This window comes from Eschrichtius robustus, chromosome 8 (assembly GCF_028021215.1).
Source record: "Eschrichtius robustus isolate mEscRob2 chromosome 8, mEscRob2.pri, whole genome shotgun sequence".
NCBI lineage: Eukaryota > Metazoa > Chordata > Mammalia > Artiodactyla > Eschrichtiidae > Eschrichtius > Eschrichtius robustus.
This window is the reverse complement of record NC_090831.1, coordinates 99,509,047-100,500,173: the sequence shown is the minus strand read 5'-3', so window position 1 is coordinate 100,500,173 and position 991,127 is coordinate 99,509,047. Positions and strand designations below refer to the sequence as shown.

General features: G+C 36.1%; 3 protein-coding genes and 2 pseudogenes across 7 annotated transcripts; 2 read left to right on the top strand and 3 right to left on the bottom strand.

The window, feature by feature from the left end:
* Positions 1–8,656: 8,656 nt before the first annotated feature.
* On the bottom strand, positions 8,657–32,549 carry ING3 (inhibitor of growth family member 3). Its single transcript, XM_068549366.1, has 12 exons — positions 32,412–32,549; positions 32,095–32,166; positions 29,400–29,500; positions 27,429–27,494; positions 19,287–19,383; positions 17,394–17,465; positions 16,437–16,556; positions 16,027–16,184; positions 15,224–15,417; positions 13,720–13,912; positions 11,324–11,362; positions 8,657–9,449 (listed from the first exon to the last, which is right to left on the bottom strand). The coding sequence occupies exons 1-12, from the start codon at positions 32,437–32,439 to the stop codon at positions 9,333–9,335; spliced, it is 1,257 nt and encodes a 418-aa protein (XP_068405467.1). The 5' UTR covers positions 32,440–32,549; the 3' UTR covers positions 8,657–9,332.
* Positions 32,550–107,660: 75,111 nt separating this feature from the next.
* Positions 107,661–173,389, top strand: TSPAN12 (tetraspanin 12). Of its 5 annotated transcripts, none has more exons than XM_068549361.1 (8): positions 107,661–107,916; positions 108,903–109,038; positions 122,348–122,430; positions 123,861–123,996; positions 146,372–146,446; positions 150,205–150,312; positions 154,621–154,764; positions 171,879–173,389. In XM_068549361.1, exons 2-8 carry the CDS (start codon positions 108,973–108,975, stop codon positions 172,182–172,184), a joined length of 918 nt encoding a protein of 305 aa, XP_068405462.1. In that variant the 5' UTR covers positions 107,661–107,916; positions 108,903–108,972; the 3' UTR covers positions 172,185–173,389. The 5 variants fall into 5 exon arrangements, with proteins under 5 accessions (XP_068405462.1, XP_068405466.1, XP_068405465.1 ...); XM_068549365.1 differs by lacking the exon at positions 107,661–107,916 and adding an exon at positions 108,385–108,405; XM_068549364.1 differs by lacking the exon at positions 107,661–107,916 and adding an exon at positions 108,395–108,413.
* Positions 173,390–203,207: 29,818 nt separating this feature from the next.
* On the bottom strand, positions 203,208–679,757 carry KCND2 (potassium voltage-gated channel subfamily D member 2). Its single transcript, XM_068550069.1, has 6 exons — positions 678,643–679,757; positions 215,788–215,950; positions 209,864–209,959; positions 208,375–208,467; positions 205,224–205,471; positions 203,208–203,555 (listed from the first exon to the last, which is right to left on the bottom strand). The coding sequence occupies exons 1-6, from the start codon at positions 679,755–679,757 to the stop codon at positions 203,378–203,380; spliced, it is 1,893 nt and encodes a 630-aa protein (XP_068406170.1). The 3' UTR covers positions 203,208–203,377.
* On the top strand, positions 551,494–551,877 carry LOC137768577 (COX assembly mitochondrial protein homolog; annotated as a pseudogene).
* Positions 611,428–611,790, bottom strand: LOC137768530 (large ribosomal subunit protein eL28 pseudogene; annotated as a pseudogene).
* Positions 679,758–991,127: the final 311,370 nt, after the last annotated feature.

The window sequence follows — 991,127 nt, the reverse complement described above, 5'->3', positions numbered from 1 at the left end:
CTAGTTGTAAGGCAAGGTGAAGTAGGAGCACGTGTTAGAGTCTGGAGGTGTCAGATCAGGGAACAGTGAAGACAGTAAGTTTGTCCAGTGGGAGGAGTAGGAGGGTAACACACAGTAGAATTATATGAAACTGTGGATTCTGGCAGTGTTTCAGACTGAATGTTTTTGTGCATATAATTTCATAAAGTACCTCTTTCCCTAAATCACTTCAATATTCAAGGGCCTGTATTTAAGTGGCATCAACCTGGGACAATAGAGTGGCAGGTCTTTTAGAATTCTATAGTTCAAGGTTGGACAAAACACAACAATCTTCCTCTTCAAACCTCTCTAACACAAAATATACTCTTCCATCACACTTATGTTCCGTTTCGGTTTTGATATGAAGTGGGGGTGAAAGGAGAGGTTGAATTTAATAATAATTGTTGTTTGAAAAAGTATTTTTAAAAATTATTTTATTTTTTAAACTAGAGAAATAAAGCTATCTCTAATAGAGAAGATTCCAGTATCCTCTCAGGAACTTTGGGAAAGTATTTATCTCTTTGAGTGTCACTTTCCTCATAAAATAGGGGCTTCAGTGATCACTAGATAATCTCACAGGTCACCTGAGGCTCCAAAGTTATGCTTGTAGGGATGCATTTTTGACATGGATTTCCTCTCTGTTGCAACCTGGTAAGAAGAGGAAGTCTTCAGATTCTGGGCCCACTTGGTTTCCTGCAGGGGAAAGCCTTTTTCTTTCAAGAAAGCTCCTGACCACAGGGATGTAAAATTCAGTTGTAGATACTAGTGGTGATGTCATGAGCTAAGTCCTGGGGGTGCTGTCAGTCACACCTGGGCACTCACCTTCCAGTACCTCTTCCCTAGAGAGTCTGAATGACCTCTTCCCAGCTCCTACCACCTCTCTTCTAATAATGACTATGGAAATTTCCCCATAAGCTCTGAACATACAGGAAACTTTTAAATCACGAATTACATATTGAATCTTTACTATGGAAAAACATCATCCCAGGCAATGTGGAAAACTGAAGACATATAACAAATACCATAAATGACTAAAATATGATAAACACAATGATGAATTGGTCAGGATAGGATAACTTCTGTAACAAATAACTTTGAAATCTCAGAGACTTGATACAATAAAATCTCGTTTTGCACTCCTATAATTTTTCAGTGTTTGTCAGTTTCCATTAAGACATTTAGTACCCAAGATCCTTCCACCTGGTGACTTTCCTTACTCTAGAATCTTGGACACCCACGGGGATCCTCTGAATCCTACTAGCAGATGAGAAATGAGAAAGGCAAGGAGAATTATGTGAGAGGTCTTTTGGGACTAAGCTTCAAATTGGCATATATCCTTCAGTCCACATTCTACTGGTCAGAGCTCAATCATATGGGCCCACCTAATTGAAATTGAGATGGAAAATGAGGTTTAGCTACATGCCCAAGATGAAAAGGAAAAGAGGCTGATAAACATAGCATACCCAACCACAACTAAGATGCAGATAAGTCAAGTGCCATGGAGAATTGTAATTGGGAGTTCACATCTTTTGAGAAGTGATAAGGAAAGCTTCAGGAAAGTGGCAGTTTCTCAACTAGGCCCTGAAAAGTCACAAATATTTCAGCTGCTGCAGGTTTTATGTCTTAGTGGGAGACAACTAAGTATAGAACTGAGAGTTCGGTCCTGATCAAGGATGGCTCTAATTTGTAAGTTAAAGGGTTTATTTAGCCATCTGTAGACAGGAATCCAAAAAGTTTCTTCCCCACATGAAGATATTATGATATGATATATGATAATGATAATGATAGCTGTCAGACTAGGAAGGCCATTATCTTCATTTATCTGAGAATACTGTCATATTACCACTATCTTTAGTTGTAAACTCACAAAGCAAAACCTCTTTTGTTTTTTAGGTAGAATAAGGACAACCACATGGGTAAAGTTTATGTGGTTACTCTCAATGGTGCAAAATATATGCAAGATTGAAAAGTCTGTGTGCAAGGTCAGATTCTTGCCTTAGGGCCCACACTGTCCTTGTGGAGGAAAATGCTGCACTAGTGGAAGGTACGTGCATATACACCTGATCATGTGTTATCCCACAAAGCCTTGCAAACACAGAGCGCTAATTCATATCAGGGTTAACATCATGCGTCCTTTCACTTGTCTTTAGAACTTTACACCTCCCACTCATTATAATGAAAAACCAAAAGTTCCGTCTACAGTTAGGCTCATGTCTTGTTCTTTTTTTTTTCTCCATAAAGTTCTTCTTTTTTTTTTTTTTTTTTTAAACATCTTTATTGAAGTATAATTGCCTTACAATGGTGTGTTAGCTTCTGCTTTATAACAAAGTGAATCAGTTATACATATACAATATGTTCCCATTTCTCTTCCCTCTTGCATCTCCCTCCCTCCCACCCTCCCCATCCCACCCTTCTAGGTGGTCACAAAGCACCGAGCTGATCTCCCTGTGCTATGCGGCTGCTTCCCACTAGTTATCTATTTTACATTTGGTAGTGTATATATGTCCATGACACTCTCTTACCCTGTCACATCTCACCCCACCCCCTCCCCATATCCTCAAGTCTATTCTCTAGTAGGTCTGTGTCTTTATTCCCATCTTGCCACTAGGTTCTTGATATGCTGGAGGAGTATGAAGAGAAATCCTAAAACAGTTTTGCAATTTTTCTGCAATTTCTAATGCAATCAACATTTAAACTTGCTTAATTTCCTTTTAACGCAATTCTGTTGCCTCTCTCCTAAACATTATGTGGAGTCACTTTTTGTACAAATCTATGGATTTCAATTTAAGACCACTGAAACTTTATGGGGTTTTAGTGCAATAAAAAAAAAAACAAAAAACGATTTTTCCCTTCCTTTGTAGCGGTTCTAAAACCACTCTAGGCTGCTGAATGGTGAGCTCAGGATTTGCAGAGGTCTGGGAATTGCATTAAAGGGTAGAAGGGACTTCCCTCAGGCACAGCATTTGTTCAATTTACACATGGAAATAAAATACCACAGTGAAAATCTTCGTTTTTCTACTATCTTTTTCTTGTTTGATGTTTGCTTGAACAGATACATTCTATAGTCTCTAAATTTTTAGATGAACAAAACAGTCCAGATAGACTAAATCCTCCAGACTAAATGCTTATCATTTTTAAAAAAATATTTATTTATTTATTTGGTTGCACCGGGTCTTAGTTGCGGCAGGTGGGCTCCTAAGTTGCGTTTCCAGGGCTCTTTGGTTACGGCTCACCGGCTCCTCAGTTGCAGCATACAAACTCTTAGTTGCGGCATGCATGTGGGATCTAGTTCCCTGACCAGGGATCGAACCCTGGCCCCTGCATTGGGAGCACGGAGTCTTACCCACTGCACCACCAAGGAAGTTCCTAAATGCTTATCATTTTAAATTGTCCACTAGGACCAGTGTTTCTGAGCATATAAATCTCCTGGAGAGTCCATATGAGAACACTTGGTGCGGCCTTTCTGAAATGGGACGTACACTTGCCAGCTCTCCATAGTTCTTGACCAGTCACTCTACTTATTTTTCACAACTTTCTCTCTTCATAAGCATTTTGAATTTGCTTGCACCAGTCCCCAAAATTACTTTTATCATATTCCGTGCTGTATTCTAGTTACTAGTGTACTTGTATCTCTTTACAGTATAAACTGCTTTCTGACAGAAACTATGTTACTCATCTCCCTATTCTTGCAGTATCTGTGTCTTCTTGCAAGTGATTGAAAAATTCCCATTTGTAGAGGTCTATACTTCATAAATTCAAATATTTTTCCCTATTATTGCCATTTTTCCCACAAGAAATATTTCACATCTTGTTAACATTTAACCCAGTGCGGGTAACTTTGTTCCCCAGAGGGCATTTGGCATTGTCTAGAGACTTTTCTGGTTGTCACAACTTGTGGGTCCAGGAGGGACGCTAATGACATCTCGTGTGTAGATGCCAGGAATGCTGCTAAACATCCCACAACGCACACGACAGCACCACCACAACAAAGAATCATTTGGCAGAAAATGTCAATAGGGCAACTGAAGTTTAACCAAAGGAATAGTTTGTTGCACAATTTTTACATGTGGGTGCCAAAGATGGTCTGTTATTTAATTTAGAATAGTGAGTCCCTGAGCAGCTTGTGGCAATGACAGAATTAGCTTCACTGGGATTTTAACCATTTCTTGAATGCGTAATTATACTGCTCCCCCAAGCAAATGCAACTTGGGCATATAATTTCCTTTAAGCCTTCCAAATTTGCTTTTAAGGTTCGCATCCTCTACACAGGTAGAATGGTAAATATTTAAACCAATGAATTATACATCCCCAATGTTCTACTATTTTGAGATGTAAACTTACACCTTGGCATGGAGCCAGAATTCCTAAATTTTTATCAATTAATATATAAAACTTGAACTAATTCAATTTGTTATATCATAGTATCAAATTATGTTCTTTACCTTAATTAGAAATTTCATTCCTCTTCTCTGCAGATTGACAATATAATATTCCTTGGAAACCATAATACATTGAAAGAAATTTTCTCAAGATAGCCACATAATTTAGCTTGTTTTCTTTAAAAAAAATGTAATCACAGTTCAATCATCCATTTTTATTTTCAGAACATAAAAAGTATTTTGAAATTTTCCCAGCATTAAATTTTCTCCCTGAAAGACTGATGTGTGTGATGGGGGATGGGAAGTGGTAGGTTTGGTCTTATCACTCCAATGAAGACTGGCATTCATTTAGGCAATCTGAGTGGCTAAGAAGGAAACGTTCTTTGACAGAGTATGGTTCTTTGGTTACATGTATACTACATAAAGTCAAAAGACTACTTCTATATTTAAATCATATGCTAATATATGAGCTTATTTTTTCGTTTCGTTTTGTTTTCAACAGATAAGGGGACTCGCTCAAACATTCGTAAGTGGCAACCACTGGAAAAGTGAAAAATCTTTTGGCACACTTGGGAAACCCATGAAAAAAATTATCCTTATAATCAATGCCTCAAACTATTCAAGAAAACAATTGTCATATTGAAGATAAATATATAAATGTTTCAAGGATACAAATAAAAAATTGATAAATTCTAATGGGACATACTGGGGAGGTCACATTAAAAGTTTCTACTGGGCTAAGTACAATATTAGCAAAATCACTCCAATGAACTGACTCATATTTATGTTCAGGGTTATTTAGAAATATTTCTGCCTGGCCCCTTGTATTCCATTTGACCTAGACAGCTTTTTAAAGTAACTTGGTACCAATTATAATTATTCTTATTTTAACGTATTAGCATGGAGGGTCCCTCTACTGGAGTAGATTTAACAGTGCAAAATGAATTAAAATATGACCACTACTTTCTCCTACAAGCAATATTAAACTTGTAAATGTTTTAAACTAGTTCATCACTAAAGACTAGCAAGTATACATTTTCCTATGAAAAACTACTCTTCTTCACTAACAGGCCAGTAGAAGTGGGGAACGGGAATAAGCAACACACACACCTGTACACATTCCTCACCCTCACCTCCCACATTGGCTTCTGAATTTTCAATGAGCAGCAGAAAAATGAATGATTATAATGTTCTCTTTATAGTCTCCTTTGCCAGGAGTGAAGAAAAGTATACGGCTCTGAAGAATTTATTATTAAATTTCTTTCAAATAAACATTTTACTACGTCTAGGTTTCCAGGAATTTGTTAGTAAATAAAGTCATTTATCTTATTAAGTTAAAATATTGACTTATAAGATATACATGACTTACTACTTTAAAATGGAAATGGCCAGAAGGGGGTATGTATATCTCTTCCTTATTATCAAACTTAAGTTAAACACAAAACAACTTTCAAGTCATTTCATCTTTTAATCACTTTAAACTTTTTCTCTGTAGCAAAATCAAAACATGAATATTAAGATCCTGGTTCAGAAATTACAATCTGTTTTAATAATTTAGATTTTATCATCTAAATAGGGAAATCTGAAACTCTTGACTAGCAATTCTGATTCGTAGTTTCAAAAATTGGGAGAAAAGATTCACCCTAAATTTAGAATTTTTAAGCAACTTCCAAGTTATAGACTAATTAATTTTTGTCATCTCTAGTTTATAATCTCAATAAGAAAAGTGCTATGATTTCACTAAACTGTTAAACCATAAAGTATTTAACTGACAACATGTAAATGCTATCACTACTCCTATTGACAAACAATTCCATGGCCCAGTGTAAAATGCCCACGAATAGACTCTCGCTCAGCTTTCCAGTTTCCTTCCCTGACAGCACATCTTCCTAACCCATGTCCACTCATTTCGGACTACTTTTAAATTCCCAGAATGTTTGTGGCTCTAGAACAGTTTCACCTGCCTGGAAAACCTTCCCTGCTTCATCTGTCTTTAGGAATCAGTACAAATGATACCTCCTATGTTAATCTTCCCAGTGTTCCTAGAATACTTTGTACATCCATCTATTACAGCACTTATCAAAATACAGCAATTACTTGTTAACATGTCCATCCTTCCCACTTCCCCCACCAACACACACACACACATGCCCATATACACACAAATACCTTCATCTGTGTATTTTCAACATCTAGGTGCTTAACGTTTAATTACAAAAAAATGAACATTTTTGAGGATATTCTTTTTCTCTTAAAACCCATCTGTTGAAAGATTTTTTTGTTAAATGTGAGAGTTGAAGGAAAACACTACAACGTCTACAAAGAGAATCTTACTCCTGGCAGTATATTAAACATTTATTTTTCTAAGACTAAAATAATTAATTAATTAATTAGATCAAGAAGACTATTTCTGAGGTCTAAGGACGAAGAGCACTAACATTGCACAAAACAAAGATGGTTAAAAATCTAAAATATGTGGAATTTCTTTAAAGGAGAAAAGAGCCAAAAAATGAACTGCCCTTAAAAAGAATGACTGTATGTTTATCAAACACTCAGCTTCATTTAGGCATTTAATTAAGCCATTTATTGCTTCAAATGTGTCACCATGAACATTGTAATATACACTCCACAGCAGTAAGGCCTCAATTTTCACCACCTATAAACTGTGAACCCACATTTGGATTTTTTGTGCCACCAACTGTTACACGAGTTTTGTACAACAAAGATTTTTGAATGTGTATATTATAAGACCAAAAATGCTCATATACTCCTTGATGTAAATGTCACAAAGAATATTAATAGTTGGCCACATTTTTTTTTTTTTCCGATGAGGTAGTTCCATGTTTGGCCCATTGTATAGATCTCAGATATTAACAGGTTCTACCCATTACTAAATAACTGCACACAATTTTGGTTTACTTCTTTATACACACTTCATAAAATATTCAATGTCTGAGCTTAAAATCTGTCAAAATGTTTTTCTGAGTGATTTCGTTAAGTAGTGGAATTCACACATTGAAAGGGGCTATAGCAGCTGGAAATAGGGACGTTCCTGCCTCTGACAAGGAACTTTCTCTTAAAATAAGGCTGTACATAAGGCTTTTTCCCTTTGACCAATTCCTATAAAACAAATGAGTTTGGAAAAGTCATTATATATAGATTAAACAATACCACTGAGCATCTCCAGGCAACATGCTAATAAGCTAACTGAATACTACATTATATATTATTTTTTAAAGGTTTATAAAATCTCCATGAAAATACTGAGTATCATGAAATCATGAGTACCCACAAATGAACCTAACTTAGTTTCATGGGCTGTCCAATTATAAAATCAGACTGCAGCAGCTCAGAATTATGGAATCTTGAAGCTGGAAGAGACCTTTGAAATCCCCTATCTAATCCATACCCTTTGGGTAGCATTGCATAGATTTCATAGTTTTCTGTATAATTTCTAAGAGGCTCATAAGTGGTTTTGATTAAAGCAGAAATCTGATGGGCCCAGTAAGTTTCAATATAAAAGAAATACGACATAATAAGTATTTCTAAAGTTTTAAGGATTTTTCTATCGACCAGACTCGATATTATACCTTAAATAAAACTTCCACTATGCAAAATTTATAATTTAAATAGCACCTATAGAATAAAACCTTAGGAGTGCTTTATAGACATCCTGAAGCCAGTGTCACCCTGGTTTAATAAGGCCCAGAGTGATTAAAGATGTGAATTCACTGTCATACCAACATGTGGTAGAATCAAAAAGAGAACTGAATTTTAAGCTCTGATCCAAGGGTTCTCTTTACTTAAGTTGGCCACACTGCCACAAGTCAAAACAACTACAATCATTATTTTCATTTTATCTGCTGTAGTTAGACTTCTTTCATGTCCCTCAGACTGAAGGAAAAGTCAGGGAGATGTTCTAGAAAAATACATTTGCATTTCAAATTTGCATTAAAAATGTCTTTGCCTTATTTTCATATAACAAATTCCAAGCATTATGAAAGAAATAACAGATTACGCAGCATTCTGTGTCCTGGGTCTCTGCCCTTTTTAGATTATGAAAATCGGAAGTTAGTTGGAATTAAGAAATTTTCATTATTAAGTGTGAAGTATAAATACAAGTAATTTTTTAAAAACTTTATTTTAACACCTAATACAATTCCAATTTTAAGGACTACTTGCACAAAAAAATAAACACATTTGGTATAAAAATGTATCACTTATAACACCCTTTCCCCTCAGCCCCTCCCCCTCCCACCCTCATGAACTGCACTCTATCTGGATGCAGAAACATATAAAGACTAATGGCACAGATTAGTTTTTACCTACAGGAATTTCTGTTTATGTACCCAGGTACTCTAGAGGACACCAGCCCACTTTATCACATGAACCATTTCCTTCAGCCCGCTGAATTTAGTTTCACAAAGAAACAAAGCTTATTATAAAGGCATTTAAAAAACCATTATCTTAAATTCTTTTTAGAAGCACTGACTTTTTTTTGTTTTGCAACCATTTATATACAGTGTTACGTAACAGCTCTGGAGTACAGTACATGCAGCAGAACATACCTGTTGAATATAAAATACTTTTCTTAAAATCTTCATCGTTGGAATTCTTTGAAGTCTAAATTATAGAATGCCCATTACTTGGAGAAAATGGTTGAGGAGTACAAACGTCTGCATATGTTGGCCACTGAAATAATCCAAGGCTGACTGGAATAATATTCAGAGCACACCAGGAGTGCATAAATAATTTACTTACATTATTAAAATACAACCCATAAAATTCAAGTTCAAGATCTTACAGGATTGTCTATGTAAATCCTTTAAGTGGCTGCCTGGAAATGCATTGTCTCTTCTCTCTCTTTTTTTCTTTTTTTTAAAGTCCTACATAAAATGTTGGAGTTTTTTTCTTTCTCAAATGAAACGACCACCCTTATTTGTGCCGACTGCCTCTTCTTTTCATGGCAGCAGTGCACTGTGGACAGTACCATTTTCCTTTTGGTGCTTCTGTCAATCCAACACATCCATAATGGAACCATTCTATGGGGCACTAGAAAGCAAAAGTGCAAAGAAATAGTTTTTAGTAAAAGATTAGGAAGTATGTTAAAATATGCCCAGCAGACTAAATATTAATAATTAGAGCCATGGAAACAGAACTTTGACATCTAGGAACTGATTTATTGTTCATTTAGTCCAACTGGTAAGTTTCAGAGATGAGGAAACGGAGACACAGAAAATTATGCATCTTTGTTAACTCTGAGGTTCATGTAATCTCCTCCCATAACCTTAAATAATGAACACAAATTCCCTGATTTCCGTTAAGCTGGAGAGTACATTGATACCAACTCACAAGGACAAGAAGAAGTGAGATGGGTCTCTCACATAGGCGGTAAATGTATTTTAAAGATTTTATTTAATATTCAGCCTTACTCATTTCCTCATAAAGTAGAACAAGCTACTTGTAATTAAAGACATAAAGGATTGCCCTGGGTTTCCTTTCTGGTGTATCTATTCCTAAATATGCAGAGAAAAAGAGTTCCACTGTGCAATATACTAAGTGGTTCTACACTCTCACAGAAAATCTTAGCACCTAGAAGAGCACAACTGGGAACGAGAGGGATCAGAGAGAGCACGACGGGGTATTCACAGAACTCTCATCCCTCATTTGCACTAAGCGCCCCAGAAGACAGTTTACAATGGTCTTTTTGAAATGGTTTTGCAATAATCACAAACAGCCCACAGTGGTTCTGCACAGGGAGTGGAAGGAAAGTCTTTCTCCATGTGAACGTGTTGTTGGGAACCTGGCAGGTCAGGAAAGCACACATTTTCATGAGCCAACCCTGATCAATTTTCAAATTGTTTTAAAAATTTTAAACTCTCATTATTAACCTTAGGATCTTGACATTACTGATCAGTCCTCTTTAGAATTCAGGGTTCAGTTACCCCTCTGGAGGAAAAGATGGACAAAAGGGGGCTGAGCTGCGTGACAGTAAGAAGGCAGTGGAAATTACTAGACAAAAATATTCTCAGGGGGCTTCCCTGGTGGCGCAGTGGTTGAGAATCTGCCTGCCAATGCAGGGGACACGGGTTCGAGCCCTGGTCTGGGAAGATCCCACATGCCGCGGAGCAACTAGGCCCGTGAGCCACAATTGCTGAGCCTGCGCGTCTGGAGCCTGTGCTCCGTGACAAGAGAGGCCACGATAGTGAGAGGCCCGCGCACCGCGATGAAGAGTGGCCCCCACTTGCCGCAACTGGAGAAAGCCCTCGCACAGAAACGAAGACCCAACACAGACATAAATAAATAAATAAATAAATAAATAAATAATTTTTAAAAAAGAAGCTTTAAAAAAAAAAAATTCTCAGCATTCAAAACATATCTCTAACCCAAATAAAGCTTCAAAGAAAATAAATAGGAATTCTTTTCTTTCAAACCTTCTTTATTTTTTTAATATCAGAAGTGGCTCTTATCAGCTGACACTTGCAGAGTACCTTAGGAAATACTACACTAATAGGAGGAAAATAACCCACGTTAGAGCCTTCACCTTAGCATCATGCTTCCTGAAAGAATGTACTGTTCTAAAGTTCCAGTTCTTCACTGTGATAAGCGAACTGAATTCTAGCAAACACAGCATTCTTTGGCAAAAGGGGAGGAGGAGGGTGTTTCTAATTTTCATACAACGTAGCACCTTTTGGGAAGTATAATCCGCACATCAAACCGTAAAACTAGCTTTAAAAAAGTTAAAATCGGGAATACATTAAGGGACAGTATCCTATTTGGGGGAGGAATACTCTAGCATTATTACAATGAACATAACTTCAAACCTGTTTTCTTATACTGAGAGACACAGTAAACAAAAAAGTATACATTCTAGCAATAATAATCTGTGATTTTTTCATTCCTAAATAGAAAAATTGAATACTTACATCCTGGTTATCGCAGCCCACCATCTCACCATAGGATACCTAGTTAAAAGAAAATTAAGTATTTTAATTATGACTATATAACAAGCATCTAAACCCAAATTAATTGTCTATGATACTGTTAAGAAAATAGAGGGAAATACACTGAATATACAACTGCATTAAGAAACAGGGCATATAGTTTTACACAGCTTATAGTTTTTTTTCTGAAAGATTTTTTTGGGACTGGGATGTAGGGGGAGATACACAGAAATTATGTACTCTTTGAAAGTCTGCAAGAATTTGTTCTGTAAACTACCTCGACAAAGGAGCCAACTTTTTGGGTGGTTTCTTTTATAAAGATTTTAAGTTTCTTTCTTGATTATTTACATACTTAAGTTTTTTTTTTTACTTTTTCTTGGGTCAGGTTAGGTCATTTATATTTTTGCAGTCAATAGCCCATTTCATTGAAACTTCTAAACTTATTATCTATTTATTATATGTCCTTTCTCATTTTTCTTTTTGCTGTTCTTCACTAGCACTTTACAGCACGACTTCCTAATTCCTGAATTTATTTAAGTTCTCAATGAACTGAATACATTTTCAGATAGAGTTTATTTTACTAGATGGCATACTTCCTGATTCTTTGCATGAGTGAAAATATCTGTTTGCGGTTCTATGCACATGATCAACAACTTCTCTGGGTAACAATTTGCCGGGGGGTGGGGTAGGGGCCGGGGCGGGGGGCATTTAGATTTCTCCCTCAAAGCTCTACAGACATATTTCATCAACTTCTAGTTTTTAGTGTTATAGAGGGGAAATCTAGGGTGAATCTGATTTTGTTCTTTTGTAGGTAATCTACCTCTACTGCCAGGATATTTATAGGATATTCTTAATCATTAATGTTAAAAAATGTTTATCAGGTGACAGCAGAACTAGCAAACTCTTAAATGGCATATTCTTAAAAATTAGACTGACAACTCACATTGTTAAACACAATATACTGCAGACAGATTAAATATTTAAATGTGAAGAAATTAAAGCATATCAACATACCAAAACATTTAAAAATCAAGACACATTTATAAGGGGTAAAGGGGAAGAGGCCTTCCTAAGGATATAATCCATGGCTGAATTCATAAAGAAAAAGACTGACAGTCATTACTACATAAAATTGGAATTTTAGAGTTAAAAAACTAAACCAAGCAAAATATTTATATGTGACAAAAATGATAGAAAAAATCAGCCAACTCATAAAAGAAGAAATCAAAATGGCCAAAAAAATCCAACCTTACTACTAAGGTAAATTGAAACAACTGTGTGATTCAAAACTATCAAAATTGGTACATGGTTTTTAAGAGAGAATAAAATGCAGTGCTGGACAGGGTTTAGGAAACAGGCATATTCACCAATTTATTAATTTTGGTAATAAATTTTAGAAGATAATTTGGTAGTTGGTATCAAATATTTATAACTTAATTTTAATTCTAAAGGATTGCCCTAGAAATTAGATGTATGAAATGGATTACATAAAAAATGCCTACCATAATGTTATTTGTAATTTTGAAAAAATAAAACCACTAAAATAATTTATAGCTAAATATTGACTAAATATGTTACAGTACAGAGTATAATAGATAACTGTGAGAAGGAAAAAATGACAAGAAAAATCATGTTCAGTACACATGATTTAGTGAAAAAAGCCAGTTACATAAAAGGACATACCATGATTCCAACTGTCAAATTCAAATACACATACACCTATGTGTGTATCTGTGTACATATGTATTATGAACTGAATGTTCGTGTCCCTTCACAAAATTCATGTGTTAAAGTCTTAACCCCCAATGTGACTGCCTGCAAGGGGAGGATAAAGGTTAAATGAGGCCATAGAGGTGGAGCCCTAATTCAATCAAGTTGGTGTCCTTATAACGAAAGGAAGAGACAGGAAAGCTCTCTTTCTTCATCATGCGAGGACTCAACAAGAAGGGGGCCGTCTGCAAGCCAGGAAGAGAGCCCTCACTAGGAACACAATTGGCCAGCACCTTAATTTTCGACTAGCCAGCCTCCAAAACAGTGAGAACACAAATTTCTGTTGTTTAAGTCACCCAGTCTGTTGTATTTTATTATGGCAGCCTGAGCAGGCTAAGACAACATCCATGTGGGGTATATAGTAGTAGTACATCGAAATGTTTAACTATAGGTTATATCTGAGGGCCGAGATTATGGATGACTTATGTGTTTCTTTATAGTCTTTGTATTTACAGCAAACACATCATTTTTATAAGAAGCAGGAGAAAAATATATTAAAAAAGCAAAGGTATTTTTAACTGGAGTAAAAAGAACTCTAAAAAAATGGAGTAGCTCTTTTTCCTAATTTATTCAGATTATGCTTTTATAGACCTATGTCAGATTTTTACCTGATTACAAATGCAGTATCGTGGTTCATTTGGGTCATAAGTCCAATCAACCTGACTGTTCGAATCAGATTCTGGTACAACTGTTGTTTGTTGAGAGATTTCTTGTACAACAGTTGATGACGAAGAACATGATGATAAGGAAGAAGAGGAGGAGGAAGATGATGACTGCTGGCTTGAAGACTTGTTGTTGTTTCTGAAAAAACCGTATCAGTTTTATTTGCTCAGCATCCATAAGAAGTTACCTGAAAATAACTTCTAAGTAAGTGGTATGATATGAAATAACATTAAATGTATAAATTAATATTTAACACTCAAATAATCTGATAAACAGATTTAAAAGCACAATTGTTTAGAGCAATAAAACATTTTTCATAACAGTTTATTTTTATCTGAGATTTTTTGTTTTCTGGAGAACAAATATATTCAAAGGAAATTCTTTCAAAATATTTCAAAGTTTTTAGAATAAATTTTTAATCAGTTACTACTTACCATTGATTTAAATTGTAGGTAATACTTTTAAGAATTAGTATTAGTTATGGCTACCTTACAGACATTCTTTGTATTTTTAAGCAAACTGAATACTCTTCATCAAAATCTAAAATACAAATACACAGAAGCATTTGATGAAAATAATCATGACCATCAACTGACATGTGAATACTTACCTGTGTAGGACAGGAAACAAAAAGTGTTAAAATTCACAAGAAATTTACCATTAACTGTATGCTAATAAATTTTTAAAATACAAAAATTTATCATCAGCAGTTATAATAAGTTTGGGTCATTAAATGAATTTTTAAGATATTTAGCACTTTTGTGGTAATTCTACATTGATCATTCTTTTAGAGATTTAGTCACAGAAAGTACAGGAACACAGAAAATACAACATTTACTTGCAGAAAATACAATACATTTAAAGAATAAATTATGATACAATTATGATACAATTCTTTTGGCCGAGCATTTGAACTTTCACTATGTATGAATACCTAACATATGTAGGTAATTTGGAAAGATGGTGCCAAATGCTGTTAGGTTTTCATATAATCATCCTAAGAGTCTCATCCACAAAATCTAGGGATATTTTCATAATTTCAATTTTGGGGATGTAATACCAAGAATTAAGACAACTTGCTCTTATTCAAAATGAAGAATCTTATTTAAAAAAATTTCCAGGAAACACATGACAAAATAAGGTGTTATAAGCAGAAAAAGTTTCATAAAATGGTTTATCTTAATGAACAAAAGAAAGTAAAGAGAAGTCATTTATTAATAAACCCAATTTAAGACTCTAGAAAAATTACGGTCTCTTAGCACTTTTTAAAGACTTCATCCTTTTCAAAGTAAGTCAGTGTGAAGGAAAGGTCATGTCTTCCCACCTCCCCAAAGTTCACCCTGATCCATCATATCATGCTGCCTTTGTTTAATATACGGAAGCCCAGCTGGATGCCAGGTAGTCTGCATACTTAGTAAAGGTACGGGCTACTGTAGCAATAAAACTTACTTGCTCTTTCTCCCACTCCGTGAATCTGCTGCTGATGAGCTGGCGTTCTGTGTCAATGTAGTCATGAGCGCTGAAGATGATGAATAGCCAGCTGCTTCCCTGGGCATGGAAAACTCTTTTCCCAGCTGAAAGTCATTATTCTTAAATGCTTCATAACTGGCTTTTAAACTTGATGTTCTCCGTCCCTCTTTCATCTTAGAAAGACATTCATTGGTAGTATTAATAAATATAAGTATGTATATTTTCTTTTTCAAGTCTTACTAGTTACAGCATTATTTTGGCTTATCCATTATTATTTGGTTTAAACCATTATTTTCATCATTGTAATTTAAGCTATTTTATGTAAAGATTTAAGATCAGTTTTTACCTAGTTATGAAGTAACTACAGGATGGGTATCTTAATTTGGAATACAGACAACCAGTACAGAAGTGAACAAACTCAAGGCAACCTAAGTTCTGCGGCTATAGAGAAAGCCTGGTAGAAAGAACTGGTAGAAAGAATAAAGTATAGTCCTAGCAGATGCTGTGGCTTACAGTCAAGAATATGGGCGTCATGAGCAACTACTATGAGGAGGGATCTGCATGAGGTTGTATGAATCTATTTTTTACTTTTCATTATCAATCAGGAATTTCTGCATATTCATTTCATTAAATAAAATGTCAGATAGCATAAAACTATGATTTAAAAATGAAACTCTACAATGCAAGAAAACTCTTTTTCTTCCTACCTAGCTGTTTCTATTTGAGTTTGCCAAGGATCCAGACAAAATTTAACATTGTTTCCAAACCTTTTGCCTTTTTACCTGAGCTGTAGCTTGAACTGCTTGAGCTGCTGCCATGGTAATTGCCCCTGCACCAGTTCCTGAAGACAAGGAGCCAATATTATAGGATGCCAGAGGCTGGGAGGAATTCACATTGTAAGCATTGTTAGAAGAGGCTGTAGAATTATTATTTCGACAACCTGTATAGAATTAAAGAAGCAATAAAAATGGTTAGAGAGAACATAAAGTTAGTGAGCTTAAAATATATTAGTTCTCAGCACAGATATAATCACTAAATTTAAAATTTTCATGTCACATTTTTGCTTCTTTCTTCCTATGGTAGACTTTAACCAGGTAAAGAATCTGTATAATTAATCTTAATTGCTGTCATTTCCCTTTATTTTAATGCAAACAAAAAAAGAAAACAATCATATTTAAGATAATAAACTTACCTAGTGTATTTTCCTTAGAGGCATCTGATGTTAGGGTAGATAAAAGAGCTTCAGATTTAAACTTCTTTTCAGGTATATGATCTGTTGTCGTATGGTGAGAAGTTGGATTATATTTCCTTTCTGAATACAAATAGAAAATTCAAATTTTTTTTAAATTTTAGAGAACTATAGACAAGGCATAATATTGTACTTTCATCTGGTTATAAACTGATACAGTTATGATCTGAGTTCCTCATGGAATACAGAACATTATGTTTTCTGAGAAGACAGGACAAACAGAACTCTCTGTGTCACCTGTTTTAGTAAGAGCAGACTGCTCAGACATTTAAAAAACTTTAATAGCAAAGTAGTGAAGATAACCCATGATACACCATGGTTTCACATATAACATGAGGAGAATTTTGTTTTCAAAACATTAACTACAATTTAAAATAATTTTCAATCAATCTTTCTTTCATATCAAATTGCTCTGTCAAAAAAAAGGCACCAATACAGTCATCTAGCCAGCTAGCATCTGACTAACCATTCATTTACTCACTAACTCACCAACCATTTGAGACTTTATTATAAGCCAACAGTAAGCTAAAAAATTGAAAAGCAAGGATAAAAAAGACAAAGAGCCCACAATCAAGTAGTTCACTGTTTGGCTTAGTTCTAACACTCCCTGGAGAGAATCAGGTATCTGTATGTAGTCAGTATACACTGCTACTAGTACCACACGTTCTTCCGCAATGAATTCCGGGGAAAACAGACTACCTGTTCCCAAATCAAATATGCTCTTCCCAAATGAAGATAAATCTGCCAGTAATTGCGATGAAAAAAATACATCTCACAAAATAAAAGGGGAGGATATTCGCTTCTCAATTGGTTGTGTAAAGCTAGTGAAAGAGAATACATAGATAATATAAAGAATTTTTAATTGTCTTTAAAATTTTAGCTGTCCTAAATCAAACTTACTTTCCACTGGAGTATGTGAGTGAGCATGGTGATTGTTCACTGGCTGTGAAGGAGTATCTAATTCCAGAGATCCTAAAAAAAAAAAAAAAGAGAGGCACAGAGATAGACCACTTGAGATATTGCCACAGAACTTTACACATCAATCAAATACAGGCACTCTGTACCCTTAACCAGCAAAGGACTGGCAAGCTCTGATGCCTATGCCTGTAGCATTTTAGCCAAACACATTAGAGGGTCACCACTGCCAATTTTACCCTGAGCCAATCTGATCCTCTTTCTAAACAATAAGTTAACCTATTTTTCAATATTCACCTTAAGTACAAAATGGGTCAAGGCATGCTAATGTCTGAGTTAGGGAATTCACGACATTTGGTACCACGTAAGTGGATGAATGGGTATTATAACTCCATTACTGATCTGAAAAACTCAACCTAGAGTTACTGAGCTGAAGACCTTTTAATGGGAGAGTCTAAAGTATTAGGCAATGGGACATTACTATATGAAAGAAAATTCTCTGATCATTAAAATGACACGCGATAGTAAAGACTTCCTAAAAGAAGTTAGGGATTTTGTTTGTGAAAAGTGATGCATAGAATCTCTACCGCCAAGCTTTAAAATACTTGTAAAGAAATTTCCTGGGTTTATCTTGATCCCTTGAGATGAAATTATGGCAGGGCACAGGGTGGAGCAATTTTTATAACTTGATCTAATTTACTTTCATACGTCTGCGTCCTTACAGAGGATGCTTCATTAACCTTCCTGCAGTACTGAATAGGCATGGCTTATTGCTACTCACACCTACTATCAGCGTTTCAAAAAAATAAAATAAAATATTTTATTTTGTCTCAAAATACTTATTATCTTCAGATAGGGTCCCCCTGGAATAAAAGTATCACAAATAAATGAGATGATCACCTAAAATGATGGATCTATTTCTGAATACAAACATGCAACTATGGGTCCCAAGATGGATTCATGTGTGGGTGCTGCCCTAGTTGACGTCTAGTGAGTATATAAACAGAGATATATGTAACCTAACACTCTAAAGAAACCTTTCATCTGTGTGTAGAAATAGGTACATGTTGCTGTACCTATTTCTTGCTGTGGAAATGCACCAAGAAAAGGGATGCTTGAATCCTTTAATCAAATTCTACTAGAAATCAGCCATAATACTGACTTGATTCAACTAACATTTAGTGAGTGCCTACTCTGGGCTTAGCACAGCACTATCTGCTTTTATTTATTTAGGCTGGAAGAGCTAAATTAGTTAAAGAAACAGAGCTCATGTCTCCATTTTGGGGAAGTCTCCTAAGTTAAACCCTAGAAGTGATAAGAGTAAATTATGGCAGGAGATCAAGTCGAGTCTTGCAGAGAAATATTAAAATGGTTTCTTGCTGATAAGAGAAAGTTTAGGAAAGACTTCTTGAGAAAAAGAGGAAGTGTTGAAGAACTCATTAAAATCTTTCTTAGTAACACAGCTGAGGGAAAGCTTTAAGGCAGTCCTTAAGAAGAAAAAATAACAACCTTCCTCAACACTTAAGTGCATAAACTGGCAGGGCAAAGTCAAAACACGTAATGCCAGATGGCTGACTTGTTTCTAGATGGTTGTAGTCCTTTAAATCTCTGTTCCTACCACTCATCTTACTAGCACATATCCATGTTAGAAAATGGAATGACTTAATATGTTATTTTCATACAGAGTGAGTGGATGATATATTATCTCTCCAAGTATCCGTGACCCAAACAGTCCAACTGCTGGGGACCAAGCTATCCCACCCAGGTGCCACCGTCCCCAGGGAGCAGGATCTGAGAAGCCTCTGTGGGACGTGTGTCTCCTCAATGATGTGCACATGTACTGTCCAACATTGATGCAAAACTGTAAATTTTACTTACGCCTCTCTAATATTTCTGTAATTCCAGCATTATCAGCTTCCAGCTCCATTTTAAACTTAGCCAGTTCCTGATCCAGCTTTCTCAAGTGTCGATCTACCTGTTTCAAAGAAGATCAAAGATAACCACCACAATTTGGGACACTATTAAAGTGTCAGTTTAATGAGGAAACCTAAATCTTTATTTCTTTTAGTGCATCTGCTTTGTATCCTTGAGCAAGTCAATTAACCTACACCACAGGTTTTTAATCTATAACATGAGGGTGCTAGGCTAAGTATCTCCGAAGTTTCCTTGAATAAATTTTAAGTTTTAAGAAACCAGAATCGCAATTTGTTAGAAAATGTTTGGAAGAAGTAGGATATGAAAAGTAAAGCAAAGATGGGCGGTGGGTGGTACAGGAGGGTTGGTAACAGTTCTTAGTATGCCCTGCGATTACTTTCAGCCTAATCTCCTACTTATAACAAGGCCATCCACACTGCCAGACCATAATAACTGTCACAGTAAGGAATGAAAGATCCTCAGTCTACAAACAAAGAGGCTCCTATATTCTATACATACATTTCTCTAAGGCAGGAAAGTGGACCATTATACTTGTAAACATTTATGTAAAGAGTTGAAACAAAAGGGGTTTTTAGCCAGAAAATGCCATTCCACAAAGAGCTTGGTCAAAAGGGTTTTATTGTAATACTGTTGCCCTTGGTTAAGGTGGCAAAATTGTATTTTCTCATTCACCTAGAGATCTTTGGACTGATTTCAGAAAATTTTATGACACCTCAAACTAGCAACAAGTCTTAATGTATTTTTAAAGCTTAATATTAAATTTTTTCAATACTTATTCAAACTTACTACTTTGAAGTGAAACCAAAAAACACCAAGTCTTGAAAAATATTCATGTCACATTATTGTCAACATCTTTTTTTCAAACTCTAGTTTCCCTCTTAATCACTGTTATAATTAAGAGTAACTTTCTCACAAATGTCAAAATGCTATGATACACCAGAGGGCAAAAAATTTAAATAAGACTTTCGATTAAATAATGTGTATAATGAGGGAGTGGGGAAGAAGAGTAGCAAAAGACAATTTGCGGGTGTTAGATGCCACTAATGGGTTTGGTGCATTGGAAGGTTTATGTTTTCTAGTCCTTGCTCTAATCTTTTGAGATAGGTTATTACTGTCTCCACTTCATAAGTGAAGAAACTAAGGCTCAGAAGGGTTAAGCAACATGTCCAAATTCAATAACTAGTGCCTTATAAAAATGAGACTTAACTCTGATCTATTTGTAATAGATTGTGCTTCACTGTTTATACCTAACATTGCCCTCTGAACTTCTGCATGCAGAAGCCAATTTTTTAACTCAAAGTAATAGAATTCAAATTAAAAAAAATTAGAATATTATCTTATTATTTGTATTTTGTATATTAACAGTAATCATTGGGATGCTGGTTTATGATTTTTCAAGAATTCAAGGCCCAATTTTCCTTCCATCTTCACACATAATTTTTCAGAGCTTGGTAGAAGTTGTAATTACAATATTTAAAATTCTATAGGGTCACGTATTATAGACACATGCTACTATTCAAAGAACCTGCAGGTAACTGAGCATCCTTTTTAATGGAAACTCCCTTCCAATGATAAAGTGTGAACACAGACCTGTTATTCAAGAATATCTCTTACATTGTCAAAATTTAATCTCAAGGGAAATCAGAAAAAATACTCATATTTAAATTCCAAGTCTACTTAATGCAATGAAAATTCTCCACCACCTTTCTTACCTACAACTATACTACTAATAAATATTGAGTTCCTATCGTGTGCTTGGCACTGGGTAAACGGAGAATACCTGAAGAATGAGAGAATCCCTGCCTTCATAGGAATTAAAATTTAGCTGACAAATCAAGATTTATGTAAGATTTTTAACACAGTAAAGGTATAAACAAACAAATAAATAAAAATGTCCTAGATGTAACAAATAAAAAACAGCGAGAAAGGGTCAGAAGTAGCACATAAAGAAAAAATACAATATTGGGCTATTGTAGACATAAAGGAATTATGAATGAGTTAGATAGTGAAGAATGGATTGTCTTCAAACAGGTGGAAAGATGGAGTGATAATTAAATAACTAAAGAATGTATAGAGACAAGAAGACAAACAGAACTCTCAGAGAAAAACAAAGTCTGGTGTGGCCTGTCATAGGGGCAGACAGTATAGACAGGAAGTGTTAGAATCTCGGCTGGGGGCAGGGGGGATTGAGGTGAGATGAAGAAACCATACATACCTCCCTAACTCATTCCACCCCTGAATTTAAGAATTGCTTAATTATCTTTTAAGATAGCACTAATAATGTTTATTATACCTGAAAACATGCAAATAATGATGGAATTCCCAATATTAGATAGTTCAGAAAAAGCAGTGGAACCCAAAGAGTTAATAACTCGAAAAACCGAATTCACAATTAAAATAAACAGATACAGAAAAGCCTTAACCACATTGTGGTGGGGAGTTTTGTTAGAGAGCTTTCAATCATTCCCACCTCCTGGTAGGTAAAAAAGATTATGAACTGATTAATATTATAAGCAATTATCAAACAATGAGAATTCTTTTTATTCGATTCACCACTGCTGTACTAAATCAAATTAGGAGTTGGAAAGAAGTTGACCACAAGATTTAACTTAAGCTATAAAGCACCAGGATACTTAAACAGCATTAAACAGCAATAGCAAGAGCTGAACTGAACGTAACTGAAACCTATTATTAAGTGCATTCCCTCTACCTACATGATTCTGAATAGGTAAAGCACCTATCCTAGCTGAGCACCATAACGGCCCCTCAGATATCAGGTGAAGCAACAAGAACCCAAGTTAGCGTACCCCTCTACAAACACCTGACCCTGTAAGACTGATTTATAGTGGTAAAGAGGGTACTGATCCAATCGAGAGATTTTCCATTAACCACAGATTTCTAACACAAGGCTGACCACAGAGTCTAATTATTGATTTGTTCCCCACTTAATGTCAATAAATGCTAGCCACAAAAGTTCCTTATTCTACAACCCTAAATCATATCCTACAACCCCAAATCATAACTTCTTTAAATGTATTGTCCTTTTTCTGACCTTTACAGAAACCAAGGAAATTCTGTCAACATTATTTGTTAATATATTCATGATCATAAAATATATATAAGTCACCCTTGGCCCCTCTGCATGAAACAAACAAAAAATCCTGACCCTTTAATTATTTTTGCATAGAGCTGTAATCCTTTATTCTTTCTCTTTTGTCTCTCCCAGTTTTCCAACATTCAAATTTTAAAATGTATCACTTGATGGACTCAAACTGAACTGAATATAGCTTTTTAAAAGTTTTTCCATGATTTTATGGCTTCCAACACTGTCAAATTCTAAAAGTTAGATGTCGAGTTTGCCCTTTCACAATGAGCACTCAGTCTACAAGGTTCTAAGTTGAAATCCATGGCAATAAGAGAGAAATTTCTATCCATGAAAAGATCTAGTAATAGGGAATCAGGAGGGTAAACTGGGGAATAGAAAGGAAACATGATGGCAAATCATTTCTCTGATGGTAAGTCATGAAAATGATTCTTCACATCCTGAGTTATATTTAAACTAGATGAAAATTTGATCCATCTTTAGGGTGAATCAAATACTTAAGGCCTTAGCACATAAACTACATCTAATCATTCTCCTAAAAGACAATAAGGATAGGAGACAAATCAAAAGGTCAAGCTCACATAATATATTTCCTTAATTAGAGTTATCAGATGAGGAATTCTCAAATTTATAGGTAAAATGTGGGCCTGAAATATAATCATCTCAGGAATAAACCAGGATATAAAAAAGAAGCAAGTTCAAGGGTATTTAGCACTGTAAGAGGCTGCTAAAACCATTCAAGCATTAACTAAAAGCTCAAGCTTTATCAGCATATATATAAATCACCTTTACTAGGTATTGTAATCTAATGTGGCCTTATGACAGTGACATCTGGCTGAGGAACACAAAAAAGTGTTTAAAGCCTATGAACATCAGGATTCTGGAAGGAAATTATTTTAATAAGATAGATTTTTTTTTGTCTGTTAGTCAAATTTCACTAAACCCTCTTAAATAAAGCATCGGTTCATTCCAATAAACCCCTAGTTCCAAAAATTTCTTCATTTGTGGATATTTATGCAGTCTGATTTTTTTCCTTAATAAATAAGGTAGTCAGTACAGTGCTGGTCACAGGAATAAAAAGCTTACTACTGATTTTAAAAGTAAATAAAATATTTTAATGAAAAATAATACAATGAAATACTGTGCTATAGAAAACATTGAGGGGCAAAATCAAACACAATTATATACTCAATTGCTGTGTCTCAAAACCTGTAAAGATAATACCTGCTTACTTGACATTTCCATAATAATATAATGTTTAAGCAAAGCCATACATACATTGTCGTCTAAGGTGTGTCCCACTCCTCTGTTTAAAATCTTTCACTGGCCTCCCCCTGCTCTTAGACTAAAAACACTGCTTCATCGGCTTTTAGGCCTGCGCGTGCTGGCCTCTGCCTGCCCCGCTCACACCCTCTTCTTCTTTCCCACGACACACCAACCGCACTGGCCTCTTTCCCGGTGCAACCTGTCAGACCCTTTTCCACCTCAGACACTGCACTTGGTCCATCACCTGCCTGAAATGTTCTTCCTTAAGCCTGTCACATGCCTGGCTCTTTCTCGCTTTCCAAGTACCGCCTCAGATGTCACCTCCTTAGACTACACTCATCCTGACTAGTAGACTCTTAAAGCCTCCCCCAGTTACTCACTCTTTCCCCCTCTTTCCACAATGTTTATTTCCTTCACAGCACTTACCAAAATCTCCAATAATCTAGTTTGCCTATATTCATTGCCTGTCTGTATCATTACTGCCCATCCAGCACCAGTGACCACGCATAGTTGGAGATCTATAAATATTTGCCATATGAGTGAAAGTTATACTCTCCCACTAGGTAGAACTGTATAAATACAAGTACCATTGTTTACTTGGTAAAGGATCTATAAATAAAAATTACTGTATTTTTACGCTTACACTATATCTTATCTATTCACTTCTGAAGCACAGAGCCTTCTAAGCTCTCACCTGTTAAATGTTATAGGAATTTAATGAGGGTGCATAATTGATTTTAACATTTTAACAATTATTTATTCATGAGAAGTGATGCTAGTGAGAGAAGTAAAACGAGAAGACTTAAGTTTTAATACAATGAGTTCCAGGGCCTAGGAATTCTCAGATAAGAACAGACTCAGAGGACAAGTTTGAGCTTGAAGAATAATTATTGCATAATTGCTAAAACTAAGCATACACATGGAAAAGTAATGGAGAAATGTTTCTCAACGTGGGTGGTGAGTGTGGCGGGGCGGGGGTAAAGCTGGCATCACAACAATGCTTTACCGTGTGGCATTTGGTCTCATCAGCCTCTGGAGTTGGGGCTGAAGAGGAGAAGAAAGCTACCTTTACATGGGAACCACTGAACAGAGTGAGAAACAATGCAGGTCAAAGACAGAACCCTTCAGAACCGCTCTGAGTGATACCCAAGGAGACTGAGAAAGGCCACAAAGGTGGGAGGATAAAAAATTAACATAAAGTCTCAAGAAGAATGGATTTTATATTAAGGATATCGTGGTCACCTGGAATAGCAATGGAGTATTTGAAAAGGAAGAAGGGGGGGGAGTAACAAAAAGAAAAGGGGAGGGAAAGAAAGGGAGAGAGATAAGAAAGAGTAGAGAAAAGACAAAAGGCAGTCTTAGAAATAAATAATGGGGGACTGTGGGAAAAAAAAACAGGTTTAACTTGGCAGAGCTGAAAGGGAAGCAGTGGCTTCAGGAAAGTAGAAAATTTGTTAGAGAAATGAGATGAAGTGAGTCTTTTTAAAGAGCGAGTGCTTACTATCTGCCAAGCTACGAGCACTGTGTGTGTGTGTGTGTGTGTGTGTGTGTGTGTGTGCGCGCGCAGATACAGATAAGAGATATACAGAGACAGATATAGACATATGTATATAGATGTATCTATATTTGTCTCTATATCTCTGTCGAAAAAGAGAGAGAGAGAGATTGATTCAAATCTTCCTTTAAGGCACAAACTAATACTGCTGTTTTACAGATAAGGAAACTGAGGTTCCAGGATTAAATAACTTTTCCAAAGTCTTGCTGTCAGTGAAGTAGCAGGACTCACGTCTGCAAGAATCCATTATGGGTCCTTGCTTCTTATTACATTCATTACATTGTATTAAATTTAATACATCACCTGTTATTCCTTGAATCTCTAGCCTAAATAACCTACCTCCCTCAAAGAATTTACTAATTTTTATTTTCATTCTGTGTTTATCCATTACCTCTGAGTGAAATGCTTTCCCCTCAATACAATACCTGAATCCAGGCCCCCGAGGCTCTGAATAAATTCTGTTCAAAACTCATCTCATACCCTCTAAGAAATCAACAGTAACTCTGCTTGACTTAGGTCAGTCTTTTACCAGATCCCCTTAATACCCAACAGTATTCATCTTCATTTGTTAACATGTTTCTATACAGGCTCTTCATTTTACTTATGGGCATGTCTCTGTGGGCATGTCTCCCCAACTAGTTAACAGACGCCTTGAGGACAGGAGCATTTATAGCATTTACTCTTCATTCCTCCATTGTACCCACATAAACCTCCATTACACCAAGTACACAGTGGATGAACAGTGTGGTTGGTAAACAAGAGATGGATACACGCACACAAACACACACACATTGAAAAAGCATGTATTTGTTATATATATTTTTTCTAAATGCATGAAGTACTTTTAATAAAGGTGTAAAAAGTAGTAAAATAAAATATAAACAAAAGATTGGAACCAAAGAGCTATATGATTTAAAAAGCAGGTAGTTTCTAAATAAAGTTTGACACCTAGTCACTACATGTGAGAAAGAATGTTACTAAACAAATTAGTCCTGGATTCAAACATAAATGTCTTTCTCTATGTTTATAGACCTAATTCAAGACCAAAACAATTAAGAATTTTTTTTGGGTTTCGTTCCACAGTAAATCAAGCTACCGGCCCACTCTACCCTTCTTTAGTCAGTATCTTTTATGAAACTGTTTTTAGACTAACTGTATGAGCAAAAGAGCCTAGGTCTTTACAGCCATTAAAATATTTTCACTATATAAAAACAATTAGGCATTTTCTGTGGTTTTACATGACCAATGTTTTCTAGTTTAGCATAGCATTCACAATGTATACCATATGGGATATGTACCTTTTATCTGTGTCATGCTCACCAATGACATTTATATTAACACGTATCTGTTCAGTAATAAAACTGTATCCAGACAAGACTACAAAAATAAGATATGAATCCATATGCTAAAGTTAATCAAAAGTGAGCATTTGTCTTCAGCTTTAACTTGCTTTGAGGGAGAATCAGAAATGAGTATTTCCTGAAGTATATACTTCGGAAGAAGATGCTTTACGTTAAAAAATATATATATAATTATACCAATTTGAGAAATATTGCATATATCTGTCTTCTTGGTGATTTCAATCTTTAAGGAGTGCTGCTGCTACTGTAAAAAACCGTTTTTAAAGTTCATTTAATTGTGTTTCCCAGTTTTGCCACCTGTGCCAGTTGTTGAGTGCTATCTACTGACGTCACTTAATAGACAGCTGAGTGCTATCCATTAACACAGATTGAAATGAGTCTCTTCTTCATTTTAATCAGACTACCAAGAACTATCAACACAGTACTCTTACGTGTATTTTGCCACAGAAACAATCTCAAGATGATTTATCAGGCAAGTAAGCACACTCCCTTAAGAAGATAAGGATTAGTAAAATAAACACCTATTTTTGTTAAAAAAACAAAAAAAGCCTAACATCAGCTACAATCTTATAGCAATGTAGATTTGGCTAAAATATAAGGTTCTTGACCTACTGACTGTGGACTCTCTGGCTCTCTTCCACAAAGAAACCAAAAAGTAGACACTGAACTCTGAAATTAAATGGGATCAAGAGAGCAATGATTCAGTTTAATCTGTTCTTCCTATTACATATAAGCCAACACCATTTAAAACATAATCCATAATTCAAATACGGCATAGCATGCACGTTAATTTTACTTACCAAGTCATATATCTGGTTTGCCAACTGTACCTTCTCGTCTGCATCCTCCAAAGCTTTATAGTAATCCTGAATAAAAACATTCGCGTTTCAAGAATAAATTAATAATTTAAAAATATGTGTATGCAGGATAGCTTGTTATCACTGTCAGTCATTATACATTAGCAATAAAAATCCAGTTAGGGAGAGGGTGGGAATGGGGTAGGATTAGAAATTTTAGACAACAGCCAAGGATTAAAGGAAGATGTTCAGAATTCCTAGAAAAGATATAAACAAAAAATAAATATCATCCAAGTCTAGCCTCTATACTAGTAAAAGTTATGTGAGCCAATGAATAGTTCTTTTTCTTTAAAAATAAATGTTATTTAAGATGTAAGACTTACCTAATTTGTAAAGAGTATTTATGCTATCCATTTTTAAAACTTGTTATAAAAGCAACTTTTGAAAGGATTCTCACCTACATGTCCATTGTTTCCAATTGTTCTATAATTCTCATTTTAAGCTAGGGATCAATTCATACAATCAACCTATACTTTAGATTTCTCCCCCATATAAAGCAAATTATTTTTTAAAAATTCTATGAAGTTCCATTAAGTATCAGACTTTTAGGGTATATCCAAGCTGTGCTACACCAAAAACCTAATAGGATAAGGGGATGATGAATGACTTTAAGATGCATATATGTGATGTCTATACTCACACACACCTGGGCCTCCAGATATCCTCCAAGTCAGGACTAATTCTATAAAAGATTCTGAAGTTTTTGCTCCTAACAGAAATAACATTCCCCCCATGTGGTAAAATAAACAACAGAACTAGTTTTCAAATTTCTTTCTCAGTTGATTCTTGAACAATTCTATGAAGGCTGGGGGTAAGGGAGCCATTATTACTCAGAGGTATTAAAGGACCTGTCTCATGTCACACAGTCAAATGGCATAGTCATGACCAAACTGAGGGCTTGTGAATAGTTCTTCCACCGTATCCCCAAATAAACTAGATCACACCTTTAAAGCAAAACTTGAGGGGAGAGCTGATACCCATTCTAAACTGGAAGAGAGCTCTGAGTACTATAAAACTAGCAAAAACTCAAAGAATTCTGTATTTCTAGGCCCAACTGATGTACAAATTAAGACTTTTAAACTAAATACTTTTTAAGGATCTTTTCAATTCTTAGGATTCTGTTCTTCTATGATTCCACCAACCTAGGTACCTAGCAATATATAAAATATGCTTCAAGGTTGCTAATTTTCACCCCAGTCTGTGGCCCAAATTGGAAGACAATACAGATATAAAGACAAGGCAACTTTAATTACCTGTAACTAGAACAAAACAAATTAAAAGAAAAAATGTTCTTTTTAAATGGTTTTGTGACTCTCTAATGAGTCATTAATCATTGAAATAATTTTCTAAATTACCAAGATGCTTCAATGATTAAAAATTCCTGGGACTTCCTTGTTGGCGCAGTGGTGTGGGGGACACAGGTTCGAGCCCTGGTCCGGGAAGATCCCACATGCCGCGGAGCAACTAAGCCCGTGTGCCACAACTACTGAGCCTGCGTTCTAGAGCCCGTGAGCCACAACTACTGAGCCTGCGCTCTAGAGCCCGCGAGCCACAACTACTGAAGCCCGCGCACCTAGAGCCCATGCTCCGCAACAAGAGAAGCCACCGCAATGAGAAGCCCACGCACCGCAACGAAGAGTAGTCCCTGCTCGCCACAACTAGAGAAAGCCCACGTGCAGCAACGAAGACCCAACGCAGCCAAAAATAAATAAACACATTTATATATTAAAAAAAATTCCTATACCTGAAGCTCTAACATTTAATACATCATTTTTAATAAGTCACGTTTAAACTCTAAAGAGCTACTGATAACTTTCCCTCATTTTGATATCCCCCAAACTATTTAATTTTAAAATATCTTCCTCAGAGGGTCTCAAAAATTCACAGATAAATCATCCAGAGTGTTGAACATACCTTTTTAATGGATGCCATTTGCTCTTCTCTCCACTCCGGTTTATTTTTCTTTGCATTCATGAAGAATTCACTGACTCTTTGTTCTAGTTGATCCATTGCATCTAGGACATAATAAAAACATTTCATATTTAGATGACCAAACTCATACACTGAATATACATGCTTTGATGTGAAGAAAGAAAAAAATATCTGACCACATACACTCTTTTACTTGGTCTGTAGCTTAAATATGTCATGTTCTAATAATGTAAATATATGGTGCCTTAATTACCTTAGTAAAAAAAAAAAAGCTACAATTTTCCCTACTGACAATTTATTTTTGTTGTTACTTCTAAACTTTTTCCAATAGTCAAAGTAGTCAACAATGTAGATAGATTCTATACCATAGTTGTTGAATACTACAGGCTTGGGGTCAAAAACTAATGGTATAAAGTCAGCCAAATATGCTGAAACACGATTTCTTATTGAAATCACCACTTGATAATCCTCACATTTATTTCAATAAGGAAATGTGATAAAAAGGTTTCAACCTCTTGCTATATACCATTAAGCACCCCATCATCTCATATCATGACTGAACGTGGTAGGTACAATCATTTATTCACTTAACGCACATTATGATTTGTTCTAGATAAGTTTTCCTGAAGTGTGTGCTAAGAATAGTCATTTCATTCTATGTCCACTAAAAAAGGAAAAATAAATAAAAGGGATTTTGTTGCTACGTAAATTGAGGAAAACTGTTTTACTATACTGTTTTGGAGATCTGCAGTGCATAATAGTGCATTTCCTAACTTATTTGACAAAGAGGTATCTTTTGTTAATCCATAATACCTATTCACTTCAGATAATTCTAATCATTGTAAAAAATGCAAGTTTAAAAAAACCTCTAACTTATATAATCAAGTCCAAATTGCTAGAGGACTTAACATTTGTAATGATAAAGTATAAAATAACAACTACCCTTTATTGAATGCCCACTTCGTATCAGGTACTAAACGATCTAATTTATCTGTATTTCTTTTAATCCGCAAGACAATAAAAATCCCTCAGAAGTGGTAATGTGGTCAAGGCCAATGAATAAGTTAGTAAAGCCCTAAAATGAACTCAGATCTGTCTGATGATAAAATCTATGTTCAATCCTGTAGAAAACACTACTTTAGCAAGTATTTAGCATTTCAACTACATTAAAGTTAAAATGAATTTCATGAGCAAGCTGGAGAAACAACACACAATTCAGACTTCCACACTGCAATCCACTGAACAGAAGGTGATTTCCATGATGTATCACCTTGTATTATGCACCACATAAAAGCGACAGGAGGCTAAGAAAAGACTATTCATGAACGCTGGGTATGGAAGTGTGTGTGGCATGGTGGGGCAGAGAAGCAGGGGCGGGGGGGCAGGTTCTTAGCTACCTCAAGACTCCCGCACTCTGGATGTTCTGTTTTCTGGTCGCTTTCCATGATACTCCTTTCTTCCCTATCATACCCCAAAACCCAGATCTTCCCCGACCCTTACTTTTCTAAGAAGAAAACCTGTCAGCACAAGAAACTTACCTCAATCCTAATTCTATGTATACTCCAAACATAGCTGGTACACATGGGATCAAGAAACATCTTCTGCAGATACACCCCATGAAGGCCAGCCATTAGTATTATTTAAACAATCAAGGAGTACTTACATTTCTCCAAACAAAAGGAGTGACACAAAGCCAACAAAGTACACTTGATTATACATTTTAATTATGCATCGTATATTTCACATTTAAAAGTTTTAATATAGTATCTCTACAAGATAGTTGGAACAGCTACATTATATTCATTTCACAAAGGGGGAAGGTGTGTGAGGTTCTTTCAGAGCATGATGGACATATATTTGGTACTCAGCACTGTTTTCTTGTTTCGAAATTTTGCTCTAAGTATTTACCTTGTTATCTCCAAAGGTATTTATTCTTTACTCTCTCTGAATCATAAACTCTTTAAAGAAACTTCATAGAAAAAAAATAAAGATCAAATAAATTAAATACTGTTCTATGAAAGAGCAAGGTTATTTTGGGGAACACGTCTCCGGACTACCAAGCTATAACTGAAAGAAGAAAAGTCAAAATTTTTGTTACAGCAGACAAGAAGCTTTACAGTAAAATTTTATTTACTTTCTTATTTTGACTGAGAAGCTACCATATTGTTGCCAGTTGAGAATGTATCCTTTAATGTGTAACTTTTCAAATGCGACATTCCAAGTTCACCAGGGTCTCTAAAGAACTACATATAACCTGTGCTTCTACGTGTTGTCCGCTCTTGAATTTTGATTAGCATGAACTTCAACAAAAATATAAATGCTGAAATCTACGTTCTATATACAAGAAGTCTCAAGTCAAAATCTTCGCAACATGTATGCCCATGTGCACTAAAACATATCTACATTCTCAACGAAGGTATAGAAACTTTTATTGCACAGTCCCAAATTCGAGAAAGGAGCACACGTGCTCTAATGCCACCTTCTCTTGTAAAAGCCAGGAAAAAACTAGCGTGGGAGACAGAAGAGGCAAGATTTGGCATTGCCGGTTCTTTTGGACAACTCCTTCTGTACTAGCGAGTGAGCCGGAGGAGAGCCAAATAGCAGAGTCGGTGGCGTCGATGGCAAGTAAGTCTGGCACTGACGCGCGCAGCGAACAAGGGCAAACGCGCCGACTTACTCTGCACCTGCAGGTCCATCTCGCGCATCTCGGTGAAGCGGTCCCGCAGGTCCATTGGAAGCTGCTCAATCACTGTCAAAGGGAGAGTCCGTTAGAGGGGCGGGGCCAACGGCGAAAGTACGCGTATACGTCACTACGTGCGTGCGTGCGTCGGGGGGGGTCGAGGGAGCCGGCAGCCCACAGCGAGGCTGCCAGTTACCGTGAGAAAGAAACATCCCCCGCCTCCCCCTCCCTCCCGCCATCCCGCCAGCCCGTCCACTCCCGCCCTCGCCCGCCCGCAGGTCCCCAAGTCGGGCCCGCCAGCGCCGCCCACTCACTTTCCAGATAGTCTTCTAGGTACAACATCGCGGCCCTTAGAGCTGGGGGAGCGAGGGGGTCCAAGGGTTTATTTGTGTCACTCGCTGTCGCCGGAGTTTTGTCCCTTCCAATATGGCGCCTCCGCTAGCAGCGCCCGCTCGGCTTCGGCGGAAAAAAAAAAAAAGAAAAAAAAAAACCACTTTGGCGCCTGACAGCGCTTGCCTCACCGCCGCCCGGAGCGGTCATTGGCTGGCTGAAGCAATGACGTAAGCCGACCGGAGTCCGCCCCCGCGCCTTTGTGGGAAGTGTAGTTTTAGCACCTCCTCAGCAAGCTTGAACACGCTGGCAGTCCTCCACGTGGAAACTACAAAAACCAGGCGCCGTTGCGAACGGTGCGCAACAGAATCCGAAATGCGGTGCCTCTGTTTATTTGTTGATATTTACACGGGGAATGACGGGAGTTGTATGCGCCTGCCGAACACAACTAGGAACAAGTTTTCACCTGTTTTTTACTGCTGTGATTCCACGCCCCGGCGTTTGTGAGTCATGGATTTCAAGTAGTGCTAGGCAGACGGCAAAGGTTCTAACGCTAGAATTATCAGCAAAGTTCGGGCAATTGGGATTGTTTAAAACAGAACTCATTGCTGGAATTTATCTTCCGTATCCACTCCTAAAGATGTAAATGGGACGATAGATTGGCTGCCATGTAACTAAAATAGTTTACACTCAGAATATGGAGTAAATATGTATTTCCCTTATTAAAAGGTGAACAAATATTTCTCAATAGCCTCTTATACGTTCTGTTTTGCGGTCCGTCTCGTCTTCATTCTAATGTAATCTATGCATATACCTGCACCAGAAAAAAAGTGAGCAAGCAGAAATAACGGATGAAACCTTGCTATCCAATGGGCTATCTTAGCAGTAACTAGATAATGTTGAGTAAATAGCCTGTATTAGACGTCTGTAGTCCCGGGAGTTGTCTTTTTTTTTTTTTTTTTATCTTTCGACTACTCCCCGCATATGTTCAACCGTGTTATATTTAGCCTTTCACTGCTCAGTTTGTTTCCTTTTTCTTTAAAACGTTTGCACTCAGTAGAGATTGGGTATTATTATTTTACAACTGTCTTAACTTTTTTTTTCCAGGGAAATGTGTCTTTAGTTCATAATTTAATGTTCTGTTTATGTTTTTCAGATTGGAGTTGAAACACTTTATGCATGTGTTTCCTTTCTCCCTCCTTTACTTTTTCTTGTACTCAAGACTTTTTCACAGCTCTTAATCAGGATGCTTACCTGTCATATTGATGAATCTCAAAGGAAACGTACCTCAATCCTAATAAGAATTACCTAGTTTATTTTCTGTACTTTTATCTAAAATCTAATGCACTCAGTCTTACTTCCTCCCTCCCTTTCTTCTTCTGGCTGCTTTTAAGATCTCTTTGATATTTTTGCAATTCACAGTGATGAATCTAAGTATGAATTCCTTCCTTTCCTCCCTTCCTCTTTCTTTCCTTAAAAAAATTTTTTTTAACCATGCTTAAGATTTGAGAGGATTTCTAAATCTCCGGAATGATGCCTTGCAACAATTGTAGAAAATTCTCAGCCATTATCTCTTTAGAGTTGCTCATTTCTTATTTTTCTCCATTATTTCTTAGAACATCTATATGATATCAATAAGATTTTCTCACTTGAAACTCCATTTCACTTAGTCTTTCTTTTATATGGTCCATCTCAAAGTTTTCAAATACTTTTTAATTTTAGGAGTTCTATTTGCTTCTCTTTTTGAGCCATTTTCTAATTTCTTATACAAATTAAACATAGTCTATACTCTGTCTGTTAAATCCAATACTGAAAATTTTATTGGTTTTTTGTGCTGTTTGCTGTTTCTTCTAGCTTTTGCGCATGGTGCCTGTTTCCTTGTGGGTTGTTATTTTGGACTCTGCGCTTGTGTTTCTGGGGTTGTAACTGGGAATTCTTTGAGGCCAGAGTTAAAACTGAGTTTTCCTAGAGATTTTTAGAATTTGCTTCTGCAAGTTGCTTGGAGGCACCATCAATCCTAGTACCAGATTAAATTCTCCACTTGAGGTTTATTGGATTGCACAGATAGATTGAATTTGGGCCTCAAATCCAAGTGGCTTGTTATAGATTCTCAGGGGAGACTTTTTCTTCCTGGGTTCCAAGGTCAAGACAGGCATGAAGCCCACTTTGGCCCTCAATTATTTCTCAGGATATTCTCATTTTTCTTCCTTCCTTTTTTTTTCCCTGTGAGAATTTCTTCATTTCCTACCAGTTCATCAATGTATTTGATTTTTTTTTAACTCTTCATTTTTTGTTTTCAGCAGGTGGTTCATTCAGAGGGGGCATGCTGTCAGGAATAGAAAAAATAGAAATAGAAATCCATCATTTCAGTGTAAACTGAGCTTCTTCAGGGAGTTTTCCATATTAAGGAAAAAGAGATAATATATGGTTCCCAATTCAGTCAATATACATACATACTCCTGAAAACTAAAAAATAATAAAACCTACACTCTATATATTTTAATTAATGAATGTATCAATAATTCTTTTTGTTGTTTTTTTGTTTCTTTTTTGTTGAGGTGTAATTGACATAAAACATATTCATGGGCTTCCCTGGTGGTGCAGTGGTTGGGAGTCTGCCTGCCAATGCAGGGGACACAGGTTCGTAGCCCTGGTCTGGGAAGATCCCACATGCTGCGGAGCAGCTGGGCCCGTGAGCCACAACTACTGAGCTTGCGCGTCTGGAGCCTGTGCTCCGCAACAAGAGAGGCCGCGATAGAGGCCCGCGCACCGCGATGAAGAGTGGCCCCCGCTTGCCGCAACTAGAGAAAGCCCTCGCACAGAAACGAAGACCCAACACAGCCAAAAATAAATAAATAAAATTAAAAAAAAACAAAAAACAAAAAAAACATATTCATTTCAGGTGTACAATATAATGATTTGATATTTAAAAAAATTTTTTTTATACAGTTTTAAAGGTTACTTTTCATTTACAATTATTACAAAATATTGGCTATATTCCTCATGCTGTACAATACATCCCTGAGCCTATCTTACACCCAAGAGTTTGTAGTGAATGTAATTCTTATTCTTGGACCATGTATCAGCTGCAGAAAATTGTATATGTACACACATGTGGTAGCTTCTTACATCATTAGGTCATATAGTAGATACCACTTGGAGTAGCTGCCCACTTACAACCACTACTGCATTTCTAGGCAATGCTCCTCATATACAGGGATGACTATATCTGTATTACATTACTGTGCTAGCTGATCAGAGCTCATTAACTTACCAGGGACAGACCAAAGCTGGGCCTATTAGTTGCATTCTCTTAGGATTTGAAGTTGGGAGTGAAGAAACTTGAAAACTGAAGTCAGGGTGGCAGAATTGCATTAATTTCAGCACAGTAAATAGGTGGCCACAGGCTCCTGTTGCTCAGATACCCCAGAGACGCTCTGGTTTTTTCCTTGCCTTTTTTTCCCTTTCTCTGTCACTTTATCTAACATGAGTTTTATGACCTTGAGAAAGTTATTTTAACACTCTGTGCCTCTGTTTCCTGATCTGTAAACTGAAATAGCAATAGTAGCTAAATAGTTACTAAATTATAGGAGTGTTAGATTGAAATAATATCATCCAAGCAAAGCAGTTAGGTTAATGCCTGATAAATGTTATGATACAATAAATGTCAGCTTCCATTATCATCATCATTAATAGTGTTAAGACCCTTTGTAAGTTATCCATATTGCAGATATGCTCCTTTGTGCTACTGTTAGCTTTGCCTTGTATCCCTGCTTATTTTGAAGCTGGACCACCTAGAACTTGACTGTTATACTGCCACTGTCATACTAAATTTAGAGGAGAAGTGGTTTGGGGAAGGCTATGCAAGAGTACTGCAGTGAAGGCTAAGTAGAGGGAATTAGAATATAGGGTAGAGATTCAAAGCTGATGCAAAATATGACGGTTACCAGGAGTCCAAGAGAAAGGAAAATTTAAATCCTTCATATAGCATATCCTCAGGGGAAACTTCGCCTGTGTCTTAAGGTTCTGCTATGTCCCTATCTTGCAAAGAAAACTATCATCTTGAAAACTTGCTAGTAAAACTTTGGAATGAAATATTTTCTTAACTTTGTGCCAAGCAATATATCCTCCCTGACAGGGATATAATATGGGAAGAAAGCAGAGTAAAATGCTGTCTTTACATGACCTCTCTAATTTTACATCTTTAAAATTCATTGAGTCACTTAATAGATCAGTTATAAGCAGTAGGATAATAGTCTTACTTTGTATATCAATGGATGTTTCCAGCCTTTTCCACTCTCAATACTCAACTAAAAAGATGGCTTTAAGGAAGGTTCTACTTTCCTGACCTGGTTCCTGTTTTTGATGGGAGAATCTGGAGAAGAGGAGAGAGAGGAAAAAGACAGCAAGTGACTAATGGGAGGAGAGTTAAGGAGACTTCGCAGAGGGGATTGCTCTGTGGAGGTTCAGCACATGGGAGGGGCACGATATTGAGAAGAATGGTGGATAACTGGCTCTGAAGCTGTCACAAGACCATTCCCCCAAGACAAATGGAAATTCTGGATAAATACAATAAAAAAGCTTGAAACCCTCAGGTGCCAGAAAAGAAGAGTAAACTCAAAGTCAGAATAGTGAGTAAGAATTGGAGCTGAAAGAACTAAAGAGATTATTGTCTTAACTGTTGGGTGGTGGGAAACCCATATTGCAGTTCTCCAGATGGAGACGGTCCACATCATGAAGTGTTAAATAACTTTTTTTTTTTTTGCATCACCTAAATTGTCTTCTTTAATCATTTTTTAAAGACAAGCCTGAGGTCATAGATTTGTAGGGAGCTAAAGCTAACCATCTTGCAAAAAGCCAGTAATCTCAGAGGACTGCTCCTTCTGTGAAACTGGGAAAACAGCAAAGAAGCTTGCCCACCATCTACCTAGAATCATAAGTGAAAAGGCAACCCAGAGGAATTTAGACCCCAGACCTGCACCCATGCATGAGTGTAGAGTCCAAATTCAGACTCCTTACAAGGTTCAGGGACCCTTTAACAAGGTAGTAAACATTGGTCAGGCCCAGTGAAACAGGAGAGAGCTTATATGGAGACAAATACACTAATACCCATTAGGGTTGCTCCTCAGGCTAGGACACAAAGAAGAGGAACTTCTGCTGGAAATGAGCTCACGCTCAAATGTAACAAATCACTTAAGGAAATGAAGACTCTGAGAGACTGTAGCAGATAGAATAAATAGGGGAATTATAAAATGCAAGTTTTGGAGTCATGGTTAATGAAATCAATATAGAAAGTAGAACAAACAAGAAAAAGAGAAAAGAGAAAAATTTGAGGGTTGGTCTTGAAGTTTGAAAACCTGTTGCTAGGAGTTCCAGAGAGAATAGAAAAAAAATGGAGACACTAAAGGCTACATACTCTATGACTCATACTCATGGAGGTGAAGTTTCTGAATAGGTAAAACTAATCTCGGGTGATAGACATAGGAGAGTGGCCACCCTTGCGGAAAGTGAGGTGCTTGACTAATCTTAGAACCCTTTGCTGACAGGGTCTGTTTCTTATGCACTGCGCTATTGCCAGCTTGCAGAGGCACTCAATTCCTACTTTTTGCATGAATAAATAGAAGCAGTATTGGGTATAGTAGGGCTTTTCAATCAGACAGACCTGCGTTTGAACACTGTTATTTGCTCATATGACCTGAACCAAGTTGCTCAATATCCCTAAGACTGTTTCTTCACCCTTGAAATAAGAATAAGGAAGGGTACTTTGCCCTATTAGATTGTGGCGAGGCCCAAAGGAGTAATGTTTGAGTACCTAGCCCAGTGCCTGGCACAGAAGTGTAAGCATGAAGCAATATTATTTGTAGAAGTGACAGTACCGTTAGGTAAATGGTCCAGTAAGTGCTATTCTAAGGGCATAACAATGGGAGCAGGCAAATAAGAGGGGGCATTGTCTTTAGAGGATTAAAAATAATCCTTACAGTCTGCTTTTATTGTCACAATGTGCCAGCGATTCTAAACAGTGTCAGTGATAAAATATTTCTCCCTGAAAAAATATTTTGTTGGTCAAAGTTCTAAACAACCTCTGAAGTTATGATTGAATTTTAATAACTGGCACCACATATTCCTGTTAAATAGTGGGTTGGAAATAAACATTGAAAGCATGCTGATTTGTAAAGACAAAGACACAGAACTTGAGTTATTTCAATTATGTAATTCTATATGATCACTTGGAGTTTTAATTTGTATTTTAAATTTAAAACAGTGAAACTGTCTATGAACTGCCGGGGTAATATTTTTGTTTGTTAAATGCAAATTTTAGCTCATACATGAAACATATTCCTAAATTTAAATAATATCTTGAAAATTGAAATGTATTCTTTTAAAATTGTTAGTTTTCTCATTTGATATTTAATTGCTATCACATTTTAATGTAGTTTTTTTATTACTGCAACATGCCAATATGTTTTCCCTTTTCAAAAATTGCTTAAATGTAATTAAAAGGGATTAATCCATTACTTTTTTCCTTTTCACTGTAAAATTAATTATTCATTACAAGCATGATTATATACTGAAGTTCAGTAAAAGAATGTATACTGTCTGAATTTCTTTTCTGGCCATTATCATTATTTATTTCATGTAATGATTATTTTTGAAAATAATTTTCTTAAATTATTAAGAGGAGTATACTAAGAAAATTATCTGCTCCAGGTGGTAGATACACTGAGATGCTTACTTCGGGGCTTCTCACAGAAGGCAAATGTAAATGTATTTATACACAATGGCATCATGGTCTATAACTATTTTCTGTGTTCGATTTTGAAAGCCTTAGGCTCACTAACATTCATTTTCATGAGACTGGTAATGTAAAGATAAATTATCAAGCATCTTCTCTTTGTGATACAACATGAAAAATTTCAGCGACTGTAAGGATTTTTAACATTGCTGGAAAACCTTCAAAGATTTTCCTTTTCCTTTTCTCCTTTATCACTCAGGAGCTCTATGATATTGACAAGAAGCAGTGTTTGGAAAATTCAAGGATTTTTTTTCTTATTTTTATTTAAATCTTGTTTTTAATCATTTAAGGCTTAGGAAGTCTTATTTTGCTAGTAGGGGCAAAACATTTTTCTAAACTTGGTTAGGGTATTCCTACCACTGAAGAAATAGAATGTGGAAATATGACAATACAGTGCTTTTTTACACTCTGTACGTAAATATCTTATGAAACTCACTCCACTGTACTAAAAGCCTGCCTTCTCCACTAATCTGGAATTCCTCAAGGGCAAAGACCATGTTTTATTCATCTGTTGATCCACATATCTGAAGGTAATATGAGTTTAATAAAGATGTAATGCATTTTTGAATGAATGAATGCATGAGTATCAAGCACAAGTTCATAAGTTTCCAAGTTCAAACCAGAGAGGGCAAGATGAAGTTATCATGATTGCTAACTACTAAGCTCTGTGAAGAAAATGGGATTCCAGTGGTCATTCAAGTAACTGGAATGGAATGCTGACGAGAATTTTCTAAGTAGAATGTTTTCAAAAATTCTCAGGTTTGGGAGTTGATTTACTTCCAAAGTAGCTTTTAATTAGGCTTGCCTAGAAGAGTAGGCAGAGGGAAAATGAAAGTAATATGGTAATTCATGATGCTCTATATTTTAAAAAAATCATTTGGAGTTCTAAATATTAATTTGATGAATAAGTAAGACTCCTAGAGGACATGAGAAAGAATATTATTACAGTTCATTTTAGTAAACATTTATTGAACAGCAAATACCACTAATACAAAATATGGCCAAAACACAGTTTCCACTTTTACAGTATGTACATCTTGGTAAGAGAAGCAGGTAGTTAGGTAAATACAGTGTGGTAGGTGGTTTAATATGGTCAAATTTTGAGGCTGCTACTAGGTCATTCAGCAAGAGTAATTCACATAAATTTGATTGAGAACTGATGGTTTCTTTGATGAATGGTGAAGGTGTAGATTCAGCAAAAGGAAAAAGTGCTGGAGACCAATATAAAGATGTAGTGGATAAAATATCCACAGATTCAGGTATATTCCAGCCATTACATATCATATTTTTATTACTATATAATTATTCAGGAATGCTAATCAGCTGATTTACACGGATACAATCCTAACCAGTTGTTAAAATATTGAGATAAGATGTTTCACATCATATGCCATCAGGAAAACGCAAATTAAAAAGAGATACCCCTATTAGAATGGCCAGAATCTGGAACAATGACAACACAATGCTGGTGAGAATGTTGAGCCACAGGAACTCTAATTCATTGCTAGTGGAAATGCAAAATAGTACACGTATAGCCTCTTTGGAAGACAGTTTGGTGTTTTATTATAAAACTAAACATATTCTTAGCATACAGTCCAGTAATTGTGCTCCTTAGTATTTACCCAAAGGAGCTGAACACTTATATCCAAACAAAAACGTGCACATGGATGCTTATAGCAGTTTTATTTATAGTTGCCAAAAGTTGGAAGCAACCAAGATGTCTTTCAACAGGTGAATGGTTTAAAAAACTATGGCACATTCAGAAAATGGAGCATTATTCAGTGCTAAACAGAAATGAGCTATCAAGCCGTGAAAAGACATGGAGGAGCTTTAAAGGCATTACTAAGAGAAGCCAATATGCAAAGGCTACATACTATATGAATCAAACTATGACATTCTGGGAAAGCCAAAGCTATTGAGACAGTAGAAAGATCGGTTGTTACCAGGAGTTATGAGGGGGATTGGAAAGATGAATAGGTGGAGCACAGAGGATTTTTAGGGCAGTGAAAATACTCTGTATAATATAATGATGGATATGTGTCATTATATGTGTAATTATGCATTTGTCCAAACCCATAGAAGGTACAACACCAAGAGTTGTGAACCATATTTTACACTATGGGCTTTGGGTGATCACAATGTGTCAATGTAGATTTATCAATTGTGACAAATGTACCACTTTGGTGGAAGATGCTGATAATGGCTGTACACGAGTGGAGGTAGGGAGTATGTGGGAAATCTCTGTACCTTCCCCTCCATTTTGCTGTGAACTGTTCTAAGAAATAAATAAATCTTAATTAAAAACATAAATAATTGAAATATTTCTACTGGTTGGTAAGTAGCAGCTGCTCTGAGCCACTAGAGTGTCCCGTACCACCCTGGCTACCCGGGCCCTTCCTATTAGACTCTCTGAGTCTCCCTTATTATGTAGCTATGATAGAGTTATCTCACTCAGGTGAGACCAACCTCTGCTATATGCGTTGTTAATTATATTGGAGATCACTCTTGATACATAACAAAGTAAAAAATTGAGTTACAGACACTGCGTGGAATATGCTAGTACTTTTGTAAAATAAAAAGTGTATGTGGATAGATCCATACACACTTACAGACATATGTAGATTTAGACTTGAATTTACATTAATTAGTTAACAATAGTTATTTCTGAACGACAGTGGAATTAGAAGTGATTGTATTTTCTCTATATATTTCTGTATTTTCCAAACTTTAAAATTATTTTATAATCAGAAATATATATGAAGAGAGAGAATGAGAGGGAAATGAAAGCAATCAGATTGGTAACCTATGTAGTGTGTTGTGTCTGCATCCCCCAAAATTTTTCCAAGTTCCATAAAACTGAGCAAATATCTGTCAACTATTTTTAGAATAATCAGTTTTATTCTCTAAAAACTTTCATGCTGAGTTATATTGCTATCAGTGTCAAAGTGGTGTCCAAGAGTCAAAATACCAAGCCGAGTCATTAAGCAAAGAAAACATTCAGGATTTTGAGTCTCATTACCTAGTCTCATTATCAGCCTTGGGTCAGACACATAAAGGTCAGGATCTGGGGGAAGCAGATACACAAATAGGAAATGAGGTCAGAACACAAGGAGGAAAGGATTATTTGCCAAGTGAAATCCTGGAACACTGGACAACATGCAAAATGCTAAGTTAAGGTCGGCTGAGGTAGCAGAAACAACATTGTTCAGGCTTTGGAACTAATTAATAATAGAATTCTCACACTGTGTTGATTGTGTGATGATGGCTGGAGGGTGTGACGATGAGAGGAAGAGCACCATCAGCGGACGTCATGCTATCACTTGAGCTGCCTTCTCATCTAGCTCAACAAATGTGTTTTAGGACTGAACTGATGGCGTAAACAAGTAAGTCTGTATGTCATCTAGATTATAAGTGGACCCTGGGAACAGATAACATTGTTGGATGCCTAGGGCCTTGATTCATAATGAGACTGCGTTACAGATATGATTGCTGAACTGTAGACCAGTGGTTCTCAACCAGGAGTGATTTTGTCCCCCGCGGGTCACTTGGCAACATCTGGAGACATTTTAGTTGTCACAACTTGGAGGTAGTACTACTGGCATCTACTGGGTAGAGGCCAGGGCTGCAGCTAAACATCCCCTGCAACAGTTAGTAGGTCCAAAACGTCAGGTTTGAGAAAACCTGCTGCAGACTGATGTTGTAGTTGAAGAGTTCCCAACCTTCTTGGGTCAATGTTCCATGCCTATCAGTAACATTGTGGTCTCCTTAACCAAATAGTGTTGGTTTGAGAAAATCATACAGTAGAGGGCAGTGATAAACAAATTTTTATATTATATTATCATTTGTCCTCCATAGTTTTCTTCCTTTTTCTACTTCTCTAATCCCTAAAACAAAATAATAGCAAAAGCAGAAAAATAAAAATAAAGAAAATAATTTTGTATATTTGAATAAAAATATCACCACATTTTATACAAAAGTGTAGTAAAAATTTTAGAAGTTCCACAGATATAGAAACAACGACTTATCTTCTCAGTATATACCTTGAGCACTGATACCTGCAACTCTTCACTCACTAAAAAACAAACAAACAAAAAAACAACCAGTGGCATCTAAATATTAAGAAAATGAAATGCATCACCTAATACTAATGTATAATTGATGATACTTTTTTTTTTGGTAGACTATTCCAGCATTTAATAACTTATTTCTGGGAACTGTCAAGTCCAACACATTTTACCAAAGCATATGTTCTTTTGTAGTTGATTTAAAGAAATTCAGAGACATTTATTTTCTTTCCACTGGACTCTACATGTTCAAGGAACTTTTAAAATATATCTTTGTTTTTTCCAAATTAATAAATAGTCATCAAAAAAACCAAAAAGTTAAAGAGAGCTTGAGATAGGTCATTTTGTATATTCAACTTTACCTTTCCCCTTGGTAAAAATAACAATAATATTACTTATTCTTACTATATTTATGATAATAAAAAATCATGATAAAAGACCAGGAATCTTCCCAATCTGAATCAAATCTATCAATATTTTCCTTGTGGTTTCAGAATTTCATCATGTTGCAATAAAAGCCTTTCTTATTTTAAGATTTTTAATGCTCACCCCATTTTCTTCTAGTTATTTTAGGATTTCTTTCTTTATTAATATTCTTAAACAATCTGAAATTTGGCTTTGAATTATTATATGAGAAAGTCAATCTAAAATAACTTTTTTCTAAATGATCATTCAATTGTCCCCAAATTTTATAGACAGAAATAAAGGGGACAGACAATAGATACATATGGATTTTTGTTTTGAGTAACACCTGCATGTGGTAACAAATTAATAGTATAAAATAGCTTATAACACAATGCAATAGACTCCTGCCCTATCCTTCCTCAGCCCCCTTCCTTTCTCTGGAGGTAATTACTGTTTCTGTTTTTAATTCTTCTAGTAGTTGCCTTCAGAACTCAAAATTTCATGTCTATAAAGTTCTTAAAGTATTAATTTTGGATAAGATATATTGTCTCTTCAATACAAAAGATGAGAATATAGAACACTTACACTCCCTCCTTGCTTCCAGGGTTTGATAAATAATTGTTGTTTCATTGGTTATATTTGTAATGTTAATTATATACACTTAAAGTGTATAACTATAATCCTAACTCCAACATCTTGAGGAAGCACCTATTGACTTCTCCCTTGGAAGATGAAGTTACTAGAGTGTCCACCTTATTTTCTACCTTACCTCTTCCCCTTCAATTTCCCACCTTCTGTAGCTATATTGTTACATTGTCATATCTGTTAATACTATGTTTTGCCTTGTAAGCAGAGACTAATTATTTCTTCTATTGTATCTAGGATAACTCTAAAAGATTAAAAATAAGAAACATTTACATAGTTAGGACCATGAAAGTATTTTTTAGTTCTTAGGCAAAGAAGCTTTTCTTCTTTAGGGGTCCAGTGTTACAACCTTGGGGACAGTCGAAAGAAAGTGTTTTCAACACCACTTTATACATTCCATTAGGTGCTCAAAGTCATGCCATTTTTTACTGTGTTTTATATTTGGACAGTTGATTATTTCTCTCTCTCTCTCTCTCTATCTGTCTCTCTCTCCCTGTAGTTTCCAGATATTTTTCTATTTTTCTCATGCTAAATCCTCAACCGCCTTTAATTTGCCATCACACTATCTCTCTTTTTATATTCTACTCTAATGGGTACTGGTTGTTGTCTGTGCTTACTGCACAGTTGTCATCCTAGAACATTCCTTTATTCTGACTGGTATATGAAATATAATTAATTTTAAATAGTGACTGTTATCTTGCTAAGTTTACTTAGTTTTAGTGTTTTTTGTCTTGTAAATTTCTTAATATTTTCTAGGTATATAATCATGTCATTTGTGAACAAAGACAAGGTTATGGCCTGAATTGTCTCCCCCAAATTCCTAAGTCCTAATCCCCTGAGAATGTGCCTGCATTTGGAGATAGGGTCTTTACAGAGGTAATTAATTTAAAATGAGGTTATTAGGGTGGGCCCTAATCCAATATAACTGGTATTCTTATAAGAAGAGGAAATTTGGACACAGACACACACACACAGAAGACTATGTGAAGACACAGAGAGAAGACAGCCCTCAGAAGGAATGAGCCCTATCAACACTGTGATTTTGGTCTTCTAGCCTCCAGAACCGTGAGAAAACAAATTTCTATTGTTTAAGCCACCCAGTCTTTGGAATTTTGTTATAGAAGCCCTAGAAAACTAATACAGACAATTTACATCCTCTCTTCTATTTTGTCCTCAATTACACTGGGTAGAACCTCTAGAATAATGTTGAAAAGTGTTAGTAAGGAAAATGTTCCTGCCTTATTTCTAGTTGTAAGGGGTAAGTGTTCAATAGCTCATCATTAAATATGATGATAGCTGTAGGATTTTTGAAGGTAGCATTTACCCAGCTGAGGAAGTTCTTCCATTCTATTCCTAGTGTGTTGAAAGTTGTTTTTCAAAACCATGAATTGGTGTTGAATTTTGTCAAATACTTTTTCTAAGTCTAGTTATATTATATATGATTTTCCTCCTTTGTTCTGATAAGATAGTGAATTTCATTGATTGATTTTTTTTGAAGATTAAACCAACTTTGCATTCCTGGGATAAACCCCACCTGATTATATACTATAGTAATGTTTTCTATATTTTGATAGATTTGATTTGTTAATATTTTGAGGGATTTTTGTGTCTAACGTTATGAGGATTATTGGTTTGTAGTTTTCTTTTCTAGTCTTTTCCATGTATATTTTGGTATTAGGATTATGTTGGTCTCCAGTGGGAAGGTCATGAGGAACTCAAGAACAGTATGCTCTTTGTTTTAACATTGTGCTGGAGAAGTTAAAAAGAAATAATAGAAAACTCCTAAATTATTTGCTTAAGGAATTCCGAAAAATTTATAACTGTGATAAAATAATTTTATTTTTCTGACCTGTAAACTCCAAATTTTATTCTGCAATTTATAGGGTTGTAGCATCAGGGAAATCCACAATCCTATCAGATCTTGTGTGAGCACAATTTTTTTTTTTTCAAGAAAGAGTATGGTATGAAGAACAGGAGAGGGGTCTTGTGGGAAGTTTTAGATGACTCAGAGATCCCCAATTCCCGAATATTTCTTAGCATCCACTGCCAGAGAAACTAAACCCTCTTTTTGTGGTTAAATGAGGACATTCCTGCCTTACTTGAAAATCCCTTATTGAGCTCAATTCCTGAGAGAGTTACCTCTCAAGGGAATCTAATTCTGCTCATCTCTCACTGGTATCTCCTCTGATTGTCTTCAAACTCACAGCTAGAATCAAATTCCAGCCTGACTCAGAGGCGAAATACAAAGTCAGACTCTCCGTGATGACCTAGATGGGTGGGATGGGGGGTGTTGGAGGGAGGTCCAAGAGGGAGGGGCTATAGGTATACATATAGCTGATTCATTTCATTGTACAGCAGAAACTAACACAACATTGTAAAGCAATTATACTCCAATTAAAAAATAAATAAAGTAAAATTTTAAAAAAGAAGAGAGGGCTAATGTGCCCCCATTTGCAACATTGTGCTAATTTATTTTGGAGAAAAGGAGAGCAGAATTAGAAACGGATCATAAAGATGCTAAAGTAGGAAAGGAGAAACAATTCTAGGTAGGGGTGGATTTATATATATGGGTGCATATAGACAAGCAGTTGGGAGTAGTCCTCTGACTGGTTGACTAAATGTGTATTTAACAGTGACCTACATTTAATGAAGTTGAAATGCCAAAATTCCTTGATGAGAAGAATTTAAACTGAAGGAGGCAGGAAAGCTGAAATGGACTTACCAAATGTGATTTTCTCACCCTCCCCTTAATCATGTCTGCTTTGTGGACCAGAAGACCTTCCTTTTACTAAGACACTGAGAAACATATTTATGAGGAGAGCACCACTAACTTTGAAAAAATACTCTCGTGAAGTATTCTGTAAGCCAGGAATGCCAGTTAAAGATGATGCAGTTGGCATGAGCTCTTTGTGTGCAATGGGGATGCTAGGATCCAAAGCAGCATGAGCATTCAAATAGGGCATTTGACTACCAGGGGCAGAATGAGCTTGGTCTTAATAAACACTGGGGCCTGAATGGTAATGCGAATGATCTAACCTGCAAAGATCTTTGGTGATGGCTAATTGTTGGGCAGGTCCTGGTGAGTTAAATAGTTGGACAGCACACTAAGGTCCTATTTATCCTCTATAACTAAAAATTCGAGGTCTGGAGAACAGGAGCTTGATCTGAACCCCTGTATTACGTTCCAAGACCTGAGTAGAATCCCTAGAATCCCTTTAATGAAGAGGAGGTTGGTACACTAGAGAAGGGACCTCGCATCATTATAAATCAACGCCATCAATTTTCTTACTAACTTTCCCCAAAGAAACAACAGGCACTTAAGGGAATACACTTAAGTGTATTTTCTGGGACTTTGGATATTTCTCTCAACTAATTGTTAATCTTTGGGTAAAAAGAATGCTATGGTCCACAAATGAAAGTAAGTGCTTATAGAATTCATGTAATTAGTAGAGTTTTCAACTGACTTTGCCTCACAGTGGGCCCCATGCTACTCTGAACTCAGTCTGGGATAATTTCCCCTGTTCCATAATATAATGTTGAAATAGATATATTGAGCAACTGGGAAAATCTCCATTTGGTAACAGTAGTACAAAGGGTCAAGTGGAAACTTTATCTCGCACCCTAAAACTTCCAATTATCAAAAATGATATACATTTCAGGAATGTCAGAGAGATGAATCCTACCATTAAAAATTGAAAGATGTCTGCCTGGGAAAACTGACCATCATCTCTCTGTGTGAGTGTACTAGAATGCTAACTAGCCTCTATGCTTCCCCCCACCCCCTTCCTCTCTAGGGTCCATTCTCTACGTGACTGGCAGAGTTATCTTTAAAATAAGGCCAATGATTTTTCTCCTCTGCTCAGAACCCTCCAATGATATACCATTTCAGTCACAGTAAAAGACAAAGTCCTTACAATGGTCTACAAGGTCCAGAGTGATGGGTCCTGTTACCTTTGCAGTGTCATTTTCCTCTGCTTTCTCACTTCACTCACTACACTATAGTCATGAAGACTTCCTTACTGTTCCTTACTCATACCTGTCATGCTACTGTTGTTTCAGATGTGGTCTATTTCCAGGAGAAAGTCAGCCCATCCTCCAGCACCTGGTATGCAGCTCTTGATCTGTGAAATGCTTTTTTCTATATTTCAAGCGAGAACATCTGAAGTTCTCTTTCATCTAGAGAGGATAGCAGTGCACCTCCACTATCTTGCTTCAGCTCCATGCCACAATATAATCCATAGGGACATTGATTATCTCAACATCTTACTAGATATTATTCTGGCTCACGATATTAATGAAATAATGCTGCCCAGAACTTACAGGTATTTTAGAGTCCTTGTGTATCAGACACCGTTTATGAACACCTTCAGAGCCTCTGGTGTCACCTGTTTCTTGTTCTAAGCTGTCTGAGCTCTGGCTGACCTCACCAGGGCACAAACAGGCAGGTGCCTTACATCTTTCTCACACAATGTGCATCTTCCCTTTCCCCTAGACCATGCAATTCTTATCTCTAGCCCGTGCTGCATGCCTCTTACTTCTTGCTTCTGCTCTGAGATCTTGCCTATGCATGCACACCCTGGAACTGCAGAGCACTTAACACACTATGAGGACAATCTTTGACCACTGAAACATGGAAACCAATGGATTTTTTCCACCTCCCAACCCACCAAGTGACTATCTGGAAATGCACTTTATACACTTCTTGAGAACAAGCAGTGGCCAGGTCAGAAACTCATCCTCCCATTGGCTCTGCTTTCTGGGAAACCCAAGCTGAGACAGCTGGTACCAGAAGTAACTTTAAAGAGCATGCCATTAAAGTATAATTTTGGAATTGGTTATTACCTGGTCAGAGGGTGATGAGTGGTGTGGTAATAAACCTATATGGAGTATCATTGTGCTACTGAGCATTTCTCCTGTGATAAAGTCAGATGGAAGGTGAAATATTAGGCTGGGCTGTGGCTGTGGAGTCTGAAGAGCATGGAAGCAATGCTAATTAAAGAATTGTGCAGTGGGGTGACGAAGCAAGGAGTCAGATATATCAATTCATGATATGGTTAATTGTTTGACAAAATGATCTGTGACTTGAAAAAAGACAGTTTGGAATATTGGTAACAAAGGGCTTGGGGTAATGATCCAACATGTGAGAATATTTGTGTCTCATATGAATGTTCACAAAAGACCCCCACTGCGAAATAAGCTTTCCATAATCAGATGAGAAAGATGCTCAGTTCTGTGGATGTCAGTCAGTTACTTTGCAGATTCAACTCCAAGGCTGGCTTAGTGGGCACTGGGGCAAGGACAGAGATTTTGTTTGGGCTCAACAACAAGAACTTTTCTCATCAAGATTGAGTTGGTCAAATTTGTGTCAAATTTGACAGCAACAGGAACCAGATCTTAGCTTATGAGGCCCAGGCAACTTTGTGATAGAGTGAATATGTTGGAGATCTTCCAAGTTTGAAGTGGCAATAATTTTTTCCTTAGGGAACAAAGTCAGTTTTGATTCATAGGATTCACAAATCTTACCATATAACAATCCTAAAAGAATCTGTCCCTATGGATCGGTAGAATGGCCCACTGAAGATCAGATTTCATGTACTATCTGATGGGATATACTATCTGCTCTAAACCAGGGACCCATACATAGTGTTACTTCTTCAAGTTATGAGTCCTGGAATGTAATTCAAGTGAGAGTGACCCTCTTCTCAAATATTTGATTTCCAGCCTTCTGACTCTGCTGGTTTAGATGTAGTAATTTATAAGATTTTAGAGGGTCTCTTTTTAAGCAGAGGTTTTCATTTATATGAGGGGATAATGTAATTATGTTGCATTATTTTAGGCTGCTTTTACTGATGTAATTTTCAGAAGTTCAACTTTGAAAAAAGAGTGTGTATAATGTTAGGCAGCTAATGCATTAGGCTGTGGTGATATTTGTCATATTTTTGAGCGCTCATTGAATATACTGCCTATGTTTGGGGAATTCTTTATCTTATGGGAATAAAAGCCATGTAGATGATTGCTTTCACAGATTTCCTTACAGCGTGTGATCTCAGCTCTGCCAATAAGATGAACCCATAGTGGACCAAATCAGAAATTAGAAACTGATGACGAAGCCAGAACTGTGAGGAATTCATTCTGATAAGTGTGATGGTGTCCACATCCAGGACTTGCAGCATGCAGAGCAGGTGGTACAGTCTGCACTTGCCATAGCTCGTGGTGACTGTATATGTATGTTCAATTCAGTGCTGTGATTTTTTTTTTTTTATATTGTTCTTAGTTGTGAAGCTTCTAAGCCTGGTTCACAGGTCCTGCCAGAGAGTTGGTGAGCTACCCAATGTTTCCTCTGATTAATTCATTAACTACTTAAACTTATCAGACCTAGTATCTATTGGTTTCAACCAAAAACGTTACTGAAACAATTCTTTTTCATTTTATTTAATTGTTCCTTTTCAAATTCTTGAGATTAAAAGATTTATTTCTATTCATTCTTATGCAGTAATATATATGCATAATACTAACATTTCCTTTAAGCATTGCTTTATTTTTTCATTGTTATTACTATACATGGCAAATATTATAAAATGTTAATTTTGATATCCTTTTACTCCCAAAATTGTTTTACCAGAGAATTTTGAATTTCTAGATAGTTGTGAGGATTTTATGTTGCTACTGTTTCTATTTTTGTTGACTTCTAATTTTCCTAACTTGTGATCAGATCATTTACTCGGTGTTTCTACATTTTAGAATTTATTGAATTTTTATAGCTTAACGTGGGGTAAATTTTTGTAAATGCTTAAAGGAATTTTTGAAAAGTTGTGGTTGTGTTTTTGAGGATATTGATTTCAATATATATTCAATACTTATAAGTTCTATGATATTGTTACTGAGGGCCTTTATAGTCTTACTATTTTTCTATCTACTTAATCTATCATATGCTAAGTATTGTTATTGTTGTTATTTTTCTATGTCTACTTGTATTTCCTACAGCTTTGCCTTTTTTCATTTTGAAGCTGTTACTTGGTTCATAAAGATCCTTGAGAGATATTTACTGTGGATTGCAGTCTTTATTATTTTAAAGTATTTTTTTCTTTAATACTTTTTGCTTTGACTTAATAATTGCCTAATATTAATATTGCAAATCTTACTTTTCCCCATATGATTAGTATTTGTTTCCTTTTTTCTTTCAATCTTTCTTGAATCATTTTATTTTAACTATGTATCTTATATCTGGTTGGTTATAATTTTGCAGGCAATCTAATAGATTAATGTGTTCTATTTCACTTATGAAATATATGTCGAAATTTAGTTCTGATCACATTTTTTGTTTTCTGTTTTTATTGTTTCCTTTTTTTTTTTTAATGATTTGCCAAGAAAAAGATTTAGAGTCCGATTTTAAGAGATGAAAAAATGGTTTTCTCCCTAATCATGAGTTGCAACAATTACAGCTTAACTCTGGCTTTCTCATCTCCATTAAGATCACTAACCATGAGCCTTTCTTAGTGTCAAATCCCCAGAGTCATGTATAATATCCCCGGCTTCCTAACTCCAACATTTGATTGAGCATTTTGGATGTATTTCTGCTGATATATCAAATATAAGACATTATTTTCCCTTATGAGTCCTCCCAATTAACTTCTTCATGGAAGGAACTGCTTTCTTTCTCCCTCCCATTCACAATGCTTTCCACTTTAATGCCAACTGGTAGAATAAGAGTTCATGATGACCTATGTGTGTCCAAAATGTTTAAAGTTATCTTTTCCTAGTTTTTGTCTTTTTTCTTTTTTTTTTCTTTTTTTTCATTTTTATTTTATTTATGGCTGTATTGGGTTTTCGTTTCTGTGCGAGGGCTTTCTCTAGTTGCGGCAAGTGGGGGGCCACTCTTCATCGCGGTGCGCGGGCCTCTCATTATCGCGGCCTCTCTTGTTGCGGAGCACAGGCTCCAGACGCGCAGGCTCAGTAATTGTGGCTCACGGGCCTAGCTGCTCCGCGGCATGTGGGATCTTCCCAGACCAGGGCCCGAACCCGTGTCCCCTGCATTGGCAGGCAGATTCTCAACCACTGCGCCGCCAGGGAAGCCCTGTCTTTTTTCTTAAAGAGTTATTTGTTCAAATGTATCATCCTTCTCATTCCTTTAAAGCTCAGAACTTTAAAATCAAGGTTCATTAAATTATTTAAGAAAATCTTTAACTTTTCTTAAAATCTTACCATTTACATAAACTTAATAGGACTCGTGCCTCTCTTCTCTCCTCCTTCCTTCCCTTCCCAGCCTGCGTTATAAACACACACTCATGCACAGCTTGGTTTTTAGGATTATGCAGTCATACATTCTTTCCTCAGTAGTAAGCATGAGTGTTAACCATCTTCATTGCAGACTCTTAGAGATAGCTATGTCAATGCATGCAATTTGATGATGATAAATACTGAATAAGTAGTTCTTTATCATTCTTATAAAAAAATTTACTTTAAACTATGCATCTATTTTTAACCCAAGAAATAATTTATGGGTGGCAACTTATCTATTTCAAAATCAAGATTATTCATTACTTGGTTCACCAACAGGAAAATGGAATTTCCGTATACCTTCAAACTTGACTTTTAGCCCAGATTTAGAGAAATACACACCTTCTCTCTTAGTTCATTTCATTTAGAGCTGAATTAGTCATAATTTCCTTTTTTGTTTCTTTACAGTCTGCAAAAACATCATCAGCTATTAACCATTTAATTTCCATTTTCTCAAAAATTTGTTTTGAATTCACTTACGTTATCATTATCTACTCTTGTTAGCATAAAGATCTTTAAAAATGATCAACCCTTAGGTAAGTGAAAGTTAAAAAGATCAATTTTAACTTAACATTTTATTTGTGTGTGCAGTAAAAACCGCAAATTTTGAAGACTCATCTTTGCAGTTGTTTTAAATGAATTAAAACATAATGCAATTTTGAATCCCATTCCTGGGCATATATCTAGAGAAAAACATGGTTCAAAAGTATACATGCACCCCAGTGTTCATTGCAGTACTATTTACAATAGCCAAGACATGGAAGCAACCTAAATGTCCATCAACAGAGGAGTGGATAAAGAAGATGTGGTACATATATACAATGGAATATTACTCAGCCTTTAAAAAGAATGAAATAATGCCATTTGCAGTAACGTGAGTGGACTTGGAGATTATCATACTAAGTGAAGTAAGTCAGACAGAGAAAGACAAATATATGATATCGCTTATATGTGGACACTAAAAAAAAATGATACAAATGAACTTATACACAAAACAGAAACATACAGGCTTAGAGAACAAATTTATGGTTGCCGGGGCGGGGCAGGGGGGAGGGATAGATTGGGAGTTTGGGATTGACATGTACACACTGCTATATTTAAAACACATAACCAACAAGGACCTACTGTATAGCACAGGGAACTCTGCTCAATACTCTGTAGTAACCTAAATGAGAAAATATTTTGAAAAAGAATAGATATATGATATGTATAACCAGATCGCATTGCTGTACGTCTGAAACTAGCACAACATTGTTAATCAACTATATTCCAATATAAAATAAAAATTAAAAAAATTAAAAATAAAAAGATGCATTTGAACCTTTCAAAAAAATACAACGCAATTTTGAAAGGTTACTTTTGGATCATTAAAATATTGAAATGTCTCCAAAGCCTGATTCTTATTCAAAGCTGTTGATAAGATATTGTTTATTGCTTTTATTGTTATGGCAATAGATTTAGAGATAATTTTTAACTTTAATTTTTCTCAAAACCTTTTATATTGTAGTGTCTTCAAAATATACCGTGTTTTTTTTTTTTTCTTTAACTTTTGTTGATGTATTGGTTTGTAGTATGTGCTTAGGAGTTGGATAGTATGGAATCAAATGCCTTCTCCATAACTCATTGGCTGTTACTTAATCTCTCCTTGTCTCAGTTTACTTAGCTGGAAAATAGGAATAATAATAGCTCCTACTTCATAAGGCTGTTGTGAAGAATAAAAGAGTAGCTGTATGTAAAGTTCTCAGAGGAAGCCCTGACATTTGTAAGCACTACAATACAGCAGCTACATTTCCCCGCAGTATATAGTGTAGTCATTAAAATCATGGCACTGGAGCTGGGCAGACCTGGGAACAAATCCCAGGGCTACCTTATATTGTCAGTGTGGCACTGGCAAGTCATTTATTTGCTCTCTCCTCCAAGCTCCTATTTCCCTATTTGTTGAGGGTAATAATACATACTTGGCTACATTAGATGAAAAGTTATCATAATACCTACCATGTGGTAAGCACTCAATTAATGGTACCCAGAGGCTCCAAATATGTTTCAGACCGTCTTTTATATACATATTTTGACAGAAACTAAAGAGCAAGTTTGTGTGTTAAAGTGAAGGGAGATGAAAGAAAGGAAGAAAGGAAGAAAGAAAGAAAGAAAGAGAGGGAAAGAGAGAGGAAGGAAGGAAGGAAGAAAGGGAGAGAGAGAGACAGAAAGAAAAAGAAAGAAAGAAAGAAGGAAAGAAAGAAAGAAAAAAGAAAGAAAGAAAGAGAAAAAGAAAGAAAGAAAGAAAGAAAAAGAAAGGGGGAGGGAGAGAGTAAGGAAGGAAGGAAGGAAGTTAGTTTATATTCCATTGTATTTTTAGGTGTATAAAGAGTATAATTTCCTTAAGTGCCAGCCTGTGGAGAAAGGTAGGCAGGAATGAAAATCTCTTTGACTTGAATTAACACAACTCTGTGTTACTCTTTCCTTACTCCAAAGCTTAACTGGTCTAAATGTCCTCCTTTGTCCTAATACTAGTTCCGTGCTGATCCTCACACCCAAGCCTGAGTTCATGCAGGGCAGGCAAATGTCTATGTGGGAAGGCTTTCCTTCCAAAAGTAGTTTCTTCATAAACAAGCCACCATTAAAGTTATTGTTTTTTTATAAAAATGCCTATTCCTTGGGAGTTGTCAGAAATAGTGTATTTTGGGAATTAGTTCATTCATTACCTCTTAACAGCTAAGTGAGAGTAGGTCACTATACAGTTGGAATGAGAAACAGAGTGAAGAGTATTTTAAAAATCCAGATGATTTTTGGCGGGTTCAATCCATTTATCCGGTCCTGGGAAGCTCAGAAAGTAACAACTAATTTCCTTTAAATTTAAAAAGGAAATATGGGGATATATGTATATGTATAGCTGATTCACTTTGTTATTAAAGCAGAAACTAACACACCATTGTAAAGCAATTATACTCCAATAAAGATGTTATAAAAAAAGAAATAGTAAAATACAAAAGGAAATTATTGTTTTGGCAAATACTTATATTTTGCAGACACAGCAAGATAAAAAGAATTGAACACAGAATTATTGTAAATTTGTGTTAATTTACAGATCAAGAAATTGCAACTTTAAATTAGTTCCTGTTTTACAATGGCTAAAAATAACCCTTGGAAAAAAAGCCCAAACTCAGGACTAGAGGTCAGTATAAATAGGAGCATGACTCACAGAAATCACATTAAAGTTCCATCTGAAAAAGCAAGTGGAGTAATTTTTATTCATATTTATACTATATACACATTAGAAGAGTTCTTATGATTATGACTAATTCAGAGCCTTAGGCTTCTTAGATTTCTCTCCATAAATTACTAGTTTCTCATCTGTACTCCTCCTCCCCCTATAGTACTGTGGTCAAAGCACAACATTTTCAATAGGATGTATTTAGGCATTTTTTTCTCAAAGTTCTTGCTGCTGATGTAACTCTGAGTTTGTGCCACAGATCTGAGTCACTGTCATAGTGACGCTTGTGCTTTCAATATTGAATTTTCCTAATTTAATGTTATTGCTCTGTCTGCCTCTTTACTATTTTAATAATGATTACAATATGCATTATTTAGCTATTGTTTCACAACATGTTAAAATTTTGTGACTTAAAACACCAGTAAACATTTAATAGCTCTCACAGTTTCTTTGTCAGGAATTCAGGAGCTGCTTGATGGGCAGCAATTCTGGCTCAGGGTCTCTTATGAGGTTGCAGTCAAGATGTCTGCCAGGGATACAGTCATCTGAAGGCTTGACTGGGGCTGGAGGATGTGTTTCTGAGAAGGTTCTCTCACATGCATGGTAAATCGGTGCCAGTTTCTGACAGCAAATCTCAGTTTCTCTCCACATGAATCTTTCCAAGATCCATGAATCTTGAGTGTTCCTACTGCATAATGGCTGGTTTCCCTCAGCACAGGCAATCCAAGAGAACAAAGCAGAAGCCACAGAGCCCTTTGAGAACTAACCTCAGAAGTCACACACTCCCACCTCTACCTTTCTCTGTTTGTCATCCATAGCAGCCCTGATTCAATGTGGGAGGAGAGCACACAAGGGACTGACTACCAGGAGAGGAGAATCATTGGGGGCCATCTTGGAGGCTGCTTATCACACAGTATAAGTATATGATGTGTTGGCCAATACTAGACACTATTTTATGTCTCTTGAACTGGGCTTTTCTATTTTCCAACAACTGTAGATAAGCCTGGGCCTGTCTTTCTGGCCTTAGTGATTTATTTTAAATCCAGATTCTGGCTACTCCTAGTTTTCACCATCCAGCTAAACTAGAACCCAAGAAATGCAAGTCCTACTAGAACATACTTCTCAATTAAATCATCCAGGAATTAGTAACCAGTTTTGACTCTCAGTGAATCATTTGTTGGTGAACTTAGAGTAACCCTTGCCCCTTTTCAAGCTTAATAACATTACACTGGTCAGTGTAAGCCTTTTCATAGTCAGTAGGAATATTATACACTTCTCTTGGATAAAATATGTATGGAAATAAGAGAAAGAATATTAACCTCATAGAAATGTGTATTATATGGTTAACCATAATGATGGAACTTTTTGTTTTTCCAAGTTGTACTTCTCCACTTGTTTTCCTTAAAATTATTATTTACCTGGGTTATAGAATGTGACTCTCTACCCCAGGTTTCCTCTAGAGAACAAGTTTTACATGGAGGAGGTTATCGTTTGTTTTTGTTAAAAGTAAGTTTCTGGTATTCTTATTGATTGAAGTATAAGTTTCCCTTGATAAAAAGCAATTGTATGTAACAGTGGACTAACCAATGGCACATAGTTCTATAAGCCAAAGTACTTATTCAAGAATGTGGTAAAATGATAGTTATATAACTGATTTAACCAAAGAGTGTCATGATTAATGACACAGAATTCTATAAGCAGAGGTATTTAAACAAAGAATATGGTAATTCGTATAATACTTTTAGAACAAAACATTGTTTTTTAATTCTCTAAAACAAAAATTACAATGAAAGGCAAATTATGTAAATGAATTATTTTGGATTTCGATTTGCAGAATTATTGAGCAGTTATTAAATTTCAGAACCTGAATAAACAGTAATTAATGACCTAAAATTGCTCTAAATGTATATTTTAGAATAAATGTACAATAGCTAGTGTAAATTAATTGATTCTTATAGTTAATTTTATTTACTGTAATTTTAATTAAAATCTCTTAATACACATTAAAGCATAGCAAAACAAATTTTTTAAGAAGTAGGTCCCTGCTTTAAAGTTGGAATCCTTAGAAGATATTATTAAACTATATATCAGTGACACAGTGAAATTCACAGGAGATAGCATTTCCCATTCAAAATTCCTGTAACAGCTCATTGGGCAAGCTATATAAGTTTACTTCTGGTAATTTTTAGTAAAGTATTTTTTTAATTAATTAATTAATTTATTTTTGGCTGCGTTGGGTCTTCATTGCTGCATGCGGACTTTCTCTAGTTGTGGCGAGCGGGAGCTACTCTTTGTTGCAGTGCGCGGGCTTCTCATTGCGGTGGCTGCTCTTGTTGCGGAGCACAGGCTCTAGGCTCATGGGCTTCAGTAGTTGTGGCACGTGGGCTCAGCAGTTGTGGCTCACGGGGTCTAGAGCGCAGTCTCAGTAGTTGTGGCCCACGGGCTTAGTTGCTCCACTGCATGTGGGATCTTCCCTGACCAGGGCTCGAACCCGTGTCCCCTGCATTGGCAGGCAGATTCTCAACCACTGTGCCACCAGGAAGCCCAGTATTCTTGAAGCACACAAAATTAAAAATTGAAAAGGCTGGGGGAAAGGAACTGAAATACTTTCCCTTTCCTTTCCATTAGCTCTAAGCTTGCAGTCTGGATCCAGCTGGTCTTTTAACAATTTGCCCTTTAGAGTTAGGAAGGGATAATCAAAGAAAAGATCATATAAAAATGTGGACAATAAGGAGAAGCGAAGAAGAAGAAGGCAGTAAGCTCACTTGGAGCAATTAAAACCTGCTTAGAAGTTGTGCTATAGACTGAATGTTTGTGTACCCCAAAATTCATATGTTGAAGCCCTAATCCCCAATATGATGGGATTTGGAGGTAAGGCTTTGGGGAGGATAATCAGGTTTAGTTGAGGTCATGAGGGTGGGGCCCCCATGTTGGGATTAGTGTTTTTAGAAGAAGAGGAGGAGACTGGAGCGCTCTCTCTCTCTCTATCACGTGAGAAAGTAGCTATCTACATATCAGGAAGAGAGTTCTCACCAGACACCAAATCTGCACCTGATCTCAGACTTCCCAGCTTCCAGAACTGTGAGAAATAAATATCTGTTGTTTAAGCCACCCAGTATATGGCATTTTATGTGTATAGCAGCCGATGGTGACTAATATAGGCAGATATCTCTGGGAAGAAGGTTCTGTGTAAAGGGAACAGATAGTAAAAAGCCCTGAGGGGGGAGCATGCCTGCTGAGTTATAGGAACAACGAGGAGCCTGGTATGGAAAGAAAGAGAGTACATCAACCAATAATATATCCTTAAACTTGATCAACCAAAGTGGCATCATTTAATCTTCTGCTAACCCGATAGTTGTTATAAACCTAGTAAGGGTGTGACTATCACTCAGGGAGCAGGAGATTTGGGGATTATCAGGGAAACTCTGTCCTCTCCATTCCAGGACACTTTCTTTAGAGGCCATTATGTTTTAATAACAACCACAGCAATTTTACCCTTAAAAGTAGCTCTGTTTTGTATAATGTCTTGTTCGTTCTAAGACTCAACCTCCTCTCTTTTCTCTAGAAGAAGAAATCAATCTCTATAATAGTCGAAACTGCATAACCATGTATGTAGTTATGAGCTCAATGAACTGATGAAATCCTTGTGTTTTATTTCCCCTGGACAAACATACTGGGGCCACTTTTAAAATGCACTATCAGCACTCTTTTAAATAACTCTCCAAGTTTGCTAACCTGTCATAAGTTAGCCTAAATGCCATGAACAGCTTGCTTTATGACTTAATGTACCTAAAGAAAATCCCTTGACTCTTTTTTGAATATAAATTGCACTTCTAGCAAGTCCAATTAAGGAAATGAGGTTTGGCCAGGAGTCACATTGAGTGTGTGTGTGTCTCTCTCATTTTTGCATCCTTGTGATTGACGAAGTCCAGCTATAAAATTGGAGCCTGTCATCTTATTTTCCATGACAATTTGGTGAAGACGTGGGAGGATCATCAGATCCTGAGAACAGCAGAGGAGACATCAGGACATCAGAGGACCAGATGTGAAAGGTGAAACTCCCTGCTGTCTTACTTTCATTTCTTTCTCCTCGTTTCCCCTTTCCTGTCCAGGGTTGTTGAGGTTATTTTCATCCTAGATCTGTTTTTTATTCAAAGATTTTGTTATTTTAGTTAAATATTATAAATTAATTCCACGTATCCAGCTCTTGGGAGACTGGGTAATCCCTACTCCGTGGTCTTTAAGAATCAAGCAATTCTGCAATTCTCTGACACCAATTGGGTGTCTTACAATTCAATTCTATTTTGACGTTAACTACCCAAAGTTGCATCAGACTCCACAGATTTAAGGATTCAGTCCCACAAAGCTGCCCTCACCTCAGATACCAGTCCCAAGTCTTAAGTCCCCAGGCTAACTGTAATTTCGTCTCATGTGGCTGCAAATTGTGAGACTGTCACAACTCCCTATCCCATTCAGGCTCAATAATTCATTAGAATGACTCTCAGACATCAGGAAAAGACCTTACTTACACTTAAAGGCTTATTATAAGGGATACAACTCAAGAACATCCATATGGAAGAGACCCATCAGGCAAGATGCAAGAGTTAGGGGTGGCAGGGAGCTTCCATGCCTTCTCAGGGCACATTACCCTCCCAGCACCTCGATTTGTTCACCAACCTGAAAGCTCTCCAAACCCTGTTGTTTAGTTGTGTGTGTGTGTTTTTCTTAATTGAGATTTTATTACATAAATGTGATGGATTAAATTATTGGCCATTGATGATTAAACTCAGTCTCCAGTCCCTCTCCCTTGCCTGGAGGTTAAAGGGTGATGCTGCAAGTCCTAACCCTCTCATTACCTGGTTGAGTTTTCTTGTGATTAGTCCCGATTATTTGGAAGCCATCTAGGGGCCTGCCAAGTCATCTCAGCAAAAATCAGGTATGGTTGAAAAGAGCTTGTTATGAAAAACGAAAGATACGCATATCACTCAGGAAGTCCAAGAGTTGTACGACCTCTGTGTCAGGAACTAAGGACAAAGATCAAATATGTTTTTTATTATACCACACCTATCCATCTCATGTCTTTCCTATTAGACACAATAAAAAGTTAACGTGTCCTTAGGAACCAGTTTAAAGGGGCTCTCGCTAGCCAACTCTGGGAATGATAAATGACTGAGGAGGCAAAGTTAAGTAGAAATGTCAACTGTTAAATGTGGAAGGAATAATGAAGTTCGAAAGTAACCATTTGGCAACAATCAGTTCAGGCAAAAATCATCAATGGATGCTAGAACAAATGGGTACCAGTGTGATGAGAAATAGGACATTTAAGTAGTCCCAAAGTATCTCTGCCCAAATGCTAATCAGTGAAAAGAGAAATATCATAATTTTGAGAAATCTGGTAGACACTACCTAAACACATGACTGACGTTAATACCAACAGAAACGAAGCAAATTAATATCATATGCCTCTTGACATGATGCTTTGGAAAAACCCAACGTTGCTTCTGTAGTACTCTTGCCAAAAATGTAGAACCTGAATCTAATTGTGAAAGACTATCAGACAAGCCCAAGTTGAGGATATTCTACAAAGTAACTGGCCTATAGTCTTGAAAAATTGTCAAGATCATGCAAGACAAAACAAAACAAAACAAAAAATTGCAGAGGATCTATTCCAGATTAATGGAAGACTAAGCCTCAAAACTACATGCTTCAGTGTCACCCACCCCTAAAGATATGTTGAATAGATACTGAAATTTGAATATGTATAAATGTTTGCAGTACTGTTTTAACACAGGAAGTTATCTTTGGTTTATAGATGCAGGACTTATTCTCTCAAAAGAGCCCCTAGCACTATGACTCATAAAACCATAGTTTTTACAATTAAAAGGATGTTCAGAAATCTCTTATTCTCTAGTTGTGAGTGTTTGAATAAGTGCTTGCTCTACTATCAAATAAACAAAAAGTACTTGATTTTACAAAATGAAGCACTTATTGGTAAAAATACAAAATATTTGAGTTTGATTTTTTTTCCTGAATGACTATATGTATGTATTTGTATGTAGTTAAAACATATATGAACTAAGTGGTTTTGATCAAGAGCTATATTTTCTAGCATGGTCTGAGGCTCAAAATAAATGCAGCTTTTAGTTTGATAAGAACAGCCCACAGGCCAAATAATAAGTAAGTAGCTTAATTATCACAGGTACTTTTTTTGAATGGCAGTTTTAAATCCTGCCTAGTAGCAAAAGCCCTGCTTGTTAAATAATAAAAATTATGGGCAGGAGGTTATTCCAACCAACCTTACTCCTCTCTGCCCTGTGCTCTTTAGTTTGCCCAATGTTTTGAATGCATTTAATGCTACTGAATTGTATACTTAAAAAATGATTAAAATGGTAAATCTAGGTTATGCATATTTATCACAAAAATTTACAAATAGCATGTAAATATCTCATCTTAAAAAGCTTTAGGTATTTTCCCAATTTCTTTATTATTTGGAAAAAAACTTTTCAAAAGTCAGGATCACAGATGTTGCTATGATCAACATGCTTTGTGACATAAAATCCCTCATGTCTTTGGTGGATATAAACCATAATCCCTAGGAAGGCCAGTCAAGGAACCTCAGCTTGTGGCTGGCTCCTTATTCCTTCCTACATGTAGTCTTAGTAAATGACAAAGTCTTTATTTGGACCTTGACTGTGTGGTCCCATTCTCCCTAATGCTTTGTCTCTACTACTTCTGCTGCACCAATGTCTGATTCTATTGTTTTTCAATGTCTGCTTCTATTGTTTTTTACTCTACTACTTCTGCTGCACCAATGTCTGCTTCTATTGTTTTGCTTCTATTGTTTGCAGCCTCCTTGTTGCATTCATATTCTCAAAAAGGGGGTCAGATGATCAGTTAGTCTCTACCTAAACTATAGCTTCCCTGACTGGCAGAGTTCCTAGAAGTTGCCGGGCCAGGTCTTCTTTGGGTCAGGCATTGATACACGCAAGATGCAAAGGTTTGGCCAGGTTTCCAGGGAGATATGACACAAAGCATGGCAACAATTATGCAAAAACAGGTTCAGGCTACTTCACTGAGCATTGAAACAACCATTTGGAAGGGTTAATGTAGCATGTATTGAATCACTGATACATTGCATGCACTGTATCAGCCAAATTAGAATTAAGGCTATCACTACAGATATGCCTAGGCAGAAGATATTGTGAAATAGTGCACTAAGTGAAACAGTTCATCAGAAACAGCTGGGCTGGAAGGCAGAGTAATCTGTGATATTGGCTTCAGATTCCTAACCAAACTAAAGGTCTACAAGAGGAGTGGCAGATGGTGACCTGTTGCATATTTGTAAGATGTCACTTGTCATAATGACTGTATCTTATACCTAATATATTTCATCACCATCGACTGAAGCCATACTTTATCTAAAATGACCAGATAATATCACCACTACCAAGATCCTGGACCACAGCCAGTATTCTGGCATTCAGTGATCCTTGATGCAACCTAACACCACTGTGAACAGGATGTTGAAGCAACTGTTGCAGTAAAGCTGAAAGGGGACATTTGCAATCAGAGAGCAGAAGAAACACGTAGCAAATTGTACAAGCCAAGGTCAAGTAATGCAATAATGCCTTGAACAAAACAGGATCTTTTTGGTTAAGAGTTTACTTGAATAAGTGAAGGCAGACTCGGAAATAGAGCAGTCATTTCCCAATAAAAATGCTCCTTTGGCAAAATTTGAGCATTTTAAAATTTATTATGGATTTATGTAAATTACCCAGTATGTGATTTTTCAAATTACTCTTGTTGATAATTAGGGAATAAGCTCAGGCTGAGTAATATTTCATTATATTGAGTGTATCATGCTTAGTGAAATAAGTCAGACAGAGAAAGACAAATACTCTATGTTATCACTTGTATGTGGAATCTAAAATGAATGTATATAACAAAACAGAAACAGACTCACAGATATGGAGAACAAACTAGTGGTTAGTGGAGAGGGAAGGAGGGAGGGGTGAGATAAAGGTATGGGATTAAGAGACACAAACTGCTATGTATAAAATAAGTAAGCAACAAGGATATATTGTACAGCACAGGGAAATAGAGCCATTATTTTTAAATAATTTTAAATGGAGTATAATCTATAAAAATCTTGAATCACTATGTTGTACACCTGAAACTAATATAATATTATAAATCAACTATGCTTCAATAAAAAGTAGAGAATAAGGTTAGGAAGAGAAAAAGAAGTCAACCAAATAGTAGAGAAAGTACACTTTCTTTTGCAATTAAGACTTGGAAAAGATAAAGAATGTTAAAGGAAAGAAAACTTAGTCTGCAGAAGAGGCATGTACTGGGTCATGTACAAGAAAAAGCTGTTGGAGATGAACGAGGGATATGGGGGCAGGAAAGCAGGTGGGAAGGCATTGGCATGTAGATGTCAACATCCCTAAACCATCAAATCAGAAAAGCATTAAGCATTTGGATAAAAAAATGTCTTCTCAATGTGAGATGGCAAATGTATTAAACAATGAATGATACTGGCCTTTCTCCTCCCTCTTATCTACGAAAATAAATTCTGGCTTTATCTAGTCGGTTCCCCATCCCCTCACCCTCCACCAGACTTCTACTGATCTCCAAAAAAGGACCTGTCTTGTTCCACTTGTCTTTGGAGCTTTCGTGATGAACTATTAAAAGAAGGAATGTGGGCTGAAAGAGAACAATTTGAGTACTAGAGTGGCTTGAGGAATAAAAGTTTCATGGAAGTTTTTCAGAGGAATTTTGAAGGGAGGGGCACAGAAGCTACCATATGAGAGACATGCTGATGGGGGAGGGAGGAGAATTTTAAGCACTGCAGTAGAAATATGCCGCCCTCGTGAACTTTAAGAAATACATGTGAAGAGCTTAAATTATTTTAAAATGGTCTCTTTGGTTGTGACTGCATTGCTGATCTGAGCCTGGACCTCATGGACTCTATAAACATTGCGTTCACTTGTACAAAATCCTCAGTTTAATCCAATAGCTGTGCATGTATCTTGTTGAAGCTGTAGTGAAGAGATGGGGTCTTGATAGTGGTTTGGGTGGCAAATCAAAAAAACCAGTACAGATTAAATTATTACTTGTTTTCATTCATCGTCATTGATCTTACTCTTAGTGATAATAGATTCTTTTCCACTCTGTGTCGTGAACATAAAAGTCTAACAGCTTTAATTGGTTAATTTCTGACTTTGCTTACTCTTTTCTATTTTTCTCAACTCTAAATTCTCCTACACAGGAATTTTCAAAGACATGGCCTCTACAGTTAGGGAGCTACTTTTGTATTTTTGAAAATTTTATTTTTCATAAATTTTATTGTTCACCTCAACCATACAGTTCTCTCGTTCCACACCTGGATTTCAGACACAGACGCACCAACCTACAAATAACCAGACTTGTATGAAGATGTGCCCACCTGCCCGGGTCCCCCCACCCCCGCCCGTCTCTGTCTGCTTTTTTCTCTTTCTCTTATACATTCACACACACACACACACACACACACACACACACACACTTTGTTTATTTGTTGGCACAACTAAAAAGGTGGCAATAAGAAAGATTAATAACACATTTCGCTCTGCCAAAGCCAAAGAGTTGATGGCAGTTCTTATTTGACCAGTACAGTTTTAGCCATTATGAAAAGGATCACGTGGCTTAAAAAGCAACTAGTGGGGCTTCCCTGGTGGCGCAGCGGTTAAGAATCTGCCTGCCAATGCAGGGGACACGGGTTCGAGCCCTGGTCTGGGAGGGTCCCACATGCCGCGGAGCAACTAGGCCCGTGAGCCACAACTACTGAGCCTGCGCGTCTGGAGCCTGTGCTCCGCAATAAGAGAGGCCGCGATAGTGAGAGGCCCGCGCACCGCGATGAAGAGTGGCCCCCGCTCGCCGCAACTAGAGAAAGCCCTTGCACGGAAACGAAGACCCAACACAGCCATAAATTTAAAAAAAAAAAAAAAAAAAAGCAATTAGTGAAGGCCTGGATGACCCGGCAAAGTGCACCTTGAATATTGCCTGAATGGAGTAAGTTTGATAAAAGACCTAGCTATAGCGAAAGAGCCTAGCTTCCAATGGCTGTATTTATGACTACTTGGATCCCAAATATGTAAAGACTGTTTATGCCATAAATGCTGCAGGGGAAACACAACACTGAATAACTATCATCTGAGCCCTGCTGGAGAAGCAACTATTTGGAAGAGTGCCTGATCGGGTCCAGCCCAGAGATATTTGCAAGGTCTCTCCTCCAACAGCAACATCTAGTGTGGAGCGTCCTTCCCATTAACCAGGTGTTAAAGAGAAACCAGACCTGGACAGTAGCTAAGGCCATAAAAACAGATTTTATTCAGAAAAACTATTGCAACTGGGGAAAGAGACCTCAGTATAGAACTGGCTCAATTCTGAATGCAAGCAGGAAAAGTGGGAATGTTTTATCCAGGGAGCAAGCTGGGGGTTGCTGGATGGAGAATTACGAAGAGGAAATATCAGGAGCAAAGGGGGATTCTGGCTAAACTGACTTAATACGGTTCTTGGTGAAGTCATGCCAGGGTGATCAGACATCACTTGGAGGATGATAGAGGATGAGGAGGTTGACTAGATATTGAGAGTGATAAGATATGGAGGATGGGGAATTCTGGTTAAACCAATTTCGCAGGATTCTTGCTAAAATTGGACAATACAGGGATGAAAACAGAAGCCCCAAACTCGACTTCTAGTTGAAGAAGAGCTCACAGAAGAGCCTGACTAAAGTTCAATCATGGAGAGAATCTTTGTCTGTATAAACTGGACAAGTTATCTGTATGTGCACCCATGTTCTGTGACCCAAGTGTTCGGTTCAAAAAGAGTAAATATCAAGGGCAGCTCCAGAGTTTGCCCTTTGCATTAGTTCCAAATACAAAGTCAACCTCAATTAAGTTTCCTTTGGGATTTTGATAATGGATATAAAAGTTTCCGCAAATTCTGTCTGTAATGTATTTTATGAACACATAATTTGCTATTGGAAGTTTCTTCTCCTTTCAATTATCTTATGCAATTACACCTTTCTGAAGATGGTGAGATCAACTGATCTGCACTATGAGAAATACTAACAAAGTCCTATTATTTCCCCAGGTTTTTGCTTTTCCACGAGTGTAGACTAGTCAACCAAGATGAACTCTTTACTCTCTCTGACAAGAGTTTTTCTTTACACTCAAATTCCTAATTCTCCCTGGAAGTCCCACAGTAGCCCCATCAGAAAGTTTCCCTGAGGTATGCTTCACAAGTTCAGTTCAATTTTACTCATCCTACACCCTCAAAAATACAGCCTCAGCCTTGATTTTAATTAAAAATCACTTTCAGGAAGATGATTTTCTACCTTGACAATTAAGAATTTGTGGAATAACTTTAGAGAGAGTTCTTGCTCTTTTCTCAGCCTTGGGCAGAGGCAGAGCACTGACCCCTGCATTTTCGTTAAGGTATCACTTCAGCACCATCACAGCTTTTGGAACCCTTGGTGAGGGAGAGATATAGTGTCACAAATTATCCTTTTCTTCCCTCTTGAGAGTAAGCAGTTCAAACCCCAGAGACTTTAGGTTCTTCCAAATGAACACTTGTGGGGTTGGGGACACCTTTGTTCATCTGAACCAGAAGCATAATCTCTTACTCTTTGGTCATTCTTTTAATAAGAGTGTGTCTGTCTAGTTTTGCTTCCCAAGGCAACTTACCTTTCCATTAGTCTTCCTGTTTCCCCCATTTCCAATTTCCTTGTGTATATGATTTTTCTGGAAAGAATAAATGCCACCATGACACTTAATTTTGACCTCGATACCTCTATTCAGTGGGGAGCCATGCCACTCAGAAGCGTATAGTGTTTTCTTACACTGAATTTTGCTGGCTCACTTCAATATTTTCCACCACTTGCAAGGATATGAGACCATGTCATTCTATTTCAGTTGGGTGGGGTTTGAGTATGAGGGCTTAATCTGATAATGGGCATCTTCTCCTCACCTCCTGGGCTGAGGTAAAGGTTTTCAGACTGTCACTGCAGAAGTAGGACTTGTGAGTCCTGAGAGACAGACCTTCCACAGAGTCCACCTATGTGAGGGATCCATGAGTTACTCAGGTCTACATTTCAGTCACCACTGAATAAGAGACAACTCTCTCCTCCGTGATTAACATGGCATTGATGAATCATTTGCATGTATCCAATTTTCACTACTTTGTTAAACTTAAACAGACTATATTAGCACATGCTCTTAATATCATATATATCATGCTCTTTTCTCAATTAAAAGATTGTTCCTAAACAAAGATAACTAAATATAGGCTTAAAAAGTCATAAAATGAAAATGAACGTTCTTATAAATTCATTTTTAGAAAAATTGAAAATCTCATGGATTAGCTCAATTTTTATAAGAAATTTTATTTTATCATATATTTTAGATTTTGGTGAAGTTCCCTTGGAATCAATTTGCTAATGGAAAACCAGCAAATTGCTAATTTTGCAAATGCATGATAATTTAATTTGATTTGAAATAGATTGTAAAATTTTTAAGAATCACAAGTGGAAATAAACAATAAATAAATCCACATGCTAGCAATGTTTTATTTTAGTTAACCAAGTTAATTCATTGATACATTTTCTTAAAACATGCTCAGAAAAGAAAAAAGATTAATGCCTGCTTAGGTATTACTTTTAATAATTCACTGTGAGAAGTCATTAAAGTATTTTTAAGTGTGCTTTGCTAGAAAGAATTATGCAGGATAGAACTTGGTATTATCTGCTCTGTATTTGTACGCATTGGGGCCCTGGCTGGAAATGGGTCACACAGTCAGTTTAAGAAGGAGAGAAAAGGGTCAAAAATTCCAGAAATCTAATAAATGTCTATTCCTGATGGCCTCATTCCATGTTATCACTTCTCTTCTAAAGTGATATTTCTATTTTCCTAACAGATTTATAAAACAAGTGCTTTTTTGGCATATGTCATTTGTACCTTATAGCAATTACTTGTATTTTATATTAGTTTCTCCTGAAAGATTCTATTTTTCTTTTACTAAAATTGTCATGTATGTTTAATTTAAATACCATTGTTAATTAATTCCTTTATTTTAAAAAGCATGACATACGTTTGTTTGGTCTAATTTGAAAAATATTTTTAAAACTAATTATTTAATAAAATTGGAACCTTTTTTCTACTTCTGACAAGAGAATGGATTTATTTCTCATTTCATCAAATAATGAAAACTGAACAAATGCTAACAGCTGCCAAGCCATTAACTCGCTGCTTATGCTGAAAAAAACGTATAATGTTAAATAGGCAGACATATGGGCTTTATATCATGTTTATGTAGGCATTTGTGAATTAAATTCCAAAAATGTTCTGTCCCAAATCATAGTTATATCTTTCACCTTAGAGCAATCCATAAAAAGTAATACATTAGGTTTTGGTAGAGTTAGTATATTCCATTTAATGACAGTATGCTTTGTAAATACTAGAAAATATTTTCCTTTTTGGTGGTGGTGGTATTTGTTTTTTATTGAGGTATAATTTGCATATAAGGCAAGTCATTCTTTTTGTATTTTGAAAAGTGCACCACAATCAAGATAGAGTACAGTTCTGTCCTCCTCTCAAATTCACTTATATCCCTTTTGTCATTATCCTCTTTTACCAGACTGAATCCCTGGTATGCAAAGCTTTGTTTTCTGTCTGTATAGTTTTGCCATTTTTAGAATGCCATATAAATAGAATCAGAAACTATGTAACTTTTTGAGTCAGATTCTTTTTATTTAGCACAACACGTTTGAGATTGATCCACGTTTTTGTGTTTATCAGAAGTGTATTCCCTTGAATAACTGGGTGGTATTCCATTGATGGGTGTACCATAGTTTGTTAATTCCTTCATCAGCTGAAGGTGATGTAGCTTGTTTCCAATTTTTGGCAATTATATAAAACTTCTATAAACATTTAATGGATTTTTCTTACCTTAAATCTCCAATTGGAGTGAGGATGAATTCATAGAAATGGTAATGGTATAACAAGTCGCTCCTACCAAAGCATTATAGTACAGTTCTTTTGGAGATAGTTTCCTCAAAATGCAATATATTACCTATGATCAAGGTATAGGTAAGTATTTCTTGTGTGACATCTCTGTCATCTAGGAATTCTTTACCACAGTGACTTAGGCCTGATCCATTTGGGACTCAGTTGTCCTCAGATTACGTAACAGGTATATAAACTATTAAAATCATTCTATGTTTGCTCTTTAAAAACAATCAAACAATATGATAGGAATCGGAAGACCTTTAGCTAGGCAAAAGAGAATTTAATGACAAAGTGATCAGAGATACATAAAATAAGAGAAGGGTAGTGTATTCTTTTTCTAAGAGCAGTTGATCAAGACCAGAATAAATCAGCACTATATGCGTATGGGACAGGGTCTATGTCTTCTCAGCTATGTAGTACTCCATATCATCTAGCGCTTTGTGCATAATGGTTTCAGTGAATAGAAAAAATAATGCATTAATATGCATATGTGTATATATACAGCGAGACTCCAAGGAAGAAACATCAGTGTACCATACTATCCTTCACTCCACTTCTTTTTCCACATTAAGAAGTCACACCTTTTGACTTACTAAATATTTTTCTATCTTCTTCTTTCTATTTTAACTTTCCACGCTCTAATTCTACAGGCACATACTAAGTCCAGGTAAAAAAGTGATATATTTTATTATCTAAGCTTACAAACCTTTAACATGCCTCCTGATGAGTAGATTATTTTGGAGAAGTTCTTTCACAGTGAAAAAAAATACAATTAAAAGAATTATGGGAAAGAGATTTATAAATGAAAGTTACAAAAAATTAAGATGCTTTGTGATATTTAGGATATATAATATAAATTTTTCTTTTGAACCTAAAGTTGGAATTTAGTTATCATTAGTTGATATTTTCTCCCACAAAATTAATATTGAAGAAATATTTAAGAAGGGGAGCCACATGAGACACTTACATGGTCTACCATGTGCCTCAATATGACTTTGTTTTAGACAAATTGATCATTAAGGGAAATGCTTATAAGCAAACTAGCTATAGATGAGTTACTTAGAAAGTCATTGATTTCAGGATCTGAGATTAATATTGGAAGTATTTATTACAAAAAATAATTATTAGGCCAAAATCACCTTGAGGAATTTATTATATAGAAAAAAAGATAATCAGTTTGTAAATATTTGCACATAAGAAAATTTATTGAAAGATTTTTTAATGGTCAAAAACTGTAAAAATTTGAGTGTTATTAATAGAAGAATGGGTAAGTAAATTTCAGTACATCTACACAATGTAGCTATTCAAAAGTATGAATTCTATTTATATTTATTGACTCAGAAGGATGTAGATGATGTATTTTTAAAGGAAAAAATCAGATTGCATATTAATGTAAATATATACAATAGTGTTACCCCATTTTTTGTAAAACAATAAACAAAACGTATGAGTGAAAAAGAGAGAGAGGGAGAGAGCGAGAGAGAATGACAGAGAGAGCGAGAGAGAGGAGAGCGAGAGAGAGGAAAGGGAGAGAGTGGCTGTGAGTATGTGTGTTTACACTGGTTTGAGTGGTCATGTGGAAATGCAGGTTATCCCTGTTACGTGGGTGGAAGGGTATTTAAAACATGGGGTAGTGTATCTTCCTTTATCTTTGTGTAACTTTTGCTTGGTTCCGTGGCTATAATTAGCATGTGTTCCTGTTGTAATTTACCGACACTTAACAAAATTAAAATTTAAAATCGCTGTCTGAGGAAACATCAGCTTCCTTATCACTCTAGCTCTTTTCCCTGCAGCAAATTTATGGCTAATCAAGGAAAAGTTCTTAATAACTGTCTGCCTTTGGTAATTTAAAGACTCCCCTACCTAGAGGCATGGTATGAACGAGATGTCCTCCCAAGTTCCTTCTGACTTGGCACATATACTTATAGTCATATGAATATTTATTCAACTATATTGTATGAAACTATATGGCACATTTTAGCCCCCAATATTTTTCTCCCATTTAACTCTGTTTGTCTCTGTAGAATTAGTATTTTACAACTGAATCGAGTGAATGATGGACTTTCAAGAAATTTTCCATGAATCTAGAAAATTTCCATGAATACATATATGTAGAAATTGAGGTAGAAATAAAGATGATGTGAGAAAATAAAGAAGCTAGTTGCCATTTGAAAGCAATATTGTTTGCTAATCTGAAAACTACATTTATAACTATTCATTTCCTCCTTGATTTTGTCCCTGTGCTCTCTCGGTTCATTTTATGTAATATTTTCTTTCTATTTCAAAACTTTCGAAGTGCTGTAAGCAGCCTCCTTACAGTAAAAAATTAACATTGAGGTTAGGAAGTATAAGGCACTAGAGATACTTTTCCATAGCAGTTTAAATTAACTTAACCATGGAATGAAATTGAAGTATTCTGCAAAGAAAACTAGAGCTGCATTACTCTCTTCCCCATCACGCCAGGTGACCACAGCTACACAACAGCAAAAATCTAGTATATATTTCAACCATTTCCCCTTCTGAAACTGAGCTTTGAGAGACAAGGATCAGACTTCTATGTTTCATAAATACTCATGATATTCATGAATTCATAAATATTCATTCATAAATATCATTTATCTAACCATATTCAGTAATTCAATAAATATGGATTAAAAATAACTCCTTGTAAATATTTTCTGTAAATCACCCTAGTACAATAAACAAATAATTGCTACTTCAGCCTTGGATGACAAAGAGAAAATAAAAGTACCCTCCTCTTGTTCCTCCCTCTGCTTTCCAGGAAATTTACAGATACAAATATTCTCTGTGTGTGATATTCCTGTATGTAGATGTAGGCATTCCATTTATTATGGATGAATGTGGGATGTGGTGGAGTTATCAAGTGGTGCTTGGTATATAAGAAACCAATTTAGAATGATCTGTTCCTGTACGCCTACAACCATATGGGTTGGTAACTTACAGAATGGCTTGATGGGAGACTCTAATCATATGGACACCTGCTCCACTCAATACTACATAGAGATGTTGATGAGTTAGTTTCTCTAAGCTCAACTTCATCATTCTTGATTGCAGTGCCTACTTCATAGGATTGCGAAGAAGATTACATAAAGGGTGGCTTGCAAAATACTCAGCAAAGTTCCTGGCACAAAGTCAGTGGTCTACATATGCTGGCCATTAATGATATAAACTATGTTCAGGGCCATTTCTGAATCCACTGAGCTAGAAAAATTGTTTTATTCTGTTTCTGTATGCTTCCATTTTCTAGGTCCAGCAGTAAATTTAAGAAAATCGATTTAAGACCAAGATAATTTAAACAAAATGATAGCTAATTCTCAGACCAATTAGACCAAGGGAAATTGTGACCCTGAAGTAAACATAATGGAAAATACTCTTCAGAACTGCCATGGTTCTTAAGAAGTAATCAAAGGTGAGAGCATCAAAAAAGAAAATAATAACCCAGCGAGGACTACTCTTGCAGCTTCTGAAAGACAGAAATAGCAATTGCAGGTAATTTTAAGCAATCATTATTTTTTTTAATAAATGTATTTATTTTATTTTATTATTTTATGTATTTATTGTTTTTAGCTGTATTGGGTCTTCGTTGCTGTGCGCGGGCTTTTCTCTGGTTGCAGCGAGCGGGGACTACTCTTCGCTGCGGTGCGCGGGCTTCTCATTGTGGTGGCTTCTCTTGTTGTGGAGCACGGGCTCTAGGTGCGTGGGCTTCAGTAGTTGTGGCACATGGGCTCAGTATTTGTGGCTCGTGGGCTCTAGAGCACAGGCTCAGTAGTTGTGGTGCACTGGCTTAGTTGCTCTGCGGCATGTGGGATCTTCCTGGACCAGGGATTGAACCCGTGTCCCCTGCATTGGGAGGCAGATTCCCAACCACTGCACCACAAGGGAAGCCCTTAAACAATCTCTAAATTCTCTTTCTTGAAACTGCCACTATGAGGAGTGAGGAAATTGTTATGAAGTACTTTTTCTACCTCTGCCTCTAATGCCTGGTTGTTGTGAATCAGGGAAAAGAGGCAGGAGAGGTGATAAGGTAATAGGAAAATATGGAAGGGGTGAGGGGAAATCTTTATTAACTTTGTACTGTTATAAATAAGTTTATAACAGCAGGCTCACTTTTTTAAAAGTGCACAAGATTGAAGAAACAGATAAGGAAAAGAAGCAGTGTTTTGTTTTTTTCTTAACATCCTTATTGGAGTATAATTGCTTTACAATGGTGTGTTAGTTTCTGCTTTATAACAAAGTGAATCAGCTATACATATACATATATCCCCATATCTCCTCCCTCTTGCGTCTCCCTCCACCCTCCCTATCCCACCCCTCTAGGTGGTCACAAAGCACCAAGCTGATCTCCCTTCGCTACGCGGCTGCTTCCCACTAGTTATCTATTTTACATTTGGTGGTTTATATAAGTCCATGCCACTCTCTCACTTCGTCCCAGCTTACCCTTCCCCATCCCCGTGTCCTCAAGTCCATTCTCTACGTCTATGTCTTTATTCCTGTCCTGCCCCTAGGTTCTTCAGAAACTCTTTTTTTTTTTTTTTTTTAGATTCCATATATGTGTTAGCATACGGTATTTCTTTTTCTCTTTCTGACTTCACTCTGTATGACAGACTCTAGGTCCATCCACCTCACTACAAATAACTCAATTTCATTTCTTTTTATGGCTGAGTAATATGCCATTGTATATATGTGTCACATCTTCTTTATCCATTCATCTGCCAATGGACACTTAGGTTGCTTCCATGTCCTGGCTATTGTAAATAGTGCTGCAGTGAACATTGTGGTACATGTCTCTTTTTGAATTATGGTTTTCTCAGGGTATATGCCCAGTAGTGGGATAGCTGGGTCATATGGTAGTTCTATTTTTAGTTTTTTAAGGAACCTCCATACTGTTCTCCATAGTGGCTGTATCAATTTACATTCCCACCAACAGTGCAAGAGGGTTCCCCTTTCTCCACACCCTCTCCAGCATTTATTGTTTGTAGATTTTTTGTTGATGGCCATTCTGACTGGTTTGAGGTGATACCTCATTGTAGTTTTGATTTGCATTTCTCTAATGATTAGTGATGTTGAGCATTCTTTCATGTGTTTGTTGGCAATCTGTATATCTTCTTTGGAGAAATGTCTATTTAGGTCTTCTACCCATTTTTGGATTGGGTTGTTTGTTTTTTTGATATTGAGCTGCATGAGCTGCTTATAAATTTTGGAGATTAATTCTCTGTCAGTTTCTTCATTTGCAAATATTTTCTCCCATTTTGAGGGTTGTCTTTTCATCTTGTTTATGGTTTCCTTTGCTGTGCAAAAGCTTTTAAGTTTCATTAGGCCCCATTGTTTATTTTTGTTTTTATTTCCATTTCTCTAGGAGGTGGGTCAAAAAGGATCTTGCTGTGATTTATATCATAGAGTGTTCTTTCTATGTTTTCCTCTAAGAGTTTGATAGTGTCTGGCCTTACATTTAGGTCTTTAATCCATTTTGAGCTTATTTTTGTGTATGGTGTTAGGGAGTGTTCAAATTTCATTCTTTTACATGTAGCTGCCAAGTTTTCCCAGCACCACTTATTGAAGAGGCTGCCTTTTCTCTGTTGTATATTCTTGCCTCCTTTATCAAAAATAAGGTGACCATATGTCCATGGGTATATCTCTGGGCTTTCTATCCTGTTCCATTGATCTATATTTCTGTTTTTATGCCAGTACCTTACTGTCTTGATTACTGTAGCTTAATAGTATAGTCTGAAGTGAGGGAGCCTGACTCCTCCAGCTCCGTTTTTCTTTCTCAAGATTGCTTTGGCTATTCGGGGTCTTTTGTGTTTCCACACAAATTGTGAAATTTTTTGTTCTAGTTCTGTGAAAAATGCCATTGGTAGTTTAATAGGGATTGCACTGAATCTGTAGATTGCTTTGGGTAGTATAGTCATTTTCACAATGTTGATTCTTCTGATCCAAGAACATGGTATAGCTGTCCATTTGTTTGTAACATCTTTAATTTCTTTCATCAGTGTCTTATAGTTTTCTGCATACAGGTCTTTTTTCTCCTCAGGTAGGTTTATTCCTAGGTAGTTTATTCTTTTTGTTGCAATGGTAAATGGGAGTGTTTCCTTAATTTCTCTTTCAGATTTTTCACCATTAGTGTATAGGAATGCAAGAGATTTCTGTGCATTAATTTTGTATCCTGCTACCTTACCAAATTCATTGATTAGCTCTAGTAGTTTTCTGGTATAGTCTTTAGGATTCTCTATATATAATATCATGTCATCTGCAAACAGTGACAGCTTTACTTCTTCTTTTTCAAATAGGATTCCTTTTATTTCTTTTTCTTCTCTGATTGCTGAGGCTAAAACTTCCGAAACTATGTTAAATAATAGTGGTGAGACTGGGCAACCTTGTCTTGTTCCCTGATCTTAGTGGAAATGGTTTCAGTTTTTCACCATTGAGAACGATGTTGGCTGTGGGTTTGTCACACATGGCCTTTATTATGTTGAGGTAAGTTCCCTCTATGCCTACTTTCTGGAGGGTCTTTAATCATAAATGGGTGTTGAATTTTGTCAAAAGCTTTTTCTGCATCTATTGAGGTGATCATATGGTTTTTATCCTTCAATTTGTTAATATGGTGTATCATATTGATTGATTTGCATATATTGAAGAATCCTTGCATTCCTGGAATAAACCCCACTTGATCATGGTGTATGATCCTTTTAATGTGCTGTTGGATTCTGCTTGCTAGTATTTTGTTGAGGATTTTTGCATCTATGTTCATCAGTGATATTGGTCTGTAGTTTTCTTTCTTTGTGACATCTTTGACTGGTTTTGGTATCAGGGTGATGGTGGTCTCGTAGAATGAGTTTGGGAGTGTTCCTCCCTCTGCTATATTTTGGAAGAGTTTGAGAAGGATAGGTGTTAGCTCTTCTCCAAATGTTTGATAGAATTCGCCTGTGAAGCCATCTGGTCCTGGGCTTTTGTTGCAGTGTTTGTTAATCAAATAAAATGTGCTAAGCACTCAGCTAGGTGCTTTGTATATACATATAAAATTTATTTCATCCTTTCGTTAATCTCACAAAGATGTTTAGTCAGGATAGGGTAGGTTATCCTATAATAACAACTCTCAGTGGCTTAAAACAGCCTAGATCTAGGTAATTCTCAAAGGCAGCTCCTTTCCCTGTGACTGCTCAGACTTGCAATTCCATATCATATCAATACATCCTTCCAAAATTGAAAACAAAGATACTTCTGTAAAGTTTCATAATGCCACTTAATGTTTCTTCCCAGAAATGACATGTTACTTCCACTCACCTTTCATTGGTCAAAGAAAATTACAGCAGCATGTGTCACTTCAGTGAGGAACAGAATGTAACTTCCTCATGTGCCTCAAAGCAGGAGAGCCAGAAATTCTGGTGAGCAGCATTGATGTCTATCACAAAAAGGGACTTCCTATTTTGAACGTAAGGAATCTGAGATTCAGAGATATTAACAACTTAGGCAAAATCACCCTCTTCCTATGTGATATATTGGAATGCAAAATTCCTAAATCTATATTCTTTCCATTGCAACGCCTTGCCTCACATATATTCACTATCACATTGGTATCAATGTCGCACACAGAACAAACATATTTTCTACTTACATCAAAGTAGAAGTGAGCATTATAAGTTATCCTATAGCCAGATAACACAGAGAACTGTGCCAATTACTGTAAAAACTACTAATATCATAATCATAGACTTTGGGAGGAGTTATTCTTATCCATTTTTGATATTGAGATCCAATATTTTCGATCTTGCAGTGTTGGTGTATTTTTTATTTGTTCTGGTTTTTGTTTTCAAAAGGATTTTAGCACTTGTGTGTCCTGAAGGAACCTCTGTTGTGCACTTACCGCCTGGTAAAATCCATGGCATGCAGTTCAAAGAAAGTGCACCAATTAGGCTAAGAACATTTTCCAGATTCAAGGAAGCCTTCTCCACATTTGAGCATGGTCTATGGATCAGTGAAGATAGTAGTTCAAAGGGACTAGTCAGTGTAGTAAAATAAGTACCCTTGTTACCCATTAAAATTGCCTTTGTAAATAAAGTACAGTGAGTTTCCCTTTGATCTTAGGAAGATAGTCCAGCATGCTATACATAGCACAGAGATGAAAGTAGACAAGGCTGCTTAAAATGAAATATGCCGCTGAGTGATGTAAAGCTTTCAAACCCTTTTGAGCAGAAGCAGAAGTAATCTTATAAGTAATGTCCTTACTTTGCAGTATTTTCATAGGGCATTTGGCACTAATTTCAGGTGATTTTTTATTAATATGAATAAACCATGGGTACTGCTGGGAAAATGTTATAGAACATTAGGCATAAATGTGATCAATGATATGATAGGCTGCATATATTTGTTTCCATTTCTTGAAAGTTATATCTAGCTTTCGTATTATTTCATCAAGAATTTCTTGTCACTCTTCTCTCTGGCCAGGACATTACTTTTTTTAAATTTAATAAAAATTCCTGTATATTCTTACATTTTTATCGTCCCCTGGCTGGTTGACATGACTTGTCTTATTATTGGTAGAGGATGGTGCATTAAAAATTAGAAAATAGGTAAAGTTAGATTGTTGCATTTTCCTTTTTAATGACTCACTCCTAGCTTCTAGTAGATTTCCTCTGGTTCACGTCCCTCCTCAAATGTCAATTTTTATACTAGTTTTTAACAAATCCAAGCCGAGGTTTTTGCTAATATTTAGCTTATATTCTTAGCACTGGCATTTTAATAGACGTTTTGAACCCAAAGGAATGAATCTCTCTTGGAGGAATTTTCGACACAAGTAATAGATGGGGTGTAAGAAGTGGTCTGAGTAGGGTGCAGCAATTGACTCTCACTGGCTTTCTTGTCACCCATTTGGAAAGCTAACCCTGGTTGAAGTATATATATAATATGTACAATAATTCTTACTTTAGCTTTGTGGCAGTTTTGTTATATCATCTCTTTAAAAGTTTGTTGAAGAAACCTTATTTTATTAAATCCCTAAATTATCTATAAAGTTTGGGCTTTCAGTATTTTTGTGACTAAATTTTTCTTTGGCAATTAAAAAAAGTACCTATTTTTCGACTGGGTCATTATCATAAACAATGTTTTCCATTTTTTGTTTAGAAGTTATTTTGAATAAATTCAAATTATGGTCACATTTGATGATGTGCTTTCTGAAGATTAAAAGCAATTTCTCAATATACCTTTTTAAAAATTAGAGGAAAATTATATATGGATAAACATAGAATGATCAGAATTACATTTCTGTATCTGCAAGCCAGCTACTCTAGGTGGAATTATGGCCACCTAAAGATGTCCCTGTTCTAATTCCTGGAACCCATGACTATCTGTGTTATCGCACATGGATAAAGCCACTTTGAAGATATAGTTAATCTTAAGGACCTTGAGGTGGGGACAATACCTGGATTATCCACGTGGGCCCAACCTAATCATCTGAGTGCTTGTAAGACCCTCTCAGACGGAGGAGAGAATCAGAGGGCAAAATGGTTAGAGAGATGGAGGAAAGAGGCTATAGGCCACCAAGCATGGATGGTCTTTAGAAGTTGAAAAAGACAAAGAAATGGATCCTCTTGTAGAGCCTCGAGAAAGGCATGCAGCCCTGCAAACATCTTGATTTCAACCTCGTGAGACCTGTGCTGGACTTCTGAGTTCCAGAATTATAAGATAATAAACTGGTGCTGTTTAAAGTCATTTAGTTTGTAGTAATTTGTTACAGCAACAATAGAAAAACAATACAGATTTTGGTACCAAGAGTGAGGTTTGAACCCATGTTACATAAAACATACCAGATATTACTTTTTCTTCAACCTGAGAAAAATACATGTTTAGGAATATAATTTGATAATAAATGTGAAAAAACAATGCTAAATATACAATTTTATTTAATAATTTTTGTGTGCAGGAGTTATATTTCTTCTTGGTTCACAATGAGAATTGTGCTTTATTGATTTTTCTAATTATTTTAATAAGAACAATTCAGAAAAAACCCCTCCAAACGTAAACAAACCAAAATCATCTGAAGTCTCACCATCTGGAGAGATCTTCTATTGATATATGATTGTTATTTTACACATCTCTATTTTTATACATACACACTCATACATAAAATTTTACATAAATAGAATCGTTACACTTACCATTTTTATTATGAGTAAATTATTTTTAATTTTGAAATGTACTATTCATATATAAAATATTAAAACATATAACTAGTGTATACATAATAACAATAAATACCTCTGTACCCACAACTCAGATTAAGGGATGTAACATTTAACTGTACTTGAAACTCCCCTGGGTTCCTTATCAATTGCATTTCTCCTCCTCTATTCCCAGAAGTAACCACATTTTTAACTTTTATATTAATCTGCCCTTGCTTAAAAAATAAACTCAGAACCCATGTATTTATTCCTAAGCAATTATTTTTTTAGCTTTGAAAAACTGAGCAGCAAGCCAGATTTACCTGTAAAAAGAAAGCAATTACTGCTCTTAAATGAAGGTTCCCAGGAGCATGTAAACAGAAAAGAACCTCTCCGTCTGGTGGTGGAGTTTTATCTCCACAGAGTCTATTCAGTACTTCTCTTATGATTTGGGGCAGTGGGGGACGGGATCATCCTTCCTGAATTTGGAGTTGAGGGAATTAAGATTGAAATATAATAATAGATCAGAGCAGACACATGCAGAGTATTTTGAAAGGCAGACTAGCTTTCAGGCCCATGAAGCTTGACATCAACCTGAATTTTTATATTAAAAGAACTTAAAAAAAAAAAAACTACAGGTGAGAAAAGTGATTGATCTCCAGTAGAAGGATGGGAAAATGAGAATCTTTCTCATGGGCTGTGCCCATCCTGACTCCATCGGAGGTAGAAGCTGTCCTGATCCAGGTGTACAACCCTTTCCCGGCCCTTCAGCAGAGCAGAGCAATCCCTCACGTGGAGGTAGGTATTGCCAGGGCTTGCAGGGCACTTATTCCCCATTCTGTATGTAGAATTGAGAAGGATTCCCTAAGAGAAACCCTGTTGGCCCTTCTTTTCCTTGTTTACTTCTTCCCACAGGAGAAGAAATGTCTTACCTAATAAGTGAAATTTGGAAGAGAAAGATGTCTCTCTTTGTCCCCATCTCTCTCTCTCTTTCTATATCTCTCTTCCCTATATGGAAACCAACCTTCCCATAGGATACATGCATTTTGGTCTGTCTACTTCCTTGTAGTCAGACACCTGGCTGTGGCAGTACCTAGGATAGAGCAGCTGTACCAGTGACAATGTCAGTTGGTCTAATTCAATGGAGAAATATTATCAAGTGCACTTAGTTGCATAGCTAAAGCTGTGTCTCCACTCTAGCCTTTATCAGTAATAGAGCTGATATTTTGAGCTCCATCTGTTTGACTCCATATTTGCCTTTCACTTGGTACCAAACTTACAGGGTAGAAAGGGGTGCTATCTATTAGGCTCCTTTAAACCCTGGCAGGTATATCAGATTGTCTTGTGCTGATGTCCTTAGTTATCCAAATCATATATTTAATTCCTCTTGTTCTGATTCTGTACTCACCAAGCAGCCTTCAGATGAAAGCTCACCTCTTTACGAGGCTTGTTTATAGGAAAATAATGTGTGCACCAGAGGATTTTACGTGCATGGCTTCCTTACCAGTTCTGTTTCTCCTTGTAAATGAATACATTGGCATTTTGTTTTGACACTTTACTTTTGTGAGCCTGGTTAATGTGCATCTGCCCTTAAGAGATGAGTCCGTCAATAGAATGACCTTGGAAGTTGTGAGCAATAGAGTCAGACAAGGCTCCAGGACATTTCAGAATTCAGTTTAATGTGTTTTCATACTGAGAAGAGTTGGGTGGTTTGATTAATGTGAGAAAATGCAGGATTGCCTTACAATCCAATGTCATTATACCATGTAAATGTGAATACATTTACTTGTCTTAAGAACTCAGGAAAGTAAAATCCAATTAAGAGGTATGGCCACCTGGGTGGGAGTTAGAGACCCTAACCTGACTTGAAAATTAGATAACGATGTAATTCACTTCTAATGGATATGAGTCACATGAAGTTTTCTTCTTTCACAGTGGAAGTCCTTACTATAGGCTGCTATAATCTACAGGGTTCAGTACATTCCAGCCCTGTCACAGACAGGATCCAGGTTTATCCCAGGACTCACCTGAGGTCACTGAGCAGATTAGAAGACAGCTCCAAAAGTCATATGGGGAAATAACCCCTAAAATTTTGTGTGATGATATGTTTCCTTTGTGGGAAAGAATTTTTCATATCTGAAAGATTTAGAATTAATTGTCGGAATATTCAAGAGAACCAAAATGTAATATTAATTTTTTACATTAATTAATATGTGTATACTCGCTAAATTAAGTATCTGTAATGCCTTAGAGGCATTACGTGTTAGAAAAACAGCTCAACCTTGTAATATTGTTTTAAAATGTCTAACTGAGAAGTGATATAGAATCATGTGCCTAGACTGAATATAATCAATTTTATAATATTGGGTTGGCCAAAAAGTTCGTTGGGGTTTTTCCATATGGAAAAACCCCAGCGAACTTTTTGATATGGAAAAACCCCAACGAACTTTTTGGCCAACCCAGTAGTATTTGAAGATTTAAGAAAACTTGAAACCATTTTTAAAGTTTCATTTATTAATTTTCTAAGTATTCCTCAAATACTTGATTAAGTTTGTTAGATAATTCATGTATGCACAGAAAAAAAATGAGCATATTAAATGCGTTAGTGCAGTTTAAAATGTTTAAAAGGAGTTTAATTAACAAGACTTATAACTGGTTCCAGACAGTAACCAAAGACCTCCTTTAAACGGACTGTGAAAATGTGTTAGCTTTCTACATGGGATAATAAGGTTTATAAAATGACTGAAAACTGAAAAGAAGAACTAATCCTTTTTTACATATAACTATACTAAACTGAATATTTTTTAAACAAATAATCTATTAATGATTTTTTTTCCACATGAAAACCAATCTGGAGGAACCCAAATTCTCATTTAGTAGGAATCACTTGTAGTATTAGACACAGATCAAAATTGTGATATCAAAAAGTCACTGTCAGTGTCTAGATTAGGTAAATTCACTAGAGAATGCCAATCTAGAATGGCCCGTTGAGCGTTAAGCAACTGACCTTGAATCTACTACATTCTGACCACATTATTGCCAATTCCCTCCCTTTTCTGGACCATCTATAACTTTTTTAGTGCTTTATTAAAATATGCTGTTTCCTTAAAGTACTGAATATTTAAAATATGACATATCCTTGTGATTAAAGCACACACTTTAAGTAAACATTGGTTTTTATGTTTCTCAAGCAAGTCAGCTCTGGTAATAATGAAGACAGACTTGTAACCTTAATAATGGAATTTACCTAACTTCCTAATGACTTTTCATGAGTTTGCACTTCAAAAGAGCTTTTGCCCCTTCTCTAGGTCCTATTGTGTGATGCATGAATAGATCTCTAGTTATCAATGGCAAGAGCGTTTGGGAACCAGACAGATCTTGGTTTGAATTACAGTTCAGCCTTACACTAGATCTGAGACCTTGGGAAAGATATTCAACCTCTTAGTCTTCTCATCTATAAACTGAAAATGATGATATCTATCTTATAGGGTTGTTGAAAAGCTTAGAGATATTATATGAAAAGAGTTGGTACACAACTGGCTCTCAATGGAATAACAGATGTGATTTTTATAGGTAGTGTAAAAACAAGGGTGTGTATGTGTTGTTAGGTGAGAAAGGGTTAATTTCTGCAGTGGGCTGAGTGTGTGTGTATGTGTGTGTGCAGATCAAGGACCAGCTGCCTTGACAATATGCTGCTGCGATGAATCATGGCTGGCTGCCAAACAGAGGCTCCAAAGACCCTTGTGCAAAGTTAGGCGATGATCTGCAGAGTGTAAATGATACCCTGCAAAAACTCGAACTTCGGACTTCGTGGGATTGAAGGTCTGCCCTCATACAATCTCCCAGAGATCACATATCCTATGCCCCATTGGAGTGAGAAAAATCCCTCAGCCCAGCAATTGCCCCTATAGATTTTGGGTTGCCTACTTAATTCCTTAAGGTCTCCTTCACTCACCAGCCACATGCCCTAGTGTTCATTTTTTTCATACAGCCAGTAGATGCTTGTTTTATTTTTTAACCGCTCCCCCCCCCCCATGATTATTTGAGGCAAAAGGTCAGACTTTAAAACTTGTGGAAACTATGAAAAGGGTTGTCTTCTACGTACTGTTGTGGCTGCTGAAATTCTGCAAGAGGCATTTTATATCAGGCTCCAACTCTAAACAATGTTAAAAGAATCAAACAGGACGATCTGAGAGAGAGAGAGAGAGAGAGAGAGAGAGAGGTCAAAGATGGTGACAATATTTGGATGCAAAAAGACAGGTTTTTAAAGAGAGCTCTATAAAAGGGAAAAGATCTCCTCCATCGACAGTCTTACTGAAATTCACTCTTTTTCAATTAAGTCTTTGTCTAAAGCACCTTTTAAATTGAATAACAGAGATGTGTATACATACATATATATATATATATATGTATATATATATATATATATATGTATATATGTATATATGCATGTATGAGTTTTCTGGTCCATTTTAATTTCAGAGACATGAAAAGTATTCCTCTGGTCACTCTTCCTTTAAATATAGAGTAGCAGTATAGTTTAGTAAAAAGAATTTAAAATTTGAACTAGCTAGATCCATTTTGTAGTTATATGGAATGGGATAAATTGTTGAGCCTCTGGCGTGATTCACCTGGCTTAAAATTCTAGCTCTATCCTTTATTGCCATGTAGCCTTGGGCAAATTTATTTACCATCGGGAACCTCACTTCCCTTTTCTGTCATAATAGGACAGTAATTCCTACGGTTTTTTTTATGGAGAATGGATTGAGGGGAGCAAATATTAATGTGCCAAAGGCTGAGGGAGTAGTCCAGTTGAGAGACTGCAGTTTTTTTGACTAGGTTGGTGGCAATGGGGACAGAAAATGAGACGGATTTGCAGTAGGCTTTGCAGTAGAATTGATGGAACTTTCCATTAGAGTGAATACAGTGTAGATATAAAAGAATGAATCCAGGATAAAATCTAGATTTCTGGTTGAAAAATGGTTCAAATCAATGGTGATCCCACTTACTACTTGTTCAGAAGTGGTGTAGCGTTCCATTGCTAAGAGTTCCATTTTGCACACATGAGCTTGACATAACCTGTATCTGGTTGGATGCTAGAATCTGGAGTTCCCAGTAGAAGTGTTCTGGGCTACAGATGTACTTATAGGAGTCGTCAAGATATCAATGTAATTTAAAGCTTGAGAACCAATTGAGATGGTACAAAGGTAGGGTGAGACTGGCGGGAAAGAAAAGGAAGAAAAATAACAAGAAGGGACAAAGTGGGCTCAGGAAATGCAGCTGTTCCCCATTCCGTCATCTCCCAGTGCCCTGCAGGGAGAAAGAACTCTTGAAACTAATCCTGCTGTCTCCTTCCAGGGTTAATTTAGAGGAGTAGGGAGGGGACAGTAGAGACATATATGAAAGCCTTAAATAGAAGCAGCTGCTGACTCTTCTGGGTAGTAATTTGATGACTATTTATTTAGCTTCAGTGGAATAATTTTGTGGAATAGATGAAACAATTTAAAATATTCTTATGCTGACTGTATATACCTTTATGTCTCACCAATTTTTAAAAATTGCATGGCTAGATTTACAGAAGGGCATTTCCAGGTAGAATTGAGATATTTTAAGGGTATAAAAAACTTGGGTATGCCATATGTTCAGTTTCAGTTAGTCCAATGAGTAAGTATTACTGTTAAAATTCTAAAGCACTATATATCTGTTAATGATGGATGATCATTTCTATTTGTGCTTTCCACATGATTATAAAATAAAATAAAATTATATTGGCAATTCGCATCTATTATGTCTGTGATAGTAAGTGCTTTTTTGGTTTGGTCTTTAATGGAAAGCAAGAATTTAATAAGCCAATGAGAGTTTTGAATGATTATTTTATGAACTAAGAATCTTTTTTTCATTCTCCTTATTCAGCCTGTAAGCTTGGGGATTTTTTTTCCTTTCTTTCTTTCTTTCTTTCTTCCCTAAGGAATGAAAGGGTTGAAAATCTGAAGCATCCCTGTTATGGTCTGCACCGAGGTTACTACGTTAAAAAACAAGTTCAGCAAGTTTTAAAGAAAAGACCTGTTAGTTAAGTAGAAGGCAAATATTTTCATTAGTGCTGAGTGGAAAAGGGAAAGTTTCATGTGACACATCAATGTTCGATCACTTCTCACCCAAAGCCCTTTTACCTCAGAGAAGAGGGAGAAAACAAAATAATGAATTCAAAATGAGGAGAGTTTACATCGGCAAAAATTTTTTTTTTTTCCACAAAATGGAGAAAGAAGAGATGGTGCTATTTTATTCAGCACCTCAGTACTTTTTCATGTAAAACAGAAACTCAAACAATTATTTTGGATATGTTTTTGATTAGGATGGAACAATTAAGAATAATAATTGAGAAGATGCTAAAGGTAGTAAGGAAGATAGGGAAAGGAAGTACATTCCTGTAGCCTGACCCATTGTGTGTATGCGGTGGAGATCAAAACGGCTTTTCATCTCCTGAACACCATCTCACACCTAGATGGCGCCAAGAAGGCTTTATTTACCTTCTGGAAGCGATATGGTGCCCTGACATGGTGGAACTGAACCAAGGCCTTTGGGATGCTCCTCTGGAGGAAGGAGGGGTTTCTCTCAACAGTGGTCCTCATCCCAGGGAACTCAATTTGAAAAGGGGAGAGCAAAGCTGTCCCATTTTAGACTTGTCAGTGTAATTATTGGTGAGAAGAGTTGATTTCTGTTAGAAGTGCTACCTTCAACCCAGCTCCAAAGGAAGCTTGCCTCAGGAAACTAAATGAAATATTCACATGAAAATTTGCACAGGAAAATACTGGGGTCACAAACCGCTCTGATCATGAACCTCTTAAAAGAATTGTTACATTGGCTGGAGGAGGACTGGCTCAGCCCTCCACATGCATATCCTTCTTCTACTTCAACCAAGGGAGTAGTGGAAAAAACCTTGAGAAGAAGGGAGGCACAATGACAGTGCAGTCATGCCTACATCACCAGGAGCAACAGCATACCGAAATGGAGCACAAGATTGACAATGGAAGTTGAGTCACCGTCTTGGTGCCTGTATATAGAACAAGTTCTAATGATATCCAGGGACAGGGTGAGATAGGCTGGCCCTCGTTGAAGGAAACAAGTGTGTAAAAGCTTGCAGTTTAAAAACAAACAAACAGAAGACTACGGTTATCATATCACTCCTTCCCCTGCAAACATATTCTCTCCTATTGATGAAAAATGGCAGCATGTATTCCATTCAGAGATTGCACTTAAAATACTTAATACCATTATGGTCCAGACGACAACAAACTAGAATGGATGTTCCATAGTTCCTGGAGGGCAAGTGCTGCCCCAACCTTAATGCTTTATTTTCTAGATGGTCAAAGACTGTGGGAGAGTGGGACAGGTAGCTGGGGAGTCAAGGGCTCAGAGCAACAGCTATTTCAGAAGCATTTAATATTTTAATGACCAGTAGAGCAATATCCATGCTTGCCAGATAAATATAAACTCTGATGAAATTAGATGAGTTCCCAAATGTTCCCTCCCTCTTGAAAACTTGAATCAATGGTGTGCAGCATATTTTTTTAAATATTTTGGTTCAATAATGAACCTGAGCATGCTTCCTTGATCATTCATCAGGTATTTATTTTACTACACATTAGTTTTGGTGATAGAAAAGATTTTGGAGCTACTTATTTTGAGAGTTACTTTCTACCTCAGATCTCTAATCAAAATTGAATTATTATCAAATGGTTTTTATAGATCCAAATCAAGATTTCATTCGTATATAGAAACAATGTTTTAGTGTAAGCACGCACTTGAACTATCTCGGGATCATTATACGTAAAGATTCGGGAAGAACTCATTTAGCACAGCTTTTCTAAGCATGGTTTTTAAAAAGGTAATCAGCAAATAAACTGCCGACCATAAATTATTTTTAAAAGTACTAATAGGAAAGATTGATTTAAAAAAAATTTTTTTTGCCACTGATGCGAACAGGGGAAGAAACTGATTTGGATACAAGTCAACTCTGCTTGCCTATCTAAATGGAGTGGATATCCAAAAGAGTGTACACACATTAAGTTGCTTTCCAGCACCCAGGTTGTTTGTTCCTACCCTCCTGCTAGCCCTCTGTTGATTAAGGGCCACATTTCCAGAGGGCAGCAAGAACTCATGATCCTGAGAAACAGGATAGACTCTCAGTCCAACTGGGCTGCCCGGAGTTTCCTTGGTTATGGAAGGACAGAAAAAATTATTAGGAAACTTGGAGAATTTTCTGTTTTGGAGAATTATTGGTAGAATTTAGTCCTATCTTCAGGTGCTTTATCCCAGAGAAAAAAAGGATGACTACAAAAAAAAATCTGCTGCCAGGAACATAGATAGATAAGTAGATAGACAGATAATTTTACAAAATAGGCTTGGCTCACGGATGAGCGATATGAGTGCAAAACCATCTTTGTGTTTCTGCTTCTCTCCAGTTCAGCCATCTCATTAACTCTTCCTTTTCTGATTCTTCTTTCTTTCTTTTTTATTTCAACCTCCTCACCTCTCTCCCCTTCCCCCTCCTCCTATACCCCTCCGTTCCCCTCTCCTTCTCTTCCTTCTCCCCTCAATATCTCTTCCTCTTCTCCCCCTCCCTCCTCGTGTCCCTCCCCCTTTCCTGCTTCCTTCCCTCCCTCATTCCCCTTCTGTTCTAACTCCAGTCACACAATGCTTCCTTAATCCTTTCCCTCCTCTTTTAATGCTTCAGCACAAATAACCAAGCACAATGTGGGAAATTGGTCTGGGGGAGTTTTGTGGCGATCGGAGCTAAGGGTGTATAAGAAAGATTTTATGATGTGGGTATTGTAAAAGGTTTAAAGTGGTAAAATATTCAGATCTTCTATAGTTAAGATCATTAGAACAGAGTATATAAAAAGGGCACAGATTAAATTAAATGTGCCTTAGTGCTGCTAACTAATTAGACTAAGTGAATACTCATGATTTGTTTTATCATTTTTACATTAAGAAAATTTCTCAGATGGAGGATAATTACAGCCAAAGCCTAATTTTAACCATACTCTTCTGTTCTGATGCATTAATGATTTCTTTTGTGTTATAATTGTTGTATTCATCAGGGCTCGTTAAGTGTTTCCTTTTCAGTATTCATGTAGAGGATGCAGAACGCAAAGTGGTAAGTGTGTCTTAAGAATGAGCCAGTTATTGAAATGAGTTTGATATTTCTAGTCCAATCATTGCAGTTTTATTATCTGCATGGCAAAAAATTCTAAAACATTTGGCACTACCATTCGTTTTAGCAGAAAACATATCTTTTGAAAATCAGAACTTTCCCTCATTCTATTCAAATGAGAATCTCAAATGTACTTATACTGAACTATAATTGATTACTGCTGTACTAATTATTTTGTGATGACTATTAAGTCATAAAAATCATATAATATTGTCATTTTTATCCTGTAAATGAAATTATAATGGGTTAAAATGAATCATGATTTATGGTCTTGAATCTGAACGAACAGAGGAAATTAGTAACTACTAATTAGTACAGATTAATAAACTACCATTATGCCTTCTATGAATGTCCAATGTTCAAAAAAATTATAAGATTAAGTGTGAATGTGGGTGCATAATACAATTGTATGTTTTAATTCACAGCCATCTTCAAACTTGAAAGATAAAAGAATAGAAAGAAAGCAAATTTAACACTTAAAATGCTAGATACACCTAGAGGAGATATAAGTATTTGATTTATGTAACACGAGGACCATTTTAAAGCCTCTTAGAAGCAGGAGATTGTTTTTTGTTTTTTTAACCAAAGATAACATGTAAACTAATGTTGTAACTTTGAACTTTAACAAATGAGATGTGATTTGTCATAATAATATCAAAATGCTGAACGATTGTTATCAATAGAATTGAAGGACATTATCCATATCAGCACTTTGTGTTTAGATTTAAGTAAAGGATGTTAGGTCATGAATATTTTGCCTCTAAAACACATACTATTGCTAGTAATTTTTGTCAGAACTCAAAAGGACAGAATTTTAAAATATGTGGTCCAATTGCTCGATGTTGGAACTATAATATTAAAATGAACGAAGTTAATAGAATGTTAGGGATGAAAAACTCTTTCTACCTCTCCAGGTGGAGAGCCATTAAACAACTGTAGGCTTCCTGGCTCAGAAAAAATCTGGATGAGAACCTCAGTCTTCTGCTTCCCAGTTCACTGGTCATTTCACTCACCAGATAGGCTTGAAGTAGCTCAGAACAAAATTAGATTTGGAATATCACAATCTGCAAAAGGTAAATTTTCCTTCAAATATTTTCTCAGAGACTTTTTCAAAAGGTTAGTTCAGTAATACTTTCATGACATGACCAGAGTTACTGATTTTAGAACCTTAACTACACAGAACATAGATGGATAAAACACATACACGTGCACACGCACACGCACACTCCTTATGCAAAAACAGACAACATGAAATCCTTACACTAAAGCTCATGCATTTTTCTAGACTCCCATTAGAGTATATTTCCTCTGACTCTGAGTTCCATTCTATCATTTTGCTTCTCCTGATTTTCTGCTCAGAGTAGATTAGAAGATTTCTTCCTTTGCTTTTGACAGGAAAGAGAGCAAGGTATAGGCAAGGGGAGAGCTATGTAGCTTGTTGCAAGCCTGCTACAACCAGCAAAAATAACAAACAAACCAACAAAAACCAGCCTGACAGTAAGGAGACAGTTATGTCACAAACTCACTCAGGAGTGAAGCTAATAACCTGCTTACTTCCATAAGCTGTGAAATCAGTCCTGAAAAGAGACTTTAAAATATTCACTGTTAAACTCATGCAACTTTAGGCCAAACACAAGGACACAGAAGCCATCAAATCTTTACAGGTCAATATCAGAAAGACCTGGGGACAGTGCCCCAGCTCTAGCTAGGGGTTGAGGTACATGTCTGAGGGGTCAAGGCAGACCCAGACTTGCTTCTTGCAGGTTTTAGTATCCAAGAAGGTCGAACAATGTGTGTGTGTGAGTGTGTGTATGTATGTATGTGTTGGAGGGTGGTGATGGTGGTGGGGAGCTGATGGGGGTGGGGGGATCTTGAAGAACATCAAGAAAATTCCAAGTTGAGCAGGTTGGAGCACTGTAGTGGTTTAAGGGTCCATTCCCAATGGATCCCAGAAAAGTAAGAAAGCAAATGAAACATAGGGAGCTAGGTCTAACCTCTAGAGAAAGAGATTAAGAATAGTATTAGGGCCTAGCCAAGAAGATAGGGTTTAGGGAAGGATTTCTGACTCTAAGTAAGAATCAAAATTGGAATGTCAGGTAGGGAAAGAAGGCAGGAGCTCATAATTAGTACTGGACCAGCAGTGTCGGGCAATAGGGACAGGCCACAGCTGGGGGACAAAGGGAATCTCAGAAGCTCTGGTAGCAAATAGGCTTGGCCTTCCTGTTATACCATCTGCACCGCGACTTCAGGCTTGTTTCAGCACCATAGTGGGTTTGAGCACTCAGAAGGGCATCAGGAACTTAGCATGTAACTGCTAAGGAAGATAGGGGCTGGTGTCAATATCTTTGATGAAGTAGACAGGTGAATCCCTTCCTCCCTCCCTTCCTTCTTTCCTTTCTATTTTATAAAATAATTACTTTATCACCTATAGTCATTTCCTTAGCCTGTTATAGCTTTGCTCCCACCCACCTCCTACTGCTGTTATTGGCCAACATATTACAATAATATTTCTATGTTATGGGACCAACAACACATTTCATGGATATAATGTGTTGTTTGATATATATATTTTTGTTTATATGAAATGTATTTATATGTATAAATATAAAATGTATCATTGAGTTTAGAACACTTAAAAACATTTGGCTTTTATCATTTATATCTTTCGACTGATATTATCTATATGATGTGACACTGCCGTCACTCCTTCCTGTACTTCTCTAGTCATACTTCCTTTTGTGCCGTGAGCATATTTAGAATGGCTACTTTGACATCTTTTTCTGTTAGACCCAACATCAGGTCACTGTCACAAGCAGTTTCTGTTGTCTGCTTTTTTCCCCTGGTGTATGAGTCACACTTTCCTGTTTCTTTTCAGGCCTCAACATTTTTTTTTGTTGTTGGAAACTAGGTATTTTAGATAATTCACTGTGCAACTCTAGGTTCTGGTCACTGCCTCCCACTTTGGGGCTTGTTATTGTTATTTGCTTGTTTATTTGTCGAGCGATTGCCCGGATCATTTGAGTGAAGTCCATTCCCCGGCATGGTGTTAAGCCTCTCATGTTGCTCCTCAGGATGGCACAGCTCTGGGTGTGCCCCCGCCAGCCTGGGGTGACAGTGGGACGGGTAGGGCTCTCTTCTACTCTGTCCTTGACCACAGACAGCTGGTAAACTCCACGAATTGGCTGCTGTTGCTTATACTGTTTTCAGTAATGCCACCAGGCAAATATTCCTCTATAACGTAATCCAATCAAAATGTAGCTTCTTGGAAGGAAATTTCCAAGGTCAGCATCTGCTATTTGTTCTGATCCCAGAATGACTCCTCCCAGCTATGTTAATCCCAGGTTCTCTTCCGAAAACTAGCTGTCTATACTCTAGGCTGTATCTTAATCTGATGTGCTAATCTCTTGCTAATTTCCTTGCATCAGAATTTCTCGTAGGAAGAGCATTGTCTGAAAGCTGAGACCTCTAGAGCAGAGTTTGATAGAAGACTATAAAACAACAAAGATAGCTACGTCGTCTGCACGGGAAATGACTAGGAATTTGTGGTTGCAGTATAAACAGAGGGAGAGCAGAATAGAGAAGAGGGGGTCAGGCAACATGGAAACTTCAGGAAAAGTCAACCAGGAAGAAATAAGTAGTACTAGAATAGCCACAGGATTTCTAATATTTGTTTCTGAGTTGTATGTGGTGCTGCTACAAAAACCCTCAGATTCTTTGAGACTTCAAAGGCGGCTACGAATGGAGGCTTGTACTGGCGATACTTTGAGAGAGAAGGGATCTTTTTCTGAAGGTTGTCGCCCTTTAGAGAAAAGAATACATGGGGTGACAAGGTGACCCGTAAACTGATTCAGAACTCTAGAAGGACTGTTTCCCATTCTTTTCCCATCTCAAGAATCTCCAGAGGGATGACAAGGGGAAAACAAGTTTACCCACTGCTTGCGGGAAAGAGGCTCAGCCTATTCTACTTAAACCTCAAAGGACGGTGTGACCCCAGCTAAATTTAGGCCCCTCACATATGACATAATACTCATGACCACTTTAGGAGGTAGGTATACAGATAAAGAAACTGAGACTTATGGAGGTGAGGTCATTTGCTCATTATCACATTACCAGCGAGTGAGAAGCCAGCATTCCAACCCGGGTCTGACTCTAAACCCCTGCTGTTGTTGGTTATATTATTCTTCTGATCACGTCAAAACCCTTCAGTGGCTGCCATTGCTTCTGAATAAAGGGCCAACTCCTTAGCCCAGCATTTAAGATCTTCCTTAATCTGGAGACCAGAAGCTTTTGTAATCTTAATATTATGACTCTTAAAAGTAGAAACTAGAGGAATTTCTCTGGGACTGTGGTTCTTGTTCTTGAATCATGCTTTTCTAGGAACCTGCGTTCACCTCTGTGGACCAGCCTCACCGACTGGGCCTTGGCAGAGAGTAGCTAAATCACCTTGATGTGTGGGGGGAGGCAGGTCCTCTTCCTGTTCTGGGAAACTTTTCGTGTTTTTGCTGCCCAACTCCTGTGCCACTGGGTTCTGTCTGTCTGCCAGGGCACCTGCCTGTTACCATTTGCTGGGCCTCTCTGATGCTGCCATCTGTCTTCCTGCTGAGATTTCCACCTCGCCCTTGCCAATACATTCCCCTCATTCTTGGTTCCGCTTGGCTGCCTGAATTTACATTGCCCTTTGATGGTTCTTCACTCAAGTTCCAGTCACACCCTAATTGATTGGTCTAATTTTCAGGTTCTGGCCATCCCCATCCACTCCCATAACTGAATGAGGCACGTTTGTGAAACTTTGGATGTACAGCAAATACGTTAAGTTCGTGGGATAGTTGGCGACACCGGCCTGAATAGAGTGAAGGTTGTGCAGGCGAGGGAAGAGGAGAAATGATTATAATGTTCTTAGTACACGTGCAAGTTGGGGACCGTAAAAGAAAGAAAAGATCAAGACAGAGAGTAAACTTAAATAACATAAGCTTTCAGTTGTTACATTCTCATTTTTATGTCTGATCTAAGGAATGGATCTTGGGACCTAGTTAATTAAGTTAACATATGGTCAGCCTTGCAGCCCATGCTGGTTGCTGCCACATTTGAAGCCACTTTCTCTGAAGTGAGAACCAACTCATTTCCACCTTGGCAGACTTAGAACTTTCCTTTCTGTGACCCAGTGCTAAGGTGACTGGGACTCATAAAACACCATCCGTATAAAACTCACAAGGAAAACACAAAATTCAGTTCCTACTAGTCATTTTGGAAAATATGTATACGTTTTCTAAAACAAACATATTACATCCCAAGTCTTTTTTTCTAGTCAGTTACAGTGAGTAATACTCCTGATAAAGCTAAGATATATATTAAGATAATAGAAATGCTTGTAAGTTATTAAAACTAACTGTATGAGTTATGTATGGATGACTTATGTCCCTGACATGATATCGTTTCCTTTATTACTGTGAATACTAACCATTTGAGACTACTTTCTAAGAAAGAATGGTGACAATACAAAGATAGTAAAACATAATGGCAATTGTTAGTTCTTAGGAATGAAAAAAGAAAAAGCAGTATCATCACTGAAAGAAAGCAGGAATGCTAGCTTTTTTTCTTATTCATCAGTCAATCCTTCACACATTCATACCATGAAATATGAAATGAAAATTCACTACATCTCTAGTTTGCCACCCGTGGTTATGGCTAATACACATACACACAATAATAACATAAAAATAGAAAGTCTAAATTTCAACGATAGAACTTTTGTAAAGGCTGAATTATAATCACAAAATCACAGTTGTTTTTGTTACATAAAATAGTTTATATGTGGTAGGTTGAGGACACTCGAGAGTTTGGATAAGCTGACTGCAAATAATTTTAAAAATTAAATATTTGTATCTAGCATAAATAAATAAATGTTTTATTAATGCCCTGTTGGAGTAAACTAAAAGTTTTAAAACATGGCAAGTGAATTGAAGGGGCAGCAGATGAAGACAAATGTCTAATATTCATGGTAAATATTGGTTTATTTCTCCTAGCTGTTGTATTGGGGACATGATAAGAAGCTGATGTCATCAGATAATGGAGTAACTCCTGAGGAATCTTTCTAAGAAAAGTAGGGTTTGGCAGCTGTTTGTAAATGGAAGCTATATTCCTTCCTTTTCTTTATAGTTTGTTTCAAAGAACTGTCAATTAAGACTTTTTATAAGGGGAAAGAGTTCTTAAGTTCTGTAAGTTTCGCTTTCTGAAGAGAAAGTATGCTGATGATGTTATAAGTTCTTTGAGAGTCAAAGTTACGTTAGAACTTTTGCTATCTCCTAGCACAGTTCTGAGTTTGTAGTAACAATTCAATAAATATTTACTGAATAGGACTGGATTATTTGTACAAATGTTAGCCAGTGAAATGAATCCAAATCTCTGAACTTTGTACAGAGAATGGGTTTGGAAAAACTTTAAGAGGAAATTCTTCTAGGACTTTATACAAGGGTGCTAATTTGGACAATTTTTTTTTTTAACATCTTTATTGGAATATAATTGCTTTACAATGGTGTGTTAGTTTCTGCTTTATAACACAGTGAATCAGCTATACATATACATATATTCCCATATCTCCTCCCTCTTGTGTCTCCCTCCACCCTCCCTATCCCACCCCTCTAGGTGATCACAAAGCACCGAGCTGATCTCCCTGTGCTATGCGGCTGCTTCCCACTAGCTATCTATTTTACATTTGGTAGTATATATAAGTCCATGCCACTCTCTCACTTCGTCCCAGCTTACCCTTCCCCCTTCCCATGTCCCCAAGTCCATTCTCTACGTCTGTGTCTTATTCTTGTCCTGCCCCTAGGTTCTTCATAACCTTTTTTTTTTTTTTTTTTAGATTCCATATGTATGTGTTAGCATACGGTATTTGTTTTTCTCTTTCTGACTTACTTCACTCTGTATGACAGACTCTAGGTCCATCAACATCAATACAAATAACTCAATTTCGTTTCTTTTTATGGCTGAGTAATATTCCAGTGTATATATGCGCCACATCTTCTTTATCCATTCATCTGTTGATGGACAGTTAGGTTGCTTCCATGTCCTGGCTATTGTAAATAGAGCTGCAATGAACATTTTTGTACATGACTCTTTTTGAATTACGGTTTTCTCAGGGTGTATGCCCAGTAGTGGGATTGCTGGGTCATATGGTAGTTCTATTTTCAGTTTTCTAAGGCACCTCCATACTGTTCTCCATAGTGGCTGTATCAATTTACATTCCCACCAACAGTGCAAGAGGGTTCCCTTCTCTCCACATCCTCTCCAACATTTATTGTTTGTAGATTTTTTGATGATGGCCATTTTGACTGGTGTGAGGTGATACCTCATTGTAGTTTTGATTTGCATTTCTCTAATGATTAGCGATGTTGAGCATTCTTTCATGTGTTTGTTGGCAATCTGTATATCTTCTTTGGAGAAATGTCTATGTTTGCTGCCCATTTTTGGACTGGGTTGTTTGTTTTTCTGATATTGAGCTGCATGAGCTGCTTGTAATTTTGGAGATAAATTCTTTGTCAGTTGCTTCATTTGCAAATATTTCTCCCATTCTGAGGGTTGTCTTTTCATCTTGTTTATGGTTTCCTTTGCTGTGCAAAAGCTTTTAAGTTTCATTAGGTCCCATTTGTTTATTTTTGTTTTTATTTCCATTTCTCTAAGAGGTGGGTCAAAAAGGATCTTGCTGCGATTTATGTCATAGAGTGTTCTGCCTATGTTTTCTTCTAAGAGTTTTATAGTGTCTGGCCTTACGTTTAGGTTTTTAATCCATTTTGAGTTTATTTTTGTGTATGGTGTTAGGGAGTGTTCTAATTTCATTCTTTTACATGTAGCTGTCCAGTTTTCCCAGCACCACTTATTGAAGAGGCTGTCTTTTCTCTATTGTATACTCTTGCCTCATTTATTAAAGATAAGGTGACCATATGTGTGTGGATTTGTCTCTGGGCTTTCTATCCTGTTCCATTGATCTATATTTCTGTTTTTGTGCCAGTACCATACTGTCTTGATTACTGTAGCTTTGTAGTATAGTCTGAAGTCCAGGAGCCTGATTCCTCCAGCTCCATTTTTCTTTCTCAAGATTGCTTTGGCTATTCGAGGTCTTTGGTGTTTCCATACAAATTGTGAAATTTTTTGTTCTAGTTCTGTGAAAAATGCCATTGGTAGCTTAATAGGGATTGCATTGAATCTGTAGATTGCTTTGGGTAGAATAGTCATTTACACAATGTTGTTCTTCCAATCCAAGAACATGGTATATCTCTCCATCTGTATCATCTTTAATTCTTTCATCAGTGTCTTATAGTTTTCCGCGTACAGGTCTTTTGTCTCCTTAGGTAGGTTTATACCTAGGTATTTCATTCTTTTTGTTGCAATGGCAAATGGGAGTGTTTTCTTAATTTCTCTTTCAGATATTTCATCATTAGTGTAGAGGAATGCAAGAGATTTCAGTGCATTAATTTTGTATCCTGCTACTTTAGCAAATTCATTGATTAGCTCTAGTAGTTTTCTGGTAGCATCTTTAGGATTCTCTAGGTATAGTATCATGTCATCTGCAAACAGTGACAGCTTTACTTTTTCTTTTCCGATTTGGATTCCTTTTATTTCTTTGTCTTCTCTGATTGCTGTGGCTAAAACTTCCAAAACTATGTTGAATAATAGTGGTGAGAGTGGGCAACCTTGTCTTGTTCCTGATCTTAGTGGAAATGGTTTCAGTTTTTCACCATTGAGAATGATGTTGGCTGTGGGTTTGTCATATATGGGCTTTATTATGTTGAGGTAAGTTCCATTTATGCCTACTTTCTGGAGGGGTTTTATCATAAATCGGTGTTGAATTTTGTCAAAAGCTTTTTCTGCATCTATTGAGATGATCATATGGTTTTTATCCTTCAATTAGTTAATATGGTGTATCATATTGATTGATTTGCATGTATTGAAGAATCTTTGCATTCCTGGGATAAACCCCACTTGATCATGGTGTATGATCCTTTTAATGTGCTGTTGGATTCTGTTTGCTAGTAGTTCGTTGAGGATTTTTGCATCTATGTTCATCAGTGATATTGGCCTGTAGTTTTCTTTCTTTGTGACACCTTTGTCTGGTTTTGGTATCAGGGTGATGGTAGTCTCATAGAATGAGTTGGGGAGTGCTCCTCCCTCTGCTATATTTTGGAAGAGTTTGAGAAGGATAGGTGTTAGCTCTTCTCAAACTGTTTTATAGAATTTGCCGGTGAAGCCATCTGGTCCTGGGCTGTTGTTTCTTGGAAGATTTTTAATCACAGTCTCAATTTCAGTGCTTGTGATTTGTCTGTTTATATTTTCTGTTTCTTCCTGGTTCAGTCTCAGAAGGTTGTGCTTTTCTAAGAATTTGTCCATTTCTTCCAGGTTGTCCATTTTATTGGCATACAGTTTCTTGTAGTAATCTCTCATGATCCTTTGAATTTCTGTGGTGTCAGTTGTTACTTCTCCTTTTTCATTTCTAATTGTATTGATTTGAGTCTTCTCCCTTTTTTTTTTTTTGATGAGACTAGCTAATGGTTTATCAATTTTGTTAATCTTCTCAAAGAAACAGCTTTTAGTTTTATTGATCTTTGCTATTGTTTCCTTCATTTCTTTTTCATTTACTTCTGGTCTGATCTTTATGATTTCTTTCCTTCTGCTAACTTTGGGTTTTTTTCTTCTCCTTTGTCTAATTGCTTTAGGTTTAAGGTTAGGTTGTTTATTTCAGATGTTTCTTGTTTGTTGAGGTAGGATTATATTGTTATAAACTTCCCTCTTAGAAGTGCTTTTGCTGCATCCCACAGGTTTTGGGTTGTTGTGTTTTCATTGTCATTTGTTTCTAGGTATTTTTTGATTTCCTCTTTGATTTCTTCAGTGATCTCTTGGTTATTCAGTAGTGTATTGTTTAGCCTCCATGTGTTTGTATTTTTTACAGATTTTTTCCTGTAATTGATATCTAGTCTCATAGCGTTGTGGTTGGAAAAGATACTTGATACGATTTCAATTTTCTTAAATTTACCAAGGCTTGTTTTGTGACCCAAGATATGATCTATCCTGGAGAATGTTCCTTGAGCACTTGAGAAGAAAGTGTATTCTGTTGTTTTTGGATGGACTGTCCTATAAATATCAATTAAGTCCATCCTGCTTAATGTGCCATTTAAAGCTTGTGTTTCCTTATTTATTTACATTTTGGATGATCTGTCCATTGGTGAAAGTGGGGTGTTAAAGTCCCCTACTATGCTTGTGTTACTGTCAATTTCTCCTTTTATGGCTGTTAGCATTTGCCTTACGTATTGAGGTGCTCCTATGTTAGATGCATAAATTTTACAATTGTTATGTTTTCTTCTTGGACTGATCCCTTGATCGTTATGCAGTGTCCTTCTTTGTCTCTTGTAATAGTCTTTATTTTAAAGTCTATTTTGTCTGATATGAGAATTGCTACTCCAGCTTTCTTTTGATTTCCATTTGCATGGAATATCTTTTTCCATCCCCTCACTTTCAGTCTGTATGTGTCCCTAGGTCTGAAGTGGGTCTCTTGTAGACAGCATATATATATATGGGTCTTTTTTTGTATCCATTCAGCCAGTCTGTGTCTTTTGGTTGGAGCATTTAATCCATTTACATGTAAGGTAATTATCGATATGTATGTTCCTATTACCATTTTCTTAATTGTTTTGGGTTTGTTATTGTAGGTCTTTTCCTTCTCTTGTGTTTCCTGCTTAGAGAAGTTCCTTTATCATTTGTGGTAAAGCTGGTTTGGTGGTGCTGAATTCTCTTAGTTTTGTTTATCTGTAAAGGGTTTAATTTCTCCATCAAATCTGAATGAGATCCTTGCTGGGTAGAGTAATCTTTGTTGTAGGTTTTTCCCTTTCATCACTTTAGATATATCCTGCCACTCCCTTCTGGTTTGCAGAGTTTCTGCTGAAAGATCAGCTGTTTAACCTTATGGGCATTCCCTTGTATGTTATTTCTTGTTTTTCCCTTGCTGCTTTTAATATTTTTTCTTTATAGTTAATTTTTGATAGTTTGATTAATACGTGTCTTGGCGTGTTTCTCCTTGGATTTATCCTGTATGGGACTCTCTGTGCTTCCTGGACTTGATTAACTATTTCCTTTCCCATATTAGGGAAGTTTTCAACTATAATCTCTTCAAATATTTTCTCAGTCCCTTTCTTTTTCTCTTCTTCTGGGACCCTATAATTCGAATGTTGGTGCATTTAATGTTGCCCCAGAGATCTCTGAGACTGTCCTCAATTCTTTTCTTTCTTTTTTCTTTATTCTGCTCTGCAGTAGTTATTTCCACTACTTTATCTTCCAGGTCACTTATCCATTCTTCTGCCTCAGTTATTCTGCTATTGATTCCTTCTAGAGAATTTGTAATTTCATTTATTGTGTTGTTCATCATTTTTTGTTTGTTCTTTAGTTCTTCTAGGTCCTTGTTAAATGTTTCTTGGATTTTCTCCATTCTATTTCCAAGATTTTGGATCATCTTTAGTATCATTACTCTGAAGTTTTTTTCAGGTAGACTGACTATTTTCTCTTCATTTGTTTGGTCTGGTGGGTTTTTACCTTGCTCCTTCATCTGCTGTGTGTTTCTCTGTCTTCTCATTTTGCTTAACTTACTGTGTTTGGGGTCTCCTTTTTGCAGGTTGCAGGTTCATAGTTCCCGTTGTTTTTGGTGTCTGCTCCCAGTGGCTAAGGTTGGTTCAGTGGGTTGTGTAGGCTTCCTGGTGGAGGGGCCTATTGCCTGTGCTCTGGTGGATGAGGCTGGATCTTGTCTTTCTGATGGGCAGGACTGCATCTGGTGGTGTGTTTGGGGGTGTCTGTGACCTTTTTATGATTTTAGGCAGCCTCTCCGCTAATGGCTGGTGTTGTGTTCCTGTCTTGCTAGTTGTTTGGCATGGGGTGTCCAGCACTGTAGCTTGCTGCTTGTTGAGTGGAGCTGGGTCTTAGTGTCGAGATGGAGATCTCTGGGAGAGCTTTTGCCATTGGATATTACGTGGAGCTGGGAGGTCTCTGGTGGACCAATGTCCTGAACTCAGCTCTCCCACCTCAGAGGCAGAAGCCTGACACCTGGTCAGAGCACCAAGACCCTGTCAGCCACACAGCTCAGAAGAAACGGGAGAAAAAAAGGAAAGAAAGAGAAAAATAAAATAATATAAAGTTATTAAAATAAAAATTAAAAAATAAGAAATAATTTTTAAAAATAAAAAATTAAAAAGTAATTTAAAAAAGAAAAAAGGAGACGAAAGAAAAGAGCAATGAAACCAAAAAAAAAAATCCACCAATGATAACAAGCACTAAAAACTATACAAAAAAAAAAAACCAAATGAAAACAAAACAAAACAAAGCAAAACAACAACAAAAAAATGGGCAGACAGAACCCTAGGACAAATGGTAAAAGCAAAGCTATACAGACAAAATCACACACAGAAGCATACACATACACACTCATAAAAAGAGAAAAAGGAAAAAAATATGTATATCGTTGCTCCCAAAGTCCACCGCCTCAATTTTGGGATGATTCATTGTCTATTCAGGTATTCCACAGAAGCAGGGTACATCAAGTTGATTGTGGAGATTTAATCCGCTGCTCCTGAGGCTGCTGGGAGAGATTTCCCTTTCTCTTCTTTGTTCGCACAGCTCCCGGGGTTCAGCTTTGGATTTGGCCCCGCCTCTGCGTGTAGGTCGCCTGAGGGCATCTGTTCTTCACCCAGACAGAACGGGGTTAAAGGAGCAGCTGCTTCGGGGGCTCTGGCTCTCTCAGGCCAGGGGAGGGAGGGGTACGGATGCGGGGCGAGCCTGCAGCGGCAGAGGCCGGCGTGACGTTGCACCAGCCTGAGGCGCGCCGTGTGTTCTCCCGGGGAAGTTGTCCCCGGATCACGGGAGCCTGGCAGTGGCGGGCTGCACGGGCTCCCAGGAGGGGCGGTGTGGAGAGTGACCTGTGCTCGCACACAGGCTTCTTGGTGGCGGCAGCAGCAGCCTTAGCGTCTCATGCCCGTCTCTCGGGTCCGCGCTGATAGCCGCGGCTCACGCCCGGCTCTGGAGTTCGTTTAGGCGGTGTGCTGAATCCCCTCTCCTCGCGCACCAGGAAACAATGGTCTGTTGCCTCTCTGGCAGCTCCAGACTTTCTCCCGGACTCCCTCCCGGCTAGCCGTGGCGCACTAGCCCCCTCAGGCTGTGTTCATGCCGCCAACCCCAGTCCTCTCCCGGGGATCTGACCTCCGAAGCCCGAGCTTCAGCTCCCAGCCCCCGCCCGCCCTGGCGGGTGAGCACACAAGCCTCTCGGGCTGGTGAGTGCTGCTCGGCGCCAAGCCTCTGTGCAGGAATCTCTCCGCTTTGCCCTCCGCACCCCTGTTGCTGCGCTCTTCTCCGTGGCTCCGAAACTCCCCCCTCCGCCACCCCCCGTCTCCACCAGTGAAGGGGCTTCCTAGTGTGTGGAAGCTTCTCCTCCTTCACAGCTCCCTCCCCGAGGTACAGGTTCCATCCCTATTCTTTTGTCTCTGTCTTTTGTTTTTTCTTTCGCCCTACCCAGGTATGTGGGGAGTTTCTTGCCTTTTGGGAGGTCTGAGATCTTCTGCCAGCGTTCAGTAGGTGTTCTGTAGGAGTTGTTCCACATGTAGATGTATTTCTCATGTATTTGTGGGGAGGAAGGCGATCTCCACGTCTTACTCTTCCACTATCTTGAAGGTCTCTCTCCATTTATATCTTGTATTTTTTAAAAAATGATCCTTACAATAGCCCTATAAGTCATGCATCATTAAGCATGAGTTCAGAGAGGCTCATAGAAAATTGTAGGTTGCAAATTCATGTCTTCTGACCCAAATCCACTGTCCCACTCCAAGGACAGAAACACTCTGTCCAGCCGTGTTTCCTCCCTGACACTCCTTCCCTGCTCAACTTTGAGTGTTCGGGAGATCAAGGACTCCTCAGAGTCGCTGGCAGAGCAGCAACCTCCAAAGTGCTGGCGTGATGAGTTATTGGCCCCTGTGACTCCAACTTCAAAACCCTGTCGAGGGGCAGAAGAGCCCCCCAGAAGGGCACTTCTCCACACCGGCCTGCAGAACCCCCAGGACGGGCTGGGCAGAGTGGCGCACCACTGCCAAAACCTGCTTTCTCATTCAAATCATCACGCTCACTCCTGGACAGTTCTCTATTCAATCACATGGTGTACAAAGGCAAATGTGGGTACAGAATGTAAGCTGATGGCATGGGATGGAAATGATGTGATCTGGGTTTTCTTAGGGTTCTTCGCTGTTGCCAGGAGGTTCCTGCTTCAGTGGTTCTCTCAGGAACTAAGGGCCTTTGCTGAGTAGTGCCACAGAAATTGTTGGCTGAGAGCTGGGTTGTTTCAGCAGTGAATGGGAGAGAAGACGGCAGCACCCATTTTTTTCTCTACCCCGCAGTTCAAACAAAACTCTGATTATTTTCTATTACCTACCCTCCTCTGTTTGGCCGTGTGCTTCAGAGAAGAGTCGCTCCAGGCACAGGGAAGTCATCTTGATTGCTTTAAACCAGTCATGGCTGACCCATAGCCTTGCCAATAATCCATGCATACATCAGTATGTGACAGGGTTCTAGCTAATGAATCATAACAGATAACCTGCTGCAAAACTTCTGGGAGAGGATTCCTTGATCATAAGGGAGAGCCATATGTGGGAAGAGTTTCTTCCTTCTCTAGAAGAAGTGATAACTGTACGTAGTGCCTGGATTTGCACAGTTATCTTGTGAGTATGAGAAGATGTAGCCCAAGGACGTTAGTTGACACACTGTGTATATCAAAAGAGCAAGCTGGAAAAAGAACTGATGTCATTGCTGACTGGTCGGATTGCTATTTTTGAACACACTGTTATGTGAAATAATATATCCACTTATATCATTATTGTTGTGGTACTTTGAGTTGAATTTTCTAGTTTGCATAGGATTATCAGAATTAGCAAATAAAAATGGAGGATGCACAGTTAAATTTGAATTTCAGATAAACAATGAATAATTTTTTAGTATGTGTTTGTCCAATGTTATACTTGTCCCATGTAATATTTGGGACATCCTTATGCCGAAAAATTATTTGTTGTTGATCTGAAATGCAAATCTAAATGGGCATCTTGCATTTTATATTTGCCAACCTTAAGCTTGCAGTTGAGTGAAGTCTACGTAATTCAGCGCTGAAAGGCTTTTCTCAGGTCTGACTGAGTATACTCTTTCAGAAGTAAAAGGTGAAAGTAGATTCGCCAGTCATAGTTTGAGTATACATATTTGAAATTCAGCCTCATATGCTCAAGAAATAATAATAATTGCCTAGAATATTTTTATTCTTGAAGCTTGTCAGTGAATTCCCACCGAGATTTGAAATATTATTGTAATGCAGATTAACAGTGGAAAGAGTCAGACCGATCTTAGAATCTCACTTTCTTTTCTTACTACCAGTATGGCCCTGGAGAAATCAACTCTCTGAGTCTCAGTATCCAACTGTGTCGTTATGAGGAATTAATAAGACAGTTTATGAGAAGCACCTATTATGTCAGACACACAATATTTCTCAAAACATATTAGGTCTCTTTCCTGTATTGATTGTGAAGAACCGTTGCAGGTGTACTGTAAGGGTATTATACCAAGAAGCAATAGAAATTCAGTCATCCTACCAAATACCTATGTGGCTCCTTCCCTCTGCACAACTTGAGGAGAATGAGTGCAGTAAGATGTAGACAAATGAGCTGCCTTGTGAAGAACTTGTATTACATTACTGCTTAGCTAGCTGAGTTTTGCTCCTGACTGTAGGAGTGACACACATGAGATTGCTCGTAAATAGTAGCTGCTATTGTTTTCTAAACTGAAAAGAAGAGTTTTGCCTTTTCTTGAAGGACAGGGACCCATCTTATTCTTAGTATCTTCAGCATGTGGCCACACACTCAAAGGTACTGAGTGAAGTATACATGGCCAGAGAACTGGGTTCCTACTTCATGGGCAATGAACAGACCATTCCGCCTTCCTAATGTGTTATTCTACATTCAAACTGTCATGCCCATTTTGGGATTTTTCTAGCCTACCTTTATGCACAAAAACATTATTCTCACAGAGAAAAATGTAGAGCCGACAGAATGACAGCTGTGATGTCAAGTCTTACTGTGCTTCTATGAGAAGAGAAGACTTGGAGAGGTGGGAGACTAGCAGCTGCCCTCAAGGAGTTGAAGGGCTGTCATATGGGAGAAGGATTGCTCATGCTGTGGATTCCAAAAGGCAGAAGAACTAGAGTTGAGTGGTACCAGTTATAAGGAGGTATGGTCAGGCTTAAGCTATTAAAACTACCCAGTTCTGCAATGCCTCAAATGTGGTGACGTATCCCCTGCTGAGATGTTGATCACAGACTTTGATATACGATTCTTCAGGGATATTAGAACAGTAACTGCAGCTCTGTTTTCTTCTTAACTTCTAACATAGGAACAATCCCAGGTATCAATTCACAGGTGAGGGATTTGATCCAATTAAACCTGAAGAAACTCCTTTGCTAGTTTTAAGGCATCTGTAAAGTGTTAGTTGCAGTGGTTTTCAAACTTTGCTGCAGATTAGAATTACCTTGCAAACTTTGAAAAATCTGGATGCCCAGGCCACATCTGCAGAGATTCCAATTTAATTGGTGTGGGTTATAGCCTGAGCATTAGGATTTGTCCAAAACTCCCTAAGTGGTTCTAATATACAGCAATTTTGAGAATCACTGAACTAGTTAGAGAGTATGAGTCTGGATTTTAGCTTGGAATCTGATTTAACTAGAGGTGTAAATGAGCAACTTTTAAAACTTCTCTTGGCTCTATATTCCTCATTTACTAAAAGCGGGCAGGGGTGGCGGTGGGAGATGTACTTCTAAAGTATCTTCCTCTAAAATTTTATTATTCTAGGGCCCTTCAAGGTTTATGAATTAAAAGGTACTTCACTGCTTTCTAGAAATAGAAGAGGATCTCTGTTCAGAGACTTGGGTATGATTTGCACTCTTTCTGTCAGTTTTAATGGCAGTCATAGACTGCCCTCAATGTGGGGATGTTTCTGTCACTCAGAGGAATGCATGGCACCAACAGCATTCAGGTGGGTGGTTTCAGCAGCCCTCTGCTTGTAACTGGCATACACCCTAATTTGAGCAGTAACTGAGGATAAAAGTGGGTTTCTTTGCTCTTCTCTGTGACTCCAGAAGATACTCTCTTGCCAGAGGTAGTGTCATTTGATGGATGACTGGACATTTTTCTTGGTATTTGGAGTTGATGGCTTTCGTGCTCTTTGGAGCTTGCTGCCTTGCACACAGCTTAGTGACTTGCTTGCCAAGACTTTTCCTCCCATGACCCAGGACACTCAAGTTCTCTTTAGGTCTTAATTTTACTTCTCTCCAAATGTGTGTTTCTTCGTCACCCTGATCTCGTAGCAACTGACTCTAGACAGGCGGTGATGGACACAGGACTCCATTTTATTCCCCCCGCCCAAGGAAATTTAAGGAGGACTCCTATTATTAGGTTTTCTCAAAGATGTTGTTTATATTTTAAGTAATTCATACTTGTTAGTGACGTTTTATTTGCCACACAATGCACACAGAAGTAATCAGAAATGTGGACTATCACAAGGCATAAAACATCAAAATTCGACCATATTTTATGTCTGAAATTTCTTACTTTCAAAAGGGAAGGTACTTTTAGAAGTATAGTCTCCTACTATTAATACTTCCTGAATTTTTTGTTAAAAAAATTCAAAACCCATTACCATATACACAATTCAAGATAAATTACCCAGTTAAAACTCAAACAATCCTATTGGGAGAAAATTTTTGAAACTTTGCATTCCTTGTGAAAGAGTTAAACGTGTTCTTCCTATTCTGGCCGTCAGATCTCCACATGTCTACCCTGGGGTGTAAGTAAATGCTATTAGTGCACCATGGAAGTGGGAAAGAACTGGTTTTTTTTTAAATCAGGGAGGGCAACAAAGCAATAAGAAGGAGCACAGGGCACCATGTTAGTGACAAATCGCAGGAGGTGGTTCTAGAAAGGTTGTGAAAAATAGTTTCTCATTGCAGGAATCGGGTTGGGCCACTCCTTCACCCCCCTTCTCAAACACAAATATTTTCATATAATAAAAGCCTGTTCCCTATGGTTATAACCCAGCCTCCCCTCCTCCGACACCACCATTTTTAAGGGGCTTGCTGCGCGGACTTTTCCAAAGTCCCTAGGTTTTTTTCTCCCTCTGGCCCTTGCAGAGGTGAGGCGTCCCTTCGGGGGCTCACGCCGCGTGAGGGGACCAGAAACACCCACTAGGATCCAACCCGGGCAGACGGCGGCCCGAGCATGCGCTGAGAGTTCGTGCAGCTGGCCCTGGCTGCCGCCGCTGCCTCGTCCGGACTTGGCGAGGACTTGGGAGGGACAGCGGCGCTGGGAGGTGGCTTAGCAGAGACTTTCCAGCAACTGCTGCCCAGGACTTTTTTTTTTTTTTTTTCCCCCTTTTCCCAGGAGGCGGCGACGGCGGCGGCGGGGGGAGAGGAAGAGAAGGAAGCTTCTCCAGTTTGAGTCAATGCAGCCCTGCGGCTTTCCAGGAGGGGCGTCGCTGCCCCGATGAGCCCCCGCAGTGCGTCCCCGACTGTCCCCCGGCGGGATCGGGGCGCGGAGCCGAGCGCCGACGGTGAGTGGCCGCGCGTCTCTCGTCCTTCCTGCCCGCTGTCCCGCCAGCCCTCCGGCGGCGGCTGCCCCCGGCGCTGTGTGCTAAACTACTTAAGAGTGCTGGCTTCGGGGCTCCCCGCCGCCGGCGCTTCCCCGCGCGCCCTGCCGGGGGCGCGCGCCCGGGTGGCGGGGCGGCTGACCGCGCTCGGCTTTGTGCTCCTCGGGCGGCTGGGAGAGCCGGGTCGCGGCCGGGGCCGGGGCCGGGGCCGGGGCCGGGGGAGGGGGACGTGAATGACTAACCCGGCGTCTGCACAGCTGCACCGGCCCTAATTCCCGTGCGCCCCTCCCCGCTCCCCGCCCCCCGCCCCCGGCTAATCCATCATTCCGGGGCCCAAACATCATTTCTCGTGTTCTCCCGGAGAAACCCTAGTCGCCGGGCGGAATCCCAGCTCAGCGCTGCGCCCCCTCCAGTGCCCCGCGTTCACACCCGAGCTGCGGGATGGCGAAGGGGGTGCGGAGGTGGGGGGTCCAGGAACTGTACCAGTGAGAGGGACACTCTCACCTTCGGTGTCGCCGGCGGCGTCTGTGACATCTCCGGGGGTGGGGGTGGGGGGGCGGGAGTGTGGTTTCCAACCTTCGGGACAGTTCCGAGCAGAGCTCTCCCCGAGGAGGGGCGTGGACTGAGGGAGGTTTTAAAGAGCGTCTCATCAGAATTCAGAGGACACCGCCGCGTGTCCCCTGAGAACCCGAGTTTGCTGCGCGCCTTCATTCATCCGGGGAGACAATCTTTTTCTCTTCCCAGCAGGTGTTATCTGAAGCCTGTTTGGAACTTTGGGGAGTTTAGGTTACTATTATAACTTTAACAAATGATTTTCGATGAAGCGATGTCTCGAATGAACTAGGCTTCGGACCAGACCTGCACCCAACTGAGGGCTGGCAGAGGAGGGATGGGCTGGGGGTGAGGAGCGCGGTGGTGAGAAGTCCCCTGTTATCCCCCGCCCTCTGCAGATCGCTGCTGTTTTGCCCGTGGGGGTAGGATGTGGTGAAAGGATGGGGCTTCTCCCTCCCGGGGCTCACAATGGCCAGAGAAGATTCTGTGAAGTGTTTGCGCTGCCTGCTCTACGCGCTCAATCTGCTCTTTTGGGTAAGTCAAGCAGTCCACTGCACCAACAGGTGGGGACGGCTGGACTCGGTTTCCTAGAGCCACCACATAACGCGCCAAAGGGCATGGCTAAGCATTAATTAATTACATGGGATCACACCCTCTATTTTTCAGAGAAGTAAATTCTGACCTTAAAATGCCTTTGATCTAGCTCAAGTTCCATTTGTAGTTAGGAAAAAGAAATCCACCGCTGGATACTAGCGGCAGTAAAATTAGACTTGAAGTTAATCTGGGGATATAAATAAATGCACGTGCTTGTGCTTGTAGATAAGAAAATTTTGACATACTACTTAGGGAACTGCTTGTTTTCAGGAATTTCAGATAACTGTGCAAGCCATAAATTGTTTCCTTACGTCATCCTATAAAATCTGGTGGGGGGCAGAAGTCTTACTATGTTTTTGTAGGAATTCATACCCAGATATCCTATCAAAAGACTAAGTAGATTTTTCTGGGAGATTCCATATAGTCTGAAAAGGTGGTTTCCGTGTAACTATTTCTAAGTTGGCAAAGCTTTAAGGAATTTTGTGTATGCTTTTGGAAAATCCCATAACCATTTAAGGAAATAAAATACATAAAATTTAACAAGCTCATGGAAATCTTTATGCCCTAGGAGTTAGTGACTTTTTATGCATTGCACCCAGGCATAAATTTTCATTAAGTGTTATTAATAATCACATTGTTATTTACAAAACTTTTATGGAAACTGTAAAAATTTAAACGTTGAATGTTGCTTCAGGAAGCTGTCCTGCTTAAGCAGTTAATTTTTTTTTTTTTTTTGCCAAATTTGTGTTCTATTAATAATTTATATTCAAAATGTTCTGTTAGAATTTTTAATGAATAATTTATTTATTTGGCTGACTGGCTGGCATTTACCAGCTTTTTTTTTTGTAGGGTTATGACATGTGGTCTCTAGAGAATGACATTTTGGTTGAACTACTCCTTATAGATGGCTCCATTTTAAGGTGACAAATTAAGCCTCAGTTCAGGAAGTAATCTGAAAGATATCTAAACTGGCAACTTTTTTTCTCAACATGAAACTTAAAGCATTGAGCTGTTATATTCACCACTTGGAAATATAAAATCCCTAACTGATCTTATTGCAGTTTTTAATTCTAAAAATGTACAAATTAAATGTACATTTAATTTAAATATACAAACTTAATTTAATTAAGGTCATTAAATTACCTGCTTAGCTATAAGGTATTAAGATTTTGAACTTCCTTACTTTGGGAATGAGAAAACTAAGTGTAGGTTAGCGACTGGAAGCCAAAGCTCAGATGGCCCAATGGTGACAGTGCCGGGAGCAGACCTCAGCTTTCTCACCCCTAGACAGTGCCTTTACGTGGACGATTACTTTGTTCGAACCTTGGAATTACTAGGACTTTTTTTGTGCAACATAGAATAATGTTTTGGAAGTTTTCTCAATAATTTGTATAGTGTGTGTGTGTGTGTGTGTGTGTGTGTGTGTGTGTGCAGGGGAATCCAAATCACTTAACAAAAATATTACTCTTCTGAGTCACGACATTTGCTTAAACATGCCTATTCCTTAAACTCCTCCAGGGCTCTTTGTGTCCCCAAAGAATGTAAAATGTTATTTCTTTGCTGTTATCCTGTACTTCAACATTCTCACTTTCTGTGTGTTCTGATTTATTAAAATTGCTTCCCGCTTTCTCCAGCCCTCCTCTTCTCCAAATATCATCTCCCCACCAACAAAATAATCCGAGTTTACTGCCTACTCTGCATCCTTCTGTATTTTTCTATATTTCATACAAAGATGTATTTACTCATATCTGTCCCCATATACCCATTCATCTACATTCATATAGACATTCATGATATTTTTTGTTAGGTTGTTTTTCTCATTTGGTTAGAGTTGCAGGAGTGGGATTGCTATGTCAGAGGATATGTAATGATGGCAACAAAATAGCTAACATTTCTGTAGTTCTTACTATGTTTGCCTGGCACATTTAGTGTCTCAGTTTCCTAGTCTGCAAAATAGGAATGGTAGTTCCTATTTTTTAGAGTTGTTGGGGGATTAGAGTCAATATATGTGAAATGCTTGAACAGTGGCACTTAATAAGCGCTATCTATGTCGTAGCAGTAGCAATAGTAGCTGTAGTACCTGCAGTCGTTACTACTACTACAATAATGATGCTCACTAAGAGTTTACTGTAATAAGTAGATTACCAGGAGATGGACTGATGAGTCAAAGGAATCCCTGTAGTAGTAATAGTAGTAACGGTTATTGTTGTGATTAATACTGCTACTATTGCTACCGCTTCTCCATTCCTTTGACCCAGTAATCCTGTCCTGGGAATCTATCCCCTAGAAATAGAAGCACCAATATACCTCATTATATGTACATCATATACATATAATGTTGCTGCCATCTCATTGGTGTTATGAAACTTTAAAATTTTTACCAATCTAAAAGGTTTAAAGTGTTATTTCACTGTTACTTTATTCTTTACCTCCCCCACTATCAGTCAGCTTGAGCATCACTTTATATAAACAAATTTTTATATGTTTTTTCGGTAGAATTTTTCTCTAGAATTTTATATAATCTTTTTTTTATTCTTCTGTTCTTTTAAAGCGCCTGCCTTTCTTGTCTTGATTAAGGTTTCTTTTTCTTTGAGATTATTTTATACAATTAAAATATCTGTCAGGAGTCTTTTGGAATTGTATGAAATGTATATGCTAACTTTGGGGACATTGGTGTTATTCTTTCAATGTTAAAGCAATGTTTGCAGATCCTATATTTCCTTACTTGTGCCTCATACATTCCTGGGCATCCTTACACTACTCTCTCATCTAATTCTCCCAACAGCCCTGGAAAATGGCCGGGGGGTGGTAAAGAGAAGTTACTCAGTGAAGCTCATTAACTTGCTAGTAAGTAGCAGAACAGGGATTCAAAGTCCAGTTTTTTTTTTTTCTCTAAGTGCGGCAGAAGTTGTACTATTGGAAACGGTGCTGAATTTATTTGCAGCAGAGAAATAAACATCTTCAGTAGGAAGGGATTATTCCACCTGCTCATTCCAAGTCCCCTAGAGCAGTGCTTCTCAAACCTCCACGTGCATACAGATCACTTGGGCATCTTGTTAAAATGCAAATTCTGATTCAGTATGTCTGGGGCTGGGCCTGAGAGTCTGCATTTCTCAAAAGCCCCTCTGTGACACTGTTGCTGCTGGTCTGAGTGCCCCATCTGGAGGAGCAAGGCTTTAGTCCTTGCTTTTAGTTCTCACTGGAATTAGAAGGAGAACAAACCAGTGTGGCGTGAACCTGAGCTCATCCTGAGTATGGAGAGGGCGACTGTACTGGCCTCTAGTTTTGTGGGATTGAGATACCTGCCCTCATTACCTACAGGATCAAAAGCTGTATCGTTTTACTCTTCTCCTAGCATCTGAAATAGACTTTTTCTTATCTATTTCTACTATACTGGTACCCTCTCCCATTCTCTACCCAACAAAGATTTTAGGGAAAGAAAAATAAATCTTATTTGGAAAAACACTGAGGACCTATACAATTTTGTTTTTCTGTTCTGGGAGTTGAATATCAAACAGTGAATTTTTTTTTTTTTCAGTAAAAACGTGTATCTTACATATTTAATTTTTTTAAGTGGGAGGTATAGACCTGTCTAAGAGGAAACAATCCACAGAATATTCAAGATCACAGATGCACTGCATTCTTTCATTGCTGTGGATCCGGTCACCTTGATTTGCCACCTGTTGAGGTGGCTCTTTCACTTGTAAAGAAGCATGATCCCGGTTCAGCTCTACTGGGGCTGGCAGACAGATACTGGACCTTCGAGGTTTGTCATGAGTTTTATGGATCTGTAATGGGAAAAGGCACATGAGACACAGTGTACGTGAGTAAACTGCCCTGAGAGCCCTTTGGAGACCATGATTCACATTCTGGCCACGATAGAGCAAGGAAATAGGTTATTTTTACTTCAAATGTATCACACTTTTACTTTTTAAATGCCATAGTATTTCATAAATGAAAGCTTTCCTCCATTTTAAAGACAACTTCTGTGGCTTTATGATGTGAGTGTTTGCCATTCTTAGATGATAATTTTCTGCTGTTGGAAAAATGGATACATATGGTTCTTTTTGGAAATTCCTGAAATTGGTGAGCACTTAACATTCATCACGTTTGTTTATTATTTTCTAAAAGTATAATATCCCACCTGTAGTTTTAAACTCTCTTTTCTCACCAGCAGATAAGAGCCATTGTCTTTCACTTACCATTACCAAAGAGTAGCAAGAGAGAGGAACTACCCTCGACAAAATATGAAAAGAAGCTTATAAAAGAAAGCCTAAAAAGCAGACAGGAAATCTGGTTCACACTTTTGGGATATATGCAAGCTAGATGAAGAAAACAGAAGACTCAATGTTCTGTTTCTTTTTCTCCGGTTTTCTGTAGTGAACCTTAGGTATCTGACCCATGCAGACCCTAAAGAGATTCTTGGCAAGTGGGTATTTGCATTCACACAGCATTTATATAGTCATGTTAAAATACTACTTTTTAAATTGATGCTCTCCCCACCCCCAACTCTGTACTATGAAAGGCATTCCAGTTTACTTTAACTCTTCCTAAGGAATAAAGGAGAGCCCTCCGAGAAATGTTAGTGCTTTTTAAAAATAAACATTAAATAAGCTTTAGTCTCAGGGGCAAAGCTAATACACTTTTTTTTTATGCAGTTGGCTCAGCTGAGCAAAGACAGGCCACTGCATGCTTCTTAAGGAAGCATTTCGAGGAGGAGAAGGGTGTGGAGGCTTCCTTGGGGCCCAGCCCTGCTGCCAACTGCACTCACAGGCCCCCTCAGGCGTCGCCCCCACTCAGAACAGTCACAGGCTGGGCCATTGGGCTGCACAGAAACTATGGTGTAGAATGAAGCCTTGCACCCTTCTTCTGCCTGCATTGCCTATAGGGTGACCAGATCATTTATTGTGGAAATCAGGACCATTTTGAGACTGAAGTTATAAGGGGTTGTCTCTATGAATAATGATGACAGGACAACAGAGGCTTAAAGTGGAACCATCCTGGTCAGAGCAGGATGTATGGTCACCCTGTCTGCAGGGCAACATGATCTATAAAAACTATTAGTCAGCACAGCTCCAAGTTGCTATTGATTTATTCATCCCTAATTAGTAGATGTTCATGCTTAAATGATACCCACGAGGAATCTTCGGAACTTGTTTCAGCCATCATTTGCAGTGCCCGTGCTTTCAGGCAAATAGTCTGATCTGTTTGCTTTTTTCTGCTGCTCCCAGCTCCCCCCACCCCCAGCCCCCCAGAAGGGAAGCTGGTTGAGGCATGAACTGATTAAAAGGTGGATGGGAGCAGGCTTGGGAACTGAGACAGACATGTTCCTGGGAAGTACTTGCCTTGGGCTGCCAGCCTCCAAATTATCAAAAATTGACTTACCTTTACATTTTAATAAATAACAATTGGAATCCTTTTGTTTTTAAGAAAAAAAGGGAATTTTAAAAGCATCTAGTTCAATTTTTGCATTTTCATCATGAGCAAAAAGAGTTTCTAAAAGTTTGAATTACTCGTCCAAGTTCTCTGTAGAGACAGAAATGTAACTACGTTCCTGGTCTCTCTTCCACATTCTGCTCTTTGCTAACAGATTTGACATAAAAAGAAAAGTTTAGGCGGCTGGCTTTAGACATCAGCCAATTCTGTCAGCCTTGAGCAGAAATGATTAGTGTTACTGTCACCTTATATATAAGACTATATATTATATATGCCAGACAGTTGAAGGAGGTAAATGTCTATTTTTTGACTGCAACCTTACTTCCTGGAGACTATAGGTATACATTTCATAATAAATTCTGATATAGGAAATGACTTGATTCTTGTTATTTTTTTATATGATTAAATTCAAGCAAAACCAGAATATATCTGCAACACAGCAAATTTCATTTTTATAAATATTTGTTGAGAGCTAGCGTTTTCTAAATGTTTTTGCAAGACAGAAGGTGGCAGAGGTCCTGCCAAGTAGTATATTAAATATATTTCTCTAAAGTAATCTTTGTGTTATTTTCTAAATATTTCCTTGAACTACAGATAATATTTTGCAATATTGGAGAAGATGTAAGGAGCTATAAACCTAGTTACATGTGATAACTACAATGTCCTAATAATTTAATCATCATGAATGACAGTTGAAGAATTATTTTATTTTAATTTGGAAAGTTAGTAGAAAATACCATTATTAGTAAGGAGTCCTGAATTGGTTGCATAATTTGTCCTTCTAGATTTAATAACATCAGGATTAGTTATTGAAGTGACCTTGTCTCATTTTAGCTTAGTTTCTTGCTATAGCATGCACTGTATTTGTTGTTACTGTTATTATTTTCTCAACAGTAAGTAAAATCACTCTTTGAGAATTGAACTGTTCTCAGCCATTTAATGTGGCTGGAAATAAGGTCATAATAAAAAGCAGTGTATTTTCAGAATTGCTTGTTTACTGTGAGATAAAGCTTTGTGTTGATATTATCTATTTCTACTGATGTTCTATGCACAGCTACAATGCTTCGGTGACTACAATGAAAAAAACAGCAGGGCTAAGTAGACTGCAACATTTGTAGTTTAAAGGACTTTTGAGAACACTTAAGCCAGCTTCTGACCTGATATATAAATTTTTCATCATGTAATTCAGCAAGCATCTCTCTACTGGAAAACTTCCAGTGATAGAAAGCTCAGTTCCACTTAAAGCATCTCCTAATTTTGCTAAAGTTCTCCAATAGTTAGCTTATCTGGCAAGTTGAAATCATCTTTCTTTAATTATTTTCTCACTCATTCATCTAATATGTATCAGGTCTTACTACTGGGTCTGGTACTCTACTGTGAGATGGGGCTAGAGGCAGTGGTCTGTGTCCTCTAGTGGAGTGAGATGGGTGGGTAAAAATAGGAGACGGTAGATAACTGCTCTGTGAAGTCTAGACAAGAGCGTTGACTCTGGGTAAGGAGGGAGCTGGGAGGAAAACTTTACATTCTAGCTGATGTTTGAGCTGGTCTTTAAGGATAAGGTTGCTCTGCTCATGATATGGAAAGGCTGGGGCAGGATTGCATTCCAGGCAGAGGGAACTGCATGGGCAAAGACATAGGTTTGGGAGGTCTGCGTGGTGCATATCAGAGAAGCACAAGCAGAACTTTTGTCATCCAAGGACAGAATGTGTGTGGGAAGGAGTTGGCAGGAAATAAGTTGAAGAGATAGGTCAAAGGGTGACTGAAGAGGGCCTGTGTGTCCTGCTGTAGAGTTTAAACTTATTCTCTAAGAGAGAGTTGGGGGAAGTGGAAGTGAGAGATGGGGAGGAGCCACAAGGGGCAGCTATTAGAGCTTTATAAGCAGAAGAGCTTGATCTGTGTTTTATAAAGCTAACTGAAGGGTGAATTTGAGGTGGAATCTGTGAGCTGGAGAGTTCTATTATAAGGTGATTATAATTGCCTGGCAAGAAACTGAGGGCTTGAAGTAGCCAGAGTGGCAGGAAGGGGGGAGGAATTTATCAGGTGTGTTTCAGGAACAATCCGTTGGACTTGAAAGCAATTAGATGTGGGACTGAGGAAGAGGGAGAGGTTCAGGCTGCTTGCCAAGGTGCCAGTGGATGTGACTGAAGCATTGATTATACCATTTACCGAGACAGGAAAACCAGTGGGAGGGACACACAGGTTTCGAGAAGAATGAAAATGAGTTCAGTTTTAGAGATGTCAAAAATAAGAATGGCTATGGAAGTCCAATAGACAGTTCTATCCAGAGCGGCCTTTCCCGTCCATTTGTTAGACCTTCAAATATCCGAAGATTACATTTATGAACTGATTTAAGAGTTGTCTCCTAAACTGAGAAAGATTAAGAGAAAGGCCTGAGGTCAAAAGAAGAGGTAATATGTATAAGATAGTAATAGGGAATATGTGTAAGAATCCTACTCTTTTTTCATCCTGTGAATCCTCTATGAAGTTGGACTTGCTATTATAACATTTTATGTGGGAGGAAACTGAAGCTTAGGAAAGATTAAATGACACACCCGAAGTCATATAGATGAAAAGGAGCAGAGCTGGAATTCAAATTCAAACCAAGGCTTTTTGATTCAATGGCTTCTTATGGTCACTGTGGTCAAGACCGTATGCCTTACAATGATCTCTAAGACCGTGTGTTCTGGCCCCTGCCTGGCTTTCCATTCTTGCCCCCTGCCGGTTTCCCTTCCTTGCACATATCATGCTGCCTTCCACCCTGGGACTTTTGCTGTTCTTTCTGACTGGAATGTTCTTTTCAACCTCCCTTTCCCTAATGAACTTGATAATTATCTTTCAGATCTTAGCTGTCTGGAGAAGTCCCCTTGACCCCATGGAATAGGTCAGTCACCCCAAAAGGATTTTTTTAAAATATTTATTTATTTATTTTAATTTATTTATTTATTTGGCTGAGCTGGGTCTTAGTTGCAGCACTCGGGATCTTCACTGCATGTGTGAGATCTTCGTTGTGGCATGCGGGATCTTTTAGTTGCGTCATGAGGGATCTAGTTCCCTGACCAGTGATAGAACCTGGGCCTCCCGCATTGGGAGCATGGAGTCTTAGCCACTGGACCACCAGGGAAGTCCCCCAAAAGAAGTTCTTACAGCAACTTGTATTATTCCTTCCCAGTACTTATTACACTTTGCAGTTACACATTTGTGTCTCTGATGAGTTGACTAACACTTGACTAACACGTGATCTCTTCACTTAGTAAATTTCATCATAGACTTGAGCTGGTGCCTGTTATTGCCGATCAGTATGTATCTCTAGCACATTGCGCAGTACCTGACAAAGAGCAGCTGATCAATACATATTTTTTGAAAGAAAGAATAACTTCAGAACCCATGCTCTTAACTGCTCTACAGTACTAGAAATGTTTTGGAATATGCCGTTTTAAAAAATGGCATTTTTATTATGAATGGAAGTACTGTGTATATAATGACAACCACTGATACTATATTATGCAAAATGAAGAATCTGATAATTTGTTGATAGCTGTCTTAGAGCTATGATATTGAAAATTGGCTAAACAGCCTGTGAGAAATTAAAGAATGGAGAAATCAAGATCAGTTATTATTTCGAAGAATGATAAAGAGAGGGGAGAATTATTTATAACTGCAAAAGAATTAAGGTAATTAAATAAAATAGCACATTAGTAGACTTTCCTGTTCCCTTGAAACATATAAGGTATTTGAAGACCCACATATAGCCAAGTAGAGGGAGACCATTTAGGTTCAGATTTAATCAAGCAACCCATGGTCCCCTGCTAGCCCTGTGTGTTGTAATAGGTACTGTGATTATTGAGGTTTGGTAAGATCAACAGATCAGGAGACAACTGCCATTGAAAAGATAGTCTGTTACACTCACAGATCCCAAGAGATAGAGTACAGGTCTCCTCATGGTGGGGTCCATCGCAAGGCAGGGAGAGAGGGAGACTGAGCAAGTGCTTTCATTAGGGCTTCTTCAAGGAGGAACTGGCAAGGCAGGATAAGTAGGTTTTGGCTAGTTTGAAGAATTTCAGCAGCCTCTGTTCCTAGTTGTCTGGCATCTGGACCTTGCGGTGATTTGGGCAGGTGTAGAGTGGCCTGGAATGAGAGAGCTCAGTAAAGGGGTGGTTGGAAGTGTGGGCTCCGGATTGGTTGGTTTGTATTTGAAAATGAAAACTGTGGGCCCTGAAGAAGGACTTCTCGCAAGGGCGGGTGGAAGGTGGCCAAGGCAAGGTGACTTAGGCATATTATCAGTTTGTCCAGACCAAGATGTGTCCAGCATAAGCATGTAGAACAGATGTTAAAGCATCAAGTTTACAGAAGCTAGAAACATGTTTAATACACTGTGGCTGATCCACTGGGTAACTTTTATGAGGTTTACAATCTGTTCTTCATTCCCAACAGGAATGAGGATAGTAATAAGTGGCCTAATTCTCCTCTGAACTGTGATCCCAGGGTTCTTAACCTGTTTTAAGCCATTGAGCCCTGAGCCCTCGTTCAGCAAAGAAAGTAGTTCATGAGCCTGACCCTACAGAGGACCTCCCCCTACAATCCCACCCCTCCCTTTTTTTAAGGAACCCTGCATGCGATGCAGGTGCATCTCCTCGCTGTTTGGGGAATATAATGCTCGTTTCTAAACTTGGAAGGCAGTTAGTGAGTAACCCTGAAGCTTCAAAGATGAAGGCCTGGATTTGAATCCAGCTCTGCCATTTAGAATCTGCAAGACCTTGAACAGGTTACTTCACTTTCCGTGCTTCATGTCACTTTTTACAGTCTGTCATTGTCTGGTTTGCATATTTATTCCTTGTGTTCGGTAAGAAGCTCCACAAAGGCTGAGATCTTGCTTCTTTTGTGCATTGTTGGGTCTGTGACTCTAGCACAGACAGTACAAGGCAGATGGCTGGTGCTGAGTAAATACAGTAGTTCCCCTTATCCTCGGTTTCACTTTCTGTAGTTTCAGTTACCCACGGTCAACAGTGTTCCAAAAATATAAAATGGAAAATTCCAGAAATCAACAATTTGTAAGTTTTATATTGTGTGCAGTTCTGAGAAGCGTGATGAAATCTCCCACTGTCAGGCCCAGGATGTGAATCATCCCTTTGTCCACTGTATCCAAGGTGTAGATGCTACCCGCCCATTATTATAGAAAAAAACATTAGTATGTATAGGGTTTGGTACTCTCTAAGGTTTCAGGCATCCAGTGGGGTTCTTGGAAAATATCCCCCTCGGATAAGGGGGGGGATCTACTGTATTTGCAACTAGATGAAGGATATGTGAATTCACTAGCTGCTTTTCCAGGCAGGTGGCCATGCTTCCCTGTACAAGAGGTCACAGAGCTCCACATGTTCTGCTGACCTAGGAGCCCTTATCCAGAAAGCATGTTTACAGCCACTCCTTGAGTCAGTAAAGACTCATTCCTATCCTGTATGTTCATTATTTCAGCATTTACAGAAAACCTGTAACATAATGGTAATCAATGCTCATTAAGATGCCAGAAATTCTTAAAAATCAAATTAAGCTGAAATTCATTATACTGCACTTAAGAAGATAAGTATAAGGCACATTTGAGAAAAATTTCCATCAAAATAGGAAAGACCTTCAGAACCTAGGGTTAACCTTCAGCTTTTAGAAAAGCCTCCCAGGAAGACTCATTTTGAATGTGTTCTAGATAGTTGCTGTTTAAAAAAAACATTTTTTTTTTTAAGTTATGGACAATTAAAAACATACAGAAGTAGAAAGCACAGTATAATTAATCCCCAGTTACCAACAGAGCCTCCACTTCTCACTTAACCCCTATGCATCGTGATTGTTTATTAAACCATTCAGCATGTATCTGTAAAAGGTAAGGATTCTTAAAAAAAAGTAATACTATTGTCATATCTAAAATAATAAACAATAATTTATTTTATGATGTCAATATTTTTTATTTTATTTATTTTTTTATACAGAAAGTTCTTATTAGTTATCTATTTTATACATATTAGTGTATATATATATGTCAATCCCAATCTCCCAATTCATTCCATCACCCCCTCCCCCCGCTTTCCCCCTTGGTGTCCATATGTTTGTTCTCAACATCTGTGTCTCTATTTCTGCCTTGCAGACCGGTTCATCTGTACCATCCTTCTAGATTTCACGTATATGCGTTAATATACGATATTTGTTTTTCTCTTTCTGACTTACTTCACTCTGTATGACAGTCTCTAGGTCCATCCACGTCTCTACAAATGACCCAACTTTGTTCCTTTTTATGGCTGAGTAATATTCCATTGTATATATGTACCACATCTTCTTTATCCATTTGTCTGTCAATGGGCATTTAGGCCACTTCCATGACCTGCCTATTGTAAATATTTTCAAATATTTTCAAATATCCAATATCGCCAGTCTTCTCATAAATGGCTCTTTGTGGTTGATTCATTTAAATCAGGATCCAAACCAAGGTCCTGACATTGCCTTGGACAATCTCTTAAATCTCTTTTAATTTATAACAGTTTCTCCTTCCTTCTTTTTGTTCCACCTGCCAGCTTTTTAAATTGAAGAAACCAGATCATTTGTTCTGTAAAATTTCTTATATTCTTGATTTTGTTGATTGCATCCTGATGGTGACATTTAACAAGTTTAAATCTGTTCCTTGTATTTCCTATAAACTGATAGAGCTGGAGGCTTGATTAGATTCAGGTTTGACTTTTTGGTTAAATTAACCTCAAAGGTATCTCTGAGTACTTCTGATTGCATCATATTGGGGACATTATTATATCCGGTTGCCTCTTTTTATGATACTAAGATTGATCAGGGCATCTGGTGTTTTACGTCAACCTGATCTCTCCATTCTAAAAGTCCCCATCGGCCTTTCACTTAATGCGGTAGTTCTCAGCCCTTACTACCCATTAGAACATCTGTGGAGCCTTTACCCACTTTTGATGCCCAGGCCCCACTTCCAAAAATTGGTTCAGGGTGGATCTGGGCTCAGTAATTTTTTTAAGAGTCCTGGTTGATTCTGATGTACAGACAGGACTGAGAGCCACTGACTTGATAATTTTGGCAGTCGTTGAGTATCTTTGCCAAGAGAGCCATTATTTCAGAAAAGATTAGCAAATAGTGACATTCTGTCATGCTTTCTGTACTTATTAGCAGACATTCTTCCATTAAAAACTTTCATTAAGTCTTTGGTTCTTTTCTTTAGTTCGTATAAGAAAGATTGGATACATATTGGATTCTTATCAGTTTTCTGAATAATGAACTGAATATCCAACATCCTCCAAAGCTGGTTAATGAGTTTTGTTTAACTCTTATTGTGAATTCATAGATTTTAGCATATTGGATGTTTTAAACCGTTGCATTTATTATTATTATTATGACTATTATTTTCATGCTCAAATTGTTTAACTTTAGCCAATGGAAGTCCTTTGAAGTTAGCTCCTGTGACGTTTTGGACAGCATCAGTAGTATTTGATTGCTCCCTTGCTTTTACATATGACGTGTTTTAGGCTCATGTTGTACATTGGATAATTTAGTTGTTCTGTACAATTCCTGTCCTGAACTACTGTATCTAATAGTTCTGCTATCTGTATACTGTTTAGTGACATTCTATTTAGTAGCTATGACATGATTACAAAACAGAATGGCAGATATTTATAGTAATAGTAAATTTCAACAGGTGGTAAATGGTAATTAGGAAAAAACATAATGATTATGTAAATACAATCCTTAATTTTTTATTGTGAGTCCTGCAGAGCATGGTGCATAAATCCTTCGTCACCAGTTTGTACTTTTTTCCCCCCAGTTGATGTCCATCAGCGTGTTGGCAGTTTCCGCTTGGATGAGGGACTACCTAAATAATGTTCTGACTTTAACTGCAGAAACAAGGTAGGCTTTATAATTAATGATTGATTTCTTTCATCAGGGTTTCCTCAGACACTAGTTTCTAAGTAACTCTGCCCTAGGCTGTTTAGATGGTAGTGCTCATCCACGATCGTTTGGAAAGTTTTTCCTGCCCATGGCAACACTTGCACTTTCCAGCATTCTCATTAAGGTGTGCCACTGGTTCTAGAGGACACTTGTGGTTATGGTAATACCGTTCGGCTGTCCTTCTGACAGTGTGCCAGCCGTGTCATATTTGTGTATAAAGGACGACACAGCTACTTTTCCTTAAGAAAATAATCGCCAACTTCTTCTTGCCTTCATATTCCTGAGCTAATGAAAACCAAACCCCAAATGTCATTTTCTTACCCAGTTTCAAGGATTGACTCACTAACATCTCAAGGGGCAAATTACTTAACTTCTCTGAGCCTCAGTTTCTTCACCTCTGAATGGGGATTGTATTATATACCACTCTGAATTTTCCTAAGGATTAACTGAGATATATTTCTATAAAGTCCTTAACACGATGGAGCTTAGTAAGCACTTTGTAACGGTCGTTTTTTGTTATCTTAATTATTACTCTTACTGTTATGGCTCTAGTTAATCATTTTTTCATAGTCTTAGCAGAAAGCATCTTCCTCCCTTCCTTTTAATTCAGACCAATTTCCCTTCCATAGCAGTGTTTCGCATCTTTGGGAAAGGTCATTTGTTGGGGAGAAAGTGCGCACTGCATATGGAGTCCCAGACCAGAGAAGAGTAGGGAGAGCCTTCTCCGTTAAGAAATGGTGAAAAGGGTTTCCCTGGTGGCGCGGTGGTTAAGAATCCGCCTGCCAGGGCAGGGGCACGGGTTCGAGCCCTGGTGCAGGAAGATCCCACATGCCACAGAGCAGCTAAGCCTGTGTGCCGCAACTACTGAAGCCCGCACGCCTAGAGCCCGTGCTCCGCAACAAGAGAAGCCACCAAAATGAGAAGCCCGTGCACCGCAACGAAGAGTAGTCCCTGCTCGCCGCAACTAGAGAAAGCCCGTGTGCAACAACAAAGACCCAATGCGGCCAAAAATAAATAAATAAATAAATAAATAAATTTATAAACAAAAAAAGAAATAGTGAAAAGTCTCATGTGGTTTCCTCAGGTTAAGGCTTCAGAGCTAATATTAGATCGACTTTTTACTGACGACCCCTATCTTATATTTTAAAAGAGCTGAGGTAGGAAGGCTACCACTTGTATAAAAAACTAAACCAAACAAGACAAAAAAATAAAACAAGCAAGAAAACTGGTGATTGTTCAGTGATTTTGAAGATAGAAATCCAGTCGTCAGCTTTGAGGCGTGATGATTTAAAGGATTATTAACACAAGTCAGTTGTGTCTTGTACTATGTCTTGGGTGCATTTTGGTTATATTTTATTTATAATATGACATTATCGTTCTTCTTTCAGGGTAGAGGAGGCTGTCATCTTGACTTATTTTCCTGTGGTTCATCCGGTCATGATTGCTGTTTGCTGTTTCCTGATCATCGTGGGGATGTTAGGATACTGTGGAACAGTAAAAAGAAATCTCTTACTTCTTGCATGGGTACGGTGTTTATATCTTCTCTTTATTGTGGTTAAAAAGACCAACCAGTAATGTATTATTGGTTCATCAGTGCACAAGATTACATGCTTAGGGAACTGTGATAGCAGTTTCCTAATCTGTGGTCATTGTTCAACATCCTGTGAGAAGGGAAGTGTTCTTTCCATGAGAGACGATTTCAGTACAAGTATTTGCTGTACTCAGAAGATGAGGTGCAGAAATATGTACAGTATTTAATTATTTCACTCAGGCCATGTGTTGACATTTTCATTTGAAAGTACAAATTTTTTCTAGTGTCATGGACCTTATTACCACTCCAACAGACCCCTCGGGACTAGAACTGAGACGTCATAATGGAACTCTGTTTCTTTCTCTCTTTTCTTGTTTTAAGCAAACCCTCCACTTAAACCCATGTGGAAATTCAGGTGGTGAGGTAGCAAACAGACATCATAATCCCGGCACTGCCTTTACCTAGGTTAGTGGATATGAGTCTCAGTTTCTATAGTTTTAGTGTTTTGTTTTTTAAAAATTCTGGAACAGTTGGACTAAATTACTTCTTAAATTCCCTTCAGCACTCAAACTCTATGATTCCAAAATCTATGATTATGCATTTAATTCAAAAATGAGCAAACCCTCTTTTAACATTAAAAACTTGAGTCAATTAAAAATACAGTTTACATATAGATTTTTGAAGCTCACTGAGTGTATAAAATATTATATGTTAGTGGCACCAGGGGCTTGAGGCTGCTAACATGTAATTGCAGACATATCAGATTCCTAAAAAGTAATTCATTGAGTATATTCCTTTCTTCGCAGTAGTTCTCAATGGTATCTGTGCACTCATTTCTTGTAGGGAACTTAAAAAAAAGGTTTTTTTATGGTGTGCTGATAAGCAGGATATCTGAGCAGAAAAAAAGCCCTGATTTGTAGCATTTGAAGATTTCTGCGATGTAAATACTCCCAGCATGGTCGATTTCAGGCTACCAACTTGCTATTACTGAATGCAGAGCTGGGGAGAGATGAGCACAGATTGGCTCTCAGGAGCCAGCTCCTGCACACCAGGGCTTGACTAGCTGCCGTCCCAAGCCCATTAAAACAGACTCTTAGTGTGAAGCTGAGCTAAAGCTTTGCATTTCACAGGAGCAACCTGTGTTAATGTATTACTTGGCTTCGTAGAGGATAACTCTTCAGGTCCATGATTGGAAAACAGAAAATGCTGCAGAAAATAAACCACTCTCAGAGAAAGGGGACATGCCCATTGCCTTACTTCTGTTCACTTTGGTATACAATGCTTTTGACTGTATTTTATTTATAATATGTCGTTAATTTTCTTCTCTCAGGGGAGAGGAGGTGGAAGGGTTTGGAACCTTATGTTGCAATTCAAGAAATTTGGACTATAATTTAAACAAACTAAGGGACTTACTTTATATGAAACTTACAGTTTAAAGGATGGATACGGTATTGAAACTCAAAAAACAAAAAAAAATCTCAGAATCCTTTTTTAAAACCACAGTCTTACAATGATGTCCTATGTATACAACCAATTTAAATATGGCTGCTGTTCTTCTTCCTCCTCCCAACTGGTATGATTCTGGATGGTCCCTGGACTGTGGAGGTGGGGTGGGGTAGGATAGTGTATTTCATGGAACTTCAAAGACTTTTAGGAACATATTCTGAAAACCATTTACACATTCCATTAGATTGCTTGAATGCAAGTAAAACAATTTGACAAATAACGAGGTAATTTGGGCTCTCCTTGGGGCAGGATGAGTCATAGAGACTTGTGCATGGGAGCTAGTTTGTGATGTTGGAAAGAACCTTATGATGCAAAGGTGACATGGAGGACTGAGGTTCTAAGGGCCAGAAACTTGTTCATTCATTCATTCTTCAAACATTTATGGAGAATATAGGCACTATTAGCCTTTGCCGTCAGACCAGTGTATACACAGTGGATAGACAGACAATTTCACTACTGTCTGACAAGACCTCTAATGAGATTTACTCTGAGTACTGAGGCTAGAGAAGAGCTCCAAGCTCAGTCCCAAGGGGTCGGCCTCTCCTCCAGGAGGACGACTGGCATAGATTGATACTGCTTTATCCCATCCCCGCCCCTTTTGGTGGATGTACTCTTTTCCAAAGCAGCTTTTGGTGAATCGCTGTTCCATGTGTCCCTGGCTGCCATCAGCTCTTGGTTGTTCCTTCCTGTTGACTCTCTGTGGCAGTTTGTTCCCCATTCCCATCCGGCTGCCTGTCTCCTCCTAGCAAGTTCCTAGATGTTACTCTGTCTAAACCCAGCACAGCCTTTCCTTTGCTTGAAGAATGATCTGTGGTCTCAGCTCCCAATTACTTGTTGCTCGTAACTGGTCTGCATCTGATCTGCTTCTCAGGCAGTTTTTTCTCTGCCTTTCTTTCCATAGCCTCCTTCTCTAAACAGTTGTCAAATCCTGTAGGTTCTAGTTCTACAATCTCGGGATCCCATCCCTCTGTTTCTTATTTGGAATGCCCAGGTTCAGGCTCTCCTGATTTTTTTTTTTTTCCTTAATTTATTTTATTTATTTTTAAGTTTTTGGCTACGCTGAGTCTTCGTTGCTGCGCACAGGCTTTCTCTAGTTGCCGTGAGCGGGGGCTACTCTTCATTGCAGTGTGCAAGGTTCTCATCGCGGTGGCTTCTCTTGTTGCGGAGCAGGGGCTCTAGGCGCGCGGGCTTCAGCAGCTATGGCTCGCGGGCTCTAGAGCGCAGGCTCAGTAGTTGTTACGCGTGGGCTTAGTTGCTCTGCGGCATGAGGGATCTTCCTGGACCAGGGATTGAACCCGTGCCCCCGGCACTGGCAGGCGGATTCTTAACCACTGCGCCACCAGGGAGGTCCCTCTCCTGATGTCTTGCTGAAACAGTGCAGAGCCCCCTAACTAAACTTCCTGCCTCTGTTGTCTCCTAATTTACCCCAAACCAGTGCGGCCGATTAATACAATGCAACAGTGATCACATTACTCCTCTGTTCCTTGAAACAGAAACCTTGAAAGACTGCTGGTTGGGTAATGAAGTGTTTAGAGACACTTCAATCTTGCATCAAGCTCTTCTGCAATCAAACCTTCATCTACCATTTTTAGCTTTCTTACCTACTTCATTTTCTGACTGTTCTTTCCTGCTCTTATTCCTGCTGTCCCTTAGCTGGGAATTTCTTCTTAATGCTTTTGTTTCAGTACTACCAGCCCATTACAATTTGCCTGAAATACTACCTCCTGAAATTGTAATAATGACAAAGATGATGATGATAATCAAAGTAGTTAACATTTCTCATGTGTTTACAAACTGTAATGCTTTCAGACTCGTAGAGGTTTAAATGAAATTTGTATATGAAGGGCTTTACATTAATTAATCAATTTCGAGATAGATACTATTATTATTCCCATAATATAGATGAGGAAATGAAGCACAGATCGGCTCAGTGATTTGCCTGTTTGCGTAGCTAGTAAACGGAGTATATGGGATTCAGATCATCACAGTCTAGTTCGAACAACATGTTTGCAACAACTTCACTATTTTACTCTGTAATTGCTGCCTTTTCTTAAATGCTTAAGTATCTTAGTATTATTTAATTATTAATACTTAGTATATCTTAAGGATTAGGTATCTCACATTGTATAAAACATTTTTCCTATGATCTTTCATTTTAAACTCAACAGCAATCATCTAAGATAGATGTTTGCAAATGAGGTTCAGAGAGGTTCAGTAATATGTCCAAGGTCACTCAGCACTAGCAGGTAAAGCTTTGATTCAGACCTCTGTGTTTCTGACTGCCAAGCCCATTCTCATTGGGCCTTTGCCGATGTCTCCAACAGACATGTCTCAACTTTTGAAGTCCAGTGCATTTCTCCTATTATAAATTTCCCTTTTTTTTTATAACCAGCCCAAACTGCCAGACTACAAACAACTTGATAATATGAACCATTCATCTTGCCTATTGCTTTAATAACTTTTTATGAAATCGAGTAATAGACAGGAGATTAGAACAGTGTGAGTAGAAGTGGCCAGCACATCAGATAGGGAGGATGGTGTCTGGAAGGCAGTGAAGAGGGTGAGATTTTAAGGGAGGAGCCTGGCTCTTACATGGGTTTTGACAACAGTGGCCTGTTAAAGGGGTGTGCACTAAGGCAGGCTATGACAGGATGTTAGGTCTTCGGCAAATATTTGCAATGCAACTCACATGATTTCTTCCTTTGTGTCCTTTAGCTTTTTATCCTAATTTTTTTAAATTAGGAGGTTCCTTAATTTTGGATGTAAATGTTTAAATAAGCCCAATGCATTCAATCCAACTGGTCCATTTCCTTGTACTCAAAATTGCGCTTCACTTTTAAGACCTGTAAACCAGATTAGAGAAGAAAGTTTTTTTTTTTTTTTTTTTTTAAAGACCACCAGTATCTCTGAGAGCTACCACAACTCTTGAATGATTACTAAGAAAAGGTCTGGCAACTGGGCTGTGGTGCTGTTTAAGCAGAAGTCAAAATGCCATTATTCATCAGACTGATCAAGAAAAAGTGAGAGAGGCTCAAAACAGATCTTTATAACCGACCTGCCTTCCCACGCTCACCCTTCCAGAAAAACAACTGCAGGCTAAGAGACCACCTGTAGGAAAACATTTCTGGTGAATCTTGGTCATGAAGTTGACCCTTTTATTGAATTATAGATGCAGATTGTTAAAACACCCTAATTTAAGTTTCCTAAATAAACTACAGGACATCCAATTAAACTTGGCTTTCAGATAGACGACAAATAATATTTTCGTATAAGTATGTCCCATGCAATATTTAGGATATACATCTACTAAAACACTATTTTTTATCTGAAACTCAGATTTAAATGAGCATCTTGTATTTTTATTTGCTGAATTTGTCAACCCTACTCTAACCAGATTTATTCTTAATAAATATGAAACTGTCACAGAACAGAAACTTTTATATACATATAGGAGGATATTACAAGTAATTAAATTCTAATTATATTGGGAAAACAAGCCAAAATGAATAGGAAGATAAGCTTGAATGTGCCATGACTTTCAAAGTAATTTCAGTAACAGAAGTTCCTTTTCTCTTTACAAGAGAAATTGAAGCTAAATGGAAATTGGTTTCAAGCTTTAGATGGGTACTTCCCAAGGCTTTTAGCTGTAGACTAAATGAAATTCATTTGTTATTGCAATTCTACCTTGCTATTAACAGAGGCATTAGGAAAGCAGTGCCAGCTCAGGGGGAATGTAAACAGATTGAACAGACATGTTTACAATATCGACAACAGCTGAATGTCACCGTCAGGAGATCGTCATTTGTCAGACTGTGATGCTAATATATGCTCAGCTGCCAGCAAACCACAACTTGTCAGGCACTGGTCAGAAATTAAGTTGCCTGTGCCTTACATGTTTAAGATCAGTACCTTGTATTTAAAAGGGAAGGTTTTTTTTTTTTTTCACTTTTATTATCCCAGAGAATTTGCACATAGCTAGTGATTGTGTGGAAGCACTTTTAAAGCTTTCTTAAAATATCCAGTGGTTGAACCAGATTTGAACTGATTCTCTTAAGAGAAATCAAGTACGTTTTTAATGGCCATGGAGAAGTTAACCATCCTCAGTTTTCTGTTGTTTAAAATCATAATGCAAAATGGGAATATCTTTAAATAGTAGTTAATTTTCTACTGACTTTAAGTCTTTCTTTTAAGTAGTTATGCATTTAATAATTATACAGCTTCTTATAACCCATTAAGTTAAAATTAAATTATTAAGTTAAATATCTTTATTATTTGCTATTTATAGTTTTGGTTGCTAGCCTAGCACCTTTATTTCTAAATCAAAGTCCATCATATCATTGATTGCATGTTCTTCTGCCCAGAGTTTCACTCTGTTTTCTCAGAAAATACTTATAGCAACTTTATATGGTTAGACTTATTTTACACCTGAGGGGAAGTAGGGTGCCTGAAGATACACGCCTGCTAGCTGCTTTCATTAGCATTCAGATTCAATTTATGCTCCAAGTCTATACGTGTTTCATTCCACCACCCAATGACTGGAATACATTTAATTAATTACTGGCACTATTTCTATAAGACTTAAATATGCTTCATCTGTAATCCAAGGTATTCAGTAGTCATTCAACTTTTAAAAATATAATCTTTTAATGTCCTTATTAAGGAAGGAACTCTAAAAATTCGACCATCGTTCTCCCTTATCCTGTCCAAGAATCAAACAACTTCTCTTTCCCTTTCTGCCCTCTTTCCTTCCCCTCTCTTTCCTTTTTCCCTCTGTAAACATATACTGAATACTCAGTCTGTGATAGACATGAGATACAAAGATGAAATGGGAGACTGCAAAGAAAATATCACAGCACGATACAGTATTAAGGTTATAAATAAATTAGTGTGGGAACCCGGAACAAGGAGCGGTTGGAGATTTCTGGTAGGTTTTGCAGGAGAGTCTTTATTTGAGCTGGATGTTGAAAATGTGTAAGAGTTTTCTGGTGGAGGAGGGAAGCCACGTGAAGAGTATGTGCAAAGATACAGAAGAGTGAAAGAACATGGCAAGTTTAGGCAAAACTTAGAAGTTCCATGTAGCTATGGTGCCAGTGAAAAGCGCATGAAGTAGGCCAACCATGAAGGTCTTTGTAGGAGAGTCTGATGTTATCCCTTGGACTATACAGAGTCGATGGGTGTTTCCAGCGTTTAATGAAATGATAACATTAAGGGCTGGAGGCATTGGGAAGGCTGGTTAGTGGTTATACCCTAGTCTTTGGAAGCCATGCACAGGGTCTGGACTGAGACTTTGGGGACTGAGTGGAAGGCAGCTGAATTCAGCAGACTTTGCTGAGATAGAATTTTTGCACATGATAGTAATGTTTGTATTACTTGACATGAGGAAACGGGGTATTATTCAATATTTATGCGTTTGTCATCTAATAGAAACATATCCCTTCAATATATGCGTTTTATTTCGACATGTTAACTAGAATTCTTTTAGAGCTATAGCTTTAAAATTTAGTTGTTAAACTCACAAAAATTACAAGCAGAGGAAACGGAAGATGATGTAGGCGTTTCTGCATCTGGAGGCTCAGCTTGCACATCTCGGTTTTGTATGCACACAAAGCCCAGGACAGAGCTCCATTAACCTTTCTGTTTCTTAAGTGATGCTGGTTTGACTGTCTCTAATTATACCCCGGAAAAGCACATAAGCAGATGTCTCTGAAAGGAAATGTCATGATATTCATGCCCTTAGTGGTGGGTCTTTATGACAGGATCTTGAGTGTTCTTTGGACTTTTTGCTTACTTTAGGGTTTGAAGTATGAATGGCTCAAGGTTTTGTATTTCTGACTTTGGTATAATTTAGGTATACTCTGTCCTGGTAAGCATTTTAAGCTTTGTTATATATTGTTTCTTATTATACACATTTGCGATAGCTTTGGTTAAATATAAGCCGTATAAATCTATACCCACTGATTTGGTGAATATACCTAGTCTGTGCAGAGTTCAGTGACAGATATTTCTCTGGCAGCACGTGCTCTGAAAGGGTGATTCTGCTGTGGATGCTGGTTACAGGTTCAGCAAATGCTACCTTGAGGTTAATTCAGCAATTGTGTAGAGTTTTTGCTTTCACATCTGGGTCCAGCGTCTATTGACTTCCTTTGGCCTAGGTAAAACAGTAGCTATTCATTCAAAATCATATCGGTGTCTAGATGACTCAGGAAACAGAGTTAAATCAATAGACAAGCAAATGACACATGTAAAAGACGAGAGAATTAAGTCGTTTAAGCTATAATGAGGAAAGTAGCTTTCAGAAAACCTGTATAGAAAAATGATGTTGAATATTTACTTAATATGCAATATCTGATGAATTTGATGACTAAATAACAGCTTATGAATTAAAGGTTTTTTTCATGAAATTTCATAAATTAAAAAAACCTACTTTTTCAGAATTGTGATCCATATATTTCCCCCTTTATTCATAGAAGGGATTTTTTTTTTTTTTTGGCCTCGCTGCGTGGCACGTGGGATCTTAGTTCCCTGACCAGGGATCGAACCCGTGCCCCCTGCAGTGGAAGCATGGAGTCTTAACCACTAGACCAACAGGGAAGTCCCCATTTCCCCCTTTATTCAGATAAAGGGTTATTACAGGCTCCAATTATATGCTCAGATTAAAATGACTCTTCTCAGCTCACATGACAGAAACACTCATTTAAATTTTATTTAAAATGTATAAACACTGTAGTTGTATCACTTAGTATTCCTCTTAAGCACTACATTTGAATTATTCGGAAATAAGTGATTATCCCTGAACTTTCTTTAGGTTACCACTATTTTAGTTTTAAAACTTTAAAATTTGGAAACTACAAATTTCCGCAATATGGTTACAACCATGAAGACATTTTAGAAACATCTTTAAGAAAGTTGGAATTTTATTAGATGATACGTGCCAATGTAAGAATTGTTGCTAGTTAAGTAAAAATATGAATCTTTTCAGTGCCTCTTCTAGGAAACAAGCATTTAAAATATTATAAAATTTCAGGTTCTGTGCAGGGTTTACACAGCTGAGTTGAAGACACGGACTGATAACTTTTAACAAGACTTGGAGAAGTTTGCCTTTTGTGATTAAAATATTTTAATTCTAAAAGTTCTCTTTTGTGTTATTGAAGTACTTTAAAAGAACTGGAAGGAACAATAGATAGCCTTGTTCTACCAAGAGCATTTAATAAAGGGACATGAGGAATCATTTGAACTGAGATCTGAGGGGGAGGGCAGAATTTGGGTGGCTGGTGAATGGACAGAGGTGGGAGAAGGGCCTTTGCAGGGGAAGCAAGGGACTTTGAGGAATTGAAAGGCTAGTGGAGGGAGCAGTTGTGATAAGACTCAGAAGCTCATGGAGTGCTTGGCAAAGGGCATGTGTAGGTCATTGGATAGATGTGTGCCAAGCTTGCAAGGCTGAGACTTGGCTGTGTGACCTAGGGCCAAATTATGGAGATGTCTTGAATATATCTTGTGCACATACTCTGCAGTGTGAAGTTTTGGGAGCTGCAGAGTGATGTGATATGCTCTTTTGCTACATAACCCAGGAAGCAGTGTCTGTTCTTGCTTTCTTCTGGGCCTTTTTCTCATTTACCTGGGAGAAGATAGCTACCTGGTCCTGCCACTCTGGGCTAAGGGGGCTTCACGTTTAGAGAACCCTTTTTAATGATGGAAGAGAGAATGGAAGACGTATTTTATTCTAACAATGTGCCTTTACTGATGAAGGAATAAAGGTTTTCAGGTAGGGCAGTCTAGCTAATGCTTTAGAATTTTTTTCCCAGATGTACATTGTAAACAAAATTTTATTAATCTGGATGTGTTTAATTCAGGTTTAATAGCAAAATTATAGTTAGTAAGCTAAAGTAGGCACCAGGAAACTGGGTGTGGGGCTAGGATGCCCTTAGGGAGACCAGCCAGCCAAGGGCTCTTGTGGAATGGTTAGAACAGTAGTTCTTTGGAATGCTGCCACAATTTCCCAGACTCAGGGGAAAAAAACGTTCCATAAACAATTGACTAGTAGCAGAGGATTGTTGTAGAACTGCTTAACTTGTTTGAGAACAAACTTTTTAAGCATGTTAGAAGCACTTACCTACAGATAATGGATATGCTCCTTTCAAATCATCATTAATCTGTTTATAAAAGCAGGTCTTTAAGGATCTCTACTTTTCAATATTCTTATAGCTAAAATATTTGTTGTAACAAACATGCATTTCTTTAAAACTGATCTGTAATTCATGCTATTTAATTCAAATTGTTCCTTCTACCAATTAGACTGAATTACTGATGTTTGGGCAACTTTGGTGACAATTTAGTGATTTTATCATTATTCACATATGGTTTTCTTTCCCTGAACATTAAGCATGACTGTGGATCGGCTTGTGTTCTTCTACTTTATTATTTTAAAAAAGAAAATACGTATTTTTGGTTCAGGAAGAAAGTGCTTTTGCTTGAATAGATTTATCAAGAAGAAAAAAAAAAGAATAAACCTCTTCACTTATAATAAATATTTATATTCGTGGATTTATAAAATTTAATGGAAACATTTCCCTTTAATACTCTTTTAACAAATAGGTTTGAGGTTTTTCTGGAGAATGTACAAAGGTAAGTTAAAATGTATATCTTGTCTGAAAATAAAGGTAAAACAAAAGAAAGTGATTTAGAAGATACTTTCACAAATATAGTTATAGAATGATTCAAAAGTTATTGCAGATATTGAAGTATGAATTCCCTTTCTACCTAATAAAATCCTTTAAAATTTCCAATTTCCTAACCTGTTGTCTTGTAAATGATGTTGTCCTAAAGACACTGGTGGTAATGAACTCACGCTCCTCTTGTGTTTGTGAGGTATCTGGCCACCTTTGCATCTGAGAGGCATGAGTTGGATCAGAATTGAGTCTGGTGTTCTTTGACTGTGTTGCTTAGGATACTTCCTCTGTACTTTCCTGCCCAGGTTCTGGTGATGGGGACTCCTGTCTTGCATTCTGAGGAATAGCCCAGTAATACATAGAGACAACCTCTTCCGAGACCAGAAACACCCTGTAAATCTTTTGCAATGGGGCCGAGCATGCAGACTTTAGCTGACCTGGCTTACAAAGCAACAGAAGCTATATACATGGTGACCTGTCTAGCGTGTCCAGTTGCTTTATTGCCTCACCCTTAATGTGTTACCTATCACGATATACATCACTGACCCCGAGAACCCGTAGCCCCTGGCTAAGTCCCTCTGATTTTGGCATAATACATTTCTCTGTCTCAGAGTTTGAACAGCGTGTGAAGCAAATGCTTATTAACCTGAACTTCACCAACATCTTTGATAGAGAAACTAGCTCAGCAAATTACCAGTGTAAATAAAATGGAAAAGGGGAGTAAATGAAGATACATCATTACAAAGAGTCTTCTATGTATTTATTCAAAGGTAAGCATGAACAAAGGACCACAGCATACCGATACTTTCTTACTTTAGCTCACCTTCCTGCATGGGCTCAGGAATGACAAGACTTTGTTTCTTCAAAAACTGGTTTATAGTTCTAGCTTTTTCTAAATTAGACTGTACTCATCTCATTTATAATTCTTAAAAGAAAGGAAATTTAATGCTGCCTTTTCTTGGAAAATTTTGTAAAGACACACAGAACATGGTGAATAATTGGCCTTCAGAAAGTACCAAGCCTGTGTCTGCTATGACATCGTTTTGAGACTTGGCTAAAACAGAGGCTTTGTGTGGGTGTGTGTTCTAAGCACAAGTGCTCTTGGACTGTTAGTAGTTTAGTCCCGGTGGATTCTTAATAGAATGTCAGCCGTTCCATTATCTTGTACAAATATTTTGCACTGGAATTCTCTTATTTACTAACTTTAAGTAATATAATATTTTTAAACCTCCAATCACTGGGAAAGGAAAAATAAACAACTGACATAGAGATACTTAGCACTGAAAGCTTGCAGAGTTTAGCATTTGACAGGGTAGAGACTGGAGTTTATCATTTATCATTTAGTGAATGCAGGCCTTTCATCAAACTCTTTGTTTATTAAAAGAGTTGGTTATGTAGCATGTAGGTAGGAGTCAAAAGGCACCATGTTTGTAAAATATTCAAATGTCCAGTAAAGTATGTTATATTTTGAAATAGTTTTTATTTGTGGAGAGGTGAGTCTCAGGTTGTATTAATGTTCCAAGATAAGCAAATCTGACTTTTGTGGCTTTAAATTATGTTGAATGTTACTTATGAAAAAACAATCTGAGTTTTTAGCTATGAATTAAGAGACTAGCAGATTAAAATAACTTTTACAGTGTTTATACTTTTTACTTCTCACCCAGTGAAATACATTCTCTCTGAGGAGGTACTGTGATATGTGGTTTATTATCTGCTTTGCTTGCACAGAGAAACTTATATATATAAGTGTTTCATGGAAGACATTACAATTTTGTTTTAATGTAAAAATTCTTTTCCAGTTGGCATTTATACAGGAAAACAGCTTGGAGAATAACTGTTTTGTCTATTTATCGTAGGTTGGATATAGGATTTTTTGTTTCCTTTAGATGGTATATATGTCAGAGTCCTCTATCCATAAAGCTGGATATGATGAGGATAAGTTTTATATCAATAGAACATAGTTCCTATTAAAAAGCTCTTCGTAATTGAAAGTATCTTTTCCTATGTTTCTCAACTGCTTATAAAGTTTAATATTCTCAATAAATTGATTGGCTTTGTTAGGGCAGATTGCTTTCTTCTTTTCATTAGATTGATAGAAGCTAGAAAGGAAAAATTTAAAATAAACCTATTTTCCCCAAAGTGAAAATTATTTGAAATATTTTGTACAAAACAAATATTACTTTCTTTGAAATTTTATTAAATCAATTATTAACAGTACATAAGTAATAATTTCACTTATTAGTGTTTTTATGAAAGTTCAATTTAGTGAACTGTTAAGCACTCATTGGCTATATGACATTATATTTCATTATAAAAATTGTAAAATATGAATAAAAACAAAAGTTAATTTTGCTATTAACTTTAAAAGAAGCTGATCTGACTGACTTAATGTAAGCTCAAAACATAAAAAGAGGTGGAATTATTGAGATAAAGTGTCAAGGAATTTGATATAGTAGTCAAAGCAGCATTTGTGCCTTTAATTAGGCATTATTTGGAGGAGGGAAAAAGGAATTTTTTTGCCATCCTTAAAATTTTGATATTACTGGTAGCCTTTTTTTTTTTTTTTTTCCTACTGGAAAAGGTCAAAGATGGGACTGTAGGTGTTTTAATTCAAAGACAAGAAAGGTTTTGTAAATACCCATGTGAACATGTACTTGTGTGCATTTGTGTTCAGTAGTGGGGGGGGGGGTCTATAGATGATGGATTGTGAGGTATTGCTAACACCACTGCCAACATCCGTGATATAATATGTACTATGTGCCAGCCACTATTGTATGTGCTTTACATGTATTGGCTCATTAAATTCTCCCAACTATACTAAAAGGTTGCCACGATTGTTATCTCCACTTTATAGATGAGGAGGCGGAGACACAGAAAGGTTAAGTGATTTGCCCAACTACGAAGTGGTAGAGCTGGGATCTGAAGCCAGGATGCTTGGCTCCAGGAACTGTGCTCTGAAAAACTTAGTGTTCTGTTGCCTCTCAATGTACCTAGCTCCATTTTCTCTTTTCAAAAATACAGCTAATGATATTTTTGTAATATGTTTTGAGGAATAACTTATACAATGTATATATATCTTTGACATAATAAACACACATACATACATTTACACATACACATATATACCTATAAGAATACTTGATTTTTTACATACTTTTTATATACTTTTAATTTTGTATACTCACAATACTTGATTATATATACTAACGTGTGTTTCTTGAGCAAATAAACTAAATCCAAGCCTCCCTTCTTGAACGAAATTGCCCATAACATAGAGTTCTAAACTTCAAAATTTTGTGACTGAAGTGAATTCTCCAAGTTGGAAAATAATCCAGCTCACATTGATTTGAGCAGACTGCATGTGTGGTTTTATGAGCAATATTGCAGGAGACATTCAAATTTCCAAATAGGGTCTAGTGAAAGAGACCTCGCGGGGGGCGGGGCGGGGGGCGGGTCTGTAAATCACATTTAAGTATAAACTTTTTGTATTTTGTTACGGCATCCCTATTTTCAGCTAGTGAAGGTACATTTAGCAAAAGGATGACAACACCTGAGTATAAGTTTCCAATTGCCACCCCCCTCCTTTACTCCCAATAACCATGAAGTGTAATTGGGCTACTTATAATTTTCAGCCTTTTTGAATAACCTTTTCCGTGTAAAACATATAAAATCCTCCAGCTACCAGCGTCTTTCTCTTGATTGTCGAGTCTTCGGGGCAGGGCTGCTGTTTGTTTTAATTTTATTTTTACTTTTATCAGAGTGCTTCATACGCAAAATGTAAATTTAATTCCAAAATACTTCTTATGAAAAATAGTAGTCCTCCACCTTTATCATTTTCCACTGCTAAGAAAGAGGCAACTGGTTTCAATTTTTGTTTTCTGCAGATTCCCTTGGAATTTACTTCCATATCTCTAAATCACATATTTATCTAACTCTTCTCATTCTTTTAGTTTTAAGCCCTATCCACTGACGTCTGTGCAAGATGAGGAACTGCTATCTTTTCCTGTCCTCAGTGCCGTACCACCCCCCAGCCCCGCCCCATGCATACTTCCTGTCTCAGCTCCACACAGATATATTATCATTTTGGTTAGAACAGTGTTTACATGCTCATGACTATGTAAGTGTTATTCACAGATGGGCCAGGTAAATTACCAGGTTTACTTTTTTCTTTCTGGAATAATACTTTGGGTTTGTTTTTGTTTTTTGTTTTTTTTGGAATTCATAACTCTCCTTGTTTTCTATGTTTTTCTGTCTAAATCAACTCAACTCTAAACTTCCCCTGGTGTACGTTTTCTCTTCATATATTCAAATATTTGGGGTATTCTATCGATGATTTCTTTTTTTTTTTTTTAAGAAATCTCTCAGCACGTTCTAGACCCACTCCAGTCTAGACTGCTGAAGCTGCAGCCGTCATGCGATATCCCCTTTACTACCATTCTGAGATTTCCTTTGCCTCCCTTTTGTTTTAGATCCCTTGTTTCCTGGAATCCAAGTCATTGTCCTACTCTGTTTAGTCTCTCATTTGAGGTAGCATATCTTCCAGTAGTTTCCTGAAAAACATACATAGGAAATACATTTTTTAAAAAGCCCGCATGTCTAAAAATGGCTTTAAATACCCTTACAGGTTAATTCTTTTTTTTTTTAATTTTAATTTTATTGCAGTCTAGTTGAGTTACAATGTTGTGTTAGTTTCAGGTGTACAGCAAAGTGATTCAGTTCTACATATACATATATTCATTCTTTTTCAGATTCTTTTCTCATACATGTTATCACAGAATATTGAGTAGAGTTCCCTGTGCTATACAGTAAGTCCTTGTTGGTTATCTATCTTATATATAAGTAGTGTGTGTATGTTTTTTTCTTTTTATGAATTTTTGAATTTTATTTTATTTATTTTTTATACAGTAGGTTCTTATTAGTTATCTATTGTATACATATTAGTGTATATATGTGTATGTTAATCTCAAGCTCCTGATTTATCCCTTCCCCCCGTGTTTCCCCTTTGGTAGCCATAAGCTTGTTTTCGATACCTGCAAGTCTGTTTCGGTTTTCTAAATAAGTTCATTTGTATCGTTTTTTAAAAATTAGATTCCACATAGGAGTGATATCATACATATGTCTTTCTCTGTCTGACTTAACTTCACTTAGTAAGATAATCTCCAGGTCCATCCATGTTAATTCTAATGGCTATAGAATTATAGGTTGGAAATCATTTTTTTTCCTCAGAATTTTGAAGACATCCTCCTGCTGCCTCTAGCTTCCAATATTTTATTGAGAAATCCAATGCTATTTTGGTTTTGAACCTTTGCGGAAAAGGTGTTTAAATTTGAACTCCAATTCTGTTTCCCGTATTCTGCTTTATCCTCGACTATACCTAGTGTCCCCAGTCCTGAGACTCTGTTTTACTGTTTCCACAGAATAACCCCCTAACTTCTTTACCGCTAGGGGTGGGTAGTACCCAGCTACATAATGTAGGGGAGGGGACCTGAGGGCTCTAACTTCTTCCTAAACAAGTTTTCAACAAATCATCCTCTTTTTAGCCCTGCTTTCATCCACTTCCGCAAGTATCCAGGGCTGCCAGCACCTACGCATTTGGAGGGGCTCTGTATGTGAATCAGGTTGTTCCCTACTTTCTCCACTACTGATTAAGCATTCAGCTCTTGGGGGACTGCTGAGAAATTTGCTACTCATCTGTTTGTTTTGTACCTTCCCAAATATACTTGCTGTTGTCTTCTTTTCCTTTTCCTTTATCTCTGGGTTTATGTCTTTTAAAAGATCCCTTTATTGTTGTTTTGGTGAAGCTTCAACAGGGAGAAGGGAGAAGGGCGTGTGTTTAACCTACTTTCTTTAGTGGGAAATCCTCGGGAGTGGGGGAGGTGTCAGGGAAGCAGCTCGTTTTTATAAATGAACGTTTCTTTCAGAAAAGACCTCCTGGAGATTTTATTATTTTGTCTGTACACATATAACGAGATGAAATAATCTTTAATACGGGAAATGAATCCCCCTTATTTCTACTGGAGGATGCATTGACTTACAAGTCACCAAGGGTTAAATAGGAAGGTGGGATTTCATGCCTTTACCTTCCTCCTCAAATACATCCAGGGGACAAAGGGACTAGTTAAGCTATGCCATTCTTGCCGTTCTGTGGCCAACCTTTATTTAAAATAACAGACGAATTGATTTCAGTATTTTTAAAAAAGAATTTGGTTTCCCACCCTCCTCGCCCTTCCTGCCCTAGTTTCCTAATAAAGATCTTTTGAAAAATACCAGCTATTTTCTCACTGGACAGGGATTTTACTAAAGATTTTACCAAATAACGTGTGGCTTTAGATGACTCTTTAGAGTGAGTGACACTAACAGTCTTTAGGAAGAAATGAACAGTTTTACTTGCTGCCATCCTCCAGTCATAGTTGCATCCATTCAAGAAATATTCACTGAGTACATGTTCTTTGCCAGGCAGTATGTTAAGTATTTAAAACATAATATCTCTTGTACTCATGGAGTTTATATTCTAATAGATACTATGATATGGTTAATAGCGGCTACCCTTTAGGTAATGCTTCCCGTGGGACAGCACTCTACCTGGTTGTATCCTTAGTGCAACACTGCAAGGTAATTTTAACATTCTCATGTGACAGATGAGGAAATTGAGGCTTAGTGGTTTGCCCAAGGTCATCCAACTGGTATGTAAAGGAGCCAGAATCTGAAGCCAGGTCTATTTTATTTCAAAGCTCATGTTCTTCCATTTGTATAGTTGAAAAAAGTCAACAAAGAAATTTCACCTACAGTGTTTTATCTAATCTTCTATTATCTAAATCAGTGAGGACACTCATTTTTGAACTGAAAGGTAATTATTCTCAGCTTGAGAGATTTGGTGAAAAAAAAATCACTAATTAATTGCATCATTTTGGGGGTATATCTTATTATGAGCTTGCCTTACTTGATGCAGTTTTTTCATGAACATATGTTTAGGGATAAAACTTATAGAACACAAATTTTAGTTTAATTACAGTAGAAGAACTTAGCTATTTTAAGAAAGTCTGTATCAAATAATTTTTAAAGCAAATAAAATAGTTTGTTAATGCAAATAATTGCATTCTAAGTCCCTTGTATAAACACACTTTCTCAGGCTTTATTTATTTAAAATGTTCAGTTGATAGTAGCTCAGGAAAGATGGGGAGAGTCTGCATATTGTTCCTTTTCTTTAACTATGTAAATTGTCTTATATGTTTAAAGGCACACTGAACTATCATACTATAATCCTCCAGAAAGACACATAGTAAAACAGAGAGGCAATATAGAACAGAAATGTGTAAGCAAAGTCAAGGGGAGTCAAATGTTAACAAGAAACTCAGAGCTCAAATTAGTCAGAGAAATTCAAGGAAACCTGAAATTGGTTTTTTCAGTTGGTAAGCTGATCATTATTTCCACTGACATTTATTAAATACCTGCTGTGTGACAGGTCCTGCTTCGGCACTGGGAATAAAATAATGTTTACGAACAAGATCCCTGCCAGTCAGAACCGATGGTCTGGCAGGTTAGTGAGCGCAGTGAGTTGTGCGTGAGGCAGCCAACTGGTTTAAAAGCTGAAGCCTCTGAAGCTTGATATACAGGAGACAGAGATACCCTGACACACAAGGGGAAGGAGAAGGGTAAAATGGTAAAGAACAAGAGATGAGATACTGGAAAACGATGAAGAAGAAAGTGCGGCACACGGCAGTGAATGAAGGTCAAATCCAGGAGGAAAGGACAAGTCCATATTGGATTGTATTTCACAAACTAGTTCAGAATTGCATTTGTATAATGCTTTACAAATTCAAAATTTAAAATTTTCCAAAACAATTTCCCATGTGTCAAATCAGCCTTGATGATAACAGTGAAGAAGACTTTATTTTTATCTTCATCAGACAGATGAGCAAACTGAAGTCAGGGTAGTTTAATGATTTTCCAGAGATCACAGAGTGTGTTTCAGAGCTGGCTTTGAACTTCAGTCTGCTGACTCCAAATTCAGAGCTCTTTCCACTGTTCTAGGACAGCACTCATGGAGGAGAGGGGTGAGTTGCTCTGCAGACTAGATTGGTACAGACCATCTCAGCAAACCACGTGTGTTGGGCAAGTAAGGACTTGACAGACACATACTGACAGCATTGGGAGAGATGTACACATGTTTCAATAATGCTGAAGACAGCAGATGGTTTTGTAGTGAAATGTGATATGTATGTACCCTACCTACCATAACAAAGCTCAACGGGAGTTGTTGCTTAATTCTTTGCTGGCTTTGTTTTATTTAAACTGTGGATTAACACCAAGTTTTATAGATGCCTCACTCAGATCCAGCTCTTAAACTAGTGACTGAGTGATTCTCTGTGCAGTGATGAACTTGAGGATGACTAGGACTCAGAGCTGACTGAAAAGGAAAACGTAGGCGTAAATGCAGTTGATCTGTGTGTCTCGTATTAAGGATAGATTTGACAATTAAAGTTTTCCTTGGACTTAGACTGGATGTAAGAGGCTAATACAGTGACAACGAAGCAAAGACAGCTGACCAGGAAGCTGCAGAACCATCTGTAAAAAAATATTTTATTTCAATTACATTTTAGATTTAATTTGCTCCAAGAAAGTTTTCTGATGTTGATGAAACTTGTATTTTCAATATCAAGGTCAAATAGATCTGTGCCCCGAGTATAAGTGGAATAAAGACAGAGGAATTGTTTTACATGGCAGAACTTGTATCAAATAAGACCATCAAATCTGAAAGATGCATTTCCCCAGTTGAAATAGTGTCCAACTCAGATGGATCTTACCCCTTCTCTCCCATGATTGGTAATCTCAGTTTTGAGTTTGTAATGAGAAATTGTTTTAGATATACATGCTTTACGTATACATCCCTGGAGATACTTAAGTTATGGCTTTGCTAGTCCATTGTAAAGCTCACTCTAGGAAGTCAAGGTGACATCATGCCTGCAGTTATTATACTGTTGTTTGCATCCAGTAGCCTGGAGAGCCACTCAGGTATTGCATGTACTGTGTACATCGGGGCACTTACCCTGTGCCGGGGGCCTTTCTGCGGTGTAGCACAGGCATTGTAAGCCAGTCAGTAACTCCAGCAGGCAAGAAGTGAGAGAGGTGACCGAAATGGGATTTAAAAGGATTCAAAGTCAATCCAGAAATCTGCATGGTTATCCCCAAGGCAAAGTCAGGGTATGCCCTACCTTTTTCCACTAGTAGCACACATAATTCTCACCCATGTCCATGTTTCATGTTTAGAGACATCTTGCCTTTTCAGGCTGTTTTGGTTTGCATTGTAATCAGAAGTCAATTTTGAAAAGAATTTAGGTTGGAGATCTGAGAAAGCAAAAGTATCCCATAGTGTAACTTTTTTTTCTGGAGTCTCACTCTTTCCTAGGGTCTTAACAAAGATAAGAACATTTATCTAGCATATAGTTATTGAACATTTTGGACTTTTTTGTAACATAAGTTGCAGATATAGTAGTGTTCATGTCTAGACATCTCTTAAGTATTCAGGTGAATTTGGAGAAAAACTGACTTGGAGTACCGTGTTCACGAAATTTCTTCTAATTATTTTAAGGCTAAAATCTTCAAAGTAAGGCGATACTTGGAAACGAGATCTGAGTAGACTCAAGCTGACCAGGAGTACTACATATGCTGAAAGTAAAAGGGCTTGTAAAATGGGATCAGCTCGGTGCTTTGTGACCACCTAGAGGGGTGGGATAGGGATATTCACTTTGCTATAAAGCAGGAACTAACACACCATTGTGATGCAATTATACTCCAATAAAGATGTTAAAAAAAAAAAAAGTAGTTCACAGAAAACTTTTCGAAAATATACATGGAAAAATATACATTTGTTCATGTAACTACGCATTTAGATTAAATAATAAAAGGATTATAAAAATGAAAAAAAAAGAATATTACTTTATCTTTTGTATCAAATTATACTTTTTAAGCATGTTTTTGTCTAAGAGATTTTATAGCTATATATTCTCTATTTTTTATATGAAGGAAGCATATTAAAACTAATAACAGTAATTTATATTTTTAAATCAGAAGGGATATATCATGGAAGTAATAGAAAATCAGCTCAAATTTCTGTCTCTTTTATTCTTCCCTTCCCTTCTTTGGCAAAAATTACGAGCAAAGAAATGACATTCAAGTCTTGATGGCTCACAATCCTAAATCAGTCCATTTTTTCCCATTTGCCTGCTACCATCCTAATTCAGCAATCTTTTATTTAGTTGCACTGACCACACCCTTGCTTTCCTACAGGTCATTTTCCACAAAAGAGCCAGAGTTATGTTTTCATAATGCACATCACACCATGTCACTTGCTAGTGAATTTCACGTAGAATACACTTAGAATGAAATCCAAAAGCCTTTCTCTGGCCCGCGAAGATCTGGCTCTTTGGACCTCTCAGTGTCGTGTGCTTCACCCACTGTCCCCATCCCACCCGCTTCTGCATTTCCGTTACCACTGGGTTCTTAAATTAACTAGCTCACCTGCAAGGTGGCCTTGGTCTTGATCTTTCCTCTTCCTGGATTGCTTTGCCACACATCTTATCAGCTTTGCCTTCTCCTCGACGCTACTGAGTCATCTTCAAGATCACCTTCATAAGGAGGCCTTTCCGGATCACCCAGTCCGAGGCAGCTCCCAGTCTCTTTCCATTGTATCACTGTGCTTTTTGTTTAACTTTTCTTTTTAAAATTTTTTATTGAAATATAGCTGATTTACAATGTTGTGTTAGTTTCAGGTGTACAGCAAAGTGATTCAGTTATACATATATATGTATATGTAGCTATCCTTTTTCAGATCCTTTTCCCTTATAGGTTATTACAAAATATTGAGTAGAGTTCCCTGTGCTATATAGTAGGTCCTTGTTGGTTATCTATTTTATATATAGTAGTGTGTATATTTTAACCCCAAACTCCTAATTTATCCCTCCCTCCCTTTCCCCTTTGGTAACCATATGTTTGTTTTCTATGTCTCTGAGCCTAGTTCTGTTTTGCAAATAAGTTCATTTGTATCGTTTCTTTTTTAGAATCCACATATAAGCGTATGATATTTGTCTTTACACAAATACTTCACTTCTGACTTACTTCACTTAGTATGATAATCTCTAGGTCCACCCATGTTGCTGCAAATGTAATTATTTCATTCTTTTTTGTGGCTAATGTTCTATTGTATGCATATGTCACATCTTCTTTACCCATTTATCTGTCGATGGAAGTTTAGGTTGCTTCCATGTCTTGGCTATTGTAAATAGTACTGCTATGAACATTGGGGTGCATGTATCTTTTCAAATTCTGGTTTCCTCTGGATATGTGCCCAGGAGTGGGATTGCAGGATCATATGGCAACTCCATTTTTAGTTTTTTAAGGAACCTCCATGCTGTTTTCCATATGCTGCACCAATTTACATTCCCACAACAGTGTAGGAGGGTTCCTTTTTCTCCACACCTCATTCTGCTTTTGTTTTCATATATGCTTATCTATTCATATATTATGGTAAAAAAATTTATTGAGCACCTACTTTGTGACAAGGAACACAGTAAATTTCTGCCCTTGATAGAGCTGCCATTCCCGTGAAGAGGAATAATCAATAATCATCACTACCCGATCCTCCCACCCTGACTGGCACCATAAATGGAGTGGAGGATTCCTGACAGCAGTGGAGTTGTTTTAATTCTGCTGGAATTAGTGAACTTTCAGAGGGCCTATTCTTTCTCACCCTTTTACTGTTTACTTTTGGAAAGTGAGCCCCACAACTGGAGAAGTGGCAAGGGAGAGCACAAAGAACATGGCTGCAGTGGTCACTTTAGGGCTTTAACATTTATTATGCACGTTCTTGAGCAAGTCACCTTGTATACGCTTCACATTAATTTCTTCGTTTGTAAAACGAGGTGGTCTTATCCATTGAGTGAATTAATTACGAAAGCATTGGATAAGTAGAGCACCATCCAAACGACCCACTTAGGTGAGTATTGAATGTCGTCTGCCGATGTCTCAAAATTTGCTGAAATTTTCCCCATCTGCTCCCAAGGGAGGGCGCTTCTTGAATATGTGCCTCCGTTTTCTGGTCCTTTGGATAAACAACACTGAATAATATTTAGCTTGTCTCTGACGACCATATGTTACTTTGATTCTATCCTAACAGCATTCATTTTCTGTTCTTCTGCAGTATTTTGGAAGTTTACTTGTCATTTTCTGTGTAGAACTGGCTTGTGGTGTTTGGACATATGAGCAGGAAATTATGGTGAGTTCAAAATGGGCTATAACCACAGTCTGAAACAATATTCGTTCAGCCTTTTAAAGCAGAGACTCTGGAGTTGTTAGGCACATGATTATTAATTTGAACGTTCATGCTATCTGGTAACAATGAATATTCCCAATACTTCTGAAATGTAGCATTTTCTTTTCTGTGTCTAAAGCATAGTTCCAAAGCATAATTTGTAATTTTTCGTTTCCTCTATTCCTATATATATCTTTAATTCCACAGATTGCTTAAACGTGGATATAATAGACTAAAAATAACATACGTTCTAAAATAATTTTACTATCTTCTGATTGTATAATAGGAAATATTCACATTTGCAACAGGACTTGAGAAAAGTTGAAAATCTACATGAAAACCTTATAAAATGCTGACTGCAGCTGTACACTGATGGCTAGGAAACATGTACCTTCTGTTTGCAGCAAGCCGAACCACCTTCCAAATTAAGAAGTGTGTGTTAGAATGAATGAGAATAAGAGTTTCTTAACCTTAAGATTTTACCAGTCATGTTCGGTTTACCACTCACACTTCACCTCTGCTCTATTGGGCATTATTACTGATTTAATGTTTGCTCACTTCATTGGTGAAAATTGGTGCATTGATTGTCAATGAGGTCGAGCACCTTTGCATGTCTGTGAAGTCTGGCTGTTTTCGTGGTGGCAGGTCAGATTTTTCCACTGTGAGCTTCGTAGAGTAATTCTGTTTCAGGAAGATGATGTTTTTCTTCCCCCAACATGTAGTCTTCGGACTGTCTGCAGCAGGAGTCCACCAGGGTGATTCTTTAAAACGCACATGATAGGGCTCTAGGCCAGAGCTGCTCGATCGGAATAGAGGAAAAGGCAGGGACTGGGTATTTGCATTTGTGGCAAGTTCCCCAGGTCAGTCTTCAGCATTTTAAAATTTAAGAGCTCTTAAGAAGCGAAGCAGATTCTTTTTTTTTTTTTTAATTTAATTTTATTTATTTTTTATGCAGCAGGCTCTTATTAGTTATCTATTTTATACATATTAGTGTACATATGTCAATCAAAATCTCCCAATTCATCACATCACCACCACCCATGAAGCAGATTCTTTTCCATTTGTTTCTGAGAGGCATTTTGGCAGTTGTGTAAGAAAATTGAAGACATCTCTGGTACTGATGCAGTTATTAAAGATTCTATGGTGAATCTGCTACTGTACTGTGACACTGTTTTGAATACTAAGTGGTAATTACAGACTAGTGGGTACTCTACATACTTCAGTTTACATGTAAACGATGCTTTGGCACTGCTACACAGCTGGACCCCTCTGAAAACACTCATGCTTTCAACGTGTGACAACTCTCAGTAAGAAGAGAGAATTTATGGTTATTTTTTTCTCTATTAAAAATTGAAAAGTCAGGGCAGGTTCTAACTAGTTTAATATAAAGTTAAACACTATCTTGAAAACAAAATCTCCTATTACAATAGGAATGCTCTTGTTGTCTTTGAGAATCATATTTTCACACCATCCCTAGAAACTTGGTATATTAAGGGAATGAAAAAGTGATTGATTCCAGGGACTCAGTTTCGGTGTCTTATTAATTTTTTCTGATTTCAATAAACACATGGATCTCCTTAACAGTCAAGCAATGAGTAGTAAATTGTATAATTAATTCTTGATCTCCTCATCTCAGCTTTTGTGTTCTTTTTGGTAATTAAAAGGTTTTTAAAAATGAGTTTACTTTCTAGTGGATTTAAAAAACGGCTTGAACAGTGTTTATATCATACTGTTTGATAAATTTCCTAAATTATAACAAGTTTGAAATGAATTAACTTAAGGTATTTGAAAGGAAATATTTTGACTCTAATATAATTCTAAGGAACTTGAGGAAACACAAAGGAATTGATACTTTTTTAGATACTTGCTTCTATTCTGTGAAGGGGAGATCTGCAAGTATTTTTTTAGTATCATAGTGGTACTAGATGGGTGTACACTGCCGTGCCCGCTGAAGGCATACATCACTGTTTTGCTTGTGTAAATCTTCCCCCGTTAAGTCACCAGGATAAAACAAGGGCTGTTTAAAAGTGAAATGTGGAAAGTAGTCCTTTAGGAAAAACGTTTGTCAGAATTTTGTTGTTGTTGTTGCCTTTGCGCTGATAGCAGCGTGAATGAAAAGTGCCGTTAAAGTTGATGAGCTGCCAAATTTTGCAGAATCCAGCCTTTGCGTAGAATGGGCTTTGTGCTCTTCTCTGTTCCATGCAAGGAGCCAATACACGTGTGTTTTCCTTTATGGCCAGAGCACTGTATTTTGTGGCAGAACCTCAGTGACCGCCTGTGTTTCTTGCTATATTTGGTTTCAGATCAATTGTGGTCACAAGTGGGAAACAACTTATATTTATTTTGGAAAATAACTTAAAAATAAGACTGTTCTAGTAACCAAGTCAAGAGATTGGGCATCAGGCAGCCTTATTTTCCCATTATTTCTGTTTTTTGTATACATGTTCACCTCCAGTTCGTCATTCCTTCTCTAGATGAAATCTGTCAATAATGTTAACTGTTTCAGATTATAAGTTTCTAGAGAATTTATTTCACTTCTATTTATTTTATGTTCAAAAGGATATGAGATAATAAGCATTTATAGTGAATAGCTTGAACTTTGGTTAGTTCTCTGAATTTTGCTGGAACCAGATGAACACACAGTATACCCAGTCAGCCCGTTATTTAGGGAGCAAAGTTGTGTGCCCAGGCATTGGGGTGTTTTCTTTTGTATTGTACATTTCCAAGTAATAAAAAAGAAAATTAACAAAGGAACAAAATGAAGACTTTCCGTGGCCAGGAATTTTTAAACTACTATTGATATTACTGTTTTTAAAAATAAGATTTCAAAATAATATGAATCTTAAGTTAGTGTCAAATTTGCTTGACTTAGCGCAGTCAGTATTGTTCCATAGATCAGGTGTGGATGTCTGTCTAGTTTCCCAAGAGCTACTTTAATAAGTACCACACGTGTGGAGAGACTAGGATTTGTGTGACCCCATTTCTCCTGTAGCACTGTACATAAAACATGGCATGATATGCTGATTAGATTTCTTGCCAGCTGTTGTGTTGTGTACCTGAAACTCTGTCATGATTAAACACTGTTCAGGGACATGGCGCTAGGTGCCTTGAGAGGCAGAGCACAAAAGAAATGCTTTAATTTCAGAACAATTTTTCTAGAGTTCTAGCATGCCTCTAAAATCCAATGTTTGAAAAGTTTACAGACTTATTCTAGAGTGAGGCTTGGCTTGAGCTGAACTCTTTCCCTTAATTCTTCTCCCTTTATTTTAGCACCATAATCTGCAGTCCCTTCAAAGAACCATTTCATAGCATTACGAAATCAAATGAAAGGGCATTTTGCAGCAGGGATCACTTGTTATGAGGAGCTCTTCAGGTGTATCTGTAGAACATATAGCTTACTTGTTTGTGATTTCCTTGAACTTGATATCGGCATTAAGTGATTTCGCATTATTTTGCTTAATATGAAGTACCTCCTCATTTAGTACAAAAGTCTACAAGTAGAGATTGTTTGATAAGTATTTAATAACCCTGAGCTTAATTTAAGCCACAAACAAATACAAATTTAAGGTAGTGTTTGGCAATGGCAGTACATTCCTAGTAAGTGTGAGTATGTGGATGAGACTATGAGTGATTGTGTCTGTGTGAATCTGTGAATGTGTTTGTGTCTGAACGTGGCTGTTTGCACGTTACAGTTGTTGATACTTTGTCTTTTCTATCTCTAGGTTCCAGTACAGTGGTCAGACATGGTCACTTTGAAAGCCAGAATGACAAATTACGGCTTACCGAGATACCGGTGGCTTACTCATGCTTGGAATTTTTTTCAGAGAGAGGTAAGTGCTACCTTTTCTGAGGTAGAGGGTATGGAATAAATGGCACACTTTCAAAACAAGTGTTCAGAGCTTTGGCTTTGGTCATTTTCCCTGTGCTGAAAAGTTAAGCCGATGATTCAGTTACCACTGGTGTAATTCTTTATTGAGAAATACTTTAAGTAGCTCTATGCCCTGCTTTTCTTCCACCATTTCCGCTTCATTTCCCACGGTTCACATATATCTTAGAATTTTTTAAAAGCCCTTTTGCTAAACTAAATTTTCCTTTTTTAATGAGAATTCCTTGATAATTACCCAAGGTCTATTTGAATGGATAATTTTTCATGACTTTTAGAGCTATCTGTAATTTAAACATCATTTGAAAATTTAAAATAATGGGTCTCATTTGGGAATTAGGACTCAGTATATCATTAAAAGTATGAACTTTCTAGTCAGAAAGACCTTCGTTCAAATTCTGGCTCTGCTGCTTACTATTACATGAGCTTCTGTAATTTACTTAACTTCCTTAAGCTTCAGTCTCCTCATCTATAAAACGGGGATAATAAAAGTACCTATCTCCTCCAGGTGTTGAGAAGATTAAGTGGAATCATAAGTTTGATCTCATTTAGCTTATGGTTATTAACAATAACATTACAAAGTTAAGTGCTTTTAGCTTTTCTTACCTACCTTCCATATAGCACTGCATCCCATTATCTTCTCAAACAGGGACTATATTTAGATGTTTAAAATCTGGTGACTTGAAGTTAACCATTGATTCAGACTAAGTTCTTCTCCCAAGCAGTTTCCTTGCGATTGGAGTGACATTCCCAGATGACCAAGTCTCTTTCTTTTACTGGCATTTAAAGCTGGGCTCCAGAGCATTTGAGAATCAGGGTCTTGCACAATAGATGTCCTGCTCCTTGTTCAGTTACTCTGTCTTGGATACAGGCAGAGGTTCAAGTCCAGGATAATCTCCAAATCTGGCTCTTTGTGTTACAGTTGTTGAGATGGTGAAAATTATCATTACAGCACAGATTTCCTGTTTATTTAACTGCTTCCTGACTTTGTTTGTTTACTCTTCATTTGTACTAAAAACAACGTGAAGGGAAAATAAGTGAAGTGCTAGGGAATTTATAATAAGCTGTGTTCAGCTACTGCCCAGAGTGGAAGCTTCCCAGAGCTCTTTATTTTCTGACAATTGTGATGTGGACCATGATAATCCAGGTTAAAAAACAAAATGAGTTTTTCTCTAATGGTAGAAAGAGGGCGCCACCCTAGGTAGACAATGTACAGCGCTACAAATGATAGCGCACATATTTTTAGATTTGTTGTATGGTAAGTTCCCTCCTCTACATCGTAGGCTTATTTCACTCCAAAGGAGGTGGCGAAGACCTCCGGGCCTCCTGAAAGAGTTTTTAAAAGCCCCTTGTATTAGTTTGCTAGGGCTGCGGCCATAACAAAGTACCACAGGCTGGGTGGCTTAAACAACAGAAATTTATTATCTCACAACTCTGGAGGCTGGAAGTCTGAGACCAAGGCGTCGGCAGGATTGCTTTTTTCCTGAGGCCTCTCTGCTGGGCTTGTAGACAGCCGAAGTCGTCTCCCTGTGTCTTTGCGTCATCTTCCCTCTGTGTCTGTGTTTAAATTTCCTCTTCTTATAAGGACATAGGTCAGATGGGATTAGGACCACCCTTATGACCTTATTTTAATTTAATTCCTTCTGTAAAGACCTTCTTCCCAAATATGGTCACATTCTGGAGGTTAGAACCTCACCGTCAATTTTGGTGATGGGGCGGAAGGACACAATTCAGCTAACCACCTTCTCCCAAAATAAGTTGTAGAGCAGCCTTCTCAGGCTGCAGTTTTCCTGACTCCTCATTCGGTGCAGTTCTGGGCATGTACTTCACTTTAGTGGACTCTCACTTAAGCCCTAGTGATGTTTATTTAATACCTTTAAAAAAACTGATGCTAAAAACTGTATTTATTTATTGATTCTAACATAGAGGTTGGAGTATAGGCTTGAGAGCAAATAGGCTCCACTGCTGGCTGGTCTGTGAACTTGGCAACTTACTTGTCCTGTTCCTTAGAGCCTCAGGTTCTGCTTAGGTGAAAAGGTTGTGGGATTTTCCGACTTGACAGCATGTTAGAAGAGTGCCCCATCTCACAATGTGGCTCTAAAAGAGTCAGCAAGACTCCAAGGAGATGTAGACCATAGTCATGTGTGGCTGAAGAATGGGTTTGCTTAAGGGAGTTTCCAGGAAAATTTTCAGTATCAATTCAGTATCTTCTATTGATGAAGGAAAACAACCATGTAAAAAGCAACAATATCTCAGTGACTTATTAAAATAAAAAAAAGCATTTGGCACAGAACATGCTATGCATAAGTTATTTGGAAAAGTCATTTGTGTGGAGCACCTCACTTCCTGACAAGGCCAGATAAATGGGCTGTTCTATTGTGGACGGAGTGAACGTGTTCCAAGAACTGTCCTTCCGTCAGCAACACAGAAAAACACATGACATTAGGAAATGAGAAGTAGGTTTCTTCTGCATGCAAGGATTTAAAAAGACTGGCTTGGAAAGGTAGTAGTTTATGATCTTTAGAAAGTGGTCGTTTTACTACATGTATTTTTTATGGATACTCAATGACTTACGTAAAATACATGATGTTAACTTATGTTGGACTTCATTGGTGATGTTTGTGGTGTATTTGTGGATTTTAGAACAAATTTATAAGAGGGAAATACTAAAATTATTTTAAAAGTTTCTTGGAAAATTTTAGTATTACTCATAGCATCAGTATTTCATCATTTAGAGTATTCAAGATGATTTTTTTCTCTTTATTTATTTATTTATTTTTATTTTATTTTATTTTTTTTAACATCTTTATTGGAGTATAACTGCTTTACAATGGTGTGTTAGTTTCTGCTTTATAACAAAGTGAATCAGTCATACATATACATATATCCCCATATCTCTTCCCTCTTGCGTCTCCCTCCCTCCCACCATCCCTATCCCACCCGTCTAGGTGGTCACAAAGCACCGAGCTGATCTCCCTGTGCTATGCGGCTGCTTCCCACCAGCTATCTATTTTACATTTGGTAGTGTGTATATGTCCATGCCACTCTCTCACTTTGTCCCAGCTTACCCTTCCCCCTCCCCGTATCCTCAAGTCCATACTCTAGTAGGTCTGTGTCTTTATTCCCGTCTCGCCCCTAGGTTCTTCATGACCATTTTTTTTTTCTCTTTAAAAATTAGATATTTAAGCAAGTGAAAAAATGTAAAATCATTTTTTGTATTTCCTTGTTTCATTTTACATAAGAAGTTCAGAATTCTTTAAAGTTTATTTTAGTTGAAATTTTGAAATGGTGGATTGTGATATCTTACAATTTACAGTGTTAATCCTGAACACAGGTTGATTTAGGCTACATAATTTGCAAAGCCAGTCACTCCTGGCAAAATTCTTCTCAGTGACTGCGCATTCATAACCCTTGTTTTTGACTATATGGAAGAGTAACCGCCCTCTACCCAACGACAGAAAGTTTTCATAGTTAATTACTCTGAATCTAATCTACATACGTCCTTAAGCAGGGTCTCTAAACTTTGGCCAGAGAAGGTTTTTGTTAATAGTTGGTGAAATGAGACTAAAAAGAAACAAAGACCACATAGTTTGTCTTAAATCCAACTTTATTGACAGTAAAGACACATCATTTCTTCTGAGATTATGGTGATAGAATATGACAGTTTTTTTCAAGATTCTCACTCAGTTGAATAAAAATTTGTTGACCAAACCTATGTCTACATCTCAGAAATTTTTGGAAATTTACTGGTTAATGAATCAAGTTGGGTAATCTCTGTGATGTGGGCTGTTGGCCAAAAATCTTTCTACAGAGATTGCGGAAACTTAATATAATATTTGAATTTGTTAAGCGGTTAAGTTGGTAACTAGGCAATATGCAAATAGATTGATCAACTATTCCCTAGTAGCTAGAGGTTTAATGTTAAATATAAGATTTCAGCTATTTGTTTTGTTAGTGTGTATTAACTTTGCTGCTATATGATCACTTGTAGAGGATTTTACATTTGGGGGGAGGTAAGACTCAGTCATGCCTGATCTGTCTTCATGTGTTATGGGCATTATTGTTCAGAAGTGTTCCATTATGGAGTCCTCTCTTACATTTCTGATGTCAACATAAAATGTGCACATATCATTAGGTGATGACAGAAGTGACTTCAGTTCTGGGTGCAAATATTTAAGAAATCTAACGTTCAGTCTCCCATAAGTTAAGAAAATATTTTTGTTGTTTCTGAGCCTGACCAGTCATTCTTTTGCAGTTCAAGTGCTGTGGAGTTGTCTATTTCACCGACTGGCTGGAAATGACAGAAATGGACTGGCCCCCAGATTCCTGTTGTGTTAGGGAATTCCCAGGATGTTCCAAACAGGCCCACCAGGAAGATCTCAGTGACCTTTATCAAGAGGTAAGGCCATGTGTCATTAACTTATCATGGAAGTAAAGAATCAACAACATGCCAATGCAATTTTCCTCTTCTGTCTAAATATGAAGGACCCGAAAATTTTTTGCCTCCGAAATGTGGAGAAAGAGGACAAAGCTAAAAGTTAATATAAAAATCTGAATACTAATCACATTTTAACAAAGTAAATTTGGAAAGACTAGGTTTTAGAATTAATTGGATTTTGAATTGTATTGTCTAGAACCAAGCTCTATTGCCACTTCCTAAGAGCGCTTTAAAACCAGACATGCAGAGTGTATGACTAACTCCGGACATTCGGGAAGACAAGTTTTGCAGTTCTTGAGCAGAATGTGTATTTAGGGCTTCCATATAGACTAAAACATGGGGGCGGGGGGTGGACAAAAAAACCAAAAAACCCAAAAAGACCAAAACCCAAAGAAACCCAAGAAACCCTTCCACTCTCCAGAGAAAATGCTGTCCTCGACTCTTCAGGTCCCCCTGCTGGCTAATGATCAGTGATGTTAGTTTTAGCTGATTTAATGAAGTTAGATGCTTAGTGGGATTAAAGTCAGTTATCAAGTGGCTAAGAAACTTGCATATTTATGTTTTCCGGGAGAATTCATCAGAATCATCCGTTATTCCTTTGTTAGCAGAAGCTTTCCTATTCCTTCATTTTTAATGGTGATTTTCAAACTTTGTTAGCAGGGGAATCCTATTTTCAAACTAAAATCTAGAACTACACCATTCCAGTATAGTAGCCAATAGCTACAAGTGGCTATTTCAATAAAAATAAAATAAGATAAAAATTGCGTTTCCTCAGTTGCACTAGCCACGTTTTAAGGGCTCAACAGCCACTTGAGACTAGCAGTGTAGGCCAACACAGACATAAGACAGTTCCATCTTTATAGAAGGTTTTATTGTAGTCTTGATCTAGAATGGAAGCTCAAAATGTAAATCAGGTGAAAGGCAAGCTGCTCAGGCTGATGGTCTGGGATCATTTCCCAGATACATCACCAGTCAAGTATCTGGGTACCACAGGTCATATTAACATAGAGTAACAATTTACACCATTCATAATATAATACACACATACACACACACACATCTGTTTTTCCCTAGAAATACTGTTATTGTTCAAAACATCTTTTAGGCTGCCTGCCAAAGTCAGTTGTAGAGATACACGAAAATCAGTTTTATTAATTTATAGTGTAAATTAATGAATTTGAAAAAATGATGCTGGATTACCCACACAAATGTTTCATTTCTTTCACGTCTTAGAGATGAATAACTTTTGACTGTTAAAAAATTCATCTTAGAGGACAAGCCTTTGCCACATTTAAGGATATCCAAAATAAAGTGCTTTGGGCTCTGAAGGCAGGCCACAAAGAGGAGTGCCAAATATCTTTAAGAGATTCAGAATTGTGTTAGTCTTTCTAGGGCAGGAAAGTACCACAAAGTGAGTAACTTAAACAACAGATATTTATTGTCTCACAGTTCTAAAGGCTATAAGTCTGAGATCAAGGTGTCAGCAAGATTGGTTCCTTCTGAGGCATATGAGGAAGAATCTATGCCTATGCCTCTCCCTCAGCTTCTGGTGGTTTGCTGAGAATCATTGGTGTTCCTTGGCTTGTAGAAGCATCACCCAGATCTCTGCCTTTGTCTTTACATGCCATTCTCCCTGTTTGCATCTGTCTCCAAATTTCCCTTTTTCATAAGGACACCAGTCATATTAGACTAGGGGCCCACCCTTCTCCGGTATGACCTCATCTTAACTAATTATATCTGCAAGGATTCTATTTCCAAATAAGATCACATCCTGAGGTACTGGAGATTAGGGACTTAACATATGAATTTAGAGGGGATGAAATTTATCTCATAACAAGCATTGTTGAAGCAACTGAATAACTCAGGTGTTTATTTTAAAAGATAATCAAAATACTTATAGTCACGCCTCACACTACTGGGAAGTATTGTGTTTGGATGTTATCATTTTAGGCATATTATGCTTAGTAGCATTTTGGCTTTGAATGAAAAGGAATATACAAGATATTGTATATTAAATGAAGAATTATTGAGTCAGTGTCTCTGAGTTCCTCAGTGATTATGTTACATTTTTTTTTCTGAGTGAAAGGTAAATATTGGTTGGTGTCTGTGGTAGGGATGGTCACCTAACAATTCACCAGTTAAAGTCCTATTGATTTCATAAAACAGGAAATCAAGCTTAATATTTCTAAGATAATATTAGATGCAGATGTAATTGTGGATATTCAAATACATTATAACTCACCACTAGGTTTTGAAAAACAGATGATTACAGACAGACATTTATTTATTAAGATGTAAGCCCCAGGGAGAGCCTCCTCCTGGGATAATAAACCATTTTGCAGAAAAATCCAAAACCAAAAAACCCCAGAGGATTACAGTATGGATGTAAGTGTAGACATGTGAATTGAAACCTATCCACTTTTCTAGCGTGAACTTAATCCGTTTGTTAGTTTTTAGGAATGGCAAGTCAATACGGGGAATTATTGGGCTACATATATAATAATTTCTACTTTCTTTAGTGATTAATACTGGTAACATGATTATAACCAATATTGATCCTGAGAATGACAAAACATGAATGAATTTGCCATATCTTCCCACAAAGTCTGAGTATGGACAGATTCACTTCAGTTTTATTATTTAGTTGAAAAGCAGTCAATCAAACATTTAATAAAATTTTTTTGTTTAAAAATGCAATTCACTTTTGCTAATAGTATTCATAATGAGACACTTTAATTTCAGGATGTCTATAATTGCTTGTTACCTGAATTTTAAGATTAAAAGAAACCACACTACTGTGCAAGTGCAAATTGATGGCCCACATTATTTTAAAAGTTTTCTCATATTTTCATCAAAAGACTTTGAAAAGCAAGCTGACATTATCAGCTACGAGATGTTCTTTAGACAGACTTCCAGCAGAGACGGAAGTTCATTATATCAGAGTAATCTGCTTTTGCATTTTACAATTTATAACAGATGCTGATATTGGTAACATAGTGCATAATTATATGCATAGCTGACTTGCAAAAGTGGATCACTTAGTAGCTTTATGGCAAAAGTACAGTTAAATCCATCATTAAAAATAAGACTTAATTCCACTTTGCCCAGGAGAGCATACGTTTCCTCATTGCAGTGTGCCCAGAGATCATCCACCTGAAAGATGAGGGGTCTGAAAGGGTGAACAAGTGAGGGACAGCTGTTGATATTTGGCAAATTTATTCTGAAGTAGCAAGTACTGAAAGGAGATATTTTAGAGGTCTTCAAATATTTCAAAGTTCATCATTCCGAACAGGAACTAGACTTATTCATTGTTGCTCCAAGGGCCAGAAGGAAGGAAATTTTGAATCAATAGACGGAAGACCTTGCTCATCAAAATCCGTCCAGTTGTGAGAAAGGTTCTCTTGTAAAATCGTGAGTGTCTCATCACTAAAAATATTAAAGTCAAGGTCAGATAACTATGTCATTGGTGGGTAGAATGGATTTTTAAATTAAGAGTGAATCTGGACTAGATGAACTTCAAGGTCCCTTTTATCTTTCATATTCTGTAAGCTTAGAGATAAGAACTGACTTTCTTCCTGCAGTCTTTCTTCAGTAGTCTGAAATCAAGGAAATAAATCATTCTCAACCATCTGGTGGCCTGCATGGTCCCTGACCCATATGTCATATTTTATGACATATTTGAAATCTGTGAAAAATGACAGAGCAGAAATATAGCAACAATCGCACATTTTAAAAACATTTCCATCAGTGGTATTGTTGGGTTTGGCACACAGCTCCTCGAATATCCATAATGAGCTATCCACTTGTTTAAAAGTACAGATTTAAAAATCCACAGATAAAACTGTCTCTGACCCTCAATTTTGTTCTATCCCATTCATTCATTCAAACAGTTTTGAGTACCTACTGGGTTCCAAGTGCTATTGTGAACGCTGAAGATACAATGGAGAACGTTTCAGACAAAAAACTCTCCTCCAGTATAACTTATGTTCTAGTTAGGGGTATAGACATTTAACAAGAAAAAAACAACAATAAAAAATCATTTCAGGTGGCGGTAAGCACTTGGAAGACTCTGAACATGGTCATGTGCTAAAGAATGGCTTTATTGGTGAGGAAATTATTTAAGATAGGGTGTTTAGGAACAGGCTCTCTTAGGAGGTGACATTTGAACCGAGACCAGTCGGTGAGAAGGATCCAGCCATGCAAAGATCCACTGAAGAGTATTTTTTTAGACTAGGGAGCTGCAGTGTAAAAGCCCCCCTGGAGGTGGCCTGGACCAATGATTCCTGACTGCTTCCTACCCTGCAATTTTTGGGACTGTTTGTGTAACCACACTCTCTAAATAGTGGGTGTGAGACTTGGCTTCAGCAAAACCTCAGACTCAGAGTTTAAGTTGGTAAAATACAGGACTGAGATGCGTCTCTTCCTTCTTTCACCTGCCGAGTTTTCCATCCTATCAGTTACTAAAGTTCTAGACTTGATTGGAGAATAAGAAGAGAGAAAGAATAAAGAAGGCTGGTAGAAAAAAAGTTTTGGTAGAACAGGGACTTCTAACCCCTTGCCCATGGACCTGTGTTCTTGGATGGGCTTCAAGAGAAAAGTGGTATTGTTGAAATTGTTTTTGATATTTTATATGCATTTTCCAGTGGGTAGGATCCACAGCTTTCATCAGCTTTTCTTGGGGCTCCACACCTAAAAGTGTGAAGAACCACAGTTGTAGGGAAGAGTTACAGTGTTTGCTCTAAGATAGGAAATGAAGCAAAAACACCTCCTGAAAGAAACTGAAATGGCATTTTCCTCCTCTGTATGCCACCTCAAGAAAAACAAGTGGATGTAAACAAGCTCACAACAGGCCCTACTTCAAATGGACCAACTCAAAATGTAAAACCAAGAGGGAGAGAGTCCAGTAAATATACTTCCAAAACCACATTTCTTTGTTTTGTAGTTAGGAGAAAAACTACTGTTAAAAGAGATTGTCTGCTTCTTCAGAAGAGTTATTCACAGAGGTTATGTAAGGGCCGGACAGAAAGATGGTTTCTACGAAGCTGTGTGCCTTTGGGACACTTTTTCTTTGGACGCTTAGTCTTGATATGTTCCATGGCGTATTGGGTTTGAATATCAAATACTCTTAATAATTTCCTTTGCGGCAAATGATTTTGCTCCACACCGTGTCTGCCTCTTTAGAAGGCTGTTTATTTCTTTTCTGAGTAACAGAAAACCTCTACATACAAATAAAGAGATGGAAGAGGGCAGGGGTATGAATGTGAAGGGGATGCGATCTTTCTGAGTCCTGACTTGCCGGATGAAGAACCCAGATGGTGATGGTGTGTATAGGTCTCCAATGCTCACAGATGGTAAATGGACATGCAGGGGTGCTCCCCCAGGTTAAAGCTGGGGGCAGCTCATGGTGACCATGGGGGATGGCTTGTCTGAGGTTTTTATTCTCTCAGTTGTGTATTAACCTTTCTGTGAGCTGAGAGTTAAGAATTCAGCCCTCACCCAGATTGGAGGTCCTTCCTCACCCATCTCCTTTGCACGCTGCTGTCCTTGGCAAATGATATTTGTTTTATAATCCATGTACAATTTTGGGGGGAAGTATCTCAGCCCTCAACACTTTTTATTAACACTCTTCCCCTGTCAACATCTTTGTTAGAATTAGAAAGGTGAGTCAGTACTATATGTCTGCTTTGACTAATAGAAACAACTTTTATTTTATAATTTTCACACACAACATCCTACACGTAGAAATATTATCTCAGCACTTCTGAGCCAGAGGAAGAAACATGACAGAGTATTGTGTGTTCAAAAGGACATGGTGGGGAAATGGGGGTGTGGCCTTATGGCAATCTCTACCTAGTTGTGGGATGGATTATTTTTCTCCCAGGGAATCCTGCTCTTAAGCTGCTAGTGAGATTCTTCTTGGGACCAGGTAAATTTCCACACCCCAAACAAACAAAATTATGGGCAAGTGTTGAAAGAGAAGCCCAAGGCAGGAAGCAAGAGGTAACAGCTTAGGCCCCTGGCCAGGTACCATCCAGTTGCACTGATGTGAGGTTGATCACATCTGCATAGAAATGATCCTCACATCAGTGGCTAAAAGAAGAGGTAGGAATGAGATGATCTTGATTGGGACACAGGAAGGAGCCTGACACTGGGTGGGCAGTCCTTCATGGCCGCTGTCTTTGCGATTGAGATGTGCAGCGGTAGCACACGGAGTGGGTAGTAGTTCACTGGGCCTCCAGTCTTAAAGCTAAGCAGGTGTTAGCCAGTTGCAGAAATCGTTTGGGTGGTATGGGGCCCAAAAGTGCATTTCAGGCAGAGGCAATGGTGCAGAGTTAGAGCTGGAAGCAAGACAGCACAGCGGGAGCCCAGGCATGAGGAGGGCTGGGCAGGGCAGACGCTGGCTTGTGAAGAGCCCTGTGTGTCCTGCTAACGCATGCATTTTATCCTGAAGTCTGTGAGTAGTTGCCGAATGAAGCGACAAACAGGTTCACAAATTTGAGACATTGTTAGCAAAGTAAAACTGAGAACGGAGTTGTCATGGGATTCTGATTTATTAATAATGAAGCTCAATTCTCAGATAAACACAGAAAGAATCTCCTGCCCAGATAGTGAACCATAGGCAGCTTTCAAGCCCAGTGGTTATTTAGATGGAATATACCTAAGAAGTTCCATTCTCAGGGTTCTTTTGTATAAAGGCAAAGACCCTCCCTCGTGCCTCTCTGCTGACTTCATTATCTCCTCCGTAACTGCTGGCAGGGATCAGGGTGACTCAGACTTGGGGTGATATCTGTTTTATCATCTGAAGCCCTGTAGGACGAGTCTGGTCTTGGTGGAGGGGGGATGAATCCCTTTTTATAGTCAAGCTTCACTTGATCTAATCAGGCCTTGAACTATTCTGCCCGTTTTGCTTCAGGTATACAAATGCCTTCTTCTTTTCTTTCATTCTCTTTCTCAACGTAGTTCAGTTGTGAGCTTCCTGTTACCTATTCAGTATTCAAACAACTTTTCCTCTTGTGCTTTATTAGTAGAGACTTGCAAACTTTGCCTTTAGAAGGTACTGATATGAAAGCCATTATAATATTTTGACCTGAAATAGTACTGCACAAAGTAACAATTTTAGATTTGTGCTTAAAAAATCATTGGGTCAGCATTGTGGAGCATGAGTTGAGGTGAGAATTGGGTCTTGACGGGGGCGGAAATCAGGTAGGAGACTGTGCAGGTAATTCATTGTGAGTGATTATAAGGGCTGGAATTCAGGTGAGCCACTGAGGAGGGCAAGGAGGAGATGAATATGAAAGATATTTAAGAGGGAGAATGAACTGAATGATGATTGGGGTGGGTGTGGGGAGCGAGTGACAGGGAAGGGGCAAGGACAAGGACACCTGACATTGACTTGGACCCTAGAGAGCTGAGAAAGCTGTTCATTGAGGGGAGTGATAGGATTTGATTAGTTCCATTTTGAAAATGCTGGGTTTAAGGTTCCTGTCAAGTCCTCCATGTGCAGAAACCCAGTAGGAAGTATGAAGCTCAGGAGACAGAACTCAGCCAGAGATCTGGGTTTTGTGTGCGCTAATTAGGAAAGTGCTAACTCCAGATACAATGGCTTGGATCAGGTAGGACTCTGTTTCTCTCTCATGCACCACTCAGCTGGTCCAGGCTGCCAGGGAACCCTGCTGCACAAGTTCACCCAGGGACCCAGGGGTGAGATAGCGTCACCTTTTATGACACCTGTCTTCCAAAGTTGCCCCTGTTTTCCTCCAGTTCCACTTAATTGGGAGGAGGAGGAAGTAGGAAGGAGAACGTCCAGTGCACGAAGCTCTGCCCTCAGCACCTCTGCTCACATTCTCTTGGCTCACATGGCTGTGCTTAGCTGCAAGGGAGGCTGGGAAACGTGGTCTCTGGCTAGGAGGCTGTGTTCCCCTAGAAAATGCTACCTACCGTGAAGAGTAGAGAACAGCCTAGAGCAGGTGGGGGGACTGACAGTTTCCAGGCGTTATCAGTGTGTACGAGGCAATACACGCACAGGAGGAGGTAAGACCACACAAAGAGATGATGTAAGGTATGCAGCAGAGGACAGGAGTTGGGAAATGGAAACCCATAACGGCAGTGGAGGAGGCACCTGTTGTAGGTAGAGAAGAAATGGAAAGCAGTGTCCTGAAAAGTCAAAGAAGGAGAGGATTCTAAGAATGAGTTTTCCTTAGTGAGGAAACGTGGTTCAGACGTTAAGGCTAGGTTCCAAAACTAGACTCTTTGGGTTAAACCTTCCCTCTACTCCTTATTAGCTGTGTGACCTCGGGCAAGTTTTAAACCTCTCTGTGCTTCATTTTTATTACCTGTAAAGTGAGGATAACCAGAGTACCCATCTCAGGTTGTTTGGTGAGTGAATTAGCATGTTTACAACCCTTAGAATAGTGCGGGTTTGTAGTATCTACTACAGTAATAGCTGAGAGTTAAAGTAAATTAGGGATTGAAAAGTACACATTGGATTTTTCAAATAGGAGACACATACACAACTCTGTGAGCAAGCATTTTACATACATTACATCATTTCAGCCCTAAAACATTTCTGTGAAGGTACAGTATTATTATTTCCATTTTACAGATGAGAAAAGTGAGGCACAAAGAGACTCGGTACCTAGTCCAATTTCATAGAGGTAGTAAGTGTCTAAACTCAGATCTGTTTGATTCCAAAGCCCATACTTCAGTTAGGCACTAAAATTTCAAGATGTGGAGTACATGGTGAGGAGCAAGCTGAGTGTTTATAGATTTTTTTCACTTCTAAACCTCAATTTTTTTGTCTATTAAATGAGGTAATAATAGTACCTACCTCATTATGGTTTTATAAAAATAGAGCTACTTAAGAAACCCTTAACAAACCACTAGGCACATAATAAACACAAATCTTCAATGCATGGTGGTAGCTAATGACAATAACAGGAACTTATTAATATATTTATTAGAGTAAATAGAAAAATTAGTGATCTATGATTAGATTTTTAACTAACCAAATTGCCCTGAATTTTGCTAGTAATGCAGGAAAATACGCATTTTCTAGTTCTATTTGTGTTGGCTGAAGGTAGAATTTAGGCCAAGGTTTTGGGGACTTCATGTGGTTTCCCACTTTGCTTGTTTTCACACCTTCCCACTTCTTAAGGACAAATATTTAGGGGACAGAAGGGCCCAGTGAGAGACGTCTGATGAGGGCTTTGTACATGTTCTGCTCAGTGAGGTAGGGAATGCCTGCCCCTGGACCTCACCTCCTTAGGGAGAATACCACCTTCTGAGTTTGCTGAAGCTAGTTTCTTTATAACCACATATCTTTGGTGAAAATGACAAATGTTCAATAAACACAGTCACTTAAACTTGAGGATTGTGCTTCTCTAATGGGGAACTTGTGAGGATTAAATGAGATGTGAGGGCCTGTTGTTTTTTGAGATACATGAAGACTTTTTCTACTGCATTTCCTATGTATGGGTTTGGGTAACTTTACTCTTAAGAGAACAGAAAATCCTGTAGTGAATTTTATTACTTGCTGTTGAATTTTTTTTTTTTAAGGAGGGATTTATTTCCCTGCAGAGCTTATGATTATCAGTGGAGAACTTTTGTTCCAACCTCTTTAAAGCTCATGAACTCATGAACTGCTATCACTCAGCTTTCAATTTTAAAATAAATAGGTCTGAATATTGTATATTTGTACCTGATAATTAACACAGTCATTTCAAACTTGGGAGTTATGTTTATTATGAAAAATCAATGACAGGAATATCAATACTGGCATATATTGGCACCTAGATTTTATTTATACTTTATCTTCATAAGCACATTAGAAGTCTGCCTAATTTTTTGATGTGGCTTGTGAATATTGAGCACCGAAAAGCCACGGGGGTTCTTCTAATTTTAGAAACTCATTTTGGAGACAGATCAGAGAATAATTTCAAGTGTATAATTTCCTCAAGTGAAATGAGGCATCCTGACATGCCTTCAAATAGATTCCAGGAAATACGGGGTTTAGTGATTTTTCTCTGATAAAAAGGTAGTGTTGTTATATACAGTTGACCAGAATTTTAATATTGCAGCAAGTAAAGTAGACTAGCTAACTTGTCTTATTCATACCTTTGAATTATCTGAGGTTATTAATGTGGCTTTATCTAGGAAGAAAACATATTCAGGATAAATCAACTCAGAGTATTTTATTTTGAGAAAAGCAAATAAATGCAATTCTGTTCCTTCCTATTTTGAATAAAAAAACCTTTGTGAAATGGAATGCAGTTTTGAACTCTAACATTTCTATTTCCCCTTTTGACCCACTCAACAGAAATGTTTGTTTATGCAACTAAATATCTGTGAACAGTACAATAGATTATAGAGACATATTTCCATTTTTTCTTCTCTGGACTTAGTGTCTTGCTTTTCAACAAAACCATCCGAGTTTACACTGAAAAGTGTAAACCTTTTGCATGATTATTTGACTGGCTCAGAATAAGTTCACAACTTGTGTTCAGACTGAATTACTTCAAAGAGGGTGATGCAGAATGGACAGTAAACCCTGGAGCTGCTTCTACAAAGAATTTAAAGAGTGGCTGAGGCAGACAATTATTTTATACACAGAAATCTGGAAAAATACTGTCTTCTCGGGAAGAGGAATATTCTTTTGGAAAGTTAATCCTTAAGTAATTGTGTAAATAGTTCACTGGAATTCAGCATGATACCTAGTATGCTGCAAGTTTCTACAATGCCTCCTAAGTTACCAGAGAAATATTAAATTGTGTGCCGTGTAGAGAGATTTGTGCTTTTATTTATATATTTATACTTTGTATCTGTTTTTATTAAAGGATTTAATGCAGCATACAACAAAAGGATACAATGGATGAATAATACAAATAAGTAGCATTGGATAAGATAAATAAGTACTAGGGATGTAATGTACAACATGATTAATATAATTAACGCTGCTGTGTGCTGTATATGAAAGTTGTGAAGAGAGTAATCCTAAGGGTTCTCATCCCAAGGAAAAAACGTTTCCTCTTTTTCTTTTACTTTGTATCTATATGAGATGAGGGATGCTCACTAAACTTATTGTGATAATCATTTCATGATGTATGTAAATCAAATTATTATGCTGTACACCCTAAACTTATACAGTGCTGTGTGTCAATTATAGCTCGATAAAACTGGAAGGGAAAGCTACATAAATAGCAATGGAAAGTCAGGATTAAGGAAAGAGTAATTAGACATGCTTAATGTGAAGGCAAATGGGATAACTGTGGTTGACTTTCGTATTTGCCCCTGAGCTTTCTGAAAGCCCAGGTGAAATGACACATAATCATCTGCATCATTTTAATGTTTGGAGGGCAAGTATTCTGATTTTGCAAAGGGAGCAAAATCCGAAAATATTTTTTTCAAGTGGGATTTTATATCTACTACTCTAAGTTATCTAGGAAAATATCTGCAATATTATTTTTCACAAATTTTGTAGAGAAATTTCTTATGGTGTTCTTCAGTAACATTAAAATACACTTCAGTGGAAAATAATATGCAAGGGCACAGGTTAATACATTCCAGTGTGGCAGAATTCGGTGGTCTGGTTTGACATTTGGATACAATTTAGAGTACCTAGAGACAGCAATTGATTTCATTTATTTTAAATAATCTGTAGATAACACCTCTTTCTGAGGAGTTCCTGATAGAGAATAATAAAATATAATGTAATGAATTCTGATAACAAACTTAGTACTAAACTAAATACTAAAATTCTGTCTTGTTTGAGGGTTATCTTTGTAAACTAAATGAGGAAGTAATAAGACTGACTTATTTATAAAAATTGAGGAGTCTAGCTAGAACCTTTGCTTCGAATAAACGACCCTTGCCCACCTCAACATGGAGACAATCTTCGGGCCCAGTGATCTCTAAGGAGGCCAGGTCCTGACTGTGAGCGATATTGATACAATCCCATGTCCACTCTGCTGGTGGAACTGAAAAGCTTTTTTCACTGGCGTCCAGACCCATGCACAACAGCCTGGATTGTCTTAATATTTCATTGCATTTTCTAGTTTTTTAGAGTTAGAAATCAGTTTTATTTTCAAAGAAACATTGACAAAATCAACACCATCCAGAAAGAGATCATCAGGATGATGAAGTGTCTATATTTGGAAAACATGAAAGAGCTAGGAATATTTAGCTTAGGGAAGTGAGTGGTTAAAGGGAAAGTGATGACACTTCAAATACGGCTCTCTGCCTTATGGAAAACAAGTCACTTAAGAGCAGAATTAGGACTAGTGCATCCTTATTAGGAAGACAGTTTTCAACAGGGAAATGCTTGTTAAGAATTAGTGTTGTCCACGTGTGGAAAGGGCTGTCTAGTGAAGCAGGGAGTCCTTTTCTTTAGAAGAGCTTTTTTTTTTTTTTGATGGCTGTTGTGTGTGTGTGTGTGTGTGTATAAGCCGTACATTTTTGTTTCTTTGCATGTGTTACAGTTCTTGTTGTTGTTGATAGCTGGACATTTAAAATAATATAATGTGGCAACTTTGGAAATCAGATTCTCCCCCCTCCCCAAAGTTTGTTGTTTGTGTTTGTTCATTAATTACTTTTCTGAACTAATTCTGTAAAGTCTGTACTCTCTCTGTCCTGTGTGACCACTGAAATCTCGGCTCACTTAGCTTAGTGGTCACTTAATGAACGAACTGAAGTTTCCTTTAGATACCTGGAACCAGTAGGTCTCCCAGACTTTGCCAAGGGTGTACAGAGCCTCAAGGTTAACCAGAAGTGAGATCTTTGGGCCTTTTTAGGTCTTTCCTGAGCTTGTGCACAGCCCTGGGCTTGAGCAGAGCTCTACTCACATGTGTAACTTTCTAGATCCCCACAAATATGTTAGAGCTCTGCCAAACCCCCTATGGATTTCACATTCTCCAGTTTTTCCTTTTAAACTTTTGACTAGCCCATTGTGTGCAACTGTTATCCACTACCTCAGGCAGCCTCAGTGTTGAACAGTTACCTCTAAATGCTTTTGACAAATATTCCCAGGGGAAAAGGCTGTCGCCCTGGTTGAGCTGCAAGTCAAGTCAAATAAAGACAGCCTTCCAAGTGAGCTCTTCCAGGGAACCACCAGATAGGACAAATAATGACAATTCTTTGAGAATGGGGCTTTGAAGGAGCTCCAACCCTATTCTGTTGCCTTTGGTGGCTGCCAGACCACGGGTTTTTACCATAATCGTCGGCTGTTTATTTTCGAGGCTCCTGCAGAGCTGGGGAGGGGAGATGGGAGTAAGGCAAATTAAAATGCCACAAAGCTTGCTGTTCTTACTGAGGTTCAGGTGCTTTTCTTGAATAAATGCTCCCCAGATTGCTGCAAGTGTTTGGTTAATTTCCAGAGTTCTAAAAAAGTTGATTCTTACAATTTTTGCTAGTGCTTTCATTGTTTATGTAGGGGAGAGACTATTCAGAGGTCATTTCTCTGCCAGTTTTGTGGATGGCACTGTAGAAGTGCTTTTTAGCCATATTTTTACAAGTTAGAAAGTTGAATTATTGACTTCCAAGTTCCCCTCCCACTCTAGAACATTCAGTGTTATCTAATATATCACATTCCCAAACCATCCTAGATGATATAATTTACTGTACCTTTTTTTTTTTGGTAAATGTGATTGTTTAAAATAAAATTGAAAGAGACTTTACCTGATGCCAAAATATGAAACACAGTAGACTGTAGCTTAGTTATCAATCTCTGCTTTGTTTTAGTCACAGATTAAAAAAAATATTACCTTTTCTGCACATTCAGCTTAGAGTGAATTAGTCTAAAGGGGTGGGGATCTTATACCAATAGGAAGAACTATATGGGTAAAATTTAAGCACCAGGGACTCCTGAAAAGGTAGAAATCAAACAATAATTGACTTACAGCATTTCACAGGGTTGAATCATTAGCATATGTATTTCATGAGTAGTTTAGCTTTAATTGTGGAATTTATTATTATTATTATTACCAACATATTTGTATGCCCATGCTGATTCTTTATTCATTAAAGAACCATCTTTGTAATAAATACTGAAAACATAGTTAAGGAATCAACTAAACAATGCAAAACCATTTTATATCAATTTCTTTAAAGATGGATTTGATGATCTGGTGCTGCATTACTTAGCAATGATGTTAAATGATAAGTTAATATAAATTAATTTCCCAAATGGCTGAAGCTAAACCCTTTTAATTAAGTATTTTTGGTGTGTCTCTTTTCAAACTATGTTAAAGATTTCTCTGCTTCATGATGAGGCTCGTGATCTATCATCTCAGTGGCAAAAATCATTTTGGATAATTACGTCACTGTCTTGAGAAACAGTGACCGCCACCTTGGCTCTTGTGGGCAAGGACTGTTTCATTAATACTCGGTGGTGACACAATGCTGTACTTTTGGTATTTTATACTCTAAAAAGGTGTTGTACTCCTTCTTGCCCATTAATACCTGCTTTTCATAGATTTTGCATCTCTTTTAATTTGTGCTTTCTAATCTTCTGTGGGTTGACGTACCAGTTACATCTGATTCTTACTGAGCTCTTACCATATAGGAGATCACATTCTAAATGTTTAAATGTGCTTGTTCATTTAATTCTCCCAACATCCCAAACAGGTAGGCACTATTATCATTCATGTTTTCAGATGAGAAAACTGAAGCACAGAGAGATTAAGTAATATTCCCAAAGTAAGTCACATAGTTTATAAGTAGCAGAGGAGGGATCTGAATTCACAATTCTGACTCTGCAGGTCATGATCTATATGGTGTCCTATAAGGATGCCTGTTGGAATTACACATAAGCATAAGAGTGAATGGGCTCTGATAGACTACCTGAGTGGAACTCTTTGAAAAATATTTGAACTTCGGAGATTGTGACATCTATTTTGGTTTCCCACAGTGTGTGTGTGTGCCTGTGTGCACGCACGTGTGTATGTATTAAATAGGTATGAAGACCAGAGAAGTGATTTTATTAAACCAGTGTTAAGTAGTATTAATTATAAATATTTTAACTTCCTTTTTGGTGAAATTGATGAAACTTTGCTAATGTTTTGCTGTTAATTTGCATTACATAGTATACCAAAAAAGGTAGTTATTGAAATGGGTCTGTGACTAATTCTACATGATTTTTATTTCTTGAGAGTAATGGCTTATTAGGGTACACTTACTGATCAGTGTCTTTGGAAATCTAAGAATTACATATTATTCATTCCTCTCCTCCAGTATAATGCACAAATTAGCAACTGATTCAATAGTCTTGCTTTCCTTGATTTAGTTACTTATGGAACCTGGGGAATAACACAAGGAGGCAGTTATTTTAATAATTATCAATTTCCTTTTATTAATGTGGCTGCCTCAGCAGGGTAAGCACTGAATCACTTTTACCCCAAACTCAGAATAAAAGCTTCAAAAAGTCGAGTTCTTGTTGGGAGATAATTTTCCATGGGTCTCTTGCATTTCTGCGTGTCTTACAAGCAGAGACACTGTCTGCCTTTGTTCTGGACTGCCTTTTCAAGGGTGTTTGCACAGAAAACAGCCTTGAAGATAGACAGTGTCTCCCTTCAGAGAAGAGGGCAAGTTTGTTTACTGTCTAGTATAATGAAGATAATGTCTCTCTCCAATATGAGGGGCAGGTGCACTTACTGCCCATTATGAAATATTAGGGTTCCCTAAGCTTGGGGTTCCTTTCCCATAATGTAATCCTCTGTGTGTGCAGGCATCATCTGGCCTTCTTCATGTTGCCCTTGGGACTTGAGGAGCTGGCATGTACCCTGGCTATTGCTATTGCTATAAGTAATAAAGCCCTTTGTCTCTGTCTTCTGCAGCATCCATGAAACTGTGGCAGGCTAATTTGTTATCATCCAAATAGAGAAAAATCTCAGAATCTTCAAAGTTCTTGAATTTTATTATAATTTTAACTTTTTCTAGATTTTTCACTTTAATTTAGAATCAGCTTCCCTTTTGAAGGGTGAATTATCTTTTCTGTGCTGTGGGCTCACTAGAGACAGGGCAAGTAGCCCATGCATTGGTCACCTAATAGGTAACTTATGGCAATTGTTAGTCCCATTCTACCTTCTTTTCTTTGCTTCCTCCTGCCCCCCATTTTCCTCAGTCATGGCTCTTCTTTCTCTTACTTTTTTTCTCCTCCTCTCCTCTTCTTTCAGAGTTCTCTTCTGTATCTACCATAGGCACTCCTTAGCCTTTGTACTTAAAACTAAGCACAAGCAGAAACCTTGCTAATCTTTTGAAGTCAGCTGTCTTTAGCCTGAAGGGGAGCTAAAGATACCTTTCAAACCCCTACCTGGTAGAATTAAAACTTGGTGTCATGACGGAAATTCCCCCATGTGTATTTCTGCTACAGGCAGTGGACAGAAGTGTGTGCACACATGTGCAGTAGGAGGAAGGCAACAGATTGATTTCCACTCACTGGCAAGTTTCAGCAACAGACTGGGGAAACATTCTTGATCTTTGAGGAAAAATCTCTGACCAAATGAGCTGTAATCAAACAGTGAATACAAATAATAATAATAATGACACATTATTTTCAAAAATTTCAGATCAGTCTGTATCAGGGGGTCAGCCATCTGTATGGCCTAAGCCCCAAATGTGGCCTACTGTCTTTTTATCTGTGAAGTTTCATTGGAACCCAGGCACATCCATCCATTTACATACCGTCTATAGCTGTGTCCTGTTACAGTGGCAGAGACGAGTGGTAGCAGTAGAGACCGTGTGACCTGCACAGCCTAAAAGATTTTCTGTCTGGCCCTTTACAAAAAGAAGTTTGCCAACCCCTGCTCTAGATGTTGTATTTTATACCAGTGGTTCCCAATTTCAGATTGTGGGGAAGGCAGCAGAAGGAGTAGACTCTTCAGAATCACATGGGCAGGCTTTTCAAAGAGTGCACACCTCTATCTCTCCTCCGGCTGCTCATAGGGTTTCCCTGTTGAGAGTCGCTGTCTTCAAGTTTATAACTCAAGTCGTTTGGTTCCACTAACTGATACAGATGACTTGCTTTCACTATTTTGACCCATTGTAACACGTCCAAAGTAACATTGACTGTGTTATTTCTTTTACAGGGTTGTGGGAAGAAGATGTATTCTTTTTTGAGAGGAACCAAACAATTGCAGGTGCTCAGGTTCCTGGGGATCTCCATTGGAGTGACACAGATCCTGGCCATGATTCTCACCATTACTCTGCTCTGGGCTCTCTACTATGATAGAAGGGAGCCTGGGACAGACCAAATGACGGCCCTGAAGAATGACACCACTCAGCACCTGCCTTGTCACTCAGTGGAACTGTTGAAACCAAGCCTGTCAAGGATCTTTGAACACACATCCATGGCAAACAGCTTTAACACACACTTTGAGATGGAGGAATTATAGAGACTGTCAAAGAAGGAAACCACAAATTTATTTTATTGGACTTGTGAATTTTTTGAGCACACACTTAACCGTTTCAGAAATGTGTAGAAATAAAAATGTTGCCATAAAAGGATACCCAAGCACATAATGTTCCAGCCCTTAAAAGAAAGTGGGAAAAGTATATATACTATAAGGCACCACCTGGACAATAGTTGATGCCCTTTATAATGCTGAGGACTGATCTAACACCCACTTTATAGCCTGTGGAAGATTTTTACTGGACACAGTTATGCTTTGAGGTTTATGCTTTGGCATAGTTTGATCAGCATTTCTGCATCCATGTAAACGAGCCATGCTGTTGTGGCATTGGAGCTACAGTAAATTTGATTCACTTCCATAAGCTTGCTAGTATATAAAGTTCCAAATAACTGCTAACATAGGAAGTTAGACAGTACTAATGACTTTTATTACTTGGTGATATATTCTTTTGAGGGTAAATAGACTATACATAAGTACACTCTGAAGATTGGTGACTACCTAAACGTGATTTTTGCTGGTTAATAAAAATATTCTTACTACTTACAAGAGCAAACTTAAACATTGTCTTAAACTGATCAGGGATATATGTGTGTATGAGTCTGTGTTAAGTCTGTATAATTCAGTAGGTTTCAGTTCTTATAACATTAAGCATAATAATTGTGAAATGGATACATTCGTCCTGTATAGAAGCATTGTTTTTAACCTTTCCTGTTAATAGAGCTTTAAAATTCTGTCTTGGGTTTATATTACATGCATAACTGCTAATTTAAATACTTAACCACTAATTTTGAAAAATGACTAGTGTGATACAAAGGAATCATTATAATTCAGAATGTAGTCTGGTCTCTAGGAAGTATTAACAAAAAAGTTTACATATAACTTAGTTCATTCAGCAAAGACCTGGATATTATCTTTCTGCCAAACTGAGACTCTTTTTGACACTAAACACTTTGTAAAGGAATTTTATCTTTGCTTTCTCCAAACAAGAAGTGGCAGTCTCCAAGTCTCAATATAATTCTACAGAGAATAGTTTTCCTTTTCCCCAGCAAAAAGTTGAGAGAATCATAAAAATAAGTGACAATTTAGCTAGAGATTTTCTTTGCCTTACTTCACTGATTAAGATACTATGGTGAATTACACAGATTATTAAATTTTTTATAAGAGTAAACTATATTTATTTGAAATGGGAAAAGTGCATTTTACTGTATTTTGTGTATTATGTTTATTTCTCAGAAAATGGAAAGAAAATTAAAACGTGTCAATAAATATTTTCTAGAGAGTAAAAATTTGTCTGTGTCTAATTTTTATACATTGTAAGCCCTTTCACCATTCAAAAATATTAGCAAGGGGGAAAATATGAGAAGAAATGTTGAATAAAGTAATAATAACTATTTCCAAAATCCAAAAGTAATCTATAAGAGTATGTGCCTTCACTGAGAAATGACAAAGAGGTGCCCATTTACATTTCAAGTTTGATTTTTGAGCTAATTGATAATGTAGCTGTCTGATACAATATAAACATATGCCCATTTATGTCACTTTATCTTCTCAATGTTTTTATATCCCAGTTTCTTAAAGTAATTTTTAAAAGAAAATGAGTCTAAGGAATACAATATTGGAAATCAACTGCTAGATTTCATCTCTTCCATAATTTAAATAAAAATTGAGTAGATAACTTGCTCAATCAGAACCAAAAGCATCCCTTTTTCTAATTTCCTTAACAACTCAACTTCCCATAATTTCACCTCAAATGCCCAAGTAATTAAGACAGCTGTGATTATTATTTGAATTATTTGGATAATTAGTCAAATTTGGCTGCTTCTCTTTTGACATATCTTATAGTCACAGAAGGAACAAGCATATATTGTAATGAGCTCAGTGAAAAAAAAAAAAAAGCCCAGATTATAAATAATGTCTACATTTAAAATTTTTTATTTTATTTATTTATTTTTTATAAAGCAGGTTCTTATTAGTTAACCATTTTATACATATTAGTGTATACATGTCAATCCCAATCTCCCAATTCATCCCCCCCAAACCCGCTTTCCCCCCTTGGTGTCCATATGTTTGTTCTCTACATCTGTGTCTCGATTTCTGCCTTGCCAACCGGTTCATCTGTACCATTTTTCTAGATTCCACATATACGCGTTAATATACAATATTTGTTTTTCTCTTTCTGACTTACTTCACTCTGTATGACAGTCTCTAGGTCCATCCACGTCTCTACAAATGACCCAATTTTGTTCCTTTTTATGGCTGAGTAATATTCCATTGTATATATGTGCCACATCTTCTTTATCCATTCATCTGTCGATGGCCATTTAGGTTGCTTCCATGACCTGGCTATTGTAAATAGCGCTGCAATGAACATTGGGGTGCATGTGTCTTTTTGAATTATGGTTTTCTCTGGGTATATGCCCAGTAGTGGGATTGCTGGGTCATATGGTAATTCTATTTTTAGTTTTTTAAGGAACCTCCATACTGTTCTCCATAGTGGCTGTATCAGTTTACATTCCCACCAACAGTGCAAGAGCGTTCCCTTTTCTCCACACCCTCTCCAGCATTTGTTGTTTGTTTCTGGCGTTGCCCATTAATTTCTACATTTTTGATATATTACCTGACTTAATACTGTCTAAAATAGTCAACATTAATTTGGACAACCATCTCATACACTTATACGCTTGCTTAATGGGAACAAATGACATTTATAGCAGTGGACTACAAAGGCCTCTTATAGTATCAGTGCACCTGGAATAATAAAACTGCAAGGGATTTTTAAAAGCGTATTTAATATCGTAGAATTGAGGGAATTCACTCTTTGGGTACATTGCAAACAAATAACTGTTTCTTTGCTATTTTTTTTTCTTTTTTCTTTGTTATTTTTAAAAGCTTTCTTTTGTCAAAATCACCATTTCTTAAAGTAAAAAATTATTTTCAGACTGGTGAAAATAATTGACTCAGTCAATTCAAAGGGCCTTGGAGATTCAGAGATGACAACAGGAGATGGTGTTTGTCCTCTAGCACTGTAAAATCTGATTGAGACACTCGTGCTATCCACCGATGAGCTTAGTACAGGAACACAGCCTAGGAATATGAGATGGAGGACAGTGGAATGAAGGTAGCTACATCGAGGAGACCTGAGTCAGGAAGAGCTTACTAGCTTGTGCATAGTATTCCATGAGCCACTGACTCTGAGGTTAAAAAGTTACATTATTTGGGGAGCAGGGCCTGCCATTCAATGTGGTTAGACAGAGCATAGAAGGCTTGAAGAGATACCATGGGAAAGGCAATGAGTGAAATTTGGCTTTGGGGACTTTGTTCTGTAAATTCAATGGTGAGTCACTGAAGTATTTTCAGAAAGAGAAGTGATTTGTGTTTCTGAAATGTAACTGGAGTAGCCAAGTGAGAAGCTGGGGGCAGTGGGACAGGTACATCCATTACACAGCTCTGCCGGGTGGGCCATCCTTTGGCTAGTCTAGGTAAGGAGCGCTCTGGAGTTGCAGGATATTGGAGCTTCTGGAGGGGGACTGGCTAGATCGCTGTTGCTGTGGTCCAGGAGAGAGACGAATCCTCACCAGGGCAACACAAGTCAAAAACATAGCGCAGAGCACAGATGAATCCACAAAAATTGACAGCAGATTGATCTTGGGGAGTGTGAGATGAGAAGTGAAAGAACTGAAATGTCTAGATTTTGTACCTGGGAAACTGGCAATGGCATTAACCGGGACAGAAGACTGGAGGGGGAGCGGGTGTGTGGGAGGGTAATTAATTTAGTTTGGGACATGCTGGGTTGGACATGCCTGCAGGACGTGCAGACATAGGTGTGTACAGGCGGCTGTAAATTCCAGCCTGGAGCTCAGGAGAGTTCACTGCCGAGCCTGAGAATTCTTATGCATTGCTTTCAGATCTCAGGAAGCCTGACAGAAAATGGGCTGAGAACCAAATCTTACATGAGGGGAATCTTAAGCAGCATGCTACAAGAGCTTCTTTTCGTCTCAACTCCCACTCCTGGAGGTGAGTCAAGGGAGGTAAAGAAAAGAGAAATGAATACACCACTGAAACTTCTGTGGCAGAAAGAGCCTCCTCCTTTAGAAAAAATACTGCCAACTGCCATGTTTCTTCACCCGATGCCCCTTCCTATCATCCCATGATTTACAAGTGGATTTGTCTTTCCTATTAACTGAGTTATTTTCTCACGTCCGAGCACCTCCTAGAACCACAATGGGAGAGTCTTTGATATCATCTTGGAAGCTCATTTATTTTCTATTGTAATGTGTGATTACAACCATTCTTTATCTCTTGCATTCAGGGTGCCTACTAGGTGCCAGGCCAGAGGGTGCTAGGTGTTTTCCACATTTTTTTCTATGCTCTCCACAACATTTTTTTGCAATCTATAGGCATCATTAACCTCATTTTACAAATGAAAAAGAGGGACTTGGAGAGACTGAGGAAGTATATTTAACTAGTAAGTGGGCTCAGTCTTCGTCCCTCTCCGTTTTGTGATGTGACATCTTCACCAGCCTGTGGGGAAGCTCAGCTCATGCCTTACATAGAAAAGCCAGATCCTCCCACATGTGAATCAATATTTCCAGGGCAAATTTGTCTCCAAATTCTGCTACTTCTTCCCTCAAAATGAGTCTTTTGTCTATTCATTTCATTCTTCCCACTATTTCCCCAGAACAAGTCTAAACGATCTAAAGGTTTGTTTGAAGTCATAAATTGTTCTCCCTACCTCTTGTCTCCTCCTATTGATCTATTTTGCACACACAGCCAACTTAAGGTCTTTAATCAATTTTATTGAGGGTATATATATATATATATATATATATATATATATACACACACACACACATATATATAACCTATTTTAAGTATTAGTTAGTTTTGACAAATATATATATGTATATATATATATATATATATATATATATATATATATATATATATATATACATATACTCATAACCAAAACCACAATCAAGATATAGCACATTTCATCATCTCAAAAAGTTCCATCATGCCCCTTTGCTATAAATTCTTCCAATCCCCACCTCTAGCCCGAGGCAACACTGATCTGCTATATGTTACTCAAATTAATTCTTGTAGAACACAATGTTTAGCAAGTCACTTCCTTACTCAGACTCTTCCAGGGGTTCCCTGTTTTAACTAAGACAGAGCTTCCCAATTCGTTAGTGTAGAAGTCATTTCTATAACACACCGGGTACATGAAGGTCAGAGGTGTGACTGGCCATCCTAGCTCTTGCCTGGCTAAGGGAGGACTACAGGGAAGCAATAGTTCAGCACATAGGGTTGGCTGTAATATACAGTAACTTACACAAAATAGAAGTGACATTATATTTAATAAAACATACATGTGTGAGTAGCCCAAGTCTTGGTTGCCTGAGGGTGTCAAGGACTCAGACTCCTCTCTGGCTACTCGGCTGTGCCACGGTGTTCTCCTTACACCTGGTCTCAGGTGGCACACTCTACTTTCACAGTTCAGGCAGCAGGCTGGAGAAAGTGGAAAGTGAAAGGGGAAGAGGCATGCCTCTTCCCTTTGAGGACATACCCAGAAGCATACACGGCTTTCATTCACATCTCATAGATGGAGGGGTGGGTGGGAAATAGTCTTTTTTTCAGATACCCATGTAACCAGTTAAACCAGGAAATCTGATGACAATAGAAAGAGGGGAAAGTGGGTATTTGTGTCAACCAGCAATCTCTGCTGCATTCCTAATTACTTGCAGGATAAAATCTTCCACTTGAACTTATTCTTCCAAACCTATTCCCTAAAACTTTCCCACTTGTCACTATACACTGCCAGATGAGCCAACCATGGTTCATTCATTGCCTCTATCATCCCACGCATCCCGTGCCTCCTTGATTTTTCTTGCATTGTGGTGCTTCCCTGACATGCCTTCATCTCCACAAGTTCACCTTGCACTCAACATTTTAGGTCCTAGCTCAGCAGCTACTTCCTATGTGAAGCTTTCCTCTACCACTTCACCCCACAGCAATCTGTCCTCCTCTGAGCTCAGTATTTATTTGTTGCTAGTTTGGTCCTTGCATTTTCTATTTTATATTATTTTTCATTTATAGTATTAGTATTTTATTTTTATACATCTGGTCTCTCTTGAGAGAAAATATTATGCCATTTCATATCCCACTCAGCATTTTGCATAAGCCTAGACAGTGTTTCTTATGTATGTTATAAATCTATTCACTGTGTATACGAATCAATATATGCATGAATTGTGAGTTGGTTAAATGAATCAAAAGCTATTGTCCAAAGTGATTCCAAGAAGGAGGAACTGCTCTAAAGGAGGTCATCTGTTCTTGAGTGAGATAGGACACTGGGTTATCAAAGGCTAAGTACTTATTTAGCTATAAATGGATGTAGATTGGATCTGCAGAATGCATTTAGAGCTTGGCCAAGTCTTAATAAATGTCTGAGTGAACTATTAAATTGTATCTGTGGCCTAATAATATAATAGTGTCTTAGATTTATAAAATGCTTTTATGCCTAACCCGCAATCCTTGAACTTTTAAATCTACATTTGTTTAACCGGGAGTGTACAGAGTAAAAGCTGAGTACTCCTCCCTGAAGAAATCTCTGGAGAGTTGGAGATTGGAGCAGATCACTACTAACGTTGCAATTTCCATGCAAATTCCAGGAAGTAACTTTAAAAAAATATGTGGTATCCAAAACTTTTTTGCTGAGTGGGTCAAAGTGTTTCATTTATTCTTCTTGTAATTCCAAGGAAGTCAGTTTTATAATAAAGGTAAGGTCAGTATGGATCAGCAATATTAAGGAACATGCCCAGAATTATATTGGGTTGGCCAAAAAGTTCGCTTGGGTAAGATGTTACGGAAAAACCTGAACGACATTTTTGGCCAACCCAATATAACCAGTAAGTGATATTGCTGAGATTTTAACAGGTTTGTTTAAATTCAGAGTCCATGCTCTTAACTACTTTACAGGAAAACTATTGTATTAACAAATTTCCTAAATTATTTTTCATTTCTTGGTCATGACATATTGTCAGTTTAATATATTGTTGAATTTTACTAACTTGTACTTCTTCCTGATTTTCTGTGTATATTCAAAAGTTATATTCATTTGTTTCGTATGTGTGTTACACATTCATTAAAAAAATTTTTTTATTTACTTTTGGCTGCATTGGGTCTTCAATGCTGTGCGCAGACCTTACCTTAGTTGCGTCAAGCGGGGGCTACCCTTTGTTGTGGTGTGCGGGCTTCTCATTGCGGTGGCTTCTCTTGTTGCAGAGCACGAGCCTTAGGTCGCAGGCTTCAGTAGTTGTGGCACGGGGGCTCAGTAGTTGTGGCTTGCATACTCTAGAGCACAGGCTCAGTAGTTGTGGCACACGGGCTTAGTTGCTCTGCGGCATGTGGGATCTTCCTGGACCAGGGATCGAACCCGTGTCCCCTACATTGGCAGGCGGATTCTTAACCACTGCGCCACCAGGGAAGTCCTGACACATTCTTTTTTGATAGATATTATCTAAAGGACAAGCTAGAGTCCTTTAAATGTATTTAAGTAAAATTTTATTTTAGTTTAAAAATTTGGAAGGTATACACCCTGTCTTTGTTTCTATAAGAAAAGCGATCCTTTAGTCTAACCCTATCAACATTAAGAGTGCAAAATAAGACTTCCACTTCCAGCCAAGATAGAATAACAGGGACCAAATTTACCCTCCTGCCTGAAATAAATAACAATAACGAAATATTTGAAACACGGTTTTTAAAACACTGGACATCAAGTAATAAAGGATAGTGATCTATAAGAGACTGGTAACAAATGAGGTGAGTCCTGTGGTTTTCCCAACTCGTTGCCTCGAGAGAGCTTCCAAGATGTGGTGAAAGCAGGGAGAACCTAAGTAGAGCCTAGAGAACTCCATAATGAGAAAAGGTGGAGCTCAGAATGCCAGGAGACCAGGGCAGTAAGAGTTTGGAGGACAGGGTGATGGAAGAGAGAGATGCACAAATAAAAAGCCCAATGGATATGTAGACTGTCCCCTTTGAGTGTTCAGAAGAGTACCACTTAGCATATTCAAAAGAATTAGAGAAAATGGTGCCTGGTGCCCACATAGGACTGGGAATTGTGCTGTTTCACCAGCAGACTCGAAAGCCTCATAATTCACAGGGAAGTGGGTGGAGTACTCAGAAAGTCTCACCTCAGTAGTGGAGAATAATTAGCCTTCAAATAAATATGGCTCTACTGGCACCAAACACACCAAAAAAGTAAGACCCTGGATTATCATATTGTTTCCACATAATATAACTACATCTAAAACAAAGCTCAAGAACATTTAAGGAAATATAAACATTTCCTTGCTGGAGCACTCAACAAGGGAACATTCATAAAATCTGATATCCAATCAAAGATTATCAGCTAAAAAGCAAGAAAATGTGACCCTTGATGAAGAGAAAAACATAAATTGAAATAGATCCAGAATATATGTTAAAGTTAGCAAAGATATTAAAGGAATAATTATTGTGGTATTCCATGTGTTAAAAAATTACATAGAGCTAGGGAAGATATTTTTAATAAAGACAGATTTATAGAGATGAAAACTATAAAGTGTGACATGAAAGATATGCTGGCTAGAACTAACAGCAGATTAGCCACTGCAGAAGAAAAGACTAATGCATTTCAAGACATAGCAATATAAATTACACCAAAAGGAAGCCAGAGAGAGGAAAAAAATTCAGAAACAGTGAAAAGCGCATCGTCGAGCTGTGACCGGTTCAAATGGTCTAACATAGATGTAACTGGCATCCTCAAAGGAAAGGGGCAAAAGAAGGATTTGAAGAAATAATGTTAGAAAAATTCCCAAGTTTGATTTTAAAAGATCCAAGAATATCAAAGGACCCCAACTTTTGATATTCAACCAAAACATGAAAAAAACTACACCAAGGCACAATATAATCAGTTTGCTCAAAACCAGTGATACATAGGAAATCTTGAAAGGAGCCAGAGGTAAACAGTCCTATGTAGAGAAGAACAAGCATCAGCATGACAGTCAAGTTCTTGACAAAACAATGTTTGCAAGATGGTAGTGGAACAATATCTGGTGTTGAAAGAAAACATCATCAGACTAGAACTCTCTACCAATAAAAAATATCTTTTCAATGGTGATAAAATGAAGACTTTTTCAGACATACAAAGACTGAAAAAATCCATTGCCAGAAGACCATACTACAAGAAATGTCAAAGGATAATAGAGGGCCTACTGCATGAGTAAATATATAAGAATTTTTTCTTATTATACAAGGCAAGAAAAAGAAATAAAAGGAATCCAGACTGTCTTTATTTGCTGACCACATGATTGTCTCTGTAGAAAATCCAGTGGAATCTACAAAAGAACTACTAGAATTAATAAGCAATTTTAGTAAGAATGCAAAATACAAAGTCAATATGAAAAACTAAATTGTTTTCTATATACTCCATACAGAAATTGAAATTTAAAAGTACCATTTACAATTACATTAAAGTACTAAAAGTTAAAGATATTTCTTGGAATAAAAAATGATGTGAAAGACCTATACATTGAAAACTATAAAACATTTCTGAGAGAAATTAAGGAATACCTAAGTAAATGAAGATATATAGCACGTTCATGAATCAGAAAACTTATTATTGTTAGGATGATAATTTGCCCTCAATTGATCTCTTGATTCAATATAATCTCCATCAATATCCTAGAAGGTGTTTTTGTAGAAATTGACAAGCTAATTCTCAAATTCATATGAAAATGCAAAAGAATTAAAATATTTTTTAAAAGTTGAAACATAAGAACAAAGTTCGAGGATGCATACTACCGGATTTCAAAAAATATTATAATGCTATCAAGACTATGTGGTACTCATGTTGAAACAGAATGAAAAGTCCAGAAATAAACCCTACATATAAGAACAACTAATTTCTGACAAAAGTGCAAAGGCAATTCAGTGGCAAAGTGCAAAGACAATTTAGTGGCAAAGACAATTTAGTGGTAAAAGGATAGTCCTTCCTTGCAACAAATAGCACTGAAAAATTTAGATATCCATATACAAAAACAAAAAAAACTCCCCCCCACCCCGCAACTTTGTTCCATACCTCAGACCATGAACAGAAGTAATTCAAAACTGATCACAAACATAAATATACAACTAAAACAATACTTCTAAAAGAAAATATAGAAAAAATTCGTAACCCCAGATCAGGCAATTTCTTAGATATGGTACCAAAGCATATTCCTTTTCCTATTGTGTACCTATGGATATTCAAAACAATATCGGTAATAATCAAAAGAATTATTCTGAGTGAAAGAGGCCAAACTATAAACAGTGTATACTATGTGATTCAATTTATACAAAACTCTAGAAAATGCAAATTAATCTATAGTGACAAAAGCTGATCAGTGGTTGCTTTTGGGAGGATATGGAGGGAGGGAATAAAAATGCGCATGAGGAAACTGTCATGGGGATACTAGGAAATTTAGGAGGTGTCTTAAGCTCTGACAGTGTTCGAACCCCGTTTCCCATAGGCTAGGTCTCTACTGGCCTGTTTGGACTGTGGTTCACTGCTTACCTTTCTCCTACTTGAACTGGATGTTCTCAGTCCTGCCCTGAGTTTTGCTGACATTTTCTTTGTTAACCATTTGAGCAATTTATGAAGCCTAGTGTCTAGTCATTAATAGTTTATTAGAACTTTGCATAATTTCTCCTGCTTTCCTTCAAGGTAGTTTTGCCTGGACAGAGCTGAATAAATCAAATGCTGAGACTGCTCTTAAGCTTGGTCACTAAGGACCTTGCAATGATTCAGTGACAAGCTAGGCAATCAGATGCAGCATCTCTTCCATTCCTCAGGGATTTCATTCTGCTCCAGCCCAGACCATCTCTATGGTGCTCTCAGAATATATTCTTTTTCTTACTCTTAAAAGAAGGTTTAACAAAAATAGGCCTATAAATAAAGATCTTTGATTGATCTAGTAATAAGAGACAGAAAGCATCTGTTACTTACTGAGGAAGGAGAAAGCTCCCCCTGTTTTAGAATTCATTGTTTAAATGCTTGTCAAAGGTCAGGGTCCTGTAGCTCGAACAGTTAAAGGGGAAAAAAATAGATGGATTTTCCAGAATTAAAAATTAAGCCTTGGGCTATTACCTTTTATATATTATGGACTAAGTGTGTGAGAATTCAACTGCCCTTGTGTTGTTAAGTTCTCCACACATGCATAGCTTAGAAATCTATTTCCCTCTGGAAAGCTGTGCTCTGGCAAAATTGAAGAAAATTGCTGTGATGAAGGTATGATGTGCTATTATTCCGCTTGAGGTTCAGTATGAATCAATCTGACAATCAGATGTCTAATGATGGTTCCTAATTTCCTTCTGTTCTCTCCTTGTTTTCTTTGGAATTCATCTTCTCATTTTTCTCTTGCCAAGTTTGAGACCAGTTCAATTCAATTTAGTGAGACCCACTGAACATCTGTTATGTAGAATAAGTTGCACTGGACACTATGAAGATCAGAAAAACAAAATAAGTTATAATCCCTGCCTCAAGGAACTCACAGTTTAAGTGAGAGATAGGCAAATGGACATGGAATAGTTAACCAGTGCCTGGTACAGTTCCTGGCAGCTGAAGGTACTCATTAATGTGTGAACTGAATTAAAACCCCTGAAAAATAGTGTAAGGCTAAATGCAAAGTGTGTGGTACAGATACAGGATTTCAGAAATAGCAAGACATCAAAGTAGGTTGAAGTTTTGGCGCATCATGGAAAAATTGTACTTGTGGTGAGGCAAATTTTAATGAGAAAAAAATGAGAAGGATATTTCAGGTTAGGGTCATTATAAGGAAATCAAAGAGATGGGTGTTAGCATCGTGTGTGTCCACAGCAGAGAGAAGCCCTTTACGACTGGAGAAGATAAAAACACAGAAGTAGGTTGGGGTCAGATAATGGAGGGCCTTGTACAAATTTTGGACTGTATTCTGGAGATTCTGAAGACATGGAGAACCCCACATGGGTTTTTATCAGCAGAGCCTTATTTTTGAAATCTGCATTTATATAGCATGGAGGATAGACGGAAAGAAAAGTACTCTGAAGGGTGGGAGAACTGAATGTAGAAATACAGAAACTGGGTAATGACATCTTGCAGTATTATGTGTCCAGCATGGTTGAGAAAAAAGAAACCAGTCATGGAAAGTAGAAAACAATGAAACTCACAAATTGTGAAGAAGAAATAAAATTTGACTTCCTGACATGCAAGTCAAAAATTCAGGAGAATACAGTCCCAGAGACAGAAGAGAAAACTCGAAGGTGGAACTGATATAAAAAAGATTTTGTTTTGGATTCAAGTTTGAGATTGTCATGGCAAAGTCAGGATGATACAGGTTCTTAAAGGAGAAGCTCCGATTAGAGATAGATGTTTAATAGTGATGAGCTTAGAGCGTTGGAAACAATTGGATTATCTTCTGTCAACTCAGCAGCGTCTCTGTTTCCTCATTCTCCTATGTTTCATAGGAAGGAAGTCTGGAGCTCATTCCTCAAAATTTCCTTCTTATATGGCTTCTGGGTAGATTATTCCAATGAGAGCTATTTTTATGATGTTCAGAAGCCTCAGTCTTCACTTATTCCTTCACTTATTCCTGTGGCAGCTGTAGTCTGACTTCTCATTGGTGGCCTCATTGCTGTGAGCAATCACTTCTAGACTTCTGGCCACCTTCTGTCCTTACTTCTGCTTCCTCTGGCCCTCAAGTTGGGTATGCTTCTAATTCCCTGTCTTAAATCCTTTTCTACTCAAAATTTCTGGACTGGAGTCCTCTTTCCTCATAAATTCTGACACAAAAGCACATTCCACGTGAGGAGATTATGAGCAATGACAGAGACCGAGCAGTGTTTGTGTGTGTGTTGGAGAAGTACAACCAGTGAAAGACACAGAGAAGCAATGGTCAGGAAATTAGGGGAAAAATGAGCACATCTTGTAAGAGAGGCTACTTAAGGGAAAATTGTGAGGAGAGACGTGATTTTTTTTTTTTTAATCAGGTAAAGGGAAAAAGTAAAGAAAAGGGATTGCACGCTGAGAAAATGGTGTCATATTTGTCAAGGTGAAGGACAACTTGCAGGAATTCAGTTTCCCTGTATTAGTATTCCCACACATTTAATTACAGGGTTAATGAGAATGATATTACCAAAATAGCAGGCCAGCATAATGTGTGGTGGGACAAACAGATGATCAAGATCCCTGCAACTTGATTACCACAGAGAAGCCAGAGTCTTCAAAGCCCTGAATTAATAAGTGGAATCTATAGTACTACCCTGCCATATAAAAGCAAATTGCTTCTTTGGTCTTTACTAATTGGTCTAGAGAAAAAGCATTTAGCAGATTTAATATCAACATGCTATTAATCTCATTTTGACCAACAGTGCAAGAGGCAACACTACTTGATTATAAAAGTCCATGCAGGTCTACAAGATCCATGTGTCTTTGGCATAGACCACGTAGGTGAATTAAATGGAGAGGACACTATCAAATTTGATAGTGGCACTCATCTCTGACATATTATTGGTGATTTTTGAAGGGAGGGGGCTATTCCAACCACTGTCATTTGATCCTTCCTGCCTTACAGTCCTTACTCCTTGGATCAAAGAGCTACAGTGGATATATTTTCTGTTGTTGAAGCATGATTTACATTCAGAAGCTGCATAGGTAAGCACAGGTGAGTTCACACACCCACTTGGTCCACTGTGAGATAGACTCTGACTTTTGCATTCCTTTCTCTGTATTATAACCCATTTACTGTAGGTCACTGACTTCCATAAGTCCCTCCTCCGAGTACTGGGCCGCACTGATGCATAGGATCTCCCCAGATTAGTGTTAGCTCAGAGCCAGTTCAATAATCTCTGAAGAGTCTGGTATTCCTCTTTCCCCAGTGCACAGCCACGCTAGTAAATGACTGCACGTACCTTTGGGAAACTCAAGGAAGAAGATTTACACAACTTTCTTGTGGTAGTGTGGCAAGGGGGATCCTTAAGGGAATCTGGTTCTCCTTTCATTATGGGGCCACGTTTACAAACTGGCTCAAATCTGCGAACTGAGTGACAGATTGTGATTCTCCATGGTGTCAGTTAAAGTCAAGAATTAAAGATTAAAAATGTTTTTCTTATATTATACAGTGTCCAAATATATTTGTTCTAGGAACACCAAAGGTCTCTGTGGGCTAAGCAGAGATCAATTAGCCACTACCAAAGATCTCTGTGGATTAAACTATTTTGATTACTGCTCTCGAATCCTGCTGCCCATGTTGATCGTCACCTCCAGCTGTCCCTTAAGACTGTGAATCAGGGAGCGCGTTTCAAAGGGAACATCTCTCAACATCATCGCTGGCTTAAAGCGCCCTGAGTTTTTTAGGATGTTGGTCCTTTCCTTACCAGTATATTTCTCCATGCATTGGTAAGTGTAGTATTTTCTGAACACTCCCTTGGACTAGACTTATCGGGTTGGTGAAAGGGACACACATGATAAATTCACTCCAAATTCCTGCCTCCCTAAGCATTTGAATGTGTCCATCTACAATATACCAAAGACATTTTGGTATCTCAGCTTCATTTAATTTGTGTGTGTGTGTGTGTATATGTATATATATATATATGTAGAAAAACTATTGGTATGTAAAGGGACAGTGTAACTTACAAATCTCAGGTAAGGTTTGTGCCTGAAAAGGGAAGGAGGAAATTGGAATCTGAGATGCTTCACCTGTCATTTTAATGCTTCATTTCTTAAAAATAATAAAAATATCTGAACCAAACAAGGCAAAACATTAACATTTGTTGGGTTTTAGTGGTGAGAACACAAGTGTTTGTTTATTCTTCCTATTTTTCAGTGTTTCCAAATTTTTCATATTAAAAATATTCTAAAAATCTCAAACCATCAAGATGAAGCCAACGGTTGCAAGTAAACATGTTTGTAGCACAGATCACATCACAGGGGTTTTGGAAAAGTGATTCTTAAAATAAAGCCCCTTAAAAAGAATTGATTACAAAAAAATTAACTTCTAAGAAGACAAAGGCAAAAATAGATGAAATTTATGTTCTACTTTAAAATTTTTTATGAAGGGGTGCTAATTCTCCATGTTTCTTTGGTTAGTTAGATGGATCAATCTTGCCATTATGATGGTTTTATTCATTCATTCTTGGAGATCAGCAGCTTCCTCTAGGAATGCCCTTTTCCTTTATATTAAAGGTTAGGAAAGGAAGAAGCTAATAAAAAAAGAAAAATTTAAGTCCAACGCCACAGTTATCTCAATAACCAAGCATGAGCACATATATTTTGCTTATACACATTTCATCTCAAAGTGTGGGTTTTATGTGTAAGTGGCCTTTAATACAATCATCTGCTTACCACTGACTGCTATGATTACTATGATTCTTTTTGATGATTTTAACAGAGAGAAATGGGAGTAGAAACTGATGCTGAAAACTCTAGTTAACCCGACTCGGAACCGACAGTCCTTCCCTGAGATTTTCTGTGTCTTTAATTCGATAAAAATAGTTCGGACCAAGAATTATCAAAGAGGAGAAAGAACAAAGCTTCTAATAATCATTTATAAAAGAAAAATAGAAGAATGGCTGAATCAGGTGCATGAAGCTACATGGAGACACTTCAGTAGAAATGTGTGCTTTGGAGTAAAATGTGCTGAGCTCATACAATATATGAACAATTTGAAAGAGGAACATTCAGGGTCACCTGAATAAATGTATTCTCTCCTCAAACAAACCGCTGACCTCTAATCAGCTATTTCTATCAACACACCACTAACAGAGGGAGTAGACAGGATCGTCCTAAAACCTTGTCATTTGAAAGGGCTTTGCACATATTTTATTTTATTTAACCCTCTCATCTCTCTGTGGGAGGGACTGAAGTTCATTTCAGAGATGTACACATTGAGGAGCAAAGGCTGGATACATTTCCCAGGTCTCACAGCCGGGTAGTGGTAGAGCCTGGGCTTCGGGGTTTTTCCTTTCCATCTCCCCGACTCTTCATTCTCCTTACTCTTTCCGTGTTTTCTTGGTCTTGACCTTCCAGTTTTAGGGAGATTGGGAAATGTTTAAAGCAATTCCTTTTGGGAATCCTTTATGAAACACAGTGTATTGACCCTATGGGGTTGTGTTTCATCACCAGAAATACTGATTCAGGTAGGTAGTACTTTGACCAAAAATAGCTGAAGGTGGAAGATGTTGCCCACACATGGATCCATGCCACAAGGGTTCATTTCTGTGTGGATAAAAGATGCTATCAATTCTGGTCTCTCCAAATGCACTTAGCAGATATGATTTTTTTTTCCTCTTCAGAGTAAAGCAGTAAGAACAGTAGAGGGGAAGCTTACTACACACAGTTACACAGCATTTTCTGTCTTCTGTGCTGAGGAATTAGTTAACTATTGTTTCCTAACATACTAAGCACAAAACTCAGTGGCTTAGTTACCAAAGGGGAAAGTGGGGGAGGGATAAATTAGGGGTTTGGGATTAACATATACACACCACTATATATAAAATAGATAACCAACAAGGACCTACTATATAGCACAGGGAACTCTACTCAATACTTTGTAATAACCTATAAGGGGAAAGAATCTGAAAAAGAATATATATAAAACTGAATCACTTCGCAGAAACTAAAACAAGATTGTAAATCAACTATACCTCAATTTAAAAAAAAATGTAGTGGCTTAAACAACAAATATTTATTATCTCATAATTTCTGAGAGCTGCTCAACTGGGTGGTTCCAGCTCAGGGTCTCTCATGAGGACATTGGATGAGAAAGCAGTCATTTGGAGGTTCGACTGGGAACAAAGTATCTGATTCCAAGTAGGTTTACTTAAATGACTGGCAAGTTGAGAGCAGCTGTCCACTGTCCTCTCTACGTCGGTCACCTCACAGCACAGCAGCCAGCTTGCTTCAGGGCAAGTGATCTGAGAGAGAATGAGAATGGGCAAGAAAACTCACCAAAGATGAAACTCTCATCCTTCACTGAGAGTTTCTCCTACTTTCTTTGCTGCCCCTCCTTCTCTGTTTGCCTTCAAATGTTGGACGGTCCCCAGCTACTCTGAGCTCTTCTTTACGTGCACGCTCACTTTCCCAGCATCCTCTAGTACCATGCTCCAAACCCCATCCCTATTCTCAAAATTCTTATGTTTCTGTCTTCAGCCCTGACCTCTCCTGGTAGTTCCCGTTTCATATATCCAGCTGCTCCTTCACATTTCCACAATGATCACAAGAGTTTAAAATGTACCATGGCTAACAGAACTCTTGCTTTCAGAGTTCTCTCCCAGCCTCCCCGTTTTCAGTAAATCCACCCAGTTGTTTAAGCTTTTCCCCGTCTCATGTCTAATCCCTCAGCAAGTCCTGTCAGCACTTTCTTCAGGGTCTTTCCTGCATCTACCACTTTCTCCATCTCCACTGTTCCCACTCTAGTCTGAGATAGCTCTCTTCTCATCCGGACCACTGCAACTGCCTCCTAAGAGGTTTCCCTGCTTCTTCTCTGATCCTTGTAAGTATTCTCCAGAGTCCAGCCGTGGTGGTATTTTGAAAATAGAATCAGTTCTTGTCACGCCTGCGTTTAAGACTCTTATAATGGCTTTCTATTCCACTTAGAATGATAAACCCAAACCGTTTGCTCTGACTTAGAATTTTCTACATTTTCTTGTCTCTGCCTGCTAGCCAGCCACAAGGGTCTTCACCATACACAGTACTTAGGTATGTCAGCATACACTGTGGGCATCTGTATCTGTATTTGTGTGTATATGTGTGTTTGTGTGCATGCTCTGTGGGTGTGTATAATGTATGTGTATCTCGATATGTTAGTGCGTGTCTGGGAATGTGTCTTAGTGTGTGTCTGAGTATATGTACATGTCTGTGTGTGTGTGTGTGTGTGTGTGTGTGCCTTCATGTGTGTATGTGGTGTGTCTGGTGTATACAGGGCCATCTTGATTGATAGGCAGATTAGGCAGAATAGACGGCTCCCTTGAGAAAACTCAGGGATCACAGATATCTTCTCTCTCAACATTAATATTTCTCTAGAGATACATTAAGTTTAAGTGGTTTCTTTTCAATTGCAAATATCCTGGGAGTTGCATCCATCATCTGTATCTTCTTGTGAGTTATGATTAATTAGACTGTGTTCCACCCAGCACTTGCTGACAACAGCCAGAGGTAAGACTGAGTGCAGGGGTCTCAGAAAAGGAGACCCAGGGACCCTTGGGTGGTGGGTGGGTGGTTTGCTGGCTCAGGTGACATCTCCTGAATTATCTCCCTGGATCACAGGGATTCCTTCTCACCTGTAGAATTGGGCAACTCTGGGGAATGAAAGAGAGCACAGAGAAGGAATATAGAAAAAAAAAGAGAACAATGAAAAAGTCAGTTGTTCCCAAATTTTGCTGAGTGCTATCCGTGCCTGGTATGGTTTTGTGCTTCAGAGATTTCTGGGTGCTCTTTAGAAAGTCATTCCTCCTTTTATTCAGGACAATGGAAGGGCAAGCTCGTTCCCACGAGACACAGCAATTCCTTGGGGTCCACAAGAAGAGGACAGCAAGGGAGCATTTTCCGTCATTATTCCGTGCCTGTCACACATGGGCACCCAGGGAACCTTTCAGAGAGGTGCCCGTTGGTGCCCCAGAGGAAGCCGTCCTGCTCCCATCCAGGGCCTTGTCCTTCTCCTGCATTCTGACTCCACGCTTCCCTTTCTTCACTCTTTACATTTCTTCTCTCTTTCCTGCAACTTCAACCTTTATTTTTCTATCTACTAGATATTTCTTACCAAGACTGGAACATGTATTATATCCCGTTAAGCTGAGAAAATTTTTAAAAACACCTCCTTTTACGCCATATTCCTCTTAGAAATCTCTTCATCTCTGAGCTGCACTTTGGAGCCAAGCAGTTCCAGAATGTTTTCTTCAGTTCCAGTCTCTAATGCAGTCTACGTTTTGCTCTCACCACGTCACATCACGTACTTTTGTTCAGTTCAGTGATGCCCACTGTGGTGCCAGATCGCCCAAACTCTTTCTCCTCTTACCTTCCTAGACATTCCAGCAGCATTCAGTGAGTTGAGCCTTCTTTTCTTCTCGAAATCCCTCTACACTCAGCCGGCTTCCTCCTGTCTCTCAGGCTGCTCTTTCTCAGACTACTTTGTAGCTCCTCCTGGATCATTCCAAGGATCCCTCTCTTATTCTACACTTTGTTCCATCCCCTTGAATTTAAATACCTCCTCTGTGAGGCTGATTCCCCAGTGAATAACTCTGCAGTGAATCCTCTTTTGTGCTGTGTACTCCGATATCTGACTGCTTACTTAAAGACCAAAGAGAGAGATCCCTGGAGCTGTTCAGGCTTCAGAGTCGGAGTCAGAAAGCTGGGGTTCAATCCCCATCTCGCAACTTATTTGCTGTGTTACTCTGCGTAAGTTTGCGACAATTCTGTGCCTCCATTTTTTTGTCTATATATAGTTTATAGGGCTTTTCTGATGATAAATAAATAAATACATTTAAAGCACTTAAAAACTGCGCCTGCCATATAGTAAACGTTTAATAAATATTTACCAATTCTCCTTCTGACTGCTATTATTTCTCCTGCTCCTGACATGATTCATAACATGTTCAAAGCAAAACTCCTGATTGTCTCAGCAAATGACACTTTCTTCCACTCAGCTACTTAAATCAGAAATTGACAGCTTTCTTAGAATTTTCTCATGCTGACACCAGTTATTTCCAAGTCTCCTTGACTTTTTTTTTTTAGATTTTTTTTTTTTTGATGTGGACCATTTTTTTAAAGTCTTTATTGAATTTGTTACAATATTGCTTCTGTTTTATGTCTTGGTTTTTTGGCCGCGAGGCATATGGGATCTTAGCTCCTCGACCAGGGATCGAACCCTCACCCCCTGCACTAGAAGGCGAATTCTTAACCCCTGGACGACCAGGGAAGTCCCAGGTCTCTTTGACATTAACTCCAAAATGTTCCTTAAGTCGTCCAGTTCTCTCAGACACCACTCTAAGTCAGCCACACCTCATCTCTCACTTGAGTTACTGAAATGGGTTCCTAATTGGTCTTCCTGCTTCTTTCCTGCCTTCTTCTCCAAATGATTCTTCAGCACACAGCAACTAGAGTGATCTTTAAAAAGCACAAATTGGATCCTGTCACTCCTCTGCTCAGAATTCTTCATGATTTCCCATTGGACGGAGGACAAAATCCAAAATCCTTAAGTGGAAGGGCCTATAAATTCAGACATGTCTTTTGCCATGTCCACTTCCCAACCTGTGTTCACTCCCCCTGTCACTCGCCGTGGCTCGTCCACACAGCCCTTCTAACAGGTTTTCAAATGTTTCAAGAGCTTTACTCTCTTGTGCATTTCAAGTTTGCTTCTAGGGATGGCCTGGAATGCTTTTCTCCCCTTTTTTGGATAATTCCCACTTGTCTCTTTTGAGCCCCAGTAAATATGTCCTCAAAGGGAACTTTTCTGGACCTTGAATCTTAACAATTTGCAATTATATATTATCTGTGTCTTTATTTGCTTAATGATAGTCTTTTCAACTAGATGCAAACACTGTGATGATGGGAATCGTATTTGTCTTGTCCGTTGTTTTATTTCAAGTGTCTGGCAGAGCAGTGCTTAATCAGTATCTGTTGAATTAATGAAGTGAATGAATGCACCGCGGCTGATGCAAGTACTTCATCATTTCAGGGATGAAAACACAATGCAGCGATAAGCAAGTCACAAGCTGTTCCTAGATCTGTTGTCTTTAAGTGATGAAATCCAGAATTGTGTGTTACATGCAGATTTGATACTATTTAATTTTACTGTCAACAAAAGGAGAGACTCTGTTGGAGGGGGGGATGTGCACCGGCTTTGTAGCTCACCTGGGTTTAGTTCCATCTTAATCATTCACTGGTGCTGTGGCCCAGGCCTAGTTAATTTCCTTGCTTGGAAAATGGTTTTCCTAACTCCAACTCCAAAGCTGTTGCAGAGACTTGAAAGGAAGTGAATGGCTCGTGTTGGCTGCTTCATGAATAAATATTAGCTGTCATTTTCACTGAAAGACCTTTATTTTGGCACTTCACTATGAAAGGGAAAGAAATAGGAACCAAGAATGATAAACTGTTGATTTCTTTAAAATACCCAGAAAAATTTCACTCCCGGAGCATATAAAGGCCTGAAATAACAGGTAGTAGAAGGGAAAAATTAAAACCCATGAATTTTACTGAAATCAAATAGATAGGTTCTTTACATTCCCAAGGCAAATGTATGTGTGCTTCCTAGGCCTGGAATGTTCTGTGCGTGTCTGGCTCTTCCTTCTGCAGGTCTCACATGCCTTTTCCTACAGGCCATTTCTTCAACACCATGTTAAGTATCCCCCAACTCCTCCCCACCCCACCATTGCATTGCTGATATGAGCACTTTATACTTTTTCCTGGTATGTCACTAGGAACTTAGGTTGCTTAATTATCTATATATGTCTGCCTATGTTGGGTGCAAGTCAATGAGTACACTATAAATACTGAAAGGTAGCAGGACATGCCACCCCAAAATATGACTGGAAGAGTTTAGGACTTGCCGCTCCAAGATATGCTGCTTTGGTATATTGATTATTTGGCACTGCAGGCACTTGAAATACAGCAAAGGCAGGGAGAGATGTTCTCTGAACTGCCCTTATCTGCATAAAGATAGAGCCTCCAAAAGCAACTCAATTGTCATCATTTCTCCTCCCCGGGCATTTCTTCAACCAGGGGGGACTGACTCTTGTCACAGAAGAGGAGACTAGAAGTCTGCCCCACACCCAGACACACTTTGTCATAAATGGTCATCACTTCCATCTATTCTTCTAAGGGCCCATTTATCTTTCCTAAAAATCGTCTACTGTCCCCTAAGAAGCCTACATCCCACTCCCCCCTTTCCCTATTAAGATGGTATTTAATCCTGAATTCTAGGCCACCTAGGGGGTTTACTCATTTTCTCTGAGTGTCTCACATATATACATGAGGTATACTGTTAAGAAACTTCTTTATTTTTCTTTGCTTGCTTTTCTCTTGTTAGTCTATGTTTTGCTACAAGGGGTCTCAGCCAAGAACTCAGAAGGGTAGAGGGAAATGATTTTTCCTCCCCTACAATACCAACAAGAACAGGATCTTGTCATTGTTTTATCCCAGCATCTAACACGGTGCCTGGGACGTACAATGTGCTCACAAAGGAAATGAATGAATAGAATGGCTACTTCTATGGCCTGAGAGTCATTATGCCCCTTTGCAGAACTGTTTTTGTCATAGCTGAAGTATAATGCAAGAAGCATTCCTTAAAAAACCCACTTCTTTGTTAGAAAATCTCTTGTAATTTATATAATTTGAAGCTATGGGCATTAAACTATGCATTAAGGGGGCTTCACATAACTTTCTTGAGTTGCATCTTCACTGCTTAATATTCAGGATGCATTAACATTCCCTTTGAGTGGGGGGACTTTTCTTCCTTCCTCTGGGCGTGTCCACAGTTCTCCACACAGTGCCATATACGATGACTAAGGTAGACTGGAGAATGTGGGCATGTGTGTACATCTGTGAACCTTATAAATTATAAAGCCCAGAGAAAGTGGCTTAGCCCCTTGAAAAGTAGGAAGAATAAGGCAGGAGCTCATAAATACATTTTGAAAACAAGAATTTGAAGTTCTTAGTGTCCTTTTTAATTTCATGGTAATACAACAGAAGGATAGTTTCCTTTTCACAACCTCAATATCAGACATAATTACCTTAAAGTTTAAAATAAATTTAGTTCAGAAATGAATTAAAAAATTTAAAAAACCTATCTGTTGCTTTACTTTAAAGTAACCTAAAAAGGGACAGATTCTCAATACATGTGCAAGTTAATAAGCAATGAGTTTCTCTTTTTCATGTGTATACTCAAAATCACTGCTATCTCATTTTTTCCCTGTTCTAGATAACCTGCAGTTTCAGGCATTCTATGCATTGAAGCTTTAGAAAAAACACAATGTTGTTTGGTAATCCTAAGAATGTTTCTTTGATTGTTCTTTTCAGGAAGATTCATTTAAAAAGCCTAGACATCACTACATTATAATTTCTACAATCAACAGAGAAAAAGACACCTGAAGAAATGATTACTGTCAAGAAAAAGTTTCCTTCCACATTTCATTAAAATACATCAGGTAGTAAAATAAATGGAACTCCACGTTCTGCCTGTGTGTGTGTGTGTGTGTGCGTGTGTGCTCACTCTCTTCCTCCCACATTTTCTCTCCTGAGTTTTATCTGAGCCATAAAAGATTTCATAAGAAAACCACTACATAAATTGTACAGTAATCTATGATTAAAAATAGAAATGTATATACAAGAAATTTCCTAAGAACTTATATTTTCATAATAATATTTTATATTACTTTACATGTTTCTATTATGAGAAATGTACTGGATGCTTAAGTTAACTTATTTGTTTGACTTTCCCTTATATTGTGAAAAACTGTTTGTTGAGGCTGTGCTCTAAAGTGTATTTTGGTCGTTGAATATATTTTTCTCTGTTATGAGAAGAAATAACATAATTTTTCTCTGTTAGGAGAAGGGAAGTACAGCTAATTAAAAATGAACAATAGTCACTCTAAAGTTCATTTGTATTTAAATTTTGACTATGGTCAGGGATTATTATAGAAACATATTTAATCAGAATCAAAGACACTCAGACACCATAAACTGAAGCACTTATAACCTCACTTTTTGACTTATGGCCTTAACATTATTCTCCTAAATTGAGTTTATTATAATCATTTTAGCATTCATTCTAAATTTCGGTTGAGATACTTATTATAACTTGAGGCTATAGATGATGGGGGAAATGTCTTGAATTAATTTCAAATAATCCTACAAAACTGATAATCTATATCTAATAGTAAATAATTGCAGTGTAATTGAACTAAATCCTCAGAATCTTTGCCAATGACCTAAATTCTAGGTAAGATAGTGAAAGAAACTGACATGACGTTGAATTCTTCTGGTCTTTCAAACTCTATATCTTCCAAACCATATACAGTTTCAGGTTCCGTCAGTCACTCATGGCCCCATTTCTTTCTTAGTCTCTCATTAGTGGGCTCGTGCACACTTGGATGAATAAATGCATTTTGTTTTAGATACTAGTGGAGCTGTCTGATACTATATATGTGTCTCCTTTTCAAAATATAGCTTGATTTTTATATTAGAGTGTACCTGCTATATGTTCCTACTTAGGAAAAAACAGAAATGAGAATTTTTATCCTTCTGTAAGACAATTTGGAGAAATTTTACTATTTCATGGAAGCAAATTTTTATAATTTATCATCATGTTCAGTAGGATTTGAAAATGATAGGCCATTTGTAATATTAATATTTCTATACTTTTCTTTTTAATAATAATTGCACCTTAATTTTTCATGTAAAGAAAGTTTTGGACACAACATTAATACTCCCAATGAGTAATATATTTACCTTTTGAGAAATAGGAAAGGAAATATTGAAGTGGAAGGTAAAAAGAAATTATTAATAGGCCAGTGTTATTTTGGAACATAAAACATGCAAACGACGAAACCCAAAGAAGTTTTATGACAAACAGTTATATCCCAAGTACCATTTTAAAAGGTACATTAAATTTTCTACAGTTCAATATAAATCAAATATCCATGTTTACACCTTTCCTAAAGCTTTCTATTTTATTAGGAGAAAATAAAAGCTATCAACTACCTACAGAAAAAGTTTGGAATTCTTTGTGAGGATGGAAAAATCCAAAAATATTTTTAATCGTATCATATTAACTTGGAATACTGATCTATGCCATCACTTTGCCTATCTGAATCTTTCTGTGCCTTATTTTGTATGTGGTATTAAATGCCAATAGGCATTTCATTATCGTCCTCCAGAATTTTTACCTGCCGGAATTTCAGGAAGATACAAAAGATAATGAAGGGTGGGAATTGTGGTTTTGACCTTAATTCTAAAATGTTCTGTTATTATAAGCCTCTAGGATGTGGACTATGGGCCAATCAGATGCTGCACATGTAACTACAGCCCTGATCAACAACCTTGAGAATTTGGCAAGGCTTGTTCAAGAAGGGGAGTGAGCAAGAGATGATGTATGCTCTAACACATAATTCTCTCTGTTCCTGGAAAATTAACTCAATATGTTTGCTATGCTGACACGCAGTTGTTAGAAAATCTTTGTCAACTAGGACAGCACTATATTTCCCAGCTAGGTTCCATTTTTATTTTAATTCACCGTCAATCAGGAATATTTACTAATAGCACATTTTTCAAGATAAGAAAAGAACTTAGATCAAAGAAAATGGAAAGAAAAATTGATAGTCTTTGATAATGACATTGTAGCCATTAGAGCAGGGATATAATTAGACTTCCTCCTACCTCCTATTTAAAAAAATTTCTCTTTTACTCTAGGAAAAGAAATAGCATCAATATTTCTACAAAATAGAACTCTGTGATTTAGTTTAAAATTTTATATTCTTTGAATTAGGAAAACCCAGACCCATCAGTTTTTAGTGTTAAAGTTTTCTCAACCAGAATGTGGCCAATACAGAGCTTAGATTAATACATGTAATTAATGGATTGATGCATGTAAAGTGATTAGCACAGTGAGTGGCATATATTTAGGACTAAATAAAAATTACCAGTCATTATTATTGTTATCTTTTCATGGTTGTTATAATCATTGTTATTTAGTGCCCATTTTGAATCTATAGAAGAAAGAACCTGTATATTGAAAAGACTGCATTAGAATTTTTCCTCTATGGTTTGTACATTGATTTCTTACGAGGTTGCCTGAGAATAAAAATAAAGCACATTAAGTCCAGATTAAGCCTTGCGTAATACTGTGTGTGACATTTTTACTTTTGAAATTTTTATATCCAGTGCCTCTGGTAAGGAAATCTAACAGATTCATCTACCCAAGGTCAAGGTCTGTGCTTTGGCTCTTTTAGCTCTCCCATTTCTCAGTATCAGTTCCTTACTCTGCTATTTTAGGGTTTCATTCTCTGTTGTACAGGGAGCTTGGGAGATCTCTGAGCAATTTATCAATGTTTAAATATTAGAAACTGATAATAGGTCAAGATAAATACCTTTTGGTGTTGTAACGTGTAGCTCTAACAAAGGAATTAACTTGATCGTACTAAAAAAAAAAATGTTGGATTGTCAATTAGAATCGAAACCCAAGGCTGCTGCTCTATCACCTTGTAGCCCTTGTCAATGCCCCCAACCCTTGTCTTCTAGGGTTCCTCCAAATCTCTGTCTACATCTTTGGTCCCACCCTTTAATACCCTTCTTCAGCCAGCCCCATGTTTTGTAACTAACATAGACCACCTCGGCCCACCTTTTTGGTGAGTGCCACTAATTATAAACTTCCCTTTCTTTCTAGACTTACTGCTCTGTTGTGCCATTCTCACACACATCTCAATGGGAAGAGTCAGATGAACTAATTTGAGGTGTGGTGTTAGGATTCACACCTAACCAGGTGTGGACAGTACCAGGTGTGGTACTCATCCTGTAAAACTGTTTTAATAGCTTTCTTCACATCTTTTGAAACTATGGTAGGAAGAGCAGAGTGGATACTTGGAAAAGGCTGTGTTTCTACAATGCTCAAATCATTAACGTGAAGTTCTACCTCCTTTTCTGTTTGCTTTGTCTTGTCTTGCTTTCCATTCTTTAGAAATACTCGTGAGCTCTTTTTCTGCTCCCCCTCCCCCCACAGAAAGAGGACCATAGCCTACAGAACGAGGATTTTAATGACATGATGGGGAGATTTTAGAAAGTACTTCAAAGAACATCATCTGACGTAAACTCCGCTGAAGAGATATCTTCAGGAGATTAAGTAGAAAAATGACTGTCAATACGACAGAAGGGAGAATACCTGTCGTGTGTGATTCTGAATAGCAAAGTGAAGCAGAGAGTACTTCAAGCTGTTCTCCCCTACATAAGTCCTTGAGGAGGATTTGGTCTGGATTCCTGATTGCTATTTCTCCAGCACCTATCACCATCTCTAGGCCATCCTCTGCACTCAGTAACTAGAGTTATAAATAGAATGAACAGTAGTTACTTAGTGGATTTCCATAGAAAAACCAGAAAGGAAAATGATTAGAGAAAGAGGGAGAATAATCTAGTAAAAGAATGATTAGTGCTTGAAGAGAAAGAAGGGAAAAGATAAGGTGGGCAGTAAAGAACACAGGATTAGAAGGTACAGTATGGATCTAATATTATTTCCTCTAAAAGCTTTTTTGCAATATATATATATATATATATATATATATATATATATATATATATATATTATAATTGCCTTAAGCAAATGTGGTGTTCAAAAGTCACAATTCCTTATAAGTACAAAATCTTACTTTTTGGAGACTGTTTTACCACCCTAAATACAGCCAGCTCAGGTGGATAATTTAAACTCTTATTTTTTCAAAAAATTACAGTCGCCTACATGATTGTGTTGACAGTTCTGATGAAGTTTACACAGTGCCGACCAATAACCATCCTTGTACCTGTGAGTTAATCAAACACTTTAATAACACCCTAGGGAAGAGGAGTTGGCTTTCTTATAAAACTCAGAGGAGTCATCTATCAAGAACCCTTTTTATTCTTTTGAGCAATGTTGCCGGCAGTCATTGATATAACTCCCTGGAGGCTATTTTCAGGTCAACTCTATAACTAAGTTGAAGGAATAGGGAGCTGTGTTGAACCTTTTTAATGCAAGATTGGCATCTCAATAAATCAAGGACTGTAAAGGAAAATAATTAATAAGAAAAAAATGGAGACTATCCACTCAAGAGACTCACTAGTTATCACTAGTTAAAAGCATTCTCTGTACTAACTAAATGACTTACTCTTTCTCCTTCTTCTAATGATCTCTTAACATTTTCTTGCTTTTGGTCCTGTTGAAGAGAAACCATCGGTATGTGTATATTTAAAAAAAAAGAATAAAAAATCTGTGTGTATGTGTATAAATATAAATAAATAAATACACACACACACACACACACACACAGCTAGACAAATAAATCGCCTGTTTCCGTAGATAGAAAAGAGTCTTTGACTAAGAATCTAATTGGGTTCTGACCAAAGTTATTACCCCAGAGCTTCTCTTGGCTTAACGCAAGCAGTGGTGATCAAGAAGTGTGTAAGTTTCAGGTATCAGCCTTACTTCTCTCTGGTCCACACTGTGCAAGAGGCAAGCGGCATTTAGGGTACAGGCTAATAACTGTGGGTCACACACTGAAGAAAGCATTCTATTGAAAATATCGTATATAAAAAACAACTGATTTTAACCCGACTATCTTTTTTTAATAACCAGTAAAACCTTGCAATACACTTATATTATCATAGTTAGTAGCTATGGAGGTGTAGTTGCCAAGATATTTCCAAAAATGACTATTTAAAGCAGCGGCACTCTTTTATCTTTAAATGATATTAACTTCTCTGTTGAAGTCTCTGCCTAAATTCCCATTGTTGGCAGAAAATTATTATCTCCACCATTTAGAGTAGATTTGTGTCACACACGATCGATGGGTTCTTTGAGTTTGTCCATGTTACAGGCTTCTCCAAAATATGTATGAAGAGTGTAGTACACCCTAGATTTTGGAAAGGAAGGAAGTCTACAAGAAAAAGGGCAACAGTCAACCATGTTGTCCTGTTCAAGCATGCACATGTTTTATTTAAGTATTTTCCAAAGGTCTGTTTTTTCCAGCATAATGCAGATATTATGCTATCCTTTGAAATAAGAGATACGAATTTCAAACAAAATTGTCAAAAACAATGACCTTGGTTACTCCATATGGCACACAGAAATAATTACATTTCACTTACAGTACAGATGCACTTAACACAGTCATCAATAGTCGTTCACCACCAACACAGTATAGTTTTAAATCACCTAAAACACCAAAAATTTTTTTTCTTTTCCAGAAGTCTAAAGAAATTAATAGTTTTAGATAAATGATAAGTTGAAAAGGAGGCAGAATTGTCAACAGAAATAATCTAACTGCATTTTTAAAATGTAATATTAAGAACATGAAAATAGAACTTTTCATTGGGAATCAAAAGACCTAAGTATTCCTGATTGAGTTTTCTTTAGCCTACTTTTCAAAAAGTTTTTCAACAAATGCCATCAAAGAAGTTTCACTATATATTTGCTCTAGAAGCATAAAGTGACATGAGGCAGGTGTTAATATAATTATTAATATTCACGCTTCAGGAAGATTAGTAACTTTTAAAAAGACATACTAGGAATAAAGCCAGTTCTTCCCGTGAGATAGTAAGAGTTTATCTGACTTTCACTCAGCAAGTGTTTATAAATCTACTGTGGGCACAGCATTGTTCTGGAAGCTAGTCTAGAAATGGGAAGCAAGAATTTCTGGCTTTACTTGAAAATGGTTGGATTAGTTCCTTTTTATGATAAATTATGATAAGCATTTAAAAATCTCTACAGCAGAGGGATAATTATTAACTCTTTCCATGTATTGAAGCTAAACTTTATTCCTTACAGTGGTGGTTTGGAATGAACAAAACTTTTCACTGGACATAAAACTTTTTTACACTGTCACGTGCAGACATGTCTGCTGATATATTTTAAAGGTGAAAAGATATCAAGACTTTTCAGTTAAATGTACATAGAGCTCAATTTTGCATCATCAAACTCCTGTCCTCCTGATTTAGAGGAGAAAATTGCTCCTTGCAATATACAGGAACCTTTCTGAGACAAATCTGTGCTGCCTTCCCCAGTGGCATAGAAAGCATGCTTTCAACAAATATTGCTGCATAAAGCACTCCAGTTTATCTCTGCATTTCAATTCACGCTAGTTATTCTCAAAATGTATTCGAGATCTAAAGCAAAATAAATAATACATCAAGTGAGATTCTGGGATCACTGATCCTGTGATACTAATCCCAGCCAATTCTTTTCATGAAACATACAATGATATATCCAGTATCTGGGCTTTTCCATAACAGCAAAAAAGTTAGAGATAATTCATAGATGTCAACTCCTTTTTTTCCTGATTTTTGACAAGGGGATTGATGATGATGATAATCTACTTATAAGATAACTTGTTGAAGAATACAAAAGTAGGAAAGTCCTTTGAACTACAAAACATTAGTCCAGCTGATGATGATAAATCCAATAGAAGGGTGCTATAGAAATACAGGAACAAATAATGCACTGTCACAGGAATACAGCGGACCGAAGAATATTACAGAAAAACATTTATGGCACAGGGTTTTGGATTAAAAAGTTATCTAAAACCTGGCGACACCAGAAGTTTTTCTATGGAATGTGGCTCTTACTGTATCTAAGAAGATCTGGAAATACAACAACAAAAAATCCTGATTCCTGATACAACAGGTGTACAATGAATTATTGCAGTTGTAACAGTATCTAGGTGCAAGGTAAAACAATAATTAATACTGAACTATCTGAACACTTTAGATTTACTAGTGAGCATCCCCATGAGAAATACTGCAGTTCTAAAAGGAGTTTATTTGCACAGCCCACCATGGAACATGAACAATCAGCTTGTTGTAAGCACACAGAAATTCCCTCTTTCTACAATTATAGTTTATCATGCCGATTCTGAAGACAACGTAAGGAAACTGAGATCACGGCTCCAAAGAATTCTAGCATGCATTATGATGGTTTCCTTCAGTCAATACAAACGTGTTGTATGAGGTTTTTTTTTTTTAATGTGTAATCATCTTCACCATCGCCAATGTTCATGGTTTTAACAGGAAAAATTTTTATCAAAATGTTTTCCGTATTTTTTTGTTTTGCATTCAACTGGAACTTTATGTTCAAAGATTTATTTTATTTATTTTATTAAAAAAGAGTTCTGGTCATAAGAAGCATCAATAGGCGGCATTTCATTGTGCTCATTCACAAAGTCAAAGGGCCACAGACTATTTCTCAGTATGACAGGTTAGACTCCATCAGAAATGCCATTTGGTGGTTTTATTTCCATCTTCAAGTTTGGAAACTCTGTCTTTGTTTCACTACCAACCTCCTCGCTTTGTCGTTTTCATCTGCAAAACGTTTATTGTGTCTTCTTTCTTCCACATTGGGATTCTTTCCACAGCCAGGGCTCAAATTCTCTTGGACCTGATTCCGATTGTCTTACAGAGCAGACACTCTGACAATGTTGCCTCCTGAGTACTCAGGAGACTCTGGCCTGTCATCTCCTTCGGGGGTGGTTACTGGAGGTGTTGGGATGCTTATTATTGCTGTAGTCACATAAGGTTGTTCACAGTTTAGTTTAACACACTCTTCCATTTTGGCATTTAAACTGGATCGGCTGATGAGGAAAAGATAGATTTAAGAAAGTGAGTTGTTTACTTAAAATTTTTTTTCCAGTAACGGAGGGATACATGTTTTCATGTTTATAAGTAACATTTTAAATGGCTAAGAACAATCACCAAGATTTAAAAAAATGAAACACCAAACCTTAAGATAAATTAAGGTGAACATTAGGGCATTAACATCGAGTAAGTGTCTAAAAGCCAGCTGAATTTGGTTCAATGTGTTTCTCAAAGTGTTTTCTACAAAAATGCAAAAAAGAGGAGCAGGTGAGTTTGGGAAAGCCTAGGTTGAGCAAAGTAAAATAGTTTTCTCTAAGACAGGACCTCTGAGAGGTTTGAGATATCATCATGAAAGGGGCATACCCTGTGGATAAACCTCAATTCTTTTGACCACAGAATCTCTTTACTACCTTGTCTCTTTGGGATATATGAGGCCCTTAAGGCTCTCAACTTAGTGACAGCCAAATGTTAAGAACTCAAGTTAGTCATTACTAATACTTAAACATTTTCCCAAGTGGCATTCTTGCATGAGTTATATACTCTGTGTAGGGAGGGGGAAAGAGGGTAGGAGTAAGGAGGGTAGACATAGGAACTTTATAAACTACTTTTTTTCCATAGAAAACTTAATTAAAATGTTTGTCCTAAGATTTTCTTTCTAAACACTTCTTCATTTTCTACTTTGTTTTGGAATAAATGTAAAACAACATACAGGTAGAATATCTTAGAGGCAGAAATCTTTCATTGCTCCAACATTTAATATTCTAATCCCAGAGACATCTGATTTACGCAAGTCAGAGCCCAAATTCAGAATCTCATCCAGGTTTTCCACAAAGATTGTTGGATGCCAACAGAGAAGTAGCACTGAATTAACAGACTGTTAATCTGAAAAGATAGGCTTTTTAGTTTGAAGAACAAAGGAAAATTCTTTGGGCAGAAATTGATCTTTTTAATGATTTATCTAGTTGAAATGTACTATTGATACTTATTATTACACATGTATGATTTTGGTCAAAACAAGTAGCACGTAAACAGAAGCAAAGGGAAAATATCAATAGAAAAATTTCACTTAAATTGTCCATAAACTCACCAGAGGTAAACAATTTCAGCATTTTGCTTATCTTTTTTTGATATTGGATTGATTTTTGTGTTTGTTGAGGCCCCAGATACCTTTATGATCAAAATTGTATACTGATTCAAAAGATTCCTTTGGGCATAGTTTTAGTTTTCACTGTGACATTGACTATGTTGAATATTTTTGGGTGCTGTTGAATACCTTTCAATCCTATCAATGTCAATTTAATTTGTCTCTTTTGCTTGTGTTGACTATCATTTCAGGCCATGTGTGTTGATTTAGGGGACTCCTGAGTGTAGAGGTATCTGCTCAAGAAAAAGTTGTGAGGTTGAAGAGGTAAGAATACATTTGTGTGTGCCTGAACTTCTTATCTTCTTTCTATTCTTTTAGTACTGATTCATCTACTACCTTTGACTCTTAATGAATATTACAGTAGATTAATTTTCCGACTTGTTTCAGACCAGTTTTGTCTCATTCTAGACCCGAGGAACAAGGATTTAATTGCCACAGAGGTGGCAACATGACAGCAGGTGGAGATGTGCTCTGAGAAGCAGCACAGGCGTGTGAACGCACACAGATTAATCTCAGGTACCTGTTAGATAGCGGGGTTCTCTCCACACATCTAATCTGAATCGTGCTGAGTTCTTGCACACTGCCTCGGTGGCTTCCTGATATGTTGGCGTTTGGAATGCGGAAAGTTTTTTTGTGTCGCCTTGAACAGCAAGTGCTGGTGACGCCTTGTTGTGAAGAGACAGAGGGACTGCGACTTGAAGGACGATTAACTGTTGCAACTTCCATGCAGCTTTCTTCGAAGACTTGTTCATCCACAAACTCGTGATTCTGTTCCATAGCGGTAAGAAATGTGAAAAGAGCACAGAAACACATTGTAACTTAAAAAAATGTATTTATTGCTTTTCCTGAAGTGTGGTTGACTTACAGTATTATCACATTTTACCTCTGAAAAAAAGATTTGAATAGTTTTCTTTTTAGAAGTGAAATATGCCCACGTACATTTACACTATCTTATGGGTAAAAAAAATATCATTTTCATAATAATTAGAATACCAAAGCTTCTTGTTGGCCTTTGTGTGAAAATAATCTCTCTCTAGTTAGACCCTGAGATTGATATACACAGACTGATTTAGTATCTGTTTATAGACTAACTTTACCTTGAAATATCATTTATTAAGTTAAATATAAAATCTGGAAGTTATAAACCAAATATTAGAAACCCTCAAAAATGAATATAGATAATACCCATGGGGAATGTGTAAATTCACATGTACTTTATTTTTAAACAAACTGACAGACTGAAGTTATGAGAAAGAGACTATTTTAATAGAATGTTCCAAGTTAGATTGTCTGTTATATATTAGCAAATATTTTCACATGGGATTGAGAATATTTTTTAATTAGAAAATGAGATAACTAAGACAATTCCCATTCCTTTATATGCTCCTCTAAAATTCCCAGTGTATAGAAAAATATGACTTATTAAATAAGTAAAATAAGACTTATTCAATAAGTAAAATAAATTTATCAGAACGTATCACTTTATATCTGACCCAGAAGGGGTTAGCACTGAACTTTTGAGGTCTCCACTCTTATCTTTGTGATACATCACTGGCTGGACCCATGATCTCTGTCTATGTTCCTCTAACCCAGAAGCCAACAGTGATGGACATCATTTCATATACCACATCTTAGTGAAACAGTGTAAAATGTGCTTTTAAAATATTTGATAAAGAATTGCTTCCTAAATTGCCTATGCCAGACTTTTACCTCAGAAGCACAAGGGAAAACATTTTTGGTCTGAACTACTAAGAATATCTTCAATTACTATTTTTTTTCTTTGTGTGGGTGGGAATAGTCTTATAATGGAAGGCTTTGTCCATGCCAAATTTCACTTAACCATCTCTCATCGTAAAATATTAGTAAAACAACTGAAGGAATTTACTGGCTAATAGGAAAAATATTGTTTTAGTTACTCATTTTGCCATTTCTTTGCTGAGACAAGCATTTTGAAGTAAATGAAATTTAACATTCTGTTTAGAGTCCAGAGGATAATATGATCAGCTAAGACAGAATTTCATGTTAAATATTAAATTTTATAGAAAAAAATATAGCTCACAAAGGAGTCACAATCTGTTTTCTTCTTTTACAGTGCACATTTCACATACATAATACAAGTCATAAGGCGTGACATTCTAATTTATCTCATCAGTGATTGAAAGGGAAGAAGTCATTCTGTGGCAGGTTAACATATATTTTTGTAGGTAGTGCAATTTAAACTATATTAATTAGTATTAAATAATTTTTGATTAAAAAAGCCCTAAAAGGTAACATAGTCAAAAAATGAAAATAGAAAGAAAAAGATAGGGATAAATACATTTGATTATTGTTATCATTTAACTTTCAAAGAGTTATCCTAATAAAGTATACATCTTTATTTAAGATACTAATATAATCTGTTTAAAGCCTTCAAATAATTTTCCATTTATTACGAGATAAAGATCAAAATTCTCTACGTGCCTCCAAAACACAAGGTTATCTGGCCACTGCCTTCCTCTGCTCCTCTACTTGTGCCATGGTACCCTCTTTCCTCTGACCACCCTCAAGTTCTTTTACTTCCTCTTAGGCCAAGTTCCAGTCTTCTTCAGGTGCTTACATCAACTTTTAGCCCCTTCATTTCTTTGCCTAACTAACTCATAATCGTCCTGTGGGTCTTAACTCAAGTTCCACCAGGAAGCCCTGCCTGATCTGGTACCCTCTGGCTCCGCCCTCTTTGCCCCCAGTCTACTGGGGCCCCATTTTTGCTTCCCCTGATAGTTGTCCTTCTCCAGTAACATCCATGTTTTGTCCCAAACCTGCAGGCTCAAGGGGGGCAGAGGCCATACTTGACTTCACGGTGTATCTTGGGTCTGGCTCACTGTCTGGCACATAATAGGCAAGTAATACATGTTGGTTGAAAGACTATATAAGTATATGAGTAAGTGGATGGACAGTATGTCAGAATTGAGAATACAAATATGTGTCTCTGGTGAGTGAACAAGCAGACTTGATTCAAATACAGTGAAAGTTTTATTCTGCTCTGTGGTCACAGACTGTGATCCCTTTTGACAAGCTAGCTAGGAAACAGATGCTTTTGTTAAAGAGACGGTCCAACTGGGAGCTTACAAGTGGAGAAATGCAGACTGGATCCTCAGCCCCAAGGGGTATGCCAGTAATTAAATGCGTCATTTTTCTTATGAGAACAGATAGTTTTTATTATCAATCTCTGTTTATTATACCTGTGAATGAAAGAAATGCTTATATTCAGTTATTCTCTATTTTGTTATTGCTATTGCTATTCCCTTTATCCAGATGTCAGGAACACTTAAACTTCATTATTTTTATTTCTGTTTAATCAGCATTTTAAGAATCAGGAGAAGAAGATATTTTATAGGACTTGCAGTCAGCTACTGGAAGACAATTTTCCATCTGCATTAAACTGATATTTTAGCCTATGGTTAAGATTACCACTAAGGATAAAAACATTTTAATAAGTCTCTAAAATACTTTCTAAGTTGAAACGTCACTACAGTCTTTCAAAGTAATTTCAATTATTGTGGATTTGTTTGGTTTTTAGTATATTTTGCAGTAATGCAGATGGTGAAATCGTGCTTGGATGCATTAAATATTCACAAAAACCAATGGGATTGCTGTCTGAGTTGCAGGGGCAGGCAGTCCTGCCTTTTCCTTACCGTGGTTTTTTCCAGGCAGTGAAGCAGGTGGTGGTGCTGGGTTTCAAAGCTGGAGCCGGATTTGCCAACAAAGGCTTGCTCATCCTCGGAGGACTGTTAACAGGGAGAAGACAGAAGGGCCTTCTATTTTATTTGCAAACAATGAGAACCTCGGCCACATATTTCCACAGAGAGATCTGGCCTGTTTCCTGAGATTAAATGGCAGCATTTTATTTTTTTTTTAACTAAAATGGATCAAATGTAGAGTTGCTTTTGAGTTTGATAATCAGCATTTACATTTTCGTCAGATTAGCGGTCTGGCCTTTTAGACTTGCCTCCATGAATTGAAAATTTGATTTTCTTTTACTCATTCATCTCCCAACTACCTTTGAAAGCCTGGGATAATAATATTTAAGCTAGTACTTAGATAATCCTGAAACCACCATCATGCTTACCTACACAAAAGCTATTATGTAAGTAAAGATGATGGGAATCCTAGACATTAAAAGAGAGTTTTGAGGTAAAAGTAAAGTTTTCTCATTATATTTCATACCATGTGAACTTTATAACACAGAGTGGTGTTCCCTCTTCAGTAAGAAGTAAAACAAGACACCACGTCAACCCTCCCGCCGCCGCATCTCCACTCAAATGAACTTTAAGGAGCATACATAATTTTTTTTTAAATTTATTTATTTCTTTTTTTATTTTTGGCTGTGTTGGGTCTTCGTTTCTGTGCGAGGGCTTTCTCTAGTTGCGACAAGCGGGGGCCACTCTTCATCGCGGTGCGCGGGCCTCTCACTATCGCGGCCTCTCTTGTTGCGGAGCACAGGCTCCAGACGCGCAGGCTCAGTAGTTGTGGCTCACGGGCCTAGTTGCTCCGCGGCATGTGGGATCCTCCCGGACCAGGGCTCGAACCCGTGTCCCCTGCATTGGCAGGCAGACTCTCAACCACTGCGCCACCAGGGAAGCCCGCATACATAATTTTGAAATTAAAAAGAAAAAAACAAAACCTAGGTATTTGAGTCGTTGAGAATTTTTGACTTTTCCCAAGTTTATGTGAGATAGTGCAGAAATATTGCCCAACCATGAATGGGAATCATGATTCACTGGCAATATTTCATAGCCCAGCTTCTAGCCTCCAGCCAGTAAGATGGTACAGGGCGACAGGCATGGAATTGGCTATTTTTCCAAGGAGTCCTGGTTTGTTTTTGTGGAAATATGGTATTATAAACCATAATATGTATACTAAACATACAGAGTCATTGTATTCCACCTGGGATGCCATTGTTAGAAAACAATTTTCGTGGATAGTTCTAGTAAAGACACATTTTTTTCCTCTTAAAAAAAAAGAGAAAAGATGGTACAGGGCGAGGTTATTAAAAGATGACACTTTTGTTGTTTCATAGCCATTTTCGTAATTACCCACAATAAAATTACATGGTTAAGTAGAACTAAATCAATATTGCACCAATAACTTGAACATTAAAGGAAACGAAATGCTTGACTGTACCTGCAGTTGGTTACTGAGTAAGCCATTCCGTTTGCTCTGCATGTAAGCGTTTGCACTTCCGCTTTTGGCTGCCCGGATCCTGGCCAGTCTGGCTTTCTGTAAGAGAAAAAAAAGCAATGTCCTATAAGGATCTATGACTGGATTTCTTAAAACACTGAGTGCATTCTTATATAATCCTACTGTCAGCGTACATATTTTTAAAAGCATGCCAGCTTCTCACATGTAACTACTGAAAAGTAAACTTTCACCATTTAAGTGCTTTACTTTAGTTAATGTTTATCAGTGAGATTGATGAACTACTTTGGAGTTGGGTTATACATTTAAGAATTGTAATTAAGTCTTTACAGTAAGATCACGTTATTTCAGTGTTGTTTCTGTCAATTGTATCAAGAGAAAAATAGCAGTACGGCTTGTATTTTCACTTATCCCAACCTGAGTGACTTAATGAAATGAAGACCCAGCAAACCAACAGCCAACTTCTTTTCATTTAAACTAATGTTCTTTTTAAATTTAGTAATTACGTTCCAGGAACCTACTGCCTTTCTTTTTTTTCTTTCCTCCTCTCTTCCCCACCCCTCCCCTCCCCTCTCCTCTCTATTTCTTACTTGCTTCCCTCCCGCTCTCCTTCCTTCCTTCCTTCCTCTCTCCCTTCCTTCAGTCCTTCCTTAAAAAAAAACTATTCAGTTGTATCTGCATCCTCAAATATCAAATTCTGTTTTTGCAATTCTTTTGTTAAATTGGCCAGTGTAGACGCTGTATTGAACAACATGGGCTCTCTAAAAAAAAAAAAAAAAAAATCCCTAAATTTATCCACTTTGTCTACTGGTTGGACTTCTGATATTCTGTTCTACTTTAAAACTGCTGTTGTATATCTGCCCCAGACTGTCATGGTATGAGTCTGGTTTTCATTTCCTGGGAAGCACTATCTTGGTGACCATTCTGTTCGTGTGACGCATATAACAAGTGTATGTAAGGAAGAAACTGGAGTGGCTTGGGTAAGAACTTACTTGTAATGACTCCATTTGTTCCCTTTCTAAACAACCCAGAGGAAGACTATCTCAGTCTCTAGCCCTGGAATCTTCTTTTTAATAAAACAATTTTAATTATCTAGATTTTTTAAATGGAAAATGAATATATACATACGACAAAAATTTTGAGACTACAATAGTACATGAAAAACAAGTAAGTCTCTCTGGACTTACCTACTCCTGTTCTTCAGAGTCAACCACTGGCAATATTTCTAGAGAATCTTACCAGAAATATTCTAGATATATAAACGCAAATATATATTCCTATGTATATATGCATACATTTTTACTCGGGAGAATATGTTGCACACTCTTCTGCACTCAGCTGTTTTCATTTAGTACAAGTGGGACTCCTCCCATATCTACATAAAGCCACCTCATCTATTTAGGGTTGTGTAATATACCACTGTAGGAATGAGAAGCATCATTTAGCTAGCAGGCCAACCACAATTAATTTTTAAGGCATTTTTTGCTACTACAAGCAATGTTGCCTGCTTGGAACTGATCTGCAAGACAAATTTCTAGAAGCAGCATTATTCCTGGATCAAAGGGTGTGTGTGTTTGTTTTGTTTGATAGGTTTTGCCAAACTTCCCTCCACAGTTGTACCAAGGCGCCCTTTTACCCACACCCACAGCATTTGACAGTAGCACTGAGACGTTGGAAGCTCTCAGAATAGCATTAAGATATCATCTGGCTTCAACCCCATCCCTTCTCTCTTCCTCTGTGAATTTCTTCTTCCTGTGTGCTGATTCCAGGTTAAAATAAAACTCTGTACAAAGATCATATTTATAAGGGATGGGAAAAATAGACAAATTTCACTTTTGGTTGGCACGATAGTGTTTAGATGACTCAAAACACTGAGACAGTACTAGAGAATGAAGTTGGAAGGTAGAAAATGCTTAACTTCAAGCTGTGTGGTGCAGCCAGGATTTCAGAACAGACTCAATAAAACAACGGGAAGTGACAAGCACATTTGGAAATGACTTAGAATTGGCGTAATAATTCAGAAATAAGTAATATAAATATACATTTGGTTTCCAGAAAGGGGTATTGTTGAAACTTCAGTCCTAAAGTCTCACTGGGCTTCTGGAACATTCAATGCCTTTTCTGGTTCCCTTCCTCCCTCAACCTTCCCCTCCTCCCCCACTCCCCTCCTCTTTCTTTCTTTCTTTCTTTTTTTCTTTTTTTTTGCAGCCACTGCATGTAATTATATTGCCTATATCATAGTTACTAGTCTCACCTATGTCATTCTCCAAGCATTTAGCCTCAGTATTAGGAAATATTACTTTCTTTCATAAATGAGACATGTGCATTACCTAAAAATACTGTCCAACAAAGGAAAATGACATATTTTCCATAATGGAAAACCTACATATTATGGCAACCACTACCACAGAAGTAGTTCTAAGTTTAAGGAAAAAGAAACAGTTGTTTTAGAGACAGAATAGCCATTTTGCTAAGTCATGTACTGTGTTAGAAAAAGAACCTCCCATCTCAGTTTCATTCACGACTTCTCTTTCATTTTGCTACAATACTACATGAGTTAATTGGTTTACTTGGTCTTGTGGCGCACCATGCCAAATGTCTGCTGAATGCTGGCCTTCAACCAGAATACCAGAAATAGTAGATTAAAAAATGGAAATAAGTATAAGGCATTAAAATGCAAGACATGGTAATGCTCTCAAGATATATTAAGCTTTGGCTAAGAAGATAATATTCATAAAAAGATAAAAGTAAAAATAAAGTCAAACAGAATTGCCAAATAGAGAATAGAGATAGCAAGTGACGTAAGATTTGGGAGGAAGAGAGAAATGACTATGAGTTGGTCTGTCAAGGGAAAGTTACATTGAGGATGCAGGACTTGGGACATAAGATTCAGAAATCTGAAGAGAGTAAGAAAAGAGACTAAATGTCTCCATATTCTGCCATTATATTCTGGTGTGTGTGTGTGTGTGTGTGTGTGTGTGTGTGTGTGTGTAGAAGAGGATTTTTCTTCAGATACTGAATACTTGTTATTTTAATTGAAAAGAGCAAGTGCAGATATGCAAGACTGTCTTATTTTAATTGTGTATAAGGTTTTGCTTGAGCTTGGTGCTGTCAATGGGACTAAACATAAAAAATTCTGGTCTAAAAAAGCATTTTGTAATATTTATTATTCAGCTTGACTGACACTTTTACTGAATGGACATCTTGCTTGGCTGAATTAGCTGGTTATTTTTGCATAACTCTGATATTTGTCAAATCACCCAGTTCCAGATAAACTATCTTAGCCTAACGAATGTTTATTGTTTTTTAAAAAATTTCTTGGGAAGGAAAATAGAAAATATCCTTTGGTAAGTAACTTATTTATTTCCATATCCACCTTTCTTTCTTAGATGACTTTGTTCAGTTTTTGGTCACAGACTATTTACTGGACATGTCACATTAGGTTATTATATTTGGCTTCCTATATACTAGTAGTCACAATATTAAAATTCATTGCATTATGGCAGAAACTTAGAATACAGGAGATACTTTAAAGATAAAAAATTCATAAAACATGCTTTTCAATTTAGTGTACTTTTTAAATATCATATTTATTTATTTTTGCATTCTAAATTTATTTAGACAAAAAAGCTTCTAAAACATTCTAAGATTTTCTATATTGATTTGCTTGTTGCAGATGACAAAATTTAAAAAAATAACAGATATTTTGAAGACTGGTTTATTTGAAAATCAGATTTGTACCTCGAACAGTTTTCATGCAGGTAGCTCTTTTTTTTTTGGCATTGAGAAAATGAATGATAGGTGGCTCATATTAAAGAAGAAGTTTCTAGACTGGAGATGGATGGATGCTGGAGAGCTATGCTTTTTGTAGGATTTCTGTTATTTTTAAACAATGCACTTGTGTGTACCCAGTAGAGAGACTGTAATGTGTGGGCAGAGCCACAGCTGTGGTACATGACAAGCCCTGATGGAGGCCAACTGTGGCCAAAATTCCTCCATCTCTGCTTGTGAAAGTGTGCCCTGCCTGAGACTACAACTGCCCAGAGGGTACCTTGTTTATTGGATTATCAGTTTTATTTATTACTCTTCTCTACAATAATTGGTTAAAGGCTTGATACTTGTCCAAAAATGGGGGATTCCATAAAGCAAGAAACTACAAGGCTAAAAGAGTGATTCTTTGCTAAAGGAAGCAGACCTCTGACAATGGATGTCAACAAATTCTCTGGACAACATGCTGTGTGACCATGTTGATTAACCCGAACTTTCCAAAGAGTTACTTTATGAGGTTTTATATTTTATCCTGTATGAAGTATAAAGTATACTTTTTGCTTTACTAAAGAGATCAACATTGTTCGAAAGCATGTTTAAAATCCTGTTCTAGAGCTACGTACAAAGCCAGTTATGAACTGCACCAAAATCTCTCATGATATTTCATAGTTATACCCATATTGTACATCCACTTTAGTCATGGTTATGAATTTTTTTTGATATTAAAAAAATAAATCTATTCTTAAAGGACATGATACAGTATCCATGAAGAATCCTGGAAATCTAGCACCATAGCCTTAAGGAAACTGTAAAAGAGATTTCCGTAATTATTTTTAAGTAACAAGGGCCCTGACTCTCAAGGTGATTATTTTGACAAAGAATGGGGAGGGGAAGTGTGCTAACATTTAGTCAGTTTTTCTTTTTTTTAACATCTTTATTGGAGTATAATTGCTTTACAATGGTGTGTTAGTTTCTGCTGTATAACAAAGTGAATCAGCTGTACGTATACATATGTTCCCATATCCCCTCCCTCTTATAGTTAGTTTTTCTGAGAGGCATCTATCTTAGTGTTCAAGTGTGTGAACCTGGAAGCCAGATCCCTTGGATTGAGTGAGAGTTCTCCAATTTTTTAGGTATGCAACCTTAGAATTTCTCAAATCCTGGGTAGTTTAGAATTCTCATCTACGAAATAGGAATAATAATGGTAACTAAACTTCTAGACTTGTTGAGAAGACTATATGAATTATTTTTTTTTAAAAAAAACATCAAACCAATACCTGGCACATAGGAAGCCACCAGTAAATGTTAAATCTTGTTAATATTATGATACGCTTATATATATTTATATACATTTACATATAATCTTAATCTTACTGTGATGTAGGTATTGTTTTCCTGCCTTCACAAATGAGTATGCAACCTGTTTACTCTGAGATTAGTTCACTGATGTGAAGTTCAGAGAAACAGTAAACTGCTGGGCCAAAAATAAAACTCAGCTACTAATGATCAAATTTCTCCTACTTCCTGTGTCAACTACGTTGGCTATCTGAGACATATTTTGGTGCCCTTTAATAGGCCCTGTCTACTGGAACCAGCTTGATCCCTGATGGACAGAGACTAAATGAATCAGATCAAGAAATCTGATTCTAATAAAATTTGCCAAGAATCTATCTTTGATTTTACTACTGTCATTACTGCTGTTCACCAAATATTTCTTTCCTTTTGTCTCTGGTTGCACAGGAGGATTGTCTTTCTCTGCCTGTTTTGAAGTTACACACGGCTATGTGACTTACTTTGGTTAAGGCAGTAGAGATGGAAGTGATGTGGCCCACTTCCAGGAGGAAGTTTTAGGAGTCAGTGTGTGAATCATCATGTCCTTTTACCCCTGCTTGAATGATTGCAGATGCACATTGCCAAGATGGAGTTTCTATCACCAGACCAATCTGTAGCATGATTAACTCCTTGTTGCTTTAAGCCACTAAGATATTAAGGTTCTTTTTTACTATAGTATAATTTAGCTTGTGCTGACTGATGCAACTATCGACCAAATCCAGAACACTGAATAGCCAGTAGGGGATTTTAAAGCTTACTATACAAAATGGGAGACACTAAATCGTGGTTGCACAGAACTGAATACACACCTTTTGTGCTCTCCGTTTGTCTGCTCGTTGATTTTGGTGGTAGATTCGACTGAAGTTGGATACAATCACTGGGACAGGCAGAGCAATGACCAAGACCCCGCTCAGCGAACAGATGGATCCGAAAATCTTCCCTGCTATGGTTTTTGGTACCATGTCACCATACCTTGGGTTAGAGAAAAAAATATATTAAGTCATAGAAAGTTATTTCTATCTGCTACAAATAGTTTTCAGCTTTAACTCAAATGATTTTTTGGACCAATGTATCTCTACTTCATGGCTAAAATATACATGGCTTAAGACTTCAATAAACTAGACATTATGAATATCTGAGTATAAAAATTACCTTTCCACTTTGCAGAAATTGACTCTAACATTTACAAATTGCTTTGATTGGAAAATATTTTAAGCCAGATGATGTAATGAGAGCTGTTTAATTTGTCCTTTATATCACATGGCATTGTTCTTTACATTTACTTATAGTCAACATTTCCATGCTGAATTTTATAGTCTAGATAACACTCTTTTCCACTTAATTTTTTTCAACATTGGACTGGTTATGAAATTTAAATAGAAAAAGTGGTACATCACATTCCTGTCATCAGATATACTATCTTAAAAAAATGAACTTTCCAAGGTCCCATTAACCTTCACTTGTGAAATCCAGTGGCCATTTCTCCATGATGACCTTACTCAATCTCTTATTTGTACTTGATTCGTTTTCTCTCTCCTTAAAATACTTTCTGTTGGCTTCAATGTTAGCAAATTTCCTTAGTGGCCTTCTACCTCATTGGTTGCTTCTTCTCCATCTTCTTTTCTGGCTCCTTTCCCTTATCTGATTTCTAAATTTCGGAGTAATTTAGGTCTCAGCCTCTTATCTTCTCCGTATAAACCCTCTTCCTATGTGATTTTATCCAGTCCCATAGCTTAGAACTATCTACATGCTGCCAATACACTAATTTACACTGACACCCCTGATGTCTATCTTGAAAATCAGACAGTGGGTTCTGCTCTGATTATTCCTACCGCTAGATGTTTAAGAACCAATTAAGACTTAAATTAGCCAAAAAGGAACTCTTATTTCCCTAGCTTCCTCCAGCCCCCTCAAATCTGTTCCTCTCATGGTCTACCACCTCTAATTAAATGGAACCACAAACCACCCAGTTGCTCATATCAACACAGAAAGAGCCACCCCATCTTTAGTCCCTGCATCTCATTTCTCAGCTAGTCTTGCTGCCTCTGACCAAACTAAATTATATTCCATCCGGGTCTCTTTCCTCAACCTCCATTTTACAATAATCTAAGCCATCATCATCGCTTCCCAGAGCCATGGATATCACTCCTTACTTGAACTTCCTTTTCTACATTTACCTCGTTAGAATTCATACCAATATAACAGCCAGAGTTATAGTTTTTAAAATGGAGATTGGGCTCTTGCTACTTTGCTTAAACCTTCTAATAAACCTGAAACTAAAATAAATCCAAACTCCTCACTTTTGTCTCCAACGGCTTACATCCTTTAGTTTCTGGCTATATTTCACACCATCTCCCACCAGGCTCCCCATCCTCTGGCCACACTGGCCATCTGAATTTCTATCACATGTGCAGCCCCTAGATCATCATTATTCAGGTTGAGACTTAATTGTCTCCATTCCAGAAGTTATTTTCTGGCCATCTTCCCCTTAGTGGTGTTATTCTTTTCCCCCAGTCTTTCTCTATAACACCTTCCCATTTGATTATCCTCACAGTACTTATTAACACACGAAACTTTCTAATTTGTAAATGTGTTTATTCTTTGGCTCCCCACATGCCCTGCTGACATGAGACTATAACCCTGATAAAGCTGGAGCTGTTCTATTTTGTATCTCACTAGCACAAAGCAAGTTCTTAATAAATATTAGTTAAATGAATATATTTTCTCTACCTTATTGATATAGAGTTCTTCTAAGAGTTCATTCCTGGAGAGGGGGGCAAGGAGGAGGTCTTTTTTTATTGAAATATAAGTGACATATAACATTATATTAGTTTCAGGTGGACAACATATCGATTTGATATATGCATTTTTAATTGAGATATAAGTGACATATAACATTCTATTAGTTTCAAGAAGGAGATCTTCTGATCATAGTATTGCAGAAGTTGCCCAGCTGCACCTCTGGAGCTCCAGCTACTCCCTGCTCGCTTCAGGGCTCCAGGGTGCTCAGCGCACTGAGAGTTTAGTCCTTAGAAACAGGGCACAGATATTGGAATCCAGACTTAGGGAGTTTGATAGTACTTGGGGATACACTGTATCTTGAAGGGTGATCTAGGAAACGATCATTCTAATTAACATTGTTTTTTGTGGGAACACATTTATATGTCAACATGGAGATGGAAGTTGCAGAAGAATTGGCCCAGGAAAGGCTGCTGAGAGTGACAGCAGGTTGTACTGAGTAGCACTTCATTCTGTGACCCCGTTCCAGGCTCTAGTCCTCTGCTTTGAAGGCTCAGTGACTCATTCTTGTCAGTGTTTGATCAGCAGTTGAGCTAATTCACTGTAACTAAAATTCCCACACGGTTCTGGCATCAGAACGACAGTATTAATTTACAGTAAAAAAAAAAAAAAAACCAACCCAAGAACTGGAATGCTGCATCCATATGAAACAGGGTCTCTTTCCATAGTCCATCGGGGAAGCTAAATCATAATCTGAAGATTATGTTAGTGAGGAAACAGTCAAAACGAAAGGAATTTACAAGGTGAGCGTAAAAGGCTTGAGGTCCTTCTTACCATAAGGATAGGCCAGTGGAAGATCAACTTTTTATACAACGCTGCGCACATGAGCCAATTACCATGTTCACCACAGTTCATGAGTGCCCGGCGATAATTTATAAATATCTTCTTTCCTTTTGCACTGACTATGCATGAGCTCTGAAGAAATCTATAACACACATACTCCCCATATGTACATGCATACTTAAAAACAGCTTTTCAGAAAAGAGATTTGATTTTAATGTTTAACAGTTAGGATCTAGAAAGTGTCTCTCAAAAAGGAAAGTAAATAAAACTCAACTATTTGTTATAGCCAGAGAAGATAAGCATTAAGTCCATGTATCGATAATTAAAGTAAACCTTTTAAAATAAATTAAAATAGCTAAATGAATCCATCATATAGTTTTTCCTGCCTCTTTCTAAGAGATTTTTAAAAATTACTATTTATTAACTACTTTTTGTATTTTAGGCTCACTATGTCATCCAGTGGGCAAGGTCAGCATACTTGTGATTTTTAGAAAAAATTAACGGCTAAACCGAACCCAAAGTTCAGTAAGACTTTAAGAAGAGAGATTGGTAAACTCAGATGGCAGGTGGTGGTGGTGATAGGGAGGGGGGTAATCACGCCCTTAGAAAGGCCACACCTAAAAGAAGAAGGGAGAAAATAGATTCTGAGGGATTCAGTCAAAGGGATTCTGGGCCAATTGATAAAGCAAGTTTCCCTGAGAAAGCAATTTTTGATGAGGGCCTGGGATTCAACTAGAAAAATAATCACTGTAAATCCTTTTTGAATATAAACAGAGATTATAATTTGAATAAATAAAGCAGAAACTGAACTCATTACTCAGAGGGGGGAAAAAATGGGTAAAATGAAATACCTTGTTCATGTTGTAACGAAAGGGGAGAAAGTAAGGATATAAACCAGCTTGCTGAAAGGCAGCAAATTCCCATCTAGAAGGATCCATAAGGGGAAAGAGATAACAGATACAAAAGGGGTGGTTTAATGTCATATAGCCATGCTAATCTGCATCAAATACAGTTATGTCTGTTATTTACCTTTGTCATGTTTGTTCTGTAATCCAAATTTCCTTCACAATCAAGAAAGTACAAGTGAGCATTTGAGATGACTGACCAGTACCGCAATGATTACGGTGGGAAGAGGCAGTGAGAATACGGTGCTCGTTGGTGGGAATATCTCTCATCTTTCTACTCTTGGGTGGAAAGACAGATCTTTCACACATTACAGGAAATTAGGATGGTAGCCAAAGCCGAGGAAGATGGTGAAAGTACAAGGGAGCAGAACAGGCAGGATACTAAGGTAGCCCAGGCTGCCCGGTGATTCCTCATGCAAGGACAGCCCAAGGCTTGGCTGATCCCAAAGGAGCTCCTGCTGCCCCCTTCCGTACACCCCTTGGTACTGAATCTACTACCCTGTCTGCTCTTCTCCTTGGCCCCCTGTCCTTATTAAGATTAAACTGCTGTTGATATTTGTAATATTTGAAGCACATTTCATTCATTTGACTCTGTTGGAGAATCATGGAAAATGCACAGTGTGATTTGTATCTGTTCTTACACTGTCCATTTGGTCTCACTTCTCACTTGGGAATGACCTTGAGAATCGAAATGGGTAATTTTTACCTGCAAACTTGTAACTGAGCACAGAATCTGCTAGGGATGGGAAACAGCTCTCTGGCAAACCAGGTGCTTTCCTTTGTTCAACAAAGGATCTTTTAACTAGTATTCAAACTCCAACTCGTAGTCAGAAGCAAAACAGCCTTACAGACCTCAGGAATCATATCTCTGAAATTCAGTGGAGGAAAGGCGTAGCATAGAAAACTTCATAATGCGAAGTGACACTTATCGTGGCCAAACGATCATTTTAAAGTTTACGTGTTGCCCACAGTACTGCCATCTTTTAATGATTATTCTTCTCCTAGGCAACTCGTTTACCGGTTGGTGTTTTATTTTTTATTTATCACATAAAAACACACCTCACTTTTCCCAACTCCTTATTCTTAAATTTATGCTAAGCTCAGCAGTATTATATATTCTATTCTTTCTTGTTTTCTTCAGAATTTAATATTATGCCTCAAGTCTTCAAAAATCCATTTTCCAAAAAGAGTTACACTAGAACATTACATAGATGTGGTTTTGTTTCCACAGAGATATTTTTTTCTATATTTAAATAAAATTGATTTACAGAGTATAAGGGGCCTCTAAAGTCAAATAAGATAAATCTTGAATTATTAAAATTTAGAAGAAAACAGTAGAGAGGACAGCATAATATAAAAGAAATACTACCAATTAGTTTTACATAATGAAAAATGAGTAGGCTTGAACTTTGTTAATGGAAGGGAAGCTTTCCCCATACTTCTACTTTCCTCTGCGTCTTCTAACTTTTCCTTCTTTCTCCTACATTCACCATATAGAGTCACTCCAGTTTCTTTCTGCTCCTTTTTCACCCTGAACATCTGCCAAACTTTATGTTTATTGCTCCCTTTCCTCCTTACGTTAGTTAAAGGGTACAATATGGAGGTATCATTCACATAAAAATGTTCATTCTAAATGTGCACTTACTGCCCCAAAATACTTGGTTAAAATTACATATTTTGCCATATGTTAAAGATCATATTGAGTAGAGGACCAATTTCTCAAGAAGACTTTCAATTGTTGATTCTTGAAGATTTTAATCTCTAATATTATCCAAAAGTTTCATGCTAAGTACTTGAATTCTGGCATGCATTCAATGCCAAAAAGTGGTAAATCTGGTTAATTCAGACAATCAGATAGAATGAATATATCATCTATCAATCTAACTATCCATCTTCCCAATTTATCAAGTAATACTGAAATAGGTTAGAAAGTCTAAATAATTTTTAAGCATAATACGGTGTAAACCAAATTTTACTAATATCTATTCAAATTTTCCATTTTTGGCATGTCTCCAGAAATCATATGGCTAAAAACATTTAGATCTAAAATGGAGAACAATGTCCTTGAATTTTTTAACACAGTGTGAACACAATACTGCTAGCTTCCTAGTCCTATTCATACAGTTCTATTTTTTTCTTCTCTTTTTATTTGAAGAGTATAAACGTAGGCTCATTGGATAAAGGAGAAATGTTATATAAGGCAAATCTCCCCAGCCAAGGCATGACTTTCCATCTGTGAAACTATTTCCCATGGATACCAAGAAAAAAAACAAAACCCAGGAATTCTATGAATAATTATAAAGGTAGAAAAGATCTTCGTATAACAGGAAGGAAATGCTGATTTGAAAGTAAACCTTGATGCTTACTGTAATTCAATCTCTTGCTCTCCCTTTTTCTTTTTTACAATGAAAAAGTCTTAAATTGCTAGGTATAAGGGACAGAGTGAATGGATTCTGTGCAGTTGCACTGAAGTCCAGGACATCCTGTACGTTGTATCCAGCAGGTGCTAGTTCAATAAATACTGTATTTTGGCTACTATGTTAGTATTAAAAAAAAAACCAACAACTTTGTATGGGACATAAATCAGGATTTGGGGGTAGAAGTATCTGAAAACTAGGTATCTGATTATGATATGTTTACATGCTCCCTCACCCCCATACACAATTCATAAGTTGCAATCCTAACGCCCCCTGTGATGATGTTAGGAGGTGGGGGGGGTCCGGGGGGGCGGCCTTTGGGAGATGATTAGGTCATGAGGGTGGAGCTCTCATGAATGGGCTTCATGCTTTTGTAAAAAGAGACCCCACAAAGCTCCCTATAGCCCCTTCTGACATGTGAAGACACACAGAGAAGGGCAGTCTGTGAACCAGGAAATGGGCCTCACCAGCTACCACATAGAATCTGCTGGCGCCATAACTTTGGACTTCTCGGCCTCCAGGACTCTGAGAAATACATTTTTGTTGCCTATAAACTACCTAATCTGTGATATTTTGTTATAACAGCGCAAATGGACTAAGACATCTAATTAAATAATTAAAGGTAAGTGATATGTATAATAACATCCTGGTAAAAGCAATTAGCTGATTGTGTGTGTGTGTGTATTTTAATCACTGATTTTGCGTTTGAATTTTTCTCCTAGACCTGACTGCTAGTCAGAGAAGTCTGAGAAATATTTTCTTCTGACCTGGAAGCTGGATCACTTCTCAACTAATAATTCTACCCCTTAGGGTCTCAGTAGCTATGTTATTCATGAATTTTTCTGCCATCAACTTAGTATTCCAGAAGGATCACAGTTTGATGGATAATTTTTATAGTAGCTGCAATGTTTGCAAATAGCAAACAGCTTTTTAAAAAGTGTTGCTATATGACACCTGCTTATGGTACAGAACTTGTCTGCCAGAGGGGCCCTGGTATTACTTTGACAATAGGCAGATTGCTCTTTGACATGGTAAAATCAATGTTTGCCTAAAAAGCTGCCTTGATTTTGTTTCCGCCTCTTTTCCTGTAGGATCAGTCACTATACTATCCTAGGTGTGTTGAAAATTTGACCATTTTTTTTGGATTATCTAACATAGACAGTTATTTAGAGTATTCTGTGTCTTCTCCTGTTTCTTTAAATCTAAACCAAATTTTGAGCTAATTTTTTAAAGTGTATTTTTCATTTTTACTTTTTCCACTGTTCACAATATTAATAATCTTAGCATCTACTAAATGAAAGGGGCAGCTAGAGTAAGCCCTTATACCCATAAATAGAGGCTCCTAGCCAGGAGTCCATGGATTCTTAAGGAATTCAGGTGGGTCAGGGAACTCTATGATAGTTTCTGTCTTCATAGGCATTTTCCTGAAGGTTGTCAGAGCTTTTATAAAATTATTGAAAGTGTAATGGTCCAAATAATGTTTAAAATGTATAGTTTGAATATTTAAGGACATATCACTTTGTCAGTATAAACAGTTTGAACACACACTGCACAAAGGAAATGCTGTGAAAATCCCAGCATTATTTTACAACTGCAGAAATACGAAATACCCACTAGGGGGCATAAAAACCTAAATGAAAGTTTGGAAATCAGTATCTCTTTTGGTTTTCACAAGCTGAGGGACAGAGAGAGAGAAGTATTTCCAGTAAATTGCCTGTACTGATTCCTTATCTTTGCCTACACACATTCAATATTTAGGATATATTTTGGGCATCTTATTCCTCTGGAAAGCTGAACAGGACAAAACCTCACCAATGTCATAGATTATCTATGTTTAGGGTGTTTCCAAAAAGAGGGAACAGAATTCTGACAGCATTTTCTATTTCTTGTAGAAAGATACGTACATTTCTGTAATGTGAAATATCACTGAAGCATTATTTTAAATAAGGAGCCCTTTAACCAAGGCTTTTAGTGTAAAAATTAGGGGGAATTAAAGGATTGGGTTTGTGTATAGAAAAGGGGAAAACTGAGGAAAGGACAGATTCTTTTGGCACATTTACTCCCATTTGTACACTAAGTTCCCAGCACAAGATTTCAGGGGCTCACTAACTGTTCCTCCAGCTTGTGCCTTTTTCAAACACAAATTCTTTTCTGTCTTCTATTTTTTCTCTTGATTTTAGCCTATTAAATGATCAAATGAGACTTTAAAGGCTGCAAATAAACCACACGGCTATGACCCAATATCCTAATAAAACATTTTTTACCCAAATAAATATCATCAGTAAAAGCCTCTATAGTCTTCTTTAAAGAATGCTTTGTTATTTTCAAAGTATTCTTGTCAGAGCCCCCATTCTCACATTTACTTTTTTCTTCGTTTTTAAAAAAGCTATGAAAATATATGTACAATTGATTATTGTGAGGCATGCATATTCAAAACAAAACAAAACAAAACAAAACAACCCTGGAGCTGGCTTTCCCAGCTGTGGGACCACCGGAAATACTTTCCCTTGCTCTTGGATCCTAGTCTTTGTTGCCTGAAGCTCTCCTTTCACCCTCACATATCTTAGAGTCTGATCATGTCATTCTCCTGCATGAAAGCCTTCATTGTCTCTCCATCACCTGCAGGAAAAAGCTCCAGCTTCTTAGCATGATTCACACAGCTCTTCATGACTTGGCCCCCATCTTCCACTGCTCACCCCCATACCCCTCATGCTCTAATTGCAGCAAATAACTTTCTATTACTGAAATGTACTACATCCTGCCACTCCTCTATGTCTTTGTATACACTTTTTATTCTAGAATACTCTCCTTTGCATAAATCCTTTGGGTGAACTAATTTACAGTGGCAAAGATCAGGCATCAGTTTTTTTTTTTTTTTTTTTAAAGGCATCGGTTCTTATTTGAAGAACTTCTTGACAATTTTCTCTCTGTCCAGTAAGAGTAAAGCCTCCTTCTTCAATGCCTCCCATGCTGCTTGCAACTAATAGAGCACAATTAGTTTTTTTACAGGTCTTTTTTCTCCCACTAAACTAGGAGGTCCAGGAGGTCAAGGATCACGTCATCATTATAAACCCAAGTCTAGCACACACCTTGTCCAAGTGCTGAGCAAATAGTTGAAACTCAATAAATGTTTACTGCTTAAATAAATCCTCCAGGGAGAGTTTTGATGGTAAATAATAAACGCGGGAGGGAGTGAAGGAGAGTACACATCTCCTGCTCTTTTTCTCTTAATGAGATTTCCTTTTCTTCTCCAGGCCCAGCACCATCTCATCTCCTCAATTTGTCTAAATTCCTCTTCGGATACTTAGATGATATGCCCAGAATAACCCAGTTCTACACTGTCAATTAACCTTACTTTTTATACCCAGAGAAATTATTTTTAACCTCCATGATTTTAAATGAACAGAGAAGCCAAGAGACCTGACACTTTTCAGTTCCAACCGGCTTTCCATTGTCACATGCTTAACCAACATGTATCCGGCCAGAATTTCAAAATACAAATCCCTTCAAATTTGACAGGTTTTGTAATCCTCAAGTGCCCAACAATTTGAACACCTATGACTCATGCTTCTCTGAATCTCACATATCACCCTGGGAAATGGCTAAGTCCTTCCACATCTCCCTAATCTTCTCGAAGATGCTGCTAATCTTACATAGTGAGCATCAGCAATTCTCTGAAAATGTCATTGTTTGGTACCCATTTTTCTTAACAAGGTCCTTTCTGGTTATGCCCTGGGAGCATATTGGAGGAGATATGCTTATCTTCCACCAGAAGAAAGTTAATCCATCTAGCAAGTCAAGGTCCCCGCAAATACCTGGTCATCTTGGCTTTGGGCTGATGGCACCAATTTCCATATTTTTGTGTGTTCAGGGTTTGCATCCCAAGGGGTTTCATCTTCAACGGTCAGAGCTGCTCTCACACTGGGAACTTTCTTCAGTTACCTGCTGCAGCTGTCCTTTGAAAGGTAACTCTGTTGGAGGAAGCTCCCCAGTGTTCCCGGTTCTAAGCCACTGCTGCTGCACTGCGGGCTGTCACCCAGGGAGCCAAATCCAGTGCCATTTCGACAGTTCTGCTCGTAAGTCTGTTTTCTTATAACCAGCCACTGATCTCCTCTGCTAACACCACCAAAATTATTCATTGTTTACAATGCATTCAGACTCCAAAGTGCCTTTACCACGGGAAGAAGGAGGAGTTGGTCCCCAGGATTTTGCCTGCAGCACCAGTCTTAGAGGAGAATTCAGTTGGGCTAAATGAAAGCATGAAGTGGAGATGTTTATCATGAAATTTTTTATTTTTTTTTCCACCTGAGTTTACACAGTCTAAAACCTGTTAGCTGTTACACGCCTCATGACACCTTTAAGATGTCTTCAAGTATTTACCTATTTTATTTTGAATTGTACTTTAAAAATTACTTACGGATTATCCAGTAATGACCTAACACATCTCATTTCTAATTCCACCCAGGAAGGCTTGATAATTTTGCCTCCCATTACCTACTCTTTAAGTTATACAAAAAGGAACGCACACAATTCTAATTGTACTGGAGAGAAGACTTGCTTGTCTTGCAGGCAATTAGGCTCTGATTTGGCAGCAGCAGTGTCTGAAGGAAAAGGTGGTGCAGCGAACACAAGCTGTGTCATTTCTTTAGATCTAGAGGCTGTGAAGTCCAAGGTCAAGATGCTGACACGTCTAGTGTCTGGTGAGAACCCACCTCCTAGTTCACTGATGGCTGTCCTTTTGCATGTCCTCACATGGCAGCAGGAGGGAGGGAGCTCTTTGGGGACACTAATCCTACGAATGAGGGCTCCACCCTCATGACCTAATCACCTTCCAAAGGCCCCACCTCCAAATACCATCACACTGAGTGTTAGGATTTAACATATGAATTTGGGGCGGGGGGCACATTCTGTCTATAGCATGATCTAGTGGCAGTTCCATGAATGGCCTGGCACCCCTCACTCAGCTGACCATCCTGGGCAGGTGCCGGGCTCCTCCTGTTTTGTAGTGAAGGCGAGAATCCAGTTTGGAGCTCACTAGCACCGAACGGTTTCTCACGAGGCATACAGCCAGGTCAGATGCCTGCCTTGTAACTTCCCTACCTACGCATCATTCTGCCCAGTCACTGACCAGGAAAGTCACTTCTTCTGCAAAAATAATTTAATATGATTATGCCTCATGCAAATAGTCACAGCTGTTTAAATATAATAGGAATTGAGATTGGAGAAGCTGTGATTTAACCTCCAAAAGACAGCCAGTCATTTCCACTAAAATTCTGGTCTTCAATTTAACCTAGAAAGTTTCTATATCCTTAAACAAACTTTGTTTCTGATGAGAATCCAAGGGCCTATATTTACATTAGAGATGCTTTTGGAGAACAATTCTATTCTGTTCAGTGTGAGACAAAGTTATTTTCTAAAATTGAATGAAGATACTATATTCATTTTGTGTTTAGATTCTTTCACCTCTTCTTAGGAGATTAAAGCATTGATTGAATGATCATTTTTTCTATTACCTATGTAAGTTAAGGCATATCCTGAAAAAACATAAATGAAGAGGGTCTTAAATAAATACATGTCTCTACCTCTATAGTCCTAATTGGCCAGATTTCTATACGAAAATTCTCCTGTGTTTGCATTCTGATAGGATCTAGCTTCAAAAAATTACAATGAAACAAAAAGGTGCACCCGTTAAAACATAAACCAACTAAAAAGAAACTTCTATAAAACATTATTTTCCTGAAGTTTCATTTTAAGGAAAAAGAGGAAACAAATTATGTAAAAGTTATGTTGAAACTAGAAATTAAAATTTAAAAAAATTCCAGAATACATCTCACATTCCAAGCACACTAATACTTTCTGACATCTTTTTGTATGTTCCTATCTACTTAATTTTTCTGGAAACGAGGTTAGATTATAGGAACAATATCTTACTTTTAAAATAGTATTGTTTGTATTCAAGGTCTAAGCAGGAAAACAGAAATGACCTCAAGTATTTACAACAGAATGGACTTAATGAAGGGAATTCTTTTCGGGGGGTGGGGGGCGGAGGTGGATTTGTGGAGACAGGACTGGAGGCTAACCCAGGGGGTCACAGAAGCTGGAAGGCATTCCACCATGAGGTCGCAGGGGCAAAGGAGGAGAAGCTTGCTGAGCTCAAGGGCGGAGACCCTGATGGAAGCTGGGTCCTTACCAGGCCTTTGAGAAGGAAGAAGAGCCACTGAAGAGGGTTAACTGCTGCCTTAGAAGATGCAAAGAAGGAAACCTGGTTCCTCCTCCATCCCCTTCCAATCTCCCTTTGGCCTGCCTGGCAAAAAATCAGATCACAAGCCAGCCTGGGAAATGCAGACCACTAGGGTGTAGCTAGTAAAAGGCATGATCCAACTGGAACCCAGGGCTTTTTCCCCCCAAAGCAGGTCTCTGCCCACTTCACCACAGCTCACTGCTAAAGTCCGTTCTGATTCCAAGATGTTATGACCCAGACGCAGAGCTGTTATTTGGTTGATTGACTCCAGAGCTCCCCTAAAAAGCAGCAAATTACATTTTACCAGAATTAGAATCTGGTAGTGAGACTGATAGGAACCCTCTGGGTAGCAGTGCCATGTGTCATGCCATCTTATTTTTGGAAACATCACAAGCACATCAGGCTTCCTACCCTAAGGACTAAGGGACAGTTGGACCTTCTTCTAGGGCAGGCTTGAGGTATTTCAGTTTCTATCAAAGATGTGTGTTTCAATCCATTGTAAATTGAGAATAAGCTAAAGAACCAAAATATCTGTTTTGACAGAGTGAGAAAAAAAATGCCAAACATAAAGCAATCTTATAAAGATGTCCAATTAGATCAGATGATTGTAAAATGTTCTACTTGTATGAAATTGGGCACAATGTGTAATAAAAGCTGGTCCCTTGTGGCTTCCAAGGCTTGTGCTAAGTGCTGACAAGAGGCTCTTAATTAGAATAAATCATTTCAGAGTTGTATCCTTCAACAGATCATTGAGAATGCCATTAGTAATAAATTAAAGCATATTTTAAGGGCAGGTGAATAGATGTGAAACCAAATTACCTTCCAAAATGAATAGAGTTCCACAATTAGTTTAGTTGCTTGTGAGCCTGTTTGTTGCAGAAGTATCTGCTTTGGTTGTTGTTACTTTTGTTGTTGTTTTCTATTCTAGTAATGAAAGTCTATAGCTAAACATGTCAGAGCCTAGCTGTTAGTTATAAATTTAAGTACAGAAAAAATATTCTTATGTTTAAAGGAAAATATAAGATTGTGGATGAGGGTTTTGGCAATAAAATGATAATAAACGATGTCTGCTTTAAATTAAAAACAAGAAAGTACATAGTGGTCCCGTTATAGATATCATTAACATGGAGAGCTGGAATACTCTTTTAAAATTTGTTTGACAACTTGATGTTTCTACCACTAATGAGAGTTTATGATAACTGTTTATTTACAGCTGTAGAGTAAAGCCTTTACAACACAGGGCCTTAACCTCTAAAAGCAGTCACTATGTGATCAATGGTGCTTGATTTTTCACTATGAGAAAATGAGGCTGAAACTTGAAACAGCAGAAGTAACATTTCTTGAAATATTCGTTGAAACTTTTGCTTGTGGTTTTATACATACAAATAAAATTGTCTGCTTGGATAAAAGCACTTAAAGTAGTGAACTTCCACATATAAAAAAGAAAAAATAAGTTAAAGTAAATGATAAAAGCTAAAAGCAAATATTCCTCTTAAATACGTTTTCTTCCTTTCTTTTCTCTCTTCCTTTCTTACTCAAAAATTTATCTAGTTCCTATAACGAGTGAGGTACTTCGATACTGATAATAAATTCAATACTTGGTTCTTTTCTCTCCCCCAAAGATCTCACAGTTAAGGAAGGAAGTTAGAGCAATAAACAAATAATTGAACTCTCATTATCTCAGGTTTCTAAATACTTACGTATATTTTCTCTTACCTTCAAGATGCCTAAGGTTATTGTTTGCATTGAGCTCTATCTGATCTAACTTCTGCTGGAAACATCGTTAATTATCTTGTTTAGACCTCTACTATTCATACTAAGGAGGAATGCCCCAATGGTTTACTCTCTTCCACCCTAAGTGAATCTCCTTTCCTCATTCTCAATTGTTTCTGAACTATCTTTAAAAGAGGTAAATAACGTCATTAGGTTGCCCGTGTTGTTCCTAACATGCTCATTCAGAGCACTCTTTCTGTAAAGGGCAAGATGGTGATATTTTAGGCTTTGCCGGACATATGGCTTCTGTCACAACTACTCAACTTTGTTGTTGTAGTGCAAAAACAGGCCTAGATAATCCATAAATGAATGAGGGTAACTATAATCCAATAAGAATTTGTGCCCATAAATAAATAAAAACTTTATTTATGGGCCCTGAAATTTGAATTTCATATAATTCTATGTGTTCAAGAAATATTCTTCTTCTTTTGATTTTCTTCCCCTAACCATTTAAATATGTAAATGCTCTTCTAAAATCGCAAGTGGTACAAAAACAGGAGATGGGCTGTACTGGACGTGTGGGTTGTATTTTATCAACCTCTGACTTAGAGGGGCCATATCTTTGTGTAATCAACTCACTGAGGAAAGGTTAAGTGTTGTCTTCCTGTAGAAGAGTTTGAAACCATTCAACTAAATGTTTCCTCAATACTGTTAGACATATTTCTTCAAACATTTTGTAATTTTTGACTTTAAAAATGTACCCTGTGGAGGGAAGAGAGTAGAGGAACCTCTGTATCCCAGCTCATCTGCCCCTTTCCCATCACAACCCCTTCCACCACTACTGGTGTCAATGAGTGTAAAGCAGATGAAAGGGGAAACAGGTTGATTGTTGGCTTGCTGTCTACTCTTTTTTTTTTTTTCTTGGCCGCACCGCATGGCTTGTGGGATCCTAGTTCCCCAACCAGGGATTGAACCTGGGTCCATGGCAATGAAAGCCCAAGTCTTAACCACTGGACTGCCAGGGAATTCCTGCTGTCTACTCTTTACATGATATTGCTACAGAGGGTGGGAGGAGGAGGTACCATATTCCAAAAACTCTGCTAAGTCTGGGAAGGCAGAGCTAAAAGCAGCAGTCCTTGTCCTTTGTGACTTCTAGTAGGGAGAGAGCCTGCACAGGAAATAACAAGTGACTACCACTGTAATAGAAATAACTGGGGAATTCCTCGGGAGTTGAGTGTACTTGGGAAATACTTCCACAAGTATTTGGAAAGGAGGCAGATTGGAACTGAGTCTAGAAGAATAAAAAGGAGTGAGCCAAACAGTCAAAAGAAAGGATACGTTGTTAAGAGGCTTCCAGGCAACTCCTAGCAGCAGGGATGGTCTTACGAGCAGGTGGAGTAAGTCCCTGCCTCTGATGATGCTGAGATACCTTCCTGGCAACTTCCTGTCTCTCATGCTCTTTGAATTACTTAAATTCCAAGACGAGCAACCTATTCTGCCTAAGAATTCTTCTCTTTGCTAAAGTACAACTATTCTTGAGAGTACCAACACATTAAGCCTTTGAACTCATCTGTATTTCTTTGGGATTAAATTTATATACCAAATTGTTTCTTGAAGGCAGATTTTAACAGGGAAAGAAAGGTTCAAAGAAGGAAATAGGGCCCAGCAATGAAGCCTGCAGCATTGAAGTCCAAACTTGGACTGTTTGAAAGTTTTACCCAGGGCTGGTTGTGTCCAGAAAAAGCTTTTCTCGTGAACTGACTTTTAAAAGGGCATTTGTTTGTCTAGCAGGAGTGAACGGAGCCAGCCATTATGCCTTAGAGACCCTGTATTGATCTTTGCAGACAAACCACTAAATAGGACTTGACTGCTACACAATGGAGGATTAATTCTTCCTTCTGCATAAGCCTACAGTGGGCATGTCAATATGCATTTATGAAACCTTGCTCTGTGCAAAGAAGAGAGCGGAGAACCCAATAAGCAAATTAATGTAGGGAAGTCAAAAAGGGAATGTGGCCAACATGTTTCATTTTTCTTCAGTGAAACTCGATTCAATGAAATCAGAAAAAAACAAGTTTTAATATAATTTCCTAACTCTATTCATGGTTTTTAATTTACATGGTTTATACACAGTTTGATGATAATTATTTTATCATTTAGAAGGAATAAGATGTGAAAAAAATATTTTTATCACCTTTGAAGTGAGGCTTTCTTGTTGAAACATCCCAAAGATTACAGAAGATTTGAAATAAGAATGAATCTAGGTAATTATAAGCTCCTGCTAGCCTAGAAATATAATTTTGAGTGGAATTCTGCTTAGGCTTACTAAGTGAGTAGGCAAGTAGGAAATTTATCTGAGTGAAGTCAAATAGATTTCACATCTAAAATAAAATGAAGTAGTTGTTTTTTTAAACCAAATTGATTAGGTAAGATATAAGTTTAACTCCCTAATCATTAATTAATGACAAAAGTCAAACAAGTACACAGGTGGTTTTCAGTAGAGACAGCAAGTAGAGAACACATGGAAAGCTACATGTTGGCTTTAATGTCAAGTCAGATAATATTTTGGTGCCTTTGAAGAGTCATCACTACATACCTACTGAAACATGGTACCATTAATGAAAGAGGATGTGGGGTCATGGGAGTATGTGTTAATTTTAAGCTCTACAATCTTTCTCATGAGATACGTGATGTTCTGTTTTAACCTCCTCTCAACTTTTCTACTCAGAAACAAATGTAATCTTGCGGTAACTGCAATTCCAGCATCCTGACATAGCAAGTAAGGGACTTTGAGGATGGTTTTACTGAGTTTGTTTTAGCTGTTTTCATGCCCTTGTGTACAGAACATCCACTCTTCTCATGGTGATGTCTTCTTCTGAGGGCAGGAGAATCTCACTCTCATGGAGTAATGGATTCAGATAAGAAGAGCAGCCAGCAGTTAAGGGTTATTAACTGGACGCAAAGAGGTAAGTGTAGCAATATTTTCTATTCTTTCATTAATTGGATATGTAAAGTACAAGTAATTTCAGAGGGGCAGAACCAACCTTGAAGATTTTCTTACTTTACCTGGTTACACATCTACCAATTTTTTTTTTTCTCCAAAACTAACCTTAACAACTCTAAAAAACCCCGCATAAAACAAAACAGAACAAAAACACAAAATGCAAAAGAGAACTAACTTTGGGACAACAGAGATCACCTTACTTTGAACACTCTGCCAAATCCCTGCCATGCGTAAGCAGAGAGACATGAGTCACCAACAGTAACCACCTCCACCAACCAAGATCCTCTTGAAGCAGCAGTCAAGTTTGCTCTGTTATGAGAGTGCTCTATCTCTAATGCCCCAGAAGGTGGATGCCAAGGAAAGCCACAGAAATGAGTGAGAGGTCTATTTTGTATAGTTGGTTTGCACTGTCTTCGGGCTCTAAGCTCTCGATTCACCATCATTGGTTCCTACTATCTCAGTAAGTCCTTAATTATCTCAAGAGCTATTTGATGTTTCCAAAAAGCTTTTCTGTGATTTAATTTCTATTTCGTTCACTTGAAAATTTTATATATGGCATTCTGCTCTCTAATTAAAAATGGGTGCACGTTATAAACTCAGAACGAGAAGAGAAAGATGTCTCAATTCCCAAAGGTTAGGAATGGCTGTCGTGATGAGATTTTCCATTTTTATCTTCTATTTCATTATAGAACATACTTCTCCTCCCCAGGGGAAGCTAAGTACCGTAAGTATTAAATGTGAGCAAACTGGATAATACAGAAAGAACAGGCGAAATGCATCTGAATATTGCTAAGTTCTTATGATTCCAAATTAATATACAATTCTGGAAGAAAAGGGTTCAAAGATGAGAGATAACAACTGGTAAGCTACATCAATGTGATTAGTTGTTTCCATGTATAGCTATTTGCAGGCACAAGGTTGGCTCATCCTGGGTTGTGATACAAACACATCTATGAATTATAACTGAACACTTTTTATATGTTAATTGCATTGTGTTTATAATAACACATGTTTTTACTTACCTAATCAGATAAAAACAGTAATTTATTTCTTTGGCAGAACTCCCTTATCATCTAAAGGAAGCTTTATCTGATTAACTTTAGCTGGTAGATTAAAATTCTCGATGCTTGAACATACATTCTCAATGGAGGCATGTAGGAAGGAAATGACTTTTTAGGAAGAAAACGACAGTGAGCTTGTTTAGGAAAACTGAGTGATTATAGGACTCAGAATTACATATCGAATGTTTGATTTTCTTGTATTCATTACCTATTAGCATTAGAGATTAAATAATAATCAATGTGCTCAAGAAAGCACTGTAATAGATCTACTACTCTCCAGATATGAGCAAAAAGCTTTTTCATTTTATAGCTTTCCTGAAATAAGCTATTGCACAGAGGGAAAGGCTTGCTATTGAGCCAGTATTGTTACTGGGCTTTTTCATATTTGCTATGTCTGAATTTGCTTCTGGTATTCCAGTAAAACTAAACCAAACCAAACCAAGAATAGTGTGTCATCACAATCCAGACTTTCTAAAGTCCTTACCCTCACATTTTAGCTGTGCAGTTCACATAACTAATAACGTTACAGCAAAACCTCCCAATGACAGCAGAGGTCAACGAGCCCCAGTTGGCACTTTAGTTTGTTTCAGGAAAAATTAGATGCATTTAAATTTCAGATTAGCAAGAGATGACAGGATCATTTGAATGAGGGTTTATTGCAGAGACACTTGTCAGAAATCATGTCCATCTCTGATGGCACATTGCCAAGATTTGTAACCTGCATGGATTTTACTAAAAAAAAAAAAGGGGTCTACTGTTACTCGTTATCAAACACTAGCATATTATGCCCCTTATTACTGTTTCCCAGTTGATGGCATTTTATTTGAAGCAACAAGATTGGAGATATCTCATTTTAATCTTGACAAGACAGGGAGTCAGAACTGCTGTGGTCAAGTTCAGCCCTGTCTCCTACCAGACTTGTGGACGTAGAGTGAATAATCTAACCTCTCTGAGACTGTCTGATTATCTGCGATATGTGGGGATGAGCATATTCACTCTTTCTACTTCCCAATTTGTGATGGGGGGTTATTACTCTACACCATCTCATCCAGGGGGACTCTTAGAGATGAGTTGGTGCATTTCATAAATCATATTTATACAAAGTTCATAACCCCATCATTGGGTAGGTGTTATTATTTACCCTTAGTTTACAGATAAAGGAAAGAAGGCTTAAAGGGGCTAAGTACCTGCAGGGACAATCACAGGAGAAGCAAGAAGGGCTAGGTGGGCCTGACCTCACATTCTTCAAGGGGCTTACATGTGGTCTTTTTCCCTTTTTACAAATGATGCTTTGCAGGCAGATGACATGCACGCTTATCAATGGCAGAGCTGAAATCTGACCCCAGGCATTCTGGACCTTGCAGGTGGAATAAGTGTCTTTCAAGAAGCAAATGGGGGTAGATCCTGAACCCGTTCAGGAAATTTAGGTTCAGCCATCACTGCAGGGACCTGCAGCTGGTTTTTGAACTTCCAATTTTAGAGGACTATTTCTTTTAGTTTCCTTCTATTTTAAAATCACATAAATTTATTTTCTCAGGTGGAAATGTATTGCACTTTTCATTATGGACTTCTGTTTGCTCTCCTATCTAATATTCTTTTGTTCATTTATATTCTTCCTAGACTATAAAGCTAAGTTAAAAAATAGATTTCAGAAATCCAAAATTCAAAGGAAAACCATCAAACTGAAGTTTTAAAAAGTTAAATAGGCTCCACGGATGCAAGTACAAATTAGACCCACCGTACCAAAGAGAGAGTGCTTTCTATCTCAGTCCTTTTAAGATCCATGTTGACAAAAAGTAGAGCAAGAAGCCCCAGTTCTGCCTGATCACATCAACGGTTAATCATTTAAATTGGGAGGAAGCACCTGAGACATCAGCTATCAACTCTAGAGCATAAATACTCAAGTCTTCTTAATTTTCCTTAACCTTATTTAGAGTCGTTATTACACAATCAGCTCTTCTACTGTCCACTTTTTTTGTGTATTTTTAGTTTTTCATTTCTTGTGTTGCCTGATTATAGCCTGAAACTCAATAAAATTAATTGTGCTCCTAACTTTAAATACAGACCTTGGTGAACCTTCATATTAAAATGAACCAAAATAAAAAATGAACTCACACTGAAAAATCTGCTATGAATTGCTTTTGCCCAGAAACCAAAGCCTCAAGGAATAGACCCAGAATATTCTCTGAACTAAATCTGAACAGAACTTGTATAAAACACAAAAACCATTGAAAATCTTTCACTTATTCCTAAAGAAATACAAAGAAGTCGTGTCAAATTCTCAGTGACAAGAAAGGCTATTTCCTTCTGTGATTTAATTTAGGGAACCCTATTGGGTCCCTTTTGCTGGCATGACCCTCTCCACGGCCTATCTGGTTCTAGTTGCTTTCATAAGAAAAACATAATTTCCTTCATTACAGGCCTTTGGTATTTCTTAAATTAAGTTTGGAAAAGAACATCTTCATAGCTAACAGATATTGCACTGTTTTAGGCTTCCTGGTGAAGTAAATGCAAGTCATTCAAATACAGTGTTAAATTCATTGCTTTACATATACTGACCTTCGGCTTTATTGAATAAATAATAAATGTTATACAGCATGTGGAATATAAACTTAGAGATCTAAATGTACATAGGCACTATATTGATGAAATCAGTATTTTTGAATCTTTAACCAAATGCTAAAATCAGTATCTTTGATGAGAGGATGTGACATCTCTCAGACAACTGATGATTACTTTATTATTTTTATGTAAGCATTTGTATGTTATAGACAATATATAAAAAAGTATATAAATGTAATATGTAATCTACATTTTATATGTTTGTATTATATATATGAACCAGGAAAAAGTTTAGTACAAAATTTTCTAATTGTAGTGTAGTTTAAGGAACTAGACTGTGTATTTATATCTTCAGATAACTAGTGGCAGAAAGGCAGAAAATATGTGAGCAACAGTGTCGACAGCCTAAAAACGTACAGAAGAACATAGCTAACTGACTAATGTGAATTAAAAAATCAGACCAAGGGGCGAAAAGTGTACAATAGCTCTAGTTTGGTAAAAGCATACAGATATTATCATTACTGTATCTCTTGCTTTAGTGAGCGTAGAGAGAATGGATCAGGTAGGAATGCATGTTCTGCCAGCCCTGAGTGTAAATCCTACTGCTGCCATGTAGCCTGTGTGTGAATTACCTAACCTTGACGAGACTAAGTTTTCTTATCTGTCAAACAGAGCTGAAAACCTCAGTTTGTTAATTTTCTTGATACAGTCTAAGTACCAATCTTAGAATGGCTCCTTACGCCAAGACAGTCCCAAGTTATGATGGTAAATAAGAAAACTTGTGTTTGGTATGGTTACCAGACCATTTGCTCTCAGAATTGGGGTTCACGTCAGGAGAAACTGGGGAAAAATGCAAAATCAACCCAGGCTCAAAGAACTGAGATGATAGTTGACCTCCTTTATGACTATCTCTCTTTTCAAAGGGGCTGAAGTGTGCAACGTCCTCCTGGCTAAAATATTTGCAATTGCATGATTGTATAATTTAACTTTTATTCAATTTTAATAATGAGACAGAGGAGAAAATATTGCTTCACTAAATTACCTGCTCCCTGCTCAGATTTGAATATCTAATAGCTCAGTCAATGGCAAAGCAATTATAAATGTCTGCAAATAAAAATAATTCCTTGTTCCTGGTGTGCAAACATATGTACGTGCCTTCCTTATCAGTTACAATAGAAGTTTGAAAAGAGACTTGGGAACGACTTGTCGTTCTTCCTTGTCCTCACAGTGTATTGAAATTAGGGATCTTTACCTTATTATAATTTGATTCGTTACTGTGAATTTGAAGTGTGATTAAACCATCAGGTACAAAGCAGCAACACACAGTAGATACAGACAGCGCACAGGGCTGGCTTCATGGGTGTGTGACGTTGCATTTACACACGGCCACGTGCTCACAAAGGCCCCCTGCTGGGTTTAATGTTCTGCTGCTGCCATCTTGAAATTCTTAATAATTCTACCTTTGATGTTGTGTTTTGTAAGTGCAATCCTGTGGGACGAGGGAGCACACACAAGAGCGGGGGAGATGCGCACAGCATGGGCGTCGGCTGTTCCTTGCTGCTCTATTTGCATATAACACGTCCCTTGAGCACAGGATCCTAGTGGATCCACACTAGGTGGGAGTTCAGCAAGACTCAAAGCAAGTACAAGATGAGTGTTACATCCCCGCCTGAGGAAGTGGGGAGTGCTCACAGCCCTGAAAAGTCACGCTTTCCTCTTGAAGCAGAATGTGGTTCGAACACAGAAAGAAGAAATGGCATTCTAAGAACCCTGAACAAGAACCTCCACCACATCCCTTTTTCCTCCTGTTTTTTCCCTCCATTCGCGGACCACTTATGCTGAAAAGGATGACCTAGAAGGAAAGGGGAAAGATAGGGCAACCCGTAGGAATCCAAAACTTTTCCCTTCATCCTTTCCTCACTCATCAGCAAGCCAAAGGTTGACAATGTTGGTGTAATGGGAGCTAATCATTGAAGGTACATAAAAACAACTGAGTTAGTTTTGTGCAGCGTTTCCATTATTCTTATAAAACCAAAATACACATGTGTATTTGCGTTATGAAATGCGGACTCTGTAATTTTGGTGTTTCTGTATAGAAGGGGAATATTCACATTTGCATTTAACACTGATATTGCCCAATGTAAAGATGAACTATAAAGTTTATGGTAATAATTGAAAGTTGTAAGTTTTCTTTATTTAGAACCCTATTAAGCAGCAAATAAAAATTATGACAGGTGAAGGGAAACTGTGGAAGAAGGGATAAAACTTTCCATTTTGACGCTTTTAAGGGACTTTTTTTCATGCTTTTTGAACAGGCGCTCGCATTTTTATTCTGCGCTCAGGTCTGCGAATTACGTAGCCTAGCTGGCATGAACAGGGTAACACGGTGGTTAAGTCCAAAGGCTTTGAAGCCACCCAGAGCCAGATTTAAATCATGTTCTGCCACTTAGCCATGGCTTCACTCTTCTAAGCTTCAGTTTTCTCATCACTTAATTATTTAATCAACCTATATTTATTGAGCCTACTGGGTATACTGTGAGGTACACAAGTGAGTCTCTTTACCTTCATGGAACTTACATGGTAAAGTGGAAGACAGAAATTCAACCGATAAACAAAAAATAAGTGCATAATTACACATTAAGATAAGGGCTATGAAGAAAGACAAGGATATTTTGAAAAAGAAAATTGGGGAGGGTGTTGAGATCTAATTTATTTTGGATAGTGAAATATTTAAGTTGAGACATAGAAGATGAGTAGGAGATAACTGGGAAAAGAGTTCGGCAAGGGAGGACATGAAAATACCTAACTCATAAGGCATCTGTGAAGACTGATACACATGAAAAACATTAGGACAGTCCTGGCAATAGTACACAGTGAACACAAGATAACTTTACTGTTATTAGAAGGCTTATACTAGTCGGTCTAGAAGGTGATTTTTAGCCTTATCCTCACTAGCCATTCATATTAGGCAATGTGTGTATAAATATTTTTCTAGAAAGTTCCTTATCAGCATAGTCACTCATTTAATGATATTTAGCTGACCTTTAAGTATGGAATAGGATTCCATTCTGTTAATTCTCTCTCCTTGGCAAAGCTCTTTCTGATACACACATATCAATTTCTAACGAATTTACTCGGGAGGCCCGTAGTTCATGGTGTGAATCTATATGTTGCCTGACTCAGTTTTGTTTCATTGCACTGTGGTAGCGTGCTTTCCTTTGGGCATAAGAGCATTTCAATTAAAGAAAGCTAGTGAAGGTCTTTCCTTCCTGTCTTTAGTTTTCTTCTACTTGTCATTGATTTTAGCAACTGTTACGAAAAAGAAGTGTCTTTCTTCTCTTTGAGTTGTCACTTTTGTCTCTCCCTTTCTGCCAATCACGGAATTAGCGTCTCCCTTATGCCTCTTTTATCAGAAAACAGGGCTCTGTGTCATCTTCCCTGATGGAATCCCGGGTCTGAGGTCAAGTTAGCTAGTTTCTTGCCAAAGCAGAAACACCTGGGAAAGGCTGGCAAATGTAGAACTATCCCTGAGCAAAACACTGTGATAGGTGAGGGTGGTCTTTGCTGTCACTTTGCCCCCTCATCACTAGCTCTCTTACAGTCTTCTTCCCTTAATCACCCAGAGCCCTCGAGCTGATGAAGCAGTAACCTACTGCAGCCTGCCTTGTCCGTCAGCAGCACCCTGAGTGCTTGACAACCCCTTGTTCACCCCACCCAGAGGCAGATAACAAAGCATGAACTTCAGGGCTCTGAGAAGGGTCCTACCAATGTGTTCACAGTGTCAAGTCTATACTTGTTTAATTTTCCAGAGTAAGTTATTGTACCCACTATAGACTAGTGCTGCTGTCTCTTTCTACTTGTACTTTACCGTCTTCATATTTCCCCTTTGGTCAGAAAGTGCTGGAGCATTTTGGGATCTGGCTAAAGGATTAAGTTGAGCCTACATGTAGTTTGAGTTTAGTGGGCTACATTTATGTGATTCATAGCCACTTCCATGAATAGTTACTATTGTCATAACTGTCCTGGTGTAGGAATTATTTCCAGAAATACACCGACCACCCTCTGTGCCAGTCTCCCTGTACCTGACCCAAAGGCACAGGGCTAGAATCTGTATCAATATAGGAATGTGCTCTACATCATCTGGCAGTGGAAATAGGTGGGTTTCTTCTAGATTATCCAGAAGCTAGTCTGAGGAAAATTCTTCCAATCGTCGGATGTGTAAAGTGGTAAGCAAAAGATTAAGTTCTCATTAATGTCAAGTTAAAAGACAAGTTTTCTCCTGTCAGGGATAGAATTGATAATTCAAGGTACACTGCATCATACACTTTTAATGGGAATTTTAAAGTAGAATTGCACTTAGTTACATTTCTAGAAAGACGGAATTCTTGCCTTTTTAGGAAACAAACCTGTACTAGTACTACAAACTATAAATATGTCTGTTTTATGCATCCCAACTATCAGTTAAATAAAACCAAATTTTGATCAACTATGCTATAGCACAGACTGAATTCTGTTTATATTCTCTATGTAGAAAATACTACAAATACTATTCTTATGCAAAGAGGTGAGCAACAAGTATGCGACCTAAAAATGTAAGGGAAAAGTATTATAAATGTGTGTTAAACAATTAATTCGTAGAAATATTTTCTGGATTTTGTGACGTTTATGTTACTATTCAACTTTCTTAAAATGTATAATTTGCTGTATTTTCATAATTCTAAATAAATATTTTTCTATGAAATTTTGCATTCATTTTGCATGTTTGTCTTAAACAGTCCTCAAAACTATATAAGCTTCAGGCCCCCTAAAAGCTGTTACCATCCTCACTTCAACTCTATACATCTTAATCATCAGAAAATTAATGTTATGGTGACAAGCATTTTCTGTTACCCTTAGTACAATTTTATGGTGGGGTACTAGCCTCTGCTCTATACCCGTTCCAAAGGGTCTTCTAATCTAACTTTATAAAATGAACAGTGAACTGCACAATCCCACCCTCTGGTTTTACACTCTGGTCCACAGCTGGAAGTGAAATAGAAGTTAGTCAATAAGGAACCCTTTATGGGGATAAGAGAGACAGAAGGGGATTCCAGGGAGCTGTGGAGACTAAGGTTGGAATGGGTAAAGAGAGAAGAGAGAAACTGAGCAATACATCATGTGAGCAGAGAGAAAGGGGAGAGAGCAAGACCTTTATTCCTTTTCAAGTCCTCATTCCAACATGCTCTGTCTTGAGATCCATGGATCTCTCTGTAACGTTATAACACCCCTGCTTCACATCTCTCATTTATTGGGATTTGAATGACTCTCTGTTCCTGGCAGGGAAAAAAGTCCTGAAAAATCATCCTTCTCAATGAATTTGCATTTTACTGGAGGACTCTGAAATATAATAGTTATGATTAATTGAATGCCACCAAATTATTGAATACCGACACCATCTCTAATCTTCACAACGTTCCCGGCAGGTAGCTATCATTGACATTTTAAAAGTGAGAAAATGGCCTCGAGCAGATGAATAACTTGCTAAAGATCATGTAACTGGAAAGCAAAGCTGGTCTGGAACTCACCTTCGTCTGACTCCACACTGCATTCTATCTGTTATACCACACTACCTACCAGTGTCTAAAGCCAAAGGAAGTAATTTCTGCTGATGGAATTTTATGTGATTTTGAACACATGACTGTTGGAATGTTAGAAGCCATAGAGATCATCCAATTAAATCCCTCACTTTTACATTAAGGTCATTGACATCTTACAAGGGATGCAGCTCAAAGTTCCTGAATAAGTGTTGGAGCAGAGCCAAGAACTTGGGTCTCCTGGTTTCCTTCCATTAAAATTTACTTATTCTGATAATGTACAAGAATCTCAGACATAGCTCAATACTCCTTGAATAAAAACTATTTACCTTTGGTAAATTCACATCTAATACTTCACAGTTCTATTCCAAAAGAATAGATTAATAGGCAATATTCAAGAAATTTAAATATGAATTCCTTTAAAAAGTGATTTAAATTTTATTCCACATGTTCATTCATTTTAAAGGATTTACACTTTATGTCATCTAGATTATTTAAAGACTAGAAAAATGACAGTAATACTTGCTATCAGTAGCACCTGCTGTGTTTTACATATATTATTTCTAATCCATGCATAATGTAGTATGATATATATAGGGACAATGAAACTTAGATAAATTAACTTACACATGGCCACCCAAATGATAAGGGGCAAAATAGGATTTAACCCAGATCTTGGTTGACTACAAATAGTAAATATTTTACCAATTTTGTTGAAGTTAATATACATAAGATTCAAAATGTGGGCATTTAGACATGGCTTATGTTATGCCCTTATTATTTTGTGCTTCTTTTCTTGCCATCTGTGAAATGATTATGGCTTGCCATTGAAATTAACAATCTGGTTAATAGCTTTTAAATATTCCTTGAACAGAAACCTTGGTATATAAATACGCAAGACTGTGAATTTTCTCACTGAGCAGGAATAGCCTTTGAAGAAAAGATACACTATAAGAAAAACAACGTACCTGACCAGGGCTTTAAGATTTAAGAATCATTTCTGTATTTCAAACTGAAGTTCAAGCATTTAGAAGATTTATTTAAGTCCCTAGGAAAAAAACATCTTGGGAATTCTACCATCCTGAATAATGCATCATCCAAAAATAAACCGGAATTTATTATGAAATTCTGCTATTTTAGAAGTGCCTTTTTCTACAAATTGCTACTTGGCTATGTTATGGTTGATTACACTGATATTGATTTTTGTTCTTCTCGAATAAACAGATAGAGGTCATGAAAGGTAATACTCTTTACCTAGACTTTTTCATTCAGGATTCTATTAGAAGGAATGTAGACAGGACTGGATAGTATTTGGCCAATAGCATTTATTATGTAAGGCGAAATGAATATGAATTTAGCAGAGTGCCTCGCATACCCTAAAAGCTCAGTAAGTGTTAGCTATTGCTATTTTTATTATTGGCTATAGAAAGATGCCAGGGAAACCATCAGTGATGTGGATGGCTCCCTAAAATGAACACAGCATTTTGTCAAATGTTTCATGAGACATCCAAGTGTGCTAGGCTAGTGGTGAAATAAAGCTGCTTTGCGTAGCTACAAGATGGGATTTCTGGGTTTGGTTTGCTCCTGGCTTTTTGCCATCCATGTCAGAGCCCTTGTCGATTGCCGTGGAAATTTGATCTGACCTGCTGATGTGACATTGCTGACACCACAGTGTGGCCAGTGCCACCTGCAGTGTTATCAGCACTTTTCTGGCTGCAAGTCCCACATACCTCTAACAAATACCCAATTTCTCACTCTGGGGATGCACTTTCTTTTCTCCTTCTTGAACTTAGGCCCCCAATTTAGGGCTGTGTGATAACTGTCCTTCTGAATGTTACAGTCAATGAACGGCCTCACGTCATTTTCCACTTACAGTCAACCGAAAGAAAAAATTGGCAACCAAACACTCTGTCAGCATAGCCGCATTGCTCCCAATAATTTTAACTGTAAAGGGTGAAAAAAATCAGTTCAATATCCAGGTAATTATTCTCCACTAGGGTTCACCACCTTTGAAAGGCAGTTTGCCAAGGTCCTGAATATCACCATCTGAAGGGTGATGGCTAAATGCTGACTCCTGTCATGAAGTAGTAAGAATGGAAGAACACTGACCTTGGATAATTCCTAGAGGAAGTTACTGATGAGGGGTAGAGGCAGCTATCATTTTGGTGTTAATTTAATAGGCAGTTGGTGGCAGTGATGGTTGTATCCAGCTCATGTTCCAGTGAAAAGTGGCATGTGTGAAAATTTGACCCATGGTCAGATGTTTTTTCTCTTTGACAGCAGCCATTCCAGAGTTTCTCAGTAATGCCAACTTAGCCCCCAAGTCACTGGACAAATTAGGACATCTAGATTCCACATTCCACATTTGAGACCAAGTTTTCCACTCTTTTCATGCATATATTAGAATTGTGTAAACTGAGCTAAGACAAGAATAATCACAAAGTGAACTAATATAGCTTTCCAGGCAAATGACTTAGGAAGATGAGCTCTCCTTTAGAACATGACCAAGTAGCCATCCTGATTTCCATCCTAAATTCACCTAGTGTCTACTTCACTTCTTGTCTCCTTCCTTGCTGGGCAGGGAGGGAGCTTTGGAAGCTTTAAATTTTCATTGTGAGTGGAATTGTGTGGCAGAAATTTCTATAAAGTCAATATAGCTAGTATACATTTTCCTTAGTAATAGAACTAGAACCCAAATTTTTTGCAATTGAAGTATAGTTGATTTACAATGTTGTGTCAGTTTCTGGTGTACAGCAAAGTGATTCAGTTGCACATATATATATTCTTTTCCATTATGTTTTATTACAGGATTCTGAATATAGTTCCCTGTGCCATACATTAGACCTTGTTGTTTACCTGTTTTATATATAGTAGTTTGTATCTGATAATCCCAAACTCCTAATTTATCTCCCTCCCACCCCACTTTCCCCTTTGGCAACCATAAGTTTGTCTTCTATGTCTCTGAGTCTGTTTCTGTTTTGTAAATAAGTTCACTTGTATCATATTTTAGATTCCAAATATAACTGATATCATATGATATTTGTTTTTCTCTTTCTGTCTTACTTCACTTAGTATGATAATCTCTAGGTCCATCCATGTTGCTGCAAATGGCATTATTCCATTCTTTTTAATGTCTGAGTTTTCCACTGTACATATATACTACATCTTCTTTATCCATTCATCTGTCAATGGACATTTAGGTTGCTTCCATGTCTTGGCTATTGTAAGTAGTGCTGCTATGAACACTGGGGTGCAAGTATCTTTTTGAATTTGAAGCGTTTTCTCCAAATATAGGCCCAGGAGTGGGATTGCTGGATCACATGGCAACTCTATTTTTAGTTTTTTAAGGAACCTCCATACTGTTTCCCATAGTGGCTGCACCAATTTACATTCCCACCAACAATGAAGGAGGGTAGAACCCTAATTTTTTTGGCTATGCATTACAGCCATTCAACTAGGTACTAATTCAGCTAGGTATTACCATGTGACTAAGTGCTGGGCAGTGAAATAAATGCAGATATGTTGGAAAGAACTTTGGGGGAATTTTCCTTAAAAAGGAAAGGGAATATCTATATTTTTCCCCTTTCTTCCTTCTACTGCCTGGAACATAAATGAAATAGATGGAACTCCAGCAGCCCTTTTTGGCCATGAGGACAAGGGCACATCTTAAGGATAAGGGAGCAATGATCTAGAAGGAGACTGTGTCTCTCTAGACTTTGTGGAGTCACTGTATCAGCCTTCTATGTCCTACCTTTATTCTTCTTATATGTAAGGTTCAAAGGTCCTTCTATCTTGTTTAAGTTACCTGGTCAAAATGAATCTTGATACAGATCATAATGGACACTACAGAAGTTTTTTTTTTGTAACATTACATTTATTAGCTATTGTCTTCCCCTTTATGACTCTGCACAACCCTATGTACTTTTGTGTTTACTAAATATTTAATGAGCAAATGAATCTTAACCATCCTAGGATAGTTTTGTGCTACATCTGCAGAACTGAAAACATTGATTTCAAAATTTGTTTGCTTCATTAACGACCTGCCAACCTGATTAAAATTGTTGTCAACTTTTGAAAAATTAATTTTTTTGTTTTTTAAGTGCTCAAAAGTTTGCATGTTGACAAGGGCCATAATGTATTAATTATGATTTATGTCATGGTTGTAAGATCATATCTAAATGGAATATTGACTTCAAACAAAAAAATAACCTAAGAGATAGCTTATTTATCATGTCATAATTTCATATGATGGCCATAAATAAAAACGTGGCTTTGTAAATTGAACAGGCTATCACTCTGGGATCATGTCCCCCACTGCTTCCACAAGGCACAGTCCTACTTAGTGGGAAAGAGTTAATATGGATACAGATAACTTTGTGAGCATTCTTTTTAAAAGACTTTTTAAAGAAAAGTGTTCTTTTCTCAAGTGTAATTAGCTTTATATCAATTAGCCATATGAAGCTTCTCCCTTTCTACTGGCTCATTATTTGCAGTAAATATACATGAACAAAAAAAACCAAACAAAAACAACAAACACTTCTCACCACTCAGTTGAGACACTAAAGGACCATTTACTTTAGTGTCCTTTCCTTTAGAGATAAACTTCATGAAAGATTAGTGTAACTCACTCTCTATCCTCACTTTGATGAGACTTTACTAATGTAATTTATCTTGACCAACCTTTAGCATTTGCCACTCTTTTTAACATTATCCCTGAAGCTCTCTTAACTCTCAGCTTCCGTGGGAGTTCTTGTCCTGAATCTCCCAACTTAGTAGCCACCCCTTATTCTCATTCGCTGTGTCTTTTCTCCCACCATGCTTGAAACATTGTTTTTCTTAGTATTCTATCTTGAGTTTTTTTCTCTCTCACTTCACATGCCACCTATTTTCTGATAACTCATAATTGTACATTCTCTTCCCTGAAATTTAGGGTTGTATTTCTGTAATCCTTAAAACAATCTACAAACCTAAGACTCATCTCACCCACCTAAATGTCAAGCTGCTGCCTCTACCCTCTTCTCCAACAGTGTTTTCTCTTTTGGGTGATGACATCCTTATTTTCCTTCTCTATTCCTCTTTGCTTTGGAAAACTCATTCATCCTTTAAGATTAATTTCAAGTTTCATTTCTGCCTGGAAATGTTCCTGACCTTAATGGGGGATTTTCCCTCTCAGGTGCTCCTGTTCTTTGCCCCCATAACACCAAGGTCTTACTTCTGTTTAATATTTTCACTCTGTTGTATTATTCAATTACTTATAAATCATTCTCACTCCACTGTTAGCTCCTTTTGAGCTGGGCTTCAGGTTGTTTATCTCTGTCTTTGGGATCTGCTACAGTGATTCATACAAATGAACTCAAGGAATCCTTTTGAATAAATGAGTGAATGTTTCCTTAACCTTTGCAAATAGAGCCATAGTTTGGATACATTATTCACTGATTTCATCCGTTTTTCATCTGCTAGACTTTAATCATCTATCTCAACTAGTCTTTTTTCATAAGTAAATTCCTATTAAGTTTACAGACTTTTTTTTACATTAAAGAAATACCTAAGTGTATAGGAAAGAACTACAGAATAATCATAGTAGTATTTTCTTGTTTCCCTATCTTTTGAACCCAAAACACAGCTGTTTTCTTGGTGGTGAGGGAGAAATACATGTTAGATTCTAATACCAAATTCCTTTTATAGGGTAATTGTGATTAGAAACCTGGCCTACTTATTGCGCCTGACACTAGGATTTATTCTAAATTTAGTCAATTAATCTACAGCCTGGCACCAGTAGGTACTCACTAAATATCTGTTGAGTGATTTTATGCACAAATGACTTCATCCATTATTTCAAGTTGAGATAGCACGTGGACTAGCTCATAACTCATGGTAGTCATGAATAGTTGACATTTACTGAGGGCACAAAATGTGTCAGGCTCTGTTTCTTACTGTTTTATATGTATTATCTCATTTAATCCTCATAACAACCTTATAAGGTAGATAATGAAGATGATGATGATAATGGTGATGATTATCATTTAACAAATTGGGAAACTGAGTCACAGAGAGGTTAAGGAAATTGTCTAGAATATCACCACTAGCAGGCAGTAGACCTGAAAGTTAAGTCCAGCAGTCTGGCTACAGCCTGCATGCTCTTAAGTAACCTGCAATAGTTGCTCTGTGATAAACAAAGGGACTCTCCATATACTTTTAAAGTAAATTTATATAGACAAATATGCTCGCCTAAAATATGAGTAACCTAAAGAATTATTCCTTGACCTTTTTTCAGAGTATAAATATAGTGATATTTAAAAATCCACAACCACAATTGGGTGAACTATAAACAAAAGCTCTTTATTATTTTCTAAAATGTCCAGTAATTTTATTTGAGAGCAGTTGATACACGATGTTAAACATATTTCTTCAGTCTCAGGCCCTGCTGACTATATTTTACTGTTTAGTGGCAGGCTACTTCCACTTTAACTATATTTCACAGCTTTGTTGATTGCTGTTCTTACCATTATCCTGTCATTAGCCTCTCAGCTTCTACTTTTCATTCCCTTGCAGTGGGTCCGTGAGGGTAAATCTATTGCTTCCTTACTCCTTTGCATTTTACATGCTCTCACGTTTTTATGAAACCTCTCTAAAGGATAATCTGTATATCACCACATGCATGACTTACATATTAGAGTATATAGGAAAAATTTATACTCTGCAAAAGCTGTTAAAACCTGTTTAGCATATCAGACTAGGAACTCTTTTTTATGAGGTATCTTGGTGCTCTTTTTAAATATCCTGGAGCTCTTCATAGCTTCTAAAACAAATAATTATAATAAAAATGCCTCTCGCACAAAGATAAATCTAAAGGGGGATTATTTTATTCAACTAGACGGAAAAAGTATTAACTTTTTAGAGCTTGGCATTCTAAAAATCAACACTGGAAAGACGCTTAGTTAAGTAATGCAAAAATTATCTGGTGCAGTACAAAAAGTTTTCCTCTGATGACTTTACCTCATGGTAATCTCATTTGAAAGGAGAAAACACATAAACTATACCTGTAATTAGAATGCAAACTCACTCATTTATCAGCCCTTAGGGAAAATTGATCCCCTCAATACACTGTCTCCCTATGTGAAAATGATAACACTTTCCCTGATTCAGCAGTTCAAAGCTCTACAAAATACAGTATCCTCAAGATTTAAAAAAGGGATAATGTCACTGTTTGCAAATGTATATAAATGTGTTTTTCAAATATGTAAGTAACTATATTGATATTGATAATCTATAAGCATTTTACTTACTCATCAAGCAAGACAATTTAAGGTTTAGATTCAGTTCACACAGTTTTGTAACATGACCAACTTTAATATGGAAAAATGACCCAGGAGGTCCCCAAACACTTCCATTAAAGTATTACATGTTGGGTGGGGTCTTTGCAGGTCACTCCTAATTAGCAATGAGAATGGTTAAATTAAACTTGGCCCTGGCACTCTTAACAAAATGGTAATTTATCTTTCAGCTCAGCCAAAATTTTCTTCTGTTGAGGAAAAATATATATATAGTGAAATGATTTCCTTTTACTCATTCAGTACTAACCAAGAATGTCTGCAACCCATATGGAAAAGAGCATCACACTGGGTTGTCTAGGAAAAATAAAACCAGGTTTTTCTAAAAGTAAATTACAGTTTGAGTTAGATAGCTTTATGCAATAGAAATGTTGCTTGGGATAATGACAATTCTGGCTGGATGCCTTGTTTGATGCTCCCAGAAGTGGTTTCCGTTGAGACTATTAAGTAAAAGGATTGATATGATATGGAACTCCAGTCCGTGGTGCTCCTTGTATGAGGATTAGTTGACTCTTCGATTTATTTTGGCACTTCATTTTACACCTCTTTTTGAAATCAACTCATGGCCTTGTGGTCAATCAACTTAACATCTGTAAACTACTCAGTGAACTTCTACTTTGAAATACTTTATATGTATTCTGATTAGTCTTACATGATCTCAAACTTTACTAAAAATAAATAAAGGGCTTTAAATGCAGAGAGGAGAAAGCAGAGGGCTCTGCATGGATAAGCAGAAGAAAATGAAATTTCCATTTTCACTGTTTTTGTCATCGTCATCATCATCATCAATAAATGTATTTATTAGGTTCACACATGCACTTGCCACTTCCTGCTTTTTCTTCATTATAATTTCACTTGAAGGCATACACATTTGGGGATTATTAAAAACATGCTAATTCAGACAGTTTCGTCAATAAATGTTATAGGAGAAATTGGATATTCACACGCAAAAGAATTAAATGAGACCCTTATCTTACACCATCCACAAAAATGAACACACAATGAATTAAGAACTCAAATGTAAGACCTGAAACCATAAAACTCCCAGAAGAAAACATAGGGAAAATCCTCCTTGACATGGGTCTTGACAATGACTTTTTGCATATGATGCCTGAAGTACAAGCAACAAAATAAAAAATAAATGAGTGAGACTACATCAAACTAAAATGCTTCTACACAACGAAAGAAACAATCAACAAAATGAAATGGCAACCTATGGAATGGGAGAAAATATTTGCAAACCACATATCTGATAAGGGATTCATATCCAAACTATATAAGGAACCCATATAACTCAATAGCAAACAACAACAGTGATTTTACAGAGATTTTCTTACTTGGAACAGCAAGTCATGTGATTTCTGAGCTTGCCCAATGCTGAGGTTTAACTTCACAGTCATCTACTAACCAGCACAGGGCAAGGGCAAACATCTCAGAGCACCCTAGGCATCATGATGGGTAGTAATATCAACAAGAAACAGAATTGCAGTGGTCCTTCTAACTCATTTTAGTCTTAGTCTTTTTCATAATTGGAGGCTGTAGGACATAATTATGGAAAAACAATCTATCATTCTACTGGAACAGAGGGCAGCTGAGTTAGGACTTGACATTATCTCTGGCCTGGCTCATAAAAGAAGAGATAGTTGTCCTCCAACTTGAGTGTATATCTGGCCATTTCCAGTAGACGAAAGGATTTCAAAGTCATACTTAGTTATTTATAGACTGTGTCTGACTTAATTAATCCCAGGCACCAGACTGTACAGTTCTTATGAACATAAGATGCTTTGTAAAGACCACCTGTGAGGACCCTACCTAGGTCCAGGTGTCTGACATGAAGGGCTGTTCTCCAAAATACCAAGCTGGGATGGGCCTGCCCCACCAAAATGTAGATAGGACAGAGAGACCAAGTTTTAAAGTTTGGGGAGATGTAGACAATAATTGCATTTATTTATGGGCTTGGGAAACAAGGCACCAGTATGGGTTGCCAAGAGTTGGTTCTGAGTCTAATTCCTAGTAAGTAGACAGAGAAGATTATTCTTGTCAATTTTCAAATGTTTTGATGTTTCATCTCCTTTCTGGCCTTTCTCTGTCATATTGCTACCCCTGTTGTCCCAGGAGAGTAGAAAGGAAAGACACAGATAGACGCATTGGGGATTTAGACAGGGCAGTGTTCTAGCTGCCCCTTTCCAGTTGTGTGACCTTAACCTCTCTGAGTCTCAGTTTTTTCTTCTGTAAAATAGGAGTAATAATACTTTTTTGTGAGGATTAATTTTTGAGGTGGCATATATAAAATAGCTAATATGGAGCTAGACATGCAATAATAACACACTAGAGGCTATTTTACTTCTTTCCTTTCTCTCCTCTTCTCCCCTTTTTATCTCTCCTTCTCCCTCTCCCTCTTTTCTTTGCCTCGGTCCTCTCAATCTTTTTTCATTATCTACTGAAAACTATTTTTAAACCACTTCCCATTTGCTAAGGACTATGTTTGTCACTGAGGATTAGTTGGTGCCTCAAAGTGGGAAAATGATCCCGGCCCACATCAGCTTACTGTCTAATAAATAAAAGAGACAAACATTAATCAAAGTAGGACATAGTGAGTGTAAAGAATTGTAACTATTAAGTATAAAGCAGAAGTAGATGGTGCTATGAGAGTGAATAATAGGGCTGCTAGTATCTTTTCCTTTTCCCCTTTCTATAAGTATAAACAGAAAAACAGACTATACTAGAATAGAACCCAAAAAGCTGATAGAAAATGTAAATGCTTATGTGTTGATGAATTGATCTTGAAAATGCATGACTGCTGGTATTTCTGTATTTTGAATTTGTGGAATCAGGAAGTTGAATAAGTTGAATAAGAAACATATTTCTATTTTACGTTTGTATCTTATGCTTCTTTGGCTCATTTTCCTGGGATAGTAGTTGTTTTAGTAGACTTTCATAGGTTTACTCTTCCTTTGAGTAAATGAATAGAAATTCCTTTGTTCCTTTGGGGAAAATATATACTTTGGAGTTCAAAACAGTCGGTTGCCCAGAAACTCTATGTTAAATCACATTACAACCACTCAATAGAAAATAAGGCTTCTTCCCTCATACGGGTTTCATTGTAATGAATAGAACTGAGGCAGCTTCACAGTGTGGAGTGCCCTGTAGGGGCTGAATTCTCTCCCAGGCCCTGTGGCTTGGACAGAATAGAGCACTCAAAGTCTCCATCTACATAAAAACTCCCGCTACAAAGTGACAAAATTCAGCAGTCCCAAGCAGCAAGACACTCTCTTATTGGATAATAATTCTCTTCTAGTTAATCCTAGAAGGGATGGGTTCCTTGCAGGAGGTCTTGGACTCTGGGATAAAATTAACTTTTTATTAAAGGACTGTGCCTGGGAAATCTATTTTCCTCACTCGTCCTGTCTGTCAAGTCTGGGGAATTTGAATTCTGTCAGTCACATAAACATAATCTAGTGTGACATTTACTCTCATTATAATAAGTGACTACTTTATGGACAAAACTGGGAGAGAAAAAGAAAAGATAGCTTCCAAAGATCTTTAATAGAAAATTTGGACTTAAGTGATTCACAAAGCATCATAGTCAAGGACCATCATTTCAGAAGTTACCCTTGGAGTAGATTATCGAGCTGTGGCGCTCTTTGTTGCACTGGGAGTTGGCCTTCATGTAATATATCTCACACACACACACACACACACACACACACACACACACACTAACAGACTCATTATCTCTTCTCCAACTACCCACCATCAAACAAAAGAAAAATCTCTCTTGACTCCACTGCCCTCTCTGGCTGCCTCTTCATTTCTCTCCTTCCTTCCCTTATAGCAACATTCTTTGAAAGATGCCATCCCCAGGGCATCTCCTTTCATTATTAGACTTTCTTCCCCGCCACTTCACCAAAACTGCTCCTTTGAATGTCCGCTGAGTGGCTAAATCTGAAGATCAATTCACAGTGTTGGTCTGACTTGGTCCATTCACAGCATTTGACACAGATGAACACACGCTCCTCCTTGAAACACTTCCTTCACTCGGCTTTAGGACCCCGAGTTCTGCTGGTTTCCCTCCTAGCTGACCTCTGCTTCTCAACCTCCACGTGGCATGGACCCCTTTGCACTGGAGTCACCCAGCCCTCAGGACCAGCACCACCTCTCTTTTATACGCATACTCACTCCCTTGGTGATCGTAGCGTGACTGGCTTTCTAACATTTATACTCAGATGACGCCCAAACTAGATCTTGTCCTTACATTCCAGACTCACACATCCAACTGCTCATGTGTCATGTCGATCTGATGTCCAGTAAGCATCTCAACATTAACATGTCCCAAACTCCACTCTTAATCTTCCCCTCTGGTTCTGTTACTCCCTGCCTCTCCCAGTTTAAAGGTAGCATCATTCCTCTAGCTGCTCAGGCCAAAATCCTTGGAGCCATCCTGGACATCTTTCTCTTACACTCACTGTGCAATCTGCTAGCAAACCACGTCAGCCCAACATCTGAAATATACCTACTGTCCCTTCTCTTCTTTACATGTTCTCTGCCAACACTCTGGTCAAGCCACCATCTTCTCTCTCCTGGATTATTGTGACAGCCTCCCGATTGGTCTCCCCACTTGTGCCTTGTCTCTCATAGTTAAGTTTAGTCTAGTAACCAGAGATCCTGACAAAGCAGATGTTAGAAATGTCTGATAGATTTTACTGCTCTGCTTAAAACCCTGCATTGTCTTCTAACCTCACTGTGGATGAAACCAAAGTCATTGGGATGGTCTACACGGCATACATCATCTGACACCCGGGTAAAGCTTCCTGCCCTCCCTGTACTAGTGTTACTCCCTGGCCTCCATGCTATTCTTCACCAACGACATACATGCTCCTGCCTCTGGGCTTTTGCACTTGCCTGGAATTCTCTTTTCCTAGATATCCAAGGCCTTTAGGTCTTCACTTAAATGTCATCAATACCTCCTGGGAGTTATTTGTGAATTTCTTTCCTTCTTAAGAAGTATTACCTGAAAAGGTAATACAACCATCTTTGTGTGTATGTGTGTTTTCATTTAAAAAAGAATAAAGCCAATTTAAAAGTCATCCTAAAGAGGGTATTTTTCTGCATGCTTCACACTTGCATAATACATTAGCTCTTCATGGACAAGTACCAGGGAGCATACTTGTCTATTGAACGTCTGTCACTGAAAATAAATAATATTTTCATTTTTGATAAAAAATTATTGTTGAAAAAAGAAATATTTTCTAATGTCAGAAATACATTAAAAAATTTGTACTGTGATTTACAGGGTGCCAAGGAGAAGATCAGGAAGTATGTAGGAGTATCTGAAAGTATTGTCGATTTGAATAGAACTTCAACACATCCCTTGGCTGATGGTAAAAGGGTTTAAGAGATGGGCACTAGTATATAACCTTCAAACTCTTCCACTCCCCTACGCTGGTACAGGCCCTACCCTGGGCCAGGAATCTTGCTGCTTAGCTGAAGGATGCTCTGGGGAATTACTTAATGGAGACTATTCCCAAGATAAAAAAAGCTGTTTAGTTTCCTACCCTCATTTATTTATTTGTCCCTAGGGAGAATAAAAAGGGGACTGCAAAATGAAGTTGACTTACACAAATTCCATGCTACAAAGAAGCACCTTATTACAATCTTCAAGTACATTATCCAAGTAGTTTTAGAGAGAAGGATAGTGATGATTTATGACCAAGTTTCCATATAAATCATTATTAGTAAATCAGTATATTGATCCAAAAATAAAATGAGGGGCAACCTGCATCATAAATTTTATGATTTGAGATTTATTATATATAGTTCAAGTAAAATATTAGGTCTGAATTATACAGATGGTGATTTTAGATTCACACTCTTTATAAACAAAAATACAGCAAACTACGAAATTAGATTATTGAGCTGGAAATATTTTAGTTCAGAGACAAAATTAAGTACCTGTTTCAATGTATGTATCCAAGGTACAAACATTTATAAAAAGGGGAACTGAATTTTTTGCAGTATTATTCACTATGATTCAAAGTTGGTGACAAGCAAAAAGAAAACAATACCAGTGTTTCATGGTATTCTGTACAGTGCTGTTGAATTTTTTGTGTCCTGTTTTGCATTTTTCTTGTCCAGAAACAGAAAATGCAATGTGAATGTCTGAGTTAGGCCCATCTCTGTGCATTTTTCAGCTCATGGTCCCATTTCTCATGAAATAAGACTCTGCAATATAATGACACTATGTGTGGGTGATAACCATGATAAGGTTCTCTCTAGCATCTGGAAAAATGGTAAAGCAGAGGGGGTACCATTTGGAACAGAAGATTGACTACGAGTAGTCTGCTTTTGGATACATCACTGAGTTATCCCATCTGCAAACGGCCCTCCCTTTCTTTTCTTTCATATTCTGGATCTGGCTATTGGCATACAGGAGGTAAGACTTCCCTTCCTCATGCTCTGTCTTATAAAAGATCTTTTTTTGAGAGTGTTAACATTAGGAAAGACAGACAAAAGTATTTTCAGAGTGGTGCAGGTATTTCTATTTTTAAAATCATAACCAGGCTTGAGTATTATTCTTTAAACATTTTTTTCTTCAGAGATTATCTTATGTAATGAAGATGGAGTCTCAAAATGAAACAAAGACTGAGAATAACAGACATAGTTTTCAGAAGCTCAAAGATAAGGACAATGAATTCTCATTGCTTTATGTAGGATCTTCAGGGACTGGGAAGACCTCCAACTATAGAGCAAGGTTTGTCAAATTACAGCCCATGGGCGAATTTGGTCTACCTCATGTTCTTGTACAGCCTGCAAGCTAAGAACAGTTCTTAAAATTTTAAATGGCTGAAAACCATAAAAAAAATTTTCATGACACAAAGAAATGGTATGAAATTCAAATATCAGGGCCTATAAAGTTCTATTGGAGCTCACACATGTTCATTTGTGTGTTTTCTGTGATTGCTTTCACGCTACAATGGCAGAGTTGAGTAATTTCCACAAAGTGTGTATGGTCTGCAAAGCTGGAAATATTTACTCTCTGGTGCTTTACAGAAAAAGTTCAGAAATTCTTTACCCAAGTTGCAGTAGGATTCAGCCTCACAGTCTAAACTAAATGCAGAATTCTTTCCATACCTGCAATATTGATTTATCTACCCTTATTTTATTATTGTAAGTACAATTAAATAACTGAACTTCAATGACAAAAGAGATATTTTTGAAATAAGTAAACTGTTTTAAAAAGGTGAAGTATTTTAAAAGGTATATTTCAATCCCTATTTCACTAACTATAAGAATTATGTATCTTTTGCCCTTAATATTATGAGAACACCTTGATTAGAATATTGCTTATTATAACTTACCATTTAATCTTATTTGGAATCCAGATATTCTTATGTGGCCCTTCAGAAATGCAAAATGCTTGATGTAAAGACCCTCTAAGACAGGGTTCCCCAAACCCCAGGACGCAAGCTAGTACCGGTCTGTGGCCTGTTTGGAACTGGGCTGCACAGCAGGAGGTGGCCGGCGGGTGAGTGAACGAAGCTTCCTTTGCCGCTCCCCATCGCTCCCCATCGCTCGCATTACCACTTGAACCATCGCCTCCTCCCCACCCCTGTCTGTGGAAAAATTGTCTTCCATGAAACCGGTCCCTGGTGCCAAAAAGGTTGGGGACCACTGCTCTAGGCTATATCCCTCAGGGACTAATATCTTGACCTTTGCTAGAGAGAAAGTTTTTAAACTGCTTCCTGCTGAATGTACAGGGGTGTGTGGGGGGAAAGGGGACTGGTCAACCTTTTCAGTCTCTTGAATATGCTCTCTGAGATCCAGGAATTCTTGCTTCTTTTCCCTATAGAGCATTGGTCCCCAACCTTTTCAGCACCAGGGACCAGTTTCGTGGAAGACAATTTTTCCATGGAAGGCAGAGGGGAGTTCAGGCGGTAACGTGAGTGATGGGGAGCGGCAGATGAAGCTTCGCCCGCTTGCCTGCCGCTCACCTCCTGCTGCGCGGCCAGGTTCCTAACAGGCCGTGGCTGGTACTGCTGTAAAGGACTCAGAGGAAAGGTAGAAACAGATTCTAATCGGACAACACCTGACTACCAGGGGAGCGGGGAAGAAAGGTTCTCTTCCTATCAGAATGGCATCACTTTTTACTTTTTCTTAGTAGTAATTTAAAAAAATTGGCTTGTCAGAATGTTCCTTAGAAACTGTTTTTTGAAAGAGCTTTCTTCTTTATGTAGAACAAAACATATTTTATCAGGATTCAAACAAAGCTGTGGAGTAGAAATTTAACTGCTTTTGTGACAGCAGATATGGAGTTGACACTGCAATGTTGAATGAGACCAGATTCTGCAGTGACAAATAGCTTGTAGAGCAGGAGTTGGCTACACCTGCATTTGGATATTTCTGTGTTCAGCTCTGTGATCATGTGTTTATCTCAGAGCTCCAAATTCTGCCAACTGACACTGTGGCATCTGATATCATATCCACTTCCTAGGGCTCTACGCATGTTGTCAGATTATTGTCCCAGACATGTAATCTGATGCGAGGGAAGTGTTTGTGAGAACTTGAACAGACTCCTGCATCAATGTCTGTATTGGACCAAGACAGGTCTCATGACACAGAAGAACCCTCAGAGCGTACACATTCTTAGTGCTTAGTTAACTGCCCAATTTTTAACAACCAAATCGGTAAGGGTGATGTTCCCTACAGTGGAGCGGGAGAGAGTTTCACCTTTCTCCTAGTCTTGGTTTAGACACACACAGGGACTCTACCTTTCTCAGTGCTCATCTATGTTGCTGCCTCTGGGCCTTACTAGTAATTGTTTCTGAGACTTAAGATCTACCAGAAGATATAACAGAGTAACTACCCAGAGTCTACCCAGAATATGTACCTTCCTGTGTGGCTTAAAGTTGGTTTGAATTGCAAAACCTCTAATTTCTTAATGGGAATAGGATGAAAACTACTAACCAATCTGCTACAGGTCTCATTATCTACAATGGAAATTCACATATCCTATTATGATATTCTAGGAGTGCTTCTTGTAATTTTTTTCTATTAATCTATGACTCCTTAAAAATGACTTCTACTTACATGTAGTTGCATAAGCCACGAGGCCCCAGGCACTGAAATGCAGTGTGCTAACTTGAACTTCATGAAACATATTTTAGCAAAGATGAACTTGCTATATTTGAAGGCCTCAGGTGTAAGGCGACTCCACGCTAGCATGCACACAGAGTTCAATACTTTGTACAAAATTAGGCCTTGTCTTGACAGAGGCTTTCTAGTTAATCGGCAATATCCCTTTTGCTTTTAGGTGATGATAAAGTACTCCATTTTCTTATTACAACAATTTTACTAAATAAAGGCTCATTTGGAGATGGTCCCTATTATCCCAATGGCCCAAATAAGAAGCCACAGAAACATAAAAAAAAAGTACAAGGTTATTTTATACATGCTGCAATGAAATCATCTGTGTTTACTTCACCATTCCTACCATTACTCCATCTGCATTTAAGGTCTCAACTCTCAAGTCTGCTGAATCTCTGAAGCGCCATTTCTACTTCTAATTTCTTTTTCTTCTTAAAGAAAAATCAAGGGGATTTAACTTTTTGATTATTCAGAATTCTCATCCCCTATTTTACTAAAGTTTCTGTACTAGAACTTGCTTTTGTCGTAACTATGCTCATCTGATCTTGTCATTTAATACACTGCTACCCTCAAATTCTCAATCTCCTTAGTCATCTTTTTTCTCTGAGCATAGAATGTCCTGATTGTGTTATACATGTTCAAATTGTGCATATGTTAAAGAAGAGTTATAATATTATTTAAATAGTTTAATTATTCCTTTTGCTAAGTATCTTAGAAAATAGAACTTTTCACATTCATTTTGAGTATTTGCTTCTTGCACTGACTATAAAAATGCTACCAGTATCTTTCCAATTAGTTCTCTTGATGCTATCCCTTTTCACAGAGGATAAAGCACTTCTGAGTTCCACAGATATCTTTCAACACCATACCCTACAGGGTTTCTTGGACACACATCATTATTAGTGTGTCTTCTTGCTGACGTGTTTAAGAAATGCCAACTAGTATGTCTGTAGTAGACTAAAGTTCCTCCTACATCTCCATTTGCAGTGTCATCAACAGAGAAAGCAAATCAACAACCGTAGGACTTTTTCATTTATTCATCAAACATGCACTGAATGACAGACACTCTGTTTGGTGTTTGATATAAAACTTGGCTCAGATTGCTAGGGGGAGGAAGTAATTTCCTCAGTTAGTGTCTCTACTTTCAGGACTGACTAAAAGTCAGAATTTAATTATATTTTTCAGGTGAAAAATTGCACTCATATTCAATTTCTGTGGCAGATATCGGTGTTTCCTTTTTCTTCAGCCATACCTCTTTTTTCTTCCTTAAAGAAGTCCAATTTTGCTCAGGTATGGGATAATGTTTTTCTCTGAAAAAGCGGCATCCAACCAGTGTTTCATGAGATAAACCAATAGGTTGTCTAAGTCAGCCATGGCAATCCCATTTGTCTCTGCCAATAATGGGTTTTGAGATGGACAAGTGAAGCAGTTTTGGCCAACAGGATAGATGGGGAGTCTTCTGGAAGTCCCAGCACATGGGAAGACTGGCCTTTCTATTCATCTGGAAGTTGTTCTATGAAGACATGGTACTTACAGCTGCTATAGTTATCTTAAAACCCTAAGTAGGGAAATCACCAACACACCAAATGAAGACAGAGCAGAAAAGTGGAATAAACATTATTAAGCTACTAAATCAAACATGGAATGGCCTAACCCCAGAACTCTTGTTAAGAGAGAGACAATAAATGACTATTTCTTAAAGTACTTTTAGCTGGGCATTGTGTTACATATAGCTAAAAATCTTAACCCATACAGTTACAACCATGTTCCCCATTCACATAATCCTGAGTCACTGCTTCATTTCTGAAGACTTCTCTCAGCTTTAGCTGTATGATGTTGTTATAAAACAGAGTGCTGTGTCTTTCAATAATCATTAAAATGGCTAATCAGTAGGACCAGTTTTTATACCATTAGTGGAGAGCTGGGATCATTTTTAGTTGGTTCCATGGAGTCTTTGCACTTTTCGTGTATATTGGTGTTTTACAGAAGGAACAGCACATCATAGGAATTTTAACCCATTTTACATGTCATTTCAATTCACTGTCCTAGATTTATTTTACTCTGTATTCTACTAATTAGGAAAGGTGACCATTATTGAAAATGCATCGGAAAGATTGCTAATTTTTAAGTTTTAAATGTCCTGATAATATAATTTACCGTGTGCAGCAAGAGGTGTATTGTATTATGGAGCTCATATTTGTTAATATTATCTTTTATTCCTCCACATATCTCTAAGGGAAATAACTGATGTAGTGATAATAACCTACACTTGGAGAAAACATACAGAAATCTTGTGAAATTATGTTTACGTTCCTTAACTTGGAAAAAGGAAAATAAGGGAAGGTTACTATTGCATTGATGAACTGAATTGCTTCAAATTATGATAACTTATGTTCTAGCAGAGTTTGAGATTATATTTTTGAAAATGAGACAATAAACTGCAATTAAAGCTAATTTACATTCATTACATTACGTAGGATTTTATCATTTAAAAAAACAGTATTTTTTCCATTGTACAGTTATCTACTTAAAGTTTAACTGTGCCTTTTTGGGAGTTTCATTTAATTATCTCTAAGTTAGTATTAGCTGCTTAGTTAGCTTAATTATGTTATTATGAGATAAATAAAACCCTTTCATATGAACATTCAGTAAAGTGTATTTCTATGCATGGTATTAAAAATAATCCCCTATCTCTGATATAAAAACTAGCATCCACATACTCTTCCTGTGTTTTCTTAGCAATACTGCTGACAAATAGGCTTCTTGATATTCAACAATAAAAATGTAAATAGTGATAATCAAAAGACAGAGAGAAATTATGTAGCCCCAAACTCATTTATGTGCATAGGATAGTTTGATAAAAATTGAGTAGAATGAAGTTTAGTAACTTTCTAGTAAAATCATAATGCTTATGCCTTCATTTTATAGAGGTGGATATAGAAATTATTTGTTATTGATGCATTTTAAGTATTTCTAACAGAAATGTCACCAGATGTCGGCACAGGTGAAGAATTGTGCTTGCAGAGTGAATGCGTTCAGTTAGTCATCTTCCCCATTTCTCTATCAAAACCTTCCTCCCTGATGATAAAAGAATCTGGAAGCATTACAACTGAAGGGATTTTATAATCCAAGTATGCCACCTCTACACCCTCTACACCTCCATCCAGAGAGGAGAAAACTAAAACACAGAAATCTAAGGCTCCTCAATTATTTAGTAGCAACAGAGGTCCTGGAACTCCTAATTTCAGTCCAGTGCTCTGAAATGAATAGGCCTGGGCAGTGAGCTCGTTAGGGGCCACGCATGACATCCAAATGCCACTTTGAAATAAGTCTCCTTTGTAGAACTGCTTGTTTATATAGCCTGAGATGCACTAGCCATGAATACGTTGTTCAAAATGTGAAACTAATTTCAGTCCTTGAATGTGAACTATGGGGTTTCATCTTAAAGCACTAACCAGCATCGTATACCATTACCGATAGTCCAACAGCTGTGCCAACACATGGTACCATGCTGGTATATCAGTCAGGGGCCTCAAGACCAAAGGGGACTTGCTCTTTTTGATTTAGTGATTCAGAGTTTATTAACTGTATCTGGATGACTTGTGCCTAAAATCCGTTTTATCTAAAATTAACCTTATTATTCCCTACCTTATTTCTTCATTTCTTTATTCAACAAATATTTACTGAATGCTTCTTTGTGTCAGGCAACTCTGTAAAATGAAGGGATTTTCACAGCAGTGGATAAAACAAATTCCTTTCTCTCAAGGAGCTAACGTAGTATTGGATTAGACTGAAAATAAATTAATATTTAATGAAATGAAAGGCAGCAATAAGAACTTTGCAAAGTGGGTGGTTAGAGAGATTGCGCCTGGAGAAAAATATGGACTGGTGGCCAGAGAAGTCCTCTGTAATATGACATTTGGTCAAAGATCCCATGTATGTGGCACTCAGCATGTGTTATTTTGCCTTGTAATTTGTTTTAGTCATTCATTGAGTATTTGCTATGTGCCTTCTGTTGTAAGGCATGCTGTCTGGTACCATATGTGGATGAAACAGTCACAAGTCGTTGCCCTCATGGGGTTCACAGTCTAGGATCAGAGATACATACAACATGTATACATAGTAATAACTAAAACAAGGCAGATAGTGGTAAGTGTGGAAGAGAAATATTGGTAATGTGCTGAGGAGTTTAGAAGATGGAAAGAAAATGAAGAAAATGCTCATTTCTATTAATCTTGCCTTCCCAAACACATAGTAAGGAGGTAGGAATGATGTATTTTTCTTTCTTTGTATTTCAACTTCCTCACACAGTACCTTCCCTGTTTGGGTCTTGTTTGTACTATGGAAGTTTGCTGTAGATGATCACTATTCTCTGAATGTTGTTTCTTCTATCAGTTAGTGACTGCTGTCCTTTACATTGTACTGTAGGTGACAACTATTCACATGTAAATGAATCATGTCTAAAACAAAATGCAGCTTCCTCTTTTAATTCTCTTGTATATGTTTACCTACCCCAATTTAAGCCATCTCCGACTTCTTCCTCTCTCTTAATCTATCGGTAGCCACATTATGAAGAGATGACTCTGGGTCTTCGTATCAATCTATGTAGGTATTAGGGGCACTTGAGCAATGCATGTTTAAGTGAGCAAATGAATAAATGATAGGACCTCTTCTGGGTATTGAATTTGGCATTATTTAAATCACTTATGAAATGGACATTTTTTTTCATGATTAAAGGGAGCAGAGAAATGAAGAAAATTTTAAGTTAAAAAAAAAAAGCTTTTAAAAGGAATGTACAGCTTGGATTTCATGGTTATTCTTAGTGGAGCAATAGAACTTCCGCTTCTAGTGCTTGGTTAGGCAGCAATTTCTTTAAGCAGGTGAAAAAAAAAATAAAGGAACTAAGTTAATTATGTGCATAAAATATGCTGTCCATGCATTTAAATACACGCAGGGTTGTCTTCTTTTGTGAGCCCTTTCAAACCCCAAGTGTCTCATTTTAAAAGGAATTCTTTCAGTTCCTCTTTCAGTCAAAAGATTACACCATTTAAATTTTCTGAGGGAAGAAGCCTCCAAAGCCACATAGAAGTTTTTAATCCTGCCCTAATATAAGCTGAATTTTCCAAAATGCCTGCCTCTAAGGTAAACAAAATCCATTAAGAAGTAGTTATTAAGCCCTGTGGACAGAAAACAATATTAGAAGCCTAAAAATGATAGCTTTGGGGCAATGAAACTCATTGGAAGTAGAGTACAGAAGCAGGAACAGAAAAGGCAGAGGGCTCCTTTAGTATAAAAAAAATCATTATGATGAAAGATATAACTAATTGGCATTTTCATTGTTTCTTTCAATAAAAAAATCTCAAGAAACTTTACGGGACAAGAAGGGTGATAAAATGAAGCCTCAGGGTAGGCTATCCGATGGAACAGGATGGAAATATATACAAGTACAGAAACTTCACTGTTTATGTAAGTTGTGTAACGGCCTAGTCATATATATATATTCTGTCTGTATATATTCGCTACCAGATTGAGTACTTTTGAAGGGCTTAAGGTTTAAAAGCAATAAAATTCTTTTAGAAAGTACTGTTACCTTACAAGTGTAGTTCTAAAGTCAAGTACAACTGGATCAAGTCCCAAAAGGTTTTATGCTTTGAATTAATACACACACACACACACACACACACACACAAACTAGACTGTTATATTCACAATATGCCCTTATTGAGAGGGAATATATATACATAAATATGAAAGATTTTAATATACGTATATATATGCATATATATGTATACACATGTATGTATTTTATATCTATATATCTATGTCTATATCTGTATCTGCAATGATATCAATATCAATATCTATATGGTGTAAGAGTTCTAGGGAATTATAATTATTTTTTAAGTTAATTAATTAATTTTTGGCTGCGTTGTGTCTTTGTTGCTGCATGAGGGCTTTCTCTAGTTAAGGCGAGCAGGGGCTACCTTTCATTGCGGTGCACAGGCTTCTCATTGTGGTGGCTTCTCTTGTTGTGGAGCATGGACTCAGTAGCTGTGGCTCGTGGGCTCTAGAGCGCGGGCTCAGTAGTTGTGGTGCCCGGGCTTAGTTGCCCCGCAGCATATGGGATCTTCCTGGACCAAGGATCGAACCCGTGTCCCCTGCATTGGCAGGCGGATTCTTAACAACTGTGCCACCAGGGAAGTCCAGTTCTAGGGAATTAAAAACTGTAAAACTAAGTCCTATTCAATAAAATGCAACAGGGAATTGGAAATGCACAATATCTATTTAGCTGCTGGTATAAATGTAAGTGATGTTCTTACTAAGATCAGATTCCCTTAACCATCTTAGAATTAATATTTAAGAATCACAATGAAGTTTAAATGTAACCCATGCTCACACAGTACATGTGTTCTGTTCAGATAAGGTGTATTTCAATAAATGGAGTGAAGGATCAGCCTTGGTCTCAATTCATTAAAGCCATCTATTGCACTGACAATTCAACAAAATGGTTCAGAAATTAATGATTATGTTTCCAATAAAACATATAGATGGAATGCTGATTAAACTATATGGACTACTGATTAGTTTCATGAACCCTAAAATAACGCTTGCTATACATATTCTTACTGACCTAGAAATAAGCTTGAATCTCCTTTTAAAACATAAGCCTATGTTAGTCAACTTAGGAATTAAAGAACACATTCATATTGAAATCTTTTCCTACAGAAGCTAGTCTTTGTAATATCTCAGCACTCTGAAAATGAAAATGAAAGTACTAAAATCACATATAACAACTGGAGATGATGTCCCAAAGACTGACAGACCTCATCTAACTTATGCTCTTGATGTCTCTGGAAGTTCGGGTTCCTATATTCTATCTACTGGATATTCAAATTTCTGTAATTTAAAGTAACATTTAGATCAGCATTGGATCTTTCATATATACTTGAGTTCTCACCACCAATTATAGATGGTCATGGAAACTCAACTCAGTAGTGGACCCATCTCTGTCCTTAACTATTTCACAAAAACTAGCTGGATAGGGAGTCTTTGGGACTCACAAGTGGCCTGTTTCATCATCCTTTCCTGGATCTTATCAGTTCTTGGTTTATTGGCTTATTCTTCCTTGGAACTGATTTTTTCCAAGGTGACTGGCTACTGGCAGACCCTCTGATGTCAGTCATGTAATGTATTATATTTGTATCATCTTACATTTGAATTAAATGTATCATCTTGTTAGCACTGTCTCTGTTTTCACTAAATATCAAGTCGTAAAAAAATTTTTTTACCAGGCCCAGTAGCTGTGATTTCTGCCTTTATTCAGTTCCAAAGACTGTTATATAGTCACCCTCTTCTCTTAAATCCCGGCAGCCAGATCACTGTCAGGGTCTCTGTGATAAGAATAGCAGTTTTCAACCCACTCTGATCATGCATTGCTTGATTTTTCCATAGTGATTACCCACTGGATTGACAGAATGCTTATTTAATCAGGATCCAACATAATTAGTTATGACTTTATGATTTCAGGTTTCTGTCCTTCAACAACGGAGCAAATTTGATTACTACAGTTAAATCCTTTAAAAGAACATACCATTCTTAGTTCTTATGTAGCTTGATCACCCAGATTCTTCTTTTCTAACTTCTATCCTGCATCATCGAACAGTTGCATTTGTCAGCATTTTAGTCATTGTACTTTGAAATAGCCAGAAACACAAGGGAAGGAAATGTTGGAAGAAAACTAGAAAACAAGCCTGGTTACCATGGCAAATATATGCACAGTATTTCCCAAGAGAAATGTAAATAATTGATCAGGAATTTTGCTCACTTCTTAACTCATCTCTATATCTCAAAATATATTTATCTTCAAATGAATCAGATTATAATACTCAAGGCATTATTAAAGAAATATGAGTTTGTGGCCAATGTAGAATTCGTATAATCTAAAATGAATGAATCTGGTGTTAAGCCAAATACAGAAAATGCTACAGGTAACTCTACAACTGAGAGAGACTAACAGTCCACACAATTTAAAGACATCTAGAAACTAAGTCGATCCGTTAAGTTCAATGATGCAGAGCTGAGCACAGTGAGACTAAGCGATGCCCACACTGCATTTAAACAAAGTGAAATACATCCAAACTATGTTTTCAGTTAATGATGAAATTCCACTTAATTGCAAAAAAGAAAGGGAAGCTTTTAAAGACAAGACTTCACACACACACATACACACAGACAATCAAAGAAAATCGTTTCAACGTTGGCAACAGAAAAGCAACTGGCCAAAACAGTTCAATACAACAACACATTTATTGAGCATCTCTAAATGCTAAGTTGTTTTTGCTGCTGAGGATAGAAAAATAAGTAAGTGGATGCTACACTTCGATAACTTACAAACTAGTCGAGGGGTTGGCAGCTATATAGCTCATTATAATACTACAATAAATGAGATCATTGAGAAATAAGAAGTGTTGTGAGAGCACAATGATCTTTGAGGTCATTCTTTTTCCTGACATCTACAGTTCCAGCTGCACGCAGATAGGTCTGAGATAGAAATAGGTCTGTGGCATATGGGAAGTCTCGCTACGATTCATTCTTATACATATTCCAGAGTCTTAGACATACGCTGCATATAAGCATGCAATCACCATAGACAAATAGCAGCCACTCAATAAAGAATCATCAGGTTAAAAACCATCGGAGTTAGCAAGCTAAAGTAGTGTGAACAGAGTTTAAAATTTGTATTGATTCTAATTAACTAGATAGATGAAATAGTTGTGATTTGATGAAAGATTTGTAAGAAAAGAAGAAAAGAAAGTCTTATTTCCAAAGAAAGTTGCAGGTTGGAAAAGTTTTGTTTTTTTTTTTAAACTTCTGATCAAGGCTGGGATAAGATCAAGTCAGTAAACATCATAGAAATTCTGTAAATATCAAGAAATTGCTTTTTAAAGCGATGTATATTGAAGACATATTTATTTTGAAATTAATTTTATTATACAGACACACTTTACTATTTTACTTTTTTGAGAAAAGAAAAGCCCTCCTCCCACATACAGACCCCAGGCAGAATATAAGTAAACTGCACTAATATTAAATTTGAGGGCCTTGGGCCTTGCAGGCACATGTGGTTGGCCATGAAGCTAGAAGTTTATGGAATTGTAGAACTAGGAAGATATACCAATAAATTACCTTTAGGATTTACCTATTTTTTAATAGGAGAAGGGAAAATTTAATAACTGGAGGGATTAGGTTGTTTATCTGAAAATATTTGTCTAAAAAATTCTCAGACACATAGAATATAACCAGGTCTACTAACAGCTTTCCCTCAGGAAATTCTAGATAAAATTTAACATGCCTAAACCTGCACTCATATGTTCATTCCTTAATTTACTATTCTATCAATTTATATTGATTGAACTCATATGAGACCCTAGGATACAAATTCAAGGTTTTTCAGACTTTAAATTGAGTGCCTTAGATTCACAGGTAGAGTCTATTACGGGACTAATATAAATAAAATACTTTCGGCTGTCATTAGAGGGACACCTAGATTAGGCTGGCCTGTGGCAGGTCATTTAAATACGGCGTTTTACAGGTGTTGTGTTGCCTTTGAAGGAAAAAATCAGAGTTAGGCAGGTAAAGAAGGGAAGGCTGTATAAAGGCAGGAAGAATGAGTAAGAAACATTCAAAAACTCTCGCAATTCAGAATGCCTGGAATATAGATTGGGAAATGCGGATAATGTTGAATGTTGTCCCTAGGTCATGGAGGGCATTTAATGCCATAATGAGGACTTCGACTTCATTTTATAGTCTATGAGGAACCACTGAAGGATTTATAGCAAGGGAATGACATAGGAAGATCTGCATTTTGGTAGGCTCATTCTGGCTGCAGAGCAAAGAATTGGTTAGAGCAGGACAAGACAAGACAGGAGACCTGTAAGGAGGTTGATGATGCATTCAAGTGTGAAGTAATGATGCGGAGGAGGATGACTTTGAGATCTGTAGACTCAACACAAATAGGAATGGTGGCTGAAGAGGCTCAATGTCAATGACGACTCTCAGATTTCTGGTTGGGCAACTGGTTAGATGCAGATGCTTACCACCAGTATGGGAATAAAAGAAGAGATGCAGATTTTGTGGGAAAGAAAGGGAATTTAATTTTGAACAGGTTAGTTTTGAGGAAGTTACAAAATATCCAGTTTGAGACAACTGGAATGCTATATATTTATGGATCTTGTATTTGTTTGACTACACCAGACTGGTTACTATGGAGAAAGGATGATGCATGGGAATTTTAGTACAGTATAAAATCTGAAAGGTTTCTCCCAGCTTCTGATGAGTGAAGCCAACTTCACAATTCATGGAAGCCACCAGTGAGAAGACTTTGCCTCTGCCAGTTGCTATTTCTATATTCTACAGCTATATAGAAAAGCTCAGAGTTTGGGAAATCATTAAAGTTTTTCTTGCCCTTCTCAAGTTAGAGATAGGAAATCTAGACAGCCTTTCAGGGGATTCTCTCTTTGTATCTCCTTACCTGTGGAAAAGCCTAGTAACTGAGATATGTGGTCAGATAGCTTTTGTTTTCCTATAGCCAGAGCACCAAGTTAGCAAATGATGAAAACAGTGTTTCACCATATCCATTATTTTCTCTTCTAGTTGTATAAATTTATCTAAATTCCACTGGTTCTAGCAGGTTAGAGAAACTCACAGAGCAACTTCAGAAGCCAAGTAAATGTAAGCTCTATATTCCTGTTTGTATGATAATTTGAGTGATCTTGGAGAAGGACATGGCTGAAACTTAAAAGATTTATTTGTAGCCTACACAGAATTCTCCTCTTGGAAAATTCGTTACTATTACTATCACCTCCATTTTACACATGGGAGATAATGAGGTTAGACTATCATTATTTGTTTCCTCTAGGAAATAAAGAAAGCTGAGTAACTCTGTTTATTAAATCCTATTTAGTTGGTTCTGCTAAGATCCATTTTGAATGTCTTAATATTTTACAATTATTATGGCTTCCCTAAAAGAAAAGAGCTTTACCAATCTATTTACATGACGAACTAGAAAGAATGGGCTGCTCAAGTTTTTTGAGAAGAGCTGTTTAGAAACAGGATAATCTATAAAACACTTCTTAAAGGAACTAATCAAATTTTGCAACTGGTCCTAGATAATAAAGAAAAATGCCAATGTAGTGAAAGATAAAAATGCAATGATTTGGTAGCTCTATCATCATAAATATTAACGAGCTCTGTAATTTTAATGCTGCTGAAATTGGCACTAGGGCATTATTGATTTTCTGCATCATCTAGTGGTTTCCTGCAAATATCTTTTATAAAAGTGCATTATACATCTTCTTAATAATCTTTTCTTGGGTCATATAGTATCAAATCCTGCAGAGTACTATTCATTCAGCAGTAAGTTAAAGTCATCGAACATATTTCTATTAAAATTTTATTAGACTTGAACTAATATCCTGAAGCTGATACAGTGTAATTTTACTGTTCAACCAGCCACCTGATTTTATGTTAAGAAACATTTTAAAAATCAGGAACACTTCCTAAAAGGGCTATTAGAATTCATTAGAATTTTATTTTTTGGCATTTTTAATGTAGAGATAATTATTTTAAAGGCATATTGAAATAGTGACTTTCCTTTCTCACGAAATCCCTCCTCTTTTTCCCCCCAGTTCTTTTCACTTGGGCAAAAAAAGACATTCTCAGATCATGACCTACGTGAAATGTGTGTTAATTTCTGTTCAAGTCCCAGCTGCTTTACATCTTGACATAGAATAATTACTGTACCACACCATGTTAGAAAGAGAGAAGATAGAAGATAATTACTGAACTTTATGTCACTATTGATGTGTGAAATTTTTCAACGAAGAAAATCCATTCATTTTGATAATATAGGCACACTGGTTAAATGTGCAACTTTGTCCCATGAAAATTTTATTCTTAACACATTTTTCCTCTAGTAAACCATTATTTAAGAGTGCTTCAGTGAATTTTGATTTTATTTTGGGGGATATGAGACACACATATTTTAATGTGTATATTCTTCCTCTGGGTCACTTGGGCATAGCAAAAAAAAACTTTTAGTTACTGACATATTTAAAGGCACTTTCTGCTTCTATTTGGGGCTGTCAGTGTATAATAAGTTTACTTTGGCATTACATATCATCTTTGGTATTCTATGTCATCATCTCACACCTGAGAAGAGCATTTGTGTCTTTTGTCAGGGAAAGAAGCTAAGGTCAAAGTGGAGTGACACGTCTGGGCCAGCTGTTTCTTTGTTCCCTTTTTTATTTCTTTCTCCTTTTTCTGAAGTTCAGTTAAAGAGACAAGTTCGGGCATGTTCATGTCTGCTGCATAGAGACAGAAACTGGATAACCATGAAAAGGTTAGCGATACTTGGCTGAAGGATTCTAATATTTTACATAAAATGGGAATTATGAGGTATTTCTCATGCTCTCCAATTTTATCTTAAGACCACTCTTAGAAACTGAATATGGGGCGAGAGGCCCATTAGTCTCACCCAGTGTGGTGTTTCTTAGATTCTTATTACATACATGCATTCATCTGACCCAGGATGTTACTTCTTAGATTTTTATATATATACAGTATAGAGTTCACGTTTTTCTTTCTTATTACTATAATTAATTAATTGGAAATGCAGCTAAGATAGATAACATATTAACCCAAACCTGGATCCATCGATGGCTGCATGGATTCTGAGACCACTTTGAAGCTATATGCAAAAGACTTTCTATGTATGTAGCCTCTGCACTTTTCTGGAGAGAGCCACAGCTTTTAGTAGAACCTAGATGTCCCTCAAAGTTAGGAATCTTTGTTAATGGACCACATTCCTCTAACTAGCCACCATATGGGTTTTTCTTATCAAATTAAAAATAAGAAATCAAAGCCTATGCTCTTTGCTATAGTAAGAGTCTTATTCTACTAGGCGAAAAAGAGGCTAAGCTTAAAATTAACCTGCCACTTTATGCCTAATTAGTAGATAGTTGATTGGAATTCAGCTTGTGATGTATATTCTCCTCATGAAGTCTTCTGCAGGATTTACTGAGGCTTCTTTCTCTCTTTCTTTCTGTTTCTTCCTCTTTCTCCTCCTACTCTTTCCTCAATTTTTCTTTGTCTCTCCCTCTGTGTAGCTAAAAAGTACAAATTAGAGACCTATTGAATTAATTTGACCCTAAAATTTCTCTACTGTTAATTTCCTAAGTATTGGTGCTTTTTTGCCCCCTTGTATTATCCAGAGAACTACATATAAGTGGTAAATAAAAAGAGACATGTTGAAGCATTATCCTTTGATGGAGTTTGTTCCTAGATGAAGTGGAGGGACCTAGTGGTTAAGAGTTAGACTAACTGTGCTGACTTAACCTAGCAACATAGGGTTGGGTCCAGATGGTAGGCACTGGAGATGCTCCTGCAAAGGCTTACACATACCTCACATTGGACAACAAACAGGAAAATGGGGACATTCTCACTTGCACATACGCTAATTTACCCTTGAGTAAACAGGGAAATAAAATTCCAACCTGAAGTTCCCAAGGGTGACCTAAGGTATCATCTACATTTTGAGGCCTTGTTTTATCAGAATTGCACTGTTCTAGTAAGTACTAGATTGTACATTCCTCAAGGAAATTAACTGCATCTTTTATCTTAGTATTTTTAGACACTAGTGGGGTACCTGGCACATAGTAGGTATTCAAAATTGACCAACTACATTTCTCCATCCTAATTGGTAGGAATTCACTTTTTCTCCTTGCTGATGGTGGTCTTTTTAATCATTTCTGCCTTTTAATGTCACAGATCACAGTGTTCTTTAATGTTCCTTTCCCAACACGCCCCCACCATGGCATATTTAGATGTATAACTAACAATTTATCAGACTGATTCAACGTTAAAAATATTTTGTGATGTAATGCTAGACTGGCATTATGCAGTCGCTTGTGAATAACTGTCAAACCTGCTTGGTCTTTTAAAATAAAATCCTTTCAAATTTCTCAGAGACTTGTACCCCATAATAGTTTTCTTAATAATTCTGTCCTCCTCGCCAGTATTATTTTCTGGTTGATTTGAAATTTTACTTGTCTGATCAAGAACTTAATATTTAGCATATTTGGTTATTTGCAAAAATATGGACCATATTTGAAATACTATCTGTAATTACTAATAGAGCAATTGCAGCTTTATACTTGATTGGTTCTGTGTGCTTCTGGATGATTTTCCCATTTGTTATGTGAATAATTATGCTTGTAAAATAAGACATAACCACAGAAAGAGCTAATCTAGTTTGATCATTGCAGAACTATTTGAAGAAAAAGAGATGGGCTGTGTTAGTCAATGATCGTAAAGAGAATGAAAAGTAAATGACTCCAGTGATTTCTTTTAGATTAGTAAAAGTAGCACAGAAGAACCTCCCAATTGCCCTTCTTCTTCCTTAACTAATTTAATGTTGGCTTTATTGCTAGCAAGTCCACAGGCAAACACATTTTTCCTCCGTACCCTCAAGGAATAAAAGTTGTTGACAATATTTGGAAGAAAATAAGGGTCTTGAATCTGTTTTTGTGTTACGTAGGCATGCAACTCAGTAAACTGGTTAATGAAGAATTAACTCAGTTTAAGATACTGAAAAGTGCATTGACACATCAAGTAAAGTTGTGTGTAAAACAAATCAAGCATGGGTATTGCCTAGGAGAGAGGTAGATGCGTTAGTAACGTTCAACCTAAATATCTGGCATTTTTTTAAAATGTAGAACTACAAAAAGACAAATAATTATCAACTCAACAACCAACCAACTCGTAAACAAAATCAGATTATTTCAGTAATTACTCAATAGATTATTTTATTATGGTGATACTCAAGCTTATTTCCTTCTACTCCATCATCCCCTTAAATATCCACCTGTTTGTTCTATAACCTGAGTGGCAAAAAGGAATTAAGTTTATGAACTGAAGTGCTACTGCCATCCACATAAAACTTAACTTTTCTGGAAACATCAGCATTTGGGGTCCCTGTGCTTTAAATTCTGGTTAATTAAAACATGGCTTCAAGAATCTTGTCAAATAAAAAGCGGTAATCCAGAACAAATGATAATTAAATACGATATTCAGTATCTCTAAAGATAGATATAGTTTTTCAGGGTACGAGGCATTTAAAATGCTAAATTGGTAAATATTCTGCTACTATTTGGTTTGAAAGTTATTGCAGAGTTTACCTACCTCCAAATATCTCTCCTACAGAGTTCTCTGGCTTAGAATAATCACTGAATCACTAATGTGATAGCCAAGGCATCTGGAAAGTCATAGATGAAATGGAATCAAAGCTTTAGGGTTACAACCAGGGGTTCGTGAGTTCTATTTTCTCACCAGCATAACTGTCCTCGGCACATGATGATTGTACTTCTACTTGAAAACCTACAGTGACGACTTATAAATGCTGATGCTAAATATGTATTTCTTATGGCTTATATCTTCCTCTCTCTTCTTTTCCTTTCTTCTCTCCCTCCCTCCTTTTCTCCCTTCCTCTCTCTCTTCCTTCTTTCAATAAGTTATTGCAGAAATCCTACCATGAGTACAGCAGTGTATTAAATTCAAAATACAAAGATAAAAATTTGTACCAGTTTGGTGAAGACTTAAGACATTCATATGATGACGTCAGACAAAGCTCTGATGATTGGTTTATAAACAATTTTGATCAAGGCAGGAAAATAAATAGTATGTTGAAAAAGTAAAAGTAGTTGTTTTTAAAGCAAGACCATTCATGATGATAAGAAGGCTGAAGAACGAACAGCCAACTAACAAAAAACTAAGACACTAATGCAAAAACAAAAATTGTCTAAAATTATGTATCCAGGATTCAAAATGTGTGTGTGTGTGTGTACATGCATGCATGCATGCAAGTGTACATGTATATGCTTGCTTGCAGGTGCCTTTATTGCAAAGGTGTTTAGTATTGAAATGAAGGCCACTGCAATAGGTCATCAAAGGTCATAGAGACATTGACTCACTTTTGTTCTCCTACGTAAATACTCTAGAATTATAGTTGCATCACTGAGCACAAATGCTATGAAATGCTCTGGAAATTTAAATTGTGGTAGATAATGGTGAGAAAAGTAGTTGCTGACTCTTGAAAGACAGAGAAGAGGCTGCACCTGCAGGTGAAGAGATATTGCAAAGAGTGTGTTTTCATGACAACCTCTTTCATAGCTGCATTAGCTTGGAATTTTATCCATGATCCAGTATTAAGTGAGAAACACATGTCACATTACAGAGAATTAAGCATGTACTTGTAATCATATACATATATATGTAAACACATTTTTATGAGCATAGAGAAAAGTAAAAAAATATAAATATAGATAGGTTAGTATTGGTTAACTCAGAAAGATGAGACTGGAGAATAGTGGGGATAAATGACTAAATTTTTTCCTTTACACTTTGTATATTTTTATTGTTATATCTAGCTGTTTTGCTCTATAGTTAAAAAATTTAGCAAATTTAAAAAGTAAAAGTTTAAAAAATTTTTGCTGTTGTTCTTAAATTTTTTTTATTTATCATAGATTAGCAAAATCATCATAAAATTGGAGGACCGTCATGGGGTTGTCATCTTTTTAATTGTCCCATTTCATAAAATAAAAAAAAACTAAAGATAAAGCAAGTAGGGAAGGCATAAAATCACTTTATGAAAAATAAAAAAATTGTTATTTTGCTCTTTTTATTGTTTATTAGTGAAATTTGATCATAAAGTGATTTCATTTGTAACCTCTCCTTTTCGTTAATATGGTTAATTGACGTGAAGTAAAAGTGGATTCCAGCAGTAAAAAAAAAAAAAGTAGTAAGTGATTATTTCTCTAAGATAAGTACTTAGAAAGTGCTCCAAGAAATAAGAAGAGGAAGAAATTAAAGTACTTCCAAACTATCATGTTCTAGCACATGTTACAAATGTACCCTTCCAAGTCACATTATATATCAGATAGCGGTCTAGAGGAACATAATTTTTCCCAGGCTGGGGTCAGGCTTGAATGGTTTGGAGAGCTTCATAAGACTCCTGATTATCAGTAAAACAGTTCTAGTTATATGTTTGGTTAGTCACCCTTACAAACAAGTTGGGGCACCTGTTAAAACTTCTTTCTAGCCTGAACGCATTCGGATGAATCAGTCATTGTGTTGGCTGACCAAGTCATTTAGTAAGTTAAAAGTCTTTGGAGTCCATTGAAGAAATAAATAGGTGTCAGAAATCAGGATCAGGTCCAAATCTTTATTGTACCCTTACCTTCTGGTTTTAAATTTCTTTTTGCAGTTCTTGTGTTTCAGTGGATAATTTGGTACATAGGTAAATTTTATTTAGGTGGTTAGTTATTTGGAGTAAGAAAGGTTAAGAGAATTTGAAGGATAACTTCATCTTCATTTAGAAAGAAGAAAATGAAGAATAGATATTTTTACTTGATATGTAAACTCAGCTTGCCTCCCCTCACATGTTATAAATAGCACACATTTTATTTTACTTTTTTTGGTAAAGTATGGCTATTATAGGAACAAGAAGTAGAAAAAGCCATTGTGTAGAACTGTGTTGTAAGGAAAGAAATATAATCAGGTCATTGAAACATTGCTTACTTGGGAAATATGCTGGGCTATAGATAGGGCTAGGTTATACAGAATTTTCTGATAATCAAAATGATAATTGTTATACCAAAACTTTTGCCTGACTAAAAGCAACAGTATTCTAAATGCTTGGAGGTATTTAGAAGAAGATTATAATGCTTATTCAATTAAATTTTACAAACAATGTATGGAATATCTAGCCATGTTCTCTACGGCAAACACTGTGTAGTAACACAGGATGAATATTCTATAGGAACTGGTCAAACGATGGGTAAAAGCTTATTAAAGTCCAGCCACAGAGTAGGTTGTCATTAAGAAACTCTTCAACGTATTATTTCATTTACTCAGGTATCATAAGTGTAATGATCTGAAACACCATTCACCAAAGTCTTGTGTAACACGATCTCGTAGCCTATGCTACTCTCCTTTCTTCTTTTACCTTGTGTCCCTCACTCTAAGCCTCAGGAGTCTGTGGCCATGAGTATCATGACTAACAGCACCGCAGCATATTTTTGTGTTCAAAAAATAATAAACTGCTTCTTCACGGCCAGTTTTTAAACAAATAAAGCTTTTTTGTCTCTGCTTCTAGGAGCAATGCAGATCAGCCATTTTGAGGATTAGGAGAGTCAATCCTCTCTGCTCTCCACTCCCCCAAAGTTATCACGTAGGTTCAGATCTTTTGAACCCACTTGCCTTTATAAACTGTACTGAAGTTAAAAAGCATGATCTAAACATCATTTGAGAAAGTTTACCATATAAAATAGGATTGAAAGAAAGTGGTACTTAACACTCCTTCTCTTCCCGTTTTCTAGAAAAAAGGCCTATTGGATGGTTCATTTTTAAATGGTGGGTAGAAAAAAGCTACGTGATAGGAATGCATTTTTTACAAATACATCATTCAATCAAATCCAAGAGTACTGTATTCTTGATCGAAATTACAGAGCCATTACAACATATTCTTGGCTATGCTAATACCATTGATACTTTCGTATGCAAGCAACCCTCCGTTCATATTATAATGATCTATGTTTGCACATTTGCATATAATGGTTTTTCAAGGCCACGCTGGCAGCCCTATCCTAATCAATAATAATGGCACGGTTTGAGTTTCTATAGTAAATTAAATCTAAACAAACTTAACATAAAAGTTATTTCTATTGAAATCCTACCAACTGGAAAGAAATAGGAGGCATGATACACAGGGAAAAGAAATGATCCATTCTTAACTGAAGATTCCTTTTCATATCTACTTTTGTTTTATATAGAGAAAAGACTTTCTTCTTGATTAAGAAGCTTTCTTCACATGATAAGTCATTGTTTCTCTTCTGAAAATTAAAAAAAAAGAATGTATGCATTTTAACCAGAAGACTTTATGTACAATGCTCACTGCTTTTAATTCAAAGAAACACTTCAGGACCAAGGAGAGTCAAAACCTGCTTTCCTCTTGGACACCAGTTACCAACTTAAACAAAAAAAGTAGTAGAATTTGAATAACATAATTAAAAGTATGCCTTGCCCATATGTTGTAGTCGGGGGAAATGTCTATAACAAGAAGTTATTTACCTTGTAACATACTATATCAATCACGACCATTCATAATATCTCACCCACAAGGAACCTACAGAATCTCTAGGGGGTGATAATCTTTCCTACTGATCTCTGAAGCAACTAGAAAATCCAAAAGTAATCTTTTTTGCTATATTTGCCTTGCGGAAATTCATTTTCTGTTTAACTATAAATGACTCATTGGATTGACGTACAAGGACAGTTGCTAATTTACTTACTATTTTCTCCTCGTGGTATGCAATCAACACTACAACATCTTAATCAAAGAAAAGTTTCACAATCGCAATTTAAATGTAGGAGGCAACCGTGCATCTGCCAGTCATTTTCCACCCTTGTATATACAGAATTTAAATATGTCACGTAATTCCACACACAAATACTGCTTTGCAGGTGGCGCCTTTTACTGCCATGCTTGTTGGATTAAGGTCTCTGATCAGGGAGTCCATGTGGTTGTGTCATTTTACAGCTATAGTTATAACTCAGAGTTGAGTTAGTAAAGAGTTTCAAAGAGAGAGCTGCCTCCTATCAGCTCGATTGTAGGATATGTGGAGCTCAGATCCCCTCATCCTAGAGGTATAGACAAACCTTTTACATACTTCTGCTCAGATGAAGGCATGGCAGGACCAAAGGGAAACTGGTCTCTCAAGTTTGAATAATCTTCTTTCTTTGCTCCCTTCTCTCCATTGGTGGCATATTTGCTTCTTCTCCCTTTCCACCATTTACCTTTAGGCACCCAGCACTTTCCTGTTTTATAAATCCCTAGTCTTAGCAAAAATTACTGCTATTGACTGAATGTTTATGTCACCCCCTCAAAAAAAAAATTCATTACGTTGAAACAATCTCCAATGTGATGGAATTTGGAAGTGGGGCTTTGGGGGCGGTGATTAGTTCATGTGGGCAGAACCTTCATGAATGGGATTAGTGCCTTTATATAAGAGGTCCCAGAGAGCTCCCTTGCCCCTTCTGCCATGTGAGGACACAAGGAAAAGATGGTCATCTATGACCAGGCAGGAGCTCTCACCAGACACCGCATCTGCTAGCGCCTTGATCTTGGACTTCTCAGCCTCCAGAACTATGAGAGAGACATTTCTGTTGTTTATAAGCCACCCAGTTTTTTTGTATTTTTTTTTTATAGCAGCCCAAACGGACTAAGTCATTATTCATTCCGTTAGTCATATATTGAGGATTATTTCATACAAAGTCACGAAAGTTCCAATCCCTGTATATATTTCACCTCTCTTATTGGTGTTTAAGTTTGAAGGAAGGATTCAGTTTTGTTCATTTTTGTATTTTTTTCAGTATTCAACACATTCCTGCTGCTGTAGGGCCATCCCACAATGCCTATCACGTACTGCACTGGACAACTATTGAATGAATGTGTGTGTAAGGAGAACACCTTCAGGTAAAGCATTTTAATGACTTGTTACATAGCATTTTAAATGTGAGGCAATAAGAGGATTATAATAATGATTAGGAGAGTGAATCCTGGAGCAAAGGAAACACTTTGGCGTGCTGGGGCTAGGACTCTGTCAAATGATCCCTGGCTGTTTGAAGGTAAAGAAGATTGGGACTGATATATACACACTACTATATATAAAATAGGTAACTAATGAGGACCTACTCTATAGCACAGGGAACTCTACTCAATACTCTGTAATGACCTATACCGGAAAAGAATCTAAAAAAGAGTAGATATATGTATATGTGTAACTGATTCACTTTGCTGTACAGCAGAAACTAACACAACATTGTAAATCAACTCTACTCCAATCAGGACCTTTTCTTTTAAGATTTAAATGTTGGAGTATATGTTGGTGCTGCTGACATAGATAATGACTTAATTTTCACATAATATCAGGGAAAACAGCCATGGTTGAAAATAAGCTCTGGAAAACTGATCCAATGAAGAGAGAATAACATAAAAAAACAACTGATTTGGTTACTTTAAATAATGATAATTTCAATCACATACATGATGAACTGCTTGTCATTTATGTCTAAACCCCATGTCACCCAGTAGACATTATGTGTATCATAAATATTTGCCAGAATAACTTTGTTTGATTAAAACAATGAAATCACTCATCTGATTTCATGTTTTGGAGGTTATTCTGCATAGCAGTCTGCATCTAAACCACAAAAGAATACAAATACATGAGCTGTTTTAGATATTGGGGATATAGGAGGAACAAAGCAGACTCAATTTTTTGCTTGTTTGGGGCTTACAACTATCACTACTGATAGCTCTTCCTCTTGAAAAAAATTGCCTTTTGTCTAAAATATCATATGAGTTTGATTAGGGGTATTGATCAAATTCTGGTGGAAAATGGATTTGGTATTAGGTTAACCAGTATCCAGGCCACTTATCTTCTCTTTGTTCCATAACAAGCTGAAGCATGAATATGAGCAAGATCCTTCAGAATGTGTTTTACTGGTCAAGGGTAAAACCGGAATATATAAACCTACATAAATCTATCAAATATTGAAAAACAGCCACAAGGCAAAGTACATGCCTAATGAATATAAATTAAGAGTAAAATCTTCCCATCTACCAAGAGCCAGCAATAGGCTCAAATGAGGGTCAGTACCATAATATCAGAGAAAATTTGGTATGCTGTATATCAATGCCTGTTTTCACATCTGTTATGGGCAAAAATAATGTTTCTAATAACATAAGCTCAAATTATTTTTTACTGTTTTTGACAGTACCCTATTCAATTTTGCAAAATGGCCTTTGTATACTGGAGATGAACAATCTTCCCAGAATTAGCAATAAGAATGCATGGAACTGAATTCCATTTCTATGCGTATCTGGTCCAATGAAAATATCTCCTCTTGCCACGTGGCTATAGCTGTTTATTTCTCCGACATGACAAACTTCCAGAAAACAGAATGTTTTTCCCCTCTGTGCAAGCACTGTTAAAGAGGTATTTCCCTCCACCTTTATGGCAAAAAGTTTTCTTGGGATGTGAATTTGCTGCATTTGCATGTGTGGCCCAGAGGCCTCGTACAGTCTCAGCTGGATAGGTCCCTTGGAAAGGGAAATAGCTAACATATCACATTTTATGATGAGGCTGCCAGATTGTCGCTCCCCCATATACACCTCCTAGTTGTTCTGCACGAGAGACTCCCTAGGGTGAGTGGGAGAGATAAATGAGGTGCTGAGGGGAATAATAATTTTGCACAAGGTGAAAGGATAAAGGAAAAGTGAAAAACATTCCTGCTTAGCCACAGGATAAGTCATATTAATTAGCCTGCGTATGACACAACTCCATAAGTGGAAATGAAATTTATGAAAAGAGAACCATAAAATGGATACACCTCATAGATAAATATTACTTGAATGCTACACTTCACAGCTTTCCCACATTGTATCAAATTACTTCATTATTCATGACCTTATTAAAATACATTATAGGTACACTTGGATATGAATCCTAAATACTTAATTTCAGCATGCTCTGTGTATTTAAAAATATAAGGAAAGCTCCATTTCTACCATTTCAGATTTAGACATTTGCTTTACAGTGACAAATGATTAAAGGAAAGAGTTTTCTGTGGTTCATTTGGTTAAATACCTATGAGTCAAGTCTAGTCCACAGTAATGTCAAGGGTCAGTGATGTGCATAATCTAAAAAGCATGAACACACTTTGGCCTCTAGAATATAACCTTAAGTATTTTCCACATGCTCACCTTCTGAATTTTGTTCGGTTTAGGATATTAATAAAATTTGTATTTATACCGTGGGACAAAAGTTGGTCATGAAATGTCTCCCAAACATTGGTCGAATTTTGGACCAAGAGGAGGAACTGAGAAATGGAATATTGCCTGCCATATCAGTAAACAAAGGATGTCACAGCGATCAGAGACTGCAGCCAACTCCTATGGTGAGCTGGTGAGCCCTGAGGAAACTCAGGATGTGAAAACACAGGATACTGGCCCCAGATAGCTGAGGTACATATCAAAAGAATGATTTCAGTGAGCCCAGACTCTTACATCTTCCCATACATAGAAAAACAGTACTTTCCTTAACTTGAGATATCTAGTTTTCTTTTATTAACAGTAATCTTTTATTCCTACTCCCTGACCTTTGTTACAAAACTCCTATATATCCTAGCTCCCCCCTCACCTCCTTGGAGCAATTTTCTCAGGGTTACTTGAGATGCTGTCTCCCAGGCTTGAAGTCCTCGGTATGTCCACTGAATAAAACATAACTCTCAAGTTTAAAAAAAAAATTGTATTTATAAATATACCCTAACTGATGATCAGGAAAGCCAGATCAGCCATGAAAAGAGATACATGCTAGTATGGAACACCATTTAGTATTAAATACATGATATAGATAATCTGCAAGTGGATAAAGAAGAGTTAATGGTATATTAAAAGTTTCCCCCCTTTGAACCCTCTTACACTATTGGTGGGAATGTAAACTGATACAGCCACTATGGAGAACAGTATGGAGGTTCCTTAAAAAACTAAAAATAGAACTATCACATGACCCAGCAATCCCACTCCTGGGCATATACCCGGAGAAAACCATAATTCAAAAAGATACATGTGCCCCAATGTTCATTGCAGCACTATTTACAATAGCCAGGACATGGAAGTAACCTAAATGTCCATCAACAGAAGAATGGATAAAGAAGATGTGGTACATATATACAATGGAATATTACTCAGCCATAAAAAGGAATGAAATTGTGCAATTTGCAGAGATGTGAATAGACCTAGAGACTGTCAAACAGAGTGAAGTAAGTCAGAAAGAGAAAAGCAAATATCATATAATATCACTTATATGTGGAATCTAGAAAAATGATACAGATGAACTTATTTGCAAAGCAGAAATAGAGACACAGATGTACAGAACAGACATATGGATACAGGGGCAGGGGAAGTGGGAGGTGGGTTGAATTGGGAGATTGGGATTGACATATATACACTACTCTGTATAAAATAGATGACTAATGACAACCTCCTTTATAGCACAGGGAACTCTACTCAGTGCTCTGTGGTGACTTAAATGGGAAGGAAATCCAAAAAAGAGGAAATATATGTGTACGTATAGCTGATTCACTTTGCCGTACAGCAGAAACTAACACAACATTGTAAAGCAACTATACTCCAGTAAAAATTTTAAAAAGTTCCCCCTCTTTGTTAAAATACTTCTGCAAAATTGTGAACTAAATATAATTTTAAACAGTTAAAAACCCAGCAAAGTTTGCGGTTTGAGTGTGTGCAATCAAGGTATAGCCTTTCTTCTTTAATCTTGCTCTATATAATTAGATTGATTAGATATATAGATACAGATATAGAGATAGATAATTTCAATTATAATTGTAGGCAAATATTAATGCTTGTGTTTTAGACCTTTTCTAACTAGAATATAGATAATTATTCACAGCAAAGAGGCAAATTTTTCCTTCCTTTTTCATTCTTCCAATCTTCCATTAGCTTTTTTTTTTAATATTGTGGTAAAAAAAATAGCATAAGCTTTACCATCTTAATAATTTTTTTTCATCTTAATCATTTTTAAGTGTATGGTTCAGTAATGTTGCTTTAACAAACGTCTGTGAGAAAGCTAGTAGGTCATGAACAATTAGAATCTAGTATTAAACTGACTTCATGTTCTTTTTCTAGAAAAACTTGAGCACAAGAGTTTACTGGAAAGCTCAATGCTCCTTTAAGAAATGTGTTTTTTCTATTAACATATTCCCCTTAAAATATTGTACATAAATAATTTTATCAACAGACTAGAGTTATATTTCTTTAAGATGTGCCTATATCAGCATTGTTTCTCTTGTGCGATGAAAGGAGGAATCACTATAGTATAATAATTATCTTTTTTTTCCCAAGGAGTAATTAGGAATGCAACCCTGAATAAGTAATGGTGTGTAAGTTACTGCTGGCATCCCAAGGATCCAGTAGCTTACACATTCTTCTTTTCAAAAGGTTTTTTCCTTTGATTATTATGCCTCATTTATGCTATCAAATACAGGATTCATCCCTTTTTTTATAGCTGATGCTGCTTGTTTTGGAGTAAAGTAATCTAAGTTTATTGACTTCCTGGGGGAAAAAGTAATTTAAAGAATTTTAAAAATATTCTCCCTCTAGAAAAAATTCAAACTTTCTTCTACATAAATATAAAAATGGATTAACAGGTATAACTCTTGTGAATTTACAGAAAAACTTCCCACCATGATAATTTTTATAAATATGGTTGGGGAGACATTCTGTGTTTTAGGTATTTCTTTTGTTAACTCATTTAATGCTTTTTGAATAGGTAATACATACACATAATATCATGTTCAAAGAGAACAAAAGTGTATATAATGATAAGTGAATATTTCAATTTTCTCCCCTTCCCCTGTAACCACTGTGACTATTTTTTGTGTATCCTTTTAGGGATAGTTATTAATATATAAGAATACACAGATGCAATATGTGTTTATCCATATCGATATTCAAAGCTATATCTATATTTATATCCATAAAGTTATATCTTTCTGCACTAATGATTTTATACTACACACAATTGTGCACTTTGCCATTTTTCTTGACATTATATCAGTACATATTGTGCCATCTGATTCTTTTTAACCATTGTATAGTATTACATTCTATGTAACTGTCTGATACATTCATACAATGTCTAAAATTTATCTAATAATTCAATAATCCAGTCCACTACTGTATTGAACATTTATGTGGTTTCAAATTTTTTGCTACTATAACCACTACAGTAAATATTCTCATACATATGTTACTTCACAAATGGCCAATATGTCTGCACAATACATTTTTAGAATTAGTATTGATGAATCAAATATTCTGTGAATTATAAATTATGATTGATATTTCCAAGTCACTCTCCATATAAATTGTACCATTTAACATGCCAACACGCAATGGATACAAGTATCTATTTCTCCTCACATTCATAGAGTATTCTATGTTGAAAGTACCATATCTCCAGTCAATACCTGCTTAATTAAATATGAATATGATATTTTGCATTCTGTTAAAAAACATTTTTCTTCCTGAAAATATCAACTAACCCGCATTCTTGGGGTCATCCTAGGATTTGAAGAAAGAATCAAGCACAACTTGCTATTAAAACTGGCTGTAGAACCATGTGAGAGATTTCAATCACCCCTGCCTTCTCTGTAATAAAACAATACAACTTAATGGAAAAGGGTATGAAAATAATTGCTAATAATAAACATTTTTGAGTGCTAACCATATACGAACACTGTACAGAGAATTCAGAATTGGAAATGGTTTGAATACATTTAAGGCACAGTTTAAAGTGGGGGTAGACAGGGCTTCTCTGGTGGTGCAGTGGTTAAGAATCTGCTTACCAATGCAGGGGACACAGGTTCGAGCCCTGGTCCAGGGAAGATCCCACATGCTGCAGAGCAACTAAGCCCAGGCGCCACAACTACTGAGCCTGTGCTCTAGAGCCCGCGAGCCACAATAACTGAGCCTGAGAGACACAACTACTGAGCCCGTGAGCCACAACTATCGGAGCCTGCACGCCTAGAACCCATGCTCCGCAGCAAGAGAGGCCGCTGCAATGAGAAGCCCGCACTGCAATGAAGAGTAGCCCCCGCTCGCCGCAATTAGAGAAAGCCCGCGCACAGCAATGAAGACCCAACACAGCCAATAAATAAATAAATAAATTCTAAAAATAAATGCATAAATAAAAAATAAAGTTGGGTAGACAGAATACACATAAAAACACGCCTTTTTTCAAGTCTACTGCTTGTTAACTTTCCCCAAGAAAAGTTAATGATTCTCCCCATAGATAATTCCCACAGTCCTCTATTTATATTATGCCCCTTCTCACTGTGTGCCCTTCTCTTTCTGTTTATTTACTGACCTCTCAGCAACCTTGCTGGACTGTGAGACCTTCAGGTCAGGAACTCAAGTTTTTGTATATCCTCAGTATTCAGCATAACACTTGCTACTTTGTAAGTGTGTTAACTATTGCTTGTTTTATGAATAAGTGGATGCTGAGCACCATCTTTTTTATCCTCACAATACATCCATGATGTAAATAATATTATTGTTTTAGATGATCTAATTGGCATGTATAAGAGATAGCTCATTCTAAGTTGTATGGCTAGTTATTTGTAAAGGCAGAATTCATGTCTTAAGACGTTCCGACATCAAATTCAAGCTTTGGATGAAAGACAAGATCAAATTCAAGCTTTGGATGAAAGACAAGAAAGAAAGACAAGAAAGACATTTCCTGCTAGGAAACAAATGAACTAATGAAGGCATCTCTCAGGCCCAGCTGAGATCCAAGTCCTGCAGAATCACTGAGATTTGGTCTCAAATCTTTCCCTTATTGAGCTTTGACTATTCCACTGTCTCGGGGGGTTCTTCTCCATGAAGAATGATTGTAGAGAAGTTGAGTTTCTGCAATCACCTCTGTTCTTACGGTCACCAAAAATACATCCTCTATACACTAAAAGTTTTCCTGCTAATCACTAGGAGAAAGAAGATGGGGGTAAAAATTATAATAAGATGAGGAAATTACAAAGGTTCTGGAAAACTTAAAAGTTGTTTTTCTTTTGTGGTATGATATCTTAGTCTCTTCTTCTCTCCAAACTCAAGCTATGCCTAGTTTCCTCTCTCTAGCAGAAGGAAATGAAATTAGAGTTGAGATGGACAATGAAATGGTGAGCCTTCCAAACACCAACATTAAGAGGTAGCTCATGGAACCACATAGAGATAGTATATCTCCACTTACCCCAAATATGATTCAATTAAGATCATTTCCAGAAATGTCTTCTTAGTTCTCAAGGTCCATTCTCTTGGACTACATGAGGAAATCTGGGCTTCTGATTAGTTATCTCTACTACCACAGTCTCTAAGTTATGAGTTAACAATGGGTTTTCCCAATGTTTTTTGGTTTTGTTTTTGTAATCACTGAGAAATATAGACAGCTAAAGTCAAAGGCATGAGGGCATCTAGAGCAGAAGCATGTCTTTCTATCCTTCTAGTTCTTTCTTCTTTTTGCTCTGATCCATTTCTCATTAGATTGCATTATCTGTGACAGAAGGGCTTTTGGATAATTTGGGAGGTAGAGAGGAAATGTATCTTACATTAAAATAAACAGATTTCCAACAGCCTTGTTAAACTGGATTGAAACATATTATTCACCAGAAATAGGCAGAGTCACAAGAAGATTGATAAAGTCAGAAATGTGTAAGGTGATCATGGGGACCAAATGTTTTCCTTTTGAGAAGACTCAAAAAAAGAAACTAATTTTAAGGCAGAAGAAAAGGTGCCTTGAATAATTGATTGTCTTAAAATAATTTATGAACTCAAATTCAAAATTTAGAGAAAGGAAACAGGATATCAGTGAGAAGCAGAATGATGTAGATTTATCACTCATTAATTCAACATGAACTTTTTGAACACCCGCAATGTGTCCAGCAGTTTGGTGGAAATACAAAATTTCTTGCCTTCTTGGGGCTTATCTTCTCCTGGATGGAAGAGGCTCTAAGCTAGGAATTAGATGAAATGGATTCTAATCATAACTTCAAAAAAGACTCACTATATTAGTCTAGGCAAATCACTTCATCTACCTCTAACCTCATTTTCAAGCTGAGGTTTTTCCTACTTATTTTATACAGTGTTGCTATAAAAATAGTGAATGTGAAAGCACTATACAAAGCCTATCAAGCTATACCAAAATAACAGGATGATATTTATTTTGTTTTATTCATTATAGGTCAGTAGGCACAGCTCTATGAGATTTCTGAATCAACTATTAATTCTGAATTCTTACCCACATTGGTAAACCTTGTTAACACAATTAGATAAATGTCTAGTTGAGTGACCATCAAAATAACCAAAAAGCCAACTCCACTATGAATTATACTGGCATTCCTCTTTGCCCCCATAAGAGTATGACATGGCTAGACAAACTAGACCAGAATATCACAGTTAGAAGAAATCTTGAATAATTTCTATAGAACAAGAAAGTTTTAAAAATATTTATGAGCCCCTCTCCCAAATTCTGATGGTTTTCATTACTCTTTTAAAAGTGCACACGCATATATATGAAACCTTAGTCAAATGGAATTCTGGTGATTCATTTTTCTTTATTTGACTTTTATGAATTCATAAATATGAGACAATTCAATCTAAGTCCAATGTTGATTAACTTCCTTTATTTCTCAATGAAATATCTTTGCCCTTTGGAGAAAAGATACTTTATTAGGACTCTCTCTCTTTCTCTTCCCCCCTACCCCATCCTCCCCACCCATCTCTGTCTCTCTCCAACTATTTACTTAAAGTAAGCATTCTTGGAATATCCTATTATTTATCCATTGAACATTACTGACTTAATTATCTTAGAAGATTTTTTTTCTTTTCTGTAGTGAATTCCAATTTTTGACTATCTTCATAGGACAAAAAATGCCATGGGATTAAAAAAAATCTTATCAGTGCTAATGTGTGAGTAATGATGCATTTCTTAGATAATAACATAGCTCTACATAAAAAAATCACAAGACTACGTATCTTGATTATCACTGAGAAAAGAAGTCTAAGTTTGAGTTCTACTCAATTTTTCTGTCACTAATTAGCTATATGTCCTTGGGAGAATCCCTTAACAACTGTAGGCTCACTTTCCTCAACATTTAAATGAGGGGTTAAGATTAGTCTGTCGTTAAGATCTTTTCTTCCAGTGTCAAGGAGTCTATGAAACTTCTTGTTTTTATGAGGTGAATTTCAATTTGCTAAGCAAAAGCTTCATTAATGTGATTATTAATTTTTAATTACATTACTATCATCTCTTAATAAGAATTTGCTTTTAAGAAATTAAAATACAATTTACAATGACTTTGTAGTATTACTAAGAGATATAAGTTAAGTTATAAAAAACACAGTAGCCATAAATAGAAGTATTGTAGTATTACTTTGTAGTATTACTTTGAGATATAAGTATTACTTTGTAGTATTACTTTGTAGCATTACTTTGTAGTATTTTGTAGTATTACTTTGAGTATTACTAAGAGATATAAGTTAAGTAGTATTACTTAACTTACAGTATTACTAAGAGACTATAGTATTACTTTGTAGTATTACTTTGTAGTATTACTAGGAGATATAAGTTAAGTTATAAAAAACACAGTAGCCATAAATAGAAAATGCTATTCTGGTTAGAATACATAGGTAAATTATACCTTAGGGTCGCTGTAGTGAACTGTATACATAGTGCATATGAAAGTCTAATTTTTCAGGGCTTTTAGGCCTTCTAATCATCATGGATTTTGTTATTTTTAAAAGCTTGAGGAAGATATCAAATTTGAAATTTAAAGTCAACCCAAAGTCATAAATGTATACTGGAGGCACAGAGTTAACACAGTGGCCTAGTTCCTTTCCTCTCACACTGAGGTGTCCTTTGCATTTTTGCACTGTCTGAATTCCTCTCTGCTTGTGTCTGCTCACCTGTGTTGCTGTGCCTTATCTGCTCCTTTCCACATCCCTCTTCTTTCTCCCTCCATCTTGCAGTGAGTGTGTTCTTGCTTTCTTCCTTCTTGTCTGTCTCCCTACTCTTCTTCTCTATTTTCATGTCCTTCTAGTAAACTATATTCCTTAATATTTTTCCTTTTCTTCCTTCTACTTGCTACTTGAATTTAGTTTTTACTTCCATTTCCATGGTAACCCCATAGTTGAGCCCCCATTTCTCTTTATTATCTTTTTAATCCCTCTTCTATTTGATTTTTTGATCTGCACTACACATACTCATTCATCCGAATCTGTGATCATTATTACCTTTACTTATTCATTATTTTAATTGTAAATATTTATTGAGCCTCTACTATGGGCCATCAGGTTTTCTGCCTCTCTCCATGGAGACAAAATATTAGATGAAAAGACAGGTAGGTAATAAAGAAGAGAAGAAAAAGATACTTTAATCATATCCCTTGTTAGAAGTATGAAATCACTCATCCACTTATTTATTCAATAAAAAATAAAACATAACTAATAATTAATTAGTTTATAAGCCATTGCTAATATGACTCTACTTAGACATGATTGCATAAGCAAGGCAAAATTCCTGTATGCATCTCTATATATATACACAAAAGAACCATATCCATATTCATGAGCATATCTAAGTCTATATATAGCATATATATGTGAATAAAATCTATATATTCTGGTCAATGTTTCCACTAAATTTATTAAAAGTTGTGAGTGGATATCCATGTTAAGTGAACATAAAAGTATAAATACCAGATAGTATACACACATACACACACATATAGACAGAACTGAATATTAAAACTAATGGAAACTTACAACAAAGTTAACCTGACAAATATTTGATGAAGTATATTAATAGTATTGTACTGAACAACAATTAGGCTTGAATGGTAAGCCCTTCATGTAAAAGAAAATAATTAGCCTTTTTTTTTCCACAGCCAAATCTTTCACCAAACTCTTGGCTTCTTAATTTGACTAGAAATAGAAAGAGCTTTATGTTCAATATGAAAACAAACTGATTTAATTAGATTGCTTTCCTAACAAATCATTAATGTTTGTAAAAGGCGTGGGAAAGGTGAGAGGAATCTTGATGTGTAGGACACACAGAAGACAAATGGTTTTATCAGGAGTAAAATAACAATGATGGCATGTGGTCCATGGGTTGTTGTGGAATAGTAGTATAGGCAGGGATTGTCTATGGTGATATATACTCCTCTTTTCCTAAAAGCCATGGCAGTTGTGATTTAAGTATTGAAGATTGAAGGTACTATCCTCACACCTGTAGCCAGCCACAGAGAACTGGGTTCAATGGCAGTCAGGGCAGCCTGGGGCTGATACGGTGAAAGCAAACTCTATGCCCTGAAGGTTGACATGATGTTTAACTGAAGGCAAATTAAGATCACAAGTCTTTGAATTCAGATACACTCAGTCAATGGGGAGCATCACTGTGTAAGGGTAGAGCTGAAAATGGAAAAACAAATCACAGGGGAAGTCAAGTTCAAGACCTAGCAGTATAGAGATTATTACTTCACAATGCCTCAGATAAAAGAAATACTCTCAACCTAATATTTTCATTGAGGCTATTTCTTAAAACTCTGTGTATCTGAGAAATGAATCTGAAAGTTTAATAAAAAAGTGGCTCCTTGAGTTGTCTTTCCATAAGATCAAACACAATTGAGTAAATAAAATCAAGAAGGAAAGTTCAAAAAGCAAAGTTAGGCTTGTATTTTGGTTATCAGAAAATGCACTTTTCTTACTGTTGTCTATAGGAATACTGTTTGCACTAATTCAGTCTTGAATCTTTTTGCTGAGATGAAAACAAATTGATTTAATTCTTTCCCCACTGGTAGGATATCTGTATATTCTCTTGCATTTTGCTTTAAATAGCTTCCGCATTTAGAAACTGAGCTCTAGTTTCTTCTTTCCTTTTTTCTCCCCATAAAATGGAAACTATGCAGCTATTCATAGAGTCTTGGAGTGGGAAAAGTCTATTACTGCATCACAGCAAAACAAATCTAAAGATGAGAGTTGAGACAGAAAAGAAATCACAATAAGCAAAATTGAGAATCAAATACCTAATTTTAAATAAATCACAATCAACAAAATCACAAATAGAGAAATAATTTTTTAAAAAGATGTCTTTGGCCATGATTGCATCTAACAGTGAAACAATTCTGAGCTATTGGGAAAAGGGAAAAGAAGGAGCTATCATTGTAGAAGGACAGGAACTAGGCAGGAGTCGGGCCATGGAGATCAAGGATACCAACGCCATAGGATGGTTGTTGTGGAGTGAATGATTTTCAAGTTTCTTTTCATCGCTTATTCGGAAAAAGAGTCACTTACTGGGCTCTGATAAATGTGTCACAAATGGTTGTAGGAAGAAAATCTTGGGTCAGATTGTTACAGGGAAATGTCTGGATTGCAAAATAATTCCAGCGGATCTCATTTTAATTTCCTACTGCCACAGAAGTGATTTCATGGTCCAGATCTGCACAAAAGATAACAAAGCCACATCCTGGTGGTAGACGCTTACATGATGGTACCTATTTTCTCACCTCACTAAATGTGAGGGCTTCCAATTCTTCCTAAAAGAGAAGGAAAATGAACCTTGCTAAGTGTCCCTTGAGTTTATGGTTTTATACAAATGAATGTAAAATACCCAGCCATTGGACACAAAACCCTATATTAGCATGATATTTATCACATGGCCAGCTGATAGGCATACTGTTATAGCAATGAGGTTCAGGGCTACAGTTCTGTTCAATCTCTTCGTTTAGTTGTAAGGAATGGAACTACTTCTGAAGTTATATCTGTTTTACTAAACCTATTTCCTGAGTCATTTAACAACATATAACAAATATCCTCTTGAACGCAGATCATTGCAGTAGGCACAAAGAGATCGAAGGCAGATATAGGACATATAAGAAGTTTACAGAGAGACAGAACAACTTCACAGGGAAAAAGCAAACTAGCAACACATAAGCTAGTGTAACTGTGAATCAATTCAACAAATACTCATTGTCTATCATGGTCCACATACTGTTAACTGTCAAAACAAATATGGCCTAAATAGATTCTAACCCTAGCCTATATACTTAGGACCAAATCCCAGCCAGTAAACATAACCACTATGAGGGTTTAAAAGAATTATCAACGAAAGTCATTTCCAGTCTAGGATGCACTAGGAGAGGGAGTAAACATTAGACACACAAATAATTTCTGTAGTTCTCACTCTAAGTAAATCTACTCTTAATTAACTCCAAGGATAGGACCTGGCTTCTGACAGTAATGAACAGTTTACCAGTAAACAGAACCTAAATCCATCATGAAATTATAAAGTGAATTTTTGTGATGTGCACATCCCTATCTTTGTGTGAAAGACAGACATTTTCTGCTTACAAGGAACATTTAATCTAGTTGAGACAAAACTGGATGCTGTCATCTTGACCAGAAATAAAATCTTTGCTAATGATTTCCTTGCTTTGATATATTTATGCTAACATTATTTAGTATTATAGACATTAAATATGACCATTTCCTGGCACTTCGTTCATTTTGAGGGGTTTGGAAATTGATTCTTAAGTCATCTATCCTGGCAGTTTCCTTGGTAAAGCTAACAGGTCTATCATTTACAGCACCTACCTTTCTAGAATCACCAAATTTTATTTGTCAGTAGAGCCTGGCTGGAATGTCTGAGCCTCAGAAATGGAACTAAGTTCTAGTATGCGACTAGTATATTTTCCAGTAGAGCTGAAAACAGGAATGTCCCTAATATCCATCATATTATCTTTCTCTACATATAATATTCTGAAATTCCTGTCCTAGCCTTGAAATATTACTCTAAACTCAAAATTGGTAGGTTGTGTCCCTATGGAGATTTCATTCAGTTTCTTAAGAACTAGGGTGTAAGTCAGTTAACATTTAAACATATCTCACTTTAAAAACATACATACTTTTGCCAAGTTCATTTTGAAATGGTTTTTAGTGCGATAACAGGAAGAAATAAGCCTAGATTACTTATGTTTTTCCTAATAATATGCCCTGAAAATAGCTAATAAAAAAAATAACATAGAAAACTAATAATATTATACTAATATTATATCATAAAATCATTATTTTATTTTAAATATTCCTTGAATTTATATCATTAAAAATTAATGTGTCATGTAAACGTTCTCTATTTTTGAGAGTAGGTAGTAATTATTTTTCTGTTTCACTCATGACAAAAGTATTTAAAATTTTTCCTTAAGGTATTCTTGTACAATTATTTTGTAGTGTGCTGTGTGTATACAATATAGAATAGGAAGTACATTTAACATCACTTTTTGAAAAAAATTTGTGATCCTTATTTGTCAGTCTTCCAAGCATGTTTGGTCTTTAAAAGTACTTTGGTTTCTAATGTGTTGAAATGATTTCCCCAAACCCTGAAACAGTGAAAGCCATCTATTTCCCTAAAACCCCTCACAGACATTTATTTATATATTTTTAAAATTTTTATTGGGGCATAATTGATTTACAATGTTGTGTTAATTTCAGGTGTACAGCAAAGTGAATCTGTTATACAAATATATATATCCACTCTTTTTTATATTCTTTTCCCATATAGGCCATTACAGAGTATTGAGTAGAGTTCCCTGTACTATATAGTAATGAAACACTATATAGTTAAAGATATAAATATCTATTACTTTGATCAAATCATACACACCTGTGGCAACAGAGATTGCTTTTACAATTGAGTTTTATATATTTCTTTTTTTTTTATCACTGAGGATGCCTTTTAATAGGATAAAGATATGTTTTAAAATTTTACACCAAAATATTTAAATTGTCAATTTATGACTTCATAATATAAATAGATTTAATATTGTTATCACATGTAGATACATTTTCTTTAAACTCTGTCTTTTCTTCAATGGAGTTTTTTTTTTTTTTTTTCCACACACACACACACACACACACTGTATTTTATTTTTACAAGAGATAAATAAACTGACACCAAGCATTGTAAATGGATGACCACAACAAAAGCAACAATGATTGCAATTAGCAAACACGAAACACACTCATACTATGTCATAATATTGACATTCAGTCCAGTAATCCTCCACTGTAACAGCTCCTTTACTTTGCAGTGAAAATTGATTTGTATATTTTTTGCCTCTGAGTCCTTGTGGGATTTTTTTTTTTTTATTCAAGCAGAAAGTCACAAAAATTATAATCATCCTCATCAGTTCACTCAATCCCATGTAATAAATTTTTTTTTTCATTTTGATCTTTTGTTAGCACTTTTATGAATTCATCAGTTTTCCATTAGAGTTCTGAAAATGCTTATTCATTCAGTTCAGCAGTATAGTCAGTTACCAGAAACCTGTACTTGTCAGAGTCTTTTCCATGAATTCCTTGAAGATGAAACCCTTTTATAGGAACATTTTTGCAAAAGCATCAGAGTACACCCAGAACTGTCTGTAAATGACAAAAGACTTAAAAATGACCATGGTTAAAGATTTGATGAAAGTTCATAATAATGCAATTGACAAGGAAATTTAGTTATTTCTGAGATACACATTTTAAAGTAATAATTAGAATTATGACTTATTATACCAAACACATAAGATTTTTAGAAATTTCATGTAATGTCTGAAACATTTATATTAACATATTTCCATACAAATAACCCAAAGAAAGTTTAGTATTAGTTGTTTTTTGTTTGTTTTTTTATACTGCAGGTTCTTATTAGTCATCAATTTTATACACATCAGTGTATACATGTCAATCCCAATCACCCAATTCAGCACACCACCATCCCCACCCCTCCGCGGTTTTCCCCCCTTGGTGTCTATAGGTTTGTTCTCTACATCTGTGTCTCAACTTCTGCCCTGCAAACCGGTTCATCTGTACCATTTTTCTAGGTTCCACATACATGCGTTAATATACGATATTTGTTTTTCTCTTTCTGACTTACTTCACTCTGTATGACAGGCTCTAGATCCATCCATGTCTCAACAAATGACTCAATTTCGTTCCTTTTTATGGCTGAGTAATATTCCATTGTATATATGTACCACATCTTCTTTATCCATTTGACTGTCGATGGGCATTTAGGTTGCTTCCATGACCTGGCTATTGTAAACAGTGCTGCAATGAACATTGGGGTGCATGTGTCTTTTTCAGCTATGGTTTTCTCTGGGTATATGCCCAGTAGTGGGATTGCTGGATCATATGGTAATTCTATTTTTAGTTTTTTAAGTAACCTCCACATTGTTCTGCATAGTGGCTGTATCAATTTACATTCCCACCAACAGTGCAAGAGGGTTCCTTATCTCCACACCCTCTCCAGCGTTTGTTGTTTGTAGATTTTCTGATGATGCCCATTCTAACTGGTGTGAGGTGATACCTCATTGTAGTTTTGATTTGCATTTCTCTAATAATTAGTGATGTTGAGCAGCTTTTCATGCGCTTCTTGGCCATCTGTATGTCTTCTTTGGAGAAATGTCTATTTAGGTCTTCTGTCCATTTTTGGATTGGGCTGTTTGTTTCTTTAATATTGAGCTGCATGAGCTGTTTATAAATTTTGGAGATTAATCCTTTGTCCATTGATTCGTTTGCAAATATTTTCTCCCATTCTGAGGGTTGTCTTTTCGTCTTGTTTATGGTTTCCTTTGCTGTGCCAAAGCTTTGAAGTTTCATTAGGTCCCATTTGTTTATTTGTGTTTTTATTTCCCTTTCTCTAGGAGGTGGGTCAAAAAGGATCTTGCTGTGATTTATGTCATAGAGTGTTCTTCCTATGTTTTCCTCTAACAGTTTGATAGTGTCTGGCCTTACATTTAGGTCTTTAGTCCATTTTGAGTTTATTTTTGTGTTTGGTGTTAGGGAGTGTTCTAATTTCATTCTTTTACATGTAGCTGTCCAGTTTTCCCAGCACCACTTATTGAAGAGACTGTCTTTTCTCCATTGTATATCTTTGCCTCCTTTGTCATAGATTAGTTGATCATAGGTGCGTGGGTTTATCTCTGGGCTTTCTATCTTGTTCCATTGATCTATGTTTCTGTTTTTGTGCCAGTACCATACTGTCTTGATTACTGTAGCTTTGTAGTATAGTCTGGAGTCAGGGAGCATGATTCCTCCAGCTCCGTTTTTTTCCCTCAAGACTGCTTTGGCTATCCGGGGTCTTTTGTGTTTCCATACAAATTTTAAGATGATTTGTTCTAGTTACATTAAAAATGCCATTGGTAATTTGATAGGGATTGAATTGAATCTGTAGATTGCTTTGGGTAGTATAGTCATTTTCACAATATTGATTCTTCCAATCCAAGAATATGGTATATCTCTCCATCTGTTGGTATCATCTTTAATTTCCTTCATCAGTATCTTATAGTTTTCTGCATACAGGTCTTTTGTCTCCCTAGGTAGGTTTATTCCTAGGTATTTTATTCTTTTTGTTGCAATGGTAAATGGGAGTATTTCCATAATTTCTCTTTCAGATTTTTAATCATTACTGTATAGGAATGTGAGAGATTTCTGTGCATTAATTTTGTATCCTGCTACTTTACCAAATTCATTGATTAGCTCTAGTAGTTTTCTGGTGGCATTTTTAGGATTCTCTATGTATAGTATCATGTCATCTGCAAACAGTGACAGTTTTACTTCATCTTTTCCAATTTGTATTCTTTTTATTTCTTTTTCTTCTCTGATTGCCATGGCTAGGACTTCTAAAACTATGTTGAATAACAGTGGTGAGAGTCGACATCCTTGTCTTGTTTCTGATCTTAGAGGAAATGCTTTCAGGTTTTCACCATTGAGAATGATGTTTGCTGTGGGTTTGTTGTATATGGCCTTTATTATGTTGAGGTAGGTTCCCTCTATGCCTACTTTCTGGAGAGTTTTTTTATCATAAATGGGTGTTGAATTTTGTCAAAAGTGTTTTCTGCATCTATTGAGATGATCATATGGTTTTTATTCTTCAATTTGTTAATATAGTGTATCACATTGATTGATTTGCATATATTGAAGAATCCTTGCATCCCTGGGATAAATCCCACTTGATCGTGGTGTATGATCCTTTTAATGTGTTGTTGGATTCTGTTTGCTAGTATTTTGTTGAGGATTTTTGCATCTATATTCATCAGTGATATTGGTCTGTAATTTTCTTTTTTTGTAGTGTCTTTGTCTGGTTTGGGTATCAGGGTGATGGTGGCTTCACAGAATGAGTTTGGGAGTGTTCCCTCCTCTGCAATTTTTTGGAAGAGTTTGAGAAGGATGGGTGTTAGCTCCTCTCTAAATGTTTGATAGAATTCACCTGTGAAGCCATGTGGTCCTGGACTTTTGTTTGTTGGAAGATTTTTAATCACAGTTTCAATTTCATTACTTGTGTTTGGTCTGTTCATATTTTCTGTTTCTTCCTGGTTCAGTCTTGGAAGGTTATACCTTTCTAAGAATTTGTCCATTTCTTCCAGGTTGTCCATTTTATTGACATAGAGTTGCTTGTAGTAGTCCCTTAGGATGCTTTGAATTTCTGCGGTGTCTGTTGTAACTTCTCCTTTTTCATTTCTAAATTTATTGATTTGAGTCCTCTCCCTCTTTTTCTTGATGAGTCTGGCTAATGGCTTATCAATTTTGTTTATCTTCTCAGAGAACCAGCTTTTAGTTTTATTGATCTTTGCTGTTGTTTTCTTTGTTTCTATTTCATTTATTTCTGCTCTGATCTTTATTCTTTCCTTCCTTCTGCTAACTTTGGGTTTTGTTTGTTCTTCTTTCTGTAGTTCCTTTAGGTGTAAGGTTAGATTGTTTACTTGAGATTTTTCTTGTTTCTTGAGGTAGGCTTGTATAGCTATAAACTTCCCTCTTAGAACTGCTTTTGCTGCATCCCATAGGTTTTGGATCGTCGTGTTTTCATTGTCATTTGTCTCGAGGTATTTTTTGATTTCCTCTTTGATTTCTTCAGTGATCTCCTGGTTATTTAGTAACGTATTGTTTAGCCTCCATCTGTTTGTGTTTTTTTCCCTGTAATTCATTTCTAATCTCATAGCATTGTGGTCAGAAAAGATGCTTGATATGATTTCAATTTTCTTAAATTTACTGAGGCTTGATTTGTGACCCAAGATGTGATCTATCCTGGAGAATGTTCTGTGCGCACTTGAGAAGAAAGTGTAATCTGCTGTTTTTGGATGGAATGTCCTATAAATATCAATTAAATCTATCTGGTCTATTGTGTCATTTAAAGCTTCTGTTTCCTTATTTCTTTTCATTTTGGATGATCTGCCCATTGGTGTAAGTGAGGTGTTAAAGTCCCCCACTATTATTGTGTTACTGTCGATTTTCTCTTTTATAGCTGTTAGCAGTTGCCTTATGTATTGAGGTGCTCCTATGTTGGGTGCATACATATTTATAATTGCTATATCTTCTTCTTGGATTGATCCCTTGATCATTATGTAGTGTCCTTCCTTGTCTCTTGTAACATTCTTTATTTTAAAGTCTATTTTATCTGATATGAGTATTGCTACTCCAGCTTTCTTTTGATTTCCATTTGCATGGAATATCTTTTTCCATCCCCTCACTCTCAGTCTGTATGTTTCCCTAGGTCTGAAGTGGGTCTCTTGTAGACAGCATATATGCAGGTCTTGTTTTTGTATCCATTCAGCAAGCCTGTGTCTTTTGGTTGGAGCATTTAATCCATTCACGTTTAAGGTAATTATCGCTATGTATGTTCCTATGACCATTTTCTTAATTGTTTTGGGTTTGTTTTTGTAGGACCTTTTCTTCTCTTGTGTTTCCCACTCAGAGAAATTCCTTTAGCATTTGTTGTAGAGCTGGTTTGGTGGTGCTGAATTCTCTTAGCTTTTGCTTGTCTGTAAAGCTTTTGATTTCTCCATCGAATCTGAATGAGATCCTTGCTGGGTAGAGTAATCTTGGTTGTACGTTCTTCCCTTTCATCACTTTAAGTATATCATGTCACTCCCTTCTGGCTTGTAGAGTTTCTGCTGAGAAATCAGCTGTTAACCTTATGGGAGTTCCCTTGTATGTTATTTGTCATTTTTCCCTTGCTGCTTTCAATAATTTTTCTTTGTCTTTAATTTTTGCCAATTTGATTACTATGTGTCTCGGCATGTTTCTCCTTGGGTTTATCCTGTGTGGGACTTGCTCTGCTTCCTGGACTTGGGTGGCTATTTCCTTTCCCATGTTAGGGAAGTTTTCAACTATAATCTCTTCAAATATTTTCTCTGGTCCTTTCTATCTCTCTTCTCCTTCTGGGACCCCTATAATGTGAATGTTGTTGCGTTTAATGTTGTCCCAGAGGTCTCTTAGGCTGTCTTCATTTCTTGTCATTCTTTTTTCTTTAGTCTGTTCCACAGCAGTGAATTCCACCATTCTGTCTTCCAGGCCACTTATCCGTTCTTCTGCCTCAGTTATTCTGCTATTGATTCCTTCTAGTGTAGTTTTCATTTCAGGTATTGTATTGTTCATCTCTGTTTGTTTGTTCTTTAATTCTTCTAGGTCTTTGTTAAACATTTCTTGTGTCTTATCAATCTTTGCCTCCATTCTTTTTCTGAGGTCCTGGATCATCTTCACTATCATTATTCTGAATTCTTTTTCTGGAAGGTTGCCTATCTCCACTTCATTTAGTTGTTTTTCTGGGGTTTTATCTTGTTCCTTCATCTGGTATATAGCCCTCTGCCTTTTCATCTTGTCTATCTTTCTGTGAATGTGGTTTTTGTTCCACAGGCTGCAGGACTGTAGTTCTTCTTGCTTCTGCTGTCTGCCCTCTGGTGGATGAGGCTATCTAAGAGGCTTGATGGGAGGGAGTGGTGGTGGGTAGAGCTGACTGTTGCTCTGGAGGGCAGAGCTCAGTAAAACTTTAATCCACTTGACTGTTGATGAGTGGGGCTGGGTTCCCTCCCTGTTGGTTGTTTGGCCTGAGGCAACCCAACACTGGAGCCTACCTGGGCTCTTTGGTGGGGCTAATGACAGACTCTGGGAGGGCTCACGCCAAGGAGTACTTCCCAGAACTTCTGCTGCCAGTGTCCTTGTCCCCACGGTGAAACAGAGCCACGCCCCGCCTCTGCAGGAGACCCCCCAACATTAGCAGATAGGTCTGGTTCAGTCTCCCCTGGGGTCACTGCTCCTTCCCCTGGGTCCTGATGCACACACTACTTTGTGTGTGCCCTCCAAGAGTGGAGTCTCTGTTTCCCCCAGTCCTGTCGAAGTCATGCAATCAATTCCCACTAGGGTCAAAGTCTGATTCTCTAGGAATTCCTCCTCCCGTTGCCGGACCCCCAGGTTGGGAAGCCTGACGTGGGGCTCAGAACCTCCACTCCAGTGGGTGGACTTCTGTGGCATAAGTGTTTGCCAGTCTGTGTGTCACCCACCCGCCAGTTATGGGATTTGATTTTACTGTGATTGCGCCCCTCCTACAGTCTCATCGTGGCTTCTCCTTTGTCTTTGGATGTGGGGTATCATTTTTGGCGAGCTCCAGTGTCTTCCTGTTGATGATTGTCCAGCAGCTAGTTGTGATTCTGGTGTTCTCGCAAGAGGGAGTGAGAGCACATCCTTCTACTCTGCCATCTTGTTTTCGACATCTTCGAGTTTTATATATTTCTCAGTTAATAGTTTTGAGAAATATATGGAAGTTTCAATATGACAAAGTTAATTTTACAAATCAGGATATTTCTTATTCTGTGTTAACATTCAGAAATCACAGCCTATCATATGAAGCCTACTTTTACATTTTATTCTTATTATGTTAATGTCACTCATGAGATTAAAACTGTATTTCCCATGTCGAATATTCTTAGTTCCTTACTTTGGCACAAAAAAGTATTTATATGTGAAATACAGAAAGGGTTTAGAGGATGGTGCCTTATTCAGTAAAAAATTCCAAAATACAGTAAGTCCCCTACATACGAATGAGCTCTGTTGCGAGAGCGCGTTCTTAAGTCCAATTTGTTCGTAAGTCCAACAAAGCCAAGGTACGTGACTAACACGATCGGCTATGTAGTACTGTACTGTAATAGGTTTATAATACTTTTCACACAAATAATACATAACAAACAAATACAAAGAATAAACATTTTTAATCTTATGGTACAGTATCTTGAAAAGTACAGTAGTACAGTACAACAGCTGGCATACAGGGGCTGACATCGAGTGAACAGGGAAGAAGAGTTAGTGACTGGAAGAGGGAGAGGAGGTGGGAGATGGTAGAGCTGAAGGATCGTCAGCAATAGGAGATGGAGCGCAAGCTGCAATTTCACTCACGCCTGACGCTGATGGCACAGGTTCTGGTTCCTTGCTGGATTCAATTCTATGTACCCTCTTGAAAAAACAATGCAGTGATGTCTGGGTAGTACTGTACCAGCTACATTACCGCTGCTTTTATGCTTGCTTCTGGACATCCTGGGCTTGAAATAAAGATACTGTACTACTGTACTCTATACAGTACTGTACAGTAAAGTACACAAAAGCACAACCACTTGTAGAGGATGCACTCACGTGACAATGTACACCAGACATGTGAACTAACTTCTGTGACTGGACTTGCGAACACATGTTCGCATCTTTGAAAGTTTGCAACTTGAAGGTTCGTATTGGGGATTTACTGTATACTGAGCTTAAGTTGCCATTCTTTCAATTAGCAAACTTTTTTTCACACTTACTATGTGCAAAGCTTGAGACAGTTGTGTCTGGAAGGATTTTTATGACAGATATTATGGAATAACATGCTCTGAAAGCTGGAGTGTGCCATACAATGGGAGTTATCATTTTCATAGAGTTGAAAATTTTATTATAAAAATTCTGATATGTATTATGGAAAAACATGCTATTTTGGTATCACATAACATGCTTAAAGTCTTAGTATTTTATTTTCTAGATGTGTAATCTTGGCAAACCACTTAACCTCTTTGAGAACCAGTTTTTTAATCTACAATGACTGCTTCATAGAGAGATAGTTAGATTTAAATAGATAATGTACGTGAAAGTGCTCTGTAAATTCTGAGGTAGTTTATAAATGTTGATTATTATAATAAAATATGGTTCCTGACTTAAAGAGGTGGAATATCTAACAGAAAAGAAAAAAGCCTGTTAAAATGCATTGAAAATTTTTTATTTCTCCTTAAAGGATTTAATGAAAGTCACATAGTATTTTTATATACTAAAAATGTATATAAAAAGGCATTTAAAAATAAGCATTTGACATACAAATATAATATACAAATTGTATATGGTATATATTATGTATACTAAAATGTGTATGCAATAAAAATGGCATTTTTTATTATATGAATGGACAGATCTGGTTGCAGATTTCTCTTTGAGGGCAAGATCAATATCTTTGATCCTGGGATGTTTTTGTGATACAAATAGGGAAAGGATAAAAAAAAAACCTGGCACTAGTCAGCTCTCATAAACATATAGGAAAAATGAAGCCCATTAGAAAGATGCTCTCAAGAGCAAACATCCAGAAATACTTTAATTACATTCTGATTCAATAATATTTTTGTTATATGAACTTAAACTAGGCATCAAAATCCCAGCACCAAAAAGGACAGGGAAATTCTATGAGCTCTTACCTTGTTAGTGAATGACAGTGGCTGATTTTTCAGGCTACATGTTAGTAGGTGAACACTTTTCTTTCTTTTTTTTCCCCCATTATCTTTTATCATTATGCTTCATAACACAGAACACTGGTTATTCTTTCCAGGAAATTTTTATAATTGGACTTTTAAGCATTAAATGGAAAAAAAAGAAAAAAGAAAAATGCTCAGAAAAGTTTTAATAAGATTCTCACTTTACAAGGAATATCCAGTTCAGTGATGTAATAAGGACATTAATAATGTCATTTCATTTCATGTCATTGCGTGGATATTAAGCAATGCCCCTTTGAAGTTTTATCTATCAGCCCATTGCATCTGGGGGGCATTTCTCCTGGGATGCCCCCTCACAAGTCCTATTAAAGTCAGTGGGACTCAGGTACCCAGTGGAAAAGAGAGGCAGATACTTGGAGAAAATGTCCATTATCAATGTGATTTACACAAACTCACAGATGAGTTTGGTCTCTACAAGCATGCCAGTGGGGGGAAAGCTTGGCTGGAAATCTTGCTTGCTTGTCTCCAGGGAATCTAGGGGGCTCAGGGCCTTTTGGAATAGCCATTCCAGAAAGACTATCTCGTTTTATTTTCCCCACATGTTCTCCTTGGGTTCAACATTGCAGGATTAGCTGGGGCTGCCAAATGACAGCCCCTGAATGAGCTGACGCCAGACCTACACAGAGACTAGGTAATTGGATCTGCTAGGTTAACTAAGTAGTTGGCCTAAACGAAGCCCTGAGGACTTCAATCAGAGTCCATTTTAATTCTCTGGATAATTAGACATCCTACATTGGTTGTAGAAGGAGCATTTCTCAGCTCACTCTCTTTCCCTTGCCTTTACTCTATAACCCTCCTATGAGAAATGTAGCCCACGTAGCAAAAAATGCAAATCATATCACCAACCTGGTCCTCGGCTCGATGGCTCCAATGACTGGGCAATACCTTTCAGAGCAAGAAGCCAAATGAAGGATTTACACCATGAGCTATTAGCAATAACCAAATTCACAACACAATGAACATAAAACTTTTCCTCTTGTGAGACATGTTTTTGTGAGTTTGCATTATAACTTTAGTCTTTTCTCTGTGGAAATATACATTTATACAAATATAAATCACTTAAATATATGGAACTATATACCGTTGATAAGTAAGATTTACAATGCCTCTTATGTTTATGATGTATTTTTATGCAACACAACCATTTAATGAAAGAGTTCAAGGATCCTATTGACATTTATTTTTCTTCTTACCATATATTTATTAAGCCTGAATATAACATTCACATTAACATCAAACACACGTAAAATATGAAATTGCTAGAGAGGAATGATGATATATTTTAGTACTTTGATGGCGGTGCCAACATTTCATTTAGGATATTTATATATGTCAACTAAAAAGGACAATAAATTTCAGTGAAGGCTCAATATATTACAAGACTTTTCATCAACACACTCCACAGGGTAGGCTAAAACTACAGAGGGAAGGAAGAAATACTGCTGAATAATCAATCTTTGAAAGCATTCAACGTTATTAAAAAAGTTACATTTAAAATATCCGTAAGTCTGAAAAATGAATGTGGCGGAAGTGGTATGATGCATATACGTGGGTATGAGAATTATATGGAACATTTACCGCTCTTTCTAATTTTTAGAATTAAGATTATTAGTTAAACAAAAATATATTAAAAAATACTATGGGATATTAGTGATGCTAAGCCGTTGATACAAACTCCACCCCTTCAGGTAGAGAAATCTCTTTGTGCGAAGCATTTTTTAGTTTCCAGAAACCACGCTTGCTAACTGGCACAGAATAAGCCTCCACATGTCTCAAACACATAACAAAACAGGCAGACACACTTTTCAGTTTTAAGGGTGGGTGAGTTGGATTAGATATGTTCTTTACTTGTGTCTGCTACTGAAGATTGGAGTAAAGTTTGCTTATCTTTCCCCTGTCCTGAGTGTGAACTGAATTGATGTGTCTAATATTTCAGCATTATAGACAAGTATTAACATGAATCCTTAAAAAACCACTATGCCCATTCTGTTGCAAATGATCGACATAATGAGAAGAATGGGAGAAGCACAGTTTTTTTTCCCCCAGGTGGTGGAGTTGCACTGCTCCCCGCTAGAGCTGACAGTAGCATATTTTAAAGCGAAGGGACAGAGGCCCATAGTTGTGCCTCTTCTTCCTTTGGAAGGAATCATTTTATTCCCTATAAAAAGACCAGCATTCCTGTTTTTCAAGCTTTGTTCTCTGGTACTTAAAAATGTATCATATTGAAAGGAGACGTTTCCTAAGATCCCACCACAAAAGTAGGCCGCCTGATTCTGTGCTGTTCCAGAGCTATTCTTTTTCACTTGTATTTGCTCTGTGAATAAAGTCAGAAAAATTGATACAATTTTCTCTATCTTCTACTGCCAAGAAGGAGATCTCTTCCCCAAATCAATGCCATCAAAGCTGCTGTATTGTCTCTTTCTCTAGGCCTTACTTAGCAATACCAAGGTGTGTCTGCATGCTAGCATTTGAAGTTCTTTCAAGTATAAATGAGGCACCACAGGAAAACTGTTCTATAAAGTTCATTCTGGGAAAATGAGCTTGAAAACACTCTCAGCAGAATATCTCTACAGAGGAATCTGGCAAAGTGACAACCTATATATTTTTGTTTTTCACTTTGATAAATCAATCTCTCTCTCTCTCCAGACATACACACACACACACACACACACACACACACACACACACACACACACACACACACTATAAGACCTCTTTCTCAATGGGAGTCATGACTGTAAATAATCTATACGTTTTTGGCACTTTTAATGGTCTCTTTGATTTCTATACAAGCCTAAAGCATGTATGAAGCACCTGCTGGGTGCAAGTACTCTTTTGATTTCCAGAGAGAACTTTCCATTTTGAAGTAGAGGGAGGTATGTAAGCCTCCTCAGTGTGAAGACTGTTTACAAATGAGACCTATTATTCTCAAAATCTTAGGGAGGAAATGATTTTGTCATCACACTGAGAACTATACATATATCATCTCTATCCTCTCCTAAGGGATAATATCATATTCTGTCCAAAGGACCCTTTTAGCATTTACATGAAATTTAACACTCGAGAGAATAAACTTGAAAGTTGTAAAGCAAATATCTAGTTATCAGTTATGTAGAGAATCCAAATCTCTCCCCAGATTTTAGGGAAAATTCTCCCTTTTGCAAATTAGTTTCCTACTGTATCTATTATGGAACTGGAATACCTAGAGGTACACTTAGGAGTTATCTTAAATCTACCATCCCGACTATGTCTGTCCCTCAGTCGGCTTGTGGTTCAGTGTGTCTTACAGATCCCAAATCCCTGGAAGCTCAGATAGAGAGGCAGTCACGGAGAGTTTTCACTGGAGCTGTTTTACAGCTCTCCATTCATTTGTTTTGGACTTAAACAGTAAAATGAGAAAGATAAAAACAGCCCGAGAGCTTGTAGGCAAGATCCTTTTTACCACTACACGTCTAAGAAATTCCTAGGGAAGACCCTAATCCTAAATGTACCTGTCAAAATTTTGCTCTGACCTTAACTTCACTGCAGCCATTTTATTCTCCTCTGCCACTTAAGCCAGTATGATCTAATATCTCAATTTTACTGTTTCCTGTATCAGTAGTGTTTGTATTTTTGAAGGATGGTTGTCTTCCAGTGTCTGCTTCTTTGTACTTTATTTTAGCTTTGGGGGTGGCAGGCATTCCACTGGGTCTTCATTTTCAAACTCCCAGCCAAAGCCACCCAGGAGCTAATGTCTTCCACTAGGTCCCAGAACTCTGTGATGGCTATCAAACTCTCCAGACTATTGATAGGGATAAAGACACTTCAAGCACTTTAATAATCTTAAGAAATTTAGAGAACGTATTTCCCAATTCTGGCTTAGTAAAAAGTCACCATAGACGGACTTTTTCCACCTAAGCAGTGATTACATCAAGTTAATTTACTTACCCACAAACAATATAGGCATTGAAATGGCTAGATAAATTGTGGCTTTAGGTTAATGCTTATATCAGAAATGGACAGAAACAAAATCTTTTCTGTATTTGTATAGTATTATTGATGACCAATAAAGGAATCACACTAGAGTTGTTTCTTACTCCTAAAGTGGACGATTGCCTAGAAATAGTTGAGAAATGCAAAGATTTTAGAGAAAAAATTTGACTAAGAATACTACTTTTCAAAGAGAGAGACATAGGTGAGGATGATTAACAGGTAAAAACCTTCAGTTACAAAATAAATGAGTCACAGGTATAAAATGTACAATGTGGGGAATATAGCCAATAATTTTATAATATCTTTGTATGGTGTCAGATGACAACTAGATTTATCATGGCGATCAATTTGAAATGTATAGAAATATTAAACCACTATGTTGTGTACCAGGAACTACCATAGTATTGGAGGTCAATTATACTTCAAAAACAAACTCACAGAAAAAGAGATCAGCTGTGTGGTTACCATAGGCTGGGGTTGGGGGAAGGGGAATTAGATGAAGAGAGTCGAAAAGTACAAACTTCCAATTATAAGATAAATAAGTACCAGGGATGTAATGTACAACGTGATGAAGATAACACTGCTACAGGTGATAAATGAAAGTTGTTAAGAGAGCAAAACCTAAGAGTTCTTATCACATGGGAAAGTAATTTATTTCTTTAATGTTGTGTCCATATGAGATGAAGGATGCTCACTAAACCTCTTGTGGTCATCATTTCATGATGTATGTAAGTCAAATCATTATGCTACAAACCTTATGCTTATACATACAGCGCTGTATGCCAATTATATCTCAATAAAACTGGGAGCAAAACAGTATCCATTTCAAATCTTTTATCTGTTTTGAGTCTGGTTACAACCCCTTGTACTTTGGCAGGACAGGTAGTATTAACACCCATGTATTTTGGACTCAATGAGGTTTTGGATTTATGCAACAAGTAAGAAACAGAGAAGGAACCTGATTTTCAGACATAATGTTGGGACTCTTTTTACTATCCTCACCAGTTTCTTATTTAGTTCGACTCTTCTTCTGAAGTCTATGGAAAGAGAAAAGAAGCTAGATGGCAAGTTATGGAGACTCAATTCGAGAAATGAGACTCATCAAAATTTAGCAAATATTTTTTGGCACTTATTATGTGTCTTGAAATGTGACTTAACTATGAAGCAAATCTAGTTACTCACTTGGTCTAGACTGTACGTTCTTCAAGGGCAGACACCACTTCTTACTCATCTTTGGCTCAGAGAGTAAAGTGCTGGCATGGAATGGTTCACAAGGAATGCCTGTGGAATGAAATTACAGGGCAGACCTTGATTCTGGATGAATTGTCTTCTCTCTCCAGTAAGTTTACATCATGGAGCCACAAAAATAGAACTTACAAGTGCCAGTTCTCCTGCTCATAGCTCTGAAAGTCCTTAACAGTAGAGTATTTGGTTGTCAGTTTGCCAGAGGGTGAATAGGCATTGTGTAAAAGAATTGAAGAGCTGGGCTATTACTCGGTGGATTACAGAGGAGAAAGCTGCCAGTTTAGATATCTTGCAAAATGCTCATTCCTGAATATTTTTTAACCTAAATGATGTTCTTAGTAGTTTACTTCACAGATCTTCAGACAGCTCTTTAATACATTCTTTCATGTCATCAGGACATTTTGCTAAAACTCATCTAGTTGCATTATTATCCAGGCAAAGCTGCAGCTATGCGGGAACTCAATCTCTTCATAAGTGAGAAAAGTGCAGCTTCATTTGATAAGAAGGAGGATACTGGCAAACACAGCAAAAAATCTAGTTAATCACAGATTTTAACCACTATCTAGTTGACATGTGCCTGCTGTGCTAATTGCTTCATTACTTAATTATGCAAAAAAGAATAGCATCCACAGCAAACACAGCCCGTGAAGCATTATTAAAATACCAAGAAACATGCTCTAGACTCTTTCGTGCAAGCATACATATTTCATAATGAGGAAGAGTGCTTATTATATAAAAGTAATGAAGATTTTGCAGCTAGCTTGAGTTCTTCCTTTCACTAAACCTCCATAATGCTATGACATGCCCTGACTTCTGCTGCCTGTATAGTCTTGTCCTGACTCCCAACCCACAAAGTAAGATTCTTTTTAGGGCATTGTTACATATCCCTTATCTAACAGATAATTTCTGATCACTGCGTATTTGTTAAATAAAAGAATAAATAAATAAGGAAGTAACTAAATCAGTGAATAAATAAACCCACCAATCAAGAGAATAGCTGTGGAACTAGAAGTGAGGCCCAGAAACCACTTTACTCAGACAAAAGATAGTAGCTTCTAGAACAGAAAGACCACAGCTGTGTGTTCAAGCTTATCAATAAGCGCCTTTAGTCCAGGAACTGATTTTTAAATAAACATACCCATCCCTGGACAAGCAAACAAATATTGTCATTTGAAGTCTTCCTGTTCCATTGCCTTAAATGTGTTTGAAACTCTTTAAGAATTGTTCTTGGAGAGTTTAAGACTCATGCAAGAAATTCAATTTCATTATTTTTCTATTTTTTTTCCCTCAAACTCAAAAACAATATTTTGTCCTTGCAAATTAGAGCTCACCATTCATAGCTCTTAAATTTGGATGGTTAAAAAATTCAAAGATATACTTAAAGCTTAAATACTTGTAATTGTTGCAGGTATTATGAAGGAAGTTTTTATCATCCCGAATATAATTTTTTTAAAAAGAGTATCAAGTATCATAAAAAATGGAGGCATCCCTGGAGTAAACATATGTGCTCCAGGGTGTCTATTCTTTTATTTTTTCTAACATCTTTATTGGAGTATAATTGCTTTACAATGGTGTGTTCGTTTCTGCTTTATAACCAAGTGAATCAGCTATACATATACATATATCCCCATATCTCTTCCCTCTTGCGTCTCCCTCCCACTCTCCCTATCCCACCCCTCTAGGTGGACACAAAGCCCCGAGCTGATCTCCCTGTGCTATGCGGCTGCTTCCCACTACCTATCTATTTTACATTTGGTAGTGCATATACGTCCATGCCACTCTCTCACTTCGTCTCAGCTTCCCCTTCCCCTTCCCCGTGTCCTCATATCCATTCTCTATGTCTGCGTCTTTATTCCTGTCCTGCCCCTAGGTTCTTCAGAACTATTTTTTTTTTTTTTTAGAGTCCATATATATGTGTTAGCATATGGTATTTATTTGTCTCTTTCTGACTTACTGCACTCTGTATGACAGACTCTAGGTCCATCCATCTCACTACAAATAACTCAATTTCATTTCTTTTTATGGCTGAGTAATATTCCATTCTATATATGTGCCACATCTTCTTTATCCATTCATCTGTCAATGGACACTTAGGTTGCTTCCATGTCCTGGCTATTGTAAATAGTGCTGCAATGAACATTGTGGTACATGACTCTTTTTGAATTATGGTTTTCTCAGAGTATATGCCCAGTAGTGGGATTGCTGGGTTGTATTGTAGTTCTATTTTTAGTTTTTTAAGGAACCTCCACATACTGTTCTCCATAGTGGCTGTATCAATTTACATTCCCACCAACAGTGCAAGAGTTGGTTTCCCTTTTCTCCACACAGGGTGTCTATTCTGAGGGAGGTAACAAACACTCATCTGATTATATGATCTCTGTCGCATTTTCTTTTTTTTTCATTTGGTCAACATTGTCTGTTGTATTTTCAATCTTTCACAGTTTAGCAAACAAGCTCACCCCTTCCCTTATGCCTACCAATATTTGTGTAGTTCTTATAATGTTCTCAGCATTTTTCTGGCTCTCAGGATAAAGAGAATAAGGTACTAACCCTGCCCTCAAACTTTATAATGAGCCACTAATATCTTGACAAGTAAAGGTAGCACCCACAGCCAATACTTAGTCCTTCCAATGGGTCTCAAGATGAAATATGTTGATTCCTATCCTAGCCAACTGAATGTTTATTATTGTTATTTTAGCCATTCATTTCTCTGTTACATCACACAGTCAGTTTTGAATATCGATATATTTATGGACGACATGCTCTAGACTCTAGGGCTACAGATGTGAACGAGACAGGCAAGTTCATAAAACAAGAAACTTAAATGTCATGACTATTTTCAGCAGGGAAGTAAAAGGTATTAGATTCCCACTAGCAGGAGAATCTAACCCGGTTTGAGGGATTGGGAAAGTCCTTGCTAAGGAAACGATGTCAACAAATAGATTTTGAGGATCAACAGGAATCATCTGAGTAAATACGAGGTAAGACTATTTCAGGAAAAGGGAACAGCATGACGTGGTTGACATGTGAGGAAGAGGACCTATGAGGTAGTTCTGCAGCAGTTCCAAAGTCGCTGACATCCAGACCTGGAGGTGGGGGAGTAGCCTGAGGTGAGGATGCATTGGGGGGCAGCGAGAGTCATGGGGATCTTAATATGGACCGGACTTTACCCTACAGCCAGTGAGAAGCTATTACAGGGCTTTAGATAGGGTGGTGACATGGTCACTTTTGTAATTTTAAAATTTCACTTTGGTTGCAAAGTGAATAGGAAGGAGGTGAGCAAGAAAAAACATGAGGAGTCTCTTAGGAGTTACCACAAGTGCCAGATGAGAAAGGATGGTGGCAGTAAGTTATGCCGGATGGCTTAGGGAGCTAACTGGGGTTCATTTAACAGACTAGGTGAGGAACAGGATGTGGCAAGTGAGTTGAGTGCGATCACAAGTATAACACCCAGGGTTCTGGATTGAGTATCCAGTGTATGTAGTACCGATTCCTGTGCCAGGAAACATGGTGAATGGAGCAGTTCAGTGTTGGTCTTATTAAGGAAGAAATGTGTTTGAGACATTTGAGTAGAGATGGAATAGACAAGTAATACTATCCGATCCTTGGATCGAATTTTAGTGTGTTTACAGCATGTTTTCTCACTTAAACCTACACACAAAATCTTAATGTAAAAAGGCATTGTAATATAAGTATTATTATTCAATTAATATTTGTGGTTTGTGTAATACCCCCATTTTGTAAATAAAGCAACTGAGGCTCAAAGAGTTGAAAAGTGTTTCTTACCCAAGGTTGATTACAAGCCTAGAATTTGTAGCTTCAAATTTTATAGTCAATTGATTAGATCAATATTACATTGTCTAAAATGAAAAGATTCTACAAATGTCAAGGATCATGGTGATATTAGATACTATTTAGAAAGCTGACCTTATCTTTATAACCATATATTTTCATGCATTTATGATAATTTGTTTTCCTTATACTCAAATAGCTTCAAAATGCTTGCCCAATGCTCAGATTTGAAATCCTTGCTATCTTACCCAATATAAAACTTGACATATTCTCTAGATGACATAAGTTCAGGCTTATAGATTTTCTTAACCATAATGCAGAAGCTGCCATTTTGTCAGAAGAGACTACTAAGCTTTTTCATTTATACACCATATGATGAATTCAGAGTAGCAAAATGGTTGAAAACATGGGCTACATAATTAAATTCTCTGGGTTCCAATCTTAGGCCCATAGTCTTCCAGTAATTTTGATAAAGCACTTAAACTTTCTTAACTTCATCTGTAAAAGGGGAAATAATAATACTCATGAGTTTTTGGGGGAGAATTAAATGAGATAATCCAGATAAACCTGTGCTTACTTAAGTTTGACTCTAATATTACAGTATTGTCCTAGGAAATAACATGCCTTTTTTCTTCCAAATGTTTATTGCCCTGTCTTGACCATCCATTAAATGCCCGTATTAGAGTTGGTTTCTCTCTATTTGTATACATTGCAGCTTCAGGCCTTGCTTCAATATGCTTGAAAAGTGATTTTCTTTGCATTAGTAAATAGTTTCCCCTAATGGATAAGTCTCTTCGGACCTATCTGCCAAATTTGCTGAAAAACAGAAACTTTATAACCAGTAGCATTGTTCTCCTTTCCATAGTTCTAGTGAAAGAACAATAAGTTTTAAGAGCAAATTGCCAATTAATCTAAATTGAAAAACAGACATCTTTAACCCCACCACCTCTTAATTTCTTTTTTCTCTGAGAAAGAAAGAAGACATTTCTCTCAATACCTGAAATGGCAATAAATCAAGGTTTTATTTGTGTGACTTACATAGGATAATCAAGCCTGTAAGTGTGCTGTTACCAATGGAATTATTTTTCTTGTAGCTTGACTAACAGTTTAAGAGTCACTGCAGGTTTTAAAGTCTCTCCTTATACCAAGGTTGGAGATTCACCCTAATACAGTGAAAGAAAGGGAGTCCTGATCAGTCATGGGAGGATCTTGGTGTCTCTGAAGATAGACTGTAGACAACCAATCAGATAGATGCCGGCCTGTCTAATGGGGAGTCCTTCTAAGTTCATAGGCTACCTCTAAAGTTAGCAGAGCAGAATATTAACCCCAGATCCTCACTGTGTGATCCGTGGCATGCTACCTAAATTTCCATGCCCATTTCCTGATCTGTGAGATGATAAATAACACTTAGTGATGTTGTAATGATTTAGTGGGTTAATTTACATAGCATGTATATTATACAGAGGGCAATAAATAAATCATGGTTATTATTACTTCGTAAAATCAAATGAATTATTATTTAGTAAAATCAAATGAATAAAATAGACATGGTGTGGGAAATTTTGGTCAAGTATACTTTTTTTTTCTCATTTTGTAATGAGAAATATGACCTCCATATTTCAGTAGTAAAATATATATATATGTATGTATTCAGAATGTTCCTCTCACTCTTCAAATAATTCCAGACAGAGCCAGTTTCTTGTTCTGTATGTAACGTACTGCACCTCTCTAAAGAAAGTAGTAACTGTAAGTTACAGGTTGTTGTCTCTGGCTTTAAAATTTCATTTATTTTAACTACTTTCAATTTCTTAGATGCAAGGTGTATACAAGGCAGAATTATTTGTTTTCTGGAAGTATGCCCTTGTTTCCCACTGTTCAGCATGTGTGCGTATATATTGCTGAAATTACATCCTAATGATAGCAAATTGCAGAATTATGCAATATTCTGGACCATTTTTTTTTTAGAAATAGAAAATTGGCAGACTTTAATAGCAGATGCTGCATCATGAATACAATTTACTGGAACTGCTCTTCTCTAATCATATAGAAACCATGTTATGTCCTGGAGAGGTTATAAAAATATATAGGAATCCACTTATCCTCCAAGCAAATTGAGGCCTTAGTTAGAGTAATGATAAGAACCTGCAATTGAGTTGGGAGCCCTGACGTCATGAATTGAGACAGTGTCCTAATGACTTGATTTTGCGAGTCCACAACATACTGAATACATGAATAAAATGAGGACAATACTGACCACATAGGGTACCTATTATTTTAATCTTTCTCTGTTATTCCTTTGTAAGAATTTTTCTAAAGAGAATTTATACATTTGTATAATGAAGAGTTTATAATCCCCATTTCTAGGTTAAATTGAAAATAATGAACTATTGGTACTTGATGCTTTTATTAGGAAAAGATAAAATGAACTATGTGTACATAAAGTTACTTTTCCATATTTTCTATTTGTAGCTATAAACGGCAATCTATGCATAGTGATGTGTAGTCCAAACGATAGTCATTCCTTTCCAACATCATCCAGAATTCCAACTCCATAAAGTAGTTAAATATGCTGTTTTAGAAAGCACTGCATCAAGTAGACTATGCAATTTTATTTCCTGCCAGAGGAAAACTCTAAAGCTGATTTCTCTGTGTATCCTCCTTAAAAGTGAAAAAGACTCATATAAAAGCTTGCAGTTTTAATGTGGTCTTTCACATTTACACTATTTTAAGCCTTTGCAAAGTAATGAATTTCAATAACTTTAGACACTAGTTTTGATTTAAAAAATCACTGGGCCACAAATGGAAATGTTAAGACTATCTAAATGCCGGGCTACTTTTTAGTATATTCGTAGTTTTAGGTCTAGACAAATATATCAGCATCTCAGAAAAAAAGAGTTGGATAGATAATGATTCAGTGGATAGAGATTGTGAGAACATATTATTTAAACTTGCAAAAGTGATATTTTATGATACCCTATGTTTGATTCAATGCCATCTGAATGAAAAAAGGATCAAAATATTACCATGAAAAAAATTTCAGACATTTTTCAAGATAATAGGCATTCATTTCCTCTTCTATCAGTAGTTTTGGAAGCAGTTGTTAGAAATACATCTAATCTCTTTTAAACTGCAGATCCTTAAGGCTGATATGATCACTAAACCAAAGATTTTCTAATTTACAGATTCAGTTAGCAGAAGTAGTTAGCACTATTCTCATAGCATTAGCAGGCACATATAACTAATTTCAATTTCTTCCTTAAAATACTGTTGTAGTCTGCTTCTGGCAGGAATAATTTTCATATTAACACAACAAATGAAAATGCAAAATTTTAACTTAAATATTTAAAAACTCATGTCATTTAACCTAGAAAACCATATTGTGAAAAGTACATGTGACTCAATAGCCTTTAAGAGAGATACCATAATTCTCATTCTTCTAGTAGTTTGGGATTTCCCTAATGATACAAGCAATAAGAAGCAATTGTACTAGTATTATATGGATATTTTTATTTACTAGGCTTTCCTAATAGTTCCTTTATAAAAATGTTTAAAACAAGTTCTTATGAAATAAAAAGGATCGGAATTTTTGGTGTAACAGTTTCTCTACCATTCATGTCTGAAGGAATGGACTTTGTTGAATCATAGCTGGATATTTCTATAACTAGAGCAATGGAAATTGACCCCTAAAATTTTGGATAGTTTGGAAAAAAAGAAAACTTTTTGCACATTAAACAAATACAACAGCAACTTTGACTCTTCACATCACTGTCTGTATCACGAAGATTCCATATCATGTTTCTTTTTTTGAAGACACTATGGTGCCTTAATCATTTCCAAAATGTTAATGAATTTGTACTGGCCAAGGAGTAACTAGCTCAGTGTATTGGGGTCAGTAATGCCTCGGTGTTCCACGTCATTATGAAAGTGACTTGCTAATTGCCTATCTACACATGGTTCAGTGCTGAATATGGCAAAACAACTGGTTTACCATCCTTTGAGAACATCCCCCTCAGTGAGAGAAATGCCACGATCATATACTCATTGTCTTTATCTTCTTTAAATGACACTGCTAGCATTTCTTTCCTTTGGTGCACTCAATCCTATGTTAATTATGGTATGTATACTGATGACTCCCACATTTATAACTTCAGCCCCAACTTCTCCCTTGAACTCCAGACTCATATATCCAACAGCCTAATTAATTTCCATTTAGACACTCAATTGACATCTCAAGCTTCATATGTTCAAAACCAAACTTAATTTCCACCCATCTGTTCCAACACAGCTCCATTATTCCAGTTGTTCAGACTAAAAGCTTTAGAATCATCCCATACTCCTTCTCTTTCTCACACACACCACAGTTCATCCAACAGCCTCCAAATATATCTAGAATCTTGTCTAGTCCAACCATGTCACCTACCCACCCAATGGAAGCCATATAGCTCTCACCTGTACTACTGTAATCGTCTTCAAACTAACTCGCAGCTTCCGTCTTGGACTTACCCACTGTTCATCATTCAACAGGCAGAGCAATTCATTTAAATATGTCTGATTATTTAATTTTCACCTCACTCAAAGCATTGATAAAATCAAAAGTTCAGTGCATGGTTTACAAGGTCTACATCACTTGCTTTGCATTGTCTCCTCCAGTCCCAATTCATTCTGTTCTCTTTGCTTACTCTAGACCAACCTGAGCCCTCTTTCTCATACTCATACAGGCTGAGCAGTTTCTTGCCTCAGGGCCCTTGAACTTATTTCTTCTGCCTTGAAAGTTCTTCTCACAGACACTGCATGGCTCTTTCTTTTAGTTTATTTAAATTATTCCTGAAATGACACTTTATCAGACACTCTTCCATGAGCTCCTATATCAGTCACTCCCTTACTCCCCTCATTTTTCTCAATAGCTTCATCATATTCATTGCATATTTATAATCTTCATCCTTTAACTAGAATGTAAGTCCCTGAGTTCTGAGACTTTGGTTTTTCACGGTAGTTTCATCAGCACATAAGAACAATTCCTGGCACAATGTAGGAACACAATACAAATTTACTGAATTAATACAGAAAAGCCGTATGACATGATAGTGTGGAGACTTCTGTAATTAAAGCCAGATTTACAGAAGTTTCCTGGGGTGCTATCCATTTATGTAGTGGCTGGACCTGGGCACTTGGGCTTATGGAATACGCTCCTTCTATAGCCTCTAGAATTCCTAGGAACATAAGGGAAAGAATTTTTCCCCTATAGGGACATGGTTAGTTCTGATTTCATTAATGTATTCTTATATATGACACATATATGCCAAGGGAAATGGCATTCTTAGTCCCTTCAATTATAGGTATGCAGGTACATTTTGCTTCAAAATCTGACTTACTCACCTGGAAAAACAGTCACTAAAAAATTGAAATTACCTCAGAGGAGATTTCTGGTGAGGACAGGCACAGCTGGTTAGCAGCACCAAAGCTAACATTGCCTCAGTGTCTCGTAATGTACATATTCCCTTGAGCCTATGGAATGTCTGTACTGATTTGCCCTCTTTGTGTTTGATGCAGTAACTCTAAGAGTACCTGGGCTCTCTCTTAGTACCTCTGAGGTGACCCTATTGTTCAGAAAATAGCCTGGAGTTTTGGTTTGCCTATGTGTTTGGTTTTATACCTTTAGCTTTCCCATCAACTCATGAGAGGAGATGATCAAAATCTCTGTCTTAATTATTATCTGTCTTTACTTCTTTATACTGCATCTGTGTCTTGTTATATGGTTTTTCTCCTTCCCATATATTTGTACATTTGCTGCCATCAGTGTTTCTTAGATTAAAAAAATATATATATATATGTGTGTGTGTGTGTGTTGTTATATCTACTCAGGGTCAAAGACTCCTGGAACCTTTCAGGCCTAACAAACTTTTTTTAAAAATTTCTCAAATTACTAATTATTGTAGATTAAATAAAGTTTTAACTTTGGATTCCTTAAGGCCTCTCAGCAAAGGTGATTGAAGCAGCAATTACTAGGTGTCTGCAAATAAATGGATGGTTTCCTGGTCTATTTATAATAAATTAATAGATGGTCTTAATATTATACATAATCTATTATAAATGCACCTGCACAGTGGGTATATACAATTCTATATGCATGAAAATCTTTGATTAAACTATTTGGGACATTGTCATAACGTCCCACCTTAAACTGTAGTATAGACCAAAACATATCACTTTAATTTAATAGAAGAGATGAGCTCTCTGAGAAGCTTATTAATGTGACTGCTAGAAGGACATTGTCAAGTGAATCAAATTAAAGAACAAATCTTTTAGAGCTGAAATATACTCTAGTGGGTAACATTTAATAGGAACTTTACTTTTTAAATAAGCATTTGTTTGAAAAACTGACATAAGTCAACATTGAGTCCTGTTGTAACCTTTTAAATCAAATACCTCTGTTAAAATAAACATTTCTCCTTTATCCATTTTTTAAAATAATCATATTAAAAGTAGGATGTTATTCTATGTTCATTTGCTTTTCTCTTCAACTAGTTGAAAAGACCCAGAAAGGCAGGCAATGTCTTCTCTGTGTCCCCGTGCTGGACACATTGCAGATATTAAATAAGGGTTCGTGGAAACAGGATTCAATTTCCAGTCCCGTTTAGGTTCCTACTATACTAAGTGCTTACTCGAAGTTATATCAGAATATAATAGCTTTGAGGTGTATGATGAAAATCATATTGTGCACAGATGGGAGTCGATGTTGACCAGCTCTAGATAAAATATTAGACAAACTCAAAGAGACACAGACTTTGCTTACTGCATATCACAGCACCGGATGGGAACTTGGGGATCGTGAGCTAACAAGCATGAGGTTTTCTGTAGGAGAATCTTACAGAGATATATTTCTTTCATGTACCACATTTTTCAAAGCATATTTACTGTGGGCTTCATTTGAACTTCCAAACAACATTATGGGTTGCATAGGGCAAAGACTATAATCTCCTTTTTAAAAATAGGAAGAAAATCTTACAAATAGAAAGGCAATGATTTGCTCAAGGTCACACAATGAATCAGCTTTCAGATCTTAAAGACAATTGCATCTTAATGTGCAGTGGAGGCTACTGTAACATTTATTTTTAAGTAAATTCCAGTATTCCAGAAGAGATTGGTGCCATTAATTATGGAATGATTTAGAGATATGCCAATTTTTGATACTATTGTTGGAAACAAATAGTGTTGGTTGATGATGGCACTTATACTACAGCTAGCCAACCATGTACTCTTTGCAAAATTCATTAACCTCAGGATCACCTTGGTTAGTACCACATAGCTATGATTACTCTTTTAACCTAAATTTCATTAGAAATATACACATTAATATACAGAATGATAATTGGCATTGACTTTTATGAATCCTTGTTACATCTCCAAAGGATTAGATGATACTTGAAAAAAGAGGCCATACCCTTCCTTTAATGGATTCTCCACTGTAATGCTTAATGGCAAAGTGGGCTTTTGATAAATTTTTTACTATATATTTAGTACATAAACTTACTCTTCTTAGAGTTTGGTTTTTTATGTAGATACAAAAATGGATCAGACAAATTTATAAACTATTTATTTATCAAGCAATAAAATAGAAAATGTGAAAAAGTAAATGATTAAATATTAATGTAGACCACACATTTTTAATAGTGATATTAAACTTAAAGCAAAAACTATAGGCTAAATGTTTTACCAGACACGGTAAAACGCTTAGAGGAAAACATAGGCACAACATTCTTTGACATAAATCACAGCAAAATCTTTTTTGACCCACCTCCTAGAGTAATGAAAATTAAAATAGAAATAAACAAATGGGACCTAATTAAACTTAAAAGCTTTTGCACAGCAAAGGAAACCATAAATAAGACTAAAAGACAACCCTCAGAATGGGAGAAAATATTTGCAAATGAATCAACGGACAAAGGATTAATCTCCAAAATATATAAACAGCTCATGCAGCTCAATATTAAAAAAAACAAACAACCCAATCCAAAAATGGGCAGAAGACCTAAATAGACATCTCTCCAAAGAAGACTTACAAATGGCCAAGAAGCACATGAAAAGCTGCTCAACATCACTAATTATTAGAGAAACGCAAATCAAAACTACAATGAGGTATCAGCTCACAACAGTCAGAATGGCCATCAACAAAAAATCGACAAACAGTAAATAATGGAGAGGGTGTGGAGAAAAGGGAACCCTCATACACTGTTGATGGGAATGTAAATTGATACAGCCACTATGGAAAACAGTATGGAGGTGCCTTAAAAAACTAAAAATAGAACTATTATATGATCCAGCAATCCCACTACTGGGCACATACCCAGAGAAAACCATAATTTAAAAAAACATATACACCCCAATGTTCATAGCAGCACTATTTACGATAGCCAGGTCATGGATACAACCTAAACGTCCACTGACAGATAAAGAAGATGTGGGGGGAGAGCTTTAAGATGGCGGAAGAGTAAGACGCGGGGATCACCTTCCTCCCCACATATACATCAGAAATACATCTACATGTGGAACAACTCCTACAGAACACCTACTGAACGCTGGCAGAAGACCTCAGACTTCCCGAAAGGCAAGAAACTCCCCACGTACCTGGGTAGGGCAAAAGAAAAAAGGAAAAAAACAGAGACAAAAGAATAGGGACGGGGCCTGCACCTCTGGGAGGGAGCTGTGAAGAAGGAAAGGTTTCCACGCACTAGGAGGCCCCTTCGCGGGCAGAGACTGCGGGTGGCGGAGGGGGGAAACTTCGGAGCCACAGAGGAGAGCACAGCCACAGGGGTGCGGAGGGCAAAGCGGAGAGATTCCCGCATGGAGGATCGGCGCCGAGCAGCACTCACCAGCCCTAGAGGCTTGTCTGCTCCCCCGCCGGGGCGGGCGGGGGCTGGGAGCTGAGGCTCGGACTTCGGAGGTCGGATCGCAGGGAGAGGACTGGGGTTGGCGGCATGAACACAGCCTGAAGGGGTTAGCACACCACAGCTAGCCGGGAGGGAGTCCGGGAAAAGGTCTGGAGCTGCCGAAGAGACTTTTTCTTGCCTCTTTGTTTCCTGGTGTGTGAGGAAAGGGGATTAAGAGCTCCGCTTAAAGGAGCTCGAGTCGGCGCAAGCCGCGGCTATCAGCGCGGAACCCAGAGACGGGCCTGGGACGCTAAGGCTGCTGCTGCCGCCACCAAGAAGCCTGTGTGCGAGCACAGGTCACTCTCCACACCGCCCCTCCCGGGAGCCTGTGCAGCCCGCCACTGCCAGGGTCCGGTGATCCAGGGACAACTTACCGGGGAGTACACACGGCGCGCCCCAGGCTGCTGCAACGTCATGCCGGCCTCTGCCGCGCAGGCTCGCCCCGCATCCGTACCCCTCCCTCCCCCGGCCTGAGTGAGCCAGAGCCCCCGAAGCAGCGGCTCCTTTAACCCCGTCCTGTCTGAGTGAAGAACAGACGCCCTCAGGCGACCTATACGCAGAGGCGGGGCCAAATCCAAAGCTGAACCCCGGGAGCTGTGCGAACAAAGAAGAGAAAGGGAAATCTCTCCCAGCAGCCTCAGGCGCAGCGGATTAAAGCTCCACAATCAACCTGATGGACCCTGCTTCTGTGGAATACCTGAATAGACAACGAATCATCCCAAATTGAGGAGGTGGACTTTGGGAGCAACGATATATATATATTTTTCCCTTTTTCTCTTTTTGTGAGTGTGTATGTGTATGCTTCTGTGTGTGATTTTGTCTGTATAGCTTTGCTTTTACCATTTGTCCTAGGGTTCTGTCTGTCCGTTTTTGTTTTTAATTAATTAAAAATTTTTTTTCTTAAAAATTATTTTTTATTTTAATAACTATTTTATTTTATTTTATTTTATTTATCTTCTTCTTTCTTTCTTTCTTTCCTCCCTTTTATTCTGAGCCGTGTGGAGGACAGGCTCTTGGTGCTCCAGCCAGGCATCAGGGCTGTGCCACTGAGGTGGGAGAGCCAAGTTTAGGACACTGGTTCACAAGAGACCTCCCAGCTCCACATAATATCAAACGGTGAAAATCTCCCAGAGATCTCCATCTCAATGCCAAGACCCAGCTCCACTCAACGACCAGCAAGCTACAGTGTTGGACACCCTATGCCAAACAACTAGCAAGACAGGAACACAACCCCACCCATTAGCACAGAGTCTGCCTAAAATCATAAGAAGGCCACAGACACCCCAAAACACACCACCAGACATGGACCTGCCCAACAGAAAGACAAGATCCAGCCTCATCCACCAGAACACAGACACTAGTCCCCTCCACCAGGAAGCCTACACAACCCACTGAACCAACCTTAACCACTGGGGACAGACACCAAAAACAACGGGAACTACGAACCTGCAGCCTGTGAAAAGCAGACCCCAAACACAGTAAGTTAAGCCAAATGAGAAGACAGAGAAACACACAGCAGTTGAAGGAGCAAGGCAAAAACCCACCAGACCTAACAAATGAAGAGGAAATAGGCAGTCTCCCTGAAAAAGAATTCAGAATAATGATAGTAAACATAATTCAAAAACTTGGAAATAGAATGGAGAAAATACAAGAAACGTTTAACAAGGACCTAGAAGAACTAAAGAGCAAACAAACAGTGATGAACAACACAATAAATGAAATTTAAAATTCTCTAGAAGGGATCAATAGCAGAATACCTGAGGCAGAAGAACGGATAAGTGACCTGGAAGATAAAATAGTGGAAATAACTACTGCAGAGCAGAATAAAGAAAAAAGAATGAAAGGAATTGAGGACAGTCTCAGAGACCTCTGGGACAACATTAAATGCACCAACATTCGAATTATAGGGGTCCCAGACTCTGATACAGACTGGTATCAGAGTCTGAGAAAATATTTGAAGAGATTATAGTTGAAAACTTCCCTAATATGGGAAAGGAAATAGTTAATCAAGTCCAGGAAGCACAGAGAGTCCCATACAGGATAAATCCAAGGAGAAACATGCCAAGACACATATTAATCAAACTATCAAAAATTAAATACAGAGAACAAATATTAAAAGCAGCAAGGGAAAAACAACAAATAACACACAAGGGAATCCCCATAAGGTTAACAGCTGATCTTTCAGCAGAAACTCTGCAAGCCAGAAGGGAGTGGCAGGACATATTTAAAGTGATGAAGGAGGAAAACCTACAACCAAGATTACTCTACCCAGCAAGGATCTCATTCAGATTTGATGGAGAAATTAAAATCTTTACAGACAAGCAAAAGCTGAGAGAGTTCAGCACCACCAAACCAGCTTTACAACAAATGCTAAAGGAACTTCTCTAGGCAGGAAACACAAGAGAAGGAAAAGACCTATAATAATAAACCCAAAACAATTAAGAAAATGGTAATAGGGGGCTTCCCTGGTGGCGCAGTGGTTAAGAATCTGCCTGCCAATGCAGGGGACACGGGTTCGAGCCCTGGTCTGGGAAGATCCCACATGCCGCGGAGCAACTAAGCCCGTGAGCCACAACTACTGAGCCTGCGCGTCTGGAGCCTGTGCTCCGCAACAAGAGAGGCCACGATAGTGAGAGGCCCGCGCACCGCGATGAAGAGTGGCCTCCGCTTGCCGCAACCAGAGAAAGCCCTCGCACAGAAATGAAGACCCAACACAGCCAAAAATAAATAAATAAATTTTAAAAAAAAATGGTAATAGGAACATACATATCGATACTTACCTTAAATGTAAATGGATTAAATGCTCCAACCAAAAGACATAGATTGGCTGAATGGATACAAAAGCAAGACCTGTATACATATGCTGTCTACAAGAGACCCACTTCAGACCTAGGGACACATACAGACTGAAAGTGAGGGGATGGAAAAAGATATTCCATGCAAATGGAAATCAAAAGAAAGCTGGAGTAGCAATTCTCATATCAGACAAAATAGACTTTAAAACAAAGACTATTACAGGAGACAAAGAAGGACACTATATAATGATCAAGGGATCAATCCAAGAAGAAGATGTAACAATTGTAAATATTTATGCACCCAACATAGGAGCACCTCAATACATAAGGCAAATACTAACAGCCATAAAAGGGGAAATCGACAGTAACACAGTCATAGTAGGGGACTTTAACACCCCACTTTCACCAATGGACAGATCATCCAACATCAAAATAAATAAGGAAACACAAGCTTTAAATGATACATTAAACAAGATGGACTTAATTGATATTTATAGGACATTCCATCCAAAAACAACAGAATACACATTCTTCTCAAGTGCTCATGGAACATTCTCCAGGATAGATCATATCTTGGGTCACAAATCAAGCCTTGGTAAATTTAAGAAAATTGAAATCATATCAAGTATCTTTCCCGACCACAACGCTATGAGACTAGATATCAATTACAGGAAAAAATCTGAAGAAATACAAACACATGGAGGCTAAACAACACATTACTTAATTACCAAGAGATCACTGAAGAAATCAAAGAGGAAATCAAAAAATACCTAGAAACAAATGACAATGAAAACACGACGACCCAAAACCTATGGGATGCAGCAAAAGCAGTTCTAAGAGGGACGTTTATAGCAATATAATCCTACCTTAAGAAATAAGAAACATCTCAAATAAACAACCTAATCTTGCACCTAAAGCAATTAGTAAAAGAAGAACAAAAAAACCCTGAAGTTAGCAGAAGGAAAGAAATCATAAAGATCAGATCAGACATAAATGAAAAAGAAATGAAATGATAGCAAAGATCAATAAAACTAAAAGCTGAAAAAAACAAAAACAAAAAAAACCTAAAAGCTGGTTCTTTGAGAAGATAAACAAAATTGATAAACCATTAGCCAGACTTATCGAGAAAAAAGTGGAGAAGACTCAAATCAATAGAATTAGAAATGAAAAAGGAGAAGTAACAACTGACACTGCAGAAATACAAAGGATCATGAGAGATTACTACAAGCAACTGTATGCCAATAAAATGGACAACCTGGAAGTAATGCACAAATTCTTAGAAAGGCAAAACTTTCTGAGACTGAACCAGGAAGAAATAGAAAATATGAACAGACCAATCACAGGCACTGAAATTGAAACTGTGATTAAAAATCTTCCAACAAACAAAAGCCCAGGACCAGATGCCTTCACAGGCGAATTCTATCAAACATTTAGAGAAGAGCTAACACCTATCCTTCTCAAACTCTTCCAAAACATAGCAGAGGGAGGAACACTCCCAAATGCATTCTACGAGGCCACCATCACTCTGATACCAAAACCAGACAAAGATGTCACAAAGAAAGAAAACTACAGGCCAATATCACTGATGAACATAGACGCAAAAATCCTCTAAAAAATACTAGCAAACAGAATCCAACAGCACATTAAAAGGATCATACACTATGATCAAGTGGGGTTTATCCCAGGAATGCAAGGATTCTTCAACATACGCAAATCAATCAACATGATACACCATATTAACAAATTGAAGGAGAAAAACCATATGATCATCTCAATAGATGCAGAGAAAGCTTTTGACAAAATTCAACACACATTTATGATAAAAACCCTCCAGAAAGTAGGCATAGAGGGAACTTTCCTCAACATAATAAAGGCCATATATGACATACCCATAGCCAACATCGTCCTCAATGGTGAAAAAGTGAAACCATTTCCACTAAGATCAGGAACAAGACAATGTTGCCCAGTCTCACCACTATTATTCAACATAGTTGTGGAAGTTTTAGCCACAGCAATCAGAGAAGAAAAAGAAATAAAAGGAATCCAAATTGGAAAAGAAGAAGTAAAGCTGTCACTGTTTGCAGATGACATGATACTATACATAGAGAATCCTAAAGATGCTACCAGAAAACTACTAGAGCTGACCAATGAATTTGATAAAGTAGCAGGATACAAAATTAATGCACAGAAATCTCTTGCATTCCTATACACTAATGATGAAAAATGTGAAAGTGAAATTAAGAAAACACTCCCATTTACCATTGTAACAAACAGAATAAAATATCTAGGAATAAACCTACCTAAGGAGACAAAAGACCTGTATGCAGAAAAGTATAAGACCCTGATGAAAGGAATTAAAGATGATAGAAGTAGATGGAGAGATATACCCTGTTCTTGGATTGGAAGAATCAACATTGTGAAAATGACTCTACTACCCAAAGCAATCTACAGATTCAATGCAATCCTTATCAAACTACCAATGACATTTTTCACAGAATTAGAACAAAATGTTTCACAATTTGTATGGAAACACAAAAGACCCCGAATAGCCAAAGCAATCTTGAGAAAGAAAAACGGAGCTGGAGGAATCATGCTCCCTGACTTCAGACTATACTACAAAGCTACAGTAATCAAGACAGTATGGTACTGGCACAGACACAGAAATATAGATCAATGGAACAGGATAGAAAGCCCAGAGATAAACCCACACACATATGGTCACCTTATCTTTGATAAAGGAGGCAAGAGTATACAGTGGAGAAAAGACAGCCTCTTCAATAAGTGTTGCTGGGAAAACTGGACAGCTACATGTAAAAGAATGAAATTAGAACACTCCCTAACACCAAACACAAAAATAAACTCAAAATGGATTAAAGACCTAAATGTAAGGCCAGACACTATCAAACTGTTAGAGGAAAACATAGGAAGAACACTCTATGACATAAATCACAGCAAGATCCTTTTTGACCCACCTCCTAGAGAAAGGGAAATAAAAACACAAATAAACAAATGGGACCTAATGAAACTTAAAAGCTTTTGCACAGCAAAGGAAACCATAAACAAGACGAAAAGACAACCTTCAGAATGGGAAAAAATATTTGCAAATGAAGCAACTGACAAAGGATTAATCTCCAAAATTTACAAGCAGCTCATGCAGCTCAACATTAAAAAAACAACCAACCCAATCCAAAAATGGGCAGTAGACCTAAACAGACATTTCTCCAAAGAAGATATACAGATTGCCAACAGACACATGAGAGAATGCTCAACATCATTAATCATTAGAGAAATGTAAATCAAAACTACGATGAGATATCATCTCACACCAGTCAGAATGGCCATCATCAAAAAATCTACAAACAGTAAATGCTGGAGAGGGTGTGGAGAAAAGGGAACCCTCTTGCACTGTTGGTGGGAATGTAAATTGACACAGCCACTTTGAAGAACAGTATGGAGGTTCCTTAAAAAACTAAAAATAGAACTACCATATGACCTGGCAATCCCACTACTGGGCATATACTCTGAAAAAACCACAATTCAAATAGAGTCATGTACTAAAATGTTCATTGCAGCTCTATTTACAATAGCCAGGACATGAAAGTAACCAAAGTGTCTATCAACAGATGAATGGATAAAGAAGATGTGGCACATATATACAATGGAATATTACTCAGCCATAAAGAGGAATGAAACTGAGTTATTTGTAGTGAGGTGGATGGACCTAGAGACTGTCATACAGAGTGAAGTAAGTCAGAAAGAGCAAAACAAATACCGTATGCTAACACACATATATGGAATCTAAAAAGAAAAAAAATGGTCATGAAGAACTTAGGGGCAAGATGGGAATAAAGATGCAGACCTACTAGAGAATGGACTTGAGGATATGTGGTGGGGGAAGGGTAAGCTGGGACAAAGTGAGAGAGTGGCATGGACATATATACACTACCAAATGTAAAATAGATAGCTAGTGGGAAGCAGCCGCATAGCACAGGGAGATCAGCTCGGTGCTTTGTGACCACCTAGAGGGGTCGGATAGGGAGGGTGGGAGGGAGGGAGATGCAAGAGGGAAGAGATATGGGGACATATGTATATGTATAACTGATTCACTTTGTTATAAATGAGAAACTAACACACCACTGTAAAGCAATTATACTCCAATAAAGATGTTAAAAAAAAAAAAGAAGATGTGTTACATATATACAATGGAATATTACTCAGCCATAAAAAGGAATAAAATTGGGTCATTTGTAGAGATGTGGATGGAGCTACAGAGTGTCATACAGAGTGAAGTCAGAAAGAGAAAAGCAAATATTGTATAATAACGCATATATGTGGAATATAAAATGGTAAAGATGATCTTATTTGCAAAGCATAGAGACACAGACATAGAGAACAAACGTATGGATACCAAGGGGGAAAGGGGTGAGGTGGGAGGAATTGGGAGACTGGGATTGACACATATACGTTACTGATACTATGCATAAAATAGACAACTGATGGGAACATACTGTATAGCACACGGAACTCTACCTAATGCACTGTGGTAACCTAAATGGGAGTGAAGTCCAAAAGGGAGGGGATATCTGTATGTGTATGGCTGATTCATTTTGCTGTGCAGTGGAGGCTAACACTACATTGTAAAGCAACCATACTCCAATAAAAACTAATAAAAAAACCCATAGGAAGTATAAACATTGTTATAACAATTGAAAATAGGTTCTTGTTTTAGATTAAAAATATCGCAAAATTTAAAGTGTATCTTTGTCCTTTCAAATGTCCTTACCTACATATTCAAAATTACATTCTCCCAAAGAAATTTTATAAAGGTAGCTTAAAACTTCTCTTTTTCAATTTGCAGTTAGGACAAAATATTGAAGATTTATCATAATCAGTAATAAAATGTAAAAGTGAAATCAGCAATGAATCCAAAATTTTCAAGTTTCTTATATTTGTTCTTGCTTTTGTCTAACACATTCATGATTCTCTCAACTTTTTCATAAGAAAGTTATTATCGTGACTTTCTCAGTCAGATTTCACAGTTCGGAAAGCTTAGATATGCTTCTGAATATGCCTTATTCCAATCATCTTTGAATTTCTTCATGATTTCTATTGAGTTTTCCACAAGTAAAATAAATTTTTCTCCCTCATATATAGTATGGATTAATGGACCCTTACCATGAGACTTTTCAATCTGAATTAAATGAATGATTCTATCTCAGTTTACAAAAGGGGGGAGGCAAGAAATCAGTTGAAATATCGATATAGTATATGGAACACTGCAACATAAATATGAAACCTATAATAAAGTTCTAAAATATATTATTTTACATTTAAATTAAAATTATGTGATAGTAGATAGTATTTTTGCAAGGCTTAGAGAAAAATCCAGAGATGTGAGAACTGGAATGGAGACTGCATGCAATGTCTTTAATGAGATCATTACATTTTTCTGTTAATGGCAGCAGCCTTACTTTGCCATTTTACTATGCTTTAAAAATTTTTTTCCTGCCAATTACTTACTCTGCTTCATTGGTTCTAAGTGATGCAGTACACTATATCACCTGATCTTAGATATCACTTATGAGGGCTACTTTTCAGTTAATTTTATGCCCGCTACATACTATAGTTAGATGTTAAGACCATACGATATGGGCCAAGTTTCATTCTATTTCTTCCCCGGGAAGTGAATCACATAATAGGCAAAACTGAAATTAGATGCTTTTAGATATACATTAGTGAGTGATTTTTCTCAGCTGTGAACTTTATAAATTTGATCAAAACTTGTGTTGCTTCTTTTACAATATAATAAAGCTGCTTCCCCAAACATGACTACTCCTATCATTAAATACATTATCAGACAATGCCATGTTCTCTTTTTACATTTTAATTTTTTATGAAAGATATCTGATTGGCTTCCTCCTCCATGGGTTGTTAGTAATTCCATGTATTAACTGTTTAATGACAATATTTTTAAATATGAGAGAATAATAATAATTGTGCCAAATATGAGTCTCCCAATAGAATGCAATAAATTTTTGTTGTTTTTCTTTTTTGGTGGTAAAGTTGCTGAAGATCTCAAAAGTCTGGAGATGCTCAAATTCAGGAAAGCTGCACCATAATTAATGTGTACTATTTGGTAGAAGGATCCATGAAACAAATTTATCTTGAGTCCGAAATATACTGATACTTCTATCTAATTTTGTTCAGGCTTAGTTATGCGATTTAACATAGCAAAGGGAATGATGTGTAAGGATGTCTTTTATTTGATGTCAGATTTAAATCCTGGAAGCTTAATTGAATTGACAGTTAGAAGCTAAAGTTAAGAGCTTGTTGAATCTCCCATCTTCCATTTTCTCTTGAACCATTTTACACACCACCACCAAGAATAACTTTCCTAAAAACATAATGATCACTTTACAGGCGGCTCAAAGACTCTACATTTGTTCATTACTTATTAGTCAAACATTTGCATCAACCAACTTGTTCCAACTTATTTTCAACCTAAACTAAATCTTATGCTTTGGGCACACTGGCTATACTAATCTCTGAACATTCCTTGTGCTTCGCCCCTCCACAATTTGGCTCACCTTCTACAGGCCTAGAATTGCTTGTCTTCCACTCTGACCATTCATATTTTTGTAATTCTTCAGGACCTGGGTAAATACTCATAAAGCTTTCTGCAGGTCCTTTCTCTGAGCACCTTAAAAATGACTGTTTCTGTAATTAAGTTGACAGTTTAAATCATGTGTTTCGTGGTATCTTTTTAATTCAAGAAATATTACTGAATGTCTTCCATATGCAAGGCAGTGGTGTGAGTGCTGTAGGACCTTGGTACTCAAAGTGTGGTCAGAGGAACCAGAAGCATTGTTGAAAATGCAGAATCTCAGAATCCTACTGAGACCTACTGAGCCAGGGTCGAGTCTTCATGGTAACAGGATCCCTCTGTGATTAAAGCTGGAGGAGCACCGTGATGGAGGATACAAACATGAGCAAATCATACCTGCCCTCACACAGATCACCAACTAATTGTGGAGCACTAAATAATCAAGGCAGAGTGAAAGTCAGCAGAAAAGTATAAACAACGTTTCCAGGGTTGGGGGATGCTGAAGGGAGAGAAGATCACAACCAATACAATAATAACTACGCCATGGAGTACCACTAATAATAATAAACACTTATTTGCTGATTCTAATGCATATACTTGGTCCAATGCTAGGCATTTAAGGTGTCTTGTTTCCAGTCCCCGCAATGATCATGCTATGTAGTTATTAGTACCCTCATTTGACACATGAGAAAAAAGTGGGTTTAAAAAGATTATATACTAGTCAGCTATTGTCCAGGTCAGGATTTAAATCCATGGCTGTTTTCTCTGTTCTTTCTTTTTGACATTCCCCTGCCTGAACTTGTCATTTATTTCACTACTCATACATTACTTTTCTGTTGGATATGTTATTTTTCTCGAACTTGATTTCAAAGACTTTTCTGACCTTTTTTTTTTTTTGGCCCTGTTGTGCTTGGCTTGTGGGATCTTTTTCCCCGACCAGGAATTGAACCCGGGCCCTCGGCAGTGTGAGCACCGAGTCCTAACCACTGGACCGCCAGGAAATTCCTGAAAGACTTTTCAAGTCTTCACCTTTGTGCTTCTTTGATTCTGCTATAGGATTGATTGAAGGTACTAAATAAATATTACACTGGTATCTGAAAATTAACAATTCTCCAAAGGAGAATTTTTTCAATTTTGACAACATAGGACATACACTGGTTTGGTTTAGTCACAAGTGTCTCAATATAAAGGAAGGGGGTCTAAAGTGTGCGTGTGTGTGTGTATGTGTGTGGTAACAGAAGAGTTATTTGAAAGCCTGAGAGAATAAAATAATGACATTAGCCTGACTATTCCATGATTCCGCTATGATCTCCTGAATACAGTGGGAAAGTAGGATATGTTTTATTAATGTATTTATTTGTTTACTTATTAACAGAAACGATGAGACTGTATATTTAATATTTACATTAATTATTTTGTTATTAATTAATTAATTTAATTACCTAATAACCCTTGGTAAATAATCTTTGGGTAAAAACTCCCATTCAGTCATCCCATAGAAAACCTGTCATATCTATTGGGTTGGCCAAGATGTTCGTTTGGGTTTTTCTGTAACATCAGGCTCCCTCTCTTAAAACAGAATCCTGTAAATGCAAATATATTAGTTTTCATGATCTCTAAACTTTAAAGTTGATATCTTAATAATTAAACCATTCTTCTAGAGAGGCTTAACATATGTTGAATTCTCCTAAAACGAACTCAGACACATCAGTTCTAGGTTGTTTAAAATCCAATATAACATGGCAATAAGCCATTTACTGAAGTAGAGGATTTTTATTTTGTTATAAGTGGCAATTTTCTTCTTCTTATAAACTAGTACAGCCCATAGAGTATATTGTAAGAGTTTCCTTTATAACTTGGTCAGGTCATAACGAATTAATTAAATAAAGAAATAAGCCTTTGCGAAAGAAGGCTAGCTTCATTCTCCAAAAAAAAATATTCCTTCATTTTTTTTATATAGTTGAATGCCATTCTTCACAGAAGTATCAGAGGTGGCAGAACTCTTTCAGAAAAGATGAACAAAAAAGGATATAACTCCACTCATAGCACTCCTAGACTTTCTGCCTTCATCAGTCAATGGCAGTTGTAAATGGAGATACTGAAATTTACCCCTTTAATCTTGTTTTCTTCTTGCATAAAGCTATGCAACATTTTCTCTTTTGTTCTTTTTATTCTGTCTCAAAATGTGTTTTTCAATTACCAGCTGCCTACATGTTTTGAATTATTCGTACTTGGTGACAACAAATTTTACCAACTTCATTATTTATTTTTTTTAGAAAAAACAACCCAACACTTAAAATCACCATTATTTTATAAAAGAAATTACATTTTATATTAAAGAGCAGGTTTTAAATTGAAAACATACTTTAATGAAAAGCTCACTTCACTGTCCCTATTGTTTAATTTTTCTCCCATGAAAACTAAAATATTTATCACAGACTTCAGAATGTATTAACCTGTATTTGGGAGTGTCTGAGTTAAGCAATACAGGCAGGTGCATTGTCCCCAGAATCACTGCAAAAATTGGCACTTCATCCTTCAATGTGTTTAACAGAAGCACAAGTGAAAGGTTAGGGGGTGACTTGGCAGAATGAGAGAGAGGCTCAAGGTGACAAGATATCACAGGGGTATGTTAAAGATCTCTTTTTAAATCTTACCCAAGGTTTGCCCAGGACCTAAGTCTTTGCAAAGAGGGTTTTTACTTGTCCAATAACATTCAACTTATTTGGATCAAGACCTTATGACTTAGCATATCAATTTTCCCTCTTCCTATCAGTGGAGAGAAGTAGCCTAATTCTTAAAATCATGAGTTTTTACAAATTCCTGGACAAAAAAAATTGATACAAATTCACTTAGTTTTCCCAAGAAATTTAAAGTCTTTTGTAATAGAATGTTTTGGTGGAAAATACCTTGTAGGAATCTTTTTCTTCTGTATTAAAACCACAAACAATTTTATCACGTTCAGTTTTCCTAGGTTTAGTTTTGTTCCTTCATTTATTCAAAATACGTGAACAATATATATATATATATATTTTTTTTTAAGTTCTTTTTTTTTTTTAATTTTATTTATTTATTTATTTTTGGCTGTGTTGGGTCTTCGTTTCTGTGCGAGGGCTTTCTCTAGTTGCGGCGAGCGGGGGCCACTCTTCATCGCGGTGCGCGGGCCTCTCACTATCGCGGCCTCTCTTGTTGCGGAGCACAGGCTCCAGACGTGCAGGCTCAGTAGTTGTGGCTCACGGGCCCAGTTGCTCCGCGGCATGTGGGATCTTCCCAGACCAGGGCTCGAATCCGTGTCCCCTGCATTGGCAGGCAGATTCTCAACCACTGCGCCACCAGGGAAGCCCGTGAACAAAATACATTAACTGAACTCTGACTACTAGGAACTGTGTTAGAGATATAGCAGTGAGCAAGATAAACATGGTCCCTGCCCTCAACGTTTACCCTGAGCTCCAGATTATATTCTTTCATGGATAAGACCTTATAGATTGTAAAGGAATGAAAATGACTGAATCCCTCTCAAGAGTAAGAGAGTTTTTTTGCAGTTAGAATTCTGCCAGTTTTTCATATGAGAGAATGAGTGATAGTATTTAAATGAAAAACTCAAGATACCAATTTTTAAATGTTACTTAATTATTGTTTTCTTTTCATAATTAATAGAATTATTTCTGTACTTAAAAAATTCTTAAGAATCTCGTCATTTGAGGTAATATAAACTGTTTTTTTCATGTAATTAGACAGAAATGTTGATTTTTAAGACATTAGAAGAAGGATACTCATATTGCCTAAATATTAGCTTTATGAATAACTCCACAGCTTGGTACATTTATTTGCAAAACAAATCCTTTTCAGCCTCCTCTTTCCCACACACTATCTTGAATAGGGCAGATATGAATCTTGCTTTTGTATTTCTGTTTCACAAATTCATAATTCGATGTTCAGTTTTCAAAAGACTACAACAAGCCAAGAATCGTCATGACAATAAGACAAATAAAATTAAGGCTTCCTGACTGTTGGGTTAATGCTCTTTAAGGAACCATGTCATGTGATCATATTCTGGTTGTTTAGTTTCCGTTGCCATTGTTACAAATTCTATTTCATGCCTGTGAATTCTATTTTCTAAGTTTGCATGCACAAAATAATATTTATTACACCACTGGTTGGTTTTCTGATTTCTTAAATTCATGCACGAACAGGTAGCTGCTTTGTTTCAAGTATTCACATTGTATATATGAAGTCACACATCTTGAACATTCACGTTTCGGAGCTTATTGAAGATGTTTACCCTCAAGACACATCCATGTCCTTAGTCCATAGGCCAGGTGATGTTAGGGTAAAAAGTTTAGTCATGTTTTCATCCCCTGATATAACTATTTCATTCTTCAGTCATACGACAAATATCTAAGATGAGAGATAGTAAATAAATAATGACTTTCAACTTCTGGGATTCCTCTGGCAAATCTTCCTAAAATCACTAATGTGAGAACAGAGGATATCAGAAAGAAATGCTTTATGGGTTTTTTAACTGATGGCTCCAGCCTGAAATACAGCAAAATGTTGCTGACTGAAGTTGATTTAGACCAGATTAAACTGTAACTGAAAAGGCCTCTCCTAGTCCACTGTAAATTAATCATTAATGTGATAATTAGAAAAAATATATACTAGGAGGAAGACAGTAAAAGCTTGCATTTTTTTCTGAAATAATTTTATGTATCTCCTTGTGAAACAATTGCAGTCGTACAAATGCTAAATGTTAATTATGTTAATAATTGATAAACTTCTATACCAAATAATATATGTTTATAATTAGGGACCATAAAGTTAATGTAGCTATAATTCAGTTTAGACTCACTGAGAAACTATCCTTTTTTATGAGATAATTTTTTAGGAAGAAGACAGATTAATGATCATTGAGACAGAGAGCTTAGATGATGTCATTTAACTACAAACTTCTTAGGCTTTTGTGAACACAATATTATCTATTTAATTCTAAAATTTAAATAGAAAATATTTTAAATGTAGAAATGGAATTATGTTTTACAGAAGAGTCACTTGACTCATATTTGACTCATAGTTTGATTCTGGTTCCAAGATGGGAAAGCGGATAAATTGGCTTAAAGCAATTCATTACAAAAATCTAGAACACACATTCATTACAATTTCATTATAAGGTATCAAGCTGTAGTACAATTTCACTATAAGGTATCAAGCTGTGGCATACAAATGGTGATTTGGATGTTATCCAGAAGAATATAGTTGCTAGAAGCATCTTGCTATACCCGTTTCATGTATAACATGCTCCCAGGTCAGAGCCTAAGGGCAGTATGACAGTGAAACTCTGGAATATAAGTCATCCACATGGCACACCTGGAATTTACATCATACGTCTTATCTTCCGAACGTGACATTTATGTTGCTGGTGGGGTTAATATACAGTGATTAATGTGATCACTGGGGTTAGGTAATTCATTTTTGAATGATTAACCCTATGGTCAGTAGCATGTGCACGTTGTGCTCAGATGCTTGGGAAGAAAGAGACAAGGTGGAACTAAAAGCAGAAAGGGCTGAGAATCAAGGACACTGGGTGGAGCTAAGAACAAGAAGGGCTAAGAAGGTGATTAGGCATTAGGGTCTGAAGGATACTCAAGTGTGACCCACCTTGAGAAACGCAAGTTACAGTATAACCTAACACACACACATCCCTGAAACAAAGTTTCATGAAACTTTTACCTTTGTTTCCCCTATTTAAATAAGATGGAAGATATATCCTATTTTATATTTTATTCTATTCTCTTTCATTAAAAAGTATTACTGCTCCTTACAAAATAAGTAGATTTGACTTCACTAATGAGTCATTATGTGGAGCTGAAAATAAGTGACTAATTTTAATGAATGGTTCTTAATATAAACTACATGGATAGGTTTGAAGAGCTTATTAAAGTCACAAAATTATTTGAGGAGATGGTCAATATCCATCAGATTCTGAAATGGATTCATGACATCCCCTTAAGATAAAAGCTAAAATACATAGAACTATTTATAGTTAGAATAGTACATAGTACACATGTATTATACTAACAACTTTATATGCGTTATCTCATTTAATCCTTACAACAGCCTTTACAGATTGGTACAAATTGTATCCAAAAAATTTCATTGCATAGCGCTCAATGGGAGAAAATCATTTTTTCCTTAAATTACTTAGTTGTTAAACAGCAAATAGGATTTTAATACAGGCATTTTGACTGCAGGCCATAATTTTTTCAAGCCTGTGAAATCCAGTAAACTTAACTTCCTCCCTCCCTCCCTCCCTTCCTTCCTTCCCACAAAAAGATTTATTCATAGCCTGCTCTGTGCCATACATTGAGAACATAAATGTAACAAAGACTACCCTGACACCCTGTATAGCCCAATGAAAGATAAACAGAAGTCAAGGCTGAGGGACATTTCAAAACCACAATAAGAGTCAGAAAAGCAGAAATAGACATAAATTGACCTTGAAGCTAAGGCAACTTCTTCTTTAGACAGTGTCTTTTTTAAATTTCATCATCCAGTGGGAAACAATGCTAGATTTAGCAGGTCAAAATCAGTAACCTAGGAATCTGCCACACTTAGCACATCTTGAATTCTTGGTAGTAGACTGGTACATGCACCCTGGAGTGTCCTTTATTGGGACGAAGGTACATTCCCTTGAATGTTCACATGTTAACCCTAGGATGCTGTTTGCAGAATTGAGATTAAATGCTGGTTGTTACGACCCATTGAGAAATCTGCAGTCTCTAGTAGTATCTCAGTTGTGGGAAAAGGGCTCAGGTGGTACAGAGCTGCAATTCTTTACCATAAAATTAATTTTATCAAAGGTCAAATTCTCCAGGTCTGGGTGTAACTCATGAAATTCACAATGTGCCTGTCAACTTCTCTGACAATATGTATAATAAAGATTCAGAATTATAGCAAAACAGAGAACTCTTTACAAAGAGTCATTCAAGGCTAAATTGCTTTTTACAAAGCCTAAGAGAACTCAACCTGTTAGCTAAGGGCTTAGTTCCTTTTTCCATTTCACACACATAAATTTACATAGAAACATCTTTGCAATAGATGGTGGCTAATGCTGGTTGTAATTATTAGGAATACGTGGAATGAAGGTGAAGCATCTCACAGTAATTGATTCTAGTTAGTGTTATCTGTTGAAATGTTTGGTGTGATTTTAAAGTCTTAACGATCTTAAGAAAATGTCAGAATCTTTTGTAGAAACCAAGAGTCAATATGGGAAGCTACAACTACTTTCAATTATTCTGTAATACTTCTTTTGTAATTGTCTTTTCAGCCAGTTATGAGCCATATGGGAAAATATGTCTATTTGATTTATAGTCCCTTTGTAGGGACTATAATTTTATTAGTCCCTTTGTCTAATTTTGATCCTTGTTTTATACACCGTATTTTGCTTATTGAAACTTTGGCTATTTCTGAAAATTAGTTAATCTTTAGAGAAGAAAACTTATCATCATTTAAAAATATTCTTTCTAAAAGCTCTGAAGGCAATTTCAAAGGAAGTTTCCAGAAGTAATGTCAATAAAGCTAGCATTTCTAGAGAAGATATGCAGCCTCCTAAAGGGATCGCTTTGAAGGGAAAGAATTTGTTTGAATATGTATAGGTTCTGACAATGTTGATAAAATTTCTTCTATGACAACATTACATTGTTAAACACTTAACGATATGCAAAGGAGAGAAAAAAACTCTTCATCTCCGTTGGGATATATTCTTAATGCTGCTGTAATGTTCATTTTAGCATAGTTGATGTGACTTTCAAAAGAGTGTCTAAACCTCCTCAGGGGTCTCCGGGTGAATGTTTCTGTCATACAAACAGAGGGACGAAGAGAATTGTTTGGGTGTAGAGTTTGATGAGGCCCTACAAACTCCAAAATTGGGACGATATCTCCCAGTCCCTCAGCCATCACATGAGTCATGATGCTTCTCTCATTCTGAGAACGTCTCCAGATATCTCAAGCTTAATATGGCCAAAATATCTTCAACTCGTCCTTCCCATTCTTCTTCTTCTCAATCAATATACCCAGTTGCTGAAGTCAGGTATCTGGAATTACTCCCTTTTTCTAAACATACAACTCTGAATCTTCAGCAATTTATCCACAATAGATGGTCTCAAATCCCACAACTTCTTTTCATGACTGTTTTTTTTATAAATTTATTTATTTTTGGCTGTGTTGGGTCTTCGTTTCTGTGCGAGGGCTTTCTCTAGTTGCGGCGAGCGGGGGCCACTCTTCATCGCGGTGCGCGGGCCTCTCACTATCGCGGCCTCTCTTGTTGCGGAGCACAGGCTCCAGACGTGCAGGCTCAGTAGTTGTGGCTCACGGGCCCAGTTGCTCCGCGGCATGTGGGATCTTCCCAGACCAGGGCTCGAACCCGTGTCCCCTGCATTGGCAGGCAGATTCTCAACCACTGCGCCACCAGGGAAGCCCCTCATGACTATTCTCATGAACCTACTTCAGATCATTGTAACAGTTACCTCCTAACTTCCTTCTCCTTTTCCACCTCCTTTCCACAAACCAGTATTGACACAGCAGCAAAGGGATCCTCTTTCCAGGTAAATCTTAAATCTAAGCATGAGGTTCTCTTGGAATTATCCTTTCAATTGCAGTTTATTTCACTTAGAATGAAATCTCAAGTCTTTGTCCTAGATGGCTCTGAATGATTACTCCCCTCCCCTCCTTGTTTTTCCCTCCAGAATCATTTGAGCTCCAATTGCACTGATCCTCTATAAGTACTTTGAACAAGCAAAGCTTTTCCTCGTTCCTCTGAATGTCTTCTTCTCATTGGTTGTGTTGAGATTCCCACTCATCACATTAGCTGACATACCAACTTCTTGGAAAGCCCATTCTTCATCATCATATTTAAAGTATATTCTCCTAGGTTACCTTATATTCTGTGTATTTGTTTATTTTTCCCCTAGCATTAACGAGATTTTCTTTTTGTCTATTTCTGGATACTAGAAAGTAAACTCAATAAGGACGATAGTCATATTAGTCTATTTTATCATCATAGAACCAAAACACAGAATCTGGCACATTTAGATACTAAAACATTTGTTAAATGAGTACCACTGTTTCTTATCTATATTATTGCAAATGGTAAATGCCCCCCTACTCTGTGTTGTTGCTATATCCCCACCCTCTTCCTCTCACCAGGTTATCATTTTATGTTCTTCAAACTATTTATGTTTCCCCTAACATTTAGAATAAAGTCAGAGGTACTCAGATGAGAATGACACTCAAGACCCTCCAAAATTACCCAGGATTATCTCTGTTCTATCACACCTCTTCAACAATAATGCATCTTGTGTTCCAATCATGTTGATCTATTGAACTAACTTGTTATCCAGTATAGTAACATCCCAGATATTTCTCACCATTAACCCTGAAAATATGTTTACCTCAATTCACTGAAAAACTCAACCTATGTGATTGACGTAGAACCAAATTCCAAGAAGTAAGAACTCCCTGAACTTTGCAAGTCAATGTAATTCCAGTCATTTTAACATGTCATCCTTGAACATCAAGTAGCTTCAAGGCAAAGGATTCAGTCTTGAGAGAAGGAAATGGTTCCTTTGGAAAAGGAGTCCACGTAGCCTGATGCAATTTCAGATCATGCCATGAATCTGTAATACTAGGAAAGCCAAGCCCTGGAGAAGCAATTATTTGCTACATTTTACTCTCTCCTATTTTCTAGTACAATAGCAGGGCAGTTAAAAAGGTGATTTATATAGAACTACATTCTGGTAACCACAGGCAGGATTTACAGGAGAAATGCTAAAGGAACAACAATAAACCACGTGGAGAAGACCTTGGCTATTGGGAAGAAACAGCAGCACTTTAGCATCCTGTCACTCTGAGTTGGCGTTGCCCCTTATCAAATAAGGATGCACCCAGGAAAGCTACAAGTGTCAGCCCCCAGGAAGACAATGGGCGTATTGCCTTGAAATATGGGAGAGTACTTCTACTTTAAGACAATAATACATTGGACTTCTTCACTACTATTATTTCCCCGGGCTAGGCTAGCAAACAATTTCTACATAAGAATATCTTATAATTAGACCATTGGCCTTCAGAAATGGAGCCACACTCAGTGGGGTTTACAAAGTATCTGCCAATCCAAATTCTGTTTATAAATGATCTTGGAGCCAGATTTCAGTGAAGGACTGTCAATGGCAAGGCCACTTTCTGTCACTGATGATTTGGCTAAGTTATCCTTCTATTTGTGGATTTCTGAAGCAAAAGCAAAGAATAACAAACATGTCCATGAAGCATTATGGAGTAGTAGGGAGAACATGAATTAGAGTCAGGGTTATAAATCCTCACATGGTTATTGTAGCTATCTAGTTGTGTGAATTTGATTTAAAAAAAGAGCATTCAAGTTTTCAGGGCCTCCATTTCCTCATCTGTCCATGAAGGATTGTTTAGATGATCTTACCTATCTTTTCTTACTGTGAATTCTATGAGTCTATGATAAATGCAGTTAAATTGTTAGTGGAGAGGAAAGGAACAAGGTATAACACAGTAAGCTTAGTATTTATTAAACTTTTCCACTACATTTTCTCCTAGGCAGAAAATGGTGAATATCTCCCTCTGGAAGTTTCTCTGAAGTCTCTTGTTTTATTTTAAAAATTATGCAAACGCTGTATTTTCTCCATAAGGTATTCGTGTGCATTTTACTACAAAGTGCTGAATATAATTACTTGACATTAGAATAAAAATCAATACAAAAAACATTTTTACCATAATTATCCCATGACGTTGACTATCTCCTGGCACACATCAGGTTAGTAAATGAAGTTTTAATCCAATGTTCATCAGTTTTTAATTGAGTTTAGCTAGGGAACATACACATATAGGTGGGGAAGAATATGTGTGTATGGGGAGAGGGTGTTGGGAGACAAAATCTGGAAGACTTCTGGCAAAGGAAATGAATGAAGCAGCAGAGTCTACAACTGCAAATAAAATTAGATGAGGTGGATTTTTACTTCTATAGGCTTTATTATAGATGAAAGGGCCCTGAGGTTCAAATCAAGGAAACCTCAAAATGAGTCTCCATTGGAACATTTTGTGCCAACTGTTGAAGGCACTGAGTTTTGAGCATAATCTTTTAAAAAATAATTCCAACAAAGGTTAAAATGCTTTATTAGAGATTTGTTTACCTAAAAAGCATTTTATATACAAATAATTTTTAGACTCCAACAACAGTAGGAGTATACATTTCATAATTTAAATGTATTGGGATGTGAAGTGCGGAATTCAACTTTGCTTAGTATCTCTGTAGGGAAATAGGAGCTGCCTTTTAGGAATGTTAACAATCAAGAAAATATAGAGAGGACTGTAATTCTACTCCTGAAAGTGACAAAAGGTGTCATAAGGAAAAGGAAGTACCTGACTCCTCAGCCAGAATTTTCCCCTCCTACATCAGGGATGAATTACATCATGGTATAATGCAAGGAGCAATTCAAGGAATAGGAATTTGTTCATTCTGGAGGAAAAAAAGAAACAAATGCTGAAACATAACTGTCTTTAATTGTGTAAATGGTTGCAAGTTTTCTTTCTTGAGGTTTGCATTTTCCAGCTATCTGCAGGCAGAGAGTAGACCAATTGACCTTTTGAGCTACTGTGGCGTGCCATTTTTCTGAATCACTGTGTAATAGCGGGTAGATGTCCCCCAAACCCAGAGCATGGCCCTAAAAAGGAATTGAAAATTAAGGGAAACATCCAGTTTTCTACTATACAACATACTGAATTTCCTCTCAATTTCTATGGCTATCTTTGAGCTTTTCCTATCAATAGATTCGTATGCACACTATTCTATAAAGAGCAGTTTGTTTGAAATTTCATTTATTTTACAATTTGAATTTATAAAACGATTTGTGAAACAAGGTCTGGGAATAACATGCAACCCTTTTCCAATTTATCAGTGGAAATTCAATTATTTTAACATCCTTCTTCAAATGTCTAAAGAAGTAACTGAGTGAGACACGTGATTATAGTGTTCATGAGTTTATCAAGTTTCATATAGATTAAAAAATTATAAAGGTTAGTAACCAAAACTCATTACATATACGATAAGAAGGGCCTCAATTCTTTTAGGAACTAACCTCCATGATTGAAACGCAGGTTTCTTAGGACTTACCTTTAGCCAGTGAATTACAAAGACCTGGAATCTTAATGTGTGCATGCAGTAATTAGTCGGACTATTCAATGCAACACTCTGAAAGGGGTAAAACTTAATTATTTGAAGAATAACGTGAAAAAGTTTGTAAAACAAATATGCATGTCTCACATGAAATGCAGTAAAACAGACATGGCTGTTTTATATTTCTACATATTCCTTCATAATTTATTTAGTACCTTATTTAGTACCTTAGCAGCACATCGTACATGTTATTTCCTTCACTGCTGAATGACTCTTAATTACTTTCTTTAATGGGAAACACTACTGTACACAAAATGAGCGTCATGAGGAGACAGGGCTATGGAACAAAGTGTAACATTCGCTCTTTATTTCATGCACTGTAAGTTTAAGGGTTTGGGCAGAGGGGATTTGAAAGATGAATTGTGGTGCTTTTGTTCTGATATAGTTGCTTGTTCAAATTCAGCCTGAGTTGTTTATCAACGCTTTATATATTAATTCAGGGACAAATTAGCAACGGAGCAATAGCTCTGTATCTGCTCATTAGTAGTCAGCAATTCACAAAAGACACATCTTGGAGAGAGAGAGAGCTACTGGCTAAATTTTCTATAGGGCGGATTGGGAAAGCTGTAAGAACCAAGTCGCTGCATTCATTTTGGATCGAGCGGATTTCAGTGTTTGGAGACCCCCCCCAATGGTTGTGCGTAAACAGTCTTTTTGGTAAGAGAAAATTCAACACAGCTGTTACGGCAGAGCCCCACCCGTGCGGTATAAACACCATGGGCCAAAGATATCTTCCTATGAAACATCCTTTTCTCTCCTAACCTCCGTTAGTGGTTTACTCAAGCAAGCACAGGCAAGAGCCCTGTGATGATTCCAAGGTTTTGTAACCTTTAGAGGATGTTTTAAAGATCATTAAAAGGAAGTCTTAAAAGGTCATCTTATCAGGCGACTCATCTTGGAACAAAGTCTGTTTTTCACTTTATTGTGGAGAACAGAAAATTAAATCTTTTTATATTCTCTCTCTCAGGTTTTAATCTCTGCATCTTTATTCATCTGTTCCTTTCTAATCTGAACAATTCAATCGGAGTTTTCTGGACACAGACCAGAGTTTTAAGAACAATTCTTTCCACTGCCCTTTCACCCCAACTCTAACCAAATAAATATCCCAAACCCACTTACATCCTTTCATCAAAAATTCATTTCAATGTTAACCTACACCCCCTGAAAATAGAGGGCACCAAGTCACAAATCTTCCATGGCTGGGCCAGAGGAGGTCTATGAACTGCAGCAAGTGGCCTTGAAAGTTTATGGTTGACTACCTCAGTTTTCTTTAAGATTCTGTTCTTAACATGAAGTTCTGAATTTATAACAAAACTCTTTGCAGATTCACATTTTAGAAAAGCACAAAAAGGTACAACGACAAATTATGTGTATAATCATGAAACACTCTCTGAAAACTGTTTGGAATTTTTTCAGTAACAAAGCATAGAGGAACTCAAGATATTCGTCATCAGGGCAACCTTGTCTCCCACCGGCTTTCATTTAATGGCACGGTTCCCTACTTCCAGAGGGCGGCTGTAGGCTGCACGACATGGTACTTAGTAAGCAATTATCCTCCCTTAATGATAGAAGTAAAACTTAGATCATGTGTGATTTCTTTGGGATGGCAAGATGGGCGTTTGCAGAAATGATGTGAGAAATGGCTTTTGGTAGATGGGAGCTTGGAGTTCTAAGAACAGCTGAGTGGGCGAAGAGAATAAAAGGGAAGGCTGGTTCATAATCCTGAAAATACACATGTATCTACATAAAAAAGCAATAAAAACAAGGTGAGCAGATGAAGACCATGCTGTTAACGCTCCCCTTTAGTATGAAGACATGCGTTTTATAAGAAAGAGAGAATGCAGCTTCCTTAAAAATGACATAATCATGGAATGACTATACAAAGCTCTGAAAATAGTTAGTTTCCTCATGAATAGTGACTTCATAGTAGTATAGCTCTCCTGGGTTTATTGCAGGGCAGGTAATTGATTTGTTTCCTCCAGAGCCTTGCCTCTCGAGGACAGTCCAGACCACCACCAGTACAGGCGTCTCTGGAAACCTTGTAGGAAATTCAGAATCTCGGGTCCCACTCCACAATGGAATCAGACTCTGCATTTTATCAATATCCGCAGGTGATTCATGTGCATATTAGAGTGGGACAAACACTAGTCCAGGAAATTCTCTATTTCTCTTGCATTTTGGGATGGAGGTGGTTAAACCCAGCTGCCCTGCATGAAACACTTGGTTCTAGCACTATGAGCTTTTCAGTTATTGAGGCGGGATCTGGCTTCTTATTCTTAAAATGTTTCAAAGATTGTTCCATAATCCTCAGGGAGACTAAGAAGTACAGCTGGTTCAGCTAAAAGGTGCTATCGAGGCCTGCTTCATACTTTCATTATCCTTTCTGCAACTTCAAATTAAGGGCAGGATAGTCAGACACCTTGTGTGGTTTAGTCACACATGCCATTGAGTATCTGGGGTTTTGTATAAAGTAAATATGATAATATATCTGAAAACACCTAGCACACAGTAGGCACTCAAATAGATGTGTGTTATTTGTGGGATAATTACTGTACTCATTCTAAATTATTGCAAAACAGCACATTATATTTAAACATTCAGCATTCCTATGAGCAGGCTGTGGACTTCACAAGTCCAAGGTAGAGGATTTTTGTATTGCTCTTCATTTATAGTCAAAGGGTACATGGAAGAAGGGCAGATTTATGGGTGTGTGACCTGTGCCATCATACAGGGTCCTGTGTTTACAATGGCCTTACACTTGTTTTAAAGCTCAGCTATGATTGTCTTGAAATTTAAAAATAATTTCTGTACAGGAGGCTCGGCATTTTCATTTTGAAAATTACGTAGCTGGACCTGTGTGGAAGAGATCTAGTGGTAAGCAGATCTTTTAAAATTTAACCAGAAATCCTGGCCTTAACTTCTCCCGTTGCAAACACAACAGATGGGAGAATTCTTCAGAAATGGCTTGTACTACAAAATCCTCAGTGTCTTTAAGCTTCAAGAGTTCACAAAACTCAAACACAAAAGTTTTTTTTTTTTTTTTGCACAGCAATTATAGAAAAATAGTGGGTGACGTCAAGATATACATACTATATGCATTAGCCTTCCCCAGTGTTGGCTTGACCACATCAGTGGACCCGTTTCTGGCAAAGTCTGACTGCCAAGATATATATTTAGTAAGTTCCCAAGACTATTCCAGATCATGTGAACAGTTGTGTCAGGGTTGACAGAGGGCTGTGCAACCCTCTCCTTCTCATCAATGAAAGTGAAAAATGTTAGTTAACAATTTCAGTCAATCTAATAAGTGCTAAGACATCACAGGGGAAATGGAAGCTTTATTATAGAATCTGTTTCCCTCAACTTAATATGCTATGGACATTATCAAAGTCCTTAAGACAGTGATTCAGTAGCTGTTGTATTATTGCATTCTTAACCATGTAAGAAAAACATTCAGAATATTATGAACTGCTTTGCATGACCAGCATGGTGTTCTGAGATGATTAACCTGCTGAAAACCAAGGTCATATCTAAGCCTAAGTAGGAAAGTGTCCCACAAAGAGTCAGATTTCCTTTGTGTAACAGACAACTAGGCAGTGTACGTGTGACTCCTTAGAGGGTGCACCAACTAACTGGTCAGTTACTTGTTTTTGCTTTTGCTGTTGTTCTTGTCTTGTTTTGCTTTTAAGAAGGCAGTTTAATCGTGAAAGCCAAACAGACCTTTGGAAGTCTGGCAGATTGACGGTATCGGACACTAGTTCAAACTGGGAAGGAATTTTTCCACTTGGTATTTGGAGGAGTTGCTGGCCATATTTAACGTTAACTGTTAAATTTTCCTAGTCTTCCTGATGATGTGGCTGAGTGAATAAAGTACTGGAAACCACATAACTCTGGAGAGCTGGGAGTAAAGAACAGAAAATTGTGGGAAGCCCAAACAGCAGAAGTGAAACGACAGAAGAAAACAAAGCAAAAGGACCGTCAAGACTATGCTGCAGCTCAGCTTTGGACTTCTGCAAACAAGATGAGAGGCAAATTAATCTCTTGTGCTGGGATCAGAGGTACTATAAATTAGGTTGGAAAAACTAGAAGTGCTATAACCAAGGACCCTGTAAATAGAAAATGTAGCAACACCATTAAAAACCTTTCTATGTACTTGCAAATGGAAGAAATGCCTGGATAATTTTATCTCTGTGTGGTATCCTGTTGCCTGGGACTTTCAGTTGTGCTTATACATGTAATGAAAGATTGCTGGTTCTAAGGACCTCTGAAAAGCAAATAAATCTAAAACAAGTAAGTTATAAAATCATCAGGAGGCTGGTGTCACCATCCCCTCTTCATCCCGCAGTCTATGCTATTTTAGATTTTAGATATTTACAATTTTCCATCTTTCTATACTGCTTTCCTCTTGATTCTGAGTTATATTTGATCACAGTGTATCCTTCAATTAAATTTCTCAGATATTATAGACATATGAATAATCAGTTTTCTGGAGTGTAGATCTAATCATGCAATCTTCAACAGCTCTATGCCTCCTACAGAAGAAAAAAAAAATCCACATTGCTTAGACTGGTATTAAATGCAGTCCTTAGTCTAGGCTTAATATTTCTTTAACCTTATTTGTCACTATTTTCTTTCAGATATTCTAAGCAACAGTCAAACAGACCTACTTCCCTTTTCCTGTCTGGGACTAGTGTTTTCTTAATGTCCATGCCATTGTTTCTACTGCTTCCTTTGTCTGAATTCCTCTTCCTCCATCTTACCCATTTCACCCCTACTCATGCTTTGTCCAAAACAAACAGTACAACCTCTGTGGAACCTTGCCTATTTAGTCTCCAAGGTGAGAGCAATATGCCTTCACCCTTATTTTGAAATCCCATTATCTGTATCCCTTTTAAAAAATTTATCATGTTTGACTTATATTTTAGTCACACACATGTCTTATTTATCACATTGAGAGTAATCTTGTATACACTAAAAAGTGCCTTAAGCATAGAATTCGCTGAATAAATAATGAAAGAAAGAATTTAATGAATGAATATTTACCTGGGATAAAGGGACAAACAGATAAATAATAACATGGTTTATGAGAGAGTGGATGGAACTAGAAAATAAAATTGAAAGTCTGTAGGTTTCTTACCCTATAGATATTTTACATTGAATATTCATTAATATTCAATGAATACTCAGAAATATTCAATGTTATCCTTAAGATTGCATTAATGTCTCAGTAAAACTGGAAGAAAACATTTTTCTGAAAAAGATTGCATTAATGGAGTGATGGCAGTGGGAATGGCAAGGTAGAACCTCTGAAAACCTCACCTTCATAAAAGCAATGACAACACTGACAAAAATGATCAAAATACACTCTTACAGAAGTCTGGAAATTAACCAAAGGCTTGCAACAACGTGGAGAGCATTTATTCAAAGCAAAAAATGGTTGAATCTCCATAAGAAAAGTGAGGTTTACATGTTTTTAACTCACCTATTCCCATTCTGTTCTCCCCAGCTTCATAGGATTCTTTAAAACCAACAGCCCTGTAATCACAGTGAAAGCTAGCAGCCTGACAGGAATGCAGGGTTAGTTTAACATTTGAAAATTAATCACTGTAATACATAATATCAATAAATAAGGGACCAGAACACATGATCATCTCAACAGATGGGGAAAAATATTTGGAAAAATCCAACACTCTTTCATGATGAAAATATCCTTCAAACTAGGAATAGAAGGGAACTTGCTCAACCTAATAAATGGAATCTATGAAAAACCTATATCTAACATCATCCTTAATGGTGAAATACTGAATGCTTCCCCCTAAGATCAGGAAAAAGATATTTTACTGGAGTTTCTAGTCAGGGCAATTAGATAAGAAAAAGAAATAAAAGGCATCTAGATTGGAAATGAAGAAGTAAATCTATCTGTATTTGAAGATGACATGATCCTGTATATAGAAAACCCTAAGGAATACACACACACACACACACACACACACACACACACACAAACAGAGCCAATAAATGAGTTCTGATGATTGAAGGAAATAAGATTAATATGTGAAAATCAATCATATTTCTATGTACTAGCAATAAACAATCCAAAAACAAAATTAGGAAAACAATTCCATTTATAATAGCTTCACAAAGAATAAAATATTGAGGAATAGATCTAACAAAAAAAGCATAAGACTTGTACACTGAAAACTCCAAAACACCATAGAAAGAAATTAAACACCTAAGTGAATGGAAAGACATCCTGTGTTTGCATGGCTAAAATGGCAAAATTCCCCAAATTAATCTACAGATTCAACACAATCTCTATCAGGATCCCAGCTGGCTGCTTTGCAGAAATTGACAAGCTGTCCTAAAATTCATATAGAAATTCAAGAGACCTAAGGTAGTAAAAACAATCTTGAAGAACTAGTTGTGACTCGCACTTTCTGATTTTAAAACTTACTACAAATCTACAATAATCAAGACAGTGAGGTACCGGCATAAAGATAGATAGATGTAGATCAATGGAACAGAATTAAGAGTCCAGAAATAGGACCCTTATGCACATTATATACAAAAATGAACTCAATGTGGATCAAATATCTAAACAGAAGAGTTAAAACAGTACAACTCACACAAGAAAACACAGGTGTAAATCTTCATGATCTTAGATCAGGCAATGGTTTCTTAGATATAACACCAAAAGCACAGACAACAAAAGAAAAACACAGATAAACTGGATTCATCAAAATTAAAAATTGTGTGCTTCAAAGGACCCTATCAAGGAAGTGAAAAGACAGTCCATGGAATGGGAGAAAATATTTGCAAATCATATATCTAATAAGGAACTTGTATCTATAATATGTAAATAATGCTCACAACACAATAAAGACAAAAAACTCAATTAAAAATGGGCAAAGGATTTGAATAATCATTTCTCCAAAGAAGATACACAAATGGTCAATAAGCATGAGAAAAGATGCTCAGCATCTTTAACCATAAGGAAAATGACAATCAATATCACTTCACACCTAGTATGATGGTTCTAAGAAAAGATAAATAATAAGTGCTGATGTGGATTTGTGGAATTGGAACCCTTACACTTGCTAGTAGAAATGTAAAATGTTGCAGTCAGTTTGAAAAACAATTTGGCAGTCCCTCAAAAGCTTTGACATTGAGTTACTATACGACACATCAATTCCGCTCTTAATTATATACCCAGGAGAACAGAAAAGATATTTCCTCACAAAATCCTGTATATGAATGTTAATACCAGAATTAATCATAAAAGCCAAAAAGTGGAAACAAGCCAAATGTCTATCAATTGATGAATGGATAAACGAAATGTGGTATACTCATATAATGGAATATTATTCAGCCATAAAACTGAATGATGTACTAATATAGGCTACAACATGGGTAAACCTTGACAACATTATGCTGGGTGAAAAATGCTAGATACTAAAGGCCACATATGGTATGACTCCATTTATATGAAATGTCCAGAATAGGCAAATCCATAGAGACAAAATAGAGTAGTGGTTGCCAGGACCTTGAGGGAGGCGAGAGTGAGGAGTGACAGATAATGGTATAGAGTTTCTTTTGAGGGTAATAAAGACGTTCTGAAATTAGATAATGGTTGTGCAACTGTTTCAGCCATTGACAAATGTCACAAGGGGGTCAAAATTGCCCTGCTGAGAACCACTGATGAGACCTATATGTATTGTTAAAAGATCTCTAGGAAGTATTGTTAAATGACTATAATAATAAAAATGTAGAACAAAAAACTGCATCGATGTCATTTCAAAAATTGCTGGCAGTTCAGAAGAGCTCATTTCAAATGGATAGAGTAGGAATCATCTGCAAAATCATTTTCCTCTGTACTTGACACAGTACTAAAAAGTATTCAGTCTGTTTTCTACAATGATTAAAGCATAAATATATAAATAAAAACAGATCAAACTTTTGCATATTCCAGACAAGAAAATGCAAGGAGCACCTGTTTCTACTTTAATTGCCAGAGAGAACTTTGAATCTAAATTGGATCCTCTGAAAGAAGATATACCACCTTAGTTTAAAAATACCAAGGTAAAAAGACAAAGAGGTGAAGCATCCTTATCAAGTTTCACTTAATAAGAATAACAGTAATCAGAATAATAGCACATAATACTTACAGAATAATAGTAATCTTTTACATTTTAGAATTCATTAAATGTCAGGCCTTGCACTGCCCATTTTAAATTGCATTTAATTACATGATCCTATTAGGTGTGGCTCAAGGGATCACTCCCTTTTACAGCTATGGAAACTGGGTTTAATAAGATTCAGGACAAACAGGCAAGAAGTGATAAGATTGCGTCCTAAATTCAGGCTTATTTAATTGCAAAGCCCATATATTATACCAGCTTCCCACTAAATTTTTAAAAATTTCTTAAATCTTAAGAATCAGTGTACGACAAAGGGTATGACTTATTTTGCATTTCTTATTACATAGAGCTGAATCTTCCACTCCATCTCTGCCAGTAGAGATAAAATTCACTATGATGAACATTTTGCAAGTATGTTTTCACACGACAGGGACCAGAGAAGCTTTCAACACCGGGATTTGTTGTGGGTCTGGAGAAGGCCAGGATAGGATGTCTGGCTCTACCCAAAAAGTCAGCACAGGAGGTGAAAGCCAGGGATGCTTAATAGGTGTGGAGCCAAGATTGAACCTATGCCTATCTCACTGCTGACCACTTGTTCTTTCTATAGCATCGTGGCGCTTATCACAATCCTGCAAAACAGATAATACACATCAACTACAGGACTGGGCACCAGCCTCAAACCCTAACTGTGCACTCAGAGTGTGGTATAGAACTCAGGACCACACTCACCCTCAGAAAAGCAAACAGCCTGACTCTTGGAAATGGTCTGGCCTGGGGCTTTGACACATGGGCAGTCCACTTGGGATATTTGAGAAGCTGTTCTTAGAAGGAACACCCATCATAGTCTCCTTCTGGGTTAAGGAGCTGTAAAAGGTGCTTCCATGTTTGCTATTATACTTGAACTTCAATAGGAACCCATTAAATAGTAATCCAGATTCTATTATGCTTTAATTTTGTAAATGAAGAGATGGAGATTCAAAGAATTTAAGTAAATTCAAGTAGGTCACATGTCAATGAGTGGGAAAACGTTAGGTCTTCTAGTTTCATATGTAGGTAGTGTTCTCTCTGTTATACCAGGCTCATATGTAGACGACATCATTTTTTTCCAGGAAATGTTGTGCTCTATTATTTCTTTGTAGGTTAATAATTGAATCTCTCACACAATTTGTGTTGAGTTCATTCTTATCTCTCTCTCAGGAGTACAGGGAACATTTCAATAGATTTCTAAGAGTAATATTTACTCTTGCAAACTGTTTCTGAATCTGAGTCTTTATTTCTATCTGCTCTACTTTATTTCAAGAATTCCTCTAAAATGTTTCCATAGAAACAACTAGAGAAGAAAATGATGAGCTTTGTAACATTCTCAGTGGATGTCTTTCTGAATTTTGGGCGTTCATTCCTCAAAAGATTTGAGATGTTTGTTCTTTGAGGCAGGATAAATTTCTAAAGGGGATTCTCTTTACATATCTACTAGTGTTTTAGGTTAGAAACTCATACTCTATAATTTTAATGAAATAGTCCAAAGACTGGAAAATATTCAAGCTCCATATTGTAGCTTAAGAGGGGTGCCCTCATCTATGTTACCTGCATCAATCCCGCTCTCTGCTCAGCATTTTCACAATTTCCTAATGCTGAGGTTGGGTCATGGGGTCCAGGAATATTGGATAGATGACTGCAGGAAGCACATGCATCTGAAGTGGGATGATCAAGAAGAAAACAAACAAGAAAAATGTACACAAAACCTTGGTGGTGTACTTGTAGAAAAAAAGAGGTAACAGGCAGATGAATCCCAACACCAGGAATTTTGACACATTTAGAGGATCATTGAGGTCCAATATTTTTCCATTTAATAATACATTTAACACCCATGAATTCTCTAAAATGAGGAAATCTGATAAATGTAGAGGATGTTGAAATTTCCCCTTATTGCTGCTTGTATGACTTTATTATTTACATCCGTACCACAAAAGACTTGAAGTGGAGGCCATAATTCTGTCAGTCAGAATGGAGCTCTGCAGCTTTTGTTCAGTGCATAGGGAACAGCAATAACTAATGCTATCTGCTGTCGAGTGTCCTAAATTATATGCTCTTTTCTTCACTGGACAGTTTTATATTGGAAAATTTTCTTTCTCTACCTCTTCAAGGTGAGCAAATTGCAAAAATCACTGAATGGATTTCTATGTTGGCCTTGCACGTGGGCAGGTGGACCTGTAAATTAGCTAAGTGAGGAGGGGTTATGTGTTCCAAGGGATACTGTGGTTCACTGCTGGTGAGAAGTTTTAATGCTTTTAGTAGTGACCTATTACAGGGGCTTTTTGAGAGAAGAGGCAGAAAGGATTGATCAGGATGGTTTTTACTAAAAGACTGTTATAATATACAACTCTTGAATCAAATGTTGCTAGCTTAATCTGTCCTATAATATACAACTTAATATATAGTTACATTTCTTTAGCTGTCATCTGCATTTCCTTCAGAGAAATGGATCCCAAGCAAGAAGGCTAAATCTCCATTCCCTGTCCACAGGTTAGCTCTTGTAAACAGCCAGTTTCTGCAACCATTGTCTTATATGGTAGAGTCTTGGAAACCACTTTACTAGCACTAAAGGACCTTTACTTATGCCCTTCTACTGTTCGACTTTCTTTCTCCCTCCGACCCATGGGATTCAGTTCAAATATCATCTCCTCTAAATAGACTTCTCTAGGAAGAATTGGTCATTGGATCCTCTGTGTCCCCTCAATATTTTTTTAGAGTTCTACGACTGCAGCATCAGGCATGTAAGTGCATGCTATGTGGCACACGTTGTTTTAACACAATGGCCACATATATGAGTAAATATAATGCAGTCCTTACTCTGAAGGTATTTACAATATCCTAACTATTATTTATGCATCTGATTCACTCAGTAGAATAGCACATAAATTCAATCCAAGAAGGTAGACACTATGTTTCATTTATCTTTGCATTCATAGCGCCTAGCACAAGAATTTGCATAGGAAAAATAATCTGCTTAAGTACTTATTGATTGACTATATAGTACTAAAAACATATATCTTATTTATCAGATAAAAGGGGACCCAATAAAAATATACAAATACAAAAGCTTTAAAATTGGATAGAGATTAGGGAAGTATTCATAATGGAATATTTAAATTTTTTTCAGTAAAAAATGATACATGATTCATTGATTTATCCAGTTGTTCAATTAACAAACATTCATTGAAATAACGCATAAACCACATTAAGGTATTTCCCATTTCTGGGAATTTTGAAAATCACATATGAAGTTATTTAGAATTAGGAACAAAGGAAATTTACAATCAATTTTCCCAAATCGCTAATAAGTAATGGAAAATGATGTCTTAATATAAGCAATAATGCTCATCTGGTAATTAGACACATCATTGTTAGTCCCCTCTATTTTAAAAAAAACAATTTACAATTGACTTTCACAGTCTGCTGGTTTTCTTTTGAATGAACACTTAGTAGATTATCTGAAATGAAGTTTGACATCCATTTGGAAATGTTGGCATTCTTAAATATCTATACTCTTTCCATAGAAGGTTTCAGTAGAACTCATTCCAATGAGACACATTTCAATATTTTACATGTCCAATAAAACTCTGAGTCAATAGAATTATCTTTAATTTTAGTTATTCTAAATTTTCAACTTGAAAGAGTAGAACTGAATTATTAAAAATTAATATTTGGATGATTTCTTTAGGATTTACTGAGACTAAGAAGGCTTTTCAGTATCTGTCTGCTCAGTGTACATAGAAGGATGGAGTGGCATTGGATGTTTAAAGTCTGATTTAACCCCATAAATATGCACTGTGTAAACTTCTGGAAAGAGGTTCCATTCTCTGACATGAAGTTTTCATCCTGTGATTATCCAATATAGACTCTTACAAAGTTCTTTAAGTAAAGAAATACAGTATCAATAAACTAAAGAAGAAAAATAAAAACCGTATGACAATCTCAATAAATTCAGGGAAAAAAAGTTGACAGAATTCACATCACTCCATGATAAAAATTCTAAGAATGTACGAATAAAAGATAATTTTCCCAACCTAGGAAAAGGGCATCTACTGAAAACCTAGATGCAACACCAAACTTAATTAGGAAAGACTATATGCTTTTCCCCTATAATCAAAAACAGGGTAAAAATGTCTGCTCCTATCACTCCAATTCATCATTTTGCAGAAGGACAGTGCATGAAGCAAGGAAAAAATGCACACAGATCAGAAACAAAGAAATAAAATTTCTATTCACAGAGTTATGATTATCTATTGGGTGGGCCAAAAAGTGCCTTTGGTTTTTTAAGTAAAAATAAAAGACACATTTTTCATTTTCACCAAGAATTTTATTGAACAACGTATTCACCCTTTTGTTCTACTACCTTCTGCCATTTTTCAGGCAACTTCATAATTCCATCTTCCCAAAACTTTTTATCTTTTTGAGCAAAGAACTGTTCCAGGTGCCTTTTACAGTCTTCCAGGGAATTGAAATTTTTTTCCATTAAGAGAATTTTGTAAAGACTGAGATAAATGGAAATCCGAAGGTGCAATGTCTGGTGAATATGGCAGATGAATCAGAACTTCCCAGCCAAGCTGTAACAGTTTTTGCCTGGTCATCAAAGAAACATGCGGTCCTGTGTTATCCTGATGGAAGATTATGTGTTTTCTGTTGACTAATTCTGGATGCTTTTCGTTGATTGCTGCTTTCAGTGGGTCTAACTGGGAGCAGTACTTGTTGGAATTAATCGTTTGGTTTTCCGGAAGGAGCTCATAATAGACGACTCCCTTCCAATCCCACCATATACCCACCTTCTTTGGATGAAGATCAGCCTTTGGTGTGGTTGGTGGTAGTTCATTTCACTTGCCCCACGATCTCTTCCATTCCACACTGTTGTACAGTATCCACTTTTCATCACCCGTCACAATTTGTTTTAAAAACAGAACATTTTCATTATGTTTCAGTAGAGAACGCATGCGGAAATACTGTCAAGAAGGTTTTTATCCGCTTAATTTATGTGGAACCCAAACATCAAAGCGATTCACATAACCAAGCTGGTGTAAATGATTTTCAGCGCTTGATTTGGATGTTTTGAGTATGTAGGCTATCTCTTGTATGGTGTAATGTTGATTGTTCTCAGTTATTGTTTCGATTTGATTGCTATCAACTTCAACTGGTCTACCCGACAGTGGAGTATCGTACAGCGAGAAATCTCCAGCACGAAACTTCGCAAACCACTTTTGACATGTTCCAACAGTCACAGCACCTTCTCCATACAATGCGCAAATCTTTTTGTGCGTTTCAGTTGCGTTTTTACCTTTCTTGAAATAATAAAGCATAATATGCTGAAAATATTGCTTTTTTTCTTCCATCTTCAATATTAAAATGGCTACACAAAAATTCACCAATTTTTATGTCTGTTTGTAAATGCATGCTGATATGACAGCTGTCACATACAATCTAACAAAATTGTTTCAAATGAAGTTAAAGACAACTAAGTGCTACTAGAGCCATCTTATGGAAAAAAAATGAATGAACCTTTTGGCCCCCCCAATACATAGATAATATCAACAAATCTTTATAAAACCTACTAGAACTAATATGTGAGTTTAGCAAGGTGCCAGATGCAAAGTCAACATACAAAAATTAATTTCATTTCTATATACTAACAACTGGAAATTGAAATAAAGTACCATTTAAAATAGCACCAAAAAGCCTTGAAATATATAAGTGCAAATTTAGCAGAATGCAAGATTTGTATGCTGATAACCACAAAACATTGATGAAACAAATCAAAGACCTAAATAAGTGGAGAAATACAATGAGGAAGACAATATTGTTAAAATGTCAATTCTCCCCAGAACTTTTCTAGAGATTCAGTATAATCCTGGTAAACATTTCTGCAGAATATTTTTGTGGAAATGAATAAGTGTATTCCACAATTTATGTGGATATGCAAAGAATCCAGATTAGCCAAAATAATTTTGAAGAAGAAAAGCAACTTTAGAGGACTCATTGTCTGATTTCAAGACCTACTATGAAGCTAAATAATCAAGACAGTGTGGTATTGTCAAAAGGATAGACAAATACATCAATGGAACTAAATAGTAAGTTTAGAAATAGACCCACACATATGTGGTCAATTTATTTTCTATGAAGGTGCAAAGGCAATTTAATGGAAAAATGATAATCTTCTGAACAAATGGTCCAGTTGTTATTGGACACCCAGAATACCTATCCTTCATCCATACCTCACACTATATAAAAAAATTAAGTCAAATGGATCAGAGACATAAATGTAAAAGGTAAAACAACAAAACTTGAAAAAAAAATAGTAAAATGTCTTCACCTTGGCTAAATGAAAGATTTCATTAATATGACACTAAAAGCATGATCATTAATGGGATAAAAACTCACATAAGTTGATGTTCATAAAAATTAAAAACTCCTAGTCTTTAAAAGTCATTTAAGAAAATGAAAAGGCAAGCAAAAGCCTCAGAGAAAATATTTGCAGGAAAATAATACTATAGAGGTATTTTATCCAGAATATACAGAGAACTCTCAATTCTCAATAATTATAAAACACACAACCCAGTTATAAAAAATGAGCCAAAGTTCTGAACAACTATTTGACTTATGTGAAAATAAAATTAAGATGAAAACAACTCCCACATTCTCCCACCCCTGCGAAAGAAACCTGACAATACCAGGTACTGACAAGGGGGTGAATCAACTGAAACTCTCATCCGTGGCTTGTCAGCATGCAAAATACAGAACCCCTTTGGATAAGTTTGTCAGTTTCTTAAACATACCACTATCAAATGACCCAACAATCCCATATGAAAAACTACATAACCATGTTTCTTCCCTGTATGAAATGATAATTTAACAATAAGAATATGGTGCTATGACATAAATGCATTAAACTTATTGAGCACTAACATAATTATTCCACAGTAAAAGGAACTACCTTTTAGGGTTAGAGTTAATAAATATTCCCACCAATGTTCCTGAGTTTTTACACAAAATTCAATCATATTAAACTTTAAGTTATAAAGGAAAGGTCAACTTTTTATCCCCCAATGGAATGGAACAAGTTAATTCAGATAGTTATGAAGAAAAAAGAAATATAAGTAAATAAAGCCTTTTACTGCAGAACCAGAAGTGCCAACGGTTTGGGGTTGAAGCACTCTCTCTGGAGGAAAATTTACATATTGTTCACAAGAGGCCAAATGCTTTTGGGGAGGCAGTTTTTAGTATCTGCAAACAAATCTCCCACACCAAGCCCAGATGGTGAAAGAAGAGTCCCCTAGGGACAGAGGCTGATGTTTCCCTACCTAATCACAGCTTCTGGCAACTTAGTACAGGCTGTCTTCTAATAAGAACATGGCAACTCATGAAAGTAGACTGACCAGCTCGACTCTCATGAAATTTAAAAGTATTTATAGTTCCCAAATAACCTTCTTCAGCATGAAAATTTAAAATAAAAAGAATGTTTAGGTGTGGGGATACTCACCCAGGATCTTCAGGATGAAAATCATTAGGTTGTCTCACCCTCCCAAAAGATGGTTCCCAGGTCCTTGTCAGTCATTGTGTAATGAGAATTGTAGAACCAGTTAAGGTCCAGTAAGTGCCGCACTCCCCAAGGATGTAAGACCCCAATGAGTAATACACTTTATGTGTTGATACAGAGTTTCATTAAAGGAAGCTAAACAACGTGTCTCCTTCCGTACATGATAGATAGCATCTTTAACAGCAGACTTTCCTGCTCAATCTGTCTTTGGGGTCATTTTTATTCCTGAGTCTTAAATGATTAGAAATCTTATTGCGCCTATGAAATTTTTTTAGTTTAAACTAAACATGTCAAGAGTTAAACCCAGAGAAAGCCAAATACTGTCTGATATCACTTACATGTGGAATATAAAAAATACAACAAACTAGTGAATAAAATGAGAAAGAAGCAGAGTTACAGATACAGAGAACAAAGTAGTGGTTACCAGTAGGGAGAAGGAAGGGAGGAGGGGCAATATAGGGGTAGGGGATTAAAAAAAAAGGTTATTATCTGAAAATACCATCAAACAACAGGATCTAATTGATATTAATAGAACACTTTACCCAACAGCAGTAGAATACACATTCTTTTCAATCTCCCATGAAACAGTCACCAAGATAAGCCTTATTGTGGGACATAAAACAAACCTTAACAAATTTAAAAGAATTTTAATCATATATAGTATATTCTCTCCCTGTAACAGAATCAAACTAAAAATCAGTAATGGAAAGATAATAGGAAAATTTCTAAACACTTGGAAATTAAACTGCACACTTCTAAATAACCCATAGGTCAAAAATGAAATTTATATACATAGAAAGAAATAAAAACGACAACGCAGCAAAAAAGAAAAAAAAAGACAACATAGCATATTAAAATTTGTGGGATATAGCTAACAGCACCAAGATGGAAATTTACAGCACTAAATGCTTATGTTAGAATTGAGTAAAGATCTGAAATCAATTATCTAAATCCTACTTCAGGAACTAGAAAAAGCAGAGCAAAATTAAGAAAAAAAAAGGTTATTATGGGATTATATGAAATCATGTGTGTGAAACTTTTGAAAATTGAAAAGCACTACAGAATTTAAAGAATCTTTCATTCAAAAAAAGTCTAAAAAGTTAAACCAATTTCTCCTCCCTACAAATCTCTCTTGATCCTTTATTTTCTATTTTTGTTAAGGATATACCATTCTTCTCTTCATTTGGGCTAAAGCCCTTGATCTTTTTTTTTTTTTTTAGGCATTTTTAAAAAAATGTCTTTATTGGAGTATAATTGCTTTACGATGGTGTGTTAGTTTCTGCTTTATAACAAAGTGAATCAGCTATACATATACATATATCCCCATATCCCCTCCCTCTTGTGTCTCCCTCCCACCCTCCCTATCCCACCCCTTCTAGGTGGTCACAAAGCACCAAGCTGATCTCCCTGTGCTATGCGGCTGCTTCCCACTAGTTATCTATTTTACATTTGGTAGTATATATACGTCAGCACTACTCTCTCACTTTTTTCCAGCTTACCCTTCCCCCCCCCCGTGTCCTCAAGTCCATTCTCTACGTCTGTGTCTTTATTCCTGTCCTGCTCCTAGTTTCTTCAGAACCTTTTTTTTTTTTTAGATTCTATATATGTGTTAGCATACGGTATTTGTTTTTCTCTTTCTGACTTACTTCACTCTGTATGACAGACCCTAGGTCCATCCACCTCACTACAAATAACTCAATTTCGTTTCTTTTTATGGCTGAGTAATATTCCATTGCATATGTGTGCCACATCTTCTTTATCCATTCATCTGTCGATGGACACTTCGGTTGCTTCCATGTCCTGGCTATTGTAAATACAGCTTCAGTGAACACTGTGGTACATGACTCTTCCTGAATTATGGTTTTCTCAGGGTATATGCCCAGTAGTGGGACTGTAAAGCCCTTGATCTTTGACTTCTCCCTGTCTCTTATCAATGTCTCTCATTGTCTCCTCCAAATCCAATTAGGCATCAAGTGCTCTCATTTCTCTCTCTCTCAAGTGTCTCTTGTCTAATTCTTTCCTAATTCCACTGTTGCCATTCTAGTTCAGGTCCTCATCATCTTTCAACATGGACTATTGCAGTAACCTAACTGACCTCCCTTATTCCAGTCTCTCCTTTACTTTCTAACCTGGGAAGAAATGTAGTAGTTAAGAGCAAGAGTGCCAGAAATAGACTACCTGAGTTTGAACTTTAGTCTTGGATAAATTACTTCATGTCTCTAAGTCTCAGTTTTCTGAGTTTCCTGTGAGGTTGACATATAGTCCTTGGTACAGTGCCTGGCATATAGAATTGCTAGACACATGTTAACTAGGATTATTTACTTCCCTCTCAGGGCTTAACAAAATGTAGTATAATCACATGAGCATTGTTTTATCCTTCTGTGGAGACCATGGAATTCTTTAGGGTAGACACAGGATCTAACTGTTTTGTGATTAGGTAGCAATTACATAGGAACTAACACATAGTAAACATAGTATGATGCAATAAGTATTTATTGGGTAGCATTATATGGATTTTATTTATCAGCCATAGGCAAATACTCTTTTCAATCCTGATCCAGATTCCTAGTAATATTTACCTCAAAAGAACATAATCTTTGAAGTCAAACACATTGAGTTCAAAGTATGGCTTTGACACATATGATTGGTGGGACTTGATGGAGATTCAGATCCTTTCTGTGCCTTTCTTTGCCTGAAAAACTGGCAAGACAATATCTGCAAGACAGCATTTTGTAATTTTTACTCACATAAAATGTTAGTTTCTCTTTTAACATGTAACTTCCTACTACAAATAGGCATATTGATCCTTCATATTTTTGGAACCAGTGTATCTTTGCTTTATTACTTTCTAAGCATATACTGGCTGGTATCATACTTTTCATATATGAATAACAATTTGGCAATAGTTTGGCTAATATTTAATTCATTAAAAAGTCCCAAAGTTAACATAATTATAAAAGAGTTCTTCAGGGAAAATTAATATTTTAATTTGCCTAATATTGTTGAGACGTACAGTGAATCTAATAGAAGAGAGACAAGGTTGCACTTATCAAAGACTACCTGGAACAATTCATTTAATATCATTATAATGAAGAGGGTGAGCATCTTTACCTTCTGGTTTCATAAAGATTATCAAAAAGGCAAACATAAGGTCAATGTTAACAAGAGTCATTCATTCATTCATCAATTCACTCAGAGATTACTCCTACTTTCCCTTAGTTTCTCTACCTTTCTCTCTCTCTCCTCTCTGCCTCCTTCCCTTTCCTCTTTTCTCCCTCCCTTCCTCTCTCCCTCCCTCCCTTTCTTCCACATCATATTATTTGAGTGCCTTCTATCTGCTGGGTCCTATAGGTACAAAGCTCTACCTTTTGAGGAACCCACAGTGTGGTTTTAAGAGAAACTCACTTGATCATTTTAAAGTTCAACTGTTTTTACTCTACGGCCTCTCAAAAAGGGGATTAAAAAATATCATTGAGATTGTTTTGACTTGGCAGTCTCTAAGCCCCAATGTATTCTTTGAGATATTAGCAAGGAGAGAACAATTTCTTTAAAATGGATTTTTAAAGTACTGATTTCTATTATGAGTTTAGTGGGAACTGAAGTGAGATTATTCTGTTTGGTATGCAGGAGTCTTAGGCAACATCTCTCCCTAGAGGTACACTGTGGACTTCTGACATACCAACCTCCAGTTTGTTATTGAATGTTTGAGGACTTCTTTAACTCTCCCTGTATGTTTGGGGCTTTGAAGTAGCTGTTCCACCACAGGAAGAAAAGAGCTGTGGTGTAAACTGTGATTTCCAAAAACCAATCTGTATACTGGGTTGTACTATCTGCCTAAGAATTAATTCAACAACTATTTTTTTTGCACCCTTACCAAATGCCTTTACTATGGGGAACTTGTTCCAAATCCAGATGTCATGAGATCTACTTCTAGAGTTTCATGTTAGCTTGGTTGGAGGTGAGATCCCCAAACCTATTTTTAAAAGCGTTTATAAGATGATCCTGATGTTCACTGAGATTTGGAGTCCCCTGGGAGAATACCCTTGTGTATTAGAGTTCTAAAACCTCTGCCCTTTGAGTTATCTGGTTATGAAAAGCGGAAGATCCCCATGAGTCACAGAGAAGAGTGACAAGGCTGGCCGCTTGGTGGAGGCCAGTACCAGTGTGGGCAGCTGTCCAGAGGCAGCAGGGTATAGTGGCTAGTGGAGCATACAAGTAGAGGGACTGCTCTGGTGATATATGAGAAAACCTCCCTTCTCCCTCCTCATAGAATAATTAGGTGAAGGAAAAGACTGCAGGCAAAAGTCTTCATTTCCCTCTAGTGAAGTAGGCAAGGGACCAGAGAACCAACATTTGGTTTCTGTGGTGTCCCATTTGTACTTTGGGTGTAGGTAATGGTCTGGTTACATCTTTTGCTTATTTATGTCTGGTTTTATACATATATACACACACACACACACACACACACGCATATGTATATATACATACACATAAATTACAGAGTCCTTCCATTTTGTGATTTAATAAATCTGTTGCCATAGAACACCAGTAACAGGGCCTGTGGTAGGAAAGCTTCTTCCTGCCAAAATCGTTTGGATGAATTTTCTTAACTGGCTATTGGCGAGGATATTTGTGGCTGGGACATGGTTTTCCTATCATAATTAACCATTTGACCTGATCTTAATAACAGTGGGAAGTGACAGAGAGTTTATACTTGAAAGGCTTCTGTGACATTCTCCTCCAGTATATAAAAGGACAATGCCTATGGACCTCGGTCTGGTAGAGGAATTTACTTAGCTCCTTGCTTGTGCATTTTGAAGTTAATTCTGTTTGGAGAATCAATCAGGAGGCCGTTCTACTCCAAATCAAGAATTCTTTAGGAAAAATGAAATTAGTATGTGATTGGATCAGCTGTCACATATTGCATCTTATTTGGGTTCCAATGCCTGCTCTGGGAAGGAATATTTGATAGGTGGGAGCTTTTCTTTCATTTCATCTTACTGCTTAGCTAAACTAAGCTAGGTTTGCACAAAATCTTTTTGAAAGAATTTTATATTTGTTCCTATATAGTCTGTTTTTGCTGGTATCTGAGATGGCTCTTTCCTATGAACGTTTTAACAAAAAATGTTTGCTTGTGATATTTGATATTTCTCAATGCATATTGACGATAGGCACCTCACTAGTCTCCCAGAAAATACTAGTATCAAGAGTGTGTATAGGGGCTTCCCTGGTGGCGCAGTGGTTGAGAATCTGCCTGCCAATGCAGGGGACACGGGTTCGAGTCCTGGTCTGGGAAGATCCCACATGCCGCGGAGCAACTAGGCCCGTGAGCCACAATTACTGAGCCTGCGCATCTGGAGCCTGTGCTCCCCAACAAGAGAGGCCGCGATAGTGAGAGGCCCGCGCACCGCGATGAAGAGTGGCCCCCGCTTGCCGCAACTGGAGAAAGCCCTCGCACAGAAACCAAGACCCAGCACAGCCATAAATAAATAAATAAATAAATAAATAAATAAAAATTAAAAAAAAAAAAAAAAGGAAGGAGGACTCCGGAAGGCCTTTGAAATTCAGGTGATAATTGAGGATAAATTATACTCAAAAAAAATCCAAAAAAAAAAAAAAAAAAAAGAGTGTGTATAAACATCATGTTGCAATCCCAATAGACATTTCCACCTCCTTTTAGACTTCATAAATATCTTCATAAAATACATTTATAAGAAATGAATACTATGAAGAAATTTTGAGTAGCACTAGAAGCACTTTAATGGCTATGCATCTTAATTTTCTTCCGATCAAAATGAAATTACTTTTATTAGACATAGACACACTAATATTTTCTAGTCTTTACAATTTATATAATTGTTGCCAACTATATTAAAGCTGCAATAAAGAGATTCTGAAGAAAGGCTGTGGCATGCATACTGAAGATGTTAATTTGTGATTTCCAAGAAACTTTGTCCACTTTCTCTAAAATTGTGTACATAATTAAAGCTACAATAAAGCCTTCCACTCCGTTTGCTTCTTTATGGAGGAAGGGGACCATGGCTCTGTTGTTGCAGGACTGTGTTTTGCCGGAGTTGTGTGTACAGCTGGACTGTGTACCTGGTGACTGAACGCACCTGACAGCACAACCATGGTAGCAGCTGCCTTGTTAAAGCCCCTCCGCTGCATCCACTGCCGTTAAACTAAAACCGGGTGACTAGGATACTCTGAACAGCAATTTTTAAATTAAAACTTTTTTCCATTAAATTTTAATCAGTGCCTAGAATCTCATTAATTATTGTTTATAAAATCTTGTCAGCCACTGGTTGCTAGTATAGGAAACCATTTACCCTGAGTGTATATATTGCAGCTTAACGAAATGGGGTTTCATTTTGTAATGCCAAGGCAAAGGAATTACATGTTAATAACAATGGCTAAGATTTATCGAACTTCACCACGAAGGAAAAGACTACACAGAGGATCTTCCAGGCATTATCTCATTTATTCCTCTCAACAAGCTGTGAGAAGACTGAGGGGCGGGCAGGCTCAGAAACTTGCCCAAGATCAGATAAGTAATAGATGGTGAAGGCAGACTAAATAGAAGACTGACTACATTTATATTGCTTGAGAGCCCTTTAACCACAGGTTCAAAGGATAAGGTTGAGCACGGTTACAATTCTTGATTAAGCTTATAGTAGTTTTCACAACACGTTCTGCTGTATTATTTTATTTATCCTAACCCGATCTCATGAGGTGTATAGATATACTGGTGTTGTCTTCTACTCCTGGAGAGGATAAACTTCTGCCTGAAGTTGCAGAGCCTGGATTAGAATCAGTTTTCCAGATCCATGAGTGGGGCCCTTCCCATTGAACCACACTGGCTCCCTCTGTAGGCCAATCCATTCTTTTGCTACTTTGATATTCAGTGGGCAATAATTCAGAATAATGTAAGCGACAAAAGAGTACACTTTACCATTGCTACATGTTTTGAACCTAAAGTCTCCAAATATCTCATGAGCATTCAACAAATTTGAAAAGAAATGTTTCATTTGTAATCATAACTGTATGGGTGGAAATATGAGGTATTACTTTACTGAAAAGCATTGAACATGGTTGGTGGTGGTATATACTGGGGAAATGGCTTCTCATTTTTGACTTTTTCAAAGAAAGTGCATGGGAAATCCAGATGAAGCAGTATCATGTTAGGAAAATAATCAGTCCATAATTAATTTAACATGGAAAACCTGTATACAAATTGCAGTCGAGATCTTCTAGCAGTCCAAGAAAAAAAAATTTACTTTTCTTATGATATAAACACAGACAGCTTTTCAGAACCTTTCCTGACACTGAGACATAAGTAAAATTTCTCTTCTCAAGTCCTCATAACAAGATTATTGTGAAGGTTATCATAAAGGTCATCCTAAACAATGATCTACCTAATAAGTACCATTGAAAAATAGGTGACAGTGATATAACACCAAAATTTAATTTGGTAAAACATTCTACGAAAGACAAAACCACTACGGTCCACATATATAATTTTATGGCGGCCTGAATTGACCCAAGGGTAAAATTAGAATATTCAGAAAATCTCACAAAAATGTGGATTTGGGGCCACCTATCCTGAGAATTAGATGAAAGTTGTGATTGGAACATCTCCCTCCAAAAATATAGACACTAAATTACAGTTGCAATATATGTAATGAAAAAACTTCTAGGTAAAACGAAGGATCTAGCAGCACCCTACATTCCTCACATTCAGAATCCCTCCAATAAATGAATGGATAGTTTCAATGTCCCATTAATATTTGCCACAATCAGGCTTTTGATAAGGAATAAAAGCAAGGATTTGAAGGCTGAAATCTCTGGCAAGAGTCATATTTTTTCGGTGACTGATCAAAGGGAGAAACAATCCACTGTGCAGAGGATGAAGTTAAGAGCCTTTATGAAAATTAAGGAACACAACCAAGAGGTAAACTTCAGAGGCCTCTCTCTGACTAGAAATAAACAAAATGGCAATAATAATAATAGTAATAATAATAATAATAAAACCATATATTGAGCACTTAGATGTTCTCACTCAAGTTTCCACTCAACTCTAGGAAGTTACTACTATCATAATCCCCATTCTAAATAGGAATAAACTGGGGCACAGTGAGATCAAGTAATTTGCCCAAGTTCGGACTCCAGAAAAGACACCTGAATTAATAGAATTCACTTGTAAAGTTTTCAGTTCTCCACTGGGGGGAAAAAAACGATGGCAGTTATTCTTCCCAGAGAATAAATTATTTTAAAAGAAATTGAACTCATACATAATCGAACTCATAAAAGGCAAACTTTTTGTATTAAATCAGATGTGAAAATAAAAAAGTAACAATCATAAACTTTACTGCCTGCTGCCTTGTCCTAGCATTTGAGGATTTTAGGCTCAGTGAGCTAGAAAGCACTTCAATAGTCACTGCCTGTCCTCTTGCAAATGCTTTCACTTGTAGTAAATGGTTGTCAAATGTTCTTGGTCCTATGGCTTAAAATATCTACAGTCTCAGCTGCCAAAATAGTCTACTACATTCTTCAATATGTCTATGTATATTATATTATATATTAAATGTATATTTTGGTAAGAGCGTTAACAAGTTTTAAAGTCGAAATTTCTATTTATTCTTGTGTTATGCATATTCATCATTCACCTCTGATGTTTATTTCACACTATGAATTTATCATATCATAGTCCACAGTCTAACGTGCACTTAAAATCTATTATCCATTATTTATGTTAAGTTCTCACCTTACCAAAAAAAAGAAGATTCTCAAGCTATTGCATGACCGAATTTAGCTTTGTGCAAATAAACATTGCCTAGGCATGTGAGCCAGCTCCTAATTTTACGGTTAAGTATTTATCAGCTTCGGCCTGTGTCTTCCGAAGAATGCTTCTGGGCTGGCTTAGGAGAAGGTGTTTTTGATGAATGTTGTTGCCTTGCTTTATGACAACGCACACTTTGTTTTGCCTTATGACATTTTAATTTGGGTTTTTCAAACTTTGTGCAAGAGATAACACTCTGAAACTCCACAACATTGCTCTGTGAAACTTTATTGAAAAAAATACTGCCAGATAGGCAGATAGATAATTGGTCCCAAACCTAAAGAAATTAGATAAGGGTAATTTAAAAATATACATTAGACGATGGTATAAAATTAATTCAGTTCTCTTCCTGTTTCTGTCTATTTTGCTATGCCGTCTTCCACCCGCCTTTTAAAGTTTTCATCTTAATTGGTGAGTGAATGTAGTTTTCTTCACAAGCTTGTGTTTCCGAGGCCCACAGATGTCAAGAAGAGGGGGGAGTGACTGCAGCTGTGAAACAGAATCAAGTTCCTTCCTTCCTGGTAAATAGTGGGGTGAGTAGTGTTCTGCTTTGCTTTCTATAGGTAGTTTCCTATTAGATTCAATTTTAAGATGATGGGCCCAAACTAAATGGTCTCTGAGGTTCTGACCCTAGATTCTAGTCTGAGGGACCTAGATTCTAGTCTGAGGGACCCATTCAGTAAAAACAAGCTCATTACTGTTTCCTCAAGAGCCCTGGGTACAAATCCTGAGATATCCTAGAACTAAACCAGCCCCTGAGGCCCTTTGCTCCTGGTGGCAGAATTCAGTCTCCTACCTATTGGGCTTCATCTGGACGACTTCACTTTTGACATATTTGATAGAGTTAAGGAATCCTCTGTGTGTGTGTGTGTGTGTGTGTGTGTGTGTGTGTGTATTATATATACATATACATAAATATGTAATATAAAGTTTATATATTTATATATTATATGTACATAATTTTTACATAGTTACCTCCATTATTTCTAGCTATGATAAAAATCAATGATTACTATATATGCCCTTCAAAAGGACACACTATCATTTACATCATTTTAATTCTGGAATTTAGGATTACAAATGCAAGTTACAATGAGATAGGGACTCTAAATTACCTTCCATACACCTTTTAGAATATAATGAAATAATAAGAAAAGCACTTAAAATCAGAAATGCCACTAACTCCTCACTTCCCTTCAGTAAAAGTCTCATTAAATTTCATGTGAGTTTTATGCACATAAGGTCACCTTATCTTTGATAAAGGAGGCAAGAATATACAACGGAGAAAAGACAGCCTCTTCAATAAGTGCTGCTGGGAAAACTGGACAGCTACATGTGAAAGAATGAAATTAGAACACTTCCTAACACCATACACAAAAATACACTCAAAATGGATTAAAGACCTAAATGTAAGGTCAGACACCATAAAACTCTTAGAGGAACACATAGGCAGAACACTCTATGACATAAATCACAGCAAGATCCTTTTGACCGACCTCCTAGAGAAATGGAAATAAAAGCAAATATAAACAAATGGGACCTAATGAAACTTAAAAGCTTTTGCACAGCAAAGGAAACCATAAACAAGCTGAAAAGACAACCCTCAAATGGGAGAAAATATTTGCAAACGAAGCAACTGACAAAGGATTAATCTCCAAAATATACAAGCAGCTCATGCAGCTCAGTATCAAAAAACAAACAACCCAATCCAAAAATGGGCAGAAGACCTAAACAGACACTTCTCCAAAGAAGATATACAGATTGCCAACAAACACATGAAAGGATGCTCAACATCACTAATCATTCGAGAAATGTAAATCAAAACTACAATGAGGTATCACTTCATACTGGTCAGAATGGCCATCATCAAAAAATCTACAAACAGTAAATGCTGGAGAGGGTGTGGAGAAAAGGGAACCCTCTTGCACTGTTGGTGGGAGTGTAAATTGATACAGCCACTATGGAGAACAGTATGGAGGTTCCTTAAAAAACTACAAATAGAACTACCATATGACCCAGCAATCCCACTACTGGGCATATACCCTGAGAAAACCATAATTCAAAAAGAGTCATGTACCACAATGTTCATTGCAGCACTATTTACAATAGCCAGGACATGGAAGCAACCTAAGTGTCCATCAACAGATGAATGGAAAAAGAAGATGCAGCACATATATACAATGGAATATTACTCAGCCATAAAAGGAAACGAAATTGACTTATTTGTAGTGAGGTGGATGGACCTAGAGTCTGTCATACAGAGTGAAGTAAGTCAGAAAGAGGAAAACAAATACCGTATACTAACACATATATGGAATCTAAAATTAAAAAAAAAGAGGTTCTGATGAACCTAGGGGCAGGACAGGAATAAAGACGCAGACATAGAGAATGCACTTGAGGACATGGGGAGGGGGAAGGGTAAGCTGGGACGAAGTGACAGAGTGACATGGACATATATACACTACCAAATGTAAAATAGATTGCTAGTGGGAAGCAGCCGCATAGCACAGGGAGATCAGCTCGGTGCTTTGTGACCACCTAGAGGGGTAGGATAGTGAGGGTGGGAGGGAGATGCAAGAGGGAGGGGATATGGGGATATATGTATACATATAGCTGATTCACTTTGTTATACAGCAGAAACTAACACAACATTGCAAAGCAACTATACTCCAATAAAGATGTTTAAAAAATTTCATGTGAGTTTTTATTACATTAAGAACCATAGAATTATGTCCTACAAATTATAACTGTATAAACATTCAGCTAAGGAGAGAAGCACATATTTTAAAATAAAAAGAGATAGTTTTGTTATTTACTGGGTGAAGCGGGTATCCTTTCTCTGACTGATATTTTACTATTCAGGAGTGAACATGAATACAAAGATATTTTTAAAGTACTTGTAAAACACCCTTGGCTTCTAAACACAGGTCTCAGACTTTAGGGGATCTTTGAGTCTACTGCAAAATCTATAGGAGCTGTCTGTAGATTAGCATTTGTGAATACTACTAAATTATTTTTTATGTTATTTGAAGCACTAAAAAATTAAAGTTATAAGAAGAAATGCAACAGCACACAGTAGGAGCTGTCATATGGACTTCATGCATTATTATAAAAGCAGTGTAATACTTCATGAGACTGGGACATTGTGAAGATAGGAGATTTTATAAACCTGAAAATGGTTGTTCTTCATCATTATATGGAGAGAACAGAGTGACTGATGTTACAAAAGAAATGTTGAAGAGAAAGGTTATCTCATCTGTGATTCACTTGATTTTTTTTCTTTCCCCAAAGATAGATATATCTGTTAGGAGCTCTATTCACCCGGAAAAAAAAATCCTGTAAATCATTATGATATGCATTCCCCTGTCACTTATGACCACATGAATAAACTATTCTTACTGATTGTAAAACAGATCAAGAAGAATAGCATATAGCTGCCTTGAGGCTAAAATTTTGAAAAATTATAACACCTTTAAAAAAATAGTATTCTTAGTATCTACTTGTCTAGGTTAGAAATGGAATTTGGGAAAGATTTCTACTTCCCACGTTCCCTTTTGAATCTGTGACTCAACACATGTCTCCGCTAGATGTGGTGCATTTTAAAGAAACAATTGTGGCCTGAATTAGAGGTCTTGGAAGCTTTAAAAAAAACATACCACACTCATCACTAGCATTTTAGAAAATGTTTGACTAAAATTGCAAAACAAGATACCAGAATTCTGTTTGCCTTTACGGAAAATGTTTACAGCATTTGGGCATCAAATGTGTTTGATTTATAGAGCTAAAATAGTGGATATATTAAAAATGTATATATTCAGAGATTGTCCCCTTCTATTTTTAAGAAAAAAAAAAGACTAGCTAAAAAGCCATGTTTGGATTTCAAGTAGAAATCTGAAGTTAATTTAATAATGTGGTCTAATATTGGATCTATTCCAAAATCAAAGAAGTCATCTATATTTATTTTGGGGGCTTTTTAGGTAGTTGGGCTTGATTCTTTAATGAAAACAAAGTGTTATTTCATCATGATAAAAGATGTTGAAGAGACTTGAAAAGTAAGGGTAGTCTTAGCCTAAATGAAACCATTCAAGCAGGGCTATGAATGTGCCTTTGGCAGAGATTTATAACATCTACTTAAAATGCTACCCCGGTAGGAAATGAGAAGAAGAAAAAGAAAAAAATCCTCTGAAAGTCAGGAAACCATTGAGGAAGCAGTGAAAATCTCAACAATAAAATACTGAGATCACTAATAATATATTTTCAGCTCTTTGACAGTTAGTCTACAAAATGCACAATTGTACAGACTTATACAGTAGAGAAAAGGGAGAGTCAATTGATTAAAAGCGGCAGAACGTTCTTTATTTGTAGCTGACAATTTCTGATACAGGTTCAATTTATAATGATTTTGATAACAACACCATATCTTACAAGTTTAATTATGAATAAAGATTTTGGTGAATGTTAAGTGTAACCAAAGATCGCTTTTGTCCTTTGACAAGAACAAAGATAAAAAAAATACAACAATGATGAGCATTTCAGTATTTAAATAGAGAAAATGAGAATGGAAAAGCCTTCAGCAAGAAAAATAAATAAGAGCCAGCATCACTAGTTTAACTTTGGAATAGACAGGCGTGATTTTCATAATAAGAAGGTATAATGTCATTATTTTGCAATTACCTGGCTTTTATGTACACACACACGTTTGTGTGTGTTTATAATCACTGTGTGTTTATATTGTATGCTATCTAAGATATTTAGAATCTGATCATATGGTATATTGCGGAAAAAAGCTCATATAGACATCAGAGAGAGTATAGCCTGTTGTATTTTTCTTGAGAAAGGATTACACAAATGAGCTCAGAATTTATAGACTGAGCTGGACTGAGCCACATGACTGTTAAAGGATCAATCTTGAAAATCTGCCAATTCAACCCAGTGAAACCTGGGAATTTTCTCATTAATGTGGACTCAATGAATAGGCAGTGATGGCTCAGAGACATCGGGAAAGATCATCTAATTTACTAGCGGTGAACATTTAAGGGATTAAGATTCATTACCATTGCTATCAAATATCACCTTTGGTGCAGGTCCCTGGTTCCAACAGCTAAGCATTGATCTGTATCACTGACCACGTTTTGTCTTTAGTCCCTTGGCCCAGCTTCTTGATTCCCTGCCCTGCCTCCTGGAGTTCATTCTTTACCTGCTTTTATAAATGGCACCTGCCTTCTACTTGTTTCCTACTGTGCTTTCTCTCCTTCTTGCCTGGTGTGTGATCTCATACCTTTTTAAATATATGTTACAAACTAACCTTCTTCCAGTCTACCTGAATTGCAGACCCTGGCTTCCTCTACAAAGTCCTGGCACAGTATGTTTCTCTGCATTCTTTCCTCTATTTATTCTGTCTGCCCAAGTCGTGCCTATGTAGTGAGCACATTCACAAACCTCCCCTTTCCCATGTATTTTAAGAATTTCAAATTGCATCACATTAAACCTTTGTCAACCTTGGTAATACTTCTTACTTTCCCCTGTCTTTCCCCCTTTCTCTGCCTATGTTCTTCCCTCCATGTTTCCTTGTGAGTCATCTAAGGGCTTGACATGTTTTCACTGAGGTGAATTTATATAACTCTAATATTTCTCAGCACTTCATGTGCACAAAAAAGCAAGCATTAGTAATGTCACTATTCTACTTGGTCATTCCCAAGAAACAGAGGCACACTATGTATGTATCAGGAACTCTGAGGTACATACACAGTTTGAAAAAAGCCCTGCCCAACCCAAGTGCTCTCCTATGCTGCCATCCTGAAAAGGGTGTGCTCAGCCAGGTGAAAAAGTCAGCTCTAACTCACACAAATATACCAAAGAAATCCTGGCTACCTGTGGTTCCCTTCTTTTTCTGCCATTGAATTTTTTGTTCTTTTTCATTTCAATGCTGATCATGAGAACTAATATGGTATTTTTTAATAAGCCCAATACAACTGCACATTTTCAGCTTTTATTTTGTTTTAGTGAATATTTCATCTTTCACCCAGTGTGCCTGCACTTGCAGAATGCCTTGTACAGAGATTGTACGTGGTTCACGTCTTGAGGATGACCAGTAAGGATTGTTGAGAGTCCCATTATGTTTCTGTGAGAGTTTGGGGGAGTTGGGGTGAGTCCTTCTGGCAGGAGAATGTTCTGCAGGAAGCTAATTCCTAAAAGGGGTGCCTTTATATTGCTCCCAATGTACTTGTTTCAAATACTAACATGTTCAATTTTTTTCACTGATAGTTTAGAATGACATTGAACGTAAAATCCATCTTAGCCGAGTCAATGTATTTCTTCTTTCTGTTAAGAGAGTCGGTTTGCAAAATTACAACATGAGTCACCTAAGAAATAACAGCAGGGATATCAGCAAGGAGACTTTAAAATGTGCTGTAAGAGCCACCTGAAAGTGAAACTAACAATGATCAGTAAAAGCCACGACTGAACACAATCAATAAGTGACCCAGGTCTAGGGGAAGTTTTGGGAAATGGATCTGCACGGAAGGCTAAGCTGTTGATACACAAGGGCAGCATATGTGCTATGAGGCAATTCAAAATGTAATGTATGCCCCTGAAGAGGATAGAAAGCTTATTTATATGAGTAAAGCATGCGCTCCATATGTCACTGTCAATTGTGCATTCCAGATATTTACCTCAGTTTCATGAGAATTTCTCAAGGGAATAAAAATTGATATGATTAACACCCTCTGAAATTCCATTGGATCTATTAGCCACTTCCTTTCCTCACTGACCCAACACTGTTGAATCCGATGACCTCCCTGATGTCCTGTGGTTGACGCCTTCCCAGCTGAATTCTTTAGACATTAGTCTGGATGGTTGATTAAATTCTTGTTTGATATTTTTTTCCTTCAAAGCTTAATGTCTTCCAATACTTCCCTGTCTTAATTTTTTTACTTGAGTTTCTTTCACTGTACGCACACACACACACACACACACACACACACACACACACACAGAGTGGCTGAATTTGTTCCCCCCAAAATTCATATGTTGAAGTCCTAATCTCAGAATGTGACTATCTGGAGATAGGATCCCTAAAGAGGCAATTAAATTAAAATGAAATCATTTTGGTGGTCCCTAATCCAATATGACTGTTGTCCTTATAAGAAGAGGAAATTTGGACACAGCAAAGTACAGAGGGAAGACCATGGGAAAGCACGGAGAAGATTGTCATCTACAAACCAAGGACAGAGACTTCAGAAGACATCAACCCTGCCGACATCTTGGTCTTAGATTTCTAGCCTCCAGAACTGTGAGAAAATAAACTTCTGGTATTTAAGTCACTCAGTCTGTGGTACTTTATTATGGCAGCACTAGCAAAATAATACAAAATATAATACACACACATTTACACACATACATATGTCTTTGTGTGTGCATGTATAAACATAACTATCTGTATGTACGTATCTGGTTCAATTCAACAGTTCATAGTTCAGTTTCAAAAATTGTACAACATTATATCAATAATATAAAACACATTAGAAAAAAATCATATTTTTAAACATAAATTTGGGAAATAAATAAAAATAGTCATCAAGAAGAATGTACCCCAATGTTCATTGCAGCTCCATTTACAATAGCCAAGACATGGAAGCAACCTAAATGTCCATCGCCAGATAAATGGATAAAGATGTGACACATATATACAATTGAATATTACTCAGCCATAAAAAAGAATGAAATAATGCCATTTGCAGCAGCATGGATGGACCTAGAGATTACCATACTAAGTGAAGTAAGCCAGACAAAGACAAATATCATATGATATTGCTTATATGTGGAATCTAAAAAAAAGATACAAATGAACTTATTTACAAAACAGAAATAGACCCCCAGACATAGAAAACAAACTTATGGTTGCCAAAGGTGAAAGGGGGGGAAGGGATAAATTAGGAGGCTGGGATTAACATATACACACTACTATATATAAAATAGATAAACAACAAGGTCCCACTGTACAGCACAGAGAACTCTACTCAGTATTTTGTAATAATCAATAAGGAAAAAGAATCTGAAAAAGAATAGATACATATACATGTACATGTGTAACTGAATCATTGTGCTGTACACCTGAAACTAACACTACATTGTAAATCAACCATACTTCAATAAAATAAAAAGGAAAAAAAAGAAGAATTAGAGACCATGGCAATGAACGTGGAGTGGTCCTGCGGTGTGGAGCGTATTGATCAGAGTAGAGATCCGAAATAAGGGAGGAAAGGGTACAGGATATTCCTTATCCACGCTCCTAACAGTGACTGAGTTCTTATCAATTATCATCATGGTTACAGGTACCTATTCAATATTAACTATGAGTAAGACGCTCTGCTTGTTCTATAGGTCATACTGCAAATACATAATATGCTTTCTACCCTCCAGCAGCTTACAGTGAAGTTGGAAAAGAAGATATACACACACAACTCACATATGCAGAAAGAGAGTGCAATGAAAACCAGATAGGACGAGAGAGGACAGACTAGAATTAAAAGCCAAGAAAACTGTTTGAAGCCATTTTGAAAGTTCTGTGGGTTATATAAGAGCTGAAGGTAAACCTGGAAAGGAAGGAAAGAAAATGAATAATAAAAATAAAACTCCTGCTGGGCCAGGATTGGGGCCAAGGATAAGACCAAAATTGACCAAAAGATGAAGAGATGTTTTTTAGGGGAAATTTATTTATTTGTTTGTTTATTTATTATCCTTTAAAGATTTTCTGAGACATTGACTTAATCCTTGGAAGTTTAGGAGTGGAAAAGATCTCTGAGGATGAAGACATAAAGAAAAAAATGAGCACAAAGCTAAATACCTTGAGGGAAAAGCACACTTTATAGAATGGTTGGATAGAGAATACCAGCAAAAGAGGTGGAGGAGGATTAGTCAGAGGGCTTGGAAGAGACTCAAGTCCTCGCAGTGTGACAGAATCTAACCTGTGGGAGAAGCAGCGAGTGGCCAATAATAGAAAAGGCAGTAGAAAGGTGAAGGGAAACAGACTAATTTAATGAGCAGATGATCATTTGTGTCCTTAAAACAATATCAGTACAGGGTGAGGACAGAAGCTTCACTGCATAATATTAGAACGAGGAGGGTATATATGATGGCAAAACAAAAACCCTTCATTGAAAAGTTTAGATTTGCTAGAAATAATTTTTAAAAATTGAAGAGGAGCTAGTGGGAGAAGGGTCATATGATTTTTTTCTTTTATCTTGATGAGGAAGCGTTTGGATCTTTGAGGGGCAGCGAGAAGGGAGTGATTAACTTTGCTGCAGCATTGGGGCTGGGAGAGGTCACGGACCAGGTTCTGAAAAATCCAAGGAGAAAAGGTGGGGAGCAATTATACTGTTTTTTCTAGATGAAGAGTGATATGTATTATCCTTAAAGATTAAGGGGATCGAGGGCTTTCTTTTCTTTTCCTTTTACATTTTGATAAATTGTTAATATCTGCCAATTTTGGATTCCAGGCAAATAGCTTGCTGCTTGTTCACCATGCCTACTCTCTATTTGAGCAGAAATAAAAGCCACTAAACGAAAGCTACAGAAACTAAAGCTACAAGTCACATTTTTCTCCTGTGAGGAATAAATGTAGGTGGAGCATTGCTTCTCTCCGCACAGAAAGGAACTGAACCATTGCTATTTCTGCTCCTTATTGTTGTAATTTATTCCTCTTTTATAATCTAATTATAGCCCCATCAGGATGCATATTCCTCTCTTCAGTTCAATCCACACACTTTTACATCGTCCCTACTCGGGGCAAGACTGTGTTAAGGGCCGCCTATGATAGAAACTTTATCAGACTCAGAAAATATTTTCAATAGGGCTTCTATAGGCAAGTGAGAAACAAACTGCAAACTTGCTTTTAGAAAGAGGAACTTAAACTGACTCTAAAAACTACAATCTGTTGACACTGTCACACTTAGTAAATTTGTTCAGAACAGCATGAATAAGCTTAGAAAACTCTGCTTCATGAATACTCCTCGTTATTACACCTGCTAATAAGGCATTACATTAGGAATCATTTATCTTGAGTTCTCAAAAGTTTAGTTTCAAATTCCAGCTTAGCAGACTCATAGTACATACTTTACTGTATGTCATCTCAAATAATTTTGGAAATAGGTATCATATATGAATTATTGCAGTTGACATATAATATTGAAATTATTTAGGCCAGTCTTCCATTGAATTTAGGATTCCTTGCTCAGCTCTCCTTACATGAAGGTCATTTGGCCTTTCTTCGAGTGCTTTTAGAGGTGGGGGCTCACTACCTTTTCAGGCTGATCATCGTGTCAGAATGAAAACAAGCCCATACACTAAAGATATGGAAGTTATCTTCAGATTCTGGCTGCAAATTACAAAGCAGACGGCGTAAGATATTAAAGTAGTTTGTCAAACACAAAAAAATGGCTTCTTATAATGTAAAAGAAAATCATGTCTTTCTTATTAACAGAATACAAGTTCTAAGAAAAGGTGAATTGTGAATGTATTTAAGAATCAACAGAAAACATTAGACATTTGGAACAGGGGCAGGTGTTTGTAAACAATGAGAGACTGTCTGAATAATTATCACTTAGAAGATGCAGTGTCCTAATTTGGATTAGTGGCTTCTGCTGGTTCTCAAGTTTCAGGTCTGCTTTGCTGACTGTTTGGGAGCAGAAAGGGGAGAGAGCCAAGGGGGGAGGAGGGGAGAGGACTAAGAAGAGGAGGAGGGACAGTTCACCTGTTTTCTGGACTAACTCGCCTTCTCTTATTCTTTTTCTCTAGGTTTTCACTGCCCTGCTGAGAATGCTTATGGTCTACTGATATGCAAACCCTGAAGGAAATAGTAGGACATTAGTATCTGTGAGAAATGGGATGGAGACAGTGGGATTTTCATGTAAAATGTTATCTGTGGGTATGGATGTAATCCAGGCAACACTGGGGGCTTCTAAGACTCAGTCTTCAACCACATGTTTCTCAGTATCAAGGATGGAGACAGGACGTCCAGCCTTGGGCCACTAAGGGCATTCCCAGATTTGCTGGCATATGCCACGTCTAGGTCCCCTCCATCATTCTTTCAATGTTTAACTTTTCTTCTGCTCTAGCATACTTAGCACAAAGGGAAATGGCCCAATTTTATGCTATACTCTTTCTATAGTTTATTTCTGGTTTATTATGGTTAAAATAAACGCTCTTTAACTTGAAGCAAAATTAGAAATATGTGGACTCTGTACATCTTTGGAAAAACATCTTGCTGGGACGAAGTGAGAGAGTGGCATGGACATATATACACTACCAAATGTAAAAGCGATAGCTGGTGGGAAGCAGCCGAATAGCACAGGGAGATCAGTTCGGTGTTTTGTGACCACCTAGTGGGGTAGGATAGCGAGGATGCGAGGGAGGGAGATGCAAGAGGGAAGAGATATGGGGATATACGCATATGTATAGCTGATTCACTTTGTTATAAAGCAGAAACTAACACACAATTGTAAAGCAATTATACTACAATAAAGATGTTAAAAAATAAATAAATAAAAAATAACGTGTTCGTTCTGGAGTGGAATTCTAGGGAGGGATAGTTTTCATTTTATAAGAACAAATGTAGATTTCATAAACTTTATTTATCTTCTTACTCACCTTGCTGAGGATAGAAAATAATTACAAAGCAATTATTGGCTAACTGTAGGCTCGTGGAGCAACCATAAGTGATAAGAGTTAATGTGCTAGATTAGCATTTTTTATGGCAATATAAAACGAGTAGAATTTTAAGTTGGTGTTTCATTGCTTCACAAGAGGATTCTTTTTGAATGAATAAAAACTTATCTGAAAGGCTATTTTCTTAAGAATACTAAGGTTGCTTTTTGTTTGTTTGTTTGTTTTTAAGAGTCCAGGAAGACATAGTTAACTAAGTGCTGCTCTGCATGGGCTGAAATGGAGGCGAGTAGGTCTTCATTCTTATCCTTGCAGCCAAGAGAAAGTCACTTTACAGAATTGTAGGAATGACACGTGTTCCAGGAAAGACATAGTTCACAACTGGCACATTCATAATAAGTTACGGACAAAAATTAAAAGGGAACAATCAAAATGACCTTGCGGCTATATTATTACTGTTCTTTTCTCTCTTCCCAGATTTAATGTTTAGTTTTTCTTAAAACATGAAAGAGATCATTTAAAAATCTCTCATTGTTAAAATTTAAAAAAATCATCATTACATGTTTATATATTCTTCATAAGGATATTGGCAACATGATCCATTTTTTTTTTAATAGTAAGACATTACACAATTGTGCACATCAGTCTTTATCAGGCTGTCATCATCTGTGGATTCTTCTCACTTTCTACGACTGGCCTAAGGATGGAGTAGTCTATTTCTCAGGAGAATGAAGAAAACAGGTTTAGAGGTAAATCTTCCATTCACTTATACAACTGAACAAAAAAGATACTTCATTTTTGTGACAGGGTGGTGCCCGGGGCTCTTTCACAAGCTGCCAGAGGAAATTTACATTTGCAAACAAATTTTTTTGACAACCAGTTTGGCAATATGAATAAAGAACTCCAAAATTATTCATACTCTTTGAACTTGCAGTCCCACAGAATCTAGCCCAAGGAAATAATTAGGGGTAATCAAAGGCATAAAGTTTTTCCTCATAACATTATTTATGAACACAAAACATTGGAAGCAACCTAAATGTTTAACAGTAGCGTAAGAGCTAACACATTTGTAAGACGTAACACTGTGCGGTGATTAAAATGTTGTACTTTAAAATTGCATGATATTTGAAAATAATTTTGTCCTAACTTTCTCTGTTTGCCAAAATAAGCATGATGTGTTCCAACCAGCCACGACATAAAATTGTGAGAGAATTAGGATGTAAAACTTTGTATACATCATGATCCTATTTGAGTAGTAGAGCAATGTATATGTACATATAGAAAGGAAAAGAAATTCACTAAGATGTGAAAAAATGAAGTGTACAATCTAAGAACTGCTAAGAATTTTAGACATGACTTTGTCAAACTCATTTATTTTAGAGATGAGAAAGCTGAGGTAAGAGACGGGAAAAGATTCTTCCAAGGGCATGTGAGTTAGGAGTATGCTTGTCCATAATGTGATGCCAGAGTCACAGCTTGCTTCTGGTCCAAACACAGCTTGAGACTCAGGGCTGAATAAGAGCATATTCTCCTGATTGCAGGTTCCCCAAACTCTGAGCGCCATATGGCCAGGCGTACAGATTTTAAATCATCAGAATCATTTTATAAGGAGACTCTTGATAAGGAGTTATTTATTTATTTACTATATCTCTTCGTAAGAGAGAAGAATGGGATCCGTCTTATAGTAAGGATCCGCTCTATTTATAAGTAAGGAAATTTTGGATACTTCAAAGAAAAACATCTCTAGAAAACCACCATAATAATCCCCCCAAAGATCAAACTATTACTGTTTGTTTCGTTCAAGTTGCAGAAGCTGATTTGAACAGAAAGAGTGAGAAGGAGTGAGTGAGAATGCTTGAGAGAAACAGTCTAGAACAGTGGTTTCTAACCCTGGCACCACATTAGAATCACCTAGAAGCTATAAAAATCCCAATGCACAGGCTGTACCCCAGCTCAATAAAAACAATTTCTGAGAGTAGGACTCAGGCTTTGGTATCTGGTATTCTTTAATGCTCCCCAGGTGATTTAAATGTGCAGCCAAGTCTGAGAGCCATGAGTCTAGATGGCTCTCAAACTTGGTTTATCATTATTTTTGATAATTTATTTTGGTTCTTTGATACTTTGTCCTTTGCTGCAATAGCCTTTTACTCAATGCCCGGGTTCTCCATTTCTTTTAAATGTTTGGGCCATTGATCAGATATTGTAACTAAAGGCCTTCCTGAGCACATTAAGTGCCATTTTTGTTTTCATTTGTTCCTTCTCAAGTATTGTCATTGCTATTTTTAATCACCTTTCATTTCTACTTTCACATATGATATGTGGAACTTGGCTGTTGTCGAGTATTTCTGTTCACTTGCACGGTCACAAGACAGTTGACTGTGATTGAGTTCAAGCTACCTTGGTCAACATACACCTAAAATCAATTCCTTTTGGAGGCAATTAAAAGGAAGTCCTTCAGATTTTAAAACTGAATACATTTAACTGCATTATAAACAACTGTCAACAGTGTTATTTTTGTTCATATTCTAGATTAAATTCTGTGATGGAAAAATATAAATATTATTCTCTATCTAGTGAAAGAACAAGAAGAAGTCGAGGATCTTAAGCCTTAATGTTTTCTAGGATTTACTTAAATTAGTTTTATTTTTTCCTCATTCTAAGAGGATCTTTAACTTGGCCTCTCTTTAAATGCTTAATACTAGTACAGGGACAAAACTGCTGAGATTAAAGCACTAAAGCAATGTACAAATATTTTTAATGCCCAAATTTAAGTTATTTAAAATGAGAATCGTATACAGAAAATTGAAGATAGAATTTCTCACAGGATTCTAAATTTTCTTTTCTTGATTTAATTTCAGAATAACTTCTCAACTTTAATTTATTTAAGTGGGCTTTTACAGAACTGGTATCTTGCTCAATATGTGGTATCTCACTTGACCACATATTAAGGTTTGGGCCTTGTGACTGTATCAGACATGCAAAAGGCTCTTTCTTCTTCTCACAGGGATATTTATTTACCCTTGTAGGCTTGCATTTACATTACTCTCAAGTTGATAGCACCCAAAAGATTTTTTTTTAATGAATGAAACCTCTCTCCAAAAGATGTATTTTCCAAATCCATTCCCTTCATTTAAAAAAAAATTTTTTTTTATTTTTATTTTTTTAAAGATTGATTGATTGATTGATTGCTATGTTGGGTCTTCGTTTCTGTGCTAGGGCTTTCTCTAGTTGCGGCAAGCGGGGGCCACTCCTCATCGCGGTGCGCGAGCCTCTCACTATCGCGGCCTCTCTTGTTGCGGAGCACAGGCTCCAGACGTGCAGGCTCAGTAGTTGTGGCTCACGGGCCTAGTTGCTCCGCAGCATGTGGGATCTTCCCAGACCAGGGCTCGAACCTGTGTCCCCTGCGTTGGCAGGCAGATTCTCAACCACTGCGCCACCAGGGAAGCCCCCCCCTTCATATTTTATGAAAAATGTCCTTAGGTGCCCTGGACTACTAGGAGAAGCAGGTGGGTAAGGACAGTAATTGTCAAATAAATTTAAGGGGGAAAAACGCAAGTGGCAGAACAACTGTTTCAGGAAAAGTCTTCACTTCAATTTGCAGTGCTATGGGAACTTCAGATGAGCAAAGCTTGGAAATTTGTTTTTTCTTGCATTTCTGGTAGACTTTCAACATTTCAGTCAAACCTTGAAAATGATACTTGAGGCTAGCTTCCAATGAGCATTTTACAATTGCATCTGAAGACTGATAATGGGTAATATAAAACAAAAATGGAAAAAAAAAATTGAAGCATTACAACATGAGTGACATAGTTATTTTTCTTGTATGTGTAAATTTACCTGTTATGGGAGATTAAAGTAATCAAGTCTGCTGCTTTAACAGAATTTTTAAACATAGAATTTAAATCATCATAATTTGTCACATTGAATAAGGCAATGTATTGTCTGATGTATACATAAGCATTTGTACAAGTAATAAACCACATATAAACCGTGTAAAGACGTTTCTAGACATGGCACTTCGCTTCTAGGGTGATCCGGAAAGAACTAAAAATAGAGCTACCATATGATCCAGCAATCCCACTCCTGGGCGTATATCTGGAGAAAACCATAATTAGAAAAGATACATGTATCCCAGTGTTCATCACAGCACTATTTACAATAGCCAGGACATGGAAGCAACCTAAATGTCCATCGACGGAGCAATGGATAAAAAAGATGTAGTATGTATATACAATGGAATATTACTCAGCTATAAAAAAGAACGAAATAATGCCATTTGCAGTGACATAGATGGACCTAGAGATCATCATACTGAGTGAAGTAAGTCAGACAGAGAAAGAGAAATATCATATGATGTCACTTCTATGTGGAATGTAAAAAAATGGTACAAATGAACCTATTTACAAAACAGAAATAGGGGCTTCCCTGGTGGCACAGTGGTTAAGAATCTGCCTGCTAATGCAGGGGACACAGGTTCATGCCCTGGTCTGGGAAGATCCCACATGCCACGGAGCAACTAAGCCCGCGAGCCACAACTACTGAGCCCACGTGCCACAACTACTGAAGCTCATGCGCCTAGAGCCCATGCTCCACAACAAGAGAAGCCACTGCAATGAGAAGCCCGTGCACTGCAAGGAAGAGTAGCCCCTGCTCGCCACAAGTAGAGAAAGCCTGCACACAGTAATGAAGACCCAACACAGCCAAAAATAAATAAATAAATAAATAAATAAATTTAAATAGTTTACAAAAAATAAAATAAAGAACTTCTTAAAAAAAAACAAACAAACAGAAATAGAGTCACAGATGTAGAAAACAAACTTATGGTTACCAAGGGGAAAAGGGGTGGAAGGATAAATTGGAAGATTGGCATTGATATATACACACTACTATATATAAAACATAACTAATGAGAACCTATTGTATAGCACAAGGAACTCTACTCAACACTCTGTAATGACCTATATGGGAACAGAATCTAAAAAAGAGTAGATATATGTATATGTATAACTGATTCACTTTTCTGTGTAGCAGAAACTAGCACAACATTGTAAATCAACTATACTCCAATAAAAATTAATTTTAAAAAAAGGCGCTCCTAGACTTATAAGGTTTTGACTTGTGATTTTTTCAACTTTGTGATGGTACAAAAGCAATATGAATTCAGCAATACAAAAATGAACTTTGAATTTTGAATTTTGATCTTTTCCCAGGCTAGCGATATGTAATAAGATCCTCTCTCATGTGTTCTCATGAGGTCACAAGGGTAAGTAATTTGAAGAGGATCTATATGTAGAAAACATACACTTCTACACTGTCTTTGCAAACAGTGATAGTGTAGAGTGAATTGCATTTGAAATCCATTCTCCAGTCCAATACCACAACCTATGCACCTAGATATTTACTACTCTCATATTAATGTAAGAATATTTTTGAACAGATGGTCTTTGTACATTGTTTAAGCAATCAATGAACTGTATTTTGATTTACTTGAAAAAAAAAGCAGACATTGTACTGATGAGAAAAATCAAGCAATAGCTCCATTCTCAGCTTCTGCCTAAGCCTATGTGGTAAGAATCAGGGAAATCATTCTTTTTATTTACCCAAGTGACACACAGATGAAGGTAATGCAGATAAACACCACCAATAAGAAACTGGTCACAAAGATAAAGCTGGGAAAATCCAGGTTTGGAAGCTAAGCATTTCTGTTCACTATTGTTCCCCTTTTGGTCACTATTCCTTAGTTTTACCATTCTAATCAGGTTTCTGGGAGTAGAGATTAAGAGTGAAATGATATCAGAGAGAAGAAAGAGGAAAAATAGTCTTGGTGAAAAACAGAAACAGCAAATCCATACAATTGTGTCTGGAGTACAAATGCCTGCCTTTGAGGAAGACTAGGCTAGTGGATCATACTGTTGGCAAATCCTGGTTTATTTTTAATAGTATAATTGGTTTTATTTAGCCAGATGTTTAGGTGCTCCATATTGTGGAAGATGGTTCATTGAGAAAGAGTTATGTAGCTTCTAAAGAGAAGACAGATGTTGAACATGCAAAGGAACCCTAAGGAGTAGTTCCAGCCATGATACTTTATGTAAAATAAAAACCTAAACCTGAATTGTTTCCTGTCCATTTTTCCAGGGTAGAGTGAGAGAGGCATGGAAAGCTGGTCTGTCCTCAATTCAGGAACTGATTGAAAGAGCAGCCAGACTGCCTTACGTTTTGCCTTTTTCTTTCTCTCCCTCCTTCCTTCCCTCCCTCCCTTCCTTCCACAAACCCATACTGAATCACTGCTCTGTGCTTTGCACAGAGCTTCAAGAACTGTACCCAAGTTGAGCCAAGATTCCATTTCATTTATCTGATTTCAGTTTTAATTCATTTATTAAACCGAATAATGTTGTCTTTCTAAATCCTTTTCTCTATTTTATTCATACTTCAGCTTCTCTCTTCAATTCAAAGCTGTAAAGCTAGTAGATTTATTAGTCACAAATAAAGGGTAAATATAGTAAATGTTGAGCTAGGCAAAGATGCTTAGGTACACACAGTCCATATACCTACCATACCATAAATATCTGAATGTGAGTGGTAGTGGAGAGGAACATAGAAGCTCTGCTTTGGCGAAGCTCTCAGGTGGGGTGAGGAGTGGGTGTGGTCACAGAAATGCTAAAGAAGCCTAGAAAGGAGCAATGGGGTGAAAGTCCTCAGATTCGGCAAAGTTACAGCAGTATTTGTATCACAGTGGCACTTTTATTTTTCAAACCTTTTTAACATTACTAACACAAGACATATTTAAGAAATACCAACTGTTTATACCACTTTGGACATTAGCCAGGAAAGGAAAAGTTACACTCGCTGTTAAGAACAGGATTGGTGCTGTTATATTTGTGAAAGAAATGCTGCTCGGTGATTGGAATTTTAAGAAATCCGAAGATGAAGGTAACAATGTGAGGAAACTATAATAGAGGTAAAACTATAATGAATACAGGAATGGTCAAATACTTAACTGAGAAGCATCTTTAGTGAGAAAGGTAATATGTTATTTATACATGAATATAGAGGAAGATATTATGAGATTTAGTAATAAATTGTTTTGAGAGAGCACAAGAGAAAATGCAAAGATCACACAAAGATTATGTGAAATAGAGAAAAATTGAAGGAAAGGGAGAAACTTAAATATCACTAGAATTCAACCGCCAATTTCCAAACATCTAATTTCCTTATATTATGCAGATATTCTAAAATTATATTCTAACAAACACAAATTATTTACACAAAGGTTAAGAGGTAGGAGGAACATCAATTAAAACAAGTATTTACACACAGAGGGAGATTGGCACTTCTCTAAACATCCTTAATTTACTACCTAACAGAGACAGTGGTGGGAGTGTTTCAGTGATCTTTTTTTCAACCATCATTAGCATTTGTCAAATAAAAATCAATCCCCCTTCTGAAAGGTGCCTTGTCTCCATTACAGCTCAATCAACCTGTCAGTCTTATGGCCCAGTGCAGGCTGCCCTCCAATTATACATCAACCTCCACTGTCCTCTATCTCAGAATCTCAATTTATAAACAAGAGTTTACAAAAATCACCTTAGAGAGATATTATACTGTGTTTTACTGGAAAGATCATCTAAGCTAAAAAATCTTTCTTCTTTTATTCTCCAAACTAGATTTTCTTTAAGTAACACCTGCTAGGTATATAACTGGCAAACATAGGAAAAATTTCCCATACGACAGTATTTTATATTTACTGATGCAGAGTCAGTTTGTTTTTTTAAAATATCGATTGTGTTTCTTTTCCGTGATGCAGGAGCATTCTGTGTAGGGGGGTGGGCAGGGGTTGGCAAAAGGTGGTAAACAAGCAGAAAAAAAAAAGGCTTCATTACTCCAGTCTGAGTTCTTAATTTTGATTTGTACTAATAACAACATCCCCCAAAGTGAAATAAATGATTTGGGTTATTAAGTTTTATTTATAAATAAGGGGATGCAATCAGGAAATAATTAGATCAACAATTTTCAGAGGCAACAATGAACAATTAGACATCGTATTGTTAGGAATACAGCACTGGAGGGTATTTTGTTTCTCTTATCATTAATCCAGGAACCAGATTAATCAAGGAATCAAGTATGGAATTAGAGCATCCACTTATTTGTAAAGGTTCTTAAGTAATACTATAGTTAAGGAAGGTGCTACCTAGAGCATACAATGTGGTCACTTCAGAAATATCTTTATATGAAAGACACGTGCATAGCACGAATAAATTGAGAAATAAATGTACTTATTAATGCAAACTTCCTTCTGGATCAACTCAGAACTATGCCGCCAAATTAACATTTTATTTTTTACTCTATTCCTATGCACTTACCCTTTCTATCTGCTGGTGGTGCTAGTGAGAAATAGAGTGACCAGAAGTGAATGATGCATTCACTCATTCAGCCGGTTATTGAACATCTAGGAAGTGCCAGGGGAAACAAAAAGTAAAAAACAAAAAAAACCAAAAAAACCAAAAACCAGACATACCCTGCCTTTATGAATTGATGAATAATCAACTCCTAAATACCAAATGATTCATAAAAACCCTCATCATCTTTACCATAGCAAACACTTATATAGCACTTACTAAATTAACTCATTTTTTTCCCATAACAACTCGAAGGGGTAGGTCCTCTTACTAGCTCCATTTTATTGGTAAGGGGATTAAAGACGCAGAGAGGTTTAGTAACTTGCTGAAGATAAAAAATTTAAAAATGTTAGAAACCAGACAGCCTGGCCCAGAATTCATGCGCTCATCTACCTCTCAACACTAATTCTAGGTGTTAAAATCCTGACTGTTAATTGTACTTTAAAGCCATATTTCCATGATTGGGACGTTTGTCACATTTCTTAAGTAACTCTTTTGGAAGTCTTGGGGTTTGGTTTTGATAAAAACCTTGCCCTAAAGTAAGATACAAAAGTGTTTTGAAAGGAATTGCAATGTCTTAATTTCTCATTCCTTTATAGTCATTTGAATTATTTGAAGTTCAATAAGACTTTTTTTCTTGATTAGTCTTTATATCCTAATAATGGGAATGCACATTTTGCTAAGGATAAATAAGAATCTGCTCAGTCTCCTTAGAAACTGAGTAGTTCTAGAGTCAAATGATTTTTAATTCATCACAGAATACTTAACGGAGTTTTAAGCCTGAGATTTTTAGTTTAATATAGAGCAGTCTTCACGTAACCCCACTAAATTTTCTACGGTATTAATCTTCAGGGTTAGAAAAGGGTTTATTTGCTGCCTGCCTCAAAGTCATTAAACTTAGTTCCTCTACTTATGTTGAAAAGGCTTATGTAAATGTTCCTGGATATTTCTGCAATGCTTTAAATTGGAAACTGATTTGTATCAACCATTTTTCATGTAGGTCTATTACCAAGAACATACGTAGGGAAGTCCTAAATTAATCCTTTATGCATGCATTGGTTAAATTCAGGAGCACTACGTGCACCATTGATACAACCTATGTGTAACTGGAAAGATGAAAGAGGTAAGTGCTAACTTGGTTTGATCCTACAGATGGTGATCTCATCGACAAACATCTAATTTTCTTCCCTAAGCATTGGCATGATGGCACACATGATGTCAGTGCGCAAGATTTAAAATCTGCAACCAGCTTTTTCAGGCAGCAATATAAATCTTAATGAAAATGTTATACTGCATAATTATTGTGTCAGGAAGCAATTATAAGCAATGCTTTATACTGGGAGGAGAAAAGCATTTACTCATTTTAGATATTTGTGTCTCTCTGAAAATATTTGCATATAAAGACAAGTGATTGCAGAAGTTTACGGATTGTCCTCACCCTGGTAGCTAAAATTCTGAAAGTGCTCTACCATACTCCTGTCTGAAATGCAAAACTGTAGCTCAAGCTTTGTAGGTATACCTGAAAGAAAATCTACTTCTGAGTCCGAAATTGTGACAAATTTATTTTCTTTTCAGATCGCTGGCTATTGTTCAGATGACAGATGCATGGATTTCAAAACAACGAATATACTTGAGGCAGTCGTTTGTATCAAGTGGAGGGAATGATATAAAAATATAAACTGGATACCATTTCTATTGAAATTTTGGATCACTAAGGAATTACATTAAGTATATACAATTATATATGGCTGTTCACAGATCAGGTAGCAGAGTATGGTTATACCTATTACAGAGCTTTTATAAAGAAGAAACTTCATAGTCTATGCAAAAGCATAGCAATCTTTGTGACTGCTGAAGAGATAATAAAAGGGTTGGTTGCAATGGTCTTTGAATACAGATAAGCACAACAGGAGAAAGAACATGGGGATTATTTTATTGGAGTTTTTTTTTTCCTTCAGAGACATGTCTGATAATAGATGCACTGATGAAAAATAATTTCCTATTTCTAAAAATGCAAAACAGGCTTATATACAAACAAAATGTTTAGCATTTTTCAATGCACTCATTAGTAAAGCATAATCATAAACTCCATATATGAGCCAACATCTTAGCCCACTGTTAGAGGTTTAGGTATGAATGTAAATGTATTTAAATTTATTTGTATAAAGTTCTCTATGAAAATCATGTGTGAAAAAGATGAATAACTTGAACATTTAGAAGAAGCAATGTCTTAATAACAAAAAAGAAAAATATATGGAAATGAGATTTGGGAACCATAAGTTTGTGTGTTTATATATGTGTGTGTGTGTATATGTGTGTATGTATGTGTGTGTGTGTGTGTGTGTGTGTGTGTGTATGTATATATTCTGTTCTGTTGATTTGTTAAACTTCCCTGAGCCTCAGTGAGTCTTATAAAATAGTAATGGAAATTCTTGCTAAAGAGGTGACAGAAATATTTTAAAAGACATATTAATATCTAGGTTACATTACATCAAGTAATTTAGAACAATGAGGAAAACAATGTCTCTTTTCCCGATTAATTCTTTCCCTGTCCCCTAATCCATACAATGTTCTGCTATTTCAGAGTAGATGAATACAAATGCCAAAGTGACATGCTCAACATACACATGTCAGTAAGAGAAAAAAAAAATTACAAGTCCCTGAGCAAGAGCATCTTTTTTTTTTTAGCATTAGAAGTTCTCAGGGTCTCTTACTATCCATGGCAACCATCAGCTAACCCCTATGGATGGGTATTATGGTCTGGGAGCCCTCAATATTAAGTCCTTTGGGTTTCCTTTGATGAATAGGATGGCTTGTATACTCAGGAATTAGAGAATAATTCTGTAATCCTTGTGTTAAATCACTGGAAAATTGACTAATCATTCTCATCTCGACAGAATTTCTGAAAGTTAAAAATACCTGTCAACAATGCAGACTTTGATTTACTAAGTAGAACAGAAGCAGAGTCTTGCAAATTCTTTCTCAGGTATTCTGCAAGGATATACAGTCATATTTTTATTATTCAAAGAAGGAACACTGTACGAAGAGAATCCCAAGCCTCTTTTTCCCTGACTTAACAGACATGCATTTCATTATGAAAATCATGAAATCTCAGGAACTCTCATTCTTTTCTAGAAAATGATTTATGGTTTCACACCTATGCAGAAAGATTCTTACAAACAGAATTCCCTAAACCAACTGTGTTAGAACTTACCAGATCCTAAACAGGCTTTTCACAGAAAAGCTGTCAACACAACTATATTATGAACTGATAATTTTATTCATTGGATGGATATTCAATATGACCTTGCCATCGTTCTCTTTACTGGAGATGCAACCAGAGGGGCTGTTACAGTCCTAGAATGTCTATTTTTACTAAGTTTTATTCCCTCTCTTTTCTGTGATGGGTAGACTATAAGTAACATAAAATATATAATGCAATGATGCTTTTGAAAATATCCCATATTTCCTCCTTAAATTCAGATTAGCAACCATTGTCAGATGTCAAAATCTTTTCCTTATAAATTAAAATGAGAATGTCATAGCCTTCAATCTGAAAAGCATTTTAAAGAGTATTTATTAGTACAATATCCTTGCCCAGATATGGATCTTGAGGTCTACAGCTATGAGGTGCCTCGTCCAAGGTCACAGAAGTAGTGACAATGCAGATCTCCTCGTGTCCAGTTCAGGTCTTTCCACTCTAACACAATGCCGATAAGAGGATAATAGTCACATGAAAATGATTTTATCTTTAATCTGTGGGTAACTATTCATAATATATAGTGTCCTACTTAAAATGTAAGAGAAATGTATTATTTATATTATTGGAATTTAAATTGAGCATGAGTGAATGCAAATTTTGAAAATGAGAACCTCACCCCCATTGCAAGCATCTACAAATGTCACTTTACATGAGCAGGCATGTTCGGTAATATATTAAGTATGATTAAAAATAAGAATGAAGTTGGGCACATTTTGTAGAGAGGATTCTAAAGGATGAACTGATTAAAACCTGTATCAGAATCATTCGAGGTTCTCATTAAAATGCAAATTCCTCAGCCCTGAACTAGAGTACTGAATCAGAATTTGTAGCAGTGGGAATATTAATTATATATTTTATTATAAATCTTAGGTAACAATTAGACACAGAAAAATTGAGAAGCAGATGTTTAAGGCCTTATATAACTACATAAGGATTATTAGAGACAATCTTGACATTTCTCATGCTTTATAAAAAATACATTTGTTCCCTTGACTTTTACATATGTTTTCCTAGAATGCATGTAAAACCTCCTGAGTTAAAACTTCTAAACAACAAGTAATTCTATGGAGAAAACCGCAAAGAGCTAAATTAATTCTGATGTGTTTGAGGTTAAATCTAATTCTATTACACCCTATTAAGAAATGTATGGCAGAAGTATATGTATTTATATCCTTGTTGAGTAACATCTTGATTAATCAAACAGCTCTAATTTATTGATGCAAACTCTTAGTAACCAGTCATTAATCCATGGGCTACTATTCTGGTTTTCTCCAGGAAATCCTTTGACTGATGGGCCGTCAAAATGTGGATGGGAGAGCCCAGATCTGCAATATGGAGAAGAACATAGGGTGCTGTCTCAAGCTGATCATAAAAGCAGCCGTATCTATGGCGTCAATTTCACAAGGAATCATTAACAAGAACAAAAATTACAACAATATAGCACACATTAGATATTTGCCTTATTATTATTAATGAGTTCTAGATTAATTATCCCTTTTGATCTTTTCAGTGATCCTGTGCTTTTATGGATGAGCAAACAGAGGCTTGCAGAGACAAAGTTATTTGTTCACATATTTTCGCATAGTATTATAGAAATGAGGATTTTTAAAAAATTCATTTATTCACTTTTTTCCTGTTAGTATACATCTAAAAGTAAAGAAGACACACTGTTTATCCTTAAGTAGCTACAAGCAGAAACATAAATATATAGACCAAGTGAGAGTAGCATTGACATATATATACTACCAAATGTAAAATAGATAGCTAGTGGGAAGCAGCTGCATAGCACAGGGAGATCAGCTCGGTTTTTTGCGATGACCTAAAGGGGTGGGATAGGGAGGGTGGGAGGGAGGCTCAAGAGGGAGAGGATATAGGGATATATGTATGCATATGGCTGATTCAAGTTGTTGTACAACAGAAACTAACACAGCATTGTGAAGCAATTATACTCCAATAAAGATGTATAAAATAAATAAATAAATATATAGACAGATGATTTTTTAAAATATAATAACTTTTTTTAACGTCTTTATTGGAGTATAATTGCTTTACAATGGTGTGTTAGTTTCTGCTGTATAACATAGTGAATCAGCTATACATATACATATAGCCCCATATCTCCTCCCTCTTGCGTCTCCCTCCCTCCCACCCCCCCCATCCCACCCCTCCAGGTGGTCACAAAGCACTGAGCTGATCTCTCTGTGCCATGTGGCTGCTTCCCACTAGCTATCTATTTTACATTTGGTAGTGTATATATGTCCAGGTCATTCTGTCACTTCGTCCTAGCTTACCCTTCCCCCTCCCCATGTCCTCAAGTCCATTCTCTATGTCTGCGTCTTTATTCCTGTCCTGTGCCTAGCTTCTTCAGAACCTTCTTTTTTTATTTTTAAGATTCCATATATATGTGTTAGCATACGGTATTTGTTTTCCTCGTTCTGATTTACTTCACTCTGTACGACAGTCTCTAGGTCCATCCACCTCACTACAAAGAACTCAATTTCGTTTCTTTTTATGGTTGAGTAATATTCCATTGTATATATGTGCCACATCTTCTTTATCCATCCATCTTTCGATGGACACTTAGGCTGCTTCCATGTCCTGGCTATTGTAAATAGAGTTGCAATGAACATTGTGGTACATGACTCTTTTTGAATTATGGTCTTCTCAGGGTATATGCCCAGTAGTAGGATTGCTGGGTCATATGGTAGTTCTATTTTTAGTTTTTTAAGGAACCTCCATACTGTTCTTCAAAGTGGCTGTGTCAATTTACATTCCCACCAACAGTGCAAGAGGGTTCCCTTTTCTCCACACCCTCTCCAGCATTTACTGTTTGTAGATTTTTTGATGATGGCCATTCTGACTGGTGTGAGGTGATACCTCATTGTAGTTTTGATTTGCATTTCTCTAATGATTAGTGATGTTGAGCATTCTTTCATGTGTTTGTTGGCAATCTGTATATCTTCTTTGGAGAAATGTCTGTTTAGGTCTTCTGCCCATTTTTGGATTGGGTTGTTTGATATTTTGATATTGAGCTGCATGAGCTGCTTGTGAATTTTGGAGATTAATCCTTTGTCAGTTGCTTCATTTGCAAATATTTTCTCCCAGTCTGAGGGCTGTCTTTTCATCTTGTTTATGGTTTCCCTTGCTGTGCAAAAGCTTTTAAGTTTCATTAGGTCCCATTTGTTTATTTTTGCTTTTATTTCCATTTCTCTAGGAGGTGGGTCAAAAAGATCTTGCTGTGATTTATGTCATAGAGTGTTCTGCCTATGTTTTCCTCTAAGAGTTTTATAGCGCCTGGCCTTACATTTAGGTCTTTAATCCATTTTGAGTTTATTTTTGTGTATGGTGTTAGGAAGTGTTCTAATTTCATTGTTTTACATGTAGCTGTCCAGTTTTCCCAGCACCACTTATTGAAGAGGCTGTCTTTTCTCCATTGTATATTCTTGCCTCCTTTATCAAAGATAAGGTGACCATATGTGCGTGGGTTTATCTCTGGGCTTTCTATCCTATTCCATTGATCTATATTTTTAGACAGGCTATTTTAATGTGGTTTTATAAATGTTCCAGTGGGCTAAGTACAGGCTGTATGGGGAGCATGTAAGAGATACCTAACTCAGCTTTGGGAAATTATGGGAGGATTCCTGAAGGGGAAGACACTTATGTGGACAAATTAAAGAGTAGTAGTTATCCAGGTTAAGAAGTGGGAAAGGTGCAATTAGGGTATTCCATGCAGAGGGAAGAGTTTCTGCAAAGGCTTGGATTTAGGAGTGTGCCTGGACTATTTGAAATGGTACAGGTGGTTATGTTTGGACCTGAATGTAGAGGTGAAAGAAAACATGAATCAGATCATTAAGGATTTTATACATCATTCTGAGGCATTTGGACTCCAGTCTTTTGGTGATGGCAAGACACTGAAGAAATTACATTTACATTTTAGAATGATCCCTACCTGTGTGGAGAATGAATTGGGGAGGAGCAGAATTGAAGGCAGTGTGACCAGTTTGAAGGCTTAAAAAAATGATAATTCAAGTCTAGGTAGGGACACTGGAGAAACAGATGATAGATTGGTGTAGCCTACAGAAACGGAATAGAATTGAAAGGATTTAGTGATTGATGTGGGTGATGGGGAAACAAAGAGTAGAGAAGGGTATCTCACATGCTGGGCAATTAAGTGAACAGTGTTGTAATGTGAGGCGGGAAATTCAGGAGGAAAGGCTTTTACGGTAAGAGAAAAGCCCTTCACTACTTTGGTATTTTTCTTCTAAATTATTCTTTTTTTGTTGTTTTTTTATAAATACATTTATTTATTTTTGGCTGCGTTGGATCTTCATTGCTGCCCGCGGGCTTTCTTTTGTTGCGGCCGCGGTGCGCGGGTTTCTCATTGCGGTGGCTTCTCTTAGTGCATATCCTTCGTAATAGTGGAAGGGGAAGAATGTCTAATTATATTTCTAAGAGTGATCTGGCTGTAACATGTCATACTATTTTTCAGCCAGCTATTCGTGAGCTCATGGAGCTTGACAGGCGCTCCTTTTATTTCCTTCTTCATCACATTACGTGTATCCTTACAGAATTTTCAGCTTTTAAGACATAGCATTTTCTCAGAAAGGATAATTCTTTGATTACCAGGGAAAATAATTATATTGAGCTTTCCTCTAACAGGTATGTTAAGGTTCTATTTTAGAGAAACACTTGTAATATTAGAACCTCTAACTGTGGTAAACAATAAATGGCTTGGTTGAGGTCTATGGTAAACCAAGAATATACACATTTCACGTTGCCTGACATTTCAAATTTGTTCATATTGCAGATAGGCTGAAGTTTTTTCCTGAATATTAGTACAGTTTCCAAATACTTTTTCACAAAGATACTTCATCTCATTGACTCTATTACTGGCATATAGTATATTTCATTATCTTGTAGTAATTTGACATATTTACTTTTGTTCATCAAACCATTCCTGACTGTGCCCATATTTGCTCAATACAGATCTTTAGAGTCAAGTGCAGTTCCTGTTATGTACATTTGTTTAAAGGTATCTGTTTTATTTTATGGCATTAGAGTTTGCGATTCATTTTTTTAATGTTTCAAATGATGCCAAATAATTGTCCTTTAAGAGACTGTTTTATTTTGAATGTAGTTAAAAGTCTGTTTTTTATAAGTGAGAGAACAACTCACATTTTTTTATATAAAAATCAGGATGTTATTATCTGCGAGAAAAAATCCTTTTTGGCTTACCTCAACCCCAACTATTTCTCCACTTCACAATAAATTTTTTTCAGCAAGAAGTCCGTCTCATCACTAATTCCTGACCACTGAAAATTCATGGTTCGACATACCACACAATGGCTTTTTACTCTTTCACTCGGTACCTCCTTGTTATCAATTTCAGTGGATATATTTTCACCCTTCGATTCCATGGCTTGCCTTTGAAGCTGACACTGTGGAACATGTTCTAATCTTTGAATTTTTAATACAATATTCTTAAGTTTTATTCTTTTTCTTTCTGACTTTTCCATCTCAGTCAACTTTGCTGGTTTATTTTCTGCTCTATTTCCTTAAGTGTGGGTGTCTGTACTTCAGAGAACCCCACTTATCGCTCAGTATGCCCTTTCTGAACAATCTTGGCCACACCCATATTATCAACTGCCACCTTTGCGCTGATAACTCCCAGAGAGATAAATGCAGCCCTGACCACTATGTAAAAACATTTGACTCCATAACAGTTCCCTGAGTCTGTCCAAATAAAAAAAAATGGTCATCTTTCTCCCCTCTTCATAAACCTATTTGTACTTCTTCACATCCAATTTACTTTAGAAATGCTTCCATCTGCTTAGGTACTCGAGGCATCGAAACCATACTATAATAGCTTAGTGATTAAGAATGTGGACTCTATAGCTGAACTGCTTGGGTTCGTATCCCAGCTCTGTGACTTTGGGAAAGTTCATTATTTCTGAGTCTCAGTTTCCTCATCTGTAAAATAAAGATGAGAATAGTTATACGTTATATGTTGGTTTGAGGATTAATTTTCATAAATCCTTGGAACAGTGCCTGATACAGTATATGTAAGTTATTATTAACCTTCACCCTCTCCACCTTCCTTGTGTACCTTAAATCCAATCAATCTTCCAATTTTATTAACTGTGCTTCCTACTCACGTCTCCTTTTGTCCATCTTCACTTCTACTGCTGTCCTTAAGAACAAGGACATAGTGGCTTTTATCTCTTTATTTGTGGTACCCAATGCATAGTAGGCTCTCAGTCACTGTTAAGAAATAACTAAATAAACACATAAATGTTGGAAGATCTGGCTCTAAAAAGGGGTCTCCAAAACTCTGTTTTTTGGCAATCACTGTAATATTTGTATATCCTCTTAAGGTAATCATTTTGAAAGATTGATCATTTGTACACAAACATTTTGGTGTATTTGTTAATCAGCCTTACTCTTTGTAAAGCTGCTGTGATATGACAGTACTAATGGCTGGCTTACAGGCTAACCAACATTTGACATAATAATTGACCATGTTGCTCCCTACTATTTTTGTAGCGTTGGGCAGGTCATATACAGTTTCTCTGATCCATTTTCTTCTCCACTAAAATTAGTAAGGTGGACAAGAATTATCCCAATGATCCTTTAACATTTATGACTTCAATAGATTTGAGCAATTATTCAACATTTCAAATATGAGACACTGAGAGAAACACATCATGTAGAAAATTTCAGGCAGGGGGATATTAAACTAATGATCTTGATTTCTCAGCCTGTTGCTTAGGTCAGTAAGACAGGCTGGTAGACAGAATTTTCTAAAAGACAGCTTTTAAAATTTAATTCTGCAAGATTTCCCCTGTCTCAGTATTCATTTGCATCTATTTCAAACACCAAACCCTTCTCTCTCACAAATGCAAAAGATTTTAGCTTAAGCCAGTTACCACATTAAAGTTTTGACCTTGAGCCCAGGAAGTGCTCTATAGAAACTGAATCCCTATCATTTAAGATGATATTGGCTTTTAAAAATGACTAGTTCCAATATTTTATTGTCACTTTTCCCACTGGTTATTTTATTGGAGATTTTTTAAAAGGCATATATTTTAAATCAAATTTGATTCACCATTCCACTTCAAGTAGCAAGTCTTTTAAATGTAACCTTTTAAAACTACTGAATACCTAAAATTTCTTCTGCTGATTAATCTATGGCAAGCTTTTGTGTAGTAAAAATGGACTGCAAAAATGATTTCTGGGAACTGGGAAAAAGATTTTCCTGTGGAAATCAGGAGTGTTTATATCAATGATGAAATATTTATGAGTCAACCATATTAATGCTAAATTTTACCTGAGATCGACCCAACGATTTTGGCCCACATGCACTGTTTGCTTAAAATTATTATTTTATGAAAGACAGTCACGTTATGATTTCAGTAGAGGAACAGGAAAGTCATTGCAGCTGTATCATGGTCCACAGAAAGCTGTTTTGAATGCAACATTCAATTGTTTATGTTAGCATTGTCCTTTACCTGAGAACTTTCTACTCAAAAGGACTGTGAATATTTCACTATACCTCCTTCGGCGATCAGAGTTACCATTTATTAAGGTGTTGATTAATCTTCTGATGGATATCATTAGAAACTTAATTCATGAACTCAGATTTGGATGTGGAAGATTAGCATATCAAGTTTCAAAGATCACAATTAACTAAAGCCAAATGCTAGTGTACAGCAACTTACTGTATCGCAGACTGGATTCCACCGAGTGCTCCAAAGCACAGTTATTCCACAGTCCTAACTGTCCAACAGAGTCTCAGTTTCAAGCATACTATCCCACTTTCTCATGAGTATACTTTTTTGTTCCTATCAGACCATTTGCCTAATTTTTTTCATTTAGAAAATATTGCCATAACTAGATATAAAATAATGAAATGGTAGTCCCTAGGGTAAATCTTGTCTTTAAGGGTGGTGGCTGATATTGAGCCCTGACTCCCTGGTCTACTCCTTTCTAGCTGTACGAGCTTGAGGAGATTTTCTAATCTGCCTAAGTCTTTGGTTTGCCATCTGTAGAATGGGAAGAGTACTCTTCAGGAGTAGTGCTGACCACTTGAAATTGTCAGATCGAAAGTGAGATGCTGTGTGCACAATGCCTGGCACATAGAAAGTACTCTGCTAACTGTAACGATTATCAGTAGTAGTAGTAGTGTAGTAATAGTAGTAGTAGTCATCCTAGTATGGTTAACATCATAAAATGGAATTCAAAGTTCTTTAGGTAATTTTTACTTAATTTTCCTTATGATAGCACGATGACTATCACTTCACGAAGGAATAAAGTTACACGCTGAAAGCTAATTGTATTCTCATAAAAGGTGACTCAACTTCTGAGGGATGTAGTAACATTTTAATGTTTTTTAACCAATATTTAGGTTTACGTGTCAGTAATGTAAAAGAAAAAAGAAGTATTTACTCGGTGACCTCTGGCTATATCACTTATCAATCATTTAAAATGTAATGTAAAAGGTAAAAGAAAAAAGTAATGTAATGTAAATGTAAAATGTAAAAATGTAAAAGAAAAAAGAAAAAATGTAAATGTAAATGTAAAAATGAATGTAAAAAAAAGTAAAAATGTAAAAGAAAAAAGAAGTATTTACTCTGTGACCTTTGGCTATATCACTTATCAATCAATTATCTATTCAGATAATTTATAAACCAAAGGGTCTTGGCATGATGTTTTGGACTACCTCCCTCCTTTTATATTATTGTGCCCTGTTGGATGCAATGATTTCCTAAATATTTGCTCTTGCTTCTCATCAGACGAGGCTGAGTCTACATAGACAAAGGGGATAGAGCTGTTGAGGGAACGGACAGTTATAAAAAAATAGAAATTTAAGGCCCAAATTATCCTGCAAATAAAGGACACATTCATCAGCTCATCACCTGAAAAACTCAGGGAACAGCTGACTCAATCTGTTTCACCATAGGACAAAGACCATTATTTTCAAAGACAGAATCACTCAAGTGAAGATATTGTAAGAAACAGAGTGGCTAATTAGTTGTTCACATATATCCGACAGATCCTATTTAGTTCTTCCTAGAATTCCAAGTGATGTACAGATAGATAAAATTAATTTAATTCTGAGCTGAAAATAAGGTGTTAATGTCCCCCTCCATTCTGGGGGTGAACAGTTAGGATGAGGATGTGTCTGTGTGTAGGAGGAAAAGGTTTTCAGAACTGTGAATATCACCAAGCATGCTATAATTTAAGGGTGTGATAGTTGTCCTTCCCCGACTGTCTTATCCCGCTACCTATGATTGTAACGCCTCTCCTTTTGTGATTCATCAGGGCCATTTATATTCTCTCCCTTGCACAGTTTTCTAGTTATTTTTATTATTTAATCCTGCAATAAAATCTAACCTTATAATAATCAGATCATAACTTTTTGGAGGTACACCCTTTTGTTGAGTTCTAAACTATATGAAAACGTGATGAAACATGCCATGAAAATCTATATGATAATTTTCCAAAAGCCTCTGAATATTTTGTAGAGCTAGGGAAAAATATTAATAGTAAAAGTATCAGGGGGAAACATTAATAAAAAGTTAAGAGGCCTATATTGTTAATTTTCTCAGCCAGGATGCAGGAAGTTAGCCAATTAGAACAATTGTAGATATTCACATCTTATATTTCTTCAGGAGTTTGGTCCTTACAAACCACAGAACAAGAATTATTCTTTTTTAATTGCTCATTATTTCTTGGTTGCCTCTACAACTGCCACATAAACTAGGATTAGGCTGGGTCTTGACATGAAATTTAACGCAAAGGATTTTTACTGAGCACTTATTGTATTAATGTTCTGTTAGTTGGAATTCAGGAATAACAGAAAACAAAGTTCTGAACCTCTCAAGGAGCTTAGGCCATAGAGGTAGAGAGACATGCAAATCAATTAAAAATATGGATGTACTCTAGTAGGAAAGTTGTAAGTATGTTATTAGTACAGTAAGTCAGTTGTTAGGAATAAAAACAAGAAAAATGTAGGCATTGAGAGTTTTAGGAGTATTCCTTGGAGAAGACGGACTTTGTATTGGAAGAGGGAAATGAAGGGACATTTCAAGCAAGACCAACAGCATGATTAAAGGCATGGCAGAGAACCTGAGCGATTACTTATACAAATTGTTTTATTTCACCATTTTATATATGGTTTTAAAGATATCTATAAACAATTTTTTTTAAAAATGACACAAAATATTCTGGAAAGTATTTCTCATTGGTAGGAACAAGCAATGTGTAACCTCGAAGACAGGAAAAATGAAACACTCACAGTCAGCAAGTGCAAGATTCAGAAATAAAACCCTGGGTTACAAACTTCAAGAGTTGGGAACTTTTATAGATTAACACACTCGTTGATTTAACAATATGCACAGTAACACCTGTAAAATGTTAGTGAACAACAGTGCAAAATCTCCAGCTGGGACGAAGATAACAGAGAGAAAGACCTCTACCCAAGGAAAGTCGGTTTTATGCAAAATTCCTTCCAGTGATTTATATTTTGTGTCTATTATAGAGGCAAATCTGTTTTATTAATGTTGTAAGTCTAGGTCATTTTCCAGCTCACATTTTTTCAGGTAATACTGTTTCTCTGCGCATTTGTGCAATAAATCCTCTCTCTTCCAAATCTGTGCTTTGGTAGCAAGTCTTCATTCTGCATCCCAATAAAGTAAAATGTCGTAGTGAATAAAGCACTATAGCTACATACTTGATGAGATCCTAAAAGAACCTGCCAGAAAAAGACTTTGAAATAGTGAGAAAACAGAAGGAAATTCCCGGGTAGTGATCCAGCTGTTCTAAGGGGAGAGCCTTCAAGGTGGCAACGGTGCCCACATAGACCCCTCTGCTCTCCCCAGCACACGTCTCCATGCTCCTCGAGAAAAGCCTCCTCACCAGCTTCTGTTCGCTTCTCCTTTCTAACAATACACATAGAATCACGGGTCACCTTAATCTGGTTGAAATCAGAGGCTCCCTGTGTGTGTGCTCTGGCATAGTCAAGCCAACCCTTGATTTAAAGATTATTCCTTGTAAAGAAGATTCCTTCTCTGTGGCTCACCAAGAAAATATATTCATTTTAGTGTTCATTATGCCCCTTCACTTTTGAGGCGTGGAGGGATAGGAGGACAACAAATAGTGTTGGGAGATTATTTTGGTCACGATTTTTCACTTAATATCGATCTCTTTGAAGTCATATACAGTAAGTCCCCTACATACGAACCTTCAAGTTGTGAATGTCCAGTCACGTAAGTTAGTTCACGTGCCTGGCGTACATTGTCACGTGTGTGCATCCTCTACAAGTGGTTGTGCTTTTGTGTACTTTACTGTACAGTACTGTATAGAGTACAGTAGTAGAGTATATTTCAAGCCCAGGATGTCCAGAAGCAAGCATAAAAGCAGTGGTGATGTAGCTGGTACAGTACTACCCAGACATCACTGGATCGTTTTTTCAAGAGGGCACATAGAATTGAATCCAGCAAGGAACCAGAACCTGTGCCATCAACGTCAGACATGAGTGAAATTGCAGCTTGCCCTCCATCTCCCATTGCTGACGATCCTTCAGCTCTACCATCTCCCACCTCCTCTCCCTCCTCCAGTCTGTAACTCTTCTTGCCTGTTCACTCGATGCCAGCTCCTGGATGCCAGCTGTTGTACTGTACTACTGTACTTTTCAAGGTACTGTACTGTAAGATTAAAAATGTTTTCTTTATTTTTTGTGTTTGTCTTTTATGTACTATTTGTGTGAAAAGTATTATGAACAAATTGGGCTTATGAACGTGCTCTCAGAAAGGAACTTGTTCGGATGTAGGGGACTCACCGTACAAGATGATGAGTTTGTATAAGTACTCAGCACTCTCTTGTACCTCATATGTGTCCATTCAAGTTTGCCTTTAGTTCAAGAATTGCTCAAGTGCCAGTCATTTCCAATGCTGTTCTTTTCAGTTTTAAACTCTCCCCTTGTTTAAACATTAAAAGTTATAATTCCTTAGTACTAACAATATAGAATGTTAGTGCATTTTAAGCTATTTTCTTTGTCCATAAGGAAAACTATCTCTTTTTTTTTGTTTATGGGTATACTCATTTAACAACTATGTACTATACTAAAAGCCGCAAATTTTCTGGCAGATATGCTCATATTCAGGAATATTGAGCAACTCAATTGGAAACTTAATCTGACTTAAGTGTTCCCTGAAACAAGTGTCATTATCTTCACAGTTGATTTACATTTTACACCTATTTAAATATGCCTTTAAATTTCATTTCTTTGGAACCACACAAAACCTCCTTTTCACTCAGATTTTAATCTCTACAGTTAAAAGAAGCTAAATCCTGAGCAAACAGTTGGATTTTGTAGATAGCTCACTGTCTTGAATTTGTAAGAAGTTGACCTGTCAGATTTGATTTTTATGGAGTAGAAGACTTTGCCAATCATTGTTACTTTCTACTAAGAAAATATAAAGCAGGAAAAAATAATTAACATGTCCGTGTTTTTTCCCCAAATTGCAAATGGTTGGTCAATATTATTACCATCACCCCAACCATGATCCTCCCCTAGTTTAGTCTGTGAAAACCAATATAGGAAAGGGGATGGCATCACGAGCCACTAGGGGTCAGCAGACACCAGGAATGTGTGGCATCATTGTCCCTGTGAGGGAATCAGGAGATAAAAGACCTGCAGATCTCTGGGTGGGTGTACAGCAATGTGGTTCCCTGGCACCCATTTACATTGAAATTCAGATTATAGTGAAAGAAAAGCACCATACAACTAAATGTGGGACCAATCAGGACTTTGTAGATTCTTAGGGTTTTGTTCTTAGATCCACTGCTGCCTTTGAGTATGTAAATGAATGGATGGAGGAAGGAGATTAGGAGAAATCAAGAAAGTCAGGCAACTGCGAAGGAGAGAGGGTAAAGCCTGTCACGTAAGAAGCAGCGGCTAGCTATGTTTCATTCTGTGTCTAACTCCAAAGAGCCATGAGAACTTCTTTCTTCTGCTTTCTGTAATGCAGGGGTTCTCAATGTGTCCCAAGACTGGCAGCATCAGCATCTCCTGGGAATGTCAGAAATGTAACTTCTTGGCATCATCCCAGAACTCCTAAACCAAAAACTCGGGAGGTAGATGCCAGCAATCTTTTGTAAACCCTCCAGGTGATTCTGATGCCAGTTAATGTTTGAGAACTGTGGCTCTGACTGATAGTGGAGATGATGTGAAACTAGCCAGGAGTAGTGTAACTGAGCAGGATCCTATGGAGCCTTCCAGGGACAGACCCCCCCCCCCCCCAGCCATGGTCTCTGCCTCCCCTGAGTCACAAGAGCCTGGCTCAAGAATCAATGACTGAAAGGACATGAACATGTAGGGACAAAAGTAGCAATTGGGCCAGGAGAACTGATAACAATTTAAACAGTAAATCAGTCATATGGCAGCCACAGAATCTTTAGTTCCTCCCTGAAGTACATAGATGACAGTATCTAATGTCCACGCTTGAGTTGTTTTACAGATGTTAAAACCCCCACCAAATGGAAGAAGTTAACTACATGATGACTATGAGTACATGGCCCCAAGACTGGCTGGAGCCTAAGAATTGATAATGTTCATTTCTTAACACAGCCCTGTTACCTCACCATCAACCAATCAGAGAACTGTGCACAAGCTGATCACACACTGTGACTCCCGTCCCTCACCTTGCCCTTAAAGACTCTTCCCTATAACCCATCGGGGAGTTCAGGATTTTTGAGCGTTAGCTGCCCTGTACTCCTTGTCTGGTACCTACAGTAAACACTGTACTTTCCTTCACCACAACCCAGTGTCAGTAGGTTGGCTTTACTGTGCACAGGTAAGTGGACCCAAGTATGGTTTGATAGCAGTAGCAGGAAGGACATATTGTATTTACTCTAGAAGATGTAATTGAGTTAATTCTCTGAACTACAGTTATTGCCTCTTGGGTCCAAAGCTACCCTTTACTCTTTAGTGTGTACTTGTGGCCAAAACTGATTTTTGAATCCTTTCCAGCTCAGCAGGAAAGTAGGCTAACTCTGTTGGGAGTAATAACAAAACACTAGTAATTCCCACACGAAGCACATTAAATGTTAACGCCTATGAGGGTGTGAGCTGCTTATCAAGGTCACAGGATGAGATGACCCAGAAGACCTCCAGTTTTTGCCTAAGCAATCTGCATAATAAACTTTTATTAAGGGAGAGAAGGAAAATTTGCAGTGCCCAGGATGGGAGCCCCCATTCACACCATTCTCTGAGCCAGATAACATGGGTGTAAAAAGCTGCTAGAATCTCCTTTTCTCCTCTACTTAATTCCAGCCCATCTCTTTAAAAATTTCCCTTCAGCCAATAAATACTATGAGAATCATTTTCCTTTGCTGAGTGATCTAATCTCTGTGCTACAGGATGGTCTAAAATCATCCCCAACAGATGCAGGCCGTTTCTCTATTTAGAGATGGATTGAGATGATGATTTATCAACCTCATCAACAGCTGTAGCAGCAGAAACGGCATATTGAGTACCCAGTGTACACAGTACGTTGTAGTAGGTGCAGGAGCTGCACAGTCAAGGGACTTATAACCCAGTTGTAAAAGCAAAGCAGAGCTTTAAAAAATTTATAGACAAAAGGGTAAGGTGTTCAGAGGGGTGGTTAATGGCAGGAATAGGTAATATGAGTTGTAAAAAATGTGGATTTTAAAATCTTCTATCATAATTAGCTAGCCCTTTATATCCAATGAATAAACACACTGCCCATTCTCTTAATCCAACAGAAAGTAACTTTTGTGAATTCTTTTGCTGCAGTAAAACTGAAATTTTAATATACTTGGATCTCACTATAATTTACATATGTGGGATTATAAGGAAACATTCCATTCTAGGATTTGCATTTACTTATATAAGACTTTTACTTCCCTTGAGGGTAGAGAGTGATTGCAGTCTATTTTCTTGGAGTCTATTTCTCATTGGGTTTCTTGTGTCCTGTGTCAACCCAAGTTGTTATGATCCCCAAAGAAGGTCAAAGAGAAATGCATTGTAACCAGCACTAACATTCTGTCTCCTGGTTATCTGATGTCCTCTTGGAAGTGCTATAACTCCAGAGGCTACTTGAGGGCAAGGATTTTGTTTCATTCATCTTCATTTCTTCAGTACCTGAGCACAGCAAGTGCCTGGCACATAATAAACATCCAATGAATATTAGATGAATGAATGACTGGGTACACAGATTACAGGCTACAGCGAACAGACATTGCTATCCTTTATAGCATAGACACAGTTTGATAGGAGGAAAAGCAAGAGGGCCTTAAAAAATCTAGACCTCTCCTGGTTTAGCTAATAAGAAATCATGTGGCTTTTACAATGGTATTCTGTGGCAATTTTTTTTTAAGTGTGAAAGCTAACTTACAATGAAACAAATGTGATGGTGTCTTCCTGGGCACTGAGAAAATTTGATGAGTTCTATCTCATAAAAAACCCTGACTCACAGGTACAATGTTATTAACAAAGAGAAATACAATTTCATATTGTCTCCACACACCTTGCATGATTCAATTTTACATCTCCAATACCTAGTACAGGGCCTGGCAAAACTGATCAATGAATGAGTAAATATATATGAACAAATAAAGGAAATTTAGGGGATAGGCATCCATATGTTGAGCTTTTCACTACTAGGGGTTCTTAGGGATCTGCTTGTGATAGATATGAATGGTTTATAATTGTATAGAATTTATTTTAGAAGAAAAGTTTTATATGCCTACTGATAGTGGAAATCGTTCTTTCTTAAATTGTTCAAATATTTCCAAGTAACTATTCTGTCCCCTTTCTTTCCTAGAGTCTCTCTCTTGAACATTACATAAAGAGGAACTTTATTAGAGTCCTGCCAGTTTATTAAAAATTCTGAATGAATAGAAAAGCAACTTATAAGCTTTTATTGTACTTGAATATTGATTGGCATTTTTCAATCTTCGGTTCTCTAGAATAAATAATTGCAAATTCTCTTTATTCTTTACTCCTTTTTCCTTGTGGGCTTCCAACACAACACAATTCTTTCTTTAGAGCTGGTCTGCTGCTGATCATAACACCCTAATTTAATCTTTTAAAAGGAGGTATTTCCATTTGAGAAGTGCTATTTCAAGGTTGTTTTTCCAACTCCATTCATGTGTTTGACTGGGAAAGTCCATAGGAAAGTGACTTATTACTTTGCCTCCTTCCTCAGAATTTGCTTTCTCTCAAACTGATAGGAAGAGTCCGCAAACATAAAAGGCAAATTGTTCTTACTCTACAGGCAGAGAGTTATGACGGCATGTTTTATCCTGAAATGGCTCCCTGGAGACTTTGAAGAGCATGTGTGAATGCAAACATGCGAGCTTCCTGTGGTTGACGACAAAGTGCTTGGTTGCAAAACCATTTCCTGTTTCTTAACATAAAATGGAATCAAGTACAGTCAAATACCATTTGGCAAATCTGCAGATATATCAGCCCACAATGAGATCTGACCAATTGAATATTATTCATTCTGTCTCTTTAGTTTGGCCATATCTTGTGGGTCTCCCTGCTTCAAGCAAAATATGAAATGAAATGATGGGACAATTCTAACCATTTTCTTCTGATCACCGGGCTAAGAGACAATCGTCTCTGGCCAATTTCTGAAATGTCACTGAATCTTGTGTTACCTCATTTTTCTCCATTTGTAAAATGAGAATAGTCCTATTCACTGCGTACCTTACTAAACCAGCTGGTGATATACTTCGCTTTTTAGGGTATTTAAACTTTAAAAAAGAGAAGAAAATTCACTCCAATTTTAATACCATTCCCCCAAAAGGCAAGAGAACAGGCAGAACCAGTGAGAGCTGGTTATGGGTGGGGGGGATTTAAGAAGATGGGTGTCTTGCAATCCAAAAAATCCCTCCACGGGGGCACCTTCTAACCCCAGCTCTGTGTGAGATTGGCTGTGCCCTTGGGGGAGATTGCTAAATTATCCACGCTTCCAACTACTCTTCCAACTCTCCTTTATTATCTTTATGCCCTTCATTATAATCCTTTTTGATATGGCTCTATGTTATTTGCCAACACTATAGAAAAAAACAAAACCTGACAGGACAAGAAAGGATGTCACACTTAGGATAGCTGAGGTGAAGAAAATAATTCACTGAAAGAAAGCATCTCCCTAGAAAGCATCCTGAGAAGATAATACTTTCACTTCTTCATGGAGCACTTGCTCAGGCAACTCCCATTAATGGTAATGGGAGCTAATTGGTGAGAGGATAAACACCTTATAACACATTACATCTAAAACTCAGCAGGAACCGAAAAACAGCTATTTTACTCAGTTAGCAGGACGGACTTTTAGAGTAAAGGGAAAACCTGCTGTTGAGTTTGCAATTCCTCCAGGTATAAAGGAAAGAAATTATTTTAAATGTTATTTGTATCTGTAACCCACTACGGTGCTCTAGCTATAATTTGCAGCAACATGTCAGTTAAGTAATAACAGATACACTATACTGGTGTTAATCAACACACAAGCACCAAGTGTGCAAAGATGCAGCCTTGGCGGCAGAAGTGTCCTGGGATGCTTAGAGAAAATGACTCTTCTCATCTCTCTGCTTTCTCTTCGTCCTCTTCCCATTTAACTTTCCTACATATTCCCCCTGTGTCCTCAGTAGAAAATGGCTAATTTCTGTAAATGGTGACTGATCTATAGAACAGAAAGAGATGTTTTATTCAATCAGATCATCAGGATAGAGGTCCTCTTAAAAATGGCATGCTTTTAATTTCCAACATGGCTCGATTACAGTACAGTGTGAATGTGCCTTCCCTTTAGAGTCTCCATGTCTAAAGCTGATGTGCTGCTTCTCCTTTCACTTCAAAAGGGTCAGCCCTTGTTTCTGTGGCTTTTGGCAGCTTAATGGATGTAGGGTCAGTTTTCCCTGAGATACCAACCCTGTTAAAATGCAATTCCTGCAACTGAGTGCTTCTTTTGAATCCGAAGTCGGGTAAAATAGACGACATCTGAATGCCACAACCAAACAGAAACGGTGACTGAAACGAAACACTGCCATGTTGTCAATGAGCTCGACATCCGTCTGTGGTCAGTCCTCCCAGGTATGTCCCTCGATTTGCTCCTTGTCCAGTGCTTTCCGCCTCCTTTGCCAGCCTTTCTGGTCCAGCCCTTTTTACAGTCTTCATCAGCAACATGTAGCCATGGAGCTTGCTGCTGGTAACATCACTCTCCTTCTTTCCCACTGAAATATAACTTCTATATCAGTTCCCCTTCAGCAGGCTCTGGTAAAATGACTGAATCTGACAGCATACTTCCCAAGGGAAAGCTACAAGAGCCTCATTCCTTCATTTCTTTTTAATTCATTCATTCAACAAATATTTAATGAGCATGTACTGCTAAGGTACTGATGTGGAACCTTCCTTTCCCACTAAGAGCGTTATGGAGGCAAGACCTCCCTTGTTTGATCTCAAAGAAATCAGTCTCTTTGGGGAATACATGCTGGCTAGAAGGAGGAAGGCAGGCTGGGCTTTCAGATTCTCCTAACTCCCTCCACATAGAAACTGATAACATCAGTTTAAACTAAGGAAGACTCCTGCTCACCTCCCTAGTAGTAGTGCTTTTAATTAGTTCATCTAGTCAGAAATAAGTTTCTACCTCCTCCTTCCATTCCTTCCCCCCCACCTAACAATGAGATTTGGGACAATTTCATTCTTTTTATTAAAAATTAATTAATTAATTTTTGGCTGCGTTGTGTCTTCCCTGCTGCGCATGGGCTTTCTCTAGTTGTGGCAAGCGGGGGCTACTCTTCGTTGTGGTGCGTGGGCTTCTCATTGCGGTGGTTTCTCTTGTTGCAGAGCACGAGCTCTAGGCGCGTGGGCTTCAGTAGTTGTGGCTTGTGGGCTCAGTGGCTGTGGCTCACTGCCTCAGGAGTTGTGGCACAGGGGCTTAGTTGCTCCGCGGCATGTGGGATCTTCCTGGACCAGGGATCGAACTGTGCCCCTGTAATGGCAGGTGGATTCTTAACCACTGCGCCCCCAGGTAAGTCCTGGGACAATTTCATTCTGACACAGAATTTCACACTAGTAAAAAGTCACAAGCAAAGCAGACTTCCACAAAAGCGAGAGCTTGGTTATTTTTAATGAGTCTCCAGACTCCTCCTCTGGTTCCTGAACTGGGTGGTGATTACCCAGGTAAATGCATGCCCTGCTGGAAATCCTACCAGCCATTTCTCTCGGCCAGTTCTCTGGAGCACCCAGTTGCTGGCTAGAGAAACATCTTTTCTTTATAGAACTGAGAAAGCTGGAAAACGTTTTTAAGGTCATAAAGTTGGAACAGCTGCTTCCATACAGAAATGTGGAAACTGAGTCCCCATGAGTTTAGGCCTCCTGGTCACTATCACACTTGTTTGTCACACAGTCTGAGGCCAGAGCTCTGCCTGAAATACTGCTGCTTCACTCCATCCTTCAAAACGCTGTATCTAAAAATCTGTAGGACAAATGAAGGTGAACAAAGCTGACTGCCTCACATTCTTAATATGTTACTCAAGTCTCAAGTCAGTATTCACATAGCATCAATCATGTGATGACATTCTATACCACTGACAATACAAAGAACATTCAGGAAGCACCTGTTAGTCTTTTTTTGCACTTAAAATTAAACATAGAAGAACAGCATAATTCTTAGTTGCCTAGAGTTATTTTAAGTAAAGTGCTTTTTTAAGATGAGTGAATAATTTATCTACATCCTCAGGCTGACTTTGAAATCCATATCACCCCTAGATGTACTGGACCCTTTAACAGCAACAACAGAAAGAAAAAGCAGAGCCAACTGAGAGTTCTAATAGCTTCTATGGGTCTGCAACAAGCATATCCCTGAGTCTCTGCTTGTCATTTTGCCAGAGCAAAGAAAAAGGGAAGATTCTTTTGCAGTAAAAACTGAGAAGAAAATGGAGGCTCAGGGACAATAAGACCCACAAAAATCCACTTTCCTGGAAAGCGAACTCAGAGGCAGAACTTCTTCAGATACCATTAGAGTAGAATAGACAATGATTTCAATCATTCAGCTCTTACTGAAGTCCATGGTGAAAGTCCAAGAGATTTTGGCCAACTCCAATGCTGGCTAAAATTGATTCATTCACAATTTGTCTGTCTATCTTTGACGTTTTAAGTCTCATTTTAATTTAACAGAATGAAGACTTAAATATAAATAACTATTGAGCATTCAGATGGATTTCTTGTAACTTCATGTATATTACAAATTTTATTTTCAAATTAATTGTTTTTACTCTAGTAGTGCCAGTGCTTACAGTTTATAAGTAACCAGTTTATAAGTTACTGAAGAACATTGGTTATAAGATGACTTATCATTTCTGACTTTGATAACAGATCTAGATTTCATGGGAAGAGTGAAATAGAAGATAAAAATTTTAAAAATTATGAATATTATTTTATATTGACTGAAAATCCACAACATGAGAGCATAAACAATGTTTAAAGACATAAGATTTGTATTTAAGATTACATTGTAGGGACTTCCCTGGTGGTGCAGTGGTTAAGAATCCACCTGTCAATGCAGGGGACACAGGTTCGAGCCCTGGTCCGGGAAGATCCCACACGCTGCAGAGCAACTAAGCCCGTGCACCACAACTACTGAGCCCACGCTCTACAGCCGGCGAGCCACAACTACTGAGCCCACACGCCACAACTTCTCAAACCCTCGTGCCTAGATCCTGTGCTCTGCAACAAGAGAAGCCACCGCAATAAGTCCGCACACCGCAAGGAAGAGTAGCCCCTGCTTGCCGCAACTAGAGAAAGCCCGTACGCAGCAACGAAGACCCAACGCAGCCAAAGATAAATAAATAAGACATAAATAAATTTATAAAAATAAGATTACATTGTAGACAGCATGAAATACATATTATACTAGACACATGTAAAATGGATAAATTCTCTTATTGTGCTAAATATAACTTAAGTCTGTATTGTGTATTGTATCCCTATTCACGTAGACAATTCTCTTTTGAGTACTCAATGAACTATTTATTGCCCAAGAGTTTATCAACCCAGCTGTCCAGCTCACAATTTGGATACTGTCAGGGTGAACTTGTGGAAGGACATGTTTTCCAGGTGTCAGAAGGATTTAAAAGAAGAGGACTTGAACTTACAGTCAGAAGGACCTGGTGGCTTCTATTTTTGCATGTATGACTTAGCAGTCACGTGATTTGGGAAAATAAATGCTTTGAGTCTTGGATTTCCAATTTCAAATAGAGAAATAGGGAAACCTTCCTTCTCTTAATTCACAGAGTTAATAAGAGGACCAAGTGAAATAACGGATGTGAATCACTTTGAAAAGTGCATATGAAATGATTTCTCTTTCACACATTGCTAAGTAGATCCATCTCTAAAATTCAAGGAAAGAAGAGTATTACTGCTGATGTCCCTATTTTACCCATCTCCTCCTTCCCAACCCATTCACACTGTTGCATTAACAGGGTTAGAACTGTGCTCAATAAACAAGTCTTGAGACCCACTAATAAATTTGATTTTCAAAATAGAGATCATTACTTTCCGGAATTGTTGGATCCTACTGGGAGGCAGAGACAGAGGCCAGATAATTGCCATTTGACATTTATCTTGCCAAAATTTGGGGAAGAAAATTAAACATTTATATATATAGTGAATAAGTTATTGTATATTTTAGTTTTGTATGTTTTATTTAAATTTCTTGAGCGAACTCTCCTTGTAGATTACGATTTTTCCCCTCTCTAAGCATATTTTTCTGTATATGGTCAGCTCAGAGAGTCAAGAAGCTAATAACCCTGGATTCTAAAAACAATGACTTTTGAGCTCTAATGGCTTGCTAGTTGAAGGAAGATTTATTTCAAATTTGATTTTTTTTCTTGGTAACAGCAGTTGCTGAATGAGAGGTTAGAACATGTTCTTCATTTATTTTCAGAATGACTTTTTTTTTTCTGTAACTCTGAGTATTTTTTTAAACTGCTTCAACACCAATAACTTCTATCTTGTTTTCAAAGTCATGCTTGCTAAAACTCACATTTCATTTGTTAGTGTATCAATCCTATACTGGCTGACCTGTTACTCAAATGTTCAAATAATTCTGTATCAGTCGAGGCTCTCCAATCTTTTCTCTGAGATCTGGCTTAACTTCAATGAGGGCGAACTAGCAAGATGGATATCTGCCTTGTTGTTCAATTCTACTATCTCATTCTCAGTGCCTAACTACTGCAGGGGTAGGTACCTAGAAATACAGAGATTGATGGGTGGGAAGTAGAGGTAATTTCTGCACATAATGACAGCATGAATCAACTTACTTTTGCAAGACATTTTTCCTCTCAAAGACATGTCTAGGATTAGAATCTAAATATTTAGTTTACACCCATGGCCATGTTTGATTGGATAGGAGAGAGGGAAGTTTATAGAAATGTGAAAAAATCTCTAATGTAGTTTTCAGAACCATGAAGGAACTACTAGTATTGAATATTCTCAGAGGCTTTCTATAAGTAAGCGTTATCTCTATTTTTTGATATTCAGACTTGTTCTTATTTCCAAGGTAACTTAGGGAATTCTCAGCAGACTTATACAGAACAGCTCTAATCATCTCTTACCACTTGACTTCCCAAGAAAATCAGGTGATTTTGAACTCCAACTTTTTTAGTCACCGAGGAATTAAGAAATGAGCAAAAGTCATTGAGAATGAGTTTGTGGGAACATGTGTAATTATTATCAAGGACAGAAATGCAGGAGAGCAAAATTTGTCCTGGGAATTTGATCCTGACATTGTTAAATTGATATTGCAGATGGAGCCATGATTCAGAGATTTTTTTTTTTTTTTTAAGGATTAACCAATTACAAAGCCAAGGTCAAGAGCCCACTGCTAATTTTAGGTTGATGTTCATCCTTTATGAAAATATTTCCAGTATCTTGTGGTTGCATAGGGATTATTAATTTATAAATGGTTACTAATTTAAAAATAGTTCCTTAGATAAAATTTAATTTAGAATAAAACAAATAAGATATTTTAATGATGATATTGTTTTTTTTGTAATTCCATTGTTGGAAAAATATTAAAGAATACACTGATGTTAAATGACATCCTTGCTCAAAATTGTGTGTAAGATAAGGTTGTATGTGTTACGTGATGGAATCCAAGCATGAACCATTCCTTAGAATTTCTGCTAATCTTCCCAGATGCAGTTTTTTTGCTTTCCTGTTTCCTACTGCTCCTAACCTGTTATAATTTGCCTTAACATAGAATATTATCCCTTTAAGAAATTTATCTTTCACCATATGTTACTATCTCAATCAAAACTAATTTTTTGGAGGTGGCCAGTTCAGAGAGGACTAAACATTACCATATGAATGCTAATGTTTTTACCTATGGAAACCCATAATTCAAATTGGTCATGGAAGTAGACAGCAATCACTAATATTTGCTTTCTCAGGAGTCATGTGATCATCACTTCCTTGTCTATTGACTCAGTTTTTCAGATTAGTTGGTTAGAATGATGGTCTATCCCAACTACACATGCCACCAAAAAGCTCACACAAAGTGACACATTTTTAGGAGATAATAATTGTCTAAAATGCAGGTTCTTATCAGAAATGAACAAGAGTCAGTTGTATTCAGTGATGTCTATCATTCAGAAGGCAGACTGGCTGAGAAAAATTCCCAGGATTCTTTTCAAATTAAACACTTAAATGGGTTATGCAACCTTGACTTAAAAAGAAAGATAAAATAAAAGGGACTGACAGATTTTTGAGAATCAACAGGAGTTTCCTACAGAGGATACATCCTATATACCAGACAACTATCTTTGGTTTTTAAAGTTCATACGTCTGGACATAATTTCTACCACAATAAACAGTGTTATGTAGTGGAAAACACATAAATTTAAAAAATCTAACCACTTTCTTTAAATTCTTGTTAAAATACTTAGCAGTATTTTGACGACTTAAGCAGCTGAACAAGTTACTTTACTTACCAGAACCTCATTTTTCTCATCTGGGAAATGGGAATGTGACAAAGAATTCTAGAATTTAAGGATTTACATGTGCTCCTTCTTCCCCTATCTCCTAAAGCAGAAACGTGCTAGTCTTTTGTTGAACTGGAAAAGGATATGTAATAAGAGGACAACTGAAGAAGACAAAGAAAGGCTTGCTCTACTAGAGAAGAATGGAGAAATCCTAGGGTGCATGACACTGGACTGAGGAGGAGACCAGAGAAGCAGCCAGAGAGGGGAGTGGTTAGAGCAGAGCAAGGCCAGAGGGACTGATGTTGGAAGAAAAAAGAAAGAGATTGGAAGTTTTGGAGATAACATAGCTTATAGAAAGAAGAATTTCTATAATGTATGCAATGGAGACCACCTATAGTCTGCAAGAAAATTTTAATTATAGCTGTGATATTTTTCAATACCTTTAAAGACCAGTTTGAGGGCAGCATGGGTGCGTGTGTGTGTGTGTCTGTGTGTGTGTGTGTGTGTGGTGTGTCCCTGTGAGTCATCTTTTTCTGGATGCAAATTTATCAAAATTGACTCTGGTTATGAGCAAGTAGGGTCAAATGGACAGGTTAACAGGGATACTCCTCCCCTTGCTGGACTGCTATAACAGCTAGAATTATTTATTACATTGTCTGACCCATAGCAAGTGAGCAATAAATAGAAGTCATTTGCTGCATCCTAATGCAAAGAGTTGTTACAATAGACAATATTTCAACATTAAGTCATGCTTCCCAAGCCATGTGCTCAGGCTTCCAAATTGTATCAGATGCTATCAATAGATTACTGGAAAAGGTAAAGATCTCTCTAATGTTATTTAGGAATAAAAGTATTCACTGGCTCCCAGAGGGGTCAGACACTGACAGGACACATTTCATTAAACAATCTGGAAACATGCTGAAGTGAACCGAAAAGAACATGGAGGGTTGGTTAGGGTATTTTACTTAGAACAATGTTAGAATTAGGTCTTAATCACTTAATGCTGTTGCTGTGCTAGAAGTTGGGACACTTACCAGGGTAATTTTACTATTTTTCTCACAGTTATGGAGAATCAACACCTTAGAAATCCTGTGCTATTTAGAGAGGAATAAAATGAGTCAATTTCTTTTAAAACTGCTTCACTCTCATAATACATGATAATCAGCTAAGTGAATAGTGTCAAGTGTTGTGTTTCTCCCAAAGCCAGTTATAAAACTGATTTTAAAACACTTAAAAGGTGTTGACACTTGAAAATGAAATAAAATTACCCAATGTATGAAAAGTGCTTACTGTAATGAATTGAAACCTAATCCAATATATTGATATTATTGTTTGATGGTTGACACTGACACCGTCTTTGATTTACTTATTGCCTTTCAAATTGGAGCGCTGAGTCCTGAGAATCTGAAATTTTGGGTTCTATTTCTAACTCCATTAATGTATCAAGTTGTAATAAGCAAATAATTGACTCGTGTTCCTGATATCAAAGCATTTAAAATATTTAATAAAATAGGTCACAGAAACATCTCATTAAACCAAAAATGATTGTAAAATGATATGTGGTTAAGGTAAACATTTGGAATATTATAATGATCTTTCACCATAAAGAAAAATGTTAAATAGAAGACCCAATAGGACATTGGTTATAAAATACTTTCAAATGAATTAGCCCAGATGCCTGTGAATTTATTATCAAATATATACATGGACATACAATTTTGATGATTAATGACATAATATGGCCCATTTCTCTTTCCTCCTGACCAGAAGAATTATCACACCATGTTTATGCAAACCACCGAGGCCAAGATCCTCCTCCCGCTCTCAGATCATCTGGTGCTTCCAGGCTTGCGGTCAGAGGCAGCTGGAAAGTAAGCTGACTATGGCCTGTCATGGTGGCCGCCAACTGAAGGGCTTTCTGAGCTTAGAGCATGCAAGCCTCGTGCATGAGCTCACAAAATCCTCCTCCAGACTAAGGATTCTGGAATTTGAACTTGTAAGCTCTCCGGTTTTTCTATATTTCATGAGGTGCTGTGGCAGCTGGTTTTTGTGTGAGTAGATGATGCATTCCACACTCTTATCTAAACGGGAAATACTCTCACCTCCTCCATCATCTGAATAAATGCACTCAATCGGGACATCTCTCTTCTATAGAGCTTTCCCAATGGTGGTTCTAATGATCAGCCAGGTTTGTTAACAACAGATCTATTCTATAGTAGAGGTACGCAAAGGAGCTAGGGTTCTTCCCTTCCCCCGCATTTAAGTTGAGATAAGGACAGAAATTGAGAGTACAGGTTTAGAAATGTAATAGCAATTTGATGAGTACTCATAACTTTTGAATCTACTATTAGGTAGCATTTTATAGGTCTTTATTTTTCTATTAATCCTTTTAACTACATTTGAAAAAAGTATTGGGGGAAAAAGTGAAACAGAGCATAAGCTGGGCTGGAGAGAGGATAAATGAGCAATACTGTTTTGAGTTCTACCATCTTGAATTATTTTTAATAAAAAGAATAAAATAATTTCAAATGATTTTGAAACTACCAAGTCAGTAAGTTAACTATTTTGCTCTTATGAAATATGTTTTAGCTATACAGACAGACACTAACCAATTCAGTCATTGACCAATGAAAGCTGTTACATTTCTATTTTTAGTGAAGCAGAGTCAATCCCATTCAAGGAAATCAGTTAAAAAAGTCGACACAGTATGCTAACACATATATATGGAATCTAAGGAAAAAAAAAAAAGGTCATGAAGAATCTAGTGGCAAGATGGGAATAAAGACACAGACCTACTAAAGAATGGACTTGAGGATATGGGGAGGGGGAAGGGTAAGCTGGGACAAAGTGAGAGAGTGGCATGGACATATATACACTACCAAACATAAAATAGATAGCTAGTGGGAAGCAGCCGCATAGCACAGGGAGATGAGCTCTGTGCTTTGTGACCACCTGGAGGGGTGGGATGGGGAGGGTGGGAGGGAGCGAGATGCAAGAGGGAAGAGATATGGGGACATATGTATATGTATAACTGATTCACTTTGTTATAAAGCAGAAACTAACACACCATTGTAAAGTAATTATACTCCAATAAAGATGTTAAAAAATAAATAAATAAAATAAAATAAAATAAAAGAAAGTCGACACATTATTTTTTTAATTTAATTAATTTATTTTTAACATCTTTATTGGAGTATAATTGCTTACAACCCAATCCAAAAATGGACACATTATTTTGATGAATTTGATTATCATCTTGATTGACTTATCTACTACAGTGGTTGAAAGTTGCCTGTGTAGACACAGACATCCTCCTAGGAGGCAGCTTTATTGGGCACAACTTCTCTTGTAGTTGGCATGCTAACAAAGTGTGTGAAATTTGAGCATTACTCCATATATGAATATTTATCTAAGCCTTTGGCATCATCCAAATGTCTGAGGCTCTAATTAAGAAAAATTGTAATTGTCACTCCCAAATTTTGACATGTTTTCAAAACACAGTCAAAACTAATATATCAACAAGGTATGACAAAAAGTTGCTATATATGGGTCTTCTCAAACCAGCTGGAGAATATTTAAGTAACTATATTAGGACATGGAGCTTAAAGGCTATATGAAAAGTAAAGTACATCATTAATGTGTAGCTCTATCAATGCCTATATACTCACATTAAAATAGCACAATTTATAAAAATAGCCTTAAAGAGATTTTGAGAATTTTGTATCATAAGGTAAGCTTAAATAGCATTTTACCTGTTATATAACACCTACTGCTGAAACATTTGACAAGTATATCATTTCACTTGATGCCTTAGCTATTTTGTTTTCTAACTCCCATTCTGTAAGCTTCACTATGGTGGAAGCTTGCTCTTCTGGTTGAAGACATTTTCTTATTTTCATCTCTGGATGTGCCACACATCTTCAAGTTGTGCTATTAAGACTTCAGGGCCAATAGGGATGCCCAGCTGCACTATAGGACAGTTCAGGTAAAGGCTTAATAGCCAAAGCTTGTTTCTGGGTCCCCATCAGTGGGCTCCATTTTTGGTGATGCCTGAGCTATATCCTCAGGCATTACATGGGGGACGCCAGTCAGCGCCTCTGTGAGCCTTATTTTCCCCTCTTCCTTCCATGGTTCTACTGCCCTGTGCTTAGTGTTCTTTGGCAAGATTTTCTATCAGATGCACCACAGACACCGATACCCTTGTAAGGAATCATCACACTGATCATAAGCCCCAAAGCTCTCTTCAGAGGTGACTTTGGGTTCATAAGGCTAGAGGCTTTTGGCAACCAAATCCAGATAGTTACCACAGATGTTCCTGAACTCCCAAGGCAAATATGCAAATTAACTGCTTATGAGAAAGAGTGAAGTTAAAGATATGTGTATATGCATTCTGTAATATCCAGCTATCAACTGATAATCTATTTATTTGACTTTTTATAATAATCTCCCCCTTTGTTCTTGCCTATAAGATATGTATACATTTATCTACCTATAATATATATAATTGATATATATTACTTATAATTATTACATATTACTTATAATTAATATATTATATATAATTGTCTGTTTCACAAAATAATTTCAGTGGATAACTAGCTTAACTAGTGGCTACATTGCCTGGGGATCTCTAGCACATAAATGAATAAAAGACAAAAAATAGTGGACTGTATTTTCTTTTAAATTATCTTTCAGCTGTGCCACATACACACACATACACACGTACACACACACAAAACCCAAGTAATTCAGCATTATGGACCATGCTAAAGTCTTCTGAGGATCATGGACTATCTCCAGCTGGGTCCTTCATCCTGCTGTGGGTGGCACATTCATTTATATCCTATTATCATCCACAAATGATACAGTACGATTTTAGAATGGTTGCTCCATTTGTCAAAAATATGAATATCAACATATTCTGTCAGAAACTGTGATAACTACAAATTTAAATAACTTTATTAAAATCCAAAATGTTGGGAAAATAATTGTTGTGAATATTAGTTTGTGGGAAGTATTTTAGAACAGTAGGAGTCAGATTTCCAGTACATGCTTTGCAATAAACTATGTACCCTTAGGTAAATGATTTACCCCTCTCTGCCTCAATTTCTTCCTTTAAAGAACAAAGGTTTTGTAGCAAGTGAACTCTATGCTACCTTCCAGCTCCAAAATAAACTCTGCTAGAAATAAATGACATGCCCTCATCTAACTATTGCACAAAACGCCTATTAAGTAAAGGCTTTTAAGATAGACTACCAATAATTACCTTTGTTCAAAGAAGCCAGAAATCGTAATGGAACAGCAGAGAGGAAAATACTATTAAGCCATTTATAACTCAAAGTATACAGATCATCAGAATAAGCTTGCCTTCTTGAACTACGTATGCCAGAGGAGACAAGCACATAGCATGTGTGTGTATTGTTATCTGTGAAAGGGAATAATGATGGAAGTAAGTCATGCTTTAGCTACAGCAGAATGGAGACATCCAAAGGATACAGAACAACCCATAATTCTCCAGAAGATTCCTAAAATAGTAAGGTTTTACTAGGATTCATCCACTTTCCCTCTTATTTATTGAGACATGTATTTCAACTGTATTTGTAGCAGTTACAACTCTTTAAAACCAAAGACTATACATAAAACACAGTCTTGCTGGAGTGATAGAATGACTTTCTCGAATACATTCTTCTTTAACCAGAACCCTTCTCATTTAAAGAATATTACATACCAAAGATCAAAAATTATTTCTTTTATCACTCTACTTGATCTGGTATGTTCCTGTAAACATTAAATGCTATTTTATAGTGGATAGTACAAGAGACATTTTAAACTTTAAACAACCTTTTTATTTTAGAATAGATTTAGATTTATACCCCTATTTACCCCTCCCCGTTTCGACAATTGCTATTGCTAACAACTTGCATTACTACAGTACGTTGTCACAATTAAGAAACCCACACTGGTTAAGTGCTATTAACTAAAGTCCACACTTTGCTCAGATTTAATTGTTTTTTTCCCTGTCTATTTTCTGTTCCAGGGTCCCATCCAGGATACCACCTTACATTCAGTCACCATGTATCCTTAGGCTCCTGTAGACAGGGGCGGATTCTCAGATTTTCCTAGTTTAGATCACCTTGAAAGTTTTGAGGAATATTAATTGGTATTTTGTAGCATGTCCTTCAATTTGGGTTTGTCTGTTATTTTTCTTGTGGTTAGACTGAAGTTAGGGTTTTGGGGAGGAAGACTACAGACTACAGTAAAATGCCATTCCTATTATATCTTATAATGGTACATTCTATCAGTAGGACTTATACTGATGATGTGAACCTTGATCACATGCCTGAGGTAGTGCTTTTCATATTTCTTAAATGTAAGTTATTCCCTGCTCCTTCCATACTCTACTATTATGAAGGAAGCCACCAAATGCAGCCTATAAGGGGAAGGAATTACACTTCACCTCCTTGAGTGGCATGTATCTACATAAATTATTTGGACATCTTCTGTATAGGAGATTCATACAAGAGACATTTTTTTTTAAATAAACACTTCTTTTTATTTAAATTTTATTTATTTATTTATTTATGGCTGTGTTGGGTCTTCGTTTCTGTGCGAGGGCTTTCTCTAGTTGCGGCAAGTGGGGGCCACTCTTCATCGCGGTGCGCGGGCCTCTCACTATCGCGGCCTCTCTTGTTGCGGAGCACAGGCTCCAGACGCGCAGGCTCAGTAGTTGTGGTTCACGGGCCTAGTTGCTCCGCGGCATGTGGGATCTTCCCAGACCAGGGCTCGAACCCGTGTCCCCTGCATTGGCAGGCAGATTCTCAACCACTGCGCCACCAGGGAAGCCCAAGAGACATTTTAATATCCATTTTCTAGACTACCATGGAATGTTGTCAAACAAAACAAAGATTTTTTTTTCCAAAATCTCTGAGCTATGAATGACATAGTGCATCAGGGAGATGGAGAATTTTTCTTGGCCTTACCATTCCAATTTTATGACTGGGATTTTTCAATCCTTTTTCAAACTAGTCACTTTCAAAAGGAGACCATTAATTATTCTGCATCAATTATTATTTAACTAGAGTTATACTATGTAATTGATATTCAAGCTATTAACTCCCCATACTTACAGTGGCCAAGGGACTGCAAAGAGAGATCTGTGGAAACATTTATACGTCAGGATGAGGGGGACCATAGACAGATCCGGACAAGAAGGAGTAAGAAGGGGATGTGGTAGATCCACTTATCCAATTACTATGACCTATCGTAGTTTTTCATAAAACCAGCATATTTCACATTTATCTGAGGCTAAACAAATACATGTCTTGGTTTAATAGAAATTATTTTCAAACATTAGTAATGGATTTATGTTAGTTCATTTTATCCTTTAGAACAATACCAAAATTTCTTAAGGGCCTTTGTAGGTAGAGTTCTGAGCTTGATGCAGGGTATCTACTTTGTTTCTTTAGTAGTATCTAATACTTAGGGAACATAATTACTGAAAATTTAAAAACTATGCCAGAAATCCATTGTCAAACGTCCGATGAAGAAATGCTCTGGGCTTACCTGGTGGCGCAGTGGTTGAGAATCTGCCTGCTAATGCAGGGGACACGGGTTCGAGCCCTGGTCTGGGAAGATCCCACATGCCGCAGAGCAGCTGGGCCCGTGAGCCACAATTACTGAGCCTGCGCGTCTGGAGCCTGTGCACCACAACAAGAGAGGCCGTGATAGTGAGAGGCCCGCGCACCGCGATGAAGAGTGGCCTCCGCTTGCCACAACTAGAGAAAGCCCTTGCACAGAAACGAAGACCCAACACAGCCATAAATAAATTAATTATTAAAAAAAAAAAATGCTCTGAGAATCTGTGGTGAGAATAATCTCCAAAGGTTATGATGGTCTCAAATGGTTCATGAAGGAACTAAAATGTGAGCTGGATCCTGAAGGCATTACAACTTTGGCTAAAGGTGAAAACTTGCACAGTGCTTGAAGATTAGAAGGTAGACCTCTTTAGTTGGAGCAGTTTTAACATAATAGATCAGAAAAATGACTGGAAAGTTGCTAAGTGCAGTAGACTTTGGAAGTCCTTGAATTCAAGGTGAAATACTTTGTAAATGGGTGGAGACTAAAGGTTTTAAAGATGAGCTGTAATTTAGTTAAATAATGTATTGATATTAACCTTTGCTGATATGAAAATAATGAATATTTACCAACAGAAATATAAAATACAGGGAAGTAAAAAGAAGAGAGTAATATCATTTGTCAACTTTTCATCTGCAAACTACTGTAAACGTGTACTTCATATCTTTCCAGGGGAATGTGTGTGTGGTGTGTGTGTGTGTGTGCTGTGTTTGCATATGCATTTATTCTTAAGACATTATTATATATGACTATATAATAGCTTATCCTATATCTTCATTTTATATTGCCTGTGAGCATTTTCCTCTCTCATGACGATTCATAATTATTTTAGTGTTAATTTGCTTTAGAGGTGACATATAAAAAGCACATATATATATATATAATATTCAATTGGGCATTTTGTTCCATTTGTTTACTTTCATAACTGATATATTACATCTTGACTTTTAATCATATTTTTCCTATTATTTTATGCTTCTTTTCTGCATCATTCTCCCACTAAATTTCAGTAATCTTCCATATCTTTTGTTTTTGTAGTAGTTTGAAAGGACTATATGATCTTTTTATTTCAGCTAGTGGGCACTTTCATTTTTTGTTGATATGTCACAACTAGCTTTGTGACATGGCTTTTTATTGAAAGAATACAGGAGTTTACAAAGAGGATATTATAACAATTTTAATGTTACATCATCAGTTGTATTAGGATGTTAAAAATAACTATTTAGCTTAGGTTTAAGTGATTTAAAGGCTTATTGTCTGTACTTTATAACTTACTTGGATGTGAGCCTATTTGTTTTATTTATTTCTCTGTAGCCATGTTACATGTCCACAGGTATGGATATTTGATATATTTAAAGAATATGGACATAGCTTTTATTTTTTAGTTTAAAAGAAATAATGATGCATTGAAATCATAGAGAAAATTTCAGAAATATAATTGATATTGGTACAATTACTGCATAGATTTAGCAAGAATCACCATTTTCCTTGCCTTCCCTCTGGTTTTTAAAAATGAACTTAAAAAAATATGACTTAATCCCCACATTACATACATCAAGTGTTCTGTTTGATATGCCCATCGGACAGTTAAGCAGAACTCAGAGGAGAATTTTCAGCCTGAGGCCTGAGAGTTTGTGCAATATTTAAAGCAATAAGACTGGATAAGATCACCTGGAGAGTGAATGCGGATTAAAGAGAGATGAGGCCCAAGGTCAGATAGCTGCACAACTCCAGCATTTCTTAGAGAGGGAAAGAAGAACCAAGAAATTAGATTAAAAGAGTAGCTAGTCGGGCTTCCCTGGTGGCGCAGTGGTTGAAAATCTGCCTGCCAATGCAGGGGACACGGGTTCGAGCCCTGGTCTGGGAAGATCCCACATGCCGCGGAGCAACTAAGCCCGTGAGCCACAACTACTGAGCCTGCGCGTCTGGAGCCTGTGCTCCGCGCCAAGAGAGGCCACGATAGTGAGAGGCCCGCGCACCGCGATGAAGAGTGGTCCCCACTTGCCACAACTAGAGAAAGCCCTTGCACAGAAACGAAGACCCAACACAGCCAAAAAATAAATAAAAATAAATTAAAAAAAAAAAAAAAAGAGTAGCTAGTCAAATAGGCTAAAAACCAGAAAAGTGTCGTGGCATGGGAACCAAGTACAGAAGGCCTTTTGTAAGGAGGTAGTAAATTAATGTGTCAAAAGCAACTATCAAATAAAATGAAGGCTGAGAATTGACCACTGAAGTAAGCAGGGTTGATGTTACTGGGGACCCAGGAAAGAGAACTTTCAGGAGCCAAGTGGGCTTAAAAGCCCGGCTGTATCCCATTGTAAAGCAATTATACTCCAAGAAAGATGTTTAAAAAAATATATCAAGAGAGAAAGTAACAGAAACAAACATTTTGAGGAGTTTTTCTATAAAGGGTGATAGCTGGAGAGGGACTTTTGATCAAAGAAGCTTTTTCCCTAAGGTGGGAATATTTCAGAACGTTTGTATGCTGATGGGAACAATCAATTAATTGGTGCAGGAGAAAAATGAGCAAGGACTTTGAGTGCATGAGGAGGCGTGGCATAGAGATTAAATTGCTGGACTTCAGTAGTGTCAGGGACAGTTCACCCATTGAAACAGGAGTAAACAGAAGTATATGGGTAAAGTGAAGAAAGGTTGGTAAATCTGTGGTGGAATAATTAGAAAGTTATCATCTGATAGCTTTTCTTCAAAGGATATAAAAGTCAAGGTAATCAACTGAAAGAGTTAGGATGGGGAAGGAGACACTTGAGGTTTGAGGAGAGAAGAGAAGTTATCAAACAGTCATTTCAGAGTGTGGGAGCATGGATTGACAACAGAAATGCAGGAGGATTTCTGGGAAATGCTGAGTCATAAGTCTGTGGCCATAAATTTAACATCAATCAGTACAGCTGATGGTTTTCTTCAACCATGTTCACTGCTCACTGTAGGCTGGCAGTAGGAGGAGAGATGGATTTTTAACTAAAGCTCAAGTTTGACAGGTGAGTTTGATAAGGGAAAAAAACAGGCAAAGAACATGAGGGAGTAAGCAAGGGAGTGACAATTATAATGGTGAGTCATGTAATCTAAGCTATGTATAAGGGCAGTAAGGTTAAGTGCGGGTGAGGGACAGTAAAACATTAATAGTGTCAATGAATTGCAGGTTCCTATGGGGTTGAGTAATGGCTAAAATTGGGCTCATAGAAGAAGTAAGGTGGAGAGGTAATAAGCAGTGCTCAGACAGTGAAATACTTGAAATTGAGATTTTAGAGATGTTGCCTATAATGATTGGGATTGACCAGGTCTAGGAAGACCCTGGAAATGGGTTCATAAGGTGGGATAGAAGAGCTATTCATTAGAAGACATGACCAAGGATCTCAGTGTTAGATGGAAGACCTTCCTGGACTCACCAAGAATGATGAAAGAGTAGCGTAGTTGATTTCAACCAGTGATGACTTTGGGAGTAAAGACAATGTTACTTAGCACTACAAAGAAGGATGGTGGATGTAATCAACAAAAACCACATGCTTTGATTAGTTTGTTTCAGAAGAGAAAGGAATGGGTTGTTTATAGAAGCTGAGGTTATTGAGGATGTATGACATGATGGACTTAGTCCTGATTGCTTTTTAGGGGAAGATGGATGGCCTCCCTTTTGAGGCCAGTCTCTGGCGTTTTACAGTGGCGACTGGGGTAGTGTTGGTCATACTGGTAGCACAATAAGTGAACTCAAGTACTGCCATGAGCTGTATTCAGTCCAAGGAGATAGGCAGCTCCTTTAAACTGAGTTCATCAATGGATAGCCCTGCACAAGAAAATGACTGCCTTTATTAAAACTGACAATGGAATAATCTTGATGGTATGGTGTCTCTTCTCAAATTTGGGGGTCAGCAGTCTATTTACTTAGGAAAGGCACTTTTGCTGCTAGCTTGATTTGCTCTTTGGGATTTTACTGACATAGTTGAAATTTAGCCAAGGTAATAGAGCATTTCAAATTCAACTGGAAGAAAAGCAGCTGGAGGGCTGCCATGAAAAGCTTTCTAGAAGAGAAGAACAGGGTGAAGGTGAAATAGTCTGGCGTCTTTTACATTCCAGTAATTCAGATACTCTGTTTCAATGCTGAATAAGCCACTAGGAGAACCTCTTTCTCACTTAAGCTCAAAAGTAGACACTGTCGAATCACAAATTTTAATACAACTAGTGCTTGTGGGAACCTAAGAGGGGCACATAAGAAAGGAGACAGAAAGCATGGCCCAGACTTAGTTTCAAAATGGGTCCATATGCTCCCAGATAATCATTCATAGCACACATTTGCTGGACACCACCTTCACTGAAGTCCCTTGTTTGTGAAAGCTACCAACAGCCACGGAGGAAAACTATTAAGCAGTGAATTTGTCCAAATATTGTTTTTAGGAGACATCGACTCATAATATTTACCTTTCCTGCATTGAATTCTGTATTAGTTGCTAGTAGAAAAAAAAAATCATAGGAAGGAATTAGTTACAGATGTTTATAAAGATGTTTGTCAATTTGAAGGTCCCCTGAATCCTATAGCTTTATTCTCTCATGTGCCACATAGGTCAATGTTAAGGGACACTGAAGTTGAGAACAGTAGTCAAACTGGAACAGACATTATCATTATGTAGAAATACATAATACTACCAAAGAGTTGGCAACAGAAGAGTGGAAAAATTTTGTAATACTGTAGCCATGGTTGCATAGAAGAGAGCTATCATTTCAGGGCAGTTTGCATCACCTTTCTGTTTCATTTACTTGTTGTGGGTTATTTCATTAAGGTGAGCCAATTTCTGTTCCATGTTCTGGAAGGTGCTGGCTAGTCTGAGTATATTAAGATGGAGAGAGTCCAAAAAAATAGAAGATATAGAATCCTATGACAATTTCGTTTCTTTTTAAATGACATATAATACCTTACATGACTATGAATTAATGTTTTGCCCAAATTGTATATTTAGATTGATTCAAGGACCCCAAACTAAAATAGCTCATTGCTAAGGACCTTCTAAAATGTCATCAATTTGTTTTTCTTATAATGAATCACTTTTAAAACCTCTTCTACATATGTAACAAGTTTTCCTTTCCAATCTAACCTCGAAATCATTCTCCACAGCTAGGAAAAACTGAAAATTTAATTTTATATTGCAATTGAGAGTCTAAATTCTATGACTGCTGTCGTTTGTAAAGAAGCTTTCCTGATCCAATTTAAAGAGCCGTGTTTGTATAAACTACTGTGAAAATCATTCTTCCTTCCCTGAGGGTCTGAGAGTATTGGAACAATGTTTGTCTTTGTAGCAGAATAGTAATAAAATCACAGAGAAAAGTAAGTGTATCTGAATTGTTGTAATATGTTATTGTGTAGCACAATAGTAAAAGCCAGAGCTACATTTTAAAAATGTATTTATTTTATCACTTTCCACAATTAGGTCACAGCAATTCTCTGTGATCAAAACAGATGGATAAATATCCCTTTTCTACAAACCTGTCTGCCCCTTAGCATCCATTACTTGCCCTATTTCACAGATACGCCATACATTCATCCATTTATTCATTTAATAAATATGTCCTTATATTTCCTGTGAGTATGGCAGTTAATGTAAAGATATATTAGTCATTATCCTGATCTTTACTTAATTAAGGGTCTCTGTGGAAGAAAGACACGTACACATAACTATAATAAGACAATGCAGAGTGCAATTAATGCTGCAGTAGAAGTTTAAGCAAAGAACTATAGGAACATAAAAAAAGAAGTCAATTTGACCAGGGGGAAGATTGAAAAAATGTTTTAGGGTCAGGTGGCTCCCTGAACTGGGCCCTGAAACGTGCATAGAGATTTAAAAAATTTAAAAAATATTCGACGTATTTCTAGAAGAACACATACTAGACTGTAAACAGCAATTACCTGAGAGGCTAGTTGTAGAATTGAAAATGGAGGTACCGGGAAGCAGGAAGCAGTGAAGAAGACATGCACATATTTGCATTTTTGCTCTGTCTCAAATATGCTTGAATTTATTTATTTACTTTGTAAGGGCAATTAAAAATACATAGGTATTTTAGAAAAGTTGAAAAACACACATAAATGTATAAAGAGGCAATAGAAAGCATCGCCACTCCCACAATTATGAAGGAGAAGCAGGATCTGAATAGGTAAAAATGGATGAAAACCATATCTGATCAAGGAAACCTTGGGTTTTGAGGGAAAACAAAAATCTCATGAGTTCCGCCTTTCTTGCATGTGTTTCCTACCAACGTTAAATTCACGTATCACTTGCTGTGACGCTTTCACAGGCCCAGTTCCATACGTAGGGCTAATGCACAGCTAGCAACCTCGTTAGGAATGCGGTGTCCCTGAAGTCAGGAGTCTTCAGTTTTTGGCAGTTTTCGGGATGCCCTTGAGCGGAGTCCAACTAACATGCAAGAAGAAGTTATAAAAATACGACCCTTGAAATGTTTTATTGATTTCCAGGAATGAGGCCCCTAATGACCACTATACTTTGCTTGCAACATGTTTTATAGATGTTTTTTATTAAAGTTGATTTAATTTCCCCCAGTTCACGTGTTCTTGCTAATTGAATCATTTCCCTCAGTTCCCAGAAGGCCATAAACTAGAGAATTTATCGCATACTGCGTAACAATATATATTAGAGTAAATATATCGATGTACCTTCTCTGCCAGCACGTTGTGCAGAGCTGATAAACTGCCATCATAATAACTCAGTGAATCTGATGTACTTCATTATATTACCACGAGCTCTATTGGTTATGAAAGTTAAAATGGTCCGTTGCTGTTATTATTGAATTAAAGTCAAATATTTTATGTGCTCTTAGGTATCGGAAAGAGACATTATTACCTTCTAAAAATTGATTCTGGAGGGTTATTTGGGGGTTCAGCTTATTGTTCTTCTGACAACGAATAAGATGTCAATAGAAATTGAAAGACAAAAAAACTCAGATCCCTATTTTGAAAAAAAGAAGCATGTCCAGCATGAATGTCGTGGCATTTAAAAAACAAGAAGTAGGACAATTATAAATTTAGGTGAACATTTTTCTACAATAAATAATTATCAAAACTTGATATTTAAGGGTTTAATTAAATCTTTCCCCCCTACAATAAGTTTCATTTCTAAGTCATTTATTGTATTGGTTTATAGGACACATGATATTTTCAAAAATAGAAAAAAATCAAAATTTGAGACTGTTTTTATCAAGTTTCTCAAACTAATTAAATCAGTTTTCTTTTGGGGTGCATGGGGATACTGAGCACTGTATTTGGATTCCTTTGTTAGGTACAATCAGAACAAAAGAAGATAATAAGATATTTTCTTTAAAATTTTACTGTAAGGTAACGTTTACATCCTTGCATTTTTACTTTCAAGTATAATCTTCCTTCTGTATATGAGAAAACAACTTCAGGAGAGTTTAAGGGAATTATTTTCCCCCAAAGCCACATAAAATTCATAGTTGGGATTCATTTCAAACGTTTTTATTTAAGATCCATTTTTTCTTCTATACCGTGTTTCTAAAATGTGCAGTCAATATTGATTAGTTGAATCCTGAAATGAATCAGAATCAGAAAGTAATGTTGGGTGAATTGTACATAAAAATTCATAGAAGACAATGAATATATCACACTCATATGTCAGCATGGTAAGAAGCATGATCTAGTGAGAATGTGTTGGGTCAAGAAAAGGCAGTGACTTCTTTTCTCCTGTGGAGAAGGCTTTAGAGACCTTGGGAATACCAGGATTATGAGGGGAGATTATCATTTGTTAAAGGAGAAGAAAGGATGGAGAAGAGGACGCAAACATGCTTGTCTAGACTATGAGTATTAGAATAACATAGTAAACACAATTATGTTATAATGAGGTTATTAACATGGGAAAAATTGAAAACATTTCTAAAGGAGAAATCAGACAGGATTGTGTGCATAGAAACGAATGTAAGAAGTCTCAATATGGTTTTGCTGAGGTAGTATGGGTCAACAGGGCATTTATGATAGGTTTTCTTTTTTCACTCACTAATTTAGAAAATGATTACTGAATGGATAAATGGCATTACACAAGGCACATGGTGTTTACTTGCATTAGTAAGTAAAGACTGTATAATGTTAATGTTGGAAAATTATATGAAGGGTGTAGAGAGATTTGTGAGTCAATTCAAATCTTGCAAAAGTATGACTTCTCCAAGTGTGTGTGTGTGTGTGTGTGTGTGTGTGTGTGTGTGGCCCCCTGGGGAAAAGACAGGGATTTCCTGCCAGATACTTAATTGTGTCCTCAGAATTGTAAGCAGGAATTTTGAATTTATTTCACTTACACCAGCTTCTATTATGCTGATTTAAGATTTTACAGTCATAGAATTCTGAATAAAAGTTAGTGCCCTGAAATAAAATAAAAACATTCCCAGAAAGTAAGGTAAGAACTCAGAAACTAATTAAAATTCTGGAGACTCAAAGGGGGTAAGTCTCATGCCTTGGTTCATTTTATGACTTAGGCTCAGAATCAAAAAATCTCAATTTTTATTCTGGAGCTATAAATTTTAAAAGTTATTCCCCAAATCATAGTTTAAACATATAATTTTAAAGTTTTTTTCAAGTGATAGCTTGAATTTGTACAGAATAGTAAATAAACATTTAGGGAAAGATTTAGGAGGTGTCACAGAGTCTGGGAATTTATCCTATCTAAAACTAACAGTAATACCAATAGTAACTAACAAAAGATAAATGCCCTTTAGCCTAAAACATAGTTCAAGATAAATTATAATTATACCTCATTAATTTAGAATGACTAAAGAAGGAAATCAGGAATAAATGAAGATTGTTAAGTATTTAAAAAAAATACAAGTTCCAAGTCATACTGGAGTGTGAGGTCCTCAAAGACAGGTATAGTATACAACAGCTTTGAGTACATTCCCCAAAAAATGTTGAATACACTCCCAAAAATGGGAATACATTGAATACACTCCCCAAAAAAGTAAACTTTATTATCTCAGGATAATTTGGTACCCTAAGCTGGCTAACCCAAGCAATTTGTTGGCAAGAAAGCATCTCTTATATTTTAAGTTTCATAGAATACACATCAGGATATTGACTGGTCCTAGTATTATTAGAATAATTAAGAACTATACTAAAATTGTCAAAATAAATAAATAAACTACATCCTGAAATGAAATATCCATGACTTTTTTTATATTTGTTTACTTACTTAGTAACTTGCAAAAATTCAGCAATTGTCTCCCTGTCATTAGTGTAAATTAACAAAGCCCTAGTGGAATAGCAGTTAGGATGGTAATTATGGAAAATGAAGTTACATTTCTAAACAAATGGAGGTTATGTACATATTTAGTACAGCCTGAAGACTGAGTTTAAAAGTAAAAGCATTTTAATATATATTTTAAAGCTAGCATGGAACTGAAGCAAAAACTTTTAAAAGCAATGTAATTGTTGCATATTTTATCTCACTACCAGACTGTACTCCTATTTCTCAGCTCCTACTGCCTTATTATTCTTAGTACGTTTTGTTAGTTCCTTCTGACTTTGGCCTTTGAGGACATTAGCTGACTTTCTAAATTTTGTAATTTCAAACAATACTGATTTTCAAAAATTTTCTGATGAAACTTCTATACTTTTCACATTTCACTCTTCTTGATGCAACACCTTTTTTTGGCTTACTAAGAATAGCAGTATTTTTACTTCTCATTGAGATGTTTCAAAATGTTGAATTGGTATACTCTGGCTTATGATTATTTTTATGTAAAAATCATGTCAGCTTAAAAAATCTGTGTGTATATATATATATATATATATATATATATATATATCTATATCTTAAATCGCTTGTCCATGTAAAGATACACAAACATACATACACAGACTACTACCTAATCAGATAAAATCATTAGTATTTTAAATATTTATTTACTCAACAAAATAAGACTAATTTGTTCTGAAGTCTGGAAATCTGCTTCATTATTCAAAGCACACATAAAATTTTGTCTCCCTGTATTTTTGCACAATACTCTTTAATGGCAGAAACCAAGCACAGTTATAATAGAACAGTAATGTTAAAGAACATAGCTTCCAGTAACTGAAGTTACTATCTAACATCAATAGCACAATCACAATACGGTTTACCATACCTGAAATGTTATGGGCTCAATTTAAAGGACAGATGGTGACTTACAAGCATTTCACTGCTTCTCTTTTAACAATTTATTAAACATTATGGGTGAGTCAGGGTGTAAATGTCATGCACTGGTCACCTTAAAGATGTAAAATTCAAAGCCAGATTTGATGCCATGTGATTTTATTTTCTAGTTTTATATTCAGACCAGAATGTAATATTTGGGTCCAGTTTGGATTATAATTAATTTTTTAAAATAAATCTTTCTCAAAACACTATAATTAATGATGTACTTACAATAAGTCAAAAACTCTTTGGTGGTATTAAAAAAAAATGAAGATGATCAGAATCTGCACACAGTCCTACAGGGCTGATGCTCTTTCTGAGAGCTGAAAAAAGGTTTACGGAGAACTGCCATTTCAGCTGAGTCTTCTGCAGAGGTTTAGACATGAGAGAGAACATCGCACCTGTGGGGCATTGCAAACAATTTAGCATGGCTATAGTTCAGAGTGCGTACGACAGCATGATGGAAAATCAGTCTGGAAATCAAGGCAATGTCCAAATCATGAAGAACTTGTGTAAGTACAGCGGCCATACATCTCAATTTTCTCAGGACTTGATACTTATTATCATAAAAGTAATGAGTAGCAATTCCTCCTTTCACTCAAAAAGATGAGATAAATGCTATGTCCACTCTACTTATAAGCTATAGTGAAGGTTTGGTGGTTATCCTATATGCAGTAGGAAGTGTATATTAATTCTTTAGAGAAAAAATTCTGTTTTCTCTGAAGAATTAATAAATCAGAGCCTTGAACTTTTAGAACTTTATAGACTAGTGGGAGAGATCAGATATGTAGACATACCTGTAAAATGAGATGGGAAGTAGTTTGCTTCATAGAAGAACTATGGCAGTTCCAAGGTAGTCATTTCTTCCCCCTACATGAATCAGGGAAGACTCTATGCAAGATCTGTCATTTGAGGAGAACTTGAATGAAAGCTAGGGATTTGGACCTACATTTTCTTTGTATCTAGTGGTCCAGACAGCTCAAATTTACATATAGGAATAATTCACTAGTCTGGTTAACTATTATAAGAGTTATATATAACTATTATAAGAATTTAAAAACCAGTATTATATTAGCAAGCACACAATAAACTGGTGTCTTTAAAGATGTAAGTGCCGAAAATGCAGATTCAAGGAGATTGTAAAGCTACAGTTTACACCATAGTATCCCTGATTAGACAGTCAGATTGGTGAAATCCGTACATACTCAAATCATTTCCTGTGTCAAGTCCTAGAAAAGTGCAGCTGTGCAGGCAGGAGAAATAAATTAGCATCAGTGATTAGGTTTATGATCCTACCAGCATTGCTGATGAAGAGGGGAGAAACAGACGGTAGTAAACCTTCTGAACTGTGTATCTGTTGCAAAATTTACAAGTGTTCCTGGCAATCAGGGTTGTTCTCCACCCTTCAAATTGTCCCTGACAATAAATTATTTTTTCATGGTCCAGTCTAATATAGTAATTCGTGAAAACATGCCAGGTCTAGCTGATGGTTTGTAGCACCAGAACTCTAAGCCTTGCCAGTTTAGGGCAAGGGCTATTTGGCTTCCCTCAGCTTTGCATCTGGCTTTGTGTTTTAAATCCATTTATACACACAGCCTGCATTTAAAAGGCACTTCCTGGTACTCTAGAATCCAATGAATTGGAGACTGTTTTATCCTCCTCATCTGTATGGTTCACCTACATAGGCTCTGGTTTATTTCTGTCTCTGGTTGCTTCAATTTAGGCACAATCTAGTGAAAAATAGTATGAATTCAGAATAAAAATAAAAAAGACACGTATGTCTAAGTAACGAAGGCAAGAAGCATTACTGCTTATTATTTAGTATATCCACTAAATGAGCACTTTATAGAGATTTGCTTTATTATTCATGAAATCAGCAGTAAATTTACCAGATTTTAGAGACACAGAACCTGAGACTTAACACAATGTGATTTCTCTAATGTTACAAAGCAGCTCTATCAAACTGGGATTTAGAACATAATGAACCTGAATATTCATCACTTTTATTTACCCTCTCTGGTCCAGCACAGATGATTCTTAGTACCGTTATTCTAACTTATGCTGAACAACCACTTTTGCTAGGATTTGCAGCAGTGTTTGAAAGTGAACCACTTACATGGCAATCATGACAAAGCACATTAGAGCAATTCATTTCTAAAAGCAGAAGAGGATGCGAAGAAGTCTTGTTTACCCCTCTGCTTCTTTCCAAAGATCACTTTACATATATTATCCCATTGATCTTTCAATTTCTATATCCTGGAGTGAGCAACTAAGGTAATTCCCTTAGCTAAAGGCTGCCGAGATTAAGTGATTCACTCATGGTCACGCCGTAAGTCCTGGGTTGAGGATTCAGTCTTTGTGCATTCTGTTCTAATTCTGTACCCTGTGTCCAATTGGGCACATTAACTTGGATTTTTGAATAGTGCTTACACAAGACCTTTTCTGAAAAGTCCAAACGAAAGTGAACATAGAGGACTACAGCAGAAAATAATTTCACTTCCTAACAACAGGCTGGGGACAAGAGGGCAAATGGAGCTATAGAAGAGAGTGATTAGGAAAAGTGACAGGTGGCGTCCCAGAACGAAAGCTGAAATAAATCAAATCAAAGTGGAGGCTGAGACTAGAAAGGGTGAGTTGTAACTTTGTGTGTGAAATGCAATTGCATTATCCTTACGATTTTACTTTTTCATAGAATAATAGAGGTGGACGGCACCCTGAGAGATCGAACTTGCCTTCAGGCAGCTAATTAGCTGATGATACAGGACAGAGGGATGTCAAGATGCATCTCAGAAAATAGGCCTTTCTTCCAATTTACCTAATAGATTATTCTGCTGTTCTACTACCCCATTAGAAGTACATTTTAGGTGTCCTTGGTTGTGTATGTGTGCATACATATACAAACTACACACCTACACACACACAAACACACATAGACAGATAGATATTATATTTATAAATTACTTTTAATGTTCTAACAACTTTCACATCCTTTTCATTTGAATCTTGTAACAGTCCTATGAGGTATCTGAGGCATATATTATTATGCTCAATTTAGACACTGGGAAATCAATGTCCCAAAACATTAATTGAATATATTTAAAAATTCAATTTTATCTATTCCTTTGCTGCATGTGACTCAATATCTAAATACTTTCACTATTTAATCAAAAGCAGTGCATTAAAAATTTTGAAAGTCCAAGAAGGATAAAAATATTCTACAAATTTAAGATTATCTAATCATGCTTATGAAATAAATCTGATACAGATAAAAGAGGCATGCTCAATTGATTTAGTAATCATTTCTTCCTTCTGTAATTCATAATTACGAGTGAAAATTAAAGGAAACATTTGGAATATAATCCTAGAAATGATTTATTGAAATTGACCACCTAATATTGTACTCTAAGGGTAGAGTTTTTAGGTTTCATGCTTTCCAAAAACTGATAAAATATATTTTGGGGTGAAGTTACTTAAATTAGAATGTATTCATTTTCCTTTCACTGCATTTATAGCATCCTTATGTTAGGGTGCTAAGATTATAGATTTTGCTTTCATGTGCCTCAATATAAATTTCACAGAGCTTAATTGGTAGAAAACTATTGTCATTTAATGACCCTCTTTCCACAGTGTCATCTGTAGACTACATTTCCCAGTCAGTCTACCTTGCAGTCAAGCTTGACCCTGTGACTAGATTCCACCAATGGAATATGTACAGATTATTCACGAAGTGGGCATGCCTTTTCCATTCTCTTTTATCTTTAGCTACCTAAATGCAGAAGAGGATGGTAGAATTAAAAGACAGATGGAACCTGGGTTTCTGAATCACTATATGGAGGAAAGCCACCCACCCTGACATGTGAGGGCCAAATAAACTTCTATAATATTCATCCATTAAAAATTGGAGATTATTTGTAATAGCATCTACAGTTACCTTAACTAGTATACATATCCAAACTCTCTCTTTTTCTTCTTTTTTTTTTTTAAACTGCTCTGAATTCTACATTTTCATCTTTCCTTCATTTACTAGCATCTTGTCACCAATAAAAAATTAAATGTATAGTTGGTTCAGCTGATCATTTTCTAATATAATAAAATAACTTTAGCTTCATGTCTGTCTCATTATCTAGTTACTATCACACTATCACACTTCTTCATTCAGAAATTATATATTCTCTATTCATTTTCAGAAGCTTCCTTGAGCACATAAGCTATTGTTGTTGTTTTTGTTTACTGCATTTTCTTTTATTTCACTGATTCATGTCTATTTCCTCTAACCTTCTCAAGGTCAAGAACTCTCTTCATTTCTCTATCCTATTTATGAAATGTCTGTTAAATGAAAACTTCTATTTTCATACATATACATACATAGAGGTTTTTTTTTTCATCTTGCATAGAAGCCAATGAATATTGGCATATTAAATTAAAAGGCACATTATAAATGACTGTACATGGTTTGGAAAAGGCCAGTTGACCTCATCCAATGAGAAATTATAAAGTACCTGTGTTCAGTAAATTTTTCACAGTTCAGGGTTAGAGCTAAACCCAGCAAATCCCAAAACTTAATTTTGTCACCACATTGAAAGAGCCCCACTTCTTAGGGCCATAGACACATCTATACAATTTTATATAAAATCAGAATACTAACTTAGTAATTTACATGAGCAAAACTGACAACTGAGCCAGCATATTCATGCTTTATTGCCATGACATTTCTTCCCGTAAACTTAATCACTTCAAAAGCCAACTTGGAATCAAAAGGTTTATTGGAAAAAGAATATAAAGACTTAGCAACTTGTTGATTCAAATGTTTAATGGATTAGACTAAGCTACACTGATGCATTCATGCTAACAATAATTTATTTATGAAACAATGCTAACCTTGCCAATGGAACTATAATACTTGAAGTCCAATGGCACCTTCATTTGCCATATTGTACTAGCAATTTGATTTTTACTTAAAGGTGCTTTTGATTTTATATTGAGCTAATTTGTAGTATCACTTCCATCACCCATTCATTCATACATTCAAAAATATTTATTGAGCACTTATTATGTGTCATTGTTCTAAGCACCAGGTAACAAAGAGACCTAATCCTAGTGTTTCCATTATGTTGACAGAGACAGGTAATCAAATAATCACAAAAACGAAAGTATACTTACAAATTGATTTAAATGAGCACTACAAAGGAATGAGTATTAGATAAGTGCATATACAACACAAATAGGTCCTGAACTATAATGAAGATGTTGGAGCTGATATCTGAAGGATAACTGGGTATTAACATCACAAACAGATTGGGAAGTGGTGCAGAGGGAAAAGGCTGAGCAAAGGCCTGCCATGTTTGGGACACTGTCTGAAGAACGATACATTTGAAGAGCAGAGAGTGAGAATACGAGGGCCTTGGAAAAGAGCTGGAAAGTCTGGTGGGGGCAGGCTCTGCTCAGCTTTGTTAGCCAAGTTAAGAATTTTATCCTTTAACCTCAGAGATAAGGAGAGCTATTAGAAAGTTTAAGCAAGGTGATGTGAGCAGATCTCCTACTGAAATCCATCATTCTGACTGCACTGGGATGTGAGAAATGATTGAAGGAAGATGAGGTGACTGGTGCTGTAGCCTGGACCAGTACTGGTAAAGATGAGCAGGAAAGAATGACTCTCTTATTGATTTCTGTGAGCAAAATGTCAAGGGTCAGTTTTTCTCCCTCATTTTCAAGATTTTTTTTTGATACTTCACCGTAAGCATAATGCAACACCCATTGCTGTCCAAGCTCAGACTCCATTAAGCTATGGAATTATGTGAGAAGAAAGACTTCAATCAGACTCATAGGGCTTAAGAAATAGGTATGATGTCTATTTTTAATGCATTTAAATAAAATCGTACAAATTATATAACCATAAATTATTTGAAAATACAAAAGAAACTATTATTATAATTCCATTATTCAAAAAGCTATTAATATTTGTATGTATTCTCTTCCTTTTCAAATACTAAAGGTTTTAAGTTATTATAATAGCATGGGTTTTTGTGTATTTTCACTTAAAATCATAATCTTATGAGTTTCTATATACTTATAACTATCTTTTATACAGGTACATCATTTCTTATTGAGTTTGTATCCCAGAATTTGGGTAACCATATCGCTATTGCCTAGTTCACTTCAGTATCATAAATTGAAGTTACCATAAAGCACACTGCAATGAACACCCTTATGCATAACTTTTTCATATTTAGAAGTATTTCATTAAAATATATTCTAAGAATTGGTATTATTGAAATGACAATATTTGTTAAATATCATATCCTCTGCTAACTCATATTGTGCATAAATGGCAGACAAAACCATTTAAACAAGGACTTTCCATCCATGTTGTAATTATTTTTATTCTTAAATGGTTATTATTACTTACTCATCATAAAGAACTCTTGTTAATATATTCATTGTGAAAGTGTACTTGCAAAATTAATAAGAATAACCATAACTTTTGAAAAAATATTTTCACCAGGAAAATATTATGATCTTAAATAATTATGATAATTTGTAATTTATATTCATGGCTTACCTGATAAAATCATTATATGTCTTAACGTTAACTTTGATTGCATAAATATTACATTAACTTCAATCACATAAGAATTTTAGAAACTATTTTAAATAAATATGAAGGTAATGAATCAGGCTTGAGTGTGAAAACTCTAAATACATGTAAAAGAATACATTTTATTATTTTAAAAAATTTTATTTTGTCTGATAGCTCTGTTACAGAAATAACACCTTCATGTGAAAGAGAACTGGGGAAAAATATATACTAGTTTTCTACTGTTGCCTTAACAAATTACCATGAAGTTAGTGGCTTAAAACAACATAAATTTATTACCTCAGTTCTCTTAGGTCTGAAGTCCAGGCAGGGTCAGCTGGTTTCTCTTCTCCTAATCTCACAAAACTGAAATCAAGGTGTTAGTTGGCTTAGACTCTTACGTGGAATTATGAGGTATAGTTCTGGAGAAGAATCTATTTCCAAGCTCATCCAGGTTATGGGCAGAATTCAGCTCCGTGTAGGGCTAAGGTCCCTCTTTCCCTGCTGGCAGTCAGCCAAGAGCTGCTCTCAGCTGCTTAAGGCCACCTGTGCTCCCTGCCATGTTGGCCACGCCCTTTTCAGACTCGCAACAGTCTGTCCAGTCATTCTCAAGCTCCCAATCTCTCAGACTTCCTCTTCTGTGGCATTCCTTCTTCTTCCAGCCAGAGAAAGTACTCTGCTTCTCAAAGCTCATGTGATTAGGCTGGGCCTCCTTGGAAAAGTCATGATAGTATCTTTAATTTTAACAACAGCTGCCGTCTCTTTTGCTCCATCAAGTATCATATCCACAGGGTCCAAAAATTAGAGCATGAACATCTTTGGAAGCCATGATCTATCCTATGGCAAAGTGCTATCATACTGAAACAAGTTGTTGTTTTAATTCTTCAGTTCTTATTTACCTCAGATACCATGTTTCTTATCTATATATTGATAACAAATATAATAAAATTTAGATTCACTCTAACAATATTTTTCTACTTCATATCCACATGTTTGTAGAGTGAATGAATATAATCTGTACATATAACTTCATTCCTGAACTTTATTCTAGCAGATGGTTTAGTGTATTGATGAATTTTAGGGAAAATCTACTGAATTGAATTGAAATGCAGGTAAGAACTGTGATAATCTTCCAGATGATACAAGGAGAAAAATGATAAGAAATTGTTGATTTCACATCTTATTCTTGGAATGAAGCCTAAGTTATTGGCTTCATTTTTTTCCTTTTAGCTACTTTATTTTTAAGTAGTGAGCATTCACCTCAATGTCTCAACTGAATTTTTTAAAAATGTTTTTATAACGAAATTTATTGAGACAACACTATGTAGTCAATTTTCTATTCCTGAGAAAGAATCCTTGGATGGAAAGGGTAGTGTGGATTTGCCTTAGAAACATGTTACAGCAGAATAATAAATTCTGATCATGAGATAACACACACACACACACACACACACACAAGGTAGTATAATGCTATGACATAAGGAAAATTCCCTGTCAATTTTTTAATCCCCAGACCTGATGCTCTTCTTTTGAAGAGACAGGGCTACAATTCCTGGTTAACAAACTCTTTCTTTAAACATAGATGATTGTATAGTCTTGAGCCATGTAGACAGAGCCCAGAGAACATGCAAATAATAAATGACTGAAAGCAGTATGCCCAAGGAGAAGTGTATGGAGGGGAAGGGAACAAAACACATGCTTGAATCTTCTAAGAAGACCTATAGCTCATACTAGTGTAAAAAAAAATTTTTTTTTAAGGAATTCCTTTATTATTTATTTATTTATTTATTTTTGGCTGTGTTGGGTCTTCGTTTCTGTGCGAGGGCCTTCTCTAGTTGTGGCAAGCGGGGGCCACTCTTCATCGCGGAGCGTGGGCCTCTCACTATCGCGGCCTCTCTTGTTGCGGAGCACAGGCTCCAGACGCGCAGGCTCAGTAATTGTGGCTCACGGGCCTAGTTGCTCCGCGGCATGTGGGATCTTCCCAGACCAGGGCTCGAACCCGTGTGCCCTGCATTGGCAGGCAGATTCTCAACCACTGCGCCACCAGGGAAGCCCTGTAAAATTTTTTTTAATGAGCTATTTGACCAGCACATTAAGGTTTCAGGTAAGGAGAGCTGTATAATATTGAAAACTGATTGTGAAATACAAGAGGATTTATATTTAAATGCACTCCTGAGATGAATATCTTATAAGTTGTTCATGTATAAATATGCAATGAAGACAGATAAAAAATGGTTAAATTTGACAATAGCAATGTATTCATAATAGCCACCCTTTATTGAAGTTATGTGTTAAATACTTGGGCTCCTAAATTTTTTTAATCTGCATAACAAATTTAAGAAATTTTGTACATTGAGAGGTTCAAATAAATAATTTGCCTAAGGTCACATAGCTAGTAAGTGAAGGAGACTGTATTTTAACCCAAATCCTGTACTTTTTTACTGTTATGCTGCATTGCTTCTTTTAGAAATCAGATACTAAATAATGATTTTGCTGACACTTCACAGCTTACTGATATTAATTATAACTTGAACTTCAGCTATGGATAGTATTTGTGAACAACAGTTACAGAAATAGTTATAGAAGATGCAATTCTGACTCAACAACTATACTGAGAATAACATTTTCCTCATTTTCTTCAAAGAAGATATTGAGTATATAATTAACAGGGTCTAACTCTCATCAGATTTAACTATGATTGTGCCTCCTGCAATACAGATCAATTCACAAAAATCATTATCTGAAAAATTGTGTGCAAATCCAATTTTGATAAATGGAATTGCTTTTTTAATATGCAATGAGGTTACATTAATCAAAGTAATTGTGTAGTCAATAATTTGTAAAATGAATAATCAATTCCTAGTTTACCATTGTTTTGTAGGTTAGAACCTGACATACTAGACATAAAATTATTTCACTGGAACAAATGGTTTCCTTTGGAGCAGATAAAATTTTGACAAGTTATAATGCTGATTTCATACCTCTCAGACTAACATCAGAACCTCTTGAGTTTTATGTAGAATTTTATGCAACACTTCTTTAGTTGATGAGGAAAGACCTCACTGTAAAACCTTTCTATCCATTAAAAAGCCTTCCTGAAGCTCTGAAGTGTAACATGTAACGACCCACATGTTTGAGTGAATGCATGTGTATTTTGTATTAGTAGATATGTATTTGTGGGGCAACAGCAGAGTTCCCATTTTTCTGTCAAGTTAAGTACAGACTATTTATATAAATAGAGTTCAGCCGATTCACCCTCGTGAGCTCAATTTACAGTACTTGGAGAGTCAGGCAGTATATATATAGACTTCTACCAGTAAATCATTTCTGGATGTGAGTAGCATAAAGATCATCACCTTGAACCTCAGTTTCTTCCCCAACGCTTTTATGCCTTATCCTATACAATCTCCTCCTTCAGTTGGCTCAGCTTTGGAACACCATCAGGGTTTCTTTCTTGGATTCTGCTCTCTCTCTTGGTAGAGACAGGAGAATGGGGTGAGGCAGGACTGAGAAACAATACATCTCTTGAGAAATTGAAGCAATGTTTGCATAATTATATAAACTACTAAAAGATTAATTTTAAAAAGAACACTATCTTGTCTGCTTTTGTTTGGATACATGTATTACCATAAGCATACTCAATAAAATCCTAGAAAAATTATCTCAAGTGTCAAGGAAAAGAAAAACTAATTTTCTGTGATCTTCTTTTATAAAGAAACATTCAGTACTTACAATTGAAAAGGAAAAGGCTTTGATTTGGGGGAATTCACATATTCACTTATTCAACAATATTAATTGAAATTTGGAAGATCAAAATATGAATCACATACAGATACCATTCTCAAGGATCTTAGGAGATAAGATAATACAGAACACTACATTAGAAAGAAGAAAATGCTCAGTATTTGAAAGAGGTATAATTAAAATGCTAAGATGCATTACTATCTCTCAGTGTCAAATCCACCCTTCTACGCTATTTTGTGATGCTGAAGTTGGCTTCTCCTTTGCCAGCTGGCTCCCTGTTAGTTTTCTCCAATCAAAAGAGTAGATGGTTGAAGGAGGGAGAAGAGAGGTGCCACTTTACTGTTTTGCTTCCTGCTCCTACCAACATCACCTCAGCAGTTGACTCAGAGCATCAATTCAGCAGTGGCAGAACATGTCCCCTCCTGAAGGTGTAGGTCCCAGCCCCCTGGGGACTTCCTCCAAAATTCTAGGTTCTCATAATCCCAACCTCTATAGCTAGGTTCGCCCAGCCCTAAGGGTGATATCTTCTTCCTACAGTTACTGTCTCTTTATAAACTCAGCGTTCCCCTCTCCATTTGCCCTCCCATACCTGTTTAAACAAATCCTTGATTAAATTCTCTCTGGTAAAATAACTGTAATGGATTGTTTTTCTGACTGGATCCCGACTGATACAGCAATAAAAACTGACAGAAAGGAGTAAACACTTCCAGATGCAGTTATCAGGGGAGGCTCCACAAAACACATGTATTTCCACTGCGCCATGAATGAGACCTTTGATATGAGTTGAGATTGATGGTCAGGAAAATATAAGAGGAAGTGGCAGAGGCAGGAAATCAGGAGCCTATAAGGGGAAGATGATTAGGTCATTTTGGCTGGGGGGGAGGGTAAGCAAACAGGAAGAGTGAGAACAACTCAGAACTACCTGTCTCTTTTGCTGTGCAAAAAACACAAAGTACTGGTTGGAGGCCTTTTGCTCTTATAAAATAATATAACAAGAGAACAATAGATTTTAAAAAATGGAACAAGAGTACATTTTAAGTAGAAGTGAACTTCCTGACTTCAATAACTCACGTGGAAGCACACATTCACTATCTAATTTGTTGCAATAAAGGTAAATTGTAAATAAGTTAAAATTTTTTATATGATTGGGTACTGGAATGTCCTATTTAAACACATTTAATAAATATTTATATTAGATAGGACTATAAATTATAGTTGACTTAAGTAATGCTTGATTTAATTCATAAGAACGAGGTTATCAGTATCCTGGGCACAGTGTGACATGTATTAGTGGGTTGCTTATAACTTGGACATTTGCAATTTATATATTGTCTTTGAGAAAACTGAACCATGACTTCTGCTTCACAACTGATTTCATGTTCTTTTGACATTTTTTTCATATTTTTGACAGTTACAAAGCGTTCTTTGCCTTCTGGGTTTTTGGTGTGGACAGGTAAGAATATGAGCAGGTCATTGGTCACGAGCAAAACCATCAATCACACCAGGTTTTGACTGTGAAAATCAGATCTAACTTATATTGTTCATATTTGCAACATCTTCTCAAAGAAACTACACCCCCATAAGCATAAGTATGCTATAGATAAAAAATAAATCCTTTTATCAGTTGCTTAGTCCTTCCAGCATATATCCCATTGACCTCAAAGGAAGCAACATGTGAGTATCCAAGGGCAGAGTTTGGGCCAGTATTATTAATGAATTCACATTTAAACACTCATTAGTGAATTTAAATTGTTAGTAACAATACATTAAATGTTAGTCTCGGTGTTTTGCTAGAGTAATGGTATGGTTTAAATCAAATTGTCTTCAAAACAATTCCTGAAGTATAGAGTAATTTTAATTTGTAGGACCTTTGGATGGATATTTTCAATCACTTTATTGGTTTTCTAAAATAAAAATGTCCACATTAAATGTGATTTTTATCTTAACGATGCATTTTTCTATACTTACATGTGCAAATATATCAACAAAGAGCTGGCAATTAGGAGAAAACCACACCCAAGTGTTATTACTAATTAAACTAGAACTAGGTTTCTCTGTATCTTTGTACTCACCTACCTACATTGTATTCATCAACCAAAGCAACTGGTTGATTCCATTAATGAAACTGGAGGGTTACTTCAGTGAAATAAATTAGTCCAATAAGTTGTTTTTGCAGACATAGAGAACGGACCTGTGGACACGGAGGGGAGGGGAGGGTGGGGTGAACTGGGAGATTAGGTTTGACATAAATATACTACCATGTGTAACATAGACAGCTAGTGGGAACATGCTGTATAGCACAGGGAGCTCAGCTCAGTGCTCTGTGATGACCTAGATGGGTGGTTTGGGGTTGGGGGGAGGTCCAAGAGGAAGGGGATATATGTATACATATAGCTGATTCACTTTGTTCTACAGCAGAAACTAACACAACATTGTAAACCAATTATACTCCAATTAAAAAAAAATGAAAGCCAGGCAAAACAACCAAAAAAATTGGAGTACCTGAGTTTATAAAAATGTTAAATTATTTAACCTCACACGGATACAACCTAAATCTGAATCATAAGTGGCAAAGAGAGTTTAAAAGTTAAATGAATTAAGATAATAAAAATGAATGTGTGTGTGTGTGTGTGTGTGTGTGTGTGTGTGTGGTATGTGTATGTATGAAGAAAAATAGTGATGCAATGTCACTATTGATTGCCTGCATTGGTTGGCTTCAAAGTCTTCTACAGTTAAAACCTTCCAAATGTGCATTTCTCAACACATGCTTCAGAACGTGTGTGCACAATCATTAGAATTTTGTGAGCTGCTAATAGGTTAAGATATAAATATATCTTAATAGATTAAGATATAAAAACTGGGTTTCACTAGAAAATTGCTCCATTCACCCACTTTAAAGAAACTTCAACAACATCTCAAAACTGTAATTCTTAGTTGATTTAGACAGTCTCTGTCCTTCCTGCCTTTAAAAAAAGGAGAAAGAAAACCCTCACTAATTTGTTAAATTGATCCTAACATGCATGTATCATCTACAAATAACCTCATCAACATTCAGAAAGAATTACCTGAATGAACCTGTCTACATATTGCTCTTTATAATGAGCCCCTACAAGATTAATGACTTATTAGTGCCATGGGCAATGAATGATTAATTGGTTGATTCTAAAGCAAATTGTTAAGAGTATAATTGCTACCTTTTCCTAATTTCTGAAGGTTAGAAGAAGTTAATGTGATGCTAATGTAGCCCAATAGACTCAATAAATTTTTTCTGTTTATTAACAAATTTTTAAAAATTTAAAAACTAAACATAATATACACTAAAATGTTTAATATTTATATCTAATTAATATTTAAAATCTAATATTTATAACAAAATTAGCAACTATATACATCACAGATCTTTCTTACTGTTCTATCAGTCTTTATCTTTAATCTATATTGTTCATCAATATCATTACCAATTTTCAATGTAAATAAAAATTTTGCACTTGCATTGTTTTTGAAATGCATTAATTCTTCTTTATCCTTCTTTATCCTTCTTTATCCTTCTTTATCCTTTTTGGCAAATTCTCTGCTTTGAAAAGTGAACTGTACTATGGGGTTGTTGATCTTCCTAAACACAATCAACTCTCAATTATTCAATGTCAATGAAGGGAGGTATTGGTATGAATAAATAATGGTAGTTGGTAATTCACACATCTGGGTTAGGGCGAAGGCAATTTATCTCAGGTTGCTCCAATCATCTGAATGAAAAGGAAGCATAACTGAAGAAATTCCATTGGTGTCATGTTTGGGAAGTAGTGGGGAGGTGGGGCTGTTATCATATAATACAAATGGGCTGGTATGGGATCCTCTTCTGTTAGGGGCATAAATGTTCTCAATGATGAACAGCTGTATAGTAGCCTGACATTTCCATAAAACTCTAACTTAATATCTTTTAGGTAGTATCTCCTCACTGAAATCTGCAAGATTGGTGTTATTATCCCCACATTACAGTTGAGGACACAATCTCAAGAAGGTCAAAAACCTCACACACAGCCCCACTAATAGAAATGGCAATATCAGAACTTAAAGCCATATATCTCCGTTGTGCAGAAATTGAGAGAGTAACAATTTATTGTATTCAAATAATGTAGAAGTCATTCTTAGGATGTATAAATCGCCAAGGAAGAAAAGAAAATATTGATGTGTATCCCACTGCATGCCGCATAAGGTATATAACACTTTTTAGATTCATTCATTCATTTATTCACTCAGCAAATATCTATTGAACACCCATGATGGACCAAGTATATCTAGTAAACAAAATGAACTTCTGCCTTCAAGAAGATGACATGCTTGGAGGACAGGCAGGACAAATAAAAATCAAATAAAATATTAAGTGTATAATGATGTTGGATGGTGATAAGTCTTTTGGGGAAAAGCAAAGCATAGTAACAAGGATTTGCATGCACAGGATGAGGGAGGATTTGGTAAAGTCTCCTTGATAAAGGTGATTTTTTGAGAAGAGATGTGGAAAAAGTGAGAATGAGCCATGGGTGAAAAAACGCTCAGAGAGAGGAACTACAATTCTCTGAGTTGCAGTGTTCTCGACATGTTAAGAAACAGCGAGGAGATGAGAGTGGTTGGTAAGGAGTGTGCAAGGGAACCAGTAGTGAGAAAAAGCTTTGAGAAGTTTGTGTGTGTGTGTGTGTGTGTGTGTGTGTACGCACGCACTCAGGTGAAGGGGGCAGATAATAAATTATGTGAGGGCTTACAGACCATTTTAGGATTTGGGTGTTTTTTTTTTTTCCTGAAAATGGGAAGCCTTTGGAAAGTGTGGGTAGAGGAGTGATTCAGGTCTGCAAAGACTTCCTGGCTGCTTTGTGGAGAACTGATATGGGGGGCAGAGGGTAAAGTAGGCAAAATTGGTTAGGATGGCTAAATCTGTAATTTGTGAATGGTATGCCCAACATCTTAAAATGTTCTGAAAATTAATACATTTAAAGCTACAGTTGTCAGCTAATTTTGAATGTGGGAAAGAATTTAGTGCTTACTAAATAGAGAATTTTCAAAATTCATGGAGAGGGTTGTTAAAAGATATGACATCAAATAGTCCCCTCCCCCAACCAGTCTTTGGGAAATTGGCATCTAGTTAAATTGCATATATTTATCAATGAATAAATTGAGATAAAGTGCTTTAAGGACCCTTGGATTTATATCCTTAAGTTCCCTAAACAATGCTTCCTTCAATAGTTTCATGCACTGACAAGATTCTGGAAGGTGGTGTAGGATGAGAATTTGGATCCAGGCTACCTGGATTGAAAACCTGGTTCCAATACTAAATAGTTCATGATCTTGGGCAAGTGAATTGAAAATTTCTGGCCTCAGCTTCCTCTTCCTCTAAAATTAAGACTAGCGCCACCCTCAAAGAGTTTGTTAAACGTGAACTTGAATACATGTAGAGTGCTTAGACCATTGCCTAGTTGTCTCTGACAGCTAGAACATGCCATATTTCATATGCTAACATCAACCTATTTTGCTGAAAACGGCATCTTTGAGGCCAGGAAATCAAGGCCTCTTAGCCTGAACGTTGGTGCTAGTGATGTGTGTACTAGGGAATTTTTTGTCACATAGGAAAACATAAACGTTAACCTTCAAACACTGAAGCACAAGAAATGATAGAGGAGAAACAGACTGACAACCTGTAGGGTTTTATAACTAGATGGTCATAAATGATGTAAGAGATGTAAGAGAGAGAGCATTTTCACCACAACAGCTACCTCACAGCCCCTGCTCCTGGGCAAGTGCTTGGTTAGAAGAAAGAACCAAAGGTTATCCAAAGGTTAACATATTGAGTCCTAGGTAGGTATTGTATCCCTTACTGCAAGAATCGTAGGAATTATTTCCTGAATGAGAGGCAAAATCCATTTTAACTACATGAACATAAGTTGGCAAATAGTTTTGCAACTGGAAATTGCTTTTACATTGCATTGACATAACATAGAAAATGCCATTAATATGTTGGGTGCACCTGACATTCTATGCACAAATATAATAAATGCCAATACACAACATCCAAAAAATTAAGATGCTATTTGATCTCCAACAAGCCATATGACCTCTCTAGTGTGTTGCCAAAACAGGTAAAACATTCAATCTTTGTGAAGCTTGTAAACTGAAGTGAGAATTCCAGCCCATTCTTTTTGAATGCCTATCTCTAGACCACATAATATTTTAATGTATTTTTTTAAATGCACTTTTTATTTTAGAACTGTTTTACATTTACACAAAAATTGCAGAGTATAGAGAGTTCCCATATATATTCCACACTCAATTTCCCCTATTCTTAGCATCTTACATTAGTGTGGCACATTTATTATAATTAATAAAGCTATATTGATACATTGTTATTAAATAAAGCCCATAATTTATTCAGATTTCCTTAGTTTTTACCTAATGTCCCCTTTCTGTTCCAGGATCCCATTTAGGATACCCCATTATATGTAGCAGTCATTTTTTCTTGGACTTGTCTTGGCTGTGACAGTGACCCTAATATTTTTACATTATAAGTATAATTACAAGTAAAATAAAAGTTTTAATTGATTCATCCTTATGCTGATTTGAAAACTTCTTGGCAGAAACATTTCTTTCATGCTTTGCCAGTTTATGTCACATGCATATTCACAAATATGTTTTGTTTCTAATATTTTATCAATGTCTAGTATTTTATTAGTATCCAATATTTCATCTAATCTTTAATTAGTGCCAGTCTCTGGAAACAGCAGGCTGGGGGAAAAGCACAGCTTGTTCCCTAATTTCTTTAAAAGGGGCTATTGAAGGAAAAAATAAATCATAGAAGGTAACTTGCAACCTGCAAGTGTGTATCTGGAAGAGTTAAAAGTGGATTCATCTAGTTTGCCTTGGTAATAACATTGGCAGATGCCACAAAGTTGGCAGAAAATATATACAATTCCTGTGGCACAACAAGCTTTCTATAGTTTGGATCAATGATTTTATAGACTGTTCGGAACAATTTTTAAATTAATTTACAGAATTTTGGGAACAGCTAAAATAGGCATTTTTGGAACTTGAAGCATTTGTGTTTTTTCACATTGACTTTGGCTTCCTTTTACTTATTTTTTAATTCATTTTTTAATTGAGGTATAATTGACATGTAACATTATATTCATTTCAGGTGTACAGCATAATGATTCACTATTTGTATACATTGCAAAATGATCACCACAATAAGTCTAGTTGACATCACCTTGACTTCCTTTAAGACCAGTAGTGAAAGACTATTAGAAAAAGACTGCTAGAGCAATCATTTTGGGAGATATAATTTAATTTTTTAAACACAGCTTTTTTTTCTTTTCTTTCTACCTTACTAGGAATAAGTAGTGTACGGCAGCCAGAGGGCAGAATGAATGGGAGAATTATATCTACTGCTACCTTCCTTGAGACCATCTTTCTAGCAACTTCCTTTGAGTATGAAATCTTCAAAATCTATCAGTTCATTTTGGGTGTTATAAAAAATAACAGAGTTCTTGTTTAGAGTTTCAGATAATGTTAAGTACTCATTTCCGACTGGAAATCTCAGATCCCCAGAGAACAGAAATACATTACAATTGATTTTTTAAACCAGCTTTCTAATAGAATGTAAAACTGTGGATATCAGCAAAGGATATAATATTCATAATAGAAAAAGTGATATTTTAATTATAAGAAACAATTTTGATTTGTTCTAGAAACTATTTAGAAACTTTTTTAAAAAAGAGGAAAAAATCAACCAATTCTTTCTGTTGATGAGTTTTATTTTTTTAAATAAAAGACTAATTAAAATCTTATAAATGTGCCTTGGTTTGCATTGTGGCTAATAAGGAAACAAAACTCTGAACTTCATTAAAATAATCAAAGTACCAATATAGACTCAATACCTCTTAACAATTCTAAAGAGAACAAGCTTATCATTAAATTAAGGGTAATGTAGTTTCAAAATAAAATTTCAAATATTTGACACTTACCCCCAAGGAGCTTATGTTTATGAAATACTATTATGAAAATCAACTTCAACATATTATATAATAATAATGCCATGTTATGTCAAAAATGCTTTTTTATATGTTAAGTATAATTAGTTTGGAATGCAAGTAAAAATAAAATCTAAAAAAGAAACCCAACAACAACAGTGCCTTATGTAAGATAAGAATATATTTCTTTCTCACCCAGAAGTCCACAACTAAGAGGTATAGGGCTAAAAGGAGCTGCATGATAAAAGGGATGCAGACGCATTCTATCCTGACATTCCATAACACGAAGGCTCCCCTTCCCAGGTCACCTCACATTTCAAGATAACTGCTGAAGTATTAGTCATCAGGTGCCCCTTCCAACCAACAGAGAGGTGGAAGTGGAATGGACATACAGGGAACTTTCTTATAAATTGCACATTTAAGACTTCTGCTTACAACCCATTAGCCAGAACTTCACCTCTTGGTCCCACCTAACTGCAGGAAGGCTGAAAGATGTGCTCTTTATTCCATGTGGTCATAAGCCTAGCTAAAAATCAGGGCTTATTAGTAAGGAAGAAGAAAAGGACTGACATGTAGGGTAACCAGAAGTCTCTGCCCTGTATGTGGGTACAGAAAAATCAACAGATGTCCCCTCAACACAAATCCGGTAAATAAGTAGAAATCCTATTCATAAAAGGATTTGTTACAGATCCAACATCTAAATCTTGCTCTCCTTTCCAAGTCCCTACACTGGAAGAACAAGACTAAGAAAAACTATTTTCTAAAAATGTTTAATACATTGTATTAAAAGATGAAGAATAAGGTCCATGATCATATATGGTCTTACTTTACTAAGTAATGTCAAATAACCAGTTTGAAAAAATGTTTAACTGAACCAATTGAGCCAACTGGTTAATTTATTATTATAAAACAATGTATATGTAACATATATAAATGCATAGATACAGCCTCTGATATTTGTCAGAAATTCCATCCTTACTTTCTTCTTATTTGTGGGATTCCTCAGAAAATGAATAAAATTATGATTATTATGATTCCTACAACAATGAAAGACATGCAAATAATATAGATAGTAATTAAATAAGAAAATTAAAAAGGACTTAACCGATAATTCTATTGCAGACAATTTGTTTACAGATAGTCTAGCGACAGCTAAGAAATCTCTCATTCTGCAAATTATTATCTTTGGGTATTTGTATCTGTTATCCTTAATCTAGAGTCTATATTTAAGGCTTGGTTTATAATAAATGAATTAGGGAATTGTTAAATTTCTTTATTAAGACCATTTTACAGTTTTAAATATTTTCCAGATTACTGAATTAATAAATACATTTCGGTTTCAATGTGTTTCGTAGGCTAAAATAGAAATAAATTTTTTGTACGTTTCAATAGCCTTATGAAATACAGTCTCAAAAAACTTTTCTATTATCTTTCACAGAGTTTCTGTACTCTATATATCTTTGCTGGATGCTCTTTCAAGTTCTTTTTGGCAAGAAATCGAGTACAAATGCACAAACCCATGAAAGTATCTAATCTGTATGCAATCTATGGCCATAGAACAAAGATGAGCTAATTGGTCCATAAGTGGAATCTACGATCTTGGCATCATTTAGTATGCTTCTCTAATCCAATTAACTAGCCACTGCCCTTGCCTATATGCTGCTCAAGGGCAGGAATCATATTTATTTTTTTGTACCCAGAATCTAGCACATTTCCTGGCACATCAATTGAGCTTGATATTTATTGAATAAAACTATAAACTCATAGTCTTCACTTTAAAAAATATCTGCTTTCTTTATGTATTTCTTCTTACTTCCAAATTTTGTGGGGAAAAAAACAATTAAAAAAAAAGAATTTTGAAAGAGAAGGCAAGATTGCCATTTTTCCTTTTCAGGGATTCAAATCAACAATTAGTTTAAATTATTGGAAGCAAATATACTGTAGGAAAGACTTTTAAAATTCTTGTCTTAAATTTAAAGAATAAAAACATTAAAAGGAAATAATCTATCTACATTTTTTGATGAGAAAATAGATTTTAATGCCAAATGTGCTTTTTCCATACAAGGTCAAACAAGAATTTAGACATTAAAAGAGCAAGTAGCACCCAGACAATGAATGGTGAATAAAATTAGACATGAGTAAGCAGGTCGGTCCTTATGACCTTACTCCAGCAGTATGTTTTTCTCCTTTATCTATTATATCAACTCTGAGTCCGGAATTCTTACCACTATGCTAGCTCTTCATATATCATGCAAATAGCTCCTTGGGTTTAGGTTGGCCTGGCGGGGGAACTGTCAAAGCTGGAGAGTGTGTAAGCTGACATAGGGCCAGGGGCAAGAGACTTTATTGAAACTTAGATTTTTGATTGACATGATAAAATTCCATTTTAGAAAAACCCAAAAATATGTTTTTTGTTATTTTATTACAAACATGCAGTTTCTCTATATTTTCCTAAGTTTTACTGTCAAAGAATAATGTTTTGGCATAATACTAAAATAAAAGCAATTGATTTGAGATTTTCAGAGCTGTATTTGCAGCTCACTGCTTTCCTTCAGCAAACCCAAGTTCTGTTTCTGTGTCTTGTTTCTTTTGCTCTCTGCCCTGAGATTTGTTTTTGAAGATTCCTAAGATAGATGTCAAGAGGAAGAAGGAGTGGAAAGACATGTCTTTTATTTTAAAAGAGTACCTAGTGCTTTTATCTTCAGCCAGCTCATGCTAGTCTCTGCCTGACACATTTTTACTGAGTTTCAAAAATAAAATAACGTTTAGTGATGCTATTCAATGGTAGCTAGCAGAGCACTTGTTTTAAAATTCGTGAGAATAAATTTATGACATTAAATACTGCCTGAGCATTTTTACTATTTTTTAAATTGGGTAAAATGTTATCTTTAACAAATATTAACCAGAATTTGGGCCCTTTATTTTAAAAAGCTAAAGTGCTCTATAGTTTATAATGGGACAATATTTATTAGTGTCTTATCCAATACCAGATGCTAACAATATTTACCTACTCACCTGCTAAAAAAGAATATATCAATATTTATGAGTGATCCAAAATTCTACCAGCAGAAGCAGTGATCATCAAAGTCTTACCACAAGTACAAGAAGTACATCTGTCTATTGTAATGATATTTAGAAATTAGGCCTTTGGCTGAACTCAAACCTTCTTAATACTTTGCTGAGCTTTCCGTAATTTCTGGAATCACCCCCTAATCCTTAATTCAAACATGTATACTAATATTTTTCTAATTTTAATGACAATTGTACCACATGGACTTTAGCATGGCAGGCTGCCTAGAAACTGTTTCAGTAAATTACACACCAAGATGATCTACTCTTTGGATTGTCTCCAGAACAAAGACTATGATGTATAATTAAAACCAACGAACAATTAACTGCCATCAAATATAACACAAGGGACAAGCATTGTAAATTTAGTTATTTACAATAAGAAGCAACATAAAGGCTTTTTTTAATGAGTGATAAAAATAGAACCATATTCTTGAGGTTATATTTTAAGGTTTATGTAAAATAATAGTTAAACAAGAGAAAGCTAACACGTTCCATATTTCATTGGGTTGAAGTAATTTTGTTAGCATAATAAGGAACTAAGAACTCAAAAATCATTCTATTTATTGCACGTTTTGAACTAAAGAATTATTTTAAGAGACATAGTAATATTATTTTGGCATCATTACTAGTTATATAAGTGTGAGGGTGTTGAATGAGCTAAAATTATGTTTTTGTACACTATAATATATTTGTGTATACCAAAAAGAGTTACCGAATTACTGTGATGTATCTTTTATATTTAATACCCACATAAGAATCAGATCTTGAAGATCTGAACGAACAAGTTTCTTTCATTATTTATTCTTATATAACCTAGGGGAAAGACATAGGGAAGCAGCTATCTAATTATGACTGTTTTAGAAACACAGAAGGAAGGAGCAAAAGATTTTTCAAGGCTTTTTATATATGGATGCAGAGGCGGATTTGCTGCGAAGCTAATGAAGCTTCAGGGCCCCTTTCTTGCAAGGGTCTTTTCCAAGGTCCCAAACTTAATTTATATTCCTTATTTTGTATTTTATTTCTATCGCCTACCATGGTTTCCTCCCCACCCCAAACTGTATAAGGCTGCAGGCTTCATAAAAGACAGACACACCTGTGTGTAAATATGAACATCTGGACATCTTTTCAGTTTTAAATAGCTGGGGACCTCAGGATCGAGAAGGGACTAAATGTAGAGGAAACTGAAGAATTATGAGCTGAACGTGGACAAGTTTTCATCAACTTCAGAAGCAAATATAGAAGAGGAGCAAAGGACAGCATGCAGAAAGGTGAAGAAAAAGAAAAGAGGGGTAGGAAAGGTGGAGGAAAGGAAGAGAGTATAAGGGAGAGATGTAGAAGAAAGAGCAGAAAGTTTAAAAAACTTATGTGGAAAATCATTTGAGTCTTAGGGACTGAAAAGAGGACACACGGGTCTCACGTGTGTTCTTGGCCGCAGCTTTCAACCCCCTCACTTTAGTCCCATCTTTTTTTTTGGCCACGCCTCACGGCATGTGGGATCTTATTTCCCGACCAGGGATCGAACCTGTAACCCCTGCACTGGAAGAGCAGAGTCTTAACCGCTGGACCGCCAGGGAAGTCCCTCAACCCTCTTACTTTAGAAATGAATTTGTAATCTCAAGTTTTAAAACATCAACTCTGCAATATTTGTATGGATTATTGTTACTTTTATCTTGGATATGCCATTTAATTTTTATTTCATAAAATATGAATTGGAGAAAAATCTCACAATATTCATTCAACATGGGAGCCTCCTCTTCCTCCTCTATTTTCCTCTTTGAATTCCATCCATTTTAGGATGCTTGCAAAGGAACTGCTAAATGGCTGTAGTGCAGGAGATTACATTTGCAAGATGTTAAAATGGATTTCAGCCTAGACCCTAAGGCAATAGGTAGCAGATAAGTTAAGAGGATGTACCCTGCAAAAAAATTCAAAATAGATAAATAAAAACTGAAAAACCAGTTTCGCCTTACCTACTTCAAGCACATGACATGGTTAGGAAAGGTGATATGAAGTGGGAGGTTTACAGGGCAGATTTCCTGGAGAGAGACTGTGCATGTCAGGACAGACAGCATTTAATGGGACCACTTAGAAAACCTTTATATGTTTCCCTGCAGATGGGAGATACAAAGAACCAGAGTCCGACTTCCAGCCAGGAGACCTAACAGGATAGAAGCTCGCCAACTGCTTTGGTGCTGGACTGAAGGAGAACGGCTGCGGTGTTGGAATTAGCTTGAATTCCTGCAGTTTGTTCAAGAAAAGGAACACAGAATCTTGTTTTGATAGGACCGCCTCAGCCAACCAAAGCCGGAAGTGGATTGGTGAATTCCTAGTGCTTGCTGAAGAAGCAACCAGCTGGAATAGAGAAACATTCATCCAGACTGAGGGAACTTCAGAGGACAGACCCCAGGTCAAGTGGCCCATGAGAGAGTCTAAACACCTGCTAGGCTCAGGCAAGTCGAAGCCATGGTACCAGTCAGGAGCTCTATCTCCCCTCTCTGTTTGCCTCTCTCCATTCTTCTGTAACTCTGCTGAGGTCAGAAAGTTTAGTTCACAAGATGGTGGAAAAAGGAGTGAAAGCTTGGGAGCAGGGAAGGAGATAAGAAAGGCAATATCTTACATTCTCCAAGCCAGGAGCCAACCATTATCAGGCCTCAGCTTTGGGAGATGAAAAACTTTACAGTTAAATCAGTGTTTTGATTATCATATAGAACTGAATGTTACATGGGACTGAGCTTGCTATTAAACAAGGCAGCAGTTAATGGGCTCCTTACATTACATTTCAACCACTGGCTAGAGACCTCCCCCCATGGAGTAAATTTTAAAACGATAGTAAAGTAAAAATAAAGATGCTTTTTGATTATATCGCATTCATCCGGCTCATTCAAAGCACTGCTTACAAACATTTTATAATTTTTACAGATTGTTTTTCTGTGAATATCCTTTGTTTAATTCATTCAATGAAACATTTTTAAAGTACATGTTCTGAAAAACTTTAACTCTGTCAAACATTTTTCTTCTAGTCACCTGAAGTAAATATTTCATGGAAAATTAAATTTGAAAAGTGAAGATTTTTAAAAATCTGAAACACCCAGGGAAATACAGAAAGCCACAGATGGAAATACATGATCTCACATACAAGAGTTGGAATTCCCTAGACAAAGCAGAATTGTCAGCATAGGCTGAATTTCTTATGTTTGTGTGTCTGTGTCTGTCTGCAGTTCCCAGCCTAGAAATGTATCAGAGAGCATGTTGAGTTTAGAAGCTAAAAAATTCAAGTAGATTTTGGTTTTATATAAATTCTTCACCTAACAAATAATTTTGTTGTTCTCTTCGAAATCATAAATTTTTTTACAAAGATGATGCTCTGAAAGGGCAGAGGACGTTTATTTACGTGCCACTTATTTCTACTACACAGGCAAATGTTCAGTTTTTAGACTGGGCATGGAAGAAATATGATAAGCACATTGCTCAAGAACTGAATCACAACTCATTCCTTTTCTGTATGCAGTTATCCTCTACTATAATATACAAAACCTTAAGGGACCTGTCATATAAATATTTCCAAAGATCAGTCAATACCTGCAGCATTGCCATCCATCATTACTGAACAAGTTCTGTTTTACACAGTAATCACATAAATCGACTAACAAGAGATTATAATTCTTTAAGACACACCTCTTGGTCCTTGGCAAGGTCATTACTGTGCTGTGAGTCTGTTCCCCAAGATGACATATGTCAAAGTATAAAGACTAGTGCAACTAAGAAACAAAGAACACGGACTAACAGATTCTGGAGTAACTAATCTTACTTGAAAAACATACTGAAAACATGGCTTTAGGTTTTAGCTAAAATTTGATGAGTTCTTATAAAGCCTAGTGAATTTAGCGTTGCATTTTTTTTTCCACACAGAAAGAACGAATTCTAGCCAGAAGTCAAATACAAATTTAACCATTATTTGTGGTACAAGAGAATGAAAAGTGAACCAAAAGTCACATTATTTATTCATGTTTTGGCATCAGAGGAGGAATGTTCTCAGTAATAATACTTAAACCCACATTCATCATAACTCACAGATGCATATGTTTTAAAAAAGTAAAGTTTATGAAATGAGGCAAAATTTTAAGTTATGTAATGATGAAATTCTGTTTTCCTTTGGAAAGTTGCATAACCTAGAGTTTTGGTTTTATTTTGCTATTGTTGTTGTCTGTTAGATTCTTTGGTTTAATCAGTTTTGGTTTTTTTATTGAATTACCTTAGGATATCTAAAGGTTTTTTTTAACATCTTATCTAGAAAAATGTTTCTTTGGAAGCATTTCAAAGAAGTACAAGCACCTGGGAACTTCTAACACTGGGAATTGTGACATTCCTCACGAAATCTGCAAGAGTGTTCCCAGAGTGAGGGCTTAGCATCAAGTCAGATATGCCAGAAAACACACTGTACTTCATTACTTGATAGGAGAAGTAATAAGCACTGATACTATAGCTACGGAAAAGCGAAGTGTTTAAGTACAAGAACACTGACTTAATGTTTAAGATGATTGGTGGAGATGATGGGTTAAATAGAGGCTGTACCTAGCAGGGCCCTTCCTTGCTAGCATTTGGTGAAGCACAGAATAATCAGTCATTTCCCACCTCTGGACTTAGTTGTCAGTTCAAATAAAATCTTCTTAACTCACACCAAAAACCGCCAGAAATGGTCAGAGACCTTCTCTGATCTCTGAGAACAGTATCTAATTTAGTAAAACAATTATCAGGAAACAGAGCGAATCAACTCTTTGGAACTAAAAAAGCCCATGTACAAAACATAATGTAATGAAAATGCCTATATAATCCAGTATTTATTTAAGTGTTGCTATATTTTACATCCACAACTATCGTATTTTTTGAGCATTCACTATGTGCCGGGTACCCTGTGCTACATGGGGGCAAGTGGTGGTACCAGAATTAATCAGGGATCTGGTGCTCAAAAAATGAGTCATCTGGGCTTCCCTGGTGGCGCAGTGGTTGAGAATCTGCCTGCCAATGCAGGGGACACGGGTTCGAGCCCTGGTCTGGGAAGATCCCACATGCCGCGGAGCAACTGGGCCTGTGAGCCACAACTACTGAGCCTGCGCGTCTGGAGCCTGTGCTCCGCAACAAGAGAGGCCGCGATAGTGAGAGGCCCGCGCACCGCGATGAAGAGTGGCTCCCGCTTGCCGCAACTAGAGAAAGCCCTTGCACAGAAACGAAGACCCAACACAGCCATAAATAAATAAATAAACCCCCAAAAAAGTTAAAAAAAAACAGTAATGAGGGACTTCCCTGGCAGTCCAATGGTTAAGACTCTGCACCTCCACTGCAGGGGGCGCAGGTTCAATCAAAAAAAAAAAAAAAAATGAGTCATCTAATAGAAGAGATAAGGTGAAGTCAGGATTCTATACCATAAAAGTATGTGCTGTATGATACATCAGACAAGTACATGTGGAAGGCAAAAGAGTTAGGCATGGCTTTTAGGTGGAGACAGCATAAAATATTTTCATAATAGCATGTAAACTGGGTCCTAAAAGTAGGACTTGCTCTAACAGAAGGGTGTGTGATGGGGAAGGGACACGGGCAGAGGGGATTGGAGCAAATTGAAGGACATTCTAGATAAAGAGAACAATATGATTAAAAGTGCCACGCTACTTATAAGAATTTCTGTGATGAAAATTATTACTTGAAAATGGCTTTATGTTCTTAAAAAATAAGACTGCAATTTTTAATATGTACATTGTACAGATCCCAAATACAGCATATAAAATCAGAAATAAAATGTCTTTTTGCTACTGATGATAAAAATAAGGAAATACGGTTTCTCCTTTATTATGGAACTTTAAATATAAAATAAAATTAATAGGATAATATAGATTATTATTTGTTTTTAATTGAGTTATAATGCACTTATGATAAAACACATGAATATATTTTGAACATTCATTAATTTCCATAAGTCTGAGCAGACTTTGTAAAATTTCCCTTATCAGAGAATCCATTTAAATACAGCTTAGTATTTAATGAGGTTTTCCTCCCTTTGCTTCAGCTGAATATTTAGCGTATAGAAACTTGACATGTTAGGCAATTAGAATATAATTTATGATACATGGCTCATGTGGATGAACTGCTTCCTGCCCATAATTTTAAATGCAAGTCAAATCACAGATTTCTTGTGTTAGTCCCAAAGAAAAATTTTCCTATGAAGTGAATAGTATATTAATATTTTTACTCATATCTTCAAGTGACCATGCTGGAAAATAGTATCTAGTGCAATTCATTTGGCCTCTTTAAAAGCAATTAAAAAATACAAAAACTTTTTACACTGATCAGCCTAGGCCTTATGAACAAAATTTATTTCCTGTAGGTAGACACTAACATGCTCGGGTTTCCAGGGTGCCTTTTAATATATTGTTCTCATTTGTTTTATTGAATGCTCTTTTAATAGCCCCTAGAAGCTACCGTGCCTTATAAGGTGTCTATCTCAATGAAAGTGGTATCTGATACTTACAAAATGTTGGTAAATGGATATCTCTTCAAAGTGATTATTAAATAAGAACCTTCATGGCAAATTGCAAAAATTATGAAGACCTCGTTTCTTCCTCTACTCTTGTGTCATTCATTTATTTCTCTAAAAACCTTCTTTTTAATGGATACTGTTTTGTGGCAGAGGTTGCTAGGTGACCTCTGCTATCCATACTCCTCTTCTCCCACTAAAGTCAAACCCCTGAGTTTTACCTGAGTGAATATTTGAAGTAAAACTACTTTCCCGGGTTCTTTTTTTTTTTTTTTTCCCCCGGGTTCTTTTGTGTTAAGTTTGACTATGTAATAAATTCACGTCAATAAAATGCAGTTGGAAATGTCCTGTGCTTCTGGACTTCTGGCTTCTGGGATCATTCCTTAAAACATGGTAGTGCTACAACCTTTGCCACTTTTCCCACTGTCCATGGATATTGAGTGTAATGGATGAAGCTACACTTGCCATCTTGGAAAGTGAGAAGGATGGTTACACCTGGGATGGCTGGCAGGTGCCTGAGTCCCTGGGGACTTTGTGGAGCAGAGCCACATTTACCTCCTGACACAAAGGAAATATAAATCTCGATCTTTTAAAAACCTATTAACATGATCCTAACTTAAATAAACACGTGAACCTAATCTTAGGGAATACAACTTGTTAACTCTGATCTTTTAAACATTCTGAGGATTCACCTTTTTTCAAAAAGTTTTCCAAGACTAAGCAGTATCCTGCCCTTACGCATAATTTCATTTTCCAATTGTGGCCATACTGACCCTCCAAAGGGACCATAAGGGCAAGATGATCTCTTAAAATATACATCACATGAAGGGAACCATGGGAGCTTGCTGGAAATTAATAACAATGTAATTAAAGAGATCTTGATAGAATTGGATGCTCTTATGTGCTTATTATTTTTATCTCTAAATGTTAGCAGTATCCTTTATTTTCACTTCACATTTCAGTCTAGTTAACAAAGAGAATAATTAATCAGTATTTTTACATGCTACACATAACACTTAGCAGAGAAAGGATATTATCATAGTCTCAAATATATGACAGTTCTTGTAAGTTATCTTTATCGTAAAAAGAACCTGGACAAATTCAAATGCCATCATCATCATCATTAAGCCAGATTAATAGCTTTTTATGAGGTTGGATAATGAATTTTCTTCGGCTTAACAAGTGATTGTACTAGGTAGTACAGGGTGTGTATACAAATTACCCATAATTCCAAATGTTAGGGAGGCTAGCTTCTTATAGAGAAGGTAAGACAAAAATAATTAAAACCCAAACCAGAGTACGAAACCTGCTACAAAGTACAACAGAGATTTGGAGAAAAGAAAGGTAAGGGACAGTGGGCAGGGATTAGGAAAAGCTTCAAGAAGCAGGTGGCAGTTACATCCACCTGCTGCGAGACAGTTTAGAACATGTGGCCTTCTCATCTGAAGCCAACTGTGGCCTCAACTCGGACCAAGAGCGACACTATCAAGTAAGTCTGAGATTAGCGATCCAAGTCCTCCAACATCTATCTATCAAGGAAACCTCTCAGGGAGAGTGATGTGGTTTATGGAACAGCTTTTGCCCAAGGAAGTCTCTAAGCCACAGAAGATCTCTTTCCCTCTCCTAACAGCCATTGGTCTTGCCTTCTTGATTCCCACAACCTTTGAAAATGACTCCTCTTACCTGTATTTAGTTCTGAAGCTACCTGCCTATATTGACCTTTTCTGTATTTGATTTTGCCTGCCTCTTGTGTTAATTCATCCCCTTCTAGCATTTCTTTGGCTATGTCACATACCTGCTGCCCGTCCCTGGTATACTGCCTGGTAAACAACAATAGAGTAGAATACTATACTTTCTCAAAGCCTAAGAAGTTCTTATCCTTCTTGCTGCCTTAAAGACAGAGTTACTGATTTGAGACTGCTTTTGCCTCAACTCAGGTAGACACTACTCCTAAGGTGGGTGGAGCAGGACATGGGTAGAGTATTTTGGACTGTTGTCTTCACATTTCTTTCTAGTAATCCACCTATCAATCTTGACCTCAGCCAGAAGTGAAGGAGGTTTATGAGTGACTTTGAGCCTATGAAATTCAGGAAAAAGAGAATCTCAACCGAAAATCTACCCATGACAAATCTAAAATTGTAGCTATCTACATTTCTTCTCCTTCCTGGGGACAGGGAAAAGTTAATGGCATTAAAATGCATTAGGTTGATCAGCCATTATGCTAATGAACAATCTGCACAGTTCTGGGTCAGTAACATTACAGCCCCAACTTTCCTGATTGAAAGGGACACAAGGACCTGGGCAAATTGGTTTGACAGGCTTGTTTCTTATCTCACAATGATAAAGAAGGTCTCATTGAAGAGCTGGATCATATTGAATTGGTTAAAATACAGTTATCATTCTGTCCTGCTTTAAAATATCCAAGAGTGGGTTGCTAATATTTTTGTTTTTGAAATGGAATGTTGGATCTCATTAATTTTCAAAACAACACTATGCTTAGAAACAGCCCGCATTTTTCTACTGCTTGTAGAATAGGTTTGAATGTTAGCTTTTATAGAATGTAAACATGAAGGGTTTCCAGGTTAGTATACTAGGGAGAAAAAAAATAAAACTAACACGTTTTAAAGATTTGATTATATTTCCCAAGCATCCACTTATTTCGGCAGCTTTATTATTACTAATGCATATGATTTCAAGGGAGTAGAGAGAAGCTGAATTTAAATAACTACTTGTGGCAAGGCAGCACCAATTATACACTCCAGGGTTATTTATGTCCTCTGGTGATCAACTAGCAGTGGGAAGTCAAATTGACAACACACTGGTGTAGTCACAATTATGGGTCAAACTTCAACAAGCCTATTTAAATGGTTCCATTAGGTCCTACTTGAAATACTGATTTACATATATTTTGACTATTTTCAGACATGTGATACACTTTAACATGCAGTGATATAATCATTTCCTGTAAGAATGCATTAGTCTAGAGCACCGAAAAATAAAATGGCATGCCATGCACACAAATTCCTGCAGAATTTAAATTGCATTAGAATACATCCCCAACCATATTTTAGAAGATTAAAATATCATTTGGCTTCCACAGCAGCACTATTTAGTAAGGAAATTTGGATATTTTTAGAATTGTTTAAATGCACTTTTCTTTGGCGCATTAATGTATTTTTAAGGTAAACAAAAACTGCCCATATTTTTAAGGTAAACAAAAACTGTCCATAAGCCATGAGACACTCTCCTATACAGACCCGTGCCTTATCTAATTTTTATTTTTTTTGCTAGTCTGACCTAAATACAGCTTTTCCAGGTGAGTTCTCTCTCCACTGCAACCGCAGCTCCTCCGCAATGCTTTCTAAATATTGCTCTTTTAGAGACACGTTTTCATGTGACATAAATATCTTATTTAAATTCTTTCCTTTTAAACATGTTGTCATAATATATAGAAAAAAAAAACATATGTAATGCATATACTAAACTAAAGGTCATAATGATAATGTACACCTGAAAACTCATCAATTAACTTAATGTCCAGACATTATTGCTTCTTGATGCTACCTGACTGCTCCTTCTGCGTGCCATCTTCCATCTTCCCCACCAAAAGAAACAGCTATGCTAAGCTTTATTTTATGATTTTATTGCTTTAAGATGCAGCTTTTTCTCCACATATATGTGTCCCTAATTGTTTTGTTTGCTGATTTTTAAACTGTCAAAAAACTATACTGCTCTATACATAATCAAATGATACTATACATAATGTTCTAATCAAACATACTAATCAAATGTTCTATACATAATCAAATGATCCATTCCTTTTGAATGTAATTACCTGTAGGTCAGTAATTTTTATTGCTTATTTAAGATACCATTGTATAAATATGTTGTGATTTATTTACCAATTGTATATTTGAGATGTTTCTTGTTTAACACTATTCTGACTACACTCCTATGAGTATAGGAGTATACTCTGGATCATATGTCCTGATACAAATATTCAAGAGTTTCAAAATTGTTGGTATCAATTTCTACTCCCATGCAACATATATGAGTTTGCAAAGTTTCATATCTTGGCTAAATCTTGCCCTTGTTAAAATTCTTAATTTTCACAAATAATAGTAGGTGTTGAATGTCATTTTGTTATGGTCTTAATTTGTATTCTCTTATTTTTGATAGTATTGAGAATCTTTTTATAGGTTTATGGTGCTTCTGTGTTTGCTCTTCTGTGAAAAGAAAATGCCTGTTTATGACTTTTTCCAATTTTTCTATTGGTTTTTTTTCTTCTGTATTTGCACTAATTCTTTATGAAATCATATGTGGTTTCTTCAGATGTCTGTCTCCAGCCTATTAAACTCTAAATCCCTTGAAAGGAAGGATTGTACCTTCTTCGTTGTTATATCCCCAATGATCATCATCGTGGTTCAATTATATATTTCTCTCTTTTGCAGAGAACATGTTTCTTTTGCTAAAATTTCTTCTTAAATCATTAAGAAAAATACTAATCATTGTTCTATAGGATGCTTATAAGATGATGGGATAGGAAGGGTGTGGAAAGGAAACAGAAGCTTCCTTCTAAGCATATACATATGTTTGTATATATATACACACTTATATACATATATACATATGTCAATGTGCATATATATATATATATATAAAACAATGTTTTAGTAGAGAGATGCTAACAAATTTTGGTGTGGAACACACCAGCTTATCTATAAAGTGACTTCAAGAAATCCACCTACCTTAAGACTTTCCTTCTAAATCACACATTATGTTATGATTTTGTTACTACAGAGAATAGATAATTTTCTGTCTGCATGTGTATCTTACTTTTTAGTAGATTCTCATTCCACAAGAATAAGTAGAGATGGGAACTGAAATGTTCCAAGATCTAGAGAAATAAATTGCTTCTTATTTGATTGATGGCCCTGAAATAGTGTGGTCAGGAAAATACTGATGTCTGGAATAGACTTATACAAGGCATAAAGAAGACATTTCTCCATTTGAAAACATGAAATTGTAACTGCTAATTTGCACAGCACTATTAATAAAAATTTTGATTAGACATGATTCAAACAGCCAAAGATTTAAATTAAAATTCCGACTGTTATATGAAATTTCTTAGCATTATAGATATTTCATTAAAACATAATAAAGTATAATTGCTAGGTTGTAATTATTTACATTAATTACATAATTGCACTAATCACATAAATAGCGTTAATAGTAGTAGCACTTTCAAACATTTCCTAATTGCTTCTAAAATTTTAAATACATGAAATGAGAATTAAAGCTAAAATTAAAATGAAGAGATGAGAGAACTCTGAGATTTCATTTTTTAAATGCGTTAAAGTGTTCATAGTACTTAAAATAAATCCACAGGTATCCTGCTAAGGTTTTATATTATTCCTATGCATTTAACACTTAAAGATATGATTATTTCCTGTGAATCTTCACAGAACTTGCTCTGTTATATACTAGGAATCTAGACTATTATTCCCATATGCCTGAGGTGAGCCTTTTTACTATAGCTCCATGAAACATAAAAAGAAGTTACCTTTAATTATGAATATAGGCTAACAACCGTAGTATTCTACCTCTTCAAAAGAGAAACCTTTCTATAATACTAGAAAAACTTTAAGTTGCTAGAATGTCTGCTATCATATGTCTGTCCTATTGCTGCAGGAATGACACATTAGTGCCTTGCCCATAGCGGGCACCCCATTGCTACTTGTCCCATGATTAACTGATACATTTACATTTCAGGGAACACAGTATTACCCAATAAGGAAGTTTTCTTGCTCCTCTGTGGTATCTTCAACCCAGTGAACTCAACACTTGGAATGTGATATGTGTTCATGTTTCTTAGACATGATTCAGAATCTCATTGTGATGAACACATGTGAAAGTCTCTGCTTAGTTTTGATGAGTTGGAGCTATTTTGTTAATCCTATATTAGAAGCCTGGTGGCAGGTCTTCTCTCCTACGTCCTATCAGTGTGAAAGCACAACAGAAGCTCTTTGGTCATCTGGTCTTTACTAGTCACTAAGCACTCACTAAGTTCCTCGTTCTGGTTTGTAGATGTGGCCTGCATACTTTGTCCAATCACTCTCGGAACCTCAGTATAACTTCGGCAATGAGGTGACAGATTTACTTGCTTTAGCAGTTTTATGCCAGATGGTGATGACTAATGCTGAATATGGAGAGAAGTTTTATTTCCTGAGCTATCCATGTTTGTTTTTTGTAAATAATTCTTTCATCCAATCACTCCAAATCCCTTAGCACTTTTGCAATCTCCTAGGGAGTGCTTAAGGGACAGACTAGAGCCACAGAGTTATGGCATAAAAATCACTCAACATCTTAGACTTGATGTGATCTGATGGTGCTGCTTAGCTCGTGGTCTGTATTTTGAGCATCTTCATGTTTATGTGTCATGCATGCCTTTGGAATTTTGATGAAATATATGGGTTCCTTTTCTGAATAGAGTTCTAAAATGCATAAAATAAATACATAGGATGAAAACAAAAACCATTAATACCGAAGTTCAGTTATAAATGTATTAGAAACTAAATCATGATATGCTTTGTTATCAACAAATCATATAAGATAATATCTAGAATTGCATTCTAATAACTACCTAAATCACAAAGTAGAGATGAGTTTAAACTCTATGTGAGTGCAACTACCATAATGCAATATGATATGATGACATAGCAGGATAGTGATACTACTGTGTTGGTGCTTACAAACATTTGAGGGAAATGCTAAATTTGAGGAAAATTCATATTTGAGGGAAATGCTAAATATCAATGAGATTGGGGAAAAATGAAATTATAATTTTGTTTCCACCCAAGTTTCCAGACACTAGAGTATTACTGAAATCTCTGATTCTTGTTCTCCAAACCCGACTGTCCTCTGCCCAGGGGAGATGTGGAGACAGAGCATTCTGGTAACCCTCCTAGGGTTTAGGCTTCCAGATTGCCCTGACAAAGCCTAGGTTTTAAGTGTAGTTTAATAAAGGTGCTTCTTTGTTTTACAGAATGACAGGATGACTCGCCTCATTGCCCATTTTTTTTTGCTCATTTGGCTGGCCCACCTACAAAGGTGGGTGTTAGATTGAGTTGCCGTTTAAAATGCTTTCAGATATCTTCTGTATTTCTGCCAAAATTATCATAGAGCACACATAATGGAAATTTAGGCAATCTTTACTAATTTCTTAAATTTACAGGAACCACAATGTTTATTGCTTTAAATCTGATACTCCTTCTATGTCCCTTTGGGATGGGACAAGAAGCCTAGTGCTTTCTTTAACTACAAAAAATACCACCACTTTTCAGATTAGCACCGATTCTGATAATGGTGTGATTGAGTGAATAACAGCAACTGAAATGAAAGCACTTTCATCTCTATTGAAATCACTGTTAATGCAACATGGAAAAATAACTTTATAGACTATGCCTCGTCAGCAAGTCGGACGATCCATCAGGGATAGGGGGAGGAGATCTTTGTAGTGGATGTGGAATTTCTGTGAAAGTTACTTATTTAGAGCATGTGATGATGACTTTTATTTCAGTTGGAAGTTTGTAGCTTAACTTGTATAACTGTGTTAATCGTATAAATGCCTGTCTTTCAAAAGAAAAACAAGAAAGAAATTCACTAATCAAATAATAGAACTATTATTCTATTAAGGTTATTAATCTTTAATTTGTATACTGTGTACATATAATATATAAATAATATTAACATATATAATTTATACCCATATCTAACTCATTCACATATCAATTAAAGAGAACTAACTTATAATATAGTTATAACAATAATAAAATGATCTATAGATATACAGGTCCTTTTTATTATGTATGAATTAATTCCTATTTATGCTAAGTGTTTAGATATGATGTATTAGCTATACAAGTACAAACTATTCTAGATGGGAGTATAGGATTATTTTGGCTTATGTTTAATATACAGAATATTAATACATATGCAGAAAGACTGGATTTATTTCTAGCAGAATGGTAATTTTAATCAGGATACTTGTTAACATTTAGCTGTAATTGTTGATTTATCCTAACGATCTAACATTCTACACTTTCAAATGGTTAGGGAAAATTGGACAGATTATTTAGAGTCACTTATTGAATATGTGCTTATTTTTTTAAAATCTGGAAAATATACTTTGGCTTTAATTAGCATGTTAGATACCTAAAATAAGTCACAAGTGATTAAGTTGACTTTCCTATTAATATTACTTCTATTTAAAGGACAATAATGTTTTTTAAATTTAATTTTTTTCAAATACAGAATAATGGACTAAAAAGACAATTCATAAACAGGAATACAGAATTAGTAAATAAACATGAAATAAGTTAAATAAAAAGCATGAGGATAACATTTTTTCCCAAATAAAGAAACCAATTTTATTTTACATTAACATATATTATTTTAATGTTTAAATAACATAATCTTCTACAAGCAGTATTTTTAAAGTATTAATACATATTTACATAAAATACTTAAATAAAAGATTTACAAATATTTTAAACAGTATACCCTTAGTCCTTCTATGAAAATAAAGCCACTGGTAGTACCATCCTGGCCCCCCTTTTTAATTGCACATCTTTTGTATCGGTGTCTGCATAATGGATAACTATTTTGATTCTGTTTTTGTACTTGATATGTAAAATCTTCAGATCTTTTTCATATTATTTGAAAAAAGGTCTTAGCTGAGGTGAAGTCTGGGCAGTTGAGGTGAGATGCGGTTGCCAGTATTTCATTACCTTGCCTTTCCAAGAATTTCAAGTATAATGATGGTAATGCTGTCCCAACAGAGTTTTTCTACACCACCTCATAGATGGGGAAGGCTTGGGGGGACCGTGCATGTCCCATGCAATTGGACCTATTGTTTAGATTCTGTGAAGTTTAGTGACATTGGAGATAGCTGAAGACATTCTATCTTTCTCCCTCTCTTTTTTTTAATTCTATCTCATATCTTCCAGGTCCTTCATTTTTCCTGATATTCCATTTTTCAAATAGTTGTTCATTTTTCTCCTATTTGGACTTTGGTGCTTAGTTGTACATAGAAGAGTGATTTAGCTCAGTTTCTGATACTGAGAGCTAAATTGCTGCTTGCTCTAATATTAAGGGTATCCTTTTTTCTCAACTTAAAAAACATTCTTTATTTCTAGTAAGATGTGTAGGCCTATTTGGCAAGAAAGCTAAACCTGTTAAAATGTAATTTATAGAATGGATGCCAGGTGTTGGTGGGAGCGAGGCTGATCACTAGGGTTTTCCCGGACCATGCTTTTCACATTGGATTCCAGTAGCTTAGCGTATTGATTTTACAATTTATGGCTTTCAAAGCCGTTTGCAGCCCTGATCCTTCATATAGTTCCAATTTGCTTACGTCAGTCAAGAACATTGAAATTGTTCTGTGGCAGCATGTTTCCTTTGTAGCTCTGATTTTTCAATAGTTCAATTCATTTAAATTGGGATTGAAAGTTAACATTGATTTTGCTTTTTAATGTCTAGCATTCCTCAAGGTCTAGTCAAATATATTTGGGCTTATTATATATATATTTAAAAGGACAGCATTGGTAGGTAGTAGTATTTTACAATTTCCCTTTGCATTGTCTCAATTACTGTAACTGATTCACATAATTTGTGGGTTAGCCAAACCAGAAAAAAGACAAGAAGTGAGCCAGACACAGAAAGAAGCCTGCCATTTCTCACCATTCAGCATGGAAATTTTTACTCATTCCCTTTGTGTTCATTTCGATGATCTACCTGCATCTGGAGTCCATGAATCTACATACAGGTTTTCCGATTCCATTTTGCGGAATGGAAACCTCTGGTCCTTTCCTGGTACTGCTGTTGGCTGGCTAACTCCTCCCCATCTTAACTTGTAATCAATCTGTCTTACCTTACTCTTCTACCTTCAGAAGAATTTGGTACCTGCAATTTCTGAGTGTTTCTTCTAGAATTCTGCAGCATTAATCACTTACACCCTCTTGGCTTCTTCCTGCAGGCTTAGGTTTCATGTTTTCTGGTCTTCTGAGTCAACTACCATTCCTCTCCTCCACTCTTGGGCTTCCAAAATTTCTATGATATTTTTCATTCATCATTTCTCTTCATATTCTCTTTGACTTCCCTAGTTTTTTGCCTTTTTATTTTATATTATTATAACCTTGGTAGGCCTCCTGGATGGGGGAGAGCTAAACATATATCTTCACTTATACCAAACATATCTAAGTGTTAATTTCCAACAAAAATTTTCCCCAGAAATACATCTCAAAGGTTGTGTTTCTAGCATTCAAACATATTAGATATAGTTTTCATTATCATATAGCTTATAATTAGCTTGTCACAAATTATTATATTAATATAAATATTTTGTACATCAAAAATACATTAACTCACGGGTGAATGAATTCGAATCATTCACATCTGTTCATTCATTCATTTATGCATTTAAAATATTTACTGAACACGTTATATATATTAGGGGCTGGTAATACAGCAATGAATAACACAAGCAAGGTCCCTTCTCTCTTGTAGCTTATTTTCTAGAGAAGGGAGATGGAAAATACAAAAACAAACATAGTGTGTGGTCGTAACAAATGCTAGGAAAAATAATAAAATATTGTGAAGGGTCTTCAAGTTACTATTTTACAAAGAATGGAACAGATAGCATCTTTGATGAGGTGGAAATTGTTATCAATTTTCTTTTTTATATTTCCTAGTTGATTCAAAAAATCCTCTAGTGTCTTTCACACATAGAGCACATCTTCTGTCCATAGGGAATCCAGTCGAGGCAAGTCTTCTGCGAAACACCTCGAGGTCACTCTTCTGTCTGACCAAATCAAGGACTACTGTTCTCTTCTTTTGTGCTTTATGAAAAGCTATGGTCATATGTCATTGTCCAGATTCCTGTTCAGGCACTGTATTTCCATTCCTACACTTTGATATTTCATGTTGCCATGCAGTCAATTCTTTCTTGGCATTATTTGATGGGACAATGGAGATTTTATTACTCTCGGATAATTAACCCTGGGCATTTTAGGATTTGAGATTTAGATGAGAGTTTTATAAGTTGAAGAAGTAACGTCCAAAATACAACCTCAGTAATTTCATCATTAATATAATACAAAACCCCAGTTATTGTAACAAAATGTTGATGGGTGCAAGTATTATATTAAATGAAAGATTATTTTCTAGTTCATCCATTTATTTAAATGAAAGATTATTTCTAGTTCATCCATCCATTTTATTTAAAAATAAAAACATAAAAGCATAAACATTAAAGGTTTTCAAAATGTTTCCTAAAATGCCTCCAAAGCATTTTTAATTTGTTTTCATTTTTCTTTACATATATATGTATATGCAAGTGTGTGTGTGTGTGTATACACACATATACATATAATGTAGGTAAGCCTGGATCTTAGAAATAGGGTATGTGTGTGTATTTTATTTTACTATGAAGAAAAAAACCCCAAAGGTATAAAACTCTCATATTGATAGCTTTTTAAAAACAATACAACCTTGACAAGTTCGTAAAATAAAATGAGGGGGTCACATAAATGGTAGATCCATCTCTTAATTGGAGACTCTGCAAGAGCTTTATATTCTATATTTGAAATGTTCTATAAAATAAATTAGAAAAAACACAAAACCACTTAGAATGGAAAAGATATAGTAAGCAAGTTCAACTGGGAATGTTGCAAAGGACCATTTTAATTTTAGGGAAAAAAGTATTTGTTGGAATGTATTTCAACAGAAATGCATTCCATATTAGAAATTTGTTGCTTTTTGGAGATGTCTGTTTCTCCTCTTATGTAATAAGCTAGATTCCATATCTACATAAAAGAAAGTAGGTGTAAACCCTTTATAGAATTATGGAAAATAATTGGTGGCCTCAAGAGGACAAGGGACACCTGTCCAACTCCCTGAAATCTTAGGATAGCTATGAGACCTTTCCAAATCTAGAAGCAGAAATGAAGGATTAGCCGATAATAAAAACTCAAAATGAAATAGATTAATAACAGTCACAGCAGAGTGTCCTTTGTCCACACCTGCCTTGACCTCACTTCCTATCTCCAATGAATTACCTTGCTCCTCATAAATTTCTGTTTTGTCTTTTTTTAATCTTCACATTAAAACACTTTAACCATTGTTTTCAGCTATCACATATTCAAACTTCTCCATGCTAAAAGAAATTTTCAAACAAGACAATAACAACAAAAGCATCTTCTCTGGATTCTTCTTCCCACTCAGATACCTGATCATACGCATTCTTCCCTCTTGTCAAACTTCTAGAAACAATATTCTATACTTGGTGTGTCTAATTCTTCAACAGATATTTACTTATCAGTAACACAATCAGCCTATCATTTTACTAGTTGGCTGAAATTGCTTTCTTCAAGGTTATGAGTACCTTTCTAATTTTCAACTTTTGAGTCCCTGCCCTATTGAATGTATCTGTAACATTTTCTACCACTGTTTCTTTCCTTCACTGTTTCTCTCCTTGGCTACTTTGACACTCTATGTTCCTAACTGGCCTCCTCTCACTTCTCCGAATCCTCTCAGTTGCCATTGCTACATTCTTCATTTCCCTTTCTCTAAATGCAGATATCTTCAAGAATCCTTCACCAATTTTTTGTTTTTAGCTTTCTACTGTTCCTTTCAGATAATCTCAGATATTTCTATTGAAAAATATCACTTCCAAGCAAATAACTCTCATATCTATATGTCTAGCTCTGACCTTTTAAAAAGCTGAGGGATACAGATTCATATTCCAGTTGCCTGTTGATTACTTCCACGTCTTTATCATTCAAGCATCTCAAACTCAATCTGAACAAATTCTAAATCATCATATTTCCTTTTCTTGTGTTTTTCTCCTCAGCATTCCCCTTGTTGAAAGCCACACACTTTTCAAGATCTGATGTAAATACTACGTTCTTCTTAAAGTCTCTGATCCTGTCAGTAAAAAAGGCTAATTGAAATTTTTAAAAAAGTCAATTCTTTAATGAAATATAAAGCCTTTATTTCAGAAAGCCCTATACCACAGTGGTTAAGAACCTAAACTTTCAAGTCAGACAGCCTCGGGTTTAAATCTCAGCTGTACCTCATAGTGATGTTGTGAACTTTCTCAAACCATTTAACCTTGCTAAGCCTTGGTTTTCTCACATGTTAAATGAAGATAACAGAACCTAATTTAAAGGGTTATGAGTAATGTGACACTGTTAATCATAAGCAGTTTATCACTGTTCTCAGAACACAAATACTCAGTAAATGCCAGTGATGATGATGATGATGGTGGTGGTGATGATGCTTAAAAATAAAATGCAATTATTAGAGTACAGGGTATGCTCCCAAATGGCAGTTTGAGCTAGAGGAGAGCAGCAGTAAAATAATAAAGAATAAAATAATAAAGGGTACGCTTTCTCTCTTTAAAAAGATTTCCTGGAAGTTGCCTAACTTGTGTTTCTCAGAATATAGCTGCAAGAAAGTCTGTGAAATATCTCCTTTTGTTGAGTGCAGGGCCATTGTGAATAAGGTAAGGAGAAAAATGAGTGGATCTTCAGGCAGGCAACTAAGCTTCACTGCCCCAAAGACTATGGTAGTTTCAGGTTTAGCAAGATTAGCCAATTAGACTTGATTATATCAGCTGTAGAGCTTACTTAATGCAATTAAGTTACCCTGTGAATACTTCTAGGACAAGAGCACTTATAGATAAGTTTACAGGTTAAACTCAAGAAATATGATGAGAGTCTTGTTTCACCGCTCCTTAGATTCACATTTAGAACTAATCTGAGTAATGTACGGACTGCAAGCTTACATGCTAAGTGAAATGGGAAATGTATGAGAATGTGAAAAAAAATCAATTTGGCCTTTAAAAGTAAGAAGAAAAGATTCTGACTTACAGATTTCTAAGAGCTTTCTGGACATAATTTTTTAGATATCTAAAAAATGCCATAAAAAGTTTATTTTAATGACCAAAAAGAATTCAAGACATATTTTCCCCATATATTTCTAAAGTTAGGAATGTTAAAATTAGCACAGAGATAAGAGAATTAAATCTGATTTCAAATATGACAAATGCCTGCATATCATACATTTATGATTTTTAATGGTCAAAAGATATCTTTTAAAAACTTTATGAAAAAATTAAACATAGGAATCTAGAGATAAAAATAAACCAAATCCTCATAAAATCATCAGATTCAACAGTTTTCATGATTTTGCCCCATTCACTTCAACTACTCTCTACAATTTCCTAAAGTATTTTAAAACAAATTCCTATATCATGTCATTTTACCAAAATGATATCTTTTAAAAAATAGTATTCAATCATTAATTGACAATGTGTCTCTACCATGTGTCTTCTAGCGGTTTGGCAAAATGTATGTCAAAAGTTTTCAAATGATGCCTTATCAAAAAGGAAGAACACTTTGCAAATGCTTTGTCATTTCTATTATGTATTTTTCCTTTATTGCAGGCATCCACAGATCTTAGTGTTACAACACCTTCCTTCTGAATGGTGAAAGAAAATTTAGCATATGCACAGACCCTAATTACAAACAATATTAAATGCACTCATTTAATCACCACATGAAAGCTGATATATATGGTCAAAAAATAGTCAACAATAAGACATGGTAATCTTATCAGTTTAAACCTTAAAGTCTTTTATGAATAAAGTTCTTGATAATTGAGCACAGAAATTTATGTTTTGGGCAGGTATCAGCCTTCATCACCATCCCAACGTTACCATGTGATAATGGTTTATATATCCCTTCTCTATTTGAGTACTGTATTCTGACTCTCTCCCCTTTTAGAGGGATATTTATACAAACCAAATAGAAAATTCATGCTGAGAATTACCAGAATAAACATTTTAGAAATCCCCTGAAATACATCAGAATATATTTTAAAAATATTTTTTGAAATAACTCTTCCATAAAAAGTAACTACTAAAAAAAAAAGAAATAGTGACTACTGTTGAAAATAATGATATATGTTTTGAGGTTCGTTACAGGTACGCTTTAAGGAATAAAAAGTCCTTTGTAGTTAAACACATTTTTCCTAGTTCTTTTGTAACTTTATATGCTTATACTTCTTTCTTGTTTTTAAAGTTCACTAACTCACTAAATTAAAAAGTATTTCAAAATCAAGCCAAAAAAAACACCATTTTATTTCCATGGGTTGATAAAAACAGATTTTAATGTTTGATAATATACCTCTTTTAAAAATATTAGGTTAGTTTCATTATACAAGAAAGTTGAAATTTTATAAACACCCAGTATAATTTTCATCTTAACTTATTGTTATACAGATATGTATGATCAATGTTCTACTAGAATACATATAATGGCGAAATCTGAGTGGATAAGAGTGATCTACTAAATCTGTAATTGAAGTTGAAATATTACTTTAACTCTATGTTCTGTATGTGAAATGAAAACAAACAGAAATCTGTAATATGTATTCAGAATTTTTGTGATAAACAAACACCAATGTAGCTGCGCACTAAAGGAATGTATTTTAAGCTTCTTAGGAAAAAATTTATGAGGTTTTGCTGTTCCTTTGCCTCTCATTGATGAACTTGTATGTATGAAGCCTCACAACACATCTGTAACACTACAACCTTGAATTTTAAGTTGATATTGTCTGTAGTCAAGTGTGAGTCATGAATTTCAATGCATTTGTTTCAACTGTTCCCTATAGCAAAGATGCAGAAAATACTTATTTCCCTGGTTAGTATCAAATTCAGATGAATTATATCATTTGAATCAAGAAGAAGACTCTAAGGTACTATCCTTCTTATAAAAATGCATAATGAGGGAGAAAAATATTAATGGTTTAATACATTATTAAATTAGAGAGGATCAAGTTTCCTTCTATTTTACGTGGATATAATTATAATATCCCCGTATGGTTATTTTCCCGGATTGTCTAAGAAAGAGATAAAAGATCCTGTCTCTGGAGTCTGATAGAAAACATTATAGCCAGAGGCCAGTACAAGAAATTGTTATAGAGTTGGAAATATGAATTGTTAGTGGTTTTTTCTCCAACCCAATTTTTTTCTTATAGCTGTAATTATCCTATTCAAAAATATTTAAGCAATTCTTTACCCAGATCATAAGAGATTTAAAATTTTTTTAAGTTCTTTATTTTTCATATTACATCAGGAAAAGAAATCTTTTTTCATGATTCGTTATCTAAGTTGAAGCTAAATTAACTTCCACTCTTTCCATGGGCCTCTGGTATAAAGAAAAAATGAGGACAGTAGCAGAATTTGGTGCCAGTACCATCCCTATAGTAAAGTGAAAATCTTACTTCATTGACAAGTTTTTTTTTTCTTACCTGGAAGTCAGCAGCACTTACTGTTGATATCAATGGGGTAGCTAGTATGACTAAGTGATAATTTACAGGTGTTGTAAGGTAAATTTCAATGTATGACATACTGAAAATTTATGAGTGATAAAAGCACCATTTAAAAGTGTCATATATAATATTATAGCACAGAATCTTTTATGCTTGCAGAATGCTTTAACAAGTGCAAGTGTTTTAGGACAGATTTCTCATTTGGGCTACATTTAGGGGCAATTTTAAGAGCATAAGGATTATAAATGTAATTGACTTTATACGGTCTATTTCTTTTTTATTTTTGCTACAAATTGTTGATGAATTAATTGTAGTAAAGATAAATAAATGATTAAAATAAGTATTATAATAATTATTATTATATTCTTAGCATTCACATAAAAGGGACAGAATCCACTTTGAGCATTTTGAAGAGAAAAGCTAGTGATGAGAGATAAATGGACAGGTCTGTGAGCAGAATTTTGAAAAAGAAAGCAATTCTTACTACTAGTTTTGACTCCAATTTATGTGTCTTCTAATAATTAAAGATACTCATGCTGATCTCACCTTACAAGTAGGGAGTCCAAATGAGGAATATCCAACAATGTTGCTGAAATATTCAGTAGGCCCTATATTATTCTAATTTACTCAGTGCTAGGTAAATGCCATCCCAATTTGTCCAGCATGCTTGACTGCAGTGCCTTACTCAGACCAACTGCCTTAGTAAATAGTTTCACGCAATTCTTTCTCTCTTGTGTTAAAATTAAATTTTAATGTTCAGAATGCCTCTCTAAGCTACTTAATACGTAGCAAGATAGTTAGCATATAGTAAGATAGATAGCTTATAGTAAAGTAGTAGTATAGAGTGAGGTACTTCTAAACAAATTCAAGCTACTGTCTTACATATCTGTATCTAAACATTCATACACTGACGTTAGGTCAAAGGGAGAAATATGCTGGTGTTATAGAACAATCTAACTACTTCTCAAAAATGTCCTGTGGTAATAGCTACCTAACTTACCACTTTAGTCATGAGACGAGGCCAGCCCTGCTGGATGGTATCTGTGAAGGTTAAGGGCTGTGCACGTGTTTCGAGTCCATTGTGATGCTCAAACACAGCAATGGCTCTTACTGTTTAGATATTTCTTTCTTTTCCTTTTACTGATTGAAAGTTTCCTCTTTCTACTTTATTAGGTTGTGTTGTACTCTAACATAAGTCAGCACAAATTTCTTTTGAAAAGAGAAAGAGTATAACGGATATTTTGAAAGGAGGAGTAAGGATGCAGTTAGTAAGGTTACGTATAAAAGCACACCTTTTTCTCACCTACCCCCCCCCCCACCCTTCCAACAGAGACACCTATATGCACAGCATACACCAGAAAAACAACAATTCAATATGAGGAAGGGTGAGTCAAGTCTAAAGTGTTAATTGACTTAAAGGGTTGATGGTATGAATAGAATGGGATGGGCTGGTTAGCTTCACATTGTCTAGTTTGCCTATTTGATTAAGTAAAAAGTGTTCGATTAATTGAAACAAATTTGAAAGTATCTTTCTAGGTTAAGTACTGTTATAGACACTGGAATTATAGTAGTGAAGAAATCAGACAAGAATTTCTGCTTTCAGGAGCTTACACTCTAGTGACAGCTAAACACTTCCTGCTCTGTGCCAGGCACTGTTAAAGTTGGTTTATGTGTTTTAAATCTCACGGCAACCTCATCAGATAGGAACTATTAACACAGATGAGAAAACTGAGTCACTGGGATTAATTTCTCCCTAGGTTGTATGCACTCAACCACTTCTATAGCTGAGGTCACACAGAAATAAAGATTAACGTTCATAAAGCCACTGTTTTCTGAAAACTCACGCATTCTTTTCTAATGGAATTAAGGAGCACTTCTTAGGTTGGTTATAATGATGAACATTCACCTTTGAAACTTGCTGCATTTTGCACCCTCCCATAACCATTTTCTGGCAATTTAAGCAAATTGGTCAGATCTGTGTTAAGATTAACATTCAGCAATGTTATACTGGCACAATATTACACAACGTATATAATGCCACATTACACATTCTGTTGCTTACTATAATGCTATGAGAACACGAGGAAGCTTGGAAGAGAAGAGCAAAATCACATTCATTCCGTCCGTGCATGCTATTCCTCGTCCACCATGCTCTGTTATGTGACGCTGGAACCAGTCATGTAAAGTCTGGGAACCTCAGGTCCTCCCTCTGAAACAGAGCTGCCGGCCACCTTCTTCCACAACAACAGAGCTGGTGTGAGGATCTCACAGGAAAAATGTAAATAAAAAGGCTTTGACGTGTTTAAAAAGCATTCACATTTTCAGTTACAAATAATTTTAAAGAAAGGGATAGAGCATTTAGCCTATTCTGTAGCAAGCAGTATTCGAGATCATTACAAAGATCCTGCTTAAGGGAGGAGGGAATGAAATGACAGAGCAGCACCCCGTGCATATCGGTCTCTCAACAAATGTTAGTTTACTTTATCTTTTCCCCTGATATACACTAGAATGTATTCCTATGTATTTATGTACAACTTTAAGAACCAAGTTGAAGAAAACAGAGAGAAATATAAGTACCTCTTGCTTCTTAAGAGGCATAATGTTTAGAAACTCTTAATCCCTTTTTTCTCCTTTGCCTTTCTGAACCTAAGACTTTTCTGAGTAAACATGTCTGGAAGGAATTAGCATTTCTCATAGCAAAAGTTCTCAAAGAGTGAAATGGACAATGCTCACTTTGGGTGAGCATTGTCCATTTCACTGCATCTAAAACCAGGTCCTGTATGGTCAAAAGTGAATGCCCTGAGGAGAGAAGATGACAGAGGTCCTGATGGGCAAGGGCTAGAACGAGAATACGCAGAGAAGCAAACGACCTTGACGTCTCCTGCCCTCCTTCCCTGGAGAAACTAGATGAAGGTCACCAGTGTTGAGGTGGGGAGATGGTGGTTAGGGGATAGTACATAGTTGAGAGAAGCAGCAAAGGGCAGAGAATGCTCTCGCTTTTATTCCTCATTAAGGACTCTGAAAAGAAGCCACCACTCAGGTGACCCCACATGTGCCTCTGATGCTTTCGCATGAACTTGGCAGAGCAGAATGGTCAGGCACCGGGAGACCTCCGTGTCCATGTGGCATCCATAGCACCTAATTAGAAGCTGTGGCTAGGGAATTTGTGGGTGGAGGGTGCCATAGGAAATAGTTGGGACAGTGCCTTTGTAGAAAGGACTGGGCATCACCGAAGCTGGGGCTGACAACAAGACGCAGCAAGACCATGGAGTGTCATAGTGAAGGGACCACTGAGATTAATGGGACATGGGAAAGGCGCATCATTAAGCCACATCAAAATTACATGACTACAGACTCCCGTCAAGAATGACCACAGGAGGAGCATCAACTAGTTGAATAAAGAACACTACCTTGAGTCCCAAGGACCTGAGATCCCCTCCCAGGGATACTGAATCTCCCTTCTCATGATATGGTCACAAACCCTCCTCCTTCCCCCGATATACCCAGTGACTAGAGAGAGGGAAGCAGGGTTACGGGAGAATAGCTAAAAGACTGAGCATTTCTAGCCATAAAAGCTGAATATTCCTCCACACTGTTAAAAGTATTGAATTAAAAAAATACTTTTGGTTGGATTAGAAGCTTTTTTTTTTTTTTTTTTCTTATTAACCACTGCATAGGTTAAGCATAAAGGAAGCTAGGTTAATCATAGACATAAAAAGAAATTACGTTACCTTTAAGCATGAGTTGGTGTTGAGTGACACTTACTATCCTGATACAAAAATAACTGAGGGCGGTGGCAGAAGAACTATTATGTGTGGTGATCAGAGGAGGCCCTTTGAAGGAGATGGCACTGGAGCAGCACACTGAATGGTTAGAAAGACTGAGCCGAATGATCATGGTGGAGAGTCTTTCAGTCAGAGAAAGTGCAGAGCCCCCAAGCCATGAAACCTGACCTGGATGCCTTCCAAAAATGATGCTTTTTGTTGTTGTCACCAGAAACATTATTCCCTGTAAGAGTGGCCGTGCAAGGTTCGGTCCTCTAAATTAAGCATAACCCATTGTTGCTTCAGATCACGTTCCATCAACCACCAGCTCAATCACAAGCTCCACACCCAGCTCTCGCACGTCCCTCAGAGCTCAGTTTCCTCCACCCCTGAGTGCTGCATCTGGGCCTCAGCACTGCCTCCATGCAAACCTGGGGCTGCGTGCTGGCCCCATGCAGGCCCCAGGGCTGGTTGTGGCTGGAAAGCTCCACGTTCCGAGTCAGGCTCCAGCCATCCTTGCCATCAGGGCACTCCTAACCGTCACGGTCTATATTTTCACAGATGGATTTCTTTTTGGTTTTGCTTCCTAGTTTTATTAACTGTTAACAATCCTTTGTCAACTCTTACTGACTCCTTGTGGATTTCAGCCGCATGCTGATTCCCAGGTTCACGGCTGTACCTTTTCCTGAGTGTCTTTCCTAGTGTCACCATTTGCCTTCACAAACTTACAATTATAGTCAGTTTTGGATTTTCTATTGTTCATAGCATTCTGTATCCTTGTGATTCCTAAGTTTTAAGAGTCTAGTTCACAGAGTCTAGATATGGTTGTTCTAAAGCTTGAACTTTTCACAACACTCCAAGCTTCCTCCAGAAAGTTAAAACAAAAACAAAAACAAAAACACAACCTACCAACCAACAAAAAAATGAAAAACAAACTATGTGTGTGTCTGTCTGTGTCTGTGTGAGTCTACGTGTATATGTATTTCAAGCCTCACAACAATCTTATGAGAAAATACATTATTATCGCTATTTTACAAGAACTTGAGGCTTGATAAGGTAAATTGCCCATGATCACAAGCTGATGACAGGGATTTGCTATTAGTGCAATGTTATTCTAAAGCCTACGCACTTTCCACTGTGACAGAATGGACTTTTACTCTAGGTACTATCTCTTCTGGCATTTTTCCTGGCCTGCTTTTCACTCATTCCTGAGGTCACACTATCCCGGCATATTCCTTTTAGCAAGACTCCCACCCACTTGCCACTTGGTAGCAATACAACCTCAGGTAAATTATATCACTTTCCTGAATTTTGTTTTCCTTATTTCTAAAATGGGGATAATAATTATAGTAATACAGTGAGAGTTAACGGAGGTAATACTCGACGCATGATAAATGCTTATTCTTCTCGTCTAATTGTTGTTTTGTTATTGGCCACATGTTCTTTGAAGATTTTACCATTCATGATCCTCCACCCCACTGAAGGTACGTGATTCCTTTCCCTACATTTTGCTTTACTGAATAGTACCATATTATTACAACTTTGCTCCAACACTTTACATTATTCAATTTTAAAGAATATTTGACATACACTCTGATATTTTGTAACTGAGAGTAGAATTCAGTATCCTATCCTATAAGTTTAATTTTCAAAAGAATAATGTTCTCTTGTCATCATTAGTCTCCTCATGGCATAGTCCCTGAGGACACTGCTTGTGAGGTTATAGTGAATTAAAGTCTCAGAGAGATTGAATAGCTTGGCTATGAGTGAAGTGGACAGATAGTGACAGTAAAGAGCTCAAATTTCTGGACACTCATTATTAGAATGCTCCCCAATCAAAAAAGGTACACCTTGCAGTATCAAACGTAAGTGATTCCATATCTGTGGTGGCAATATTTCATGCATGTATTTTCTATTTAGGGATAATTTGGAGGTATTTTTAAAAGATTTGTTTCTTCCAGTTAAACATTTAGAGGAATGTATAATTCCAGTCAAGACAACCATAAGTTGCTATTATTTGTACACCTGCCACAATAATTTATCTTTATTTTGAGGATTTATACTATGAAAAAAATAATGATATCTTCAATTTGAGGACAGGTAGGCAAAAAAGATAATAACTTTCCAGTAGATTCTTAAGAAGTACTGCTAATAAATGAAGATATGTAGTCTTTCCTATCATATTAAAACATAGTAGCTCACTTAAAAATTTTTTTATTTACGTGATTGAGATATATATATATATATACACACATATATAATGTGTGTATATATATATGTATATATAGTTAAGTACGGTTTGCCTATAATTCAGTGTGACAGTTAATTACATGGAATTTTGATCAGCATATTAACCAATTCCAGTGTCTTCCATGTCAGTTAATTGATGTAATTTCTAATGGTTTTAATGTTATACACACACACATTTTTCTTTTTTCTTATTTAAGTTAATGAAATGTATATGGGAAGTTATTAAGCCCTGTTACCAATTCACACATTGGCCTGTGAGGTATTACCAAGAACATTAATTCAATCCATAAATGAAGACTGGATGCATTTTAACTACATTCTATATTACATATATAGTGTCATATAACAGTACATGTATGATATTCTAACAAATGTATTGAGTTACCATGACATCCATCCCTCTCTATTCTCCCTTGTCCACTATGATGGTTCCATTCTATGCCTTTTCTAGACAAGTTATCAATTCTTATAGAATCATAAACTCCTAAACTCTCTAAGCTTTGGAAGGGAAGTTAAAGGTCACCTAGTTCCTTCTCATTTCTACTTACCGTTTTCTCTGAAAGCAAAAATAAAAAGCAACCTCCACCAGCAAAAAAACCCCCACATTCTCCATTTAAAAAGTTTACGGAAGTTGGATGAGAACTGAGGGAGGAATAGCCTATGAGGGAAAGAATAGCCTTTGCGTGGTTAAGTTTGAAAAAAATGTTACTATGGTGTTAGATCCAGGACATAAACCCTCAAACTGTATTTAAAAAGCTGACACTAGCTCACCTAGAGAAGAGACAAATAGGCAAGGCACACACAATGCACTAATGTTAAAGTCCTTGTGCGTTGAGTGGAAAAGGAACTGGGGGCTTTCAGGGATAAATATCCCAGACTTCTGGATATTCCTAGTTGGCAAAAATTTAATGCATTTAATAATGTAAGTAAATTTTATCTCTTCCTTTTGAGTAGATGTAGCTGGTAGTGGTAGTGGTGAAATGGTGCTATGCGAGGTTTGAGCTTTATTATTTTGTGATAGTATGAGTGTTTCTCAGGAAGAGAGGTACTGTGTATACCAATTATCATACACGAGTATGGAGGGACTGTTAATCTTGTTATTAATAAAAGGAAAACAATTTCAGATATTATGTCACGCTAGGAATCTATGCCCAACACTCAGTAAGAAAATGAAGTGAAATTTTACTACATCTCCTATCGTGAGAGATAAATGACTAGTCATAATCTCAGATCTCAGAGTAATGCTCAACCAATATTTGTAATCTGTATAACGAACCAAAATGGCAAGTGTGATATTTTTACACGACTAATAGGACATAAAAATTCAGTGTTCTTACTTTTTCTTTCTTTATGAACCAGAGACAGATTTTTTCAGCCTCTGATTTGAGTAATACTGACGCTCGTATCATGCAGTTATTTTGGTAGTTTTCAATTTAACAGACTCAGATCAGATTTATAAGTGTTTCCATCAGAAAAACACTCACAACTGGTCTAACAGAGAGGATGAGAGACATTTGTGCTGAACTATATTTCACCCCAGTTCATGGCCACTGTCCAGGGCTGCTAATTTGGTCTTTGACTCTGTCATATTCCACTGAACCTTTCTGGGGAAATATCCTATGCATCTGGCAGTTAAAAACAGACAGAATCGGAAATGGGACTTGAGCTCCCAATCCTCTTCTACTGAAATACAGCATTGACTAATGATGATTTCCCTAACAATATTAGTGTTGTTAGACTCTCCCATATCCTTTTGTTGAAGTTTTCTGGCACCGGGGAGCTAAGAATGAACACGCAGGTCATATTTAATGCTAAAAAGCTATGCATCCACTAAAGGCATTTAGAATTCCAAAATGAAATTATATGTAGCACTTTACCGTGAACAGAATTTAAATATGCCACTCATGGATGAAAACATGAATTCCATTTTACTTTCAAATATACATCTTTATAAGATTATATTCAGCTAATAACTAAACCTATTCCATTACAGAGGTATGACAAAGATGAAGTGCCAAGCTTCACAAATGAGAGGATCTAATTCATCTATGTTGTGAATTACTCATGCTTGACATTTGAGGAATTTATACCAATGAAATGCATAATGGATCAAAAGTTAGTAAGTTTTCAATTTAATTTTCAAATATAGGGACATAAGTTGTGGAGGGGAACTTTGAGGATAAGAGGCACTTCATGTGTGTGTCTGTGTATCTACACATGCCATATACATAAGGATCTTTCCAGAATCTGCCATTATCATCCAGAGGCCATGTTTCCTAAGTAGGTTCTAATACGGAAACAAGTGGGATTTCATGGTCAGCAGTATCCCTGCTTTCAGTTGGGGATCAATGAAGAATAAGCCTGAAGCTGGGTCTATATCCTGTGCAATCTCATTATGACAGGTTTCTAGGAAATCAATCTGTCTGCTGTTTACTGCACATTTCTCTGATAGATCACATTGAAATTCAGCCCTAAAGTTCTTCAACTTTCATCCCGTAGAAGACAGCAACAGTGGAACCAATTCAATGTTAAAAAATACATAAATATGTAAATAAAATCGTGGCATATAGATAGGCTTGTTGCTTCTATGGCCTTTTAAATATCCATAAAAGAATACAATTTTCTAAAAATATCCTATAGAAAATTAAGTTTCCAAGTAGAAGTCACTTGATTTTTTTCCAGAAAGGAATGTTACAAGTATAAATTAGGGAATTTTCATGCAAATAATCAGTGGAAAGAGCTATTATTACAGTACTGTCTGGGGGTGCTGCAGATGTGTATCATGAATAAGGTAATGACATTAAAAGAAGGACACTCCTTAAACAGTGTTCAGACAAAGCCATCCTCATTTCCCTATCTGCTTTAGAGAAAATCATATTACAGCAGGGAGACTCCATTTGTTATTTACTTTAAAGCTGCAAATAGATTACTAATTGTCTTTCTCTTATTCATCTAGCTGTGAAATTAGAATGTAAGAGAGAATTAAGTAAAGTACTTAGTTAATATTTGTGAGGGATTTAAATGGGAAAACAAAGAGAAAAGTCCTAATAGACAAATGCTGTTTTCTGTACTTAGACGGAATTAAAAATTTTCACACCCTGGTTACTAAACCAGTTGCATGCATTTTCCCAGAGACCAATTAGTTTACAACACACTTTTTCTTTAACAGAGGTCCAAAGCTTCCAGATCTTACCTTGATGAATGTTTGGATATATATGCATAATTGTCATTTATCAACACTAATGTTAACAGTGAGCTTTGTAAGTGGCCATTAAAAATTCTCAGTAAGGCCTGATTTTTCATTACAAAAATACTACAGAAGTACCTTTATGGATTTATGTTCCAGATGGTAGTACCATCTGGGAACTAACTTTCATTGTCTAATGTTGTTTTGCTACATTTACATGTATTAGGCATCAACACCCACTTCTGGTTACAACCGTTTTTTCTTTCCTGAGTCAGTGCTTAGTAGAAAGTGTTCTGTGTAGCTTATTATGAAATTGATCTCAGGTGACAAAACAAAGTAAACAGATTGGAAATTTCATATTGCTAATAATAGAACAGCAATAACACGACCTCCATTGACCATTTCAGACGTGAGATCAGTAGCATTTGTGCCCTAACACATTTGCATGAAATGTGTATCCTAAGCAGGTTGGGTCTGCCACTCGGTTCCCTTGTGAATGTAGACTTTCCAGATGGTTCTGATGAAACTTTATTTTCTTGAGAGGCTGCATTTAAAGAACACCTGATGGCCTCCAAATGCACCAGAAATTAAACTGCTAAATTTTCTAGTAGACTGATAAAAATGAGAATGACATGGAGTGAACATTAAGAACCACCATGCATTACCCTTTCCTTAGGGACACAGGTCCTATTCTAATTCCGTCTTAGATGGATAGGACCATCTCTTTCATTCCACATATTATGACCAAGGTTTGCCTTATTTTCAGTCAAAATGTCTTCTAGATGTAATTCTTCCTCCTCCATCCCATGTATCTAACCTACATAATTCTCATCATATTGTCATAGTCTTCCTTTCACCAAACAGTAGTAGGCCCCCCAAGTATGTCCACATCCTAATCCTTGGCACCTCTTAGTATGTCACCTTACATGGCAAAAGGGAATTTGGAGATGTTTTAAAGATCTTGAGACAGGAAGATTATCCTGGAATGTCCATGTGGGCCCAATGTAATCCCAAATATCCTTCTAAGCTAGAGGCAAAAATGTCAAAGTCATAAGAAAGAGATGGGACGATGGAAGCAGAGGTTGAAATGATGCACTTTAAAGACAGACACGGGATCGTGAGCCGAGAGATGTAGGCAGACTCTAGAAGCTGGAAAAGACAAGGGAACGGATCCTGCCCTGGAGCCTTCAGAAGAACACAGCACCAACAGGCACCTTGATTTTAACGCCATAATGCTCATTTCAGACTTTTGACCTCGAAAACTGTAAGCAAGTAAATTTGCATTGTTTTAAACACTAAATTTGGGGTAATTTGTTACAGCAGCAACAAGAAAGTAATGTACGTAATCTTTCCTGTCTGGGGGTTCAAGAGCTCTTTTCACAGAATCTTGAATTATTTTTACCACAGAAATAATCTGTAGAGAGGGACAATTTATTACTGAGGAAGAGTAAGGGAGCATTGCTTGAGCGATGTTCTCGAGAAGGTGAGAATGGCTGGAATCCAGGACACAAGTGGGAGGACTGTCTTCAGGTAGGAACAGAGACAATTGCCTTCCTTTTAAAAATATCTAATGATAAGAATATCACAGGCTATGACAGCATTGTCTGGCAGCCTCTCTCAGTTTTCCTCCAAACCCTGTGAACAGTATTACTCTTCATATTTTCCTCCTTCTTTGAATGCTCTTATTCCCAGTGATCCCATCAACCGACTGCTTCTCTTTCCCCATTGGATCTTTCAATATTCAGTCTTATCCTCCTCTAATTGCATTTATGCTTATTGATTATTTATTTAAAATGAACGCCTTCTAGACCAATGGTTCTCAAGTGGGGATGAATTTGCCCCCAGAAGGCATTTGGTAATGATTGGAGATATTCTGGCTGTCACAGCTTGCAGGGGATATACTGCTGGCATCCAGTGGGTAGAGCTCAGGGATGGCTGCTAAATACTTTATAATGCACAGAACAGCCCCCCATAGTAAAGTTATGCATCCTTAAATGTCTATTGGCTGTTGAGAAACCCTGTTTGAGAAGATACATCATTCTTTAGCTAATGTTGTAACACTCATTTTCCTCTAAGCCAACCTTCTTGAAAGAGTAGCCTCCACTCATATTTTCTACTCTATTTATTTCCCGTTAATCCTTTACTACAGCATGTTGATTTTGACTCCTATACCCTTATGCTCTCCTTTGGGATGACTCTCTCAAACCCCTGACTTTAAATACTCCCAATACACAAGTGTTGCTCACGTCTTTATATTTAACCAGTTCCACCTCCAAACCTCAGACAAATAGGTCTAAGGGACGGCTGGCTAGGCATTTCCCTTTCTTCGTTTCAAACACCTCTAACTGAACACATACAAACTGATCTCATCAGTTTAACACTGAAATGTACTCTTCCTCTTGCACATACCACTTTCTTCCCCTCTTTGATATTTTATTTCTCTCTTCGTGGTCCACTCATTATTCCCACCCACTTACCTGGCATATATGCTTATTTTTAAAAATTCAGTTCAAGTTTCTTCATGGAAATCTTTCTGGATACCTCCAGCTGGCCAGAGCTGAGTAAGATACCCTTCCTCTGTGCTCATTCTTTATGTCTCATTGTATCCTTCTCTTGATACATCAGTTACACAGTTTGCCATATGGTATTTGCACTTAGCTGCATAGGAATTAAAGTCTATGACATCGCATAATATTTTCCCCTAAGAATCCAAGATGGGTATTACTTGAGGGTTTTGATACAACCACACTGGACTTTCCCAGCTGCCTTCACAGTATGACCTTAACTTTAATGTCCCATTTCTCTGTCCTTTCTCTCCCAAATACTGGGCTTCAACCCTAGATCTGTAAAAAAGACTTCTCTAACTTAGTGTGCAGAATTCTAGACTGGCCCCCATGACCTTTGCTCCCTGATGTTACTCCAGTGATTATGTGACCTTATGTGGCAAATGGGATTTTGCCCTTCTAATTAAGATTACCCATCAGTTAATTTTAAAATAAGAGATTGTTGGACTTCCCAGGTGGCGCAGTGGTTAAGAATCCGCCTGCCAATGCAGGGGACACGGGTTCGAGCCCTGGTCCGGGAAGATCCCACATGCCGTGGAGGAACTAAGCCCGTGCGCCACAACTACGGAGCCTGCACCCTAGAGCCCGCGAGCCACAACTACTGAAGCCCGCTCGCCTAGAGCCCGTGCTCCGCAACAAAGAGAAGCCACTGTAACGAGAAGCCCGCGCACCGCAACCAAGAGTAGCCCCCGCTCGCCGCAACTAGAGAAAGCCTGCATGCAGCAACAAAGACCCAACGCAGCCAAAAATAAATAAATAAAAATAATAAAATAAAATATGAGATTGCCTAGGTAGGTTTATTCTAATTATATGAGCCCTTAAAAAGTTATGAGTTTTTTTCTGGCTGGTAGCAAAAGGGAAAAGTCAGAGACATAAGAGGCATGAGGGCTTCAAATGCCATCGCTAGATTTGAAGATGAAGGGGACCCTATGAAAAAGAAGGCAGGTGGCCTCCAGGAGCAGATGGTGACCCCCAGGCCCACAGCCATCAAGGAAACCAGGAGCTCAGACCTACAGCCCCAAAGAATGGGACTCAGCCAACAGCCTGAGTGGGCTTGGAAACAGATTTTCCCCCCAGAGCCTTTAGGTAAGAGCTGAACTTAGCTGACATCTTGACTTCAGCCTTGTGAGACCCAGAGCAGAAAATCCAGGCAAACCCACTGGAACTTCAAACCTAGAGAACTGTGAGATAATACATGGTTGTTGTTTTACGCTGCTAATTTTGTGGTGATTTGCTAGGTAGCAATAAAAAAACGAATACCCTAAGCAAGCCCCAGCTCTCCCTTTATCTCAGTGAATGAATCACTCCTTATTCTATACCACAGTTCAAACAGCTAGTATGATTCCTACATGTATCTGCTCCCTCAGCCGCTAGCTTTTAAGTGTCCTAAAGGTAGGTGGGCATTGTATATTATTCACATAATATCTAAGGAATAAATAAACAAATGAGATAAAAAATTTCATGTGACAAATAATTAGTTATACTATTGGTTTGGCTCTGTGGAAATAGACATTTTATAACCTTAACTAGGCAAATCAAACTATCTAACTGGCTTGCTAGGATAGACTCAGCCAGAGCCAGGATGCCTGACAACCCAATCTGATATAGCAGGATAGCCTAAATGACAGCCTGGGGAAAACCAGGCAGTGCTGTGATATGCTTTGGGGTGGCTCAGTACATGCTCTTCTTGAAAAAACAGGCTCAACTGCAAGAGGAGGAAATGAGAAACCTTTGCACTATCCAGTGCATTCAGTCAGGATATTCCACTGTGATATCCATGCCTCGATTCTTACCCTTCAAGAATAGACTGGCATTATTTTCTATACACAAAGATTTCACGTGTGTGGTAAAAAGTTCAATCCATGACCAGCGGTCCTTTTCTTGGAGTCATATAATCAGCAATGTCACCTTCAATTCTGATAAACCAAGATATAAATGGTAAAAGAGGTTGCAATCAAAGATGCCTCCTTTGTTTCCTTCTGTAAATCAAATACTGTGGATCCTGGTAAATTCAACCTATAATTTACAGCCCAGGGGTAAAGAGAGAAGACTGACAGCTGAATGATTTTGTTTAAACTATACAGATTAGCCACGTTAAAGAATGTGTCTCTCATTTTAGACTAGGTCATATCAAAATGGGAAAGAACAAGACAAGAGTAACCCAAAGGCATAGAGGAATTCTGCTTATCACACTGTGTTGCCTGTAATACTTTGCAATACAAAGTAATTTGAAGAATTAAAAAGAAACACTTAATGCTCATTTACACACCTATGGATCTAACTTCAGAGATTACAAATGTGAAAAATAAAACCCTAAAGTAACTTTAAAAGAGAGCACTTTAAGAATATTATCAGTTACATTTACTATGAGAGATTTAAGAGAGATTTAATTAATATATTCTTCTAGATTATATCATTACAATTGAAAAGACGTAATTCTTCTGTCTTGAAGGACACATTATATTGCCAACGTTTAAAATTAAGTCATGATTTAATTATCTCAGCTTGTATGGGAAAGATTCCGTTAAAAAAGTAGATACCAGAACAAACTAGTAAATTATAAGCTACCTTCACTGATCTCCACAAGACTTCAAAGGGGAACAAATAAGCTTATGTTGTGCTAAACTTTGAGATTTTGTGATTGGTAACTAGTAGCAGCATGACCTGTCTTAGTTTGACACACAGATGGTAAGAAAATAAGTATGGGTGAATATATAAACAGAAAACAGGATTAAAGCAGAGCAACAAACTAGTATACTCATTTTTTTTATTTTCAGTATTTGTACAGTTCACTGAAAATATGAAAATCAATTATAGTGATATCATTTTTGTATTGTGGTTCTTATTGGAAAAGTTCATTTGTTTTTCCTTTCTTGTGCCTTTGTATTCCTGTTTCATTTCTTTTCATGGAAAAGAGCTGTACATTGTATGATAAAATAGGGATTAGTATTACTTAATACAGAATAAAGTAACAAGATAGATGATTATTGAAGCCAACCAGAGAAAGGACTCAGGGCAGAAAGTATTTACTCTTCTATTTCCTATAATGATATATTTTCAAAAGCATTTTAGGGGTTTCTATAATCATAAGTATTATTCTATTACAACAGCACTATTAGAAATGGTAACATTTCTCCCTGGCCAGAGACCCATTACAGTTAGAGTTTTCACTATCTACACTCTTTACAATGCTCACTTACCTGCAAATTTATTCTCAACAAGGCAAAGCTGACTGAATCTCAGAATCTAGACTTTATACCAGAGTCGAATGGTGAGTATTCATGTTGGACTTTCCTCTTTTAAAAGGTTGACACTCTATTTGTATTAATTTTATCATGTTTAATAAACTTGTTTATAGGATTTCATTTCAGATAACAAATTTTAAGTATCCGCTGAAGGCCTTAACTTTGTAGCCCATTGCACACCAAAAAAATCCACTTTTTTGGGGGGATTTTTTTGTACAATACGTTTTGAAGTGTGCTAAGGAAACAACATCGATGAAATTATGTGTAGAGAGATTAAGCAATACTAAAAATTTGTCAGCACCTTCTTACACATCTCATGCCACTGTGTGAAGAACTTAATCGTATTACTTTATTTCTGACATTTTTAATATCTTAAGTGCCTTAATTTCCATTTAGATTGATGAAAATAATTGTCTTTTTGGTTATTTTTAAAGAGGCACGCATGTAAGGATCCAACTTTCTCGAGTACATTTAAAAATTTTGTGAATTTACTAAGCATACTCACTGATTTGTTAGATCTGCAATGGAAAACTACAAGTACAGGAGTGGGAAGATTATGATTTTAGAAAGGTGACAAAAGCAAAATTAAATGAGGGTAGAAATCTGTTTTTGTTTTTCAAAAAAAAACAAAAATAGCATTCTATATTGCAAAAATAACATAATTTCCATTAATCTACATACATATTTATAGTTTTCTTTGAAAAAGCATCCTGCACCTCTTAGAAAACTGACAGTAGAAGTCTCTGTCAATTATATAACTTCAAATAGCAGCTCAAATATTTAGCAACCTCCCCAAATATCTAAAACTATACATGTGGTGAAAAGAATAACATGAATGAAAAGGAAACTAAGAGACAGAGCCAAGTAGGTTTTAACTGGGCATTGATGAAAGAATCTGTGTGTCTTAAAAATGAACCAGGAGTGGCAGGTCGGGGGGAGGCATGGTAGCAAAATACCTGAAATACCCAGCTGCTTGAAGATAACAGCAGTGATGGAAGAAATATTGTTTTTTTCAATCTGAGAAAACAATGTCATTATAATTTACTCTAGGAGTCCTAGTGGAAAAGCACCTGCTTTCAGGAATATTTTCCACAAGGAGGACAGAAGTGAGTGACCTCAGTGGCAGCTGACAAACCACCAAGGCTAATTAGCTGCTATCCTGTCAGTGGTACAAATCATCGTAAGAGCTGCAGGAGTTCTTTAAACAGGGGTGCCTGGGGCAGAAGGTGCTAATGACACCATAACCACAAGCAAGGAGGCTTGAGGCAGCACATTGTCTCCTATGACTTTTGGCATCCAGGAACAAGGAAGGTGCTGGGTGACAGCAGAACAAAAGTCAGACGTTAGCTTCAACAATAAAGCATGAAGTAGAACTTTTTTTTCCAAGCAATGTATCAAAGCAGTAAAACAAACATGTCTCAACTATCTGGGAAGGTATAAATTTTTTTCCAATAGTCTATAAAAAAAGAACTGCTTGTCTTGGTTGAATTTGTAAAGAAGAGTGTCAAGCCTCTTAAATCTTTTTGTATTCTTTGTGCTTCTTTTTGTTTAGATTGAAAGAAAGTGGTCAGGGGCAAGCTGAACCCTCAAATTAGGGTGATTGCCTCTAGTTTCTCGTTAGCCTGTAAAATACAATCAGCATCAGTATATAAATGCCCCTGATACTTCCACAGGCTGTTTTTAGCTTTTTTGGTAACTTACTTCCCTTCATGTGTTCAAAATGGATAATTGCTTTTGTGGTTTATATTCTAGATTCTAATTACAAATGTTAAAATGAAAAAAACAAGAGATCTTGGTGATGAAACAAATTCTCTTAAGTTTTTTAGTAACTTAAGGATGTCTTTGGGGGCTGAGAATAAAACTGGAATGATGAAACAGGAGACAGGATGCATGAAGAGACATCTGCAATCAGGATACAAGAAAGTGGAAAAAGAACCATTTCTGGAGTCAGGCTGACGTGAGTTTGGATGTAAGCTCCATCACTAGATAGCTGACTGTGGGCACACTGCCTATTTTTGTCCAACTTCAGTTTTTTAAACTGTAGTATGGGGATAATAATTTAGAGCTCTAATATTGTTCTTGGAATTAAATTACATTACAGCTTTGAAAGCTCCTAAAGGGTGCCTGGTCTATAGTCCTCATTTACTAAAATTCTCTAAGGAGAGCTCAACGAAGTCTACACAGAGATAATAATGTTATGCTTAGTTATGAAGGAAGCTGGTGGCCTAGGACACACTTAGGAAAAGAATTTCCCTCACCTAAGTTTGAACAAGGGAAACATTCTCTTCTGCCTAGATTAAATTCTAGGATGAGAATCGTTATCAGAGAGAAGCAAAAGGAAGGAGGCATTGAAAAAGAAACAAGTAGAAGATGCAGTCTCAGTTTATTAATTGTGCTATTTCCTTGTTCTTTTATCTCTGATATTTGGAGGACAAGAAAAGAGGGTATTTATCTGGAACACAAGGCGGATTCCTGGACTGTGGGTTCATAGGGGTGAGGATGTAAATATGATGTTCAAATAGAAGATTCTAAAGTTAAATTACTATGAAAATAAATTCTAAGGCACAAGGAGAAAATGTTATGGCAGAAAGGGAAATCTGTATGTGTTTTTATCCTTCAGTTGGGGTCTTTATTCAATCATGTACTGGACGAAAATTTTTGAGTGTTTACCATATGCCAAGAACTTACTGGGTTTTAGGCACTGCAGATGGAGAACTAATCAGACAGACAGAAATCCTTGCTCTCATGGAGCTTACATTCTAGGGGAGGCGTATACAAGCAGCACACAAAATAAACAAGTGATATAAAACACTAGACAGCGATAACTGCTATGGAAAAATGTAAAGCCAGGAAGCGGGATGGGGAGTGCCATGTTGGGGGTGGGAATAGTCACTGAAATTGTAAATAGGGTGTTCAGAGAAAGGTATATGTGAGTAAAGACTAAAGGAAGTGAAGGAGCATGCTATGCAGATAATTTGGGCATGAGCATTGTAGGAAGAAGGAACAAACAAGAACCAGTTGAGATCAAGCACCCTAGGTAGGAACGTATCTCCTGTGCCAGGAGAACAGTCAGGACGCAAGTGTGGTTAGAGCACAGGAATGAGGGACGAAGTGGCCAGAGCAGCAGTGGTGGAGATGACAGGCTAAATCGTGCAGGGCTTTGCAGGCCACTCTAACTATTGGGGATTTTCTTCTGGGAGAGACTGAGGGCCACTGGAAGGTTCTGAGGGACATGCTCTTCCACTTTAATTGGTTCGCATTTGGGTGAAATAAATACTAGACTAAATCTGTTCTTACAATGCTGCTTTACACACGTAATTAACATGACAATAATTTCAAATTTATAGCTAATACGATAATCTGTTTCATAGTAATGAAATTGCATTTACTTATTGTGATATTCCCAGAGAGAAAGTAAACCAGGAAAACAGAAATAAATAGTTGAATTTCTCTAAGTACTATATTGATATAAAGATATTAATATTGTGAAAACCAAAGATAAGGGTAAATGAATTAAAGTTTGAAGTGCTAAATCAATGCTAAAAATTAATACCAACTAAAGAATAGATTTTGAGATTTGTACAGATTATTAAAGATCGTCCAAACCAATGCCATTATTTTATAGTAATGGGTTTCAGAGAAGTTAGGTCAATTGCTCAATGTCACCCAACCAGTCATTACTTACAAAGGAAATCCTTTCATTAGACCAGTCATTTTAAGACAAAAACATCATATTACTATTTGTTCAAATGAAATTTTATAGCCAAACCCATGCATGTGAATCAGATAAAAGCAGAGTTGAAGAGGAAGACACTGACAGGCCTGCCAATCTTCTCCATGAGGAGCATGGTTTGAAGGCTCTGCACTCTATCAACTCTGTCTTCTGGCATTAATATGCAATAATAGTTAAAAAATAATTGTCCTAGAGATATCATACTAAGTGAAGTAAGTCAGACAGAGAAAGACAAATATCATATGATATCACTTATATGTGGAATCTAAAATATGATACAAATGAACTTATTTACAAAGCAGACTCACAGACATAGAAAACAAACCTATGGTTACCAAAGGGGAAAGGGGGGAGGGATAAATTCGGAGTTTGGGATTAGCAGATACAAATTACTATATATAAAATAGATAACAAGGTCCTACTGTTGGACCTTGTTAATATAGCACAGGGAACTATATTCAATATCTTGTAATAACGTATCACGAAAAAGAATATATAGATATATAGATATATGTATAACTGAATCACTTCTGCTGTACACCAGAAACTAACACAACATTATAAATCAACTATACTTCAATTAAAAATAATAATAATGGCCTATATGTGTGAAGGCCCCATGTTAAGTGCGTTCAAAAATCTCATCTCACTCACCTTCCCATCAAACCTATACAATGAGTACAAATCAAGGAGTAGAGCTATTAAGTAACCTGCACAGGGAAATAGAGTGACAGAGCTAGAACCTGAACCCAGAGATATTTGACACCAAAGCCTGTTCTCTAAGTCACTAGCCTGCAAAGACCTTCAATTTAAAAATGTTATGCATTTTAATAGACTTTATTGATCTGTTCTATATTCACATTTTTCTTGCCTCTCCAAGTCTGTAAAATGTGCTCTTAAATAGGAAGAAAATGATAAAATTAAAAAGTATTTTATCCGTAAAAAAGCTTTTATTGATTTCTGTTGTCGTTTAGATAATCACAGACATAGATTACTACCCAGACAGTTCACAAAACAGGAAGAGTAACGGAAATGGTTCCCTTGATTCATCAGTACATGTGGGCCTAGCCTATGACTTGCTATTTGGAACATTCTTCTAAGCCATTGATATTTCCAGAATTCAAGAGTTTAGACCCTTCTGGGGTTATGACAGACAGCACCATGATGGCAAGGAGATTTCATCCTCTGAGTCAGTACAGATTGATTGGTAGTGATTATGTTGTGATTGATTAGCAAAGTCTGAAATGGTCTTGGAAGGAGAGGTGACATCACCAGAGCCATGTGTCTAGCTATTCTGTATAAACCTTAGGTCATTCATTTGGGCTTTACCAGTCTACAGAGACACTGTAGTCGTTATTATTTAGTATTAGGAGTTTGTCAGTCTGTACTTGGAAGGTGTCAGGAATAACTGATATAAAAATATGTAACACATAGTACAGCACCTGGCCTATAACAATATATTCAATCAATTATACCTATTATTATTTTCATTATTTTATTTTTTGTAAGAAACATCTAAATAAGCTACAAGACTTTTATCGATGTCTTACTTCTGCACAGACTTATATAACAAAAGTGCCTGTCATTCAAATTCCCCACTCTGTCCCCTGAGTTCTTCTAAATATATTTTTTTCTTGAGAGCTGATGCTCCCTAGGATTTAGTGATTTATTGGACATTAAGGTAAGCCAAGCAGTCGACCCGTTTCCTCCTGTAAATTCCAACCAACTGCTAGCAGACACAGAGAGCCACATGACAAGCCGATACAGCACTGGCTTTGCTATTGTTACATGCAACAATAGAAAACTCAGGCCTTCTACCTCAAACCAAATGGACCATTGCAATGAAAAAGTTCTGTCTGAGCTACAGGCAGATAGGAAGCAAAGGGGATGGGAAATGCTTTGCTTGAGAAAAAGGCAAGAGAGAGAAGGAAGAGGAGTGAGAATGAGAGTGAGAATTACAGACGATTGCTTTCTACTTTTAGTTAAAGGAAATTCAGCCCATTCTCGGGGCATGGCCCAATGGATGTTAGGTTCCTCAATCTCACCAACAGGTAAGTCCCTCCATCTCCTCTTCAGGGGAGGCTAAGTAGGGAGATGTATCATAAACAGTCACTTTAATATCTTCTCTCCTGGACAGTGGATGAGAAGTCTCAATCTCTTTATGAAAATATGAGATGAAGGAGATGTGCTCTATCCCAAACATGACCCCCAGCCTATGACTTTAGATGATTTTATACTCACTCTCAGACAAAGTGTATGTCCTCTGTCTCTTCTCCTAGTACCTCAAAATCAGATCATGCATTCAAACCAGTAAACTTTTATTGAACCCTTATTATGTACTTAGGTGGAGAATGGTAGTTTCTTCACTTAAATCAAACACATGTATTTAAGTAATTCATGCAATGCAATCTTCAGAGGACACTATTACGATGTCTCACCGTAGGAATTCCTAACTGATTTGTTTTTTCAAAATTTCATATTATAGAGAGTGACTGCAGTGATATATCTAAACCTCTGAATTTTGCTCAATGATCTTATTCACAAAAGGCTGAAACTGGCACTTTGTCATTACAATTTCAGACTTGAAATGAGCAGAGCAAGCTGCGGTGTTATGTACTCTGACATCACAGTTGTCAGGCACTGCAACTAAATTATAGAGTGAATGGCAGGCTTATCTAAGGACTTCTTTTTTTTTGCTTCCTCAGTTGAAATACTCCCTAAGGGATGATTTTCTTATCTTAATGGTTTAAACATTATGCATTTGCTTCTATTAATGCTAATAAATCTAAGTCTTCACATCCTAGCCTATCACAATGAAATTAAACTTGTAGCTTTAAATGAAGACGTATTTTTCAAATATTAAAAATGTTTAGCTGCTAATGAACCAATGTTTTATAAAAACAAGCATAAAACTAAAACAAACTGGGAATATATTACCTTCTCTTACAGAGAATCTAAAATCTTCTTAAATGGTGATTGATTCTTACCTTCAATCTGTTCAGGGAAAGGCAGAGGGGCAATGTGACCAAATTTTTAAATTTGAAGGAAAGATTTATAGTTCTTCATGTATGATTGTTGGTTTAGGTGAATGGGGCCTGGTGAAGGTCATATGACAGATGCTAATATATTAATACAAGTTTAAGTTCAATTTAAATATAAAGAAGGGAATGAAACTGAAATACACTTTCATTTTTCTAACAGTGACTATTATTTGATATGAAAAGGGCAAATAATTCAAATGAATCCACATTTTAAAAATTAAGGCTTTCTTTGTCAAATTTGCCAATGCAATTTAGAACATTTTTTAAAACTAGTAATTCATGAATCAAGGTGGTGATCTAATAATTAGTAAAAGGTAAACTGGAAAAGATAAAAGTATTGTATATATTTCATGTCTGGCCAAGAATAAAAAATAGCTATACACTGGGAAAAAAAACAGTCTTATAAATACAATCATACCCATATGAAAACCTGAAATAATGTAAGACGCTCATAAATATTCAGATGGGAATACTAATCTTGCTGATTAGAAGTAAAATGTCATATTTTATGACATTTAGATCTTAGACAAGATCTAAGAGTAGAAGAAATCATAGAGGTTTATAGTTTCATCTTTTAGGAGGTTTTGAACTGCAGGTAGCAATATCCAACAAAAAGTAGCTTAAGCAAAAAAAAAAAAAATTATTATTCTCACAGTACAAGACATTCGTAAGAATGGAGATACAGAGTTGGTACACAAGCCTAAATATTTATAGCCACTGAGTGATTCTGTAATTCTCTTGACCTTCTTTTCAGTTGCAAGATGGCTACAGAAGCTCTAAGCATTGCATCCTCACACATCAATATCTAAAATTAGGGAAAAAACTGGGCCTCCTTTAACACATCTTTCTATTTTTTTTTTTTTTTTTTTTGCCAGTGTAGAAAATTAAAGACCCAGAAGGCATTTCTTCTAATCCTGTTGGCCAGAACTAGGTTATATAATCCATCCTTGCCTTCAGGGAGACCAGGAAAGTGACTACCACACAGAAGGGCTCTCAGAAAGGAAGTGGGTGGCAGAGGCTTTGTGTAGGCAACCTATGCGGTTTGGCATGGTAGTTACGATGTGGGCTGTGGGGCCAGACTTCCTAGCTTTGAATCCCTGCTCATCCATTTCCAACCTGTGTGATCTTGAGTAATTATTTAACCTCTTGGAGTTTCAATTTCCTCATCTATATAAATGGGGATAAAACAGTGTCAAACTCAATTAAGGAGAGCTATTACTTATAAAGTATATGCTTACAATTTATATAGTGAAACACTGCATTATTTAACTGCACTATAACTTTGAATCTCTTTGAGTCTTTACAGAATTAGAACTAGGTACACCAAATTTTGAGAGATGCAGAACACATTAGAATGGCATGTGAAATTATATTAATTCAATTTCAATGGTCTCTATGACTGATTAATAGCTGTGTTAGACTCCTAGTAAACTCCAAGATATTTGCTTTGGCATCCCCCATCTCCCATAACAGTAGAAACTGAGTACAGGGCCAACTCATAGTTGGCCTACAAGTATAAGGGAAATACATACTCATTTAGTGTCAATGAGTTAGAAGCTAGAATCCTGCCCTAACTCCCCAACTTCACATGATAATATATTTGTGTGTATCTGTAAATATGTAATATACAAATGCAATATTGCAACTCTTCCTTCCTTTAACATTGGAACAATTACCCTCTAACAAAACTGTGAGATGTTACAAAAAAGTATCAAATTCATCTCTGCCCTTAACTTGCCTATGATCTAGTTGAAGAGTCAAATTCAACATGAAACTAAATAAATGTAGTGCTAAATTCTATTGCACTGAATCTGGTTGTGAGAGAGTTGAGGAGAGAGCGATTAGGGTGGACTCAAAGCAGTATGTAAGAATCAGGAGGGGGCTTCCCTGGTGGCGCAGTGGTTGAGAGCCTGCCTGCCAAAGCAGGGGACACGGGTTCGAGCCCTGGTCTGGGAGGATCCCACATGCCGCGGAGCAACTAGGCCCGTGAGCCACAACTACTGAGCCTGCGCGTCTGGAGCCTGTGCTCCGCAACAAGAGAGGCCGCGATAGTGAGAGGCCCGCGCACCGCGATGAAGAGTGGCCCCCGCTCGCCGCAACTAGAGAAAGCCCTCGCACAGAAACGAAGACCCAACACAGCCATAAATATAAATACATTAAAAAAAAAAAAAGAATCAGGAGGTGACGGAGCTTAAACTGCTCCTCAGATGGGAAAGACAAAAGATCAAAGCCCCCAGGGCATAATTAAGGATGCCTGGGCGTACTGACTAGATGGAGAATTGCAGAAATAAAGTGAAATACTTATTTTGAAAAAGATTGGATTAAATTAATACTTACTGAATGCTTACTATGTGCCATGCCAGAGTTAAATGATAAAAATGAAGAATCCAGTAGAAATGGTCAAGCAATTAGATTGAATGGCTGTGTTGGATTAAGAGAGGGAGAGGTAGATAAAAAATTGTATATGGATTAGTTAATAAGTCCCATTCTTGGTTATTCACTGATAGTTAGGCATTAAGAGTCCTCTAAAATAATTATATAACATATGTGTTACATTGCTATCCTTTTCCCTAATATACAATAAAATAGAATAATCATAGCAAATATATTTTGAAAGAGCATAATAATAAAACAAATGTGAGAACTGGTTTATCTTATGTTTCTTCCAATACAATATCTATCATATTTATAATAAGATAATATCGATAATGAACATTTACTGGACATCACCATGAGCTAAGTACTCTTAAAAGTGCTTTAAAGTTATTAATCTTATGAGGTAGAAATTCTAATACTCTCAATTAATCAGTAAGGAAACTGAGGCCCAGGAATGTTAAATAACTCACCCAAGATGACAAAGCTGGTTACCAGTAGAGCCAATCTGTGAACAGTCTGGTTCCAGAGACTGTCCTTTTAACCACTACTCCATATGTGATTTATGAAATTTAAAATGAACACAGAATCCAAGTATTGAAACTTTGCCAATATATAGTTCATCACGAAATTTTACAGTAAGACAAATAATATATTATTGTTCTTCAATAATGGATTTTCTTATTTGTTCACAAAAAAATTTGTTTTTAAAATTTCAAATTCCTACTAAGATGTTCTCTAAGTATGACTGTAATTTGTGTCCAAATTCTGATTTTCAAAGGGGAGTATCTATTAAAGAATACTGCAGTTTTTGCTTTTTATTTGGTGCTATCAAGGATAACAGAATCAATTTTACTGTAAATACAATGTATGAAGAAAGATGTTCAACATCAATGCTCTAGTCATTCAGCCTGACATTTCTTTGTGAAGTGGGCAGAAAATTAAATTGCCTCAAATTAGAAGGGGAAATCACACACCACGAAAAGTAACAGGTCCAATGACAGTTGAGGTCATGCTTCCACTGCAGTATGTGTGAATTTTACCATGTGAGTTTCATTGATGGTAATGGGAATTGTGCAATCACCCTTCTTAATGTGCTCTGAATGGTTGCCCATTAACATCCTTAAAATACCAAATTTTTCCTGGCATTTTATGTTGGTTTTATAGTATGACATTGTTATCATGTATTTGTTTGAAAGGCTGAAGTTTACTTCCGTAAGTTTCCTTAGTTTTAATTTTTTAAGCTGTTCTCACCCAACCACCCCCAACCCCAACCAATAGTCTGATATTCTGGATCTTGACTCTTTTGAACTGCTCTGGGCTTTAAAATAAGCACTGAAAATTAGAATCCATTAGTCATTTTTTCATTGTCCAGATTTTTACAGCAAACATTTTCTGAGACCTATTGGAGACCCCAGTGTACTCCACAGGGGTACTTAGTAAATAAGAAAAATCAGATGCCTTGACTTTAAAGAGCTACTGTCTGGTACAGAAGGTAAGATATGAAAATGGCAAGTCTAAGCAATAACTAAGTCAATATATTGCCTTTATGAAAATTAGTAAAAGGTGCTTCATACCTAGGATAGAAACTGCTAAATGTTAAAGGTCTAATAAGATTAGAGAGCTTAGGGGCTTCCCTGGTGGCGCACTGGTTGAGAATCTGCCTGCCAATGCAGGGGACACGGGTTCGAGCCCTGGTCTGGGAAGATCCCACAATGCCGTGGAGCAACTAAGCCCGTGCCCCCCCCCCCAAAAAAAAAAAAAGATTAGAGAGCTTAGATTTAACCTCTAACTTGACCTCTGGTGGGAAGAAGATGGAAGAGGTAGGGAGGGGTGACCTTTGGGAAGTGAGTAAGTTTCAATACCACTCATTGTGAGCCAGGAAGGACAAAGTTAAGTGGAAATAATGCATATAAAGCAAGCAGCAAGACTGCCTGACATGTGTAGGTATTCGATGAATATGAATTGCCTTGGGAATTCAAAAGGAAGGGGAAATCTCTTTGAACTAGGGATTGAGGTAATTTCATTAAGGCATCATGAGTCAGTGTATGAAGACATAAGGGACATTTCAAGCCAAGGAAACAGCATGAATAAGGAATGAAGGCAGGAAGGCAAGTGAAGTTCAAGAACAGGTCTCATCTTGAAGGGGAGTAAAGCACTCTCATTGAAGGTTCAGAAATGGGTGGGGCATTTTCGTTTGTCACTATGACTGAGAGGTGCTGTTGGCACTGACTGCACTAAAGCCAAGGAGGCTAAAGGTTCTTTAATTAGTGCCACACAACAAAACCCCCTGCAAGAATGCCAAAAGCAATCCAGTTAAGAAAAACTGAAGGATACAGTCTATGAAAGGAAGCAGTAAGAAATGAAGTTGGAAAGTGGGCTCCAATATCACTCTGGACATCAGATGCCATGCAAATAAGTGTGTCTTAATTAGCTGACTTTTTGTCTTTTTCAATGGGGTATCTTTGAAAGTTTTGTAATTGAGGAATGATATGATGAGTCTTTGAAAGCATTGACAATAAGGAATATTATGATTCAACAGGAGGAATTTGGCACTCATCGGCAAGGTGAGTGAGTTGGGAAAAACTGGCAAAGGGGAGGTGAGTCAGGTGGTGTTTATAGGCAGTGAGAAGGAATAGGAGACGAATAGCGGCAATGCCAATTTCTCCGTGGAAAGAGGCTGTGGCCCCAATCTCTTACTCATATTCTTTTCCTCTGTAGGAGAACTCTTTTTTTCCCCCCTCCTTGGAAATCGTTAACCAGTGAGACATTCAAGTTTTTCTAAGGGCTTAGGACCTGAGAAGGGGAGAAAAATCCCATCTAATCTTTCAAAGCCAGAATTTCTTCTACCTAACTCTTTAGTCTGTCACAGTAACATTGCCTTGAGGGAGATAGTGGGAAAGCAAGCATCAGAAACACAATTTCAGCAGCACACCTCACCCTGATGAGCTGTTAAAAGCAAGCACAGGAGCTGCTGCTCTGGGGCTACACACCTGAGGTTGGCTGTCAAACCTGACACAGCTCCAGTGCTTCATGAGTAAGAGCTACTAGCCCAGAAATACTTGGAAGTGATAGGGTGAGTCACACACGCACAAGCATGCACACATCTGTATGCACACTCTTGTATACTCTTTCTCTCCCAGACCGAAATAAAGGTGGCCAATTAATAATCCTGAAAACATTTATGGACCTTAAATTTCTTCTTTTACTTTATCTTTAAAAATTCAAATAGCCTAAGACTGTTTCTTCCTGAGTTTGCTTTAAAGCAAAAGCTGGAAACGATGGACATACACGGCCAACCACACCGGCCAGCTCTGTACAGAGGTCACTGACGGCTATGTACAGTGTGCTGTTAGAACCAGTCACAAGACCATTTTGTGTTCTAGAAAATGTTCTGTGACTTCTTAGATGAGGGTCTATAAAAATTACTTGATGTGTGTTATATTAACACACCCAGCAATTAATTCCTTTCCAGCTATGCAAATCATGATGTTCAATAGGTTAATTACATGTTGCTTCAAAAAAGATTTGCTGTTTTCTTTTTTCACTCTGCTGACTTTTAGGTTCCCACTTATTTTTTTGCATAGCATTTGGTATTTTATAAAATTCTTTAAAGTCTCTACTTATTATTTTCCTTCTCAATTAAAGAAAGGTTTAATTATTTAATGCAATAAAAGGAGGAGTTGAGTTTGCAACTCTTGGTTCTATATCAAGAGTTGCAAACTCAAATCCACAAATTTAAGATAACAGGTTGCAGAGGGAATGGTAGTAGACTAGGAAAAGCACACTGAACTAAAGGTATTGGCATTCAATGCTGTTAACCATCACCATGCTGGAGACACACAATGTATGTGCTGACTGCATTAGACCCATGGACTGCAAGCCTGAGATCCCAGACCATAATGCTTCGTTCCCTCATTTCTTTAATTGCTAATGGGGGATCCACATAGTACAGTCCGTGGAAGATTCTCTTTGTTAGTAATAGGCAGCGTGCCCTGATGCTGGAACTTCTGAACTTCCTCTGTGGAATCTGGAAAAGAGCTGTGGTGTGCAGTCTCTGTTTCAATTGGAAGAAAGTATATGCCAGGGTCTGTGGTACTTTTTAACCAAGAACTAGGATTTGTCCTTGATTCTGAATGAGTTTCCCTGGATGTCAGTTAACCAAAGGGAAAAGATAAGAAGTGGAAACTAGGAGGAACTTGCTTGGATATCATCTGGCTGCCAACCTGCTGGTAGTTTACACAAACCCACAACAATAGTCAAGGTTCCAGAAAGAAAATTACAGCCATGGGCAGAGTGTGGTAACCATAAATCTTGAGCACATACATTATTTTCTGATAAGCTGATTCCTTGAAGCACCATGAGATTTGCCCTAATTAATTTTAGTTCCATAACTAACCACTTGTTAAACTCACACAGCAATTAGTTGTTGTCTAACTGGGTGTAGGAAAAACGTCTACAGGTTAATTACATGTTGCATAAAAGATAATTTTTTGTCCCATTTTCTCTGGGTTGCCTGTTAGATACCCATTTATTTTTACAAGTCATTTATTATTTTATAGACTATTATAGAGTTCATGGTCACTCTTTACATAAAGAAAAAGTAAACAAAGCCCACCCTGCCATTTGTTTCCAGAATTAAAAGTAAACCCCTACTTGGATAAATGAGCCTCAAAGTCAAAGAGCTACTTCCTGAAGAACAAAATGAATAGGATTGTGCCCACTTGTTGTGCAACAAATAAAAGAAATATATATTAAGGTCCTACTGTGTGCCACATACTCATATACCTCTGATGTTAATCATAATACTAAATTTCACACTAATTTCATTCTCCTAACAGCTTTTAGGCATATTTTATTAAAATAGGTGAACAATTTGTATAACAGAGAAGTTACATAACTTGGACAATTTCACAAAACTACAAAGAAAAGACTCAGGATTCAAATGCAGGTCCCTCTGGTACTATGGAACATTGTTTAATTTCAAAATATCTGTGAAATTATCCTTTTACTCACTAACTAGTTTTGTCTTTCCAAAGCCAGGCAATTGGTTTGATGCATTTTGTCTTCCATGAAATTGCTAGTTGTAGTGCAATGTGAGGTGCTCTTGTATTATTTCATTTCCATGTGCCATCAGTGTGCGTAATGGAAGTTGAACCAACAGCACAAAGGTTCTGACTACTTCTCACTCAACTGAAAGATGACTACAGACACAGAAAAAGGATACCCTCAAAATTTGAGCATTTTTGGTTACTTGCTTATTGAAAAACTGTCCTTGATATTAAAGATATTTCTTTTTTGCAAAGATAGAATAATTAGGTATCTTCAGAAAATCCCGGAAAATGTAACCCAGGAAAGATGTAACCTGGAATATATTAATCCCGGAAAGATGTAACCCAGGAATATATTAAAGCTCACCAGGATCATAGAAACCCTGAGATTCAGAAAATATTTCTGCACTCATTTCAGGAGGACGGGTAGGCGAGCACAATTCAGTGTGCCAGAGGTCAGGGAGGGAGCTGGTTATACAGGGAGCTCTGGAAGTGCCTCTCTGGGATGAATATGAATGAAAATAAATGAGAGACAGAAGTTCTAAGTACACATTTGGGGTTAACTACTCTCCTTTTAAAACATTTTGTTAGTATTTTGTTACCTGCCTTCATTCCCTCAATTTCTGTACAGCAAAGTGAATTCAGAAACCTACAAAAGAAAGAAAACCTTGCTTTCTACCTGGATGAATAAAATGAAATAAATTCTTGCATTTTTGAAAATCGTTCACCATCTCTCATCTGAAATCACTAACCATCTGTTTAATTTTGTAAACAGCCTCATCTAAAAGTCAAATATTAAATTATATTTTATTCCCGTTACTCTTCCTTCCCTAGAACATGAGTACAAAATATAATATTTGTTTTCAACAATTCTTTAAGGAGGACTGACCAAGATCACAGAGCTAGCTTAAGAATTTCTTTTTCTATACTGGGTCCCAGTGAATATAATCCTATACTGAAAGTAAACATGAGTCCAGGAAACCTAGAATTCAATTACAATTTGGTATGGTTTATTTGATGATATATCAAATGGAATTCCTTACTATCCAACACTCAGTACGTTTACAGGAGATTGAAAAATAATGTTTCATAATGATGAAGGCATCACTATAAAATCCTCTGTGCCTTCTGAATCTTCAAAGATTGGATTATGTTTAAAATAGTTTGAATTACGAATGTTATTTGTGCCATTCTAACTTCTGGTTTGAGTAGAGATTCTAAGAGGTAAATAAAAGCACCCTGATGGGCACACACACGTTCTTTTTTGGCAAGGTAGCATGAAAGAGAGAACCTGGAAGAGGCTGTGTAGGGAATAAGTACATTCAACTTCATTATCAGGTTTGTATTTTCCCTGAAAATCTGTATACAGGAAATATCTGGTGAACCAATGAGGAAGGTAAATTTTTATGATATAATTTCAGGAGTCAGGTTGTGGGAAAAACAGGTGCATGTATAAACCAAGATTTTAAATTCTAAAGAGGAGGCCTTGTCAGCACTTCTATACCCAGGTCTACCATGCTGACCAACACAGAACAGGGATTCAGTTAATATTTAGCATTTATTTGATAATGATGTATAAATGATTGAACTGATGCTGAAGAATGGAAATTCAAGTATTTCTCAGAATTTTATGTTAATGCACCTACTTTTATAGAGCCAAGATGCATCTGAGTTTGGAACTCAATTGTTCCTCCCATAACTACTATTTTTATTACATATTTCAAAACAAAACACTAGCTGAAGATCCTTTGACTCAAAACCAATTAAATCCTATTGTAATTGGTAGGCTCTAGATCCTGAGAAAAATGTATTTCAATTATTTCCTTAAACATGGCACCTGCAACATATATTTGAAGCACAGTATACCCTAACTTCCCCTAAAAGGCAATTCAAAGTTCAATGTCTTTCAAAACATAATGTCTGCTTTCTTAATTAAGTGGAGGTTTGATTCTGTCAGCCCAAGATTTCATGTATGGGGCAAAGCAGTATCAGGTATGGCTATTCCGCTACTGACCTTCTTGAACTAAGACCCAGCTACCCTAAACATGATTTAAGTTTCTAGAACAAGGTTCTGACATGAATAAGAAGGTTAATAAATATCTGTGAATTGAGTAGTGCATGAATGTTATGGGGGAAAAAAAAGCTGCTCAAAACAATATAATGTGGTTTACAATTTCAGTAACTATATATAAATAAATTGAAAATGAACAAAAACAAGCTATGAGTCAGGCTGAATGTATACAATAAAATCTGATTTTTTGTTTGTTTGTCTCTCTAAGGAATTTATAACTCTTTATAACACTTTCCTTTATAAGAGCACTAAACAAAAAAGTTGATTAACATGTCATACTTTTCCAGTGTAAAAATTAGGCATATGGAACTTCTCATTGTTCATTGTTAGTTTCACTATTTTGCAAAATATAATGATATAACACACAAGAATATGTAATATAATCATAAATTCAAATCTCAGGATTGTAAGGACCTTAAGTATATTATTTATAATTGAAGCTATATAGTCTCTCTTTTTTTTTTAACATCTTTATTGGAGTATAGTTGCTTTACAATGGTGTGTTAGTTTCTGCTGTATAACAAAGTGAATCAGATATACATATACATATATCCCCATATCTCCTCCCTCCTGTGTCTCCCTCCCACCCTCCCTATCCCAACCCTCTAGGTGGTCACAAAGCACCGAGCTGATCTCCCTGTGCTATGCGGCTGCTTCCCACTAGCTATCTATTTTACATTTGGCAGTGTATGTATGTCCATGCCACTCTCTCACTTCGTCCCAGCTTACCCTTCCCTCTCCCCGTGTCCTCAAGTCCATTCTCTACGTCTGCATCTTTATTCCTGTCCTGCCCCTAGGTTCTTCAGAACCTTTTTGTTTGTTTGTTTTTTAGATTCCATATATATGTGTTAGCATACGGTATTTGTTTTTCTCTTTCTGACTTACTTCACTCTGTATGACAGACTGTAGGTCCATCCACCTCACTACAAATAACTCAATTTCATTGCTTTTTATGGCTGATTAATATTCCATTGCATATATGTGCCACATCTTCTTTCTCCATTCATCTGTCGATGGACACTTAGGTTGCTTCCATGTCCTGGCTATTGTAAATAGTGCTGCAATGAACATTGTGGTACATGACTCTTTTTGAATTATGGTTTTCTCAGGGTATATGCCCAGGAGTGGGATTGCTGGGTCATATGGTAGTTCTATTTGTAGTTTTTTAAGGAACCTCCATACTGTTCTCCATAGTGGCTGTATCAATTTACATTCCCACCAACAGTGCAAGAGGGTTCCCTTTTCTCCACACCCTACACAGCATTTATTGTTTGTAGATGTTTTGATGATGGCCATTCTGACCAGTGTGGGGTGATTCCTCATTGTGGTTTTGATTTGAATTTCTCTAACGATTAGTGATGTTGAGCATCCTTTCATGAGTATGTTGGCGATTTGTATATCTTCTTTGGAGAAATGTCTGTTTAGGTCTTCTGCCCATTTTTGGATTGGGTTGTTCGTTTTTTGGATATTGAACTGCATGAGCTGCTTGTATATTTTGGAGATTAATCCTCTGTCAGTTACTTCATTTGGAAATATTTTCTCCCATTCTGAGGGTTGTTTTTTCATCTTGTTTATGGTTTCCTTTGCTGTGCAAAAGCTTTTAAGTTTCATTAGGTCCCATTTGTTTATTTTTATTTTTATTTCCATTTCTCCAGGAGGTGGGTCAAAAAGGATCATGCTGTGATTTATATCATAGAGTGTTCTGCCTATGTTTTCCTCTAAGAGTTTGATAGTGTCGGGCCGTACATTTAGGTCTTTAATCCATTTTGAGTTTATTTTTGTGTATGGTGTTAGGGAGTGTTCTAATTTCATTCTTTTACATGTAGCTGTCCAGTTTTCCCAGCACCACTTATTGAAGGGGCTCTCTTTTCTCCATTGTATATTCTTGCCTCCTTTGTCAAAAATAAGGTGACCATATGTGCGTGGGTTTCTCTCTGGGCTTTCTATCCTGTTCTATTGATCTATATTTCCGCACTTAATTACTGCATAAAATTGGATTACATTTGTTTAGCCATTCAGAATTTGACAACACAGAGCTGCCATCTAATGTGTTGGCTTCAGTTTGTTTCTAATGGTACTATAAGAAAAAAAAGTTTCAAATCTATAAACATATTTGCTGTAGTATTCAGTATCTGATACAGAAATAGGTGAAATAAATATATCACTATGTTGTTCAGCAGCATATATGTAAATTCATAATATAGGTTTAATTAATTTTACCTGATTACTTGAAAATTATCTCTAAGAGGTTACCTAGAGATATTGTTACCAATGTGACTTCTGTTCTTAATATTTTTTTTCCTTATGCCCCTTCCCCAAACTCAGATAATTAGAATATTCCATTCTCATTGTATCAATTAGTGACCAACATATTATAAATAAAAGAAAATAACATTCAGTTACTAGATTTTGAGTTTCCAAATCCAAAGGATTTGCAGGAATGCAGAGTGAGTAAAAAAAGTTCTTCTTCCTATGTCAGCTCCCTCTCTGGGGCAAAATTCCATAGGCTAGGAAGAAAAAGAAAGTGAGAGGCAAAAAAAGAAGAGTCTAGATGTTTGTGACATCACTGAGAAAGGATGTTTGCTTTACTGATGCCCACAGAATAATCCCAGTGTTGGGAGAATAATGACAAAAACTTCAGATGAATCGGGGCTCTCTAAAAGCAAGATTTGACCAGGCATGTGGGTTAAGTGTAGCTCACAGAATTGTCCTTAGCCTCGAGCCATACAGGAGAAGCAAAATTTCTCCAGTGAAAAATGCACAGAGAGCCAGCAGGCTTAATGTGTCCTTGGAATAAGGACGAGGAGGCTGCAGGTGGCAACCTGCAAGGAACAGTGACCACAGACCAGACTCAAAGAAGGATGTCTCAGTGGGTGCCAGCAGGGACAGCTGAGGACACTGAGGGCCAGATGGCCCCTCACCTGGCAATTTGTAGACACAGTCCTGGAGGAGAGTCGGTGAATGCTCACTGAGATTGAGTTTCTGCCACTTGATGGAACTGGGGCCCAGAATACAAATTAAGTTCAGCTAGAGAAAAATATAGAAAATGGTGTTTTTTGCATACTTGAACACCTGAGCTTATACACTGAGATTTCTCTCTGCTACGAGTCTATGAATGACAAATAGGACAACTCTTATTAATCAAATACTGCATTCTAATTATTGTATTTACATAATCTACCTAATTATTTTTAACTTCTAATCTCTATTTCCTAACTAAACTACATATCATCATTATTTTATTTATAGATTACCCTTCATCCCTGAATCTTAGTACATATTAATATCTACCATGAGAATATTTGTCTAACCAGGGTTTCCTCTCTACCTTTTTTTTTTTTTTTCTTATACTCCCCTTAAGCTTGTCAAAGTGATGAAGGCCAAATTTTACTGGAAATAATGTAATCTTTTTATATATAACAATAGTTTATCCATCTTAGAAGTATAATAAAGTTTGATGGTCTTCCCTTCTTTTATTGTTTGTGTGTCTCTTTATTTTAGTTTCAAGCACTGTAATTCTCCAGTCTGTGGTCATATGGTAATTTGTTATGGTCAACATTTCAGCCTTCATATTCCAGTCTTAGACCAATTTCCTAACATTTGCATCTGATTAGACCAGGTATCACATGGCTGCAGATCTAAATCCTGGATCTTAATTTTCCTCAATACAGTGCACAGTGCCTTAATGGGGCAGCAAACTCTGCTAGGGGAGCTGAGAAAACACTTCCATTGCCCAAATATTCAAATCGACGTACTCCACTGAGAAAGGGAAAAATGGGAAAGGGCAGAGATGATGGGCTCCGTTGAGGCCAGCTACAACATGCGTACAAGGGAATTGTAGTTCAGTTTAGTGATTTAGGTCCCCTTTGAATTCTGTTGTTGTTGCTGTTAATGTTATTATTAATGTCCAATTTAAGTTTCAATTGGTTCTAAATTGTATGAATGCACAATTCATTTTTTCCTAAGGTTCTTCATTTGTTACAACCATCATTACCTTGTGCTTTATAATATTTCCTATAAAAATGAGATGATTTCCTTACTGTGTATCCAGTTACTTTTAAAGTTTAAGAAACACAGGTTTTCTAAAACATAATGTAAACTAGAAGGAATGGGAGGGTAGCTAATCTAAAATTTATTTTTTTCTATTCTATATACGAATTTTAATATTCACGAGATAAATTATTCATGTTTTCTCCCTACAGATTGGATGTGAATAGTTCTCTACTATGCAAATATATCACATTTCTTTTTTCTTTTTTTTAAAGTCCACCAGTCCTGTGAGTCTTAAATAGAAGACAATGTGTCCTCTGACATCTACTACTAATGGGCAATGATTACAGACTAGTGCAGGTGGGAAATGCTATTTCAGTGTAATAGCTCACACCTGGAAAGGTCTATTTCTTCTCTAAGTTCTTTTTACACAGCAGTGAAAATAAACTAATTAGGTCAAAGCATCACATTGGGACCCATGAGCTTTGACGGTCTCTCTAGTTTGTGTCCCCACAAGAGGCCACTGTCCAACGGCAAACAAGCAATAAACTCCAGCCAGAATAGGAGCTCTTGGTGTAACCATTTCTCCTTTTAGTGTAGTTTCTCCTTCAATTCATTGCACATGAATTGCTGCCTTGTTCACAGAGGAGAAAACTGGTATAGAGGGATAAATAAGATGCAAGAAAGGAAAGAGAAACAAGGAAGAAATGGTATTTTCTAGACCCATAGCCTCTGCTTAGAAACAAGTACTATAAGGCCCTGCTTATGAGAGACAGTGCTCACAACCAGGGGTCAGGAGCATGATTCTTCGGCTGCCCCAGGCTTCTCTGGAAACTCTACACTGGCAGCCCTGAAAGAGACAGAAATTCCAGGCATGGACACACCTGCTTTTATTCCTTTGATAATTTTACCCACTGCACAAAAGGGAAAAAAAAAAGACAAAAAGTAAAACTAACAAGAACTTGCCATCTTTTCTCTGGTAGATCCCTCCTCTGGTTTAGTCAAACTCTCCCAGGAAGCTTGGCTTCACCACCACCTTAAGGATACAGGTAGGGGATCTGAGGGAGTCAGACCCCCAACAGTATTGAATCCATTTTTATTTGTTTCACCAGTGCTTCTTCTAAATGCAATGAAGCAAGTTTAGCTTTGACTCACTGGAATCCCTTAACAAAATATTTTCTAGCTATTACTTCCCTTACCTATCTTTTGGGCACTTAAATTTCCCATTTGTTTAACTAATGGTTGGTTGTTGGTCATCTATATGTAACACACCTGCATTATGAAAATTTATGGAGATGCAAAGATTTAAAGCATGCTAGGCCCTCAACAGTAAGCAAATAGTATGTCACACACCAAATCTGCATTTAACCCAAGCTTAAAAATGCATTTCTTTTAAAAATATTAAGTAAAAAAACATAATTTTTAAAGTAGAAAAATAATCATAACCTCATCACTTATCCTAACACTTCCTGCTTCTTTCCAAATTTTGTCTACTTGCATAAACCATCTTCTATAGCATTTTAATCCTGTTGTTATACTATAAGTATTAGTGCATGTTTGCTCATGTTCTCAATGCTGAACTAATTTTGATGATCATAAAATGTCATATTTCTTCTACTGTTGAGTATTAGGTTAAAAGTTTTTTTTACTAATCATCATTTTATTCAATACTCATTTACTGAGCATTTACTACATGCCAGGCAATAGTGCTGGTTATCAGGGATACAGTGTGATTTCTAAGCTCCAGAGGTAACAGTCTAAGTGGGAGACAGACTTATTTATAAACAAAGGATTAAATTCTGTGAGATATGTGCTCAGAGATCTGCTAGTAGATTGAACCATATTACAGTGAGTTTCCTGAGGGCCAAAGATGACCAAATAATACTCGGTTGTCATAGTTCAACTGAATACAATATGTATAGAACCCCTGATGATAGGAGACAGACAGGGCTTCAGAGGAGAGGTAATAATTGAACAGAGTTCTGAAGAAAGATTTGGATTTTACACGGCACACAGATAAAAGGTGCAGCAGCACTACTCTCTCTATCTATTCTGATTCAGCTAGAGGACATGACGCTCTCTCATTGTTAACGATGGCTTATCACTGCAGTCACACTCAACAAGGGGTCCCACCTCTGGTTGGGGGATGTGAATATCTCTGAGAAGTGGGAGAGGGGCATGTACAGATTCCAGATGACACTGATTACTATTCCCTTCTCACCCTTCCCAAATCCCCTTCCCGCATCCTCCGAAAAGTCACAGCTGGAGATGCAAGACCCACCCACCCTGTGTGATTGAAGCCTGGAGGCGTAGTTGAGGAGTAGTAGGAGATGGAGGTGGAAACAGGCAGGATCCAGATTGTGAAAGGCCATGGAAACCGGATTAGGGGATTTGGCCTTGCAATTGATGGGGAACCATGAAGGGTTTTGAAGTAGCGCCATGAAATGACTAAATGGGGACTTAGAATAATACGTCTGGGAATGATGTGGTGGACAGACTGACAAGGAAGGGACTGCAGATGAGACAAATAATTCTCCAGCAGAGACACAATGATGTTCAAGCTCAGGCAACTGCAGAGGGGTTTTCCTTTTTAAAACTTATTGCTATAAAATTAATTATCAGGAATGGTGTTACTTGGTAAAATGTTACAACTATTTTCATTTCTCTTAAAAGCTATTTTCAAGTTGCTTTCTAAAAATGGTGACTGTATACACATACACATATATGTGTATGATATGTACTCACGCATATACAAAAAGTATGAATAGTATTCCATTTTAAACACATCTCCACAAAACTGAGCATTATCCTTGCCACGCTAGACAAGTAAATGTACATCGATATGTTTTCTTAGCTTATTAAGAAAAATGTAGTGTCTATGTCAAGAAGTGCAATAGTTCCAATGTACGTACATAACTGTAAACACACCTAAGGAAACACAGTATGCAATCCTGAGCAATCTTTATAGAGGCATTAATATACCAACATAAGTCTTGAGGGGAGCTATCAGGATGGATGGAGTAATAAAAATCTTGTCATCTGAGAACTGCTTCAAAGAATTGGTGATATTTACATGGGGGAACAAAATACTAAAGGAAAAAGTAATGACTGTCTTTAAGTATCTGAAGTTCTGTCATAGTGAAAATATTAATGTTTTGATTGATTCAGAAGATGTTTTCTAGGATTCCTCTAGGATGGATAAGCATACATTTAGTGGAGTTAAATGCAGATTCATCCTAAGGCCATGTGCTTTAGGAATTAGAACTGATCAACGGGGGTTTATGTTTTGAATGAAGTAATAACCCTCCTACCACTGCATACTAATCTAAGTTCTCAGGAACAGTTCCAAATGGAAGGCTGTGTGTGTGTGTGTGTGTGTGTGTGTGTGTGTGTGTGTGTGTGTGTGTGAGAGAGAGAGGTGGTTATAGTGAGAGAAACTTAGGGTTATGGGCACCAAACCATGATGATCAGTCTGAGTAACCCAGAAGCTTTCCTTCCCTCAAAGACTCTGGACAATTCTCCTTTCTCATCTGAGACAGGACTGGAAGATCCATTCCCTAAATGCTGAAAAGGCAGAAGCTTCCAGGTCTTACACCCATTCCTCACCCACTGACTCTGCTTTCAACAAGCTCACCAAAACCAACCCCCTTGATTCCACAGGGAGTACTTTTCTGCCCTCAGCTAACTGACTTCTGTGCAGTCACTGACACTCACCTCTCCCTCCTTGAAACTAGTTTTCCTGGCCCTCCAAAAAAAAGATGTTTCCGCCTTTTTTCCATTGAACTATAAGCTCAGTGAAAGCATGGGCCATGTTTGTTTTGCTTCTTTCTGTGTACCTAGATCTCAGCATAGCACGTAACAAAAAGTAGGTCTTCCTTGTCACTCTTCTTTACCAGCTCATTCTTCTCTATGTGACCCTTAAATACAGGTATTTCTCAGGCCTTTTTTAAAATCAGTTACTGATTTCTTCGTACTTGTTCTTTGACTTTGATGAATCATCTTCAGGATAACCACAAGTTCTAAACTCACATAGCTAACATCTATGCTGATATTCTTAAGCAGTAGATGTTAAACTTTTTGGTCTAAGTAACCCTTTGGACACTTAGAAAGTAATGAGGACCCTACAGAGCTGTTGTTTATGTGTGTTGTATTTATTGATATTGACCATGTTAGATTAAGGTAAAAATGTACTGATTCACTAAAAATAATAGCAAAAATTCCACTGTGTATTTTAAAAGCATGTTTTGATGATAAATATCTTTGAAAGTAAAAATTTAGTGGAAGAGTGGCATTGTACGTTTTGCAAATGTGTGGCTTAATATAGGCAGCTGGATGCATGCATTCAGTCTTTTATGATACTCTGTCTTGGTTGAAGTATGTGAAGAAAATCTGGCTTCACAAAAATATATATTTGAGAAAGGGAGTAGTAGTTCAACAGCCTTATCAGGTAATTATGGATATTCTTCAATACTACACCAAAACTTGGGAAGTGACAGATGCTTAAAAGTTGATGTCAATGTGGAATCTGAAAACAGATTGTTATGTACTGAATTATGTCCCCCAAAATTTACGTTTGAAGCCCTAACCCCCAGCGTGCCTGTTTATAGAGATAGGGCTTTCAAAGAAGCAACTAAGATTAAATGGAGTTATAAGTGTGAGGCCCTAATATAAAATGACTGGTACCCTTATAAGAAGCGGAGAGACACGAGGGATGTAAAAGTCCGTGTGAGGACACAGCAAGAGGACGGCCATCTGCCAGCCGAGGAAAGAGGCCTCAGGAGAAATCAAATCTGCTGGCACCTTGATCTTGAACATATAGCTCTCAGAACAGTGAGAAAACAAATTTCTGTTGTTATGCCACCCTGCATGTGCTATCACACATGTCATGGCAGCCCTAGAAAACTAACACACAGATCAGTGAAATTTTAGGACTCTGTAACACTAAAATCCATTGGTCCAGCTTTCACTTTGAATGGATCTGTTAGCTATGCATAATTTTGTAAAATCATATACAGGTCATTTGGAAAATATTAATTCATTGAGATACACAGATTTTCCAAATGTTGACATATTTCATTATACCAAATAAAAAAGTCATATTTAAAAAATATTCCAATCCTATCAAGAATGTCTTTATTAGATGTTAAGCTTACAGTGACAGACACTAGTTTTACAACTTTCTGATTTTTACCAGAAAATACGAATTTTATTATTGACAACAAATACTGCCAGTAGTTTTTCTTTAAGTGAAGGGCTCATTTTATTCAATTTTGATATGTCAGCCAGATAACCAAATCTGAACAATCAGAGTCTGTCTATCAGTTGTTCTTTCAGGTAAAAATGGTGCTCCAAGAAAAAATTGGCTAGTTTAGCTCAAACTGAGACAATCACACAAAGTTCTTTTTTGCCTTCCCCCCTTTCCCCTCAAGACAATCTATATGCAGTGCAAGTTCTCTTTGCACACCTCCCGTTAGGTCGCAATATTATTAAAAAATGAGTACCGAGGGGTTGACATTTATTAAAATTAGTAATTTACTGGCTTTTAAAGGTTTCTTTTGCAAGGGAGGAATATAATGACTACAAGAGACTATTGAAAAACTATCAAGAGTTTTACCCACCACTGCTTTTGCACCATTAGTAAAAAACCAACACAGTGAGAAAAAAGAAAGTAACATCTTAATAATGTTATGAAATTAGATTTGATCTTGTGAATTCCCAGAAACGTCCTGGGGAACCCTAGAGGTCAATGAATCTCACCTTGAGTTAGTCTCTTCCCTGGAAACCTAACATTCAAAAGATCCAACACTGATCTAATTTTCTTCCCTCTAGGACTGAGCCTCTCCCTGCTTCCCCTCTCATTGGTAGGCACCACCATGTACATGTTTCCTTAAGACTGCCATCTAGAATCATTTCAATTCCCTGTTCTTGGTTTTGTGATGGAGAATCAGAAGAATAGAGGTCAACAAATTCAGAGGCAAAACAGAGGACTTTTAAGAAATGTTACAGGGGCTTATGTGTTCTTTTTGTAGTCCAGAATTAAAGGCAAGAAACCGAGTAAGTTATACATTAATTTTGATTTTTTCTTTTGATTGAAAATCCATCACCAATGCTCTTACTTAGTTCAGAAAACATCTCTCAATAAAATTATTTCAATATTATTTCAGTGTTATGCACTGCATCCATTTATTCCTCCTCGTAGAGCCAGAGTTCATTGATTCACTTACAATTCTTTAATAGTTCTCCATTTCCCCCAATAAAAAGTCCCAAATGCTTTCTCATAGTTTAATACTTTCTAATTTGACCCACTTAACTGTTTCCTCTTTTGTCATTTACCACATCTACATCAAGCTTCATGATAAAGTCAAACACATCTTCAGTTCCTTCAATATGATATTCTTTCTCCCCAGATTCCCAGTCATCACATATGTTTTCCTCTTTGAGTGGAACATTCTTTCTTTTCTCCTGATGTTCACTTCCTATTCTTGCCCCTTTAATGCTACGGTTTCAACACTTCATCATGGTTCAATTCTGCTTCCACAGCATCTGTACCTCTTTTATCACAGCATTTACTACAGTATATTGGAATTGATTGCTTCACTGCATGCAGCCCCTGTTAGATATTAAGCAATATGAGAACAAGTATTCTTAGTAGTCATCACACAATCAACTAAGGCAGTTACCTGTTGACTTGGTTTTATAGAATTTTAATTGTAGAGCAGACGTTTAAAGAATGGGTTGATATCCATAATATAAAACATCAAGTTGAACATGATAAATGTGCTTTGTTTTAATGCCCTATGTTCAAGTGTTTATAATATTCAAATTGAAAAATATAGCTCTGAGAATTTTATGATCATACAGGATACTATTGCTACAAAAATGTATAATCTTGAAAGATTTTCAGACATGTCAAAGACTTGAAGGAGGGAGAGACTGATATAGGCGTCTTTTTCAATGATTAGATAACTGTGTTATCTCTATTGAGAAAAGAGTCACAGCAGCAATGGAGTTAAAAAAAATACTCTAGTAGCGAACAAAACAAGAATCTCAATTTTTTAAATAAAATATATCAGCATTATCTTTTTACTAGAGTTAAAGAATTCTTTGATACAAAGGTTCTTATAAAATGGATAATCATTGTCTCACATATTTTTATATTCTTAGATTTTTATATTTGTTTCACACGTAAAAAAAATACACATTTGTTGCCAGCTTTTAATAATCCATTCACAACTCATTGTACTCGATACCAGAGCCTTGGCATTGCTAGAGTAGTGGGTGAAATGTTGATGTGCCCAGCTCAGTCCTTCCCATTTGTGGATGTTAATGGTCTGAAGAGATTTCTCATGTGGAGACCAGAAGTGGTCAGTCCAAGGTTCCGGCTGAAATTCGTCAAGATTGTCTGGTCCGCTGAATGATGTTTGAGTGTGTGGTGCAGACCACAGGGGCAGAGTGACAAGACTCTGCTTACAACAGGGTGTCCCTGAGCAGTGGCAGGGGATATGGGAAAAGGGCTGGGAGAAAGAACTATGTGCTATGCCCTAGGAATTTGGGATCTTTATGTAATTTAAATTTGTGTGAAATACTGGCAGATGCTGGTTTATGATCAAAACAGTAAAATGACACTAACTTAGAGAACGTAAACATGAAACAAACTGTGACAAAGGCACTGGGAAACACTGGGGGATTTGCTCTGAGACCACTCTCTACATCAAAGCGAACTTGAGAGAACATGACTAGCTTAAAATGCCAATCTGGGATTTTTCTGTATTCATCACATACACTTGACAATGAAGACATTTCCCATGGAGATTTTTCCTCTTACCAGAAGTAATATTATAAATGCAAGGGAGACCTGCAAATAAAGAGTGCATTGCTCCTTATGATATTCTCCAAAGAGAGTAGTGTATTCTAAGGCTGCAGGAAATATGATTACAACATTTGAATTTAGCTTGGTTATTTAACTTTTAAGAGTGAAGCCCAAAATTAAATTGATCATCAGCATCTTGAAAATACAAAACTGTAAATCACTTTTCAATGTTATAGAAGTCTCTTAGAACATGGAGAAATCCTAAATTCTTTCTTCCGTTTGATTTCTACTAAATGAATATCCTTGTCTTTACGACATAAAAGGGTGTTATGAAAATTAAATTTGGATAGGATTTTATATTTTGGGAAGGTTAACATATAGAAAATAATTCCAGTTTAAGGAAATACTATATGTGTAAGAAATAGAATGTTTTATTTCTTCCCTTCATTTAGTGAAGCATTATAACTGCATACAAACCTAATTATGTACTCTCTTCATTTTAGACCTGGGAGATATTTTCTTATTCATTTTTAAAAATACGAACAATTATTGATACACCTAAGATAATTTACATATAAATAGAGAAGTCAGTACTATTTTCAGGTAATTCCATTCCAAAATAAAATTGGCAAGTTATAAAAGATAAAAATGAGACAGGAATGGGGGAAGACTGTAAGGGAGAGAGAGAGGGACATAAAAGAAAACCTGCTGAAATTTAGGAGGGAGTTTAAAAAAAATACAAAAGAATGGTGTAGCAGATGAGGTGATTGAGAAGGTTGATTTGCTTGCTCCCCACAAGCCAGGGGAAAACATGATTCAGCATGGCAATAGGGCCAGGATTAATGTGCTTCCAGCACATCTCTGAAAAGAATGATGTGACTTCGGTGAATGGTGCAGTCTAGAATCAGAGGAAGGGACTTTGCAGCATGCTCACAGCAAGATGCTGCTATGCTAAATAACAAAGGGAGAATCTGAGTAGAGTCGAGTTACAGAGAAAACCCTGTGACAGAGAATGGAAAATGTCTACAGTATAAAAGTAGCTAGAATGTACAGCAGTGGTTGGTGCAAAGGAAATAGGTGATGCTGGCACTGGGGTCATCATGAAGGCAGAATTCATGTGTCTACTTCAGCTATTTCATCACTGTATGTCATGTTCCTTAGCATATTAATTCCCCCCCAAAATAGCTGTGGACTGAATAAATGTTGAGAAACACTGTCTCATGCAAGCATTACATATCTGTGGCCTTGGCAATGGTGTGTGTGTGTGTGAGTGTGTGTGTTATATCCCGTGTATTCATTCCAATATCCTTTGCAAAGTGGCAAAATGTTCTATATAATGAGAGTGGATAGGGCAAGATGCATTTCTAGCAACCTAGATGGAGGGGGTGTGCCAAGATGTCACTGTTTATTACTGCTTTTCTCACTCCATTCGATGTTCAGTTTGCACCTGTTATATAAATATAAACATAGCAGAGAAGAGCATAAGGAAGAGGAAAAAGAATATACAAATATGCAAAACAAAGAAAACTCATTATATACACCTTTGAAAAAGAACAGGGAGAGAGTAACGATTCTGAAGTTTTAGTAGAAAAATTGAATCAATCTGTTCCCCCTTTTAGTAAACTCTGCCTTGAAATGTTTTTTTTTTTTTCAAGACAAATCTATGATAGCAGCAGATATTAACTGTGGAAATAAACTAGCAAAATGCATGTCATACTAAAGCACAAATATAGTTAGCTCTGTCTTAAAGCTGTGGAGAAAAAAGAAGTCCTTCACTAATTTGCCTTTAGATTAAGGGGTAGGTTAAACCTGACTTCACAAATATTGTCACATAAGCTGGCAATTTATTTGTAACTTCATTTACTTTTATACCTCTTATTATTTTCTTTAGTAGCTAGGTTCAGATTTCTTACACGGGTCTGATTTCTGGTCTCTGCTTATGAAGTGGAAGATGAGGGCAAATCCATCTGTAGGAATGCATTGTTTATTAAACAGGGGAACTATTTCCGAAGACATTGCGAAAACCTCCAGAGCAACTACATCTTTCTTCCTATGGCATCTGTTGTTGGCTTCCAGAGCTAGGCTTATGACCATTAATAGAAGTGATTGTGACCAAAATATCCCACTGCTTTTATTCCTTGTGATTGTTTTGCATGGCAATGCCGATATCACCATCTTAATTAGTTGCCCTAAATTGTATGTGACAAACCACTAGAAAACATATTCACTCCTTTCACACAGGTCTTACTCTGAGCCAGACTCTTTACATACTTTATCTCATGTAGGCATCATTCAGTTCTGTCAAGTATTTAACATCATCTGCAATTTGGAGATGACAACCTTAGAGACATTATTAACATGCACAGGGTCACAAATCCAACGGTGGCTGTGCTAGGACTTGAACTCCCAAGGTTCTGATCCCAAAGTTTCGTAGCTACTAAGCTCCACCGACTTGAGAGTCAAGTCCTGTTGAAATAATATTAACTTTGTCATCAATATTAACATAAGCTGTAACAGTTTGTCAATGGCACAGCTATCGCCAGAACTTAAAGGAAATACAGAAAAATTAATCATTTCCTCAGAAGCCTATAGGATAACCTACCATTTTAATATTTTTATCAAATGAGAAGAATTAAGAAAAGTGCCTTATTGTTAAACCTAGTGTGAAACAAGCAAATTTCTCTTAAAGGGCTGTGGGAATTAATATATCCAAATTATGATATCTTAGTTTGTTCAAGTTGAGTTAAAACAATCTGACAGAAAATAAAGAGTAAAATCACTAAAAGAAGCAGTTTGGTTTTGATAGCCAAATTTTAAAATGCCAGCAGTGTGTACCAGAACAGGAAGGGTTAGTAACAAGGCAATAAAATGTATCATTTTGTTACAAAAGCCAGTAATGCAGCATGAGTGTAATGGGTTCTTCCAGAGAGAGAAATATTTCCTGTCTGTCATAGAGAGTAAAGGAAGACAAGTCAGTCCAGTGTGTCCCCTCTTAAATGGGGTAGATTCTTGTGCTCAGACCATATGGAGACTCTGTAAGCAGCTTTATGAGAGAAAAACAAACAAACAAACAAACCCAAGCATCAATTTAGGTGTGATCTGTAAGACACATTTAAGAACGCAGGATGCTCTTACTTTTGGGGTTAAGCTGAAGGTTTAGCCTGACAATTTACTTCTGATATCTCCAAAGAACTGCCTCCGTCAGATTCTAGTGTCAAATCTAATGTAAAAGGCAAACCTTTCAAATAGTATTGAGCTGAATGATGAATAAATCATATTCACCAGCAACCCTTCCAACCATATGACCCCAGGTTAGAGAGGAGGGCACGTGCTACTTTTAGAGGAGGCAACGAGACTAAAAGGGAGAATTTTGTAAAACAGGAGGGTAAGTAAATGAATGTCCTCTGGTCTAAGGGAGGTAGTTGGGGGCAGAGAAGAGGTCAAGTCAGAGGTTTGACACCAAGGTCTCCATTTAAGGTCAAAACGATAGATCAGATAGTTTGGGAAAGTCCCATGGCAGGGGATTTGCATCTTTCTTCTCAAGGTGTAACCCATAATGATCACGAGCTTCTGAGAGAAGGCCTGTATTCAGCAGGACACTGAAGCTACATACATGGCAGCAGTTCAGAAGTGTCTGTGGGAAGTATCAATGCAGACTGAGGGCTGGGACAGACTGCCTTGTAGCATGCTCCCTTGCAAACATGCTGCTCCTCAGCAGACACAAAATGGCATGAGGTGAACTGACTCTGATACTCTAGCTTGACTCCTGGAGTATAAGAAATTCCCCAAATCGCACAGGGTCACAACGTGTACAGGGGGAAAAATGCTGAGTTGAGGGCCAGAGGGCTGCCATGAAGCTAGATTCACAGCGAGTGGAGTAACCATGTAGCTAAGGCTACAGACTAGGGAACCCAAAGCAGGGGATTGGATGGAGGAAGCGTCTGAGCGTCAGGTTTTACAGCATCTGTGAAAGAAGTCGAGTCCAGAGAACCAGGTGGGAAGAATCAGAACATCATGGTTATCTCCAGAGGATAGTCTCAGCAACAGAAGCTACTAACAGGGAACCCACGAGAACCAAAGAGGGCTCGAAATGCCTCAGCAGTCGCCAAGGCCAGAGACCCACAGAAATGGGTACCCCATGCCACAGACCCACCATATCACACGAGGGTAGGACCAGAACAAACCCAGAAGTTAGCCCAAGGAAAATGGATCCTTTTCCAATCTCATAAGGATAACTGCACTGAGGAAGGAGGGAGAAGAGGGAAAAACAGCACTGAGTGGGATTTGGGATTCGAACTGATCGCATATTTTCTTGAGATGCTCCAAAATGTTTTGAAGAACAACAAAAGGTTTTAAATAAGGAAAGCTTGAGAAGCTTATATTTATTTTCTACCAGCCAGAATGGTAAGGCTCCTGAGGATATTTAGATCACTTACAGAACATAAAGAAGGTACAGATTTTGGCATATCTGCATTAGAGTATGCAAAATTTCAACCATGGTACATATGTCAGGCCCAGATGAGAGGATCCACCCCTTCACTCTTTTTCTACATTTAGCATTTCATGAACTTAGTAATTTTCCTAAAGACTGTGCAAGGAGAATGTACTGAACAGCCTTCTGCCATGCTGCCGTCCTGCTGCATCTCTACAAGGAATTTCCCAGAAGCCATGCTTCTGACATGTGATGCCTCCACAGTGCACAACTCCTTAAAAAGCGACTGCAGGTCCGTGGTTCCCACCACTTCTCTTGTGAGGAGTAGTTGTGTTGGGCTGGCCGGTACCGAGATTGTGGATGGAGGGGTTCTACCTTGCTATCTAGACTGTAAGTAGACTAGCCTAGCAATTCAGAGTGTGGTACCTCAATAAAGAGGGAGCAGCTTGAAATGATGACTGGTATTCATATGGTCCTAACTAAAAACGGGAGTGCTCTATAAATTGAGATCAAGGAGTACATGAGATTGAATGGTTCATGCCAGATTCTCATCAGAGTGTTTCCAAACGGTGAGCTCTAAACCTGGCTGAAAATTAACAATCACTCATGGAGCTTTGGAAAAAGATTCCTAGTCTCGTCATGGTCAGACCCAACAATATGGTAAAATGTTTAAAACACTTTCACATTGCTTTTTTGTGATGAACACGTCCAGTTCTCCAACATTCAAAATAGAAACCTGAGTTTCAGCACGGATGTCATGTGTGCAGGTCACTTCATAGGAAAGGCTGAAGTGTCCTGGCCACAGACAAGGGCTCCATCCTGTACTTCTATCTCAGAGTAAATTGTCTAAGCTTTCTGAGCCAAAGTTTCATCATCTCTAGAACAGAGGTAATTATCTACATTTACAATTACTATGACAATATGATAACAGTGCTCAATTCACACATAAAGGACATTGACATTATTGTTGTTGGTGACTGAGTATCACCCCTCAGTTACCCACACCTGTCACTAACTAAAGTGGCAGATACTTGAATTGCAAGTGCTATGATTAGGAAATCTAACAGTGCCAAGTATAATCTCATAACTTCAAATATATTTTGGTCCTATCTTATTGTTATGTATTTTTATTGATATATTTTATTTTTTATAGGATTGAATACTTGTCACAATATTAACAGCCATAATTATAATTGTTATTGTAAAAAGTATAATATATTGTTATTGTTAGGACAATATCACTCAGCACTCCAATTTGTTCTCATAAATTTCTGTCTCACACAGCTCATGATTTTATGTATGCCGAATTATATACATGCTTGATTCCTATGTTAATAGTTTTCAGAGGATATATTTGCCAGCCATCATTCTGAAGATGTTGTTCTCTTCCTTTGGTCTTTATAGTTTTTATTTTTTTTAGTTTGAATTTGGGGTTTTTTTTTCCTTCTTACCTATACAGTACTCAGATAATGAAAATATATCCCACCTCCTTAGTCATCAAGAGACAAGATGACAAGATTATGGATTTTGTTTCACTGTCTACTTGCAGGCTGATCAGATGCCATTTTTAGACACTTCTCTCTCCACTCCAGATGGATATAAACCTCTTCTACTGAAGCTGTCCTTGACTATCGAACATGCAGTTGTAGGTATGATTGTCTCCCAACTACTTACCTGAAGCTCATCTCATTAAGTACCTGGGAAACTGCTCTTTTAAGAGGCACCATCACCAAACTCTTCCTTTCCCCTTCCACCACATCAAGACCTATTTTCATTAATTCTGCAAGTAACTGTTGAGCGCCTTCAACCAAACAGGCAATCTTACCCTGAGTCTCTTCTATCGACCCACTGACTGCATGAGGTAGTGGGTTCCTGTATATAAATTCTTTGTGTCTCTGTTTTCTGTAATTTTAAATCTCTGAATATTGTAAAAGTAAAATGCATATAATGTCCGCTTATAAAAATATCTTTCTTGGAATGCAATATTAATCATTACTAATTATAGAGAAATTATTCTATGCTAGGCACTAACTAAAGACTTTGCATGGATTAATTGTATATAGTACTCATAACAACACTAAGGTAGATCTCTTTCATTATAAATTTTTTAAAAGAAACTGATACTTAGCTAGATTAGAAAATTTCTTAAGGCCAAACTGCAACAACCTGGCAAAGCCAGATGTCAAATTCAGAGAACTGTACTTTTACCATTATGCAAAATTGATGACCTTCAGTTCTTGATTATCTGCCCAGAGATCAGTTAGTAGGGGTCAGGGAGGAAAAAAAAAGTACCTTTCTACAATTTTTTTTTTTTTTTCAGGCAGTGAGGGTCACTGGGAGTGAAGTTTATTTTAGGCCAGCCATGTTTATTTTTCCTAATCCAGTTTTAAAAATCTGATGATAGTGGAATTAATTCTTAGATCGTGACTATAGGTTGTGGCCATCAGCTTTTGATAAGTGTTTTTGGTTTTAACTTTTTCTATGTCCTTACATATGTGTGTATATATATACACACACATACATATATATGTGTTTATATGCATGTGTGTACATATATGCGTGTGTGTAAAAATGTGTGTAAATATACACACACACACACACACACACACACATATAGCTGACCCTTGAACAGTAAAGGGGTGAGGGGAGCCTTCCCTCACACAGAGAAAAATCCACGTACTGTGGTTCCTCTGTAACCGAGGTTCAGCTTCGAAATTCAAACAATGGCAGATGTGTAGTACGGCTGTATTTACTATTTTAAGAAATCCACATATAAATGGACCCATGCAGTTGAACCCCTTTTGTTCAAGGGTCAACTGTATGTACACAACCTCCCACCACTGCCATTTCCTGCCTTGTCAATTGAGGTGCTCCAGTAGCCAAGAACACATTTTGGATCAGCTCCAAGAGAGGCTTCATATTGTATCCTATTGCTTAGACAATTGCATTAAAAGGAGATTCCTTTGTATATACAAATGCCGGTAACACGTTGCCAGGACAAACGGGATTCATCTGTATTCTAAATATAATTAAATTTAACAGGAATCACTTAAAAATAAAGGGTTTTCTTTTCTTTGACCAATCATTTTAATTCTGCTTCCTAAAAATGCAGAAGCTATGGAAAATGCATTAGCACCCCCTTCAGCAATGCATAGCAGATGGGAATTCGAAGCTTAAGAGATGCGGGAGGAAAAAGTTGCCCCCCCCCACCTTGTAGTAGACCTTTTATTTCAGGATAGACAGTGATCCAGATTTAAAAATGACTTGTGGGTGATATATATAGGAAGTAAAATATGTTCCGATTTGACAATAGGAACAGTACATTTTTAGAGGAAAATATAAGGCAGGGAGTCACTCATATTCAATTATATATTTTTAAAAAGGCAGAAGGATTCAGTGGTACAGTGATAAATTATTTCACCAACAGAGGACTTGGGGAAGGGCCATCTGACTAAATATTCAGCAGAGAGCAAGTGTCAATTTAGCTAAGCAAGTGATTTAACTCATGATTTTTTTTTTCACTGAATGACCTGCCTTCCTGAATAAATTAATGCCTCATTTTAGCAATGGCTAGGATATTAAAGCAATGGATCTGTCTGGTGGAAAAATTAAGGGAAAAAAATAGTCCAACTCCTTGTGGGCAGTATGGGTGGGAGGCCAGATGGCATTCTCAGACTTGAGTTTCAGTTACTCAAAGTTGTTTCTTTAACCTGAATGCTGCTGCTCAATTAATTGAGAGAGGTGAGTTGGGGTCAAGCATCTAGCCAGTGATTCTCAAGCCTGGATGAATATAAGCATCACGTGGTAAACTAATCAAAGATTACCCATGACAGAGCCCCATTTGAGACCAATTTCATTAGAATCTCTGTGTGTCAGGCATCTGGGGAACGGGCATTTCTGAAAGCCACCCACTTCCTGTACGGGGTGATTCTAATAAGCTGCTTGGGTTGAGATCAGTTGGTGTCTTGGATCTGTATTAAGTCCAGTTCAAGGTTGCTGAAAGAGTTGGTTCCTGAGGTGTATCTTTTTATCACAAGATAAATTTTCCTTAACTTTTCTTGCTTATCAGGTTGGGAAAATAATAAAAGGTGCTTATGAATCTTAACTAAACACTACATTTTGTGAAATCATGGTAATTAATGTATGAGCCCCTTTCTTCATTATCACAGTGAGAATATAACCTTCTGAAAGGCATCCTTGTTTATACTTAGATAAATGCTGCTGAGATCTTGGCATTAAGATGATAAAGTTAAGCTTCTACTCTCTCTTAATAGGATTTAGAACGAAAACCAGAGATTAATATCACAACTGAGGAAGAAAGTAGAACTGACCTTTTGTACTAGATGAAGGACAATCTAAAAAAAGTTGTTCTATCTTAAAACAAGTAAAATACTTCATAATCCAAATGAAATCTTTTCTTGGATCAGTTTTTACCAAGTGGCTATTTAGTGGTTTCTTTTAAGTGAATATTTTATTATATTTCTGAAATTTATAAAAGGCCATTAAAAGAAGTCTTAGAATGCCCAGTGTTAAAGCTACACAGCAGGGCCTGGATACCTGGTTCAAAGAAATTAAGTTTCTATTCACCATAAGCCAGATATTTTTCTTTCTTTGAACTTTGGATTCTGTGTTGTGCTGTTCCCACTGACACTGTAAATTAAAGGATAAAATGGTGACTTTCCACTCTGCTTCCCATAATGATGTATTCTTAGCTGAGCTTAGGTGAGAAATTTGAATGTTTCAGAAAATCAGATTGCTTTTTTTCCTGCCTGAGGGACGAAACTGGCACAACACAGGATTGTATATCATTCCAAAAAATTTATACTTGCTTACAGTATTAGATTTTGTTTTAGCCTTTTATTTCTTCTCAACAGATTTTTCACAGCCACAATACTGGAGGCTGTTTCTGAAAACTGCTAATTTTTAGAAATAGACCAGTCAACCAAATTAGCAGGATGACTGAGGGAGAACTTTATTAGGGAATGAACAGCCATAAGGTCTCAATAAATCTCTTCAGTCATCTGAAAAAGTGAAAAGCTTGGAGGGATGAGGGGGATGGGACATGATTAGCTCAGATTTATTCTACCAACCAAGGAAACCAAATGTATGATTTTGTGTAAGTCCCTTTGAAATTTCATTTCCACAGACTGAAATTTTTCTTGCCTGGGGGGGCACAATCATTTCCTGTGATTAACATGGATTTAAGAACTAGATGTCCTACTAGGAGGGTATTTACTTAAAATACTTATCAGGCTTGCCCAACCTTTTCCTCATCAGAAAACTTCCTTAATATCTGCATTATATATAGCTCATTATATTATTATTTTTAAAAATATTTTCCCTGATAGTCTAAGTCCCCTTAGTGCCAGGTTTATGTTTTTCCTTTGTGCCTGGTATAAGGTAGTTACTTGGAAAACATTCATTCAATTGAAATAAGGGCTGCATTATTCTTTGAAAGTTATCATTTCACTTATTTTTTTAAAATGTGGGTGAATTCTCTGATTATGAGATTTTCAAGAGCATAGACTGGGTCTGGTGTTAGACACTCAGTAAACGTTTGCTGAATTGGACTGATTGTTTCCCATGAAATTGATCGTTATTTCAATACATACTTAGAGTTGTTAAACCAGATTTTATGGAAAACAGTTATAAGATACTGTGAAAGCCAACTGCAGGAGACTAATATTATCTAGAGTATCAAAGGAGACTTCTTTGAAGAAGTGATATCTGAGCCAAGACCATAAAACAAGTAGGCAAGGGTGGTGGTGGGATGGAGAGAGAAAGGCAGGGCAGGGAGGGGGTACCTTTGAAATAGAGGCAAGAGTATGTGAAAGGCCCTGAGATAGATAGGGGGTTGACACATTAAATAAACTGATAAAAGCCAATGTTGCTGGAGCACAAAGTGGGGTAGAATAGTTTTAAGCCAAGAAAGATTAATAATTCAAACTATTTCTGGCTGTTATAGAAAAAAGAGAGAGATCTAAGAAAAGATATGAGCAGGCCAGACAGGATACTACTGAAGCAGTCCAGGCAAGAGAAGATGTACTTGGGTGTGATAATGATGGTGTTGTTGAGAAGAGTGACTCAAACATATTTGGAGCCTAAATCAACAAGGCTTGCTAATGAATTGAATAAAAGGTGAAAGAAAAAAAGATGTTCAGAATGACTCTCAAGTTTCTGGTTTTGTAAAGAGGAAGATGGCTGTCCGTTCCATTAAGGGATGGAACATAGGAGGAAGGCTGTATAACTTGTGTAACTAAGTATGTATAACTTGGAACATGTTGAATTTGACGTGCTTTTCTGAACATCTAACTGGTAATATCTAGAAGACAGCTGATATACTCCTCTGGAGGTCAGGAGAGGAATGCGATGGAAATATAACCAGAGTCACTGGCATGAATGACTGGCTTTGAGCTGAAGCCATTCACTGGGTTAACTAGCCTAGGATGAAATATAGAATGGAAGGGTCAGGGCAGGCCTCAGACTGAGCCTACAGTATCCCAGGATTTAACAGAAAAGTAGAGGAAAGTGGGCAAGCAAAGGTCATTGAGAAGGTGGGAACAGAGAGGTAGGAGGAAAACAACACAAAAAATTATGTTGGTATAGGAAAAAAAAAAAAACAGTGTTACAAGAAGGAAGGTGTGAGCCCCTAAGCCGAAGACCCAAAAATTTTGACTGGATTTAAAAACATGCCGGGATAAAAAGTGGACAGTGTAAATGCGGGTGGGGTATCATAGCAAGGTTTGAGAAAGTTGCTATCAAGAAGGTTTTGTTTCGTTTTGTTTTTTCTTGTTTTGGCTAGGTTGTGTACAGGGAATGAACGGAGTAATAGGGATGCTGGAGTTTTGTAGAGCATAGAGCAGGCTTGAAATAATCTTTTCAGAAGGTGGGAATGACAAAATGTAGTAGGATTACATGGCAATGATAGTCCAGTTGAGGTTAATCAACACACACTAATTATAGTGGCACTAATTTGACGTGCACTGTTATTGTGTCTGGCTGAGCCCAGCTATACAGATACAGGCCAGATAGAACAAATAGTTGCCTTCGTCAGGGTTTGAGGATTTTCATGATCAAAAGGCCGAAGCCAGTGGGGCAATGGAATCTGGGGTATTGACATGAACATAGTGACATGATGATCCATGCAATTCAACCTAGTTAAGAAGAAAAATGAAACTAGGGGGAAAGAGTGGGAGCAGCTAGTGAAGAAAGAGAGGCCTCTGATAATGATAAGGTGTCAGAGGCCTCTCCTTCAGATGGGGTGAAAGAATGATCATATGCGGGTACTTCAACAATCAAGCTGATGAACGAAGGGAGGACAATCACAGTAACATCAAGGAAACTGAGGTGACGATGAAGTGGAAAATCATCCTATGGGGTATACTTCAATATTAAAGGCGTACTCACAAAGTAAGAAGCTTAAATTAGTGGAGGTGATATGGTTTTGAGGGGTAAATACACAGCACGGTTGTGAGACTGACTGCCTGAATCATAGCAGACAAGTTTATGGGAGATGAGGAGGTCAAAATGAGGCACTAGACTCTAGCAACTAGGGTATCACACCAACATGCACCAACCCATTACTGCAAGCATTGGGTTGCAAAACACATGAAAGGATGCTCAACGTCACTAATCATTCGAGAAATGTAAATCAAAACTACAATGAGGTATCACTTCATACTGGTCAGAATGGCCATCATCAAAAAATCTACCACCAGTAAATGCTGGAGAGGGTGTGGAGAAAAGGGAACCCTCTTGCACTGTTGGTGGGAATGTAAATTGATACAGCCACTATGGAGAACAGTATGGAGGTTCCTTAAAAATAGAACTACCATACAACCCAGCAATCCCACTACTGGGCATATACCCTGAGAAAACCATAATTCAAAAAGACACATGCACCCCAATGCTCATTGCAGCACTATTTACAATAGCCAGGACATGGAAGCAACCTAAATGCCCATCGACACATGAATGGATAAAGAAGATGTGGCACATATATACAATGGACTATTACTCAGACATAAAAAGACACGAAATTGAGTTATGTGTAGTGAGGTGGATGGACCTAGAGTCTGTCATACAGAGTGAAGTAAGTCAGAAAGAGAAAAACAAATTCCGTGTGCTAACACACATATATGGAATCTAAAAAAAAAAAATGGTTCTGAAGAACCTAGGGGCAGGACAGGAATAAAGACACAGACGTAGAGAATGGACTTGAGGACACGGGGAGTGGGAAGGGTAAGCTGGGACAAAGTGAGAGAGTCGCATTGACATATATACACTACCAAACGTAAAATAGATAGTGGGAAGCAGCTGCATAGCACAGGGGGATCAGCTTGGTGCTTTGAGACCTCGTAGAGCAGTGGGATAGGGAGGGTGGGAGGGAGACGCAAGAGGGAGGAGATATGGGGATATATGTATACGTATATCTGATTCACTTTGTTATACAGCGGAAACTAACACAACATTCTAAAGCAATTATACTCCAATAAAGATGTTAAAAAAAAAAAAGAATTGGGTTGCAGAAGAAAACTGAAATAAGTGCGCTCAATAATTGAACAATTACTGCTATTATATATCAAAGAAATGTCAAAAATTAAACACACATTTTTCTCTAATAAAATGCAAATGTAGAGACATCTGGACAAATAAACCCAGAAGAAGTTATGGTTTATTTAGTACCTGAAAATTCTTCTACTGTTAGTTATTTCCTAGTTGAAAAATTCATTTATCTAAATGAAATATTAATGTTTGATGCTATAGATAACTTAACAGTCTTCAATAAGTCTTGAAATTTTTATTTTACTCAAATGGTACTTTACCATTTCACTGGATTGTCCAGCAGATTTCCATTAACTAGCCACTATCAACATGATCAACATTGATGTGAATGTTGAATCTTTCTTTAAATATCCTACTTCTTAAATAAAGTCTTCTTAATTACAGTATTGGGAGGATGGTGCGACTAGTCACAATTCCTACTCTATCCATACCATATCAAACTTCTACTGCAGGAAATTTTCAAGCTTTTTCATTGGTTAGGATTTCAACAGAACTAACCGAAAGCAGGGAATTTATATTTAACATGCGAATGCAGAATACTTGATCTGGTATAAAGAAGTACTGCCAGAGCTTCTGCAGAAGTTGTAGATTTCAAAGGGCTGCTGTTTTAATGTCGCCTGAAGAATCTTAAAGTGAAAGCATTAGGATGTTGGGTGACAACCCAGGATGATACTCTACTAGAAAGCAAAACTGCCAGAGTTTCCTGAAGAAATTAATAGCTCAGAAAGCATTTAGAATATATTTCAAACTACTATAGCTTCAGTGAATGCATTGTCTTAGAAAAAGCTAGCAATACAAAGATCCTTGGTGATCAAACAGAGTGGGGAGCTCAGGATAGAGTGACAGCAGCCACATAGTTATTTTCAGGCTTAGAGGTGAAAAACAGAAACTACAGAAAAATAAACTATATAGGAGACCACAAGGAGTGGTGTAGTGCATGTACTATTCGTAAATTTTTCAAAAGGAGTAAGAAAAGATGAAGAACCAAGGTGAATCCAAATAAAAAAGTAAAGTCTTGGTAACAGATTACCTGCAAACCTAGTAAAGTATAGTGAGATTCTTAAGCTCTCTCTGCAACCTATATGATAAGGAAATGGCACATCAAGACTCTGAAAACAGAAGAACAGAACTGAGCAGAACTTATGATAATCCAATCATAAGACAACCATTGTTGATTTCCTAGAGAGAGAGATGATATTGAAACTATGCTCATGACAATTCAGTAACTCTGAATTTAATTTTTATTTATTTGTTTGATTTAAACATGTAACTTCTCAGTGACTCAGTTATCGAGTTTATCCATAATTGGATCAAATTATTATAAATCAATCTCTTTTTGTTTGTCTCCTGATTGAGCAATCCCAGCGAAGCCTTCTTTTTAAGATTCTTTTGGACCAGGAAGAACATAAATAAAAAAATAAAATGTAGTATGATATTGTTAGAAGTAAAATACATGAATCCAGCTTTACCTACTGACCATCTGGCTGCTAGATGGTACTCAGGCAGGGATAATTATGCCTATGTATAGTTCTTGAAAGATGCAATTAGTTACATGAGTTGCAAAAGCCCTAACTAGGTAACTGAAGAAAATAGTACAATCAAAAGAGATTCATAAGGCCCAAGTACTGCCACATCATTTGCTACTTACCATTTCCATAATACTGGGAAAGACACTATATTTCCAATCCTCAATCTCTTCTTCTGTAAATAATAACTAATATAACCTATACATTATATGATGTTTGAGCATTCACTATGAAAATATAGAAGTAAAAAACAGGTATTACATGTTATTTTCTTGCTAGTATATTTTCAAATACTTCTTTGGTGTCTTGGTGCTCTTTCTTCCTCTTTTCTTTTATGTATACCTATGTATCCAGGGTCTTTTCTTTCTATGTATACCTCCCCCTCTTTCTTTAATTCACACATACATATAGTCACACCCAAAGAGTGGATCTGACCGGGCTAACTTGATAGATAACTGTAGTTAGAACAGAAATATTTCTTCCTTTTAAACTTCTTTTAGCATTGTTAAATTTGAACTGTAAAGAATTTATTGGGGTCACCAATATCTGTATCTGAGGCTAAGTTCTTGAAAATAGTGATTGCAAGAAAATAAGTTAAGCTACTCAACATATAACCAGGTATAAAGTAAGAGTAAAAAAAGATGTGTACTTTTCCCCATAGGTACTGTCTCAACAATCTTCAAGGATAATGGACAAGTAAAAATTTAAATTAAAAAAAAATACCATTTGCGGTAGTATCTAAAAACATGAAATGCATAGGAATAAACTTATAAAAATATGCTCAGGATATTTACCTTGAAAACTACAGAACATTGCTAAGAGAAAGTAAAAAAGACATAAGTATTGGGACATACCATGGTCATGGAATAGATGACACAATACTATTACGATGCTAATATTTACCAAATTAATCTACACATTTAATGCAATATCAATTAAAATTTCAGAAGGGATTTTTGTTGAAAGTGACAAACTTAATCTAAATTTACACAGAATTACAAAGGGCCTATCATAGGCAAAAGAATTCTAATGAACATAACTGGAGGAATTGCACGATTTCATTTAAAGACTCAGTATAATGCTATAAGTGTAGTGGTATAGAAATAAGTGTCATATTAGCATAAAGACAGGCATATTCATTAATGGAATAGAATATGGAGTCCAAAAACTGACTCTTACACATGTGGTCAGATGCTTTTCAATGAGCAAAGGTAACCAATGAGAAAGGGTAGTATTCTCAACAAACAGCACTGTCACAACTAGATATCCATATTTAAATAAATAAATAAGGGGGAAAAAAGAGAGTAATCTATATCTGATTCTGCTCCTCAGTGACTAAGAGCACTAAACTCCCTGTGGTGTGTGTGTGGTGGGGGTGGGGTAGAGAGGTCATTGGTCACAACTAACTCATGAAGTAATAGGGAGTCCCATTTTGAGCTGAACAGTAATGGAGTAAAAAACAATTTCTAATACTGTCTTTGGATAATGCTAATCTTAATCCCTTTTTTGTATATTCTTCATTTTTCTTGGACGATGTCTTTGGTGATCTTACTATCTTCACTATATGGTCTGTGTAAGTGTTATCATCTCCCATGTCTTCACATGTTGTATCATGGCATGCAGTGACTTGCAAACTTTTATCTCTAGATCAGATCTCTCTCCTGGGTTCCAGATATGTAAATTTGAATATCTCTTTGATAGATTCCTCTGGATATACTACTGGGACCTCAAGCCCAACACCCACCACAGATTCAGCTCACTGTTTGTCTTCCTTCATTATGCCTGCCCTTCACCCCATTCTGCTCTTCTTTTGTTCCCTGAATTGATGACTGATACTGCTTTTCACTCAGTTTCCAGAGTTACAAGCTCAACATTCATTGTTAACTCCTTCCTGACTTTCATATCCCTTCAGTCATCAGGAGTTTAGGATTATATTCCTAGATTTTTTTTTTTTAACATCTTTACTGGAGTATAATTGCTTTACAATGGTGTGTTAGTTTCTGCTGTATAACAAAGTGAATCAGCTATACATATATATATATCCCCATATCTCCTCCCTCTTGCGTCTCCCTCCCTCCCACCCTCCCTATCCCACCCCTCTAGGTGGTCACAAAGCACCGAGCTGATCTCCCTGTGCTATGCGGCTGCTTCCCACTAGCTATCTATTTTACGTTTGGTAGTGTATATATGTCCATGCCACTCTCTCACTTTATCACAACTTACCCTTCCCCCTCCCCATATCCTCAAGTTCATTCTCTAGTAGGTCTGTGTCTTTATTCCCGTCTTGCCCCTAGGTTCTTCATGACCATTTTTTTCCTTAGATTCCATATATATGTGATAGCATACGGTATTTGTTTTTTCTCTTTCTGACTTACTTCACTCTGTATGACAGACTCTAGGTCCATCCACCTCACTACAAATAACTCAATTTCATTGCTTTTTATGGCTGAGTAATATTCCATTCTATATATGTGTCACATCTTCTTTATCCATTCATCTGTTGATGGACACTTCGGTTGCTTCCATGTTCTGGCTATTGTAAATAGAGCTGCAATGAACATTTTGGTACATGACTCTTTTTGAATTATGGTTTTCTCAGGGTATATGCCCAGTAGTGGGATTACTGGGTCATATGGCAGTTCTACTTTTAGTTTTTTAAGGAACCTCCATACTGTTCTCCATAGTGGCTGTATCAATTTACATTCCCACCAACAGTGCAAGAGGGTTCCCTTTTCTCCACACCCTCTCCAGCATTTACTGTTGGTAGATTTTTTGATGACGGCCATTCTGACCAGTGTGAGATGATATCTCATTGTAGTTTTGATTTGCATTTCTTTAATGATTAATGATGTTGAGCATTCTTTCATGTGTTTGTTGGCAATCTGTATATCTTCTTTGGAGAAATGTCTGTTTAGGTCTTCTGCCCATTTTTGGATTGGGTTGTTTGTTTTTTGATATTGAGCTGCATGAGCTGCTTGTAAATTTTGGAGATTAATCCTTTATCAGTTGCTTCATTTGCAAATATTTTCTCCCAAAAGACCCCGAATAGCCAAAGCAATCTTGAGAAAGAAAACAGAGCTGGAGGAATCAGGCTCCTGGACTTCAGACTACACTACAAAGCTACAGTAATCAAGACAGGATGGTACTGGCACAAAAACAGAAATATAGATCAATGGAACAGGATAGAAAGCCCAGATATAAACCCCCACACACATGGTCATCTTATCTTTGATACAGGAGGCAAGAATATACAGTGGAGAAAAGATAGCTTCTTCAATAAGTGGTGCTGGGAAAACTGGACAGCTACATGTAAAAGTATGAAATTAGAACACTCCCTAACACCATACACAAAAATAAACTCAAAGTAGATTAAAGACCTAAATGTAAGGCCAGACACTATCAAACTCTTAGAGGAAAACATAGGCAGAACACTCTATGACATAAATCACAGCAAGATCCTTTTTGACCCAGCTCCTAGAGAAATGGAAATAAAAACAAAAATAAACAAATGGGACCTAATGAAACTTAAAAGCTTTTGCACAGCAAAGGAAACCATAAACAAGACGAAAAGACAATCCTTAGATATTTTTGAACCAGACCTTTCTTGTCCATTTCTGCTGCCACTGCCTTGGTTCAGGCCCCCATTTCTTAAATGAGTGATTATAGGAGCCTCTTGGCTTGTCACCAGGATGACCTTTCAAAACTGTAAATCTGAATATGACAATCTTCCTATAACCTTTCCTTGACTCCCCATCACCTACTTAATCAAGAACCTGCACAATCAAGTGAAAACTCTTCAGTGTGACTCTCCAGCCTCTTCTTTCACCTCTTACCTATTCATATAGTACTGTTCAGTAATATCAAATTATTTTAAATTTCTAGCATATATGAAGGTGTATCCTCTTATAGTTTCACAATGCACATTAATATATTAAGGGCTCTATGAAGACCTGTTATACGGGAACTAGCTTACTTTTTTTTTTAATTGAGAAGTTCCCAAATATATTGAACTTCTAAATTTCACTCCTGTCTTTACTCCTTCCCCAGGAGTAGCAATCACATCTCATAGGATTTTCTGAAGTTTTGATGACTATGATCTGGAAAATACTTATTTAACGGATGAAATCAAAATCACTTAGCCAGACATTCAAAAGACATTATTCCCTGACTCTCAGCTAATTTTCTAGCCCTTCCACTCCATACAGAAGCTCTTCATATATCCATACTCACCCTTATCTAAAAAAATCATTTTACTTTCTCATCTCTCTGTCTGAGCTATGGGCATTTCTTCAGCCTAGAATGCCTCTCTGGCCCTGACCCATCCTTCATTATTCAGCTCAATTCCTCCTCTTGGTTTAATGTGTGGCTCACCTCTTCAATGAAGTGATCTTTTTCTATGAACCCCTTTAGCAATTATTGCCTAAGCATTACTTTGCAATTAATCATGTACTACTTTGTCACATTTTCTGCTATTAACTAGAAAGTTATTTAAATTTTTAGCATGCATCTGTTTTGCCTTTCAAAAAATGTCTTTAAACTCTTTGACCTATACCTGGATTCTCTTACTGTTCACCCAGGGCAAGTACATATAGCAGGCACACCATAAATGGCTGATCTTTTGTTGCTGCTTCTAAACCAGCAGAAGGGATTTACTAAAATCATAAGCTTTTATATTAATGCAGTGAAAGAGAATTTCAAATGATGGGGAATTTACATATTTTATGTTGTGCAAATGAGGCTGACTTTGAGATTCCTAGAAGAAATAATGCATATCTTAAAGACAGCGCTTTGAATTTTATTTGAAATAATTATTCTTTGACAGGGAAAAATAACTGTATTCAAGAAGTAAAGACAAATTTCATCCATTACGATTAACTATTGATGCATCATAGTTACTTCATCAGATATTTTATACCTCTCCTATTCCACTGGAGAACAAATCAATTACATTAAAATATCTTTTCTGTGATTAGAATTGAATTCTAAAGTAGCACCTTTCTGCCTCCTACACAAGACAAATACACCTACCAGAAAGCACACAACTGAAAAATGAAAGCTACAAACAAATGAATTTTCCTTCATTTTTATCACTAACCAATACCTACCATACCATGACAGAAACCAATAAACACTCAATGCAATTTACAGTTGCACTAGCATATGGTATTTCCCCAAGAGCTTTCCTGATGTCTAAACCACTACCTTGAAAAGTACTGAATCCTCCTACCTTCATTCTACATTTAATATCTGTCACGATTCTGCCTTTAGAAAGACAAATTAGTCATATGATGATAGGTAGTTCGGTAACTACCTGACAAATCAGACTTTTTAAAAATCTGTTGTTCTCTTAATTTTGATTTGGAGGTGACATTTACTGTTACGAATTTGGCAGATATAACCTTATAATGGTGTGCATGTAGCTGATATATTTTAGTGCTTATTTACTCATTTTACTTGAAATATTTATGTAAATATACATGGAAATGTGTTTTGCATAAATCTCACATTAAAAATTATTCTGTATTTTTGGCAAGTCATCAGAATAAGATGCCATCTTTGAGTAAGATGTATTTTCCATTACTCTTCCTTGTTTCTACACCTCAGTTGTATCCATATCAATCTTCACCACTCAGTACACCTGGACCTGCCCAACCATCAGTCACCCTTGAGGAAGGTCGGGACACCCCTGGGATTTGCCACACGAGGTACTAGCCGTGACAGACTTTGTAAAGTCGGCTTGAAGTAGCACATGGTAAATGTTAACTTAAAAACTGAAAATAACAAATGATGTACTGGACTTACTTTAACACAATCTTTATTACATGTTTTGGCCTTTAAAATGCTAAAGCTATACTGGATATTTTTATTTCTGGTCCTTTTGAAAAAACGTGGATCCTCTGCTTTCTCAAGATAAGTTGTGAAATTTAGATGGAGGCATTTAAATCCCAAATCCAGCTGCTTCTCTCCATCATCTTGTTAACTGCAAATAAACAGCATTCAAACTTTGTTAAATTTGCTCCCAAAAGGGTTTTTATACAGTTAAATATGAATTGGGGGGGGGTGTGTGAATGAATCCACTTACATATTACAATCTTACTTCAACTTTACCTATATAGAATGAAGTCCCTGATTTTATCTGCAGTGCCTATCACTATGCCTGGCATTTGTTATTTGATCCATCAATGGAGAGAGGGGGATACAAGAGGAAACATTCACAAAGAGCCTTGAAAAAAACCCAAGTGTAATAAAAAACAATCCTATAGCTCTTTTCCTATATCACGCATTTCAAAAATGAATCTAAGAGAGGTTAAGAGAAACTCAAGTTATTGCTGGCAGAGCTGGGTCTAGAACCCTAGCTTGAAGCACAGGCTCTTGCCCCTATGGGATGCTGTCTCCCTGGGATGTAAGGACTGACAGGAAACAAGCACTTCTTCCCACTCAGTGTATTAGCATACCTTTTTTTTTCCCACAAAATCTAAGGGGTTTTCTCATTTTCCTTGCTTTATGCCATTTCCTCATCTTTAAAACATGTTTAGAAAATTCAACAAGCTATAAACAGTATTTTTTTATTAAGAGATATGACATTAAGAGATGTCACAAATGTAGAGAGATTCAGTGTTTGCTGTATTCTACCAGCCATGCTGTAAAGGTTAGAAAAATGACATGTACTAATAAGACCCATGGCACTAATGAGAGGATCTGGTGCCACATCGTATCTTAAAATCCTCCCCAGGGTTCATTACTATGCCATGTTGATCATGTCATTTTTAGTAAATTTAAGAGTGACTCATTCCTGGCTGACAGCTAAGTGCAGATACCGTTATGTTACCTCTAAAGCTCTGTCAGTGAACTTGTCAGAAAATAAAGCAGAGCCTCTTTACTAGGAAAACAGAAGTGTCCAAACTTCCCAGTTTTTTGTCTTAACATACTGAAATTTCCTGTATGCTCTCTACTGAAATATTAATTTTCAAGCATGGTCTGAACAAACATGCTTTACAAAAAAAACTCATCATTGTGCCTTCACACAAAGGTTGTATTATCCTTTTTGTCTTGGAAATAGATTTCTATTTTTACATTAGTTTCAACAATGTGCAAAAACCCTTAGAAATTTTTTTCAAATATCCTGATATTTTCATTTATTTCTTTATATGCAGAAGAAAAATTAAATTTCTATTTCCCTAAACAGAAAAGACATTTTTTGTATCTGGGCAAGAATGCCTCTAAATGTCTCTATGATAAATTGTGAAATATGAGTGTTGATACGTAATTATCCTAATGTGTGTTTTTCCCAAAGATGATATGTTCTTACTTTAATTGCTTTCATACAGTTAAAATTCTGCATGTGGAATTGTTTTCAGTCATCTGAAAAAACGTTGAATTGTATTCTGTGTTGGTGACCAGGTAATTTGGGTAAATTTCTGAACCAATCTGTGGCTCTCATCTCTGGGGCATCTTCTTACCTGACAGTGAGAAGTCTCCTTCACACACCTATGGTCACAAATATATAGTTCAGTTTGGGTTAATCTCTGAAAAGGAGAGCTTATAAACTCTTGGGAGCTTTGGCTCAGCCATCTTGTCACGTGGACAGTGCATGAGAGAAAGCCAGCCTGCCGATAAAAAGAGAATCATGCAAATATGGAGGAGACAGAGACAGAAGAAGGATGTATACATTCCCTGAGGTCCTGACCACTTCCCAATTCTTGCATGCAATCCTGAAGTCATTCTGCATGCTTTGATTTTTCTGAGACAATTTATATTTAATCAGTTAACCATTTTTTTCTTGTTTTGCTTTGCATTGCTTTTCTACTTAAGCTTTCTCGATTTGGTTTCTGTTACTTGTAAATAGAGTCTTATTTGGTACCCAGGCCTCAACTGTTGTTGGTGGTGGAGGTGTATGTGTGAAAATGACATAAGGATAGATTCGTTTTTTTTAAATAAATTGGACTGCCAGAAATAAGGCTCTGGTAGAATGGGACAAACTACAGATTAATGGGATGAAAAAATTATAGGTATCCATCAGGCTGGGTCCATCAGGGAAGATGCCTCCAGAAGTCAATGGACAAAATCTAGCAGGGTAGAATATTTTATCAGAGAGGTTTTACAGATAGATAGTTCATGGTAAAAGAGAAGGGAGGAAGGATATTGTGCAATCTCATAGCTGAGAATATGACTGCTCGTGGTGACTGAGATCTAGGGAGAATACAGTATTTAAATTTGGGGCTGTTCCATTTGTGGCTATAAATACAGATACCTTGAAAGGTGCTGTTACAACAGAGCTCATCTACTAAAAGTGGGTTATAAAATGGAGTCTGGTTGCAGAAAAAAGATTAAGTGCTCGAGTACAGAAACCCCGTGGTTCTCGACCAGAGGCGATTTTGCCCCTTTGGGGATATTTGGCAACATCTGGAGACCTTGTTGGCTGTTATAACCAGAGTAGGGTTTTGTTAGCGACATCCAGTGGGCAGAGGCCATGGATACTTCTCAACATCCTGCACTTCCCAGGATGGCCCTACACAATAAAGGATTATCTGATCCAGACATCAATAGCGCCGAGGCTGAGAAACCCTACTTAACCAATAAATAAAAACAAGTGGAATCTTTCGATACTTCAGAGTGAATCTCCAAATTCCAGGCTCAGAGTCCTCCTGGTTCTCATCTGTGGGGTTAAATCAGTTTCAGATATTGAATAAGGGTTGTGGGGAGAGGAGCTTATCCTTGATTGAGTCAAGGTCCATTCCCAACTGGCACATTTAGTCACTGCAGTTATTTTGTGTGTGTGTGTGTGTGTTGTTTTTATTTTTATTAAAAAAATTTTTTTCCAGTCATTTAAAAAAAATTTTTATTGGCGTATAGTTGCTTTAAAATATTGTGTTAGTTTATACTGTACAGCAAAGTGAATCAGCTATACGTATACATATAACCCCAATTTTTTGGATTTCCTTCTCATTTAGGTCACCACAGAGCAGTGAGTAGAGTTCCCTGTGCTATACAGTTGCAGTTATTTTTATATATTATTTTTCTCAGCCTATGGCTAGCCTGCAGATACAGGACCCAACCTAACTGTACCTCAGTCACCTCAGAGCCTTGTCAGTACTGGGTTCTCGAAGGCTTAAAGCAATTGCATCCTGACACACTAAGCCGAAACACAGAATTGGCACAGTGGCCTATTTCATTGTACGCCATAGCAGAAATACTAAGCTAGGAGCACCATACTATAACAAGAATATTACAGAAAGAGAAAACATTTATAAGACTTCTAATCTGATGTCTAATAACTTGAAAAGTCAATATAAACGGAAATAAGAAGATGATTCTATAATTTTACTTTTAAAAAGAAATACAGGAAAATGTTGATGTGTCAGTGCAGAGGTATTTCATCTACCCTGGCTCTGCATTAGGCCTCGGAATGTGTATCTATTTGTGTTGTACAAAGATTCTGAACGATGCAAAATTTCAGAGAAGCACCCTTACACACAATCACCAAAATATGGGAATTCAGCAATTTTGTTTGACTGACTCTCCAGGAAACTGCATCAGAATACTCCTACCTTTCACTCCAGTACTCATTGTTTTAGTTTCCTATTGCTGCTGTAACAAATTACCAAACCCTAGTGGCTTAAAACAACACAAATTTATCATCTTACACTTTTGGAGGTCAGAAATCTGAAATGGGTCTCAGTGGGCTACTTTCCTTCCTGGGGCTCTAGAAGAGAAACCATTTTCTTTCACTTTCCAGGTTCTAGAGGTTTCCCCTATTCCTTGGGCCACGTCCCCCTTCTAGCATCAAAACCAGCGATGATCTGAGCCCTTCTCAGGATGACATCCCTCTGGTTCTTACTCTTCTGCCTCACTCTTCCCTCTGTAGGGACCCTTGGTCCAACAGGACAATACAGATAATCTACTTATCTTAAGGTCAGCCCTTTGCCATGTAACATAACATTTTGATAGATTCTGAGGATTAGAATGTAGGCATCTTCGTGGGAGACCATTACTATTGCTACCACTTTCACTAAAAAAAGCATTTTACAAATAAGTAGATACAGCTTACTAAGCTGTATTAGTCACAGAATCAAGCTTTGGCATTTGAAATGGAATAATTACATCAGACATTTAAGAAAAGATAGTAAGCAAAACCTTTAGGCTTTAAAAGAATTTCATGATCTTGTAGAAAACTCATTTCTTAATACAGTCTAACTTCTGGAATATTCACAAAACAAATGTAATTTAGGAATGAAGGATTCTCAGGATAACATGACATTATCAAATAGTTATTAATTTTATTATTGCCATAACATTAAGCATGGGATTTCTAATTTTATTAACCTTTTGATATGTCACAAAAATCCTGCCCACACTCTAGCTCTCCACCCCTAAAAATGTAATTCTCTTTAAAAAACTACAGAAGTTAAAAATACTCCTCCTTCCCACATTGGGAGTAAAATCAAAGCAAGCGCTATAGAGGACAGGGTGAATACTGCAGTCTTGTAGATGATCCTTCACATTGGTGATGAGGAACTCTGAGATGACATTTCAAAGATACTGACAAACTCAGGATCATTGATATCAATAATAGAGTTGATAGTTTTCTACAGAATGAAACTACCCCTTGGAAGAAGTACGCTTTAGCCTTTGATTCACTTATTAATTTAGTAGTAATTTAGTAGAAGCGGTGCAGGAAATCACCTAACTGCCTCACACATTTTTAGGAGAAAAAATAAAAATGACATAAAGGTAGATCAATAACGCATTTTTCCAGGAAACCAAGAGATTTCCATCATATCCATTCTATAGTGACAATTTCCCTTTAAATTATCACAAACCCTGATGAACATAATGATGCCTCTAAATAGAAAAAAAAAAAAAACATACTCGATTTTTTCTTTTTAAGACATCAAGGAAATAAACAGTGCATTTAAAAATGCTTACATCCTATAATAACAAAATGATAATGAGGACTACAATAACAGTTTAGCACTTAATAGGGGTTTCCTTTATTCACAATACCTAAGTTATTCTAGAAAACAAATACAAAACACCAAGCAAATGTATCTTCTCTAAGGTACAAAAAGTTCATGAATATAAATAACTATTTGAAGCTACAGAATAGGAGAGGCTATATGGTATAGATAATTGTCAGCTGAGTTGCATGAAAAATAAGGAGTGTGAGATGTTATTGAAAACAAATGCCATATATCTTACCTATCCTTTTATCTGTCTGTCTATCTATCTATCTATCTATCTATCTATCTATCTATCTATCTATCTATCTATCTATCTATCTATTCTATCTCTCTGTCTCTCCATCTATCTACTTACCTATCTATCTATCTGTCCCTCAAATGCATTTTGAGGTCCTGGAAGGCTGAGAACATGTCTGTATTTCTTACATCCCGTACAATGCCCAGCAGTAACTTGATCTTAGTAGGCAACATTGTGTTTTGCTTACTGCATTCTGCAGTACTGAATACTGACATTATCAGATATAGTAAAGTGATCAAATGACAAAGAGGTCTAATATAAATTTTTAAATTGCCAATCCATTGTTATCTAAGTTAAGTATATTCTATATTTCAAGTAATGCTTCCCAATTTTATTTATCACACTGATCTAATTAAACACCGTTGGCCCAGAGTAGCGAGTCCTGACTGGTTCCCTAACTCAACTGTAATATCACGGGAAGGTTTAGCACTTCATTAAAATTATAACCTCATCCGCTGCTAGCTTAATCATCTAATAATTTAAAATATGTAGATTGTGTAAGTAAACAATATAAAAAGATAATCTGTATGAAATTTTAAAAATTGCAGGTACATTTTAAGTCCATAGGAACATAAAAAAATGCTGGAATTTACTTATCAAAGTTTCCCCTGCTAAGCAACAAAATGAAGCATCTTTGGATGGTAATGAAAACTTTCACTCTCAGGTACAGTAGTGTGTGATAATAATAACCTTAAAATAGCAACCAGCTTGCGATAACTGAAGAAACTACTGCGCCATTAATCCGCATAATGTAACTGATTTGATATTGCCTTTTCCAATCTCTCTCACAGCTTAAGACAAAATACCATGTTCCAATTGAGAAAAAAATATTTATTAAAAAAAAACTTTCAGTACATAGAAAAGCAGCATTCATGGTTCTCAAAAGCTGGACTATACTAGGTGGTAAGGTTACTACACTGCTCCTTGCTTTCTGTGTTCCTTGCTTTCTGTGTTCCTTGCTTTCTGTGTTCTAGTCAGCACCCATTTTGTGGGAAAGGGATGAACAGGGGAAGCTTCCTTAATTTAGTTCCTTTCATCTGAAGATTTCAAAAGCTTTGCTGATGGCTATTATTTACAGTCGCTGAATAAATGGGAGCACTGAGCCAATGGGAGGCTATAAGCATTCTGTCAATGAATTACAAAGCAGTAGAATCTTGTTAAAGCAAGTCGGAATGTAAAATGTCTTAGGCGTCCTGCTCAATTGTGAACTCATCTTCCATTTTTCTCAGCAACTTTCTCCATTTTAGACCTTTATTCTGACATTTTAAGATTAATAATGACCTTGCTCACTTGTTCACACAGAGTCATTGGCCCCTGATTGTTTTTAGAAATGTAAGCCAGCTAACGTGCTACCTATGTGGGTGCATGAAAAAGTGGGTGGGGAGAGGGTGTATGACATTATGACATGCAGTTTGAATGTGCTTTAGGATATAAATTGTGCAGGGGAAATAAAAGGAGAGAAAAATAAGTCTTTAGACTGAAAATTGATGGAAAAGGAATAGAGGAAATTACTATTAAGTTTAGAGGGTTAGAATACCTAAAAAAGCAAGTCTACGACAAAGTAATTTTGAACAAGAGGCTACTAAGAGACATATGAGGAGAGGGGTTGTGTGCAAGAGGCAGAAACGTGTGGGGTTAAAGATGGGGGGCAGAAAGATATGACTCCTAATAAATACAATAAAAATTTTTCATTAATGAAATATCTATGAAGGCTTTTTAAAAGTCATGGCTCCCACACCAGGTCAATCATCTGAACCACCTAAAGAATGCTCATAAATCAATTCCCATCACGTGCTCCCCGGAGATACTGATTTATTAGATCTGGCTTAGAGTCCAAGAATTTGACCAATATTTTTCAAAGATTCTGGGGAATCTGAAAGTATAAACACTTTAGACGATCTAACCTTCCACTATGACCAATACCTAAGAGGCATATCCAACTCTGGGAGGCGCAGATACTTTGCTAGCTCCCATCAACTAACATTGAGAAACTTAAAATAGGAACTAAGGAAGGATGGGTTTGTCCAGGTATCCGAAGTCACACTCAGAGTTTTCTGGTGTCAGTATGCTTGCATGATCTGTATCTTGAGATGCTCTTCTGTTACCTGGCCTAGATTTTTTCTCCCTGCTTATTTCTTGGATAGTGACCCCAGTGCAGCCCAACTGGAAGACTAGACTTTATCTGGATCCTTAGGCTGTCCTGCAGTCTGCCCACATTGTCAAGTTTGCCTTTAGCTTTACCTTCTATTCATGCAAACCTCACAAATCTAACAGACACAGAATCAGGGAAAGTTTGAGCAAAGCCTTTCACCAGTGTGCCCCATGAGCCCCTCAGGACTTTTCTTACACTGTTCAGTCCTCACTCACTCTGACCCTCTCAATTCAGAATCAGTGAACAACGGCCCAATGATTTTACGGAAGTTTACCTGAATCAAGAAGGGTTCTTAATCACATGAATGATATTCTATCGATGTTTTTAAAGAGTGATCTTTGCTCCTGAAGCAGAAACACTGGTGGCCTTGTTAAGATGCATGTTCTCAGGCTGCATAACCTATGGAATTAGAATCCATGTGTGCAGAGGTTATCGATTTACATTTTAAAACTAAATTTGCAGGTAATTTTTCGGCACATTAAAGTTTGAAAATTGTTGGAAAACACAGAGGTCATTTAATTAATTAGATAATTATTTACTTCGCTAATTGCTTCCATAAACAACAATTTATTGCCTTCCATGTGCCAGGTACTAGATAGGCTCTGGGAGTGTAAACATGGTTTGAAAAGAAAGTAATGCCTTCCAGTGTGGAAGACAGACAAGTCAACAGAGAATGGAAATAGAGCGTGATTGGTGCCGTGATAAATAAGCACAGGGCCGTCTAAGCATGGAAGGTTTAGATGTTTTGGAACGTGGTTGTCTGACAGCTGTGTACTATGATCACATGAGTTTGCTTTAATGGGGTGCCAGTTGTTTTCTGTCTACTTTATACACTTAAGATCACAAAATGTTTCTTTAAAATTTTTCCAATGAGACTGCAGTGTTTTTCCTTATCGTACAGCCCTTTTGCATTTAGATATTTTAAAGTGGCATCGTTGTTGATATAGAAAATTGTGTTCAGATGTAACTTTAAAAATATCAAAACAGAAGAGCCACATTAAGACAACCAAAATGCTCTGACCTCTATTTTTGCTGCTACTCAGTGTGGTGATTATAATGTTTTGAGATAATATAACTGAGTTGTTAGTGTTTCATAGCCTTCCTGAAATTTTAATTTACATAATTAGTTTGGGATAAATTACTTACCGGAAAAATACATACAGAAATTATTATGTGAAGAATGACAGTATAAAAACCAAATCTGAACTATCTATACATTATTTGTTACTAGGTTTTTCCAGATGTTTGAGTTACATGAGATTTTAGAAAATATGGGACATTTTAATACAATACTTCCAACACTATATAAAGATTTAAGGTTTTATATCACATCACATAAGTGACAGGACATCTAATATTTATTTTTTAAAGAGTAAAAGTAAAAGCCAAGTTTTTTCAAGTGCAAGAAGCCCATGATCAAACTTTTCTTTCTCTAATGCAATGTAAGCACCATGAATACACAACAGACTCTGCCCACAGAATCCACTGTGTTATCAGGGAGCCAATATGGTGTGACAAGTGCTCTGATAGGTGCCACTGAACCAAATATACTGTGAAAATATTAAATATTGTGTTGTATACAAAATATTTAAATTTTGTGCCTCATCTGCGTAGAATGTATGATAGCCATCACTAAAGGGAATACAAGATGAATAAAGCCCTAATATCTAGTAAACTGGATGAGACGAAGACATATACACTATAATCTCAGTAAAAGTAAGGTAGATCTCAAGAAGAGGAAGTACAAGCAAAGAGCTCAGAAAAGGGTGAGACTGACTTTAGATGGGGTGATAAATGAAGGCTTCATAGAGGGGAGAGAAGTGAGATGAGCCTCAGCATTGCTATCTAATAAATGTAAGGATAATAACAACAGTGTTCAATATTGCTATCACTTATTGAACGCCTTCTATTGACCAGCCACTCAACTAAGTGCTGGGCTAATAAGTTCTTATGAATAGCCCCATATTTGAACTAGATGTCACTCTCTTCATTTTACAAATGAAGAAACTGCAGTTATTCGAGTTTAAGCAATTTTGCCTAGGTCACGCAGCATTATTGAAGACTCTGGATGCCAACCCAGGTATCTCTGACTTAAACCCGTGTATTTTATGTCACACTGCCCTGCAACCCTGTCCTAACAACTGGACCTAAATACAAAGAAAATCTGTGAAAAAATAAAAGGGTATCTATCAGATAGATCAGTGGTCTTCAGCTATTTGGTGTTATAATCTACTAAAAGGAACTGATGAAAAGCATGGAGTGTCTCCCTAGAAAAGTACCTATTGAACACATCGACTTACAATTTTTAAAAGTTTTCCCCTTGAATCTGAGATGAGAATCTGATGAAGACTATGGATCTTCATGTCTCCAAATTGTTGCCCATAAAATTCAGTGCATTCACTGGCCCTCTCGTGTCTCTGGGATCCCTGTACCTCAGGATTGGGATCCCAGGAGAGGATGGTACCCTAGAACACAGGTAGTAAAATGGTAAAGGAGCTTATTCTGGAATAAGATTTCTTTGCGACCTCAGATCTTTACTTCTTCCCTTCTGTTCAACCAACACACCCAGTAGGTACGATAATCTAGCTTCTCTCCATTGTCACCACCGCTAAGACATGGCCTCTATCAGGTGGCCTATTCTAACAGTTTCCTCATTATTTTCTTACTACAAGTTTCTCCTCCACTCTGGTCTATTCTCTACATTGCTTTATGGTATTTTTCTTACATGAAAAGTTTGTCACTCTCCTATTTAAAAACCTCTTTTGCTAGCACAAATAACAAAAGTAAAAAATCAACAAATGGGACAACATCAAATTCAAAAGCTTCTACTCGGAAAAAAAAAAAAAGTCAACAAAATGAAAAGGCAGCCTATAGAATGGGAAAAAATTTTGCAAACCATATTTTGAATAAGGGGTTAATATCCAAAATATAAGGGGTTAATATCCAAAATATATAAAGAATTAACATATATGAATAACAAAAACCCCAAACAAAATCTGATATTAACATGGGCAGACGAACTAATTAGACATTTTTCCAGAGAGAACATCGAAATGGCCAACAGGTACATGAAAAAAATGTTCAACATCACTAATCATCACGGAAATGCAAATCAAAACTAGAGTGAGATATCACCTCACACCTATTAGGATGGCTATTATCAAAAAGACAAACAGATGCTGGTGAGGATGTGGTGAAAAGGGAACCCTTGTACACTGTCGGCAGGAATGTAAATTAGTCCAACCACTAGGAAAAACTATATGGAGGTTCCTCAAATATTAGAAATATATCTACCATATGATCCAGCAATTCCATTTCTGGGTAAAAATCCAAAGGAAATGAAAACAGGATTTTGACGAGATATATGCACACCCATATTTATTGCAGCATTATTCTCAATAGCCAAGCTATGGAAACAACCCAAATGCCCACCAATGGATAAATGGCTAAAAAAGATGTGGTACATATATACACAATTGAATACTATTCAGCCATGAGAAAGGAAGATATCCTGCCATTTATGACAAGGATGGACCTTGAGCATATTGTACTAGACAAGGTAAGTCAGACAGAGAAAGACAAACACTGTACAATATCACTTATATGTAGAATCTAAAAAAGTCTAATCTGTACAAAAGAGAGTAAAATGATTGTTACCAGGGGATGGTGGATGGGGGAATTAGATTGATGGTGTTTAAGGGTACAAACTTGTAACTAGCAGTAAATAATAAGCCATAGGGATCTAAGGCACAGTATAAGAAACATAGTCAATAATACTGTACTATAATAATGTAATGTGATAAATATTGCCTCAGTGGCAATCATACTACAATATACAAATGTATCAAAGTAAAAAAACCTATTTCGCTTGCTTTTTACACTAATTATGGAACTTCTTATCAAGGTATGGGCCACTCAGTATTCCACAATGTGGGCCCAAATCATATTTCTCTTTCATTTAAAAACCAACCAGACCTGTGTGGGCCGCTGCCACCTCCCGGGCGCGGACATGGCACTCGACCCTGCAGAGCCGCATCTCAGATGAGTCGAAAAAGATGTTTTGATCCCTAAAATAATGAGAGAAAAGGCCCGAGAGAGATGTTCTGAACAAGTGCAAGATTTCACTAAATGTTGCAAGGACTCTGGAATCCTTGTGGTAGTAAAATGCCAGAAAGAAAATTCTGCATTGAAAGAATGTCTAACTGCTTACTATAATGATCCAGCCTTTCATGAAGAATGCAAAATGGAATACCTGAAGGAAAGCGAAGAATTCAGAAAAACTGGAATTCCTACCTACCAAGAAAAGGCTGAGGAAGCTTCCCACAAGCATGTAGGCAAATATTCAAATGATACTCAGGAACACCAATGTTCATGGAATTCACAGTCACCTGAAATGATGGACTCAAGGAAGTGTGTTTGCTTTATCCTTAATAATGGAAATAATTTTATCTGAAATAAAGATTTTTTTTTAAACTTAAAAAAAATTAAAAATAAAAAATAAAAATCAACCAAACAAATACCTATTCATTATTTGAACTATATACATTTGTTTGTGTTTACTTTTCTTATTTTTTCCTTTACTTTTCGATAAACTCCTACTTATACTATTAGAGATAGCTCAAGTAGCTTCTCTGTGAAGTCTCTACCAACTTCCTCACCCACCCACTCACTCACTCACAGGACACTTTGTTCAGGTATCTCTTGCAGCCATGTTTTACAGTAATGGATCTATTTTACATAAGTATACTCTGCAGAGGTGTAAGGCTAAGGTCACAGCCCATTGATCTTTGTATCCCAGTCATCCAGCACAGTGCCTGGAATATAGTGTGTGTTCAGTCAATAATTTTTTATATACAAAAGTGAATGAAAGATGAATGAATGAATACTCATTGAATAGAAGTTTCATATTATATCCAGGATAGCTCTCAATGTACATTTTTTTCTAGTTTGCTTTTACAAAGTTTATTAGTGTTACTTTCAATTATCACTTCTACTAGGACAATGTCATTATTTTGTTGTTAAAGGAAATTGCACACACACACACACACACACACACACACACACACACATTTATCCCAGTATTGCTGCTATGCATTCAGAAAATGGCTAATTTTACAACCATCTGGTTGACATATAATTACTTATATCTGGCAGGCAAAAGAGCAATATATATATATATGTGTGTGTATATATATATGTGTGTGTATATATATATATATATATATGTGTGATGTGTGTGTGTGTGTATATGTGTGTGTATATATATATATATATATATATATATATATATATCAAAACTGTTCAAGCTCTTGGAAGCAGTGATTCAGTTTTTAGAAAGTTGTTCACCTAAATAATTGTATTTAATCATTTAACTCTAATCTTGTTTAGTACAGCAATATTTTTAAACAGATAAAACCTTGAGATATCTGAAATTTCTAACTAACATGATAATATAGAAGAATATTTAATCATATGGGGAAATGTTAATTACATATTGTTAAGTGAACAATGAGTTACAAAACAGTGTAGATACTAGGATGAAAGACACTTGAGTAAAATATACATTGTGGAGTCCAGGAAGACATTTAAGAGAAAACAACACTGGAAAACAAATTTATTATTTTCCCAAGCACTAGCTGTAGAATCATGTGTTTGTGTGTGTGTGTGTGTGTATAAAACTTTAATAAAAACGTGCCCCACGTGCCATAAAATGATTACAGATGTATGATAAATGCTAATTTTTATGAGAGCCCCCAGGGAACTTTAAATTATTAGTAAAAATACAATTATACCATTTTATTCCTTCCTTCATTCTTTTCATTTATTCCTTCAGTAACCTATGGATGAGAGTCTAATAGGTGTCAATACTGTGCTAAATTCGTAATGACCAAAATGTTTTACTACCCTCATGAATCCCAAGTTCTAGCTACTAAGCAGTGCCTAAGAAAATAACCATATGTATTTACAAGGTATTATGGAAATTTATGGAGGTAGGAGGGGAAAGGGTTAGAAAATTGAGATGAATTGGACTTTAAAGTTTGAATTAGGCTGAGTTGACGGAGAAGAAAACCAGTGTCTCAAAAGAAGCGGCAAGAGCGGAGGCACTGTAGGTTCAAAGGAAGTTTTGGGTGGGAAAAGTGAAGTGTCCTCTGTGTCTGGTTTTGTATTGACCCTAAGAACTACAGGAGATAACTCTGGAAAAGAAAAATAGGCAAAAGTGAACAAAACACACACTAATGGATTTTCATTTCATCCTATATACTAAAGAGCTAGAGAATGTTTTCATTTGTTAGTTTGTTTACCACAGAATGTTTTTATTTGTTGTTTGCTTATGCAGTAGGTAGGTAGGTAGAAGGCAGGTAGGCTGGTTGCCTGGCTGCTTGGCTGGTTGGTTGGTGATTTTACTAGAGAAGTAAAACAATCAGAAATTTAAGAAAGATGACCAACAGCAATAAAGATGAACTGACCAAAACCACCATGATAATCACTATGAACATCAATTAAATACTCAGGTAATAATGTTTATTTTTCTTGCCTGTTTGGAATATACTGAGGACTTTGGGTGTCATATCAATTGTCATGATTACTTGAACACGCTATTAAGATATTCTCTGCATGTGTCTTTTACCGCCAATAAATTTTCCCTTTGTAAACAAAAGTTTTCAAACTCAGTTTATAGTGATACAGCTGCCTCTAATATTGAAATCGGTTATTATTTTACCCTTAATGACATTTCTCCAACTTCAAAGCAGTTTTTAAATGATTGAATCTATCTCTTTTTTTCTGTTTCTATTTTTCTATAAACCACCTTAGTTTGCTCATATCAAGTTAAACAACAACAAACAAAAAAAGCAGCAATAGCTACAGAGCACTTTATACTTATTTGAAACCTTTACACATACAAATTACCAGGACATTATGATTATTTAAGTAAATCCATCTAACAGAAATGCTAAAACTATAACCTGAATATGTTCATTCCATTGCTTTTCATTAGATTTTGGTCTCAGTCACCAAGTAAATAGATTAACTGAAGTTATGATTTAGTTGTTAAATAGCAAAATTTAAAGAAAATGAGGAGCACTGTTAAACTTAGCAAATGTAGAAACTATTTATAGTACTACAATTGACAGCTTTGAAGTCCATGACTTGGCAGGACCACGCTACAAGAAAAAGAAACACATCCTTTAGAATTTCTAACTTTTTATTCTGTATTGTAGTTGTAGTCAAAAGATCTTATATATAACAGTGGAATAAGGGAAAGAAGTACCAGCTACTGATTGGATAAGTGGAGAATCTGTTCAAAATATGTAGTCATACATGCCAGGTACTTTACTAATATTCGTGGATATGTTTTGAATCTTATTAAAATGATATTTTCTACTTTGGTGAACTAGCTTAATGAAAAGACTCTAAATTTAACTTGAATTTTGCTGATTTTAGCTGTTAAAATAGGCACTTTTATATTGGCTGCTACATAATCTCTCTCAACCAAGTGAAGAGTTAAGGTAATACCTCATTATTTATTCTATGGAGAATGAAATGTGTACATAGTACAGGGCCTTCATTCCTAGGAACATGTAGATAAACTAAGAAAGAAAATCAGATAAGCAACGCAGGAACAACTCAGAAAGATTAACTTAAGGAAAATGGAAAATAATTAAATGTGGATAGCTTGGCTTTCCAAAGCCTAGAGGGACATGCTAAATACTGACAAAATACAACAGTAAAGTCATTTAGCAAGACAGGTCATTTGGTAAAATAACAACAATAACAAAAACCCATTAATGTCTGGTCTGTTTTATAATATGGTCATGGTATTCTGTGGTGTGTCAGAGATGAATCTGAAAGGTTCTTGCCCTTGCCATTGAATCTCCCTATGACTAATGGCTCACATTTGTTAAACATACAGAAATTATTTAGAGAGTTATACTAAGACACGCATACACACACAAAAGTTAAATTAAAATCAGGAATACTGAACACTTACCTTCTAATTAACTGAGTTGCCTGGAAGCCACACTGTTTCCTGATGTTAATAAGAACTCACAAATAATAATCAATGTAGCTAGTTAAAAATACAAACTCAGTGAAAAATATAATTTCAAGTTAGGTGACTAATGTTCTATTGAATATATAATAATATAGATAATATAATAAAGTCTTATTATTAATGTTAAAATATAACTATTATAGCCATCCCAAAGAATAAATCATTTGGAGTTGTTCCAGGCTAAGTCAGCAGAGTGTCATGGACATTTAACATAAAAAACACTTCTTGACCCTGAGGATATAAATCAGAAAACTATTAGCTGAGGCACACTAGTTGATTCTGCGAAGCTCTACACACAGCCTCACATAATGTCCTCAACAATAAGGAGGAAAACTAATTGATCTTATAATTAATTTGACCAACACAGAATGTACATTTAGGTCAAAGAGTGAATATTGGGTTTGACATTGACCAACTTAGCTATCTTCATGGATCAAATTAAACAAGTAATTGCCAGCATGTGGCCAGGTCAGACTATGGACTTGTACCTATTAATCTGACTATATTTGGAAGTTCAGCTATTAATTTGGGTAATCTATTTACCTCAGGGTATGGCTGAACTTCTGGGATTTGCGCTGTTGGAAGTTGTAAGTGAACATAAAGGGTAGCCCCAAGTAAAATAGGCAATTTACATATGCAGAAAGTACAAAATTTTGTGTAACTGTGGTTAGGGAGGAAAAAAATGCAATTTCTATGTCACTGGAAAAATTACTTATCCAATACTCCAAGCCAATGTTAACATTCCTACCTTGAAAATTAAATAAGAAGTCAAAGAACTGGAGCCATTTTACTAGTTAACATTTACTTATATTGAGTTATATTGAGTTTGAAATTAAATATTAGAATAGGTACTGGAAAGTGTCTCAAATACGTTTACTATGTACAATGTAAAATTGTAACTAAAGAATGTGGAATAATCTTTTAGAGTTCAGCATACATTGAAGATTAAAAAAAAATACAAACAAAGCCAAATTCTTTGCAGAAATAATGTCACCTCCATTGATATGTGAAACTAGAAAATCTTCAGGAATAAACCCCGCATAGCTAAGCATCAAGTATATAAAGGTTAGAGGAGTTATAAGTAAGAGAGTTTCAATAACAGGGAACCTAAACTTAGCATCATTAATTTGAATGGCATAGAACAGCATGTTTCTGACAATCAAGTAGCCAAAGAAGAATCGGCTTCATTGCAGATAAAGCTAAAAGAAACTACTTTTCTTCTCATTCAGCCAAAGGCAGGTAAAAGCAACTTTTATCTTAAGACGTATATGAACATTTCATTTGATTTAGACGGTTTAAGTAGTGACTTGACAGCAGGAAGAGCTAACAGATAGTCACCAGAAGTCCCTTCCATTCCTGGTTATTTTTCCTCCTATAAATTCATTATAGCACATAGTTAGAACAATTATTTATGCCCTAAAATAGAATATATTATCTGCCTATATTAATTTATCACACATCTCTCCCTTATGAAGTCATATGTTTTTTAAAGTAGAGTGAAAAGTTGCTCTCCTTCCAAAAATTTCACCATTTGAGATTTATGGTGATTACAGAATTTTATATCTTTGGATTACTAAACACAACAGAATTGCAAGAAATTTCTAAGAATACTTTTCAAGCATTAAAAATAGAAAGGAATGCGCCTATTCACCATGTTGCCTGATGGCTTTATCTGGTGACGTTTCAATGAGGTGCTGAGGAAATCATCACATGAAGAATTTTTTAAGTAACCTAAGCACCAAAACAAAGTAATCGGCCTGAAATTTCTGAATCTTAAATCTTCACAAATTTCCATAATCAAACGTCATAGGATATATGGTGTTTAAACAAACTATACGTTAGCCAGGTTATATTGATATATGATAAAGAGGAAAGAAAGTACATCAAACATTGCAAACAACACATAAAACTTTTGAACAGTACACATGTGCATCTCGCCTGCTTAAAGAGATGTGAGAAGTCAATGTATTTCTTTGATACTAAGAAATTTCTCTCTGTGAAGGTATCTAAGATTAAGAGTTAAAGAATTTTGAATGATTTTTCAGTGCTTATTAGGTAAAAGTAACTAATATTCACAGTCTCTCTCTGAGCCTGGTACTATGCTAGGTAATTAACATACTGGTATCTGATTAATTTCTCCCAAGTCTGATAGTTGTGTACTCTTATCCCTATTTTTTATATATATTTATCTTAAGGCTCAAAGAAGTTAAATATTTTTCAAGGTCACACAGTAATCCCATTAGATTGGAAATGAACTCAAAGTCCATTAATTCAAAAGTTCTGGGTATTTTGGACAATTCAGAAAACAAAAGAAAAGAAATTGAGGCTATCAAACTTCACCCTATTAACTTTCATTTTTCTTATTGAGTATCAAACATCTTCATTACAGTGTTTGGAGGAAAAAAGTGAAAGCAACATAGTATGTTAATAAATATGAATTTTATGTGATAAATAATATTTGCTTTAAATATGTATTCTTACCACTGAAATTCATATAGGAGAGGGAAGCCAGATTGGTAAATAGTTTAGGATTAATAAAATATCTCTGAATTCTATGGTATTTGTATTCATCAATTTTAATATCCTATATACAGTAGTTATGTTAAATGACAACATCTGCTCTGTGCCTGTGAACTAACTAATTGTAACATAAACATTACAAGAGGAAGAATGGTGCTTATGACAGTTCTGGTGGAGCAATTCTAGAATAGCAAAAAATCACCCCAGTAAGGAGATCATTTTCAAAGTCATTAACATCAGCTTTGTTGTGATAAATATCTTCCTACATAAAATAGCGTGGAGAACAAATTAGATATAAGGACAAAATTACTCACAATATTCACACAATAAATCTGGAAACTATTAATAGGTCTAACTTTGAAGAGATATTCTCTTTCAAAACATTCTAAACATTTTAAAAACCAAGTTTTTGGATATTTGATATTTTGGATATTTGATATTTGAATGAATGGAGAAGAAAGGGCAACATCGTCCACTTCTAATCTATACAAATTTTAAATGTGAATTATCCAGGGAATGATGAATGACATATAAGTTTCATATGTATCTATTATTGAACAAGTAAAAAATTAGGAGCAAAGACATATTTATTGATACACAAAATGAAGAAGACTAAAACTCATAACTATCTTTTGATTACTCAAATTATCTTACTTAAATTATCTTTTGATTACTACATTATTTAATACTGTATCTTAAACATAAAAATACTTTAATATAACTTTTGAGGGGAACTATGTAGCTTAGAGATTAAATTGAACCCCATCCAGTTCTACTTTGCAAGAACTGTGTGACCTTAGCTCAATTATCTAAGCTCTCAAAGACTCAGTTTTTGTTATCTGTAAAACAGTAATAATAACGGTATCTTTCTCATGAGGTTACCGTGAGGATTAAATTAGATAAAATATACAAGTGCCAACTATATAACATAAACCGTACCACTAGCAAGTGGTAAGTTCCCCTTAAGTGATAGAAATCATCATCATTGTGATCAGAATTATCATCACAAAATGTATCCCTATAAACAAGGAATATGTCATTTTTTTAAACTCTGTGTCATGCATTTTTATATTTTCATTAGTAGGTAGTGAAACATCTCATATTTATGAAATCAAATCAAAGAAAAGTAATACAAAAAGTATTTGGTTTGGGGGGGAGGGATAAATTGTGAGGCTGGGATTGACATATACACACTACTATATATAAAATAGATAACTAATAAGGACCTACTGTACAGCACAGGGAACTCTACTCAATACTCTGTAATGGTTTCTATGGGAAAAGAAGCTAAAAAAGAGTGGATATATGTATATGTATCACTGATTCACTTTGCTGTACACCTGAAACAAACACAACATTGTAAATCAATTATACTCCAATCAAAAAAAAAAAAAAAGAAAGTATTTGGTTTGAGATATTGCTAATGTGCTCATTTTCCCCTCATTAGTTAATGTAATCTTAAAGATTGTAATAGGAAATAATAATTTCCATCCATTTAATCAATAAGGACCATGAACATGAATTTATAATGAGATTAAAAAGTCCAAACCAGCTCTCTCTCCTTAATAACTGACCAAAGGAATTTCTCTTGACTCAACTTCTTGAACTGAAACTTGAGAAATGCCAAGGGCTCCATATAAAGGTTTCAACAACCCAGGAGAGGTTTGTTTCTATACTGCACAACCATATAAATATAAATCTATGTTAAACCTTCCTTATGCTTATAATTTTCATAAGCCTAAAATAACTAAAATGCTACAATTTAAACACAACAGAACGTAAAACCAATACAAATCAGGTTAATTCTAAATTACATTAACAAGTTAATGTGAAGGATGATTTTTAAATTTAATAATTTTTAGCACATAGCAATTAAGTAACTGCTACTTTACGGACCTTTTGAATTCACTAAGCCCATCCTATTGAACATGCTATGTGACAATCATTCTCCCCTCACTTTCCCTACTGGACAATGTAATTTCATCTTTCTACGGTGTGGATTAAGGTCATTTGACCTCTCTTTAATGAAAATGCATTATTTATGTATTGTCTACTTCTATCTTTTCTCAGTAGCCCTAGACAATTAAACAGAACAACATAGAAGCAAAATGTTTGTACATAAAAATTCTAAAGCGAAGAGTAAAATGTAGCAGCAGAATATATATATTCAACAAGAAAGAGGCTTATATTAATTTATTTTAGATTATCAGCAAAGAGATATCACTCATTCTAAAACAGAATTATTGTAGAGAACACTCACATGCCTGAGAATATGCCCATGCGAGCCCATGTAAACAGCTTTGCTTTAGTCCATTGGATTGATTTCTATGGCAGAACCTTCACTGGGGTGGTTTTTGCTCTCAGTCAGCTCCCAAGGATTTAAAGCTTGCCAACTGTCCTTTTATTTCCAAACTTCCTGGCTTGGCAATTTAATTCCGGTTCCCTTTTCCCCCCTCCCTAAAACTACAAACAGGTTTTACCCCCCTACCCCATCACATCCCTCTCTTACCCCAATCTGAGTCAGAAACCCAGGCCTCTGCCTTGCTGAGAAAAGAGGATTTAAGCACACACTCATTCATTCCTTCAGCACACACTTATTGGGCACCTACTCTGCACACTAATACCCTATGTTGGCACTGGGGAGAGGGCAATGGATTATGCTGATGACATCAGGCCAAAATGTTTCTTGCTAAACTCTCATTTGTATCAGCACGTATATTTCACTGATCATAGAGAACTCTACACAGCTGAATTTAAAAGTTGGCTTTTATTCAATTCTATAAAAATACTTTTCCTGGGGGCAGGGGTTAATTTCTACATCACCATAAAGTTTTCTACTTTACCAATAATTTGAAATAGATACCAGGTGCTTTAAACTTCTATTTTTCCCAGAAATAATTAGTAAACACTTAAACAATAACCCATTCAATTAAGACAATTAAATATATCAAAACTTTAAAAATATAAACACATTTACAATAATCTAGTTCTTTGGAAAACAGGCAACGGCCAGTTAACACAAATATATCAGAATTTTAGCCTAAGAATCTCATATACTTTCTTCGATTATATAAATGTATGCTGATGACGGTTATTCAGCTGTCATGATGGCCAAAAGACATTGCAAAATCCTCACTAGTGATAGTAATAATAATATTTGTAAAAATAATAATGTATTATCACCAGCATCCTATTAAGAAAGCATAGGCACTATTGGAGGAGGTTTATTTTTGTACCATAAAATTAAAACAAATAGAAGTTGCACTGCTTACTGAAAAAATAAATCCTCAACTGTTAAAGGATAAAAGTTAAAAGAGAATATTCATTTAGTCCAACCTTCTGGTGATCAAGGTTTCCCTATCTTTGTCATTCACAAAAGGACATTTTGAAGAATTATATTCCTAATCAATTTATAAAATACAATTGGGATTTCATGCTGCTTTCTTAATAGCTTGAATAATGAGAAGACCCAGGGGAGAGGGGTATAGATATAAGGAGTACCATGTGCTTAGAAATTTCGTGCAAAAGTCCCCATTTGGCTTATGCAGTGACATATATGCAAAAATAAGCCACTCAAATGTAAAAATGATTAAAAAATAAAAACTCTTCATTAAATTGTCCATTAGAAAAGAAAACAATCATAATTTTTAGCATTTGTGGCAATTTTCCCAAGTCACCATCTTTACTTCCTTTAAGAGGCAAAATAAAGTTACATAAACTTCAATTAATACCAAAATTCTTTGACAATAACTTGGAGAATCTCACAAATAACATGGAATTTTAAGTAAATATCACATGTATATTTATTCAATGTGTCACTCAATTACTCATATAACAAATATTTACTGAGAGTCTGGTCTGCTATGTGGCAGACACTGTTTTAGCAGCTGGGAATCTAGCAATAATCAAAATAGAATAGAAGTCTGTACTTTCAAGGAGCTTACATTCTAGTGGCAGAAGGGAGATGACAAACAAGACAACAAATAAAGTATATAGTATGTTAGACAGTGACAAGTGCCCAGAAGAAAAATAAAGCAAGTGGTGATGGACATGGTGATTTAGTTTAGTTAGAATGACCTCGCTGGAAAAATTACATTGAATAAAGAACTGAAGTTGGTAAGGACAGAAACATCCTTTAATTACTGTCATACTTTGATTGTAGATACTTATGAAAATGTTAAGTAGAATATAATTCCTCAATATTTCCCCCTCAATTTCCTTCAAGGAAATTTCTGAAAAGTAGCTTCAATAACGAGCAATGTTAAGACAGTGTTAAGAATGCTAAGACACTTCTTTATGAGGAGTTAAGAATGACCAGATGTTTCATTCAACAGTGAAATTTCTGGAAATGTCAGCATTTGTCAGTAGAATATAAATGTAAATGGTTTGTATTTCTTAGGTTAAAAATAACTAAAAAAGGAAGACAGGATCCCATAAAGATTTCTGAATTCCTAAATATAAAAGAAAGGGATGCCTTAATTCTAACTCTTTTGCCTTTTTAAGAAGTATTGCTAACTGATTACCAAGGAATATTTGGAACTGTATTTACTCTTTCTATTTGGGCCCTTTGCACGGAACTGTTCAGGGCCACCTCCTGTGGTTTCCAGCTAGCCCTGAAATACCTGGAGACATCCTCGGTAACCCTGTGCTCTAAAGAGCTACTGAGAAGGGAGAGGCAAGAAGGTAGCAAACGCCAGAGGAGAAAGGTGTTGGCAAGAGAAACTAATCACCTGTGATACATCAATTATACATGATCATATAAAACAGATCTCACAAATGGATGTGGAACAAACATAAAAATAAATATGTTTAACTCTTGAGAAATATTTCTATATCCTGAACTATTCTAGTGTCCTCTTCCAAGTTGAAATCTGAGTGCAGCGACTCCTGACGTAAACAATGTACAAATGCTTCCGACTTTGTCTGTCCTACCGTCAAACCTACATTTTAATGGCTGTGTCATTCTGATAGACTCCTGAGGCTAGACAAAAAAAAAAGGAAAGGCTTGCGCTGAATTCTTAGGATCAATACAAAGCAGTGTCAAACCAAAAATAATGTGTGCTCCGTCTTGGAATACAAAGAAGGCTAGATGGAATCAGTATCATCAGGTGGTCACTGCACTCATTTCCAGGTGAGACTGAAAATAACGATGTACTAGAATGAAAATAGCTCAATGCAGAACGACTGGAAACCAGTGCATAGGCCAACTGAGCTATAATTGTAAAGAAAAGGAGGAACATATGAAAATACTGGTATAGGACTGATGAAACTGTGTATATCAAGAACACTTTTCTTTCCTCAAAACCTTTAATGTTGTCTTTGGCTAGGCATGGCTCACAGTTCAGCTATTTCTAGAACAGTAAAGAGTCTACAAATGAAAACATCATATCCCTTGGAACTGTGCATTTTTTTCCTGTCTGAATTATTGGCTTTGATAGCGGTTTTTTACTGACTAAGAATTTGGAAGAATTGAGTAGTCTTTTTTCTATGCCAAATTAGAAGTTAAATTTGCCCCTTTTCAGTATTCATCTATTTGCTAATTTTCCTTACATTGGGGTAGGTAAATATGATTGGTGACAACGTGGATGTTTTTGAAAAATTCATCCATTCAACTAATATTTAAAGCACCTACTTTTTTGGGCCAGGCATGGATCTAGGCATGGGATATTCAGAGATACACAGGGAATTCCTGCATGCAAAAATCTCATCCTTACAAAATGGCAGGATCCATGCTTTAAGTGAAGTTATGCACAAATATCTTTGTTTACACAAAGGAAAGAATAACTAAACAGTCTGCGAAGTTATGAAAGATGGCTAGTTTTCACTAAATACTCATTCTTTCTTCTATAAGAATAGAGTTTTGGTTAGGCATAAGGTCCCCTTGCTCAAGACTACACTACCAGCCTTCTCTGCAGCTAGGTATGGCCATGCGATTAAGTTCTCACCACTTGAATGTGAGTGGCAGTGATATGAAGAACCAGTTCTGAATCTTGCTCTCAAAATATCTGGGAGTGTTATTTTTAAGCAAAGATTCACTTAGCATGCTACCTATATCGTGCCTAACATCTTCCAGGCAGGAAAATCAAAGTCCTAAAAAGATTTTGTATGCCCGTGTAAAAGAGATTTAGATCAAGTCATCTAGTGGATAGTTTCAAGTGGTATGTAGTATTCTGCATACCTGAACCAGCCCACCCACCACATGAGTGCACTATCTTGGACATGGCTCCTTCAGCCCCCAGTGGAGATGCCCCAGGTGGCGTAGCATGGCATAAACCAGTTGTAACTGTTGAATCCTGCCCAAATAGCAGATCCATGAACAAAAAGAATGACTGTTGTTGTTTTGAGCTACGAAGTTTTGGGGATGGTTTATTATGCAGCAATAGATAACTGACACACATGTCCAATTTCAAAAAAAATAGTCCCACAAAAATTCACTGTAAAACTATACAGCATGTTAGTCAGGCATAGGAGTATCAGATGCACACTGAAATTATGCGTCACGGATGGAGGGAAGGGGAGCCATTTGTGCTGATGGAGCTAGTAGTAACTAATACTGTAGCACGTTTAAAATATTTACTTTGTTGACAGTCTTTTGCTTCCTGTTAATATATATTCATAAAAGTTATCAATAGACATATAACTGAGAAGACAGAATGCCATACAGATGGTTCCTGACTTCTGATGGTTTAACTTACGAGTTTTCAACTTTATGACAGTGTGAAAGCAATTAGGTAGAAACCATACTTCGAATTTTGAATTTTGATCTTTTCCCAGGCTAGCAATATGTGGTGTGATACTCTCGTGATGCTGGGCAGCAGCAGTGAGCCGCAGCTCCCAGCCAGACAGTCGATCATGAGGATAAACAACCGATACACTTACAACCATTCTGTACCCAGACAACCCTTCTGTTTTTCACTCTCAGTACAGTATTCAATAAATTACATGAGCTATTCAACACTTTATTCTGAAATAAGCTTTGTGTTAGATGATTTTGTCCAACTGTAGTCTAACGTAAGCGTTCGAGCACTTTTAAGGTAGGCTAGGCTAAGCTATGATGTTCAGGAGGTTAGGTGTACTAAATGCATTTTCAACTTATAGTTTCAACTTACAAAGAAAGATGATCTAAAAATGTAATTAAAGAGTAAGCCTTGGAAAGCCTCCATAGAATTTTTTTAGTAAATATCCCCAAAGTCTTCACAATACTACAATATAATTCCATTTGACTATTACTTAGCTGCTACTTTTTAGTTATATGAAAGTTAGGATGAATGATAACTAGACTTATGGTGATCATTTTGAAATGTATACAAATATCAAATCACTCCTTTGTGTACGAAGAACTAACATAGTGTTGTGGGTCAAGTATATTTCAAAAACAAACACACAATCTCATAGAAAAAGAGATCAGATTTGTGGTTACCAGAGGCAAGTGTGTGGGAAGGGGGAGGGGGAAGAGTGAATGAAGGTAGTTGAAAGGTACAAACTTCCAGTTATAAGATAAATAAGTACTAGGGATATAACGTACAACATGATAAATACAATGAACACTGCTGTAAGTTATATGTGAAAGTTAAGAGAGTAAATCCTAAAAGTTCTCATCGCAAGGAAATATGTTTTTATTTCTTTAATTTTATATCTATATGAGATGACGGATGTTCACTAAACTACTGTGGTCATCACTTCATGATGTCTGTAAGTCAAATCATATACACCTTAAACTTATACAGTGCTGTATGTCAAGTATATCTCAATAAAAGTGGAGGAAGAAAAGAGAAAAATACACTCAAGGAAAGAAACTTAAGTTTGCCTGTTAATGTTAATCATTAACTCAGAGTAGCAAAAGGTAAGAAGTTAACAGGAATTATCGGAGCAGATACTTCTGTTCCAAAGTGAAATTTTAGCAACATGTAGGACTTAAAAAAAAAAAAAATCACCAAGTCATTATGTTTGTATTTCAGTTTTATTAATGGTAAACATTATTATTTCATTTGGGACAGAAAATGTACTATAAATATTCTAAAATGAACAGAATGCTTTCTATGCTTGTACTCTTCCAGTAGCTTAACAAATTTACCATGTTCTTGTTCCCAGCTTGGAAATTTATGCTATATAAAATTTTCATTTGTGTTTTTAAATGACCCAATCAATATCTAACCGATTAGAATTCGTCTCATATTGATTCTTTACACAATGAGAAGATTATCTGGGGAGAGTAAAAGAAGGTTGGATATTTTTAGATTCTAAAACATTTCCCTATTTTCTTGAATTAAAATAGACAGAAAAAATGCTTTCTCCTAGTTGGAATATGCTTCATAATCAGCTACATATTCTTTGAACTCCTTAAGGAAAAATAAAAATGTGTTCAGCATGACAAAGTTGACTGGATTCTAGATGAACTATAAAGTCAAGTAAATAAATCATATAAAACCACTGACTATACTCTTATCTCTATAAATACAAAAATTATGCATTTGACTTTTGAGTTTTATCACTGTTTAGTTTTCCATTAAACCTAATAAGAAAGTACTAGTTCCCTCCTTTCTCATTCTTAAAATTTAATGGCATAGTCACATTTAAATATAAATTGTTTTTACCTATCTAAAAATACTTTCTAGCAGAAATAAAATTTAACTCTAATCAAACCTTACAATTACACATCATAGAAACCATTTACTCATAATTTTGACATTCCTTGTTTCTTCATAATATTTGGGAGTATCTTATCTCTGAGGGTAATTGAATCTTCCTCAGTTATATTTGAAATTATAAACAACACTTCTATATATTATTCTATCCCCATTAATTTACTACTTATTTTTCCATCTAGCACTAAAAAAAGGCTTTCTTTCATCCCTCTCATTATATCAAATTAAAAAGATAATAAAGAATTTGGCAGAATGTAGCCACAAATAAATCTGCCATATCTTATTTTCATTGTGTATCATATTATTAACAATAAAACTTGAAATCACTTCCCTTGAGCAAAAACCAATTACAGTATATAATTACCTTCATGAAATAAAAATTGTATTATGTGTAATATTTTGTTACCTGATTTCTTTAGCAATATATTCTGAAAATTTTTCATATCTTCAAACTTTCTGTGAGTAACACCTTTAAATTTTTGGTGTTTTTGACAACTCCTTAAGAAACCATTTTGTGAATTTAAAATAATCTAATTAACCCACTATTGTTGGTAAATTGTCAGTGCTCTTGAGGTAATTACATCTAAAAAAATTTTAATAATATATAAATATGCATACTTAAATTCTCCAAACCTGGTTATATATTGTAGGGCAGAATGCTGTCTCAGTTTGGATTTAGGGAAAGGACTTACCCTATTTTTCTTGGTCAGCGTTTTCTATATATTGTGGCCATGATTTGTCCCTAAAGTAGTCAATACCTATATAAAACTGAATAGTTTCCTTACAAAAATATTTAATGTGATATCATTAGTAAGTCTGTAGCTCTAAAATTTGCTCACAGCAAAACCACAAAAGGAGTAAAATTTATTAAATATTTTCCATCTGATGATGAGTTAGGTTTGAAAACGTATTAATTGATTCTTTTTTTTTTTTTTTTCTTGGTCATTTCCCAAAGTCATACTACTTAGGAATTTGTGCTGCACCAGAAGTCACCACAGATCTTTAGTTGTCAGGCATCAATTCTCCATCCACACACTCCCCCGACTTAGAGATCCTACTCACTTCAGAACAAATACAGTCCTTTATAAACAGGAAGAGAAAAGACACAGATGAACGGACAAAGACAATGCTATCCTGCAATACACCGATTAGCCACATAATTGCAGTTCCTATTGGTCCTGTTTCTAGTACTATTAATGATGATGTTGGTAAAGCAATTCTGGTAAGGTTTTATAATATTCCCGTATAAAATACTTATGACCACTGATGTCCTTTTCTTTGTGCAGTAAGTATTTCTAAAAGCTATCTACAATTTGAACTGGCATTATGATGCCTGCCATACTTTTCTCATAAATTCATATTTTCATACAGTAGATAAATGCATTTATTGCAGATATCATATGTCATATTTCCTTCAGAAAAAAAAGATATATATCAGGATAGTATAGGTTATGTTGTGGGAACAAACAAACCCCAAAACTCAGTATCTTATCGTAATATCATAACTAGCATCAATGAAAAATTCATATTTCATTGATATAAAGTTGGTATCTGCAGTACTCCAGGGCTATTGTACATGTGATACACCTAGTGATCCAGGACAGCTTGACTTTGTGCATCGCCCATCTGGACAAGAGGCTTGGGTAGTGGTGTTTCCCTGCCCCTGCCCAGACGTCACACATATTTCCCCCAATTACATTTTATTGGGCAGAACATTATATAGTCTGACTAACTCAAGACATTTGGAAGGTCTACTTTCATGTGTACTCAACAAGAAGGAATAAGAAACAAATCTTTTAGAAAGGTTTCTAGGCCACAGACAGAAATGGATTGTGTGTGCAGGGATTTTAAGGATGACTTCAAGAAAGGCCAATTTGAAATTCCTTTGGAAGTCACCCAAAGACTTTTGAGTGTATTTTATTTCATTGAAATAAACAATATTTAACATATCATTTTTCAAAGCAGTATAGTCAATTGGCAAGGAAGCTAGGGTCATGAAAGTTAAGTTGAAATTGATCAATTGTGACCTTAAAGTCTAACACCTTACCTAATTTTTCTGTGCCATCATTCCATCAACCAAATAAGAGTAATAATAATAATTCAGTAATCATTTCTATTTCCCTGACATATGTTATTACATATGGATGAAGGACTTCTTCCATGGCTGCATGCCAGTAACCAAAATATTATCAGTGATATTTTCAAACTCAACTGCATTACCAAGATTGGAAATTCCATGGTTCATAGAAAATACACTGTCTTGCTTTCCTGCACTATGCTATATGTCAGAATCATCTTTCTTATTCCATTCTTAAGAAAGAGTTAACCTTGAAGAAAAAGCACATTACACATTTCTTGTATCAAAAATATGCATGGGTAGAGATCTGCCTGCTTTTAAATAGCTATTAAAATTTCCTGGCCACTTATTTCCATTTTATTGTATTTTCAGTAACAAATGAGTTCTCCTCTTAAACATGCATATAAATTTCCCATATAGATTACAGAAGACATGAGCCATTTGCTACTGAGAAAAGTAATATTACAACTAAGATTTTATCACCCTTTTAATCCTTACAATAGTTCTAGTATATGATATTCCATATTCTTTAAAAAGTAGGAGTCAAACAAAAAAAAGCAAATTATTCAAGGAAACTTTCTATATTTCTTGCCACATTTTTGAGATGTTGGCATTTTTGAGCTGGTACTTAACAATGATCTCTTAAAGTTATGTTGAAAGCAGAAATTATCCCAAAAGATTGACATGGCTAGGTAATGCAGTAAAAAAAAAAAAAAATCACATTTTTGTGAACCTGCTTTGCATGTAGTTTTGTTTTAATAACAATACCTATTATTTCAAACATCGTTTAGAGTTAACACAAGACTTTTATACAATTATTATCGTATTGTATTCAGTTAAGTTATCGTACTCACTTAAAATCCTGTGTTTGTGTCACTAGAGAAAATAGAGGGTCACTAAAGAAATTCCTAATTTAGATATATAATTTATTGAGATACCTTAATTAAGTAGTTTATTCCTTAATTCCCATAAAATATTGCATGGGAAAAAACTTCCATTCCAGTTGGTGTGGGTTTAATCAAAGGAGATCTACAAACTTTGTGATTGCTGGTCTAAGTTTATATTCCAAATGTCTTTCTCAAAATTTGTACTTATTCAAAGAAAGTAATATAATACATGTTTCTTGATGTATTTCTGTACCTTTAACAAGTCATCTTTTTATTCCTCAAAATGTTAATCATGGCATGTGGTAATCATAAGGTAAATTTTTAACTATTGCATATATAAATTATTTTAAAGTCTTATTTTAAAGTTAAAATTATATACATATATATATATATATATATATATACATATGTGTATATAATTTTAAACACAGATATATGGTATATTTATAAACCATTTTTTTTTTTTTAAATAAAAGGGAGGGAAATGTTAAGCTAACACTTTTTATTTGCCTTAAATGTTAGGCTTAGGTGTTTCCTATGTTCATTCACTTATTAAGTAATTATCTAGTACTTCTTACACATCATTCTCTTTCCTCTAAAAGTATATAGTCTAGTTGGCAAAGGGCAGGCCACAAAAAAAGCAATGAGCCAATAATTTAACAGCTCTATTGGGGGTCACATTTCATATGTAGGGTGAGCATATGAAGAGGGACACCTAAGCTGTCTGACTGCATTCCAGGAGGCATTGCTGAGGACATCACACCTTTTGAGATAAAATGTAAAGGATATACAGAGGTTTTCTACGTGGACAGATTTGGTAAGAGCATTCCAGGCAGGACAGCATGTGCAAAACCATGGAAATATGATAGAATATTGTAAGTTCCTAGAATATGTGCCATTTAAAAATATAGTACAAAATAAATATATTGGCTCCCATTCTTACAAATAAAGACAGAGGGTTTAAGATTCTTAGTGGGAAACGTGAATGTACACTTATGTTTGACTCCTTAATACACTGCCTTGACCCTATATATTCTTTTCTTAAGATATTTGTTTGTTGATTTATTTGGTTGTGCCAGGTTTTAGTCGCAGCAGGTGGACTCCTTAGTTGTGGCATGCGAACTCTTAGTGGCGGCACGTGGGATCTAGTTCCCTGACCAGGGATCGAACCTGGGCCCCCTGCATTGGGAATGCAGAGTCTTAACCACTGTGCCACGGCGAAGTCCCTCTTTTCTTTATTAAGGTCAGGGCATAGGGAATGACAGGTATACAAAATTGGTATCTTTAAAAATTCTGTCATGTCTAGGAAAACTACTAACATACTACTCACTGATTTTGGAAATTAAATAGGATATATTTTAGAAAACAAGTCAAGGGGTGAAAAAATCAAACTTTAATAACCCTAACATAAACTCCTCCTGGCTTTGGAACCTTGAGTCCACCACGTTTCTAGTTGTTTGCCTTCTCCGGATGTATTTTCCTGCATCAATTAAGGAATGAATTATAATGCTCTGTGATAAATGCTTCACCTACATATCATAATTTGCTTTTAAAATTAAATCTATACCCCATATTTCTCTGATCCTTCTAAAAATTCTCAGAGGGAATTAAGTCAAGATGATTACTTTCAGGTTTAGGAGGACAAAGTTAACTTTTATAGAAGTTAAGTGGTCTGTCTAAAATCTCACAGCTGATATATGGCTGAGCCAGAATTTGAACCCAGTTTTTCAGAGTTCAATCTCAGCACTTTCTTCAATACCACATCTAATGTTAACCAAAAACCCTAATTCTAATTTGAAAACATTTTCCCTTAAGTCAAAACATTAAGAGACACTGTGAATAGAAGACATACACAAAAAAGCCCATCTCCTATGTGAGAGAAAAAACCTGACCTATAGATTCTGCCAATACTACCAGAAGAGCTGAACAAAAATAAAAAATTTAGAGTCATCTAAATGTTTTAAAAGAGACAATAAACATGTTGAAATTTTTAAAAATCTCAGTATGGATGAATTTTTTATGTTGTCATTTTAGCATCCAGTTGAGCTAAAACTGATAGAGCCTCAAGTTTTTCATGATTCTTGAAAGGCAGTATTAGCTAATGAATTGAAATAAATGGTGTCAATAGGCTAAAAATATTTCAAAGAGGGTGAGTTCAGATCTAGGGATTCTAATAGAATGCATATATATGCATACCTATAATATCTTATTTTATATTTACATTCATGTTATAAAATATTTTGTATTTAAATATATTTATTTTTATATAAAAAGAAAATAAGAGAAAGTCTTTAAAAAATAACAATAGGGAAATGTCAATTACCATTAAGTGAACATAAATGATGTTTTTCAATAACTTACTCTCTTAATAAGGCAAAGAAAATCTGAAATTATTTCCTCAAAAGTTGCTAAGAGGTTTTTGCAAGGATTGTCTATTTGTAACTGGGTTCTTGTCTCACAGTGTAAGTGTGACTGCCCCCCATTCAACTGCCTTCTTTTGATATCTGAAATTCAACTAAAATTCAATGGAATTTCAAGACAAGGGAGCAGCAGAATACAGATAAAAACTCACTGGGAATTTTATGTGATACTTTTAAAAAAATAGTTGCTTGTTAGCGAGACAAGAAAGTCTCAATAGTTGCTTGTTTGAGAGACAAGAAAGTCTACTTACAGTAGAAGTATACCAAGCGCATTGTAGTGTGTGTGTGCTTGATTGGGACTGACTGATTAGGGAAAGAAAATGAAAACAAAAACTTTGCTTTAAGCCAAATACTCAGATTTCAATAAGATACATTTGCTATGACAATTAATTTTCCTTATAGGATTATTTGCCCCCCTTAAAGCCCTACATAACTTGTTTTGATTAAATAAATGACTTGTTACTTTTTGTATGTCATGCCAGCCTGAGTTGGGAGCAAAAAGGGGTTATTTCATAATGTTGAGAAATAATTCCATGATCATTACAATGACCACACAAACAGACTTAATTCATTTATAAACTTGAGCTTCGGCAGGAAAACTCTACGTTAACTGGCTTTTCAAATGCCAGAGAATGGATCATTAGCTTTAACCGTAATATTGTGAGGACAATTCATGTAACAGAATGGAGAACCATATCTTTTTATCTACATAAAAATAATGCAGTCTCTGATGAATTTAGGATTTCTGACAGTTCAGTTATCAAGCCTTGATATAAATTCATGTAGCATATTGAAAAGGCATATTTCCATTGTTATGGTACATTTAAACTGACAAGGAATAGAACTGAACAGTGATTCTTCCTTCTAAAAAGACTTTCTAAAAAAAAAGACTTTCTATCCTATATGATAAGCATTATGCCACACAGCATTTACATACAGGAGCTTGAAGGAATCTGAATTTCCAAGTATATTCTGATTAGAAGTGGCATGGACAGAAGTCCTCAGTTAATAATTCTTAATAAACTGTTATTTTTAATAGTGTTTTGTGAAGAAAAAGATAGCTGTTTTACTTAGTCCTTCAAAAATGTATGTTCCACTGAAAACAAACAATATCTACACAAATCATAAATACCACAGTCTAAGAGACTTTCAAGATTTTAATTCAGAGTTTGTGGAATACTCATTAAACAACAACAAAATAAAAAATGAAAAACAAAACAAAACCATGCATTGTGCACCTAATAGGTTCCCAGCACTATGCCAACGCTGAGCACGAGGCAAGTGACTACTCTTCTAAAGAAGCTTAGGTTCCAATGTGAGAAGTGATTAAAAGGCAGGGATATAAGTTTCTTTTCCAGAAAGGTGCAAGGTCTGTAAACACTGAGAAGAGCTAGTTATTTTGGTCTGAATAGATGAGGATTGGTGAAGCTCATCAGAACATATACAGTCGAGGGGAGGATTGGTTCCTGGACCCCCATGTTGTATTCCAGGACCCCCATGGATACCAAAATCCGCGGCTGCTCCAGTCCCTTGTATAAAAAGGCACAGCACAGTTGGCCCTCCTTATCCGTGGTTTCCGCATCTGGGGATGTGGAGGGCAGACGTCAGACTTATATCTTAAAGGACTACTAAAATATAGTAGGGCAGGTGAAGGGGGAGATGTTCACTCAGGCAAAAGAAATACAATTTTAAAGGTACGGAAATACCAAAGGGCAAAGTGCTTTTGGGAGAAGTGCTTTAGCAATTTAGAACATGCCCTACAAGGGTTTGCGGATGAAAGAAAAAGTAGGGCCATATGAAAAAGGACTGAGGTTGCCCATTACACGTTCTAAATTTTATCTGAAAAGCAATGTGTGATCTTTAAACAGGGCAAGGCAGAGAGAGAACTTGCAGTAATTCAGCTAAGGAACATCTTAAAATAGTAATAGAAAATATAACTATGCTAGCCTTTAGTCTAAATCTACCTTCTTTTTCATGCCCCCCACTAAACTGTATTGTATAAGGAAGTAAACCAGCTAAGAAGAATTATAAAATGCTCATTTATAATGCAATATCTTTGATCACAAATACCTTTTAGTTCCCTTTAAAATTTTGCTTAAAGATTTGTTACTTGAATATCTACTAAGGAGTAACCACTGTAGTAAGAATAAACAAATGTAAAGGTCAAATAATTATATGATAATCATGAATATAATTGCCAAAAATTACATTTAATCAAAATAAAACTAATGTAATCCCAGGCTAGAATAGACAAGCTTCTCCTTAGGATAGATGAAATACGGTAAAAACTTACTCAGAAAGGCAATTTAAAAAAATACTTTCAATCTGCACTTTCAACAAAATTATGCTAATTATGAATCCAACTTTTTTAACCATAAATAACTGTTTATATTTCTGGGCTTATTAACTAGCCAGAAGATATAGAACTATAGAATATAAAATTACTGTCTATATTTAATTTTCATGATATTTCAAATCTTTCTGACATATTCATAATAGAGATCGAGAAACTTTGGAGTTGTTTAATTTGAATGACATTGCCTTCATTCTTTAACAGTGGATAGGAAAACTTGTCAGCAAATTTCCTGTTGTATTTATCTGAGCGCAAACTTGATACTGAAGGCGAGCAGAATTTGCCACCCCAAAATATGTCTCTTTTGCGTAGGGATTATCTTGAGCTGGTTATTTTTTTAAGAAACAGGAGACACAGGACTCAAGCAAAAGCTACCCTTTTGTAAAAGACATTTACATTTATAAGGGAAATTTCCATGTGTAAGGGTGTCTTCCTTTCTGTACCAGAAGAGGAAGATGACTAAATCTCTAGAAACTCTTATCAATGGAGAAGACACAGACTTAAACCTATATAACAACCATACCTGTGTTTACTGTGCTGTTGCCTGAAAACCTCCCATAACTGGATCCCTGCCTCACAACATCCTCTTTTGTCTTTAGTTGGAGAAGGTATTTAAGCAGTTGGCTTAGGCCATTTCGGGAGTTACTCAGTTTTCCTGGGTATCTCCCATGTATACCGGAATATGCATGTTATTAAACTTCTGTGGGTTTTTCTCCTGTTAATCTGTCTTTTATTACAGGGGTGGAGGGGTGGGGGGGGGGTGCCTCAGCCAAGAACCCAGAAGTGTAGAGGGAAAATATTTTTTCTTCCCTACAATACCCACACAAATAAAGAAATGTTTAAAGGAAAAGCCAGTCAAACTAGTTTTGTTAACATATAGACTTTTTAATTTTGTCTACTATCCATAGATCTAAATGTTCATATTCTGAAGGTATTAGATATTTAAAGCTTTAAGTGTTTATACTCATGACCACTTCTTCCCTGTGTGGAGACAGCTCTTGACCAAACCCAAAAACTATAGAATGTCCCTCCTTACAGTAGCACAGACAGGCCTGAAGAACAATTAAGTTCATTATCACTTTCAAAAACGAAGAAGCAAGTGAAAGCTGAGTCAATTGTAAGGAGGAGGTAAGAGCTTTTTAGATCTGCATACGAATCATTTCTTATAAAAGAGTTTCCTGCTTTCTAATTTGAGATGATAAATGTACACTGGTTATTCTGGATTGAAATATGCCAGTTAATACTAGTCAGAAATGAGATCAGGACCTAGGTACAAATTCTGCTCTCCACCTAGCAAAAGGATCAGGTAACTGTATTTTTCTACCTTCTTTATAGGAGACAAAAGAAGTAAATCAATGTTATATTAAAATATATAGTACTAGATCAGAGGAAGGCAAAAATAAGACGAAAAACTCCCAGGGTAGAAATAATCTCTATAACAATCAAGTAAATTACATCCTGAATTTAAAAATTAATTAGACATGGAAGGAAAAAAGTACTAGAGCATCGGCAACTAATATGAAAATTCCAACAGGACTCAGGCACAAGTCACTGAAAGGTTATCATTTTTTTCAGAGAATATTCTAGTGAAGTTACAGGATCCCTGAGGGGAAATGAAGCTAAGGGCACCTAACTGGAGTAAAACTTTATAAAGGGAATTCAGCTGACAGACTTCTAACTTGCGTCCAAAATGTCCAAGTTCATAAAGACTTACAGTTGAAAGACTGGTGGCAGCTATTCCATTTTGGAGACTGAGCAGAGGCTTTGATCCTGGAGTATTTGACAGCGCCAAACTTAGCAGTCCTGTTCCTCTATGGGAAAACACACCTATCTCGAAAGAAGTTTACCAGTAAAACAAAAAGATAAATTTCTACTCATAGTTTTGACCATTTGGGCAAAAGCTCTATAATTATAATTTCAGAAAAGGAAAGAAACGAGAGTTGTTATAAAATGGGTCTACAATTCAATAAGACAATTTTTTCTTTGTAAAAAATTGAACATCATTCCAAATTCTGTGATATTTTTTTCCCTAGATCTACAAAGTAAAAGGACATTTTCATCTTCAAAAACAAAGCAAAATAAAACAAAGCAAACCAATTTAGTTCATATATATACATATATATAGAATAAATTATTTTACAAAACTAAAATAAATTCAGATTTTAAAATATTAACCTTTCTTCATTGCATAGTAGAATAATAATAGTGATATTAAATTTTGAAAGTATTTGTTCATGAGAGAATTCCACATTTTTCCCTTTTCAGATCAGTTTGATTTATAGCAATTCTAGATGTATAAGGAATGGCAGGGGTAGCATGAGGTTTACAGAGAAATTAGACTGAATATTTGGACACTGGAGAATCTTCAGCAAAACAAGTACTTCAAGAAATAAACAGGGTAAATTACTCTCATAAAAGTATCATAAAATTATCCTAAATCTCTTATCCTAAATCTGTGTGGTAGAAAATGTCTACCACACAGTTTGTAACTCATATCTAAAACAATACCAGAGACTCTGAGAGGACAAAGCAAAACTAACAAACAAAAAACATGTTCTCTGACATATAAAAGACCTTTTTTATGACATTCAAGAGTGGCTACTTCCCCTTGAGCAGCCCATTCCTAAGGAAGGCTTTCTAGCACACAGTCCAACTCTGTGGAGAAAAATCAATCCTGTAGATCCATTCATAATTTCATAGAGTGGCCATCTGCATGTCCTCTTCGGAAAAAATGGCTATTCAGTTCTTCTGCCCATTTTTTAATTGGGTTGTTTGTTTTTTGATGTTGAGTTGTATGCTCAACATCATTAATCATCAGGGAAATGCAAATCAAAACCACAATGAAGTATCACCTCACACCTGTCAGAATAGCTATCATCAAAAAGAACACAAATGACAAATGTTGATGAGGAACTTCAGAAAAGGAAACCCTCCTACACTGTTGGTGAGATTGTAAATTGGTGCAGCCCCTGTGGAAAACATTATGGAGGTTTCTCAAAAAAACTAAAAATAGAACTACCATATGACCCAGCAATTCCACTCCTTGGTACATATCGCCCAAAATCCAAAAACACTAATTCTGAAAGATACATGCAGCCCAATGTTCATAGCAGCATTATTTACAATAGCCAAGATACGGAAGCAGCCTAAGTGTTCATCAACAGAGGAATGGATAAAGAAGGTGTGAGATAATTGAAGGGTAGCTTATTTACAATGTTCTGTTAGTTTCAGGTGTACAGCAAACTGAATCCGTTTTTACACACATATATATTTTTTTCAGATTCTTTTCCATTATACATTATTACAAGATATTGAGTATCGTTCCCGGTGCTATATAGTAGGTCCTTGTTTATCTATTTTATATATACTAGCGTGTATCTGTTAATCCCAAAGTCCTAATTTACCTCTCTCTGCCCCACCTTTTGCCTTTGGTAACCATAAGATTGTTTTTTTATGTCTGTGAGTCTATTTCTGTTTTGTAAATAAGTTCATTTGTGTGTATATATACATATATATATGTATATATACACACACACACACACACACACACACACATATATATATAGTGGAATACTACTCAGCCATAAAAAAGAATGAAATTTTGTCATTTGCAGCAACATGAATGGACTTGGAGGGCATTGCACTAAGTGAAATAAGTCAGACAGAGAAAGACAAATACTGTATATCATATCACTTATATGTGGAATCTAAAAAAATACAACAAACTAGTGAATAAAATGAAAAAGAAGCAGACTCAACAGATATAGAGAACAAACTAGTGGTTATGAGTGGAGAGAGGGAAGGCAGGAGGGGCAGTACAGGGGTAGGGGAGAAAAGGGTTATTATGGGATTATACAAAATCATGTGTGTGAAACTTCTGAAAATTGTAACATACTATAGAATTTAAAGAATCTTGCATTCAATAAAAAAATTTTAAAAAGAGATTTCATGAAGTGAAGCACAAAGAGCAAATATTAAATTATTAGAACCACTGGCATACCACTTGCTTTCAGAATAACTTTGATCAAATAAAGTCACCTGGCTTCGAGTTAGCCATTTCATTCATTCATTCACTTATTCGTTCCATGAATTCTGACTATTCTCTATTTGCTAAGTACTAGGCCAGATAGTACACAAAGCTTTTTCTCTTTAGAGAGAAAGCTGACAATATACAGGCTTTGTTTTCAAGGAGCTCACATTGCATGGGAGAAATGTGCAAACAGATACATTATGAGATTACATATGTCTTCTAATAAAAGGAAGAAGATATGATAGTGAAATAATAGTTTACTTAGCTCCTATTAATTCTCTCCCTTCATGAGATATGTATGGCTGGCTGCAGTTCAGATTACCACCCAGCATTTTAGGGTATGGTATTTTTATTTTCCTTCAGGAGAAATGGTTTTCATGGAATCTTAAAACCCATTTTGCTGAGAAAAATACAGAAGAACACTCCCCCTCTCCGTTCCTCCACTGAGCCCCAATCAGGAAACCTGCCACAGTTCTTCACAAGCGTTCTCTGCCTAGGCACTGATTTAAATAGTCTAAGAGATCTCCCAACCTAAGGAATCCATTAGCTGTGCTGTGTGTTGCTTTATTTATAGGTTTGGTCCAGCCTTGGAAAATGCCAGCAGATTGGGAGCTGCAAAGTATGTAAGTAGGCTTAAACTGAAGCCAGTGCCACTGTGGTAGATTACAATCTACTCATAATTTCATGTCCCTCTCTATGGGGCCTGTCCCTGAGGGATGTGTGTATAGCACTGCTCTGTTGAGCTTAGGAGTGGTCATGTGACTTGCTTTGGCCAACGAAAGGTGGGCAGAGGCCACGTGTGTCTCTACCTGACAGATTTAAGAGGGAGCCTGTGACCTGGCATATTCTCTTTGCCATCATTTATGATACGGACCTGTCCCAGATAAGGGCTGTTCGTTCCACCTGAGTCCAAGAATGAAGATAGTAAGAAGTGAAGCTGCAGCTGGCTCTTGAGAGACCTGTCACATCAGGGAGAAATAAACCTTCGTTCAGAAACTTTGGTTGTCCCCTCAACATAAACATAAGATATTACTATCTGATGTAATATAATCAATCCCCTTCAGCGTTGTCAATACTTCCCAGCTTTGTAATCTTTTCCTTGTAAAGAAGCAAAATAAGATCCATTCTAAAATAAGAGGTATTCATTACCTTTTCCTATTTGGGGTTTTTCCTATACATAATCTTTGCTTCAACATATAAAAAGTTCAGGTTATGAGCAGGGCACTCTGTAATGCTGGATTTAAATTCAGCTCTGTCCCTTTTCCACTGTGTGATCTTGGACTAGGAACTTAATTTTCTGTGCCTCACATTCTTCTTCTGTAAAATGGGAATAATAATGGTTTACCCCCAAGAGTATGTTGTGAGGATTGATGAAGTTTGCACATGTAAAACAGAGGAAGTATCTGACATACGACAATGCTTTGGATATTAGTATTTACTGTGACTATGGCTATTACTATTATTATTTGCTATGAATATTATTTACCAAGATATCTATGCTTTCCACAGGTAATACATGTAATTGTGCATCTTCCTGAACTCGGTTCTAATCCAGCAGAAATTCCTGTTGACTCAATTTTCAGAAAGTATCCAGAATCCAAATAAATCAGATGATATCACTCTGTGCTCAAACCTTTGTAGTAGCTTCCCATTTTTTTCAGAGGAAACACTGGGTCCTCGCATAGCCACTTATGCCCTCTGAGACCTGCACAGGGCCACACCCTCTGGTCCCGCTCTAATCTCGTCTCCTGCTACCCCCTTGCTCAGTCTCCTCCAGGCAAACTGTCTTCTGCTGGCCCTTAAACAGTCCAGGAAATGCTTTTGCTCTTGAGTCTTTGCTCTAGCTTCTCCCTCTGCCTGGAATATTCTTCCTCGAGGTATTCCCTTTGCTAAGTGCCTCACTTCCTTCAAGTCTCTGTCCAAATGCCACCTTCCTAATAAGGCAAACAGGTCATCCTCTTTAAAACTGTAACCCTCCTCCCCACCCCACAAGCAATCAGCACTCGGCACCCTTTACTTGTCTACGTTTTCTTTTTTAGTTTTGTCACAGCACTTATCACCATGTAATTTGCTTATGATATATGCTCAATATTCCTATATTTTAGCTTCCATAACAATGAAAGCTTCAGGAGGCTAGGGTTCTTTGTTGTGTTCACTGATTCCAAGCAATTCGAGTAGCGCCTGGCACAGGATAGGCGGAAAATAAATATTGTCAGCTGAGTGAACCAACAACAAAGTGAGCATAACGTGAAAGCTTCCTTTTTATAAACAAAATCTTTATTTAGCAGTTAACTATGCCATCATGGAAAGTTAACTTCTAAGAAACTGTGCCCATTAAAAGAGAGGAAGTGCTAACAGGTAAATAAAGCCCAAATGATGAGGTATAGAGACAGAATGAGAGATTTCATATTCATGCAGATTCTACATTTAGAATGAGGAAGGTCAGTTATTTCAGGCTAATAAGAAAATCATGCTCTCAGAAGCCCTGAGACTGTAGCACTGTTTAGATCTCTACTTTAATATTTAATTTCATACATTTCCTGAAGGAAACTGATTAATAATTGCAACCAGTGAAGCATATACTTTAAAAGATTGACCCCCGCAAGCTGTTGTGTTTTGAAGATTAAAATAGTGCCTTTTTTCTTATAAAACAAGTCACTGCTGTGACATCTTTCTAACTTCACAGAGCTGAAAATAAACTGAAGCAAAATACGAGATAACTAACTAGCCACATGCTTTGCAGGTTGTTTGTGGGGTTTGTGGGTTTTTTGTTTTTTTTGAGACAACAACAAAGCAGGTTGGTGCACATTTGGATAGTTTGAGTTGATCCTAGTGAAATATTAATTGAAGTTATTATACTTTTCAAAATTCCTTTCTACTTTAACCAATTTACCTCAACCCCCAAAACACTGTCAACTCTCAAACTCTAGCTCATGTACATTGATCAAAGAAGAAGGAGCAAAAATAATAAAACCAATACCAAATAGCACCTCTACTGCAGTGCCCTTCAACATACTCAGGTGTGTCCAAACAGTAACTCCAGTTTTATTTGGGAAATGAGCAGCTGTAGATTATCCTCAGAATTAAGGACAATGAATAACTGAAATCTGATGAAGTAAAAATATTTGAGGAGAAACTTAGTGGTTCAATTTCTCCGCAATGCCCTCTTTAATTTAGTTCTGTCCTTCATCTTCCAGGAAAGCATTCTCTGTCTCCATTATGGTCTTCTTCCCTTTTCAGTTTTCAATGGAAACTAATAATTACATCCAAGAGATCTGACTTACAGTCAAATTTCCTGTAAACACCGTCATATGACTAACCAAACTAAAAATGATAAAGGAGAATTAGTAAAAATTATTGCTCTTGAAAATTTAAATAGAATGTATAGAAAGCTTATACACTTTGGGATAAATCTGTACATTTTATTAGAAATAAAAATGCTGTCAAATGTTCTTAAGTTACAATCAGATTTCCTCTAGCAGGCAAAATTAGCTTTTAGAATAACAAAGATAATTTGGTCATTACCGTGTTTACTAAGAAGCACTTTGAGTAGACTTCAAAAATTTACATCAAGGATGCATCAATGGGTTTCTTTCAGTGTAGTAGCTTGGCTTCCACACAAAAAAATACTTAAACTGTCAAGAAATACGTTGAAACCCAAGGAAGTTACACTAAAAATAAAAACTCTCTATCCTATTCTCAACAATTAGCAGTTTCACCACTAACGAGAAAATTATCTCAAGATCTGCAAGAAAATTCTGAAGAGTAATATAATAAAATTATTAAAGGTTAAGAAATCTTCGACCTTTACATTCTGGAAATTTCTTTCATTGGAGCCAGCGAGAGGTAAAAGCTAAAGCTGAAATGCTCTGGATCAAATAAACCCTGACATAGTACTATAATCTGAGACCAATCACGGTGGAAGATGAGTAGTGTATTCAGACATTTAGATGTGACACTCCTGGTTATGGCTTGCCCGGCTGAATTAATATCAAATAAAACAACTATCCCAGGCCTTTTTACACTCCGGCAAGAAAGATCCCAAAGGAACTTAAACCTTTAAAGCAGATATTTGTCAGGATTGATGCAGCCCTTCCCTGGTCACCTTGATGGGACAATGAAAGAGAAAGATTTGTTATTAACAGCTGTGTCCTCATTGCTATGTGTTCCTTTTGAAAATGATTATGAAATTAATTGGTCACTATTTTCTGAAACTAATTGACCCTACAAGCTGAGTCTCTGGGCTTTCTTCTGAAAAGCAAACCCACAGCTGTTTAGTAATCAGAATGACACTTCTAAAATTTGCCAAGGACCTCTCCCCACCCTCCACTTTTTTTTTAAATGCTTTAAACCATAGAATAGACGTTCTCATTGGAAGGAAGGTCTGTTTAAATCACCTGTGGGGCTTTTTGAAGTTATTCATGTCCTAAAATTCCCCAAAGAGGCACTTCCTCTTCAACACTGACTTTAGAACAATTATTAAAACTTCAAGATTCTAGTGATGAGATACTGCAGTGATGCTAATATCGCAAGGGAAAGAAACACTATTTCCAAAATTATCTCCCAGCTCTACCCCATAGAAGAAGCTATTCAGACCCCCTTTATCTTTTTTCAAAGAAAACAGAAGGGTAGTCATTATATTCTGTCAGAACAGAACAGAACAGGAAAACCCCAGCTGCCTTGATCCCTTTGGTTCACCTCATGAATCTGCTTCTCTAAAAACCACAGGAAACAAGCTTGGGAGAATGGCATCAGGCACACCAGGGTCTGAATCCTAAATTCTGCTACTTATGTTTTGACCTTAAACATATCCCTTTACATCCATGAATGCCAGCTAGCAAAGGTATAATAACCACCTTGTCAATTTACTAAGCCTGTATGAGATAAGACATTATAAATTATATACTATAATATGCAATATTATAAACCCATGCATTATAAACACATGTCATGTGCCTGGCACATAACATGCATTCAACAGCTGTTAACCTATACTCCCTTAGAAACTGAAATAATGCCTTGAGGTTATATAACACATTTAGAATTCTTAAAATGCTCTCCCATGTATTGTCTCATTCACTTCTTAGAATAAAGAAAGAAGGAAGGAAAGGAGGGAGAGATGTGTGAGGCTAACAACTATTATCCCACTTAATTTAACAGATGAGGAAACAGACCAGAAAGTTGGTAAACTACCCAAGGTCCCACAGTAATGATAACGATTCAGATTCTGGAAATAATTTGGCTCAATCTGTGCTTTTAACAAATGAATAGATAAAAGTTCAGAGAACTTCAAGTGAGAAAGTTAGAACCAAACTGGTGTGCTGTTTTCTAGGACAGCTGTCTTCTAACTACACCTAGTTTCCTCACATGTTGGGTTCCAGCCAAACAGCAGGGATAGAGCAAGCATATAGTGAATGTACTGCGCCCGGAGCTTAGGAGAAAAAGGTCTGTATGTTATTCTGGAGCAGTCAGGATATTCTCCCCAAATCCCAAGCCCTGTTTACTTTCCATGTCCATACCCAGGGCTGTATTACCAGCCCTAAGAATTGAAAAAGTGATTATATGAATAATGCCTCACACACATAATTATGTTGCACAATTCAACATTAACAAAAGAGTACTAAACCCTAAAATAAGGCCAAGAAGACCAACATAATTAGAACTCTACCCAGCACGACCATTTTAACACTTGTTTAGAAATTTTAAATACAGAGTTAATTTAATTTTTAAAATAATCTCAGCTTTACTGGTGCCCTTATCACACACCCAGTTGGCCAACGGGACAGCCCAGAACTGCCCACATATTTGTCTGCAGGGCCTGAACACCGACTACATAGTGGGGACTAGGGCTGAGTCCCTTCTCTTACGCCATTTCTTTCTTTAGTCCCACTATTTGTTCCATTCACACTTTCTGCCTCTGATTCCATTAAGACTCCCAACCTTTCCAATCCCAGGGCCATATCCAGATTGACGGACTTGCTGCCTCATAGAAACAGGACTTCAAAAGATAAAATCGTGAAGGCATGAAGTTATCTACAGTGCATCAAAATACTGTGTCCGGTTGTAGTTATTACATTGTAAATCCTCAGTAGCAAAGTTTAACTTCAGGACACCAGGTGACTTCTTGGTTTTGGAAGTTTGGATTCAGAAAATTCCATGGGAAAGGAATATAAAAGTCAGCTAGCCGGAGATACATTTACTAGATCACCATCCCTTGGCCTTCCTCCCTCAAAAATTGTAGTGAACTCTAAATGAAAATCTCCTTGACTCCTACCCTACTGTTCCTTATACACATTGCCCGGCTTGTGTTTAATCATCACAACTCAAGGTTTTCTCAGTTTATTTCTCAGTAAATCAGTTTACTTTTCATGGGACTATGTGATTCACTGTGATGCTGTTCGCTAATTGGAATCATCTCTACTTTAATTAACAGTTGTCTAAAATCACTTACGAGTGAGGGCACAGTTGTCAACCCCTACAAGCCTTCTTAGATTTCACTTTCTTTCTCCATTTGAACATTTTAAATAAATTCTGGAATAATAATTTTAAACTTCTATTAAACATTCTTATTTTACTCTTATTTAAATTAGTACAAAGTGCTACATTTTATTTTTCAATTATATTTACAAGCTTTTTTTTTAACTTGGTCTTTTTTTTATTGGACTAAAATATACATAAAATTGACAATGTTAACGATGTTTAAGTGTACAGTTCAGTGGTACTAGGAACATTCACAGTGTTGTGCCACTGTCACCACCATCACCACCACCAGGACTTTTTTCATCTTCTCAGCTGACAGGGTTTGGTACTAACCCTGGCTCCAGAGACCCTCACAGTCTTGCTGTGTCTCAGCTTCCCTCCTCTGCACACTGGTTTTGCCATCAGATGCCCTCTCCACTCGGGCAATCCTTCTGCTGCTGTTTCTTGCTATTTTTTGGTTTAATTCTCTGGTTTCAGCCAACGAGCTTCTGTGAGACTCCCCTCCTCTGGACTGGGCTCTGAGCTAAGCCGTTTATGCAGCACCTCATATATTTCTCCCAAAGGTCCTATAAGGCGGTTATTATCAACCACCCTTTCCAGATGAGGAAGCAGCGTCAGAGATGTACCATACTCCAGGTCATAGTAATTTCAGAGCCAGGATTTGATTCTGGACTCTCTGATCTTGCCTCCTTCATCTCGTTGGGAATGTCATATAGAATCAAGTACAGCCAGCCCTGACTCTTACGTGAGTGTCTGCTCTAGAAGATTTCTAGAATCTGCATGGATTTGGGTATGTATTCTACAAACCATCTTCCATCAGGATTCTCAACTGGAGCCTTTAGCCCAAAAGAATTTGCTTGAAAATGGCTTACTTTCATACCCTAGATAAACTGCTAATGGAATTTACCAAACTGCTAAATTAAGCTTTTCCACTAATTACACACATACTCTAAAAGTGTGAGTTTAGCTTTGACCATGGGTCCCTCCCCAGGAAGAGAATCTTCCCTGGCCAGCAGGGGATTGGTCACCGTGTCATTTCTTGTTCTTGATCATAATGGATTATGCTTTTCTGTGCTCTCTTGGTGTCTTGCTGTAGCTTGACTCTACATTTACTAAGGACAAAATAGTTTATTCCTAGGGTGTGGTTGTCCTGACCTCAAATATGGTCAAGTGTATTTACCATTTCTCCAGCAGGCATTCTTTCTAGCATTTTTATCTTTTGCAATGCATCTCTCTGGCATATTTCTTGTTGCTTTTCATTAACCCTCGCTGTGGTCTGCACTAGCTCCTGCTGTGTTGCCCTGTACTCAGATTTGGGGGCTTTGTCTTTGCTCAGAGCTCGGGGTTCTGGCTTTGGTAGATATGGCTTAACTCTTGGAATGAAGTCAGCTGAAGAAGCAGCAAGGCACCCAATGATGTTCACATGGTCTCCATGCACAATAAGATAATTAATTGAGTGCCTGCCATGTGCCAGGTGCAGTTTCTAATCTAGGACTTAGCATCCCCATTTTAAAGAGGAAACTGTGGCTCAGAGAGGTTAAATTATCTGAGTTCACACCTCTAGTTCTGGTATAGACACCTACATCACAGATACCTCACCCATGCTGTTGATCCCTCTGCACCAGACTGTCTCCCTACAAAGGGCTGACCCCTTGTGGCGGGGCGGCGGGGAGGGGGGTGGTCTGCTTGATAACAGAGCTTTATTAACCCACCTGTAAAATGGGAGATGAATCCACTGACTCCAAACTACCTGCCCCAGGCACAGGCCAGTCTGAAATACAGGGGTGGGGAATGTCAGTTTAAAAGTCTGCTACAGAACTTCTTTTAAAGGAATGTCATTTTAATAAATTGAACCACAGCTTGAATCAGAAACAAAGACACAGAAAGGAACTGCTAAGTGAAATGAATATTAATGAAAAAAAATTACTAGGCCTCCATTTTGTAATCACACATTGCAAACTAAAAATATATTTTTTTAAACACAGAAGCCCTATTTACTGGAGTTAGAATAAAAAGCTCTAATTTGTGCTGAATAGCAATCACTTTATACCACAAACCACATCTAAATTTTCTGACACTTTAGGGGCTAAATCAATGTGGTACTATTGACTGTTAATGCAAAACCCGAAAATACCCATGAAAACAAAAACAAAACAGATCAACAGATACTAATTGAGCACCTACTATGTGCGGTGCATTGTACTAGGAGAAAAAACAAAGGCCATAATCCTTCTTTTGAAAGCATATGTGACTATTGCCAAGGGCGTGGGACAGGCTGAATCTCCTCTAGAAGCAAATATTTGGAGAAGGCTTCACTAGGTAGGTGAGAACTGAGTGGGGCCTTCACGGAGGGTAGAATTCAGCAGACAGGTGATGGCAGGGAGTCCTAGGAGGAATGTTCCATGAGGGTCCTTCGGTCCATCTCATTAGAAAGTGTCTGAGAACCAGTCTGCATGGAAATTAAACCAATGAAGTTCTGACCAGAACTTCATGTGCCTTAAACCTACCAATATTTCTAAGGGTTACCCCCTCCTCCTGCTGGCCTTCACTCAGTTTACCATCTAAAAGATTTGAGGAGCCAGGATGTGACTCTGGACTCTCTGATATTTCCTCTTTCACGTAGACACAATGTCATATAGAATCAAGCATACTGGTCCTGCCTGGACACACAGATGTGTACTCTGGGAGGTTTCTAGAATCTGCATGGATGTGGGTGTGTGGCCTATGTCCCATTAGGCTGGAGAAGGTGTTCAGAACCTTGTAGAAGGGTCGGTGTGGCCGTAGAGTGGAAGCAGGTGGGGCCACCCCCAGCGACTCATCCTCTTCACACAAAGTTATCCACCAGTAGAGCCAACCAAAACAGACCAAGGGAAGCCCAGGTGATAACTCTTCACAAAAGGCCCACTACTGAATTCTCTCAGTTCTGCTGCCTGATTTCTTTTCAGCCCTGGTTATGGGGCCAAAGGCAGCTTTTCGCAGTTTACCATGTCTGAGGCTTGGTAACGGTGGTTAGTTCAATCCTTTCTACCCATCCCTGCCCAGGTTCCTGACTTGTCGCTCACCTTGCAGCCATGCCATGCTCTGTCTGCAGCCTGCAAAGTCTCCTGGGCTGGGCTGTCCCAGAGGTACTTTAGAAGGAGATGTTAACTATCACAATGATGATCACCAAAACTGTCTTATTTACAAGTTGTTTTTAACACATATATGATTCTTCACCTAAACACCTGTTTGTCATAAAGAGATTTACATTAATACTGTGCATAGAGCTTCTATTTAGAACATGAGCATCCAGTTTGAAAAAAACCTCATTTTTCTTTTCTTGCAGGTACATTTTCTATTTCCTTCTTTTTCTGTAGCCTTAACCATGCCCATCAAAAAGTATTAAGTAATTGCACAATTGACATGCCAGTATTTTTCTCATCGCTGCATTCATCCCCTACAGGCCTAGCACCTCTGCCCTTGCCTTCCTCAGGTGAAGGCAGGATTGTGAGGGGCACTGACTAAACCCATGGCCACAATAGAGGCAAACACACTCTTCTGAGCTCTCTGAGTAGAGACTGAAAAGAGGAACAGGATCTCTAGCTGATACACTGACCTTCGGCCTATGTTGTACCAGGCCTTTCAGTCTTCTTAGTCTCTAGGGTCTTGACCCATTATGAAACCTGCTGGATCGCTACAGTCTGAAATGATACCTGGTCTTGACTTGTCTACCTAGCCTTGAACTCTTGCTGCCCACGTCTAAAAGTGATTCCTTGGCTCAGGACACATCTCAAAAGCAGGCTTTGTCAGTTAGTACTCTTGAATTAGCACCTACTTTCCTTCCTTCCTTCATTCCTTCCTTCCTATCTCAAAGCTAAATATGAAGAGATAAGCAACAGCTGTGAATTTTACCTTAGCTTTGTCATAGCAACACCATCTTGTTTTAAGTGCCTAGTTTTATATCTTTGTCGACAATATCAATTGTGCATGCCAATATGTTCTTTGTAATAGTTTGTAACTTTTCTATTTTGCTTCTTACAATCTCTGTTCTCCTCCTGTCATCACCTCAACTTATCCAAGCCTTAAGGAGTGTCTCAGTCTGTGGATGGTTTTACTTTGAAAGCTGATCTCTTTTTCTCACTGCTTTTCTCCAGAGAAACCTGAATATCAAAAATGCCTCCATTTACTAAACCAAGCTTCCTTCTGGAGAACATTTAGTACATCGTTGTAGATGGCACACTGGGCAATGGTGAAGTCCCCCTTAAAGAATCTGGCAAAACAAAGTACAAAGCTGATATCAGGGTTGAATTTATAAACTAGACACACCGTGGATGAGATTAGCAACTAAGAAAGTTAGACAAGTTCCAGTGGTAGAAATATAGCACCTAAGATTACTATATTCAACACGTATTCCCTGAGTATCTACTCTGTGCCAGGAACTGTTCTAGATGCTTGGGATGCACCAGTGAACAAACCAGACCAAGGTGCAGGATTCAGTAACATGATAATGCAGAATCTTGAAGGAGGTGATGCAGTTAGCCAAGTGGATATCTGGGAAAAAGTGTTCCAGGCAAAGGAACAGTGAGTACAAAGGCCCCTCACGTGCTCCAGGAATAAGAAAAGCAGTAAAAAGGCCAATGAGGCTGAGGCAAAGTGAGCAAGAGAAACAGCTGCAGTAGACATATCAGAAGGGCAGAAAAGTAAGGAGATGTCAGGGAAGACTGCCGGGATGGGAGAAGACCATGTAAGGCCACGCTAACTATTATAAAGACTTCGGATTTTATTCTGTTTCAAATGGGAAGCTACTACACATCTCTGAGTAGAGAAGTAACATGATCAAACTCAGGTTTTGACAAGAAAACTCTGGCCACTGAATGCGGTAAGGGTTGAGCAGAGATTCCGGTTAAGTGGATGGTGGGGTGATGGAGGTAAGCGACGACAATGGCTCTGGCCAGTGCAGTAGTGATGTGAAGCGGCTGCTTTCAGATAAATTTAGAACATAAAGTCTTAGATAACATGTGGGATGTGAGAAAGAGCTTGGAATCAAGGATGCTCCAAGATGTTTCACCTGGAAATTGGAAGGACATGATTTTCCATTAACTGACATAGCGAAGATGTAGCTAGAGGAGATTTTGTGCAAAAGATCAGAAGTTTAAGTTTGCGCATATGTAGTCTGAGAGATTTACTAGGTACTCAAGGATTTATATCAGAGTCACCCTAAAAAACAACTCTCTTCTCCTCTTTCACTCCTCCCCCTCCCTATCTCCCAATTAATAATTTATTGGGAAAATATTCTGCTGGAATCTTTCCTGCTTCTGTTCACCATTGGTCCAACCTACGGTAGTGTTCAGTAGAAAAGCAGAAAATATACTGTGTAATTTCCAAAGATAAAATATATTTCGTTGTTGAACTGATTCTGATAGGAAGCCATATAATATATAGCCTATGTCAGAGAATTAATGACTTTTAGGAAACTTATGCAGAATCTACGGCAACCTCTTATTTTATACTTGAGGAAGCTGAAGCCCAGGGAGGATAAATGACTTTCAAAAGGTCAGTCGTCTAGTTATTACAGAGCTAGAGCTAGAACCCAGAGATCCTGTAAGCTATTAGAGCACACGGATTCTCAGTTGATTTCCTGCTTTTGCCATTATTCATATGCTGCAGCATTCACAGTCTATTTACATATTTTCACTTGGAAATATAATTAAATACCAGACCATTAGCATAGGGTCACCACTTTCCTGGCCTTGAAAACAAAACTTTTTCTTTTCCTTCTTTTTCTATGCCTGTTCAGACCTTCAGTTAACCTCAAGATGAATAGGACTATGGATTGCAAAACGTCAAGCAGATAAATGATTTGCACCAATAAGATGGCCTGGGATTGAAACCAGAAAAAAATGTAACTTTTAGCTTTTAAAGACATTTAAATGAGTAGAGTTGGGCTATATAAAAACCATGACATTACAATAGTTCCAAAAAATTATTTATGGAGAGAGTGCTGGACTATCATAATTGAGAAAAAATTTTCTTAAGATTTTACAGCAGCACTTTCTTCTACTACAGGTTTAGTTATAATTTCATCTGGAAGAATTTGGGATCAAATGAAAATAAATGACAGATTAAATACCACGCAGGTAGGTCATACTGTGTTGCTTTAATTATAACCTCCTATAGTTATATAAAATGGAATGTTATTGGTTTGGTTATCATTTTTCAGCCATACTTTCTATATCTTTTTCAGGAAATCCTCACACAGCCATAATGTTTACTGGATTCGCAAAGAAGGTACTAGATTCTTCGGGAACTGTACATTCTTCTACTTAGCTTCGACAGTGTAGAAATAGACTAGACTTCCTTAAGGTAATTAAATAGATAGCCACGCAAAAATCTTTAAAATAGAATTAGAACTTATTTTGAAACTTCCTTTCAACCAGGTTCTCTCATTACATTAATGAGCCAAATAGGGATTAATGCGATTATAGCGAATCAGTATGTGCAATTGTCAAAGCTGTGTTTTCAACCACTTCTGATTTTGCCTTTCTGCTTTTCAGTCTTCGATCATGGCTCTCTCCTTTTCACCCACATACTTAACATGCAACTCACTCACCGTGTGGTGGTGTTTCTCATTCTTCTCATCTGTCCTGAATGCCTCAAATCCCAAGTCTCCACCCTGAATCAATGGCTTTTACAAATTGTCCTTTTAATAAGCACAGGAAGGTGATTTATTGGAAATTTAATGCAGGCAGATAATCTACTGAGAGATTAACTTATGTATTATTTCTAAGCTATATTCATTAGGGAACAAAAGGGAATCTGTCTCATCTTCCAGAATGCAGTAAGAAATTATTTCTAGGCACTGAGCTCTGCTTATACGAAGGAGTGAGAAAGAGATTTTTATTTTGTTTTCCAGAGCGAGACAGGAAAATTTTTAGGATAGGATGGGCTAAAGGCAACTCATTAAGCAGCCCTTGGTTTCAAGGTTTAATTCAGGCATTCACTGTACACTTGGGTTACAGTAACTTTCAACCTGTAGGAATAAAGGCTACTGTGCAAGTCAAAAGAGAGGGACCACTTTGGGGATTCATGTAAGCACCACCAAACCCGTATGTAGCCACACAGACAAGCGTGGATTCTCCTGCCACAATAAATGTCCAATATTGAGAGTCCTACCAATACGTGTGTCTATAGAAAAAGAGTATTTGAGCTGAACTTAATTTTATTTAAACAAAGACATATGACACTGTCTGCACAAATGTTTTAAAAGAATTTTACCTGTTGCCTACAGACAGTAGGCTCATAAATAACACAAAGTGGGAAAAGAAAAACAAAATGAACACATCATTTTAAGGCTTTGATGAAGTAAAATGGATTAAAAGCCATTTCCAGTTTTTGAAAATTGTGAATTTTATTTGTGTCCCATTTATTGTTTTCTTGTATCTAAAATTTAAGTTTTGTTTAAATTGAAATATATGCAATAATAGCATCAATATTGAGAGGTAAGCACCAAATCACATTTCCTTTAATGAAGAAAGGATATGGAAAAAAGGGTTAATGAGACAGGGAAAAGAAATTAAGCTTCACTCTGTCCCAAATCATCTAAATCAGATGCTTAATTAAAAATTTATTTAGAGCCACTCAGTCTACTTTCAAAGTGAATGTCATATAAAGCCAAATAATGGTTATACATTTAAAGCACAAAGGCATCATCTTTATACAGGGCTTGGGTATATTCTGTTAAATTCTTGTAACTTTTAAACCTGATGGTTTTCAAAAGCTTCCAGATCAGAGATTAAAGTATGACATAATGTGACAAGAGTATAGCACACACAGTAAAATGAAGGGTAGGTGGAGATGACTTTGATAAACTTTATCTCTATGAGAAGGTCCTTGGAAATCTTTGGTCAGAAAAATTATTAGACCAAAAGATAACTTTATATAGCTCTTTGAGATCAAGACAGGTACCTCTTTGCCCTCTCCCTGCAAAACCTATCAGAGATTTGATACATAATAAAGGTCAGTAAAATGTATCGAATTGACATAGTGAAAATGAGCTGGTGGGAGTAATCATTACCATCTTTCTCAGTAGCCTACCTGGAATTCTGCATGGAGAGTTATACTGCCCCCAGAGGAAAAGGCCATATTTACATAATTTCCACACTTAGATTCTCTGGTTAAAAGCTTTTATGATGCAGAACTTCTTCCCAAACTAAGCACTTTTCATTATCAAAGAAGATGTTCTTAAAGTCTCCCTCCCTTATTTATACTGGCACTTATTTTTACAGAAAAGATAAGGGAGCAATGAGAATTAAAATTTACCTTGCCATTTATACAAAATAGATGTAACTTGTTATATTTTTTAACTTGTATGGGTACTTAACATTGTGAAGATACATAAGATCTTAAAATATCATGAGATCTCATAATATCTGAAACGCTCAGAGACGTCAAACACTTTGTGGCCTACGCTGGTGGTGGTACAAGCCACGGTATGTTCAGAAGGTCACCAGAGAGGCAAATATAAAACAATTTCCCCTCCTCCCACATATTGTCTAAACAACTTTACTTTTAATGTGCAGAATGTGTGTTGTTACGAAGAGAGGAAGGGCGCCTTTATTGGCAGAAAATTCAAGAAATTATTTAAGCACAGGGTATAGAATCTTTTCCAAAGTTGCCATTCATAAGGTAGGCTTCAGACAGAGCTCAATGTGTTCCATTATAGGAAGCACTGAATATCATAACCTGATTATTTATTCCAGTTTGTAAAATACCACTACTAACCCCTCATGAAGCATAATGGGAAAGATGAAACACTAAGGAGCAATGAATGAATGTCACCTGTGGCTAGTGAGGGTCTCTTCTCTCTCTCTTTTTAAGTATCTGACCTATGCCACAGAATAGACCCTGCTGTTGTAGTCAAAAAAGTTTACAATGTATATGCTGTATGCACAATGCAATGCAGAGGCCCCAAATGAGATCCTTGCTTCTAACAGTGAGACGAAATTTTACCTGCATGGAACATCCAAAGTTATCTGCAAGATAGCTAGCATATTATCAAATGCTTCCCTAAACATAGTTTAGGAATTCACTGCTTACAAACCTCAAGCAAGGCATACCCCTCTGCAAGCTGGACTTAAAGACAGCCTTTACAAAACAATTAAAATAAGGAAGAGGAGTTGGGTGGAATGCTTCAAGTAAGATAAACTGATGAGTAAATGCATAAGGACAGACTTAGATACAGGGCCTATAAATTAAGGCTACTGCTGATATTGAGCTAGTAGAAACTCAGGGTTCATGAGGGAGAAAGAATGAGATAATGCAGGAAAGACAAAATGAAACCTTAAATTGCAAGCATTACAGCACTAAAATGAAAAGTCTGAACTCAGTGCAACGACGGTAATTATTTACCTCATCTACCACCAACAGATCATTTTAGCTTTGAATCAATCCAATTTGGATTATGCATTGATATTTGAAACAAAACACCCGAAGTCTGCTAGATTTTGCTATGGATGAAGAAGGACTATCCTAATGCCAACTCTGAGAGGATTTTTCAAAGCCATCACCATCTGTACTGGCATATCTTCTAAAGCCTGTTGTATACACCAGTTATACACACCTCGCTAATCCCTAGAGAAGTAACTTTGCTCTCACAGTCAGTTTCCATCATAAGAAGTACTGTTTCTCCTGTGTCAAATTTTCTTCAGATTATAATTATCCACTTAAGTTCTAGTTTGTACCTCCTTTTCTCCAGCATATGTGTCATGATCACCTGCATCCGTACTATACTTAACTCCCAATTTTCTAAACGTCCATGGTATTTTTTTAAAAACTCACTGGTGACAATTATCATATTTGCTGCCTGTTATACACTGAATTACGTCTTCCCAAAATTCATCTGCTGAAGCCCAACTTCTCTCTCCCCAACAATGTGACCATATTTAGAGATAAAGCCTTTAAAAAAGGTAATTAAAGTTAAATGAGGTCAACGGGTGGGGCCCTAATCCTAGAACTCGCGTCCTTATAAGAGTGGGAGATATCAGGAGCACACACATGGGGGAAAGCCCATGTGAGAACACTGGCAAAGAGGCAGCTGTCTGCAAGCTGAGGAGACAGGCCTCAGGAGAAACCAAACCTGCACACACCTTGATCTTAGACGGACAGCCTACAGAACTGTGAGAGGGAAATTTCTTTTGTTTAAGGCACCCAGTTTGTGGTATTTTGTTATGGCAGCCCTGGAAAACTAATACACTACCTGTATTTACTGAATACTTTTCATATCTCCCTTATTTGACTTCGATACTCTGCAGGGCAGGAAATAAAATTATCCAATTTTTAAGAAATCTCTTATACTGCTCAGGATATTTGATTTGTTGCAATAATGTTAGATGATTAAATGTTTGTATACATGAATGAGTGAATTTCAGATTCTTATAGAGGAAAGTACTCTTTAAGGAAGATTTAAACTACTGCTAGGATAGGAGAGTTAAAATCACTTAAGAATCCCAGTATAAAACAGGAAGAGCGCATTGTAATGGAAATGATTTTGACTTAGGAATCATAAAACCCTGACTTTGAATCCTGGCTCCTCCAATTAATAACTGTGTAGGTTGGCCTTCAGTTCAGTCATTTAAAAATTGGATAATAACAACACTTAACTTTCAGTATTATTAGAGTTAAAAGAAATTGTTAAGCACTGACTCTAATTTCTGGTGACACTTGCTTAATAAACATTGGCTATTTTGACAATTTTACATAGTACAATTAGAAAAAGAATAAGGTAGGGAAAAACCTGACAAAAGGCAGTAAATGTATTATGAGAGGTCTGATAGATGCAGGTGAAGTACAGAGGACAAAAAAATAAAGAGCTTACTAGGGACAAGGCAGTACTGAAAAGCACAGCGCGGTCTGTTACCCTAACTTTTTATAGATAGCTATCCACAGGGGCACATAGTTCTTTCCAGCACTGCTAACTAGCCTGCAAATAACATAAAAGAGAATGATTGGATTCACATGGAGCTTGAGACCAGTCTGGAGAGTGTGGCCAAAATAAAAGAATATACAGAGAGAATGAGAAATATTAGATTCTTAGTCTATGCTGGATAAGAAAATATGACAAGCCCAAAAGGAGCTGACAGCAAGGGAGGATGTGGGAATGAAAATCATGATTTTTTTTTCCTGCTTCCATTTCAGTTATTTCTTGACTTTACCAAAACTATGGCTTTTCAAAATTCCACACCTGGTTATACCCAAACACTGAGCCTGCCACACTGGCGGGCGTGTGTGTGTGTGTGTGTGTGTGTGTGTGTGTCCTCTCCTCTGATCACCTGTTTGTGTGTGTGTGTGTGTGTGTGTGTGTGTGTGTGTGTCCTCTCCTCTGATCACCTGTTTTCAATTAAGTCATGGCAACAGAATTTCAATTTTATGATCCTCTCATTTCTTACCTATTGTCATGATTCACTACTGTAGGACCTGTGGTCATTCAAAATATTCATCTAGGATGTAGGATTGCCATTACAATGTCTTAAGATGTTTTGTTTATAAAGATAGAGCCTACTATTTGCTGTCATCCTTAAAGTAGCTACTCTCAGCAGTGTAATTATAGTTTGTATGATGTTAACGGCGTACCTCTGGGAGCACACATTATTTCATGGCTTTGTAAAAAATGTTATAATTATATAATCACCAGGGATGGCATTCCGTCTGCTCAGGGAGCATATAACATCTCAGCAGTTTTCCATTAGAGCATCACTGATATGGAGTTGGCATAAAGAATTAGGTGCCCCCCCTCAGTTCAAGGTTAACACATAGGAATCACAGAATTCATACTCCCATTGAGACTGGTTTGCCCTTTCTCATAACTTTTCCTCATCTAAATGAGTTATTTGATATCCTAGGAGCTCTTACCTCTAAAATATAACATTTTAAAAGCTCCTTACTGTACGAATTTAGGAAAAACTAAAACACAATGTTCTCCAAGTAGCTAAGTACAAAGTAATTATGCAAATTTGCTGAAGTGATAGAAATATTTTCATTTATTGTAAGAAATTTGCATGGAGGATTTAGAAATACTATTAAGTAGAAGTTCCTCAGAAATTACAAATAATGATAAAAATTGATAAAGGTGTGGTTTCTGCTGCATGAATTTCCTACTAGAAGATACATGTATGCCAGTGAGCTTCAATAAACAAGCAAGCAAGGCAGAGAGGGTCACTTCTTGGTTGTTTGGATGGATAAAGTTTAAGAAGAATGATTAAGTTTACCAGGATATTGACTTGATGATTTTTCCATTCCTTCCAAAAATATGTCTTAATATTATTCATTTGAACATATTTTGGATACTTGCAAAAACTAAAGAATATTATAGTTTACAAAAGGTATATCTAATATATAAAATGTTATGAGTTCTCTCTAGAATATTTCTAATTAAAGTTACTAAAGCAAAATAAAAAGTCCCTTAAAGCATATTTGTCTATATCAAATAAGCATCTCGTTAGTACATGATTCTTTATGTGTATGTGTGTGTATACACATTTATGCAATGGACATCGTATGCAAAGGACCACACATTATCTAAAATAAACCTCAGGGAATGGCAAGTGTCTGGGCTTTATCTTTTCCATTAGAACTGAGGGAGAAGCCACTTCCAAATCAACCAATGCACTCTAACTTTTGAATTTAAACATTTTATTACTTTAAAAAAGCAATAATAAACTCATTATTTGTTCACATAAATAACATCTTTATCATTAAAAATAACTATACTTTCTAAAATGAATTGAAAGAGTGCCTTTTTGTTTTGCATTTTTGCAAATCTCTTTAATGACCAGTTTAATAGAAAAGAGTTGGATTCTCCTACCTGCTTTTGTATTCAATCTGTTAAGATATGTTCTTTTGGTTGAAACATATGAAGACAATTCCGCCTAACAAAGATATATATTTGGGAAAGGGTGGTGCATTTTAATAGCATTCTCAGATAACTGTGGATATTCTTCTTTGATACTATACCAAATCTTGACTAGCGGCAGTTTCTAAAAGTAGTTGCAAGGTGGAATCTGAAAGCCCATCAATGAAGTTTCCATATTCTCTTACATTAGAATCCATTCCTCTATTTTGCGCTTTGAATGGATCTTTTGCCCGTGCATAATTTTGTAACATCCTGCACTGAACGTTTGTGAAATATAGTTCCCTGAGTTATACTCACTTTTCAAATGTTGCCACATTATATACCATATATATAAAAAAACACATTTTCAACATAGCCCCCACCTTATCATAAAAGTCTCTAAGTATTAGGAAGCTGGAAAACTCATAGTAGTGGCTATGACAGGCTCACCTCACATTTTTGAGCAAATGTCTACCAAACACCCACATCTCAATAATCATAGGAGGCATGTCAATTGTTCTTTCAAAAAAAATGGTATTGCATTGAAAAAAGTGGCTACTTCAGTTTGCCACTTGAGCAAGCGCACAAGTGTTTCTTCTTGAGACAACGAAGAGTATTTCGTTTGAAGCAGAAGTGCTCTGTGAATATTTACCATTTCATCACACAAAATATTTAAATATTAAAACCCTCAAAGGTTGAAATTTAATAAGATTAATAACTTTTACCACTTCCACATTCTTAACTGAAACTGGCTCTTTATTTTTAAACAGTGAAAATGTGGTGATGAAGAATATGAAAATTTGGTATCCCTGCCTTCATTTGTGCTAAGGCATCTCTATTCAGTATTGCTTTTGCAGCATCACTGCAAATATCAATACTGTGAAAAAGGGAAATACAGTCTTTGAATGGTATTTAGAAGGTTTGACCCCATGGATTTCCTAAGAGTATCTAAGAGACCCCTAGGGGGGTATGGAGCACAATTTGAGCACCCTGCACAAGCTCAAAACCCTTTCTTGAGCTCTAGACCCATATGTTCAAGGGTCCACTAGATGTCTTATAGGCACTGCTCTTTCAAGGATCTTAACTGATTATTGATCATATTTCTTCCTTTTCCCTCAAGCTGTTCCTCTTTCATTTCCTGTCTCTGACACCATCATTACACAAGTCACTCAAGCTAAAGACCTGGGAGTCACTCGTGATTGTTTTTCTCTGTAACCCTTTATATCTAATTAGTCACCAAGTCCGATCTCTTACATTTATTCATTTCTGTCCAACACTATTAAGATTGAGTTAGTTCAAGCCTTTAGCATCTCAAAAAACTGCCCTATAACCAGTTTTCTTCCCCTAATCTCCTTCTCCTCCTATGCATTCTCTACTCTCCTACTAAAGTTAGCCTCTGAAAAAGCAAATTTTGATGATGCAATATGGAGAAACAGAGGCTCTGTGTCACACATACTGACCTCAATTCCTCCTCTGCCACTTCTCAGCTGAGTGACCTTGGCAAATTACTCAAGCTCTCTCTGTTACACTTTTGCCTTTGTAAAAGACAAAATTAGCAAAAGTATTTATCACATATGGTTGCAAAGACAGAATGAGATAATTCACACAGAGTGTTATCTAGATGAATTCATAGAGAGTGTTATCACATAGCCTGACATCTAGCGAGTTAGTAATAAATGTTAAGGATTATTATTTTGTCAATTCCCTCCTTAAAATTCTCCCAATTTTATTGTAAACATTATCCGACATGTCTTTCTCACTCCTAGACTATGATCTCCTTGAAGTTAGAAATTTTGCCTTATCTTCACTTTATCCCAGGGCATAGCACAGCGTTTGAAACATAGTTGATGCTTAATAATTATCAGTTAATGACTGCAAAGTGTTCTCTGAATTATCTACAAGTGTAGACTTCGAATTTTTTTGTCATATGTCTCAATTCTTGAAGATTCTACCTAATTACCAGATGAAAATATACTGTAATATATAAACACATACAAGCTAAGTTATATACTAGGATTGACCTGCTGACACATCGTCCTCAATTGGCAAAATCCTAAGCCATTTTTAAAACACATGTCTTCTAAAAACTTGTAAGAGCAAGTCTTAACATGCCCATTGATTGGCTTGAGGAAGGGTAGGGTGGGTCTATAAAACTCATTAAATTGTATGTAATTTTTAGTGAATATCATGTATGCATGTTGGAGAGAAGAATGTCTTTTGCTTTCTTCACATTCTCAAATGAGGTCTATGAACCAGACAAGGTTAATAACCACTGATACAGAAGATGACAGAGAATATGCTACCAGGAGTTGGCTGGGTCCATGGCAGACAGGTGGAGATATATTTTTCAGCATGAAACTTTTTGGAATATATCAGATCATACAATGAAGACAACTGCCTACCAAGTGTATATTTATCTAAACTTTGAAAATAAAAGTCATGAAATCCACAACCCTGAATGCAAGTACCTGACCTCTAAACAAGAGCCAATAAATAAGATCATTAAATCACAGTGTCAATTTTGCTACATGCTTCTTCACGGTCTACCTTGTGTTTGTTGCCAACACTGCAGGGGGCTTAGAGAGAGTCTGTGATAATCATAATCTTGGATTTTGTATGTTTGTGTGTGTGTGTATGTGTGTATGCATTCTCCCAATTTTTTAGGTAATCCAATTTAAACTGAGTAAATTTTAAAAAGTATACATATGATACATAATATATATAACATATGACATGTACTATGAATATACATTTAAAAACAATGTATGTAACATAAAATGTAAACTGTAATAGGCACTATAAAATAAAGTTTATATGATATGTAATGTATAACACATAAAAATGTTTTCTAAAAAATTATGGCTTTTCCATCATAATAATTTGCATATTTGATGTAGCTAATTCACAAGATTTTTATATAAAATATAATTTGAAGCCATTACTCTCTATCAATAATAAAAAGCCATTTTTAAAAATAACTACATTTAAATATCTTTATAACAACATTTACTAGGGATATACCAGTTTAAGGTAGATTTTTATTTGATTCATTTCTGTGGTGTTACAAGTTTATGTGATTTAACAGTTAAATACATATAGTGGACCTGGGCGTATATTGCTTAAACCAGTATTTGTCAAAATATAAGTATGATTGGGACCACGATTTAGTACTTGACAAGTAATTTTACTTGCAGTATATTTTAAAAGGTGTTCAGCTACAGGCTATCATGTGAATAGAAATCTGTCCCTAAGTTGAGATTTCCTAAGGAGTTGAGGTAAGAAATAACATGGACATATTATAAACATAAACATTCTGAAATCAAACACACTGATTAAAAATTCACAGGATTGTCTCTAAATTATCTAATAAAATAGTCATCATGCTGAAATAATCATTATCAACTTTTCTACCTTTATTATCTGTTCTTGTCTGCTTCAGAAAAATTAGAAAATTAAATGCAAAATCTTTCCGTTACTGCACTGTTAAAGCTGTAAATTTAAAAACAAATCAGAGAATATGAAAGTTAAGATCCTCTTAGTAACATTAACTTGTCCGACATTGATTATATATAATTCCACTATTGCTGGTTAGTGTTCTAAATGTTTATTATAAGGCATAAGAAATGTAAAGAAATTAATGTTGTTATTAAAACTCTAACTTTTCACTCTCTTGAGTTATGAAGGTTGAAATCTGCAATCTCAACATTGTATTAGCATGAGATTCTGCAATTTAATGAAATAAACTGGTTGAGAAAATGAACTACGCTCACTCAATAAAAATGATGTCTGTTTTCTTGAATGGAACACTTAGAGCACCTCATTTAATGGTAACAGATGAAAACTTTAATAATTTAGTAGTTTTTATAAACACTGATAAAGTAACCTCATAAAACGATATTATTGTATATACCTGCAAAATCTGTAAAATCATGTTATATCAAGTTATCAAAATTCTTATCCATTAAATAATGGAGACAAATTCATATACAATATAGTGTTATCTACCTGTCAAATATATAATTAATTATATTAATAATTAATTATTAATAATATTAATTAATTCAATTACTGTTATTGCATTTGTAAAGGAACTAAAAAAGCACTTGATGGAAGGAATAATAAATAACATTAAGATCCCATTGTTCTTTTTTTTTTTTTAACATCTTTATTGAAGTATAATTGCCTTACAATGGTGTGTTAGCTTCTGCTTTATAACAAAGTGAATCAGTTATACACATACAATATGTTCCCATATCTCTTCCCTCTTGCATCTCCCTCCCTCCCACCCTCTCCATCCCACACCTCTAGGTGGTCACAAAGCACCGAGCTGATCTCCCTGTGCTATGTGGCTGCTTCCCACTAGCTATCTATTTTACATTTGGTAGTGTATATATGTCCATGACACTCTCTTACCCTGTCACGTCTCACCCCACCCCCTCCCCATATCCTCAAGTCCATTCTCTAGTAGGTCTGTGTCTTTATTCCCGTCTTGCCACTAGGTTCTTCATGGCTTTTTTTTTTTCCCTTAGATTCCATATATATGTGTTAGCATACTGTATTTGTTTTTCTCTTTCTGACTTACTTCACTCTGTATGACAGACTCTAACTCCATCCACCTCATTACAAATACCTCCATTTCATTTCTTTTTATGTCTGAGTAATATTCCATTGTATATATGTGCCACATCTTCTTTATCCATTCATCTGTCGATGGACATTTAGGTTGCTTCCATGTCCTGGCTATTGTAAATAGAGCTGCAATGAACATTTTGGTACATGACTCTTTTTGAACTATGGTTTTCTCAGGGTATATGCCCAGTAGTGGGATTGCTGGGTCGTATGGTAGTTCTATTTGTAGTTTTTTTAAGGAACCTCCATACTGTTCTCCATAGTGGCTGTATCAATTTACATTCCCACCAACAGTGCAAGAGGGTTCCCTTTTCTCCACACCCTCTACAGCATTTATTGTTTATTTATTCTTATGAAGTCTGTAATGAACTACAGACTAAAAGGAATAAAAGATAGAAAAACAATAACATAAATGATAAATAAAATTTAAAATAAAAAAAATAATAAAATTAAACCCCCTAAGAGGGCCAGAGTCTTTGCGGGGTTTGTTCAGTGATACATAAAGTATATAGAACAGTATCTGGGCTATAATAGCTGCTCAGAAACATTTGTTGAATAAATTAACTTGGATGGTACCTTCAATAATACAGAAGTTCAAAAGCTCCTCTTTATAGATAGTGAGAGTCCTTGAGAAAGGTTTAACAGCAGGGCAAATTTGAGTAACAAGCATAGCAACTATGCACTCCAAAAAAAAAAAAAAAGACCAACAAAATCAAGTGTTTCCACAATGAAAATCCATCCAAGGATACTATCTGAGACTAGTGGCTGCACTTCAGGCTCTTTTACTCATAGTTACCTCATGGGGATAAACACCGAAGGTAGGTGCATTAAATTCAGAAAGACACTATTAAAATGATCACATTCCCTAGGAAAGCATCATGTGTGTGGGGTGGGGGAGTAGCTCATACATGATACGGTGATGGTGGTGTTGGTGATGATGGTGGTGATGATGATGGTCTCATATTTCCCACACCACTTGAGATGTTCATCTAATTAATCCCTGAGAAGCATCAGGAAAGTGTGGTGAGTCTTCCTTAGGTGGATGCAAAAGGACAAAATTAAATCTCTTAAGAGGATTGAGAAAGAGGTAATGGCAAGTAGTATAAGCCTCCCATAAATGGGAGACATGGTGAGATGTTAACAGAGTGGAATGATACCCATTCTAGAGTGGGTCAATTAAAATTATTCTTTGGAACCTATAGCACAAATATATATGTCAACTTGTTTATTCACATATTGAACAAATATTTATTGAGTATTTGGTATATTATTATGGGCCCTCTAGGCAGGCTATGCATGTTCAAGTCTTACTCTACTGCCAGTGATATGCCGATGAGTAAGGCATGGCATCTGCCTTCTAAGGATATTATAATAAACTACAGGAATTAAGAAGCAACAGTTAATACACATAAACTTAGAAATATACAATCTTATATTTCTAAGAAGTACAGATATGATTAATCCCTAAACATACCTTTAATAATGGCTAAAGCACATCTATTAAGGTGCAGCCAGATAGGACCCTTTCACTTTGGTCTTTCATATTCTTTGTTAGAAAGAATGCTGGATCTAGGAGACTGCATTTACTCACAATGAGGTTGTGAGGTATGTTTTGATCAGGTTTTATGGAGGATAGAGCAGGCTGGCTGCTCTGATCTCTGTTTATGTCAGAGGAACTATGTCTCAGCTACCTTGCATGTACAAAAATGGTTAGTGCTAAACTCCTGACTCAGATAAGACCTGACCTTTATCTCGCAAGATATTTATTATCTTTGTCAAGGCACATGAGCCCACTTTGTTTGGTTCTAAATTGATAGCCTTTTCAATCTTTTAATATCATTTGAACAACAAAATAATCATTAGAGGCTTTAGTAACACAATCAGCAATGGCTTCTTAAAGTTCGATTCAGAAAGACCTCCAAGAGCTGCCAGCATCCCCAGAAGCCATGCCTCTGTTAGCCCTTTTAGGGAGGTGTCTTAGTCTGTTCAGGCTGCTATAACAAAATACCACAGACTGGGTGGTATTATTACAACAAAAATTTATTTCTCACAGTTCACTCGTTATCTGGTGAGAGCCTGCCTTCTGGTTCAGAGATGGCACCTTCTAGATGTAACCTCACGTGGTGGAAGGGGCAAACTAGTTCTTTGGGGTATCTTTTTATAAGGGCTCTGCCATCAAGATCTAATCACCTCCCAAATGCCCCACCTCCTAATACCAATCCCCTTGAGAGTTAGGATTCCAACAGAGGAATTCTGGGGAGGGGGGGACACAAACATTCAATCCATAACAGGAGGAAAACTGTGGCCAGACTCATCTGTAACAATCACTTCATTCTGTAGAATGGTGGTGTGTAGGACACCTAAGAGAAATCTTCCCCATATTTGAAATCAAAGAGGCAGCATTATAGTGTTCAATAATTTCCTATTTATCTTCATCTAGAAAATGTACTTTTTAGTGTCAAACATGAGAGCTTCCTTCTTGAGCTTACTCAGCTCCTTAATGCAGTTGCTGCTGAGTTTGCAAATCCACATAAGTGAAGGGCCCAGATGCAGAAGTTAAAAAGCTGGGTAAGAATGAGGCCTCTTTGGGCTTCCCTGGTGGCGCAGTGGTTAAGAATCTGCCTGCCAATGCAAAGGACATGGGTTCGAGCCCTGGTCTGGGAAGATCCCACATGCCGCGGAGCGACTAAGCCCGTGAGCCACAACCACTGAGCCCGCGCGTCTGGAGCCTGTGCTCCGCAACAAGAGAGGCCGCGATAGTGAGAGGCCCGCGCACCGCGATGAAGAGCGGCCCCTGCTCGCCGCAACTAGAGAAAGCCCTCGCACAGAAACGAAGACCCAACACAGCCAAATAAATTAATTGAAAAAAAAAAAAGAATGAGGCCTCTTTGTTTTCATAACTGTATACACACAGCCCAAAACCTGTTAGGACTACTTGAGTATTTTAAGGGCTGGAAGACCCTGATAATGAGTTTAAGAACTATTTATTGGAAGACCAATAAAAAGGCTTGGAAAATCTTCAAAGCAACAGATCATATAGATGCTAGTTAACATTTTTGAGTTTAAACCCTCTTAGAAACAACTTATTCAAAACAATGTAAAGATTTGGACTTAACTACTTGAGTAAATGTCACTCATACTATAGTTTCAATGAAAAATAGTCATGGGACACTGAAGGCCACAAACATATTTCATCCAGTTTTACTGCCTCACATTTCCCCACTGAACTATGTCTTTGAGGGAAAGAACTATGTAGGAAATAACCTCTCATATCCTCCTCTTTTTCCAGAGCAGAGCAAAAATAGCACTTAGCACGTACAACAGAAATGACAGCTCTTATTAATAATGCTCATATCAGTCAGTGAAATATCTAAAAGAAGTTTCTCTCACATTTTCATCAAGACAGTGTGCTAGATTACATAATAGAGAGACCAAGGCACCAGTCAGGCAGGAGCAGTATAAAGAAATTTAGAGAGAGAAAGACAGAAACAGAGAAGAAGAGAGATTGAGAAAGAGAGATGAGAAAAAGAGAGATAAAGGCAGAAAATTCTGAAGAAACTACTTACCTTCATAATAAATATACATTTTTCTCATATTTGGAAAAGTTAAAATTTTACAGTTGAAATTGTCTTTTCATTCTTATTAAATATGGCATGGGGCAACATAATCTGTTCTGGGTTTATGGACTTGAAAGCCATAATCTCAGCCTTGTCAAGAGAAGCATTAACAACTAATATTTTAAAATAGAATTAATTAGTGACTCACACTCTCATTTTCCTTCCAGGACAAAGACTCTTCTTCCCTATTCCATTAACATCTCAACTACTGGATTTCCTCTGATTTTTTTCAAAAAACATTTTGAGTGACACAATCAACAGAGTGAAAAGGCAACCTAAAGAATGGTGGAAAATATTTGCAAATCATATATCTAAAAGCTGTTAATATTTAGAATATATAGAGAACTAAAACCACCACCAACAACAAAAACCCCAAATAACTCAATTAAAAAATGGGCAAAGAACTTGAATCGACATTTTTTTCACAGAAGATTACAAATATGAAAACATGGAGCATATGAAAACATGCTCAACATCACTAATTGTTGGAAAAATGCAAATCAAAACCACAATGAGATACCACTTATATCCGTCAGGATGGCTACGATCAGAAAAACATAAAATAATCAATGTTAGGGAGAATGTGGAGAAATTGGAACTCTTCTGCACTGCTAGTGGAAATGTAAAATGGTGCAGCCACTATGGAAAACAGTATGGTGATTCTTCAAAAAATTAAAAATAGAATTACCATATATTCAGCAATTCCATTTCTGGGTATATATCCAAATGAACTGAAAGTAGGGTCTCTAAGAGATATCTGTACATGTATGTTCATAGCAGCAATATTCATACCAGTTAAAATGTAGAAATGTCCATGGATACATGAATGGTTAAATAAAATGTGGTATATACATACAATAGAATATTATTCGGCCTTTAAAGGAAGGAGATTCTGACCACATGGCTGAACTTTGGGGACATTATGCTACGAGAAATAAGCCAATAAAAAATATTGTATGATTCCACTTACATGAGAGACCTAGAGTAGTCAAATTCATAGAAAGTAGAATGGTAGTTGCCAGGGAACGGAGGAGAGGAAAACTGGGAGTTGTTGTTGTTGTTTAAATTTTTAAAATTTAATTTATTTTTTTTATACAGCAGGTTCTTATTAGTTATCTGTTTTATACATATTAGTGTATATACGTCAATCCCAATCTCCCAATTCATCCCACCACCACCACCCCCCCGCCACTTTCCCCCGTTGGTGTCCATAAGTTTGTTCTCTACATGTGTCTCTATTTCTGCTCTGCAAACTGGTTCATCTGTACCATTTTTCTAGATTCCACATATATGTGTTAATATACGATATTTGTTTTTCTCTTTCTGACTTACTTCACTCTGTATGACAGTCTCTAGATCCATCCACGTCTCTACAAATGACCCAATTTCGTTCCTTTTTATGGCTGAGTAATATTCCATTGTATATATGTACCACATCTTCTTTACCCATTCGTCTGTCGATGGGCATTTAGCGGGAGTTGTTTAATGGATATAGAGTTTGTTTTGCAGGATGAAAAGGTTCTGGAGATTGGCTGTGCAATAATTTAAATATATTTAACAATACTGAATTACACACTTAAAAATGGTTAAGATGATAAATTTAATATGTATTGTACCACAATTAAAAATAATCCAGACTTTAGTAAAAAAAAAAGTTTGGAATGTCTCAATCTTACAACTTATGTGGCAGAAAAGCATACTGCCAGGTGAAAAATATATGACCAACTATGTTCAAATAGGGTCGAAGGGATCGATCAAATGCTCATTCCTCAAATTTTAGTACTTTTTATCCAGCCAGTTCTCCTAAATTTTAAGCATCTGAACTATACTGTTTTCATTCTCCAAAGATTCTCTCAGAAATATCTGCATAAAATTATGCATTTTTTAAGATAAGAGAAAGTTCTGCTCATTTCTCTTTTAATCTGTGATCTATTCATACTTTAAGAGCAATTCAACATTTCTTACCCTGTGGGGGGTCTTCTCTCTATGACTGTGCTGAACACTCTTTCCTGTGGGCTACCATTATGGAGTACAAGTAACTCATTTATTGAGTTTACTGCCCAATTACCTTTTTACTATCTGTGAGCTCTTTAAGGGTAAGGATGCTTCCTCTTCATCTATGTGTCCCAAGAACTCAGCAGAGAGCCAGGCAAGAAATAAAAGTTTAATATTTATTTACAGGATAATGGTGAAGCTAACTCTTGTAAAACCATCTTATTAAATAATTGAGAAATTAGTTCCTCTTAGAGATCAGAACTATGGGGGGGGATAAAAGTCCACTTGCTCCTTCATTTTACTAAATATTATTTTACCAAAAAATAAAATATAATTTTGTTTTTCTTTTTTGATTTGAATGTCAAGAAACAAAATGCCAAAAGTTTGTCCTAAATAAAAGTTTACCCCTAGCATTAGTAACCTAGTATGAGTAATCTGGTATTATTACACCAATATCGCATCCATGCTTGCATCCATGCTACTGTAACATTATCTTGTTATAAACTATCTCAAGTCTATTTCGGAAGGAAGTGAGATATGATTAAAATATGTAAAATATGCAATATAAGGCTAAATATGAAGGTGCTGCTTCAAAGTTGTCTTTAGTTTCTTTTCTTTGTTCCATGAATAATGTCTCCCACATTTCCGTAGAATCCTAAACAGCTGCGCTCTCATTACTGCAATATCTGTTCTTATATGCTTTATCTTGTCTGGTTCAGTTCTGAGTAGGCGGTATAGTCTGTTCTCCATAATTTGTTTTCTAATGTATATCCACTTGTGTGTCATATTAGTTATTCTATTTTTCCTTAAACTGCAGCTAAATTAAGCTATTTTTCAAAGTAATAGGACAACCTAATGAAGACCCTTTCTATGTAAGATATGCACACTTTAGTTGGTATAATTAAGACAACAGAAAATATGATTTCCTTCATAACAATCTTAAACTGCAGAATTTAGGAGATCTATATCTAGATTTAGATTTAGGATAAACTGTGATGCTTTAGAAAAGTCTTTTGACTCCTTAGGACTAGATTACCTCAAAAGTTCTTTCCAAGTCTAAAATTATGGATCTATCAGTTATGTCTAGAATGATAGGTGAGGTGCTAAGCCCTTGCCTGGAAATAAGCATAAGTACTCATCAGTTTATACAATGCTTTCTATAAAAAGAAGCTACCCTGAATATCATGTTAAAATAGTTCTTTATTCAGATTAACATAAAATAAAAAATTCAAACTGTAGAATGGCAGATTATGCTTGCATTTGCTATGAACTTCTTAATTAAGTATATTGTCAACATTATACTACTTTCAATACAACATAGTTGCAAATATGGCTTCTCAATAATCACACAATTTCTCACCTTGGTATCCAGTACAGACATTAGTCTGGTCCAACTTACATACTCAATCAATATATGAGGATTTCTTATGCCTTAGTAAGTAAAGCCAATTTCCCCCTCAGACTAATTTCATCGCTGAAATATACTGCAAGTTTATTCCTACTCTCACTGTTATTTGCTCCTTGAAAAACATATCAGACCCTTTCCTGACAAACCAAATACCCTGAGTTTTGCAAGGCCTACCTGGATCGTTCATATCTTCTGTGAAGCATTTATCGGGCTATCTAGTACTCAGACAGCTTAAAATGACCTATCCGTTTTCTACATTTTTGTAGTACCACAGAATTCATACCTAACTTCTAATTTAACATCTAGTAATACATCAACTCCAGAATAGAGCAGCTAATTCATCCACAAGCACATATCCTACTTCTTGCCACACGTTTAGACTGCATTGCCCAACCTCTTTGCATCTGGGTGAATCTTATGACTAGTTCTGGCCAATGCCATGTGGGCAAATACAACGTTCAACTACTCTGCCGCCTGGCCTATAAAACTTTTAAAATCTTTCATGCACTTTCCTCCTTTGTACTTTTCTTCTGGCTGTACACAGAGGATTCAATAAGGATTATAAGCTTCTAGGTGATCACAAAGGCCCTAAGTACCTCCATGAATGAAGGGATGGAATGAAGCTCCCCCCTCTGCCCCAATATACAACTTTATATGGTATCCTTGTTTTTCTTGGGTCGTTTTTTACTTCCCTCATTGACCATAAATGACTGAGAATATATCTCAATGCTTTTTGAAATTCTGTATATAAGCAAATACAATTAATAACATTCATTCAACATGAGCATATTTTAATAGAAAATGCATAGTCTTTAGATTTATACTATCATCGTTCAATAATATGCATTCCATATTCATAAAATATTCTAAATATTTAATTATTTTTAAAAACTGCATACTATTCAATGATCATGCTAATCATATATCTGCATAATTTTAAAAAGTAAAACAAAAAATTAACACTTTAGTATTCACTATGAAAGAGAATAATGGCCAGATTTTCTTCTGATTGTTGTTCTCTGTAGGTGCTATAATAAGTAATATAAAGCTAGAAATTGAAAAAAGAAAATCTGTAAGAGTCCATGAACACATTCTCAAGTCACTGAAATAACACACAGTTGGTGTATGAATGAGTTCATGAATCATTTATCAGTGGTGACAGAAATAGAAATTATTTCCCTCAGAAGTCTATCTTTGCTACAGTACCCTGTAAATATGTTCAATATTTGAATCTGTACTTTTAGGGAGGGAACTAACATTAATTGAAGGCTTATTCTGTGCCAGGTGCTTTACGTAAATCATTGTACTTACCCCTCACAACAACTCCTTGAGGTAGTTATTTTTATCCCCATTGCAGAGATGAAATACCTTAATGAAGAAAGAACGCGGCTCACAAATGGCAGAGCCCTGACTGGAAGCCACACCTGCCTTATTCTTTCATACTTTTTCTCTCTAACACAGAATTCTCTCTAGCATCTCTCATCTATGTACTTTTTCACGACACTTTGTATTTAAAGTACTTTACTTCTCTATTCTAAATATCAACATAAAAGTTCAAACAGTTATAATTATTTAGTGAGTTTCAACACTATGCTAGACAGAATAAAGTTTTAAAACTCATGTAAGAGTTTGCCTTTTATGAAAGGTCACATTGAAAGTTGTCCACTTCCATTATAGATGATCCTTTCTATACCATTTTTCTCCCCTTCTCCCTGTAAATCCTGGCTTTTAATCTCCCGTCATCAGATTATATTGCTCATTTTCTTCATTGTTTAAGTCACTTAATGACCTTGCAATTAACTCCTCCAAGTTTCCCAACTATTTTAGCTCTGGCCTAACGGTCACTCTTTCCAACATGACTCTTTTTTTTTTTTAGGCAAGTCAGCTGACAGCTTTATCGCATTGGGGAAGTGGATAGACCGCTCAGGAGCTCTTGGTGGGGCGAGTCCGCTTTCTCTTCGCCATCACAGCCTTCTGGCTGCGCAGGCCTGCCGGATGGCGGCCACGCGCAAACCCGGGCGGTACTTGTTCTTTCGGATCACGTGCCAGATGCTGCTGAGGGTCGCCCGGGCGTTCTTGTTGATGGTGGCCCGCATGTAGGAAGCGGCTGCCTTTCGCTGGCTGGATCTCCGCTTCATGACCACCACGACCCCTTTGCCGTCTGCCGCCGGCTCCACGCCCACAGTCCGGCGGTGAATGAACCTGTTGTAGCGGAAGGAGCTGCGGGCCTTCAGGTTATTGGGCTCGGTGCTACACGTCTGCTTGCTCCTCTTGATCAAGAAGCTGGAGCAGTTCCGCCTGATCATCCACGGCAGATGCGCCGACATGGCGGCACCTCCTCGCGTGGCGGCGGCCAGATACGCTCCAACATGACTCTTGATTTAATTGACAACTTCAATATATACATATATGATCCTTCCTGACCTGTGGCCTCTTGATTGCTTAATCTCCTTCCCTCTAAATATCTTGTCCTCCCTATTATCTCAGCCAATTAACTGCCTGGCCATTTCTAGACCTATTCATTGTTAGTAATGCCCGTAGTTTCACAGTTCTGTTTCATGCAACCTCAGTTCTCTGACCATCATCTCCTCTCTTTCCAGCTCATTTGCTCCAGTATCTCAACCCTAACAGTCATATGCCCACTGGGACCTTCAGTCTATTGAAGGAAACACATCTCAGTCCGTCAACTCCCTTCACTAGGCAAAATTACAGTTCTGCTTGGATTTAACTCTCTTCAACACCCACACTTGTACAGCTAAATATGCATGTAGAAACACACAGCAACTCTGAATGATCTCACTTCAAAAATTCAATTTGAAAAAGTGTTGGAGGACTCTGAAGGCTGCCCACCATCATACTATATTTCACTAGTACATGTACTTTCCACTCTCCTTGAGGACGATTTCATTCCTTCTCCTTTCTTCTTAAATTTCTAACACCTCCATCCTAATACTCCCAGTCGATGGCTTTGCTTTGTCTCCACTGAGAAAACTGAAGCAACCAAAAGGAATCTCCAGAAACTCTCACAGCGACATGTATTCACCCACAATTGAACCCGTATACTTTGCTTTCTCTCAAGTTTCTGGAGATAATGATTATTTACTCCTGTCTAAAACCTTCCCTTGTGCACTAAATACAATTTCCATCACCTATCCAAGAAACTGCACAATGGAATTGATTCCCTTTTCTCTGCATTATTAATTTTTTATTATGTAGTAGAGAAAATCACCACCAGCAAAAATGTTATTTTTCTCCCATTTTAAAAGAATCATCTTTTAAACCCCATTTCACCTACCAGCTATAACTGATTATCTTCTCCCTTCTGCAGCAAAATATCTTCAGATATTTGACTATACCCAGTAATATCAATTCCATTTCTCCTAATGCTCCTTAATCCTCTCCAGTCAGATTTTCCCCCTGATCATTACACCAAAACTATTCATGTCAAGATCACCAATTACCTCCAAATTGCTAAATCCAATGGTCACTTTTCAGTTATCATACTTATCAACATCAAGTATATTGTCCTTGACATATTTTCTTCACTTTGCTTCCATGATACCACACTCTTGATTCTCTTCTAACAATATTATTTTTACATCTCAACCTTCTTTGTTGGTTTCTCCTGCTCTTCCAGACCTCTTAATGTTGGAGTTCCCTAGATCTCAGTCCTTTATTCTCTCCCTCTCCTCTGTCTGCATCCACTACACCGTGGCCTCAATCAGCATATACATTTTAATAACAGCAACAATGTCACCCAAATTTAAACTTCTTGCCCAGACATGTTTTCTGAACTTCAAACTCCTATACACAACTGCCTACCTGCCAGATGCATTGAGTTGCCAAATAGATATCTCCAACTGACTTGTCCAAAACTGAACTTCTCATTCCCTTCCTCCTGCAAACCTATTCCACTCAGTCTGTTTTGTTTTTTCATTTAAATGGATGACCCATCCTTTCAGTTGCTTTCAGACAAAAATCTCGGCTTCATTCCAGATTTTTCCCTTCTCACATCCATATCCAAGTTTTGGGAAATCCTGTTGTAATATCTTAAAATATCCAGAACCTAATCATTTCTCACAATTCTCATTGCTACCACCTTGATACCAAGCCATGATTATTATTATTCCAGTGATTACTGAAATCATCTCTTAACTGGTTTTCCTGCTTCCATCTATGTGCAAATGATTTCAACAAAACAGCCAGTGATCCTTGTCAAATCTAAATCATATCAAATCTCTCCTCTGCGCCAAACCCTCTACCAGTTCCTCTTCTTAGAGTGAAACTCAAGCCATGACAAGCACCAACAAGGCACTACAGTGACTGCAAGATGAGGCTCCACCTCCTTTCTGATCTAACTGTTCCCTCACTCATTCACCTCCAGCCACCTGAACTCCTTACTGAACACACCAGACATACTTATGCTCTAAAGGCTTTCACTAGCATAACTCTTTCTTGGGATGCTGTCCTCCAGATATGTGCTTGCCTATGGCCCTGAACTACATCAAGTCTTTGCTCAGATAACATCTTCTCAATGACATCAATTTTCACCACTTAAGTGAAAAATGCAACCCGACCCCCTTCTCCTTGGCTCTGCTTTATTTTCTATAGCATTTATTACTTTCTCTTATCTAAATATTTTGTGTGTGTCTGTACGTATGTGTGTTCCCCTAATGTAACCCTAGTGCCTAGAATAGTAAACACATGGTATGTGCTCAATTAATATATAAAATAATACATGGATCAAATAATGAAGTATAAGCTTATCAAACCTACACCCTACACACACACACACACACACACACACACAAACACACAGAGCTCTAAAGAGAATTGGAAATTTATCCTTTATAATTGAAATATGATGATAATATACATCTAAATGATAATTAATAATTCTATATACAGAATAATAGAGTCTCAAAATTGTGAAGAACCTTAAAGCTCATATAATCCAGTCACGTATGCGATGTTTATGTTTCTTCTACATGTTTTCCCATAATAATTTTCTAGTCTATTCCTGAATACTGCAGTAATGGAGGACCTTTTGCATAGTTTGCAATGAGACAACTGAAATTCAAGGTTAGTTAATGTTGCCTGATATTTTACAGCAATTAAAGACAGTAGGAATGATAGAATCTGAAACCAGGTCTCTTGCCTACTAGTGCCCTTCATTACACTCAACTCTGTATAGAAAACCTTTAGTGCATTTAAATATATGTTTACTGAATAGATCAAATGATTTCTTTAAAACTGGCAGTTATAAAATTTTTATGTAATTGCAGTCAATTTAAAAACATTATCAAGAGTCTATATATGTAGATAACCCTCAAAAAAAACCTTGAAAAACACTCACTCATTTTAAAATTGAAATTATTTTGTAAGTTTTCTCATTATCAGGCAATGAGGTTGATAAAATAGTAGCATCAAGTGATACTAAGCCTAGGGAAAGAGAATTCACAAAATATCTGAGGTACAGAATTCCACTGGTAACTTCAAAACACCACTATACTACGCTCTAAGAAATCTGCCTTCACGTTAGAAAGAGGAAGACAAAAATGAAAGCAAGAACAGAAATAATGTAGATAAAACAAAGCCCTTTAAAGTTTCCCTCCCAAAATAACTCAAGCAAAGATTGACTATACCACTTAGAAAAGTCACTGTACGTTCTACTACTAGGTGAATAGAAAGAGGTACTAAAAAGAAACAAAACCCACAGAGTATGTCTGAATTGTGAGTTTTTCATATTTTAATTATGTTTTGGAACCCTGCTCACCATAGCATGCTGTGATACAACGGAATAAAAAACTAATAAATTATAAGAGTCAATGAAATGGTCATAATTAGGATGTCTAAAGACAACACAGCCATCACGAATAACAAAGTGCTCAGTGGTGTCATTAAACTGTTTAAATTTCTAAAGATCCTCCTGTCAGAGTTCTTCTGTAAAGATGTTATATTTAACGGATAAAGGGACAATTTTTATTACTGTGAGACTCTGAAATGTAAAACAGCTTGACATTTTTGATGCACCATGTCACAGCATATCATGTTCAAATAGACTTTATTCTGTGCAGCTCAATTATATATACTACCAAATGTAAAATAGATAGCTAGTGGGAAGCAGCCGCATAGCACAGGGAGATCAGCTCGGTGCTTTGTGACCACCTAGAGGGGTGGGATAGGGAGGGTAGGAGGGAGACACAAGAGGGAGGAGATATGGGGCTATATGTATATGTATAGCTGATTCACTTTTTTATACAGCAGAAACTAACACACCATTGTAAAGCAATTATACTCCAATAAAGATGTTAAAAAAAAAAAAACTTTTAAAACTTCAAAAGAACATGGTGTCTTAGAATCATTTCTCAGAAGGAGCAAATTCTTGTTACCATGTTAGAAAACAGAAAAACTTTGTTTTTAAAACAAAAAGCACACCACATTAAAATATTTGTAAACTGATTCTCTCGAGTACTTTTCCTCCAAAGACTCTCTATATCTACTCGTGCTCTTATTTTGTCATTATATACATATTATATACATATAATATATATATATGCATTTGCTTACATATACATTATACACACGTATGTATTAGTTTCTTGGGTCTCGAAAGTTAAAGTTACGGGAATAGGACTTTAGAATTGTAAGGAAATTTACTGGGAATCTATTCCAACCTACTGATTTTACCAACAGAGGAACAGAAGTGAACAAAATTTAAAAACAAACACATCAACAGAATCCAGGTTAAACAGAATCTCTGATGGACCCTTTTGTTTTATGTCATATACATATTAGGTTTGAAGATCTTTGCTTGAATAGATTAAAAAATGACTTCAATTGCAAAGATTACTACCTGCATGGAAAGTCATTCACAATATCCTTCATGTTTTAAATTACTTACCTGCAAAGGTAAAATAAATGTAAGAACCACAGTTGATTTGCCAGGTAAAGAGAAATAATATTATATGCTTGCTCTTATTTCAAAGCTGAAAATGATACTATTTTAAAGATATGGGTCACACCCTGCAGTATGGTAAGTATGTACATTCGTGAGGACATCTATTGTTTTTCTTTCTTTTCCTTATTATATAAGTTCTACAAAGAAAACAACAACTACAACAAAAAAGCAGACCAAACCAGTGCTAATAAAATTACTTGCGGTGCATAGTCAGCTGTGACTGTTCATGTGGGAACACAGAGTTTGGGACTGTAAACAAATCCTTGCTGGAGAGAAGATAATTTCTTAGACCAGTGTTTGTTTTGTTTTTTCTACTTTAGTGTTTATGAGAATTGCCTAGTAATCCTTTTCAAAATACAGATCTAGGCTCTCCTGTCAATCCAACCCCAACCTCCACCTACTTGGAGATTTTAATAAGCATCCTACCTGATACTAAGGCACTGGGTGTATCTGTAAGGTTAAGGGAAACATTTTTCTCATCCTGTCTGCCCTCGACCTTTAGCATACTGATTGCTTCACAAAAGTACTTAATTCGAGAACTGGAATAACTCTAACTGCCTCTACATATAGAGAATTATTTTGGCTTGAGCAAAACTCAGAATCTGAAAGATTTGTGTAATTATTTATCCATTTTTAAGAGGAATATTATTGCCACTAAGTATATCCCTATGCTACTAAACTGCAGGAAATAGATAGAAACATTTTTACCATTCATGGAACCTGATTTCAAAGGTCTTCCTAGGGAAGAAGTTACATAGGCAAGCACATGACAGAATTTGTCAAGGGATCTGGAAATAACTCAAGCTAACATATAAACCACAAAAAAAAAAAAAAAAAAAGGTGGAACTTTCATCTTGGATGACAATATGGACAATTTAGGGGCAGTTTCAAGGACTGAAAAAGTAGGGTGACTATTAACAGAATCAAAGACTCTCAGATTTGGAGATAGCTAAAGACATTATCCAATATAGTTACCCACCCTATCCTAATTACATAATATTCTTGACAAGGCCTTGATAGTTTCTTATTAAATACTTCCTGTGACAAAGGAATGAGACTGGAAATTTTTTTGAAATGTAACTACGTTTATCCCATTTTAAACAATAGGGTTAGCAAAAAATAATTAGAATATATGGCTTTGAGTTTTTACATTAGGATAAGTTTTTACTTCTTAGCAATATTGGTTGTGATATTGCTTCTCTGTGCTTCCCTAAGTTTGATTAAGTATTTGAGCCACATAGGAAAAACCCAAGATTAAAATGAATGTAGCAATTAAATTGTGCTTCTAATGCAGTAACTTTGGGGAAGTTTTACTATAAATGGCAATCCCCATACTATTGCTGCCAGGCAAGGGAAGGAAGAAGTAAATTAAAGAAAAATAAAAGACATGGACACACCTTGACTTGCTAGCAGGGTCATTTATATGTCTCCTATCTGTATTACTTCTTGAAACCCAATCTTACTCTCCCCACCCTCACCTCATCAGTGGGAGGAGGGGTGTGACTTGATGGGGACTTAGCACAGTCAGGCTATAGTCTTCAAGGAGCCATCTCCAGATGACTTGTCACATCCATCTTGGAGAATAGGTTCTTAAACTGTGACAGTATCCTACTGTGTGGAGAAGAATTAGGGAAAAAAAAGGAAAAGCTAGTTTTTCTTTATTTACTGCACCACAGATTAAAATCTTATGCCTAAAAAACTTACATACTAGGAAGACTCATGATATTTTAGCATGGTGGGTCCTGGAAATGACACAAATAAACAGTTTCTACTGCTGAACCCAGGACCTGTTAGAATTTAAAGATGAAGTGACACGCATATTCCCTTCTCCCTATCAGAGGGCAAGTTTCCGAAGTGGAACCTCTGCATACCTTTTACGCATGAGCCAAGTTGCCTAGACTCTTAGGACAAACACTAAAATATGGAAAGTAAGGTTTTGCTGAATGTCATCGATTGGTTTTTTTGTAGGCTCTCAGACGGTTAACTTTTATTCCAGGCCTGGATTGAAATGTATGTTCTTCAAGTCAGAAACAATTACAATCTCTCTAGTAAGGACACATAAGTTACTGTAGAAACATAGTGAACCTAGCCCAAACAAATGAGAATGATCAGAAGAAGAAAGCAACTAATTCTATAGATATATGATTAAAATGATTAGAAAATCGAACATTTTTCCAAAGAGACAAGATGAAATGAGTGACCCTGGAATCACCACCGACTGCCATTAGTTCTAGCCTTTGTAAATAGGTAGAATACCTATCATCAGTCTTCAGAATGTCATCCATTCAACTATTTTGAAATTCCTATTTTGTTGCTTAAATATTCTATTCTGTAGGCTAATCTGCCATGGCTATTTTACCAATTTTGATGCTCCCGTGACAGGGATTTAAGACTTTTTCTTCTTCTAAACCTAGAGTTTCCTCTGCTCCTCTTAAAGAACTGTCCACTGCAACAGAAAACCAAGATAAAAGTAGCTTAAAATGTCAAACAGATATATTATCTCAAGAACCTAGTATCTCTCCACCCTTATACTGACAAAATTCTGATTATGATTAATTTATATGAAATAAAAATGATTACATTTACATGACATTTAAAAATAAAAAATTTTAAACTTACAAGTTGTAAAGATCTAAGGCACCAAGAGATGTTTTGAAAAGTATTTTGGAAGATGGTCCTCAAAGACTGTCCACAAATCCATGAAATGGAGTAGAATTTTGGCAACAATAATTTATTTTTATTAATGCTAATAGCTATTCTACTGATTCCAGTACCAAAGTGTTATTATGGATGGAACTGGCTAGTTAAAATATCTGTATTGATCAAAATGAAAGAATAATTATAATATAATTCGTGAAATTGCAGCGTCAAAATTCATGCAACGAGTGGATTGCATTCTAGAAAAAATATATATTTAAATTCTTTGCACAACTTTCAAATTTTATTTTTCTTACCCTGCCAACTGTGCCATTGTGGCAAAGGTCCTGAAGTGCTTCATTAGAAACTGAGTTTGCTGGTTTGAGTACAGTTTAGGTTACTTTTCAACAAATGGGGTTGAATTGCTAAGAATCTGTCCATCTTTTATCATTTTTTTCTTCTGGTGATTGACAGCAACCATCTGCAGGGTGGCTAATCTGAGTGGAAAAAGAAACTCAGCCTTCGTAAAACCCAGCCAACTAGTAAAAATACGTTGGAACATAATTACATCAACTAATCTGTAGTTATAATAATCTCTGATTACTATAAGCTCTTTATAATTTGAAAACAAACAATATTTCCATTAATTCTTGCAATAAACCTATGAAGAATTCAAGAAATGAATTATTAACCCTCTTTTACAGATAATCCTGCTGAACCTCAATTTTCTTAACACATCAGAATAACAAGATAAGTAAGTGACTGAAACAGAATCAGACTCAGGTATTTGTTCTCCAGCCCCATGCTCTTCCAATAGTCAGACAATACTGTAAGGAATGCCTGTTATGAACATAAAGTCTAGAAGATACCCAAAACACCAAAGACTGTCCACAACAAATCTGGATGCATTTATTGATTTACATAATTTATAATAGCATGTGAAGTGAAATGATTTTGAATCTGCTAAATAAGTTGTCTTTACTGTGTTGGCCAAATTTCTGATTGCTTAATTTCAAAAGACTTGTCTAGTTCTCTTTTCACTTATTATAAAATGATTTTATGTGAACCTTTATAAAAAATTGTCAAATTTAGGCTCCATAAGCTAAAGTAGGTCAGTGATTAATATCAATATTTTTTGTAAAACGAAAGAGGGAGAAAGAGGGAAGAGGAAAGACACATTTTAAGTAACCAAGTAACACTGAGCTTTTATAATTTGTTGCTCTTTTGTAAAACTCTCCATGTGGTCATCTAGAGCAGGTTTCTGTCCCAAGTTTTATGAAAGACTCCTTTAAAAGAAGCTCTAGACTGGGATGCCAGGGTATTAAAATATCAGTGAAGCATTTAAGAAAAAGTACGGGATATAAAGGCATCAATAGCCATTCATTTGTACTGGAAACACTACTTGATTAAATGAAAATCTAACTGCATTGGGTTTCTTACATTTAATAAAGAACCTTCCAAAAAATGTCACCCACATCTACCTACTTTTCCTTACTCGACATAATTACTCCCCTCAAACTTGTTTCGTAAATGTATCACTAATTTTTAAGCATGAATAAAATATATGTGGAGCCCCATCGACCAGAGGGAAGACAGCAGAAGCAAGAAGAACTACAATGCTGCAGCCTGTGGAACGAAAACCACATTTGCAGAAAGACAGACAAAATGAAAAGGCAGAGGACTATGTACCAGATGAAGGAACAAGATAAAACCCCAGAAAAAAAACTAGATGAAGTGGAGATAGGCAACCTTCCAGAAAAAGAATTCAGAATAATGACAGTGAAGATGATCCTGGACCTCAGAAAAAAAATGGAAGCAAAGATAAAGAAGATGCAAGAAATGTTTAACAAAGACCTAGAAGAATTAAAGAACAAACACCTAGAAGAATTAAAGAACAAACAAATAGAGATGAACAATACACTAACTGAAATGAAAAATACACTAGAAGGAATCAATAGCAGAATAACTGAGGCAGAAGAACAGATAAGTGACCAGGAAAACAGAAAGGTGGAATTCACTGCTGAACAACAGAATAAGGAAAAAGAATGAGAAGAAATGAAGACAGCCTAAGAGACTTCTGGAACAACATTAAACGCACCAAGATTCGCATTATAGGGGTCCCAGAAGGAGAAGAGAGAGAGAAAGGACCCAAGAAAATACTTGAAGAGATTATAGTCGAAAACTTCCCTAACATGGAAAAAGAAATAGCCACCCAAGTTCAGGAAGTGCAGAGAGTCCCAGGCAGGATAAACCCAAGGAAAAACATGCCAAGACCCACAGTAATCAAACTGACAAAAATTAAAGACAAAGAAAAATTATTAAAAGCAACAAGGGAAAAACAACAAATAACATACAAGGGAACTCCCATAAGATTAATAGCTGATTTCTCAGCAGAAACTCTACAAGCCAGAAGGAAGTGGCACAATATATTTAAAGTGATGAAAATGAAGAACCTAAAACCAAGATTACTCTACCCAGTAAGGATCTCATTCAGATTAGATGGAGAAATCAAAAGCTTTACAGACAAGCTAAAGCTAAGAGAATTCAGCACCACCAAACCAGCTCTAAAACAAATGCTGAAGGAAGTTCTCTAAGTGCGAAACACAAGAGAAGAAAAGGACCTACAAAAACAAACCCAAAATAATTAGAAAGGGGTCATAGGAACATACATATTGATAGTTACCTTAAATGTGAACAGATTAAATGCTCCAACCAAAAGACACAGGCTCACTGAATGGATACAAAAACAAGACCCATATATATGCTGTCTACAAGAGACCCACTTCAGACCTAGGGACACATACAGACTGAAAGTGAGGGGAAGGAAAAAGATATTCCATGCAAATGGAAATCAAAAGAAAGCTGGAGTAGCAATACTCATATCAGATAAACTAGACTTTAAAATAAAGAATGTTACAAGAGACAAGGAAGGACACTACACAACGATCAAGGGATCAATCCAAGAAGAAAATATAACAATTATAAATATATATGCACCCAACATAGGAGCACCTCAATACATAAGGCAACTGCTAACAGCTATAAAAGAGGAAATTGACAGTAACACAATAATAGTGGGGGACTTTAACACCTCACTTACACCAATGGACAGATCATCCAAAATGAAAATAAATAAGGAAACAGAAGCTTTAACTGACACAATAGACCAGATAGATTTAATTGATATTTATAGGACATTCCATCCAAAAACAGTACACTACACTTTCTTCTCAAGTGCACACGGAGCATTCTCCAGGGTAGATCACATCCTGGATCACAAATCAAGCCTTGGTAAATTTAAGAAAATTGAAATCATACCAAGCATCTTTTCCGACCACAACACTATGAGGTTAGAAATCAATTACAGGTAAGAAAAATGTAAAAAACACAAACACACGGAGGCTAAACAATACGTTACTAAATAACCAAGAGCTCACTGAAGAAATCAAAGAGGAAAGCAAAGAATACCTAGAGAAAAATGACAATGAAAACATGATGATCCAAAACCTATGGGATGCAGCAAAAGCAGTTCTAACAGGGAAGTTTATAGCAATACAAGCCTACCTCAAGAAACATGAAACACCTCAAATAAACAATCTAACCTTACACCTAAAGGAACTAGAGAAAGAAGAACAAATAGTAAAAGGAAAGAAACCATAAAGTTCAGAGCAGAAATAAATGAAATAGAAACAAAGAAAACAGTAGCAAAGATCAATTAAACTAAAAGCTGGTTCTTTGAGAAGATAAACGAAATTGATAAAGCTTTAGCCAGACTCATCAAGAAAAAGAGGGAGAGGGCTCAAATCAATAAAATTAGAAATGAAAAAGGAGAAGTTACAATGTACACTGCAGAAATACAAAGCATCATAAGAGACTACTACAAACAACTCTGTGCCAATAAAATGGACAACCTGGAAGAAATGGACAAATTCTTAGAAAGGTATAACCTTACAAGACTGAACCAGGAAGAAATAGAAAATATGAACAGACCAATCACAAGTAATGAAATTGAAACTGTGATTAAAAATCTTCCAACAAACAAAAGTCTAGGACCAGATGGCTTCACAGGTGAATTCTATCAAACATTTAGAAAAGAGCTAACACCCATTCTTCTCAAACTCTTCCAAGAAACTTCAGAGGAAGAAACACTCCCAAACTCATTCTACGAGGCCACCATCACCCTGATACCAAAACCAGACAAAGATACTACAAAAAAAGAAAATTACAGACCAATGTCACTGATGAACATAGATGCAAAAATCCTCAACAAAATAGTAGCAAACAGAATCCAACAACATATTAAAAGGATCATACACCATGATCAAGTGGGATTTATCCCAGGGATGCAAGGATTCTTCAATATACGCAAATCAATCAATGTGATACACCATATTAACAAATTGAGGAATAAAAACCATATGATCATCTCAATAGATGCAGAAAAGGCTTTTGACAAAATTCAACACCTATTTATGATAAAAACTTTCCAGAAAGTGGGCATAGAGGGAACCTACCTCAACATAATAAAGGCCATATACGAAGATCGGGAACAAGACAAGGATGTCCACTCTCACCACTATTATTCAGCATAGTTTTGGAACTCCTAGCCATGGCAATCAGAGAAGAAAAAGAAATAAAAGGAATACAAACTGTAAAAGAAGGAGTAAAACTGTCACTGTTTGCAGATGACATGATACCATACATAAAGAATCCTAAAGATGCCACCAGAAAACTATCAGAGCTTATAAATGAATTTGGTAAAGTTGCAGGATACAAAATTAATGCACAGAAATCTCTTGCATTCCTATACACTAACATTGAAAGATCAGAAAGAGAAATTAAGAAAACAATCCCATTCACAATTGCAACAAAAAGAATAAAATACCTAGGAATAAACCTACCTAAGGAGGTAAAAGACCTGTACTCAGAAAACGATAAGACACTGATGAAAGAAATCAAAGATGACACAAACAGATGGAGAGATATTCTATGTTCTTGGATTGGAAGAATCAATATTGTGAAAATGACTACACTACCCAAAGCAATCTACAGATTCAGTGCAATCCCTAACAAATTATCAATGGCATTTTTTACAGAACTAGAACATAAACTTTCACAATTTGCATGGAAACACAAAAGACCCCGAATAGCCAAAGCAATCTTGAGGGAAAAAAGTGGAGCTGGAGAAATCAGACTCCCTGACTTCAAACTATACTACAAAACTACAGTAATCAAGACAATATGGTACTGGCACAAAAACAGAAATATAGATCAATGGAATAGGATAGAAAGCCCAGAGATAAACCCATGCACCTATGGTCAACTAATCTATGACAAAGGAGGCAAGGATATAAAATGAAGAAAAGACATTCTCTTCAATAAGTGGTGCTGGGAAAACTGGACAGCTACATGTAAAAAATGAAATTAGAACACCCCCTAACACCATACATAAAAATAAACTCAAAATGGATTAAACACTAAATGTAAGACCAGACACTATAAAACTCTGAGAGGAAAACATAGAAAGAACACTCTGATATAAATCACAGCAAGCTCTTTTTTGACCCACCTCCTAAAGTAATGGAAATAAAAACAAAAATAAACAAATGGGACCTAATGAGACTTAAAAGCTTTTGCACAGCAAAGGAAACTATAAACAAGAGCAAAAGAGAACCCTCAGAATGGGAGAAAATATTTGCAAACGAATCAACGGATAAAGGATTTATCTCCAAAATATATAAACAGCCCATGCAGCTCAATATTGAAAAAACAAACAACCCAATCAAAAAATGGGAAGAAGATAAATAGACATTGGTCCAAAGAAGACATACAGATGGCCAAGAGGCACATGAAAAGCTACTCAACTTCACTAATTATTAGAGAAATGCAAATCAGAACTACAGTGGGGTATCACCTTGCACCAGTTAGAACGGGCATCGTCAGAAAATCTGCAAACAACAAATGCTGGAGAGGGTGTGGAGAAAAGGGAACCCTCTTGCAGCATTGGTGGGAATGTAAATTGATAGAGCCACTATGGAGAACAGTATAGAGGTTCCTTAAAAAACGAAAAATAGAATTACCATATGACCCAGCAATCCCACTACTGGGCATATACCCAGAGAAAACCATAATTCAAAAAGACACATGCACCCCAATATTCACAGTAGCACTATTTACAATAGCCAGGTCATGGAAGCAATCTAAATGCCCATTGACAGATGAATGGGTAAAGAAGATGTGGTACATATATACAATGGAATATTACTCAGCCATAAAAAGGAACAAAATCGGGTCATTTGTAGAGACATGGATGGACCTAGAGACTGTCATACAGATTCAAGTAAGTCAGAAAGAGAAAAACAAATATCGCATATTAACACATATATGTGGAATCTAGAAAAGTGGTACAGATGAACCGGTTTGCAAGGCAGAAATACAGACGCAGACGTCAAGAACAAACGTATGGACACCAGGGCGGGAATGCGGGGGCGGGAGGGATGAATTGGGAGATTGGGATTGACATGTATACATTAATATGTATAAAATAGATAACTAATAAGAACCTGCTGTATAAAAAAAATAAAATAAAATTCAAAAAAACGTATATGTGGCAAATTGCCTTATGTCTCACATTAGGCAGTGCTGAAAAATCAGTTTTGATATGCTGCAATAGGAATTGATAATTGGCTTAAAGTTATGAACACTTAAAATGATTCCACAAGTGGATATTTGCCTTTCTCAGATATTTTTAAGGGTAATTATTTCATTATTGTTTTTATTGGGTGGAAGATAAAGAGCTGCTTCTGATACTAACTCGCTTACTACTTTACATTTCACTAATACCACTGCAGTAGGTATTGGCTATAGTGGGGTAAAGACACTGAAAGTAGAGCTGGAGAATGGGACACAAATGAAATTTTAAAAGGAGAAACAAAAAGCAAAAGAGAAACCTTTGGCTAGAGAGAATGCAATAAAATCAAGGTATTCTAAAGTCTTAGAATATGGCACTTAAACGTGCAGCCAAAGCATCAGGGTGATTTTTGAGTTCTTTGGATTCTTTCACTTACCTCAGAAGAACCACAAGACAATTTATTATGGTGGCATTTTTCTTTTAATATGACATATTCTTACATGTTTTTCCAGAAAATAAATTATAAGCGTAGTCACTATTTTATAACCATTGTTAATTTATTCAATTACTTGTGGTATTATAAAAGCTAAAACAAAGCAAAAACACTTTTCTGCTACTTCTGTTAATAGGGTTAAAACCAGCAAAATCTACCTTTCTAATCCCTCCTCGACTACACATGTATTTTTCTCCTTCTGTCTCTATTTCTTTCTTTTTTCATAATGAAAAACCACTCCTGAGAGCCCAGGCCAAGGACAAAACAATTTTGAAAACTATCAAGATCAAAATATTCAACTATTAAAAATAGAATATTTTTTAAAAAAAGGATAAGGTAAAAAAAGGAAAAGCAAAGGTTCTTTACCTTGATCCTTTCTCATTACAAATTTGAATCATAAAGAGTGACTAAATTATAATTAAAGCATATTAATTTACTTGAATATTACTATCTAATACTAAAATGAGTACATTCAATAAGACATATGTTTAAAATTTAAATCTGGGAAAATGTTATTTCCTTAAATGTTTCATGCTATATGGCTGTTAACTCTAGTAATGTGAAAAGCTAAAACACAGGAAAACAATATTATTTTGAAATCTTAAAAAATTGATTAAGAAAGAAATTGATTACAAAGTCACACTATGCAATTTTCATTAAAAGGTTATTTTCCACTTAATATTCTTGTTTTTCTAATCCTCAAATCAGTTTGGAACCTGTTTCATTCCTCATTTCAATTTCACTTAGGTTCGTCTGTGAATTTTACATAGTTAACAATGTTGATGCTTAATAATCTATTTTTAAAATCCTTTCTGAGGTATTGAAAGCATCATGCTTTATTTAGAAACAGTAGCATAAAAATAATGAAATAGCCAAATATCTACATATATTAATTTCTCTGCACGTGCATGATTGTTCTATCATTTTTCACATTGTGAAGTGGAACTCATCCATCATTTCTGATATCAGTGTACGACCAGTTTCTTGTGCCTTTTTCTTATTTCAGCAGCTTTTGTGTTTGAGTTTGATGAAAAAGTATATATTGAGAATAGTAATGTTAGCAAATGCCAACTGGTTTTTTTTAATATGCCAGGCATTCTTTTGCATATTTAAAATAGATGGACTCATTTTGTCCTTTCAACATCCATCTAGAGGAGGTATTTTGTGATTCTCATTTTAAAGAAGAAGGAACTAACACATAAAAAGTTTAAGCAAATTGCCCAAGGTTTACCTATCTAGTGAATGGGAGCTAGGATTTCAACCCAGGCCATATAGTTCTAGAGACTGGATCAATATACTCCCTCTATAGATCTTGTTTTATTTATAGTAAAACAAAAGAAACTAACAAATGGAAAACACTTCTCAGTTGTGAATATTAACAGAGCATTTTATTTAATCATTTGGGATGTAAAATAAAATGTAATATACGTGAATTTTAAAGTCATGAATAAGCTGGACAAATTTGTAGCATAATCAACAAGCATTTTCTACATTTTTTGAAATTCTGAAATTTACTGGACTCTTAAAAACAAAAACAAAAACTCTTAATTGTGTGGAAAATAGCAGAGAGAACTTCCTTCACTCCCTATACAGAATCAGTTATTTGGCACCCAGAGTGGCCAGTTTAAGAATAAATTGAAAGATTTTTATCAAATCATTGCAAATTTTGAAGCTCAGAATAGTTCATTCATTGTCAAAAAGGACTTGAGCAAGCAGGAGGTCAGTTCAGAAAAGACAACATGACAATTAAAAGATATATGTCCTCATTTTATTGAACAAAAATCCATCATTTTCTGCTAGGAAAAGCAAGAATTCTTTCCTTTAACATTCATTAAATTTTGAAATTTTCATGAAAATAGCATCAGAATGAACTCTTGGGAGATGTAACTTAATTTTGAAATGGCAAGGAAAATTCATATTAAGGTTCTGAGTCAGAAAGTATGCGTGAGTATAAAAACATACTAAGCTAGTTATATTTTCATTATCTTGTAGTTTCATCTTACCACATGATATTATTTTATTTCCATGACAATAGATTGCAGTAGCTGCCCATTAGCTAAATTAAGGAGATTCATAACTGAATTAAGACAGGGCAAATAAGTAACCAATTGAACAATTTATAGTGAGATATTTTTATGGTATTTCTCAGATGACTTCAGTGAGATAAAAACATGATTGTTAAAAAGTACTGAAAGCTGAGTTTCACAAACATTAAATGCATACTTATTGAAATATCATCTGTTAACTCACATAATTTATATGTAAAGAATATATAACTAAAACAAATTCAAATGTATATGTAGACTCAATACTTGAGGAAAATTAAGACTGTAGTATGCCTATGCATCTTATATATAAGCTCGGAAAATTATTTTCCTATTTTGAAGTTCAGAACCAAAATCTGAAAATGATAGATAAGCAACCTATAGATTAAAATTTTGCCACATTTCTTAATAATATTTTCCTGCCTTTCTTTAGTGTTGAGACACATTTTATGTACAAATTTACTCACTCACTGATTCATTCATTCATTCATTCATTCATTATTTAAGATAAAATGTCTCCTCTTGATGCTATAATTGAACAGATCCATCTATTCACAGCACAGTCCTTAAGTATGCTTACTTAGGAAACAGATAATCCTAGATTCCCAACCTTGCTATTTACTAGTTACGGCTGTTGGCAAATTACTTTCTCTAAGCACCAGCTTCCTCACGTATAAAGTGAGAATAATAATAGCATCTACTCAATAGGGTGGTTCTAAAAATTAAAGGAGATAATGTATAGCGCCTAGCACAAAGTTAATATTCAAAAAATATCAAATACTGAGTAAAAAATTAATAATGACTTGGACTACTGAAGCACTTAGGAAATCTTTTTGTAACACCTCATAAGAGCTATGCAGTGTTCTGTGGAAATAAACAATGAAACCTCTATCAGTAAAGACAGCTATTGCAAGATGCTACCACAAGGTCCAGTTGGGAATGCCATGACAGTACATCATGAAATACAAATAAAATACAAGAACTGCAGCAGGCAGAAAAATTACAGGAAGTAATTGAGCAAAATTAAGATACATGTCTTAGTGGGTGATTATGTGTTATAGATCTTAGTAGGTGCTCAATGAGATCTGGGACAACATTGAACCTGAAGACTTAGGAACCTAATTGCTGTGGCATGCTCTGAAACTCACCCAAGGAAGAAAGGACTCAGTGGGAATTCGATCATTTTATACAATAGATATTTTCACAAATGTTATATAATTAAAAAATAAATGCCAAAAATTCTTGATGACCTGGGACAGTTTGCTTTTTAAAAGGTTATGTTGCCAGTGACAAGGTAATTAAAAATCCTACATTATAATAACAAGTATAAATAATTAGGAAATAGCAACATACGCCTAGCTCTTATTTTTTTTACATGAAATCTATAAACTTTATTCAGAATAATGAAGACTTGAATAAGTGAAGAGTTATACCACATTCTTGGATAGGAAGATTCAATTTAAAAAAAAAAAAACCTAAAAAGTTTTGTTTAAAACTTTCTAAAAGAGGACGTCTTCTACAGCAAGAGTGACCATCTCTGTAATGTACTTTCCAAAAACCTGAGTTTATATATTTTCCATTCCTTTAAGATGAAACAGAGTTGAATAAGTGCAACGAGGACAAAGAATGTCGCCTGCCATATCAGTAAACAAAGCATGTTGTGACCATCAAGCAGTCTGTCACTGCAGCCACACCCACCTGTATAACCTGAGGGGATTCAGGATGGAGAAAAACAGGATACAGGCCCTAGGTTGTTAAGGTGCATATCAAAGGAATGATTTCAATAAGCCCAGACCTTTGCACCTTCCCATACATAGAAAAGTGCTAAATATATTAACTAGAGAGATCTGATTTTTCTTTAATTAACAGTCATCTTTTGATGTTCTGACTATCTGGGGTTGTTTGTTGTGAAACTCCTATATATCCTGGCTCCTCCCTTACCCCTTCAGAATAGTCCCTCAGAGCTATCTGAGAGACTGTCTCCTTGGCTTAAGCTCTCAGCAAGTCCACCAAATGAAACAGAATTCTCAGCCTTTAGGTTGTGCTTTTTTTTTTTTTCAGTCAATTTCAAGGAAGGCTATAAAGGTGTCGAACAGTGTATTATGTGCCTCATATTAAAATTAATTATTGCCTATAATCTTATTAATTCATAAATTTATTTAGGTTCTGTAATTTGGGATTGATTCTAGCAAACAAAGTTTTGTCTATAGTCTTGAAATAGTAAATCCTCCTATTTACACTTTTGGGAGAGTAATGCTTGATACAAGAAGAGAGGGAGATGGAATTCTAAACGTTAACTAGTCTATATAAGAAATATTTTAGATAAATGTAGAGATAAAAACATTTACAAACACATTCTGAATTTAGTGATCATTAACCTTTCCTCCTAGGGTGTGTGAAAACTCATGTTGGGACATCTGTATCTTAAAGCTTTGATGTAGCTCCTGTGTAATACCACCTGCACTCTCTAAAGACCTTTTATGCTAATAGGTCACCATGGGTAACAATATTCAAATTCATGCCCTTAGTTCTAGAATGTAAACTGCCAGAAAAGTCGTAGATTCTATTCTCTTTTTCTTTTCTCCTTTTGAGTCTAAACTTAAGTACCTTAGCAAGCCTTGTAGATTGCAAATTTTATGATAACATAGAAGAGAAATTTATTATCAACAAACTAACATTTTCAAATCTGAAAAAAATGTCATTTTTTTTCATAGTGTTTAACACAATTGTCACTAAATATTTATTGATGTAAGGATTTGATTTTTTCATCCTATCTCACTTCCTCAGCTAGACATTAAGGCAGCTGGCTTGGCCTATTTTGGTCACCAGCGTACACTTATCATTCATTAACAGGCATTCATTCATTCATCTATGTTTATTGAATGTCTATTCCTGTCTAGGCACAGTTAGGGGTGCAGGGTATAATGCAGTAATCAAGGCAGACCATATCACTGCTTTCCTGTGGTTTATATTCTTGTGGGCAAGACAGAAGATAAACAAATAGGCTCTGAATACATATTTGTAGAACATGTGAAAGAACAAAATGAATAAATATTTATTTTGATTTATTATTTTATATTCCTATTCTGAGGGAATCTGATTGTAATTATCTGTCAAACATTCTAGAAGAGTTCTTCCAATTCTCCATTTTGAAGACAGAATGAAATAAATTTTTTCTACAGTAATAGGTTACCAATTATTCTTGATTTTACTTCTGTATCTATAAATATGCATGGATGTTTATGCACATTTATGCATATTGTTGTGACTGAACAGGTCACTTAAAGAAATAGATTAATGAGAATCTTCAATGTAATCACTTTCCTTTTGAACCTTTTGGTTGAAGTCAGAAGTTTCCACTCTTTTTTTTTGACCAGATGTCCATGATCAAAGTATAAAACAAGTGTCATTTTTCTATTCCACTCTGGCATAAAGTAATGAAACATTTATTAATGAACTGTACTAAAATGGCTACATTCAATTTATCAGAGTGCTCCTCTCAGGAAGCTCCAAAGAACATTAGGCAGCATCTGTGCGTGGATGTATTCTGTATCAGTCTTTCCCAATCAAGGAAGTGCATATTTAACATATGCATAAACAGTCATATATTTACTCAATATAAATATTTAAATGTATATACAAATAAGATTTTAATAATCTATTAAGAAAATAGAATGTGCCCAGAGAGGTTTTCATTTATAAGTTTTTATGTGGGCCCAACCCCATGTCATTTATCAAACTCATCAAACTCACGTCTTTAAAGAAATCAATTTGTGCAATTAAGAAAAACTTTGAAAACCAGGGTTCCTAATTTCACTGGTAATTGAACTATTATTCTCCTGCTTTCCCTTTGATGTCAGTTGTCTTTTCCTGCTGTGGGTACTGGGCTCCTTTATGACCAAAGGTCGACCCCACATGGCATTACAGGTCAATGCCACCTCATCGATATGAATCGCCAGTCATCTCACACCCAGCTGACACTGTTATTCTCAAATGGCTGATTCTATTTTTAAATACTAACAGTTTTTCTTCCAGGTCATTATTTGAATCCAGTAATTAAAGCCATTGTGTTGATCAATGACTTTGTTTCAGAACTGTGTTTTGTTTTGTTTTTTTAATAAATCAGAAAACTGGGATTTCTCTGGCTGTCCAGTGGTTAAGACTCCACACTTCCACTGCAGGAGGTGCGGGTTCAATCCCTGGTTGGGGAACTAGGATCCCATATGCCGCACCGTATGGCCAAAAATAATCAGAAAATTACATTTACACTAAAAAACTACTTTTAGTAATATCTAGGATTTAGTTTAAAACTTTCAGTTCAATGGCACAAGATAAAAAGCCAAGTATTCATTGATCCAACACCTAAAAGTCATTTATTGGAACAAATTAACTGTTATCAGAAGACAGCCATTACCTATCTTGCCAATAATACTACTTACTGAGTTTTACTCAAATCATAGACAATATTAACAGCTAACTAGCTAACAAAGAGAGGAGTGCAATCTTTCATTCTTACAGTGATGTAACACCCAGGGAACAGTATACAGACATTTTCTAAATGTTAGATGATGTCAGTGGCAAAATTAAAAATAAATATTTTCTTCCTTAAATGAATAAGTTGTCTGAAGTATGCATAACATCTTATTTAAGCTATGCAAGACTAGAATAACAATCTCAAGACAAATAAGTTAGATTATAATAATTAGAAATAATTTTGTTTGCTTTATGACCTGTTTCCTTTAAAATACTCTACACTTTAACATATGACATAACATGTCCTTGCTGCATGGCAGAAAGAGCCATGGACAAGGGAGGGGAGTTGGATTTTCTCCTAATCCTGTCACTGACTGGAAATGCTACCTCACATGAGGTATTTAGTACCCCTGGGTCTTAGTTTCCCCACTTGCAAAGTATGGAATCTAGAACAATTCAGTGTTGAATTTTCTTATACTTCTAAAACTTAAAAGCCTATAAAGGTAGCTTATATTTGACATAAAAAGTGTTATGAACTAGACTAATTTATATACCCCATTGATTTCAAGTATGCTTTTTTAAAAGAATTCTTTCACTGCAATACTGATTCATTTCACCTGAAATTAAGTTTTCTTTACTCAGTAACAAAAACTAATTAATGGTAAAATGGAGATTATAGATTGCTTCTCACCCAGGTTTACGATAAAAGTTGGAGTTGGTTCCTAGAGAAGTAAAGACTCTTTGCCAAGTTACTATGTTGAAGAATTTAAGAATGACCAAATAAATAAAATAGGAACGATTAATCTGAGCCAGCAGCCTTAACCATGAACTACCTCCTCCCACGTCTAGTTCCCTTTCCAGTAAATGATTACTTCACAGATATTCAAGATGTTTTATGATAGCTTCTCTTTAGGACCTTTTAGAAATGCCATGTAATAGATTAGATCCCCAAATCTTTATAGTGTAGATTAAACTAATCCATCAGCTTTATTATTTTCCTGTTTTATTGTCCAAATTGCCTTTTTCTATTTCTTAATCTCTTACCCCATATTTGTAGCTTCTTCAGCTCAAAGGATACTCTTAAAATGGTCCTCATACTCACTTGTTCAAACTCAGTTGGTCATTTATAGATCTGAAAATATAAAATCTCACAAAAAGTATATTTGGCATGCCCACAATGAAAACATAAAACCCTACCACTGTGTTGCTTGACAAATACTTGCTTTTTGTTTTGTTTTATTTTAATGTTAGTTATTGTTAATTCTCAGATCAATAGCTAGTGTACACTTTATTAATTCCAGTATGTTTTCAATTTTTAAAACATACATTTCAGTGACTATGTCTACGTTAACTCCTTTAACACAAACTTCTCCCTGTTACTAGTAATTATCTTTTGACAGTACTGATAACAATCAAAAAACAAAACAAAACATGGTTGTTAGAATCAAGGATAGAATTTTAGAGCTGAAAAATGACTCTAATCTTCCCATTCCTCTTCAGTAGATGTCCCGGTCTCAATACTCAACAATCATTTTTCATCAACACAGATAGGCATTAAACTGTCTAAATTCGATATACGTTCTATAAAAGTTCTGCATCTTTACCATATACCCTCTATCCCTCCCTACCAAACATACATACTCAACATGCATTTTTCAGAAATCAGACACAAGCACATACACACACACACAACACTGGCACAAACAAAATAGTTAAAAACTCCATCTAGCAGTAAATCACTATGTATTAATATGTTCAGCATCTCTCCTCTTCTGTCAGCCCCTCGAATATGAAAAGAGGCACCTTTTAACATTTAATGTGTGTCTATATCATTCTCCTGATTTAAATGTTTGGCATCTCTCAATGTCTAACAAACAAACAAAAATCCAAAAGAACCTTAAAGTTTCTTAGTAAGGCACAACAAACCCTTCACCATCTGACCTAGGCTACCTTTCCCACCCTGCATGACTTTCTTCTATGTGTGCAGTTCTCCGGCCAAACTGAACCATCTTTTGCCTCCAATATACTTATCATTTAATGCCTAGTAATCTTTGAATCTATTCTTTCTACTTATAATATCCTTACTCTTTCTCTGGGTATTTTTGGGGCAATTTCCTACTCATCTTTTCTCATTACTGTAAATGTCACCTCTTCTGAGCTTCTATAATGCACTTTAGGCATATTTTATGTATCTTAACATCTCCAGAATGCTATACCCAATAAATGCTTATTGTGTGAGTGATTAATTGTGATAGGGATTGGTGAGCACAGAAAGATATCCAAAATTTGGTTTCCTCTTTCCAAGATATATTTCTGAAGCATGGAAGAGAGAGTGTGTTGGACATAACTAGAACATTAGACAGTATATGGGAAGAAAGGGACTAGAAAGAAAAGTCAAAGAATGGAAGAAAAAAGTGTTGATGTGTACATTCCCTGTGAGGCACAATGCAATGCATTTCACATATGTAGTCGCCATCTCTACCTGAGATATCTTTAAATTTAAAGTGTAAACACATTCTTGTAGTTTTAATAATAGAATAAAATCAACAAATAATCAAATATAAAAGGTGGACAATACAATTTTCAATAAACAAAGCTTATTATTATTACAAAAAATAAAGGCCTTAGACAAACGATGTTTAAACTCATTACTTTTTAACAAAGAGATGGTCCAAAGATATACACAGAAAAACCATAGACAGAAACACAACTATTGATTTAAATGTTTGTCCTAATAATCACATACATGCAAATTAAACAGCAAACTACCACTTCCAATGGAGTAAGTCACACAGTACTGTAATTATTAGTTTATCTGTTAGTATTTCCTGCTAAATTAAAATAGTAGAAGGCTGGACTGTGGTCTTTAATGATGCAGCAACATGCCTACACAGCAAAATCTACGACTATCTCTTGAATGAACTAACTAATGAACGCATGAGTAGTGAATGGAAATGACAGCACTTAACGCTAGAAGGTATTGTGGATTGGACACTCTCAAACACTACACTTTGGATATAGATTCTAAGCACAGCAACATAGGCTTACTGAACAATCCTTAATTCATTCATAAAGTATTTTGTTATAGGTACCAAGCATCTCCACAAACCCTTTAGTTTTAATATATCCAAAACTGAACTTCTCTTCTTCAACAGGCCTGCTGTTCTTGCATTCTTTGTCTTGTTCTACCCCACCAGGTCAGAGGCACAGCAATCACCTTCCTCCCTCCAACTCCCATTTTCAGGCTGTCACTATATCCCTTTGCTTCTACTTTCTAACCGTGTCTCTCTCCTTTACTACAATCTTCCCTCTCATTTTCTTCCTTTTCAGCCATTATGATAAATTCTTAATTGGCTTTTCTGCTTTCAATTTCAACCCACTATACTCAATTTTCCAAAGCGCAGCCACATCTTACTTCTTGACTTGAAATTCCTTAGTGAGCCCCTGTCTTTGAAGTCCTTTTGTTAAACAGAGAGGCATTTCCCTTATTTGCAGCCTACATGACTTCACCCTGACTGCATTATGTGCTTCACATACACACACTGAACCATACAGACATACCAAATTCTCATACTTCTGGGTTTTGCATCTGATGGGCCTTGGATGTTCTTTCCAATCTTGAACACCTGGCAGGCTCATATTCACTCTACCTGACCAGACGAAAGTGACATTTCCTTTGTGAATTTTTCCTTAAGTCCCCTCTACAGATATGATTACTCTTTCCTTTTTAATACCCCTGTATCTCTATATAATCCACTTTACACTTCTCTATGTTATGGGTCTGTGAGCTACTCAACTTCTGTGTATTTCTAGTGCCTGGCACATACAGTTCTAAAACTACTCAGTGTTTGTTATTATGCAGGTAGTACCAACTGACAAAGGAGCTCTAGGTGGGACAGAATCACTCAGGCAGGCTAACTGACTAGACAGACTTTAATTTCAGTATATTTCCTGTTAAAATTTTAAAAATGATTTTCTTACTTTTGTATTTTGGTAGCCTAAAGTAATATATGTACTTTAATATTTAATACTGTGATATTGTGACTCATAAGAAAAATATATATTTGTTCATTCAGATGACCAAAATATATTCCTCGTACATATTTGGTCTTCCTCCATGGTCTCTTGCTCACAACTCCCAAAACCCTTGGACTCTCCTAAGTATTGCGAGAAATAAAGGTATCTTTTGTTTGTTATGTTAATGAGGTGACTTTTGGAAAGTGCCCAAGGATGGGGGCTAGTTGCCAGTGGAGTCAGTCATGTGATTAGAGGGTTGGAACTTTCAGTCCCACCCTCTGAATTCCGAGGAGGGGAGAGTGGCTGGAGACTGAGTGAGTTCAGTCACTAAGGGCCAGTGATTTAATCAATCATATCTTTGTAACGAAACCTCCATAAAATCCCCGAAAGGACTAGGTTTGGAGTGTTTCTGGGTTGGTGAACACATGGAGATGTAGGGAGAGTAGTGCACCTGCAGAGGGCATGGAAGCTCAGTACCCTTTCCCCATACCTTGCCCTATGCATCTCTTCCCTCTGGCTGTTCCTGAATTACATTCTTTCATAATTAAACCAGTGATCTAGTAAGAAAAATGTTCTCTAAGTTCTGTGAGCCACTTAAGCAAATTAATCAAACCTAAAGAGGGGGTCATGGGAACCTCTGATTTACAGCCAGTTGGTCATAAATACAGGTGATGCCAAGCATGCACCTGGCATCAAAAAAAGTAGGGGAAGGGGCTGGTCTTGTACTATTTCTCCCTTAACCTGTGGAATCTGATTGTAGGTCACCAGGCTGGTGTCTGTAGCATTGTTTGATGTATGTGTGGGGAAAACCCCTCTCTTCACACATTGGAATTCGTGTCAGGACATTTTAAATGCTGACCAGCTAAAATCTGATTGTTAGGAAAATACTTCATTGCTTAAAAGATAACATGATGCTAATTAGAATATATAGCAAAAAACATGAAGTATAATATTGATTATATGACTTCTACATTAAATGGAGGGCAAAAATGTTTATATAGTAAGACTTCATGAAATATAGAATATAATTATATTAAGTCTTACCTCTAGCTTCTTGAAATATTTAAAGTATTGATTTAGCAATACAATTATCTAAAGGATATTTTAAAATAATTCCAAAGTGATTTTGACATGATTTTGTTTCTTCAATGGCTTAAAGCAAGAAGAAGGTATAAAAACATGGCACATTTAGGTGAATTAACTATAGTGTTATTTATTGTGACCTACCTATAGAAGCAGAGAAAAGCATTTGCTTCTATATTCCATTTGCCTTCAATTTCATAACCAATATTTTGAAAAGCTTTTCTACCTTACAAAGAGATTTAAATGCCCAGAACCTGTGCCTGATGTTAATAATAAAGTCTATTATAACATATGAAGCTTATGGAACAGAATATAGAATGTAAGGTCTGTGTCCTATTTTTGGCTTAGATTTTTGTTTAAGAAAAGTATAATTTGGTACAGTGTATTACTATTCTATAATTTATCTTTTAAAAATAAAAATAGCTCTATAGCTAGTCCCTCGTTGTTCCATGGTGATTTTGGAGGAATGCCAGAGATTATACTTAGAGCCCTATAAGAAATAAGAAAAAGACCAAACAGCAAATTTAGGGTTCATTCAGGAAGAAAGGTATTAGAATCATCTCTATTAACTAGGTTAATGGAAGGGAACCATGGCTCAGAAACTATAAAACTAAATGCTCTGATGTTTCCATGTAGTAATGTTATAGGGAACAAGAAGGGTAAAAAATAGTGGGTGAAAGGAAAACTATCTAACAGGGGTGATAACAATAGCATCAAATTGTCTCTAAATTATAGGTGAATAATTTAAAATACAAATAATCTTTACACAATGAGAAGTCTACCATATGCCAACATAAGGTTATTTTGTTTAATTTCCAGATTGCTATGAGATATAGTAATGATGATCTCTTTATAAACATTTAAAGCATTTTCTCAAAGAGCAATACAAATTTTTGAAAGCCATCTTTTGAATCTGGCATGCTAATATTGACTATGAATTTTATTTGTTTAGATTGATAAAAAGTATTTCCTTGTTCTTCATGATGTGAGGCCTGGAAGAGAGCCTTGAAGCCCTAAAAATGTTACATACACCACTGAAGGAAAAAGTTTCTCATCAGTTTTTATTTGATTCCCAACCTCTGGATTTAGACCACCAGGGAGTTATTTCAAGGTATCGGTATTTTGAAGCCACACGAGCAGCAAGCATTGCCGTTACAGCAAATAGATATGCTGCATAAACATGTAAGAGTTCTGTTAATGTTACGATTAAATTTAAAGTATTATGAAAGCATTACTTAATTCACCACATGTTTTGGTCATTATGCATTAATCAACAGAGAATTCATCTTTCATATGGAATCAGTGATAGTTGATTGCATTTGAAAAATATAAGGTCTATGATCTACATATAACAATAAAATAGAATTTTATATTTAATTATTCCTTGACTTTCCCTCCTATGGCATCACTCTTTTATTTGAACAGTTACACTTTACTATCTTTAGTCAACCCAACACCTACTCTGCGTTCTTAGGTTCACTTGCTTAATTGTGTTTTCTCTTGTGCATTCTAATTCTAGTACTGACACTAATTTTAGATATGAGAGCTTAAGTCACTAACATTTTCTAGGTCTCAACAATAAAGTAAAAAAATTGGGCCAAGATTTTCTCTAAAGTTCTTCCCAAATCTAACATTCCCTAACTCTTACATCTTTCATAACAGCCCTCACACCCTAGCATACACAGTGGCAAATACATAGCAGGTGCTGAATAAATGCTTGTTTAATTAACATGGCATAGCTTTTACTACTTTATCCATCTAGGCTGACTGCAGGAAGATTGTGTTTCTTAAAGTTTTTCACAAAACTAATGGTTGGAACATCTCAAAACTCTCTCCAACTGATTGATTTGAAATCATTGGCTTTACACTCTTCCCATAAAACTGCAGGTTTGTACAGCTTTACAGACAATAACGAGAACACTTAATTACACATGCACGGTAGCAATAATCTCCAAAGGCAATTTAATTTCTAAGCTATGTACTGTAATCTCAGCCAAATCATAGATTCGCACAAATCAAAGTGGGATGAAGTTGGAGGATGAAAACCAATCTGTCTCCCTTTGCAGGGCTCTAAACCTATCTTTAAATCTTTGGTAACTTGTAACTTGCAAGTCATATTAGGACCAAATATTGTAAATGAGTATTTTTAATTAGTGAGATGTTCTCATTGAAAGATATGTAATTCAGGCTGTGCACATCTGAATGCATAACGCATTCCTTTTTTTGGAGAAGGATGTAATTACAAGTAAGGACAAAAACTTGCTATGTGTTAACGTAGGTACGACAAATATACATTGTGGTTGAAATATCTTAAAGGTTAATGAAATATTAATGTAAAAATATTCTAATTTACAATTAATGCATTTTTTTAGAGGATGTGATGCCATGTTTTGATGGCTTTATTTTTCTCAGAACGTTTACCATTCATCATAAAATAGATTGATATAAAAGTAGTCCTAACAGTTTCTTTCCGAAGTTTGAAATATATAATATTTCTGCTCAATAAAGCACTGAATATATAAATGACTTACAAAAATGATCTGCAAGTAGTATGTCACGATTTGATTTTTTTAAAATCTTGAACATAAAGCACAATACTTTAGTACAATAAAAAGCTATACCATTTCTTTGCCAAATATAAAGCTTTACACATACTTTTTTTTTCCTGCTAGGAACAATTAACTGAATATTTACTCTCTTAACAAGTTTTTAACTGTGCAATACAGTATCATTAACTATAAGTACGATATTGTAAAACAGATCTCTAGAACTTGTTTATCATATATAATGGAAATTTTACTGTTTTGAAGTTTGGTTAGTCCTTCTTCATAGTAACCAGAATAAGTAGCCAATACATCAACATGATTTGAAAATATCCCGTAAAATGTAAACCTAAAATTCATGTTAATGACTTTGGCTGTAGCTCATATAAACCAACTGGAAGATAAAGAAAATCTTTATACCAAACTTCACAATTAGAAACAGGAACTTCATATAAGTACAGTGCTGAAAGCTTCAAAAGTCTAGGAGAAATAAGTTATTTCAAAAAGGAGTTTTGATTTAAACATAAGCTTGAGGCAGTTATGAAAAACATTAGGGGAAATTAGAAAGATCTTGTTAAAATAATTGAGCTTACAGAGCAGTGATAAGAATGTAAATCTGAAAACAGTCTTTGCATCACTTAGCTAGCTAAATAATCCTAGAAATGGAATCATTTTTCTTTCTCTCAGAGTAAAATTGGAATTTTAATAGATGCAAGGAAAAGTGGTATGGAAACCAGAAGCACCTGGATTTCCATATCTTGTGAAACACATTAAGGCAGATGAAAAAGAATACGGTTTTAGCTTTTAAATTTCTAAAACTGGAGATACTTTTATTCTTCTTTTATAATGTACTATGACTTTATCAGCCATGGATATATTTAAATTTTTGGAATAAACAAATAATATTTCCAACATTCCCCCTGCAGAATGACATAAACTGATTATTGATGTATTTATGCATTTATTTCTTTATACTTTTCTTTTTTTGTTTCAAGCTATGCCTACTCCTTCCAGATGTCTGGAATTTTGATGCATCTATAAAAACTCTGCTTTGGCAATGTTACCAATGATTTAATCATCTTCAATTTTCATCAGTTTGCAGTGGATAGATTTCCTAGTCTGATGCTGAATACCCAAGGTTCACTAACTATAATAACTGTGACAGCAATGGAAAAATGGACACAAAAATATCAGCAAGGCTGTGTGATAGCTGCTAGGTTTCCTTGGGTTTGAGAAAGCTAATATAAGCCTCAAGTATTGTCATAGGCACTTAGGTGAAAAGTGCGTAAGAAAAATAGACACAGAGTACTGGATTAAAAAAAGTGGATATGTTCGTGCCATTAAGTACACATGCATCACGCATGACGAACTGAAAGACTAAGTCTTAGAGGGTTCAAGTAGGAGACAGAATTCTGGACAGTTCTAGAAAAAAAGCTATGTTGCTGTTATTTCTTCCAAACTATTCTAGGAGATGATTTTAGCAGATTCTGTGCTCTGTACTTAGTCTGCTGCACTTCCTATGATGAACCTGCCCAGGATTGGGTGAGTGCACACATTCTCTTCTGATTAATAGTTTGCCAGGAAGTCCTATTGCTGATGAAATCTGTTCACACCCTAATGCACTTTCTTACTCCTTGTTTATCAAGCAGTCTGTTGACTTCTCTAGTTGGTTTTCTTCATCTCACCCACTATTAATTTGGCAGTCCTAAATCTTACTAATTTTCCAGGTCTTGTTGAACCATCTAATTTCCAATATGTTGAGGAATGCTTCAGAAACCCATGCCAAATATAATAAAATCCCAACATTTTCTCATCTATCAGCCCTCTAGACTTGACATTAACAGGTAGAGCCGAGCAAACACTACTGCTGAAGTTCCCCTAAGGGAAAAAAAAATAGCTACATAAACATTTTAAGCATGACACTAATTCAAATACTTCATTTGCTCCAAGAATGAGAGATGAAAGTTCATCTATGCTATGGTCACTTCTCAGTAATGAATAGCTAGTCTTCAACGTAGCTAGTTCTGTCCAAATAGTGAAGTAAAAATGTCTTGAGTGCTGACACACTTTTTGCAGTCCCTTGAAACCACTTCTTATAACATCAAAAGTCAAAAATAGATCAAAATTGTTACCATTATAAAGAAGTACAATGATGTAACATCAAGAGAAAGTAACTTATCTGTGTTTTATTTTTAAAACTATATTTGTCCTGATAACTCCTCTTTCTCCTAGTGGTTTGATTTGTGCTTTTAGGGAAAGAAGTCTTATCTAAGAATATGTGTCAGCATTACTTATCTCCATATTCATTCTTCTTGGATATGAAAGCTCAGATAACAAAAAACAATTCTAAGAATCTTTTTCTCCCAATTATTAGGGAGAGAGCATCATGAAACTCATTGGTCATAGGGATCCCAGTAAGAGTTACTTTGTAGCTCTTCACCATTATTTGCTGTTTCTCAGTCAGCTACAAATTAGAATAGTCTATTATTGGTCATAAATGCCACTTGATAGTGGTAAAAAACTCAAAGGTAGATATATGAATGCTCAGAGTCTGGAAAATTTTTAAAAATTAGTTTTGATTGATGAATCCGTTTGTTTTCTATTTGAGTACTACATCACATAATTCAGTACTGTGAACTTATTGTTATACTTCCCAAATTGCGGAGTGTCATAACCCACATGTTACTTCTGATAATAAAACTTAACAAGTATTATTTTGGAAGAAAACTGAGGTTCTATTCATTCATTCTTTTCAACACTACTGAAACATAATTTTTAAGCAATCTAAATAAGATCATTTAGTCTTGGAAATTCACCCCAAAGATTTTAGTTTAAATGTGTTTATTCACCTAAAAAACCTAGTAAGATAATAACTATCTAATTTTTAAGGTGAATATAATATAATTTGAAATTTTACCTAACAATTTACCTAACAGGGTAATTTATATGAATATGTAAGGGGAAAGGGGAATTATAAATATTATGCTAAATATAGTAATTGTTTTTTAAAATATCATCAAAATTATATCTTATAACTGGATCTTCATGTCTAGAAATACTCCTTCAAGAGTTAAACACAATGTGTGTAAACATTTGTATAACAAATATGCAAAAGCCATTTGTTCGATATAAACCAAACAGCTAAGAGATGCCAAAGACCCACAGTTTATTGCACGTACTTTCCTTTGATTTAAAGATCTGTGCACTCTAAAATGTATACCATCATTGGATTTAGTAATCCGCTTACTCCCAAGTTGAAGCTAGTCACTAATTCTAAAAATACTAAGTATTAAAAAAGGACAAAAAACAGTTCAAGGAAAAACCACAAGCCACTCAATATCTCACTGCTTGACTTTCCCTACATTTGTAATAGTGGTTGAGAACCAGGAAATTTACAACATGCTGATCTAGGGGACATTATCAGAGTCAGAGTGACTCCCACATCTGGGGCTTCAGGGACTATTCCAGAATAGAATGTGGCAGAAGAGTGGCACCAAAATGTGTCAAATATTTCGTAGTCAATAAATGTGCTATTTTCTATGCCTAGCTAAGTAAGAGATACTGAGTTTCACTGCAGGAGTAGACAGTTTTAGGTACCATTCTGCTTCTGAGTCTTCCACTTTGCTTTGAAAAACTCAAGTACCACAGGTTTCCACTCTTTCTAGTTTTGCTGTGTCATCGTAAAATAACCTGTAAAGGCTTACATTCCTAGAGACCCTGAGAAGCATCCCATACTATGCATAACCAGGATTTTTCAGATTAAAGTATAATAATTATTAACTCGAACACTGTTTCCTATGAATGCATCAATTTCCACAGAAAATTCTGGGTCTGCTCAAACTCTGCTTTTGTGAGTGTGAGTCACATGTATATGTGGTGGTGGAGGGGAGAGGAGAAAGCAGCAGAAGCAAGGTTCAATTCCTTCAAGCTTGCATGGGTCTGAAATAGATCTTATTAATGTTTTTTCCCCCTATACAAAGCAATTCACATTGGACTAAGCTTTGATCAATTAATAAATTGATAATTTACTTCAATATATCTTTCAATCATTGTACTTTTCATATTCTCTGCAGAGCGTGTGTGTGTGTTTCCCTTAAAGTTGTGATTATCAGTGATGATAATGTAGGTATTTCAGCAAAGAAATAGCTCTATGACATAAGCTTCCAATGTAGCTAATGGGCAGAGGCAATTTTAACACACTTAACTTTTTATAATAACATTTCATTATTTTTTCATATTTCGTGTAGATTTCTCTGCTCGTGTTGTATGTAGAGATTATTATGAATTGCAAGCTCCATATCATATATCTTGGTGATTGGCTATAATTATGTACTGGTTTGCATTGTAATGTATACAGGCAACAAATTTGTAATTACTCTGGCATTCTTTATGTTGTTTATAGATCCATTGCTTATCCCAGCTCTGACACACATTTGCTGAATGAATGACCAGTCAAGCTTCTAAAATCTGGCTCCCTATGCATAAAATGCGATTTATAATTTCTTTTTTATAGTACTGTGGGATAATCAGAATAAAATATATGAAATGCCAAAGAATTACTAAGTACTAATTTGATTATGCATTTATTCCTTCATACTGTCTATAAATTATTCATCTTACTAATTAGCCTTTTAAGCCAAGAGTTAGAGAAAAAGAAGAGGTCCATATGGTCTTTGATCTTGTTTGTTTGACCTTAAACAATCAAGTAACACACACAAAAAAATGCATTTGGAAAGTAATAAATATATCTCCCACGTTATATATAACCTTTCACAAAAGTAATTTCAAAAAATAGGAAATATGTTCACTCAATCTGAATAGTGCTCTTTCCACCTGCACTTGTTCATTTTTCTACCCTAGTATAAGGCTATTTTTGAAGTGAGTCAAAGATCAGACTCTGCTTTTTTTGAATTTACACAAAAGAAATGAGAGTATCCTTAAGGAGGCTTAAAATAGAGGTTTAAATTCCCAGGATTACCTATTATTCAGCTTCCTGGACAGGGATGTGTAAACTGTTGGCTTATGTCTTACAGTATAATATCACAGGATTCTAAAAATATTGCATGTTTCCAAAGAAGGACATTGTTCTTTAAATTTACAAAAAATTCCCTGTAGACATCTTGAGAAGAGTTTTCTAAAGAATGACAAAGCTTAGGTACTCCACCAGCAGGGACAGACCTAGAAGCAATTTAGAAGCCAACAGGCATTCAACAAAGACTCAGCTGCTACAACTTCAAGTAGTCTTCCTATCTCTGCCATCCACTTCTTGTAATTACTACTGAAAGGAAAAACAGAAGGGACAGAAAATGTGGTTGGAGTTCAATTAACTATAGTTATGCTTTCTGTACTTAATATTGGTACAATGTATTTTTTAAATTTTAGTAATATTTCTTTTCACAAGAAAACATTTAACAACAAATGTTCTCAGTCCCCGAAAGTCCTTACCTTAACAATGAAACAAGCTATCCACTATCTAATTTTCATGCATACATGTATACACATATACAATAGAAATACCATATCTCTTAGAATAATAAGATGAAAAACTATCTTTATCAACTCATTTAAGATAATTTCCTAATCAGCAGTAACAGAGGGTAAATTTCTATTCCACAAGCATCTCTATGTATGTTTACTTCAAACTGACCTTCTGCTGAACCAGATAGAATATCTCCAGAGAAGTTTTCATGTGCGCACAAAGAAAAATGGAAATGTGTGAGTAAACAGACAATTCTTGGCTTCCTGGGTGCAGAGTTGGCTAATAAAGTTCCAAATGATCAAAAAACTACCGTAAGGAAATTCACTTTTTCAAATTTCTGCAATGGAAAAGCCCTTAGAATGTCTTTAACTGTGCCATGCCCTGTGCCATGTTAGATCCTTCTAGAGCAGGTAATGTCATCAGAGCTGGAAGCCCAAGATTTGTGCAAATGTTGGGAAGGATCCCATCAGACCAAAAAAAAAAAAAAAAAAAAAAACCAAAAGAGCACCTTTTGGATCTTTTTGAAATAGTTGATGGAGACCCATCCACCTATCCATTTACCATTCATATATCCATTTATTCAACTTTATTCTGTGGTTATTATCCTTACTACTATCAATATCCATTCATTTGAGTTTATTTTCTGTAATTCCAATGATGAGAATGCTTCTTCTTGCTCATCCATTCAAGACTAAGCTAGAACTATCATTTACTGATTTAGGCAATGAATAAAACCTGGGAAAATTAGTTAAGCCTTTACGTAATACTCTGAGACTGTATGTAAAGATGTTCATTGCCATACCCATGAACGTCAATTTTTAAATAGCCACAACTGAATCAAATATCCCTTCTAAATATCTTCTACACAATCGTCTTCTACCTGCATGAACTTAGCAATTGCTTTACAATTCTGTACCAGTTTACCCATGTAAAAAATGTGGGTAAAAGAAGTCCCTGTCACTTAAGAGTTCTAAGGATATAAGGAGATAATCCATTCAGGATAGTTCCTCTAATATCGTAGGTGTAATATTGTGTGTACTAATATCAGTCATTGCTATCACTAAAAGGAGGCAGTTTAGAAACTTTGGGCTCATTCCCAAGTCTTCTTCAAATGAAAAGGTCCCACTCTATCCCAATTATTCTGTAATTAATTAAAATCCCTACTATCATTGTAATGGGAAATTCTGACATATTTAAAATATTTATATTGTTCTAATTTTTTTCCTTATAACAAAGGCCACTTGAATAATTATCTACAAAACCCTTAAAAGATCTTCAAAATGTGCATTTTTATCTCAGCTTTTTGAAACTTCCACTAAGAATTATGGATATGTTGGCAAAAATTCCCAAAGAGCACAGTTCTGCTAACAAGAGGATGGGGCATGCCTCTATGCTCTTTATCAAGAACCTAAATAAAGAAAAGGAAAAAGAAAAAACTGTATATGTTATGAAAGTAAGAATACAATGAGTCTAAGGTACCCACCAACCCAGCAAAATATAAACTGCAATATATACTTTAACTTTGTATAATATATATTAGCTTTTCTTTAATCACATCATTTAAACACAATTATATATACTAGCAGTAATTCTATAGGGGGAAATAAAGGAATAAAAACAGACTCAGTACTCTGACTGTGTCAATCTGCATGTTTTAAGCCAGATATCAATGTGAGATTTCTGCAAATAATAGCTGACAGATGTCAATTATCTATGTATTAGAAAATTTTTCTTTTAAAGAAAATATAAGGGAGGATAAATCAAGTTCAATTGTTCTTCAATGTCCTTAGAAACTGTAATATATGGTGTGCTACTAAGTGAAAGATAATTACAAGTTCTATGAATTTATTTATTTGTTATTATGAAAGATATGCAATTTTTTTAAATTTAGGTTAATACAAGTGACTTAGCTTCTGATAAATCATTATTCTTTATTTACACAGTTTAAAGCTCTTCTTAATCCTAAAATTAACATTGTGTGTTGTTAATGTTATTCTGTTTCTCATTTTCTCTCTCTCCCTTTCTCTGAAATGTTCCATGTGCTCTGCAAACATGGGAAAAAAAAAAAAACAGTTCCTTTGGGTAAGTCAAAAGGAGTCACAGAAAAGTAACAATTGAAATAAGATGTGAAGAAATTGTAGAAAATCCTTCAAGTACACAAGAGTTTAAAGAGTGTAAAGCAGAAGGGATAGAATGCATAAAGGCAAAAACGTATGAGAGAATTTTGCTTGTGTCAAAGAATTCCCCATGATTGGTGTGTAGACAATAAAGAGCCTTTTTTGAAGGCCAAAATATTGGATTTTTGTATACAGAGAGTTGTTACTGAACAGTTTTAAGTTAGAGAATGACAAGATCAGAGATTGGATAGAGGGGCTAGGTTAATCTGAAGGCAGGAGATGAATCAGTAACACCACATCATATGGCTGAATTGGGGATTACATGGATAGTTAGACCTCCTTCCCAGTGTTTCACCCATTGCATCCAAGCAGGTACTCTTCCCTGACCCTGGCAAACGGTAAGAGAATTATTCTTCATGGAAATTCAACCAGAAAACTTTTATAGAAAGAGAAGCTTTGTGCAACAGAGAATAGAGGTGAGACACCATATTAATAAGAGAAGGTTGACATTTACAGAAGGTCAACATACTATTTTATATGTAACTGGATAGATCCCTAGAGAAAAAAGAAAGTAACAGGCATAAGAATATGAGAGTTTCTCTAGGGAATAGATAAAATATAATATTAAGTTTTTGTTTGTTTGGTTTTTAGACAGCTCACTATGTCTCCAGCTCTGTTCTAAGTACTTCACAACTATTCCCAAAAAAGACCTTTAACTCATTCCCCACTCATTTCTTCCAAAATACCAAGTCTTTCCACTTCCTGAGCTGCACGGTTTCCTGCAGCACACCACATTGCGTTGTTTTCTGTCGGTGTTCCCTGTAGAAAACATTTAGGTCTTAGCATATCTGATCTACTGAGTCATTTACCACTGTCCACACATTTCCCATTCCTTAAAAACTTATGGTAAACATTCATTGGTTGTCATCTCCTCTCCTAGTCTTTGCTCTCAGTTTAATGAGGTCTCAGAAAGGAGTAGAGATAAGTATGTTCAAGTTAATTTGTAAACTAGAAACGTTTATTTTTTTGTATTCAGGTAGGGAAACTGAGTCTCAGAGAAGTTAAGTAACTTGTCATTTACACAGCTGGTAACTGGTCAAAGATAAAATTAATTCTAGATGTATCTGCCTCCAAGGCCATTTTTCTCCTGCCCTGCACTTCTTTAGACAGAACAAATACGCCTTCTTGATAAGGAAACCAAAATGATCATATCTAAGACATGTTTCAGTAATCAGTAATAACTGAAAACAATGTTTGAATCAACAAAGTATATTGACCAATAGAATTTGAGATAATTTTGATAATAAGAAATACAATGCCTAGGCCCCTTGAAACCTTAATTCTCCAATTTTATCTCTACTTGAGTTTTTGTTCACTTACTGTTAAAAAATAATTGTAGAATCCTACTAAGCCCTCAAAAGACAAACCAAAAGAGCTCTCGCGACGCTAGCAGTAAGAATGGTAATATATCATCTCGGCATGGTACTGCTTGGAACTATTTCAGTAAACAGGATAAAGCTATGTTAGACCAGAGGAGCTGGTGCCCTCCTATCACCTTTACAGGAGCCATACGGTGATTATGAGAAGCATGGACATAAAACCACCTTTACAATCATAAAAGGTTTTACATCATTTGAAGTTGGACTATGGATAAGGCTAAGAGATAACTTTTTTTTTTTCTCTTTAGTAAAGCCCTTCAGCAAGTGGTATTCCAGGAAGAGGTATAAGGAGAAGTTCTGAGTTTAAGATAGTTGCATTTCGGCTGCTGTAATGTTAAATTGGTAATTGCCCACATAAACAACTCAAATATATCTGTTTACTTGACATGTACTCATGAAGAAAAAAAAAAAGGCTGCATCATAAAATTCTAAAACCCACAAGTTTTAGCTCTTCTGTCACATCTCAGTGCATTTAATATCCTTCTGTCGTATTATTTACGACTTCACAAAGAAAGTAGTTGTTTCCTATTATCTGTTCAATAAATAAGTAGAGAAATGCAAGCTGCAGAGATACAATTTGTTAATGAAATAGCTCAGAGAATCCTCATGGTGTCTGGTCTCAGAAGCTTGCGCAGCATCTATTAAAGCTTGCTTCTGTTCTACAGAGTGACTCCAATTTTTACACATTGATATGCCGCACTCAGGTGGCTGAGGCATGCTTCCAGGGTAGATTATGCAACATGAGTAATGCATGCTGTGATACAACAGATATCTGACCACACAGGCATGTTGTTTAAACACTTCTCTCTACTTGTTCAACCTCCTTCTACTACTGGGAAGACTGTCTCACTTCAGAAATGAGGTAAATGTCAAATTTCCAGTTCTTGAAACCATTTTCAAGAAAAAGAAGAGAAAGAAATCATGCTTGTCATAGTTTTTACCCAAATATCATGACATTATGAATGCACTATGTTCAAGAGATAAGACTATATTGGTACAAGTTATAGGAAACCTGTAAGAGAGGCACAGAGTAGGTAGGTACATCACTATCCCATATTTGTATACTTTTGCCACCTTGTAAAAGAACAATCACAAAAATTCTCGCATGCTATTTCTAAAAACATTCACCTTTTGTTGACAATTCCCACTGTTGAAAAAAATAAGTACAAGGAAAAGACTAGTCATAATAATATATGCTCCCCTTAATTGCTATGAAAGTTTTATTTTTCCTGTAAAAGTGAAGCTCCCCAAAAGGATATATGCCTCTTATCTGATGACATGAGATTTTGAAGAAAAATCTAGTAGAGGAAAGAAACATATCATTTAAGACATGAAAACTTGCTCCTAATCTTAAACACAGCGTGGATTTTAAAAGTGAACCTATGAATAAACTTTGACTTTAATCAAAACCATAGAGTGACCGGATGATGCTTACGTCTGCATATTGTTCACTATTTAAAGTGCAGTTTAATTTCCTCTAAGAATAAATATCTTATTTTTTGCCTGGGCTGGGGTAGGGTATTGGCTCAGATTCACAATTTGTATGAAATGCTACAGTGCAAAACTCTGAGGGATATTTAGTACATACATGTTTCAGTAATTTTGATGCTGAGTATTATTTATGAACTAATAATATTCCCTTGAATTTTTCTTAAATATTTAATTGTATTCACAAGTAGTTAGGTAATGTTCAAACCCCTAAAATTTTTTTTAAGTCACTTATATAAGAAATGCATATTTATCACCTTTATTTTATTTTAATAGTTGTAAACATACGTTTAGGCAATTGTAAAAAATATGTATTTCTTATCATCGGATATAATAATAGCCATTAACATAAAGGTTGTTTTGATTAAGACTTTCATCAGGGTGGTAATTAATATTTCTGTATAGCTTCTACCATAGAAATGTTAGTAACATTTTACCTAACTCATTTCAAAAATCAGCTAGATCGCCTAACAACTTAATATAGAATGGTTTTATGTATTACAGCATATTACGTTATGTTCTTCAGAGTCCCCAATTTAAATTTAAATAATTGACAGTTAACCATGATTAAATTCCCTTAATTCATTTTAAAAGTATTTTTGAAATTGTTGTTTTACAAAATTCTCTTCTGTGTACTCTATCTCAGATATCTCGAAATATCAAGAGCCATAAGGTCTTAGTTTAAGGTAGAACAACCTGAGAGGTATTCCAAGCCCAAAAATCACCTGAAGCTACTCTAGTGTGCACTTATCTGGGAGGAAGATTTGTGCTTTTTTATTATGACAGTTTGGTCTTCCCCATTTACTGCAGTTATGACCAATTTGACAAAAAGAACGAAGTTCATAAAATAGGATTGTTTAAAATGTATGTATATGTATATATATATATATATATATATATATATATATCCCTGATTTTAATAGCTGCTAATCATATATGATTTGTGACTTACTATTTTTATCAATCTGTGACATTTTCACTTTCTAGTCACTTTTATTAAGCTGAAGATTACTCTATGATAATACAATGTCCTGGAAGGTAAAGTGTTAAGCTACCAGTCTAAAAAGTGGTGTAAATACTCTCTATTTTTCTGCTTTATCCTACTCCTAGATGTATTTCTTCTCTTCTTTCCCTTGTCTCTAGCTATCCTTGATGATTTTTCATGCCTCACCATAATTTTTTAAGTTATTGGACATATGAAATATTTGGGTGGAAGAAGAGAGAAAAAAAGCAGAAGGTGTAGAAGTCAATATTTGAAAAAGTTCTATACACACAACTCCCTCCCCCACTTACACACAGAGAAACCTGTTGTTTTATAGAGGTTTTTGAGTAATCTGGCAATTATAAGTTGATGAAGAACATGGCCTCATAAAGTTAGGGATACTTCTTGCAGAAACATTTGTTTTTTACAATGGTAGTAAGAAACATAAGCAATGGCCTTATGTTAAATATTATTTATGTACAGCGTGACAAGTGATATTTCAACTTGTTTTGTTTCACCCTCTTCTAAACTTTGCTATTTAATTTTTACTTTTTTAGATTGAAAACTAAATTCATCAGATACTACTGAATATTTTCCACAAACAGGGCACCATAAAGAGCTCAAAACAATGACTAAACAGCTGTTCAAAAATACTAATTTTTAACAAAAAATCACGTTTGGGTTTAAGAAAAGAAGATAGTTGGCTATTAACAAATAGAGTGAAGTATGTTCATAAAATATATGTAAATTTTGTGAGTAACGTCTAAGTGATGTTTTATGGATGAGGCACTGGAGAGAGACCATAAAGCAACACAGGATTTCCGATGCTAAGAGAAGAGCCACAAAATTCTCAGTGGAGGAACAAGTCTGGGTCCACTACACACTAGTCACTTTACATATGTCATTTCAACAACTTCTCAAACTTCTCTACCCTAAACGCATTTCTGCCCACATCTTAAGATTAGTACCATTCTTATACATGTTAAGAACCTTGACAAAGATGAAAGCCAGGTAAATTTGAATATTCTCACAAAATGATCTGCTACCAGTGGCCGGGCCCTTAAAAAGCATTCAAATTTAAGACCCTGCTCACGAAATTAAAATTAAGTAAGTAGGGACTTCCCTGGTGACGCAGTGGTTAAGAATCCGCCTGCCAATGCAGGAGACACGGGTTCGATCCCTGGTCCAGGAAGATCCCACATGCCGCAGAGCAACTAAGCCTGTGCGCCACAACTACTGAGCCTGTGCTCTATAACCCATGAGCCACAACTACTGAGCCCGTGTGCCACAACTACTGAAGCCCATGCGCCTAGAGCCCATGCTCCACAACAAGAGAAGCCACAGCAACGAGAAGCCCGCGCACCGTAACGAAGAGTAGCCCCCCGCTCGCCGCAACTAGAGAGAGCCCGCGTGCAGCAACGAAGACCCAACGTACCCAAAATTAAATATTAAAAAAATTAATTTATAAAAAAAAGAGAATCTATAAAAAAATCTTTAGCAGTAAGAAAGTTTATTACTAAGAGCTTATAATGATTTTAATTCTACAGGAAGCCTCCAAGAAAACCTGGGCTAAACTTGGTACAGACAAGTTTGGCTTCATTTAGGGGAATAGAACTTAAAGGTAGAAACCGAGGGAGGAAATATTTGGAGTGTTGAGGAAAGAGCGATGAACCCATAGACTCTGCAAAGCCACTGAGGAGCAGGAAAATGCAAGTGGAATGGTTTGGAGAACAATGAGTTCATGGTTGAGGATAAAGGAGACTGAAGTGGGAAGCAGAGAATCAGGTAAGGCTTTATCATTGCTTCATTAAGATATAAGAAAAAAAATCCCTTATTACCTCTGGGTTGAAGATGTCACCTACTTAATTTCCTTTATTACAGGTTGTCTACTTTTTTACTTATCTAGCCATCTCCTCATGATGCCTTCGGGGTAAGATAAAATGTCATAGCAACGTAGAAGGGCCACAAGAAAAGAAAAAGATAGAAAGAATATAAATTTATGTCTGGCTTAACTTGGACACATTTTCAACTGAACAGTTTGAACCTACAGCCTCATAATTTTCATGCTCTTGAAAAAGACACTTGTAAAATTATTTTCTTGCTACTTTTCCAAGCTCTGGTTCAGAAAATTACTACCCTTTTGATGTGAAGGCTGATGTAACTAAATATAGCCAGGAAGACACAATTCCTCCTTTAATAATAAAGAAATAGCAATCTTTCACCTAGAATATAGCGCAGTGTCTGGATCCGAAGTATGAAAGATTAAATCAGTAAGCTTTGAAATTCTATTATATTCAGGGAGACAGTGTCTCTGAGGACAATAATATTGACAATAGAAGGAGGTTTCTTCAAGAGCATTTCAACCTATTAGCAGACGGTGGCATAGTGAAAAGAATGTCAGGCTGAAGGCAAGGAGACAGGCATTCCTATCAGGCTCGTTTAATTATCAGCTGAGTATTTAGGTCAAACTAGTCAACTTCTCTAGTTTCACAATAATTCACTGCCTACTTTCGACCACCTATTCACGGTATAGAGGGAGGATAGGAGGAACAGAAAGGGAAGACTGGGGAGGAGAAAGAGGGAGATGGATGAGAGAGAGAGGAAGACACGGTGGTAAAGGGAAGGAAGACTGAAAGGGAGACATGGAAGGAGGAAGAGGGTGAGAGAGGCCTTTTGTATATATTAGTGGTTCTTCACTTGAACGGGCATCAGAATAAGCTGGAGGGCTTTTTAAAACACAGATTGATGGGTCTCGCCCCCAGAGTTTTTAATGCAGACTGTCTGGGGTGGGGCATGTGAGTTTGCGTATCTCAAAAGTTCCCAGGTGACGTCAGTGCTGCTGGTCTGGGGACCACACTTTGAGAACAGTTGTAGACCTCCATCTATATGGAATCTTACCAAGAAAAGAACACGTGTCATTCAGTTTGCTCCTTACATTATTAAGAAAATGTGTCTCAATAACCATATTTCTAAAAGTCATTATTCTTTCTATGTGCTGTGTTATTTTGTTTTAAGACAGTGAACTTCTCCTACCTATTCCTATGATAGAATCATTATTACTTATATTTGTGCTATGATTAAATGGATTTATTTTATATTTCACTACATATCAGAGGTGCAAAAAAAAACAGAAACAAGAAAGCAGTGCACATTTATGCTGATGGGGTAGTGAGAGAAAAATGGGCATTCTCATTCATTGCTGGTGCAAGTATGATTTGCCCCAGTTGTTTCAGAATATCTTTTGGTGCTATATGAAAAAAGCTTTACTAACTCAACAGCTAAAGGTACCATTGCACCCACAATTAATAACAGTAATTGAGCACTTACTCTGTGCCAGACATTTAACTAAGTGCTTTATTTTACATGTGTTACAATATTTAATTCTCCCAACAGCCCTAAGAGAAATAAAGGATCCCACTGTGCTTTTTCTTGGACAGATCAATTTTTTATTCACTTGTGCAGACACTATTTTAAAAGAGACATTGACACACAGAAGAAAGATGTGTGTATACATATATATGTATATGTGTATATATATGTATATATATATGTGTATATATATATGTGTATATATATGTATATATATACATATATATGTATGCCCACACACACACACGCACACACACACACACACATATATATATATTCAGAATGAGAGTAGAAAGGTACATTCTCTATTTCACCCATCTCAGGATGCTCAGGAAGACAGTCTGAACTTATTTTTTCCTGCTCCAGATGAATATCCATGAAAATAGTTCTAAATCTCGCTATGTCCAAAAAGAGGTTGAAGTCATAAAAGGCATTTCCCCTAATTCTGCCAAAACTTTGTCCTTGGTAGAATATCAAGAAGCAATAAGCAAACTTATATTCAGTATCCTCGGGGAATTGGTTCCAAGACCCCGGTGGATATCAAAATCCAAGAATGCTCAAGTCCCTTATATAAAATGGCATAGTACAGTCAGATGTGGAACCCATGGATATGAAAGCCTGACTGTAATGCCTTTTCTGAGTTTTCAAGGACAAGTATTTAATGATCTGATCTTTAACCTCTAAAACCTCTTATTCCAAAAAAGTAAATAGTAGCTCTATTTGGAAATGTAATTCTCAACTTCTGTGGGAAAAGATCCCCAATTTTATTGTTTCATAATCCACAGAGGAAGACTAGCTGTGTTTTTCACAATTATAGGTGAGTCTCTTCATAGATCTCTGGGAATAAACTTCATCTACTCTTTCTCAAAAACTACAGTATCTTCTTTTATGAAGTAATTTCTTCATTTCTCCCTGCTATAATCTAGGGAAATTTTATTGCCAAAAGACAGCTCTCAAGTCATTTTGACTTGTAATATACATCTCCCATCTTTTCTTTATAACATGTGTTTGCCAAACAATGTAAAATATATTAGCAACAGAACTTTGAATTGTTACCTGTTGTTACCTGTTAAATTGTTGTTACCTTTGTTACCTGTGTTACAGGTAACACAGGCAACAAAGTGTATTGTAAAGGATGGTAATGAGGAGTCTGAGGTTCTAATATCTTGTTTTTATTTCTACTCTATCTCTGCTTCTAAACAGCTGAGCAACCTTGTAAAGATCACTTCACCTTTGTGCATCTCATTTTTCTCATATGTAAAATGAGAGCATTAGATGAGGTAACCTCTAAAATCTACTCAAGCTCTCCAAATATATGATTTATTCTGATAAACTGTCTATGGTCCTGGGATGGTTTCTGGTTAAAAGACATCGCATATTTCTTAGTTCAGAAATATGCTTTTAAATACAGTTTGTGCATGAGTTCTAACAAGAAGATGTTATATTCTCCGGTAGAATAAAATTAATAAGCTGTTTTTATATCACTCTTTTAGATCCAAACATTTCAACTATACATAAAACATTTAAGACCCTTTTTAATAGCATGCTTAGTGTATTAATTAATATTATTTAAAGTGCATAGAATATGCAATAATTCATTTTATTACAGTAATAATATAGCTAGATAAGTTGTTAGAGAGAACTGGTTTGAACATATGGGAAGTCTTCACTAGTGATACTGGTTATTGCAGGTAAATTAACTAGGTAAATAGTTCTCTGTATTATATACATCATATATATAAATATATAAGATAGAAAGAATCTAATAGCAACATGTCGAAATACTAGCTCGTGTGTAGTTTGTTCTAACTTCTAACAAGTAAATTAAAGCCATATTTAGCGATGAAACAAGTAATGCAGGAATACAGAAATTATACATACAATTCTAGCAAACATGCATTTTAGTAAGAAATAGTCATCTAGTTACCTGTTTCAGTTTGCCCTGTTCCCTTATTCAAGTAAGCACTGGGGAGGTTATGCAAAATATGATGGCAGCACAATTTCTGTCATTTTTGTTGATTAATTAATATACTTTCAATTTATAGTCTCTATTTGAATCTTAGCTTATACAAATGCTGCCTTTATGTGCATAACTCAATCAAAATTTCTAAGTTGGAAAAACTCATATTCTATTGCCAGCAAAGATAACATTGGAATAATATAATTTCAGAGGTTGCCAAATTTTATTCCTCTGAAGAAACTGAGCTGCCATGGAATTGGAGCCAACATGGTGGCAGTTTTTGTAGTTCTTATTTATAAAGAAAGTAAGTGATTCCAGGATTTAATAAATTGGCAGAAATCATTCTAACATTTCATTAAGCTCAGAAACAACTACGGCAGCAGAAAAAAACCCTTTAAAGCCTGTTTAAGCTTTTGGATGGTAATGCACCCCCAAAATAAGGAGCTCTTTGGTAAATGTGGCGGGAGAAACTCAATGTTCATTTGATGACTAATTCTGCTTCATTGCTTTACTAAGCAGATAATAATGCAGTGGCTGTAGCATTTTTATGTTTACTGCTCAGAAGCAGATATTTCCAGATCTTGCCTAGAAGTGAAAGAGTGGCATCGATCACGTAAAAATGGGAATGTTTATAATAACAATACTTGCCTCAGAAGCTTGCTGTAAGGATTCAATGAGTTAATTAATATAAAACACAAGAGCATTGGCTCCGTAGTTAATACTATAGAAGCTTAAGTTATTGTTTGTTATGTGTAATTGTGTGATTGTTATATGCAATTCTTCATGTCCAATGGAGATATTTCTTCAGATTCTTATTGGCTATCCAAGGGGACATTATAACTTTTGTGGGGCCTTCCTCCCTTAAAAAATTAAAAATGATATTTTACAACTGTGTTGGTATAAATATGAATACATTAATATTAAATATTAAAAATTTTTTACCTAAAAGTTCATTTTTTCCTGTTACTTTAAAAGTAAGTAAACCATTCTCATGGACCCTCAAAAAGTAATGTGGGCCATAGAAACTGTGCTTAATGTGAAGTTCACTTGTGGATATCAGAAGCTTAGTGAACTTGGAGTATACCGGGGAGAACAGTTCTTAGCTGTTAAGTTCCTGGATGATAATGAAGACTTTCATTTAACCATAATTAATCTGTTTTGTTAAATTTGTGAGAATATTTCACAATGCATCAGTCACTATACAAATAACTTAATCAAAAAGAAAATATAATCTTAGCATATGTTCACCACTCAGTGTTTTTTTTTTCTGAGTAATATCCATGTTCATTATATATTTTAAAGATAAACAATATGCTTCAGATAATTTCAAAATGAAAACAACCTATACCAGTATTCTTAAATAGCAATCCAAATGCTCTTAGTTTATTCTCTAAGTCTTTCTGCCAATTCATCATCAGAATGCAAATCCAGTACTCAAGGATATTCTATGAATTTATGATTCCTTGTTGTGGAAACACCATTTAGTTATTTTACTTGTTGGTTGTGAGGAGTTCATTATGAGTTTTACCACTTGCCTCTTATTTTCTGGACAAAATACAATGGAATTATAAAATTATAAATGTCCTACTAACATGCATTAGTCCATTCTAAGTTAATTCAACCTAGTGAAGTGAATCTTTTCCAAACTGTTCTAAAAGAAGTTTGTCACTTATCAAGTATATCTTTATTAGGGCCTGGGACCACTAATGTTTCCCTCAATGGGACCAACCCCTTTTACTGTGGATCTTTCTTAATGCCAACTTTGCTGCAACAGAAAACCAGTTCTGGATTTTCATTTGCAGAGCTTTGTATATATCATAGTTCTAGTATGTGCCAAAATAATTGTCTCTTTCTACAATAAGGCAGGAAAGTCATCTATTGACTGTCAATACTTCAGCATTAATCTTCAGAAGGAAATCTTACTACTGGAACCTAAATGTTTCATCTCTTCTGTCAAAAACCCCTGGATGAGCTACCTCACAGGGAGACATGGTCATATCAGGCCTGGAATTGCCTACGGAAACTACTACGAAATCTCTCGAAAGACATCTAATATAAGGACTTTGCCCGCTTTTTTCCTTTTCTTCTTCTTACTATACGGAATGCAGATGTGATATCTAGAGCTCAATTAACCACCTTGACCGTAAGGTAGAAGCCATGTGTTGAACTTGGTAGAGAACCTGATAAAAGAAGCCTGTGTCTCTGATGAAGAAATGGCCAAAACAGCTCTGGAATACTGACTTCATTTATTTAAGAAATAAAGAAATGTCTCTCTTGTTTAAGCCATTTTAATTTCAGGTTTTCTGTTACTCATAGCTAAATCTAAGTCTAAACTACATTAAGTGTGGTGTTTAAAAATGAGTGAATATTAATGAAATAACAAGATAGTGAAAACCTCAGATATCCAGGAGAATTTTCTCATGCAAGTTTATCTCTATCTCTCTCTCTCTCTCTCTCTCTCTCTCTCTCTCTCTCTCTCTCACACACACACACACACACAGAGGGACAAAAGTGTAAAAGCTATGACAGTCTCCGTACCAAACTCTTAACTCACTGATTGTAACTCATTTATTTACTTTTGTTTATGAATGGCATTTGCCTATTTCTTTTACTGACAGTACAAAGTATTACTAAGAAAACAAGATGAAACAGAACCAAACAGTAATAACAAGTAAGGCTAAACGATATATGTTGCATTAACCAGCGAATCTGTCCTCAACATTTTTACTTGGATCAAGAGCCAGTAGCCATATCAGACATAGCTTAAGAGCTATACTTTCTAATAGCAGTGCTCAATTATTATTACTGTGCATGAGCAGAATAAAACTGGATCTTAATCCTCTGTGTGTTTTCTCCAAGATTAGGTTTTGAGAGAAACATTCCCTACTTTGCTCTGACATATATTGTTTTGAATTCATCAAAGCAGAAATGAAAAGAAATGCTTAAATCAACATCCTTCTCTCAGAAAACTTTTTTGTGCTGGTTCTCAACACTTATTTTTAGAGTTTATTAGCAGGAGCACCAGAAATGTATGGCTGGATAAGGAAGTACTCTCAATCATCCATCATCTGAATCACATTGAATATTCAATTTAAAATCACGAACTCATCAATCACTAAATAGCTAGACTGAAAAGTATCAGTGGCCAGAAAGTTTTAGTCAGTGGACTGGTATAGTTCATATTTCCAGTTGTCCTCAATGTGAAGACTTATTTTTGTTTTCGACAACATCGTAGCACAGTGGCATGGTAGAGGTGTTCCAGTTAAATGAGTTTCCCTTTTTGGTGATTGTTCTAATTTTACAATAAAATTACCTAGGGAGAAGACAGTCCTTGTAGAAGCCTGTGACACCTGTGTATAGAGACCTTTTTATGATGTGCTTGCCTTTCTAAATTAATACCTCAATTATACATCTTTAGTAATACAAAAGTTTACTAGCCACACAGTTAAAATATAGTAACTAGAATTGCTCTACACGACAAGGTGTACTAGCCACGTGCGACTTATTAAATTTTAAATAATTAATATTAAATAATATTAAAAATGCAATTCCTCAGTCACCCTAGCCACATTGCATGTGCTCAACAGACACACTTGGCTAGTGGCTACTCTTTTGAATAAAAAAGATATAGAACATTTCCACCATCACAGAAAGTTCTACTGGACAACACTGAACTAGGTTTTCGTGTATCAACACACTTTGAAAGAGTATTAATTTAAAAATGTTTACTCAACAGAACAAATTTAGAAAATACAAAAAGAAAAATGTCCAAAAGATTTCAGTTAGAGGCCAGGAGGCTTGAAACTCCATGAGAAATGATAGCTATTCATAAAATAGCCATGACTAGAAATGTTTAAAAAAATAAAGTTTCTGAAAAATAAGATTAATGCAGAGAAGCTATTTAAAAATAATCTGATTTAAAAGAGGCATCATGGAAATATAAATGTCAAGTAAGAGCGTTCAACTAATAAAAACAATGGAATCAGTCTCCTTATCATATCAAAGTTATAATTCTTTAAAAACCAATAGCTTAAAAAATTCTTAGAAAATAATTGCTAACTGGATGGAAGGTTTAGTGTTTGGGAATTCTAATTGTTCTTTCTTGGCTCTTTGTAATGATGTCTCTTTTCCAGCTCTGGCTCTGGTTACTCCTAACCTAGCCAGAAGATCCAAAGACTACTTCAAATGTTTGATTCTTCATTTCTCTAAATATTGGAAAACTGCTTCTCTCAGGAACTATGTATAGTACAGTATCGCATTTAAAGTATTCGTCCAGGGCTTCCCTGGTGGCGCAGTGGTTGAGAATCTGCCTGCCAATGCAGGGGACACAGGTTCGAGCCCTGGTCTGGGAAGATCCCACATGCCGCGGAGCACCTGGGCCCGTGAGCCACAATTACTGAGCCTGCGCGTCTGGAGCCTGTGCTCCGCAACTAGAGAGGCCACGACAGTGAGAGGCCCGTGCACCGTGATGAAGAGTGGCCTCCACTTGCTGCAACTAGAGAAAGCCCTCGCACAGAAACGAAGACCCAACACAGCCATAAATAAATAAATTTTAAAAAAAAAAGTATTCTTCCAAATTTATATGATGAGCACCACCCAGATAATTAGGATGACTATAAAGAATTCACTCAGACTACTTCACTATGGACTAAAAGAGGCTTTTTCAAAAAAATAATTAATATTCCCATATGATCACACTAAAGGCACATACTCAGTTCTGCTTTTCTACAAGTGAAGGATAATATGGAGCTAGTTATTAGGATGAAGTGTTTCTCAGGAGAATTACCTGAAATCAGGAATCCACTTTTAAGAGATTAAATTGAAATAGAGATTTCCTTCCTCCACGGTCCTAGGAATTAAACTTGATGAGATCCAGCACTTTGAAACTTTTTGAAAATTTTGTGGGACAAAAGTCACCACATTTGAAGTATGACCTCAAACACTTCAGATGGAAGAAAACAGTTTGTTTTAAACACAGCTTTCAAGAATTGGAAGAAATATCAACTTCAGATGCAACACTTACACTTCTTAATACTGTACACGAATACCATCCTGACCTGCCAAAAGAATACTGAATGACTATAGATAAATTATCCAGCCCTAGAAGAGTTATGCCAACCTTTTCAATGTGTGAAAAACAGAATTCAGTCTTTAGTACTGCACATTAAAAAGAAGTCCAATTGTTTTAGGTTATACTTGAGTATTCAGTGTTTACCTCAAAAATGTCCATGAACTCTCAATGTAGGGAGTCCAGCCCAATTGTTGTGAATCCTTCTTTGGGGAGCAGTTTATAGCCACTCTAAAGCATTGAGAGTATCCCGACCCAAAAGTCAAGACTGTATAAAGGTGCTTGCTAGCAGGGATTTTGGAGTCAGGATGCCTGCACTTGAATCCTAACTTTCCCACATTTGGACTCTTGAGTTTGTACTAACTCATCTGCAAAATATTGATAGAAGTTGCAAATTTCTATAAAGTTATGGTACGACAAAAACTAGAGGATCCGTGTAAAACCATTAGCACAATTACTAATACACAGTAAATACTGAACACATAATATCTAATATTTGTATTACTGCTAAAATACCCTACTTAGACCTTTGCTTTTGTTATTCCCTCCATCTGGAATGATCTTCCTATTCTCATCCTCATTTCTTTTAAGAGCCCATACTCAACCTTAAATAGTTCATTCAAGACTCACTATCAGCAAGCCCTCTATGAGACTCCCAGCTAGATAAGGTGTCCCTCTCCAAGGCTCCTATAATTCCCTGGCATAACTTTATTACTGTACCCTTCACATTGTAATGTGCGTGTGTGTGTGAGTGTGTGTGTGTGTGTGTGTGTGTATTGTGAAAGAGAGAGACTACACTACGGCATATGCCTTCAAGGCAGAAACTATGCCTCATTCATCTTTGTAACCCTAACACTTAGCAAGAGCATGCCCAGAGTAGGCATTCAAATATTTGCTGAATAAATGAAAGAATAGAATCTTGATATTTTCTAATAGCTACTGAAACAGAACATTTTAATATTCTTGCAGCTAAAGCTGAACTAAACTGATGTTTTATTGAGTTTGCTTCCTTGTTTTCAATATGAATTCTTAGTGCTACATATTGAAAATCATTATCACCAAGCTGAGATAATTTCTCTTTATAAACAGTATACTGCATATTTTAATCAAAACCAACATAAAAATCAGCAAAATAATGTATTCAATGCCCAGAGTGTTAGATCAAATTAAGTTAGATACAGTTCCTGGCCTCTAAAAGTTTTTAATAGAAGAGAGAAAGTACAAGATAAATAAACATAGATGCCTCTCAAATATATTTTGTATGTATGTATGTGTAACTATCTATGTACATAGCTACAATATACATAATAGAAATGTAGAGAAGTTAAATGCATAATAACAGGCCATAGTGTTTACCTAACAAGCATATTTTCCTTGGAAATCTTCACCACATTAATGATTTTTATAAATTTTTCATCATAGGAATGGCTTTCAGTCAAGTCCTAATTAATTTTTAGTAAACTATGAAACCATTCTAAGATGCTCATTATAACCTAAATGTATGTTGTCTCTAAATTTTAAGTTACATGAAAATGTCTTTATAAATATATACTTCGTAATCATACCTTTTTATTTTTTAAGGCACTAATAATCTAGTGATTTTATAAATGAGAGATAACGTAATAAGTTACTTCCAGGAAGAAAAAAGAGATTAAGATTGTTGAAAATATTGTTTGTCCATTTATCAAGTGTAAGCTGACATCATTTTCTGACTTAATATATGTTCATTACCGCTGACATAACATACTAATAAGCAAGTCAGATGAGAGTCTACAACTAACTTCTTGTAGCCAATATAAAGTCTATTTCTAAAGTAGTGACACAATCAATCCTCTGCTGTACTGAATGTATATTTTATCCAGTCATGTATCATTTCAAAGATGCTTGGATAACTTCAAACAGAAGATGTTAGAAAACATCCTAGAGGTTTTGTTCCCTCTGCAATAAGATAAAATAAACAAGGCTCCACAACCTGCCCGCCTTTTCACTAAACTATTTTAGAATGACTGTGTTAAGGATTGTGTTTCGTCTTGAGTGACTTCAATTAGGAACGGTGCAAATCACAAACAACACCTGCTAGAACAGTCTATTATAATAGTCTTTGTAAATACACTTCAAGAGCAGGAAATCTAGTTTTGTCATTGCTGGTCTTGACACACTTTGAACAAAGCCTTTTTCTACAGCATTTCTGCCTCTAGAAAAGCAGTTTACAGTCCTACTACTAGTTACTTGACAAATACAAGTAATTTCTAGACTTATGTGTTTCTGAGGATAGTGTACATGTTTTGGAGACAGAACTAATCAATTCTTTCTAAGTCACATTTTGTTTACCTGTGAAATAAAAGTAAAGCCTATATGGCAGAATCACATGTTATAAGAAACAATGTATGTAAAGCAGAGCTTAGTGTAGTGCCTGACCCAGGGTAATTACTCATTAAATGAGAGCTTCTGTCATAATGATGATGATGATGATCATCATCTCCATTTTTTATGTCATGGAATTAATCTGATCAAATAAGGAGGAACAGGAAAGCTGCATGTCTGACCCTTTTCCTCTCTCCATCCCAGTTGTCTTAATAGGCTCATTATTAATGATCTTCCTAGGGAGTGATGGGAAAAATCATCAGAAACCTGAATGAACCTCAGCCTCTGGTCAAACAGAACCAGACTAGCCCGTGGGTGCTAGAACAATTCAATTAGGATTTTTAATATACTCTCTCCTTCTCTTCTCCCTTCCCTACTGGATTTTAAATGTCTGTTTGCACTGGGTAGATGCTTTCAGGTACAACGATATGGATAAACACTTCCATTGATGAGAAGGACTCCTATATAGCTTTTCCAGAAGAACATTGTCTATTGTGTGTTCTGTTTCATTTTTATAATACAATTAAACAGACGCATGGAGAAATCTGAGCCATGTAGCTAGGTAACATTCAAACAATGCATTTTTATTAGCTCACAGAATGAAATTTAGCAAGGATTTAAAAAATCTGAGAGAATTTATGCTCAAGTAGTAAACAGTATAAGGAAAGAGAAGAAAGAAAGGTTTTATAGCACTTCAAGTAAAAAGACCTGTTATTTTACCACAAGATCGATAGAAGTCATTGCATTTAGGCCCTATTCAGAGATACACAGTATTAGTGTCACTGTAGGTCATGACCTCAATGTACTTTCTTCCAGTCAGATCAACTTCAGATATCTGAGATCAAGGCAATGAGGGGAGTCCAGAAATCACACTACATGACAAAGTTTGAATGACTTAAGAAAGTCACCCCAGCAGAGAAAAGCCTAAGGAGGGACATGGTATCTCTCTTCAAGTACAGCCCCGGAAAAGATGTGAAAAAGAAAACATATTCTGTTCAGTCTCTAAAACCTAATCTGGATAAACGGGTGATAGAGAAAGGTGTTCCATGTCAGCTCAATTTTTTAAAACTTGATAAAAACGTGAATTGTGCTGCCTTAAACTTCCAATTACACAGAATATTCAAAAAAGTTCATAGAAGGCCATATAAATATAGAGAATATATTAGAAAGAGGGGCTTTCAACTGGTAGAAGTTTGAGCCAGGTGATCTACAAGAAGCTTTTAGTTTCAAGATTCTATGATTCTAAGAATATAAAGAACTACTGTTTGAAAAATCTCACTTAAATGTCTATATCTGTGAACATGTTACTGAATTTATGTAAGTCTCACGGAATATGATGGCTTAAACAAATAACATGAAATCAAATGGGATTTGGATACCGCTGCAAATAAGTAAAAGTTAATTAGAACAAAGGGAGCAAAAGCACTAAGAAAATTGAGAGGTAATATTTAAATTGCTTTCTTATCATAGAAATGGGTCTTTCAAAATATAGAACACTTAAAGACATTTAATATATTTCAGTGTACTTATCTCTGAATCAACATATTTATATTAAAGAGCAAATATTATAATATTTTCAATGGTAATACTAAACTATTTATAAATTGATGTTTATTAAACATCAATTGATGTTATAAATTATTAAATGATGGCATCATTTAAAACTACAATGGATATAGGCAATCTTAAACCATTTGGAAAAAAGCAAATACCAATTATATTTTACCAACAGAAAAATTAAGAGAAAACCAACAGCTATAGAAACCAACTCAAAAGTTAGCTTACATGCATCCTAGCCATTCTTTCCTATTTACTAGGACAGGCTTCAAAGGAGGAAAGGAGGCCGTGATAGGAGAATAACCCTGTTCAAATATCCTTGTAATTTCATATGCTCCACAGTCTCTAACATGACTACAAGAATTGATGGTTGACTCTTGTTCTTTCCAACCCAGGCAAACAATCACTCACTTCAGAGCATTAAAAAGTTCCTCACACATCTTATACAGTGCAAACACAAATATATCTTTAAACTGCATCCAGGCTCTGTAGAGTCAGCCAGTGAGAAGAGCCAGGATTTAAAATTCCAGTTCTGCGTAGAAATTATTCTCTCATACTTATATCTTTTCTTCATAGTGCCAAGCATATATTGTCTGGCACATAGGGATAGTCAATAAATTGAGTTAAATGAAATCTGGATTCTATGTTTATTTGCTAGGTTTTGCATATGACTGTGCATTTGTTTTTCTGTTTTTCTGGGCATCATATTTTTTTCTGTTAAACAGTAATGTTCCAGCGTGTTCAACTGAATGCAACAGCTGATGTACATCAATTTCATAGATTATTAATAAATACCAATGCTAAGGTGATGGTGAGAGACAGTTACAGAGAACAATATTATAGAGAGGTAAAGTCATATGTCATGTATCACAGATTATTTAGGGTGCTCAAGTGTTAAGACCATAAAACAAGATTCAAATGTCATCTAATTCAATCTCTATTCCATCCTCCTGCTAGAATTGTTTCTCTAATTTCACAAATATGAGTAGAATTATTTTGCATTCAGAAAGACATTTTTAATTTACTTTCATTTATTCCAAGGATATTTATTGATCACTTATGAGGGTCAAAACACATGAGAAAAGCAAAAATACAAATATGAGGACAAATATAACTTATAAGTGAAGGGACTATTATTTGTGTTACAATAATTACTTTCAAATTCATTCAGGGCAGAATTTATTAAGATTTAAAACGTGACAAGTGATTCCAGATTTTTGTTCAGTCAACATTCGACAGATATTTGAGTGCCAAAGGAATCTATGCACTGTGCCCAGAATACACTCTGCATTTTTCTGCCACTGAGACTGCTTATGCCAGGTAAGGAAACCCTCCTCTATGCCCCACCATGGCTGACCATCACTAATTGGCCATGCCATCCATTACTGGTGACCCTAGACATGCCTGAAAATTCTTCTCATCAGTCACACAGGAAACATCTAAATTCTAATGGAGTTAGCATACAAGAAAAAAAAATATACACTTCCATAGCTCTTAGTATATGGGATAGTGAGTAATGTGCTAGCTAGACAATAGTCTATGTCGAATGGTTTTGCATTAGATTTGGAAATATTCTCTAAATGGCCATTTCTTATGCTGATTGTCTATAAAAAGCCAAGGCCATAACATTTCCTGATGGCATAAATCTGGAAATTTTTGTTGAAGCTCAGAAGAATGGCCCAGGATAGATATGTATAGCTACGAGCCAACAGCACAGGGATGAGAGAAATAATACAGAAATGTAGAGGATTTCTTCAGAAGGTTAAGGAAGGTGAATAAGGATTTGGAGAACAGTTTTACAGAGGAATAAAATCAGCATGTCAAAACTCTAGACATTTATTTCATGTGTAATTTTTTAATGTATGTTGAGCTGAAGACTTTGCATCTGTGGGAATTTTATTTCTGTATGCAGATATTTGTGTGTCAGAGAATGTGTGTAGCTGAGAGAGAAGTACCTAGAAAGTATTATGAGTGATATAAGTACCTAAAGTGGGTTGGACACTTAACTCTACAGTAAAAAGGGAAAAAAAAAAATCTTTATTCAGCATCCATGATCCACAAAGCAATGTTCTAGGCATTGTTATAAAACCTGCAGGGGAGATTTCAACTAAAGTCTGAGGTTCTTTGAAGAGAGAACTTTTGTCAGCGGGCATATTAAGGCACCTTAAACACAACAAGGCTACAGGTAGAGCATTTTAGATCCATGGATTGTTTTTCTTAATTGGTTCCTAGGGATACTGCAAATAAACAGAATACAATATGAGCTTAGAAACAAATTATTAAAAATAAATTGCATGTGTAGCTCTTCAATAAAACAGATTTTTCTAAATCAACTAAAACAAAAGTGAACAAAAATTATAGACCCAATTAAAATATATTCTGGATTAAAAATTTTAAATCCATTTTTTAAAAGATTTCAGATTTCAATAGCAGGTCAGAACTTTGAAGCACGGTGCGAGTGGTATTTGGCTGATGCTTCTGTCTGGCTCCAATCTTTGGTAGAAGCCTAAGGTTCCTTTACTGGGATACCTGATCAGGATCATGAATTTTTGTTGAATATTCTCTGATATTCTCCTAGAAGAACTTCATATCCAAATTCAGACTTGTTTCTCAAACATGTTCTATTGTTTTTGGTTCCAGCTTCCTATTTTAACTAAAAGAATTTGCTTGATTTTTTTAAATAACAGTTCTAGCTGTTTGAACTAAAACATGTTTCTAAAGGAGAGGCCGTATTTTGGTTTCTTTGCTCCCATTTTATTTAATAATTATTTAACTTATTTTCATTGATCATTCTTGACAATGGGAATGAAAATGTGCCAAAGCAAGAAGGACAGCCCATGCATGGTATGAAAAAATATCACTGCTATGTCTATGGAGGTGGTGCCTGCCAGAAAGTATGGGCCCAATAAATCTAGACTCTTCCTTGCCCTATTATAAGTCAGATTATCTCCTTACACACACATTCATTCATTCATTCATATTCTCCCTCCCTCTCCTTCCCTCCTTCCCTTTTCCTCTCTCCCCACATATATTTTGTTCAGCAAAAGTGGCATTACAGAGGGTTGATAAGACTGTCTTTCCTATTTATCTGACTTGGAATAAACCTGCATCATCTAACTAATCTCACTTCAAACCAAGATTTCGAAATGTCATGGCAGGTCTCTTGATCTTGACACTAAGAGACATTTAAGTTTCCATGAGATTACATTTATCAGAACTTTTATGATTGAATCATAACTTTTGACCAAAAGTTTCCTCCTTTTACCAAAGTTAATAACCAGAAATCCTGTAGCCACAGCTAATCAGACAGCATCCTCCAAGGCAGGAAGTGAATTTCAATTCCTGGCCATAGGAATCTTCAATCAACCTTTCCCAAGACCCTTCTCTTTACACCTAGACCTCGTGGGAAAAGGTTCATTACATACTTCCCTATATTTACCAGGAAAGACTATGAAGTCATTTTGGACAGGCCAGCAGCCATGAAAAGCCAATTAAAAAGCTCAACATCAAATCAGCCATTCTGTGGATTTTTACACAAAACTTCCCTTATGCTCAATTATAATCTAAGAATGCACTAGTAATTTGTTTTCTATCTTTAGGTCCTCCACAGTTGAAATCCCTAACATGTGATTAAAAATTTTCCTCTTTGAAAAGTAAATCCTTTTGAATCAATTTTCTGCTTATATAGAAAAAAAAAAAAAAAAAGAGGAAAAAGAGAAAAAAATATACTCTAAGAAAATTCTGGTCTCATGAGATTTAGATTGACTTTACACTGGGTGCTGTCTTGGCTTCTCATAAGCTCTTCCCTAACTCACAGACCCCGATCTAAGACTCCATATTCCTTATGTTCATTATGATCAGTTGGCCAGTTAGCTACTGCCCCCACTGAGGAAAGCTCAGCCCACCCATGCCTGACAGTTTAGGAAATCAGTAAGTTTAAAAACTCACAATCCCAAACTCCCGAAAGGAAGCAGTTGTATCGTCTTTATTCTACTTGCTCTACAGAACAGTAGTACTAATGTCCATTATCCACAACACCTTGTTCCTTGGCACAAGATAGGATAGGGCTTTTGCAAAAAAGAATCCGTTTATCACCTACACTGAAGATTACTGAATTTCTATCTATCTTCCTACATATATATTCATTAGGTAATATTAAAAACTAGCACTTTTGCTACTTCGTCTATATCGTTGTTTTGGTTTTGGTTTTGGTTTTTTTTCATCTCCAGCTCTAGTTTTTATTGTCCCCTCACAGGTCTCTCTTAATGCAAATTCCACAGCCCAAATCCCAGCCAGAAGGAATGACAAATAATTAAGGACAAAAGGTGAAAATAATAATTCACATGAGACTATATGATGAACTTTGCATACTTACGAATATATGCCAACTATTTGTTAGCAAGGAAATGGAATAAAGCTCTTCAGACCAATGAAAAGTTAGTTTTCTCTTAAGAAAGAAAGGTGGAATATGTATATAATGCATAAGGGATGTCGAGTACTTGCCATAGGAGGCCAGTACAATAAACATACAAGTACCAAAGTGTCATTTTTCAGTGTTCCCTTATTTACAGACAAATTACAAAATTATATAGAAATTAAACCCACTTGCATATTAGAAATGCACTTCAATTCACCCATGGATCCAAGAGTCATTGTTTTAAACAGTGTATTTTAACCTCCTTTCAAAATATTACCAGCTCAAGGTCAAAAATATTCCCAGATTAGAATACTAGAGCTATCCTCGACATACATTCTCCCAGATCACTGGAAATTTTAAGAATCACTGGTTCTTACAATTCTGTGAGAGAAGTGAAAGTGTAGTTTTCATGGTTCCCTCCTCCAGACATTATTTCAATTGTTTTAGGTGACTGCTAAGGATCTACATTTTTGTAAGTGTCCCAGGTGGTCCTAATTCTGATGGTCTTCCATCCACACTAAGAAACATCACCCAGAATTTTCTAAACTCTACAAATGAATCTTGTAATACAGAAACTATATCCCATCCCTACCATGCTCCCAACTCTCTAATGTCTCCCTATTATGTCTCAAATGAAACCAAAGATCTTTACTATGGTCTGCAATGTCCTACATCATCTCATCCCTTTCAGACAGTATTTGCTACTAAGCCCCTCCCCTGCTTTACTTCAATTACAGTGGCCTTAGGGAGAATACACCTTGCGGTCTTGGTACTTCTTTTCTCTCTTCTTCTAAACTCTTCATCCAGATATTCACAGGACTCCCTTCATCCCTTCAGAAAGCCATCAGCTCAAATATTCCCCTAGGAAAGGCTTGGTCTGTCCCCTATACAAAATAGCACACTTTTTCTTACCCTGACTTATTTTATTAATAGCACCCATCACTGCCTGGAATTACATATCTGTGTTCACTTTCTGCCTCACCTACTAGAATACACAGTTCTTAAGGTCTGGAAGTTGGCAGTTATGCTTACTGCCGTGGTCAGTGACAGGTAGTAAGTGATCAACAAAAGTCTGTTAAATGGAATTGAACGCGATGAGTCACATTTTGATTTCCTGAGAGCATAAGTTACTGGTAGGACTTTGGGTTTCCCAAAGCACTATTACTGGTATTCTTAAAAGTGAGGAAAGTGAGGAAGATGGAAGAATCAGGCCCACATAAGAGCAAAAAAGACAAGACCTTCTACTTTTAGAACAAAACCTTCCCATTCTATCTGACATTATTTCACCTGTCTTCCTACTCTTACGTTATTTTTTTCTCATTATTAACTTCTGATAACTCACTCCCTATTCTCCGCACACTTTTTATGATTATGATCTTCTTTACATAACAGACTTGTCAAAACTTCCAATGCAAAATGGATTGCACCATGCCAGGATATGTATCTACATGTATATTTACATTTTGTAAAACTGCCTTTTAATCGCTTAGAATGAACAGAGAATACATTTCTTCCTGAACAGAGAATACATTTATCTCATGTGTCATTTACAGACAATAGTTCTCTATTTTTAAACAATTCCATTCTATGCATAAATGAGTGCACCTGAATAAAGGAAAAAAGTGCCAATTTGTGTTTACTGGGTAAGAAAGAGAACACCTTTCTAGTGACTGTCACCCAGGTATCTTTTTGACCCATGTGTCGCTTGGGCTACTCATATTTAGATAGGGGACTGAACTTGAAAGAGAAGGCAGTATATTTCTGTGCAGATTCACTTACATTATAACATATCTCCATATGCTTCCCAGAGGTACCTGCAATTTACCCAGCCTTCACCAGAAAGTAAACTGATTAAGGAAATAGCCATCGACAGCCATTAATTCTAACCTTTGCAGAGAAGAATGAGTTACAGCCCTCCCTAGTTAAAAGAGAAAAATAAAAAGGATGGATTGTAGTACATTCAAAGACAAAGTGTTCAAATAAAAAAAAAAAACTTGAAATTTGTTAACATTGAACAAAGCATGTGATTAGATGAGTCGATTCTTGCTAATGTTGAGATGGCACTGGTCCAGGGCTAAGGAGCTCTCCATGGTGTGCATGTATCATCTCACAGCATGATCGGCAACACAGTAACCAGGTAATAAGTCTCCAAAAGGTATAGACCCAAACCTCAAAAGCCTTTCAATGTAGTTAGGCAGGCAAGAAGTAAAACCATAAATTATATAAAAAAGAGCACTTACTAATGTCAAGTGTAATTCCAACTATAGAAGATGTAGGCTTGGGAGGTTGAGAAGGCTTCATGGACAAGGTCAGTGTAAAGGCTGGCTTTCAAAGCGGAAAACTAAAGGGCAAAAAAATCCAATGGAATCTACTAATGCAAGGAGATATGCAAATGTACACAGAAATGTAGAGACGGTGTTTCACCCTGGGTTTCTTTTCAATACCAGATCATACCCCACACCGTCAAATCTAGCTGCTGAAGTTAGTGGGAGAACAATGCCTATTTCTATATATATGCTCAGGCTCGGAAAACAATATAAGACATATGGAGAGTAGGGAAAAAAAAGAGGGAAATCATTCTTACAGCTCTGCAGGAAGAATCATACCTCCTTTTCAGGGAAAGTTCTTTTCACCTTTCCCCTTCTTTCCATGAAAGAGAAGTTAAATTGTACAGTTTTTAACAATCTACAGGCCAACTCCTTTATAGATAATTCAGACAAAATAACTGATTTATTTTCTTCTCCATCAGGCCAGGTAAAATTTCACCATTAAGTAGTTTTCCCCCAAATGGCCTAAGAGTTCACGAGATGAGAAACACAGGATTGCGTTATATCAACTGGGCACCTCATGATAAACTCCAGTACCGTATGAATAAATGCAGAGCTAGCAGTGATACTGAGGGATGTGGAAAGAGTGAGTCACAGAGAGTAGAACTAGGAGAGAAATGCATTAAAATAATAGAATAAAGAACATATTTATTCCTTTCTTAACCCTGAACGCCCGCAGTAACCCCCAGCTAATTATTACTGCACATTTCTAGATAATGTTTTAAGGTCTTCAGGGGAAAAAAAGAGTAAAAAATTGAAATTTCAAAAAGTACTACTGATATTTAATTGTGTAACTATGAGCAGGCCAAAAACAATCGTGTTTGTGTAAAATGATGGATTTTAAATAGACAACAGCTAAGTTTCCTTCCACCAGGAATTCAGAAATTAGGGAATAAGAAATTTGAACTTCATTAACTCATTTTCAAAGATGAGTATAATTGGGAGGAAAGTTTAGACAAATATAAAATACATGATATCAGAATTAAATGAAGTAATTATACAAATAAAATATATATAAGACCAAGTCTATCTGTGCTCTAAAGGGAAATCCTGAAAAGAAAAAAAAAAAAAAATCCTAACAGACCCACTGAAAATTAGAAACCGGTCCCTTTTCTAGGATGCCGTGCCAAGAGAACACGTCTCATCTCTTCCTGACATACCTCTGTCTTTCAACCAAGCAAATGCTTATAGAAAAAGACATAGAAAGCTGGGTGAATACACACTTTCAAAAAATACATACGTCACGTCAAATATTATCTCTAATTCAAATGGCGACTAAAACAAAATGAAGACACTTAAGATTTGGTTCCCTGTAATGCTAAAAGAGGAATACATATCACATTTTCTACATCTCTTTAAAAGTTCATTTTCAGCTCTCATCAATTAACACGCTCTATAAAGAACTTTGTAAAAAATGCGGTATAGTATGTCAAAATAAAAATGGATGTTACTCATAGTATGGCTCTTCACCCAAAAGATAAATTTTGGTCCCCCCGCCGCCCCCCAGCCCGGCACCTTGTGAAGATGTATTTGATTAACACGTTAGCAATATTCATGCATAGATGCTGGCACAGGAGAAACTATAATTCCACCCACTTTCAGTATTGCTGGGTAAACCAGAAGTCTCTACATAAATGATTCCACAAGATACACTCCCAACATTTCCTAAAGCTATGTAGTCAGAATAGTGACGAATAGAAGGAAGATATTTCAAAGTTTCTTCTTCTTTTTAATAATATATACTTTATAACATGCACTATATAAAATATATAACATATACAACACAGTTAATATATGTATATGTTGTATGGGATATATAGCATATTTGTATGTTATATGAAATAGAACATATATGACATACATATGACATATTTTATATAAATATATAATCCCCCTACAATTATGCCATTCTAAAAAGAGGAATTTTCCTCATACATTGTTAGGAAAATTACAATAAAAGTATTTTGCTTTTTTGTTTCTTAAAATAGCAATTTACGAATTATATTAAAATTAAGATATTATAGACTTAGTTTTGATAGTCTTATAAATAGACAACTACACTAAGTTTTCTAGGAGCATAGTTGTAATTCTACCATATTTGTTTCTGATGAATGTACACTATAAATGAAATTTTTGTTTTCCCAGGTTTGCAGGGAAACCAAGAATGCAGGTATTGCCTAAAATAATAGCTCCCCAAATATTTAATGTGCCACCTGGTACCTCTTCTAATTCACAAGTCATGAGCCTAAGGTTCAATGGTAAACTGAAGCTAAATATATGCTTGTAAAATCGTTTTTGATTACGGGTGAACATTTGGAAATTTCCTAAATTTGACACCATTTAAGTACTACCACCTAAATGAAAAATAACAACAGGATGTTACTGCCCAGAGGTCATTAAGACAAAAGAGGAGTTCCAGGTTCTTATTCTCCCAAGGCAGTTTAAGGTAGTAACTAGAGGTTACATTGCAGAAAAGAGGGAGGCGGGGAGTAAAAGGGTCATCAGGGCCCAGTGCAGGTCAAGTATGCTCAGAAAGAAAGGATTGAATGGAGGAAGAAATACACAGGGCCACCCAATTTAAACATTGTTTTAAAAAAACCTTTCTGACATTCTTTCATTGATTTTTAAAATTGTGCTCTTGATGTTTCATACTTTAATTAATAGGAAATGGATAGGCTTCAAATTATATTTTAAAGCATTCACTTTACTAGCAAATCAAATAATTACTTATGTAATGAGCATGGTTAAAATATGGAATAATGATATATTTGCTATTTCAGGGAGCACAGAAATGATTAGATGAATACACAGTAGACCCACTCACTTCTTCAGACCGAAAAACCAACTGAATATTGTATAAAATGACCTGAGAGGTAGCAGGTAATTCTGCCAGTCCTGAACTACAAAATTCTTGGCTCTTTCTTTTCACGTAGATAATGTTTGTATGAGCTGGAACTTTCAAAAACCACTGTCTACGATTGCATTTTCACTTCTATTATCATTAATTGATGAATATTAGCTCCATTGAAAATAACAGCCACATAAAAAAAAGTTCATTGACTGTAATGGGAAATTCCTGGTTATCTATCAGACACGGATTGATTTTAGCTTCAACTACTGAGTATTTTCCAAAAAGTTTGTATCTTACACTTCATTGTATAAGACTACAGTGTAAAAAATAAATTCAAGCAATGGCTTTTGTTAATACTTTCTATTCTTAAATAAAGCTGTTGAGTCACAATGCAACCAAAGTTAAGACACCAAAAAGGCAGGATTTTTTAAAAAAATCTATTTTTTCAGAAAAGTATAATACATTTAAAATAATTTTCATGAGAAACAGAAGACATTTTTTGAGAAAACTTTGCTATATTATAAAGCGTATGTTTTGTTAAATGTTCATATATATTCTCCAATAAATGGGTTGTATCTTGATTGCAACAACATTTCTACATCTTTAAAGCATGACTGCTATATTACCAGGATCATTAATTACCTTAATTTCCTGAAAATTAAAATTTTCAACTATTGTGGAACTTAAGTCTTAGAAGTAACTCCCATTTTGCTTCCAAGTTCTGAGAAAGTGTGTGTATTTAATTTTTCTTACATACTAACATTCAGAACACGTGAACTAAAACCATTTCATAGATTTTACTCAGGTACTGTGATTTAGTTTCTTAATTCATTTCAAAAAGTAGATGTTTCTAAGCATTTTATTTATATAATAAAAATTGTCATCAGTGGTTAACAATTCCTCATCTTTTCCTGAAAACAAAAATAAATTTCAAAATAAAATAAAAATTTGAAAGTCATTTCAGAAAACAAGTTTTAAAATAATACTAACTTCTCAAGTCTAGAATAGAAATTTCTAGCCAGATGAAATTAGCATCTCATCAACATTCATTATAATAATACTTAAATTCAATCAGATAGAGGGTATATAGTATTAAAATGACTTACTGATACTTCATGAAAAACACTGTCACAGACACCTAATTTTTTAAAATATATTTCCTTTTAATACTTCTTCTTTCATTTCCTCTTAACATAGAGTCCTCTTTTTATTCATAGGTACTTCTAATTTGAAGTCCTGATAGTGATTTACACTATCCAACTGTCCTTAATAAAGACTTCAAATGACATAAAGACAACAAGACACAAACCTCTTGGTTACAACTAAGCACCTGCACTGCTAAGGTATTCTGCATCTTCTTCAAAATGTGTCACAAAATTACCAACAGGATAAAAGGGAAATATAAGCAGTAGGTTATAGAATTTTCACTGACTCATTTTTGAAAATCCACCAGTAGGCCTTCAAAAATATGTGAGACTAAATCAAAATCATAAGGCATTATATTTTACTTTAACATAATTTCTTGACTTAGCCCAAAATTCTTCACATATAAAATATTCCATTAGTTAGCCATAGGACAACATGAGAATTCTGTTCAACACAATATGTCTAATAAAATTAAGTTGACTTTAACCACGTTGTCATTTAAAGAAGGCAATTAAATTAGGCTGAAACACAAAATTTTAAAAGCAGCCTTGGGAATAACTTTTTTTCTTACAGCCATTACCAAATCCTATTGAACTGATTAACTATGCAAGAAAAGCAGCATAAAGCTGAAGAAAGGGCAGTAACATCACTACTTGGCTTATCTAAGAACTCATAAAAGTAAAAGGCTCTTACCATTTTATTTTACTATATACTCTAATATATAAATGCTGCTACTTTTCTGCAGTTTTTACATTATTAATAATGTCATATCTTTCTTCAATCATCTAAAAATCTTAATTCTAGCTTAAATTTTGTCCCTTTGGTGGCAAAACACCATTACCACCAAATAAAATAATGAAGAAAAGAATTCTAAAAGGAAATTAGGGCCCAAAATTCTCTAATGCAACCAGCCCTTGGTGACCATCAATCTCATCAGATACTGCTCTGCCCTCTATGTGTATTTAATGAATATGGGCCCATTGCCTGATGGGATCTGTAGTTTCTTAAAAAAACGTGTGGATAAGAGTCATTTGCTTCTTTATTTGAAACTATGAACATAGAAACAAATATGTTGCAAATATCATTCCGCTGCATTTTGTAGAGTTGATCAGTTTCAGCCCTGATATTCTAAAACACTGCATAACTTATCAGCCATAATGAAAATGCATATATATGAATATGTGTATACATATTACAAAATCCTTTGATAATATCTATAATCTATGTCTTAAAATGCTGTAAAATGAGAATTATGGTTCTTAGAGGGAAAATGCATGCCAGAAGTATTCATATGAAAATAATACTTCAAATATACATGGAAACTTTTCAGTTCAACACACTGAAGCACTTTCTAGGCATTTCAATATACAGCGTGTATTTTCATACCTTTACTTGGACACAAATTTTGTCTTTTTCATTGTCATTATATTTTTATGTATTCATACATATAATATTGATGATCTTTATATTCAGGAATTCCTAAATTTCTTTCTGTATCACTTTCAGGCATCAATACTTAACACTGGCCAGCAACTCCCTAAATACTTCAATCACTATATCATACTCATTTCATAGATCAAAAGAGTTCTTCAAAACCATTTAGATAATATTTTCCTGAACCCATTTAAGAAAGAGAAAGATTATTTGCTCTGAATAAGTATATAACTTTAAGGGGTGCACAACCACCACATACATATTCCGCCTCCACCCCACTTCCCTTGATGGCACCTACCCTAGTGTTGTCATGGTGACGATGGTGTACCAGAAGGCAGCAGGGATGCTGGTGAACTTGCTGGCGGAAGACCCCTTCTCTGCGTAGAACATAACCGTAGCGAAGATGATGATAGCCATGGTGAGCGAGAAGAGCAAGAAGCCCAATTCAGAGGCACAACTCTTCAGTGTGTACCCCAGGATGCGCAGGCCTTGAGAGTGGCGGGAAAACTTAAAGATCCGGAAGACCCGGAAGACGCGGAGTGTGACAAAGGCTCCACTGACATCCTCATTGTCTGTCATCACCAGCCCAATGTAATAAGGCAGGATGGCCACCACGTCGATGATACTCATGACGCTACGCACAAAACGGTAACGACTAGGAGCTGCTGCCAGGCGAAGCAAGTACTCAACGGTGAAGATCATGACGCAGGCTGTATCCAAGCAAAAGAAGGCCACGGCGTACCGCTCCCCACAGGGCAGTTCTTTAATGTGACCTGGGCTGGACCCACATGGCACTGTTTCTACCACATTAGCGATGACTGAGACGGCAATGAAGAACCCGGTAACATAGTAGAACACCAGGGCCATTGTGCTGGTGTGGGGGTTCTCAAAAGCCCGCCAGACCCTCTGCCGAGCCGTCATGGTGGGCAGCGCGCTCTCTCCGTTGTTGTCGGTATCAGCATCGTCCTGAAGACGCTCGGCGTTCTCTCGCCGGCGATCCTTGTACTCCTCATAACAGCAGTCGCCAATAATTTCTGGGATGAGGCCAAAGAAGGCTAATTCTTCATCATAAGCGGAGATGCACTCATGGCGAGGGTAGTGGAGTTTCCCAGTGCGGTAGAAATTCAGGATGTGGCGGAAGATATCTGGGTCACGGTCAAAAAAATACTGCTGAGTCTCTGGATGGTAGAAAAAGTCCCTCTCCGAACTGCCCAGCAGAGTGTCTGGGTACCGTTCCAGGGTGTCCTGCCATGTCTGGAAACGAGTGCCACTCACATTCAGCACAATTAGAGCATCCTGAGTCCTTTTCCTCTCCTGCCTCGGGGGAGCGGGCATGGGCCCCGAGGCCACAGGCATCCAGCCAATGGCCGCTGCCCTTGCAAAGGGCAGCCACGCTGCTACCCCCGCCGCCATGGTTCCTTCAAGTGCAGGCCAGAAGGGCAATGGAGTCTCTACAATGGGTCACTCAGAGTAGCCACAATCACCCACTTCCCCCGTCAAACAACTACTACTGAGAAACGTGGTCCAGAGGTATCAGCCTTATTCCAAGGTAGGGCTCCTGGTGAAGTCACAGTTCTCAGAAGGGCAAGTTTCCCTCAAAAACAAGGTATTTGGAGTAACGGGGGGGAAAATACAATGTCCTAACAATCACACCCCACAAAACCTAACCAAACCTCTTCCTGCAGTCGGACCAGGCTAGCCCTGGCACAAATAAGTACACAGGTGACTTTAGATGCCGCAATTTCTTCAAACAGGTGTCTTTGATTTCTCCCTTAACACAGTCTGGAGTATGTGTCGTGTAGGATAGAGGAGACGAAGGACACTCAGCGGTATTCTTTTGAAGAATCAGGGAACCCTTCCAACTTCCCTTTCAGCTCTTTCAAACCTTCCCTTTCCAAGTGGCCCTTCCCGCCAAAGGAATCTCAAGAAGGAGACCTGTTGTTGCAGCTTCCGAGGTGCGGTCACAGCCGCTGCCCCACGTCTCTTTGGGAGTCCGGTCGCCACCTCTACTCCTCGGGACTTATTTGTAGAGACGGAAGTGCTGTGCGTTGGCCCCGGCTAGAGGGCATTAATATAGATCCTCCCCACCACGTCTACGAGCACCCGCCGTGTCTGCCAAAAGCATATGCCCAATTTCCCCTTCACTCTCTTGTCAAGTTCACCTCAGGTGCAGTGTGACAGTTACAGAGCCCGGGAGCTGGCCGCCGCCACTGCAGCCGCGGCAGCAACATCTGCTTCCGCGCAGAACGCGCCTCGGCCGCGGTACATACCTGGCGAAGTGCGCGCCGGGGCTGAGTTGCGGAGACTTTCTCCTCGCGGTGCACCCGGAACGGGAAAAGCTGAGAAAGCAGCTCGCGAGCAGCCGAATCCGATGCGCCGAGGAAGCATAAATAAAGCTCAAGCGAGCTCTTCTTCCCCTTCCCCCATTCCTCCGTGCCTCCCTCCTCCTTTTCACCTTCCAAAAGCCAGGTGCAGGCGAGCCGAGCAGCAGCAACAAGTTCAAAAGGTGCGGGGGAGTCGAGAACGGAGGGGACTAGCTCCTGCCAACTTACTGCGCCGCGGCGGTTGCCGGGGTCCGAGCGGCGCGGTGCGGCGCGGCGGGGCGGCGGGGCTGCGGGGCGGCCGGGCGGGCGGCGGCGGCGGCGCGGCGGGGCCCGGGCAGGCGCGGGCAAACGCCGGAGCGCGGAGGCAAGAGGCGCTCGGCAGCGCGGGGGCGCGGGAGGGCTGCTCGCTGCTTCCCCGCCAGTGGGTGGTCCTGCATCTCCCCGGGCTCCCAGCTCCGCTCTTGCTCGTGCGATCAATAAATAAGGAGAAAATAAATAAATAACCGCGCGCACGCCCCGCCACGCAGGTTATGCAAGGCGTCTCCTGCCTTTCCCTCGACTTGACCTTTCTCCGCCCCCGCCCCCTCGGGCTCCTCTCGCTCCACCCCAGCCACGCACCAGCCCCGGCGCAAAATGTCAGCGAGGGAGAGCATCCAGGTGGATCTGCTGGGGAGGAGTGCGAGCCTCGTTGAACAAAGGGAAGCTTCACGCGCTTGGCTGCGGTGGTTTGGTGGAGGATAGGAGGAAGGGGACCGATGCCTTGCTTCTGCCTCCCTTCTGCCTCCCTGGGTCCCGGTTCAAGGCGAGCGTGAGGGGGTGGGGGGGGGGGCGGGAGGGAAGGAAAAAAAGAGAGAGAGAAGCTGGGTAGGAGGGTGAGCAGAGCGGAAAGCGCAGGAATTGGCTGTCTTCTGAGGGCTCTTGGGTAGCAAGACCTGCAAAGCCCCGCGGCGGAATTTTTAAGCGCTTTTTCCTCTTTCTCAGTCTTTTGGTTTGTTCGAACCAGATGTTAACGTTGCAAGAGTTAATATGTCATCTGTCCCACTTGCTGAAAAGTCAGACAGCCTCCTTGGTCGGGGTCTTGCCACAACTCCTTTTCCTGTCCTTTGCAAATGACAGGAAGGATTTAGAACCCTTTTCTAAATGTCAGCGTCGAGGGGCGTGCGTCTCCGTGAGTGTGCCTTCCCGTTCATTTTCTCTGCGCATCCATGCGCACACCTAAAATGATTAAAGTAAAGGGGTCCCTGTGAGGGGTAAGTAATGTGGGAGACTAGGAAATTGTCGCTGTCAACGGTTTTGTTTTTCGAGTACCCCGCCCCCAAGTCATTAGAAATCTTTCTTAAAACCAAGCATCTAACATTTATAACCACTAGATGGCGTGAATGGCGAGAAGTTAAATCCACACCTCAGGTCTGGATGCTTTAGAAAGGTGAAGGATCAAAATGAACTGACCCAACAGAGCATCAGATCACATAAATATCCTCAAATCCAGCCCCCACCCACCTTTTTAGTATTTATAGGAGATATGCTACTCAGGTCTACGCCTGCATTTTGATGGATATGGGATGTAATGTGTAGAGTTTCTGTTGAAATGCCTTTCAAAATTAAATCTAGATTACTGAGTAATAATAATAATAACAACAACAATAATAAGAGTGTTTGGAAACAGTGAAGCTTCATCTATGTTGACTAAGGAGAGAAGCCCAATGTCTACCTGAAAATTACCTTTTCAAGATCTGGTTGGACTCTTCTTGGTTTGTAAAGTAAGTGGATTGTGGTGTATCGTCTTAAATTGAATCAACTTTCAGGCCCTAGAGATCTTAGGCATGATGTGTCAACCTTACAATTTTGAAATAGAATACCTCAAAGAAAAGACATGAACTAAAAAACAGAGTATATAGAAAGTCACCAGAGAAGCCGAAAAACAAACCTTATAATGCACAGGATTTTCTGTAGAGATGGAAAGGTATTTTTGGTTTGTTTACTTGTTTACTGGTGTAGAGGCTTAGGGAATCCCAAATTAGTAGTTAATGAAGTTGTAGCTAATGCACCATGTAAGCTTGGGATCACAGAACTGAAGATATCTGCTGTTCATCTGTTTGTCTTAGTTGAGCAGAAAGATGCTTGTTAAAGAATCTATATAGCCTGTATACCTGAAAACAACAGCAACGACCTGAGCTGTTAATTGGAAAATAAAAAGAAGGGGACTACTTAGCAATTCGTATAAGAAAGTTAACCCCTTCCTAACCCAGACATGACAGGTGCATCCAGAGAATGGAATGCCATGAGTGATCAATTGATGCCAAACTGGCATGCCATCCTGTAGAGATGAGACAAGTGACCTAAACAGAACCTTTAAAATTTGCCTGTAGGAAACTGAACGCTTACAAATCTAAACGTATATGTTTAACCCTACAAAACGTCTAAAGAAGCAATAATATAAAGCCTGCATCTTTAAGAAGGTTTTATGGTCTGCTCTCCCCGACTCTCCACAGGCTTCTTGAGATAGTGGAAAGATGTAGGATTAGAAGGTAAACACAGCTAGATTCAAATTCTAGCCCAATAAGTTACTCATTGCCTTTGTTTCATTTGGCAAATTACTTAACTTCTCTGTTTAGAAATTATAGATAATAAAACTTAACTTTTGAGGCCTATCATGAAGATTAAGCAGAAAAATACTTCTGAACACCAGTGTAGAACTTGACACACATGGAGGGTAACTCAGTTCCTTTTCACTTTAATGCATAATGGAAATGCAATTCATTTTATTCAGCTATTTTAGTATATTTACTCTTGCCTCTGAGTTCAAAAATTCCTGTGCAATGATATGCAGGTAACTGATATTTTAATATTCATTCATGTGTTGAAATGCTATATGAAGAGTATGCATACAGAATCCAGCAGAATACTATATTCTTCCCTTGTCCAGAAATTCCTGTTTTTCCTTCTGGTATTATCATTTTACATACTCTGCTTGGCTGATTGAAAATAAACTCAGCAAAATCAAAATTGAATTCATCCCTTCTCTTCTCCAGTCAGCTACTCCTTCTGTTTCCTCTCCTTGGGATGAATAAAGCCCAACGAAGAAACCTGGCAGGCGTCATAGCCCACGTCCTGTTTTTCAGTACTTCCCCCAACAAATACACACACTCATCCAATGATCCTTGTGTATTCCACCCTCATTACCATTCTATCCTTATACTGTACCTAGAGTGATTTTTTTAAAACTATTTTGAGATAATTAGAGATTCATATGCAGTCATGAGAAATTATAGGAATCCCCTATACCTATGACCTAGTTTCCCCCAAAAGTGAACTGTTGCATATTATAGTACAATTTCACAACCAGGATATTGACATTGATAGAATCCATGGACCTTATTAAGATTTCACTAGTTTTACATACACTAATTTTTATGTGTTTATACTTAGTTCTGTTTAATTTTATCATACGTGTAGATTTATGTGACCACCATCACAGTAAACATATAGAAGATTTCCATTACAAGGATCCCCTTTAATAGCCATAACCATCTCCTTCACTGTCCCCTATCTCTTGTCAACCACTAATCTGTTCTCCTCTATAATGTATCAATTCAAGTATGTTATATGTAGGAAATCATGCAATATGTAACCTTTAGAGATTGTCTTTTTTTACTCAGTCCAGTTATATTGAGATCCATCCAAGTTGTTGCATGTATCAATAGCTCATTCCTTTTTATTGATGACAAGTACCACACTATGATTAAACATTCACCCACTGGAGGACATTTGGGTTGACTCCAGTTTGGGGCTATTATGAGTAAAGCTGCTATGAACATTCATGTACAAGTTATTGTGTGAACATAAGTTTTCATTTCTTTGGGATATATAACCAAGAGTTGCAATTACTGGGTTGTATGATAAGTATATGTTTAGGTTTTTTTTTTTTTTTAAACATCTTTATTGGAGTATAATTGCTTTATAATGGTGTGTTAATTTCTGCTTTATAACAAAGTGAATCAGCTATACATATACATATATCCCCATATCTCCTCCCTCTTGTGTCTCCCTCCCACCCTCCCTATCCCACCCCTCTAGGTGGTCACAAAGCACCGAGCTGATCTCCCTGTGCTATGCGGCTGCTTCCCACTAGCTATTTTACATTTGGTACTATATATAAGTCCATGCCACTCTCTAACTTCGTCCCAGCTTACCCTTTCCCCTCCCTGTGTCCTCAAGTCCATTCTCTACGTCTGTGTCTTTATTGGACCTAGAGTCTGTCATACAGAGTGAAGTAAGTCAGAAAGAGAAAAACAAATACCGTATGCTAACACATATATATGGAATCTAAAAAAAAATTGGTTACGAAGAACCTAGGGGCAGGACAGTATATGTTTAGTTTTGTGAGAAGCTGCCATAATCTTTTCCAGAGTGGCTGCATCATTTTATGTACCACCAGTTAAGGTTTTTCAGCATCCTCGCCAATATTCGGCATCACCACTAATTTTTGTTTTAGCCATTCTGACAGTGTATAATGACATCTTATTGTGGTTTTAATTTGCATTTCTCTAATGGCTAATTTTGTTGAACATATTTTTATGTGCGTACTTGCCATCTGTATACTCTTCAGCAAAATGTATGTTCCTATTTTTTGCCCATTTTTTAATTGGATTGTTTGTTTTGGTTTGGGTTTTTTTTACTGTTGACTTAGGAGAGCTCTTTATATATTCTATCAATTGTTCTTTGTCTGATATGTTGTCTGCAAATATTTTCTCCTAATACATAGCTTGTCTTTTCATCCTCCTCACAAGATGTTTTGCAAAGCAAAAGATTTTTTAGCTCTGTTGAAGTCCAGTCTATCAAATTTTCCTTTTTATAAAACAAACAGCAAAAACTTATTATGGAAAGTTGTAAATATACATAAAAACAGAAAGAATAGTGTAATGAATTTTTCCCTTTCTTAATTTTTTTTGTATGGATCATGCTGTTGGTGTCAAGTCTAACAATTCTGCCTAGTCGTAGGTTCCAAAGATGTTCTCTGTTTTTTCTAAATGTTTTATAGTTTTACACTTTAAATTTAAGTCCATCTATTTTTGACTTAATTTTTTGTGTAAGATATAAAGTTTAGGGCAAGATTCTTTTTCTTTCTTTTCTTTTTTTTTTTTTTGCCTATGGATAGCTGGTTGCTTCAACAACATCTCTTGAAAAGCCTATCCTTTCTGTATCAAATTGCTTTTGCAACTTGCTCAAAACTCAGTTGGGTATAGTTTTGTGGTCCATTTTTAGGTTCTCTATTTTGTTCCATTGATATGTGTTATCCTCTCACTAACACCGCTCTTTCCTGATTACTGTAGTTGTATCTTAACTCTTAATGTGAAGCAGTTATTCCTTCCACTTAATTACACTTTTGCAAAATGGATTTAGCTATTCTAGGTCCTTGTCTTTCTATATAAATTTTAGAATTAACTTGTCTAAGTTTACAAAACACCTTTCTGGGATTTTAATAGGCACTGCATTACAACTATAAATCTTTTTAATAGAATGGACATGTTTACTGTGTTGAGTCTTTCAATCCATGAGCACAGTATGTCTCTCTGTTTATTTAGGTCTCTTTTTTTTTTAATTTCTTTCATCGGCATTTGCAGATCCTGTACATGTTTTATTATATCTGTAACTAAGTGTTTCATTTTCTTTGGCGCAATTGTAAATAGTATTGTATGTTTTTAAATTTTTGGTTTCTATATGTTCATTGTTAGTATATAGAAATGCAATTGGTTGTTGTGTATTGATCTTGTACTGCAATTTTTTTTTAAATATTTTTTAGCATCTTTATTAGAGTTTAATTGCTTTACAATGGTATGTTAGTTTCTGCTTTGTAACAAAGTGAATCAGCTATACATACACATATATCCCTATATCCCCTCCCTCTTGTGTCTACCTCCTACCCTCCCTATCCCACTCCTCTAGGTGGTCAGAAAGCACTGAGCTGATCTCCCTGTGCTATGCGGCTGCTTCCCACTAGCTATCTATTTTACATTTGGTAGTGTATATATGTCCATGCCACTCTCTCACTTCGTCCCATGTAGCTGCAATTTTGTTGCACTTCCTTATTAGTTCTTGGGTTTTCTATGTGGAAAATCATGTTACCTGAAGATAGGGTCAATATTATTTATTCCTTTGCAGTCTGTATGTCTTTTATTCAGTGTTTTTGTTTATTTTTTAATGTACTTGTAATCATGTCACTACTCCTTTCAGTATTCTTCCATCTTTTTTCAGAAATCAGTCCTTAGCAGAGAATATAGAACCCTTCAGGGTCTCAACTTCTTCTACCTGTTAAGTCTCATCTCATGATATCTTAATATTAGCTTAGTCACAGTCTTGGTCAGCTATTTTTAGTTTTCACAATTGGGTGTATTTTATCTTGATTCTGGGTTTTGATTCATGAGCCTCTTTCCCAAGTCTCAAGTATTCAGCTCAGGAGCCAGGAACCATTTCCTAACCTCTTCAAAATGATGTCCACCTCAAGTGCTCCATCAGAGGCTGTAATAGATGAGATGAGATTTGTCTTTCCTTCTTGTTCTTGGCCACTAGACTGTAACCTCTTTAAGAGAAGGCAGTGGTCTTTTATCTCTGTAACCTCTGTATCTGCCATTGTACTTGGCACACGGTAGAAATAGAGTGAATGTTTGTTGAGTGAATGAATGAGTAATCAGATGGTTAATATGTACTTTTTTCCATTATAGATTATTATGATAACTCTCTAAAAGATTCATAGAGAATCAAGCTGATCTAATACCAAGATGTACAGTGGAAAACAAATTACTTTAACAATGAGACAAATGATGCACATGTGTATAGCTGTTTAAAAAAGTGCTTTCTCAATGTACCTACTACAGTTGATTCTCAAAAAGGCCTTGTGAGGTGGGTGTTATTCTTATGTTTACTTTAGCCAAAAGGAAACAAAGCTCAAGGAGGTTATGTGATTTTCCAAGATTATATTGTACATCTGAGTCACAAAAACTTTCTCATTCCCAGGTCTTCTGACCCTAAATCACATATCCCTTTAGGTCTATAAACACCAATATCTGCAATAGTTAATTCTCTTTGCCAATTTGTTGTTTTTTGTACTGATGATGAATTTGCACAGACAGGTATTCAATACATACTGTCTTACTCATCCCCCATGGCACATCTCTGGGAGGTCTCTGGCCAGGGCAGGGAGTCAGTCTATGACCATGGAGAAGGGGAGCACTTCATCTGTTCATCCCATATTTTAATCAGTTATGCTAACTTTTCACAGTTATAAGCAAATTTTAATATCTAGATTTTATATATATGTATATATATTTAGTATATCTAACTACATTCTTAGAATGTCTTCTCAGACAACTGTGTCTAAGAGTTTGTATTAGGTTATTTTATTTTATTTTTATGTTTTTACTGAGATATAATTGACATATAACATTGTATTAGTTTTAGGTATACAATGTGATTGATATATGATATGTGTATATATTGTGAAATTATCTCCACAATAAAATTTTAAGTTTCGTTAGCATCCATCACCATACATTGTTACAATTTTTTTCTTGTGATGAGAACATTTAAGATCTACTCTCAAATATACAATATTTGTATTTTTGCAGCTTTCAAATATATGATACAATACTGTTAACTATAGTCATCATGCTGTACATTACATCCCCAGGACTTATTTATCTTATAATTGGAAGTTTGTACCTTTTGACCACCTTCACCCATTTCCTAAATACCCTGTATTAGGTTATTTTAACATAGTATACTCTTACTAGAAAAAAAAAAGTCCTGAATTAAGAAAGAAATTCAATCAACTGGAAAAATAAGCAAAACCTTTAGCCAGTAATTGAAATTTTGTGAGTTACACCTTAAGGTCTAGCAACTTCAAATTTTATGTGTCATATTTTTTCTTAATACAACACATTTGTTTTAGTGTTAAATATTAAGAAAAAATCAACATTTTTACCTTCAAATATTTGATCATAAATTACAGACATTTCACAAAAACTATGATTCCGTAGAAAAATATATAGTTTATTTTTATTAACTTTCTAGGTTCCATATTATTTTGTGTTTAGCAAATGTACTTTTCCAATGGTAATTTTGGTTTGGATTCTTTATTCATTGGAAGATGTACAGAAGCCGTCTCTCTCTCTCTGTCTCTCTCTCTTTTATTTCAGCCTTTGTTCCTCAGAGAAATAAAATCTGACATACTAGAAAGATATAGGGGACATGAGAAAGTCACAGCATAGGTAAGCCTAGTTAAATGCCTAAAACATATTTGAGATTTCAGATACCTCACAGTGTCCCTAGAATATGGTCATCAAGGAAAGGGTAATGACCCTGTGTCTTTTTTTAGACCACTATTAAAATGATAAGTTGGCAACCTGAGCTTAACTTCTTTTTCCCTTTATTAATACTGTCAAAGTCCTTTTCAAAATCCTCTTCAAAGGATTGTCCCTTCTTTAGGTTTTAGACTTTGAACATCTCCTATTAAAAATAACCCATTTTCAGAAGCTTTATTCCTCATATACAGAAAATCTTAAATATATTTTATATAATAAAATGGACTAGACTTTCAAAGTTCCCACAATGCTGCCCTGAGACCCTGTCACATTCTATGTGATTGGAACTCCGAAAGGCTAATAAATTTTGTAAATAGATGTACAAAGTCTGACCCTCATGTTATAGCTTCAATTCTGCCTCATGGGATGGCTGTCATTATGAAGGAACAGTGGTTGTTTTAATATAAAGAATATACTTTTGTTGTTAAAATATTCATGATCTCATAAATGGTGATGCACATGTTGTTCCTATAATAGAAAAAGAGGGGAAAAAATCAGTTTTTAACACATTGGTATTACTGCGCTTAAGATGTGCAAGACCAAGTTGGACATTAGCATGAACCAAGCTGTTCAAGGTCAACCTGCTGTTAGGGAGCTTGATATCTGGGATGTGGAAAAAGAGCATGGAAATCTCTTTCAGTTCGAAGATAGCATTGCTTGTCAGTTTCACTTCAGAATATTTTCCTTAAGTGTTTTATTCTGAGAAACTGTTTATTTGTTAAAGATGGGAAAAGAGGAAAGATAAGAAGGACCGTATAAATTTGCTTCTTGGACTCATTATCATATTTATAACTTTGGATTAATTGCTATGGAATAATTCCAGTGCCATAAACTGAGAATTGTGACTACAAATAAGAAAGAAGCAGTGAGAGTTCTGAAGAAACAAAAGCCTTATTTTTCTGAAACCGGAGGAAGGTAAATTCTTGCATATGTTACTAACATTGGCAAAGAAGGTAAATTACTCTTCAATAGTTTACGGTTGTTGAAAATCTTAAAGAAGTCTTATAAGGTTTTCATCATTTAAGAAGCCACATTCTGTGAGAAAATTGGCAATTAATTTGTTTACTTTCTTTAAAAGTACTTGATGTGCTCTAGCAAGCCACTTTGCTACACAAAGTATATTTGCTTCATTATTTCTATACACAATTATGTAGTTGGCTTTACTAAACCATTCAAAATACTAGAGTGAAAAGAAAAGCAGAACAATACAGTACTTAAAAATATTTGGTTAATAGAAGATCCCTGTATTACCTTACTTTTAGAAATTGATATTATGTAAATCTTGTTTGTTTACAACTTAGCCTGCATTGGATTTTAATTTAAACAAAGAAAACTATTTAATAGAGGGTTATTAAACAGGTTTTTACATTGCAGCTGTTCTAGTCCCTCAGGTAAATACTTATTGAGAGAGCTTATTAAAATCTGTTCTACTTATTTATGTTTAAATTCTTTTTCTTTTCCCCTTGGGTGAAGCCTTTGTTGGGACAGAACTCCTACTGACTTTAAAAAGAGTTCTGTGCATATAGATTTGGGGAGGGCAGCAAGCTTGGAATGCTAATTAAGTAATTGCCTTTGATGTTTATAGGTGTCTAATTTTCAATACCTTTTTTTGGAAATATGAATTGTACTCCGAATAGAACATTTTGGAAAGCTCAGCTTTTCTACCCTAGCAAAAGATTTCATAGTAAAAAGGAGGTGTAAAGAATGACATAAGTATTTAAAACATATATCATGATATATAAACACATTTAAAACATAAAATATGAAAAAAGAAGTTGGGATAATACGTGATGTGAGGTGAAGGTCCTGTAGGGGAAGCAGGTATTGCTTGCATGGAAAAGAAATTGCGAAGTTAGAGGAGAAAGGAATTTGAAAAGATTTTCCAACACTTTCTGTCTGTGTCTAGTTCTCTAATTGATTTAAAGAGAAGATTAACAAATGCATTTATAATTATAGCTGCATGCAGGAGAAAGCTAAAAGAGAAAAGACTAAAAGTAAAAAAAAAACCCAGCTACTTCAAATAAAGTGTACAATAAAAGGTAAATGAAGGGTGAACGTAAGACAAATTATGAGAAAAAAATGTAGCACGTATGATTATTTGAAGGCTGAGCGTAGAAAGCTAAGGAGAAAAAGATAACGTGCCACCAGTTGTGAGCCCAGTGACTGGGAGAATAAGTATGAGAAACAGGGAAACAGAAGGAAAACTTATTTAGGGAAAGAAGGCACTACCTTCTACAATGGCATATTAAGACAGAGGTTGCAGTAAGCGTTATATGCACAAGATAGTATGGCTTTAATGGAAGCCCTAAATTTACGGTTCCAGTCATTCTACAAATTTATATTTTGATATTAAACATTTGGACACTAGTATCCTGTTCTAGATCTCTAATTTCACTTCTAGTTCTCTTTGATGCAGTGACTTACTCCTGAAAGAGGGAAAATAAAAAACTGTAAGAACCTGTTAGCGATCAAGAGCCATAATACATTTCACTGGTGCTCATATTCTATTTCCTTAATAACGTCTCTCTCCCTAACAGAGGAATATATTTTCATCAAAATAGCCAATGGACTATTTGGTTAAAGAGCATTAAAAAAAATTTAAGATTCTCTTGTACTCATAAAGTAGGACCACAGAGAATAGCAACAGACATGTTGCCTATTAAGTTATAAATAATTTAAATATATACATGTAAATCTTTCTCTTTCCCTCTGTCTCTCTGTCTCTGTCTCTCTCCATCGTAAAAAACACGAGTTCATTCCCATACTCCCAATCCAACCTTCTTGTGATCTTCCTTTCCATGGTTGGAGCGTCTTTCTCTGACAATGATTGTCCTATCTCTCATTGTCCTAGGTAGGTTTATTTGTTTTATTGATCCTCCTTTGTGGAGCCAATCACTCATTTCTGCCACTCTTCCCCATTTAGCTTCCAATACTCTCTACCAGACACAGCTGCCACTGCCCCCCTCCCGCTGTATGTTGTTCCCCCCCCCCCCCCCCGCTCCTGCCCCAAGATCCCAAATCCTCTCTTGGGCCTCCGCCTGCTAGGCTGCCCTCCTCACCCCTCTAGGCTGGGACACTGCATGTTGGGTTACCTCCCCACTGGGACACCTTCCTCATCATACTTGGGCTCCAACATCCTATGCAGGTTCCCCTACCCTGTGGAATCCCTCCTTTCCTCATGCATCCCTGACACCCTGTGTGGGAGCACCACAGCTCAACCAGCCTCCTTTCCACCTGACACACGGACATATATTTGTTCAGCCTTACTTACTGATATTAGGGATGAATTGTTCAGGATAGAAAGGGGATGGGAGAGGGGATGAACTGCACAGACTTGAAACCTTCAAGTAAAGGAACTTGATGCTCTATTATTTAGATTTTCAGCAAAGTTTCATGTGAAAAAGTATCAGGAGTAATGTGGGAGAGAGGGCTAGAAGTACGAGTAATGGTGCTCCAAAGTAGGAAGTACTAAGAGATATCCAGGCCTGGAGCACTGAAGATCAGCATCTCCCTCTCCAGGAATCAGTTAAATCCTTCGCAGGTCACTTCACGTGCAGACAAGAGTTACCCCAGCAGGCTGGAGGCAGCGACCTTTAGAAAGGCCTGCTTGAAAGATTGGCCCTTGATTGGACCTGGAAACTCGGCCCCGAGTCAGTAGTTAACAGACGAAGGTTCACTCTGCCTAGACAATGCACACCATATGGTTTATGCTGAACACTTTATTTTTCCCTCCTGGGAGCCTGGAATGTTAGTACATGCTAGGCAGAGGGTGCCTGCATGACCAGCCCCAGCTAGGTCTCTCATGGGCTTCTCTGGGTAGAAACATCACACAAATGTTGCTGCATTTTGTTACTGAAGGAAGAGTACACTCTGTGTGACGCCTCATGTGATGGAGAGACGTAGGAAATTGGACTCCTCCAGACACTGTGCCTTTTTCCCATATGATCCAGCCATGTAGTCTTAGCCCATTGCTGTAATAAATCTTAGTGGTGAGTACGCCTATCTGCTGACTCCTGTGAGTCCTTCCAGCCAATCTCTGATAATGGGGGTGGTCTTGGGGACACCCAACACACCTCTGAACTGAGTTTTAAGTTCTCTGAGCCAAATTTCGTCAAGTGAAGATGGCATTGAGAGCATTTCTGGCCAGAAGATACAGAAGGAAAAAAAAAGAAAGAAAAAAAAAAAGCATGGAAATAGGAATCAAATGGGGATCTACAACTCATTCATTGTTTCCTAAGCAGTAAGTTTAAGGAAAGCAGTGTCAGAAAATACAAGTAGAAGGTAGATCTCAGAAGCCCTACTATTTAGTATCACTTCTTAATACTTTAGGAAGTATTCAAGATGAGGTATAAATAAAATTGAAGGATTCAATGGATATTTGGGAAAGTGAAAGAATAAGATAGGTTTTTATCCTTATTATTCATACTTCTGAGTAAAATTATTTATGTTATCATTAGTAACTTATTAGTCTGGAAAATTAGTCACCAATTAGCTATTTGGTATTCTACATTTTCAAAAGAAAATCATGGTGAAATTCTCTTCAACTTAACAGTTCCTTGCAATAGACACTTTTATCCTATTCATAAATTCGGATAAATATTAGAAGAGGTGATAAATTTGGCATTCTTTACTCAGTGATATTAGCATTTTGTTTTATATGTTTGGGGTGTTTGTCAGCTTAAGAACTACCCTATATGTTTCAAAATATAATGCATCTACAAAATGAAAAATATCACTTATGTATTGTATGCAATATGAAATACTGTGTCAACAGCTTAAAATATAGTGTCATATTTTTGAGATATTAAATAAATTTCTGTACCTCAGGTAACAGTAAAATTAAATGAACAAATACAGACAGCTAAGTCAAAAGTTTGTCTGCTAAATTAGCAGTAGTGTTGAAGGTCAACATATGTAACGCATATTTGAAACAAAATAAGAAATGAATGTAAAAAAAAGGGTATGTACTACATTTTGAGTTTCTTATAGCTCTAAATATACAAAAAAAATTTTTTTTGCTAATTCTTAAGTATACTAATATTTTCATAAATTTGGGGAATATTTTGACAAATTTCACTTTGCAAACATTTTTGATTGCATATGTTTTTCAAAAGCCTTTATTATCCTTGATTTATATGGATCTCATCATAAATTTATTATTATTTTATGTACTGAATACTCTGAGCTAAGTCCTGTTCTAAGCACCAGGAATACAGAAGCCAACCGAACAGAGCAAGCACTGCTGTTCTGGAGGTGACATTCACATTCACATTACAAGGAAATACTCTATAAAGCAAGATGTACCTCTTACAAATGCTTTATTTACTTTTGCTCATGTGACTATTGCTTTTTGACAATCTTGCATGGCCTCAAACAACAGTCATTTTCTTTTGCTCATAAATCTGTAACGTGGTTAGGGCTTGGCAACGAAGTCTTGTCTCTAAGCCATGTGACCTACACTCATGCAGCTGACGTTTGGTGCTAGTTGTTGGGTCGGGGCTCAGACACGCAGACTTCCCCATGTAGCAGGTCTTCCTCACAGCATGATGGCTGCATTCCCAGGACAGGCATCCAGAACAAGACCCAGACAGAAGCTTTACTGCTTTCATGTCTGAACTTGGCTGTCACATAGTGCCACTCTATTATTGCCTCCACAGGCTCTTCCAAGGTCAAGGGAAGAGGACATAGACTCCAACCTTTGATGGAAGAGAGGCAAGATTCTATATAATGTGGGGCTAGAAATATTGTTGCCGCCATTTTTGAAAAGTACCATCTATCATAACTGTAATGTCTGGGGAAATATTATCATACTTTTGAGGTATAAAGTATTGTAGTGTTTATGAAATTATGGATGACCACATGTTAAAGACTTGCATTTTTTTAAGAATCAAGGTCTCACATCAAAGTACCCTAATAATGGAGGTACAGTTAGAATAACTCGTCAGGACTCATAACTCAGTCGTATCAATAAACTACAGGCCAATAAAGTATAAACTTCATTCTAGTGTTCTATTTTAGTCTTTGAGATGACGTTATTTAAATGTAGTCAAACTCTCTGTAACCAATAGTTTGCTATTAGTAGTAATGAATAACTTGAATAAATCAACCTAGATGTTATGATAAAACTCTTCCTAATCAAAATTACAATAAAATAAATGTGAAGCATTGTACACAAATATATTTGAGAATAAGAATTATCTCTCACATTTATAGATGGAATTCAAAGGCGTGCTTATCTTTTGTATATAAACATGAATAAAGATGAATATACCCATAAAAAATCATAGACTAGGGATTCTGTGTTATGTTGTAACAGGTATCACATGGCAGTTTCTTATCACTTGAAGATAAAATTATGAAGTTAGGGTTGAGTTTGAGTCAATTATTTTTCTTTTCAACATACACTTATCCAGTGTTTATGATCAAAGAAATCTGCCACAGATGGTCAAATACAGCATCATGCCCACCCTCAAGGAGTCTATAAGATAGTAAAGGCAGCAAAGAAAATAAGAGCTAGAACAGAAAGTGTAAGTAATACAACACAGAGCAAAGAAGGAGAAGTAACTTCTGACCTAGGTGGGAAAATGAAGAGAAGCATAATGATGTATTAGAGTGTGAGTGATCCTAACAAGATGAGTCATTTTTAGATAACGAGGTGGAAAGCTTGGATGAGAAAAAAATGGCATTGCTTCCTGAGGTAACAGTGTAGCCCTTGGCTGTATGAGAAAATTTAATTGCATAGGGCAAAATAAGAATTTGAATTGAAATACTTGTAGTGTCTCTGTATTGAGTCAGTGAAAAGTTTACTAGCTACTTTTGTGAGTAAAGTGCTTATAACAAGGTTTAAAATTACTCTCAAATCTTTGTATGCATTCCTTTTCATTCCTATTCTTTCTGTAAACTCTTTTCGTCTATTGGCCCCAGGCCATAGACTCCTAACTGGCCTATAGAATCCACGCCCCCTGCAGTGGAAGCCTGGAGTCTTAACCACTGGACTGCCAGGGAGGCCCCAACAAGTTTTCTTTCCACCCAAAGTCTACAGTGCACAGTGATATATTGGAAATTAGAAATTAAAAACAAAACATGTACTTCACTCCTCTGCTGAACTTTGAAGAGCTCATCATTATCCGGAGCATAAAGTTACCATGGTCCTGCAATGGTTCCATTTCATTTCCTGCAATCTACACACGTCCCTCCCCTCCCCGTAACCACAAGCGACCACCTACACAGACATATGTTGTCAGAATACTTGCCATTTCCAGATTTTCTTGTATTTCCTTGTTGTTGTTTCTGTATCCTCTGATGTAAATGCCATTCCTCCCCGTCTCTATCTGGTAACTTCTTACTCAAGTATGTCCTACTCTTTAAAAGTTTTCTTCAAAACCATAAGCTGCATGCTTCCTCCTCTTTACTCTCATAGAACCTTATACCTGTGTGACAGTATTTACCCTGTTTTAAATTCTGAAAGGATGGAATAGGATTCAATTTATCTTTGCATCTCACTTGATCAACCCGTAGTAGATGCTGTCTTCAGCCCCTAAATACAGTGTTTTTTACCGTTCCATTACTCTTTACTCTTGAGAAAAGAAAAACAGGAGAAGCATTTATCAAGTGACTAAACATAATTTAAAACAAGCTGAGTTACAAAAAGATAATAAAATTCCATCTTAGAAGAACTTTGACTTTATCCATCATTTTAAAGACATGTTTGTCGGCATAGATATTAACAAAACATTTCAGAATTGATTGAGGAACCTAAATGACACTATAAAAATAGTTTACCAGTATATATTTAAAACATTGCTTGTATGGATTTCTGCTATATAAGTAGCTATATTACTTGGAATTGGAATTAGGGATGGTAAATGGTGATGCTATACTTTTCCAAATTCTTTAGACTTTAGGTACTTCTCTTTCCTCACCATTCTGGTGGCATTATTCTAGTGCATGCATAGAATATTGTTAGTGGATTGACACTTATAGTCAAGAAATATACTTTATGAAAGGAAAGAGAATTTGACTTCAAGTAACAAGCTGCAAAGTATCTAGACTCTACCTGGATTTATTCTCTCATCAATTTCAGTATATAAAACATGTTCATTATTGAATTTTTGTGTCTAGGCAAAGTCTTATACTCTTTAGAGTGATTACAGTAAGCTGTTGAGCCTGTTCATATGTACAGTCAATAGGGATATCTCCAGCTACTTATACTTATTTGAGTAAAATAAAAATTCTGCAGACAATTCACAACACCCAAAATGGCAATGTTGGAGTTTGAATAATTGAACAAATGGATATTATACTAAGTCATAAATGTAAATTTTAAAAATATGTGACAAGAAAATCATGATTAATGCTTAATTTAGCAAAGGTTTTGTTTTGTTTTGTTTTAATTTTTATTGGAGTATAGTTGATTTACAATGTTGTGTTAGTTTCAGGTGTACAGCAAAGTGAATCATTTATACATATACATATATCCACTCTTTTTTTAGATTCCTTTCCCATATAGGCTATTACAGAGTATTGAGTAGAGTTCCCTGTGCTATACAGTAGGTTCTTACTAGTTTTCTATTTTATATATCGTAGTGTGGGTATGTCAATCTGATCTCCCAATTCATCCCTCCCCCACTTATCCCTAAATTTACCGAAGGTTTTTAATTGGATATATAAACAAATACAGTAGATTGTAAGCTAACCAGTCTAACAAGGTCACTTTAATATGTGTATCATTTAGCTGGGCACCACAATGAATTGTCTAGATAACATGTTAAAGAGTGGAGTCAGCCACCTCACATATCATGTAGTTCTCACTTTTATGGGATGTAAAACTGGATACATTCTACTTTAATCCCAGCATCATTTTCTGATGGAGTGTCAATAAGACTTACCTGAGTTTTGACTTTTACAGTAAAGTACAAACACTTCTAATAAGGGCAAACGTGATCATTAAAAAAAAAAAAATACTATAATGTCTTTGACTTGATGGAAATAAAAGTAAACTTTAGTGTTTTATACAGGAAATTGATCAATAATTGTGTGACTTGTCTAGTCTAGACTATATTACCATAATTACTCCCTCATGATTAATTCCATGCTTATGGACCCACCAGAGAAGGTAATTTCTGGGAACAGAAAAGAGGAGGAGCAAACATTTGAAAATAATTTAAATTTAAATTTATATTTTTGATATAATTTCTTTATAAATCTCTCTGAATCCTCTTGAAACATACTTCAGGTTGTATAGAATATAATCATAGGTTATTTCTAGAGTTCTAAGCATTTCAATTTTTTACGTATTCAATTATATAATTCTCATTTGAAATACAGTAGAGTCATGAATAGCTTAAACAGAGTATATTTTCTAAATACAAACTTTAATATCAGCAAAGTTATTTCCAGAGGAAATATGACAGCAGAATTGCTGCTACATGTGAGGACAGGATTTTTTTTCCTCCACAAATTTGAGGCTTCTATTACGAGGCATCTTGGAATTTTAGTAAAGAGAAGGATTGCTTGAGAATGGGGCTAAGATGACTAGTTCAGCTTCAGGACTTGCCTAGGTAGAGTTCACACCACAGGATATGGAAGGATGTGATAAATTCGGAGGTGATTAGTGGACTTCATTTAAGATCATATACAAAAAACTCACCCTGGAATCTTTTTGAAATACAATTAATTCAGTTTGATTTACATACAATAAAATTTCCCCATATAAGTGTGTATTTTAATGAGTAACCACAGTCAAACTATGGAATACTTGTAGCACCCAAAAATGTTTCCCATGTACCCTTGCAGTCAATTCAAGCCCCTACAATCAACCCCAGAAAACCACTGATCTGCTTTTCTTCATTATAAATTAAATTTCTCTTTTCTAAAGTTTCAAGTAAAAGCAATCATAGGGCATGTCCTTGATGTCTGAATAAATGTCCTAGGAAGATTTGTTCACAAGTATTTTGGGGACATATATCTTCATTTCTCTTGCAGAAATACCTAGGATAGGAATTGCTAGGTTTTATGATATGTGTTTTGTTACTTAATAAACTGCCAAAAACATTTCACAAAGTCGTTGTAGAATTTATATTCCCTTCAGTTCTAGTTGCTCCGCAACCTCACCAACAGTTGGCATGGTAAATCTTTTCAGTTTTCGCCATTTTAATGAGTATGTATTGGTATCTAATTGTGGGTTTAATTTGCATTTCCCTAATAACAAATGATGTAGAGTATTTTCATGTACCTTTTGTCCACTTAGATAACTTTTTTGCCAGGTGTCTGTTTAAATCTCTTGCCTATTTTGATTGGGTTTGTTACTCAATTTTCAATTGTAACATTTTAAAAAATATTCATCATGCAAATTCAAAGTTTGATACATGTATCTTGTATACCAGCGGTAATGCGAATGATGGGGAGTGATGGGGAGCGGCAGATGAAGCTTTGCTCTCCCTCCCGCCACTCACCTCCTGCTGTGCTGCCCAGTTCCTCACAGGCCTCGGACTGCCACGCCTGGGGGTTAGGGACCCCTGGTGTATACTTTCTCCTACTCTATGGCTTGCCTTTTCAGTTTCTTTGTAGACTCTTTTGAAGAGTTTGTCATTTTGTTGAAGTTCAATCTATCAATTATTTTTCATGTTAATGCTTTGTCTGTCCTAAGAAAGTTTTGCCTATCCCAAAACCTTGTAGTTTTTCTCCTATATTTTGTTCTAAAGTTTTATTTTATTTTAGTTTTATCTTTTACATTTAGGTCTGTGACTCATTTTGAGTCAATTAGTATGTATTACAAGAGATGAGGGTCAAAGTTTATTATTTTCTATATGAATATGTAGTTTGCTTGAGGACCCTTTATTGAAGACTCATTTTTCCCCATTGAAGCACCTTGGTAACTTTTGAAAATTAGTTGCCCATATATATATGTCTTCCTCTGGATTCTCTGTTCTGCTGCACTCATCTATAGCTGTATCCTTACATCAGTACTATACTTCTTTGACTACAGTAGTAGCTTTATAACAGATAGTTTATAAGCCTCAAAAGCAGGTAGTCATAGTCCTCCTACTGTGTTCATAATTTCAAAATTGTTTTTTCTACACCTGATCTGTTGTACATCTGTATACATTTTAGAATCATCTTATTAATTTCTACATTAAAAGCCTGTAGAAGTTTTGTTGAAATTGCAATGAATTTATAGATCAGTTGAGAATAATTGCCAGTTTATAATGAATGAATGTAGTATAGCTCTCCACTGCTTGAAGTTTCCTTCAATTTCTCACAGCAGTGTTTTGTAACTTGCAGAGTATTTTGTGAATTCATGCCTAATTACTTTATATCTTTGAATGCTATTGTACAGTGCTTTTTAAATTTTTTTTCATTTTCAATTGTTCCTTGCTAGTATATAGAAACACAATCTAATTTGTTTTGACCTTGTGTCATGCAACCTTTCTAAGCTAAGTAGCCTAGTAGCTTTTTTGTAGCTTGATTGCTTGCTTATTTGACTGGTTGATTGATTGATTTAGGTTTTCAATGTTGCTGTGGTCTGAATGTGAAGATGACTTGAATTCTTTTCCAATTTGTAAAATTTTTATTTATTTTTCTTACCTTACTGTAGTGGTTTGAGTCTCTAACACAATGTTCAGTTGAAGTAGTGAAAATGGATATCTTACCTTGTCGCTGGTCTTAGAGAAAAAGCATTCAGTCTTTTACTCTTATGTATAATGTTAGCAGTGTATTTTTCCTAGATTACCATTACCAGGTTGAAGAAATTCCTTTTTATTCTTAATAGGCTGGGTATTTTATTTATCATGGATGAATATTCAATTTTTGAAGTTATTTTTCTGTATCTTTTGAAGCAATATGATTTTTCTTCTTTGTATTGATAAGATAATGAAATACACTATTTGATTTGTGAATACTAAACCAACATGCCATACCAAAATATACTTGTTCATGCTTTATTTTCCTTGCTACATAATGCTGGATTAGATTTGCTAATGTTTTAATAAAGATTTTATGTACCCATGACCATTAAAGATATTGATCTTTAGTTTTCTTTTCGTATACTGACTATGTCTGGTTTTGCTATTGGGGTAATGCTGGCCTCATAAAATGAGGTTTCTCTTCCTCTGTTTTCTATAAGAGTTGTATAAGATTTTTATTACTTCTTCCTTAAATGTTGATAAAATTCACCAGTGATGCCATCTCTGTATGGAGTTTTCTCTATGAGAAGGTATTTAATTAAAAATTCACTTTTTAAAAAATATAATGCTGTTACTTCTCTCTCATATTGAGTGAACTTTTGTTGTTTAGTAGTGTATGTCTTTCAAGGAAATTATCTATAGTGTCAAAGTTAATCAAATGTTTGTTGGGCATAAATGTGTTTGTATTAATTTCATTCAATATCAGTAAGCTCTGTAGTGATCTTTTTCTTTCACTCATGATATTGAAATGTGTCTTACCTCTTTTTATCTTGATAATTCTAGCTACAGGTTTATAAACTTCGTGGATTTTTCAAGAAAATGAGTTTTCATTGTCTTTTTCTATTACTTGTTCATTTGTACTTTTTTGATTTCTGCTTTTACTATTTCTTTCCTTATGGTTATTTTGGATTTAATTTGCTTTTTTAAAAAATCTTATTAAGGTAGACAGTATCTATGAAAGATCTCTCACAGGAACTGATACTTAATGTTAATTAAATTTTTCTACCTCTTTTGTCTATCTCTTTGTTCTACAGCTCTAGTGACTATAGACTATATTTCTTCATACCTTTTATTCATGCCTCCAAATATTTATTGACCATATACTACATGATGGTATAGTATACTGTGATAAGGCAATAGATAAATAAATAAAGTATGAAAAGTAATGATAAATGCTACGAAGGAGATGAAGGAAGAAGGAGTGGAGAGTGACAGAGACAGAGAAAGAGGCAGAGAAGGAAAGACAGATTTTTTTGTTAGGAATGTCAGAGAGGTCCCCTCTAATATGTGCCAGTTAATCAGAGAACTTCAAGAAATAAGAGAAAAATAAGCAAATGGATCATGTGGACATTTGGGGAAAAATTCCAGGCCAATATAAGATAAAATGCTAAGGCAAGGAGACAAGAGGTTGATTAACATTTTTTAGCAACAGAAATGAACCCAGCATGTTTGGAATAGAGTGAAATGGGAAGAAATGGTATGGCTTGAGGACAGAGTGGTAGAACAGGTCCAGATCAGCAGAGTGTTTTAACCATTTCAAAAACTTAGATTTTTACCCAAATATGTTGGGGAACTACTGAACAGTGGAGGAGTTACATGATGAACTTAATATGCTAGATGCTAGGTTTAATTTTATATCTTTTTCCCCTTTAAATTATCATTGATAACACAAGGCTCTGGCAACATTAGAGCAATAGATAGGTTTGATTTTACTTTATGGAGTAGAGAATACCTTAATCAGTTCCCTCCCTCTCCATTCCCTCTGTCCCCTCCCCGTCTTTCTCTCCATCTCTGGGTCTTGCTCTCTCTTGGTTTCTCTCTCTCTCTCTCTCAGCTATAAACTCATCTTTCTGGGAGTCTCACCTGTACAGATTTGCAGATTTTGATTCTCTGGTTTAATGATCTGCTGTAACTGTTTTGAAATTCTTAATTTTATCTTTGAATTGGTGCTTTTTCAGTGAAATCTGATGCAACACTGGTGCATATGCATGAACAGAGGAGGTATGAAGAAGAAAGAAAAAGTTTTATAGTTTAGTAGCTTTTTATGTTTTTGAACAAGGGTCCCATATTTGCATTTTGTACAAGGGCCCACAAATTATGTAGCTGGTTCTGTTCACTTAATCTTATTTCCCAGCTTTTCCTCACTTACAGGGATGAAGGATCAGATGAAGGCACTTTATTACATGCTATAAGGGACACAAAGAAATCAGTGCCCCAGTCAAGGCTTTTTTTTTTTTTTTGTGGCAAAGGAGTTAGGATTCCATACTCCTTCATCAGACATCTAAGAAGAATGAACATGTGTGCTACAGAGCAAGAGAAGACAAGATTTCACTTCACGGTTTTCTACACCTGCAAAAGAGCAGCAGTTTATCTGTCCTGTATCTTACCAATTCTTTTTGCAGGCATGGGCTGGGTGTCACTGGGAATGTAAATATCTTAAGTAATAATTTATCATCTATTGAACAATTGCTCTGTGCCAAGTCCTCTTCTAAACACTTTAAAAGCATTAACGTATTTCAGCCTCTTTATGAGGTAGGTAGTATTGGAATCCCCATAAATAGGTGAGGAAACAAATAAACAGAGAGATTAAAAAAACTTTTCAAGATCATACAGCTAGTAAGTGGCAAAACTGGATCATAAAACTAGGCAGTCTGGCACCAGAACCTACACTCTAAGTCTTATTCTACACTAAACCTTAGGAGAGCTAGAAATACAATTCTATGGGAGTTCAGAAGAGAGACAAGCTGGCTTCTGTGCTGACCTTAGAAACAAAGGTCAAACCTTGCCAGACACAATTATGAAGGAATAGAGGCAAGGGAAATTGTCCGTTTGTCATTTTAGTGACATGTATAACTTAGAAGCTGAAAAGAAACATAGTTATTATCTAATGCAAGTCACTCTTTAAATTAAGAACATGGGACACAGAAATGATAATTGATTCTAAAAAGATCACATAGCTAATTAGAGGGAAGTCTGGGAATAGAACCTAGGTTTCTTGATTTCTGGTTCAGAGCTCTTTTTACAAAGCCTCCTACTTTGCATGCATACATACAGATTGTTCTATTATGTGCCACTTGCATGAGTCTCAGTCATTTTCGACGGGGATATTCATCATTCGGAAGGAGGGAACTACAGTATGTAAAGCATAGTTCAAGAGCAAAGATAAATTATACCTATCAAAAACCCAAGGGCATTACCCTGTAGTATATATATATTTTTTAATTAACATGTATGGTGCATCCATTTAAACTAATAAAATGTAATAAATTTTCAAAAACATTTTAATGAGTACATAGTATGAGCTATGATCTATCCCAGGTGTTAGAAATACAAAGATGAATTGTGAAAAGATAATTAATACACAGCTGCTTAAACATGTCCTTCTGCCTCTTTGATGTCTTCGCTTGGAATGTCCTCCCCCATAATAACCCATACTCATTTCAAGTGCTTCCTCCTCTGAGAAGCCTTCCTTAACAGCAGGACATGGTTGGATGGAGTTGAAAATTACTCTTTCTATCCCCATCTGCCTTGTCCCTACCTCTATTTTAGCACTTACCACATCCTGTTGTATAAAAGCTTGTCATCCTGCTCGGCTTTGAACGTTGGGAAGTCACATTCTCATTTCATTATTTAAATTTGTATCCTTATCCAAGCACAACCAAACCCCAGCACAATAACTGACACATAGTAGGTGCTGAATAAACTAATCAATGTTGAATAAATATTAATATGCTTTTACCTTAATAGATATTGGGGAAAGTGTTTTCCAAAGTCCATATGAATTAAGTCGATGATGTAATAATAATAAAACACTGACTATTCACTTGGTTCTTGTTTCTTCTCCTTTCACTTTCAGATATCAATAACTTGTGATACTTATGTAGATTAAATTAATAGAAGCAGGTTTTACCTTAATTTGAGGTTGAAACATTTCCAACATTCATTTTGGATTATTGTGTGTGCAAAATCTGTCCTTTGGACAATCTAACACAAATTTATTAAATGGCCTCATGTTTACTGAGTGGGGATTTCAGTGACATGAAGATGAACTAGAAAAGAGATACCAAGAGAGCAGAGGAAGTGGAAATCTTGAGATTATTTAAAGAAAGGTATGGTAGGATTGATTGGCATGTTAGATGAAGCAAAATGATGAAGCAGACAGGAAAAGGTCTACTGTCTAACCTCAGTAATCAGAAGAATGATAGTTTCTTAAAGGAAAATTGAGGAATAGGGAAAAAAGATACATATCCTGGGAGGGAAGAAAAGTTAACATATGGACATGCTTACTCTGAAATAGCATATTCAATAGCTTATTTTGAATATGGAAACACCATGTAAGCCTTGTGAATATAAAGTTGAATGACCAATGAGAGGGCAGGGATATAAATGTGATGACATTATCCGTACTTAAGTGAAAATCAAACACAAAGAAGTGACAAGTTTTCAAAGAAATAATTATAATGAGGCCAAGAAACTGAGACCCTGGAAAGCAGAGGTCAGAGTAGAAGTATATTGTTGAGGAGGGAAAGATGAAGGTATTAGAAAAAAGAACTGAGTCACAGTTTATCTTTACTAAGTTTCAGGTCAGTAATTCTGAATAATTTGGTTATGTTATCAGGAAATACGAGTTGGTCCATATTAGGAATGAAGTAAGGAAAAGAAGCAGGATGAACTCAAGAGCATTTTAACGCCCTTTTTAAAAAAAAGGTCTTTGTTACATTAGTAACAGAATAAAACATTGATGGTAGTTGCTGAGTGGACTGCAATATTGTTTTAGCATTTTTGCTAACTATGAATTTATTTAGTTCTTAAGAAAACAGAAAGAAAAAATATTGGACATTCAGTTAAAGTTGGCAGACTTTGCTTTCTCTGGAAGACCCACTAAAACAATAAAAGGATGTATTTGCTAAGACACAGATTCACAAAGTCAGGAGAAAAGGAAAAGAAACTTGAGCAACACAATTTTCCAAGCTGAAATGCAAAGACAAGTGGTAAATTATTCAGCATATTGTCAAAAGTGAGAATTAATCCAGCAATGGGGAATACCAAAAAGTAATCAAATTTATCACATGATCCCCCAAACTCTCAGGAATTGTCACAACCAGCTATCTCTTAAAGTGGAAGGAATTTGAAAGAAGGAGGATTTCTTTAAGACTGTTTCACAAGCAGTCAGATCCATAGATCTTCACTCATCACAGCTGGGGTGACTTCCCAGACCCCCAGAAGAACAGGTACAATAGCAGGACTTTTGGAAGGAGCACACGAGGATAAGTGAGGGTTGTTACACTGTACTGAAAGCAAGAGAGCTAAGGAAATACACACATAACAAACTTCAGTCCTCGTCTCCTCATCCCCCGACTTGCCTCCTAGAACCCCGACAGTCAGGCTCTGTCTTTTGGACTGCGAGAAAATAAATTTCTGTTGTTTAAGCTACCAGGTCTGTGACATTTTGTTACAGCAGTGCTAGAAAACTCATAAATGAATACCTGAAATTGAACAATCAAAAAGTCACAAGAATGTTACATAGAGCAAAGACGATAAATTCTAAAAGAGAGGGATAATTGAGCGTGGAGGTGGGAACTATTATTTTTCACAGCAACCTTTATGTAACTGACTTATTAACATGAATAATTTTGACAGCAATTAAAACTGAACGTTAAAAATACAGATTTTTCTTCACTGGTTAAACAAATGTAACATATAAAGCAATTTATTTTCTGACTTTACTCTTGGAAATTTAGGAGGCTTTGAATTGGTGAGCCCCTAGAAAATTAAATTCCATTCTGGATATCATATCACATTGTAATGGATGAAGAAATCATGAAAAAGCTAGTCCGAACTCTAAACATACATATAGATTAACTAAAGATCTACCCAAATATAAGCTGTTATTATTATTGTTATTAACATTATATTTTTATGTTCAAGTTGAAGGAGAAAAAGTTCACTAATTGTGTGGAATGTTTTCTTTTTGTCCCTGCAGATGCACATTTCATGCTCTCCCCCTGCTCTCTGCCCTGACAAACTGAACTTTATAGATTGTATCTATGAGCTTTCTTGCCTTCTGTATCAGGTTGGATTTTGAAAATGGGCAAACAAAGCAGGAAGTCACAGGGAAGGAGGAGACTGAGATCAGGGGATTTGATGTGGCTTTGCTCCTGCTAGGATGTCTTGGATTGGTTGTGCCTCTCAATGCAAGATTACTGTTCCTCCCAAGGCTATTGATTCTGCAGGACGTTTTCTTCCCAGATTCTAGTAACTAGTCTTTCTCCACCCTTTGACCTCCAAGCTCACTACAAACTCCAGGTTACCGCACTATCCTTGGTTCCCCAACTCTCACTCTTTGTAAATAACCCCTATATAAACAATCCTTGAAGTATATCCTATTTTGAGTGTGCTAATGGAATTTCTGTTGCGCATCTAATCATATAAAATATGGTGAAATATATTAGAAATTAAACAACCACTTCCTTGCCTTCTGATTATATGGCTTATTTTCACATGGGTAGTAATTTCAAAGCTATTTTGAAGTTTAATGTGACTATTTAGGTAACAAACAGTATTTACTAGTATATCAAGATTCGTTAGCTATAAAAATGGGCAAAGGAATTGCGATAATTTATTGTACATAAGAGGTGAGGTAAAACAGGGAATGATTGGGCTCTTTAATGCAGCTACTATGAAGTATCATTGCATGAAAAGAGGAGGCATACAATTATCATGCATCATGTCCAATGTATTATTTATTTATTTATACCAATTGTTTAAAATTGGAGGGGATGGCGTCTTCAATGTATCTCGATCACTTGGGTAGAACACAGACAGAAAGGTGTAAACTAAGGTGGCTTTCTAAGTAATAAATTGCCTGATTTAAGTCCTTATTTCTTTCTCATATGTATCAGGGTGGAGCTTTAATTCTTAATTGAGAAAGAGTGTGACAAATATTCATTTCCACTTCACTGGTAAACTAATATAGAAGAATTAGGAGTGAGATTGAAGGAGGCAACATCAGGCCTTAGAAGCAATTTCTGCTTACATTTGACCTAGTGTACTAACTTGTGTGTTCTTTCTAAATCCTAAAGGACCCTGCCTTTTCTTCAAGCAAATTTTGTTCCCTGGAGAACAACTTTGCCAGCATTCATTTAGGCGAAATGTTATTTACTTCAATTCACTTAGAGATTATTGAAATATGCTCAACAAAGAAACACCACTTCTAAAAATGTCTTTAAAATGTTTCAAATCAGGTACACAAGAGATTTGGGGTAGGGCTTTATATCGTTTAACTTGTTTTTTTGCATTCTTTCTTGCTTACTTTTCCTTATTTTTGTCTTAATATAGTTCATTTTCAGATTATAAAACTGTAAAATTATTTGAAAAATATGGAAAAGTATAAGAAGGAAATAATATTGTATGGTCAGGCCACGCAAGAAGGCTATTCTCTTCCTCTCTGTACATCCCCTGCCTGACAAGTGCCGGCTTCACCTACACCCTAAGCACATGACTGACCTTCCTATGTACTTGCCCCAGGCCCAGCTAGTGATTGTTCTTATCAAAGGGGCGGTGAGGGGCGGGCCCCTCTGCTGGTTTCCCTGGTAACCAATGAGCCCACCTGATGTCAATGTCAATTCACCTATAACTGGTAATTCCACCACCACCACACAACCCCCCCCCTACCCCGCCACCGCCCGCTGGCCCCACAGCAAAGACTGCCATCATGTCCTGCCAGTCAACTGCTGCATACGGTGGGGTGTCGCTCCAGGACCTTGCTTCAGACGTGTAAGGTCCCCCATCCATTAAACCATTGATATCTCTATTGCTGACACTGGGCTCTTTCATCAGTCTTGAAGCTGAGCAAGCACAGGGCTTGTAGGCCTCTGGGGTGCAGCCCAACAAATATACACACCAAATTTTATCATATGATGGTTAATACCCGATGTTTATAAATGAGACCATGCTTACACATTTTATGTTTATTCTGATTTTTTACATGATGTTATATAGTGATAATTATGCCATTATGTACTTTGAAAAACAAGATAAAAATGTATTTGTTTCTAATAATGGCAGATATGAAACTTATTTGTGAATTATAGGCACATATAGGGATTACTAATCAGGACTTGATTACATCTTTCAACATAAAGTACATAATTTGGAAGGACAGGTCATGGATTGAGAATGGGAGAGTGATGGTGCTAGTGTGTTATATCTAAGGAGATTAAGACCAATCCAATAGTATATGGTCAGTAGCTCACTGAATTAGACATTAAACATCCAGTGTTGTAGACTAGGTGCTACCAGTAACTAACTATAATGTGGGTAAATCAATCAATAGAAAAATAAGATTTTAAATGGTTGCATGCTCATCCATCCTGTATATATACCATATTTTATTTAAGTAATTCCCTATTAGATGATTTAGGTTGATTTCAGTTTGTCAATATTGAAACAAATAAGAACATGATGTATATAAATGAGGCCCTAACATGCAATCTTGGTCACTTACTTCTGAGAGACAATTTACTGCTGTTGATACCAAGCAAAGGCTTGCTGCCTGAAGCCCATAGAAGCCAATACTATGGCACCGGCTTTTGAGAAAAGAAAGAGCTTTATTTCGAGGTTGATAAGCAAGGAGACAGGGGGCAGGGCTCAACTCTTGTCTCCTCCATCCAGGGTTGGGGTAAAATTTAAGCGGTTAGGGGAATTTCAAACTTGGCAGAAGATGACTGGCTAGTCTCTAATCAGTCCATATATGGTAATCCAGCTACTCAGGTTGCTGGAAGCTAGATTTTCCTTATTGAAGGACTTCTTGCTTTGTAAAGAGGTCAGGTGGCAACATTTCTATTCTTTGAGTTTAATATCCTTTTTTTTTTTTAAGGGTTTCTTTTTTTAATTAAGTGTAACATAGGCAAAATTATTTAAGTCAATAAATTTTTAAGGAATTTCACATGTTCTGATTCTTTCCACTGCTCCGGGGTCATCCTGGAGACGTGGGTTCCCATCTCGCACATGCGCAGGGATGTCTCTGTAAAACAACTCCAGGTTTGATTAATCAACAACCCGTTTTAGGGAAACAAAACCAGTTTAAGCTGGTCAATGTTTTACGTGTTGTTTCACTGCTGTTCCTCTGCCTCTTTGTTCAGTCCTTTGATTTTGGTGCAAATATGGAAAGGCAGTGATGCATAGTGGACAAAAGGTAAGTCAGAGTTCAAGGTCGAAATTCTCACTCTTCTTTCTAGGTGTTTCCACATTGGGAATTGTACTTAATCTTTCTTAAAGTAATAATGTAAGCATTTGATGAGATAAGGTAGAGTTCTTTTTTTGTTTTTTTACTCCTTCCACGCATGGCTGCTAGATGTATATATTCTACCCCTTGAAAACACAGCAGGTCAAGAGCCGCTGGGAGGCGTGATATCTGATAAGACTAGGGGATTCAGTGGTCATATGCGTACTATTGCACCCCTTTGCTGTGACGTGTGTCACAAGTCCAAGTGCAAGGCAGTGTTATGCTGGGTCTGTCAGTGGATTAAATGCTTTTTATGTTTTTAAATATTGGTGCAGAAAAGGCAAACCTATGCCCTAGATACGTATTCTTTCTGTTCAAAATTAATTATTGGCTTTTACCAGGTGGAAGGAGTTGAATGTAATCAACGTGCCACTGAAACCGTGGGTTAAATCCATTTCACCTGCCTTCACTAATTAAGGTCCTGTTAAGAAGGTCCTGTTAAGACTTGCATGCCCTCCAAACAGCAGGTAGCCTAAACAATAAGATGTTTGCCTGAGTTGTTTTCTATGAACTTGGAATCAGCTGCATCTAGTTCCAGTTGAACTGGTTAAGACAGGCTAGGACCACCGATCCTTCCACTGGGCATGCGCAAGTGTCCATACTCAGCGACCTTTAAAAAGAGCAGAGCCTGTAGCTTAGTTACGCCTGCGCGGAAAGACAATCACTGCCCCTTTTTTCCAATCACCTTTCCCCATGCTCCCCGTGTTCCCCACGCCTGAGCGTGCTCTGCTTCTTTGTTATGCCTACATACACCCAGTCTCCTTGCCTTCAAGGAGGTGGATCTGAGATTTGTTCTGCGGTCTCCTCGCTTGGCTGACTCCTGAGTAAACCCTCACTTTGCTGCAAACCTTGATGTCTCGGTGTTTCGGCTCACTGTGCTCGAGCAAGAGGAACCTGGTTCGGTAACACCAAGGGGCGGATTTGTCTCCTCCAGGTAGGATGCCATATCAGGACATAGTGTTGGCGTTTGTGGCTAAGAGTTGGATGTTTAGCGACGGCAGTGGCTAAATCAGCTTTGTGGAGTGGGAACTTACACAGTTGGCCCCATGTGTATCTTTCATCCTTATCACCATGAGTCTTTGTGAACCTAACCGTGCCTGCTGTGGGGCAGACAATGACAGAGGCCAGCTGATCAAATCAGAATTACTGGTAAAGTAATTCTGTCACCTTGGTTGTTTAGTGCTCCTTCTGTGGTGGATACTCTCTGTTGGGGGTTAATAAGGAATACAAAGAACCTCACCCTCTGTGCTCACGTCAATGGTGATGTCACCATGCCTCTTCCCTGCACCTCTTATCCCTGATCTTCAGGGTTTTCTCTTTCCAGGCCTGGCCCAATCAGCCAAGTCTTTTGTCACTGCATGTGTCTTAAGTGATTTTACCTTGGGCCCCAGCACAAAGTGGTAACTAAGCATACTGTCTGAAGCTTTGCTCAATAAGAGAATTCCCCTTACTGCTGTCTTCAGTGGGGCAGAAGTACAGCACCAGAACATTTTAGCCTGCTTCCACCTACCGAGCCAACCTACCTCTGAGCAAAGCTTGCTACTTTCCCTCCTCTGTCATTTGCTGATAGAGACTGCACTCTACCCCCCTGTGCCATAGGTGAAAGGCAAAGACATGAGTGCAACAGTGGTAAATGCCATGGAGATCTGGGCCACATGCTTTTGCTGTGGTGTTGCAGGGTTTGGAGATCTGGGCCACATGCTTTTGCTGTGGTGTTGCAGGGTTCTTCCTTCGTTAGCTGTCCAACTTTCTTGATCCTAGAGACGCTGTAACCTATTGACTACATCCACACCTCTTTGCAATCAGGCTTTCTTGGCCTTTACTCCAACCTTGTCTCTCATTAAGATAATGGTAACTCTACTTGCTTCTGCTGGTTAAATACTTCCACCTGGCGTCTGTTATAAGGGGAGAGGGAGCGTACAATCCTCATTACTATCAGTGAGCTTAATTCTATGACAGTATTACCATTGTCCCTGTTACAAGGGACAGCAGCCATTGAGGTTTACAGTCATGCTGTGTTCGTCTAACTAGTGCATTCTCTACCATTTTGGGACATGGGGTACCCATCAGGTCCTTGTGCAGAACATAGGTAGCTAGTGGATTTTCCAGCCTTACACAGCATAGCCACTCTAACATGCCTGCTCTGAGCCTTTTGATCCTTTCAGCATCTCCCACAGGCATTTCTATTTAACTTAGTGTGGACCATTACTTTCTCTATACTTCAAGAGCAGTATGTTAATATTGTTTCCTGAGATCCCTGCCAAAGTATTATATCCTGTAGCTTAGGAGAATGCCCAGAACTTCCCCAGGCATGTCGTGACTTGGCTTTGGTGGCTGGCCATGAGATGGAGTGTGAAAGGGTACACATGTTGTCTTGAAAGCAGGCTTCTGCTATAGCTTTAGTAGTTCTACCCTCTAACAGTAAGGAGTGGGCCACTTTGGCAGGTCCAGAGGGAGTTCAGTGGACTCCCGGAGTCTCAAGGATTTTGAGTGCAGTGAAACGTATGTCCTCAAGCCAGGTCTTAATACTCCATCTTTCCCAACCACATTTGGCATAGCAAACATGGGTTACGTAGACGGGGCTAAGAGTTAACCTTCCCTGAACTTTGCTACTTATATTGAGTTACATTGAATTGCTGGTCCCATTCATTAGCTTTCTCTTTCCTCTCTTCCCTGGAACTCTACTACTCTTCATAATTAAGTTGTGGTCTTAGCTTTACTGCCCTCTGGCTATAGGAGATGAGTCTTTTCATGCTACCGAGGAGGACTTCTGCCTTGCACACTTACTTTTCTTCAGTGATTAGTCACCTGCTTTTTAATGTCTTCCTCCAGTACGTAAATGGCACTTAGTAAGAATTATCAAGATAGGATTGTTCTTATAACTTGCTCTTCCAAGGAACTTAAAACAAATATTATACCTGCCAGTATATATATCTTATCTCAAAAATAAGACATTAACTATTGGCAAAATTTAACAGTTGCATTGCAACAGTCTGCAACCAATGGGGTCTTATTTTGCACCTGGTTGTCAGGTGGTCCAGCTCCAAAATTCTGTTTTGGAGCATGCTTCCTTGGACCCCTCCTGGTACCAACAGTTTTATGGTGGTTTGCCTGGAAAACAGATTATGAGGCAGAAATTTTTATGCTGAAAATTTATAAGGGACTACCTTCAGGGTCAACATCTGTGGAAGAGTAAATGAAACAAGATTAAACAGGGAAGAACTGAACTGTAATGTAGACCCACAGGTCTCAGTCTATCCTTTGGGAGCTCTAGGGGTGGAACAATACTTGAGATTGCTCCAACTCGAGGCAAGGACACCAGCTGTTAATATCCCAGTATCAACCAGGCCTTGGATGCACACTGACCTTCAGGAGGGAGATGTGACCTCAGATAAGTATATTCTTTTCAGCTGAGAACAACTACCTGAGACAGAATCAGCTAAGAGCCATCAGTAGCCAACATTCCCAGCAGCTGGGGGAAGGTGTGCCTTAGGTTAGAAGGGAATCTAGGTGGCACACACCACACTCCAGAAAGTATATTTTAAGTGAGATTGACATAAGATCTGTCTTAAATACTTTGTCAAATATTCCTAGTACATATTGCTAGTATTAGTATATAATGTCACCAACATGTGAATGCACCATTATATATAAATTTATATATGTACAGATATATCCATCATAAATTTACATGGGTTTTATGTTTACATAGTTCCAGGCTGTCTGAAAAATAGAATTATCACAAATCATACTATTAAGTCATTAGTATTTTATAAAAGTCTTATTATGGTTCTTTTTTAACATAATAAAAGCTGATATTGAAAATGGAAAAAAGGAAAAGAAGAAACTTAAAGACACGTTACATTATTTGTAGTTTTCAGTATGAGGAAAAAGCAGAAATAATTCATGGTAGCCAAAGGGTTTGAAGAGAATAGAATTTTACAAATACTTGAGAGAAAAGGGAGCAAAAGATGCAAGGAAGGAACATTAATAAATAAAGACTGGTAAGTTAATGATGATTCTGAAGGTTCTGAGCTATTGAGATCATTTTTAAAAATTCATACTGGAAAGAAATAAAGGAATGGAAAGCTTTGGATTATTTATCAATAATCAGGCAGATCTTGGAAAATTACTTCTTAAATGCTAAGAAAATATGGTGAATATCTCCTTTACAGAAATGAGAGTTAAATAAAAATATTAATAACTGGTCTTAAGTTTCTCTCTCTTTTTCTCTCTCTCTGTTTTAAATAATTTGTAAAGTTATAGCCTCTACCTCTCATCTCTCATTATCTGGCTCTGGATTTTGATCCTAACGCTATTTCAACAGTGATTTCCATTTCTCTGAGTTGGAGGATACACTATTCTCTTCAGACAAGTGACTCCTTCTGGCTGGTAGGCAGCCCACTAGCTGACTCTCCCACTCCAAAAATGTCAGAGATCCTCTCTTTGACCTGTGTTTGTCCAGCTCTGGCACTGCCTTCAGGCAGCAGTTACAGACAAACATAACACTAAGCTCTCTAGAACTATGACATGGTATGTATGATATGTAGGATATATATGTAAACAAAATAACCTTGATCTAGTCATTTTCTTTCCAGTAATCATATCTGTTTGCAAGAGCTCTACATTTTATAAAGTAAACACCATCTCTGTAAGAGTTCAGTCTATTTTCCACTCTGAATTTGAAATTAAATAAAACAAAACCTTGCCTGAGGAAAAAGTGAAGTAGTCATACTGTCTTCAACTAATAATCTCAGGTTCACAGAGTAAGTTTTCTTTCAGCTCTCCCTCACATCTCTGGTAAGATGACCACTGCCTGCTGTAACATATATTACTACTACCAATGTTGAATCTCAATGAGATGTTTTACTATAAGATCTATTTTTAACATGTTTTTTAATTATAAAATGCCACAGAAAAAATGTTAATTCATGACCATTCATATTACTCACTCTCACCTGCCCCAGAAGTACCCAGTAGAGTTTTCCTTTGCCAGAGAGGTTCCTGGGCCATTTTTACACACATCACAATAAAGAGTGACAAGCAACGTCATGAAGCCAGAAAGGCCAATAGGCTTTACATTGGAAAGAATAGTGTGTCTGGTAAACGTTAGCTACAAGCCAAGTGAATGTAGTAAGGCCAAACTTGTGCTTTTCTCCCCCAATTCAGATGTTGAAATCCTAACCCTGGTACCTCAGAATTGACCATATTTGGAGATAGGGCCTTTAAGAAGGTAATTAATTAAAATGAGGTAATTAGGGCGGTCCCTAATCTAATATGACTGGTGTCCTTATAAGAAAAGGCAAGATTAGGATACAGATATCTCCTCAGAAGGAAGACCATATGAAGAAACATAGAAGACAACCATCTACGAGCCAAGAAGAGAGGCTTCAGAAGAAACCAACCCTGGCAACGCATTGATATCAGACTTCCAGCCCCCAGAATTGTGAGAAGACACATTTTTGTCAAGCCACGCAGCTTGTGGTACTTTTTTATGGTAGCCCTTGCAAATGAATACAAAAGGAAAAATTCAAAATGCTCAAATAATTACTGTGTCCTGGAAGGTAGATTGGGGTATTCTAGAAGAAAGAATGCCTGAAACCTTAGGGGAAGCTACTTGTGGTTTCAAGTTTAAGACAGAGTTTAAGAATGGAGATTGTAAGGCAGTTTGACATTTATTATGTAGGTAACCTCTATCGGCCTTTTTTTTTTTTTTTTTGAGAGGCTGCAGCAAAATTTTAAATTATTTTAAATTATTTTTGTATATCGAATAAATGTTCTCTGGATTAGCAGAGATTAGAAAAGCCACCAAGTACTTGATTTTATATGTATGTATTAACAATTATTAGCTACTTAGTACCTACTATATTACCTCTAGTCATGACAAAGGAAAGTTCCTAGGCCGATAGATGAGAAATAACTTGTTCAAGTTGACCCAGAAATTCCAGAGCTGGAGTTTAACCTAGATTAATCTGATTGGAACAGTCGAGTTCTTTCTAGCCTATGTTGTGCAGTTTAAGTGTGTTTGGGAAGTAGCTGCTGGTTGTGGTAGACGGTTGTTGCCTTGCCAGGATCCCCTTTACTGATCTGAGATCACCCATCTCCCAGGTTCTGTGAGTGTGGGCTACTAACAGTTGAAGCTAAACCATTCTTCCTAGAATTCCCCTTAGAGTGTGGGAGATAGTTTGCTTCAGGGTAGGATGGCTCTGTGGACCTTCCTCTGCTTAGAACTCCCCATAGGATTAGGCTGAGGCTGGATTTCATCTGCATGCACATGTTGTAGGCTTCTGCCCCTTTACTGTCTTTCTCACCCCCTTAAATGTTTCATCTGAGAATAATATTTTAGTCACTGGCTCAAGAATCCCCATCCAGGGACTAAGCTTCTAGAGCATCTAAGACAAGGTTGTAGTAACTGGCTAAATAGTAATATGAATCAAGCTTATAGGTAAATATAATACAAAAAAAAAAAGAACCTAGCAGCTTTTTGACATGTAGTTAAATATATATCACATCACAGGGAAACAATAGTTGAAAACACATAATCTGGAAAAAATGCTTATTGCAATCTACAGTATAACGAAGAAAATTAAAAGCATTTTTTAGCATAGACTGTGCAGTTTTTGCCAAAGTGCATTGGTTCGTACATCAATTTTATAGTTCTTTGTGTCAGGACTATTTGATTACAAGCATAGAAACTCAATTCAAATTTTTTTAGTCCAAATGAAAATTCATTGTCATTTGTGTCTGTGGAATTCAAGGGTCAAGTTTACTTTAGACATACGTGGACCTAGAGGTTTCAGTTACTTACTTTCTATATCTTTGGCTTTATTTGCTTTATTCTATACACATATAAAGATGCCTCTGTAAAGGTAACTTTTCTAATGCCTAGGAAAGATTGGAATTGGCCTTGCCTAGGTCATTTGCTAGTGGTGAAGTAATCACTGTGTCCCACAGTATGTGGTACTCTCATTGAACAACCTGGGTAGTGCATATACCACTGCAGTGGAAAGAGGCAGGTATTGACAGCACAACTGTGGCCACACAGAGAAAGAAATTCCTAGTGAAGCCCTGAAAAGGGGCATGTGAATGTACATTAGGCAGACAAAAATACTTTTATAATAGTCTACTAGTACTGCTATTAGCAGAACATGATAAAAGATAGTGAGATTCAGTATGTTAGGAAAATGCTGGGTTAATCAAATTGGAAAGCATTTGTTAATGTAGGACTATTCAGTTCCTTCAAATGCTAATGAAAACTTTGAATTTCCAAGATGGATATGCTATAGATTATTTTCCTAAATTTATGTGAACTTGGAACCTATTTTTAATGAAGTCTTTTATGGAATCCAGACATACTTGGGTCCAGAAACAGATGCCTCTACTTATTAGCTGTATAACTTTGGAAAATCGGTTAAATTCTCTGGGCCTCAGTTTCTTCAGTTGTAAAACCGGAATAACTAAGTGTACTTAACGTGTATTATGAGGATTAGAGAAAATGCATTACAAATGCTTGGCTCTATAAAAGTAGTTTGTATTGGGCAAGGTAGTGTTAACTTGGAGACCCTTGAATACCTCCCAAGAGTGTTAAATTAACAAAAAAGTACTTTAATCTCATTTTAACAAGCTGAGAGGTGAATGAGGTATTTATGAGGATTAATTTATAAGTTGGGTATAGGTTGACTTGCATTTGGGGTGACAGTAAAGAAAAGAGCCAGGGACCTGAAGGACAGTTGAGAGGTTATCCTAATCAATTGTGAATTGATAGGTACCTGAACCAAGGGAACATAAGGCAGTAATGTACAACTAATAAGAACAAAGCATAAAAATGATTAGAAGACTTTCAGAATGGCCGAATTCAGCAGCTTACCGTGAGAATTTTATTTTGCAAATAGTCAGTTTAATTGAATAATGATGGATGGGTGCTAAAAGATGTGCAAAGTGTCCTCTTTTTCTCAGGTTAATAAAATAATACACTGTGAAATACAATAAAATTTCAGAAGTTTAATCATCAGTAAAATCTTCCTTTATATACAATTACTCATTTTGTACAGTTCACATTTCTGCTAATAGAATGTGGTGTAAAATAGGGATTTTACTTCATACGGTGATTATTTAAGAACAGTCTTATTTTAGAGTATGTACTCAGATAAAAACCCATATGCAGTCATCATATCTGAGACAATATTGTAAAACTAAGTAGCCTGTTTTCAAATATTTTAGAGCAATAACCATAAAAAATGGAAGAGTATTCAAATACAGAAATGCATTTCTAGGATTAGTGGTAGAAATTAAGAAAAGAGAAATTGAATTTAATATCTGAAAAACCTTGTCATTTGTGATTTTATTTAATAGGCTTTACAAAGATATAATTTTACCTATATTTGGATCATTAGTATTTGTTATAAAAATACACTAGAAACAAATTAAGAAAATTCTTAAACTTGATGGATATTTGACTTACTGTAATCTGTAATAGTAATTAAGTATTTTTCTTAAGCTCATTAATAAGGGAGGATAAAAAGAAAAAGCACCCTGAATTATAGAACACAACTGCTTCCACAAGTAGTTTTTTTTTAATTACTGCTCTTAGGTAAGATATTGTTTGTTGCAAAAGAGGAAAAACAAAAGCTAGAACTACCTTAAACAATAAAAATGAATGTCAAGGAATCAAAGGAAATATTGAAAATAAGTTTCAGAATGAGAAGAAACCTGGGAAGTTTTGTAGTTTGTGTAGCTACACTATTAATGTGACTCAGATTCAGCTTGATGTACCTAACTGTAGTGATGGTGGCTTTTTTTTTTTATTGTGGAAGGTAATGAAATTGGCCCAACTTGGGTTAGGTGTCAACCTTAATCAGTTGTGGCAGGATTCAGGGTCCTGTCATAGAAGGATCCATTGCCTTTCTAATAGAAAAGCTGGTGTGCCAGACCCCCAGTAGGACACCTGCTAAATCTAACAAATTAAATCAACTACAACTTGATCTTTAAACAAGATTAGCAGAGAAAATACATACATACATTTGTTAGCCTTAAAAATATCCTAATCTTTCAATTCCTGTGTTTCTCTAGGTAAACTTAGAGCTGCCATCTTGGTGTAGCCAGCAGTGCATCGGTCTCACAACCTGAAGGTCTTGAGTTCTAGGTAAGCTTGATAGATGAACTTTTAACCTAGGAATCACTTTGAGCAGTCCTTATTTGGAAAAAGAAACATGACATAGTACAATATTTTGTGCTAAAAACTTGTGTTGTTATTGCAATTATGATTTTTAAAAATTTTTCAAGTGTAATCTTAATATCAAATCCCAATTTAAACAGTAGACATGGGGTTGCTTTGATTGAATTAAGAGAAGATGCTATTGGCATTCCCACTTGCTTGGATTCTCTGCTTTCCCCTTACGGCAATCCTCAAAGTTCTGTTCCAGAGAGCCATATCACTGCAGAATACAATCTGAAAAAAATCACTAGTGTAGTAAAAAGAGAGCATGCATAGGATTTTGAATCACAGGAACAGTTTTATAAAATGCTGACTCTAGCACATCCTAACTTGAAGATGGGCTAAATCACTTAAATTCTCCAAATCTTCATTGCTTCAGCTGAAAAGTGTAGATAATACGTATGCCATCTAACTTACAGGTTTCACTTGTTGAATAAGTCATCCACAGGAATGTCTACAATGCTATACACTGTTAATTGATATTGTAATTGGCATGTATTTCCCCACCTTCTGAGAAAAACATCCAAACTGCTAGTTCCTTTAAGGGCATCTCTGGTCCCCATTGACCACGTGCTCATCAATTTCAACAGTTCCTTCTCCTTTACAGTAATGATGTTGGCCTCCAAGGATAGATTGATCAGTGATATATTAATCAGTGATCAATCTATATCCTAACAAAACATCAGCTATTCAATTATTTTGACATCATATAGCTTACTCTAAACATGCTAGTGGCTGTTTATCTTCTTCTGTGGCCCTAGAAGAGGGAGAAGAATGAGAATGAGCAGAGAGAAAGGCTCCTAAATCACTGATTTGACCCCATCCCAGGAGCTTGTGCAATCAAATGTGAATAGCAAACTCAGCCTTCCTCTAAGGCTCGTCTGAGGATTGTTCATGGAGATACAGAAGAGCACCCAGGGGAGATGGAGACAAAAGCACCTTCTTGATAATATTCACTTGAGAATGATTATAAACCATGAAATGAGTGACAGACTAAAACTGCTTCAGTTGAGGCATACATTTTCACTCTATTTTGGATGCTGGTACTCTGACAATGTATTTTAAGCTCAGCACTTGCTTTTTTATAAAAAACTAAAATTCTTATTCAATTGTGTGAAAGCCACTCTTCTCAAGACCGAAGCTTTTCTGTAGTAATGTTGTCTGTTGAGATTTGAAGCCACTAGGGCCCTGGCACATACAGCTGGAACACTCTATTTAAAGATATATTGTGTCTGTTAATACAGAGGTCATGATGTAGATTTCTGCACTTAGAATCAGCAAGAGAATGTGGGACTGTTCTTGCAGATCTTGGCTCCATCAGCAAATAAATTAAAATAAACTGGAGGCTTGAAATAGAAATAATCCTCCTTCCAAGTGTTTCATTTAGAGAATGACATCCTGTTTTCTTCAGAATATCATGGGTAATTCTGCATATGAATGAATTTTGGAACAGAAAAGGCCCAGCAAATGAAATACGCAAAGTAACTTTTAGAATTTCAGGATTCAGTAATAAAAATAAGTGATGATGCTTTTCCGTTCAAAGTGTGAAGGGAACAAGGAAACCTGAAACTGAGTTAGATAAAGTTTTAAAATTTTATAACAATTTGTGATAGCATGGTAAGCTGAATTCTCCCTATAAGAGAATATAGTATATCTTTAGTACAATTTACCATTTATGTGATAAAGAAAATTTTGACACAGTTTGGCTATCAGTTATCGAAGTCAGACCAACTTTCTGATTATAGTCATAAGTGGAAAGGTATACTTCAAAAACGACTGGCCCCAAGCATCAGTTACCTGGAAGTACTCTGATTAGGCTCCCAACTGAGCCTGGAGAGGCTTTAACTGAAGTCCAAAGTAACTACTGTCAAAGTTGTAGAAATTCCAAGTTGTCAATAAAACCCCATTGCTATTTAAAAAAAAGAAGGACAGTGACATAATATATTAAAAAATAAACTTCAATTTATAATCTTACACGTATGTCCTCCATTATGTCACTGCTAAAACTGACCTAGCAGTTGCAGTAGTCTTGACCCTTGTCTATCCCTAGTGCCCTTATGTTGGATTTTACTACTATTCTCCATTTGAAAGGAATTGGGACCTTAGCTGACTTCCTGTCTTGAGTATAAAAAAGATCAGTAGGGTCCTTTTATGTATTTTAATTGCCTAGAGTTTTTTCAGACTTAACATCCTTTCAGGAAGTAGTGAAAGCTTACACTGGAAATGTCATGGCAGTTTTTGTATCAAGATGATAGTGATAAAAAATAATTATTTTGAACAAGTTGAATCTGTAAGATCCATGAGTTTATGTGAAATTTGTGTCAAAGATTGGTCAGATGCTTAATTAGGCTTTTCCTTTCTCTTGAGTACAAACTATTTTCTAGTTCTTTTGATTATAAGTGGAGTCGTAAGACTGGTTGGTTGCCACCAATGAAATGTGAGCAGATGTGTCACTTCTGGGATAAGGCAGTTAAGAATTGCTCCACAATCTGTTTCTTTCCCTGTTCTGTTGACTGGATGTGAATTTGAAGACATATATTAGAAATGGCCAAGAGTCGGTTGTACTGGCTCTCTGAAATTCTGCATGCGTTAGAACTTTTTCTTCGCACAGTTGGGGGACCATTTTGTACTTTGGCACAAGTCAACAGCCACCAATTAACATTTATATTGTCAATCCTCCAAGATTTGAGGGTTGTTTATTACACAGCTAACATTACTTACCCTGACTAATAATACTCAAATAGAAAGAGGTAGTAGTAATTGTGATTACAGAAGGCAATTGTGATACAAAAAACATAGGATGTAGGCAAGAACCAGTAAAGACTGGGAACTGAGTATGACACTAGGTATTTCAGAAGCAATCATAACTGATTTAGGTAAGTAGTGGTAATATCAATTAGACAGGACAAATTATACTGGGGTCGAACAGTTAATTGCATTGGTTGTCACAATGGTTGTGAGAAACTACAAAAAAGTTTAAATATTGTGATTAAAGTGTTTCCTAGGTCAGATGTTTCAAAAAAGAATTGATAAGACACAAAAGTCCTCATCTCCTAGGAGACGAATTTTCTAAATGATACTATTAATTATCATAAAATATGAATGAGGCATGCATAAAATTTTAATAGTGCTAGCAGAACAGGTCAATATATCATGATATTAGGGCAATGGATCTTGTAATGCAGGTAAAACAAAATTGGGACTGGATGATATCAATATATTTTGAGATTCAAACTAGGTTTCAAAAAGCAAAACTTAAAAAAAAAAAAAAAAAGCAAAACTTATATCGTTGAACAAAAGCTAATAAATTAATAAATTTAACAAATACTTGTTATTGAACACTCACTGATTTTCAGACTTTGTTCTCCATGTTTGAGATATGGGTGCCTACATTCTACATTGCAATAAGTTTAACTGTTAAAATAAATGTCAGGGCCAGACCTTCAAGATGGAGGAGGAGTAAGACGGGCAGATCACATTCCTCCCCATGAATACATCAAAAATACATCTACATGTGGAACAACTCCTACAGAACACCTACTGAATGCTGGCAGGATACCTCAGACTTCCTAAAAGGCAAGAAAATCCCCATGTACCTGGGTAGGGCAAAAAAGAAAAGAAAAAACAGAAACAAAAGAATAGAGATGGGACCTGCACCTCTTGGGGGGGAGCTATGAAGGAGGAAAAGTTTCCACACACTAGGAAGCCCCTTCACTGGCAGAGACAGGGAGTGGTGGGGGGATAGCTTCGGAGCCATGGAGGAGAGTGCAGCAACGGGTGCAGAGGGCAAAGCGGAGCGATTCCTGCACAGAGGATCAGTGTTGACCAGCACTCACCAGCCTTAGAGGCTTGTCTGCTCACCCGACGGCTGGGGCTGGCGGGGGCTGGGAGCTGAGGCTCGGGCTTCGGAGGTCAGATCCCAGGGAGAGGATGGGGTTGGCTGCGTGAACACAGCCTGAAGGGGGCTAGTGCGCAAAAGCTAGCCAGTAGGGAGCCCGGGAAAAAGTCTGGAACTTCCTAAGAGGCAAGAGACCATTGTTTTGGGTGCGCGAGGAGAGGGGATTCAGAGCACTGCCTAAACAAGCTCCAGAGACGGGTATGAGCTGCAGCTATCAGTGTGGACACCAGAGACGGGCATGAAAGGCTAAGGCTGCTGCTGCAGCCACCAAGAATCATGTGCGCAAGCACAGGTCACTATCCACACTCCCCCCGCAGGAGCCTGTGTAGCACGCCACTGCCAGTGTCCCGTGATCTAGGGACAAGTTCCCTGGAAGAACACATGGCGTGCCTCACTGTTGCAATGTCATGCTGGCCTCTGCTGCTGCAGGCTCGCCCCACATTCCAATTATAACTACTGCACCCCTCCCTCCCCCCAGCATGAGTGAACCAGAGCCCCCTAATCAGCCGCTGCTTTAACCCCATCCTGTCTGGGCGGGAACAGAAGCCTGAGGGCAACCTACACACAGAGGTGGGGCCAAAACCAAAGCTGAAACCCAGGAGCTGTGCGAACAAAGAAGAGAAAGGGAAATCTCTCCCCGCAGCCTCAGGAGCAGCGGATTAAATCCCCACAATCAACTTGAGGTACCCTGCATCTGTGGAATGCCTGAATAGACAACAAATTGACCCAAAATCGAGGCGGTGGACTTTGGGAGCAACTGTAGACTTGGGGTTTGTTGTCTGTGACTGACTTGTTTCTGATTTTTATGTTTATCTTAGTATAGTGATTAGTGCTTGCTGTCATTGGTGGATTTGTTTATTGGTTTGGTTGCTGTCTTCTTTCTTCTAATTTTTTATTTTAATTTTAATTATTTTTAAATTTTTATTTTAATTTTATTTCTTTAAAAAATTTTTTTTCTTTCTTTTTTTCTCCCTTTTCTTGTGAACCATGTGGCTGACAGGGTCTTGGTGCTCCAGCCTGGTGTCAGGCCTGAGCCTCTGAGGTGGGAAAGATGAGTTTAGGACACTGGACCACCAGCGACCTCCTGGCCCCATGTAATACCAGTCAGTGAGAGCTCTCCCAGAGATCTCCATCTCAATGCTAACAACCAGCTCCCCGCAACGGCCAGCAAGCTCCAGTGCTGGATGCCTCATGCCAAACAACTAGCAAGACAGTAACACAACCCCACCCATTAGCAGAGAGGCTGCCTAAAATCATACTAAGTTCACAGACACCCCAAAACACACCACCGGATGCGGCTGTGACCACCAGAAAGAAAAGATCCAGCCCCACCCACCAGAACACAGGCACCAGTCCCCTCAACCAGGAAGCCTACACAAGCCACTGAACCAACCTCACCCACTGGGAGCAGACACCAAAAACAACTGGAACTATGAACCTAAAGCCTGTGAAAAGGAGACCCCCAAACACAGTAAGTTAAGCAAAATGAGAAGACAGAAAAATACGCAGCAGATGAAGGAGCAAGGTAGAAATCCAAGAGACCAAACAAATGAAGAGGAAATAGGCAGTCTACCTGAAAAAGAACACAGAGTAATGATAGTAAAGGTGATCCAAAATCTTGGAAATAGAATGGAGAAAATACAATAAACGTTTAACAGGGACCTAGAACTAAAACACTAAAAGAACAAACAAACAATGATGAACAACACAATAAATGAAATTTTAAAATCTCTAGAAGGAATCAATAGCAGAATAACTGAGGCAGAAAAACAGATAAGTGATGTGAAAGATAAAATAGTGGAAATAACTACTGCAGAGAAGAATAAAGAAAAAAGAATGAAAAGAATTGAGGACAGTCTCAGAGACCTCTGGGACAACATTAAATGCACCAGCATTCGAATTATAGGGGTCCCAGAGAAAGAAGAGAAAAAGAAAGGTCTGAGAAAATATTTGAAGAGATTATAGTTGAAAACTTCCCTAACATGGGAAAGGAAATAGTCAAGTCCAGGAAGCACAGAGAGTCCCATACATGATAAATCCAAGGAGAAACATGCCAAGACGCACATAAATCAAACTATCAAAAATTAAATACAAAGAAAAAATATTAAAAGCAGCAAGGAAAAGCAACAAATAACATACAATGGAATCCCCATAAGGTTAACAGCTGATCTTTCAGCAGAAACTCTGCAAGCCAGAAGGGAGTGGCACAATATATTTGAAGTGATGAAAGGGAAAAACCTACAACCAAGATTACTCTACCCAGCAAGGATCTCATTCAGATTTGATGGAGAAATCAAAAGCTTTTCAGACAAGCAGAAGCTAAGAGAATTCAGCACCACCAAACCAGCTTTACAACAAATGCTAAAGGAACTTCTCTAGGCAGGAAACACAAGAGAAGGAAAAGACCTACAATAGCAAACCCAAAACAATTAAGAAAATGGTAATAGGAACATACATATCAATAATTACCTTAAATGTGAATGGACTATGGGCTCCAACCGAAAGACGTAGACTGGCTGAATGGATACAAAAACAAGAGCTGTATGTATATGTATATATATCACGACTCTTTTATCCATTTATCCGTTGATGGACACTAAGGTTACTTCCATATCTTGGGTATTATAAATAATGCTGCTGTGAACATTGTGGTACATGTATCTTTTCGAATTAGTGTTTTATTTTCTTCAGATATATACTCAGGAGTGGCATTGCTGGATTGTATGGTAGTTCTATTTTCATTTTTTTGAGGAAACTCCATACTGTTTTCCACAGTGGCTGCATCAGTTTACATTCCCATCAACAGTGTACAAGGGTTCACTTTTCTCCAGATCCTCACAAATATTTGTTATTGGTGGTCTTTTTGATGACAGCCATTCTGCCTGGTGTGAGGTGGTATATCATTGTGGTTTTGATTTGCATTTCTCTGATTAATGATGTTGAGCATCTTTTCATGTGCCTGTTGGTCATCTGTATGTCGTCTTTGGAAAAATGTCTATTCAGGTCTTCCATCCATTTTTTTTAAATCGGGTTGTTTATTTTTTTGATGTTGAGTTGTATGAGCTGTTTATAGTTGTTGGTTATAACCAACAACTGATCAGTCATATCATTTGCAAATTTTTCTACCATTCAGTAGGTTGTCTTTTCATTTTGTTGATGGCTTCCTTTGTGATGCAAAAGCTTCTAAGTTTAATTAGGTCCATTTGTTTATTTTTGTTCTTGTTTCCTTTGCCTTAGATCCAAAAAAATATTGTTATGATTATGTCAAAGAGTGTTCTGTGTTTTATTCTAAGGGTCTCATGGTTTCCAGTTTTACATTTAGGCATTTAATCCATTTTGAGTTATTTTTGTATATGGTATGAGAAAATGTTCTAATTTCATTTTTACACGTAGCTGTTCAGTTTTCCCAGCACCACTTATTGAAAAGACTGTCTTTCCCTATGGTTTATGCTTGCATCCTTTGTCATAGATTAATTGAACATAAGTGGTGGATTTATTTCTGGGCTTTCTATACTGTTCCATTCATCTACATGCCTGTTTTTGTGCCACTACCATACTGTTTTGATTATTGGGCCTTTCTAGTATAGTCTAAATTCAGGGGGCATGATACTTCCAGCTCTGTTTCTCTTTTTCAAGATTGTTTTTGCTATTAAGAATCTTATGCAGTTCCATACAAATTTTAGAATTACTTGTTCCAGTTCTATGAAAAATGCTATTGATATTTTGATAAGGATTTCATTGACTCTCTAGATTGCCTTGGGAAGTGTGATCATTTTAATAATATTCTTCCAGTCCATGAACATGGTATGTCATTCCATCTCTTTGTGTCATCTTATCTTCAATTTCTTTCATCAGTGTCTTATAGTTTTTTGAGTACAGGTCTTTTACCTCCTTAGTTAGATTTATTCTTAGGTATTTTATTCTTTCTGATGAGATTATAAATGGGTTTTTTCCCTTAATTTCACTTTCTGATAGTTCATTATTATTGTATAGAAACGCAACAGATTTCTGTATATTAATTTTGTATCATGCAACTTTACCAAATCCATTGATAAGTTCTAGTAGTAGTTTTTTGGTGGTGTCTTTAGGATTTTCTATGTATAGTATCATGTCATCTGCAAACAGTGACAGTTTTATTTCTTCCTTTCCAATTTGGATTCCTTTAATTTCTTTTTCTTATCTGATTGCTGTGGCTGGGACTTCCAATACGATGTTGAATAAAAGTGATGAGAGTGGGCATCCTTGTCTTGTTCCTGATCTTAGAGGGAATGCTTTTAGCCTTTCACCCTTAAGTATGATGGTAACTGTGGGCTTATCATATATGGCCTTTATTATGTTGAGGTATGTTCCCTCTGTACTGGCTTTTTGGAGAGTTTTTATCATAAATGGATGTTGAATTTTGTCAAAAGCCTTATCTGCACATATTGAGATGATCATATGATTTTTATTCATTTTGTTAATGTGGTGTATCACATTGATTTGCAGATATTGAATCATCCTTGCATCACTGGGATAAATCCCACTTGATCATGGTGTATGATCCTTTTAACGTGTTGTGGATTTAGTTTGCTAGTATTTTGTTGAGGATTTTTGCATCTGTGTTCATCAGTGATATTAGCCTGTGAATTTCTTTTTTGTGATACCTTTGTCTGGTTTTGGTATCAGGGTGATGTTGGCCTCATAGAATGAATTTGGAAGTGTTTCTTCCTCTACAAGTTTCTGGAATAGTTTGAAAAGGATAGGCTGTTACCCTTCTCTAAATTTGTTAGAATTCACCTGTGAAGAATTTGTTAGAATTCACCTGTGAAGCCATCTTGTCCTGGACTTCTGTTTGTTGGGAGTTTTTAAGTTATGGATTCAATTTCATTCTCAGCAATTGGTCTGTTCTAATTTTCTATCTCTTCCTGGTTCAGTCTTGGGAGATTGTATACTTCTAGGAAATTTGTCCATTTCTTCAAGGTTGTCCATTTTATTGGCCCATGGTTGTTCATAGCAATCTCTTATCCTTTGCATTTCTGTGGTGTCAGTTGTAACTTCTCCTTTTTCATTTCTGATTTTGTTGATTTGGGCCCCCTTTTTTGTGCTGAGTCTGGCTCAAGGTTTATCAGGTTTTTTTTTTTTAATCTTTTCAAAGCCCGGCTCTTAGTTTCATTCATCTTTTCTAGCTTTTTTAATCCCTATTTTATTTATTTCTGCTCTGATCTTTATGATTTTTTTCTTCTACTACTTTTGGGTTTTGTTCTTCTTTGTCTAGTTCCTTTAGGTGTAAGTTGGGTTGTTTATCTGAGATTTTTCTTGTTTCCTGTTGTAAGCATATATGGCTCCAAGTTTCCGTCTTAGAACTGCTTTTGCTGTATCCCATAGATTTTGGATTGTTGTGTTTTCATTTTAATTTGTCTCCAGGTGCTTTTTAATTTCTTCTTGGATTTCTTCAGTGATCCATTGATAAGTAGCATATTTTTTTAGCCTCCACATGTTTGTGTTTTTTGCAGTTTTTTCCTTGTACTTGATTTCTACTCTTATAGCATTGTGATCGGAAAAGATGCTTGATATGATTTCAGCTTTCTTAAATTTAACAATGCTTGTTTTGTGGCCTAGCATGTAACAATCCTGGAGAATGTTCCATGTGCACTTGAAAAGAGTGTGTATTCTGCTGCTTTTGGATGGAATGTTCTACATATATCCTTTAAGTCCATTTCATCTAATGCATCATTTAAGGCCAATGTTTCCTTATTGATTTTCTGTCTGAATGATCTGTCCATTGATGTAAGTGGGGTTTTAAAGTCCCCTACTATTATTGTGTTACTGTTGATATCTCCCTTTATGTCTGTTAATATTTGCTTTGTGTATTTAGGTACTCCTATCTTGGGTGCATTTACAATTGTTTATCTTCTTGGATTGATCCCTTGATCATTATGTAATGTCCTTCTTTGTCACTTGTTACAGTCTATGTTTTAAAGTCTATTTTGTCTGATATACATATTGCTTTTACTTTGATTTCCATTTGCATGAAATACCTTTTTCCATACCCTCACTTTCAGTCTTGGTCTTTCTTTAGATCTGAAGTGAGTCTCTTGTAGGCAGAATGTATATGGATTTTGCTTTTTTATCTATTCAGCCACTGTGTCTTTTGATTGAGGCATTTAGTCCATTTGCACTTAAAGTAATTATTAATAGGTATGTACTTATTGTCATTTTGTTAATTATTTTGAGGTTATTTTTGTAGTTCTTTTTCACTCTTCTTTTGTTCTCTTCCCTTGTTATTTAATGACTATCTTTAGTGTGATGTTTGGATTGCTTTTCTTTTGTATGTGTATCTTTTATAGATTTTTTTGTTTGTGGTTACCATGAGGTTTATGTATAGCAGTGTGTGTGTGTGTGTTTATGATTATTTTAAGTTGCTGATCTCTTAATTTCAAATGCATTTTAAAAACCCTGCATTTTTACTCCCTCACCCCCATTTACTCTTTTTGACATCATATTTTACATCTTTTGTGTATCTTTTAGCTACTTACTGCAGATACAGATGATTTTCCTACTTTTGTCTTTTAACCTTTCAACTAGCTTTGTATATAGTTGATTTACTGCCATTACTGTATTTTTGCCTTTACCAATGAGTTTTTTCCTTTCCTAATATTCATGTTTCTAGTTGTGGCTTTTTCTTTTTCACTTAGAGAAGTCCCCTTGACATATCTTGTAAAGCGGATTTGGTGGTGCTGAATCTTTTAGCTTTTGCTTGTCAGTAAATCTTTTGATCTCTCCATTAAATCTGAATGAAAGCCTTGCTGTGTAGAGTATTCTTCGTTGTAGGTTTTCCCTTTCATCACTTTAAATATATCATGCTGCTATCTTCTGCTGAAAAGTCAGCTGATTGCCTTATGGGAGTTCCCTTATATGTAACTTATTGCTTTTCCCTTGCTGCTTTTAATATTCTTTCTTTAGCTTTAATTTTTGCCATTTCAATTAAAATGTGTGTTTCTTGGTGTGGTCCTCTTTGTGTTGATCCTATTTGGGACTCATCCTGGACCTGGATGTTTGTTTCTTTTCCCAGGTTAGGGAAGTTTTCAGCTCTCATGTGTTCAGATATGTTCTCTGCCCCTTTCTCTTTCTTCTTCTGGATCCCCTATAATGTGAGGTCTCTTAAACTGTTGTCATATCTTTTTATTTTTTATTCTTTTTTTCGGTTCAGCTTCTTTGATTTCCACTATTCTGTCTTCCAGCTCACTGATCCATTCCTCTGTATCATTTAATCTACTACTGATTTCTTCTAGTGTATTTTTCATTTCAGTTATTGTATTCCTCTCTGGTTGTTCTTTATATTTTCTAACTCTTTGTTGAAAACTTCTGACTTCTTGTTCTTTGCATCCATTCTTCTCCCAAGTTCTTTGATCACCTATATGATTTTTATTTTGAGCTCTTTATTGGGTAGATTGTCTATCTCCATTTCACTTAATTTTTCTTCTAGGGTTGTATCCTGTTTCTTTACTGGAACATGTTCCTCTGTCACCTCATTTTTCCTAATTTGCTGCTTTTATTTCTATGTATCTTGTAGGTTGGTTACATTTCTTGACCTTGGAGAAATGGCCTTTTATAGAAGCCCTATGTGTCCCAGAAGCACACTCCCTTCTGGTCACCAGAGCTATATGCTCTAGTGGTGTCACTTTTGTGGGCTGGGTGGGTCTGTCTGTTGTTGTAGGCTGACTACTATGAGTTGTCTGGTAGGTGTAGCTGGCCCCTGTCCAGTTGGCTGCCAGGCCCTGCCTTGTGTGGAGGCTGGTGGCCAGTGTTTTGGTAGGGCTGGGTCACAAGGCATATGGCTGTGGAAACCTGGGGGTTCCTGGGGCTAGAGCTGGCTCACTGGCAGGAAAAGCTGGGTTCTGGGGTGGGTGATTGGGGGGGGCAGTGTTCCCAGATCTAGCGTTGGCCTGGTCTTGTGTGGGGCTGGTTTTTGACATGACTGGCTTTGAATTCTGGGGTGTCCCAAAGCTTGTGTCGGCCCACTGGTTAGTGGGATTGGATCCCAGGATGGCTGGATGGAGAGTCAAAGGTATTTCAGAGCTGGAGTTGGCATGGTGGTGGGCAAAGCCAAGTCCTAGGGTCTCTGGCTGCAGGGCCCTGGGGGTCCCAAAGCTGGTTTCAGTATGCTGTTTGGTAGGGCTGGATCCAGGGCCTACTGGCTGAGGATCCCAAGGTGTATCAGAGCTGGAGTTGGCCTGCTGGTGGGCAGGGCTGGAACCTGGGAGTCCCAGGGCTGGGGCTGGCCTGCTGGTGTGTTGGCTGGATCTTGAGAAGGCAGGCTGGAGGACTGCTGTGGTCCTGGGGCTGGTGTGTGCCCAGTGGTGGGTGGGGTCATGTTCTAGGAGATCCCAGGCCTGGTGCCCCCACCCACAAGTGTATAAAGCTGAGTCCTGTGGTCCTGGGGCTGGTGCCTGTCCATTGGTGGGTAGCACTGAGTCCCAGGGTCTCTGGCTGCAGGGCCTTGTGGGTCCTGGGTCTATGCCTGCGTGCTGGTGTGCGGCGCTGTGTCCTGGGCCATCTGGTGGATAGGGACATGTCTGGGGGTGGCTGTGGGCTCAGGGGGTCCTAAGGCAGCCTTCCTGCTGGTGAGTGGGGCTGTGTCCTCGCCCAGTAGTTGCTTGGCCTGAGGCATCCCAGTAACAACCCTACAGGCTGGTTGGTGGGGCTGTGTCCTGAGGTTAATAAGCTAGAGGAAGGATTCCAAATTAATGCTTTCCAGTGCCAGTGTCCACATGGTAGAATGAGCTCCCCAAAATGGCAGCTGCTAGTGTCTTTTCCCCCAGGGTGAGTTCCAGTTGCCTCCTGCCTCTCTGGGAGATTCTCCAATATCAGCAGGTGCATTTGACCTAGGCTCCTTTCACATTACTTCTTCTATCCTGGGTGCTGGAATGTATGAGATTTTGTGTGCACCCTTTGAGAATAGAATCTCTACTTCACACAGCCCTCTGGGTCTCCCCTAAGTAAGCCCTGTTGGCCTTCAAAGCCAAACATTCTCAGGGCTTGTCTTCCCAGTGCAGGACACCTGGGTTGGGGAGCCTGATGTGGGGCTAAGTCTCCTCACTCCTTGGGAAGAACCTCTGCAATTGTAATTACTCTCCCATTTGTAAGGCGCCCACCAGGGGTATGGGTCTTGGCTATACTATGACTCTGCCCCTCCTACCTGTCTCCTTGTGGTTCCTATTTTATATCTTTAGTTTTTAGAAGATCTTTTCTGGTAGACTGTATTTCTCATCAGTAGTTGCTCTGTAAATAGTTGTAATTTTGGTGTGCCCATGAGATGACGTGACCTCAGGATCTTCTTACTCTGCCATCTTGTATTAAGTCAATCCATTTGCAACTATTGAACCATCTTTGCATTCCAGGAATAAATCTCACTTGATCATGGTATATAATCCTTTTCATGTGCAGTATAAATCAGTTTGGTAATACTTTACTGAGGATTTTTACATCTAAGTTCATCAGGGATATTGGCCTGTAATTTTCTTTTGTTGTAGTGTCCTTGTTTGGGTTTGGTATTAGGGTAGTGCTGGCCTAGTAAAATGAGTTTGGATGTGTTTCCTACCCTTCAATTTTTGGAAGAGTTTGAAAAGGATTGGCATTAGTTATTCTTTAAATATTTGATAGAATTCACCAGTGAGCCCATCTAGTCCTGGACTTCTCTTTGTTTGGAGGTGTTTGATTATTAATTCAACCTCCTTACTCTTTTCAGATTTTCTATTTCTTCATAATTCAGTTTGGATAGGTTGTATGTTTCTAGGGATTTATTATGATTCTTCCTGAGAAATATCTATAATTATTTGGAAATATTTTTTGTTTGATCAATCTTCTCTGGCATCCTTCCATTTATTTTATTTTTCATTTTCTTTTCCATGCTGGAGAAATCCACAAATTTGTTCTTCATGACAGCTGCTGACTCAAGTAAAACTTTTGTTAATATTGCCAATGTGGATTTCAGATGTAGTGCGTATAAAATAGGACAGTGTGTGTGCATGTGTGTGAGTGTATGTATGTGAATGTTTTCAAAGAAATGTCTGTCTTATACTCTAGACAACACATAGCTCTCTATTCCAGTGTTAGTTCAGACTAAAGATTATCACCCAATTTTATGTTAATATAGTACTTTAATCTTGATGTCAGCAGTAGCTAATAAGGTAGAGGAATCATACCTCCTTTTTGATAGCTAGTTGACCATAATAGGGTTTTGCTTCTATGATATTTTATTTTCCCTCTAAAGTATCTATGAAGATTCATCAAAGTCAAAATGCTTAAAATTAAAGATTGAATTCTAAACTATTGCCAAATTTTCAACAAAATTGCCATCTTAAGCAATTGACATGAAAACTGTAATCTGGAGCTAATGTAGACTCATGTCAATTCCAGAAATCTTGATTGCTAGCCATACATCATATAAAACTGAAATCTGCCTAGCCTTCTTTTGCCCTAATGTTATATAATAGGAATACACACAAATCCTGGACAATTTATTCTCTCTTGTATTTGTTAAATACACTATGCAAGGATACCAGAGCCTAAGTAGCAAGTCAGATCGCTTAGAGAGAGGTGCCTAGAAAAGAAAGTCACTGTGCTGTTCCCTCCATCAGAAGTGTCACAGATGTGCTGGGGGTGCACAATGGGGCAGGATGGAAGTGCAGTAAAGAGGTGATAGATGGTTGGGCTCTTTTCTGATGCTATTAACAATTAAAATGCTAAAACCATGTAGGCAGCATTGAGGACATTATTTTATGTAATGGCAAGAGGGCAAGCATCCAGCACACTTAAAATATGTATCTTAATATAATTGCTTGGTCAAATAAGGCAAAGTGATAATTCAGCCCTAAACTACACAATTTGAAATTGGAATTTCATTTACCAGGAACTATCTTCTCTTTACTCTTATTCTTGAAATAACATCAAAATACTGAGCAGAAAGGTAAATCAATAACGTGGTTGATGTATGAGTCATCTTGCTTAACTGATAGGCACTTCCTGAAAATTTAATCAAGGGCTATGAATCTTGGATCAAAAAATTGTAATGAAATCTTACATCGTTTACAGCAATTTTCTTATACAAACAAAGCAGTACACACACACACACACACACATAAAATATTAGTGTAATGGTTGTACCTAAACACTTTTAACCCTCAATCTAAAAAATGAGATTGACAGAATCTTTGAGGAGAAAATAAAGCATAGCATTTTGAACAAATATCAAACAACCTAAAATGTCTGTATTTTAGAGAAATAGACAGTTGTTCCTCTTGGTAACCCTTCAAACAACCCTTTTGTATAGATTCTGGGGGTACTGTACCTGAATATTTAGGACTCAAATTTAGGTCATAATTAAGTAAAAGTTGATTTTTATACATGTGTTTTATTGGTTAGGGTTACAAAATTGCAATTAGATGCTTTGAGAGGAACCCTTTAGGAAAATAATTTTAGGTCTTTAAGCCCAGAGATATTTGCCTCAATGGAAAATTTTGCTTCCCAAATTCCTTTCACTAAACATATTGTATTAATTATATACACTATTGTACTGTATATCAATTGTTTTATTCAGTTGTACTAATTGTTATGTTTGTATTAGTACAAAATATACTGTATGCAAATATATTGTATTAATTACACATTAACCATAAGATTAACATACAATTAATGTTCCAGCCAATATCTGTTTTATGAAATCCAGTTTATTCTTGCTACGTTACACGTAAGATATTTAACATTAGTAAAGTGTCTTTTGACTTTGAGTGTACTTGCTGACATTTTATGTTTCTTAATAAATGGCCTATAAATATTTGAAGGAGACATGTGAAAGTACTATGTGAGCAACTTAAGTTGCTCCCTTTCCTCTTAAGGTAAGGGTTTCAGATGCTTAGGCGTGGAGTAAGGAAATTCGAGTTCAGCCTGTCTTAATTCTATTTCTGTGGTTAGTGAGGAAAGCTTTCTCAAAAGTACCCTTAGAGTGGTTGTTATAATGAGGGCGTATGTGCTTCCTTTTGCCCTTCATAATTTAACAGTCCCACCTACCAGTGATATTGACTCACACTCAAGGAAAAAAAATATAATTAAAATAAATGTAAAGGTGAAGTTTTCACTTTTAACAAAATTGAAGGCAACTTTTTCATTATAAAGATATTAAGTGGCTAATGTTAAAATATTCAGTTACACTGATCTCAGGATTAACAATCCTGAATTATGAATGAAATAATTTTTAAATCCCCTCACGATACTGCTATATTCATGTAACAATATTTAATATTGAGTAAGGATGAACAAAGAAGGTTTGGAGAAGATGCTAACAGTCTCCATTACAAAGTTTGCAAAGGCATGAAGACTAAGGAAGTTGAGGTGATAGTATATCTCAACTTGGATATATTTTGCATCAAATTTATGTAAAATATTTACTCTGTGCATTCTGGGATGAAAATCCCAATTGTCATTATCACCAAACTTTCTTTTCAATTTCTCTACTTTATAATGTATATATTAGAGGACTAAAAATGCTCATATCTGCAAAGAGGAGAATAGTATATCCAGTCTATGTAAGGGATCCATGAAAGTTGTATTTCATACTGAGAAGTCTAGATATTATCTTTTTCTTCAGTGCCATTAGAAGAAAACTTTTTTTCCAAGAAGAAAAAAATTTATTATAGAAATATAATTTTGGCTATTATATATTTCATATTTTCTATGGTTCTCCAATTGTACTTTAAATTAAATTTATAGATTAAAGATTCTTTTTTCAATCACCACTAATACAATATTTTAAACTTATATAAAATACATCAAAATAATTAAAAATATAATCTGAAAGTTAGATTATAGAGTGGCATATGTAATATAGAAAGCATGCATTATTTTGAATAGTGTATTATAAAGAGGTGGGATGGATGTGTCATCTTTTTTTCCCCTAAAGTCTCTGAATACTAGAGTGATTGGTGCAATAGTAAATCTAACAGGAATGGTTTTATAGATTGTGAAACTGGGGTCCAACAGTGTCAAGACAGAAGATCATAGAGCAAATCAATGGATCAGAAAGGACAGGAACTTGGAAATTTCTTTTACCCTCACTATTACTCAATGAAAATGTGTTGAAAAATGAGGTTAAAATCTGACCTGTTGTCTTGTGTGTTAAGGTTGTGCAGATGGTCAATATATGATTTTGGATATGTGCTTTTATGTATTTTTTAATTTGGCAGTTTCTCTTAATTATATATTTATATTTAGTTCTATTTGACAATTATCCATTTTCTTCAATTGTTTAAAATAGTCTTAGGCTTATAGATGCCTTTGAGTTGGATTCGTAAAAAAAGGAAATAAATGATAAACAGAGGCAATTACCATGAAGCAGGAAAACAGGCCAGTATACAGAGCTTGATGTCATATTTGTTGCAATTTAGCTGGAATTATTGGCATTTTATGTTTTAATGATAAACATTTTTATGTTAAGGAATCACATTTCTGTATTTAAGTTACAATGCAGATCCTTTAGCTACCAAAGAGACTTTTTTTTCCATAAGAGTCTCTGTATCTGTGTTTGGTTTATAAATTTTATTTCCTAGTACACTTATAAAATATTAAAGTTTGAAACTGCAAAAATAGGGAAGTAATTGAAACACCAGGTCTTCTTGCAAATATATTTCTACTTCTGAATGTTTTATTTCATCCTTTTACCTTGAAGTTTCTGGACACCCTCAAAAAAGGATCAGCTTACTATTTGCTTGCTCTTTAGTGAAGTCCACTCAGATACAACAAGCAAACATCCAAAGTAAGAATCAGAGTGGAATAGAAATACTGGGTCCCAGAAGTCAGTGGAATAATGACTTCAGATCCCTGAAGGTATTTCATTTTCAACCTTGGAGAGGAAATTGAAGGGGAGTAAAATTGACAATAAGATATATAAGCAAATTCAACTTAACATAGCATTTTAGAAGTATGCTAGCTATCTGAAGGGGGAAAAATGGTTTGCATTAAAAAATGGAACCCAAACTACTTAAAGTAGGGAATGGATTCCATTTAATATGGGTTCCATGTTGTCTATAAGATTTTAAGGAAAGGATATTCTCTTTCTCTGCAAAGATTTTAAAGAGATACATAATATAATAAGAAGTGGCTGTTGAGGCATGAAAACTACAGCCTAAAACCCCAGCTCACTCAGTATATTTTGACATTATAGGTAAGCAGGCTGATTTGGGGAGAGAAGAAAGCAGATCTGTGGCCCTACCCTGAGTGAGACATTAGATGGAAAATTAGATAAGGTCAAAATCTTGGACAGAAAGAATGATTTGTATAGGTAAATTCCAGCCTGTGCATTTGGGAACTTCTGGGTACTCTAAACCTCTTTTCTCTCACTGGCATGGAGGCTGGTAAGCTTAATGTTTTTCAGTGTTAGCAGATTCACATTGCTTTGTCTGCTACCTTATCTGTATCACTGCAAGGACAGGGTTTGTGCTGGAAGGCATTAGAGTCCATGCCTTTGGGTGTGCTTGTCAGCTGAATCAAGACTGTAGTACTCAACAGCCCAGTGTTGCCCATATAGCCTCTGAGAAGGGACCATACAGTGAGGGTGGAGAGAGAGATATCTATAGTTGGCCAAGTTCACTCAAGTGACAGGATGCATTATAACATTTTAAAATATGCAAGGAATCAGAAAACAGTATGTATGTCTCTTGTAATTCCCTCTTTTAGAGGAGACAGGAGAATATGCTAAGAAAGAAACATAAAAGAGATGGCATTCATGAAACAAGAGATTCCCAAAGGTGAATCATGGAAGCAGTTCCCAATATTGACAGCTGTCCAGGTGAAATTAGAGTAGAAAGATAGCTATGGAAGGGTGGTGTTCAAGGGGAAAAAAGGAACCTGAGGTACCTGGGCATTTGGAACAATTATTGTGCTTTTACAGATCTGTTAGAGCATATTAAAAATTAGCTACAGAGACATAGATAAACAAAATGAGTAATAACCCTAGGCAAAATTTTACAAGAATGGAAACTTAATACTAGTGTATGACATAGTCAACAGTAATGCAATTTTGATAGGATGGATAGGGTAAGGGTTTTGGAATACAGGGTAGAGCAGAAGATCCAAAAAAGCTGAGTGACTCATAACAGAATATCAATATTCTGTGACTATAAATATGGAAATAATTATATAAGCATATTTAGAAATATGGAGATTAATGGCAGAAGAAATACTTAAGAGTACTGCAGGTGGTTGATATGGGAAGTAAGACTAAGGGATAGAGAATTGTGGAGAAGGAGATTATTATTTCTGACTTTTTTTTAACACTAGGGAATTTTTAAAAATATGTGCTTACTTGATTTTTTAAAAATAAAACAATTTAAAGTAAAATATCTATACATTTTAAGGATGCATTTATTTCATATTGCTTTTTAAATATCCTGTGTAATTCTAATAACAGTTATTAGTCCATAAAGTTTGGTAGGGAATATCTTCGTTTTTTTTTTTTTTTCACACACACACACTGTATTTTATTTTTACAAGAGATAAATAGACTGACACCAAGCATTGTGCATGGATGACCACAACAAAAGCAACAATGATTGCAATTACCAAACATGAAACACACTCATACTATGTCATAATATGGACATTCAGTCCAGTAATCCTCCACTGTAACAGCTCCTTTACTTCGCAGTGAAAATTGATTTGTATATTCTTTGCCTCTGAGTCCTTGTTGGATTTTTCTTTTTTTTTAAATTCAGATAAAGTCACAAAAATTATACTCATCCTCATCAGTTCACTCAGTCCCATGTAATTAAGTTTTTTTTTTCATCTTGATCTTTTGTTAGCACTTTTATGAGTTCATCAGTTTTTCATTAGAGTTCTGAAAATGCTTATTCATTCAGTTCAGCAGTACAGTCAGTTACCAGAAACCTGTACTTGTCAGAGTCTTTTCCATGAATTTCTTAAAGATGAAACCCTTTTATAGGAACATATTTGCAAAAGCATCAGAGTACACACAGAACTGTCTGTAAATGACAAAAGACTTAAAAATGACCACGGTTAAAAATTTGATGAAAGTTCATAATAATGCAGTTGACAAGAAAATTAGTTATTTCTGAGATATACATTTTAAGGTAATAACTAGGATTATGACTTATAACATTATACCAGAACATATAAGATTTTTAGAAATTTCATGTAATGTCTGAAACATTTATATTAACATATTTCCATACAAATAACCCAATGAAAGTTTAGTATTAGTTGTTTTGTTTGTTTGTTTTTTTATACTGCAGGTTCTTATTAGGCATCAATTTTATACACATCAGTGTATACATGTCAATCCCAATCGCCCAATTCAGCACAACACCATCCCCACCCCACTGCAGTTTTCCCCCCTTGGTGTCCATATGTCCGTTTTCTACATCTGTGTCTCAACCTCTGCCCTGCAAACTGGCTCATCTGTACCATTTTTCTAGGTTCCACATATATGTGTTAATATACGATATTTGTTTTTCTCTTTCTGACTTACTTCACTCTGTATGACAGTCTCTAGATCCATCCACGTCTCAACAAATGACTCAATTTCGTTCCTTTATATGGCTGAGTAATATTCCATTGTATATATGTACCACAACTTCTTTATCCATTCGTCTGTTGATGGGCATTTAGGTTGCTTCCATGACCTGGCTATTGTAAATAGTGCTGCAATGAACATTCGGGTGCATGTGTCTTTTTGAATTACGGTTTTCTCTGGGTATATGCCCAGTAGTGGGATTGCTGGGTCATATGGTAATTCTATTTTTAGTTTTTTAAGGAACCTCCATATTGTTCTCCATAGTGGCTGTATCAATTTACATTCCCACCAACAGTGCAAGAGGGTTCCCTTTTCTCCACACCCTCTCCAGCATTTGTTGTTTGTAGATTTTCTGATGATGCCCATTCTAACTGGTGTGAGGTGATCCCTCATTGTAGTTTTGATTTGCATTTCTCTAAAAATTAGTGATGTTGAGCATCTTTTCATGTGCTTCGTGGCCGTCTGTATGTCTTCTTTGGAGAAATGTCTATTTAGGTCTTCTGCCCATTTTTGGATTGGGGTGTTTGTTTCTTTAATATTGAGCTGCATGACCTGTTTATATATTTTGGAGATTAATCCTTTGTCCGTTGATTCATTTGCAAATATTTTCTCCCATTCTGAGGGTTGTCTTTTCGTCTTGTTTATGGTTTCCTTTGCTGTGCAAAAGCTTTGAAGTTTCATTAGGTCCCATTTGTTTATTTTTGTTTTTATTTCCATTACTCTAGGAGGTGGATCAAAAAAGATCTTACTGTGATTTATGTCAAAGAGTGTTCTTCCTATGTTTTTCTCTAAGAGTTTTATACTGTCCAGGCTTACATTTAGGTCTCGAATCCATTTTGAGTTTATTTTTGTGTATGGTGTTAGGGAGTATTCTAATTTCATTCTTTTACATGTAGCTGTCCAGTTTTCCCCGCACCACTTATTGAAGAGACTGTCTTTTCTCCATTGTATATCTTTGCCTCCTTTGTCATAGATTAGTTGACCATAGGTGCGTGGGTTTATCTCTCGGCTTTCTATCTTGTTCCATTGATCTATGTTTCTGTTTTTGTGCCAGTACCATATTGTCTTGATTACTGTAGCTTTGTAGTATAGTCTGAAGTCAGGGAGTCTGATTCCTCCAGCTCCGTTTTTTTGCCTCAAGACTGCTTTGGCTATTCGGGGTCTTTTGTGTCTCCATACAAATTTTAAGATGATTTGTTCTAGTTCCGTAAAAAATGCCATTGGTAATTTGATAGGGATTGCATTGAATCTGTAGATTGCTTTGGGTAGTATAGTCATTTTCACAATGTTGATTCTTCCAATCCAAGAACATGGTATATCTCTCCATCTGTTGGTATCATCTTTAATTTCTTTCATCAGTGTCTTATAGTTTTCTGCATACAGGTCTTTTGTCTCCCTAGGTAGGTTTATCCCTAGGTATTTTATTCTTTTTGTTGCAATGGTAAATGGGAGTGTTTCCATAATTTCTCTTTCAGATTTTTCATCATTAGTGTATAGGAATGCAAGAGATTTCTGTGCATTAATTTTGTATCCTGCAACTTTACCATATTCATTAATTAGCTCTAGCAGTTTTCTGCTGGCAGTTTTAGGATTCTCTATGTATAATATCATGTCATCCGCAAACAGTGACAGTTTTACTTCTTCTTTTCCAACTTGTATTCCTTTTATTTCTTTTTCTTCTCTAATTGCCGTGGCTAAGACTTCCAGAACTATGTTGAATAATAGTGGTGAGAGTGGACATCCTTGTCTCGTTCCTGATCTTAGAGGAAATGCTTTCAGTTTTTCACCATTGAGAATGATGTTTGCTGTGGGTTTGTCGTATATGGCCTTTATTATGTTGAGGTAGGTTCCCTCTATGCCCACTTTCTGGAGAGTTTTTATCATAAATGGGTGTTGAATTTTGTCAAAAGCCTTTTCTGCATCTATTGAGATGATCATATGGTTTTTCTTCTTCAATTTGTTAATATGGTGTATCACATTGATTGATTTGCGTATATTGAAGAATCCTTGCATCCCTGGGATAAATCCCACTTGATCGTGGTGTATGATCCTTTTAATGTGTTGTTGGATTCTGTTTGCTAGTATTTTGTTGAGGATTTTTGCGTCTATATTCATCAGTGATATCGGTCTGTAATTTTCTTTCTTTGTAGTGTCTTTGTCTGGTTTTGGTATCAGGGTGATGGTGGCCTCATAGAATGAGTTTGGGAGTGTTCCTTCCTCTGCAATTTTTTGGAAGAGTTTGAGAAGGATAGGTGTTAGCTCTTCTCTAAATGTTTGATAGAATTCACCTGTGAAGCCATCTGTCCAGGACTTTTGTTTGTTGGAAGATTTTTAATCACAGTTTCAACTTCATTACTTGTGATTGGTCTGTTCATATTTTCTGTTTCTTCCTGGTTCAGTCTTGGAAGGTTATACCTTTCTAAGAATTTGTCCATTTCTTCCAGGTTGTCCATTTTATTGGCATAAAGTTGCTTGTAGTAGTCTCTTAGGATGCTTTGTATTTCTGCAGTGTCTGTTGTAACTTCTCCTTTTTCATTTCTGATTTTATTGATTTGAGTCCTCTCCCTCTTTTTCTTGATGAGTCTGGCTAATGGCTTATCAATTTTGTTTATCTTCTTAAAGAACCAGCTTTTAGTTTTATTGATCTTTGCTATTGTTTTCTTTGTTTCTATTTCATTTATTTCTGCTCTGATCTTTATGATTTCTTTCCTTCTGCTAACTTTGGGTTTTGTTTGTTCTTCTTTCTCTAGTTTCTTTAGGTGTAAGGTTAGATTGTTTACTTGAGATTTTTCTTGTTTCTTGAGGTAGGCTTGTATAGCTATAAACTTCCCTCTTAGAACTGCTTTTGCTGCATCCCATAGGTTTTGGGTGGTCGTGTTTTCATTGTCATTTGTCTCTAGGTATTTTTTTATTTCTTCTTTGATTTCTTCAGTGATCTCTTGGTTATTTAGTAATGTATTGTTTAGCCTCCATGTGTTTGTCTTTTTTACGTTTTTTTCCCTGTAATTCATTTCTAATCTCATAGCATTGTGGTCAGAAAAGATGCTTGATATGATTTCAATTTTCTTAAATTTACTGAGGCTTGATTTGTGACCCAAGATGTGATCTATCCTGGAGAGTGTTCCGTGCGCACTTGAGAAGAACGTGTAATCTGCTGTTTTTGGGTGGAATGTCCTATAAATATCAATTAAATCTATCTGGTCTATTGTGTCATTTAAAGCTTCTGTTTCCTTATTTATTTTCATTTTGGATGATCTGTCCATTGGTGTAAGTGCGGTGTTAAAGTCCCCCACTATTATCGTGTTACTGTCAATTTCCTCTTTTATGGCTGTTAGCGTTTGCCTTATGTATTGAGGTGCTCCTATGTTGGGTGCATATATATTTATAATTGTTATATCTTCTTCTTGGATTGATCCCTTGATCATTATGTAGTGTCCTTCTTTGTCTCTTGTAACATTCTTTACTTTAAAGTCTATTTTATCTGATATGAGTATAGCTACTCCAGCTTTCTTTTGATTTCCATTTGCATGGAATATCTTTTTCCATCCCCTCACTTTCAGTCTGTATGTGTCCCTAGGTCTAAAGTGGGTCTCTTGTAGACAGCATATATATGGGTCTTGTTTTTGTATCCATTCAGCAAGCCTGTGTCTTTTGGTTGGAGCATTTAATCCATTCACGTTTATGGTAATTATCGATATGTATGTTCCTATGACCATTTTCTTAATTGTTTTGGGTTTGTTTTTGTAGGTCTTTTTCTTCTCTTGTGTTTCCCACTTAGAGAAGTTCCTTTAACATTTGTTGTAGAGCTGGTTTGGTGGTGCTGAATTCTTTTAGCTTTTGCTTGTCTGTAAAGCTTTTGATTTCTCCTTCAAATCTAAATGAGATCCTTGCTGGGTAGAGTAATCTTGGTTGTAGGTTCTTCCCTTTCATCACTTTAAGTATATCATGCCACTCCCTTCTGGCTTGTAGAGTTTCTGCTGAGAAATCAGCTGTTAACCTTATGGGAGTTCCCTTGTATGTTATTTGTCGTTTTTCTCTTGCTGCTTTCAATAATTTTTCTTTGTCTTTAATTTTTGCCATTTTGATTACTATGTGTCTCGGCGTGTTTCTCCTTGGGTTTATCCTGTATGGGAGTCTCTGCGCTTCCTGGACTTGGGTGGCTATTTCCTTTCCCACGTAAGGGAAGTTTTCGACTATAATCTCTTCAAATATTTTCTCTGGCCCTTTCTCTCTCTCTTCTCCTTCTGGGACCCCTATAATGCGAATGTTGTTGCGTTTAATGTTGTCCCAGAGGTCTCTTAGGCTGTCTTCATTTCTTTTCATTCTTTTTTCTTTAGTCTGTTCCGCAGCAGTGAATTCCACCATTCTGTCTTCCAGGTCACTTATCCGTTCTTCTGCCCCAGTTATTCTGCTATTGATTCCTTCTAGTGTAGTTTTCATTTCAGTTATTGTATTGTTCATCTCTGTTTGTTTGTTCTTTAATTCTTCTAGGTCTTTGTTAATCATTTCTTGCATCTTCTCAATCTTTGCCTCCATTCTTATTCCGAGGTCCTGGATCATCTTCACTATCATTATTCTGAATTCTTTTTCTGGAAGGTTGCCTATCTCCACTTCATTTAGTTGTTTTTCTGGCGTTTTTTCTTGTTCCTTCATCTGATATATAGCCCTCTGCCTTTTCATCTTGTCTATCTTTCTGTAACTGTGGGTTTTGGCCCACAGGCTGCAGGATTGTAGTTTTTCTTGCTTCTGCTGTCTGCCCTCTGGTGGTTGAGGCTATCTAAGAGGCTTGATGAGAGGCTCTGGTGGTGGGTAGAGCTGACTGTTGCTGTGGCGGACAGAGCTCCATAACACTTTAATCCACTTGACTGTTGATGGGTGGGGCTGGGTTCCCTTCCTGTTGGTTGTTTTGCCTGAGGCAACCCAACACTGGAGCCTACCTGGGCTCTTTGGTGGGGCTAATGGCAGACTCTGGGAGGGCTCATGCCAGTGAGTACTTCCCAGAACCTCCGCTGCCAGTGTCCTTGTCCCCACGGTGAAACAGCCACCTCCCGCCTCTGCAGGAGACCCCCCAACACCAGCAGGTAGGTCTGGTTCAGTCTCCCCCAGGGTCACTGCTCCTTCCCCCGGGTCCCGATGCGCACACTACTTTGTGTGTGCCCTCCAAGAGTGGGGTCTCTGTTTCCCCCAGTCCTGTCAAAGTCCTGCAATCAATTCCCACTAGGCTTCAAAGTCTGATTCTCTAGGAATTCCTCCTCCCGTTGCCGGACCCCTGGGTTGGGAAGCCTGACGTGGGGCTCAGAACCTTCACTCCAGTGGGTGGACTTCTGTGGTATAAGTGTTCGCCAGTCTGTGAGTCATCCACCCAGCAGTTATGGGATTTGATTTTACTCTGATTGCGCCCCTCCTACCGTCTCACTGTGGCTTCTCCTCTGTCCTTGGACGTGGGGTATCCTCCTTGGTGAGTTCCAGTGTCTTCCTGTCGATGATTGTCCAGCAGCCAGTTGTGATTCTGGTGCTCTCGCAAGAGGGAGTGAGAGCACGTCCTTCTACTCCGCCATCTTGGTTAATCAGCCTCGGGAATATCTTCTATTCAGAGTTTTCAGATAAAAGTTTGAGGCTCAAAGAGGTTAAATAACTTGCCTTGGGTTACATTTTCATAAGTGGTGCAAGGAGTATAACCTGAGTTGTCTTCTGGGTTAGTGTTCTATTTAAATACATTGCTATTAATTAAGATTTTGGTTGCGAGTCTAGTATGCTTTCTATACAAGGACATATTTTATTGGAAATGTGTATATACAATACTTTATTTCCATTATGGAAGTACTTGTAAAATATTTCAAAACAGAGGAAAAAAATTTACCCACTTAGTAATTCTTATTTAAATTGTCAAAAACATTGAGACTCTTGAGAGGGTCTAATCAAGTTCAGTAAATTTATAAGCAGCGTTTTTATTAATTTTTAACTGTGGACAACTTAAATCTTGGTGTTTTTTAAACACCAAGTTGTAGAAAAAAATGTGTTTTACAGCAAGTTAGAGAGCAAAAGGAAATGAGTTGTTCCCATGGAGATCTGCACTGTGCCTAAGGATAGATCTCTCTTGTCCTGCGTTGTTAACATCAAGGAGGCTCTGAACACCTGCGAAATGTAATGTCAGCCACGCTCAGCAACTCCTAGGACTCAGCTTCTAGGATTCAGAGAAGCTATGGAAATAAGAGGGCCAAACAAAAGACAATTTAGACTCTTGGATCATATGTCCAGTTACATCACAGTCTTTTTGTTCCAGCTTGCTTAAAAGTGCTAGGTTGTGGGGTGCAGAGCTGATGGCTACTGCATAAGTTCAACAGATGAATGGAAGAGAGGATTTTTCTTTTTTCACAAAGCATAAGTCGTAGATTTAGCCGATCTTTTCTCCCTGTTTTGAAGATTGTGAGTTTTATTTCCTCTTGCCTGGTGAGAAAAGAGTTTTACTGACCACAGAAAAGACGTGTGAAAGACACAATGTTTAAACAGATGACTAAAACATAAATATGAAAGTCAAAAAAAAACCAACTACAGCATATAGATAGATCTAAAGGTGTGGTTGTGGAATTGATTACCGAATTAAGGGCAATGGAGACCTATCTTGGTCTAGAGCTCCTTTGTCGTTATTCTTGAAATTGGCTTCTCTTCTAAGAAGCCAGTTCAAATCAGTTTGCATTTTTCCAGGTAGATTCTTTGATGCAGATAATTTCATAATTGCAAAGTTTTTTTTTGCAGTTGTTTAAAGTTTAGGTATTAATATGCAGAAACTTTATCAACTTGTATTGAATAGCTTTAGTTTTCCAGTTTTTATTGTTACTGAGATTTTTGGAGGTGCTGGAGACATGACTCCTGTGTGCAGAAATTTCTGGTAAAATTTCTCTTTTACTGAGATGGGGCAATCTAAGTTATTTTTGTCAAACCATATATTCCGTTCTTAGTTTGTCTGACATTTTGGCAAGTGTTCTTTCAAATGGCAGTAGCTGTGAGTAAAAATGATAGAGTTTAGTTCTTTAGCCATTTCATCATCTTTATATGTTTTTTGTGTATGTAAGAGAAAAGTCAGTTACATAGGTCCCATATTTGCTTTGAATGTTTTGCCAAAATTTTTATTAAGACTTTCAAGTAGTCAGCTTTTCCATACATCTACTCTGGGAGTTTCAATGATGAATTCTGCTAACCTTTCATTAAATCATTTCTCCAACAAATACTTGAGCACTGAGAATATGCTGGGTTGAATGCTTGGGTTTGGCTCTACAGGGGGGAACATTGTAGTCAAATGAGGCAATAGACAATAAACAAATTATAAAAAAACCCAGAAAATTGTGGTGGATGATTAATGATTTTAATTATGATTTTGAGGAAATACTAGGTTCTAAAGCCTCCTCTAAGTTATTAATTAAAGAACATTTATTTCTAGTAGCACTGTGACAAGCAAGTCATATCTTCTTTATTAATTGGCCTTTGTATTAGTTTACTAGGGCTGCCTAAAAAATACCACAAACTTGGTGGCTTAAGGTAACAAATGTATTCTCTTATAATCAAGGCACTGGCGAGACCATGCTTCCATTGAGAGTTCAAGGGAAGAATCCTTCCTTCTTCCTAGCTTCTGGGGGTTGTTGGGAATCTTTGGCATGCCTTGGATTGTACCTGCATCACACCAATTTCTGCCTCTGTATTCTCATGGCCTTCTTCCCTCTGTGCTGTGTGTCTGTGTCTCTGTGTCTTCACAAGACCTTCTTATAAGGATATCAGAATTTGTATTTAGGGCCAACTCTGATCCACAATGATCTCATCTTAAGAAATTACATATGCAAAGGCCCTATTTCCAAATAAGGTCACATTATGAGATTCTGGGTGGATGTGGATATTTATGGGACGCTATTCAATCCAGTAAAACATTATTTATAGCTTGGAGTCCTAAATTCAATGCCTTATTTTATTAGAAATTGTAACTTATTAGTAGAACTTTGGAATCAGATAGATCTGGGTTAAAATTCCTTCCTTCTCTTTGACCTCGGGCCAGTTAGTGATTCACTGTCCTTCATAAAATCTGGATAAAAACTATCTCAGGTGCTATCAGATACATTGATTCATTTAAAACCAAGCAATGGCAAATAGATGCCATCTCCTTCCTCTCTATATCTTTATTTCCAAAGGAAGAGAGACTACAACAAACCTACCCAGAGACAAAGAAGGGATTCTTGTGCCAAGTTGGGGAAGATAATGCAAAATTATAAAGTTATTTGGACTGGGTTCATATATTAAGAAAACACAGAGAGGGCAGACAGCAGAAGCAAGAAGAACTACAATTCTGAAGCCTGTGGAAGGAAAACCATATTCACAGAAAGACAAAATGAAAAGGCAGAGGACTATGTACCAGATGAAGGAACGAGATAAAACCCCAGAAAAACAACTAAATAAAGTGGAAATAGGCAACTTTCCAGAAAAAGAATACAGAATAGTGATAGTAAAGATGATCCAGGACCTCAGAAAAAGAATGGAGGCAGAGATCGAGAAGATGCAAGAAATGTTTAACAAAGATCTAGAAGAATTAAATAACATACACCTAGAAGAATTAAAGAACAAACAAACATAGATGAACAGTACAATAACTGAAATGAAAAATACACTAGAAGGAATAAATAGTAGAAAAACTGAGGCAGAAGAACGGATAAGTGACCTGGAAGACAGACTGGTGGAATTCACTGCTGCAGAACAGAATAAACAAAAAGAATGAAAAGGAGTGAAGACAGCCTGAGAGACCTCTGGGGCAATATGAAATGCACCAACATTTGCATTATAGGGGTCCCAGAAGGAGAAAAGAGAGAAAGGACCCAAGAAAATATTTGAAGAGATTATAGTTGAAAACTTCCTTAACATGGGAAAAGAAATAGCCATCTAAGTCCAGGAAGTGCAGAGAGTCCCAGGCAGGATAAACCCAAGGAGAAACATGCCGAGACACATAGTAATCAAATTGACAAAAATTAAAGTCAAAGAAGAATTATTGAAAGCAACAAGGGAAAAACGACAAATAACATACAAGGGAACTCCCATAAGGTTAACAGCTGATTTCTCAGCAGAAACTCTACAAGCCAAAAGGGAGTGGCACGATATATTCAAAGCGATGAAAGGGGAGAACATAGAACCAAGATTACCCGGCAAGGATCTCATTCAGATTCAACAGAGAAATCAAAAGCTTTACAGACAAGCAAAAGCTAAGAGAATTCAGCACCACCAAACCAGCTATAAAACAAATGCTGAAGGAATTTCTCTAAGTGGGAAACACAAGAGAAGAAAATGACCTACAAAAACAGACCCAAAACAATTAAGGAAATGGTAACAGGAACATACATATTGATAATTACCTTAAGTGTGAATGGATTAAATGCTCTAACCAAAAGACACAGGCTCACTGAATGGATACAAAAAGACCCATCTATATGCTGTCTACAAGAGACCCTCTTCAGACGTAAGGACACATACAGACTTAAAGTGAGGGGATGGAGAAAGATATTCCATGCAAATGGAAATCAAAAGAAAGCTGGAGTAGCAATACTCATATCAGTAAAATAGACTTTAAAATAAAGAATGTTACAAGAGACAAGGAAGGACACTACATAATGATCAAGGGATAAATCCAAGAAGAAGGTATAACAATTATAAATACATATGCACCCAACATAGGAGCACCTCAATACATAAGGCAAATGCTAACAGCTATAATAGAGGAAATCCACACTAACACAATAATAGTGGGGGACTTTAACACCTCACTTACACCAATGGACAGATCATCCAGACAGGAAATTAATAAGGAAACACAAGCTTTAAATGACACAATAGATCATATAGATTTAATTGATATTTATAGGACATTCCATCCGAAAACAGCAGATTACACATTCTTCCCAAGTGCACATGGAACGTTCTCCAGGCTAGATCACGTCTTGGGTCACAAATCAAGCCTTGGTAAATTTAAGAAAATTGAAATCATATCAAGCATCTTTTCTGACCACAGTGCTATGAGATTAGAAATAAATTACAGGGAAAAAAACGTAAAAAACACAAACACATGGAGGCTAAACAATACATTACTAAATAACCAAGAGATCACTGAAGAAATCAAACAGGATATCAAAAACTTCCTAGAGAAAAATGACAACAAAAACACGATGATCCAAAACCTATGGGATGCAGCAAAAGCAGTTTTAAGAGGGAATTTTATAGCAGTACGATCCTACTTCAGGAAACAAGAAAAATCTCAAATAAACAAAACCCAAAGTTGATAGAAGGAAAGAAATCATAAAGATCAGAGCAGAAATAAATGAAATAGAAACAAAGAAAACAATAGCAAAGATCAATAAAACTAAAAGCTGGTTCTTTGAGAAGATAAACAAAATTGATAGACTGTTAGCCAGACTCATCAAGAAAAAAAAGAGGGAGAGGACTCAAATCAATGACATGAGAAATGAAAAAGGAGAAGTGACAACAGACAGCACAGAAATGCAAAGCATCCTAAGAGACTACTACAAGCAACTCTATGCCAATAAAATGGGCAACCTGGAAGAAATGGAAAAATTCTTAGAAAACTATAACCTACCAAGACTGAACCAGGAAGAAATAGAAAATATGAACAGACCAGTCCCAAGTAATGAAATTGAAACTGTGATTAAAAATCTTCCAACAAACCGAAGTCCAGGACCAGATGGCTCACTGGTGAATTCTATCAAACATTTAAAGAAGAGCTAACACCCATCCTTCTCAAACTCTTCCAAAAAATTGCAGAGTAAGGAACACTCCCGAACTCATTCTATGAAGCCACCATCATCCTGATACAAAACCAGAGAAAGATACTACGAAAAAAGAAAATTACAAACCAATATCACTGATGAATATAGATGCAAAAATCCTTACAAAATACTAGCAAACAGAATCCAACAACACATTAAAAGGATCATACGCCATGATCAAGTGGGATTTATCCCAGGGATGCAAGGATTCTTCAATATATGTAAATCAATCAATGTGATACACCATATTAAAAAATTGAAGAATAAAAACCATATGATCACTCAATAGATGCAGAAAAAGCTTTTGACAAAATTCAACACGCATTTATTATAAAAATTCTCCGGACAGTGGGCACAGAGGGAACTTACCTCTGCATAATAAAGCCCATATACGACAAACCCACAGCCAACATCATTCTCAATGGTGAAAAACTGAAAACATTTCCTCTAAGATCAGGAACAAGACAAGGATGCCCACTCTCACCACTGTTATTCCACATAGTTTTGGAAGTTCTAGCCATGGCAATCAGAGAAGAAAAAGAAATAGAAGGAACTGGAAAAGAAGAAGTAACACTGTCAGTGTTTGCAGATGACATGATACTATACATAGAGAATCCTAAATATGCCACCAGAAAACTACTAGAGCTAATCAATGAATTTGGTAAAGTTTCAGGATACAAAATTAATGCACAGAAATCTCTTGCATTCCTATACACTGACAATGAAAGATCAGAAAGAAATAGAGGAAACAATCCCATTCACCATTGCAACAAAAAGAATAAAATACCTAGGAATAAAGCTACCTAAGGAGGTAAACTCCTGTACTCAGAAAACTGTAAGACACTGTTGAAAGAACTCAAAGATGACACAAAGAGATGGAGAGATATACCATGCTCTTGGATTGGAAGAATCAGTATTGTGAAAATTACTATACTACCCAAAGCAATCTACAGATTCAATGCAATCCCTATCAAATTTCCAATGGCATTTTTTACAGAACTAGAACAAAAAATCTTAAAATTTGTATATAGCCACAAAAGACCCGGAATAGCCAAAGCAGTCTTGAGGGAAAAAAACGGAGCTGGAGGAATCAGACTCCCTGACTTCAGACTATACTACAAAGCTACAGTAGTCAAGACAATATGGTACTGGCCCAAAAACAGAAATACAGGTCAATGGAACAGAATAGAAAGCCCGGAGATAAACCCACACACCTATGGTCAACTAATCTATGACAAAGGAGGCAAGGATATATACAGTGGAGAAAAGACAGTCTCTTCAATAAGTGGTGCTGGGAAAACTGGACAGCTACGTGTAAAAGAATGAAATTAGAACACTCCCTAACACCATACACAAAAATAAACTCAAAATGGATTAGAGACCTAAATGTAAGACTGGACACTATAAAACTCTTAGAGGAAACCATAGGAAGAACACTCTTTGACATAAATCACAGCAAGCTCTTTTTTGATCCACCTCCTAGAGTAATGGAAATAAAAACAAAAATAAACAAATGGGACTTAATGAAACTTAAACGCTTTTGCACATCAAAGGAAACTATAAACATGACGAAAAGACAACCCTCAGAATGGGAGAAAATATTTGCAAACGAATCCATGGACAAAGGATTAATCTCCAAAATATACAAACAGCTCATGCAGCTCAATATTAAACAAACAAACAACCCAATCAAAAAACGGACAGATGACCTTAATAGACATCTCTCCAAAGAAGACATACAGATGGCCGAGAAGCACATGAAAAGCTGCTCAAGATCACTAATTATTAGAGAAATGCAAATCAAACCTACAATGAGGTATCACCTTACACCAGTTAGAATGGGCATCATCAGAAATTCTACAAATAACAAATACTGGAGAGGGTGTGGAGAAAGGGGAACCCTCTTGCACTGTTGGTGGGAATGTAAGTTGATACAGCCACTATGGAGAACAGTACGGAGGTTCCTTAAAAAACTAAAAATAGAATTACAATATGACCGAGCATTCCCACTACTGGGCATATACCCAGAAAAAAGCATAATTCCAAAAGACACATGCACCCCAATGTTCCTTCCAGCACTATTTACAATAGCCAGGTCATGGAAGCAACCTCAGTGCCTGCACTCTAGGACCCACGAGCCACACTACTGAGCCCGTATACCACAACTACTGAAGGCCGCATGCCTAGAGCCTGTGCTCCGCAACAAGAGAAGCCACCACAATAAGCCCGCGTGCCACAACTAAGAGTAGCCCCTGCTCACCCCAACTAGAGAAAGCCCGTGCACAGCAATGATGACCCAACACAGCCAAAAATAAAATAAAATATATTAATTTAAACAATAAAATTTAAAAAAAATGGTGAAATTCCGTTTCATACCCACTAGGATGACTATAATAAAAAAAGACAATGACAAGTGCTGGTGAAAATGTAGAGAAATTAGAACCCTCATTCCCTTCTGGTGGGAATGTAAAATGGTACAGCCACTTTGGAAAACCATCTGACAGTTACTCAAATAATAAACATATAGTTACCATCTGAGTCAGCAACTAAAATTAAAGAAAATTAAAAACGTATGTCCATACACAAACATTCATAACAGCATTATTCATAATAGGCAGAAAGTAGAAAAAATCCACACATCTATCAACTGATGAATGGATAAATAAAATGTGGTATATTCATACAATGGAATATTATTTGGCAATAAAAGGAATAAAGTATGTGATGTTGTGATTTAGAAAATGTGTCATTTGTGTTTTCTTTTTTTTTTTTTAATGAGGAAAATAATCTTTAAGGAAATCCACCTTCACAGTGGGAGAACAAATTCCATGAAGAAAAATCTTGTTCTCCTAAGCATTGGCCTAAGACTTGAAGTTATCAAGACTCTCTTAAAACTCCCCACTGCTGAGATTTTGACCTCATCCTCCAGAGGTGAATCAAGCATCAGTAATGCAGTTAATACTCATTTTTTATTTATCTGGAATAAAGGCATGGTGTGATCTAGAAAGGGATTTTTAAAGAAACTGCAAGTGATTGCTAATGGATGACTCACCATTGCTTGTAGGTCTACTTGGAGTAACATCCTACTGGACAAAACCTTACATTGCTTCTGACTTGGGACAGTTGTTACCCCATCCATTCTCTTTCCTTGAGATGTATATATGTGTGTGAGATACAGATATACATATATATATATATATATATATATATATATATATATATATATGTTTTTAATAGCACATCCTGACCAAAATCCCCTGTCAATCTAGTCAGCCCTCATCATTCTTCTAGGAAATCGAAGAGTTGTGGCTTAAATATTCATAATCTTAATGTTTTTTATTCAAAAGGGAGAACCTCGTTTTTAGATTCTGCTATTTGTGTCTTCTAAACTTGACTTGTGTTTTTGGTATCTGTAAGCAGATTAAATACAACCCTTTTCAAAAAGTCATGCCTCAGTAATGTTATAAGTACAACAATTCCATCTGGTGCTTTCAGCAATAAAACCCTTGAAAACAATCAAAATATAATTGCCTTAGTATGTTATGCCACAACTAGTTTGATTATAGTGAGGTTTCAAAATATGTATAATGAATATAAAATATCTTTTCTATAAATATTAGAAAGGAGTGCTTAAACGTGAACTGATCAAGGTGAGAAGAGGTGTATACATTTAAAAAATCATATATCTCATTTTGTTATAAATCATGTTTTTGTGGCCCATGTGTTATTATTTTTTCTACCCATACATGAAAGATGAATAATTGAAAAACAGCAGCAGATCATCTGTATCTTAGTGTGAGTTTATTGTTGGACTACCACTATTTTTGGTGAGAATATTGAATAAAAAATGTGAAGTTTATGCACTCATCATTATGGAAACACCTTAATGTAAATAATGTATAAAAATAATGAAAATATGGTATCTTTATCCTTATTCAGAGTATACTACTTGAATATAATGTATTTGGATTACATTAATTGCTTCAATGAATCTTTCAAATAGTAGTATCTATCATTTTTAAATACTTAGCAAAAGAAAATGTTTTAAGAAGAATTTTTTGCAATTTTTAAAGACTTCTAATAAGATAGTACCCTGAATGTTATTTCTGTCATTTATGATAGCTTATACAAAAAAAATTACAGAAGCATAGCATTGATTTTATACCATAGTATGGGAGGAGCTTATAGAAATAAAATATCTCAACTGGTCTGTTTCATTAGACCACATTATGTAGTCTTTTATATTGTTCATTTTCCTTTGGCAGCCAGGAACCAAAAAGCCACATGGATAGAATGATTAATGGCAAGAATTATCTTATCTTGGCTCTAGTACAATTACTGTATTTGTTTTTCTAAAATTTTAATTCTTTTAATTATCAAAGCAGTACATGTATAAAGTATCCTTTTAATTTTTAAAAAACTACAGATAATGTAAAGAGTCTCCTTAAAGCTTACACTAATCCCAGATGGCTACCAAAGGTATCTCTTTAGTTATTGTTCCGGAACTTACCTCTTGGTGCATTTATACTATACTTCTTTAATTTAGGTTATGAAATATGAAGTCAAATATTTTAAATGCTAATGAATGCTTCCAAATTGCCTTCAGAGGAACTGCAACAATTTATACAGCAACATTCATCCATTCACTAATTCATAATATATATATATATAAATTTTAAAAATGTGTATTTTCTTGAGTGCTATACAATTTATAACATCATTTTGCTTTCCCAGATCATTATATATCCTTTCTTGTGCCCTGTTCTTTGCCCTAGGAGGATCACCTATTTATCCATGTGAATGGACTTCCCACTTTTTGGTTTCCAATTGAGTTCAAGCTCAAAGATGTGACAAAGAGCAGAAGGATGGAGGAAAGTAAAGTTGAGGCTCCCTCTCTGTTTGGTTTCTTTGGGCTGAGTGTATCCCTTAAAAGGAGAGCATACCTCCTCTCTTCTCCCAGATTCCAGTAATCACTATTCCCTTGATCCTTTGGGTATCAGTATTGTGTCAGTGCTGCTAGACCCAGGGCACTAAAATATCCCTTATTATCTCTCCTACCTGGTCACATCTATTAAGTTTGCCCTTCATTAAACATTCCTTGAATTATCCCAAATTGAGTGTGCCACCCAATTCCTGCTGGGAAACTGATCCAATAGCATTTTAATTGCTAAACTCTGCTTTAACTGCTGGGAATACAGTGGGGGGCGGGGAGGGGAATCTAACACAATAAAAGAGTGATTCCTCCTAAAAAGAAAAGTCCAGGCCCAGATGGCTTCACTGGTGATTTCTAGCAAATATTTAAAGAGGAAAAACAGAAAATATAAATAGACTTTTAACAAGTAAAGAGTTTTATAAAAGGTGGTTGCAAACAACAATCATTTGTTTAGCTTGTAATTCTGTGAGTAAACAATTTGTGCTGGGCTCGGATGGGTGCTTTTTTTGGTCTTGGCTGAGCTCACACATGCATTTGTAGTCAGCTGCTGAGTGGGTGAAGTTGGGCTGATCTAGGAGGGCCTAAAGTGAGAAAGGTCATCTCTTCTTATGTTCTCTTAATCCTCAGCAAGTGTGCTTGGGCTTGTTTGCATGGAAAGTAGGTAAAATTATTGGGTTGGCCAAAAGGTTCCTTCGGTTTTTTCCATAAGATGGCTCTAGTAGCACTTACTTGTCTTTAACTTCATTTGAAACAATTTTGTTAGATTGTATGTGACAGCTGTCACGTCAGTGTGCATTTAAAAAAAGACTTATCAAAATTGGTGAATTTTTGTGTAGCCATTTTAATATTGAAGACAGAGGAAAAAAGCAACATTTTTGTCATGCTGTGCTTTATTATTTCAAGAAAGGTAAGAACACAACTGAAACACAAAAAAAGATTTGTGCAGTGTATGGAGAAGGTGCTGTGACTGATCACAAACGTGTCAAAAGTGGTTTGAGAAGTTTCATGGTGGAGATTTCTCACTGGACCATGCTCCACGGTCGGGTAGACCAATTGAAGTTGATAGTGATCAAATTGAGACATTAATTGAGAACAATCAACGTTATACCACGTGGGAGATAGCCCACATACTCAGAATATCCAAATCAAGCATTGAAAATCATTAGCACCAACTTGGTTATTTATGTTAATAGCTTTGATGTGTGGGTTCCACATAAGTTAAGTGCAATCAACCTTCTTGACCATATTTCTGCATGCAATTCTCTACTGAAACGTAATGAAAATATTCCGTTTTTAAAACAAATTGTAATGGGCGATGAAAATTGGATACTGTACACTAGTGTGGAATGGAAGAGATCATGGGACAAGCGAAATGAACCACCACTAACCACACCAAAGTCTGGTCTTCATCCAAAACGGTGATGTTGTGTATATGGTGGGATTGGAAGGGAGTCCTCTATTATGAGCTCCTTCTGGAAAACCAAACAATTAATTCCAACAAGTACTGCTCCCAATTAGACCAACTGAAAGAAGCACTCGACCAAAAGTGTCTGAAATTAGTAAACAGAAAACACATAATCTTCCATCAGGATGCCACAAGACCGTATGCTTCTTTGATGACCAGGCAAAAACTGTTTCAGCTTGGCTGGGAAGTTCTGATTCATCTGCCATATTCACCAGACATTGCACCTTCGGATTTCCATTTATTTCGGTCTTTACAAAATTCTCTTAGTGGAATAAATTTCTATTCCTTGGAAGACTGTAAAAGGCACCTGGAACAGTTCTTTGCTCAAAAAGATAAAAAGTTTTGGGAAGATGGAATTATGAAGTTGCCTGAAAAATGGCAGAAGGTAGTGGAACAAAAGGGTGAATATGTTGTTCAATAAATTTCTTGGCAAAAATGAAAAATGTGTCTTTTATTTTTCTTAAAAAGGCACCTTTTGGCCAACCGATATATAAGAGAGAAGAACCATGCAAGGTTCCCTGGTGCATGAGCTTGGAAATGGCCCATCATGATCACCCTGCATTTTACTGGCCCATGGAAGTCACAGTGCCAGCCCCGCTCAGTGGGAGGAGTTCTAAAGTCATATTGCAAAGCATAGGGTAAGATTGAACACTATTTATGAAGTCTACAATTACCCAAATTCAATTTATACTTAATTGTAAGTCAACACGAAATTTTACCTGTTAAAATGGCCCCAAACTTATTTTTTTCTTAACTTATAGGGTTGTTTAAATATATTCTGCGTACAAGTTGGTTGTCAGACATGTGAGTTAGGAGTTTTTTCTCTTAATCTGTGGCTTGCTCATTTTTTAATGGTTTATTTTGATAAGCAGAAATTTTTAATTTTGATGAGGTCATATTTATTAGTTATTTCTTATATGGTCAGTGCTTTTTGTGCTCGCTCTAAGAATTCTTTGCATGCCTCAGGTTTGCAGATATCTTTGCTTTCTTCTAAAACATTATTTTATCTTTTACATTTGGGTCTATGATACTGCTGAAATTAATTTTTGTTATGGTATGAGGTTTCATTTATCTCCTATACACTTATTTCAACACCATCTTGAAAAAACCTTCCTTTCCCTATCAAATTGCTTTGAGTCAAAAAGCAATTGATTGTTTATGTGTGGATCTATTTCTAGTGATTGTGTTCTTGGCATTGATCTATTTGTCTATGTCTACACTATTTCCACACTATCTTGATTTTATAGGAAGTACTGAGATCAGATAGTGCAAATCCTCCAAATTTGTTCTTCTTTTTCAAGTTAATTTTGGCTATTCTATGTCCCATGAATTTTCATATACATTTTAGAAACTGCTTAACAGTTTATACCAAAAAAACTGCTGTGAGAGTGACATCAGAAAGATGGTGGCAAACGAGTTTCTAACACTCATCGCATCCCAGAAACAGCCCTTTGAACATATGGATGAAGCCCCTTGACATCAGTCTTGGCAATAATTTTTTGGATGTGACACTAAAAGCACAAGCAACAAAAGCAAAAGTAAATAAGTGGGACTACATCAAATAAAAGGCTTCTACATAGCAAAAACAAAAAAATCAACAAAATTAAAAGGCAACATACAGAATAAGAAAAAATATTTGCAAATCATATATCTGATAAGGGTTTTATCCGAATATGTAAAAAAAAAAAAAAACCTCAGTAGCAGAAACGAAAAAACCTGATTAAAAATTGGCAGTGGAACTGAATAGACATTTTTCCAAAGAAGATATTCAAATGACCTACAGGCATATGAAAAGTTGTTCAACATGACTAATCATCAGGGAAATGCAAATCAAAACCACAGTGACATATCACCTCACACCTATCAGAATGGCTGTTATTAAAAAATCAAGATAACATGCTGGCAAGGATGTGGAAAAATGGACCCCTTGTACTCTGTTGGTGGGAATTTAGATTGGTGCAGCTACTATGGAAAATAATTTGGAAATTTCTCAAAAGATTACAAATAGAACTACCATATGATCCAGCAATCCCACATCTGAGTATATATATGAAGAAAATGAAATCATTATCTTGAAGAGGTATCTATAGCTCCATGTTCCCTGCAGTATTATTCACAATAGCCAAGGAATGGAAACAGCCTAAGTGACCATTGATGGATGAATGGATAAAGAAAATGTGCTGTATATATATAACACATACACACATATAGAGGTATGTTATTCAGCCATAAAAAAGAAGGAAATCCTGTCATTTGTGACGACATGTATGGACCTTGAGGGCATTATAATAAGTGAAATAAGACAGAGAAAGACAAATATTATATGATCTGTTTTATATGTGGAATCTAAAAAATCCCAACTCATAGAATCAAGAGTAGAATTGTGGTTGCCAAGGGCTGGGGGATGGAGAAAATGGGGGGACGATGATCAAATGGTTTACACTTCCAGTTATAAGATGAATAATGTCTGGGGATCTAATGATGCCTATAGTTAATAATATATACTTGAAAGTTTCTCACCACAAGAAGTAGTAATTATGTAAGGTGATGGACATCTTGAGATTTGAGTTTCGGGAGCTTAAATTTATATTATTCATTTGAGGAATGCTGGACTCCGACTCTAGAAGCCTGGAGGTTGTTTGGAAGTGAGTAATGAAATAAATGTGCTTTCCTTGGCCAATAAAGTGCCTTAGAGACACCATCACAGTATCTTCAGGGAACGTATCAAGACCCTCATAAAATAGGAGTTTTTATGTTTCTTTATAGGCCCTTTTCTTTTCACATGTGAGTCTGCTCAAAGCTGTGAATTCAGCTGATATTATAATTTGGTTAAATGTAGATTAAATGCAATGGCTACAATTAATTCTTACATAGAATCAGAGAAATCCCTCATCTCCTGGTTAGATTTTGAGGCAAGAATTTGGGACTTCAAATTTATAATCCATTTTCTTTTAAAAAAATTCAGCGTGTTTCGAAACAACCAACAAACCAACACCTTCTTGGCTTACTTATTACTCATTACATATTTTTCTATGATAGTGGCTTTACTGGTCCTTCAAAGCCTTGCCTTCAATAAGTCCTTCATTCCAGATGACCAAAAGTTATTACCTAAGAGGCCGAGATGTAACGGAGGTCAGACTTACATTGGTAAAAACCAATGAAAGCTTTATTATTATTATATTATTATTATTATTATATTTTACTGTGAGACAGGTAGGAATATATTAGTTGGTTTTGAGCACAAAAGGAAATAAAATGATTGAATTTTTAATAGGTTCCTTCTCAGTGCTCTGAGAGTAGATTATAGGAACAAAGATAAAAGCAGAGAGGCCAGTAAGGAGTCATTGGAATGATACAGTTGACAGATAATAGTGGCTTGTACAAGCTACAAATGGAGATGGATATCTTTTAAAGATAGAGTGAACGGGATTTGATGAGTAACTGCAGATGAGATATGAGAGCAAGGAGCCAATGGAAAAGATAATGTTGCCAATTACTAATATGGGGAAGACTGGATAAGCAGTAGGATGAGAAAAGGGGAGTGGGGTGGGATGTGGTATCAGGAGTTCCACTGTTGACATGTTAAGTTTAAGAGGTCTATTAGTTATTCACATTTAGATGTCAAAGAAGTGGCTGAATATTTGAGTCTAGAATTCAGGGACTGGTTTAGGCTGGATACAAAATTTTAAAAATTGACAGTATATAGATACTGTCAATTCATTTCGTATATTGAGAAAATTACGTATGATCCCCAAAGAAGTCAGTATAGACAGAGAAGTTGTTTAAGGACATAACCTAGGAACACTATAACTTTTACAGCTGCTAGTATGAGAAAGATTAATTGAAATGTTAAAAAGCTGTAGGCCATGAGGTCGAAGAAAAATCAGGACATACTCTGATATCCTATATAAAGAAAGTAAGTCTTGCCAGAAGAAGTGTGTAATTCAAGTGTCAAATGCTGCACTTAGGGCAGATAAGATGTGGGCTGAGAAACGGCCATGGGGTATGACAACACGGAGTTCGTTGGCGACGTTAACAAAAGCAGTTTCTATGGGGTAGTGGGAGTGAAGGACTAGATTGTATCAGGTTCAGAAGAGAAAACACATTTTCAGAGTTTTGCTCTAATGGGTTTGGGAGATGTTGAAATAATTTCTTCTTAAACTCTGTTTCTATTTTCTAATATTAATGTATTATTTCTTTATAATTCCATTTTATATTTCTATTGTAATATTTTTTTATTAACTTCCTACTATGAGAGATGAAGTTATTATCACTATAACTTTCACTCAAATTTCTCCCTCCCTACAACTTTTGGTTTTTTTTAGAATACATTTGGACCTGGTTAGAGTTTGTAGCACTTACATTTCTGGTCTGTCTCTTCAGTTCTCCATGTTTCAAAATCTTAGTTCTATATTTATATGATTTCAGTAAACACCACCAGTTCCTCTAAATGGCGTCTCCATTTCCGAATTGTATGTTTTCACTGTCTCTTGGTTAGCTAAATTTCAATAAGTAGTTTTCCCAAAAGGACTCATGAATGCTGTCTTTTGAGTTTACTCATATTTGAGAATATATTCCTTTTGTTTTTATACTTGAATGAAAATTAGAGTGAATATAGTTTTCTTTGTAACAATATTTCCTCATTGCTTTCAAAAATTTGCTGTACTGTTTCTGGTTTTGCGAATAAGCCTGAGTCGAGCCTGATTTTCCCTTTGCTGGTGACTTTCTTTTTTCTACCTAGATGAAATATACTTTTAAAATATTTGACCTTTTTAACATCCAGTATATAACTCAACGTTGATTTTTATCTTTTAATTCATTTTGGTATAATTGGCATGTTTAATCTGCTTATGCAGTTTTTCATTTCAGGGAAATTTTGCTGTGTCATTTCTCTGAATTCATTTTTAAGATTTCCACTGATGCGTTCTCCATTTTAGGATATTTCTTTTGGGTCATCAGTCTCTTTGTACCTGTTATCTCATTCTTATCACACTAATCTTTGTCCTTTTCCTCAGTGTTTAAAGTGAGAATACAGATTTCAGCAATAACTATTCCTTGCTGTTTCTAATTTTATTTTATTAGATAAGGTATTCTATCATTTGAGTTTGTAACATGTTTCCTTTGCTCTCTTTGTAATATGTCCAAGAAAGTTTGTATTACAGATTTTTTTTTTTAAATACACTTGGTTTCTTAATGTTTTCTTCACTCAGTTTTGCATCTTTTCTTTGCTAAAAACAAAAATCTCAGAAAAAATCAGGTAAGTTACTTGTTTTAGAATGTTAGTGTGTAGAATGGCATTTAGAACCTAAGCCTCCTTTTTTTCTAGTCTAGGTATTATGTTACCATTTTATGTTCTTTTCAGAGCTTGGTCTTGCTAGTCTGTTTCAGAAGTCAGAGCAATTACAAGCCATGGACAATAAAATAAGCATCATCTGAACTGGAATATTTCTGTATATATTCAGACAAATTGATGATTAATACGCCTAGTCTCCTTCCAGTGCCATTGCAATGTTAGGCTAATTTGAAGGGTACATGGATGGAAAGTGTATGTGGGGAGGAGAGATGAAGGCAGGGCAACAGAGACAGACTAACTCTGAAGGTAGAGAAGCTTACATTTTAGGACCCCTAGCTTTTCTGGACCTCTGCAGGAAAAATGTGTTTTCTAGCAACAGGAGTTTTAGCAATGTTTTCCTGATCAGCTCTTTCTGTCAATTTTTCAAGTAAAAGATATGTGGTCCTTAATCACTACCTCTTTCCAGTCTTGTTTCCACTTCTTCAGACTGTCCCTCTTGTCAAATGGCACTGTAGTGGCTGCTGAGACTTTTGGGGATCTAAGAAAGTTGAGTTGAAGATATGTTTAGTTTGGTCTTAGATGAAATTTGCATTTACTTTTGCCAGGAAACAAGGATACTACTTATCTGGACCAACTTCATTACCTTTGGAAGTTCTACCCTAATATGCTCACACCTTGGTATGGACTCAAGGCTTAGGTCCAGAGCTTAGCTTTCTTTTTGACATTTAACCCAAGGTAAAACAATTCTTTGCATTGATTAAACCAATCTGAGCTTAGCTTATTTTTTGTTTGTTTATTTTGTTCTTTCTGGTGATTTTTATTTTTATTTTTATTTTCCTATGAGCCCAGAAATGCTTTAAGAAGTATATTTGTGGCAATTCAAGGCTATTTATATTTTAGTAGGAGAGTCTTTCTATATACATAGTTGTCAGGAATCAGAAGTCTCTGCATTCAGTCTTTAGCACACATATTTAAACTTATATTTTCCAAGTATGTGTAGAATTAATCAGCATCTATATTCTGTGTCTCAGAAAAACAAACGACTAATCATTCTTTTCATTCTCTCAGCTATCTTCTGTCAAATTTGGTCTAAAAGAGAGTCTTTGTCACTCCTTACCATTAGTCTTCACTTCCCCTATTGATTACATCAATTTGTGTGCAGATTTATTAATTTGTCCCATTATATGTACTAACACTTAAAATTTACCTTTCCTAATCTCATTGCTCATATTTTCTTCCTGCAACCTAATACTCTCTCTCGGATTGAAGAAGTGTATACTATAAAATTTCTTCCATTGAGAATTTATAGGTGTTATACTCTCTCAGAATGTTCATATTTGAATTTTTTTTACTCAAACCTCATACTTGCTTAGGAATAGAATCTGTTATTTCTCTTTTAAAAATAATGTTCATTGTTTCTAAGATTTTATTTTGATGAGAACTCTGTCAGTTTGAATTTATTTTTTTTAATTTTTATTTTATATTGGAGTATAGTTGATTTACAATGTTGTGTCAGTTTCAGGTATACAGCAAAGTGATCCAGTTATACATATACATATATCCTTTTTCAAATTCTTTTCCCATATAGCTTATTACAGAATATTGAGTAGAGTTCCCTGTGCTATACAGTAGGTCCTTGTTGGTTACCTATTTTAAATATAGTAGTGTATATGTTAATCCCAAACTCCTAATTTATCCCTCCCTAACACCTTTCCCCTTCGGTAACCATAAGTTTGTTGTCTAAGTCCGTGAGTCTGTTTCTGTTTTGTAAATAAGTTCATTAGTATCATTTTTTGATTCCACATATAACTGATATCATATATTTGTCTTTATCTTACTTCCCTTAGTAAGATCATCTCTAGGTCCATCCATCCATGTTGCTGTAAATGATGTTATTTCATTCTTTTTAAAGATTTTTTTGATGTGGACCATTTTTTTTAAAGCCTGTATTGAATGTTACAATATTGCTTCTGTTTTATGTTTTGGTTTTTTGGCCGCAAGGCATGTCGGATCCTGGCCCCCCGACCAGGGATCGAATCCATGCCCTCTGCAAAGTCTCAACCACTGGACTGCCAGGGAAGTCCGTCATTCTTTATTATGGCTGAGTAATAGTCTATTGTGTATATGTACCACATCTTCTTAATCCATTCATCTGTCAGTAGACATTTAGGTTGCTACCATATCTTGGCTATTGTAAATACTGCTGCTATGAACATTGGGGTGCATGTATCTTTTTGAATTATGGTTTTCTCCAGATACATGTCCAGTAGTGGGATTGCTGGATCATATGGTAGCTCTATTTTTAGTTTCCTAAGGAACTTCCATACTGTTCTCCAGAGTGGCTGCACCAATTTACATTCCCACCAACGGTGTAGGAGGGTTCCCTTTTCTCTACACTCTCTCCAGCATTTATTGTTTGTAGACTTTTTGATGATGGCCATTCTGACCAGTGTGAGGTGATACCTCATTGTAGTTTTGGTTTGCATTTCTCTAATAATTAGCGATGTTGAGCATGTTTTCATGTGCCTGTTGGCCATCTGTATGTTTTCTTCAGAGAAATGTCTATTCTGCCCATTTTTTTTGATTGGGTTGTTTGCTTTTTTTTTTTTTAATTGAGCTGCATGAGCTGTTTGTATAGTTTGGAAATTAATCCCTTGTCAGTCACATCATTTGCAAGTATTTTGTCCCATTCTGTGGGTTCACTTTTCATTTTGTTTATGGTTTCCTTTGCTGTGCAAAAGCTTTGAAGTTTAATTAGGTCCCATTTGTTTATTTTTGATTTTATTTTCATTACACTAGGAGGTGGATCCAAAAAGTTATTGCTGTGATTTATGTCAGAGTGTTCTGCCTATGTTTTCCTCTAAGAGTTTTATAGTATCTGATCATACATTTGGGTCTTTAATCCATTCTTAGTTTATTTTTGTGTATGGTGTTAGAGAATGTTCTAATTTCATCCTTTTACATGCAGCTGTCCAGTTTTCCCAGCAACACTTACTGAAGAGACTGTCTTTTCTCCATTTTATATTCTTGCCACCTTCATCATAGATTAATTGGCCATAGCTGCATGGGCTTATTTTTGGGATTTCTGTCTTGTTCCATTGATCTACAGTTCTGTTTTTGTGCCAGTACCATACTGTTTTGATGACTGTAGCTTTGTAGTACAGTCTGAAGTCAGGGAGCCTGATTCCTCCAGCTCAGTTTTTCTTTCTCAAGATTGCTTTGGTTATTCAGGGTCTTTTGTGTCTCCATACAAATTTTAAGATTTTGTGTTCTAGTTCTGTGAAAAATGCCATTGGTAATTTGATAAGGATTGCATTGAATCTGTAGATTGCCTTGGGTAGTATAGTCATTTTGACAGTATTGATTTTTTCCAATTCAAGAACATGGTATACCTTTTCATTTTTTGATGTTATCTTCGATTTCTTTCATCAGTGTCTAACAGTTTTTGGAGTACAGGTCTTAAGCCTCGTTAAGTAGGTTTATCCCTAGGTATTTTATCCTTTTTGATGTGATGGTAAGTGGGATTGTTTCCTTAATTTCTCTTTTTTTTTTTTTTTTTGGTTGTTGATTTTATTTTTTTCACACACACACACTGTATTTTATTTTTACAAGAGATAAATAGACTGACACCAAGCATTGTACATGGATGACCACAACAAAAGCAACAATGATTGCAATTACCAAACATGAAACACACTCATACTATGTCATAATATGGACATTCAGTCCAGTAATCCTCCACTGTAACAGCTCCTTTACTTTACAGTGAAAATTGATTTCTATATTCTTTGCCTCTGAGTCCTTGTGGGATTTATTTTTTTTAATTCAAACAGAAAGTCACAAAAATTATACTCATCCTCATCAGTTCACTCAGTCCCATGTAATTAATCTTTTTTATCTTGATTTTTTGTTAGCACTTTTATGAGTTCATCAGTTTTTCATTAGAGTTCTGAAAATGCTTATTCATTCAGTTCAGCAGTACAGTCAGTTACCAGAAACCTGTACTTGTCAGAGTCTTTTCCATGAATTTCTTGAAGATGAAACCCTTTTCTAGAAACATATTTGCAAAAGCATCAGAGTACACCCAGAACTGTCTGTAAATGACAAAAGACTTAAAAATGACCACGGTTAAAGATTTGATGAAAGTTCATAATAATGCAGTTGACAAGAAAATTAGTTATTTCTGAGATATACATTTTAAAGTAATAACTAGGATTATGACTTATAACATTATACCAGAACGTATAAGATTTTTAGAAATTTCATGTAATGTCTGAAACATTTATATTAACATATTTCCATACAAATAACCCAATGAAAGTTTAGTATTAGTTGTTTTGTTTGTTTTTTTATACTGCAGGTTCTTATTAGTCATCAATTTCATACACATCAGTGTACACATGTCAATCCCAATCGCCCAATTCAGCACACCACCATCCCCACCCCACTGTGGTTTTCCCCCCTTGGTGTCCATACGTTTGTTCTCTACATCTGTGGCTCAACTTCTGTCATGCAAACCGGTTCATCTGTACCATTTTTCTAGGTTCTACATACATGCATTAATATACGATATTTGTTTTTCTCTTTCTGACTTACTTCACTCTGTATGACAGTCTCTAGATCCATCCACGTCTCAACAAATGACTCAATTTCGTTCCTTTTTATGGCTGAGTAATATTCCATTGTATATACGTACCACTTCTTCTTTATTCATTCGTCTGTCGATGGGCATTTAGGTTGCGTCCATGACCAGGCTATTGTAAATAGTGCTGCAATGAACATTCGGGTGCATGTGTCTTTTTGAATTACGGTTTTCTCTGGGTATATGCCCAGTAGTGGGATTGCTGGGTCATATGGTAATTCTATTAGTTTTTTAAGTAACCTCCATATTGTTCTCCACAGTGGCTGTATCAATTTACATTCCCACCAACAGTACAAGAGGGATCCCTTTTCTCCACACCCTCTCCAGCATTTGTTGTTTGTAGATTTTCTGATGATGCCCATTCTAACTGGTGTGAGGTGATCCCTCATTGTAGTTTTGATTTGCATTTCTCTAATAATTAGTGATGTTGAGCATCTTTTCATGTGCTTCGTGGCCGTCTGTATGTCTTCTTTGGAGAAATGTCTATTTAGGTCTTCTGCCCATTTTTGGATTGGGGTGTTTGTTTCTTTAATATTGAGCTGCATGACCTGTTTATATATTTTGGAGATTAATCCTTTGTCCGTTGATTCATTTGCAAATATTTTCTCCTATTCTGAGGGTTGTCTTTTCGTCTTGTTTATGGTTTCCTTTGCTGTGCAAAAGCTTTGAAGTTTCATTAGGTCCCATTTGTTTATTTTTGTTTTTATTTCCATTACTCTAGGAGGTGGATCAAAAAAGATCTTGCTGTGATTTATGTCAAAGAGTGTTCTTCCTATGTTTTCCTCTAAGAGTTTGATAGTGTCCAGTCTTACATTTAGGTCTCTAATCCATTTTGAGTTTATTTTTATGTATGGTGTTAGGGAGTGTTCTAATTTCATTCTTTTATATGTAGCTGTCAAGTTTTCCCCGCACCACTTACTGAAGAGACTGTCTTTTCTCCATTGTATATCTTTGCCTCCTTTGTCATAGATTAGTTGACCATAGGTGTGTGGGTTTATCTCTCGGCTTTCTATCTTGTTCCATTGATCTATGTTTCTGTTTTTGTGCCAGTACCATATTGTCTTGATTATTGTAGCTTTGTAGTATAGCCTGAAGTCAGGGAGTCTGATTCCTCCAGCTCCGTTTTTTTCCCTCAAGACTGCTTTGGCTATTCGGGGACTTTTGTGTCTCCATACAAATTTTAAGATGATTTGTTCTAGCTCCGTAAAAAATGCCATTGGTAATTTGATAGGGATTGCATTGAATCTGTAGATTGCTTTGGGTAGTATAGTCATTTTCACAATGTTGATTATTCCAATCCAAGAACATGGTATATCTCTACATCTGTTGGTATCATCTCTAATTTCTTTCATCAGTGTCTTATAGTTTTCTGCATACAGGTCTTTTGTCTCCCTAGGTAGGTTTATTCCTAGGTATTTTATTCTTTTTGTTGCAATGGTAAATGGGAGTGTTTGCATAATTTCTCTTTCAGATTTTTTATCATTAGTGTATAGGAATGCAAGAGATTTCTGTGCATTAATTTTGTATCCTGCAACTTTACCATATTCATTAATTAGGTCTAGCAGTTTTCTGGTGGCAATTTTAGGATTCTCTATGTATAGTATCATGTCATCTGCAAACAGTGACAATTTTACTTCTTCTTTTCCAATTTGTATTCCTTTTATTTCTTTTTCTTCTCTGATTGCCGTGGCTAGGACTTCCAGAACTATGTTGAATAATAGTGGTGAGAGTGGACATCCTTGTCTTGTTCCTGATCTTAGAGGAAATGCTTTCAGTTTTTCACCATTGAGAATGATGTTTGCTGTGGGTTTGTCATATATGGCCTTTATTATGTTGAGGTAGGTTCCCTCTATTCCCACTTTCTGGAGAGTTTTTATCATAAATGGGTGTTGAATTTTGTCAAAAGCTTTTTCTGCATCTATTGAGATGATCATATGGTTTTTCTTCTTCAATTTGTTAATATGGTGTATCACATTGATTGATTTGTGTATATTGAAGAATCCTTGCATCCCTGGGATAAATCCCACTTGATCGTGGTGTATGATCCTTTTAATGTGTTGTTGGATTCTGTTTGCAAGTATTTTGTTGAGGATTTTTGCATCTATATTCATCAGTGATATTGGTCTGTAATTTTCTTTTTTTGTAGTGTCTTTGTCTGGTTTGGGTATCAGGGTGATGGTGGCCTCATAGAATGAGTTTGGGAGTGTTCCTTACTCTGCAATTTTTTGGAAGAGTTTGAGAAGGATAGGTGTTAGCTCTTCTCTAAATGTTTGATAGAATTCACCTGTGAAGCCATCTGGTCCTGGACTTCTGTTTGTTGGAAGATTTAATCACAGTTTCAATTTCATTACTTGTGATAGGTCTGTTCATATTTTCTGCTTCTTCCTGGTTCAGTTTTGGAAGGTTATGCCTTTCTAAGAATTTGTCTGTTTCTTCCAGGTTGTCCATTTTATTGGCATAAAGTTGCTTGTAGTAGTCTCTTAGGATGCTTTGTATTTCTGCGGTGTCTGTTGTAACTTCTCCTTTTTCATTTCTGATTTTATTGATTTGAGTCCTCTCTCTCTTTTTCTTGATGAGTCTGGCTAATGGCTTATCAATTTTGTTTATCTTCTCAAAGAACCAGCTTATAGTTTTATTGATCTTTGCTATTGTTTTCTTTGTTTCTATTTCATTTATTTCTGCTCTGATCTTTATGATTTCTTTCCTTCTGCTAACTTTGGGTTTTGTTTGTTCTTCTTTCTCTAGTTTCTTTAGGTGTAAGGTTAGATTGTTTACTTGAGATTTTTCTTGTTTCTTGAGGTAGGCTTGTATAGCTATAAACTTCCCTCTTAGAACTGCTTTTGCTGCATTCCATAGGTTTTGGGTTGTCGTGTTTTCATTGTCATTTGTCTCTAGGTATTTTTTGATTTCCTCTTTGATTTCTTCAGTGATCTCTTGGTTTTTTAGTAACGTATTGTTTAGCCTCCATGTGTTTGTGTTTTTTACGTTTTTTTCCCTGTAATTCATTTCTAATCACATAACATTGTGGTCAGAAAAGATACTTGATATGATTTCAATTTTCTTAAATTTACTGAGGCTTGATTTGTGACCCAAGATGTGATCTATCCTGGAGAATGTTCCGTGTGCACTTGAGAAGAAAGTGTAATCTGCTGTTTTTGGATGGACTGTCCTATAAATACCAATTAAATCTATCTGGTCTATTGTGTCATTTAAAGCTTCTGTTTCCTTATTTATTTTCATTTTGGATGATCTGTCCATTGGTGTAAGTGAGGTGTTAAAGTCCCCCACTATTATTGTGTTACTGTCAATTTCCTCTTTTATAGCTGTTAGCAGTTGCCTTATGTATTGAGGTGCTCCTATGTTGGGTGCATATATAATTGTTATATTTTCTTGTTCGATTGATCCCCTGATCTTTAGGTAGTGTCCTTCCTTGTCTCTTGTAACATTCTTTAAAGTCTATTTTATCTGATATGAGTATAGCTACTCCAGCTTTCTTTTGATTTCCATTTGCATGGAATATCTTTTTCCATCCCCTCACTTTCAGTCTGTATGTGTCCCTAGGTCTAAAGTGGGTCTCTTGTAGACAGCATATATATGGGTCTTGTTTTTGTATCCATTCAGCAAGCCTGTGTCTTTTGGTTGGAGCATTTAATCCATTCAAGTTTAAGGTAATTATTGATATGTATGTTCCTATGACCATTTTCTTAATTGTTTTGAGTTTGTTTTTGTAGGTCCTTTTCTTCTCTTGTGTTTCCCACTGAGAGAAGTTCCTTTAGCATTTGTTGTAGAGCTGGTTTGGTGGTGCTGAATTCTCTTAGCTTTTGCTTGTCTGTAAAGCTTTTGATTTCTCCATCAAATCTAAATGAGATCCTTGCCGGGTAGAGTAATCTTGGTTGTAGTTTCTTCCCTTTCATCACTTTAAGTATATCATGCCACTCCCTTCTGGCTTGTAGAGTTTCTGCTGAGAAATCAGCTGTTAACCTTATGGGAGTTCCCTTGTATGTTATTTGTCGTTTTTCCCTTTCTGCTTTCAATAATTTTTCTTTGTCTTTAATTTTTGCCACTTTGATTACTATGTGTCTCGGCGTGTTTCTCCTTCGGTTTATCCTGTATGGGACTCTGTGCGCTTCCTGGACTTGGGTGGCTATTTCCTTTCCCATGTTAGGGAAGTTTTCAACTATAATCTCTTCAAATATTTTCTCTGGTCCTTCTCTCTCTCTTCTCCTTCTGGGACCCCTATAATGCGAATGTTGTTGCGTTTAATGTTGTCCCAGAGGTCTCTTAGGCTGTCTTCATTGCTTTTCATTCTTTTTTCTTCAGCCTGTTCCGCAGCAGTGAATTCCACCATTCTGTCTTCCAGGTCACTTATCCGTTCTTCTGCCCCAGTTATTCTGCTATTGATTCCTTCTAGTGTAGTTTTCATTTCAGTTATTGTATTGTTCATCTCTGTTTGTTTGTTCTTTAATTCTTCTAGGTCTTTGTTAATCATTTCTTGCATCTTCTCAATCTTTGCCTCCATTCTTATTCCGAGGTCCTGGATCATCTTCACTATCATTATTCTGAATTCTTTTTCTGGAAGGTTGCCTATCTCCACTTCATTTAGTTGTTTTTCTGGCGTTTTTTCTTGTTCCTTCATCTGGTATATAGCCCTCTGCCTTTTCATCTTGTCTATCTTTCTGTAAATGTGGTTTTTGTTGCACAGACTGCAGGATTGTAGATTTTCTTGCTTCTGCTGTCTGCCCTCTGGTTGTTGAGGCTATCTAAAAGGCTTGATGGGAGGCTCTGGTGGTGGGTAGAGCTGACTGTTGCTGTGGCGGTCAGAGCTCTGTAAAACTTTAATCCACTTGACTGTTGATGGGTGGGGCTGGGTTCCCTCCCTGTTGGTTGTTTTGTCTGAGGCAACCCAACACTGGAGCCTACCTGGGCTCTTTGGTGGGGCTAATGGCAGACTCTGGGAGGGCTCATGCCAGTGAGTACTTCCCAGAACCTCCGCTGCCAGTGTCCTTGTCCCCACGGTGAAACAGAGCCAGCCCCCGCCTCTGCAGGAGACCCTCCAACACTAGCAGGTAGGTCTGGTTCAGTCTCCCCCAGGGTCACTCCTCCTTCCCCCGGGTCCCGATGTGCACACTATTCCGTGTGTGCCCTACAAGAGTGGGGTCTCTGTTTCCCCCAGTCCTGTCAAAGTCTTGCAATCAATTCCCACTAGGCTTCTAAGTCTGATTCTCTATGAATTCCTCCTCCCGTTGCCGGACCCCCGGGTTGGGAAGCCTGACGTGGGGCTCAGAACCTTCACTCCAGTGGGTGGACTTCTGTGGTATAAGTGTTCGCCAGTCTGTGAGTCACCCACCCAGCAGTTATGGCATTTGATTTTACTCTGATTGTGCCCCTCCTACTGTCTCACTGTGGCTTCTCCTCTGTCCTTGGACGTGGGGTATCCTCCTTGGTGAAGTCCAGGGTCTTCCTGTCGATGATTGTCCAGCAGCCAGTTGTGATTCTGGTGCTCTTGCAAGAGGGAATGAGAGCACGTCCTTCTACTCCACCATCTTGGTTAATCCCCCAATTTCTCTTTCTGATTTTTGGTTGTTAGTTTACAGAAATGCAACAAATCTCTGTGTATTAATTTTGTATCCTGCAACTTTACCAAATTCATTGATGCGCTCTAGTAGTTTTCTGGTAACATCTTTAGGATTTTCCAAGTATAGTATCATGTCATCTGCAAACAGTGACAGTTTTACTTCTTCTTTTCCAATTTGGATTCTTTTTATTTCTTTTTCTTCTCTGATTGCTGTGGGTAGGACTTCCAAATGTATATTGAATAGAAGTGTAAAGAGTGGACATCCTTGTCTTTTTCCTGATCTTAGAGGAAATGATTTCAGCTTTTCACTGTTGAGTATGATGTTAGCTGTGGGTTTGTCATATATGGCCTTTATTATGTTGAAGTATGTTCCCTCTGTGCCCACTTTCTGGAGAGTTTTTATCATAAATGGGTGTTGAATTTTGTCAAAAGCTTTTTCTGCATCTATTGAGATGATCATATGGTTTTTATTCTTGAATTTATTGATGAGGTGTATCACACTGATTAATTTGTGGATACTGAAAAATCCATGCATCCCTGGGATAAATCCCACTGGATCATGGTGTATGATCCTTTTAATGTATTGCTGGATTCAATTTACTAGTATTTTGTTGAGGATTTTTTGCATCTATGTTCATCAGTGATATTGGCCTATACTTTTCTTTTTGTGTGGTATCATTGCCTGGTTTTGGTATCAGGGTGATGGTGGCCTCATAGAATGAGTTTGGGAGGGTTCCTTCCCCTGTGATTTTTTGGAAGAGTTTCAGAAGGATAGGTGTTAACTCTTCTGTAAATGTTTGATAGAATTCGCCTGTGAAGCCATCTGGTCCTGGACTTCTGTTTGCTGGGTGTTTTTAAATCACAGTTTCAATTTCAGTAGTTGTAATTGGTCTCTTCATATTTTCTGTTTCTTCCTGATTCAGTCTTGGAAGGTTGTACCTTTCTAAGAATTTGTCCATTTCTTCTAGGGTGGCCATTTTATTGGCATATATTGCTATTTGCTTGTAGTAGTCTCTTATGATCCTTTGTATTTCTGTGGTGTCTGTTGTAACTTCTCCTTTTTCATTTCTAATTCAATTGCTTTGAGCCCTCTCCATTTTTTTCTTGATGAGTCTGGCTAAAGCTTTATCAATTTTATCTTTTCAAAGAACCATCTTTTAGTTTCACTGATCTTTTCTATTGTTTACTTTGACTCTATTTCATTTATTTCTGCTCTGATCTTAATGATTTCTTTCCTTCTAACTTTGGGTTTTGTTTGTTCTTCTTTCTCTAGTTGCTTTAGGTGTAAGGTTAGGTTGTTTGAGATTTTTCTTGTTTCCTGAGGTAAGATTGTATTGCTATAAACTTCCCTCTTAAAATTGCTTTTGCTGCATTCCATAGGTTTTGAATCATTGTGTTTTCATTTTCATTTGTCTCTAGGTATTTTGTTTTATTTCCTCTTTGATTTCTTCAGTGATCCACTGGTTGTTTAGTAACATATTGTTTAGCCTCCACGTGTTTGTGTTTACAGTTTTTTTCTTGTAGTTGATTTCTAATCTCATAGCATTGTGGTTGGAAAAGATGCTTGATATGATTTCAATTTTCTTAAATTTACCTAAGCTCCCTTTGTGTCCCATCATGTAGTCAATCCTAGAGAATGTTCCATGTACACTTGAGAAGAATGTGTATTCTCCTGCTTTTGTGTGGAATGCTCTCTAAATATCAATTAAGTCTGTTTGTTCTAATGTGTCTTTTAAGGCCTGTTTTTCTTTATTGATTTTCTGTCTGGATGATCTGTCCATTGATGAAAGTGTGGTGTTAAAGTCCCCCACTATTATTGTGTTACTGTTGATTTCTCCATTTATAGCTGTTAGTATCTGCCTGATATGTTGAGGTGCTCCTATGTTAGGTGCATAAATATTTACTATTGTTATATCTTCTTCTTGGATTGATCCCTTGATCATCATGTAGTGTCCTTCTTTGTCTCTTGTAATAGTCTTTATTTTAAAGTCTGTGTTGTCTGATATGAGAATTGCTACTCCAGCTTTCTTCTGATTTCCATTTGCATGGAATATCTTTTTCCATCCCCTCCCTTTCAGTATGTATGTGTCCCTAGCTCTGAAGTGGGTCTCTTAGACAGCATATATATGGGTCTTGTTTTTGTATCCATTCAGCCAGTCTATGTCTTTTGGTTGGAGCATTTAATCCATTTACGTTTAAGGCAATTATCAATAGGTATATTCTTATTGCCATTTTGTTGTTTCGGATTTGTTTTCCTAGGTGTTTTTTTCTTCCCTTCCTCTTTTGTTCTTTTGTGATTTGGTAATTAACTTTAGTGTTGTGTTTGGATTCCTTTTTCTTTTGTGTGTGTGTACCTATTGTAGATTTTCTGTTTGCATTTACCATGAGGTTTTGATATAGCAGTCTATCTATAAACAAGATTGTTTTAGGTTGCTGGTCTTTTAATTTCAAATGTATTTCCAGTATCCTGCATATGTACTCTCGTCTTCTCATGATTGTTAGTTTTGATATCATATTTGTGTGTGAATGATTTCATACCTTCACTGTATGTTTTCCTTTACTGGTGAGCTTTTCCATTCATAATTTTCTTGTTTCTAGTTGTAGCCTTTTCTTTTCTGCGTAGGTAAGTTCCTTTAGCATATGTTGTAAAAGTGGTTTGGTGGTGAATTCTCTTATGTTTTGTTTGTTTGTAAAGATTTTTTCTCCATCAAGTCTGAATGAGAGCCTTGCTGGATAGAGTATTCTTGGTTGTAGGTTCTTCCCTTTCATCACTTTAAATATATCATTCCATTTCCTTCTGCCCTGTTGCGTTTCTGCTGAAAAATCAGCTGATAACCTTAGGGGGATCCCCTTGTATGTTATTTGTTGCTTTTACCTTGTTACTTTAAATATTTTCTCTTAGTAATCAAACTGACAAAAATTAAAGACTGTATCTTGGCATGTTCCTCCTTGGTTTATACTGCCTGGGACTCTCCGTGCTTCCTGGACTTGGGTGACTGTTTCCTTTCCCATGTTAGGGAAGTTTTGTTATTGTCTCTTCAAATATTTTCTCAGGCCCTTTCTCTCTCTCTTCTCCTTCTGGGACCCCTATAATGTGAATGTTTGTGCATTTAAAGTTTTCCCAGATATCTCTTAGACTGTCCTCATTTCTTTTCATTCTCTTTTCTTTATTCTGTTCCATGGCAGTGATTCCACCATTCTGTGTTTCAGCTCAATTATCCGTTCTTCTGCCTCATTTATTCTGCTATTAATTCCTTCTGTTGTATTTTTCATTGGTTATTGTATGGTTCATCTCTGTTCTTTAGATCTTCTAGCTCTTTGTTAAACATCTTTTGTAACTTTCTGCTGTGCTTACATTCTTTTTCTGAGATCTTGGATCATCTTTACTATCATTACTCTGAATTATTTTTGGGGAAGATGGCCTATTTCCACTTCACTTAGTTGTTATTTGGGGTTTTATCTTGTTCCTTAACTGGAACATATTCCTCTGCCATCTCATTTGGTCTAACTTTTTGTGTTTGCGACTTCCGTTCAGCAGGCTGCAGGATTGTAGTTCTTCTTGCTTCTGAAGTCTGTCCCTGGTGGATAAAGCTGATCTAAGAGGCTTCTGCAGGCTTCCTTTTGGGAGGGATTGGTACCCTGCCCACTGGTGGGTGGAGCTGGGTCTTGTCCCTCTGGTGGGCATGGCTGTATAAAGGGGTGTGTTTATCAGGTGGCTGTGGGCTCAGGAAGACTTTAGGGAGACTGTCTGCTGATGGGCGGGGCCATGTTCCTATCCTATTGGTTGTTTGGCCTGAGGCATTCAGGCACTGGGCCTACAGGCTATTGTGTGGGGCCAGTTCTTGGTGAGAAAATAGTGGCTGACAGGCGGGCTCACGCCAATGAGTACTCCCCAGAACTGCCACCACCAGTGCCTTAGTCCCTACAGTGAGCCACAGCCTTCCCCCTGCCGCCTTCCCAAGGGACCCTCAAAGACCAGCAGGTAGGTCTGGCCCAGGCTCCTATCAAGTCAGTGCTTTTTCCCTGGGTTGCAGTGTGCATGAGAGCTTGTGTGCACCCTCCAAGAGTGGAGTTTCTTTTTCTCCCAGTCCTGTGGAGTTCCTGTGATCAAACCCCACTGGCCTTCAAATGCTCTGGGGGCTCTTCCTCCCAATGCCAGACCCCCAGGCTGGGGAGCCTGAAATGGGGCTCAGAACTCTCACTCCTGTGGAAGAACCTCTGTGACATAATTATTTTCTAGTTTGTAGGTCGTCCACCTGGCAGGTAGGGGATTTGATTTTATCACAGTTGTGCTACTCCTACCTTCTCGTTGTGGCTTGTCTTTAGATGTAGAATACCTTTTCGGTAGTTTCCAGTTTTTTTTGTCAATGGTTGTTCAGCAGATAGTTGTGATTTGGGTGTTTTCATGAGAGGAGTGAGGTCACGTCTTTCTACTCTGCCATCTTCTGGTTAGCCCTGATTCTGGTTTATTATAAATCTAATATTCTTTTGTCTGAAAGCATTCAGTATTTTTTTATTATAGTTGATTTCCAGTGTTGTTAATTTCTGCTGTACAGCAAAGTGATTAAGTTATATATATGTATATATTTTCTTATTTTGTTTTCCATTATGGTTTATCACAGGATATTGAATACAGTTCCTTGTGCTATATAGTAGGACCTTGCTGTTTATCCATTCCATATATAATAGTTTGCATCTGCTAATTCCAAACTCCCAATCTATCCCTCCCCAACCCCCCTCCCCATTGGTAACCACAAGTCTGTTCTCTACGTCTGTGTGTCTGTTTTGTAGATAGGTTCATTTGTGCCATATTTTAGATTCCACATATAAGTGATATCATATGGTATTTGTCTTTTTCTTTGACTTACTTCACTTGGTATGATAATCTCTAGTTGCATCCATGTTCCTGCAAGTGGCATTATTTCATTGTTTTTTATGGCTGAGTGATAGTCTGTTGTATACATGTACTGTATCTTCTTTATACCTTCATCTGTCAATGAAACAACCTAATGTTGTTTCAACCTAAATGTTGGAACAACAACCTAAATTTAGGTTGTTTAGGTTGTTTTCACGTCTTGACTATTGTGAATAGTGCTGCTATGAACATAAGGGTGCATGTATTTTTTTTAAATTATAGTTTTGTCCAGATATATGCCCAGGAGTGGTATTGCTGGATCATATGGCAGCTATATTTTTAGTTTGAGGAACCTCCATACTGTTTTCCATAGTGGCTGTACCAACTTACATTCCTACCTACAGTGTAGGGGAGGGTTCCCTCTTCTCCACACCCTCTCCAGTGTTATTTGTAGAATTTTTAATGATGGCCATGGTTCAGAATTATTTTGATGTTAGTAATTCTACTGCATATATTTGTTTGTATGTATTTATTTTTCTGCCCAGCAATTCCTGGACTTTTCAATCTGTGTATGCACATCTTTCCTCAGTTTTGGAGTATTCTTCTCTTTTATTTCTTTAAAGAGAACCTTTCCTTTCTTCCATTCTCTTTTCTCCTTCATTTACCTTTTTAGGGATTTAGAATGTCTGTTTTCTATTTCCTACCTCATTTGTCCTTTTTTTTCCCCTATACTTTTCACTGTCAGTCCCTTTGTGCTGCATTCTGTATAGATTCCATGGCTATATCTTTTAGAAAAGTAATATGCTATTTAGCTCTTAAAAATAAATAAGCAGCATAACTACCATTTTAATATTTTAAAAATACTTCAACAACCATTTAAAATTTTCAATTGTTTATATTTTCTATGACAAGCTATTTCTTCTGTCTTATTATACTGTCATATTTCATTTAAAATTGCATTCATTTTAGAATACCAAAAGTCACTTTTATTTCAGATTTTAAAGTTATGAACACTTATTAAATATCAAAACTTATCTAAGCCTCTGAAGAAGCAAAGTAAAATTCTCTGCCTCTCTTCTGAAAGACAGAAGTAGGTATAATATGGAAAAATAATGAAAAACAGTGTAGGAAAGTTCTAAAGTAGAGTCGGCATAAAAGGTCCAAATTGAAACTTTGAGATTATAATATGCAGGGATTGATTTAACTGTTTGCTCATAATATAATATTTTATGCAATTATAAATACTTGCAGGACTTAGGTCAGGACTTAGGTCCTGACCTAAGTGGAACAGGACTTAGGTCTGCTCACCCAACATGCAGCAAAGCCAATCCACTCACACCAGGTTGTGGTGAAGGAAAGTACAACATTTACTGCAGGGCACCAAGCAAGAAGAACAAGCAGTTAGTGCTCAAAAGACCCAAACTACCACTGGCTTTCAGGCAAGGGTATTTAAAGACAGTGTTACGGGAAACGGGTCACAGGATATGTCATCAGCTTGTGGACAATTATCCGATTGGTTGGTGGTGAGGTAGCAGGTTGGTGGTGAGGTAGCAGGGTGGTGTTTCAGGAATCAACCTTCTGACTCCAACCAGTCTACGGTCTACATGTTTGAGGTCAGCAGTTTCCACGTGGTGGGGTTCTGGTTTCTGTAAAAACAACTTGAGAATGTGTGTCAGACATTGTTATCTGTTTTCCTAAAGGAGAGTTAAGGTTCTGTGAACCCATCTCAGTTTGATATTGCTTAAGGTATTATCTCCTTCCTTGCTCAACTGCCTCTTCTTTGTTCCCATTCCTGTCCCTTCTTAACTGGTTAACTGCTTGAGCCTGATCTTTGGAACTCAGGGATGCCTAGGAGATAAAGCTTTTCCCACAAAGAAGAGGTAGGGGACACAGAGGGGAATTGTGCTGCAAGGCCTCACAAGGTTCTGCTTGATTTCAGTCGTCCCTTTTCTTTGATACTCCTCAATCCTAAGAACAGGAGGATAACAGGAAATAAAGTTTTGGATAGGGGTTAATTTTAAACTTGGCAGGAGAATTTTTTGGGGGGGGAACCTCCATTTCAATTCCTACTCTCATTTTAACTTTCTCCAAATCTTTGAGAAAATGGGGTGATGACTGCTCTGGGTACTTCCTGCTGAAACAGGGCATAACCCTGCCTCAATTTGGGAATGGACACAGAGATGGAAATACTCCCAAGTCCCAGGTCTTGGATCTGAGTCTTGCATGATTAGGATCTTAATCCTTTGGTCTACTGTTTTGGTAGAAGTAGGAGGAGGAGTTTCAACCTGAACTTTAATAAACCTTGGAAAATATATCTCATTCCCTGAGGAATTCAGGAGAACAAGCCTGAAAAGCAGTCTGGACCTGGCATTTCTGAGGAGACGACTTGTAGTAAGGTATCCAGTTTCAAATTTTATCTAAGGTGTTAACTTCTGATGTGGTATTTACATATACATAACAAGAGCTATTGGCCACTACACATATGTCTCCTTTTTCTCCTAAAATCTAATCTAAAGCAATTTTATTGTCTAGTACCATTCTGGCTGAAGAATCTAGGGCCTTCTGCTAGGAGGCTAAGATTTGAGCTGTCTCATTTACCACTACTATTCCTAAAGTAAGAGAAAGATTTCATAGTTATAAGAGGAGACCTTGAGATCATAAGGTTGCAGTTGGCATTTGCTAGTAGATACTGTTTGGAGAGAGACTGGTGGTGTCCTTGAGTCTGATACAGTTCAGAAAATGCAAGTTCTCAGTAAGATGCCTGAACCACAATTACTCTATTTTGATTTTTAAATTATTTTCCTTAATAGTTAAAGCAGATGTACAATGCATGTTTGATAGCCACAGAATAGGCTGTTCTAGTTTAAGTTAAATCATGTATAAGCCAGAATGACTTCCCCATACCACAATATGTGAAAAGTTCTTCTATCATATACCCGATTTGTTTGCAAATCTTTTGATAGAAAGCATTGATGATCAAAATATTTCTCTCTCAATGCCAGGGTGGTTGTTCCCTGTCCTGGGTCCATCATTCTCCTTGGTGCTAGGTCTAAGTTGTGTGTGTGTATACACACACACACATACATACTTGCTTAGTTATTAACATTGGGGGAAAACTAATTAGACATAGTGGACAAACTCAAGTATGCTAATGGGGAAACATTATAGGCTATACATTTTATCAATTATACCAAATTGTTACACAAACATTGTACGTGTGCTTTTACCAGTAGACTTAAGGCAAGCAGTGACGCATGTCATGAGTAGTTATTCGCCAACAACTTCACTAGAGACTTTTCTTTCTATCCTGAACACTGGGGGTAACAATATGGTTAGAAGTAACACGATAAATTTCAATTTTGTTAGGGAGACAAACATTTGCTAAATAGTTCAGTTGAATTAGCAGGATGGGCCTTACAGGCCTGGTCTAGATTCTTGAGGCAGCTGCCTAGCGCTGCTGTCATCTTCTTAACATCCTGGTATGGGTGTCATTTGAGGTCAGTAGTCCTTTTTATGGACCAGTCCAGTGCAAAGGTCCTTCTTAAGTGGGAAATATGAATTCAAGAGTCAATTCCCTTCTCTTTCACTGTAAGAGTACCTGAAAGGGGTCCTTTTTTCTAGGTTGGAGACAGTTCTTTAAATGATGCCTTTTCTAGTATGCATAATCTGCTGGTTGCAGGTCATGAGGAATTTGATCTTCATCCAAAGACAGATTTCTAGGATAAGCTTCAGAAACAAACTTAGAGTGTTCTTTTAATAATTCAATTAAAATTTACAATAATAGAACATAGCAACAAAGTGCTATCTGGGAAGTGAGTCTTAGGCAGTAAGTATAGACCTCAATTAAAACTAAAATTTATACACTGAAACAGTCTTTTTGCCTCTAAAATTACCCTCATTTCTACCAAATATATCCAAATTAAGACTGATTTGTTTGATAAATAATTTTGGTTAATTGATCACATAGGCTGTGCTGGAACTTTTCATAAGAAATCTCAGGCTGAACTTTTAAAAGGCCTCTCAAGGCCAAGAAAGGCATGCCAAGGGCTTGTCACAGATTCTGCCTGTGTTATCTATAGATTTGAGGGAATTCTTCTCTTCTTAAGGGCCCCAAAATATCTTGAGATTCCTGCACCTGCCAGGAGGTGACCTTCCTTATTCACATGATAATGCTGCTGGGGACCTAAGAGTTTCCAATTTCTGGAGGGATCAGGTAGAGATAAAAGATAAATGTTTCAATTCTGCTTACAAAGTATAATTTACAAAGTTGCTCTAAGTCATAATTAGCGTGAGGGGAAAGGTTTCCTTATATCTGGAAAACACAGATTAAGACACAGTAGTATTTCAGACAAAAACCATAAAAATTGTAATCACATTCACCAGTTCACTCAGTCCTATGTAACTAATGCATTTTAAGTTTTATGAAGCTATAGGGTTTTTCATTGGGGTTCTTTAATTTCTTAGTCAGTAGTATGATCTGAAAGTTCAGAAAACTGTACTTGTCAAAAAGTACTTTCTGTGAGTCTTCTTGAAGATGAAGCATTTTTGCAAAAGCATCAGAGTAAAATATTAACTGCCTATAAATGACAAGACTTAAAAAGGCATGGTTAAATATTTGATTATAATGGAATTGATAAAGACACTTGGTTACTGTTATGACCACAACATTTAAAGATAATAACTAGAATTATGACTTATAACATTTTATTAGAACATACCCAATTTTCAGGAATTCCATATAATTTCCAGAACATTTATATTAATGACATGTACCCATATAATATAACCTAGGAAGCTTTCTCACCACTCATTTGACAACACTTTCCCATGTAATTTAACCAATCTTAATTGATTTAATCTGTCTTTTGGAGATGCTTCAGAGGCCCTTTGGAAAACTCAAAGTGAGCTAGAAGTCAAATGAAATTCAATTGGAATTTGGGAAGTTGGTCAAAAATAACCAAAAGTTTCAAAACACTTGGGCAAATAGGATTATAAGTCTCTGTGAAATAATACTTACCTACTTAACAAAAGTAACAATAAAAGACTTTAGAGGCAAATACAGAAAGGTACAACAGATCACTTAAAAGGCAAAAAAAACTCATAATCTATTATCTTAATGGGGAGAGAAAACCAAATTCCAATCCTGCACCAGCCTACCTTCAATAATAAATCTATTTACCTAATTAAATTTAATCCATGTGTAGCCTAACCATGCACAAAACACTTTTCTTAGGGTTCTTTTTCCATAAATCTTCTATATCTATACCAGTTTATCCCCTATTTCTTTTCTATTTAGGAATAACCAGCTTTAGGACAAAATCACTTTCTCTTCCCTTAACTAAATGTATTTCTGTTTCTTATATTTTTCCCTTGCATACAATGATGTTTTCATGTGTAATTTTTAGTTTCAATTATATATTTAATTAGAATTCTCAACTTATAAAACCTTCATTTCTAATGAAAACTAAGAAATAAGCAATTATAAATTATCTTTTAGCATCCTGTAGCTTGGCAAGCTTATAAATACTATTCATAATTTCTAAAATTCATGTGCTTCCTTATAGAAAATATCTTTGTAGCACCAAACTTATTAATAGTCCTAAATATCTTTTGTTTCTCTGTAAAAGGAAGCCTGTGTTCGTAATTAATGCTTCAACATCTTATTTGGGAATGATCTAGATAGTTTATAACCTTCCATTATTTACCTTAATTTAGCAGAACTCTACAGTTTCAAGTTACAAAAATTTGGAGAGACTGTTTTTAAGTAGACATTCCTAAAAAATAATCATTCCCAAAGTGTTTACCCAATAACTTATCTTATTTATAAGATCTTATTTGACTCCTAATAACCCTAAGTACAGTTAAAATTATGCTTAATGTTGATGACCCTAAAGACATGTCTGTATGAATTAAACCAACAAGCTTAAACTAACTTTAATACCAGACATTAATACTAAATATTTCCCAGATCACATGAACCTAAAATTCATCTTAGTTTCTTTTATGTTTCTGAAAATTTACATAGGTGTTTCATTTCCTTTCAGCCAATTAAATCAAGCTTATTTACAAAGTAATTTTTTTTTTATTTTTTTTTAATTTTTATTTATTTTTTATTTATTTATGGCTGTGTTGGGTCTTCGTTTCTGTGCGAGGGCTTTTTCTAGTTGTGGCAAGTGGGGACCACTCTTCATCGCGGTGCGCAGGCCTCTCACTATCGCGGCCTCTCTTGTTGCGGAGCATAGGCTCCAGACGCGCAGGCTCAGTAATTGTGGCTCACGGGCCTAGTTGCTCCGCGGCATGTGGGATCTTCCCAGACCAGGGCTCGAACCCGTGTCCCCTGCATTGGCAGGCAGATTCTCAACCACTGCGCCACCAGGGAAGCCCACAAAGTAATTTTGATAATAGGGAAATAGGGAAAGACATGTCATATCTATACTGTTCACGTAACACATATAGACACAAAGATCTAATAGTTTTCCAGCTTGAGTTTAAAAAGGCATCTTTTCCACTTTTTTCTCTTCCATCTCAGGAATTAGGTGATCAGATTAACGTTCCGGAGAGCCCAGGTAAATATTTACATCTCAAAAGCATAGGGAGAGAAATTCAAGTTCCTTGTAGAAGGATTTGTTTCCTTAGGGTCAGAATCCTGAAGATTTTTATCAAGCTGGATTTCTTTAACCGCATGAAAAACCAGCTTTAGAATGTCAAAAGAGCTCCATCTTGGCCATTCTTTTCTGGAATCTAAAGAATGTTATAGCCACATGGTTTCATGAAAAAATTATCTTTCTGGCTTTAGTCATGGAACCAGAACTAAAGGTGGTCCAGTTCTGTAGGACATGTCCTAAAGGACTATTTTTAGAAACTGAACTTTTGTTTCCCATGCCTTCCAATTAAAATAGTGCACCTTCAATGTAAATATACACTCTCACACACATGATCAAAGCCAAACCAATTCCAAAAGGCTCACTTTGATATAACAGCATAAAAGCCTACACATAAGGTACTTCATCCCATTCAAAATACCATTTTCTTTTTTTTTTAATAAGAGAATAACTAAAAATTTCCCTCTTTTGCAAAATACACCCTAAGGGACTACAAGCTGAAATAAGGCTCTGATTACCCATTCTTAATTATTCACTGCCCGTGTTGTTAGACAGCAAACAAATCAATGCAATGCATATTGGTCTCTCAGGGTCACAGTTCTCTAACTTGAGAACAGGCGATTCCCAACCACTACCACAGATAGTACCAAATATCCAAGAGTCTCCTCAGTCTAAAAGAGAAAATCAATCAATGCAATTCTCCACTTTAGGGACAGAGTCAAATGACGAGGTGTCCAACCAAAATCCCAATCCCAATCAATGCTATGCAATAGAGTATACCCTTTTGTCCTCACACATGAGGTCTTACCAGAGACATCTCAACCAGCCAATGCCTTCTCTCTTTTACCACAAAATTGAAAGTGCCATTGACTCTCCTCTAGAGTCAGCATAAAAGGTCCCATACATTTTGGATCATTGTATTTTCATTTGTATCTAGGCATTTTTTTTGATTTCCTCTTTGATTTCTTCAGTGATCCATTGGCTATTTAGTAGGATATTGTTTAGCCTCCATATGCTTATATTTTTCTTTTTACAGTTTTTTCTTGTAGTTGACTTCTGATCTCGTGCAGTTGTGGTCAGAAAAGATGCTTGATATGATTTCAATTTTCTTAAATTTACCAAAGCTCCCTTTGTGGCCCAGAATGTGATTCTGGAGAATGTTCCATGTGCACTTGAGAAGAATATGTATTCTCCTGCTTTTGGATTTAATGCTCTGTAAATATCAAGTCCATCTGGTCTAATGTGTCATTTAAGGTCCGTGTTTCCTTATTGATTTTCTGTCTGGATGATCTGTCCACTGATGAAAGTGGGGTGTTAAAGATTTTGATTTCTCCATCAAATCTGAATTAGAGCCTTGCTGGGTAGAGTATTCTTGGTTGTAGGTTTTTTCCCTTTCATCACTTTAAATACATTGTGCCACTCCCGTATGGCCTGCTGAGTTTCTGCTGAAAAATCAGCTGATAACCTTAGGGGGATTCCTTTGTATATTATTTGTTGCTTTTCCATTGTTGCTTTTAATTTTTTTTTTCTTTGTCTTTAATTTTAGTCAATTTGATTAGTATGTGTTCCTCCTTGGGCTTATCCTGTGTTGGACTCTGTATTTCCTGGACTTGGATGACTGTTTTCTTCCCCATGTTGGGGAAGTTTTCAGTTAATTTCTCTTCAAATATTTTCTCAGGCCTTTTCTCTCTTCTCCTTCTGGGACCCCTATAATATGAATTTTGGTGCATTTAAAGTTGTCCCAGAGATCTCTTAGACTTTCCTCTTTTCTTTTTCATTCTCTTTTCTTTATTCTCTTATACACCAGTGATTTCCACCATTCTGTCTTTCAGCTCACTTATCTGTTCTTCTGCCTCATTTATTCTGCTATTGATTCCGTGTCAGGGGGTGTATTTATCGGGTAGCCATGTACTCAGGAAGACTTTAAGCAGCCTGTCAGCTGATGGGTGGGGCTGTGTTCCTACCCTGTTGGTTGTTTGCCCCGAGGCGTCCCAGCACTGGAGCCTCTAGGCTGTTTGGTGGGGTCAGGTCTTGGTTAGAAAATGGCAGCCTCCAAGAGGGCTCACGCCAGTGAGTATTACCAGAGCTACCACCACCAGTGTCCCACACAGTGAGCCATAGCCACTCCCCGGCCTCTGCAGGAGACCCTGCAATACTAGCAGGTAAGTCTGGCCCAAATCTCTTACGAGGTCACTGCTTTTTGCCCCAGGTCCTGGTATGCATGAGATCCTGTGAGTGCCCTCCAAGAGTGGAGTTTCTGTTTCTCTCAGTCCTGTGAAATTCCTGTGAGTTCCTGTGATCAAACCTTGCTGGCCTTCAAAGCCAGATTCTCTGGGGGCTCTTCCTTTCATTGCCAGACCCCCAGGCTGGGAATCCTGACATGGTGCTCAGAACTCTCACTGCTGTGGGAGAACTTATGCGGTATTATTTTTACAGTTTGTGGGTCGCCCACCTGGCATGTACGGGATTTGATTTTATCACGATTGCGCTCCTCCTACCATCTCACTGTGGCTTCTTCTTTGTCTTTGCATGCAGGGTATCTTTTTTGGTAGGTTCCAGCATTTTTTTGGTCAATGGTTCTTTAGCAGTTATTTGTGATTTTCATGTTTCCGTAAGAAGAGGTGAGCTCCCATCCTTCTACTCCACCATCCTGTCTGTATGAAAGTCACGTTTTAGGTGAGACTATATAGATAGTGACTTCAAAAAAGTATACTGTGAAAATAGTAGAATAGTAACCAAAATTAATTTGATGTAACTATACTAACACAAAAAACTTTGATATAGGAAATATTAGGGGCAAGGAAAGACCATTTTATATGGATAAAATGGTCTTTATATAAATGGAGATATAACAATCCTAATTTCCTTCAAAATGCAAAAAGCCAAAATTTAAAGATATAAGAAGATAAATAGACAAATTCACAATCACACTTGGATATATGAACACAAATCTTGGCAACTATTAGGAAAGGCTAACACAAAACTGTAAAGAATATATAATGTTTGAACAACACAATTAACAAATCTGTCCTATTTGACATTTATAGAGTCCTACACTTAAGAGGAGGAAAATGTACATCATTTGTAGTAACGATGGGGTACTTTCCAAAATGAATTTATATGCTAGACACTTAAGCAAGTGTAAACAAATTTCAAAGTATTCAAATAATACAGAGGACGTTTTCTTATCAAAGTGGAATTAAACTAGAAAGCAAGAACAGAATAATTAGAAAGTCCTCAAATGTTTGGAAATTAAGCATAAACTTCAAAACAACCGAGGAGTCAAAAAAAATTGGAATGACAATTACACTTTGCACTGAAAAAAATAACATGGCTTATCAAAACTTGTGAGATGCACCTGCAGCAAAGCATATATAGAGACATTTACAGCTTTAAATGCATATACTGGAATAGAAAAAAGAAACATTTCAAAGAGCTACAAGTTGAATAGTCATAAAATACCCTGTGTTTGAGAGTCTCATTCTACATGTAGGATGGCAATTCTCTGCGCAAGAATCATAATTTTATTTATAATTTATATGCTTTTGTTGTCACAGTCTTAAAATGAAAACATACATACTCACACACAGGAAAGTTAATTACTATAATGAGAAGTACAAAATAAGTATATATAACATAAAAAAAATATATGAAAGTAATATTTTTCAGCACTAAATTAAACCTTCTATACTCTGCTCTGATTCTATTGTTGGGATTCATTTCATTGTTAGCTGGCTTTAATTTAAGAAAGCTTGGAATGTGGGAGTTGTGAAGAAGGTATTTACTACTTCCTGTTTTCCCTGGATCAGTGCTGCTGTAGAAGCAGCAACAAACTTTAATCTCCATATTTCTGGGTTTGTTTGTTTGTTTTTTCATTTTCAGAGCCAATCTGACTGTATTCTACCCCAGGTAGCAGAAGCATTGAAAAGTGCTCACTTTACAGATGTCTGAGCACCAGATCTGTTAGGCCCCTTCTGAGCTATTAGGTTCTTATGACTCCACCTCTTCCTCTTTTCCCCTAGACTTAGAAGTGGTAGCTGCTTCCAGTAATTATTAATTCTTCATTTTCTCTGAGAAAGTCCCATTTTTGCTCTTTTGGTCTTCCAACAATGATGCAACCAATTTCCTGTTAGAAATGACTAAAGTGGTTTCCAATTTCTAGATGGATCCTGACTGATCCAATTCGTGTTAAAGGAAGAAAACCAAGACTAATCTAAAAACATCCCTAGAAATGTCCAGAATTGATAAAAATATTTTTTAAAGTCCCTAAGTTTGCTACATAACAAAAAGTAAAAATCCTCAACAAAACTGATACTATTAAATAAGGCCCACAGATGGGGTAAATTAAAGAAACAATACACAATTTGAGCAGGTGAAAGTTCTAGCAAAATGGTGACAAACACCAGAGGCAGATGCACAATGGCCAATAACTAGGTGGTACTTCAGTTAATAGAGAAATTCTCTTCCAATATTTTGAAAACTGAGTTAAAAAAATTAAAGATGGCATACTACAAAGTATTACTGAATGATTTTAAAGTATTCTTGTTAATATGATATCATACACTGTGGGTAAACAGAAAGTGAACGAAATAAAAGTCCATGGCCTCTGGATTAGATACCATGTAAAATGATGCCCAGGACAGGCATCTATTTTAACACATTTATAAAAAATGAAGCTAACACAACTTATCCAAAGTAATTTGGAATTTAATGTAATGATTAATATGCATCAAACCACCACACAAAAGCCAAATAAAGACTTAGAGCAGGAACTGTAGGGTGGAATTTGGCTATTGCTTTGGTATCACTGAACATGCGCATGACTCCATTGCTCCATGTGATATTTGTTACCAGCTGGCTTATTTTCTGCTCTAATATCTTTTCTCAGTTTCAAAACAGTATATGCATAGTTTCTGATTTTTGCTTCCTCAAAACTCAGTGGAAAGATGATAAACTGTGACTGTGGCTTTTGATCCTGTTGCTACCTACTCACTCTTTTTGTGTTTTCCAGTTCCCATTACTAAGGGAAGGATGGTTTTATTTTTTTCTTAGTTTTTTATTTCATTCTGCAATATAGGTCACCATCAGTTTGAGTCAGGTACCCAACACTGTTTCAACTCATAATGGCTAGGGTTATTTTTCAGGTAGCTTTTGTAAAGTTTTAGACTCCAAGATGGATAACACTCAACAAAAAGTTTGATTGAGAGATTTGCTGTTTTGCTCCCAAACTGATAACTGTCTCTTAAGTAAGGTTCATGAATACCTGAATCAGAATATTCTGTCATTCTTGTTAAAGACACACATACTGGATTACACTCCAGCTGTATTTTATCTGGAATCTGTGGTTAGAGTTGGGAAATATGCATTTTCACTATTTCTCCAGTAAACCTAAGTACCAAAACAAACACCTAGAAACACTTCCAAAGAAACACTATCCAAAATGCTACTCTAGACTTTAAGTGCAATGTATATACCATCCATTCTTCATTCTTTGAATACTCCAAAATTCATCCCAGTGAGAGACTGTGTGTGTTCTTTTTGGGGTACAATTTTACCCCTACTACTACTACCAATTCTTGAAGATCTGAAATACACAAACATCAAATTGGCATCAAGATATCAATTTTCTTTCTGGGAAAAGTAGATTAGATTAAAAAGCTGCAAAAATAAAGATTTCTGCCACGTTTTCCAAAATCCAGATCTAAGACCCATGCAAAAGGAGATCTGGTCTGCAGTTGAATATTTTCTCAGGCAGCTAAGAAAGTCACTGTTTTATACTCATCTTGTCCTGTGGGGCTGGGGTGGAAATTAGGCGCCCATTCAAACCTGCTTCTAAAAGGCAGACCCAGACGTGCTTATTTTATGAAACCTGGATTCCATGAGGAATGGTCTGTTGCTATAAGCTAGCCTAAAAGTGAAAATAACATAGAAACTGTCGTCTTTAACACCTCAACCCTTATTAACAAAGGAAGGAGTACCAATAGCTGTGAGATTCTTGTCATTCCACCAATCAGATAAATCACTCCTCCTGAGAAGAAATAGTTACAAGGGTGAAGGGAGAGGCAAAAATAGTTTTCCCAATAATCCCCAAAGAGACCAAGTTTCCATTGTAATAACTCAAAGAATTTAAGAAAATTATCCACAGCCTAGCCCTTCAAGGTGTCTACCTGGATAATACATACTTTTGAAAACCTTTAAACTTGCTTTCACTTAACTATATTTGAATATTCTGTTTGGACTATGTAGAAGAATATATAAGAAATGACCTAAGAAATCTTGTCTGTTATTTATTATAAAGATGGTGTTGAGGAAGTTGTTCACTGTGTTTCACTGTCTTCTCTTGAAGAAGACTCATGGGGAAAAATTCACTCTGTCCTTAGTTCCAGAAATAGTTCTACTTCTCCTAAGCAGCCTCAAACCTTGTCCAAAATGAAACTCATCTTTACTTGCTCATAACACATTCCTCCTCCTGTTTCTTAATCTTAGAGAATGGTGCAATCAACCAAAGACATGGTGCTATTCCTTCTTGGTTCCTCCTATTTTTTCATGTTCCATATACAAGCAATCACTGAATTTTGTAAATTTCCACTTCTTTTATCTCTCTCTATTCCCACTACAACTACCTTAGTTGCCTGGGTTACTAGAACATCATTCCAATGTGTGTTGTTGCTGTCTATCCTGTACTACACTAGGCCACATGTTTTGACCAATTTATCATAATTGGTTTCCATAAGGCAGTGGATTGAAATTGGATATTTGTTTGTTTCACAGATTGGACTGTAAGCACTGAGAAGGTAGGTACTATGTCATGGACACTATAATTAACATAATTATTTTTCCTTATGTTAGACATTTGTGAACTCATCCTAGTTTTTATATCAATTCCTACAGTGATGTAGGACTTCCTGTATTATTTTAAGTAATGATATCTCCATGGATGTATTCTACTTTGGATCTTAGCTAATTTACTCATTTACTCCATTTTCCTCTAGTATGTACTTTAAATCCAAATCACCTTTGGAATTAGGCAGGATATAAATAAATAATATAAAGACGAATTCAACAGACCTGGGCTGGCAGACAACCAGCAACGTCCTTGGGGACAGCGTTTCCTGTAAATCACATCTGGAGAACTATTAATCTTGTTCAGTGCATGTCTGTGAGCTTCTATGTCTTTATTTACCTGTAGTTTCAGTAATAACATGCTTCAAGCCAACTCAGCTCTTAACTGTAAGGTATTAATAGATCTACCCCTAGAATGCTATTTTATTTCATGCTTCACATGCTCAATGGTTTTGACCTTTTAAACATTATTAATAAATGTCATAACTCTCTTTGACCTCATCATCTTTAAGAGACACTTCTAAAAGCACTGCTGAGAGACATAATACTAAAAAAATAATTTTGAAAAACTGCTGCAGATAAGCTTATAGGAATGTGGAAAAAAAACAACAGTAGTTTTTCAGTTGTTACCTGGAATCTTTGGGTTATTTGGAGATATTTCTGGGGCTACTTCAAGGGGAAAATAAGCAGATAATTGGCTGGAAGGGTATTCCTCCCTTCCTTGATTTTCTGCTTCAGCCACAGCATTCCACTTTTTGGAGATTTGTGGTGGGCAGTTTAAAAAATATTTTAAAAAATGACTATAAGATTTCAGATCTATGTAATTGTTAGAAGCATTCTCATTTAATCAAATATTCTTCCCAATTCTCTTTTCCTTAGAGATCTTACCCACAACACCCAACTTGCTGATTTGTTTTCATCTCTGCCTAAAGCCCTCAGCGTATCCTGATGCTTTAGTTAATCATAAGTGGGACTCAGTTTTTATCTAGAGTTTAGTAGGATTAATAACACCATTCAAAAATGTGTTATTCATCTACCGCAGAAGAGCCAGAATCTTGAAATGTAATTCTTTAAAAGAGTTATAGATTCTTATATCACCAGCTTTATATATGCTGAATAGAATTGCATCAGATTAAAACCAAGTTACAAAGGGAAAGTATTAAGTACACAAGAATTTGAAAAAGAAAGGATGAAAATGAAAATTATTAACAGTTAACAGTAATTCAGTTTGTGTTGCAGATCAATATGGAACTGAGAGGAGTATAAATTTCATTCTGTGTACTTCTGATTCACTTAATCAGGAAAACTTCAAGAAGCAAATATCTGAGGATAAATTGCACTGCAGACAGTTGTTACCAAGCATCTGTCAAAATACCTAAAGAGGATTATTCTCATTAACAAGATTTTTAAAATCTACATTTTAAAACCATTAAATGAACTTAATCTTAGTCTGCATGATCACTACTACTCCATTATCTATTTAAGAAGATAAAAATACAAGAACCAGTGTTTCCTAGATGAACCAGAACATTTCCAGAATGATGAAAAGTATTCCAGCCTACTGTGTATAAAATTAGATTGCTGGATGACTGTGGCTGGCTCAGATTCTGAGGTCATGATGACTCTTCCTTATGCTAAACAGATGAAATGTCAGAATAAAATCATAGCCTGGCTTTAGTTATGAATCTTAAATTAGGTGAGATAAAAAACCTTTTCAAGTGTCATGTACTATGATTTAAGTTTTATCTCCTTATTCTTATCCAGGGTACCAGAAATCTTATTATATACCATGAAGACAACTTGCTAGCTAAGCTGACTTTAAATGAGCTTGTACTCACCCTATGGGACCAAGTGAAGCATCTTCTCAATGCAGTTAGTTTACAAGCATAAGCATGCTATTGGATTCACAGTGTATTTTACTTTCATGGTTAATACTGTAATGGTAGGCGGCAAACCACACAAAGCCTGCTATATCGTTTCTCCTCCAGTGGCAAAATACATTTAATTTGGGTGGGTTGGGGGGGGGGGTCAAAGATCAATGAGGAGTGAAAAATTTGAACTGAAATTTGGAGAAGGAGAAGTTACTGTATCTTGCTATTTTTGACACTTGGCTGTGTTGTATCTTAACTACCTAATTTGAGGAATATTGACTATGAAATAGTTCAATGTATTAGCACCAGTACACTTTGCTTATGTTTTAGGCACTCTGTATAGGGCATAAGTAAGCCTCTAAATGTTTTAGTTAAGGCTACTACCATTATTATATCCTTATTTGGAATAATAAAAGTTACTGGCTAAATTTTTTAATAGATTGTGGCCGAGTGACATCATCTCTTGCTCAGGCTTCTGAAACTTGGAGTATTAATACCTTAGTAGCACAGAACTTTGATTTAAAATTTTTCCTTAACCATATCAAAGTTTTGGGAGAGATAACATGCTCTGCAGGACTAAAAACTTCAGGGCTCAAAGGAACAGCACCCTCCAGGTTAATCTCTTCCATTAAACTTTACTTGGAAGAAAATAAAAATCTAGACTTCTCACATACATGGCTTTCTAGTTCTCTCAGTCTCCCCACATCTTCCATAACTTTAATCTTGTGAGAGCCTATGTCAATGTATACATAAATGTACACATATTGCTTATAGCAATAAATAAAACTTGCATCAAAATTATGAGCCTTGATTTTGAGATAATAAATTTTTCATCAAACACTCCAGTGCTCTATTTGTTTAGTTTTGCACTATATAGTGACAGGTCAAGGGTGTTCTGGGATCTGAATTAATTCTTTTATTAATAGAACATTAAACATGGTCCCCAACTTCACTTTACATATCAAATTTCCCAGCCCCCCAATTATATCTTCCTAATTAATTTTAATCACTTTCTACTACAAAATTTTAAATGTGTTTTTGGGTATTCCCTTCCTGCCAATGATTTGAATGGACTGCTCTATCATTTAAGGAAACTGATTAATATTTCCATGTATCATCTTTTGAGGGCTTTCTAGAATTTTAATGGATACCTTGATTCCAATCAAGTTTGAGACAGTTTGATTATTGTATTTTGTGGGACCAGATTCTTGAAGGAAAATGGTAAATAGACTACTTAAGATCATAGTAACTGCTTTAAAATAAGTTAAGCTGTAGGTCAGACATTTAAAAGAGGTGGAAAACAGAATAATGAATTGATAGCTCTAGCCAAAAATAACCTTTATTTTTGAGAACATTAGTTTCTACAACCTGGTTGTTCTACAACCTGGTTGTACAGAAGAATCACTAAGTGTAGTTTTTAATAACACTGGTGTCTGGATCCCAAAATTGCTGAAACAAAATCTCTAGGGATCTGTTTTTCTAAGAATTTCCTGAATGGTGCTTACACAGCCATTCCAATAAAAGAAAAATAAACCAGGCATCTGGGAACCACTAGTTAAGAATTTTATGCTTAAAAGCACTTAATTACACTTTACATCTCATTTCTTACATGTAAAAAGCTTGGAAATCATTACACTATCCTTACATCAAAAAAAGCTAGAAAAACAGAAAATGAATGATTTCTAAGACACATCACAGAACTGAGGTTGCATAGCCCAAATCTGTAGAAACAGGTGTATCCAGAGAGCTCTAACAACTGGGATCTGCTTACCTGGAGTAGATGGCACTGGAGCCCTAAAGTGGTAGGAACACTTACCAAATAATTTTGATGGATTGCTGAATGTGACTAGTGCAAGAATGAGAAAGTCCTCAGGATCACAGTCTTGGGAGACTCCAATCTCTCTAGAAATCCCACCAATTTCTCACAGTGAGGATCCAAGAAAGATGCTTCATGGCTCTGGTAGGAAGAGGATAGGAGTAACAATATGCAATATGTCCAGACCTTCACCATAATAAAGGCATACTCTCCAGGGGAAAGGACTTTAGTTCTGAGCCTAATCTCAGCCCCATATAGCCTCCTGTTTTAACTAAGAGGGGTGAAAAACAGAGCCAACAGTGTTCTGGAATGCTGTTCTAGAGTAGAAATAGGCAGCAGAGGAAGAAAAACTATACCACTGGAGAAACACATGTGAACGTCACGCCCCTGAAAAACAGGCCACTAAAAAATAAGGAGATTTAGTTGGAAGATTAGAGAATGCTCACTCTCCTCACACCTTATAACACAACAAAGTGAAGCACACACACACACACACACAAAGAATGAGGAAAGAGAACAGAATATCCAAGAACTTTGGGAGAATTTCAAAAGTGTAAAATGTGTAATGAATGCTAGAGTAGAGAAGAGAGAAAGGATCAGAAGAATATCTGAAGTAATAATGGCAGAGAAGTTTCCAAAACTGATGATAGATATTGAACCACAGAACCAAGAAGCTCAGACAACACTAAACAGAACACTGAAAACAACATGAACAAACAATAACCAAAAAACAAAACCCCAAAAACCTCACTACAGCTGAATATATTATTTTCAAACTGCAAAGATAAATCTTAAAATAAGCCTAAGAAAAATATCATCTTACCTATTTATGAACAAATTTAACATTACAGTGGAGTTCTTGTCAGAAACTGTAAGAGAGAATAGAATGGAGTAAATATATTTATAGATATATATAAAGATTTGAAAAATGCCCACCTTTATTGAAACCATCCTTCAAAAATGGAGAAAGATTTTTCTCATAAAAACAAAAACTGAGGGAATTTATTGCTAAACATACTTGCCCTGCAAATCTTAGAAGTTCTCCAAGCAGAAAGAAAAGAATATAGGTCAGAAACTTGGATCAATATAAAGTGAAAGAAAACAAAGAAGGAGTAAATAAAGGTAAAATAAAATATTTTATTATGAATTGATCTTAAAGGAACATGCTTACTTTAATATCAGTAACAGTGTTTTGGAGATTATATCATATGGATAAGTAAAATGACAGTGATGTTACAAGGAATGAGAGGAAAGAATTGGGAATTCTCTGTTTTAAGTATCTGTACTACATATAAAGCAGTATAATGTTAATTGAAGGTGGACTTAGTTAAAAATTTCTATTGAAAATTCTAGAGCAACTACTAAAATTTTTTAAAAAGTGTAATTGATGTAGTAAGAGAGACAATCTTATAAAATGCTCAATTAAAAAAAAGCAGAAAAGGCAAAGGAACAAATGAAACAAAGAACAAATATGACAAATAGAAAATAGTTACACGTGTCATATTTATCCAACTATAGCAATAATTACTTTAAATACAAATGGTCTAAACCAATTAAAAGATTGTTAGAATTGATTAAAAAGTAAACACAAAGGTCCAACTGTGTCTTGTCTAAAAGTAACTCACTTTCAATACAAAGACATAAGGACAGCAAGGGGATGGAGAAAAATATACTGACAGTAATCAAAAGTAAATCTGAATCAGCTAATGTCAGACAAAGCCCACTTATGAACAAGAAAGATGATCGGGTTAAAGGGCTGTGTTAAATAATAAAGGGCTCACTCCTTCAAGAAAATAAACAACCCAAAATGTAGACGCACTCAAAAATAGAGTGTAAAATGTGTGAGAAAAAAAAAAACTGATAGAATTAAAAAGAAAATAGGCAAATCTATTATTTTAGTTGGAGACTTCAGCACCTTTCATTTAGGAACTGATAGGGCAAACAGAAAAGAAAATCAGTAGGATATAGTTGACCTGAATAGTAATACAAAAAGTATTTGTTCTAAGTGATGTTTATAGAATGCTCCATCCTACAACAGCAGAATATACAATATTCACATTATTTTCAAGTTCACATGTATTCATTAAGATTTACTACCATCAGAGTCATAAAACATACTTAAACAAATTTTAAAATAGAAATTATAAAAATGATGTTCTCAGGACAAAACTGAATTAAACTAGAGCTGAAAAACAGAAGGATAACTGGAAAATCTCTAAATAACTGGGAATTAATCAATATACTACTAATAATAAATGAGACAAAAAAGGTATAATATAAAATATTCTTAAGTATGTGAATGTGAAAATACAATGTATAAAAACCTGTGGGATGCAGCAAGAGGAGTGGTTAAAAGGAATTTTATAGGATGAAATGAATATATTGGAAAAGAAGGTTGATCTAAAATCAGTAATCTAAGCTATCACCTTAGGAGGTTAGAGAAATAAGAATATTTTAAGCCCAAAGAAAGTAGAAGAAAAGCAGCAATAAAAATTAGAGTAGAGATCAATGAAATGTAAAACAAACAAAAAAAAGAAAACATTAACAAACCCTAAAGCTAGCGCTTTGAAAATTTCAATAAAATCGATAAACTAGCTAGGCTAACAAGAATTTTTTCATCTAGAAAAAATTAATTTTAGAGTAGACTTACAGGAAAGTTTTGAAGATAGTACTATTTCCATATGCCCTGTGCCCAGTTAACATCTTACATAGTACCATATATTTATCACAATTAGTGAAACAATATAGACCCATTATTATTAACTAAAGCTTGAGACTCTACTAGTAGATTTAAGCATTTTAAGTACTCACATGTATACAGTATTTTGTTTTATTAAGAATTACATTTGATTTTGAAATTCAACTTTTTAAAAATAAGGTATTGAATACTTATAATTGAGAACTTAATTAACCCAGAGATTGTCCTTAGAAATTACACTCTAAGCTCCTTATTTTAGAGCCAGTAAGAGTGAAGACACAATGAGTAAAACGCCTCTCCAGAAAAACAGAGCTGGTTAGTGTCAGAGCTCAGACTGCAAAACAGATCTCTGGACGCTAAGTTCTGTGCTTTTTCCTCTTCCCAACACTGCTAATTTTCCATCTTCTTCTCTGGTCTCGTTCCTCCAGCCTCGGGTATAAATTAGGATAATTCCTCCAGTTTTATTCCCACATAACTGGGAATAAATTAGAATAGCATTTGAATAATCTATAAATATATAGTTTTCTAAAAAATTTACAGCTGCATAATTTTTTGAAATATAATGTTTTTAAAAAATGTTTAGAAATTAATTTTTTTTCAAACATCTCAAGTTTTTTTTGGAAAACGTTATGTATTTCATTTTTATGGCATCTTTTATAGTAAATCATTGTAATACAGGCTTGATATTTTTATCTCTGAAATATTATAAGCCATTTTAACCAAGAGATGACCCATACAGAGCACCTGTACTGACCTAATAGACAGTAATGGCTCATTTGTAAGTTTTATAACCTAAGGGTTTAATATTTCACTGGAAAGACTCTAATAGGCTTTGACATAAGGAAAATCTATGGTGGAATTAGATGACTTTTTATAGATTATTAAGTAAATAACACTCATTTAAAACATATACACTTCAGTACCAGACAATTATGTAAATATTAAAGATAACTTTTTTCAACCAACTGCTTGAATTTCTACCACAGTTATAGTTTTCTATCACAGTTCTGGCTTACAAGAGGTTGATATGCATATTGCAAATGATTGCTGAGCACATTTGCTTAAGAGAAAGAAAACTGAGATTATTTCAGCTCCGTCACCTCATCAGTGTCTCCATTTCTTTTAAATTACACTCATTATAACATTCCATACAAAACATACAATGGGTGATTTCAAATACTGGTTTTATAATTAGCATATTATTACAAAGTATTTACTTAATTTTGAATAAATTCTTTTTCTGATTACCTATTCTGCCCCCTGCAGTTTATCAACACATTTCCCCCAAACTTTTATATACTAAGCACCTAGTTAGGCTATTTATTAAAAATATAATTTTCTCAAGAATTTTTACTTTAGAATGCTTTTCAGAAAATGACTCTTATTAGAGTAATATCAAGCGATTCTCATGTAAGTAAGTGGCCTTGCCTGACAAAACTCTGAAATATCTGACTAACCACAGTGTATTGATCTACTCACCACTGTGGATGTTGGGTAATCCTGTAGCCAACAGGATCCTCCATATTCTGAAAAGTGGAGTATGCCTTCTCTGAAAAACCTATCATGTATTATTTGAAACAATAGCTATATCAGTGCATGGTCTGGGATGATTCTAAAGATAAGCAAAGGAGATGATGTTTACTGAGGAATTACACAGACAAGGAATTTTGAAGGAAGCAATATCTCAGTGAGGCAGAAAGGCAGGGGTGATGAAACAGACTGTAGGGGAGCAGCCAGACAGTCGCTGCTCTTGGTTGGCTTGAGGAAAGCAAAGAATAAAGAAACTCACTCGTACAGAAAATTTCTGCTATCTGAAAATAACACTTATGGAAAGCATGACCCAACAATAGCAAAGTACACATTATTCTCAAGTTCACATGGAACATTTGCCAGGAGAGACCACCTTCTGCACCATAAAAGATAGCTTGATGAATATAAAAGAATAGAAATCATACAAAGCATGTTCTCAGAACACATGGATTTAACCTAGAAATAAATAAACAGAGAGCTGAGAAATCCTCAAATATTTAAACATTATACAACACAATTTTAATATAATACATGACTCAAATTCTCAAGAGAAAAGCATTTTGAATGTAATGGAAATATAAGTACAACTTATAAACATTTGTGGGATGCAGCAAAAGCAGTGCTTAGAGGGAAATTTATATTATTGAATGCATACGTGAGAAAAGAAGCAAGATCCAAAATCAATAATCTACCTTTCCACCTTAGGAAATTAGAGCAATAAGAGCAATTTTAAGTTGAAAGCAAGCAGAAAGACATAATAAATACTGCAGAACACATGAAATTGAAAGCAAGAAAGCAGTGGAGAAAATCACCGCCACCAAAAGCTAGTTCTTTGAAAAGGTGAATAAAATTGAAAAACTCACAGCTGGTCTAACCAAGGAAACAGAAGAGAAGACACAAATGACTAACATCAGAAATGAGAGAGGGTCATCACTTCTGAACCCCATGAAACTATAATCTCATAAAAGGATTATAACAGAATAATACAGACAGCTCCATGCCTACAAATTTAATAACTTAGATGAAATAGAACAATTAATTAAAGAGCACAGACTCCCAAATCTCACACAAGGAGAAATCAATGATATGACTAGACCTATATCTACTAAATAATTTGATTCAGTAATACCTATGCAGATAAATTCACTACAAAAAAGAAAACTACAGATCATTATCTATCTTTAATATAGATGCAGATACTCTCAACAAAATACAGCAAATAAAATCCAACAATGTATTAAGGTATTATACTCTTCAATGAATCTACAATTATCTCAACTACAGAAACAACATAATATGAAAAAGACAAAAAATGCTATCCTGGGACACAAATTATGTAAACAAACAGAAAAACATGCCACATTTCTTGATAGGACTATTAAACATCCTAAAGAGTTTAATTTTTCCTAAGTTTACATGTAAATTTTTTAAGGGTTTAATAAAATACCCAAAATAATTTTTTGGATTTAGAAACTTAAAAAAAACATAAGCCAGTAAATAAACTTCAAATAAGAAGAATTATGTGGGCTTACCAAAGTTTGAAATAAAATAGATACTGAAATTATAATATGTTAAAAAGTGCTATATGGCTGAATAAATAGACTAGGAAGTCTAGAAAATATACACATTTGAGTTTAATGTATTATATCAGTAGGTTAAAATTATGCAATTCATGATGTTGGGACAACTGGGACAACAGATTGTCATCATAAAAATGCAAAGTTCCATCCTTTTCTACCACATTATACATTTCAAATTTCTACATGAATCTGAAACTTAAACATGAGAAATTGAAACATAAAAGTTTCAAAAATATTGGATAATTTTATAATAATATTGGAGTGAATAAATCTGACACAATATTTAGACATCATAAAAGTGATGATTTCAAATGCATTTAAAATATCTGCATGAAGAAGACATACATAAAATGACAAGTGGAAAAATGGGAATATATTTGCAACTTATATCACATAAAAAGGGCTAAGTTCTCTAATTCTTAAAGATTTTCTTTTTTGATGTGGACCACTTTTTTTTTTAAGTCTTTATTGAATTTTTTCCAATATTGCTTCTGTTTTATGCCCTGGTCCCTTGGCCACGAGGCATGTGGGATCCTAGCTCCCCGACCAGGGATCGAACACACACACCCTGCATTGGAAGGCAAAGTCCCAACCACTGGCCTGCCAGGGAAGTCCCCAGTTCTTTAATTTTTAAATACACTTCAAAAGTCAACATGATATATCCATTAACACAATACGAAAACACAAAGGACGTGGACAGATAATTCAACTGAAAGTCAATATAAATAGCTTTCAAATATATGAATATTTGATCTCACTCATAAAATAAATATTAAAATCATGAGATGTCATTTTTCACAGTTTCTTTAGGCACAATCACATTTTGATAACATACTCTGAAAGTGAGACAACAGGCACTGTTGTACTTTGATGTTTTAGAGTTCAACTCTAAGACAGTTAGAAATATTTATTAAAATTAAGATTTCACATGTCCTCTGACATAGCAATTGTATTATTTGATTTGTATTATTATAAGGCTGACAATAACTATAGTACAGCTACACACAGGTGTGCATATATATGCCTACATATGTAGCTATTAAAAAGAATACAGAAGCTACATATCTACTTATATAAAAATTTCAAGATATATTTCTAATTAAATATGCATATGTGGATAACTGTATATGCATATATGCTTATATATACCTAAAATATCTTTGAGACTATCTTTGAAAGCACGAACAAGGACTGACAACAGTGGCTGCCTCTGAAAGGATGATGAGAAGCCAGGGGCAGGGTTAAGGTAGAGGTTTAGTTTTTCCATATCGCAGGTATTACTGTTACCAATGGAAAAAGAGATAAAATATATAAATAAAACATTAAAAAGAATTCTACACATTAATTACTATCATTAGTATCTCATCTATTCCATTTACTGCCACATAAAGTATTGATGCTTTATTTTCTCTCCATAAATGCAAAGTATATCTTAAAGATGTCCCTCTATTTTGTATTCTAGAAGTATATCTTTGAAGTACCTTTATCCTGATTGTTCTTCTATTTCCATGTTAGCAGATTTGAATTTCACATTATTATGTAGCTCTGAGTTTAGACGGTTTATTTTTGTTCTTTTTCCTATTGTCTACATACATGTAGAAAATACAGCTGGAATAATTTCTGAAAGTGGCACTGAGATTTCCTGGACTCATTTACCTTTTGAACTTGCTTTCCTGAGAACATTTCTATTTATTATCATTAGAAGAAATCAATTTCTTGAAGCTCATTTCTTTAACAAAATAATTTCCTTTTTCCCCTCTGTTTGTATTTAGGAAATCCTCACTCAAACTTGCCTCTCTCTCCACCCTTGAATAAAATGCTGTGGGTGTCTTTAATTAATCCCTTGTTACATATACAACTTCTGTTCTATAGCTAATGTTTTTATCCTTATTTGATTCGGAGGGAAAGGTATCATTAGCCATTTCTAAACAACTTATTTGTCATTTATTATTCATCTAAAAAGTCAGGATTGTATATGAAGATGTTGGCTCAGCGGTAAAGAAACGATTTCTTTGTTCTATTTGAAGGCTTTTTTTTTCCTTTTTTTGTTTTTTATCTGTTTCCTTGATATCTGGAGGAAAATTAGTTAGGTAAACATAACCCCTAATTCACAATTTTTAAAAATGCAGTGGAAGTATTTTAAGAGATGATTTATACTGTATTTTTTTTTGGGGGGGGGGGAGGTATAATGTCACCTTCATTGTATTTCATTATTATTACTTCTCAAGCGGACTTCATATTTTGAGTTTTCAACACATTTACCATAAAGTAACTGGTTTCCTGAACATTCTTTTTGATGTCATTAAAATTCTAGGATAAAGGCTATTTGATGAATAGTTTTTCTTTCTCATTATTAAATACAGTTCCTAACTAATATAGAAAGTTAGTTTCCTAACTAATATAGAACGTGACTTTTTGAAGTAGGGTTCTGCCTTAGCAAAACCCAAAAATATGTGGCATCGACTTAGCCATTGGATGGCAGAAGTGAGGAAACTAATATTGGAGATATAAAAAATGGCAATCCATGTTTGTAACTGCAAAAGATTTACTGAGTCATCACCTGTCTTTACAAAGTGGTATAGTAGATCTGTTCTCTTATACACAATGTATAATACACTGTATTTCCTTGTGGCCAAAAATGATCATGAGGTCATTCAAAGACTTCCAGTCTAACCAAGAATGATAAAGGTTAAATTGTTTGTCAAAGAAACAAAAAGCCAAACTGTTTTCTTATATATGGGTTACCTTTTAGATTATTTCAAGTAAATTACTAATTGCACAGATTTTACTAAAGTTACCTAATATTCTAGGATATCTAATTAGGTTTAGAAAAAAAATCTCTACACTATAACATGTTTCTCAGCTTTTCTTGTGTATTATTTTCTATTTATGATAACTTTGTAAACAAAATCAGGTTTCTGATTTTTTTTGAGAAGGTAACTGGAAAGATTGAGTATTTAAATTTATCCATTAAATCATTAAAAAAATTTAAACATACAATTAGAACACCTAAGAATACTTAATGCACACTGAAGATCACTTGAGATTATACTTTAACAAAAATTTTAGATTCAACCAAGAAACAATTAAGAACTATAATGGATGCATATAAAGTAGAATTCATCCTATTTGCAAATAACTTCTATTTCTTTTTTTTTTTTTTTTTTTTTTTACTTCTATTTCTGTTGAAAGTCATTGCCCATAAAAAATATGTGCAATTGTTTTTGTATAACAGTAAATATTGTCAGGAAGCAATGTACTTTCTAAGAAAAAATGGTCAAAATAAAGTAAAAGTGATGACTAAGGGGTAAGCAAGGAAGAAGGACTGAGTTGTAACCTGTGCAGTTGCTGACCCCCAGTGCACCATCAAAGGAATTCAGGAGGACAAACAGGATGAGGCATTCTGTGCTTTGGAAAAACAGGCCCCACAAATAGTTAGATGTGTATCTCAGGAAGAATTTTAATGAACCCACATACTTGCATCTTCCCATACACAGAAAATCACTAAAAACCATTAACTTGAGATATCTGTTCTTTGTGACTAGTGGTAATCTTTTACTAAGATCGTATGCTTGGATGCACGTATTCCTCAGCCAGAGACCATACATCAACGGTCCTCTCCCCTGCCTTTTCAGAGCAGTTCTCTCAGAGCTACTGAGAGGCTGTCTCCCTGGCTATAGTCCTCAGTAAGACCCTGAATAAAATTAAAAGTCACAACTCTTACGTTGTTCATTTTTCTTTAAGTTCACAAAGCTAATAATGAAAAAGAAGTAAACTAGGGATGGCATTTTAGTATAATTCATCAGGTTTTCTTGTGATAGTGCTGATTAATAAAGAAGCTTGAAACCCAGTGGGTTACAGCAACTTTCATTTGTTAATTGCACATTAGAGCTATGCATTTTTTGACTGCTTCTTTACTTAGATATATTTATTGGGATTTGCTGAGATTACCTCTGCTAGATTCTGCTGAGATTGGCCACAGGGTGAGTATTAGGATTAAGTCTGTTCCACAAGCCTCCCCACTGTGGGACACAAACTAAGGGAGTACCTCTGATGTGGGACATGGGGTTTTCCTGAAAGAGGGAAGAGTGCAAGAGGGGTAAACAGAAACATGTGATGCCTCTTAAGGTTTCTGCTCAGAACCTGCACGCATCACTTCAGCTCAAGGGACTTCTGTGCCCTCATTCAGAAATTCATTAGCAACATTTCTACCCCAAGTTATTTCAGGATGCAGTTTTGTCAAATTTAGTTCCATTGTTGTACATGGGTTGAAAATTGTCTGTCTGTAATAACAGCCTAATGGCTAACCACCCATATACCTGTTATGTCAGTGCCACATACTTTATGTTTTGTTGTGGCAGCATTCTACATCTGGTATCAATTTCTGTATTAGTTTGGTTTTGTTATAATCATGCATAACATTCAGCTGACAACACTGACATTTACAATGCCTTGCATTTCTATCTTGCTTTCGTGTTTAACAATTTGTCATGACTTCTCTTCAGAGCTCTATGGGGCTTCTCTGCTAGACTTGGATGTAGGATGCAAGTTGGGTGAACTACTGCTTCACATGTCTCCTTGCTTTGAGAACCAGGATGAAGGAGTATATCTTATATGAGACATGTTCTCATAGTAGAAGACAGAAAAACTGGAGTGGTGAAAGGAAACACACAACGTCTCTGAAAACCTCTGCTTGGTACTGGCGAACTCTGTTCTATGCACCTTCTACTGGTCAAAAAAATTACCTGGCCAAGGCAAAAGTCAGTGGAAAAATAATTTTTTTCCATATTAAACCACGGCATGAGGAAGAATCATCATTAAATAATACAATCTACATACCTAGTAAATCTACATACATACCTAGTAAACTAGATAAATACCCTTGCATTTTTATGTCCTTGCCATTAGCCTACTTTCTTTCAAAAATAAGTACTATTGAAATGTATTTCATTAAGCTAGATGAAACTATTATCAAGTTGACTCATTTTGGCCTTGTTTTGTAAAATTGATGCTTATGGTTTTGTACACAAATCATCAATTTTATATAGTTTTCAATCTCCACATAATAGAACAATGCAAAGAAGCTTGTTGTTTCTGAAGCTCTGAGACAATTATTATTAAATAATCATAATTATACTGATAGATATTTAAAGTTTATGATAATATCCAGATCAGGTAAATGTTTCTAACAATATTGTTTGTTTGGCTAATCAATTTCACCAACTTTATATTATGCTGTGTTGAAAGATGAAATTACTAGGTATTTTCATCTCTCCAAGGAGCAGTAATAGGAGAGGGTGTGGGATTTTTATTTGTTATGTTATTAATGTACATATAAGCTCACTGAAAAATGAAGCTGTCTTTGCTCAGCATGGGCGCAGTGCCATTAATTTTATCACCAGGGAGGAATGTGTGCAATAATTACAATTTCTAAATCTCAGCTTTTGCAAAAAAAAAATCTAGCAATGTTATGAATCAGAATGATTCTGTAATAATTCTGAAATAAATATATGTTCAAGCAGTTATACATGCCTACATGAGATGTTGTGCTTCTAAACTTCCTTGAATATGACAGGTTACTGATTACTTTACATCAATATTATATTAAAGTATGTCATAAACTAGATTTGATTTGTATATTAGAAATTAAAATTCTTGTTCATAAGAGCTGGTCAAACATCACTTCTTAAGCAAACCCAATGGGGATGAATACAATATATATTGTCTTTTAAACTTATACCAATCTCAAGAATTCTAATTATATGAAAGAATTATATGAAATGGTTTTATACTTATAAGCGACTAAGCCCTAACCATTTCCTTAGGGAATAGTGAGTGGTCGTCCAAAAACTGTCTTCCCTTCTTTATGGTAACATGGTTAAACTCTGTCTCACTTCCGTTGCGGTGAAGTGTGTCTATATGACTAAGTGATTGTCAGTGGAATGTGCGCAGAAGGGATGTTTTCTACTTCTGTGTTTAGTCCTCAAGAAGGACATAATAATTAGAACCAACGGTGATTCAGCTTTGAGACATGAAAATGGTTTGCGGGACGTGGCTGCAAAATGATGGAAGATATCTGAGTCTCCGAATGTCCGTGTAGAACAGAATTGTCTTTAGAACTAGTACAGAAAAGTGAAATAGACTTTGTTTTTTTCAGACACTGTATTATGGGGCTTGAACCCATTATGGTCATTTGATTTAGCAACAAGGCACAGTCATTTTAATAGTACCTTCTTACATAGCATATACATAAAGAAATGTTAAGATAGAATCTCTCACCAAATGTAGAATCCCTCTTCACTTTTCATCACATGGGTTAGTTAATAATATGTTTTTGATAATGGAAAAGACAGATCTCATTTTACATTATTTTACAAAATCACACAAAATAAACACACCAAATAGCAATAAGTACCACTGCTACGTTATATATATGCAAAAACATATGTCAGTTTTGATGTTCCTCATTTTAAGTTAAAATGAGTTACTCCACATCACTTTTTTAAAGTTTATCTTTTCAAGAAGAGATATTTCAAAAATCAAACGTAGTTGAAAACTCACTGAAAACAAATAATATTCAAAATGATATCTGTAACGTTTATACACAAAGTCTGGAAATCCTTGTTGATAAGAAATATACAAGATTAAAGATTTAATTGTTTTGTTTTAACTGTGTTGAAATATAATTATTTAAGCTTTGGGAAAGATAACTGTTAAATATGAAATGATAACTCTATGTTTTGTATAAGATGCCTTGTTCTCTACAATTTAAATCCAGAAGGGCACTTAGGAATGGCAGGGTGACAGGCACTGACATAAAGTCTAAAGATGAATACACACTGCTGCACAAAACATATTTGAAATCTATCAGTACTTTTTATTTAAGTATTGACCAAGTTATTTTAATGTATAATTTTGATGACTCCCAAATTTGTTCTCTTCCTAATTCAGGATAACTAAGGCTCAATCCTCCCGGGGTGTGGGGAAGGTCTGAAAACTATTGTTGAAAAAAATCCCAGAATTGTTTTGCCAGAGGGAAGGTAGACTCTAGCGTTTATCTACTAACTCTTATCCTGCATTGGTGGAGCATTGCTCTTAAGGGTGATAAATCCACCACACTAGAGAATTCATCTGAGGGTGGGGAGTAAGCTCCCTTGGTTCTGGAGAAAGCCCTCAGACAGTGAAGGGAGACAGATGCGGTCAGCATGTTGGAAGAAGTCTGTAGCTACAGGTGAACTCACATGGCCCACGGCAATGTGCTGCTTCATCAACAGCATCTGCTACACTCTACTTTATACTTGTTATACTGTTATCTGTTTATCTATTCATCTATTATTTATGGAACACCTTTTAGTGGGAAAGATCTGTTCTAAATGTTTGGAAAACAGCAGTCAACAAAAGAAAATCCTTACTCTTGTGGAAATTTTATTCCAGTGGGAAAGAAAGATGTTAAAATAAAAAGCAAATGATTATGTACTTAAGAGATATAGATAATAAAATATTTAGGATTTAGATAGTTGTCTACACTCCCCTCCCCCACTCCCCCAAGAACCTGGGAATGACAACCAGCAGGTTTTTGTTCATTTTAAGTAAGAACTTTCCCCTATAGGTAGCCAAAAAAAAAAAAAAAAAGAAACAGACTGCTCTTGAATTAAACAGTGGAATTTTTATGTGTCAAGGATAATGTAGAATGATTAGTGGATTATATGTTTGATTAAATGATAATTAAACTCTTCTGACTTTCAGAGGAGTAGTGATTTAATTTTAACTATTTGTTTTGATTCTTGATTTAACCTGCAAAAACTATTAGTCTCTTCTAGAATTAAAGAATAATATTAGAAATATTTCATGTCACCAAAGAATATACTTTGATTCAACTTGGATATATCTTTTCTCTCAGGAAATCTCAAACTGTGTACAGAGCATATGTATAATTATTAAATCTCCAGCACGTATCATAACACCAGATACGAAATATGCACTACCTTATCTGTCCAAAGTATATATGCACGGACTTAATTTAAGCATTAATTTAAATATCTTGAAATTATTACATTAGTACTTTAATTTTCATATTTGCTATCAAGCCATTTCTGCATACATTTTTCTCCCACATATCTAAATTTTGATAGTGAGTTAGCTGCAGAGTTTAGAGGAGAAAAAGTATTTTAATTATTCTAAAATTTAATTGAGAATGTTCTGCAATTGAAACTGGTTGAGGAAAGCTTTAAATACAGTGATATTTCTTTTGAAGTTGGTGCTTGGTAGGGGTAAGCATGCCCAAAACACACAGTTTCAGAAATACCCTATATAAAGTGTATTTCTTGTATGCAAATAATAGGGAATTTTGGAGGAGATACATTTATGAGAAGTATGTATAATAAGTTAAAGAAATTTCTGTCTTCTTTTGATTGATTTTCTCTGAAACAATAAACAAATATTGAAAAATCATAAATTTCTAAATAAATAGTGGAGACCCTTCCTTCCAGGAATAGCTTTAATAGAACAACAGTGCTATATAAATATAGTCTTTCTTGTTTCTTCTTCTTTGAAATATATGATGCAGATTGCCTTGGATAAACATTTTGAACCACTGATAAGGTGCATAATATTACAGCACTAATAAACCCTGAGGCATTCCAAGGAAATTACTACATATACTACACACACACACACACATACATATACACACTCACACACATATATACATATACACACTCACACACATACATATACACACTCACACACATGAAGAAGAGGCTCTAGTTAAATTCTGTAATAGTTAATAGTGTTTATATAAAGCCTTTATATTTTGATAGTTTCACATGAAGATTATTTAAAATATTTACATACAATTGATTCCAGAAACTGACAAAACAAGTACAAAATCATGGTCGTATAAACAAGATAACTACTTGCCAGGAATCATTTCTATTAGATGTTTAATTTCACAGTAATACTTGTCAAGCTACATTCTTAGATTTGCATAAGATTTTGATGTGTATGTTCCTAAAATTTAGATATTTATATGATACATTATAAAAGAGAAATAATGTATAATTAGAGGTGATGTATTTCTTAATCTACACTCACAAGGTGTTCTTTATGTTCAACTGAAGATGCCTTTGGAATCCCAAAACAAATTTGTGTAGATTTGTTTTTAATGACCTGAGATTCTTAGAATAGCCTTTCTTAAGATGGCAACCTCACTCTAGATTCCTAAAAGAGAGGCCTGAAAACAAGTCACAATTTTGCTATAGTAATGGGTAGTGTTATGCCACAGGGCAATGATGGCTTTGTGTATGTCATAGGCATTGTGATGAATATGGGAAACTGTGCATTATGGAAAAAAGAAGACTAATTCTAAATGTAAGTGTGATATTCATTAGATATATGCTAATACTTACCTTCCCATCTTAGACATATCCTTAACCAAGTTTGCAAGTTTTTATCAAGGAAGTGAAAAGGACCTTTTATCTAGTTATTGGATGAAATATCTAGTTATTAAGACAAAATATCTAATTATTTTAATAATTTTTTCATTGCTTTACTTTGATATCTACGAAGGTGATATAAAGTGGTACATTTAATGTAATAATAAAGCCAATACCTGTGATCCATTCATTATATCCCAACCTGGGCAAATGTTTAGATTGAATTATCTTTCTTTCATGTAACCTGGCTTTAATATGTATACAGTTCCTAGCATTATGTCAAGTACTTGAAAGGCCATGAAGTAAACAAAGTAATTCTTCCCTTTTAGTAGTTAATAAACAGCTTAAAATAATTTACCTGGGGATAGCCATCATGGCAGCAAAGCATATTTTGTGTTGGTGGATACTCGGTAGGACACAAATTATTTGTATCTGAGATGAAGAAAGTAACTAGGAGAAGTGTTTCCTTTCTCCACCTCTTCTTTATTTTTCGTTTCCCTTTTTGTATTTTTCCTTCCCTCCGCTTACTTTCATCCTTCTCTTTCACATTTCCCTCCCTCTTTTTTTCCTTTGAATAATTCTATTCTATTATAGTCAGGTAGACAAGAATACTCTATTTTCTTCTTTTTATCATGATTTGCCACTTTCAACTTTACTAGCTCTTGTTCTGCAGCCTTTTCCACCAATGTCTTTGCCTAAGGATAAAGCAGATGATGAGCTCAGAGAGGTTATGCCTGGGTTCATCAACCACTGGCAATTTGTTTTTCATTTATAATTTTAAAATAACACGTAATTAACCAACCCACTGCTGCATGTATGGTGCTTATGACATATTGTTCCCTAGAGAGAAATGATCTTCTTTGACTCTTATTGCATACCACTTTAAAATGCTTTGGAACTCAGTCTAGCTGCCTCAAATTTACTCTGTAACATAGATGATTTGGGGGGGGAGGGGAGGGAAGACTTGCTTGCTTGCTTGCATGTGTGTGCACACACACAGTACAGAGTGACTGTACTGAAATGTTAATTCCTGTCTGTCACCTGCAGCACTGCATTAATAAGCACTAAACTGAGCCCAATGCACACATGGGGAACTAACTTGAAGGACACTAACTATTCCATATATTATTATTAAGCCCTGAAAATATATGGTGTCCTGAGATGGTAACAGGATGCCACACATTCTTTAATTCCCCTTTTGTTGAGAGCTGTAGTATATTCTTACTTTCCTTGAATCTGGGCTGGCTCAAGACTGCTTTGATGAATAAAGGTGACACTCTGTGCTTAAGCTCTAAAACATGTAGCAAGTACTGTCTTAGCCTCTTGGAAGTCTGAGTCACCATGGATGATGTCCAACTACTTGGCTGGGGAGATCACTTGGAGAGGCCCTAAGACTACATCACAGAGGGATCTAGCTGAGCTCAGCCTTCAGCCTTTCCTTCCTTCCCAAGGTTGCCAGACAGATGAGTAAAATCATCTCAGACCATCCAGATCAATCTAGGTGCCAGCAAAATATGACTCCTGAGGAGTTGATGCCAAATGGAACAGAGGAATCACCTGTGTGCCTGTGCCCATAGTTATGCCTCACAAAACAGTGAAACATATTAAAGTGGTGGTTATTTAAAGCCCTGTGTGCTCAGCTGCCTGTTGCTTATCAGTAGATAAAAAAGATCATGCTCTGTGGGCATGAAAACAAATCTACTTCATCTTCTGTTTATTTATATGGCTACTGTATATTTTCCAGGTGGTTAATAACATTTCATGTCTATATCCTGTGGTTGTGACTTGGACTGGGTATGAGTTGAGCAAAGAGAAGGAGAGAGCACTGAATGGTTCCTCCCATCAAAAATCCTGATATATTTCCTTTTTCCCTTCCTTTGTTTGTGATTTTAGAGAGAGGAGCAGGGCTAAGACAGGAGTGCATGATATAAATAAGAGGTCTGTCTTAGAGGAAAGGGTCGAAAGCTAGCCAAGTAGACGCCAAATACTGGCAGTGCTGCACTGAAGGAGAGACACTTCTTTGACTGGGGTTCAACGCTGTGATTTAGTGAATGCATCGCTGCTTATAACTCTCCAAAGGAGTTACTGGAGGAGTCGTGGTCCATGCAGGCAGCTCTCCATAAGCCTGAGCACATTTCTGTCTTTCAGCAGCTCCCAGTGCTGTGACACAGTTTCAAATCGTGCTTCACTGTTCCTTTGAAGCATTTTCTCTCTCTCTCTCTCTTTTTTTTTTTTTTTTTTTGCCCAGTCTGCTTCTTTTAAAGGCCCTCCTTCAGCTTTTAAAAAGATGAAAGGAGGCATGAAAGTCAATTATTTTCAAAAGAATAAGATAGAAAAACAATAATAGGAACTGGGAAATTGGGTGAGAAATATCTTTGTGACTCACTTAAAACAGGTCAAAACATTTGAGACTTTCTTGATGTCAACTGTTCAAAATGAGTTTAATAACACGTAGTCTCCTAGTCGGCATACATATAGAATTTTATTATGTGGTTGCACTGCACTGGAAAAACATCACCAAAATAAGACACAGCCTGTGCACATTCATATCATTATCCGTCAAGTTATGCTGGTTTATTACTGACACATAGCACATAAAGGACTTCTCTCCTGAAAACTATGACTAAACATGGCAGTATGTCAAAAATATCTTCTTTTTGTGAACAAATAATTTGAAAATGTATGGAAGGATGAGTTATCTTAAATTCTGAATTTCAGTTTCATTTTTCTTATTCATCACATTTTCATTTTTATGATTATCGAATAAGCTGTTACCAAACATTGCATTGCCCAGTTTTCATAAAATATTTCAAATACCTTTAAAGATACAAAATAGTACCCCCAAATTTCAGCCTCACAAGGAAAGACCAGCAGTCAATCTATTGCCAAAATCTTACACGATTTTCTGCTAACTACTGTTTGATGAAATATATAGCAAAAACAAAGAAAAATTTGAGTACAATTTGAAATAACGACTGCTAGTTGAGGCTATGGAATTCCAAGTGAAATGCCCATGAAAACACAGCAAGAGATACAAAGTTATAACTCTAAAAACTGTGAACACTGGTCAAGGATTTGCCCGGTCCCTAAAGAAACAGTTCTAAATCATAACAGAGATAAGACCCTAAAGCAAAAAATGAAAAGCTTTAAGAAGATGATGGCAGATTTCCAACCAATCACGAAGAAAACAAATCTTCCCAGACCAGAAGGGGGAAATATCTGTTCCTTTATCCACCCAAAATATACATGAATACACCTTATAGGAGTAGCTTTCTGTTTTCTTCCCCAAGAGTGTGACTACACTAAATGCTCTAGTTCTCATTTATTTCCATTTCAGGGCTGAGTTTGACATCCAGTGACCTGTTACACCCCCATCATAGGGCAGGACAGAGATGGAAAAAGCTGGAGTGTTGGTATGCTATGGGTTACAGTGGCTCATGTACTGTTTCTGAAAAGGAAAGGATCGCATCCTGCTTCAAATATTCCAGTAATAAATTCCTGTCATTGAAAAAATGAAAGCCCTTTAATTTCAGAAGAATCATGTGAGATGTGAACGTTAAACAGCAGACAGTTGGGTACACATATTTTACAATCCAGATTATTTTCTGACTTAAAGAATTAGGAGAGCAGAAATAATTTACCCATTCTATTTATATCAAAACCTAAGCCACCCTGGAGTCCTTTCCATTTAAGACTGGGAAACAGAGAACACCTGAATTTTGTAATTAAACCAATAAAAAGTCAACATAAAAAGTAAAATAGCAATGAAGATAAATATGAGAAATATAATTGTGTATTCTTTAAAATTCAAGAAAATGCTGACCATAAAGAGTAGATAAAAGATGAGATAATACAATGAAATCAAAAGGTTTGATAAAAATGAAGAACAGAGTGAGAGAAAGGGAGGAAGAGGAATCTCATTGGGATATGAAAATATTATAAGGAAAACTAAAAAGTTCCTAAAACTTGATCTATTTTTGAATGAAAACTATATAAATTAGAATCAGTATTATAGAGGAAAACTGTAGGACTGTCACTTATAATCTAGAGAATAAAGACAAATATTTAGAATGAGAGAGCATTAGTATATTAAATATGGGGTATTAATAATGTGACAAAAATAAATACAAAAAAGAGAATGAAATGAAACAAAATATAATGTATCCTTGAAAATGAAAGGAAAGCTGACTTAAGGTAATATAAACATGGATATCAGAGTGAGAGAAACAGCAAAAGTAATTCTTGAGAAAGCACAAACAAACTAAGCATATAACAATCTGGTTATAAAATCTATGATCTTATCAGTAAAAATGTATTGATAGACTCAAATGTATACATGTCAAAGTACCTCTAATAGAAATTTCAATGGTGATTTAAATTTGACAGAATGAGGAAGGATAAATGAATGAGAGTATCCAAGAACATATTTTAAAAGAAAAATAATGTAATTTTATACCAGATAGTAATATGTATTATAACACTATAATAAATAAGGTCTGATTTGAGTGAATGAAATAATATAGGTGTTGCTTAATAACAGTCAGAATTTACATATCACTTAATACCAGCTAGGTTTTATTATTAGCATTTTACACAAATGAACTCATTTAACATGCATAATAATTCTTTCATGTATGCACTGGTATTAGTTTTCTGTTGCTGCCATGACAGATTACCTCAAATTTAGTGGCTTAAACCAACAAAGATGTGTTGTCCACAGTTTCTATATGTCAGATGTGCAACAAGACTTTTGCCAGCCTAAAATCAAGGTGTCTTGGGGCTGTGTTCCTTACTGGTGGTTCTGGAGAAGAATCCACCTCCAAATTCATTCGGATTGTTGGCCAAATTAATTTCCTTGTGGTTGTAGGACTGAGGTCTCCATTTCCTTGCTGGCTCTCAGCCACGTATCATTTTCAGCTTCTAGAGGCTGCCCACATTCCGTAACATGTGTGTGGCCTCTTTTCCCATTTTCAGAGCCAGCAAGCATGGAATGAGTCCTTCTTACACCCAGAATCTCTCTGACTTTCCCTGCAACTGCATCTCTCTTCTGCTGCTTCTTTAGCCAAATATCTTTGACCACCTTCCTCCTCCTTCCTTCCTTCCTTCCTTTTCTGCTTTTAAGGGCTCTAGTAATTACATTAACCCCACCTGGATAATTCAGGATAATCTCTCTGTAACCTTAATTCATCTGCAAAGTCCCTTCAGAGCAGTATCTAGGTTAGCATTTGATGGAATAACCGGGAGGTGAGATCCTTGGGGAACATCTTTAGAATTTTCCCTGCCATACTTCTATTCTTACCTCAACTTTACAGATGAGTAAACTAGGCACTAAGTGGTTAAATAGCCACTAAAGACACAAAGGCAAAGGTAGAGCAGCTAGATCCTGAACCTGAGTATTCAGGCGCCACAGTATGATATCCATCATTGTATTATAAAGAATTGTGTTAAGAAACAAATCATAACAGCACATGTTCTAGATAATTCTAATGATATCACAAATAAGGAATATTACTAGAGCCCTATGGCACAGCATTCACCAACATTAATTCCAGAGGCATTAAATACTTATAAGTAAAAGATAACATTTAAAAATTACTTGAAGCATCAGTGAATTTCTGTTTCATCTCCAAATAAAAAATGTATGAATAGTTAAAAGAAAAAAGCATAGAGAAGAAAAACATTGCTAACTTTAAATATATTAAATTTATAAATATTCCAAACCTATGAAAATGGGAGCAAATCCCTTTGTAAAAGTAATCTCTAGGTAAAAGCTCTTAATAAAATAAAAATATAAAGGTATTGTCTTTTTCAGTAGAATGCTACCAAATACCTTACATCAGATTTCACTCTTAAAGGTGAGATATTAGTAGCATTCTCGTTAAAGTCAGGCGTAAGAAAAGAATGCCTTCCATCACTGCATATATTGAACATCATAAGGGAGGCTCTGGTAAGCACAGAAAGTAAAAAAATCAAAAGAAAAAAGAAATATTAATCTCAAATAAGGAAAACTGTCATAATTTGCTGGCAAGATAATTAATTTACCTACAAAACCCAAGAGACTTGATTAGAAATAATTTTAAAAAAGAGAGGTCCATATGTTTTCTGGACTAATACAAAGGCAATTTACACAAATCAATTTTATTTCTAAACACCAGCATAAATAATTAGAAAAAGTTACAAATGAAAAAGGGATTTTCCTATTGTCTTTAAATTTTGGCTAAGGCAAAAGACAGGGAAGAGCAATGTGCACCCCCTGATCAAGATGGCCTTAATCTCCCCCTCAGCTCGATTAAATTTTAGACAAGTTTCTTCCTGACTCAAGGCCCTGACCTCCCTTTACTTAGAACATTTACCTTAGAAAAAAGTGTACTTGTAAATTCTTCCCCTGCCATGTTGACATGTAAATCTTTTTGAAAACCTCTTGCCAGTTTTACAACCTAAAGTGTCTTTCTCAAGGATCTGGGAGCCAACCTTCGAAATGTAATCATCAAGGAAGACAGAGCAACTATCTCCCAGTCTCTCTCTGGGAGGACGGAGCCTGACTTCAGTGGGAGCCTTGCTCCAAGTTGTAAAACTCTTTCCTCTTATGAAGAGAAGAGAAAGTTTACTTTGCCCTTGGGCAAAGCCAATTAGCAAACACAGGTGGCCTAAGACTCCCCAACTCCAGGTCTTAAAAACTCTCCAACCCTTTATTTCAGACTGGGCTCTGGCCTCTCTTCCCTATTGCAATAGTCTTGAATAAATCTTCCTTGCCTGTTCAACTTTGTCCAATGAAATCTTTGCTTTGACACCACCCTTACTTTGGAGAGGGAAGGGAAACCCAGAAGTTGCAGAGAGGTTGGGAAAGTAATGAACAAGGAAGGAACAGTAATAGAATCTTCTATTCCAGGTCTCCAAGGCATAAGTCAGCCCTGAGGTAGGGAAAGGGAAAAATCTATGACCTGGGAGTGAGATTTAAATTTTCAATTGAACTCTATTAGAACCATCATTTTAATACTGAATAGTGAGTTGTAATTACTGAGATAAAATTTGTTTTGTAATCGTCACTGAAAGTGTTCTGAAAGGGATGGCTTTTGTCTCAGGAGCTATTCAAGGGGTGCGGGAGGAGGGAAGGAGATTAAACAGTTTAAGGGCAGTTGTTGAATGAAAATATAGATGCTTCCTGATTTATTCTTCCAAGTTCAGTACTTTAAGCAGATATTTAAATAACTTTTAAAAAGTATACCACTTACAGTACTAACACAGACAATTAAGTACCTAAAATAACTAACAAAATATGTGTAGGACTTTATTAAAAGAAAATAAACCACAATAAATGAAAAGGCATAATGTATTATTATGAGACAGTATTTGTAAATAAACCACAATAAATGAAAAGGCATAATGTATTATTATGAGACAGTATTTGTATATTATCCCCCAAACACATTTTTAGTATTTAAAATTCAAATTAGATTACTAATGTTTCTTCTACCTTTTATACTTTTTAATCTAACAGTGCAGTCCAGGTAGATTAAAGAATTAAATGTAAAAAGCAAAATTTATGGAATAAAATGCAGTTGATCCTTGAACAACAAACACAGGGGGGTGGTTAGGGGAGCTGATGTCCTGTGCCATCGAAAATCCATGTATAATTTTACAGTCGGCTCTCTGTATCTGTGGTTCCACATCCACAGATTCAACCAATTGTGGATGTTGTAGTCCTACAGTATGTATTTACTGGAAAAAAATCGGCATATAATTAGATCCATGCTGTTCAAACCTGTGTTGTTCAAGGGTGAACTGTATAGGAATATATTTTAATCTCATCGAGTAAGGGAAGATGTTTTAATGAAAGATGTGAAAACTGCAAATCCTATAAGAAAAGATTAGTAAGATTGAGTACATCAAAAATTAGAATGTTCACTCAAGAAAAAACATGAACAAAGAATAAGGATCAGACACTGTGAGAACACAATTTCCACAGACTCTCATTACCACTTCTACACACCTACAGCATTTGCCCCAACTTCATGGCTCAAAGGGCGTTGTTCTTATTCCTATGTAAAACCAAATTCTATACATCTGCACTAAATTTCATACTGCCTTTTTTTTAAACACCTTTATTAGAGTATAATTGCTTTACAGTGGTGTGTTAGTTTCTGCTTTATAACAAAGTGAATCAGCTATACATATACATATATCCCCATATCCCCTCCCTCTTGTGTCTCCCTCCCACCCTCCCTATCCCACCCCTCTAGGTGGTCACAAAGCACCAAGCTGATCTCCCTGTTCTATGCGGCTGCTCCCCACTACCTATCTATTTTACATTTGGTAGTATATATAAGTCCATGCCACTCTCTCACTTTGTCCCAGCTTACCCTTCCCCCTCCCCGTGTCCTCAAGTCCATTCTCTACGTCTGCGTCTTTATTCCTGTCCTGCCCCTAGGTTCTTCAGAACGTTTTTTTCTTTAGATTCCATATATATGTGTTAGCATATGCTATGTAGTCAAGAACTTTGCTCCAGTAATTCTTGCCTTTTTAATTTACACATTCAAATGCTTGCTCTCTACTAGGTACTTCTCATTAGCTTACAGGTAGACTGTATTGCTCCCATTCTAAGTATGAAATAAAATATAAAGTTTCACTTGAACCCACTTTCCCTGCCTGCTATTTACCTATTGTTTCCCTCCCATTTTACAGCAAAAATGACTTGTCTACCCTCCTTTCCTCCACTCCAATTCTCACTTAAACCCAATCCAATTAGGCTTTTGCTCCGCAGACACTGTGGTCATGGCATCCACATTGTTAACTCAGTGGCACACTTGACTTGGGATTAGTATTTGTCACAACTGCCCATGCTCTTCTCTTTCACTCACCTTCTTCCATTTTTCCTGACTTTCCTCATACCTCACTTTTCACCCCTTTTACAGCTTCCTTTGCTGACTCTTCCCTCCTTTTCTTTCCTTTCAGTGTTAAAGTGGCCCAGAGCTCACTGCATGTTCTTCTCCTATTTTCCCTTTGGGATCTCATTCATTCCCAGCGCTTTAAGTACTACTTCTGTGCCAGCAATTCTAAGATTTACATCTCCAACTCAGATTTTTCTCCTGAAATCCAGACTTGTATATATAATCACCAACATCACATCAGAATAAATGTCTAATCAATGATCCTTTCAGCAATACCTTTAAAATATTTCCAGAACCTGATTTTTTCTGACCACCTTCACTACTTCTCTCTTAGTCTAAAAGGCTACATTATCTCTCCTCTGATCTCTATAATATTTCCTAACTTGTCTTTCTGTTTTTACTTTGCCTCCTTCACAAGCTATTCTCAAGACAGTAGCCAAATAGATAACTAATAAGGACCTACTGTATAGCACAGGGAACTCTACTCAATACTCTGTAATGGTTTCTATGGGAAAAGAAGCTAAAAAAGAGTGGATATATGTATATGTATAACTGATTCACTTTGCTGTACACTTGAAACTAACTCAACATTGTAAATCAGCTATACTCCAATAAAAATTAAAAAAAAAAAAAAAAAAGACAGTAGCCGGAGTCATGTTTTAAAAAGCTAAGTGACTCCTCTCCTCAAAACCCTGCAATAGCTCCCCATTTTACTTCACGTTAATGCTAATGATCTTACGTTTGCTGCAAGGCCCATATGCCCTCAGTCCCCCACTTCAGACATCATCTTTTAAAATTATTTGCTTCATTCCTTTCCACTCAAGTGGCCACTTTCCTCTCCCTCTAACACTCTGGGAATATTCCTGCCTAAGAAATTTTGTTCCAAATGGGAAAATATATGACAAATAATTAATGTTTTTATTACACAAAAAGCATGGTCTACATTTTACATATAATTCATTATAAACTGAATAAAAAGCATCAAGCACAGCACTAAAATGGGCAAAGAATATGGACATATATGTCAGAAAGTATGAACTATAAACGAGCAATAAGCGTAAGTACGAGGGAACTGCTGATGGCAGTGTAATTTTAACAGTTTTGAGGGCTATTACACATTTTGTATCAGAACATTAAATTATTATTAATGCTCTTTTAAACAATAATTCATCAATTGATCTATGTTCAGGAAATAAAAAGCTATGGTCGTGAAGTTTTACACATATGCATTTTATCACACTTATTTATTTTAATTAAACACTGGAGAGATGGTAAACTATTAATTTTTATATAAATAGTAATATAAAGTATATTTAGTAGACACTCAAAATAATATTTTGAGGAATATTTAATGATTCAGGACAGGAAATGAAAATGCAGCATGCATGTGTTTATGTATTTATATGTGTCTGTGAGTGTGTGTATGTGTGTGCACCAGAGTAAAGAAAGAAAAATGCCAGTAATTATTTTCTCCAAGTAGTGCTACTAGAGTTTATTTAAAATGTATTCTTTACCCTTTGCTATATTTTCCATGTCTTATAAGATAAATATTAGTGGATTTCAGAATTTTATAATCAATGTTTTATAAATTAATCTGTGTTGTTTCATGTTTTGTGGTGTCAGAAACATAGGGTATGGCTGGTTCTAGACTTGAGTTAAAACTGAAAGGAGGAAATTTAAACTAGAGAGGGTAAATAAAAAACATCTTTAAGTCAGCAGATTTGTTTATTTTTAATCCTATGGAGATGTTATATAAAAAGGTTTAGAACAATAGACTTTTATTAATATTTATGTCCTATTATACTTACAAAGCATTTATATCTATTATCCAAGTTGATTTTCATAATACTTTGTAGTAAATATTTGCATTATAACGTCTTACCCAAAGTCATGCACACATTTATTCATTTACAATAGATTTTGAGTCCCTAGTATGTGCCGAATAAGTTTTATCTACCAGAATGCAGGAGTGAAGAAGACAGATCTATTCTGTGTGTCAAGCAACTTCAACAATGACAGACCCTGGATTCAAGCCCATCTTCTTGACCATAGGCTCATACTCTTTCACTACATTAAGTGTTTTTTGGTGATTTAATTTGAAGCTTTGATTTTTTTTCCTTACAGGTTTCTATTTGTCCTCTCACAAAGTAATTGATCTAAATCTCCACTTTGCAAATGAAATCCAGACTTTGTAAATAATTCAATTAAAATCTAAATTATCTGGGTGAAATATTTCTCTTCTATGTATCAGTTTGCTGGTGGCCACCTGCTTACACTGTACTTAGAAAGCTGCCAAACAAATATATCCTTTCCACTTGGTAAGAGGAAATAATTTCCAGGCCATCACCTTCCAAATTATGTTTCATCTTGGCATTAATTTTAATGAAATAATAATGTACTTGGCACCAGAATATCATCTACCATCCAAGGATCTCCAAGTATGTAACAAACATTAATTCAGTAGCACAATGGCTCTGTAAGAGAAAACACCATTATCACAATCCTGGAATTGAATAGATAGTTGAACAGGGAAAATAATGATGGGGAACCCATCTTGAACTAATCAGAAGGGAGTAGGCTGCTAACTTGAATACTTTCAGTTCATTACCTTACTCGAAGTAGAAAAAGGGTTGGGGATGAGCTGGGCCTGCTCAGAAGAAACCCCAAATTCTGAGATTGGGGTAAAACATCTCACCTCTTTACCTAGTTTAATATATGAATGCTCTGTGATAATAAATCTAAAAATATTTATGTTTGGTTGACAATTTCCTTTACCTGAAAGCACTAGATTTAAAATCACAAAAAAGCCTCTAACTCAAACCTAGTCCATAAAAGAAAGATGTTTCTAACGGAAGTTTTGCATACACAAATCAACTAATAAAAAATCATTATGGCTCCTGAAAATGACTCAAAACTGTCTTCTGAAATGACTTACATTTGCTCATGATATATAACATATTTTAAAATCTAACGTAAAGAACAAAGTTAACATTGCCATCAAAGGATGTCGTTATCTATAAATGAAAAATATGAAACAGGTTTTTTTCATTCCAGTAAAATGTTTTTGTGTTAGATGAGGCTGTTAATTGCTGGATAAGGAGATCACTTTGATCACTTGGCATGGTAACATTTGATCCTTCAGTATCCCAAAGTCAGTGATGCTCTCTATTCCAAACAGAAAGGGCCAGAAAATTAATTTCAATGTTATCTGCACCCAATAAATGTACTTATGAAAAAGATGTCTCATTCTGTTTATCACACAGCTTTGTTGTATTTAAGTTTATCTAACTTTAATAATTGTTAAACTTTGTGCACTTCCACTGAAAAAGATTTCACACAGTTTGCTGATTTGCAATTGGCAGTACCTTTCAAAGGTAAAGCTGTGAAGAAATATCAGAAGTAAGGGGCTAATGTTTTGCTCAGGAAATGTATTACATTTGCATTTCCTACAGCTCTTCTATTTTGTAGAGGTATATACTGTGTTTGTATGAAAGATGATTTTAGAATTACTTCTATCCTTTTAAGCATAAGTAGTTGAAAAATGGTGAATGAAGATGAGACTGGTCATTAAACTCTAGAATATGCAGAGAATGTCCTAGTGCATTTCAGCATTTGGATTATGTCATCCATAAAAATTAGTTTCTCAGTTATTCTGATTGCCTTTTCAAAAAATACTTGACAGCTGCACACTCTGTTAATATAAGAGTTCTTGGGAATGTGCATGTTTGCTTAGTTATAATGTAATAAAGTTAAGATCATTCTATTAAATACTAATTAGTTTACAGGGAATTCTAAATGCTTATTATGAGTTAATCTAATCCTTTAAAAAGAGAACTGTTAATGTTTTAAGTGTCACACTTAAAAATAGAAAAGTAAATTGATTTTTGCTTAAAAGTGAAATTACTGAAAATACATCACGTAACTGCTCTTTTTGAAATTTTTTTACCTGAAATTTTACTTTGCCTATATTTTTATTTCATCATTAATTTAGCTAAAACATTTGCACATATAAATCTATTATTTTAAGAGACTATTACTTAGTACTCAGGAGTATGAGTTTTGTGGAAAGAATGCTAGTAAAGAGGAGTTAATATATTTTTCTTGTTTAAACTATTAATACTAATACTTAATATTTATTAAGCAATAAGCTCTTATTAGGCATGTGGTAGATGCTTTCTAAGTATGTGCTCATTTAATCCTAAGAATTCTGTGATATAGGCACTGTACTACAGTTAACATTATATTTTATTATATTTATATATTATTATATTTACCCAAAGCTACAACAAGTAAGTGGCAGATGTGTGCTGTGAACACAGTACTGGATTGTGTCTTACTAAGTAAATGGAGTCCATGAGGCATTTCAGTCATGAGAATAGGGACCATGGATAGTTCCACTCCCCTGCAGCCAATGGATTTAAAACTGAAAATATTACTCTGGTTTTCAATATTTGATATAGAAATCTTAGGTCTGGACTGTAAGACAAAGGTGATAGTGTCTGTATTGTAAAATGGCTGATAAATTTGGGTAAATATAATATTGATATTTTATCTTAGTAATTATATTTTCCAATGTTATTTATACACTATTAAGCCAAATATCTCTCTGTTCCTAGGTTCTCAGGAAGAAACATTTTCTGGATTTACAGTATAAAATGCCCCCCCGCCATGATCACATATTTCTTTCATAAGCAGACCTGGATAAATTGATCACAATGGTGGCATGCTGTGGAATAATTATAATTGGTCATCTAGACTAAAAAATATAGCCAGAATGATATTCTACACAGTGTAGCTAGGCTACAGATGCTAAGTTTAAAGGCTGTTGCAATTGACTTTAGGGTTATAATTACAATAGCCAAATTCTATGCAATACATATGAATCCTACAGAAAAACTCTAGAGCATTCAAAATAATATTAAATGCTTCCACAGAACAGTGCTACATACAATCATAAATAAACTAAGAGGCGATATTGTGACAACCGGCAAATTATGTCACCGGCCCGTGTGTCAGCATATTAGAACAGAGCCACTCTGCTGTGACCCGTGTCCAAAGCTGGCTCATTCTGCCTGCAACACAGTCTTTTAATTCTTACACACATCATCTCACACATAACACTTTCTGGTTGGTACTAAGGGTGGCTTTTCTTACGTGCTGCCTAATTTTTTTTCCCTTTCATTTTTAAAAGATTCTTTGAATAATATTATATTTTGTAAGTAGTATCTACAGGTTTGATTCAAGTAGAATGGATCAGCATTTCTCAGGAAAAACCTAAGTTGCACAAAGCAAAATGTTGCTTGGTGATACAATTTTCTTAATTTGAGATACTAAAGCTATGATTGGATATAATTAGTATTTTTCAACATTACTCCATTTGAGAATAAGAACATAGTCTTGATGAAATATCTCAGGCCTAAGTTTTAGTTTCTATAGGGTAGCTTTTAAACAAAATATAATCATGGTATTGGTTTAAGCTTTGCAGTATATACAACCATTACTCGAGTGTAATCTAACAAAAATAATATTGAATTTATAAGTCAGTAGAGTTCTTATTTCGATGGCCGATTTACTACACAATTTCAGAAATCATGTTCTGTTGATGCTTCCCAAACTAAATAATATTTCTGTACAATTCTTCTGAAAATTAATAAGCAAATGAAAAAGGAGGAGTTGGAGAAGGAACAAAGTATGTATGATATAATCTATATAAAAGATATTATTTTCATTCCTTTTTACCACCAGTGAGGAACTAGGTACACAGAGAAGCTACATAACTCCCCCAAAGTCACACAGGCAATGGAACTGAGATTTGAACCCTCATGATCTGATTCTAGAATCTATGTTCTTAACTACTATGATATGTCACACCTTTCTATAACTTTGGAAAATACTGCTATCCTAACACCTTACCTTTATAGTTCTGTGAAATCTTTTGAACACACGAATCTACTGATCCAGAGATGGAATATTTGTTTTAAATTACTTTTTTTTGCTTATAGGGATGGAACTGCAATGTCCATTCACATACTTGTAATCCTTTATGGTGAAAACATACACTAGCAAGATAATCTACGGGTGTGCTACAATCTTGACCACTCAGGTGCTTGGTCAACTGAAATAAACACAGGAAACACTTGAGTTCAGAATGAAGCAGGATATCTTCAATTCTGAGCCCTCACAATTTTCTGGAATTAGTATAGGGACTCTAAGGTTAAAATAATTGCTTCAGTTATGTGAATGGTCTATGGTAAGGGTTGACTGATATATCTATGTATTGGAAGATATATAATAAAAACCTTTTCACCCTATTTACTGGCACCTACAAATGCCAAGGGCTGTGCTCTGCCCTGGGTGGTGTAATGTGGATACTCCTTGTCCTCAGGGAGTTTACAGTTTAATAGGGCGAGGCAAGCATTTAACAGATGTGCAGCATCTGTCTAAAAGGGGAAGTACAGATTGCTGAGGGAGTAACCCCAACTTGGGAGAGCTAATTCAGTCTAGGATGTTCAGGGAGTCAAGAGGACTGGGATCTGAAGAAAACAATTATCAGCTAAATAGATTTGTGAGTGTGGTAGAGGTAGAAAAAGGAGAGTGTTCCGAACATGTGGTATAATACTCCCAAGGACTGCAGAACAGAATATGGAAGGAAGGTTCTTCAAAGTGTGTGAGGATTCTTGAAAGATAATCCAGCAGTAGATGGTTGAGTGCTTGAAATCTAGCTATGCTCAGTCAGAAACCTTGGTGCCTCGTACACCCTTCTGCAAAGGACGGAGGAGCTTTAGAAACAGGCCTGAAGGTGGCCATGGCTGTAAGATGACGGAAGTCCTCTTGCCTGCTTTTACTCTGTCTTGGGCTCCTGATTGCCCAGAAGTCCCTTGTTTCTACTGTTTGGCAGCACCCAAGAGGGGAAACCAGTCTGAGCTGTGACTGCACTTACAGCACTCCTTTCCGCTGCCTCATCCTGCAGCCTCTCCCACTCCTGAGACCTTCCCTGTCTTCATGTCGTTACCTGGCATGATGTAGCACAGCTGATCGTTCAAGAGGAAAGCCGAACCGGTACCCTAGGGTCAGAAAATTTACCTTTCAAATATTGCTTTTGGCTTGTTCCAAGTACAGAATCAATCTACGTGTGCGTACACACACACACACACACGTAAGAGCTAAAAAGACCTGTTGTATAGTATTCTAAAAAGAAGGAGAACAGATCATGTTTATGAGGAAACTAAATAGTCTCTCTTCAAGTATTTAGGATCCATGGACATAAAGAAAGCAAACTTGAATCCAGAAATTAGTTAGGCATATAGTTTTTCTTGTTTTTGCTTTTCTGTGTTTCTCCTATTTTTCACCTGGGCACACTACAAACACTACCATCCTGACCTTTACTGCAGCTAGATGTGGCTACAAAACTAAGTTACAATCAAAGTAATGGGAAGGGAGTGGTATGTGCCTACCTCTAGGACAGACCTTTAAAATCTCCTGTGAGCACTCTTCCATGTTCTAAACCCTCCCCTTCTTTTTTCGTTGTTGTTGCCGTTACCTAGAATAGAGAGGCCATGTGTTGAAGACTGAAGAGTTTCTATTAGTCTGGGACTCGAAATGAATGCAAAAATGCAAGAACCCCCATCCCAACACTACAACTGCTACAAATATACATCTTTTCTCACTGACTTGGAACATCAGCCTTAGACTCTTAGATAAGAGAGAAATACACTGTCTTTTGCTTAAGTCTGTAACATTTTGTGTATATTTGTTACTGTAGCTTACCTTACCCCACCTGGCACAGAATCTCTAAATTCTCATTCTGTATTTATGAAACATATTATATTACAGGTAAACAAAACTTTGTATCCTGTTAGTATGATTCACTTACTTCTTGATCAAATAAACTCATTTGATAAGATCAAAAATTAACCCATTGTATATTTTTTCTTTATAGCTAATAACATTTTACACTTTACAAGCAAAACCTAAAAGTATTAGTAATACCATTATTAACCTCCAAAGAATGTTTCATTTTAATGGAGAGTTCTTTTAAAGTACCACGTCTTGGTTGAAGTGCCCTAATATTCTTAATCATGTAGTTCAAATATGTGAAAATTAAGTTCTTGTAATACTTCTCTATAACTCTTAAAATAATGACTCAAAATGATAAAACCCTAATTTGGACCTGAAATTTTCTCTATTTCAACACATATAAGTATGCCAAACTTTAGGGCATTCTTCTGAAGCACAGTTATCAAAGTTTTTCACATAAGATTTTAAACATTTTAAAAATGTAAAACCTATTAATGAACCATAGTCCTGTATATTCTTAAAATATCTTTGCAGCTAATTGGAAAATTATTAATAAGGGTCATGATTCTAAAGTTACTAAAATTTCCCAAGATGTTCTGGAAGAGCTCTGATTTATCAAACCGTATATGCCAGGAACATTCAAGGTCAAGGTCCCTGGCAGCCTTTGGTCTAGAGCTATGCATATAAAGGAGTCCTGTGGGGTTCCACTATATAAGCCAAGGCAAATTTCTTCTCATTTCACTATCTTACTTTTTGTGTAGATAATAAAAAATCAAAACAAAAAACGTCCCCCAAATTCTTTTTTGGTTAGCCATGACCAAAATACTAAAATACTTAGAGGGATCTTCTATCAAAGCAGACCTTTATAAATGCCACTTTCCTGCAAAAAGTTTGTGCACTAGTTAGATTCACATACAATTTAAAAATTGGAACTAGGCCTTCTTATACACTAAATTCTATTGCTTTTCTCTTAAGTCAGTGGTTTCTTGTGCTTTTAGTGTAACTTGTTACAACTCATCTAAGCCAGTTTTTTTAATGCCATCCAATTTCTTCTCATATCTTGAACTGAGATTAGGACCAGAAGTATCTTGGTGCCTACAAATTTTGAGAATCTATTTTATTTTTTTAATTCAGAAAAAGGTAGTTATAGGAATCGCAGAAAAGTAGAGAAGGCAGCGCGGGTTCTCATGATCTGTTTATGGAATCAAGCACCCATTATCCATTCTTCACCAGTAACTCTTGAGTCAAGGATTATCTCAGTTTGAAACTACCCCCTGAACTTCAGCAAATACATATCCATCCATACATGCATGCATATACAAACAACCAAAGATGCTCAGATAGCAGTAATAAGCCAATACTTAGCAAATAGTTTAAATCAAAAACTGTTACTTTTTTCTTTTAATATTTGTCTCCTTTTTGTGTTAAAGAACAGTGAACAGCATAGTATCATGATTATTAGCTTCAGGAAGAGAATAAAAATGTGAGGAGATATTACTTCTATACTATGGGTTGATCACAGTCATTGAAACTATGTGAGTTGTGATTATTGGAAGCAAAATAGGGATTCTGCTTGCAGGTGGCAGATGGGACACATGCATTTATTACTCCCTTCTACCTACTTTCAATTCAATTCCTTTGAATTATCAGAGAGGATATTTATTTTAAATATATAATAGCAATAAAACAAGAAATGGTAAAGGTAACAAAAACTAGTAGAAAAACAGATGAGATCATATTTGGAAAATAAAAAGTAGCTATAAGCCATAATAGGCACAAAACAGAACTGTTCCATAGATAATAACAGGCTTTGCCATGGAATCTACTGAGAAACTCTAAGTTTAGAAACAACTAAAAGTCAGCTGAGTATAAGTTCTTAATTGAAGGACTGCTTGAGAAATAGATCAACCACTCATGGCTATAGGAATAGCTGTACTGTTATGTTTACCTCTAGGTAAACTCCTAAACTCAAAGTGATGGGGACTTCTTCCATGGTTATTGGGGTCAGAGAGAGAAAGAGCAGCAAAGCTTAATATAAATCTGTATTTTCACAATAAATATGGAGGAGTAATGAGTGAGAAGGAGAAAGGTCAGCTCCACTGCTGAAACACACTACAACGTTCACAGTCCAATGTAAAGCCCTGCTCAACTTGGTCATTATAGGGGTCACCAGCTGGATCCCTATTTCCACAACCTGAAGGAAAACTGGCAAGCCATCTAAAACAATATATTTTAAAGTAGCTTGGAAGTATTATTACAAGTAAACAGATACATGTGCCTTGTCTATACTTCTGGGTATCTACCCTGGAGACATTTTGTACATGTGCACAGATATATATGCACATGGATACTGATTTTAAATTTAATAGTGGAGGAAATGGAAACAGCACAAATGTTTATCAATAGGACACCAACAAACATACATACATCCATACAAACCAAAACCATCCAGTCATTAAAAATCATGCCGCGTGGAGATGGAAATAAGAACAGTGAAAATACGTATCTTGATTGAAGGGTTCGTTACATGGGTGTATACATTTGTCAAAGGTCATCAAACTGTTCTCTCTACATTTTAGTGAATGCAATTATATGCCTCTAACTCTTAAAGCTAACAGAGAAGCCATCATGAGTTTTGTTGAGATGTGTTAGGACACAGAAATAGGAAATCTGAAACCAAAATATTTTGTAAATATTTAGACTTTACCATTCATAGGGGTGTTTATGATACTAAGGAGGAACAAATGAAAAATATGACAGAGATGAGCAAAGACTTCTCCTACCCCAATAAAGCAGAGGCAATGACTGTTTTGATATGACTACCTAAGAATGATTAATTAATCACTGGTTCTCAAACTTGGTTGCTCATTAGAATCTCCTGTGAGCTTTGAAAAAACTACTGATACCTGGGTCCCATACCCAGAAACCTGGTTTAATTGGTCTGGGCTATTACCTGGGCATCAAGGGTTTTAAAAGCCTCCCAGGTGATATTAACATGCAGCAAGTTTTAGGAGCCACTATTTAGTCATTCTCAGACTGAGAACTACTGAATTAATAAATATCCTTTCTTCATCTGAAGCCAATGGAATGAAACTCATTTACCTAAAGTAACACAAAAATGGCTTTAGAAGCATTTGAAGTATTTCAGATTACTATTTATCTATGTCAGCAGTAGGTGCTGCTGACATAGATAAATTGTTTAATACACAGTCTGTTAAAACGTGAGTGTGGGGAACCGTCTTTACATGCTACTTAACTTAATGATATGAACTTTGCTAAAGAAGCTACCTAAGATGAATAAAGAATACCACTTCCTCTCAATCAGTGGATTTGTCTCATTCTATCTTAGCCCCTCTGGTATTGTCTACTCTGGCACAAAGATACTGACAGGGACATGAACTGGAACAGAGAATATGGGTTTTTAGACTCTGCTTCCACCATTCTGGATCACATATTATGACTGAACTATGCAAATGGAAGAGAAGAATGCCTGCTGACCATCTCTGAAACCTTCCTTTGATAACCTCACACTAACATCTAAATATGAGGAACCTCTGAGCATCCGTTTGCAGTGTTCTGGCTGTTGGTTGGGTCTTCTTCACAGAAGCACTATTAAGAAACAGTCTGCCATCCCCAGGGACCAGTTAACAATGAGAGGATATGCAGACAAGCATGTTTGATGACCAACTCTAAATCTTTTCTAGAAGGAATGAGGGCAGATTCCAATTACTGAGCCAGAAGGAGCCCTATTCTTGCCTGTTCTCTAGCCAACAACTCTGTGTGCCCAATCACAGCGATTTATATCCATGATGGAAGGACTAAACTCACAGGGGAAAGATAATCTTATCGAGTCAAAGCCAAATGTAGATAAGCTGATTATCACGGAAGGTTTGAAGCAAGAGAAACTGGATACAGAACTCTAAACGTTTCTTGTTATCAGCAAATGTGCACAGCAGCTGCTGGTAATCACCAATCACAATAAGCAGATAGACAGAAAAGGGGAAAATATTGTGGATGCACCCAAATTCCAAATCTCGGCACCTAACTGAATTTAGTGCAGAGCATCAGCATGAATTCAAATATGTGTGAATCATGGTAATCATGCGAAGTGCTAAATCACACATTTCCTGATTTATCCAAGCTTCCAAAAACAGTATATTCTGTGTGCCACAATTTGTACTAAGCTTTTTAGGGTCAAACTTCTAGCGTCACACCACACACACACACTCTTCCCAACAATGTGCTTTGCTATAGCATTATATAGCAATTATCATATTCAAAGAAATAAAGCATTTGGATGTGTGAATCAAAGATACTGACAAGAACTTTCATCAACATCAATTTAACAAAAAGAAATTCAAAGAACTATATATGTATGTTTGTGTTTGTATATGTATGTTTATCTATCCATCCATTCACACACACACACAAGCATCCAACCTGAAAATATCCAATATTTATTTTATTAAACAGCAATAGGCCCAATCTCATGGAGTTTATTATGCAGTTAGGACAGGTTAAAACACAGAGGGGAAATTAAGCACATTAAGGTAAACCTGAGGAATTCTTGTGGTGTTGGAACTGTTCCGTATTTTGACTGTGGTGGTGATACACAAACCTACACCTGTGGTAAAATTGCATAGGACCATACACACACACACACACACACACACACACACACACACACACACACACACACACACAGTCCAATAAATCTGAGTAGATCTGAGTAATATCAGTAGATTACATCAATGTTAGTAACCTGGTTGTAATATTATGCTTTGCAAGACATTACCATGGGGGGAAACTGGATAAAGGGCACACAGGTCTCTCTGTATTATTTCTTACTGCTGCCTATGAACCTACAATGATCTCGAACTAAAAGGTTTACTTGAGATAAAACTGAAATGCAAAGTGATAAGTGCTAAGATTAAAAAAAAAGCACAAGTTGTTATGGGGGCACATAATAGGGCTATATAATCTAGATTGGTAGGTTAAAGAGATTTAGTAGAATGAAATTAAGCAATTGCAAGTTAAAGAAGTCCAGGAATAAAGATTAGTTTATGCGAACAATGTAGTTTAGTCTAAAACATTATTTCTGAGTATTGTTCGGTAATTTTAAATATTTTCCAGGTGAGAGAAAAGAGATTCTATTGGAGAGGGAGTTAGTTGCCAGTTCTTTAAGGAATGTGTGATTACATTAATGTTTATGGGTCCAAAGTTTAAAAGATATGTGAATCCCTTTAAATCTTGTATCTAGAGACACTAACATGATCTAACAGCAGGGTCGTGAAGGTCATGGATGAGGCTAACCTATGTTGCATGAGCAACATAAACAGGTGCAAAAATTCAAGACAGAGTGCCTGTCACAAACTGAGAACTGGACAAATATGGGTTGAATGTAAAAGGAGACAGTGGTAGTAGAGATGGTAAAGAGGGGAAGCGTAGCCTTGACTATCCTTTGGATATAGATAGTGTAGGAGACAAAGTTATTAAACTCAGGAAGGGATCACTCCAGGGTTACAGGTATGAGTTTTAAGTGTTTAATTGTACCATTTATTTCCACATGAATACAAATAAGTGTCAGCTTGTAACTCCTTTTCTTCTTTTTCCTTCTCCTTTCTTTAATGAAATAGTGTAATCTACCTTGTATTTTACACTGGAAAAATGTGTTGGAAAAATTGAGTGGACGTCAAAGGTTACCAGGGGACAAGATAAGCAATTCCAGTTCTTTTTGTCTATAGCATCTCAAACCATGCTGTGTCCTCCCCAAATAGTAAAATTGTATTACATTTTTATTTCACTTTGGAAAGAGATGCACACTACACTTTTTGTTGCAAATATTCAAATAATATTCTCGTACTGGGAATCAATATTGTAATAATCACCTGGACTATATAAGCAGTGACCCTCAATAATTTGCAGTGCTTTGAAGGCTGCCAAATAGGTGGCAAAAACACTACTTTTAACTTCAAGATAACAGACTGTATTTCTTTTATGATATCCCTGCAGTGGTGAAAATGGAAGTTATTGACTCTGGGAACTCAGCCTACAGTGCTGTTAATCACTGTATTGCTATTAATTGATTTCCTTAAGAGTGAGCCAGACCCAGCAGGACACTACTTATTAGACCTCTCTCCCACTTGTAATGCAGTGCTTTTAATACCGCATGCAGAGTTTTCAGAGTGAAATGTTTGGTTTTCTGAACAGAGGTACCTTTGTATGGAACAAATAAGAACCAGTCAGTTTAAGCTATATAGTGATACATTGATCCTTTGAAAGGGAGAGACTTGAATTGTTCTTCTTTCCTCTGTCTGCATTATCACAGGTAAATAATTTGAAACTATGCATTGAAATATTCAGTTCAGTCATGTTTGTATTGCAATATGTGCAGAAACCTCAAGATCTTTTATTATTTTGAAATAATACCTAGGGACCCCACTACTTTGTCCAACATACCTAGAAAAATCATTTTGTCCAAAAAGGCACCCCAAGTTTCTAGAAACTAGAAGCTAAAAGATATTCTTTTTTTTTTTTTTTTCCAAAATCCATAACCGGCAGTGGAGAGCATGAGGTTAGATATTAAACAAAACTAAGATTCAGAAGGAAAAATTTATAATCTATATTCAAAGTAATAGAACACTATGCTGACATGAATATATTTATGGGTATATTTAAACAATGAACATATGTCTATCTTAACTAGGCAAAATTGGAGGACTATTATCTAATACATTAGAAAGTTTGATTGATCATTTTGCCCTTTTTCTTAATAGACTATTACAGCAGTAGACAAAGGAAGAAATAAAGTGCCCAGCTAATCGATCAGTATCATATTGGAAAGGTCAAAATAGAATTGTACATTACTACTGTCAGAAATATATAAAACATTAACGTTTCCATACCATAGTCTCATCACAAAAATTGTAATGGAGACTGAAAAAGACACAATATTCGTCCATTCTTATGACTAAAATAGCTATTAAGTTGGAAATGGAATGGCATAAATCTAATCTCAGGAGAGGTGCTGACTGGAAGAAAATACTACGGAGCCATTCCTTTCTTTTGTAGGATCTTGAGTTCTCACTCAAGCCATCCTATATGTACTCAGATGTTTTTTCCACAAGAAACCCTCAAAGTGACATATGTGTACTCATGACTTACAACATCTCTGTTAGAAATAGGCAAAGGCATACATCAAAAGCAAATAATACATTTAGTAAGTAATAAAATATAGAAATAATAAATATAACTATTAAGAAGGTCAATTAAGAATTACATTTTGCATCTTGTTAAATTAATGCAGTATAGGAACTTGAGAAGAATTAATGTAAATATTCTGTGAATAGCTTCAAGTTTAATAGATTATGATATTTTTAAACATACCTTCTAACCATTACCTATGTAGTTGTGTTACACAGAAACAAATGTGAAAATTACCATATTTACTTTGTATTAAAACAGACTTTGTATTGTATTTTGTGGGATTAAAAAAATGGTAATATGTGCATAAGGTATACACACGTGTACACATACACCAAACCATAAATCGTATTATTTAATATGCCAAATAGGACAAAACTAGCATAAAAAACAGAGCATAGATTTTGAGAGAGATGAATTTTAAGATGCATTAAAAATGTGAGGCTCTTCTTAGCTTCGAAGACAATTTGTGTTTTTTTTCTGCCTCCTGGCAGTTCAGCTTAAGTTGAAATTTATACAGCAAATACCTTATCATAATTCCTACCTCTGAAGAAACTCAGTAATGATACTTGCACTGGAGGCTTCATTGTTATTTTAAAACACTCTTACTTTGGAAAAAATTAGATGTTAAACTCAGCATAATTGCTGAAGACACAATATTTATGAAAAAGAAAACTTTCAGAAAAGTTTTTGTTTTGGGGGAAAAAGATTATATTATCAACTTGGCATTAAAAATCAAATGTAAGTCAACAAATATTTGAACACCTATTAAATACAGCACAGTTTGTTATGAAAGACACATAATAAGCAAAAGGGAATCCTCAAGTAGTTTATAATCCAGTACAGACATAATAAAAAGCTGAATATCATAAATACTACAAAAGACATTAAATTATGCAATGAGGGAAGTTTGTGGGAAAAATATCAGAAAATGCTTCAATGAGGATATAAATAGGGCTTCACAAGCAGAAATGTCAGAGGAAAAAACTTGAGGTAGATACTCGAAATGAGGAAATAAAAAAGAAACTATGCCAGAAAAAGAGGGGGGGGGTAGTGTTTGAAGAAACTGAGCAATCCAGATACATTAGAAAATAGTTTAAGCACCTAAATAGGTACTGGGATATGAAGGCTGAAAGTATGATTGGCTCACATTGTCAACAGGCTGCATATCAAGCTGAATATGCTAGATTTTACTTGATAGGAAATGAAGAAACTGAAACTTTTTGAAGTATGTGTATGAATAAGAAAGTTTAATTTAGTAATTGTCTACAGAATGACTTGTGACACTTTTCCAACTCATTTGTTTATTTATTTATCTGTGGAAGTAAATTTTTAATGGCTGGTTAATTATATCACTACATTTTTATTGCAAATAGTACTCATTTAAGCACTTAAAAATGGAAGGTGTACAAAGATTAAATTAAGACACCGTAAATTGACTAAAGATTTGTTTTTTATATAAATAAAGGTCATGACCACACCGTTGACATGTAATACTGTTATAATACAACAATTAAACTTGTGAGTCTACAACAGAAGTCATCTGTAGTTAAGCAAGAAACAAAGTTGAAAAAGACCATGTTAAAACAAAACTACTGGGATTTACAGGTCGGGATTGGAAGTACCAACAAACAGATTCACTCAGCCCCTGAGTATTTCAAGTTTTACAGTACACATTAAAAATGATTTCTTCCATCAACACTATAAATTCAAACTGTCAGATGTTTATGCATTTTGCAAGTTACACTGATTGAATTGCTTACATGGGAGCGGGGGTCAGAACACCTCCCAATTTGAAGTTTACATCACCCATATGCTAACACAAACACAACTTGTTCCGTTTCCTTCCCTCCTCTCTCCCCCCAACAAAGAAGGCAGGATTTTTTGTTTCTTTTAGGTAATTGTTTTAAAGGATTTGTGATGATCAAGCTGAACGTCTGAAATTCAGTAATATTTAACTCTTAGACAACTAAGAGGTTAAAGATGGAAAATAATTTCTCCTAACACTAAGTTAGAAAATCATTTGCATCATACTGTAAACAAGGAAGCAATGTAAAGCGACAAAAACCTGTCCCCAGTACAAAATTGAAAAAATCTAAATTTCAAATCAGCAGAACTGGTCTACTTCCATGTTGACTATGTGCCACAATATAAGTGTGAGCTCCATAAACGCATAGCTAATGTAGGTAGTCTTCCACTGTGGCAAAAGCACAGGATCCAATTCCTGATCTAGCCATCAGTCCTAGACACTGTGTGGCCTGTCCCATGGCTAGGGCAAGTGGAGGTTGCTTTGGCAGATTGTGGGTTTCTAATATTGCACTGTTAAGAGCTGAGCACACAGGAAAAATGACACTTTTCCAACTCTATTTTTCAAAGGCTTTTATGTAGATTACAGAGTACTGACTCCTAAAATTGAGTTTATCACTTTATCCATACACCTCACACGGCACCACCAATGCACTCATTCACAGAGGTTGGTATAGTGTTTGACACCCAAAAGGGAAGCAAAAAATGCTTTCTGAATGACTGAAAGAATAATATGTATAGAGATGACTAAACTAGTTTGAAGACTAATTTTCTAATCAAGTAGAAATCAAGGCATGAAATAGGACATGGCACTGGTAATGAAAACAAAGAATGAGTTTTAAAAAAATCGAAGTTGATTCTAAGGTTTTGATCGGGAGGACTTTAAAGAATGGAGAACAAGTCATCAACCTACAAGTGTTAAAGGCAAAGAGTTTACAAATAGTGGGGGCACTGGTGTTTGGGGACATGTTAAATTTCAACAGCAAATGAAAGACTGAGGTGAAGTTAGGTAGAATAAAGTCATAATCATAGGACAGGACTTCTAGAAACAGGTAATATCTAGAGGTGAGGTTTTGTCAATACTCAACAATATAGAGATGATTAAAACAATGGAAGTATCAAAGTATAGAAACTATAAAGAGAAATTCAAAGATGTTCACATTTAGAAAGCCTACATTTAAATGAAAAATGGTAAGCAAGGTAAATAGAGAAGTGAGACTGCAGAACAAAGTTATTTGGACTGATACAAAAAAGATTCAGACGATGTTGCTGCTGAAAATGGAAACAGTAATATGACTTTTAGCTTCTACTATATGCTAACCACTCTGCCAGTTATTTTTAATGATTTTCAGATTTAATCCCCAGAACATGTGTATGATGTCTATATTATAATTTTTCCTTTTTTTGTTTAAATATAGGGAGAGTGTTGCCCAGAAAGTTTAGAGGAAGGGATGACATCAGAATTCAAAAAAGATTTTTTTTTGAATTTTATTTTTTTATACAGCAGGTTCTTGTTATCTATTATACCTATTAGTGTATATATGTCAATCCCAATCTCACAATTCATCCCACCACCACCATGCCCTCCCCACCTCTTTCCCCCCTTGGTGTCCATACTGTTGTTCTCTACGTCTGTGTCTCTATTTCTGCCCTGTAAACTTTTTCATCTCTACCATTTTTCTGGGTTCCACATATACGTGTTAATATATGATATTTGTTTTTCTTTTTCTGACTTACTTCACTCTGTATGACAGTCTCTAGATCCATCCACGTCTCTACAAATGACTTAATTTCATTCCTTTTTATGGCTGAGTAATATTCCATTGTATATACGTACCACTTCTTCTTTATTCATTCGTCTGTCGATGGGCATTTAGGTTGCTTCCATGATCTGGCTACTTTAAATAGTGCTGCAATAAACATTGGGGTGCATGTGTCTTTTTGAATTATGGTTTTCTCTGGGTATATGCCCAGTAGTGGGATTGCTGGGTCGTATGGTAGTTCTATTTTTAGTTTTTTAAGGAACCTCCATACTGTTCTCCATAGTGGCTGTATCAATTTACATTCCCACCAACAGTGCAAGAGGGTTCCCTTTTCTCCACACCCTCTCCAGCATTTGTTGTTTGTAGATTTTCTGATGATGTCCACTCTAACTGGTGTGAAGTGATACCTCATTGTAGTTTTGATTTGCATTTCTCTAATAATTAGTGATGTTAAGCAGCTTTTCATGTGCTTCTTGGCCATCTGTATGTCTTCTTTGGAGAAATGCCTATTTAGGTCTTCTGTCCATTTTTTGATTGGGTTGTTTGTTTTTTTAATATTGAGCTGCATGAGCTGTTTATATATTTTGGAGATTAATCCTTTATCTGTTGATTCGTTTGCAAATATTTTCTCCCATTCTGAGGGTTGTCTTTTCGTCTTGTTTATGGTTTCCTTTACTGTGCAAAAGCTTTGAAGTTTCATTAGGTCCCATTTGTTTATTTTTGTTTTTATTTCCATTACTCTAGGAGGTGGATCAAAAAAGATCTTGCTGTGATTTATGTCAAAGGGTGTTCTTCCTATGTTTTCCTCTAAGAGTTTTATAGTGTCTGGTCTTACACTTAGATCTCGAATCCATTTTGAGTTTATATTTGTGTATGGTGTTAGGGAGTGTTCTAATTTCATTCTTTTACATGTAGCTGTCCAGTTTTCCCAGCACCACTTATTGAAGACACTGTCTTTTCTCTATTGTGTATCCTTGCCTCCTTTGTCATAGATTAGTTGACCATAGGTGTGTGGGTTTATCTCTGGGCTTTCTATCCTGTTCCATTTATCTATATTTCTGTTTTTGTGCCAGTACCATATTGTCTTGAATACTGTAGCTTTGTAGTATAGTCTGAAGTCAGGGAGTCTGATTCCTCCAGCTCCGTTTCTTTCCCTCAAGACTGCTTTGGCTATTTGGGGTCTTTTGTGTCTATACAAATTTTAAGATTTTTTGTTCTAGTTCTGTAAAAAATGCCAATGGTAATTCGATAGGGATTGCATTGAATCTGTAGATTGCTTTGGGCAGTATAGTCATTTTCACAATATTGATTATTCTAGTCCAAGAACATGGTATATCTCTCCATCTGTTTGTGTCATCTTTGATTTCTTTCATCAGTGTCTTATAGTTTTCTGAGTACAGGTCTTTTACCTCCCTAGGTAGGTTTATTCCTAGGTATTATATTCTTTATGTTGCAATGGTGAATGGGATTGTTTCCTTAATTTCTCTTTTTGATCTTTCATTGTTAGTGTACAGGAATGCAAGAGATTTCTGTGCATTAACTTTGTATCCTGCTACTTTACCAAATTCCTTGATTAGCTCTAGTAGTTTTCTGGTGGCATCTTTAGGATTCTCTATGTATAGTATCATGTCATCTGCAAACAATGACAATTTTACCTCTTCTGTTCCAATTCATATTCCTTTTATTTCTTTTTCTTCTTTGATTGTCATGGCTAGGACTTGCAAAACTATGTTGAGTAATAGTGGTGAGAGTGGACATCCTTGTCTTGTTCCTGATCTTAGAGGAAATGCTTTCAGATTTTCACCATTGAGAATGATGTTTGCTGTGGGTTTGTCGTATATGGCCTTTATTATGTTGAGTTAGGTTCCCTCTATGCCCACTTTCTGGAGAGTTTTTATCATAAATGGGTGTTGAATTTTGTCAAAAGCTTTTTCTGCATCTATTGAGATGATCATATGGTTTTTATTCTTCAATTTGTTGATATGGTGTATCACATTGATTGATTTGCGTATATTGAAGAATCCTTGCATCCCTGGGATAAATCCCACTTGATCATGGTGTATGATCCTTTTAATGTGTTGTTGGATTCTGTTTCCTAGTATTTTGTTGAGGATTTTTGCGTCTATAGTCATCACTGATACTGGTCTGTAATTTTCTTTTTTTTGTAGTATCTTTGTCTGGTTTTGGTATCAGGGTGATGGTGGCCTCATAGAATGAGTTTGGGAGTGTTCCTTCCTCTTCAATTTTTTGGAAGAGTTTGAGAAGGATGGGTGTTAGCTCTTCTCTAAATGTTTGATAGAATTCACCTGTGAAGCCATCTGGTCCTGGACTTTTGTTTGTTGGAAGATTTTTAATTATAGTTTCAATTTCATTACTTGTGATTGATCTCTTTATGTTTTCTATTTCTTCCTGGGTCAGTCTTGGAAGGTTATACCTTTCTAAGAATTTGTCCATTTCTTTCAGGTTGTCCATTTTATTGGCATAGAGTTGCTTGCAGTAGTCTCTTAGGATGCTTTGTATATCTGCGGTGTCTCTTGTAACTTCTCTTTTTTTATTTCTAATGTTACTGATTTGAGTCCTCTCCCTCTTTTTCTTGATGAGTCTGGCTAATGGTTTATCAATTTTGTTTATCTTCTCAAAGAACCAGCTTTAGTTTTATTGATCTTTGCTATTGTTTTGTTTCTAATTCATTTATTTCTGCTCTGATCTTTATGATTTCTTTCCTTCTACTAACTTTGGGTTTTGTTTGTTCTTCGTTCTCTAGTTCCTTTAGGTGTAAGCTTAGATTGTTTGAGATTTTTCTTGTTTCTTGAGGTAGGCTTGTATTGCTATAAACTTCCCTCTTAGAACTTTTACTGCATCCCATAGGTTTTGGATCATTGCGTTTTCATTGTAATTTGTCTCTAGGTATTTTCTGATTTCCTCTTTGATTTCTTCAGTGATCTCTTGGTTATTTAGTAATGTATTGTTTAGACTCCATGTGTTTCTGTTTTTTACGTTTTTTTTTCCCTGTAATTGATTTCTAATCTCATAGCATTGTGGTCGGAAAAGATGCTTGATATGATTTCAGTTTTCTTAAATTTACCACGGCTTGATTTGTGACCCAAAATGTGATCTGTCCTGGAGAATGTTCTGTGTGCACTTGAGAAGAAAGTGTAATCTGCTGTTTCTGGATGGAATGTCTTTTAAATATCACTTAAATCTATCTGGTCTATTATGTCATTTATAGCTTGTGTTTCCTTGTTAATATTCTGTCTGGAGGATCTGTCCATTGGTGTAAGTGAGGTGTTAAAGTCCCCCACTATTACTGTGTTACTGTCGATTTCCTCCTTTAGAGCTTTTAGCAGTTAGCTTATGTATTGAGGTGCTTCTATGTTGGGTGCATATATATTTATAATTGTTATATTTTCTTCTTTGCATTGATCCCTTGATCATTATGTAGTGTCCTTCCTTGTCTCTTGTAACATTCTTTATTTTAAAGTCTATTTTATCTGATATGAATATTGCTATTCCAGCTTTCTTTTGATTTCCATTTGCAAGAAATATCTTTTTCCATCCCCTCACTTTAAGTCTGTATGTGTCCGTAGGTCTGAAGTGGGTCTCTTGTAGAGAGCATATAGATGGGTCTTGGTTTTGTATCCATTCAGCAAGCCTGTGTCTTTTGGTTGGAGCATTTAATGCATTCAAGTTTAAGGTAATTATCAATATGTATGTTCCTTTTACCATTTTCTTAATTGTTATGGGTTTGCTTTTGTAGGTCCTTTTCTTCTCTTGTGTTTCCCACTTAGAGAAGTTCCTTTAGCATTTCTTGTAGAGCTGGTTTGGTGGTGCTGAATTCTCTTAGCTTTTGCTTGTCTGTAAAGCTTTTGACTTCTCCATCAAATCTGAATGAGATCCTTGCTGGGTAGAGTAATCTTGGTTGTAGGTTCTTCCCTTTCATCACTTTAAATATATCATGCCACTCCCTTCTGGTTTGTAGAGTTTCTGCTGAGAAATCAGCTGTTAACCTTATGGGAGTTCCCTTGTATGTTTTTTGTCATTTTTCCCTTGTTGCTTTCAATAATTTTTCTTTGTCTTTAATTTTTGTCAATTTGATTACTGTGTGTCTCAGTGTGTTTCTCCTTGGGTTTATCCTGCCTGGAACTCTCTGTGCTTCCTGGACTTGGGTGGCTATTTTCTTTCCCTTGTTAGGGAAGTTTTCGACTATAATCTCTTCTAATATTTTCTCGGGTCCTTTCTCTCTCTTTTCTCCTTCTGGGACCCCTATCATGCGAATGTTGTTGCGTTTAATGTTGTCCCTGAGGTCTCTGAGATAGTCCTCATTTCTTTTCATTCTTTTTTCTTTATTCTGTTCCGTGGCAGTGAATTCCACCATTCTGTCTTCCAGGTCACTTATCCGTTCTTCTGCGTCAGTTATTCTGCTATTGATTCCTTCTAGTGTATTTTTCATTTCAGTTATTGTATTGTTCATCTCTGTTTGTTTGTTCTTTAACTTTTCTAGGTGTTTGTTCTTTAATTCTTCTAGGTCTTTGTTAAACATTTCTTGCATCTTCTCGATCTTTGCCTCCATTCTTTTTCTGAGGTCCTGGATCATCTTCACTATCATTATTCTGAATTCTTTTTCTGGAAGGTTGCCTATCTCCACTTCATTTAGTTGTTTTTCTGGGGTTTTATCTTGTTCCTTCATCTGGTACACAGCCCTCTGCCTTTTCATTTTGTCTATCTTTCTGTGAATGTCTCAAAAAAGGTATTTTTGCGCTTCAGTACCCTTGATCTTAACCTTAAGAATATTTCCCTTAATAATAAGAAAATCAAAAAAGGAGAAAAATTCACGACTATACACCCCAGAATCCATTTTCAATGGGAGTAGGATAAATCTGCAAACCTGTCCCACAGTATTTGCATATATGAGGCAGAAGAATAAATGATGAAAGACTGAGCAGAGAGAAAGAAGTCATACCTAACTGCCTTCAAGTTGGAGTGGGAGTGAAGGAATGGGCAGGCTAATGGAAAAGCCAGCATAACCTTTGGAAAGCTTCAGGATCTGACATACTCGGTACTGTTTGAGTGTGGGTACAGGTGCAAAAAATGAGAGCCTGGTGGAAAGTTGATTAAAAGCAGGGGTGGGGAAAGTCTATATTTTTCCCCAGGCTTTATACCCAATGTAGGTGCACAATGTGGAATGTATTTTGTGCATTAGGTTCATCTCGGACTACCTGACCTTTTGCCTAAGTAGATCCAGAAAAACAGCAGCCAGATTTATTGCACCTAGGCAGGACAGCTGACTGCTTTACAGTAAATTCAATGCACACAGAGCTTCCAATAAATTTTTAGTACCTCATTTGTAAATGTAAATGAGCTGCCAACATTTAAGGATGAATGATTTAGACAAAGCAAGCAAATGGAAAAAAGGAAATGGTGACAATGATGAAAGAAAAAATATATATTAATAATGTCTTCAGAGATACTGGAGAAGTATTAAACAATACTAAAAAATCATTTAGAGAAAAAGAAGAGGGATCTTGGAAATGTAAATATAATAGCTATAAAAATAGAAAAATATTTGGAAGAAAAGTCAAGCCTTATCTCTCAGGAAAATAAAAAGAAGGCAAGATGATGTTCAATAGGGGGAAACAGATTAGAAAATTAGTAGAGAAATTGAAGTAATCAAAAATCTGGCTATGAGAACTTCAACAAAAGGAGAAAAGTGAAACTAAAGGAAAGGAATTTCTGAAACCAATCATTAAAATAAAAATCTCAGAAACAGGTACATGGTTTTTCAGAGAGATAGGGTCCAAAAAATACTTGGTACAGGAAATGAAAAAGCCTCTCTTATTAAAACATTTTACCATGAAATTTTAGAACATGGAAAGAGGAAATTTCTAAATGGGGTGTAAGTCCCCAATTTAATGTTATTCACTGCCTTAATATTTGGTAAAATCTGGACTGTCTCAATGGCCTGCTCCCCACCCCACTCTGCTCCTGCAGAGGAGGTTCCCTAGCCAAACAACCCTCCTTATCAAAGAGATCGGGCAGAGTTCTTACCTATCCCTGGGGTTCAGTTCCCTGTCAGCCCAGGGGATTTAGACAAGCCAATCACATCCTCCCCACAGGTGTGAAGCATAGCCCAACCTCTTGGTATTACAAAGCCTGCCTCCCCTGGCCCCTTGCCCTTTACCCAAGTGCACCTCCCTGAAGTACCCTCCTCCTCTGGACAGTAAGTACACGTGACTAATAAAACCCTGTTAATCTCCTCTGCTCAGTGTCGGGGTCATATGTTCCGACATCCCTGTAGCCATAGAGTGTGAGACCCTCCCTCATTAACGGGGTGAATAGGAGACAAACACTAAAATATTTCAAAGAATAGGCAGGTCCGGTACAAAGGATGGTGAATCAGAATGACAGATTCTCAAATGCAGCAGTAGAAACGAGAAGAATTTTGAACAATGTTTTCAAAATTCTGAGGAAAAATCTATTTACAACTTAAAATGCTCCATCCCTTCAGATTACCTAATAAATATCAGAGAAGAATAAGAGTACTTTTAGACGTTCAAAGTATAGAAAATTTGACTCTCCTGTACCTTTTTCAGGAAGCTATCTAAGGATGATTTCTGTCAAAACAAGGAAATAAACCAAGATAGAAGAGAACTGTGATCCAGGCAACAGGAGATCTAACACAGCAGAAAGGTGAAAAAAATTCCCAGGATCATGGCAAAAAGGAAGTATCCAATGATAGCTGTAATAGTAGGCCTAGAGTACACAGAAGCCATATTTTAGCAGGAGGTCAAATGTCTCCACTAGGCAGGTATTCAGAAAAATAAAATATGCTTGAAAATGAGATAAAGGCTGTGATCATATGAAAAAATGAGGCATTTTATAGAGCTTTTCTGGGGTGACAGTCATAGGCTGAAAGTAAACCAAGTCAAAAGGGGGCAATTTTTAACTCCAGTAAAAAAAAAAAAAAAAAAAAAAGAAGTAGAGGAAGTAAATGTAATCAGATGCATTTTCTTGGCTCAGCAGTGAACAATATTTAAAAAGTCATCATGGAAACACAATGTTTTTAAGCAAAAATTGAGGCATAATTATATTGAGAGGAAAATAGAGGGTAAAATTGAGTCAAAATTATTAAATCTTATGAAGGAAGTTATCAGGTAAGGTTTAATTTGATTAAGCAAGATATAACACTACATTCATATTCTTTTGACCTATGGAGATAATTACCAAATAAAATAGCTAAATATTAAATGTGTTTGCCTCTGAGGTGTAGGACAGGTCTTAAAGTGTCAAGGAATAATATCTAAAAAATAATCATTTCAGGGATAGTTTTTTTTTTTTTAACCAGTTTTATCTAACAACACATTTATTTCAAATAAATACTAATTTTAAAAAGCAATTTGGCTTATATTTCTGATTATTAAAAATGTGTTCCATAGTCATACCCCCTAACACGTCACTTGAGGTTTTCTAATATTTTTCTGTTGAAAATACAAGTGTAAATGCTTTCAGTATGATAATTTTTGCTATATTAATTCTGTTTTTTTTTTTTTTTTTGCTTCTTATTAGTGCAGTTCATTCCCCTTCAGCTCACATGGTAAATTAATTGGAATCTTCTTAAGAATCATTTTGATACTCTCATTAAGATTACCCATTTGAGATCAAATTACGTTAAAAATAAAATGGTTTCTGAGTTCTAATTTATCTCTAGTTTATGGCAATTGGGAACCTAATTTATCTAATGATGATCATCCTAAAGTGCTAGGCCATGGGTGGTAATGGGTACCTAATCATTTCTTAGAATATTGTATTTCTAAAGATTCTAGTTATATATCGAGATGTAAAAAATAAGTTGATTCATTTAAAATCTATAGCAAAGTTAAAAAGCTACTCTTACAAAAAGGTTTTTGAATGTCTGCTAATTCACTTTGAGTCTAACTGATATAATGATGTAATGAAAGATCATTTTGGAATTGAGTTTGAATTTCTACATTTGGAAACTAAATATTACCCAGATTGGACCCTGGGACCTAATTTGCATCCAATCTAATATTCAAATCCGTTGTCTTTTGGCTTTTCAAAAATAATCCTTATATTAAATATGTTTTTACTTAGCCAAAAAATCATCTTTATATTTGTAAGAACACATATATTGCTGTTTGGTTCTAAAGTTATGGTCACATGAAGATATACATAAAGGTGCATTTAGTATTGTGCTTAAATCCAATATAAATCTTCAGTTTGGCACCATGGTTAAGGAATGAGGGGGTCTATATTTAGCAGCAGCCATAGCAATAACTGTTGGGGAGAATATAAATCATAGGAAACTTCAGAGAGCTATGCCACCTGAGAGTATAATAAAAAGAGGAAAAGGGGAGCAGTTAAACAGGTATACCAAGGGGTATAAAATACCAGTGACATACTTGAGGGTAAAGAATATTTCAAAAATGTATCCCTAAACTAACATCTCATTTTATGCACAAGAAATATCACAATATTCACATCAAGTATCAATAGAAGATAAATACACATCAAATAATTTCCAAATAAAAAAACAGCCAATTAAAAACAAACACACTGAGAAGGGATAGCAAATAGTGCATGCATTTTATCACTGTATCAAATTGTTTCAAGAGTCATAGGACTGAATGAAATAATTTCAGTGGTTTCTGTAAACTGTATGGCAATTCTCATCATTTCAAATAAGATATGTAGGCAGATAAACTTACTTTTATAAATGTCTAGGTATGCTTTTCTTAAAACATACTCATAAGCCACATAAATCCTCATTTCTCCTTGTGTAGTTTCATCTATACTTAAGGTTTACTAAATTCTAACAAGCTATAGTACAAAATAATTGGCACTCTGCTGTAACAGATGGAAATAATGTGTACATGGAAGAGAGGTAAAATAAAATTGACAGCTGAAATCTGAAGTTAACATAGGAATTACCATAAAACCTAGCAACTCTAAATCAAGGAAATGGATAGAGGTGATATCCCTTCTATGTTATTACATATATACCTCTGCTATTTGTTAACTAATTGAATAAGGGTATTTGTCATGTTCTTGTCTAAGAACATGAGAGTGTCCAAATGTAAGGAAGAGTAGAAGAAAGTCTCCCTGATGAAGGAAAAAAAAGAAACAAGAGCTTTTTAACAAAGCATCCAATGCTATATTTAACCAGATAAAAGAAAGTGAAGGGAGGTCACTATCCGGATAACTTACTGATACATCTTGTTATTGGAAATTGATAGTAACACATGTATCATTCACACTGCCTCAATTGGTCCTCTGCTGTGTGTGTGTGTGTGTGTGTGTGTGTGTGTGTGTCGGGGGGGGGGGTGTAGGGTGAAGCTTTAGAAAGTTAATTTTGACCTGCACATGTTTATGACTATGACTAACAGATGATCTGTCCTTTCCTTGAAAAAAAAAAACTGAGTTCACTATTTCTAAAACTGTAGAACTAACTCAGTTCTCTGCTAGTGCTCATGCCTATACTGGCTGTTATCTCACTGCAGGAAGATGCCAGTTTAGCTGCCTGAAGGGTTGAATAGAGTACCTTGGTTTGTCCTACTGATGCATCAATCACTATCACTCAGAACACAGGGGATAGGAAATTGACAGAAAACACCACAATGGCAAATTGACACATACTAAACATTTCCCTGTGAAGTTAAATATTAATTTTCTATAGATGGGAAATTGTCTACAAAATAAAAATGTCCTGAACTATCATTCCATGATAATATGGAGTTTATTCATAGTTTAAATTGATGTGGCCTGTAGAGTTTCTGTAAAGCAAATATAACAGGAAAGAATAGTATGTAACAGCATGTTACATTTCACAGAGTTGCCTTGTTCATTTCAGCAAAGAGCCTGCAGAAGAAAATTTGTGGAGAGAAAGATGGCAGGACCCTCACAGAAAATGTGTCCACAGACAGGCAAGATTTTGAGCCCAATAACATCCTCATGCTGATGAGATTAGTTTGCTTTATAACCTACTGCTAGCAAACTAACTTTGACACTCTCAGAGAAGAACACTGGGGAGATGCCGAAAAAAAAGAGGAGAGGAATCTTGTATTATTAATGCAGGTGGGAGAGGAAAAAATACCATTTATTGTAAAGAGAATCTTACCAGACTTATGTTCTTAAAATGTGTAAAAATAATGATTTATTTTTCTCAAAGTATAGAACAGAATCCCAGTGTGCAACTACTAAAAATTACAAGCTAAATTACTTTGTATTGTGTGTTACTAATTTAATAAGCACTTCAGGAGTAAAAATCTGTCTTGATGATGGATTGCACTGAACCAGTAGAGCTAAAGATCTAATGTATCCTTTTTCTTAGTGATTCATGCTATCATCTTGTTGGGGAACTAAACCTGGAAGATTTATCTTATTGCTCAAAAAGGTATACATATTCATACCGCAAAGGGAACTTAAATATGCTTAAGTGAAATTTCTAATTTCTCAAATGAGATAATTGTAGCCCATATGGTTGATGCTCATGCCCAATGGCATAGAATAAACTATTAATATGAACCCTCCTACTCTTACGAGCCACTCTGTTCTGCTATATCACACGTTGTCCATGCTTGTGTGAAGCTGAAAAAAGTCTAACTTGATATGTGACCTGGTAATGTTGGATATAAATATTTTAAAATATTGGAGGAAATCTCATGTTTCCTTTTATCTATCTGATGCCAGAAACCTTTAAGTTTTTCCAATGCACACAGAAATTGGTAATTTATCAAATATGATACTCCTATTTTCATCCTAGTGATTTTGCTTACATGAAATGTTTGGGTGAAGAAGATAAGAAGGCCATCATTTCAAAACAGTACAGTAGGGAACTGTGGTGATAAATAGTTTTTCAAAGACATGATGACAGATGCCATTAAAAGGCACAAGCTGTTAAATCTAGAATCTCATATGTGCTTTGTTCTTGATTTCTAAATTTATCCCAGGTTGTTTTCAGAACTTAAAACACAGTCATGGGAGGTTGGTGATTAGAGAAACTATCTGAAGTTTCACAATCAGAACAGCTGGTCCAGAGATGACAGAAGATGATGCTGAGTCTTATGAAGAAAATGCAAAGTAGTAATTGGGGAACGTTTTGGCAAGTAATAAGAGAAACCATCGGAGACTTACTGCAGGTGTCAAATCGCATTTAGGTTATATACGTTTTCCTGACCCAGTGTTTCAATTGGCCCTCTTACATCTAAGTGAAAAAACTGTATGATTATCTGAAAAATATAGAAAGGAATAGAGTTTGATTTCAAAACAGGCATAAAAGTAATACATGGAAGGAGTACTGAAAGAACAGGTCACAAGTTCTAAGGGCATAAAATCATCATCATCTTTCACGTAAACTACTACAATCACTTCCTAACTAGTCTCCCTGAATAAATCTTCCTCCCTTGGACTATTCTTTCTAGAGAATACAGAGTGACTATTTTTTTTTTTTTTTTTGACTCAGGTCATCTTATTATTCTACTCCAAATCCCCCCATATTTAGAATAAAATTCAAACTCTTTCCCTTTGCCTAAGTAGCTCTATATGTTTGGCTCCTGACTACTTCTCTATCAGTCCCTGTTTCTCTCCCATGCTTAGAATACAGTGGACACCTTGCTGTTTATCAAACATGCCAATTATCAATCCATTTCAAGATCTTTGCCCTTGATGTTTCCTTCATCTGGAATATTCTTCCCCAGATATTTGCATAACTGGCTCTCACACTTAAGTTCACGTTCAAATGTCAGCTTGTTGCCACATTATCTGAAACAGAATTTCCAGTGACTTTATATCCCTAGCCTATTTTATTTTTCTTTCTATTACATATCATTACTTGTATTCTGTTATCTGTTTTATTTATTCATTATCTGTCTTGGGTACTTGAATGTAAACTCCACTAGGTCAGATTCTTGTGTGTTTTGTTTATTTTGTATTTTTAGTGCCTAAAACAGTGCCTAGCACACAACGAATACCCCTTTAAGTAAAAATGAATAAAGGTACTTTATATTATATAATATTATTATTAATGTCTTCTCTTGGACTATTACTTGACTATCTTGGTATCCCAACTTTAATTATATCCATTTCCCAGTGTTTGTTGTAGATGTTGTAGAAAGTAATGGATTTCCAGTTGGATCTAAAACATCATCTCAACAAGCAAAATGTATACCACACTAGTCCTCCTTTTCCCCACAGCTTTCCCCTAAATTTTGTCCAAAACATACTATACCAGCCTTGTTCCCTGATTTGGATGAAACTGTCAACTCTGTCTGGTAGAGCAAAACAACTCTCAACTAGATCACATCTCTGATTAGATCAGAAATGGGGCTTCATTCTGTTAGCTTATACCCTTCTCAGATTCCAAGAAGCAGGAAACTGTCATAATGCTTAACTTATTTAGAGTGACAAAATCTACTAATACTTACCAATTAAAATATTTCTTATTTTCTTAATCCAATTTATATTTACAATGCTATCTCAAATTCATTGCATAATGTAAGCAATCTCATACTCAGATTGAAATTGATGAAGTCTATATGGAACTTCTCCTTTAAAAAGGTAGCATACTGCAACCATTCTGACAGATTCAGTGGTTCCTATAGCTTCCCGGGAGGAGGTTAGCCTGAGGCACATGAAATAGACAACCACCTCTCCCCATGAAGTGTATGCTGTAAGATCTTGATTGGATGTCATATTTTTGTTTTCACATTGTGTTTCTTGAAGGTTTTCTCTTGGGTAAGGAGAAAGGCATGCTTAAATTGCCTGACTCAGCTGTGAATCTATTTTATTAAGCTGTTAACATATTTCTCAGTATGGCTTACCAAGAAAACCAAATACAATGCAAAATGTTGAACTTTACCACTGGTTCAATATTATCAGTGTCCCCACTACCTTATCTTCTTGCTGAGGAAATGGTATACTCTTTCAAAGATGAAACATTATTGTATACGTCTGTTGGTTCTGAGGCTTAGTATTGATGCCAAATGCCATCTGCCATGTTTCCTATCTCTCCTTTGTCCCTCCAGATACATGTTCAGCCTTCTCTACTCAGCTTTATGCCCTGGGAGACTGACCTCTATGAATTTCACCAATGGGATCCGTTGTGCTCCATCCAGTTAAGACTAGAGAATAAAGAGCACTGGCAGAAGCACCGAAAGAGGGAGGAGAATAAGGAAAATCCTGGCTCTCTTCTGTGGGCTCTTCTTTGGCTGGCTGTGTCCCATGACAGCTCTCTCTCTGGGTTAGTCTACAAATTCCTCTGCTCGACATTTGAGCCTCAGTATGTTCCTGATGCACTGTTGCTAGTATGAGGATACTCCACTACTATGTTTTCCTTATTCGGTTTCCTGCCCACATCTCTATAAATAGTCTATGCATTAAATGCTCCTCCAATGATTCGAGGGTCATGTTAGAAACCTGACTGATAACATCAACCAACGTTACAGAAATCATGGAAACAAGTAAAAGACAAGTCCTCCGCCTGCCATAGAGCTTTAAGGAGCCATTTCTAATTAGAACTTTCCCCTAGGAGTACACACTTGACTCTGAAGCTGGAATGCTTTCACACGGGTATAACAAACAGAAACTAGGTTTAAGGAAGTATACTGAGGAACAAACAAAGAGATTAGAATACCATTTGGTGAGATAAGTGCTTTGACAAATCTTAGCCCATTTAATTTTTAATAATCTTTTGATATTCTATTGCCTTGCTAATTCCAAACAACTTTGGAAAAGTGGCCTTAAAAAGGTAGTAACTTTAAGGTAAGCCCTTCTTTTCCCCTGTCTTCTTTTGGATATTGAGTTTAAGATAAATTTGTCTGAAAATCATATTAATATTAATTCTGAATACTTAGGATGCATGGATTATTCTGGAAATTATAAAGTTTGCTGTTTTAAAAATGTTTTTATTCTCTGATTCAAACATTTGACATTTTGTTCAGCTATGACAAACACATTAATTTTTCAAAAATATTTTTCTATTTAGGAAAATTATTTATTTTCAAACTTTCATTGATTGGGAAGTTTTCATTTTAAACTCTTGATATTAATTTCTAGAGTTATTTCATTTTACTTAGAGAATATGAATGACTGATATCTTATTATATTTTGGGGAATTCTATGAGGTTATATTTGTTATTCAAAATATTATCAATTGTGGCTTATCTTCCATGGAGGCAGGACATGCATCCTTATGCTTTATGAAATGTAAAATATTTAAAAGAAGCTTACTAAACAACACCTCTCTTTCTCCCTGAGTTTTGAACTAATTGAGAACTAAGACAGTCAGCAGATGGAGAAAAAGTACTAACTTTATTAACCAACTGGATTGGGAGACAAGAATTACTATTTACCCAGCGATTTACTTGCTAATTCTTTCCCTGCAGTATAGACTGTAGCTCAATACAATGGAATGTGATTTGCAGAGCAGATAAATTCACCTATCTTCTATAGGCTTAAGGACCAAAGTAAGCGCCCATATTGGCATTGGGAATAAAAACGTAACACATTTTATTTAGCTTCTCAAAGGGGTAAGAGTTCTTCAAAATTCTAATCTAGATTAAAAATGTCAAATAAAATCTTAAATTTGGTAGATCATACATTTTTTTCCTGTAGTATATCTGTCTAGCTGTCTATCATTAACTTATTCATCTATCCTTTTTATTAACTCTTAAAAATAATATATGAAATCATAATAAAACCTTATCATTAAAACTCAAAAAACAGATAAATTAGTATCTCTCCACGTAAAATACACAAACTCATTCTCCCATCTTAAGAGGTAAACATAGGGAGTTTAATGTCTAAAGTTCCAGATCTTTTTGTGCACATTCATGTATTCACATTCACATGCATGCATAGAAATATGTAGTTTTGCCTTGTATTTGTTTCATATAAATTTCTTTGCAACCTGCTTCTTAGACTTAACATTTTCACTGACAGATTTAGTGGTTTATTGGAGAGACAGGCACACTTTCTTTTATGTTGCTTTTCCACACTACAGGGCCCTTAGGCAGGGAAGGAATGATCTGAATGGGTTCACAGTTACAGTGACTCTTTTCCATTCTGTCCAAAATAGAGTAGTTACAGAAGTAGAAATTACAGCTGTGGGTTGCATTTCTTCCTAGAAACATGAACTTCCTGATCAACCTGATGAGATCAGCATTAACAGCCTTTGCCACTGGTATTTGCTTTCCTCAGGCCTGCCATTAAGGGCCATGATAGCCGTTTTTATATAATTATTTTCTTTTTTAAAAGTTTATTCTTTTTAAAATCCCCTTCTCTACTACTAAGTATAATCGCCCTCTTTTTCCAGTTACATTTCTATTATTTTCTTTCATAGTTAGAGTTATCACTCTTCCCCTGTGTCGTCCCTTTGAGGTTTCAGCAAATAAAACCCATGAAGTCAGAATCGGGAAGTTTTAAATTTCAATTGCTTGCTTTTCCATTGTGTACTGTTTTCCATTTTGTTCTCACTGCTTTATTTGCCCTGACCAGGACTGAAGGAAACATCCAGTCCTTCTTTCCTCCACCAGAAATGAGAAGTATACTATTGTATGTGATAGAGAGGAATAGTGTATATAAAGTTCTCAAGGAAGTAAACAACAGAAACAAAGTTTTTAAATAACCTTAAGATAATGTGAGAAAATATGTGCATGCATGGAAAAAATTTTGAAAAGCTATTAGACTGATGACTAATAACATTAAAATCTTCTGATTTCTCGCTCTCACCTTCCAAGTTCATATGGGTAACCACTTTTTACATTTTCTTGTATATTTCCACAAATGTTCTGAACATAAACAAGTGTATGTTAGCATATAGCTACATATATACACCTTTCATACAAATAGCTTATTATATATACACACACCCATAGATGTAGTTTTAGACATAGACATACACACACATAATTAAACACACACACACAAATCGGTAACTTATTCTTTTTAAATATTTTACCTCAGATTGTTTTTTTCCATGTCTATATACCTAGATCTACCTTATTCTTTCCAATTAGTAACTGATGTCTTTGCATTGGATCATCATAATTAATTCAAGTCTATTGATTTTACTTTGATTCCAGTTTTGCTATTAAAAACAATGTAACAACAAGCATACATGTAAATCTTCTAATGAACTTGGGTCAGTATAAACTTTGGCAGACATAACAGTAATTCCCTCCTTATAAATTTATTAGGACCTCTGCATATATAATGTTTTTAATCCTTAGCTTATGTTTGTATCTTGTATTTCTCATTGACTTTTAAGAGATGTCTTTGCTTGATTGCTTTCAATTTATAAAAGAGAAGGCATTAAACTTTTCATTAATACTCACACTTACCCCTGTGTGGACAACACTCTACCTCTATTTATTGCCAGTGCAACAAGAGGAGATTTTAGATAACAATACTGTGTCTATACCATGGCTTTTTTTTTTTTTTTTCTTAACAGCTATAACAGAGTTTTCGATAAGGGCTCATAATGACCTGTTCCCAATTATAAACTTTTTGCCCTAAGAATTAATTTCCAGATTTCAATGTAAATATTCTTACATAAAAGAATTTAAAATATTTTAAAGAATTTTTTTATAGTTCTAGAGAATTGTCACTCTAGAGCCTTTCCAAAAAATGCTGAATTTAAAAATGAAAGTAGTTCTTCAAATCCTGAGACTTTCCAAAAATGCTGAATTTGAAAATGAAAGTAGTTCTTCAAATCTCAGCATCTGTCTCCAGATTCTTTTAACTGTAGATGTAGGATGAACAGGGTCCGTGGTCTCCCTTCCATTCCCTGCGCTTCTTGTTCTTTAATTTTACATCCCCAGGGCATGTTTCCTCAAGATCATCCTCAGATTATGCTCCTGTTCTGCTCTAACCTACACAGTTTGCACTTTCTCCTTCCTCTCAAGAAAGATCACTTTACTGGTGATGGTGATTATGATAATTTTTAATTTGTGGTAATTTGTGTTTTCACTGGGGACTTACTGCTTACCAGAAACTTATTACAAACAGTAGAGTGTTTAGTTCCTATCCCTAAATTATACAGGGGGTAATTTAAGCTTAGCAAAGTTGAATAGCTTTGTCCATGGCCCATACCACCTTTCTTGTCACCACAAATCCCAACCCATGAATGACCAATTGCCATGGGTGATAAGACAGAAGAGTGCTGTGTTCAGTTCCACAGATTCTTAGAGGCAACACTCTCACTTGACTCCCTAACATGCTGCATGGTTGACTATGGTGTTTCATAAGGTTCTCTGTTTCTGCTTGGGGAACAAGGGACCTCCCTTGGTTTTCAATCCCAGATGGCCACAGTAAGTTGTCTCTAGTTCACAGCAAAGGAACCAATCCCATACACAAGCCCCGCAAACAAGATGAGCTCCACGTATCAGTCTCCATTAGGCCTGATGAGCTAGTTTTTGGGAAAATGTAAGTTATAAGGTACATATATATTTTCTCTGAAATACAATAACTGTGTGTGTTTTGCATGCTATGCAAATTAAGCTCATATATCCATGTATATGCTATGTAAATATAGATTGATAGGTATATATAAGCATAGATATAGATATAGACATAGACACAGTACAAAGCAGTGGTTCAGAGTCTGGCTTCTGAATCAGACTGCCTGGATTTGAATCTCAGCTCTGTGAACACTTTCTTCATTTATAAATTGATTTGATATCTGAAGTGCAGTCTAAAGGCAGAAATAATCACAACACTGCAAACAAAACAAAAAGGAAGAAAGAAAAAGAAATAACCTTTGAAGGCTAATAACTTAGATTCAAATCAGAGCCCCGCTACTTACCGGATATATGATCTTGGATGACTTATTTCACTTCTTCCTCACTTTCCTAATCTGTAAAATGAGAATAAAATTCCAGTCACCTCATACAGTTCTGAGGAATAAAGAGGAGTGTAACTTAGACTCTCATCTGGTACATTACAAGAACTGTAAAAATGTTAGCTATTATTACCATTCAGTCTATTCAGAAACCAGGGAACAGAAAGGGCTACTATTCATTGAGGGCTTCTCAGGGTTAGCATATGGTTTGCAAAAAATATGGATTGCAACCTCCACTAGAAATGCTTTCTCTCTACTTGAATATGAAAGAACATACAAGGGTTTAACGTTCTTTGACAATTATCGTTCTTTAAAATTCCAGTAGTGAATGATACAGCTGCTCATAAAACAAAAAGACAAAAAAATAAAACATATGCAATTTAATTATATTAAATCGCATTTTGTAGCTTAGTCATTGGGAAAATGTTTGGGGTGGTTTCATTTGCTATTAGCCCTCATTTTATGTTCGTTACCATTCCTGAGGTCTCCCCATTTTAGTTTTCTAGGATTGAAAGGCTTATTTTATAAATTATTCATGTGTGTTGTCATATTTGACTTTCCTACATCCTTAAACTTCATTGTCAAATTTTTATACTGTTGGGGGTGTCTGTATGGTTTCTTTAGTGTATCTTTAAACCTGTATTTGGAAAACATAACTTGGGCTTGATGATCATTAGGGCAGCTTGTATAAGTATGCAACTTACTTTTCCACCAAAGAACTGTCAACAGCTGCTGGCTTTTCTCTGATGCACCTGAAAACAAAAGAATAAGTATCAGTAGAAACAAGTTACATAAGTGACAAACTAAGGCACTGTTTATGTGTAGTAGTAGAGCCAAACCCTAAAGGCAGATGAAGATTTATGTCCAGTTCCTATACCAGTTAGGCTGGCTTTGAAAATCATGGTTAACTCAGTATCCTCAGTATCAGTGGAAAATCATAGTCTACTCCCTTAAATGTGATACCCTTTGGAAGAGTAATTTGGGTTCCACTTGATAAGTTACTGTCAGAAATAAAGGTTATCTGATAAGAATGTGATTATCAGAAATGACCTATGAGTTTATCTGGTTTTTGATAAATGATCACGGGACCCCATGGGGCCCCAATCAACTACCATTGATAAGAATTAATATGTAACCAGCTCACACAACTCAACATCAAAAATATAAACAACCTGATTTAAAAATGGACATTTTTCCATAGAGGAAATGCAGATGGCCAACTGGCCCATGAAAAGATGCTCAACATCCTTAATAATAACGAAAATGCAAATCAAGACAACAATGAGCTATCACTTCACACCTATTAGAATGGCTATCATCAAAAAGAACACAAATAACAAATGTTGGTGAGGATGGGGGAAAAAAAGGAACCTTTGTACAATGTTGGTAGGAATGTAAATTGGTGCAGCCACTGTGGAAAACAGTATGAAGGTTTCTCAAAAAACTAAAAACAGAACTACCATATGACCCAGCAATGCCACTCCTGGGTACTTATCCAAAAAAAAACCAAAACACTAATTTGAAAAGATACATGCGCCCCAATGTTCACAGCAGCATTATTTACAATTGCCAAGATATGGAAGTAACCTAACTGTCCATCAACAGGTGAATAGATAAAGAAGATGTGGAATATATATACAACGGAATACTACTTAGCCATAAAAAAATGAAGCTGTGTACTTGCAACAAAATGGATGGACTTAGAGAGCATTACGCTAAGTGAAATAAGTCAGAGGAAGACAAATATTGTATGGTATCCCTTATATGTGGAACCTAAAAAATACAACAAACTAGGGAATATAACAAAAAAGAAGCAGACTCACACATATAGAGAACAAACTAGTGGTTATCAGTGGGGAGAGGGAAGGGGAAGAGGCAATATAGGGGTAAGGAATTAAGAGGTACAAACTATTACATATTAAAAAAAGGTGCAAGGACATACTGTACAACACAGGGAATATTGCCAATATTTTACAATAACTATAAATGGAATAGAACCTTTACAAATTGTCAATTACTATATTGTACACCTATAATTTATATAATATTGTCCACGAACTATACTTCAAAAAAGAAAAGAAATCATAGTAAACTCTAATGCCTCTTTTGATCATTTCACCTAATGAATTCAGGATAAATTTTTTTAAATTTACATATTCACAGTATGAAAACTATAAAAGTGTAATATTATTTTATGAAGAAATGGCATATCTAAATAACAAAAATTGCTAAAATAACCAGCTGAGCTTCCCCTCACAGCTGTAACCAGAGTAGTCATCCATCCACCAGCTCTAGTTTGTCTAAGGGGAGGCTAGATGCTCAAGAGAATTCCTGTAATTAAGAAATCTAGGAAGAGGAACCAAGATGGCAGAGTAGAAGGACGTGCTCTCACTCCCTCTTGTGAGAACACCAGAATCAAAACTAGCTGCTGGACAATCATCGACAGGAAGACACTGGAACTCACCAAAAAAATACCCCACATCCAAAGACAAAGGAGAAGCCACAATGAGACGGAACGAGGGGCACAATCGCAGCAAAATCAAATCCCATAACTGATGGGTGGGTGAATCACAGACTGGAGAAGACTTACACCACAGAAGTCCAACCACTGGAGTGAGGGTTCTGAGCCCCATGTCAGGCTTCCGAACCTGGGGTTCCGGCAATGGGAGGAGGAATTCCTAGAGAATCAGATGTTGAAGCCTAGTGGGATGTGATTGCAGGACTTCGACAGGACTGGGGGAAACAGAGACTCCACTCTTGGAGGGCACACACAAAGTAGTGTGCGTATGGGGACCCAGGGGAAGGAGCAGTGACCCCACAGGAGACTGAACCAGACCTACCTGCTAGTGTTGGAGGGTCTCCTGCAGAGGCGGGGGGTGCTGTGGCTCACCGTGGGGACAAGGACACTGGCAGCAGAAGTTCTGGGAAGTACTCCTTGGCGTGAGCCCTCCCAGAGTCTGTCATCAGCCCCACCAAAGAGCCCAGGTAGGCTCCAGTGTTGGGTTGCCTCAGGCCAAACAACCAACAGAGAGGGAACCCAGCCCCAACCATCACCAGTTAAGCAGATTAAAGTTTTACTGAGCTCCGCCCACCAGAGCAACAGTCAGCTCTACCCACCACCAGTCCCTCCCATCAGGAAACGTACACAAGCCTCTTAGATAGCCTCATCCACCAGAGGGAAGACAGCAGAAGCAAGAAGAACTACAGTCCTGCAGCCTGTGGAACAAAAACCACATTCACAGAAAGATAGACAAGATGAAAAGACAGAGGGCTATGTATCAGATGAAGGAACAAGATAAAACCCCAGAAAAACAACCAAATGAAGTGAAGATAGGCAACCTTCCAGAAAAAGAATTCAGAATAATGATAGCAAAGATGATCCAGGACCTCAGAAAAAGAATGGAGGCAAAGATCGATAAGATGCAAGAAACGTTTAACAGAGACCTAGAAGACTTAAAGAACAAACAAACAGAGATGAACAATACAATAATTAAAATGAAAATCACACTAGAAGGAATCAATAGCAGAATAACTGAGGCAGAAGAATGGATAAGTGACCTGGAAGACAGAATGGTGGAATTCACTGCTGCAGAACAGAATAAAGAAAAAAGAATGAAAAGAAATGAAGACAGCCTAAGAGACCTCTGGGACAGCATTAAACACAACAACATTTGCATTATAGGGGTCCCAGAAGGAGAAGAGAGAGAGAAAGGACCAGAGAAAAATATTTGAAGAGATTATAGTTGAAAACTTCCCTAACATGGGAAAGGAAATAGCCACCCAAGTCCAGGAAGTGCAGTGAGTCCCATACAGGATAAACCCAAGGAGAAACACACCAAGACACATAGTAATCAAATTGGCAAAAATTAAAGACAAAGAAAAATTATTGAAAGCAGCAAGGGAAAAATGACCAATAACATACAAGGGAACTCCCATAAGGTTAACAGCTGATTTCTCAGCAGAAACTCTACAAGCCAGAAGGGAGTGGCATGATATACTTAAAGTGATGAAAGGGAAGAACCTACAACCAAGATTACTCTACCCGGCAAGGATCTCATTCAGATTTGATGGAGAAATCAAAAGCTTTACAGACAAGTAAAAGCTAAGAAAATCAGCACCACCAAACCAGCTCTACAACAAATGCTAAAGGAACTTCTCTAAGTGGGAAACACAAGAGAAGAAAATGACCTACAAAAAAAAACCCACAACAATTAAGAAAATGGTAATAGGAACATACATATCGATAATTACCTTAAACTTGAATGCATTAAATGCTCCAACCAAAAGACACAGGCTCGCTGAATGGATACAAAAACAAGACCCATCTATATGCTCTCTACAAGAGACCCACTTCAGACCCAGGGACACATACAGACTGAAAGTGAGGGGATGGAAAATGATATTCCATGCAAATGGAAATCAAAAGAAAGCTGGAGTAGCTATACTCATATCAGATAAAATAGACTTTAAAATAAAGAATGTTACAAGAGACAAGGAAGGACACTACATAATGATCAAGGGATCAATGCAAAGAAGAAAATATAACAATTATAAATATATATGCACCCAACATAGGAGCACCTCAATACATAAGGCAACTGCTAACAGCTCTAAAAGAGGAAATCGACAGTAACACAATAATAGTGGGGGACTTTAACACCTCACTTACACCAATGGACAGATCATCCAAAATGAAAATAAATAAGGAAACAGAAGTTTTAAATGACACAATAGACCAGATAGATTTAATTGATATTTATAGGACATTCCATCCAAAAACAGCAGATTACACTTTCTTCTCAAGTGCGCACGGAACATTCTCCAGGATAGATCACATTTTGGGTCACAAATCAAGTCGTGGTAAATTTAAGAAAACTGAAATCATATCAAGCATCTTTTCCGACCACAATGCTATGAGATTAGAAATCAATTACAGGGAAAAAAACGTAAAAAACACAAACACACGGAGGCTAAACAATACGTAACTAACTAACCAAGAGATCACTGAAGAAATCAAAGAGGAAATCAAAAAATAGCTAGAGACAAATGACAATAAAAACACGACGCTCCAAAACCTATGGGATGCAGCAAAAGCAGTTCTAAGAGGGACGTTTATAGCAATACAAACATACCTCAGAAACCAGAAAAATCTCAAGTAAACAATCTAACCTTACACCTAAAGGAACTAGAGAAAGAAGAACAAACAAAACCCAAAGTTAGTAGAAGGAAAGAAATCATAAAGATCAGAGCAGAAATAAATGAAATAAAAACAAAGAAAACAATAGCAAAGATCAATAAAACTAAAAGCTGGTTCTTTGAGAAGATAAACAAAATTGATAAACCATTAGCCAGACTCATCAAGAAAAAGAGGGAGAGGACTCAAATCAGTAACATTAGAAATAAAAAAAGAGAAGTTACAAGAGACACCGCAGATATACAAAGCATCCTAAGAGACTACTACAAGCAACTCTATGCCAATAAAATGGACAACCTGGAAGAAATGGACAAATTCTTAGAAAGGGGGCTTCCCTGGTGGCGCAGTGGTTGAGAGTCTGCCTGCCAATGCAGGGGACACGAGTTCGAGCCCTGGTCTGGGAAGATCCCACATGCCGCAGAGCAACTAGGCCCGTGAGCCACAACTACTGAGCCTGTGCGTCTGGAGCCCGTGCTCCGCAACAAGAGAGGCCGTGACAGGGAGAGGTCCACGCACCGTGATGAAGAGTGGCCCCTGCTTGCCACAACCAGAGAAAGCCCTCGCACAGAAATGAAGACCCAACACACCCAAAAATAAATAAATAAATAAATAAATTTATTTATTTATTTATTTATTTATTTATTTATTTATTTATTTATTTATTTATTTATTTATTTATTTATTTAAAAAAGAAATTTTTAGAAAGGTATAACCTTCCAAGACTGAACCAGGAAGAAACAGAAAATATGAACAGACCAATCACTTCAATTTCAAGTAATGAAATTGAAACTGTGATTTAAAATCTTCCAACAAACAAAAGCCCAGGACCAGATGGCTTTAGAGGTGAATTCTATCAAACATTTAGAGAATAGTTAACACCCATCCTTCTCAAACTCTTCCAAAAAATTGCAGAGGAAAGAACACTCCTAAACTCTTTCTATGAGGCCACCAACACCCTGAAACCCAAAGCAGACAAAGATACTACAAAAAGAAAAATTGCAGACCAATATCACTGATGAATATAGATGCAAAAATCCTCAGCAAAATACTAGCAAACAGAATCCAACAACACATTAAAAGGATCATACACCATGATCAAGTGGGATTTATCCCAGGGATGCAAGGATTCTTCAATATACGCAAATCAATCAATGTGATACACCATATCAACAAATTGAAGAATAAAAACCATATGATCATCTCAATAGATGCAGAAAAAGCTTTTGACAAAATTCAACACCCATTTATGATAAAAACTCTCCAGAAAGTGGGAATAGAGGGAACCTACCTCAACATAATAAAGGCCATATATGACAAACCCACAGCAAACATCATTCTCAATGGTGAAAAACTGAAAGCATTTCTTCTAAGATCAGGAAGAAGACAAGGATGTCCACTCTCACCAGTATTATTCAACATAATTTTGGAAGTCCTAGGCACAGCAATCAGAGAAGAAAAAGAAATAAAAGGAATACAAATTGGAAAAGAAGTAAAGCTGTCACTGTTTGCAGATGACATGATACTATACATAGAGAATCCTAAAGATGCCACCAGAAGACTACTAGAGCTAATCAATGAATTTGGTAAAGTTGCAGGATACAAAATTAATGCACAGAAATCTCTTGCATTCCAATACACAAATGATGAAAAATCTGAAAGAGAAATTAAGGAAACACTCCCATTTACCACTGCAACAAAAAGAATAAAATATCTAGGAATAAACCTACCTAGGGAGACAAAAGACCTTTATGCAGAAAACTATAAGACACTGATGAAAGAAATTAAAGATGATACCAACAGATGGAGAGATATACCATGTTCTTGGATTGGAGGAATCAATATTGTGAAAATGACTATACTACCCAAAGCAATCTACAGATTCAATGTAACCTCTATCAAATTACCAATGGAATTTTTAATGGAACTAGAACAAAGCAATCTTAAAATTTGTATGGAGACACAAAAGACCCCGAATAGCCAAAGCAGTCTTGAGCGAAAAAAACGGAGAGGGAGGAATCAGACTCCCTGACTTCAGACTATACTACAAAGCTACAGTAATCAAGACAATATGGTACTGGCACAAAAACAGAAACAGATCAATGGAACAAGATAGAAAGCCCAGAGATCAACCCACGCACCTATGGTCAACTAATCTATGACAAAGGAGGCAAGGATATACAATGGAGAAAAAACAGTCTCTTCAATAAGTGGTGCTGGGAAAACTGGACAGCTACATGTAAAAGAATGAAATTAGAACACTCTCTAACACCATACACAAAAATAAACTCCAAATGGATTCGAGACCTAAATGTAAGACTGGGCACTATAAAACTCTTAGAGGAAAACATAGGAAGAACACTCTTTGACATAAATCACAGCAAGATCTTTTTTGATCCACCTCCTAGAGTAATGGAAATAAAAACAAAAATAAACAAATGGGACCTAATGAAACTTCAAAGCTTTTGCACAGTAAAGGAAACCATAAACAAGACGAAAAGACAACCCTCAGAATGGGAGAAAATATTTGCAAATGAATCAATGGACAAAGGGTTAATCTCCAAAATATATAAACAGGTCTTGCAGCTCAATATTAGAGAAACAAACAACCCAATCCAAAAGTGGGCAGAAGGCCTAAATAGACATTTCTCCAAAGAAGATATACAGATGGCCAAGAAGCACATGAAAAGCTGCTTAACATCACTAATTTTTAGAGAAATGCAAATCAAAACTACAATGAGGTATCACCTCACACCAGTTAGCATGGGCATCATCAGGAAATCTACAAACAACAAACGCTGGAGAGGGTGTGGAGAAAAGAGAACTCTCTTGCACTGTTGGTGGGAATGTAAATTGATACAGCCACTATGGAGAACAGTATGGAGGTTCCTTAAAAAACTAAAAATAGAATTACCATATGATCCAACAATCCCAATACTGGGCATATACCCAGAGAAAACTATAGTTCAAAAAGATGCATGCACCCCAATGTTCATTACAGCACTATTTACAATAGGCAGAACATGGAAGCAACCTAAATGCCCATCAACAGACAAATGGATAAAGAAGATGTGGTACATATATACAATGGAATATTACTCAGCCATAAAAAGGAACGAAATTGGGTCATTTGTTGAGATGTGGATGGATCTAGAGACTGTCATACAGAGTGAAGTAAGTCAGAAAGAGAAAAATAAATACCGCATATTAACACATGTATGTGGAACCCAGAAAAATGGTACAGATGAACCGGTTTGCCAAGCAGAAATTGAGACACAGATGTAGAGAACAAACATATGGACACCAAGAGGGGAAAGCTGTGGCGGGTTGGGGCTGGTGGTGTGATGAATTGGGCGATTGGGACTGACATGTATGCACTAATGTGTATAAAACTGATGACTAATAAGAACCTGCTGTATAAAAAAATAAATAAAATTTAAAAAATTAAAAAAAAAACAACTAATACTAAATTTTCGTTGGGTTATTTGTATGGAAATATGTTAATATAAATGTTTCAGACATTACATGAAATTCCTAAAAATCTTATATGTTCTGGTATAATGTTATAAGTCATAATTCTAGTTATTATTTTAAAATGATATCTCAGAAATAACTAAATTTCCTTGTCAATTGTATTATTATTAACTTTCATCAAATCTTTAACTGTGGTCATTTTTAAGTCTTCTGTCATTTACAGACAGTTCTGGGTATACTCTTATGCTTTTGCAAAAATGTTCCTATAAAAGGGTTTCATCTTCAAGGAATTCATGGAAAAGACTGACAAGCACAGGTTTCTGGTAACTGACTATACTGCTGAACTGAATGAATAAGCATTTTCAGAACTCTAATGGAAAACTGATGAATTCATAAAAAGTGCTAACAAAAGATCAAGATGAAAAAAAATTACATGGGACTGAGTGAACTGATGAGGATAATTATAATTTTTGTGACTTTGAATTAAAAAAAAAGAATTTCTTAGTAATAAAAGAATAAACAAAACAAAACAACAACAACAACAATTCAATACATTTCTTTACCCATCATTGAATTTTTAAAATATAGCTTTATGGAAATTTTCACTCCAGGTAAAACTTTTCTAAAATAATTAAAATTTGGAATAATTTTGATATCAAACAGTTTATATTTTATCTCTTTCAGAACTAAAAAATGTAAGAAAACTAGTAGCACATCAATGTATTCTCATGTAAAAAGAATAAACAGTAGTTAAAAACTAAAGCAGCATACATGATAAAAAAGTGAAAGCTCTGCTTTAATTCTCCAATCTCTCAACAACCCATAGGTGACAATTAGGAAAAATCTGATATGAATATGCAAAATATTTTTGTGCGTTTATGTGTGTGTAGACACAAGCATAATTGTTTTTAACACACATGGAATAAAATATACTTTCTTGTACATAATTTTGCAACTCACTATTTTGCTTCTGTTAAAATCTCTTTTCCTAGAACATTATGTTAGATCTCTTCGCTCTTGGTAATTATATATAATGATTTTGTAATTTTCTTTTATATGAGTGAATCATAGTTTATTTAATCATTCCCTCATAAGTGGACATTTATGTTATTAGTAATATGTGGTCATTATAACAATGTTGCAGTAAACATTCATATACATGCAAGATATTTGGATTATTTCTGTAGAAATCAACATTTTTGATAAAATGATATCACTAATATCAATAGTACTGTGTATTAACAATCTTACATTTTAAATAATCTGTTAGATGAACAATTTTTTGTTTTGATTTTTATTAAAATTTGGTGGTTCTGTTGAGCATCTTTTTCTGTTTTTTTACAAAATAGAGTTTACTTTTTAAAAAATAAATTGCTTCATCTTTCCTTTGTCTACTAATTTTATATGCTTATTTTAGGAAATCTTTATATATTAATCTTTTGCCTTCTATATATGTTGAGAATATCTTCCCTAATTGTTGTTTGTGTATTGACTGTATTTATGATATTTTTAATACAGAAGATCTTCATCTTATGTAGGCAAATTTGCTGGCCTTTTTCCTGATAGCTTCTGATTTTCCTCTTACCATCTTTCCTAACCAAAATCAAGTTAAGTGGCAGGAACTCTGGATGAAATAATTCAACTCAGAGAATATTTTTTACAAAGCAACTGTAAATTAGTGAATGTGATTATAATTATTGTAACATTAGTCTTATATCAAAGGCATATCACACAACCAGGAAGGATATGTAGACTGAAGGCGTGTTGTCACTGCTGATCATACAGTGCCATTTGATGATATGTCTATGCAAATCTCATAACAACTCTGCTTTACCATTTAGAATGATGATAAGCATATGCTTTTTACATAAATCTTGCTGTGTTCTTTCTTATTTAAATTGATTCATCTTTAGATTTGCTAATGTTTGCCAGAACTACAGTCAAACTACCATTAAGAAAATATTGTACTTTTCTCAAAGATACTGATTTAAAAAATATGTAAAAATAATGTTCAGACCTAATTTAATCATGCTCCTGGTTAATTATTCATACACTGTGCCATCACTAAGTCTACCCACTAGAAGGAAAACAAAAATGAATCTGGTAATGGTAAATAAGTATAAGGCCTTTAGTCCATTTGGGCTCCTACAACAGAAATAGCAAAAACTGGGTGGGTGGCTTATAAACAACGAAAATTTATTTCTCACGGTTCTGGTGCAGGGGGAAGTCCAAGATTAAGGCACCAGCAGATTCAGCCTCCGCTGAGAGCCCACTTCCTGGTTCACAGACACTGTCTTCTTGCTGTGCCAGAAGGGATGGGGTCTCTTTTATAAGGGCACTGATCCCAGTCACAAGGACTCTACCCTCATGACCTAATCACTCACCAAAGGTCCCACCTCCAAATACCATCACGTGGAAGATTAGGTTTCAACATTTGATTTTGGGGGGGACATAAATATCCAGCACACAGCAAGTGTTAAGCAAGTGTTAGTAAAAAATATGTATCCCATCTTTACTTTAGTGTGTTGCTAATGTTTACTTGGTGATTACAGAAAATATATGAACTATATCCTTTAATAATTTGCAAATGGAGGAAATGGACTCAAATCCAGATAATGTTATTCAAGGTCAGATATTTTATTTTGCTCTGTTTCCCACTGTGCAACTAAATAAGCTAAGTTAAAGGTCCCTTCAAAAATTACTAAAATAATTTGAACCTTGAGTCTACACTGAACGGGACAAAGTTAATCAGGCAATGAAGACATTCAAGACTATTGCAATAGAGGACAGAGGCTAGAACTAAGTTCAAACTCAACTCCAGTGTAGTACAGGATGGTAGGCTTTCTCAAGGCTGGAATGAGCTAGTGGAAATTTACTGGAGGATGCTATAGGTCATGACTTGAAAGTTGAAATGACTTCTTGGTCCATGCAGAATGGATGTTGTGTTAGCAAGCATGAAAACCAACATTAATCTCATTGTACATCTCCATCAGATCTCTTAGGTGACCAGGAGCATTGCCAATGAGCAGTAACAGTTTTGAAAGAATCTATTTTTCTGAGCAGTAGGTCTCAACAGTGGGCTTAAAATATACAGTAGATCATGTTATTAAGAGATGTGCTGTCATCAAGGCTTTGTTGTTCCATTTACAGAGAACAGGTAGAGTAGATTTAGCATAATTTATAAGGGCCCAAGGATTTTCAGAGTGGTAAACGAGCATCAGCTTTGACTTAAAGTGACCAGCTGCGTTAGCCCCTAACAGGAGAGTCAGCTGTCCTTTGAAGCCAGGCATTGACTTCTCCTCTCTAGCTATGAGAGTCCTAGATGGCATCTTCTTCCAATAGAAGGCTGTTTAGTCTACATTGAAAAACTGTTGCTTAGTGTAGCCACCTTCATTATCTTAGCTAGATCTTCTGGATAACTTGTTTAATAAGCTTCTACATCAGCACTTGCTGCTTCACTTTGCACCGTTATGTTATGGAAATGGCTTCTTCCTTAAGTTTCATGACCCAACCTCTGCTAGCTTCAGACTTTTCTTCTGCAGCTTCCTCACCTTTCTCAGTCTTCACTGAATTGAAGAGAGTTAGGGCTTTGCACTCGATTGGGCTTTGGCTTAAGGGAATGTCGTGGCTGGTTTGATCTTCTATCCAGATCACTAAAACTTTCTCCATATCACAGCAATAAGGCCATTTCACTTTCTTCCCATAATTGTGTTCACTGGAGTAGCAAGTTTAATTTCCTCCAAAAACATTTCCTTTACATTCACAACTTGGCTAACTGGCACAAGCGGCCTACCTTTCAGCCTGTCTGTGCTTTTGATAAGCCTTCCTTACTAAGCTTAATCATTTCTAGCTTTTGATTTAAAGTTAAAGACTTGGGACTCTTTCTTTCACTTGAACACTTAGAGGCCATTGTAGGGTTACTAACCGGCCTAATTTCAATGTTGCTGTGTCTCAGGGAATAGGAAGGCCCAAGGAGAGGGGGAGAGAGGGGAACGGCTGGTTGGTGGAGCAGTCAGAACACACACAACTTTTACTGATGAAGTTTGCCACTTTATATGGGCATGGTTCAGGACACCCCAAAACAATTACAATAGTAACATCAAAGATCACTAATCACAGATCACCATAACAAATATAATAGCAATGAAAAAGTTTGAAATATTGCAAGAATTACAAAACTGTGACACAGAGAAGTGAAGTGAGCCAATACTGTTGGGAAAATGGTGCTGATAAGCTTTCTGGATGCAGGTTTACAAACCTTCAATTTGTAAAAGCAAAAAACACAGTATCTGCAAAGCACAATAAAGTGAAGTACAATAAAATTAGGGAGGTATGCCTGTACTATCACCCTTGATGATTATATTTCAAATAAGTGGTTCTCAATTCCTTGAAAAAAACATTCCTAGGTTGTAAAACTCGCAAGAGGCTTTTAAAAAGTTTTACGTCTCAAAAGGGCAGAGGAAGAATTTACAATTACAAGTTTTCTAAAGTAAATGCTCTAAGTAAAGGGAGGTCAGAGGCCTATAGTTAGTAGTAAGAAGCTTGTCTAAAGTTTAGTGAAGCTGGGGTGGGGGGGACATTAAGGCCATCTTGATCAATACCAACTGAAAATCTCAAACTAAAAGCAGATCTTCCAAATGATGCCACTTGTAACCTTGGCATGAGACTCAAACCCCTCTGAGTGATGTTCAACTATCAGCTACATTCAGAGATATATGTAGTGAATTTCAGTAATTGGAAGAGTATAGATTTTTTGGATTGAGTAAATTTCTTTTGTTACAATTCACCTTACACAGAGTGTGAAACTAAACAGTAAAAAACATAATTTATCCTTCTCAATTAAATAATTTTTCTTTCTAAAGATAATTTATACTAAATTATGTTTATCCTTTACTAAACTGTAAAAAAAAATGATTTATCCTTCATTAAAGCATTTGGTTTTTAAAACTATGCAAGCTCCATCATTTGTATTTACTTTAAAAAACCAGGTGGCTGTGGTATTGTAGTTTTAATAATCTTACCCTTAAAATTGTTTTTTAACCAAGTAAAAGTCTTTGATTTTATTTTAAGCTATTTTATAGCCACAGATATTAAAATCTAATTTTTCATACTTTTAACTAGATTGTAGATGAGATCTGTGTTTTGGAATGATAACTTTTTCATTGATTATGGATGATTTAATACATAATTGTAGAAATATATACTCAGTAATAAATTTGGCATTTGCTGGCAAATGTCTAAGAGATGCCATATCAAAAATAATGTGTTAGAAATGACACCTCTCTAGAGCATTGATTAAATAATATATTGAAAGTTCACAGCATGCAATGCAGCAATTACTGTAATGACTGTGCCTTTAAATGTGTCTTCACTTGTAAATCTTTGGGCAATTAGTTTTAACAATGCTGACACGTTTTCACCTATCAAACACCTCCACATTTTCATAAGCTATTATAAAATTCAAGTACCTTACCATGAAAAAATATATTATATATTAAACTGGAAAGAAAGAACAACAGTTGGATATATTCATATCCTGTAATGTAAAAGAGGTAGAGATAGAGATGGTTAAGGGGGCAAAATAATAATATCGGACAAGGAAGCCAAGAATACCCAGTGGAGGAAAGACAATCTCTTTAATTTAAAAAATGGGATATTCACATGCAAAAGAATGAAAATAGAATAAGAATGAAAACAGAAAAATATAAAAGAAAAAGAATAAAAACATTGTGCACCACTCACAAAAAATGAACTCAAAATGGATTAAAGACTTAAATATAAGACTATGAAGGTCCTAGAAGAAACTGGAGAAAAAGTTTCTTGACATGGATCTTGGCAATGGATCCAAGATCCATTTTTATATGACAGCTAAGATATGAAAAACCAAATAAAAAACAAGTGGGATGACCAAACTAAAAAGCTTCTGCACATCAAAAGAAACAAAATAAAAAGCTTCTGCACAGCAAAAGAAACAGTCACAAAATGAAAAGGCAACCTGTGGAATGGGAGAAAATATTTGCAAACCACACATCTGATAAGGGGCTAATAACCAAAATATATAAGGAATTCATACAACTCAATAGCAAAAAACCAAATAATTTAATTAAATAATGGACAAACGACCTGAATAGACAATTTTCCAAAGAGGATATTCAAATGGCCAACAGGTACATGAGGAGGTGCTCGACATCCTTAATTATTGGGCAAACGCAAATCAAAAACACAATGAGATATCACCTCACACCTCCTGTTAGAAAGGCTTTCATCAAAAAGACCAATGATAACAAATGTGGTGAGGATGTAGATTCTGGTTATGTAGAAGTCCTGAGATTGCTCTCTGATACAAAAAATATGACCCACCACCTAGCAATTTTCTTACAGATCCTAATAGAACATGGCAAAGATGTGGAGAACACCATATTGTTAAAAGTGTTTAAGGTGAAGGGCACATTTTTAAAAAAGATTTAATTGCTTTCAAAAAATTGTTTAGAAGGTGAAGAAATTAATATAAAATTTAAAATATTGGCAAGCTTCCCTGGTGGCGCAGTGGTTGAGAATCTGCCTGCCAATGCAAGGGACACGGGTTCGAGCCCTGGTGTGGGAAGATCCCACATGCCGCAGAGCAACTGGGCCCGTGAGCCACAACTACTGAGATTGCGCGTCTGGAGCCTGTGCTCCGCAACAAGAGAGACCGTGATAGTGAGAGGCCCGCGCACTGCGATGAAGAGTGGCCCCCGCTCGCCGCAACTAGAGAAAGCCCTCGCACAGAAACGAAGACCCAACACAGCCAAAAATAAATAAATAAATTTATTTTTAAAAAAATTGGCAAATTTTAGGAAGTGCCTTTGTTCCTGAACTTTAAAAAGAAGTGTATAAATCAAATTCTTAAATAAATTCTTAATCTTCAATATGAATAATATTAATAGGTAATAAAGAAAATATTATCAGAGGCGTAACACCAGACTAACCATCTAGAATGTATCATATATTAAATATCTGAAAGTATGCATGGATAAAACTAACTTACACATAAGGTCATAATGTTGAGAGGTGATAGTGTGAAAGAATACCAGAGTACATATTATTGCTTTAGAGACCCTGGCCAAAACTTGAGTCTGAACAGATCATGTAAAAATACCAGAATTGAACTGCATCACATTATCATTTTAAATATTAAAATAATTAGACATTATAAAGAAAACCCTTAAAAAATGTCCACTAAGCAAATTAACATATGATTCTAGAAACTGGAAAAACTGCCAAGAGTGTTGGCAGTCAAGATTATTGAAGGCTACATACCCAGAGGGACACAGGATAGGCAAAAAGAGGACAGAAAATTCTTAATATTAGCCTCAAATATGAAGAATAAAAATCTGAGACTGTGTCTTTATCTTACATTTATTAAGACTGGTAAGAAGGGGCCGCCTACATGAAAGGAATGGAACAATTTAAGGTCCACTGTATTTTTGTTCCTGAATATTTATTCGCTTCACGTGAAGTATCCACCCTCTTCCCACTGGTATTTTTAGTGCCTCCCTAAGGATGGCAGATATATTTTTCCCCCAATATCAGGCTCAACCATATACCTTGCTTGGGCTAATAAATTATGAATGAATGCAACAGTGTGTCAATTCCAGTTTTTATGTAGCATTGCATGAGTCTGCTAATTCTAATTGAAGTGTGAATTTCAAATGTAATCAATAGGGACAATAATCTGTACAGAAGGGTAATAACCATCCAATTACGTGACAGGTGTTTTGGTGTAAGATATTTACTCCTTCTTTCAGTCAATAATCATTTACTGAGCATCTACAATGTGCCAGATTCCATGGCAGGCACTGAGGACACAGTGTATGAGCATTCAACATTATTGCAGAAACCAAAACAGAAGTTGGGTTTTCTAACAAGGATGGCACATGCCTCACTTGAGCTTTCTCCTTTACCTGCCATGCTCTCAGGCTACAGAAACGTGGTTAAAACAGGAAATAACTTAGTATTAAACAGTAAGAAAGCAGGAAAAACAAACAATCTAGATATGGTGAGATCACAGTGAGGACATGTCAAAGAGCAAAGAAAAGATCTGGACAAGCAAGAAAAAAGTAAAGAGAAACAGAATGGTAGCAATGCAAACTAATTCATGTAAATAAAGGTAAGGATCATATTATGCACAATGTAGACTAGTCTGTATGGTGCTGAAAGAGAAGAAAATTTCTGATAAATGATTTAAACACTTAAAATAGTGTATTAATGTTTTAATTGAAAAACAATACCTCTAAGACAATGTAAAGGGAAAAAAAATGGGATACAAATGTAGCTTTGCAGACTTTAGTAAGATCAAGGGCAAAAATAGCATTTGGGAAAATAAAATTCAAAATAGCAAGAAACAGAATGCACAAGGTAGAAATGACATAATGATATAGACTCTTTATGATCCTTATAATAACGAGAAACATTATAGAACTTGAAGTATGAGGAAAGAGTTATTTTAGCCACCAAACGGGTAAAAACCTTGTATAAAGGAGAACCAGTCAGCACAGAATCAAACATCCCTAATACCATAAAATGCTTAAAAACAGAGCTGAAAAGCTCTGAATGATGGAAAGTGTAACCTAAGAATACTGTATTCAATTTAGATTTTTTCCAAGTTTAGGATATAAATAGGCAGTGTCAACTATGGAAGAATGCTGGGATGACAACATACATGAGCCTTCCTTGATATATCTACTTGAAGACAAAATCCAATCAATTAAGAAATGGCCTAAGTAAAGAATTCAAGAAGAAAAAGGCTTGGAATATGAGTTCATTTAAAATATAACTAATATAAATGTTTATCTAACAGACTGAAGATGTTATAAGTTGTTATGATGTCATAATAATAATATTACTAACAAGAATTTAAAAGTGAAAATAGAATTCAGAAGATGTTTAAGAGTCCTAATGACTTAGTAAAGTGGTGAATTTTAGAATAAAAACAGTTAAAAATTACCTAAGGATTCCAGTCTTAACATGTTCCATAATTGCTTTTCTTATCCATAGAATAATCTTTTAGAGATCAACATGTTTTGTAGTGAATTTTTTAAAATTAGAACATCCACAGTGTCTTTAGTTTACTTTATTTTCTGATGTTATATTAAAGATTAATGAGTTTCCGTAAGTATAGCATAGGAATCTTGAACTATTTTAATATCAGTTTATATAAATCAATCTATCTTTTGATCAATATATATGCATAAAGTATACCAGGGCTGATGTTTTAAAAAATTAATAATGAAATATCAGCAAACTGAATCAATATACAAAAAATTATACATCCCAAACAACTGAGATTTAATGAAGGTACTCAACACTGGTTCAACATTTGAAAATGAAATAAGGCAATCCATCCACCTTTTATGAACAGGATAAAGAATAATAACCATGTGATCACATCAATTAAAGCAGAAAAAGTGTTTGCCAAAATAAATATCCATGAGTACATACTGATGTATATAAATGACTTAATTTAAAAAATGGTGAAGCGAAAAATTTCCCCTGCAGAATTCTAAGTAATTTATATCTACTCTACATCTTCAAAGAGTTGTAGCGTAACTCTCTACTTCTTAGATGTGGGCTTCCTAGAGTGACTTTCTTCTCAAGAATGTACTATGTAAAGGGGGAACAAGAGTAACTTAACAGTGGAGAAACCTGACATACACCACCTCAGCAAGGTGATCGAGATCAATGTTAACAGTTATAATTAATGTCAATAGTGTGTATCCTTAAAGTGATATAATGAAAATGGCACTTTACCTCTGTGATCTCACTCCCAAAAAAACAACCATAGTCCAGTAAGGAGACAGATCCCAACAGATGGATATTATATGAAATATATGATCAGTAATGATTAAAACTGTCTCGTTTTATTATATTGTCTCATCTTCTGTAAATCTAAAACTGTTCTAAACAATTAAGTCTATTTAGAAGAAAATTAATAATGGGTATAGCTATGTGGTAGATTTGGAGAAATGCTTCTCCATTAATGCTTTAGTAAGAGAATTTAACTTACTTAAAAATGTTTTTTTAATAAAGACCCAAATTTAGAAATAGAAATTCCATGATATTGTGTGCAACTGTTCTCCTGAGTCTATATTACATTGCTAAAATTAATTTATTTTATTTTATGAAACGTTCAAATGTATGTTTATCAGTGACTACAAACTGACAAATCTTTTCTGAAAAAAATACATGATGTACAAACAATTATGTGCATTCTTTCTTTCATTCAAGAAATATCAATTGAACACTTTCTACTATATCTTTGAGTCTGGATGTTGAAAATGTAAATGGCGAAAATACTGAAAAAATTTTTGAAGTTTTATGTGCCATAAAACTTTCTTATATAAAGCATACAATTATCAATAGATTTATCAAGATTTTCTCTACAACACAGTGTATTTAACACACAAACACACATACGGGTGTCTTAGGGTTCAGAAACCCCAGGGTTGCATGTAGCTACTTTAACACATTCTCTTCAAATGTCTTTTCTTTTAAGACAATCCAACACTTAACCTGTAAATACAGTCTATGATTATTGGCAACAACTTTAAGTCTGCATGTTATCAGATGATTTTCAAACTGTGTTGGCATTATTTCTGTCTAATTATTACTCTGTGGTATTAGAAGCACCAGGCCCTTTCCAAGTTGGAATATTTCTAACAGTACACAACTGATACTTTATTAACATTGCTACTCTAACAAATTAGTGAAGGCATGATTGTATAATATCAATTGATTAACAAGATTATGCTTCTGTTAAAGGTTGTCTTGCCTTAGGTATGTTTTAGTCCATAAAATCATGCATCCTGCTTGGGATACGTCACACTTGTTTTCATTTACAGAAAAAAACTGACTCAAGCTCCATAAGTCTTGAACTGAGGTACAGAGTATAAAAATATTAGAGAAAATAAACATATGCATCAGCAGGGAAAGGCCTGCTGACAGAGACCCAGCGAAAAACACAAAAATTTTGTTAAAATTTTTCTCATTCTTTTTTCCTATTCCTCTCTTAAACATGAACATACAAGTTAAACTTACTCTCTCTCTCTCTCTCTCTCACATGCACACGCACGGACGCATGCACACGCATGGACGCATGCACACCCACCCTTCAAGCTTTGACATTTTCTTGAAGTCCAGAAATATACAGAATTATTGAATCTTGTGGATTTAAACAGCATTTGAGAATGAGCAACCTCCAATATATTCTCTTCCAGCACTCCACTAAAATACTTATAAGTACATACAAAATTATGAAAACCCACAATTCTAAAAATCAGAATAAAGAGAAGTATATAATATTAGAATCTTGTCGTATGCTCCCCTATCCAAGACCCAGGAATTTTATTGTGAAGAACTTACGGAGATTCCCTTTATAACCTAGCATGTTTTTTTTGTTTCTTTTCATTTCTCTCTCCCTTTTTCTCTTTCTCATTATACAGAGACTGCTTGGGAAATGGTAGAAGGCGCCTTAAATTTTTCTTATAGCCTATCCAATGAGTCAAAAAAATCACTTTTTATGACTAGAAAACTGAGCAAACCAAACCTGTTTTGGCTGTTTGCTGATGCTTTTTCTTTTAGACAAAGTATTGACCTTTCAGTTACCTACCATATTTCACATGCATTCAAGGGTAGCAATTCTCAGGAGAGAGAAAAAAATCATGGCAGATAAGCAAAATGTGTGTGTGTGTGCATGCGTGTGTGTGCTGGGGGGCAGCTAGCAATGGATTTTAAATTCAATTGTACAGTCTCCACAAATAACGCACTAGAAAGAAGAGGTAGAGAGGAAAAATCTTTCTTATGTCAGAGGTACAGATCATCAAATAGGAGGGTTGCAAGAGGATGCTGTCTCAGAGAGACGTACCAAGGTAAGAATTTGAGGGAAATTGTGGATTGTGCTTGGAGCTCTAGATGATAAATTGTCCTTCATATGTAAACCCAAAAGGGAAATGTACAAGTGGGCAGAAAGCAAAGTGTGATATTAGCAATTACTAATAATTACTATTAACTATTATTGTAATAACAGCAACCACTAAAATTACTAAATATTCTTCAATTTGGACTTTGCACATATTATTTCTCAAAATAACCCAAGAAGCAGATACTATTACTAACCTCATTTTACAGATCAGGAAACAGAGATACAGTGTTAATTCTCCAGGGTCACACAACTGGGAAATAGTATTTGAGGTATTAACATGGTTTATAGGGCTTAAGTTTCTTGCAAAGTTTGAACTGCAGGACAATGCCAGATCACTGATAGAAGATGCGATTTTGACAACAACAACAACAAAACACTAAAAAGTTTAAATAATTTTTATTAGGAATTATATTATATAGCTGTGTACTGTTTGGATGTGAACTACATTCCAATCTTGAATCCTGCAGAAATCTGTTTCATACTCTCATTCCTTAACATTTTATTTAAAATGTTCTAAGAAATTGTCTAAATCTTTACAAGCCTAGGTCTTAATTTATTTCATCTTTAAACAGGGAACCATTAATGTGCCTTCTCTCCCCTGAGAGTTATCTAACCTGAAGCCCAAGAATGCCATAACCTTTCTGGATGTGTTTCTAATTGATATGTAATTACAAGTAATTCAATTAAATGAGCTTGTTTGGATTTTTAATGAAGTTGTTAATGTAATAATTATTTTCTGGGCACTGTACTTCAAGCATCTAACATACTTCTCTTTGCCTAAATAATTCCTTGTGAAAATTAAAACAATGCCTCTTTCAATTCTTAATCTTTCCCTTATCACAAAGATGTCAATAAAGAACCCTTTTGAGTAGCTTTGCATCATCCATACACTGCTACAATATTTTACATGGTTTTATTATGTTAAGATAGAATAGTTTAAACAGGGATTTGGAGGATCACATGGCTGCTGTTGTCTTTTTCAATATTGAAAAATTATCTGTAAGGATAACTGGCCACAGAAAGAAGAGTGGAAAAGCAGTGGAGATATTAGTGAGCACACAAATTTCCTATAGAAACTTTATGAAAGACTGAAAGAAGAAAGAAAACCATGACTTGAATAAAATAAACAACAGGAAGGAGGTGGGGAAAGTAGAGGAGTCGGGTAGGAAGGTTGAAGAATCAGGATATTTCAAAATTGAAAATGTATGGTTAATTCAACTTACATGCTTTCTCTGAGAGGGCGTGATTTCTACTTAAGGAGAAGAAATTAAGCAAATCTGTGAGTTAGAACAGAGCTTGGGACTTTTAGGATACAAATAATATTTTCTGCATATATACATATATCTGAAGTATATGATCATATGGAACAGTGATACACTCAGCTATACATGCTAATGCATAGAGAGAGACTCAGTATGAACAGAATCCAGAAGATACCATCTGAAATAATAGAAGCAAGTTAAAGAACTGAATAACATGTTTATCCTAGACCAAAGAAAAGTCTTATAGTAGCTGTAGGCATTTCCAGGAGATACAAGATGAACTGGTGATTCAGGTGATTGAAACAAGGGTCAGTTTCCTCCATTTGTTGAACTGGGTAGACAAGAGATAGTGATAAGCGGACGGACTTTTGCAGACTCAGGAAATTGAGAAATGGTGTTGACAAAGAGACTAGGAATGGGGAAGTGATTTAACTCAGTTTCCTCAGCTTATTTTTTTAGGGGATTAGGACAAAAGAGTTATCTTTCAAGAAAGGACACTGATATCTGAAAAAATGTTTCCTGGCCCTTTAATTCCTTCAGAAGCAATACATTTTCTAGCACTTTTTGTACAAAGAGAAACACTTCAGTAAACTGTACATTATCAGGGAAATTTATTCAGTATGTTGAGTGTGTTTGATGATGTAAGGTTGTATCATGGTAAAAGATGCAATATTACCTTCTCTGAATATTTTCCTAACTAGGAATGCCAGAATACTTTGCTAAAATATTCTCAATACTTTAGCTGACTTCAAATGCGAAGACAACTTCTGTAAAAAGGAAAGTGTTTATGATTAAATATTGGAATAAAGCCATATTGCATCTTGAAAACAAGAAGGAAAATATTTATGGAGTAGAAAAGGAAAGATCTCCAAACAAAAATACTCAAAAACAAAGAGGAGAAAAAGAAAATACAGATAACCTTCAAGGATTAGACTACCTACAAGGGAATAACAGTCTGTTATTCATTAGGAAAATAAATATATTTTGATTTATCTGAGAGTACATAAACTCTCAGAGGATGAATATATTTCAGAAAGAAAATTAAAAAGCACCACAGAAAAAAAGTAATGACCTCCAAGAAGAACAAGTAAGCAACTAAATCAGTATATTGTTAATCCATATAACTATATTTTAAAAACTGTAATTAGAATAATCCAATTTGATGTGTTTAAAATTAAAAGTTTAGATATTGGTAATATCTAAATTAGCAAATAGAAAGTTGAAAAGAAAATTAAAGCAAGATTTTAATTTACTGAAAATATGCACAAATATGTATTTTTTGTTAAAATTTAAGGAAAGAAAACCTAAAAGTATGTGTAGAAGCATACATCATTGAAACCAACAGAGTACGAAAACTGAAAGTCAAAGAAATCCAGTCAGTGTAAGAGAAGTCAGGGAAGATTAATGAAGGAAGCACAAAAAAAAAAAAATGTTAAATACAAAATACAGAATGATACAGTTAAGTAATTTCAAATAAATAAGCAATCATAATGAATATGAATAGATTCAACACTCCCTTAAAAACCATAGACATTTTATGGATTAAGAAAAAAAATAAAATCAAGTAATTCCAAAGAAATCAGTAATCATAAAAAATATGAACATACAGACCTCTTAGCACTGATTCCTTTTGATTTAAAAAATAAACTCTTAGAAATAGATCAAATGTTTTAAAATGAATATGAATAAATTGAATGGAAAGACAGAAATTATAATCAACTACTTCAAAGTCTTACTACAAAGTAGAGAAAAAAAGTAACATAGTAGCTGGTAGAAAAGTGGGGATAAGAACAGTACTATTATTTTTTTTTTAAGAAGGAAGACTAGGATTGTGTGTTCATGGAAATGATGCAGTAGACCATGAAAAAACTGAGGATGGAGGAAAAAAAATGTGGATAATTGCTAAAGCAACATTTTACATAGGCAACAGGACCTGCTTACAGTTTACAAATCAAGAAATAATGTTTTAATGTAAAAGTTACATCATAAAAATAACACAAGAGGTAATTATAAAAATATCCCTATTAATACATATGAAAAGAGTAAGAAATAATGATTAAGGTAAGCGTTCTAATTCATGACAGTACATCAACAAATGCTCTTAAAAATTAATAAATAAGGAAACAGGCTCAAGATAGCTATAAACTTTATATATAATGATAAATATAAACATTAGAAGACTGAAAACAAACTTTTAGCACTGGCTGTCTTCGTGAATGACACAGATGAAGGCTTTTATTTTGAATTCTATATTCTTCTGGCCCATTTGAAAAATATTACCACCTATATACATCATCACTATATTAGGAAAAAAGAACTTATTTTTTATGGTAACAAATTATGGTATATTTCATCAAAGGAATATAAGGATGCAGTTACATAGAATAAGGTAAATCTATACATTTTGACAAAGAAAATGTTCCAATATATCATTATGTGAAAAAATTCCAGTTCTGGAAAAATATGTATTAAATTCTAAATACATACATTTGGGTATAGGATTGAATTGGTGAATGAAAAGAATATTTTCAAGTTGGACTCTCTAATAATCATGGACATGAATTACTCTAATTATATTCTTAACTGATAAGTTTTAATAACTAGTAAGGATTCTAGAAGTCAGAGGTTTCTGAGAAATAGTTGAGTCATAGTATAAGGACATATGTCATTTTAGAGGATAAAAAGCTTTCTTCCTTTGATGCTGGAACAAGGTCATGGAGGCTCCATTAGCTTACATCAGTTTGATCATTTTTAATGACATAAATTACTGACCACTGAAGAATGAAAACCTACCTCTCATTTAGAATTTCTAAAGAGGTGAGGACAGTAGGTCTGATCCTACCCTTTGCATTGACTCCCTATGCAGTATTTGTTATAATCTTGAATCCCTACACATGAATTATGAAAATAGCTCTGATCATTTGATAGGGCCATCATACGTGTTTAAATTCCATTAATTTATAAATTAAATACAAGTTGACAATTTTTATTTTAAAAGAAAAATGTTTTAGACATTCCAAACTAAAACTATATTAGTCACTGCAATGTTATAAAGTTGCCCATCTATGTTTTGAAGCTAAATCTAGCTGTATAGCACAGAGTTTAAACTCAGGAGCCAGAGTACCTGAAATTAAACCTCTCCTGGTTCTAATATTCATCAGCTGTTGTGACGTGTAAAAACCACTTAATAACCTATCTCTGTGTTTCAGTTTCCTCATCTGTAAACAGGAATAAAAATGGCACTTAATTTATAAGGGTTATTTTGAAAATCAAATTAGGCAATATTTGTAAAATGCTAGGAAAACATTTTGACAGATAGTAAATGCTATATAAAGTATTTGTTAAATCAATCAATTAAATACGAATTAATAGGCAAAGTAAGAGTTACAGTTTGGCAATATGTTATATTAGACATGGTCAAATTTTTTCTCTAGTCCATTTCCAGTCACAAATTTCAAATTTTTGAGAAACTGATTTTTAAAGTAGATATTGATTGAATGGAAACACAAACATATGCATTTATTTCCATGTGTTTTTATAAAATTAAACAGTCACTCTCCCATCTCATGTTAGAACAATTATCATGATAAACCCATGCTGCAGGACAATTTCTGTCAAATGAGCAAAGAAATCTAGCATATTCTAAATATGAAACACACATACTGGATGAACCAAAGCATCAGGTTAACTAATTAAGACTTGGCTTTAAAATATGGTTCCAAACCTAGTAGCCACAATGACCATCTGAAGAGCTTTATAAACATAGATATTCACACCCTGCCACAGTTAAGTGATCCAGAATCTCTAGATTTCTAAGGGTGCAACCCCAGAATCCCTCTTCTTTTAAAAAGCAAAATAAAACAAAATAAAAACAAATAATAAAAGAAAACCCTATGGTTACCAGGGAGGAAAGGGGTGGGGAGGGATAAACTGGGAGATTGGGATTGACATATACACACTACTATTTATAAAATAGATAACTAATAAGGACCTACTGTATAGAAAAGGGAACTCTACTCAATACACTGTAATGACCTATATGGGAAAAGAATCTAAAAAAAGAGTGGATATATGTATATGTATAACTGATTAACTTTGCTGTACACCTGAAACTAACACAAAATTGTAAATCAACTATACTCCAATAAAAATTTAAAAAAGAAAAGAAAGCCCTCTCCAGGTGTTGTAATTAAAAACACATGTAAGAACCTCTGGCTAAAAGATATATAAGGACTCTCAGATATTTACTTCTATCACTGTTTTACATAGGAGTATGAGTCTGTGTGTGAACTAACTACCAAGCATTAGAGTCAAATAACTTAAATTATGCTTTCCTTGTCTCATCTATGTTGCGCATTCAGTCCTTAGTAATCTAAGCACTACTAAGTTCAAATCGCTGGATACGGTGGCCATCAGTTTCCCATGTGCTCAGTTTGTATGATATGAGCAATATGAGTCATACAGAAACAATGGGCTCATGAAAATAAAGGAAACAGATTTCCACTGCAGACACAATCTAAAATCATAACTGTAACCAAAACAGTATTTTGCTTTCAAAAATCAACATCAGATGATTAGGTCATTACCCAGTGAGTGATTCACTGATTTTGAATATGGCATCTAAGCTATGGAAGATTGAATTTTTTTTTTTTTTTAAAGGAGATGGGTAGGGGTATTGACATTTTAGTTCAGAACGGGCCAGCTGACACAGCTCAAATGTACTTGGGAATCATGTAAGTGAAAAAGAAGAAAAGAATCTACACTTTTATATGATTTGGCAAATCATGATTTCCTAGTGCTGTGTTATTTATTTTCTAGATAAAAGAGACACAGCTACATCGTTAGTAAAAATAAGGTATGCGACTATAAAGAGGTGATTTGTTTAAGAAATATTAGGTCCAATATCTCAGGAGACAGATCACATAAATCCTCTTGCTTGTTGCACTGATTTGATACACTTTGCTGGTAATGGGATTCAAGTAAATTATAAGCAGATGGTTTATTGGGAGGAGTTCACACTGAAGTGTTGACAGACATTTCAAAAAGACTGCAAGGGGTTCCATTTCATAGTCAAATCAGCTATAACTGTCTATCTTTCATTAACCGGTAATAAAGAGATGCATTTTAACAGGGTCTAATTGGTTTTAGATTATCGTGTCTTTCATCTCTTTTCCATAAAAGTTCTGGAAGTATCCTGGAAAGGTATAGCTAGTTCTTTCACCCCTTTGGTCTTTAGTCACAGAATGATATTAAACAGTAACTCTACTGCTACTGGTTTCTATGGGAATAACATGTTTTCACTAAAATGAGTAAATACACATAAGGACTTAGAGACGTAGACATTTTCATCTGCTGCTCTAAGATGTTTGTCAAGCAAAATGAATTACTGTTTTTACTTACATGATATTTTATCAGTACTTCCTTCTATGGCTTGTTTTTTTTTATCCCATTAGGGTTCACAGAATTTTATTTTTGTTCAGTTTTTTACTTCCTTGCCTTCCATTTTCCTTTTCTCTCCAGAAATAAATATATTTCAGGTCAATGTGCTGCTATCCTTAAGTTGTCTTGTCCTAAATCACCAGTTCAATAAGAAAATCAAAGCGATTCAAATTATTTCCTGATACGTATCAAAATCGTGATGTGATTAGATTGTTCACACTTCACACTGATTGGCCATATATATATATATATGTATGTATACACATATATATAGCATGACAAAGCCAAAATTTATATGGGCACTTTATTTTTTCATAGTCCAGTTCGCTTGTTTTCAGACTCTCCTCGCATAGGGCAGCAGGGAAAAGAGAACTATTCTAATCCTAAAGTAAGCACCCTTGCTGGACTGATTCAACCTTACTGAATAAAAAAGTCTGGTGGTCTCAACTGGGCAGATGGGAATTTGGTGCCAACAGGCTCTCAAAAATCACTCTTATAAAATTTTATTTTTATTAACAAACATTCAACTTCCTAAAGGCTTAAAAAGTAAAATTTTAGAAGACAATTAAGAGCCACTTATGATTGTCACATGTCTTTTATAGCAGAACAATGTATCTGTTCCACCAAAGATGGACTATGGACTATGGACATACTTATTCCCTACAAAATCAGGAAATAGTGATTATTTTATTCATGGGAGTGAAAACTTGACATGATTCTATAACTGTTATTATAAGTAAATAAATCATGCAGATAAACCCTAGGCATATTCTGCTCTGAAATCTCCTGTTATCTGAGCACCAGATAGAAATTAGTTTCCTAAATCTCTATTTTCCACATTGTGTTTGGAGAAAATACTTTTCAAAATGTTTTTATTCTAAATTAACTAGTAGCTTCAGTAAATAAAATGGTCAATCATTTATCCAATTTTAATAATGTAAAAGGATTATATAATTGTATATTTTGGTTATGATCATATGTGTCATTAATGTAATAATAACTTATTAAATTTATTAAAGTTTTTCCTATCTGCATTGAAAATAGTACATAGACCCTCTGTTCATTACTTACTTATTTATTTTTGGGTCTTTGATGATTTGCCAGAAGTGGATTAGTCAGTGTGTGATAACTATATAATTGCTTGCAATGGTATTGTTAGCTGCTCATGCGTTTTAAAATTCATGTGACTAATAAGTGTCCCTGGCAAGTACCTTCTATACTGTACATGCACGAAGAGAAACTACACTGTAGAACACTGTAAATTATGCAGCTGAGCTTTAAATGCTATACAAATGTAGCCTATGAGTAGGCTGAACTCCCACCTGCTGTGGGAGCACAATACTAGATATAAAGTGTTCTGGAATTCTAAAGTTGAACAAACATGGCAAGAATACAGAACACCAGCTAAAAAAGAACTGATGGAAGCATATCTCTCCTTTTTTCCAAAAAGCTTAAATGCAATTATTCAGTGGCATCTGTGACCATTAGAATATAAATATTTTAAGCAATAAGTACAATCAAAATTCAATTATATTTACATAACTAAACACATTTCTCTTGTTGTAAAAATGGCTACTTTCCTGAAAACTTGGAAGTATATCAATTTAAATCTAATAACATTTCTTGACATTTACTATAATTTAAAATGTCCTACAGAAATGATTTTAGCCCACAATATAAATGAAAGCCGTGTTCCAAAGTAAAACATGCATATGCAAAAGAGTAAATAAACACGCTAAGGCAATGAAGTGAATGTTATGACAAGATAGTTTCACAATAACATTGGTCCTTACCAGTAAGTGAAAACAGAGGTTTCATCTCAACAAAGGAAAACCCATAGTATTTTTGGAAAGAAAGAAAATATCTACAATTTGGGAGGAATGGGTGATAATGGAATATGGTGTTTATTTTAGTGCTATGGATAGAAGCAAAATGTGAAAGTTGAGTAGCAGATAGAGTCCAAAACTGAGTCCAAGAATTCATTCAAATTACAGTGTGCCTTCTATGGCTGTTGTTGTTTTATTGTTCTTTTCAAATCAGCACCCATACCCTCTAGATCTTGTGATAACATCTTTCTTTTCTTTTGACAATCCACCTCTCCTTCACTCTAAGTTCCTGGGTCTCCTGTGAGGTCTGGAGCAGGTATTGCTGCTGCCCTCTTGAGATCACAAGGAGAAATATTTTCTGAGAAGGAAAACTACACAGTCAAAAGCTAAACTGACATAAGAGATATTGAGAATCAGATTCTGGGACTCCGAAACTGCATCAGGTCCATTTTGTAGTCAGCATTACTCAACTTTCCACTTAGATGGGCTCAAAAATTCTTTTTTAGATTGAGGCATTTTGAGTGAATTACTTGCCACTTGGTAACAGACCAATTCTAACACGCAGTACAAAAGTCAGTAGATGACAAGGAAGAAAAGTCCCAGGGATGCAGGGCATTGATATTCAGTTACAGAATTTCCAATTTTTTTCCTAAGAGGAACTCCTGGAAATACATATTTTAAAAAATGGAATAGAGAAAATCAAAATTGGCAAATGTAAAAAGAAAATCAGTTGGCTAAATAATAGCATGAATAAATGAAGGTACAACATCTAGATGTATCATGATAATATTTCCAACTGGCTAGGGTTTAAAAATTCCACACTTCCAAACATGGAAATTTGTTTGCTCTGCCCGACTCCATTTTTGAAACCTATCATCTTCTCTGAGGATACTCCTATTGGGCGTCTAAGCCCAACAGTGCAATATCTGCCCTAGTTCTCTTCAAAATTCTTTAAAGTTTTTTGTTTAATGTCCTTGATTGATATGCTGTTCGAGAATCTCCTATTCATCTGCATTTCCTTGCCTCATACATTAGTGAAATTAGGATTCAAGCTCTAAATATATACCTATTCAATTCCCATTTGTCACCTCCTTTCAGTTCCAGCCACTTACTGCTTTAACTAACCCCCATATTCCATTCAGACTTCTCAGACCAGACCACTGGAGCTCTATCGTGGTCAGTACACTCTCTTGACATGGATAATTCCGTTTTCTAAGATAATTCAACTTGTTTTCTGATTTAAACGTTTTGAGCTGCTGGAGATTATAACTAGCTTCTGAATATCAGAGTAATGAAATGTTATTACAGCTTTCGAGTTTACTGACAACATGTACATTAAATGTGCTTATGAGCGTTTTAAGAAATTCTGAAGTTGTATTCTGCAAGAAAACTCTAGGAATTCTGCCAAATATTCCATGATTTGGCTGATATTCAAGAAAAGCTTTACGAGGCACAATTTTATTGTCCCATTCTGCATGACATTGATTTGCCTTTGAACCCAACTAAAGTCCATTACTTCATAACTCAAGTTAATAGGTATATAAATAGGATATTTCCTTACCACTGCAGTATGTCTCTCAATATTTTTTATTTATTAAATTTACTGAATGCCCGAAGTTAATCAATATCTAGGAACACTTCAAAGAATAATAAAGGATGATACTGAAATGTGTGCATCACTGCAAACTTAATATAAAATAGAGTATTAGGGAGTTTTCCAAGTAATATAGGCCACAGAATTTTTTAATCTTTTCTATCTGGATGGCATACTTTTTAATTACCTGGGATAATTAAAATTTGTTTAAAAACTTAGTAATTTAAAAATGTAATGGTAATCGATAACTGGCCCGTAAGTCCTGAATGCTTCAGACTTCATATTCGAATATATTCAATCATAATTTTGATTGTTTTATGATTCAACTACTTTGCAGTGAACTACGTGGAAGCAATACATATGACAAAGAGATTTAATCCTAGATAGCTGAGCAACGCTGATAATAATTGAGAGCTTTAAAATGGCTTCTCTCCCTCTAATACCCATTTTTGAATGTGGAGCCACTAATCAAAGCAGTGATTCTGAGAGTGAACTGAATTACATAAGACAATCACAGCTGATATCCCAAGGGGTCAGCAAATAGTCCACTACAGCCCAACTAATCAACCTCTAGATAATGTGCCTCATGTCCAAATGCTCTGTAGGAAATCAAATTGCATTTTCTTTCTTTCTAGGCTATTACTCAGCCATATCATTCCCACGTATTTACACAACAGATATGTGAACATATGTAGAAATAAAATATATGACAATGACACAAGCACAAAATAAGGGGAAGTGGAAGCAAGCTGCTGTATACTTATACTGTATGTGAAGTAACACATTATCATCTTAACATTGAGTATGTGTCTTCTGTCATTATGGATAATGCATTTGTGATGTAATCCATGTTGAAAATGAATCTGGACTTTGCATTTATTGCTGAGTAGTATTTTATTGTGTGAGTGGAACACTGTTTGTCCATTCATCTTTTAAAGGACATTTTGGTTGTTTCCATATGGGGGAGTTTATCTATAAAGACACTATAAACATTCGCATACAGTTTTTTGGTAAACATATATTTTCAATTCTGTTCGGTAAACAGCTAGTTGTGGGATTGCTGGGTCAAATGATAAGCGTATGTTTAACTTGAAAAGAAATTGCCAAAATATTTTTCAAAGGGGCTGCATCGGTTTGTGCTCCCACCAATCATAGATGATTATTTCAATAATGATATAACCAGACCAGTTTTATTTCCACTAATACAAGCATAGTATATCTTCTTCCATTCTTAAACTAGTCAGTTCTTCAGATGGTCGTGCCTTTTGCTGCAATAGTTGTTTTAAATATTTTAATCCAAACTGACAGTCTCTGCCTTTTAATTTGGATATTTAAACCATTTACGAGCTGTGTTTAATTAATATATTTGGGTTTAAATCTACCATGTTAGTAACTGTTTTCTATTTTAACTATCTACTTTTGTTCTTTTTTTCATTATTTTCTTTTGATTGAATATTCGTATCACTCCATTTTATCTATTTCACTGACTTTTTCTTACCCCTGTATCTTTGTTTTGATTTTTCATTGGTTATTTTAGGGCTTACAGGTGTGTTAGTTATCATATTCAATGTTCAAATAATATTATTTCATTTCACATATACTATTGTACCATAGTATACTTCCATTTATCCTAGGCTGGTGTTCACACTATCATTGTCATATGTTTTACTTCCACATATGCTCTACACTCCACAGTACCTGTTAAAATTATTTTTTTGCATTAAACTTTGAAACTTTTGTAAGACTTCTGAAATAAAATATACTTTATATTTACCGTATATCTCTCGTTTTCAGTAATTCTGTGTGTAGATATAAATTTCCATCTGGTATCATTTTCCTTCTACCTGAAGGACTTCATGTTTCTTAGTCCTGGCCTGCAGCCAATGACTTTTTTTTCCTTCATTTGTTGTAAGTTTGAAAGTTTCTTTCAAAATCATAAGGATGTTGTTTTACAACATCATAGCTTACTTCATTTCCAAAAAAAGCTCTGTCATCCTCCTTCGTTCCTTTGGGCATGTCTCTCTCTTCTGTACAATGTCTTTCTTAGCTGCTTTTATGATTTCTCTTCATCTCTAGCATTAAATAGTTTTAGTATAAAGTGCCTTGGTGTAGTTTTCTTCACGTTTATTGTGGCTGGTGTTTGAAATTCTTCCTTCTGCGGGTTTAGAGTTTTTGTCAGTTTTTGACAAATTGTGGGCAACCAGTTAGTGTATTTTTCTGCTGTCTCCACACCCTTAACTTCTCTTTCTAGGGCCCTACACAAATATTAAGATGCTTAATGCTGACTTACAGCTCATTGATGGAACACAGTTTAGTGTGTTCTGACTTTTTAAAATTTTGGATAGGTTCTATCTGAATGCAATATCTAAATTGATATTAATATCATTTGGTATTTTCTAATGTTATATTTTTATTCCTCTAAGTTCGATATGTGTCTTTTTTGTACTTCCAGGTGTTTCCTTATCATGCGTATGTTTTTCTACCTTCAACATTGAAGTCTTTTTAATAGCTGTGATAACTGCCTTGTCTAATAATTTTATGTATTTCCAGATCTAGAATTATTTGCTGATTTTCCTAATTATGAATTATTTTTTGGCTTCTTGGTATGTTTAATAATTGAATATCATACATTTGAACTTTATTTGGGTGCCAGACTTATTGGAGAGGATGGTAATATTCTTTGAAATATTTTTAGCATTTTTCTGTGATTTAGTTACATTTCTTAAAACTGATTTGATCCTTTCAATGTGTGATTTTAACTTTTGCTACGTTTAAACTCCCAGAGACTAGTGTAACCTTTCCTAGGTAAAAGTTGGCGTCACTAATAAGGCAAAATGCTTCTGTGTACTTTACATGATTTGTAGTATCTTGGTAGGTTTTTCTACTCTGTCTATGCTGAGCCCTACTAACCTCTGGGAATTCTGTCCTGCTGTTGGTGTGAGTGGTTGCTTTGGCTTTAGATGGTTTCTTCACAAGTGTACACTGCTTGGTATCAAGCAAAAGACTCAACCAGAGTTCTACGTGTAGATTTCTTCTCTTCAGTACTCTTGTGAATTCTTGCCACCTTGGTTTCCCTAAACTCTGAACTATTTCCACAACTCAGCAAACTTCCTTTGCTGTGGACTAAGCATTCTATCCAGGCAATAGGCATGATATAATCCATAGCTAACCTCATTAGCTTTCCTTCTCTCAAGAATTATTGTCTTTACCACTTTTTTTCCAGTGTCTGAAAATTCTTTTCATACATTTTTTCCTTCTTTTTTAGTTGTTTAAGATGACAGGGTAAATCTGTTACTCCATGATGGCCAGAAGTTTAAGTCACCAGTATATCAACAAGTTTTGAAGATGAATAAAATTTAACAATTATCAATAATAACAAATTTTAACCAATGAAATAGGGGGAAAATAAGATAGGCTTTCTATTTTCTCTATAAAAATAATATTATAGACTATCATTATCTAAAAGATGACCAACAAATAATATAATGCACAGTATGTCACATAATTAATATAAGTATTTTTCTGGATTTTATTATGTTTGTGTCATGTGTCAGCTATTTAAAATTTATAGTGTGTTATGATCTATTTTCTCTAAATAAGTACACTTTACCATATATAACTTTTGAAAATAATTTTGCATTTATTTTTTATCTAAAGATGTCTCGCAAATTGTCTAAACTTAAGCTCCCACAAAACTTGGATTCACCACTGCTACTGTCTGGAACATAGAGACAAACACTGAAAGAAAATTTTATATGTGTAGTCATTCCAATTTAAAGGCTTTTTGTGTCTGGTATCTTGGCTCAGTTAAAATTGTATCACACTTAACTCAGTTTCCCCTCTTCCTACTCTATTTAAAATCTCAGGAAAATTTCAAAGTATCTTCTTTTGTTTCCAAGTCTTCTTCTGTGACCTTGAACAAGTTACTGGTACTCTTTCACTGTGAACATGTTACCTCTCTGTTCTTAAATACTCTCTTGTTTAAGACAAATCTTTTTTTTATTATTACAAAAAAAGTCAACAAAAAATGAGTCTGACATAGGTTTTTGAAAAAATATTTATCAAATACATGAAATAATATATAAGGATTTTATCAGTCTTTTCTTGAAATTCCATCATGATTTATACAGAAACATCCTTATCTACTCATCATGTCATTTTTAAAAACAACAAAAATGATGCTCTTAAACATAAAACCAATTCTACCTTTTCTGTATCTGCGTCCCCTTCACACATAGAAAGAATCTTCTCCATAAGAATTAATTGTACCTCATGACTGATTTCAATGACTCCTGATTTTTATAAATGTTGAAGCTTATATTCCTGTGCATCAAAGTCACCAGACAGTTCTCTCTTGTTCTATTCAAAAGCTCCAGTACTATTATAGCTGAGATTCTGGATTATTTGCTTCAGGTTGTTGGGCTTTGTAAATGAACAGCCACTCGCTTTCTCGGATCTCATAAATAATTCGCTTTGCTCTATTGCTAATCTTTCAACCCCCTCAGCCAAACTGTGTTCCTTCAACACACCTTAAAATATATCTTAGCGTGTCTGTATACATACTCCTCTCCATCACTTAAATTATCACACTTGGGTAGTTTATTTCCCCCACTTCACTCCTCCTTTATTTTTTCTTTAATTCACAGCCAATAATCTGTAAGATGTTTGTGTCCTGAAATGGTTTCAGGTTCTGGCACCATCAGATACAGAATCTGGTGTGGTGAATACTTTGGAAACAGTGGCCAAACTACACTTGGACACTGAGATTAGGTAATACTAGGGACTATTTCTGAAAGTTATCAATCTTTTGATAATTTTAAATACCTGCATTTGAATGATATAAAATTTAAATGATATTCTCCAAAGTAACAGTTCATGCTTTGGAGAACTCTACTGTTTCTGCAAAGCTACTCCAAGAGCAGTCATGAATGAGGAGAGATTATAGCAAAAAATAGGAGAAATACTTATTCTCATTCAACAAAAAACATAAAGGTAACAAAGCCTACTATTACTATTGTTATCATTTAATAATTTTTCTAGAAGGAAAGTTAAATGATGATTCAGATAAAAGACAAATATCTATTGGAGAGGAAAAACAAAAGTACAAGAAATTACACAAATAAAAATTAATAAAATTAGCATATTTCCTTACACCAGCAATAATAAACTAGAGAAAATATTTGGGAACCAATTTTTTTAAAGAGGAACAAAAATGTATGTGGCTTATACATATTAAAATAGTATTGAGGATGGGGATGGATAAAGATGATGTGATATATATATAATGGAATATTACTCAGCCATAATAAAGAATGAAATAATGCCATTTGCAGCAACATGGATGGATCTAGAGATTATCATATTAAGTGGAGTAAGCCAGACAAAAATAAATATCATATGATATCACTTATATGTGGAATCTAAAAAAAAAAAAGATACAAATGAACTTAAATACAAAACAGAAATAGACCCACAGCTATAGAAAACAAACATGGTTACCAAAGGGGAAAGCGGAGGAGGGATAAATTAGGAGTTTGGGATTAACATAAACTCACTACTATATATAAAATAAGTAACCAACAAGGACCTACTGTATAGCACAGTAAACGATACTCAATAGTTTGTAATACCTATAAGAGAGAAGAATCTGAAAAAGACTATATATAGATATATGTATAACTGAATCACTTTGCTGTACACCTGAGACTAACACAACATTGTAAATCAATACACTTCAATAAAAATATAAAATAAAAAAAGTTCAAAAAATAGTATTAAGAAATATAAAAAATATTTTATCAATTTAGAGATGCAAATCATGTATCTTGCTTACAAGTATTAATTTTTTTCTAGGTACCTCTGATTTATTTTTTTTTAATTTTTATTAGGGTATAATTTACAATGCGGTGTTAGTTTCAGGTGTACAGCAAAGTGAACCTGCCATACATATACATACATCCACTCTTTTTTAGTTTCTTTTCCCATATAGGCCATTACAGAGTACTGAGTAGAGTTCCCTGTGCTATACAGTAGGTCCTTATTAGTTATCTATTTTATATATAGTGGTGTATATGTGTCAGTCCTGTTCTTCCAATTTATTCCCTCCCTCCCTTACTCCTGGTAACCATAAGTTTATTAGTAGCATTTTTTTTTTTTTTTTTTTTTTTTTGGCTGCACCGAGCAGCATGCAGGATCTTAGTTCCCCAGTCAGGGATCAAACCTGTGCCCACTGCATTGGGAGCAAGGAGTCTTAACCACTGGACCACCAGAGAGGTCCCTACAAGTATTAATCTATAGGTTTAACATCATTCCCCAAATACTTAATATGATCTATTTTAGTTAAACTATATAATGCCATTCTGAGAAACACTTATAAAAATATTCAGGTTTTAACAAGTTCCAAAATGTTAATAAATTATTGTGACAATGTAAGACATGATTACTGGATATAAAAATACTCAAAGCTATATTAATTGAACCTGAATACATCAGAATCAAGAATTGAAATAATAGAACACACCTGTGTTTATGTTTGTATGAATAAGATATCATAGGAAATTACAAAAACTGCCATTCCCTTAATTAGCTTAAGCTAATAATTTTATTCCTCTCACATACCTCCTGTATTACAAAGTCCTATCAATTCTATACTCGATGTAAGTCTTAAATGTTTCAATTCCTTTCCATCTGTACTGTCAACTACTTCAATAAAAGCAACCATCATGTGTAACATCAATTATTACAGCAGCCTTGCAAAAACCTGGAATACAAATTGATCATCATGAGAGTTTTGTTAAGTCAAAGGAAATAAAGATTTAAACATAATAGAACACAGAATAAGCTTTAAGGGGCAGTTATTATCATCACATTAAAAGTTTGTCTTAGAGTAGATATTTTAGTTGAGACTACGGTAGAATAAAAAAAAAAAAAATACCACGTTTTTGCAACTTTCCTTATCAAGGGAAGATGAAGGGCTGAAGACCTAAAGCACTGCAACGCAGCGAAATAGAGAGGAGGATGAACACCAAAGGTAGCACTGATAAGAAAATTGAGAGAGAAATAAATGGTCACTCTTAGCCATCTTCTAGACTTCATATTTTAGCTTTATAACTTGGTATTTAGCTATTCTTTCTAGAAATGGACTACACCTTCTTGTGGGGTAGTTAAAAGCGGTGATGCACTAAATACAGACTTCAAAGACAGACTAATAATAAGTAATAATTAAAACAGAATAATAAACTATGTATGTTGAAAAGAAGGAACTTAAATCTTCTATAAGATGATCTTAGATTTTTGTTTTTTAAAATTCCTTCAGAAGAATAAAAATCAGTGCACATAAGAAAGTAGTAGAAGAGGGTAAGAACCAGTATGTCTTCTTTTGCCATCACCTTTCTCATAGTTTTGGACTTATTCCTCTACAATGAAATATTATCACCTTAATTCTTTTCTCAAGTTCTTTTCCTAGAGGACCAGAACTAAGAAAATAAACTTTCTGAAAATATAAAGAAGATAAAACAAGAAGACATTTATTCTTGTGTTGTATAATTCAAGATTACTTTACTCAACCTGGACACTGGTAGGGTTAGAGGAGACCAATACTGGGAACCAAGATAATAATATTAAAGACAAGTTTGGGAAAATAATAAGATAATATGAAAAGAAGCTGTATTTTCCTGGTTTTATTTAATGTACTCCTCTCAGAAACTCTCTGCCTAAATTTTAGGAGAGATGCAGCCCGTGCTTCCTTATAACCCATCAGGCCATTATTCTGAATTTCCCAAGTCAGAGGTTAAAATGGGTGTAGAGGCCAAAAAGGACCATTTCCAGTGGTCCAAATGGAAACCAGAATGTGAATCCTAACAGGATAAACAGAGCACAGAAGCCTGCTGACCAGAGACAGCTTTCTAGATAGAAAAGTATAAGTTGCAAGATCTGAAGCATTGCTTAATAGAGTCTGGATTTCAATAAAAATAAACTAAAAAGTTGATTTAAAAAAAATAAGTTATATTTTTGACAGACGTTTAAAAAATATATATCTTAAGCCTGATCTACAAATATCTGCATTAGCAAAACCCTTAGGCTACTACTCTGCCTGCCCATCTAAACCATGCTTACAAGATATCGGCCACTGAGGACTACACCTTGCAGAATGGAAGGCCACCTGCATGTTTTTCTCAGATATGTTCAAAATGGGTAAGAACAAATAGGGGAGGTACAGATGATGTAAAAATACAAAACAAAATAACAGCAAAAACCCCACAAAACCCACAAACCTTAGTTCATTGCTAGCTTTGGGAGTCCCTTCTCTTCCTTATTTTAGGATATGTACGGTTTGAATTAATAACAGTGATATGACATTTTCCATCCTCTCCTCTCAAATTAAAAACTCATCCCTATCTTTTTCTCCTTTTATTACATTTGTGGCTAAATGTACACTTCAACTATAAGTTATCAGATGTTGATGACTTATAACTGAGCTTAACATCACCTAAAAAGCCTGGATTTGAAGCTGGATGTCATGACTATGAGATTATTATTTCCTTTTGGAAATATATATATGATATATACTATACACATACATGTACATATATGTGTGAATGTGGTAAGTCAAAAAGTGTGAACTCTAAGTAGTTCTTTGTTTCTGTCATTACGTAAAGTGCCCTTTGTCTTCACTGGTTGCACTGAGAGATATAAAATGGAGGCTACCTCATCAAATCTGAGAGCAAAGCCAGTTGGACAGGAATGTAAAAGGATCAAGAAAATTTATCAAGTATATTATTTAAGCAAATAACCCAGCTCTACTTGAACCACTATTACCTCTAGACTGCTTAGGTAAGCAAGATAATGAATTCTGTTATTGATCTAGCTGATGTGAATTGGTTGTCCTGTTGCTAACTACTAGAGAAATATAACTAATAAAAAAATAAAATAGCAAGAAAAATGATTTGATATATAAGTTAATTTGCTTTGCTGATAATTTACCTCTTTAGTCACTAAGACCTCTCAAGAGCAATATATTACAATGATCTACAAACAGCCTCATTTACCTGTGGTCTCACCCATCACTTTGGCAATAAACAACCACATACCAAAGCTCCCCAAAACATATAATTAAGGTATTAATTCTCAATGACATCATACAAGTCACAAAGGATGTTTTGTTCTCCTCTTATTACATAGAATAAATATTCCATGAGGGCAAATTATATTTATATTTTTTCTTTAATTTTCACAGAGGACTTATGATAATTATGTGCTTATTTGAATATTCAATATATTCAAATGATTAACTTTTACACTAGAACAGAAGGCTGTTGAATAAATGCTGTTGAAGGCCAAAAAATAAAAAAAGTGCAAAAATGAACCATCTCAGATATGCTCACTACAATTGTGTCCACTCCAGCCAGCTGACAGCTACAGCTGAAACGGTAATGCTTACCTTCAAGCTCACTAGGTTTCAACTTGTTTTACTCTGAATGGAATTTCAATATCTTTATGTTTCAATAAACAACTTGCAGTACATTCTACAATTTGGGAATTATTCTAGGCCCAACAGAAATACTATACTTTTTGGCAGTCTTCTAGCCTCTGGGACTTTAGTTAAATAATAAATGGTTTGAGAGACTATCGAATTCTAGGATGAGAAAGCCCAAGAATTTAAATGACTTGTTTCAGATGCCTTCTCTAGGAAAGCTAGAAGAATGCAAATTTGATTTTTGTTTTTTGAGCACTTCCACTGCATTTGCTATCACACACAAACTGTTTTACAAGAACTTATCACTTTAATGGTTCATCTCCTCATGATATATCGTGAGGACCATATTTTATTTGATTGAACTTCAGATGGCACACGTTTATAAGTCAAGGGCAAGGCTGCTGTTGTCGAAGGGAAAAGCTGGCAAGGCAGTAAGCGATAAGTATGGAGATACTACTAGTCCTACTCTGGCAACTAATTCAGAAACTCATCAGGCAAGAGGTCAAGAATTATTGATCATCACGTAACATTTGAGGACATTTGTTCTGAAGCATAAGAAATACATACAGACTTATTTAATGAATGGACAAACATCTATGTGCTACTTGGTTGCAACTGTCCTTTAACTTTAGAGAGAAAAAAAAAATAGACACAGAATGCCAGAGCACACAGTGTATTTGATTTTTTTTCTCTACTTCCAAGTAAATATTTCTTCCTAAGGTTTACTTAACCAATATCTTATGGATTTTACATTTCTGGTAGACCTGGCTATGTGCAGACAGTTAAATAAAACTTCATGTTGAGATCTACAAATACATGACACATTCATATAATACACATTCCAGATGATACTCATTAGATTAAAAAAACTGAAGTCTGCTTTGTTCTAAATAAGTTTTATCAATGATTTGAGAATTATAAAAATATAGTGGAATTTCTCTTTGTAACATTAACTTAGTAAATGGATTTGTGATTCCCTTAAATATAATTAAATGGAAGGGGATTTGTACAACCATGAGGACTGGGTTCTAGTCTTGAATGACAGATTAATTTTTTTTTAGTATTCATTGTTTAAAAGGACAGAATTTTTAAATTAATATAACTATTTGCAAATGTAGTTTTTCACATATAAATAAGATGAGCTTCAATATAATATTAACTATACACACATGCAGATACATACATATATATATAAACGTGACAAGTAAAGCAAAGAATGAGTTAGCTACTTGTTTGAAACTCTTTGGTCAAGTTCATCTATTTAACTGGAACAATGAAACTTTGCTTACATAATGCAGGAAGCTTCCTCAAGTCTCTTATCAAGCATGGGTATATACTGTTTTTATCTTTTTTCTGTGTCTTTAAAATTATATATTAACCCCTGGCACATAGGTTAGAATACTCATTTTAGCATTATGAAAGATCAACATTCAAATAGGATCAAAATAACTGATTGCTTTATACTTATATGAATCACATTTATAATTAATTTGGGTTGAGGGAGAACTGGAAATGATACCAGACATCATTTAAGACGACCTGCCTTCTGACTTAATAGCTGTTTAGCCATAGCAAATCACTTAACTTTTCTGATCCTCCATTACCTCACTTGTAAATGTGAAATTAAAATTGTCTTCCATACCTCTTTTTAGAGTTTTATGTGGAACTTACATGAAACCATGAGACTGAGTATACCATCGGCCCTCTTTATCTGTGGGTTTTACATGCAACCAATGATCAAAATATTTAGAAAAAGAATTTCAGAAAATTCCAAAAAGCAACACTTGAATTTGCAACATGCCAGTGACTATTTATATAGCATTTACACTGCATTATAAGTAATCTAAAGATGATTTAAAGTATGCAGGAGGATATGTGTAGGTTATATGCAAATACTATGCCAGTTTACATAAGGGACTTGAGCATCTGCAGATTTTGGTATCCTCAGGCATCCTGGAACCAATCCCCTGTGGATACCAAGAAATGAATGACTACACTTAATAAACTGAAAATATTACATAAATGTGAGGTGCTAACATAGAGGGCAAAATACTATACTTGGCAATAAGTACTAGGTATTAGTAAGCCCTCAGAACATTTTTGTTCATTAATTGGATTCTACTTCAAATACTAAAATAGGAATACTAATTCAAATTGGGAGTATTCTTCTTCTTTCCCTTTTGTTTTCGTTTTCACTTTCCTTCCCATCCCCTACCCTTAAGTGAAGGAATGGGTCTTTCCTTCCCAAGCCAAATCATGAGGAGTCCACAGAAACTGTTAATGGATTTTGAGGATGCCCACAAAATTTCAGGTGTCTCACTCTGGCCCTCAGGGCCACTGTGGAGCTACCATGGGAGTTCAGTGTGATAAGAGATTTCTGGAAAGAGCCTAACACATATTCCTGGAAGACTGGGTAATACAGAGGGTGGAGAGGGGGTCCAAAGATGGAGTCACTACTCTTCCCTTTGGAAAGGCAAATGGATATGACCTTACCGTGGGCTGTGTAGATGCCACAGAAAGGAGCTGAGCGTGAGCTCTCTTGCTGATGCTCCAGCCCAAAAGGCTGGTCACCAGGCCAAAGGTCCCATGTGGCCAGGGGCTGTGGTATATACTGTGGAGAGTGACATCTGGAGGTCGTGCATGGTAAGTTGTTACAACCAGGGGGATGTATCATATCAGAACTCTCTTCAATGGGGAAAGCTCCTACAGAACCTCCAGGACAAAAGCACACTTATATATTCTGTGAGGTGGCACTATCGGAATGCCTAACCAGAAAAGAGAATCAGCCTCTTTAACCTCCTTTCACCTTGTTTTTTCTTCGGCGAATGAAAAACAAAAGGTAGAGGATATGCAAAATGGAGTGAAAAATAAGGATCCAAAGAAGAAATGAACCATCCTTCTTATTGCTGGTATATTGGCCACAAATCAAGTCTCCAATACAGTGAGGGAAAAAGAATTGAGCTGGGTACACGACTGAAGTGATGGTTTAGAATGAAGTGATGGTTTAGAATGCAGTAAACTCATTTTAATTACAAAGTGAGTCTTAATTACCACAGGGATAGTGTTCTTATTAATGAACATGAATAGACAGCCGTAGAATAAGCCCAAGGTATCAACAAGAGACAGGAAATGGATATTCAAGGAAGCTTGTTTGAAGTGGTGAAAAATAAAGATGTTTATTCTAGAAAGTTCAAATTATTTGTCATTCTGGTTACTTTCACGTATTACATTTCCTATTATCACCTTTTAAATTTTGCTTCGCATTCTAGGAAATTCTCAGTTTTGCCTTCAACATTACTGATTCTGTTTTCTAAAATGCAAAATTTGCCACTGTTGTTTAAAAGCGTTGGGTAATTTCAAACCATAAATTTACCGTCTCATCTATCTTCCTTTTTATTTCTGAACACCTCTTAGTTTTTTAAAAAAATTTAATGTCATATATTGTTTTATAATCTTTTAATTTGCTTCTGATGATTTTAAGAATGGTCTAAGTTTTAGGTACATTGCAATCCATTTAAGATTCTTCTGTTTTAACTTCCCAAGTTTCCTATACTTTGGTTTTATAGAAACTCATAAGAATTATGCTGGTAGCCAATTTAAACTTATCCAGATACCTTATAAACAGAAAACTACAAAGCACAAACGAAAACATACACATGCACATACAAGTCAGCCTTGCTGGGGCAGATGGAAGTAAAAATGTATCTGTCACATTTTGTCATATACACTGATTTATAGAAATATTGTAATGTTAACATATTCTAGGCCATTGTCCAGGCTGATGACAAAAGTAAATAGCTGAAGGGGCAGAAAGGAAATTTAAACTAGTTAGAATAAGAGAAATAGGCAAAAATTGATTATGTTCAAATTGATTAAATCTTCAAAAATTCAACTAAGTTTGCAAGGTTGTTATATTTGCTGTTAAGTCAAAATGCAATAAAGTATATTGGTGAAAAAATAATTTTATCAGATGCCCAACCATAGCTAATCTTTATGCACAATATAATGATGAATTCTCACTGGCAATTTTTCTAGGTTCATGAGTGAATGAGTTTATATTTTGTGCAATATAACCTACGCTTTACAAAAAATATTTATATTAACATTTTGAATCAACAGACCAACAGAATTAATAGCCATTTTTCTTATAAATAATCAGAACATGCAAAAACTCTTTTCCTTACTTATAGAAAACCATTATAAAACTTAGACTCTGTCATAGATGATGTTAAATATATACTATGTTAATAACACATGCCAAAAAATTTATTTGATAAAATACTTGTGATTTGAAACAACATAACATGCTTCCCAGTTCAATAATACTAAAAGTATTATGCTGAAAAAAGCAAAAATGCTAAAAATAAACAGCATGAAGAAGATTTATAAAGCAAAGAGAAACACAACATTTGAAAAATGCTATTTTCAGTAAAGATTAGGATGGTGGGGAAAGAAAAAAAGATGGAAGCTCACACCTAAAATAACAGAGAAAATTTAAACAACACTATTTAAACCAAGCCAGGAACAAACACAAAATACTGATCAAAAGTTACATCTCAAACAGTCTTCCCTGGCCTTCCCAAAAGTTTCCTTCTCTCATGCGTTCCTCCTATATTTCATGATAGTACTTGGAGCAAAAAGCATCAAGAGATGGGATCACTGATATATAAAATAATGGAAATAGCTACTACATTAAAATAACTTGTTCTAAGTATGTCTCTTGTGCTAAATGAAAGAAAATGAATAGTTTAACAAGGTTAAATGAGCATTTGGAAATAAAACTTTCTTTACAAAACAATTTATTACATACTATGGAATATATACTTTAGAGAAAATGATAGTTACATCAAAAGGTCTTAGAAAAGATAGTGTGGCACCCAATTTTTAAAATTAATAGTGGTTATATTCCTTCCCCTTCACCCTGTTATTAGACAAATTTGAATTTATATAAAGTAAAATGATCCATAAAGCTGAAAATTATCCAAGCACATTGATATATTTTGCTTTAAAACAATCTTAGCATAGGTAACCGTGAAAATATACATACATGAAAAACTAAGTCTCTCGTTTCCATCCCCACTTTTAATTTATGCTTCTTAGACTCTACAAAGGGATCTGAATATTCAAATAATAACATCATAAATCAAAGATCCAGGGGAAGTACAGTGGGAATTTTAGAAAAATGTTTGGCTTTTCAATTAGTCTCCATTTGTATCCACCTTCGTATTCTGTTCAGCACCGGAAACAAATGTGATGAGGAAACAGGGTTGTTATTGCTCTATTTCAGGGACACACTTGTGGTTCTTATTAAAGATTATGTTGATATTGACCATCTGAATGTAGTGTTTGTATTTTTGACAGAGGGGAAAATATAATCAAGAGCTCCGGTTAGAATCTAAATGCTATTGAGTTTAACTTCTGGACACATAGCTCTCTAAATGCTGAACACATATCACACAACAGGTACTATGTAAAAAGTTGAATGACTGAACAAAACAATGCCAAATTCACTACTCTTCCTCTCTTCGTATGGACTTTATCCTCAATTCTTGCTTAATAAATGTCCAAGCAGAGGAAAAATTCCATATTCTCTTTTCATTCCCAGAATTCTGTTCATTCACTATTTATTGCCCACTTAACATGTGCCAGCCTGCCCAGGATAGCTTCAAGCGGTTGTCACCTCCACATGCCCAGGTCCAGAGAGAAGGTTGTAGACTTGAAACTTGAAAACTTGAAACTGGGCTATAACACCGCAGAAGTTAAAGTAGTTGGCCAGTTTCACTAAGTCTGATCTAATTTCTTAAATTTCAAAAATTCTTATACTTTTGAAATTTTCACAAGGGTAAATTTTTATTTAAAAAATTTCCAAATTAATAAGTATTTCAACAAAGGTCCCATAAACAGAGGATCTCAATGAATGGTTTTCAGCCTCAAAGTTGAACTCATTCAGGTTTCAAATGTTTTCCCTGATATTACACGACATGGATGAACAAATCTATGTTTGTACTGTGGATATTTTCTTACAATTATATAATCTGAAGTTGTTTTATTTTTTATTTTATTTATTATTTTTTTGAAGTCGTTTTATTTTAGATTGATTAGTTCTAATTATTTATGAAGAATGAACTATTTTTCTATAGTGATCTGCTTGCAGATAATTATTAATCATTTCATGTCTTTGTATGTATGCTTGAAGGGACAATTTAAGGTCATGTTTAGATTTATTCCAAAGAAGGACAATTCCTAGAATTGTCCTTCTCACTACTGGGTTGATGGAGGGTGGGGGGGAAGCAAAAACAAAGAAAAAAACCGGCAAAAATTGATGAGGATAGATTTCAGCAAAACGTCCATCCTGTCTGAAAAAATAAAACACAATCTAATTATTTAAGATCTGTTGAAATATTTAAACAAAGAGGCCATTAGACTGAGGTGGCTCTGATTCCTTGGTAGCCTATGCAAACAAGGCAAAACCTAAGTCAGAGTTAATGTACTCGAATCCAAGAAAATAAAACTTAAGAACAATCACAACCGACCAATTAGGCTTTACTAAATAAGTCAACTGTTTAAGCTATAGCCAATTTCCTTGCTTTGCTTCCTGATCTTTCCTATAGAAACCGCTCTCCTAGCTTCTGTGGAGCTACCCTAACCACCTTTGGTATTGGCACTACAAGATTCCAACATATGTATGCATAGATTTGGAAAAAAAACTCTTGGAAAAAAATGTTAATGTGCCTCAGTTTACCTTTTAACAGAGCACATTTGAGTTTCTCCTTAGGATTTAATTAAATACATATGATTTTTTTTGCATCTTCTTGGTTTTATGTTCAGAATGACTTCTGTAAAATGCTTGTTTAAAATATACATATCTTTAAAGAAATTCTAACAACATATGTGTACAAGTATCTATATATTAAATATATGTATTTTCATTCCAAAAAAGACTTGCATTGAAGTCATTTAAATTATTTAAAAATTTTCATGTTTTCTAGAGATATTGATTATTTAACTCAATCTGTAATATTTTTATATTAATGTAATTAACATAGACAGTTTTTCAGGTACAGTGTGCCTTTATATTACACAAACCATGATATAATAAAGCATCTTCTTTATATGTATGTAATACCAGGTGCATGAGCTACATATTTAATATGTCCATATTATTTTATATTCCCAAAATAATTATATGTTTTTCTACTTACAAATGATATATCCAACAAGGGGTTAATATCCAAAATATATAAAGAATTCATAGAACTCAACATCAAAAAAAAAAAAACCCAATTAAAAAAATGGGCAGAGGACCTGAATAAACATTTTTCCAAAGACAACATACAGATGGTCAACAGGCACTTAAAAAGATGCTCAACATCACTAATCATCAGGGAAATGCAAATCAAAATCACAATGAGGTTATCACCTCACACCTGTCAGAATGGCCATTATCAAAAGGACAATAAATAACAAGTGCTGGAAAGGACGTGGAGAAAAAGGAACCCTTGTGTACTGTTGGTGGGAATGTAAGCTGATGCAGCCACTATGGAAAACAGTATGGAGATTGCTCAAAAAATTACAAATAGAGCTACCGTGTGATCCAAGAATTTCACTGCTGGGTATTTATCCAAAGAAAAACAAAAAAAACTAATTAGAAAAGATACATATGCAGCCCAATTTTCATAGCAGCATTATTTACAACTGCCAAGATACGGAAGCAACCTAAGTCCCACAGACAGACTGATGGATAAAGGTGTGGTATATGTATATATGCATCGCACACACAAACGCACACACACACACAATGGAATGTTACTCAGGCATATAAAAGAATGAAATATTGCCATTTGCAACAACATGGATGAACCTATTTCACCTGTGCTAAGTGAAGTAAGTCAAATACTGTATTTCACTTATAGGTGGAATATAAAAAACAAAATAAATGAACAAACAAAACAGAGTTATAGATACAGAAAACAAACAGGTTGCTATCAGAGAGGAGGAGGCTGGGGGGAGGAAAGAAATAGGTGAGGGAGATTAAGAGGTACAAACTTCCAGTTGCAAAATAAATGAGTCATGGGCATGAAATGTACAGTATGGGGAATATAATCAATAACTGTAATATCTTTGAATGCTGACATATTGTAAATAGATTTACGATGGTGATCATTTTGAAATGTACAGAAATATCCCCGTGTAACAGGAACTAACATAGTGTTGTAGGTCAATTACACTCCAAAAACAAAGTCAAAGGAAAAGATATGTGGTTACCAGAGGCAGGGGATGGGAATAGGGTGAATCAGATGAAGGCAGCCAAAAGGTACAAACCTGAAGTTATAAGATAAATAAGTACTAAGGATGTAATGCACAACATGATAAATAGAATTAACACTGCTGTGTGTTATATACGAAAGTTGGTAAGAGTAAACCCTAAGAGTTCTGATCACAAGGAAAACATTTTTTCTGTTTATTTTTGTATCTACGAGATGATGAATGCTCACTAAACTTATTGGGATAATCATTTCATGAGGTATGTAACTCAAACCATTATGCTGTACACCTTAAACTTGTACAGTGCTATATGTCAATTATATCTCAATAAAACTGGAAGGAAAAAATAATTATGTTTTTATTAAGTGGCATTTTGCTAAGATTCTTATTTGTCATTTCTAATCACGCTTGAATTTTTATCGATAAAAATTGCTTTTCTTTCACATTATGGATTATATTCAAATGTTATTTTGAACTAAAATATTAACAGTAATGAGCATTAGTGGAGGCTGTATCATTCATGGGAAAACAGATTATTTTGTTCTTGCCACATGAGCAACGGTACTTGTTCAAAACCAGTAAGCTTTCTCCTCTTATTAAAATTGATTACTTTGAAATTGAGTATTTGAAGACATGAAAAGTAAGGGCAGTAATATTCTTGATTATGTTTCAGGGTCAGGGGTTCAATCCTGAAGGAAAATACTGAGGTTTCTCCATAAGTTAATGTTTCATTGTGGAAAGTAAAAGCACTTGAATTTTTGGAATGGGATGCAGACACACACAAAACATTTGGCAAAGATATAAGCAGAGCTTATTACAAGGTTGAGTACATCGATAGTGCTCACATTAATTTCCGCTGCAGAAAATAAAAGAGTGTCTTGGGAGCAAGGGCAAAGTTGCCTAATAAGGAGTTTTCCTTTCATTGCGTGAAAACTGCTTCAATACTCAAAGCTTTAGGGCATTTTACCCTGGCATCACTTTGAAAATGCTTCCTCTGCTTCAGTTACCAGAGGAAGCCTAATCTGATCTTAAAAGTGTTTACGGGCCTCTTATGTTCATAATCAAATGCTCTCAGTGCATCAATTACAGGTCTAGGCACTCTCTTGGTACAGAAGACCACAGAAATTCTCCTTCCTCAAGCTAAATTTTCATAATATTCTTATTATTTTTATTTAATATTTACATAACAAAGAACCTTTACAAAATAAGCCAAAAATTAACATAATTGATCATTTGAGTTAACAAGTTAGAGTCTATAGATGCAAATGGAGATTGTGCTTTTGCAAGTACCTTATGAAAAAGTTGTGAAGTGGTCTGCAAATCATGTTCAGTATCTTTTTACCTACCTTCAACAGCGATAGCTTTGCTTTTTGGAAACAGCTGAGCTTAATTTGGAGTCAAACTAGTAGATAAGGGAAATAAACTAAAATAATCGTATTTCAGTGATAAAATGAAATAGACTGTAAGCTAAGACTTGCTTTTCTATATTAGTTGTATTTCTATGTGCTGTGGCTAGACAGAGTAAAGAAAATTTAAATGATCCTGGAGCATAAAACAATTCATCTCTGTCAAAATAAGAAAACAGTCCCTGGAACTCAATAGCCCAAATTACAACGCAAATAAGACTGGATACCATCCAGAGCCAAAAGGAAGTCAAAGTGTAGCCACTGTCCCATGTTTGTTTGCCAAGTAATGTGTAAAACTTATATTAAATATACTCATTAAGTAGTTGTTATACTGGAATAAATTGATCTGAGACAAAGTTCTCTCTCCAGAAAGAATATTCATTAGCATCAATATTGATTAGATTTCTCCTTGAATTAGTTCCTATTAAGAAATGTATAGGCAAATAAGATAACTATTTCTTCTGATTCTGAAATACTGCACTAGAATTCCCCATCTAGATGCATACTGAAGAGATATTTCATAATTGATAAGATAAAGATTATTTTCACTCCCCAGGTTTCCAGGGTATTCACTTGGGTCTATCTATTTACCTCATTAGAGGACAATTTTGTTTTCACCGAAAGTCCTTATGACTCTTAGAGGTTCTGTAAAGAACACCACAAGATGGCAGTATTTCAAAAATTAATCCTTGGAGAGAGCAATCATTTCTATATAGTACCTAAAATATCATAATATATTTGGCTATATTTTCAGTGACTAAAAATATTTAAAGTCATCACTAAAGTGATTAAAAATTAATGTTACTATGGTATCTGTTTAGTAATAAACAAGTTGCTTCCTTTAAGTAATATAACTGTCAGTTTGTTCCAAAACATTAGTAAGCTTCATCAACATATAAATGAGTTGATCCTAAAGGGTTGTCAGTAGATTCATAAATCTTGTAATTGTTTACATATTGGTCTATAACTACAACCATATTTTTATAATTGTTTGAAAAATAACTCAGTCTACTAAACCATCAATTGTATTTTATTTCTGCATGATCGTTTAATAACCAGTTTTCAAACAAGAAGTGGAAATTTGCAATTACCTATTAAATATATCTTTATACTTTTCAAAACTGTTCAGAATTGGGTTATCAGCAAGCTTTTTTATTGTAACTAATCTCATAAAACTCTAAATTATTGCTTGTAAAAGAAAATATGGTTTTAATGAAAATACCTATCTGGAAAACAATACAGTATATTTTCATATCTTTATAGAAAATTATATTTTTCCACTGTTACCCCTCTTGTACCGGACCAGGGCAGGGGTAGCTACCTTGGCCACCATCTTTCCAGGAATCACATTAATTTGTATCATTTACGGAGTAAATGATACTTTTTTTTAAAAATTTTTATTTATTTTTTTAAAGTATTTATTTATTTATTTATGGCTGTGTTGGGTGGGTCTTCGTTTCTGTGCAAGGGCTTTCTCTAGTTGCGGCAAGCGGGGGCCACTCTTCATCGCGGTGCGCGGGCCTCTCATTATCGCGGCCTCTCTTGTTGCGGAGCACAGGCTCCAGACGCGCAGGCTCAGTAATTGTGGCTCACGGGCCTAGTTGCTCCGCGGCATGTGGGATCTTCCCAGACCAGGGCTCGAACCCGTGTCCCCTGCATTGGCAGGCAGATTCTCAACCACTGCGCCACCAGGGAAGCCCCGTAAATGATAATTTTTATCATTACTCCATAATGCACATATATGTATACATTAAGCAGACCTAATCCTCCTACTTTTCAAAGATGGAGTTATTCCAGTAGTAAATGGGGAATATCCATCAATACTGAAGAAGGTAAATTTATCCTTTTTATATTTTCTTAGTTATCTAATGGAAATCTGGCAGTATTTACATCAATTTTTCATTAATTTATTTTGAAGTTATTTTTTCCTTTATATCTGTTTTTAATAGTTCATTCCACTTCTCTATTTTTTGCTTTGGGGCTAGAAGATAGGCACAAGTTTCACATCATATCATTTCTGTTAGTCTGATTCTGAACTGCTTTAGCTGTGAAATAAATCCCTCGATCTGACTCAGTGATTAGAGACCTACCATTTCATCAAATGATGACTTCCAAATTATTAATTAATCCCTTTGAAGTGGACACTGAATAATTCTTAGATACTTAGGTAGGACATCCCTACTCTTGTGCAGACATCCACTAAATACTGTTTTCTCTTAGATTTTAGTAAGAGTCCTTGTTGTATTTTTAGTATTCATCTCATTAATTTTATCCTGAATGTACACATAAGGGGCTCTGTATCAGAGGCATATTATCATTATTCGATTAAAAAGCAAATAATGATGTAAAACAAAGAATAGTGCTCACCACCTAGTTTTAAAGTATCAATTCATCAGCCACTGCAGTTGTTCATCAACAGTGCACCCTGAGAGGAATGCAGGATGAAAAACAAGATGAGGCACTCTGTCCTTCGGGAAAACAGGCCCCTTAAATAGTTAGATGTATACCTCAGGAAGAATTTTAATGAAGCTAGATTCCTGCATCTTCCTATACATAGAAAAAGCACTAAAATCATTAACTGAGATATCTGTTCCTTGGGACTAACAGTAACCTTTTACCAAGTTGACTGCACATATTCCTTAGTCAAAGTCATATATATACTGCCTTCTCCCCTATCTCCACAGAGCGGTTTTCTGGGAGCTACTGAGAGACTGTTTCCCAGGCTATAGTCCTCGGTAAGACCCTGAATAAAACTTAAACTCACGACTCTTACATTGTGTTCAGCAATATAACCTCGGTAGACAGTGACTCTGTTTTTCTATACCCCTATTTTTATACCTGGGATAACACAATGAAAACCAGGTCAGATATTTTAATGATACAAAGTCTGTAACATAGACAACAGAGGAAAATGGGCTTCTCTGCTTAGGAGAAACCTGCTACCTCTCACTAATCCCCCTTCTGAAGAGAGAGAAAATCCTTTGCTCCTTGGACAGCATGGATAGAATCCTGGGTTGTCACTCTAATCTTTGAGAATATAAATACATCTCCCCAAGGGCAAGATAAACCTGGGCATGTCCCATCTTTAAGACCTAGAATGTCTTCTAAGTCCTGCTCTCATTTCCCTTTGAAGTGGAAACACAAACATCTAAGAGGTAAGTAAATCTCCCAAATTATCTCACTATTTTTGCAGTTGTAAATTAACTTCCCAAGGCTTTATCTTAAAAATTTAATCATATTTCTTGCCAATTTTACTGACAGTTGTAGTATACACTACTATTTTATAGCCACACAATTATTGTCTTTTATTTCTTAATTACCTATTACTTATTTCCCCCACCCTTGATATATTATCAATAAAATATTCTGCTATTAATCCTTTGAAGGGCAGAACTTGCCACCCTAAAACACGCATCTTTGGCATAAGAATTATTTTAGGCTGATTATGAGGAACCAAGCAGACATAAGAAAAGCTCTGAAAACCAGTAGAAGTTACCCTTGTGTAAGAGAAGCTTACGGTTACAAGGGAAATCTCTATTTGTAAGGACGTCTCCCTCCCTGTACAAGAGAAGGATGACTAAATCTCTAGAAACTCTTATCAGTAGAGAAGCAGATGACCTGAATGTGCACAACTTTACCCTTTGTTTACTATGCTTCTCCTGATAGCCCCCCATAACTGGCTCCTCCATCCCCCATCATCATCTTTTGTCCTTAGCTGGAAATGGTATTTAAGGTGGTGGCTTGGACCATTTCAGGGAATTTCTCAGTTTTCCTGGGTCTCTCCCATGTATAGAGGAGGTATATATGTTATGAAACTTCTGTTTTTCTCCCATTAATCAAGTTTTTTATTATAGGGGGTGTCTCAGTCAAGAACCTAGAAGGGTTGAGGAAAGATTATTTTTCCTCCCCTACACCTTCCTTTTAATTCTGACTTAAAAAAAACAACAAAACTCTATATAGATTGTTTGCAACTGCCAGACTATTTATACACCCTTATATTAATCTAGTAATTGTACATAAGGCACCTTTCTTTGTGAAGACTAAGTGGGCATGATTTTCTTACACTACTAATATTGCAAAATCTATACTGCTCAAACATATGAGTGACATGCATTTTTAGGGGCTGTTTGACATCTTGTGTAACAATTATCCTTTGTTGTGAAGTGAGCCTGCTATTTCAGTGATATTTTCTATTTAACTCCTAAAATCAACAGGAATCTCCTCCTCTCCTTTCTCCCCAGTTGAACCTTGTTTCCAATATTTTTTTGTTTTTAGATAAAAATTTAAAGGAAAAAAGTTAAAAGAAAAATGGTCCAAAAAACCACCCTCTATTTCCCATAGACTTTCTTTTCTCGCTAAATGGAGAGTTATATGGACATAGAGTTCGTTTAATCAGGTATTTTTCTAAAAGATATTTTATGATATCTTCCAATACTACTCTGATATTATATTGATGAGTATTTACAGTTTGGTTTGATGTTGTGTATATCAAGATTGCATGTATTTTTATCTTTTTTATATGGTGTTAAATTTTATTTGTCCCCAATTTTTCTAGTTTTTTCCCCAAATAATACCCATCCCTATTATTCATTCATAAATTGGTGCTTTTTACACGTTATATATATTTTTTAATGGCCATCCTGAAAACTGTCTCCATTGTTCACTTTCCTGTCATTTGGTTATTGCTCTTCAGGAAAACTTATTTTTACCTCTTTTCATTCCCAATGGCTAACTTGCCCTGCAATTATTGTTACCTGTGAGTCTATACGTATCTGTCAATCATACTGATTTTCTTCTTTATCATTTTGGGACTTATGCTTAATGGTTATGGTATGTGTAGAGGCAATTCCACTGACCTGACCAAAATCTGGGACCACCGCGACTATAGGTCATTTATTTCCTAATCTGAGGGTTTAGATGACTTGTAGCCCTGAAGGCTAGAGTACATTATTTTTTCCCTTGTGTTCTTGTCTTGCTTTTTAGTCCAAGTCTTGCTTTCTATATAAGACACATGGTTTCTCTACCACGGCTTTCATAGCTTTTTCTAATGATCTGGATTCTACCACTGTTTATGTATTACTGGCATAAGATGTTTTCATTTAAGGGTGTTTTCTTGTTTTCATTCCACCTTTTGCCATTGAATTATCATTTTTATTATATATGAATGTTCTTTCATGCTACCTATAGGTAATAAACATATTTTGTCTTTAGGGATGTTCCTATCAATTATGAATTAAGATATTTTTCTCTATATTTCTTCATAAATAACAGCTGAACACACATGCACACACACACATCTATGTGTACGTGTATGTATTTATATGTAGTGTTTTTTATATTTAATTTTTGAAGCATAAGATTTATACTGAGCATTTTCTCAGTCATTCTCAAAGCATCTATCAATCCCTCAATTTTTTCCTATAGCAGCTCTAACGCTACATGATTTAGTTTTGTTCTGTTGGTGGTGCAGATCTCATTACTATCTCCTTAATTTATTCCGTTTTTTCTACATATAGAGGTCAGTCCTCTAACCTTTCTGGTTGTGATTAGTATATCCATTTAATTCTACCAATATGGTTACTAATTCAATGGCTGCTATTATGGGTTATGATGGCTTTATTAGGCTCAGGCCATCAATGTGTCCATTCTTTGAACACCCACCTCAGTAAAGACTTGGTAATATTTTTAGGCATGACTACTGCTTTTTTGATTTTTAATTATATGTGACATCTCTCTAGCTCTACTTCTTCCTCTGCCAGAAACCGATATCTTCTTCCTTTAAGTAAAGAGGAGCCATGGAGCTTCTGATATTCCTGACTCACAGCAGAATCCTTTCCTTACATTTTGTAGGTCTGCCCTAACGTAGGAGCTGGTTCCTATGACCTCCTCCATTTTAAATCTTTTCCATTTTAAATCTTTTCTTTAACTCATTGCTCTAGCTATCAGAGACCCACCATTATCATCAGCCTTTATACCAGGCAGACAATCTACAGAACTAGGACCATATGGGTTATCATCTGGTAGACAGTTAAGCTTTTAGATTTTACCACATTTTCTGCCTTACCTATCTGTCTCTCAACACTGCTTGGGGTCACTAGGCTTACGTTTAGGGGACAAAAAGGCAGACAATATGCTGAAATGTCACTGATGACAAGCACACTCTTGTTTAATGTAAAATGTGCATATATTTTTGTTCCAGTAGCTGAGGCAGTGAATGCAGGAGGAGCAAGGGACATACTACATCATCAGAAATGGCCAGCCTCTCACTGCCTTTGAAGCGCAGTGACCCTTTGAATCACAACTGTACTAGCAAGATTTTTTTTGTTCTGAAAAGGACGGTGCAATCGCTTCAGAGTTAGTGTGTCACCATCTGCAGAGTATCTGATCTTCCCATGAGAGACACAGGGGGTTAACGTTTGGTGCTTAAAGTTCAACGGCAGCATGAGTGGGCAGGCCATAATATTAAAACCTTTAGTAAGGGACATGGGGGTGAAGGAGCTGGAGGTCACAGCATAGATCCTTGTTACTGTTTCCCTGTGCTTTCTTTCTCATGCAAACATCTTACTTCCATTACACACTTTCTAAGTGAAAACATGTTTTCCACTTTTTAACTTTTCTCAAAAACAACATGTTCAAAAACAAGTTCTAGATAAACATGTTTATCACATTTCCTAAGAACAACATGTTTTCACCTTGCAAAGTAAGGTGAAAACACTACCAAAACAAGTTCATATTTTATGGGACAGGAGATGAACCATCCTTTACTCATTGTCATGCAAATTATTCAAGTTACCTATATGCATGTGTTAGCTATACCAAATAAGTAATTTAAAGATTTAATTTTTAAAAGTTAGTGGAATATATTTCAGATATTTTTACCTCTTAAAGAAGAAAGGCAGTTGTGTTTTTTAAAAACAATCAAAGCTACATGTAAAAATACTGATCGACCTAATGGAAGACATGAGCTCTGTTCTTACTCTCTGTTCTCAGCAGCAATCCTCCAAAACAAATTCAAGTTGGATGATAACTATAATTACTTCATAGTTCAAGATTTTGGAACATAGAATGTAGCCTAACTAGAAATATTCATACTACTACTTATTTTAACTCCCAATCATGTATTTTTCTAATTATCTTACATCACTTACCTCATTTCAAATAACTGTGATTGGTATGTGTTGTATTATGTTAAGATTATGTTAGCTTCTTTAAAATAGTTCATATTAAAAACTCAGATAATGTTATATATTTATTTTGTATGGTAACTGTCAGGGAGAGGGAAATTTCCTCAAGAGGTATACTCGAGTTCTTGTGGCTGGACTAATAATAAAATTGACACAGACAGATTAATAGGAGAAAAAGAAGAAAGAGAAACAGATTTAAATTCATGTGCAGGGGAGTCCCATAGAAATGAGATCTAAGAAGTGGCCAAAGGAGGCAGCTTTTAAAATTTTTAGACAAAGAAACAATAAATTTGTGAGGAAGTGACAGGACAAAGAAACTTAGGTTTTGGGTGTCCAATTACTGAAAAATCTAAACAGAGTTTGGGCTTGGGGTAGTAAAGAGGTAACAGGTTTGTTTAATTAGACTTCTAGGCACGAACTCCATACCTTTGGTAACAAGGGTGTATTTCTACTTCTAAATGTGTGGAGGATACCTTTCACATGAGAGATTACTTTCCTGCTTTCAGGGAGAAAGAAAGGAGGGTCACAATGCCCCTTTTGCCTTGGCCATTTCCTATGTAACTTTAATTCAAAATAAGTAATGTGCCATTGAGGCACGTTTGGAAGCAGCCTACCCTAGGCCCCAACATAACTGTTTTCTTGGTGGTATTATAAAAAGGAAGTTTAGATTTAGAGAATCTAAAGAGAATAATGAATCTATTTTTGGTATTATTGTTTAAATATTGGCCCTTTCTCTATTTTCTAATCCATGTTGTATTTATACCTATAGATGATTTCATTCATTACAACAATTTAACTTAGGTACTGAAGACATTTAAGATTTAGCCTAAATTCAAATCCCATTTTCCTCACTTATTATAAGCAAGTAACATAGTCTTGAATGCCTTTGTTTTTCATCTTAAAAATAAAAGTAGTAATGAAGGTAGTATATTCATCTCCTTGTTTTGTTCTGAGGAATCAATGGAGAAGTATGTGATAAAATGGAAATTTAAAATGTTGTATCCTGTCATTTTCACGTGCAAAGCAAAGAATCAGAGAATTTAACTTTTCCAAGTACATCCAAGTCAGTGATAATTTAAGAATCAAGTTTTCTGTACTGATGAATATTTAGACATAATGGCCATCTGACTGTATTGATAAAGACAATACATATTTTTATTGAAAAATTTGGGGCACAGATAAATAATTTCTACTTCTCCATTTGTTAAGGTACCTGGGAAAAGCACATTCTTTTACCCAATTTGTCTACATGGTTTGCTAACATGACTAGAAAATTTCTGATAACAGAGAGTAAATAGTGTAGGCAGTATCTGAACGTAGAAAAAATACTTACCAATATTAAATTGTTTCTAATACATCTCTAAGTTCTGTATTATATAATATAGGGCATTTTGCCTACATAACCCATAGAGTTTCTGCTTTTAAATGGCTGTCTATTTAGGAAAAAGAGATAACCACAATAAAAATAAATGTGCAATGCATGTTATAAATGACATATAAAGATAGTATGAAAGCTCACAAAACAGCACAGGATTAGTTGACAAGTAAATGGTATGAACAGTGTACATGGTAGGAATTTAAATGAAGGAAAAACCTGTTTCTCTTGCTTCTCAGAACTCAGTTAACCACTGGAATGGCAGGTTTGATAGGCTCACCCCAGTTCCCTATCCAGGTTTAATTTCTCATATAAGCCATTAATTTCCACCTCTCTCTTTGACAATTTTTCCTATGCTTCTAAAAGAAAGTTACGTGTGTGGGTTTATCTCTGGGCTTTCTATCCTGTTCCATTGACCTATATTTCTGTTTTTGTGCCAGTACCATACTGTCTTGATTACTGCAGCGTTGTAGTATAGTCTGAAGTCTGAAGCCTGATTCCTCCAGCTCTGTTTTTCTTTCTCAAGATTGCTTTGGCTATTTGGGGTCTTTTGTGTTTCCCTACAAATTGTGAAATTTTGGGTTCTAGTTCTGTGAAAAATGCCATTGGTAGTTTGATAGGGATTGCATTGAATCTGTAGATTGCTTTGGGTAGTACAGTCATTTTCACAATGTTGATTCTTCCAATCCAAGACCATGGTGTATCTCTCCATCTGTTTGTATCATCTGTAATTTCTTTCATCAGTGTCTTATAGTTTTCTGCATACAGGTCTTTTGTCTCCTTAGATAGCTTTATTCCTAGGTATTTTATCACACATATGGTCACCTTAGTTTTGATAAAGGAGGCAATAATATACAATGGAGAAAAGCCAACTTGTTAAATAAGTGGTGTTGAGAAAACTGGACAGCTACATGTAAAAGAATGAAATTAGAACACTCCTTAACACCATACACAAAAATAAACTCAAAATGGATTAACGACCTAAATGTAAGATCAGACACTATAAAACTCTTAGAGGAAAACATAGGAAGAACATTCTATGACATAAATCACAGCAAGATCCTTTTTGACCCACCTCCTAGAGAAATGGAAATAAAAACAAAAATAAACAAATGGGACCTAATGAAACTTAAAAGCTTTTGCACAGCAAAGAAAAACATAAACAAGACGAAAAGACAACCCTCAGAATGGGAGAAAATATTTGCAAATGAAGCAACTGATAAAGGATTAATCTCCAAAATTTACAAGGAGCTCATGCAGCTCAATATCAAAAAAACAAACCACCCAATCCAAAAATGGGCAGAAGACCTAAATAGACATTTCTCCAAAGAAGATATACAGATTGCCAACAAACACATGAAAAGATGCTCAACATCACTAATTAGAGAAATGCAAATCAAAACTACAATGAGGTATCACCTCACACCAGTCAGAATGGCCATCATCAAAACATCTACAAACAATAAATGCTGTAGAGGGTGTGGAGAAAAGGGAACCCTCTTGCACTGTTGGTGGGAATGTAAATTGATACAGCCACTATGGAGAACAGTATGGAGGTTCCTTAAAAAACGAAAAATAGAACTACCATTTGACCCAGCAACCCCATTACTGGGCATATACCCTGAGAAAACCATAATTCAAAAAGAGTCATGTACCAAAATGTTCACTGCAGCTCTGTTTACGATAGCCAGGACACAGAAGCAACCTAAGTGTCCATCGACAGATGAATGGATAAAGAAGATGTGGCACATACATACAATGGAATATTACTCAGCCATAAAAAGAAATGAAATTGAGTTATTTGTACTGAGGTGGATGGACCTAGAGTCTGTCATACAGAGTGAAGTAAGTCTGAAAGAGAAAAACAAATAACATATGCTAACACATATATGGAATCTAAAAAAAAAAAAAAAAGGGTTCTGAAGAACTCAGGGGCAGGACAGGAGTAAAGATGCAGACATAGAGAATGGACTTGAGGACATGGGGAGTGGGAAGGGTAAGCTGGGACAAAGAGAGCGGCATGGGCATATATGCACTACCAAATGTAATAGATAGCTAGTGGGAAGCAGCCGCATAGCACAGGGAGATCAGCTCGGTGCTTTGTGACAACCTAGAGGGGTGGGATAGGGAGGGTGGGAGGGAGATGCAATAGGGAGATATGGGGATATATGTATATGTATAGCTGATTCACTTTGCTATAAAGCAGAAACTAACACACCATTGTAAAGCAATTATACTCCAATAAAGATGTTAAAAAATTAAAATAAAAAATAAAAGAAAGTTAAACGAATTGTTTTGGATTTCAACTTTGATTATGCTCTGTGCAGTGGATTCCGTTTTGTTTTTGTTTCTGTTTTTTTTTTTTGTACATATGCTATGTCAGCATCCATCTCCTTTCCTCTCAGAAACATTCCCTGACAATGAATGTAGTCACTGATTGGCTGAACTGTGTGCAGTATCTTGTATGTTCAGAATTGCAGTGCTTGGCTTCATAACATCCTTTGATACTTGAATCAGATAGTATTTGGCTTAACTGCTTATCAGACTAATACACTAATAAAAAACTATCATAAAGAGAATTAAGAAGAATGACCCTATATATAATTGCATCAAAAAGAATAACACATCTAGGATAAATTTAACCAAGGAAGGGAAAGACCCATATACTGAAATCTATAAGACACTGATAAAAGAAATTGAAGAACACACAAATAAATGGAAAGATGTCCAATGAGTTGGAAGAATAGTGTTAAAATGTCCATACCACCCAAAACAATCTACAGATTCAATGCAACCCCTATCAAAATTCCAATGGCATTTTTCATAGAAATAGAACAAACGATCCTACATTTATAGAAAACCACACACACACATACACACACAAACCCAAACAGCCAAAGCAATCTTAGGAAGAACAAAGCTGGAAGCATCACATTCTCTGATTTCAAACTATATTACAAAGCTATAGTAATCAAAACAGGATGATATTGGTATAAAAAGAGACACATAGATCAATGAAACTGAGTAAAGAGCCCAGTAATAAACCCATGCATATAGGTTCAACTAAGTTATGATAAAATAGCCAAGAATATACAATGAGGGAAGGACAGTCTCTTCAATAAATGGCACTGGGGAAACTAGACAGCCACATGCAAAAGAATGAAACTGAACCTATTATCTTATACCATTCACAAAAATGAACTAAAAATGGATTAAAAACTTGAACATAAAACCTGAAACCATGAAACTCCTAGAAGGAAGCATAGGTGGTAAGCTCCTTGACACTGGTCTTGGTAATTATTTTTTTGATCTGACTCCAAAAGCAAAGTCAACATAAGCAAAAATAAACAAGTGGAACTACATCAAGCTGAAAAGCTGCATAGCAAAGGAAACCAACAAAATGAAAAGGCAACCTACAGAATGGAAGAAAATATTTGCAAATGATATATATGATAAGGGGTTAATTTCCAAAACAAAGAACTAATACAACTCCAGAACAAAAAGCAAACAATTGAACTTAAAAATGGGCAAAGGACTTAAACAGTTCCCATGAAAGACATACACGAGGCCAATGGGCACATGAAAAGATGCTCAGCATCACTAATCACCAGGGAAATACAAATCAAAACCACAATGAGATGTCACCTGATATGTGTTAGAACGGCTATTATCAAAAAGATAAGAAATAACAAGTGTTGGCAAAGATGTGGAGAAAAGGGAATCCTTGTGCACTGTTGGTAGGAATATAAATTTGTGTATCCACTGTGGAAAACACTGTGGAGGTTCCTCAAAAAATTAAAAGTAGAACTATCACATGATCCAGCAATTCTAATTCTGAATATTTACCCAAAGAAAATGTAAACACTAATTCAAGAGATATATGTACCTCATGTTCATCAGAGCACTAATTATAACAGCCAAAATACGGAAAACACCAAAGTGTCCATCAACAGATGAATGGATAAAGAAACTGTGGTTATCTATATCTATATCTATCTAACTACCTATATCTATATACAGTGGAATATTATTCAGCCATAAAAAAGGAAAAAAGAAGGAAATAAAAAAGAAACCATAAAAAAGAAGGAAATCTTACCATTTACGGCAATATAGATGGACTTTAAAGGCATTATGCTAAATGAAATGTCAGACAAAGAAAGACAAATACCATATGATTTCACTTACATGCAGAATCTAAAAGTAACCCCAAAAAACAAAACCAAGTTTATAGATAGAGAATAGATTGGTGGTTGCCAGGGGTCGGGGTGGGGTAGGAAGAATAGCTGAACGAGGGTCAAAAGTACGAACTTCCAGTTATAATATAAACAAGTCATGGGGATGCAATATACAGTATGGTGACTATAGTTCATAATACTGCTTTGCATATTTGAAAGTCGCTAAGATAATGAGTTTTAAAAGTTCACATCACAAGAAAAATAATTTGTAACTATGTATGGTTACGATGTTAACTAGACCTATTGTGGCTATTTTGCAATATATACAAATACTGAATCATTATGCTGTACATCTGAAACTAATATAATGTTCTGTGAATTATACTTCAATTTAAAAATATCCAAAAAAGAAAAAGCTTATCACACTAGATTTTTAAAGTACACACGGCTTGTAAGAGACATACATAAAATGTATTATGTATGTATGATTTCTATCTGGACATAAGCTTTGGTGAGAAAGTATATGAATACGCCTACTTAAATGTAAGAATTCTATTATCAAAGAAATCGTGAGGATATCTGTGAGGATGGACTGAGTTATGCTGTGGTAATAAACCCCTAATCTGAGTGGTGTACTTATTCATTTCATGCAGGAGGGCTCTGCTCATGATGGTCTTTCAGATACCCAGACTGACTGAGCAACCACTACCTCATAAATTGCTGATCACTATGCTACAGGGAAGAAAAAGTGCGCTGAAGTGTCAGACATAAGAATGTATCGCTCCAGCTTGGAAGTGCCACACAATAATGCAGCTCACAAAGGACTGATCAGCAACAGTCACATGGACCAGCCACCAGGGTGCTAGAGGAAGAAGTAGGGAGAACACATTTGATGACCAGCACCTCAATTACGAAAGTGGCCCAAGTCATACCTTTCTCAAGGCTGATCACATCTAGAGACAGAAGTAAGCTAGAAATGCCTGGCTTTTCAGGTCAACAGAAGGCAACTCTGCCAGGCAATACTTCCTCCAGATCTTCCACTAAATTGGTCAAAGCTCTGACAAGTTCACATCATAGCTTGGTTTCATCCTCTGTTCAACTCTTCTTCCTCCCCGCTCCCTTTAGAGACCTTGATCCCTAATTAACATCCTGTACCCTGAACTCCATCTCAACTGCTGCTTCTGGTGGACCCAAACTGATAGTATGAAATTGGTTCAGACTTTGTGAATACAGCCAGTTTGTAGAAAATTTTCCTTATTACACTGTTTTTTGTTTTTTGGGTTTTTTTGTAACTTTCCTTTTCTAGGGCAAGAAAATACATATGTCTATTAAGTACTTTATTTTATAAGATTATATTCTATTTGCCGAAGGTCAAAAGTTTGGTTTTATCATTATTTCTAACAATTTTATACAGTTGATTAATCAAAAATATGCTACTTCTTATGTTCCTTTTTATTCTGGACCCAGGCAACTAAAGTTTTTCCTAACTTTAGTTATGTGTGTGACAAAAACTACAGATTTTACCTCCTAGTATCTCTTGTTATATAGCAATAGAACCTTTAAATTAACCAATTCTTACACTCACATAAAAACATTTCCCACCATCATTTTTTTAGATGTGGACATTGACTAATTTATGGCCAATAAGCTGTGCAGGAATGTGATATTACAGCTTCTAGGACAGAAAATGAAGTTATGTCCCTTAACCTTGTAAAAATTAACAAACAAGAACCTCAATTAAACAGAGTTGGGAGACCAGAAAGGGAAGCTCTCACACCCCGCAACCATATCAGAACCCAACAGGGAGAAGACAGATTCCTCTTCTTTCCTAGCAAGGACTCAGCCAATGAAATGCCATGTACTCTTTGTTTACTAGAATCCTCCCAACTTCCTCTTCCCCTCTATAAAGAGTTCTTCTTCCCCTGCCATGTGGAGACTAGCAGGTGGCTCGCCACGGTTGCAGACCCTGAACTGCAGTTCTCTGCAGATCCCAGATAAACCCATCTTTGCTGGAGAAATATCTGGCAGTCTATTTGTTTCAGTTACACATCTTCACTCTCTTCCATTCAGTTTCTTAGAACATGGAAATAATGGCTGACATGTGGCTATCACGGGCAAACATCATAATCTAGGAATCAAGAAGGGCAAGACTCGAATCACTGGATCCTGGACAAGGCAGAGTCAACACAGCAGCCCTGCAAGGCTTACGTTTGGACTTGTTCAAGAGGGAAAATTGTTTTAGCCATTATTAATTTGAGCTTACTCTTGTATACAGTCCAAAAAAACGATATCACTAGGAATTAGGTGTAACAGTTTTGCCTGGAGGTATTACTGATTCATGAAAAACTGTTCAACTAAGTGATCAATATATTCAGATATAACATAGCATAATGATTTAAAAGGTCGACTTTTTGATCCAGACTGTGTGAGTTCAGCTCCTGATTCCAGTATCTACTAGCTTTCTGAGCTTGGACAAGTTACTATGACCTTCAAATCTCCACTCTTTCAGTCTGTGAACTCGTGCTAGCAATAGTGTCTGCCTCATAGTTTGGTGGATACACTGAATGTGTTAATATATGCCAAATATTGAGCACCAGTCATAGCACATACTAAAAGCTCATAATGTTATGTTGATTCTTATTATATACGTATGCAACAAACTATGCTCAAAATAAATGATGGCCCACCTTGGTACAGGCAAAGAATAAAAAGAAATAAACATACTGAAAGGTATAGCCATAGGCTATTTAGTACCAACACTTTTAAATTATGTGGGAACAAATGATTCATCAGCCTAAAATGAGACTCTATACGGGTCAATTTAAAAATTCTTTTCTACCTATGACGGATTCATTTTTTAAAAACTATATTCACAGAGGTAATATATCTTCTTTAGTACTCATAGAAACAGGGCCCTTGCTATGGGCAAGAAAAAAAAATGAGTTGACTCTATAGGGAACACAAAAGCCTTTAAAGATTTCCTGATACATCTTCCCTCTCATTTTAATATCCATGAATATATGCAATCAGGCTTCAGTTCTTTGTGTAAGTGTGACTAAACTTGAAGTCACCAGTTCTTTTCTTTGAATGCTTCGCTTCTTGTCTGTTGTAGTGGGGGGAAAATCCCCAGATTGTTCACATTCTATATTGATAAAAATAGAAATTTCTTTTTACCACTTTTTCCACTTTTCCTCAGATATAGTATTCCCTCTTTACCCTATATCACATATGATACATATGCCCAACCCTATACTTCTGATTTAACCTTTGTGAGCTTATTTAATATACTCTCATTAGATAAAATCTTACTAAAATGTCTAATTCTTTTAAGACTCTAGATTATTACAGGCTAACGTTTCTCTGGATATACAATCGAGGGTGATTTCACGGCATTCCCTTCTACTTGCTGTAGTATAATAAGCAATGCAGTGTAAGTAATGATTTTGTGAACACTGTACTGTACGAGTTTGGTTAAATCACTCCAAATTTCTAAATGTCAAATTTCTAATAGTAAAATGAAAGAAGGGTCTTCATATAAAAGAGATTCAGTGTCATTATTTATTACATGATCTGCCAAATAGCTACAGTTTTTCCTAAATAACTAGCATGGTGAATTATAGCATGTTAGGCAATAAAGTCACAATTTAGCATTACCAAAATAAATCCTTAATAGGTAAATAACCACAGTGTTCTAACATTAAGCTTTTTATCAGTTTGAGTGAAGAAATTTAAATACAGTAGTTTTATACACTAAACTAGTCTCAGTGTGTATGGAGGGGCAGAGAGGGTAATTACAATTTTGACTCGAGTATTAACATTTGCTGCATGGTTGAGGGTCGCTGGACTCAAACAGTTTCATGAAAATAAAACATGTTCAGAATCATGTAGATACAAGATCATCCAGAGTTTGGCCACATTATCAGAAATATATGCAATTCATAAACCTAGCACCTCAATAACATGAGTTTGTTTATTCAGATACATATGATACACTTTCAGGTCAATCAGTTTCTCTTGATAATGAATCATCATAGGGCAACTTTGAGATATATACAAAAATACTCTCTATAAGCACTCAAATTTTAAAGATGATACATACACATAAAAATCTGTAAATCTATTATAAAGATGTGGTTGTATTTTCTTGGAGTGTTTAGTGATTTTTAAAAACCTGTTCCGTTACCTCCTGCTGTGACCTTGTGTCCAGTTTGAGGATAAATATTTTGCATATCATTGAACATTCCAGCTATTTTCTTGTTTTTCAGTAAAGCGCCAATTTCCCAATTGTCTGTTTACTTCATCTATAATTTTTTTAGAATTTTTATATTCGTGTGGATTCATGAATTAGGTCTCTAAATTCTTGAATTCCAAAAATATTCTCAGAAGGAATTTTAATAAATCTCTGCAGAACTGTCAAATGAAAGCTAAGTGACAGTATTAACATGAAATCAGGTTCAACTCTGTACTGATATTGCTATAAAATGCATTTCTTTAAGCATAGGAGGATTATGATATTCATAATTACCAATTACTTTTGGTTTGTCAAATCATGCAATTAATTTGATTTGCATAATTTATAGGAAAAATTACATCAGATGTAAGGCAATGCAAGTTGGACAAACCAAGATTATTACTTTGATAAGCTACTGAAACCTTTTTTTACCTTTTGCTGTTGATTTCATGGATCTAATCTAGAAAATGAGTTTTTTGTTTTTTCTTATTTAGACCAAGTTTATACATTCCTCACTGGAATGTTACTGAGACAGGCCTGGGACCCTCTGTTGCAGTGCTGCAATGCCTGCACCTGGACAAATGTCTCCTCGAGCTACAAAATATAAAGAAACTGTATGGGACTAAAGATAACTGCATGCATGTGCAATTAGGACAAATCCTGGACAAAAGATAGAGAGACCAAAAAACCCAACTGCTACTTTTGAAGAGCGTGTAGCAAAAGCAGGGTACTGATCGTGCCCCCTGCACACAACACCACCTAAGGGGTGGGCAAAACATCTAAGCCACCCCTCCGGCCGGACCCCTGAACACACCCCTACCCTCACCCCATATAAGGAACAAGCAAGCTTGCCCCACCTTGGGGAGCGAACAAGGTAACCTGTTGTTTGTTCTCCCTCCCCCCTGCTGCAGCAAGGGCCCCAATAAAGCCTTGCCTGAATTTCTTGTCTGGCCTCTGATCAATTTCTATTGATTAAGGAGGCCAAAAACTCTGGTCGGTAACATTACTAGGACTTACTAGGTCATGCATGTTAACAAGAAAACTAGAAATTGATTGTTGAAGGATATGATCACTAGTTCCTTGGTGTCAGGACTCAAGGTTAGCTTATCAGAAAGGCCTTAATGTTTCCTATTCCAGATCTTTTATATGTTTAAATACATGTTTAGAATGAGCTTGCTAATTTCCACAAACAATTCTGCAGATACTTTGTTTGTATTCACACTGAGCATATAAAAAGTAATGACATTATCATTCTGAGTTTTTGAATCTGTTACACAGTAAATATTCATTTAGGTAGTTTTTTATTTCAGTAAATATTTTGAAATTTCCAATGTTTCAGAATTTCAGAAATTTTCTAGAATTCACATGACTTTCCTTAAGTTCATTTCTAATTTTTTGATACTATATTATAAATGGAATTGATTTATAATTTTATTTGCCAATTGTTTCCCATATAAACATATTATATATACATACGTTAGCCTTGAATCAAGCAATCAAATTTATTAGCTCTAACCATTTATATATATGTAAGTAACATATACACACATATATATAAAATCACTTAGTATTTCTAAGGAAAAAAATCACATCAGCATATAAAGACAATTTTACTTGTACCTTCCTAATTAATAGCCTTTTATTAATTTTATCTTCAATTATTTCACTGGCTAGAAATCAAATAAGATATTAAATAGAAGTGAGATCTGACATCCTTGACTTATTCGCTATCTTATTAGAAAGAGTTTCACTATTTCAATAGAAGTATTGAATAAAATGTTGAATAAACGAGTGTTCATCCTTGCTCTGAACCCAATTTATGGGGGAAAGCATTCAGTATTTCACCATTAGGTATGATGTTATCTGAGCGTTTTGGTAATTGCCTTTTATTAAATGGATGAAGTTCCCTTCTGTTAGTAGATAATTGAGAGTTATTATAGATATGTATTAGACTTTTTCAAATGTTGTTACTGATGGACTGAAATCAACTCATGATTTTATTATTTATCCTGTTAATGTGATGAACTATTTTCAGATGTAAAAAACAAAAACAAGATGTAAAGTAAGTCCTTAGGCTCCTGGAATAATCCCCTTGATTATATCATAACTTTTACATATTGCTGGATTTAATTTGCTGATATTGGTTAAGGAATTTGGCTTTTATATTAATCAGCGATAGTGGCCTTGTATTTTACCGTACTGTGCAAAATATAAGACTATTTCAACAATGTAATTTATTTTCATGCATCCAAAGTGCTACTGATATCACTTACTTTATTTCTATTTACATTATGAATCATAGATGCAGGTCAGTTTAGGAGAAATTAGTAAAGAAAGCCATTTACATTACTTACATATTTACCATTTCTGGTGCACTCCCCCCCTACTCCCCTCCCCCGGACCCCAGTTTCCTTATGGTGGTTTCATTTCCCTTCAGTATGAAGATCTTTAGGAGTTAATATACTAAAGATATACCGCTGTTTAAATTTTTATAGCTTTCAGTTATTTTAAAATCTACTTTACTCTCATTTCTTTGAAGAACTGTTTTGGCTGTTTATAGGTATCTGGATTGAAAATTTTTTTTATTCCTTTCAGCAAATTAAACATGTCATCCCATTATCTTCCAGCTCCCTTTTGTTGTTAAGTCATCAATTATTTGTATTATCTTCCCCCACTTCTCACCACCCGTCTATGATACTTCTTTTTTCTGTATATGTTTTGGCTGTTAGACATGCCATTCATCTATCCTGCTTGGGTTTTCACAGACTTCAAGACGGTAGGCTGAACTTTTTCTGATTCAGAAATTCCCATTAAGCATATTTTGGATCATGGGATAATATCCCACTGTTCATTGATCCTCTTTATTTTTTATCCCTTGCTTTCTTTTCTTCGGATTGGATAATTTATGATGATGTGTCTCCATTTACCACTGTTACTTTCTGCTGGCTTCAACCTGCTCCAATCTTTATTATAGCCCATCCATTGAATTTTACATTTAAGAGTTTTGAAATACTACTTACATAATTTCCATTTACTTGCTTTGATTCCCTATCTGTTCACCTATTATTTTTAATTCTTCTTAAGACAATTAAAATATATTATAGTTGCTTTAAAAATCCCTTTCTGCTATATATAGTGTCTAGCTTTTCCCAGTATATATATATATTTTTTTATTTTTTTTTTTCTGGAGAAAGTTTTAAATCCTTGATAAAGAACAAAACATTATACATAATACATTAAAAAGAAGCATTTAAAAATTTAACATAAAAGTGGTTAGTGGCACTTTGCTGTCTAATTACTTAAAGAGCTTTTACTTTGAAATTTCACATTAACTGATTTAAATTGAGAGGATCCTCTTTACTCAGGATATATTTGAATGTCTATTTTAAATTCATCCAAACTATATATGATTCACACTGTGTGTACACTTTAATCATGTAACAACACGTATTTATTCTCTCACTTGACCCCTGAGTTTTTTTTTTTTTTTTGGTAACATCTTTATTGGAGTATAATTGCTTTACAATGGTGTGTTAGTTTCTGCTGTATAACAAAGTGAATCAGCTATACATATATTCCCATTTCTCCTCCCTCTTGCATCTCCCTCCCTCCCTCCCTACCCCACCCCTCTAGGTGGTCACAAAGCACGGAGCTCATCTCCCTGTGCTATGCGGCTGCTTCCCACTAGCTATCTATTTTACATCTGGTAGTGTATATATGTCCATGCCACTCTCTCACTTCGTCCCAGCTTACCCTTCCCCCTCCTCGTGTCCTCAAGTCCACTCTCTACGTCTGCGTCTTTATTCCTGTCCTGTCCCTAGGTTCTTCAGAACCTTTTTTTTTTTTTTTTAGATTCCATATATATGTGTTAGCATATGGTATTTGTTTTTCTCTGACTTACTTCACTCTGTATGACAGACTCTAGGTCCATCCACCTCACTGCAAGTAACTCAATTTCGTTTCTTTTTATGGCTGAGTAACATTCCATTGTATACATGTGCCACATCTTCTTTATCCATTCGTCTGTCGATGGACATTTAGGTTGCTTCCATGTCCTGGCTATTGTAAATAGTGCTGCAATGAACATTGTGGTACATGACTCTTTTTGAAACCCTAAAACCCAGTATATATTTCTATTTATTGTTTATAGGTCAAATTTGCTTGCTTTTTCACTTATCTAGTAAGGGTTAACTGTACGCCAAACATATGACACGTGCTAGGGAGTCTGGATTGTGTTTTTGTCATTTAAATGATACTAAATTTTGTTCACGTATGTAGATAAATTAATGATTAATTTTCTGATTGCTGTCAGGTTTCTATCTCTTTTTCTATATTAATGCAAGTCTGTTTCCATTCCCCCTGCCCTGACTCTTTACTCCTAAGGCATGTTCTGTACTCTACACTTTGGTCCTTCACCTTTTGGCATGGGGCATGTGGGGTTTCAACTCTGTGCTCAAGATAAACAGCTCCATTTTAGTATGTTTTCTCACAAACTCCTCATCAACAGCCCTGAACCTTACTCTCTGCCTTCTCTACCCTGTGAAGAAACCATACTGTTTTGGTTACCTGCAGCATCTTCTGGTTCCCTCACCCCACACGCAGTTTTTATTTCCTGAGGGCTTGGAATGTACCCCAGACACACACTGGGGTGAATGTGGGATCATCTCACTTTTTCTTCTCTCAAAGTTCAGACTGTTGTCCAGTGACTAAAAACTGTTTCCTCATATATAATAGTCACTTAACAGTAAGGTAAATATACTTCCTACTACACTGTCATGGCCTATATGGAAGCCTCTTTTGCTTGTTTGCGATTTTATTAAGATCATATATTCTATTAGTCTGAGTACTCGGATATTGTACAAGTTATTTGTTGCAGAAGTTAACTTACCTTAATTATTCAGTATTTTACATGCATTCTGGGTAGCTCCTGGGGGGAGAAAAACCCTCTAATACAAGAATGTATGGTATTAAATAAGCAGTCTGGAAGGAAGTAATGAAAAGGCAAAAATGGTGGTAATCCCTGTTGGCTCCTTTATTCGGTAAATTATCTTCTGTGATAACTTTAAAGTTCTCCCTGAGCATGAATCTCTAGAGAAAGTGTTTGGAAAAATCTAAAAATCTAATGGGTGTTAACTGTCCCCCCCACTGACTTTGGCAATTACAATAAAATAGAAGAGCTCAAGAAAAATTTGGCAAGGTTATAAGCAGGTATGCAAAAATAATATAATGAGTCTAGATAATTTGACTGCTTCTAGCCCCAAAACAGGTGCAAATAAGACTGAAAATATCTGTGCAACCATGGCCAATGAAGACTATTCAATTAGGCAAAGTTATTCTGAACTAAAGCAAAGTTCAAAATATTAATGTGGCTTTCCTACCAAGCTTACAATTTTTAGATTGTGTAGAGAGAAGCATATTTAAAATGAAACGGAGAAATTGGTACGAGAAAACAAGTAAGGTATGAGAAAAATGTTACTGTAACATGGATCTTCATAGAAGCAAATAGATCAGAAGCCTGTTTTTTTTTTTTTCAAAAGCCTACTAAGCTTTTACCCACTAAGTTTTTACTGATTTACTCTATTACTAAGTTCCACTATTACTCAGCTCCGCTATGTTACCAAACCACTCTTCAAAAAGAAAAAAAAGCATGTGATGAAGAAAATCAGTATGAATAAAGTCGAAAAAAAAAAAAAGAAAAAAAAGATTTATGACTATTTGAACCTTTAAAACCAATCTTGGGCGCCCAAAGCCCAAATCTGAGCAATCAATAAGTGTGACATAAAAGGTGGTAAGATACTAAGACAACCTACTGAATGGAAAAAAAAATATTTGCAAATGACATGACCAATAAGGGGTTAATATCCAAAACACAACTCAGTATATAAAAAAAAAAAATGGGCAGAAGAACTGATAAATATTTTTTTCTGCAAGAAGATATAGAGATGGCCAACAGGCACATGAAAATATGCGCAACACTGCTAATCAGAGAAATGCAAATCAAAACTACAATGAGAAATCACCTCACACCTATCAAAATAGTCATCCTCAAAAAGCCTACAAATGACAAATGTTGGCGAGGATGTGGAGTAAAGGGAACCCTCTTGCACTGTTGGTGGGACTGTAAATTGCTGCAGCCAACATAGAAAACTGTATGGAGGCTCCTTAAAAAACTAAAAATAGAACTACCATATGATCCAGCAATTCCACTGTTAGGTATGTAGCTGAAGAAAATGAAAACACTAATTTGGAAAAAAAAAAAAAAAAGCACCCCAATGTTCATAGCAGCTCTATTTACAATAGCCAAGATATGGAAGCAACCTAAGTGCCCATCGACAGATGAATGGATAAAGAAGATGTGGTATATTTCTATACAATGAAATATACTCAGCCATAAAAAAGAATGAAATTCCGCCATTTGCAACAATGTGGATGCACCTAGAGAGTATTATGCTTAGTTAAGTCAGACAAAGATAAATACTGTTATTACTCATATGTATAATCTAAAAAATAAAACAAATGAGTGCCTATAAGAAAACAAACAGACTCACAGATACAGAGTACAATCTCGTGGTTCCCAGGGCAGAGAGGGAAGGGGAGAGGAGAGAGCTGGGGGTATGAGATTAAGAGACACAAACAACCATGTATAAAACAAGCAACAAGGATACATGACACAGCACAGGGAAATGTAGCCATTAGTTTATAATGGCAACTTTAAAAGAAGTATAATTTATAAAAATAAATTACTATAATTACTATGTTGTACACCTAAAACTAATATAATATTGTAAATCAACTATGCATCAATAAAAAAATTTAAAAAGTAATAAGATACCAAGGAAGGAATCTGAAGAAATTCTAACACATGCTGATTAAGGTGAAAGCAAAATAAAACACATTTTTCTTACATATTTACCTTCATGAAAATCTTCTTATTTGGAATATAGCAACTACCAGCTCATACTTTTCTTTAACCTTTTTGCTATCTTCTTATACCCTAGTCAAAATCAAAGTCCTATAATGTCTGGAAGGGCTAATATCATCTAATTCTATACACCTTTTATTAACATTCTGACTTCTTGCCTCCTCACTGTTATTCAAACATTCCAGACATATTACTGAATTAGATTCTTGGCACTGGTGGTTATCTCTATTGGAACTCTTTTCTCCCAGATGTTATGATCTACAGGGAAGCTATGAACAAAGGATTAGCAAAGCCCCTTTTCCCTCTTATATGGGAATTTGACCTTCAGTTAAATGTCCAACTCTATTTTTTAACATTATAAGGGTGATATTATGAACAAAACTACTAGGCAATATTGCTTTTCATAAAAACGATCCCTGACTGGTAAATTTTATCAGGAATGGGAGAAAGCATATATGAAATAAAATATCTTTGGACAGTATGATTTGAGATTCTCTAAGTGCAACGACTTTCTATGACTCTTGTAAATGACCTTATCCCTTGTAAGGCCCCTAGAAACAATGCATTTGGAAGTATAAAAGAGTTTTTGGCTTTTAGGGAACATAAGGATTTCAAGTCAAGCAGTTCCTGCCCTTGGATCGCTTCTCCACGTTCCATATGGACTGCTTCAGGGATATTCACTGAAGGGGAAGACCATGCTGTGGTAGCTAATCTAGATCTATCTGAGTAGATTGGTGCCAAGTGTAGCCTAAGATAGTCTTATAAATCTTAATGTTTAGTTGAACCAATAAAGGCCCCTTGATGGCTAATGTCATGATGCCTTAAGTACCATCTACGCATTTTTCATGAAGCCAAAATAATTTCTGGACAAAAGATTTGCTTTCTGCAAATCTTCCATATTTATACCATTGGTCTGAATTCCACTGGGTTCAGATATTACTTATACCACATAAGTTCTTAGGTTCATTGCTATTTCTGGGTCCTGTTCATCCACAGACTAGCTTTTGACCATGCTTTATTTTCATCTACTTCCTCCAAATTGGTTTCTCCATGGATTATTTCAACTGTCATATCCCAAACACAGGCATTTGAACTCTCTATTTAACATGCCAGAAGCTCTGTTGCAACAGGTAATTTAATGGTTCACTCCCAAAATTTATGCATATCTGTGACATTTTTCTACCTTATCAGAAAGGGATGGTGGAGGAGAGAGGGAAAAAGGAGAGGAAAAGAGAGAGAGAGATTGATTGATTTTGTTTATTTGGCAATTGGTTTATTATGTATTTCTCCCACATGAACACACACACACATACACATACACACATACACCATAGGCTGTCTACTTCACATCTTAGGTTCCTAAGTGGTAAAACTGTTTTGATCGCTGATTTACTACCATCATGAAGAGCTGCTGGGATGGGCCACAGGGTGCCCAGATATTTGGTGTATGTATGTATATATACACAAACGTATATATAGCTGTGTATATGTATGTGTAATATACATGTATATAATAAGACTCCATGAAAATCTGTTAAAACTAAAATTCAGTAAAGTTGCAAGATACAAACATCAATATACAAAAATCAATTGTGTTTCTACCCACTACTAATGAACTATATGAAAGAATTTAAGAAAGCAATCCCGTTTACAATTGTATCAGGAAGAATACCCGGGGGCTTCCCTGGTGGGCAGTGGTTAAGAATCCTCCTGCCAATGCAGGGGACATGGGTTCAAGCCCTGGTCCGGGAAGATCCCACATGCCGTGGAGCAACTAAGCCCGCATGCCACAACTACTCAGCCAGCACTCGAGAGCCCGCGAGCCACAACTACTGAAGCCCATGCGCCTAGAGCCCATGCTCAGCAACAAGAAAAGCCACTGCAATGAGAAGTTCACACACCACAATGAAGAGTAGCCCTGCTCGCTGCAGCTAGAGAAAGCCCACACACAGCAAGGAAGACCCAATGCAGCCAAAAATAAAAAAAAAAAAAAAAAAAAAAAGACATGACTGGGAAATTCCTTTAAAAAAAAAAAAAAAAAAAAGAATACCTGGGATACATTTAACCAAGGAGGAGGAAAAAACTGTACATTAAAAACTGTAAGACACTGATGAAAGAAATTAAAGACATAAATAAATGGAAAGATATTCAATGCTCATGGATTGAAACAATACTGTTAAAATGTCCACACTACCCAAAGCAACCTACAGATTCAATGCAATCCCCATCAAAAATTCCAATGGGATTTTTCACAGAAATAGGAAAAAAATCCTACATTTTTATAAAGCTACAGTAATAAAAACAGTATGGTCCTTGCATTAAAACAGACACATAGATCAATGGAATAGAATTAAGAGCCCATAAATAAACCCACGCACATAGGTTCAATTAATTCATGAGAAAATAGCCAAGAATATATAATGGGGAAAGGACAGCCTCTTCAATAAATGGCATTGGGAAAATTGGACAGCCACATGCAAAAAGAATGATACCAGATCACCATCTGCCACTACATACAAAAAAAATCAACTCAAAATGAATGAAAGACTTGGACATAAGACCTTAAACAATAAAACTCCTAGAAGAAAACATAGGCAGTAAGCTCCTTGACACATGTCTTGGTAATGATATTTTGGATTTGATACCAAAAGGAAAAGCAACAAAAGTAGAAACAAACAAGTGAGACCACATTAAACTAAAATGCTCCGCACACCAAAAGGAACCATCAGCAACACGAAAAGGCAACCTTCAGAATGGGACAAAATACTTCCAAATCATGTATATGATAAGGGATTAATATCCAAAACATATAAAGAATTCATACAACTCAAGAGCATTAAAAAAATCCAGTTAATTAACGGACAAAGATCTGAATAGACCCTTCTCTGAATAGATGGCAATAGGTACATGAACAGATGCTCAGCGTCACTAATCATCAGTGAAATACAAATCAAAACCACTATGAGGTATCACCTTACACCTGTAGGAATAGCGGTTATCAAAAGGTAAGAAATAAATGCTGGGGAGGATGTGGAGAAAAGAGAATCCTTGGGAACTGTTGGTGGGAATGTAAACTCGTTCAGCTACAATGGAAACAGTATGAAGTTTCTTCAAAAGATTAAAAATAGAACTACCATATGATCCAGCAATTTCATTTCTGGATATTTATCCACAGGAAATAAAAACACTAACTAGAAAAGACACCTTGCACTGCAGCATTATTTACAACAACTACAACAGGGTAGCAACCTAAGTGTCCACAAATGGATGAATGGATAAAGAAATTGTGGCATATATATATATATATATATATATATATATATATATACATACATACATACATACACGATGGAATCTTATTCAGCCATAAAGAGAAGGAAATCCTGCCATTTGCAAGAACACAGGTGAACCCGGAGGATATTATGCTAAATAACATAAGCCAGACACAGGAAGACAAATACTGCATGATCTCATTTGGACATGGAATCTAAAAATGTCGATCATAGAATCAGAGTAAACAACGATAGCTGCCAGGGGTTGGCGGGTGGGGAATATGGGAGATGTTGGTCAAACGGTAGAAACTTACAGTTATAAGATGAATAAATTCTGGGGACTTAATGTACAGCATGGTTACCGTATTTAGTAATAATGTATACTTCAAATATGCTAAGAGTATTAACAGATCTTAAGGGTTCTCACCACACACACAGAAAAAAAATAGGTAACTAAGATGATGGATGTGTTAAATAACCTTACTGTGGGGATCATTTCACAAAATATACATTAAATCATCAAAAAGCATACCCTAAATATACACAATTTTTATTTGTCACTTATGTCTCAAGAAAGCCAGGGGAAAGATGAGCTGAAATATTTAAAAGAAAGCATTTCACATAAACTATTTAATAAGGAGTAGATTACAATAAACACAGATTTCCCATATGTGTCATAACCCTAGAATGTATTCTGGAACATTTTTTTTTTGTATCCTGGATAAAACAGTGCTTGGGAACATGGGACAACATACAAAAGATATATCACTTAAAACATAGTTGACCAAGCATTTTGCATGAATTCCTGAATCAGCCTTGGCTTTTGTTAACTTTTAGCTAACAGAAAGCTTTTCTTTTTTTTTTTTCTTTTGGTCACAAGATATAAAAATAACTTTCTACATTCAGATAATTTTCCCATGAGTAGTTGCTTTGAAAACTCAAGGAAAATAACGTACAGAATGTGTCTTTGTGTCTGCATGTGTGTTGTGTATATGTGTTATAAATTCTCCACAGCATACCTTATGGGTAAAAAGCTACTTCCAGATAGCAGGTAAAAGAATAGGGTATACTGTTATAGTCAGTGTTTTAGAGCTCCTTTCTTTCAGAGTAAAAAACAGTTGTTTTTTTTTTTTTTTTTTTTGTCTTTTCATATCAAGGTTGTTAATTCCCAAGGGAACTAAAGTGAAGGGTTTGGGCATCAAGCCAGCAACCTTGTCTAATCTTTTTATACTTTCAAGGTAGAAAAGAGGTGGGTGGTGTTTCAACCTTTATTGAATAGTTAGGAAAATTGAAACAGAAAAGATAACCTTGTTTCTTGTCTCTCAAAAGTCATACAACTAGTCAGCAGTGACAAACATTATAATATCTACTGTGTATTGAATGCCTTTTTTATCAGAGGCACTTAGCCTGTATTGTATATTTTGATACACATTTTAAACCCTTAAATGCTAACCTTATTTTTCTTTAATAAAAATTGTGAAACTGAGGCTCAGAGTCAATAAATTGCCTCACACACTAATTGTAAGTGGCAAAGCTGAGATCTTAACAAAGATATCTATGCCCCCCAAACTTTCTAATTTCCCCCTCCCAAATAATTGGCTATATTCTTATTGTATATTCTTATTATATTCTTATTCTATATTCTTATTCTTATTTAAACTATGTTGCGAATGCTAAGGCAGGCTCTATAGACGTTTACTAATGGGAGGTACCATATCAGTGGATCTGCTACATAATTTTGAAGGAAATGCAATTTTATCACTTTCAACTTACAGAGTAACCACAATAATAAAATGCTTGTATTTAGAGCCCTGGTAATTTAATAATGAAAAATTTCATATTGTGGTTTCCAAATATTCTGAAGCATATATATTTGGGGGAAGTTTGTCTTTTTAAGTGTAGTAAACACGACTGTCGTTACTCAGTTTGCAATTTTTAAATTTTAAAGTAATGAAAAAAGTCTACGTTATATCAACCCTCAGATCACATAACAGAGTTCCAACTACTGAACAATAATTAATGGAATCCTATTTTTCTGGCCTGTTCCCTAAACCAGTGTCCTATTTCCTAGCATACCACAAACATTTGGATGAGAAGGGCTTTCCTCTGCAATGTGAAACCAGGTGGAATAGCCGCTATTTAAATATCGTATAGGTTACGAATAACAGCTGCTTCATGAGGCAGAAAGAATGTTTAAAATGTTTATTAACCATTGAATATTTACACAATCTACTAATGATATTTTACATTTATATTGACCTTTTTAGCCAGAGCAATTTTCAGAGACTGCATCCAATAAATATAAGGCAACATGCATTCTTCTATGTAATACACCAAGGTAGGACCATAAGTATGTCATTCAAGTGGAAATTAAACAGAAAAAACTGGCAGCTAGAATAAAGTTAAATAGCATATAAACCTGATCAGGAAGGGATTATTTCCTCTCTCTATGCAAGGAAATATTCGCTAGAATAAAGGGACAATATAGTAGAAAGGAAAGAGTACTGCATTTGGATTCAGAAATCTTGATTATGAACTCTACCACCCCTAAGACCTGATGCAAATTACTTAAGCTGTCTTCTCAATTCTAAAAGGGAAATAATAATTCTTGACCAACTTACCCTCAAAGTTATTGTGAAATCAAATATATTAGTATGTCTCAACACATTTTAAGTGATAGAGCTGTACGAAATCAGATATTCTTCTGTTCATTGCTACATTTACTGAAAAGCTGGCTCTCATGGTCAACCAAATACCCTAGGCAACTTGTGAATCTCAAGTATTTTCTAATCCTAGTATCATTTCAAACTCCTTGTAGTTGACCATATTCAAAATTAGTCTACATACCAACCACTGAGTAACTGCTAACATGAATTCACATTAACAGGATTCAAACAAAAGCAGCAAAGAAGGTTCTTGCAATACACCATGGGTTTTGTTGGGAGGAGATGACTCTTGTCAGAACCCAAAAGTCCTGAAATTAGCATGTATTTAATGCTGATTGAGATGCCTTTTTATTTCTAAGAAGGATTATTTTCTCAGTCTTTTAAGGTTGATTTTCTGTAATTGCGGGAGAATTAAGTACTCTACAATTGGTTCACAGTATCTGGTAATAGAATGGTGCACACTTTTGTACAAAAAATATGTCCAAAGGATTCTTAGCATGAGTGAGACTTTTGTCTCTATAACTTATGTAGATGAGCAATGCAAGAATTGTGATTACATACTATGTACTAACACCCTTCTTTGAGGCTACATGCTAATGAATCAAACTCTTCTCATAACACTGGATATTCCTTCAGTGACCTCAACACAGCACTGAGCAGGTACTGCAAATTAATTGCCATTTAATCCAATTTACTCTCTGAATTAAAGTTTGGGTTAGTCTTAAGAAGTAGGTCATGGGAGCAGATTTTCAGTTCTTCACTTAAGAGAAATCATGCCCTTACCAGGATTCTTAAAGATCTTTCCTGTTTTACTTTGATTCCCTATGTGCTGTGGTACGAAATGACAGTTATAAGTATATTAATAATTACTATCATTGGTCAATTTTAAATATTTATGTCAATGGCATCATCATTGCTGAAAACAGTAATACTTTTTTTGATTCAGCAAATAAGTATAAAAGATGAACAGATGATCAGAACTCTGCTTTCAGCCAGGAAGGAAAAACCATTAATATGCATTATAAACAGCTGTAATACTGTTCAAAATTTATGAAATTAGTTTTTAAATAAATGGACAATAGGCAGTATGAAACTCATGTCTGAAAGAAGAGACATAATGAGGTGGGCCCACGACCACAGTTCCATGGCTTGAGGCAAGTTCCCAGTGTGGCACAGAGAAATAAAACCCAAGGAGAGCATTCCTGTCCCACTGAGCTGAGGATACAGCAATCGGAAATTGGCATCATAGTAAACATGTATCTTTAAATCTTCTTAAAGATCTCTATTTTCCTTGTGAGAAAACTTAGGAATAAGCACCATATCTTAGACCTGCACTAACTAGACCTAATGAAGCCCTAACAAAACTCACAAGGGAGCTGAGCCCAGTTAAGGAAGAGGAGCTTGGGAAAGAAAGTACAAGAATAAAAATACCCAAGTCCAAACTGATCACCCACTATTTCAACTGCCTGCTATTCTAAGAATCAAGATTCTTCAAAGGAAAATAATAAAACTCAGAGCTTCTACATTTTCCAAAATGTCCAACATTCCATCAAAAATTAATAGACTTAAGAATCAAAGTCAAGAAAAAAAAACCCACAGGCAATAGAAACTGAATCCGAGGATGAACCAGATGACAGTGAATATAGCAGATAAAGATTTTAAAGTATATTTTAAGGATTATATAAAATATGTTAAAATAAACAAAAATAGATTCTTAATGAGCTAAACAATATAGAATATCTGCAGAGTAACAAAAATTGTAGAAAAGAATCAACAGCACATTTTAGATCCAAAAGGTACAATATCAGAAATGAAAAATGTTTTGAATGGGCTTATCAGATTGGAAATGGTAAAAGACAATCAAAGAACTAGGAGGCATACCAATTAGTTAACAGTGCCTTTGTAAACCATGGGGCAAATTAAGTTGTCTGTCCTGCATATTACTGGAGTGTCAGAATGTCTGAGAACAAAGTTAGAAGATCATTTTAAGATATAATGACATGATACAAATGAACTTATTTACAAAAAGAAACAGACTCACAGACTTAGAGAATGAATTTATGGTTCATTCTCTGAGACTGTAAACAAATATCAAAACAACATAAGAATATATTCCTTGCAAGCACAGATAAGGCACTATAATGAAACCTACAGGGTGCCTTTCAGGTTGAAGGCAAATGACACCATACAGAAAAATCTCATCCATGAAAAAGAATGAAGAACACAAGAAATGATAAATATATGGGCAATTATGTAAGAATATACTTTCTCATAATTAACTATTTGAAGCAAAATTAACAGATATGTGGAAGTCAAAAATACATAAGAGTCACAAAGATGTGGGACATGTAAATAGAATTACTATAGAGTTTAAAGGGTCATTACATTTGTAATGTGGAAAGTTGGAAGCTGGAAATGGAAAGTAAAAGTGGGAAATAGGAAGAGTACAGTGAAAATTGAGAAGCGTGAAATGTCAGAGGTGGAGTGTAAAGTTTGAAGGCTTGATCAAAAGTAGATTCTAACAAGATAAGGATGCATATTAAGTCTAGAGCTACTAAAAATAATTTAAAAAGTACAACTAAGGAGACTGTAAAGAAAAAAAGTGGAACTAAAAATTTTCAATAACTCAAAAGAAGGCAGGAAATGCAAGAACAGAGAAACCAAAAATACAATGAAAATTTAACAACAGTTAGCAGGATGGTATAGTTAACTCTAAATGCCAAATGTTTCTTCCTCTTCTTTTAAAGGCACTAATCCTACCACAGGGACTCCACCCTCAACACCTCCTCTAAACCTAGTTGCCTCCCAAAGGCCCTTCCAAATACCGTTGGATTGGGCGTTAGGGCTTTACATACGAATTTTGGAGGCACACATTCAGTCCAAAACAGAAACAAGATACAAATTAGTAGTATTTGAAAGGAAAGCAGTGTTATCACTGCAATTCTTACACACACATCAAAAGAATAAGGGAATATTATGAAACTTTATGTCAATAAATTCAACAAACAGATGAAATGAAAAACTTCCTTAAAAGGCACAACTTTCTGAAACTAACACAAAATGAATTTAAAAAATCTGCATAGTATATATATGTGTAAAATTTTTAATTAAGGAAACTCCCATTAAGAAAATTCTGGGGCTGGAGTGTTTCAGTAGTCAATTCCAGTAACAAAATAAGAATTAATGCCAATCCTATAAAGTTTTTAAAAGAGTATAGAGAAAAAGGAAACATATCCTAACTCACTTTAATTTTATAAGGCTAGCATAACTGTGATATTAAAATCCAAGATATTACAAGAAAAAATAATTCTCAGAAGCTTACATACAAAAGGCCTCAAACAATTTTCAAATCAGACCCTAAAATATATAAAAATACAATACGCCTTGATCAAGTGAGGTTCATCTTAGGATGCAAAGTTTGTTCAACATTAGGAAGTTATTAGTGAAGTTTTCCACATTAACAGTAAGAAGGGAAATAAGATTCAGTAAATATACTAAAAGACTTGGACAAAATTCAACATATCCATTCAACTTAAAAATTCTCGGAAAATTACATTTTACAAAGTGTGGCAATCAGACCAAAGGGTGATCCCCAATTCCTGTGTCCAGGTATTGTGAAATCCCCTTATCTTGAGTGTAGGTAGGACCTATGTCTTGCTTCTAACCAAGAGAATAGGGCAATGGTGATGGATTGTCATTCCCATGATTACGCTGCATTCTATAGGACTTTATTTTGCTAGCCAACTGGCTACAAACTCTCACTGCTGGTTTGATTAAGAGACCATGTTAGGAAAGTAAACACATGCAAGGAAATGTATGTGGCCTCTAGGAACAGCCAGCAAGAAACTGTGGCCCTAGGTCTTACAACCACAAAAAAATGAATTCTGCCAACAAAATGAGTGAGCTTGGAAGTGGATTCCTACCCAATCAAACCTCCAAATGAGAACACAATCCAACTGATACCTTGATTGCAGCCTTGTGAGACCCCCGCAAGCAGAGAACTCAGCTAAGCTGAGCGTGGACACCTGATTCTCAGAATAAATGAAATGGTTTGTGTTGTTTTAAACCACTATGCCAGTGGTAATTTGTTAGATGGCAGTAGAAAGCTAATGCAAATTCTGATACCAGGAAGTGGGGTTGCTACCCTAGCAAATACCTAAAATGTGGAAGTGACTTTGGAACCATGCATAGCGTGGAGGCTGGTGGATGTTGAGGAGCATGACAGAGAAGATATAAACTGCCTTGAAAAGACTGTGAAATGTGAACTTGGAGAATACTGCTGGTTAGGGTTCAGAAGCAAGGAAATTGTTATTGGAACATGGAAGAGGAGAATCTTGTTACAGAGTAAAAAAAAAAATTTTCGGATTGATTCTGTAATGTAAAACAAATTTGCATTCCTGTTATCAATCTTACAGAGTCATGATATATTAAACTCGATATAGTTTTGTTATGCTATTATTTTGCTTAGGGCTTATCAGTATTTCATGAGGAAAACTGACTTACTGTCCTTTATCTTGGATAAATTTTGCTTTCCAATTAGGCCTTCTCAATAGAACAAACAGTAATTGTTCCTTTATTATTTGGAAAAGTTTGGGTAGAATTACGATTACCTGTTTTTGAAAGATCATTTTTTGAAGGCAATGATCATGCCTTTCTCATATTTAACTCTTCCAGCTTTTAGCCTAAGACTTAACAGAATTAGGTAGTCAATAAATAGCTATTAAACTAACTTGATATAAGACTTTCAGTTACTCAAGAAACTTCTTAGTGGGACAATATCCTGGACTTCACTTAATTGCTAAATAGTGCATAATAATATTGAGAATGTAAATAACTGTCTCAATTATATTTAATTTTAGAAAAGAACTGTGATAAAATATAAGTACTCTCATAAAATAAAATTTGAAATAACAGGAATTATAAACATCGTTTGAAATTTTAAGTAAAATATATACAGGAGAATCAGAGTTTTCATAAAATGTGTGCACAAAAAACTTTTGCAAAAAAAGAGATTTGGCTTAACTGGACAGAGAAGCAAAATACTTTTGGTAACTACAGATTAATTTAAAAGATAAATTAACTTGGCATAATAAAACATGTGCTTAAGTCTCAGTTGTATTTAAGAGTCGTGTGATTTGAGGTCAGAACTAAGTTCTCTGAATCTCTTATATTCTTTACCTGAAAATGGCACAATTAAATAATTGTCCTTAAATAGGGCTGAATTAGGTTGTATATTTTAAGCACCTGTGAACTATAAAGCAATATACAAATATAGAGTGTTATTAGAGCTAATTAGGTGTAAACTGAAACATGGTAGGTGAAAAGACTGAAAAGAATATCACATGAGATTCTAAAGATCATTAAAAATAAATTTTTTTCATATATAAGGAAGGAGTCAGGTAAATAATTATTGAAGCCAAATTTTCAAATGTACTGCTGAGAAAAAGGGGAGGCAAGCTAAATGAGTATTTTAAAACTATGGAAAAAGTACTTTTCTAATGGATTTTCCATATATAATTATCTACTGCTTGTTTGGAGGCAGTGTATGACTTATTGGGCAATATTTAGTAAAATCAAGTAGCATCCACTAGAGGATACTAAAGGATTTCAACGATGAAACTGGGGAGATGTTTACCTAAATGGGCAGCCTAAATTAAAGTAGCCTGGATTATCCAGGTGCATCCAATAATGCCTGACCCTTAAAAACAGAATTGCCTCCAGCTGGAAGCCAAAGAGTGCTGAAGGGAAGTCAGGAAGTTCCAACCCTCGGAAGAATTTGTTGCATGACTGCTACTCTGTGATGCAGGGTTCTAGGTTCAATGACCAAAAACAGGCCTCTAGGAACTAAACGCAGTATGGCGCTATTAGGTAGAAAAAGAATGAGGATCTCAGTCCTAAGACCTTAAAGAACTGGACTTTATCAACCAATCCGAATGAGCTTGGAAACAAGTTCTTCTCAGAGCTCCCCAATAACGGCCCAGATGGCCAACATCATGATGTTGGCCCTGTGAAACCCAGAGCAGAGAAACCAGTTTATCCAATCTGGAGCCTACAGAGCTGTGAGATATTAAACTTATGTTAAACTGCCAAAATTGTGGAAATTATGGCAGCAACAGAAAACTAACACAAGTCATGAGAAAAGATATGAACAGAATCAACTACAAAAACAGTAGACTGAGTGATTAAAAATGTGTCTCTGGGTCTTATTAATGGTCCAACAGACTCAATAAAGCATCTACAACATTCACCTTTATCATGGAAAAGATCTGTTGTGCCTAAAAAGCATTAGAAATATTTTAAAAAATTATGTCACAATGATTGTTTATATTTTGAGAAGGCAAGAAATTTACTTAGGCTTTTTAGAAAGCCTTTAAAAAGGTTCTAAATTACTATTATCAACTATAATTTAAATCAGTGTATTCTGAGTTTCCTTTTTATCATAATGAGAACCTAAATATTAAACTCTTCACATATATTTAAACCAAAGGGAGCAAAGAAAATTACACAGAACTCACAGCTACAAGAATATCATGAAATTAAATCTACATGGGTGCAGAAAAATAAACAACCAAAACCATAAAATGAGCTCGATCTTACCAATGGAATTGGAAGGAGACTGTATGGAATACAAGAGATGGTAATGGGTGATAAACAGATAAAAATCACTCTTGTGAGAGACAGTTCTATTCCGAATGGGAAAACACTAAGAACAACTCCAAATCCTGGTGAACGAAAGCAATTCGGGGACTCAAAGGCCAGAAGTGGGGTCTAAAGAAGACAATGGTTATAGGGAAGAGAAAGGCTTTTTTGAAGAGGAAGGTGGTGAATAGAAAAAGAAAGCAAGGAGATCATTTAAAGTTCTATAGAAACCACAACATTCCCTCCCAAAAATATGCCATCCATTAAAGAAATAGCACTCACTTGTACCAATAGGAAACCACAATATTGATTTAAGAAACCTGAGAAGCTGCCCAAATTCTTTAATACTGCTTACAGAGAAATACCTATTTCTGATGTTTTAGGAACTTATCAGCAATTTCAAAATAAAATAATACATAATATCATAAAATGCAACTAGAGGAAAAAAATAGAAAATGATAAAGCATTAGAGGTGATGAAAAAATCCTCTCAAATCATAGAGGAAAACTAACACAAAACCTCAACATAATATTCTTAAACAAGCACTGGGTGATATTCAGACCTCAAAACTGAAATTTTACTCAGTATATAAATGGATTCTAAACAGGCACATAATTATGAAAGGGGTTACTAAACCAAGTAAACAGAAAAACACCAGAAAGACTCATATCAATGGTTAAGATTAAATGACAAAATGTGCAGGGAGATTAAATTCAACTCAAATAATAAGAACTATTGAGATACAACAGAGGCAGGGATCAAAAGAAACAGGGAAAAAGGAGTAGAAAAAATATAACAGGTAAAAAGCGTAATTATTGATATTATAGAAGATAAACAAATATCCAAAATATAGGATACTGGGGAACCGAGGAACCACATGGTGGTAAATTCCGTGTTTTTTCTTGTTGCCTCTTGTATCCCAGACTTCCTGGCTGGAGTAACCTGGAAACCCCAACAGGTGTGTTGTGTTTTTCTTTTTACCCATTGAGGCAAACCCTTCCCCCAGTGTCTGCCGTCTCTAGCGAAAGGACCATTAAAGGAGCAACCTAGCAAGACAGAAAACTTTTAGAAAATAACCACTCTACTCCATCCAAACACCACAGAAAAAAAAATTAATATCCTCATCCCTACCCAATCCAGCAAAGGTAGTTAGGACTCTGTCTTAGGGTTCTCCAGAGAAACACAACCAGCAGGATATATACACACATAGAGAGAGAACGATTTGTTTTAAGGAATTGACTCACATGATTGTGGAGGCTTGGTGAATCCAAAATCTGATGTAGTAGGCCAGCAGGCCGGAGACTCTGGGAAGAGCTGCAGCCCAAACGGAAGCTGCCAGCCGAATCCCGGGTTGCTTCGGTGAATTCGGCCTTTGTTCTAAGAAGGCCTCACCTGATTGGCTGAGGCCCTCCTACACTATGGGGGAGATCTACTTAAAATCCACCAATGTAAAAGTTAACTTCGGCAAAAAGCAACAAATGGGAACAACACACTTTCACAGAAACATTCAAAATGTTTAGCAATATATCTGGGTTTCATGGTCCGGCCACGTTGACCCATAAAGTTAACCAGTACAGATGCCTAGACTTCCCCTCTCACCAGGCTACAATGAGGTGCACCAATCACCTGAGGTGGTTTCAAAGAGACTAAGGACGTTCAGCCCACCAGGTGGTAAGAAGATGTACTAAAGTATGATGTACATATAGAGAAGTACACAAGATAGATGTCAGCATCTAAATGAATTTTATCAAAGTGTCAGCACAGACTTCAAAGAAAGACTGCATCTCTACCTCCACCTGTCCGTAATGAAGCATCCCTCCTCCTCCACACTGGGGCTGGCACCTGAGGAAGCCTACGGGCAGAGCTAGGACTTTCACCACTTCCCTGCTGTAACAAGGCAACCTCCTTCCCAGTGGTATCAGTGGATCCCTAATGCGAGCTGGAATGCCCTCTACCCTGCCGGGAGTAATGGGGAGTTATTCTCTCTCCAGTGTAAGTGGAGGCCCAACGGGGAACCTGGATTACTACCCCACTCAGCAGTAAATTTTGACATCCACTCTCTGCTAGTGTGGTGTCAAAAAAAAAAAACCCAGCTAAAATGAGGTTTAGGATCAAGCATCTCATGGGATAATACCCCAAATGTCCATATTTCACTTGAAAATCAGTCATCATACCAAGAACCAAGAAAATATCAAATGGCAAAGAGATTATTGAGATACTGAACTTAGCTAAAAATAAGGGAAATTTATATTAAAACAAGAATGAGACTCAACTTCACACCAATCAGAGGTTCCATATTAATGTTGAAACTGTAACAACATACCCACCTGCCATCAAGGAAAGTCAAGTCAATGTGCTGAAAGTGAACTGTCCAATAACAATTCCTTGAAAGCCTAATTATTTCCCTGTCAGTCTAATTATTTCACTAAACACAAATTCATCATATAGCAAATGCCCTTTTTCTGAATTTTTCAAATAATAAATTCACCAAATTGATCAAAATCTTGTTTCTCTTAATGTCTTAAGAGGCTTTCAAACTGTTCAGTGTATTTCTGGGGATTATAGTTTTCGGCATTATTTTAAGTGCCAAGAATGTCCCAATTAGTTTCTAAAAATAGTTTGCAGTTTATGTTTTCCAACACATTTTCAATCCATTTTACAGCCTTTCCTGCTTTCTTAATGGCTTGAATTTGCATTCTTGGCTGGGAGAAAGGGAGGGGGAAGAAGTTACCAATAACTGCAAGAATTTTGGTAGCTACATGCAAAAAGAATCTTGATAATTCATAACTTAGAACAAAATAAAAATGTGTAATGTGTTTCCCATTGCATAACTTCTTCCAGAACTTGGGCATATCTCTATACCTTCCCAAGATCCCTTAATCCAGTTGGGGTTTAGGTGCCTTTATCTGGTGAAAACATCTTCACCTGTACATAGGCCACATCTGTTGTACACTTCCTGGTTCCTGTCTCCCAGTTCTTACGTTTTCACTTCTCTCCAACAGGTGATTTACATCCCTTTGGTGGTCAGAAACTTGCTCTTTTATCACTTTATATTATTACCCACTCTATTTTTTAAAATTTAACAAAATAGTTTTTGTTTTATTAAACTTTAGCATTCAACATTTGGAACAGAATTTTAGATTTTAGAAACATTTCTTTAAAATTTCTCTCAACGGAGAAAAATGACTCTTGCCTTCAAGACAAGTATCTCGAAGTTTTATTTCTTTCTTTTAAGATGCTGCACTTACTTAGCTTCAAGTATATAAGCCCTGTCTCTCAAAACAGTGAATACGGAAAGTTACCAATTTTTCCTAAATGGTGAAGGAAGAGATAAGAGTACAAAGAATTTCTGGAAAAAATAGTTTCAGTATGTCAAAACTACTCCTCTACAAGATTATTTGAACAAACATATACTTTACCTTGGCACATGTAAAAACTGAATGTCTCTATTTTTTCTGTAAGGAAAAAAAATTAACACCAACAAAACTTTGTGGTTTCACACCTGACCTCTATTCAGTAAGCCAGTAACGACACCACCACAAACAAAGCACAGTGCAAAGCAAAATAGAGGACATAAAATCAAAAAGTGCAGTTTTTGTCCCCTATGAGTTCATAAACTAATGTAAGAGACAGACATATGTCTAAATGCCAAACATATTGTAAGTGCTTTGACAGAAGTACAAACACAATGCATGTTAGACATTAATTCCAAATGACGGGATTTGGAAAGAATTCTGAGAACTGAGTAATATTTAATTGGGCTCAAAGAGAAACACAAACTCCAGGGAACATTTAGGATATAAATCGTTTAAGGTTAAATGTAGGAAAACAAAAATGTTGAGCAGAATGGGAACAAGTCTCGAGAATGTATTGGATGACAAAGTAAGATCATTAAAATTCAGGCATAAGTAGCCTGAACAATATACTATATGGCTGGATTTCGATTGTAATTGATTACCTAGACATAAAATAGGCATTTCCCACATGTAATACAATATATCAACTTTATAACAAAGACTGGATAAACCAGACTTGAAAATAGCTGTTCAATGTTTTCCACAGACTTCATATTCAAGTTAAAAAATGTATAGTGGCATAATGCATTTTACCTTATATCTATTTCTTCTCCTCCTCCTCCTCCTTTTCTTTTTCTTGTTTCTTTCTCTCTCTCTCTCTTCCCTCCCTCCCCCCCCGCCCCCCCCCCCCCCCCCCCCCCCGCTGCTTCCCCTCTGTCTCTCTCCCTCTCATTTCAAAAATATCAGCCATGGAGCCATTGGAGAAAATAATACAGACCACCTCAGACCCACCATCCAGATTTATTACATTTAACATTTAGTCCTATATATGACTGATTTTTTGATGCATTACAGATACATATGAAGAGCCCTGTTTACCCTTCCCCACCCCCTTATAAAAATATCAATTTTTTCAAATTTAAATTTTATTATTCCAAAGTATTTTTATATCATACTATATACGTATATCCATAAAATATACATATTGTATTGTGGAATTGTCATCATTCTGAAACTTGCTTCATTGACATTTGATTCTGGATCATTTTATCCATATTGATACATGTGTGTAGTTCATTCATATTCATTGCTATTTATCATCTCATTGTAAAAAAACATAAAACATTTGTCTATACGCCTCCTGACAGAAATTTAGGGTGTTTCCAAGTGACTGCTCTTATAAAAAATTGTGTGATAAATATTCTTGTAATATTTTCTTGTTTATTTGTGTGATATTCCTACAGGTGGAATTTCAGGGTAATACATGCTTTTATTATTGTTGAGGTCACTCTCAAAAGTGGCTCTACAAATTACACTTCCTCCATCACTATGTGAAGTGGCCATTGTTTGACACCTAAGCCTCATTTGCTACTGTTATATATTCAAATTTTTGCAAATATTTTCAATTTAAAATTTATTTTGTTTTTCACTGATTATAAGAAGACTGAGAGCATCATAAAATCTAAAGATTTTGACTTTTTGTTTTCCTTCTATGAATTGCTGATTCATGTTCTTCCTTTATTTTTCAATTGGGTCATATATATTTTCCTTATTTATTTGTATGAGATATTCGTATACTGGCTATAACTTTTTGTTAGTTAATTATGCACTGCAAATTAACTTCCATATGTATGTTGCTTGGTTTGTGTATTATTTATGGTGAGATTTTTCATACATTTAATGTAGCTAAATTTATCAATCTTTTTCTATGTGGTTTGCGTATTTTGTGTCCTATTTCTACATGTTTTTAAACACTTAGGTCATAAAGATATTCTACATGATTTTCTTCAAAAGTGTTAAAGTTTTGTTTTTGAAATTTAGAATTACATGCCAACTGCAAATATTTTCCGTGTATAGTGTTAAATCAGAATCTATTTCTTATGAAAAACCAGTTGACTCAGAACAATTTATTGGAAAATTTATATTTTCTTCCCTGGTCTTTGTCATATAAAGTTTCTCATAAGAGTAGGAGTTTTTAGACCCTCTATTTTATTTATTATGTATTTGTTGATCTATGAACCATATCACAATGACTTAATTATTACAACTTTATTTAAAATCTTGCTTTGAGTAATAGCATGTACTATTCTTTTTTTTCAAAATAGCATTGGCAATTTTTAGCTCATGTGCCATATAAATAAACCTGCCAATTTCCAGAGAAAAACTGTTTTGAAGAATTCTATTACAAAATGTGAGTTTAGATAAATTTGAGAAAATGGTAATTATTTTAATGTTATACAAATAGTTCTATCTTACAAAGAAACTGCTATCTTACAAAGTGGTATTATTTTATATTCCCACTATTAATGTTTGAGAGTTCTAATGGCTCTATACCCTTGCTAAAATTTTATGTATCAAAATTTTAATATTTTGGCTTTTTAACATTTTAGGGATATTTTTAATTCTGAAGAGTATTTAATGGTATCTTCTTATGGTTTTATTCTGAATTTCTCTACTAACTAATACTACACACGACTTCCTTTGCTTATTGCCCATATTCATACCTTCCTTTGTGAAATGCCTGTTCAGGTTGTTTGCTCATGTGGGGACTGTTTGTCTGTTAGTTATCAATTTATAAGAATTGTTTATATATTCATAATACAATTTCTTTGTCATATCCATATATTTTTATTTATTATAAAATAATATGTGAATATTATCAATGTTCATAAAATATTTTCTCCTAATCTGCAGCTTCCATTTCCATATTTACTTTCCTCATTTTGATGACTAAAACATATTTTTGATGGACATTTTCACTGAATGTAGAAAATTTTCAATTAATTTTATTTGATCTTTTTATTCTTTTAGCATTTAAAAACGTTCGTTGCATTTTATGTTTACTTCTATTGCTTCTTGTGAAAACTCAGTCATCATCCTTATTATTGCTACTTTTAGGTATTTTTTTTTCTCTAGTTGTGTTCATTTTTAACTTTGGTTTTCAGCTCTTTGAGTATGATATACTTGGATGTCTTTTGCTTTGCATTTATTCTACTTTGGATAAGTAGAGCTTCTTAGATTTTTTTGGTTGATGTTTTACATCAGATTTATAAAATACAGGTCATTAATTTCCTATGATTTCTCTACCGCATCATCTCCCTCCTCCCCTTGGAAGTAAGTTAATACATTTTGTTAAATTGATCTTTCTTTTGTTGTGTTCAATATGTTGTTAAACCACTCAATTAATTTTTGATTTTTTAATTGCCATCTCTTTCTTATTTAGAATTTCTATTCCTCTCCTGAAACCTCCATATCTTCATCTATTGTCCCCTCCTTTCCTTTATTCTACAAGTTTATAGTAGGTGTATTAAAATCCTTGTCTGCTAATGGTAATAAGTTGATAAATAAAGTCCATCTATAAGTCTATTTCTATTGTCAGTATTTTTTATTAAGATTTCCTTTTTCATGCTTTCTGCATATTTTATATATTTGCATGAATTTATTCCAGATATTGGTTATAAAATAATAAGGAATTATAATTACTGTGGTTTTGTTCTGTTGACTTTCTCAAGATTGGAAGCCTTTTCCTCAAGATTGAAGAGAACGGCTAATTATACAGATTCTTCCTAGAGTTGTGTTCAGCATGTGATGGCCCAGAGCTATAATTAGATTGAATTCACCTGTGATTAGACCAACTTTTTTTTTTTAAATCCTTCATGGGTTAGGTTTTTTTTTTTTTAAAGCGCTCCTGACTTATTTATTTATTTTATTTTTTTGGCTGTGTTGGGTCTTCATTTCTGTGTGAGGGCTTTCTCTAGTTGTGGCAAGCGGGGGCCACTCTTCATCGCGGTGTGCGGGGCTTTCACTGTCGCAGTCCCTCTTGTTGTGGAACACAGGCTCCAGACGCGCAGGCTCAGCAATTGTGGCCCACGGGCCCAGCCGCTCCGCGGCATGTGGGATCCTCCCAGACCAGGGCTCGAACCCGTGTCCCCTGCATTGGCAGGCAGACTCTCAACCACTGCGCCACCAGGGAAGCCCAAGACCAACTTTTAATATCCTACACCCTCAACAGCTTTTTGACCTTGTAAGTATTCAAACCGAGAAATCTGAGCTGCAATATTCAGATATTTTTAGTGCATATAAGGATTCAACTCCAGCAAGATCCTAGAATTCAAGGGCAGAAAAAAAGTACAGGATCTTGCAATTTCTCTCTGTTTTCTTCTCCCCTGTATGGGTGGATTGTTCAGGCCCAGTCTCTTGTTTTTCATTTGATGCTCTTCTATATTCTGCCAAACCATGCTACCATTAATGTCTTCACTGGTTTCTTCTTTCCTTGAACATTCCCACTAACTTGGCCAGACTGCTCCTTTGTCTGATGTATAAAAAGCCAGGTAAATGTATTCAGGAATGGAAGCTGCCACCAGATACAAATTGTTTATTTCTCTCTGTAATTGACTTAGTCAAGGTGTTTTTGCATCCTGATCTTTGTTAAGTCATAAAACATTTTGACTAAATTTTTCTCTTGGGAACTTTTTGTGGTTACCATAGATGCAAGGGTTTTCTGGATTCTTCTATGTCCTATCCATTTATGAAGTCCCTAACATCTAGTTTTAAAGAAGTTTACCTAGAATGCTAGCTGTAAGACTAGTGATTTACTTGGTTCACGTCCTAATTGAGTGAGTGTAGCTGCTTTTTGGCTTCATTGGCCTACTGCTTGCTGTAAGCATTTGACTCAAGACATTATTTTTAGGAGAGACAAATCTGAATATCCTTGACTAATTTCTTCTTCCTTCTTAGCAGCTTAACAAGGAAGCATGTCTCAGTATCCTTATTTCAAAACAGACTGATATGAATTCATTTGCTCTGGAAGCCCCAATTTCTAACAAGGTCATTATTGTAACAAGGAATCTTTATCTCCCTTCCCTTGAAGTTTGCTGAGAATTATAAGCATAGGATTACTTTTCCGTGGAGCATAATTCACACCGCATACTATCTAGCTATGCCCAGTCGCAGCACACACCTCTGTGCAATAAATGAGTTCCTCCTTTATCTTGTGCACTATGTAATACTTCCACTTCTAAGTTTTATCCAATTAGCTCTATTTCATATTGAAATATGTACATGATACCAATATTGTGTGTGTTCATGCCTCTTTTATAGGGCAAACTATTTGTGACCTTCATATATGGCCAGGGGCCACCCCAGTCCTGAACTTCAAGTTCAGGACTATCTATCATCCTTGACTAGTCTATCATCCTGTGTGAATCACTTTAAGCCCCCAATGCCCTTCAGGATTCAAAGTCTTGATTATCATACTTTGTTTCCAAGGTTTGACCCAGAGTGCCCTTGGCTACAGTCCTACTTCACCACTTTGTTCTTTTTTTCCTTCCTGCACTTCCACCTAAATGCTTAATTTGTTTTTAAATATAGTGAGATATATAGAGCATGAAATATAGATAGAGACTGTCTTAGATTTGAATTCGGACACCACCATTAGCTGTATGATATGAAATAAATAAATTAAATAACTACTCTTGGACTCAGTTCCTTAAACCATAATAATTAGAGTAATAATAAATATCATTAATACCTACCTTACAGAGATGTCACAGAAATTAAATAAAATATGTACAAATTTTGAGAATACTGAACCACTTTCTAACCATTATGAATAATAATTATTTATATATTATACTTTATCCTCTGTCATTAAGTGTTTAGAGTAGAGGGGGATTAACAGAGAATATAAATTTTTGTTCCATATATCTTCCCAAGTTCCCCTCCCCTCTTTCTTCTGTGCTTAAATTGATTATATGTAGAAAATAAACCATGTACATACAGACTCATTTCATTAGCCCTAAAAATCTCCACAAAACTCAGTCAAGAAAAAGTGATCACTCTATTGGTAAACTAGATATCCTGGGAGCCCTACTATAAAATTACACACAAAATATATTTTAGTGCATTCCTGTACTCACTAGTAAGCAATGGAATTCTCTATGACTCAAAAAAAGTAAAAAGGAAGGAAGGAAGGGTGGGAGGGAGGGGGCATTAAATTAAAGAGGTGACATCTATGCAAGAAGCAGGAAGCAGAGCAAAGAAAGCAGGATCACAAGTGAAAGGCAAGGTTAACCTGATGGTGAAAGCTTGTATCAAAGAAGACTAAGCCTTTACCCAAGGGGAACTGGGGAAGGGACGTTTGAAAGAAGCTAAAATGAATCTTAATACAAGCAAATAAAATTCCTCTCTGAATAAAAGCATCCTGAATACAGACCCTCAGTATTCTCACATAGCACACTCAATAAAATATGAGTTAATAGAAAATCTCAATTCTATGAATAAGAGTGATCAGAAACAACAGACAAGAAATGTAAGCACTCACAGACTTCAGATATAGTATGACCAAAAAGAATGTATAATGTTGAAATAAATGACACACATATGCATGTGTGTTTATAGTTCCAAATTTAACTACTTACTAAATAGTTGGCGCAGCAAGTTAGATACAACTGCAATAACTACTCAGAATGCAGCACAGCAAGATAGAGATTGAAAATATGAAAGAGAAGTTAAGTGAACAAGTGACCAAGAGATGAAAGAAGAAAAATCAATATGCAAATTATTTGAGATCCTGAAAGAAAAAGTGGAGACTATGGAGAAAAGGAGATAAATGAAAACATAATGCTAAGAATTTTCCAAAACGAATCAAAAGTACAAATTGATAGTTATAGAACAAAAACTGACAGATTCCATTCATATATTATAAACATTTAGATTCATTTGTCACATCCTCCCTTGCATCTGGAAATTACCTACATGTAAATATTTTTAAAAATTGAATATGTTAAAGTTTACTTTTTGCTGTAAAGTTCTGCGCAGTCTAAGCATTTTGACAAACGCCTTGTATTCACCATTACAGTATTTTACAGAATACTTTCACTGCACTAAAATTTTCTGTGTTTAATCTTAGCAATGTTCTCAACACAACTCCCAGCAACCACTGAACTTTTGTATTTGCCTTTTCCAAAATATTATGTAATTGGAATTGTAAAGTATCTAGCTTTTCCAGACTGGTCTTTTTCACATAGCAACATGCATTTAAGATTAATCAATGTCTTTCTGTGGCTTGATAATTCATTTTTATTGATGAATAGTATTTTATAGTATATGTGCCACGTTATCCAATTCATTGAAGGAAATCTTGGTTGCTTCAAGTTTTCAGCAATTATGCATAGAGCTGCTCTTAATATCCATGTGCAGGTATGGATGATAAGTTTTTTAAATTAGTTGGGTAAATACCTAGGAACACGTTGACTGGACTGTATGCAAAGACTGTTTAGTTTTCTAAGATCGCTAGACTGTCTTCCACAGAAGCCATGCCACTTTGCATTCTCACTAGCAATCCATGAGATTTTTTGCTGCTCTGCATCCTCAGCAGCACTTGGTATTGTCAGGTTTGTTTGTTTTTTGGATTTTAACCATTTTGATAGGTACGCAGGAATATCTCTTTGCCATTTTAAATTGCAAAAAAGTTAATTAAATGGCAAACAATGTTGAGCATCTTTTCATATGCTCATTTGCTATCTGTATACTGTCTTTGGTGAGGTGTTTGTTCAGATCTTGTGCCCATTTTTAAATTGAGTCATTTGTTTCCTTATTGTTGAGCTTTAAGAGTATTTTGGAAAACTGAACACGCAGCAAAGGCAAAGCCTGCTTCATTGGGCTCCCCTGCGCCTTGAGCACCCCTGGCCCCACCATGACTGTGCCCTGCCCGATTTCAGACACTCAGAGTCCACCTTTACTTTCACCTACATTGGAGGCCCCCCAAAATGGGCATGTCTAAACTATCTTGAGGACGGCCTTCAAGATGACAGAGGAGTAAGATGTGGAGATCACCTTCCTCCCCACAAATACGTCAAAAATAGATCTACATGTGGAATAACTCCTACAGAACACCTACTGAATGCTGGCAGAAGACCTCAGACTTCCCGTAAGCCGTGGTGCTGACAGGATCATGGTGCTCTGGCTGGGTGTCAGGCCTGAGCCTCTGATGTGAGAGAACCAAGTTCAGGACATTGGACCACCAGAGACCTCCCAGCCCCATGTAATATCAATTGGCAAGAGCTCTCCCAGAGCTCTCCGTCTCAACGCTAAGACCCAGCTCCACTCAATGACCAGCAAGCTCCAGTGCTGGACACCATGCCAAACAAATAGCAAGATAGGAACACATTCCTGCCCATTAGCAGACAGGCTGCTAATATATTAATATATTCATCATAAGTTCACAGACACCCCAAAACACACCACCAGATGCGGTCCTGCCCACCAGAAAGACAAGATCCAGCCTCATCCAACAGAACACAGGCACCAGTCCCCTCCACCACAAAGCCTAAAAACCCACTGGACCAAACTTAGCCACTGGGGGCAGACACCAAAAACAACGGGAACTACGAACCTGCAGCCTACAAAAAGGAGACAGCCACAGAGTAAGTTAAACAAAATGAGAAAACACAGAAATATGCAGCAGATGAAGGAGCAAAGTAAAAACCCACCAGACCAAACAAATGAAGAGGAAATAGGCAATCTACCTGAAAAAGAATTCAGAGTAATGATAGTAAAGATGATCCAAAATCTTGGAAATAGAATGGATAAAATATAAGAAACATTTAACAAGGACCTAGAAGAACTAAAGAGCAAACAAAGAATTATGAACAACACAATAAATGAAATTAAAAATTCTCTAGAAGTAATCAATAGCAGAATAACTGAGGCAGAAGAACGGATAAATGACCTGGAAGATAAAAGAGTGGAAATAACTACTGCAGAGCAGAATAAAGAAAAAAGAATGAAAAGAATTGAGGAGAGTCTCAGAGACCTCTGGGACAACATTAAATGCACCAACATTTGAATTATAGGGGTCCCAGAAGAAGAAGAGAAAAGAAAGGGAATGAGAAAATATTTGAAGAGATTATAGTTGAAAACTTCCCTAATATGGGAAAGGAAATAGTCAATCGAGTCCAGGAAGCACAGAGAGTCCCATACAGGAAAAAGCCAAGGAGAAACACGCCAAGACACATATTAATCAAACTATCAAAAGTTAAATACAAAGAAAAAACATTAGAAGCAGCAAGGGAAAAACAACAAATAACATACAAGGGAATCCCCATAATGTTAACAACTGATCTTTCAGCAGAAACTCTGCAAGCCAGAAGGGAGAGGCAGGACATATTAAAGCGATGAAGTGGAAAAACCTACAACCAAGTTTACTCTACCCAGCAAGGATCTCTTTCAGATTTGACAGAGGAATTAAAATCTTTAAAGACAAGAAAAAGCTAAGACAATTCAGCATCACCAAACCAGCTTTACAACAAATGCTAAAGGAACTTCTCCAGGCAGGAAAGACAAGGGGAGGAAAAGACCTACAAAAACAAACCCAAAACAATTTAAAAAATGGTAATAGGAACATACATATCAATAATTACCTTAAATGTAAATGGATTAAATGCTCCAAGCAAAAGACATAGACTGGCTGAAGAGATACAATAACAAAACCTGTAAATATGCTGTCTACAAGAGAGCCACTTCAGACCTAGGGACACAGACAGATTGAAAGTGAAGGAATGGAAAAAGATATTCCACGCAAATGGAAATCCAAAGAGACTTGGAGTAGCAATTCTCATATCACACAAAATAGACTTTAAAATAAAGACTATTACAAGAGACAAAGAAGGACACTATATAATGATCAAGGGATCGATCCAAGAGGAAGGTATAACAATTGTAGATACTTATGCACCCAACATAGGAGTACCTCAATACATAAGGCAAATGCTAACAGGAGAAAGTGGAAATCGACAGTAACACAATAATAGCAGGGGACTTTAACACCCCACTTTCACCAATGGACAGATCATCCAAAAGGAAAATAAAAAAGGAAACACAAGCTTTAAATGACACATTAAACAAGATGGACTTAATTGATATTTCTAGGACATTCCATTCAAAAACAACAGAATACACTTTCTTCTCAAGTGCTCATAGAACATTCTCCAGGATAGATCATAACTTGGGTCACAAAGCAAGGCTTGGTAAATTTAAGAAAATTGAAATCATATCAAGTATCTTTTCTGACCACAATGCTATGAGATTAGATATCAGTTAAAGGAAAAAAACTGTTAAAAAGTACAAACACATGGAGGTTAAACAGTACACTACTAAATAGCCAAGAGATCACTGAAGAAATCAAAGAGGAAATCAAAAAATACCTAGAAAAAAATGACAACAAAACCACAATGATCCAAAACCTATGGGATGTAGCAAAAGCAGTTCTAAGGGGAAAGTTTATAGCAATACAATCTTACATCAAGAAACAATAAAAATCTCAAATAAACAACCTAACCTTACATCTAAAGCAATTAGAGAAAGAAGAACCAAAAAACCCCAAAGTTAGCAGAAGGAAAGAAATCATAAAAATCAGATTAGAAATAAATGAAAAAGAAATGAAGGAAATGATAGCAAATATCAATAAAAGTAAAAGCTGGTTCTTTGAGAAGATAAACAAAATTGATAAACCATTAGCCAGACTCATCAAGAAAAAAAGGGAAAAGACTCAAATCAACATAATTAGAAATGAAAAAGGAGAAGTAACAACTGACACTGCAGAAATACAAAGGATCATGAGAGCTTACAACAAGCAACAATATGCCAATAAAATGGACAGCCTGGAAGAAATGGACAAATTCTTAGAAAAGCACAACCTTCTGAGAGTGAACCAGGAAGAGATAGAAAATATAAACAGACCAATCACAAGCACTGAAACTGAAACTGTGATTAAAAATCTTCCAACAAACAAAAGCCCAGGACCAGATGGCTTCACAGGCAAATTCTATCAAACATTTAGAGAAGAGCTAACACCTATCCTTCTCAAACTCTTCCAAAATATAGCAGAGCGAGGAACACTCCCAAACTCGTTCTACGAGGCCACCATCACCCTGATACCAAAACCAGACAAAGATGTCACAGAAAAAGAAAACTACAGGCCAATATCACTGATGAACAGAGATGCAAAAATCCTCAGCAAAATACTAGCAAACAGAATCCAACAGCACATTAAAAGGATCATACACCATGATCAAGTGGGGTTTATCCCAGGAATGCAAGGATTCTTCAATATACACAAATCAATCAATGTGATACACCATATTAACAAACTGAAGGATAAAAACCATATGATAATCTCAATAGATGCAGAAAAAGCTTTTGACAAAATTCAACACCCATTTATGATTTAAAAACCTCCAGAAAGTAGGCATAGAGGGAACTTACCTCAACATAGTAAAGGCCATATATGACAAACCCACAGCCAGCATCATTCTCAATGGTGAAAAACCGAAACCATTTCCACTAAGATCAGGAACAAGACAAGGTTGCCCACTCTCACCACTATTATTCAACATAATTTTGGAAGTTTTAGGCACAGCAATCAGAGAAGAACAACAAATAAAAGGAATCCAAATCGGAAAAGAAGAAGTAAAGCTGTCACTCTTTGCAGATGACATGATACTATACACAGAGAATCCTAAAGATGCTACCAGAAAACTAGTAGGGCTAATCAATGAATTTGGTAAAGTAGCAGGCTACAAAATTAATGCACAGAAATCTCTTGCATTCCTATACACTAATGATGAAAAATCTGAAGGAGAAATTAAAGAAACACTCTCATTTACTAGTACAACAAAACGAATAAAATACCTAGGATTTAACCTACCTAAGGAGACAAAAGACCTGTATGCAGAAAACTATAAGACACTGATGAAAGAAATTAAAGATGATACAAACAGAGGGAGAGATATACCATGTTCTTGGATTGGAAGAATCAATATTGTGAAAATGACTATACTACCCAAAGCAATCTACAGATTCAATGCAACCTCTATCAAACTACCAACGGCATTTTTCACAGAACTAGAACAAAAAATTTCACAATTTGTATGGAAACACAAAAGACCTCAAAGAGCCAAAGCAATCCTGAGAAAGAAAAATGGAACTGAAGGAATCAGGCTCCCGGACTTCAGACTATACTACAAAACTACAGTAATTAAGATAGTATGGTACTGGCACAAAAACAGAAATATAGATCAGTGGAACAGGAGAGAAAGCCCAGAGAAAAACCCACACACATACGGTCACCTTATCTTTGATAACGGAGGCAAGAATATACAATGGAGAAAAGACAGCCTCTTCAATAAGTGCTGCTGGGAAAACTGGACAGCTGCATGTAAAAGAATGAAATTAGGACACTCCCTAACACCATACACAAAAATAAACTCAAAATGGATTAAAGACCTAAATGTCAGGCCAGACACTATAAAACTCTTAAAGGAAAACATAGGCAGAACATCCGATGGCATAAATCACAGCAAGATCTTTTTGACCCACCTCCTAGAGAAATGGAAATAAAAACAAAAATAAACAAATGGGACCTAATGAGACTTTGAAGCTTTTGCACAGCAAAGGAAAACATAAAGAAGACAAAAATACAACCCTCAGAATGGGAGAGAATATTTGCAAACAAAGCAACTGACAAAGGATTAATCTCCAAAATTTACAGGCAGCTCATGCAGCTCAATATCAAAAAAAAAACACAACCCAATCCAAAAATGGGCAGAAGACCTAAATAGACATTTCTCCAAAGAAGATATACAGATCACCAACAAACACATGAAAGGAGGCTCCACATTACTAATCATTAGAGAAATGCAAAACTACCATGAGGCATCACCTCACAGCAGTCAGAATGGCCATCATCAAAAAATCTACAAACAATAAATGCTGGAGAGAATGTGGAGAAAAGGGAACCCTCTTGCACTGTTGGTGGGAATGTAAATTGATACAGCCACTATGGAGAACAGTATGGAGGTTCCTTAAAAAACGAAAAATAGAACTACCATACGACCCAGCAATCCCACTACTGGGCATATACCCTGAGAAAACCATAATTCAAAAAGAGTCATGTACCACAATATTCATTGCAGCACTAGTTACACTAGCCAGGACATGGAAGCAACCTAGGTGTCCATTTACAGATTAATGGATAAAGAAGATGTGGCACATATATACAATGGAATATTACTCAGCCATAAAAAGAAATGAAATTGAGTTATTTGTAGTGAGGTGGATGGACCTAGAGTCTGTCGTACAGAGTGAAGTAAGTCAGAAAGAGAAAAACAAATACCATATGCTAACACATATATATGGAATCTAAAAAAAACAAACAAAAAAGTTCTGAAGAACCTAGGGGCAGGACAGGAATAAAAATGCAGACGTAGGGAATGGACTTGAGGACACAGGGAGGGAGAAGGGTAAGCTGGGACAAAGTGAGAGAGTGGCATGGACATATATACACTACCAAATGTAAAGTAGATAGCTAGTGGGAAGCAGCCACATAGCACAGGGAGATGACCTTGGTGCTTTGTGACCACCTAGAGGGGTGAGATAGGGAGGGTGGGAGGGAGATGCAAGAGGGAGGGGATATGGGGATATATGTATATGTATAACTGATTCACTTTGTTATACAGCAGAAACTAACAAACCATTGTAAAGCAATTATACTCCAATAAAGATGTTAATAAAAAAGAGTATTTTATATATTTTGCATACACGTGGTTCATCAGATATGTGGTTAAAAATATTTTCTCCCAGTCTGACTTGTCTTTGCTTTCTCTTAATAGTGTCTCCCAGAGAGCAGAACAATTTCATTTTAATGATGGCAAACATTTTTTTTTTCCAGAGACTGTGCTCTTGGTATTGTATTTTAAAACTCACCACCAAACCCAAGTTTATATAGTTTTCTTGCATTTTATATTTCAGTCTCAGATCCATTTTGGTTAATATTTCTGTAAGGGGTAAGATCTGTTTCTAGGTCCATTACTTTGCATATAAATGTTCGATTGTTTCCATACCATTTCTTGAAAACACTTGCCTTTTTCCATTGAATTGTTATTTCCTCTTCTTTAAATAGGATTTGGCTATATTTATGTGGGTCTATTTCTGAGCTCTCTGTTATATCCTATAGCCTCCTATGCATGCTTTATACTTATTCTAATACTATGCTGTCTTGATTATTATAGACATACAGTACATCTAAAAATTGGGTAGTGTGACTTTTCCACCAGTTATTCATCTTCAGTATTGTGTTATTCATCCTAGGTGTTTGCCTTTCCATGTAAACATTAGAATCAGTTTGTTGATATCTACAAAATAGCTTAGGGGATTTTGACTGAGATTGCACTAAATTTACAGATCAAATTGGGAAGGACTGACATCTTAACAATTTTGAGTCTCATCATCTAGGTACACAGAACATCTCTCCACTTATTTATATCTTAATTGATCATTTTTATCAGTGTTTTGTAGTATCTACCTATACATCCTTAAAAAGTTTTGTTCAATTTATTACTGTGTATTTCATTTTCACTGTTATTGTAAATGGAGTTATTTTATTAATTTTAAATCCCCAGTGTTTATTGCTGGTATATTGGATATCAATTGAATTTTTATATTAACCTTGTATCCCATAATGTTGTTATAATTGCTTATTAGTTTCAGAAAGTCCTTTTCAATTGATTCTTTGGGATTTTATACATAGACAAACATCATCTCTAAATAAAAACTTTTATTTCTTCCTTTTCTATCTTTATACCTTTTAATTAATTTATTTATTTTACATTTCTTCCAGATTTTCTACATAGATAATAATGTCATCTGTGAACAAAGAAATTTATTTCTTCCTTCCCTATCTGTATACTTTTAATTTCCTTTTCTTGCCTTATTGGACTAGGTAGTACTTCCAGTATGATGTTTTAAAGGAGTTGTGAGAGGGGACATCCTTGCCTTGTACCTGATCTTAGTGGGAGAGCTTTGAGTTTCTCACCATTAAGTATGATGCTAGCTGTAGGTTTTATGTAGATAGTCTTTATCAAATTGTGAAAGTTTCTCTCTATTCTTAGTTTACTAAGAGTTTTTAAAATCATGAATGGGTGTTGGATTTTTGTCAAATGCCTTCTCTGTATGTATTGATGTGATTGGTGGATTACATTAATTGATTTTTTAATATTGTACACAAACTTACATACTTGGGATAAATCCCACTTGGTCATGGTGTGCAATTCTTTTTACACATTGTTGGATTCAATTTGCTAATATTTTGTTGGGAATTTTTATATCTATGTTCATGAGAGATATTTAAGGTTTCTTGTAGTTTTTTTGTCTGAATTTGGTATTAGGGTAAATCTGGCCTCATAGAATGAGTTAGGTAGCAATCTCTCTGCTTCTATTTTCTGAAGGAGATTGTAAAAAATTGGCATTATTTCTTTTTTTAAATGTTTCAGCCATTATTATTTTAAATACTCATTCTGCTCCATTCTCTTATTCTTCTCCTGTTGGTACTCCAATGACACATATGTTACATCTTTTGAAATTATCTTTTGAAAATATACTGGATATTCTGTTCTGTTTATTTCTTTTCTTTGCATTTCTATCTGTGAAATTTCTATTGGCAATATCTTCAAGCTTTGTTTTCCTTAGCCATGTCGAGTCTATTAGTGAGCTTATAAAAGGCATTCTTTCCTTGTTAACAATTTTTTAAAAAATATTTATTTATTTATTTATTTATTTATTTATTTATTTTGGCTGCTCGGGGTCTTAGTTGCAGTGTGCGGGATCTTCGTTGTGGCATGCATGCGGGATCTAGTTCCCCAGCCAGGGACCGAATCCAGGCACCCTGCATTGGGAGCACAGAGTCTTCTTACCCACTGGACCACCAGGGAAGTCCCTGTTAACAGTGTGTTTTATTTCTATCATTTCTTTCGTTTTCCAAATTTCTATGTCTATGCTTACATTGCCCTTTTTTTTTCTTGTGCATTTTACTGTATAACCATTTTTTTTGTTACCACTGCTGCTATAGATTAATCTAATTATGGCCATTTGTTTTTGTGTGTTGTCTACTTTTTCCATTAGAACCCTTAACATATTGATCATTGTTTTATTTTTTTATTTGCTTTTGTTTGTTTTTAATCCATTATGTCAATTCCTGCCTATTAATTGGCACATTTAATCCATTTACATTTAAAGTAATTACTGATAAGGAAGGACTTCTGCCATTTAGCTGTTTGTTTTTTGTATGTCTTAAATGTTTTTGTTCCTCAGATCCTCCATTACTGCCTTTTTTTTTTTTTTAGTTTGTTGATATTTTTGTAGTATATTGTTATCTTTTCCTCTTTCCTGATCATCATTTTAAATTATCACTCTGATAATTCCAACATCTATGTCATATCTAAGTCTTGTTTTGATGATTGTTTGGCTTTACAAACTTTGTCTTTTCCTGCCTTTTGGCGTGCCTTGTGATATTTTGTTGAAAGCCATGCAGGTTGTTTTGAGTGGTAGTAATTGAGGTAAATGAGCCATTAGTGTGAGGATCTATGTTAATCTGTCTAGGATTTAGTCATTGTTTAATGTTTGCAGTAGCTATATATATTTCAGAGACTTTACATTCCTCTAATGTTCCTTTCTGAACAATTCTTTTGTTTTGGGGCTTGGCTAAGTACTCCTCCTAAGAGTCTGTGTCTTACAGCTCTTTCCTCTATAATTCACTATTATACTGGAGTGTTGTTGGTGCAGGGGTAAATTGCCTGAGAGAGATGAATTCTGTAGTTTTCCAATTAAATCTGTCTTTTTTTGACTATTGTCTCTGGCCTATGACATTCACTTGTTTTCTTCTTACGTAGCTATCCCCTCTCTGAGGCAGAACAGGAAGGCTAGAGTGGGCAGGAGTGAGAAGAATGGCCTTCCTCCACTGCTCTAAGACAAGGCTCTGATAATGATTTACCCCTGGGAAATAAGCCATTGTTACAGAGAAGACTCTAGGAGTATTTCACAATAGTTACTTCCCCCCCCCCCCCCGCCCGCCCCCTGCCCGCTGCTAGAGCCACCAGCTGATATTTCTTGAATTTTTAATGTGAGAACCTGGTAGGATTCCTGGTGGTAAAGCCGAGGAAAGTGTTGGGGTGCTTTTGCACTTGCATGCGAGCAATTCAGCCTCCAGTAATTCATGAAAATCACCAGTTAAGTGTACCTACCAGTTTATGACTCCAGCTCCAGAAGCTTTTGCTCCAGGTAAAAAGTCTCAGCTGTGACTTTCTGGATTTGCCTATGGAAACTTCTTTTCTGGCCCAAGAAGAGTCACTGATTTTTTGTTTGTCCAGCTTTTTCTTGTTCTAAGGAGAGGAGTAACAATTTCCAAGGTCTTTACATGTCAGAGCTGAAAACTGAAACCCCAAATAGATTTTAAAATTTAATAATAAAATTTTAAGGAAAAATGATATTAAAAGATGGAAATCTTTATGCATTACTTTTGCCTAATTCCCATGTTAGATCTGCTTAATTTTTAGTCCCTCAATCTTTGGGTCAACAGTATGGTTAGTTGTATTTTCATGCTGATTTAGTAAGACCACAAAAGTTGAATAAAGATTAGATTCAAATGACTTTGTAATTGAAATTCTGTAATTAATCATTTATGTTCTCCTTGTATGAACAGCCAAAGAACCAAATCCTGGATTAATCTTGCTGCCAGTTACATTTCAAAGAACATTTGGGAAAAAATATGGCTAACAGATAAAAATTTTTAAAAAACACACATCTTTTTCTTTTATTTTCTCATTTGTAGCATTCTATTTCACTAGTTTATTCTGTATGTTCACATTTACAAACAGATGTGAGTAGTGTTTCTATTTTGGCCAATTTGTATGAGCTTAAATCAAAATAATAAAAGGTAACTGGTAACTCAGATTTTCTAAATTCTCATTTGAACGCTAGTAGAATAAAACCCCCAGGAACACCATGCTACATTTTTTAAGGCGAAGTATTAGGCCAGCAGCAGACTTTGCCCTAATTTTCTGCCTCTCCCACACTGCCTTTGGCATTCGAGGCTATGATTTTTTAGTCTGTGATCCCTGTCATTAAAGGGGTGGAACTGATACAGAGCCAGTTCCACCCACATCTGTGAGGAACCAATGGGGGAAAATGAGGCTGAAATAAGTACCTGTGATTAAAAAGGAAGTAGAGTCGTCTTCAATACAAAACATCAAGTCATTGTGAAGGCAAAGTATGACACAAGTGAACTATGCTAGAACACCACAATGATTTAATTGGCTACATGTCACAACTGAAAACTGCTTTATGGTTTTCAAAAGAAAAACGATTAATAATGAAGTATCGTTTAAAATTATTTTTATTGCTTATATATTCTTATTTGAAAAATGCTTTCTGTTAATATTAAAAGAAGGAAGTAGTGTTGAATTTTGAATATTTTCCAAAAGAAGGAGTCTTGGGTAATTCACATGTGTTGTTTTCCTGCTTCCTTTGTATAAAAATAGATATTAATTGGCACTGTGCAAAGCTTTGGGGATTGGGGCTGAAAAATGATTTGACTGCTTTTAGGAGTGTGAGTTTTCATGACGTATTTTTTGTTGCGACATTTAGTTTAGCCTTTTGACTACACTTAAAGTTTGTGCTATTAAACACTGAGATCAAACTACAGAAAAGATTCACTAGAACAATTTCAGAAGCTTCTTTCTTTTACTCAAGAATAAACATCTCTCCATGAGGATTCTTAGTAACAGTATTTCCCTCTTCCATGTGTTGTTCTTAGAAACAAATTAATAAAGAAAAACCACCCCATGGGGCACAATTTTTGGCTATCCCAACTGTACCATTTTGGCAGCTTCACACAGGCTTCTCCAGAGCATTGCACATCTCTTTAGTATTTCTGTGGAGGTGGAACATTAGAGGGGCCTCAGGACAATGAAGGCATTGGTTCCATTACGAAGAAGCAAAGCATTTTCCCAAAGTAGCTATTGAGCTGCTTGACAATGAGATAGATTTTCATGGAAAAGATTAATGAAGTTCAAAAAGTAGTGAGTTCAGTTCTTCTTGGTATAATGTTGTAAAGCTTTTACTTCGTCCAAAGACAAAAGCACTCAGTTTCCCCTTGTCATCTTTCCCCTTTTAAGCTTCAATAACCACTTCATTAAGTGAAACTATGCTGTCACCATCCATCATCTGCCAGGCCATAATTCCCAATACAGCCTGGTAGTCTGCAATCTCAGCATGCAGGTCACAGTTTCCATCTGGATTTGCATTTTACTCTATGAATTCATAATATCCATAAATTTTCTACTAATATTAAAAACTCTGGAGTGAAAAGGAGCAAACACATGTTTCTCTTTTCAATTCCCTTTCTGACACAGTGCATAATTCTTTTCCTATTTATTTTTTTGGAAACAGGTCTTCATCCTTTTTGTCACCTGCTGTATCCCAATCTCCAGCAATATTTTCTGATACACAGTGAGCTGCCGATATACATGTTGAATTGGTTGGAATAAAAATCTCATACTTGGAAAACACAGATATATATTACAAGTTATTTGCACAATTTTAGTATAATTTTAGCCAATTCAGGACAATATATAAAACACGTAAGGGGGCTTCCCTGGTGGCGCAGTGGTTGAGAATCTGCCTGCCAATGCAGGGGACACGGGTTCGAGCCCTGGTCTGGAAAGATCCCACATGCCGCGGAGCAACTAGGCCCGTGAGCCACAATTACTGAGCCCGTGCGTCTGGAGCCTGTGCTCCACAACAAGAGAGGACGCGATAGTGAGAGGCCCGCGCACCGCGATGAAGAGTGGCTCCCACTTGCCACAACTAGAGAAAGTCCTCGCACAGAAACGAAGACCCAACACAGCCATAAATAAATAAATCCCATTAAAAAAAAAAAAACCACGTAAATAAGTGTAAATGAATAAAAAATGAAAAGACTCAAAATAATTACAATAAACAACTTAAACCACAAAAGATTTCATGAAATGTAGATAATCATGCACAACCTGCTGGCTAATATATTAGCTTTCTGCTCTCCTTGTTCTAAGGGACAATTCTGTTATTTCAAGTTTAAAACTTACAATTATTCTAAAAACATATATTTTTCTTTATGAATAAACTCATGATCAGTTGTTTCCCTGGGACATTTGAAATTAAGAAAAAAAGGATCTGGTTTGAGCTATGACGCCTAATCCTCGGCTCCTTTGCCCTCACTCTACATATATGTAAATACAACTAACTAAATATTTGAGTATATAGCTATTTGCTTATATAACCAAATAATTAAATGATGCTTCTAAAAGCTTGCAAGCCAGGTAGTTTTAGAAGAGCTTATTCCTGGGTGTCCACTGTCTCTAGTATGAACACTGGAATGCAATATTACTTTACGTGCTGTGCTTTTTATTGTACGATACTTTTGATTTTTTTCATGTAAGTCCACATATAATTCTATAAGAGCATGGTTTGTAATAAAGGGTTAATGATGGAAAAAATATATATCCTATGTAAATTAAACGCACACACATGCATATATATGATGCACTGATTTGTCACTGTTCTCACAGGTCAATCTTTATCATGGAAAATCCATTCTTTTTTTTCAACCTGATTCTGATTCACCTCTGGTCTTTTCTTTCTTAGACTGCATGCTCACAGGTATCTTAACATTTCTCTGTGCATCTCCATGTCTGTTTTGACTGAGACGTTTACTAACACCCATGCCATGAAACTGATCATGAAGAAGGATATATAAGTGCATTTGGATATTAGAGCTTCATTTGGTCCATTGCAAAGGACTCATGACTAAGTTCAATCCGTTGAAGGCAAGGAGATATCGCTATTTATGAAACAGAAGGAAAAAAGGTACTACATTGTTTCCTAGTGCTGTTCTAATAAAGTACCATAGACTGTGTGGCTTAAACAGAAATCCTAACCATTCTGGAGGCTAGAAGTCCAAAATCAAGATGTGGACAGGGTTGGTTCCTTCTTAGGGCTTTGAGGGAAGGATCTGTTCCAGGGTTCTGTCCTTTGTTGATGGCCTTCTCCTTATGTCTCTTCATATTGTCTTCCCTTCATGCATGTCTCTGTGTCCAAATTTTCCCTTTTTTTTTTAAAAGAGGTGGTTTTTTTTTAAACTTTTTTTTTGGGTTTATTTATTTATGGCTGTGTTGGGTCTTCGTTTCTGTGCGAGGGCTTTCTCTAGTTGCAGCAAGTGGAGGCCACTCTTCATCACGGTGCACGGGCCTCTCACTGTCGTGGCCTCTCTTGTTGCGGAGCACAGGCTCCAGACGCGCAGGCTCAGTAATTGTGGCTCACGGGCCTAGTTGCTCCGCAGCATGTGGGATCTTCCCAGACCAGAGCTCGAACCCGTGTCCCCTGCATTGGCAGGCAGATTCTCAACCACTGCGCCACCAGGGAAGCCCCCAAATTTTCCCTCTTTATAAAGACAAAAGTTTGATTGGATTAGGGCCCACGCTAATAACCTCATTTTAACTTGATTACATTTGAAAATCTCCAAATAAGTCACATTCTGACGTACTGGGAGTTAGGATGTCAACATGAACTTTTAGGGGTCACAATTCAGCCCATAATGAGCCTACACTGGATGTAGTTTTGAGAAGCCTTAAGAGCTTAGGATCATATTCTCTGGCATCTTGCGAGATGGCAAATGATGCTTTTTTTTTCTTTCTTTCTTTAAATGAAAGAAAGAAAAATAAATAGGATAATTAGCATTTCACCTACAAGAAAAAATAAATAGAATAATTAGCATTTCACCTACAAGGTATTCTACTGAGTATTTTCTGTGCTGCTCATGTTACTGCTGCATGCAAGCTGCCATATTCCTAAACCTAGTCCTGGCTGAAGCTTCTTCATTTGTCATGCCAGTAGCACAACACAACCCCTTGACGAAAGGCAAGGGAAACAGAAGAATCTCACACCCTGACCTCTTGACATCCTACTTTCTTTCATGCAGGGATCACGAAGTGGTTTGCTCCTTTCTTACAGAGTTAGAGTTTAACACTTTGGTATTAATTTACAACAAAAGTTTTCATATATTTGTAATGTGTACATCCTAAGACCCGGCATCAGCATGATATTTGCTTGTCATGGGCGTATCCCTTCTCCCATAATCAGAATAATTAGACACTAAAGATTATAAAAAAATGACAGAAGGATAGTTAGGAAATTGAAAAAATTAAGAGCATAATAGAAAAAAGCATATAACCTGTTTCTCACCATCTTTGTTTTCTGCTTTTGTTATTCCTTGTTTGGATGAGACTGTATGACTTCAAATGATTTCTTTCTGGAGTAAATACTATTTTTTTCCTAACCCTAAATTTACGGGCCTTTTTTTTCCTGCACTCTAAAGTGGAATCTAGCTATTATCTATAAAAGTGTATGTGCATGTGTTGGTATGAGAGGACAGAAAAAGTTTAACAAGCTTTTATTTGGCACCCACTGTGGACAGGTGTCATGCCCGAGGGTTCAAGACAATGGTTCCTGGAACCTCTAACAATGGGTCCCTCAGAGCTTTGATGGTCACAAAATTGTGGGTCTCTTCAAATGTACTTTGCCTGCTCTTTCAAGACACTTGAACAACTGAAGGCTTCTTCCTAGAATCTTACTAAATTGACGATGATATTTGTATTGTTTGTACCAATACAATAGTAGAGTCCTGCTTGCTCCCATATTCCCTGGATGTATCGCAAACACTGAGATGAACCACATACTTCTTCAGGCTTCTGGGGTTAGAATGTAGCCTTCGAAACATCCTATCAATCCATGAACACCTGTGCTTTGTGTATAAGCAGTTGAGAATATTACTCCAGATTCAAATTCTTTCAAGGAGGGAAAATAACTCAAGAAAAAGCAGTTTGCCCTACCCAAACTTGCAAACTACCTCTTCCTACCAACAATCCATCCTTGCATCCGTTCTTAACAACGTATCTTACTTATGTTTCTAAACTGCAAATATGATTCTATTAGTTCTCTGCTTAAATTCCTTTAGTCTCCTCATAGCCTTTTGATAAGGGCACTTTGATAAAGTGCCAATTTTTTGGCATCTCAGATCTTTCAGGATCTGAGCTCATTTCTTAAAAGCATTGTCCATGCATTCTATAATACAGCCATCTTGAATGACTAGAAAGATTGTAAATGATTCACTTTCTTTTTCTTCCCATGTCTTTCTGCATGCTGATTTCTCTGCCTTGACTAAACTGTCATCACGTTTTGAAAATCTCTTCCCAGCCAATTTAAACTGGTGACGTTCAACAATTCAAACACATATAGTATGCTACGCACTCATGAACTTGGCTGAGAAAATAAAAGGCTGTAAATATTTTCCATAATTCACTTTGAGTTATCACATAATTATACTTTATTTGAAAGGGTTTTCTGGCATGGAAGTGTTCATATTACTCATTAAAGTGTTCTATTACTCATTAAAAATTTAACCAAAATTTGAATCAAGTTAATTTCTGCTACAACTTTGACAAATTTACTAAAGCTATAAGAAGTTAATTCTTAATTTATTAGATGTTCTACATATTCTCATTGACATTTGTTGAAATTTTTGTCTCCAATGACTACACGGAACACAATCTTTATTATTAATTGAACTATGGTTATGAGGAATCAGTGTGTATTCTACTAAGGCCGAACTAAACCTTATTTATATAATCCTAAAATGAAAAGAAAAATACATGCACAAAATATAATATTATAGTTGAAATGCTTGAGCTTTCCTTTATATCACTCTGCATAAAATAAAAGTAATAAAATAAAAGTAATATTAACATGCAAACAACAGGACCTCTACTTAACCTTATTTAGTTATAATTAATCTATTACTAAATGATATTACATGAAAAATAATTTTATCTTCCCAAAATAATTAATAATTCATAGCTTTCATTAATTCAAATACTTCCCCCCTCCCTTTTACCTCACTTATACATAGAAGAAAAATACTGATTTTTTTCAAAGCCCAACGATATGCTAAGGCACTGGAGAAAGCAGCATTTGATTCATTAATTTTCAGGAACACAGAGCTAGTTGTGCTGCTGAATATATACAAAGCTTCTGGGCACCATACTGATTGGGACTGAAGAAATTTCAGTATGTTATCACATTCCTTATGACAGGATGTAGGGTACTAATGTACTGAAATTGTTGTAAGAAACAAACGAGGGGAGACAGACTGTCATGAATGAAGGTAGCTACTAATAATAAAGGAGTGAGTATTGCACTGTCCTGAGAATACTCATTTTTAAAATGCTTCTATTTAGCATATCTCCTGATTTTGATCACAGTTTTGATTATTTTACATAGTATTAGGACATTTGATAGATTCATTTAAAATGGTGGTTTCTGTTATTTTTGTAATAAACATGAAATCTAAGTTCACTAACACAGGTGTGAAAGAATAATAGTCTAAAAATAAAGAAACAAATGGAAAAATATAAAGTGCTGGTGGAATTCATAGTTCAATGACATAAATGTAAATGTGTTTCTAATTACACCAGGAAAATATTGTAAGTGGTTCAGCAAATATGAATTTTCCATAGAAGATTCTCATTCTTATTCATGTTATTTTATATGTTTAGTGAGTGTCAGTGATATTAATTCTATACCAGAATCAAAGTAGGAAGAATGTCTGTTGTTGTTTCCATTTGTTGTGGTTAATTTAGTAGAAAATAGCCAGCCCCTTAGGGTGTGTCATGAATTATACCTATTTGCTATTGTCCAATGTTTGAAGGAATGCACAAGGCTAAAATAATTTAGAAACTGACAAATAATGCCCAGATACTCTCTGTGTAATAGTGTCAACTTAATTCAATTTTATCTTTCTCTGTGCTATAAATTTTAGTGTTTGCCTAGTAGAGAAAGTTATATATCTTTTCCTTAAACATATAGCACTTGTAAGGACAATATTTACACTGGCTTTTTAAAAATGCAGTTATTAATGAAGGATCATTCATTTTGTATTCTATTTTCACATTATGAAAGGAGGAATAGAAAATATAACACTTTTCATCAGCGCTGGGCGTTTAGGATAGTCAAAAAGCACTGAGTGGGACATACGCTTTGATTTTAGGGCCAATAGTCCACAGTCCGACACTGACAGGAAGGCAAGGCCATTCTGTAATGAGGCCCACAGGCTCTGAGAGGCCCTATGTTCCGTAATGGCAACTGAGAACTCTGGGGAGCCTTCAATGCAATGACAGTCTCAGGGTAAATTCAAAATGAAAGTTTTATCTGATAAAAAAAATAAAAACAAAACAAAGGGAGGCAAGGAAACCCTGGGAAGTGTTAGATATGTCTTTTACTTTGATCACAGTAATGGTATCACGGGTGTAACTCTTCAAATTGTACACATTAATATATGCAGTTCTTTGTATATCAGTTATACTTCAACAAAGCTGTAAAAAAAAGAGTTAATATAGGAAGTAAAGGTAAGAACCATGAATTTGGAGGAAAAGCTGTAAGAAAATTCAACTTCTTGCTTTCTTGGTTCATCTGAGTTCACTGAGTCAGTTACTCTGGGAGGAATGTTTTTGGCTAGGATTGCTCTGATTGGACAGACAGGGAACACTGCCTGGGGTGCAGGAAACAGATAGATTCTGGAACATGTTTAGAATGTGCATATGAAAATCTGATAGCAAGAGACAGCAAGCTATCAGTCACTATATTAGTTTCCTAAGGTTGTTATAGTAAAATACCCCATACTGGGTGGATGAAAACAATAGAAATTTATTCTCTCACAGTCCCGAAGGCTAGAAGTCCTAAATCAAAGGGGTTGTCAGGGCCATGTTCCTTTCAAAGTCTTTAGGGAAGAATCCTTCCTTGCATCTCCTGGCTTCTGATGGCTGCTGACCAGCCTTGGCTTTCCTTGGCTTGCAGCTGCATCAGTCCAATTTCTGCTTCTGTCTTCATATGACCATCTCTCCTCTGTGAGTGTGTGTTTGCAAATTTCCCTCTAATAAATGCAGGGTAATGAAAACAAGTAAAAATGCCCCAAGATATGCATTTATAAGAGTGAGAAAAATGTTTTAAAAAACATGGAAGAATATTCACATAATGATGGCTACATTAACCTAATGGAAAAATAGCTTAGAGTAAAAACTTTTGTTCACATATATTTCTATGTCACATATATTCTATAGGATAGATTCCTAAAAGTGAAATAGCTGTATAAAAGGTATAGAATATTATATATATTTTCCTCCATTTTAAATGAAAATTTCCCCTTACAAGAAAAAAGAAAGATTTTTTCACTCTCTAGTCCCACCAAAAAAATTTTTTGCTTCTGTAGGAAGTTGAATAAAATATATTCTAATGAATTTTAAGTTTAATTGACCACAGGATATATTTTTATGGGACCACTTATCAAAGGGAGTATTGTCTTCCTGAGATTACCCCCTTTGCATTTCCGTTGACTAATCCATTGGCAGAGTTAAATAAAAGAAAAACAAACTGAGAGTGTAACACTGCACTTCAAGTCCCCCTCTTTCCTGAGATATGTAATTCACGGAGTTACATATCTCAGTACTCAGTTATTTGGCAACCACTACTTTGCTACTGTGAACCCACCACTCACAGTTCAAGTTCTTTATTGTCGTTTGTTTAAAAACAAGCTGACCTCAAATCTTGGATTTTAATTATTTCTTACAGTTTACAGAAGAGGCAAAATAGAGAAGTACTCACTGATTAAAAACGAAAACAAAAACAAAACTCTAGGTCTGAAGATGAAACTTACTTTCCTTAATTACAAAATAGGAAAAATAGAGACTTTAAAGATTAAACGAGGAAAATAGTGCAGAAACATTAGCCCCAACTTGGCACATGGTAGGTATGTAAACGTGTGTTGAATATGAATGTGCAAAATAAAGGTGGATTGTGCAATTGCTCAGACGATTGAATCCAAAACAGAAAATGAAAAACAGCTGCATCAATTAAGGTATCTGCAAATGTCAGTTGAAAGATATTTTGCTGCTAAACTATTTAGTGGATAGATGAGAACTAGAATGGTACATTTCCTTTAGCAAACATTTTTATCATCAGGCCTGGTTGAGTAATTTATGAGAGATGAAAAAGATCAATATCAAAAATTCTTACAACAACCTGTTTCAATTTGTTTCAATCATCCTTACAGTGCCTGATACTAAATACAAATTAATATTATTTTTATGAAAATGTATATATAATAAAATTTTGTATACCAAAAAGGATATTTTGCAAAAAAGAAAAAATGAAATAAACCAGGAATAAATCTGATTACCAGATTGGTAATTAGGAATAGGTTATGGACAATAAAGGGAGTGGAATTCCTTTGAGGATACCTTTTTATATCATTTTGCCCTCCAAATTATGTCAACATTTTTCCATATTTAAAAAGGAAAATTAAATGTCTAGGATGGAAAAATGCCTAAAATTGAGTAGAAATGCAAAACAATAATTATAACCTTATATAAAATTGATAACCACATGGAAGAAGGAAAAAAAGAATTAATCCAAGTATCTTTGAACATGGTACTTTCGAGATTCTCAGCCAGATATATTCTAAATCTTGAAGTTAGTTACTAGCTTTGCTGTTGTTTGTAGAGTTGGAGTGATAATAATAAAACTATTTTTTAACAAAAGTATTTGAATGAGCAAGTAGTTTAATATGTTAGTATTTTTTGGAAACAGGGTTCTCACTATAAAAAATATATATATTTTTCAGATGTGGTATATTGAGGACATAGTACCATTTATGTAGAATCCCTGCCCAAAGTGTTTAACCTGAATATAATAATGAAGAAACAATGATATATACCCTAATTTAGATTCACTCAGCAAAACAAGTAGCCTTGATTCTTCAAAAATTTCAATACCATGAAATACCAAAGAAATGAGGGACTTGTCTGGAATAAAGGAGACTAAAGATTCATGGCAAATCCTTGTTTGTATTCTGGGTTAATTTCTAGAAATTTGAATCTGTGCTATGTATTAAGTACTATTAGTAATATGGTTAAATTTTCCAGAGGCGATAATTATATTGTGGTTAAGAAGGAGACTGTATTTTGGGGGGGGGAGATATATACTAAATATTCAGAGCTGATGTGTCATGATACCTACAACTGTGTGTTTCAGTGTGTGTTTGTGTCGGGGGTAGTGAGTGAGTGTGGGAGGGGGGAAGAGAAAGAAAAGGTGGAAAGAAGGTGGAAGGGAGAGAGTGAGGGAGAGGGAGACATATTTAACTGGTGGATCTAGGTGAAGGTTATATATTTTATTTTTTAAAATAAAAATTGGGATAAATTATTCTTCAGAATATGTTTTATTCTAGCTTCATTAGTTCTAGAGGAATATTTCTACAAGATGGAGTCTGGGTAATCATTACTAGACAAGTTTACATGAAGAAATGTGAAATGTATTTTGGACATTCTAATGTAAATGTAGGAAAAAATATAGAAAAAAATTGAAATAAAACACAAAAGCCTCTCTTCTTTTAGAACTGGAATTTAACTGTAAAGAATATGATTCCTCTGACTTATCTGTCACAGATTAAGCCAACAATTGAAACATCATCTGAGAAATTGATTAAGAGAAGTTAAATATCTTGAATTCTCCAGAAAACGACATGTGATCTTGTTTTTAATATGAAGGGGGGGGGGGGAACATACGAAGAATCTGGAAATGTAAATTTCTAAAATTATTACTATTTTTATCTCTAAATTTTCACAAAAGATTAAAGTACACCTTGAGGAAGAAACCCCATCCTTTTTTGGAGACAGAGTTAAATGATTAAATGTTTGCTTTTCCTTTCTCTTATTTCTACGAATCTTTAATTTCTTTTCCAGGCATTTCATAATCCATCACTATTGGAGCAAGAACCAAAAGAAACATAAAAGCACTATCTGATACAGTGCAATTTACATTTTATAACACAACAACCTTAACATTTATAATAGTGAAAATGTTGACACGAGAAAGTTTGAAAGTAGATGGAAATGGCAAATAAGGGAAATTGATTTGAGTCAGTCCTAAGAGAAGTGATTTTGGCCAGCTGCAGCTAAAATTGTTTTAAAGCTTGTGGATGGACTCTAGCAAATCTGGTATATACATCTAGTCTACCTAAAATACAATGCATAGTCTTCAGTAGCATAGTTGTTCTGACCTTTTAGAGAGATGGGCAGAGACGTCTGGTGCAAGACCCTTCTCTTGGATAGAATGAGCCTCATGATTAGAAAGGTCTTAGGAGCACTTTAGGAGTGTGAATTAAATGTTTTTATTTCAGGTCAATGCCACTAAATGAAAAGGGTGGTCTAATTCAAATGATTATGTTTCTTATGTTCCACCATGAATTTATATGAGTGAACAGAATACACATTAAATATAAATGTAGTATATAATTCCATCAATTTTTTTGCTATGAACATGAAAGTAAATAACAACACCTAACAATAAATTGCATTTTATCTGCATCTCCTAATTCCTATAACAGACCCTACAACCCCATTTACCTATAACAGATTAATGGATGCTCACCATACTAAATATTCAGAGTTAATAGGGTGAATATACCTCCAGGCTTGCCTGGGACTGTCATAGTTTATACCTGCTTCCCAGTGCCCCATCCAACTAATAGCCCCTTTCTCTTTCATAATCATTCAACTGGGACAATGATTTATATGATAACTTTACTAACATGTCTATGTACTCCTTGCTCACACCAGTTGAGTTACATACTTAAATGTTATCTTTTTTATGCCACACTGTTTATGTTAGTTATTATTGCAGTCGTGTATTTTAATGAAAGAACATACAAACTGATAAATATGAATACAGTAAAAAGAGTTTGTATTAATGAAAACTGAGTTGAATAATTTGTAAAACTCCATAATAACAATTTTCTCTCATTGCTACCCAATTAAGCATGGGTAAAAACTGTAAAACATATTTTTAATTCTGAAAATTGATATCTATGCCTACCTTACATGGGGATACCTGTATTTTTATATTTTATGTTTGAAAACATTTAAGGTATGGGTATTTATTAGTCACTACTGGAACATAATTTTTAAATTGGTCATAATTGCATGATCAGTTTCTAGTCACTGCATAATCAGAGGCCTACTCTATTAAGAATTGCAAATAGCATATTATTCAAATTATTAAATATAATTCTGCTTTAAATGAATACAAATAGCAAGGTATAACCTGGTCCTTTTTTGCTATTTCAGTTACCATTCTTTGATAACAATGTATTCTTTCTCCTTTTTCCTCTTTTCCCTCTTTTTCTACGAAAAATAAATTTTAACACTCTGCTTCCTTAAAATTCTATAAGAACTGAAAATCCCTGAGCCTGTAGCACACTTTCTTTTGCTAAGGTTTTATTTGGGAGTCTTTTGATGGCAGAGCATTTTTATTCTGCTTGAATGTGCTCAGCTCTCTCTAGCTATCCAGTCTCAATTTCTCAGCATAGAAGAAAAATTGGCTTCTAGTTTCATACATCTTCACTTATAGGGGAAGAGAAAAATATCACCAGTCACATTGTATTTGCACCTCCTGTCATTTTTCAATAAGTGTACTTCTAAAGGAGAAAAAATTTCTGCCCCCTGCCCCATTAAATATACCAAGTTAGAGTACCTTTAATTTATTGATGGAATACTGCCTGTAACTGACATATTTCTGACCCAAATTATTTCTAATAAATCTAAAATGCCAAACGTGATTTTCCTCTATAAATTGTAAAACATCTTAGAGAACAAAATTATTGTTTCTAACAAGGTGAATTAGTGATTTCTCCTCAACTGTGCCACACTGTGTGAAATGATTAAAAAGAATAACAAGAGTTATCTACAACTGTACTGTGAGTCAATCAGGAATGTACTCAGCTGCAAGTAAAAAAAACCTAACTTTCGTGACTTAACTAAATTGGATTTTATTTTCCTTATTCACAAGAGGTCTGAAAGAGCCAGCTGTTGATGTCGGATCAGCTGTTCAATGATGCCATTAGAAGCTTTTTATGGTTTTTCGTGCCATCTGATGACTGTCTGTGACTGCACCGTCACAAGATGCTCCTGTAGTTCCAATCATGAAATCCCATTTTAAGGGTATAAAAATGAACAGTCAAAACGATAACCTCAGCTGCATCTCTACCTTTCTGTTGGGAAAGAAAACTTCACCCAGAAGTGATTACGGAAGTCGTTTGTTTATATCCCATTGCTCAAAATTGTGTCATACATCTACCGTTAGATGTCTAGGGAAGCTGAGAAATTGTACACTTAACTTTCAGCTTCCAAGGTGATAAAAAGTAAGAAAAGAAGGAGTTTGGAATTAGCGTTGGGTGATACAAGTTGCAGGGTACACCACGAAAGCTGCACAAGGGCTTGACATGACCACAACACAAGAAAGATAAAAAATAATTTGCCCCAAGAATTTGAACAAAGTATGTCTTACCTCAACAAAACTCTTTAAAATGCAGCACAGAACCCAGGAAGAATTCACAGTGTCTGCATGAAGTGAATATTTGTATTATTCTTCAGTACTTTAACTACCAATGCCACAGAACAGCACATACTAGGCACTAAGTACATATCTGAATGAAAGAATAAATACCACCACAAAATATATAGCAGGTGGTAACTATTAAGTATTATAGATGTTGTTAAACTGAGATGCCTTTCTTAAATGTAGATTCACCCATTTCTTTATTACTTTAAGAAAGATTTTCAGTAGCTAATATGTAATAGTTATTTCGATAGATGTTGTGAGAGAGGAACATAAATATATGCACCTAGTTTCAGTCCTAAAGGCATGCATTTTTCAACTGAATTAAAAATAAAGGGATTTCATATATGTTCTATACTGAGTTAAAATTGTTGAATAAGCACATATAATTAAAAAAAAAAGAGATGTACTAATAAGGTGTATTCAAGACAGAAAGAAAAATGAAGACATGTGAGTTTTAAGAGGTACACTACTCATGATTTACGGGGTCAGTAAAAACTTTATGGAAATGGTGACCCCCAGATCATTTCAGGGCAGTTAATAGAAGTGTATAACCCTCCCTTTGTGATCATGAAAAATTGGCAAGTGTCTCTTTATTCTTGCTAGTAGATACTGTGCTTGTGATTGTATATTGCTGTAAGATCCGAAGACATAAAGGGAAGCAAAGGGAATCAGAATTTATTGCATGAGATTGTAGAGAGCAAGAATGTGTATGTTCTCTTAAATGAATTGCCTCTATCAAAAGAGCTTACATTGCTATCAGATTTAACAATGAAAATAAACATAGGGCATGGCCATAAAGATGAAAAGCCATATGTAGTAATAATAGATTGCTAATTAGAACATGTAGGGTGAGAGGTGAGATTTAGTACTTGGTACAGGATTATCAAAACTTTAGGAGCTGTCAGGAGACCATCTTCCCCAGCTCTAGCAGGAGCTTTCTCAACAGACTGAGGCAGAATCAGCAGTTGAACTGTATCTATGCGAACTATAGCTATGTAAAAATGGATGTGCTAGGAAGCAAAAAACTATTTAAATGAACAATATTTTAGGTTCTGGAATATGGAAATAGGTTCTTGTTTTCAAACTGTGTCATGAAAACAGTTGTTTATAATTATTCTAAAATGACGCACATACATGAAATTTGTATAAATCAATTTCTTTCTCCATTGATTTACAATCTCTTTAAGCCCTAAAGTCAATGATTCTTACTGTGCTTTCTCAAGAGCTTTATTTTTATTGTATGTCCTTCTTAAGTCTAATTTCCCCCAACATTCTGTCCTCCCATTTTATTCATTCACCAAATATTTACTCAACATCTATTAAGAGTCAGGCACAGTTCTAAGCATTAACTTCATGTTTATTTGCCAATATGTCTATTTTATAGTCAATGAAGAACTGAATTATATTGTAATAGCACATGCCTAAAGTAGTAAAAGTTGTAAGTGATGATTGTTGAAATGGGAATGATACAGAGAGGATTTAGCAGTTAATAAAATCACAGGAAAGTGGGATAGAAGTAGTGAAATGGAGAAACCAACGATTCTTCTCGCTGTGGAGCAGCATATTTTGGAATAATAATCTAGTTTATCTTTGTATGTTCCTACCCCTTTTTTCCTCCCACTTATACTTCAGGGATTTTTCTATCCTATAGCCTATACTACAGAGGGAAAAAAATATTATTCAAAGAAACTGTTTCCTTTTCAAAATAGCCAATGCATCATTCAACCGTATATGAGGTTCTCAGCTAATGGAGCCAAAACATTTACAGTTTTTCTACCTATACCTATACCTACGTGGAATCAGAAAGGAGGGAAATTGATTTAGAAGAACAGTCATTTGATCTAAATGAAAAGTACTGCTTCGCAGAGTGATATGTAATTGGAACTTCTGCAACTGCGTGTGTTAAATTACCTTCTTAAAATGACTACAAAGCTTATAAAACAAATGGTGTTGTTTTTTAGGAGGATTTGTGACATCTGGTTTTCACGAATAAATGGTATCATCTGTGCCCATGTAGAACAGTAAATATCAATAAGTGCAAGTTATGTGTCCATCATCAAACTCTTTGAGCATCTGAATTTGGTATTTAAATTTACATTAAACATGACTTTCCTGCTTTTGAGGTAATTGCTACAAAAAGGTATTCTTGCAAAACTGAAGTGTTTCCAAATAATAACATAAATAACAGTAGAATTATTCTACATAAAATTACAAAATCATTGTAGCAAGAACATCCAGACAACTATCAATTTATTTCCTACAATTATTCCTTATACATCTAACCTATAATTTACCATGTTTCCCTTTGACAATGCCAAGGTGCTGCATGCAAGCTTTAGTTGGCCAGCCATGACATGACACAAGTGGTTGGTACTCTAACCGACCAGGAAAGGACGTAATATGAAATAGCTTTCCCACTACCACCTAACACTGGAAACAGCTTTTCTAGCCATTTGAATGCAGGATAATTCATTTTCCAGCAAGCACTGTGCATATTGAACTTGAAAAGTATAAGTAACCTGGGCTTGAAGAGAATCAGAAAAAAGAGCTATTTGCTGGCCATCTTTCAGATTTGAACACAGGATAAAGTAAGAATTCTTTTACTGCACATAGCTTCACTAAGTATTAGAACAGACAATGGCAGGGGAGAGAAATTTATTTTAATGCTGTGTTAATAATGATAATAAAATCTTAACAACTGCTAAGTTGGGACAATAGTTCTAAACTCCTATTTAAATCTACATATATGTTTACCCTAATTAGGCCTGGTTAGAGACTATTAAATCTTCCCTTAATACTTACCTTTATTACTTTTGTTTTGGATGGGTAGCCTCTCAGCTAAAATAGATTTAATATTTTTCTTAAAGGAGTTGAGGTGAAAAGCACATGTATATCTTCAAAAAGCAGAGAATGAAATTAAATTATGAGGTTAGAAGGAACAGTATTAAAATATTTTCATTGGGTGGCGATAATTAGCAGTTATGTTTCAGAACTGCGAAAAGGATTATTACAGGTATTGATGATTCAGGGTTGTGGCTTGAAGTATAAGCAGAGGAACAGGCAGACTGCATGGGCTGCTGAGGAGAGCCTGCATTCAGCTTGTCTAATCTGAAGACTCAGGTTTCTTTACCTCTGTAATAGTGCCTGACAGTTTATGCCCTCAAAAAAATATTTCGTGAATGGAATTGAATTTAATTTGAAGAAGGAATATGTGATTTCAATCATGTGTGACTGCAACGGTCAGAGACCAGGCAGGAAAACAGAAACCACACTAGGAATTCAATGGAGGGGATTTTATATAGGAAATTAGTTACCAAGGTGTTAGAGAGCTGAAAGGGCAAATGAGATCCCAAGGTGAACCTAGAGAGAGAATAACTCCAGGAGTCAGCTAGCCCTTCTAGGACTTGGGGAGCAGCAGGGCAGAGGTGGTGGTTAGAAGAACCTAGAGCTTAGATGAAGGACCTCGCAAAGCCTGGTAACACTGGTTCTTCCTAATCCTCATGAAATTGTGAATATTAAATAATATACTCATAAACTAAATGTATTTAAATGCTTCCCAGTGCCAGGTCTGAGTATGTGTTTATTGTTTTTGTTATTATATCATCATTACTATCACCATCGTGAAAAGCACCCAGTACAATATGCAGTGCCTGGTAGATAATAAAACTCTACTCAATATAGTATTTTTAACCTCCCTGGAAGGAAGTACGGAAAGTAAAAATACACTGTAAAACAATATGCAGATACTGCTTACTTTTACTGTATGATAAAGCTCATGTCTTATTAGAGAATTTAAAATCAAATGCTCATTTTTATCTTTAGTTGTTAGATTTTGGCATTTTAACTTTTCTAATATGGAGAATGTCTTAAAATGGTCCCCCCAGAAATATACTGCAAGATTTAACCTCTGGTGAGTGTAAATATGCCTGTACCCCTTCTGTCCTTTTCAACATATCCACTGGTACATGCTGTGTTGATGCTTTTTACAAGGATAATCAATCTTAGGTTTTTCAGTGTGTCTATTTCCCATGTTACGGACTTCCACAGCAGTGAACTCACACTTCATATGGATATAAAATTCACTTGCACTGTAAACAAGGGGCTGTTGAGAAGAAAATCATACAAACAGGTATATGTCTTCTCAGCACAGATGGTGTTTTCATTTCATTGAGTCAGCTCTTGCCAGCACTACAGCAGTTGTGTTTTTAGCTATGGTAAAGATAAACTGGCTCATTTCATTAGGGTTAACATTGCTTTTTGCTATTCCTTAATTAAATGATTAAACATACACGGTTATAGTCTAACAACTGAAAGACCGAACCCAGAATTTATCAGTGTTGATGCAGCGCTATAGTTCCATGGATAGGCAGCACATAGTGAAACCACTTATATATTGTCAACCAATAATAAACCTAAACTAAAAATAATTAGTTCTGACATAAATTCAGTTATTATGACACACTTTGAAGCTCTTTCCCTTGTGTTCATCCCTCATCAATAAATCCCTTTCCCATATACTTTTTAAGCCAAAAATCTAGAAAGCTCAGATTTTTTTTTTTAAATAGGAACCCTCAAATAGTAGGATTCTTTCTATATGAGCAAGTGAAAAGCCAGTAAAATTCACTTTAAAAGTTTTTGAAAAAGGAATGCTAACTAACTCATTTGTTTCTTTTATATCTGCCAGACAGTTATTTAATAAGTATCTCATATATATTAATTATTTTAATTCTCAAATTAAACCTGTGAGGTAGAGTTGGAATCAAGGGCTATATCCACAGTCCTACAACCATCCACTCAGTGATTCACTGGAAGAAATCACATGCCTCAGCATAAAATTATACTCATGGCTAAGATTTATTACAGTGAAGAATACAGTGCAGGAAAGGCAGCACAAACATATACACAGGTTGAAGCTAGACAGGGCAAAATTGAGATTTCCTATCTTCCTCTGTGGGGGATGGCATGGGCACATCTTTCTCTCTAGCTACTAACTGCAGAAAAATGTGTGAGATATCCTTGCCCAGGGAAGTCTACTTGAAACTTGGAGTCCAAAACCAGCCATGATGCAAACTCCCAAACTAGGTAGTAGGTACATGTAATGAATCACCATGTCTCACTTTAAACATGCGAACAACCTGGTTCATCTTGACCCACTGCTCTAGGCATGTAAAGATGTAAGTCATTACCAAGCAATTATAAGAACATCCCAATAGTTTAGTTTTAATGTTCGACCAAGGGCCATCATTATGGTAACATATGAGCAAGAACTGAGTTAAACAGATCTGTTGTGTTAACTATTTCCTCTCAAGAGCACAGAGTGGTTGAGTAACTTACCTAAGGTTACACAGCTAGCAAATGTCAGAGCCATGTTCCAAATTCAAATAACATGGCTTCAGAGATTCCATACTCTAGTTCCTTTCTAATAGTTCCTTTCTAATATCATTTGCCGTATATTTGAAAGCCTGTGTTTGAGGGTTGTTCAGAGGCTTGGTGATGTCACCAAGGACCCAAGCAGTATCCCATCCCTTTTTCTGTCCTGCCACTCTCACTGTGGCAGTGACTCTTTCGTCATGATCACAAGAGGGTTATAGCTGCTCCAACATCCTGTCCTTACTCAGTAACACCCAAAAGCAGAAAGGAAAGAGCAGTATCATACTGTGCAACTGGCCCTCTTATTATCAAAATCTTAAAAAAGCTTACCCCCCAAAATTTATGATCCAGTTTTCCTTTGCATTTCCCAGTTAAATCTAGATCACTTTCATCATTGATAACCATGCATGTTATTACAATGATTAGTGAATAGTAAACACCATTTACCCAATGGCTGTGTTCACCTTTCATGAGCATTTTCCATAGGATATCTGAAACACACCATGGTTCTGAGAGTCAAGAAGTTGGCATTGGAATGAAGGGTGGGGAGGGGGTCACTGCTCTCTATATATACACACATTGGCCAATTAAATTGAATCCTTTTATGTTTACCCATATAATTATAAACCCTCCTATAATTATAAAATACCATATAAATGTCACTTCCCATTACATTATATAAATCTATCCTTTTCTGTACATCCTGTTGTAATTCATTGTTTTCTTTACCATACTATAAATATCTTTTTGGTGAAACCCTGACTAAATTAAATTATTTCTAAATGCTCAAGGAAATGATAATATGCTATGAAATAGAACTAAAATAATTCAGTCTCATGTTTCCAACATTTTCAACAACAAGGACCTCTTATTACTCTTTCTTTTTCACCTGTGAAATTAAATCCATGTTTTGAAAATGTTTTAAATCTATTAATTCAGCTTTATTTACATGAATTAGCATTAGCCACGAGCAAAAATAAGACAAGTAGATATGTCCCATTATTTATGTTAATCTACAATTTACTTACATTGTGGAAAATGAGGAGCCGAATTTCCCAGGTTTGGAACCACTCTTTGCTCCTTCAAGCCCTTTGAACTTACTGTATCTGGCACTGGGCAGGTCACAGCATCTATGTAGATTTTTATTACCTTATATATAAAACATGAATAAAAATATTTTGCCCACCTAAAAGCTTACAGGTGAAACAAGATGATTTTTTGGTTATGATTGTTGATATATTGAACTCAAGTATCATTTACATTTATTTATTTATTTTTAGCAGTGTTGGGTCTTCGTTTCTGTGCGCGGGCTTTCTCTAGTTGCAGTGAGCGGGGGCCACTCTTCATTGCAGTGCGCGGGCCTCTCACTATCGCGGCCTCTCTTGTTGCGGAGCACAGGCTCCAGACGCGCAGGCTCAGTAGTTGTGGCTCACGGGCCCAGTTGCTCCGCAGCATGTGGGATCCTCCCAGACCAGGGCTCGAACCCGTGTCCCCTGCATTGGCAGGCAGATTCTCAACCACTGCGCCACCAGGGAAGCCATCAAGTATCATTTTAGAGTACTTTATTCAAGTATTGGTCTGTTGAAATTCATTCTAGTGCACTCTTCTTGTTGAATTTTTCAATCCACTCTTAAAAATTTTTTCCTCTCACCTATACGTAATGTAAGAATCTATATATTTTAAAAATAAGCCAGTGGTTTCCAAATTTATACTTTCAGAGTCTAAACATTTCTTCTGAGCTCAAGGATTACTTATCTATCTACTTGATTACTAATCTACTAATAGATAAGTAATTATCTATCTATCTATCTATCTAACTTATCTATCTACTTGATTACTTATCTACTAATAAACACCTAAAATTTAACATGCCCAAAGCAGCATTCATGCGTGATCTTCCCCCTTAAGACAGATTTTATTCATGGCTTCTTTTTCTCAATGAATGGAATAGAATACCATTAGTTTCATAAATCAAAAATTTAAGAGTCCTCCTTGAAATCTCCCTTCCATCGTGCTCATACCATAAACCCAATTGTCAAATCAATTTTACCTTCTAAATATTTCATGAATCTGTTCACCTCTGATCATTTACAGAAGTAATTTACCCCTATAGACCATCATCTTCCAAATGGTCTTTAATGAAATATCAAAGTGCATATTATTACTTACACCACCATGTGTATACGATCTGCCTAGTGTTCCATTCTCTCTTCTACTACTCTTGTATTCCAGCCATGCTGACCTTCTAATATATCCTTGAATGTCTCAACATCTAATCCGCCATAATCATTTGTGTCTGAATTTGTTTGGGTCTAGAATGCTTTTCGATAGTTTTTACATAACTATCTGTAAAGAGCATACTTTAATTTCAGCACATTTGACTCTTAACAGAGTTCTCATATCACCCTGCATGCTTACTTACTTCATAGTGTGTATTATATATTTTAACGATATATTTGTCTGGTAATTTGAATAATGACTTTCTGTTGCAGAAGACTGTATTCAATTAGGTCAGGGATTGTATCTATGTTGGTTACAATCTCATTAATAAGAACTATCATAATAAGTCACAGATATGTTCATTAATTTAAATGAATAAATGAAAGCTGTTTTAATTCTATAGAAACAATGGTTCAATATAAGGGAGCTACTGAGGAAAATTTTTGGAGAAGAGAAGATGTTAGATGCATAGAATTAAAGAAGATAAATATTTCCTAATTTCCCTAATGGGAATAGAAGTTACAGTGAGACAGAATGTAAGAAGAATTTTCTAAAAACTATGCCTAATAATAACTTTGTTTCTCAGTTACTAAGCACCCTCTCCCTAAATGTGCAGGTAAATTGAATCTGAAGCTCTAGGGCTGTAATTCAGCCTTTTGTCTGAAAGAAGAAGGATTGGTAAAGATACAGAATCCTTTTCACCACTGTTATGGGCTGAATTGCTCCCCACCCTGCAAATTCATATGTTGAAGCCCTAATTCCCAGGACCTCAGAATGTGGCTGTTTTGGAGATAGAACGTTTAAAGAGATGATTAAGTTAAAACAAGGCCATTAGCGTGGGCCCTAATCCATTTGACTGGTGTCTTTATAAGAAGAGGAAACCACTTAAACATACAGATAGACACCAGAGAAAAGCTATGTGAGGACCCAGTGAGAATGTGGCCATCTGCCAGCCAAGGAGAGACACCTCACAAGAAACCAAACCTGCTGGCACCTTGATCTTGGATGTCTGGCCTCCAGAGCTGTGAGAAAATAAATTTATGTGGTTTAAGTCACCCAGTCTTTAGTATTTTGTTATGGCAGCCTTAACAAACTCATACAACCGCCATAACCCAGACTAATTTTGAGAATTACCCACTGCCTATTCACAGCATTTTCATTAAAGTAGAAAACCAAATTAATGAGATTTATCAAATTTTTCAAGACCAATAATGTTTGTTTCAACCGATCTATATCACACACAACTGGAATCAAAACAGGTGCTTTGGCATGAGATTCGTATTCTTCAATAAAACATTCAATAAAATTTTTCAAAAATTTAAAAAGTAAACCTTCTTGATGGTATATTTTTGTATTTTTGCAGATAAGCTTTTAGCTTAGAAATACATATTCTTATGAGCATTATCAATTGATTATAAAAAATTTAAGAGATTTAAGAAAAATGCATTGTTTTACAGCACTTTATGATGTTACCAAAAATAGCTGCTTTATCTAAAGCCATTTTTAACTTGTTGTATTTTGTTTATGTATAAATAAATCATTGCTATGATATCTTTTCAGTATCTTGGGAAAATGGTGAAAGTTAGGTGTCAACAGTTTGTACATTGACCAGTGATAACAAATCCCATTATATAACTTATTTAATGATTTCATTATGAATACAAATCCTATACTAACTAAGCAGAGAAATTTCTTTCAATGAGTTTTACAGTGTCATAATTTTGAGATACTCATCATGCCATTGCAATTAATAATTTACCTGATTTAAAGGAAAAATAAAAATCACTATTTTCTAAGAAGAGGAAAAAGTCTAGAAAGAGGAAGAAACAACTGGACTTTCACAAAGCACCAAAGTATCCCTGAGGACTCCAAATATCTGACTTCTATTTGATTTCTTCAAGTGCCTTTCTCCCTTTCTCCTTAAGAATCTTCAACAAAGTCTGTTGCAGACATTGCTGTTTCAGGGTCATTCAGTTCATATTTCCAAATAAGAAACAGTTTCAACAAATCAAATCTTACAACATGTCAAAAACGGAAATGAGAAAAAAAATCAGAAAAAAAAGGAAAAATACCTTTATATGATATTTAAGTTATGACAGAAGACAGTACACTCTGGATGACTAAAAGGTGGGTGGGGTCATTACCAAAACAAGGCAAGATACAAAAATTGGAATTTATTATATCATTTTGATATTTAAGTGATTGCTCATTGTATTCGTTTGTGAAGTCCACCTTAACAATGTACCACATACTGGGCAGCTTAAACAATAGAAATGTTTTGCCTCACAGTTCTGAAAGCTGGAAGTCTGAGATCAAGGTGCTGGTAAGATTTGTTCCTCTGAGGGGTGTGAGGGAAAGATCTGTCCTAGGCTTCTCTCCTTGGCTTGTAGATGGTTGTCTTCTCTCTATGTCTCTTCACATTGTCTTCCCTATATTCATATCTCTATGTCCAGATTTCCCCTTTTTATAAGGACACCAGTCACATTGGACTAGGGCCTACCTTAATGATCTCATTTTAGCTTGATTTCCTCTGTAAAGACCCTTTGTCTAAATAAGATCACATTCTCAGATACTTGGGGTTAGGACTTCAACATACAAATTTAGGAGTGGAGGGGACACAGTTCAACCCATAATACATACTTTGACTCATCAAATTTTGAAGTGACCTACTTAGAAAAATGGACCCACCTCTGAACTTAAAATTATGAATGTGGACTTTTCTTATGTTCAGTCACATTCTAGGAAGTACAGAAATGCAGACATGAGAAATATCCACTAATTTCAAGGTGTTTACAAAATGTTTTCAGAAAAGAAAAGCCCTCAGAATATCACTTGATAATAGATAGTACATGAAGATATATGCTAATTGAATAATACAGATATTTTGACTCTCATCTGCACAAACCAACTCCCATAAGCACTAACAATTGGCAAATCTAATAATATCTATCTGTCAGGTGACTCAGTTTTTCTTTTCAATTATTTTCTAAAAGTCCTTTCTTTCCATATGCTATAGTATCTATATTATCCAATTGCTTACACGCTGTTAAATCCAGGTTTCAGGTTTATCTATCCTGTTTGCAGCTTTGCCATTTATTCATTCATACAGGCATTCATGATTGATTGAATGTCCTCTATGTTCTAGATGATGTGCTGGGTCTGGGAAAGCACTGGTGAATAACACAGCACTCTGTGTTCTTAAGAAGTCCAGGCCTAATGGATGAGGAGGAGAAGCAGACTAATGATGAGGATATTTACCTTCAGTGCTAAATAGAAAGTATAGGCTTGGAGAGTGGATAAACAACTCCTGCTTGAGGCTTTTATGAAAGGTTTCACTTAAACTGAACCTAAAAGGAGAATGGAGATTTCACTTGACAAAGAAGAGTATGAATGTGAGAGGGAAGCCATGTGTGGGGTTTAGGGGATGATAGGGGTTCAAATTGGGGGAACAGAACTGAGAAATAGAAGAATACTGAAGTTAGAACAGTATGCAAGAATGATTGCTCTGTAGGGAGCAGAAGAGAATTTGACCTGGGGGGCAAAGGGGCGTGGAGAATAAGACACACAAGGGAAAGTCTGAGTGATGAGGCTGGAGAGGAAGTGAGTAGCCAGAACTTTATGGTCCTTGTGAGTTCTTTGGCTCCAAATCTTAGCTTCACCCAATTGCAAAAGATATGATGTTTCATATCATAGTTTCTTTTAGACTCCTATAGAATTAAAAAGTACATGAAACAAGAGAGGGATAAAAAATTAATTTTTATCAATGGTTCTCATTTTATTTTTGGTTTTATCTTGGGACTTTAATTAATGTACTAATTGCAACTGCCACTCTATTCTTACTCTTTTGTTCTTAAAAAAAGAAAAGTATTTCATCAAATCTATATATCTTACATTTATGTAAACTAACAAATGCAATACAAACAGTTGTAAAACCGTATTTAAAGATGAAATCAGAATTTTTATCATGACATGTTTTACTCTAATATTATTGATCTGGAATATATTGGACAATTGGGTTTGTTCTAGATTTCCAAATATCTAATCCTATTCTATTTTTTGGTGGAACATGTGCCAAATCTGTTTGCCTTAAATAGCGTGTTCTGTTGTAATCACCTATCGTAGTCTTGAAAAATGTCTCCTTAAAGGTCTGTATTAAGTAATGTGAATCCATTCAACAAATATTTATTGAACAAATTCTATGTAGCAATGTTACCAGACACTGAAGATACAAACACTATTAAGATAAGGGTGCCGTCATCTAGGAGGATGTTATAATCTGTTATAGAAGTTGGGCACATAAATATATTATTACAAAGCAATGAATTGAATCCATAAAGAACCTGTTCAATCATATTATTTTATGAATTACGTTCTATTACTTTATCTCTACCTTGTAGCCTTCTTTCTGTCATGTTCTCTATATTCATATTATTGCTTACCTTTTGTTTTTCCAGTAATATAGCTATGGGAAGTGTTGCAGTGTAAAAACTGTGAGAACATCATCTCTACATAATAAAAATGGAATAAAAACATACTGGAAAAGGTCAATTACAGCCAATAACTCTTTAAAGCTAAAACATTATAGAATGTATGCTAGAGACATCAAAGAGAAGCCATCTTTTATTAGTATACATGCACTTCGTTTTGGTATCACCTTTTCCTCAGTGACCATCACCTCTAATGATGACAGAGCATGAGGTGTCATTGGGATGTCGAGGCTCTAATAGTCAAAAACCACAGTGATAGAGATGGCTGTTGTAGCCTTGGTGCACATGGCCTGACTTCTTTCCATTACCACTCACTCAGCATCCTTGGCAAAACATTAGTTCTTCTTCCAACTTTCAAAGAAATAAAATCATACCAAAGCTATCCACTTTTTTGGTAATTTTCCCAATGTCTAGGGTCCACATGGAGAAATAGCAATGAACAGGAAACAACTTTGAAATCCTCTTTAAATATCTTTCTTCCTGTTAATCACTTCAAGTTCCTCCAGCCACAGGATTTGTTCTCTCTAATACCCCTCCCTATGGAAAAGTTCAGTTCCTTCTTCTCTTCCTTCCCTCTTTTTTGTTAGTATTTCCCAAGAATGTTATTAAGAAACAAAACAAAACAGAAAGGCTACATTAATGTAGTAAAAATGCAAACAGTAGAAAAGATGCCATCTCACTGATGACACTGTAATTGCCAATGAAAAGTAATTCACAATTTATCTAAAATACCTGGAGAAGCAATCCATCATGAACACATTGCACATTATTTCTAAATTGGCCAAATATAAACAACCATATACATGAACACATAAAACATTAAACATACATAAACAGGAGCTTAGGCTACACATTGCTCTGCACTCTTCTAATTCTAAATCTAGACACACACTCAGGAATTCTTCCTATATCAGTCTAAATAATTGCCTTATTCATTTTAATAGTTTCTTGGTGTTCCATTGTTTGGCTGTAAAGCTATTTTTAAAATTAGTTTCCATCTGATGGATAGTTAGAACATTCAGTCACTCACCACGTCCGCATAAAACTTGGGTGCCAGATTCTTGACTGGCTTACATTCAAGAAATACTTACAAATCACATTTCCAATAAAGCCAAACTTCTTCTAAAATTAATTACAATATTTACTATGTAATTTATTTCATATTAAAAAAGACTTAATTTTGATGGAGAGGGATTGGCAAGAAATATAATTTCTTGAATCAAAATGATAATAAGCTAGGAACTTTAAATACATTGCTTTTCACCTGTACCAAAGTCATCTCACATGTACCTCCTAGTGGCCTACAGTTTATGTGTACAGATGTTCTTTTGTTTGTTTTTTGTCTTATTTTATTTTATTTATTGAGGTATAGTTGACTTACAATATTATATTAGTTTCAGGTGTGCAACATAGAGATTCAATATTTTTATAGATTATACACCATACAAAGTTATCATAAAATAGGTACAGATATTTTGAAAATTCCTTGACTCTTTTCCTAATATCACCCTAAATAGATTTCAACTCTTTCTTCTCATCAGTCATTCATGCCTTGATTTGAATTCGTAATCCACAAACTAGATTTAAATATGTATGAAAGAAAGTAAAAATAATGTATCTTTTTTAGATTTGTATTTTTCACATAACATATACATACATACATAATATATTTAATGTTATGAATGCTATCAAATATTTTAATGTTTGTTTCAAATGCCAACAAATGATAATATATTCTTTGATATTTTATTTACCTCTACATCAATCAATGCCAGGCAAGACCTATTATATTTTGTTCCATTTGGCTCCCAAATTAAGAGGGTATTAGTAAACTAAAGTATGATAAAAGGAAAAGCTCTTGGATTTATTGATAAACTTAAAAACATAACAACAAAAACCAAAACAGACTTATAAAATTGTGTTTGTTAGATGTCAGAAAGAAATGATTAGTAATATATAAATGTTTTAAAGTGTTTTAATAAGGCCAGACCCCATGTCTCTAGGCATACTTTTTTCCTCTCTTAGAATGCCTTTCTCCACCTGTCATTAACCCTTTCAGGTTCAGTTAGGTGTCACTTGTTTTCCTATCCTCCCACTCTATCCATACCTTTACATAGTACTTAGTCTATTAAATTTTAATGACTGATGCTCATATCTGTCTCCCACATTAGACCATTTAGGATATGGATTACATCATGTACATTTATATAATCTAATTAGCATGTAATAAATGCTTATGTATGAAATTAAGTAGAAAAAAGTTACAATTTATTCTGTGTAAACTAAGGTGGTTAAACTAATAACACAATAGAAACAATAAGAAAACACATTTTGATTTAATATAAGACAACACTTCTAACAATTGTAGCTAATAATAGAATAAACCACTTTGGAAGATGAGTTCCGAATGACCATAGATATCCCAAGTATGAATAAATATAAGTGGTAGCATTAGATGTTTAGATGACATTGAAGTTAAAAAAAAAAAATTGGGGCAAAATGGTACTGAAATGAAGCTCACAGGATTCAAAGAACAGTGTCCTTTTTGTTAGTCCTCAGTCATCTAACTGAAAGAATATAGCGATACGACTGTATTCATGGGTGGTAGGTCATTGAAAGTCCTTGCAACACAGGACAGCTCTCTTGGCACTAGAATGAACATGCTGAGTCCTCACAGGGACAGATGGATTTGATGACAGCAATACTGCATAAAAGCTTTTATTAATAGCCTTTATTTTTAGCCTAGCATATGCTATTCTTGTATAAATGTTTAATCGATTTTGGAAAATTACTAAGTATTTTATCTCTTATAATATCCTGCTGGAAAAAGTTCTAGTTTAATTATATATTGCTCTATAAAAGATCACAATGGTATAGTG

Coding starts and splice junctions, on each gene's coding strand:
- ING3 (XM_068549366.1), bottom strand. CDS start 32,439: ATGTTGTACCTAGAAGACTATCTGGAAA. Junction 27,495..29,399: donor AAATGGCATCCATTAAAAAG/GTATGTTCAACA, acceptor GTTTTTATTCAG/GATTACTATAAAGCTTTGGA. Junction 9,450..11,323: donor TGGGCTGCGATAACCAGGAT/GTAAGTATTCAA, acceptor TTTGCTTTCTAG/TGCCCCATAGAATGGTTCCA.
- TSPAN12 (XM_068549361.1), top strand. CDS start 108,973: ATGGCCAGAGAAGATTCTGTGAAGTGTTTGCGCTGCCTGCTCTACGCG. Junction 123,997..146,371: donor ATCTCTTACTTCTTGCATGG/GTACGGTGTTTA, acceptor GTTCTTCTGCAG/TATTTTGGAAGTTTACTTGT. Junction 150,313..154,620: donor GGAATTTTTTTCAGAGAGAG/GTAAGTGCTACC, acceptor ATTCTTTTGCAG/TTCAAGTGCTGTGGAGTTGT.
- KCND2 (XM_068550069.1), bottom strand. CDS start 679,757: ATGGCGGCGGGGGTAGCAGCGTGGCTGCCCTTTGCAAGGGCAGCGGCC. Junction 209,960..215,787: donor ACAAACGGAGAGCACAAAAG/GTGTGTATTCAG, acceptor TTTCTCTTACAG/AAAGCCAGACTGGCCAGGAT. Junction 203,556..205,223: donor AGAACCCCGCTATCTAACAG/GTACCTGAGATT, acceptor TTTCCTCATCAG/CCGATCCAGTTTAAATGCCA.